General features: G+C 38.4%; 6 protein-coding genes and 4 long non-coding RNA genes across 19 annotated transcripts; 6 read left to right on the top strand and 4 right to left on the bottom strand.

Annotated features, from left to right (window-relative positions):
• The first annotated feature begins 380,343 nt into the window (after positions 1-380,343).
• Positions 380,344-385,000, top strand: LOC141922844 (uncharacterized). Its single transcript, XR_012623114.1, has 3 exons — positions 380,344-380,362; positions 383,059-383,119; positions 384,931-385,000. It is a non-coding gene; the product is annotated as an uncharacterized LOC141922844 (long non-coding RNA).
• Positions 385,001-399,677: 14,677 nt separating this feature from the next.
• On the top strand, positions 399,678-907,565 carry GALNTL6 (polypeptide N-acetylgalactosaminyltransferase like 6). 3 transcript variants are annotated; one of them, XM_074822810.1, is made up of 12 exons: positions 399,678-399,928; positions 581,309-581,417; positions 608,145-608,283; positions 630,305-630,471; positions 823,686-823,871; positions 829,454-829,637; positions 863,119-863,236; positions 874,131-874,238; positions 884,574-884,795; positions 893,032-893,148; positions 900,957-901,106; positions 907,079-907,565. In XM_074822810.1, the coding sequence occupies exons 1-12, from the start codon at positions 399,791-399,793 to the stop codon at positions 907,244-907,246; spliced, it is 1,806 nt and encodes a 601-aa protein (XP_074678911.1). In that variant the 5' UTR covers positions 399,678-399,790; the 3' UTR covers positions 907,247-907,565. The 3 variants fall into 3 exon arrangements, with proteins under 3 accessions (XP_074678911.1, XP_074678912.1, XP_074678913.1); XM_074822811.1 differs by lacking the exon at positions 907,079-907,565 and adding an exon at positions 901,820-902,165; XM_074822812.1 differs by lacking the exon at positions 823,686-823,871.
• A 29,547-nt stretch (positions 907,566-937,112) lies between these two features.
• On the top strand, positions 937,113-1,012,204 carry GALNT7 (polypeptide N-acetylgalactosaminyltransferase 7). 2 transcript variants are annotated; one of them, XM_074822808.1, is made up of 12 exons: positions 937,113-937,779; positions 970,515-970,972; positions 987,337-987,503; positions 993,165-993,295; positions 993,593-993,672; positions 995,873-996,055; positions 999,043-999,160; positions 1,001,059-1,001,181; positions 1,003,248-1,003,466; positions 1,005,630-1,005,728; positions 1,007,035-1,007,163; positions 1,009,856-1,012,204. In XM_074822808.1, the coding sequence occupies exons 1-12, from the start codon at positions 937,654-937,656 to the stop codon at positions 1,009,991-1,009,993; spliced, it is 1,971 nt and encodes a 656-aa protein (XP_074678909.1). In that variant the 5' UTR covers positions 937,113-937,653; the 3' UTR covers positions 1,009,994-1,012,204. The 2 variants fall into 2 exon arrangements, with proteins under 2 accessions (XP_074678909.1, XP_074678910.1); XM_074822809.1 differs by lacking the exon at positions 995,873-996,055 and adding an exon at positions 995,529-995,711.
• A 9,249-nt stretch (positions 1,012,205-1,021,453) lies between these two features.
• Positions 1,021,454-1,023,865, bottom strand: HMGB2 (high mobility group box 2). Its single transcript, XM_074821407.1, has 5 exons — positions 1,023,721-1,023,865; positions 1,023,032-1,023,202; positions 1,022,714-1,022,859; positions 1,022,460-1,022,634; positions 1,021,454-1,021,988 (listed from the first exon to the last, which is right to left on the bottom strand). Exons 2-5 carry the CDS (start codon positions 1,023,179-1,023,181, stop codon positions 1,021,836-1,021,838), a joined length of 624 nt encoding a protein of 207 aa, XP_074677508.1. The 5' UTR covers positions 1,023,182-1,023,202; positions 1,023,721-1,023,865; the 3' UTR covers positions 1,021,454-1,021,835.
• A 14,433-nt stretch (positions 1,023,866-1,038,298) lies between these two features.
• On the top strand, positions 1,038,299-1,045,542 carry SAP30 (Sin3A associated protein 30). The gene is made up of 4 exons (XM_074822805.1): positions 1,038,299-1,038,950; positions 1,040,442-1,040,564; positions 1,043,179-1,043,277; positions 1,045,211-1,045,542. Exons 1-4 carry the CDS (start codon positions 1,038,645-1,038,647, stop codon positions 1,045,331-1,045,333), a joined length of 651 nt encoding a protein of 216 aa, XP_074678906.1. The 5' UTR covers positions 1,038,299-1,038,644; the 3' UTR covers positions 1,045,334-1,045,542.
• Positions 1,045,543-1,048,459: 2,917 nt separating this feature from the next.
• On the bottom strand, positions 1,048,460-1,055,619 carry SCRG1 (stimulator of chondrogenesis 1). 2 transcript variants are annotated; one of them, XM_074822806.1, is made up of 3 exons: positions 1,055,433-1,055,619; positions 1,050,572-1,050,834; positions 1,048,460-1,049,037 (listed from the first exon to the last, which is right to left on the bottom strand). In XM_074822806.1, exons 2-3 carry the CDS (start codon positions 1,050,805-1,050,807, stop codon positions 1,048,983-1,048,985), a joined length of 291 nt encoding a protein of 96 aa, XP_074678907.1. In that variant the 5' UTR covers positions 1,050,808-1,050,834; positions 1,055,433-1,055,619; the 3' UTR covers positions 1,048,460-1,048,982. The 2 variants fall into 2 exon arrangements, with proteins under 2 accessions (XP_074678907.1, XP_074678908.1); XM_074822807.1 differs by lacking the exon at positions 1,055,433-1,055,619 and adding an exon at positions 1,051,092-1,051,344.
• A 37,505-nt stretch (positions 1,055,620-1,093,124) lies between these two features.
• On the top strand, positions 1,093,125-1,111,302 carry LOC141922837 (uncharacterized). The gene is made up of 4 exons (XR_012623108.1): positions 1,093,125-1,093,660; positions 1,094,113-1,094,303; positions 1,108,713-1,108,897; positions 1,109,488-1,111,302. It is a non-coding gene; the product is annotated as an uncharacterized LOC141922837 (long non-coding RNA).
• Positions 1,094,324-1,111,011, bottom strand: LOC141922838 (uncharacterized). Of its 4 annotated transcripts, none has more exons than XR_012623110.1 (4): positions 1,110,971-1,111,011; positions 1,105,400-1,105,570; positions 1,102,277-1,104,397; positions 1,094,324-1,095,028 (listed from the first exon to the last, which is right to left on the bottom strand). It is a non-coding gene; the product is annotated as an uncharacterized LOC141922838 (long non-coding RNA). The 4 variants fall into 4 exon arrangements; XR_012623111.1 differs by lacking the exon at positions 1,094,324-1,095,028 and having other exon boundaries at positions 1,100,186-1,103,686; positions 1,104,144-1,104,397; XR_012623109.1 differs by lacking the exon at positions 1,094,324-1,095,028 and having other exon boundaries at positions 1,100,186-1,104,397.
• A 12,066-nt stretch (positions 1,111,303-1,123,368) lies between the features above and the next one.
• Positions 1,123,369-1,141,111, bottom strand: HAND2 (heart and neural crest derivatives expressed 2). Of its 3 annotated transcripts, none has more exons than XM_074822804.1 (5): positions 1,140,525-1,141,111; positions 1,138,286-1,139,469; positions 1,137,593-1,137,675; positions 1,123,918-1,124,134; positions 1,123,369-1,123,503 (listed from the first exon to the last, which is right to left on the bottom strand). In XM_074822804.1, the coding sequence occupies exons 1-2, from the start codon at positions 1,141,077-1,141,079 to the stop codon at positions 1,139,371-1,139,373; spliced, it is 654 nt and encodes a 217-aa protein (XP_074678905.1). In that variant the 5' UTR covers positions 1,141,080-1,141,111; the 3' UTR covers positions 1,123,369-1,123,503; positions 1,123,918-1,124,134; positions 1,137,593-1,137,675; positions 1,138,286-1,139,370. The 3 variants fall into 3 exon arrangements, 2 of the variants coding, with proteins under 2 accessions (XP_074678905.1, XP_074678904.1); XM_074822803.1 differs by having other exon boundaries at positions 1,137,597-1,137,675; XR_012623107.1 differs by lacking the exons at positions 1,137,593-1,137,675; positions 1,138,286-1,139,469; positions 1,140,525-1,141,111 and adding an exon at positions 1,132,071-1,132,514.
• A 788-nt stretch (positions 1,141,112-1,141,899) lies between these two features.
• Positions 1,141,900-1,147,900, top strand: LOC141922265 (uncharacterized). The gene is made up of 3 exons (XR_012622927.1): positions 1,141,900-1,142,112; positions 1,142,540-1,142,632; positions 1,147,761-1,147,900. It is a non-coding gene; the product is annotated as an uncharacterized LOC141922265 (long non-coding RNA).
• The last annotated feature ends 5,533 nt before the right edge of the window (positions 1,147,901-1,153,433 follow it).

Genomic DNA, 1,153,433 nt, shown 5'->3' with positions numbered 1-1,153,433 from the left:
ATTTAGCCATTTAATTCCAAAAGTTGAAAATCATGAGTAAAAATCTTTCTTATATACTTTTTTAAAGTGTTTTGATGTCTGCATTCACTGTACTTATGGTTAATATAATTTAGCGGAACTATTAATACTCCATTTTTTCAGAGTTTAATGGAATTGAAACTTGCCATTTCAAAAGTGTTGGAGACAGAAGACCTTTGACCACAAAATATTCAAATACTGAAAATGGCAATGCAGACTTCAACATCAGTGGACTTCATCCCTGTTTGCTGCACATGAACTACTTCTCTTGGATTCTGTTATCACATTCTTGAGCTTTCCAGTGCCAAATACTGAGGACAGCTCAGGTGATGCAGAGAGTTGCTTTAGTTGGGCCACTGATAAACTGTGTCATTCATTTGCTCATTGTTTTCATAAATGACTGTTATCCACCTAGGTGGCAGAGATTTTCAGAAGACCTTTCTCTGCTTTAAAGGAAGGGGGGGGGGTGTATTTAAATATTTTGATAATCTAGGTGCATATCAGGTTGCCTATATACTTTAACGTTATTCTTGTCACTATTTTCATAGATCACCAGCAGGAGATCCTATAGCCACCAATTAGCACTGCAACAGTCAGGGCAAAATGTTTTATTTCTAGTCAGCATGAACCTTACCAGCATATATTCTTTGATGCTTTTATTTTCTTTAGCAAAGGAAAGCATATAAAATTAATGGAATTTGCAGAAGTTGATATAGCATCCTGTTTAAGTTTGTTGTGTGTATAAGATGCAATGTATATTCTTGACTAAGCCTTTGCCTTTCTTGCTTGTCCCACCCCAGGGTGTTTGTGTTCTTCATAAGCATTCAGAAACTATATTTTATTATATTATTTTTCTAGTAAAGTATACTGAAGTATGGCTTTAATTTTTCTTTCACATACTTTCTCTGTTGCTTTGTTCTGGTCAGAATTGTGATTAGAATTATGGGGTTGTTTCTTATATCTGTAACCTGCTATTGCAGAGAAATAAATTGTTTCCCAAATAATATTACAGTCAAAGAATCCAGTTGACTTTCAAGAATATTCAGTTCCAAATTTGCTAAGTGTCCCACAAAGGCACTTTTACTAAATGGGTAGTGAGGAAATTTAGTGTGAAAGGAAAGTTTAATCTATTTTCCTCAGTGTCTGTATTCTTTAGCTTCTGGAAAAAGAAGTGGATGATTCCTCCCAAGTGCAGGGCAGTATAAAGGCCATAACAGAACACTGTTAGCTTCTAAGTCAAGATGGGAGATGGAGTATTGACAGCCCTATGGAATAGGGAATTATGTCTGTAACAATTTAGCAATTACAACATCCATACTTTTGATTTAAATGTACTCATCAAGCCTCATGACTATGCCTTAAGCATAAGCTGCTAAGGAAATACTTGTGAACTCTTTCTGAGGATGGCTTCTCCCTTGAGATACAAGCTGAATGAAGTAAGGATGATATTTTTGTGATGTACATCTCACTAAGAAGTGCTGCTCAATTCAAATAAACCATTGATGATTTCTTCAGTCATCTTATTTACAGCATAATAAACTGAGACAGCTATAAATCTAGAGCTGTGATACTGCCTTCCCCATCTAGTACACTCCTTTATGTTATTAAAAATAAAAAACAGGTCTAAAAAGCCTTATGCACTCAAGCTAGCAAAATGTTTTTTTCCAGATCTCACTAACTGTGTAACAACTCTCCCTCAAGCCAACACCCTTCCCTGACAGGGATGGGGCTTCTAATTAAGCATTTAAATGTAAACACATGACCTTATTTCCTGGTATAAAACAACACTGTGTGATGCTTAAACATAATGGTAGAACTGAGCTGTGGATATGTCATGTATTTTTTCAAAATGTGATAGGAATAAGAGTGGATAGAAGTTGTTTCCCTATGTTGAGAAAACAAGCTGAGTTCTTGAAAATTATATTTTCAGGTATAATATTGTGTCATACAGTTAGTTTTATCATAGAGGCTCAAAGCTTCAAGATTTCTGTTTTGCAGGGATAGTATTTTAGCTGAAGATAGTTTATTGATTAACTGTAAAAGGAAGGGAGAGGCCCGAGAAAGTGGAAAATGGACTAGCTGAGCTAGCAGATGTTTCTTATGCCTGTATTCCTTATAACTCTTTTAATGACATATGCAAGCTTTCATCTTGTTTTGGTTTTGTTTTGTCTGTAAGAGCAAAAACAATTAAGAGGTTAACCAAAGTTATCATTCAGACCAACTGGATACTGTTCAAAGAGAAAATTTAGGCTCCAGGAGGAATTTAACCTGAAGGGATTTCATTAGACTGTTTGTATAATTAGAAAATAGAAAGTATCGAGTTTCTAATGAAAATACTGCTTCTGATCCCAGAGAAAATAATTTCATTAACTTTTCATCCTGGTAGGGGAAACTATCATTGAGATATGATATATAAATCAGAATTTGTATCTGAGCCTGATATGCTGAATAACTCACATTAATTTTGGATGGTTATCATTTTTTGTGTGGTTTTTTTTTTAGTGTGTGAGGCTTGTGTGTAATGAATTTGTGATTGTTTATAGTATCCTGTAAATTAATTACTCTCTTGGAACTGAAATGTTTGAGGTTTTGGTGTTTTATTCCTCCCCCCTTCTTAGCTGAGGGCATTATTTCAGAATAATTCTGTGTAGAAAAGCATCTGATGTGATACTATTTTTAGGGTGCATTATTTGAGTAACATAGTCCATACTAAGTGCTTCCTGTCATTTCTCAGTTTTTCCAGGGGAAAATGAATTATCCAACCTGTAGAAATAATTTGTTGATTCTGGGTCCTATATGTATCAGCAAGCAAAACTAAAAGTACATTGAGTAACAAGAAGTATTATATTGTTTTTAAATTAGAATTTCTAAACTACAAAACTCACTATCCAGGCTTTTTATCTGGACAGTAGCTTAATTAGAATAATAAATACAATGTCTGGCATGCTCTGTGTTCTGTATCAGCATCTGATTCAACAATGCTTAAAAATTAACTTTGCTTTGAGGCCTATTTCGGAGATGTTGATGTCAAAAGCACTTTCTTTGCTACAATTTAGGGCTGCAAACCGAATTCCTACAGTGTTATCTGTCAGATGCTAATTGGCTAAAAATATGAGCCTTCTCTTTTTTCCATGCTAATTCTCATTAACAACAACATAGAGGTATAAAATATGTGGCTAAAATCCCACCATTTCTTTTTAGCATGTAGACTACACTTTTTTTAAGTATTAAGCATTTTTATTCATACTTTTATGTGTATGAAGGGAAGGAAATTTCTACTGAACCTTGTGAGCTCTCTTGATAAGGCCAAACTTGCGTGATAAAAATACTTTGTGCAAGACAAACAGAATTGCTTCAAGGCAGGAGGGAGAAAACACTAAAATAATGTGCAAGGCCACGTAACACTTCCAGACTGCAGATCAAGGAAGTACAGTAACACACTGGGGAAAAGTGTTTCTCTTTTATCTGAAGAACTGTGAATGTATTGGATGCCAGCTTTTTCTTAATGTGGTGGGTGAGTTTTTGCAGCCTGTGGAAAGGTGAATAGCCAGGTCTACAGGCTGCCCAGTGTATAGGAGAGAAGTGTCAGTAAACAAACTTCAGTGGTCATGTGAAGTGATGGCACATGAGTGAAGTGAGGTTATTGTGGTTTCAAGGTGTTATACGGGACAGCAAAGGCCTATGCCTTGCTTTTGAAAAGGAAGCAGGGATACAAACTATTGAATGCTGAATATCAGAGCTATGAATATTAATGTACTATTTAAGGCCATTTTTTGGAAGACACTTGGAGGAACAGCCTGCTTCACAAGTCTGCTTATCAGCTTTCTAAAAAGGGAGAGGGGAGGAAATAAACCAGTATAAACTCATTTGAACAAATATTTCTTTTGGTTGCTGGAACTTGGTCATATTTCCCTCTTAGGCTTTCTTTTTTACTAGTATGCATTATAGTCCCTGAAGGCTATATGCTTTAGGCCACAAGGAAGAAATGTCCCCTGTCAAATATGAGTGGCAAAACTCAAACTCTGCAGTATAAATCAAATAGGACATACTGATTAGTCGTTGTAAACATACTTGAATGTATGTATTCTATGTTGCATTTCATGTTCTGTATTGCTTTAATAAAAATTGGGTATGAAACATTAGTTGTGCTTAAAATCATCTAATATGTATCCAAATATCATAACTGTATACACAGCAGGAAAAAAAAAAAGAATAGAATAATATTTTCAGTAAATTTCTCTTTGTATAACTTTTTAAACATCTTGCATAAACAGATGAGATTAAAATAATGCTTTTCATCAGACAGCCTATTTTCCCCTACAAATATTGTTACTGAAAATGGCACTTAAAAGTAATTTTCTTATGATTTTTATTGTAACCGTTATTTTAGTGCTAAATTGAACATTTACTTTCCTTGTGTGTTAAATTATGTTAGAGAGAAGATTTCCATTTAAGTCTTGAGTTTCATAAAGGAAACAAATGGTAATGTGATGTTATTATGCCAATACTAATCAAATAAAACATATTACTGTCATCTTTCTTGCTTGTATCATTCCTGGCATGTACACAAAGCCTCTATAACATTAATTTATGCACGCTAGATATGTATATTTCAGTGCCTGAGAGTATTTTCTACTACTGCCTTGCATACAAATACACACACGTGCACAAACACAGAAATGCCCTTTGTTGTAATTTCTTTTTCTAAGAGTTTAACTTTGGGGAAAAACTTCACCAGCACTTTTTAGTGCCGGATAGTAGCACCATTAGAGCAATCAGTTTTTTATTCTTCCTGAAAAACAGCTACCATTTAACAATCCTTTATGTGAATGCAGAGCTCATTAATGGGATCAGGCTAAAAGTGTTATTTATAATGGCTTTAGTGGAGATCTCAAATTTACACAGTACTTGAATAAGCAAGTGAAAATGTCTTACAAATAAAACCAAAGGACTGCTAAGTCATCTATTTGTTTTAGAGAGACAGCATATTCTTAAGCAAATTCAGCAGTCTGGATAAAGGATTGTCTTATTCCACAGTAACCTAGAGTCCTGGAAAACTCCTGTGTACTCCTGGTGTATGGACCTCACTGCAGCTCTAATCTGTTCTTTGCTGAAGCAATTGTGCTCAGTTACTATTTAGTGAAGTGACAGCTGTGTTCGAACATAGCTAAGGAAAAGGTTGTCATTTCTGCCCAGCATCATTGACATGCGCAGTCAGTAATTTCTGCCAGGGTCGGGGTGACAGGTGAGTTCTGTAACCATCTTATCCTATGACAGACAAGCATCAGGGAGCAATTTGTTGAGTGAAAACGTAGTCAGTTGTATGTGAGAGTGGCAGCTTTATGTAGCTCATACCCTTTGTGGTGCTTAAATGTTATATCCATCTGTAGTCCAGATATGTGTGCATGTATTGCTACTTGTGATTAAAGCACATTCACATCAGAGCTTCGTATAGCTACCTTATACACATCAAAACCATCACAGTATCACTTTGCCTGTGCCACGTGGCAGTGAGCATGACTCCTAGAAAGCATTGCTCACAGCCTGCACACAGAGGTGAAACCAAAGAAAAACCCCAAAACAATAAATTACTAATTAACCACATGTTTTCATGAAATATTAACACATTAATACTCCTGCATAGTGCTTAATGTTACTAAATGACTTGCTGTTACTGAATAAGTGAGTTAAAGCTTATATAATCTATGCAGTGCAGCAAAATGCTGTTAGATGTCATAAGTACAAATTAAAGCAAAGGTAATTTGTATTTTCTTGTGGCCTCTTCTTGGCATGTACCCTGACCAATCGATGTGTAATTTACCATACAGACTGTTTGCATTCATAGATGGAAAATGGAAACATTGATGTGCAAGCTTAGGTAACTCTTGGATTAGTCATATAATGTGGCAAATAACATCAAGGGAATAACAAATATGTTGCACGCATGATCTTTCTAACATGATCTAGAGTTCCTCACACACCTGAATGATCTTTTGCATCTGTTGATGTATATGAAACAAATTACTTGATTAAAAACACTTCATTTCACTTTTTAAACTGTAGAGGGGCAATACTCACCAACCAAAAGAAGGTATTTATAGCTAATGTTTGTTTTTCTTTTTGGAAGATGTGCAGACTGGTTTAATTTTTCTTGCTGAAATCGGTTGTCAAAAAATGTATGTTAAAATGCCAGTTACCTTCTCAGCCAGAATCCTTAACTATATAGTAATTTCTCCATTTCTCACAGATTTATGTCAATTTTGGCCAGACACTGGGAAGCATTCAGGAAACAATCTGTATTTTATCCTCCCCTTTCTGAGATTGTAAATCAATGCTCTTCTGTGATATTGATATTAGCAGCTCCTCCAAAATGTCAATCCTTGTTTTGTTCTAAAAATGTGATATTCATAGTCATAGGGGTGGTTCTTACATGAGAAGTTAAGTCATGCACTTCATGTTGCTCATGTAAGGATTAGGTCCATAAATAGCAGAACTGTTCTTCTTTCTCTTCATTTCAGTATCTATGCTACAGAGAAAGTGACATGTTCCTTATTAAAAAGAAAAATAAATCCAGGAAATGATGATGCAATGAAATCATCATTATGACCAGAGAACAGAAAGGATATTAGACTTCTAATATATATACTTTTGATTTTAAATACTTCATAATTTATGATGGGTTGTTACAACCTTTACTATATGCAGTATTATTGGAAATTCAGAGAGCACAAGGAAAGCTGTACCAAATTAGAATACAGCTTTAAGATTTCTCCAACCCTCTATCTATCTTTCTGTAGATTTAATGTTAGCTGATTACCTTTTTGATTTAAAATTAGTTGTGAATATTACTCTTAAGCGATTCTACTATTCTAGAGCACAGATTTGTCAACATTTTTTCTATCATGTTAAATACTGATTAATTTTATGAAAGCTGCTACATTTGGTCTGTCATATAGCAATGCTTGAAAACTCTTTACGCTCAGAGGGAACGTGCATACCTTTTCATGCTGCAGTGCATCATGTAGGAAGTTGTTAATGGATTTTCATTGCCTTACAATACATTTTTAGACTGATAAAATAGGTTGGAAGTTTTATAAAATTACTAGGGAGAACTCTAATTGTTGCTAGTCCTGAAGCTTGATGTAGGGCTTATTTGGGACTAAGTTCTGGGCTGAATGTAGGGTGGCAAAAATCTCCCTAAGTATGTGCAAATCTCTAATACTTTTGTAGAGGAAGATGGTCAGTCAGTACCTTGAGAGTAGAGAGAACAAGGAGAGGATAAAGGTCTCAGGGATTATTATGCTAGCTGATGTGGCGAACTGATGGTAAGGATGATGAAGTTCACAGGTGTCAAAGCTGTGAAACCTGGTATATAAATGTCTGTGTTCACACATTAAATCATCAAAGATGTGAAGTCTCTTCCTCTTCCTCTTCCTCTTCCTCTTCCTCTTCCTCTTCCTCTTCCTCTTCCTCTTCCCCTTCCCCTTCCCCTTCCCCTTCCCCTTCCCCTTCCCCTTCCCCTTCCCCTTCCCCTTCCCCTTCCCCTTCCCCTTCCTCTTCCTCTTCCTCTTCCTCTTCCTCTTCCTTCTTTTACTGGAATGTGAGACAGGATGGGAGTGGCTGGAAGCACTTCAAGTCAGGCTGGTGAGATACCTGGTGGCATTTACATGAGTCAATACCTTCACAAATGATTAAAACTCTTCTTTTGCAGGCATTCAGCTTCAACTTAAATAGACTAGTGGGAAGAGGTGCTACAATCAGGCCTGAAGTACTTATTGGGGGCAGACAGATGGTGGCCAGGTATAATTGCATGGTAACTCTTGAGGGGAAAACATGGGTTTGTCTTCTCTTCACAGTATCTCAAGATTTTGGGACTTGCAGTATTTGGAGTAACAGGAAACTAGCCCAAAACTGAAGTAATAAATTCAATGTAAAGGCTGGGAGTCAGCTGTGGAAAGGGAGATTAGAGATTATTCAGAAAAATGTGTAGTGAAAAAGCTCAGAGTCATATACTTAGCACTGTGAGACCATGCATTAACACAGCTTTATGAACTTAGCTGCCAGCTGAATAAAGCACCAAGCCTCTATTCCTGAAGGTTAGAAATAAATATGGAATAAGAGGTATCTGAAGTGCTCTCTCCTCATATGTTTCTTTCATTAGGTGAAAAGTACCTATGTATTAACTTATGCATATATATGAATCCTTTACAGTACAGTTTTCCTCCAGATATGGGATCAGCTGAGAAGATGAACTGAGCTCAGATCTGAGGCTCTTCTGGAGAAACAAGTACTTTCATTTCTTTCCTTTACTATTCTAATACCATCTACTAGTCATTGTTTCTTCATTTGAGTTTGTCTCTTGTATTAACAGCTATTATTTTAACGTGCATCTGGAATTTCCACCAGTTCCACATATTACAGAAAGAGCACAATACCTTGAAAAATTGTCAGCCGTGACTGAAAGAATGTCATGACCTGAAGACCTGAAATAATTTATTTTCAGAACAGTGTGGCTGACTGAGTATGGCTTTGAGTGTGACCCATGTCCTCAGGCTAGAAATTCCTTTTGTGTGTTACTTGCTCATCTGAATGATACTGATACTAGTTATTTCATAAAATGCTTTGAGTTGTGCTGGTAAGAAGTGCTATTTCAAAGCAAAGATTCATTATTATACTCTTTTATGCTGCATGATTTTCAAAGAGCTCCTGCAAACAAAGGAGTTATTAAGGCTTCTCGAGAAATTATGTAAGTAGCTATTACTATTTTAGTCCCCCATAGTGGGATAGACTTCCACTACATTAGGAAAGGGAATTCTAACCATGGTTACTTCCTTTTAAAATGAGACTGACTTGATTCTGGGAATCTTATTTCCTTAACCCAGCCTTTTTTTGAGTTAGTACTGTGATTTAAAAGATTCTGGACAGCAAACAAGCCCCATTTATTATTGCCTGATTTATTTTTGCAGAGGAAACATGGGAGGGATATTTTTTAAGCTTTTTGGAAGGCTAGAGGTTGTCAAAACAAGCAGTTTTGTTAACTCTTAACATTTTATTTTCTGAGATGGTCAGCATTTGGAGCGGAAAACCATCCATTTTATTGAAGCAATTTCCTGAAGTGTACAGTTCATTGAACTCATGGCATTTAAGATCATCAGCTGTCCTTCCTGTTAGTGTCTCGAGGAAACTGTTGGGGGTTATGAGAGCTGGTTATTCCCCTTTACACCTAGAAAGTCATCTTGTGCTGAACTGTGCTTACAGCCTGGGAAGCAGAAAAGCCAGACTGACTTGAAAGGGGAGGAGTACTTATCTCTTCGGCCTGCTGTGTGGGGCTGGTGAAAATCCATGGCATGTTTGCATAGACAACACCTTCAACAGAAGAGCTGAGAAGTGTGTGAGTCCAGGTTCCCCTTTAGTCCAAGCTCTTGTGTAATTTTTTGAAAAAAAATTTTTGGTTTAAATCTCGAAAAGTAGGAGAGTTTGAATCTTGGCATCCCATATACTTCACAAAAAATTCTGTACATGGGTATACAGAATTATTAGGAGGATAGGATATGTCCCAGTCCCTCCATCTTTTTACAAAAAAAATATTGTTTATTTGATATAGACACAGAACAGAGTTCCTGGGTGTGAGTCCCAAGAAGAGTTGAACCTGGAGAGGAAAGAATTATCCCTGCAAATGTGTGTGTAGTTTTTTGTTTGGGGTTTTTTTTGATGGCTATGAATTTAATCAGTACTGGTGGTCACTTAAGCAGTAAGCCATTCATCATGCTGTTTTGTGACTCTTATTAATAGTACCTAAACTTTTCTATTGAGAAGATCATGTTCTTTACTTAAGCTTGTGAATCTCAGTGTACAGTGGAGAATCTAAAAGTTAGGCCTCGAATTGGCCTGAGCCAGTAACTAAGTTGGCCTCTAAGTGCCTTTGGTTTTGGAACTGGTGATTGGATCATTCAGGGCAGCAGAACATAAAGACATAAGAAAGCATAAGAAGGATGTGGACCTGCTTGAGCGGGTCCAGAGGAGGACTACAAAGATGATCAGGGAGCTGGAGCACCTTCCCTATGAGAACAGGCTGAGAGAGTTGGGGTTGTTCAGCCTAGAGGAGAGAAGACTTCAGGGAGACCTTATAGCAGCCTTCCAGTACTTAATGAGGGCCTACAGGAAAGATGGGGAGGGACTCTTTATCAGGGATAGGATGATGGGTGATGTTTTTAAACTGAAAGAGGGTGGATTTAGATTAGATATAAGGAACAAATTATTTACAGTGAGGGTGGTGAGATGCTGAAACAGGTTGCCCAGAGAAGCTGTGGCTGCCTCCTCCCTGGAAGTGTTCAAGGCCAGATTGGACGGGGCTTTGAGCAACCTGGTCTAGTGGAAGGTGTCCCTGCCCATGTCAGGGGGGGTTGGAACTGGATGAACTTTAAGGTCCCTTTCAACCCAAACCATTCTATGATTCTATGATACTGAACTGGAAGGTAAAATGGTTAAGTGGAAGGTCCTGAACTGTTCCTTTATTTGCATCAGTAAAGTCAAAGACACTACAGTTAAGGTTGCAGTGAAGGCAAAGTAATCCATGGACAACTCCAAATGAAATGTGATAGAAGAGTGTCTAATCTTGAGGGAGAGGTCAGGCTCAGTATAATACTGAGAGCTGTAATAAAACAATTACTTGCTTGCTTTTTTTTTCCCCCCCTCTTCCCCACAAAGGAAATTTAAACTTACAGCTAGTAAGGATGCTGTTAAAGACATCAAGAATTATCTTTTTTGAGAGCAAAAGCTTTTATTTTACAGTGCTGTCCTCCCTTCTGGTCTTTTCTAAGACTTTAAATACTGTCTTTTGGGCTCTATCATGCTGTATTACAAGTGATCATGCACTGCTTGTTAAGTACATGGCTCTTGAACAATTTGATCTCACCAAACTTTGTTGTTTTTGCACTTTGCTTGAATACATATATCTCTTTGAATGTGTATTAATTTTGTTTAATTGCACTTGGGGGGCTAGTAAAGTCAAGCAATAATTAATAAACTTCATTCATTAGAGGAAGGTTCAGAATTACGAGAAAATGAAAGGAAGGAAAACATAAGTGGAAGACATCTCATTTCACAGTCAGTGGTCTATTAAACTTTGCAGTGCAAGCAGAAGTGTTCCCAAAATAATAACTCTGCTCATGTCATTGCACAGTATGTCTTCTACACATACCAGCTTTAGATTACTATGATATTTGCCCAACAAGTCTTCCAATTTCTCTTCAATGATATCTGAATTATTTAAGGCTTCATTTTTTTTTTTTTTCTTTTAGAGAGCAGGAACTTAGGAATGTGTTGGCAGTGTGACCCTGACCATTAACATATAAATAATGTAAGATGCTCTATACTTTGAGAGAGATGATTGGTTCTGTAAAGATATTTGGACAAATGTGTTTGCGATTTAATCCTCATCCACACGAAAACTAATCATACTAGAAACAGCCTATGAAAGATAAACTAATAAATCTTTGCAGGAACTATGGATGCCTACAATATTTGTTTTGAAAAAGTAGTGAATAAAGGATATGTATTAGTGAGCAAAATATTGATTGATAAACCTGTCATTTCTAAGGGCTGAAAAAGTATGGCTCTTAGACTTATTGATGCAGAGATGACGGTCATTTTTATTTTAGTAACAAATCATAGTATGGCAGACACAAAGGTATTAGGTGATAAATCAAGAGATAGGAGGATTCAGGTAGCAACTATGAGAAAATAGTCCATTTATAGAATAGTATTTACATTTAATTTATGTTTTAAATAGAAGTATATCTGAAGCTGCATACTTATGTCAGAAAGGTGTTCCCATTCTAAAGTAGTAAGGGAAAGAATGTCAGGGTCTTAAGCCAGAGCATATTTCAGTTACCTGATTGTGAGGAAAGAGTAGGGCACTACTTATGTGACATTTCTACTTAGGGAAAATGGATTTTATGTTCTGGTTCCTTAAATTAATTATTCAAAATGCTGAAACAACTAAAATTGGTTTCTGTTCATTGACTTAGAAGTGGGATGACCTAGAATGTGTAAATCCAGGCCATTTGGGCTCCATTTGCACATCTCCACTGATCTGGTTTGTGACCTTGTCTTGCCTTGGCTTCCTTCTTTCTTTGACCTCCTTTATGTCGTCTTTAGGGGTTACTGTCCAGTACAGATGTTGTCCTCTGTTCTCATCGATAGTTTCTGTCTACACTGTTCTTTAAAGGCAGCTAAATCCACCATCCAGGTGAAACACTTCCGCACATTAAAATCCTCCAAAAGCCATTTCAGGTTTGGTTAGAAGATACATTCTCACATATCCTTTGGGTTAGTACATTGCCAGATCTTCCAAGGTAGGCACATTGGCAATCTCTGGGTTTCATGTGAGAAACTGACTTGTGTGGGCTCACACAGAAGATAAGGAAATTTAAAACTAAATTAGCAAAAAATCAGGGGTATGGTCACTTTGGAAGTCACTATTAAAAAATGATGCACACCTAACTGTAGTGCTTACTACAGTAGGATCTTGTGGTACTAATGTATTACGAACAGTGCTTAACAGTCTTGCGGCAGTGTTATTTTGTAGCTGTTCTCTCAAGTGATGCTTACTTTTAAACCACATGTAGTTCTGTCTGTGAAAATCTAAAAAAAGAAGCTGCATAGAAATAGGAGTTGGGAGCAAGATCTCATTATTCATAGCTTGTAGTAAAGTTTGGTAGCTCTTTATTGCCCTTTTTTTTGGAAACTCTATATGAAATCTTCAGTCTTCAAAATACAAAATCTTGGGATTGTAAAAAAAAATCAGTCTGAGAAATTTCTGTGACATCTGATTATATCCAGCTTCTTGAGGTAACCAAAGTTTTGCTCTTAAGGTTCAATACAGTTATAAAAATATTTTCTGCACAGTCACAGCAGATTGTATTTGTCTCCATACTGGCCAGAAACAGAGTAGTGAATATGCTGTAATTTTAAACAAACTTCTAATTGCTTTGTTCTGGGTCTAATTCCTAGCATACCACAGAATTAATGCAATACCTCTCTATTGTATAGCAACCTGTGAGTTACCTTCAGCATCTGAAGAGATCAAAACATGTTAGGATAGTGGACATAAGAATAGCACCTGACAGTAATAGCTTGAGGTACTGTCTTTAGAGGATACTGAAATAAAGAAAATGGTCATCTGCTGTCAGAAATGCACATTAAGCTGAAACAAATAGTACAGATTAAAACTGGGACCTTGCTTTGACTGCAAATTTTGTGAACCATGTGATGCACAGCATTGATGAGTTCTGTATTTGTGTATTATTTTCTTCATGATGTTTGTCACTATATCCACTATGTAGTCTGAAGAAAGTTGAGCAGTCCTGATTGCCTAGACACGTGCATGTGATAAAGGGTGAAAAATGCATTTGGAGGGGAAGGGGCTTTGCTGTGTAACCTCAATGTACCCATTTACCTTGTATGTGGACCTGCTGGCTTTGGATAATGAATTAAAAATGAGTTTTCATCATTAAGGCTTACAGTTCACCTTTGAACATTCATACACAACCGATACTCTTGGGACACTCAACTGTAATTCCTGCTGAGATATCATGGTCCTTCTTCCCTGCAGCAAGGAGAGAGAACTCAAATTTAAAACACTGAATGTATTTGTATGTGTGTTAAACAGATATAATATGAAGTTCACTGTATGCTCTCATCTAGCTTGTATTCTCTCAGTTGAAACTGAAATTTAATGAGGAGATCAATGCTCTTTGCATCTTACTATGCAGTCTTACTATGCAGTCTTAAGATGCTTCACTCTGTTTCACACACTTCCACTGGAGACAATTGACCTCATGTCACAGAGGATGAGGAGTAACCCCATGTTTGTTTTTTCAGAAAACAAGCGTATGAATATCTTTTTGACATTTTTACATGAAGACTAGCTCAAGGTGATACCTGAAGTATCGTAGAAACTGGAATTAATGGACAGAACTGTGGTGTTCATCTGAATTGGTGACTGTTTAAGGCAAAGAGGAGCAAGACTTCCTCTGGGGCCCTGGGCACTCATTCTCATTTCTTCCTAAGATTGCTGATACAGCATCTGGTGGCTTGCTCAGATAGTTTGTGACTCATGTGCTTGCTGACAGAAGAGAAGGATGAGGAGACCACCCTCTCCTCCTCAGTCTCTGCTGTGAGATTCACCTGCCCTCAGTGTATGCTTCCATATCACTAGAGACCCTCTCTAGTTATTAAAAAGATTGTGACAACACCTAAGGTCAGTCTTGCATTTATTGTATGAATACGAAATAGAAATTGAAGGGGAAATGTCGTGCTCATTCTCTGAGACTAGATCTTAATCTGAGGAACTGAGTATCCCCTCAAATGTGCTGAGCAGTATGCAGGCAGCATTTATATCTGATACTTTAATGGAGCAGGAAGGTGCCATTCTTCTTACAAGAAATAACACATGCTTTTTTTCCTTTGCCAGCGCTGAGGTATCTAGATGGTGAGATGCTCTAGGACATCTAGATGTAGCTGGCAGATATAATGGAGGACCTGCAGGAGAGCTGTTGACTTTGGAAGTTGACAGGAGGAGGTTGGCTGTGGTATCCTGGTGCATCTCAGATGACACTTTATGCCTATGTATGGCAAATGACTTGAAGCTTAATTGCCTTGTGTATCACAGGGTTTCTGAGGTTTATGATGTTTAAGGCAAGACCTGTGGTGGCCAGATATAATATCAAATCAGTATCTAAAGCACTGTGATCCTGCAAAGAACGTATCTCATAGGAATGCTTTAATTAATTAAATTAGTATTCTCTATACAGAAGAGGATTTGAGCACATTTACTTAATTAGTGATGTACCTTTCCTTTGTCTATACCAATTGTGAAATAAAAATAGCAGGTATCAAGACTATGAATCTGTGATGCTGACCTCTAATCTGGGTTTCTCTTATTCAGATAAAATCAGCCTTATATTGAATTTTATATTTATCTTGTGTCCACATTCACAGATTTCTTGAATAGAAAACCTTGCTATTAATGATAGCAATATCTGTCCCAATCTCCATACTTTCTGTTTCCGACCAAATTGATATTTTTATTTTGATTTAGGTATTAGATACTTCTAAGTGTTCTATGTTAATTTATCAAGATAAACTGAACATGTATTCACTTTGTAGTTTTCTCTGTTCAGAATTTTCAAACAGCCAAAAATTTCCAATCATTGGAAATTAGCCTTTGATTCTGAAACTGGTCTCTTTGTTTTAAGTGTAGAAATTTTATTTTCTTTAATTCTCTAATTCTTATAATCCTACCAACTGACATTTATTAAAAGTACTGTGGCAAATCTCTAAAACACTGAAGATTTCCGATAGATAATAAAGCATGAGAATTTAAAAATGAGTGACCTGCTTTACTTGCAGGATAAAAACTTATTTCATGGTGACTCTGGCTTTTAATCAGACAGGTATGCTGAGAGTGATCTGGTTTGGGGCTTATATTAAAAATAATAGTAAAACCTTAAGCAGTCACTAAATAGTCTTTAATATTCCTCTCAGAATTTTTAGTTAACCTTCAAACTCACTTAGCATCTCTAAAAAGAACTGTGCTACATATTCATTTATACATACAGAAGTAACATTACTTTTTTTATTTTAGTAGTGTAGGCATAGTCACCACTGTAATGACTCGCAGACTGTTTTTCACTTCAACTGCTTGTTAATAGTGTAAAAAAAGGTTACAGTTATTTCAAACCTGTTTTCATGCTTTGTAAATATGAAGAAATAAGTTTAATGTATTTTTCAATTTTGTTTGAAGTGAAAAATAGAGGCCAGCATTAGTTTATATTTGAGAACTAATTTGGCAAAATTATTAAAGACTGCATTTTTTCTTATTGTTTTACTCATTATCATTACTTTTTTTGGGATGATTTATAGGAAAAAACCTTAAACTGCCATTGGCAGCTGTATTTGTGAGATTATAAACATTTCATATGGTTCACAAAATTGGAATTTATTTCAATTTCAAAAAAACTAAACATTCCCAAAACTGCAAAGTTGTTTGGGTTTTGTTGAGTTTTTTTTTTTTGTGTGTGTGTGTGTCACAGTTATTGGGAGTATAACTAGAGAAGTTATGTAGAAGAAACAAATTCTTATAATTTTAAATAAGGCTGACTGAATATAGTGTTTAATTTGTTTGAATGAAGTTCATTACCTCTTCTGAGATGTATATTTAACTAGCATTTCATATATGGAAGTTGGAGTTTTAACAAGAGAATGAATACATTTTCAGAAGATATTTTTGTTAGGATTGCAGCATATTAAGACTGAGCTGTAGCTGAATAGCACTGATTTAGTATTCAAAATATTAGAAAATGATTTGTATTAACGTAATAGCAAATGCTATATGTGTCACCTCCCAAATTTCAGCAAAGATCGACATTTAGAAGAATTTCAAATATATGCAACAAGGGCATGTGGAACTAAGATGCTAAAAACAACCACAACATGAAAACTAAGATGTATTTTAGCTTAGTTAATGCTGTGAAAAGGTTGTTATGAAAGGTATTATGAAGTCTTAAAAAGAGTAGTAGTAGATAATTCTTAAATGTAGGGTTAGCATTGCTATTTTATTATTATCTTTCAAAAGTTTCTCCTTAAGTGGAAATATTAAATCTTCAAAAAGCTTCAGGAAGAACTGCTGTTCCTCCCAATTCTCTCATAACCTATTGCTCTCACATGTCTGAGGACAGTAGGACAGCACTAGCAAAACCTGTCATTTCTTCCATTAGTTCCTGGTAGGTGAATAATAATTGTGCTCAGGAAAAATGTTGGTCTTCTCAGCTGTCAGTAATCAGAAGAGGACAGAGAAAAGAGGAGGTTGCACATTCTGTTGTACTAAGAGCACAATGAGTCTATACAATCTATGGGTGCACGTTCATGGCATCTGTATATGTAGGCTCATTGTGCTCTTGACGTTATTTTGAGGAAAGGGTGATTAAAGCCACTTAAGAACTATTCAGTTCTCTTGGAGTTTATGTAACCAAGAACATTGCTCTCTTGCCTCTACATAATGAGAAATTTCTGAAGTGTTAGGTATGACCTTTAAAAAGTTATTTGCCTGCCCCCACCCTGTATTGTAAATGATGTACAAACACAAATCCACTCAGTGATCAGTTCTCTGCTAATTTTTACGTAAGCATAAACAGTTTACTAAGTTTACTAAAAAGGTTGTTTTAAGATTCCTTACACATGTAAGTTAACAGATTTTTTTTGTCAGTTCATAAAAAGTCATGCTGTACTCCTAATTTCGAAGAATAATTGTGCATTTTTTAGACATGAAGAAAACTTAAGTTTACTCTAAGTGCAGGATAAAATGAGAAATCTAAAATACAGAGCCAGGATAAGGGTTTCTGCAAAGAAAACAGCTCAAGCATTTTTTCACAGTGGAAGGAATACTCTTGCTGTGGTAAGGCTTCACAATGGCTGTGTAATCCTAGAATAATCAGATGTACATCTGATAACTTAAATGTGGGATCAAATCTCCACTTTACTTTCAGAGTATAGGCAGGCAAGGTTCCACTGGAGATCAAGATACTCAAAGTATGTGTTTTGAAGCTGAGATAGATTTATAAAGAAGGCATAATGTCTTTGGCTTTGCTTATATATTTTTTTTGAGTTTAGTTCCACTTAATTAAAGTTAAAGCTTAAATAAAAGACAATGAGAAAGTGACACAGCCAATAATTTCTCCCTTTTGCACATAAAAAAGCCTTTGAGAAGTTAGAATAAAATTCAGAGTTCCCTGCAAACTTTCAAAATTTCCTTTATTAAATCAACCATCCTTTGAATTCAATGACTGGTTTTTGCAATGATCTGTGTAAAGTGCGAATGAAGACTGGAGGCTTTGAACTCTGAATATTTTAAGTCCATCCTGATGTATACTAAGGATTCTTTACCAGCCTCAAAAGCCGTGCTGATTTTTCTGTTGTTATAGAGGGTTTATAACATAGCTGATCAGCACTCTATTTAGTCAGATTTTATTTTTAAACATATGTGGATATTATTATGCATATTTATTTTCTTCATTGCGCTGGGAACAAGCTGATCCCCTTATGGTAATCTCAGTTATCTGGTCAGATGAAGTTTTAAATCCAGAGTGGGGAAAACACAAGAGTGGATTTCCACAGCCTGTAGCTGCTGATGCTGTTGTCCAGCACAGAAGTGGGCAGCTGGTGCTGGAGAAACAGACCCTGTAGCAGCAACAGAAAGCTGTGAGAGGTTCTGCGATCTACCTCAGAGTCATGCAACTGTCCTGCAGCATTTGCTTCTCAAGCAGTCATTCTCTTCTTCCCCACAGAAAAAGGCAACAGCCGGGATTCAAGTGTCCCATGGGCTGGACAGGTTTATAGACTGCGGCCAAATATCATCCTGTGCACATCAGTGTGAAGGAGCCATTGTGACAGGAGGGAGATGCTGGGCTGCAGTGGTACTTCAGTCACAGCCATTGATCTGTCACTATAGCTCTGTTCCTGTATAAAATGAATGCTTTATTAATTTGTTAAAACAGATTGAGGAGTACTCTGAGACATCAGCAGCCCTGTATTAAATGTCCTTGGAAGACAAAAAATTGGGTTTAAGCCTTTTTCCTTTTCTACAGGTATTTTCCTTTCAATAGACGGGTTGCCTCTGTATGAAGTTCTATGTTCTTTCATATCATGCTTGCAGTACATCAAGTTAACACATGATTTCATTTAGTAATTCTAAAGATTATGGTAGGAGCAGTGTGTTGAAGAAATTCATGGGCAAATGGTTGAGAAATACCACTGAAGTTATTCCAGTCACCGCTCTTTCCAGTACTATTTCTTGTCTAGGGAGTGGATTTTAGTATCACATCTGACATGTTAGCATGCAGAGTACTGTCTCTAACCATATGTTTTAGGTGTCTACATTAGCAATAGATGTGTGTGTGAATAGTAAATCATTCTATTCATTTATTATTCCTGATGACTAGTAAATTATTTTAATGACATTGACTATCCTATTCATGCATTACTTGAAAGTGATTGGAAACGAATTGCTGTCAAAAAGGCTTTGCAGCTGCAAAAAATTACACTTCTACTTATATTGTATTCCTTTTACCCCCAAATAGAATATACTATTTCTATCTTTCCACTTGATTCAGCCAGCTGTCACTCACACATCCGCAGACAATTACAGTGCTCTCACATCATATCCCAGCTGCCTGTGATAGACTATTGTTTTGTAATGCAGTGCGTACAGGATAATCTCTGAATATCCATCTCCCACTGGAAACTGTTTTTTCATTGGCCACACTCTTTTTCAGCTGAATGATCTATGATGTTCTGGTCAGGTTCCCAGCATGTCTTAATCTAAGAAGAGTTTTGAATGATCTCTGTAACACACAGGGCTGTTTAAAATGAACATTTCATATTTCCAACGATTTTGTTTCAAAAGTGAATTAGGAATAGTTTGATTTACTTTGTAGAGCTTCTAACATATCAGATCAATAATTTATTTTGTAATGAGCATATTATGTCAGTTGTATAATTACAGATGGAAAACAAAATTGTTGCTGTTCATACCGATTGGTCTGTGACAAATATCATAAAGAATGCTTTCTAAAGGCAGTTATTTTCTAAGAATATATTATTTTCATTTAGGGTTGCCTGAATTGTGATCAATTCCTGGTCTATTTTAATCATGAAGTGTCCATGTGTTTAGTATTTTTCTGAGTATGAAGAACAAGTCCTTAAAGGAATATGTGGAAACAGGAAAAAGAACTATGGTCTGGAGACAGCAAGAGTTGGCTACTTTCATCTGTGTAATCCAGACTGAGTTGAATTGTACAAAATTTTATGCTTATTTTGATGTCTCCCCTTTCTTCTCTTAGTGATCAGCTAGGAAATAGAGCAATTATAAATGTATTAATCATGTGTTCTCTTTATTCTATAAAGCAACAAACAAGATGACCCTTGGAGGGGAGTCAGTGGAAAGGAAAGCTTATATTTCTCTTACAGAAACTCAGGTAGACAAAGGATTATTGGCCATTTTACTGTTTATTTCAGACATAATAGATACAGTATTACAGATTAAATCTAGTTGAATGTGAAAGAAAACAACATTGAACTATTGCATTTTAATAACATTATCTAAAATCTTCAGCTGAGCATTAATGACGCTCAGGAGATGAACAACTTGAAGTACATGGCTTGCCATGTCTGTGCAAGAAAACTCTGAAGAACTGCTGGTTTTACTCCCTGCCAGGGGCACAGAAAGAGCAGTGCTAATCTGCAGAGAAGGTAGCATAGCTTTAAACCATGAGCCATTTTTGTGGTGTGATTTTTGACAGTTAGCTTTGTTCTGGAGAGAGATTCTGGATTTTAAGGCAATTTCAGGAAAATCTGAGTCTTACTGCCTCCTTAACAGCATGACAGACATCTCCCTCTGAAAGCATCTACTAATTATTAAATGAACTTTAAATTTTGTCCTGTGTGTATATATATATATATGCATCTTCTTTTTATCACTAAATATATGGTATATGATAGAGCAGTTTTTCAATCACTCCCTCGCTTTCAGTATGGTTTTCAAAATATCAGTCTTCTACTTCCCTTATGAGTGGTTGGGTTAAACTGTGATGCTTTAGGTAGGCATGAGTTGACACATACTTCACTGATGCAAAATGGTGTGTTCAGTTTGTCAAAATGAACATTAGCTTCCAGGGTGATTTTTCTTTGCAGTGAGAGTGAGATTTACCAGAATAATTTATGATCCTTATTTGTGTTGACACTGGATTATGGCTTTAAAAATGCTAAAGGTATTAATGTATGTTTTGCACTTTTGATTTTTTTTCTCCATTTCTTAATTTAGAATCATTCTGTTTCTTTCATTCTTTTCCTTTCTAAGGGATAGTCCTTAACACCCTTGTTTCAGCTTCAGACTATGAACTTCAGTGAAGTCAGTAAATAATGTCTTTAGAATTAGTTGCTCTTAAATTATATGGTCTTTATTGTCAGCAAACACGTAAAGTGAATTAGAAAGGGTGACATCCAATTAACACAGCCTTTTGCAGGTTTAATGAGCAATGATAAATTTAAATCCTTTCTTTTGCACTTTCAAAGTAAGTGAAGTTACAAGTAGAATGAGCTAGAGAGATTGTTGTTCCATTGATTCATAATAAATTATATGTAATTTATTTATACTGGGATAGGAGGTATCTTCTTTGAAATGAAACCCATAGGTTATTTAAATAAATATCTGTTATTGTAAAATCCAATAAAACATTAATTCCTACAGCATGTGGAGTTACATATTAAGATGAGCCATGCTATTTCATTACTTTTTTTTTGGTTTTAAACATTCAGATAGTATCCCTTATACCACTAAAATGTGTGGCTTTTCTTGATTTCCATTGACATTACCTTATTAATAGCTCTGAGAGGTGTTGGTAGTTTTGTAGCAGCAATTTTATAGACTTTGCAGAACAATTAATTACACTTTTAATTAGTAAGTAGGGTCTCTGCATAACAAATAATTTCTTCTCTTATTAAAGGTAAATAAGCTCTGTGGGTTTTTTGCTTTACATTGAGTCAGAAAAATGTTATAGTTATTCAGAAATAACTACAGTTATGGAATACAGTGCATTTGATTATTTTGGTTCCAGTTTGTGTAGACAAACCATTTGTGACTGGGGTTTGATAAGATGCTTTTTTGTTTCCCTGAATGTTTCCTATCAACAGCAGCAGAATTGCTTTGTATTGTTCTGTAAGTTGTCTTCCTGGTGAAAGCACCTCTGCTATGTGCTCCTTGTGTATTCCTTGAGGTACTTCTATAAAGCAAGTAATTCAGATTCTCTTGTCACATTAGGTCCACCAAATGTAGGAGCAAGTTGGCTTATATCATTATGGTAAATAAAAAAAAAAAAAAAGACTTACATGACAAAGTCAATTTTTATATATTTCAAGTGAATTTTATGGAGCTATTTATCCTTTTCCTTAATATCATTTTATTAGCTCTAGATGTTATGTTCATGACTTACATTGATATAGGTAATACCAGAGTTAACGTCCTCAGAGTTTCTAAGAATGCCTTTGGGATGCTGCGTTGAGGAATTTTTCACTCATTGAGCATCTTCCATCAAACAAAAGATAAACTGATTCAGATTTTTATAATAATCATTATCAACCTTCAGAGATGCTTATATCGCATTCTCTTGTAAAATATGGAGGATCAATTTAAATGGTAGTTGCTCCTTTCTATGGGTCTGTATTTCTTGATACATAAATTAAAACCTAAATTTGAAGTTAGTCTTAGAGTTTTGAAACAATAAAAGCTGGAAACCCCCCCAAAAATCATAACTTAATGAGTTTTTGTGAGTGTAGTTCATCTAATCGTATGTGCTAGTAAATAAACAACTTATAAACTAGTTTAAATGTATCCTGCTGTGGGTATTTGAGGGCACTTCAGCATATTTGAGATGCTAACATATAGAGGCATTGTCATAATGAAATACATGATAAGTAGTTATCAAAAGATTGAAGATAACATTGAAAGATTGTTTTCTTAGAAATGCATACATTTTCAGATAGTGAAATAAAAATAGACTAATTTTTTTTAAAAGGTGCTCATGCTTCTTACTAATTTCAGTTCAAATGGAAATACGCAGTAACCTGAAATAGGCCATTATTTTACTTTAGGAGTATAAACTTGTAAAATTTAACTAAAATTATGAAGGTTCTAGAGTAATTATTTAGATTTAATTGAACATATCTCTTTTTCTCCATATGAATAACTGTCCCAGTTGTTCCCTTCACTTCTTCCCCTTCCTGCTGAATAGCTCCTCTAACCTTAAACTCCCAACAAATCCCAGAATTCTCTCACTTCTTCAACTCAGTGTCCCTGCAATGTCTCTTTCTTGGCTTATCACTGACTCTGCTTTCTAGACACTGGGATATCTTTCCCCATGTCCTTGCCAACATAGATTGTTTGCCTGAAATAGTGCTTCAGTTCACTGTGTCTTCTTTTGAAACAAAAGTTCACATATAATGTGCTTATATTGATTATATTTCTGGTTTTGATCAACCTTATTTTATTATAAAGTGCTAATACACTTCATAGTTCCTCATGTATCTTAAGGTAATGATGTGAAGTGCAACTGATTAAAGCTTGACAAACACTGAGTTTTTGTTTGAAGGGTGGAGGTATGGAGAATATAATGAAGATTCAGGTAGTGGTCATGTCCATATTTGAATACTAATAACTTTAACCAAATACAGTTGAAAAATGATTGTGGCTTATCTTGGAGAATAAGAATAAAAAGGAGTGGTTGTTTTAATCATTATAAAAGCCCCTAGGAAGAACCCCCCCAGGGGTTCCATCTCTGGGAGAAGCTTGTGAGGACTTAATGGAATACTGAAGGTCTACATTTTGAACATACGCTCATAAACGATAGCCTTTTGTTTCAAGGGGAATGCTTAGAAAGCATTCATGAGAGTATGTGCTGGAAAAATAGTTCTTCCAACCTGTATTACTACATGGTCATTATACTCTCACTAGTTATTTCCCACTCTAGTCTATACAGCTGATGTTTCTAGAGAGGCACACATCAGTCATCTAGAAAATGCAAAGAGGGATCTTTCCCTTCTAGAAAAATTATGGGGTTTCTTTTAGATGACTGCTAGTAGGTGGAATTCTTGACAGTGGTAGGCCCTCAAAATCAAAACATTGAATTTACATATTCAATGTTTTTAAATTTGAAGTTTTTGTGTGAAACTAGTTAATGCCATTTGAGGGACCACCCTCATTTATCATGGCCTCAGTGATTCTTATACCTCAGGGATCAGGGTTTGACATCTACTGTTTTCCTCATTGTTTTAATGGGAATTAGATACTTAAACATTCATTGCACACACTAGCAATTATCTTATTATTCTCTTAGTTATCACATGTATACAGCTGAAGTGGAGTCAAAAGAAAATATGTGAGAATGAATTAATTCAGTTTTTTCACAATCGTATCTGAGAAAATTAATTTATTTCTTTTTTCCCCTGAACTAACTTTAGTCTTCCTATGAAATGTTTCAACAAAAAACTGATAGTCTTTGCTATTATGCATTGTGAAGCTAGACTTGAAGAAGGAAGCATTGTTCAATTTCCTCATATATTTTTGGTTCATTGACATCTTGCTTAACTATGGAAAGTGCCTGAACTTTTTTAAACATAGAATTTTTTTGTGGTTATAGTCTTTCAAAAGAACTATATCAAACCTTTTGTTTTCATCTACACTAAAGCAACAAAATATAATATTTCTTCTTTCGTTCTCTTCCTCTTTTAAATATATTCCTCAAAACTGTTATGGTTACTTCTGCCCCGCCCCCCCCCCCCCCCCCGGAAATCTTGACATTCTCTTATGGTCTTCCTGGGCTAACGTATACTTAACAGTTTACACAAATCCCTTCATTTTTATAGCTCTATGCTTTTGAAAAAATTGTTTCTCCTATGATATGACTTAATATTAAGCCATATGATATGGCTTAATTTCCTTGGGAAGAACATAATTCTTCACACCCCTTTAAGGGAGAAGACCACTTTATTGTTGTTGCTTTTTTTTATTTTGCCTAATCCTAAATTTCTAACTAAAAATCATATTGTATCATCAATCACAAAGCTAAATGCTTCACTGAAATGACTGTCACTGAGTATCTGAAAACCTGATCTATGGAACAACTGGAGAATTAAGACTTTGAATTGAGAATAGAAAAGCATTGAGAATCTATGGAAACGCTGGTACTTGGGAGAATAGACTCAGGGTCACTTGGCGAAACAGTAGGTGGCTGGATGAGATGCAGATGGAGGATTCTGCCTATTATTTTCACAGTCTGTCCATAAATAAAGTGAGCTATGGTAATGCTATCTAAATATAATGATTGTATGGCTCGTTGTGGTAATTTTAGTGGGACAGAACACATGAAAGACATTGGAGACCTGCAACAGATTTATTTTGTCAATATTTGAAAGGATCAGGCTGCTTTGGCTTAGCAATTAGTTTGAGCAGAACCTTGTGCCTTCACAGATGTGAAGAATCAAGAGAGGGAGAGTGTGAAATGAGTAAGAAAGATGCTTGGTTATTATCAGGTGTCTTTTTCCTTCCCATTGCATACTATCACCTCATTTTTTCACCTGCTTTGGTAAGAGCTGAGTGTATTTCATCTAACAATAGAGTGTTGTTCAACTTGATATACTTGCTTGGGAAAGTGGGACCTAGTAGCACATAACTCAGAAATCCAGCCACAGATAGCTGCAACTTGACTGTATTTGAGAATGTTCCTGTTTCTTAAGTCTTTGTTTCTTAACTTACAGTGAATAGACTGAGGAAAGGAAGTATTTCCAGGCATGTTTTATACTACATGCTATTTAAAAACTCAGCTGTAAACCAATGTAAAACTGAAAACTGAATTCCTTGAAATAGTAGGTCCTGAAAATTTTAAACTACAATGCTGCTTTTACGTCAGCATTGTGACAATTCTGACAGAAACATGACAGCCTTCAGTTTCATGACAGTGATATTTAATAGGACTGTGTCTTCAACTGATGTTGCCAGAGGAATTATAAATTAATCAAAACCTGCAAGCATCTTCCTTTTTTCTGCCAGTAGTAATTTCATGACCACATTGAATAGCCTGGTCTCTCCACTTGTCTATCTTTAAATGGCAGGGGGTGGGCAGTCCTTCTTTCCCTGCCCAAGCACAATTTTCATCACAGAAAGTAAGGCTTCAGCACTCCCGAGCTTCATAAAATGTAGTGTTTCAGACTATATTCCTTTTATCTGATGAGCTTTAGGAGGTTACTAGGTTCTCTGGTTTATGAGGGCCTATTAGATAATAAACCTTGGCCTGCAACAAACCAGCACAATTATAGACCAGTAATACCCTAAAAACTCCAGTCAGGAAAGTTTCAGACATTTATTAACTGAAGATTAAAGACTAACAGCAACCCAGGAGTCCAAATTAGAGAATGGGTTTGTAATAGTTGTGGATAGCTGAGACCAGCTATATATGCTACATCTGACAAACTTCTTACTTCTAATATAATTTTTTATCTTCTCTCTCATTTCTTTGCATTTTTAATGACAGGTCTAAGCTACCCAGATGGGTCATCTTCTTAAGACCCTCCTTTCAGAAGAGCATTCATAGCTAAACATTAAAAAAAAAAAAAAAAAAAAAAGCAGATGACTGGAAAAACGCAAATCCTTCCTTCCCTCTCATTTTCATTTAGTCCTTGTTAACTGAAGCATGTTTCTTAAGAATCCCTTTCCTATGGTATTTTTTAATGTTAGCATTATCAGAAGTAGTAAATCTATCAGTTTGGAACTTGTGTACACAGCTGTTACTCTCAAAAATCATGTGCACTCAAAAGCTGTTCCTATTCAAGTGGGGGAATATAGCTATTGATTTATCAAGGTATCAAGGGTCATTTAAAATATTTTAAAAACACTAATGACTGAATATGTGACAGCTGTTAAAATTTATTTTGTACCATACGTACATCATAATCTTGTTCTAACCACCCCCCCCAAAAAAAATTCAAGCCTAGCCCTCCAAAACTCACCAAGTCTCTCCTAAAACCTTGCACAACTTGAGGCCTTTTTCTACAAATATTCCAGGAGGGTTTTTTTTTCCATATGTAATTTTCCAAGGTTATTGTTACTTTAGAAGTATTATGACATGTACATAATGAGGGCCTATTTTTAGAGATGAAGTATGAACACTTAACTTCCCAGAGTGTTTCTTTTTTCTGTTACTGAAAAATTAAGCTAGAAAGTACAAACTTAGATATGTATTCAAGTCAGAATTATATATAAAACAGGCATGAATATTCTAGGAGTGGCTAGTATATATCAATTCTTGGTACTTCTATCAAATATGACAGTTTAAACTCCTGACAATATTACAAAATTACACGACTGGGCTCTGGTTTCGTATGATGTAAATTATAAACACTGGATTGTTTGAATTTAACCTTTCTTGTTGACTTTCATCTTATTTTGAACACTGGGAAATTTAACTAAGGCTAAATGCCTGGAGATCATAATATTTTTAGATCCCCGTCATCTTGCCAAGTAAAAGAGTTTTGAATGACCTTCTGAAGAACATATGAGAAAATTGCCTGCTGTAGATAACACAGTAACTGTGACCAAGGACAGAAAGGACATATAATTCTTTATAGGGAACTTTTTACTGGCTAGTGGCAATCTATTACTGACAGTTTGAGGCTGAAATGAATATCAGACAGTTTCGGCAAAAATTCCATCTTTGACATCTAAGGAAAGCCACGTACCTTTTGATTAGTACTGCATCAGGCTGTTCACCAGAGATTCAAACACTTGCAAACAAGTCTCTTTAGATAAGGACGAATGAACTGGCCTTTTTGATGGTTCAGTTCAGCATGTAGTTCAACTAATTAATTTTATTTTTGGGGAGAACCAGTTTCCTGGAGTTTTTTACTGAAAGGGAGAATCCCATCTATACCCTTTTCATTTACTTTTTGTATTATTTCATCTCAGCTAGCTCAACCTATTTGGACTAAAGAGCCTATCGTTTATCTGAGTGCGAAGGCACTGCTGTGTTTACTGGGCAACTTGTTCATATGTTTCTACTAACATTTATTAAGATATGTAGCACAAAAAAAGGAATATAGGTGACATGACCTACCTGAACCCAAGTAAACAGCTCTACATCAGTATGGCTGATCAATATAGCCAATTCAATTTTTTTCACAAAAGCTTCACACATTGTGAAGAGCAGTTTTTAACTTTTAACTGCTCTTCAGGCTGGCCATCTAAGAAGCAGTTTAGCTTTAGCATTTCAGCCCTGCTGTCATATTTCATCTAACATTTCTGCCAGTAACTTATCTAAGACTTGGTGGGAAACAAAGTTTCTTGGAAGGAATTCTCAGAAATCCTCTAAAAACCAGCTCAAGTCCCCTTGACAAACCTTATATCAGAGATAAGCTTTGAGAAGTCTGCCCAACCTGAAGTATTCTAAAGAATAGATTGTGAAATATTTCATTACTACATACAAACAGATAAGACTTTGTGCAGCATAATTCAGGATATAGAAATACAGTTATTAAGAAGCATTATAATCAAGTCACATATTAAAATGATCAATATTTATGTGATAGATATAATTCAAATGAGAAAAGTTAGACAATCTATCTCAGCAAGGTCCAGGGTATTATTATACCTATTCATCTCCATTCATATGTTAGAAAACAAAGTTATGATTCCTCAAAAATACCCTTTTTATATGAATAAGGTTGGCTTATGAGTTTTCTGTAATTGATAGAATTTAATAATCTTTTGTCCTCTATGCCTACTCCTGTGTGGCAGTCAGGAGAGAAATATAAATCTCTCTAATCTTAGTGTTTCTGGAATATATTATCTGAACATGATCAACTACAGAATGGCATTTTAGCAATGTTAAGTCTACTTTTATTTTCACTGCACATCACTTTCACTAATGGAAACAGGAAAGGGTGTATTTCAGTCTAAAGGCAACACTGACTAGGAAGAAGTTTAGAGTATCTTCCATATTTTGTCAGCAAACCTCTTAAAAGTGGTAAGTTTCTACATGTAATTACCATAGGAAAGGGCTTATGCTTGCTTACAAGCATAAACTCTTACATTTGTCAATGGTCTTCCTATGAAAATATGTTTTTCAAATAACACCTTATAGTTGTTATGGATTACAGAAACCTACAGATAGGGTGGTGTGCTTGTAGTCTTTGAGTCTTATTCTTGCCATAGTATTATACTCTGTTGGCAAAAGGGGTTTTCAAAAACTTTTGTTATGTAGATTCCATCTTAGTAGAAAGATTATCTCAGGTACCAACGGAGATCACTTCTTGTGCAATTATGACTAAGTACTAAAATAAACAAAACAACGTGTAACTTTTTAATAGCAGATGGACATAAGGGGAAAAGTCACCAGTACAAAATTATCAGTTTGCCACAAAAATTACTCTGTGGACAACGGAACTGTGTGGAATATTCTACTCTGTTTTGTTCTTGTTGTAATGTACGTGGTTTAATGTACATCACCTGTAGTACATTCATCCTTCCAGTAATGCATAAAGCACAGCAACATCAGTGTGTAATTTCTTTTTACAATATATGGTGTAAGTCATTGCAGTCTGTTCTTTAAGGTCCACTTACATTTGATAAAGTATTTTTAGAGTGTATTTGTGTCTTGGGTGATCAGTCAGGGAGATGCAGTAGTAGTTTTCAGACCATCAGCTTTGGAAAATGGTGCCATCCTATTTTCATTCTTCTGACAAATACTAAAATTAAGTTAACACATTGCTGTTAAGTAACTCTTATTTCTTCTGCCTGAATATTTTTCATTTTATTTTCTATCCAACATGGAACAAAAGGAGGGACTTCACATTTGGAAAGTCTAACTTTGCTGCTGAACTTCAAAGAGTACAAAATTAACACTAACAGTTTATCAGTCACAGTATTTTGTTTTTCAGATGGAAGCTTTTGTTTTTTGCAGTATTGAATTTGTAGCCGTTTAAGACATTAAATCAAGTTTTTATTCCTTTGCAGTACTTCAAATTAATGAAACTAACTAGTTTTCTGCTATCAGAACAGATATTAAGTTAAGCAACAGCAGGATGAACCTGTAAGGGATCTAATTTGATTCCTCAATTTACATACCGAGCCAAGTATGACACTCTATGAAGAGCTCATCCAAAAGTTACGATTCCTGACTTGTCCAATTCAAAGCTTCTGATGTTGTCTGTAGGAATGCAACTTGACTCATGGAAAATTATTTGCAATGTACAGATTCCCCAGTTTTGTTGGTTCTTTTTGTAATGTGATGTTCCTCCTTCCCATTTTTCTGTTTTCTTTGGCAGATTTAACCTTCTTCCTATCTCACACACTTTCTTCCCGTCTTTAACTGCATATTTCTCCACTCCATTTTTCCTCACTGCAGATGTGCAAGCTACTTTTCACACCTTCAATAGTCTCCTTTCCTGTTCCTTAGCCCTGATGCAAGAGCTGTCAAGTGTTGACCACCCCCCACACTTTTGTTGACCCTGTCGCACCTTGTCATGGCTCTTGTATCCAGCTGGGCTGCTGTAGCACCTTGATCTGTTGATATTCAGACAACTTTTCCCCATTTCTTTTGCTGAGGCACTGCCAGAGCATAGCTAGCTAGAGAAAGGAATTTACAATTTTAACTGTGCTTATATTTCAAATGCTCAAGAAAATGTAGAGAGAAACTCTAAGAAACATGTTATGAAAACAACCAGCCTAAAACCTTATGTGCTTGGAAATACAATGAAATACTTAAAAAAAAAAAAAAAAGAAAAAAAAGAAAAGAAAAGAAAAGAGAAAAGAAAAGAGAAAAGAAAAGAAAAGAAAAGAAAAGAAAAGAAAAGAAAAGAAAAGAAAAGAAAAGAAAAGAAAAGAAAAGAAAAGAAAAGAAAAGAAAAGAAAAGAAAAGAAAAGAAAATCAATTTTTCAGTGTGTACAAAGACTTGAGGGAAATCCTTTAAAATGTAATAGAAAATAATAACAGTTTGAGAAACCTGGGACCCTTGTGATGCTCTGTATCTCCCACTCCTTTACTGTAGTAAATTGTAGTTTTGCATCTAAAATTTGATGCAGGGTTTTCTTGTGAGTGAGAAACAGTCTGTGGACCTTTTGAGGCAGTACTTAATTGTGCGGACTTGATGGTCTGCTCCCTGTTTTTAGTTCTTGAATCACTCTGTGTACTTTGATAGTGGTTATGTTTTTGAATTCCCTAGTGAGTAGCTTATTGTTTCTTATAGGTTTCAAAGGAAGACTGTAAAATCTCTGGGAGCTCATCTGTGTAATTTCATAGGTCTTGTCCATAAGGCACTGTAAAAAAATACTGGATGCATCTCACATCTCTAACCTTGTTCACGTCCTATTCATGTGTTTATGTATGTATCTGTGTGTTCATGTGAGAGAAGGAGAGAGAATTTATGGTGGGCATGAAGTACAAACTCCTTTTCAAATAACAAGGTATAGATAATTGCTTGTAACTGTGTTGGATAAAAGAATGAAAGCTAGATGATGGAAAAATGGTAACGGGAAAGATGACTTCTAATAAAATTAGGAAGGTTAATAAACTGTTCTCCAAGAGAAATAAAATAGAAGAAGAACAGATATGTTTCATTTTTAGCAAAAAGTGACTATTAAATAGTAGGGTAAAATGCAAATATAAGATTAACAGAGCTTTAGCATGAATTAATCATAATTAAAGAGCATGTGGCTTATAGGTGTGACTGTCCACGCTGATGGTGTGGAGTTACTATGATTCTCTGCTTATTGCAACATCACATTAGCGGCCTGAGGTAGAGGCTTTGTCTGCATTTCTAGCCAGTGCGTCTTAGCTACTTTAAACCAATGCATCAATGTTGATTTACAGTCAAGGCTAGTTATGAGCAAGAAAGATGTAATAACTTCGGAATTGGAAAGTGGGGGAAATATAAGCATTCATTGCAAATTGGAATATGAAAAAGAACTAGGAAATGAATAAGGGATGGAAGACTGAAAAATATGCATCTTTATTCAGACTGATCTAAATAAAAAGAAAAAATATTTTGAAGAAAGCTCAAAATTTAAGAGCTCAGTGGAATTTTATAATCAGAAAAATAGGTGGAAACGTTTTCACTTTTGCTTTAAATCTTGCATTTTAGAATCTCAGACTCCTGAGAAACACATTTGTCTTATATAATATCTTCAGAATGCCTTGGACGTTGATAGAGTGGTGCAAGTATTAATCAAATTAAAATATCTAAATGTAGGCTTTATTCAGTGTCTCTAGTCTTTATTCATTGTCTCTCATCCTATTCATCCCATATAATCTATCCTTATAGATTCTTCAAAACAAGAAAAAATGTCCATGAAAGAAAGTATGCAGCACAAAAGCTGACAATCTAATAGATGTATCAAATATATGTTATTCATTGAAAGGACTGAAAGCTCGAATTCAAATTCTGAGTCAAGGGTGGATTATGCCTACTGAGAATTGCATTTCACCCCTCACATCTATCTGTTTCTTGGTGTCCTTACCAGCTTCACTAATCCTTTGATTCATAAAGACAGAAGTTTCCTCTAGGGTTAAAGTGACATGTGATTGACTACTATATTCTGTGTTCTGCCCAGCAGGGTATGATGCAGAACAAGACAGTCCAGTAGACTATAACTGCTGTTTTGCAAGAGAAGAAGCTTTCCTCTTCCTTTAAAAGAGCAATAGTATAATCAGGGAGAAAAATCGTGTTGGAGTTCTGACATTTAATATCATGTTGAGCTCTTGCATCATTCAAAATCATATTTGTAATGTTCTCAAGACAGTTCTTTTTGCAATTTTTATAGTGATATCACTGTATAAAAAGTTAATTTAATAAAAATCAGGAAAAGCATCTGCACAGACTACAGTCCCTTTTATCAAAATTCAAGCTCTGTGGCTGCTATTTCTGTGATGCCATATATTCAAAATTTATACTTTGCTTTTATTTTCCATTGTGTTCATGATTACACATCATTCTTTTCAGTCCATTCTATGTATTTTTCACCCCAACTACCGTCGGTATCTCTCTTGTCTGGAGTTAATTTCTTTTTTTTTTTTAAATTAATTTCCTTAAGAAGATTGAATTAAATAAAATATATTGCTTATCACCTCAGAATGTGAAGTTTTATCTGCATGACCCTGAAGCATATAAATGAATTTCCTACTGAAAATGTCACATAGATCATTTTTTGGTACCCTGACTTCCAGGAAAACTGGGTGTGCAAATATATATTTTATAACTTCTTTTTCTTTTGCCTTGTGCCTCCTTTGCACTTTTAAAAATAGTCATACAGACTGGAGGATCATGCTGATTGGGACCGTATGAGTGACTGAACTGGCTTTCATTTTTTATGGGACTGTCAAATTAAAGAGTGGATACAATATTCAGCACTATCCCATGTCTGTGACAACGTCTGGTCATCTTTTTGGCAAGGCAAGTCTAGTTTCTCTGTATTGACTTATCCTCCCTATTGGTAGTGCAAAAGGTATGAATTAGAAATATCTTCTCCCTAGAACCGCATCAAAGGAAATCTTGAACCTGAAGGTAATTTTTGCTTTAAGTTGATGCCATGTTAACTTCCTATATAATGGTTTTCGTAAAGTACTCATTCATTTTGATCCTTGGCACATTATGTGGGTAATGGGGAAAAAGGTAAGAAAATTTTAGTAAGTATATTAACAACTAGACCTTTAAAAATCACAAGAGAATTTAAAGATAGCTCCATGCTGGCATTTTATAGCGTATCAAATATATGCCTGGAAGTCAATGGAGTTGCACTGACAGTTGATTTTTGGCTTGCATTTCCACATTGAAAGAAGTGATGAGTGTGTTTGCTTCCTTATACTCACAGTGAATTCTGAGCTCCATAAGATTATTGGTAGTCAGTTAAACTTTGAAAGATAAGAGATTATCTGAGCCAAAATAGAGTGCTCTGCAAGTGTGGATGCTACAGATTATAACTGTGCTTTAAACTCTGCAAAGGTAGGAAACTGTCAGGAGACAGTTTTATATCTATTCAGTTCACTCCATCAAATACAGTACTTTAAGTTTTCAAGATTAGAAATCTTCACCTACAAACTGCTGAAGGACAGCAAAGTTTTACAGATTTCATTTCCAGTGTGTGTGACAGCGTCAATGGATTTGTCACTCTCAGCAGTAGTTTCTTCCTGAAACATTTTGACAGAGTTTGGAAGCATTAAACTAATTTCTACATCAACATTCAAGAAGTCTAGCAACAACTTGGTATTTTTCCACCATATCTGAAGTTTCAAGTAAATTTCAAGTTCACATGTGCATTACAAGTCTGAAAGGCAACGCTGGGGTTCTGACAAGATGCTGGAGGTTGCAGTATGCAGACTTGAGCATTGTAGGTCAAACTGCTCATTTGGATCATTGCCACTGAAGTTGTTAGAGATTCCTGGGATAATGGTGTTTTACTCTGAACTGTGGAATGAAAGGGGAATCCAATCTGTTCTATGTGATGTCTCTGGAATTATGCATGGGCATCATTTTTTAGTGAAACCTGATTGACAGTGGTATGTTGTCATTGTTACTGTAGGGCTATTCATTTAATTACAGTTATCTATAAATCCTAAAATCAGCCAGTAATACTTGAATTTGCATGCAACTTCCCCACCATGTGTCCATTTCCTTTCTGTTTTTTTTTAACCCTTATGGTTTACCTAAGAAAAAGATTGCAGGGATCAGTTAGCCCCCACTTGTTTGCCCAGTGGATTGCTGCTGTGTTTGGACTGCAGTAATAAGCTATACAGAAATAGCTTGTGTAGGTATGCACATTTTAATTTACATTCCTTTAAAAAGGAAACTTAGAGGAAAGGAACATCCCTCATTTAGGAACAGCAAGGAGTTTTTAAAGAGAGAGACAAGATTTTTATACCTTATTGAAAAAATGGGTTGAGAGAGGTGATTTTTAGTATAGCAGACTAACATTTACATGTGGATGGCAAAAAAACCTAACCCCCAAATGCACCTTTCATTCTGAGTAAGAGTGATCATGGTCTGTTCTATGTAGCAAGAGAATAAAACAAGTTTAAGATAAGAGATACTGTCTAAACTGTTGACTGATGCCCCGAATACAGACAAGGGTGGATTACTCTGACTTAGAGACAGTCTTGTAAATCTTGGCATATGAACATGGAAAAGAAGATGCATGTGGAGTTGGTTGCTCCTGGAATCAGCAGGGCACAGATAAATTACTTGGGAGGCTCTGATCAGTGCTGCTTTGAAGAACTGTGGCAATCTAACATCCATGGCCCCTTGCAACTGCTGAACCTTATGCAAAGATGATTTAAAATCTGTTTCATTTGCAAGAGAAAGATATTTAAATTACATTTCTTGAACAGTTCTACTGTAGGCTTAATTTTTTGACAGTAAATTGCACCAGTGATAACAAAGGGAACAATTTATAGTGAGTTAGTATGTTCCTAGTTTTGCATATATCTGTTTTCAGAAAGGTGTTACTGTATATACCCATGAGGTTCTATACAGAACCAATTTAGGATTATCACTTTATTTTCAATTCATTCATCAGATTTAAAAAGACAGAACATACTTTTCAAGTGAATAAATTGCATATTGTGTATGGGATTACTCTTAAGAAACAAAAAGATACAAGTTTGAAAAGATTGAAAACTAGGTAAGTAAGAATGGATAATATTAAAGGAATGTTTTCTTCTTAAAAGGAAAAAGAGTCAGAGGAAATGCAGATATCAGGGAATATTTCTACAGTTGCAGTTGAAAGAAATATTGTAAAACAAACTTCCACAACCAAATAAATAATGGTTTGATATAATAAAATTAAACTGAAAGGACAGTAATTTGTTTAGGCTTATTGCATGTAATTTTTGTAGTAGAGGATGAGAAGGGATAATGGAGAATAAGGAAGTGTGTGAACACAGATTTGTGTCAATGTGTGTAAAGTTTAAGATAAAGTGCTGTTTTTAATGTTCTGCAGGGCTAGAATCTCCAGAAACACAATTCTTTGGAAGGTGTGTTACTCCATTTTTTCTGTTTTCATTTTAAGTCTAAAATTTAAAATACCCTAGTCCCTTATGCTCAATCTGTCATTTGTTTGTTCATTCACATTCAAGTCAGGTTATAACTTTTAGTGCCATATTCTCTTATTTGTTTGTAAAATCTTGGCTTTCAGAAATATTAAGTGACACAAAGCTAATCTGGAAAGATGGTTGATGTTTGCAGTTTTCCATTAAGTCAATATGTATGGCAAATTAGTAGCTGTGCTTTTCATGATATGGCTCCATAAGTAGTCAAAATTTAATATACACTACCTTATGGAACAAAACCTTGTGAAATTGGCAAGCAACACACATAATTTCTTGTTTCTCCTGAGGGAATCACCAGCTTTTATTTAGTTTGCTCTGTGGCCCTTCTTCTGGGTAAAGCATTTAAGGGAAAGGAAGCCATGCCATGTAGCAGGCTGGGTATCAGAAGCAGCATAGCTGTCCTAGCACATTAGGTGAGCCGGCACTGCATCACAGTGCCTCCTGGCTCCCACAACCATCTTATTTTAGATGAACAACACACTCTAGGAAAAGGCACTTTGGTTTGTGGCTAATCCTGGCACTGACTGGCAGCATCAAAACCTGAGTAACTGCTATCATACAACCCATCCAGAAACTTGAGAAATGGACTGATACTACTTTCTCAAAGAGTAGTGCTTTCCCACTCTCACACAACAAAGCTGAGCAAGTAGATATGAAGAAAAAAAGATATTCTTACTGTGTGTATTTTATAAAATATCTGAGCGTTCAAGTATGTTATGGAACTCACTGAATAATTACTTATCAAAGTAGTTGCTGAAAGATGAAAGGACAGCTCATTTCCCACCTTCTTTCTTCCCATTAGCATGCAAAGTACTTTATCAAGTGGCCTGACCATCCTTCTCCTTAGGTTTACAGGACTTGCTGAAAAAGGCAACCACTGCTCCGCTTCATCTCCCCACTCTGTTCTCCACTTGCACAATCTGAGGAGTGTCCAGCTAACAGGCAGATAGCTGTGAAGAGGTTATTTAATTTCCAGGGCTTTTGCCTCAGTGTGGTATAGTTACTGTTCTGGTCCTGGAGGAAGAGACTTCACTAATACTGAACTTCAGTATTTTTTTCATTGCTGGTCCTCTGCTATCTATATTAATCGTGCTGGTTACACATAATTTCCAGTAGCTTGGGTCACCTACAGCTTTATTGCTAGGTGCCCTGCTAAGTTATCTTAATTCCTAATCTCTCACATTAGCTGTACTCCTTGTTTTTTCTCCTTTATTTATATTATTTTGTATTTTTGGATTATCAGCTCTTCTGCAACTGCTCTTAGCAATCCATTTCTCGCCATTGGTAACTGTAGTGCTTAGGATGGTCATGCAGCTGGCTTGCACTGGTTATCAGTGAAGCCACTTTGGGTTTCTGAGTGGGAGGGCTGGTTCCACTGTATATTGAGTGTATGGAAACCTATAGTATTTTTTCCTCCTCCTTTGGATTTGATGGCCTTAGTATAAAAGGTAGTCTTTGGGTATCATGCCTCAAACGTACCCAAATCATTACAGACCCAATAGTTTTCAAGAGAAAACTTCTTGTGATAGAAATTCTTTGCTCAGGGTTATTTTTGAAACCATGTCTTTGCCTTCAGGACTAACACAACTGGACGCTATTGTGCAGGGCCATTCCCTTTTATAGGCAGGACAAACAGACTGTGTGTTTTTAAAAAATGTTTATATGGTTTAGGACTGGTATTCTGAAGGAATAATTTTGCTTTATAGAATTATATACGTTTAGTGGATTGGTTTTACATATCATTACCCTATCCCCTAACTAGAATAGATTTTCTATTATTAAGAATTCATTATCATTAAGGGAAATGTAGCATATAAAATTACCTCCCACCAACTGAGGTGGATGGCAGATGCAGAGAGGTGAAGCTTGTTACCTGAAAACTTGAAATCTTCTTCAGGGATCTAGGAGAGTAACACACCAATATCAAACAGAACAATAACAAATGTACCTATTATGCATCTTCCACATAAATACACTTAGATATAAGGGAAGTAATTGAAATGCTGAAGTTTATTGGAACAAGATTCAAACATTTTCTATTTTATTTTTTATTAATCTGCATAACATTAGTGATTGGAATATAAAGCAGAATTTTTTGCCTATAGATTTCAGTGGCAGTTTTCCCCAGGGTGTAATTAGGAGTGTTGTGAGACATTTTTTATTTCATTTCAAATATGCGAAGCCCGGTTCTACTTCTACTTAAGTCAATGGCAAGATTTTCATTAACTCTCTCCTATGATAGCCCAGGCAAGCTCAGAGTGAAGGAAACACATACCAGGGTGCTTTGTTAATGCAATGGCTTTAAGTGAGGTTAAAAGAAATCTAAGATTAGCTATAAAACAATTTAAGATTAGTACACATAAACTAATTTGTTATCTCCCTCTATGCTTCAAATGTTCCACCACATTAGTACGTGGAGCATGAATTATCAGTGTAACAACTGGACAACTTAGATATCCAGTACTATGTTAATAAAGTGCTTGATGATGAGAAGAGAAAGACAATGATTGTACACCATTAAAAAAAAAAAAATCCTATAAACTAAAAAAAGTCTATAAAGACTTGTATAAATACTAGTGTATATAAAAAAGATACATTCTTTTTATATATACACTATGTGAATATCTTAGGATTTAGTTTGGAGGGGTTTGGACAGCCAGTAATTGATGCTTATGTGTAAATAGCAAGTTTAAATAGCTGGTTAAGAGTAGATGTATGCATTCATGTAAAAATGGATAAAGACATTTCAAACTAATTTTCTTTACCGTTACTCATATAATACGCTTTTGACTGGTTAAATAAGAGTGGCCTGATGTCTAGAGTTGTTGACTTATTGTTACTTTTGATAGGTAATCAGTAGCTTTATTACACAGGCTACCTGTAGGCATAATCTTGTTTGAAAAGTCTGGCCATGCTGTAAAATGTGTTTCTTTGGGTGTATATAGTATCAGATCATAAAATGCAGTAAATTAACCTGTCTCTTTAAAGTTCAGTGCTGTGATTTACTTCTGCTGTAGAACTGGTATGTAAAAGTGGATTTTATTTTCTTTATTTTTCTTCTGATATGGAAAATTTCATTGGAAAAGTCAGTCATATAGGTCTTGTATAACTTCAGAGATGTAAATTATATCATAATTATTAAATTATGCAGTGTTCTTTTTCCAGATAAACAATATCTTTATCCTTTGGCTCCCTTTAAAGCACTTTTTAAATATGTCTTGATGCTATATACTAAAGAAAATACAGTCCAAAAGCTAATGTGAAATTTTTTGACATATAAAATCAAATTATACTAAGTCAACAGTCCTTAAAGTCAATAGACATGACTTTGGATGTTGCTAACCAAATGCATGACAGGCAAGTAAGTGTTGGCAGGTTGTGAGAAGCCAAGTGAATTAACATAATTTTGCTAAATATTTTCAGTGTGTCAGATTAATGATTATTATTTTAGGGACCAAAATTAAATTTAGTTTTCTCAGCTGAGACTGCAGAATTGACTTTGTAAACTGGGATTGCACATTTATGTATGGGCTGCACTAGATATATAAAGATTTTGATTTCCTGTTATTATGGCATCACTAGATGTTCTTTCACTGAAGCTGCTTTTTGTCAAAAGTAATTAAAGGTTTGGGGTTTTTTGGTGAAAAGCAGTAAGATTTAATATGATTTTGTTAGCTGGAGTTAAAATGCTACAGTTTTTAAATTAGCAGTAATGAATATGTTAGAATGAATAGGTGACATATACTTTGTGAAAGCTGCAGCTTAGATGGCTTCATCTCAGTTGTAGTTGACCCACATAAGAGTCCTATTCCTGAATACACTAGATTGGGAGGAAGGGGCAGAAATTATTTTTAAAACAGGATCTGCTGTTCTGTGCCAAAGGAAAGTGCCCTACATCTGTCTCTGCCAGCAAAATTCAGGCTCAGCAGTTTGATATGACACTAATTTACTTGCAGAGAGATTTATAAAGCTTCATAAATAGCGGAACAATATGATTAGATAGTACTTCTGTTGATTCAATTACAACTGAGGTTTAAAGATACTAAGAAAAAAATCAAATGGCCCAAGATGGAATTAAGCTTTCTTAATGGAATGGGGAAAAAAGTCAGCAGTGATGAAAAAGAAACAAAGAATTTATGTTGTGATCAAGCAGGGAAACCATTTCTTAAGCTGTAATGGATGTACTGCATTAAAAGATGGCATTCTGAACCACACGTCACTCTTGTTTGGGACCTAGATTTCGGTTACAACTTTAGTGAAATCTTTTAAATTTTTTTATTTTGGTTTCCACTGAGTTTGTGTCTTTTCATATGGAATGGGTTATGCACTGGATCACTCCCTCATAAATGTACCCAGAATACTGTGAGGACTTTTTTGGTAGTAACATACTATGCTTTTATTCCCTTTAATGTGCAATGTCAGCAGTTCTGTCATGATATCTGTTTTTAAGCTGAGCAAGGCAGGAGTTTCAAACTAACATCCAGCATACAAATCTGTTTGCAGTATTGATAGTTGGGACATATGTTACAGATATGAAATGCCTCTTGCTACTTGTCTGCATTGAAGAGTTTCCTGTGAGAAGCAAGGATGCTCTGTTGAAATCAATGGGGCATATGGTTGTAAACTTCAGCATGGCTTAGCACCAGGAAATCTTCAGTCAAAAATCTCCAGCAGACAAGGATTTATTTAGAAATAAGTTTTAACTCCCACTATGTAAACCTTGGCTCAGCTTTTTGGCCCAGCTTCTTATTTGAAGAAATTTACATGTATGTACATGTGTGCACATAGAAAAAATATTCCTGTATTTTTCTGCATTTTTTTAGATGCTATTTCAGGTTGAATGCAACATTTCAAATCTATAAAAATGCTGAAATACCCATGGAGTGAGAGAGACCATGAAGAAAATGTATACTGAGTGCCTATCAGTGGGTAGAGAAGTTAGAAAGTTGAATACCTGTATTTCAGCCCTAGCAGTAACAAATATTCATATACTACATGATAGCTGGTCCTGTCATTCCAAGGAGTACAAGCTGTTTTGCTCAATCCACTAAATCAGATTGCTTTTTCCCGTAGCTTCCCACTGAATATGAAACTGAATGAAAAATGGTCTGATGAATCCCTAACATTTGTGTCCTTCTTAAGATTGCTTTCTGGGTTTTGATTCTTTTGTTTTGTGTTTGTTGGGGTTTTGTTGCTGGGGTTTTTTTGTTGATGGGTTTGGTTTTGTTTGGGGTGTTTTTGGTTTTTTGTTTTCTGGAGAGGGGGAACTGAAAGCAGAAAAAGACAAGCTGTTTACTTGGTTTTTAGTTCCATTCATGTATTCTTTATAATTTGAGCCATTAATGAGTTATGGAATGTCTTGAATACAAATGCTTGAACAAGATGATACAAAAGGCCTTTGTAGACTTTTCTACTGAGAAATTCTATAAAGGCAGAAGTGCATTGACATATTTGTTCTGAAGTATGTCTAACTGACAAATACATTGAGTAACTATCTCTGAAGAAACACTTCCTTTATGAATAAAGATCAAGCAATACAGATTTAAGAAAGGAAGAATAGAGGTTTAAAATTAAAATTATTTGGCAGTGTGTTTAACAGTAGGACTTAAGGATGAGGAAAACTTTTTTGCTAACTGAGATTATTTTATGCTTAGCAAAGTTTATGTCATTAATTTATTGAGACTCATACATAAGTATATCTCTCTGGTGTAATAATAAAGTGGTAAAATCAGTATATTTACAAAAGAGTAAGAAGTTCTTTGTAGGATACTCTTGATGGCATCTGTAGGCAAGCAGAGAGAAGCAACTGGATCTGAAGACATTATTTGCCAACATGTTCTTAAATGATTTAAACTGTTTTGAAGTTGAGTCAAATTTAGTATTTGCTGGAAATTGTATTGACAGAGACAACTGTTTACCAGTCCTATTAAGGATTATTCTTAGCAGTGCCTCCATATACTATGATAGTGTCAAAGAGCCTTGGACTGAGACGGTGGAGGGGGAGAAACTACTCATGTAGTTGCAGGTTTGGGATTTTATGTGTCACTGTTTCCTCGGAGGGCTTACTGCAAGTGGTAAGCAGCCAAATCATGATGGAGCAGCATGGGCCACTTTTCTGAGACTATTGAGGCTACAGCCTCCAGGGGATTACTTAGGCAGCAGCATTTGTGCTGGAAAAGCTCTCCAGAAACCTCCAACGCCTGGAGTCCTTCAGGCCTGCACAATGACCTATGATTGTTGTATAACCACCATTAGAAAGAAGTACCTGATTACCCTGACAGGTGCTCAAAGTGGTAGGAGAGTGACTGGGATTTTTCCATTATGGATGTACTCTGAAAGGCCATTTGTAACATCATTTACTGTTGATTGTGCTGATTTCCAAAGTTGCTGTTTTATTATCTTTTTTCTTTCTGAAGTACAGTGAATATTTAAACATGAATTGACTTAGTATTTGAAAACGTGGAGGTATTTCTCATGAGGGGGAATCTAGCTGCAGTAGTTTACTTCTCCAGTTTTCTGACTGCATCCTTGGGAGGTAGTATCAGTGGTTAGGAGCATCTAAACATTGAATGTTTATCTGAACTCTGGAGAAGATTAGTGCATAGGGATTAATGCAGTTGGAATTGTGTGTAGGAAAAAGGGGTTGTTTTAGGGAGGGCAGGCAGGCTGAACACTCTTCCTCCTGGTTGAGTCCTTACTCTGACCCTGTACATATTTTAATCAATGAAGTTTTTAATAACATTTAACTGTTGACTGCTGCTGCGTCAGCAAACTCAGCAATGAAATATCCCATCAAGGCTGGGCAAAACACCAGCACAAAGTTACCTGTGGTTACATTGCAGTAGGGTCACAGAAGCCACTGGATGAAGGCTCAGTAGAGCCAGGTGTTACTCCTTAATAAGAAAGTAAAAAACTTGGTCTTTCATTGTAACTGGTCTAATATAAACCAGTTCAGTTGCTTGCAGAAGAAATCCTATTTGTCTGATCTAGTTGTTTGCAAGAAATATGTTTATACACAACTTTTATATCAGCTAAGCTTACTGCTTCATAGGACAACTGTATTCTGTAAGACTCTTCATTAAAATGGTTGTCTCAATCCCATTATGGTTTTTTTTCCTCTCAGAAGGGCCATGACCTTTCTGTGAAAAATATATCCATAATATATCTGGAAATATTTGCCCAGAATGTTCTGATGTTCTCTGCAGTCAGAAGAGTTATGTTCATTTGTTTTCCAATTAGAAAATGAAAATACAGACATGTAACACAGAAATGTGAAGAGATTTTCTTAGATGCAATCTGTCCTTTGAAGGAAAAGGAAAAGAAGAAAAAAGAATGCCTGGTGGGATTTACCAGTGACTCTTTCTTTATATTATTCTGCATTGTAAGTCCAAGTGCTTGCAAATGAAGTACACTGAGAGGTAACAACATCCAGAGGGAATAATACTGAAACAGTGGTTATGGATTTCCAGAAGAAAGATTTCTGCTTCCAGCAAGGTTACGATCCTAGGATCCTGTTGAGTGATGAAAATATTAATAATTTGAATTTTATCTTTAACAATGCAAAAGATAAGAAACCGAAAAACCAAAACCCCTTCCAATTACATCTTTTGTTGTAATTAGCTCTGCTTCTTTAAACCTGCCGACCCACATGTCGGTGGTGCTCAGGTCGCAGGGACTAATACCGTGGGAGGTTAAAACCTTCTCGGAGACATCAGCACAAACACCAATGTGGTGGATACAAAATGTCTGTTTATTAAACTGCGTATCTTACATATATACGTTCGCCAAGCACCTCCTTCGTGGTTGTGCCCTTAGCGTTACAAGCCTATCCGTCACCTTACCTCATAACAAGGGGGGGCTACAGCTATTCCTTCCGTACATCGCGAGGTCTTCCGAATGCCACTCCCTACAATCTTTTATACAAATAATAGAGTGTAGAAGGGTAACTAATAATGTATAAAATTATGCATTTTTTAATTCAAAAGAATCATTTAACTATTCCAAGTGTTAGAAGTGTATAGAAAATTATCAGATAACTGTTACAGTCTTCCAAACAAAACATTCTTATGGCAGGCAAGAGAGACTAGCTTTACAACTTTGCTCTATTTCTGTCCTCCAATGTTTAACAGAAGAATATAAACAAATAACTATTCACTCAGTCATGTATATCATCAAACTGATCTTTTGCAGAAAGTGACTGAATTAAGTGTTGCTTGTTTGAATGCATTTTTGCCTGTCACAAAGCAGGGTAGGAAAAAAAAAATCCTGAAAAGTTGAAATGTCTCCTTATCTTGACAAACTCAAGATAAACCAAGAGCTCCACATTATCTTTCAGTAAATATTAACACATAAAACATTCAGAAAAGGTTTGTTTTAAGCTAGTCGCTTCTCCACAAAACTTCCTTTGAACCTTCAGGGTTCAAACATTTAATATTCAGAAAACTTGTGTGACAGTGACTGACCCCACTTGTTTCCTGTTCCCTTTGATACGAGGTATAATCCTGTAGACTTTCTATGAAAAAGACCATCTTAGTCTGATTCTTTGGTATGCTAGACCTTTATGTCAGAAAGCTGAGCTAAGGAAAGTTGCAATGAAAAGTGTCCATTTACATTTCCAAGCATAGACAACATAGTTACAAATGTCTGTAAAAACACCACCAAGGAAGGAAAAGAAACCGAGTTTAAACTAGTTGTTCAAGATGAAATGATAGTAGTCTCTCCCATTCTCATGGTTTGAACTCAGCCGGTAGCCAATCGCCACGTGGCCAGTCATTTACTTCCCCCCCACTCCCTGGTGAAATAGGGGAGGGATAAAAAAAAAGAAATTTGTAGGTTGAATAAAAAAAATTTAGTAATAGTAACAAAACAACAGAAACAATAGTTAAGTCCAAATGGGTAATATATAATGCAGTTGCTCACTGACCTGTGACTGGTACGCAGCTCCCCCCCCCCCCCCCAGGCAGTGATCCTGAACACACCAAAAATCCCACCGCATTGACCAGAAAACTGATACCAAAAATGGAAATGAGAGAACACATGTCCCCTTATAACTGAACATGATGTCACATGATATGGAATACTCCAGTGACTGATGAGGGCCTGGCCCTCTAGCTGTGGTCCCTCTCAGCCCAAGGAAAGTTAACTCTATCCTGGCCAAAACCAGGACACCTATTAGTTGGGGATCCTGGCCTGATTTTCTTATGTGATCCTGCTTATTCGCATCATATCTTGTATCTCGGGTCGTCCTCCTCAGAGAGACCACCTATTGGCAAAGTGTATATTAGCTTTTCTGTCCATTCCACTCAGATTCAATTTTCTTCTGATCCTCTTATCGTCCTCCAATTTCTTTTGCCTCTAATTCATTCAGGCCAAAGAACAGTGTCCAAACTAACTAAATCAAGGATGGATTCAAATTTTTGAATATGTAGATATGCTGCTGGCAGATGGGTCTCTTTGGCCTATTGGTGGTTTTCCAGTTTAGCAAAGGTAACTCCCCAGATCTCAGCCATCAAAGTGATCAAATGCTCTATTCACACAACCTTCTTATATCAACTTGGTTACTAAAAAATACTATTGCTAAAAACACTGCAGTGAATTTAGAGTATTGGGCACCATTACTAATACTTGCTCTGAGATGTGATCTGTTTATAGTCAATCTCTGTAGAGTCCTAATAGGTTTTAGACTGACATTCAAAGCACATTTTTTGAGGAATATCTTAATAGCAGTGAACACGTATTAGCCAACAGTATTTAAATGTTGAAGCTTAACTGCATAGAAGCAGCATTACTATATGTCTGATTACACCTGAAGACTTGCATACAATATATTAAATGGGGAGACTAATTGCTTAGCTTCCATTATTAGCATTTTTGCAGTGTACCTCATGCAAAATTATGCCTAGAAATTTTGTCTGTATTTACAAATTGTAGAATTTAGCTAATTAATTAAACAAAATGTCTATGCTAAGAAGTGATATGCCTCTAATTTACTGCAAAATTTGCAATGCATTTATTGGATTGCAGGGTGTTTCACTTATGCCATGTTAGTTTAGCAAGAGTATCTCTGAATTTCTGTATCGATTCTGAAAACCATACTGTAAACAAAGTGTTATTTGTCTCAAATGCATTTCACTTACCTGTCCCTTTTCTCTTTACTTTTGCATTGCAAACAAGCTACAGCTGCACACCTCATAAGCTGGTGTTACAGAGAGACAGTTAAGAAACTTTTATGAATTCATAAGGTGATTAAATATTTTAATACAGCTGCCTCAATGTATCTAAAAATCTGTAAAATGTATCTGTATGGCTGTGTAGTAAGGTGTTAGCACAGTTTCTAAAGAATTAGTTGTCCAGTTTTCTTATTACCTTTGACAGAAGACACATATATATGATTCACTAAAGTGAAAATCTGTGTGACACACTACATGCCATTCAGCACAGCACAGATGGTGCAGTTCACATGAGAACAAGCAGAGAGGAGTCTTAAGGTGCTGCCAGCAAAAATTTTCCTCCTATTCACATTTTATTATTGAAAAGGAGATTTTTAAATTTTTTGTTGGATTTTGAAGACATTCTAAAATTTTCTCTAAAGAGAACTCTGTCCTGGTATTCTTCTTTCTGCATTTCTACATGCTATACTATGACTCACATACAGGGTTTGGTGGCTTTTTTTATTTCATCAGGTCTGTGGAGCATTTGAATGGAAAAGGTTTCTTGGACTAGACTGCAGAAAAGGTTGCAGATATCAAAATTGCCATTTGAACAGTACTTAAGCGGTTAAATCCAGAATCGTGGTCCTGGAAACCCTACTGAGCTATTGCCTAATCCCAAAGGGATCTAAACTGTGAATGGACCCTAATTTCAACCTCAGGGAAAAACTCCTTACACCCTGACAGTGATATCTGTCTTCCTGTCCAGCTCATGTTTTGGACCAGCTGGTCTTAAGAAAATTTTGTCTACTAAAGTCTCCTGATGACTCAGTCAGCAAAAACACCCGAGTGTGCTTCTCAGACCTGTGCAGCACTGAGTTCCCTGTAAAAAGCAGTAGTGGTCAACAGTCAGTTTTGAAATCTCCTCTTTCCCTTTGCTGTTGCAAAATGCACCCGAGAGAAAGGAGGTTCTTCTGTTTCACATCTTCTAACAGTCTGACTTTTTTTTCAAAATACATAGGTGATTTTTGGAAAAGGGACAAAAATTGAGGTTTCACTGCCACTGATTTTTGGTTTTATTTTTTTTTGATTTTTACTTCATGAACATGTCTAAGTACAAGAAAGAGAAGTGAAGTCAACAGTGCTGCAAATTTCAGCTTTGTACTGTGATCTTTCCTACTATTTTTAGTTTATTTCAGTGTTACCTTAAAGTTTTTAAAAACCTTCAGTGTGTGCAGAAAGAATAAAAATTAGAAGCAAGACACCCCAAAACTAACAAGTCATAGATGCTTCTGTTTCATTGTGTTAAGTGCAATATACCTTTTATAGTTAATTATATTGTCACTTTTTTTCTTCTTCCAGAATCTTTGCTTTGTTATTCAGGATATCAGTTGAACAGGACTCTCTAAATGAAAAAAAGGGAAAGACAGTCACTATTTTAGTTTGGTTTAATCTTGAAATGTGTGGTTTGAGGTTTTGAATTATCATCCATATCTTGCTCTAAATACAAAACATTAATTTCCTCATAACCTTTTCTGGGTTCCTCAGCAGTATAACACCTGAGTGCTTCACAAGCAAAGTTTGATGAATTTGTATTGCTAAAGTTCTCTGAGTGAGGTATGTGATTTACACCCTGCAAAGGGAGAACTACAGCCCCCACTGATTTCAGCTGCAACTGTGAATTGCCTGTGTTTTAACAGCTCAGACCTTTGGATTTCAAGTAAGCTTCCCAGAAAACAGGAACACATAAATTCTGTCTGCCTGTCACAACCATGCTTTGAAACTACTGGACTGCTGGAGAGAAGCAGCCAGGTGAAAATCCAGTTTTTCAGTGCTACATCCAATCATCCTCATATTTAAAAGGTGATACCAAGCCTCTGTTAATATCCTTTATTGTTATAAGGGTATTACACACAAATGCATCTCCATGGACCCTGAAGATCGTATTCATTTTATGCTCTGATAGCAGGGGATTCTCATAGAGTGGAATGGGATCACATAGTTAATGTTTCTGCACAGCTTATGTGAAGTGCTAAGGTACAAAGGTAACTGTGAATCTGACTTGTCTTAACTGTTAAACTCAAAGTCTCGAAAAATTTATGTCTTGCTGCCACCTGAATATAATTTCCTCATCCTTTTGTGATTCACAACTTTTTGCTTGCAGAAAATAATTATTTCTGTTAATTCCAATCCAACGAGTTCTATTTCATCACCATTTTTTCTAGTGCTAGAATAATATTTTTAGTCAAGTAGTTTATCTACTAAAATACAATTCAGGACGCAATAAAAGTTCCCATAGAACTGGGTTGAATTCAGAATACATTTGGTTCCATAAATAGGAAAGGAAATATTTTGGAAAGTGTTTTTCATTTTTTCTGTAAAGTAAAATAGATTAGTGTTTTTTTCCACTTAAAAAGATGATTAATTAATATTAAAAACCTAGTATTTTTTAAAATAGAGGCTTTAATCCAGACTGATCTAAAATATCCTGTATTTAGTCAAACAAAATCCTTATTTTGGCAAAATGATGTTTCTACTTTTCTTAGTTGAGAAAAAAAACCCAAATGAACAAAAAGCTCCAAGTAATTTCCTCAGTTCTTGGTCCCACCTTTTTTCACTCTTTTTCTTTTTTTAACACAAGCTGTCCTCCACTGCTTGATTCTACACTTGCTTGTCCCAGTCTGATGATCTGTTGTTGTCTTTGCTCCTTTGTTTTTAGTTCTTCCTCTCTAGGCATGTTACTGTTACGGGTAGTCATGAAATTATGTCCTAGCAGCTGGAGCCCAGAAGTCACTTGGTGAATCTAGGGCAGAAATAGCATCTCCCTTCCCTTAGTAAAACCCAATCTCTAAGTTCCTCATGGAGTACAATTAATGCACAACTGTGTCCTGCACAGTACAGAAATATAGTTGGGGAAGGCAACTCTTTGCAGAATTTAACTGCTAAATTATGAGCCATGTTACTTCAGTTTGCAAACTTAATTTTTATAGCTTTATAATATAGGAAGATCTTAAGGAAATCTGGAAAAGGCAGATCTCTGACTCAAGTCAGTCCTCTTTTCAGGTTTCATGTTCTGCTGCAGACTTTGGGACTTCTGTGTGAAGTGGCTCTAAGAGTTTAACACGACATAAAAACATATTTCTTTCTGACTTTGTTCTTAGAAATGATTAAGCCTTTATTGCCTGAGAGTTGTCTAAAAAGTTTAATCTTGGACATATGGCTTGCAAAATTTGGATGCTATTGGTTTAAGTTTTGCCAAAATTAGTTGTAGGTAAATAAAAAAAAATTTAAATGAGAATATTATAAACTTAGAGGTAGCAATACTTGGCAGAGAAATTATTTTCTGATTACTTTAAAAGCCAAGCATATTTTCAACCAACACAATGACAGGACTATTCAAGTACTTCCCCGGGGGGAAAATTCCTGTAGTAGTTTACCTCTCTTGAGATGAAAAAGAAGCTGTATGAAGACTCCAATTACAGAAGGAACTTTTTTTTTTCTTTTTTCCTGTACTAATCTCGTTTCGGTCATCTTGCAGTGTAGTTGCTGGTATACTGACAATATAAACTACACTTCTGTGCTAGATGTGGCAGATTTGCCTCTGGATAGTCACTATACTGTTTTCTAAGCAGCTGATGAATTTAAGCACCCTACTGTATTCACTGAAGTAGATGAGGTTTCACTAGTGTGGCTGTAAGCAGAATTTGACTGATAAAATGGTCTTTTTCTTCTCTGCAGTATTGCTTGTGTCTGCTGGTGACAGGGTTGCTTGTTTTATCTCAGTGCTTTTATCTATTCTACTCTCCAGTAAGACCCTTCTTCCAAATGGCTTTGTGCTTCTAGGCGTACTTTAATAATTCATTACAAAAAGCTAGAGTAAGCAGAATAAATAACACAGTATGACCTATGGCTGCACCTCAAAGGCAGGAAGCACAAATCGTGTTTAACCACAAAAACATCAAGCTCTCATCTCACTTTACAGACAGGGAGTGGTACACTTGGTAAAAAACCACCTGATTTATAAACACCTAACTTGTAATATAAAAAAGAAGAAATGGGCGGGTAAGTTCACAAAACGCATGGTAATTATTTAAAAGGAACATTATTCAAAAGTATAAAGGTACATTCATGTGCAAAGTGGTTTTTCAAAGAGGTATTAATATAAAACCAGCTAAATACGTCAGTGGTAAATGTCATCTCTGTTTCTCTCATACTGTATTTTTTGGCTTTCTGTGAAGAAAAACCTCAGTTGTAATTCAAGGTCTTTGTTAAAACTGAGGTCTTTGCATGTTATTCAGGGTTATTTGGACTATTTTAGTAGAACTGACTGATAAAAATATACCTGACCATGCAACTATTTGATAGTTGACTTCTCTTTCTTCTTTGTCATCCCTTCTTCTCTACTTGCTTCAAAGTCCCTATTCTTCCACTTCCCTGACCTCATCAAATCCTTAGCAAATTTCTACTTTTATACCTGTTCCCACAACTCCTAGCTCTTCCTCTAAACTTTCCTTGCTGATATAGAGAGTCTATCCATTTATATTTTTAAATAGTTCTCAAAATAGTTGATAAACCATTCAAAGTGTTCACTGAATGCTCCAGGGACAGCAAAGAGCTAATCATCCCCAAATACTGGGCAGCTGGGCAGTGAAGCTATAAAATGCTAATGTGTAGAGTGAAAGAGGGAAGATTTTTTGGGATACGCAGTGGAAAAAAGAGTGGAAGCTTATAATGTTCATAATAGCAACAGCTTCTGCTCTGTGCCTTCTGTTCCAGCTTATGCATGAGAGAAGATGGTTAGGCAACCATGGGGAGAGCAGGGAGATAAGGTTCACCGTGCAGATGCCAGGGAACAAACTGGCTATGATACGGATGCTCCAGCAATGTCGAATAGCCCCACAGATCTTTAAGCTCACTGATTTTTCTAGCACTTTTCTCCTTTTTTTGAGATTTGCAGAAACTATTTAATTCTCACCAATTCATCACAAATCTAATGCTAAGTCTTAAAAAAAGAGTCCTTTAACTTAGGTATTTGTGTACAGCAAGTTTGCATTCTGATAAAATTTTGGTCTCCTCATTACACTTTTCCTTTGGCCCCAAGTACATTATTTTCACCTTTCTGTTCACATCCTATGTTTTTTTTCCCTAATCCTTTTAGTCTTATGAAGTGTCCCACTCATTTGTATTACAGATCACAATCTGAGTCATTGCCTCAATATACAGGGCTGATCAAATGGCTTGTTTATATATTTTTAAATAAGAATCATAGTGTAGATAGATAAAGCTCCATTCATTCACCAGGATTCTTTATCTCTTCACCAACTACTTCACCAGCTGTAAATTGTGCAGAAAAAAGCTGTGATACCCATGGACTCTCGCACACTGACAATTAAGATGGTTTGATGTAACTGAAATAGTCCTAGGCATATCTTTTAAACGGAATGAATTTGGACAGCACCCAGAGGGGTTAACACAGTGTGAATGTTCCCAACACTTTTTTACACTTTAGTGATCTTGAGAGAGCCAAGTATTCTTATTAATCAGTAATGATATAATGTACAGTATTAATAATGTAACTACCAAATACAATCTTCACTGAAGGAAGTACTTAAAAATACACTGTATTTGACAGCTGTTTCTGTAAGTGTGTCTCTTGTCTTTGTCATCTTTTCTGTGCTCTTTTTAGGACAAAAAGTTGGTTTTTGCCGTGTTAGAAATCCCACCCTCCTGTCTCTCTGTTGTGGTTTGAGCCCAGAGGTCAACTGAGCACCGTGCAGCTGCTCGCTCACTCCTTCGACCTCAGGGATGGGGTCAAGAAAATAAAACAAAAGGCTCAGAGATGGAGGCAAGGATGGAGAGGGATGACTCACCCATTATGGTCACAGGCAAAAGACAGACTTGTTTGGGGAAGAAAAAGAATATCAATTTAAATCAAACACCACCACCACTTAATTTAACAATCAGAGTAAGACAGTGAGAAATACAACTACATCTTAAGAATACCTTCCCCCTACCTGTCCGTTCTTCCCAGGCTCAGCTTTGCTCCCAATTTCTCTATCTTCTCTTCCCCAGCAGCGCAGGCAGCAGGGGACGGGAGTTGCGTTCAGTTCATCGCCCATTGTCTCTGCTGCTCCTTCCTCCTCAGGGGAAGGACACCTTGCACCCTTCCCCTGCTTCAGCGTGGGGTCCCTCTCACAGGAGACAGTCCTCCACAAACTTTCTCCAATGTGAGTCCTTCCCACGGGCTGCAGCTCTTCATGAACTGCTCCAGTGTGGTTCCCTTCCATGGGCTGCAGTTGTCCCAGTCATGAACTGCTCCAGCACAGGCTTCCCTGAGAACAGGCCTTCTTCGGGTGCAGCCACCTGCTTTGGTGTGGAGTTCTCCACAGGCTGCAGGTGGGCATCTCCTCCACCGTGGACTTCCATGGGCTGCAGAAGTACAGCCTGCCCTCTCACCATGGGCTGCAGAGGAGTCTCTGCTCCAGCACACCTCCGTCCCTTCTCCTCCTCCTCCTTTCTTCCACTGACCTTAGTGTTTGCATAGGTATTTGCCTCACAACTCCTCCTCCCAGATTCCACTTCTTACATATGTTATCACAGAGGCACAGCCACCGTTGCTAATTGGCTTGGCCTTGGTGCAGAGGCAGGTCCAACTTTGAGCTGGGGGAGCTTCAAGATGCTTCTCACAGGAGCCACCTCTGTTGGCTCCTCTGTAGCCCCCTTCCCCACTACCAAAACCCTGCCACACACAAATCCAACACACTCTCCTTCTCCATCTGCAAAATGAAATGCACAAACTTGCAAAAGGCCTTGTTACAGAAAAACAGAAGGGCATTGCATTTCTGGCAAACTGTGCTTGGTATGGGAAGAAGTCTTTACCTTATATTTTATGCAATAGCTAAATTATTTCCCTGATCTGTTTCAGGTACTTAAGTGCTGTGTATAATGTATGCTTCTGGGATTAGACAGCAGGTGTTTGCTTCAGGTAGTCATAAACTCTTTTAAAAGACTTAAAATGTCAGTATCAGTTAAAAAGTCTTGGTAGGAAGTTAGCTACTGTGGAGATTTTACGGAAATTTTCAATACAGTGCTTTTCTTCAAAGAATTATATCAAATTTTCATTCATCTACGACAGAAGATAGTCAAATGGATGCCTCCAAGAGTAAGACACTTCTGAAGCCCATGTGTACAGAAATTGTGCTGTTACTCCCTGTGCCGTTTTCAAGCCAATGTTAGTTTTGTCAGACTTATAAATTTCCTGCATGCATGACATACCTGCCAAGGATTCTGCTTGAAGCAAAACCATCCTGTATTTGGGTTTTTTTCTTCTCTTCCCCTGACAAACCTTTCCTAAATTTCTTCTTATGATTTCCATTGACCCTACTCCGATCTTGTTAATTTATTCTTTTCTCCCTTGCTTCTAAGGAAAGATTTTAGCTTTTCAACCAGCTGAATAATCACCAAGAGACTGAATGCATTATTGGGTGTAAATATCTAGATAACACTAGAGTTAGGAACAGACATTGTCTCAATGGAAGAGGTCTAATATTTGTGAATTGATTTAATTTAGAGATATTTTAATTAAAATTTTAAAGGTAATCAGATAGCTAACATAAACTAAATGCACCAAATATAATCTTTAACTTTTTTCCAGAATATGATAGTTGTGATAATTATTTTTAAAGCAATACTTAACAAATTGCTATTCATTAGCTGTATAAGGAATATTATGTGAATTTATTTCAACAGCTAGGAAATATTTACAAAATTTTACATACAATATCTTACATGAACAGTTCTTCCCTTTTTATCTGTGATGTTCTCAGAAAAGGTAAATTTTACTCTGGTCTACCTTCCTGCTGACTTGGCTGCAAGAAAATAACGGTAAAATATCTGATGAATACTAATGCACATTTTAGTAACAACATCATCAGCAGAAAGAAACTAGAGGTAGTCCCTGATGTTATAAAAATGTTGTATTGGATATATTTGGGTGATACTCCAAGTTTATGATAGAGCTTCTAAAGTTTTTTATGTTTTAGTAACATATTGCTTTTGAAAACACTCTCTTTTTACCTCAAAGGGACATGAGAAAGAAGATGCTTTAAACTGTTCTGTAAAATAGATAAAAGATACTTGTTGGAACTTTTGGAAATTTGCAAAGACTTTTTTTAGAGCATGAAAAAGGAGCAAGCGCTGTGGGAAATAGCCCTAGCACCTGTTGGAAATATGCACTTCTGTAAAGATACTTCATTTCTTCTTGTTCATCATCTCATGCCATGTGGCGATGGAAGAGCCGCATCTGTATGCATTAACAAATTTACACACTATTTTTAGAAGTCTAGTAAGGAAGATAATAATGGGGGAAAAAAAAAGCTGTCTGCCCCAAGATGTTTACAGGTTCTTTTTGTGAGAGTTAATCGCCACAGAGAGGTAGCAGAATGCTGATGTTTTACATGTAGATTGCAGTGCATAATCCTGCCAGAAAGAGTGGTAAAAATATTTCACTCATTGGCTTAGCATTCCAGTGCAACAGCATGTAGGGTTACAAGCAAAGAAAAATCAGTTTTGCTCCAATCCAGACCATCTATAATTCCACAAATTAAATTCAGAGAAACAATAATACATAAATATAACTGTCAGCTGATTGTATTGAGTTGATACTAGATGATACCAATTTTGTTTAACAATTTTGTTGACCTATTTTACTACATCAGAAACTTTATTTGGGTTTTGCATTGCAGTTTTTCATGCATTTTAAAGGACTACTATTTCTTTAAAACAAACACGAAATGCTGTCACATTAATTGCAGCAATCTACATATATTATGCTGTAATCACTCTTTCTGGTGATCTGGTTTTCATTTTGCCTTTAGGATTTCAGTTTCAAGGCAGCCTGTTCCTTGTTTATAGATTGTTTAAAGTATGGCCTGCATATCATACAGAACTGTTGCTGTCTTGAACTCTGTATTATTTAATTTAGTTATTACTTGGGGGCAGAGAGGATATAAATATCAGCAATAGGACTTCATGCTACTTTTGTGAATAAACAATAATTTTTGTTGTTTTACTTCCTAAAATCATCAACTGTCATTCACATACATTCCTGTTTATTGACAGTTAGGATAGGACTTGATGTAAAAGGCTGATTCAACAATAAGTGGTGAATCACTTTTTCTAGGAGCTTGTGTCTTTCATTTGCTGTAGAAGAGCCAAGATGACCAGCCTGCACTGGACATTTGACTTTCAGTCATCTAAATTTCAGTAAAATGTCTCCTAAGCACAACATATAACTTTCATTCTTGTTGCTTTTCAGACCTTTGGTTTCAAAATTGGTCCATTCTATGCAGTCCTCAAGAATTTGGCTACCAAGAGGAGATTTGTTTAAAAGTTTGAGTTCTCCTGCTTGAAAGTGTCCAGTCCAGTGGAAATGAGTATCAGTAAAGAGTGTGGGTGAAGCAGGTGGAGGTGCATAGACCACACAGCTGGTCTCCTGGTCAGGCTGTTTTAGAGTCTGTCTCACAGAAATGTTATTCATGGTAAGTAGGAATGCACACATGGCTTAAGTGACATGTAAATTATTTTCTTTCTTTTCTTTCTGATTTCACCTTTTCTAAGCATTTGTCTTTGACCATGGTATTGATGAGGTGATTTTTATGAGTTTCAGATATTGTGCTGGCATGATTTTTTCAAGGAGTCTGATTTATGTACAGTATTTTATGAATAGTCTTTTTCTCCAAGGTTCTTAAATCAGAAACAAAATCGATGTTTTCAACTTGGCAGAAATCATAATATTCACCCAAAAAAAGAAGGACAATTTTGAAGATCATTAAATCAATGCTACAGCTAAGCATTGACTTCTATGACAGTTGTGGTAAGCAAAAATATTCATGACCATGGTTTTTTCTTTTTATTTCTGATCAATTTCTTTCACATTATAACCTCACTTTCATTTTACGTAGATAGTGCCAAGCATGAAAGGCTATTACTAACATGGCAAAAAATGTTTCTCAATTTAGTGCTTCCCAAGAGATTGATTTGAATGTCTCTTTGCATTTAAATTTTGTTAAAGGGAATGGTAAGAGTGTTTCTGATGCTGAAATTAGTTTCAGAACAATTTTCAAGCACTTTTTAGGACATCTTATTATCATCTCTCTAATTACGTTTCTCCATTGCTTGGATGAAATATCAAATAAGGTTTTATTATATGCATTTGTTCATGATGTAAATCTTTGTTGATTATTTTACTTGTTTATTTGACGGTCAGATCATTGAACAAAGAAAAAAGACATGAATTCTGGTCTATTTTACTATGTTTTTATTACTTTATCACACCAATTGCAAAAGGATAAATCTGTTTTATCATTTTTCAAAAGGTTAATGTGACCATTAATCTCTCTTGAATTTATACTACACACAATATCCGCTTTATTGCATATCCATTCAAGAAGCAAAGCTTTGCAAGTTTGATCAAAACCAAACAAATTTTTTTTCCTCTCATCCTCCCAAATACCCTTGTCTGCCGAAAACTTTAGTGTAACTCTATTTTGTTATAATCCCTTTAGCATTTTCAGTGCATTACCTAGCAGGCACAGTAAGAGTGTCTAGATGACAGCATAAATAGATATGCATATTTCCTTCTTTATCAGCCATAGTTTAGTTTAAACTATGCTAGCAGTGAAGCTACTTCAGTGGAAGCAATTTTTAATCTGTAGAATGGAACGCTGATATTTCTTTAAAGGCAGAAGCAGGTCTTATAGTTTTCTTCATTAATAATGGTGTCTTGGAGGAAAAAAAAGACTTTGCTATGTGGAACTTAGCAGGTGCCAGGTCCCAGACCTCAGAAACTCTCAGAGAAGGCTCTTTCGGGTGTATGGTCTATTTTAACCTATGGACAGCCAGCTCTGTTTCCGAGATATGAAAAAGACTGTGAGTCATTTGGGATTATCTATTGCCCATATAAGAAAGCTAAAGCAGTAGGTCGTGAGAAGATCTGGAGCTGCCCTGCAGCGATATAATGGGTGCTACCTGTAGAATGGCTGTTTACTGTAGGAGTGTATTTAGTGTGGCTTCGATATTTTCACGGAAAATCCCTCAGTGAGTGATTAAGATGTGGTAAGAGACAAGGTCACAAGCAGCAAAATTAATCCTCATGGAGCATCAAAGGAACTATAGTGTGTATAGAAGGGAGGACACTCTCCAAAGACGTGGGTAATTGGCGCAGGTATCTGCAAGGTGTAATAATGCACAGTGTTGTGTGTTGCCTCATGGATGTGACAGCTTTGGAGCAGAGTGCTGTTTAATCATGGTTGCATGCAGTAGTCCCATGTTTATGAACTCTGCTGGGAGAATGTTACCAGCGTGTCTGCTTTTCTCTTTGTGTACAGCTGTAATCGCTTGGACCCCAGCTGGCTCATTGTCAAACCAGTGCAGATGCTTTCTTATCTTACTTTCCAGCAGTAGCATTGTGCTTAAATCATCTACTCTGTAGACATGGCTTGCAACATTGACAGGAAAAAACCTTATCTAGTCTTGCTTAGGTAACCACTGGGAATGGCAAGACAGATGTGTACATTGCTTGTTTTACAGCCCTTTTTTCCCCCCTAAGTATTCTGTTTTTATTGAAGCATAAATAATACTTTTTTTTAACTCTGACCAGAATTTTTTGGAAAGAAGACTCACAGATATTTAAATCTGGTCAAATATGTTTCCATCTAGTTCAAGCTTGTTAAAGGAGTGGAAGAATTGCAAAAAATGCAAGAATACTTAGCCCAGGAAGGAGAGAGTGGATCTATAACTGACAGATGGTACGAGCCAAAAAAATATTATTTAGGTTTTCCTGTTAGAAAGCTCAGGTGGCAAAGCACACTGAAGAACTAGAGACAAGGTTAAGTACAGTGTCTGCCACTCAGTTTTGGAAGGCACATCAGTACTTGCTCTGAGTTGGACTTGCTTGTCAGTTTGCAAAAAACAGACTAGAAAATGCAGTATGTTTTATTGTAATCTTAATTCAAAGAAAATTAAAAGATTCAGATATTCAAAGTTATCTTCTTAGCAAAAGACGTGTATGACACTGAGCAAAAGATTCAAAACTTCAGGCTCCTTTCCAAATTAAGCTTGTTTTATTATCTTCCTTTCTAAGTTAAAAATAGGAGGGATCATTTCTGTGGTTTTCTGCACTTTATTTCCTTTGAAAGCATAGTAAGCATAATGTCTGCTTATCCATAAGCAAAAATAGGAGGACACGCTGTCAGCATTTTCAGCCTTGTTTATTCCCAAGAATGTCACAGGGATTAGAGAACTAAGTAAATGTATGCTATTATGAGTAAACGTTTCACAGCCTGCAAGGCAATACTTGTTTTTCTTCAACTGCTTTCTCTTCGTGCTAGTCCTTCACAATGGACTCAGTTATAACTAATTCTTCATCTCAGCTACCTATTTATTGCCCTCTATTTCATTCAAAATTCCAGGGGTGACTTGGAAAGGCTAGATCAAGATTCACCCTGGAAAATTTAAAAAGAAACAGAGAAGATATCTACCATCCAACAGGTTTTATTCTCTGAAGGTGTCACTTTCTGATCTATGAGTTGTTTTCCTTTCTCTTTCAAACAGAGGAAGTCCTTAAACCCAAAATGTATCTTACTTTCATTGTGCAGTGCAACAGGTCCAGATAATTGAATGCCTCTGCAAGTCTTCAGCCTATGCCCCAAGCTGCAAGACAAATTATAACAAAAAAACATTAGGAAACAGTGATCAACTTCAGGCAGGATACTTAACCTTTCAATAACTTCTCATTTTTATACAGAAAACAGAAAAGATATTATTTATGGTAATATGAGATCCCAATATGAGAGAATTCTAAGATTTTCCATCGTCCTTACCAATCCTGTTGGAATTAAATTAAAAAAAAATAAAAAAGAAAGAAAAGACACTAAGGGTATTTCCCCTCTGGAAGGAATGTAAACCAGGATTTGATGATGCTTGATATTCTGGACTTTCAAGGGTCTCCTTCACAGAAGGAAAATATTTGGATGAATGGCCAAGTAAATTGCAGAGTCTTCCAGTTAACTCAAGCCACTTGAACATCAACAGCAAAAGGACAAAGTTTTTGCAGCTTGGATATGAAATATTAAACGTTAGGAAAACTGATCCAAAAAATCCTATTATTCTTAACTGTTTGTCTTTTTGGTGGTTTTCCTTACTTTTAGTTTCACCTCTAAATAAAAAAGTTTGATGAAGGGACAGACTTGAAGATACTTTGCTTGATGGTATTCCAATCAAGTTGTATCTTTATTAAAGGGTCAGCCAGCAGAATGCACTGCAGATTAAACACATGGCAAAAAATACTTCACAGACGTATTGTGCTGTACTACAGAGAAAATGATGAGGAACTGGCTATTGTAGAAGGTGAACACTTCTGATCAACTTGTCCAAAACACCCAATAGTTTTCTTTTTTCACCTGAAAACATTAGAGGAAATACATGCGCCTTTTTAAGACTAGGGAACTAATTCTGATACTGACTTTTTAATTTATTTTTTAATTTTTACTCTACTGTGGACATTCTGACCACTTCTAAAATTTGAAACTGATTTTACAATCCAGTAATGGAGAATGCTTAATTTTTTTAATTGAACAAAAGAAGCTCTCGGTTCAGGAAAAGTATTTCCAGCCCAGCTCTGCTCATAGTGCTTTTGGACTGCTCCTGGAGATGTTATTTGGATGAAAGCTCCTGTCAGACTCGATAAAATGACTGACAAGGCCAAATTGGCATGCATTAAGGGAAATGACAGGAGAAAAGCTTAATCATGCCTGTACCAATAGATTCAAGCTATTTCGGTGATCACACTGCCATCCTGTGTGTGTCAGTAAGGCTTCACTTTCATCTCTGCAGAAAAAGCTACAAGGCAAAAAGGCAATTGGCCTTGATTACATGCTGAAGAGAGGCCAAAGAGAAAAGTAAAGCTTTCTTGGCATTGATAGGATAACCAGTCACACTAATACACTCTGCTGTGTCCCACGGAACAAATGGGAAGATAGTAGTAAAATGGAGGAATGAATTCTTTTACGTGGAGATAGCTTGGAAGTACACTCCTTGGCTCTCTCAGTCCCTATCACTGACTCATTTCCGTGAGAAAAAAAGTCAGTGGAAGGTGTGGAATAGTGTTAGATGAACAAAAACCATCCAGGTAACAATCAGGTTACTCTAATATAATGACTATACTATTACTGTGACTGATATTAAATATAAGCTGCTAATTAAGGAAAGGTTAGTCCGTCCCTTTTTCATAATTCCAAGTGGTTCCACTGAAAGTCTACCATGAAGAACTTATGTTTCTCCATAGCCACAGCCTATGCTGAGAATTTTTGCGTGGCACAGCTGGCAAGCTTTTAGCTTCTTGGGACAATATTGGAAATACAAGAGTCTGGCTTGCAGATAAAACTCCTGAGTGTCTCCCTCTGTCATACTGACTTGTTAAAATCCTAACGTGCAGGATAACCATGACAACAACATTATTCTGTGAAGCTGAAGGCTGTCAACCACATTACGACACAGCTTTGGAAGCAGATTTTATTCCACTGACTACAACTAGCCACCTTTTGAGTATAGGTTGATGTGCTCTAGGGCTAAGTTATCTCCTTGAATATTTCTTCTCCATTTTCCTTATTTTTCTTAAATATTGCTTAAGACTATTAGAGAAAAATCATCTCCACAAGACCTCTGCTTCCTGCCAACCTTTTGCTAAACTCACAGGAGAGGTGAAAATACTAAAGAACTGTTAATTCTCTGTGCTTTAAAGTGAAAAGGATGCTGCTGTGTCACACAAAAGTTTATCTGAAGTTTTTAAGCTTAGTTTCAGTTCTCCAGATGGGATGTGCTCAGACGTGTTAGTGAGAGACAGAATGATAGACAGTTTTTCTTTGCTTTTCTCAGTTTTCGTTTTTATGTCTCATTACTTCAAAAAAAGGAGTGATTGGGTTAGGTGGGACCTTCTGACAGGAGGAGAGCAGCTGAGCATGCCTGTGAAGGGAAGTTTAGTAGCTGGAGTCTGGGGTGAGCCAGGAGCGAGTGCCATAGCTATGAGCCAGGAGGTAGCAAGACTGGGAGGCTGCTGGGAGTAGGGTACAGATGTCCCTTCAGGCTCCTCACTGACAAAGACACTTCCTAGAGACCAGGAGGGGTTTTTGTATTGAGTATGCTGACACCAAGGCAAGGCCCCATCTGCAAGAAGTGGGCAAAAGATTTGTTATATATATATTTTTTTATTATTATTATACCTACAGTATCCTTTCAAAAAACCCTTTGCTGTCTACCAGGAAAATATCTAGGCATATCTGAATCAAAGCTGTGGGGTCCTTTTGCAAGCAGAGACATAAAAAACTGGGAACGCAAACCAGATATTACACTTTCTCAGCTTTATCAACACTGGGCTTTTTTCTTTCATTTATACAGCTTTGTCTACACAGGTATAAATCTAGCAACAACAGCATTTCTGTCACCATGTTGTGCAGATGTTCTTGTAATGGTGTTTAGCTAGAGTGGCACTGAAAACTCCAGTAGCTACAGATATACCCGTCTCAGTGAGAAATAAAAGAGTTAAGATTATGGCCAGCAGATAAAAATATGGTATATCTCCCTCTGTAATTCTCACTTTGTAATATCCTAATGCACAGCAACATGGCCATGATAGTAGGCAATTACAGAAATTGCATTTATTTTAAGATGTGAGTCAGGATATTGCCACACAGTACCATAATCACACAGGACATAAAAGGATTTGTCTCTTTCTCTAAACCAAGGGGGGAATATTGGTGGGTTCCACTTCTTTCTCCTTTTAGTCCATTCTTGTATTTCCTACCAGTTTTGTCTGTTTGCACATTTCTTCCCTTCAGACCCTGATCTAAATGTGATTTCCATTCTTTTACTACTTCATTCCTTAGTTTCTGCCTACATTAAAAGACACTTCATGCATTCAGAGGCATGATCCCTCTTTTTTTATATCATCACTGCTTTTTATTTACCAAATCTCCAGCTTCTCTTCCCATTTTAGCAACAAATTTCCCTCTTACTAGCTACTGTGGGACTTTGTCACAGTTTTGTTCCCCAGCACATTGCTTTAATTTTATTTGGACGTTAACTTATATTTATTATTTTCTGTTATTTTTGACCTCATGTCATTCATTAAACTGACTCCCCCTTATGGCATGGCAATATCCTCACCTCTTATGGCATGCTTCTGCTTCATGGTGGCTATTGTAGCCTTTCTCTCTCCAATACATTTTTTTTTTCTTTCCTACCCTAACTAATGTTCCTCATTTTCCATTCTCAGACCAGTCACCATGTCTATTTGCTTCTCATTCTTAATAGTATTAAGATCCTCAGGGGATTTCTTAAGCCTGTTTAGTGCCATGGAAGTGTCTGATGTGTTTGTGGATCACACTGCTACCCTACAAAAAAGTCTAGAGCTGATATTAAAAATGTATTTGCTAGATATTATGAGAAAAGCTATATGGAATTATAAAAATTTACTTTATCTAAGATTTAGCAAAAAAACCCCAACCTACAAATTCTTTTCACATGACATAAAAATATGTGATGCTCTTTAATAGTGTGAGCTCAGGCTTTATTAAGACAGAACCAGCTATCAGAGATGGCAGTCCCTAAAATATCTGTGTATTAAACAGCAGCATGCATGACTTGGTTATTGCTGAGAGCCTGAACTGAAGCAGGCTTACATAAACACAAGGCTTTACAATTAATGCTCAGTAGCACTAGGCTATTAAAAGTTTTAGTTGATGTTTCCTTTATGATGAGAATTTTTCAACAGAACTTGTGAATTTCAGATCATATGTCCCACCAAAATTCAAGACCAAAGTGATTTGTCTGTGTTAGATTCTGCCACTTTGACACTTACCGAAATCCCAATCCCATAGAGTCAGTGTGAGTGTTAAGGATTTAAATGAAGTTCAGGTTTCACTCATGAGTCTTTTGCTTCCATTAACCTTAATGGGCTGTGAATCAGGGCTATTGAACAATGGCAATGAGAAATCAATTACTTATTATAATAAGATATTGTGTGTGAGAGGGACAGGCAGATCCAACCCTTTGATTTTATGCTTTCCTACATCTCTGAGGCTTATTTTCCATTTATAAAACCACAGATGGACTAACTTCTGTGGATTCACAAAAACACAAACCAGACTCAGATGAGTCCCTTTAAAGTGGTAGCCAAATCTACCTAACACATATCATGTTCAATGAATTAGCTAATAATATAACTTAGTAGGTGGTAAATGAGCTAATAAAATATGCAATATAGTTCTATGTTGGAGTCCAAAACAAGTGTTAAAATAACATTTACTGTTATGTTTGTAGCAATTTGTATAAGCTGCCTGGCAGGAGGTGAGTGTGCCGCACTATTACAAAAATTACAACAGGAACAATCTCATTATTTGTATATGGGATGAAAGGAGGTCTGTGAATTTATCCCGCAAAATGTACTTTATGAAGAACCGACTAAGCACAGAGGTCAGCACTGGGTATTAAAATTTAAAACCCAAGAACTAAAGACATCACCCAGTAAGTCAACAGGGGCTGGAGTAATTGATCATATTAGCCAAAAAATAAAATAAAATAAAAGTGCATCATTGTATGCTCTGGAAAAGTCATAAAATTACTTACATAATGTTGTTTTGAGTAACTATTGCTGATTCCACAGAAATATAAACCAAATGAGAATTGAAAGCAAATCCTAATTGAGAAGCCTAACACAGAGAGCTATATTCCCTGACTGCAAATTCTACAGGAACTGCTTTGAAATATATATAAAAAATTTTGTAGTGAAATGATCATGCTGGGCTTCATTCTGCACCACTGACTTTAATGGGATTTTCCTGAGCAGCAAATGCAGGATTCAGCTCTGGTTAGGGGTAGTGCCACCTGACTCCAGACACGTAGCTAGTCAGATAGACCTTGGAGTAGAAACCATGTATTGAATTGTATGACCTACCTAAATGGGAAAAAAATGTTCACAAAACTTTTTTCCAGTATAATAACTGGAAATATACTTAGTTATTTTGAACAAAGGGTCAGGTAAGTTATTATTTAATTGAACCTGGCTTGACTATTAATGCCTGGGGATACCTGCTCAGGAAGACATGTACACCAATGTTTAAATCCAGTCCCATTGAAAACAGCATTTAAACATGCACTACCCTGTGAGCTTAGTAACTCCACCTACTTAAGTGCTCTCTTCTGCTCCCTTTCTCCTACAGACTACTTCAGGCAGGGTTTTTGGGGGATGAGGATGTAAAATGTAGAATGTTGTCTCAAAATTGTGTCAGCAATGCTCCTTGGGATGGAGGAATGTTAGCCTCAGCTGCACTGTATTAGCAAGGCAGTAGCCGGCAGGTCAAGTTCCATGAATACTCACTTCTGCTTGGTTTTCTTGAGGTTGCACCCCACATATCCTGTTCAGATTTGGGCTACTTGATTCTAGACAACTGTTTAGCCTGCAAAAAAGGCTAAAAGGACAGCTAATTGCTGTCTTCCACTACTTAGGAGCTAAGGAAGAGTTGGAACCAGGCTTTTCAGAGGAGTACAGTGAAATAGAGATCACAGTCACAAGATGCAGCAAGAAAAAATTGTGTTTTGACATATGAAAAATATTTTTCACAATGAGAGTGATGAAGTACTGAACAAGGTGACCCAGAAAGGTACTGGAATCTCAATTTTTTAAAGATATTCAGAATTTCACAGCACAGAGCTATTTTGAAGTATGAAAATAGATTTTTTAATAACATGGCTAGTATTTATTTTGAAATATGGTCATTGCAAACTTCTCTGAGTCTTTTTAATGTTTAAGAGACATAGACTTCTATACTCTTACTATCTGTAAATTATACTCAGATACACTATTGTAGATTTTTGTGTTTCAACTGTTCACGTTAGTGCAATACTTTACTGGTTTAGAGAATGCCAGTAAGTTTCTAGAGTCCCAGTATATGGCTAAAGCAATGTTAGAGAAGGTATAATTCAAGATCATAAAATATCAGACTTTGTGCAGATCCTGAAATGCACATTTTCATAATTTACACGCCACTTTAATTCTCAATTTATTTTATGTTCTGTTGAAGAATAAATATTGATTACTGGGATTTTTCTGTAATTGCAAGTCATAAATACACAAAAACGCAGAAGCCATCTAATAAAAAGTGTCTCCTCAGAAACTGAACCATTTGTGCAAGTATTTGAATTGGAATATTGGAATTATTTTTAGCTGAAAAATTGAGATTGAGATTGATTTTGAAACACCCTTAGTGCAGAATGTAATGGTATTACACAAAAGGGTATTCTACTGAGGAACAAGCAAACATGATGGTATTGAGATCCTAATTAGAGTTGTAAGTGCTGTTACAAAAAGAACTTGCTTCTATCCCTTTCACAGGTAAAGACGTCTGATTCATAGAAAAGTATTTTCAATAAAGGAACATAGTAAACCCATTGGTTAGCTTTTATTTGACTCATATTTCCTCTTAGAATAATAAATCTTGGTTCTTCTTTATGGCTAAGATGACAAGAGCCTTTTAAAATGTGTTGTAAATGCTGTGTATCTTTATATAACCTTCATGTAATATTTTCTTAATACTCTTGTAGATGAATAATTGTATGATTTATGAAAAATATATTGAGGTCATTTGATAATACAACTGGCTATTACTATAAGAATATTGATACCAACTGGAGAAAGTAATTACCTGGCAGCGCTTAAGCAAATTCCTTCCAAGCACAGCAACCCAGAGCACTCTTTCCTGAGGATGCTAACACTGTTTCAGAAGTTGAGAGGATTTGTATAAGAATCAAATAGGTTGTTTCTTGAAATAAAAAACCTAAGCACCTATTAAACCCAAATAAAATGAGAATGAAATGAGTAAAAAAAAAAATAAAATACAGCTACTATTTAAAAGGTACCTGGAATTTTGAGAAAAAAAGTTTAAATCTTTTCAAAAGATTAATTTTAAAACATCTAGATAAATCTGATGTGGATTATTGAAGTTGTAGTATAATACAGAAATCAATTCTTGTGAAACACCAAGTTGTTCAGCGATCATGTGTGGTCAGAGGGGATGCATAAGCTAAGGCTAGGTGAAAAGAAAGGAATAGGGCAATTTAATTCAGATTCAGGACTCTTGCTGTTCAGTGATTTGCCTGTTTCAAGGCAACTTCTTATGTGCGTTTTCTAGGTAACTGACTTAACTATTATCTTTGGTTTTTAGGAATGATTTATAGGTTACAATCTCTAGCCCTGTAATAAGATATCCAGGGCATCTAGTCTGCGTAAGGTAGAGTTAACAAACATAATGTTTACCTATTTATTTCTTGCTTTAGCTATCTTTAGCGATTATTTATATGGGAGGCAAGATAGTCAGGTCCACACTCCTCCCCCCTCCCCAGGACAGGCACTCCTGTGTTCTTAAAGGTCATTTAATCCAAGGTATGAGAGCCCTGCAATTTTGTTTTCTGTTGTTTATTTTGTTTAAATGTTCTCTTTTTAATATAATAATAGTAATAGTGATAGTGTTGATTATTATGATTATTTTACTTGTTTCAACCATGATAGCCCTAGGGCTGGGCAAAGGTAATAAAAAGTTATCATTTGGTAATTGCTTCAACAGAGGCAGTAAATAAGAATTTAACCCCACCTTTTCTCAAAACTGTGAGTAGCTGTTTTTAAGATAAAATAATCTGATATTTAACAACAGATGTATAGTAAGCACAACTGCTATAATCAGTGACAGGGAAGCTCATGGAAGAAAAAAAAAAATCTTACTAGGGATTTACTCATTAAAAAACCCCTAGAATCCTTTGCCTGGATGGACAGAACAGCTATTAAGTGAGGAGAAAGTCTGTGACAATAGAATTGGAATAAAGGTAATTAATTTCTGACAATAAGGAAAAAGGAATTGTTCTTTGTTGTTTCAGTCTATTAAAATCACACTGGAAAAAGCACTTTGGGTTATTGTGTAGGAAATACTTCTGCACTAGCAAAGCATGAATGGCAGAAAATAGGCAAAAGGATTTATAAGGTTTTATGAGTTTCTAATTAAATGAAATTCAAGTTGAAGGGAGATTTTTTTTTTTTCCAGCTACAGTAAAGGTTTAGACTTGTCATGAATGAACTAAAGCATAACCTTTAATGACAAGGAAAGATAGTGGTACAAAAAAGTTGCTTTCTACTTACTGACATAGCTAGATCAATGTTTGATTAGTTCACAGATGGTAATTGAATTAAAGCTTGGAAGTGCAATGTATAGAGTATTGATTTTTCCTGTTGACTAATCAAGAAGCAACAATTTAGATGCTGAGAGAGAATAAAAGGGTTGCCAGAAAATATAATTGCTATTAAAACACATGTTGTAAGGCATTGACAAAATCAATAGAAGACTGATACCATACAAATCTGGGTACTTCTAATTACTCGAAATTATACAGTCTAAATTCTGTATTGGCTTTATAACACATATAACCTCATTGACTTCAGCATGAATTGTGGTCCAGTACCTACAGGACACGCTACTCCTTTTTGTTTTCCTTCCTCACCATGGGTCTTCTCCTGCTGGAATCAATAGCAGAACTCACATTAAATCTCAATAATGCATGATCATGGAATATTGCTACTCAAGGAGACATTTGTATGAAAAATGGGAGAAATTATTTTTCCATTGATAACAATGGCAGCTATATTGATGAGGCCGTTGCTTTGCTACATTAGTTGCCTCTTTTTAATCCAATTTTAAAAAATGACAGTTACATACAGAGGGTTATGATAAGGAAGAGTACTTGAATAAAGAATCCAGGAAAGCATATCTGTGCATTCTTAATTTCAGCTATATGAGTAAAGTCAATAAAAAGTCATTTGATGGTTCATTCAAGTGTAAAGCTAAGGTTGTGCATAAAGAATTTTGCTTGGTCAATTAAAACATACATAACATGTAACTACGCAAATATTTTCTGCAAATGTCCTTCTAAAGTTTTATCTTTTTCTCCAAGTGACTGTGGATTTGTAAAGATGTGTACATTTTGGAGGAGCAGCTTACCATCCATGCTTTTCTGAACTCATAGCTGTTTAAAGAAATACATCGTATTTTAATTTTGTTTTACTGTCCCACAGAGCTCTCAGGTTACTGTGTGGTGAGAATCAGACCATAGTGGCAATGTGGTTTTGTTGTCCCCAGATGCCTTTCAAACTCTGTGCAATATCAGGATTTTGTATTGCTCCCTACATTGCTTTTTGGGCTAGCCTGTGCAATTGTCAAGCTTTGTAGTTGAGTGACATTTAGAGATGAATATTTTTAATGTTTCCACATAGTGTACTTCACTTCCCTATTGGAACTATAAAGACAATCCTTTATTATACTTTAACATATAATCATTACAAAAAAGGGCTGCGTTTAAACAAAAGTACTTTCAAAATCCAAAGCTTCTGATGTAATTTGCTAAGGCCTCAGTGACTGAATGAAAATATGCCTGCCTGTCTATTATGCCAGATGTCCCATTAGAGATATGATAGCTATTTTCAATCTCAGTGATTAATATATTGTGACATCTATAGATGGATGGGAATTGAAGCTGATTCTATGTTAGAGGATACTATCTGGTAAATTAGGATATGCATCTCTCTGTCTATATATATACACACAAGTTTTACATTGACTATATACAGATGTAAATGGAGTTCTGTCAATCTGTAAAACTTTTATGATGACATAGAAATATTTAGAATCTATCTTGGTTTTTAACATAGTAATTTTCCTCTAGACAATATCCTGCATCCTCTGACTAGCCTTCTGAATAGCATCCATGTTACAGATCTCCTGCTTTACCATTAAATGGAACCATTGCGTGCTGGAAACCTCCAGTTCCTGAATGAATACTTACAAGTCAGAAGGCAAATATTTCTTTCCCGTGTAAGAAGAAATTAACATTTCTATCATGGCCATACAAAATGAGAGATGTGGACTCTGGCTACTTTAAGAAAATTAGTTCTTTTGGGGGATTAAGCAAAATTAAGCAATTATACTCACTGACACAGAAGTTCAGTAAGCTCAGAACTATTGTTTGGTTGAAAAGTATTGCTTGGTTGGTTCCTCTCACCAGACAGAAGGAGGGGATGTGGGGGGCAGGGGGGAATGGAGTCAGGTCCTTCCTCGGAAAGGCAAGCGAAAACCTTCTCGGCCCCCCTCACCTTCCCAGTTGTCATTGTACAACAGGTATGAGGCTTTGGAACTAGACGGCCAGCCGAATGAAGATGGAAATGAGGATCCATCCGGTGAGTCATCCACAGCTTGTCCCTCAGCCCCACGACTTGCGACTTCTTCAAGTAAAAAGGAAAGGAGGGTAATTGTAGTGGGTGACTCTGTTCTGAGGGGTACGGAGGGGCCCATATGTCGACCAGACCCATACCATAGGGAGGTCTGCTGCCTCCCTGGGGCTCGGGTTAGAGATATAAAAGGAAGGTCACTGCTCTGGTGCAGCCCTCTGATTACTACCCTTTGTTGGTTATCCAAGCAGGTAATGATGAGGTGGTAGAGAGAAGTCTAAAGTCACTCAAAAAGGGCTTCAAGGCACTGGGGTGGCTAGTTGAAGGCTCGGGAGCTCAGGTGGTGTTTTCATCAATCCCTCAAGTGGAAGGAAAAAACACTGAAAGAGGGTGGAAAACACACCTGATTAACACGTGGCTCAGAGACTGGTGCCACCATCGGAATCTTGGGCTCTTTGATCATGGTGAAGTTTATAAGGCACCTGGTCTGCTGGCAACAAATGAGACAGGTGGGATGCAGCTATCCAGAGGGGGAAAGGATTTTGGGGCAGGAGTTAGCAGGGCTTATTGACAGGGCTTTAAACTAGATATGAGGGTGGAGGGGGAGATAACTGGACCTGTTAGGAATAAGCCCAAGGGAAGCATGCCGAGGCTTGAAGGATGGTGGACTGGTGAGGGCTCTCCCTCTGCCATTTCATTTGAGAGAAGGGATAGATGTTTAGAAATCATGGAAGCACCTGAGAAAGGTCTGGTAGGAAATGAGGCCCACACTTACAAAAAGGTGTTGGATTCATTAGCTCATCTCAAGTGCATCTATACCAAAGCATGCAGTATGAGCAACAAACAGGGGGAGCTTGAAGCCACGATGCAGCACGAGAACTATGACATAGTAGCTATAACAGAAACGTGGTGGGATGTCTCACACGACTGGAGTGCTGCAATCGATGGCTACAAGCTCTTCAGGAGGGTCAGACAGAGAAGGAGAGGTGGTGGAGTGGCCCTGTATGTTAGAGAGCTCAGAAATCAAGTATAGTGATAACGGGGTTGAGAGTGTTTGGATTAGGTTAAGGGCCAATAGACTTCCAGAGGGCAAACTTTGACCTGTTCAAAAGACTGATGAACAAAATCCCTTGGGAGGCTGCCTTGAAGGATATGGGAGTCTAGGAAGGCTGGACATACTTCAAGAGAGAAGTCTTAAAGGCACAGGAACAGGCTGTTCCTGTGTGCCGAAAAACAAGCAGGCGGGGAAGGAGACTGGCCTGGCTAAACAGAGACCTTTGGCTGGATCTCAAGAACAAAAGGAGAATCTATGACCTTTGGAAGAGGGGGTAGGTCTCTCATGAAGACTATAAAGATGTAATGAAGCTATGCAGGGAGAACATTAGGAGAGCCAAAGCGCAGCTAGAGCTCAACCTGGCTACAGCTGTTAAAGATAATAAAAAATGTATAAATTCATTAACAACAAAAGGAGAATTAGGGAAAATCTCCCTCCTTTATTGGATGCAGAGGGAAACATAGTAACAAAGGATGAGGAAAAGGCTGAGGTGCTCAACGCCTACTTTGCCTCAGTCTTTAGCAGTGGAACTGGCTGTTCCCTGGACACCCAGCCTCATGAGCTGGGAGATGGGGAGGGGAAGCAGAATGAGGTCATCACAATTAAAGAGGAAGTGGTCAGAGACCTGCTACACCACTTGGATGCACACAAGTCCGTGGGAGCGGATGGGTTACACCCAAGGGTGCTGAAAGAGTTGGCAGATGTGCTCGCCAAGCCGCTTTCCACGATTTACCTGAAGTCATGGCTAACTGGGGAGGTCTCATTGGACTGCAGGGTAGAAAATGTAACACCCACCTACAAGAGAGGCAGAAAGGAGAATCCAGGAAACTATAGACCTGTCAGTCTGACCTCGGTGCCAGGGAAGGTCATGGAGCAGGTCATCTTGAGTGCCATTAAAAGTCATATAATGGACAACCAGGGGATCAGGCCTAGTCAGCATGGGTTTATGAAAGGCAGGTCCTGCCTGACAAACCTGATCTCCTTCTGTGACGAGATGACCCAACTATTGGACAAGGGAAAAGCTGTGGATATTATACCTGGATTTTCAAAAAGCATTTGACACAGTTCCCCATAGAATTCTCATAGAAAAACTGGCTGCTCATGGCCTGGATCAAGCACTGGCTGGATGGACGATCCCAGAGAGTGGTGGTCAATGGAACTAAATCCAGCTGGTGGCCAGTCACAAGTGGTGTTCCTCAGGGCTCGGTGTTGGGGACATTTCTGTTTAACATCTTTATTGATGATCTTGATAAGGACATAGAGTGTATCATCAGTAAGTTTGCAGATGACACCAAGTTAAGCGGGAGTGTTGATCTGCAGGAAGATAGGGAGGCACTACAGAGAGACTTGGATAGGTTGGATCGGTGGGCCAGTGTTAACGGGATTAGCTTCAACAAGGCCAAGTGCCAGGTCCTGCACTTAGGCCACAACCCCATGCATCGCTACAGGCTTGGGGAGGTGTGGCTGGAGAGCTGTCTGGAAGAAAAGGATCTGGGGGTTCTAATTGACAAACAGCTGAACATGAGCCAGCAGTGTGCCCAGGTGGCCAAGAAAGCCAATGGCATCCTGGCTTGTATTAGAAATAGTGTGACCAGCAGAAGTAGCGAGGTGATAGTCCCCCTGTACTCTGCACTGCTGAGGCCACACCTTGAGTATTGTGTCCAGTTTTGGGCACCTCAATACAAGAGAGATATCGAGGTGCTGGAACGAGTGCAGAGGAGGGCAGCGAAGCTGGTGAAGGGCCTGGAGAATAAATCCTATGAGGAGCGATTGAAGGAGCTGGGACTGTTTAGTTTGAAGAAGAGCAGGCTAAGGGGAGACCTCATCACTCTCTACAACTACCTGAAAGAACATTGTAGAGAGGTTGTTGCTGGTCTCTTCTCACAGGTGGTTAGTGACAGAACAAGAGGGAATGGCTTTAAACTTCAACCGGGGAGGTTTAGACTGGACATTAGGAAAAAATTTTTCACAGAAAGAGTGGTCAGAGAGTGGAATAGGCTGCCCAGGGAGGTGGTGGAGTCACCATCCCTGGATGTGTTTAAGGGTCATTTAGATGATATGTTGGGGGATATGGTGTAGGGGAGAACTTTGTAGAGTAGGGCTGATGGTTGGACTCGATGATCCCAAGGGTCTTTTCCAACCTGAATGATTGTCTGATTCTGTAAAAAGCTGCAGATCTTCTCCAAGCAGATGATTTCACATACCCAGCCTGGTGGCAGAAAGTAACGTTGTTAACTGAAGACCGTATCTTCTCAGATAAGAGATTCATGAAGGATAGATGAGGTGACTGATGGAAGTAGAATACAGTGTTCAAAAGTGAGAGGTAGAGACAGCTTTGAAGAGAATCCTGTGGAGGGGAGAAGGTAAGATTTGTGTTGGACTTGGGAGTTTAGGAGTGAGTGGCTTTGGAATAAATTATGCAGAGAGCAGAGATTGGTTCAGCTGGAGAAATTCCTCTTCGGACTGGTCTTTGGACTGGTGAAACTGTTACCTGTTAGGTGAGTTTCAGCAATTTTCTGGCTGAAAGTCCTCACTGTCTTACCTGTAAGTGCTCTGGTCTCCAGGCTAGGGAGAAAGGTTTGTTTTTGTGAGGTACTTAAGGAAGAAGGCACTCTTTACAGTACTTTGATTTCCCTTTCTTACTACTGGTATTTATGAAGTTCTGACAGATTAGTAATGTAAGAGCTTATAGACTGAAATAAGAAAGAAATAACATTCACCTTTTAGTTTTTCATGAGAAAATCCTGGTATTTTCCTCATTTGTTATTCATTTTGTTAAGAAAGGTTAAGATACTAAAACATTAGAGTAAAAAGCTAGTAAAAGCCAGTTACATGTCAAAAGTAGTGAGTTTACGCTCACAAAGAGTTCTGTTATGAAAATGGTTTGTTGAGAATATTTGATGAATATATAAAATGAAAAAAGGAACAGCTTTCAGCAAAATCATTATTCTAAACTCACAAATTTTTTATACAATATAGTATACGTTTTTAATATAGTATAGCATGTACTGTGTGTATGCATACATATATATATACAAATGCATATGTAAAACAACTAGCATAGAACACTGATGGGCAGTTATGTTGAAGACCAATTTGAGGTGATATGCAACAACTATAAATCAACATTGCATAGTTATGGTAATATCCGAACTTTTTTCCTTGCCCAGTCATCTCTAGAAATCTGCTGTGATTTCACAGAATCACAGAATCGTCTAGGTTGGAAAAGACCTTGAAGATCATCTAGTCCAACCATTAACCTAACACTGACAATTCCCAACTACACCATATCCCTAAGTGCTATGTTGACCCGACTCTTAAACACCTCCAGGGATGGGGACTCCACCACCTCCCTGGGCAGCCCATTCCAACACCTAACAACCCGTTCTGTAAAGAAATACTTCCTAATATCCAGTCTAAACCTTCCCTGGTGCAAAACTTCCAAATTTCATGCAACGTGTATCCATGTTGATTACTCCAAATCTGCACTGAACTACTTCACCGTGAAATCTACATGTCTGCCTGGAAAGATTGGGGAACGTAACATATTCGTGTGCATTGTCTGTATAGAGTATAGAATTAGGCATCTGTGCATATTTGAATGAAAGCTGTCAAGTGCTCATCAATCTTGATATTAAGTCTATTGCCCTTTGATCTAAATACACATTCAGAAACCTAATTTTTGTCCACCACCTTTAAAGGTTGTCCTGCCTAGGGGTTGATTGGGATTCTGTCGCTCAGTGATAATTAGTGTATTTGGTGTTGTGAATGAAACTTCATTAACTAAAATAAGTTTATACTTTGATTTATATTGTGCACTTTTAGCCTCATCCCAGTATCTCATTTATATTTCTCAGTTTAGCCACCTAATGGGCTATAAGGTTTAAGGATTCGTCTATAATAGTTCCCAAAGCCCTTTTTAGGTCAATGCCCTGATGTTTATTTTCCACTTAACAGCTATACACTGTCTCCTTTTTTGATCCAAACTCATTAGTCTACATTTATCTGCATTTGTCATCCACCAGCCAGTTGCATTTGTTATTTACATCATTATGTATGGATTGCTTTTCTTCATTTGCTGTTCTTTCCAAGCACATCTGATAGAATAGTAGGAAATAATCTACAAACTCACCAAATCACTATCTTTCTTTCTACTGCTTTCAAGAAAAGAAACACTGATTTTGGTTCAGTAAAATTGATAAGGTTATTTATGACAATTTGGACAGATATTGGAAAATCACAAAATATTGATTAATGTATGTTAATAAATCATTAACCATGAATCATTGCTCGCCAGAAATCTATAGAGAATAGATTGTCCTGTTTTTTCATTTCTAAATTAATTGGTTTTTTTCATTCCTAGAATGATTGTCATCCCATCACAGAGAAGAAATTGACATGATGTGACGGGTAAGTAAGCAGACACCTCAAATATCAATAACCCTATTTCACCTAACTCCTTCGGTGTACTTGCTTATTTTATTGTGAATGGGTTTTTCTCATTAGCACAACTGTATCCTTATGCATTTCCATGTGCTTTGCTTCTCAGATGCATGGACAGAAACGTGTGAATACTCTCTGAATGGCTGTACATGTGGATGTTTATTTCTTGTATCAGATGCCTTCTAATACATTACCTCATCATTCATTTTTTACTGTTTCCAACTATATAATTCAATTGAATCATATTTTACTGTTTGACAAGTTATAAAACTCTGATTATAAACCAGATACCCCCTTTCAAATATCTGCTGGAAGCACAGTCTGCCCTATATAAAGCTTTCTGTGTTTGGGTTTCTATTCTTGTTTATCTTTATCACTGCACTCAGTCTGATCAAAATACCACAATCACCAATGATTCTTGAATGTGCTTTCCTACTGTATTATAGTGTTTAAACTGTAGCTTTTTGGTTGTTGTTTTAATTTTTTTTTTTTTTTATTTATTTCTGCTTTCACCTTTTCTCACACTGAGGAAAGTCCTGACGTCCTTTGCCAGGGCCTGACCCTCAGTTGACTATACTCCCAACTCAACGGTTTTGGAAAAACATACAATTTAAAGTGTTTCTGATACTGCAGTTATTCCATCCTTAGTGAAGTCTGGCCTGTAAGATTTATGCAACATTATCTGGAAATTCACAGACAGGCATGGTAACTAAGTAAATCCTGGAGACAGCAAAATCCACCTTTCACTAGACAAAGATAGACAGATACACTCAACAGTAAAAAGAGTGTATGAAAGTTATCTAAAACTTAAATCTTTTTTATTTACATGTTAAAGTCAGATGTTTTTCAAACCAGTCTTACAAAAACCACCCATAAGTTTTGAGCATACTAAGCTGTTAATGAGAAAAACAGCTGCCTACATGAATGAATTGGGAAGAGGAAGACCGCCAGTTCTGAGCTATTTCAGGGATATTTTTCCTGCTGAATGAGAAAGGGAATAAACACATTAGTTCCAAAACTCATGTAAAGTAATAGAAAGACTCTTGGCAGATAAATCAGGTCTGCACAGACAGAAGATCCGAGAATAAATGAGACATGATTGTTACCAAAAATGCAAACTACCCAAGTAAAAACAACTCTCAGTAAGTTGTCCTGACCCTGGTCACTGCATTATCCTTGTGTAAGCCCTCCATTACAAGCTGAATGCTAGGTTCTCTTTCTCTGCTCATGTATTGAAAACACATTGATGGTTTCTTTAAAAAAAAGTCCTCCATCAGCCTTGAATATTATGAGCCATTTTCTGTTTCTTTGTTCACATCAAATTCCTTCTGGTTCTGTAATACAAATTTTTACTTGCACACTGTAATTGCATAAATAATTTCTTAGGGGAAAAGCTGAAGTATAATTTTAAGAGTTTATTTAAGCAAGCATTTTAATATTTATAATACATTTAATCTAGAAGGCAGTTAGATCCAAGCATCTTTGGTAAAGTGATATTGATTTGTTCAACTACCCTAAGCAAAATGGATAGTATAATTTCTCTTGTTGTTGATTAGTAAATGCTCTGGCTCTGCTGGCTTTATTTTTTAAATGGTTGACAGAATGTTTGGGGGAAACAGACAATGAATTATCTTTTGAGAATTGCAGCATTAATTTAAATTTGTTTTAATTTATTTTGATGTTATGGTTAGAACTATGATCATTGCAAAGATTTATACTTTCACAGAAGGCAGTGATGAAATTTCAAAAAATTGCATTTGATAGTTCCCTTTACAGAATATGAAAATTATTTTAGAAAGAAGTAACAACTGTGAATTACACACAGTGACATCTATAATATTCATGTGAAAAATGCAAAAGCAAATGTGAAATTTATGAAAAACCCCAATCATTCATTGTTCCTCAATACTGAATGAAATCATAAAATTGCTGCTGGAACATTCTCAGCAGGCTTTAAATGTACTTTTCAATTATATGAATGTCATTCACCATCTGTCAGCCCCCATATCTGGTCATTTATCTATATGATGACTCACTGCAGGGTGCTGTAAGTATCACCATTACTTTATTTAATGAGTACCCTGTCTATTTGCACCCCTCTTGACAGCTTGTGTCCACATCATTCATTCATTGTCAGCCTACCATCAATGTGGCAAGGAAGGCATCTGTGGCTGCTATCTCATGACAACCTGCTGCCTTTGGTAACATCCATTCTGCACCCATCCTGTCACCTCTGAGTCCAGTCTCATTGCAGCACCAGTAGCCACAAAGCTACTTCAGCCCATGCTGTTGCAGTACTTCTCCTGACTCACCCAGGGAATCTGACGTCACTTTTGACCTTGAGAAAAGATGTTTATCTGATATAAAGGGAGAATGAAAAGGAGATAACTGATTCACAGAGATCTTCTCCATGGAAAACATCAGGAAGAGTCTGATGCAAGGAAAAAAATGCATGGAACTTCCTTATTCCTCTCATAATTCAAGTTCCATGTGGGAAAGCATTCCTCTTCTCACTCCTCCCATGTAGAAGATCTGGGGTCCAGGTACATTCTGTAGAGTAGAAGTAATACCCAGATTATTAATTAAAGGCTGCATGTAATGCTGAAATATAAAGAGTAAATTATTATGACCAGCATGGGCAGGATCTGTAGAGAGGTTAGAAAGAAAACCCCACAGGAGGAAGTGCAGAAGTTGCAGATGCATTTTGAAAAGCAGCTTCTGCTATTATTCCTCGTAATTTCAAATTTTATCCATCCATGCAATTAAAATTCTCACAGTGAATCAGCATATATCAGTACAAAGTCATTAGACAGTGTTGTGGTTTAAATCCAGCTGGCAGCCAGACATCACACAGCCGCTTGCTCACACACCTTGGCCCCAGGAGATGGGGGAGAGAATTGGAGGGGTAAAGGTAAGGAGACTCGTAGGTTGAGATAAAAACAATTTAATAATTGAAGTAAAATAAAATTAAAATAATAGCGATAATAATAGCAATAATAGAAAATACAAATGAGTAATGCACAATGCAATTGCTCACGACCTGCCGATTGATGTCCAGCCCATTCCTGGGGGATCTTCTCGATCCCAGAGAAGTGAGAATCCCAAAACTGTAGTCCCAGAAGCGAGCGAGTGAGCTTCCCAATCCACCCTCATCTATACACTGAGCATGACATTATATGACATGGCATATTCCACTGGCCAATTTGGGTCCGTTGCTCTGCCTGTGCTCCCTCCCAGCTTCTTGTACACCTGCACACTAGCAGGACATGGGAAGTTGAAAAGTCCTTGATTTCTTAGCAACAACTAAAAACATCAGTGTATTATCAACAGTCTTCTCATATCAAATCCCATACTGAATCCAAAACACAACACTATTCTAGCTACTAAGAATGAAGAATAAAAATTAGCTCTATCCCAGCCAAAACCAGGACAGACAGGCATGTAGTATATCTTTCCTTGTAATCTAGTAGTGGTATGCTATACCTTTTCCCTAGTCACCCAAACCTCAGAAAGTTGAGAAAGGGTTTCCTTTGAAGTCAATTCTACTCTCTTTCTACACCATATGTAAATAACCAGTCTGGATGTGCTTAGACAAGGGCTCTTTATTCTGCATTGTAAGGATCTGTTGGGGAAAAAAAATTCCCACATGGAACTGTTAATCATAGAACAAGATCTGCTAGCTCAAATAGCCTCTATTGGAGGATATACTTCCAAATTAATTAATTTTCACTAGGAGGGGCAGAAGAAAAGCAAAGAAAGGAGCACTCATTTGAAATGAACTTCTGTTTGGTTGGTTAAATTTTACAGTGGCATAAAATAATGCTTCTAGATTTGTTATTCATTGACTGTATAGTTTTAAAATGTATCAAAAGTGTGGGTCAGCTACATAAATGTTAATTTCACTGGTAGAATGAAACAGAATTTAAAATTTAATGAGAAATGCCTGTCTGAAGTGGGAATGAGAGAAAAGTTATTACAACTTGCAGTGGTGTGGGTGTATAGGTGGTAAGATTTAACCCTGCTGATGGGAGAGGTTAATATAATTCTCATTAATAATGAAGAATAGTAAGGATAATAGCATGGCATTCATAGATCAGCTTCTGTTTGCACTCAGATTATCATAAATTATGACTCTGTGCCACTGGGTTAATCATTGACCACAGACTCCAGGAAAAGATTTTCCAGGTCTTTTCCTCTTCTGGCTTTCATGCAAGGAAGAGTCACCTTGGAGTGTGAATGATCTTACTCTTTTGCCTCAGCTCAACACAGAGCATCGTCCTATAAATGATGAAGCAGCAAGCAAACAAAACACCCTTCTCAATTATTTTAAGTTAGATACTCAACAGCATAAGTGCCTAAAATATAGGAAGCAATTTGTATTCTAGGAGGGGACATCACGAACACAATACTTCACCTTATATAAATAAAGCAGGTAATAAATATAAATGAGGAGATACAGCTAAACTATGCAGAAGAGATGTAAGAGATTAATGTATGCTAATAATTTCCCTTGAAGTAAGGAACCATAGCCAAGGAAGGAAGAGTTGTCCGAATTATATTAGATAGAAAAATATGGATCACAATTGCTGGCAAAGATTCTAAATGTGAATGCTCCCAACTGTTTTTAAGTGATTCTGTCTCCAGTATTTGGCGAGTAGTAATTTCTGACACATGTAAGTGGTCAAAATGGAAACTGCCCCACCAAACTTTGAATATAAGCTTCAATACAAGAGCACATTCAGTGAGAAAATCCTCAAGAAGACATGGAAAAAACCCAAAACCTTCTCACTCCAAGTTCCAGCCCAAGACTGGTTATCAGGAATCTTCATCCTAATGTAACAAAAGTAGCAATTTAAAGAAAAAAAATATCATCCTAGCAGCCCAGATGTAACCTAGGCAACTTAAGAAATGTATGAGGAAACCATCACAGAATACACCTGCTGTGTTTGTGCATTTTTGTAAATATATAAAATAAAAATATACTTATTTCCTCCAAATAAACAGAACAATCAGTTCTGAAGCATCTGTTACATGTTATTTTACAAAACTGGCAAGTAAAGCAGCATTTTTAATGCTCACATAATTTAAACAAATATAAATGTAATTGCCTTGAATGAGCTGAGATTTCCTAGGAGTACTCTAAGCAAATATATCCTTTTTCCTAACTAAGATGCAAATGAAAATGGCTTCTTGCTCAATAATAAATGAAGTAGACTGGTTAATCAATCTCATTCTCATTTCTTAGGCTTTGTACTTCTTTTCAATTCCTAACAGAGTAAACCAAATCAAAGCCCACAATGTACTAAAATGTTATCTAATATTTACTAGATTTGGTTTTTCATTATAATTGGGAGGAGCAATAATTTTAAAAAAATATAACTGCAGAATTGTTTCCTGATTTTGAAAAAATGAACTCTTGCCAACTCTTAAAAATGTTTATAACTATATGACATAACCACATGAATTGATGAACTCTAAATATTAATGTTTGTTGTGGTCGCACAGATAGGTGCAAGACAAATTATCCGTTTTGCAGACTTTTGCTCATATGATCCACTAGCTTAGAGCATCAGAAAGAGGCTTCAAAACTGTAAATACTGATAACCTTTCCTTGAGTAATCTGGCTGGTCTTTGGTACTTTAGTATTCTACTAGGCAAGACCAAAGCTTCCAGTTAATGAAAATGAAATTAAATGAAAATCAAATTCTACTCACTTAAATTGGGCATTCCCATAAAATTGTCTGTATTGACACTCAGTGGTTTGGTATTTGGGGTTTTTTTAGGGTTTTTTTGTTTTGTTTTTTTTTTTTTTTTTACAGGAAGATACCTGAGATCTCCTACTACATTTTTGTTCAAATAATAAGATTACTAATGGACAAAGTTTAGTTCTTTAGGCCCTATACTTCAACATAGTCAGTGTTTTCTGTAGAAGTTTGATTTAGATTTAAGTCACATATTACTGAGAAGTTAGCCCTAAAATTTTATAAGAAATCCATCTTAGGATAGTTTGTCTTTAAGTAGCCAGATGATTTAGTCAAGAATTTCTCAGTCAGTAGACCATTTTTCAGTAAAGTAGTAATCCATTGCTCAGTACTGAAATGGTCTAGACATGTCACTCATTTCTGATATTTTACAACTATTCTCTTAATTTATCAAAAATAGATAACATGTGGGTTAGACAAGGAGAGAGTTACCACAAAGTAAGGGTTATGTGTTAAAGAGCTACCACAAAGTCAGCCAACAGCACACTTAACATTGGTGAGATTTCTTGGCATTTATTAAATATCAAATCATGACATTTAGGAAGGCAAAAGCACTTAACCTGCCACTAATAAACTCTTAAGATACTATTGCCTATATGAGCAAAACTAAAATAGCAGCAATTATGTGTATGTATACACACACATAAACACACGTACTCCAGAAGCTACAAAATCACTAAGCCATATGCTGGCCTCTGTATTTTTTAGCATATTATTACTCATTTATCATATTCTGTCTTCAAAAGACTATAATATGTACAACCACTCACCAGTTTTGCTCATCCACAACATTTGGTTCTGGGCTGCCTGCTGATACTGATGTGCATACTGGACTTTGATTTTGTGCATGAGTTTAGTCCTACACCCTTTTAAAAATTGTTACTGGGCAATCTGAAAAGAATCTGAAACACTTCAGAATCTGAAAAAACCCCCACTTTTTCATGTCATTTTATGCCCAGGCTTGCTTTTTCAGGATTTACGTTGTCAGCCTTTTCTAAAACTCATTTATTGGTCTTATTGCTCTGTAGATGTGTAACATCCACATCAGAACATCTGCAATAGGTGTGCAAGATTTTGACCCCATATGTATTGATTGAAAGTTCACTAAAGAGTTCACTGAGGAGAGATTTGGAGAGAGTGTTTTGTTTCTAACCATCAAAACAGGAAGGATTTTGTGGTAATGGACCCTGAGCAAGACTGATTTGTTTGATTTTTTTTTTTATTTTTTATTTTTAGTTTAACATTATTTGGGTTGTAAAATTGTTTCCAGCTTGGGAGTGCTATATATCAACCAGCAGGTGTTATTATACATGAACAAAGCATGGTGTATTGCAAAGAAAATGGATCACAAATAACGTGTTCCGGATATGTAATGTATTATTCTTACCTTGGACTATTTTTCAACTGTAATGTTGCCTGGGAATATTTGCTTGTAATTCCCACTGATATATATTCTTTGCTGATATGTATCTACTGCTTAGAATTATTACAAAGATGCAATACAAAAATAAATGAGTAGGAAAAAGAGATGCAAAATAAGGAAATGTGCAGAGGCTGTTTTTATATTTTTATTCTCAGGTGAAGCAAGCTGTCTTGAGAGCTCTATCAAGATATGACCTGCCAATGCCAGCTTTTGCAAACCTGGAGAGCTTTTGCATATGTGTTAGAACAACAGACAAAACAAAACCAGACTTGCCTTCACTGTAGTTTTTTTCAGTAGCCTACAAGCAAATAAGAAACAGGGATTTTAACTTAAAAAAAAAAAAGTACAATGCAGTCTTGAAAAAGACAATGCCTAATTCTTATACTTGTCAAATTATTAGTGGGAGCTGTTAAACAGATAGATCATGGCTGATAAACTATTAATGGCTTTCTCTAGTCCATCAAAAAAAACCCAATCAAAGTGTAAACAGATAAGCAGACTTTCATGAAATTCTGGGACAGTTTCTGAAGTGTCAGTGACACCTTTGAAGTTAGATGCATAGATCATAGGCACATGCTGAGAGGAGAGCCAGTAGAGTCTAAAAACTAAGGAAATGCACATTTCAATATACAAGGTGCAAATTCAAAGATTTGTATTCAGGTCTTTGGGCAGGTAACTCTGCCATGATACCCTCTATTCAGCTGTAGACTGAAGTTACCATTTCTACTGACTGCAAAGCCTCAGTGTTTGTTTCGACTCCGGGAGGGGACATGACTGCATGAATCCAGTCCCTGGAAGAGACTAGAAACATATTCAGGAATAACACTGTGGCCAGCGTGAATGGTCAGCTCTCCCTGAATTAGTGGCTGTTGGTCAGTATTCCTTCAATGCTGATGATTCCTAGAGATCAGTTGTAAATCAGTGTCCTGAAGTTTCAGGAGTCTCTGCTATGCCTGCAGGCAGCTTTTGGGATTAATCAGCCATCAAGAGAGGCTGACTCCATAAGGAGCAGGCAACAGAAATCAAACATAGTGAATTTACACATTGCAAATTACATTAAAAGCAATAAGCAATTATACAAAATTTCTAGCTGTGCTGTGACTTTACCTATTTGCTGCCATCACCCCAAATTTAAAAGCTGATCATCAAAAACAAGTGAGACAGAACAGACATAAAATGAAGCTGCAAGATTAATTTAGCCCAATCTTAATTGGAATGATTTATCATTGTCCACTGGGCATTGCAAAAATATTAACAAATCTCACAGAAAGATTAATGGATACTCAGTAATAAACTTAAGTCTCCACATCATACATAAAATTAAACATGAAGTTTCCTCATGAGACTCAGATTATTATTTAAATACTTGAATTATTATCACTTTAGTGTTTCCATTTTGTGGAATTTCCATTTTTGCTTTAGCTTTAAATGAGATCATATTTGTCCAGAATTGTCTTGACAACCCCAAGAGTCATGAAACACACAGTGCTCAGTGCTCCTTTGCCATCCCACAATGGGTAGGTGAGTTTGGCCTCCACTATTCTCATATCTCACTGCTCATGGTGGGAGAATCCAGGAGCCATGTGAGGCCCTTTATGGGTCCTCCTGCTTTATTCCACCAAGCTGTTTTCTGAGGGGCTCAACATCCCGCCACTTCTGAGTGCAGTCCGGTTGCAATAGGAAACCACTAAATGCTCTTGGATTCAAATGAGGAAACTGGTGCTTGATAGCAACAATATTAGGATGGGAAGCACTCAGCGCTCTGTCTCCTAGAGGTCAACCCAGAACCCATCCAGGTACCCTATGCCATATGCAAGCAGAGAAAAGCACCTCACAATGAACCTAAAACAGATGAAGAGGAGCAGCCAGTACAACAATAGAATTATTTATATATTATCCAAAATTTACTCTTGAGTGTAAGCCAGTGACTCAGGACTTCAAGTGAGGAGCTCTCTGTGTTTAGCATATGCAGTCCTGAAGTCTTTTTGGAAGTAACCCTTGAGTAGTTCTTTCTTTCAAAATGTGATAGTAGCAAATCCACCTTTTAACATGTTTCCCTCTGAAGCACCCATGATAAGACAGGTCATAAATACCAAGTGGTTTAGTGCCTTCTTGGCCAGAGGACCAAGTCATCTTCCAGGCTCCTGGCATAGCATGGCAGTCATGTGCAGCAGGTGAGTACAGCACCTTGCCACCAAGAAGGGCTCTTCGTCACGTTTTCCTTGCTGCTGTAACAAGGAAGTCTAAAAGATTTCCTAGGAAGGCTGGAGCTGAGCAAAGAGGAGGCAAAGCTACAGGCTTTAGGGATACATAAAACTGGTCTCTCCTAATTTAGAGGGACTTCTGACCATGTGTCACTATAGGAGTAGCAGCTTCATAACTATGAGAAATGGGGAAATATTTCTCCTTCTTATAGGTTGAACTGGCAAATAATGAACGTTTGTACAGCATGATGGATTCAATGGATATGGCTAATCCCTTTGGTAAAACACATTTCACAGCTTCTGACAAGAAACACCAATTAACTTCTCTTCCTACCCTCAGGTCATTTCTTTCTGATGTCTTTAGACTTTTAAAAATGGACTGATCATATTGCATGGCATTTTCTCCAAAATTCCTATGTGAACAGAATTTTATCAAATGCTTAAAGGTAGTTCCTGTTTGAAGCTTTATCAATAAAACAAACAAGTAGTGATATTTGGGAAGTGCAAATAAAATCAGACAAAATTATATAAACATTTCATAATCAACATATTTCCTACAAGTAAAGTAGTAGGTAGACTGGTGTTTCCCAGAGGATCCTAAGATTATGTATAGAAAGGACTTTGCAAAAGTCATTAGATAGCCGTATCGGTCATTAATTTCAGTATGTGGGCTGTGATATGATGGGTGACTAAGATGCTCCTTGTTTATTTGCTTAGGTGTTCCTTTTTAGAAATGTTTTTCTCAAGTATTATCTGTAGTGGAAAATCACCCAAAGTTAGTAATGAAGTAGCTGAGAAATTCTATAAAGACCATAGAGTTGATGGATATGTGCCTGTCAGCATCCTGATTGTGTTTCATATTACTTTCTTCTCCTTTTTATATGAATGTGAGATTTTTGAAATGATGGAATATTAGGTTGAAGAGTTAAAATAAAAATAAAATAGTATATAAAATAGTCAACAAAAAATACAAGAATAAGCAAGAAAATACTAAACTACAAAATGACACACTACAATAAAATGATGAACTGCAGTACTGGATTTTCATACAATTTATGGATATGTTGAGACTTTATAGTGCCTATGGCTGTTAACAGCTCTTGGGCTAATTAGCAGATGCTTAAAATCTCTAAAGATTTGGCCCAGAATTACTAAGTACCTACTATATGTCCCAGGCTGAAGAGAAGCTGTAAATATATGGTATGTGCCATGCACCTGTCAGGCATTCACTCCTTACTCGTAAGAAAAAGCACATGAGGTTTTCTGAAATACCAGTTTTTGATTGTCTTAGGGTGTGGGCTTTTTAAAGACTTTAAGATCTGCTCATGTTCTCCTCTTTGATCCCTCACGTTTCAACATCTGGTAAACCTGATAATGTTTTGATACAAGCTTTTAACTGAATTAAATCTTCAGGAGAAATGCTGGAAAGAAATAGAAGCAGCACCCATGCTTATAAAGAGCAAAGCTAATCATTGTGTTAAACAGTGTTTAACATGTAATGTTTTTGTGCTGTTTGACACCAACACATTTACAAAAATAAAAAACAAACAAACAATGCCCCTCATTTATAATGGAAGCTTTAGAAAGTGACTTTCTTAGATGGTACAGTGATATTCTGTTTGGAAATCACTGGGTTTTTATATGACTACCTTTCTGCCTTTTAAAAAATACATCACAAATCACTAATAATTGGCTCATCTTTGAGAAAAAATCTTTCTCAACTACCTATATTTTAGAGATGCTTCAGTGTATCTGCAAACAGGTACTCCAGTGTGAACATAGGTACAGTACAGGAGAAACACTGTCATGGTCTGAAGTTCTGTTTTATTATTTTTTCACCTATTTCAGTTAACTTCTTTGTGTAATGAACAGAAACAGAAACAGCTAGTTTTTCTAATACTGTTACTAAATAATCGCGGCTTGTGTAACGCTCTGATATGTTTTATTTCTAGTGTTTTTTACAGAGTAGGTTATTCTTGTCAGCCCAGCTTTGCATAACGACTGTCAAAATTGGATCCATGTTGCTTAGAGCTCCATTGGTTGTGTTGATTAAAACACTTATATCTATCTATTCTTAGTTCAGTCCTACACTATCTAACATCTTAAGGCCTAAAAAACCTCTTAAGAGTATAGAGTGGTTCTACATGCCAGAGGTTACTGTTTCAAAGGTCCTTTGAAGGAGAGGATCATGTCAGATCAATTGGAAGCAAATTCATTAAATCCTGGTGAAAGCATTTTGAAATTAAACTACTCAAATTTTCCTGAAAAGGATGTTGGGCCTTTCACAGGATCACCTCTCTGTTAGAGTTGTGCATAGTAGTAATACCCAAAGAGTAGCTGTTGATGTCTTTTACTAACACAGAGGTTCCTGGCTGTGCTGGTTTTGGCTGGGATAGAGTTAATTTTCTTCATAGTAGCTAATATGGGACTATGATTTAGATTTGTGCTGGAAACGGTGTTGATAATACAGGGATGCTTTCCTTATTGCTGAGCAACACTTACACAGAGTCAAGGCCTTTTCTGCTTCTTACACCACCACACCAGCAAGTAGGCTGGGGGTGCACAAGAAGTTGGGAGGGGACACAGCTGGGACAGCTGACCCCAACTGACCAGACAGATATTCCACACCATATGACATCATGCTCAGTGTGGGGCTTAGTTGCTGGCTGGGGTTAAACCAGGGCACTGGCCTAAGAGTTTTATATTGTTTGGAATAATCTTAAGGCTTAATTTTAGGACTGGAGTACTGTTAAAAACAAGGAGTGTCAACTTTGCCAGTCAAGTATGTTTTAGCAAGCATGGGAGTAAATGGTGGAGAAAAACATTTTATTAGTCAATAGCTGACTTAAAATTTTCCTCAGACTGTAGAGATATGGATTAATGCTACACTTTTCGCTTTAATGGTTGTCTTTGTATTTTTAACATCTAATCATCCTAATGAATCTTGAGGATCTTACACATAGATATCCCAATTTATTTCTTAATGAATTTTTATGGATGTCTTATCAGTAAGCTGGAACCATTCCTGATTGAGCTAGTCTGATGTACTTAAAAACATACTAGGAATAATGACTAAGCAGTACATAAAATCACAAACCTTAACATAACAAAAATTAGGTGGCATTCTGTAATGTATTTTATGTGATTTTTATGGTGGCTCAACTTTTCTACTACACTTCATCCTGATGAAAAAGGGCATTGCTCATACCTAGTGACACTGCTGCCTGTTTAGCTTCACTGCTACACTGAAATAAAATAATTTTTGCCTGAGATTCAGAGGCTATATTTTTACAGACAAAGGAGCAGACAATTCAAATGCACAGGAATAGATCCAGAAACTACAACAGGGGGACCTTTCACTTAGAGGACAAACTCTGGGTTTTTGCCAGAAAAGAAGTATCACAGAACTACAGAATCATCTGGGTTGGAGAAGACCTTGAAGACCATCTAGTCCAACCATTAACCTAACACTGACCATTCTCAACTACACCATATCCCTAAGCACTATGTCAACGCAACTCTTAAACACCTCCAGGGATGGGGACTCCACCACCTCCCTGGGCAGCCCATTCCAACACCTAACCACCTGTTCTGTAAAGAAATACTTCCTAGCATCCAGTCTAAACCTTCCCTGGTGCAGCTTGAGGCCATTACCTCTTGTCCTATCGCATATTACTTGGTTAAAGAGACTCATCCCCATCTCTCTGCAACCTCCTTTCAGGTAGTTGTAGAGGGTGATGAGGTCTCCCCTGAGCCTCCTCTTCTCCAGACTAAACAACCCCAGTTCCCTCAGCCGCTCCCTGTATGACATGTGCTCCAGACCCTTCACCAGCTTCATTGCCCTTCTCTGGACACGCTCAAGTAATTCAATGTCCTTTTTGTAGTGAGGGGCCCAAAACTGAACACAATAATTGAGGTGTGGCCTCACCAGTGCCGAGTACAGGGGTAAGATCACTTCCCTGTCCCTGCTGGCCACGCTATTTCTGATACAAGCCAGGATGCCACTGGCCTTCTTGGCCACCTGGGCACACTGCTGGCTCATGTTCAGCCGGCTGTCAATCAACACCGCCAGGTCCCTCTCTGACTGGCAGCTCTCCAGCCACTCCTCCCCAGGCCTGTAGCGCTGCTGGGGGTTGTTGTGGCCAAAGTGCAGAACCCGGCATTTGGCCTTATTGAAACTCCTACAGTTGGCCTTAGCCCATCGCTCCAGCCTGTCCAGATCTCTCTGCAGAGCCTCCCTACCCTCAAGCAGATCAACACTCCCACCCAGCTTGATGTCATCTGCAAACTTACTGAGGGTGCACTCGATCCCCTCGTTTAGATCATCAATAAAGATGTTAAACAGGAGTGACCCCAAAACTGAGCCCTGGGGGACTCGTGACCATCTGCCAACTGGATTTAACTCCATTCACCACAACTCTTTGGGCCCGGCCATCCAGCTGGTTTTTTACCCAGCAAAGCGTGTGCCCATCCAAGCCACGAGCAGCCAGTTTCACCAGGAGAATGCTGTGGGAAACGGTGTCAAAGGCCTTACTAAAGTCAGGGTAAACAACATCCACAGCCTTTCCTTCATCCAATAAGTAGGTTGCCCTGTCATAGAAGGAGATCAGGTTTATCAAGCAGGACCTGCCTTTCATAAACCCATGCTGACTGGGCCTGATCATCTGGTTGTCCCGCATGTGTTGTATGATGGTACTCAGGATGAGCTGCTCCATCAGCTTCCTGGACACCGAAGTCAAGCTGACAGGCCTGTAATTTCCCGGATCATCCTTCTGACCCTTCTTATAGATGGGTGTCACACTGGCCAATTTCTAATCTGTTGGGATCGCCCTGGTCAGCCAGGACTGCTGGTAAATGATGGAAAGCAGCTTGGCGAGCACCCCAGCCAGGTTCTTCAGCACCCTTGGATGTATCCCATCCGGTCCCATAGACTTCTGTGTGTCTGTGTGATGCAGTAGGTCACTGACTATCTCCTCCTGGAATGCGGGGGGGTTGTTCTCCCAGTCTCTGTCTTCTGACTGAGGAGGCTGGATTCCCTCAGTACAGCTAGTCTTCTTATTAAAGACTGAGGCAAAGAAGGCATTAAGCACCTCAATTAAGTACCTCAGCCTTTTCCTCATCACTCATTGCCATGTTTCCTCCTGTGTCCAGCAGGGGATGGAGGCTCTCCCTGGTCTTTCTTCTGCTGTTGACATACTTATAGAAATATTTCTTGTTATCCTTGATTGCTGAAGCCAGATTAATTTCTAGCTGGGCTTTAGACCTCCTGATTTCTGCCCTGCATAGCCTCACAGCATCTTTGTAATCACTGTGAGTGGCTAGCCCCTTCTTCCAAAGACTGTAAACTCTTCTCCCTGAGTTGCAGCCAAATCTCCCTGTTTAGCCAGGGTGGTCTTCTCTCACGCCAGCTTCTCTTACAGCACCTGGGCACCGCCTGCTCCTGTGTCATTAAGACTTCCTTCTTAAAGAGTGTCCAGCCTTCCTGGACCCCTATACCCTTCAGGACCATCTCCCAAGGGATTCTGTCAAGCAGTTGCCTAAACAAGTCAAAATGGAAGCCCTTATGGCTTTAGACATCATATTAATTCACAATTTTGTGCTTATGACAAAGAAACAGTTTGAGAAGAGAAAGAATATTTGAAAGGATGTAACTTTTATTTTTTCATATATCTATTCATTTGTATCTTCTTTACTGACACAAGGTCTGCATATATAACCATTTTCTGAGAACTCAAAAATGAATATGTACTAGGCTGGTTCAGTGTTAGTTTCAGTAGTATCAGTAGTAATAGTAAATGTAAGCATAGGTTTTATAAAAGGAAAGTGCTATTTTAAATTCCAAGAGATGTTAAAACTCTTATCATTTAGAAAGAAAAAGCAAAAAATATTCTGTCTCAGGAGACGCTATTGCTTCTCTTTGGAGTCACTTCCTTGTTAGGCAGGTTTATTAATGTATTTGATATTTGTATTTGGTTTGTGCTTCTATTTTCAATATGTACAGTATTTAAAGGTTATTTTTTGACTTTTTGGAGTACATGTGTAAGAAATTAAATGGCCACAAAGATGAAAACAGTCATCAAAACAGGTGTTTCAAATGAACAATGTAAATTTGCTATCAGTGTTTAGGTTTCTGCCTGCTCAGAATTTGCTTATGTGGAAAACTTCAACATTGAGCAAGCTAAATTAGGGCAAAATAAACCTGTCATTCACTGTCATCCTGCTTTCTTGGTTTGTATTGTTGTTACTTGCATGGTGTCAGTCATCAATGTGAAGTCTGTGAAAATGCATGTGGAGCACAAATATTTTATGAATGCTAGTTATTCAGCTCCCAGGCATATTTCTTTCTGTGTTGTAATTTAAATGCAAAATTAAATTGTGTGTGACCTGTTGCCCAATTCAGTGCATTGATCAATGCATCATGAAGAATATTGAAAATATGGACTGGGTAACAAGCAGTAGCAGAGACTAAAATTGCAACTAGTAAGTAAGCAAATATTTAAATGTTTGTTCCTAGCTTATTGTGGTTTGAAGCAGGAATAAAATTTCTTTAATACTTACAAAATCCTTGAAAAATCATAAACTTGAAACAGATGGAAATGGTAGAAATTAAGGCAATAATGGAAATAGTGACTTCCTCTTATAAAAAGGCCACTGCCATTTTCAGACTCCCATGTTCTCCTGGAAACTATCTACATTAACCTTTTTTATATTTTTGCTCTACTTTGTCTATTCCTGCTTTATTTTTTAGTGAATTTCTTGTTCTAACAAGTAGATGGCATCAAAACTCACATCAATATTTCTCCAGAAATCCATACAAGACATTACAAAAATCCTTAAATGGATTTAAAATCTAAGGGAAGGGAGGGTGAGGTGCAAAAGTAGTAAGACTAATGTAAAAGCAAAATAAGAAAATAAATTCAGGGGAATGTAAAGAGAGTAAAGAGCCATCACTGTTCATGATCACTTCATAGTAAGATTTGGATCCTCTTTTGAAAGTCTGGCACTTAAAGAAGGGGTACTTCTCTAATTCTTATCTAGCTAAACTGGAATATTGAATCGAAATCGAACCACAGAAAACTTAAGTTTTTATTGCATTGACTTTCTTGTCAAGCTTGCATACAGTTTCTCTCTTTTTTCTTCTTTTAAGAGGAAGTGGCTATAAGCCTGACTTATGAGTTCCTCTCTCTCCCTGATACAATAAGAATAAAAATGAGTAAACAGCTGTTACAGCCATATTATGCCCAACAGGTCTGGGGATGTTTGTGAAAGCTGGAGCATATCAGGGTGTCAGTAGCAGACTATAAAGTGGTAGCAAAATCAGACAAAGAAGGCAGCATAATCAGCATGCCTATGCTGATTATAGCGGTAAGCAATGTCTGCTTCCTGCTATCTTGACTGACATCTTAGTTTTTCTCGTGTCATGGATTTTAGCCTAGATGGTTTAGAAAAATATCTGGCAACAACAGAAATCCAAAGCTCATTGTATTATTAGTGCATCAGATCAATTTGGTAATTGTGAAATATTATAATTTCTGTTAACTGGAGATTTTTAGGCCTGCCACATGATGCACAGACCACAGATGATACAACAGTGGCATCTGCAACTTGACAATGCCAGACAGCAAAAGAAAAAAAAGACCCCTTCATCCCACCCCTAAAATTGAAATTTCTGGTAAGTTAATTCATCACTAAATATTGTTTAATGCTATATAAAGGCAACACTGTTAGGGAAAAGGGAACTGATTTTATTCATTCTTGCTTTTATACCAGCAATCACTAACGTACTGGAGAGTGTAAGTCTGTGTGTATGTGTGGATGGATGGGCTCCAGCATGGATTGCTGCTTCAGAGGCAGGCTTGTGCCTTAGGGTAGGCTCAGTTTCTTCTGTTATCATAAGGAAACCAGAAACATATCAAAATGATTGTCATGGCAGCTAGCAGGTGGCAGGGAGGTGGCAGGGGGCAGCTAAAAGAAGTCTCCTACTGCTTAGAAGCCACATCTCATTGTAAATATTTGAGTTTACATTCAACTTATGTGCAGAGAGGTAAAGCAAAGACACTGCCATTATTACTGTCTTATTTCAGATTAGGCTGATAAAAAATGCTCAAAATAAAATGCCTCAACCAAATAAAGACTATAGTATCTATCTGTCAATATTACTGTTGCAAAAAGGATATTGAGGTAGCTTCACAGAAGCAAAGATTTCATAGTGGGATCTGTAGATAATGGCATACGTTAGAACAGAGGAAGGTACTTTTGGGATAGGATAAAAACAAAGGAGAAAGAGAAAAGGGAAAGGGAAAACTCTCCCCAGTGGCCAGCCTGTGGGAACACTCTCCAGTGTAGCAGGTGGAAACAATGAAGGTAACGAGTGATGAAGTTGATTATGATGACTTTTTTTGCCATGCTTTCTCCCTAGTACTATATGCTTTACACTGGGACTTGCTCAAGCTCCTCACAGCTCTGTCTTGCTTGTGATGCTGTTAGCGCTGATCAGTGTGTTAACCAGGTGCAAGCATGGCATCCTGTTTATCTCTTAAGTTCCTGTATGCATGTATTATTGGATATCTACAAAACATTTCAATGATTGTTATCTACCTTATTTTTCACCGTGTTTAGCTGTCTCTCATATAAACAAAACGCGGAAAACAGGAAGTAAAGGAAAGCAAAGGAAAGAAGGGTAATGTCCCACCAGTGGTATTTGCTTCCCAGAAGAATTGCCACAACATGAACACCAGGGTTGTGTAGGCGCAAGATCATGGGACCAACAGCACAAGAACATCAACATGGAAACACGAGAGAAAACCATTGCCACAGAGGTGCTGAGAAGAGACTGCAGCTGAGGAGAGAGGCTCCAGAGTGGCAAACAGCAAGGCTCTAGCACTACTAAGGCGATGACATTGAGGCTCAGCAGCTGGAGCATCAGCCTGCACATCCTGAGGTTTGGATCTGATGCATTTTAGAGATGACTTTTTGTTTTCTTTTCCTTTGTCCTGTAGAAGTGATACCCCAGTGAATGTCAAGACATGGGTAGCTTTGTAAGAGAGAATAAATCCATTTACAAAGGGAAAAGACATGATAGATATTGTCTTGGATTATGTAATGAAAAGAAAGGTTTAAAACATTTTTTAAAGCAATTTGAAATGTTTTGATAATTTACAATGCTTCTTTTTGGTTTTTAACATTTTTATTTTGTATTAGAATATTTTTTAAAATGTTCTCATGTTTGAGCTTAGTTCATAATGAATTTATTAAACACACTTCACTGTGAAAAAACACCTGCATTCTGAAATTTATCCTTATTATTTAAAAACTGTTTTTCCATTGTTTATCAAAGTGGTATTGTCAGAAAATAACGTGCCATCAACCCATCTGTTCTTAAAATGGAAAACCCTTAACTGTTTTCCAAACAGTTCTTGAAAGGACTTTTTAGAAGGGAGCAAGCACCCTCTGTAACAACAAAACCAGGTGACTGAATTCCCATATTAACTCTCAAACCCAGACTTGGCTATTACTGCTTCTGCTGCTTCTGCACATGTAAGAAGTAACAACTGAACAGTTAGTGTACCTGGATACCTCTTACTCACCCTTGTATACATATGCATGTATGTATATATACCCATATGTAAATACATACAGTACTTTTATTTACTTTTTGTTTTATCAGAAAAATTAGTGCCAATTATACTGATTTCTTCCTCTTGAGAAAGATCTAAATGATGAGTGAAAAAATTTCTCCTGACAGCACAGTGCTTTACAGTCAGTGCTGTTCAGTGCTGTTTGGTGGCTACTGCTGTCTACTTGTATAGAGCAAAGCAAAGACAAGCTCTAAATGTAGAAATTTCATTTTTTTCTGTTAACTAACCATTTTTTAAACGCATGTTTGTTTTACTGGCAAATACTCCTACTCATAAGAATGAAAAACTTTCAGATAATTTGTAATTTAAATATAATCAGTTTAATAATGAAACATGAATAGAGGCATTTACTCTGGGAAGCTTCTGGACTAAAAGACAAAATTGCTTAGAATGATGCAGGAGATGTCAGCAACTTTCTGTGTGTACAGGTCAAAGTCAGTAGCGAGTTACAGATAAAACGTATTACTGTCCAGGAGAATAGCTATTTGGAGCAATTTTTTTCAAGAAAGAAGGCTAGGAGTCTGTTTAATGGGGAGCAGGAGCTAGTGCCACCCTAAGAACTGGTGAGAGGAACAGAACAAAGGCAGGATGTGAAAGTGACAAAACCAGAGGGACGAAGCACGATGTGATGGAAGACAACAGGACAAGAAATGGAGAGAGACATTTGCTTTACTTCCAGGCTGGGGTGGGGAATTTAAAGGTGATGTGTTAGGTCCTGATTGAATGTCATTCCTTCTTCCCTCACACTGATTTTTTTTTTTTCCCAAGGAATTGCAGAGTACAAAGAATTTGAAGGTGACCTACAGTTAATGGCAAGAAATTTAAGGGAGATATATTGGGGGATGGAAGAAGAGCTTAAAAGGAGAATAAGTAGAATTTTTACTCCCCATATATAACTGCAAACATGTCAGTCAATGTCAAACCAGAAGCAGCCTTCATTCTTTTTGTGCGATTATGACAGGAAGAAAACAATGTTTAGATGGGGAAGGACACATTTTTCCCTCAGCTTGTTTTCCTGTGGTACTCTTAAGTGGCAGTTTGCCAGTTAAAGTAAGCTTGATTATCCTTTTTTTGAGAAATATAAGGATCTGCACATAAAACAAGTTTGGTCAAAACTGTGTTGTTCGGACTCTTATCAGTGGGATTTGTGTTGTCAGCTGTACACCCAAATTCTTAGATTGTGCCCTCTTTCTTACGTATGTAGGCACTCCTACATAGTGCCTTTTCAATAAGAGAGTCTCTTAAAGTCTTCTTCTCCAGAATAAAATTTAATAAATCCCTCTAGATCAGATCTGGAAGGTGGGGTGATTAATAATATTCAAATTTATGTTATATCTGTGGCAATAGGGGACATTTCCCAAGAGGCACGTTCTGAATTCTTTGTTAATGATGAGTAACACATTGCTATGCAAACAGTACCATTAAAGCTCCTCTGATGTGTCTTTTCTATCACCTGACTTTGGGTCTTAATCAAATTTGAACTTAGATTGCTTCCATCTAAGTCTGGATCATTAATTCTGTTTATGTGATAGCTTATGCTCTGGCTCATCTTTCATATATAATGTTGCTTCTTCTGCCAGGAAAACATGGGCTTAGGGCGGGCCTTGGTTTGTGTTTAAACTCGGTCCCAAAACTGTTATGACTGCATGTGAACACTCTTCCACAGTTGCCCCAGCACATTTGGTGCCTTACATTACTCTTTCTGACATATTCAAATACTGTCGTGGCATTTTTTAATTCTTCTTCTCCTTTTCTCAGAGTCTCACCATGAAAATAAATAAAAAAAAAAAAAACCAAACCAAAAAAAGAACAGTAACTGCAAGATAAATTGTAATCCACTGACAGCTGAATAACTTGACTGTTAAAAAGACTGTCAAGGAGCAATATGAAAACATCCGGGATCTTGTTCTTGCAGAACAGTCTAAAATATTGGGGTAAAGTTTTTAAAAAAAAAAAAAAGTGAAATAGCTTTGTGGCAAAATGAAACGAGCTCTATAGGGCAGTGCCCTACATTTCCTTATATTGAAAAGTTTTAATAATTTCTACAATACCAAAGATGTTAAGGATGAAATTTTAAGAAGAATAGAGATATTATTTATTATGAAATCAGAACATAATTTAATAGCAACATGAATTTGCTAGGCTTTGATTTCACATGTCTCTTTTGTCCCCCTGGCCTCCAAGCAAATTTGGAAAATTCTATTTTTAAAAAAGAATAGTTTCATTCTGCTTTCCAAATCAAAGTTATTTGCAAAAAGTTTTATGAGCATCTCAATGCTTAATAAAGCCTGTTAAGACTTAGCCATTACTAGATATTTATATACAGTGCTGTAGTTTATTTCATTTCAGTAAGTGATGTTTGTTAACATATCTTTAGCTAAAAATAATATTTTTTCTATGACTGTCCAAGACAGTAATCATTGGTTTAAGTACATAATATACTATTTTGCTACTGGTAAATATAAGAGAATTTAAATTTGGCATTGCTTTCCATCAAATGTCTTCTGAATGCAATATACATTTTTTTCCCTACTCTATTTGTTATAGGACAAAAGTTCAGCTGATTCAAATAAATAGCCATATATTTTATTTTCACCTTCTGCTATAGGTCTTCTGTATCTAGACGTCAGTGAACTGAAAGGACAAAATGACAAGGGTGAAGTAATATTTTTTTAGAGGAAATAAAAACTACAACCCTGACTCACAATACTTAATGGACTGTTTAATTTTCCTTTCAGTGTGTGGTTTCATTTTCTTTTTCATGTTAATAATTCTAAGGACAGACTACCAAAACACCTGGGAACTGTTGTGTTTCATCAATGTTTCTAATGGAACAAATAAGCCAAATGTTTACATGCATGATGGAAATAAGAAACATTTTACTATCCCTTTTTTGGGTTATTGAGTTCTGGTCCAACATTGTTAAGTAAAAAAGTAGGAAGAAAGACCTCCTAGATCTAACAATAATTGTTGACACTCTGAAGAACCAGTTTAAAAAATAATACAGAATTCACTTTCTGTTTTGTTTGATTGGATTCTTATGTTGATGTTACACTGCAATTTAAAATACAACAACAAAAAAACCCATATGTCTTGTGTTGGACTGTAAAGAGCTTTGTAAATTAGTGTACAGGGCTGCATCATTTAGAGGGAGATGAAAAGCACAGACTACATGGATATATCTTCCATTCTTCTCCAGGTTTTGTGTACCTTTTTCAAGATTATACATACCCTTCACTTAGGATTCACAAGTTGGATTTCTTTCTTGGGTGATTACTTTAAAAACTTTTTCTTGTCCCTTCCCAAAGGTGGTCTTAATCTCCCACAATAATTTAGTAATTTACCCAGAATTTGCACATTTTCCCAGAATATGAGGGAGACAAATTTATTACCTTTTTCAGAGATGGGTCCAAATCCACATCCTCTACCTTCTGGGAAACACCCTAATTAAAGGGCTCACATATAGTGTCTGGGATATGGCTTCTTTTGTGAAAAATCCCAATTTGGACAAAAAAGTTCAAGATCCACTAATTGGTGAAAGAAAGCTTGAGGGAATATCCTTTCTCTTGAAATACTGACCTGGAAAGGCAGTGTGAGACAATGAAGTTTACATTAATTTTGTTAACGAGTTACGTGGTTACACATGAAAAATGTTGCTAGTAAAATGTCACATGTTATCACAGGGATCTGATATACAATATGCTGGCCCATTTCAAGTTGGTCTTCACTGAGGATGGGAAGGACCATGCAAAGATGGGTGGTTTGTTTTTTTTCACTGTATAAATAGTCATTTATTTGAGCAATTGGAAAAGCTATATTCCATTATGATTTTTCAATTTTATTTTAAACAGGCTTAATTTTTCTCCCTAAGAAATTGTGTCAGTATACATGAAGATAGTTGTACAATGTTGGGAATATTACTCAGGTCTCATAACCTTAGTCCGTCTCTGAAATCCTGTAATCTGATAGTCCCTTCTCTTTTATCTAGACTAGTATTGTATACCTTGCTAGCTTCCTTTCTATTCTTATAATCAAAGCAGCGTTTCTTTTTAGCTTCTATCTACTTTCAGTTTCCATTAGAGCTCCGAGATTCATTCTCCTTCCTCTATCTCCTAAAGATTGTCCTCAAGCCACCTCATCTGATCCCATTTACAGATGGTATCGCTAAATACCACCCCTGAACTGACACCTTCTAGATCTACTCATCAGACCTGACCTTTCATTGTCAGCCTGCTTTCTGTCGCTGCTGTGCTACTGCCAACTCCAATTCAACCTGGCAAACTCACGTTTATGCTCCAGAGCCCTGCGCAGCTCTAGTGAAAAGTGATTTGAGTGGCAGGTTACCTCTCCTGCATCCCTTTTAATGTTAAACACACAGCCAGTACTGCCTGAGTAATGACAATTTTTCTCTTTGTTACAGAAGGACCTGCAAATTACATAGTCAAAGCTCACTTGTTCTACACAGGATGCCAGTTTGGCAACTGGGAGTTGAACAGAGTTGAGATGGAAAGACCCTTTGTCTGTATGGCTGTGGTAAACATTGCTGATTTCAGGGTCCCTTTGTGGCAGTCGAAGTTCTGTGTTAATGAGGAAGTTATTTCAGTGCAGGCACAGCTTTTTTGAAGTCCATTGACACTTCCAGACAGCTTATAGTTTTATTTCTTGATCATTATGTTCAGTTGGTCCTTGCAAGGGAATGATGGCAAGGCCTGCTATTATTACTAGGTACATAGCATCAGTTCTAATGCCACAAACTAAACTATATTGCAGGTAGTGGTGAAGAAGATTGCTGTGTGGTGCATTTTTATTACAGATACTGTATCATTATAATGTATGTAATGTATACATCAGGGCTTCCTATGCCCTTCAGTTGATCAAGCTATGACATATGGAACTGTTGAAATAATTATGAATTGAGGATACAAGTATAAAGATCCTCCAAAATTGACTACATTTCTGTAATGCATAATTAAAATGGTCATGTCAGCAAATTCCATTGGTTGCACTTAATAGTGTATTATGCTACTGTTCCACTGAACTGGCAGAGATACTTGCAAATAATTGATAAGTTTTTAATAGAAAGGGAATGGAAATATATTTCATTCTCACTTTGTCTCCTTACCTATAATGTGACTTTATACATTTATTCTTTAAGGGCAAGTATTGATACCTGGGACAGTTCTGAAGAATGTATAATAAGTATAAATAAAACAATTGTTTACAATTTCCTTCGCTTTCTAAATGTGATCAGTCAGAAGAAAAGTGAATCAGCTCACTGCACCTTCAGTGGTGAATAACATTCCTTGCAATAATGCTTCCAACTAGGTAGTCACTGGTCATCCCTGGCTACATGATAAATCAAAACACAGATTTTTTTTTTTTTTTTTTCCATAGCCCTAGAAGATATAATGCTTAGGACACAATTTTACCTTTAACAAATTCGAAACAGTATAGCATAACACTGACTTTATTAAAGCCATTCTTGATTCGTGTCATGCTGTGATTCAGATTTAAATTATTTAATGATACGATTAAAGAAAGTTTCTAATATACCCCTTCTATTTTCCTCATCTTTGTCTTCTCCAACATGGTTTATTCATTGATTCTCTGAATTTGAAATTTTAAGAATGATTTTCTGCCTTGCTCTATTTCTGCTCCTGCTGAAATCAGCAACCGCCCAGTATTCATACACTCCATATCTAGAAATCTATTAATTCCTTTCTTCTAGGTTGGTAATGACATTAACATGCTCTACATGTAGTAGGCAGATTTTCCTCCTGGGGCAGTGTAATTAAAGTCTAAGTTTAATTCCACATCTCTTTCCTTGAAATCAGTTTATGAGCTGTGGAAGATATGGAGACTTAAAATAACACTTAAAATAACTGAAGGTTATCCAAATTTGCACTTTGTTTAAATAGGAAGGGAAACCAATGCTGAGTTTGATTCTAAATAATTTTTCCCTAAACATAAAGAAATGTAGCAAGAGCCATTGCCTTTTCAGTGCTCCATGTTTTTCAATACAGATTGAGGTGAAAAGGTCCATCTTCAAGTTTTGTTGAAGCAAAGGAAGGCAATGGAAGAAAAAAGAGCAAGAAAGAGTGTTTCCAGTAGTTGCACCAAAATCATATTTTTATTCCCTATTCCCTTTGTTATTGAGATAAACACCTGCTAATTCCAATAGTTAGCCTTCTGCCTTTGCTATTTAGTTCTGGGAAACATTTTACACACAAAATGCAGTATTGCCCTCCCCATCTGATGTTGGTATAGCGGGCAATTAGCTGTTGATTCAGTCTCGAATGTCAAGCTGGGAATGACATTTGTCAATTTCAATACCATTTAACTCAATGTTCAATGCTATTTAGCTCAACCCATGACTTTTCAAAACACATGACTTGCTTTGAAAAGAATAAAGGAAATATTTTTTTTAATTAGCTCTTCTTGACTGCTGAGGTGAGTCATTTTCTGACCTCTGATCTTTTTTATTTGCTTTAGGGACTGTGTGTGACTTTCCATATAGCACATGAATACTGACTCTCAAAATAATAGAATTTGAAAGTACTCAGTTGGGCTTAACAAACCTATGCATGCAAAAAGTTGTACAATAATTTTCAAGAGAATATTTCTACACTATCCTTTATTTACACCCCAGTCTAGACACAGCCCAGCTTCTAAAGGTACTGAGGCAAAATTTCTAAGTCATTAAAAATATAGGCAGATGCTTAGTGTAATTTTCAGAAGCAGTTATGATTCCGATCAAGTTTCTGTTACCTTAATGATTCAGATGAAGTTTCTTTGTGCATGAGATTCATATTTGCCAGTTCCTTATGATTCTAAAAGAAAATTGAAATAGTTAGTGCAAGGACATGAAACTCCACTCAATGATGCATTCATGATATCTGTGACTAGGCAGTGCTCTCAAACATTCCCTGCAAGAAACAGTTACAGATACTGCAATCTTTAAATGCTTTCTACAGTATGGAACAAAAACACCTAGAGGAACATTACATACTAATTTAGATACAACGAAAAAGGAAAAGAAAATGGGTGTTCCAAAAGCAAACATTTAGTGAGCTAATTCAAAAGATAACATATAAATTCAGTATTTCCAAAAAAAAAAAAAAAAAAAAAGTAATGTAAAAACAAGAATAGAATAGAATAGAATAGAATAGAATAGAATAGAATAGAATAGAATAGAATAGAATAGAATAGAATAGAATAGAATAGGAGTTGATATGCTTTTGAACTCAATGTTTTGAAGATTTTTTTTAATCATAGGATAATATATCAGAGCACCTCTTCAGAGATAGTATAAGAAGTTGAGTATAATTTTACAATTATTTTTTTTCTTCTTTTCTATTTAACAACAAACTGGAGTCTAGATTAGCAATGGACAGAGACCATCTAGGTGAAGTGCAAGTTTGTAGGCCGAGTCTTATAACATTTGGGGAAAATGTGTTAAAATACTTCTTGTAGTTCTATGGAGACAGCAAAATTGGATAGAAAAGACCTTTTTCATTAAAATTTTATCTGCCATCAACAAATTTGATGTGATTAGGTAAAACATCCAGGAGAAGTTCTACTCTTGGGTGAAAAATTACTGATTACACAGTTGTTCCTCCATGTATTGTAAGCAGATTAAGCAAGCGTGAAAGATAGGAGTCTATTATTAGCACAAAATAAAAAGGTAACTGGTCCGGTTATGGGAAACATGACACAGATGGTTTATATTTATGTTGTAGTAGAAGTAGACCATCACTGTTATGGAAAGATCACACTGGATTTCCAGCACTACTATAGTTGCTATATGAGAAAATACCAATGTCCATCAGAAATCCTGACAGCAGCAGCCAACAGTGCCTGGCTGGTGGGAATGAAACATGGGAGAGATCTAGTTGTGTCAGGGGTATGAAGCTATCATGGGTCTGGGATTAGTTTGAGTCAGGAAAAACAATAAGTGTGGAGATAATCCCAAAGGATCCTCTGCAGTGAACAAACATGTATTTTAGTGGTAGAAACCACAGTCAGAAAGAAAGGACCCATCACATTGTGTCTAAAAGCTGTGGAAATACAGGAAAAACTTCCAGGGAATTTTCCAGAGCATTCTTGACTTAGCTGATAGAAATTCATAATCATAAGCATCCCAGAATTACATCTTATATGACTATATAAATGTATGCAAAAAAGTGCGAATCTGATAGCATACATCTAGACATTTCCATCCCTCTGGGTATGCTCACTGTGCTGCTATGAGAATAGAGTTAAATGTTTTGTTTTACCCTCCTCCCAACTGCAAATGAATGCAAGATCAATGGTACCATTACTGGTCTTTTTTCTGCATCAATGTATTTCTGACAATGTGCACTATGAGCATAAGAGGATGATTTGACCTCTTTATTGTAGTGGGATGTGGCAATTAATTTTTTATTGAAATTTCAATTAGCTTTTCTGTTCCCATAATGTTTTACCTAAATCCTCTTTTTAAGTTCTTACTGAGGTTACCAGAAAAGATCATCTAAGCATGACTGTGTTAAAAGGTAGAGGTAAAGAAAACAAATTATTTCTATTGTGTACAAAATTGAGGTCACTTTAGGTTAACTGAATCAGATTCCTTGAAGAGATGAAGACTTTCCACATCATGAAGAATCATTCAGAGAATTCTAATTGAAAAAAGAAAGACACCAGCCTCTTATAAAAAGAAAAAGATGCCAAGATTAGTACAACTGAGCAAGAAAACCTGAAACAGATTTTACAGACTGTTGCCTTTACGACCCTTATAAAAGAAGAATTGCCAAATGAAAAACAACGGAGAAAACCCTGCAGATTATAACTTCATATTAATTTGTCTAGCATCCTGCACCAACTACAGAACAAAGGAATTAGGTCTTACATTTAGAATTCTTATGTATCTGAAATACTTAATAATGAAAAACCTACTCTTGCACTTGACACTAAATTAAAAAATGTTGTTCACAGAGACAATTTTAAATTTCTTTTGGCAGTGACTACTATTGTTAAGGTTAAGATTATTTTTCCTTGGAAAGCTCTTATTTTTGTTGCATGTGACTTCCTGAAAAACATAGTAGTTAACTGAAATGTTATATTATTAATGAAAATTTAAAACATTGTTTTCCCAATCTTTAGCCTGCATCATGCAGAAGACTTTTTGTACTGAGCAATGAAGCTACTTTGAGGAGACGTATATATGTTAAATATAGGGAATCTGAAGTTCATTAGCCCTTGTATTGTATAAGTGATAAACCAGCATTTACACTTAAAATCAGCTTTACTCAATACCAAAAGATGACTATGTTCAAAAATATAACTATATTGCAGGATCCTCTGTTTTACGTGAAAATTTCCTTCATTTGCCAAACTTAGTCTCTGGAATGCATTTAAATGAGAGAAGTTCATAAATGACATACTAGTAACTTCCATAATAAAACAAGTCATTCTTACTGTTCTAGCTAAGAAGCCAATAAGCCCATTTTCACAATGATAATGCTAATATAGCTCATAGAGCATTTGACTCCATCCAAGAAAGGAAGGATAGATGGGTGCCTGTGCATGTGTTTATCAGCTATTTCAGTGGTATTGAGTCCCTTTCATGAAGTGCAGGGTGGGAAGTAAAAAAGAGGAGTTATGGCCTATTCTGTACTGAAAGGAAGCTTCTGAAAGACACAGCAGGAAGAAATTGATGTAAGTTTAGGGATTCAGTGTATATCCTCTGATTTGCAATAACACCAGAGACTGGATGAAATTCACAGTCAATGCAAACAAATGCAAGTCCTCCAAATCGAGTGGCATCCTGCCATCTGTGCAGGTGGACATTTTGTACTTCCTGCGTTTCCAGTCGAGGATAACAGTGCTCTGTGATGGATAAAATTCCTCCATGTGTTTTGAAACAAAAATCTGTACCTCCAGAACAGATGTATTTTGCTGAGTTCTTATGTAGCCTATAGGGAGATTACAGAGAGAGGAAAAATGTCAGCTACCTCCACCTGTAATCAAAGCTGGTTGCCATAGTAACAGCACCTCATTTCTGTGTTAACAGGGGTCAGACTCTGGTGTAGTCCCCAGCTATCTCTTTTTTTCTGTCTCACAGAGCTACTCTCTTAAACTTTGCAGATGTGCAGTTGGTAATTTGAGTCCATTTTTACTCTTTTTGGTTTTATTCTTCTAATAGAAAACAGCTCAAACCACATCAGTGTTACTGCTGCACACCCATACCTGAACAGCTCAGGAAGGTTAATAATTCCTTTAAAATAACATTGTGCACATACATTTTTTCACCTATCTTCACATATCTGAAAGTAATTAAAATCCGTGATTATCCAATGACAAAAGACTTATACAAACATAAGGACAGTTTTCTCTGTTCCTGTTGTTCTCTTTTAAGCATGTGTCTTAAAAACTTTGCTATTGAAAGCTTGTCTTTAAAGGTACGTAAAGGAACGTAAAGTACGTTTTCTTCTGGGACAGGGGATGAATGGTTTGTAGAAGGAGGGCCTACACTGCTAACTGCTTACAAAATTATGCTTGTGCTCAGTGTACCTAGGAGTTTTACTCTAAAATTTTAACCATTTAATTTCCTAACTTCTGACTGTTGCTATTCTTAGTATCTTAGGAAAGTAGATATTGAGTTCATTATTTTATGCTGGCAATTTTGTCTCTCTTTTTGAGAATGAGATGAACACAGTTTTTTCTTAAAACTTCAAAAATGCATTGCTCTCACAAATTGCTCTTGTAGTATCTTAACAAAACAGGCCATCACCCACCCAAGGACTGGATAACGTGCAAATGAATACATCAATCAAGTTGGTGCCAGAGCTATAGGTAAAGTGGTGATATAAAAAAGCACTAGATAACAAAAATATTTGTATCTTGAAATATTTTTTCAGGTGTCTTCAAAATAGCTGAATGTAATAAAGTCCAGTAAGTAAAACAGTGATAATAAAGTCTTAATGAAATGTGTTCTTCACATCTTTCATGTGCTTGGGTTCTCCCTCAGAGTTACAGGGAAGTGTGTCTGGAACATAAACAGTGAAAAAATAGGTTGCCTTTTACATAAATCTGTGTTTTACTGGGGAAACCATAGGTTCTGACTATGTATATCCAGTAGAGTGGTAAGAAAATATACCTGGTTGTTTTGAGATTGATTTAACAAAATGTGTTCCTGTTTATTTTTGCATGAAACACCAGATGCTTTAAGGTTAAATCTGAAGCTCATTGTTGTTTACAGAGATCAATAAACTCTAACTGAATGCAACGGATTTTTCAGCTTAATCTGTTTCTAGCTAAAAATACTCCTGTATCTTTTCTCATTTGTTGGTCTGATGAATGAAGAGTGTTTGGACCAGTGAACAGCCTCAATGGAATGAACAGGAACCTCCCTGTTGACTTCAGTGATCTCTGAACTGATCTAAGGTTACTTTCAAATCACACAGCTGAATTTGAATGAAGAAAATAGTCTAACATGGAATGAAATGTATGGACGACAAACAAGACTATAACACTTTCAACATGATAAAGAGACTGCATAATAATATAACAATACTAAAAGTTCAAAATCAGCATCCACAAAAAACCCACATAAAATCTAAGCCAAGGAAGTCTGTGAGCATTTAAGGAAAAATAAAAGAGTTGCTGTGGTTGACATCACTGAGTTGTTTTCAAATGCAGATGGAGTGTATGTATCTTGGACAAAATACATTACTGTGAAGAAATAAATCAAAAAATATGGGAGAAGTGTGCAATGTTGCAGTGGAAAAATAAATAAACAATTACCCTAAAAGTAAATATAACTTATATTAATTCTAAAAAAAGAAATGTACAAGCTTATGAGAAACTGAAGGCAGGAAAAAAAAACGTGCAGGCAATAAAGAGTAAGGCACTCAGGTCTTACAGTGATTAAACTGCTAGCATTTTTGTTATGAACTTGTTTTTTAGCTTAAATACATAATATTATCTGAGTATTTTCTGCTAAGATGTTACTCCTAGATGTTATCAGAGTGAACATGTGAACTTAATTTTGAATCCTTTTCTAAAACGATTCTATCCCCCTGATTATGGATTTTTTTCCTCAGGTTTTGCATTTCCCAACTATCAGTAGACCAACTATGCTTGATTTTAGCATTCTGTTCTTTAAAGGTCAGAGTGAAACGATGGTTTCCTTTGGTGTCCTTCAGCTTTTTTCTTCAGTAAACACGTACTTCAGATCTTTCTTTAAACAAAGATCTATGATTGTTTTCCTAGTATAGGTTTAGCCATATTCTTCAGCTAGTCCATTGGACTTTTGGTAATATCTGAGGTTTGCACTTGTGTGCATGTCAAGTAGGAGAAACTCCAGGCCTTTGCAAATTAATGATATTATTCAGATGTGTTGTTTTTTATTCTTTGAAATTAAGTCATTTTGCTATTCTCTCACATAGCCAGCATGTCTGACAAGTGATGCTGTGGAATATTTTACTGTAGTTTTAGTGAACAGATTGCCCACTGACGAATCTTAAGAATGGTATGAAAAGGAGATAGTGTTTTCTGAGGTTATTTTTTGCAGAGTATATGCTAGAATGCATGTGTGATTTTTTTTTTTTTTTTTTTTTTTTTTTAGAATTTCTGGGTAAATTTCCATTAAAAGAAGTCACTTCTTTTCACAAAAAGCTAATTCTTCCTAGTTAGCTGGTTGGATTTTTTACTTCATAAAGGTGTCCAGTAGTCAATGGAAATTACTGGTTTTGTGAATGTTAAAATTAATTGTTCTATGTTTCTTCATTATTTCTCTTATTTCTGGATGCCCCCAAATGCTCCTGCATTATGTAACCAGTTCTCCAAGTCTCCTCACCTCACCCCACAAAAGTGTGCAGAAAAATCTGGAATGAAACAGTTTTCTGGGTCTACTTTTCACTTCAGGTTGTGTTTTTATTACTTTAAGATCATAAAATGAGACTTCTGTGAAAGAACTCCCTCAAAGGCTGGAGTTTTAACAGAAATGTTCTCCTGGGTTTGAAATCTGATTAGATTTATGTGTATATATAGTGAGAAGAAGACCCAGAGAGAGAGAGAGAGAAAGATGAAGTTTCTGACATGTATTGAGAAAGGCAATTCCTTTTGACCTGATTAAAACTCACCCCAGAAGAACAGGAGGGATGATGGGTTGGTGACACTTTATATTAAAGACATTATTGGTTGCTAAAGTCGCTAAACTCTTCAAATGCTTATGGATTAGACTCTAAGAATAAATACAAGCAGGCATCTGTATACTGCCCACAATGCAAATAAAAAGCAGGACTTTCATAGGTCATGCTATGATTTTGAGCTAGTTGCCACCAGGAGAAAGAGCCATTATCAGGAAAGAACACCAAACTTCTTACTTTCATTATCAGATCCTTACAGATTTGATTGTTATGCATTTGACATTACTAAAGTTCAGAATAAATATTACAGTAACATTATTGGATACAAGTTTTTCTTTTATCAGCAGAAGTTTTTCCTGTCCTTGATTATCAGCTACATTTAAAATGTTTCAAAGAGCCTTGTGCTGTTACTGCTGGAGAAACTGCTCTTGTATTAATCTCCATTCCCCAAGAAAGCAGAAAACAGAGAAACAGGTCATTAACATCTGCCTGCTTTTAAGGAGAGGCATAGTGTCATTTCTAATTAATATATCTATATTAGAAAAAAGGATATGAGATTTTAAAGTAATCTAAATAGCTATATACCCCAAAAGCATTAAAAATACCCTCAGTTAGACCATTTTTTCTCTTTATGTCAAGCAGCGTGTTACAAAGATTTCAAATCCTAGCAGTTGTACGTCAGGTTGAAAAAAGATCCACTTCACTGCAGTTTTCATCCTCCTTTTTGAAAATCATATGCAAAAAAATATATCGTTATGTTCTTTATGTACTGCTCTATAAGCATGAGTTTTTGTGTCTGTATATTAATTTCTAAGTAGACCAACATAAACCTTCTGTTCTTAAAATATCCTGAGATTTGGCTTGCTTAAAAAAGAGATGGCAAATAGTATTATTTGTTTAGTTAGTTTTTATCTGTTGGTTTATAATAAGCTGTCTGATTGGTATATTTTCACTATTGCACTGGATTTACAGGTACTTGTATGAATAGGTCAGCATGTGCAAAAGAAAAACCATCTTTTATCACATGCATGTTTTCTTACTCTCAGGGTATGTAGATCTTGTTGTTTATCCATAGGCCATTTTATTTCGCTGTAGAAATTGCTTTTGCACACAAATGTGAGGACAGCCTTTATTTAAATAAGTACCAGAGTCAAAACACATCAGTTGAACGTCTCTATTTTATTAAGACAAATGTCCTGTTCACAGTAATTTTCCATTATATGGTCCTTCTGTTTCTTGTTCTGGAGAGATGAAGTTTACTGTTTATAAAGCTAACAGACACAATGCTTCTACGTTTCCAGACATATTGGAAAAGAACAACTATTACTGTATCCCGCAAGAATTGAATTCCCTCTGTTGTTCTATAGTTTGTATAAAAGCATCCTTTTCCGATGAGATGCTTTGAACCAAACCACTTCCCCAGTAAGTTCCATGTGAATTTGGTTTCTGCTTAGCAAAAAGTTTGGAAAAGTTTGACCATTCAAAAGAGGAATTATTCAGGGAACTCTTTCAGGGAAAAATAGTGTAATGCTGCTGTTGGATCCTGCTTTTTCTACATGCAGCAGTGAATGGTATCATAACTGTCAGGTAAGCTTCTCTTCAGGTGTGAAGTTTGTATCAGCTGTGCTTTTTATCCTCTTTAACCATTAGGTTTGACTATTTCATATGCTATCACTTGTCACCTGTCCATAAGTACAATAGTATGCTGCTCCACTATCATACTGCACTTTTAGGGGTAGACCTTGACTATATTCATGACCTGATTCTTGAACTAGTCCGTAAGTTATCAGCTTGCTGAGCCTGCATGGGCAACTTGTTTAAAATCTCCAACCTTTGTTAGAATGAACCTTTTACAAAGTGTATTTTGTTTTGGCTCACTCTCCTTTTCAAAACTTTTTTTTTTTTCAGATGCTTGGATAGATTGATTTCCATATTGTCTTTTCCTCCACTCTTAATTACTTTATTAGGCATTTAGGTGGGGACAGGAAAGAATGTGGGTTTTTTTTAAAGGAGCTGTAATTCATTAATACTATCATATGCATTTATGTTCTGTTGTGCTTGTGATTTGATGGACATGTTCATACAAGAAGGTGTGAATATCGTAGCTAATCATACCACAGAAAGTCTTTCTTCTGATAATAACTTTTTTAGCAACAGCCCATGGTTTACAGGATAAAACTGTGACATGGCCAGTAAGAAAAATAAGGCCTTAAAAATCCACTCACTGAGCTACACAGGAAACTCAGAACACTGTTATTTAGGGCATAATCAATGCAACTTTTAGTCTTTTAGTGTTCAAATACCATTATGCAAAGTGGATTCAAAAAACCCTAAATAGATAATGCATCTGATTTCCTTGCCGTTAATCTGAAACACTTGGAGAAGTCCACCTGAAGCAGTTTAGCAATCTAATTCATAGAGGTAAAGTACATTCATTGTCTATCCTGTTTTACTGAATTTTTCTTCAAGATCTGTGTTCCTTTTGGTGTTGTTAGAAAGATAGGAATGAAAGGGAATTGGTGTAACTAGGAACAAATACAATTTTTACTGAAGTATCCTAAAATACTTAAGAAAAGTCAGTATAGGGCTGTTTCTGGATCCTTGTTAAAATTAAACAAATAAACTTTCAGTACCATTATCTGCCAGACTGGTGGTATTATAAATCAGTTTCCTAGGTCTTTAAAGAGTGATCCATTGATCTCTGGATTATTAACATCAGCCTAGTATCCTCCTTGCTGACCAGCTGTCCTGATAACTTCTGATAGACTCACATGGAGGTCAGCTGTCAGTGGTCAGGTAATTTTTAGCAATGTTACAGCAACCATAAAGAATTTGAGAATTTACACAGGGTTTTTCTGCCCACTGCTTAAAGTGTATTTTTTCTTACTGAAAATGTTTTGCACTTTTTAAAGTGTATTTAAAGTGATTAGATTCATGTACCTATGTAAATAAGGAGGACTTCCTGTTTCCTTTTGTCTCTTTATTGGGGTAGGACCTAGGGAGGTGAAAGGACAGATTTGTTGTATCTGCTAGGATGCTAATAGGTGACTTAAACTTTTTGTGTCCTGTCTAAGGAACTATCTTGTGTATCCAACATTAAACATGAAGTGCTGGAGGGGGTGTTTGGGCATTTTTTTGTGTCTTTTTTTAATGTTTGAAGTTCAAAGTTGTGCTAACTTAAAGGGTGTTTTGAATCACTTATGAATCACTTAAAACACATAGCAATAAGATTTTTTTTTTTTTTTTTTTACTTTAAGGGAAGGAAAAAAAGTAAATTAGGAACTAGAGAGTGGTTTAAAACTAGTGGGAGTGCCTTTGTGGTTTGGAGAAGAAACCGCAGAAAAATGCTCAGAAGAACTTTGGACTACACCTGCAAAATGCTTAAGAAAGGTAGGAAACAGAAATGAGGCATCTACTGGTTTGTTTAGTGTATGTCTGTGTACTTGTTGCCTTGTACAAAGACTGCTTTTTCTTTTTTGACTCTGCTTTTACATCATCTTATGTTGACTTAGTGAATGCTTGCATATTTATTTTTATATTAATTACATAAAACCTGATTTTTTTTGGAATGCTTTTATAGGGCCTGCCAGCTGGTTGCTTTTGTTGCCATAGACATCTAAAGAAGTAGAGAAAGTATGTACTTGAGTTACAATTGGTTTTAGGGATTACTCTTGTAGTCTGCATAAAATAATCACAAATTTTGAATTTAGCCTTTCTCCCCAAGGATAGGAATATATTTTAGTGGGGAAGCTTCTGGTGAAATTTGGTTAAGTAATAATTGAAGCTTTTAAGAGTGCTCCTGTGAACTGCAGAATTTAGCTACCATTTTGAATCTATCTCTTTTACTTTGGATGCCAATAAATTGTTCTTCAGAAATAGATTTTGTTCCCTGTTGATCTGCCATCTGTATGTTGACCTTGGATCACTTCACTTTCTCATCAGAGGTGTAACTTTAGGTAACGTGTTCTTCAGATAGTTTTCTTAGTGGCCACGCTATCAGATGAGGCTCTCATGATAAATTCAAGTGATTAATTTCAGATTGGATTTAGAAATATTTTGTTCAGTTGTTGATTTTTAAATGAATTTCTGTATCTTTTCTGCATCTGAATCTGTGGAGGGAAGTAATATGCAATTGCATAGGATAAGCATGTTGTTAGAATTAAAATATTTTAAAATCAGAAAATGTTGCTGTTGACACTGTTACATTGTGCAACTAACAGGTATTTTGGAGAAGTATAGTCTCCAGATACATTCATGGTATTAATTAGGAGAGGTTTCCTTTTTGTGAGTGATGCTAACTAGCAAAACGAACCCAGACATATTTGTGCTTCATTTGAAAAAGAGGAAAACCATTTTCTGTTTTATTCTGAGAAATCGGAAAGCCGGATACCTATAACGTGAGTTGTTTTGGACAATGCATGTTTTAATTTCTTTGACATTTGTATTAGATTTTTTTTAAATATGTGTATATCCTCTAATTCTAAGATGACAGAAACACTGCTGCACAAGAAGTCGTCTGCCTCATAGCAGGTGATATTTCAGTGAAATCCAGGAACTATGATGAAAATATAATAGCAGATGTCGAATAAATTTATTTGCAATGGAAACTTTAAGAAACAGTTTCTTTTGCTTGGGCTTTGAGTATTACCTAATATTAAGAGTACAGAGACTTTTTTTTTGTTTGCTTGGGTTTTTTTTGTGCTAATGAGGGGACAGGATTTCTATAGGGAAGTAATAATTCAAAATATTTCATGTTCACTGACTGGTTTTGCTTTCTATTTTTTTAAACATGACTAAAAACTGGTTTCAATCCTGTACTCGTACAGATGAAAACTTATTGGTGAGTGCACTGCAGGTAGAGGAATTAAAAACATTGATAGTTTTGTATCAAGTTCCTTCCCTTATCTCTGATATTCCTTATTGCTCATTTAGAGTTAATGATTTTAAGGGAACCAGTAGAGATCTGTTGTGAAAGAGAAATGCTGGGAAAGTAAATAAAACCACTGAATCTCGTTTCCAGAATACGACTGAACTCTGGCCAGGAATGTGGAAATGCTATGCAAGATGCTTTTGTAATAGTATATGAGTATCTAAAACTTACATGAGAAGAGGTAAAATTACTCCACAACTTAGTAGTGTTAAATTGTCCACAACTTGAAATGCACATTCTGTAATTTTATAGCAAAAAGCATTTAATGCTATCTTTGTATAATGTAAAGCTTGCTGAGCAAGGGAATTTCCTCTATACGTCTGACAGGAATGGTATCACAGGAGGACATTTGAAACTCAGGTTTTCCCTTCTGTTGTATGATTGCACACTAAATTATGGAGGTGTGCTGGACACTACATGATTTCAATTCAAACCCTTATTCTCTGACAGTAGTTCTCCTAACTTGTGACACCAATCTCTCTTTCAATAACACAGATCTCTTTTAGTGAGAGCATGATATCTGAGTTGCGACCTGAAATTGATGGAGCTGCTTTTATTTTAGGAAATGTAGAACTTCATTAATGAATGTGGACACATGCCTTTAAATGATCAAGTGATCTGCAAAGGCTCTTGGATCAGAGCTTTACTAGGGATATGAAAAGGATAACAGATGTAGCTAGACATAAAGGCACTGAATGTATGATGGCTATAAAAATATAAAACCCATTGGCTTGAATCATCACTTGCCAGGTTTGTTGGTCTGTGCTTGAAAAATAGACTGACTCACTGAACCACCTACCCATCAGGAAATTGAGTGAGTCAGAACATGGCTTCAATTTTCATGGTTGAGTTTCTAGGCATGCATGAAAGAAGATAGTGGGAATTTACACAAGTGTACACTGAACCTGGACTACAGCTGCTTCTTTACTTATGCTCAGAATCCAGTAGTATGATTCTAAGACTGTAGATTTTTTTTTTTTTTTGCAGAAGAGTGTGGATAGAAAGAAAACTCCTTTCATTGATGAAGTGTGCCTTACACCCTATCCCATCCCACTGCCCCAAGTTAATATTTTCTGGGGTATCCATCTGACAGTCCTATACTAGAAGTTCATGCAACTTACATGGTCAGTTCTTCAGGTTACGTAATGAAGTCTGAATAATGAAACAGTGGAATAAGAGCTCTCAGGGTGGAGGGATAAGCAAACCCAAATGAACAACCAAAACACAAAAAACAACTTGCTTGTAGTAACTGGCCAACAATTCCAATATGAATAACCAGGATGTTGAAAGAACTCCAGTAGTTCAAAGTTTGTAACTAGTGATTAAACTACATGACAATCTTCTAATGAAGGGTAGGAAGGAAAGAAACAGTGACTCTTGGACGGGAGCGAGGGACTTCTTTGAACTAATACTAACTCTTATTTGAGATGGTAGGAAATTAATTTTATGTCAGTTATGTTTTTGCAAAGTAATTTTTCAGTCTATGAAAGCAAAGTTCTTATTTAGCCAAGAAACTGCAGTAGGTATCATTTGCATACTGAATTCCTTTTATTGGTATTTCTGGCAAGTGCAAGCCACTATGTAATGTTAGCATAATTTGTTTATAACATTCATGACTCACTCTGGGATCATTCACAAGGAAAGTGCTCTATAAACATTAAAGATGACCTATGACTAGAGCAATTTATCTTATGCTGCCTGCAAACTTCCCTGCAGTGTAGCAAATGGGACTCGAATCCCGTTTAGCTCTTGCTTGCCCACTCCTCACAACTTGCAGTAAAGTGAGAAACACTAAGGTGATGTTTTCACCACCCTTTCTTATAAAGCTGCTTAGTATGTTTTCCTCCAGTATATGGACATAGTCCTCCATAAAACAAGGATACAGTTTTCTTCAGCATTCTTGTAGAAGGAAGATGAAAGAAACACATCTAGATGATACCGGGACTGTTATCATTCATGAAAGAAGGCTGAATATAGCTTTGCTATATTGGAGGAGGGGCTCAGAGGTACCTGATGCTTTAAATTTTTGGTTTGATTGTCATTTTGTGTATTAAGATCAATTCACTAGAAAAGCAAACTCTTATATTTAAAATATGCCAGAAGAGGTTCACTTTCAAATCTTGATTGATATATTTTTTTTCTTAAGTTGCCTACTGACTTGTAAGAATGTGGAGAGAAAAAAAAAAGGGGGGGGGGGGGGGGGCAGGGGGCAAGCACAATCTTGAAACACTCCAAAAGGACTAATGCTTTTTTTTTCCAGAAGAAAGTATGTATTTTTCCATAAGGTTATCCTGCTAAGATTCTGTTTACTCTGAGTATTTCCAAGTGACTGTAGGAATAACCTTATTTGAATATTCCAGTGTGCTATGGATATGATTTTGTTCTGGAGTTATTACCATGCCAAGACACATCTTTGATTTAAACAAATCGGTAGACTCTGAAATAAGCTTAGTTCCAAATTTTTGCCATACTTACCAAATTGTTCTGTTTACTACCTTCACGATGCCTGTTAGCCTGGTATTGTGGTTTACTAAGTTTAAAAGAACATGACATCCTTTGGGTTTAGTTCATAAATGGAACTCTTTAGAACCTCACAATGCTATTTTTCTGTAACAAAAGTACAGATTATAATTCAAACCTCAGTGCTTCTACAATGCCTACTTAAACCCTGAAATTTTCTTTCTTCTGCTGACCTGGACAAAAACTCTTACATTATGGAGGTTTGTAAGGCATGGTTCTTTCAGCCTTCTTTGTTCTAAAAATATATCACTGCAATCTTATTGATGTAACAGTTTTCACCAGTTTCTCTCTCCTTTATCCACTAGTTCTTATCCTAGCCCTCTTAAACATAGCTACTGCAACTGTTCTCTACTGCTTTGGAGAGTCTAAAAAAAATTTTAAAAAATCATGAAACCATCTGACTTTAAGCAAATTCCTCCTGATTTTAATGATCCTTTCATAAGCATGGGCTTATGAAAAAGAAATAGTTTTAAAGCAATGGGATTTCAAAAGTCCAGAAATTTTATTTTGTTTTCCTTGTCCCTCTATGATTTTCTTTTTGCTATTTTTCATGTCTATTACTGTTTAGTCTCAGTCTTTGGCCTAATTTACATGGCAGTGATGGGTATGTTGCTCTTTGCTCACTGCTCAGTTGGCAATTCTCTTGATTAACCTTGAAGAAATGGTCAATAGCTGTTGCAGTCTGTGCTCCCTTTACAAAAAGGTGTTGAAGTCGTATACGGGAAGGGTACTTGCAGCAACATGGTTAAAAGGGAGCTGATATGCTTCACTGCCTGGTAAATGGGTAGGAATTACAGGAGCTATACAGTGGGTAACACTAGGTAAGTTGTATATGCATAGCAAAGGAAAGACTTCTAATGTTTCAGGGAGAACACAACGTGTTTTAAAAGGAGGAGATGGGATAGAGTCCTTAAATGCAACCAGAACAATGTCCAGTGAAGTAGTATCTTTCCTTGTGATTAATGTTACCTCCTAGGTGGTTGTGATTAATATTGTTTCCTAGATGGTTGTTAAGATAGAGTGAAACTGAAGGTGGTTTTTTTTGTCAACTGTATAAATGGAAAGTGGGATTTGTCCAGTAAATGTGAAGAGAAGGAAAATATGTTTAAATTGGAAGGGGAGGATTTGGACCTCTTTCCAAGCTGTTTCTTATTTTAAAGGTTGTTAGTACATGAGAAGCTCCATTCTGAGATAATCATTAGGACACATGCTGCCCCTCATTATTAGAACAACCCTGCAAGCATTGGGTTTTTAAACAGAATATCTTCTTTTGATTTGCCTCTGTGACATCACTGTAATTTTTCAGTGGAAATATTATGGCTCCAGGTAAAGAATAAGCTTCTAAAGAAAATAACTTGTTTCCATGCAAATATCCAACATAAGAACAATGAGACCTACAAAAATGCTTCTCATAGCAAAATTTTGTTGAAAACAAAATATCTACATAGAAAGCCTCAGTAAGGCCTTTGACAAAAGGATTCATATTCTTGATCAACACATAGGCATGTATTTACAGCAAGTGCTACAGAAATGCTTATGTTTGCACTTGTAACACTCAGTTATTTACTGTGCATTTTAACATTTTGAAGAATCCTTCAAACACTATGCTTCCAAAAATCTAATAGGCCTTGTCTTAAAGTTCAGTGTTTATCAATAAAAATGACACGCTTGTGTATACCAAGACCTGAAAACTTGTTCTGTTTAATTAGAGTATTTTAATTAGCCAGTGAATTACTGACACAGCCCAAGTGCTCAGTCTTGCTCTTCATTATTACCTTCTGTTACATGTTTTTCTCTTTCCCCCACTTCCTTCCTACTTTCATCCTTTAGGGGAAATAAAAATAGATGAAATGGTGCCTATCCTTTTATGAAATTGGACCTGGAAATAACCAGCATTAATTTATTGCAGGGGATAGAAGCATTTCTAATGCTAAAGCAAATATGCTTCTGGAAGCCTTTTACCCATTTATCAATTATACAAATTATTTTTTGGGTGATCAGCATGGTTTTATCTTTTCTGTAAACAACTTGTGCACACAGAAATAATGAAAACAAAGTTACAAATAACAGCAGCAAAGAAAAATACAATGTCCGACACCATTTTTTTAGGAAGCATGGATATCAAACACTGAATACTTTATCTTTAAATTTTATATTTGAGCAGGGGTGTCTAATCCAGAAAATAGTTCCAGATCACTTCTGTTTTTTTTTTTTTCTAAATCTATCTGCTTAGGGGAAAAATTACTTTAAAGCAATAAAATGTGAAGATTTTGGCAAAACAAACATGTCCCTCATAACATCAGAAACAACCTAGAATTATTTTCAGCCAGAAAAGGTGATAAGGCTTAAACACTTCAGATTTTTGCGATTGCAAGACTGTCTTAAAAAAATGTCTTGCGGTGCACTCTTTTGGGCCCTGTATTTTAAACAAAATTCAGATGGCTTCCTGATGCAGGTATGTGACTACATTGAAGTATATACATTTAGAGGAGTGGGATATATGAACATAAGAGCAATGAGGCACAGCAACACTGCATGTGTTGCTCAGATTGCATCGTTTTTTCTCAAGAAACTTTTGGTTTGAAAGAAACTGCCATCTCTTGAAGTAGTTATATATGTGCCCTTTTTAAAATTCATTTTCTCTAGATTTCTAACCCCAGTTTTTCCTGAAGAAAAGCAGAGGTCCTTTGCTCTGATTTCCACCTTAAGGCATAGGCTCCTAATAACTGGTCTTCAAATCTGCCACATCAGCAGGAGGTTACAAGTGTCTTCAGATATTATTAGCATGTATCTCTCCGCTACTGTGCTACAGAAACTGTTGTGACACCATATAATGAATATTTGCTCAAGCTGTCAGTATTCAGTTAATGTTCCCATTTAACACTCCATATACCTGAGGACTGTGTGATAATTTATTTTACCATAATTCAATTCACTTTTTTTCAGTAAATGGAAAAAACCTCAACTATTGGGTGGAATTGCTACATGCTGTATAGATTTTGCTCTTATCCTAGTTACATGAGTGGAAGTCAGTTTATTCTAGGAGAAAAAGTAGATTTAAATCCATGTGTTAACACATGTGAAACTAAAAGGACCCTGGTGTGCAGGGACAGAAAGATAACACGAAGCAAACCCATCTAACATCAGGGGTGGCTGCTTTTCAGTGCTGCATTTTAATCCACTTGTCCGTGTATTCAGCTCTGCATTGCACTTGGAGTCCTTTAGCTCAGGACTTACTGAAACATATTCTCAGCTGAGGTAAATGGACATGACTGCCATTTTAGGTGAGAAATTGATCATACTTTCTATCTTTTATTTATGAATGTGTGTGTGGAACTCATTGCTTGGAGGCTAAGTTTTACCAGCTCTGTTTGCAGCCTAGTTTTGAATCAGATTCTTCTTCCACCTCTTGCCAGTGCCACAGAACTGAAACTGAGGGTCTCTGATCAGATAAAACACTCTGCTGTGACTGGTGCTGTCAGGTGAAACTCTCTAGAAACTCCTTAGATATTCTGCAGCTTTAGGAGAGGCAGGGACTTTTGAGAGAGGTTATTTCTGGAAGCCAGCAGATGTCCACTCCTGTTAATGCTGCCTGAGGCACAGGTGAAAACAGCCACTGTCATGTGCCTACTGTGCATGTTCGCTCCTGGAAGTGCTGCATTACCACTGAGACTGGAGACTTTTTACAGCATCAACCACCTAAATGAATTATAGGAGTGGAGGAGACATGGATCCCATATAGGTTAGGTATAAATGGAGCAAAAACATAGGGCAAACTTTACTCTCCTGTTCTGTGCATTTGTGAGGGAAAAATATCATCCTGGCCATCATTTCAGTAATGATCTGTTTGTATACTGGGTCCATCACAAATGCTCCAATCCTGCTAACTGGAAGGGAGGATGGATAGAAATACCTGGTTGGACTATTGCTCTTCCTGTGGAGCAGTGCAGCTTGGTTCTTGCCAAAGTTCCCATCGCTATATGTAGGAATGTATACATATGCTGACTTTTAAATAATAAAGGTTAAAAAAATACTTAGAGGTCAATTGTCATTAAATGTGATTATAAAAGCAGATGTCTGGCAAATGGATGACCAGTTTGCTTCTTCAACAGGCGACTGTGTATGTACTATGTTTTTATTATTATTATTTAAAAGTAGTAACTGTATCTTTGGAAGGAATGCCACTGCTTTTGTGTTTTGTTTTGTGTTGGGTTTTTTGTTTTGTTTTTGGTTTTTTTGTAGTCTCACTCTGGGTTTCTTAGAGGAAGGCCTTTGGCTGAGAGTGTGCAGGTGGGAGAAATTCCCCAAGAGTAGATTTGAGCAGAGAGGGACGGAGCAAGCAGGGAGCTGCAGGAGCAGGGCAGGCAGAGGAACAGGCTTCTGGTCAGACCTAAAGCTAAGCTGCCACAGGGCAGAAAGAATGAAACTTTTATAAGGAATCAAGAGGACTCCAAATTCAACCAACGAAGTCAGTATAAGTTTGCACACTAGAAAATAAAACTGAATGAAAGGGTCCTATGCAATACTGGATAGCTATGACATCTTGATCTGTTTCATTGATGAGTTCTCACATTCTTTGTTTAGAGAGATCTTGTTCCAGATCACTATTTCTGTGGCATAATATGAGTCTTTAGAGAATGAGCAACCTAAACGAGCTTAATAAACTCATCTTAAGGCAAACATGGTACAATTCTACCTCAAATATCTGTCTGTAACAGCACTGACCAAGGGAAGATGAAGAACTACTGGAAATAGGAAAGTATGATCAGGAATTACAAAATTGACAAAGGCTATTACTATTTATTAGATAAAATCTGTAAAGAATTTTATATATCCAGGCTTACTGTTACCACTTAATACTTAACCTTCCTTAGCTTTAAAAAAATAATCAAATTTCAAAGAAAAGCCTGTTGGACTGGTCAGAGTTAAAATCTAAATTGTGATCTGCATAAATTCAGTGATGTTCCTTGGTTTTGTGCTCTCTCTTTCAATATTAGCACTTCTCCTATATCTGTCACTTATAAACATAAATCTAGTTCATCTTACTTCTCCATATGATGACATAGTTTTCAACCGCTTTATTTTTGTACCTCAGTCAGCCTATTAATATAAACAATTTAATTCAAATGCCAACTAAACAATAACTTTGTTTCGTCCTTGCATTGTATATTTTCAACACTTTAAATTTGTTTACTATGATGTTTCCAAACAAGACTTCTTATTCTTTTCTGATGACATCTGAATTATTGAAAGATTGCATCTTGACTGCAAAACTTACTGAATGTCTGAAAGAATCTAAATCTATTCCAGACAGTATAAATAATTCATGCTCAATTCTTCTCTCTCAGCTGTGGGAATGCTGCTGCTTATTTACAGCACACTTCAAGGAAAAAAAAATCTCATTTTATTAAGAGTTCTCTGCTATTAAATAAAGCTGCTCATACATTCCTATAGTAGCTACTAAAATCCATTTACTGTGATGTAATCATCTTTAATTTTCTATGTTTATAGTTACTTTGTTCCTCATTTATGAATTCAACAAATTTTCAGGGATTTAAAAAAAAAAACAAAACCAAAACACAACACCAAAAAACACTGATCAACTGAGTTAGTATTATCAGTGTTTTCCTGTGAGGTATCCACCCATTCCCCTTTCAGAACCAGAGATTGAGAAGGATGTGGGAGGCAAGAGTTCAAATTTGCTCAGGCTTTACTTTTTGTGTGCCTGGCTGAGGAGAGGAAGTATGTCTATGTTAATGTTCAGAGTCTTGGCATTTGTTTTCATTTCACTGTAGAATGAAAATAAAGCTTTTGAAAATTTCTGTGAATCAAAATTGCCCAAATACTGCTCAGCTGAAAACCTTAGAATTTTTATATGGATTCTTCAGAAGCCACCAGCAAGTCTAGCTTCTCCTAGCCAGTGCCCTGCAATAACTTCAGGCTAATTACCTTCCATGAAGTGTTTTGATATTGTTGATAGCAAGTGTAGCTTGCTGTATTCCCTTCAGTAAAATGTGTTCAAGTAGGCTCCAACTATTGTGGCTTATTCTATCTAAAGAAATAAAGGGAAAACTAAAAAATAAATTGTTAATATGCACTTACCTACACTCTGTTTTCAACATTATCTATATTGGAAGACTTGAGAGAAATCATTATATGTAAGCTTCTAACTTTTGGATCTTTGTTTAATATTTCAGATCAGACATCTTTAAGTGCAAATGTAAGCATGCTACTGTTGACAAAGACCTGACAGGCTTTGTTTCCTGCTAATTTATGATATGTCTGCATGATAATCTAGAGGATCGATATTGGTAGGGAAGCTGCTGCTGCTAAAACTGTTATAGTGATACTTTTAAGCCTTTTCAGTTACTTAAATTACTAATGTCATAGGTATAGTTCTGTTCTCTGCAGTAGACAACCTGTTTCCCTCTTGTAGCTGTAAATCCAGATGAATCCGATCAGTTCGGAGAATAAACCACCGTGAATGTAGGACTATCTATCTTTGCTCAATAACTGGTAACAATGTTTCAGAGAAAATGAATCCACTTGATAATGGAAGTTACATGATTACCTTCTCAAGGGTATACTTTGTCCCCTACAAGTAATGTTCCCTTTCAAGAAGGTTTCTATTATGATTAGTGCTTATATCTTAACTCACAGCTATAGATGTTTTTACTATACATACAAATCTCTAATCGTTTTTGAGTGTTACTGCTTTTTGGGAACTTATCTCAGTATGTATCCTGTAGTAGTGTCTTACAGGTTAACTGAGGTCTGCACAGAAGTTCTTTGAGCATTTTGTATCCACTTCTTGGTGGCATTGAGTGAGCGTTATGTCCAGTAGCTACCTTGGAATCATTCAGGTTTCTGTTCTTGCAGGTTCCAGTTTACTTAAGTTGAAGATGCATTTTATTAGAATCCTTCATCTTTGTATTCCTTTTTTTTTTGACCTCTACTTTACACCTTAAGGGCCTTGGATATTCTTTTCTACGGACAAAAAGGATTCTGTTACTGACTAGTAAATATTAATGTTAAAAATACAAAACTTTTAATGCTTAAATTAAGTGATTATACAAAAGGTATAAGAGAGGCCTTAAATGACACTTTTTCAAAATACCTAGAATGAAAAGAAATCAGTGCTAACTTTTTCAAGTGACTTCACACACAATGCTTTAGGATATTTTTCTCTGCTAAGGAAAGAAAATACATTCACAGAAACTAATCCTTTTAGTCAATAAATATTCCTGTAACACAAAGGATGATACAGTATAATATTTTTAATAAGATCTTTGTCCAGAATTACAGAATGGTTGAGGTGGGAAGGGGCCTCTGGGGCCATCTAGTCCAACCCTACCATGCTCAAACAGGGTCAGCTATAGCAGGTTGCCTAGGACCATGTCCAGTCAGGTTTTGAATATCTCCACACATGAAGACTACACAACTTCTTTGGGCAACCTGTTCCTGTGTTTGACGGCCTGCACAGTAAAACATGTTTTCTCATGTTCAGATTGTATTTCATGTGTTTCAGTTTGTGCCTAATGACTCTTGTCCTATCAGTGGGCACTGCTGGGAAGAGTCTGGGACCATTCTCTCTGTTCTCTCACGCCAGGTATTTCTATGCATGGTTCAGATCCTCCTGAGCCTTCTTTTCTTGAGGTTAAACAGTCCCAGCTCTCTTAGCCTCTCCTCATGTGAAAGATAATTCAATTCTTTAATCAGCTTTGTGGCCCTGTGCTGGACCCACTCCAGTAAATCCATGTCTGTCTTGTACTGGGGAGCCCCAGACTGGACCCAGGATTCCAGATATGGCCTCAGCGGTGATGAACAAAGAGGAAGATTCACCTCACTCACCTTGTTGGCAAAGATCATCTTAATGCATCCCAGGATACTGTTGCCCTTCCTTGCCATGAGGATGCATTCCTGGCTCCACCAGGACAACAAGGTCCTATGAAAAGCTACTCTTCAGCTGGTCAGCCCCCAGCATGCACTAGTACATGGAGTTATTACTCTCCAAGTGCAGGACTTTGCATTTCCCCTTGCTGAACTGTATAAGGTTACTCTCTCTCCAGTTCTCCATTCCGTTGAGGCAGACTTCTCTAGCAGCACAACCACCTGGTGTATCAGTTACTCCTCCCAGTTCTGTGTCATCAACGAACTTGTGGAGGGTGCACACTGTCCCATTGTCCAGGTCACTAATGAAGGCATTAAACAGAATTGACCCTACTATTGACCCCTTGGGTATGCCTCTAGTGACTTGCCTCCAAATGGCCTCTATGCCGCTGATTACAATCCCCTAGGTCTGGTGGTTGTGCTAACTTTCAATCTACTTCACTGTTCATTTGTCTAACCTGTACTTTGTTAGCTTGTCTATGATTATGTTACAGGACACAGTGTCAAAGTCTTTACTGAAGGTAAACAATATCTGCTGCTTTCCCCTCATTCATTGAGCTAGATACCTCATTGTAGAAGGCTATCAGGTTGGTCAAGCATCATTTCCCTTTTGTAAATCTATGCTGACTACTTCTAATCACCTTTGTGTCTTTTATATATTTGGAAATGCTTTCCAGGAGGATTTTCTCCATCACCTTCCCAGGGATCAAGGTGAAGTTGATTCGTCTCTGCTTCCTCAGATCTTCCTTCCTACCCTTGAAGATAGGAGTGGTATTTGCTCTCTTCCTGTCTTCAGGAACCTCTCACAATCACTATGACTGTTCAAAGACAATTGAGAGTGGCCTCCCAAAGACATGAACCAGCTCTCTCAGCCCTTGTGGGTGCAATCCATCAGGTCCTGTGCACACACTTACATACTGTTTGTTTTAGTGCTCTCTGACCTGGTCCTCCACTGTTGGCAAGTCTTCCTTGTTCCAGACTTTCCCTTTAGTCTCCTGGGCCTGGGATTCCTGAAGGCTGGTTTTGCAAGTAGAGACTGAGGCAAATAAGGCATTGATGACCTCAGCCTTTTCCATTTTCCAGCCTTTTCCCTTCTTTTGCTGTTTATGTATTTGCAGAATCCTTTCTTGTTGCCCTTTGCATCCCTTGCCAGATTTAACTCCATGTCAGCCTTGCTTTCCCAACCTTATCCTTGCGTGATCAGACAGCAACTCTATACTTCCCCTGGAGTATAATTACAGTTTATTAATGTACAATGAAAACTATGTGGGAGGAATTAAAAAAAGGTGTATTTAAGAATAATTCTTGAACACAGACATTGTTTGTATTTTGCTTACTTTTGCTACTAGAAGATATTTCCAATCTTATGAAAAATACAATCATGAATTAATTTTATTTGGTGGAAATCTACTATTATCTATATGAGTTCAAAGTTGCCCTGTGGTTTGTAGTGGAGTTCTTTTTGATTTATCATGGTATAACTGCACGCAGTTGTATATGTATATTCTATTTGTCAGAAAACAAATGTTAGAGAATTCTGATGGAGGTTCTTCCCTAACCCATGCTGTTAACACTCATTCTTCTCAAAGCTTTGACTACTTACTGACTACCTATCTACTCTCAACAAAGATGGAAAGAACACTGAGAAAAGGTCATAAAACAGCCCCAGTTACCTTGAAAGGACTAAAATGTGACTCAGGATAAACACAGTAAAAACCATTATACAGAGAGTTGTGTTTTTTAAGGTACTATGAAGAAAAAGTACATGTTCAGAGCAGCACAGTTACTATTTTCATACTTACTAATATGTACTATACTACGTACTTACACTATTTGTTAGGTGCAAAAACTGAGTGCTGAAAAGTGAGTCTCATTAAATTTCAAAGGCCATATTCAAGCAGAAGCTTCACCGACTTCTCAAAGTAACTTCGAAATTCATGCCAACCCACCGATACTGAGAAAGTAGCAGAGTTCTGATATACCTCAATGATGGAGTGTTTTTTCTTCAGCAGTGATATTCTTTTTGAAAATGATTTCAAAGAGAAACTGTAATAGTTCCATTCAGATGCAAATATTTCTGGATTTCTGCTGAACTTGATTTACCAGTGTTCTTTGCCTGCTTTATTAATCTATGTCTGTTCAGAAGGGAGAAGAGGAGAAAGCCTCTATTTTAGTGAAAATCCCCGATTACAAAAGATGCAAGTCAGTGGAGAACTGATCTCGGCTGTGGTTGTTTTGTTAAAGCTGTCTCTATTTTCTCCATGGGTCCCTCTTCATGTTTCCCTAATGCAAAACGGTGAACTCTTTGGTTTTGTTTTTCTGAATATTATATTTTAAGAGATAGTTATTACTTTGTTATGAAGTGATTTCTCTTCTGCCATTAATGTTCTATGAATTGCCAAAAAAAAATCAGGCTCAATAAGAATTAGGGAAAGAAAATGTTGGTGTGCCATCACCTCAATTTTATCTTCCAGCAGTTTTTGCTTCAGTGACTCCATTCCCCTGTGACTGTTTCCTTTTCTTCTGGAAGAGTGTTCTGCCCATCATGACACCTGTTGCATGGATGCATTTCTCACATTGTACTTGGAAGGAAACTCTCCTCTAACTTCCCCCTCCATTTACCTGGATGTAGATCAGATCTGTTCCTTATTTTGAAAGTATATGGAGGGGAATCTCATGGATTCCATTAATTCTGCTCAATATTCTTGCCTGGTCAGGGCATAGAGAACAAAAAACCACCTTTTGTTTCTGAAGGCTTTGTTCTCTTGCTTGTTTTTTTTCAGTCCACTTCAAACTTTATCTGAAATATCAACAAGGCTTTCTCTATATAGTTTTTACTAATCATTCTTGATATTTCCATATATATACACATATCTCCTTCTGTCACCTTTCTCCCCACCCAAGTTATATTTTGTTAGCTTTCTAAAGTATTAGGAAAAAGAATTATAGTATTTAATCTTCATTGGCTAAAATTACTACTTCAAGTTTGGAAACTGTAAATCGTATAGGAGACATTTTACCACAGAAAGAAAAAGTAGTTCTTATAAACTTAATGACTTTCTTATACCTCAGTAGGACTTAATGGTCTTATGCTTGTGTAGTGAGTGTCACATTAGATCGTATCCACTTCACATTAGTACAGTGCAGATAACAGTGTTTAAGTGTTTTATTAGCCACGTGGTACTCTGCTAGAGCATGTTCATGCTGGAACATGTTCAATTAGAAAGGGGATGCACAGTGTAACCTACTATAGGTGACATTGCTTTGAGCAGGGGTTGAACTATATGCTCTCCAGAGATCCCTTCCTACCTCAACTAATCTGTGAATAGGTCTGTGGGAAGAAGGGAAGACCAAGTGCCCTGGTTTCCTATCTTGCTCTTCCAGATAAGCCATATAGATCTTGTGTCCAAGCCTGTCAAAACACCCTTTTCTCACAGATGGAAACTAATCAAGAATGAATGAAATCTTAGCTCTGCCTCTAGTCCTGCTTCCCAGCCAGATTGGCTTGAGGTTGGATAGACTAAATGGTAAATTACCAAGGGTCCTTTCTAAATCAAACAAGTACACTCAGAAAAAGAAAACAGGAGAGAACAACTGCCATTGACATGTCTTTCTAGACTATAGTGACTCCTGGTATTAATATCTCTTGAGTAGTAATAGAAGTAACTGACATAGTATTTGTATCTCTCAACTGTGCCTAGAGTCATACTGTAGCCTACAGTGTGCCTGCTAGTGTCCTGATGTGAGTGTTTTGTGCCAGTAAGAAAGCTTCCACTGAATTTACTGATGTGGAAATAGGTCTGTAGCCCTGCAGAGACTAGAGGAACGTATACTGTCTAACCAATTTCATTTCAGAGGTTGATATGTGTTCCCACTCAGATAAGAGATGTGCTTAGCTATAAGATGTGTAGAAGATGCTGGATAGTTTACTTTGTGCTGTTACACAGAAGACTTCTGAGAAAATTACAAATCTGAATCAATTTATTTTGATTACCTTTCCAAAAATTGCTGTGGGAGAAACAAATGCCCATAAGTTCAAGTTGCTACTCTATGTATATAATTTATATATGCTATTTTGAAAGCTTTGTGGACTTTTAATTCTTATGCGACTTAGTAAGATTTTAAAAAAAAAAAAAAAAAGGAAAATCTAGCATGTGGTAAAGAACACATGCACAGACTGACTGAAGGAGAACTTGGAGGTCTTGCTTCTCACTTCACTGCCACCACTACAGAACTGTCTGTTGGTGGTAGAGGGGACTGTTCATTTTGTGCAGAAAAGAACAAGGAGTAGCAGAATTACACTTTCTGTTAGTCTTTGTCCTTAGCTTACCAAAATAGTCACGCTTTTCTGTGAAAGTATGTAACTCTTAAGAGGTGAGTTCTGTGTACCTGATATTTATCCACACACATTCAGTCAAACGCTTCTGTATGTTGTCTCATTATGTTTGAAAGAATTAGTCCTCCACTTTTTCTGTGTCCTCCCTGTTTATTTTCCTCTCTCCTCTTGTCTATATAAATCTAGAAATGGATGGGAATTATCAGCAAAGAATATTTTGAAATCAGTATTGCATTGCTAATCCTGAATACTATTAGGGTTTGAGATAGGAGTGATTACCTGTATGAATTACTCTTTAGTCAGATAACTTGCAATAATTTGACTATATCAGAACTGAAGATTCTCTTCTTTTGAGAATTGAAAATATCTGAAAATATTTATGCTTAATTTTGTAGAGTGAATCTGATCTTCCTTCACTTCTGGAAACATTCAGCTTTCTATTAAGATGTGCTATCAATTTATATAGAGTGATTTACAGCATAAGGAATACTTGCTTTTAAGGTCTCTTAACTATTTTCATCCCAAGGTCTTATATGAAGTGTGTGGGAGGAAAGGTATTTTTGTTTATACTGCTGTTTACTCCAAACTGTTCTTAAAAGATTTGATTAATGTGGGTTCTGTTGCTTTAGTGTGGGCTTGTACCTGTTTAATAAACAAAACTGATCTTGAAATCCTGCTTAATATATAAGAATATCAATGAAGCTTTATCTATTAAGTGTTAATAGTTTTGTTCACCTTTAGTAGCTAGATTTTTAGGGCAGGGTTTCCCTGATACTAACATGAGTTAAGGAAGGAAGCTGCCTGTTGTGCAGATTCCTGACTCTTTTCTCCAGTCAGACATGCTAATGCCTACTAAACATAAGGCATCTCCCATTTAGTTTCTGTAAGCTGACTTTTCCCAAAATCTAAGAGCATTCCCAGTTAATAAGTCTTGTAAAGAAAAATAAAGGCTTATTCCAGGAGAGATGGGCACTTGGTTAAATCTTTTTTGACATGGATTTCCTTTGATATGCTAGGCAAATACCTTAAATCAGTGTGCAAGGCAAAAAAATGTCTGTGTTCCTTCCCTCATTGTGTTGAGTCATATGATGGGGATATTGGAAAGCTTTGGCACATAATGGTGTGCTAAAAACATGCCTGCTTTTCCTCCTGATTTTCTGATCTCCAATCTCACTGTTTTTTGTCTCATAGAAAATACAGGTAATAGAGCCTCTATTCTAAATATTGTCATACTGATAGCGATAAGTACTAAACACTGCACAGTTAATAAGAAAACAAATAATTTTTGATTCTTAGAAGACATTGTTAGTGTTCTGAAAATAAAGTATGAGGTCAATATCAGATAACTTTTATTAAAAAATGAGCAAAGTAAATACTAGCCAAAACAGATTTCTTGCAGAGAAAAATGATTGGTGATCACACAAGAACGGTATAGAAACATGTCAAGTACACATTTTGAGATGTCAGTATGTCTTGATGTCCAAGAGTTTCACTTCTTAGAGTATCTAATTTCATGTCTATAATTTAGCCTCCATGACCATGTTTTCCACTTCTATTACAATGATAACAAAAGAAATTTATAATAAAGTATCACGTTGTTTTTGTCAACTGATACAGTGTATACAAAATCTAGAGAAGGAACGAAATGACTTTTATCCACACCAAGTTTGAGGGACAGTACAGTAAAAATGCGTGGGGAGAATAGGCAGTCCCTTTAATCTTAGAGATCTCACATACTCCTGCCTCAAACAGTTTCCAGTCACTGTCTTCGCGAAGTTGAATTTTTGTGACTGAGTTAAAATAGAAAGACTGAAAGTCATAGAAAGGAACACAGCAGATATCGGTACTAATCAGTATTCAGAGGAGGGAAATGGACTCTGAAAAGGAGAAAGAAAATCAACCTGAAGCCATATTGTTGATGGGAGGCCACCTTGACTCTCTGACAAGTATAAAGAAATCTTTGTCATGTGAAATCTCTTCAGAATAATTCTTCTGAAGTAGTGAATTTGAGAACCAAGGGATGCCAGTCCAGAGATTACATCAAAAATAAATTATTCATCTCCCTGCCTGTTAAAATCTTATTATCAATCATAGGTACATGATTTTCAGTACTTGATTAGTTTGATGAACTGTGAGACAGAAACCCCTCTAATCCATATTTTGAAGTGTTTTGGGGTTTTTTGGACTGAACGTGATCCTTGAGAGGAAGAGATGAGATGGAAACAAAAACATTACAGGATTTCTAAGTTTATTTGAAGATGGATAGAACACTGTAAAAAGACTACTGTGTTCCTCTCCAGCTGATGTGGCATAAACCAGCATCTTTCTCTGTTGCAAGGCGGGGGGGGGGGGGGGGGGGGGGGTTGGAGGAAGGAGGTGAAACTCAAAACACACAAACTGGTACCCCCTTAGATTGTGTTATGTTATAAAAAGATCAAGTTTAGGCTTTATTAGGTCTGAAATTGGTCTCAATGTCTTAAATGTCTCATTTCCTTAAGATTACAGATACTTGTTTTGAAACTTGCTGAACACTGAAGGAGTGGACTAGATGTGTTCTCTCAGGATAGAAAATTCTGTAGTTTGCGAAGCTAACTAGATGCACATCAGTGAATTCAGAATCTACCAATGTTTTTCTCACTAACCTTCTTTGACTTTGACAGTCAATTGTCAGTTTGGTTGCCTTCAAGTCCTCTGATGGAAAGTGATAGATATCTGTGCAGATAGACCATATACAGGCGTCTAATATAGATACATAGATCTAAATGTATATCATAAGTTAAAAACCTCCAAATAGTTTTGAAAGTATGCATTAGTACTTGAGACTACTACTGGATGAAAGTCAAGTCTTCCTATGCCTGGTAGTATCTTGTGGGATCCCTGCATTTTGCTTCATTGCAACATACCCTGATAAGGCAGAGTAGTGCTGCTGCAAAGAGTGAATGCACAGGCATATCTTGTTAGCACATTTTAACAAATGTTTTTGAGATGTCAGTTCTGTTGAAATTTGAACTCTGGTAATAAAACTGTAATTCCCTCAAATAAAATATTTATTGACTCTTTCTGTGGTTCCTTCATGTATCTTTTTTAGAGATCTGATCATTTCTTATTTAGAGACCTGCTTGGTACTGCATACTCTTAAGGAAGAGGAATGAATGAGTAGAATATAATGGTGAGATATTGAAAAAACTGTGTATCATCATGTTAATTTGAAAACTTCTGTACCTGCCCAAGACACAAACGTGGCTTCCTTTTCCATTAAGTGAATGAAAATATCTAATACATAGTTTAGCTCTTGTACACCATCATTACCTCCCCCCAAAAAAAAGGTGCCAAGTATCAGCTGTTTCATCTGTTTCTGTTTTGAGACTGTGATGTGATTGTTTACAGGTTTATTATGCCTCCTATAAAGCACTATTGGCTTTACTAAAGCATCCTTTTCAAGTGTGTGCCTAAAAAACCCCGCAGTCTTTCCTATATCCATTACTAGTTTTAAATATTTGGATTTGAACATGTCTGTTATTAAAAAGTAGCTGATGGAACTTAATATGAGAGACAAAAATATGGGTGATGATGTCTCGAGATTAACTGAGAAACTACAGTGTTCTTCACATAGGAATACATGAGGTGAGGCAAGGCAAGAAAGTGTAAGGTACAATGTGTAACTCATGTTTGTACCCTGGTACTTTCTTAATACTAGAAAAACTTGATAGACTGGATCAGCAAAAGAAGTATGACCTCCTAGTACTGCACATGTTAGGCATTAGGGCCAGTATTAACGTTCATTTTATCACTGTCTCTGTATGATCATGAGTTCAGAGGCTTAAATTTCACACAGATTTTTGTACACTTAACTGGAAATAAGGAGTTCATTCCAGTATGCTGGTGTGTTTAGTAAATTCAGAGGGGACACCAGAAATCTGTTCCACTGGGATAAGGAATTCTGAATTTCACAGGATGTTTTTAGTAAACTTCTGCATCCATTTTGTAATAATGCACTATTTTGATCTCCTTGATTTTATTTTCTTAGATAAGAGGTCAACTCCTGTTTTAAATTCTACAGATTAACGTTTCAGTAGAACTTGCTGAATAATGAGAAGTTTGTTTGAAAATAATTTTTTAACAAAAAAAAATTGTCAAAAGTGCTATTGGGAGTAATTAATCCAGACATACATTGCACAGATAACTCCATTAAAATAACTGCAGTTGTTACTTCCTCTCCTAAAAGGTGGCCTTCATTTCCCTTCATCTGTGGATCTAAAGTCTGTGGAAGCCAATGGAAACAGTGTCTTTAAATTCAGTGTATTTACTTTTTTGTTCAACATTGTTCACTCCTTGATGTAAGTGAGGGATGACTTATGCTCAGTTTTTGCTGACTGCTGTCCTTGGACATGTATGCTCTGTCTTATTTGGACAATGTAAATTTTAGTTTTAGGTACTATGACTCCCCTATCACATGCACACAGCTTTGCTTGATAGCAGAAGCCCGCTTCATCTTTGTGGGGTTTTTTTTTGCCTTGCATACCTATCATGTATTTGTATTCAAGTTGCCATTCTTAGATCTAAGCAGTGAGCTATGGGGTTTTGCCAGTTCTGTGTTGTTCTGTCCAACTCTGGAGGCAAGGACAGAGAGACCAGAGTACAGTTTTTTTGTGTCTGTGCTTAAGCTGTAGATGTCTGCCAGACACCAGTGCCCTTTCTTACTCATTTCCAGATGATTTCTACAACTTCTGGGTTGACTGATTTGGCAAAGAAACTAGAGTTCATAATAGATTTGGTAACTTTTACCATAAGAAAGTACATTTACAATGAAATGCTTCTATATGAAGATCATGTCTTTGTGTTAAACCTTAATTACGTTACAATACCATCATCTCCTCCTTCCTGTGTAATGATTTCTTCCTTCTCAATGTTTTTAGCACATCCATGAAACTGTGTGCTTCTTACCCTATGACTCCTGAAGTTAAATGTTAAGGTTGGTCCTACACTAGTGTTTCCATACAATACAAGAAGGTTATGCAGAACACCCAAGTCTCAGTTGAATGACAGCTGAGAACTGGCCAACAAGTTCACCTTCTCCACTTAAGGTCTAGCTCTGAGGTCTTCTACTCTAGTCCAGAGACTGGCCCACAAGAAACCAGAAACCTTTGCATATATTCAGTTTTGTTCACTTATGCATTGCTTACATGTGTTTTGTGTTGCAAATTAATAGCTGATTTTCCCTCATAATTTATTCCTTGGTACTTGATAATGTTGATCTGTTTAACGTTTCTATTTAGTTTAGGTTTTTAGGCCTTACATAGGCTTTCAAGAAAGGTTGTCTGTAAGTATCAAGGTTCTAATGTTTAAAAAAAAAAAAACCAACAAAAACACCCCACCAAAACCCCAGAACTTCATCTATCAATAAAATTGAGTGGTTAATCAACAGAAGCTCTTAATCAATAGAAGAGGAATTGGTAACCTTGACAATTCTCTAAGTCAACTCAACTAAAATACAAACAGAAAGGAATTACAGAACCATTCTCAAGTCAAGAAAGAGAAAAAAACAGGCCTACGTTTTGGAGTATGGAGTATATAGTAGAGAAATCTAAGACTTAATCAATACTGCAATCTTTTTGTCCAGTTGGTATCCAAACCTATGAAGTTTAATTAAGATGAAGTTTAACCTCATTGCTTGTGTATCTCTGAGATAACGAAATTGTTACAGAAAATTTTCATTTCAGCACATTGACTGTATTTTATTTGGCACTTGCAGTTTCATCATGAACGTACTATAATACATTTATTTCAATCATAAACTGTTTCGCATAACTCATCCTATTGGAATATTTTAATTGTGTAATGGGATTTGCCATTTGCAACATGAGATAGTAGATTGATAATGCATTTAGAACAAAATGTAAGGATATGTAGCTGAATTAGTGTCTAGAGGAATCAATCTCATGTTTGACTAGTGCCAGGGTTTTTTTAGTGTATTTATACAACTTGTGTCTAAGCCAGGCAACCTTCATCAATGTTTGAAAGATACAGTGTTAGAGCTAAAGTAGCTTGCTAAAAAAAAAAAAACAAAACCCCACACTATTTCACCTAAAAGAAAACCAAACCCCAAAACATTACGATTACCTAATGTGCAAGAAGAAATAGAGGCTGGAACAGGCAGGTATGGAAAGACAGTGTAATGTTTTAATCCCTTTTGACTTTGGAAGTATTTAGCAGAATCTTTCTCTGACTCTGGTTTTCATCAGTGCTCATCCATGAGTTACACTAGCTAAAGGCACACAGTTACAGTAGCAGAACAACTCTTCTACAATACAGAAGATATATTACAGGAGGCTCTGCATATGAATAATGCAGAAGGTTTGAGTGGTTCAATGAGGGGAAAAAAGGCAATCCAAATGGATTCTTCCACTGACAGGTTTTAGGGGTCATTTCTAAAGATTTCACCCTAACAAATTGGTTGCATTTAAAAGCCTAATAAAACTTAAAGCTGTGCTACTAGGCTGCATCTGCTCTTGGTACAATGGTTTATTTTAAAGCATTTAAACTGTGCCTGTCAAGTAAATTACATACCCAAGAAATACAACTGACAAGTACATTGGATGGAATATAGTCTGATCTGCTTTGAATTTTAACCACTGTGATATGCGGTACATCAGAAATTTTGTAATGAAAAACATCCATTTCCTTTTTGTGAAATGTCTGAACTCCTTGGAACTCTGATTCCAATGTGTCCTCTCACTCAGAAATAATTTCAGAGGAGACATTGACTCTTTCTCTCCTTTTTTCTTTGGATCCTTTTGCATTCTTTCTTGGCTTGTTAGTCTTCATATTGATTTATTTTTTCTTTTTTGGAACCTGGAGAGAAAAATGGAATCTCACAGACAAATTAATAGAAAATTTTTGTTGTTTTAAGAGATCATACTTAAAGACTGTATTTAGATAGCCCAGCAGCAGAGTGGATTTGAACCTCTTGTTCCTTGATTTTCAGACTATGCATAAAGAAACTGATCTGATTTAGTATAGTGCATATTATGATTCATAAAATATGGTACTTTGCCTTTTCAGGGGTTGTCAGCAAGCTCAGCTGCTGTTTTACAGTAGTTATCAAATTACTTCAGAATTTCTTAAGATTAACAAAGTATCATAAATATTTAATGTACAATATTAATTTTAGTATCAGTCTTATTGTCATCAACTGGTGGTAAAGGAACAAGACGACAGCAAATGGCAAAGGGGCTATTTTGGCCATACCTGGGATTTCTGGAAATCATTTCACACATTGGCTTGAATACGTAACTTCATTTTGATCTCTGTATGGTTGCCATTGTAACAGAAGACCAAAAATCACAATGATAAAGGTATAATGGCATTCCAAAATGTTGTTTCTGGGGTCTGACTCTAAACTACTACACTGAAAACATAAGCATGAATAAAATAGCCATCTTCCATAGCTGAAAGGGTACAAGAGAATATGAATTCTCTTAGCTATTAAAAAGCTACCGAGGTATTGGTACCAGACCAACTTGAATGAATGTGATGAAGACATGCAACTGAGGCAGCAGTAAGAGCATCCACTTGAGCTTAAGCCAAGATGAGCACAAACAAGTCCTATAGGTTGTATGTAATACCCTGAGCCTGTTTCTACTCATTTCCTACACTATTACAGAAAAGAATGCAGTGCTGAAGAACTTGCTTCCTTGTTCTTTTTCAGTAAGGATTAACAGTTAATGATACAATTTAATGTTGAGGTTCTTAAGCCTACTGTTTTAAAGTGACAAAAAGGCAGGTGAGGGGTTAGACTAATGCACAAGTTTAATGCTCTGTGGCTAGACTGAAGATCACAACGGTATTTGATAATGTGGTAAAATACAAAGGCCAGGCTCCAGCTTGTCCCAAAAGGCACCTATAAAGATATCTGAAGATACTACCTTCTATCCTAGGCTAGTGCTAAAATCATCACACTCCAGTAAGGCAAGCTGAGGTTCTCTCTGCACAACCCTCTATCAGAAAGAGCCAGAAGGCAGCAAGAACTTGAAGAAAACCTCCAATTTTTTGATTATCAACTCATCACTGGAAATTACTTGGATCTTAAGAAGACAGGGAAATCATGATCCCTGCAGCATTTTTAGTTTCAGAAAACTTAGCATTCCAAAGAAAGAGTCTTTGTTCTCTGGAGAGTTCTCAGAGATGGTTGCTCTTCAGCTTCAGCTTGGTCATCAGCCAGGAGGTGGCTGCAGGACTGGTCAAGCCTGAGGCCCCGGTCCCTTTCTCCCCTCCCCAGTTCCTATACATACATGTGTCTATCTCTGTGAAAGTTCCTACACTGCGAAGTAAGGATTGCTTTGGGCTAGATACCTTTCAAGGTCTCCCCTGAGTCAAGATCCTTTGTATTCATTGCTAAACGCAGATACTTCACTTGGTTTTAGAATGCTGGTATGTCTGCTTTACTACATCCATCTGCCTTAATCTCTCACTTTGGGGTTAGTTCCAAAACTTTTGCAATATCAACATGCCATTTTCATGTCATTTGATGGTTTGCTTGGGTTTTCTCTGGCATTTTTTTTCCTCTCAGTCTTAGCTGAGTCTAAGAACTGTATGTTAAGGATCATATGGCTAATCAAATATATAATTGTCTTCTATTACTTGCCTGCATCATTTAACAAAACAAATAATTATTTTTTTCAAGTTGGAAAACCTTGGTATTACTTTCAGGACCAGGAATTTGGTTCAGATGAACATTAATTAAGATAAATTGTCTGTCCTTCCTCATCATTTCAGTTGAATGAAAAGTTGGTGACTGACTTTTTGACCCCCCCTTTCTCTTGCTGTTTCATATAATGAAAAATGTAATATTGTTAATGAAGGGCAAAATGAATGGGAAAGTACTTACACCTGTGTTTGTGATAGTATTAAGAGCTTAATGAAGGTGGAAGCCTCATTATTGATAAAATTTTACTGATTTGTATTTAATAAAATGCTTTTGTTCTATGGCATAATTGCAGTTTTAATCATTTTTTGGAGACATCAGGCTTATTGAATGTTATCTATAGTTGCTGGTCTCAAGAAATGGCTAATTAAGAAGACAGTATGACCTTTTTATTCAAGGCCAAATTCTACTCAGTTAGCAGGAATTCTTCCTGATGAGAGTTACCTGTATTAATCTAAGATCCAAGACTCGTCAATTTATTCTTCTAGCAGCAGAAGGCAGGAATTGCACCTACTTGGATCATAAGCTGACACAGCTAAACTGGTACACAATATTTAACAGACAACTTCTACTTTAGCATTTTAATGAATTTTCTTTTTTCTTATTAATACCTTACTCCTGTTGCATTCTGTGCTCTGTTACTCACCTGACATGGTATGCTGAGAAAACTAGCTATATCAACTTTTTAATACAGATGAAACTATTATGTTTTAAAAGTTGTCAGAAATCTTGAATACATAAGAAGTAAAACAATCCAGAGAAAATAAAATGGGAGCTTTTTAAAATTTGGGGTTTTTTTAAAAAATATTTTTACTTTAAAAAGTGAACTTAGTGTAGGAGCCAACTCTGTCCTGTGTAAGAAACTTCAGCAAATCACTGCTTTGTATTGTAAGTGGGCTGTATAAGAAGCTGGACTCTAAATTCTTGCTGTATTTTTTTTCTAAAGGATGTTATCAGCTCAAGACTAGATGTTTTCCAAAGAGACAGTAAAGGCTATAGAAAGGACATGTACAAGGGTGTGTTAGGACACATAGAAAGGAATTTGTGCTTCCCTGGTGCATCTTGCTTACATACTGCATGGAACACCTTTACCCCTTGGATGAAATGAATTAGCAGACAGAAATATTAAAACACTAGTGAATGCATTTAATTCCCTTTATAGTTGTCTTCACTGTCCTTTGCTATCCTCAGGCACTTGCAAAACTGCAAATCTGATGAAAACCTTCTTTTATGGTTTGTCTGCATTAGCCTGAGCTCTTGAACTCCATTAAAATGCTTCCTTAACATTTCATGAAAAATCAAAGAAGAAATGAGAGATTAAGGGAAAAGAATAGCATGATTTTGAAGACATTAAACAAACATTGGGCTCAACAGATGTTAGATTACAGTAAAGTAAAGGAGAAAGAGAAGATGGAATACACTCATAGTGTATTTGATATGTGCACAGTATATGCACAGTATTTGATATGAGACTAGAAAAAGAGGTTCAGAAAAACTAGTATGTATACGAAAATATACAGTTTCAGAAACACAATCGCACAAGGGGAGCAAAGTAGAACCAAGAGAAGAGTAATGAACTAAGCTTTTAGAAATTTCTGTTTAAATTTCAGCCAAATACATAAATGCTGTTGCAAGCAGTTCTGCGTAGACAAATGTTATGTTTTTGTGTTTTGTTGGGTTTTTGTTTGTTTTTGTTTTTGTTTCTTCTGGGTGGGGGGTGGTGTGCTGTGGCTTGGTATTTTTAGAAAGTTATATTTGGCCATAGGCATGAAATGATTCAAGTTAATAAGATCTTAAACTTTAATATTATTTTTAGAAACCCTGTGTTTTTATATATATTTGCTTTTCAAGTGTATTACTGAAATCTTGAAAATTTTTTAATTTTTATCTATAGAAAAGTGAGATGTTCAAGGAAGCAAGTTGTGGAATCTAGTATGTGGATGCCTCAGTAAGAGAGAGACTATGCTTAGATTTGGAATTAATATTTACATTTGCTACATGAAGTAGCTTGATCTACCTGTGAATGCTGAGTTTGGACTTTCTCCATTTATATACCTGCTTTAACTAAGGAGCTACTTAAAAATGTATTTTAACCTCCAAAGGCTATAAGTGGCATAGTGCTAAGGTCAAGTTTTATTTAAGAATAATTTAAAGTGTAGATTGGTATTCTGATCTAATAATGGAAAGCCAGATTGCCTAGTTATGACTCCTCCTTACTGCCAGTAGTGAGCTGTCACCATTCACCCTGACTTCACAGGGTTCTAATACTGGTGGATATACTAGTTCATAATCAGTACATTTTATAAAATATGACAAGGATGTTCAAACCTTCTTATATCTGAACACAATTTAGTAGAATTACATCTGAAAGGTGGAAAAGATAAAATATTCAGACTGTAGATGTACTTAGTGTGTTGCGCTTGTGTGTGTGGCGGGGGTTAGTTACCAAGAAAATTTGTGTATGTTTCAATGAAATCTCTAAAAATTAACCTTTTAAATATGGTCTGCAAATTGACTTGACAAACTACTGATGAATACAATGAATTACAAAGAATATTGAATTACAAAGAATATGGAAAAAAGAGTATTAAGTGACATTAGTGTCACAGCATTTTTCCTCATCTTTAATAGTAATTGAGATATTACTGATGTATCCATTTGCATAATAAATAATAGGCCTTCTTTCTCATGTTACTAATAATCTGACTTCTAACACATATCAAACTGTGAGTACACCTGACCCTATGTCAAGGTGCTTATATCATTTGAGTGTTACAGTAAGAAAAATGCACACAGAAATGTTGCTTTTTCCAGTGTTATTCCCTCTCTGACTGTCCAGAGAAAATGCACATTGCCCTCCTAAGACATTGAGAATATAGATGAGAGAGCTAGAGAAATAAATGCTAATGCAGCAGAACACTGCATAAAAGACTAGAGGAAGGTGGGAAAGTGTGACATGATTTTAAAAATGGATTTAGAAAGCATGATTTCATGCCAACACCATGATTACTTAGAAGTTTTCTGCTAACAAATTAATTCACTTTTCCGGGCTGGATTGAAGGAGGGTTATAGATTTGATATTTAGTACTTTGAAATTCTCATATAAAAAGATAAGGTAGGGAAGAGGCCAAAAATACAACAAAAAGGTGAACATTCATATTTGCTGTCATCTTTGCACTTCTTTTCATTGCCATCATGACTATTGGCAGCAAGATTTATCTGAACGTTTAACAGCCCCAGTTCTGAAATACGGAATTTTTCCTATCATTATATTTTGTACAAGACCAGGGATCACAGCTATACCCTTTGTCCCAATCATCTTATTTTTATTTTGGTTCTCTCCAGTTATGTATCCAGTCTACTCTGAAATTGATTGATGTTATGGACCACAACGGTGTTTAGTTGCTTGCATACATAATTAGATGATGGATGCCTAGCTTCTGTGCTTCTAGGAACTTAGAAGTGGCTGAGGAAAGGTTGATTTTGAGGTCACAGCATGGCTTGTTTGCTTAATAATAGACAAACTTCTAACTGGTATCATAAAATGGCTTCTTGGTTGTATTTGGCTAGCAGTAGATATTATTTCTTACTTTGTCAAAATAATTTCTGTGCTAGGTACCAAAACCTGTATGTGCATGTACAGACTAAATATAGCTTTAATCCTATTATAATAAACAATCACAAGAGAATTATTGTCTTCAAAAATTGTGATTAAGTAGATAAAAGCTGAATTAGTGGCAGTGTGACCTCTCACTAGAGTTTAGGTATTAGCTGCTCTGAATAATCATCCCCTAATTCCAGGAGAAAGAGGAAAAGCATTCAACCTTGAACTCCAATGTCTATGGTGGTTCTGGTCTGACTTTGAGGTGCTGAGAGATTACCAGTAGATGAGCTGGTGGTTCTCCTGTCTGCACTTAGCTGTAGAGCTGTGACATGGAACAACAAAAGGCTTTGATTTAAATTTTTCAGATATCTGAGGAAAGCCTAGAAATCAGGTTTCACTCAAAAGCTTGAACTGTTGATTAGTGATCTTTAAAAATGAACTTAGCCTGCTACTTGTTTTATACTTGGCTGCCAATCAAGTCCTGGCAGAGAGGTTACATTAACTGGCCTGAAACTTCTAAATGCTCTAACAGTTTTGAAAAACTTACCTACATTCATAGTGTACCATGCTATGGGTACCTTAAATTCAACCTGAAGTACTTTCCCAGAATCACAGAAACACCAAGGTTGGAAAAGACCTTGAAGATCATCTTTGTTTCTGTTAATTCTTAAACTCTTTACAATGATGTTATTTCAGACTTTTATTTGACCAATGTGGGAGTGCCTAGCTACAAAAACCTATGAATTTTAATTAAAAAAATATGAAAATGATGGGACCACAAGCTTGGAATAAATTACTTAAAGATTACTCAGTTGTGATATTGTATTTACAGATTCACTGTTTGTAAACTGAAAACTCCACGCTTTTTCATGTTCAAAGATTCTTAGTTGTAGAAGATGCAGCATTATTCTATGGTCTAAAGAGCAATTTTTGTTCTCCTTTTCACTTTACAGTTTACTTTAGTGAATACAGTAAAGCAGAATAGAATGTAAATTTAGGTGATTCTTAGTCTGCTGTTTCCACTCTAAATCCAGTATGCAGGATCAAATTCACTAAATAATAAGAGGCAGTGAGGCTGATATAGTTGTCTCAAGGTTTTTCTTCTGAAGAATAGCTGTATTTGATTTAATTTTTTAAAAATTAAATAACACTGGGTAAGTGTATGTGTTCCTTAATGCAATTTATTTACGATTGCAGTGGTGTTACAGTAGACTTTCAGCTTTTCTGTCCAAATCATTCCCTGTAGATATAATGAAGTGTTAAACACCCTGAAGAGTAAAATCTGCTCAGGACCCGTGTCCTTCTTCTGGTTGTTTTAATGGAAACCTTTCCTGGTCCCTGCAGACAGAAGAAGAGCTGAGGAACTTAGATATAACTTCAATACAGCAAAGATGAAAAGATAGAAGAAAAGAGGATAACTTATGGGAAGAAGAGAGAAATTGAATAAAGTGGAGATATGATTAAAATTGAGTGAGCAAAGAGGGGAGAACAAAAGGAGATTAATTTTAAAAAAACCCCAATCTCTCTTGTATCTGCCTGTTTGTTTATGGTGGGTTTAGACTACTAAAGGTCTTGTCCAGGAGGTGTGCTGGGGCCTTCTAAGCAATCTGGATCTGTTTCAGTCTGATGGTTCTCAGAACCATAATGCGCTCCTGGAAACCCTAGGGCTAGGGATGGATATATCTTGTAAACATCTGTCAATGCCCCCAAAAGCATTTGTTATTCAGAATACAAAGCTCCTAGAAAGAACACAAATCTTTTCATTCTAAAAAGAATGATGCATTTAACTACAGCAGTCAAAGGATGGCTCTCCATGTCACAACAAAGGTCCAAACTAGTGCTGTATGTTGCCTTGGTCAGCAGGTGTAAGGAAATGTCTATAAAAGAGTGAGAAAAAAACCAATAATTTCCCAGCATCCATATATTTCAGCTTTGAGGGCCTTCCCAAGAAATATACATATTCATGCATTTGATAACCCTTAGCGCATTTGTCAAAAATATTTGTTGAGTGTCTCCTTGAACCTACATAGACATCTATTAGTCACAATATCCTCTGACAGCAAGTCCTACAAGTTTACTACCTGTTGTGTGAAGAGCAACTGGCTTTTGCTTGTTTGACACTTGTTATCTCCTTTAACTTGGTGGCCTTTAATTCTTGTATTGGAAAAAAAAAAACCCACAACACGCGAACAAGTGATTCCTGTCTGAGGAATCTCTAAGGAATAAGAATCTAACAAATTTCTCCTCAGCTGTTTCTAGTCTAAGGAGACCTAACTTATTTAGTTGTCTATTCCATGTTATTCCATATCTTGATCACCAGGTTTGAGGTGGGGTGAACTAGTTGAATACCATGACATTAAATTGTCTTCTGTTTTCCTAGAACTAGAAATATCATAGACCTGATTTCTGTCAGTATTATTCCTCCCTCTGAGGAAATGTCTATGTTATAATGGGATTTGTATGCTCTGACATTATATATAAACCTAAGAGAAATTAATGAACTCTTCTTTAAGAAAAATGAGTGCAGGAAGAGGCAGCCCTTAAAATTTTTTCTAGAATGCTTGCTGAAGGAATAAGGCAATGTAAATGAAACAGAAGAATATGGACTTTTTGGTATGAGGCTACAGGTTCTGCTATCTACAGAATTAATCAGTTGAGAGATGTGGGGAGCTAACACATACTGCTGTATCAGCCAAAGTCCTGAAGAGCACCTTTTTCTTCTACTGTTATCATTATCTAGCTAAGGATTGATCTTGCAACATTGAACCAGATGTTGATTTGACTTGCAAGGGAAGAAGGTAAAATCTCTATTAATGAATCTTCTCCTGTGACATTATTTGGCTTACCTTCTGTCTTTTTTTTTTCCCCTGTCTTTTTAAAGATTTTGGCTTTTTCATCCATTAAAAATTTATTCTTGTCAGCCTATGTCCAGGAGAGCATTTTAAAATAGCTCCACAGTTTCATTGTAGTGAAAGTTTCCGAAGACCCAAGGCAGTTAGTGTCATGAACTTAATGTGTGCTATGCATTTAATTTACTTTACAAATGGTAAACATGAATTTTATTCTTTTTTTATTTACACTGTAAACCAACTGATTTTCTGACTGATTTAATTTGAATGCACTTTTAATATATGTAAACTGTCAAGCATAAGATTCCCCTATTCAGAGGAATCCTTAAACCAGAAGAAAGAATATTACAGAAATTACTTTAATATGTATTTTTCTTGTGAATTTTTATTTTTAATGCATAGCTTAATATTTTTCTGTTTCAGTATACTGTAAATCCATTATCATAATTCTACATGATGATTTAGAATTAATAAAACCAAATTAGTTGCTTCTAATATCTAAAAAAATTCTGAAACCAGCAGATACTGTTAATATTGGGTAGCCTGATTAAAGCTGTCAGTCAAGCTAGAAGTCTTTATTGCTAGACTATTTGAAAGGAATGGTGGACTAACTGTGGGTTTTGGCTCCATGTTTAAGATATCTGTCTGCTTGTGAACAAGTGACAGAATAGGTGTTCACTTTTCAAAGATCCTGTTTATGTGTTCCTATGGCTTATGAAATATGAAGGAAATTCCAAATGAGTCTAGCAAGACAAAAGAGAGCTTTTAGAGGTATTGATGTAGGAAAGCATAGCAATACAGATCTTCACTTGTGCCAGATATAGAAATATGTGACTTTCACAACATCACTTTAAGACTGACTTTTGTGTGATTTCCTCTCTACTAATCAATTCTGTAAAAGACATCTGGACCTGATTTGTGTGTTGCTTTCTAAATTGTTTTTAATTATTAGTCTAATGGTAGAGCTTCTGGTCGATGGCTTTTCTTCCTCCAAAGGAAAAGTAAAATTGAAAGTCTTTCTATTTGGCTCATCCCTTTTATTCTCCTGAGAACTAATGTTGAAATGATGGCTGAAAGATCAGTGGAAAAACTTAGCTCTGTGGTAATTTTATTACTCTTATTAGCACTATTGTACCTGTTTGGGAAATACTTGCAGTGTATGCTACTTTAATTATTATTATTTTTTTCTCCCTTAATAAGGTGGTCGTTTCAAAACTCCTGAGGGAGGTTCCCCTGGGAACCCCCAGGGAAAGGGGAACACTGATTTGGACAGAATTTTTCTCTTTATAAATAAGTTGTTAGTCTGTATTACTAGTTTTCTTTCACTTCAGATAAAGTGTGTGTACCTAAAACATCTTTTTACAACTACATTTAGCTTGCTGTAGCAAGATGGCATCTATTTATGTGTTTTAGTGTGACTGTGATTCCTTTCACAATTTCTCTCTGAATGGAAAGAAATGAAGGTTCAGTAAAATTGCATTTCAGACTTTGAATGGAGGATGAAAGAGAGCTTAATCAATACCAAAATCACTCAAATGAAAAAGGGAACATTCCTAAATCTACCCATGACAGTAAAACTGCTAAACCAAACTTGACATGATCCATGGAACTTAAATACTGGAGCAGGCATTCCCTTTCTGAGCACGATAGTCTTGTCTTCTAGTGTTCTGGGACTTCTGATTTCAATCTTGGCTGAAAACACAGATGAGGAAGGAAGACACTAAGATGATGTAAGAAAAAAAGAAAAAAAAAAAGAAATGTACACTGTTACAGTTCAGGTTCAAGATAATATTTATCTTATTCATCTCAACTATTTTCTTGTTTTATTCATACTGTATTCTTTTTCTCTCTTCTTAAAGTTTAGAACAAACACTGACAGTGAAATATCTGAGGACTCTACCTATGATTTCTTAAAATGCTACTAGTATTTTATTGTAAAGCATATAGATTTCTACCAAAAAAAGCACTTTATACTGCTATGCTCTTGAATCGGTTGTCTTTTTTTCCTAAATATCTGGTACATAAATATGCTGTGCTCAAAAAGAATTGGACAATTTCCATTTGTATTTCTTGAAGTGAATGTGTGGGTGGTTGCCCTGAGGGGTCTAATTTTTGTGAAATATAAAGACTTATGAGACAGTATGCATGATTTTTTTTTTTTCCACTTGATCTTGAATGTTAAAGAAGTGAAATGATAGGTAGAGTCTGAACTATAAACAATTAAGATAAATGAAAATGTAGTTAGAAGAGAAAAATAAAGAAATAAGAACAAGTCAATGGTAGGACTTGGGGTCCTTTTAGATTCTTCACAAAGGTGAAAACTAAATCCTTGGAAATAAAAGCTAGTCATACGACTTGCCTACTGGTAGCATTGCATAGTAGTTCTTTGCTGTTGACCTGAACTAAAACTTCTTGGCATAAATTGGAGCAGGACGGAAGGAGGATGGTTGTAAAGAGGTAACTCTTGGAGCTCACTGAACTGAATCGATTGATGTTGATGTGATATGGTTTAATGCAACATGAAGTGCAAACACCTGGTTGATCACTCCCAGGAAGGAACTGTTTTAAGATACTAAAAAAAACCCAACCCCTAGTTTTTTCCATTTTGGTCTCTGATTAAAGACACCATTAAGTATCTTGCTTTCTGTTAGATGATGTGAAGCTGTTCTGTGCGGTGGAAGAAGTGAGAACAGCAGCGCATGGGTAACCTGGCAGAGGTTTTTCTTGTTTCACATAGACTTTCAGATGGTAACCACTTTAAAATACTTCTGATTTTGAATTTCTGTCACACTGTAGAAATATTAAACTTGTTCCTTCTCCAAAGGAATTACTTATTAGTTAATCTAGTTTATTGCCTCAACGACATTAGATCTGCAGTTTGTACATGTTCTGCAGCTGACTGATTCATAAAAGAATATTAAATTGAACGTGCATGACAGAAGTCACTAAAAAGTGTGCCATTAGCTAGTCATTTGCATGCTTGTTGTAAACTATCCTTAGATTGAATATATAAGTTAAGAGAAAGCAGTAATGCAAGCAGATTGAGATAAGACATGCTTGAGATGGGGGCGAGAACTTGCTCCTGATAAATGGCCATAAAAACAAAGTCTGCAATTTTTTGTTGGCTTTTGCTGTCACTCAAAAAAAAAAAGTTCCTAGTAAATAGACAATGTTCTCAAACAATTCTGTTCCAGCCTAGGTAAATAAAAAGAGCAGATGTTTGAAAAGTGATTAGAAATGGCATTCTGAGTGACAATATTATGCAAAGAAAACATCTTATTCTTGTGAAAGCAATACAGGAAGTAATTTATGCTAAGTTCTGCAATAATTCTATGTTTATACAGTAAAAAAATGAATCATGCCTATTGATTATTTAATTGCTGTTCTTTCCAGAACGAGAAATAAACAATAAAAATGGAATTCAGTTTGGTTTCTGCTGCAAGACTGTACCATATACTGCTGACAAAAGAGTAAATCTGACCTTGTTGTTTGACTGGCAAAGATATTTACCATGTGACAAAATGCTATATGAAAGTGACTAAATTATATTGTTACCAGATAGTACAAGTGTTGTGTTTTTATTTGTAATTAGTGTAAAAACTTAGAAAATGCACCTTTCTATTTGTGGGGGGGGTTTGTGTGTTTTTAACTGATCATCTTTACTACTGTGATTCTTTCTTGCTTCTTGACCGTGCTGCAAGCTGCCAGTAAAGCTACTGTTGTCCTCCAGGCAACAAATAACAGAAGAAAGGAACAAGTACAGCTGCAGATGTACAATACAAATTTACAACTTTTTTTGGTAATCCACAGTGCAGATTGTAATTGGACAGTCAGTACTTTATCTCAGTTGGCATTCTGTAGAGAGAGTATGTGCCCACCCAGGGTGTGGTGAAGATGAGGCACAGACCAAAGTGGTAAGGGCACTGGAATTTAAAGCCAAGGAATATAATATAAAATGCAGATTGGCCATGAAATACTCTGTGTATGTATGGTATACATTGAAGACTTTAAGGGTTGCTTGGTATATTTCTTAAGGGACACTAAGATATGTAGTGTTCTCTTAAGTTAGGCAAGCTTATCTAGGGCATGACTGTGCATTTTAAATCTGATGGGATGCTTTAATAGATTGTGCCCTTTCTCTAAGCACATTTTATGCAGGTGCTAGCCATAATAGGATATTGTGACATGACTTGTCCTATATAATGCATTTAACCCTTTTATATAAGGCCTATTAGGGACTGCAAAGTTCTTCTTTAGAGGAACATTTGAGCACTACAGTAATCAAAGGAAATCTCAGAGGCTGTTGTTGAGAAGGTTTCCTGTGCATCCACCAAATGGAAGATAAATTGAAGGGTAGCATTGTAAAGTCAGATGAGATGGCATGAAATAGATCTGTGTCTACTTGACTTAAAGTCTTAGGAAGTGAACAATGAAAGAATACAGCTACTATTCCCTTAAAACACCTGTAATATTACCTTGTCCCTATGTAATGCAACCTGTTTGTGTTTTGCTTTCCTTGTAAGGCATGATCTGGAGAACAGTATTTCCCAATCCATTGGAGCTGAAGAAAATTCTCTTTGTACATGAATGTCTTCTGTCAATTTTTTTAACTAACTTCATAAAATAATCTAAAAGTTATTCTAACTCTATGCTTTTTAAAAAGAGTGCTATTGAGATCAAATAAGAAGAAAAAAAACGCCAAACCATAATGAGAGCAAAATAGTGTGTTCCACATTAAATTTTTTTCAGATAGGTATAGGGCCTTTGGGTTTGTAGATACCTGACCTGAGTCTTTAAGCTACAGAAGGCATTTGTTTGCACAAAATTACATTTTTATAGAAAAAAATGCTTGCATTCAAACAAAACCAGAGATAATTGTCAAATTTTGCAAATCCCATGAAAATACTGTATTTAATTTGTAGCTTACAACCATCTGAATAAATGAAAGAAGAATTTAAGTTTTGTTCTAGGTGAAATTGTACAAGATGTTTTCCACTGTCAGGGTGCCTCAATTCTTTCTGTGAAGAAGACTTTATTTTACAATGTGGTAGATAAATAGATACCATCATTATTGCATAAATATGCAAGCCTAACTCTGCTGTCTTAGTCATACTGGCATAAGTTATTGTTACCAGCAGTGAACAGTGTTGTTCATGTGGACTTTGGAATCTAACATCAAAGATACTAGAACTTAAATAGATAAAATAAATGTACAGGAAAACATATATATGTGTAGAAATCAAAGAGTCTTCTCCCATAATAAAAAAAATTGTTCAACAGCTAGCCTTGAAGATTGCTTGGCTGTTTATCCATGGAAAGCACACTTTGCTGCATGATGAAGGTTTCTCTTGTTTCTAGCTTCTGAACTTCTTTGTAGCAAAACAGAAGTACTTACATTCTTAATGCTCTTACTTACATTTTAGAAATTGCTGTGGAACAATGGATTAATCAGTGAGTTTCATAGGAAAATGCGTGTGTGCAAGACAGAACTAAAGCAAAGTTGGTACTAAATGTAACTTGAGACAGGGAAAGAGGGAGTGCTGCACTCATTTAGAGCAGTGACTCCTTGGCATAAAGAACAAGAGAAAGAAAGAAGAGTATGGATGACTTTGAGTCTAGATGCTTTTATAAGGAGATTTCTCCCATTCTAGGTTATACCATTCATCAACATCAAGATGGTGACTAGTGGTGCTTATTGCTAATAATTATTGATCAGTGGAACTGACAACAGATTTATAACTTAACATGATTGGATGGTTCCAGGCAAGTGAAAATATCACACCTCTCCTTCCCCCTTGTCTTTCAGTAAAGAAATCATCTTTGTATTCTGTGGTAAACCTGATGGAATGGTAAACCCAACCCTGGTTTAGCACAAGATAGCCATTTTAAGCTAAACAAAATTATGTGAACGAAACTGCTGTGTGCCTAGAAAATTCACAGTTGTTTAGTTCCTAGTAACAAGACAATTTATCTTTCCCCATAAATCATAAAACAAAAAAGAGAAATCATTCCACTGGTTCTTTCAAAACCTTGTTTCTGGACAGAGTTACTCACACTGTCCAATAGAAAAATCACATTGCCATAAACTCCAATGTACATTAATGTTGTCTACTTTGGTACTATGCTTTCACACACACAAAAAAAAAAAAGTGAGAAGAAAACAAAGATAGTCAATAGAGACTGAATTATGATTTAGGTAGACTTAATCCCTTCCTTCCTGTCAGATGGACAGAAAACAAGTTGCACATGCAATAGCAAAAACTGTTTTCCAATATACAGATAGAGGACTGTGCAATTTCCACACTGAGTCTGGGAGTAGGTTTTTTTTTTTCGCGATGCGAACTAGCACGGACTTACTTGGGTAACAAAACAGTGAATTCGTAGCCTGGCTTCTGTTGGGATGCCTATTTTGGATGTTGTTAATAACTTTCTGTGTTGTTCTCAAGACTTTTTTCAGTCTATTGAGGCTAAGCAGCCACTTCATAACGTCCACATGGATACTTGAATCTCTCCTGTGGAAAAAGCTCTGCATTAGTTATCAACATATCTGTGTACATGTAGGTTAAATTGCTAATTCCAAAGTATATAGTATATTCCCTTGTATATGTATAAAGTAAATGCTTCACCTCTCACTCTTCTGGCAAATTATAAAACACTAACCTCTTATGGACTTCTGAATAACTGGTCTTAAGAACACCACACCTCCTTCTTTCTTGGAAACAAGAAAGTATATCTGTACTAATTTAACACACTCCATGCTTCTTCCCAATACTTTTCTGATGCTTCAACAGGATTTCACCTTTTCACATCTTCAAATCTTTCTGTTACTGAGTTGTTTGTTGTGTTTCAGAGTCATTTTCACATCTTTGTCATGAACAAAACAAGATCTTTCTGCTATTCAAAATCATTGTTTTCCTAGACTTAAATTTGTTTATGAATAAATGGGAAACTTATTTTTAAAAATGTATGTAAATCAAATGGGATGACTCTTAAGGAAATATGATGTTTTCTTTTCAGGGAGTTAGTTAGAAATCTAAGAGTTTAGAAAAAATAATTCTTTCCAGACCCACTTTCATGTCAGATACATAAAAGAAAACTTTGAAAGTAGAAGAGATTTTTGCGATTAACTGCCAAATGACTAGATTCTTTGGAAGGGTGACATAATTCTAAGGTATGTATATGAATTAAACTAGACAGCTTTAGTATTTGATGAATATTCTTCTTGATGCCAGCTAGATGTTGTGTGAAACACCCTCCATCTTCTCCTTTCATTTCTTATATTTTCCAGAATTTCTCCTTCCTGCTCCTTCATACACACTAATTCATCTACATTTCATTAATTTCGTAATTATGGAATAAAGAGAAAAGCCCTTTCAGCCACAGTAGTCCTTTGTTCCAGTTTCTTTTTCCTCTGTAATTAAGAAATAATTATTTTAGTTTTTTGTAAAAGACTTGAAAGTTTTATTCCCTTGTCATTTGCTTAACAGACAGCAGAAATGTACTCTGGTTGATGTACTGCCATCAAACATTGCTTTCCTTTCAATGTCCCAGTGTACATGTTGGAAAACAAGTCACATGCCATCATCAAAACCAAATGGAGAAAGTTATCTGTGGAGTCAGAAGGAAAGGGGAGGAGGAACTTGAACAAAGAATTGACAGTGTTGTGCATTAGTGAGAGTAACTAATAATCAAATACATGCTGCTCCCTGCAGTCTGATGTCTTTCCTGAAAAAAAGTTAGTTATAAAATGACATAAACTGAATCTAAACTAGGATATGACTTGCCACTTTGTTGAGGATAATTAATTAGGTAATGAGGACAAAGTCGTGAGTCCTTCAATGAGTTCTGTAAGAGGGTTTGAGCTTAGGTTTGGGTTCATGTTCCTTTCTAACATGAATGTTTTCAGACAGTAAATTAAGCTGCAACAAAATAATTATTGGAAAAGAATAATTTTGGACTTCCGGTGCCTATTTTCACACTTGTCTCACACCTGCTATCAGACCTTAGTCAAGCAGCATAAATCTTGGGCAATGAATCTCTTGTGGATATAATGGGAAATTACATTGCTTCCATCTCAGAGTCTTTCTCTTCTATTTCTCAGTACTTCCAGATTCTTGTGTGGGGCTTATACAAACATATGGATGTCAGTGTAGTTTTGTCTCTGAGTTGGGTAACACAGAACCAAAAGTTGAGGTTGCAATACTAGTAACCAAGGATCAAAGTAAAAGGGTTGCTTTTTTTATTTTATTTTTTGACATTCAGTTATCAGCTTTATATTCTGCTTAAGGCAACATGAATTGAATGTGTAAAACAGGCAACTACAATACAGCATAGTATGTTCTAGATAAGCTTGCAATAGCAATACCTCTGGCAGATGTGGAAGTGAATCTGTCAACTCAGGTAGAAGCAGAACTGAATGAAATGGGAAAGAACGTGTGTGACTTGGCAGTACTAAACATCTTAAATGTTACTTGGTCATGATGGCATCAACTCTTGTTTTATGTTTTCATCATTATTTTCTTTGTTAAGAAATTTTTGTTTGTTTGGTTTTTTTTAATCTTGTTTCCAAAAAGTTTTAGATTGTGAGAGCAGAACACCATAGCCCTTTTTCTGGGGAAGTGTCACAGTAACAGTCACAACTTTTAAACTTACAAAATAATAGTGAGAGCGACTTCTGAGTATATTTCATTCTATACCAGAGTATCACTGAACTAATGAAAAACTGAGTAATAAGGGAATAACGTGACTAACCAACAAAGCCCGTGCTTTGAGCATGTTTCTCCCATTGCCTTCAGTATGTCTAGGATCTCCATGAAAGTAAACACCTGGGCAGCTCTGACAGATCCTGAGCGAGTCACAGAGTAGAGATATGTTTGACTTTGAATAATCTCATCCTGTGCTAATAACAGAATAAAATTCAAACATTCACAGAAAACTTCTCCAGGGATTTTTTGTTTGTTTGTTTTATTCATCTTTTCAAAGAACTTCCAAAAGAAACCTTCAAAACCTACTGTTATTTTCATATGTGCTTACTGACTTTCACAGAAATATTTGGCACAGGAGAAGGCTTAAGTCTCCAGCAGTCACTTAGAGTCCTTCAGACTGAGGTGCAACTAAACAAGAACTATATTCTGGACTTTGTTACCTGAAGTCTCTATATTAGCTAAATTGCCTGCTAATGTTTCTGAGTGTGAAGAATGTGAATAGGAGTGATTTCAGACTTCTTTATGGAGAGTAACTAATTCTATTCCTCCGTGTTTTCGGGGTCCACAGAGGAGCTGTAATTCTGCTTACTCTTGCCTTCAGGGATGGATGCAGTCAATGTTCCTGAAGCGAGCCCACCTACAACATCACTTCTGGTTGCAAAAGGTGTAGGAGTCTTCTAACTCCAAAGTGTCCCTTGACAGAAAGCAACAGATGTCTGCTTTAATTTTGTCTCTTATTCTACACAATCATGTTGGTCCCTAGGTAGGCAGAGGGGAATATTTACTTAAACAAGACCAATTTATCTTTCTGTACTTAGTTTTATCACAGAGCATTCCAGACTCTGGATTACAGCTCTTTGTAGTTAAGACTTAGGTTTAGGCCCCTACTTTAAGGGTTAAAAGGAGTTAAAGCATTGCTGAATTTTCTTTGATGCTCACTTGCACAGACAGCTGCATGTTAAGATCCATGGTAAATAGTAGCATGTGCCCAAGTCTCATTGTGCCTTGACAAAACACAAGGAAAGAACAAAACAACAAAAAAAGTCTAGCCATGTGGTTGACCTTGGAGATCAATTATCTCTCCTTCACTTTGATCTTCAGCGATCCTATTAGTTCCCTAAACAAACCTGTGTTTTCTTCTGAAACCCAGAGTCATACTCTTGCTGCTTGCCTTCCTTGCTTTCACAGTCTCTTTAATTCTAACATAAGACTGCCTTCCACTACCAGTCCTCAGCCAGTTTCTCCTTTTTCACAAATAGCAGATGCAGCAAACCACCTCTTGTATTGGCCCATCTAGCTGGCATGTATCAAAAGTAGTGTCTAACGCAACTCAAAATTTCCTGGATTGCTAATACCACTCTATGTTGCCTTGTCTTCCCTGCTTGTTTTTCCTGAATTGTTTGTGAATTTCACAATTCCTGTGAAATGTTCGTCTAACACAGCACTCCTGTTGTACATACTATGGTATTGCATCTCTGTAATCCCAAAGACACCACAACTCTGCGACTGCTCACAGACTTCCAGTCCCTCTCATTTATTTCCCTATCTACATGTCTTTGCATACAGGCACTTCAGATGACCCGTTCCCTTTGGTATGTAGTTTGAGCCAAAATGGCTTTAAGATTTGCCAAAGTTTAGTTCAGATTTACAGTTTTTAATGGTTAGATGCTTATGTTTTCATACAAGTGCCTTTTCTGAGGACTGTCAAAACAAAAATTAGAAATGATAGTATTGACTTTGTTTATAAATCTGCTATCACTTCTCTTACTTTCATGATGTGTTCTGTGTAGTAAGCACTGTGTGTCTAAAGATTTATGTGAAGGAGAAGTTAGTAAAGTTAATCCCAAATACTCATGGAAAATATGTATAATTAGCATAGTTTCAGAATATTCAAATAGCCATCTGGTGTCACCTTAGGACACAAACTGATGAATGTTTTTAGTCAGCACTCCTGGTGACACGGTTTTCTTCCAATTCTGAATGCAGCCGGAAACTTGCAGGAAGGTGAAGTTCCACAGAATTAATACTATTAGAAATGCCTCAGTGTGTTTAATGGAAAAATTTCTGGATGTATGAAAATAGTCTGTGGGCTTTAAAGGCAAAACCACTCACAGATTATAACTGCTTCCAGGAGAGTGGAAGATTGCCGCTGTATCTTGATGCTATAAATGAAAGGGCAGCCACTGAGTCAGATCAAAAGTTGGATCCTCAGTGTTAAAAAGTGTCTGTACTCCCATTAATGATAGTACAAGGATAAGGACTGAAAGATAATCTAACTGTTGATGTTATGTAGAAGAGGCAATGCTTATGGTAACTGCTTGTACTTATTACTCATGTATTTGATTTACAATGCTTTGTTTTGTTCACTACAATAACATGTTTTATATTAGGTTAGTTTTAAATAGTTGGGTTAGTATGGACACCTTATGTAAGAGACTGACCTCTGAATTTTTTCTTTGTTTATTCCTGACTTTTGCTATGGTAAATTGCACTCTGAATACTATCTGCCAGTGTGCAATGTATAAGCAATTCACTTATCATTTAGCTACCTGGCATCTCATTCCAAAATCAACAATTCTCAGCTCAGACTGTCTCTCTATGCTCCTTTATGATAGAAAATCCCAGGTGATCAAATAGTTGAAGAACTAAATACAGAAAATAACATTGGAGTCTGGGAGGTAATAAAAACAATACTGATTGGCTTGCTGGTCTGATGACCTATTTGGCGGCATAAAAGGAGGAAAACAAAGCTTGCGGTCATTTCCTTAAAACTCACTTTCAGTTATTCGGCTTCATAGAAATCTATGCCCAAATGTCTAAATGGAGGGTTAGTGGAGAAATGTGGAGTTTGGAGAGGAACTTGGGTAACAGCCATAAGTGATGTAACAAAATTTGCTTTGTAGGAATTCTTCTCCTTGAAGCAAGTGAAAAACCACTATGAAGAAAACTGTCTTCTCAAATCAATTTATGAGGAAAAAGGCACTTATAGTTTTTTGAGTACTGAACTATATGGAAAACATATAGTGGATAAATCTGTCCTAATCATAGTTAAAAAGTCATCCTTGTGCTCTTCATTGGACTTAGCAAATAGCTTATTTTACCCAACAGAATGAAAAGCTAGAACTTCAGCCCAGTTCAGGTCTAAGGTTAATGAAGTAATAGGCTCTTCTGGGATTTTTCAGGACATTAGTGATAGAAAGGGGGAAGAAGAGAGGGGGAGAGATATTTTTAAAGACCTGTTTTTTCTGTTCTGTCCTTCCTAGTTACTCTTCAAACTTTTTTTTTTAAAGATGCAAGGAGTTTTATAGTGTGATAGAAGTTGAGTTTTTCCTTATTGAAGAACCTTGTCTTTTTGGGGTGCTCACTAAATGAAAATGTGTTGTTCGATCCATCTCAAACATCTGGCCAACTTGGGGTCTTGTCCCTAAATATGGGTCCCTAAATATAAGCAATTTAATTAACAATGCTTGACAGCTTTTCTGCACCACAAAGAGTGAAATGGATTTCAGTCAGTCAAAGATTATTCCAGAGTGCATTGCATATTCAAATGGAGTCCAACCCTTGTGATGTGAACTTTCTATGTGATGGATACTCCCTATGTAAGGACACTCATCTTTCAGTGTTTTTTGTTAATGTCTGGACAAAAGGAATTTGGACATTTATTTGTTGTCTAACAATCAAAGCTCTTCTGAAGTTTTTGAAATCCAACCCTGTCTGTTATTTTCAAATGAAAGAGCTCGCATGTATTCATAAGAGATTAAAGTTTGCAAGCATGTGCAAGTTAGAATTTTATATCTGCTCAAAAACTGATGATAAGAGCGTGCAAGATTGTTAAGAACACAGACGTTAAAATGAAGGGAGAATTATGCTGTTAGAAAATATAGGTACTGCACTAGCTACCTAGTAAAATACTACAAATGGATTTCATGTGCTTCTTGGTTTAACATTGAGCAGGAACTTTAGTCCTTAGATAGTGGTCAAAAACTACTCTTACTATATGCAACATACTGTATTATAACCATTTATACTTGTCATTATGTGGAATAGTGGTGATATAAAAACACAGTTCTCACCAATAAGATGCTTGTCAGTGACAATTACTTTTATATAGATACAAATTTTTCATATAAAAATTTTATTTTGCTCTTATTTTATTTATATATACATAAAACCATAAAAATATATATGCACCAAACCTACAGATACAAATATCTTCAAAAAGAATACATACAGTTTATCAGCTGAAGTCATACCAATAGCTAACACTTCTGATTTCAGCTCATTGACTTTAATGGCATACAAACCTTGAGAGGCTATGTGTAGTATCTTCAAGACTGTAATGCCAAATATGCCTTATGAAAGATTTCCCCTCCCCCCTTACTCTCTAAAACTCTTTATAAAATGTTTTTTCTGTAGTGTACATTATAGACCCTACATAAAAACATAACCCGCTTTATTGTCAGAAGATAAAAGACAACAGAAGTCTGTTCAATGAATGAATTTTACTGAGTAAGGCAAATAGTGGGGACTGAAATGTGAATATATGGGATATTTTCAGTTCAATATATGTAAGCATGGAAAAAAATAATTGATTTGCCTCGTTATTAACCTGAATAAGGATATTAAACAACCACTCTGAAAACATTGTAAAAAGAGAGCTGAGAATATTTAAACATAATAAGGTATTAAGTTCTCATAGATTAACTAGTTAAGGATTAAACAGTCCTGATCTACAGCTACTCACTTTGGTGTGGAACTGCATATAACTTTATATTTGTATACTGAGAAAAAAAATGGATTTTACTTCTTAAACTAAGTAAAAAAGGTGTATCTCTTCTTTCAACATAAAAATAACAACTGTGTGTGCTATACACATCCATATTTCTCTATTGCTAATTTTTCCAGCATGCTCGTGGATATTTGTCAATAGGCAAAGTTTTACATTTATAGTGGAAACTCATTCTGCTGTAAAAACAAAACATATTTTGGGAAAGTGTTTGGTGTACAACTTTTTCAGAGGACAATACATACTTAGCGTTTAATGCTAAAAAGAATTATTTAAATACTCCAGCAGAAAATATGTTCCTTAGGGAATAATTCTGAGAAGTGTATAAGGATGGATATTTAAGTCAGAACTGGAATGAAAATGTGAGTTTAAAGGACTGGGTTTTTGCAATGAAAGGTGGTGTGTATCTGTCCAGTATGGACTATTTTTACTGTATGCAAACTATAAAGTATGAAAAGTATTCTTAGAACATCCAGAAGGAAAAGTATAGAAAGCCTTTAGGCTAGACTTTTCTAAGAGATCATGACAGCAAGGGATGTACCAGTCATAATGCAAACATTCTAAGATTCATATATATATGAAGGGAGTATATGTGTGTCAGGTACTGAAAATAAAAAACAACTTTTAAAATGCCATGAGTTGATAGGAAAAGTAAGACAGCTATGCCATACTTGTCTTGTGTTCATGCTGAGGATCTTCAGTGTTAGGCAATTTGCCCAGTAAAAGGCCTTTCTTTAAAACGGTGTTTAGTTGACTGAGTTATTCTCTCAATATCAAACACTTGGATAAAGAAATGTTAATCTTTAAACAAGTGCAACAGGATGCAACACAAGATACTTATGCCAAGAGAAAAAAATAACCAAAACAGAAGTCATGGGGAATTGTTTGCTCTTCCATGTCTTTGAAAGTGGTGAACTTCCTACATGCAAGGAGAAGTCTAAGAATTAATCAAAAGATTTAATTTAGCATAGATAGACAGTTACCTGGAAAAGAACAGTTGTTGATATGAATGTTCATCTGTTCTTATGATTTTAAATCATCATTCTGCTGTATTTAATCTATTTTTATATTTCATCATCTTGTTAATAGGGGGGTGTAAAATGACAAATCACAAAGCAACATCCTTCATGCTTTTCAACTGTCTTTTCTTTTGACTTGAAGCAAATATTTCTTCACTGTGAAATTCCAAGATGAATACCTTAAATGGTAAGTTGACTTTGAAATCCAGTCTTCAATCAGGCTCACTTTGAAAATAGTTTCACTTGAATAATGATAAGTAACATGCATGAACTTGAGAATTACTAGTATGCCCAAAATAAAATTCGTTTGAATCTAAGGTTTAAAAATTTAGTTTAGCTTGTTTTCTCTTTGACAACTGCCCCCTCCCTTCTCAGATCTGTATTGCTAAAATTGTATTTCTAATTTTTGATTTTTAAATTGCAAGAAATCCCTATTTTTTTCTTGTGAGGAAATTTTAATGATTCATTTTGTTGAACTTCTGAAGTATTCTGGATAATAGTACTAGGTAGCTAAGGGCCCGTTGTTGTTCTAGCTACTGTATCAAAAAAACAGTGGCAGGAGCTATACAATTCTCTGTATTGGTTTACTGTACAAGAACCTCAAAAGTATTGGTTTATGATGTTGGAGAGGTATAGATCTACTTGTAAAGCTTCTTGCTAGTTACAACAGTGATAAATTTTCTCCAGAAACAGATGGTACATCTAAATGACACATGAACTATAACTTGCTCATTCTATTTAGTGATTTGTTTCTCGTGCTGTGATTTTTTGCTGTGAGTTTTTCCTTCTTAGCTTCCCTATTAGGTCAGTTAGCCGAGTAGTCTCATTCTGTCAGTAGTCAGTTGGGAGAACATGTATGAATCGGGATCCTGCTAAAAACAAGGTTTTTTTAACACCAATTGCTTGATTCAGTTCTTGATTTGTTATTACTCTGTCTGAAAAGTTCCTGGTTTATTTTTTGAAACAAATTACTAAACCATGTCTAAACCTGTTTTTATACAAAATTTACAGCCAAATTAGTGACTCAGTGCATCTCTTCTGGCATAAAATATTTGTCCCTGGAAGTTTACTGGAAAGCTGCTATTCTGAGGGGTTGCTGCATAAAGAAAATGAAACATTGTTAACCTGCTCAACTTCATGAATCTGACTTATTCAGCTAGTTTCCTCAGACTCCCTTTAGATTCATGAACAGTAAGGTTCTCAGAGGATGATTCACAGAAGGATCACATTGTACATTTTCAGAACTACCTTTTGCAGGAACCCACATCCCTTACTTATAAAGGCTACTGGCTTAAGTGATAACAAAAATTGGCCTTTAATTTGTGTGGTGAGAATATCTGAGTCACTCATGTAGTAGAAGAACTTGGACTTAAATGTAGATGTGGGGGGGTGTAGAGAAAGTAATGGAGAGGAAAGCAATGATAGTGTAATAGACAGGTCATTCTCTGTAGCTTTCAGATAGAAAACACAATTTTAAAAAAAAAAAAATTATGGTAGTATTTGTGAAGTTAATGTTTCAGAATTGATTTAATAATAGAAAATGAACTTCAATAAAATTAAAATTCTTTCTTTTTTCCCCAAAAAAATTATTTGACTTACCATAAGTGAAATAAAAATAAATTGTGCTGATTTCTACTGGTTTTTGCTCGAATAAAAATAGTTCATTAAAAAGACATATTTGTAGGGTCTTGGAAAATGTGGTTTCAAAAGTTATTTGAACTGTCAGTCTCTGTAAGAGTTGGTGGAGAGTAAGATTTGCTACGATATTTGCTGCTCTTCTTGAGTGCTGTAGCTCCCTTAAAAGAAGAAAATTGCTTTCCTCAGCAACTTCTCTCATCCATATAATACCTACAAAAGGACTGGTCCATGGGGTGATGCAGATGAAACAGGTAACTTTCTCCACAATACAGTGGGTTATTATGGAGAAAGTAACATTTGATATACAGTAAATTAAAAAAACATTTCCTAACTGTTCAAAGAATGAATGAAATATTTGAATACTGTCACTTTACATTTACAAAATTAAAATGAAATATCCTGGGATTTTCCCTCTTGTAAAAACACACTCAAAATTTGTGCTTACCTACCCCACTCCACATTAGAATTTTTAAAAAAAGGTGTGTTTTTAAGTGTCAGAAATTATCATTGTTCATAGAATCATTCTTTTTTCAATTCTAATTTAAAAAACAAGGCCTTCTGCATTGTATGCCTCTGGCCTGAATGTCTCTGTAATTTCTCAGCTCCTGTTGTTTAAAGAGCAATAGGAATATGCATAGGCAGGAAAAATAAAGGTCCTCCCAGTTTCTTGCATCAGTCCCTTGAAATAGCTTTGCTTATTCTATTTTCTGTACAGCTGTCTTACACTGCAGGATTGGTTTTTACTTAGTTTTAATATTCATAGCTTCTCATTTTATTCCTTCAAATCTTTCTCTGTATCTGGTGTTTTAAATATTATCAAAACCTGTGGATCAAGATGACCACACAAATCTTTTCATATCTAGTTTCAATGAGGCTCCACCTGAGTGCTTTTTCTTACTGTGTGGGGGTTTTTTTTCCTCCCATCTTCCCTCCTTTGGCCATATTGGCTTTTTAAACTCCTCGTTTCATTGCTGTATGTTATGCATTCCATATCCTTTGGGCACACTTTAATCTCATTATACACGTTTCAGTTTCTCTCTGCTATTTTATTACACTCAATTGCACTCAACCTACTGAATTTTTTCCCCCTAAACTCTGTTATTCTGAAATCCAGTATCTTCATTTCCCCCCTTTGGCTTTACTGTAGATGTAATTTTACACTTAACTAGATTAAAATTACAGTGCAAAGCAGATTTGGTTACTTTACTTGTTCTCTAAACTTTATCTTAAGTACTGTCCAGAACTAAAATAATTCAGTACAGTAAGAAAAACACAAAAAACAAAACCACAAAAAATGACTATATGACAAATACATTAATCATTCAAACAGATCTAGAAGTAAAGGAGGGTAAGTTAAGAATGTGGAACAGCCTAAAAGTATGTTCAAGAGACTGGAAAATAAAACACAAGATGAGGGTAGTGATGTAAAAATAACACAAAAGATACCAAACATAACACAGATAAATGATATTAAACAGGTAAACAAGAACAGAGAAATAAGCCAGCTGGGGCTGAATGATTACAATAAGAAAAGAAAAATGTCAGTTGGCCTTGCTCACTGTCAGTATCACTAGCTGCTTCCTTCTCCCTCATCACCCCAATTGTCATGTCTTATAGAATTATCTGACTGACATCGACAAAAGGGAATTTAAGTTTCCAGGGAACAGTTAAAGGTATTTGAAATTGAAATGAAATTTTTCTTCTATGCATTAGTCAGAGGTGCAGAAGTTAGCTTCTTCGTATGCCACATACACATGATATTAGTCAGGTGTGACATACTGTTATGGACCATTGCTCTTTTGTATAATCTGCACTTTAGAATGGACTTTATGTAATAACGTTTGTTTGTTTTAACACTCAGTTATTGCTAATTACATTTATATCAGCTGTGCTGTGTCCTTGCATGTGTTTTTCTTATTTTCTGAAAAAACATTCTTTGACTAGAGCAAAACTAAGATTTGTTACTGTAGAGTTGGACCATCACCAAACTCAATAGAAATGGAGCATTTGGGATCATCAGAATTTTCAGAGGAAGAAATCACTGCTATTTTCTTCAAACATCAGAAAAATTATGAAAGGAATTACAATTTATTTTAATTGGCTTGAGTATTCTATGATTCTGATTCTTTACTAGCACAAGAAATTAATAACAATAAAAATGTTACTGCTTTGCAAATATACTAACTTGATTTCGATTCTGTTTAGAATATCACTTCATATTGAAATTCTCATGGATGTAATTCTGTGTATTCTTTACAGCTTTCACCTTGCAACTTTGATTCCTACTTTTTCTTTCATTTAAAGATTCTTTCTAAGCAAACCTCAATTAGATGTTATATTAGATGTCTCTAATATACTTTAAACTCTTCATACTACATTAAGAAATGTGCTGACTTGCTTTTTCAATGGATGACCCTCAGCTTTTTTGAGAACTAGTGATGCAAGCATGAGCAAGTTTTTTATTCTCTTGTAACTTTCTAAGGAGTGGTGGAATTCCTGCTCTGATATTATTTGATTTTTTTCTTAGGAATCTCCCAATATATTTTACTTGAAATCTTGGCTTCTAGTCCCTGCATGGCTAAAACCCACTCTGTTTATGCCTGGGAGGGAATATTAAATAGGTTTATAGAAAATTGATGGCTATATCAAGGTTTGAAAAAGGAAAACTGTACTTACCCACTTTTCCTATACATTAAAAAAGTAAGCCTACCTTCCTTATTTACCACATTACCAACTTTTACTATAACATGCAGCTACATTTTGATTTATATAGAAACAATTTCCTTGAACAATTAGACTTTAAGTTCATTCTGCAAGAATTTTCCTGTTGAGTGGCTTCAAGCATCTTCCCAAACAAAGCAGTATCATTTTTTTGTTGGTTTTTCAGTAACAAAATAGAAAATTTGAAGTTATGCAAGAGAGACAATTAACACTATTCTGTATAAAAAGATTTGTATTCCATACGATTAAAGACTTCAATAAAAGTCTTAACTGTCTATACACTATTCCTATCTGTTCTTAGAGGAATTTGAGAAGTCTGGAATCGGAAAAGTATATAGCTTAGACTAAGTACCTTGTACTCTCCACATCTCCAGCTGGACTTGGTGGGGAATCAGGTTTTAGAAACAGCAGGGGTGTTTTCGTTATCATCTTCACAACCAGCATTTGCAGGGACATTAATTTTATATATTCTTATCTTGGCAAGATAGGAATTCTCATTCTAAGTCCTTTTTCAAATTGTTTTCCTGCAGAAAATAACCTTTCACCAAAGTGCCTGCAAAACTAGAAGAACCTCAGAAATGGGAGTTGTCTTTTACTATATTAGGTCAATTTTTGGTGTGATACAGATTATGTTTAGAGAGGAGTGGATAGGGATCATCTTGAAGGAAAACAACAAGGAGGACTAGAAAGGACTTCATTCCCAAAACAAAAAATATTATCTGGGGTTTTTTTTAGCACTCAGATATGTCTACCTTAGACAATAATTGAGGCAAGAACAAGATAGAGCGTGGTTTTAGTTACTTTGGGGACTTTTAGCACTGTGGTGCTCTTTCCTCTAAATATATGGAATAGGTTAGATTATTCCTAGTTTAATTTTATTGAGTGATTTAGGAGACACAGTGATTGCACACACACAGTACTCTAGCACGCTATGATTTGGCTAGGATGTCCTGCTGAGAAAGTCCATTTAAACTGGAAGGAAATGTTGGTGACAAATTATAATGAATTTAAAAGCACCAAATCAAGTGCAGTGTCCCTAATGAAAATGGATTTTGTTCAGCTGCAATGGGACCATCACAGGAAATGTAGAAAAATAACTTTGGAATTGTGACCTCTCTAAAAGCAGCCTAACACAGATCAATATTTAGACCTACTCTTAACTGTCAGACACAACCATCTGAAGAAATATCTAATTTTCAAAAACGTATTCGGTTCCATGAATCTTACTTTTTTACTCCTTCTGCTGAATGTATTTTTCCAGCTACTGATTTTAAAAGACTGATGAATTTAAGGACATTTGGCAACTTAGGCATGAAATTAATACCAGGAAAGTAAAGAAATAGAAGCATAGAAATGGAATTGGTATGCTGTTAAAATGAGGGATTGAACCAGAGTAGTACGCTCATATATCAAACGAAACCATAATATTGACTCATTTTTCTAACCCCTCCTTTCAGGAATCAAAATGTTCTTAAATGAATAACATTACAGAAATGTAGATACTCTAAAAGAACTTACTAATTATTCATGGATCATTCTTTCTGTCAAACTCTTGGTAATATAAAATTACCAAGAAAAAACTGTGAAATGGGCATTTTTTTAATTTCTTCTACAATTTCTTCAGTTAGAAAATTTCTGTAAACTTGCTAGTCAGTAAAGAAAGCAAAAGTATTTGAAATATGATTTTAAAACAATAATAATACTTAATTCCATGGTGGATTTGCCATACTTAGTACTATAAAAAAATTATATCAGATTATATTTTCATACATGTACAAACTTAATTTAAAAAGGGACTAAGGGACTTTCTTAGTAGAGAAAATATTAATGGTCATCAGCAATAAAGCACAAACTAATTTAGTATTCCCTTGATTTTATTTTTTTTACTTATGGCTATATTTGCTACAAATAATTATTCGATTTCTTTTTGTGCTCATACTATTACTGCATATTTCTAAGCTTCTCCATCTTTGAGTCTGTACCATTCCTTTTTTTTTTTTTTTCACTGACATTGCATTGAACTTTTTGGATTACCATCTGACATATAGAAAGGGGCTTTTACTCTTTGCCATTTGACACAAGCTGACCTAACAGCAGACGTGTAAAGATATGACAACTGAAAAGCTCAGTAATTAAGGTATTGTTCTGTGTACCAAATACTACCTAAAGAACAGTATAAATGGCTCTAATTAATTTTGTATAGCTGTAAGTGATATATAATTTACTTAATTATACAAAGTCACCATTTATCCCATGGTTGTCCCTGTTTTCAGGTATATTTTCATGTATTAGCACCATAAAATATTAGGAGATCAAAAACATCAGACCAGAAAATCAAATGATAAATTCCGTTTAGAGAATGGTTACATGTAGACCAGTACAGGTAATAACACATGAAATGCCTGTGACCCATTTTTAATACAGATTGGCTCAGTTTACAGTAGAAAATCCAGTCTGATTTATTTAGTTTATCTCATAACTTCAAAGATTGAACTTCCCCCTCTGATTGAAAGATGTGTCCCACTGATCTGATTTGTACGGTCTGCAAGAATATTCTTTCTAAACTCCCTTCTTTCTCATACACCCCCCCAAAGCAGGGAGGTGCAAGCCATTGCTAATCTAAAGGTTCTGTGTTTTGAAGATGGCAAACTACTCTGAGACACACACCCTGCCTGCCGCGATGGGAAACGGTGCTGGCTTGGAGTGCAGGCAATGCACAGGTATGCACTAAAAGTTGCTTCTGCAGGGATGAAAGAGAATTTGGGAGTCACTAGGAAGCACTGTGCTGTTTTGTGTTCGACTTCCCTGTGAAACTTAACCCTCTAAAGCAGAAAAGCTTCCAGCCAAATATTGGTAGATTCGAGGGTGCAGACCAGGAGTACAGGAGACAGAGGCTAACGGAAGTTTTTGCCTCTCGTGCAAGGAGCTGGCCGTCTGCCTGGTCAGAGCCTCAGCAGATGATGGAATGGGGAAAGGCAGGTCTCTAAACTGTCATTAGGATGTATAGAGAAGGAGATAGCAGCAGATGCATCAGAGATTACTGGAGCTACTTTTAAAAGTTATTTTACTGAAGTATTTCTACCACAATTATGCTTTCCAGTATGTGATATTCCTGGAGTGGCATATAAAAATGTGTCTGATGTTAGTAATTTCTTATGGAGTTCAAGCACCAATGGACTGTAGATATCAGCATTAAAATCTGAGGGGAGGGGAATGCATTGGAAGGAGGAGGAGTGAGAATAGAATTTCTTCTTTAGGGAAGGGGATGCAGTAAGTAGTTATCATGTTGGCTGGGGAAAAAGAAAGATCCCCATGGCCAGTGCAGAATTGCCTGAGCATAAAACAGCTCCCTTAGCTCTTACCTGGTTCTGGTAAACTGTAATGGGATAAGAATTGTGCTGCAACTAAATGGGTGTGTTTAAAATCTGTCTCCATGTGGTGGTGGTCTAAACTGTGTTCATTGTGCTGTGTTCAATTAATACAGTGGTTTCCTCAAAAATTTTCAGTCATCATATATACTGCTACCTAATTTAGCTCTAAATGAATGAGTTTTGAAAACGAGGGTCAAATGAATAAATAATTTCCATGTGATTTCTGTCAGAATTGGAGTTGAGCATGTTGAGTGGAATGGCTCCCAGCTCTGTAGAAAGGTATAGAAAATCCACAGGACTTTATGCAGCAATGGCTGTTACGTAGTTTTTAATAACTATTGTAAATTAAGATACCTAAAATTAGTTTAGTTTATAAATGTTTTAGATAGCACTGCATTCACAATAGGAAACACTGAAGGAAAACAGTTTTGATATTGAAAAGCTATGACCGTCACTCCCTTCTTTTTTTTTCTGTTCAGAGTCTTTTCAGTTTTCAATTTCAGTGCTGGCAAATTAGAGGAAAAACTCTTATGGTGACTGACTTTTTCTTAATGAAGATTTTTTTTCCAGTGGGATCTGAGTGCTTACATGCACATCTAGGGCTAGGAAAGGAAGGGAGAGCTTTTAATATTAGTATTCAGTTTTACAAAATCACAAGGTTTTTAAAGGTTTTAAAAGACAGTCGGCTTCTAATCTTCTAGGTGGATTGCATGAATGGAGGTGAACACTAATTCAAGTTAAAAAATGCTTGTGAGAAGAACAAGGAACAAAAATCTTAATATCAGTTTAACAAAGACATACATAATGTATCTGCTGTTGGTTGTTTAGTTCCTAATCTGTAACCATGTGCAGTCACCTTGGTTTTTTTGGTACATATCCAGTTAAAAGAAAAGCAATAGAGAAGTTATTCTCTCCAAGGAAGTTGTAGGTTACTAGATCAGACTGACCTTAAAAACAGATGCATGGAATAGTTCACTTACCAGTAATGAAAATGAAAGCTCTACTTAGTGATTCTGGCAGCTGTCAGCTTGCTGTGTGCTTTAACACACTTATGACATGTAAATAATCCATATGTATGTAGAGAGTTGATGGGGTTAAAACAGCAAAGAAAAAAAATTGAAACTTCATAGTGTATTTACTTCATTGTCAGGCGAAGGCAGGAAATAAAAAATTATACAGCTCGAAGTGTAAGAAACACATAGCCTACAAAACTTACGTAGGAGTATTTAAAGATATTATGTCCATAATCTTAGTCAGCCAGTGAGATGTAATCAGAGAACCAAAGCTGGAAGACAAACTGAAACTAAAATTCTGTTTCAGTCTCTAGACCATAATTTACTTCTGGCTCCCCTCTTTTATCAAGACCCATGAGCTGGGCAAACTGGAAACTATTGTGTCTGTATAATATAATTTGGCAATTTGCCAGTTTTCTTTTGCATATCTACCATCTATTATATTTAAAGAATGAGAAAGGGAAGGTAGAGCTCATTACTCGTTGCGATTTGGTCTCATTAGTAGTAAGTCGGTGATTGCAATCCTTTCTGGAAGGTATAGAATCATAATTTAGGTCAGAAGAAACCTCCAGAGATCATTAGTCCAACCACCTGCTCAAAACAAGTCTAATTAGATGAATTTGCTCAAGGGCATGTTGAGTCAAGTCTGGAACACCTCCAAGGACAGAGATTCCACAGTGTCTCTTGGCACCTGTTCCAGTAAGTGACTAATTCTCAAGGTAAAATGTTTCAGCTTCCATCTGCTGTCTCTCCTCTTACCACTATGTGCCTCTGAGAAGAACCTAACTTCTAACATCTTCTCTGTATTTTCCTGTCAGGTAGTTATAGACAGAAACGAGGTTCCCTCTGAGCCTTCTCTTTTCCAAGCTGAACAGACCCAGTTCTCTGTCTCTCCTTGCATGTCATTTTCCCGTGACTGAGGTCCTCTGCTGGACTCACTCCAGTATGTCAATACCCTTTTTGTACTGGGAAGCACCAAACTGGACACGTCACTCCAGAAGTTGTCTAAGTGACAGAGGGGAAGGATCAATTCCCTGGTCTCTGCTAGCTAACTCTTACTGATACAGCCCAACATTCAACTTGTTGTCCACTAGAAATACCACCACCCCTACCCCCCCATCTCCTTTTCTCCAGGAAGAGCTGCTTCCAACACAGTCAGTCCCTGCATGCCTTATATTGGGTTATTCCTACCCAGATGAAGAACTTCACAATTGCCCATGCCGAATTTCACGAGCTTCTGGTCAGCTCATTTCTCTGCCTTTCATAGGTCCCTCTGAACAGCAACCCTACCCTTCAACATACTGATTGCTCTCCTGATTTGGTGTTGTCTGTAAACCTGTCATCTCACTGTCCTGGTTGATGAAGATAGTAAACAGCACTGGTCCCAATACTGATCCCTGACAAACCCCACTAATTACTGGATGCAATCTGAGCTTTGAAACACTGATAACTGTTTTGAGCCTGGCAGTCCAGCCAATTTTCCACCTGCCTTATCAATTTATCCAGCCCATATCTCACAGATTTAGTGATAAAGGGACTATGGGAGGCTGTACGAAAGGCCTTGATAAAAATCAGGGTACATGGTATCCACTGCCCTCTTCTTGGTCACAGTGCCATTCACCTCATCTTAGAAAGCAAGGAAGTTAGGCAGACATGATTTGCCCTTAGTAAACTATTATCACTGCTCCAAATTGCCTTCTTGTCTCATGTTTTAAGAAATAGCTTCTAAGAGGATTTACTTCATAACCTTCCCAGGAAATAAGGTGAGACTGACCAATGTGTAGGTCTCTGAATCCCCCTTCTTGCTCTTTTTTGAAGATGGATAGGATATCTGCCTTTTTCTAGCCATCAGGATCCTCCAGTGATTGTCATGACAATAGACAGCAATCTCACAGTGATGCAACCAGCTCCATAAACATCAATCCCATAGACTTGTATATGTCCAAAATGGTGGAGTGATCCATAACTCTTTCTCCCTCTACTGTGGGTACTATTTCACTCATACAGACTCTGCTTGGAGGACCCAGGATGCCTGAGAACAAGCTTTACCAGTGAAAACTTAGGCAAAGAAGACAGTGAATATCTCAGCCTTATCACTTGTCATTAGACTTCCTGCCTCACTGAACAATGGCCCTACATTCATTTTAGCCTTCCTTTTGCTACTGAGGAACTTAGAGAAACAGTTCTTGTTACCCTTTACCTCTGTTGGTGGTTTCAAATCCATCCAAGATTTGACTTTTTCCTACATGTGGACGATGTCATCTTATTCCTCCCAAGTAGCCTGTCCCTGCTTTCACCTTCTGTATACTTCCTTTTTGTGTTTAAGGTCAAGTCAGGAGCTCCATGTTCATCAAGGCTAGTCGTCTTCAGTGCTCGCTCAGCTTTCTGCAAATCTAAATCTGCTCTTTTCAAGTCCAGGTTTGTAATTCTGTTGTTAATCTTGCTCATTGCTCTTAGGGTCTTAAACTTCACGGTCTTGCAGTCACTGAAGCCAAGGCTACCCTTGATCTTTACATCATCCAACAGTTCTTGTTTGTGAGTAGTAGATCAAACAGAATAGCTCTTTTAGTCTGTTTATCAATCACCTGCATCACTCACCCTTTTCCCTGTTGCACAGATATAAGGTTTGGGCTAAGCTGGTCCTGTCCTAACACATCTTGTTCTCACCACTGCCCAGGGCACTAAATATACTTGGAGCTGCAGCTCTGCAGGTGGAGCAGGAGCTTTTCCCCTGCTGCCAGAATCCAGGAGCTTCCAGCCTGCCCTGTGCCAACAGCCCCTACACTACCCCAGGATGGGCACCAGTGCACAGATGGGCTTCAGCATACACCGGCAGCACTGCCCACACTTTGTCCATGCTCTAATCAGAATCACTGAACTTCTTTGGAACTACTCTATTTCTGCTTTTATCATTTAGAGACCAGGTAATGAAGCTGAACAGAATTTTCAGAATTTCAATTTCATCAATTTATATAATGGCATTTTAATGTGTTTAGTAGTATTCTCATCTCTTACACAACCTGACACCTTCTTTGCTTTCTGACTGTTGTGCACTGAATTGATGTTTTCACGGGCTATCCACAGTTACACTTACATCTATGTTGTTTCAGCTCACTGAAAGCTGTGAATACCCACAAATCTGCTGTTTCTTAAAATCTTTCCTAGGTGACACTGACTTCAACAATTGTGCTGTAGAATGAAAAGAGTCATCTTAATCACTTGACTGACTTGCTGATCAAACCTATGTGCATGATACCAGTGTGTTCAGCAGGTATCATGCTGAGTTAGGTTTCTGGTATTTCAAAAATATTAGCTTCAGCCATTCCTAAATATGATGTTGTGGTTTGAACTCAGCCGATAGCAAATCGTCATGTGGCCAGTTGTTTACTTCCTGCCCCCCCCGCCCCCCCCCCCCCCCCCCCCCCCCCCCTCCGTGAAATAGGGGAGGGACAAAAGAACTCCGCCCCGCTGATCCAGAAACAGAAATATATGCTGAGTTTTGACATCACATGACATGGAATGCTCCAATGATCGATCAGGACCCAGCTCTTCAGCTGTGCTCCCTCTCAGCCCAAGGAAAGTTAACTCTATCCTGGCTGAAACCAGGACAATCTCCACCCCTTAATTCCATACCATTGACATCATGCTCAGGTTCCAAATACATTCTAAGAAATTACCACCCCTTTTTTCCCAGGTCTCACAGATATCATTCCCTCAGTCTATGGGCCATCTTTCCAAAATGTCTACTGAGTTCATTTAGTCTGTAACTTTGGGTTCAATCTGTCATGGCAGTCTTTAAGGCTGGAGGAATGAGGTGGAGTTGGCTCAGTCGGTGGAGCAGAAGGCTTTGGATGTGCAGGAGGATGTTGTGAGACACGAATTGCAATAACAGGGTTATCTGACAGTTTGATTCATTGGCTATTTTCACCCCAAATCAAATCTCCTTGAGGCATGCATCGGACTTCTCTGTCCTCCTGCATTACGCACAAAGTGCACCCAGGTCCTTGTGATCCCACGCATGGGTTTACCTTTATTCAATGCAGGAGTAACCCAGATGGTCTTCCCCAGCATATTCCTAATGCGCACTACAGGGGCTTTATCTCCATCCACAGTGTGTTGGAGGTTTGATTGAGCAGGGCCAGCTTGTTGGCAGATCCTCTGGTATTGACTAACCAGGTGGCTTTTGCTAAATGCACGTCCCAGTATTTGAAAGTTCCACCACCCATTGCTCTCAGTGTAGTTTTTAGCAACCCATTGGATCGCTCAATTTTCCCAGAGGCTGGTGCATGGTAGGGAATGTGATATATCCACTCAATGCCATGTTCTTTGGCCCAAGTGTCTATGAGGTTGTTTCGGAAATGTGTCCCATTATCTGACTCAATCCCTTCTGGCGTGCCATGCTGCCACAAGACTTTCTTCTCAAGGCCTAAAATGATGTTCCGAGCAGTGGCATGGGGCGCAGCATAAGTTTCCAGCGAACAGGTGGCTCCTTCCACCATTGTAAGCACATAGTGTTTGCCATGCTGAGTTCGTGGGAGCGTGATATAATCAATCTGCCAGGCCTCCCCATATTTATATTTTGACCATTGTCCTCCATACCAAATGGGCTTTAACCGTTTGGCTTTCTTGATTGTAGCACATGTCTCTCATTCATGGATTACCTGTGCAATAGCAGCCATACTTCAGTCCACCCCTCGGTCATGAGCCCATCTATATGTTGCATCTCTTCCCTGATGGCCTGAGGAGTCATGGGCCCAGTGAGCCTGAAATTGTTCACCCTTATGTTGCCAGTCCAGATCTACTTGAGCCACCTTAATCTTAGCAGCCTGATCTGCCTGTTGGTTGTTCTGATGTTCTTCAGTGGCCCAGCTCTTGGGTACATGAGTTCTACACGGCGTACTTTCACAACCAGATTCTCTACCTGAGCAGCAATATCTTGTGTAATTCAGCGGCCCAGATGGGTTTGCCTCTGCACTGCCAGTTGCTCCATTTCCACTGCTGTAACCACCCCCACAGCGCATTTGCCACCATCCATGAGTCAGTATAGAGGTAGAGCACTGGCCACCTTTCTCACTCAGCGATATCTAAGGCCAGCTGGGTGGCTTTTACCTCTGTGAACTGACTTGATTCACCTTCTTCAGCAGCTTCAGTGACCCGTCGTGTGGGGCTCCACACAGCTGCCTTCCACCTTTGATGTTTCCCCACAATGCGACAGGACCCGTCAGTAGACAGGGCATGTCGCTTCTCATTATCCAGTGGTTTATTATATGGTGGGGCCTCCTGAGCAGGCGTTACCTCTTTACCTATCTCTGGTGCCATTCCAAAATTTTTGCCTTCTGGCCAATTCGTAATCACTTCCAGTACTCCTAGACAGCTGGGACTCCCTATTCAAGCCCGTTGTGTGATTAATGTGATCTGTTTACTCTGTGTGGCATTGGCTGCATGGTGTGTGGAGATGACACTCCCTTTGAACATCCAGTCCAGCACTGGTAGTCAGGGAGCCAGGAGGAGCTGTGCTTCAGTCCCAATCACCTCTGAAGCAGCTTGGACCCCTTCGTATGCTGCCAGTATCAACTTTTTGGTCGGAGTATATCAGTCTTCTGATCCTCTGATTCCCTGACTCCAAAACCCCAGGGGTCGACCCTGAGTCTCCCCTGGTGCTCTCTGCCAGAGACTCCAGGTAGGGTCATTCTTCCTGGCTGCAGTGTAGAACACATTTTTAACATCTTGACATGTACAAACCCGCCCAAGAGTTACTGCAGGGACCATTTCCTGTTTAATTTGTTCAAAAGCTTGTTGTTGCTCTGGGCCCCATGTATTATCATTCTTTTTCTGGGTCACTTGATAGAGAGGGCTGACAATCTGACTGTAATTTGGAATGTTCAGTCTCCAGAAAACCACAACATCTAGAAAGCTTGCGTCTCCTTTCTGTTAGTTGGTGGGGACATAGCTGTTATTTTATTAATCACCTCCAATGGAATCTGACGATGTCCATTTTGCCATTTTACTCCTAAAAGCTGAATCTCTTGTGCAGGTCCCTTGACTTTACCACGCTTTATGACAAAACTGGCTCTCAGAAGGATTTGGATTATTTTCTCCCCTTTCTCAAAAATTTCTTCTGCTGTATTACCCCATATAATGATGTCATCAATGTACTGTAAATGTTCCGGGGCTTCACCCTGTTCCAGTGCAGTCTGGATCAGTCCATGGCAAATGGTGGGGCTGTGTTTCCGCCCCTGGGGCAGTCGATTCCAGGTCTATAGGATACCCCTCCAGGTAAAAGCAAACTGTGGCCTGCATTCTGCTGCCAGAGGGATGAAGAAAAAATGCGCTAGCAATATCAATCGTGGCATACCACTTGGCTGCCTTCGACTCTAGTTCATACTGAAGTTCTAGCATGTCTGGCACAGCAGCACTCAGCGGTGGTGTGACTTCATTTAGGCCACCATAGTCTACTGTTAATTTCCACTCTCCATCAGACTTTCGCACTGGCCATATAGGGCTGTTAAAGGGGGAACACGTCTTGCTGATGACTCCTTGGTTCTCTAGCTGACAAATCAGTTTATGGATAGGGATTACAGAGTCTCGACTGGTGCCATATTGCTGTTGTAGTGGCAATTGGCACCTGTTGTTCTTTGACCTTCAGCAATCCCACAACAGAAGTATCCTCTGAGAGACCAGGTAACACAGTCAGCTGATTAATTTCTTCTGTTTCCAAGGCAGCTATACCAAAAGCCCACTGATACCCTTTTGGGTCCTTGAAATAACCTCTCCTGAGATAATCTATGCCAAGAATACATAGAGCTTCTGGGCCAGTCACAATGGGGTGTTTTTCCCACTCTTTTCCACTTAGGCTCACCTTGGCCTCCAACACAGCCAACTGTTGAGACCCCCCTGTCACTCCTGAAATACAAATGGGTTCTGCTCCTTTGAAATTTGACAGCATTATGGTGCATTGAGCATCATTTTTGTTGTGGACTTTGTAGTGGCTGCAGTTTCTGTTACTTTGTTAACAGATCCAGAGCCCTTCTCTTCCTCTTGAGGGTGCTGAACAGTGTTTAATAGCACTCGGTAAGCGTGGGCTATGCCCCAGCATGTTGCAGTGAGCTGTGCCTCTCTGGAATTACCCGGGTGACAACATACTTTTTCCAAATATTTCCCTAGTTCTTCAGGATTCTGCACCTGTGCAGGAGTGAGGTTCCAATACACCAGAGGTGCCCACTGTTCTAGGTACTTGCCCATGCTACTCCACACCCCCAGCCACTCATAATTCTCCAATCTTAGGGTAGGTTTCCAGGCGGTACTCTTAAATAGTTGCTTAACCCTGAACAAAACCAGAACCACATTCAGGCACACTCTAGTTTCTAGCAGTAAGACGACCATGTTAATATCAACATTCCAAAGATATCTGAAATTCCTGAATTCCTCAAACACAATTGTAAATAGCACCAGGGCTGATGACAGCACCCTGTCATAGATGAGCATCACATAGTACAGCAAAAGCAAAATCTTAACCCACCTCTCACGGACTGTGAGCAACAGCATGGGAAATACATGTTGCAAATAAGGTGATAAAATCTTAAGGAGCCAAGCAGTCAACATTATTACCCATTCTGCCATTATCTCAAACCTTGTGCTCCACTTTGGGCGCCAAAAGCTGTTGTGGTTTGAACTCAGCCGGCCGCAAATCACCCCACGTGGCCAGTTGTTTGAAATACTGTGTTAGATTTCAAACAAAGGAGGTTAGGGTAAAAGTTACACTTGTGAAAGGGAAATGCACAATGTCTTACATTTTGGCTACATTTCACTGAAGTCTCTTTTCAACTATGTGAAAATTGAACAGCCATTAAAACCATTTTTGAGTGACTTCTGCCTTCCTTAGTTTTCAATTTATTTCCAGATCAGCAACTGTATCTTCTTCTCTCTCAACAGTCAGGTTAAAATCTCTGATATAATTTTGTTGACTTGAAGTACTTTCTTTGCTCACTGTACAAGTGGAAGTAAGGTTGGTCTGGTGTAGAGTGTATGTATTGGTGTATAGGCACACATACTTCATAAAACACAAACTGACATAGACATTTAATATTGGGGGGGAAAAAACCCACATGTATTGTGACTATATGAAAAATATGTACTATTATATAATCTCTCTATTATAGTTCTTCTCCTGCAGGTGCTCTCCCTATAGCCTATTAAAGAATGGCAACTTATTTGCAACCATTTTCTCTATCATCTTCAAGGTGATTTCCAGATTTGGCATAATACTTTTACAGTACTTAAGTTTAAAAACAAAAACTCAAAACCTTCAATGGGGAGTGCAGTATGAAATTTAACTAGTCTAAGTTAGAAACGGTACAAGAACATCAGCACCAAGGCAGCCATTTTTTAAAATATATATTCTGTTTTATCCAAAGTTTTAATACTCTTCATTGGTATTCTAAGAAACAGGAATTCTGAGAAAAGGATTGATATTTTATTAAGAAAATTAGTAGAAAAAATAAAAAGCTTTATAAGAACAGTAGTGCTGAAAAGTATAATGTGACAAAATAATAGGGACCTGACACTCTAAAGATTCCACCACAACATAAATTCTAATCAGTATAGATCGCTATTTGAAGGCGGGGAGGGAGGGGAAGAAAAGAAAAAAAATAATTTATACCTTCAGAAGCATATTTTTAGAACTCTCATTTTTTTAATGAGAGAAAAATAGGTCTTTCAATTTGAAAACAATGTCACATGTTGAACACCAGGCAAAATTCTGGTTGTATTATATACAAGACCAAATACTGATAACTGTAAAAAGTCAAAATTTGATCTAATCTTTCTAGAATAATTAATTTAAGAACAATAATAGTGTACATTAGTCTTTTTATTACAGTCTTATGCATACTAGTGTTGTGGGTAAAGGAAGGTGAGTCTACCCAGGGGAATAGACTGTAAGTACTGTATTGATGCCAAATTGAAAACCTTCTAGCAAATTGTTCCTTTACTTGCCATTATAATTAGGGCAGAAAAGAGTGGGGAGAACATATACAAAAGAGGAATTGATATCCTTCTATATCCCTTAACAGACAGTATTCCTCTTTTAGGCCTTTCCTCTTCCCCCAGATGGGAGCTGTCTTAGAGTCTCATATCATATTGAAGAATTGCATCATTGAAGTAGAATAGCATTCTCAGACATACTGCATAGTTTTCACCTAGTGTTTGTATTCGCTTACGTGAGTTCTGGTACTGTGCTAGGGATCTATTTTTTAGCTTAGGGATCCCAATTCAACATTTAGTTCTCTCTGTTAGCCTTGATGAGCCCAACAGTGTAAAACAATTACATTTTGAGATAATGCTGGATTTCTACTGAGTCAGTGAGGTAGGCTATCTCCTTACATACAGAACCATTATCAACAGTAGCATTGTACACCTTAGCTGGAATATGTGAATAACTTTTGAGAAAAATTTGAGAACAGTTGTCTGTCTCGAAAGATAAGAGTAAACTTCATGGCAGTTAGCACACTGTTTTGGAGAAGAGCACTCTTCAGGAATCAATTTCTCAACAAGGCTTAATAAGTAAATTGTCTCTTACACAGACACCTCAGACCTCCCATCCACCATGTCTGTCTGATGAACCAGCAGAGGAGATGGTCAGACTTTTGTAGTCTTCTGTACTTGCTCTGATTCAGATAATTCTCAGGTCTTCCACAGAGACTTGATTAATTTCAGTGGAAAGAACTGAATGTGTCACGGCAGATTAATGGGTAATGTAGTCAAGGAATTTTCCAGGAGGGGGAAGCTGTGGCAGTCAGTAAGGAGGAAGAGAGGGAATTAAATCACTCTTTTATGTATTCTAAGCCCTGAGCTACAGAGCAAGAATGAGGATTGGCAGATTCTCCCCCACATTTTGAAAGAAATGAATATTTTTGAGAAATGGATTAACTTAAATAAGATAGGTCAGTCTCTGGTTTCAGTGATTTTAGACACAAACTGTTCCCTTGAAGGCCTGAATGGTTACTCTTCTTGTATATGCTCAGAGCTGCTGGAAAATTGAACATGCTGTTGATCTTAAGTAATTAGATAGTAACACGAATTTCTGTTAAGTTACTTGATTTCAACTGATAGCAATCATATAAAATTGATACACACTAACTTTGTAACTGAGAATGTGGGTTGAAAGAATTAATTTCCTTTAAAACAGTATCATAAATACCTCTACCTTTCTTGCTATTTTGAACCATTTCAAACCCAAGACATTTCAGAACACAAGTGATGAATTTTCTGCTGATTGTGCTGAGATATAGAAAGTAATAAAACCAGAGAAGAGTCATGTCATCTATAAACCTGAGAAATCTTAAAAATTGTTCAATATGTGAGCCATGAGTATATAAAAATTACATTACTGTGAGTCAAGCATTTTTTAAAAATACAGACCTTTTAAAGCTGGCAGAATCACTGCATAACTCTGTCTTCATGCTGACATTTTTTTTGTTCACTAATTGTACGTGATTCAGAACTTCTCTATAGATGTGTCTGATCTAAATCAGAGGACACAGAGAGGACTGATTATACCGCTGCCAACAACATTTAATTCCAGAATCTAATCATCCTTATAAAAAATACCTGCCCAATGTCATAGAATCATGAATATCCTGAGTTGGAGAGCGCTCATAAGGATCATGGAGTCCAACTCTCTGCTCCTCGCAGGACTACCTAAAAAATCATATGACTAAGAGCATCGTTCAGTCACTCTTTGAACTCAGATGGGCTTGGTGCCATGACCGCTTCCCTGGGGAGCCTCTTCAAGTGACCAACTGCCCAACAATTTTCCTAACGTCCAATCTGAACTTCCCCTGACACAACTTCATACCATCTCCATTTAATTTTTTCCGATTTTAACATCCAGCCATTGGTTCCTGTTTCCTACACTTTATTTAAAGAGCTTTTGTTTCTCAGCTGATTTTTTTTTTACCCTGTGAAGCTGTATAAATACTATAACTAAAGTAATCTCTCAGTATTCTTTGAGAGGTAAAGCAAACTTATTTCAATTACTACACAAAACAGGTTTTTAGCTATCTTTTGCATAGATAACTTTTTTCATCTCCTCTTAAATGTTGACTGCAGTTTTGTATTGTCTGCTAGTATTCATCTCACCACTACAGCAGACATCTACAATATCATATCCATACTCCAGCTCACCAGTTAGACATTGTCCTAGATTGCTGTATTGGTTGAACCCTCTCCTAATGGTGCTCCATTAATGCTTTGTTCTGAAAAAAAAGTGTGAGATTTTATTTCTCTAGGCAGAATTTAGAAGCAAATTGCAATTCCTTTGTGAACTTCATGTTTAGCATTTTCATCCCTGTATATGTTATCCTTTCTGTGCATCAAATTATTTTATTCTCGAGAACCTCAGTTTGCAACAGATGACATAGTTATGACAGTGTGCTGAAGGCTAGATAGAAGCTATCAACACAGTCCCTTCTGCCCTTCCATTTGGATGTGTTTTAAGGTAATGTATAGTCTGGAGATACCACTCCTGAGCTGCTGTAGCCTCCATTTCCCACTGAACTCTTAGGAATGGAAAGAGACGCAACACTAAAACCAAACTGTTAAAATATTTACAGTCTCCATTTCTGTTAAAATCCATCTGTGCAGTCCATCTATGATAAGAAACCTCCATCTCCCTAGGCTGGTAGCTTTTAAATTCTAGAACATAATATTTCACAATAGAGTTAATGGTGTATCAGCTAAACAAATGTATACCAGCCTTGAGATTAAAATAAATTCTTTAAGTATAATATGACAGTAGTTTGGTTATAAAAAATTCCACTGTGTATTGCTACTCTGTTGTCTTTTGCAGAGTATGCTTTTTGAGAAACATTTATTTTTCAAAACTTGAATGGACAGCTCAGGTAAATTTGACTACGTACTCTGAAAATGGTTAGCTTTTCTTAAAAGAACATTAACAAAAACATAATCAGCTATTCACTACCGAACTGTGGATAACGCCTGTCTCATGTCAACCCTTACAATAAGAGTTTGGAGATTTGAGAGGCAAATACGTTATGTCACAGAATAGTTTTTGCATATTGCACCTGACTGCAAGCATGTTGCTATAGAGGTACTGCTAAAACTGGGTCTTTAGCATTCACCGTTGCTTAGAAAAATAACTTTGAAGTCTTTGTAGGTAATTTACAGGAAAACAATGCATTTCACAGGTTCCATATCTTGCTCCCATACAATAACGTTGAAACTATTCCCAGCTAGCAATAATATTACATTATCAGATCTGAGGACATCCTATTGCAAGTTGAGCTAGGGCCAGGCTGCCCAAGATGGTATTTCTGGAAGCCAGATAAAATCATAGAATTATTTAGTCTGGAAAAGACCTTTAAGATCCCTGAGTCCAAACATTAACTTAATGCTGTCCAGTCCACCACTAAACCATGTCCCTAAGTGCCACATCTACAGGTCTTTTAAATGCTTCTAGGGATGGTGACTCAACTGCTTCCCTGGGCAGCCCGTTGCAATGCTTGACAACACTTTGGGTGAAGAAATTTTACCTAGTATCCCATCTAAACCTTCCCCAGCACAACTTGAGGCCATTTTCTCTTGTCTTGTTGCTTGTTACTTGGGAGAAGAGTCCAACACCCACCTCACTACAACCTCCTTTCAGGTAGTTGTAGGGATCAGTAAGGTCTTCCCTCAGCCTCCTTTTCTCCAGGCTAAACAACCCAGTTCCCTCAAGACATTCCTCCCAGGACTTGCTCTCTAGACCCTTCACCAGTTTTGTTGCCCTTCCTTGGACACACTCCAGCACATCAATGTCTTTCTTGTAGTGAGGGGCCCAAAACTGAACATAAGATTTGAAGTGTGACCGCACCAGTGCTGAGTACAGGGGGACAATCACTTCACTAGTCCCGCTGGCCACACTGTTTCTGATACAAGCCATAATTCTATTGGCCTTCTTGACCACCTGAGCACACTGCTGGCTCATATTCAGCTGGCCATTGACCAATATCCCCAGGTCCTTTTCTGCCGAGCAACTTTCCAGCCACTCTTCCCCAAGTCTATAGTGTTGCATGGAGCTGTTGTAACCCAAGTGCAGGACCCGGCACTTGGCCTTGTTGAACCTCATACAATTGGCCTCGGTCCATTAATTCAGCCTGTCCAGATCCCTCTCTAGAGCCTTCCTATCCTCAAACAGATCAACACTGCCACCCAACTTGGTGTTGTATGTTGCCCAGATCCTCCTCCCAGTCCTTCTTGTAATGGGCACCACATTTGCTAACTTCCAATCAACTGGGACCTCCCTGGTTAGCCAGGACTGCTGATAAATAATGGAAAGTGGCTTGGTTAGAATTTCCACCAGCTTCCTCAGCACCCTTGGGTGGATCCCATCCGTTCCTATAGACTTGTGTTTGTCTAAGTGTTGTAACAGGTCACTAACCATTTTCCTTTGGATTATGGGGGCTTCATTCTGCTCCCCATCCCTGTCTTCTAGCTCAGGGGGCTGGGTACCCAGAGAACAACTAGTCTTCCTATTAAAGACTGAGGCAAAAAAAGCATGAAGTACCTCAGCCTTTTCCTCATCCTTTGTCATTGTGTTTCCCCCTACATCCAATAAAATATGGATATTCCCCTTAGCCCTCCTTTGTTGCTAATATATTTATAGAAACATTTTTATTGCCTTTTATGGCAGTAGCCAGATTAAGTTTAAATTGGGCTTTGGCCCTTTTAATTTTCTCCCTGCATAACCTCAAGACATCCATGTAGTCCTCCTGAGTTACCTGCCCCTTCTTCCGAAGGTCATAAACTCTCTTTTTTTTTCCCCTGAGTTCCAACCAAAGCTCTCTGTTGATCCAGGCTGGCTTTCTTCCCTGTCAACTGGTCTTTCAGCATATGGGGACAGCTTGCTTCTGCATCTTTAAAATTTTCTTCTTGAAGAAGGTCCAGCTTTCCTGGACTCCTTTGCCCTTCAGGACTGCCTCCCAAGGGACTCTGTCAACCAGCCTCCTAAACAGGCCAAAGTCAGTCCTCTGGAATTCCAAGGTGGCAGTCCTACTGATCCCACTCCTTACTTCTCCAAGAATTGAAAACACTATAATTTTGTGATCCCTGTACCCAGGATGGCCTCCAACCATCACATCACCCACAAGTGCTTTTTTGTTTGCAAAAAACAGCAGGGTGCCTTCCCTAGTTGGCTCACTCACCATCTGTGTCAGGAAGTTATCTTCCACACACTCCAGAACTCCTAAACTATTTGTCCTCTGCTGTATTGTATTTTCAGCAGACATCTGGTAAGTTGAAGTTGCCCTTGTTACCCTTGTGTCTTTGCTGCTGCATGGATCTCCATCCCCTACCTCCACTGGGACAGCAGACTGAAGGACCTCGCTAGCACACATCCCTCAAACATTAGCATGCCGCCCTCAGGCTTATCTCTAGTGAGCCTGATTTTATCCCTTTCCCCCTTTAAATCTAGTTTAAAGCTCTTTCAATGAGCCCTGCTAACTTCTGTGCAAAGATCCTTTTCCTGCTTTGAGACAGATGTACCCCATCTGTTGCCAGCAGGCCTGGCATCATTTAAACCAACCCATGATCAAAAACCCCAAAATTCTGCTGCTGACATCAGGCTTGGAGCCAGGTATTGATCTGCTGGCTCTTCCTGTTTCTTCCCTCATCATTCCCTGCAGCTGGAAGGATAGAGGACAACACTACTTGTGCTCCTGATTCCTCAACCAGTCATCCCAAAGCTCTGAAGTCTCTCGTGATTGCTCTTGGACTTCTTGGTGCAACTTCATTGCCTCTCTGAAAAATCAATATTGGCTAATAATCTGAGGGTTGTACCAGGGCAGGAAGCTTTCTATTCACATCTTTAACTGTGACCCACGGAAGGAGGCTTCCCTAAGAAGGGGGCCTGGTCTGCATGTTGGGCCTTCTGTTCACTTCAGAAGGGAGTTTCCTATGACAAAGATCTGTCTTTTTTACTTTATGGAAGCAGTTTTGATGCAGGATGTAGGCTGACTTAACCTCAGTGACACCTCCAAGCTAGATGAGCCACACCTACCACTGTGATCTTTTTTACTATAAGTATATAAACGCATCTTATGGCAGGACTAAAGGAATAGCGTATGTGTGGGATTCACCTTGACAGGCCATCTGAGGAGTTCACTTATTTGTTCTACTTTCTACTGTTTCTTTTAGTTTATTGATGTCATACAGCTGTCAGTTTCAAAAAATCTGGTTTGATTTGTACAGCGATTAACTGGAACAATTTGAAACAAATTCAGTATGTTGCTTGAGAACATGCTGTTAGGAGCCTGGCAGCACTTTTGTCTCCAGGGCAAGCAAAAGTTTTAAGCAGTGCAGACATATGTGGTTTGTTCATCAGTGTTTAGCATGCCAGGGCTTAACTCTCTGCCCAGGAGAGTTTGGTGCTCTTATTCGTCTGCTCTCATTACAACTGTTATATCCAGGGATTAAATATCAGTGGTACAATATTATGGAAAAGAGACAGATTTTGGCAATTATGGGACATAATAAAGACTAACAATGCGGCATATTTATAGAAGTCATAAGTAATTGTACAAATAAAGCTATATTAAATCTACTATTTGCCTTGAGTCTGTCATTGTGATTGCCTCCTTAACTTAGATTTGTTTTTTAAAAATGTAAACTCGTAGGGCTGGAAAAGAATTTTTGAAAAGGTGTTTCTGGAGAACATTTTTTATCGCCATATTTGCATTGAAATTTTGCTATGCTTTTTTTTAAAAAAACATGTAGAACGTATTCAGGTAGTACAATCCTGAAGTCTGTTCCTAAGCTTTATTCAGGTAAACTCAAGTGAGTTTCAAAACATCAGATAAAAAAGTGAATTTGTATTGTCTAAATAGTACAGGCTTTGGATCATAGAATTTTGCAGAGTAGTAAAGAATCAGTCCACAATCAGAAACACCAGTTCTAGCCAACTGTCAGTTAGTAGTAACCTTCAGTGTGAGAAATGAATTTTACTTATTACATTAGCCTTTGCCTAGAGGATTTCTGATGTGTGTTGATGTCAAACACCTTTTCAAAAGTGACTGTCAAGAGATATAAATATTTTCGAGAGATTGACTTGGGGGAGAAAATGTACAGATAATAAGCAAGTCAGAAACATATAATTTTTATTTTCATATGAATGGCCTGAAATTGGTGACTTGCCCTCCCTGGGAAATCAAAAGGGATCATAAGATTTAGTGAGTGGGAAATATAGAGTGCTTTTTTGCCTCAAGTGATGCTGGAACTTTTGGGGTCTTGGGGCAATGATGTAAGTGGGCATAGTGGTCTTTACATTTGTTCCTTAGCAGGGACACTTGATAACACATTTCCTGAGAGTTGAAACACTTTATTGGAAGATTCGTATCCAAAATCTTATCTCAGGGTTTCTGAAAGTTAAGATATTTGAAACATTGATAAAGGCTGATGAGGTTAATGTAAGATGAGGGCCTAGGAGAGATCAACAAGATTAAAGATTTCAGACAACTTGTGACAAATTTTACAGAGAAGATTTCTCTTTCATTTCACCTAGTAAAGCTCTAAGAGTGAAGCAATGCTCCAAAGGAATTTTTCCTTATGAGCTTCTACATGAGCAGCCCATGCTTACACACAATACCCTTTAAAATGTACTGCTTGACAACCACTTTAAAAGTCCTTTTCCATTTACATTATTGAATTTCATTTATAAGGCATATAAAGAACTAAAATGATGACCATATCTCCAGCATTTGTGAATTAACTGTGGAACACCAGGATCTGGTGGCTCCTGTCAGTGTAGTTAAAAGTAACTGTGTTTCTGTTGGTCCCATCTGTTAATGTGAAACAAATGTTATTTGTTCTTTTTTCCTGTTTCTGTCTTCTAATGTGTATCTCAAAGGAGAATCCTGCTTTTTCTTTTTTTCTGTTTATGAGAGCCTGGAATGTCTCCATTAAGTATTCTCATGATAACAGGGAAGATAAGCAACCAGGTATTTGCTATGTTTATAGGACTCCGGCAAACAATTTTTACAGTGGAGCAGCCCCAGCTTATAATGATGATAGCCCTTAAGTGGGATCATCACATGCATTTGACTGTTGAATACTTGATGATATGTGTAATATATTTGTTTGCAAATTGTTCTCATGTAAATTAGCTTGAGATAAAACTTGCACTTATCACTAAACCACAAGGGCCAGATTCTATCATTTTTACTAAATCATCTCGCATAGTTATTATAATGATGAATAATTGAGATCAGGAGCAGTACAGGCTTTGGGGAATTTGGTCTTTAACAAAGTCTGGAAACAAATGGGTTTCATAAATATTTTATGGAAAAACCTGAATGCCATCATGGTCCTCAAAATAACACCTAGGGAAAAAAGATAATCTGTAATTCAGATCTCTCTTTTATACATTTTCTGCTTTTCAAATTGTCTTCTATATTTTTCACATGAAATTGTAAAGTGCAATCAAATTTGGAAGTTCTCAGCTTCATTGAGGTGTATGAAATTGCTTTATATTTCCAAATGTTGCCTTCCAGTGTTTAGGTGCTTTACCATAAGCATTTGCATCTGAAAACTGATGGTAAATGAAGGTGAAACAAACTCTGGTATAAGCAAGTATGTTGATTGCTCTGGCTCTTCAAGTTGATTTTAATGTTTGTTACAAGCAAGGTAGACTAAAATTCCTCTTAGAGTGCTTGACATGCTTGAGTTTCATTCTTATTCCAGTTCTTCTTTCATATGGCTTTGGTAGAAACCAGGGAGACTTCCCTAAAAAGTGGGTCCGGTCTGCATATTGGGCCTTCTGTTCCTGTCAGCAGGGAGTCTCCTTTGACAGTGACCTGTCTTGTTTATGGAAGCAGTTTTGACATGGGGCGTAAGCTGACTTAGCCTCGGTGACATATCCAAGCTAGATGAACCACCATCTATTGTTCAGTTCCACTTGCAGAGCCTCATACCTATTATGCAAGGGCACCTGGGAAGGTGGGCTAGTGACAGAGGAGATGTGGCTGCTGCACTGGGCAGGAGCTTGTCAGCATTGCCTCCTATCCCTTAAGTCACTGTGTTCAGACAGACAGAGAGAGGATAGGGAATCACAGAATCCTCCATGTCATGTATCCTGTCTGCCTCTTGGGCCTGTCTCAGGGAAGGCAAGGGTGCTATTCCAGTAGTCTCTCTCTCTGATACTCCCTGATACTCCTCAAACTGCTCACCTCCTCTTGGATGTCTGTCACTAAGCAGAGTTCCTCTCCCTGGGTGCACCTCCCACAGGTGTGCTCTCTCCTGGTCTCTGGTACTGGCATAAGAGCAGGGCCCACCCTGCAGCCTGACATCGGGGTGGCAGCATGTTCCCACTGGAGAGCTCCGTCTGGGAAGCTGTATCAGTCATGGTGGGTGCAGAGCTTAGAGGTTATGGCTTTCTGCTCGGTGGATACCACTGCTCCCTGGTTGAGCTAGCAGAGCTTCAGCACCCTTCCTGTGTGCCCTTCTGTGTAACTGCTAAGCCATGCCCTCGCTAACACTCCATGCCAAGGGTTTCTTTTGTATATGGTGGTGGGTCTTGGCTGCCATTGCTTCCTTTGTACTGAGCACTGGTGAGGCCACACCTCAAATCCTGTGTTCAGTTTTGGGCCCCTCACTACAAGAAAGACATTGAGGTGCTGGAGTGTGTCCAAAGAAGGGCAACAAAGCTGGTGAAGGGTCTAGAGAACAAGTCCTGTGGGGAGTGTCTGAGGGAACTGGGGTTGTTTAGTCTGGAGAAAAGAAGGCTGAAAGGAGGTTGTAGTGAGGTCGTGTCAGTCTCTTCTCCCAAGTAACAAGTGAGAGGACAAGAGGAAATGGTCTCAGGTTGTGCCAGGGGAGGTTTAGATGGGATATTAGGTACAATTTTTTCACCCAAAGTGTTGTCAAGCATTGGAACAGGCTACCCAGGGAAGTGGTTGTGTCACCATCCCTGGAGGTATTTAAAAGACCTGTAGATGTGGCACTTAGGGACATGGTTTAGTGATGTACTGGGCAGTGCTATGTTAATGTTTAGACTTAATGATCTTAAAGGTCTTTTCCAACATAAACGATTCTATGATTCTATGATCACTTCCTTAGTCCAGCTGGCCACACTGTTTCTGATACAAGCCAGGACCTTGCCCCTCTTCTGACTGTGCCGGCTATGGTAAGTAAATGATGATTATATCAGATATCCAGCTTTAGGTTGACGCTTTGCTTGTTCTTCAATGGCTAGCAGTGTTATGGCTTTACTGTGTAGTAAGGACAACTAATTGTGCTAGAGTATGCCTGCAGTAGTATGTTACAGAACTTAGTTATAGCTGCCAATGTGCTCTGGTATTATGAAGCAGTATCTACTCAAAGTACCTTCGTTTGTATCCTCTTCTGTGACTTTATGTGTTGTATTCTTTCCTTGTACATCCATGCATCTTATGGCATTATTCAGCCTAATGTTCATTAATCTCCTGAAAAAAAATTAAGGCAAAAGAATTCAAGAAGAAAGGAAGTACATGGTTTCAGCAATGGTAAGTCACTAAGGTCTCCACTTCCTTGGTAAATTTGAGACTAACAAGCACATCTCCCTTTCCTTCTTTGTTGACAGTTCTTCACAAATGGAGAAATGTTCAGGGCTGCTATTTCCTCTCTGTTGCAAATTCTCAGGGGTGCATGCTTGGTACTTGCCCAGTCCTAGAATAAATGTCTTCTCTGTCCTTGTTGGCATAAGGATTTATATTGATAACCTTCATCATCTTGAATGATGTAGCAGTTGCTTGTAACTCAAAATGTTTAATTTACAGTTTTGTTTGATTTATTGGTTGTAATTTGTGAGCATTTTTTCATGTGTATCCATTAGGTAAAATCTGACAAATGGATCCTATTGTGTATCTTTTTTTCTGCTTGGATTAGAATATTTTAGAAACCAAAATGGCATTACATACACAAACATAAATTTGAAATTCTCTTTTTAATATCACTATTTGATAAAGATGGTGAATTTGCTTTGCAGAGTTTCTGCTAGAGCTTAGCCAGTCTTTTAACCTGAGAGAATATATGGCTTGTCCTACTAGAGCCTTGCATGTGCTTGGCCACTGCTCAAAGCTGAGGGAAAAGTTGGAGAAACCCCTGGTGAGAATATTCTTGGAAGGATATTTTATTTTCTACAATTTTCTGTAGCTTTCCCTGGGGTGAATAATCTTTGCAGGAATAGGTTTTCTCCTCCATTTTCTTTTAATAGCTTATGTATTAATACAGCTTTTAATGTATTAATACAGCTTTTGAAAAACCTGACAATGATATTCTATTTAAAATAATAATAAAAAGTCTTATAACTTGAAATAGGAATACTTTTCTTTGACAAATGAAAGGGTTTTGCTTAAACAGATGCCATACATATTGAGTTGGAAACAATCCAGACAGGAGATTGACTGCTCAAAATAATTGTAGTCCACTAGGATATGATTAATTAAGTTTTTCAACAAAATTTTAGGCTGGGTGGAGACATTTGAGCTTTATCTCCCTCCTGTTTTGCCATTTTCAAGACAAAAGTCAGATTTTTCCATGATGAAATTACTATAGTTGGAAGACTTTGTGCTGGTGCTATGCCCTGCCCACACAGCAGAGGATCCTGAAAGCATATTAAGCAATCTGTCTGCCCTCAATCTGACCACCCTCATCTATCATTTTTACACCAATGAGTATATTACTCTGAAAACAGCTTGATCCTTCTCATTCACTTGAAAACCACTGTAATATCACTGTTCTCACGGAATATTGTTATGGCTTAAGAATTCTTGTCAGCCATAAGTATATCATAGTGAGACCATGGAACACTCAGATTTCTTGATATGTTTAAGATACAATAAGCTCTGTTACCCAAATTGAAATAAAAACAAAGGGGTTTGGTGGTTGGTTTTTTCCCCATAATTAATACTTACTATCCCAGTAGATGTAAATTACTACTGTTTCACTGACTTGGATTGTGTTCTACTAATTCACAACAGCTGGGAAGCTTCTTCAAGATATCAGGAATAGTAGAGGATATCCATTGCATCTTAGAAATTGCAGTTGATTGTGACCTGTTACAACTCATGTAATTAATAAACGCAATAAATATGTTGCTCTGAATAAAAATGATAAAATGTTATTTAAGGTGTCTTCATAAAAACTTACAGTAATTAATACACCAGGGACTTGAAATGAGATGGAAATGGATAGCATACAAAATAAAGCAGCTGTCTGCTAAATCCCCATCACAAGATAGGATACTAATGTAATGGGCGGAGCAGCAAGGCAGATCCATACAATATTGGATAAAACAAGACCACTTTGTGAAAAGGACAATGAGTAAGGATACATTCTCGTTTGAGGAAGACTGTAAGTCACACACATTCATACAAAATAGAATGTCTAATAGTTCTTCTGTGTAGGATTTTTGTCTTCATTCCTGTCTATAACTGAAATTTTTGATCCTGTTGTACTTTAGTTTCTTGGCATTGGTGCAGACACATTTTTATCTAAAAAATGGTTGCTCTTCAGGAGGAAGTTTTAATGGACACATCAGTGAGACTGGATAAAGTGAAATCAGGGAAGCAGGCATGGCCATTATAAAGTGGTAAAACTTATTCTACTGATCAATCATTATTAAACACCTTCTTAATGTGGAAATGTTTGGGGTTTCCTTTTTCATCTGTGTCACTCAGTGTGTATACGCTTTGCAGAATTTTTGTTTTCCTGGTCTTTGCACTCAAACATCTTCATCAGTGCTCATAATGCTGATTCATCATTTTAGGGTTGAGGCAGAGCTATGCGTGGGGACGTGTGAACTGAGTTTTGCCTCTTTGTTTATTGTAAGGTTTGTTAGACCTTGATAAAGGTGAGTGGAAGTAAAGAGCCTCAGTACACAGCAGTACTGAGTTGTAAGACTAGATGCCTAAGCAAAATTGCAGGTGCCTTCAGTGTTTCAGAATCAATCAGTTCAGTAGGAATTTGGCAGCTAATTTAACAAGGACTCTCCTGAAGTCTCATTTGAAAAAGTCAGGCAAAATTGAAAGACAGTGAAATAATAGGAATATGATGGCCTTATTTTTTTTTGTGAAACTAGTGTTGTATTTCTATCCACAAGCAATAAAATGTGTTTCAAAATCTTCCTCTGTCTTTCCCCTCCCCATCCCAGCCTAAAAGGGCAAACTTTCCTAAGTTAGTTATCAGTAGGTGTACTGGTGGATTTGAACTCTAGAAAGATCAAGCATAGTCTTTAAAAGACATACAGGTATCTTTTCTGCTGGACTTGCTGGTCTGTCACACTATTGAACTGAAACCCCAATGACTGACTTTTCACCTGAGCATTGCATTCAGAATTTGAAGATCATTTCCCCCTGGTAGTGAAAATCCAGCAGACAGCTTTATGCCAGTTACTTCTCTGGAAGGCAGTGTCTTTAAGCCTGATTATTCCACATAGGCAAATAGAATCATTCCTGATTCATAGCAGAGTCACTTAGGTGAGGGTGGATGGGCTTGTTTATGAAGAACAAGTCTAAGACTCAATAGATCTGTGTTCATTTACTGGTGCTGTCCTGGGTAACTTAATTTTTCCACCTTTCATTTCCACATTTGTAAAATTATACTACATCCTTCTTGTCTGTTTAGTGTCAAGTTGGAGACGACTATTGTTTGGCCTCAAAATTTTTACTATCATCTTTCTGTGACCAGAATTTGGGCTTGTGGTCTTTTTGGTCTGTACCATCACCTGACTTTTTCATTAGTTTTTCCCCCTGTGATTACTTTTTCCTGTTACAATGGGTATATGATAAACTATGTTGTCTGGCTGAAAAATACTTTTCTTTCATATATTGCTTCAGATGACATACATGAGAGCTAGTTAGTATCAGTACTGCAATGAGCAGAGACTGGTTAAGAATGTTGACTCTTCTTAAACCTGTCATGCTGGTTACCAAAATTGCAAATGATTATCTGCTCCAGAATATTTCTTTGCAAATGGTCTAATGACTGCGTTATTCTGTTTGAAGGAAGCAGCCATCTTCTGTACTATTTCTTCATAAGGAAGTGAAAATCAATGTAGAATGTGTAATTAATTTATGAACTGTCCACTGCACAGGGCGTTTGTCTTGCATTAAATTTTACCTTAATACTGCCTGAGCATTTAAGATACAGGTCACTTGTGCTGTGATTACACTGAGTTTTCCAGAGTGGTGGACTCTATTTCATCAGGCACAATGTTCCTTGCCCTTTTTTTGGAGGATACACGTGTTTTGGATAAAGATAATGGAAGAATATTTGTTAGGACTGCAAAGAACAGAGGCTGTGAATTACAGTAAAGGAAGCCGATTTACTCACTAAAACTCCAGTAAGGAAGATGTAGTTTAAATAGGTCATTTAAAGCCAGTGTGTGTTCCTTGTAGACACGTGATAGTGCTTCACAGAGTGTTTATCTTGTATATTTGAATTCCTCCTGCAAGGTCAGAGATAGCCCTGGTAATACTGAGAACATTTGACCTGACAACTTCTTTTCCAGTTGCTGGGAGGCAATAATGTTGTCGCCCGTACACAGAAAAAAATACAGTAGAATTCTGAGACTTTCAGTAAAGGGCAAAAATTATATTATATGCAGATTTTGCTGTTGATAACGTGTTTTATTTTTCCTTATTCCCTTTGGTACGTAGTAGAAATTGCACACAGAAACTTCTATTTTGAAAATTATTGACTTCCCCTGCCCAATCTCCCACAACATGTACATTCAGCTTTACAACAGTGGCCCTTTCCTTTGTCAATCACAGTGTGGTTTTAACAAAGAAAATATTTGCATTGTTTTGATATTTGTTCAGGAGGGCATTTTATTCACCTTTGGAAAGCATGTAAATTATTAAAGCCACCCCTGAAACTCTGCAGTTGAATGGGACTTCTAATCCTTGTTTGAAAATATAAATTATTCATTGTAGGATTTAATTTAAAAGTTGGCTGTGTGGTTTCTATGGTTGTTTACATTGCATTCTGGTGAAATTGAAAGCACAAATGAATTCCACTAGGTTTTGTTAGAGACCTTCTGACTCAGTATGTCTGAAGGTTGTCTTTCTATTTCTTTAAATGTATAATCCCTTTGTTTTTGCTTCCTGTATCAAAATAAAACATAGATAAAAAGAGAAAGTTGCTAAGTGCCTTCAGCTATAGCATTTCACTGAATGTTGCCATCCATTCACTCTGGCCTCAGTTGGCTCTTGGATGAGAAACATCCAAGGAAAATTGATGTCTGAAGTGGTAGTACTATTATTTCCATATATTATGTTTCATTGTGAGCAAGAAATGAACTGATGTGCTTAGACCCTGATAATTTAGAGATACTGAATAGTCTATACCATTTTTTTGAAAGAGGAGTAATAGCAATTGTGGGCTACATGTTTGGATAATTTTATCCAGTGTAAATGCCCTGCTCCCCCATCTCTATTCCATTCTAATGTCTTAGAGACATTATTGTTATAGCTTAATGCTAAATTTACTGAAACAAGTGAGCAGCGTATCTTCTCTTTTATGCTAGTGTTGAATGCTCTTACCTTTAACAGATCAAACTGTTAATTAATTAACTAATGCCTTCTCCCCAACATGCAGAGATGAACAAGAGCTATGTCATATGTAAAACAATTTCCTAGTGACTGTTATAGCAAAGGAAAGAGGGGTTAAGGAATTGTCTGATCAAACTCTTTGTTTCTCTGTGTTTTCTAAAAAATCACCAGGGAATAATGAGCAGAAAAGTCAAGGAGAGAGTCTAAATAAGTAGTATGAAAGCATGGTGTCCAAAACCAAGGATATACCTCTATGTTAACCTCATAGCAAGTGAATGTAAAGAGCAAATAAATTAGAGAGAATATGCTATGTGAAATCTGGAGATTGTTTCTCTGATTCCATTAAAAATTTTCATAAATTGCTATTGTTATTGATATAGGAATATTTTAAGTACGCAGGGCTGTATTATGCCTCTTCAGGATATTTTTTTTTTTAAATAGTATTTATCCTCCTTATTCCTATGAAAATCCTACATCTCAGAAACAACTGCTCTTGAGAACAGAACAGGCTGTATGCCTTGAATATATAGGATTATGAAGCAGAAAGAGGCTTCATACATGTTGGACTATACATGAGCATGACACAAGAATCAATGCAGAGCAACTCCGACATGATAATTTTGTGGGAATCTAGAGAAAATTGGTCAAAGCAGCTGTTATTCTGTATTTAACTTGTTTTAGCTGGGAACAGAATATGGCACACTGTTGGCTGTGTCTCTTTCCTCCAAGTTCACTCCTGTTGTGTTCTGCTTTAAACTTGTTCCTGTTGTGTTTCTGTCACAAGTTTCAATGCATACCGCTTCTGTAGCATGATGTTATAGTATGGATTTTGTATAAATGCTTAGCTTCAAATTGCTGCTTCCTTTTGATCATCCATACTCAAATACATTTGTGTTTGTCTAAACAGTGCAATGTTGCAGCTGGCTGTCATGCCACCAAGCAGATTTATGTGCCATCCTGTAGTGCCTCCACTACAGGTTAAGAGCAACCATAGAGAGACAGTTTTTATAGATCTCTGTCATTTCACATCACATCAACAAGTTTGTCTTTTTTCCTTTTTATAAATAAGCACTTTAGAATAAAGTTTATTCAAAATATCAGCTGAAACAATCAAAGACCTGTGATTGAGGCATTAGTTCAGGGAACATGGAGACTATTTTATGTGTCAGCAAGTCTGAGAACTAACTGAGCTTGTGGGGTTTTTGTTTTAAAGCTTTAGAAAATCAGGGCATAAGTAAACACTTCTTGAAAACTTTATTGAAAACTCACTGCATTTCTTGTCTCCTTTAAGAGGCATCATTTTGTCAATAAATATGACATTCAGTTTTATTTTTCTGAAATATACTTCTACTGTGTGCAGCATTTCCCTCCACAGTCACACTAATGATATTTACCTTTTGCAGTGTTCAGGAACTGACAGAAAATACAATTTTCTTCCCCACAGGATTTTTGTCAATTTCAGTGAAATATGCTTAAGTAGCTTTGCATAGGGACAAAAGAAGGAAAAAAGATTTCTGTCCTCAAAAAATATGTACCAAAAGAATGTAATGGAAAATTGTGAAATATAATTTCAGTATTAGAACAAGAAGTGAACACGTTTGGGTTTTTTTTGTTTTTCTTGAGCCTTCTAGAGTTAAGTTCTTGGTTCTGTCAAATATCACGGATGACTTCTGTGTATGTGGTAAAATGGTTCTTTTTCCCTATTAGTTGTTTCATATTTCTTCATAGAATCATAGAGTCATTTAGGTTGGAAAAAACCTTGAATACTGAGTCCAATAGTTTTCCTGACAGCCTTTGCTACAGTACTAATATTTCATAATTTCTAGGAGTTTGTCTTCCTTGACTGTAGAATACTTACTACAGAATTTTATTATGTGTTTCTGCTGTCAAATGTGTAGCCTTTTATATTTGGTTTGGTGTTTGGTCTTCCCCCCCCCCCCCACCCCCAGCTCTGATTCCAGCATATAAAACACACCTTTGACAATGGTTTTCTGCCATGTCTGAAGAAACCCCAGTGATTCCTTCAGTATAGTCCTCTTGTTGCTCCTACAAGTAGATTATATCATTCTCTGTAGCTACAAGCATCTAAGTAGAGGGTGTCAAATATGCAGCTTTTCTATCCTAAGGTACTGTCATTTGAATTCTTAGGTTCCTCCTCTCTAGATCATTTATGTAGAAAAGAATAAGGAATGCCTTCCTTTCCTATAGTAATACCTAGTGTCAGGTTATCTAGGCAAAAGCTAGAGCAACATAAAAAAGCAACTCACACACACTTCTTTGAACAGAGAAGGACTGGTGGATGATGTGGCAGTTGGAGGCTGACTAGGGCACAGTGATCATGAAATAATAGAGTTCTCTATTCTTAGAGAGGCCAGGAGAGGAGGCAGCAGAACTGTCATCCTGGACTTCCAAAGGGCTGACTTTGTCTTGTTTAGGCCCCTGCTTGACAGAATCCCTTGGGAGATGGTCCTGAAGGGTATAGGGGTCCAGGAAGGATGGACACTCTTTAAGAAGGAAGTCTTAATGGCTCAGGAGCAGGCGGTCCCCAGGTGCTGTAAGAGAAGCTGGCATGAGAAAAGACCACCCTGGCTAAACAGGGAGCTTTGGTTGGAACTCAGGGAGAAAAGGAGAGTTTATGGACTTTGGAAGAAGGGGCTAGTCACTCACAGTGATTACAAAGATGCTGTGAGGCTATGCAGGGCAGAAATCAGGAGGTCTAAAGCCCAGCTAGAAATTAATCTGGCTTCAGCAATAAAGGATAAGAAGAAATGTTTCTATAAGTATGTCAACAGCAAAAGAAAGACCAGGGAGAGCCTCCATCCCCTGCTAGACACAGGAGGAAACATGGCAATGAGTGATGAGGAAAAGGCTGAGGTGCTTAATGCCTTCTTTGCCTCAGTCTTTAATAACAGGACTAGTTGTACTGAGGGAATCCAGCCTCCTCAGCCAGAAGACAGAGACTGGGAAAACAACCTCCCCACAATCCAGGAGGAGATAGTCAGTGACCTACTGCATCACATAGACACACACAAGTCTATGGGACCAGATGGGATACAGCTGAGGGTGCTGAAGGAGCTGGCTGGGGTGCTCGCCAATCTGCTTTCCATCATTTACCAGCAGTCCTGGCTGACCGGGGAGGTCTCGACAGATTGGAAATTGGCCAGTGTGACGCCCATATATAAGAAGGGTCGGAAGGATGATGCGGGAAATTACAGGCCTGTCAGCTTGACTTCGGTGTCCAGGAAGCTGATGGAGCAGCTCATCCTGAGTACCATCATACAACACGTGCAGGACAACCAGGTGATCAGGCCCAGTCAGCATGGGTTTATGAAAGGCAGGTCCTGCTTGACAAACCTGATCTCCTTCTACGACAGGGCCACCTGCTTATTGGATGAGGGAAAGGCTGTGGATGTTGTTTACCTTGACTTCAGTAAGGCCTTTGACACTGTTTCCCACAGCATTCTCCTGGTGAAACTGGCTGCTTGTGGCTTGGATGGGCACACGCTTTGCTGGGTAAAAAACTGGCTGGATAGCCGGGCCCAAAGAGTTGTGGTGAATGGAGTTAAATCCAGTTGGCGGCCGGTCATGAGTGGTGTCTCTCAGGGCTCAGTTTTGGGGCCACTCCTAATTAACATCTTTATTGATGATCTAGATGAGGGGATTGAGTGCACCCTCAGTAAGTTTGCAGACAACACCAAGTTGGGTGGGAGTGTTGATCTGCTGGAGGGTAGGGAGGCTCTGCAGAGAGACCTGGACAGGCTGGAGCGATGGGCTAAGGCCAACTGTATGAGCTTCAATAAGGCCAAATGCCAGGTTCGGCCCTTTGGCCACAACAACCCCCAGCAGCGCTACAGGCTTGGGGAGGAGTGGCTGGAGAGCTGCCAGTCAGGGAGGGACCTGGGGGTGTTGATTGACAGCCAGATGAACATGAGCCAGCAGTGTGCCCAGGTGGCCAAGAAGGCCAATGGCATCCTGGCTTGTATCAGAAATAGCGTGGCCAGCAGAAACAGGGAAGTGATCTTACCCCTGTACTCGGCACTGGTGAGGCCGCGCCTCGATTATTGTGTTGAGTTTTGGGCCCCTCACTACAAAAAGGACATTGAATTACTCGAGTGTGTCCAGAGAAGGGCAACGAAGCTGGTGCAGGGTCTGGAGCACATGTTGTACGAGGAGCGGCTGAGGGAACTGGGGTTGTTTAGACTGGAGGAGGCTGAGGGGAGACCTCATCACCTTCTACAACTACCTGAAAGGAGGTTGCAGAGAGCTGGGCATGAGCCTCTTTAACCAACTAATAAGTCATAGGACAAGAGGTAATGGCCTCAATTTGTGCCAGGGAAGGTTTAGACTGGATATTAGGAACTATTTCTTTGCAGAACAGGTTGTTAGGTGTTGGAATGGGCTGCCCAGGGAGGTGGTGGAGTCCCCATCCCTGGAGGTGGTTTAAAGAGTCAGGATGACATAGCGCTTAGGGATTTGGTGTAGCTGAGAACGGTCAGTGTTAGGTTAATGGTTAGACTAGGTGATCTTCAACGTCTTTTCCAACCTAGATGATTCTGTGATTCTGTAAATAATTTCCCATGTTCCTAACATAGCCATGTCTATGGCCTGGACTTTATATAGGATTTCCAATCTTAACATAAAACACTCTCTAGGGTTTGATATTAATACCTATGGAATCAAAAGAAGAGTTGAACAGTGAACATGTGCTGTGAATGCTTTAAATTCTGAAAACAAGGAAAGTTATATGGATTTTCTGGCTTTCAGTCTATACTTTCTGGAAGAGTTTCTATTCAAAGAATATCATACAAAGTCTTTAAGGACTTTGCTTATGGCTGAGTTTTCAGGAAGCAAACCTCAGAAAGTAAGAACATAAGATCAACAGTTCCAAGCCAGACAAATCATTATCTAGCCTGTATCCTTTGGCTAATAGCAGATGCCTAGGGAAATGTGCAAGATCAGAACAAGTACATAATAATACTGCCCTGCATTACTCTCCAAACATTCAGTGACTTTTAGCTCAACTATTATTGAACCAAAGGTAGTTTCCTTCTGTTTAAGTGACTGTACTTCATCTGTCTGTCCAGTTGTTTTTTGAACCACTGTAGGCTTCCAGCATCAATAATATCCTTTGGTTGAGGCTGCAAATATAAACAGTGAGTGTTAGGTTAGTCTAAGCTTAGGCTCAAGAGTATGTGGAATCATATGACAAACTGTAAATTTCTTGAAACTCCAGCCTTCTTGCATGGTAGCATACCCATCTGTCAGTGAAACTCATCAGTTATACACATGTTTTTTCTGATTTACTGTAAATGTACATAACGATTATACTCTTTCTTGGGTTAATATCTTAGGTCTTTCATGCTTAACTGGCTCTAACATTTTTGAGCACAACTACACACACATTTTTGGTAACACCATTTAGAGGTGGAAAAAAAGTATTTTATCTGAGATGATGTATTAGCATATTGGCTTTGACACAGGTTTTCATCAAGCAGGCTTCTGAGGCCCTCAGCGAACTCTGAAGAGAGAAAGAAGCGGGGGTGGGGGGTGGTGCTTACCAGAAAACAAGTTAGGAAATTTTTTAAAAATTATTTTTATTTAAAGCTGGACAAATCAATAGAGTCCCATTCTTCTGTGAAAGAAAAGCAAATTCTGAATATCTCATAGCTGCTGCAGGACTGATTGTTTTTATTTAACCACAGTGGTTATGTGTCCTTCACTAAATACTTCTAACAAGACTTATTTTGAAATGGTTATTTTATTGTCAGTCATGCTTCTTTCTGTGCTTTGCAGAACAAGTACAGATAAGAAAGACCTTACACGATTCTTTAGTCTTACCTTTTGATGATGATACTAATAAGAGTGAAAGACTTACAGTACATGAAGAATTTTCTTACTCTTTTGGTTAAAATACACCTCATACACACTACTGATTTTCCTGATATATACTGTTTTATATATCTTAGAGGTTTCTCAGTGTGTTCTGGGATTCTTTCAGTAAAGATACATTTATGGGGTCAGAGGAATCTTTTCTCTGAGTGTTCCTATCTGTGGGAAAGGAGACATCCAATAATAAGGAAACAGTTCTTGTCTTTGAGAAATAGGATTGCTGAACCATAAAAGGGAAGCAAAGATTAATCAGGCCCTGAAAGCTGGGGGAAAAGGTCAATTTCAGGCTATATTGGGTAGATAGAGTGATTATGATCAATTTATTACTGCAGAGAAAGACCATATTTTTATTAGGAACAGCCAAAAAACCACAACAAATGATGTTTTGATTCACAATGCCAACAAGAAGCTAGACTTATGAGTCAGGGAGTCTACATGCTGATCCCCAAAAGACATAAACAAACATTAAAGATAAGCTTCTGGAATGTTTTTGAAAGTGCTTAATATTTTTATACTGGATAGCTAGTAAACTAGAACAAGTAGAGAAAGTATTATTTCCTTGTGTTATATCTGATTCTGAGGCATTCTTGAAATCATGGTTCAAAAGGGTGGAGGGTGGAGGAAAAAATTCAGAAGTACCCATGTTTCACTTTGCATAGCAACATAAGCTTTTGGGAACATAAGCCTGATTGAAAGTACTCCTAGTCCTTAGAGAATTAGTACTATTCCACTTTGGGCATCGGGTAGAGACCTAGGTCTAGCATGCTTTTACACACAAAGCAACACGTAAATATCAGTTTGGGCTCTGAAAGTAATACAGTCATACTAGTACATTTTTAAACTTAAGTTTATAATGCATTTCAAGGACACAGTCATATAACAGTAATTTGGGATTCTCCTGACCATGCTCTTTTGGGAGCATGTGTATGTTCATGACTTCAGTTGATATAACTGTAACCATTGGCCTCAAATTCTTGTTAAGGCGTTTAAGACATTCCCAGATGATAAAAACCTCTCGGTATGGACTGTCTAACTATCTTTCAATTACTTTAATGGCATAACTCTTGCTGCAGAACTCTGGTTTCTGTAAATCTCATGTTAAACTAGAGAAGGTAGCATTGATATGACCACTTCAAAATCAGTGGCAATGTATCAGATTGTGTTTAGTAGATACAGTATACTCAGGGTTCCAGTATTTATACTTCTTGATGTGAGAAGGAGATCTGAGCTGGTGTAGAAGAGGCTTCACAGCTGAAACAATAATAATTCCTGGAGAATCTGCATTAACTTAGAGTTCTATAAACCCTATTCTATTTTGTTAGTATGTAAAAACTGCAGACTGAATTTGTAGCAGAAATCACACATACAATGTCTAACTTAGTAAATAGGAGTTCTAAATTAATTCTATTCGTTTTTTTCCTGTCAGTTTTGGAATTGTCTTTAGTTCTGTACTGACTTGCAGTAGAATCACTTTATGAATTCTGTATGTGAAGAGTTTCTGTTTCAGTAGTATGTGGGGAAAAGTGAATAATGTCACAATTTTTTTTTCTCACATTTCAGATCTGCAGGGTCTTTTTCACACTTAACAAATTCAGCAAGGATCTGAGACTAATGCTGCCTCACAGTTGTATCTATCATCATTGCTGGTGGTAAAAGATTCTGCAGGCAGAACCTGGTTGATGATTCTGTTTATGATATGATGAATAGAGTTTCTGCATTGCTAGCTGTAGTTATAGATAGTTTATTGTCAGTAAGGAAAGCAGATACATCTCCAAATCTCATGGAATACAGGTATTGCATATAAAATGTTCTTAGAATGGCATCTTATTTGAAAATTACTAGAAACCATTTAAAACATATTTGATTAAATGTTTAACCATAAAGGTGTAATTTTTGATAAAGGGGAAACGTACTGCGGGCATAAAATTTCAACAGTATTCCACAGGAATGTTTCTGAAATCCTTTGTGGACTCCCTGGTCACATCAATTGAAAGAAACAAAATAGAGTATGGCAAGCACGAATCCAAATTTTTTGATATAGACTGCATGCTTTGACACAGTTCCCTTTTTCAAAACAGGATTAGAATTTAGTTTTTCATCTTGGAGTCAAATGAAAGTAGAGTACAAAAACTGCCTGCATGCAAAATATTTACTTTAAAAGCTCAAAATTTGATGATCCCAATTGTGGGGTGGGGTTTTTTTGTTGGGTTTTTTTTTGTTTGTTTGTTTGTTTTTTAAGGCTGGAAGACTGGTTCTGTAATGTATTCTTCACAGTTTTGTTAAAATGATGTTTCAACAGATTTGAATGCATTTTAAAATAATTTAGTTTCTCTTGCTTTTATATCTATGCAAATGAAATTTTTTAATACTTCTCTTGCCTTCAGGTCTGATTTTTTTTCTTTTTTTTATTTTTCCCTTTATTAGATAACATAAAGTAGACGCTAGATGCAATGTGAGAAAAGGTCAACAAGTAGGAATTTATTATATGTTTATGTTAAGCTATGATCATGACTTTATCACCCAAGGCACTGCATTTGCAGATTTGAAGGCATAGGATCATCTGCAGATTTTTAAACCTAACTTTGATTTTGTGGTTGGTTTTGTGGAGGTTTTTTTGTAATGTAAATTGTTACATATTTTATCCTTATGTGGTGTATTTTTCTAAAGAAAGTGGAAGCACTCATATCTAGTAAGTATTCTTTATGCATAGCCTGGTGGTTAATATGATATATATCAAAGAACTGTATGACATTATGTGGCTTGCTCTAAAAAGAATCGAATGTTGTGTGGTTGAGATTTGTGTTCTGGGAAAACAAATTCACAAATATCAATTTAAACATATAAATAGTTTGTAGAAGCCAAGCAAACCTCTGATCTGGTGTATGTCTTGCACTGTACATAACAGAAAGGAAAATCTACATTATTATTTCTAAAGTTTAGGAAACATAAGAAAATGCAGATTTAAGATCACGGTGGAAAATCTTATCTTAAATTAGTGACAAGATTGGTTGAGCCAAAAATATTGATTTAGACTTTGCCAAAATCATGAGAAAAACACTTTGCATACTGATTGAATTTGATTTCAGTTAAGAATTGTTCCACACCTTGAGTAAGAATGAATAGAATTTGTGCTTAATGAAGTAAATATTGATTTCCTAGGAAAAAAAGGGTTTGTACAATGAATTTGTATAGAGGTAAACTGATACCACTGTTGCATTTAGGTAGTGTGATGAGACTAACTACTGTTAGAAGCTTCCTGGTGGAATATACAGTTTCCTAATTAGAATAATTTCCTACATCATTATCTAGAAAATTTGAGTGGTATTGTGTGTATGATATCACTTCATCATTAGAGTGTTAGTTTTTATGGGAGATATAAATTGTATATTTGTAAACACTGCGCGCTTTTACTGCATATTTGTTCTCATGCAGTTTAGCACTCATGGGTGCAATAAGATATTTTGTCTTTTTGTACTAATTATTAGATTATGTAAAAAGATAAAATATTTTTTCCAAAGATTTATGTATCCATAAAATACATATTTTACTGGTCTATTGATACATAGCATCTGATATGCTAACAATATTAATAACTTAGAAGCTACATTCTGACAATTTTTGATCTATTAGGGCTTTTTACTGAAAAATATTAAATTACTGAAATGAATTTTTCTCTAAGACCTCTTTGAAAATTAACCTTTTTTTTTTTTTTTTCAGGATGTCTTTGTGTTTATTGTATATTGAAATTATTTGAAATTTAAACTTTCCAAAACCCTGAAAACATTTTTATAAGGAGTAGTGATACATTAGTATTTTTAGTTTGTTTTATTTTTCTAATCATGGTGGCGAAAACACCTAAACTATCACCCTTCCATTTTTTCTATTGAATAGGAAATCGGTTTCTTACTTATCAAAAGGTCTACTTGAAGTCCTGCACAATTTTTAACCTTTGCTACCTCTTTGATAGTCCATCTTTCTAAAGCTAGTAACCTAACCAGGTATAGTAGAATTAGATTTATAAAGATACTATTAATTTCCTAAACTTTCTCTACTGAATTATAAATGTTAAATTGGCACTTGTGAGTACAGTATCTGGTCTTGAAACTATCTTGCCACTTCAGTACAACACTGTATTCAAGAGTGGCTATTTATCAATAAGCTTCTATAATGAAGGTAATGTCTTATAGACTCTTTTATGTTCAACTGTTTTAAAAATTCATATTTGCAAAGACCACTACTTCTGCTATGAATGCTGCTGTATATTTTCCTACATATTAAAAGCTCGTTGTCCTTGCATATTATTATTGTGTAAAATACTTATGTATTTTCCACCTTTGCCACTGGCAGTGTAAATGTACTACACAGTAGTTTTCCATTGTGAAACAGTGCAGTGAAGCATGAAAGACTGCTCTTGCCACCCATATCATGACAGCTATTTGTCCTGTGATGCTGTGTGAAGAGCATTAAATGGCATAATACCATCAGTGGGATGAGGCCTACAGTGGAGGGCCCCAGTTAAAGAAATTCACTCTCATTAAATTATAGAGCATTAGTCTAAGGCAACCCAAGGAAATGAAAAGACAACATGAAAGATTTCTTCTTTGTATATTGATTTTTACTTAAAATGGATTTGTGATATTTCTGCCATCATCAAGTTTATTTAAGGTATTTCTCAAGGTATTTGTTTAACTGTTGAACACAACATCTTGGGAATTAAACATGTCTTTGTAGGGAAATGTGGACCTGAGCCAGGCTGTTTAAAATTTAGACTACATAAACAAGAGGAAATTAAACACTGAAATGTTCCAGGCACTGGATCTTGACTGTCATGTTGATAAATTGTTGGAACAGTTTTGCCTTGGTTTTGACCCACAGGCTTGCAGATGTTTCTCAGGTGTCATTTGGGGGTATGCATGGTCAGAGGTTGCTTCCAAAAAGCAGTTTGGACATAGTCACCTCCTCTTAGAGCATAAGAGAGTTTACAGAAAAAGCCATTTAATTACAATATAGCTTCAGTGCCTGAGGAAGCTCCTGAGCACATTAAATATATTACTGTAAAAGTAGCTTTACAATCTGTGGCATGTGTACAAGGGAAAAGAAGGGAAAGTAATGTATATAAAGCTTCTTGTTTTCACAGAGTATGTTGCAGGGAATTTGCTTTAATATATATCATATTAGATGAGTGATAGTTATTGCTGGATGCCCTCAGATTAATTTCATTTTTATCAGAAAATTACTTTCTGTCCATCTTGGCTGCTGAAAATCATATCTATTGAACATCCATTCTTTAAGGGCAAGTCTTAATTGCTGCATTTTGTTCTGGATTACAACTTGATTCCATTGTGGCACAAATGGGGGGAAATAATATCATAAAATGGCAGATGTGCCACTTTAGGGGTAGACAGAAGATTCACAGCAAACTCCCTCTTTTGATAAACCTACTAAAAACTTACTCCTAATTCTGTGTGACTGGATGTGGATGAAGAATATCAAGCCTAAAGAAAATGAGAGTTGAAGAATGACCGTTTTATAGGGTATGACTTTCAGGATCAGCAGTATTTACGGTAGATTTTAGAGGAAACTACTATTTCTTCTATTTTCTCTTGAAGATATAAATCCTTCTACATTAAGGAGAGCTGGAAAAATTCCAAAGGGAAGGTTGTGTAGATACTATATTGTTGCCATCAGCCTGTACAGTATTCTGTTTAAACCAAGTTTTTGATACTTTGTCGTTTGTCTCTATGTTGCACCTGCTGCAGCAAACAACTCCGTCTCTCACAAACCTCTCCTTGTTTCATAGCATTAATTGCCTGGCTCCTTTAGGCTTCTTTAAATGCTGTTACCTTACCCTCACTTCCTTCTCTTGTTCCTTAAGTACTGTTATGGTAAGTGGCAGTGAGTGCTGTGGCTGGTTTCAAAATACACATAGCCTAATTAGCTATGCATTTTATGACTGGCTAATTAAAAGGTCAGAAGAATAGAAAATGTTGAATTTAGATCACACTCCTTCTGGGCAACACAAAATTAAGCCTCCTCTACTCCATTATGAAATACATTGCAAGCATCTTGTGACCTCTGCTGCCTCCTTTCAAAATTGATTGAAATGAACCAAATATCAAAATTTATGGGACGGGGTCGTAGGGAGCGGATAGGCAGACAGAAATAGTCCCATCAACAGACTGAGGTAGACTGAGTCTGAAAGCTAAAGATTGTGCTTGTTTTCAGTATGGAATAAATCTGTAAATACCCAGTTGTCATTTTTATCTTCCCAGCACAGTACACTGAGTAGAGTCAATATCGCTGAAGTGGGTCTTTTTACTGGCCTGGAGTTATGAACGTTTTTTAAACTTATGAGTCCTTTCTTCTCTTCTCTTCTTTCTCCTCTCCTTTTTTCTCTTTTTAAAATCAACTTTAACTTTCAGGTGGGTTAGCTTATCAAATTTGCAACAGCTATCTACATCTTAATCTAAAATATATACTTTTCTAAAAACAGAACAAAACAAAACAAGCTTTCAATAAGATTTCAAAATTGTGAATAGAGCATGATGGGCTATATTTTATTGTTCAACCGGTTTATGATAGACTCAGCAGGAACATGGGTTTGATAAGAGAGTGATTAGGGTTCTCTGAGTCTCTGTTTTCCCCTGCCTGTAGGCCTATTTTAAACCATATTTGTTCACTTGGCTGTATCTGTTACATGTGATCTGGATTGACATGGCACTTTTGCTCTTTTTCCACTTCCAAAAGTGGAAAGGTTACAGCAGGTCCATCTTCTGCCAGTCTGAGCCTTCTATTGGCAAAGCGGTAACATTAGAGTAGAGCTGATGTGTGTAGAATGGATCAATATCTACAACAAATAGAGTTTTTTACTACCTACCTGTTGGCTCTTTGATTAAATAGTCTAGTGATACCTTTGATTATGACAGAATTTCTTTCTGGTCTGCACAATTTTATCTTGAAAGAATTAGACATACTGTTCTATGCTTTGATATACTGGTTTGAGTGAGTGGCAGGAGTTTTTTGGTGGCAGGGGAGGGGGATACAGTGGTGGCCCCCTGTGAGAAGTTTCTCAAAGCTCCCCTGGCTCCAACTCTGACCTGCATTGCACCAAGGCCAGGCCAGCTAGCAATGGTGGCTGTGCCTCTGCAATAACATATTTAAGAAGGGGAACCTGGGAGGAGTTGTGGGAGTTGTGAGAAGTTGCGAGGAGGACATCTGTGTGAACACTGAGGTCAGTGTAAGAAAGGAGGTGTGTTGGAGCAGAGAATCCCCTGTACCCTGTGGTGAGACAGCAGGGCCACCCGCCCCCACTACCCATGGGGGGTCTATGGTGGAGCATTTTTGGCCTGTGGGGGGCTCCATGCTGGGACAGGTGATTGTGCCTGAAGAAGGCTGGGACCCCCACAGGAAGAAGCCTCACTGTTGTAGTTCAACACTGGGAGGACTGCAACACGTGGGGGTGACCCACACACCTGTGGCAGTGACTCATGTCAGAGTTGGTCTGTGGAGGCCTGTCTCCTGTGAGAGGGGGACAGCGCTGGAGCAGGGGAGGAATGCCAGGAATTCCCCCCACCCTGGTCAGTGGTAGGACTGACCGCACCCCTCCATTCCCTGACCCCTGTGCCTCTAGAGATATCGGGAGCAAAGCTGAGCCTGGGAAGAATGGAGGGATGGGGGAAGGTGTTTTCAAGATGTGGTAATGCTTCTCATGGTCCTACTCCATCTGTTAAGTGTTGTTGTTGTCAGTGTCTGTATTAAATTTATGTTCTTTTTTTTTTCCTCCCCTAATAAGTCTGTCTTTTGTCTGTGCCTTAAAGGATGAGATCACCCCTCCTTGTCCTTAACTCAAGTTCCTGGGCTTTTTGCTTCCCTTCTTCTCAGCACTGGGGGAGAAGTGGGGAGTGAGTGGCATCTTTGCTTATTTTTGCCTTCTCAGTGCTGGAGGGGAAGGGGGGAGTTGAGTGGCTGCATGGTGCTCAGTTGCCCTCAGCTCAAACCATGGCATTACTCAATAAGCCATTTACACTAAATGACTTAGAAAGACTCCTATTGTATTCACGTTGTAAAAAAACGATGCTCCAAACATTTTTAAAGGCATACTTATGAATCTAAGTCATGCAAGAAAACATCTGCAGATATTAGTAAACAATAATCAGACTGAATTAAATAAAACTTTTTTAATTTTCTTAATTTTTAAAAATGGTCACATGCTTGAAATTAAGATTTCATATTTTAACCTTTTCAAACTATTTTAAAACAGGCAGCTTTCCCTGCTCTCTACTTCCTAAAGATAATATTCTAAATAGTGATTCAGGTTTTGAACAAGTTTCACCACAATTGAAATGGAAGAAACTGTAAACCTAATCCACTGTCTTTCTTTAAACTGTGTATTTTGGCAGTCAGACTTTTAGCCCTGCATCTCCTCTTGGCTCTTTCAGTGCTATGTACCTACTGTTGCCTGGAAAAGCCTGATCCAAGTAACAGGGGGAAAACAAACCAAGCCCATCCTCACGTTCTTCACAGCATTCAGTGAAACTAATAGACAGAAACACAGAATATAGTAATTCAGGAAGTGTTAATTTTCAGTGATCAAAGGTTTGTTACTCCATGCACAAAACATAGACTTTCCAAATTTGTCTGATCTAACACATTATAATTTTCTTTTTTTTTTTTTTTTTTTTTTAATTCTTAGGTATGCTGTCTAGTATGTATACAAAAATAGGAAACTTTCAATGTGGAAGTTATTTTAGATACATTTTAATAACTAAGATTAAATAGTTCACTGTGCATGTTGGAAGAAAAGACATTAAAGATTCCTGAAATGAATTTAAAAAAAGCTTAAAAGTATTGTCACGCCCTTTCATAACATTGAATAATCTTTCTCAAAAACTTTGGCTGTAATTGCATTTTAATCATCTGTTTATGTTTTATTCCTTTTTTTTTTTTTAATGCATCATGATTCACAATAATGTCTATCTATCACTTCAATTAAATATTTCCAAGGTCTATTATAGTAATAGTCATGCTCATTTTCTGCTGTATTTTCAAGGTAGAGCATTTTCATATAGAATTTTGAAACGTGATTTCAGGTTTTGCACAGCTGTACATCAGATCTGTTTCCAGATGTGTTCTCTTTGGTTTTGATCCACCTAAGCTCCCAGTTTTCTTCAATTGGAGTCATTGCTGCTTTTCTCTATCTCAAACATTAATATAAATTATGGAAAACAGTCATACAAGTGGAAGGCACTGAGAAACTCTACCATGCTGCCCAGATGTCTGGTAAAATTTTGCCACAGTGTATTTAGAGAGTTCAGTTACCGCTGCCTGGATGCTATTTTATGTTTGCTGATAAATTTGAGTCTAGATCTATAACCTGTAACTGCCCAAGTCTGCAATTGCCATGTTACCCCCAGGGCATTGTGATACTGCAGTCATGACTCCAATGTGTTTTAAAACGCTTCCCACTTAAAGTTTTGCAAAGCGGCATAGATCCACTTTGGCTAGGTAGTGTGAATTTCAGCAATATTTGTGTTAAAAATTGTTGTGTTTCAGGTGCTGAAATGATGCTGTACAAAAAGCCGTGGTATTCAATTATATATTAAAAGAAAGCTAAGCCTTAACATGTTACATGTTAAAATTTAAAAATAGGAAGTAACACTGGACTAAAGACAGTGAGGACATTTTTTGGAGTTCACAAACAGGCTAAGCTGTAAACCCAAATAAAGCTTTCAAAAACCAGAAGGGAGACAATCTGAGTTTTAATTTGCTTTTTTCTGTGTACTTGTTTGATTTTGTAGAGACAGAGTCATGATTTTTAGTCCTTGGGACTGACAGTTTCAGGCCAGCTGCACACCACCAAGTATTTCATCTTTTTACAGAAAAGTACCTGTGAAGCACAAGCAGTGACTCTCTACATCACTTGTATACTGTTTGAACTGAAGCTTGGGCAAAGGCCTGAGCACAGTTATTTCAAATTTTGATCACTGGTTATCTTTTCTAGACAATAAAAAATTGATTCCAGCACTTAGAGAGGATGTCTAATTAAAGCCTTTCTGTGGTAACCATTGTGAGCAATTCCAATACTGCTTTTGATACAAGGAAAGTGGGGGCAAGGATTAATGGATTTGTTGAAGGCTGGTGAATGAAAGGCAGAGCTTAGAGACAAGGTTAGAATTTACTGCTCTGTATGGTTCGTTTCTGCAGCTGGAAAAATTGAGAAAAAATACTGAGATGGAGTTAGAGACACTTTATCCATTAAAAGACATTTGAAAAGAAAATGGAAGCATAAACCACAGTTTTATTCAGAAAAGAACTGCCATGCAAGCCTGATTGCTCTCTGTTTTAACAAGAGATAATAAAGTTAGTAGGCATCACGTATTTTGGTGATGAAATTTAAATTTTAAGAAACTTAAGAGATCTAGTTTTAAGAAAACTGGATTTTCTCTCCTGGTTTCTGAGCACTTTGGGATTTTTGTATGCTTGTGTGTTTGTGTATTTGCCTATGCATAAGTGCATAAACAGAAATGTACATGTATAGAAGTGCGTTAAAGATATCAGGCTGCTTTTGTTCTCCAGTCACCAAAGAGATTGATTGCAAAAACCAGTTACTAGGAATTGCTTACTCCAACATCCTTCCACTACTGTGTTGGGTTTGTGTGTGTGTGGTGGAGGTTTTTGGTAGCAGGGGAAGGGGAATACAATGGTGGCTCCCTGTGAGAAGCTTCTCGAAGCTCCCCCAGCTCCAATTGGACCTGCCTCTGGCCAAGGCCGAACCAGTTAGTGATAGTGGTTGTGCCTCTGTGAAAATGTATTTAAGAAGGGGAACCTGAGAGGAGTTTTGAGGGAGACTCCTACATGAACACCAATGTTAGTGGAAGAAAAGAGGAGGAAGGTGAGGTGGGGAGGTGCACTGGTGCAGAGATCCCCCTGCAGCCCATGGTGAGACAGCAGGCTGCCCCCCTGCCTCCCATGGAGGTCCACAGTAGAGCAGTTGCCCACTTGCAGCCCGTGGAGGTTCCCACACTGGAGCAGGCAGCTGAGCCCAAAGAAGGCTGGGACTCTGTGGGAAGAAGCCCCTGCTGTTGTAGTTCAGCACTGGGAGGACTGCAGTGCATGAGAGGGATCTATGCTGGAGAAGTTCATGAAGAGTTGCAGCCCCATGGAAAGAAATCACCTTGGAGAAAGTTCATGGAGGTCTGTTTCCAGTGAGAGGGACCCTGCACTGGAGTAGGGGAAGAGTGCGAGAAGACCTCCCCCTGAGGAGGAAGGAGCAACAGAGACAACATGTGATGAACTGACGGCAACCCCCATTCCCTGCTCACCCTGGGCCGCTGGAGAGGAGGAATTAGAGAAATCAGGAACAGAGCTGAGCCCAGCAAGAAGGGAGGGGGGTGGGGAAGGTGTTTTTAAGATGCAGCAATACTTCTCACTGTCCTACTCTGTTTGTTAAGTGTTGTTGGTGTTTGAATTACATTGATGTTCTTTTTCTTCCCTGAGTCTGTCTTTTCCCTGTGACCTTAATGGGTGAATCATCCCTCACTGTTCTTATCTTGATTCCTGAGCCTTTTGTTGCATTTTTCTCCTTCCCAGTCCTGAGGGAGAAAGGGTGAGTGAGCAGCTGCGTGGTGCTCAGTTTTGCTCTGGGTTCAAACCACGAGATCCAGCAAATCAGTTTTACTTCCAGCCAATGAGACTGATAGGGTGATATTTTGCCACTCACCAGGCTCTGCCTTGCAAAGTGAAGCTTAGGTGCCATTGCCCTTAGAGCTGCTTTACATTTGCAGAACACCACAGGGTACGCAGGATAGAAATCCTATTCACTAGTCCAGATTATCACCTCTCATCTAGGCTACTAAGGATGAAGGACCAGCCGATAGTTCAATGGGTGCAAATTTCACCCCTGGGTAAATTTAATCTAAAGGACTTGCTGAATATGCCTGATAAACTCTTATTTTAGACATAATAATTTGTATTGCTATTGGCTGTTACTGCACAGTGATCCCTTTGTTAAACACAGAACAAAATGCTTAGCTTGTAGCTCTTTAAATTCTTCATGAGCCCCTGCCCAGGCAACAGACTATATATAAAAGGTCAGTGATACTGATGAAATAGTAAGAGTCAGATTGAATAATAGAGAGGATGATCTCCTCTGGGGAAAGTTGCTGAAGTTATTGTAGTGCTCATTAGTCTGTAACATCTCCAACACTAAAAAAGCTGAAATCTGGCTCCATTTCCATATTTATGGGGACCTCAGAAGAATTACAAGTCACATAACTTGTAAAATCCTTTGTTTATATTTCCCCCTAGCAGCAACGCACTTACCTGCTGTAAAAATTAAACTCACATCACAGAGCTGAACAACAAGTGTGTCTTTCCCATGACAAATCCAGGTTCTGCCAACTTCCTGGAGCCTCACAATTATTGAGTTACATCCACAGGCTCACTTCCTCACTCTAGTGTGAAGAGATAAATTTAGCTTGGCTAGTTTCAAGTATTTTTTTTTTTTTAAGTTTAAAGAAGATAGTAAATTTTAAATAACTACTACTACTACATTTAGTTAAATTCTGAATGAATATTTTCATTGGACACAACAACCTTTAAGAGTTCGTGAGGGAAAACTGGTTATGTGTCTTTCAATATGTGAATCAACTAAACATGCCAAAAAAAAAAGTGATGTATTTAAATATATTATGAAGGACAGAAAAGTATCTATGTAGTCTCATCCTTGGCACAGCTAATTCAGAAGGCTTGCTGAGAATTTTCCCCCAATATAATATTATTAATTTGCTGACATGACTTTCATGTTGCAATTCATAATTCTGTGAATTTGGGGTTTGTTTCATATATCAGTAATAAAATACGACCTCTCTTCACCCCTTCCATTTGACTGAATTTGTTGTAATTAGCAGCAATGTAATTTCTGTCAGTTTTGAGGATTCTTGTATATATTAAAAAATACCTCTCTATTATTATGCAGACCCATAGGAAAAAGCTATGGTCACAGGTCAGTACAACATAGACATTTATCCTGATACATGCAGTCCTCTGAGTCTTTCTCTTTTCTCGAAATAAAAGCACAGGAAATAGTAATCCCTGTATTATTTTTCTAGTGTTATAAAATGAGCATTGATATCTCCCTTCTGGTCCTTAATTGGTGGTGGCTGCTCTCTTTTCTTTCTTTTTTTTCCGAAAGCTTTAAAACAGCAGCCGATTCTATGGGAGGCACTAGTTTCAATACTGTGTCTGTGAAGTCTAAATGAAAGAAAAAAAAAAAGTACTAGTACAGGAATGTGACTGGTTTAGACATAATCCTTAACTGCTCTCAAATTAATACTGAGCTGGTTTTATATTTGCAGCAGTGTGTTTGTGCTGGAAGTAGTGGGAAATAATAATGACCATGAATTCTTGTAATTGCTGAAGTGATCATTACTGTGTCTCTGCTAGTTGCTTTCTGGAAATCAAGGACCAAGCCTGAATAAATGCTAAGAACTGTAAATCCAAACATGTGCATCATTCAAAGTGAGACAGCTTTGTAAAGAAAACTTAGGGCTGATTTACATGATTATTTTTTGCTTGCTATTGTAGCCTCAGGCCAGGAATATACTACAAATCTGAGAGAAAATGGAGAGCCCTACACTCTAGTATTGACAGAAGGCCATGGGCCAATGTTCAGAACAAGCTTGCACTTCTTATTTCAACAGGTGTAGCTTCACAGGTAAATTTTAATCTGCCTTTGTATTTCTTTCAGCTTTAGGTTTCCTTTTGTTTTGGCATTTTGCATTTTCAGTAATGTTTGTGGTACCAGAGCACTGTTTTTATAAGCTTTACTTAGGCCCAGAGCTTCCTCTCTGGAAGAAAGTTCCTTTTCAAGTTAAATTGTCTTGTCCAGGGTAGTTGTGCACACACCAGTAATCTGTCTGCCTGCTTTCTTTTTTTTTTGTTTGTTTCCTTTTTTTAAAAAATTTTAGACTGTAACCACAATATGAGCTCCTATTAGCCTTTCATGTTAGTCTTCCCCAAATGCAAGACTGTTGCTTTCCTTTTATTTATTTATGAAAAGTAATGTCTAATCTTTTTACCAATTTTCTTTCATTTCTGCACCTTCACCTCTACAGAGTGTGTGATGCTGCTTATATTTTTGTAATAGTTTTATGATTGATTTCCAATTCATAATTAACAGAAAATTTAAAACCCACTGAGAGCACCCAAACCTTCTGTTGCAGTTGCAGGTACTTTTTGATTGTAATCTTTCTGTTGACATCCAGTCCTTACAGATACACAGTGTTGAACTGATTATCTTATTTTCTATTTCTTTGGAGTTTTAATCTTTGTGGAAGTTTACTTGCTCTAGTCTCTTCCTCAGCTTATTTTACTTTTAACTCTGGGAATCAGTCTGGCTCTTTGGTGAGCTCTTCTTTGGCAAATTACCAAAAAACTGTTGTCCCTAGGAAAAATGCTTCTCTGACATCCCTTCTTCATTTTTCCTGAGTTTGGAAAGATAAGCTACTTAAAGGAACAGCGTGCAAGAATGTGCATTATATATATGCTGTAGTCATTGCACCCCTTTAATGATTACTCATGCAGCCAAGAAGGTCACTTCTCTATGGTCTGTTACACAGTTCATTGAAAAGAGTGTATTTAGAGCTGTACCACAGTTTAAATTAGTTTCTGGAATGAAAGCAAAAATGTAATTTAAAAGTTAGAATAGAAAATAATAATTTTCCCTTGCCTGTTACTTCCTTAATATGCATCTGATGTTCTGAAACTTTTATTGAATAAATAAAGCTGGGTTTTAACCTTCTGAAAAAGGATCAACTGATCATCTAAAAACATTTTTCTCAGTACAGGATTCATAAGTCCTAAAGTTAGAGACATGTCATTTATAAATTCAAAATGGAGCAGATAGAGAGCTTTCTAAAAAGGGAAATGTGGTCTCTTTCTGTATGACCTTTCTTCCTACTTATTTGAATGTAGGGCAGATTTTTTTCTTTACATGAATATAGAAGTATTTTTAAAAAATAATTTAATAATTCCAATTTTACCAAAATCTTTAGGATGGATCAAATACTGATCTTTGTTTTGAAGAATTCAGAAATCATTCCATTTAAATTAGTAATACATATTTGGGAAAGGCACTTCCTTTTGAAGAAAATATGGAGTATGTATGTAACTCAGGACAAAACTGACTTTGCAATGTATTGTGGTTGGTCTTTGAATAATTTAAGCAACAGATAAGAAGCTGGCTATGTTTGCTTTCATTAATTGTTGCTTTGCTTTGTTTCTCTCTTTACCTTTTTAGCAGGGCTAAGTTGTACTTATACATTCATTCTTGATAGATGTTCCTTCTGGAAACCTTGCAGCTACGCTAAGAATCTTAGCTTTAAGTAGCATTATATCTCACAGACAGTACCTTGATTAAGATGAACTTTAATTAAGATAAATGGTGGCTGCTTAGTCATCTGTTTGGCATAGTGAGACTTGTATCTTCAGACTAATGCTAGAAGTAATGAAAAATTTTTCATTTCCTTAGTGAAAGCACAAATTAGATTTTTGCAGGATTGTTGCCCACCTGTGCTGATAAGTGTACACCTGTTAGAAAGCAATAGTAAGCAATTTCATTATACAGATTTTTCTCTATAATGAAGTTGTATTATCTTCCCAGTTATTTTATAAGGATGCACATCAGCAGTATCTGTTCCGGGAATAATATTATTTAATCAGGGTTAGGCCTAATGGCTGCTGATGCAAATAGTCTTCATTTCTTAATTCATAGAACAGTTGCGGGGCAGTGTTTTTTGATTTCTTTGTGAAGATGATCCATTCAGAAATCAAGATAATTTCTTCAGTGGAGAAAACCTCAGAATGTATACATTATTTAGGTTTGACATTTCATCTTTGTTAGCAGTATTAAGCACATCAATTTTAGTAACAATCCATAAAGATACCGTTTTGTCTGTACATCCATAGGTAGGTTTGGATCTTGTGCAATGAGAAACATTGGGAAAATAGCCAGTTCCTTAGTGTCAGGTTTAAACTGAATAGTCTGTTATCCTTCTGGGAATAATTTAAAATAGCATGGTGTTACTGGTTTTTAAAATAAAGCATTCTCAAGGTTCCACTTAAAGAAATAAAGAAAAAAGATAATCTATATGACCCAAATATGCCATAGCAGAGTTATGCATGCATTAAATTTTTATCCAAAATGTGAGTTCTTTGAGCTTCTGGGCTCACAGGAGAAAGTCCTGTCCTTTCTCTGGTCTCTGGGTTATTCACCTGGTTCCATCTTTCCACCTGCTCAATGCCTCAGACTTTTTCAGGGATGTGTACATGAAAGATTTGACTCCAAATGAGTAATGGAAAATAAAGTGCAAGTCCCATGTAGCCAAAATAATATGAAGATGCCAGTTACCTAACTTCTTTACACTTTTACGGGAATGGTGTTTGGGTTACCTGTGTATTTTGACTGATGCCATAGATCTGGTCTTATCCATATAGGTATGAGAATCTATATTGGAATACAGCCTGATCAATGAATACCTTTTCTCCTACTACTGACTTACAATAACATCCTTACAAAGGAGGTGCATTTCTCCTCCTGTGGGCAATTATATTACATTTCAAATATATGACTAGATTAAACACTTAATGTGTGTAATAAAAATTGTATACAGGCTCTTCAGGATCTCACACTATTCGAGGTTAATTTTTAATAAATCAGTGAAAGTGATAAGTAACCTGTAATACACAGATCAACCTAATCTTGGGCCTAATTTAGTATAACATCTTTGTTCAAAAGTAGATCATGACATCTCTTAACTTGTGTAAATATGCTTCCTTAGTCAGAAAACCAAAGGAGACTACCAAATGTGGAAAATAAAGCCCTACTTTAGAAAGGCATATTTGCTATTACTATTGAGTATCCCATTGCCTTTTTCAGTGCTAGCATAAGTTGAATCATTCAAGGAAACACACATGCGGTTTTTGCAAATCTAAAGGCTTGTTGCTATAGTCATAGTATAAAATTTTAATGTTAATGTTTTCTTGATATAAGTAGTCATACAAACATGTTATTAGGAGTAAACAAACAATATAGTTGTAATTCGGGCTTGAGATTTGATTTAGAAATAGAATTGTCAGTGATGATACCTAACTCTTGTAAAATACTCTCAATATAGTTTTTGAAGTGGTTTAGAGAAAAACTAGTAAACCAGTATTTTGTTATATAATAATGAAATATTTTCAATCCACTTGACTGTGAAAGCGTGTTATATACATTTATGGTTTAAGCAGAAAGCTGAACAGAGGACAGAATTTTATGAAAATGCATATTTTATCAAATTCTACAACTGTATTTTATGAATTGCTTTTAACTATATACCATTTACTACTCATTACTGCTAAAAGCAATTTTTGTATTCGAAGACAGTGATAAGGGAAAGAAACCATATAACTTGAAAAATAAGAAGCACTGTTATTTTGAAGGATTAGTAGAGAAGTAGAAACCATTTCTGGAAGTTGTACATAAAATAAGAAAAAAATCCAACCATTTAAATTTGACCTCTTTTTCTTAGGAAATACAAGCCATGTTTTCCCAGACTGTTTTATTCATTTGGAATATTTGTTAAATATTTACACTCCATGATTCAGTTGCAAAATGAGATTGTACTGCAGGAGGCTCAGAAAAACAAATAGTTTTCAAGTCTGTATAAATATTTATTGGCCTTACTTTATGGTAAATGACAAAGAGCATAGCTTTACAGTTTTGTAGATCTTGGCATATTTTTCTCTTTCAACTGAAAGACAGGAACACTAACTACAGTTTTATGCAGTGTACGACAGGTATGGGTAATAGTAGTGTCCAATTAATTTTTATATGATTACTAGGCTTCCTGTTTATATCAACTTCATAAGCAATACAATGTAATAAAGACAGAACATTTTGTGAAGGTGTAGGGCTGTGTCAGACAGAATCAAACAGATCTCAGAGGCAAGATATCCTGTACTTTAAAAACAATATATGAAAACCTTTTTCTGCTTCTTGACCTCTAGTAAATATCTGCAGCCTTCATCTTTCTTGCAGGGACTTTTTAATCTTCAGTGCAGAGTAGCATTTGGTATTTGATTGTAGCCTTAAGCACAAGAGTTGCTATTTCAGTGAGGTAAAGCTTAATCTCTTCATCTTAAATCATCTATTTCTAGAAGAGGAAGAAGGTTCAAAACAACTACATTTTCTAGTTCTGTCATGGACTCAAGAAACCACACCGAAATAAAATGGCTTCCCACCCCATTTCTCCCCCCCCTGGTATCTGGACTGTGTTATACAATTTTTGTGGACATTCTATCTTTTTTCTAACTAGAAATGTTGTCCTGATGTACTCAAAAGACTTACATTTATCTGGCATTTCAGTATATTTGTAGCCTTAATAGACTTTGTAGCACCAGCCAGGATATGGCATATCTGGAAACACTGTATATTATGGCCATGTCTAGCAAAGCCATGTTTAACAAGATAGATTATTTTAAAAAGCGTCAGGTGAACTACCCGTGCAGGTAGTTTGATTACGTAGGCAAAGCTTCAACCTATTGAATCTGCTATATCCCAATAGTGCTAGGTACACTGTATATGCAAAGCAACCACTCAGCACATGCAAAACAGACTGTGTCTCCTTGAAGTACTGCATACTCCCCACAGACCATGTGGCCATAATTTCCAGACAAAACTTGGTGGGAACTAGTCTTCATAGCTGCAGAAACATCTCCATGAGGCTGGAATATATGATGTTTCAGTTATGGATGACTCATGACTTTATGGAAAATATAGTGAGAAAGCGGGCAGGATACCTTTTAACACTTCAGTTGAGACTAGGTTCATGTATGGACATCTGAACTGAGCAGGGCACCAGGCCCAGGGTGAATCCAGAAATTCCGCTAGAACTTCGCATGTGTTAGTCATAGAAAAGTATACAGAACATCATATCTGTATCTAGATGTGTAATATATATTTTTTACATACAGTCACACTGATTTCCTGTAGTGTGTGTTGTGGGTTTGTTTTTTTTATATAGTCTACTATCTTACATTACTTGAAGCGTATGAATAGAAGAAAATATTAACTGAAAATGGTTTTGTACTTAAATCTTTCAACTTGAAAACATAATAATGAAAAATCACTTTATAAACTGCAAGTAATCTCATGAGATAATGAAAATATATTGTTCTTACTAAACAGAACAAAGGATTATGTGCGTAGTACTGAAAAAACAAACTGATTTATTGGCTCAGTTTTACAAAACCAAAAGAAATATAATGTAATGTTATGAAAAGTTTTAATGTTTGAAGCAACATGTACACAATTCTTGTTTCCCAGGACCAGATGTTGGTTTTAGTTATATTTATTTGTTTAATGATTTCACATTTTATTAGTGCTTCCCTCCCATTCTTGGTAGTGGGAGTACATGCTGTGCAGAGTGTTGGTTGTAACATCTTACTTCAGTTAGAAAAAAAAATTCTTCACAAGGTACAAGGCATGTTTTTGCATATAGAAGCACTGTTACAAAAACTGTCATATTAAAGATCATGACATTCTTTTACAAGAAGACTTAGCAAGGTGATTCTAGTTCTCCTTGCTTGCCTGTGTAGTAATGTACTAGGTTAAAAAGCCAAGAGACCACAGATACAAGCAAGAAGTACCAGGAGGATTCTCCTGAAAAAAAGTACTTTTGATAAAAGGGTAAGGTTTTAAAAATATTTTTCACTACTTTGCAACTGTTGATTAAGACAAAAAACTGAAAATCAAGTTTTTTTCTCATATTTCACTAATTCAGAGGATTTGAAGGCTTTTGAAAGGAAAGGAAGGGAGACTGGCAAAAAAAATGAAAAATGTCATCAAAAGCAAAGTATTTGAAGAAAAATTTCCAATACTTTTAGGCATCGTAGGGTTTTTATAATTGTCAACTTCTTTTTATCCTTTACTCCTCTGGCATACATTTGATTTTCCAATCTTTGACTGTTTCATTATGTTTAGCAATCCAGTTATTCTGAGCTCTAAGTGATGATTTCTTAATGCATCTGTTCACCCAGGTATTTCCAAGCTGCTTGAGCATAAGCTTTTTCCCACATCTCCAGGGTATACCAGTTTACAGATCATCAATTCAGTGACACACGGTATCTGAACTATATAACACTCGGAGTTTGCTGCAGATCTAAAAACAAGTACCCTGCATTTGGGTAACACAAGTACAGAGGTCTAGACAGAGCCATGCCCCCAGGAAGCCGTCTTTGGTATTTGGATCAATTGCTTTTCAAGGTTGAAGTCTTTTGCCAGGAATGTCTCCTCCTATTTCCCCTCTGAAAAGGGGAGCTCACTAGCAGCCAGTTCCTTGCAGCCTTTTCTGGTTCACAGTCAAGAAAAAATCTCCAGTATTCTGTGCCCTTGGCATTTTAATCTCTCCCGTGTATGTTTGGATTGTCCACTTTTCCTTTTATGTCGGATTGCCCCTGCCCTCCCCTTTTCACCTCCTGTATAAAATTATCTTTGTTTGTTTGGGCCACTCCTTTTATCCTGCCTGTATCAGGCTAGAGCAGATAAGGATTTACAGTATTTACCTTTGATTCCAAAGTGGTTGATACATGTGCGGGACCACATGATCCTGTATTTAGTTTACAATTTTATAAAATACTTTAGGATATCAGAATATCTCACAGATTTTAGAACAATTTAGTCATAATACAGTTCGTATATCTTATTTATTATTTATAATTTTTTTAATCTCTCTTTTCTCAGTAAAGTGCATGTGTGAACACTGGCATTTTATTCTGCTCTTACGGCACATCTTTTTTTTTGTTTGTTTTCCAGTGTTCATGGTGGCCAGAGTAGCATGTACTATTAATGCTACTGTGATAAATTTTTACAAGGTCTACATACTTTATGTGGTTATGATACTTGCAATACTGTAGCATCAGTTGGTAGAGGATTAGTTACACAATTAAAAAATGGTAATTAAAAAAAGCTATACCTTTACATTATATAACAAATTGATATGGACTTTAAAATTCTTTGTGGTTATGAAACAAAGAGCTTCACTCAACAGTCAGTATTGAGTATAACTGTTCAGCAGGTATTCTTTATTCGCAATGCTGGGCAGCACTGGGGATCACTCCACCACAAGTGTCACACTTACTAACAAAACACTCTGACTAATATACACCAAAACTATACATATGCATCAGATTTCTTAGAAAAGGCAGTCTTATGCTAATGGGTTCTTAGAATTCATTTACATAGTCTGAGCATGCATAGTAAAAATAGAGTGAGGGTCTTCTCCCCTCCTTAGGGGTCCACACAGCCGTTCTCACACTGTCTGTTAGTGAACTTTAGGTTTCTTGTGTCCATATATGGTCATAGAGTTACTTCATCTGTCCTTCAGCTCCTGTTTGTTCCAAGGAGGTTAGTTTAGACCAGCTTTCAGTCACTTATCTTGACACTGGCGTCTTCTTAGGCACTTGTTTTCTTTAGGTTCCTGCTATTAGGGATGTACTCAGGGAGTTTTTCAGACTGTCCAAGGTCTGTCTTATCTTTACTAGGCAAGGAGTTAAAGGTTTCAAAACATCTTATAAGTGGATAATGACTACAGAGGGTAGTTAGGAAAAAGTATAAATGAAATTATATACGTTACAATAAAATACATGAAAAATACAGGAAAAATAAAAGCTAGTAAAATACAAGTGATGTCTAACATTAAAACTACATGTCTTATTTTACAGGTCCCTGTACATTAGCAATTTCAAGTATACTTGTAGCAGCTTCCCTTCAGATAAGGTGTAGAGGAAAGAATCTTATTGCTGTTGTTTTTCACTTTTGTAATGCAAATGGAATTTGAGAGCAAATTCCATGAGAAATCACTTGTAACCTTGTCAGAGTCTCTGCACAATCAAGTGCTGGAAGGTATATCTGGCTAATACTTCTGTCAGCTCTCATGAGCTCTAAGTGGTGATCGTTAAACCAAGGGCTACTTTCATTGACTTTCACAGTGTAGCAATGTTAATGAGGTTCAGTTATTGGTATAAACAGTCATTCAATTTACAAATGCTGAGACCATGACAGATGAAATGAGAGCTGTCTGTCTGTCTGACTGGTGATGTGATTTCGTTGCTGTTGTGATGGAACTTCATGTGTTCACATCGAAAATAATAATTTTGTACTATTTCTAGCCTTGTTCCAAATGTATTCTTGGAGTCATTTTCACTGTCTCTTCCAAATTTATCTGATTGTCTCAATAAGTCTGATAGAACAGCAGCTGACATCTGTGGGTGTGTTGCCTCTCACAACCAATCAGCTAAAATCAACTCAAAAAAAGCATCTGTCACTGTCACAGCACAGATTTAGTAGAGGAGTTGTGGGTCACAGATTTGTTTAAGTGAGTGAGGAAAAGACGTGAAGAAATAAATAAAGGAAGAATACTAGGTTTTGGCAGGGTGGCAGAATAGATGTGTTATTTAAACCTGATAACACCATTACTTCACAGTTTTATGTGTAATTTTTTGTTTAAAAATGGCAATTGTTTGTTGTTCCAAGTAACCCACAATATTTTGGATATTTTGCTTGGGTGGGAAGCTCAGGGGAGAAGGAGGTGACTAAATCATTTACTTTTAGGATAGGAACAACGTTTTTGGGGTATTAACTGGACCTTTAGCCAGAAGAAAATACGAAGGGAATGCAAATGAATTCACTTAACAAACAACAGCAAAAAAACCTATCTCCCCCCCAAACAAAGCACAACAAAACAGACCATGGCAGGACCTACGATAGGGGAGGCCATATTGGTGTTAGTTGTCTCTCCTCCTGTTGTCCCAAAAACTGGGGTTCTTTACCTCATGTGCAAAGAGCCAATTAGCACACAGAGTTGAGATATTTGTATTTATTATGTGGATGCGCATGCACGGGTGCCTGTCCCAAGATAGCACACCATGGTCCCAAAACCTACAATTTATACACACCATTTATGCATATTCAATACACTGATACGTATCTAGTAAGTGATTGGTTATAATCTCTATGCTTAACATGTAAATTAGTACTTATGCCTAGTTTTCCCTCTCTGCCTACATCATTTGGGTTTGGCATGTAATTAGAGTTGGTGGTCCATGGGTCAGTGGTCATGACATCTCCCCTGAAGGAATTACCTTCTACCTAGTTTCCTTATAAGTTGCAAACATAGGTAGCTCATTGCTGTTTGCTGTCTCTGCTTTCCATTAATCCTATCTAGGCTTCTACTTTTGTCAGGTATACATAATAACGGATTGTTTCAAGGTTAATCATCTGTTTCAACCATTGTTCTAACACCTAATCATATGGTTACATAGCGTGATCCTGGTTACAGAAGAAAACAGATTCTGAGCTGCAGATCATATGAGAAACATTATGTTTTTTGTCATTTGGTAAATTTTTGCTCTTTTATCCTTTTACAACACTAGCACATAAATAAGGCATTTCTGCTGAATGTTTACCAAGTAGGATGTTGCTTTCTAAATCTATCAATCAGTGACATTTACAGTTTTGATCTTGAATAGTCACTGTTCTGCTAGGTAGTTCTGGCTCAAGTCAAAAGAACTGAAGATGGTAAATAAAGAAACATATCTGTAAGTGAGAGAACTCAGTGCCTATTTTATTAAATTATCAAGATGACAGTGACTCCATTATGTGTGCCTTGGGGTTTGTCTGTCTCTTTGGATTTTACATAAAGTTTTCATACAGTTTTAAATAAAATTAGGGCATTATAGCAGTCCTTTAAGCTCTTCTCCAGTAGTATACTGAATTGTGACAGTCACGACCTTTGCACTGGATAAGAAGGTAGCTGGTATCTCCTTTGTAAATACCCAGTATGTGGAATTCGGAGCAAGTGTAGGCTAGATCCCTGTAAAGAGCAAACAATATATCTTCTTATTGTTAGAAGTCAAATTCTCATTCTTCAAGTCATTTTTTGTAAAACTTCACAGAAGACAACAGGGGTATTTATTTATTTTGGTAACTGCTGGCTACATTATCATTTTTTGTCTTGGGGAAAGGTGTTGACTTTTCCAGCAAATAAGGTTTTGCTTTTCTTGCATATCCTAACAAAATTTAGTGAGGATTTCAGTTATGAGAGGTGGGACAGTAGGGAACTGCCTAATGTGGGGTTATTTTAGGGGAATGTTATTTCTACAACCACATTATTAGTTCTTATTGTCTTTATATAGACTTGTATGATAGAAGCAAGACAGAAATGCAACTGTTATTTGAAAACAGTAAAATTTTAGAAGTTGAACCTACTAGCTTTTGGGTGGGACCGCTATTAACTCTGTTCCATAGGCACTTGCCCCAGGAGCCTTTTCAGACTCACAGATAGAGATGACTGCCCATGCAAATCCAATTACACCAGTGAGGACACAGTAAGCTAAATCATCAGATGTTGTAAATTTAGAAGAAACACATTCTGTACTAGCAAAAACTCCTGAAAATACCCCTTTTCTGACTGATACACTTCCTTCTTTTTCTGTATTCTGTTATTTTTCTCTGATCTTTTAAGTGATGACTAAGTGATTAGTAAATAACCTATTCCTTATTCTTGTTGATCATATAGTTATTCTCTTAAGTTTGACTGTGTTACATACTGGCTGTTTGACTCAAAAGCAAAATCTTAGGCAGTTTAATGAAAAATTAGCCTTCAGACAAAATTTCAAGTCAATTTCAATATAGTGCTTCTGGTAGAGCAAGTTTTCCATTAACATGGTCTCCTCTCTTCCAATAAAAATTTATTTCAGCAGATAAAAAGAACCTTTTTTTTTTTCTTTGGCACTTGGTTGGAACATTGTCATTTGGGTAGTAACTTCTCCTGGAAAAGTATTTAGCAACATATTTAGAATGTCTTCTGAAAGATCTGTAGGAGACATGGACCACGTGGGGGTTTGTTTCCTTATCATTTTTGTGGAAACAAGCCCGGTCCTGACACTTTCCTGTGCATCCAAACACAGACCTTAAAAAAATCCTTCAGCTGAAGTGTTGTTAATTAATAGAATATTGCCAAGGAACATTTTGCCCACCCATCTACTTCCTCCAGTGACAAAGATTTTTCTCATGGCTCCCTTGCTTTGTGAAGGTTTGGGGTTAACCAAGATAACTAGGTCCTGATCGGGGAAATTGTGCTCATCTAAACAGCCCTGTTGAAGCAGTTGAACTATTCAGATGAGAAAGGACTGAATGAAGAGGTCTTGTTTCTTCTGTATTATGTGCCTAACTTGAAATTCCACACAGTAGGGGAAAAAACATACACAGAGATGAGTTACCTTTAAGACAAATGCTTAAATTGAAGTTAAGTAGATGGAAGGCATTATGGAAAATGTAGGGCTAACTCAGAGGTATTGCGCAGTCCAGGCATAAAAGCTATCCTAGAGCCTAAAACAGCAGCAGCAGTCAGAGTTATGTGACAGCACTGAGGCAGGTTTCAAAGTAGTAGAAAAGGGTGAAAAAATTCCTGACTTCTTCAACAATAAGCCCCTTGTTTTTTAATAACATCTATTTGCAGGGATTTTAGTGAATAGATTGCAGAAAACGTCAGCACAATTTGGAACTTCAATGATTAGAATGTACAACAGCTGATATATTACTCTACCTTTGAAATATATAGCTTTATGATATTGGTATTCCAGGCACCTCAGCACTTTTTTTTTTCCCCTTCCATAAGTGAAAATTCTCAGTTGGTATCACCATACCTTCCTCTTCTCAGCGATGAAAGGCCCTAGGAAGAGTCTACTGAAGTTGGAATTCTAAACTGTACAGGCAGCTAATCTGTAAAGAACACAATTTATGCTATTACATTCTGATTTATTAATTATGTCTTGAATTGATGACTTGCTTTCAAATTAATCAATATATACAATGCTTCATACTAAAATTATTTGACCTTTATGAGATGTCCTGTGAAACGACTCAGTTGAAGCATTGAAGGATCTGGTTATAAATTTTGGGGAACACAGTGGAATCCTTTCCTGGTTGCTGTGGGTGATAAAACAATATAAATATAATGTTCTTCACTAAGAACATAGATGATGCAATAGTGTGATAACTGCTAGTAAATATTGATTTTTAATTAACTCTTACAAATTAATGTATGGTAGTGTATGTAAGCAATATTTGAAAACCTGACACTATGAAAATTATGGTGTGACATTACCTTTCCCTTTCATCAAAGGAATATCTAAGCTGGGGAAAAAATAACAACAGACAGTTCATGCACACTGTTTTCAAGACAAAAAGCATATAGATAAAGAATGAGATTTGTAGTATAGAAAGCTTTTAACCCTTTTAATTCAACCGTACCTATCTCCTTGCAGCAGTGGCTATAAATGCATTTATTTTTTCACTAAATTTATACTGGCAGCAAACATTTATGTGAATTACTGAGTCTGACATCTAATTAACACAGTCTTTACAGGTTTAATGAGCAGTGATAAATTTCTATCCTTTCTTTGGCACATTTTAATTAGTTGTAATTATGAGTGGAGTGACCTGAAAAGCTTGTTGTCCCATGGATTCATCATAAATTTGTGTAATTTATATATGTAGAGACAGAATGAGTTTTTATGGAATTGAAAAACCAAAGGTTATTTAAACCATTACATCAGTCATATAATATCCTTCTGTAAAACTCAGGTAAGCAAAACATTGGACATAAATATTTGACTACACTGCAGGTGATGCTTCATAAATTACATTTATTGTTTTTTATTGTATGAAGAATAAGTAAGCATTGAAATCTACTTCATCTGTTGGTCAGGACTTGAAACATTGACTGCTAACATTCATCTTTACTGACAGTATAAGTTTCAAGAAGAAAGAGAGTGTATGTGCTTAAAATATTTATAAAGATTTTTAGCACTGAATAGTTGCTGAAATAAAATACGAACAAATAAAAATATAATCTTAATTAAGATGACAACATGAGTGCAAAGTGTTTTCCTTACTTTAGCCATCCTGCTAAAGTAAAGAGGAATAAAACTTTCCAGGAACCAAGACTATTCTTTCTGCACAGGGAGTTTTGTAGTTTCTAGAGAGAGCCATGAAAGAACTGTCAATGAGACTAATACGAATTTATGTTACCTAACGCAGCATATGAATGTAACTGAAAGGTTTGGCTATTAACATAAATGTCTCTTTCATAAAAACTGTAAAAATGAAACATGCTAAAATTTTTAAAGATCTCAGTCATGAACTGTACTTTGATTAAAAAGATATCATTTCATAAAATGGGACTGTATGTAACATTTCTCTCTTGTAAATCTGATATTTTACTTCTTGTATGAATAATAAAAGGGTTGTTAAAGGAGGGCATGCTAAGTCAGGGTTAAAATCATTTAAGGCCCAGACTTGTGAAGTGCTATACCCTTTGGGAGCTGATGGGAATCCAAGGCATATGGCATCCTGCAGGAGCCACTGTGAAACATGATGTCCTTTTCACAAGGAGGTGGGTCTCCTGGTAATGCCATTTTTTTGGCATCTTTCATCCTAACTCCTCAAGTCTGACAGCTACTGTACCACCATGCAGGATATCTGAACATATGAAAGACAGGAGAGAACAGGTGGGGGGTTTTGACAGAATTATGAAAAAGGAAGAAAAAGAAATCTCACTTGTTAATACAATAAGAAAAACATGAATAGTCTGTATTAAGGGGGACTAAAATATTCATCTTCAGAAGTCAGAACAACATCTGAGTGTGTCCGTTTCCATGATTTGGGCTCAAACACTTTCCTGTGATCGCCAAGCACTGAACAAATTCCTAGCTTCTGCATTAGTAGCAAATTGGTGATTGCTTTGGTGTCTTTTGTTATTTTCATTTGGGACAACACATCTTTGGGTGGTTTCTGCTGAAGAACATATTTTATGGTAAAATTACTGAATAAGATCTTCTGTTGAACCTGTGTCTCATACATGGCAGCCTGTGAATGGTAGGGGTGGAGAGGAAGCAGTAGAAAATACCTTGGCCTTTTCTTCCCAACCTGTATCCCTTTGACTATGGTTTTCGGTTGCTTGAAACTGTTCTGTGATCTAAACTGCAGTCTCAGTCAATCCACAGATTATAACTGGACTAACTTGAGGTGAAATATACAAGAACAGAACTCAAACAGGAAGAATAGCCACAGTAAAAAGAACAGGGGACTGGAAGTTGAAACAGTACATAGATTGGAAAGGTTAAAATTTTTGGAAAGGTATTTTTTCCTCAGATAATCTCTTGAAAATACTAAAATAAAGTTAAGCATCACTGTGAAACTCAGGTCTCAGTTTGTTGTAGTGCCTTATTTTAATGAACTTCCTTCTTTATTTAGTTCTATCATAATGTTTACTAGCCTTGTTGTCTGCCTTCATTTTCAGTGCATTTTTTCTATTCCTTTTATGAAAGATAAGTAAATTGCTCTCAATTACTTGGCATAATGATTGATGACAATGTCTTGTTTAATCATTTTTTGATGTTTTTGTCTGTCTGTTGGGCTACGCAAGGAAGTGTAGCAATTGTTAACACAGACAGGATTTACAAGTACAAAAAACTCACTTTTTTTATTGATGAGAAAGTTGCATCAGGTCACATGTGCAGCTATGGGCTTGTTTCCTAGAGGACATTTACTATTGCTTTGTTAGGCTAGTTTTAAATAGCAAAAAGGACAGAGTTTCTGTGAGTTTCCTTGGAAGCCTAGACTAGACCTGATCAGGAGAACATTTTCCTTCTCACAATCATCCTACATTTTCTTCTTTGGGCGTAGTTTGTACATTCTTAGAAAATAAACTTCAAGAGGCACAGGTAAAATTTCAGGATATCTTATTCTGAAAGCAATTTATTAATAGCAGAGTGTTTCTTTGCCAAGGACCATTAGATGGTCCTTACTAGTCAGGAAAATTGTGACCTCATATTTTACCAATCTGTTATTTTGCAATCTACAAGATGTTTTTTAGGATCTGGTTACTCAGTTGAAGCATTGGAGTTTGGGTTATAAATTTTAGGGAACACAGTGGAATCCCCTCCTTTTTGCTGTGGGTGATAAAACAATATGAATATAATTTATTTAACAATTTTTCCAGGTTTTTTTTAGCAATCAATATCATATCATTCCAAGGACTGTTGCTCCTCTGGTAAATTTGATCTGTAGAGTTTGGGAGTTTGATTTGTAGCCTTTGTTTTCATCCCATTTATTTTGATAGTGAATTGAAGTAACTTCAGCTTTTAATTAATTTAAATTCAGTTTTTCTTCTTCAACAGCACTATTCTACAAAATGAATAAATCAGGAGTAAGTATTTTTGGTGTGGTTTTGAAACTGAACTATAAAAACATAAATGAGAGCCTCAGCAGATGAACATCAGACATGTGAGTACTTTTTCTGAGATTGATCATTAACTCCTCCCAGTAACACCTTTGAATTTTAAGGGATCAGACTTAGTGTGTCAATTTGTTGAGCTGGACTTTTTAAATCTGCTGCTAAACTCATCAGGAAAAAAACAATGAGATAAAATCTTATAAGAATCAAAATGCAAATTATCCAGCCTGTGAGTCTGAGACAGATCCTGGAATAATTATCTTTCCTCAAGTACTGCTGCTCATATCTTTTCCATTGCTCTTGCTACTTATACTGTCATCAAGGAAATAAATTATTGAGTCCTAAATTTTCTCCACTCTATGTAAGAACAGAGATAATGAAAACTCCTTGGACTCCATTTGGGGACATAATTTGACCTTTCTTGTAAAATCTGTCAAAAATGCTTTGTAAATGGGGAAGGAACAATGACAGAGGATACACATCATTGTCCTTACTAAATCTGCAGAGACTAAGGACAGATAATGATGACACACATTAACTCTGACAGGTATCCCTTCCAAACAGTGAAATTTCCTTTTTGGGGAAGTTTCTAGTACATTTCTAGCTCAGTGCATCATGTGAAGGGCCTGGCCATGGTGTTTTGGACTGGGTATGCCCATCTATTTGCTGTGCAAATAAATACTTTCCCATTTGTGATCATGCAAAGGGAAGATACTCTCTAAATGGTTCATGGACTGAATTAAGTATGTGTAATAATGAGCTCAAATAAGTTAGTTTGCAGCATTGTAAATAAATTAATAGAAACACCATTTGTCGTATGCAAACTACCCATCCACATGCACTATTTTTCTGCTGTTGATTATTTTAAAATCAAACCTGTGTTGATAAAAGCCCGAATGAATGAAATAAAGCTTTCCACTTAAAAATGGCCAGACTCAACCAGACCAGTGAAGTCAGTGAAATGGTGAAGAGGATAGCAATATATTTAATATTAGAAAAGGAGCACCGTATATGTACTCTACTGCATATATATTGCTTATTAAGAAGTTACATAGGCCATTATTCTTAAAGGTATTTATTCAGCTCTTCAGAGTTTGACTGACTTAATCTAAATTTCACTGGCAATGGGTGAGACTGAAAGTTAGAGCTAGTAAAGGATTTAGGTGCTTTAAAATCTGTTTTAGGTGTTTAAGTCCAAAATTATTATTCAAAAATCCTAAATTTATTTATACCATGACTCAAGGCAATTTCAAAGTATTTAGATGCCTTCTTGATTAGTTTAAATATCTCTCTTTGGCTGTACAGAAAGGAGTTCCAACATTGCTTAAGCCCTAGGAAAATCCAGTAACCGGATGAAAGCCATCTTAAGTTTTCTGCAAGCCCAATTATTGTACCTCTTGAACACAAACAAGGTCTTGCTCCTCAGGAAATACAACTGTGGCCGTTCTGTTTCAGGGGAAGGTCTGTGATGACATGTTTTGTGAAACAAACTGTTGTGTAGACTATTTGCTCAGAAAATAGGAAAGCCAGTGATCATTTAGAAGAGAAATAGACCTGAATGCTTTAGCTACTAGGAGAGTCATTCCTTCAGCTTTTCGTGTGTGTTTCATTATTTTTAAATTGTCTTTCCTAAGTAATTGACAGGTTATTTCAAATAAGAGTTACAGTATACTGTACTTAAGGATGTTACCTGGCCCAAGAAGAATTTCTACCTTCTTAACGGCTTCTTTTTCATCTGTTATAACCATGAAAAAGAAGCGGATATTAGCTGTGTCATGCCAACTTACGTACAGGTTGTTTTTATTTGTATTAATGCTTAGGATTAAAAGAAAGGTTCTTACTCAGGAAATGGAAATTCTGGTTGTCATGACTCTCGGAGAAGTGTTTTGAGAAGTATTTTAGTTCTTAATTTTTTCACAAAGCTTTTTCCAAATGGAACAAGTAAAATATTACTTATGCACTATGTTAAATGAACACTGTCCCATGATGCAGAAAAACTGTCTTACAAGAATTCTAATTTCTGCTGAAATTTATTTATTAAAAAAACCCACAACAACAACAAAACCCTATACTGGTCTGTGTAGAACTCTAAAAAGTATCTATTGATTGTTTTCTATATGAAGGATTATTTTTATTCTGATAAATCTATTTTTGCCTTTATGATTTTCCTTTGACTCTAACAGAAGCTAGACGTGTGTAAATAACTGAGAGTATATATAGTCTTTTCTGTTACAGTAAATGAGAGGAAAGAAAAGTTTTAAGTACTATATGATAGAATATTTTATGTACTGTGGTTGGCCATTTTTAACACACATTTGAAGACCGTCCTGCTCTGTTTCCTCTGCATTCAAAAAAACAAAACTGAGAGAACTAGATATTGGTCTGGAAAATCTGCATAAAGTCTTTATCTGACTGTTTTAAAAGTAATTTCATGTTTTCTTTTCCAATCATATGTGTCAAAAAATCAGTTGAGTATACTTAAAAAAGATATGAAGAATCAAAGTACAATCACTAAATTTAAATATGTTTCTACACCTGAGCTTTGTAATTCTTTTTCTCATACACACAGCAGTCATAGTTACAATAGTCCCAGACTGGACTAGCTTCTACTTATGTTCGATATGATGTTACTCAGGTTGTAAGGAGCAGGATTAGTTCCAAGATTGACATATTTTATAGAAACTGTGGTCTCTGTATAAAGCTATGGGTTTTTTCTCAGCTTCCACTTCGAAGTGGCTTCAATGGATAGCTTTGGTTAGCATGCACTATAGCTGCTGTCAAAAGACAAAGATATGGTTGTTTTGTCTGTACTTACAGAAGTGGTGGGGCTCCTGTCTCTTTAAATCAAAAGGAAAGAAGTAGAGGGCTCTTGGTCATAACTACCTGAAGGTATTGGGCAGCTGAGTAGCTAACAATAGTATAATATGAATTTACTTAGTGTGTGGGGTAGACTAAATATTCCTGTAATGTGTGGAAGATAAGTTTCTGACACATCTGGTGGGTGGACCAACCAGAGAAGGTGCCCTGCTGGACCTCCTCTTTGTGAACAGAGGAGGACTGGTGGATGATGTGGCAGTTGGAGGCCGACTAGGGCACAGTGATCATGAAATAATAGAGTTCTCTATTCTTAGAGAGGCCAGGAGAGGGGGCAGCAGAACTGACATCCTGTTCTACTAAAGGGCTGACTTTGTCTTGTTTAGGCCCCTGCTTGACAGAATCCCTTGGGAGATGGTCCTGAAGGGTATAGGGGTCCAGGAAGGATGGACACTCTTTAAGAAGGAAGTCTTAATGACACAGGAGCAGGCGGTGCCCAGGCGCTGTAAGAGAAGCCGGCGACAGAGAAGACCACCCTGACTGAACAGGGAGCTTTGGTTGGAACTCAGGGAGAAAAGGAGAGTTTACGGACTTTGGAAGAAGGGGCTAGCCACTCACAATGATTACAAAGATGCTGTGAGGCTATGCAGGGCAGAAATCAGGAGGTCTAAAGCCCAGTTAGAAATTAATCTGGCTTCAGCAATCAAGGATAAGAAGAAATGTTTCTATAAGTATGTCAACAGCAAAACAAAGACCAGGGAGAGGCTCCATCCCCTGCTAGACGCAGGAGGAAACATGGCAATGAGTAACGAGGAAAAGGCTGAGGCACTTAATGCCTTCTTTGCCTCAGTCTTTAATAACAGGACTAGTTGTACTGAGGGAATCCAGCCTCCTCAGCCAGAAGACAGAGACTGGGAAAACAACCCCCCCACAATCCAGGAGGAGATAGTCAGTGACCTACTGCATCACATAGACACACACAAGTCTATGGGACCAGATGGGATACAGCTGAGGGTGCTGAAGGAGCTGGCTGGGGTGCTCGCCAAGCTGCTTTCCATCATTTACCAGCAGTCCTGGCTGACCGGGGAGGTCTCGACAGATTGGAAATTGGCCAGTGTGACGCCCATATATAAGAAGGGTCGGAAGGATGATGCGGGAAATTACAGGCCTGTCAGCTTGACTTCGGTGCCCAGGAAGCTGATGGAGCAGCTCATCCTGAGTACCATCATACAACACATGTGGGACAACCAGGTGATCAGGCCCAGTCAGCATGGGTTTATGAAAGGCAGGTCCTCCTTGACAAACCTGATCTCCTTCTACAACAGGGCCACCTGCTTATTGGATGAGGGAAAGGCTGTGGATGTTGTCTACCTTGACTTCAGTAAGGCCTTTGACACCATTTCCCACAGCATTCTCCTGGTGAAACTGGCTGCTTGTGGCTTGGATGGGCACACGCTTTGCTGGGTAAAAAACTGGCTGGATAGCCGGGCCCAAAGAGTTGTAGTGAATGGAGTTAAATCCAGTTGGCGGCCGGTCATGAGTGGTGTCTCCCAGGGCTCAGTTTTGGGGCCACTCCTGTTTAACATCTTTATTGATGATCTAGATGAGGGGATTGAGTGCACCCTCAGTAAGTTTGCAGACAACACCAAGTTGGGTGGGAGTGTTGATCTGCTGGAGGGTAGGGAGGCTCTGCAGAGAGACCTGGACAGGCTGGAGCGATGGGCTAAGGCCAACTGTATGAGCTTCAATAAGGCCAAATGCCAGGTTCGGCCCTTTGGCCACAACAACCCCCAGCAGCGCTACAGGCTTGGGGAGGAGTGGCTGGAGAGCTGCCAGTCAGAGAGGGACCTGGGGGTGTTGATTGACAGCCAGCTGAACATGAGCCAGCAGTGTGCCCAGGTGGCCAAGAAGGCCAATGGCATCCTGGCTTGTATCAGAAATAGCGTGGCCAGCAGAGACAGGGAAGTGATCTTACCCCTGTACTCGGCACTGGTGAGGCCGCGCCTCGATTATTGTGTTGAGTTTTGGGCCCCTCACTACAAAAAGGACATTGAATTACTCGGGCGTGTCCAGAGAAGGGCAACGAAGCTGGTGAAGGGTCTGGAGCACATGTCGTAAGAGGAGCGGCTGAGGGAACTGGGGTTGTTTAGTCTGGAGAAGAGGAGGCTGAGGGGAGACCTCATCGCCCTCTACAACTACCTGAAAGGAGGTTGCAGAGAGCTGGGGATGAGTCTCTTTAACCAAGTAACAAGCAATAGGACAAGAGGTAATGGCCTCAAGTTGCACCAGGGAAGGTTTAGAATAGATATTAGGAAGTATTTCTTTACAGAACGGGTAATTAGGCATTGGAATGGGCTGCCCAGGGCAGTGGTGGAGTCCCCATCCCTGGAGGTATTTAAGAGTTGGGTCGACATAGCACTTAAAGATGTGGTGTAGCTGAGAAGTGTCAGTGTTAGGGTAATGGTTGGACTACGTGATCTTCAACATCTTTTCCAACCTAGATGATTGTGTCATGTCCTGCTCAGACGAGGGAGACAAGTGACTCAGATTCGCAAATCCCCAATGGCGCAGACAACAAGTCTCCAAGTCCAAACGTTTATTAATTACCCACAATGTACTAATTGAACACATGATAGTTGGCTAAGTATATAGCAAGTTGCGGCAAGCAATATAATATGCCTTGCATTTCTTAATGGGAAAGGGAAAAGAGAGAGATAGAGGGAATGGGGAAATACAGATCACCGGTCTGGGTTTCTGCACTGATCCCACCTGTGAGGGTTCCAGGAGGCACAGGAGGCATCCGTCTTTTTCGCTGGCATCCATCTTCTTCGCTTCACTGCACTCTCCAGCGCCCCCCCTTTCTTCCACCCCCCTTGATTTATACACACTTTCCTTGGGTCCGTCCCCTAGGTTGACCCACATACCTACGTATCCCATGTACGGGGAGGGGTAAGGTGTTTCATGGGATGATGTAATTAGCATGATCATGTTAGCCCTCATTAGCATATTGAGGGGTGTTAACTTTAATATGCATTTTGTGGATAATGAAGCAAAGGTCATTCACCGGACAGATGGCCCTTGAAATTTGTCCAAGTGCACCAGAGCAGAGCCGTCCTGTCTCCACAGGGCTCCCTCCTCCAGCTGCATCTTGTGTTATTCAGGCAGTCTTATCAGCTTCGACCTCCACAGAATGCACCCTGTGACTCATAGTTTTGTCTTGCGAGTGTTTGAGGCATTGCTTAGATCAGCTTCAACTTTTGCTTTCTCAGGATGTTTTTCTTAGTTTCTTGCAGGCCTGGTTTCTTGTCTCTCAGAGATTCTATGGTTCTAAATAAAGTTCCACTCTAAATTAGATACTAATGTGCAATTCCTATAAATAAAGGGAGCTGCTGAGATGTAAAAACTATGAGGTAAAAATCTTAGTTCTGAGCAGTTCTACTCCTACAATAATTGGAGATCATTTTTCTTTATTCCACCTTCAAGCATGATTTTGTGGGAAATGTTTACTTCTGTTGGATCTTGATCTATATTTAAATTTTCTTTTCTCATTTTCTCTCTTTATTGGCTTTGTGGACCTTCCAATGTCAAGGTGTAGATTTATGATTAGCATAGTTGTAAAGGTTGCTGTGTTAGCCTTCCTACCTGGTTGTATTGTGTCATCTCCAGTGATTGTGTCCTCTCTCTCACTGGCTTTTCTACTACTGCTCTCTATTTGCAGTTTTGCAGAGGAAAGAAATATACCTGTATTTAGACATCTGAAAGTAATTTGGTGAGACATTTTAGGGTCATGTCAGGTGTAAGGCTGAATTCACTGTGCTAGCATTCTTTCTCTGCAGTAAATGAATAAGTAAAATGTCACTCAAAACCAATGAAAAGCAATTCATTGTGATCTGCATTAAGATGGTTAGAATACTATCTGGCTCCAAAATAGCAAAAGCTAAACCAAGTCAGAAAGAGCGGGACAGCTTAAAGAAGGATAGAGTAGGGAACAGAGTCACTACTGAAGAAGAAAACTGGGTAGACTGAGGGAAAGACAGCTTGAGCAATCTTTTTGCTGTGTTCAGAACTGGGCTTACATACTATACATTACTACATACAAATATTACTATAAGGAGATGCATAAATCACCTCTCAATGACCTGTCAGGAAAGAGGGTAGAGGGATGACTTATGTATTCCCATCAAACATCTTTGTCCTTCTCCCACATAAAGTAACTAAATACAAACCCAAAAAACGAATCTTGGGGATGTAAGGTTTGTTCATAGTGCTGAATGTTGCTTAGTGCTCTATAAATAGGCTCAGGTAAAGAATATATATTCAGTATACACAGTATGGTGGAAACCATAGGAGAGTTTACCATGATTTCCAGAATTACTAATGAAAAAGTAATTAAATTACTTATGTAGCACAATTTGAGTATAGTGAGCCGAATTATAGGTTCAGCTGGGTTTGGAACAGCCAGACTGAATATTTTTCTTGATGGAAGCTTTTTCCCAAAAATCCTCAAGTGGTGTTTCTTGCATGAAAATATTTCCAATCTTTAATGGTGCTTAAATTAGATTTTATTTATACTTAAATCAGTATGCTGGAGAATTGTCTGAAATCCACTCAGAAGTGCATTTCAATGGAATTAATGTTTCCAAGTTTTTTATACTACTATACTGGGGGCATCAGAATGAACTGTAGCAATTTAAGAGAATTATGGCATACACTTTTGGATTTTTTTAATCTCCCGCTTTAACCATTGGGTCTGGCTCTCATCCTGCCAAATTTTTGCACATGATCAAAGTAGAAGGAGTTAATTTAATGTGCTTAGTAACAGAATACATCATCATTCCAGAGACTTGCCATCGGGAAGGTGGAGATCAGAGATGCACACATTTTCCATGCACCTTTCAGAGCTGCATATGCTTTCCAAGGTACAGGAAGGTAAAAGGCAGCTTTTCCAGAGAGAAGAAATGAACAGATGTTCTCCAGGGATAGTAGCTGAAGAAGAACGTATATACATTATGTGTCAATAACTTTAAAAAGAGGTTTGCTTACACTTGAATGCTGCTGAAAGATGAGCAACAAACCTGAAATACGAGGCTTGAACTGATTTGTGTACAGCAGCAGAATGCAGATAATGGTCTGTTCTTTAGCCATCTGAGCATCTTTCTGCTTTTTACTGTGTCGAGCACAACCAAAAAGGAGTGTAACAAAAGGAAGAGAAATAATGTAGCTATCTTGATGTTTAAACACAATCTAAAGACTGGAAACTGCCATTGGCGGACACATGTGGAGACTTCTGTTTGTGATGGGAAATCATAGGAATGGCAAAGACAGGTAAAGGAGTTTGAAGAGGTTAAGATGTCATCTTAGGATCTGATGAACTGTAGTTCATTTACCCTTCAGGATCCTGTGGAGAAAATGGTATCATATAACATCACTAAGGTTTCTACTACAGATTGTATGCATACAGAGGGCTACCTGAATTCTACCTTCTCCTAGTTTTTGGTGTTTGACTCTGAAATCACTGTGGTAAAATAAGACATTTTTTTTTAAATGTAATTGCTACTATTGAATTTTAATAAACTGAAATTTGTGATCATGTAAAAACAAATCCATTTTTCTATCAATATACAATAGATATCTGAGGACATAATCTGAACAATACAATTTAATAAATTCTTTTAAAATCATGCCTACAGTAATACAGAGTCATAAAATCTTTCAAAGATCAGACTCATGCTGTATACTATACAGGAAGTAATAAAACACAAATGTAAAATGACACACTACAATAAATAAAGTTTGAACTCTTAAAATAGATGATTTATGGGACACTTCAGTAAGCTTTCCAAATGATGAAGAATAAGGATCTTTCAGTGATTATTTTTTCAGACATGACAACTTTTTAGGCATCTCAGAATTGTACCTGCCAAAGAAAAATAAAATCAAATTATTAATGACAGCATGTACCTTTCTTGTCCAAATAAAAAGAAAATATTCTGATTAGAAACACTCCCCTGTGTATATGGGGGAAAGAAATCTTCATTTACGTATGAGTGCAAAATGAAAAATGTCTTAAAATAAAAAAAAAGCATGCTGAGATATGACATGCTGTGGAATGATGTTCAATGACTAAATGCCATCCTCTGAAATCTTGTCAGGTTTGGGTTTTTTGCAAAAGTCAGCATTTCTCTCAAATAATAATGAGATGTATCTGGCAGATAAGACAAGCTAAACATATTATCAGAGAAAATGGCAATTAGAGATATGTATGTTACGTGGTATTTGCTTGGAAGTCTGCTCAGTTACCAGCAAGGACAGCGAAGCATTACAAGCACAGTAAAACTGAGTTTCTTAACAGCCTTGCAAAGATTTTCCACCATTTGTATTGTCATATAATTGGAGGCTTCTCTCTTTGCAGAAACTGGGTATACGGCATAGAGTATGACCTAGTAATGAATGAGCTGCCAGACAAGCTGACACAAGGGTGATCCTCCCACACTTGTTTTTCTGAGCTATTGAATTTGATTTGAATTCCTATTTAGGTTGCTTAAATGCCAACACTGTTAACCACTTCACACTGTTAACCACTCCAGTTGGATTTTGGGTATATGGACCTAAAATCTGTATATATGACTGAAAGTTATTTTCCCAGGTACTCTATAGATAAATGTATGCTTTAGTAAGTGAATCAGTCAAAACAGTTGGGTCATATTCAGTTTTCACTCACAGGAACAAAATCTTCTTTCTAGTCTCTCTTTTTATCGATGCAGAGCTTATCCCTGATGTATACTTTATTTTTGTGTCTATGTTCTTTTCATCTCCCCCAAGTAATTCAAAAACTGTAGAATAGTTTTTCAGTCTAACAAGTTTTACTAGCTGAAAGCTTTTGAGGTACTACAGGTCATCCTTTTCATTTCATTCTGGGTGACATCTCTCCAAGTTATACAGCGGAGCTAAGTTTGCTCCTATGTTTCATACAGTTTGGTATTTGTTTTTATAAAAACCCCTTCTGGTTCTCTTACAACAGTTGTTTTCTATGTGCTCCCATTTATTTTCTGGTAAGAATGACCTGAAAAAGAAAAGCATGTTCTTAGTGCAGTTTCATCAGTGTTATGTGATCCAGGCTTGTTTGATGACATGGTAGATCTGCTTTAATAGTCAGTCTTTGTTTCCATACCTACCAGTTCTCATCTCATTTTCTCTTCATTTCCAACATATGAAGACTGCCGTCCTACTTTTTGCTCTTCTGTAAAAAATGTGTCCAGGATTCTCCCATATCTTTATTAATTTTGATGTATTTTTAGCTTAATATTAGTTTGCTTCACCTGTATTTCTAATGCATCTGATGTCCCCTTTGTAGATTTCTGTATTCTGACCTGCTAATATCACCTATGAATTTTATTAGTACTTATGCAAGTAATCAATAGAAAATTTGGCTACAACTGAAATTTATACTGTAAGATTGCAATAAATCTGGGAAATTTTGACAGATTTTATTGTGGGAATCAACATTAAAAAAACCTTGGCTATCTCAGTTTTGCTTTGGAAACTCATAGGAACATCAGTATATCTGCATGTATTTTTCTCTCAGTTTTCTTGTTCTGAATTTTTATCTGTAGAAGGTTTACCTGGATTTGATAGCAGATAAATCAGTAATTATAGTTTCACTCCTGAAAAACTGTCAGTAGAAAAGAGTTATAAAGTTCCAGGTTGAATCTGCCCAAGTTCCACAGTAACTTTGTTTTAGAAAAGAAACAACCAAAAAAAGAAACAAAGAGTAGTTAACATTAACCCAAGAAATATTTTTTCTTAATATCACTTACTATATTATAGAACTATTTTACAAGGTCTTTCAAGAAATGTGAGCATCAGATACTGTCCATCTTGAACCTTTAGTTATTAAATTGTCTTGTAAAATCATAGGACAATTCCCTTTGGAAGGGATTTCTGAAGTTCTTTAGTCCAGCCTTCTACTGAAAGCAAGGTCTGCAAAGCTCACAGAATCACAGAATCATCTAGGTTGGAAAAGACCTTGAAGATCATCTAGTCCAACCGTTAACCTAACACTGACAATTCCCAACTACACCATATCCCTAAGTGCTATGTCAACCCACCTCTTGAACACCTCCAGGGATGGGGACTCCACCACTGCCCTGGGCAGCCCATTCCAACACCTAACTACCCGTTCTGTAAAGAAATACTTCCTAATATCTAGTCTAAACCTTCCCTGGCACAACTTGAGGCCATTACCTCTTGTCCTATGACTTATTAGTTGGTTAAAAAGGCTCATGCCCAGCTCTCTACAACCTCCTTTCAGGTAGTTGTAGAGGGTGATGAGGTCTCCCCTCAAGCTCCTCTTCTCCAGACTAAACAACCCCAGTTCCCTCAGCCGCTCCTCGTACGACATGTGCTCCAGACCCTGCACCAGCTTCATTGCCCTTCTCTGGACACGCTCGAGTAATTCAATGTCCTTTTTGTAGTGAGGGGCCCAAAACTGAACAGAGTAATCGAGGTGCGGCCTCACTATTGCCGAGTACAGGGGTAAGATCACTTCCCTGTCCCTGCTGGCCACGCTATTTCTGATGCAAACCAGGTTGCCATTGGCCTTCTTGGCCACCTGGGCACACTGCTGGCTCATGTTCAGCCAGCTGTCAATCAACACCCCCAGGTCCCTCTCTGACTGGCACATCTAACTGACAAGTTAGATGTGGTTGCTCAGAGCTTTATCCATGTGGATCTTGAAACCCCAAAGGATGGACACTGCATAACTTCTGTGATCAACCTGTTCCACTGCTTGGCTCTTCTTATGGTAAAAACCAGTCCATACCTCCCTTGTTTCAACTTATGCCCACTGATACATGTTTTTTCTGGTATTGGGGGTCCCAAAACTGTATGCATTATTCTATGTGTGATCTAGCTGGTCCTGAGCATTTTTTTAGGATTCTTTGTTATTTTCAGCCCTACTGTTAAAGTGCTGAAGATACTGGCTCCAGTCCTTTCTTAATCCTCAGCAACTTGTAGTTCTTTCCTGGGGAAAAAGTCTTGCTTCTAATTGCTCTCAGAAGACAGCAGTGTGAATCACTGGAGAAGGACAAGGAGCACCCTCTCTACTAAATTTGCTGCATTTAGCAACAGCATGCGGTCTATGGGATTCTCCTTCTTTGACACAGCTCTTTTCCTTGGGGATGTCACCCTGAATCATCTAAAATAATCAGTGCTTTTGTTATTAATCATGGTACAGCCATACTTCAGAGAATTCTACTACAAATTTATGTGGCAAAGTACCATTCTCACAGAGACAGCGAATAACAGAAGTCTTTATCTGGAAGGTGGCTGAACATTTTAGCAGAAATGTTAGTATAATTACTCAGGAAAAAGAGCTACATTTTTCAGGATGGTTTAACCTCAGCAACCATGGAAAGTGATTCTAGGTTTTGGGTCCTGCAGGCCATTTGCATTTTCTCTTCTCTAAACATCCCCTGCCCCCAGCAGCAACAACCTACTTCTCCCCAAGCAAACATCTTTTGTCCAAAATGTAGATGTTTATCTTTCTTCTCTAAGCAACAGTTTACCAATTCCACACAGGTATCTGTCTCCTCTTAATGTTCACTGCCTGCAAGATACCTCCTCTATCAAAAAGCTGCTGATGTACACAGATTAGCCCTTCTTGCCACAAAACTGTGACATTAGCGGGCCTCTCTCCCTGCTGGGATGTGGGTAAGTATAGCAAAAGCTGCTGGAACAGTAAGTTTCAACTGGGAGAAAAAAAAGTGGGATTTCTGGTAGATCATGTTGATTTCTATCAAAGAAGAATAGCTTAACATGTTCAGCTCTTTTGTGAGGAACAGCTATGAACTTGAAGGTCTGAATGAACTTCGTTCAGCCCAAAGGATGTTTCTCTGTACAGCTTTAATACCAAACAGATGCTGTGCCTGGCAGGGATCTTTCCTGCCTAAAATACAAATCACAGCAGCTTCAGGGCTGTACAGAGCTCTGCTAGCTGCTTATCTTGTCCAGTGGACATTACCATATGGGCTGGCTGAGTTCACTCTGCTTAGTGGAAATTTCTCTTTCTATATGAAGAGTATCCCAGCTTTTATAACTTCTTCAGTATTGAATGAATGGGTAAGGATGAGGAGGAAGAGACAGAGAGAAGAGAATGGACTTCTTGTGAAGGGAGATAGAGGCTAATAACATGTTTATAGCCACATAGAATGAAAAAATTTGCTTTTTATAAAGTATTTTCTTGTTACTTTATTTGCTTAGTCAGAAAGAATGTTATATCACTCCAAAAATAACACATATTTATTAAATGGTAAATTTGTAAAATATTTGGTTCTTCCAGATATTGTGTCTTTTTGTTTCTTTTTCAGATTTGTATATTTAATGTGAAGGATATATCTCTAAAACACATAACAAAAATGCAACATATCTTACAACAGCTTGTGATACTGAGTTCTTTTAATGAATATACTTTTAGGTAAATTTGTTTTTTCATAGTGTAATCCATCTGAATGGGTTTAACTCAGAATAGATCCAGAAACCTGGATTCTTATCTATATCTAAACATAGTCTGCAGCAGTACATCAGAAGTCTCCTAAGAGAGGGTGCTGAAAGATTATTCAATATTGTTTAAAAAGCATGTCTCTGCCACTCTGATGCCTTTCACTTTTTCATGTAATTCAAACATTCTGGATTTGGTTTGACCTGGAGTATGATAATGCCGTGAATTTCTTAAGATTCAGACTCATGGTCATTTCATCAGGGGGAAATAAAGATAATCCTTCAGTGTTTCCATTAGATTCAAACCTGAGCTTTGAGGTGACCATTCGATACCCCATGTTGCATTTCTGTTCAGGACTATGAAGGTGCCTACTTTACCTGCTTCATGGCAGAGTTTTGAAACTGGAGTTTCCTATTGCCCCACTTTTTCTCTACTTCACCTTCAGAAATGACCAGGGAATCCTGAGACTCAGTGGGAGGTAACTGCTGCATAAATTGGCAAGTTAGCTCCTAGCATCCAGTGCAGATGCTTTTAAACCACAGTAAGGACATCTGAAACTGCAGATTGATCTGACCTGGATGAGTCAATGTATGATATACCTGAATGAGACCCAGTGGCCTGCCAGTCAGCGGTATGTGTATAAAACAACTTAAACCACTTTCTTGAGTCTATGGGTTCATCTGTGTTAACATTTTACCTCAGATCAGAAATGCACTTTTGAAGCAAATACTCTGATCACCCTGAATTGTCAGCCTGGTATATTGCATAGTGATCCTACAGTGCACAAGGTGGATTTTCTTTACATGAAAGTAAAAGAGAAAACATGCTGTAGGAGTATGCATGATATGATCTAAATGCTAATGCTTATTCAGCCTGTTGAGATCAGACTAGAGCTATGCCACAATAAAACGTGCTGAAATATTTATAACATAGATGTCAGGTCCTTGGCCTGAGGTGTTTTTCCTCCGGATCCATTCCATGTTGCCTTCTAATGTCCGTACTAACTTCTTGCCACCACCCTATCTCCTAATGTAGTCGTGCACAGCCTGTTTGTTCATAGGTTGACTTATATGGAAGTAACATTTGCCTATTGATGCTGCAGAAATCTTCTAGAAATCTCAGTGACATCAAAATAACATTTTCCTGTACTTCACAGTTAGCAAAGAGGTAAATACCAACAATATGTTAAGTCCATCTACTCTTTTATTAAAGTGTTATTAGTCATTATTATTGAGCTTTCTTTTTCAAATTTATTTTTGCTAATGATTTTATTGTTACAATTTGAGCCGCGAAGCATTTTTTTTCTTTTTTTTTTTTTCCTTTCGTTTTTCACCTGATGTTTTACCCCGAACTTGTTTACCATCCTTGCTAGAAATAAGCTGGGGTATAATTGTTAAAGGATTTTACCAGACTGCAGGTATCTCTAGGCTTGCTTTATTAACAACTCAAAGTTGGGCCATCACCTCAGTGAGTGGCAACAGCTAACAAAAAGCGCCCTCTATATATACGATATAAGATACAATACAAAGAGTCTTTGGTGATTTTCCAGGAACTTTCAACTCTTAATTCATCATCCATTTCAAAAGTCCATTATATTCCACAGTTTCAGCTAGTTCTTCTCATTCCATTCTAATTCCTCTTCGAACACCACTGTTCACTGATGCAGTCTTTGGTCATCATGGTTACTTATCTTCAGTAGTATTCCTAGAGCACCTGTGCATACTGCATTGAACTGTTAGTATTGTTCCTAGAGCACCTGTGCTCTATAAAACAATATCTATTTATTAATTATTCCTGCTATTAATAATATCCTAAGAGAAAAGATTTTTCTAAAACTTGTTCCTTTTACAATAATCAGACTCTCAGAAACAGCTTAAGTCAAGTGCGTTGTGGGGTGGGAGTAGGACAGGTACTAATAATAAATTATCCAATGTTTCTGTTTTTTTCCAAGGTGTCTTCACACATGAAAATATATATTGATTTATTTGTTTAGATCATTCATTTTTCAAAGGATCTTGTTTTTATCTCTGTGAGAAGGGAAGTTAGATGCTTCAAATTAAGCTAGTATGAATAATCAGCTGCGATTTTACCAAGTGGGATTAACATGGCTTTTATAGCTCAGTTTTTGTCAATAGTTTTTCCAGTCAAGGTTTCCAGCATTTCAGTAATAACTGAGTTCTTTTAATAGTCATAAATCCTGTAAGTTTTTTATACATATATGTAACATAGTAGAAGGTCAAACAACTTTTTCCTAAATGAACTGGCTGTACAGCATATAGTGAAACCTCAAATTTTGCAAACAGGGAAAGAAACAAAAGAAAATGAACAGACCAAAACAAACAAACTAACAAAAAAAAAGCAAAAGCACCCTCAAATTAGAGTTACAATACTTAAAAGCTCACTGGAATGAAAAAAGACAAAAAGATTTTGAAGCAAAATAGGCAGAATGCTGTATACTAAACTTGACTCAGAATAAGGCTTCCATCTGCCACATGCCATTCAAATACATGAGATAATAAATACATTCAAAGAACAAATTACACTGTATTTACTTTTATGCAGAAATGAAGGGGAAAAGCTAATTGTAGCTCTATAACTCTGAAGAAAGTTGCCTATAAGTATTGCAGTTGTTTTGAAAGGTTTCAGCTTCTAGAGATTTTAAATTTGTATTCCAGGAAGTTCTCTGTGCAACCACAAACAGTGGGATCTCACAGGGGTTTTTTTCAAGGATGAGACTGTCCCATCAGTGGATTATCCCACTATTTTGGGTTTTTTGGTTGCCCAGCTGCCCTAAGGTCCTTCTGCTGTCATGTGATGCTTTGTGAATTGTGATATTGTGATATTGTGCCCAATGTCTAGGGCAACTATAAGTGTGTCCACTTTAGTGCTCTATATTAGATAATGAGTCTCTTTACAATCGTGCTTTGGTTCACCTCCAAGTGTTTTTAGAGCGCTGTAACTCAATTCTTTCCTGATGACTCTGAACTGATAAGAGGTGGTATCCTGTAAGAGCACAACCAATGAGCTCTAAGCCCAAATGGGCATTAGCTCACAGGATCAAACTGGAGTTAGTCATCTATAACCTTTTCAAATATATTATAACATGGATTACTGGTCCTCTGCAGTGAATGATTCACTCTATAAATTTCACTCCCGTTGTGCCACGCTACTTGCTAAATTGGATATAGTCTCTGTTCATCCTTCTATTGTATTTTCTACTTCTTCAGCAACAGTGGGAATGTATCTTCTTTACCTCATATGACTCAAAGAGGATCTGTAAAGGGACACACATATTTTGAAGAAAAACGCATATTTAGATCTGGTGGTCGCAACTGGAATGAGCTTCAGAAGTACCAAGGACTACACAAAACAGATAAAAATAGAGTGGATATTTAAGATCTGATGCAGCTATTTTAATTTCAATATCAGATAAGAATGCTATGTCTGAACTGATTTCTTTTCTTAGTAGTAAATGCCCGTTTCACTAATTTCAGCAGAGATTATATGACAAAGTCAGAGTTCAGCCTTCATCCAAAAGTGACTTCTGCTGAGAATGTGGGACACCCAGTTTAAGCTTTCAACCCATGTAAACAAGCATGTTTTAGAATTTTTTCAGCCTGCCAGTTTTGCAGATTTGAATTTTAAACTAATGCATATTTGTCAAGCATGCCAAGGTGTGAGAAATTCACTAGGGAAGAACAATAGTATAATTTATTGACTGCAGTATTTTTCAAATTATTTAAATGTTATTCCTTTCCTGCCTCCTTTCTCTGAACTTACTAAGCTACACCTTACTGAGGACGAAAAAAACAAGGTTATGATGAGCACCTCCATACAAATCAGTAAAATTGTTTATTATTCAGAAGATTGAAGGGCACTACAAGGTCTTGATATTCCCAGAAATAAACCTGAATGTGGTTTGATGTGGTTTCCCCTGTCTGTAATTATGAGAAAGACAGCATTAAACCCACTATGTTTGAAGCTGATTCCATTTTAAGTCCTGTAGAAGAACTGTCAATCCATTCACTCGTATAATGGCAACATGTTATTAATAGGGCTTCCTAAGCTGGGGACCTCTGCATGCCATCATCCTTCTGCCTTACAGAGATCCATCTTTCTCCCATTCTTTTCTCTGGAAGCTCTGTACTGTAGCAGTCCCAGCAGAAGTAATAGTTTACAGTTTTCAGTTCCTTAACTCTAAACTCAGTGGTCCTCCAGTGCTTTCCAGGTTTTGTTTCACCCTACTTGTAGTCCTCAGTAACCTAGACCCGGCATCGGTCATCTCAGTTTATGCCTTCATTTTCAATTCTACTTGGGACGCTTTTGTTTCATAGCTGAGAACATTTTTCTACATTCCTCATCTCCTTGCTCTGCTGCCCAAATGCTTTAAATTTCCTGGAGTCCTTTCAGGCTTGTTCACTAGTTTTGGGCTGACTATTTCAAAGACTTTCTACATAAACCTTAGGCTTGCTATCCTCTTAGTTAAAACTGTCAGAAGACCAAATACTTGCTCAATTAAAGACCTTGTTAGAACCACCACATATTCAGAGAAAGATGGAAGCAGAGGAAGATGGAGAATCCAGATGGAATGTTGCAAGAAATTTTTACCCATTCCATATCTTATGCTAAATTTTGTATTATTATTGTGAATTTGTATATTCTTCTGAAAATACTCCTTGAAAAATACTCCTCAAAACATTTATTTTAAACCATTTGTACTGGTTTTGCAGAATTTTTTTCAGAATTCTTGAAAGAGGTATGTGGTATTCAGGGGTGTCAGTGCTGTGATCAAGTAATAAGCTTGGTTTAGAAATTGGGAAATGGCTAATATTAAGGGAGAAAAAAACCCTCTGGTCTTTTGTTGGAAAATTCTGCAGATAGTGACATAAAGCAATCACCATTGATTCTTTTTGTATTTTTATTTTTCATTCTGTGAATGGAGTAAAATGTCATCATCTTATAAAGTACAGATTTATATAAGCTTTCAGAGATAAAGCAAACAGCATGCTCATCCTCTGTGAAGTAAACTTTGGAGGAAACTGGATGACCATTCTGTTTACTATATGCTCTGCCAACTGTGTTGCAAATTAATGTACTGAAGACTGCTGGGTAAAATGGTTTGCAGATTTTCAGTATGAGTGTGAACTCTTGCCATAAATATAGGTTTATAGATCAAACACTTGGCAGTGCTGAGAACATTGAGAATGATGGCAGCTCTCCACAGAAGGAAATGCTGTTTTGTGTGACCTTCCAGGCATCTTCCGTGTGGATTAGCACAGACACAGTCTCTGGATTGATGACACCAGGCACAAGCTCAGTAAGAAAAGTATGTGTGTTTATTACTGGAGGGTAAAGGGCAGCTTTGCAGCTTTGCAGCAAGTTGTTCACTCCCTCTAAAAGACTGTTGTTTCCCATCTTCCAGCTCCAATTCTCAAAAATGCTCTGGGAAAATCAGACTTGACTAGTACAGTAGCCATTATAGCCTACGTAAACAGGCTCAGAAGCTGTAATGTTGATAATGAAATGAGGTTTGAATTTGGGCCTAATTCTTCGGAGCATTAAGGACTCTCAGTTTCACTAGTAAGATCTGAGGACACTCAACATTTTTTGTAAGGAATTCAACACCTTGCAGAATTAGTCTACCCCAAACAGTGCAATTAAAAAAGAGGCTGTGGCATCTGTTTAAAAAAAAAAAGACAACGAGTAAATCTGGAAATTCTTGTATGTTAATCTTGCTTTAGGAGCTGAGGGCTAAAAATAAATTATAAAAAGTATTAAATTATTATGAATAATTTAATTATTTAATTTATATATTATTTGCTTTATATTTAAGTATACTTAATATTTATTTTAATAATTTAATTATAGTAAATATCTAATAATAAACATTAGATAGATTTAAGCAGCATATTTTGTACCAGAATATTCTATGCAGAATAACTTCCAACCCCTATCCCACCCTCTGCCTAGTCTTCAATACATAGGTACTAGTGAAATTACTGAAGTGCCAACATTGATTTGCTTTCAGTGCTGATTAATGTGTCAGATAACGTTTTCTCTTCTTAAGTCAATACTCAATTTTTAAAAACTATGATAATGGAAAACTAAGTAATTTTGCTTTAATTCTCGCAATTCTAATTACTGGTGCTAAACGCAGCATATTGCTTTACTGTATAATTTGCTATAAGATAGGAGATGGATGCCATTTAGAATATTTTCTTCTTGCTTTAGAAGATCACTTTTTCTGTGGTAGGCAGTTATAGCATTAACAGCAAATGTATAGATTCATTCTTACAGATACTTTCCTTCATACTGAATGCAGATAGAGAGCACTGAAGACAGTGGCCCTGGAATTTGCTCAAGAGAGGAATATTTTGATTCTATTTCATTTTTAATAATAAACCTGCAAACTGCAATAGCTTGTCATGAATTTCAGAAGTATGTGGAGGGAACACTGTAACACATACATGAGAGAGAGGACAAAATTTATGAACAATTGTTTCAATTAGAGTCAACTCAGTTCAATTCAGAGATGACTGAGGTGATAGTACTTGTAACCTAAAGTACAAATTTTCATATGGTTGCTTCTCATTATTCTGGTTAAAAATCCTTAGAATTACAGAGGTATCACTAAAGATTGTAAATGAGTAATTGATGTACATAATGTTAGGTGGAGACATTCATTGAAAGCTTTGCTTTTTGGAACAAATTGAGTTAAATGGCTAACTGCCATCTAACATTTGATGTTTGAAGGCATGCATGAAGAAATACAAGGCAGAGCTTTTTGCTAAGAAATACTGAAAGTATATCTGAAATTAGTCTGTTATTAAGATTGTTGTGAAAGTGGTTATGGAACTGTGTTAATCTAATAGTAGGTCTTGATGTATGGTATTTCTTTCAGCATCACTTATTGCTATTGGTCACCTCAAAGAGTACTCTGCATTTTTCTCAGCCTCTCTGGGCGTGCTCATGTAGCAATTTAAGCTCTAATCATAACCTTAGGTTTAAATCTTTATCTGCCTTTTTCACCATGATGTAATCTGCCATGTGTTGAGGCAGGAACTGTGCCAGTACCACTGCACAAAGCAAGGCCTAGTTCAATGGGCCTGTATGCAGTGTTGAACTGGGACAGCTCCAACTTGTCTTATTTAAATATTCTCACCGCTGGTCTTTTCAGGCTGCTTTTACTGTTGATTTTCTCACTTTCCTCATGGTGGAATGTGTTTACAAGTTCTTATCTTCACTAGTAGCAGCAGCCTGCTAGTTTAAAAAGTTGTCAGGTGCATACTTAAGAACAAATAACATGCACAGTAACATAGTTAAGTTGAATTCAGTCCAAGCAGACATGTTCATGATAACTGCTCATGGAATTGTAAGTGGAGGAATTTCCTAAAACTTAATTCCTAATTCCTAAGAACTAAGTAATGTTTATACAGGAAAGCTTCCAGAATCAATAATTTACTTATAGTTTTGTATTGAACTCTTAATGGATGAAATATGAGAGGAAGTTTGAAAGAAAATATTTTTTCTATTTTGGACTGGACATTCTGCTTCTGTACTTGCACGTGCATGGGTAGAAGGGAGGAGGAAACTACAGTAACTTGATTTTTTTTGTTTATTTTGGGCAGTGAAATAGCTCTGTGACATACTGTCTTAATAAACATTGATCCTTAAAATATGGTATTGTTGTGAACATTTTGAGACACAGTCTTGGTTGCTCAGTAATGACAAAATCTTTAAACTAGGATCAAAAGAGATTACAAATATTCATCTATAGGTAAAAATAATGACTAGGAAAAGGATCTAAAATTTATTTAGTTTAGGGATGATCTTAAGAAGGTCATAAGAAGGACAGGTAGAATAGTAGTATGTCAATCCACCAACTATTTTAATTGTTTCTGCACTAATTTAAGAAGTAAGGGAAATAAACAGGAAGAGTTGAAATCTTAATTAATGATCACAACAGTGTCTCAATTGGCATATGAGACACTCAGTGGGATAATTCACATGATTAGAATATTAGCAGGTATAATTTCTCCAGAAGCATCTGCAAGGTGGGAAAATGAGAGAATGCATTGCTTTGCATGGCAAGTAGATCCATAAAGAGATGATTCACATTTTCTGGAAAAGGACAGAATGGTCAAATCAGCTGTGAACCACCAGATAAGATTCGATTCTGGGAAGGGGGAGTGGGGAAAGAATTTTTCTGGAAGAAATGAAATACCAAAATTTTCTGTTGTACAGACAATTGTAGTAAATTTTTTTTTAGAAAATAGATACAACAAGGCACAGAATTTCCAGCATATTTTTATACAGAAAACAGGAAAAAAAAAAAAAAAGGGGGGGGGGGAACTTAAAAGAATATTAGATATTTAGACATTAGATATGTAATTCTAAACATTGTGGAGGAATGGCAGAAAATATGAAAGTAACAAAAAGCCTGGGTGAGAATGACTGTGAAAAAAGAAAGTTTACAGTCCTTAGAAAAGAAATAACCTAAAAACCAAAGAAAGAAATATTATGGAAGTAGGCTTAAATAGAGCCTACTTCTGTTCCCACCTCTCTTATTCAGAGAACTGGCAGGAAAATGTGATAGGAAGCAAGTCAAAGTAGAAAGGGAGTTCAGAGAGTTCCATTTCCTTAGACTAAGTTAAAGACATGCATGTATTCTCTATCCTGGGATAGAGAAAGACTAGAAAATATAAGCAGGGATGACTTAGATAATGTAACGAAATCTTCAATGATCTCAAACAAAAGGGCATGTACAGAATGTGGAAAATATAGCAAACTATTAAGGACATTAAAAATAACATAAAGACCTAGGCACAAACTTAGAAGTGCAAAGGTAGAAAGTGAGATATTTTTGGCAAAAGGTTATGAAATGAAAAAGGAAATATTGCATAATTGAAATTCCTCCACTTAGTACTAAGAGAAGGAGTAAGGAAAGAGTAGATTTACCAATCAATAGGAAGGAAAACCTATTGAAAAAATAACAGCTGCAGTTCATTTAAAAGCTTTTGTGATGACTACTTCATTAAAATTAGACTTTGGCTCTTAAAGGACTGCCTCAGGTAACCTCAGAATCTTGAACTGTTATTTCTAGGAATACAAAAAAAAATTTCGATGCTGTGAACAATGACACACTGGAATAAATTGTGTAGGACAGTTGGAAGTTTATAAGCTGTACATCTGCAAGGAATGTTTTAGGTATCACTGATCTTGATGGGGAAGGGAAACGGTGTAAATCATCTTCCAAGATCCCCTACAGCCACACTTTGTAGTTATTTCCATGATATCTATCTACTTAAATTAGCTTCCGTTATGTTAAACTTACAAGAACTTGTATGTAGTTTTTCCATTTCACTCCTCAGAGAAAGCAATTCCACTAGCCTTATACAAGTTGTACTGAAAAATATTATGGTTTCAGAGAGTGACTATTTTTTTTTTTTACTTCTACAAAGAGAAAACAGAAACTTTTATCTTTAAATTGTTTACAGCATTAGGTAAATTGCATATCTGTGACTAAGAAGCTAAGACTTGTTAAGCAATACCAATAATAACAGTATTAGCACTTTTTTTTTTTTTTTTTCCCTGGTGGGTGCAACACTTTGAGAACAAAATATTTAAGGAATGCTTGTATCTTCCTTAAAAAAAAAAAAAAAAAAAATCATAATTCAAAATATACTCTTCATTCTCTTTCCTGAGCATCAGTCTCTTTAGTTAACCAAGTTCAGTTTTCTTGTCTTAACACCCTTTTTCTTGGGGAAGGGATATGGATCTGGGAAGCATGTATTATCATAAGGCTGCCCCCAAATGAGGTGTTTCTTCATACAGTGGCCTGTAGAGATCCTTGGCTGAGTTTGCTGAGGTGCTAAAAGCTCACATAGTCTCAAGGGATGACTGGACAAGTTACATACTTTAAAAGATGCATCTGGCTCAGGAAGTCCCTGAACTGGTTGGAGCCTGGGAGGTAATTAAGAAGTACCAGATACACATGACCTGTTCTTCCCACTTCTATCATGGGTGCTTATGGTCATTGCTGAAAACATGATCTTGGCCTGGAGGGATCATTAGTGCAATCTACCATACCTGTGAGACTGAAGCCCAGAGCCCCAGCTGATACTCTTCCCGTTGCAGAGCAACATTATAGTGTCTCTGCTGCTTCCTGGCAGATGCAGTGCATCAGGATGATCACAGAGCTAGGAAGCTCTGTTTGGCTTCCATATCAAGGCAAAAGAGATGGAGTGGTGCTGAATTAAATAGAGGTCTGCCAGCAAAAGGCACTGTAAATTCAGTATAAATTTACTTGTTTAAAACTTGACAGGATGCTTTTTTGAAAGGTGTTATAAAAATGTGTCTCTTGCCTACACTACTTGAGGGAGGTAATACATTAGTCTTAATCCCATCACAGATGGACCTTTTATTCCCACCCAGTATTTTCAGTTCAGCACGGGTAGATTTTAAAAAATAAAAACTAAAAATAAAGGGGCAATTTTAGGTTAGGCAAACATATTTGGAGTTAAATGGGTATTGAATTATATTCTTTAAAGTTTAGATGTAGCTTTTTGTTTCTTCCTCAGTGTGCTGAGATTACTGTTTGTACAGCAGATTGTTAACAACTGGACTGGGAAAGTTCAGGAAAAAATAGATGTTTTGGAGCAGATATCAATTTAACAGCATTAACTCCATACATTTTGATTTAATGAGTTCTCACCCTTAAGATTTTACTTTATTTTATAATGTTACTATTCTCAGATTATCCTTTGCTATTTTATTTAATATTGTGCATAATTTCTACATATGTAACATTTTTTAAAAATTCACTTCAAATACATGTTACAAATTGAGGAGTGGAGCTTGTTTCTTCATCAGAATATTATCACCACTTTTCCTGTCATGTTCTAACCTGTTGCTACTCCAACATTACAGAGCTCCAGTTGCCTGAATAAACATTGTCTTTCATATCATTGATAATCACCTGATACAGAAGGAAAGGGAATATACACTGTTTTTACAAGTGTAAAAATGTGGCTCTAATACCACCTTTAAAATCTCATGTTTATTCTGTGTGTGTGTGTGTGTGTTTGGTCCAACACACGATGTAAGACTAATATGTCAAGCGTGGTGTTCCTATGACTCTAGTGTCAGAACAAACAGGAATGGTAAAGCACATCCTTTAAGCCTTTCGTCAGTAGTTATTTCCAGCTCTGGTAAACATCCCAGTTTCACAGAACACTTCAGTTTTCCCTCTTATTCCGTAGTCTCCTTTGCAGAGGAATTTGTTTTGATTAGTCACTGAGATAATTACACAGACTCTGTCTCTCTCTCACTCACTTTCATGGTCTCTCAGTGTCTCCCTCTGTCTCTCCTCACCAGGAGGTATTCCCTCCAGTGGTCTAGAAGGACATCCCAGATGTGTTCTGTGGTGCCGTGATGGAAGAGTATCACTGCCTATTTGTCAGGAAAGTAGCCAGGGGGAATCAGTCACTGGCAATTCCTTGTAGTACCTTCTGTTTGAAGTGAGCAGGCAGGCAAAGGTGATGCGAGGAAGAGGGCATCAGATAAAAAAGGATGCAGAGAAGCTTACACTTAGTTTACACATAAGGTGCTAGAGATAGCACTCAGAAATGTGCAATAACTGTTTACTTGATCTGTATGGAGTTTAAGTGTTGTGGTTAATTTCTTGGGTACATCTGCATTGCAGGGTCAGTGATAGCTCATCAAGGCTGTAGTGCCAGGGCAGATTCAGCATCAAGCTCTGGATCAGGAAGGTATGTGGCCAGACGCAGGCAAGGCACGGAAGCAAAGACCAAGGGGGCAGCTTGAAACAGCTTCCGAATGAAGCAGAGGCAGGTCTCCCTCCACAAGTCTTTTAATGCTCTATTTGAACAGCTTTTCCTTCAGAATGGTGTGAATTAAGATGGTGCCACATCAGAGAGCTGTCCTTGAGCACATGCAGCTGAACTCCTGGGAGGCAGGGAGTGTACGCTTCAGGCCCTGACAGTAAGCGAAAATAGTGTTGGTATGCCAGACATTACAGAAAAGAAGAATGAGACATAAATATTAACAGGCAAAATCAATTACTTAGAAAATCTGTAATTGCAGGAAACAAATAATTGCTTTGTGAACCTTTATGATTCAAAATAACCCAACTTCTTGTGAAGTAGTGTTAATCCATGCAAGTCAATATACTGTAATCTATTTATGTAATTCTGTGTGGAATTAACTGATGGAAACAAGAGAGTGATCAAGTTTTTAACTGTTCTTTTAAAAGTGTTTAAATAAGATCTTTTTCAACCAGAAACAAGGATATGTCCCCTTGACTGTGGAAATTTAAATTATGCCCTTTAGTGTATCATTATACTACTTTGCTTAAAGTGGTCATTATTATACTGCAAAGTTTGTAGGTCTCACCAAAGGTAGTTTGTTTTGGTTTTCTGGGCCACGTGTCACCACAGACCTTGTTTTGTATCAGTACTTTTGCAAAGAGTGCAGTGACATGCAACATAACAGTTTTCAATTTGAAATATCTGTCACAAAAAGGAGACTTGGAGTAGGTTAATGACCCTTTCTAAATTTTAGAACCTTTGTATTTCTTCTGCTTCTTGGTTTATTCTAGGTATTTCTCCTGTGATGGATGTTAAAGGAAAATTCCGATCTATTTAGCCTTCATAAAGATAATCTTCTTACTCCTCAGAATTCAGGTCACTAGTTTTATGTACAGTATAAAACATAGTATGGACAAGTCATTTCTGTGAAATGCCCTCACTTCTTACTGGCTATGTTTATGTTCAGTTAATGAGAATGCTAAGAATAAGAGTAGTTTGATGTTTCAGATATGTGCAGGGAGGATTACTGTCTTAATTATCTATTGAGATAATTTACAACCCTGTATTTACAGTACAGGTATTAATCCACTACATTTATAGGAACATACAAAAATGTTCTGAGCATATATTACACATACATTTTCAAGGTAATTTCCAGCATGTTTTGAAATACAATTTCCATTTAGTTATGACCATACAGTGCAAGGGGGATTATGTGTTTTCTTTTTGATATCTGTTTCAGGCCTCTGTGCCTCACCATCACTCAGCAGTTCTTCAGAGTATGTACTGCTTATGGGAATTTTCTTTCATCACCCCTTTCAGTCCCCTTGCCATTTCACTTTCTCTATCGTACCAGCTTTGTAACATTAACTCTCAACTTCAAAGTAATTAATTTATTAATCTCCTAATATATAATTTCTTTGACTTTCCATCTCCTGTTCCTCATTGTGTTCATTTATACTTCCAATCTCTTTGTTTTACAACTGTTTTCTTGTTGTTCCTTCATCATCTCTTCACCTTTCTCCATGTCCACAGGGATATGGTAGGAGGTGGGGAAGGGGAAGGGACTGCATTCTTGAAATGATCTTTCCCCTTTGTTAAATCACATCTTAAGACTTCTTGTATGATGGTTAAAAATAATTAGTGACATAGTTACATAACATATCTGATATGTCAGAAAATTACTTCTACTTATAGAGAAAATTAACGCTTTTAAGATGGTTTTGTTTATGTCATATATGAAATCAATTTACTATCAAGTTATGATAACATTTTGTGGGCAGACTGTATTTTTATTGTGTCTAATTCCTCATTATTCAGTACACTGCTTGCCATCTTATGTTTCAAATATTATCAGTCAGATAATATAATTTAATACAATTATAAAACAATAATTTCATAGTAATTGTCATGGCTTGAGCTCAGAGGGCAACTGAGCACCACGCAGTCACTCACTCCCCCCTTCCCCCCCAGTGCTGAGAAGAAGGGAAGCAAAAGGCCCAGGAACTTGAGTTAAGGACAAGGAAGAATCTCATCCTTTAAGGCACAAGCAAGACAGACTTGCTAAGGGAAGAAAAAAAAAGAACGTAAATTTAATACAGACATTAACAACAAGAACACTTAACAGACAGAGTAAGACAGTGAAAAGCATTACCACATCCTGAAAACACCTTCCCCATCCCTCCCTTCTTCCCAGGCTCAATTTTGCTCCCAATATCTCTACAGCCTCCCCACAGTGGCACAGGAGGCAGGAAATGGCAGGGTCCAGTCAGTACTGCTGCTGCTTCTACCTCATGGGGAGGAGGAACCTTCTGGCATTCCTCCCCTGCTCCATGACTGTCTCCCTCTCACAGGAGACAGTCCTCCATGGATCAGCTCTGACATCAGTCACTTCCACGGGTGTGTGGGTCACCCCCACGTGTTGCAGTCCTCCCAGTGTTTGAACTACAACAGTGGGGGCTTCTTCCTATGGGGTTCCGGCTTTCTTTGGGCACAGTCACCTGTCCCGGCGTGGGGGCCCCCCACAGGCTGCAAATCTGTCTCTGGTCCACCATAGACCCCCCATGGGTGGCAGGGGGGTGGCCCTGCTGTCTCACCACAGGGTACACTCTGCTCCAGCACACCTCCCCCCCTTCTCCTCCTTTCTTCCACTGACCTTGGTGTTCACACAGATGTCCTCCTCGCAACTTCTCTCACAACTCCCACAACTCCTCCCAGGTTCCCCTTCTTAAATATGTTTTCGCAGAGGCACAGCCACCATTGTTATTTAGCCTGGCCTTGGTGTAAAGGCAGGTTCAACTTGGAACCAGGGGAGCTTTGAGAAGCTTCTCACAGGGGGCCACTGCTGTAGCCCCCTTCCCTGCTACCAAAAAACCCCTGCCAATCACTCAAACCAGGACAGTAATTTATTCATTAATTATTATAATTAGTTTGAGGATAGTTTTGTATATACAGCTCCTGAGAATGAGGGCCCTCATATGGCTAGTAACTTCACATTATGACAGGTGAAATCATAGTTACAAATATAACCTCTGTGTGATCTTTTGACACTTACTGATGAGTAGCAGCCAACATGATAGAAATTCACGCATAAATATTTCCCAAACCTTTAAAGTAAATTAAGGATGATTACAAGGAATAAAAGCCACCTCAGTATTACTGGAAGGGTGGGCTCTGCAATTCACCATTAGCATTAATTTCCTGTAATAAGACTATGGAGTTTTTGTCTCTTGTAACTTTGCCAAATACTAAATATTTGGGTTGATGTCTTCAATGTCATGTACCTGCCCTAAAGTTTAACTATTTTATAAACATTTAAACCCACATGGTTTATCTAGGTATGAAAGCAAGGAAAGGTTTCAAATATCTTGTGTTGTAATAGTTAGGAAAAAAATTCTGAAGCTCTGCTTATCATTTCATATTTTATATGCAATATATATTTTATTATTACTACATTATTTCCTGTTCTTATATGCAGTATAATACTAGCATCTGTGGTTTTGTAATGAGACTTTCAAACTTGAGAGGGACGTGGTTTCTGTGAGAAAGTGCCTTTTGAATTGTGTGGAATTTACTCAAATGTGTCCAATCCAAAAACTTTTGATTTGAATCCTATGTGCTTTGCCTAGAAGCTAAAAGCTTTGAGGTACTCTATTATTGGCAGGGAGTGACTGTTCTTAGTTCCCTTGCAGCTCCCACTACAGACAAGACCATGCTCTGTTACTACAGAGAAGCCAGGCAGGAGTGCAGCTGGAAGGAGGACAGAATTCTGTTTCTCCTCTGCTAATAACTGAGGTAGCAGAAAATCATACACCTTGAATGACTTTCAGTTAGAGAGAAAGGGGTAGGCTGTGGCTTCAGAAGCCCCAGGAGAGAAAAGCTGGTTCAGAAGGGGATAAAAGTTGGAGGAGGAAAAAAGTAATGGAGAATGGGAAAACGGAGGAGTGGAAACTAGTGAGTTTGATGGAAGGAGAGGTAATCTTCATTTGTGAATTGGATGCTCTGTTTAACATCTTTAATGCAAGCTTGTACACGTAGGGATGTAATTTTTCAGTGTTCTGGTCTCTCCCAGACAGCCAGATGGGTATATAGGTGGATCTGAGATTGGGGTTTTTGCCAGAATTAGATTTTGCTTCTCTAAGAACTTAATAAACTTGCATAAGATCTCACTGACACTGTAATGTATTAATTCCAGGAGCTCAGTAAGAAATTGCTCCTAAGACATGCTCGCATGAGATCAACATTTAAATCCAAAAAGCATAAACAATACTTTGAGAATGCAAAAATTTAGACATTTACACTGAGGTGACCACTTTTGAAGTGTTTAAATAATAATATGGTACTATAATAGAATAAGTTAGAGCCTTGTGTTGCTATATGACTTAAACTGTTATTGAATATTTAGAGCCTTATTCTCTCACTGTACACTCATTTTCTGCTAGCACATTTAGAATTAAGCCTATGTAGAACAACACTGGGAAATGTCCTGTGTTGGAAATGTAAGCTGACAGAATCAGTTCTGCTTGCAAAGTGTAATGTTACATTTAGTTCACGTGCATCTTGCATGTAAACCTGTAGGCGGTAGTGAGTGGGTGGATAGTTAACAGTGAGATTACGGTTCAAATATACCTAATAGTCCAGCCAAGATGGGAACTTTAGGAAGGAAGTGAAAATTCAGAAGTCCCCTGCTGTTTGCCTGAGTGGCTTAGGGTGGATCATGCTGACCAAACTGGCATGTCTGAGCTGTCTGTATAGTAGTCAGCCTATTTTTATTCTGCAGGTACAAGTCCATTTTGTCAAGCAGCAAAATCTCTTATTGTGTTGTTTTCTTCTCTCTCCAGTCTGACCTTAGTAAAAAATAAGCCTTTATATGTTTTGTTTGAGGTATCTTTTCTTAGAGAAGATTGCCTACTAAAAAGTTCACATGAAGCAAGGAACTTCACCTTTTGCTTTTACTGCATTTATGACTGAGTATAATTAGGCTGGAGTTTGTGAGGCAGAAGAAAAATAAGTACATGTTCTTACTTGAAACAGAATGTTCTACCTTCCATTTGGCCTTCAATACAACTCTCAGGGGATCCTAATGTTTGTCCCAAATGTTTAATATGAACATCTGTTTCCTTAATCAGCCAGAGGTGTTTCCAGTGTTAAGCCAGAAAAGCAAGTAGCTGGAACCTGGGAACTAGAAGAGCAGAACACTGTGTGTGTTTTTAATTGAAAGGGAGCTGAGCAGAATCTTTCACTTGGATGAATATTACTCAACAACATCTGAAATCATTTGAAGGCAGTCTTCAAATTCACTACCTTGTGTCCTTGCCTGCATCCTTAATATGTGTGAGGGAGGGTAAAGAGGGCTACAAAATGTCTGCTGTTGAGACCTTAGCCTTAGTCATCATTGCAAATATTGTTTGATATGGTAGTTTCACCTACACAAGAATTGTCACTAATCTTTTTCAGTAAACCACCCTCTTCACAGAAAGCTTTTAAGAGCTGGTTCCCTTCTGAGTCCAAGGCCACATGATCAGTTGACAGAATACCTTATATTGATGGCAGCTACTACTCAGACTTGGAATAAAGACACTTTTTCTCACCTTAAATTCCATTTCAGAGTTACTGCCATCATACAAATTAAGGTATGCAAACACAAATTAAGACTCTTTGACCTCACTCTTGGAGTAGCCACACTCTTGCCGCTCCTTGATGCACAGCTCAGAATATCAACAGTCCAGGTGTTGCTGCATATTGAGGCACAGGTGGATATTTGGAAGATGGAACATGATAAGGTCATGAAGGGTACTAAACACTATCCCTGTAATTACCCAGAAGTTGATGATACTTGTCAGACAGGCCAGGTATCTTATGCTAGTGAATGTATTACAACTCTGTCTCCTTTCCAGCTCTACTGATGTTTCTGCTTAAAAAATATATAATGTGAAATAATAAACTGCATTTTATTGGTTCTCAGAGTATGTATAAAGTATACAGTCATCCTGTAAATAGTAAGCATGATTTAAAGCAAGAGATGGAGAATGTCAGAATCCTTAGAAAGCTGTTGGGAAGCTGAGCATCTTTGTTCAGCCTTTCTGTCTCTTTCATTTCATCCTCACCAAAACAAAATGACACTGATATAAACAACAAACCACCCCAGACTATTACTGCTATAGATTGCTGGAGTATATTGTGGTACCACAACCACTATATATGTTGTAGTGAATCTTACTGGCTTCTCTGTTGTATTCCAGAAAAATCTCTGAATCTCACGTCTTACCTGTATTCAAAATAAATCATAACAAAGTATCCACAAGAAAAGGTTGATGCCATATAGAAAAGAAATCCATATATATGTTCTAGCCCTTCCTTTCCCCCTAAAGGAAAACATTTGTCAAGTGAGGGAGATTTGGTGCTGCGGTTTGACAGAAAGAAAAAGGATTGTGCAATATATACAGTGAAAGGAATGCATTTCCTGCTGCTTAAAAGCCTGAAATTTCCTTTTCATGGGAAGGGAGGAACACAGAGGTAAAACTAAAAAACCTCAAACCAAAACCTAATCTGGCAAAAATGATTGTGCTCATCTTCCATTCCTGTTTCTTATTGGTTCAATATTCTTGATTTGTGTAAGGTATTCATTGTATAAAAGCTTTCTTTAAGAAATAGAAGTCAGTTGTTCAGTAGAGAATCTAAAGGAGATATCGACCCACACACTTAATATCAGTTGTATTTTGCATTAGATTTTTTTGCCTAGTTCATGGTTATTGACATTAATTGTTACTGTTATCATATTAATTATTGTTATATTATTAATAATAGACATAAAAATCATGAGGCAAAATGTTGTTACATTATTCAAATTGGAATTTATTAAAATAAATCTTCATTTAATCAAAAGACATGTTAACAAACACACAATGAAAACTAGCCAGGGAACTCTTTTAATCCAAAGCAAAGGAAACCAGATGATTAATACCATGATAAAGTCATAGGAATGAATAAATATATCTGATAGAATATCTGATAGAAATGATTGTTGCTACATATGAGAGAAGATACCCTACCCTCAGGAAAACAGGAAATGAGAGTGATAAAGCAAGTAAAGTATTTCATATCATATAAATGAAACTCATTTAATGTAACTTAAAACTTTAAAAATTAATTTTATAAAAGGAAAAAGAAACCACAATTTATTTTTGAGTCAATAAGTATATCAAACAAGTTTTCATACTTTCGAAGTGCCAAACTTCTTCAGGTTCTCCATCTCTATTGCTTCTTTGTGTTTGTAATGTGTTTGCATCACTTCTTTAACCTCTAGCAGAGCTAGACACCAGAGGGCATATGGAAAAGCTTTTGCCTTGTAGGGCATCTTGGATTTTGTCATACTTCATTCTTTTGTCTGTAATAGACGAGGAAACTCTTGAAATACAAGGACAATTCTTTCTTTCTTTCTTTTTTTTTTCCTTCTCCACATCAATTTTTGTCTCTGCAATTCTAGTAGGTTTTTCACTTGCCATGTGAAGGGTAGTGCCTTTGTGTGAAGAGCTCTACTGCTAGATGGGAAATCAAGGTACTGTTTCTTTTCAGGTGGAGATGACTGTATTTCAGATTAAAATTCAGAGGAAATAGATCTCCAAAGAAAAATGTGGGAGCAAGTTTTAAGCTTCCTTGGGGAGTCCTAAAATGTGCAAAATTATTCTTCAAGAATCTGAGTCTTTCAAATAATTTCAGGTTTCAAAATGTCTTATTAGACCTGTTCAAGACTCAGATGCATTCTGAGATGTGTTAGATGTAGTTTTCTTGCTCCTTAGTATTTATTATTCCTGCCGTATGCTTCAAAAGTTTATAAAGCTTTATTGCTACCAAGTTGACTATGCAATAACAGTAATTTCAGGGTTAAGGGGAGAAGAGATAACAGTTATTACTTCAGGGCAACACCCCTTAATTGCTATATCAGAAATTCATTTTACTCTCTCTGCTTACTGAAAATCAGCTGCAGTGTTTTCTCCCAAACTGGTGTTTTTAAGTTCAAATGGCAGCATTAGGTTTTCCTATTGTCAGCTAATATTTTAAAGCTTACTTATGTATTTCTGATTTTATATTACTAAGAATATTTTTTAAAAGAAAGTGGTTTTACATATTACATTTCAATAAAATATCTCTCTTTATTCAACAAGGTTGAATTGGACTTTTCTCAAGTGGAATGAAACCAAACATATCATGTTTCTACCAAAGGCATATGATTGGAGACTAATGCAGTATTGGTTACTGATAAGGTTCTTAGAGTTTCTAGGCAAAGCAAACCAGGTTATCCCAAGAGCATTGTCTCTTGAAAACAAAAATAAATAACTAATAAAAATTAAATAGTTCTGCTCCCTTGGTCTACTACTGCTAGACTCAGCTATTTATCTTTAATTAGAATTAATGTAGCTCAGTTCTACTACTTTTACTTGTGCTTAAATCAATAAAGCTTTTTTGTGTCTGGAGGAGTACATCTAGACTACAAACTATGCCTAAGTCTTCTTTTATAGTAACAATCAGCCTAGAAGAGAATAAAAATGGCAGAGTGGGGATTAAAAGAATTTTGAATGAAAACTCGGGGTAAAATAATGATCTTCTGGTATTCAGAATACTTTATAAAATTATTCAGTATGCCATGTCACTGTGAGAAGAACTGAATCCAGACAGGAATTCAGTTAGGAATGATCTTAAACTATTTAGGAATGATAACTTTGCATTTAAACGTGTGGCACAGCCAACCCTAGCTTCAAAATACTTGGCTTACATACAGTTTACATGCATGAGGCTCCCTGTGGCTGCAAAACTGTGTCAGGACATTGATAATAAATACTGAGCTCTAGGCTGCTATGGCAACAATGGTAGCAGTACAGGAGTTAGATAATTTTAGACTAGCTTGAGTATGTCTACAAAGATTCTAGTTACTCTATTGCCTATAGGAAAAACATAATATAGGTTCACTTCGTCTTAAAATATGAAGTAAATCTTGAACAGTCAGAGGTGATATTTAGATGTATGTGATGTGTTACTGAATGTCTAAGAAACTTATAACTTTTTTTTTCTGTATATTCTAAGATGTATTGCAGTAATCAAATGTGAGGCATAAAAAAACCCATTGACCTCCATGACCAGAATATATACCTGAGGCAAAACCAATCTGCTTGATATTTCTTTCAGTATTTAGTAGATTGAAAATCCAATAATCTCGTTGACAAGAATGTTAATGTCCATACTTTTCCCCTGGGAATCAATGAAATTTTTCAGATAGGTATAATATTCATAGGCAATAGTTATGACATGACGATGGCACCAGAGCATCTAATTTTTACACCAGTGGAAAATAACATATTACAATGATGGAGGTCACCTTGAGTTACAACAGATACATGTCACACACTTCTCTGGTCTGGGTAGAATGACAAAATACATGTGCAGATAGGCCCAAAGACAACTTAAGGCCTTCAGCAGTTCACTTTCAATTTCCCTGTGTTGTTGATGGCATGTTAAAATTAGAATTTGGTTACAGACTAATATTAGTAAACTATTATACCGAGAATTAATTTTATGAGGATCCTTGAGGAAAAAAAAAATAGATCATTGAGCTGAACATGATCAGCTGCTGTAGTTTTTAAAATACAATACCTGCTGAAAACAGATACTCGACACAGGTAAGAAAAATATTTTATTGATTTTTTTTTTTTTTTTTTGTTATGGACTGATTTAACAAAATGAGTTTGCAATTTTGAGTCATCTTAAAAGTTTTGATGAGCTGTATGTGCTTCCCATTTTGGAAGGTGCTTGACAAACTTTTAGATCAAGGGGCCTAAAGTAAGTACGTTTAGTTTATCTGCCTGACACTGCTTCCATTAACAAAGCATGGCTTATTTTAATCTAAACAGAAGTTTGCCTTGATCTCATAGATGACCATAAGAGTGATTCCCTTGCCAACAAATTAGCTAAATATTATTCTCTCTTTACACACCTTATTACCATTTCATCCTGGGTTAGCTAAGCAACATTGTTATTGCATAAGCTTCCCTGTTCACAAGGAGTTGCCTTCTTCTTTAAAGAAGAATTATTTTAATGTTTTCTACTAAAAGACAAAACCAAAATTGGCACTACTTGACTTTTACAAAGGCAAGAAAAAAGCATTGCCTATGTACCTGTATGTGTTTCCACACATGAGTTGCAGAGCCTGCAGAAGATGGTCCAGTGTGATAACTCAGAAATAGCGTGGCCAGCAGGGACAGGGAAGTGATCTTACCCCTGTGCTCAGCACTGGTGAGGCCGCACCTCAATTACTCTGTTCAGTTTTGGGCCCCTCACTACAAAAAGGACATTGAATTACTTGAGTGTGTCCAAAGAAGGGCGATGAAGCTGGTGAAGGGTCTGGAGCACATGTCGTACGAGGAGTGGCTGAGGGAACTGGGGTTGTTTAGTCTGGAGAAGAGGAGGCTGAGGGGAGACCTCATTGCCCTCTACAACTACCTGAAAGGAGGTTGCAGAGAGCTGGGCATGAGTCTCTTTAACCAAGTAATAAGCGATAGGACAAGAGATAATGGCCTCAAGTTGCACCAGGGAAGGTTTAGAATAGATATTAGGAAGTATTTCTTTACAGAACGGGTTGTTAGGTGTTGGAATGGGCTGCCCAGGGCAGTGGTGGAGTCCCCATCCCTGGAGGTGTTTAAGAGTCGGATTGACATAGCGCTGAGGGATATGGTGTAGTTGAGAAGTGTCAGTGTTAGGTTAATGGTTGGACTAGATGATCTTCAAGGTCTTTTCCAACCCAGATGATTCTGTGATGCATCCTAAATGGCTGAAGGGACAATTGTTCATAAACAGCATGTTGTTAGAGCAGAGAATATAATAATGTCCACACTTACAGCATGAATGCATGAAGATTTTGTTGAATATTGGAAATATGTGAATTACTCCTCCTTATAGTAACAGCAGTGGGATTGCCACATTATAATTTAGGGTGGTTTGTTGTTGGGGTATTTTTGGGGTTCTTTTTTGTCTTTTGTATAAGAGGGTTGTTCCAATGTGTTGGAATGTATTTTATAGCCTCTGAGGTAGATCTTGACGTTTTTAGAACTATAACATTGGTTCAGTTCTGGAGCACTGGCTCTGGTAGTACAGGTGCTCTCTTTCAGATTCATTCCCAGTTTATCTGCAGTGAGAAGGTGGTAGGAGAAATAGGGGAATGATTCTGCATGCAAGAAAGGAGGAGAGGAAAGTCCTGTTGCTCAGAAAGAGCAACAAGTATAATTTACTTTTTTTTTTTTTTTTTTTATAATGTGTTTCTTCTCTTCACCTTGCTTCACCAAGCAGTCTTCTTGTGGATTTGAGGATGGTCCTGATGTCTTTTTAATTATTATTTTCCTGATGCTATCTGAAAAATGTGGGTTAGTCATAAGTTTCTCAAAAAGATCACTTGTCTCTAGTACTCATATAAGAAGGGAGTTTCACAAATTGGGTAACAGAATGGTCACGAATCCAACCTTAGGACTAGTGTAACTGAAATATATCTCAGAAATTGATAGAATTTGTGTAGGAATAGTATTTTCCCTACTTGTGCTATTAGTGCATTTTTAAATCTCAGTTTTTCAGAAACAGGGGTATATGTGAAAACATGAAGGAGACAGAAGGCAAGGTGGGTGAGTGTCACTACACACAATGTAATTTTGAAGAGTGTACTGACTAATGAAACAGCAAGTGCCTGACAGACCATTACATTAGAAGGGGAAATGTATTCTTGTCTCAAAATTAGCTTAAAAGCTACTGACGTGCCTATGAAGCTCTCACTGCAGAATTAAAAAATCAAAACTGATCTTGTGTCAGCAAGATAACACATTAGGCATATTGGAACAATTCCTGAACTCAATTGTTCAGAAAGCAACATATGGGCAAGCCTCAGCACAGCAAAATGGCCTTAGCAGTTAGCAGAAAGTACAATCTGCTATTTTCCTTAATGCACATGCTCAGAGGACCTGTAGAAATGATTAGAAAAAAAAAATATTTACCTCTTTGGAAGGATGAGGTGGAAATACAGGCTGACCAACTTTTACTGAGTATGGAGTAGTAAGGTCTGTGTCTGCTCACCCATAAATTGATAGGAGTTTTGCAAATAGGTTAGCATGAGCAGCTACTGAGTTTGGAGAACATAAGCAAGAAATCAAAAGTTGAAGTATGGCTGGTAGATATTGAAAGAAACCCCAGAGATGTAAACCTGGCTTCTGTTCAGATTTTTTTCTGTACAAACTTGTACAAGGTCACTTCTCTGCATGCCATCTCTCTCATTTGTAAATTAAGAATAACACCTGCCTGCCTTGGATTATTTATGCTGAAGATTAATTAAAATTCATAAAAGCACTTTCAGAATTTAGTGTTGCAAAAATGCTAGAAGGAGATTTGTAATTTTGATGAAGAGGAGACCTGTGATGAATGGTAAGAAGAAACACCACATACTAGACAGCTAATGTAGTTAGAAGAACTGCTAAAGTTTTGGTTAATCTTTGAGATGGATGGTTGAACCTTGCACTGTCTTTCTGAAAGGATGGAAGTTTTAAGAATTATTATTCCTTTTTCTTTTCTTGAAACAAAGCTGTTAACTATACAACAAAACATGCACACTGTGGAAATTTTAATGAGAGACTGGATTATTTTCATACCGTAGAAGTCTATTTATGGCTTTAAATCACGGGTTGGTTCAAAGAATCTGAACAAATTATAACATGGGAAAATGACCATCAATTACAGTGGAAAAGGAGACCCCGTTTTCCTTAAGTACTCTAACTCAAAAAGAGTACTTTCATATGGAATTTCCTTTGCAGACATTGCAGCTGTTTTCTAATCAGGGAAGAGGAAGAGGAGACTGACGCCTTAAATGTTTTTCCATATACCATTTTCTGGCACAGGTGCCAATCACACTCTGGTCTTAAATTTTTGCTCCCAAATGGAAAATGTATGCGGTTCCTGTAATTCAAGTTGCTGCTGGGGATTATAGCTTTGTGTTTATTGCAAACATTACTGTACATTCTGGGCAAGAGTCTCTTGACCTTCTTTGATGCCTTGTGACATGAGCTGGTAGAATTACATAGGTGCTTGAAATGGGTTCTTGTGTAAACCACTTGTAGAACTGTCAAGGCATTTCAGTGAAAATGTGAATGAGAGTCACTGAATATATCTAGGAATATTTAAACAATAACACTGCCTGCCAAATTCTGGTGGTCACTTAAATACTAAGCATTGCAGACATAAAACTCGATTAAGGAGGTAATGACTCTTCATAAATGCAGTGCATTCATAAAGTCACCTGTGATGGTTCTCAATGCACATCTGTTACGACAATATTGAAAGACATTTTTAGAACATAATTTAAATTTCTTGAAAACATTAATTTGATTATTTTTATGTTATTGCATAGCATTTATACATATATAGTTTCCAGATAACACTGCTGAAACAAATCCATTTCTTAAAAGAAAGGCTGAAGAATTCACTCAGAGTTTATATCTGATCTGTTCTGTAGTGGTTTTATTTGTAATAAAACTAAGGAAAAAAAAAAAAAAGCATCCTTTCTTGGTTTTGAACAGAATCAGTGCTTTATAATAGCATTTCATCTTCCTTCCTTGCTATATTTTTCCTTATATTTCCATGTAATAGCAGTGTAATGTATATGTAATAATATACTGAAATAAAATGGAAATGGTAAAAAAATTATAATGAAAAGCCAGAAATATTTTTCAGCAGTAAAATGTTCTCTATTATTTCATTTCAAATACCAAGTGACAGCACTTTCATTTGGAAGGTGAGTTGAAAGAGTATTTGAGTTTATTATATCTGAAAGTCCTAACTGTACTATCATTTACATTCATTTCCCTAGCTATAGATTTTCAAATTAAATTTAATGCTAGTAATGTTTTAATTGCATTAAAAGTTTTGCTGCTTGCTCTTTTCTTCTTACAGGATTGCCATCATCATAATCATACTTAAAAATAAAAACATGTAAACATGGGTCACCGACAAATTAAAAAAACTGTTTTATTAAGGCTTTGAATGAATTGTCAACAGTTATCATGAGCCACACATTTAATTTCCATCTTGATCTTATATCTTTTTCTTCCAGTGAAGAATATCTATACATGTGGGTGCTTCTGTTTTATCATTAATTCAGCAGTACAAAAAACATTCATTTCCAAAGGCTTCTTTCCTTCTCTGTAAATTATTTCCTTGCTCCTTTGCTTTAAATTCCTCTTTGTCTAAAGTTCTTTGCAACTTTTTTCTTAGTGCTTAAAAGAGGTTCTCCATTTCTTTAATAAATTACTACTTCCTTGGTAAGCATTTAAAATAACCCAGACATGGAACTCATAATTTTTACACTCCCCACATCTAACATATGCACCCATCAATTATTTCTAGGCATGCTACCAATTCAAAAGTAGCTGAAGTGAACATTTACAAATGGTGGTCGAGTGAGTTGTGAACAGTCTTTGTACTCTCCATAGCATTCATGCTTTGTAGAGCACTTGCACGTGAGAACTGCTGACAGACAGAAGTGTCACAGAAAATTGAGATTCTGTCAGATCAAAGAGGAAACAAATTCCAAGAAACAATCTACCTTTCTATATATTGAGTAAAGATCTAGCTATTACCATGAAAATTGTCCTTGCTGATTTCATACATACATATCATACATTTCATACGTACATACATACACAGCATACATACCTGTGTATGAATTCCAAGATAGACTTCAAGTGTAATAGAATTCAAAGTCGGTCGTGTTTTAGACTGAAGTAATTACACTGAAGTTAACACTTGGCTTGGAAACTCCTGGAAACTAAGATGGAAAACAGAGCAGTCCTGTGAATCACAGAGTTTGTGCACACAGAATGCCACATATCTTGTTCCATAAATTATTTATAAATAATTGTGATTATTGAATGTATATTAGCCTGTATATTGGCTCAATTACCTTCATTATTATTGTTGAGCAGAACTGACCTTTACAGAGATGTAGAAGTTTCCATTTTCTCTTACACTCTAAGTAGCAACTCAATTTCCTTTTTTCATGTGAAAAAATACCTTCCCCTGTTTTTCCAGTAAACAGTCTTTCATTAAAGCTTGATTTTTCTGTGAAGTTTCATGCAACTCTGTAATTAGTTTCTGAGTTCCAGTCAATTAAATACTGGCCTAAAATAGTTCCTATTTGGAGTCTCGTGGTATTTTGGGCCTCTACAGTTGGGAGAGTTGACTGTGCAGAAAGTCAAAACTACAGAGCAAACATGAGTTAGTCTCTTTGAGTTGCGTAATTATTTAGTTACCTACCAAAAGGGGAAAAATGATCACTAATAAAAGAGAAAGCTTTGCAACAGCTTTATAGCATAGCACGTGTCCCACTCGTTCAAGTACTGTAATAATAATGGAGACATATGCAATTTTCTTAATGTTGAAATGTCTCTAGGTTGTTTGGGTTTTTAAAAATATAATTGTTAATACTGCATAGGTTTTATTTTTGCAAATACAGTCTAAAGTACTTTTGAAACTTACTGTGTCTGCACTTTTCCCTTAGTACAAGACATGGCGTTCATTTTACTCAGTTCACATCAGTCTAACATTGGTGTAATCAATTTTATTGATTACAGTGGATTAACTGATGTGTTTGTAGATGAAAGGAGGTATAGCTGAGACAGTCTCAATAAAAAAAGGTGCAGACCTTACTCTGTTGTGGTATATTCAAGGAAAGAGGAATATAGACTAAAGAGAGACAAAAAGCTCTTTATTATACTTCGTACTGGGAAACAATGATTTTACGACTTAAAATATTAATGGAATCTTTGGTAGTTCTTACATTGCCCCAACTCTGCTAATTGTAGTGGAAACCCACTATCTGACCTCCTTTTTGTTTGTTTGTTTTCCTTTTTACTGTATGTCGTTTGAAAGATATTAACATTATTATCCACTATCATTGTGTTCTTCTATAATTATTATTATTACTGCTACTATGGGGGTTTTTTATTAAAAAAGTAAACTAGATGCACAGTACTTTTTGCAAATACTGATCCTCATCTCTCTTCTGTTAACAGAAACCAGGGTTAACCAAGCTCCAGAGAGTATAGTCACTTTGAATGCTATGGGACAAGAAGTTCAGCTTGTGAAAACTTGCCCAATTTTTATTGAGTATGAAACTTCTGCATCCATGTTTGTAAATAAATTTTCTCTGGCATAGTGAGAGCTAGGATTTTTTTAATCATGACAAGGAAGATGTCTAGAATTAGTGGGTTTTGCCTTCTACCTACTGTTTTTTCAAGGCTTAGGCAAACTGAATTTATGCATCATGAATGCAAGCAAAGGGAATTGTTTTAGGATTTAACATTACTGGTGAATACCTTTTAAATGAAATGGATACTTTACTTCGCTATACATTTGCATAGTGTCTGGCTTTATTTTGCTTTTCTTTTTTAGAAAATCCTCCTCCTGCCTAGTTTATTGACAAGATCAGAATACCAAGTTTAGGAACTTCAATGGCTGAAAAACCCCTCCCTGAACACAAAAGTTAATGAGTTCTGGTTTCCTGCACTTCTGTGTCCTTTCTCTTTCCATCACTGCTGCAATACCTCTAGGTCCCCCACACCCTGCACAGTATCATTCTCTTTCTTCTATTTCTCCTAGCTCCTGATGGTCTTCAAGCAGCATGGGCTGTAACTCATTCCAAGCCAAGTGCTGAGGGCCATCTGGTAGGCTTAACAGAGAAGGTAAGTCTTGAACTCTTTAATCGAATGTGATTGGAATTTAATTCACTAAAAGAAATTAACTTGCAAAACTCAAACAATGCTTTGGAAAAAGAGAACCTGATTAAAAATTTTGAGTTTGTTACAAGATATAGAGATGTCCAGCTCAGAAATGCAATTTTGGATTCAGACCTTGAAAAATAAGTTTAGATATGTGAATGAAGTTGGGAGTCATCCAGCTTGAGGAGTTTGGTTCTACAAACTAAGTTAACATATTCCATGAATTCATTAGTTAGAAACTGCATATGTGATTACTGTAGTTAGTATTTAAATCTCAGCAATATTGCACCACTCTTTTATCCTTGTTAGTCAATCAATGTATGCAAGTACTTGTTTTTTCAGTTTTCATATTCTCAGCTCATGAAAAACACATAAATCTCTTCAGCTGCCATTCTCCTTCTTTTAACGTATTACAGAACATGACAATCCAACCAGACTTGTTTTAATGTTCTTGTATGTATTTTTTTACTTGCAAAACAGGTGCCCTTTAGTTTTGACAAGTCTTTTCATGAATGAATTAAAATTTCCTGATGAAATAACTCAATAAACTACTATGGAGAATTACAAATCAAATATTAAAAGTAGTTCAATTGTCTTTCACATGCTTCTCTAGTCATTGACTCCCAGTTTGTATCTTGCATTGCTTTCTTCTTGTTATTATTTAAAGTTGTTTGCCTTTTTTCATTTCATTTATTGTGATATAGTGATTAAATATTCACATCAGTGTACTAACAATTATTTAGGAAAACATAAAAATAAGTTACTCATTTTCATTCATGCACTTCTGATAATAATATGGTAATAAGAGCACTAGCCATATGGGCCAAATAACGTAAATTCTAGCTTTTAAGTTTAGAGTTGGGAGTAACAAAACTCTACTGAAAGTACCTCTTATAGTCTCACTTCATTATCTTTAAGTTGTCTTCTGAGAATAACTATTATATATCTTAGGAAAGCTTGGCTGGTAGGACTGCATTTTTATATTGAGCTTCACAGTCTTTGCAGTAGGTCGGTGGGACCAGACTGGAATAGGTTTCTTTAGACTGAAGTAGGCCATTACTCTGAAGAGCTGATAAGAACACATGCTTAATGTAAATGGGTTTACTTATCAGATGAACACTCAAATCAGCATGGGTTTTTGTATGCAAGCTTGACTTTGTCCTTTTTGTAGTATTCCTTGTGTTGTCCTTTGATGGTGTGTTGTTTAGGGAAATGAAGAAAACATGCATATGTTACAGTCCTGCTAACACTTTTAATAAAAACCTTGGTAGGTACTTTCAATCAATGAGGAGCCAGAGGACAACTGAATTCCACGGTTTTGGGGTAGGAGGTGCTTACAGTAGCTGAGTGAATGTATTGGGTTTACGTGGCAAGGTTTTTGTAGTGGGGGACTACAGGGGTGGTTTCTGTGAGAAGCTGTTAGAAGCTTCCCCTATGTCCGACAGAGCCAATGCCAGCCAGCTCCAAGATGGACCCACCACTGGCCAAGGCTGAGCCCATCAGTGACAGTGGTAGTGCCTCTGTGATAATGTATTTAAGGAGAGGGAAAAAACTGCACAACTGGGCAACTGCAGCTAGAGAGAGGAGTGAGAATATGTGAGAGCAACAAATCTGCAGACACTGAGGTCAGTGAATAAGGAGGGAAGGAGGTGCTCCAGGCACCAGAGCAGAGATTCCCCTGCGGCTGGTGGTGCGGCCCATGGTGAGGCAGGCTGTGCCCCTGCACCCATGGAGGTTAACGGTGGAGCAGATACCCACCTGCAGCCCAGGGAGGACCCCACACCAAAGTAGGTGGATGCTCAGAGGAGGTTGTGAAGCCCACACTGGAGCAGGTTTTCTGGCAGGACTTGTGACCCCGTGGGGGACCCACGCTGGAGCAGTTTGTGAAGAACTGTAACTTGTGGGAAGGACCCACATAGGAGAAGTGTATGGAGGACTGTCTCCCGTGGGGGGGACCCCATGCTGGAGCAGGGGAAGACTGTGAGGAGTCCTCCTCCTGAGGAGGAAGGAGTGGCAGAGACAGTGTGTGATGAACTGACCACAACCCCCATTCCCTATCCCCCTGCGCTGCTGGGTGGGAGTGGGTAGAGAAAATCATGAGTAAAGTTAATCCCAGGAAGAAGGGAGAGGTGGGGGGAAGCTGTTTCAAGATTTGGTTTTATTTCTTATTATCCTACTCTAATTTTGATTGGTAATAAATTAAACTAATTTCCCCAAGTTGAGTCCATTTTGTCCATGATGGTAAATGGTGAATGATCTCTCCCTGCCCTTATCTCAACCCATGAGCTTTTTGGTATATTTTCTCTCTGCTGTCCAGCTGTGGAGGGGAATGATAGAGCAGCTTTGGTGGGCAGCTGGTGTTCAGCCAGGGTCAACCCATCACAGTGAACCTGAGTGATTATCTCAGCAGTTTTTTAAGTCATTTATATTTATGTTTTGCCAACTTAAAGGCACAGGGCTACAGGTTGGTTGAGAGGCTGATTAACAACCTGCAGTATATATTTAACAAGAAATTAATATTAGTAGATTCTGAATATTCTAGTCACATACTTGAAAATGTTTCCCATCCTTTAAAATGGAATCTTACATTTAAACTTTTGGATTGTGCCCATTACTATTGCTTGTGCAATGCTTGGTATTTTATTGTTGCAGCAGGGTAATTCAGCATTCAAATACTGAGTTTATATGCCATCTAAGTGGTTGGCTTAAAAGATTCAAATATTCAGTTTAATGCTATGCTTCTACTCACTTGGAAGCATTTCTTGAAATTGTCACTCATGTTGTAACGCCGCTATCTTCTGTTACCTCTTTAGATACTAAAACTGGGAGCATTTTATTTCACCTATTCCTTTAAAGGTATTACTGTAATTGAAGAGGCATTTCTTACATATTTCTTAATAAGAGCACACTCTGGAAAGAAATTAAGAGGCTGAAGGTTTAAAAACAAGTAGACAAATGACAAAGACAGCAAAGAAACAGTATTAAAAATTAGTTTAAATGTCATTAAAGATGAGTTTAGATTACCTGCTTTCTGGGATGGGTAGAATTCAGAATCTTATTAAAAAAATTCAAATGCTACTTTCTGCTGAATATTTATTCCTACCATTTTTATTTAGATGATTAACATGAAATAATTATTTGGTATTTAGTTTAGTATTAGGCATTTTTCTCCAATGATTTAAATAAGATGTTGTTAATGACTAGGTACATGATTTAGTACCTATTCAGGCTGATCTCCCATGTCAGGACCCATGCCATTACTGAGTTATGTGATGATATTATTTCCTCCTAAGTTGAATGTCTTTTGGAGCTAATGGAGGACTTAATGATTTTGTTGGAGTCTAGATTGAGTTTTGTAGAGGGCAAACCAGGGCTTTGTGCAATTTTACTCTAATTATGAACCTTAGCAAAATATTACTGTAATTAGGCTAACATAGTCCACATTTAGTTAATTCCACATATTAATTGAAGTTAATAACTTCAATCACTTTAGTTAGTGAGACTAATTTAGATAACATACCCATAACATTTTGTTTATGCCTAAAGGTGTATTTGCAGGATTGCGAGCAGTCATATTGTCTACAAAAATCTAAAGTATTTACTGTCATTCAGGAAGTATACAGTCACTCTCTAATTGTAACCCATTGCAATAACAAATAAACGTAGATTAGCTTCTGCGACCTATACAATAAAACCTAGCTAATGAGCAGCTGACAGCTGAAGACCTCACCTACAGTAGAAGCCACTGGTCTGGGAAAGACAGACAGGTCTCAGAAATGTGAATGATGTTTCAGGAGCTAGTGTGAAGCAGACACAGCAGAAACTTACCACCTCCTTCTTTTACTGTTCAGATGGGTGCTATTAATTCAAAGAAATATGCTATACTTGAATTCCTTTCCTGTTAATGGTTTTGTCAAGGCTCAGATAATCCTCTGGGAAGTATCCATTATTCTGTAAGAAACTTGATAGTGTTCTTACTATGAATGGCAAATATGTTTTGTTGTATAAATTGAAACTTTTTTTAGTTTTGTCTGACAGCAAAAAATAGTTAATGTAACAACAGTAACATTTAGCAAATTGTGTTAATAGGTTTATTAATAGAATTCAATAAGATCTGCCATCTTAGGCAATTAAAAAAACCCTTTATTTTAAACATTTTGGTATGAAACAAGTGTTTGTATATAGCTAACTCATGTAACAAGATTCTTTTCGTCGATCCATCAAACTGGCAGCATCAGAGTTTCTGTGGATTGTGACAATCCTGTTGATCAGAGAAGCAAAAGAAGCTCAAAAAAAGTTTAAATACTAATTAAATACATCAAAAGAAAAATCATAATTGGACTAAAAAAGAAGTCAGATAAAAATCCTGGTTCTGCTGACATCTAAGGGAATCTAGGTCCTTGATTCATACAGTCAGGGTTTCTTCAAGTGTATAGAGTCCTGTTTTGAAGAGGATGGAAATTTAACATGCTCAGAAATTTTGGGTAAGAATTTCACCATTGTACAGTTACGTATTTTCAGATATGAAATATGAGCAGTCAGTCACCTAAGACTGATTAGTCATGACATAATTTATATAACTTCATTAGGTTAAAGTTTCATGAAGAAACACAGTTTATGCTGGGCATGATAATGTTATCTGATTGTCTTGATTTCTGTTAAGTAAAATGCTGAGAGAACAAAAATAGTAAAATTCTTTACTACTGTCCCAATTCTTCACAACATAGGGAATAATTAAAAAAAAAAAAAAAGATGCAGACAAAAAGTAAATGTAAGTACTTTTTCTATCATGTTATTTATTCTATGAGCTGATGTGGAACTGAAGAAAGTGCTGCATACAATACTATTTCTTGCTTTTAATAAGGATCATCTTGGACTGTTCGTACACCTCATTTTCTATAGTGTTTTCAGGCTATCCAATTTCCCTTTTAGCAGTAATCCATAAAATTCATGACAGGAACTTTCAACAGAAATGTAGAAAGTAACCCACTTTGTGTCTTTGTCACTTAAGCATTTTCAGTGAGCACCAAGGACTTTGAAATTCAATTCGAACTTTTAATTTTGAGTGTTTTGTAATACTCCTTTCGTTTACTGGTTTAAGTTTGTTTTTGTTTTGGGGGAGGTTGAGTAGGCAATGTTGAAGCTGTGAAAGATATGACATTTTTTATTGTTTGTTTTCAATAACTAAAGTCTTACTTTTTTTATCCATATCCTGTGCAAAAATTACTCTGATTATTTAAGTTTATACCTCAGTTACTGAACAAAACAAAGAAGCCTGCCAACACCATGTTTTACAGGATATGGATATCAATGTATTTAAAATGCTTTCTAAAATAAGTTGGAATGCACTGTACTATAATTTAAGTGTGCTTCTGTGTGGTTACTCAGGAAGCTGTTAATAAAAAAAAAAAAAAAAGTAATTTTACTGATACCTGCGGGAAAATCTAGCACAGTGGTCATTCATATTAAATTTATATCAACTTTATGAGTTTTTTGTCATCTTGACACATTTATGGAGCTGTTAAATTTTTGCTGCTTGGGGGATGTAATGTACTTGATGTGACCCCAGTTATTAAATTGGGGCCATGCAAGTAACATTGATGACTTGTCATTCAAGAATTCAAGTCTTCTCTAGTTCTAGAGGAAGGACATATTTGTTCAAGAAATGGGTAGGGAAATAGGTATTATGATCTATATCAAGAAGATACTTGAAAAGGGAAAGAAAGAAATATACAGGCATTTAAACAGGTATCTCACAAAACTTCTGCAGTTGTTCATGGGTGATAAAGTAGGGCTTGACTCATGCTACAGTAACCTAAAAGACCTTTAGTTGTCCTGATATTAAACCTCAATGAACAAGCAGATATACAGGATTTGTTATAGATTTAAAAATTCTGTATTAATGTACTTTATAAAAGCTATATTTTCTATATGGATACGTGAGCATACATTGTATTGAGGTGTTATCACTGTGTTGTTATCACTATGTTGTCATCAGTGCCTGAGAATTCCCATGATCATTAAGTTGAATCAAATCCTATTTTAATACAAAATTTTTTAAAGCCTTGTTTATGTTGGAACCAGATCTAATAACCAAAAAAATGTCAATATCCACTGTAGTTCAGAGAGATCAAATTTAAATTGGGATTCCATATAATTCATCAGTAAGATTTCAAGATTGTCAATAATCAGTTCATCATGGAGAAAGCCATCATGTTGCTACATCTCTGAGCTTTGTACTTTATTCTTCATAATCACTCCCTGAAAAACGTGAAGTAATTTTCAAAAAATGAGTACATTGATATTCATGCCTTTATGTTTTCTAGAACACATGGTATTCTTGACTAAAATTTTGGGTCAGAAGGGAACACTTCAACTTCTTTATTTGTTTAAGAACTTGTATAACAAAGACATTTTGGTTAGACTCAATAGAAATACAAATAATTTTGTTGACAATTTTTTTTGTATTATACCAAGCTCAATGGCTTTATATTGGAAATTTTACAGTTAATTTATGGGTTTATTTCACTAGTTCTTTTTTTTTTTTTTTTTTTTTTTCTGTGGTGGGGCATATTCTTCTGGTAGAAAAATGTATTCTCTGTTTCACAGCCAAAATATTTCTGTTTTTATTAGGCAGTAACTGCACAGTCATGCACATATTACTGAAACTCTCAGTAGGAAACATTGGTTATATAGCCTTTAGCTTCACTTAGGGAAATCTTCTGGTAAATATTCCCATTTCTAAACATAGTACTGTATGGTATTTACTGAACTGAATCATAGCCATGCAGATGTGTAACTTGTGCTTTGCAGTGTCCAAATTTCCTCCTTTTTACATTTTGTTTTATGTAAAGCTACCAACACCCTGGTGGTTCTCTGATATTAACATTGTGAACCTATTTACCTTGCCAAACTAGTAAAGAAGTTTTAAAAGAATGTGTGTTCTGGCGAGTAATCATTCCAAATTTTTTCTGCCCAAATGAAAAGTAGGGTGAGTATAGCCTTTTTATTACTTTAATTTTCTAAGTGAAGAAATTAAATGACAGATGAAAATGTATATGGGAGTTAATCAATGTTTTTGTGTGTTGGTGCTAGAGAATCCACCTTTTCTTATTCTTTCCGCTTTTCTCATGGGCATTACTGTTCTTAATGCATAGAAATACTCACAACTGATGAAGCCCAAATGATGACTTGTTCCACAAAGGTGACTGTATCATGTAGGCAATAGGTAACTCTCTTCTTCCTATAAATTCCGGAATGTCCCAATAGGTCATGGACTTTTAAGATTTAAAGAAGTAAGTACATTCCAGCTACTAAAAAAACCAAACCAAAACAAAAAAAAAAACCAAAACAAAACCCCAAACCAAAAAAACCCCCTAGTAAATATTTCAGAGCTAAGTATGTCTTCTCTATTCCAACTAGTGACATTTAATAAAATTCTGAATGTAGTACAAAGTACATATAGTGTCTTTCCTGTGTAGAAGATGACCAGCTATGACTAACTGCAAAGTAGCCATAAGGTTTTTTTCATGAGAGCAAACTTTTTATGTTAAACAGGCAAGAGACAGGCAACTTCCACAAATCTAGTTTAATCCACGAATCTCTTGACAGATTGTGAATTACAGCATCCAGAATTTTTCATCAGGGAGATGAATGAATGAAGCTGAAAACAAAGGTATTAATAGTATCATGTCAAAGATATATAGCCAGTCATGTGCGATATATTATATATAGCACTGAATTTTAAGTTTCTTTCTTTCATTTACGTAGCTATATTAAAAACTTATAAAATTACTTGAGAAGAGCAGTGGATATAATTTTTGTATTGAAGCCATTTTTACTATGTCTTCAGTGCTTGTTATTTATTAATATAATGTCATCAGTTCAATTTAGCTACTTTTATTTTTATCCTGTGTCGGGGTCACCATTGGCCGGGGTCCTTATTTCTCCGTGCGGGAACAGGAACGACACAACACCAATGTGATGATCAGATCATCCCCCTTTATTTTTCCAATCCTGGTTACATTTATATTCTACTAAGTTCCGTACATGCACTCATCTATCTTCTAATAGGCTACAGGTTATCTACACGCGCTGTTCATGCGCCTCGACAAGCATTTGCATTGGTTAATTGCAATTAGCACGTAAAGCCCAAAACTTGCCAAAAACTCCCTTGTCTCATACCCTGTTTTGCTCAGACTTGTGTGCTTTTGCTGACCACAGGTGTTTCTCACTTATCTGCTATCTTGTGTGTTTTTGCCAGCCTCATTTTGCTGGCCTTGTCTTCGTCCTTGCATTCTTCTGCCTGCACTAACTTTCCCCCAGCGCGGCCCAGACTCCTACAATCCTGTTAGTGGTTTTTTTCAGTTGTTCTTCCAAAAGGTGTGGTGAAAGTTTATTTACAACAGTTTCCCTATATAATGAAAATTGAACAATCTGTGTATTTTTACAACTAAAAATAAAATATGTATCAAAACTAAAGTTTGCTATGTATGCATCCCTGTGTTTAGGAAAAGGCCTTCAATACAAAGAATTCTCTATTATTTTTTCAGACTAATCATAGAATTTCTAGAATTATTCTGCTCTGGGCCCACATCTGTTTCATGTGGATCAGTAATGAAGGCAGAGGTAGCACAGACCGGTGCAAAATTATTTTGAAAACCCCACCAGAACCACATTCAGATTATAAGATGTTAACATACTACGTAGTACTGTAGACAGAGGAGTTACTTTGTACTTATGACTTACTCTAATTAAAAAAAAACCAAATTACTGTACTTAACATTCTATTTCTGATAAGGTGTACAGGTGTTAATATCAAACATCTTAGAAAATAAAGCAAATAATTTGACTTTTACTTGCTTAGTCATATATGTTTGGAAAATGAGCCCTCCATGTTTCCAGCTAGTTTGGGGATAGGCCAGTCAGGCTTGTAGAATGGCAGCATGAGTGCACCACTTTTGTCTGCAATAAGCATCCCCATTGCTGTCCTCTGTCATCTTAGCACACTATCAGCTGTCTCCACATGCAGATCCAGTACAGAGTGTACCTTGATATTGGAAAGTGGACCTCAGTTAAAAAAGAAGAAAGTGAGCAGTCATGAAGCCTGCTGGATATTTCCTTTTTTATCTTTATTCCATGCTTCCTTACATTCATCAATAGATATATTTTTTACCACCAAAAGGTCTTAGTCTTTTTGTTGTAGTTTTCATAATAGTTAAACAGCCCATAAAATATGCTTAGTAAGAATAATGTATTAATTATAAACATGCAAACTAGTGAAAACAGCTAAACCACAGGCATTTTAAGGCATACGTATCACACATATGAATGTGAGATATGTTACCTCTAAAACGTATTATTATCTTACTAAGGATTACTATGTCAGCAATACACAAAAGTACTTTATTGACTGCAATAGCTGTATCTGAAAGAGACTTTTATCCTACATGACAAGAGGTGTCTTTTATAGCCCAGTATTAGGAAGAAAATTACTTTTAAGTTTAGATCTATCTAGATGAGCAGTTTCTCTTCAGCTATTGACTCTGTACCTGACTTAGAAAATATCATTGAAAATTGGGTTTGGAATTTGGATGTATAGGATGACTGTGTTAACATACCAAAAAATTCCTATGAGATATTGAAAAATGACTGTTCTGAGCAAAAGAAAACTGGAGAAACTTTTTCTATGACCTGGTCTTTTGACAAACTATATCAATAAGAGTTTCTAATTTCAAGATTCATACAAGGTCCCAGCTATAAGTAAGTTTATCTATTAGTTATTTCAGTTTTTTCTAGTCTCTTCTCCTGCTGTTTGTCAAAAACCAGTCAAACAAGATGATCTCTCACTAAGGTAGATAAAGTATTTCATTACAATTTCCATTATCATAGAAATAGAGAAAAATATTTCTGAACTGAAAACTATGTCAAAATATTTAAAGCAAATATAAATAACAGTGGTTGAAATATTTAGCTCATTCATCCTGTTTGAGTCTTATTTTTAAAGCTAATGTTTTGAAATATGTTTGTGGTTTTTAAATAAGCTGTTCTCTCAGGGTATTCTTCATCTGCAGAATGTTTTATTTCAGCTACTTACCTGTCTTGTCATTCATTTTGTTACTATGGGGAAGTAAGTATTGAGCTATGTGATGGGGGGGAAATCACCTCTCCAGGAAAAAGAAGGAAAGCTGCAAATGCATTAGTTTTTACAACAGTGTCTTGGTATCAGTAACTTACTTTCTGCATTATGTTACACTATTCTTGGTGAGAAAACAATATTTTTAATAGTAATATGAAATGTTAATTTGTGTGGCATTGAGCCTGTTACTATCCTGTAGTACTAACTTCTAGTGGTGGGCAAGACACAACAGCTAATAGAATTGTGTGAAATTCAGGAGAAAGAGACCTATTTTTGTGCATTTGAAAGTACATATAGGAGAGCCATGCAAAATATGTATCTGTATTTCAAAACTTCTTTCAGCAACATAGCAAAACCACGTTTTTATTTGCAAAAGTAAAACACGCTTGTCCAGAAAACTACTAAAAATATGCTTACGGAGTAGTGACAAACTAGAGCCAGCATTTGACATCTTAGGCAGGAAAAGAGCTGTACTGAGTGTGAAATAGAAGAACTCAAGAATTACATGCAGTGATTTTCCTCCCTTTTTTCTTGTTTTTAAGAAAAAAACCACATATTTTAGAATAACATTTACCTCATGGTAAATGAACAAGATAACATAAGTACAATCACAGTATTATCTCAAAATTACTACAGTCCATTACAGGCCATTCATTCTGGTGAATGAACCACAAAACCAGTTATATAATTGGTATTTTTTGCTTCTGCAGAATTAATGCCAAGGAGTGTAATTTTACTGAGTGCCTGTTGGAACCAGTAACTGATGGCAAGCCTTTGAGCGTTCAGTGTTAGTTTTGGATGCTCAGCACCTTGCTGAGTGTCTGCAGATTCATTTTCTACCTAATTCTGAAGTTTTGCCATATTTAGGCACATAATCTTGTTTTTAAATTGGAGTGATATGATTCTAGAGGATTTGGGGAAATCAGCATACTCAGCATAGATCAGGTTTAGATCTTGATCTGATCCCAAGCAAATAAAAGGAGAACTTCTTTGGAACTTCATCATCCATGATCAGGCTTAGTGTCTCAGTGAGGAATGAAGTTCAGACCCAGAGGTGTTATTTTGTCTTCTAGTTAGAATATTTCCATACTTTTAGTTGGAGAAAAAAGGTTAGTCCATGTGTTTGTGAATGTGTAGGTAGAAAAAAATCTTTAAAACTTCATTTTTAAAAGAAAAGAAAAAAGAACATGAATATGCACTTGTACTTTTCCCAAGAAACAATACTGCTCAGCAAGAAATGATATTTCAAACTGGTCTGTCACATTTACAGTACTTCTAAATGTACAAAATATAACTATAAGGTGTTTCTTATATAGCATTGGAAATTCAAAGAAAGATAATTTCTCCCATGCTACTCCAAGATTTACATGTATGTAAAGGCATGTTTAAATTATAACAGGCATATTAAATTAGAAACACATAAAAGCAAAAAACCAAATATCACAAAGATACAGAAATAAGGGACTGGGAAAAAGAAATTTTTTATCCTGCCCATTAATTCATGTTCTCACTTTGTCATACAAAAATATTTATTTTGAAGGAACACTGGCCAAAAAAAACCCTTTTTTTTTTTTTCTCCTCACACAAATTTCTAAACGCAATCCAAAGCAATTAAGGTTAATACCATGTATAAGTGGAAATTCCCTTTTCCAGGATGTTTTCTAGGTTATTCTTTATTTCAGTGAGTTTCAAATGAGAAGTCCGTCCAATACACTTCAGATATTAAAGCAAAGGTTTCTAACTGTTTAAAAAACTTGTTTGTCACATTTTAATTAATGTTTAACCAATATGTTGTCTCTGACAATGAGCAATCACTGATTCTTTTTCCTGAAAGGAGGAGAGTGTTTTCTGTTCCCTTCATCCCTGATGGAAGAAGGACAAGTTACAGACTAGATAAATGTGAACTTGGGACTTGGTTCTGTCTTGCCTACTGAATTATTCCTCTGGCTCCAATTTCTAAGGCAGAACTTGAAATTTAGATTTTGCACACAAGACCTCACCTTCCAGTCAGCATGTTGCCTAAAGGTAATTCCTCTGCCACTGCAGTACAGGAAGCACGAACTGTAGTATTTCTGCAGTTTTGTATTTGCTTGGCACTGTACCTTAGGTGATACTGCAGACTGTTGGCCACTGGCCTGTATACTTCCTGAATACATGAGCTTGGCACAAGTAGCTCTAACACTGTAGAGGGGCAGATTTCTGCCCCCCCCCCCCCCCCCAAAATGTGTTCAGGACATACATGAAGCAACTGCGTTTAAAACTTTCATAGAAATCTATAGAGACATCCAGTGACATATGGGAATATATATTAGATCCCTTTGGCAATGCCAGCCACACTGACCCGGTGTGTTATAAAAGCCCTGACTCATTATATGAGATTTAACTGTGGGTTTGACCATTGAGTCTTGCAGTCTGTGAAACTACGCATCCAGTCCTCTTGCAGAGTGCTCTCTGCTCCTTTCCCTCTTTCATCTGAATTGCTCAGTGTAGCTGGTTCAACAATGGTATGATTATTTAAATCCCAGGAGCAACAATACTGAATTGAAAAAAAACCTAAGTGAGTAAATAAATTATGAGTAGCAGATGATGATCTAGTTCACAGTGTGCTAAGGCAAGAGGATAACCTACCCTGTGCATGCAGGTAATGTTTTATGACCAGGTCAGGGGCTTTCTGTTCTCTCGGAAATACAGAAAACATTTCCAGTCCTTCCACTGTGGCAGAAAAGGAGTAATGCTTGCTGAAGGGAAAAGACAGATTGTAACAACCAAAAAATGGCTGCATGAGGTCAGCCCAGGAGACACTTTCTAGCCAAACATTCCACCCCTGCCAGAGAGATGAGAAGAGGATGTCCTGGCAAAGGCAGGAGGTCATACTGAACTCCCAAGCCTACTTCTTCCAACCCACAAAAATTTGTGCCTCAGGTAGTCATTAGGCCATGCTATTTTCTCAGCTTTTTAAAAGTCCTTACATTGTTCGGATGAGGGTTTTTTTAACCCACGTAATATTTTAGTATCTGCAACATCTTACAGCATGAAGTTCCACAGATTAATTAAACATGTGACCATGCAGTTACAAAAAAAACACCTCTAAACCACATTTGTTTTCTATTTGAATTCTTGTTTAATTTGGTCTTCTATACTTCTTGGAAAAGATTGTTAATTACTGTTTTCCTCTTAACTCCCTTACCTTTTCTATAATATATAGATGCTTATCCTTTGTCCTATCAACTGTCTCTTTTCCAGACCGAAGAATCCCTATCTTAAGCCATACTAGTTGCTTTTCTCTGGACTTTTCCCAGTTCTTCCATGAACTTACTGAGTTGTAAACCAACGGCAAACAGTATTCAAGACACCGGTGCATCATACATTTCCATGACAGCATGACAATGTCTTCTGTTTTGCTCTTTTCCTTATTGTTTCTTGCATTTGATTCATTTTTTTTTACTGTTGAGCTTTGAGCTGATGTAGTGAAAACCCCAAGACACTACTCCTGAGAAAGCACAGAGTCCACTGTTTTATATGAAAAATTGAGATTTTTTTTTCCATGTGCATCACTGTATATCTATCTTTATACATCTAATTTTATCTGCCATTTCATGGTACAACTGCTCAGTCTTTTTTTTTTTTTTTTCTCCCCTGAAATTGTTCACAGTTGGCTCTTATCCTCACTATCCTTAATAAACTTATATTGCACAACTTCGTTCTTCACCTTCCCAGACAGGTTGTGAATATATTGAACAAAGCAGGTACTATTACAGATCCTGAAGTATTTTCTGCCAAAGGCTGCTCATTCTTTCTTCAGTTTTTTTGAATTCATCTTTGCAGAGCTTTCTCTTTTAATGTAGAGCTGGAAGAGGAACCTTAGCAGACAATTTGGCCTTCCTTTTCCACACACTGCTTCATAATCAAGACACCTGGATGTTCTGTTTCACCAATGAACCCCAAAGAAAGCCTGTGTTTAGACCAATAGAGGAGAAGTGTTTTTCTCTATAATCACGACTGCTGCCAATGAAAAGCATGCAGAGTAAAACTAATGTAGATTTAATTACTCCCGAAATAACATCTTTTATTTCTGAGATATTCAGCCATTTGCAAAGCATGTGGCAGTACAACCTGTATATGGTTGCTTGCATTATCTTTCTTTTACAATTTTACTCAGGATTCCAGCCAGGAAGTAACAAGTGGAGCCCATTTGCTCTTAGTCATTATATATCGTAAGATATGCCAAAATGCTGACCAAAATGATATGTGTTCTACTTAACGCATTACATTTTGTGCTCAAAAGTAAAAAGATTTATTGACAAAATTATTTTGCCAGTGTGAAGTTGAATTCCTTCTCATTCATTCATTCATTCTGTTCTTTGTGCATTCTTAATATTTGCAACTCAAAGATGGACCTAAATTTCGCCTTCATTTTACACTGCATTGAATCCAATGTGTAATGGACTGAGTCCAGCATGTGAAAAACACAAATGATGTTCCCTTTCTTAAAAATTGAAAACCTGTGCTTATATGCTATATTCTTTAAGGATGAATGGGGAAATATATTCTAAATATCACTAACAAAACAAGTTCTTTGTTCTTGGTCAGATTTGAAGAGGGACAGCTTTTTCGTGAGACTGATTTACAGTACTCTGAAAGCCATTATCAGTATCCCACTGGCAATTACTTTTGATTATTATGTATATGTATGCTTTAATAAGAGCTGCCTTTTGAAATCAGCTCCTCCTTAGACCTAATCTAGGAATAAAGCCATAATGCCAAGTTTATGATATCTTAGTGTGTTGCTATGGAAGTGATATTAGCAATATTAGAAAACCAGCAGTGTGGGCTGTGTAGCAGTAGAATGTGATAGAAACAGAAAGTGTGGATGTGGTAGAAGAAGCTTTTATTACAACACAAATATCTTTGATTCTTTGGAATACCGTCGGAAAAAAAGAGGACAGTATATCAGAGGAAAGTAAGTATATTTATATATTACAGTTTATCTTGAGGATATCTAGAATGTAAGAGCATAAAGGTCTTAATTGTCAAAAAATATGTTTTGAAAAATAAATTTAAAGGTTAAAATCACTGCACATCAATTAATATTCTTATAAAAAAGGGAAGAAAGATTTTTTTACTGTTTGCTGTTGTGGTCACAGGCTTCTTTTTCTTTCATATTTTCTTAATTTCTTCATTTCTTTTTGTTTTGATTTCTGCAATGGGAAACAGACCAAGCAGATGGTAGCAAACTTGTTCTGTTCCTTTTTAGATGTAATTATTTCCAGTGACAGTTAAGGATGCCTGGCTCTGTCTTGGGCCCTTATATAGTAAGCCTGTTGATACTGAGTGATTATTGAATAGCTCTACAATATATATTTATGTGCAATTTAAGGTACAAAATGATCAGTTGAAGTTTGTTACAATGTGTTTAGATGCATGGAAAGATGAAAGACTGAAGAATGGATCAATAAAGTCATTACTAGATGGAAATGCTATGAAAACATATTGGTGATGTACGATTAAACTAGAGAACAAAAATTATATACAATCACTGGTTCCAGCTTTTGACAGGAAACATGAGCCTTTAGGCATAAATGACTGTGAGTGGCAAAACGCAGCTGCTGCCTTCATTTGAATAGCCTAAGGAAGACAGGAGAGCAATCAAAACATGCCCCAGCAACAAGGAATCATTTCAGAGCTTAAGCTGACTTAAAAAGCGATAGCAAGTTAGACCCTGAAGAGTACTAGACAGGATCCTGTGATGTGGTGTTGCCAACCCCTTTGGAGGAGATACAGTGAATAAAGGAATATTCATGAAAAAAAGGATGTTCCATAGGGAATTAAGCAGCTGCAGAACCCTCAGTCTCTGCATGAAGCATCGCATATGTTCCAGTTTTTGCAGCTGCCCTTCAGCCTCTCTTCAGATGCTGAAACACCCATCTTTGCCTCCCTCTTTCTGGTCCTAATGAATGCTCCACAGCAGCAGCTCAGGGCTGTTTGCATGTTCTGCAGCAATCGGCTGCAGTGCTAATAAAATCCATTCTCAAGTGCATCGTTTTACATTTAATGCTCCTTTTTTTCCTTTTTTAATTTTATTTTGTTAAGAACTTAAAAAGTGAGAGCATACCGGTAGCCCTAAGAATATACTGGAGCTGTAGAACTGTGCACAGTAACTATCACAAATAAATTGCTGTTGTGAGTACAATTTAAGTACAACAGTGGTTTCAGGAGGAAAGAGATTCCAGAAGAGGTGCAAACCAGAGGTGACATATCCTCACAGCCTAGTGCAGTGCCATTTTTTTTTTTTTTTAAGAGCCCTGGAGATAATAATAGCACAGGTCTAGAAACAATAGGACCATATTAGCAACACACTGTCCCATCTAAAAGCCCATTTCTATTTTCCTTCTGGTTTTGAGGAAGACTTGATCAGCAAGAGGTTGAAGGTCTGTATCATGCTGCCTGGTGTATTTTGCAGATGTGTCCACAGCTATCTTCAATCTTACTGACATCAAATAAAGCATTTTGGGGAAAGGCAAGACCAGATAAAATAGTGTAAAAGATAAAAATAAAATTATTTACATTATCAGAGGACTGTATTTGGTTGACCTAGCTCCAGATTTTCCTGCTTTGCATGGCTCCATTCCTCTTCATTCACCATTTTCCCTTTTATTGCATTCCATAATTGCCAGAAACAAATAAAATCCAAAATTCTGTGGAGAAAACATGTTAAGCATCCCCAGCTGTTTGCAGCAGCATGAGCTGCTGCTCCATTAATTCCAAAGTGTATGTGCACAGGCCTCAAGCACAGCCTTGCCCCAGCAACTGCTAGGAATGCAGAATTATTGCTTATAATAAATCATTGTAAGCCAATCGGAGCTCTGGATACCCTGGTGTTTTGACACATGCTGTATTTGAGAGAATGGTTTTTCCTAATGTTAAAAAATTATGGGACAACTTAATTTTACTATTGTCTTTAAAGAATTTACTTTTCACTTCTGTTATCTTAACATTATTCTTAAAAGAAGAAAAAGAAAGAAGAAACAATTTCGTTGCTAATGTAAAGAAAAATAATTTAAGTTGTTCATAGAAGCATAATATCATTGTATAGCTTTGCTTATATGAGAAAAAATGTAACCCAAGAGCTGTATTATCCTGTGAAAGTTTAAACCATGCCTGTCACCATTCAGATGTTTGTTGTTGCCTGCAAATGAGTTCTCTATGAAATAAAAAATAACACTGTGTATTTCTGTTGCCCAATGAGATTAAATAAATAAATATATCCAAGTCTTCTTGAAAGGTAGAGTCATCAGCCATATGGCATCACTTTTTTTCCTTAACAGATCATTTTGCAATGGCTAATGGAGTGTCCTGCTTAAAATTTCTTGAAACAATATGGCCAATAGCTATATGAGATAATATGTCATACTCAGAGATCATAAGTAAGGAGTTTTTCAGCTGCATCCAGGAACTTATATAAATAAAGAAAATATACCAATTCTAATTGATTTGGATTCACTTAATCTGAACTGAAGCCTGGTTTATAAAATAAACCTCATTTTTAATTAAGTAAATGTGCTTGCACTCTTTTTCACTATTTATCTATGTCAATTTAAATAACACACAAATTAATTTTTTGATTGGAAGACATGAAGATATGAAAAAGTTTCTTTGTTTCATTTGTTTTTAAAAGAAATCTAAAAACCTACTTCTGTTCGTTTACCTTGCTCCAGTCTGCTATCTGTCAGGATCTAAGTTAAAACAACTTCTGTTCCTTTAGCTGCAGTGAGAAAAATTCAGCTAGTGTTTGCAAGTGGCTTTCAAGTTGATACTGGGTAACATGTTTTCACTGCACAATTAACTAGGGACTTTATTTGAGTTAGAACTCGCCTCAACCTCATCATCCACACAAAGGAGCTAGGTTTTAGTTTGTTCACCTATTTAAATGGGAATACAAGCATGTGTTTGAGCACTGTCTTCTGGCTGAAACTCACTGGTGAGGATTCAGAATGCAGAGGATAGTCATCCAGTGTTAGGACAGGTGTCAAACTTGGCTGTTAATCACTTGTATACACGGTGTGGTGAGAAGTCAAAGTGTATTGTGCAAGTCAGTGTAATGAAACATTGGAGCTTACTGGTCTGCACAGTCCAGTGACAAAGTGAGGTTCAGAGGCAGTTTATGACTAAATAAACCTGTTTGTGTGGGGTTATTACTAAAGAGCATTCCCAACTGTGTTTATATTATAAAACCTTAGAAAACTTTCCATACATATATGTAATTCTGAGTTTTGCTCATGGACAATTTCTACACATTAGAGGAATTCGCATTGTTTGCATTTACCTGAAGATACAAGCCTTAGTAAATGTGCCCTGCTCAATAAACAGATAACATATGTGGTTTGGTAAGCAATGCAAAATAATGCTGAAGAAATGTGATTGCTAGTATCTCTTAACAAAAACAAATTTTGAGTAAAATATCAAAACCGTTGAGTGAATTGAAGTCCATGATAGCAATGCCTTTGGAATTTGAATGTATGTGAAAAAAATTTATATGCTTTCAGGTGAAGATAAAGTACATTCCTGCTTACGTGACATCTTATTTTATGAATGGTGCACCTTAAGCTGTAAATGTAATGTGTTAAATGAAAACTATCAAAATTGGAACTATAGAGTAATAATACTAAGATCAGGAAGCAGTAATTATGAAGTTTATTTCACAGTTCATTATTTTGTAGAGAGATCCAGGACAGGTGTCTACTGATTAACCAAATGCTTTGGGGATAATTGGTCCGAAAAAGAAAGAAAGCTTGAAAGAACTTGGAATTTATCTGCACCACTTCCATTAAGTATATTCATGGTGCTAAACTTCCAGAAAAAATGTTGTGGGGGAGATAACCTATGGATGCTTAGCAAGAATATTTATCAGAACACATAAATTAGAAAGAAAATTTTCACTGTACGACTGTCTAAATGTTCATGCAGGGAAATGCAAGTGCATGTTTACAGTGCATGTTTTAAGTACAGTTTTTTAAAAAAAACAAACAACGCCCTTATTTCCACCATAACTTGATCTTTATTTCTTTATTGGCTGTAAACTAACTAGTAAAAGAGCAAAGGAGAGATTTGCAGAAATACCTTTGCACACCCACATGCTGTAATGCATGCATAATAGAAGTGTGAAAATTAGTGTGTTTCTTCATGCTTAAAACATTTGTTTCTGTAACACTAGTCCTTTGATCCCTGGATAGAAAAAGATCATCCAAGTCACACATTTCTGCCTCACTTGCTCTTAATCTAAACTAGTTTACACTGTGGAAAAATCACAGAATAAGTCTGGGTGTGATGTGGATAAAATGTAGTGAAATAAATCTCTGTGCAATGGATGCAGTTGTCAGAGCAACCACACTGTGGAATTGCTCTGATGAGAATCAGAGTAGTTTAGTTCAACCCCTGGGTTACTAATTTTTTCTCCTAATTCCTTTACAGTCACTGGTTTATTTCTCAAACTGAGCACTGTTGGCAACCAACAGTCCAAGGGAGAAAAAAAAAGACCAAGCCAATGTTAATTCAAAAACATTATAACTAGAAGATAGTGCCCAACACTGTGAATCTGGAGACAAGTAAAATTTGTCTCCTCTCATTTTAGTGTGAGGTTTATTGTAGGTCAAGATTGATCTTGAATTCAGTGGCAGTTCTGCATCTGGCTACATATGACCTCGATTTGACTTTGGTGAACTCATAAAATTCCCTATCTGTAAAGTGGATGTCATTTTTCTGTTTAAAATGGATGCTGTGAGACTTAATTAATTGGTATTTCTTGCATATAAGAAACATGAGGTTCTTGTAACAACAAAGTCTATAAACAGCCAGAGCAGATTAAATCTTTCTGAGTACTGCAAGGGAGAAATCACAGGGCAAATTATTTAGTTAAATTTTGGATATGCATAAAATTGCAAGTCATGCCATGCCAGAATTATTTTGATACTCTTAAAAAAATTTCTTCTTGAAGGATGATAGTGAAAATATAGGCAATTCTCTTCTGTGTTGGTGTTAGAAATCTTTCTTTACCTTGATAAGGTTTTATTTGGATGTTGTAAGAAGGCTGGAGATGAGAATATATTTCTCCTGAGAATTGTTAAATGCTAGTACTGTCCAAGTGTCCCATAATAGGATGATTATTTTTGTTATTATTGGTTTAGCTCTGATTATTTTCATTATACCCTTTTGATTGTGCTTTAATAAATGAAAGAATCTTTCATTTAAGTTATTGCTTATATAGCTGTGACCTCAATTTTTGCATATTTTTATACACATGCCAATGGGTATATAAATTCAATTTAAACTATCTAATAATTGCTTGCAATGTTAAGTTTGTTGCTTGCTTTCACAATGTTTATACCAAAACATTTTTTGTCATGAAATTGAAAAGGTCAAATTTATTCTATCACATCCTAGGTTAACAGATACTGAGTTTGAATTAACACATCATTGCATGAAAATGTAGATGTCTATTTTGCACACTAGTTTAACAGTTTTAAGAAAATTGTCTATTATTGAATTTTCTCATATGAATTAGATTACATGACTGCAGTGTTTTGAAAATGTTTCATCAATCCAAAATAACATCCCACTTTAAGTTTCCATGTGTTCTGTAATACACTCAGCCTATAAAACCAAAGTGGTTTATAATAGCTGTACTGAATCTTAGTTGGATTTTAGTCTTAGTATTGACCAGATAAGTATGGCCTCAAGATACTGATCTACACTGACTTTTGTCCCATGACTCCAGAGCACAGCTTCCTCATCCATTTGTCTTACCCTGACATTCTTTTTTGTTACTCTCCTTTCTTCTAGCAATACTTATAAACTCAGTCACAAAAGTCTACGCATTTTTCAGTTCCCCAGTGTACCAGTATTTGAGATGTACATCAAATAGCAAGCAAGGTATTGTAGGATGTGTGTTGTGTCATACACCTCCTAATTGGTTGTCGTTACTGCATGTCTACCATAAATCCTCCACTTATTATACTGTTTGTGCTTTCTGCATCACACAGTTGACCATGTCTTCATTTCCAGCTACTTCCTTTCTTCAACACTCACTCTTTCTCTGATATGCTGCCTTAAGTTAACCTTGGCTGATGTTTCATCATTCAGATGACAGTTGCTTGTTGTCATCCTACTGGGAAGGATGTTTCCTGGGCTGAAACACTGTGTGCAGATATGTGATGTACCTGTACAAAAAGATAGCCTGGCATCTTCCTTCTCCATCTCTCCTTGATTCCTACACTGCAGCAGATTTTATTAACTCCCCTTTGACAGTGGTTGTGGTCTTCAGCAACCCAAAGCCAAATATTACATATATTTTTTTTCCTCCTTTTAAAGTGTCATGTGCTTTTGGAAAAACAGTTAATGCACAGGCTTACACGCTCTTACAACAAAGCAACATCAAGGTCATCATTGTCATGTTAAGAGGAACATTTTTATATTAATTTAAATCACTTTGATTTAATACTGAAGTTATACTGGAGGATCTGTCTGAGGACATGCTTCTCCCTGTTTTCCTCCACTGATAGCATCTGTTAGTAGACATATGTTATGACCCATGAATTCTGTGCCCATCAATTCAAGCTAGATTTATATTAAAGCTATCTAATTCTCAGTGGATAGAATTACTTTCATTTTTATTTAATTTTTTGGTGGTTAGTTAGTGACAGGTTTTTTCTGGTTTAGTTGTGATTTCTTCTCTGCTACCTAACGTACTTCTGTGAAATGTGTAATTTCCTGCAATAAGTGAAGTTTTAACTGAGTTTTGAAGCTAATTGATATTTTCTAGTTATAGGAATATCTTCAGATGAGTTGTTAAATACTACACTGTTACCATGGGTTTAATTAGTTAAATGTTTTAGAGTATCACCGTTTGTACCAGTGCTTTCTATTCTCTATATATATCTTTCAAACTTGTAACTTTTTCAAATCAACTAGAAGTTGTTTATATCATAAAGAGATGTCTTTTTATCAGTCTAGAGAAAATATGAAGCTATTTAGGTTAATTTGTAGGGGTTTGACCTTGGCTTAAGTAGGAAACTCATATTCATTATATTTAGGAAAGGTAATAAATTGATTGGAAAGCTTAGACTGTATCATTTATCTTACATCATGACTTTAACAGTTAGGCTATGATTCTAATCAAAAAATGTCACTTTGGATTTTAAATCTATTTTTATCACCCAGAACATCTCCTCTGTCAATATTTGATTAGAGGTCCTCACTGCTTGAGACAGCTTTTCTCTGTCTGACAGATAATCTGAAGCTCTGAGACCATCGATTGAAGTTTCATCCCTAGGAGGAAAAAAAAAAAAAGAGCTAGGAGATAATTTTGGATTACACTTTAACCTGTGACTTCTGCCTTGAGCCCAATAGAAAGCCTGAATCTTCCTGTCTTATCACTGCAAAGCCAGACTACTCCTGTATTGATTTAGACAGAGAAGTTCAAATAAGTTCCAGATTGATTATTTCTTCATAACATCTCATCTGAGTTTAAGGGAAACAATCCTATTTTTTTTCTTTTCAGCCTCACTTTTTCTCTTTTTTATTTTCAGTGCAGTAGAATATAAATCACTGGACTAACACAAGCATTTGATATTCCTGTCCACAGTGCTACACATACCATAAGAAACTTTCTGTTCAAACGCTGTCTTTGAGGTGATTACTTCATTACAATACAGAAACTATCCTGAAGATAAAAAGAGTCTAAAATGTCATATATGCAAAATCAGAAACAGATAAATTGTTGTTGGAGACCCTGAAAGGTCTGTTATGCCTACCTGCTATAGTGACAAGTGCTTGTCTAATCTATTCATAAATATGTCTTTTGAGAAAAAATGAATGATGTTTCTTGGTACCTGTAGGAAAAAAATACTGCAATTAATGTTTCAAAAGTTTTAGTTTAGTTCACAAATCTGTATTTGACAGTAAGTAACACAAGTGTATTTTCCCCACATAGCAATTTTGAGTACTGAAAATAGGGCATTTATTTAGATATGTATCATAAATACAGGGGTACATTTCTACGTTTAGTTATCCAAGTAATTTTTTAATCTAAATGCATATCTCGCATGTATTGCTTACTCTTCCTATAGGAAAACTATGAAAACTTGTGAGATCTTCCTTCTACTGGACCTATTATATTTGAATCCTGGATAAGATAAATTCAAAGTCTAACAGGTAGAAATGTATTAGCTGACTATACAAAAGCTATTGTGCATATTTTGTATTTTTATATTCATACCTACTGTGTTGAAATTTGACAATATTCCAGCTTTAAAGTTAGATTTTGTCAGAGAAGTATTGGTGAAAAGCTAAAAGGAAGGTGAAACTTTGCTATGCCTGGGAATATTTAGCATAGACAGAAAGAGTCAAGCTTTTTGTCTGGTGTCAGAATTAAAAGGTGTTGATATTAGCCAAAATCATCACAGACAGGAGTAAGTACCAGAGATTGCAAGACGTCTAAAGATGTAGGGTCAAACGTGTTCAAACTAAACATACTTGAAAACAAGAAATACAACCACTAAAAATTTGCCAGAATTTTTTTATAAAGAACTCAGCTCTGTTGACATTCACGTTAACAGCTAAGAATCTGAATACAATATGTAGATAGCTGGAAGCCAACATAAGACTCAAAGGATTTATTCCTGAATTTAGCTGTAAGGTTAGAACAGTGATAAGGACCCTTATTAATAGGTGTCCAAACAAATGTACATCAAAGATGCTCAGAATTATTAGATAATTCATATCTAATTAAGCTCTCCTTTGGGTTTCTGAACTAATGACCTGATTAATTTTTACTTGCAGCTTTGTCAATTATGTATTTTTCTTTTATATGTCTGTTTTTGAAGCAAATTCACAGTATGAGCCCAGAGTAGTGGTTTGCACACATCACAGAAACGCTATCATCTGCCTTGACTGGAGTGTTTCTTAATCATTCTTGTGAAATGCAATATTGTATCTACTTCAAGTAAACTGAGATTTCCTTGCTGATTTAAATGTAGATTAATCTGCTCTGTCAAAAGCCTTGGAAAACAATTAATAGCTTAGATTTGTTGACAAGAACGGGCAACAATTGTTGATTTTAATGAAACTTCATGATGAGTCTGAAGATTTTTGAAGCTATGAAGTTCAAAGCAGTGTGCAAGAATGGTCCTGCTCACATTCTTGCAGTTCCAAAAGCTGCCAGCTGAAGAGTAGCAAGTAGCTTTACAGTTAACACAGTAAATTGAGCCATAAGATAACACTTAATGGCAGCCTGTGTTTCCCAGTTCCCTGAAGAAAAGGTTCTTAAGTATCATGATGGCAATTATGAGCATAGCAGCAAAAGAAGGTAAAAGCAACAGGAGAAACAAAATTAAGAGAACCTATCTTTTTTTTGAAGGGAAGAAAAGCTGTTTATAGTGACAGATATGCACAAAACTTTCTCTGAACCTAGCTTTAAAAGATGAGCAGAATTACTGCAGAGGAAAAAATATGTTTCACTAGTGCAGGAATGAAAACATCATTGTAAGCGACGTGCTGAATCTGCTGCGTATTTAATTTCTAACAACCATAAATATAAGCAATATTAGTTAACAAAGTAAGAAAGTTAACAAAATCCCTATATTTACATCAGTCATTTATACTATGCTAAAATACGTGTGAATAAACAACAGTTAAATAGAGATCAAAGACCTTCCAGCTATTATGCTCTGGAGAGCAGGTAGAAGAATGAAAGTCTCTTTCTATATACTAGAAAATCCCATCCTAGAAAAGAGAGTTGGATTGGGATATTTTTTTCTGTCTTTGCATTTCTTCATTGATGTGTCATACATTAGTTCTGAACTTCAGGAAAGAAATAACATCTAGATTGTTAATCATTCAATCCACCTTCACATTACAAAAATGCCCAGAATATTTTTGTTTTGTTTTGCCTTTTTTAAAAAAATTTGCTTTTCCTGAAGAGGTTCAAAGGCTTAAAATGGGATTGGATTCAACAGACGAAGTTGTGAATTTCTTTTTGCTTTTCGCTACTTCCATTTCTATCAAACTATTCCAACTCCAAGATGTCCAACAATGTCTTTCCTTGTTTTTCTATGGCAAATGTCCTAGCTTTATTTGTTTCAAAAATATTTATTTTCAGATCACCTTGCAAAATGAGAAGGTGACGTACTGTCATGTACTGTCATACATGGAGATTAAGGTCAAAATGCCATTCAGTTTGGTTGGCAAACTGAGCTACCCATGACCTGCTCTCCAGAATATTTAGCATTACAAATAACTCAGTGGCACAGTAGTTTAAAGCAAAGCTTCTGCAGACTTCTATTGCAGATGTTACTATTCAGTATGTCTGCATATCAGGATCATAGGTCAGAAACCAGGTGATCACTAATTATGTGTCCACGTTTAATGGCCATCCATGAAAAGTCTATTTTAAATGGCTTGTTCAGTAGCACATAGAAATTCAGTAGCTAAGGAAAGAATATGATTTAGTTCTATGGGTTTTCATTCAGCTGCTTTAATTGTGAGATAGTTTTTCTGTTGTTGCTATAATCCCAGGTTTATTCTAGGGAAGCTGAGGTTGGGGAAGGAAGGAAGAAGGAAGAACTGTGATGGAGGAGTGAAGCTCCTATTATCAGTGTTAATAAGCAGACGAATCTTACATGGTCCTCAGATGATGCCAGGAAAATACCTGGTGACCTCAGTCTGAAGCATTCTTAGTACAAATGAAATTTATCACAGTAAAGCTGTCTTTTGTAAGCCCATGAAGGCTGTATTTTTAAAAGCAGATTATATGGGCAGACTTCCACAGGCATGGCTAGCTCATGTTTCCTATAAAAACATTCCCTGCTATATTTTAGCTGCCTGCTTTGAAAACACAGAATTTCTATAGCTTTCCAGTTAATAGTTGATGAGAATCAATCATCAATAAGAATTTATTTTAATATTAGGGAACCACACACTTTTCTAAACTATTTTTGATAAAATCAAGACAAAACAAATTAATCTTGCATGGAAAATTTCAACTTAATGATTCTATTTTGTCAAAATTATAGATAATTAAAACCATTGCCTTAAAAAAAACCCCTCGGAAACACCAAAGGTGATACAGTTCCACAGTTCTACTATTTAATGACAGAAATTAAAAGAGGAGTGTTTTGTATCTCTCTTTTTGCAGCAAAATGCACTGTACTCTGAAACCCCTGAAGTGAGCTGAAAACCCATCACTGGTTGTATTTAAACAAAGCCCATAGTGAAGCCACAAAATAACTTTTATAAAATTTCTCATCAGAACAGACATTTTGCATTCTCTATAGGATACAGTTAGAAAAAGCTTTGCTGAAATTACATTTGTAATTATTTCTTTTTATTCCAAAGCACCTTGTCCATCAATTAAGTTCTTTAATGTAGTTTTTATACTATTGTTAAGGCAATTGACCAGTCAAGTTTCTTTACACCTGTCTCAGCAGATGGGTTGTTGGCAGCCTTATCTCACAAACACTAATCTTTTAAACTTTGACCATTCGATTAAGTTCTCCATTGTTCCTCTGAGTGAAAATATGTATATGTGCACATATATATATATGAATATGTGTTTTGGTGTATACACACACACCTATATATGTATATGGCACACACACACATATACAGATATACACCAAAATCAACCAAAATATTTCTGGTTTTGCTTTCTGTGTTCAATAAAAGAGCTGTCACTATGTAGTAGTTGCTCATAGCTAACCACATAGGAAAATTAACTTTATTATTCTGTGCAGAGATTTATCGACAGAAAGCTGGGAGGCTTTTACATCACTGAATAAAGCTGGTTTAAGTTAAAGGCGAACAAGTATGTCAGTTATATGATAGACTGATAGGAAGCAAACTGTTTAAGGAAATGTCTATCACGTATGCTTATAGATTTAGCTTCCAGGAAGAAGATGCAGCTAGGAATGTAGTACTTTGATGATTATATTAGTCCAGCTTTTAAGAAATCATATTCTGATGTTGTTATGGTTTTGGAAGACTCTTTCTTAATACAATGTTATTTTTTCATATCTTGATAAATAAATTCCTTAGAACTTTCCAGAGAAGTGTAAAGCTTCCTTATTTTTCCTTTTTTAATCATGATTTAAAATTTAACAAGGATTTATATCTTTTATTAAATGGTCAAAAAACTCCAAGAAAAGTTTATTATTCATTATTAAATTCTACCATGTATCATTATCTACTTAATACTGCTTTTCTTTTGCACAACAAATTACCATGGAGACTAGTAAGAATCCTGAAGCTTTAAGTCTCTGCATTACTCATAATGCTTCTTACTTTAATATTTGTAGGAAAATTCCAAGGTGTTTCCCCAAACCCAGAGCTGTCCTTTCCTACTTGCCTAAAATTAAATAGTAGGAATTTACAAGATAACTCATTTTCTGTGTATGAGAATAGACTTTTTTGAAAACTCAGAAACTTGGACCTTTCTAGAAATACCTTGCTATGCTTATTTAAAGTAAAGCTAGAAAGTACAATTGAGGGTCCTCAGGGCTTTACCTAGACAGCCAAAAACTAGAAAATATGAAATTAAATTGAACATCAAGGAGCTGAAATGTGGGTACAGAAAGAAAAATGAACATCTGTAGAGCTTCATTTTTACTACTTTATGTTCATTTAAAATGAGACATAATTATCTCCTCATCTTTTAAAAGTGATGAAACCATAAATGCCCTGTATTATATCAATGCACAAAAGATTCCAGTCTCTTGAGCAAGCATACTCTTTCTCTTTTTCTGTTTGCATGTTTGAATGTCTGACAGAATGTGAGTAAATGGTAAAAAAAGTAAATTGGGCTAGCTGGGCTTTGGTCATTCCCCATTCCTTGCTTTATATAGATCGTGTTTTCCAGGGGTTCAGGTTCAACTTCCACACCTTTAAATGAGAGAATCTTATTTTAGACACCTCATGAAGTAGTCTTAACATATTACTTCAAAAGGGTAAACTTGCATTGAAATAGTTTACTGTATAGATTTACTCTAGATGTATATATACCACTTCAGTCTTATTTGAATGTTCAGGTTCAGGAACAGCTTATTGTTGAATCTAGTACTGAATTTAATGTCACCATGAGTAGACATGCATTTCATGAGAGAATTGGATGCTTCAACAGAAATACAAATGGAAGCTATTTAGAAAATGCAGTGTTAATTTTTTCATTTTGTTTAAAGGAAAAACATTTTTCTGACATATCTATCCAATTGAATGCCACTAGTTGGATGTTAGGAGCTCTCTATTTTCATATCTTAATGGTTAGTAACAAAAAGGAGTATGTAAATTTTATATTTTAAAAAATTTGGAAAAGCATACAGTGAAAAGTACCCTGAAAAACCAATCATTTAGTGAGAAACACTCCTAAACCTCCAAAATATGTTAATGGTTTTACAAGTAAATGGGTTTACAGTTTCATGTACAAAAGTTTGTTCTTTTTCTGGTAATTTTAATCAATTCCTTTTTAATATCTGCTGAAGCTTACTAAATTTGTCTGAGTTTTCTTTGTAGTTGTCAGCTAAAAACAAATAATGTTTTTTATAAATATGTCTGGTTTTAATTCCTATCTCTAAAAATCTTCTTTTCAGTTTGGATATTTGACCTTTAGGATGGCATTTTCCTTTCATTCCGTATTAGGTTTAAGACCAGGCAATGCATTCCAAACAAAATCAATGAGTCACAGAAAGAGATACATGATAAGACTGCTCAAGAAATATTTGTATTTGGTTCTGAGTTTGTAGATAAATATTCTGTAAATTTGGAGAAATGAATATATCTTTATTAATTACTATTTTTGTGCCAGTAAGGTGGAGATCACTCCATAAAAATTTTATTGCATACATCAGTCGTCAGCTGCTATTATAGAAAACGTTAAGTTTCTATTCTCCAAACTTCTTTAAAGGCAGTGTGAGCAGCACATTTTTCAATACATGCTGGTGCAAATTTAAGAAATCAATGGTAACATTTTTGCATTTGAAAGTAACACAACTGCAGTTCTGATATTGTGGTTGAAAGATGACAAAAGGTGTACAGTAAGACTAGATCAATGACTAGTATTTTTTCTTCATAAGCTTCATTCTTTTCTTTGCTCTGGCTCATCCACTCAATGTCATTCTTGACTATTCTCTATTCTCTTTTGCAGCTCAGTAAACCTTCTTTCCATTTTACCATCAATATCCATCCTTTCCTCCTTTCTGTTCACATCCTTGTGGAAAATTTGTCCCTTCTTCCTTTGGATCTAAAATTTGAATGCTTGATATGTTGTCTTCTCCCACATTTTATCTCTTTCTGTTCAACTCTTTTTTTTTTATCTCTTGCAGGATCAAATTCAAGCCCTTTGACACATTTTTTTAATAAAGGGTCTTGCCTCACATGTCTAAACTAATAACTATCTCTTGTCCTTTATCTTCTCTTGCTTTACATTGTTGGTTTGTTTTTCATTGCTACCCTTCTTGCTCCCTGTGATGTGAATAGTCATTCTATTATATCCTCTTATTACAAAATCTTTCTATAAATACATGCTTCGAGAAAACACCTTAGTCCTTTTGTTTCCAAAAATTCCATTTACATTTTTGCAGCAAAGGTCTCTGAAAGCACGTAGAGAGTAATATTTCTTATTAGCAGTGATATTGATAAGTTAGCATGCTAAAATGAAGAGTAAGTGATGTGACGAAAGACTGACTGAACTGGTAACATGGGTTCAGATTCTCTGACCCTGTTTTGGTTGTTTTCCCTGACCTGCTACGTTAGTTTTACAGCTTCAGCTCTTTTAGATGTAATGATTTACAAAACATAGAACATCAGCTGCCAAAAAAATGACAGAGAGAAATGACTAATGTCCCTTTCTAGTAGGGAGGCTTGCTTTTTCTTTCCTCTTTCAGGCATGAATTATTCTATAGTATATTAAATGAATATGATGTTGGTCTCTAGATTTTCATCAGTAATGAAGATTAAGAGTAAAAAGCCCTGATCTGAAACAAAGTCTAAATGATCCTTCCTACCAAAAAAAGAAACAGGAGATATTTAGTGAATGAAATTGCTCCCATTTTCACCCTTGAAAAGACTAGTTTTAGATATGGTGTGCTCTGCAAAACATCAGTATTCAGGTCAGAGTAAACTGTATTTATAGCACTGAAAAATGAATTATTTCATAGTGGGTTTTTTTCTACTGCAGTCTTTTTAAAAGAAAAAATGAAAATTCATGAACTTTCTGCTATGAATTATTTTATTTTTTCTAGTATTTAACTTCACTAGGCCATCATTGCACATGTCATTTCTGATGGACAAAATATTCCTGCTGTACAATATAATTAAACATCTTTCCTACTTCTGATGGATAAATTACTGGAAACATTTATACAGTGGAACAACTGCATTAGCCATCATTTCTTTGCCTGGTATATTGCACTAGAGAGCCTCATTACTCTATACATACTATAACATAAATTTGTGGGGAGGGAAATTGCAATCAGGATGAAATAGCTGATAGGAGGCTTTTTAGTTTTGACAATGGAGGTTTCTTGGGGAGTGGTGGTAAAACATTGTTTAGGAAGTAAAAGGTCTGTTTTCAGTTTACTTGAAAGGAAGTTAATCCATTAAACATCAAATTTGCAAATGTGATTTTAGAGTATGTCAAAATTTGAGTTTTTTCCTTTCTTGGGGAATTGTAAATATTGCTGTTACTTTTAACCTTGAAAATTCAATTATACAAATCTATTGTTGAACAAACACCAAAATTTCCAATTAAAACATTTGTGTGGGTTTGCTTCACATTTAATCTGTATTCTTAAGAATTTTACTCCACCCCTCTCAATGGGATCACTCAGTCCCAGCTAGTCTGTATCTTCTTTCATGTTCCATGAAGATCTGACGTACAGGAAGCACAGCAATAGTTCAGTAAGAGGGGAGACTCTGCAACCGGGTCAGACATTTTACCAACTTAAACCTTAGAGACGAACAGGGAACGTGAAATATCTGGTATGTATTTTCTAAGAGACACCCCAACAGCTTAAAAGAATGCACGTATTAATATTCTGTGATCCATAGCCTATGAACTTGGTGGATTTACACTGGGGTAGTTTTATATATTTTTGTTTACACCCTTTTCCCCCCTTAGATGTTAAATTGCTGTTCCGAGAGAAGCAAAGCAAGTAGTGTTACCCTGCTCACTTTCCATTAGGAATACCTCTGGAAGACTGGTAAGAAGGAAGAGAAGACAGCTACACTGTTAGCACTGCACCATCAGAGTTATCAGGTAACACTGCAATTTGTACAGTGCACAGCTGTGGATAATTCCTACTTCTGTATTACAGCATATAGCTACTGGTTGTTATAACTGCTTTAGTGTGCTGCAGATCAAACCTAGAGACCCTGTGGCATTATGCAATTAACACAGAATGGATCGATTAGGGATTTAATATTTGCTTTCAAAAGGAAACTCAACTGCAGTAACAGTATCTTGGAAAGGGGTGATCTGAAGTATATTTGCAATAGCTTATGGTACCTGAGTGAGGAAAGGATTTATCTTCCAACTCTATAGATGTCCAGTATTGCCACTTGTCCTGGTTTAACCAGGATAGGGTTAAGTTTCCCCAGCAGTGGGGGGAAGCTCTAGCCGGGTTATTCATATGCCATGCTGACATCACGTCCGGACGCCAGAGCGCGGGAAGAATCGGTGATCGCGTGGGGTTCGCGCCGCTGGGTTTTCTCTCACTGCTATATTGGTAGATATTTTGCCCTGTTCATTGCTATTACTGTTACTGTTATTGTTATTATTGTTGTTTGTTGTGTTGCCGTTGCACTGTTGTATTAAACCTCTCCTTATCTCAGCCCCGGGGCTTTGTATTTCACTCCCTTTGTGGGAGAGGGACAGCAGCTGCGTGGTCTCAGACCCCGGCAGGGACTAAACCACCACACCACTTCAGCTGTTTGACTATTTAATTTAGCAAAAATTGTGTGTGTTCTTTTTCATTGTTGTTTGTCCTTATTTTCCTTCTCTTCTTGGATGGTAAACTAAACATAAGTCTGTCTGAGTCCTGTCCTGAAATCTATGGCTTTCCAGATACAGAAATATCAGCCACAAGGACAAGTGAGTTCTATGGAGTCTGGCATCAATGTGACTCTACATGAAGGAAAATTTGACTTTTTCTCTTCTGTATAGGATAAATTCTGCTGCCACATCCCTGTCAGTATTCCACAAAACAGTCAGATTTCAAGCTCCATTAAAAAATTACTTCAGCAAACACTAGAAACTCCTTTAGAAGGAAATTTTCTCTCCATGGAGACTACATGTCTAAGCTGTGTGTCCAAAGTGTATACAGACATTCCCACAGCCTCCCAAGTATTTAAAGTAGAAGAGGCCTTTTGAACTAAGTGGGAGATTTTTATTATTATTACTTTGAGTCTTTCACGATAATAAATAGTCCCTCCTTTGAGACGGTTAGCAGTGGAACAAATGAATCTTACTGGAGTCTTGGCTTGGCACTGCATATCTAGAGGTGATACAAACAGCATCCACTATAGGAGAAAAGGAACAAATGTGACAAATAAAAGGGAGTATGAGGAAAATGAATGAGAGGCTTTTCTGAGATCAATTCCTGCATTAAGAGCTGAAGCATCAGCTCTGGAACCCAATAAAGTCCACAGGACAGATATCATTATTTTAAGTGAATTGCAAATATTATTTCTTCTTTGGGTTTATACCAGTCTCCTCTTATTAGTTCACATAAGTGTATTCCCAAAACTAAAACAAAATATGAGATGTTCAAAACTCATCCATGATGTTTATTTATGATAAATATGCCTAAGACTATTCTACATTGGCAGAAATATCTACATTCTACTAGTAAAATATTGAAGCAGATGAAGAGATGTTATCTTCTCTGGGAATTTACAAGAATCAGCTGGAAACTTAGATCCTGAAGTGTTACGTAGGCTTTCTTCCTATAGATCAGTTAGTCTGTGCAATGGATGCACTCTGACATTTAGATATCTTCCACTGAACTTATGATAACCTGAAGTGCATTTATGATGCTTCATTCAGTGTAAAAAGATAGATGTGTTTTGTTGTTCCTTTTATCACCCTTATATTTATATGCAATTGAACGGTCAACAGATAGTTGGAAGATACACAATTTTGAAGACAGAGTGTGCCAGAACCATCAAGATGCATACAACAGGATATGCTTGTATGCTCTACTATTGTCTTCCAAAGCACTGATTTTATAAATGCCATAAATTAAGGAATTTTAATAATGGTATAACCCTGAGTAAAGCAGTCACTGTGTTCTGAAGTCAAAGTATGACCAGTATGAACAGTAGTGTACATGCAGAATAAGATTTGAATGTAACTTTGAGCTCAACAAATTTATTCAAGTGTCTGTTTTCTTAATTGACTGTGCCCAAAAGAGAAATACCACCTGCAGGTCCAAATAAGAAAACCAACCACTTTAATGCTGTGAAGGGTTATGCTGCATGTTATTCATGTATAATAGTGAAATTTAAATATTATTCAGAGAAGTGGTAATTAGGAATTTGTGCCATTAGTGAGAAAACCTGGCCTTATATTATTGAAAGTTGCTAGCATAGTTTCACTCTCCACTGTGTTTTCAAGCATACATTTTTACAGCTCTCAGTGTCTGTAGATACTCTTATTCTCTCTGCCTCGAAGGGAGTTTGATCATTTTTGGCACTTGGCCATGTATCTAAATGGAAAAGTGAAAAAAGTTTACCAAATCTTTGGCATATATAAAAAGAGTCAATTCTGTTGCTAAAGACAATTAATAATGCCAAGAGTGAAAAAGTTACACCTTAGCTACCTAAATTTCCTGAATATTTGTTTGAACCAGAAACCTGTCTAACAATTGAAGAATTTGATTCACTGACAAATATTTCTCTGCCAACTACTTATTTTTATAGTCAAATCACTTCACTGATTGAACGATTCAAAATTATGAAGATCTTTCTTTAAAATAATATGTTTTTACTTTTGCTTGTCTATTTTTTCAGAAACTGATTTCTGATTTTTTTCTTGTAAATTCATAAATCTATGAGAGAAAGATTTTGGAAGGTTATTTAGAAGGTGACGTCAAGGGTTGAATGGAAGAAATTACGCTACCTCTACTCTGGTTGTCACTATTTTGCCTGATATAGTTGTAAAGAAAAATGTATGGAAGATATTTGATCATTAGTTCATTAATCTATAAATGGTAAACTGTCTTCAAGTTTCTGATATCTTGATTTTATAGGATTAACACATTACATTTAATGTTAAGTAGGAATCTAGGACCTACACTTTTGTCAATCGAACAATTTATGGTTCACCTTAAAATTTAGTCTTTATTTAAATACTATGTAAATATACACAGTGTAGAATGACCACAGTAAAAGATTTCTTTTTCATTAAAAATGCAGCTCAGCAGCTTTGTAATAAATGGTGACATTATGTATATGCCAATCCCTTCTGGAAAATTGGAGCAATTCTAGACTTTGCCAAGAATTTGACATGCCACCCTCAATGTTTAATCACGGATGTTGTGACATTCAATGCTGCTTGTATAAATATGTCAGTCTAATTTTTATTAAACCTCTTCAAAATGAAAAGAATTTGCTTCCGGAAAAAAAGAAATCATGACTGAACCAAACTAATGCTATTAATGTGTTTCTCACTGGATATAATATAATTAATCTAAAATTAACTATGATCCTCATTTCACTGAGCACAAACTTCCCTGGTAAAAGTTTTGAATTGGAATAGAACTCAGAGGAGTGCTGTGTCAAATTAATGATCATGAAGCAAGGCTCAAAGAACATTAGTAGTCAGCTTCTGCCTTGGGTGAGACCAGGGAATAGATGCTACTCAGCCATCTGAACAGAATTTCTATGATAAAATCTGTCCTTCAAAAAAACAGAACTTAACAGGACTTTCCTGTGACTTCTCCATTGGTTGATTCTATTCTGGCCATGGAAAAGACATACTGGATTTCAGATAAGGGCCAGAGAAGCCAACTAAAAATCATCATTAATCTGTTTGTGCTGCAGATTAAAGGGCTATACAAATTAGTAGTTCTAATCCTGAAAAGCTTTTCTTATATGTATTATCTTTTCATTTTTATATATAGCCTGACTTTGTTTAGTGAGACTAGCTGCATAATTTAGGAGAATTTAGCATAATTTAGGTTTTTGTGTATGAGTTAAACTTCACAACATAGAAAGTATTTCTATATCAACATTTTTAGTTCATAATGGTGCTCTTACTGGTGTTCAGATTTTCTTATATACATTTTATCTGTTATTTATCCATCCTCTGGAGTTAAAATAACAAAGTAATTAGGTTCTATTCTGGCATCAACAAGTGACAAACATTTTACTAATGCCAGCTCATCTAGGTTTTACTTCCCAGTGCTTGTGAGGAAGTAGTGGGCCCCATCACAGTTTCCATATTGTTGTTTATTTGTTCTGGCATAGGACATTGGGACATGCAGGACAGGTATAATCACAGAACAGAAACATGCTCTGTAGGACAGACAATGTAGAGGCATATGCACAGAGGAAATGGAAGGTCGGGAGACAGTGCTGGTCAGTGTAATAAGCAGTAATAAGCTCTAAATCTTCTAAAGGTTTACAGAAAGCTTGGCACTGAAGAATAAAAAGATATTTTGATGCATACTTAAAATATTAAAAGAGAGCTTCCAGCCAAGTTGAAAGGAGGAAGGAGATTTTCTAACAGCTGTTTTGCTCCCAATGTTTTTAATAAGAAGTGGTACCCTATTCATTTTTGACAAAATAATAAAATAAGACTTTAATACCTTGACCAGCTCTGGATTGTAAAGCTAATGACGTGCTCTTAATTAATCAACCCAAAATTGCAGAATTGTTGTATTTGCCAACATTCTTTCCTACCAGGAAAGTGGGTATAGTCAGAACCTCCAGAATCCTTTCTAGTTGCTGAATGATTACATGTGTCTAGTGGCAGTAAGTATTGTTGTTCCATATTTTCTTTGGTGTAATGTTTTGTCGCAGGATATGCACTGCAGCAGTTCTACCCAGACCATATATCTACCTGTGCTGTTGGGCATGAACGAAAGATAGAACCTGGGATTACATTCAAAAGTACAGGTTATGCTTAAAAAGAGGCATCAAGTGATCTGGATCTTTCATGACTCCTGTGGATCCAAGTTTCTTTTGAGAAAGTTGGTGCTTAGTGGTTACTACAGATTCTATGGTTTAAGGTAAAGAAAATCCCCATTTGATTCCCCATACTCAGAAATGTATTGTTTGTAAATATAATATAGTTTTGTAGTGTGAACGTAAAATGAAATTTAATGGAGTAGCCAGACCTGTAGAAACTCAAATATTTCCATTGTTACAGAGAGAAAATTTCTATAGGAAGGAGCATTTGGGGTTCTAAAGAGAAAAAACTGTTCATAGTTTATCCTGTATAAGATTTAGTAAGATGCTAACTTTCTTTTCTGGTAGATGGATCTTTAATCTTATGTACTCAGCCATCATTCTTGTTATATACCGTCTTTATTCTGCTATCATCAGGAAGTAGTTGTATATCCAGCAACCTACTGAAATGCTGGATTAACTCAAAGGGAGAGCGATTAAAGATGGAAAAAGTAATCTCAGCCCTAAACTTAGTTATAAATTTTTCCTCTATGCTTGAGAGATTTCTGGAAATTATACAATTCTAGAAAATAGCAGCCTGCCTATTTGTTCTCCCCCCCCGCCCCCCCCCCCCCCCCCCCCCCCAAATTTCCTGCCTCCCAGTTACCCTGGCACATGGTTAAACCATGACCTTCAGTTTAATTTGTGATTAGATGAAGGATGAGGCAGATGTTTTAATGTGGATGCTGAGGGCATTATACTCTTAAGTGTTGTTGAGGTCATTGGAAGAAAGTATTGTTCATCAAGATACTTCTTTTTCCTCTTATAATACTTTTAATTTTCTGTTTCTCTGTGTTTATATGTAAATGTCATAATTTTGGACCTTACAAGTATTTCTGGGCAAAACTGAAGAGGCAGTCATGTGAGTCATATAGTCTCTTTGGGGAACAGTGGAGAAGTTTGACTATAAGCAAAATAGTATTGATTTGGTATCCAACTTTTTCTTGTTTACTCCATTTGAAATATTTAGGGTGCATTAACAACAATGCTCCATTTGGGCATTGGCTTGGCCTCTGATGATCAATTAGGAAGAGGAGGTAAAAAATGCTGGCTGACATGAAACCATGTGTTTGCTGTCTGAAGGCAACTACCTCCACAGTTTTTTAACGCAGAGAGGAAAGAATACTAGATTCAAAAACATTCTCACTAAAAAATGTGAGGAGTAACAGACCTACAAAGGGGTTTCTGAAAAAAAACACCAATAGGAAATCAGATAAAAATATACAGAGAAGTATGTCTGATATTAAAACTCCCTGTGATTTGATCAGTATGTTTAGCAACTCAGGAAAAGTAGCACTTATATTTTATATATTATAGAAGAGAAGGAACAGCAGGAGCATAAAATATAGAAATGACTGGGAAAAATTATCTTTACAATTTTATCTGCACAAAATAATGTTTGTATTCTAGGATGAAATAGCAAACAACTGGAGAGCCCTTTTAATCATGCTAAAAACTGTATGATGATATACTGAGGCCACAATGTTCCTAGTTACTGCAGCAGTGTGGTAAAGTCATACAGGCTATTCATATCCCAGCAGTAAAAGTGAGGAAAACTTGCCTTGGTCTTGTGGAGGCAAGTCGTCCATAACCTTAGTGTGTGGTAAAGGAAAAAGAGATGACAAAAGCTGTGGAGTCTTCAAAGTTGCTAAGTTACCCTTTATGGCAGAATGATTTCTAGCCTCAGAGTAAAATAAGTATTACTTGATCAATGTATCACAGAAAGTACTTTATTCTGCAATCTTATGAAGCATTGTTTAGTTCATAATTTGTTTTTGAAATGTTTTATTCTACAGCATACCCATAACAGTAACTGCCATAACTTTAATGATGTTTTAATATCATGAGATCTCATTATAACAGTCTGCTTATTCAGTTTTTGCTGATAAGTGAAGTAAGAAGCCAGCTGTTCTGGTTGAATTACTGCATCCATGGATTACTAAAAAGAAAATTAATATAGTTATTATTCCTTTTTTTTTCTACTATAGTTATTATTCCTTTTTTTTTTTTTTTCTACTGAGTAGCATTTAGAGGCTTCAGTCAGGATTAGAGCCTCATTTTAATAGATGCTGTATAAACATTAAAGATGGACTTATATGGTAAATACAACATGCTGTTATTGTTTAGTTTAATGTTGAAACAAGCTGAGTTTTGTTTACAGTTTCAGGAAGAGAGGTCATGTTTAAATAATGTTGTTCATATTTAACTAATACAATTAATTCAGTCACACAAAACCTGTGTAAAGACTCACAAAAACTATATCTTAGATCTGAGATTATACTGAAAACTGTCTAAAACCTAGTTCACTGATTTTGTACTGACAGGCTAAATATTGTATTGCATACTGATCTGGGGGTGGGGAAATGGGAGTAAAACAAGTTGTTTTCTATCACAAAACACCAGTGAATACAGTAACACTATTTTATTTACAGCATAGATGTTTATTTAATCAATTTATTGGTAGCAACCTAGAGCAAATTGAACCAAGTTGAAAAAATAAAGCCTTTCATCACATACTGGAAAAAAAAGAATGTGTACAGATATGTGGCAATTTATTGAAATTTACCGCCCTTTGAGATATATTGCATACTGCAGGAAAGATAATTTATCTTTATATCTTATGTTATTATCATATGTGTCAGATAGAATTTTAGTTTGTCGTATTTCTAAAAAATATAGGCTCATTTCAGGAAAGCAGTCATCACTGTATATGTATGTTTGTCATATTTATTTTAAAGTCTTAACCATCACCTCGCCTTGATTTTTCTTGGAGTTATAGAAAAAAATGACCATCTTTCTCACTGTTTAAAAGAGCCAATCTCACCAGCAAACAGGTAGGATCTCTAAATATGATTGTAGCATTAGCTCATCTGGAGCATGACGTAGAGAAAAAAGGGTGCAGAGCATTTCTGCCATGATGTTCTGGTAAACACTTGGAATGAGCCTGTTCTTGGAATCAGAAACCTTCTCATGTAAAGAAAGTGCTACAAAAGCATCGTCAGTAACTCAATACATGGTCTTTGGACTTCTCACAATGACTGTTAGGAAGTTTCATGCTGGGCAACAAGCCCGATTCGTCTGTATTTTCTGTCTGATGCTGCTGGCAGGCTCCTAAAAAGATGAAAGAAGAATAAAAACTCCACCAACTGTTACATATCCTGGAAGTAATAGTGTATGTATAGACTCTAAACAAGCTGACATCATAACGTACAGCTTCTAATAGGTGAGGTATGAACGCTATCTATTCCATAAGTGAAAAGGGAGTGGGTTTCTGGATTTTGTAATAACCAAACACTTAGAGATCAGCACATAACCAATTATCTTAATTGGCTTAAGCAATCAAGCATAAAATATTGCTGTCCATTGGAAGTTCATAGTAGTAGTGTGCAAGTGTCAGCAGAGGTGAGTGGGCAAGAGCACGTGGGAATGGTATGCATTCCCATTCCCAGGTACAGGGTCTGCTGACTTTGGTGTTCAATGTTCCTGGCAGCCCTTTGGTTCACAAATGTTCATCTTCCTGGGTCCGTGGATGAGGCAAAAGAGCAACCATGTTATTTGATCATATCTGGATCCAAATGTATACATAGCCAAGACAGAATCCTCCTGTTAATATATGCTGACAGCACACACGCTGAATTTTGCAAGTGTTAGAATAGGCCTATCTAGTCTTCTCATTTTATGACAGAGATGATTATTTTTTTCTAACTGGCAGATTAGTAAAGCTACTTGTCCAGTACTAGGTATCTGTAAGAACCCTCTAAATACCATGAAGATTCTTAAAAAAACCCCTGAGTTTAGAAGGAGCAAAAATAATTACCTGTGTTTACTTTTGATATATATTAAATTTAAGCTTTCTGACATATAGAAGTGTTTTTTCTGTTTTTTCCACTGACAAAATAGAGCATTTTGAAGGATTCTATTTTAAAAAGTGACTATAGTCAATCAAAAATTTACACAGGATTTTTTTTTTCCAATTAAAAATGTTATTTTTCAAAATACGGGGATTTTAATTAAAACAATAAGTATTTAGATTTTTCTGGTTTTAAGAGAATCGTCATGTCTATACATTTTTCTAATTCTTAGTGAAAATGTTACCTTAGATGTCATAATTTTTCATTGTCATTTTTGTATACTAAAATGAACTCAATCACCAAATGGAACTATTGATTCAAACATTTTTAGCTCTGCTTCCTAAAAATAATTTTGAAGTCATTAAATCATGCCAAAATGTATCTATTCAGAATTCTTTGGGAATGGGAAGCTTCAGAATTTTGCCCAAATTTCACTTCTTATAAAAAAATTCCATACAGTTTATGCTGTCATTCAAGTTTAACAATGACAAACCTTAAATAGCAAATAACTCACTTTGATTATACTAGTATAATAAATAACAAAGATAAGCAGCTCTGTTTCTTTTCAGTTATTGGCTACGAGGAAAGAAGCTTCAAGTTTATTAAGATGGGATTGGAAAGGTCTTTCAGGATCTAGGAACAAGTCCAGTAAGTGACTATCTTTCTGCTTTTTGCTTTTGTAAGAAATCTTGTATTTGAAAGAAAAAAAAAATAGTGTTCAAGATTATATTATAGCTACCTTATTTTGGGTTGTTTTGGGGGGGGGGGGTTTAACAAACAAAATGTATAAAAATGAAGATGAGAAAATAGATTATACTTTGCTTTTTTATTTTGCATTCAATTGCATATTTTCAAATAACTATTTAAAAAAAAAAAAACATTTAATTTTGAAATTACATCATTGCAAAAACATTATATCAGACAGGAACAACAGTTAGCAATGATCACTTGGAAAAAAAATGCAACTCGTTTATGTAAATTGATAGCCCAGAGGAACCCAAGAACCATAAAATAAATATGCATAACATTACAGCAGATAAACTTAGCTTCTGCAGAAATCACATCCAGAGCTTAATTAGAAATGGTTATTTTTGACAGAAATCTTGTGGTTTGAATTAAAAAATGTAATAAAATATTCAGACTAGGAGTTAAAATATGTTTACCTTTACCCTTTGAGTCAGGATTTAAAAGGGAATGGAACACATACAGGGATTTTTTTACTATTATTCAGCAGTACATTAATACAATGTTAAAGCCAAAGAAGAATCTTCAGTGTAGCAATCTTTTCATATTACTATACAGTCTATGGTTTAGTAGTATATTTACAGAACAATACCAAACATGTTTCATCACTGCAATGTTTCCCAGAACAACCTCATCACTTTTAGCAACCAGTCTGTGAGTACTTTTGCTGGGTATGGTCAGTATGGAGCACAGATTTTCCATATGCAGTTGGTTTTTTGACATTACCACATTCTTTAAAGAGTCTGTCAATAAAAACTCCAGCTATTTTTGTTATATAGCCTAAGAGAAATACCAATAATTCAGTTACAGATGATTCATTCATATCCAAATGAATTAATGTCATTTTGTAATGTCAAAAATTGAAGTTCAGCATAGCAGAGAAAAATGCAAGAATAATGTTTGCCTGTGTTGGTTAATCTTACTGGTATTTTGCAAGCTTTTTTACTCCTATTATTTTGTCTAATGTTATACATGCAATAAGGTTTATGTGAGCATGTCTCAACCTTCATTATTATGATACAAACTCTCAGAACATATAGTAAATATTTCAATTGTAGAAAAATTCTCTTTTGAGAGCATTGAAGTAACTCTTGCAAAAGCTCACTGTAAGAAGTTTTGGGGGTTTTGCAAAGGTTAATTTTATGCAACACAAAGATCAGTCAGAGCTCAAACAGTGAATAAATTAGACCCAAGTTGCACTTTCATAGAATCACAGAATCACAGAATCATCGAGGTTGGAAAAGACCTTCAAGATCATCCAGTCCAACCATTAACCTAACACTGACAGTTCCCAACTACACCATATCCCTAAGCGCTATGTCAATCCGACTCTTAAACACCTCCAGGTATGGGGACTCCACCACTGCCCTGGGCAGCCCATTCCAACACCTAACAACCCGTTCTGTAAAGAAATACTTCTTAATATCCAGTCTAAACCTTCCCTGGTGCAACTTGAGGCCATTACCTCTTGTCCTATCACTTGTTACTTGGTTAAAGAGACTCATCCCCAGCTCTCTGCAACCTCCTTTCAGGTAATTGTAGAGGGCGATGAGGTCTCCCCTCAGCCTCCTCTTCTCCAGACTAAACAACCCCAGTTCCCTCAGCCGCTCCTCATACGACATGTGCTCCAGACCCTTCACCAGCTTCGTTGCCCTTCTCTGGACACGCTCGAGTAATTCAATGTCCTTTTTGTAGTGAGGGGCCCAAAACTGAACACAGGAATCGAGGTGCGGCCTCACCAGTGCCGAGTACAGGGGTAAGATCACTTCCCTGTCCCTGCTGGCCACGCTATTTCTGATACAAGCCAGGATACCATTGGCCTTCTTGGCCACCTGACCACTTTAATGCAGTGTGATTGCTGATTGACAAGGGTTGCAGATTAACCTCAGTAACATATAAGCATCCAATTCTCAGCCACCATACTTCTGTAAATATTTGATATTTTCCCCTTTCTTGCTTATAGCTGATCCAGTTATTCCTCACCCTCTGTCATGATTCTTAATGACAGGAATTGTCTGGCACCTGCAACTGGGAATCTTGGAGACTTAAATTTGATCTTATCCAGCCAAACATTCCTGTCTCTTCTTTCCTAATTTCCTGTGATTTTGAGCTTTAGAGTTGGGGGTTTTTGTTTTGTTTGGGGTTTGGTTGGTTGGTTGGTTGGGGTTTTTTGAGGGAAAAAGAATAGATGTAGAAAGGGAATGGGAATCAGTTAGAATAGTAAATATTCTTGTCTTGAATCATATGATATTCCATCCAAGTGTCTAGTTTGTTTATTAATACATGTTGTTCTTCTAGGATACCTAGACTATCAGAAGTGTTAAGAAAATGTGATGAAATTTATTCTCCCTAAATCTGAGCCCCAAGGTACCCATTTTCCATGTTTCTCAGCTGACTCAAACGCCAACTGATGTATAACATATTTGTGTTACAAAAAGTTATGTCACATTAATTACGCTATATTTCAACAGGAAAACACAGGGCACTGCGTATTAGCTTCAGACGCTCACTGGTGTAGTGATGATATTCTCTGTCCTATTATGGCTGCTTGGATGCTCAGAAGAAAGTTGACTTTGAAGGTTTCTAAAGCTGTGTCTTTTACGACAGACAGGTAAAGGGATGTGCAAATCAAAGGGCTGCTGTCATTTCTGGCTGAAGGCCAAACAACTTGGAACAATTCAGCAGAGAATTTGAATTGCTCACTCCATCATCTGTAGTGGAATAAGACTAATAGTCAAAATTCTTTTTAAGTGATCAAAAATTTATGCCATGGTAGGCTCAAAGTGTTGGAGATACATCTTATATATTAGGACTTAAAATATCAAGTTCGGATACTTCTGGCAACATCTTTGTCTAGTGTTGCTATAATTTCAGCAGCACCTGACAGATGTAATAGAGAACAGTGAGTTATTGCAAATAAATTGCTTATCATGTAGCTTTGCACTGGAAGAATATTTAGTGAAATTAGTGTCAGTGTTAGTGACAGTGAAACCCTTTGGCAAATTTAACAGGGAATTTAAAAACTAATAAAGAAATAATATATGTATCTCACCCTCCTTGTCCTGGTAATGTATAAACCTGAGGCCTCTCATATAAGGTAAGATTAAAGCACCCATCTAATCCAAAATAAATTTTTCTAATTAATTAGTTACAGAAATATTGATATCTCTTCTGAAAGTTGGTCAGTTATCATTTTCAGATAAACCTTAGACATACATATCTTTGACCAATACATCTTTCCTATTGTCTGCAAGTGGCTTGACAGCCACGCAATACAAAGGCACAGTTTTCTTCCATGTTTATTAGATATTAGATAGGAGATATTATCTATCCTTATTTTCTTTAGATATCAAAGCAGAGTTTGGTCTAAGTAGAGGAAAACACTGTTTGTCTTTGTTGCAGCTGGGGAGATTGTGGCCAATTCAGAGTTTATGTACCAAGTATGAAAGGTGAGAATTGGAAGCAGGGGAAGTCAGGAGCAGGAGGGCTGAGGCATTGAAATCACATCACACAAGTGAAGGGATGCTCCATACAAGGTGGAACTCAACATGAGGCTGCTGCTGTCTTTGCCTTCATTTTCCATAGTAAATCTTCACCTAACATGTTGTCATCTTGGTGCATCAGTGTGCAAAGGAATGAACCATCTTAATAAGTTTCAAAGGTCTTCCTCCTCTCTGCTCATGACAAGAATTGGATGATTGCCTGTCCATTGGATTATAGCAGCCATCATGGATTACTCAGGCAAGGCAAAGAAAATTCCTTTGACCTGTGCTTTTGAATGTATCTGCCCACTCCTCTGTTCAAGTTTTAAATCATATCAGGACAGGAATTCAAGCTCTAAATTACAATAAGATTAAGCATACAGTTTTCTGGTTTTTGGTTGGTTTTGCGGGGTTTTTTTAAACGTATTACAGAATGACTTAATTAAATAAGGTTTGATTATATTAATGTCAGGCGTTCACTATCAGACTTCTTGCTTTTCAGAATACCTTCAATGCTGATAAAAATAATTCTAGCAAAAGTTTGCTAAAATGTAAATTCCATGTGTTTACTTCTGCATTTCAAACCTAAATGGTACAAGCAGTTTCCTTTTAGCATTCACATTCATTCTGGGTTTATTTATAATCTGCCGAGAACAAAAAAAAAAATCTCAGTGTGAGTTGCCTTATCTTAAATAATGGACAATGGAGCCAACATGTAAAACCATCTATTAGCATGTCAGTCAGAGTGTTATTGTACTCCCCCAAAATAGTAGGTCTACTTTAAACAAGACTGTGATTTATGATTCAGAATCACAAAAACTCTCTTTCTAAGCCAGTAAAGAAGACATCTGGGAAGAGCAGATCTAAGCCTATTGAAACCTCAGAGATTTTACCTTTTATAAATTCAAATTATCTGCTTTCAGCTTTGAAATAGTATTTCAGAATGACAAAAGAAACTGTTCACTGGTGTACAACAGACTGACTTAACCACAGGCTTCACTGGTGGTGTGCAAGAGAGGTTTTGTAAATGTGGCATTAAGAATAACTGGTGGTTATCTTGTATTTGCTGTGAGCAAGAAAATAAATTCAAGTAAATATAAATGATAGTTCTTAGATGGCAGCTCCCTATAAATTTGTCTAATAGTAATAATTATACTTCTGAGAAAATTAAGGAACTGTACAGGCTTTTGAATTCAGATTTTAGAAGCTTTAAAAGCCTTGAGGTTTGTCACATACAGAGTAAACAAAGGCAAATGAAGGATCTTCACACACTGGAAGTGTGGTTGAAACTGAAGCTGCAGAAGTCAGAGCAGAAACACAGATCACAAGTGTCTAGTGTTCATGAAGTCATCAGATTCTGGTATGAAGTTTAGTGATGTTATTTTAAATGCCTGTTTTGTGCTGAGCATGAGATCTGGAATAATAGCATGATGAATAAGGATTCTGATTCCAGCATATTTGAGGGCAAATCTTTCATTGACTTCAGTTGAGCCAGGAGAACACTGAGTAAGTATTTTTGCATGTTGTAAATACCGTGCAAAATGTAGAAACTACAAATTCTGAGATGTGGCTCAGTATATTTGAGCCTCTTGTGTCTCCTTTCTACCTAACCACGCCACAGAATTCTTGTTCATCCCTTTTAATGTGCTTGCCACACTGTCTTGGAAAAAAAAAAAAAAACCAAACCAAAAAACAGAAACTTTGGTAACATACTATCAGACCAACTTCTGAATTAGGGTGGAAGTATTTCGTGGAAGGTGAATTGGAAAAACTCACACTGAATTCTGAATTTGCCAGTGCAAAATGCTAAGTCTTGTTCTGTTAGGACTGTAGACGATTTACCTACTGAATTCAAGTGCGTACACAACTGTGCTAAGAAATTTCAAACATGACCTTCAGCATCACTTTTTTGTAGGAGGCAGAGAACTGCCTCCCCAAAATTGCTAATTCTGCACACACTGAAATCTACCACTGGCTTCAAGTAATGTCAGGATTTTTCCCTGGAAGAGATATTTCCAGTAGTGATGAATGATATAATGGATTTTTTATGTGAGCAAATGGACACTTAGTGTACATAATTGTATTTCCTCAGTATCATTTACCTAAGTTCAAAATGTGTAATTCATTTAGTGTTTTATAAATTGTTATTTTGGAGTTGTGCCAGAAATTAGAACAAAAATTGAAATGACCATAATATTATTTTTTAATATGGAGTGCGTATATAAATGGAAGAAACCAAATCAAGACATAATTCAGACTCATTATAAATAGCAACTTAACACTGAAATGTGCTGATATGAAAAAAAAAAAAGTTCAGGATTAATTATATGGAAAAATAAAGTGAACATATGCAATGAACTAATTAAATTGAACTTGTTCATACAAAATGAATGTTTACCCTGTCCAGAGATAGATTTAAGGTCTATTGATAATTAGAAAATCCTGCTAATAGTACTACAGGACACTAAAAATTCCTATACAATATTTCATCAAATGATAGGATTTGAAATACAGGAAACGGCACACACTTTTCATTCCTTTTAGTACCATGTGCTTCAGCAGTTTTTAGATACGCTGCCTTCTAGAAAGCTATATCTTCTGGATGGCGCTGGCCTTGCAATATTTCTGCTCTACTCTAGTTCTTCTGTAACAGATTGGATTTGGTATTGAAACCCTTCCAGGTTATTTGGAGTATTTACGCCTCTTGCACCAAACGGAAATTAACTTATTACATGATCAAAATTCATCAGGACAGCAAATTACTATGACAAATATTCACCTCTAAATGTCGATCCTTGGACAGTTTTGATGTGTAGTTTATGGGAAGTACTAACTCTGAAGAAGAAGAAATTTAGAGTTACACCAAAGGTTGTGTGTCAAGTAGTACACATCCAGTAAGAGAGCTTGTTGCCAGGTTAAAGGGGAAAATACAGTAAGGTCAATGAAATGTTTAGAAGTTCTTAAAAGGCATGTAGCTGTAGCCTTTCTTGTCAGACTCTGGTTTGCTCTACCACAATATTGTAATTTGCCTCAATCCAAGGATGCTCTTATCACTTCAGTACTGTGTGCAACGCATTCAGATGGCATAACGTATCCACTTTTCCGGTTTGTTACATTCAGTAATCAAGGACACCTTTGAGAAAAGATCAATCATTTTGTGCATGTCTGCCAACTTTTAGAAAGGTTCCCAGACTACTACAGGGCCACTTTTTCTGTTATTGTTCATATTTTCAATTTTCAATAACATCCATACAGCTTGGCCATTAGAATTATCAGAACAACACAGAGTTTTTTATCTAATTACAATTACAGCTGTATTCATCTTTATTATATATATTTACACAAATTGATGTCTAAAACAGAAATGGCCCTGAACTGAAATGTTGATTCCAAATATTCTGAAACTTTTTAAATGTGTAAAGTACAGATTAAAATCTTGTGCTTTTCATGAAATTCTACTTAAAAGTTAACTAGAAAAAGTTGATCTAGTTAAAAATTTCTGCTAATCCCAAACTTCTAAGTACGATTCAACCCTGAAGTCTCCTCAATAGTAAAGATGTGCTGTCTGTCATGGTGAAATGAATTTTGATGAAAATAGTGGTTCGAGAACAATAAAATTTCTTTATTAGTCAAAATTTCCACTCCAGAGACTTCTTTGCAAAGTTTCCAAAGCACTGATCTAACTCCAGCCCAACACTCACAAAAAAAGGACAGAGTAGTTCGTGACAGGTAGGCACTGCTCTAAGCTGGATCTCTAAGGGATTTCAAAGCATTAAACAGGGCATGGACAAGGGTCCGAGGGTCATGGCCTTACCTCTGAGCTCTTGTTTGACCAGGAGTGAGGTAAAGGCTGTTCCAATAAGTACATGGAGCCATTTGTCTCTATAGCTGAGAGACTAGAAATGAGAAATGGTCTCTAAGCACAGCAACCACAGTTGTTCCTGAGCTTTTTTTATTTCAAACAAGGAGGGATTATTTTATTATTTTCTTTTCAACCAACCACCTGTGTACTCTGTATACATATATATGTTTCAGGAACAGATGAGAACCTTGTGAAATGAAACAATATTTGCTTTTTCTTCCTTGCTATGTTTTATCCATAAGAGCTTTTTTCTTTTTTCTTGTTATGCTTTTCTTTCTTGTTAAGAGGTATTTCCATTTGCATTTAACTTCAGGCCAAAGCCAAGCCCCACTCATTAGAAGGAGTGTTTTTGTGGGTTTCAGAGACACCAGATTTTTTAAATCCCTGAGACAGTCCCACTTACAGAGAGTGTTCTGGACCTTTTATGATGTTACATTATGGTGAATTTTATAATTGTTTACTACTGCATAGTGTGCTAATAAATGCCTCTCTAATAAGCAAATACTTTTATTACTAAAATGTTGATTACTGTAAGTGATTCAGAAATCCTAATGAATAATGAAAATGTATACAAAAGTAATTTTGAAAATGAGTTTTTGGAGTGCATGAAAACACAAACAAATGTAGCTTGCTTAGTAGGTGCTGATGAGATCAAACAAGTCCAGCAGAAAATGGAGTTCTTGGACTTGACAGGAATAATTTTGTTAAGTGTGAGCAGATATAACTCCCAAAAAGAGTAAGCATCCAAATAAGAGGTATTTAATCTTACAATAAAACAGTGCTTGAAGCATTTGTAAACATTTATCAAATCCTTTCAGTATGGGCAAGGAATATTTTAGGCTAGATTTTCACTATCCTTTCTGGCAGAATTGAAGTTATGAATATAACCGGCCTTTTCCTAGATGGCTAAGAGTAACAGGTTACAGGATGCCTTAGAATCAATACTAACACTGTGTCTTTGCACCCACAGCTGGCTTGAAAAGAACATGAAGAATGAGGAAGTCACAGGCTGCTTCTGGGTATGATATTTGTTATGGCAATGGTTAAATTTGTAAGTTTGGCTGATATAATTTCCTAATTGATATACCACAGCTCAGATCTGCACTCTTATGCATTTCTTTCTTGGGTTCATTTTTTTTGGAGAATTTATTTTTTCTCTGGGCTCAGTCCTAGAATATCTTTTTCCTCACGAGTTTTCAGTAAGCCTCCTATTTCACTTGTCCTCTAAGTAAAACTTCCTTCAATATTTCAGGAATCCTGCAGTGTTTCTACTGACCTGTTAAACTTCAGGTGCTGGGGAGGTTGTATTTTACTTTTTGGTTTGTGTTTTTGGGGTGGGTTTTTTTCAGTAAAAACATAAGCCTTTTTATCTGCAGAATTTTTTTAAGTTTTCCCCAGAGTGTCTGAGAAAAATCTTCCAAACAACAACTGGCTTCTTACTCTTCTTTTTCAGCTCTGTACACAACACACACAAAAGTTTCTCTCTCAATTTTTTTTTCCCCTCTGTGGAAAGAAAAGCTTCAGAAAGACTGCCTTTCCCTTTGCTTGCTATCTAGTTGTCTCAAACACTATTTATTTGAAGTATTCAGGTAGTGCTTCTTTTATTTGAAGTATTCAGGTAGTGCTGAGTGAAATGTATTTATTTTTTCATTTGCTTTCAGCTAAGACTGGATTATCACATGATGCCTTGCATTAAAACTTGAGCTATAAAGGATGATGCTGTCTAGATACTGAGTCCTGTGTGCTAAAATGCCTGAGGATATGATGTGCCTGATGTACAAACCCTTCTGAGATCCTCTTGCACATGTCACATACACTCTTCAGTACTCAGTTCAGACAGGATCCTAGGAAACTGCATGTAGTATGAACATCAGAAATGCCACAGAATTGTGATCAGGCTGTGGGTCCTGTATGGGTAAAAGTGATCTTTTAATTGCTGATCTGAATCCAGAAAATAACACAGAAAAGAATTATACAAGGCAGTTTAGGCAGTGGAATGAAAACAGGAGTGTTTGAACTGCCAACTACTGAAATGCAAATGGTTCACTATTATGCTTATAGTTTTACGAAAAAAGATGCACTATCAATGTCACAATAACACTTCTATGCTGACTGCTGTGTACATAAACTCTTCTTCAAAATATCACCAATGAGAATCAACACAGACACAGATAGTTATCTCATATTACCTTCCTCAGGAGAGAGGATTTTGGCAGATGAGTATGCCTAAAAATGGTCTGTGGTTTTGTGAAAGGCAATTTGTACCATAAAGTTAAATTAGTCATTATTAGTCATTTTACTTTCTTAGAGGATGCTATTTAGCAGACTGGCATCTAGGCAGTCAGACAGATTTAACTACAGTTACTTGAAAACCAAACAACAGTTTGTTATCAGCTGCCAAAGGTTAAAGTGAGGTATATTCATCCACGGGAAGTCAGAGGAGTCAGTTTTGATGAACTAGAGCTTCTGCTTTTCTTCTGTTACTTTGGATCAGGAAAGCAATGACTGTAACACACAGTCTCGGAAATGCTTCTGGCAGACAACTGTTTTGCCCAGAAAATACAATGAATGACATGTGTGTTGTCATGGAAGCACCAGGAGGAGAATCCAAGATCATGCAGCTCTTGGGAAAAAGGAACTCCAGAGCTTGACCAGTTCAAGCTGCCTGGGGACATGAAAGATGTTTTCAGTCCTTTATGTAAGCTTTTAGTCCTAGATGACCTGGGTCTGTGATCCCTGAACTCATAATGAGTAGTGCAGAGTTTAAGTTTCCTTCTGTGATTCTTCCTAACCTGTGTCCCCGTTTGTTCCAGACTTTAGGGTCATATACCTTATCAGAGTGTTTTTAAGGTATTCAAATTGATGGCAGCTTGGCAGGCACAACTCCACCTCACTCAGAATTTTACTTTGAGCTCCATTATTGATAATGCCTCATATATATTTGATATTCTGAAAATGGTGAAAAAAGCTATGGTTTCAGTACTGAGGAAGGAGGATAAAGTTTACAGATGGGGAGGCAGCACTGGAAATCCCAGAGTTTTCATACAAGTATTTGGCACATTTTAGATCCCAAATTAATAGCTGATAATCAAGTTATTTCACGGTATCCAGTTTTAGTAAAAGGTATTAAATAGTGTAATATTTCTAAAACGTTAAACAAGTGAAGAATGTTATTCAGACATCAGATTTTTTCATAAAGGAAAAGAACTCTTTCAGCGAAGACACTTCTGGTAACACAGTAAAAAATAAATAAATCACATTATCAGTGGAAGAAAACAATCCTAAAAGAATATTTAATCTTTCCTTTTGTATACACAAGGAAAGAACCCATACTGCTTTAATCTGGGGTTGTATTGGTTTCAGCTTGCTCCAGTGATGGATAAGGATGTGATTATTTGTGACAAATAAGAATTTCTTGTAGGTATTTTATATAAAAACACGGAGAGGTGACAAGAAACCTAATCAGCATTCAGGCCACAGGGGAAGTTTAATCTGGCTTTGAAGCACATTTAGTTCAGTAGGAGTGTCCTGCACTCATCCCTGAATGAGATTTAGTTATTTTGTGCACAGATTATGATATCACCACAATAAGCGTGACAAATGCTCCAATTTGAGCAGGAATCCTATCTGAATGTTAAAGATCCCTTTACAGGCACTGCTTCTGGATTTCTAATTTCCTAACCCCACTCATTATGAAAAATATATGAGACATCAGCAAGTCCATATTTTAATAAAGAAAAGGAAAGAAGGTAAAGAAGGAAATGCATCCAATTAAAATTCCCTGGGAGAAAGCCTTCTTCCCTATAAACACACAGACGTATGCACACATTCACCCACATCCCCCTTTCTCCATTACAGAATTTTCAACTGTTTTGGGGTTTTCTCCACTACAAACTTTTCATGGGGGACCTGACCAGTATTGTGTTCTATCACCTAAAAAGTGTTTACTGTGCAATCTCTGTAGGATGGATCAAGCAGGTGTAGTCTGAAAACTGAAAACTGTGAGTCCAGTGTAACAAAGTGAAAAGTGAAGATATTTGCTGACAGCAAAAGTTCTTTCACAGGGAAATACTGGTGAAAAATTAAAAGTTTTTCATCAGGTCTCAAGTGTATGTAGCCCAGTCTTCCTCCAGCAAAAGAATGGTGATCACTCATAAAACTTTCCAGAGAAATGAGAAGAGGATGTAACATAAAGAGAGTAGAAATACATTTTGCACTTTGATAGTTTATTTGTGAGGTGTTATATGTGACATTAACTGAATTGTTAAAGCTCTCAAATTTGGCATCATAAGACATTCTTAAGACTTATGATTACTGATTGTGGCTTTAAAATATCCTTGATCTGAGCACACTTGCTATTTTTTTTAGTATGCATACCTATGTTGCTGAGATTCTTCATAAGCATTTTTCTTGTTTTCATTTTTGTATTTTGTGAAACTATCCACTGGCTTCAGTCTGAAGTAGAGCTCTTATTTTGAACCACCGTTGCTTGTTCACTGTAATTTTAAACTCTTTGTGCCTTTTACCTTGTGTGTAGTATCTTGTCCTCATACAATAGCTGTCTTTAACCAGGAGCTTCTACTAAAGTTGGAAAATTTTAATGAAAATTTGACCTGGGAAACAGTGGCTGATGATTTGGAGTGTCAGTTGGACTGTGTTCATTATGGTCACATGAGTTATAAAACCTAATTTTTGTTCACAAACTGCCATTAAACATTTTGCAAAATTTCTTTTAAGAATAGTTGCATAAACCTAGTTGTCCTGTGCAAAATTCAGCTCAGTCACCCAAACCTCTATTAAACTTTTGGCTAAGTTCATGTGATACACAAAATGATGCCTTTGTATATACACTATGTAACTTGTATTTCCATTTGTAAAGATACTTTGATTAACTATTTGGTGAAAGCTAGCTGCCCAAATGCAAGATGATTCTAACAAAAGTTTAACTGTAGCAACTATTTAGTAATAAAGGTAAACTTATTTATTAAGAAAAATAAGTCTTTTATAATTAGAAGTAATCAGTGTACCTCATGTAATCTGGCAATAAATTACTGTGCACCCACAGGGCTACTTAAGTTCAAAACCAATTTGGTAACCTTCCAACTGGAAATTACAATAAATTAAGGTCATTTCTCCAAGGAATGACGTAAACACTGAAGTAATGGAGCTCCTCTCTTTATGTTGAATCACATAAGTAAAATTAGAGCCTGCTTAATTACATCTATTGTTGAATGTTTCGATCAGGCATTTAAATACCTGCAGTGGGGCTCACAATCACATTTCTCCTTGCTAAGCTAGAAACATTAAACCCCCAAGAAATCAGGGTGAACATATCTGTGCTATACAAAAGGCTGTGGGAGAAAACAGGCTAACTAGTAAAGCTATAGGAAAAAAAAAAAAAAAGAAAAGAAAGCCCAGCCCTACAGATTGTGGATTTTTTACATTTCATATTAAAATGTATGTTGTTATTATATTTTTACACCATACCATTAAAAAACCCCCACAGTTATCAGTTGCTCATAGTAGCTTATGGTTTCTGTTGGATTTTTTTCAAAAGGTATAAAAGCATAGGATATAAGGGTAAATAGGCATTTTCCTACTTTTTTCTCTCCATCTCCATGTAATTTTGCAAGATATACTGTACCTTCAAAGGAGAGGCTGATCAGTGTACAATGCGATGTGGAACCACACAGCTGGTTTGTTTTCAGCCTTCTCTGAACTCTAAAAATGATCATATGTAAATACTGTCATTTTCTAGCGTGACTACATGGAAATACTCCTTTTGGTACTCAGAATTTGCTTCTTGTCATTTGTTTATTGATGCCATCTTTAATCAAACAGCAAAGATATTCAGTGACACAGAACCAGATTTTTGGAAATAAATGTTTAAGCAGCTGAAGTCCTTGATGTGCTTTCCATGTTTCAGTCCTGGTAGCCTGACTCTGCTTTTGAGATTTGCACAGGCTTTCCGATAGTAGTACTGCACTAAGAAAGATGATTCAGCTTGGGGCGACCATATGCCTTCTAAGAGAACAGACGTGAGACTTTGGGGGGGATTCTTTGCTGTTCAGTTTACTCATTAACCTACTTAGTTCTGCACTCCATGATCCCTTGTTTTCCTTCCTTATTTAGGACAGTACGACCAGAAAATGTTTTCTCATGGGGCTTGGAGAGGTAGAAAGGAAAGACAGTACTGCACTGAGCAGACGGGAATGTACAGATGCAGCAGGATTTAATTCAGGCCATTAGGTCTTATGAGCAATAGACACTAAATTTACAACACCTGTTAATTTCATATTTTTCATGTTTCAACTTTTTGACCTATTCAGGTAAACTGATATGCAATAAGTTGACTGAAGAAATGCAAAGAAGGACTTCATTCAGATGGATTAGCTGAAAAAGCCTGTGCTATAGTTCATGTTGACAAGTGAACTATAGAGTCTGTGTTTTATTGAATTTTGTTCAGTTCAATAATGTATGAAAATGACAGGAGGAAATGTATTAAATTTATGCATATGGATGTGACAGTCATGCATGAACATTCTGGACATAAAAAGCTACTTAATCATCTTTCTCAGATAACACTGTTTGATGTTGTTCTCAGAAGTACTTTAGATATAAGCAGATAGTATTAATAAAGCAATAGGATTGAATTTTAACAGGAATTTTATTTAAGTTCATGAATACGCATCCAGGTATCTTCTACCTCTGGACTAGATATCCATGATTTTCAATGCCTGCACAGCATCACCACAGTCCTGGGCACTCAACTAAAAACTTACTATTCATAACAACATACAAATAAGCCAAGAAAGACCTCCTGAATGGCTACAAGTCTATATATTGCTATAAGTAACTTTCAATTTCATGTAGACAAAACTGGATGTTTCTGAACAGTAATTATGCTTTTGCAATAGATTATAATTGGAAGAATAGAGTTGAAAATGTTTTCCTTTTTATATTCTGTAGAACCAGAACAGTAGTGGGTGACAGATATTAAAAATACATGAAATCAATTTCTCTTGCTTATTTCACATGGCATTTTATGTTTCATTGTATATTTATAATTAGACTTTGTGAGTATGTAAATGATACAATGAGTGACAAAATGTTCACTTTTTAAAAATGTATTTTTATTATAGTAATGTTTAACAACAGAGTTTAAAAGATTTTTAAAAGCCTTCTTTCCCTGTACAATACAAACCAAAAAAGAAATGAGAGAAAAGATGCATTTCAACCTTGCTCAGAAATTAAAAATTTTAAAAATATTTATATTCCTACTATGCATCATTATTAGTGCATGAAACATGGGGTTTTCAGAAAACTGAGGCAAAAAAGACTAAATCCATTCATTGTGCAAAGATGATAAAGGACTCTAAATTTACTTAATCCTTGCTTAAGGGTTTGCAAAGTCACTCTTCTTTTTATCTCAATGGTGAGGTACTTGCTTCATTGAAAGAAAAAAGGTTTGCCACTGGCTTCAGCAGAAACCAGAATTTTTCCCTGTGAAGTGCAGAGTAATGTAGAGATTTAATTTATTTTCTCAATAGGGTGCTTATTATAAGGTATTAGAGAAGTTTCTCCAGACCTGTACTCAAATAAATTTAATCCAGTCAGTATTAAGCATCATGATGACATTCTGGGTTCCAAGAACTAAATTCTGCTTTTAGAAGGATTCAGTGAAAATATTCAACTAACAGGAATGGAAAAATGCTGTGACTGGGTTTTGGAATCCTTTTCAAACACAGATGGACTCACTTCTCTTTTCAACTTCAGACCAACTTCTCTTACCTGGCTAAGTGTTCCCACCTGGCTGGATATTTCCACAGGGATCCCCATGAATCCCTGTCTTGTCTCTCATGTGGTTTTTATGTCAGAGGTGCTGGTTAGTATGAATCTCAGCATTACTCACTGGCTGGTACCTGAGTAGAAATGCAAAGAAATATCAATGTATGTGTAAAAAATGGTTTGATTTAAGGTGCATGGAAATTAGTAATACTTTTAAACTGAAAACCATATGCTCTTGAGGCAAGTTGTTTTAAAGTTGAAAAGGTTATGTTTTATATTTCTGCATACAAAGCATATAGTGGTCTCCTCTAGCAGGCTAATTTGAAAGCTCAGATTAAATATAATTAGATTGTAGCTTTCTTAATAGTGAACTGTACTTTGCTGTGAGACTAGTCCTTTTCCTAGCCAGAGATAGAGACTAAGACATTCTTGAACTTATGGAAATGCTTTGTAATGTGGCCAGTAGTCATGGCTCAGTTTATCTCACTTCAATTTCAGTGAGGATTGAAAGGGACTCTACTGATCATATAGATTTTTGCGGGAATGATAAAATATAATTAGATTATTAAAAGGAGTATTTGCTTATTACTGGTACCCAGTATCACCTGCCTAAATAGTTGTGTTAGCTTCAGAGTCGCAGATCACAAAGATAATTTTAAAATTCTGCCAATAAACGAAAGGAAAGATTAGAATATTTGTTCTACATTTTCCCTTTCAGCATTTCACTATTCAACTGCTCCTGCCAGAAGCAGATTTTTCCACTAGGCTTATGTGAATACTTTCCCTTTAGGACAGATCTTTTTGAAAAGTGGGGAAGAAGGAAAAACCTAGAAGATCTCAGACAGATTTTAATACCCCTGCTCACTCTGCATATCATAAAGTGTAAAATGGATACTTCACTTTAACCATCTGTTAGTATTTCTATTACAACAGCATCTACAGAGTACATTTGATCAATGGTTCCTCTGTGATAAACACTGCACCCTATAGTACAATACAATCCAACCTCCAAGAGCTTACCATCTTAAGATCCTAGTCTTATAATGGATCTCAGTGACCAAATGGAGCACAGAAAAGCTTAAAGCCCATAATATCCAGACTTATGGCCCTTTGATTGTGGAATTGTAAAAGGCACAAGCAGTGCTAGCAGCAACAGGGAAGAAAAATTTCAAGCTCCTTTTGTTAGTTTATAACAAGGTTCCATTCAGCAGTGTCTAGTGTGCCAGCTAGAAGACTAGAGTCAGAGTACTTTAAGCAATTTCATTATAAACCCTGCTATTGAGAAATTTATAAGACTGCTATAAAACTTCACTCAAGGCTGATCAGTGCCAAAGAATGTTCCTTTTCCACTTAAAAATAACATGTGGCTGCTGTTTATAAATGATAGGGTTGCAAAAGTGGAGAGAGAGAGAGAGATTTTCTAAGGCATAAATTGGGATTGGACACCCATTCTCTGTTTATTAGAATATCAGTCAATAAATTCAAAACAAAAAAGGTGAGGCAAAAAAAACCCTTTTACACAATTCCTGTGAAGCAAAGCATAAATTTTGATGAATAGGAGGAAGTAATGACAGAAATTTACTTGCATAATTTTTTTTCCTGCTCAACAGGCTATTTTTTTCCAACTCTGTCTTTTAAAATTATAATTAGGTTTTGGATTATGTTCTTTTGGTGATTGAAACTTTAAAAGGACAAGTTGCTAGAGTTTCAAAATTATCTTCTATAACTTCTCCTCGATATAATTTTATACCTGCCCATATTGTCATTTTAACAGCTTCCTGCTGTGATAAATTGTAATGACTATCTGCCCATGATCACCTGTCAGCTATAAAATATTGCAATATACATTTTAAAATTGGACAAATTAATCTTCGCATGATAGACTTTTCCACTGTCTTATTTCTTCTATACCTCTGTAATATTTCTTCTTCTAAATTTGGCTGCCTTCTAATTAATAAAATTAAATAAGAAAAGTTAGACAAAGGAAATTAGATTCCAAGTTGCCAAAGGACAAAGAGTTTGAGTAATATACACAAAAAGTATCACAAATCAGGGTTCCTGTTACACCTCTGTTCTTCAAGGATTTACAGACAATACAGGTTGTAACACCCCTTATTTTCTTTTTTTTTTAGTATGCATAGCAAGTATGTATGATATTATTAACACTGTATATTTGCTGGGTGTAGTTTCTCCTTTCCATCAACAACACTCTAATTTCTAGTAAGGTGCTGTTGGTCCTCACTGACTTGGATATAAAAGTCTCCCTTATAAGCACTCTGCCTCCTCTCCAAGAACAAATTTGTCATATGCTTCTGACCCAGACACAAAAAAAGAAAGGGTAGCTCCAGATGTGAACAAAAAGGAAAGGTGATTTTCAGGAAAAGGGGTTTTCCAACTGTTGCTTTAACATGAACAACTGAAAAATAACTCTTCTAACGTCTCTGCAGTTTTTAACTTCCTGGTGCTTCCTTGTATGGTGGAAGCTCAGGAGAATGCTGCTGGTCGAAGATAATCTAGTAAAAAGGAATTAACGTAGACCTATCACTAGTAATATAAATCCTAGGAATACAACTAGAGGACAGGATGTTTTTGCAACTTACCTCCAGCCTTGTGAGTACTTAGGTTTTGTGGAACAGACTGACTTCTGCTTACAGGCTACAGAGAATCCATCTTCTCCCTCTAAAATCCTCAGACACTGAAAGGAAAAATCCCATAGAGTTGCCTCTTTGGAGAAGATACAAATTATGTCTAGATCAGTAAAATTTCTTAAGACATCTTTTAGTTGCAGTTAAACTGTTAGCCAGATCAAACTCACTGTTAAAGACAGCCTTGTGCCTCCTATTACATCTGATGGCCTTTAGCTCAGAATTCCTAATTAATTTTAGAAAGAAAAAAAGGACCTGTTACAAATATGAGGTAAGTCATATCTAATCTAGCCCTGTGTTATTATTTCCCTGTTTCCAGATATATACTGTTATACCCACCTAAGTAATAATGGAGAAATGATGTTGTGGATTTTCCTATACCGGTGGTTCATCATTTCATATGTATATACACACATACATTAAAAATACTATGTACACTGTGTATAGGGATGCTTTGTTGTGACATGAAAAATCTGCTTTTCATAGTAGCACATGATGGCAGGAATTTTTTTCTCTGTATATGACATGGCACTGAAATACAAGGTGTATGATTTGCAGGAGAATAACAGTTTTAACTATATTACATGTTTAAAATCCCAACTGAACATAATATAACTTTACTGGCTCATTTCTCCTGAGGCATCAACATCATTTATCACTAGTACTTCCATCTGGCATGTCTGAACTATCATGATCAGCATTTTATGTAGAAATGAAAGCATTCAATATGGTCTCTCTTCTCTAATGCTCTGAGGTCAGATACAATACTGCTGGAGGCAGTGAAGATGCATTTTTATCACACACTTGAGAGACATGCATTTGACATATTTTATAGTTTTCTAGGTTAAGGCCAGCCAAGCTTCTTCTTATTTGCAATGACCTGGCACGGGGTCATTTGCTGTAATAACAATCTAAGATTAATTCAAATAGGTTTTGTTATACTGCAGTGTTAAAAGTTTAGCACATGCAGCCAAATATTTGGGGACTGAAAACTGAATTTCTAGTACATTTTTTGCAGAGCTTAGAAAAGCACTGGAATCACTTGCCCAAATGTTTTCTCCCCAGGGAAAGGTTGCATGTGGTATGCTTAGCTGAGGTCTTTGTGAAGAGGTGTTAGTTACTCTCCTTTTCTCACAGAGGATTCATGGAACGTGGGCTGATGACTTAGTTAAGAGTATCTTGTAGTTTAGGTTTAAAACTCCAGTTCCAGTGTGTAAAAATATATGGCTGTTCCTTTTTACACCACAAACTCATGAGTCTCTGTCAATTTCTAAGCCTCAGTAATCCATCATGTGAGAAGCAGTGTTACCACAAATACGTTTTATCATCAGCTCCTTCACAGTTATTTGTGATCATTTTAAGATAGAGGAGGAATTCTGGAATAAAATATTGAGTCTGCAACTCTCCATAGATCACACCACAATCCTTAATTTCTTTAGAATTCATCTTAATAATATATATCTACTTACATAATTTCAAAGTCCATTTTTCAGTGTGATACTAAAATAAACATGTTGTATTTATTGACATTATGAAGGTCATGAAAAATACAGGTGAATTTATTATAATCAGGATGTGGTAAGTACGTGGGATGTTTTGGATATGTATGAAAATTTATTCTGAGCATTGCCTTTTATTACCTCATGCTTTTTGTCGGTTGGGTAATATTATGCTAAGGCAAAGAATCTTCTAAAAACTGTCATTTACTAAGATTAAAAAGCCAACACTTGACGGCAAGCACTGTGAGTTAGTCAGGAGAGAACAAGTTCTCTGTAGAGTATCGTTTATTTTGCTCATAAAAACCTGTTCATTGTCACTCACAGTGGTTGTAAAAAAAACAAAAAAAAAGGTTCTCCATGCTTATTGATTTTCAGTAATTCTACATTAAATCTACTGAGCAGTAGATAAAGGGTCAAATTCTAATACCATACCTAGCAATTTACTCTGCTATTCATCTTGTATTACTGCAAAAAAACCTGGTGGTGTATGATACTGTGCTACATGAAGAAGACTAGAATCTTCTTCCATGTGATCTGGTTTAAAAGTGTAATCTCATAAATACATTCAGAAGGCTAAAAATTACTTGATGGAAAATGTAACTTGAAAACCACACACTCTATCAGTGAAATTTGTTCACTTTTATTACCCTTGCAAATTCTACACTAGATAGATGCTGTCTTTTTGAAAAACAAAGCGATAACTTAATTTCTGTGGTTTTCGGTGTTTTCTAAATAAGAACCATCAGCAGCTATCTGCAATTTACAACATACTTACAGTGTCTACCATGTTTAGAATACAGTTAGAATTAATAGAAGTTCCTCCTTAAAATGTAGTGATGTGACACTACCCAGGAATTCTTATAGTACCAGTGCTTTTCTACAGTCATGTTTCAGGGTGGACCTTCAGTTTAGAAACTCATAAATATTTTAGCAGATATTTCCGTTATTTCTTTATAATCAAAACTTGGAATAATTCCTCACTGACTTTCCTAAATCAAATAAAAAAAAAAAAAAAAGAAATTCTAATTCTGAAATACATTTAAAGTCTTGGAGGCAGACTGCATGGAAAACTGACATTTTCCTTTGTTTTCAGATAACTGCTAAGAGAAAAGCACAAAATGTAAAGAATCAAATGTAAGCAATCTAGCACAATTAAAAAAAAATACAAACAGTGTCTTAGTTTTAAGATGTTTGAGCTTGATACCTTTCTGATAGTGCCTGGCTGAGTTGAATGTTGTCTCTAAGATGCATAAACTATCACAGCACAGCAGTGGCAATATATTAGATTTTTTCTTATTGTTAATTTCTTCCCAACTTTCTACCATCCTAATCTTGAAAATGCAAATGGTTTCTCTTTTCCTTTCTTTATTTTTCCACTGTTGTAAAAATTTTACATACTTTTAACCTTTAAGAAGCCAAAATTCCTTACCTGTATCTGTAGTCATCTGTCTTCTTCCACTTGTCAGCTCAAAAATTAGAAATTCACTGTCCACTAAAATATTCAGAATTAAAGAGCACAGGATATGAATGTAAGATTCATACATACATACATACAGCATGTATATAATTTCAGATGTTGGAAGACATTATTTCTAGGAGAGAAAATGTAAATAACTCATGGTCACCCTCATCTCTCAAATTTATCCTTCTGCCTCTTGTGTAGTGTCAGTAACCTCAACTATAAGACAATATACTGAGGAAGAACTACTGAAAGTAATTAGCACCAGTGCCAAAATCAAGTTCTGCTTTTCTGGAATAATAGCTCAGGTAAACTATAAACTTAATATTCAGGTATAAGCTGAGTTACATAAACATATTCATAGTTAAGTTATATCAATAAAAAACCTCCAAGGATCTTCAGCAGGCTTGGATCATTCCAAAACTCTTATGAGTAATTAAAATAATAAACATGTATAAAGTGAGGGTCTTTGCACATCATTCATGAAAGATTTCAAAAACCTGAGAAATAGTGAACACATTATCTGTGGTTTCTCACTAAATTGATTCTGGTGATTACATGATTATTGTCGGTCTTTTTTGCAGTCTTTCCAATTATGGCCCTTGTTATGAGTGTTACAGGTTAACAACACTTTGAAGTCATTAATTTTACTTTGAAAATGAGTTCTCTGTCTATATTTTAAGATTAATTTTAAACAAATATAATTTTTAAAAGATAATGAAAGATTTTTCAAAAAAAGTAGATGAGGTATTTGTATAAAATTACATCTGTGCAGTTAACATTCTTTGATTTTCATAGCTGAAGACTAAATTTAGGTAATCATTTACTGTGTCATGAAAGCAAAATGCTGAAATTGCTCATTTTACTCTGATAACTATTGAAAATGGGACTTCTGTTAATTATTGTCTCTATTTTGGAATTTTATTCAGAAACATGTACATCTCTGTAGTTCTGTTACATAATATATTTGATGAAAGCTTTTTAAGGGAGGGAAGCATCTCTGCTTATATTACATAGGTTGAAAAAATCAGACAACTAGTTCTCTCTAGAATTGAGAGCATTTTTTCTCAAATAATTGCATTTTGCTCTTAAATGATGGTGGGTTTTTGTTTGTTGCATTTTTCACAAATCCTCCCTCATTAACAGAGTAAGCTAAGCACATAATTAACCTCATGAAATAAAAATCAGACTTCTTTTGTATTCTTCATTCATTTTTGTGTGATTTTCAGAGATAATAGGGATATCTTGCCAAGCAATTCTTTGTTTTCATATATCAAATAATGAGATAAAAAACAATCAAGAGGCACATCCTACAATAACTGTATTGCCAGTCCATGTGTCCAGTACGTAACAAATAGTGTTCACGTCCAGGTTATTTTAGTGCAACACTGCAAGAAATAGAGTAAAGCGTTTATATATAAAATGGTGTTCATAGTGGTTACTTGTGTCTTTGTATCAAAATGTGAAGTCTCTTGTTTTTATGTTATGCTTGAATTATTACAGAAAACTAATTTTCACCACTCTTCTAGCAGATCTGAAAATAATGGAAGAGCTTCAAATCTTGTCTTTAAATTCCTTCTAAGGATGTTAGGAAAACTGATTTAGACAAGTCAGCTCATTGTCAGTCAGTCTCTATGCCTTATGCAGGAGTTCACAACTTTGCTTTACGTCATTCTGCTTGCTGTGAGAAAGCAGTCTCGAAGTGTGACCCCACTGTCAGTGGGGGCATGCAGGGGACCAGGAGCCCGAGATAAGCCCCCAGACATACCACCTACCCAGCGCCAAGCGTCTTGATGGTGCCCAAACTCAATCTTTTCTTCTACATTTCACTCCCACGTCCTTCAGGTATTGTATCACTAAGGTTGAAATTCTTCATGTGTCTTCTTGGGCAGGCTGGTCATTTACGTTAGGATCAGAAATCCTGTTAGGAAAACTTCATTTTGGAAGGTAAAGTTTAGAAATGTCTTTGAAAAACCTCATGTGTTAATCCAGTGATTAGTGTTGTGCTCAATAGCACACAGATGCAATGCATACCCTGAGAAGAACTTAACAATCACAAAGCACTAAAATCTGTTATAAACTCTAAATTCAGCTAGGTTAGTTCTCTAATGCAGACATTTAGTTTACTTTTAGAAAGAAGATAATTCCAGTACAGAGGCAAGGCTAAAAGACATTCACTGTTATTATTATTTCTGTTAATAGAGTGAAAATTACTTCTGATTTATTAGCATAATAATAACACATACAAATATATTTATATTATCACAACTATTTTGCACAAATTTTTAAAACATCCATCTCTGTTAACATTGAAAAGTTGAATATTTTAATTTCTTTTTCTTAACTCACTGCTTAGCCATTAATACTTCCAAATAGTTTTTCTCATTCTCTGAAAATGTATGCTTTAGTATTCACTGAAGGAGTTAAAATTAGAAAAATTTTAGAGAATTAAACATGACTGACTAGGATAGCAAAGAGTCCTGTGGGAATGGTTCTTCCCAGTTTTGCAAAACACTGTTGGAAACCTATGGGAAATAACTAATCACTGAGGTTTTTTCTAGCTTCTTATATCCTTTCATACTCTTCCCAAGTGATGATAAACATATTTTATACACTTTCTAAAGGGAAAAAGGAATGTTTGATTTATTTATATTTGTTTTTTGAAATCCCAGACTTGGAATTCTTCGAGCAGTCAAAACAAAAATGGGAAATCTAAAAATCAGAGTTCCTAAATTACTACCATCCCAAACTAAACTGGGTATCTGTCTGATAGCCAATGATATCACTGACAGAGGTCCTGAAAGGCTTTAAGTATCCAGATCAAAACCAGACATTTATTATCCTAAACCCCAGAGTTCATCACATATAATTGCTTTTGTATTAGATAAAATGAGATTAGGATAATATTTTATACCAAACAGTATCTCTTCAAGAGAATTATTTATACATTGATTTATAATTTTTTTCAAGATGTTTTTATGTGATTTATATACATAATTCATGCTGCTGTGAATGATGAGTTTGAGCTACCATCTCCCTGGTGTCTTTGAAAGTTTTGTTTGAGATATCTTTATCATCCTTCAAACATACTTATTGAATATTCCCTTTATTTTTTTCTTTTAGTTACAAATAAGTAATACAATGGGCAAAACTATGAAAACTATCTCAGAAGAACATACATATTTGAATGAAAAGTCAGTGCTTGTATGTTAGAATATTTGTGTTTAATCTGAGTTTATGTACTACTTTCCTAATATATGGGATATTAGACATGGATTTATGACCATTTCTCTAATTCCCCTGCAGTTTCATCATGGCAAAATTATATCCTTCCATAGAACTGAAATGTCAGTTGATGATTAGTGCACTGTTACACCTTTTCACTGGATGGTAATGGAAAGTGTTTATAAATCTACCTGTTAAGAAGTCAATACATATTACACCAGCAGTTAACTTGGGGCTTTGGTATTCTTAGGTTGGCAAATTCATGTCACATTAAAGACTTTTATTAAGACAAATTTCAAATACCTATCAAACAGTATGCTTTTCCGCAGAAGCATCAACAGCTTATTTTTCAGCATTTTACGGTGATCCAACCAATGTCAGTTTATTGCAGAAAATGTACATCACAAACAAGCTGAGACGAGCTAAACAAACCTTTCAAAATCTAGGACATGGCATCAGTGCAGTCTGTGCAGATCATTTGTACAAGCCTGAACGAAATCCATTATGTCATCTCTGTTCAATGAGGCTAGAGAAAGCAGAAACATTAGCATCACTGAACTGTTAAAAAGCAGACCTATTTGCAAGTGTTAAGCTTGAAGTACAGAAGGGAACGTTCTACACAGAATCACCAGCTTTGCCTGATGGAGACATGCCTGAGATGTGGGCCAAAAGTCTCAGGCATCAGAGTTTAAAGGACGTATTTCACAGCACATTAATGACTCAGCTTTTTCTAGGTTTTTATCACGGTGGAGAGATGGTACAGGAGAGGAACCACCTCTGAATTCAGTGAAAGCAGAATTGTGCCCATCGCATCACTTCAAAAAGTATTTCTTTTAACTACAGGCAATAACAGAAACTACAATTTATAATTCTAGATTTTAAAAGATCCTGCAGCAATAAATACATGGTGCCACCAAAGTTTCAATGACCAGTCGTTGCATATCTGCACCGCAAGATCTTCTCCTTGGGCTTCTGATTGCTGTCTGTGAAGCTAATAGCATATGAAAGGAGTGAGGTGGCCAATTCACTTTAAAAAGAAATTTTGAAATGGCTGTGCAGCTGAAGCACAACAGAGTTTGAACAATTCCTTTATCGTTGCCCATTTTTTTTGGTCAGTCTATGCTATATACTTCACAATGCTAGGTCCCTACTTACTTATAAAAACAAATCAAAACACAAAAAGAAAGTGTGAAGAGCAAGGTCATTTTTAATTAATGCACGGGGACTGTTCCCATAGCAAGGTGCCAGAACTCTCTCACTTAAGATGAACATACATTGGTGTTCATTTATTGGGAAAATCTTTGACTAATAAAGGATAAATATTTGGAGGGCTTGAACCTAGATTGTGCTTCAGTGTTTTTCCCTGCAAAATGAGAATAGTATTATTTTCTTTCTTCTATTCTTTGTTTACCTTATGTAAAAATACAAATAAAAACATATATACATTTACAGTGAGATTATATGGTTCAAACTTTTGTGCTTGAACATCTATATTGGAATTTAGTCACAAATATGACCCTATTTTAAGACATGTGAAATACTTTGTTTTCAGAGGTGAATCAGTGTCTGCAGAAAATGTTGCAAAAAATGGCACAAAAAAATCTTCCAAAAGAATCTGAGTCTTTGTGAATATAGAAAATATCAGCTAACCATAGTGAAGTTTAGAATTTATTCATGTCGGATCTCATGATGTCAATACTGCTTTAGTAAAAAGTGAGTAAGAAAGTGGTTCAACACTATTTTAAATGTAGTCTGTCTACCAGTTATAAACAAAATTTTAAAGACTGTTCTAAAAGAAACTGAAAATCCGATTTGAAAGCCAATTCTTAAAAGCACTGAACAGCACTGATACCAGCTTTCCCTAGCTTCTTTCACCTGCTTTATGTTCTTGCAAACTGTTCTCCATTTCAGATATTATTTCTCATATTTTCTGTAGTTAATATGTGTCTCCTGAGGTTGGATGTGGATTCAGCCATTCCCATCTACTTCATAAAGCCTACAATTAAGGCTGTATCTCATTTTTAAAACTCATCTATTCTTTGGAAGAATGTTGAGCCTCTACTAATCAGTAAATGTAGCAAAAAAAAAAAAAAAAAAGGTACAGTACTTATTACAGAGAAAAGAGTATGAGCTGGATATGACAACTTGGACCAATTTTGTTTCACCTGGGATCTTTTACAAAATGCCATTCCTTGATTGCTTCCACTTATTTCTGCTCTCATATGACCTCTTTTCTGTCCTTCTCAGTCTTTCTTTTCTGCTGCTGTTTCTCACCTCCTTTCAGCTTTCTTCTGTTGCCTTGTGCTGGATTTCTATTGAAATACTTGGTGTTCATAATCATTTGGATTAACTACTGATACACTGTCTCCTGCTGTATAAATACTTACCATGCATGTATCTTAATTAGTATTTGCAATATTAATGGATAATGATACAATCACAATGTTGGGATCTTTTTTTTGGCATAATTTACATAAAGCAATTGTTCTTTATCTAGTGTAATTAACTGAGCATTACTCAATTGATAGATCTTGGAGGCTTTACCTGTATCATCAATAATGAAGACACTGAAAACTTAAAATTAAACTAACAAATAATATAATATAGTAGATAGTCAAATCTAAAAGCTGTAAAGCAAAACAGTAGGTAGTAGCTTTCTCTTTCTTTGCACTAAGTAGGTGTTCAGATGGTAATGGGGTTGTGAATAATCTGTGGATTTAATTTTTGCTGGAGCCGCTAACCAGTCTTGAAGATGAGCCATAGTTTTTATCCTGGAAAAAGTATGATCATTAAAACTAGAAACATAAATGAAAATTTTAAGTAGCTGAATGAAAGTAATATTCATCATGGCCAATATGGAAAGGTAATTAATCCTGTTGCTGAGTTTACCATTTAATATGTTTGTATAGGGAAGTTAAGATGCAAATACATATACTTTTTTAAAATCATGACCACAAATATACATTCCATCAATCTAGTACAGAAATAACTTTCTTTTAGTTGTCTATAGGCCTAGAACAATGACCTTTCTTAGAGCTCAAACTGAAAAAATAGGGAAGAAAAGACATAAACTCCAGCACATCTTCCAAAAATGTGCCCAGGTGAAGAGTATGCTACTTAACTCAAAGAAACCCACAGTGGTTTTTGATACACTAGATGGACTTAACATTTTTACTTAAGTCACAGAAAAGAGACCAAGTATAAACATATGCTACAAAAGTTTGAGAAATATGGCACTGTACATATAAATGAAACACTTTTTAGATTTCAGAAATTTATTTTACAGGTAAGACATCATTCTGACAGGGTCAAGCTTGTGCTGAGACCTCCCAAATTCTGTCCTGATACTGGTTTCATAAGTAAAGCTCAGAATGGAGCACTAAACTGAGAATGTAGTTTAGTGGGTGTGAGATTACATGGTTTGTAGTAAGAGTGATCTTAATCATTTAGTTCTACCATCACAATCTAATGGTGAAAAAAAGGTTGAAGGTAACAAAGCAATGATTAGACAAAGCTGTAGAATTGGTCTGAGTTGAATTTGACATTGCTAATTTATAGGGTAACAGCAGCAAAACATGTTTCAATGTTTGCAGAAATATTTATGGGAAACTGGGAATTTCAATGCCTCTAATAGAAGCTGATGTTAGAGGAACTGAGAAATTACAGACATATAAAGACTCAGAGTAAGACTGAAGAAGGAAAAAAAATCCTGAAATCACTACTGCTTTATCAAAATGACACAATGCCTATCTATGATGGAAATTTTTTTTGTAGGGGTATGACACAAAATTTTGAAATTGATTATTCAGGTCACTTCTAAAATAGGGAAAAACCAGCATGTTGAATCTCAAGTCGCTTACATAAAAGACTGGCAAGAAAAGGGTGGATAAATTACCAAAAAGCTACACAGTATCATTTTAGAGAGGGGATTTTAATATGCAGCTTTTGTTTCCCCTCCCTATTTCAGAAAAGGTCAGTGTTTCTGAACAGAAGAATAACATGCCTAGTTAAGATAGCTGAGACCCTCATAACACTGTCTGAAAGTGATTGTGCATCTCTTGACAGCCGTAAGTATGACTGACAGACAGCACTATGAATTTCAGAGGTGAAATGGCATTAATAAATTCAGTCAGTGGATAGATTACAAATATTTGGAATTACACATCAAAGTTCTGTAAATTGGTCTTGTCTTCTTTGCCTGGAAAAGACAGACGTGAAATTAAAACTTAAGTGCCAGTTTCAACAAGCACCCTAAAAGCCTTAATTCCATGTAAACCTCATATTTTATGCTGGTTAGATCTGTCCTGGTATCTTGGTTGGTTTAAGGAGTGTGAGCTTGAAACTGCAGAAGTTCATGGATTGTTTGGTAGGTATGGGTCAAACTGATGGTCGAGTAAAAGGTGCATTTCTTATAAGTACATTGGGTCCAAAGTGATTTTGTACTCAAAGACAAAACTCATGATATATGAGATACATGTCCTTACTAAACCATAATAAAAGCAAAAAAGCCATAAGCTAGAATTCTTTGATACCAGTAATAGCATCCATCTCTCTGGGTGTGATTAACTGAATTTCTGTAAAGGTAATATCTTTCCTACATTCCTGCCCGTTGTAAGAGTGAGGATTTAGAGCAGAATTTTTTTCTGTGTAGACCCCAGTGAGCTCTTCTGCTATACAGTTCAGGAAGGGACCAGACTCATCCAGGTTTGTAGAAACAGAGGCAAACTCCTAAGTTGTTATGGTTTGTACTCCTTGCGTTCACAAGAAGAAAATGAATGTCTGAGCCAATTCATGCAGTTTACTAGAGATTTAGGTTTTGACAGAGTGCGTTATACACAGATGTGGTGTCTCATTAAAGCTAGTCCCTGCTCTGTGCTGTATAAACCAATCTCTACTATACCTTCACTCAATTCCTCCTTTCTACCCGCTACAGAGAAGTGTGATGTGTTAATTACCTAACATCTTCTTTGTAATTAACCTGGCCTTCTCTTTATCCTGACTATCCACACCAGAAAGAAGGATGTCAGGTGGATCAATTTACAGCAATTTAAGCTGTTTACAAGCATATAGGCAGTTTAAAACAAATAGTATGTTAAAAAGGTCTCAATAGGGAAACAAGTTTTTTACCAGCTACTGAGTAGTAAAAAAATGACATTTTCATTAGAATAATATCTATGCTGTACTCTCTAATGCCCAGCTTGGGAGAAGCTGAGGAGTGTTTGCTACAAAAAAATTGGAAAACATGCCTCACTGGGCAGAAAAAGGGAAGAGGAAAAGATTAGTCTGAAACAATCACCTGATGGAAGGATGCAGGATCAGAGAAAATGTTTCCTGACAGCAACCTTTGGGTGAGGCATTAGTCATTCTCTCTTCCTTGGAGTGTGTTACTTTGTGTAGGTGGGTCTCCTGGGGAAAATCCTGCTAAAGGGTGATTAGTAGCAAGAGGTTTTTCAGGGATAGACTACTGTTTTAGTCTATTTGATTTAGGTGGATATTGTTTATGGAGGGGTTTAATTTTTAATTTGTGTGGTTGTGAGCGTAACAAAAAATTTTAAAACAGCTAAGGATATTCAAAAAAGAGAGTTACATATTGCTACAAAATACTGCTAGTGCCTTGTTTTCAAGTGATTGAGCTCTTGAAAGGAATCCAAAACCTCATAGGAACTGTTCAGTGTAGAGATATATTTTAAATCCATTCCTTCTCCAGAGCACAGGTGACCTACCTACCAGAGGCTCAAAGTTTTAATTTTACTTACTTTGGAACTCAGGTGTGGAGACACCTTTTGAGTTCTCCTTTAAAAGGAAACATTAAAGAAAGGGAAAAGGGGGGGGGGAAACCAAACAACCCAGCAGTTGCATTTCTGTGATGTCAATGGTAGCTGATTACCATGAGAGGTATAGTCAGTAGTATTTTACTTATCTTACCCAGTTAATGTTTCATGAAAATACATAAATAGCCTTGGCAGCTGGTGCTTCCCTTTGTAGGTAAGTTGTTTTTTGTTTTTTTTTCTTTTTTCTTTCATAGTTGTATATGTTCTATTTTTACATGGTCTTTCTAACAACTGAGTTACTACATAAAAGAAGTTGATAATATTTTCCCATGCAATGTTTAAAGGTCACTAGTATGACTTTATGCATGGCTTTACTCTGAAGGCATTTTCAAGCAGCAAGAATCACAGAAAAAATAAAAAAAATAAATTCTATTTTCTTATATGATATTACGTTCAGGTGGGAGATTCTATGGTCTGTCTGCTGAGCTTTGTCAGTACTGAGGTGTTTGTGGAAATATAGTGAAAAAAAACTTTCAGCACTTGCAAAACTATCAGAATAAAGAAGGGGAGGCAACAATGACAATTTGAAGAGTTTTAAATGTGCTGAGGTAGATGAGTAGGGATTTCCAGAACTATAAATTCTGACTTAGGTGGCTATCTTCTAAGTCATGCTTCAGATGTCGAAATCTTACTTTAAATCAGACTACTAAAGCCTAGGTAGGAGTGGTATAAATCCAAAAGACTTATTGTTCTATATTCCTCAGGTGCAGTGAAGAACAGTGAAACCCGACTCTTTTTCTTTTCTCTCCCCCCGCCCCCGCCCCCCCCCCCCCCCCCCCCACACACACACAGTCTCACAGCCTCTTTCTTAAAGAAAAGTGAGAGTTGATCTTAAACAGATCAACTTAAACAGTCTTCCAGAAAGCCTTTTCAGTTGATTTCTAGAATTTGGCCAGTGTTCAAATGCAATGTAGCAATTAACTCATCCTCAAATTAGGTGATTTTTCAAATCTTTCCAAAGATAAAATTCTTTTCATTGCAACTGAAATTTCAGGAGCATCCTCTTGAGTGCAGTGGATGCTGTTTGGTGATGCATGGCATGAAGGATGCAGTCCATATGCTGCTGTGTGACTCACAGGGGAGAATGTCCTCAGTGCAAGGGGAAGCTGTAAGCTTATCCTGCTTTTTAAATTTGAGTTCATTTGCTGTAGTTGTTCTGATGGAAACATGATCAACTTAAAAACTTAGTGCCCAAGACACCATTAATAGATTTGGGTACTTGGCTAAAAGAAAGCTAAAAACCTATGACATTTTTCACTTTGCTCTGTTGCAGTCATTTCTCTTGGCCATAGTTTAAGACTGGGCCTGCAGGTGTAAAGTGTTGCCTTACCTGTATGTCTGCAGAGATAGGATGGGAACACAGTCTGTCAGAAATTAGTTTGCATTATTCCACACTTTACTAGTTCCAGAACAAAGTGCCTTTTTGAGACATGTTATCAGGAACTAACATTAATGAGTCCAGACAGTATGCTGCATGACCTGCCTACCATCTCGTGCAACTGCAGGGAATGGACTTGTCCAAGCAAGCACAGATACCATTCTCTGTGTGTTTTCTGGAAGTGTATGTATCTGTATGACTCTGAATGTCCTTACCAGCTCTGGGAACCGTGGCAGTGAGAACTGCTGTCTTTGGAGATGCTAGGGGTGTGCAGCAGCTTTTGATATTGACTCCTTTGTTTGTTAGGAAGAATCTGTACCTTTGAATCCTAGCTAAGGGTTGTCTGCCTCCAGACAGGAAGAAATTGGTTTCCTGGTGTTCCTCTAGGGATGCTACCTGCCTTACAGCTCTTCTTGTGTGTCCTTCAATCCACTTTAAAGCAGTATTAGGAATTTTCATTCATACTGGCACAAACAAATGTACATTGAAGACAGTAGGGGCCCTGCACCTGTGCTACGTCCCACTGCCTTTGAAAGTCAGCATCACAAAGTAACTGCACAGCACTTGAGAATGAGGTTCTGTGCAAGTCTCACAGTTATTTCTTTATTGAGCACATTACTGCGCCAAAATGATGGGAGAGATGACGAGCATGGATGGTCGTATCTATCTAAGTTAAAAAATCCTGACCAATAAAGAGTGAAATAAACTACACATTATATCCCGAGCAACAGCCAACTAAATCACCCCTGATTATTCCTGACATCAGCCTCTGGGATTCCCTCTTTCCTCCTGAACTGTGTGCTGTAAGAAGAATTTACAAAATAAAAAAATTGCCAACTGCTATTCAAATGATAAGTGGTGCATGCTAATTACATTTTATATGGTGATTAATTAAAAATAACCATGCAAATGTCTAATTTAAGAGTCACTCAATTCACTAAGTCTTCAGACACTGCCTAGCTGCCCCAGGCATTTGGTGGTTAGGCAATTTATTCAAGCTTTCAAAATATTCTCAAAATGTCTAAGATAATGAAGGTTCTTGAAAAAGTTCCAGTTAACTTGGAATATATAAACAGAGGTTTCAGAACAGTAAAATAGCACTGCATATATTTGCATTTTTGAGCTGAAGTACTCTGTGTATACATAAAAATAGATCAGGAAGGGAATAATAAAAATTCTAAATAATCTGAATATTTAGCTGCAACACATAGTGGACTAGTTCATAGATTATTTAATTGACTGAAGAAATTTAAGTATAATCTCATTTAGATCCAACTTCTTTTTTTCTTTAAATAGGAAGCTTTTGATACACACATAGACAGGGACTTTGCCTTATTCACAAATAAATATAATTGTATCAGGAGACCTACATCATAGCTGTGACTTGGTTCAAATATAGTGAATTTTAATCAGTAGAATATGAAATTTACAGAACAGATTACAATTGCCTAGTGGATGGGAGATTAAAATATACAATGTGAAGAACATTTTCAGAAAGTAATGAATACAAATTTACAGAAGTATAATTTATCATTTTTGCTAATAGAAAAATAATGTTAATACTTGAATTGCTACTTTAGGATCTCATTCCATATGTCTTTTCTTGTAGAATTTTTATTGAATTTGGTCAATATATAACAAAAAAGAAAAAAAAAATGAATATGTGTCCAAGAAAACCCCTGCATTTAATTTCATGTTTCTGTTTATTCTGGAAACAGTACTGTAAATGATTATTGCCACGATTCTTCCTAAACAAAATACTTGCAGTTTCTGTATCATACAAAAGAATATATGCTCACATATATTCCACAGCATCGTACTCTCATAACTTACCTTTTTTATTTTAAGTCTCTTTACCAGGTACCCCAATGTTTTCCACAGAGGTGAATGAGTCTTGTATTATGACAAATGGTCTCAAAAGCGTAATCTGCACTGGGGTAGCTTCACCCCAGTAAAGGAATAATTGACATGGCCATCTTGAAAAAGAGAATGATGGTTTAAGGGCATTAACCATGCCATTCTGGGCCAGCTGAGAATTGTTTCATCTCTAAAACTCTTCCAGTAAATTCTGCATATACAGTAAGTTTATCTGAAGGAATGTTCTGGAATTAAAACAGAGAAAATTTAGATCAATAAATGTGAAATGCACTTATTTTTCTATGCACTAGTAATGTTCCTATTGCTCTCCAAATATTCCACCCAATTTTTCAAAAATTAGTTCAGTAATAACAGATACTTGTTTTCTGGGACTATTCTAATTTACCAAACGCTATAAATAGAGTGATAAGTTTCTGTATCTGCAGACATTCCTACCTGCAAAAGCTTCACAAGTATAAAAGTAAAATTAATTAGTTATAGTATTAATTATGAAGTATTTCTCCAGGTTTTATAAATAGCAGTATTTCTTGCCATGTACTGTGAAACCCACAGTAGATGAGACACTTTTCTCTGCTCTCTAAAATGAGTTTTACACACAGAATAATTATTTTACTTTTTAATGTTTAAATAAAGTTTACTGTTTAAACACTTCACATAGCAGCTGCATAAAATCATGAATAGTAGAGATGGAAAAGACATACCGTGGTAGGTTTTTTTGTTATCCTCTGTTCATACAAAACTTGTTACTTGTTTTGTAAAAAATTTTTGGTACACTATCTATTCTAATTTTTTAATTCTAAATGACTCCAGCATTTCAAGTGATGGGATTCAGGTTATTTCACACTGGCAGCACCCATTGTAGATGCATCAACACTGGAATCTCTGCATGTCTACCCAAACCCCTCTTTGTGTGTCCAGAAATTATGTTTGGTGTTTGTTATTCTGATATTTTCACAAAATTAAAAGAGCTTCTTGTTTACTCATGACCTGTCAGTGGAGGTGTTTAATGTAGTTTGAAACTTTACTAGGTAATACCTAGAATACTGTACTGATTACAGAGAAGTATTTAATAAACTCTGTCATCTCACAGTATTCTCTAGTTCCAAATGGAGATGCTTCTTCATTGAGTTAAGGTCCTGGGTTTTCTTAAGGAGTGCATTCAATCCATAATTGTTTAACTTTGGATGAGGTGCCAGAATACATGTTTATAGCGTTTTCCAGATTTGCACATATAGCTCAGACCTGGTTTTTGGACACTTAATGATCAAAAACTCTGTTTTCAGAAGTAGTTCTTTTTCCCAGTATAATTTACCTATATGAAAATATCCTGGATTTAAACCCATAGCCCAACAATTAAAACTGATTCCTTGTTTCTCTAGGATGTCTGAATTAGTAATTGAATTAGAAAATAAATTAGAAAACTAATTTTTTTTAAATCTCCATAGAACAAAAATAACAGATGGAAAACACAACACATATCTTTAGCAAAGTATTCTATTACTCTTCCATCTTTTGATTAAATTCCCCATGCTGAAAGTTCTCTGGATTGGTTTCATCATAATATTAGTCAGAATCAGATACGATCTTAGGTCAAAATCGGTGACCATCAGTTGAATATTGCCAGTATGTAAAACAGAGGTATACTATTCTAGGTATTTCTATTTCTCTTTTCTTTTCTCATGTGTTTTTGGATACTTACAGGAGGTTTTATTGCTGAAGTTTCATAAGTATGTTTTATTTTCACCCGGTATTTGGCTGATTGTCTCTCAGCATGGAAATTATTTCCTGGGAAGCTTGAAAACTCAATCAAACCATTGCCGGAAACAACGGAGTAAGGATTAGAGTTGTTGTTTTCGGCAGAACATTACATATCCAGCATTAATAAGGGCTGTTTCACATTGGTCAGCAACATAAGAGATCTGACTAGGACCAGGAAGCGGTCAGTGACCCAAAAGCATCAATATGTTGTCTTCCAACCAAGCTCTCTTTGTTGAGACAATGACAAAGGACAAGACTTCTTGGGAAGAGTATTATGGCTCTGAGCCTCCTGCCTGTATGGTCAAGAAGCTCATAATTTCCCTTTCTCATCCTGCTAGAGACTGCTAGTGCACATTTCCACCCTTTACTGGTGGCTCCCACAGGTACGGTTCCACTGCTGGACACTGCACAGACAAACATAGGCAGCCAGTCTGTGAAATGGTGACTGAGTTAGGCAGATGTTAACTCCCTTTGTCCTGGACATTTACACTTGTCTCATGTGTGTACACAACAGTTACATTTAGCCTGCAGAACAGTATGATTCAACTGAGTTGCTAATTCTGAGTCCTAAATAACACTGTTAATCAAATCACTATTCCAGTTGCTTCAATGTGACTGATCTTTTTCTTTCCTTTTTTTTTTTTTTTCCAAATTTAAAAATTTGAATGAAATAGGAAACTGCCTAATAGGCTGTCTTACTGAGCTTGTTCTCCCTTTTCTTTCAGAGTAAACAAATGTTACATATCCATTAACGTGTAAAGAGTGTAAACATAATATGTTTATGTTTCAGAACAATAATGACTCTTTCTAATTCTTAGTAGTTCTTTTGTTCCACACTTTATTATCTGAATTATTTCTAAAGAATTTTAATATAAAAACTTTAGGTATTTTTCTCTGCAGAATTTTTATATAAACATTTTCTAAGCTCTTTTACCCTTTTTACAGACCCAGTTACCATAACAACTCGAATTGTTGCTATAGTAATATTTTTTTATTATGAAACACAGGGGGTTTTTTGTGCACAAGATATTTTCATAAGCATCTTGACCTTCAAAATTAAAGTTATTTAAAAATATTTTCTGGAAAGTATTTCATAGTTTCATAGGACAATATATGCAAGGGATAATTTTTTTAAAAGTGGGGTTTGGTTTTTATTTAGAAAAAATTAAAAAGCTTTTCCTCAGAAGTAACTGAAATCTTACATACTTATATCATAATGCTCTTTACTATTCCCCTACAAATTTATTTTTTTTAAATTCCTTTATTCTTCAGTTTATGAAAGGTAGAAAAGATAAAGATTTTTTAAAAGCTTTTTTTTTATTTTCATATGTTTCTCTTCTCACATTTACAAGGACGTTAGTTGCTTGAAAGCTGGTCATTTCTATTTATATATGTAAGAACCTGAGGCTCATAAAAAAAACAGTTAATGCAGGATTTTAGGAAATGCCTTTCATTTCAAACAAAAAACCTCCCATAATAAGTATAGTAATAATATAAAAAATATTAATAAAATAATAGTACATAATATATAAATAATAGAATGTATATTATTGCATATAATATATCATTTAAAAAATAATGTTTGCCTTTTCTTAGGCAGACTAATATAGGTTATGAGAGAAACATCCAAACTTTCTGTAAAATAATTTTTTTTTCTAGACCTAAACAATGTATTGTAAGGATATTATATTTTTCTACCAGCTTCTGTATATTTCTCCCTTTGCAGTTTCCTATTTTTTTCCCTTCGTGAAATTTCCTCTTAGTTCTTTTGTATAATGAGAAGCTGCTTCATGGCTCCTACTCTGGGTCTCCAAGGATAGAAGACAGTCAAGCCCCAGTATTGTATTCTGAAGAGAGACTTAGTAAAGGAAGCAAAGCAGTTAAAAGTTAGGTTTTCTAGAGCAAGCTCTTTCTTTCAAAACAAACCAGCCACCTGAAAAATAGCACTGAAGTTTTCAGAGATATACTATTCTTAAGAAAGGTATTTTAAAAAACTTACACATAAACATTGGTCTCTAATGTCTGTTAAAAAGAAAATTAGATTAGGAGGTTGATAATGCAAGTTAGGTATTTTAATGTCATCAGGTCTGATTCTATTTCTGGTATCTATTATTAGAATAATCTTTTCCATACTGGTGTGTCCTGCCTGAGGGCCACATGTTTTGTCAGTGAGACTTTAGCAGGTAGGCTCTATGCAAGAGGGTTTAGCAATGGCATCATGACTGTTACAAAAACCAAGTGATTGCTACTAATTCTTTTTGTTGCAAGTCCCATCTTTTAAAACATAGAAGGCAAAATTTAAGGCCATCAAACAGAGGTCTTTGAGACAAGGTCTTAAACAGACTGAACATAAGTACCGAGCAGTCAAATATTATTTTTTTCAGAACTAGGACATAAATAAGAAACTTTAAGATCAAAAACTTCTTTAGAAGACAGTGTAATTAAACTACATTATAACATAGAACTTGAGTAGATTTTAATGCTTGCAATTTTGGACATGGACTGGAGTAAAAGTCCAGCCAAGTCCTGATTCGGATATCTTCCTTCCTAGCGTTAGTGATACCCTTTCTGCAGTTGTAACAAACATCAGTAAATTTTCTCTGGGACATCATATAAAGACTGTAGAATATCTTTGTCCTGATGTAAAAACTGTTTAACAAGCACAATATCTCAATATTGAAGTCTTCTGGTACTGAGCATCTTTTTAGATGACACTTTCTGCTGCAGCATAGTCAAAGCTATATCCTCCATAATGAAGCGCCTAAGCTAGTTCACTTATCTCCTGTTCATACACAACTTTTTATGTTGAATTTTGTGTAGAAGACTACAATCACTAATCATTCTTCATCTGAGCAATTTTACACTTCTCTAATTATGAATGTATTGACCTATGCATGTGTATCAATGCTAAGAATGTTGGAGGTCATCTTTGAATGCATTTTAATGCCATAATTGCAAAATCTACAGGAGTGTTCATTTTCTAGAAAGAAGGCCTACAAGGCATATCTGTTATGAAGAATTTACAAATTATATTCAGTTATTTTCTGTTCAGACATTTGGCATTTTTGTGGATTTTTTTTCATGTTGTACAGCCTTTAAAAAATACTCACACTTTCAGCAATTGCACCAATAAAACACCAAAATTACTTTTAGTACTGTCTTTCACTATTTTTCATTTTTGTCTTACCATCATTATTTCATTTCTCATTACTGTCTAGTTGGACACTATATAACAGGTCTTTAGGAAAAAGAGTGTTAGCTTTCAAGTAGGTATGAGACCATTTTTATTCCTAATATTTATTTCTATAAGAGTGTATCTACTGTATAGACACTCATAGTATGTGTAACACATTTGTTATATATAGATATATAGCAATTCATAGTGCACATACACTATCAGTGTCTATACAATGTTTTATTTCTATATAATACCATAGATAAACTGCTGGAACAGTACAGCAGTTGCAAATTTATGGTTGCAACATGGAGTCTCTGAAGCAGACCCACTGATAGGTCTTTGTTTTAACAACATGAAAATTTATCTTCTACATGTTGAGAGCAAAAGTTCAACAGTAGTTATTCTAACAACTTTTCTGATAAGTTGTTATTCTATAAGAAAGGTAATAAGTCTTTGGTTTAATGTTTGCTTTAGAGGGTATACTGCATTCAACAAAGTAGTGTGAAACAAAGAGGTTCACTCAACAGTCAGAATCCAATATAACTGTTAAGCAGGTATTCTTTATTAGCAGCACTGGGCAGCACTGGGGATCGCTCCACCACAAGTTCCGCACCTACTAACAAAACGTTCTGACTAATATACACAAAAAGCATACATATCGGATTTCCTGGAAAAGGCAGTCTTATGCTAATGAGTTCTCAGAATTAATTTACATAGTCTGAGCATGCACAGTAAAAATAGAGTGAAGGTCTTCTCCCCCCCTTGGTGGTCCGCAGTCTTCCTCACGCTGTCCACTAGTTGAACTTTAGGTTTCCCATGTCCATATATTGTCATGGAGTTAGCTCATCTGTCCTTCGGCTCCTATTCGTTTCAAGGGGGTTAGTTTAACCTGGCTTCCAGTCGCTTATCTTGATGCTGGAGTCTTCTCAGGCACTTGTCTTGCATTTTTAGGTCCCTGTTATCAGGGATGTATTTGGGGAGTTTACCAGACTGTCCAAGGCCTGTTTTATCGCCACTAGGCAAAGAGTTACAGGTTTCAAAACATTTTACAAGAGGGTAAGACTACAGAGGGTAGTGAGGAAAAGAACATAAAGGAAATTATATACATTACAGTAAAATACAGGAAAAATACAAGCTAGTAAAACACAAGTGATGGTTAACGTTAAAACTAAATGTCCTACTTTAGTGGTTTCTATACACTAACAAGGTCAGGAGGTCTTGTAATTTCAAGTATACTTGCAGCCACTTCCCTTCAAGTGTATATCAGTGAAATATTATTACGCCTTGAAAGGGCCAGGATCATATTCAGTGACAGTTACTCATCTCTGGAAATATTTCATTTTTGTTATTAGAAACAATGAGGGAGTTCTTAAAACAACAAAAAATAATTTTGATTTAACTCTAGTTTCCCTTTATCCTAGTACATAATAAATTATGGGAAAAAATCACCTCTATGAGATCAAAGTCTGATACCAACAGTAGGTCTGCACAGAACGGTGTTTTACTCCAAATTATGTCTTGCACACTAGCTGTTGGAATACAAGATTGTACGTATGATGCTGTAGGGGAAAATCTGGGTGCAGGAGCCAAAAACCACTCCTACTTGCAGAAACCAAGCAGAGGTATACCCAGCCCAAGTTTGCCACTGTATATTTCTTCTGTCCCTGCAGCAACATTAAATGATCAATGTCATGCAGAAGATCTGGGACCCTGGAAGGGTTCCAGTACTGTATTTGTAAAGGCCAGTAAGATCTGTAAGTCAGCCTGTGCTCAGGTTAGAACAATATGTCTGCACTGTAGAAAACTAGCCGTCATTCAGCTACTAATATAGGTGCCTGGAGCAGGGGTTAGAGAAAATGCTGTACTGCAACATCCTACTTAGCATACATAACTCTTAAATTGTAATGTTAGCAAGGCCTGGGGAACATGGGGACTGAAGGTTTAATAGGTGAAGTGGACATGCATGAGAGAAAGTAGATTGACTTGATTTTCAGGTACTGTCATCTATTTATTTCCTTAACAATGTTTTTTACAGAAGGACTCTTCTACATTCATTCCCCTTTTCTCATCCCACATCTCATTTTGCACTAGAGATACCATAGTAATGCTGTTTGCAAGTTCATACTGTCCTTTACATCTGAGATACTAAAAATGTTAATTACCCAGCTTTCTTTTCAGACCCCACCCCCCTCTTCATTTGTAAGCATTCTGTAAGCCTGATGGAACTGTCATGAAGTACTTATCAAATAGGAATATTAAGAATTAGCTTGTATTTTCAGGGTCAGTTTGGAGAACTTTTTTTTTTTTTCTGCTTTATGTTATGCACTTTCTAAATACTGTCAAGGAATTTTTTGGGTCTTGTTTTGCTCTCTTATCATGCCCATTCACAGGCTTAAATGAAAAACCTACTTATCAGTGAGGCTGTACGATTAGCCCTTCACTATGTTCTTTTAAGTGCGAAGGGAAAGATATGCAACCATGTTGAGCTTTATAGATAATTATAGAATTTTTCTAAAAATACAGCCAAGTGGTTACACCTAAAATGAATTCTAAATTATCAAGTTACACAAATGATGTTTTACCTTTCAGTGGTGTTGGAAGTAGAGACCTAGAGCACTAAATTTAGTCCCATAAAGTTCCACTTAGAATTCTGAATTTAAAAACATGGTCCATTACTGTTTGAATTTTGGTATCAGGATCAGTAGTGTGAAGGCAATAGCTGATTCTGAACTCCCTGCAAAGACCTACCGCTCAACCAGGTGGCCTGTGGAAGAGAAGAAAATGTCCCATCACACTAGAAAATGTTACATTTGTGAGGGTCTTGTGGATCTGGTGACAAAACTATATGTGTGTCCTGGTTTCAGCTAGATAGAGTTAATTTTCTTCCTAGTAGCTGATATAGTGCTGTGTTTTGGATTTAGGATGAGAATAATGTTGATAACACACTGATGTTTTAGTTATTGCTGAGCAGTGCTTACACTAAGTCAAGGACTTTTCAGTTTCTCGTGCTGCCCAGCCAGGAAGAAGGCAGGGGAGGAAAAGCATTTGGGAGGAGACAGCTAGGACAGCTGACTCCAACTGGCCAAAGGGATATTCCATACCCTATAACATCATGATCAGCATATAATCTGTGGGTAAAGCTGCATGGGGGGCTGTTGCTCGGGAACAGGCTGGGCATCAGTCAGTTGGTAGTGAGCAATTGTTTTTCATTTGCGTCACTTGTTTTTCTTGGGTTTTATTTCTCTCTTTTTGTTATTTTCCTTTTCACAGAATCACAGAATTGTCTGGGTTGGAAAACACCTTCAAGATCATCCAGTCCAACCATTAACCTAACACTGACAGTTCCCATCTACACCATATCCCTAAGCACTAAGTCGACTCTACTCTTAAACACCTCCAGGGATGGGGACTCCACCACTGCCCTGGGCAGCCCATTCCAACACTTAACAACCCATTCTGTAAAGAAATACTTCCTAATATCTAGTCTAAACCTTCCCTGGCACAACTTGAGGCCATTACCTCTTGTCCTATCGCTTATTACTTGGTTAAAGAGACTCATCCCCAGCTCTCTGCAACCTCCTTTCAGGTAGTTGTAGAGGGCCATGAGGTCTCCCCTCAGCCTCCTCTTCTCCAGACTAAACAACCCCAGTTCCCTCAGCCGCTCCTCATACGACATGTGCTCCAGACCCTTCACCAGCTTCGTTGCCCTTCTCTGGACACACTCGAGTAATTCAATGTCCTTTTTGTAGTGAGGGGCCCAAAACTGAACACAGTAATCGAGGTGCGGCCTCACCAGTGCCGAGTACAGGGGTAAGATCACTTCCCTGTCATTGCTGGCCACGCTATTTCTCATGCAAGCCAGGATGCCATTGGCCTTCTTGGCCACCTGGGCACACTGCTGGCTCATGTTCAGCCGGCTGTCAACCATCACCCCCAGGTCCCTCTCTGACTGGCAGCTCTCCAGCCACTCCTCCCCAAGCCTGTAGCGCTGCTGGGGGTTGTTGTGTGCAGCACCCGGCATTTGGCCTTATTGAAACTCCTACAGTTGGCCTTAGCCCATCGCTCCAGCCTGTCCAGGTCTATCTGCAGAGCCTCCCTACCCTCGAGCAGATCAACACTCCCACCCAACTTGGTGTCATCTGCAAACTTACTGAGGGTGCACTCGATCCCCTCGTCTAGATCATCAATAAAGATGTTGAACAGGAGTGGCCCCAAAACTGAGCCCTGGGGAACAACACTCATGACCGGCTGCCAACTGGATTTAACTCCATTCACCACAACTCTTTGGGCCCGGCCATCCAGCTGGTTTTTTACCCAGCAAAGCGTGTGCCCATCCAAGCCACAAGCAGCCAGCTTCGCCAGGAGAATGCTGTGGGAAACAGTGTCAAAGGCCTTACTGAAGTCAAGGTAAACAACATCCACAGCCTTTCCTTCATCCAATAAGCAGGTGGCCCTGTCGTAGAAGGAGATCAGGTTTGTCAAGCAGGACCTGCCTTTCATAAACCCATGCTGACTGGGCCTGATTATCTGGTTGTCCTGCATGTGTTGTATGATGGTACTGTGGTGGTGCAATCCTTACCCCCCCCCCCCCCGCCCCTCTTTGTTGGGCTGCTTGGTGCTAGGTGCGATTCCACCCACATCCCCCGAGCTATACACCAGTCTGTGGAGATAAGGACTGACAATGTTAACGAGCCTGGCTCCTGCCCCTCCCGATTGCTCGGAAATGGTTAAAATGGCCCATCAACTCCTAAGGGCCTGGCACACCTGTGCCTGGGATGTGGTCAAATGGGAACAATAACAGAGTCGCACATTAATCAAATTATTTTGTAACTGCTGGAAGGCACCAGAAGGCATTTGACAAAAGTCAATTATCTTGGACCCTATAAATGGCGACCACCAGGGAGACCCTTTGAGCTCTCCTGGATCGCAGTGGGCCTGTGACCAGCATCTCCCCTGAGCTGGGACGCCTCTCAGGTACCAAACCCTCAAGGTGTCGTCTGCTCCAGACGGAAGGCCAGGGCGAAGTCCCCCGCTCGAGTCTCAATTATCGCCTGTTGAGGAATGCCAAGGCATTGTGAGTATTTGCTCTAAACTCGAGAGGGAAATTTTCTTTGAGCTAGCTTCTCTTTACTCTGTGTGTGTGTGTGTGTGTGGGTACGTACCCTTGTTTCTGTGTGTGTATGTCTGTTCTGTGTTCATTCTACTGAATCCAAACACCTTTGTTTCTGTATGTTTGTCCATTTTGTTATGTGCATGCATGTGTATATATGTATATATAGGTACCGTTAAGTAAGTTAGTGTGAATCTTGTCATTTTAGAATCTGAATAAGTCGCTTTTCTTTCTTTTAGTATTTTTGAATTATTTTATAATAACAAGTTGCTGTTAGTTATTAATAAACCTAGATTTCTTACTAAATATTACCGTGTCAATACTTTCATCCGCGACAGGTACTCAGGATGAGCTGCTCCATCAGCTTCCTGGACACCGAAGTCAAGCTGACAGGCCTGTAATTTGCCGCATCATCCTTCCGATCCTTCTTATATATGGGCATCACACTGGCTGATTTCCAATCTGTCAGGACCTTCCTGGTCAGCCAGGACTGCTGGTAAATGATGGAAAGCAGCTTGGCGAGCACCCCAGCCAGCTCCTTCAGCACCCTCGGGTGTATCCCATCTGGTCCCATAGACTTGTGTATGTCTGTGTGATGCAGTAGGTCACTATCTCCTCCTGGATTGTTGGGGGGTCATTCTCCCAGTCTCTGTCTTCTGGCTGGATTTCCTCAGTACAACTAGTCCTGTTATTAAAGACTGAGGCAAAGAAGGCATTAAGCACCTCAGCCTTTTCCTCGTTACCATGTTTCCTCCTGCGTCCAGCAGGGGATGGAGGCTCTCTCTGGTCTTTCTTTTGCTGCTCACATACTTATAGAAACATTTCTTGTTGTACTTGATTGGTGAAGCCAGAGTAATTTCCAGCTGGGCTTTAGACCTCCTGATTTCTGCCCTGCATAGCCTCACAGCATCTTTGTAATCATTGTGAGTGGCTAGCCCCTTCTTCCAAAAGCTGTAAACTCTCCTTTTCTCCCTGAGTTGAAGCCAAAGCTCCCTGTTTAGCCAGGGGTTTTCATTACATCATTACTATTACATTATTATTTATTATTATTTCGTTTCTATTATTAAACTGTTCTTATCACAACCCACACGTTTTCTTATTTTTACCCTTCTGATTGCCTCCCCCATCCCGCTGGCAGGGGAATGAGCGAATGGCTGTGTGGTGCTTATAAGGTTGCTGGCTGGGGTTAAACCACAACAATATGATTAAGTCAAATGAACATTGATTTGTCCTCCTCCTTCTCTGGAGGGTATTGAAGTCTTAGGTTTTAGCAGCATGGAAATAGTTTTGTGTACTAAACTGTAAGAGTGCAATTCTATTAATATGAAACCTAGCTAAACTGAGTATATGCCACTTTTCATTCAAATTTTAGCAGTCTCTAGGACCGTCCTTTTCTTTAATGTTAGCACAGGTAAGGCTGACTAGAAATTCAGAACATCATATACATTCTTTCCCTGCAGATTCTTTGCTGCCATGAGACAGAACCATAGTTTTACAGCCCCCCCCCTTTTTTTTTTTTTTCACTTATTAGCAATAATCCATATGGAGCTATAACAACAGCATACAGCTTTTGTCACCCAGGAGATCAGGAGGTAAAATATCTACCAATACCTTCCCTAGTAAGAGAAGCTTCATGCAACTTAGATAAACTATCTATTTTTATGAATTTAACTACAATAGATTTCTTTTTCACATGGTCTGAAATGACATATTTACATAAGTCTGCACATATTCTGCTTCAGTTCTGCAAAACCTGTTTGTAATATCGAACTAATAGTTTGAGCACTTGCACATTATAACATTCTCATCACCAAGGACAAATTAGGGGTAGTAGGTAGCTCATAGTTAACATTAATGATATTTTAGAAACAAAAACATAGGACTGTAGTAAATAATAAAATGCATCATCCATCAGTTCTCTGAGTTTTATGGCAGTCTAACTGGAACAGTTGTTCCTGTTACCGTCACACTTGTTTTGATAATATGAAAACAAATAAGCCAAGCCAGAAGGAGTCCTTCTGAAGCATAGATCCAACTTGGAGTCATTTCATGCCCCCTTCAACAAAGATTTTGAAGGACAAATAGAAGTATTATTGTTCAAATGGCTTGTAAAAAATTCAAACTACTTGTAAAAGTTTTGGAGAATAGTTAATCTCCAAAAAACATGAAAACAACCTAAAAGTTACATGTCTCTTTAAACCATATACCTCCATTTATTTTTATCTTGTTGAATTCAAATGACATTGATGATGCTATATAATTAATTAGCCAAGATACTGTGAGATTGGTCTTTTCTTCTGTTCTTAAAAATATCATCCTTGAATTCTAGATGAAATTAAACTCTAATTCTACTTTTGTATATTTCCCAATAGATCCAAATAACTTAAGTTACTCTTTCTTACGCCAATATTAATTAGTGCACAATATGGTCAAATTTATCCTTTTTGACAATGAAGTAGTGTATCTACAAGTCCACATTATGTAATAGTTTATTAACTTACTAAAATAATTACTATCATAAAAGATGTCTATTCAGGCTTAGGCACCTTAAAACTCAAAATAAATACTTCAAGAATCACCTCACTGAATTTAAGGAACTCTGTTTCCCATGTAACAGTGCCTGTAGGGAGCTAAAGATTACCTGAAGCTAAAATGATGGAGAACTGCTAAATTCTTAATGGTTATATAGAAGACCTTCAGTCATTCAAAACAACCCTTTAAGGGGTTAATCTCAAACATGAGTTTGCCATTGATTTCTGAAGGCACAGGATATCTGGAAAAGGTGAAAAGTCTTAAAATGCTTGTTAAGAATCGGAGATAAATTAGTTTGTAGTTTTTAGGGGATGCCTTAAAGGTGGGGTCATTGTAAGAAGGAAATAGCATGAGAGTTACATTTGTAGTGTTGACACAAGAGAAAGAATTCATAATAATAAAATATTCTTGAACAATTTTGAAGACATTTGAATAATACTAAATTGGAAAGAGAAGCATAACAGTAAGAATTTGTTACAAATAAACTCCCCTTTTCTCATGACTCTCACATCCTTGATTACTAATGATTCCTAGCACAATAAAGTATAACGAGTAAGTAACGACAGCTCAATTTCATGTTCTTCAGCAGTAGTAGTTGAGTCTTGCTCACAAATGAGAAAGTTTGAAGACCAAATTGTTCCAAAGTTCCCCCACAACAGTGACTGTGCATTTGCATTGCTGCTCATGTTTTCTGTTTAGATAACAGCAGAGCCAACAACCCATTCAATGCCTTCAGAAGCCCAAGTGTGTTATTTTTAAAAGATTAATGGTTCTGCAGAGCAGTAACATATATAATTAAGAAGCCTATCTTCCTACATTTAACCTGATTCAGTGCTCTACATTTAAAAGAAATGTAAATTTGGCATTCCAGTGAGCTCTGTCACAATATGAACCAAAACCAATCTAGTTATAGTGCCTACAACAAAGTAGAATGAGAGCAAGACCGAAATTAGCTTGATCTAGTTAGAATCAAAAGCATCCTTTCATCAGGTAAAACAGAGGTCAAATTATGGAGAACAGTGATATACTTGTTGGATCTAGAATTAGGAACAGTATCACAAAAGAAAGGCTATGGCTAATGGTAGCATTTACGATGGGTACTTGCAAGGTAATGGAGCCTGCAGCAGTTAGTATGGCAATAAGCTAAAGCTAAGCCATTATATTCAAAATAGTATGTACCTGTAACCAGCAGGTATCCATAAATTCTATTACTGAACAGGATATTCAGAGCTGTCTGAATAGCTGTTTCTTGTTTAACCATAACCAATACACAACACAAATGCACCAGAGAGCAGCGAGGGCAACCATAACTTTTCTTTATCTTCGTATTTGTTTGATTAGTGTGGGAGATGGGTTTTATTTCCCCATTAATGCTTTATTTTTCCCCACTATGAATATGTCTAAATTGGCTCTGATTATGTCTGAAACCATGAATTGTAAAGGAATACAAATATAATGTGTTATGGTATGTTTAAGTTTAGCATTTTCCATCGACAAGATGTTGAAATGTTGGTTATTACATCTTGTTATAAAACTTGTATTCATTTTTTTCTTTTAGTAGTTATCAATCTCTGGGACTATTTTAGTGATTAAAAAGTAATTAATTCTAACAATGTGAAAAATATTTAATTTGTGCCATAGATTTCAGAGTAGCACATGTATGTGGGGAAACAGAAGGGGGGGAAGTGTCATGTGCAAAACCAGGAGGCAGCAAGTAAAACACACAGATGTCATGGGAGATAAAGTACCCTATGCAAATTGTAGTGAGTAGAAATTTGGGGTTGATAAACATGCAGAGAGAGTTTTTAGCTAGTTCCAGAAATTCCAAGGGAAACTAGCATCTTTCTAATTAATAGTTCTTTAATAACGTATCTTGAGTAAACTGCTAAGAATGACAAGATATGTTATGTACTAATATAAAGATATTGGAAAGATATAAAAAGAAATCTTCCTTTTAAAAGAGGTTTTCTCACTTATTATGGGTAAAATGATAATCTTGAAAACAGAGAATTCTTCTCCCCTCAGCACTGGTAAGACACATCTGGAGTGCTGTGTCTAGGTCTGGGCTCCTCACTACAAGGGAGACATGGACATACTGAAGCCAGTACAGCAAAGGTCCACAAAGGTGATTAAGGGTTTAGAGCACCTTTCATATGAGGAAAGGCTGAGGGAGCTGGGACTGTTCAGCCTGAAAAAAAGAAGGCTTGTCCGTGTGTACAAATACCTGATGGCTGGGAGGGGAGAGAAGTAAAGACAGCAGCTGGTATTTACTATTGCTGGTTTTTATGAGTGCCCCTAATGGATGTCACATGAAAACATTAGGGATCTTGGTAGCTGTAAGCAGCTCCAGTTATATAATTACAAATAGCATAAAGGTTATCATATCTGATTAGCCTATGAATAAGAGAAAATACTGCTATGGTTAAGTTAATGAAAATGAAAAGGCAGAGTTCTGGAGATTTGTTCTCTGTAAAGAAATGTGCCACAATAAAGGAATAAATTTTGTATGGCTTCTTCTACTCCTGAAAGGACAGATTAGAATAGACGTAGTCTTCATGAATTGAATTCTTGTTGGTGTCTAGCATCTCTGTAGTAAACACTTTGGTAAGGCATAGGAAGAGGAAAGGAGGAAAGCTGATAAATAGTAATAATATTTAGGAAATCTTCATAAAGGCTTTTATAATTATAATTGTGATATAAATGTCTACAGAAGCTGAAAATCTCTGTGGACCTCTGATAATAACCATAAATAGTAAGAAGTCCAGAAAATTGCACTGTATGGTTGCTACTCTCTAGGGAAGGTATATTCTCTCTGTGATTCACTGCTAGATTATGGTTTCAGTGTGGAACTTTAAGACCAGTTTAATGAACATTGACTATCATCTGTGTCTTACAAGGGTTTTCTTTCTTTCGTTCTTTCTTTTTTTTAAAAAAAAACAGCCATGTTTACGTTAGTAGTTTACACACTAATTACTCACAGATGTTGCATGCTTCCTGAATTCATAATGTAGCTTCTTGACCCAGCAACTACAATGATTCAATTGGACCATATTACACAGCATGAGGCTATATTGTACTACTGCTTGTTATAGGACATTATTTTGAGTTCTCAGCAAGATGCAATATTCAAATAGTAAAACATACACTATTTTTCAGCGTAAAACAGCTCCTACATTTATGTTGTTTTCTTGAGACTGTAGGTTTGGATAGCAATTCCTGATTCATGGAACAGGTTTTCAGCTGAAATAAGTCTTCCTAAGGAGGAATGGCATATGAATGCTTTTGTATTTCCAGCTATTTGACTAGTGTAGCACTTTCAGATCATTAGCCTTTGCTGACAGAAAGGTACAGTTTACATCAGTTTAAAAGTCTACAAGAAAGAATTGTGGCAAGACAGGCTGATTCACATAGTGTTTCTTCAGTTTGCTTACTAAGTGAAGATATTTCTGAAAGGTATGATAATCCCTCAATGCCTTCAATGAAACATTAAATGTAATGAAACTCTGGAAGTCCACAGAAATACCTGTACAATGATCTATCTTTCCATTTATTAGTTGAGGAGAATGTGTTGTAAGGTTAATCTGGTGATGTGCTCAGAAACTGAAAGACCAGACTGGAATGGTGCTGCAGTCTCTAAGAATCTAATACACAGCAGCATTAAAATTAGATAAAATAATTTGTAATATGATATTTACTGATTGCTATACCTTTCAGTATTTACTTATCACATAACACAAAATGGGGTTTTTTTACAATAGCCCAAGGGAAAAACACTTGAATATGAATTGCTAAAATTGACCTTTACTTACATATTGTGACTTTTACATGGCACTATTATGATAAACTGACTCTAGCTTCAGATTTATTACTCAACCCTGACCTTTGGTTATATTAGAATATTGCTTTCAACCAGACTAAATAATAATGTCTCTGTGAATGTAAGGAACTGGCGGATCCGAGATGTCAATTGCCAGCTCAATTTTCCTTTCACCTGGGAGTACAGCATGTCACAGTGCTTTATTGATCTAAGAGCCATTAGAGTTCAGTGTTATAACTCTTTAGTTTTCCACACAGTGCAGTACAGTGCATTGTAAAAGAGATGAAGCATGGACTGGAGCGTGACTCCAGTCAAGACTGGTCAAAATTTGGAATGTCTGTTTCATCAGAAATAAGTATAATTATTTTGAAATTATTCTTTTTCCTAAGTTGGAACATGCAGCCAAAATCTCTCAGGAAAGATCTTTAAAAAGATCCTTCCAAAAGTATTATTGCATAGCATTTTTAGTATATTTTGGAAACAAACTGGTTTTGAGATTTAAGTGCTTGATTTTGATGTTACTGGAACACTTCAAACACCTACATTGTTGCAACTACAGTTGCAAAATATAGTAAAATATTTTTATTTCATAATTGAATGTAAAATTCAAAATGAAGGACATCATTTTACCACAAAGAAACTTCTTGAGAACATTTTCCCTAAATGTCAGTGATGTTGATAGATTTTGCTGATATGTTTTCATTTAATGAAATCAGTATTTGCTGATAGAAACTGTTTAGGCAGTCAGAAAGTTTTCAGTCTGCTGTAAACTAGAGGATAATAATGAATAAAAGCACCTCCTTGTCACTTCTGCTCATCACACTTCAGAAGAATTATTGTATTTCTGTGTAAGAATGTCTTTCAAGCGGTGCAGCAACTTCATGTGCGTTTGCTTTTCAGATAGAGACTGAAGTCAGTAGGATTATTACTTTAGAAAAGACTAAGATCATAATCCTATAGAAACTTGCATTATTAAAATAATAATTCATTTACTTAACATCTACATAAATATTAAAGAGTTTGGCCTGCTATTATTATGATGCTATTGGTGTCAGGGTTCTTCTGAATACTGAAGCATGTCGGCTAGCATTCAGGCCTTAGTCAATTTTGAAGCATGTTGATAAACTTGTTAGCTGTTATTGAGTCTTAAAACAACTTGTCACATGCTTCTGTCTACTGTGCTACTATATGAATGAAGAGCAGAACAACTTATTTTTCATTTTTATGAGGCTCTGTAACTTTTATAATTTAATGTTTTAATATTTAATATGCTGTGCTGTTTGTGTGGGGGGTTTTTGGTAGCAGGGGATGGAGCTACAGTGGTGGCCTTCTGTGAGAAGCTTCTCAAAAGCTCCCCTGGCTCCAAGTTGGACCTGCCTCTGGCCAAGGCTGAGCCAATTAGTGATGGTGGTTGTGCCTCTGCGATAACATATTTAAGAAGGGGAACCTGAGAGGGGATTGGGGGGACTCTGAGTACGAGTTACGAGAAGGACACCTATGCAAACACAGAGGTCAGTGGAAGGTAGGAGAAGGACAGGGAGGAAGGTGTGCCAGAGCAGAGACCCCCCCTGTATCCCATGGTAAAACAGTAGGGCCACTCTCCCTGCCACCCATGGAGGTCACCAGAGGAGCAGAGATTTGCCTGTGGCCTGTGGAGGACCCCTGGGACTCTATGGGAAGAAGCATCCCTCACTGTTGTAGTTCAGCACTGGGAGGACTGCGAGACGTGGAGGTGACCCACGCCAGAGCATCTCGAGAAGAGCTGTAGCCCATGGGGAGAACTCACAGCAAAGAGAGTTTGTGGAGGACTGTCTCCCGTGAGAGGGACACCATGTGGAGCAGGGGGAAGAATGCAGAAGTGTGCTTCCCCCCCACCTTGGAGGAAGAAGTGATGGACTGACTGCACCCCCCCCATCCCCTGCCCCTGTGCCACTGGGGGAGGAGGTAGAAATAGCTGAAACCAAACTGAGCCCATGAAGAAGGGAGGGGTTGGGGGAGGTATTTTTAAAATATGGTAATACTTCTCACTGTCCCATTCTGGCCATTAAGTGTTGTTATCGTTAGTGTTTTAAATTAAAGTGACATCCTTTTTTCTTCCCCTAACGAGCCTGTCTTTTGTTCATGACTGTTTAATGGGTGAGAGACCCCTCCCTGTCCTTATCTCAATTCCTGAGCCTTTTGATTCGTGTTTTTCACTCCCAGCACTGAGGGGAAAGGGATGAGTGAAAGGCTGTGTGGTGCTCAGCTGCCCTCTGGGCTCAAACCAGGACATACACAGATTAAGCTATGTTGTCTCTATCCAAATTATTTTTAAGGTATTCATGTTGACAGAAAGTGAAAGTGACTAAGTAGGTAGGTATCCATAATATAGAGATATTTTAACGAGATATTTTCTAGAAGACACATTTTTTAATTCCTTTATTCTTCCAATGATGTTTAATTAGTAGTGGAAAAAGCAGAATTTCTCCATAGATTAGCAGTGTATAGTTTTGTGGTTTAATTTCCTTCAAACTAAATACATATTGGTGGGTATTTTAAATATTTTAGGCAGTTTTGTGTAATTATTTTAAGCGTACATTTTTCCTGCCTTACTCATGGTGGATAGAAACATACTCTAGAATCTACCAGAGAGTTTAATAACGGAGGTGATAAGTGAGATAAAAAATATTGTCTTACAAATAGCAATGTCTTTCAAATTCCCATTTGTTAAAACCCAATTTTGAAAACATATTTAGGTACTGTTCATAGTGTTTTACACTTTTAAACATCATCTTTAACATTCACTTGTAGTCATTCCACCATCACAAAGAGGTCTCCAGTCATCTTTCTTTAAAATCAGAACTGGTTACAACTGATACAGGAGTTCACTAGTTTGTTGGCAGCAACAAGGTTACCTTTAAAATGTTCACATTAAAGCAGAGGTACTTTCTGGAAACAAATTCAATATGTGATGCTTGAAAGCAGCCATCAGTCAGCAAAATGGTTGTAGAAAAAGATTCTACCAACTATTCTTTATGTCATTTGACTGATTGATCTGATAAGGCCAGTACAGCACAAGCAGTTTGTTATTCCGAGCACTCTAAACTTAATCTCACTTAAGAAAAAAAAAAAAAAAAAAAAAAAATCAATTGTCATTTTCAGCTTTTTAGAAGACTCTGCATCTTATTTTACAAAACAAATACTTGTTACTATTATGATGGAGGAAATAAAAATGCAACTTCTGTCTAGAAATTACTGCTTAGCTTATTGCAATTTTATGAGCATTTCTTCCCCCTGACTGAGAACACAGTTTAATTGCTCAATAAAAGTGTAAGGTTTTAAGACAAAAAATCTACTATAAAATTAAATGAGATTTAAAAAATGAATGCTAAACAATGTGTCAGTTCATTACACCAGTGCTGGTGGTTTTGAGAGTTGAGAATTAGAGGGTCAGATTCATTAAAGCTGTATTGATGTCAGATGAAGTTGAGGCAGCATTTTGTCTGAAGTTTACAGCATACTCAAATTCATCAAAACACTGAAACAAAAATTTTGTGGAACTGATCACTGCTGGGGATGTGAGGTCTTTATTCACAGATAACCTCATCTTCCCAAATGAAAAAAAAAAAAGTCAGTTTGCAACACTTTATTGTTTGAGAGGTTTGGGCTCTGTGACATTTTATCTGTGAATTTCATTTACTGGGCAGTGACAAAGTAGACAAACAGAATTCTCCATGCCTGCTCTCCTAATCAAAAATTAATGAGAAAAGACAGTAAAGCCTAGGTTTTAAAGCCCCTGAGAAGAAGATGTTGGAGATGCATCACAGGGGAAGGATTTTTGCCTGTAGCATTCTTACAGATTCACCAGATTTGCAAATAAAGCCAGTGCCTGACAGTTGGATGTGATGGCACTCCACAAAAACTCCTGTCAGCTATTGCATTCACCTCCATGAGGTGTTTGGTATTTCTGTGCTGGAAGAAATGCTCCAATCTCTTTAACCTTCCAACTATAACCAGGACACTTTTGCGTACCAGCTTTGGCACCTGTCAAACAGAAGTAGTTTTTCAAGGACTGTGGCCAAACAGCAGCCAGAGGGACAGGCTCGGGACTGGTATCAAGCTGAGGTTTTCCTCTTGTTTGGCTTGCACAGGAGATGGGCCCTCCCAGTTTGGGGTGGGATCTGGGTGGCAGGAGGCCATTACCCTATACCGGGTGTCAGGGAGCAGCAGGCAGCAGTGGTGCAGAGAGCAAACTACAAGAAACCACTGATGAGACAGTTTGAGGTCAAATGGAGGCTTCCAGTTCCATTTTGATACAAAATCAGAAAACTTGGGAGTGACTGGGATTTTTAGAATTACCTCTACCATAGGAAAATTCAGGGGTTTTTTTAAGCCAATGTGATATTAAATTTAAATCATTAATCCTTTTCAGAATCCTGGCCAGGATTAAAGCATATTGAGAGAGGAATTTTATGGCAATTTTTACACCTATTTGCTTTCAGTTTTTTATCTATATTTCATTGCCTGTTAAATTCTTGCATCACTGGAGAGCCTAAAATAACTTTCTTCTACAGCTGAAACCAAATGGACTTCATTATAGTGAAAATAGCATACTTTATTCTTCATTATTTTTTTGTTTCACTGTTAACCTTTGTATCTCATAGGTTTCCATCTGCTACTTATCTTTGTTCTACAGGTTGAAGAAAGAATTCCATACTAATAAGCCCAAATTGAGTAACGAGATAAACTCACTGGCCCTACCCTGATCTTCAACCATGGAGGCAGGACTTTTTCTTGCAGGTTGTACCCGAGTCTCAGAAGTATAAATCTTTATAGGAATATTCTAGCAGAAGAAATCTCAGAAGTATAAATCTTTATAGGAATATGCTAGCAGAATTGCTGAATTTCTCACAGTTCTTATAATCTCTTATTGAATTTAGATTCCATTTTGTGGATATTTCATGAATTTGTAGATTCCCTCCTTGATGAATGCTTACATCATAACAACACAACATCTTTTACCACACTGCTGAGCAAAAGGTGGTACAAATTTTGAGTCACTACCCACTTCAGGATGAATCACCTACTGACAGGGAACACTTCTCTGGACTTTGGTTATTCCATTTGACACCTCTGTTTTTCTGAGATTAAGTCTGTTTCCAGATGGCCTCTGAATACTTGCAGTGATGAAAATATATGCATGAAATATGTGGAAAAATGCCTCTTATAGAAATGGAAGGGAAAGATCCAACTCAGAAAAGCTCTGGACAATGATACCTATTGATGTTTCTCCACAAAAAGAGAAATATTGGATAGTATTTTATCTATTGCAACCTTGTAAAATTCAGATAGAGATAAGCTGACTTCTCAATTCATGAAGTTCCTCTAACGTTCCTTTCATACCTCAGGAAAAAGAAAGAATATTTATTTTAATTACACTTTTCAGAAACAGTGGCTTTGAAATCAGCCGTTAACACAGTAAAATTAATGGCCTAGTGTTGCAGCTCCTAACCAGAGAAATCCTGTTGACTTTCATGGGAGTTGTCAGATTGCAGCTGAAAAATTTCATTTTCGATTGATCCTGATGCATTTTCTTTTTGGAAATATTTCATTTTATGTACGAAAAAGGTGATGATATTAATTCTTCTAGTTACTTCCAGCACTTCTGAAAAAAACCCACAAAGCATCTTCCTTGCTTTGTTCTAGAATGTGAACTTTTCATTAAAAAAAAAAAAAAAAGGCCTAACACCTGGACTCTAAATATTATAAACATTATGTGAAAATTAAAATATTATGGCCATTTTTACAACTATATGCTTTCAATTTTTTATATATATTTCATTGTCTGTTAAACCCTTGTATCACTAAAGAGCCTAAAATAACACCTTCAGATCTATGTGGGCCAAATCTTTTCCTTCTCTGTTTAACAGTTGTTAGCTGTTAGGGGCTTTTGATAGCTCTTGACAATTGGTTATATAAGAAGACACAGTTTACAACTGCCGCTGAGATTGCAGCCAGATGTTTAATTTCACTTAATTTTCCATGTTATTTTTACCTATTTTTGTCAGTTGAGTGAGTCAAATATTTATTAGTGCAATAACATGTGTGATTGTACTATAGGTATCTAAGTAAGAGATGTATGCCTTCCTGCATAGAACTTTTATTAAGAAATGCTCCATGATTCTCTGAATAAATTTATCATTCAGAATTTTAAATGTTTTCTGTATAACGTTTGTATAACTCCATGTTCTACCAAAGAACTCTTTCACCCACTTTTGTATTCCCAAGGCTTTTAATTGTTTAACACACCTGGAAAACTTCACTGCAAGTTGTCGAGGTTGTGAGAGACTTAAAGCATTGTGGGAATTAACATCTTCTATTCTGATAAAATTATGTGGTGAGTAATGCACTCATTCATTTTGAATGAACATTGCAAAACTTGGAATTAATTGGCATGGATTTTCCCACCATGTCATTTTCTGAAGCAGCATCAGTACTGAGTCTGAAGCACTTTTCCATGGTTTTTGGCATATAAATTATAAAGATGTACTTTGATATTTTATTTCATTTTAGAAAACCATGACCACCAATGGGAAGGAACCCTACTGCTCTTCAGGACTTGTAGGATTCAGCAGACAGAAGTAGAAGAAACTTTTTAATTTTCCTCTGCCAAGAAAACTGGGTCAGTGAACGAAGCAGCCAAAGTATTGAAGAGGTACCCGTCTTTACCCTAGAGCATGGAGAGAGATAATTCTTTGTTCTTCATTGTTGTGTTTTCTGTAATTAGAATATATTTTTCAATCATGCTGGATGCATTCAAGTTGTAAGTGGCTCAGGCTGCATGTAGTGAATTATTATACTGCTGGTCTATACTGGAAGCTTTATGAGCCGTTCTGTATCCCGATTTGTTAAAGGAAGATAAAACAACATAAAAATCAAGCTGAAAGGTACAAAAAGCATTGCTGCTTTGGTTTTCCTATTTATGGAGCACTGAACTGTAGAGTACTCTAATGATAGCTTGTATTAATTTTAACAAACTTGAAAATCTTGCTGACTAGTCTAACATTTAGGTGCTTTTTCATTCTGTTTCTCACCAACCTTTAGCTTTCTGCTGGAGGCACTACATTTGTTATGTTAGTGTAAACAGGTAGTTACAGACAGTGGTAAAATGAAACACCACCACTGGTAAAGCTAATAGGCTTTTAAAAGCTCTATCCCACCCAGTTAAAAAAAAAAAAAAAATTAAAATACAGGGATTGTGAACATACCAGTTTTACTAACACATACCCCCTTTTCTTTGTGCTGCTTGCTAAATATCTTTAATTCTGTTAGAATATTTTCTATATTTCCTGGTTCTTGCTTACTACTTACACATGAACAGTAGAATTTGTCTTCAGAAACTACCCTGGGGACTTGAAAAAAAAAATGTAATTCTTCTTCTAACAGATTGGTCTTTAATGAAAGGTTAAACTGCATAGCAGTTGAAACTCTGGTGATCCCGAGTCATCTGTTGGAGGTGATCTTTAGCCTTTTGTAAGCAGAGCTTTATTTTGCAAAGACACAGGGGACATGTTGTAGGGGAGACAGGGTATAATGCCTGATGTATTGTACTGGAGAGATGAAGAAGAGAATACTAAAGAGGGAATAATAAGGGTTAAGAGAATAGCACAGGGCACAGCAAGTCCCTCCTCTTCAGTTAAGTTTAGAAAATAAAAAAAACACTGGTGGTTCATTTGGATCCTTAATCCATAGCTGCAACTACTGATGCTGCTTCAAAATTTGCTTATGTCTAGGCAGAATATACTTTATGTATGTCCTGTAAACACTACAGCTCTTAATGCTTCCTTTGGCCTTTGTTCTGTATTCCATTATCCTGTGTGAAATTCATCCTGGGAGCAGACATTGGGCACAGGATAACACGAGAGTCAATGAAGTTGTCAAATTAAAACCTAAATGGGAAATGGACTATGTGCTGGCCCTTTTCCAATGATGAATTTCACCTTTTTTGGCATGAATTTCTGACTCTTCTTCTTCCTTTGTGAGAGGTCTTCTATTTCTGTTTAAGGAGACCTTGAACAATTTAGAAATTAATATGTATTTTAGTCCTTTATTAAAGAATGTGACAAGAATACTGACAACGAAGTAATGTCTTTCCATTCTTATACCTTAGTGAGGTTGGTAAGGGAAAAAGAAAAAGAAGGAAATACAAATAGACTGGCACTTCATAATACTTATTTGTAAATAATATCCTCAAAATCATGTTCCCTTTTTTTTTTTTTTCTGTCCTGTTTCAATATCAGCATATGCCCTAGGGCGACATTACAAAAAATTGTAAATATGTTATTACCATTTTTTCATTTCCATGCTATGCTATGCAAAAGAATAATCAATATTGCAGAACTGTAGCTTTTGATCCCCCTGACTTTATTACGCATGAGGAATGTGTACTGCATCCACAGGTATTTGCTACTAACCTTGTCTTCATATGATCCTTGATAAAAATAAGGAAAATATCCTGCCTTAAATCTACAGTTGTGGATGTATTCTGCAGTAACATATTTCTAAACATCAAGTTATAGAATTTACTTTTAAAACCTGTTTAGCACTGACCTATCAATACTTGTGTTTTATAATTTAATTAATTTGCTGTTTTTTCAACTGTCATGGTAATTTTTAAAGAATTTTTTTACACACAAAGTTTATAAGCAAACATTTATGCATACAACAATTCACTTTTCTGCATACTTTGTGAAGGTCACATTTTCAAGGAAAGCATAGACAGTTCAGGGAAAAAAACCCTATACATACACAAGCACACACACTTCAGCACACATGCTATCTTTATGGCATAGTTTGTTATGATAGAAACAGAAATCAAGTATGTTGGGTGTAAAGGAAATTTTTAGGCTAAAGAAAAACTACTTCAGTTGTTATCCTTGTGTGAAGAGGAGAAAGAGTAACCATACTCAGTTTTCCAGGGGTATTAAAATAGTCAAGTGTTAGAACTGTTTAAACAAATGTGTACTGCAAGACGGGAATGAAGCATATGGCAAAGTTGTTGAATATCTTATTGCAAGAGTTGTAAACTGATTTCAATTTAGGTCAGTCACTGACATTCCCCAGAACTCAAACCATAGCTTCAACAATCCTTCTTTAGCAATATTCTGCATTTGTGTCAAAGGTGGTGGTTTGTTTGTTGTTGTTTTTTTTTTTTTTTTTTTTTTTTAAATGGAATAATGGTCTTGAATGTTTAAAGTACTTTTAAGAGGCAAAACCATAAAGGAAGTGCTTTATATCAAGGTAAATAACTGAAAATAGAAGAGTGTTGTTTTCCAACTTCTTTTTATGCTACACCTTCAAAGTGTGATTAACTGGTTGATACATTCTGTTATAAATATACTTCAACTGAAGAGGTGTTCAATTGGCTGTTAACACTTTAAATTAATCAGTGCGTACCTCACAGTCAACTAAAACTCATTTTTGTGACTGTAAAGTGCCATCTTTGTCTTCTTCTAGTACAACATATATATATGCTTTTCTCCACAATATCTTTTAAATAGTGCTGAAGTGATCTCCAGGGAGCATACTTGTCATAAGATAATTACTGTCCTGTACTATATGAAACTCTTGGCTGCTCTTCATGCTTTAGGATATCCCAGGAGAATAATCACTGTATTATAATGTCTTTTCTATTGTGATTTAATATCTTCTTGCACTGATTGACGAAGCAGTCAAGATGAAAATAATTCCTCTTGTACCAATAGTTTCCCAGCACAGTCTGAAGTGAAAAGACATTGGGTAATGCTGCACAGAAGTGTACAACAACCCTCCTTTCTGAAACTAGACTTCAGCTACCTACATTTGAAAAGCTATGAAACATGACATCTGGAAAGCTCATTCTTCTCAACCTCTTTTTATAACCAGGCTTAAGATCTCAGGGGATACTCCCTTGCTGAAGGTGTACAAAACATAGCTGCTGATACAGTCTTTAGATCTTAACATACATAGATGGAACATAAACACACAGCTGAAGAAAATGTTGACATTCAGCACTTGAACAATTCACAGTATGGGTCTCGTTGGGGTTAGGTCACCACTGCCAGGTGGGGCTGGCTTGTGCAAAGCTAATCCAGACCCCCAAATACAGAAGTAAGTAAATCAGGAGGAACTGTGTAGGCTGACTTCACTGACCGGTGAAGGGAGTGGGTACTTCCTGAGGAAACCCCTGTGGTTATGCCTGCCTCTTCCCTGGGAGATTCACACAACTGCTTCTCTTAGGCTCTACAAGGGATGTGTTATAGATTAAAACTTGGGTATGCAGCTTCTGGGACTAAAATTGTTACTGTTCCTGACCACATGTCACCCTCACTGAGCTTCAGTGTCATATACCACCATTACACGGCACAGATTTTCCCCTTTACTCCCTTCCCAATCCCTGTCACACCTACCTGCCAGAACAGCCCCTTCTTACTCAGGGGGCACAGCCTATGTTATTTTGTAAGATTCTCTGACTTGCATCAGTAAAAAGACTTGTTCATGGTATTTTGAAAGGAAAAGGGAATCAGGTCACAGGCAACCTGAGAAATGGGGAAAAAAAAAAAAAAGAAGAATTTGCAAATCCAAATGAATATTTTAATTTTTGAAGGAAGACTGACTGCTTCTTAAAGACCGGAGTTTGTTTTTTTGAATGCTTTTGTGATTGGATGTGCTTTTGAAATACATGCACCTGCTTTCACAAAAACCCCCAGACATCTTAATCTTTAGTACCTATGTAATGCACAAGGAAGCATATGGAAAGAAGCTGGAAGCCATTTAAATCATTGTATGCTTTATTACGAGAGGAAAAATAAAGTTATATGAGAATTTCTGATTCCTCTTTCTCCAGCTGAAAGACAGAAAAAGTATAATATAGCAGTGATTCGTGATACAATTTATGATTTGCCCTTAAGATATTTATGAAACTATTATCTTTATTTCCCCTTTTTCTTCTCATATAATTTGATTTGTGGGAAAATTAATAAAAGAAATTACATACACAAAAGCATAGCCCATAACTGCTGCATACTCAAATTGATAAATGTGAACCATACTCAGTGTGATATTTAACAGAAATTAAAATATGATGGTACTAAAGTTATATCTCTTTTTTTTTTCTCTTCATTGGCTCTACTAAATGAAAGGAAATCTGAATATTATGTGTCTTGACAATGGACTCTTACATAGTGAAACAGCATTTAGCATTATTAAAATGGGAGTTATCCTTGTAATTGCAATGTTTTTCAACACTAAACCAGTGATTGATATACATAATATTTGCTTGATAAGTCACAGAAGATACAGTAATAGTAAATTTCTTAAAGCAATTAAGCTGTCTTTTGTTAACATTGAAATTACAGCCAAAGAACACTTGGGTTAATAATTGTATTTGTTGTGTATATAATTGAGATTAAGGTAGAAACTAATCTAAACTGAGAATCAAAATGTATTTTTACACATAACATGCTTCTAATAATATGCCTGCTTGCTTAGACAGACAACCACAAGCTCAAGCTATGCACCTTGATGCAGAAGTGGAAACATACCAGCAGAAAACTCGTCACAGAAAGGAAGCTTTGAAAACAGAAAAGCCAGTCCAGTGCTTCTTTCTTTCATGCTGAAGTGGTGTGGTTTCTCTATTTTCCATGTAGAAAACAAGAATAAGAACTTTTCCCTACCTTATTGGTATGTTGATCTTCATCTGTTGTAAGATCATAAAGAAAGGTCTCATATTATGGTAACAGTGGCTTATGAGCCTGAGGAATCACTAAAAACACTTTATCATTTGAGTAAAATGAAAAATGTATTTGCTTGTAGAGCCTAAGAAAGTCAAAAGAAGGTAGAAAAGCCTGGGAGAATGATTTGCATAAAACAAAGAACACAAGTACAACATGCAGGTAAAGCAGTGCTGTGGTGATGTGCAATAAAGATTTTCATAGGTCAGACAAGAGCGGCTTTCAGAATCACCTTAAAATCAGGAAATATAGAAAGCCTTCCAACTGTGGTCAAGAAACCATATGCCATACTTTGGCAATGCATGTTCTGTGGTTGTTACATGTTTTACAGAAAAAAAAATGTTTAGAAAAATATTTTCTTCTTATTTATTTTTGCTACCACTTTCTGTGAATATTAACACCAATTCTTGTGCATAAAGACTGAGTATTCAGTATGTGGGGCAAAATATATAATGAGAAAATTTTAGAAATCTATGAAATTATCTAAAAAAGCTCCAGTCTTACTGTCATAATCTAAAGTCTCACTACCTCTTTATTATAAAATAGAGGCTTCTTGTGCTTTTTGGAAGTTAGACTTCTTGGATTCCTGTTATTGGAGGCTGAGTGAAGCATCATGTGCCAAATATTTCTCTAATGCAAAATTAAATGTTGCTAGTTTAGGACTGAATCTTGGAATGAAAATTCCATGTGCAAAAGCAAACCACCTTGTTTTCTTTTAAACACTGTAGTTGTTTGAAGCTATTCAGAGGTTATACCATAGCTTTGTCAAATTTTTAAAGTTTTCTTAGAAAACTTTCTAAAGTATGTTTCTAAGCAAATAATGAACCTGTTGTGTGCATATGCATGAATGTTTGTTCTATGTGGCACTGAAGTCCTGCCACGTTTACTTCTGGATTTCCAAATAATCTGCCTAAAGTAGTGGTTTTCACCCATGTGCAGACTTTTGGCATAAAGAGAACTGAAGGGCAGGAAAGCCTTTCCTTCTCTGGGACTCTAGGTCTCAATGATTTATTCCAAGAAGCTCCACATGAATTTCCCCAGATGAAGTGATAACAACAGGAGTTTCGCCGTTGTTCAGTGGGATCAAGGCTTCACACCAAACCACTGCCTGTAATTCAATTACACGGTGTCAGCAGCAGAAAAAAAAAACCAGCCTTTTTTTCACATATGACTTGCCTGCATCTTTACTTTCTACTGGTTTGTAAAATAAGTGAAATATGCATGCCTGAGCATCCCGCTGCTGCTGTTTGGCAAGCCTCCAGCAGCACAGGTTATAGTGTTCCAGGTTACAAATTAACACCGTCATACTGGGAAAGTGGTTGGTTTGTTTCTTTTTTTTCATTCCAAGTATGCACAGCATAAAGCTGCAAGCGTGGCACAACATAAAGCTATGTGTTTGTTCTCTCCTGGATGGCAGGACTGACCTTCAACCAAGTATTTAAGAAACTTTGCAGAGCCTGACGTGCTCCATGCTACATGATTCAATGGGAGGGAAGCCTGCCTCTACAGGAGGTCATCGAGAAAGTAAGATAAAACAGCACTCTGAAGGGAACAGCAGCAGGACATGGCTCAAAATATTATCAAAGGAAGAACACTGTTTTCTTAAAGGGCAACAGTCTCCATTGCAGAGGTAATACATTTGCATTGCGACACTTTGAGAAGGTATGTGATTTTCAGTGGGGTGTCATGACATTCAGACACAATGCCACACACAAAAAGAGATTTTATGGTCTATTGTGTAGTTTTTAAAACTGCCTGTATGTGTGTCTGCTGCTATGAAGAACTTAAGCAGTTTAAAGAGAAAGCGTTCTGCAACTTCCTCACCTAAACAAAAAATCTTTCTTTTCCCTTTAAAGGAAGGTGTTTAAAGGAAGATAAGTATTGTAAGTATTGGTTGCAACTTTAACCACAGACGTCCTATAGAGCAGATGTGGTAATAGCACACTACAGAAAATATTTCTTTCCAGTCTCTTTTTTTTAATTCAGAATGTATTTCTGAAGGGAGAATTTAGACTCTTATGTGCAAAGATCGGGAGCAATATTTTTAAAGAAAGATACAAGACCAATACTTTTCTGTATAACTTTGTGATTTATGGTAGCATAGTAAGGCCTTTGATAAGTTTCATCTGACCTCACTATGCTCCTCAAGTCCTGCTTGAGCAGGCGTATAGCAGTTAAAGAATGTATCTCACAACATCTAGTATTTGTTTGTCTTCCTTTGTGTTTTTTAATGCAATTACACAGAATTTGAAATACCTGGAGTTTCCCCATACTCCTTCAAACTCTTCTGCTTTAACATTTCAGCAGGTACTTCAGATAAAAATTGAAATTTTGAATGAAGGCATGCCTGACAGAGGAGAGTGAAGCTGAGGGGAGCAGCGTAACCCTCCATATGGTTGGTGACCAGCCAGGGTTCCGCTGTCTCTGCACTGGTGCGAGGTCCTCTTCAGGCCCATGTCTCTAGGACACTAGTTGCTAGGTAGGATGATTGCACCTATTCAATTAGATGTTTATGCAACAGTGTTACACCAGCTGCCAATTCTAAAAGTCCACTCACTGAAGGGAAGGCAAGATGTTTCTTTTCCCTATTGTTAATTACCCCATGTGAGTTGGCACAGGGAAGATGAAGGAATAACCACAAAACCACGGATGAACTACAAAGAGTACATTTATTTTCACTACCTCACCAACTGGGGGATCCCAGCAACTAGGCAGAGGCATACAAGCAAAGATGCAGGCACTGCAGAGCTCGGGCCATGCTAGAGGGTCACCGAACCTGCTGTTTTCACCTGTACTTCAGGGATTTGTGCAGGTGTAAGTTACCACTGTGCTTTGATCTTTCCCATAGCAGGGCAGGAATCTCAAGCTTGTTCAATAGGGTGACTCTAAGTCTATCACAGGCCTATGTTATCTAAACACAGATTCTCTACTTGTCCAATACACAAGGCCAAACAACAGTTAGTATGATATATGTGTTTTTTGACACCCCAGCTGCAAGTGACTTGAGCATGTTTACAATCCTCCTTGCCAATCTTCTGTTATTTTCCCACATATCTTATATAGTTCTATGTTAGATTCATCTCTGTTAAATGTTCAGAAAACTTGAGGAAGCATAGCATTATCTTTTGTATTACTTCTTTTTTGGTAAGGCTACATACAGATCTCTCATATATGCATGTACACACACAAATGTTTATACACATATGCACATGTATACACATATAAATGAACCCAAATTTGTAATAGATTTTAAAAGGTAGATAATGCCATTAATATTAAAGAACTCATAAAATTTTCTTTAAAATTAAATTTTGATAATTATATATACACAGTCATATATTACTGCAGTGTGTTTGAATGCTCTGTGATTATAATACTCAAATATATAATATCAAGACTGTCTGAAGGCAAAGGAATGTCAGAAGAAATACATTATGAGAATAAAAATTACATAAAACTAGCCAAGTAAGTCAGTCAGGCATAGCACTGAATGATATTATAGAGTAACTGTGCCATGAACCTTGTACCTTGTCTGAATGTTATATAATCTCTCCCTCAGATTTTGCCCAATTTGTTTGCATTACTCTAGGTTTTAATATGTAATAAATGCAAGCATCTAAATTTAAATGATGTGCATAGTAGTTGTTTTCTTTAAAAAAAAAACCAAACACCCTTCCTCCCAAAAAACCCCACCTGCTACCTGTTAAAAATCATAGCCATGACTGGATATATTAAAAATGCTAACTGAATTATTGCAGCTATTGACAAACACTTTACAACTTCAAAATTTAGCTACAAGTATATGATATGACCATTTAAATGTCCTGGTTTATCTGAACATGATTTAATTGCCTTAGCATCCTCTTCTGCCAAAGTGCTATAGCATTAGAAGTGTAGCAATAGCAGTTGCATTGGGATGATCCTACTGATCAGAGGAACAATCCATCACTGCTCTCTCTCATCTCTGTTGGTGGCCAGTCACAGGTGCATAGGGAAAACATATTGAAAATAAAGGTAAAGTTAGATGTATGATCCTTTAATATTTCCTCCAAATTTTTAAAAAAATCATTAATATATATCTTATTATATTATTTTTCCCCACATCATATACACAAGCTTTTGATGCTTTTTATCACTTCTTTAATTATTTCTTAACCATTTTGGCTACTGCTAAGTGGGATGGCAAAGTTATGTAACTTACAATTATTTTCTTTTGCTTGTTTTAAATCTGTTGCTTGATAGTTTAAGCACATGTCACCTAGTTCAGGTGTTTTGGTAGGAAAAAGTGAATAGAATTTTTAGCCTTCATAAGCCTACAGCTCTCTATCAGATTCTCTCCAAGCCATCCCTTCTTGAAGGTGGATAATATATAACTACCTAGAAGTTCTCATATAGAAACCTCTCAATGGTTAGCCTCATCACCCTTTTTTTCTATCTCTAGTTATTTTTGAAAGTACTATTTCAAGCCTGTATTACAGAATTTCTCAATTTTCTTCGTGCATCTTCGCAGAATAACCTAGATTCCTCTAGGAAGCTGAAATTCCACCAGCGATCTTCCTTTGTTCTGGCAGTAAAGCTGATTTAAAGGATAACTAATATACTTAAAATACTGGCAATTTGACATTGAAATATCAAGCAAATATCACACGATCTGTGTGATTTATTAACATTCAATTTATTGATCTGTTTCTGAAAATTATCTATTATCACATCTAACTGAAACGATTCCTCAGACTACTGTCCTTCAAAGAAAGGATGTGGTCTCAGCTTTCCTTAGGCTTCTCTGCTATGAACATCAAGGCATTGGGATGCTCAAATTTTCTGTGATTTTTTTTCTTCCCATAGCATCCTTTTTGTACCTACAGGTTCTATTAACCTTGAAATCGCAGAGCTTTGGCACAGGATTGCAAGGCCATACAGCTATTTGGCAGATTCCATGCTTATGACAAGTCTGTAAAATTACTCATAGCTTTGACATATTTACTAAAACATTCCTCAAATCTTTTCTTTGTCTTGCATTGTTAATGGTTTCATATTTATGTTATGAACAGTAATGCTTCTCCTGGTCTGACTTACTCCTAACTTCCCTGTCTTTGATGTATTTTTTCTGTAAGATCCTCCTATTTCATTTAATTGTGGTACATCCTATAAATAAGATGGTCCTTTTTTCAGAGAGGGGGCCTTTTAGACGTGCTTTCAGTGTGATGTTATTTTTATTCTGATTGGCTAGTGTGGTGTCTTTAGCTATTTTCCATGCTGTATTTTATGCTTTCAGCTGCTCTTTTTCATTTCCTTTTTTTTTTCAAGCTTCACATTTTTATATGCTGCTAATTGAAGGTAAGCAATAGTATTATGAATAGTTAATACTGTATCTCTTTTCTTCTATAAGGATATAGGTCACTGTTACAAAGTCACTATTTGACTAAGGTATTTTGAACCAAATCCTGCCCGTGTTCAGAACTGAATCAGTAATTTTTTTCTCTTTTTGTGAGTTCTGCAATGAGTTGCTTTGAGTAGCAGTCTTATATGATATCAAAAACCTGTACTTTGCATTATATACCATCTGACATTTATCCACTGTGGATTGTGTTCCCATTTATGGTTTTATTGACCATTCTTGGAACAAGATATCCATTAGTCAGTCTAACTGAACTTTTCTTCTGACCTAAAAATAGATTAATCAAACTTCCAATCTTATTTATTCATATGCAGTGTAATTAGTAATATTATTATTAAAATGGATCCCAGAATTACTTTGGGAACCTTAATTTCAAAAGGGCCATGGGAAATCTAGTCCATAGATAAAGAATGGAAAGAAAGTAGTTTTTAAACAGGGAAGAAAGAGAGGTCTTCCATAAGCTGAAGAAGCTGGTATCAAAGCAAATTTCTCAAAGAGCAAATATAGACATAGCGCATGAAGGAACTGTGGAGTTCTAGAAGAGTGCAGTAAAGGGAGCTTAAGGAGAATAACAGAGAATACTGTAAAACTTAATGATTACTAGGTTACACAAGACCCAAACAATAACTCTCAAAAGCTTCCCTTTCCCCCAAAACTGCAGGATAGCAAATTTTTTCATATGGAGAAATAAGAGCTAGAAATTGTGCTTTAATTTAGACTTTCATTGCTTGGCTCAGGTGGATTTTTTAATTTGAAGTGACAAGGTTTCAAGATAAATGGAAGAAATAAGTATTTTTCTAAATTACTAAAGAATGTCCCTGTTGTGCTGCGTTTGTGCACTCATTACGCACTAGATTTGTACTAGTATTCCTTCTCTGAAACAGCAAACTTATCCATGGCACTGTGTATAAATGTCATTGTAAATTAAATGCTAAACTGAAGTACTAACTATGGATTGCCTATCCTCTTAGTCTGAAAATTACTTTTAATAATACATAAAAGGAAACAGGCTCTGTCATGTTAAAGGTTTTTGCTGTATCTCAATGAGCGTAGCTCTGCAGAAGACACTTGAGCTCTAAAGTTGCATTCATCCACTCTGGGAATATCTCCTAATGCTTCAGGTGGAGAAAGGTCTTCAGCATCTAATCCTTGTAGCTCAGATCTTCAAGACTGCAAGAAAAATATGTTCCTGTAGGTGTTCAGATACTATAGTCTCCCTCTCTGGCACACAATCATAGAATGAATAGTTGAAGTCTGGGGAATAGCATGTCATAATTGAACAGGGAAGAAATGGAAATTGTATCACATCATTCTGATTTACTACACAACATAAATGCATGTTTTATATGAAAAAAAATAATGACTTCCCTGTGAGAACTGTTCTGAAAAGGAGTCCTTACTTTGAGGATTTTCTTTCACATTGATGTACTTCTACCTCAGAAATCTTGATGCCACACTACAGGTAATGTTACTATATAGCATATGCATACCATAATCCTATCCTTTCAAAGAACATAACCAGGCTGGGTCCACTTAGAGAAGTGGTCTCTTGTAAACCTGGTGTCAGATCTGACAGCTCCTGTATATACTAGTTAGCCTTAGTCATTGAGGACTACTCAAGTGTTTACAGTGAATTACAAAGAATTTACAGGATCATTGTGAAAGAAAAACAAGATCTGTCTTCAGAAATGCTGACAATCTTTCAATATTGAAAGACCAGTATGACTGCTTTATGATCCATATCAAACAAAGATTTTGGTGTTGCTGATATTTTAGTACAGCTGCATAAAAAGAAGCAGTCAAAAGAATAAAACTACATGGCTGAGATTCAAATATGCTCATAAAGCACAGTGTTTGGTTGCTCACTGAGCTTTGTAGCCCCAATAATTCTCACTTGTGTCACAACAGAAGCCTTAGGCACTCTTGTCCTATGATGGCATCTTGTTAGCAAGCAGCAGACCCCAGCAGAAACAAAAGCTTAGGGCATCTCTGCCTAACTGCCCATGAACTCCAGTTTTGTTAGAATTCTGCCTAACAAGAGACTTGGTTACTAATTTGATTTGTAGAAGAGGAAGACCCTGGCAAATTAAAAGCAGAAAACACTCCCAAGTGATTTGCTGCAAAGCAGAATAAGTAACTGCTTTAAATGAATCATATTCCATTAGTTTCACATAACAGCAAAAGTAGGATTTTTTTCTTAGTTTATGAGTGAAGTTGTCTTGTCTTCCATTATTGGAAGTTGTTGATGGTAAAGATGGCTTATAGACAAGACTTGGTTATGTCAATCCTTGATTCAAAGGTTGCCATTTAAACAGTATTATGGATACCAAGTCATCATTGCCTTACACAAAAATTGCTTCATAGTTCACGAGAGAAATGTATTTGGAAAACAGCAGGAAGATTTTCATGCTTAAAATCATTACCACACAATTACAAGGAATGAGAAATATTTCTCACATGTATGTCTCATAGTCTAGTGCTCAGACACCTAGATTCAAGGTCAAACAAGCTGGACATACTCAAAGTATATTTTGCCATTGTTTTCCCATTACAGGTTTTACAAGACATTGTAACAAGAGTTAACTCCAGCAGAAGAAATTAAACAGGTGAAAACTGGAACAGATGGGTCTATTCCAGTTTTGACATACAGAAGAATTTGAGAATCCAAAATGTCTTGACCTATTTTGCAGGATCAGAGCTAAGGCAAAGATAGAAATAGCAACAATCTCTACAAATATAAAAATATAAAAAAATATAGAAGAAAAATATAGAAGAAATAAGGACTTCAGATTATAATGCTAGATAGAATTAAACATTTCCCTTAGCAATGGCATGTTGTGCTCTTATTCATTCTCCACACATTCATTCTCTACCATCTTACTTTTTTTCACCATGATTTCTGTCACTCTTCCATAAGCAAAATAAAACAGATGTGTCAGTTTTCACATAGAAACCTCTGCTTTTGGTGGTCAGCATCATTCACTGTTTTATTTCCCTTTATTTTAAAAAACTGTTAAAGCTAAGCTAAAGCTTAAATTGTAGAAACTATCCCTCCCCTGGTTTTACAAACATTTTGTGTATTAATCTTTATTCACCTCAGCAGTACCACTATAGTGTAATGCTTAATTTACATTAATAATACAGTGACTTCATTTGGTTCCTGTTGTGGACAGGGAAAGCCAAATATGCATCTTTAATCACATGCCTGATGAGCCCATTTGGCATTCAGTACCGTAGCAGGAACCAGATGAAGTCATTGGGATTATTAACGCAAGTTAAACATGTAAGCATTATCTGGACTAATAGTCAATTGTACTTAAGTGTTCCTCACAGTCAGTAGAGATAACTAAAGTGAATTGTGATTATTATATATTTTCTAACAATCATGGAAGTGAAACACAAGTTGCCTCCTTGGAGGCTGTTTAGGACTGGTTTTTATTCTGAAATATAACAGATACAAACTACAGAGTAGGTATAGCCTACAGAGATGCATGCTACGAGTAACATTTAAAAGTATAACTTGCTGATACTTGTCTGAAAATCTTGAGAAATATGGTGATATTCTCTTGCCATTGAGGGTGCTTAACTGCTATAAACCTGATACTTCTGTAAAAATCTTGAGAAATATGGTGATATTCTCTTGCCATTGAGGGTGCTTAACTGCTATAAACCCTAGTGTTATTTCTATGTTCTTAATTATTAAAATATCTATTTACTAGCTAGAATGAAATAGTGGGTTTTCTGTGGAAGGAGGTCAACACTGGAGTCCCACCAGAATCTCTGTTTTGAACCCATGTTGATTACTGTGTTCTTAAATACCCTGGAAAGGGACTTGAATAAGTGAGAGTAAATGGTTTTCTGTCAAACCAAAATTGTGGGAGTGTAGTAAAGAAAAGGACCAACTGTGAGTAATTATAAAGGGACAAAATAACCACTGAGTGACTGGGTGATAAAACGGCTGGTGAAAATAATAGTGTGTAATGTAAAGTAACAGAGGAAAATATTTGAACTTTAAGTATGCAGTGTTGAGTTCTGAGCTGACTTATTATTCAGGGATGAGATTATGGGACTGCAGCAAATAATGCTATCCCCATTAAAATAAATGTTTTCTAAGAAAGCTTCATTTCAATGTACAGTGTTCCAAAAAAAGCAATATCAAGAAGAGGAGCAAACAGAAAAAGTAAATCTGCCACTCTCTAAAACTATGGCATCTGCTTCTTTTGAAAACTGTGCACAGTGCTCTGATTCGTCTTCTCAAAAGCGATAAAGTGGACATGCATGGCAAGGTGTGACAAGGATACAACAGGATTTAAGGCTTGATTGGGCATTTGGTCTTGCACATTGTAGCTTCTTTCACAGATTAGTAAACTTCTGTCAACAAGGTGAATGCCTGGGGGAGAGGATACTCCATCTGGCCAAAATGTCCAGTCCACTTGCAGATCTGTGGGGGATGGAGAAGCCCCCGTGTAAGGCAGAACACCCCTGTGGGACTGGTGTCAGACAATCAGCATGACTGGGCGTCCTAGTACTGATTTGTTATTTTCTGTCTCGGTGCTCCTCCATTTCTTCAAGTTTCATTCAGCTTGTTGGTGATGATTTTTTTCCATTCCTACAACAGACGATCACAATTTGATAATGGAAAACACTCATTATGAATGATATAGGTATCACACTGCTTAGTCAGTGATACATCTCAACCTCTCAGCCATCTTTTCCCAGTTAGATTTTCTGTTCTTTTAAGTGCTGCCCTAGATGACAGTGGGACTAGTCTGACACTTGCTCAGCAGCAGCTAACAACAGACAAAAAAAGCTTTTATAACACTGCTTGTATGTAGTTGCAGTAACATATTTTTCATGTAAATTGGAGTGCTCTTTTTTTCTTTCTTCTGAAACGTGTAGTCACATAGTTAAGCAGAATAATGTTTCATTCTTGATGTAGAAATAATTTTGAGGCCTGGAAAGGTCAAACAGGTTATGGTCTGTACTATTTTTACAGATTAATTGGCCAAAAAAAATAATTATGAAGCTTGGAAATTCACAACAGGAAAATCCTTAGTCTGTAAAGAACCTGCCTGTGGGAAGGAGCTAGGTAAGGGACAAAGGAGAAATGCGTTTCCTGTTCCCAGCCATTTGTGATTTTCCTATTCAAGAAAGAGGGATAGAAGGTAGTTCTCACCATTTAGAAGCTTTATGCAATATCGACTCCTATAGCAGTAAAAACCACAGTAAGGATCCTTATGGTAAGAGTAGATAAGCAAAGGAACTAAATTACTAAGGCCTAGCGAGGTATCACTTAAGAATTGACAGTGGAGGCTCCCTTTACCTCCTTCAGTTGTGAAATGCCCTGGTTTAATATAGCATGCTTTAGTGTTTAAAAATCTGCATTCTGATAATTTCCTCTGTTAGGCTGAATCTGATGGGGAAACTACATTTTTATTTGCATGCAAAAATGCATTAGTTAATCATAAAGGATGGTGTACTTTGTAGATGTGGGAGATGGTCATGGCCGTGGACCAGCTAATGCCTTTGACTGAGTCCCAGTACCTATAAGATGGTAAGTATTGCTCTAGGGCCGAATAGCTGTGAATCAGCGGGATTTTTTCACACATGCATAATCTTATTTACTATGGTCATTACAAGAGCAGAACAGTAAGAGTTGACGATCTGTAATCTTTCATATACTCTTCTTGATAATCATTATCCACCAGAGGGAGCTGCTCTAGAAGTATTAAAAAAATAGTTTTTGTTGTGACTTTTGGCTTCGAGGTATAATTCTTCCTCACCTTCAGCCTAAAGGAATAGGGATGCTTTAGAAGTATGTGTACTGAGGTAAAAGCTCAATCTTAATATACGCAGTATGCCTTTTTATAACCATGTGTCATGCTTTTATCCTTTTTATAAACAACTTTCAATCCTAGGGTTCATGAGAAAAGTTAATGCGCAAGGATCTGTGCCAGTCAGAGGGCATAGTTATTAAGATATGATATTGACAGAAATGACCTCTGTCAGTAAGATGGGCTAAGCTTGCTTCTGAAGCCTGTTACCAGTTTTATATTTCAGATGCTCCCTTCAGCACATCACTGCACTGCCACATTAAGTTATGGAATTAAAGGAATGTAAATTCCACCACTGAAAGTATTCCTATAAGCAAAGTAAGTAAAAAAAGTTCAAACTTGTTCAAAATTTGCTGAGCTGGTGACTTCTGAATACTAATTTTCTTTTCTAAATGCTATATTGGACTATATAAAAGTGGTTGAATCTTTCAGTGATGGACTAATTTGATTGCTTTTTTTACTGGTGTGACATCTTCCTTTTGCTCTTCTTTGTTTCCCAGTGCTCTCAAAGAATCCATCCAGGTTATGGATAAATTTAATTATACCTAGTTACAATTCAAGCTTACTCATAGGAATAATCCTGTCAACCCTGAAAATTAGATACATGTATCATCATACATTAAGCTGTTCACATCTACACTAAATATTTCCCAAATCAACATTTTTAACAGCAAATTACATAGCAATTTAGGTCAAATCTGCAATTTTTAAATTCCAACTATTTATCTTGTTCATCCTTTGGATTATTTTTCCAAATATGTGTAAATGAATAGGTGGTCTTAAGAATTAGTTTCTGGGAGTGTTTGGTTTTGCTTGTTTTTCCAATGAGAGCAAATACAACCGTGTCTAAGGTAGTTTAAGAGAAACTCTTACTTCATACTTGTAGTGGACCACGTACAGAGCAAACAGGAATGGCCCTTAGAAAATATTACTCTCTATATAATTTTTAAATTTTCATGTATATAAAACAAAAAGAGAGTAACTGGATGCATTTTACAGTATCTAGTTTATCTGTCTCCCTCACAAAGAAATATTACATATCTCTAGAGCTCTCTGAGAAAGGACAAAACCCAAAATACTCTGAGAGAAATAACAGCCAGGGACTACATTTCTTTGCTGGAATGCTGAAGCTGTAGTACCTTATTTTCCAAGGTTATATAAAATGGTAATATACCCTAAATGTTTAGATGCTTTGTTATCTACAGAAAATCAATATTTTTTGCAAGCAGCTGCTGAGTCTGATCAATCATTCATTCATATTCTGCTCCAAAGTCTGTGGATGTGTTTTTAACAAAGAAGATCTTTTGTATCAAACGGTAGACATATTAAATGCAATTTACTGAGATTAAGTTTGAGGCAGATTTCTGAGTTGACTTGCCAGTTGCATCTTTTTGAAAAGCTACAGGTAGCTGCAGTGAGATGCATTTACAACTTCCAATAAACTTAAATCTAAATGATCAGCAGCATGCCTGAGGCTGTGGTGAAAAACTAGGGCAGATTCACTGCCTTAGAAGCCAATAAAGGCAAGTTTGCTACATGCTACAGCTACTGGCAAGGGAGAGCATCCATTCAGCACCTGCTGTATTTCAAGCTCCATTGAGCTTCTTCTGGGCAGCTCATCTGATAGCCCTGAAGGAGAGTTTAAATTTGAGCAAAGTCCAAAGAAAAATCAAACAAATGTTTTGTGCCTTGGAGCACTAGATAGAAAGAAATTTTATATGTTGCATAAAGTAGTAACTAACATAGATTTTTATATGCTTTGCCTAATTTTATAGGCTAGTCTTTCATTTAACTGACCAAGGGAATGCCAGTAAGCCTGACACTGAAGTTTTTATTACTGTTCTGGCAGTAGAAAGAGGCACTTTGGATACACTGTGATGTGACGTGATCTTTCCTGTGAGTAGCCTTAGTGGTCACAGTTCTTAAGAGTCCCAATCAGGTCTGGATACTGGTTTTAACACATAAATTTATAATACGAAATTTATAGTAAGGAAGAGTTATTATTACTGGTATTATTGTTGTAATTTCCACCTTTCTTTTGGTGCTTTGATTCATTGTGTGTAAATTCTTGGTACAGTTTCCACATTGGGAAGGAGCATCAAAGCATGTGTTTTGAAGTTCAGAATATATTAATGCTGGTGAGTCATTAGATCCCCCATCATCATGACTTTCTTAAATTGGGACTGTTTGTCCCAGCTTCACACCAGATTATCAGCAAATTATTTCATCACCATCTTAGGCTTTACTACCAACAATCAGCCTTTAATTTAATGAGCACTATCAGCTCATGACATGGTATTTTTCCAGACAGAAATGTCATGTTTTAGACACAAACTGTGATTTTTTAAATATTATTTAGTTTCATGCCTTTTTCTATATTCAACAGCCTAGACAAAACTGCATGAAAACAAACATTTTTTTTCATTCCATTCAAACTAGAAGGGCTGCTGATGCACTTAGTGCAAAGATACGTAAGGAAAAGGAAACTTAATTTTTCCATTAATTTATTTTTCATAGGGATAATTTTTTCTGAAATGTGATTAGAGCTGAAGAAAGAAAAAAAATTGCAAGTAACTAAAAATTTCTGGAAAACAGTCACTATGGAGGAAGGATTTTAAAAGCCTTCTACAAATTGGAAGTTTCTCTCCAAAGGATCTGTCTGCTACTTGAGATTTGAGAAAAGTGAGAGACACTGGAAACACTGAAATATTAAAAGAAGTTATTTTCTTTTCCCAGCACAGAAAAAAGCTGTAGATGCTTCATAGAGATATAAAGGCAAAAAAGAATATTCTGAGACTGAGGCTATTTAGTCAATATATTCTCTAAGGGAAATTACAAAGTGATTCACAACATGAAGCAGACCAAGGGCATACAGCCAGGGATTTATCTCCTCTAGTAAGCAAGACATGAGAAGAGGCTATTGCAATGGTATTATTCAAAGTTTTATTGAATGCAAGTATTACTGGAGCATTTAGCCTGACCTCTATAGTAACTAGTCCTTATCTTTTGCCAAGATACCCTGTACTGAATCCAAAAATATTCCTGGGTAAAGCATATCTTCCAGAAAAGCAGCAGGTGAGTCCACCTAACCTATTAATAAGGCATTGCAATAGTTAATCCCACTCATTGTTGAAATTGAATGCATTTTCTCATATGAGTTTGTGTGATATTAGACTTACAGTGCCTGTTTCTTCATCTTGTCTTTTTTAAATGTCATGCAGTGTTTTCGCCCTGTGAAGGTGCTTGGGTACTACTTGAATTACCACTACTGGGTGGGAGGGGGAAGGGGGAGGAGGAAAAAAAAAGTGGTTTACAAGCTGTCTCACCCTAAAGAGTTACTTTGTGACGTCCATCAGAAGATTCATCTAATTACCCACCAACACCTTTGATCTGGTAATGCTTAAATCTTCTAAGTTTCTGTAGACCCATTCTGCCCTGTGTTTTCCACAATGCCTTTAACTTCCTTTATCAGATTTTTACATCCTGGAAGTTTTAAGTTTATATTATTTTCCATTTCATTCTTGCTGTTTTCTTATACTATTAAGTCCCCACATTGCCCTAAACCAGGATGCATTTTTGGATCTAATTCTCATCTTGATAACAGAATTATTACTGCATGATTCTTGCTCTCTAGCAGCCATCTTATTTTTAAAGAATTTCCAAATTTGTTTTGACATCTTTCTCTTTAAACATTGTTTTCTAACCTGTTTTGCTTATGATGGCCTTCATTTTGGGGAAAATCACTCCTCTGGAAATGTATGTACTAACGCAGTTCTTAGCGGCTGGGACTATGTTCTTTTTCCTTATGGAGAAACCAGTGGGCAGCTGCATTATTGTTATTGATCTCTAGGTTCTGAAACAATGTCCAGTTCTGTTACTGATTAATCTTTATTCAACATAATGATATCCAAATTGAAATAGAATTGCAATTAAAAGCAGTGTCTTTTGAGCCTGGAAGTTATCTTCTTCATTTAGCATTGCTGTTATTCTACTGTTTGGTATCTTATACACTTTAATCAAACTGCATTGCCTGAAATTCAGGTTTTCTTTATGCATGTTAGAAAAATACTTAAGAATGATGTTGTCCTGGTGATATTTTTTTAAATAACAGTTTTAAAATATTTTTATGGTCTTTCTTAATTACCAGTTTCCTAGATATGTTTTTTTAAATTTATTTATTACAGTGATTCACATCCATTAAGGTTATGCATTATCAATACTTGATTTAGTTACAGATTTTTCTAGTATAGAGTGACTCCCTCTATCTTTTTGTTTGTTTGTTTGTTTTGATCTTTATATTGACAAGCAGTTTATTGGTGACTTTTTAACATTGCAGTAATCTGACTCGTTCCGCCAGTTTTCAGGCAATTCCTTTGCTCTTCTCATGAGTCATAACAATTCTTTTCCTTAGCAAAACAACTGGCATTGGTTATATAAGCAGTTTTATATCCCTTGTCAGCTCAGCTGAACTTGTTTGCAATACGCTGAGTAGGAGTTTGCATGACAGTTGTCATCTCAGCACCCTTTTCTCCCTGTTGCTAATGCAACAGCTTCCTTGATGTCCAGCTAGTCTCTGAGATCATTAGCTCATTATCATCATCAGTGGAGATTCAGGCTGTTCTCATTGTCCAGCCTCCTCCCTTATGGGGATGTTGTATGCTATTTTGCAAAAACAAATCTTCCACTTTGCACTAGCTATGCAAATAGTAGTATGTCTGCAGCACTCGCAATAACAAATTGTGCTGTAAAAATAGCTCTAGAACTTTGGTAATATCCTGATATCTTCTGCTATTGAAGTAGGTCTCTGATGGCAAAGAGGCATTAGAGGTAGCATAAAATTTTATGATTTCATGCAATTTACAGTTGCATTTTTACTTTTGCTCCAGGCAATTGGCTCATTGTCTTGTACCTAGTACTGAAGGCCTTCACTCTCACCTCAGCTGTAGTAATGCTTCCAGCTCTTTTTCTCCCGTCTCTGAAATACTGTGTAAGTAGATACATCTCTAACTGAAGAGCTTACAAATTAGGAAGGTATATTTTAGTTCAAACAGTACTTCTCGGGATTGATTCTTACTTCAGAGCTTACTTAACCTCTAACACTAACACAAATGGAAATTCACTACTAACTCGCAATGTATATTTCAATAGCTGGTTTTCCCTCATGTTTAAATGAATGGTTTAAATGAATGGAGGTGGATTGAATATGATAGGCCAACAGCTATGTATGAAAATGTATTCTGTTAGCATTTGTATCTATCTCTGCATAGGAAGTACCCCTTCCAGAATGAGTACAGGATGTGCATGCCAGTTGCACACACAACCTAAAATTTGATAATCCCCCTAATTACTAATATACTGAATGACTCTCATACATACAAATGAACACTTAACACATTTTTGTAGCTCATTAGCCTTTATAAGTATTTTTAAAGAGCACAGCCCTGAAAATTATGTCTCCAGAAATTTGCAGAAGTGACATCCTGTCACTGCTCTTAAATGAGGAAGAAATTTAATTCCTAGTGTGTTAGTTACCAGTGAAGACACTGTGGGAACCTGGGAGGATGCTGTTAATTCCTTACATCAGCCAGGCAAAACTCAGTTGACGTCCAAGGAATCTTCTCCAGCCATAACTAGGAACTGAAACCTGAGCTCCTCATCTCAAAGAGAGCTCTTTGTTTGCTTTAGGACAATGAACAACCCACTGTAATCAGACATAAGGGAGTTTTTCTGATAACATGATTTTTAGAAGGTCTCAAAGTGAAGGTTCACAAACCCATAAAATTGTACTGCCACATGCAACTAGAAGAAGCTCTCTCTCAGTCATATAGCTCTTAATCAGTTTAGGAGACTGCATCAAATAGACTGGACTCTCTGTGGCACTCAGTAGTTCATCCAGAGTAGTAATCTGGCATTTGAACTCTGTTTCCACAAGCAAAGTAGTAAACTGGGAGGGTTTTTTCTATTGAGTGTCCCCAGAGTGACAAGAAGAGATGTATTAGGAAGCATTCGTTTTCTCTCCTTCTAAGAGTAATCTAGCCTGACAGAAGATGGGAAGCAGCACCGAGCTTCACTCACAACTTCAGTTTTGGTGATTCTTTTTTTATTTTTTTATGAAAGAGCAGTACATAGCTAGTACAAAATATCCTAGAATTGCTCTTATTTTACATCATTATTTTTTACTCATTATTTTAATGTGTAGTTGAGCATTAACATTTATAATGCTTAAAAAATAAAAATTTAAAAGAGCAGAACAGCTTTCAGTTTTGGAATTGAGATTAAGGCTTCACTAAAACCTGATGTATACGGTGCTTTTAAAATATGTTTGTGAACAGGGAAGAATAGTCTTTGCTTTATGAATCTAATTTTTGAGCAATACTTTAACAAAGGAGTGATTTATGCACTTCATTTCAGTTAAGATGCTTTATACTGAATGATACTTTCATTGGCATATAAAAGTATTTATCTAAAATCAAAGATGCTGACTGTCCCCAGGACACTTGATTATAGTTTGAAATATTTGTGGAATGCTTTGTATGTATGATTGTCTTTCTGAAATGGGAATTTCCCCCTTGCTGCAGTATACCTATGATATACATTCAGCAGCAATGAAACTTAATGACTGGCACGCTACATAAACAACTAGCTATTTCAGTTAATGAAATAGACTTCTTGAAACACTTCTTCAATTGCAGCTAGGTCTAAGAAATCACTGTTATGTACTGTTATGACGGAACAAAGCATTCCTGTAGGAATCTGAGTGCTCTCAAACTAACACCAGGTTTCTGATTCTCTCAGCAGTAAGTGCAAAGCTCATGCTTTTGGCTCCACCATGGAGCTACCAATTGTAACTGCAACTGCAGTGTTGACACTCATCACACGACTTGAATCTGAAATGTCTTTATATTACTATCTCTAGCCTAGCTATTTGTAGTATAACTTCAGTCATAAGACATTTTAAAAGCACATGATGTTTTGTCGAGAAATAGTTAAGAGTAGAAAGATTGCTAAGCTATCAAAAGAAATAATTATAGTTTGCAAGTTAATATGTTTTCCAGACTTTATTTAGAATACAAACATGATGAAAAAAATATTTTAAATCCTCAGTGAGGAAGCTGTTTTAGTACATTTCTATTCATCAAACAACTCTAACTTTCTGAAGTTCTTTAACTTCATCATCATTTTCCTGTGCTTATGAACTTTTGGTAGTCATAAAATTGTGCCTTCTTACTGAACCATCTCAGTACATATCTCAAAACTGCAGAATTTTGGTCTGCTTTGACGAAGATTTTCAATGTTGTTTCAATCTTGACAACTGTTATACAGCATTTATTTCATGTTTCATACTGTGTAGTTTCCACGTTAGCCTCAGCTTTTAAATTCTATTGCTGTCTTCCACAAAGGGGATAACTCCTTCCTCACACTCCTGTAAGAAAAAAATCTTTAAAAAATAAGCTCGATGCACTTTCAAATATAACAAAATGATCACACATACTGACATGTCACATAATACTCATCTCCTAATATTCCATCAAATAAGGACATTCATAGTTCACATTGTTAGATTCACTGTGTTTTAGACACAGGTAGTTGAAATGGCAGTTATTAGTTTTAGGACAATCCTTCTGTCTGATACAGATTGCTGTGTCTGGATTGGTTAAGGAGGATGACTGACCTAACCTGCCCAGGTTCACCATATTTTGAAATAGATTTTTCTGTTCCAAAATATTGGCAACTTATTAATGAGTCAGGTTATGAATTTTCATTTTTAAGATCTTTAAACATTTTGTGACTGTGCCATATAAATAAATAAAATAAATGAGTGCAAAGCCTAATTTTGCCTTACTTCAGGCACCCTCTTTATAAAGTAGGCGCTCTGATGCATAAGTTTCTGAGACCTACTGGCATGCAAAATTCTGCTGAACTTCTGTGGAACTTTGGCCAGGCAAAATACCTGGAATTCCAGCCAGGAAAAGACAGCATCTCAGACCCTGATAAGCCAAGAACTTTATGGGGTGGATTCCTTCCAAAAGTAGAATTTTCATATGTTTGAGCTTATCATGATGTATACTGAGGAACTCTGACAACTTTTCAACTCATCGCCAATGTCCCTATACAGTCACACTGACCAAACTACTCAGGCTGTGTACACAACTTGCTCCCTTCAAAAATAAGCAAACAAAAAAACCCTCAGAAAACTTAAGGTCTATTTTGTCTTCCACTTTTGGACCTTTGCTCTGAATCAGCTGGAGAAGAAATAGTAATGTGACTCAGTACATAGTGGGTGACCCAATACATAGAAGCAGCTTTATTACTTCCTTCAAAAGACACTCTGACCCAATTCCAGCCTGGTTTCAATAAGGTTTCAGTCGGGCAGAAACAATATTTCTCTTCCTGTACTTTGCCAGCTTCATCTTTTGTTCTTTTCCTTCAGAAGTTGACTTGTCAAAGAGACTAAGCCATCAGCAGTTTGAATTGTAAGCCTTTTCAAAAGGATCTGGTTTTGAAATACTAATTCCTGAAAGAAGTACACAATTGGAAAACTAGGTAAGATAATGCTCCTGGCCCTTGAATATGAGAGGAATACACAAATTTGAGAGTTTCAGACTTCTTCATAACATTCATTAAGAAAGAAGGGAGGAGTAGCATTAGTCAAATGGATTAAACAAGTCCGTTGAGCCCCTCAGACTTGAAGGACACCTGAATCTGTCAAGCAAGGGATCTGCTACTATATGTAGCCACAATGCATTTTCCTAATCATAAAGTTAATGAGATACTCTTAAAAGAAATTAAGTTGCTTTCTCCTAATACTTGATGGAATTTTAGTTTACTAGTTAAAATGTCATTCCTAATTTCCACTATCTTTTTTTTTTTTTTTTTTCCCCTGGACATTTTGTATGTGATCTTACCCCAAACTATACTAAACTCAGTTTCACTTTTATTATTCTATCCCTCAAGGTCATCTAGCTCTTCCTATATAACTTTCTGATCTTCTCCTTTATTGCTGATGACTCTTAAACATCATTAACATGTACATAGTTTTGTGCTAAGATCACCAACATAATATTCAATAGTATTTTTCCCCAAGACTGATGCTTGATCAGCCTCTAAAAGAGCTGTATTTTACACAGTGAAGACAGATTAATTTTTTTTTAAAAAAGAAACGTATATTTAATTATAATCTGAAATAATGCATACTTCCTAAAGACATAAGTATATTTCTCAGTCAACTTGATTAAGCACAGTCAGAAGTTCAAGAATGGAGCTGAAGGAGAAACAAAATACCAAATAACTCATGCCAGTAATGAAAAGTGCTTCTAAATACAGGTCTATATGCAGATGGCATCCCTTTTCTTTCATAATACTCTTTGATATGGAATATGGCTTAACTTTTTTCTCTCTACAGAACCTCAAGAGACCAGAGAAAATTTTTCAGACTGAGATTTCAATTAGCTTTTGCTAGCAATAATGCTTTGACTGACACGAGGCTGACCAAAGATTGACACAGTGCTGCACTATTAATCATAAAAACTAGGTAAGTTTGGCTGAGACCCTTTCCCTTCTTGAGAATATTTCCCCACTGTCTTCTGCACTGACAAAAGAAACCTATTATCAAATAGATAGGTGCAGTCTTTCTGAAAATTAGGTAGCATAGATGTACCTCTATGACTATATTTATGCCATTATGTTTGCTAAACCTACAATGAAGACCACTCTTAGCAGTAAAAGTATGTTTTCTACGTGCAGCCTGTGAGCATCTCCTCCAAAATATGCTTCCCTGCTATGATTTTAGGATACTTTTCAAGACGGTGTTCAAACAAGTGTGCTTAAGCAGCTTTTTTAAGTGCAGATGCATAAACACAGTCACCAGTTGTGCATTAAAAGCTGTTGGAACCCCAGCTAAGCAAGAGCTACTGCAAAATACAGAAGAATCTTTCTTGTAAAATCATGGGGTGTTGGTTGCAAAACAAATTTGTGTTCACAGTGAAGAAAGGTCCTTAGCTGCAGCGACCTAAGTCAGCAATTACATGATAACAGATATAAGCAGGGTGTTTGATTTATGCAAAATGGCAGTTCCATCTTCACTCAAAACCAAGCATAAGCAGTGCTTGGAAAACTCTTTAAACATTGGGGGTTTTTTTTGCCCTTTTTCATCAATAAAACTTGTGCCTCTTCACAAGATATAAGAGTATGTGTCATTGTTATTCATGGAAACTGTCAGGCTTTTTAACTCCGCCGAGAAACATGAAGAGTGAATGACAGATGGGGACCGCTATCTTGGCAAGGAAGTTCTCTGCTAGCAGAATGCCATGGTATAAGACCTGAAAGAAAGAAGAGATGACAATTTAACTTGTTCTTATACATAAACGTCATCTGAAAAGTGGTGTTTCATTGTAAAGTAGCCTGAGATGTCATGATATTAACTCCTATGTATATAGGCTGATACTGTCTTCAGTCTTAGCCTTAGATGTCAAATGGTCTTGAAAAGCTTGAAACGTATAAATTAGGCTTAATATTACTAATGCAAACTGCTCTGGTGGCTTCCCAAAGGCTGGAAAGCATTTAAGTCAGGTGTGATACCTTGAGAGCATGAACTTGAAGATTTTATAAGTAACTTCAAAATCCTCACCTATTGCTGAGGTGTTCAAACTGTAGTGATACTTTATCTTGAGAAGTCCTTTGTATGATATGTTTTCACAAGCCTGTTATATGCTCTTCAGGTCAGGAACATGTTATCAGTGTAATTAACTCCAATATTATATATCTACATTCATGATGTGCCAATGTCCTCAATGCAAGGTCATTTAAAGCATGGGGAGGACATAAGTGAAAGCACTGCTCAACTGAGCATGTGTGTGTAGGAACACAGGTGGGCAGGAGAAGGAGGCTGATGGACTTCCTGATGACTGAAAGGACAAACTGAAAAAGAAAACTCATTTTGGGCTAAACAAAAACCCTCACATACATTGAAATGGAGCACTCTCTTTGAACTTTGTTTAAAAAGGTCTTACGGGTTTTTCAATTTCAAATTTTAAAAGTTTCCTTATAGTGTTCATGCTTTACTTTTTCTGGGTTTTGTTGTTGTTGTTGTTGTTTAGTTTTTAACCAATCCATTTGCTTCCAACATCAATTAAAATTCTGATTTTTTTCATTGAATACAATCTATAATTACAGCAAAAAGTTTCTTCCTGATTTTTTTTCTCTCTCCTCTAATATATATAAAATTGCAGATGCATGTACCTGGAAAAAGTTCTAGAGAATTCGGGATTTACTACTTGACAGACTTCATTAATCACTTCGTAAAGAGCTCTTAACATTAACTATTCTTAAATTTATCATTAACTTCAGGATGAAAGTTTTCTGAACATCCATTTGGCTCTATTCTTAGCTATTTTTTATCCTTGAACATGGAATGATCCTCTTGATATTAGGTGACTAAAATTAGCTCCTCAAGGTGTGGATGCCCCTCTATATCCTAGTTATAAAAAATGTTTCCTCTAAATAATAAGAGGGAAAAAACCCTAAGATACATTTACTAAGATTGGGCGTTACTCTGGAACAATATTTCTGTTTCTGAATGTTAGCTTTTTTTAAAAAATAAGTTTGTCAAGCCACACGAATGAGTACTGTTTTATTTCCTGTAGCCTGATTCACCTCCCATTTACTCTGCATTGCTGTAGCTAAAATGAAGCTGTTCTTGTTCTCACTTTAAGGAAAACCTCAAGCCAGATACATGTGTTCAAGAGCTCTAACTCTGAAATGAAAGGACAGCACAGAATGCTTATTGATTCACATTACAACAGCGGAGGATGTTATTGGCTTTCCCCATGTACATTTCAGTGTTGTCTAAGGACTATCAGCTCTCAAGTTAAGTTACTGCAATTCTAGCACCTAGTGTTGCTTCTGACTATTTGGAGGCAAAACAAGATTTAGAAATACACAGTAAGCTGGGTATTTTGAAACAATGGATTCATGGATATTTTAACACCAGAAATTGCCAGCTGTGACGAATATTCATAAAAGGGATAAACAAATGCTCATGGAGACATCCACATATTTGGTAAAATTATCCCTTCTCTCGGTTTCCTGAAAGCTATTATCTTCTCTTTTATACAGGGTATGAGGAGAAAAACAATAATCCCAAAATAAACCAAATGAAAAAAACCATCAGCTTCTTTACATTTGGGGTCACTTAGATTGATGTAACATTTTTTTACAGGTTTCTCACCTTTGTGCTAATATCAAAATCATTGAAATTATAGGTTTTAGCTCAAAATTTTCAATATGCTTTTGATGAAACTCTTGGGTTAGTTTTATCTTTATTTCCTTCATAATATTCGGTGATGTCTGCATTTCTTATGTTTGATCCTATAATGTATTCTGAGTCCTACTACTGTTGAATATCCTATGAGCCTGAACGAAGTCTGAGACTTGAAAAGACAACTTGTGATGTCGGAATTTTAATAGCTGAAAAAATCTTCCAGTTCTCATGATGGCTATTTTGAAATGTGGATAACAACTTCCATGAAAAATACTAAATACCTGGTTAGTAAGACTGTAGATCAACCTGACGGTAACTACTGGTTATTTAATAAGCATTTTTTCTGGTCATTCTAGTCCTTTACGTTTTAGCTTTGGTTGGCTTATCTCTAGTGTTCAACGTTTTCATGTAAAATGTCAAATATATTAGTCATTAAAAAGCAGAAAAAACTCTTACTAATACCCCTTAGAAAAAACACTTTCTAATATATTTATCTTGAGCCTTGTTTCTTTCAGCATTTATTTTCTTACTTGAATATGGTGGAATCAATATTGCAAATCACATTCATACAGCTCATCAGAAATCACTGGGTTTGGTGATTATAATTTTAAATAAAATGACATTTTCTCCTTAATGATGGAGCAATATGTAGTCATTAGAATCCAGGTTATGTAATTGCTGGGTTGCACCCCAGAATATATAAAACCATCATCTTTCCTTCTGTGGCATCTATGATGCTCTTCTACAGTACACAGTGGAATTCAGTGCAGTAATGTAGTATAAAGGGTGCTGCTTTTTATTTGCTTCATGTTTTTATATATATTTATACTAGAAATTTGCACTGATGGAACTGGAGCTGTCAGCATTATGATCTTCATTTAAATCCTCCTTGACATTTTCTTCATCTTCAAATTTGAAGAAAGTATTTATATAGCACTTGTATACTAGGTATACTTCACAGAAATTAATAGTCAGCTGTTGGTGAGGTAGGGAAATACTACATGTTATTAGCATTGAACTGTTAGTAGCAAGCCAACATTTTAGTTTGCTCACTTTTCAGGCTGATATCTTGATCTCTGACACAACAAGAAGAGAAAAAGGTACTGGCCATTACAGTGTTTGAAGTGACATGAGGTCTCTGTGCAAGCCACTAGAGTGGCTTCTTCAAACCGCAAGGATGCATAATGTGCTCTAGGGAATGGCAGGAAGGCACGGTGAGGGTTTGGGGCATGTGGTGGTCAGATGGGGGAGAGTGCATGGAGGATGACAGAGATGCAACTTGGTGTCATCTCATCCATTCATCCTTTTAATATGATTAACTGAAATAAATGATTCCTAGTGCTGGACCTGGACTTAGTCTTGGAAAGAACTGGAGCAGCACAAAACAAAACTGGAGGCAAATGAGCAACTAAGTAATGTGGAGCTCTCTCTAGCCCATTCTCCTCTCCTATTTATCAGTGTAGACATCTCTGAAGTTTGTTGGCGATGCTTCTAGTGAGAAATCAGAACTGAAGGTGACATCTGCTACCTTTTGATATATTCTGCACATTTTACAAATTTGGTGAGATGAGACTTTCAATCTTATTAAGGAAGCTTTGCAGAATGTACTGCTTTATTTCCAGTAATATTATGTTATTTTAGATCCAACCTGGATCAGGTTGTGTAACGAGAGTTGAAGGCCCTATGTACTATCAGACAAAGGAAACTCTTGGATGTGAAAAGAGTAATGCTGATGTGAGGCCTTACTAGATACTTGGAAAATGTATAGTGAGCTTTCTGAAATGGGCTAGAGAAGACCTAAAAGGAGAGTTGATCTTCAAAAAAGCTGAATGATTTTCCTAGCTAATGCAGACTTGAGTTTGCTCTGTTCTTGTAAAGCTAATATATTGCTTCTGTTTGTTGAAAAAGATGTTCTAAAAGAAGATAACTTTTTTCATCCAACTTCCTGCAAATGCCACATTCTTGCACCATATTTAGGTCCAAATTACTGTGGATTTTTGTGAAAGGAAGAATGAGCAACTATTTTTCCTGACATCAGTGTTTTATGATTACTGAGCTATTTAGAAATATTTGACATTGTACTGATTTTCTCTCTCAAAATAAACTTTTCTGATTAGCCTTACATTTCAGTGATTTCTTTTGTGCAGTAGTGAATCTGCAGCTTGTGAGGTAACTGGCAAAAAGTCTGATCCATCAGCATTTTTGTTTGCTTTCTTGAGTTTGTAGTGGCACAGCAACAATGAAGAAGCAATCATCCATCATCCAGCTAGTCAAACAGAATAAAGACTTGAAAGTGGAAATAATGCATGGCGTTAGCTTTACTCATTTAAGTTCTACGTGACTTTTACTGGAGCAATAATTTTTCCTTGGAATTTAAACCAAACTTTGTAATTCTGTAATAGAAATGACATTGTTTTCTAAATGCCAGAAATCTGGGGGGGGGGACTCCCCCAAAAAGCTTTTCATATCGTTTAGTTCTTTTCATTGCTTATTAAACTTTTCATTTAAGGTAATGGACCTTTAAGTGTACTAAGACTGGAAAATCTCCGCTGGCTAAAAAGAAGAGGTCTTCAGTTTTAGAACTACTTCAATTTCAATAAATGTTTGTAGTATACTTTTCAAGTAAATTTCTGGCTCTATGCAATATTGCCAAACCTAATAACTTAAAAAAGTCAGGATCCAAAAATCTCGATAAAAGGAACTTCTCTTGAGTTTCTCTCTGGGGACTGAATTTCTGTATTTCCTATATGAGTAGGAGGGCTCCTATCTTTCCCTTTCAGATGAAATTCTCAGTTAACTTTGAGAACAAGAGTTTGATTCTAAGAAAAACCCAACAAATTAGATTTACAAAAAATATTTCAACAGTAAGCAGCAGTACAAATATGTGATGATGATTTTGAAACTTGATGACGAAACTGAAGACAGAGAAGGCCAAAATGACTTAGAAAAGGAAGGTCAATAAGAAACTGTTACATGTATTGTTATTTATAGCCAGAGTCTATATATAAATGAGCATTTCAGTTTTTGAGGTGAATATGTTGAAACTTTTCTTTGCAGAATATATTGAAAATATATGTTCTCTGTGGGAGTTTGGAAGATCTTGGATTTTGAACTTTTGTAAAAGAGTACTTTCTTATCACATTGAATTTCCATTTCTATTTCTAGTATGCTACGAGCATCATGCCTTTCCCTTGAGATTTTGATCTTAAGACAAGTGATACAGAGAGAGGGTGTGAGGTGCTGTGAGGGACTCTTGGAGATCTGAGGATGAAAACCAGCCATGGTAAAAACATGTCAGTCCCCTAAATACCAGAATTGCCAATTGTTTGCAACTCCGTTTCACATCTGGGTTATACTAGTAGAAGGACAGACCCCTTGGCCCTTCTTCCTGCCTTTGGGAGTGGTTGGCAACACTACATGTTGTCTCTAGCTAAGCTGACTGAAACAAAACATGGGAACAGACCTGGTCATTTTACATCCCAAGTTACCTGGAGGTAAATACTGTAATCAAAGCAAACTCCTGTTCCATTAGCTTTATTCATTTTTTAATATGGCAATATTACAGATGGTTAATCATAATTTTACTAGATTCATTCTTTGTTTCGAGCACATCAACCTCTGCTGTTTGTAAGAGTGAACATGAATGTGGGTACTTTATTTTTCATATGAGTGCAGAGTTTAGCTCCTGAAATATATGCACTGAATAGTGGCTTTCCTGCATGAAGAGTAGTGATTAGCCATGAGCTGGAGTCTCTTTTGAGTAATTCTATATGTAAAGCTGTGATCTCAAAAAATTTACCTCGCAGGCTGTCTGAGTTCAGCTTCTAGGTTTGAAATGCATGGCTGAACAGCTTCTCATAGTCATCTCACTTGGCAGCTCTCATCCCTGCTAGGGTGTTTCACACTCTTCTCTGATTTTACATCCTAGGTCGTATCAGAAGTCTTGGTGGAACTTTCAGCTTAGGAGGTCATGTAGGACCAGAAATGAAAATGTGTCCCAAATAAACTAAATTGCAGTGCCAAGGTGTGCACAGTTTCAGAATGCACCTCTCTCATTCTTTTTCATATATGTCTTGAGATGTCAAACAGCAAATACTTGAAGGTTTGAATGTATTCCCAATGAAGAAACTGTATGTTCTGCAGCTCTGCTACAAGTTCTTCTAGGGCAAGCGTACGTTATTGCCACATGCCTTGATGTGTGTTTCCAGCTTTTAACTCAGAGAACAGTGATGCTTTTTTTTTTTTTTTTCTTTTTCCTTCCTTTAATATTCAGCATTTCTTATTAGGGCTAGGTGGCTTATGATTGTGTGAAAAAAATATTTGCTGAAAAATGTGCCTTTATTCTTTATTCTTTATTCTGAATTTGCCAGTTGTGGACTATGACCCTTAGTACAGAATCATTCTCAGGATTCAGGAAATTAAACTGAATTTCATCTCCTGAGAGTGACTGTCTGCATTCACTTCAACCTCCAGAGAGGGGTTTAACCAGCATGCTGTGAAATTCCAGAATGCAACATCTCCTAAATCTTTCCTGCCAGTAGTCCCACTTTTTTCTATACAATTATTACATGATCTCATAGCAATCATTTCTATACTTAGGATGGTTCTACCTATTATACTTCTTGCACTGAGTGGAACAACATCAGGGCTGAATCCCTTCAGACAAAAAGGCAGCTGAATCAAAATCTTCTGTGTGCTGGGTAAGTTTCCTAACTTTGGATGATGAGCTAAAAAAGTAAGTGGAAGTTCTGACAAGAAGAGCAATGCCCTTTGGTTTTGTGAATGCTTCTAATCCTTTGGTGGATTCAGCTCTTGAATAAAACCCCAAATTTTTAAGATTTGGTTGAACAGAATACCTTCTTGGTTAGATGCAACAATCAAAAAGTGTAGCTGCTTGTATAGCCTTTTTGGTGATCTTCCATGACATCCTTATAGCCTAGCAGGGTTGAAAAGAAAACTATGAAGTATATCCTTTGTCACTAAGACAAAGCAAAGCCTCGCTCATGACACTTCTAAGCAAGATTAGTTTACATAGGTCTTGCAACTATCAGGATGAGTGCAAAATTGTCTGGAAACTACAGAGTAAAGTATCAACGGCTCACTCTCAAGTGTGGGAGGATACATTTTGGCAGAGCTCTGCAAGGGTCTGTCCTGCGTTTGAGCATGCTGAAGTTCTTGCTAACAGTCTGGATTACAGAATAGAAATTGTTTATTAAATTTGTATATGACAGTGGAAGACAGGCTTAAATTCAAAGTGATTTTGACAAACTGGATAAATATCCGGGGAAAAAATTATGATGTTCAATAGAGACAGTACAAAAGGGAGAAGTATTCAGCCCCAGAGATAGAAACAGGAACAATAAATTAGCTGGTGGTTACTTTGAGGGAAACAAAACCAACCAGAGCTTAAATTGTATCACAAAACGGTCATTAGTTAACAGCATCTGGAAGTGGGCTTCAACCACATAAAAACTGAGGGGAATACTCTGCTTGCTCTTCGGTGGCTAATGTTATACTCTGAAATCACAGCAAGGAAGATTCAAGTTAAGCATTAAGGAAAAGTTTGTAACTGCAAGTCAGAACAGATTGCCTGAGGAGGCTGTAGTGGTGCTATCGCTGGAGGACTTCGGAATGGGGTAGACAAACGCTTGTCAAGAATGACATAGATGTAGGTGATCGTGCCTTGGGGCAGAACCACGGAGGAGCTGACCTCGCAGGGTCCCTTCCAGTCCTGCTTTCATGTGAAGAGCATTATGCTGCTTCCTCCCACCCCACCTTCAGTGTTCAGAGTTCTTCTGTTCCTCCCACAAGCTTTCCTTTATCTCCAGCTACTCTCCTAAAAATAACCTTTAACTGCCTCTTTTACTGTTTTATGCATGTGTAGGAAATGCTTTCTGCATAAGACAGTTCTGTGGATGAACAAGATCCATCTCACCTATGAAAAAGGACAGGACTACTCTTCACCATTTGTAGAGATGCACTTTGGTTACAGAAAGAGGATTCTCACTGCAGGATTTAGACCTAGACATTCAGAAATATTTTAGCCACTGATGGAAATATGGACTATAGTTGAAGTGACAGCTTTTTATATGCAGGGCAGAAAAAAGGGAAGTTAGAAATACCTTTATTTTTCAATATTCATTCTAGACACATTAATGTTACAAGTCTGTACCCATTTTCCCACTGTTTGATGTGACAAAGCTGAAAGGGCAGTAGGTCCTATTAACCTAAGTGTCCTCCTGTTTTGCCGAGAGGAGTTAGTTTGAGAAGAAAGGGTAATTGCACTACCTAGTCAGAACGAGCAGCCGAACTCAGACCAGAAGCCCAAAGGGGCCAGATGCAACAAGCAGGGTAGAGCCAACAACCGGAGCGACGCCGCTTTGAACATCTCCTTCCCTCGGCGGGGGGCGACCCCATGCCCCGCGGTGCGGGGAAGGCCGGGGCTGCCGGCCGGCCGGCCTGGGGCAAGCGGGGCGGGCCGGGGAGCCCCCGGCAGCTGAGCGCCCCGGCACCGCCTGGTGCAGCGGGCCGGGCCGCGGGGCAGGGACTCGCCCGCGGGCTCTCAGCGCGGTTCCCCCCGCGTTCCGTGTCGCGCCGTGGAGGGCGGACCGGAACGGGAATTGCGAACCCCGTCCCCGGTGCGCGGCGGCAGCGGCGGCGGCGGCGGCGCCGCCCGGCTCCGGCCCGCGGTCCCCGCGCCGGGGGCCGCCCCCGCGGGGCTCCGCTCACCGCCGCGCCCGCCGGTGCGGAAGGGTGCGGAGCCGGCAGATGGCACACGTGGGGCGACCGGGATGAGGGGCCCCGGCGCTGCCTGCCCCCGCATGTGGGGCGCGCGGACCGCTCCCTCCTCCCTGAGCGCGGAGGGGCGCGCTGCGCCGTGGCGCCGGCCTCTGCGCTCCTCTCGTATTTTTTTAATTTAAACTCTTGCTTAGCAAATTGCGCGTGATGAGCTCACGATGCCGCGCCCCCCCGCCCCGGGCCCGGGCAGGCAGGGGGACGTGAGGCGGGCGGGCGCGGCGAGCCGCGGAGGCTCCGCGCAGCGGTAGCGCTCCCGCGGTGCCGGGAGGAGGGGGCGCTTTCTTGGGCCAACGCTGCTTACCGGACTGGGGTTGTGGGATTTTTTTACCGCCTTTTAATTCCCCCCCCCCCCTTCCCCCTCCCGCTGTGTGTCGAGCTGTTTGCCGCTCCGTGCGCAGGTGGATCCATGCGCTCCCCCGGGAGCGGCCCCGCCGCCGCGCAGCGCCGTGCCGGGGCGGGGGGAGCGGCCGCCAGCTTCAGCCCCGCCGCCGCCGCCGCCGCCGCCGCCGCCGCCGTGGGGGGGGGCCCCGCCCGGGCACGGGGCGGGCGGCCGTGAGGCGGGCGGGCGAAGTTTCTCCGCGGCGCCGGGCCCCTCCGAGGGACAGTGGGGAGGGAAGGACCGGGCCCCGTGGTGCTGGGGTAGCTGCTGCTGCCGCTGCTGCCGTCACCAGAGCAGCCCGGCTTTGGCCATGAAGAGGAAACAGAAGAGGTTTCTGCAAATGACGCTGCTCTTCACCGCGGCTCTGATTTTCCTGCCTGACATCGGCCTCTGGTCTCTCTACAAGGAGAAGCACCTGGTGAAGCCCGCCGAGCCCGCTGAGCCGCAGGTAGGTGCGAAGCCGCCCGGGAGCGCTGCCCCGCGGTGCTCCGCGCCGCTCCGCGGTGCCCCGCTGCGCCGGGCGGGCGGGCGGGCTGCCGCCTGCCGGGGCGCGGTCCCGGCCCTCGCCCCCGCCCCGGGACTGAGCGGGGCCCGGCGCCGGCGGCGGGGTGCGGGGCGGGGAGCGGCAGCACATGTGCTCGTCCGGGCGCCGCGCTGGGGGAGGAAAGTTGTGGGCGGACAAAGGGAGCCGGCCGGGTTGGGCTCTCCCGGGAAGGGCAGGGGTGAGCAGTCCCAGGGGCTGGCTGTGAACGCGGGGAGACGGGGGTGCTGCATGCTTCGTGGGTTAGCCAAGGTGACGCTGGGTGCCGGTTTTCATGACGAGAAGTGGAGTTTTCACCGCAACTTTTATTTGTCCGCCTGTCTGCAGTACTTCTTAAACTGATATGTGGTTGTACGTTCGCTAAAATTGTTCGGGATCCATCTAGGTAACTAACCGCCTAGGTTTTTTGTTTCCTCTTCCTTTCTGTTGAAAACCCGGCAGAAGTGATCCACAGCCTTTTTCTCTTCTGAACGTTACTAATGTGACCCGATACAACTACGCGGTGTGTAACTGCTTGTCTGACTGATGTCACAACGAACTTTCAAATATTTCCAGTTTACAATCTCCTCAATCACCGTTATTAATAACAGCGTTTGACATAAGCTGTTTTTTTCTCAAGTTATTCTTCAACTCGCTGGGTTTATGTATGGCTTATAAATCACAGTATGACCTGCGTTAAATGAAATTTAGTTTGGGGGGGTTGTTGTAATGCAGTGCTTTAAAACCCTGCCTGTAATTTACCAAAGCTTATATTTGTTCTGTTCAACAGTGCTATGCTCCTACACTGTAATTGTCAGTGTAATTTAAATATAACATAAATATTTCAGAGATCATTAGTAAGAAATTGTGGGATTGTTTGATCTTTTAGCTTGTTTACCACTTGCATAGCCTTCATGTTAGAGTATATTGGATGGCATCATGTATCATTTTAGTGTATTAGTAGTCTTAATTTCAAGGGTCATCAGCCATGTATATAATGCACTTTCCACATACTAAACGTATTTAAGTCAACGGCTTCAACTGAGCAATAACATACTTGATTCTTTGTTAATACAGCTATGCATTACAGAAGTTAGTCCTCCAAAGTGTCGTAACTTTCGTTAATGAAATAGGCTGAATGAAAGATACTTTATTACTACAGGAGGAGGTTAGGGATAGCTTCTTAATTTGAAGCATACTTTATTGTTCCAAGGGTTTTGAGGTGCAGTGAGTGTCAGGTGTTAGATTTTAGTTGGAAGTAATTTCTGCTGAAAGAAAGAAAATGATAATCATGTCTGTCATTAGTTTACAAGGTATACTGTAGTCTTCGTGGTTCCTAATTTACTTTGTGCTTTCAGAAAGCTAAGGTATTCAATGCAAATAATGACTTCCATGTTTGTTGCATGGCTCTTTACAAGACACATGCCTTGGCATAAGATGAAATTTCTAATGTTCAAGGCTGCACTCTAAGTAGAGCATGACTGGATAGCACTCAAAGGGAAATAACTACTTTTTTTTTTTTTTTTTTTTTTTTAAAAAACGAGGTTCTGGATAAAAGGGTGGAAGAAATCCTCGGAGGTTGGCAGCTGAGCATACATGAAGGGCTAGTGAGACTTGCTAATGAGACCCCAGAAAATTTTAATTCCTAAGTTTTCTGAAACAGGCTTTTTACCAGCTTCTTTTTTCTCTTTTTTTTTTCCCCCCCCCCTTTTCTCCCCACCTGAATACTTCTTGCGCAGTAATGGGACTGTTTAATGGGGAAACAATAAAAATGAACAATGAAACTTTGAACCTTACAGCTGACACTAATGTAATTCTGTTATCACTATCTGAATTGAAGTCATGTTGGTAATGTCATTACCCAGTGAGGATAGCGGGTTGAAGTAGAGGTGAGTAATGCAATTACAGTACATGTGTCTTTTGACGTGCATGTTATAACCCAAAATGCATACAAGGATCAAGGATTGAAATTCAAGTTTTGAGTTCAGCTCTTTTAAATATAAAGGAAATTGTAAGAAGGTGGTCAATGTATTTCTTTGAGACTACACTAGAAATGAGGTCATACTAGGAAAGACTGCATTAGAAGTAGTGAAATAGTATCATAGTAGAAATATAACCTTCTTCCCCTATTAAGTTTGTAGGAAATGCAAGAATTTCAATGTTCAACGCAGTCATTCTTTGACCTTGAAATGTTCAATTACTCGATACTTAGTGTGACTTAACTAAAGTTTAAAGGTCAGTCCTACTGAAACCGCAGCAGACTTTCCTTAAGTATTCTGAAGTTGTGTTAGGTTACATAAGTATGTATGTAGGGTCAGCACGTGACAGTGATGTACAGTCAGACTGCTGTGATACATCCTGACCATGGAAGAGGGGCAGAGCTGTCAGTGACTTCAATAAGTTAATCATAGGCTGAACTGGTTTTGCCCTCATGGGTAAAATGTCTGTCCAGTGGTATTCTGATGTTGGCAGTAATAGTTATAAACGTGTTACTGATCATCAGTTGTTTTTGAGGAGATGGCATGGTGAAATTCTGATTTTCTGACTAGTTATAAATGAAACTTTCCAATTCATTGCTAAAGCAGACATCCCCAAACTTCCCTGTGAATGAGGACTCTGTCAGCCTCTCCCACCACCTCAGCTGCTTGCCACAGCACTAGAGCGAAGGAGGGATAGCAGGCTGATGGAGGAGGCATTGATATCCTGACAGCAGTAAGCAGAGAAGCTGTTCAAAAGCAGTCCACAATGCAAAAATAGTCTCATTCTATCAATGGTAGAACAGTGTCCCCTGGGGACTGTGTCATTCTCAGTGCCTGGAAGAGGGCACTTGTGCTCTTTAGTGCTATCTACAAATTCTAATATGACAAAATAAGTTGACTTTTTTATTCTTTAAAATAGTGCTGCAATAAATTACAAAAGAGTATTTTTTTTATCATTGTGCAAATTCTGATTCTGAGCAGAGAAGCTCTTCTTTAGGAAAGATTAAAAGATGAGAAAATGGTATTGAAAACACTTATTCCAGACAGTATGAATGGTTTTGATCACTGTACATTAATTCTATAAGCATTATTAACCTGTGTTTCATACAAACTTACTTTTTTTTAAAAAAAGAACTATCATGTTTTCCTAAAGTTTTCACTTGTGAACTTGATAGGCTTGGATCTTTTTATTTTGATAATTGTTACTTACTTTTGGTTTATCAGAGTATTTAAAGTGGAGCTCCAAGGGTAATGGTACATCTGTTAAGGTTCTGAGTTACATGGAGCAACAAGCTCTCCGTAAAATATAGTTTTGACAATAAAGCAGTACATGTGAGGGGGGAAAAAAATAGAATAAATTTCTGGTTTAATTCTTTCTAAGTCAGTCCTCCTTGCTGTACTATGGGAATACAGGAAATTGAACAGGGTATTTTTATTGCCTTTTAAAAAAAGTCTGATAAATTCCATAACACATTATGGTATCTTTGAGTTTTGAATACGGTTTTTGCAGTTAAACTTTTTTTTTTTTGGTCACAGAAATATTATGTATGTGATACAAATATCCTGTCTGATCTCTTCTTTTGATAAAATCCCAAGGCCAGGGTGTTTGGGTACTAAATTATGCTCATAAAACTTTTGATTTCAGTGTTGTTTTTAGTGGAGGAAAAGCAACAGTGCAGTACAACCACTAGGATGTAATCCCAGTCCAGACCTCGTTATCTGATGCTACGTAAAGTTTGTGCTACTTTATTTGGCTACAGTAAGGCTTTATCCTTGTCTGTTTTTATACTTTCGATATATGCAAAATAACTTCATGTAAAAGAACCAAATTTCTTGCAGCAGCTTTCCAGTGTCAGTAATGCAAGTTTTTGGTGAAAAGTAATGTGAGATATGTTTCTTTCTGTTTTTATGGGATGCCAGTGTGGTTGGCTGAAAGGATGGCAGTCTAGTGAGATAACTCCTGTTGCATTTCAACTTCGCTTTGTACTTTTCTCATTTGGTTGTCATCTTCCTGCTTCCCAGTGTCAAATCTCCTCACTTAAAATTGGATTGAACAGCAGCATCTCTTAGTCACAGATGCTCTGTAATACTTATTCACAGATGTGTTACTGAAATGCTTTATCATGTGTAAAGTAAGGAAAGAAGGTAGATTTCTGGTTTAATTTCACTTATGCTTTGGTGGGGCATGCTTCTTTGACCTTCTGATTTAGGCACTTCTGCAGGAGGAGCTCTCAATGGTGTTGTCCCTTTTTATTTTGGTGCGTGCATGGTGCCCAGAGCAAAGACCAAAATACAGCTATGCTGTAAGGGGAAAGTGTTGTTCCATGTCATAGTCACACTCTCTTTCTCTTGTCCTGTGAATTCTGTATTTCTGTCTGGTTAGCCCCATGATTAGGTCTTTCTCTTGGGATATGTGAGGTATGCATTTAAATGAACTCCTCAGGATAAGGAGAATGTAGTTCTTACAAACCCTGGGCCTGTACTGTAGTTGGCAAACAGGCACAAAATCCACTTTCCAAGCCTGCTGACTGTGAAAGTACTAACTTTGACTCCTGAATCCAGGAAGCTGTTTCATCCTGAAATCTGTCTTGCAAACAGTCATTAGTTTCTGAAGTCTGTGAAAGAGGTGAAAATTTAAATTTACCCCAAAGTGCAATGTTTCCTACTGCTTAGTACACAGGTTCTGATAATTATAATTGTTCCAGGACAGGTGACTCTGTTTCCTCACTATTGATGCCAGTGAAGTACAAAGCTTGCGTTGGAGAATTCTGTTTCTGGAGCTGCATAAAAGCTGCATCTTGAAAGTGAAACTTCCCCCCCCCCCCCCCCCCCCCTTAGCTGTATTTCCCTTGCTTTTCCAGTTCATTCAACAGCTACAAAATCTTATACTAATTATGGTTTAGTAGGACACAAATAGATGCCTGTTTCCCATGTTGCACTGTCAGGACGCTGTCAGTTGCTTACAGATTTAGTTCCACTGTCTCAGTTACCTTTGCTTTCAGCACAAACTTGTGAGGCGAGAGAGTTTTGTTTCCCTTTAACAGAGGAGTAAATAGAGTGACAGACAGACCCAAGTCTACAAAAGTAGCTGCTTGACTATTGCTGACATAAATTTGTACTATTTTGGGAGAGTGCATGGCTGACCATAAAAAATGCTGATGAAATGAAGCCTCACTTTCTATGCTCAGTTTCTATGCGTGTGTGCTGTTCCGAGCAAGTCGTCATTCCTCTCCCCAGAGCAGCAGCTGGGACCTGGTGTGTTCAATCCTCTTTTATTCTACAGCCTTGTCCACTGCTGTGCTGGTATGTCAGCTCCAAGAGCTATACATGGCATGGCAAAACAGAGTTTAGTGTATTAAAATGCAGTGCACTGGCAATCTGAGTTTGCCATTTAAGTATTTAACAGTCGTCCAGTTAACACTTCTGTAATTCACTTCTTTATATGAATTGTTCCTGTATAATTTTATTCCCCTGTATATATTGGAGCCTACTGAGGAAAATATCATTTGAGGACTAAAACCTTTGTTACTTTTAAGATACAATATTATTTTTGGCAATTAACAGTATGTTTCTGTTGTATTCAGTATACCAGAGGGAGCCCTCCTGTGGTTAACTTAATACCTATCAATTTTCAGGAATGTTACTAAACAGGGTATATCTTACAGAATAAAATGGACTGTTTTCTATATTTAGTTTTCATATAACTCAGAGTCTGTAATGCATTTTGGCTAGTATTACCGTATGTAGTCACCTTTTTTTTAAGCATAGTCATTTCAATTTTATCCAAATCTGAACATAAGGTCCAGAAACCTCCATGCATGCCAACACTTGGATTTGTAGAAAGAGCACTGTGATAAGGGAGACTTGGTGGCCTTGTCGAAGCAATGGGATGCAGGATTCCTCACTGACTAGGGGGGCATACCCAACCTGTATTTTATCCCCTCACTGCGACATGATGCCTACTTCTTTTCTTAAACTTCCTTATCTCCCTGTGCAGGGAATGTAGCTCTTGTGTTTGGGTCTGGGGACCTGCAGCAGTACTGTAAGTGCATCCCGAGTGGGAGCCAGGCTGCACTGTGCCACTGTGCCTGCCGTTCAGTGGAGACGCAACTGTGTGTGTAGGCAGGTGTCTGTTCACATACAGAAGAAAGAACAATTCAGCTTTTCTTTTCTATTTTTTTTTTTTTTTTGGAATGCTCAGGCAGGTAACTTGTGGTCTTTGTCTAGCAACACGCTGATGCGCACATTTATAGCAATTGACTTCAGCAAAATTGAGTGTATGCTAACTATTTTGATGGATCGGGGCCAGGAGCAGACGTGTTGGGTTACTTTAAATAAGGCTGAAAAAAAAATTAACTCAGAGGTTGACAAGTTAAGTACAGTGCAGCTCAGGAATCCTAGGCTAAAAATCCTACGTTTGTCTTAAGTGTTCCTCACTGTCAAGAGACCAAACTATGCTGACTGAAAGAAACAGCAGTCCCAGTTTTTTCATGTTTCTTTAAAAATGTGAAAAGGCTTTATTAGGGGATGTCAACCTGCTGTACTAATTCATTTCTGAGATTCCAGCGTAAACTGGTTTTTAAGGTCAAGCTCTATTGTGATTCATTGGTTTCAAGCTGGTTTTGACAACTGTCACATTTGGAGGAATTTCATTGGGTGATAGGCTTGGCTGGGTAATCTTTCTCAAAATGTGTCTTTGACAGAGAAATCCTTTCCCTCTTCTTTATGAAAAAAATGCTGTAGAAGAGACCGACTTGAGGAGGTTTGCTCCAGAGGTAAAGGAGAGGAAGAAAATCTATTGCAGGAATTTAACAGGATTTCATGCTTCTCTTTCAAATTCTTCACCTTCATTTTCATAATTTCCACACATCATTCTTCATAGAGAAGATGACATGACTCCAAGTCTATGCAAACACCTGGTGATTCAAGTCAGCTCTTTAATCACCAAACTAATAGCAATATATTCAGAGAATTGTAGGAATACAGATGATGAGGTGTATGTGCAGCTAATGCAGGAAATATATGAGCTAAAATATCCCATTCTTTTCTGGATGTTTGTACCCTGTACAGGGTCAGAGCTGCCATTTTCCTGTTCAAGGTGGTATTTCATGGGGACAATGCTATCTTATGCTGCCATTTTACGATCTCTTGGCAGATCTTACTGAAGGAATTTCCTATCCTCTCTTTCTCCTGGTCAGATCCTGTTTATTGAAGACCTCTGGCCTCACTTTCGGAAGCAGTCACTAGCTGAAACGTGAGGCTTTCGTCTAGCCACATGTGGATTTAACAGATAACTGCAGCATCCCTTTCTCCCTGTCACCTCCAGCTATTGGTTACCATCCAATGCTTGAATTTTTCAGCTAAATCTCTGGTGACAGGACATAACGGCATTTGACAGATGCTTCATTGGATCATCTGAAACCACCTCCACAACAGTTTAAGCCAATCTGCCAGACTTTTCCCTGAAGTAGTTGAAGAACATTTGCATGTCGTCTTCAGAGCCATGTGAGCAGTAACGCTTGTAAGAGCTGCAGCAACAAGGAGGTTGGAGATTGGTGACATCTGGCAGTGCTGTGAACATTCAGTGCCCTGAAACTTGTGTCAGGTTTGTGCCATCTAAGAGTTACCATGCCCAGTTCAGTTTCCTACACTTTGCCAATTGTTTGTTTTGGGTTTTTTTAAATGCCAAATTTACCGTGCAAATTGGACATAGTAGACTAGAAAGTCTGGCCCATACAACTTAAATGTTTCATCGATCAGCGATAAACCATTGATTCTGTGCTTAAGATGCAATGGTGAGTTTACAGTGGTTTATGAGAGGATGTGATACTGCTAAGAGATTTAGCTAGGCAATTACCTGAACTAGAGTTTGGTCAGGACACTAGTGTTAATACAGGGTGCTTCAGAAATTGGATTGCTCACTGAAGTGTGTAAGTGTACATTTATCACACTAACTTAAGGTGCTCATTTGCTTAAAGAAGCAAAATTTTTCATACTTGTACTTAAAATAGATTAACAGATGAGTTTATTTAGAAGATTTTAGCCTGCTTACTTGTTACTGCACTCTGAAAATAGTATTCTATAAATTAAGTACTAGGAGAATGCAAACAAGTGTTTAGGACAAGCAAGAATGTTTTCTAGCCAGACTATGACAAGTTCTGTTTATAGCTGAAGATGGAGAAGAGCAAGGGCTCCCTGTGTCTCTGTTCAGAGCCAATGTCTGGGAAATACAGTTCTTGCACATGTATTCCCGCAATGTTAACAGCTTCTGTAGCATGCAATAAGTGTTTTATCCCATATGTTTTTGCCTCTGTGATTAAAATCTCCCAGTTTTGCATTAGATAACATAGTTGTCGATCACAGGCAGTTTGTCTTTCTGTTTTGTCATCCAACCCCTGGGCTAAAAGTTGTGCTTGTAATGTAACATTTGGTTAATGCTCTGAAGCTTTCCGTGGTTGTGTCAGAGAAGGCAAGGTCAAAGAAGTGCACGTGTACTTGGGAGGTTTGAGATATTCCCACTCACAAGAGTTAGCTCCAACAGATACTGGCAACTGAAATCTCTCTTCTGCACAGATTAACTGTATCCTTGGCAAAATTTTGCCAGTCCCTGGCAAAGCCTGAGCAGATACAACAGTAGTTAGCCAGAGCTAGATAACTTGAGAAGAGACTGTAAATTGTACCAAATCTTGTGCTGAACCAGTATCCTTCAGTAGTTCACCAGCTCTGAATCATCTGTCTTGCACAGAATGTAATACATGGTTTAATGCAGTAGTTCACTTTTTTTTTTTTTTGTATGGGAGGCAAAATACCTACTGTGACCCTTCAATGGGAAAGCTCTCTTATTTTCAACATAGCAATACACCTCTGTCTCTTGCCTCTTTCTGTCTTTGGTTGTTTTTGGTTTGGTTTTTTTTTTGGAAAAGCATGTTTCAGTTTCTTTAATGTTTTTGATATCTCATTTGATTGCTGGGTAAATTATTGTATTGGATTGCTTGAATCTTGGAAAATTTCAGATTGTTTTTTCTACAGAGTGGTAGTTTCACATTAGCATGGGGAATGCATGAAAAATACAAATTAATGCCATCCTACCAGAAATGTATTGCTATTTTCAGGCTCTGATAAATGACTACATTTTAAGTTGCATTTGATATGGATACAAAAATGAATGACAGGCTTGAATGGATGTTGTTTTTCCAGAATTGCTCAACATAAACTAAAATGACAGTCAAACTGCTGATCAAATTTTGCAATTATAACACCAGTATAAAAATGTAAATCCAGAACTTTTATGACATTAAGTAACGAATTCTCCACTAAAGTTACAAAATAGAGACACAGCATACATGGACATAAAAAGTACCTGGGATGGCTGCAAAAATTAGCAGAAAACTAAAAAATGACATGCAAAAGCCTCACAGCAAAATTTTCCTGCAGTGTATTTAACCTGTGTTTCACATCATATTAAATCTTTTTCAGCATAAGGGCATCCTTGACATAATTCCCAATGATGGTGAAGCGGTGGGAATTTCTCCAAGTATATGGTGACATTCCTCCTAATGATAGACAGATTTTATTTCGCTCTATATTACTTCTTGATCTATGTAGCAGTCTGAGAGAAGAGTGGTTTTATCTCTCCATTTTTCCTAAAGTAATCCATTTAAGAGATACAAGCCCAATGAAAGCGCAGCCAGAACATGTATATTAGGCTATGCTTTGCTAATATGAAAGTGAAATTGCGTTCACCTCTGCTAACTGCCTATATATACTAATAGAATTTAAAAACAAAATTGAAAGCTGGCATCTTGAGCACTGCAAACAGACATGCCGTGTGTGCACGAAGGGCTGCAGAGGAGGGCAGGGAACTTCTGGAGCTCCTTCAGGGAAAGCGGCAAAGCTGCAGAGGGGTGGGAAATAAATCTGATTGCAAACACAGTCCACTACGTTATGTGATCTTTCCCCATCTTCCCTGTCTCCTTGCTTCATGAGGAGAGGAGAGCAGTAAAGATGCTGGGTTGTTGTTCAACTCATCCATACACAAAGCATAGAGAAAAACTGCTTGACAAAGAGGTGTTATTAACAGGAGATTTACTTTTCATAAAACTGAGGTGGTGTCTGTGCAAATTACTACTCAGAAATTCTGAATGCTGCAGTTCATGTGCTGACCCCACACAGAGTAATAGTGCAGTCACTGAAGATAAAGGTGTTTTCATTGAAGCGACTTCAATATGAACATGTAAGAGAGAAATTTTGCTTCAAATGCTCAAGACACACAACAGATGTCTCCTTCAGAAGCAATGAAGAAAAATTGTATTTTATATTGGAAGAAGGGAAATGGAGATGGCATCATGCTAAGCAGCAACCTGCTTCTGCATCTGGAATGGATGCGCATGACGAATGAGCACAGAAGATCAAGCCCAGGATGTGTATTTACTGCCTGTGCACCTTGTGACCCCTTCAGACAGAGATCTTGAAAAAACTTGCCTTTTTCTTGTGTTGTAGTAACGTTTGTTCTGTGACTTATGAGAGTAAAATCTTACTGAATTAAGTTTAAAATTAAAATTGAGTGAATTGAGACTCTTCAATGCATTTTGAAGAATTTGTTAGTAGAATAGATTCTTCAGAAATGGGTTATTAGTGTGTGCTTTGAGTTTTTCCTTTATATATATATATACACACACACCCCCATATCAACACAGATGTGTATGTTTGTTAATGGGCAGGAGGAGGTGAGGAGACCATCTTTGCTTCCTACAGGGAGAGGGAGTTTATTTTTCTTTACGTAACATGCCCCAACAATCTTACGAGGAATGGAACGATTTTGAGAAGGACACCATGCAAATACATGGGAAAGCGTATGTTTATGAGTATAAATTCAGTGCAATCTACAGTATCTTTGGCATTTTCAAGGTTTGGGGTTTTTTTAATAAATGAGGATTTTTGGTTTGTTTTTGTCTCTCCTCCTTTATGCACAGATTGTATGTGGGCTGGCTTTATGTTTGGTTTTTGAACAGTGGTAACTTTAGACGATCTACTGAACTTTTTTTCCTTCTCCACTTCTAAGTCTTGAAATATGTAGGAAATAAAGATGTTGGCTTATTTCATTTATGCTCTTGATTCTTTCCAATCTTTCCTGTTAGTCATTTCTACTCTTTAGACAATGGACTCCCATATAGATTTCTTTAGGAGATCATACACAATTTTGTTCAAAAAATACTGGCCCAAGGCTGCCGTCTTTACAATATACTTTGCTAACCTGCTTTTCTCCTGATATGTGTGATCTAAATAATCAAACGACTGACCTCTTACATTTAGTAACCTTCTTCATATTACAGATTAATCTCCAATTTACTGATCGGGTTGTTAGAGACACCAGCTACTCTCTTTTAATGATAACAGAGAGTAAGAAGCTGCCAGAGTTTTAGGATGGAAGTGACAGGAAGGAAACATGAAAGAAAGGAAAATGTACAGACAGGAAAATAATAAGGAAAATATATCTCATCAATTATATTTCTGGAACTTCTAAGTCATGTTGCTATCATGTTTTCTATGCCTTTCATGTTGCTTTAATCTGCATCTCTGGCATATATTGTTATCATATTATTATTTTTTTAAATGCATGCTAACTGCAACCTTGCTTCTCTAATTTATTATAGCTTATTAGTAAAGCTGCTTTGGAATACCCTGGATTAATGATGCATTTAAACTGGTTTAAAATGACCCAGGGCTAGGTCAGTTATTGAAGTAGTGCCAGTGAGGAATATTTTATTTTGATTGCAGTAAGCTCTTAGTTTTATGTTAACCGCATCGTACAAACATGATCTGTGGGCTTTTAATGTTGCAGTGAATCGAAAATGTGAGAATAAAGCATGCTTCATATTTTTGTGTAGCAAACTGAGGCTCCTTCTTGAGAGGAGACTTTATAATCTTGCTTTCTTCACCAGTAACTTTAGGCTGTAGTTGGTTTCAGTTGGTTGGTTGGTGGTTTTTTTTTTTGGGGGGGGGGGGGGGGCGGGTTTGGTTGTGGGTTTTTGTTTTTGTTTTTTTTAAATTAATCTTCTGGAAAAGGAGCTGAAAACTCACTTCAGTCATGGCCCGAAAGTGCACATACACAGAACTTGTAGAAATTTGCTGGAAATAAACAGAATATGCACGTCCCCAGAACAATGTTTTCAACTGATTTAGAGGTCTATTAAGTATCTAAGAGGGATAAAACCAGTGTTTAAAATTGACTCCTACCTTGTGTAGGAGAACAGTAATTTGGCAGTGACTGAGATGCTCAGGAGATCAGCAGAAATCTTGAACATCAAGTCACTTAAGAGGGAAAACAAAATGTAAAACAAGACCAGAAAGATTCATTCCAATTGCTTCAGAAGAATCATGGGAAGGGAAATAAAAATCGTTTTATGTTTTGGGGTTGTTATTAGTCTGAGGTACTTCCAAGGTGCTTGTAAACTAAGATGATCCATGCCTACGAAACAGACGCATAAAAAATGATCTGTGGGATCAATAGCCAGTGTTTGGAAGATTCATTATAACGGGCAGAGTTTACATAATTGGAGAGAGAAAATAAAAAATGGGAAATTTGGGGTAGCATACTGCCAGAATTTTACTGTTATAGCTAAAGATCTCTCCACATAATCCGTCTTTCTTTGTCTAGCCCTCTGAAGTAAAATGTAGATAAATATAAAATAACATATATGGGAAAGTAAATAATCTTAGTTTTACATATACAGCAATAACTTTTGACATAGTAATTGCTACTCAGGAAGGAGCTCTTGATGCTTGTATTAGTTTTATGAAAATGTTAGCTTTCATTTCAAAGAGGATAACATTGTTATGACTACTGTGTGAATTCATTGTGTACTCTCAAATACCGTATGCTATTCTTGTGCAATCGTAATCATCACAGATGAGGTGGAAGAGATACCCATCAAGGGTGACTGAATTAAGTAAAGGCTTCATTGTTGAGTGACTGATGAGAGGACTGATAGAGGTATCTGAGAAGAGAGTAACATGGAAAAGATATGCAGGGATCCCTTTATTCACTTTCTCTTTCAATAGAAATAATAGCATCAAATTAAATGTACCAGGCTCAAAACAAATGACAAGTACAGGTCTTCATACAATAGGTTATTAAGCTGTGGAGCTTTCTGAACCAGGCATTGTGGATATTAAAAGCTGACGTGGCTTCAATTGAATACATTCATGGAAGAAAAATCTATTAGAGCTAAAGACAGCACCTCTGGCTTGCAAAGTCCTTGAACCACCAGTTGTTGCTGGAGGCTGAAAGCGTGTTGTAGGAAAGTTGTTTGTTTGCCGTGTGTTTATATCTTTCTTTAGGATTTGCTGTTGATCGTTGTCAGAAACAGATAGTTGGCTAGATGGACTTTTTTGTATGACTTCTTTTAAAAAGTCATTCTTAAACTAATAATGTGTAGGTTAAAGTTGTCCATAGTAGCTGCTGACAGGGAATCAAGTTGTGGAACGGGAGGAGATTTTAAATGAGTTACTGGATGATAGAGAGTGTTCTGGTAAGCCAGAAAGAATAATAAATGCCAGACAGGTTCAGTGTTGCAGTTCCACAATGAATTTGAGGTGTGGCACACTATGTGGAACAACTTGGGGGGGGGGGCGGGTGGGCGGGTGTAGTGTTTGTTTCTTTTTTTTTAATACTGAAGGGAAATACTTGCCTACATTGAGAGGAGATTATGGAGGTTTATTTATTTAAAATATTTAAACTACCCTGTGGAATATCTGCAGAGCTGTACATTCATTCCTCTGTAAATTGGACTCGACTATATATAGATATGAATGTGATGTTTTGCTATTTCCAAATGGTTCCCATTTTCCTGGTATTGAACTTTGTTTGATATCAAGGCTATATTTTGATTTCAATATGAATAGAATATACCACAGGAATGTGTATCTTAACCAGCTAAGAAAAAAGTCTTTTCCCTCTGCCTTGGTAGAGGTTACTTACAGGAAATCTTATTCATTAGGTTTCTATAGGCTGAGCTGGTCAGGGATTTGCCAAGTGCTTACCAGAATACCACTTAAGAGTTTGCTGGCAGTAACTGGTAAAGATGAAAGCTCATCTCTCTTCCCCGCCCCCCCCGCCTTTTTTTTTTTTTTTTTTTTTTAAGTGAATAGCATAATGTAAAGTTGCTAATACAAAGAAGTATATCTAAGATGGAAAAGGTGTTTCTAAAGAACTCTCCCGGAATTTAGTTTTAGAAACATAGAATGGTTTGGGTTGGAAGGGACCTTAAAGATCATCTAGTCCAACCCCCTTGCCATGGGCAGGGACACCTTCCACTAGGTTAGATTGCTCAATGCCCCATCCAGCCTGACCTTGAACACTTCCAATGATGGGGCACCCACAACTTTTCCGGGCAACTTGTTCCAGTGTCTCAATACCCTCATCATAAAAAATTTTCTTCCTTATGTCCTATCTAAATCTACCCTCTTTCAGTTTAAAACTGTTGCCTCTTGTCCTGACACTGTAGGCCTTGGTAAAAAGTCTCTCTCCATAAGCCCCCTTTATATATTGAAAGGCTGCAGTAAGGTTTCATCAGAGCAAGGCATGCTTATTTGCTGAAACCTGCTCCTGCACTGCGCTTCCAAGTATGATGTAGAAATTTGTTTTATTTCTCTCTTTCCTAAATGCATGCCTGCTATATAGTCCTAGCTTGTATGTTGCAGTGTGAAACTATCAACTATACTGTTGACCAGGTGTCAGGGCCTGAATTTTAGAATTACACAAGTGCTTCCAGAGTATTTCATAGCAAAACAACAGGATTTTTTTTTTAAAAAAAATAGCCTTCATTGCCATCATCCTCATTACCGCGGTAAAGCTCCCATTGCCTTCAGTGGGAACTGAGTTTTGTAATCAGTGCTGTCAGTCACCATCTGGACTGACTTTCTCTTTTATATCTGAATCTTACCATAGAGTCCTTCCTTTCTGGGATGCCATCTGTCAGGCAGTTTCTTTTGACTTGTTTCCAGCATCAACCTTTGTACCTTCTTTCATGTCGTCTTTTGTGCTCCAAGTAACCTCTCAAATCTTCATTCCCCCCACTGTTTTCAAAATACATTTTGAAAACTGGTATATACAATGGAGTACCCTAGCAATAATAGCTATTACCAAACTCTAGGCAACATCAGAGTCATCTGAAGAAGATCTGTCAGGAGGCCAAGGCTTGGAAGGCATTGACCCCAAACCCTTTTCTCATCCCTACAAGTGATATTTCAAAGCAGTGGCTGAGGAAGAAGTTTGAACCACTGATGACTTTGAGTCTTTTCTGTGGATAAATCAGTTAGCATGGCAGTTAACCTAATAACAGCTTACAAAAGTATCAGCTCTTATAGGTTTAAAAATAAGATCAAGTAGCATTAATCTAAGAGTGTAACTGTTTTTGAAAGGCTTTTACTCAGTAAAGCTGTATTTCTGAAGACTTAAAAAACCTGTAGCTTTGAGCTGATGGTTGCTGACAGTCCTGCATACAGTGTTTTCACCCTGACATAGTTACTGTTAAATGCCAACAGTTTATCTGTCACTTTATAAGCAAATAGAATGAAAAGTGTGAACCCAAACCTTCCAGTTTGAAAGAAAAAAAACCAAACCATAAGAATGTATTAGAAATAATAAATACATAACTTTGGAGAACAATTTTTTTTTTAGTAAATCCAAGATAAGCTTAAAAAGGCATGCATCTTAATGAAATAAAGATCAGTAGTTAGCATGTGGTTTAATTAATGATTTAGTTTTAAATATTATTCAGACATGATATCCACTGTGACTCATGCATGGAGGAGATTTGTATGTATCTGAACAGCAGCCTTTTTTTCAAGTGGTTTCAGGGATGTGATTTTTTTCCAATCAAAATTTGAGTGAACTCTTGTTGGTTTATGAATTTGATTGAACTATAAACAAGGATGATTTAGACTTTGAAAGAGATAGAATAGAAAGATAGAAAGAGTAATTTTTATAGCAGTAGGCTTTTTTTAGTGTATATATTAAAAAAACCACCCCACCGAACTCTCTCACCTTGTGACTAGATAGCCTACAGGTAGAAACAGACCAGTTACTGTGTTCATATTGTATTCATTCTCAAAGGAAAATATTATCTAGTATGAGAAGCCCTGCTTATTTCAAAGGTTAGAAAATGTGGCAACAGACAATTGTGTAACAGAATATTGAAACAGAGATTTTACAGTATTAAGGCTTGCCACTACCTTACCATACTATATTTGCTCATGGTCATTTTCCATGAAAATTAATAGTAGAAGACTGTAGGAAAAGTATAACTACACTGCAGAATCATTAAAAGCTGACATGCAGTATCTATAGATAATGTCATTTGATTAAATGTATTGAAATGAGAATCAGCAATATTCTTCCTGAGAAGCTAAGTTAGCATAGATGTGTCTTTTTCCAAATATCAAATCCATTTCTTGCTGGAAAGTGGTGTGAATGACCAACTAGTGGCTTGTCCCTAGGTGACTAAGGCTCTGTTCATGACTCTTCATTTCCTCTGTGATGCCTAGTTTATCACTTTGTCTATCTGTGATTAGCTTCCCTTATTTTTAAGATGCAGCTAGGAGAACTTCCTCTGGAAAGCAGTTGTCAATTGCATATGAAGAGAGTCATACATAAGAACCAAATGACTAATTATTGTGTGACTGATGTTACTGCTCAGCTTTACCTTACAATGGTTTATTGAAGGCTCTTTGCTCTCTGGTAGGTGCTGCAGGCTACTTCCATGGTTTTTTTTTCCTAGGATAAGATAGCTGTGATTATCTTTACACCTCCAACTGCATGGTGTCATTCTTGTACTATTCCTCCTTGAGAGGAAAATGAAAAAAATTGTCTGACAGAAAAGTTAGAGAGGCTTTTCACCCAGGTTATTGACACAAGTGTTTTTCAGGCTTACATTAAATCTTCAAGGTTCCCCAAGTGATGAATCTGAACTATTTTTGTTATGGAAAACTGTCCATTTCCCTCAGTTCCCTCTTCCTTCTCAGCAGCTAAATAGTATCATTTGAACTTTGCCACCAGATTTACTTGTGGTGTCTTTCTGTGAAGTAATAATAGGTGGGAGCAGCGATGAGGAATCTGCACCTCTGATAGTTTACCAGCATCATAATTTTCAAGGCAAAGCTTTGGTAGCTCCTAATTTGGCTTTTCTTTCCATCTTGGAATTTTTCTGATTCAGTTCAAGCACTTTTAACTGAAACGGGGCGGGGGGGGGGGGGGGGGGGCGGGATTTAAAGTCTGAGGAACAACCACTGTTCTGTTGTCACCTAACGGCTTCCCTCTCCCAGTCAAATTCTGTAGGATGGTGCCAACCCTCACTCCTAGGGGCCAGTGAGCTTCTGATGTCATAACCTATATAGAAAGATCACATATATGATTAGGTTTTCTTTCCAGGCAGTGAATTGCGTACAGTTAAGATGCTGCTTGAAACTGTAATAGAGCAAAATGCATGGGAGTCTTTCATATGCACCAGAAGAACTTATTGTTGCTACAGACTTTGTTGGATGCCTTTGCCTTGAGTGATCTCTTCAAGTGTATTTTGTCAGTATGGTGGCTTTCACTTTACCTATTCATGGGCACAATTCCACCATTTTATCACTTCTTTTTAGACCAGGCCCTGAACTGTTATAAGCTGTGAATCAGCTTGTTCCAGCAAAAGCAGCTAATTTCAAACATCTTCTATGATATCAATTATACGTGCAGTCATCAGGGATTTGTAAAAAGACAAGGCGTTTAATAGTTGGGGATCATATCTAGAGAAAAAGAATTTTGCAATTAGGAAAGATGTTCTAGTGGGTGTGGTGTGCTTCTGTTTCTTACTTGAGTCCTCTGATGGTACCTGATCTGACTGAGCTTCTTCAGGTAGCTTAGCAATGTGCCTGTGTCTTAGAATTCCTCTGGAGCAATGGTTTCCCAACAAAAGTTCCCTACTTCTAATAAAGAGTCACTTTAAGAATCTGAGCCTAATTAGGAACTAGGTAAAAATTAATACTACTTAATTTTACTATGTAAACTTTTTTAAAATAAACATTGGTTAGCTTTTGTTTGTATTTGCCTTTTTCACTTTATTTGTGATGAATAATCACAGTATATTTACAAAATATGAACTTCTGTGTTGGATAAATCTGTTGTTACATCAGTTTCATCAGCCCCTTTCCAGCCCTGGCTAGTAAGAGGTGTTATAGAGGAGTTTTTTTTTTTTTTTGTAGTTCCTGTGATGGATGATTATGGAATAACATGCCCACAGGGAAAATTATTTCTTCCTAAGCCTTGTCACTTAGTGGTTGGCTTATGTCCTGTAGTCTGAAGACTTATATCCCATATACTTTACAACTAAGTTCATACAGTACTTCATTTTAGCTGACTTCAAATTTTGTTCATTACTGACTTCCAGCTTGGGAATATTATTATTTCTTATTGTTCTGCATTTCGACATAATCAGTCAAGAGGCCATCATTCTAACAGAAAGCTGTGACCGATTGCTTTAAAAATAAATGATACTTGCACTGACACAAGAGAGAAAAAAGGTTCATTAAAACTCATGTTGGAGAACTCTCATCACTCTTTTTCCATTGCATTTGACATTGCCTGAGAGACTGTTATATATTATGTTTATTTTTAGAGACTATTGTTCTCTTTAAACCTGCTCTGCAACTTGCAGAAAGCAATAATGCTTTCAAACAGAACTTAAATTTACAGAAGCGAGACATTCATGTTTCTGTTATAGTAAGGGGCTATCTCATGAAAAATCTCTTAAAAATAAGTTTGACTTTGTCAGGGAAGGAAAAAGAAACCCAAGAGGAGAACCACAGACTGCTTTAGGGCACATAGATTGAAAACCTGTGCACCTTTTATCAAGAATGTAATGACATAAGTTCGACCTTCAGCACCTCATGCTTATTTTAATAATTTCTTTTGAAGTGCTGAAAAAGCAAACTAGTTTAATTTAGTTTACTTTTTCCCCCAAGACTGACCTACTTTGCTACTCAGTGTCCAGCTTGTGTACAGAGCTCATAAAAAACTAACGTGTTCTATAATTATACGATTGGAAAGGCAAAATATCCTTTCAGAGCTAAGTGGTTAGAGTAAATGAATTGGAGTATGTTTCAGTTCCTTTTTTAATGACTGTAATATAAACCAATAAGAAAATGACAAATTATTTTGGTTTTAGCATAGACCAAAGCTAAAATACAACTAGTTTCAGTTAAAACATACTTAAGTACACAGGAGAAGTATGTGGTATAACCAGATAAATTGTAAACCAACAAATTTCCTCTATTTTGCAAATTAGTAAGCAGATTCAGGGAAAGCCATATGGTTTTTTGTTTGCCTTGTTTTCATTGTCCTCCTCTATGTTTCAATTTCCTAGTTACTTTGCAGGCATAAAATATTAGTTATTGCAGGGGCCTTCTTTCTCCTTCTAGGTACCTTGTGGGTCTATCTCGTACAGTTAACATCAAACAGACTACAGGATCGTGGTTTCGAGGGTTTGTGACTTCAAACCACCTTTGCAAACCCCTAGTTTTCAGCCCTCAAGACTGACTTTTGATCAGGTGACCCAGACTGCATCATCCTATTTACTTGTAAAACATGCCATGCTTCTCCTCTTTCCCATTAATACCAGAGCATCATGACTTGCTTTCACCTGAACTGAATGTTTGTGGGGAGAAAGAGATTCGTGACTAAATAAAAATTCAGAAAGTAAAGCTGTCATTATATATTCTACATTGCTGAAGCAGCTAACACATTATAACAGCTGCCAAATTACCTGTAATCAGCATCCACACAATAGAAGGCACTCTGCATACTGATGAAGTTGTGATTAACACTTATTAACAACATGGAATTTGTCAATGAAAAAGTGATTCAGTGCAGTATTCCGAAAGAATTACTGTCTGTGAAGTTTCCTGACTTTGGACATAGTAATTTTAGATTGTTGGCAGAAATTTGCTAACGGTTTAAAAACACGCCTTGAAAAACTGTGTTCATAACTGCTAAGAAAAGGAAATGTGTTGCAAAATTATGTTTTAATGGAAAAAGTAGCAGGTCTGTCCTCATGGCTCTTCCCCTCCCTCTTCTGACTATATTAAACCATAATTTTTTTTAGGTGTGTCAGGTCTCTAATTTCCTTGGGATTGTCTGTATAGATATTTTTCTCTCTCTTTTTCCTTACTTTATTCTGCATCCAAGCTCTGTAAAACTTGCTGTAGTAACCTGTGATAGAGTAACACACTAATTACTGTAATACCACCCTTGCTAATCCCCTGGAATAATGTAGAGAACACATGGGCTTCTTTGTAGAAGTTACTAGAAGAAGCCTGTCAAGAAAATGTCATTTTGCTTCTGCTCTTTTTTTTTTTTTAACGCCTCAAAATCTCAGCATGTAAGTAGGGACACCGAATAGACTATTCTAATTATTGTTCATGTTGAATTTCCAGTCTAGGACTTGTCTTGGGACTTCATGATACAAAAGTCAGCTTAGAAACCTGTTTATGGGTTTTAACCAGCTTGGAGCCCAAGGGTAGTGTCTTGACTGTGGTAAAGTTATAGAAATCCACCTTTGGAATTTGTGAGTTTGTGCTTGACTTGATCGACTTAAAGTTGGGTCTGGAAAGAGGCTGGGATGTTAGAGTGCTGAGCTTTTCAACGCTTAACACTTAGGACAACTACAAAGTGTTCCAGAAACCTGTTTTTCCCTGAGGATTCAGTGTCTTGAGCATATGCTTACTTGCTTAACTTAAGGACAGGGGGAATGGGCCTGCATGGAAGTAGCTGGAAAAAAATGCTGCCTGAAATCTGATTCCTGCACTGAATCCTTGTCAAGAATCCAAGCTGAGAGGAGGGGTAGACCACTTCCATTGATAGTGACCCTGGAACCATATTTTAACATCCTTTCTGTAAAGGAAATACAATGGTGGTTTTTTCCTCGGCATTTTTCTTTCTGACATTACCATAGTGATGAGAGCACGTGTAGGCTCAGGTTCAATTCCCTTTGCCTAAAGGGAGCTAAAGGTCAGTTTTTATCTCCCTGGAGAAAGAAACCACCTGTTTTCAGGGAATTTTAAGATAAGAATGCTCTCCTTGCTTCCTGCTGAAGATGCACTGGAAGAGAATTCAGCACTTGGTGGTTATTGTCTAGGGAAATGATGTTATTTTGGCGTCTGTCTCTCAGGTGGCTTAACTTTCAGGTATGCTTAGTATCCACAGGGCCTAACTGGTTGAAGAAATAGGGGATACTGGGCAACTTCCATGCTGTGCTTGGAGTAAGAGGTGTAATGCCAACTGCGTTAGCTGCTGAGTAGTTGAGAAGTAGATGGATTTCTGAAATAAGGAAGCCTTGCAGATGTGGTCAGCCTAGCATGAGTTCTGGAAATACATTATCAAATCTCTTAGCTTGGTTTGGCAACAAAAAAAAAAAATAGCTTCCTTACAGGGTTTTGTGAAGAGAGGTATCAACAAAGCCTGTCTTAAAACACTAACTGCATTCTACTGAGACATCTCGTTGTGTCAGAGTTCCTGGTTTGTTCTCTTTCTGCAGTGTATTTTGTCAGGTTGTTTTAGACTAATCCATTAACAAAATGGGCTTGTCAAATCTCCTCATCATGGTTTAAAAAAAGTATCAATTTGGTAATTGTTAAATTATTTGAAGATTAGTCAGCCTCTGTGGTAGTCTGCTATGTTCTGCCAGCAGAGTAGCATCATTAGCCAAATTTAGGGTGTTTGTTTCATCCATGCAACCCTCACTGGTGCTAACAGAGGCACACAGCTCTAGCTAGGAAGAATAACTTGAGGGAGAATATGTAAAACGGAAGTCATATGCAGAAAACTCTAATGGCAGTGCTTTTTTTATCATTAAAGAGTACGTAAATTTTAAACAGTTGTGGGGTTTTCAGTTGATTTAAGGATGCAGCAGTTGAGATGGAAAATTTGCAGTGCTGTGCATTTTTTTTCTGGTGACATGACAACTGGCAGTACTCGTGGTGCTCTGATAAGACTTATCAGGGATAATTAACTTGGGGTTTGGGGCTTTTTTTAGTGTATACATCTGCCACTATCATTGAAGCTTGGAAACTGGGAAAATGTGGTTTATTAGGTTAGAAATATCTGAAATGTTTACAAGGGATGGGGAAGACCTGGGTTCTGATGTCAAGTTATTAGACAAATTTGTATCAGTATAGTACTTCAATTTTTTTGTAGACAGACATTTTAAAGGTACAAAGAAAAATTATTCCCTAAAGTCAATAGTCACCCATGTTAAAGGAAGACAAGTTGAACTATTTGTAGGTCCAGAGTTGTTTTATGAAAATGAAAGCTGATGTTTTAAGGACTAGAAGAAATCTTTAAACCTTGGAGGTCTGTGTTTTATATATGTAAAACCCCTTAAAAAGTGAAAGAGCATGATGGTGTAGGGCACTTAAGAGTGCTGTAACTCAGCTCTTCTCAGTGCTACCAGGAAATACCACTGCTTCTCCAAGATGAGGTATCTGAACTATGTAGAATTTACTGCCTTTTGTTTCTGTGAGTTTGCTTCCCTTGGAGCTGGTGCAAGGTCCTGTCATTGGACCTTGATGACCCCTAAGGCCTGGGTAACTTGGACCCCATGGAGATCATGGTGAGGTTATGCAGGGAGAAAATTGGAAGGGCACTGGTGAGATCTCCTCAGGTGTCAAGGCTGTAGAAAGCAGTTCTAGCCTTCTGTGGTGGGCTGCACTTTGCAAAGTTGCTTCTCATGTTTCTTCTGGCTACACAGGTACAATGTCAGGGTTTTCTGACTAATTCCACAGAAGCTGGAAAGTGTCTACTTTGAAGTAGACATATCTACATGAAGAGTCATGGCTGTGGACTTCAATATCATTGCTCTCGTCAGAATTCTCTGGGCTGTCTCCCATTCCACTTTTGTGTGGTACTGCAAATACGTGAATTCTCTAGACTTTCCATCAGCCTGGTCATCTGTCGGGGTTATTCCCGTGATTCATCAAGCAACCAAGAGCAATTAAATTCTCTTTACTCATTCCTCACTTGCTTTCCTCTACTCCCTAAAACATACTGGATCGCCAGTTCTTCTTCACATGCATAGGATTGGTCTTGGATGATGAATTTTCCACTGAGAATAGATATAAAAATTTACCATGATTTCCTGCAAGCAATAAGAAATGAGAGTGAGGATAAAATCTTGAATTAATAGCAGATAGCCAGCACTATTTGCCTGTATGATTAAAATTTTGTGAAGAAGACAATTGAAAAAATGTATCTGGGTGATCAGATTTTCACAGTAGAGTCAAAAATCTGACTCAGATATAGTCACAGGCCTTGAAATATCTGTCCAAAATATTTTAAAGGCTTCTATTTGTTCTGCTGCCTTTCAAAGATTTAATTTTTTTTTTGTGACAACAGAAAAGCAAACTAAATTTGTGATTAATTTACAGTGTGCAGTATGATTCAAGAAGTTCAACTGGTTCTAAAACACGGGGTCCTTTCCTTCCTAAGAAGCTTGGAAGCACAGTGTCTGGAAAAAAAACCATAACTTGCCATCAAAATTTCATGTTTCTTGTTCATTTTTAGATGAAGAGTGGGAGAGGCTGTTTGGGGATGGTGACCACCTGCAGAGTTTCAAGGCTCTTGACTGCAGCTGAGGCTGCCTGCTCCCCTCAGAGGCACATTAATCACTGGGCAGCACCCCGTGCTTCAGTTGCTATGCTTAAATCATTAACCTACAAGGTGAACATTTTGGGGAATGGAATAGCATGACTTGTATCTTTTACATAACTGTTTTGGTAGTACTTGAAGGAATAACCTTAAAGTGTCATAATTTCTACAAATATATATGATGAAATGTAATAAAGTTTCAGACCTAGCACAGAAAGCTAGTGTCTCATCAAGGTTACTGTTTAAGTTTACTATTTTCTGTTCAGCGTTGGAGTAACGTGCAATAAAGCAATGCCGTTGTTTGGAAAATAATGTAAAACAATGAAATATGAGATTCATTCAGCAAATGGAGCTAAATGTATTGCAGAGAAGGTGATTGATTTGTTGGTTGGGTTTTTTTTTTACTGCTTCCAAGTTCTGTTTTCAAGGTGATTTTACATTATTGAAAGTTCTCTACCTATTTTTCAAGGACTAAAAGACTCAATATTGTTGTGCTGTGGGGTTTTTGAGATTTTTTTGTTGTGTTTCATTTTTGTTTTAATCCACAATTGAAACATAAGGGACCAGCTTTTCCTCTGTGTTGTTTGGGTTTTGTTTTAGTTTGGTTTTTAAACCTTTTGTTGTCACCTGTGTGCTTTTAAAGTGGGAATAGAATGGTATCAAACCAGAATGTCAGTGTTTTGCATCTGCTTTGCACCTGGTTCAGAAGGAATAAATCTTAACACACAGTACATATCATGCTCTTATTCTTCATTCTTGACCAGAATATATTTTTTTTTAATGGAAAATAAAGCAATTTAAAATATTTTTGTTTGTTTATTGCTCTAGGGAGTTGCCAGATAAATCTTTGTTTATAGCTATAGTGGCAGACCTTTTTAAGACAGGCCTTTGCTTTTGCTCACATGAAAGTTCATATACTTTTAAAGTAAATAAAATCCAATCTGATCTAAGTATAGTTTCTCATGGGTTTTTTTTGTAATTAAATAAATATGATATGGAAGTACACACAATCTTAACTGATGTTTCATCTCTATGCCATGATCTGATATATGGACAGATTTCTGGTTGCATTGTGTGTTAGCAAAACCAGAGCTATTAAAGGTTTCTTTCGTATCGATCATAATTAATGTATAGACTGAACACACAGGGATTTTACAAAATTTGAGCAATATCTGAATTTATCAAATTCCTATCTGAACCCAAATAGTTTTAGATTTCAGTAGTTACTCTTTTTTTTAATCCTCTTGTAAAGATAATATGGGAGGATTTTAATCATACTTTCTTCTTTTAGCATCTGACTGTCTAGATACACTAACCCTGAAATGCTACTCACAGTGTTACCTTTTGGAAGACAGCAGCTGGTATTTTCTTCTCTCCTGCAGGTTATGACAGTCTCTTTGCCATATTGGGGTATTGTGCCTCTTGCTTTCAGGCAGATTTGGCTAGTTCATGAGTTTTCAGCTCTGGTGTCTGTCACCTTTTTATGGCAGTAATCCGTCTACACCCATCTGTGCAGCAGTAAGAGGTTATTCAGGTATTGAAGTGGAAAGGAAACAAACAGCAAGTTGAATTAAGTGGAATTCACAAATGAATGTTAAATGAAAAAAACCTACCTGATAGAGAAACCTCTCTGGTGGAGAAGAGCAGGAGAGAAATGAAGTTGTTGAAAGAGCACAGAAGGGGAGGGGATGTGACCGCTAAGAGCAGACATAGGTAGATGAGCCTTTGGTTAGATTTTAATTTTTGTCCCTATTATGATGATAGTTTGCAAAAAAAAAAAAGGGGGGGGGGGTGGGATTGGGGAGGAGGAATGTCATCTCTGTGTCTACGGCTAAATATACCCCTTGTTTAAAAAAAAAAAAAAATATCACACAGACCTCTTTCACATAGAGCTAGAACAAAATATAAAAATCCATTTCTGCTTTGGAGGGCAGCTTCTGAGCAGTAGGCAAGTCCAATTTTTGAACAAAATTCACATATCTCAGGAAACCTAAGTGAATTCATTCTGTTGCTGGTTGACTAGAAATAGCGTGGATACATTATTTTAGTCTTTTTGTATCACCATGCAATACAAGACAATGAATTAGTCAAAATAATCCTGAGGAAAGTCCGAGACCTACATTTGCATTTTTGGAATGTATTTTCTCATATAATTCTGCATTTCCAAAGCAGCTTATTATTAATGTTGTTATATTAATAAGTTGATGCTTGTTGAGCTGGATATGGTATTAAATAAAACACCCCACACATTAGTTTCACTTATTTTATAACTTCATGTTTGAATATAAAGTCAGAATTTATGCAACTGGAGTTAGTAACTAAAGTTTTGCATTTCCTTGGTGATTTTCTGTACTTTTTGTAAAATTTGTCTTCTGATTTTGTAATGAACTTGACACCTTTAAAGAAAGGTACACGTTTATTTAGCACACAAGATTCAAATGCATTTTGTGTCTTTTAAATTCCCTCTAACCTCCGTTTTTATATTATTAGTGATATTATTACTGTGTAGTACTTGAATAATTTAGTGTCCTTTATCTTAGCAACTCTAGATTAATTAAGACAAAAAGTATTTTGTCTTGCAGATCTTCTGTTGATTTAAAACATTAACTTATTTGTGAGAATATTTCAGTGTAGTCCATGTCCTTCTCTCATGGAATATTTAATTATAGTACTATTTCAAAAATAAACTTTTATTTTTAATGCAGTGGTGTACTACAGTGGGAGAAGGAGTGGTCAGCATCACACTACTAGTGTTCTACTCTTTTGACTTTGCTCTCCAAAATATATGCATCAATTCCTATTGAAAATGGGAATTCAGTGGCTCTGTACAAACACTTAATCATTTGCATGGGTTTCCTTATGATGAGTGTAAAGGACTTACGCTGAGTCTGTGACTTGAATGAAAGATTGGTCAAAAGGATTATAAAGACCCATAAACCTTGCTGAAATTCAGTTCCAACACAACTGTTCAGAGTCATTTTGTTTTGCATTTCCTCAGAGTTTAAAATAATAATAACAATAAAAAAGCAATTAAGAGGTCTGTCTCCCCTTCAGTCTAGCCCAGATTTCTGAACTCGAGGTCTGTTTGCTCAACTTGGCTCACTGGTCATTAAAGCTCCATGAAACATGAAAAGCATTTGGGAAAGGTCTCAGTAGGGCAATTCAAAATTAACACAGACAAACTACAGTTTGTTTATCCTATATTATAGATTTTTGGATTACTGATTGTGAGGTTGCAGACTCGTTACATTTATAGTCCTGAGTTAACATATACTTTGGAAAATAACTGGAGTTAAAATAATGCTGATATATAATGATTAACTGATTAAAATCAATTATCAATTTATATAATTTATATAATTTTTTCTTTGCTTTAGTGTTGAATGTTTAATTTTGCCTCTCTTGCCTGTGTTTTAATATGTTCTGCCTGCCTTAAAACAAAAAATTGTTTCCTGTTGCATACATATTGGAAGAGGGTAAAAAAGGCATTTAAAAAAAATTGTTCAGAGTACTTCACAGTTGTCTCTAGAAAAAAATCTGAAACACTTTAGATTAATTTTCAGTGGTGATATTCTGCTGAGTTTGTGAGAAAAGAAATGGGTTTCACAGGATCTGCACAGATGGATCCCTGCACCATTTCAACAATCCCTCCTGTTCTTTATGTATCTATCAGTGTTTTGACAAAATGACTCATCAGCGTTGAATCCTAGATTTTAATAGTCTGGGCATCTAGTGTTTAGATGGGAATGAATTAATCTGGTCGGTGTCTGACAACTTGTATCATCACTGAGATTTTTTAAGTATTAGTCTTTTTTTTTTTTTCTTCTGTGTTTCAATTTTGTACTCTGAAAGAGAAACAATTCGAGGTATTACATGGTTAACAGAACATTGACATAATTTTGGCTTAGTTTAGGAGTGAAAACAGTGATGTTTGCAAACTGTGGGAGAGGAAGAGTTGTGTGCAGGACAGAGCTGTTACTAAGGTAGCTGGCTGGGTGGTGTCTGGTGGCGTGCTGAGAGAAATTTTTGTTTGGCAGATTCAAGTTCGCCTTTTGAATAACAGGAGCCAAATCAACTGAAGCACTGTTTTGTCAGTCTATACCAAAGAGTTTGACAGCACTGTGATGAGAGTTTTGAGGCTGTGGGAAAGGAGGGAGGATGGTATATTTCTGTAGATAATTTTCTATACTGTCCTAGTGAAAATAGTTTTACTGACAGTGTTTCAGTGCAAGCCTAAGTCAATCCTATAGCTATGGGCTGTACTGAAGATAGAAAGTGTGTTTTACAAGTAGGAAGTTAGCTGTCAGGAACATGACTTTGGTGAGAAAGTGCTGACTGAGTAACTTAAGAATGGCGATTGGCCAGCTTCTGAGGAAACACAGAGGGAGTGTGTGTCTTGTGCCCTCCCCCGTCACACCGTGCTGGCTGGTAGGGGTGATATGAAGGGGAGATAGGTGTTAAGGGGTATTAATCTGCAGTGTGCCACCAACCATGCAAACTGGTAGAAAGAGGATCTATGCCTGATGCTGTCTATGGAGCTGTTGTTCCCTCACACACTCATGTGTGATGGTGTGCCAGGCAAGGAAAACATCTGAAGTTATGCTCACACAGACCAGCCAAGGTCATTTAAAGCAGGTATGAAATATCAAAACCAACTTGAATAATCAGCAGGTTGTGGATTGCCTTTCTGCAGGCAATTGGTGATACACTGAAATGGTGACCTATTTCAAATAAACTCTTTTTCTAAAATGCAAGAGCTTGAGTTAGTCCGTAAGTGCTCTTTTGAAAAGCAATAATTATTTGTATCAAAGTATTTCATTAAATGAACAGTGTATTGGGTGGGTTAAATGTGCAGTGGTTCTTGACACTTCTACAGGTTTCTCCTATTTTAAGTATGACATCAATGCATTTTGCATAGCTATCAAGGTGCTGTCACTACATGTTTACTTTTTAAATAGAACCTTTTTCCCTGAAATTACTCAACATTGTGGACTGAATCTTTAACTCAGCTCTATTGCTGGCTCTACAAAGTAATTTTTAAATTGTCTTAACTGGACCATTGGGATTTTCTTTGCTGCGATTCTACATCACTGTTTAGGAGCTCATCACTGGTGTGGCCCTCACCTGCTGGAGAGTGGTAATTTGATCACTGACAATAGAATAACATGCTTTAATTTGAAGATGAAAATGCAGTTAGAGTAGAATAATGAGTCAGTTCCTCAAGTCATGTAGATGGTAGCAACACCATTGACTTCAACAGACCTGTGCTGTTATACATCAAGTGAGAATTTGACTCAAAGCCTAATGAACTCATTTAACTCCTGTGACTCAGAAATATGACTTTTTTTTTTTCTTACTGTAAAGGGTGAGGTGTATTTAAAAAGATTTAATTAACCTGTCTAAATTTGATCATCTGACTAATAGATATTCCTGTTCATTTAGGGATGAGGCAGAATCACTGTGTTTTCTAATTAAGAACTAAACTTAAGGCTGTGTGCCCATTTGAAATATGTATTGTTTGAATTGGAAGAGGAGATTTGGAAAGAAAAAGAAAGCCATCTGAACACTTAATAGCAAGGAACTTGGCCAGGAAGGAAACATAAACATTGCTGATCATTACTCCAAGATAACAAAAAAAGAGACTATGCTTTTAGTTCATGTATTTTGCAGTGGTCCTGTGTGAGGGTTTGCACACCTGGTGTTTTACTTCTCTTTCAGATTTGCTTCTCATTCAATTTCCTTCTTTCTCCTGGTTCTCCCTGTGAGAACTGAAGCTGTGGGAAGGCTGGGTTTAAGGTTATTTCTTTCAAGAGAGCTCTGATTTATTCCACCTCTACCTCCAGCTTAAATAAAGTATTTACAATAAAATTGTGATTTCCCCTCCTCCCCCCCCTTCCCCTCCACCCTTTGTTTTCCTTCCCTGTTCTCCCCAGTCCCCTGTGCCTCACAGCTCAGGGCCCCCTTTGTCTCCTTTACTGAACGTACCACTTGCTTCCAGGTCCTTGTTACGTGTTTTACCAGTTTCAGTGCTTCCATGGCATTTCTCTGAATCATGGAGAAATTCTCTCTTATTCCTCCCCTAGGGCAATTTTGTTTTCTGTTCAACTCAATCTGAACTACTGCTGTCTCTCTTCTCTCGCTGCCCCCGAAACCATCATCATCTTCTCTGTTAGCTGAAGTGACATTGCAAATGCCGTCTCTGTTTCACTCCCGGTTGTTCTTGGGTCATTTCTTTGCTTCGGGTTCCCTTGTGCACTCTGACCTTGTTACAGCTACTTTTCTTCCTACTGTTCATCCTCTTCTCTCCGGGATGCTCTGGAACTACTGGGAGGGATATTTAGGGCAGCACAAATTAGGCACATGAGCAAATCTTGATGATACTGTTCCTTTACAAGCTGATCATTATGCTGTGTCTGGCCTCTACTGTCATTATTTCTTGTGCCTGCCTTTCTGTTATATAAAACTGATATTAATTTCTGCTTTTTAGAGCCACTTTTGCTCTGGATCTTTGTTTGCCATGCAACAGTGGGATGACTTTTCTGTTCTCTTTATTTCTCTCAGTTGGTGAGATTGATCTTATTTTACTGAAATTGGCTGTATGGAGGGCTTTGTAGAGAATGGATTTTTTCAGTTTGCTACTAACTGAAAAAGTAGGAATTGAAATGAGTTTTAAAATATATAGCGAATAATAAGTTACCCTTGTTCTCTGTATCTTTAATGATTTTTAGAGATTCTGAGACATCCATTCTGTTTTCTCCTCAGTCATCATATTCCCAACCTGGAGAATCCCAGTCTATTTAATCTTTCCTCGTAAGAAGGCAGGTTGTGTGCTTGTGATCATCCATTCCCAGTGCTACTAAAGCTTAGGAAATTAGGAAAGTCCAAAATTTCATGCATCCTTCAAAATGTAGATACACCTTGACTTACACAGCAGCACAGTAATGTTCTTTTATTACCTTTCTAATAATTCTTGGCATTCTATGTTCCTGCGCATCTGCTGGGCACTGTCTCTAGTATATACTTTACTTCTCCCTAGCACACGTGATTTGTAATTCTGGCCAGTAACTGAAAAGAACGTGTCAGAGCACTGACAATTTCAGGTAGACAAATATACAAATGATGGAATTTGGGTAAAATAGGGCAATTAATAGACTGGTGTAACTGAGTTGAAGTATGTGTATCAGCTAAGGAATTGAGATTGCTGTGATGGGAGTGTTTAGAAGTCTGATGTATCAGGCCAGTTCTAAACTTTAAACCTTATTAACCTAGGCATTCACTAACACCACACCTCCTGCTAATAGGTTTTTTGTACATTATTAATCTTTGCCACTGTGTATTCAAAGCAGTCGGTCCTTAAAACTTGTGTTCTAAGGTGTGAATACACAGTACCACAGAGCTAGTGCAGGAGGAGATGGCACATGCTGGTAACACAAACTGTTACCATAAGCCAAGACAACTTGAGGTTTTCCCACCTTCCCATTCTACTCTAATTTTTAACAGCAGGTCTGGAGGAATTTTTCTTTTCTCACTCTGAATCATAGTGCTTGTCAGAGAAAAATTCTGGGAGGAGCTGGATGGCTCAGAAGAGTGTTCAGGAGTTCATATATAGCTGATCTTTGGATCCTTGTGACCCGACCCTACTCTTGGCAGCATGGGTAGAAAGATTCCCCCTTGCTTCAGTGTCAGGTGGGTCCTTACAGACCTCTGCTGTTTTAATGGTAGATCGTATGAATCAGTGCACCCAAAACCACAGAGAGATGTCCGTGTCAGGAACTGCAAATCTCAACTTGGACAACACTCATTCAAGGCCAGCAGGCACTGGCTGTACAGTTCAAGGAGGCCAGTATTAACTTTCTCTGCAATAATAGCTGTCAACTCTGGAAAAGGAAATTTTTATAAAATTTCAAATTTCTGAGATTTAACAACATTAAAAAAACTACCATTGAACTACTGGTACATCTCTAACGTCAGAAGAATTGTGGTCGAGGTTAAGGACTAAAAGGTAAAGAACACATGCTGTGACTGATCTTCAGATACTGTAACTTGTTGTAGTTTGTAATTTCAGGCTAATGGAGCTATAAAAGTTTACAATGGCTGAGAAACGCCTTAATTTTTAAAAGTACATTAACACAATTAGGTCTGTAAATATGGCATTTCAGCAGCCAGAAATAAGAACACAGTGTAAGTTGATTCTCTATACTAAACAAGTGAAACATTTTCGTTGGGAATTCTGGATTTGATGAGCATTTTAGGTTGAAAACTGTATTTAGGCACTTTAGACATCAAATTCAAATACTTAGGCTGTGTTTCTTAACATAAACACGCACACACACATATATATTTGTATGTTAAGGATATATATTTCTCTGTGTCTCTCATTAAATTCAGTTGCATCAGTCTAACTGCGTGTTGTGGTTTAACACTGCAGTATTTTACCCAAACTACACGGTTTGCCTTTTTCAAACTTAAAACTGTCAGAATATATTTGTAAATAATATATCCAGATATATGCAGAAATAGATGTTTTCAAGTAAAGATGGAAAGCTGTGTTATAAATTCTTACTAAATTCTTAACAGAACATCGGAATTACTGTGTACAGAATTTTACATATGCCCTTGAGAAATGAAGCTTTCAAAGTTAAAAAAAAAAAATAAATGAAGAGGGGAGCAAAAAGAAAGTGGCAGCAGCCTGTCAACAATACTTAACAAAGTACTTAACAAAATGTTCATGAATCTTATCTTGGGAAAAATGATACTTTTTTGTACTCAAAATAAAGAGAATTCAAATAAGTGAGTTTAAAGCATCAGCTAATGGAATATGGCATCTGGCAATACTGCCAGACTCACAAGAAAGAGACTAAAGTTGCTGTGACTTCAAACCAAATGTTTCAGGTCGTTTGGTGATCTAAAATACTTGAGTTTAGTTCAAAACGACTCAAGAAAAAAATATTTTAAATTTTCTACTTTCTACAACATCAACCTGAAATTTTCCCTGAAGGGGAAAAAAAAAAAATCAACTTCTTGGAAAGCGTTTTGAAAATTCCCAATGAGATTAAATTATTATACTTTTTAATTTAATTTTTTTCTATCTTGTTTCAATATAAAGGATTATGAAGCCATTATCGATATGGATACACAGCCTTTTAGAAACTCCTTTAATACTGTCAAACTGGTATTGAGAGATTTGACTTGTATATAGAACTAATCTATAGCTCACTCTGATTATACTGTAAATTTTATTGTTGGCCTCAGAATTGTTGTGGGGCGGGAGAGTTACCTGATTTCTACAAATACTTTTTTTCTTTTAATCACATGACACAAGCTCCATAGCATCTGTACATTGCAATCACAAATGTTTACAAAATTGATAATGTGGAAGTACATCTGAAAATTACATGCACAAATTTTCTACTCATGATATTGATAAGCCACTAGAACTATATCATACTAATAATTTCATTGCAAAGTTGGGATGGTTCATCACTACAAAGAACTGAATTTTCTTGAGGTAAGGGGCTAGAAGTTAAAATTAAATCATATTATACAAAAATGCATAAGGCATTTTACCTAGAGCTTAAGAATCTCTTCTATAAAAAGGGAGCTCATCACCTGGAAGTGACAGCTGAGAAAAAATACCTAGTCTCATCAGATCATTAAATAATTGCAATCTAGTGATGTGATTCAGCAAGAAGGAGACGTGTGACTAATTTTATGAGGAAGGAGGAAGGGAAGTGCTAGCACAACCCTATACATCGCTGGCAGTACTGTGCCCTGTTCCCCCTCTTCCTGAATGATGAATGTAAACATGTGCAGAGACACCTCTTGGGTAACCAGAGCAGGGGAGATGGAGGACGCAGGAGGAGATTAACAGATCCTCTTGTGTTTTGCCAGTCAGAGAAAAAAACAAAACCAACCCACTTTCAAATATCCAGCACAACTGCAGAAAAGAGCCCAAAAAATTACAAATATGTCAGGAACACATCAAGTTGGAAATGTGGAGGAGGTCCTTAAATGTAAAAATGATGCAGAAATAGCCTGTCAGAGCAGTAATAAAGGGGCAAAGAATCCTTGAAGATTTATGTTTGACTAGTTTATGAAGTAGATTAAGCAGTTTTTGACGTAGTAGGCAGCTGGAGTCAGCATCTTGGGGGTTCCCTTGCTGTTTCTACCCTACAAAATACTAAATTGTATTGAAGGCACACTTAAAATGTATTCCAAAAAGTAGAGATATCACAGAAATGCTCAAGGGCTAATCTGTTTAATATGAAAGATTTTAGCCGAATGACATAATTAAAAATGCAAACAAGAGTTGTGTTTTTAAATACTTTCTAAATCAGTATTTTGCAGCTTGGTATTGTAATGTGCTGGATGCTTCTAATGCCACAGTTTTGTGAAAGTTCAGGGTGTCAGCCCCTCATGCAGTTGTACTTTCTTTCATTTCTGGTTTGGTTTGGTTTAATTATGTTAGATTTCTTTGAAACTGCCAAGTTACTCTGTGTGATAATACAGGTCTTTTATGCAGGGGGGTTAGCAGACTTTGCATAAATACTCAGGGAATTTTAATAAGCAGATTTACTATGCATACCAGGAACAATAATTTGCAACCTAATATCAACCAACTGTGTTTCAGGACACAATTAGTGAATTAGGTGTCAGCACATACATATTTCAGTGATGGTTATGTACTTTTTAAGAAGTCTTCTAAGCTCCTACATGCTATTTAGATACCTAATTATTATAGGAAATCTGCCCCCTGATTTTTAAATCTGTTCAGTATCATGAAAAGAAGTCAGAAAAGAGGAGGGCAGCTTGCTAGCAGTACAAATCAGAGAAATTAATTTATAAGAAATAGTCTAAGTTGTTCATTGTTGTTTCGTTAAGGTGTGGGCATTGCTCTGCAGGTGAGGATTGAGCTCCTGAGGAGCCATAAGGAACTGCCAGGGTACTTCCTGCAATAACAGCAGGCACTGCTCCACCTCTGGTAGTTCAGTGAGGGCTGCCTGTCATCTTGCAACTCAAACAGAGGCTTACTTGATCCTAAACAAACATATACTTAAATACTATAACAGTTGAAGCATTTTTGTACCCAGAAAAACAATATTGTCATTGCTAATAACCTTAAGCTCACTGTGCCTCATGAACAGGCATTGTGCTAACAGCGTGGGGCCTAGTCCTGGCCTTTTATTAGGCTCATTATCAACTAATGATGAAGTCTTGCTTTCTTGGTACTGGGTGCTGTGATGAAGTTGTACAGCTTAAGGGTAACAGTAAAGACCTTGAAAGCATGGGCACAGGGTGCAAGCAGAGGCCCAACAGCCACTGTGCCCTGCTGATGAACAGTGAAAAAGGCAGCCTGGAGATCTGGGAAAAGACTGGTTTTGTTTTAAGAAAATTAGCCTAGCAATAGGGTGAGGCAGCTGCTGTGACCTGGGGAAGAAACACCCGGCAAGCACCTTGCAGCAGGTGGTACAGTCCAAGGGGTGGCAGTTGTCTGCAAAATCAAATGTCTGAGAATAGGACAAGATCTCAAATACAGGAGGGGCCAGATCCCCCCTTTGATTCTGGCTCCCTGCCTGGATGAGCTCTCTTGAGTTTGTTTGCTTTGCTCTTGAGGGTTGAGACCATCAAAGTTGAGGTGACCATCAGCTCAATGGGATTGGAAGATCTGAACCAAAAAAAACCCCCACCCCCAAAAATTTCTTCTGTGATGTTAAAATGAATGTGCGATTTCATATCTCACCATTGATAGTGTCACGTTTGCATAATCTCTGCAATACGTGTGTGTGGCACCTTCCTGACAGAGTATCCTTAGCTCTTATGTTGTGAGCTGCCGTTGACAGATTTCTGTTTACATCAAGCCATGGATTGCAGAGTAGCAGGTTGTGGGGGGCAGAGCTCCATCTATTAGAGCAACCTACACTATAGTAGACTGTAGTAGGTATACTAGTATACTACACTAGTATGGTGAACTATGAGAAATGTGTAACTGAGGAATAGCATATACAAAATGCAATATACAGGTGAGCCATAGGATTGACTTTTAAATTCTGCAAAGTGCTTTGTTCTGGTCTAATACTAGTAATTGCAATGTGGAGCCTTCTACCTGTAGGACATGAGCTGAAATTGAATATTGCTCGTTGCTTGCTGGCTACTAGCTGTAGGAGGTGCCGGAACCAGTCCAGCTTCCAACAGACAGAACCTTGTTTGTGTAGAGAGAATTGCAGTCCTAGGGGTGGAGATGCTCAAAATCACTAAAAATTGTTCAACAACTTCCTTTTTTCTTTCTTTTTTTTTTTTTTTTAAAAACCTAGTTTGTTCTATCTTCAATCATTTCCCTGTCCTAGATTATAGAAGAGAGATAGGCTTATTTTTCAGCATGACTGAGAACCAGTTCATATTACTTTAGGGAGTCTGACTAATAATTTGCAAGTGAGAAGCTGGAGAGATTTGAAAGGTTCAAGAAAAGAGAGTACTTTTTCTTTATGAGTTATTGAATATAAAAGGCTGATTATGTCTTTTGTTTTTGTGGGGGACAGAACTCATCATTGCAACACTACCAACACCATCAATCTGAACAACCCAACAATTTAAAAATATTCTGTCATAGCTTGTGGTTGCATAGTTGTTCAGCTCCTTTCTCTAGAGTGAAATAATCTGATGTAGTATTGAAACTGCCACTAAGAATTGTTAATGTATAATTTATCCTTGCAATTAAAAAGCATTTTTAACCAAGTGTCACAACACAGTGACAAGTAAATTAGGCTGTGATTTACATTACAGTGCTTTGCAACTTGATTTAGTGTCACTCTGGAGGAACTGACAAACAGCCCCAGTGGAGTAAGACAGCGCTTTCAGTAAAGAATGAATTCATTTCCCATGTGTTAGCAAGGATTGAAAGATAGTTGCTGCCTGGTACTGAAACAATGATTCATATTTTTTGTTTGTGTTCTAAAATGTTAAGCAATATGACAGCAAAACTTGCTAGACAGAATACTCAGGTCAGACACAGTGATTGATAACTTGGTGTTTTTATAAAGTAAAACTTAGTTTAATACCTTAAGGCTTTTTTTCTTGTAGTAAGAAAGTAAGATGAACCTGGTTATTTTATGTTTTCCTTAGTCATTGTCTAAAATTGGGAGCTTTGGAATGTCAGAAAATTAAAACCATGAAGAAGTTAAATGCTACTTAATGCTGCTGGTTAGATGCTACTAAATGAGACTCACCAAAGGTAGGTTAGGTGAAACACTATTACCATTGGAGTTAGAAAAAATGCAGTCCCGTAAATATCATCAGTAATATCAAATATTCACTGCATTAGTATTTCGGGATATCATTCACTGTTGGTTTTGGATGCTTTCATTTTTTCTTGTCTTCTTTCCAAGGAGTACTATAACATTGTAGAAAATAAGTGTGAAACTATAATGCTGGTGAGATTTTTGTTGAGGGGAAAATGAGGAAAAAATTCTCATACAATGAGCAAAATGAGTCATTCATTCTCCTCATTAGCTATAGTTAGCTGTTTCTAGGGAAACTATACCAACAGCGATGGAGTGAGTTTAACCAAATTGTTCCATCTGTACTTGTTCTGCTCTGGTAACTGGAAGTAGCTGAATGAACTTCTCAGTGTCCTGGCAATGTGAGAAGTGTTTTTCCAGTCTTTGAGATGACTTGGTAGTTGCAGTCACTAGAGTTGGTTAAAGACCAATTGTTGCAGTGGGAAGGAACTTTCAATGTTGTGAGATACTTGTAACATTAAATCCTTTAAGTTCTTCCCTCTCTTCACGTTTAAAAAAAACAAGTGAGGAGGCAAATTCAATTGTTGATTAATTATGTGCGTTTTATGGACATGTTGTTCATCAGTCAAATAGTTGCTGGAGGTGCAAGATATTCATGAAAGCATCTGTGCAAGTGGATGGCATTTGGTAGTTCACTGACTAATGGCTCAGTTCTTCATTGCTGTTTAGTTGCCTGTAGCTAAAGGACAAAGCAAGGAGGAAAAATACCATAAAAGGGTAAGAGTCCCACCATGACTGTTTTGTTCAAACACAAGTTTTCACACCCCTTAAAATGAGCAAAACATTTTGTTTTACAAATACTTCTTGTTGGAAATGTAGAAGAAAAATATGATTTAACTGAGTCTTTATTTATTTTGTCCTGCAGGAAAATTATTGTATGGAAAGAGCTGATACTGTAGGGAGGAAGAGTTGTGTTTGTCTGTTGGTAGCATGTTAAGCATTTGTGGGGGCCTTGGAGTGGATTTAGCAGTAGTCTTTTATACAAGGGAGTATGTCTTGCTGTAGAAAATACTAGCACTGATGATTATATATAAACAGTTCTCAGGTAAGATGATATGACTCTGGCATATTTTAATGGTTTGCCAGATAACAGAAAAAATACAGACCTTATGAAGTGTATATATTGTCAGTGAATTGGTGATGTACTTTTCTGTGTAACCAAAATGTTGCATAACAAAATTTGGAAAGGCGTGTCCAGGTTGGCATTACTGGAGGAGGTACTGAAAAGCCTGCTGGTAGAAACTCTTTTAAGATGGGATAAAATGAAATTTGTGCCTTTGTATCATCTTGGCTTATGTCTGCTATGTGAATTAGATTCTGCCATATTCAGGTGAGTTTCCTGAAGACAAGACAGGTATGTACTTTGGTTCCTTGTTTTTCTGCAGGTAATCATGGTTTCACTTCATGAAGGATGGGAAAAAATACCCTGGGGTACAGGGATTTTTCTCCCCATCTCCCTTTAGATCCTCTTCAATAAAGATGATGAAAAACTGACAACGAATCAATCTCATCCAAATGGTTGCAGACAAGTTAAAAAAGGTGACACTAATTCCACATTCTAAGCACATTAACTGCCTTTCACAGTAAATTATCGCGGTGGATATTCATACACAACATCAGCTATAAACCAGTAAGTATGAGCTTTGCAGGGCATGTTGTGACCTGCTTACTCTAAGGTCACAAACTCTCAAGAGCCTGCAAGGAAGTAAGTGTTTTTCACAGTTTACAAAAGCTAGTTTCCCCTCCATTTTTCAAATTGGAATCTGACAAATTATGTCAGTTTTGGCAAAAAGTGTAATCCTTTATATCACAAAGTGGTTTGACTTTGGCTATGACTTGGGCTCAAGTGCCAGCTATTGTTATACAAAATATAGATAATAAAAAGACAGGTCTAGTGCCCAGTGGTATTTCCAAGAACTTTTTCTTCATGAGGGATTACTCATATTGTTATCATTAATCTGCTGTAGCCTTGGTACCTTAATAAAGTGTCCTCAAAGATCCTGAAACAAACTGACTAAATTTGGAACAAATTAACATGGCTTTTCTTCCACAGGGAATATTAATTCAGCCCTAAATACGAATTCTTAGCTGGGACTCCTTATACAAGATCTTGTTAGGCAACCGTCTTGCATGCCAGAAAAAGTACGGAAGCAAGAAAGCAAGATTATCTTTTGGTAAAGCTCAGGTGTAGCAGCTGGTTTCCAGGTTTCTCAGGCTGATGGCTTGAGTACTTCACACACATAAGGCGAGGTGTGCCTTGGTGTCATCTGCTCCAGAACACTGTAAGCCAGAAATGAAACCATCGTAATGTGAACTTTCCTTCTTAAGGAAATTTCCTTCTGTTCCTGCTCCTGCTGTCAGTGAACTCAATAACAAGACTGACTTCAGAGCAGGAAGTTCAGTCATCTTTGGTCTTTCCTGTGCAAAAGTCAGAGAGCAGAAGAGTGGTAAGACTGGAGCAAGAAGTATTACTGATATGTCTTTATTAGGAGAGCTATGCACTCAGTCACAATGAAGAAAGAAAACACTTCTGTGACCTGTCCAACAAGAAGAACATTAATCTCTTGGAAGTTACTAATTTTCAAAAAGTTTTTGGTTTTGTTTGTTTGTTTGTTTTCCCCCCTCCTTTGAATTCTCATAGGACATGCCTTTGTGTGTTGACTATCTAATACATTGAAAAGATACTTAACATAAATGAAATGGTGCCCCTTCAGTACCTTTTTTTCTGGGTGATCCAATTAAAGTAATAGAGGTAAAATTCTAGGTATGTGATGAGCTTTGTAAAGAGAGCGCTTCATGCTGAAAGTCTGGGTGAAGCAATGCCTATTCTTTCCCAGTTTTGGATTTGGAAAAATATATTTTGTATTAAGAAAAAAGTAGATAAGTCCTCCTTTCAAAAGCTGTGAAATACTGTTGAGAGCACAGGAGCCAAGTTTGATATTGCGGATTTTTATAGATGTGACTTCAAAGGTATCCAGACTTTTGGATTTTCTAGGCTTAAATTAATGAGATAGGGTTATTTGTACTGTGTTCTCCTTGGTAACTTGCACTCATCTTGACTTGTGCCCTCCTTTATTTCTCTCCGTGGCACAGGTCAGCATTACAGGAAACCTCTCTTATGTCTGTCTAAAGCCATTGTATTGTGCTATTGATTTATGCATGAAATATGTCTGTCATTGTCCAGTGTAAGATGATTATGTAAGGGACATCACCTGAATGTATATTGTTTTCTTAAGGTACCTGATGGTATCTTTACAGTGCTAATACCAGAACGTGTGAAAAAGCAGAGTATGGGTAGCAATAAATAGAGAGAAAAAGAAAATCTCATAGTGTGTCCTAAGTATTGGAAGAAGAAAAACAAGCAGGCGGGGAAGGAGACTGGCCTGGCTAAACAGGGACCTTTGGCTGGATCTCAAGAACAAAAGGAGAATCTATGACCTTTGGAAGAGGGGGCAGGTCTCTCATGAAGACTATAAAGATGTAGTGAAGTTATGCAGGGAGAACATTAGGAGAGCTAAAGCGCAGCTAGAGCTCAACCTGGCTACAGCTGTTAAAGATAATAAAAAATGTTTCCATAAATTCATTAACAACAAAAGGATCCTTTATTGCATGCAGAGGGAAACATAGTAACAAAGGATGAGAAAAAGGCTGAGGTGCTCAACGCCTACTTTGCCTCAGTCTTTAGCAGTGGAACTGGCTGTTCCCTGGACACCCAGCCTCATGAGCTAGGAGATGGGGAGGGGAAGCAGAATGAGGTCAGCACAATTAAAGAGGAAGTGGTCAGAGACCTGCTACACCTCTTGGATGCACACGAGTCTGTGGGAGCGGATGGGTTACACCCAAGGGTGCTGAAAGAGTTGGCAGATGTGCTCGCCAAGCCGCTTTCCACGATTTACCTGAAGTCATGGCTAACTGGGGAGGTCCCATTGGACTGGAGGGTGGCAAATGTAACACCCATCTACAAGAGAGGCAGAAAGGAAACTATAGACCTGTCAGTCTGACCTCGGTGCCAGGGAAGGTCATGGAGCAGGTCATCTCGGGTGCCATTAAAAGTCATATAATGGGCAACCAGGGGATCAGGCCTAGTCAGCATGGGTTTATGAAAGGCAGGTCCTGCCCGACAAACCTGATCTCCTTCTATTACAAGATGACCCGACTGTTGGACGAGGGAAAAGCTGTGGATATTGTCTACCTGGATTTTCAAAAAGCATTTGCACAGTTCCCCATAGAATTCTTGTAGAAAAACTGGCTGCCCATGGCCTGGATGAGCGTACGGTCTGCTGGGTCAAGCGCTGGCTGGCTGGATGGTCCCAGAGAGTGTTGGTCAATGGAACTAAATCCAGCTGGTGGCCGGTCACAAGTGGTGTTCCTCAGGGCTCGGTGTTGGGGCCATTTCTGTTTAACATCTTTATTGATGATCTTGATAAGGACATAGAGTGTATCATCAGTAAGTTCGCAGATGACACCAAGTTCAGCGGGAGTGTTGATCTGCAGGAAGATAGGGAGGCACTACAGAGAGACTTGGATAGATTGGATCGGTGGGCCAACGTCAACGGGATGAGCTTCAACAAGGCCAAGTACCAGGTCTATCACTGGGGCCACAACAACCCCATGCATTGCTACAGGCTTGGGGAGGTGTGGCTGGAGAGCTGTGTGGAGGAGAAGAATCTGGGGATTCTAACTGACAAGCAGCTGAACATGAGCCAGCAGTGTGCCCAGGTGGCCAAGAAAGCCAACGACATCCTGGCTTGTATTAGAAATAGTGTGACCAGCAGAAGTGGGGAGGTGATAGTCCCCCTGTACTCTGCACTGGTGAGGCCACACCTTGAGTATTGTGTCCGGTTTTGGGCACCTCAGTACAAGAGAGGTGCTGGAGCGAGTGCAGAGGAGGGCAACGAAGCTGGTGAAGGACCTGGAGAATAAATCCTGTGAGGAGCGATTGAAGGAGCTGGGACTGTTTAGTTTGAGGAGGAGAAGGCTAAGGGGAGACCTCATTACTCTCTACAACTACCTGAAAGGACATTGTAGAGAGGTTGGTGCTGGTCTCTTCTCACAGGTAATTGGTGATAGAACAAGAGGAAATGCTTTAAACTGCAACAGGGGAGGTTCAGACTGAACATTAGGAAAAAATTTTTCACAGAAAGAGTGGTCAGACAGTGGAATAGGCTGCCCAGGGAGGTGGTGGAGTCACCTTCCCTGGATGTGTTTAAGGGTCGTTTAGATGAGATGTTGGAGGATATAGTGTAGGGGAGAACTTTGTAGAGTAGGGCTGATGGTTGGACTCGATGATCCAAAGGGTCTTTTCCAACCTGAATGATTCTGTGAAGAGCTGCTGGCAAACCATACTGAGGGGAGGGACTAATTTATTTATCTTTTTTGTGTATGACAGATATTGGTGGACTTACATTTAATACTGTACTTAGAAAGACAAGATATATGAAATATTAAAGGAGAATCTAGTTTAAGCTAACTACCTGGAGGCACAAACTGGTGTCTCCATCCCTTTATTCCTGCATTTCTCCAAAGATCTGAGAACTGTGTGGCATTTGGTAAGAATTAGCTGCTTGGAGCTGGGCTTCATACTTTCCCTAAGACTGTGTGTGGTTTACATGTCTGTATACTAAATAACTTGGTTATCTACTGTGATTTATTTTGAGTTTAAGCTCATTTTCTGGTGTAGTTAGGGTTGATTAGAAACAGGAAAGAGGCAGTGGGAAGGTAAAAAAGAAAAAGTGGTGAGGCAGGAGACTTCAGGAGAAAGGTGATGTGGCAATAGCAGGAACAAATCCTTCCTTAAAAAAGAAAACCTGTTTATTATCAATGGAAAGTCAAAGGTGCCTGGGGCTGATAAAGAATGTAACAGAAAGAAAATCACAGTGCCTTTGAATTTTCTGCTACAAAGGAGGTTACAGTACCTTCATCACAGGACATGGACAAAGAAGAAGGAAGCAAAAGGAAGGTGAAGCAATTTTCTGTCAGGATTGCTTGGCTTGGTTCTATTTAGTGTCTTAAAATACACACTAAATACACTAATTGCACTGTTATGAGTTTTGTTATAAACAACAAAAATCAAAAGGCAAGTTTCTGTGATATGTTTCTTCCACATCAGCAGTTTGGGAAGGTGATAGAGGAAACAGACTTTTTTTTTTTCTTTTTACTCTCAAATTTGCCAGTTAGTTTCTCCATCCTGATCTTTCAATCTTATCCAAGTAAGAATATTTTGTCCTAAAATTTCTCTGCATACTCTTATGGCATGCAATAGAAGTCCTCAGCACTGTGTTATAAATGTACTGACAAGTTGCACCACAGCCTTCACAGTGCTTCAAGTATACTGATTTGAAAAACACAAAATTATGGCTTGGGCCATAGAAGGCTCCCAGCTGGGGACAGATACCATGCTGTGAAGGTCCTTCTGTGAGCAGCATGTACGTGAGCCACTCTGGCCTCAGAAGCTCCTTAGTTCTAGCAACAGAGATCATTGCTGAGTGTGAAAGCATGCGACAAGGTAGATACACCTCAGAAAAATCTGTGGTGTAAGCTATTTGATTTTATACTGAAGCAGAGCAAAGAGTTGTTTTCAAAGCCAACAGCTGGTATTCAGCACACGGTTGGAAACTACCAACATAGCACAGCAGAGCCTGAGTGAAATGTCTGCTGTCTCTCAGCTCATAGCAGTGCCTGTCTGCCAGAGCTTTTTTTCATCTGCTTCCATCCAGCTCAGAAAAGTGCTGCAGATAGCGTAAGTTAAAACAATTTGATATTTTCTAGAGCAGATGAGAACTGAGATGGGCAGACACTGGTCTCTAGGCCACATGCTGAGGGTGCTGCTCACCTCAGCTGTTTGTCACCAGTGGTTCTATGAGGCTTATGTCCCTGCTTCTTGCAGAACGTGACTAGCTCCATCTGAAGTGTCAGAGGAAGCTTGCCCATGAAGGGATCAGGCTTTGTATGACTGCGGGCCTAAATCACGATTGAATATGCAACCTCTGCCTTTGATATTTTACCACAAGGAGGTAACTCCCAGGCTGATGTAGGGAAGAATAAGAGTCACTTTTTGTAGCAAAATACAAAAGTATGCAAATGTGCATTCAGGGAGACATCCTACCGAGAAACTAACTACAAGTAAATAACATACAGGAAAATGTTTGTGTGTATGAAGGAGCAGCATTGTGTATTTTCAAGACTGAAGCTTACAATTACATTTGTTATGCAATCAAAATCATGCTTTTTTACTGGCATTCTTTCTAATTGTAGAAAATCTACTGTTTTGTTAGATTCTAATAGTGTATCTGAAAGCTCAAAGTGGTACTTTGAGCATTTGCCAGTTTATATTAAGATAAGTAACTTCAGTCTTTCATTCTGTTTTTCATCCCCCTTTCTCAATTTCATTTTTCTCCATTTATCTTTCTGGGGAAAACCATGGTAGATTTTTGTATTTATGTACTAAGTATTGTTCAGCATTGAACATAACATCCCAGCCACAAGAGTCCATAGTATTTAATGCCAGACAAGAGGAATGAGTCAGGGATGGTTCTAGCTGTTGTGACACTGAAACCCAAAAGATAGAAACATTTAATGTATAGGATGTCTGTAATAGATATTAATATTTGGTATTTCTAAGTCTGGTAATTTTGTTTATAAATGCACTTTAAGTTAGCTGAGAGAGAGAGATAAGTGGTAATAGGAAGCATGTCATAAAACTGTCTGATCTTGTATTCTTAGTTTTTTAATTTATTCCAACAATCTACTAGCTGTAGTTTGGTTGCAGAGTTGCAAGTTTCAGCCATTTAAGAAATTATGACAGCCTTAACAATTTTACACTGTTCACTTCCAATTTGAAAAAAAAAAATATTCCAAAGACATAGAAAATTGCAGGTAAACACTTAAAACACCTGTACCCGATTTTAAGTGGTATAAAGTGCTGTAATTTTACTGACTTCAGAATTAATTCTAATGTGTCTCTTCACTTTGAATCTTCAATAATTTATCACAGATAGCAGGGAAAATTGCTGTTAGGTTCCACAAACCTGAAAGAAAATGCAAAAACTGTAGGGGGGTGGGGGGTGGGGAATTGAATGTTTACAATAATTGATGTTTGACATACTGTTCATGAGTAAAAAATGCTTATTGGTGCAGTTTATATAATGGAAAAAACATTTTATTTTAAAACTCAGAAGGACTTCGGAAACTTTTTAAGGAGACTGAACAGTTTATGGTGAATCTTTTTAGGAGAAGAAATTCTTTGATGTTTGGTCTTTCAGTAGCAGTTTCTTTAGTGATTTATCTGCTGTTGCAGTGTAATTTCTGATACACCTTATTGAAAAAGTTATGGTTCTAAATCCTATCACTGAAGCAAATAATTGGCATGAACACCATTCTAAAACTTTGCTTTCTGTTCCCTCAGATTCAAATAAGTGACACATGTGATGCTGATTACTACCTTCCAAAGACATAAATGCTGGAGAGTTATTGGACTTAGAGCACGTGTATTTGTAGCGTTGGAATCTTTTGTGTGAATCCTTCTACACTGAAGGCAGGGTCGATGAGAAGGAGTTTTCTCACATTAACCAGCGATGCTGTGTGGTAGAAGATGCTACGTGTAGAAGACTCAGTAAACAAAGCAGGGACACAAAAAGGTCAGTGAAATATGCAGAACTTTCAGACTGGAAGGAGGATTACATCAGTAAGAATAAAGATTTTTGCTTCCATAGAAAAAAAAAAAATTACAGGTGAAAACACTGAAATTAGAAGGTCTGTCATAAACACAAGATTTTATATCTCCATATGAAGAGCTCTTCATGCAGTTTAGTCATTTTTATAGTCAGTGGCCAAACAATATAGTCCCTGGAGCCTTTAGAGCAATTTGATTTATACTAGGAAGGATTAGGTCTCACGGTCAACATAGGAAAGAAAGAAGCAAGCAGATTAATGCATTTGTAATTTGTAATCTGGATTATGTAGAAACTCCAGTGAGGAAATAAGTATGTTCTTAAAGACACTTGGAAATGATTCTATTGTACTCATAGTAAATTCTTGTAAACTGTAGAAATATATAAAAAAATTGTCAGAAGAAGAAGAAGAAGAAGAAAAAAAAAAAAGGACTTTGCAGATAAGGCAGTTATTTTGGATGCTGTGATAGTAAAAGATGATCTGCAGGAGATGAGTAACGGCAGTGCAGTAATGAGTTCTGAAAGGGAGAGAATGGCAAAAAGACATGTTAACTTACAATTGCCACAGATGTAGGACTTTTAATTGGAACTGCATTCGCTGCTCTTAAGGACAATGAGTAAAGGTTTAGTTCTGGGTTTTATGAAGACATCAGATGGGATGCCTCAACAGTTTTATTTTGAATATCATCCCTGCAGTTTTGTGCAATTCATAGCATTCTGTCTTTTCTCTCTTGATCTTTTCAAGTTAATGTCACTTCTTTCAGAGAATAGGACAACCGAAGCAGGCAGGCACCTGGTGTAATGAAACTATCATTAACAAAGATATAAACATTGAAAGGATATAAGCTAACACATAATATTTAGGTACTTTTGCCATGTGATTTCTTTCTTCTCCACACACACACACACACACACACCCCCCTCCAAGTGGAAATACTTAACTGAAACCTATTCAGTAAGTAAAGGTTACTTCATTTATTTTTTTTTTTTAAGTGAAAATATATTTTTCATTTTGAAATGGGCTGTGCTTTCTGTACCTCTTTTAGAAGGCTCATTCATAGGCAGGCACACAAGCATGTGCTTTTTTCTGCATACAGGTACTGTAGTAGTTCTGTGAGAATATGAACTCTGCATTGCTTGAATTAGAGATACCTGTAATGCTGCTTTTTTATTGCACAGATTTCAAAACCAAACAAATAAAAAACCCAAGCCTGACAATAGTCTACATGTTTATAGTAAAAGAATAGAGTTCTGAAACTGTAATCCATAAATTTGATCTGCTCATTGTCAAAAATGTCTTGAAACTTCTAAGTTGACTTGAGGGTCAGTGAGAGATCTGGATGGGAATCCCAGTAAGAATTGCTTTCCTTATTTCTAGTGGCTGACATTTTATAGGTTTTTAGAGAAAACCAGCAGAGAGACAATTCCACAGTCCTTTCAATAAAAAAAATAAAGATATAACCTTTTTGTTTGGAGAGAGGGAGAAAAATAAAATTTCTGCAAACTGAAATATGTATCCCAGAGGAGTGTAAGAGTTTTGCATGCTGTGAATACATTAAGTATGTATGCTAATGCAACACTATCAGTACAGTGATCTCCAGCAGTATTGAAGTACATCCCACATTTTGGGCTTATCTAAACTTGTTAATTAAATACTGCATTTTATATTTGAAAAAGTATGTTTTCTGTGTGTTAAGGGCTAACAGGTGTGACACACTGCTTATCTTCTATTCATCAGCAATTTGTCTTCAACCAAATTGTAATGGAAGCCTCTGCTCTTTCCTTAATTCTTTGAAAGGGGACTTTAAAAATAGAATCTGTAGCTAAAGCAATTGTTAAAAGTAGTGAGGAACACCTGAAGAAATTTTGTTAAATGTAGCATTTTAAAGTAGTTCGTATTTGTCATCATAATTATGAATGCTAGATCTTTAACTTTTCTTAATAGCTGCAGAGACTTGGGCTAGTAACAGTACATTTTTCTTTCATAATTAGCTTCTATAGATGGGCATACTTCTTCCACTTGAACAGAATCCCAGTGACATCCAGTAGTACACAACCGGTCCCTGTGTGTGCCATTTGGAAGCAGGAGCTCTTAGAGATTCATGTCTGGTGAAGCATGTCGAAACCTAGTTGCCTCTAAGCGCAGGATTTGAACCAGTTGATTTAAAAGTGAAACAATGCATCACTATTGATAAAATGAGGGCGGAGAAATTTTAAGTTAAAAAAAAAAAAAAAAATTTATCTACTAGTAAGATTCTGAAAGCGGCTCCTTTCAGAGCATTGGTCCAGAGATGAGCACTGTGCCCTTGCTGCAGCTGAAGAGGATCCAAAATTGTATTTGCTCTGTATTACAATGAAAACAAAAACCTTTGCATGTTGTTTGTAAAATGCCACAACCCTTCTCCAACATTTTCATTTTAGTCTGCTGATAAGGGCAAATCTGTAGCACAGGAGTATTACAACTTGAGCAAGTTCAAGGCAATGTCCTACTTGATTAAGATAAGAATTATTTACTTCAGCAACCCACCTAAAATGTCAGAGATACTTGAGTTGATACTGCCCAGGTAACTAAACGTAACTGACATCGGTAATGATGATTAGAGATTAGTAATGATGTTTAAGAGCAACTGCTTCCTGCTTCTGGGTTTGAAACTGCATCTACCCTGCTTCTTTATGGTGTCATTTGGAGTCATCAGGTTATTTAGCTCTAACTCTGGTATTTCAGGACCATACTGTGTAAACTTCACCTGAGCAGGAAGAGCAAAGACAAAAGTCTTCCCCAGACACATGACCATCATCATCTGACCTTAAGAAAAGAAAGCACTGTTTCAGGCACAGCACTGAATAACTGCAGGAGGCATCACCACTATAACCTGTCATTTTGTAGCAGGATGCATATACTATGTATGTTTTCCAAGCTAGTTGGAGGGAACGCTGTTGCACGAAATCTGTGATAGTGGAAATGCTTTCTGGGTGCTGCTGAGGATGGTGGATATTTTCCATGAATGGAGTTCATGTCTCTGCATCTTAATGAAGTTACCCTGCCAACACTGAAATATGTACCCAACTGCTCTTAAGTGACCATTAATATGCCTTGTTCGTTCAAGTCAGTGGAGATACAGAAAAGAATAAAGTTACTCATGTATGGAAGGGTTTGCATATCAAATATTTAACAGAAGGGTTGTTATCCAAACTTGACATCTACTGAAGAAGGTTTCTGAAGTCTGACAAAGAATGAGCCACAAAGATAAGAAATAATCATTGACATGTTTTCAGGAGAGAGAGGAAAGCATAATGTAAACATATTTTTCATAGTGAAGCACTGTCCACACTCAGATTCTAACTATATCAAAATATAGATGAATAGCAAAATTTCCCTGGCATAGGTGTACTTTAAAAGAAAGGAAAAAGTGATTATGCAAAGTCCGGTGAAGTTTTTTTGGTACTAAAGTACCATAGTAAAAATCTGATCTAGTCACAGTAATTGGTGACATAAGCATTTTGTTTAGGCAAAAGCAAATGACTCCAGAGGTGTTATTAGCTTAAGTGTAATTTAAAAAGAAACCCCATACACACCACAGTTACCTAGTAAAAATTTTAGAACTATAAAGCCAACTTCTCATAAAAGTTTTAAGTATCAGTCCAGTTTCTCTGATGTTATAATGTGTCTGCATGCCAAACAGCCAGTGGCTACCCAGATGGATGCGCGCAGCTGTTCTCTCTGTAGGTAGCAACCTTCAGCAGAGACGTATTTCAGGTCCTCAAAGATGCTTGTTTCATGACCACGCTGTGTAAATATAAAGTGCAAAAGGCAGATCTCTAAGAAGAAAGTACCATCACAACCTTATAGAGTTCAAGAGTAAACTTTGGAAGTCATGGCTCCACCATTTTAAACCATTGTTTAATTATTTCATTAATTCAGTTAATTGAAATTCTATTGAATTAATTTCTTAATAAATTTCTTTAATTCAATTTAGTGGAAAAAATATGGTGTGGAAAAAGCATAACTAATTATTAGTGAATGCCTAGTACTGCAGTTAAAATTCTCCGAGTAGAATACACTGTATGTCTTAATACAAGTTTTAATCTCAAGGAAATTACCACCCCTCCTGACATAGGATAGAGTTGTTCTTGTTATTTCTTAGATCTGTCATTTTTATAACTAGGTAACTTTAATGGAATTCAACATTTTTGTTGTAAACTGATACATATGTATGTCAGCCATCTTCCTAAAATGTCTGAAGCATCAAGAACATCAGTCTTGAAATACCAGGGACAGATTAATGTATAAAGTATGAATCTTTGCAGTCCTTTCTAATGTAGGCTTTAAAATTATTCATAATGATTGTTTTATATTGTAAACTATTGAGTGGAAAAGCACAACTTGGGGAAAGTTTTGTAAAAGTTTTCATGAATCATGTATTCTATATACTCACATAATTCTGTATGTACCTTCAGCGGTAAAAATATTTGATGTTTTCTGACCTCTTCTGGAACTGGAATTAAGAGTAGGTGTTGCACTAAGCCATTGCTTTTGTGCACAAGAAAGTTACATTTTAAAAAGGCTACCTGTGCTTGAATGGAAGTAACGTATTTCCCTTATTCACAGTTGATTTAAACACTTAAGATCCACATCCTTAGAGAACTAAATCTTGATTTTTAAATTCAATTTGGGAGCCAAACCCCTATAAGGATCTGAACAATGGAAAACAATATCAGTAGGACTTACCATTTTAAGTGCTTTTTTTTGTTTATTTATAAATAAATATAAATTTTCTATATTTTATATAAATAATATAAATTTATACTTATGTTAAAATTTACTGGAAGATTGAGTTGGTTTGATAGCTTATAAGTAATGAAAGCTTTGCAAATCTGAAATCATGTTAATAACTCATTAAATCTGAAGTAATTTTTTTTGCAGATCGTGTTAATAAGTGGTTAATAAAGTATGTTAAAAGATCTCATTGTTCTCTACTACCTGCCATGCAGTTTGCAGCATGAAAATTTAAATTGTGAATTCCATCAGTTGATTCCCAATTACTGCTAAAATTATTTATAGCCATTTATTTCTTACATTTCTAATTTTCTAAAATCACTGGGTTCTTGCAACAAATTTTATAGGAGCCTTAAATGCCACTTGGAACAGCTGTTCTTCCAGAGTACTGACACTCCTTGTAAGTTTATTTTATTTTAGCCTCTGCTTAAACTTGTGTGTGGTCCAGTCCCATTATTTTAAAGGAATGTTGCAAACAGGACAACTATAAAATTGGAGAGTTTCCAAATGTGCCTCTTTTTGAGAAAATAATGGAAAAATGAAATTATAATATCTCTAATTGTGTTTATATTGGATAAGTAGATAAATAACTGTGATAAAGTTTTCATACTGCTGCCAACTTTTTTCACTAGGACGAGATTAGTGTGGTTGATATCTTATATGCAGGTGTACAAGATTTGGTATTTAGAAGCATCATTGCCAAATGAGGGCTAAGATATAATGAAGGCATCACCAATTTTGTTGTTCATTTTCAGTTATAGGATGTTGCGTTCAATCTTAACTAACAGTACTTTAAGTTAAAACTGAGATTTAGTTGCTTAAGTGGCAAAATCTTCACTAGACAGAAATCAAGTAGAGAAGGGTATTCTGTTTTGTGTTTGGATGCTTGTTTCTCATATGCAGTTCTCTTAATTTTCAGTGGTGAGAAACAGGGACCATTTTAGTTATTTACATTGTGGATATGTATAAATAATTTTGTGTATGAGACATATGTATGTATCACACTGTATAGTGTTGGTATAATGTATAATGCTCACATACTTTCATATACATAGATGCAAATTCTTTCCTTATTGATCTTTCACATCTCTGTACTACCCACACACACAGAGTATGGTTGATAGTATAATATTTTCAGTAAAAGGTAATCCACTATAACAAATACCCAGCATAAGAAGATACGGTAATCAAAATTACAGAGTTTATGAATTACGGTAACTACACAATTTATTACGATACACTTGATATTTTACCTTTTATTATAATATACATTTTATGATTATTACAAAGATTTTAGCTCCTGAAATAATTTAATGTTGTTTAAATTGTTGATTTGATACTGGTACTAAATTGCTCCTTACTTTTAGCAGATACAGCTAGAGTTGTTACCTGTTCAATTGCCTGGTGGAAAAAGAATAAATAAAAATCAATGGAAACAAAAGATTCTCAGACTAAGTTTTGCATGTTTAGATTGCAGTTCTAGTGAAGTTAAAGAGAATAACATTGTTGTCTCGCTGCGTAATAGCAACATGGATATAGTTTAGTGGAGACCCCTGAAACAAAGAAATCCAAAGATCTGAAGTGCCAGATTATCTAGTATGTAGCATAGCAAATGGTCACAAACCTATTGCTTTAAAGCTGTCTGTGACTGATGAAGTTGAGTGTCAATATAGGAGAAAGTGTGGTTCATTATTTGGTTTGAGTACACCTATGTATGATGACTGTTTTCTATTAACAGAAGGATGGGTTATTATATACTGTCAGTTTTTGAGAAAGGATGCCATTAGAGGCATTTGTAAGCAAGGGGATAAGCTCAGAATTTCTGAGTGAAGTATTAATGTTTTCTACTGTTTTGAAGTATGTTTGTATAGCTTTTTGTTTTCAGTGGAGTGTTTCTAGTCATACGCTATCTGCTTAATGCCCTCTGATAACTTCTCTCTTCTATGAGGATGAGTTTGTATTTTTAAGAATATATTTAAATTTGGGGAGTCCTGATAAACAGTCTTCACTTTATATCACTGACTTCCATAGGAGTATTGCCAGTGGATCCAACAAGTACTTACTTGGTACTTGATGCAAGACTGTTCAAGAACGTTAAATTTAGATGAAATAATGTGAGATGAAAACTGAGGAGCAAGCCAGGATGGAGCTTCTACTTCTTGAACTATTCAACAAACAGGGTGGAAATTTGCTCTGGTGAAGTGTGAGCCTGCTTTAATCCCAGCTGTGCCCATTGGCTTTCACATCTTTATTAATATGGCATAGGATTCTCACATTTCCAATCATTGCATCATTTGTACAGTGAGCCTGATGCTTTTGGCTTACTGCGAGTGTGTTGGCATATAGTTGCTAATTCGGTGTGGTCTGAGTTTGCAGGTTGAGCCTGGCAAGTCTGACAAGTTGTGATGGTGCTGGGATTCAATATTCAGGTCTCAATTTTACTTCACAGTAAAGCCATCGTGGATATGTTGGACTCACTGTTATCACACAGCTAGCCCTGTGCTTATACTTCTATAAGTTGTGGTTTTTATCTTCTTTGGTTTGAACAAATTTCTGAGGGGAAAATAGAGGACTGCATATGGTGGTTCTGACTTCAGACGCTTTGAGTAGTTGCATATGCTTTTTGTATTGTGAGCAAAATGCTCCATTGTTGCAAAAATAAGCTGGTATTTGTAGAATATCAAAGGAAAGTTGAGGTGGCTTGTTGTGAACTTTTCCTTTCAAAACAAAATTCCGAACTTTTTCAGCCTTCGCTCATGTCAAAATATGATTGAATGGGTTGCTTTATGACTCCAACGATTAATTGGCAATCCGGGACACTGAATACTTCTGATAAGTAAAGACTTCCCATAAGAGGAAAATGTTTCTCACGCTGTCTCTAAATTTATGCATAACTTTATTGCCAGGTAGATTGCATATAAAAAAAAGCATAACAAAACAGTCTTTTGAAAGGTTTATGCACAGGGTTTTTTTTTTTTTAATGTATGCCAAACATTAATACATAAAGAGTTAATGCGTACAGATATTTGAATTTTCTAGAACTGGGGATATATTTGAAAGGAAGTGATCATGAAAGTGATACAACTTAGTGTCATCGCCATAACAGTGAAAGAGGAGAATGTAATAAACCATAATTTGCCTGTGGTGTGGTATGTAAAAAAAGCCGGAGGGGAGACATACTCTTGTTCTTTGGGCCTATTCAGATGTCAGAGAGAAGAAACAGTTGGGCAATAGATTGATTTTTTTTTTTTTTTTTTTTTTTTCCCCTCCCCTGCCCCATTAGTAAATTCAGTGGGCACTGATTGTGGAACTGATAAATCTGGATAGGAATTTCTGATATTCATTCATAAATAGTTAATCTTTTTATAAAGTCAGACTCTCTAGTTAATTTTACTTAAATTGTGCATCTGACATGATTCTATTAGTCATCTGATAACTCTAATCAGCATCACTGTACTACACAAAAAACGTGTATCCTTAAAAAAAAAAAGAGTTTCTCGTCAGAGTTGACAGTCACTGGAAGGTTTTTTTGGATTATGCAGTCTTTTAAATTTACATGTAATCTCTGAGGGGTATTGAGCAGAGGAATAGCTTGTGCTTGACTTAGTGTATCTGTGATTGTGCTGTGTCCCCTCAGATGGTATTCCCTGGAGTTGAACTATATCACTCTGTTTCTGAAAAGGGTAGAAATTGTGGCCATTTCTGACGTCAGGAGTAGTTCTTTCTCTTCATTTTAAAACATGACTTTAATTCACAAATGGAAAAGATAAGGGAACATAAGATTAAAATGTCAGGATCTCTTCCTGACTTGGATAATGACTTGCTGAACAGAACTCCTGAGCCTGATGAAGTTACACTGTTATATCTCTAAAAGAATGTCACAAAAAAATTAGAATGTTAGATATTTCAGGATTACTTCAGGTGGTTTCTTTCATCTGGTTGGAAGGGGCTAAAGAGGAATTAAAGACCTTCTTTCTAGCTTTCCAAGTGCTTGGCGGGATTCAGAGGAACATCATGCTGACCCAGTTCTGTTAAGGTGGTTTGTAGCTTCAGAGGAGATGTCTGTGATTGCTCTACCTTTTGAAGCACAGCTGAGCTGAGGTCAACTCTCTTTTGAAGCCCCACAGTTACCAAGAAGAACCCAAGCTCCTGTCTGCCTGATGCAGACTTTTCTGACCACTACTGAGCGCTCTTGCCCATCTATGTGAATAGGCATCTGTGAGTTGACTTTGTGTAGTGTCTGTGTTTGTTGATTAAATGTGTGTTAATATATTACACTGTCATGCAATAAATTTAGTTGTTTTCCTTTGGTCTCCTTCTTGCCCCAGTATTTGGAGAATTATTTCCATCAAGACCATGCTCGTGTCCTGACTGATCAAGTCGTGCTGGACAGTAACCCTGCTTAAACATAAATGTAGAAATAAATCTATCAAGAGTGTTTCCTTTCTTAAATATGAAATTTATTTCCCTAAAATTAAATTTTTCTTTGGTGTTAGAAGTCTTTGTTCCTAGGTTAGTAATTGCTTTAGGCAGTAGACTGACAGTGAGAGCTCTGCCACTGATGTAAGAGGCATACCAAATTCAGTGGGGAAAAGGAGCTGGACATACTTCCACAGATTTGTGTTTTTTCATGAGTCATTTGAATGGAATGAGTTAGGTTCATATAATTTCCTAGCTATGAAAAATTCTGAGAATGAATCCTTTTGTTTTAAGTGTATTTTACCATAGAAAAAATACTATGGTGTAAGTCTTAGTTGTTTTAATTTATCATTTTTTAACAGTTTGAAATAACTGCAGTTGTACAATTAAAAAAACCCAAGTTCTGTGAAACATTGTAGTATAATCCTTGACCTTAAAAGCATATTATATAAATTATATTAAAATCTGAGACTTACAAAAATTAATATAATTCCCTTCAAAACTATGCAAATTGTGTGCGGACGTTGGGCATTTTTTTAGATATTGTATGGCTGTGTCATTGAGTAATCTTTAAGAGGTATTGGTGGTGAAGAGGTATTGATGGTGAAGTGTGTTGAAAGTAGCTTTACCGCATAGTCAAGTGTTCCTCTCCATAGATTAATGCAAAATATTTGTTTAGGGAAAAATTAATTTCTGTGCTGGATCACTTGTCTACACGTTGCTGAAACAGCCTTGTCCTTGGGCTTGTTCCATTCAGTCAGAGCTCTCAAAGTCATCAAGGTGGCTCACAGCAGTTTGCAAAACCGGGATTTTATGTGTAAACCCAGATGACCTAAATTCCACCCAGGTCCCCACTTCATCTTTGTTTCTGTATTGATTACCTGTAAGCCTCCAGAACTGAAGGCCTCAGGAACATAAATAGAATTCAGACTATCTGGACCTGAGCTTTTGTCCTCAAGATAAAATGAGATTCATGGCATGTACAAATTGGTGTTTGTGTCCTTTGACTGGTGTTCCATATACAAGTGAATTTCATCTTTTAAAAATGTATTAGTGTCTGTAGTTCTTAAAAGAGAGGTTTTCATCCTGAAGTTCTGGGTTTTCTTCAAGTAGCTCAATGCTAAACTTCTAGTAAGTAGGGCAAGTTCTGCTTTCATCCAGTCTCATGTGACACTTTTTTTGATAAATAAATAGACAACACTCAGCGAATACAGAAGCCATGCCCAAAATAGATGGAGCACATTAATAGGGAAACTTGGGCTATCTAGTCTATCTACACATCACTTTCTTAATTCCTTTATGTTTTTTTATTTGTGGAGAAGTTTGTGATAACCTGCTTAAGAAGTGTATTAATTTTGAGTTGTCATGCCTGTGAATTCCCGTTTGAAAATAACAGAGGAGAGGAGTTATTCTGTTTATAGTTTAACTTCTCGTTATCTTTTGAAAGGAGTTTACAGTCTTTCACTTTTGTGCCAGCACAAAACTATTTGGAGGAAAAAGCCCACACTTTCAAAGATGTTTTGTTGAATAGAGTTCTGTCATCTCTCACTGGACAAATGAAAAAAAGACTTTTCAGCCTTGATGGATAAAGTAATGTAGAATAAAGCAGTGTAGAATAAAAGAACACCATACTAGTTGCAAACTCTTTTAAAATTCAATGTTTAATTGCAGTAGGATCCTTTATTATTTTACCTATGATAAATTTTATGATAAAGCACAGAATAGACACTTTTCTGCATCTCACCTAATTGTAAATTAAAATTCAATTTAATTGAAATTGGTAACAGTTTTTGCGAACTTCTTTTACTGTGTTACTTACCATGAAAATGGTGTAGTATTTAACTTCGTTCTAGACGGCTCGCATAACTACTTTTTTTCTGTCTCCCTGGAGATACTACGCTAGTTGCTGGTTTTGTTACATTTCACAGGATGCTCTGGAAAAGCCAGAGAGGTTTTTTCCCTCTGCATACTCTTGTAGAACAAAGCTCCAAGCAGTAGCATTTTTTTTTCCCTGTAGAGTCTCTGTGTCTATCCCTTCTTTCCAGTAGTTTATCTGAGTCCTTTTCCACAGGCTCAATCAGTGGAAATGAGAATATTGAATAACCTTTGAAAGAGAAATGATGGTGATGTCGTACATCACCTGACAGATGAAAAAGGAACAATGAAAAAATAGAATAGTCCCCTGCTTCTCCTCTTGCATCCTTACAGAAGAGCCAAACAGAAATCAGTCCTGTGATAGTATTTCATTTCTGTTTATGTTGTAGTGGATAGCAACAGATGTTTCTTGACTGAATACAGGTAGAAGGAAAATATACTTTTTTTTTTTTTTTATATGCTTGCAGTAAATACTGCCTTAATCTGCATTCAGACTGCTTAAATTAATGTCTATTGCTATCATGTATCAGCTGTGACAAAATATGCCAGAATCTGTCCCAGAGATTCCCATGAACAAAAGGCTTTCATACCCAGTTATTTTTAAGAATATAGAGCTCTAAAAAGAGTGGTAATAAAATTAGAAAACCATTTTATTTCCCACTACATCTTACAGAATGTTTCTCTGCTAAAGTGAGAAAATAAAGTGCTTATAAAAATGAGTTACTGTATTTTGTACAAGCAATAACGTGTAATTCTAGGTATTATGTGTAGTGGATACTCTGAGGAGATTACCTGTAGGTTCATAGAGGACTAGCAGGGAAACATTCCTTACCTTCCAAAGGTGCATGGGGGCTTTTTCCTTTAAATCCACAGTAAAGATCTTTCTTCCTCAAATAGAAATAAAGGGGACTTTCATGCCCAGTATCTGTGCAATCTTTGCTATAAGATCAGAGAATGATCAGAGTACAGATATAATAGCATGGTTATTAACCAAAGAGAAACCTAATGACATTGAGGAAGCAAAGATGGATAATATGAATACATTTGAATTGTTTTAAAACAGAGGCCTAAAATGCTGTATTACTTAGAAGTTGCTTAATCTCTCTTTGGACTGAACTTTTTCAAACTTAAATCTTGTTTTTCTTATATTTCAATACTAATGATACAGCAAGGTGTAAAATTTAAGCTTTGTTAATACGGTTGGATGATTAATTATAAATGGGAAGTGAATTATGATAAGTGTACTTTATTAATCTTCAGTTATCTTTTCTACTATTACAGTGCATTGTCTTTGCCTCGTAGTGTGCCTAGGAATAAAGGAGTATTAATACATCCTCACGGAATAGAGTTGAAAAATCAGTCATATGCTTTTATTTCACTATTGAATACTTATTTCCAAACCAATCTGCTGTAGAAAGACAATTGCTATGAATCAGTAGCTGCTATTATCACTAAATAGAGACTGTTGGTTATTCTGAAGATGGAGTTTTTCTAGTCTTTGTAAGATTTACATAAGTGTTTTTCTGAACAGAATGAGCAGTTATTATCTAGACATTTGGTGTTTTCGTTTGGATCTTCCAGTCACTTTCTCTCCTACTAGAACTATCATAATGCAGATTAAATCCATACAAGTAATCAAATAAGAACAAGTCTTTTTCTTCAGCAGTTTGTGTGTGAGATCTGATCTCTCTCATTAAAGTCACTGGCTAAGCTTAGAGTTAAAAAAAAAACCAGAAACAAATACAGAATTTGAAATTCATGTCTTTCGTTGTTATTTTAGTGAGTGTATTTCACAAAAAGATGCATGCTCTGTGTTCACAGCTGGTGACAGCATTCATAAAGAAGCTCTAGCTAAGACTCTCATAATTGGAGCTTTTACAAGAGGATTTGCATTTCTCTCGGTGTGGCAACCCCACAATAACTAGTAGCAGGTAGAGAGAACCCTGGGAAGGTTCATGATCAATGGAGAGCAGCTGAACAAGGCAGCCCAAAGCCAGTAGGCTGCTAAAACCTTTCAAAGCATGAAAGATGGAAAACAGCTGGTAGATGGGATGTCTTGTTTGTGTGAAGGTCTCCTGTTGTACAGCTCTTCAGAGAAAGAGAAATGCTTTGGAGGCAGAATGATTGTGGAGAATATTTTGGCACTGTTTATGAGTTAATACTAATGAAAGGCTGGGGAAAATGACATTGCTATTAAAAAGAAATAGGATTTAAGGAATATTTTTCATAATATGAGATAGATAAAGGCAGTATGTGAAATATGATTTAATGTGTCTTAAGTCTAATGTGTAACAAAACATAGATATCTCAAAATAATTAAATTAATATGTTTATTACAGTAATACTTAAGTATCAGTGAGGTATGGTTCCATAGCTCTATAGTCCCCATCCCACTATAACTATAAACACAATAGTATGTACAGAGAAAGATGAGGGGTATAGGCTACATAATGTCCAATAGTGTGATTATTGCACATTTGAGGACTGTTGGCTCCCCAAGGAGAGCAGAAAAGCTCATTATAAAATGTCACACAGAGATTTTTAAGATAAGTGGCTATGATCCATACTGGTGATAAGGGAGCAAAATATTTCTCCATTTATCTTCAAAGTACTTCCATGACAGATGTCAACAATATGGGTGATTACTATGTCATTTCAAAGGGAAAATAGAACGCTAAATAAAATATGCCACAACTGAATATATTCAGTGATTGTATTTTGAATAAAATTATTTGATATTTTCAATATTAGCCTCAATTTTAGCTTGTCCCTTGTTAGTTGGTTAAGTCATGATATTATTTCTGCTCCTTGAAAGAACTTCTGTATTCACAAACAGTTCAGGAAGGAATCATGAGACTTTTCTGTAATTTGCTCTCTGCAGAATTTTAACTGCTACATTTTCATAGCTTGTTCACTGAGAATGTAAGTTATTTTACAGAACATATGCACATTATATATTTTGTGTGTACGTGCACACATTAATTCTCCCTTAGTTCTTGCACTTCTAACTGCAGTGCTTTGTCTGTTCATTTCACTGACATCTTTGCAGAGCCAAGCCTGTAATTCTGGTAAATGCTAATGTTATAATGTAAGGTTTAGTATTTTGTTGTTGATTGGTTTTGTTATTCTCGTTTTTGCCCTCCCAAATTTAGAAGCACTTCAAAAAAAAAAAAAGACATAGAGCTCTAGATTTATCGTCTTTCTTGCTTGCTTTTTTCCTTCTTTTCCCTTTTCCATTTCCATACCACTTCAGTCTCTATTACTTGTAGAATCAAAGCTTCAGTTAATAGTTGCTTGAAATTTGTTTAACTTTCCTAAGAAAATAAGAATTAACTTTTTTTTTTTTTTTTTGGTACTGCTCCAACTTTCAGTGACATTTGGGTATGTCAACATTTCACTGTCCTGTTGTTCCCAAGCTCAAATAAGGTTTTTTTGTAAATTTTTTTCCACAAAAGGAGTGAAGTAAAAGAAAAAAAAAACAAACAAAACCCTACAATATACAGTAGATGATATATTTACCCTGCAGCTTGTATCTTCTTTTGAATACGATACTTTGTGTGGTTTTGTGTGTATATAATGGCAAATGTGATACAAATAAATGCAATGTATATACTGTAAAAAGTACAATAATATTGGTATAGTAATTGCAAACGTTATTCTGAGAAGAGCAGAGAAGAATTAGGTATCTCCTTTCACCTTAATGCTCCCAAACTTTTTTTTATTACTTTGAATAACCAAAAATGTAATGAAATCATTTTGACAAGCTGAAATAAATTATGCTCTCTTCCTCTGTCTGTTCTTTTGGCATATCTCAAAACTTATACCTAACTGGTCAGAAATTTTCATAATTTTCACTGTGATTTCTCCATGCAGTAAACTTTCTTTGTGGCTGGTGAAAATTTGAACAAAGAACAGCAGTAAGATCAACTTCTCTCTGTAGAAAGATTTTGCATCATGGAAGCAAAATAGCTGAGTATGTGGCTCACAGTGATTTAAAGGTTTTGTTGGGTTTTTTTGGTCTCAGGCAGCTCTACCAGTCTGTTTAATATAAATGAACGTGCCATGTTTAGTAGTAATAAAACAGATGGATGCAGAACTGTTATCAAAATGGACTGTATAGGAGTAGAATTTGTGTAGAACACCTTAGGCTTAAGTACCTTTTTGTTCTTTTGTAACTGCATATGCAAATAGATATCCTTTCAATATGTTTCTCTTCCTGCAGCTGGCTTTTTTTCCTTTATCTACAAATCATTAACCAAGCAAATGTCAAAATCCTAAGAAGAAAGTCTTATGTGGAAAAAATACTATATTATAAACATGTATACTGACATGATTTATGTATATTCACTGCAGGAAATTTTCTTTGTATTTTTGAAGGAATGGCTTTTAAGCAATTTATTTACTTACAGTAATAAATCAATAAATGTGTTACATCTAGGAATAGATGTAGAAGTTTCTGCCCAAACAGAAAAAAATCTCGTAGGTATTAAAAACCATTATGTTCTGAAAATGTAACATACCTTGAGCGTCTTAGACAAAAATTTCTTAATGTAATCAGAGGTGTTCACTATAGTTACTAAAAATATTCTTGACACTGAGGTGGGATTTAATTTAATAATGTAATAATTTTAATTTTGAAATGTATTAATTTTTCCATGGAATGTCTGTAAATGATTGAGATGGCATTTATAATTGTATAAATTTTTTGGAAGCAATTTTGTTTTTTATAACGTTGACTGTGGTTTTTTGCATGTGTAAATTGTATTCTTTAAAACATGAAGCTGTACTTTGTGTTTTATGAATGGTTAGTGCTCACTCTTTTCTTCCCCCCACCCCCATGTGTCTCTATGCTGTTAATCTATGATTACAAATCAAATATAAAGCATAGTGAACTATAATTAATTTAAAGAAGGAAACCAATATCAAGAGCTGTTGTAATTGAGAACCACACCCCCACACGTGAAAAATGTCTAAGAATGCAAAATTAAATGTTTCAGTGTATCAAAACCAAAGCAGCTCTCTCTAAATGCTCTATGAATTAAGAAGCTCCCTGTTACTGATTAGTTGTGATTGATCCGTCTGACTTCCCAGTAGTCACAAGTGGCAGAAGCAGCCCCTGTCCTGGGCAGGTTTTGTGCGCACACGCACCAGTGCAGGAGTGCACCTGATTCTGTGGATGGCTTCCACTTTTTCTCTGGTGAAAAAAGTTGTCTAGATTGCTATCCTAAATGTATTGCTTGACTATTGTACTTTATACCTTCCCAGACTGCTTCCAAGAATGCTATAGAAATGCTTATGGGATTACTTACCAGCCAGCTATGTGACACTGGATTGTGGTTCTCTTAGCACTAGTCTGACTTTAAGCATCAGGTTTACATATTGGTTTAGTTTTGTTGATTGTCTGTGACTGTCAGTATTTTAATGTGGGATGCTGAAATATTTTAATGTACAGTTCATTAATAGAAAGTGGTTATAAGAGAAGTAGTATCTGATGTGGAAATATGTAAAAATTACTTAATTTCCTCTATCATTTTTTTTAATCCTTATATGTAAAAACTATGTTGTTCCACACATATACCTCCTAGGCTATAACATGTCTTTCTCTACTCAGGAGATTCCTTGAATTATTATTGTGGAACTAGTTTATTGGAAAAAGAAAATCAAGCCTCAAATTTATTGTTATTCCTGGTGAAATGCTGTGCATTTGACAAAGACCATAATCTTTGAAGATCCGAATTATTATTCTTTTTTCTTTTCCCTAAGACCTTGTAGTATTCTGGTTTCCAAATCACAAATGACAGTGTCTTTTTATCACCAGCATTAGTTCTTTATTGCAAAACAGGTTGCACACAGTGAAGCAGAGTCATTATAGCAACTGTAAGTCCCCACATAGTAACAAAATCTACTTTCACCTTGGGTATGATCTCATCTGGCAGACAAGATAGAGAAAGGAACAAGACTCCTATGTGATGCTGAGGTGTGTTAACAAATCCCATCTTGGAGTTAAAAAAAGTGTAAGTGTGTGTGTTCATAAATGTCTTATGTATACTTTAGAAAGTGATTTAGGAGCAAGTAACCTCCAAAATACAGTGCCATCTGCACACTCTACAAACATTAAGGTGAAGAATCTTATAAACATTGTATAAAGCACAATACATGCAGATTTCAAACCTGTATTTAAGCTATGCCAATTTTTTGGCATAAATTTCCCAAATTCAAAGAAAAATCTTGCACAACTTTTGAAAAACTAGTGAGTTGGTTGCTAATCCCTCTGTTCCCTATTGTGAACACTAAAGACGCAACATTTTTTTTTAAATGTTTTTCTGCCATGCAGCCTGGCAATTCTCGACAAGAACAATTTTCCAGAGTTGCATAAATATGAGCAGGTAGGTGTATTTTCCTTTAATCACTCTGTAAAGAGTCTTTCTGCTAAAGCATTGTGCAGAGCACTGGGTAGAATGCCAGGAAAGTGATTGCAAAGGTATCCATAAAAGAGAAATACCAGTCTCATAATTCTGTATTGATTACTTAAGCATTAGTGACTGCTACACACCATGTCTCATGAAATCACTGAATATGAAGTGTGAATACTCTTTAAAAATTTTATTGACTTCAATCTGACAGTTTTATTCTCACGTTAGTAAATCGTCTCAAGAGTGCTGCCTTTTTCATGTGACGTGTGTAGAAATTCAGTTATCATTAACAGAACAAAGGCTACATTGCAGTCATATTCTTACCCATAACTGAGAAAAATAGCATCTCCAAGTGCCTAAAACTGCAGAGGAGCTTGTGTACCTAGCTACTGAATAACTGAAAATGCTTTTTTAAAATATTTCAGTATTGTTTATGAGAGCAAATGAAATCAGTTTCCCTTACCCTGCATATCCACCCCCCAGGATCCTGTGGTATGTGGTTTCCAAATGACAAATAAGGCTGTTTTTCATTGTTAGCATCAATTTGTGGCTGCAAACTGGGTTTCCTCATCTGATTCCTGTTGATTTTCATTCTTGACCTTTGTTTGCTTCTGTGGCTGCCGGTTGGGTATCTAAGCTCTGGTTCTTTCTGATGAACCAAATGCCATAAGGTACATCCCTCTTTTCGTGATGAAGGCTTATCTCTTTTAAAAAAAAAAGTGGTGTCATTTGGGTTGTAGTAGCTTTCTTACCACTTAGGCCATGGAAATGTCTCCAGAAATGACAAAAATACTGTTCCTGTTTTCCTTTCTCCCCTCTTTTTGTGGGTACCAGTCTCTCCCAATTGATAGCAGAGTACCACCCACACTGGTGCTACTGGAGGAGGTAAAGCTTTCACCACCCAGCTTCCTGCTATTTCCCAGAAGGTTTGTATTTCAATGTCAGAATAAAACTCAGTTCTTTTGTATGCCAGAGAAAGGTCCAGGTGAAACTTACGATTTATTTTTATTGGTGGTGGCAGTTCCTACAACACAGCTCAACAGGATTATAGTACAGTTCCTTTTACACTAAATCAAAACCAGTGCTCCAACCATTCTTGGTGTTTGTAGAGGTTTTGATCTAGACATGGACAGTAAAAATGTAGAAACCTAGTGAACAATTGAAAACGAGCATCTCTGAAATCTCTGTGAAAACATGAGCCTTGTCATTTGTATCCATTTTTAAGTGCCACTGTTTTATCTTTTTGTGTGTGTGTCGTTGGGGGGGGCAGTTGTTGGGTTTTCTTTGTTTAGTTTTGTGTTTATTTGGTGGGTTTTTTTGTGAAGCTGGAGAGAGAAGTTTCTCCATGGGGAAGAAGTAATAAAAGAGTATTTCCTTTTTCTCATCTTGTTTGTGAAAGCATTACAAGGAAAATAGGGTTAAAAATAAAATATAATTTCCTGTGAAAGTGACAGTGAATGGGAAAGATATTTTGTTTATTTCTTTTGAACCAGTAGGAGACATAAACAAGAAAGTAAATGTTGCTTTGAGTCACCCTATAGTACTTGTCTTATGAAATAAAAATTTTGCATAAAGTCTTTTTAATTTTTATGACATTACAGAATTCTTCAATTTGAAATAAGTAGCATATATAGTAATTTGTATATGCCAGTGGCTTCAGTATTGAAGTATTGAAAAATTATAACTGAGGTCAGAAAATATATGGTATATTTAGCAATGGTTAGACTCTTTAATAAGTTTAGAAACATACACAGGTTTTTTTCTTTGAAGAAAATAGTTTTGAAAAATTATCAATTATTTAAATTTGCTGAGAATATTAATTCAGAATGCACAAGTTCTTAATTTGCATGAAAGAATGCATGAGAATATTCATTTCAGAATGCACGTTTTCTAAAACACGCTCAATTTCTGAATGTGTATTTATCTAGATGTAGTAATGTCAGTAATCTGAAGCATGCATGTGCGTGTGTGTGTGCACATTCCTTTGCATCTAGGGAGCAGTCATCCAATTTGTGAGCATAACTAATTTCAAAGTGTGTCTCTGGAGCAGCAATGTTCTCTTCCACACTTACGGAAGAAACAGCTTTGACTTCTCTGTAAACTGCTTTTCACTTTAAAGGCTTTGCTTGTTTTTTTGTGAGTTGCTGCTGGTGTCAGAACTGCTGTGCAAAGAGGTGATCTTTCCCTAAGTGCCTGAGTCGGTGTGAATGCTTGCTTTTCAGGTGATGTCTGCCACTTTGATGGCACTTGATACTATCCCAGGTTCAGTGGGCTATTCAAGCATGTCCTTATTTTCAAATGCAGTTTCAGTAATAATTTTTTTGCTTAAATAAAATTGAGGGTTTGCTTACACCCTTTGCTAAATTGGTCTCTGTACCAGGTGATAAAAGGAGATAGGAACCCAGGCCTGTAAAGTAAGGTTAGTCCTTAAATCTTAGGAGTTGGGGGTGCTCAGAGCCCCTGCAAGTCTTTGGGTTATAGGCATGATGGATCCTTGGAGTTCTCTGTTCATTCTAGCTGTGAGAGGGCAGAGAGTTTCATGAAGTTAAGATTTGCTCAGAAGCTTTATTTTGTAAATGATTTTTTACTTCTGTGGACTTGGATATTTGAAAGTCATATCTGTTTCTTACAGAAATGTGTTTTCTTCAAAGATAAGCATGCTCTGATTTTGTATCATTCGCATGTCATAGACAGTAGTCATATATGTATTTTATATTACCATTCATATTATAAGGAAAGCTTTTTGAGATCTGAAGTGTCATAATGTCTTAAAAATATATAATGAAGAGAACACAGATAAAGCAAATTGTTATCACTGTCCTTTCAAAAATAAATTAGATTGTGATCTCTGAATCAAGATTTCAAGGTTTGTTCATGCTATCTTGTAGTATGTTCTTTGTTACAGACTATTGTAAATCCTATAACTGTATGTCATATATCCTAAATTGTTTAGCTACTGTATACCTGTGTGCTAGTATTGCAAAATGAAGAATACTCTGCTAATTCTAAGGATATTTTCATTCTATTTTTTAGCTGTCAGAATAGATATAATTAAGAATATACTGTTTTCCTGGACGTATTTGAAAGCCTTTGCAGAAAACTAGTAATTTTCCTTTTTCTTTTACAAATAACAAAACTAAATGCTTTGTTGCTATTGTGGTTTGTTGGCAGAGGTGCAGTGGAGCAGATGTCTCCACATCAGTGTGAAGTCCTGCTGTAGAGTCTGCAGTTTGCAGATTTCTTTGACTAAAGGAAGCACGCAAGGCTTGAGGTCAAAATTTTCTTCTTCAGAGTCAGCTTATTTAACGCCATCATTCTTATGGCTAAAATCTACCACTATTTCAAAATATTGTCAAACAGTACTGGTTACTTGGTAGCTTGAATTAATCCCTTGTCAAAACAATGTTCTGTTTGAAGACAGAAATTTTTAGGGGTTTCATAATTTCTTTATCATAGCCCAAGTTGGGATTTTTTTTTTTTTTTTTCCGGTTTTAGCAAACTCTGAATGGCAGCAAAGCAGCAGTTACTCAGTTTTGATCCTAACTAAAATGTGCCATTCAAGATGACATTGATGATTTGCAGTTGACTTCTTCTTTACAAAATTTAGTGATAAATGTGGTGGGGTTTTTTTCCCCCTAAAAGTGAAGAATTACTAACATGAAGGGATAAATTCACTTAATTTATGGGATTTTTTAAAATATTTCTTTTTTTTGTAAAGAATTAACTTTTCTCTTTCCCATTTAATGTTGAGGTTTATCTGCATTCACTTCTACTCACTTCACTGCTTTATGTGGATCATCTTTTATCCTCTAAACATTACATGCCCATATTAAAAGCAGGAGAAATATTTATGATAAATTGTTCATTTTTCATTAAAAAAACCCAAAACTGGTAGAAACAATTGAAAGTAGAAGGTATAGTCAAATTTCTTGTGTGGGAACGTTGCATCTTGGAGGGAATTTTTAGCCCTAGAGTTACCTTCTGTAACCTGAAAGTTTTTTTCTTCTCTTTAGAATATCTGAAAAAATAGAAGTTTCTACAAAACATAAGATTTCTGCCTTCTACTGAATTTTTACCACTATCCAATCTTTAATAACCCTTTAATATATCTGGCTTCCACAGCATCTGATATTGGCTGGTTGGAATATAAATTGCATTTGATCTATGGCACCTCTTGGAAGAGGGCCTTCCTAAGAATTATTCCTCCAAAATAAACTTTTTAAGAACAGGCACCATCCTTGTCTTTAGCTCAGGGGCAAGAAGGAAATAATATTTACCTTCTTTACTGAGACGTTGTTTAACTGCCGTGCTCATTGATAAATGTCTGTTCAGTGGTCCTGCTGAGATTTTCAGAAACACTTTGAGTCTACAAATTGTAATGGATTTCACAGTTCATGTGATGTCTGAGAAAGTATTTTGTGATTTTTTTTGTTTTTTCTATTACTTTTAAGGGTGTTCCCTTACAGTTTGCGTTATGAGAAACAATAATTAATGTTTTTTTATTCAACTTCTTTATACCATTCATTATTTTTATAGCCCACTAAGCTGAAGAGTCTTGGAGCTGTTCTTGGAAGCTTTTTATGCCTTTGATCACCTTTGTTGCCTGCCTTTGTACAAGGTTTTTAGTTTTCTTTTAGTTCAGTCATATGTTTTTGAGATAAGGTGAACGTTGTGCAATACTTAAGGTGGTCAACCACCATAGATATATATTTAGTGGCCACTCAATATAATTTGTTCTCTATTCCTTTATAATAATTCCAGAAGTTTTATTATCCTTTTGGCTTCTACTGAAAAGAGATTCCAATTTCTGATTTTTCCTAAGCGATATTACAAATTTACAACTTGTCATAAAAATTATCACAATAACTGACTTCATTATCAACACTCAATTTAGATTCTCTTTCTATCAACCTCCACATCTTTTGAATTTAGCTTTACTTTTCCTTATTCTGAATAATTTCAAATCATATTAAATTTTGGTATAACATTATTCATTCCCTCTTATGTATCATCTGTTGAACACACCAAAAAATACACGGCTCAGATGTTGTAAAACTTGTAAGTACTGCTTATTGTGGAAATGACCATAGGTTCTTTTTTTTTGGTTTCCCATCTTTAATAAGTAATCTTTCACAAGAATGCTTTTGATTTTATTCCATGACAAGTTAGTTTCTTTAAGAAATTTTGAAAAACAGTGAATGCATTTTGGGAATTCAGGTAGGCAATAAGACCAGCCTATTCTTTCTATACTAACTGACTTTTAAGAATCCATATATATTTGTGAAATACAGCTTTCTTCAAGCCGATACTATACACCATTGCATGGAATGCCACCTGAAGTGCTCTTCTGATGGATGAAATTTACCCTTATGAGTCCTTTAAGTTAGTGATTTTGTTTAGAAAGTATATAATCAATTGGTTTGTATAGTGCTACATAAAATATACATGGAATAATGGTTAATAAAGGTCCTCTTTATAGAGGTTTCTGTCTGCTGGCCATCTGTTTGCCTAACAAGGCGAAGAACCAACATTATGACTTGACAATTCTAGATAAATGCTGTGGTGAGGTCTCTTATTCCATTGGTGTCTCCCATGAATCACACCAATACCAATATAATCATTCCGATCTGCAATAGTTTAATGAGGACAAATAAGCTCTCAGAGCTAATCTGCAAAAATGTATGTCATGTACATTCTCTGCGTGACTATTCAAGTGTCTTCCATGGTCCTGATGGCATGTTGTTAAAATAATATGTGAACTCAGTTGGGGCTATATGGTTGTGTGTAAAAAGCCAGTGATTGTAGCCAGTCATTACAACAAGACCCTACAGCCACAACACAGGAGGTAAAAGAGTGTGAATAGTAAAGAAATGCTCTTTAAAAAATACAAACACTTTAACAGACTATAAATAAGGAATTGTCAGGCTTGTAGTTAGATTTGTCAGGAGGGATAAACTCCTTTAACCTAATCAAACTTTAATATCTCCTTCTCATTGACATTAAAGTAGTGCTGTGAATAATTGAAAACTGTAGATTGTCATCATCCTGTAACAAGAAAATGTTTTCTGTGTATCTTCTTTGTTAGTAAATAGCGATACGATAATTTTTCTAAAATCTTTCCATCTCTCTTCATCTGAGCTGCTCAGCCTAGTTCTCTCCTGTCTCTGTGCTGTATTTTTGCTTTGATGGGTAAATAGAAGCTGTAAACTGGTGTGACTAAGGCCATAACTCCAAGCTTACAATTTCTGTAGCTCATTCCTATTCTTTAGCAGCAAGCATGCATATAATGTAAAGCAGGTATATTTCCTGTTTCACTTCATCTCTGCTTTATCTGGTGTTCCACTGCTAAGGACAACTTCATAGAAAAGACCATTCAGTGGATGTATTTGGAAATGTAACTTTTAAATTATTAATCTGAACACCATGAGTATGTAAATCAGAAAAAATAATTTTCCTATGTGTTTGTGAGAGATTGTTTTACTTACAGATGATCTGATGTTAATCTCTTAGGGCTGCATACAGCCAAAAATACAGACAGACTCTGTGCCATAAGCTGGATAGCAGATTAAGGCAGGCTTCCTAACTCATTCAGGTGGCTATAGCAAGAGAGAGGGTGAAGCACTGCGCCTTACATGCAAAAGAGCAAAGTAGAGAAATTCTCTGTTGCCAGAATTTGAGAGAATAATCTTTAATGTTTTAATTAATAACAATATTGCTCATTCTGGAATATCTAGAGCCATCGTATACAGAGTTGTTAAAGCAGTCCATGGAAATGTCACGTAGACACTGAGTTTCTGATATTTTTTTTATAAACGAAGTCATGTCACGTAATTAAAATTGCAAACTCTTTTTAGTGCTGTTGTTCTAGTTCATCATTCTTCACTGCTAAGAGTATTTGCTGTCTTCATAACTTTCACTTTTTGGCTTACTTCAACAAATATTATATAAGTCTCAGCAAGCTCTATCAAATGTATAAATCATTACCAGTTGGAAATCCTTTAACTTAATTAACTTCTGTGCGGTGTACGCAGATCTTCATACAGAGCTTTCCACTTTCTGTTGTTCATTGTATCAGATAGGATATATTGGGTCAAATGCTACCAGGGGATGTACAGAGGGATACAGTAATGCTGTAACCTGGAAAGGAGCTCTTTTCAGCCCACACTGTAGGGATGTTGCTTTGGGATCCTAGGTACTACCTGATAAATCAGAAAATCCCATTTATGGTAATCCTGGAAATCTCCAGGTTCACATCACTGATGTGTACAGAAATTCAGGCACTGCAACAGAAATCTTGAGGTCATGGAGGATCACAGTGTATTTGGGAATGGTGAGAAGATCCAAGATAATTTGGGGGAGTCAAGGAAAGTTTCTTTATATTTCTGAGAGATGTAACAATAGTAACATTTTATGTGTGACTAATTCGCTGAGGTTAGCAGCATTCCTCAAAAACACAGGACTGAGTGAATTTTCCAAAGTGTTACACTAAACCTGTGGCAAGAGGGAAAACAAAGCAAGAATAATTCTCTTTTTTCACTTTTATTTTTAAAGTATATTTAGAAGGTTTTTTTATTTTTAAATTATTCTATTCATGTTTCAAATCTGGAGGGGGTAGTAATTCCGATGATTATGGTGAGGGTTTTTTTGGTTTGTTTGGGTGGGGGTTTTTTGGTGCATATCTTGGATAACCCAGAAAGTAGGTTTGTGTGTCTGGCTAATGTATTACCATATGAGAAATGAAGTTCTGCACTAGGGATAACTTGACATTACAGGGTGTCTCAACATTTTAATACATGTGCTTTAAATGCTGATGCAGAAGTAGTAGGGCTTTTGCTTCAGGGTTTTTTTTTCCCTCTTCAGAAGAAGCTACAATACTATTCATAATTGATACTTGAGGAGGCTTGGAAGGAGAGCAGAAGGGAGATCAGTACTCTTGCTACTAATAATTAACGGTAAATAAAATAATGTGACAGAGTAAAACACATGGAGGAAGCAAGACAAGAGGATTAGCATGGGCTACGGTGGGCTACGGTGTGCTTGCAGTTTTTGCCAGCCCACATGGTGCAAGATGGAAATCCTGCTGCCTGAATTGAACTGTGAGAGTGAAAGAGAATGAAAAGATATAAGTGCATTTAAATATCACCTTTGCCACATGAGATAGGTTCTCTGTATATAATGAAGGCCAGAGAAACAGGAATTATTTAAAACAGTTCTTTACCTTGCTGAAAATGGAGTGATTGGTAGAATAACAACATAGCAAAAGGACAGTGAAATGAATGCTGAGCAAACACATGTCATAGCAATAATCTGTTGGGAGTCCAGAAACTCTTAAAAGTCTGAGCAATAATCCATTGGAAATGGTTGAGAAAAAAGCCTGTAAATATAATACAGCGCTCACTACAGAACTACATACAGATTTCCCAGTTACTCTCTCAAGTGTTGTCAAAATTTAGCAGTACAGTATCTTTTGTACAAAGTGTATTTCAATTTGATAATGAGCTGCTAGTTTATCTAAATGACCCCAATAGAGAATGCTGTGCTGAGTGTCAACAGGTGAACTAGTTTCATGGTTTGACATAGCAATGTGTGATACTCTAGATCACAGCTGTAAGTAAGGAAAAAAAACCAACATACAGATTGTGTGTGAGAGGGTATTTTTATCTTGAAGTTTTCAGGGGTCTTTTTCCTGTTGACTATTTGAGCTTTTGGTCCTCTGTAACTAGAACAACTAACTTAATTTTTTGAAATTTTTTAGAACAACTTAAAATTTTGCTTTGAAATTATTTAATTGTTCTATCAGCACTAGAGACCTTGGCTTGCAGACCCTAAAACTGAACTCATAGGTGCAGTGATACTGGATTTTCATCTATTTTAGCCGAACTACTGTTGAGCAGTAATAATAACTTAAAAGAATATTTTTTCTTCTTGATGTGACAGAATAATCCAAAATAATTATTGCTTGGTTATTTCTGATCTGTTGCTTAGCTTTTTACCATGCTCATTAATTACTTGAAGCCAAAAGCAGAAGTCCAGTATCTGAAGCAGATGAACCAGTTTGTCTTACGTGCAATAAGCTTCCACGTTTTTGGCAGAAACAGTCCTCTGTGTCTTCTTTTCCCAGTTAAATAGATTCATAATAATGACCAATGTTTGTATATCAAAGACTTTTCAAACACTTAGTGTGAAACACAGGTGCCTACAACACTGGATAAACTTTCAGGACTCCCCTAAACGTTAGTTCCTGTTGACGACTGCCAGTTAGTCTAGTAGTTTTCCTTGATGACTTATACCTGTTGCAAATCTGAAGGAGATAGATGAGTTGAAAAACAGATTTCTTTCTCTGCCTCTTTAAGGAACTAGAGAATTGTTTCCTACTTCTTCATGGTACATGTCCATGGGAGTGAGAACCTCTGCCATTTACAGTCATGGTACTGGATTGGGACAGTGCTATATTTTTAACATGTGGCAGCAATTACTGTCGCCTTAGTTTATATATATATATGGAAAATAGAAAAAAAGCTTCTCATTCTGCCTGTGTTGGGTTCAGCACCTTGATGACAGAAATTATGATGATGAAAGCTTGAGCCCAGTAATGACTTTTCCTTTCTCTTACAAATCTTGCCTTTTTCCATTTTTTAATTGTATCTTTTGTTTTAAGTGAATGCTACATTAGTAAGATTAAAGTCACTGTTACCCATTCTTAACACTTTAACTTGCCCATGGCAATTCACTCACTTCCAAATATTGCTCCTTCTGGCACACATGGGACACTGTGCCACTGTCAATCCTGAAATAAATAAACTCATATCCATTCACGCTGATAAGCTGATAATTTTCTGTTGCAATATTTGTCCAGTCCTCCTATGAAGAACTTCATTGAACTAATGTTACTTTTCATGCCCTTTTTGGCAATGCTGCACTTGCTTTGCTGTGTTTTCATATTCAGTTTTTGACCCTGGCAAAAACTTGGAAAGTGGATAACACATTGCTGTTTTTTTCAACAACTTCTAAGTTTAGGCACTTCCTAGACATGTGTCACTTGCTGCACTTTGTGTGGCTTGCAATACATGAGCTGGTTTTTGGGTCTTTATTTTGTTTTTTTGGTGGAGTTAGATTTTTAAGTCCTATTTGCTTTTCTTTCTCAGGAATATTTCTCATAGTACTTTGCATTATATGTCCATAGCATTGCACACAGTGCAGCAGGGTTTCTGTTGACATCTTCATACGCATAATGCAAGAAGTAGTGGTTGTAAACTGTTGGAAAGGAATGTAGTGTGGATTGTATTTTTATGTCATTTTCCAGACACAGTTTTAGACTTTGCCTATTTTGTATACTATTACTGCAGAACAGTGTTTTTTCAACTCTCTCATAAAGTTTTTGCCCATAGTCTCCTCTGTTCTCATAGGGTCTTAGGTTGCTTATAAGATTAGAAAATGTTAGCACGCTCAGCTGGCACCTTCTAATAGTTTTTGCAAGAGTTATTTTGAGGCATAATGCCAGGATGTATCTTTCTGAGTGTTTTGATTTAGGTACTCAGTAGTCTGGAAGATTTTTAGGCAGATTGCAGTGTTTCTGAAATTTGTCACATTCTCAACATGCTTACTTTAAGTTAACTGGTACCTTATTGCCCATTTAAAAAAAAAAAAAAAAGGAAAAAAAAGCACATAGGAACAAGTTCTCATCTTCATTCAGAAGAAGCAGTATTTTTTAACTAGTGCTCAATAATTGAGGTGCTGTGTGAAATTCCTTTTTTTTCCTACAAATTTCTGTTCTTTTGAAGATTCTTTTTTAGTATTATTAGTGAATATTATTTCATATTTCTTTCTATTTCCAGAAATTGCATAGTCATTAAACTCTATTTAATAGTGGCTATAATCTAATCTGTATACCATAATTTCTGCGTAAAACGGGAAGAAGTTCCAACAACTAGTTTAAATGACCCAAGCCTTTTAATAGTACACTTCTTGACATATATTCTGAGTATAAATAACCATGGGGTCAAAAGTATAAATTGTTTTAGTTTGCAGAGAAGTTGTTGCTTAGACACATGCCAGTTTTTGCATGGTAATGAGGCAATTTGTTATTGTATGTTAATCTGTTATTTTTCTATTTTAAAAGTATAATGAGTGCTTGATAGGTTGAAATATATTTGCATAAACTCTTATGGGTCAAATTCATGGATCTTCTTTCTGAGTTTGTAATGAGACATGAAAATACTCTAATTGAAAGAGTTTCTTAATATGGTACTAGAGGAATGTGACTGTGAAATGTATCATGAGAAATGGAACAAAATGAGAACAAGATAGTGTTTTCTGTGAAAGAGATTTTTAAAAAACAACCAACCAGCCTTCCTTATCAGGAGAGCTTCTTACACTGTTTCTTCTCTGACTCAATCCAAACTCCATTGAAGTGACCTTGGGAAAAAGATCAGCAATGGAGAAGCCAATTAAGAATTTAGTAAAAATTTTATCCATTTATGATGATATTATGATTCATTTCTTCATTTGGGAGTGTTGATCTGCTCGAGGGTAGGGAGGCTCTACGGAGAGACCTGAACAGGCTGGAGCAATGAGCTAAGGCCAACTGTATGAGTTTCAATAAGGCCAAATGCCGGGTGCTGCACTTGGGCCACAACAACCCCCAGCAGCGCTACAGGCTTGGGGAGGAGTGGCTGGAGAGCTGCCAGTCAGAGAGGGACCTGGGGGTGTTGATTGACAGCCAGATGAACATGAGCCAGCAGTGTGCCCAGGTGGCCAAGAAGGCCAATGGCATCCTGGCTTGTATCAGAAATAGCGTGGCCAGCAGGGACAGGGAAGTGATCTTACCCCTGTACTCGGCCCTGGTGAGGCCGCACCTCGATGACTGTGTTGAGTTTTGGGCCCCTCACTACAAAAAGGACATTGAATTACTTGAGCGTGTCCAGAGAAGGGCAACAAAGCTGGTGAAGGGTCTGGAGCACATGTCGTATGAGGAGCAGCTGAGGGAACTGGGGTTGTTTAGTCTGGAGAAGAGGAGGCTGAGGGGAAACCTCATCGCCCTCTACAACTACCTGAAAGGAGGTTGCAGAGAGCTGGGGATGAGTCTCTTTAACCAAGTAATAAGCGATAGGACAAGAGGGAATGGCCTCAAGTTGCACCAGGGGAGGTTTAGACTGGATATTAGGAAGCATTTCTTTACAGAAAGGGTTGTTAGGTGTTGGAATGGGCTGCTCAGGGATGTGGCGGTGTCCCCATCCCTGGAAGTGTTTAAGAGTTGGGTTGAATAGCGCTGAGGGATATGGTGTAGTTGGAAACTGTCAGTGTTAGGTTAATGGTTGGACTAGGTGATCTTCAAGGTCTTTTCCAACCTAGACGATTCTGTGATGTGAGATGGGGAAGACATGTACATTGTTTCAGTCAATAGACAAAAGGATTTGCTGATTTATAAGTAACGAAACAGGGCCAAGGCGTGGCTCGGAGTGCTATCATCCAGTTCACCACACCGCTATACAGTGAGCAGTGTAAAGAACATGGTGTTGCTTATGCCAGCTACCACTCTTAAACAAAATTCATCAACAGAATTCAGGGGTTGGGATGGCTGGTCACCCCTCTCAAATTTGCTTGGAAGTGGCTGCACCTGTTTTGAAGTCTTGGAGAGTTTCGCACATGGTGTATCAGTTAGTTTTGGGGGTAGAGAATGGTGTCTGGCCAGTGTGGATACAGGTTAAATGAGTGACTGCAAATGAAGTAATCGACTCATTTTTGTTCATCTTTGTTATCTAATGGTGAATTTATGTACTGCTTATTCCAGTTTAGTACATAAAATGTAAGTACTGGGTTTTTTGAGCTGAACTTAAAACTCTTGGCCGGGACTCGGACCCATCTGTGAATTTAGCTCATAATTTCTGAAGTTTGTTGCTCAGAGCGTTAAGTACTTATGCAACCTATAGTAACAGAGAGAATAAGAAAATCTAGGTATAGGACATTTTTTAAAGTGATGATCAATAGCACAAAAGATATAATTTTTGTTATAAAAGTTATGCAATTATAAGATATTGATCAAATTCTATAATATCATAAATATTGATAGAACAGTAATTTATTTTAAGAATAAGACAGTCTGGAAGATCATGCTAAATGACTGAATGATATCAGAAAATTTGAGTGTACTGGACAATTTCCAGAAGCTCACCTGAAAAAAAAACTGCTGAAGCCATGCTGTCTTTTCTCAATGATGCCTGGTGTGCCAGCGCAGCTAAAAGAGTACTTTATCTCCCTACACCTCATTTGAGTCCCTTATTAATGCTGACATCTGTTCAAATCTTAATTACCACATTACCACAAATAGTCCCTTGTCAAATCTAACCTAATTTAAAAATAGCTCAAAAACAGAAGTGCAAAATGTGTCTCTATGTAATACAATGATGTTTTATTAATAAATAAATGGATAAATAATTTGCATAATATTAAAAGCATCAAGATTGCAAAGCTTTTTATTCAGTTTTTGGAGATTTTTGTCATGAAAAGCTATCTTGTTAATAACTTTTGTATATATGAATACTGAATCAAATGCATTATGCTTGGAAGGATGAGCCAAAATCTTCCTAGAGAAATATTTTTTGTATGATATACAGTCATTTCCTAGTTATGTGTCCCTAGGTGATACCTTTTACAGCACAACTGCAAACATTATTATTAAAAAAGAAAAAAAAAAAGTTAAACCACCAAGACTGAAGTAGTTTTGTGCCGGTTTTGATACCTAAATATTGAGCACATTATCAAGCGTTCAAAATGAGTATTTGAGCAGCAGAACCAGAATGGTAGGATATTTCCTGTCATCCAACAAAGTTAGAATAAATTGTAGCCTTTCTTCCTTGATGCACATGTTTTCAGAAGCATTGAAAGACCTTTAAAGGTCATTACCAGGTGTATGCAGCTCCAGATGTGCCTGCCAAACCTTATCACACTGTTTAACTTTCTTAATGATATTGTTCAAGCCTTTGTACAATCTCATGGCCTTTAACCATCAGGTGAAGTGGCAAAATCTTGATGGTTGAAATCAGAGTAAAAATCAAAAATTTTCCCTTACGTTTATATAGATGGATTGTAGGGCTTTCAAGTGCATGTAACCCCCAATCAGCTGTAAAAGAGATGTAAAGAATCTCAAAGGTGATGCTAAGAATAAAGGCTAAGAATAAAGGGTTCCTTCTGGTATACCGCTCATCTACTTGTATCTAAACAAAAGCAAAAAAATGTGAAATTGACAGGGGAAAAATATATAGGAGTATCTGTATCTGGACCTTCCTGCCTGGGCATTTAGAGCTTGATTACCAAGGCTAGTATCCAAAATGTGATTAAGTATCACCCCAGCTAATGGCAAAATAAGAGCTATATCTGAAACTTACAAATTTCCCTTACTACATGGGTCATTGCTTTTGGGAAAGGTTTTGAGGCAAAATCTACCAGATTGGATTTGAGACATTGATAATCCTTTGGGTTTTCCTTTGGTATAGCCCATCTATGTAGAGGGACTTTATTAATAGTTCTGTCAAACCTAAGAATACAAAAAAATCACGTGGTAGACTACAACTTCATAAAATGTCAGTCATTCTTGTATCAAGTTGAATGAATTTGCTTCAGAGTAGGCAGGCCATGAAGTTGGTTGGTTGTTTCTTGAAGGGGTGTTCTGGGGTGTTGAAGGAACACAGGAGATTAAGCCTGAGAAGCTGTATCAGCAAGCACTTCCAGCCAGTGGGCTGAGGGAGTACTTTGTAAGAGGCATGTGTTGAAACAGGCCAAAAATTGTCTTACCCAGCGCAGAAGCTGATTTGTGGTTCATAAACCTCCAGGTATAGAGGAAGGAAGATGTAAAGTATTTGCTCCTTCTCTGTCTGAAAGATCTCTGTAATACAGAAAACCGATGGTCATCTATAAAACCAGCAGTTTTGTTACTTCTATGCATCACGTCATTTTGTGTTTCTCCAGTTAAAACTCACCTGTCTCATCTAGACAGAAGATTTCTGTGGTGATCTAAATGAGGTTCAGAGCATTTCTAATGTGGGGATCTAGATGTTTGCAAGATAGGGGATTTCATCTCTGTTCTTTGAGTGGCTTTCAATCTGAAAAAAGTAATTACCATTTAGATACTTCTGCTGGTTTTGGTGAATTATATGATTGTGATAGTCAAGAGGACAATGTTGTAAATCAATGTTAGTGACATAATCTATGAGAATTGTTCACTTAGTGTCTGTGCCTTAAGACCTCAGGCCTCTACACTGTGTAAACTTGTTTGATTTTAAGCACATAAGCACTCTTACTGACTTTTCTGATTATTTAATCTTTCTTCGTAAATACACTCAATCTCTGTATCTTGCCATTGGATAGGCTTCTAAATACATACTTACATGATAAACTTATCTTGGGGGAGTTCTAAACATCTCGGGCAGTTCTAAACACACAACGTTGCCAACATTAAAGAGTGTGCCCTCTGATTTATTCCCGCAAAGCTCAAGTTTTAATTGTTGTGCTTTAATTTAAATGTAAAGCACAAATAGAGTTATGTTGCCTTCCATGTTTATGCATACACTTGCGTTTAGTTTGCAAGCTGAGAATACTCCTATATTCCTATAAAGATTTAAGTGAAAAATATCTTCAGGTAAGCTTGTAAAGAAAAGGAAAATCTAAACTTAGGTCTTACATTTTCAATTCTCTACAATATGTTTTAACTTCATCTACCACCTGACTGTTAGAAGACTCAGATGATGATGTTTTCTTTGAAGGTTTTTAAAACTGGGATCATGTCTTTCAAGAGGTCTGATGAATGTTGGTATTTGGATAATCTATTGTGTATTGAGAATGAGTTTATCTGCTGGCTTGTCATACATCAGGAACACTGAGATTTTTTTGGTAATGCCCTTTGTGAACAAAAACTTGTAAGAACCTTTGGAAGTTTTGAGTAAGACAAATCAATGAGCTGAAAAATAATGCCTTCCTCCTAAAAATTATGTTCTCTTGAAGTAATAGGAATATGAAATTATGACTAAAGCAGGCAGCTGAATTTGCTATTTTCTCATCTCTATACTATCAGTAATAAAAGAACATTTTCTGTTAATTTTCCCAGATTCTTGATTGTATTGGGTATCAATAATTTTTTAAGAGCTTAAGGAGCAGGAATCTGCTGGATATAAGGTGATGTGTCTCAAATTGCTTTTTTGTAATGCTAAGAGAACAGCAAAAAAAGTATTTGCTCTTTTTTTTTTCATGTCTTTTTGTTATACAGAAATTAATTTATGTCTATGATCCAGTGCATGCTAGGTTCCTTCCTCCAAAAACAACACAAATCTTCCCTCTCTCTACCCACCAAACAAAAGGATGGAAGGGTGGGGCATGCAGGAGACACATCCTTACCCTTGGGTACCCTGATCCATGCTCAATTAAATACTATGTTCTTTGGCTCAACATTACTCTGCTCTAGACTAGATGTATAAAAATGATACCAGGGTGTTGAGTACTTTCTGGTTTTGCTTATTTCATTATATCTAGTGATTAATTTTATCTTATTGTTTGTTTATTCTAGCACAGTCGAACACTGTAATACATCATTGGCTGAGTTAGCTGAATTATCTTCTATTGCAGAATGGCTTACCCACAACTAATGAGTTACATCTGTGAGGTTCTAACAAAAGCAGCTGATGCCTAGAGTCCATTTTGGATTACCAAACCTTTATTATGTATAATCGCATCATGGCAAAATGTCCACTGACCTCTCTAGCCCACAGCTGGCTGCTGAGGGGAAATTATCTGTTTTCACATTTAAACACAACAGATTTTTGGTAGCCAATGAAAACAGTGTTTGGTGATGCATAGGTTAAGAGTTCAGATTTTCTAATGGGTACCTAGGTAATTGCATGCTTTTGCCTATTAGAAGCAAGTGAATGAGGCAAGAATCAGGGAATGCTGTTCAAAATTGTTTTCTAATTATTGAGCCAACTACCTCAAAATACACCCGCAGCTCTCAATCCCTTCTAATTTCTGTCACCTTGCATCTGCTTTCTTAGTCCCCTCAAGAGCATTTAAGAACAACGCTTTTTAGCAGTCACAGCTTGCTGTCTGTATCAGGAGTGCTAAGATCAATACCATGTACTCTACCTCCAGAGGAGATCAGTGCATTTTATGCTTAAAACTTAGTGTGTCATCAGCACTTCTGTTTTAGAAATGGTAATATAAGCCTGCAGCACTAAGGACCTTGCTGAAGGCTTACACACTTGAAACCAGCAGCAAGTCTGTTGCTGTAATTGTAGTATGTTGTTGCAGATTGTTATGCCTGTTGGGTGGGTTGCTTTAAATGTGTGCTTCCTTTTCCATCTTTTCATGTGTCAGTCTCTCAGAAGGTTGAAGGGGCTTGAAAAACAAAGTGGGATTCAGTACCTGCGTATATGACATGCAGTGACTTTTGATGCATTAAAAAGGAGGTAAAGTTCTGAAATGGAAAATGGAGCTTTAGTTTTTCTTCCCCAGCAGTGAAATATTTTAGTCTCCTGGTCTCATTTACTCACTTTTACAAATACCGTATAAAGTGTCATATCATTACATTGTGAAATACAGTCTATATGTCTCAGTAACTAATTGGTTAATTATCTTTTCATCTGCAATGATCCAATTGCCAAAATTGAAAATGTATAAAGTCAAGTACTGGGTCTATCTGTTTTTCAGTATTGGCTATCCAAACGTTTACTTAAATGGGCAGAGCTGATCATTGCAGTCCCTTGAATATGAACAGGTTGTAGAGACTCTGCTTTCAAGCACTTTCTCAGGAGCTTGTCTTGGATCTATCACATTTTCCCATAGGTCTTAAAAATTAGAATGCCTGGGTGGTAAATAGTAAAGTTTGCTATTCCACTGACGAAATAGCACAGTAGTTGTATGGTCTGCATGCACTATAGGGAGATAAATTTTACTACATTTGCAAGTATGATGCATCTCCTTGGTTGTGACTGTCCTGTAGGGGTGTCCTCAGTTGATAGAAGTGCTTATGTGACTCAGTTTATTGATTTCTGAGACAGTATCTGTACAGAGGTGTCAAATATATCTTGCTCCCCCTTTGCTGATGATGTTCACTTCTATGTACCATACTGAAAAGACTTGTCTGATTTTAGTCCTGGCAACAATCTGTTTGCTATAAATTTATGTTCCACACTGATATCTCAGGTAACGTAACAGCACATGCATTCACGTCTTGGTCTTCAACAATGGAGCTTGTGTTACTGCAATTACATTTCTGAAATGGCTGCTCACTCAACACTGCATACTGCAAAGATAAGAATAATTCAGACTAATTATTCTTTGTTATTTGACCGTTACCTTGATTTGATACCACCTGCACGTATTTATCATCACTCCATGTTGGGCTTCTTTTCTAGACATATTCCTCACCTTTCTTTCCAATTCACTGCTTACCCAGCACTGGTGAACTCAGATATTCAGTCTCTTCATTCTTTTCTAATTCTCATTCTTTGCTGAAGGGGAATGTCTATTCATTCATCACAGAAGCACAGTCCTCTTTGGCTAGAATAAACAAACAATAAAATAAAATGAATCACTAGATGTAATGAAATAAGCAAAACCAGAAACTACTCAACACCCTGGTATCATTTTGCTTTCCTTTGAACACAGAGAATTGCATTTGAAGTTCTTGTTCACTGATGGGATCCTATTTTTTGCTTGAATATGTTCTTTGGACCCCATCTGCTGTGCTTGACATTTTCTGAGCATCTACCTACTTGGGCACATGCATAATTGTAATTTATAGGTGTATATAAATAAATATCTACACATGTGTGGTTTTTTCCAGCGCAAAACCGTGTCCTATGAATTTCATCTTTGTTCTGCCACTGTGTTTTCTTTGACTATCTCTGATCTTGTCACCCTTGGCACTTCTTTCTAGCCTGTAAACAGCTTCCTGGTTGCCCAGGCATAGATAGGGATAGAGATCTTCCATGAATTCAGGTTGTATTTATCTAATGGAGCATCTGTTTATTGTTACTGTTCCTGATTTTTTTGTCTTTCCTTAGAAGCAGGACTGCCTTTTATTGTGTCTCTGAAAGATGTGCATCTTTGACATTACAGTAAACAAATAACCTTGGGTTGGAAACCAGCATGAGATTCATATCCCAAGAAGAAATTTTCCACTCTGATAGGCATCAGATTCCTTTTTGCTGGTTATCAAAGATGAAGTAAAGTGCTGGTCTTCCTTGCAGTTGTACATATAAGTGTATTTCTTGTAACAAAAGACAAGATTATGGTTTTTTAGAATATTCTTAGTAATGCAGTAGTGGCATAGTTATTTGACCAGCTTTGGTAAAAGAATCAATTTTCAGTGTCTCTTGGAGCTGGGAATGCCTTGGTTTTCAGTTTAGATTAAATGCAACTTTGGTTGTTTTCACCTCTGAGAAAAAAATCCTGCATTACATAACCAAAACAAATTAGCTCTGTATGCTCTTTTGATATGTACAACACCAGTTTTAAGTCATTAACACTAATCACTAAATGTTTAAGTATTACTATTCTTAAGTAAGTGTAAAAACATTTTTAAAAAATGTGGGAGAAGTAGCTTAGGTAAAAGAACTTTTACTTAGGTAAAAATAGGTACACCAAAGCATTTTTACATTCAGTATTTTTCTCCCACCTATAAAATATAGATACAAATGTTGATTACTACAGTATGTATATTTTATTCCATGTAGCATATAATAGAATTACTGGTAATGGAAGCATTTGTTGCAGTTAGCTCATTGTGATTACTGTTTATATTTCTGTAGCTTTCAATGTGCAAACAGCACCATCCAACTAATGTTCTTTTCACTTCATTAGTAAAATGAGGAAACATTATTTATGTTAAAATGTAAATAGTTTGCTAGAACAGCATCACTATATAGGAAGAATAAACATAATTATATGAAAACATTTTTTGTTGTCATGCCTTTCTGAATGATAAGAAATCTTTTATGAATTCTGTTTTATTTTAGAGATTTTTTTTTTTTTTTTTTTGGTATAAAGATCCAAGTGATGGAGCTTTTGCTATGTTTCTCTGTTAAGTTTGGCCATGATTAAGCACTTTTGCATCCTATACAGCTGCTGTTGTCTGTGTGCTAAAAACTACTCCTTGTACTACTCTTTACTGACTATATTGATCTGCGATGCCTGACAGTCTGTGTACTGAAAGTGGCAAGAAAATTTCTGTAGTCTCCAGTATTGCATAAACAAATTCAAATAGTGTATCTTTCTCCTCCTGTGTCCAAAGTGTTCTGTCTCCTGGGAAGTTATAAAATAATTTTCAACGGTTTAGAATGGATGAAGAGAGGGTTTTTTTCCAGCCTGAAGGTAATATACACTCTTGTCAAGATAATTGTGATGCTTGTCTGTGTCCCTAAGCACATGGTCATTCTTAGCTCCACTTCACTTGAAAAACTGTATTGGTCCATCATAGCAAGCATTTTTCTTCTGCTGAGAGTGACTTTGCTAAGTGTACTCCACTGAGCATAAATGCAGTAAATCCCAAGCGATTCTTAGGAACCTTTCCTTCTGATCTGTAACTTCCACTAATCTGTTTTCCTGCTGCTTAGAGTGTTGTTGTTTGCACTAGGTTATCCTTCATGGGAAGAAGTACTTAATTCTGGATGTAAACTTATGTTTATGAGTTCAGGAAATAGCAACTCTTGACTTCTTTTGGACTTTATGGAAAATTCACTTGTCCATGACACAGACAAATAGAGTGCCCATGGCACAGCACATGGTAGCCATGGCTGTGTGGGTACACAGCTTCACATTTAGATTTCCATCTGTTCTTTACAGTAAGCACATTTAATTCAGGTAGACTACATCATTTTATAGTTACAAGAGCTGAAACAATCCTTGATATTAATTTCCTTAAGGAGGAAAGAATTGCAGTATTCTAGTATCTTTCAGGCAAATTCACTTATTTGTATTTACCTGCTTTGGTTTTCATTGTACTTATCTTAAAAAAGTAAAACTTATTTTATAGTATTTAAATGTAGTAGATGCTGCTTTTGGAGTGTTGAGGCTGTATTCTTAACCACATCTTACCCAGTTAACCAGTGCATTTCACAAAAATAGTCTCTCAAGGCTTGTACAAGAAAAGCTATGATAACACTAAATAATCAGTTCTTTGTGTGTTCAGCAGCCTTAAGGTGTTGCGGGGTTTTATTGCTTTTTATTATTTTTATTTCTTTTTTCTTAGAGCCTTAAATGAAAGGTATCTTGTCAAGAATTTTTAGTCTCTAAAAGTTCATTCTCCTTCATGGAGGAACACTATGTTTTTGAGCTCTCAGAGAGTCTGATTACCTGCCAATTAAATTAGTTCCTAAACAAAATGCCTAGTTTTCTTTCCTATAAAGGGTTTTGGCAGCTGGTTTTGGGGTTTTCTTTTTGATTCCATGAGATTTATGAATGGACAGACACAGCAGTTGTGCTGTAAGTGTATACAGGAGGAGATGGCAGAAGGAAGAAAAACTAGGGTTCCTTTCTTTCTTTGAAAGATAACAACTTCATTGGTGTTGAAAGGAAAAAAAGTCAATTAAAAAATCCATTATCATGTTTGAGTATAAGTGTATCAAGTAACTGAAAATCATGTCTAAGAGTTATGACAAAGTATGTTCCTCTTCTTAAAGGCAACATTTTTTGTGTAAGTTTTTGTCTTTTAGCTCTTTACATAAGAATCCCTAATCTGAAAGCAAATTTTCACTGCAATTAATTTTTCAGATAGCTATCCAGTAGAAGGCCATGAGTTGGCTTCCAATTAATGGTATGAGTTTTTTTGTTTATAAGTTCTATCTTAGAATAATTCTATTAAGTCTCAGTTTTAGGTAAGCTGATACCTTGCTGAAGAAAACTGCTGATTATTTCTCCTTATTTTGATACAATAGTTTTACCATGCCATTATTTGTCAGCTCTTTTCTGAGACTGAGTTACCCCAAGAAATCTGTAGTATATTCAGACCCAAACAAGCTCCAGTCCTGCAAGTGTCCATTCAACTCTGAGATCCTGAGAACCCTGTTTCCTGCAGAATTGGGCTATTTGTTTTAAGTGTGTGAATCTGCTCTAACTCAGTATTTCCTTAGAGAGATGTTTGTATTTAAAAAGTTATATACTGATGTGTCATTACTTTGTATTTCTTAAATATGTATTTAAGATGCTGGATTAGCATGGAGTTTGGGTTTCAAAGCTTACAGCTTTCCTGTAAAATCTTTAACAATCGTGAGACCAGAAAGTGGGAGCTTTGTTTAGGTAAGCAAAGATCAAATAAGTCTGAATTGCTAAAAGGTATTGAAGCTGATCTGAGATTCTGGCAGTTTTTAAATCTGGAGTTGTTGATTAGGGCCAGATTTCAGCATTAACAAAGTTATCTGTCCCAATATTGGTCATGTTAGATTGTCAATCTTAATAGACATAAATGGATTTACATCTATGACAAGCATGGAAGATGATTGTGAAACTGAAAATCTTTGCCTGTACTTTAAAAAAATGTATATAAAAGAGGATGTATGCTTTAGTATACTTACCTTTTTATGACAGCCATTGCATTTGACGTTATTACTGCACTGCCCAAAGACAAAGAACCATCTCTGTTATGCTTTGCTTTCATTACTTGAGTTATTTTAAAGTATAAATGTAAATTGTGGTTCTTTTGTTGGAGTGTGCCGCATTTAATTCTGCTCTTCTGTTTTTTCATAGCGTAAGCAGAAGCTGAATTATTTTGTTGAAGTTCTCTTTATATTACAGTTATTTAAAAATCAATAAAGAAGCTATATTAAATAAATACATTTTTTAAGCTGTGTGCTTTGTTTTTTCCATAATTCTGTCTATGGTGACATTTTTCCTAGGAAAACAAACAACAGAAACAAAAACGCTGTATGTCCCTTGTTACTTGGCAGTAATGTTGGTTAAGGAGTTTATTCATGAATTTAAGAAGGCTTTCATGCAGGTTATAGAACTGCTTATACAATAGAAATCAGTTAAGTCTGAAGCCTTTGAGTTGTCAAAACTTTCTGAACTTTTACGTAAGCTGTGCTCACAACTGTTTGGTAATAACTGTCTGGAACTATATTGGGAATGTATGAGAGAGACTTGTTTTTAAACTCTAAAACCTGATCAATCTTTGTAGCTATCCCACAGTATACTGTCAAAAGAAGGTTTTTTTCTCTTAACAGTGACCTTATAATGTATGTTTTAGTTAAGCTTTTTCTTCAGTTAATTTTCTTGTATAGAATAGCATTAAAATGTAATGATAAATTCTGTTTTCAGTTATACCACTTTGATTCCATTAGCTGGCAGCAGAATGTGGTCACTGGTGTTTCAAACACATATATCACAATTAAATACTTTGTCTTAGGGCAATGTGCTTTCAGGAAATTGATTTTTGAGTTAAACACTGGACATGGTAAATCTGGGAAGCCTTTACATGCTACTAAAGCTATTTATTATCTGTCAGATAGGGAATGGACTTCCATGTTTTGGAATGAAGTCATCCTTTGCTTCCTGATTGAAGAAAACTTGGACACGGTGATTTGAAAGCATCGTAGTAGTCACACTGGGGTAAATCTTTCAAACTAGTGCTTATGCTGGTATATCATGGAGCTGCTGGAGGGACAGGCTGCAGTGCAGCCTTCAGACTGCAGGAAGTGCCTAGACCTTTCGTCTGGGGCAGGGACAGGCAGCAGACCTACCTGCAAAAGCTGTGCTCAGGTGGAGGACCTCCTGCTGTAGGCGGCTGAGCTGCAAGAGGCAGTGAGAAGGCTGTGTAGCATCTGAGAGCCTGAGAAGAAATGATAGCTGGTTCCAAGTGGAGTCTGCAGTGGACCCACAGCCAAACAGCCAAAACCTCCTCCACCGGTACACATGGAAGGGAGGGGACAATAATGCAGAAGAATGGAAGCTTGCAACAGCAAAGACCTGCAGGAGGAAGAGACTTCCCCTGAAGCCTGAGGTGCCCTTGCAGAACTGCTTCACTGCTCTGCAAACTGAAGAAAAAAGACCCATCACATCAGGAGAGATGCTGGAGCTGAGTAAGGCAGCCTGGTCTGCTCCCCATATAACAACCAGCACAACTAAGAAAAGGCAGTGGGTGAAAGTAGTAGGTGACTCCCTTCTAAGAGGTACAGAGGCACCCATCTGCCAACCTGCTGCACTCTCCAGAGAGGCGTGCTGCTTACTGGGGGCTCGCATCAGTGATGTCACCAAGAGACTACCAAGCCTTGTACAGTCCTCTGACTATTATCCGCTGCTGTTGTTTCATGTGGGCACCAGCGATACAGCTAGGAGGAGTCTGAGGAGTATCAAGAAGCGTTGCAGAGCCCTGGGAGTGGCAGCAAAGGACTCTGGAGCACAGGTAGCTTTTTCACTAGTCCTCCAGGGTAAAGGGAAGGAGTTTGAAAGGGCCAGTAGAATCTGGTCAATCAACAAATGGTTACAGGACTGGTGCCACAACCAGGGGTTTGGATACTTAGATTATGGGACTCACTTTGAGAAACCCGGTCTAGTGGGGGCTGATGGGGCCCATCTGTCAGAGAAGGGGAAGAGCATCTTCAGTCATAGACTTGCCAAGCTGGTGAAGAGGGCTTTAAACTAAAGTTGCAGGGGGACGGGAACCTCAATCTGACCCACTCCTACCAGTTTGATGCCATTGCCAGCGATAGATGCCCAGAGCCTGGAGAGGGATCACAGCTCGGCGGAAGAGCACCTGAAGAGCAGCACAAAGGAACTGCAGCCACTCCAGCCAGTAAGTCAGCTTCATCAGAGGCCAATTTAAATGCCTCTCTGCAAATGCAAGTAACATGGGGAACAAACAAGAGGAGTTAGAGATGTGCGCAGGCCTGCAGGGCTATGATCTTATTGTCATCACAGAGACGTGGTGGGATGGCTCCTGTGGCTGGAGTATTGCAGTGGAAGGATACAGGCTCTTTAGGAAGGATAGGCAGGGGAGGTGAGGAAGGAGTGTTGCCCTCTATGTCACTGACCAGCTGGAGGGCATGGAGCTCTGCCTGAGGATGGATGAGAAGCTGACTGAGAGCTTATAGGTCAGGATTAAAGGAAGGGCAGGGACAGGGGATGTTATAGTGGGGGTCTGCTACAGGCCACCCGACCAGGAAGACCTAATGGATGAGGCCCTCTATAGTCACATAGGAGCAGTCTCATGTTCACAAGCCCTGGTCCTCATGGGGAACTTCAACCACCCTGATATCTGTTGGAGGGACGACACATCAGGGCATAAGTAATCCAGGAGGTTCCTGGAATGCACTGACAATAACTTCCTCTCCAAGTGATGGAGGAGCCAATGAGGAGAGGTGCTATGCTGGACCTTGTTCTCACCAACAAGGAGGGGCTGGTGGGGAATGTGAAGCTCAAGGGCAGCCTTGACTGCAGTGACCATGAAATGGTGGAGTTCAGGATCCCTAGGGCAGTGAGGAGGGTGCACAGGAGGCTCACTACCCTGGACTTCAGGAGAGCAGACTTTGGCCTCTTCAGGAATCTGCTTGGCAGAGTAGCATGGGACAAAGCCCTGGAGGGGAGAGGGGCCCAAGAAAGCTGGTTGATATTCAAGGATCACCTTCTTCAAGCTCAAGAGCGATGCATCCTGATAAAGAGGAAGTCAGGCAAAATTGCCAGGAGGCCTGCATGGATGAACAAGATGCTCCTGGACAAACTCAAAAACAAAAAGGAAGCCTACAGAGGGTGGAAGCAAGGACAGATAGCCTGGGAGGAATACAGAGAAATTGTCCGAGCGGCCAGGGATCAGGTTAGGAAGGCCAAAATCCTGATAGAATTAAATCTGTCCAGGGACATCAGGGCCAACAAGAAAAGCTTCTGTAGGTCTATCAGTGATAAAAGGAAGACTAGGGGAAATGTGGGCCCTCTCTGGAAGGCAACAGGAGACCTGGTTACCCAGGACATGGGGAAGGCTGAGGTACTCAACAACTTCTTTGCCTCGGTCTTCACCAGTAAGGGCTCCAGCCACACTGCCCAAATTGCAGAAGGGAAAGTCAGGGACTGGGAGAATGAAGAACCACCCACTGTAGGAGAATATCAGGTTTGAGACCATCTAAGGAACCTGAAGGTGCACAAGTCCATAGGACCTGATGAGATGCATCCACAGGTCCTGAGGGAACAGGCAGATGAAGTGTCTAAGCCACTATCTGTCGTATTTGAGAAGTCATGGCAGTCTGGTAAAGTTCCCATTGACTGGAAAGGAGAAACATAACCCTCCTTTTTAAAAGGGTAAAAAAGAAAGACCTGGGGAACTACAGGGCTGTCAGTCTGACCTCTGTCCCTGGCAAGATGATGGAGCAGATCCTCCTGGAAACTATGCTAGGACACATGGAAAATAAGGAGATGATTGGTGACAGCCAGCATGGTTCCACTAAGGGCAAATGGTGCCTGACAAATTTGGTGGCCTTCTACTACAGTGTTACGGTGCTGGTGAATAAGGGAACAGCAACTGCCTAGACTTGTGCAAAGCATTTGACACTGTCCCACACGACATCTTTGTCTCTAAATTGGAGAGACATGGATGTGATGACAGGACCACTCAGTGGGTAAGGAATTGGCTCAATGGTCACACTTAAAGAGTTGTGGTCAACGGCTCTATGTCCAAGTGGAAAGCAGTGTTGAGTAATGTTCCTCAGGGGTGGTCCCTGGGACCAGCACTCTAACATCTTTGTTGGTGACACGGACAGTGGGATTGAGCACACCCTCAGCAAGTTTGCCAATGACACCAAGCTGTGTGGTGCAGTTGACACGCTGGAGGGAAGGGACGCCATCTAGAGGATCCCTGACAGGCTCAAGAGGTGGGCCTGTGAGAACCTCATGAAGTTCAACAAGGCCAAGTACAAGGTCCTGCACATGGGTCAAGGTAATCCCATGCACAAATACAGGCTGGGTGATGAGTAGATTGAGAGCAGCCCTGTGGAGAATGACTTGGGAGTTGTAGTGGATGGAAAACTGACTATGATCCAGCAATGTGCAACCCAGAAAGTCAACCGTATCCTGGGCTGCATCAAGAGAAGTGTGGCAGACAGTTCGAGGGAGGTGATTTTCCACCTCTGCTCCACTCTCATGAGACCCCACCTGGAGTGCTGTGTCCAGCTCTGGGGCCCCCAATATAAGAAGGACATGGACCTGCTCAAGCGGGTCCGGAGGAGGGCTACAAAGATGATCAGAGGACTGGAGCACCCCCCCTGTGAGGACTGAGAGAGTTGGGGTGGTTCAGCCTCAAGAAAAGAAGACTCCAGGGAGACCTTATAGCAGCCTTTTAGTACCTAAAAGGAGCCTATAGGAACGCTGGGGAGGGACTTTTTACAAGGAGATGTAGTGATAGGATGAGGGGTAACAGTTTTAAACTGAAAGAGGGTAGATTTAGATTAGATGTAAGGAAGAAGTTCTTCACAGTGAGGGTGTTGAGGCACTGGATGCTCAGAGAGGTTGTGGCTGCCCCCTCCCTGGCAGTGTTCAAGGCCAGGTTGGACGGGGCTTTGAGCAACCTAATCTAGTGGAAGGTGTCTCTGCCCGTGGCAGGGGGGTTGGAACTAGATGATCTTTAAGGTTCCTTCCAATTCAAACCATTCTATGAATCTGTGATACTGGGAAATGCCAGATGAAAGTGGCTTTCTCCATCTTTCTTCTTGATCTGTAGGAATGGACTAAAAGAGCATTAGCCTGCCTTTCCATTATATTTAGGAAACAGCACAGAACATTATTGTTAGTTTTGACAGAAGTTCTGTGTCTTTATCTCTGCATGGGGTATGAACACCTACCTAGCCCTTCTCTCAACAACTGCCAGTGTTCCATATCATATTGGAACTGGGATTTTTTGAGCTCAATTTATTCTGTTTATTATACCAGTTATATTACGACAATTAATTAAGATTAGAAAGAAGATAAAGTATTTCATTTGAGTCAGCTGGAGAATTCAACACCATGTTATATGGTCACATCTTCAACTACCAAGAAAGGAGTTGAAATATTCTGGTTTGAAACATTTCTGATAATAGTTGCTCATGAATAGGAAACAGAAGTACTTCAGATAACCACTATTTCAGTTGTTTAACTTGAAAAAAAAAAAAAAACAAAAAACCAAAAAATATAGACGTATGGGATTGTTTGTCTTTGCTTTTGGATTAAAACTTGCTTAACTCAAAACTCTTCACAGAGTGTCTAGTTAGACTTGATTTTCTGCATGTCATACATTTTTGTTGTCATTACTTTCCCGCCCCCCGCCCCCAATTGTCAACTGCATTTGCTAACCACCCTGTCAGGCTTCAGGCTTTCATCAGTTTCTGGGGGATTGTTTTGTTTTGTTTTGTTATTAGGAAGAAACTTTCTTCTACTGGTATTTTATTGTTCCTAAAAAGTTGTATCTAGTTTGGTTTTTAGTGAATTTCATGATGTCTTAGGCTTGTTGGTTTCTGTGATGGAGTCACCTTTTAACAAATGTCTCTACTTACGGGGTGTGAGTAAATATACTGATTGGTTTTGCTTTTTTCCTGTGTGCAGTTCTTCATATGCTGCTTTGTATACTAAGGTAAGTTTTCAGGGTGTTTAGACAATGGTCCACTTGGTTTGGGAAGTGGTAGCAAATAAGATACTTTATGCCCAGGAACTAGTTTAAATGTAGTGGAAGTCCTCACTGTAAACATGGGTGTGGGAAGAAGGGGTAAGAGAGGAACCTGGAATGGTTAGCAGGATTCACAAACAGGAATTTCAGATGTTAGTCTGGGTGTTAGTAGGTGGTGGATGGACCTTGAAGGTGCAGAGATGGCTTAGTGAATGAGCAGGATCAAGATGCACTGGAGCCTATGAAATTTTGAGCTGATTTTTCAGTAGTTGATAATCCAAAATATTAAAGCTCTCTATTTTAATCATTCTACCATTATTTCAATTTACCTGATGCTACAGAGAGGAATACTAGCAAAGTGACTGAGCTAGATTAAACCCAAGTGCAGTTTTGAGTTTAAATCTTAGCACATTTCTGGTTTAAGGTTATTTATTGCTTTTTTGTCTGTTCATACATCTTGTTCCTAATTATAGCCAGCTATTGAGATTAATGCTTACCTTGAGTAAACAGTGTTTGCCAGGTTTACCTTTGTTTTGTCTGTCTGATGAATGTGCCAAAAGGAGAAGGCTTACAGGATTCCCTCTCAGAAACAGGGAAGATTAATCAACTGTAATGACAAGAACAGCAGCATCATTTTGGTTTTACCATGGGATAAGAGCCTATCAAAATGATATAGTTAAACAATAGTGAAAATCAATTAGTCAGTGACTGTAGTTTTTCTGTAGGGAATTTTGTTAACCTGTTTCATACAGCTGTAGAAAAATATGCACTCTTTTTTTGTTTGTTTGTTTGGCTTGACTGAAACAGAAGCTATTTTCTTTTAGCATTAACTTTTTAGTTTATTTCATTAACAGACTGTCAGTTCCATTCCTAAAGTAGAGAACATTTGCAGTCATCTCAGTGCAATAAACACACATTGAAGCTCAATGACCTAGACTGCAAGTTTAGTCAGGAGTTTTAAAATCTACCTCAGGGTAGAAGCAAAATGACAAAAAAGGAGAAAGCTGTCAGGGTGCTTTTTGAATCTTAGACCTGTGAAATTTGATGTTTTCTTGCTTCTGTAGGCTCTGCATGTGTACAGAGGCCTGCCTTTCCTCCTTTCTGTGAAGAGATATAGATTGTGTACAGGACAATAATGCTGGTTTGTTAAGTTAGGCCATATTTGACTTTAATTATGGTGTCAGGAATTGAGCTAAAATGATTAAAAATCTGTTGTGTATTCTTCAAGCTGAGAGACACTTTGATATGTAATAAAAAGAATAATTACAGTGAAATAATCTCATTAAGGAATTATATGCAGTCATAAATCTTAGCACCTCCCCTTTTTAGTGTTGTTATTGGGAGGACTGAAAGACTGAGTAATCAAAAGTCAAGTAATGGCTTCACCTTCTTGAAAAGCTGCATCATTAACCCCATTGCCTATAAGTTTTAATTAGGGTAGGTGTGGTTGTCATGCTGATGCACACAAGTAGCGCTCCAGTGACCATGAGAGGTTTTGGTTAGGGTTTGACTGGCTGTCCATGGTGCTCATTGGGAGCATAGGGAGGGAGGGAGGGTGGGTGGGTGTGAGGTTCCTGTGTCAGAGAGGCAAGCAACCCCCTTGGGGACAGGCACTCTGATACCACGGCATAGAGATGGCCATGCTAGAAAATAAAAAAAGTTGCCTGTGCTAGGGGGTTTGAAGTGGTGTGTGCTGCACGTCAGCCTGGCGCAAGCGCCAAGAAATTTGGGATGCTCCAGGCAAAGACACGCTGCATGCTGGCACTTGCAGGAAGCAGCAAGGCTCAGTTGCTTTTAATACTTCATATTATATCTTATATGGCATATTGGTTCAGGAAACCTTAGCTCTTAAGAAGAAGGTCCGTGCTGTATACACAGTAGCATAGGTTATCCACTACTCTTAAGGTAGTCATTCTCCCATCTTGTTTTTTGCAGAGTGGATGCTCCCAAAATCTTGCACTTGTCCTTACTGATCTAATATGCCATCTAATTAATTTTCTTGGTTTAAAAATAGTTTGTATTCTTCTGTTGGATCACAAAACGATTAATGCCCTAAAGTTTGACGTTGCCAGCAAATTTAATGAGTCATAAATGAAAGCACTAAATAACTTATTTGATAAGGAGCAATTTGCAATGAGATTTCAGGTATGTTTCCCACATGAAAGCGTTTGTTAATTAATTGCCCACCTCATTTTTTTAAAGATGGTACCCAACACATCCCAAGAACTTGTTGGGCCACTGTTTTCAGCTGTGTCCATTATCAAACACATACCTGGGTAACTGAAGATTCACATTCACGTTAAGTCTGGGATTTTAGTTGCTATTGTTTAATCATTTCAAAAGAAAATCTCACCCATACTACCTTTTTTGATGACCTGTAATAGAACTTTATTATTAATTGTATGTATGTACTTATATATGGTCAGCTAAATAGCTTTGATAGAGAGAATGTATATGTAGCATATCTGTAGGACAGGCAAAGCTTATTTTTCTGATTGTTGCCACTTCAAATTGATACAGTCTTTGGAGACTATGTTTTTTTAAAAACAATGCTAGCTTGTTGAAAATATAGTAATTAAAATTCTGAATATTAAAAAAATACAATCATGGGATCATAAAATGGTTTGGGTTGGAAGGGGCCTTAAAGATCATCTAGTTACAAACCCCCTGCCATGGGCAGGGACACCTTCCACTAGACCAGGTTGCTCAAAGCCCCGTCCAACCTGGCCTTGAACACTGCCAGGGAGGGGGCATCCACAGCTTCTCTGGTGGGTGTTCCACCACCCTCACAGTAAAGAATTTCTTCCTTATATCTAATCTAAATCTACCCTCTTTCAGTTTAAAGCTGTTACCCCTCATCCTATCACTACACTTCCTGATAAAGAGTCCCACCCCATCTTTCCTGTAGGCCCCCTTGAAGTACTGGAAGGCCGCTATAAGGTCTCCCCGGAGTCTTCTCTTCTCCAGGCTGAACAACCCCAACACTCTCAGTCTGTCCTCACAGGGGAGGTTCTCCAGCCCCCTGATCATTTTCATGGTCCTCCTCTGGACCTGCTCAAGCAGGTCCATGTCTTTACGTTGGGCGTCCCAGAGCTGGACACAGTACTGCAGGTGGGATCTCACAAGAATGGAGTAGAGGTGGAAAATCACCTCCCTCAACCTGCTGGCCACTGTTCCATCTAGAGAGTAAATACAGAAAAGTTCACAAAATTTCAGTCTTACACTATAAATTATTCCCAAATAAAGCTTTTATTTAACTTGAACACTCTTTTATTTCCTTGTAATACTTCATATGAAAAATGTATCTTTGTATTGTAGTAGGGATGCTCAAGTAACACAGTTATTTCTTGAAATCCAGGCAAATCACAAGTCCAATATTAGTATAATCTGTTAAATGGAAAGCTGTATGACTGTTGTTTTGATGATGAGCCCATATTTCATCTGATCCACTTTTCTAAAAATATTATATATGTATATCTTAAAACTGCAACAACAAATTCTGTAATAAACTACTAAAAAAATGAGACTTCAGAAAAGACTGATATATGCTTTAGAGAATTTCTTCCAGCTATTATCCTTTCAAGAAATGTTCTTAATAAAAGCCTAACTTGCATTGTTCCTTTTTATTGTCCTTTGCTTTTTCTCCCAAAGCTAAATGTGCCAGACATTGTAATGAATTCATTATATGTAGATGTCAGAATTGGCTTTGGCTCTTCACATTTGCTAACAGGTAATGAACTAGAACAATTGACATTCTATGCAGATTTCTTACTGTGAAGGCAGTTTCTTTAATTTGAACAGATGACCTGAGTACAGGGTCCATTAGCATAGCCATAGATGGTGTGCAAGGGGTATTTAGCAGGAGGAGTTTCTTAGTATTTTTCCTTTTCCTTCTTTTGACAGAAATAGTTGACATTTGATTTTGCAGTTACTTCGAGCCAAGAATACTTTTGTCAAGGACAGTGTTTCACTAACAGAAAACCCTAAATAATCTTGACACTAAAATCTAGAAATAGGAACTTTTCATGTAGAATGTCTTTACTCATATGTTGTATAATGATCATCCCACAGTATACCACAAATAAATTGCTTATTGAATTAAAATAGGAAAGAGAAACTACAGAGCATAGGGATCAGATCCTGGAGTGTGATACTGTCTTTTAAATTTAATCCTGTAGGCAAAGTAGACTAATTCATTTGCATCCTTCCCCGGCATTACTTCCCTCAACTTTCACCTGCAGTGATCTTCATCGTTTTCTATTTCTTCTTGGTTGTTATGAAAGTTTAAGGATTTTCATCTCATGATTCCATCTATCCAATTTTATCCTGTTGAAATAAAATACAAATTTATAAATAGCAGTGAAAATATCTGGAGTCATATTTTGCACTTGAAGGGTCAAAACTTGGTGTGTGTCTGAATTGCACACTGCAGTGATAATATACATGGCTATTAGGATAATTTGTTGAGTTCTGGCAACACGATATAAAACAGGAAGACAGGGCCCATGTTTTAAAACAGCTTGTAAGGGTTAATTGCTGCCTCTGGCTTAGCAGTAATGCAAACTGAGAAAAAACCCTAGTATTCACAGTTTATAGTTAAAAGTCTCCTCGGGTGGTAGATGTCAGGTTTTGTGTGTTTTGGCAACACAAAGAGAGGTAGAGAAAAAAGAAAGAATTGGGAAGGAAAAAACCTCAACAAAACCACAGCCACATGAAGAATTGTGGAATTTCTGTGCCATACCCTTTGTGGTATTTGCCTTGTTTCTAGGTGCCTTATGTGATTTCCTAACTTCTGCCGGTAACCTGTGATACTGCTTCCATTGCCTTGTCCTTTTTGTAAGTTTAACTAGGAAAGCAAAACAATGAAAGCAAGTAAAAAATTTTACTTCTATGCTGTATAAATGCTAGGACCATGGGTGCCATTCTGTCCATGCTTACCTCCAAGCTTAGCTGTCCCAACAGAGCTAAAAAACCCCAGGGGAGTCTGTCTTTGCTATCTCCTGTAAGAACTTACAACATTTTGCTAAATGAGGATAAGTGAGTGCATTGTAAAGTAAAGCTGAAAATCATTAAGGGAAGACAAACTGGGTGTTTTCAATTAGTTCCTCTATTAGTGGAGTACTAATGCAGAAAATCATGGAAGAGGATCTAATTCACTAATACAAGAGTGAAACTTATGTCTTAAGACATCTTGATAAAGACTGGCTTTTTTCAGTTCTTAAAAAGTGCTACCTGGGGGAAAAATGGCCATCCTCTTCATAAGCAGACACATTTGGAGGCTGATGAAATATGTTTTAAACTGGAAGCAAAAAAATTCCATAAAGTCACAATTTTAAATCCAGTAAACTAAATCTCCTTCCGTTATTCAACTTTTTCTCACATTCCTTTGACCTATAATAAGTTATGTTTTTCTTCTCAGATAAAATTTCGATTGGTCTCTGTGCTCTCTCTGCTGGCTCCTGAAGGCTTGTTTGCACCCAGCAACTAATTCCAAGGTTTCCAGTTCTTCCCCTTTTCTGTCCGCTTGAAGCAATAAAGCTGTGCAGATAACCAGGTCAAAGTTCAAAAGGAACAAAACCTTTTGCTTGCATCACTTACTGTCATGAACCTTCTCATTTTTCTTCCTTTCCAGAACTGTTCTTTTTTATCAGCTTATTCCTGATTTCAAAATAGCCTGGATATGCTGGAAAAACAAAACATTTCTATTTATTAAACAAAACCTAGAATTACATGTGCTACAGATGGAATGCCTGATTTAAAACTCCACATCATTCAAGCAATTTGGTTTAGTAAACCTTAATACACAAATTAAGTCCAAAGTAGAGACAGGTGCTAACTAACCATTCATCTACTCAAACATAGAAGAAAAGGTGAAAAAAAATCATTTGACGTATTCCTAACTCTTCCTTCCAGTTCTGAACAAATGGGGACTCAAGTGAAACACTGGACTTCATCAGAGTGTTAATAATCACTTGTTAAGAGAATTGAAACTTTCTACATTTCAGAAAAAAACATCAAAGAAATCAATAAGAAAGTAATTGTGGTCAAAATGAACTCTGTATAAAATAAGCTTCCTACACCTTTATCTGTGGTTTTGGTTGGTGTCGTAGTTTGACCCTAGAGGGCAACTGAGCACCACGCAGCTGCTCGCTCACTCCTTCTGCCTCAGAAATGTGAAGGAGAAAATAAAGTAGAAGGCTGAGGAATCAAGATAAGGGCAGGGAGGGATGCCTGTTATGGTCACAGGCAAAAGACATACTCAATTGGGGAAGAAAAAGATCAATTTAATTCAAACAAGAACACCAACAACACTTAACAAAGAGAGTAGGACAGTGAGAAGTATAACCATATCTTAAAAACATCTTCCCCCCACCCCTCCCTTCTTCCTGGGCTCATCTTTGCTCCTGATTTCTCTACCTTCTTCCCCACAGCGGTGCAGGGTGGGCAGGGAATGGGTTATGGTTAGTCTGCTGCTCCTTCCTCCTCATCATCCTGCATGATGATAAGGCGCAAAGATTTATTCCTGGTATATTAATCACAAGTAAAATAATAAAAGGGATCCTGTAATTTTTATTAGGCTCTTGAGTATACAGTGGTAAAACATTACCAGTAAGTTGGTAGTCTAGATGTGCTGTCGTCCATGCAACCTTTGCAAATTTTCTATTAATATTTTTCAAAAATATGAATTGTGATTCTCTACCATCCCTGACAGTGATGAGATGGTGAAACGATGTTCTTTTTAACTGAGATGCTGAGATATGTGGAGATGGCTGTGTCAGTAAACCTTAAACTAGTAATTTGTTTGATTTTTTTAAATTTACTTTATAAATATGAGAAAGACTACTGCTGGTAAATTGTTTAGATACACATTTAGAAATGCTTCATGGAAGCTCAGGTCTTGCTAGCGCTATTCTCATGAATGTAGAATTTGTTTATGAAAAAAGCAGAGATGAGTTCTTTATTTTTTATTTTGTTTAAGTGTTATGAGCTGCAATAATTGCTTATCTCAGCCCAAATTAAAAAGTTTAAATCCAGACCTTACATTCAGAGAAGGTGGAATAGTTAACACTGCTTTTGCCCTGCTGGTGGTAATAGGAATTATGCTGTCAACAAACGAAAGACAGATAGCAGTACTTAGGTGTGAAACCAAGCTGTCATTTCTCCAGGTCTTTATTCAGTGCATAATCACAGAAGGTCTGTTGTCAGGAGATTACAGAACTCTGTAAATGAAGCTAGAGAACATGCCAAAAAAATTGCCATCTCTACGCCAACTGTTAAAGGAAGTTTAAAGTAGCTTATCTTGCATAATTTTCAAAAAAGTGAAATGAACATTCTTTCTGACAATCATAAGAAAGGTTATGAAGCAGATTGGAGCAAGATTTGCTGAAAAGCATGACTGGGCTACTAATTCACTAGCAGATTAATTTTGTAAACTAAATCCAATGGAAAAGATTGATCTACCTTAACAATTATTTAAAAGTGAACTGCATCAGGAAGCATGCATGAATAATGCTAAATGGTGTAGCGAAACTATGAATTTTTTTCTTTTCTTAATGGGGAGATAACTAGAGCAGCCATACCAAAGTGCACTACATGGAATTGACTCATGGTAATTAACAAACTCAGCAACTAAGTGTGTGGCCATCAATCATCCTAAAGAATTAAAGAAAAATCAATTAACAATTTAATTAAAAGTCATTTGATGACCTCAGTTATTCTGTTTAAATAAGATCATCATTTCACTTCCCAGTTTAGAATTTAGTGCAATTATTTAATTAAAATGCCAATGAAATATTGACCTACTGAAACCTTTATTCTAGGTGTTTTAAATACAGATTATCAAATTATCTTAACGACTACGTATCCCATGAGATAAGAACAATGGTGTTCCTTTTATTTTATTAAAGATTTTTACTGCTGGTATTATCCTTATGCTCTAATATAGAGGTGTTTTCTGGCAGAAGGATACTCAGGCTATTTTTATCTGCTCCTCAGATTTTTAGCTGTTATCTGAGGGCTATTTTACTTTTACTCACTACAGTCCTTGTCCATTTCCTTTCACTTTCCTCTGATGGGAAAGCACACTGGGAGTGAATTCCTAGTTATTGTTAATTTTTTTCCAAATGTCTTTGCTGCTGTGGTTTGTCCTTTCCGTATATACAAGAGGCATCTCAGTCCTTGACTGAGTTCAGTCACTTGTCTATGGAAACTTCTGTTTCCCAGATTAAGATTTTGGTGCTGCAAGATGCTGTTAAAACTCAGTTCAGCATCTAGATTTTTTTTTTTAGTGCAATTAGATTAATTTTAAATAGAAGATTGTACTGTTTAAGCAATATATATTAGTCAACTACTGTGGTTTTGTTTGATTGGTCTTTAATTTAAAATGAAATACTTTTTAAAAAACTTCTGCAGAGTTGTAAATCTTTCTCTTGTTCTTCCATCTCCCCATATTTCTGCTAGTAAAGGTTAAAAAAAAAATATTGAATGTAAAAGGGAATATTGAAACTTAATATTCCTTGAATACTATCATGTCTTGAACAAAGAAAGTAGAGGAAAAAAATACGGAATATAAAATAAGACAGTATATTGGTAGTCCTGTCTTGCTGCTGACATCATTAAGGTAGAGGAGGACCTAATGTAAAAGACTTAATTACCACCCTTCTTACCTCTGCATTCTGCCCTGGTGCACACAAGCATCTGTGACTATGAACATGTATTTCCCCATTGCTGAAGTACAAGTTTCTGATAACAGAAGATTATGAGCATTATCACCAGTTGTCATGGATGGGAAGAGAGTAACTTGATCTTAATAATTTCCTAGGTGTCACTTGGCACTAGGACAAGCATAAACATACCAAGCAGAAATGGGGCATCCAATCTAATAGCAGCTACTGAATGTGGGTATTGCCACTATGAAAGGTATTATAAAACTCTGAGCAATCTTTATGCATTTCCCTTGAGTACATTTCAGGAGATCTTCCGTTGTATGCATATGTTGAGATATTTCTAATAGCCTCCACTGATCAACATTCATGTAGGGGGGAAAAAAGAACATTTGGCAAACTTAGGCTCAGGATCAACTTTAAGTGACCTTTTATGCCAGTGAAACCAGTATGAAGATTCTACTTTTGACAGTGGTCACCAGTAGGATATTGGGATACATAGACCCAGTGTGACAGTTACTAAATTACTTGGAAAAAATCACTGAATCAGTAATACAAATAGACCGTCAAGTTCAGTGCACCGTCTTCCACTGTATCTCTTGAAGTTGACAGAAGTATGCAGTCTTTCTGCACAGCTCTTGTACACAGAGGAACTCTGTCCCTCCCCATCACTCCACATGTAGAGTGTTTTATTAAGTAGAAAGAAGGCAGTTTACACAGTGTCAGTTTTACAACTCCCTTTGCTGACTAAAGGAAGCACTGGGTTTTGTTCAGATTTATATTGCAGAACAAGCTTGAACTATTTTTACAAAGCTCTAAAAGCACCAACTGGTATCTGTGAGGACTTACACTAGAAAATGGATAATCTGAGCAGTGTTAGGGTTTTTTTTTTTTATATGAAAGCTATTGATTAAACTGACTTTTTAGTTTAGACTGTTAAAAATGGGGAAGATGCATAATGTGGTATCTTAGTCACTGATGTACTGAAGGTCACATGAAATATTTACTGTGAACAAATTGAAATATTACTGAATGAGTCTTTGGGGACTAGGGGCCTCCATCCTTCAATCCATGAAAGCAAGCTTAACATTCAGAGCTCTCCTTTCTTATGTTGCATTTGTATATGAAATACAACAGATACCAGAATATACAGCCAGAGAGCTAGTGATTATTTTTTTTTTAAACAAAATCAATAGGAGTGTAAAATTTATGTGAAGAGCTGAATTAGAAACAGTCACTGTATGTATATACACAGTGCACTCAGTAGTTGTACTACAGAGTGTATGACATCTATGCCATGGTAGATTTGGTACTTCAAGTCAGGTGCTATTATAATTTGCTGTCCTAACTAAATCTTGCCCACAGTATATGTAGTTGTAATGTACTAAAATATACCTGAAATGTGATTAAATTGGTTGTCATGTGCTCTGGAACACATTACGTCCTCATGTCTATCCATATGTCTTCTGGATATGCTCACCCTTGAACACCTTTAAACATCTTGTTTCTCTTAAGCAATCATAGTCAGCTGTTACATGTCCATTTTTATTTCACTTGTAGACCTTTATATTGAACCCTGTCGTTATGTGCTGCTTCACAATTTATTTTATAACACTCAACTATGAGACAAGGACTGTATCTTGAAGTTTTCTGCACTAATCCAAAATGATGTACTACATGATTTAATAGACCAGGTCATGAGCCAGGCTTGGTTCTGATAGTTGGAAGTTTATTTATACTGCTTTAAAATGTGCATTTATCCTCTTCATTTTTTTCTGTCTCTAAATGTGATGATTTTGTGATTCCACATTTTCATCTTGACTGAAATTCTAAGTTTAAAGGTAATCTTACTGTAAGAGTACAAAAGCAGGTTTTCTTTTATGATTTTTTAACTTTAATCCTCTCCAAGTCTTGAATGCTTGAAATGTGATTTATTTTTATTTTTCCTTTTCTCTCTAGACCGTGTGTCTCTAAGTTGCTTAAACAAGCATCTGACCTTGTGAAGCTTGACTAAAAATATCTTTTTACAGTGTTGTATGTGATTTTTATAATGGTGGTTTGCTGGTTTTTTCTTTCTTTTTGTTTGGTTGTAAATATCTTTTTACAGGCACTATTTGTTATGAGTCTTACTTTTTGTTTCTGTTTTATGTTAATTCTTTGTCCTGGGTTCAGCTGGGATAGGGTTAATTTTCACAAGAAGCTGGGAAGGGGCACAGCCAAGACAACCGGGTTTATTGGACTTAATGGATTCAATGACCTGGCACATCAGATCCACAGGAGTGTAAGGCTCTGGTGGACACAGGTGCATAGTGCACCCTAATGGCATCAAGCCATATGCATTTCTGGAGTGATAGAGGGATCCCAACAGCTAAACTGTATTGGAAGCTGAAGTGACTAACTGGGAATGAGTGGCATAAACACCCCATTGTGACTGGCCCAGGGGCCCTGTGCATCATTGGCAGAGACTACCTTGGGAGAGGGGGTTTCAAGGACCCAAAAGGGTACCAGTAAGCTTTTGGTTTAGCTGTCTTGGAGACTGAGGAAATTGAACAGCTGTCAATCTTGCCCCGTGTCTCAGAGGACCCTCGTGGGGCTGCTGAGGGTTGAAGAATAGTGGGTGCTGATCACTACCACAGTGGTGCACCAGCAGCAGTATCACACCAACTGAGTCTCTCTGATTCCCATCCATAAACTGATCCGTCAACTGGAGAGCCAAGGAGTGATCAGCAAAACTTGCTCACCCTTTAACTGTCCCATATGGCCAGTGCGAAAGTCTAATATAGAGTGTAGACTGACTGAAGACTGTCGTGTCCTGAATGACCTCACACTGCTGATGACTGCTACTGTGCCAGACATTGTAGAACTTCAACCTGGAGTCAGAGGCAGCCAAGTTGTGTGCCACAATTGATATCGCTAATGCATTTTTCTCAATCCCTTTGTCAGCAGGGTGCAGGCACAGTTTGCTTTCACTTGGAGGGCTGTCCAGTACACCTGGAATCATCTACCCCAGGGGTGGAAATGAAGTCCCATCATTTGCCATGGACTGATCCAGACTGCACTGGATCAGGGTGAATCTCTGGAACACCTGCAGTACATTGATAACATCATCGTATGGGGTAATACAGCAGAAGAAGTTTTTGAGAAAGGGAAGAAAATAGTTCAAATCCTTCTGAATGCCGGTTTTGCCACATAACCAAGTAAAGTCAAGGGACTTGCACAGGAGATTTAGTTTTTAGGAATAAAACGGCAAGGTGGGTGTCATCATATATCAAGGGATGTGATCAACAAAATAGCAGCTATGTCTCCACTGACTAGCAAAAAGCAAACACAAGCTTTCCTAGGTGTTGCGGGTTTTTGGAGAATGCATATTCCAAATTACAATCTGATCGTAAGCTCTCTCTGTTGAGTGGCCCAGAAGAAGAATTAGTTCAAATGGGGCCCTGAGCAATGACAAGCCTTTGAACAAATTAGACAAATTAGTTCATGCAATAGCCTTCGGGCCACTCTGAGCAGGACAAGATGCTAGAAATGTGCTCTACACTGCAGCTGGGGAGAATAACCCTACCTGGAGTCTCTGGCAGAGAGTACCAGGGGAGACTCAAAATTGACCCCTAGGGTTTTGGAGTCGAGGATACTGATCTGAGGCCCACTATACTCCAACTGAAAAAGATTTTGGCAGCCTATGAAAGAGTTCGAGCTGCTTCAGAAGGGGTTGGTACTAAAACACAACTCCTCTTGGCACCCCAACTGCTGGTGCTGGGCTGGATGTTCAAAGGGAGTATCTCCTCTACAAATCATTCAACTGATGCTACATGGAGTAAGTGGATCGCACTGATCACACAACAGGCTTGAATAGGAAACCCCAGACGCCCAGGAATATTGGAAGTGATCATGGACTGCCCAGAAGGCAAAAATTTCAGAATACTGCCAGAGGAGGAGGTGACGTGCTGAAGAGACCCACCATATAATAAACTACCAGAAAATGAGAATCCATATGCCCTGTTCGCTGGATCCTCTCACATTCTGGGAAAGCATCAGACGTGAAAGGCTGCTGTATGGAGTCCTGTATGACAAGTTGCAGAAACTGATGAAGGAGAAGATGAATAGAGCCAGTTTGTGGAAGTGAAAGCCATCCAGCTGACTTTAGACATTGCTGACTGAGAAAAGTGTCCAGTGCTCTATCTCTGTACTGTCTCTTGATGGTGGAAGATGCCCTGTGGGGGTGGTTACAGCAATGGAAGCAGAGCAACTGGCAGCGCAGAGGCAAACCTATCTGGGCTGCTGCATTGTGGCAAGATATTGCTGCTCAGGTAGAGAACCTGGTTGTAAAAGTACATGTATATATATAGATCAAAGACAGGAAAAGTGGTGGTAAAAAATTGGAAAGTGTAGTATTTGGGCATGACGTAGATGGTATAGAATAAGAGGTGGATAATGTCCTGGGTTCAGCTGGGATATGATTAGTTTTCGTAAGAAGCTGGTAGGGGGCATAGCCAGAACAACTGACACAAACTAACCAAGGGAATATTTGATACCATGTGACATCATGCTCAGTATATAACTGGGGTGCTGGCTGGGCGTGGGGGAATTGTGTCTCGGGAACAGGCTGAGCATTGAGTTCTGGGTGATGAGCAATTGAATTGTGCATCACTCGCTTTATATATTCTTTTATTAGTACTATTGTTGTTATTGTTTCTTCTCTCCTTGTGTTGTCCTATTAAACTGTCCTTAACTGACGTTGTTTTACCTTTTTCTTCTGATTCTCCTCACCGTCCCACCAGGGTGGGGGGAGTGAGTGAGCAGCTGTGTGGTGCTTTGTTGCCAGCTGAGCTTAAGCCATGATGGTCTTGCACACTGAATTCCCACAAACATTGGAAACTGGGGTAGGTTTTCCTGGCAGGGCCATCAACAGCACTGAAGACTGCAACTTATTGGTTCTGCTGACAATGAATGATCTTGACTAGTTTCCCTGTCATCTAGACCCGTAACAGTACTGCACGCAAAATTTAGCAATAATTTTTTGTCATTGGAAGAAAACAAATTTCATGTTGATATATGTCATACATCTATTGACAAAAATATTGCTGATTTACTTTTTCCAAGCAGAGCTTTATGTAAGTTTCTTTAGTTACCCTAAATTAAATACACAAAGATTTTTGGGCAAACTAGCGTAAAGCTGTCCCTCCATAAGGACGAGCCAGTGTTGTATTTGCACTACTGGGACATGCAGTCCTGCCTGTGCCCCATTTCCTGCTTCACCCTCTCCTATTCTGAGGTATTTTGTGTATTGTACTGCTCAAAATGTCATGATTTTTTTTTCCCAAACAAGTTTAGTAATCCCAAATGCAGCTGTAAATCCTCTTTTGTCTGCAACTTAAATTTCCGTTATTTTTTGCTGTTTGTGACTTTGTTCTATGTGACTAAGCATCCTTTTCTCAGTTTCTTCAGGTTGTGAAAGTAATGTGTTCTCTTTTAAACCATGTCCAAACACACAGTTGATTTTAAATATTTTAGGTTTCCATGGGTCACAATTTTGTTGCTTTTTTTTCTTTTTCTTCAAGAAACTATAGATATATTTAGCTAAGTGAAAGGTACGGTTTTCATAAAATCAGGTGATTCTGTGAGCCAGAGATTAACAGAACTTTTAATATCTTCTTTGGAAATAAGGATCATTAAAATTTTAGTAATTTTCTATGCCATTTCCTTACTCATTAACATTTTCTATCACTTCTAATGGAGTCTGCATTAAGCTTCTTTTGAACAGTTTTTGTTCTGTTTTAAGCTTACACTTAGCTATTTATGTGTATTCATATTTTTCTTCATCATCTTGCAGTATAAAAGAAGGGGTTTTATTTGGTATGTGATCTACTTTACTTTATATTCCTTTTACCACTGCTATAAACTTTGATTTTGTGAAGTATTTTAGCATATGCTCTCTGTGAAAGATATAATATTATATGAAATTTTATTGTCTTCTTTAAGATTGTGAAGGCATCCTGTTAAGTGTGGTAAATTGTTTTAATGTATGGCAATGACTATTAAGAATAATATAGGAACATAAAGCACTAGGAACATATATTTATAGTGGAAAGTTTGGTGATAATTATCTTTCATGCTGCGTGATGAATGTTTCAGTATGTAAGTGGTGGCAATTCCACAGTGATAAATCTCTCAGGTATTATAAAGGCTAAGAGCAAAACTTTCGCATCAAAAGCTGTCATTCTCTTCTGGTACAGCTATTTGTAAAGGCAGCCTGGAAAATAAGGCTTTCTTTATAATGACATCTGAAGTTTCACAGCATGATTTTTGTATCAGTATTTCATTTTCTTAACAGACCATGCTAAAGGTAGTTTATCTAGCTTCAGCCTCATGTGGAGATCATTAGTGTAGTGAAACAAACATGGCAAAATTATGAGTTGTGGTTTGTACTTCCACGGCGACAGAGAAGACCACCCTGGCTAAACAGGGAGCTTTGGCTGCAACTCAGGGAGAAAAGGAGAGTTTACGGACTTTGGAAGAAGGGGCTAGTCACTCACAGTGATTACAAAGATGCTGTGAGGCTATGCAGGGCGGAAATCAGGAGGTCTAAAGCCCAGCTAGAAATTAATCTGGCTTCAGCAGTCAAGGATAACAAGAAATGTTTCTATAAGTATGTGAGCAGCAAAAGAAAGACCAGAGAGAGCCTCCATCCCCTGCTAGACACAGGAGGAAACATGGTAACAAGTGACGAGGAAAAGGCTGAGGTGCTTAATGCCTTCTTTGCCTCAGTCTTTAATAACAAGACTAGTTGTATTGAGGGAATCCAGCCTCCTCAGCCAGAAGATAGAGACTGGGAGAACAAGCCCCCCGCATTCCAGGAGGAGATAGTCAGTGACCTGCTGCATCACATAGACATACACAAGTCTATGGGACCAGACGGGATACACCCGAGGGTGCTGAAGGAGCTGGCTGGGGTGCTCGCCAAGCCGCTTTCCATCATTTACCAGCAGTCCTGGCTGACCGGGGAGGTCTCGACAGATTGAAAATTGGCCAATGTGACGCCCATCTATAAGAAGGGTCGGAAGGATGATGCGGGAAATTACAGGCCTGTCAGCTTGACTTCGGTGTCCAGGAAGCTGAAGGAGCAGCTCATCCTGAGTACCATCATACAACACGTGCAGGACAACCAGATAATCAGGCCCAGTCAGCATGGGTTTATGAAAGGCAGGTCCTGCTTGACAGACCTGATCTCCTTCTACGACAGGGCAACCTGCTTATTGGATGAGGGAAAGGCTATGGATGTTGTTTACCTTGACTTTAGTAAGGCCTTCGACACTGTTTCCCACAGCATTCTCCTGGTGAGACTGCCTGCTCGAAGCTTGGATGGGCACACGCTTTGCTGGGTAAAAAACCGGCTGGATGGCCGGGCCCAAAGAGTTGTGGTGAATGGAGTTAAATCCAGTTGGCAGCCGGTCACGAGTGGTGTCCTCAAGGGCTTGGTTTTGGGGCCACTCCTGTTTAACATCTTTATTGATGATCTAGACGAGGGGATCGAGTGCACCCTCAGTAAGTTTGCAGATGACACCAAGTTGGGTGGGAGTGTTGATCTGCTCGAGGGTAGGGAGGCTCTGCAGAGAGATCTGGACAGGCTGGAGCGATGGGCTAAGGCCAACTGTATGAGTTTCAATAAGGCCAAATGCCGGGTGCTGCACTTGGGCCACAACAACCCCCAGCAGCGCTACAGGCTTGGGGACGAGTGGCTGGAGAGCTGCCAGTCAGAGAGGGACCTGGGGGTGTTGATTGACAGCCGGATGAACATGAGCCAGCAGTGTGCCCAGGTGGCCAAGAAGGCCAGTGGTATCCTGGCTTGTGTCAGAAATAGCGTAGCCAGCAGGGACAGGGAAGTGATCTTACCCCTGTACTCGGCCCTGGTGAGGCCGCACCTCGATGACTGTGTTGAGTTTTGGGCCCCTCACTACAAAAAGGACATTGAATTACTCGAGCGTGTCCAGAGAAGGGCAACGAAGCTGGTGAAGGGTCTGGAGCACACGTCATACGAGGAGCGGCTGAGGGAACTGGGGTTGTTTAGTCTGGAGAAGAGGAGGCTGAGGGGAGACCTCATCGCCCTCTACAACTACCTGAAAGGAGGTTGCAGAGAGCTGGGGATGAGTCTCATTTAACCAAGTGATAAGCGATAGGACAAGAGGTAATGGCCTCAATTTGTGCCAGGGAAGGTTTAGACTGGATATTAGGAAGCATTTCTTTACAGAACGGGTTGTTAGGTGTTGGAATGGACTGTCCAGGGAGGTGGTGGATTCCCCATCCCTGGAGGTGTTTAAGAGTAGCGTCAACATAACACTGAGGGATATGGTGTAGTTGGGAACTGTTAATGTTAGGTCAGTGGTTGGACTGGATGATCTTCAAGGTCTTTTCCAACCTAGACGATTCTGTGATTCTGTGATTCTGTGATTCTGTGATATATGAGAGGGGTGAAAAAACTTTACATTGCTACTGCAGTTTTCCTTGAAGTGCGTGTGCATTTTATGAGTCTGAAGCTTCATGATATGCTTTTTGTATCATCCTTCCTGTAAGATAACACACATTTTACTTTGCATGAAAATTTGGTCATATTTAAAGAATATTTAACATAAGTAGAACTTTTCTGGATGAAACTGTGACCTTGAAAACTTCTAGAACCAATAAAGTTTTTTTACACAAAGGCCACTGCTTCTACCATTAATCATAATGGACTGTGCCTATAGCTATTGTTGGCTTTTCAAAGTGAATTATTAAAGATATAGGAACATGAGAAGTATTTATTGCAGATCATTTTATCAAGCCAAAAGGGCAGGATTCATTTTGTACGGACTACGGAAAAAGGGATGTTTTTCCTGTCTGCATTTACAGTAGGCCTGTAACTTCATGCTTTTAGAACATGTCAGCTTAAAATCAATGTACTATTTAAGGAGTAAGGATTGAATAAACCAAATGCTAGATATTAGTCTTTATTCACAAAGGTATCTTCAGGGTCCTTTATTCCAATGAAGGCAAGCTATGTCATCTGGAATCTCCCTGCATATTTAAGCAGCTCTCTCTTCTATTTCTGTCTGGTTTTGGAAGCATACAGAATGTCATCACAAACTCCTAGGGGATATCTGTTAGATAAAGAAACAAATACTTGACTGCCTTTTTATCTTAGTTAAATCCTCATTGATGAAATGATGTATTGATTTATATCTCACAGACATGCCAGGAACTTGGTGTTTTAGGCTCAAATGACAATACTAAAAATACTTTTTAAAACAAAATGAAAATTGAATAGTAGTGTTACTTTCCCCAAAAGCTCGTCATTCTCTTTCTGTTGGGTTAAATTAGTTAAACCAAGGCCAGAAGAAAAAAAGTCTAATCAGCAGTCGTAAGAAATACATAATTTAAGTGACAGATAATTTTAGATAGTGAAGAACTTCTGAGACAGGTCAAGTGTGGCCACTTAATGATGCATGCCCAAGTTACTGAGCAGGTGGATAGGATTTTCCTGGGGAAGGTATGCATGAGAATGTCAGATGCTGTACTAGGATGCACCAATTAGGAATTTCCAGTAAACTCCCAGAATTCCATTTACTGGAAATTCCTAATTGATGCATCCAAAGGCCATGGCCATTTGGGATGGAGCATTGCTATGTGCTAGCTTGTTTTATGTTTGTCTGAAGATGCATATTTGCTTATTCAGTCTCAGGTACTTCAGAGTTAGGCTCAGTACAATACATTGTGTGGCAAAGGGAAGGCAGGTTCCTTCAGAAAGCTCCAGAATGGGGTGGTACCACAGAGATGAGTTGATTCCTACAGATAAGTCTACAGAACTGGCAAAAGCCATCACCACTGATGATACTGTGTTTCTGTTTCTTTGAGTTTGGAGAGTCAAAAGCTAAATGAATGCAAGTGCTAACTACATCATTCCTTTCTGCAGCCATTGAATACACTCAGATGGCCTATGGCTGACACTTTTATATTTCTATGTATATAAAAATATATTAATATGTATGTATTTATATTTTATATTATTGCTATCTAATCTTTATCTTGGTTGGTTGGATGCCATCAGTTCCATGACTAAATGGTATTTATGTTTGTCATTGCTTGTTATCATGTTATAGATGCAAATGTTCCCCAAAGCATATTTATAATGCACTTTTTATAAGTGTCAAATCAGAACGGCTTTAAACTTACGATTTGTGGTAAACAATTAATTGCATAACTACTCACAGGTGATGTGCATACAAGTATGCACCAACAATATGACCTTGCAGAGAAAGCTATGACCAAGGTCTGCTCTTATAACATGATAAATGAAGTTTAGAGAATTTGTATGCCACATTTACTAACCTTATTCAGCAATCTGAAATTCACTGTTCAGGTCTATACATGGATTGCAAGTGAGAATGTGTGTCTCATCTTTGGAACTAAATTTGAAAAAAAGAGTACCACAGTATTAATAGTACTTAGCAGTACAGCGTCTGGTGTCAGAGTAGAACTTGAGTTCAAAAACTTTGTTGTGTGCAGTGATTCACACAAGTTCAGTTCCCTTTTTGAAAGTATCTTCACTCTCAGTATCTGGCTATCTTAGGAAGTTTGTTTTCACTTTGTCAGTGTGAAATTGAAGCTCATTTCTCTGGGATACTGCTACTAAGGTATTTCAAGGAAAGCAATTTTTTTTTTTGCCCCTGGAACAAGTGGAAATCTTATTTTTCTGTGTTTTCAAGGTGATAATTTATACATGGGGTTCTGTAAACAGATACTTCCATTGGATATAATAACATGTAGATTTTTTTTTAACTGAAAACCCAATTAAACATTGGCCAGATAAGCTGCTAAACCCTTTTATGGATAAACATGATTTAAATTATTCCATACCTTCCTCTGAGAAGAAAAATCAGGAAAATAAATTTATTTGGTCCTAGAAAGAGGACTAAAATGAGACATTGTAATACAGACATTGAAAGGAGATAATAATGCTTTTATACATCTACAGTATTTTAGAGCTGGATTTTAGCAATTGTTCAATATTTTAGCTTTTACAGTTGTTACAGGCCACCTGTGAATCCTGTTATTTAATGAGGACAGTACACAGAGCTGGATGAAAAATGAGAACGCTGTTTTTCTGAGGTAGAAAACAAAGGAACATTAATGAACCTTAGTTTCTCTGTATGAGAACTGTATTAACTTAGGAGCCCGTCTTCCTTAGGAGTCTAAGTATACTGAAGTTCATTGCTTAATTACCAAGCTTGCAACAGTGTGTAGTCTATTCCAGAGCTTCATTAGAATATTCTTCTCACTATCTAACCATGCATCTTGCAGCACTTTAAGGCCATTTCTTTTTGACCTGTTCAACAAAGGTATGTATCTGCTTTACGTATTTTAAAATTGCTGTCGAGTCGCAGCTCAGCTCTTACTTGTATATGAAAGCATTAGTTTGGAGGTGAGAATAAATTAATGATGATGTTATCCGGGATAATGAACAGTAGCACAAGGCATTGACAATGATTAGAGATGGTATTTTGAAGCCTCCTCTCAGGCCCTCAGTGGCAAGGTTTGACATGTCTTGAAAGGATCTATGTTTTCCAGGGTGCTTCTTCCAGGTGTGTGTGACGTCTGGAGAATAATGTCAGTATTTGTTAATATTTCGGGTTTAAGCAGGTAAATTTAGATACGTAAGCTGCTGGGCCAGCCTGGGCATGGTCAGCTGGGCCTCACCAAGTGGGGCACTCTCGCTTTCTGGGCCAGGGACATGTGTTAAATGTGTTTCGTGCATTTAAATGTGAATTTGATAGTGAATTTTAAAGCATATTAAATGCATGAGTGATAAAGCAGACATCCAGGTTGTTAGTGAATTGCTTGCTAGTATATAGATCAGATAACTGTATTAAATGTTATAAATTGGGTGACAGGTTTACGTACATAACCTAGGTAGGCTTGATTCTTACGATTTTAATATCCTTAAAATTTGAGGAATAGTCTTTTATTTCTGAAACACTTTTCAGTTGGAGGACAGCAATTATGTTGTGTGATGAGAATTTACATTTTCTGAGAATTTTGCTCATCACAAATGGGAGAACCAAAACACAGATAAAGTTGAGTGTGAACTTTAAAAAAGTCCCTTCCTATTGTTGTATTCTGTGGTGGATTTTAATTGTAACAAATTGTAGAATTTTTTTTGGATGAATCTAATGACTTTGTGTCACTGTTTGTAGATATGAAAATAAGCTGCATTAGAATGCTCTCTCAGTAGAGAATTTTGTTATAAATGAAGATATGAACTTGTTTTAGGTAAGTATATGTATCAGTACCAACAGGCATTTAAAATCTTGACTGTAAGACGTTTCATAAATTCTTTCAGCCAAAGAAGGAAGAATGTCAGCCAGTAGTAAGGCTTTTGAAGCAAAGTAATACAGAAAATATTGTATAGTACTCCCAGAAGATGAAGGTGTGAATTTCCCCATACATCATCTTAATGGCAACATTTTCTACAAAATGACATGGGGCACTCCTTTCATATTTCATGACTTCTATTTGTCCAGCTTCAAAATGCCAGATATGCCAGCGAACAGCACTTTAATATTCATGGGTTTCTAGGATGTCTTTGACAGTTGTCAGCTAGAAAAATGGCTTAATTAGAAGGAATCTGACTTGTGATTTCTTCTTCATACTCAGTCACATGCACAAACATACAACATATATCTCCACATTTCTCTTCATCAGAAAATATAATTCATGAGTGAGAGTATTCTTTTTCCATTACACTAGACTGGGTTGATTTAAAACGCATTTTCATTTATTCAAATTACTAGAAAAGTACCTTAATGGAAAATCTACTAAAATCCAGGGGAAAAAATTAGTCCTGATCGGTACTGAAACTAATTACTTAAAATTGTAAATATGATTAAAATAGCATTAATATTAATCTGTGTTATCAAAGAACCAAATATAAAACTAAACTACAGGCAATCGTTTTCCAGACAGCTGAGCTATTTGTGTAAGAAACGGATTTTTGAAGAGATTGAGGAGGAAGTCAATCAGTTTTGAAACGGCAAAGGTTCAGGTGGGGATCATGTTCATACTGAATTATTAACAGCAGGCAGGGATAAGCTAACAAAAGCTTCAGAACGTAATTGGTCTAGTCTGTAAGGAAAATCAAAGGTGGTGGTGGAACGTGTTGTTCTCAGAGGAGGAAACAAAGTGAAATGTAAGGATTATCCTAGTGGATGAAGCCCTGTGCAATTTGGGGGTTTTATAACTTCTCTTACACTTTAAAGAGTAAGAAAAAGACTGTCAGTATGAAAACTCAAAAAGCATGTATAATATCAGTTCCTACCAGTTCATCCAGTACTCATTAAAGATGAGGTAATGATCAGAATGTGAGCATGTGTTTTAAAGAAAGTGCATTGTTTGGACCATACCAATGATCCTTGTTATAAATTAGATATGAAAATGTAGGAAGCTGAGAATCTTTAAGGTAAACATTAAATTATCACATGCTTTTAAGTCAGATATGACGTATTTTGTAAATGATGGTATAAAAAACAAGCAGGAAGTTTCCTCTATAGTTCTGGCACACAGTATTTTAATAAGGATCCTGGGTTTCATGGGTGTATAGGTAGAATGACAAGATTAGGGTCTCACATACAGCTTTACTTAAAAGCAATACAGAGAAAAGAGTACAGTCTCCCATTAGTTTAACTTAACTAAATCCATATTTGAATTCTATATGGATTTTGTTGCAATTGGAGCTCTGCTTCTATCAAAACTTAAAGCAAACTGAAAAGGCATTTCTTCTTTTACAATTAGATTTTACTTTAATTTTAATTAACATGTTAAATTCAAATATAAACAGGATTTTGATCTTTATCACTAGAATTTCATGAGTTCCATTGTGCTTCCAAGTCAGAGCAATAGCTAGCTACTTCAAACTTGCAATTAATGGAATTTCTTCTCTGAATCTGAATCACAAATTAGTGGGATTTTTTCAATTTTAGGTATCAAAAAGAAATAAAGTCTCAAGACCAAGTGCAAATTTTGTGACCCAAATTGAATTTAAAATAATTAAATATATAAATTTTAAAGTTATTTTCAACCCAGGTTATGATTCCATTTCACCAGTAGCTCTGACAATGTACTGTGGCTGTGCAGAGGGGTTTTTTTCTCTGCATTTGTGCTTGGTTTGGTCCTCATACCACTTGTGGTAGAGTTCTTAAGGAGTTCTGTGAAATCATGTTGTGTGTAAACTGTAGATGCTGTACGCTGCAGGCTTATTGCAGTATGGGACATTCTTACCAGTTCTTGACCAAAAACATTTTTGCCACTAAATTCACAATGAAATTTCTGTAGTCAGAAATCAGTTGTTATACCATCCTAATGGTTCAGTAGTAGTAGCAGTAGTAGATCTGAAGGTAATCTGAAGGTAAATTAATTATATAGAGAGTTCTTCATCATTTCTTGTCCTTTTCTGCTGTGTAAATATTGCTATGTGATGGTAGATCCTGAGCAGTGGAGATATTCTTGTTGATGAGTAAATGCTTTGCTGCACTGAGTAGTCACATAACTGAGAGAGTAGCTCTGTAGAGCTAACTTCATGCAGGACCCATTTCAGAAAAACGAATAAACATTTTCTTCAATCCATCTGTAGTCAGGGAAGCACTTAAACACTTGTTTGAAATACGCACCTAACTTCCTTAGTATTTAATGAAAGGTATGGCATCTGAATTGTCATGAATTCTGAACACAGGGTTTAGTCTTGATATGACAGAGAATCAATCCTGAAATTTGTCTTCAACTGAAAAATCTGCAAAAGCATCTGATCTTTTTATTATATCAGCTGTGAAATCTGTGGCAGTAGTCATTCATCTGCCCTTACACTAATTTATTTGGATTTTAGTTACTCTAGGATTCTAATACATGTTTTTATAGCTTCTAGAAATGTTTTGGTTTTTAAATTATACTTATTCCTTTGAAAAATAACTTCTTGAAGAAAGGCATGTGGCTTGTTGCAGACATATATTTTACCACAAGAGAACCTTTACCTAAATGTATTCATTGTGGTCAGTGCCACAGATAATTAAACCTTGAGAGAGAGGTACAGCAGGGAATTAATTGTTTTTATTAAAAGGTGAATATGAAGATTCATAAATAATGATGATGTTACTATGTTACTATAAATGTTACTATAAATGTTACTATACTGGCTTACTGTTTCCATTCATCAATAATTATTGTTATTTCTGGACTTAAGTACTGATCCTCTAAACATTTTTGTGCATGTGTATATAAATTCAAATGAACTTCCATTAACTTCAAGGAGAGTTCTCATAAAATTATATATGCATAAGCTTTGCAGAAGTGGCATTTCAGATTATTAATATTCTAGACAGAAACCAGAGAATTAACTTCCACCTGGCATTAACTGAAATAAAACCATAGCTTTCACTGAAATGGAAGTGATTTATATCAGCTGATTTTGTAAAAATGTTTTTAGGTTTGATGATTAACAAAATTTGCATTTAGTCAGTCCATATTAGCAATATTCAAGATCAGCTTTGCCACACAGAGGTGGGAAGTCAAGGAGATTGTAAAGATACTGAGATAACTGTATTAATCTTGGGCTCCCAAGTATGCAAGTATTTCCCTGCCTTTTTCGCATAACAGCGTTGTGTTACGTAAGTAATGTATTATATTTCAGAGTAATATATTAAAGTTCAAAAAAAAAATGCAATTCTGTAGTTACTGTTGTCTGATGTGACATAATCAAGACATTTTTCAGTGCTATGGCACTTTTAAATAAAGAATACTAATCAGACTTTCATCATCTGGATGAGGAATAGGTCACTAGAGAATATAACATTCTTGGGTGACATGCCATTATACAACAGGGACATCTCTGAGAAATTCTTTGACATGGCAATATTTCTTAACATGATTTGCCCAGAGCTGAAGTCAAATTTATTGTAATTCTGCACAGCTAGTAAATCTGCCATCAACCTGTCAGTTGCATCGGTAAAGATACCTTTTCCCAGGTGTCAGTCCGTAAATCCTTTATTGTATTTATTGATTAAGTCACAGATTATTTCACCTCTGGCATTCAGTTTCTCATAAAAGAACAGAAGGAATTTGTTTCCTCCTCAGAGAAGGATGTTAAATTTAAGTTATGGATAACATACGATGAAAAAATTTGCATACTGTTCACACATGTTGCCCTTGATATAACTCATCTTCTCTTGTGAATACAGTTTAGCAAAACTTTTATACACTAAAAAGACATGAAAGTAGTGTGAAATACACTGGACGTTTCCTCATTTTCAGTTAGCTATAAACCAATTTCAGTGTATCTAGAATCAATTACAATAATCATAAATTGAGGGGAAACAATGCTGCACCAATTAGCTGTAAAACAAAAATATAAAAAAGCTGTACTTTCAGAGAAGTTGCTCAGAACAGTAACATTTTCAGTAATGTGTTTCCCACATGACTCTGTTATTTTCTGTCAAGTTTCTGTCTTCATATTACTGCATTATAGACATGCTCAATTTTGATATTATAGGTTTTTTTTATCAGATCCTAAATTTTAGTTTATTTTCCAGTGAAGTACAACTCCTAAGAGGAGGGGATTAAATTTTTTCAATGTCAGGCAGTTAAATTCATGTGTAGATATTCTTGGGTCATTCTCATGTTGTTTTATAGAAGAAAGAATATGTTACAGTGCTAAAGCAATACTACAATAAAACATGCAGATAACATGAAAAAATAGGAATATACACCATAGGCAGGTCCTTTTAATTTTTCATATTATTAAGAAAAAGACTTTTTTTTTTTAAATCTATTAATTTGAATATTAGCAAGCAATGATTGACACTTAGTCATGCTAATAAATGGAGCACTAACATTACAGAGAGACAAGTCATCAGGTACAGTCTTCGCCAGTGGCAGTTTTTGACCTTATGTATAATGATGACATTGTTAAAACTGGATGGACTTGAGAATGCAAATTCAGAAGAAACCATTGCAGTTTGCATGTTTTCTCTCTATATTCCTTGGCAGCATCAGGAAGGGTTCTCAGAAAGTATCTAAAATGTTAGTATCTCAGAAGTCAATGAAGATGAAAAGATGGACTTTGGGAAATGGGGTGAAGATGTAAATCCAAGCCAACTCTTTTGGCCTGCAATCTGCTAAATATAACGTTGACAAACTCAGCAGAATAGCATGAAAATAGAGTTTTCAGTTTATGATGTTTGAGAAGGTTGTGCTGAACACTCAACAGAGAACACTGAATTCTAAATTTGGAGTTTAAATAATAATAATGGTAATCCTGTATACAATATACTTAATTTATGTGGTAATTTCCCCACATCTGAAATATATACCTATCCTTTTTTAGAAAGATATTATACAGGTTAATGTGTGCTGTGACTTAGTAAAATACTATACCATTTCAATCATTTATTGAGGTCCTCAGTCTTGATGGGCTCCTCAAAGCCACATCTCTTGGCACTTATTTCACCCGCTCTGCAGTCCTTTCTACACCTCAGCCATCTCTGGTCCCCACTGCACCACCCTCCCCTGTCTTCCCTCTGTTCAGAGCCTCCTCAGGCCCTGTTCATCCTTTATTATTCATTGCTTTTCAATGTCCACTGATTGCTGTGGATCTCTGACAGAGTCATCCAAAACAGTCTGCCAGTTTTTCTCTCCTTTCTAACCTGAGTTCCCAAAAACTTGCATTGGTCTTTCCCAGCTATTTCAGATCTTCCTGAAACTGTTGAGATACCCCCATTATCACAGAAGATACACCATCCCTGTGGCAAGGGCATTCCCTGTCACATATATGCAGAAAAGTTTTGATGTGTCTGTGACCAAATTAAATTCATAGCAATCAGCAAGTAGAAAATAGGAAAAAAAAAAAAAATCCAATAAGCCGTTATCTTGCAGCATCTCTTCTTTCTTGCCAGACTTGCGTGACTATTTTTTTAATTCCTTCAGTATGAAAACGTTTCTAGTATATTCTGACTTCATTTCTTTCTTTCAAGTTGTATCCTAATGTTTTAAATGAGTTTAATAATAAGGATACTAGTAAATCCTCAAAAGCAATTCTGCTGTCTACCTACTTAACTGTTTAAATCTCTGTATTTCCAGTTAATTCAGCTAAACTATTCATGATTATTAAGTGGCTGTACTTGTTAGCAGGGCAAAAGTTAAACAATTAAGTAATAAACAAAGAGGTAAGCAAGGAAGAAATCAGGAGTAGAAGTGTAATTTAGAAATTTATTATAAAGGCCAGATCTTCTCTTTATGCTGAAGATTTAAATGGAAAGGTCAATACTTTAATATTCTCTTTGGCTCATCAGATATGCTATTAAATGTCAGGACTTTAGTAATGTGCATACTAAATTTGTCTCCAATATTTTGGTGTCTGTCTTTGTGCCTGCTGTTTTTCCAAAGTGGCGGAAAACAGGATATCATTTTAAGGTTTCCAATAGTAAGTGTGCTCTGGGAGTTCTGGAAGGGGAGATGAGTCACAGTTTTTGTATGATTGTAAAAATCTTACCAAGGATAGTGTTTCTCAACATCGTTACACCGAGCTTAAGCATGGAAAGGGTACCTTCCTTCTTCCTCTTCTACTCACAGTCACTATTTAATTGACTGACCCATCAGCTGCTGTTCTTCAATTGCTGTGTCCCCTGCAGCTCTCTATTGATTTTCTGGTAAAAAAGTTCACTGAGACATCTGCACTTGAATCTAGGGCGTTTTTTTGTTGTTGGACTTTGCTTTCGATCAGTTTAAACTTGTCTGTTTAGATTTTAGCCCGATGGCTTTATAACCAAAAAGGAAATGATATTTTTCATTAGTTTGTAAATACCTTGGTAATGAAAGTTCTATACAGTATTGCCCTTCTTTTTGTTAAAAGGAATATTTTCAGAAAATAAAAGCAGTTAGATATTCGTTTTATTAGTGAAGTGATTCACCTTCCTTCAGCTGTACATGGAATGAAAAAGTGTGTGTCTAACTTCTGCTCTGAAATTATCTCTATTTGCACATGCCTAGCACCTATGATCATCTAAATCAAGAAGGCATTCAGGATTAGACGCATCCAGTTTGCACATTTGAAAGACTTTGGTCCTTATCAATCCACATGTCCAGTTTTTTCAAACTGCTAAGAATTTAGAAAACTCCAAATCCAACTCTTTATGGGGCTGTAGAAAACTTCCCTCTGCCATCTCATGAACAATTTATTCTAGTCAGGACTGGAATACGTGATCTCTCAAACCAGTATTACAACTTATCTCCTGGTATAAAATCAGTTATGTATCTAGGCCTTTAGATCAATACAGAGTCTGAGCGGGGCAGTAAAGTTACTGATAGAGGGCAACCCAGATTAAATTAAATCAGGACACATTCAGTTAGGTTTAGCAGAGACATTAGGAGGGAGCACAGCGTGAAAAAGAGCATGAGAATTGTGACAGCATCTCATTACTGCTGACAGCTGGTGTGCACCATGAGTCTTTTAGATCTACCTACAGAAATATTATTTATTGACACCTGGGCTGAGTTTTTGGTGTGTATATGGGATGCAGTAGTAGTATAATTGCATATAAAAACAAACAGTAATCTAGCATTAGTACAGTAGCTGTAAAACACTTGGATATTTCAAAACCACAAGTTTATGAAGCCTGTCAAACAAGTGTGCCTTTCTCACGCATAAAGCCCTGAAGAATATAATAGAGTTACTTTATCTGAAACTAAAACTACATGCCGCATATAATATTTTAAAATAAATGAACAGAACAGAACACAGCAATTTAAGTGTTTGTCTGTTTGAGTAGAGGGATGGAGGGAATCTAGCCAGGAGTTTTTCCTTTGTATGAGAGCATATGACAAAATTGTCCCATTGCCAGTGAGAGAATGATTCTAGCCAGAAGAATTCCTGGCCCCTCATATCCATTTACAGTTGTGCACTGTCTGCTATGAATTCTTATTTGATTAAAAAAAGTCATGCCATACTAATTTAAGATGTATAGATTTGAAGGAGAGAGAGAAATAGAATACTAACATAATGATTCTCCTTTTTTTTTTTTTTTTAATTGAATGGTATATCTTGGATTGGTTTAGAAGACGTGCTGAGGTCACAGATAATTCTGTTCCTTTATGTGAAACTTTACTCACTACCCTAAAATGAGAATGAAGTAAATCTCTTCAGGAGTTTCAGAAGGCTTTTGAAGTATCCTTAGTACTTTAAAATGAAACTATCATAATACACAATTATTTGTTCTCATTCACACCACCTGTGGCCTGTCCAGATAATTTTAACTAGTGGATGTCTGTATTTTGTGTGAATATTATAAACTGTGGCATCTAAACTACACATTTCAAGTTGAATTTAAAAGCTTCTGCTTCCTTACCTGTTGAATGACTAAAGTTGCACGAGGTCTTGCAAATGGCATTGTGGATTGAGAGCAGCCCTGCGGAGAAGGACTTGGGGGTATTTGTGAATGGAAAACTGATTATGAGCCAGCAATGTGTGCTTGCAGCCCAGAAAGTCAACTGTATCCTGGGCTGCATCAAGAGAATTGTGGCCAGCAGGTCGAGAAAGGTGATTCTCCCCCTCTATTCCACTCTTGTGAGACCCCACCTGCAGTACTGTGTCCAGCTCTGGGGTCCCCAACATAAGAAGGACATGGACCTGCTTGAGTGGGCCCAGAGGAGGCCACAAAGATGATCAGGGGCTGGAGCACCTCCCCTATGAGGGCAGGCTGAGAGAGTTGGGGTTGTTCAGCCTGGAGAAGAGAGGGCTCTGGGGAGACATAGCGACCTTTCAGTACTTAAAGGTGGGGAGGGACTCTTGATCAGGGAGTGTATTGGTAGGACGAGGGGTAATGGTTTTAAACTAAAAGAGGGTAGATTTAGATTAGATATAAGGAAGAAATTCTTTACTGTGAGGGTGGTGAGACACTGGAACAGGTTTCCCAGAGAGGTTGTGGATGCCCCCTCCCTGGAAGTGTTCAAGGCCAGGTTGGACGGGGCTTTGAGCAACCTGGTCTAGTGGAAGGTGTCCCTGCCCATGGCAGGGGGGTTGCAACTACATGGTCTTTAAAGTCCCTTCCAAACCAAATGATTCTATGATAACCCTTGCTAGAGATTGTGATGTTTTAAAAAGGTTTCCATATCTTTTATCTTCATTGTGTTTTTTAAAGGTTGAGTTACATTATCATTAACTTATCCTACATTATGGAGAATTAGCACTAGCATTAACTTATCCTACAATATGGAAAATAATTATAACATTGTTATACATATAACATATGTTATAACGTATCAGTATCAAAATGCACAAAGGGTACAGACGGTTTTAAGGCTCATAGCACGCAGTGCTGTACCAGCCTCCTCTGAGGCGCAGTTGGCTCTGTGAAAAAGTTCTCTCTTGAGGTTTTCAAGGCTTGTTATCCAAACCAATATATTATGTTATTATGTGTTTAGACCCTTTGTGTGTGCAGGCACCATGGGGTATTCAGTAGAATTAAATACTAGCTCACTGGCAGACTGAAATTTGGGGTTTCAGACTCGCTGCCTGGTCTGCGTTCCATGCGCGGGAGTACTTCCCAGTTCAATCTCCCCCAGCATACCCATGATGGTTTCGCTCTTTGCTCTTTGACACCCTCACTGCTCCCTGGGCTGTATGGTAAAGAAATCTTACCCTCAGTGGCACACAGGTGAGCTAGCCATGGCCTAGAATAATGATGGTACAATAAATACTGTCATGGAGTTCCGTATCAATGAATTTCAGCCCCATCTGTTTTTCTCAAGAGTATATTTCTGAATATGTTGAAGGTAAAAGACAAAATTCAAAAGAATTAGGATGACAGAAAGTAATCTTCTTTCATCCTCTTTGCTGCTGGAAGGGAGAGCTCTGATCCTGCCCTCCAGCTGCTGCATAACCCACTGCTGTCAGCTGGAAACAGATATGATCTATATTTTAAGTATTAACATCCTATATGTAACAGTCAACTCTTGGACTGTTGCTAAGACTCTCTTGAGCCTCTTGTTTCCCTGCCAGGATTACAAGCTCCTGTTTTTCAGGCAATGTCTTGGAAAACAATTAATGCAGAGCAGCAATAAGCTACATCTGTGAACACTGCGGACAGTAAAAGCAGGAAGCTTGGACTTCAGATTTTCATTTCTGAAGTTTTATTCTGTGAATAGTAATGCACGAAGTTGCTTCTTTTGTGCAGGGTGATTTTTAAGCAAATCCTCTAGAGATTAAATGTTCAGGTTAAACATTCATAAGATTCTTCATTATCTACTGAATTTTTGATTGGAGCCGTGCTGGCCTGCACAACATGTAAAAATATTTAAAAATTGGCTGGACATTTTTACATTATTAGTTCAACAGAGAAAAAAACCCCGAGTTTTCTAATGTCTGAAGTATACACCGCTCACAGCTAGAAAGCAATTCAGTGTGATAAGTGTAAGTGTGAAATGAATATGAAAAGATTAATGAAAATAATGGAAAAGTTTTGGAGCAGCGTTGGGTTTAGATTTGTTCTGGGTACAAAATATGTAATTATATGTACTGTAATCTTTTTTTGCTAAAATTATATTCTAAAAATTAGAGGATGATTAGTGCTAAGGAGCATTCCCTTGTATTCATTTCTTACTACATGCTTTTTACAACATTCCCAAGTCATTACACTCTGGGAAGTACTACATTTATAAACATGTAATCCTTCATATTCTGACCTCGATGTGTTTTTCATTAACTGAAAACAAGGAAGGACTCTCTTCCTCTCTTAAAGCCCCAAGTAGGCTTACGTTATGTGTTTTCTCTTGAGCATTGCCTTTTTTGAGGGGTCTGTATGTATGGTTCTGAAGTAGCTCCAAGGTAAGGAATTGTCGAAGCTATGAAATGCAGCCAGGTTCCCTGTTGAGTCCTGCTCACCCAGCAAATGTACCTATAAGGTACCGTCTCTGTTGTCAGCAGGAGAAAAGGTCATTCAAAGTTCATTCTTGATTGAACTTCAAAACCGAATTCTCCTTGTGTTCTGTCCTTTGTCTGAATGGGAACACTTGCCCTTGTTGGCCAATTCTAAAAGAGAAAATTATGAATCATAACTTAGTTTTCTTCTGAAGATTTATAATCAGACTTAGAAAATTTAGACCCAGATCCCCTAGAGTGCTAGATGCTTCATGTCTAATGACATCAACGGCAACTCCTTTTGCAAATGTTCCAGACTGGATGTTATTACATTAAATATTTTAAATACTAGAAGATCTAAACCAGTTTAGAAATACTTTAAATTGCACAGTCACATTAGTTAATGTATTACTTCAAATTAAATTGTATTGTATTAATATAGTGTAATTAGTACAAAGGAGTTAGTAAAGGTGATGTCTCTTAATAGAAGAAAAAAGGTAGGCAGACTGGTTAAGGCATCAAGAGGAAGAAATATGTGTGCTTGTTGCTGATCAGAACTAACACACATATTAGAAGAATATCTTTTGAATTCAGAAACTAATATGCTTTATTTGCTTACTACATTGCATGATAGTTTAGAAATTTATGTATATATAACATTTGTCAGTACTATTGTAAATAGTTCCCATTGATGGCCTTTGTTGGTTTTTTTTTTTACTTTTTTATTAATTTTTACTTTAAATTAGAGCAGATCTGGAATTTATGCTCTGCTCTATTACTATTTCCTGGGCATGTCTGACAGAGGAGCTATTTGCTTGACCATAAGATTTAGAAGTCTGAGGAAGAAAGAGGGCAATTAATCTCTCAACCCCAAATTAAAGTCTTTCTGACATTTTGATGTAATACTTCACACCTCACTAAGTGAGTGTCGAGTGGAGGCACTGACATCTGACACTACAAAGACTAAAATATTCATGCATATTATAAATACAGAATGTAAGAAATAGTGCTCTCTACCCACATTTATTGATAGGTGTTAAGGCCAATATATTAATCATGTCTTTGGTATCCCCCTCTGTATCTTCATTCACTTGCCCAGAACCAAAATAAGACATGCAGCTTTTGAGCAAGATTTCATCTTTCATTGTTTTGAATGCTGATCATGTTAGAAAAAGAAAGCAGAAAATCTCGAGTATTTGTCCTTTGTACAATCCTCTTCAAAAAAATAATCTTTTAAAAGAGGGAGAAAGAAAAGGAATGCAAAATCAAGTTTGTATTCTTTATTGTATTATTACAATTGCTTTTCTCTTACTTTCTGTGCTTCAGCAAATCAGAAGCTATTAGCTCTCTTTAAAATCTCTCTAAATAATTTAAAATCTCACACTCTGTTAATGATTAAATGAAGTCATTCAACATGTCATTGGCATATCCACTAACAAAAGTCGTATACAGAGGAATTTTATCAATCTGAAGAAGGCCTAACTTCTTTCAAAAATTATCTGTTGCACACAGGAAAAGTTACTCATTCTATTCTATTCTATTCTATTCTATTCTATTCTATTCTATTCTATTCTATTCTATTCTATTCATTTTCATATTTCTGTACATTATTTAGTTTAACTTTGAAAATAAAGTGCCAGCATTTGTTCTGTATCTTTCTTTACTCTTGAACCAGCATTGAGGCAAGCAAGTCAACATACAGTACAAACTGCACTAGAGCTATAATTTCTGCTAACTACTGTCACACTGCTCCAGTATAAATCTGTTGTGAATATTTCTCCAAAGTGATAGTACTTCTGGATCTGGCAGCTCTTGTACTACTATTGAAAAGCTTTACTACTTTGTATGCTTGTAGGAAGGAGCTGGAGTGAAGTGCAAGAGAGAGAAAGATATTTGTCTGTCCTCACTTGAGAATGTGTGTTTTTAGCTTAATGAGAGCAACAGACAAAGTCTGTGATCCACAAAGACAAAAGCATTCATTTGAAATAGTATTTCAAATATAAAGAAAATACACTGGATTCTCTGTTTTTTGTTTCAGAAAGTTATATTTCTTTGCCATATCTGTGATGGAAAAGAGAGGCAGATAATTACCTTTTGATTTGTAGGGTCAGCAATATTGCTTTTCATAAAATTGATATTTTTTTCATTTCTAGTTTGTGAATTCAGTTATCTGTTGGGTTTGTGCAAATGTCAGGTTTCCTAATTAATGATATGCGAATGACTTAGATACACCAAAGAAAAGCATGAATTTGGCTGTATTGAGTATTTCTCATGTACTTCTTCAACTCAGTCACTGCCCAGTCAGTTGTTTTATCAAATTTTTTAATTTTTAAGCACAGATTATAAGATATCATTCTTTGTTATAGTATAAGCATTTAAATAGTTATAAAAGGGAAACAGGAAGATAAATTCAGTTAGTTTGGAAAAGTATATTTTCCAGTTACACACATAACTGACTACCAGCAAATTTAAGGAGACATTAATTTTTATTTGGTTTGTGCAGATCTCAAAGATGCTGAGCTTGTCAATATGATAAATTCCTTGGTACCCTTACTTTGAAGATTTCTTGAAAACTGGTACAAAATTTAGTGTTGTTGGCATCAAGTTAGACTAATAAAATAACAAAACAAAACTGTACAAGTAATTGATTATAATTCTGAAAACTGAGAGAATATTTACAGTCGATTGAAATCTGGATAACTAAATATAAAACTTCTTCCAGATAAATATGTGAACATTAATCCTTACATGATAGAAGAGTCTGGTTTTGCTAGAAAACTAAGATAAACATTAACTAATTACTCAGTAGGGTGAAAAATAAATATCAATAAGGATAAATAAATATCAAAATGAATGATACTCAGTAAAGTACAAGAGGCATGGCTGTTCTGCCACAAATAATTTTTTTTAAAAAAGTAATAAATTCCCATTTTTTTCAATAGAATCTTAATAAAAGCATAGAAATCTAGAAATGTATTTGTGAGAACCAAGAGCATCTGTTTTGTCCCCATGTATTCTCTAGGACTTTATTCCAAATGCACAAGGAAACAATACTGTTTTCACCTGGAACATAATTTTTGTACTTTCACCATAATTTTTTTTCCATACCAGATATTCTTTTTTCTTGTTCTTGTTTTATTATTAAATCAATGTGCTGGTTTTGTGTGGCGGGGTTTTTTGATAGCCAGGGAGGGGGCTACAGCAGTGGCCCCTGTGAGAAGCTTCTCAAAGCTCCCCCGGCTCCAAGTCAGATCCACCTCTGGCCAAGGCTGAGCCAGTTAGCAATGGTGGCCACACCTCTGCAGTAATCACAGAATCATCTAGGTTGGAAAGGACCTTAAATATCATCTAATCCAACCGTTAACCTAACACTGACAGTTCCCAACTACACCATATCTCTAAGTGCTATGTCAACCCGACTCTCAAACACCTCCAGGGATGGGGAATCCACCACATCCCTGGGCAGCCCATTCCAACGCCTAACAACCCGTTCTGTAATGAAATGCTTCCTAATATCTAGTCTAAACCTTCCCTGGTGCAACTTGAGGACATTCCCTCTTGTTCTATCACTTATTACTTGGTTAAAGAGACTCATGCCCAGCTCTCTGCAACCTCCTTTCAGGTAGTTGTAGAGGGCAATGAGGTCTCCCCTCAGCCTCCTCTTCTCCAGACTAAACAACCCCAGTTCCCTCAGCCGCTCCTCGTACGACATGTGCTCCAGACCCTGCACCAGCTTCGTTGCCCTTCTTTGGACACGCTCGAGTAATTCAATGTCATTTTGTAGTGAGGGGCCCAAAACTGAACACAGTAATCAAAGTGCGGCATCATCAGTGCCGAGTACAGGGGTAAGATCACTTCCCTGTCCCTGCTGGCCACGGTATTTCTGATACAAGCCAGGATGCCATTGGCCTTCTTGGCCACCTGGGCACACTGCTGGCTCATGTTCATCTGGCTGTCAATCAACACCCCCAGGTCCCTCTCTGACTGGCAGCTCTCCAGCCACTCCTCCCCATGATGTATTTAAGGAGGGAAACCTAAGAGAACGAGTTGTTGGGAGGAGGAGTTGTGAGGAGGACACCTATGTGAACACTGAGGTCAGTGGAAGAAAGGAGGAGGAGAGGGGGGGAGGTGCACCGAATCAGAGGGCCCCTCTGTATCCTGTGGTGAGACAGCAGGCCACCCCTCTGCCACCATGGAGGTCCACAGTGGAGCAGATGCCCACCTGCAGCCCGTGGAGGACCCCACACCAGAGCAGGTGGCTGTGCCCAAAGAAGGCCGGGACCCCGTGGGAAGAAGCCCCCACTGTTGTAGTTCAGCACTGGGAGGAGTGCAACACGTGGGGGTGACCCATTCCGGAGCAGCACAGGAACGGTTGTATCCCATAGGAAGGGCTCATGTTGGAGAAAGGTCGTGGAGGACTGTCTCCTGTGAGAGGGACACCATGCCAGAGAAGGGGAGAATGCAAGGAGTCCTCCCCCTGAGGAGGAGGGAGCAGTGGAGTGACCATAAACCCTATTCCCTTCCCCCTGTGCCGCTGGGGGTAGGAGGCAGAGAGATAGGAAACAAAACTGAGCCCAGGAAGAATGGAGGGGTGGGGGGAGGGTGTTTTTAAGATGTGGTAATGCTTCTCACTGTCCTACTCTGTCTATAAAGTGTTGTTGTTACTAGTTTTTGAATTAAAATGATGTTCTTTTTCTTCCCTAAGGAGTCTGTCTTTTACCCATAACTGTAGTGGGTGTATCACCCCTCTCTGTCCTTATCTCAATTCATAGCTTTTTACTTTATTTTCTCCTTTGCATTCCTGAGGGGGAAGGGGTGAGTGAGTGGCTGTGTGGTGCTCAGTTCCCCTCTGGGCTCAAACCACAACAGTCAGTCATGGAAGTATGATTATCGCTGTTAGGGTTAGTTTTTTTAATTGTTTGCTGTTGTTTTGCATTGAATTTCACCAAGTAGGATTTTCAGAATATTAAGGAGTTTCTACTATTTTGTGACTAGCAGAGGAGCTCTGGGAGAGGAATAGGAGTGGTAGCAAAGCTTATGATGAGATTGGTAAAACTATATAAATGGGACTTTTTAAAAAACAGATTCTAAAGTTACCATAAGGACCATAAAAATACTTATTTTTAGTATACATGATTTTTCCCAGATAATTCTGTAGTGCTCTTTCCCATATGTCAAATCGACTTTCCCGAAGAAGTTTAAATTCTAGCTTGAATAGCTCTATGTTGAAAATTTAGATCAATACTTGAGAAATAAAAGACAGTACTGAATCTATTACCAGTGCAATTAATTATTTAAATTTCTAGCTGTGCTTCTAAGATATTTTGAGGAGTAATTACAGACTCTCTTGTATTGTGAGCAATACTGTCTATTATGGAAATAGGCTGAAGTTCTAGAGGCTGGATGAGATTGAAACTTATCCATAGTTAACTATAAAGTTATCTTTCTGTGATCTGACTTAGTGTTACAGAAAAAGTAAGTGAAAGTAATTTTTTTTAAAAAAATTTTTTAAAAAAAAAAACAGGTTATATTATTTCCACTGGTGAAATAGTTAGTATACTGTCAGTTTGCTAAGTTACACTCAAATAACAATGAGAGAATATTATGTAATAACATTCCTAAGAATGAGAGATGCAGTTTCTTTGAGATTCCTGCTCTGTCAATATAGTCATTTCATGCACTTCTCCCTTAAAAGTTCACTCCAAAAACACTTGTCCTGATTGGCGAACTGTCTTGTTATAATGAATTTAAGATGTAAGTTAAGTTTGTGACTGTTGGTAAATGTACCACTAAGAAAAATGCTAAATATTGTTTAGCTAGAACATTCCTTTGAATGCCACGGTAGTTTTTAGAGGTTTTTTTTCATTAGTTGTTTTTAAGTTATTTAAACTATGGGGAATGTTAATTTTTGTTGTTGATGTTTTGATGTCTGTATTGGCCACTACAAGAAAATGTGGTTGTTTGTTTTTTTTCATTTTATGGGTGGACTTTAAATTGATTTTTATCATTCTTACACAGCTTAAAGTTCATGGTAAGGTTCATGATTTCTTGTTTCATCAGTTTAGAGTTCTTCAACTTCTTTTTTCTATGAAATCAAGCATTATGTCACAGGATGCATTGAACATCCCATATGATGTTTGATCTCTGTATTGTTTAACAAATTATAAGCCAAGATCTATGAATATGAAATTGTTGTTTCACCAAGAACGTGTATACACTCAGCATGAAGTGACTATGGCTCCATGACACCATTTTACTCATTCTTAAATTTTAAGTTGAAGCAAAAAGAGATAGAGGAGGGACTAGATCCTCAAAGATTTTAGAAACCTGTTTTCCTTTTTAGTCACCTGCCTCCTGGATTGAACTTTGACTCTGAAATTCCTAGTCAAAAGATGACCAGTGTCAGAAAATTAATTAAGGCAAGATCCAGACTCTGCCTAACCTGCTAACCAATGCCTCATTTGCTTTAAATAGGCACAGACGTTTGGCTGTGAATATGACTATAATTCAGTTAAAAGAATTGACATGAGTATTTACATTTATTTCTAGATAGAGCTTGTAACTTTATTTCTTGTTAATGAGAACAGTTTCGTGATTAATGTTACACTGCTCTTTCCTTCATATACAACCTGTCATATTGTCATACTACTGTACTCAGTAGAGCCAGGACTGACCCTACATAATACACTGTCTTTTGTTCCAGCTATTGTTTTCCCCTAAATTTCTGACAACTTCACGTATCTTTGGAGAGCCCTTTTTTCCTTAATAGTTGCATCCTTCATAATTCAGTACTTGCATTTGTGGATGATGGAGTTGGAAGGAGAGCCTGGTTCAATGATTCTGTTCCAACAGCTTCAAAGTTATTTATGACTTTCTACACAATACTCGTCAGACTCCCCCTCTGCCTCTCTCCAGTTCTTTTGTGAACACTTTCCAAGATGGTGACCCTGTTGCCTTTCATTCAACAAAACAACCCAGTTAGCCTCACTAAATATGCTTGCATTTGTTTAGGCTTATTTTTCTTTTCATACCTCGAGAGCCATTTCGTCATGTTCTGACAGTAACTATATACACCTTTTTGTTGTTTTCATTAGCTCTCCTTATGTATTTATAAAGTTACTATACTCTTCCAATACTATTTTTTTCCTCTAGTGTATATTAACTCACTTCTCCTACCTGTTTCTGTATGCAGTACACCTTCTAATTTTTATCACACTTACTACTTTTGCATTACAGAATATCTTTTTAGTGTTCTGCATTCTTTGCTACCACTATTCTGACTATACAGATTAGCAGTATATTTACAGTATTCTGTGTTTAGCTGTATCAATACATCAGAAGGAGAAATAATTGCCCCACTAGAGCTGTCTGTACAGCCTCTCTATGTACAATCTCTAGCATATAGTGCTAATTTTGTAATTCTTTTCATGTTCAGTATATTTTATTCCTCATATCTTTTCATGCAGTGCTGTTCCCTAGTCAGCATTTTCTGTGGCTTATATTTGTCCCTTAAAGCTTTTCCTATGCAAGTGTATCTTGACAAAGTCTCAGTCAAATGATTGTCATATTTATCCAGTAATATTATATTATATTATATCTTTAGTCAACATGTTAACCATTTTGTATCTTTGACTATAAATGAAATTTGGAGTATGTTTTCTCCTCCTAATTCTTGAAAAAATTGTGATTTCACCTTATCCTTGCTTACCCCACCTCCTTCTTATTTAACAGAGCACTGGTTAAGACATAATCTTGTATAATGCTGTGCATTTTTCAGACGTTCTTTTGTAATATTTTTGAAATTCAGGGTTTGCCACTGAAATTCGGGGATTACCACTTTCTATGGCTGTGTGACACTTGTGTTCAGGGCTATCGTATATTACCGTAAATGTAGCAATAGTTGTTAATTTCTGTGGCTATGTTTTTGGTTATGCAAGCAGTTCTTAGGGTCTTAGTAAAACATAGGGTACAGAGTATGGATTTGCAAAAGTTTTTATCTCTTATAATGCCTTTCAAAACCTTCTTATTAATAGAAGGGCTTATGTAGAGGGGAGATGAAGCCATGCAGATGTTGACATCATGAAGTAGCCAGTCTAACTAGGGTGAGGGTGTCAGCAGCACAACACATACAGAGATGTTCCAAGCAGCAGTAATTTTGTGGGCTGAATGTTTAAATAAGAGCTCCTGCTTCCACTCTCCTTTGACACTTGACATTGAATCAGTGTTACCTTCTGTGCACTCTTCTCTTCAGCTGCCCTGTAAATTTGAGCTGGATAAGATGCATGGCAGTGTTGCTACCTCTTTCATGTTACTCAGTTTGTTCTTCAGAAGCTCTTCAGTTCAGCGTTAGAGAGCTCTTGAGTCTGTTCAAGAGTATCATTTGGGCTCTCTTGCTAGTAATCAGTGACATATTTCAATTGTAAATACAGTAGAAACAGATAGTGTTGTTTAACTTCTCATGGAGGAAATGGAAGTCTATTAATGTAATCATAAGGCTATTTAACTTCTGCCACTATAGTATCCTCACTAGGTGTGAATCGTGGGAGGAAGTGCTATACAAGTACACACATTCAATTCTTGATCTTTTCTCAGCCTTACCAAGACTAATGTAGAGTTTCTACAGCAGTTGTTTAAGCAACTGGGAAGAATGCAGTATATCCCAGTTGAAGTCAGCTAGATAGCAAGCTAGTACTTGAGGCACAGAAAACTGAATATGTCATAGGACCACTCCAATAACAGATCCATTGTGTTGTGTAACACCATGAGGCAGTATGCAGAGGATCCAATTGCTGTGTTTTTGTTGTATTAGATTTTTTTTTTTCTTGGACCATTAATTGACGGTTATGATATTGCAACATGAAGTATGAACTTGGAGAAGAAATGGTAGGCTACTGTAAAACTTAAGAATGTTCCATTTATTTTCTGAATAAAAATAAAGCATGTTATTATATTGTATTATCAATGCGTAATTGGTTTCTAACTGACCGTTTTATTGATTTTTTTTCTCTTTTAGAATTTGAGAAGGGAACAGCTCTCCTTTGATGGTTATATCATGTCTCACACACTATACAACACAGAAAGTAAATATCATAAAAGTAGATCTCTTCAGTGTAAGGAATATAAATGCAGAATCCCCATATTCGTGTTTCTCATGGAGTTTATGTCAAGGATTCAATTATTCCTGTTGTTTCCAATAGAATAATATATGAAGGAGTATTTAGTCTTGAGAACGTAATGAATTATATTACTACTTAATGTGACTTACATTACAGTAGGGCAATAAATCATATGCATCCTTAGATTGGCTTTGAAACATTTTTATGGCCAAGATCAGGATGTAAATTGAAAAACTGACATACCATTTTAGAAATAATGATACAGCTGCAGCAGGGATAGAGATGGCCAAGGATAAAGAGGCAGCCTCATTTTCTGAGGTAATTGCACCTGTGTTCCTTTCATGATTTTTGACATTGCAGGAGTGAGGCCTCAGAAAGTGACTTCAGTTTATTACCAGTGGTTCTGTTCTTGTCTAGGACAGGGAAAGTGTAACCCTGGGATCACATCTCTTATGAAGTACGTTTTATGATTTAAAAAAAAAAAAAAATCAATTATGGATTTGTAGTTTCCCAGGAAGCTGTGGGCAGTAGATAAGTAATATTTTGGGTCTAATTTATACATATCTTTTTTGCTAATTGTTTTTGTGCTTTTGACTATTCAAGGGGTTTCTTTCTTGCTCAATAATTCACTCTCTTTAACTCCTTTGAGGTTAGGTAAATGAGGTTCGGTTTGTTACATGACATTACAGTTCATCTGTAGATTCTGATATTTTGATCAAGAGCTACCAAAGTTTTTGCTTTAAGAAACTTGTATGTTTTCTTTTTGGAGAATAGCCTTACCTGTCTTTAAATCTGTAGGTAAGCTCACTAGCTGTGAATCGGTTGAATGAGTAGTAAATAAGAACATTTATTCAGTTCTTTGTCTTCTGATACAAGGAAATGATCACCTGCTTTGCAACTTATTTACTTATAGAAACTTATAGCAACTTATAATTATTTCTGAATATTGCTTAATAATCCTGCTTGCCCTGACTGTTCTGTGGAAACTTACCAAGAACTACAATGTTCAGGAAAAATAAGAAACGTCCTTGGAAAGCAGATGTGTTTTAACAATTTTAGTCTTTGTAGTGGATAGGTAGCCATACATGGACGGTGGAAACTAATATACTGGTGCTTTTAGATAAGATAGAATGGGTAAACCGTCTGAAACCACTCTTGTTGTTCAAGAAATTGGCTAAGAGAATCTGCACATGCTTTGAGGAAAAGTACAAGGTGAGAGGCTGCAAGCCTTCCTCCAAAAGACCCCTGAAGATGACCACCAGGAGACAATGCGCAGGTGCAAAGAGAACATAAACTGCTGACATCAGCCTTTTGAACTAACACAGCCTCACTTATGCATATGGATATTTGTGTTATGTAATCCAATGAATATGTATATCCACACTCTATAAGTTTCTGGTAAAATGTGCTGTTGGTGTGCAAGCTTTGTGGAGAAATCCCCTTGCACCCCGGCACCGGAGTAAACGTACCTGCTTTATAACTCTCTCTGAGTTGTAGAGTCTGTTTCCGCGAATCACTTCTCAGTTCTAAGAAAACTTAAATTATTGAGCATGTCAGCAAACATGATCTATGAGATTATTATGGATCTATGAACCATTTTAAAAGTACCAATACTGTAAGAGATATTAATGATAATGATTATGTTTAGCAAGATGTCCATGTAAAGGTAATGAGTGTACAACTTTATTTGCCTTGGAGAACAGTTTAAATGCAGATGAACAACACAACAAACTCACATTTGAAATACATGAGTTGCACTATATTCAAACTTAGGAGAAGATAGCAATACAGCATGACTGTTACTATCTAATTTAGCAGGCTAAATTACCTGACTAATCTCCCTAGGATCTCTTCAAAGTATATGAGAGAACATGGCTTCTCCAGAGAGTAATTCTTGTGTAGAAGCCTAATTTAAGGCTCTGAATTGTCCTCTGGAGAAGTTTATTGCTCTCCTTTGAATAAGCCAGGAGCTTGGTTAATAATTACTAATTATTTATCAGCATGCTAAGGTAGGTATCCAAAAAGAAAAGCAGAATGTGTATTAAATATTGACCTAGTTAAGGCAATTTGGGAGATTCTATAATTTTAAGCGAAATGGCGCACTTTGGTCTCTTATTTCTATAGTTCCAGACTTCCTGTTGAGGAGCAGCAAAAAAAGGATTAAAATGACATTTACCATAATATATTAAACCAGACCTCACATCAAGAAATCACAAGAGAGCTTCACACAGGTGCTAGGCTAAACACATGGCAGAAGACCAGAAGTAGATTGAAAGAGGCTGTTTAAAAGAACTCATCAACCTACAAATTCCTGGGTGTTACTAAGATGCAGCATCTTGCAAAGCCTGATAGGTATTCCATCCCCCCTGAATTGTCTTTCAAAGACAGTCACTAGAAGAGATGCAGAGGTAACAACACAGTCGTAAATATTACCTTCCTGAAGGTGTCTTTCTTGAGACCCCATAAGTAGCAACTACTGAGTTACAGCCGAAGAACTTGACCGGGGAGTTTCACAGCTATTGCCTTGTAACTAGCAGAAACTGTAGTGTTGGTGTGGGAATTTTGTTGATTTGCTTTAAAATTGCATGATTGCATTAAATATTTTTGGAAAGTCTTTACATTGATGTCATAATTATAGGTCATTTTGTGCTTAGTAGGTGTTTGCTTGCTGAACACATATATATACACAAGTGCATGAGCTCATCAAACAAAGCTCTGAAGTGAGTTCAGTTTCCAGGCTAGGAAAAGCTGCTGAGCAGTACTGAGCTTTCAAAAGCCAGAATAAGTGTCTTGAGATTGAGCCGGTTTATGGCCTTGTAGGAGCTCCTAAAATAGATTGAATTTGAGATAGCTCAACTTTCTGCTTAGACTGTTTCCTAAATGGGAGTAATTGCATTAGAACTGTGAAGAGATTTATTATCCCTTCAGTTATTCCATCTAATTTATTCTGGCTTAATTGTATCCACTGAACTCAAAAATAATTAAAAAAAAAAAGGAAAAAATAAATGGAATAATAATACTACACTAGAAAAGTCTACCTAATTTTTGAGGTTGGGTTTGTTTGGGGGTTTTTTGAGTGGGGGAGGAAGGTGGGTAGTTTTATGAAAACATTTAAAATATTGCCTAGGTTTTCCTGACTGCTGTGGGTAAGTCTGTACTGCAGTCAGAATGTATGATGAGCAGATTAGTTAGGCATACCTGATTTACCTTTAACTGAGCTGGCTTGAATCATCAGTGATGTCATGGTTGCACAGATTTTTACGGAGACTGTACTGTCTTTACTAGAACTTGCGTATTTGTGTGTGTTCCCTGATATTGCTGTTCATATTCATATGATATCACAGTCATGTGTCAGTAAGTAATTGGATAAAACCTCCACTGATGAATTACTGGTATGTTGATTTGATGTAGAGATTTCTAACAGATGTTTAATGTGTTAATAGCATGTCCTGTTCATTCTCTGAAAAATGAGAAGCTTGTTGAATAATGTTTGTTTAGGTTTGTGTAACACGGCAGAGCAGAGATACTCAAGCTAGCTCAGCCTGGTAGAGCAGTATTTTCAGATGGCACAAGATAATTGCATACAGCTGCATGTTAGCAGCTAACACAGTACTCCACCTGGGTTTATATTACTCTGCTTCTCAGTGTAGGTAATTAAACAAAGCAGAAAAGATTAAATAAGATTTTCCCCTTTTATATCTACAGGCTAATATATGTTCTTAATGTCCTGTTAAGTAAATGAGCTTAAAGTTGAGGTATTGGGGGCAATGAAACAAAAACTTGTCTAATAATGATGTATTCAGTGCTATCCTTCATTGTTTTCTGAGGAGATGCTCTTCTTGATGCAGATGGATCGTTTTGACATGATTATTTTGCATGTCTTGTCACAAATACCTAATTTTTGTAATACAGAAAGTTTTATTTTCCTAATTAATCAAATATCACAACTTTCCTATTCTGTAACAGTTATCATTTGAGTTAGTAAGCTCCAGTTCCCTATCAAGGTGCTTTAATTTACAGTCCTAACATGACCGATGCCAGTAAAATGTTCTAGTGTATTATCTGGCAGTAAATAAAACCTGTCAGAAAAATCGATAAAAAGAACAGTGCTTAACAAAAGACATATGCCTCATAAATAATATGTCATGACAACTAGCAGCCATAGTAACATATCTGAAGGATAATGATGAAAAAAGTAACCAACCAGAAGGAGCTAATGGTCTATTTTTGCTAGAGAACTGCCATAGACTTTTCCTGTCACAACATTATTGCATTTGTGATAAAGCAAAAGGATTTGTGTTGTGATTTTTCTAGCATGCTATAGAAATTTCAGACAGCAAAGATCAGCTTACATTTTTATAAAGAGCAAGTATGTCACCCTATCACTAATCCCTTTATATATTAGTATTAAATTAGTATTACTCCTCTGTCTTAACCCCCGATCTGATTCATTGTTTTTCAAAAATGTATGATGCACATATGCAAAAGGCACATTTAACTATTTATGAATCATTAGTTCAAATCATAAAACATAACATTTTGGAAGAGACATATCCTAGTAGTTTGGAAATGACAGATAGGTTAATGGATTTGAGAGAAATCTGTATGTTTCACTTGAATTGGCAAACTAAATAACTTTCAAATCTCTTAATAGTAAGGTTTTTGGTTTGTTGGGGGTTTTTTTGTTAATGAGCATGCTGGAAATATTTGTGGTGAAGGGGCATATTTGCTTTAACACTGTACGATGGTGAAATGTAAAATAGCAATAATAGCATGGAAGAGCCACACCACCCCCTCCCCAGAAAAACCCCAGACCCCATAATCCTGTTTCCCCAAAACAAGATATAATGGTATAGTGAAACACTAGCACTAGAAGTAAGCTTTTAGGGAGATTTCACAGCAAAAGTTAATTGGAGACTTTGATGAAGCCAGATTTGATGTCATGGAAAACTTGGAATATGAAGGCCAAAAAGTTTTTATACAGAAGGTGATGGACACATAATGTAGGGGATAGCGTATGATGCAGTAGAAAATAGCAGTAAATTAGTAATGACATAGAATAATAAAGGAAAGCAACTTTAGAATTGTCATCTTGAATTGATTCAAAATTATAAATTTATTTAGAAAGGCCGGGGAGGAGGAGATAAAGCAAGAAGAGACGTGGTTTACAGCTGTAGCAGCTGAAGGAAAATGAATGGATTATGGAACTAGTGATTTTAAAGAATTTTTGTGCTTTAATTTTCATTTTTATTTTTGTGTCAGTTTTGCATTTAGCAGGTAAATAAAAATGTAAGTCTTCCACGTGTTCTTTGATGCAAAGGAAGAAGAAAGCAAGACATAACATAAAGAGTTCTTTGAGTACTTAATGGGTTGGTTTATAAAAAGTTCAGTACTTGTCCGATTTATCTGCATTTACTCTGTGGGTGACAGAACAGCTATTGTGAAGTATTGTCTTCCACTATTAACTTTTTTTTTTTTTTTTAAATTACGTGACATTTAAGTTAAAAGTGAGGCTTCACTAATCTTAATACAGTCACAGTTTTCCTTTGTTTCATTTGTGATTTTACTGTACAAAGAATTCAGTACTCCTATTACTGTTCATGAACTGAAAGTGTATTATTATCTCATCAACCTCACAGAAGCTGGTATGCAAAATGGTGGCAGAAGCATAACATCATGGCCCTCCTGATGTGCAAGGTGCAGAAGTTGTGCTATTTGATAATTATGTTCCTTTTCTTCTGTGAACAGAGATACTGAACGAGACCAGAAATGATAAAGTGGCGTTGACTACCTGTGTCATAATTTCAGGAGAGCAGTGTCAGAATTCAAACAGCAGAAGAGATCTATTCTTGAAATTTTTAAATAAGAAATTATCCTTTTGGATGAGGAACATTATTTCTGTTAAATTTAGAGGAGGGGCAAAATGACCCAGTAACTTCCTAGGTTGTTCTGGATGTGTTTCAGATATGTCTGCTTCAAAAGTGCTCTGTGATAGGGTGGTATTCAATATGATTTCAGTGTTTCTGTATACTTAACCTAGGAAACATATTGAGGAGAAGTACATATTGAGAGAAAAGACCGGTTTGGGTCATGTGAATACTATAAAGAGGATCGTCTCAGCACTCAAGGAGTCTGGTCTTCTGTGTCACTTGGGAAAAAACTCCAAGTAGACAGGAATTTGAAAGGTTTTTAGTATATTTCTGTTTTAATTCTCCATTGATGAGGAAATAGATAATAAATGGAAAAAATATTTCTGGTAAAATATTACCAAGTATTACTTTGTGGTGTTAGTAGATCTGTGGATGGATCTCTCACTGCTTAGGATTTTTGACTGTTATGGTCAGTATACAGAGATTTGTCCTACTCAAAATGCTACTGCCTACAGATGAGATGGAAATATTCATTACTCTCTATAAAAAGTGTCTCTTTTGGGGCAGGACTGAGATTAATTGTCTTCATTTTGACTTCTGCTAGGCCTGGATTTGTCTAATGTCACATCTCCTGTGTGTTGGCACCTTCCACTAATGTGAATGTAAGCAGCCTTGCACACTTCTCCATGCCAGTATTGGAAATCTAAATTAAAATATAGTCTCAGCAAGCAGCGCTGCAAAGGTCAATATGAGGAAGAATATTCTGTCTGCAATTTGGGCAGCACGAATAGTAGCCAAAGAAACCAGCTGTGGAAAACAAAAGAAAATATAAGCAGATATTAAAAAATACAAAATCATATTTAGAAATCTCAAAGCACAGAATGGAACCCTAAAAAGGGATTTATGATGTATCACTTTTAATTCTGATTTGCAGTCTGTTATTATGATATAATCTGTGGTTCTCTTTGGGGAACAGCAAACAGCATCTGGTAGCTCTTTGGATTCCCTCCAAACTGCTTTGAAATAGATGTGAACATAGTAAAGTAGTGTGGAGGATAGGCAGCTGGTAAGAGTATTTGAACAATGAGAAATTCTTGTTTTTCAGGGTATTCTGTTCTTTATATTCTGGTAAAGTTTGGTGTTATGAATGCTGAGTTTAAAATAAAACTTAAGTAAGCTTCTTATTTCAAGTGCTGTAATACTGCTTTGCAGTGTGAACGTGTTCACAGCCATCACTGAAGGTTTCCGTAGATTGCATAACATAGAAATGTGGAGGCTAGCTGAGCTTACCAGTCAGTCCTGAGCACTACACCAGGGTGACCGAACCACTTTGAGGCTGTGTCTGCTTCAGGTTCGCTGCCTCTTTGAAGTACCATGTCGTGCCACAGCATCACAGCCAGGGAAGTCTGTCTGGGGCTGAGGCAACATAACTGGGAAAGACCACTGCAGCTGGCTGGCTTCTGCAGCTCAAGCAGCCTTTAAAGCCGATAGCTCACACTCTGCTAACATAAAATCCACGTAACCTTTTGCAGATTGATGTGAGCTGACTCTGACAATAGTTTAGACTGATGCAAATGAGTTTGCTCCTGAGAATAACTGGAAACTATATGGTTGTGTTTGCACAGCGCAGAATGCAAGCTGATGTATGCCATTTTTTAGTTTTGGCTTTGATGGGTGTCCATCAGTGGCTGAGTTTACATCAACAGAGAGTGGTGGTAGCACAGTAGCTGCTGCTGAAGACCCAAGGTCTAGTTTATGTGCACTCCAGAGGGGTTCACCCTGGACTAGCTTGAGACTGGTCCCGTGGACTGAGTGCTCACTAGCTGTTAGCTAGTAGATCTGGAAAAGCTCAGTTCTGTGATTGCTCAGTTCTGTGATCACTCAGGTCTGTGAGCCTGGCAGTTAGTTTCCTGCATCTCCACAAAAGCCTGTATAGTTGTAGCCTAGAAGCCTGAGCAGAGGAAGACTACTATGTAGGTATATACATATACCGCATTTTCCTTCCTTTCCTCCCTTGGTATTTTAATGAAATATAATCACTTCCTTTAGAAAACTGTATTACGATTTAAGTAACCTCACTGTTATGAAATGCCTTTCAATGTCCTGTCCAATTTCTTAAAGTTGTGTCATCCTTTTTATTATTTCTTATAATAATTTCATACAAGTTCTCTGCTTTCCTTAAGATAATTGTGCTTGAATTTATATAAAATATTTATCTTCTGCTCCATATGTGATTATTTTCCATTTATAGTTATTTAATTTAAAAATACGAATAATGAATAAGTGATAAACAAGTATATAAAAGTAATTATATAGGATATCTAGATATATCAGGTAAAGGTTGATTTCCACCCCACACACTTCACACGTAGTTTCTTATATTTTCCCTTCCAGGAAATCTCAACTCGTGCTTACAGGATTTTTTTGTTATAATATTTATTAATAGTTGCCTCACATAGCAATCCTAATTGCCTAACTTGTCTAACTCAGTGTGCTATCTCCAAAGATACTGATGCCTGTTCAGTGACTTGATGTCAGTGAGTGCCTGTGAGAGACGATGAGAGACAGTGTTGGGAGTAAGGTTCTTATAATGAAATCCCTATACCTTGTGATTTGTTTTTATGTTTATAACTTCTAACCTGCGTGATTAAGTCATATGTACCATATAACGCAAAAAAAAGATTCATATAAAATCCACAGTGAGAAGGATGTATAGGAATTTTCAAACCTTTTAGCGATGTGTGTTCTTCAAAAATCGCAATAATCGCAAGCATGAATAGAACAGTTAAGCTGTTTATTGCCACGTACGTCTGTGAAAATGCTTATAGCATAGAAAATCTTATATATGTTCTCATAATGAAGAAATGCAATCTTAAATAGGTGGTTATTTAATTAAATGAAATATCACAGAATTTAAATAGTGAAGGACATCAAAAGAGAGCTTTATTCTTAATGCTTTCATCAGTCGACTGTCTCACAAATTTATAAAGAACTTCCCCATCAGCAGAATTGTTTGATTATTTTTTGGTAAGAATTTGGAGTTCCAAACATGGCATCCAAACTGAAGATTTCATGAAGTTGGGCTTTACTTGTAATATGAGTAATAGTAAAATAATTTACACGATAAAACACACTTTCTTTTAATTCCTCATCAGCCTCTTAAGATGTTCTTAAACTAGGAAAGGTTTTCTATGTTTACTATACAATTTGCTTGCTCAGAAACAAATTTTTTTTACTCTCTACCTTTCATTCCAGGACAATTAATCTATTAACGGTAGGGTGAAATCATGGAGAACAGCAGCCTTTGTGATTTGGAGTGTGCTGAACAAGAGAGTCTCCTAATTATTTTTAAAAGCAAAGATGCACATAGTAATTGGGAATGTTTGTCTGTGTTTCTTTATAATATAAAGTCTGCTTTAAAGCAATTTGACAACAGAACAAAGATCCCTATTTGAAGCAAAGGGATTTTTATCAGGGCCTGGATGCATGAGAAAGTGCATATAGCACTCCACTCACAAAGCAAAAGAGAATAAGCCTTTGAAAAGCACAGTCATTAACATGGTCAAAAGTTTAACCTTCCAAAAATAGATGAGTGCTATGTGTTGTCTCGTATTAGGGAAGCTGTAGATAAAAATCATTCTGAATCCCAGCTTGTGGATGCCAGGTGCTCTTGTGGGAAGAAGTTTTTAGTTACATTATTACTCTTAAAACCAACCCACCCATATCAGATTGAAAAGTAGATTATTTCACTTCAATGCAGTGGGAGCCTATTTGTTCCTAAAAATCTATGAAGAATATAATAGAGGCCATTAGTAAAGCAATTCTATTACAACTCTGCATGCAGAGCATTAGCAGTAAGCATTAGAAGCTGCTGGATCAGTACCTTTGCAGAAATTGTTCTGAACTCTTGTCAGAACATCTTGGGTGGTAACTTTTGGTGTGTTCTTTCTCTTTTTTGAAGTTTGTTGTGTTGGGGTTGGTTTTTTTGTTGTTGTTTATTGTACACAAGCAGCATAAGACATGATAGACTTAGCTAATTATTTCCTTTCTTTCAAGTACTGTGATTTTCTGAATGATGTATCAGGAACATATATGGCTCTTAGCAATCTTTACCAGATTTTTAAGTTAAGTGTTCATTTTGTTTTAGCAATGGAAAATAGGCCTTATCCTGCTTATTTGAAAGTTAATAGCAACATTTTAATTCAGGTTAGCTGAAGGAACTCAGATAATTTACACAGATTAGTTGATGACATTATTATTAAACTCTCCAAATTCATTATTACAAGTATTGTTTTTCTGTAAATCTCAAAGTGTTAAAAAGACAACTTTACAAGAGGGATGCTGGTGCCTAAATGTCCCTACAGGCATCTAAATCAAGCATTTAAATGTCAATGTATTCATACCTTACCTGTCAAGTACTGAGAAGAAAACTCCTTTGGATTTTTAGATTCGAATCCCATAGCTGTATAAGCTGATAATTTGCTACTTCTCAGCATTTGCATATCTTACAAAATGTGACCAGTGAGCTGAGCTGCAAGGAACCTGTTTGAATCATTGGCCTTATTTGTGAAAACAATATATATGCAGCATGGATGCTCATGTCCCCTATTCTGTGGTGATATGCAGAGGATGTCCTTAAATGAGCTCATGAGAAAAGAGCTGCCAAAAAAGATGGTGTAAAATGGTTTTAATTAAATATTTTGCTGAAATATTGGAAAGACCAGAGTCACACCTCCTCCCTTTTCTAAGGGATTTACATTTAGGTTTTCATGCTAACAAGTTGGTTAGTTCTTTCGGAGACTTTTGTGATGGAGCTGTTCTATTTAGAATTAAGTACTTAAATATCTTTTAAGCCAGAGGGAAGAACTCTGTAACCTAGTGATTAGGGTGGCCCTTTGGGATGGGGAATCAGGATTTCAGATTCCATGACAATGAACGTTCCAGTATTCTAAATTCAGCATTCATTAGAGCAGGGACTTGAACTTGGTCCTCCCTTCTCCTAAGTGAATACCCTCATCGTGGAGCTGTGGCAATTCCTACGTGTTCACTGTGATCCAGGGAGTATCTCAGGATTCCTTATGGTGTCAGGGAGGCATGCTATGAGAGTACAAGGATGAATGCAGAATCTGTTATCATGAGCTGGCTGTGGCACTCTTCTGAAAGTGGAAAGCAAGTATTCAGATGCAGGGACACCTTCCACTAGACCAGGTTGCTCAAAGCCCCCTCCAACCTGACCTTGAACACTTCCAGGGAGGCAGCATCCACAGCTTCTATGGGCAACCTGTTCCAGTGTCTCACGACCCTCACAGTAAAGAATTTCTTCCTTATATCTAATCTAAATCTACCCTCTTTCAGTTTAAAACTGTTACCCCTCATCCTATCGCTAGACTCCCTGATAAAGAGTCCCTCCCCATCTTTCCTGTAGGCCCCCTTTAAGTACTGGAAGGCCACTATAAGGTCTCCCCAGAGCCTTCTCTTCTCCAGGCTGAACAACCCCAACTCTCTCAGCCTGTCCTCATAAGGGAGGTGCTCCAGCCCCTGATCATCTTCATGGTCCTCCTCTGGACCCACTCAAGCAGGTCCATGTCCTTATGTTGGAGGCCCCAGAGCGGGACACAGCACTGCAGGTGGGGTCTCATGAGAGCAGATTAGGTTTGATTTTAAAAAAGCTATATATTATTTTATATAAACGTCGAGTTTTGAAATACTACATAAAAAAAGAACTCTATATAATCTTCCCTATCATTGAAACCAGCAAATTAGTTAAGTGAAGAAATGATAATTGCAAGTGATTTGTATGGCATAAGTGTGTGCTGCTTTGTAAAAATAATTGCAGTTCTTGTGCCAAATACTTTTAAATCTCTAATTGATTTTTAATATTTTTGACAGGAGTTTCCTTTTGTGAGCGTTAACAATTAATATTGTAATAGAGCAATCTAGGGACTTCCATGATTTAGCTCAAACGGTTTAATATACATTGTAGAATTTTGCACTCAGTTACTGTAAGTAGAACTAATGAAATGTCTATTAAGTTCGTTCAATATTTCTCAATAAAATTTTCAATTTTACGTGGTTTATGACACTACTGAGCATAAGGCATAATGGTTGGAATTCCTAATGTGGGATATCTGCAACAGGTTGAATATCTGGAGGGAGATTTTCAGGCAAAATGTGTATTTCAGAAACCTCAAGTGGTGTTTTGGTTATTTATACTTACTATTTTACTTTAAATAGTCTTACTGTCTTCCTGCTTTGAAGCGAGGTGAAATTACATGAAAGGGATTTTATTAAATCCATGCTTTTTGTCTGCTCCATAGGCCCAAATTTCCACAAGTTTTAAGGCTTTTAATAATACCTTTTTTTGCATTCCCAATGAAAACGTTTCACTTTTTCCTAGGTACCTAGATTTTCAAAGATCTTTTTGTCACCTACCATCATTAACTTTGACCATTGCATAGAGCATTAGAGCAGAATTGTATGGACTAGTAGGTGGGAAAGATGGAGAGAAAGATGTCATGGTGTCTGCTGAGGGAAGCTTAGAACTGAAAATGTGGCACATGAGGTCTGTGTCATAAGTGACATGGGAAAAGGAAGGAAGAAATTGGGCATAGAATCTGATAAGGTTACGAGATGGGTATCAGGGAAAGAAGCTAGGACTGGATTTACAAAGGAAAGGCACCAGAACAAAGAGAAGTTAGGAGTGGGAAGAGAATCTGTACAATTTGATCTGATGGTGGTAGCACTGGGATAGGGGAGGTATTTTGGAAACAGGGCAGTGAAAGCAGGGTGACGTACAGGTAAGAAAAGAAGCAGATGACTTTGTGGAGTCTTGATTTCACCTACTTTGCTGGAGATTAGATTTGGGAGGTATTTTGAATTAAGCCCCTTTTCTCCATTCTACAAGATCTGATTCAAAAATAGTCATTAAGAGCTGAAGATGATTTGCATTCCGGACAGTACCAAAGAACGTGTTTTAAGTTCGAGAATAAAGTTGCCTGCTGAGCAGGACCGTAGTAGACATGGAAGGTAAAAGATAGGAGAGAAATTACTTTCACCTCATGAAATTTATCTTCAGTCCCACTGGTCCTGCCCTTGTCTCTGGAATGGTTAGGAACCATTAATATTAGGTATATATTCAAATGTGTGCATGGTACCTTATTGGCTGATGGCTTATTTGATTGCAGATGAGGCTGTAAATTTGTATGACAGAGATACGGCTACATGGTGTAGCTCTTTCACCATGAATTTTAATTTAGAAGAGATATTTTTTCATTTGATTTAGGAGTAGAGATACACACTTGAAATTGATTATTTGGAATGCTAATGCTGTGGGAATTTCAGAATAGTTTAAAATGGGAAATAACATCTGCCTGTATTGATGATTTCCCAGAGGAGGCAACTGTCTCTATTCCTTGCCTAGTTTCAGTGTAAGTTCTAGCACAATTCAGTGTCCATCAATAATAATTATTCATTATCTTTAAATGTACTGAGGGCTTTGACAATGATACATCTAATCTACAGATTTCAAACTTAACAAATGTGGTTCCTTCAGATTTCCTTGAAATATAGGGTCCAGAGAGTGGGTGATTTCATCTTTCTTCTTCATTTGGGAATGCTCATTCCCGTCAGCTTTACCTGGTAGAATGTAAGCAATGCCTTCATAAATCCATGCTGCCATCACCTGGAAGCAAAACTGCACATTTTCTTGCTGTGAAGATATGTGTGGGAGTTGGGGTACTTCCTCTCTCCTTACCCCCTCCCCCCAAGCTTAAGTGATGAAGTCGTTAGTTTTTATTTGTTGTGTATCTGACCATACTTGATAAGGTTTGTACATTTCAGAAGTTACATTTTCTGAACTCATAGAACTTTATTTTATAAAAAGAAAGATACTTAATATATTTTCATAAAAGTCTAGTTGCTAATGAGGAGACTCTAACCATGATTGATAATTTGCATTATTGACTTGCTTCAATACCCTAAATAATGTGTTTCTTGTCTAGACATCACAATCACTTAGGTTACCTTTTTCAAATGTTCAGTGTATGGTCTTGTTTCTTAGTTGAGAAATGTTGAGAATGTTGCTTTTTCCATAGAAGTGGTAGGAATTGCATCTTTTCATTGTTTCTGTCAGTTCACTATAAGTCTTTGGAAGATGTTAATTTTGCACAGGGTGAAAATTAGGCCAAAATTGGTGCCTTTTGCATTGTTTAATTTAATGTAAGGTGTATTGTAAACATAAATTATGCTAAACTGCTAATTTTCAATTACTTCGTCAATCATTAGGCAATGTAATTACATTGTTTTAGTTTGCAGTTGACAGTTTTAGACAGATTCTCTTTTTCTGCATTATTTTTGAGCCCTGAAAACTAGAAACTTTTTAGAAATGGGCTTTTGAAAATGAGCTGGAATATTTTTTTAAAAATGTGAAGGAAGCATTTAATATTTGACATAATTAATGCAATTAATTTGTTAACAAGTTACAGGTTTTTTTAAAAAGATAAAATGAAAGGAATTTGTGCATTCACAATCAATAAAGATGGGACAGTATATCGGTGGGCATTAACACATGTCCTGGAAGACAATTTAAGGAAAAATTGCACTAAGGATGAAAAAAATTGAGTCTTTAAAAGAAAACTGCACCACTGTTCCAAAGCGCTGAGCACTGGCACAAGAAATCTCCAGCCTTGGAGGTACTGGAAAGCCATGTGGACATGGTCCTGAGTGTTCTAGGTTGCCCTGCTTGAGGTGGGGGATTGGATCAGATAACCTCCAGAGGTCTCTTCCAACTTCAGCCATTCTGTGAATTTGTGATAACCAGGTGTTAAGTCTGAATTGCTTAGAGGCTAGATTTTGGACTTGGTAAGATCCCTGGAAGTCAAAAAGATAGGTGCAAAAACATATATTTAAAAAAAAAAAAAAAAAAACCACAAAAAATCCACCCCAAAAAACAGATTTCAATTTATTTTTAATGATCCAGCTTAACCAGTATTCATGGGTTTTATTTTCTTTTGCAAGAGTTCAGAGCACAGGTGAATCTAATTCAATGTAAAGAATTAATCTCTCTACTCTGATCAGTCTTGGTTTTCTCAGTGGCTTGAAAGTGAAGCAAATACAACTGAAACCAGCTCTTGGCATAATTTGGAAGAAGATTTAGTTTACTTTATAATTTATTTATTTGGGGAAATTGTATAGCTCAAGAGAATAGTAATGGGACATATATACCTAACACCTTGAAATAATCAGTGTAAATAAGGTCACCATGATTAGTAATCTGAGCTTTTTTGGCATTCTAATGGGTCATTCAATACCTCTGTGAAATGAGATTGGTCTCAGTCCAGTTCACAGACTTTCAGTGGGTTTTTTATTATCTCAGGAAACATCAACTTTTGCTGACAGTTTCCACAGACAGATCAAGAACTTTTGTGGTCAATCTGTTTGAGAGGAGCTGCAGCTGTAATGTATTTAGGTATATTTTGATGCTGCCTGATGCTATATCTGTATAAAGTAGATTGTTTCAAGGTCACCAGGTTAGATAATGTCTCTGTTTGTTTCTAGAAATAAGTATGTTACTAATTTTAAGCAAAGATCTATAGTTTTTAATGATGCCTTATATTAATTCTTTTCTATTATAACAAATCAATTCACTTTGAATCAATTTAGTTAAAACTTCGTTGATAACAATGTTTAATTACACACACAAAACTGAGTTGGATTCTAAGCTTCTCTGCTTTTTCTTCTGCTTTTTTAAAGACTTTTACAGATTTTTTAATTTATTTTTAATAATTAGATCTGTAAAAAATCTTGAGTTACTAAACTCTTGAATTAGCAAAAATCAAGACTATGAATGGCAAAATAGCTTAAGTACAGGGTGTGAATATGCATGATTTTCCTGTGAATTTTGCTTGGAGATTTGTTAAGAAAAAAATCCTCTTCCATATGTACTATGAGACTGATGAAGTAATATATGCTATGAAGGCTGATCCAAGGCATAACTGTAGCAACTTGCTGTATCAAACCTCTCTGACTTCTCCCACCCCATCTATTGATTCTTCAACAGAGAAGCTACAAAGTTAGTTTTTGCATGCCAGGGTCTGAAGTACCAGCTTGTACTGCTTTCCTGCTGCCAACCTTTCTAGACAATAAAACTGTGACATTTTTTTAAACACTTACAGCAATGAAACAATACAATTGACAAACTGTGCATAGATAATGGTTATTTTGAATAGGAACATAAGCATATGAAGAAAGGAGTTTTTAAACTAAATGCTTGTGAAAAAATTAAACTCATTTTGCATTCAGTTCATTCATTCCAGGTAAGAGATTAAAAACCTTGGGGTTTGTGAGTTTGAAAAACAAGGTTTAAAAGCTCATTAAATACTGGATAATTTCTTCTGCTCCCCACATAGTATGTATAACCTTCTCCTTCCGTAACCAGACATCCTCACTATCGCCTGTCACTTCATTCCTTAGCAGGTGATGGAGCCATTAAGATCTTTGTTTTGTTCTTCAGCTAATACTTTCATTCTAGTTTGAGCAACTGCTGTGTTCGTTGCAGTACTCATCTTACCTTCATATCTTAAGAAACAGTTATACAAAGACATCATTAGGAGTCAAAAACTTTTCCCATGCAGACATAACAAATACTTGATTTGATGGAGGGGACTTCATTACAATATATTATCCATCAAATTAATTGGTAACTACAGCTTATCCTGAGACTTTTCAGAATATAGTTGAATAACAGAAATACAACCAAGGTCATTCTCCTCCTGTGTTTGAAAAGTATGATATATTTTTAAAGTCTGTGCTGCTGATTCCACAAACATGTACTGTCCAAACAAGATAACTGTTTGCATTGTTTTGGACTGTGCAGGAAGAGAATTTCAAGGGTCAGTGAAAGCTCCTCCATTAAGTCTTTCTCCTCATCCTGTGTAAACATTCATGCCTCATTCCCTGGTCTGTTCCCTCTCTTTTTTTCCATTCTTGATCCTCAAAGATCTTAGACAGACCTTAATTATTCCCACTGAAAAGTTCTAAAATGATCACAATAAAATGCTTGATAACCATATTAAAGAGAGTACCTTCAGTGTTACTTGTTTTTTTGCTTTGTATCCAAAAGATATACAGGAGGTGAAGATTGCTGTATTTCCATCATTTACGTGTGCTCAAAGAGAAAGAGCAAATAATAGAGATTTTACAAGTTTTCTGCGGAGATTTTTGTGATGTAAACATGAAGTTGAAGGTTAAGCTCCCTATACTTTTCCTGCCTGTGTGATATATACATAGTCTTGTACTCATTGGTTGTACTTCTTCACTTCTATCCTGTTCTGTACTCACCTTCTGCTGTGAACTGACGTGCTGATGTGTGTCAGCTAATAAAGCTTCTCTCTCAAGTTGATTCAGGCCTATGTAGAAGCGGTTAAAAAAATATTGCTTCAGCTACTTTCTTTTAAAATAAAATTGTCTTTAAACTGTGTGCGTCCAATGTGTGTCCCAAAGTCCCACCACATCCAGGACAGTGATTTGATTTTTACAAACGTCCATGCCATTCCATTTCGTGCCAATAGAAACTTGCCCTCATACCTATAATAAATATACTAACTATGATGCGTACAACATTTTTGGGATAGAAGGAGGAAATCATACATACTGCCAAAATATATAAGCCTTTATTCACAGAGCTCAAATAAATTATTGCAGTCCAAGTCTATAACAACATAGCAAGAAACATTAATCTGTCTATAACAACATAGCAAGAAATATGGAAATTCTCCGTGTGGTAGTCTGTCTCCTGACTACTATTATCCACTTACATGGTTATCCAGATTTTCAATATAGTGTGTAGGAGTGAAATAAGGATTATTTAAACCATCAAGACAAACTACCCAGAAAGATTATTTTTTTTTATGAGTTAAGTTGCAGATCATATTTTATGATATTTGTGATTCAGTCATGGATCTGAAAACAGGTACAGCGCTCTTCAGATTCTTCAAGAGATTGTTCATTTTTTTTGAAAGATAAGGCTTTTCTTTCAAGTCCTCAATGTGTGACAGTCTTGCAACTGTTGAGCTTTGGAAAGAGATTGAAAGTCAGCACCATGCAGAATGAAGAGCTAAAAGGTCCTTGAGAAAAACTGTTGCAATGTGGCTTCTTTGGCTAACTAGGATACAGGAATCTCTGGAATGTGCTAGTTGCAAGTATCTTCCCCAGGTAAGCTTCCTTAACGTTGCAGTACAGTGCAAAAAATGCTTATAAAAGGGACATTGAAGCTAAATCCATTCCAGATAATTTTAATTATTTTATTATTGCTCTAATGTTGAATTTGAAGAAAAGGCTAACTGCAGTGTAGAGTAATACTTCATCCACCTTCAAGTAATTCTGGATGTATGCCTACTCACAGTTTTCTAAGTAAAAAAAAGGAAAAACCTGTGAAAGTAATTTTGGTGGTATTTCTTTATTCTTTCTTATATAATTTTAAACAAATTCTCTGTATCAGTGATAACTAAGAGTACATAATTAAGATAAAGTATTTACCATACTTTTAGACATCAAACCCACGCTTAAGTAAGCCCACACATTCAGACAGTCCTCTCCTAATCAATGTCAAAAGCAGGGGGGAATGAAAAGCAAGACAGTGGAAATAGGGTGAGGATGAATAATAGCAAGATTACTATTGAGAGATGCAGGTTAGGCTATGGGGGATCACAGTGTGGGAGGCAAAGAAGCAGCTCTGAGATAAATTCTTTATATTACTTTTACGTATATACAACCACAGTGCTGCCGCATCACAGATTTTTTTATGTATAACCTCCAAGCCGTAAATATGAAAATAGTGTAAAGTGAAAAGTAGATCTGCAGGATAAAATCACCTTTAGAGTAAGCTTTTGTCTAGCACTATAGAGCTTTTCATTGATGTGATAATGTAATTATCTAATTTAAAATGAACACTAGAATAAAACAGTAAAATGCGTATCAAAATTATGAGGACCACTTCTTCTCTTAACAGTTACCAGAGCTGATGTGAACAGTTCACCTACTAAGTGCCTTATGTCTTTTTTGTGCTTTCATCATAACTATTTCTGATCTGCCTTTCAAGCAGACCCCTTTGTGGAGTCACATGTTTGACAGACAGCGTAGGCAGTGACATTTCGCAAGTGAATTACTTTGTCACTGGAATCAGTGCTACTGTTCTCCTAATATCTGTATTTTTATCTTGTATCTTCATGGCTCTGAACTACTTGCATTGTTGAAAGTCTCCATGTTAATAAAGCAAAATAGAGCACATAGATTCTACTAGGAAGCACTTTGTGGTGTTGGGAACTGTATTTTTTTTAAATTGAAATAGGAATGCTGAACAGAAGCTGTAGCTCTGCTTCTTAGAGGTGCTTGGGACTGTCATTGTCTACAGATGTTGTCTTTCAAACGCCTTGAAATCCAGCTTTTGAATGTCAGACTTTATCGTTATAGTAGGCTCGTCTCTCTACACCTCAGTCTTTGTTTGCACTTAGTTATTTGTTGAGGGGTCTTCTGGCCTTCTTGGTCTTGTTTTGCTTCTGGTGGTCCATTCGGACTCCATTCTGCAAAGAAACACACTATTTAAAAAACAAAATGGGATGTGTCCCTGTTGCTCTGCTGCTGAAATGTATCCAGTTCCCTATCATCAGCTTCTGAGTAAATGTACATTCAGAGTTAATGGCCATGCTGGTAGAAAACATATTATTCCAGTACAGAGAGCTGTTGAGTGCTGAAAGCTCTTGATTCTTCTTCTGCAGTTTTCCAGACGGAGAATGTCTGCTACCTGTCAAGGTTGTGATACGAGATGGGTACTGTAATTTGCAACGAGGGCTTTGATCATAAATAGCCTTCATGTATCAAAATCAAATTCATAACCTGAGACAAGGTATCTTGGAAACTCCCATGAAAATAATGCTTCTTTATTTGAATGCAGGAAATTAAGATTCTGGAACTCAGTTAAATTATTGCCATTGGCAAAGTAATTCCACTCATATTTTGTACTTTTAATTTCTTATTTTAGGATCGCCATAGTTCCCAGCAGTCCCAGTCTTGAAGCATATTTCTCCATCATAGGTAGAATAAGGCTCCTAGGGCAGCCCTTCCTCCCTGTTGTATCATCTTCACTAAGAATACTAAAGCCTTTGTAACATTGATGTTATCCTGTTTTCTTCATGTTGTCTACCATGGTGAAATGTTTATATGAATTCTCAGTTGTTGATCAAGGCATTAATAACTGATTTTAAGTCATTTTGTTATTGCTGCAGAAAAAGTAATATAATGTAACATACTTTATTGCTCATAAGACCCTGCAAGTAGTAATCTTAATAAAACTTGGTAATTATAATTATCACTATTGAAGTAAGCAAGCAGGGCTCTAATTATAATCCAAAAGCTATAATTTGTTGTAAAAAGCTGACATTGTAACACAGAATTGTGCCTTACTTTGAAAGATTAAATAATTGCACCAGTAGTCCCTATGACAGGTTTACAACTAAGGAAATGGTTGAAACCTGTGCCCCACAGAAAACCCAGTTCAGTATCCATTTTCAGTAGGTTTATGGTATCACCTGTCTTAAATTTTGTTTGGTAGATAATACCTTAAAATTATTCAGTCTTTTTTTTTTTTTTTCTCAGTTTGATATACTGAAGCTTCTTACATGCTAATGTTAATAGGAATTAAGTATAAGAGTTTAAACCAGTGTTTTATCCACTATCTTGATCAGGGCTGGAAAGACCAGGGAAGATACCTATTGAAAGAGTCTATAATGAACTTCTACTACTAATACAAAACAATTCTTTCTTGATACAGAGTTTTTGAACCATTGGAGTTGACAGTTCTCATTGTTTTCATTCCAGCAAATGTAACTTTTGAGACTAGCCTGAATTTTTAATATAAAGTTTTCAGATAGAAATGTGAAAAACATCCCAGTTATCATAAAAACCACCTTGAGACTAAACAACTGAAATTTTTAAATCAAAAGGCTCTGAGATTCAAAATGTTCCACAATACTTTCAGAAAGGCATAATTTATTTTCATTACATAAAATCTGCATTAGATAGAAAGCTGGGGATCATTCAGGAATGTGATGACTGAGAGTAGAAGTATTTTCTCATGAGAGTATAGTGATGCTATCAGAGAAGGAAATAAGGCATCTGCAGAATTCTGATAAAGAAAATGGTGTATCTTGATGATTTTAAGCCTGTGGAAAAAGCTTGTCTAATGTATCTCAACAATCACTAAAGCAGCTGAACTCATTATTGAAAGTTTGACCTATCTGCTGTACAGCCTATTCAGTTCCATATCTTTCAGGAATGGTTTTAAAAGGATTATGGATGTACTCCATATCATATGCTTCAGTCTCAACATCACTGAGTTTTTGGTACAGTGATTATGACTGAAAGACCTAAACCAAAAAAACTTAAGTGCAATTTATCTCCTCCTGTGAAATTCTGCAGTTATCTGTCAATGACATTTAAAAAAAAAAATACTGCCCTGACACTAATGACTCACTATTTGTATTTCCTCTATCTGCAGTTCTTACTACAACTGCATGTTTTAATACTAATGTAAGTGCAAATAATAATACAAATATTATTTTGTATGAAGCTCCTAAGTTTTTGGTTTAAAATATACTAGAGGTTGTTTCAGTAAGGTCAAATCCTATCAGTCAGACACGATTATCTTCTATTGTTATTTACTTATATTGTTAGGAATAAGCCCATGGAAATTCAGTCAACCTCAGATAGGATCATGACATCCAAGTCTTATCTGGGGATCATATGAATTAAGTTAAGAAATTTTGAATGACTGTTTCAACTCAAGGATTTCCTTGACTAAATATACTTTAGTTTTATTTTTCAGATTCCAACATAAGTAATATGGTTGCACAACATCAGAACAGGGCTGAACAAAATTGGTTTTGAAACATTAAAATGGTTCATCTTGACACCTCTGACCTCAAATGTTTTTGTTTTCTAACTTTTTTTTTCCCGATTTCAAGCACTCTGGAATTTCTTCTGTGTTGTTTCAGGCAATGAACAGGGGGAAAAAAGATAAATATTCACCATGTCTGCATGCGTAATTTTCACACCATATGACTTGGAGTATTCCTAGCAATGATGGCAGGAGTAGGGATAACAGCTTCTAGGTCAATAACAGAAAAACTCGATTGGAAATAACATTTCCGTATGTTCTCTCTTCTTCTGTACTGTCAGCATGTGTAGGGTGTATTCTTTTCTCTTCTTTTTTTCCCCTTTGCTTTCTGGGGCATCCACAGCACTTGGACTCCGCTCTGGAACCTGATCTGCTCACTACTCATGTCACTGCATTACAGGTGTGAAGAGTGCTTGTGAGCAGGTAGGGATTTGCTGAAGTTGTCCCCTCACTTTCTGTCCCACAAATCCCGGTGTGGCTGAGAGGTAGACAGACCATCAGTTCTGAGCCCTGAGCATGTTCAATGAATTGCATTTACTGCATGATTTTCTTTTGTCTTTTCTGCAACATACAGGAGGTATTCTTAATTTTACTGTACTTGTAATAAACATTCATTGTGCCCTGCTTACACCATATCAAACTTAAAAGTCTATGACATGATGAAGGAATATGTTATTTAGCCTGTATGTTTAAGCAAAGGCACATACACAGAAATTAAATACGGACATGTAATGCAAACTGGTAGTGCAATTAATATGGATTATAGTCAAATGAGTATATTTATGATTGTTTGCTATCACAGAAATACACATTCTTTTAATCATCAATATTCATAATTTATTATCTTAAAAAGGTCATGTACTTGTCACAATGCATAAAATTTTTAATAACACAGGAAAGCTCTTTTGCTTCGGTTTAAAAATGCAATGGTGCGTCATCTATTGTAGCAGAACTACAATGTGTATTTTGTAGTTGCATAAATATTGATCATATGTATGTTTTTGTTAGTTTACAATTTAATATGCACCCCTGTAACAAAATCTACCAAGATTCAATGCGTTACTCTATAACAAGTAACTCTATCATAAAGTTCAGACATAACTTGAAAATATTTATTATACACTATATATATTACATATACATATTATATATGTAATATATATACACAACAATCTGAAATAATTTGTTACATTAGGGTAATGTAGGTCTGTTACATAATTAATACAATTTTTAAAAATACTAGGTGTTTTAAGAAAAAAATAGTGTTCATGTCAAATACAGCCTTTGACCATAACCATCATGCTTCAGTGATCATCCTCTGAAATCTGTTCTTTGTCTTTACAGACTACCAAATCCTGTGCAAGTGAGAGCACAAATTTAGTTGTCTTGATAGCTACACAGTGAACTTGTGCTGCTGTAAGTTTTAGGCACTCAGAGGTGTTCAAGACAATTTGGAGGAAGAGCAGGTGGAGAGGATGAGATCTGCTAATTAGGGTTTTCACAGCCCAAAGTGGTATTTTAGCAGCTAAGCTATTTACACGGCTCCCGTTTAAAGGCTCCAAACCCACTCTCCATATTCCTTACTCACTTGCTTGGCACATCTAAAAAGTTAATGTAAGTTAACTCTTCTGACTCTAATTCAAACAAAAAGAGTGGATTTAACAATATGATTTGAGGCAGTGTTGCGCAATTCTAACTAAAAGAAATTTACTCTCATAGCTGAAATTTAACCTGACTTGAGGAGAGACAAGAGTGATAAAAATCAACCTTTGACCAGAGCACCAGAGGCTATGTGGGGGAAGCAGCAATAATATCTGGCAATTTGAAATTCATCATTCAAAACATGTCCATACATGTTACTGCCTGGGCTACAACCATGTGGTCCCAGGGCTGTGAGTCTGAAGTGTTCTGAAATCCTCAGCCTAAGGAGAGAGGCATTGGTTGTTTCTGTTCTGGGTTTCTGACCACTCCTGTAGTCTTGGGGCTCTGGTCCAACATCCCTCCTTTAAACAAGCTGTCTGCAGCATTTCAACTCTGAAATCAGTGTCTTAGGTCTCCCACATGTATACCCCATGCTCACTCATGCATACATTCCCTCAGCATCTCATGATACTTGAGCATCAAGTTTAACCCATTTGTGGATACACTAGATAGCAAACAGTGTAGGCACAGCAGAGGAACTTTATAGCAGTAGCCAATTTTAAAAGCACTTGGTGAAAGATATTTTTAAAATACCCTTATAGTTCAAGCTGAGTGTTTGGATTGTACAGAGAGGGCACCTTGCCCTTTATTCTCCAATATATGACATCAATACATGACATACTGTGTCAGTAAAAACATCTTCTTCCTTTAAAGGGAATCTCTTTATGTCCACAAGTTCAGCTGGGAAATTCAGCGCTGTTTCCTTAGTCCCACTCAGCCCATCTGTGCAAAGAAAATGTATTGCTCCAGAGAACAGATGGAGTCAGTGACTGTACTTTATTGTGCTGTGGGCTCCCCTTTCTGGATTAGTCACGTTCCCTGAGTAGGGAACTTTTCTGCAGTATAATATAGCAAGCACTATTATGTGAGTTTACTAAATACTCAGCAAGTAACAAGAAATGGAGTTCAGAGTACTATTCAACTAGGCTCCATTCTGGCCCACCAGAATTTCTGTTTCTGGATAGATTTGCATTTTAATAATATTTACCTAAATGCTATATATGCCTACGTATGTGCTCATAATTTTCTTTAGTTTTGCTTTTTAATTATATATCTACTATGGAATAAAAAGGCAACACACTGTTCTAAAAATAAAAAATCCACCCCTTGTAATTTGACTCTAAAAATGTTTGCAGTCCCAGAAAGCACAGTATTCATCATGCAGAAATCAGTTTCAAGAGAAGTTTATGATCAAAAGAATCCTTTTCAGCTTGTTAAACAAGGATAGAGTTAAAAAGTTGTAGAAACAAATGCATAAGGATAGTGTATGGATGGTATCACAGATATAACGTTCATCCCTTGGGTGAAGTTGGAGTTTCTGTGAGCTTCCTATGAGACTTGATTGCAATTTGCTATTTAGAGCAGCCACAAAGGAAACGTGAAAAAAAAAAACCTTTCAAGAGTATGTGAATCATCAGTACATATGTTCCAATACTACAGCAGTCTAGAGAAGGCTTAGGCTTTCTTATTACAACTACGAAGTTATTTTAAGATAAACTTCTACATCTCCTGAGTTTAGGTTAAATATTATATTAAATTTAAAGCACTAACAAAAATATCTTCTTTTTTCTTTTGTAGAAAAAATGCATTTATTTTATCAGTGTAATAAAACTTCCACTTTTTTTAGTACAAATGGGTTTATTTTTCTACCAAGAATGGTGAAAATAATGTATTGCATATATTGAGATTGAAATCTGTGTTAATGAGTTTGCAAATAGCAAATTTTCAAAAATAAACTCAGAATATGTAAAAATAATATAAATACAATAGGCATTGAATTCCTATGTCAAAGTATAACCCATTTAATTTTTCTGTGGTGGGAATGGGCTAATTAATGGACAAAATAAATGGGCAGAACATTGATGTAGTTTATGCTTTGCTGTAATAAACACATAGGATAACCTTGTGTGGAAATTATATGCCTTTACATCCACCTGTTTGCTAGAAAATAGGACATTATGTTATCCTCAGGAAAGGGAGACTTGGGGACCACTGTAAGCTGACAAAGCCTTTGCGAACTGATGTCTCATTGCTTAGGTCATCCAGATTGCTGAAATGCTAGAAGTTTGTGGATGAGGCATATTTTTGCATAATTATGACCTTTTATCCCCTTCTCTTTTAAAAGTAAATACTCATTATTCTCTGGAATTGCTGTCTTTTGACGCTTGGAGAATGTTGAGGTTCCTTGATGGTGCTTATCTTCAGTAATAATCGTGGCTGGACACACAAACAGATTTCTGCAGCATGACAGCATTTTTTAAAATATTGTGGTTACCCAAGAACTGTATCTATGTGAAACATTTTAAAAGCTGATGAAAATTCTAGGCGGCAGCTTTGCAGGAAAGCAGACAGACGCAAAGACAAGAATAATTTTAAAGATAACACTGCTTTCATGCCACCCAATTAAAATACTTTCTAAGGTGCTTTACAATTTAATATAAAAACACTTCTTCAACACTGCTTGAATTAATCCCCAGTGCACCCTCCATATTTTTTTCTGAAAACCATATTTAAGGATGGTGTACTCTGAGACTGTAGTCTAGACTATAGTTGCATTTTCCTACATTTTCACCCTGTAGGAAAGGGTGTTATGCTGATATGGGCATCTCCTAGGTCTTCTTAATACAGAGGTACTGCACCATACTGGAATTATTTAATTCACATGGGCTAATATATTTCCTCCTGGCACAATATTTTAGGATGTTGGACTGCACAGGATCTAAAACTTTTGTCCCCACTGTCAGTTCTATATGCTCCAAAAAAGAGCACCATGCCCATAAGCAATTATTATGTAGTATAATCCCCTGAGGACAACATATGAAGTAAAATAAGGAACATGGGCTTTGCACAACATGCAAAAGGCCAGGGGACCAGGGCATATGAATGTTTTAGGTCTTCAGGAAAAGTGACAAAACAGAGCAAGGTCTCCCGTCTGTGTCTTTCCTCACTCCTTAGACCAGCTGTTCTTTTAGTCAGGTCCTGTCTTGCATTTACAGATCCTCTTCGGTAATGGTGGTTAACCAAGAGAAAGACTTCATTAAATAAAGTTTCTTTCCATTGTTATGTCACCCACAACTCAGCATCACTTCAGCCATGCTCTTTAGCAAAACCTTCTTTTAAGAGTGAAGTCCTTATGTTGAGATGACAGTCACTGCCAGTGACACGTGTGTAAGCCATCCAAGAAGGTGACAGGTATTCCAATAACCTGTCAGCATCTTACCTGTGGCAGCTATTCATGATTGAAATATGTTATTGAAATATAGGTCACACTTCTCCAAAGGCAGCTATAATGTCAAATGAAGGTCACAGTTTTGATACAGATGTGTACACGCATGTGTCTATTATAAACCGTGAGGATTAAGCAGAAAACAATGAGGTGGTATTTAGAATAATTTAAGAGACCATGAAGATTTTCTTCTGTCTGCATACATTTTTTGACTGTATAGTAGCTGTAATACTTTGGTGTTTGTGATTAAATTATTGCCATACAAAATAAATATTGTTGGTTGTATGATATGGTAAGTAACAGGAAGGTATGGGAAACACCTTTGGCACTTTAATAATTCTCTCTACTTCCAATTAATAAGCATCCAAGCTATAGTAGATATGAATACATGACGAACAATGTAACTACAGGTTTTATTGCTATGTCTGCAAAGTCTGTTTTATAGATTGAATTTTTTTTTTCAATCTTAGATAATATTGCTGTGTCTCTTATGTGTATTTACTGTACCTGAATTGAAATGTACCAACTGATGATTCAAACCTGGTGAATTAACTGCAGTAATGAAAATTTGTTTGTGTGCTGCTCAGTGGTCTACTACAAACTACAAGTAATGCCTGTAGTCTTTTCAGCAGGCATTTTGAGGATTTGACATTACTGAGATTAAAAATGAAAGTTAGGAGTGTTACAGCTAACAAATTTATAAATTTTTTTCATGAAGTCAGTTAACTGTATTTTGCAGGTATGAAAGAGTTTGCTAATATTTTTTTATGTTTGTTAAATGTAAATGTTAGAACAGAGAAATTGGATGACGCAATGTGACAGCTGGTATTTGACTGTGTTGAATTAACGCTCTGTCCAAGCAGTGCTTTTCTTGTATGTAATACTCCAAATTTTTAACTCTGCTGTGTATGGTGGCCAGCTATCACAGGGTGGCCAGCATCCACACTCTGCAGCTCTTGGTCTCCAAAACAGGATGTCTAAGTGAAAAACACCTGATGGGAATTGGTGCTCAGAGTATGATCACTGCAGAAATGTATGTGGGCTAGTTGGCAAGGGACAAAAGCATGACAGAGATCGTTCTAACAGTTCTCAGTTATGAAGAGCCACGTTGCCTTGCCCAGAATTACTCCCGAGTACTTTTAAATGTATTTGTGCAGATATAGTCTGTCGCCTTTAATAGGCTTCAATCTGCCCTATTAGACTATTACCATTTTTAAAGCAACAAATTACATCAGTTGTCAGTGCTTTCATGTAGTGCCTTATTTAGTAATATCTCCATTACCTAGACCTTTTTGATAGATGACAAGTTTTTTCAATACTGATTTGACTTACATGAAGTGCAAACAATTTTTCTTCATGATTCTCCCTTCCCTTGTTGGTTTTATTTTACTTTATGTTCCCCTTTTTATGACTAAAATGTCTTATGGCAAGTACATTTTTCTTTTTAGTAGATAGTACTGTGTGGCTGTAGCCTTATATTTTCTACAAAGAGAGGCTGCTCTTTATGGCATTTGTTTTCAGGTGTGTTAATTGAGTTCATTATGGCCTTAGCAGTATGGTGGTTTTCTTCTAAATGATTTGTGTCAGGTCCAGAAGTCAGCTGGCTGTGTTGTTTCATCAGAGGTGCTTTGAGGAAGGCTCTAGGCCATCGTAAACTCAGGTTCATCACCAGCCACAGAAAACTGACCTCCATCTGTTGTTCCCCAGATTTAGTTTACCCCAGGCTTAGCGTATTTCTTAGGTAACATTTAATAAGCAACTTGAGCAGATGGGCTTCTATGGATGATGCTGGGTTTTGGGTTTTTTGTATTGCAGATCACCATGTGGATGGATGGCTCTCAGGCCTCAAGAACAACTTTCTGGAGAAAACTCTAAGTTGTGACCTTTTCTTAGTTTCCAGTTCACAAGGGTGATCCTGTAGCAGTGGTTGTGCGGCCACAGTTGTTGACTTTTTAGCTGACTTTATGCTGTTCTTACTTCACATTATGTAACAATTAATTAATTCAATCATTATTGTGCTAAATATTAATTTGCATTATATAACGACCCATTTACATTATCCACAGAAATATAAATTATTATCTCCAGCTTTCTGGTGAGTCTCCTGGTGAGGAGAACCAGGGTGAGACACAGCCTGGGATGGCAAGGCAGGGCCATGGGGACCAGGGGGCAGCCTGTGGGTCAGGGCCCAGCTCCCAGGCCCATGGACAGGCCCAGTTTGGCAGCAGCTGTTGCTCAGGTAAGGCCTGGGCCCCTCCAGCCAGACCCCAGGGGAAGGCACAGCACTCAGGGCCCTGACAAGATTATTCAGTATTAAAAGTACCTTACATAATACAGTTTCTTAATAAGTAAATTTGTTCTAAAAACTGTGAAGCATTAAAAGAATGACTGTAATGTGATTATTTGACATCAAGTTACACTTCAGTAATTAAGATGCAGTGTTTGTGAAAAATATTTTAATATACCATTCATAATGGTTACATTATGGTTATCTAAACTCTGTTTTGAGAATCAATTTTTTTCAGATAATATTAATTCATTGACAGAAAGAAAAAAGCTATATATAAATACAAACTCAGGTAAAACTCTTCCAAAAGATTTTTCTGCAGTGAGTTTTCCCTTTCCACATGTGCATTAACTACAGGCACCTGGTGATTAATCAAGCACTGATTCAAACGACAATCCCATCCTTTAAAGAGATGTAGAAAACATTAATGGATGAAAAAGAAGTTACAGCCAGTTGCTGCAGAAATTGAATGAGTCTTGAGTTGAAAGAATAGCTTCAGTTGAATTGCTTATTGAATGAATTGCTTAACTTTCACTTGCTGCAGATATTGATATTAGATATAGATTAGAGCTGAAATGATGGTATTTTTAATCTCAGAAGAGACTGTTAACAATAACTGAAGGGGTTTTTTTCCCACTCTGGTATGAGAAGGACTAGGTTATAACTTCTGTTGGAGCTCTTGTTTCCTCTTCAGGTCAGCTTAAGGAGAACTATTCTCACTCATGGGTGGCAAAAACATTAAAAGAAACAGTCCTAAAACAATTTATGTATGGTGCTAAATACAGACAATCTGACCTAGCTGAATACCTGAACATAGATGAATCACAAGTACTGACTTACACTGGTACTTGAATCAGTACTGAATGGTAGTGAATACAGAGCAGCTGATGAAAATGAAACTGTGGGCACATGACTGGTGCATGTTTGCCTGCCAGGAGGTATGATGGAGGACTTCTCCAAATCAGGACATATCATGGGGGAGATGTTGCAAGTATTGCAATACCCCACACTTTCTGTAAGGTTTGTATGGGCTTGGTACAGGTAATCAGTGAAATAGAGACCTGACAAAGGACTGTATCATGCACATATTCTCCAGGAAGAGCAGAGTGACATGAGGCCCTTACCAATAGTGCAATTTGGCATCACTACCTGTGTCATCAGTGCCATGCCTGTGTGTGTGCGATAAAGAGGTCCTGGGCAGAGCCAGTGGGTCTAATTGACTGTAAAACTGAACAGGCAAGCTTAATATACAAGAGTTTATTAATTTTTGAAGACAATTGTATCTTACAAATTTTCCAGACCAATTATAAGAAAAATCAGGGAGCTAAAGAGTTAATTCTGATTTAAGGATAGTGTGTGATACCTTGTTTGAAGACAAATTGAAAACTTAAGGTTTTTTCTCCATATCTTCAGGGAGATGCAACCTTTCCTGTTCATCCATAGAGCTGAATATTTGTTCAGGCATCAGCATCTCAATTACTGTTGTATCTTTCTCCCTGGACTTGACAAAGAACAAGGAGAAGGCTGCTGCCTTGATTGTGTCACGCTGTTGTCCCTAATATAAAACATGAAGCATTCTCTGCTTGATTTTAATCCCCAAGTGGTTTGGAGATTAGCCCAGCTCTTTCATTAGTTCTTGAAATATCGACTCTCATCAGCCAATGGAACTTAGCCTAAACCCTGATCTCCCTTTTGTGTAGGTGCCTGGGAGGAGCACAAGGTAAACGTCTATGAAATAATGTAACCATTCCTTAATTAAAAAGAAAAATCCTTTGTTATGATGACTGTATCTTGAATTTAGTAATAGTTAGGTTCATAGTGCACTGAAAATACAATTTTCCATGCTGAATGATACTATCTCTTTGCTTATATTTCTCTGCTCATTTAGCAAAACTAGGTTTTGCTACTGAGCACAGTAGGCTTATAATTCTTAACTAGGGATGTTAGACACTGTCATAGCAAAGGATCTATAATAAAACTTCAATTACAACTGTTCTTGATACCGTTGCTGAAAATGTGTCCATGGGAAAAGCTTAATAAGATTTGCTTGCACTCTAAAATTCCATTTAAAAAAAAGAAATCCTCTACTCAGTAGATTTTCAGTTAGCATGAATGCAGAGCTGTGGATGTTCAATTTAGTAACTAAACCATATCCTTTTGTTTTACTTCTGTTAACATTGTTCATGCTGATCACAGCTAAGAGCATACTTTCTCCTTCACCCTGATTGGATTTGATAATTCACTTGCTATTAGAGGATTAACAGGCTTCACCTGTGTAAGCTCAAGGGTGCACATAGATATGCACAGGTGTTTCTGGGGGCTTGACTTTTGCTGCTCAAAAGATGGCTTGGAGTAAAAGACTATGAGAGGTTAGCTTCATTTAGGCTTTATGGTGACCTGATCAGCTTTACATAAGTGACGCACTTCTTCAGATGGCTTTATCCAAGATCTAAGGGTACATACATTCATAGAATCATAGAATGGTTTGGGTTGGAAAAGACCTTAAAGATCATCTAGTTCCCACGCCCCTGTCATGGGCAGGGAGACCTTCCACTAGATCAGGTTGCTCAAAGTCGCATCCAACCTGGCCTGGAACACTTCTAGGGAGGGGGCAGTCACAACCTCTCTGGGCAACGTGTTCCAGTGTCTCACCACCCTCGCAGTGAAGAATTTTGATGTCTCTCTCTTCTGAAGTCACATGATTGGTGACTTAATATTAATGTAGTGATAGATGCTGTAATATAATAAAAAGACTTTACTGTATATCTATCTTTAAATGTATTTCTGAGATATTTTACAAATTACTATTAAGCTGTTAATATTTCATTGTATGGTATATGTGCCAAGCCATTGGATATGAGTGATAACATAACATTTAGAAGTGAAAATTTTCAAGTTAAATGGATACTATACATTCAGAATATGCTGTGCTAGCCATCATATGCTAGTAACTCTGATTTTACAGAATTACATCTTTAAATACAGCCTGCATACACAGTTGTAATTTCTATATAAAGTTAGGGAGATCTGTGACTTCCAGCTTTGGTTTTTATCTATGGAACACATCTAGTATTGAGTTTTGCCTCAATATGTTTCTGTCACATGTGCTAGAGTGTGCTTCCAAATACTGAGTATCTCCCAGGTTGGTTTTCATTTTGTAACTAGAAATTTTGATCTTCAGGGGTGGAGGAAAGGAATATCTGCTTTTATGCCCATAGGGAGGGGTTGTGTGTATGAATAAAATGGTAGAGGAAGAAAAGTAAATTACAAATGTACAAAAAATAAGCTGCCACTTGGTGGCCTATGATCTTTGGCTTTCCTATTTATCCTCAGATATTTCTTTCTTCGTGTTTTGGGTATGCTGACGTGCAGACAGTGTATTTTATTGTACTATCTTTTTGTGTAATCACTGTGTGTTTGGGTTTCTTGAATTATTATGTTTATAGTGCAGGCATTGGAGTCTCCAGAACTGGAGACATGGGAGGAACAAGGGACATCAGGATGCAGCTATTACTATGATTTTGTTTGTGCTTAAACCTTCGTTTTAAGGTTTGTCCGCTTCCTCTACAAGTTGTTCTAAAGTCATCAAAGAGATGTTTGTGGGCTCTCAGTCTGAACATTACTTTGTTAGGAATACATAGGTGAATACAACTGTATTTAATTGCATTCCATTTCTTTGTGTTTTACATGAAAATTCTGCTTGTGGAAATGTGTATACATTTCTTAATAGCCCTTTTAAAATCAGATTTACTTGAATCTCCCTCTTTCATCTATTGTATGTTCTGGTTTTATGGTACTTCTGTGGTTTTGACCTTTATTAGCTTCCCTTGTGAACTTTCGTTCTCTGTATACGAGCTAAATCATAGCTCTCTGATGTTTCACTTTAATGTCTTTGTACCTGAGATCTCATTAATGTTTAATATTCATAGATGAAAAGTGAAATTTAATGTCTCCATGGATTCTAACATATATTAAACTGACAATTTAATGTGTTTCCTTTTTGACTCCTCCCCAGACCCGAGACATTTTAAAGTTCAGGATTTTTGAGTATTGAAATATCCAGCTAAGAGAAAAAGGGGACTAATAATATTAATCCCTGTAATTGTAACTGTCATCAGTAAAAAGTCAGTTTTTAAAGAACAGCTACTTCATGGTGCTAGCTGAGATAATATCATTTTTTTCTCTGTGTCTACATGGTAGTAATGGTCCTGGGTGTAGAGAGAATTGGCCTTTAAGGGAGCCCTGGAATTTGCCTTAGAGCCACTGAAGCGTTGCTGAATATCAGATCTGCTGGGAAACATAAGGATACTGAGTTCAGCCAAGGTAGCGTGGAGGGAATAAGAGTGTTTTATGTTTATGCATAGACTTAGCAAAGTCAGAACAGAGACTCTCCTAAGCTCTCAGCCAGAAGGCCTGGTGAGAGCCAGCCAGCAGGAAGACGTGAGCCTGCTGGGATGAAAGCATCTGTAAGGGCCAGGGTTAACCAGCACTGCAGCTGTGACCCAGCAGGAGGCTGGCAGGAAGGTCTGTTGGCTTGAGTTTGCTGGAGAACCTGCCCTCAGAGGAGGGGGTTACGGAAATTGTCTGTAGGACCATGCTGCTGCACCTTTTCTCAGGGTTGATGTCTGTGGAAAGCGCAGAACCATTTCTCTGTCTGCCATGGTTTTTGCAGAACTTAACACATCTCTTGAGCACAGTCTTTTCATGAAGTCCTCAGTACAATGCCACAGGAGGGTCTCAAGTACAAGGTACTTAGATATAGTAACTAACACATTTTCAAACAAGTGCTGCATTAGCTGGAGCTGTGGGTGCCTATGAAAATTAGACTGCTTATATCAATGTAAGTAAACACAAATTTAAATACCTAGCTTTGGACATGGGGTGGGTTCTGGTTCTTAGAAAATTGAAGGTTGTGTTTAACTTAAGTAATGAACCCACATTGGAAAAGAATTATTATCTTGCATTTTAAAGATGACTTTTTCAAAAATCTGTAAAAGTAGTGTGTAGCAAAGGTCAATATAGTTTCTTCTGCCAAAAGAACTATGGTAATTAATTTTAATGTCAGTCTTGTGGTTTTTTAAAATAAGGCTTTTATGTTTAAAAACTTTCCACATAGCACATAGCTCCAGACCTATCAATTTGGTGTCTATATACTACAGGGGAAAAAAAGTCCAAGAAAAAATGAAGGTCAAATCTTTGAAGCTACGTTTGAGTACAGTAGCTTACCCTGTTCAATGATGTGTAACCTTCAATTCCTGTCAAAAGAGTGGGAGACAAGGAATTAGAAATTAAAACTCAGTATATCAGTCAAAGCTGTTCACCTTACTTTAATATGCTATTCACATTCTGGTTGTTGATAAAATTAGATTTAATTAATCACAGTACTCCGTTTAGTGAAATATACTGTGATTGCTTTTGTAATTGAAAACTATTGGCATAAAATGGAAAGGTCAGCTTAAATGGCATTAGACAGAGAAGATCATCTGTTTGTCCAATTTCAAAGTTTTTGGTACAGAGGAAAAAAATGAGGTCATTGTTTGAATTTGAAATAGTTCATTAAAACCTCTAATAAGTCTTCCCTCTTTCCACTCCTGTTCCTATTTTCCCACCTGGGGAAGAGTTTTTGTGCATATCTGAATTCTTTAAATAAGCTCGCACTGCCAGGGGAAAAATCAGCATTCATTCAGACACAAGCAGAAGTACAAGACCTGTTAGTTCATCATTCCTAGTAGTTCGGTAATTTTGAGTATATGAATCCCATTGAATTTTAGTATCTCTTCAAGTCTGTGACATAATTTAATCTTGACACCCTTAATTATGGATAAACATTTTGGTCATTTGACCACTTCATTTAAGAGGATTCACTGCTGCTTCTTAGAATAGTGTGAGGTTGGGTTGGAAGTATGAACTATATGAATGCACAGCGTGGGTATGTTAGGCTATTTAATTGTCAGCCAGAGAGGGCAAAAGCATGTTATAATAAATAATTTAATCTTTCTTATTTTCAGGAAAGGGTCACCTCCAGGTACTTGTCTTAGTTCTTCATCCAGTTAGTATTAATGTTTCTTGTTAGTTTGTTTGGGTTTTTTAACAAGCAGTTGATACTTGCTATTCTTAGTCTTACCCAATTACTAACAAAGTAATGATTTTCTCTTCAAAGTTTCATATAGTTCCAGGGTCAGCAACAAGAGCTGAGGAGAAGTTGAAAAAATAAGAGCATTTAGTCTAGAGGAGAGAATAATTTTCATGTCCATGAAATGTAGCTGCTAGAAAGGAAATATGTTATTCCTGTCCCTGGTGAAAAGAACAAAGAAATAAAAGGCTTAAATTATGGCAAGTAATGCAGGTTAGATGAAAGGGGAAGTTTTCTAATTGCAAGAATAATGAAGTATTGAAGTAGATTGCCTTGAGAGATTGTGCAATCTCTGCTATTGGAGGTCTGCAAGGACAGATTAGATATTTCAAGGAAGTGATTTGGCAAACCCAGTCCTGATTTGAGGTGGGGCAAGATTATGTCTCAAAGGACCTTCCAGATACATGTTTATGATTCTGTGACTGGTCATTGAATTTCACACAATTAAACATGGCTTAAAACTTTCTGTAGTAGTGAATTTATTTTTGGTATTCCAACAAAAATGGGCATGACAGGGCAGCAACAGTAGCTGCCATAATATCTTAGTATTAAGATTCTTCAGAACTTCTTCAATATTAATTAACCTGTTCTTGGCATTAACTGGATTCACTTAAAGGAGAGCAAAATCTATTCTCTTTTAGTATCATAGAATGGTTTGGGTTGGAAAGGACCTTAAAGATCATCTATTTCCAACCCCTCTGCCATGCGCAGGGACACCTTCCACTAGACCAGGTTGCTCAAAGCCCCGTCCAACCTGGCCTTGAACACTTCCAGGGAGGCAGCATCCACAGCTTCTCTTGGCAACCTGTTCCACCACCCTCACATTAAAGAATTTCTTCTTTATATCCAATCTAAATCCACCCTCTTTCAGTTTAAAACCGTTACCCCTCATCCTATCGCTAGACTCCCTGATAAAGAGTCCCTCCCCATCTTTCCTGTAGGCCCCCTTTAAGTACTGGAAGGCCACTATAAGGTCTCCCAGGAGTCTTCTCTTCTTTAAGCTGAACAACCCCAACTCTCTCAGCCTGTCCTCATAGGGGAGGTGCTCCAGCCCCCTGATCGACTACTACTCCCAAGTCCTTCTCCACATGCCTGCTCTCAATCCACTCATCACCCAGCCTGTATTTGTGCTTGGAATTGCCCCAGCCTGTGTGCAGGACCTTGCACTTGGCTTTGTTGAAATTCATGAGGTTTGCAGGGTCCCACCTCTCAAGCCTCTCCAGGTCCCTCTGGATGACATCCCTTCCCTCCAGTGTGTTGACTGCACCACACAGCTTGGCGGTGTTGGAAAACTTGCAGAGGGTGCATTCAATCTCACTGTCCATGTTGCCAATAAAGATGTTAAACAGCGCTGGTCCCAAAGCCAACCCCTGAGGAATGCCACTCATCACTGCTCTCTGCTTGGATGTGGAGCCATTGACTGCAACTCTTTGAGTGAGATCATCCAGCCAATTCCTTATCCTCTGAGTGGTCCAGTCATCAAATCCATGTCTGTCCAATTTAGAGACAATGATGTCATGCGGGGCAGTGTCAAAAGGTTTGCACAGTTTGAGGTAGAATACGTCAGTTGCTCTTCCCTTATCCATCCACACTGTAGCCCCGTTGTAGAAGGCCACTAAATTTGTCAGGCACCATTTGCCCTTAGTGAAGCCATGTTGGCTGTCACCAGTCACTTTCTTATTTTCTATGTGCCCTAGCATAGTTTCCAGGAGGATCTGCTCCATGATCTTGCTGGGCACAGACGTGGGAATGACTGGCCTGTAGTTCTCCAGGTCTTCTTTTTTTTTCTCTTTTTAAAAAGGAGGGCTATGTTTCCCCTTTTCCAGTCAGTGGGAACGTCACTGAACTGCCACGATTTCTCAGACAGGATGCATAGTGGCTTAGACACTTCATCTGCCCACTCCCTCAGGACCCATGGATGCATCTCATCAGGTCCCATGGACTTGTGCATCTTCAGGTTCCTTAGATGGTCTCAAACCTGACCTTCTCCTACAGTGGGTGGTTCTTCATTCTCCCAGTCCCTGCCTTTGCCTTCTGCGATTTGGGTGGTGTGGCTGGAACCCTTACCGGTGAAGACTGAGGCAAAGAAGTTGTTGAGTACCTCAGCCTTCTCCATGTCCTGGGTAACCAGGTCTCCCATTTCCTTCCAGAGAGGGCCCACATTTTTCCAATTCTTCCTTTTTACCACTGATATAGAAGGTTTTCTTGTTGCCCTTGACATCCCTGGCCAGATTTAACTCTAACAGGGCTTTGGCCTTCCTAACCTGATCCTTGGCTGCTTGGACAATTTCTCTGTGTTCCTCCCAGGTTACCTGTCCTTGCTTCCACCGTCTGTAGGCTTCCTTTTTGTGTTTGAGCTTGTCTGGGAGCTCTCTGTATGTTAAGGTATTCATTGTATGTTAAGTATGTTAAGGTATGCATTATATTCTTGTGGTGTTGTTCATTTGGTAGAAAGTAAGAGTGAAAAACCTTTTTCTCACATGAAAGGAGTATACTAAACAATGTTGTTTTGTCGAATCTCCCACAATTTACTTTATTTTTAGAGTTACACATAAAAAGCTATTTGTGTGGGAATAGCTTGACTGAAAAGCACTTAGAAGAAAGAAAAAGAAATGATTGTGGGAATGAGTATGAGATTGAGAAGGGCATGAGCATGGAGTTAAATCAGATTCAGAAAGCATCATGAGACAAAAAAAGCCCAAACCAAAACACAGAAAAAACCCCAAAACAAAACACAGAAATCAAACAAAAAAAACCTAATGCCAATTTAATAATAGCAGGAAGCAGGGTTATAGTGCAGACTGGAAGAAAAGGCAATCTAAATGTATTTTAACTTTACTTAGGGAAGTGAAACAGAGTCTGTAGTTTAGGAACTGTTTTTTTAAAAAGTAGATGACTCTAGTCTTCTCTCATGATCTTGTGTGAACATGTACAACCACCAAAAACTTTATTTCCAGACTTCATCACGCTGGAATCACTAACAAGACTGCTGTTAGCCTCGGTAAACACACATTGAGTTCACACAAAGCACAGAAATTGTCATGCTTCCAAAGACCTTGGAAGAGGTCTCCTTATCAGCTTCATATTGTCTTATGAAGGCTGAACAAGAATGTAAACCTGTCAATTATGTTTAATTGGCTTTCTTTCTGCAGCAGTCTGTGGAGTTTGTTTGAAAATCTCTTAGACAATGGAAATTACAATCCAATGCCCAAATGAGGAAAGAATTCTTTGAGAGATCAAGTAATGATACATACGCTGCAGCATCAGAAGCCTGTTGATAAAAGTTGGCACTTGCATTTGGGCAGATTAGTTTGATTCAAGGTCTTTTTTAAAGTGCAAGATAATAATTATTTTCCAACGTGGGTTCATAACTTTAGTTAATTAAACAATGTTTTGTTTTCTTTAATCCAGTGTTACTTAAACTGCAAATTCCAAAATGGGGTATTAATGACACATTTAATTGGTATGTTTTAATACTGGTTCTTGGACTGATGGATGTTTTTCAGGAAGAAGGAGACTTCTGATAGGAACAACATTAATTTCTGTGGGTTTTTTTTCCATAGAAGTTTACTTTTTAATACAGATAGTCTGGAGTATTCATAAACGTATTAGCACTGTGTGACAGCAAGACAGTAAAGTGTTTTCCTCCTCCATATGGGCATTGCCAAAAGATTGAGTATACTGCAAATCAGTGCCCTTGGAACATGAATTCTGTTGTGGCATGGATCAGGAAACAGCTTCAAAAATACTATTTAAACAAATAATTATTTTCCTTCTGCTGTTTGTAAAAATGTTCTGACAATTGCATAAAATAAAAAGTTATTGCATTTCACCTGCACACAGAGGCTGTTTCGTAGTATGATAATTTATCTATAGGGTTTAGAATTTAATGCTCATTAAAACCGTCATTAAAAAATCTATTACTTTTCTGTTGTAACAATTTAAAAATGTACTCATAGAAGGCTATTAGCTTTTGCAAATACTCTGAGAGGCCAAATTAACTTTTACATTATACTGCAGTCAAAAATATGGAATATGCTATCTCATGGCTGCAGAAACTGATTTTTTTGTAGCAAACTTTTTATTTAGCACTAAAACATGCCAGGTACCAAGTTTCACTAAAGTTAATTTCTGCATCTGACCTTTCTCTTACAATGTTTCTATTACAATAGAATATGCGGAAAAAAATCTATTTCTATTGAAAATATTGGTCAGATTGGGTTATTTTTAAAAAAAAACAGTAATAAATGGTAGCTATTTTTTTCTAATATTGCTGGGTCTGCTGGTTCAGTGGTATCAGATTTGCTGCAAAGCTGTTATCAGTTGTACCACAGAGATTTGAAGAATGCTACACTCAGGAAGAAAAAAAGTTTTATAAGAGGTGCACTAAAGGAGAAAAAAAATTAGAAAATGCTTCTGAAATTGTTGTTTCATGCAACAACAAATACATTGAAATTTTCTCATTAGTGATAACCTAACTGTAGTGATTATTCTGTACTGTTTATAAAATGTGTTCAGTACTCTGTGAATATTACCTAAGAGAGGATGTGCTTTTATTAAAAGAAATTCAAAGGCAAATTACTTTAGAAGTAAGTTAGCATAAGAAATTTTGATTGTTAACCATTAAATAGATATCTCAAATTGAGAAATTATTTCCTGCTTAAAACACCTAACGCTTGAATCCTACAAAAGCACTTTTTCTCTTGAGTTGTTGCAGTGGTCAATGCGAAACAGCATGATTCTTAGCATAGTGAAAATCTAAAGCCATTCTTCTAAAGTCTGTTAACAGTAAACACTATTGTATCTTTATTATTTATCCTTGCAGTATTGCAAACTGCAGCTAATCAAAAAATTAATCAGTCCCCAAACCATAAATAGATTTCTCTCTGGTTTTTGTTTTGGTTTGGTTTGGGTTTTTTTGTTTTGTTTTTTAAATTAAATTTTAAAAATTAGCAAAATTGCTAACAATCTGATTCTTTACAATGGACATAGGGTTTGGGTTTGGGTGTTCAGGGGGTTTTTTTATTTTAAGAAGAAGAGATAGAAGAAGATAAAAACGAATAGTCAAGTATGGATGCAGGCTCTTCTGCAAGCTTACCGTGTTGTGCTGGCAAAGCACTCTTGAGTTGAAGGAGAAGCAGCACATTGTCAGCAGCTGGTTTAGTTCATTTAGATCTATCGTAGACACTTATCTTACTTGAGTCTGGTTTCTTTTCGCCAAGTTGGAATTGAGACAAGTGAAAATATATTAAGAAAAGATTGGTTTAGGTGTTTTAGTTATTGAGCAAGTCTGTCAGCAGTTTAGACCAGCAGGCAGAAAGAGGTGGGAGTTGCTTGCTCTGAGGAATCTTTTATTGTTATCACTTCAGTCTAGACCCTACCTCCTGTCCTACAGTCAGTTGAAATTCTGTCATTTAGGAAGCCAAGGTTCACTGCCAGACTTTGTAGGTCACCTTTGGCAATTCATGGTGTTTCAGGTTCAACAGATATGGAGTCCAAGCTCCTCTGGAATTCAGCACATTTTATCTCCTGTCCGTGGAACTAGTAACACCCTCGTCCCCCTCCAAAAGGACTGGAGCATCTGTCTTACAGGGAGAAGCTGAGGGAGCTGGATCTGTTTAGACTTAACAAGACAAGGTATTTATACCTGTCATACCAGTGGGTATAAATCCCTGGCTGTGGGGAACAAAGGAAGACTGAGCCAGACCTTTCTCAGTGGTGCCAAAGGAAAGGGCAAAAGGTGACGGGCACTGACCTAAATACAGAAAAATCCGTTTAGACATGATGTTATGTACTCAGGATAGCTACTTGGTGCTATGCTGTCCCATTCTACTGTATTCTTTGGGGAATTTAGAATACTTTTGCCTGTTACCTGAGTCATTCTTACCAGTGAGGAAATACAAATGTCAACTTTCTGGTTGTTTCCCCTTTATAGGAATAAGAGATGCCAGCATGTAACTCATTGTTCATATAAAAAATTAACTGAAATTGCCCTGGTCCTTTCATTGAGGTAGTAATGGATGCTTTGGAAATGTTAGATGTTAAAAGAAATGAGAAGTAATTTTTTGAGAATAGTTTCAACATACATCAGAGTTGTGAAGCTCAGAACTTTCCTTGGAGTATCACCTGATATAGCTGACATAGTAGGAGTCCATGAACCCTTTTGCTGATAACTTGTAAAATACATGTGTTTAAAATTCTACATCCTTTATGGCAATGCATACTGCAACTCTTAATCCTTGATGGATGCAAGACAATATCTATGCTAAAGAAGATGTTAGTCTTCTCATACCAATGTATATTATTAAACATCTGTAATATTCCACAAGCTGACATGATAAATCACAACCTTACAGCATACAAATGCATCCTTACAAAGTTCTCATTCACCCAGTGCTCAAGCACTCGTACATTGGGTGAATAGGAAATTGTGATGTTTTTAAAACTCATGTTTTAACTTATTTTTTCTGCAGTCTTGTGACTTTAACAATATAACCATAGTGCAGCAATAACATCTGTTATACCTGTCTATAAAAATCTTGGTAATGAAATGCTTGGGGAGCTTGGCATTTTCTAAATAACATTATTAACAGTTTTAATTTGGAATTGATGACATGATGCTACTGGGTTGTCCATGATATTCTAGAAACTAAAAGCACAGAAATTCTGATACAAGTGTTTCAAAAATGAAATAACCTTGAGTCATTCAGATGTCACAGACTAAATCAAGTGCTGCCCTTTTTTTGATGTGCTGGGCTAATTATTTCTACTAATGTAAATGTCAGTGCAATGAACACTTATTTGCTGTGTCATAACAAATAACTGGCACAGAAAATCTGAGCAGAGGAAGAAATTCATCATGTCCTCAACTCTCTATTATATTGCTAAAAGCCAAGGGTTTAGAAAACACTTCAGGTTCATATTTTTAAAAATGTTTTAAAAGTACTTAAAGTAAAAATAAAATTAAAAGGCAGTAATTATATCTGAATGTATTCTGTTTTTTTCTTCTTTTTGAAAGATTCTGAGCTCCTCTAGAGCCTTTACCATCTTCTCTTGATAGCAAATAGTAGTTCTCTACATTTTACTGAACAGCTTTGATTCATCCTCAGCATCTTCCACCCTAATGAGGATGTCCAGATCTACAGCAGTCATTTCTCTGCAGTATGTGGGAGAGTGGCGCTGTAGGATGAGGTCCCCCAAATGTCCTCTAGCTCTCTCATCCCTCCAGTTCTCCCGGGGCTTCTCTTGTCTGTCCCTGAAGTGCTGCACTGATGGGCAAAAGTTTTGGCAGGCAGTGGCTGGCCAGCAGCGGTGCACGACCGACAGGAACTGTCCATGAATGGCATTGAGAGGTGGGTGTCCTGGTGGGCAGGGTGGCCGCTGCCCACCCCCCACAACCTGCCACTGCACCCTCTGCAGCTGCTGCTCCCCTCCTAGAGGGACAGTGTCCCAGAGGTGGACCCTGTGAAACATGTAGCCTGAGGGTTCAAAACTATCAGATGATATTTTAAGGCTGTGCAATGCCTGCTCCTGGTACCTAGGAAAGATCATGGTGGATCCAAATTACTAGGTGTGATACTTTTATTTTATGGTGATGGAAACTTCACAGGTGCTTAAGAACTGTATTTTACCTATTTGCTCTGCATAATACTTATATGCAGATCTCAGTTTTATTTGGCAGTTCAGATACAAGACCTTTTTTGGTTTTTAGCCATAACACTGAAGAGATACAGGAAGGGAGATCTACACAGGCAATGTTCAGAGCTTAAGCATAAAAGTATAGAGATGAGATAGTGTGATGTTTGCATTTATACCTTTTCTGTAGATCAGGCTGCCTTATATCAAACACATCCTTAACGGAAATAATATTTTGGTTTTCGTCTCTAATATCCTTAGTCAGTCACTGCCTCAGAATGGATTTTGTTTGTGTGTGGAAGAGCACTTAGCTTCAGATTTGGGTACTGTAGTGCTAATATTTCACTTTGGTGGTCTTGTGCTAAAATGTAGCACAAACAGAAAAAGGGGAAATATTTCAAAATGCATAATTTTCATGACCATTCCAACTCTTGGGGAAGAAGCTTCATGAGAATGTCTGTCTTCCTATGCTTATGATAACACCAGAACAGAAATTTGGGAAATGGACACGTTGTGATTTTGCAGCTGATTTATAATAAACATCTGGTGGTATATCCAGTGACACCACTCTTTAAAAAGTGATCCTTAACTTCATTCTGATAAAGGAATTAATTTAATTGCTCAGTGGGTTCAGGGTTTTTTTCCTTATTGCCTTGTTTGATCAGAGTAGGTGGTCAGAGTTTAGAGTCCTGAGTGTTATCTGTGTTAGGGGGATGGAAAAAAATAGTGAATTATCTGTTTTATACACTACTGTTTACAAACACTATACAGAATCTTTTATTTCAAGAACAAAGGGGAATCAAGCAGTGGTTGTTTTTATGTTTCTCTTAAAACATCCCTGAAGGTGTCTAATCTTAGTACTTCTTTACTGCCTTTCCTTCCCATGTGCATCCTTTCCTGAGCAGGAACAAGTAATTATGTTCAAAGTAAGATTATTTCCTAAAATTCATTAAACAATTGGAAATAGTTATGCTTATTAGCATATGATGTTTTGTTAATGCAGTATTTGACTGTATATTGGTGTTTAGTAAAATAACCCTAGAGCTAGTGAGCAAATCCTCAGGCTCAAAGTGAATCTGTAATTATCTCTTCTTTTTTTTTAGAAAGGTGCATTTCCATTGATATATCATCTTCCTTTGCCTGAGTCCCCTCTAATTGTCTGCCTCCGCAGAGTGAAATTAAAAATAAATGAGTTATTCAATGAAGGCACTTGTTTCTGAGTTCGAGCTTTCAAATGTCACAGCAGAGAAGCTTTTTTCCCCTCTGAGGAATCTAATAGTCTGTGAGTGAGTTTTTGATAATTGTGCTATTTTTTGGGCTTATCATATTCTCTGTAATTGAACCAGATGTTGAGTCTTCTCTAGAGGAGAAGGATCTTCTGAGTCTGTGTAGTACTGTATCAGTCTTGCATCCCAAAAGCTTTGAGGTTAATGTGAAAATGAAATAGTAAGGCAGATGCTGTATGTAATGTTGCTGTAGGTGGGTAATTCCTTTCGGACTAAAACACTTCAAAATGTGCAACCCACAGCTGCATACTACGTGTAACAAATGGTTGGATGATAAATCGTTGCAGGATTTTTTTGACAGCCAGTCAAAATCCAGTTCTTCGTATGCAGAGTGATATTTGCTATTACAACAGTGCTGCAATGATAAAAATAGTTCTTGAGTTCAAGAGGCTAAGGGCTATAGAGGCAGACTGCACTATTTGTGGGTGACTTACAGAAATGTTTTGGATGGGAAAACCCTGAGTATATTTAATCAATTGTGCTGGTTTCTCATTCCTATATGTTGATATATCACTATAAAGAATACATATAAGCATTGCTTCTATGTTAGGGTGAGGTACTGGGGTGTGCCTGGGCCTTCTCCTTTCTCATACCTTGGTTTCCACTGGAAAGAAGCCATCCGGTATATTTTGCAAGGAACCATAATGTTCTCCAGTCATGCTCAGATTTCTTAGGACCTCAAGTATATCAAGAGTATTGTTGCCCTTGCAGTTACAGGCACATGTAGAACTAACACTTCACACCAATCTTGCAGTGTTGCTGCTATTTACATATATGAGAACCCAGCACGTGCAAATAACAGACATGTATTCTTCAGAATACTTTGTCTCCCATGATCTGTGGCTCAGTAGATTGCTTAGCCACAGATTAATAATCCTTGATAAATTTTTCTTTTATGGGCTGGAACTGAAGTTTATTTGATTATTTGTTTAAACGTCTAAACCCAATTGTGTGCTGAAGTCATAAGGTATTTTGTAGCATGAATTTAATCATTTTTGGTCTGCCTGCTCATACGTTACCCCTAAAATGCAGAATTCCTTTTGTTGCCTTCTTTAGCATTTCTACTTATGCGGTGTGATTAATTTTATTTCAGTTTAGCCCATCACCTTATGGTTAAATATGTGCTCAGCAAAAATTCAGGATCTGTTAGGACATTCCATGTTGTGAAGTGATTTCATATTCACCTACTCAGAACTTGTCTTTCTGAGGTTGACAGTGGAGGTTGGGGTGTGGTTTCTGGGCTTTCTTTATGCATACTTAGCAGTAGCAACACTATTTTTGTTATTATTATCTAGCCACTACACCAGATAGTCATAGCCTGTGTAAATAAAACCAGAGTTTGTTCTAGTTTGATTGCAAAATAGTGTAAATTGTCAATGTATCAAAAAAGATGGAGAACTGAGAAAAAAAAAGGAGAGAGTATATAGGGAGAAGACAAGGCTAGAATAAGTCTATTAAACTATTTTTCCTTTTTTTAGCTTTTTCTTTCTTTGCTGACTTGCCAGCTAGAAATGCTTTGGAAACGAGGCTCTTCCAGTCATTGTCATCTGGATGAAGGAGGCATGTGAGCATACTTAGACGGTTTTACAATGGAGCCTTTTAGCAGTTTTGCAACATTCCAGAAACTGTGTTTTAAGGTCTTTCAAAATGCAATTTGTTTACCCTTAATCAGAAGTGGAATGGAAGAACCAGTTTTCTCAAGTGCTTTTGTATCTTGTTAAGCAATGTAGAAACAACAGAAAAAAACCCACATTTCCTTCAGTTGCTGACAAGAGAGATACATAGTTGAGGGATTGAAAGCAGTTCTGATTTCTTCAGAGCTATAGAATTTTCACTGCAAAACTCTTGCTCTTTCCAGAGAGTTTGGCTGTGAAACTCTACATCCCTTCCTAAGCCCTGTTTCATGCTCACTGCAGAAGTAAAACTAGCATATACACAGGGCGAATTTCATGAAGTCCAGTCCCTCAAAGGGCCACAATGTAGCCTCCCCATTGAGATTATGCTGTCTTCATACCACTCTAAGGAAGCCACTTGTGAGGGCACTGTATTTAATTCCCCCCTACACTGAAAGGATGTTAGAGCTGAAAAATCACCATGGTATTGATTTCTCTTAACAGTATGTATTTTGATGGGAGAGAGTTAAGGGATTTATTTTAAAAAAAGCCCAACAATCCAAACAAACCCCTCAGTCATTAAACAGGGACTTATGATGGCACCAACACTAAGGTTTTGGATTTGTTTGTTTCCTGTTTCCTCTTAGGGCAATGTAACGCTTCCAAAATATGAGCCACAGCAAGACTTCAGTTAGCTTTTTGTGTACCACATGATATTTGGATTTATATTTATACTTTTGCTAGATTAATGTTGGTGAATGTATTTATTTAACTATATTATGCTTTCAAGAGGGCCCCCTGGTACATTAGACTTGTAAATGTTATCAGGTGAAGTGACTACAAGTAATTAATAGTTTTTAAGAGTAATGGCATCAAAATGCAAATAGGCAACAGGAAACCAGCTGTAAACTCTACTAAGCTTTCTTTCAGTGTGCTGCAAACTTGCCATTTAAATCACTATTTTTAGGGAAAGATGGCAACACAGGAATAAAGGGTTACGAAAGTAAAGTTTATCATGCTTTTGATAGTTTTGATAGTCTTGAATTTTGGGGACCAAGTGGTTCACATCAGCTGTACCCATATTGACAAGGGATAAAGGTTTAACTGAAGCCAATTTGTCTGGGCCTGGCTTTTAAAGAACCAGTGCTTCAGAGGGGATGGTTTTAGAAATTTTGGCTCAAGAATCATGGTTAACACTGTTGCAGTCTGTGTTCTACCTTATGCTTCTGACATTAAGAAACAAGCTATTTCATATTACTTTTAGAACGTTAACATTATCTGAACTCAAGAATTATTGAAATTAATGAGTTCATTTCAAGGACGTGAAAGGTTAGATGTTTTGATAACATGAAATAGTTTTATCAGGATATCTTCAGTTCTTCTTGAGTTCTTCCAGGTGTGAACCTCTGACTTATATTAAAACATGATAACCGAGTGTTTTCTTGCAATATGTCTGCAAAAGTTGTAATTGAGGAATAAACACAGGCACGATTGCATTTTGGTGATATGTAACATAAGTTACCTTTAATATTAAAACTAAAAAAAGTAGGTCATGCTATCAGAATGTGATGGATTTTTCTCAGTAACTCAGGGATTTATTGGAGAGCACTGAGCTCACAACACTTTGCCCTGAATATCCAACATTCTCAGAAATATCAGCTGACCCAAAGCAGAGATTTTCTGCATGGATCTTTGTCAGCCAGGATTTCTAGCATCCTTTGCTCAAAGGTAACCAGCCATGCCTGACATTCCTCACTTCTTGCTTACAACTCTGAAAGCCTTCAAACCACAGTTTTAGGGATGGCTTAGCTACCGCATCATGTAGCTTGGCAAAGATTTGTCTGTTCTAAAAAGAGAAACCCTAACTGAAAAATCTGGGACAACTTCACTGGGAGCCACTGAGTATCATCCAGTTTTGTGCTGCCATTAGTGTAAAATCAGTAAGAGAAGACGGATGAGTCCAATCTTCTTTGGGTTTACATACTTAATACATGAAGCTCAGAGTATCACTCTTACATATGCATAAGATTTTTGGAGAGCTTTCAATATTTCCTAGTAGAAGGCTGATCAAATGTTGCTTCCCTGGAACTGCTTTTCATGTCTTCACATACCCTTTGATAACAGCATTTGTAACATGTGTTATGCATACACTCCTTGTTCTGGAGAACTTACCGGTTCAAACCTAGAATTAATGGAACAAGATTTTTCATGTTACTCCTAAGCAGCAATTAATCACTTCTTCACTTTCTTCAGCACAGATACAGTAGTCTAATTTGCTTATCAAAATTTCCCTCTCCACTTATTTTACCACATTTTTTGTATATTAAGCATTTAGAAAAAGGCTAACTTTAGTTGAAACTTTCTGCAGCTTTGTACTAGTTCCTATAGATTTAAATTTTGTGTATTTCTAATGTACTTCTAATGATACTTTTGTATTTTATTTTTTATAAAAAGAAAGAATGAGAAAAAATAAAAGCTCTAGAAGCATAAATTTGCTTAGAAGTGAAAAGTGGTTCTTAGCTTTACCCAAGAATTTGGAGTCTGGAAAGTGGAAGTCAACTTACCAGCTGCGTTTTTTTGATGGGTATTTTTTGGGTGGGTTGGTTTGTTTGGTTTTTTCCCCTTATCTCTTACCATGAAGAAAGATCTACAGGTTTTGAAAGTGCTTTGAGGGTCTCTTTGATATGTGCCTCTGATGTGGTGAGCCTGGCTGTATGTGAATAGCAATAACTCATCATTAGCTATTAAAAAATAAACCAAAACAAAAAAATATTAAAGGGGAACACATTGAAATGTGCTGAATAACTGCAACTCCAATTTTGCACAAGTGATAGTTTTGGGAAAAAATCAAGGTACTTCGTGAGTTGAAGGATGAGGCATTTTTGAAACCTGTTCAGTTTTAGTGATCCATTTAATTTCCATGAGCTTCTTGCCAAGCAGTCATAACAGGACACTGCTGGAAGGAGAAATGTTAAGCACAAGTTGTTTCGCGTACTGCAATTAATTTTGTGTCGAGAACTAAATTTATGGTTTTCTCACACTATTTAGAAAAATAGTTTGATCTACCACAATAAAGTTTCAATATTTGCATTGGATAAACTGTTTTATTTGCTTGTGCCATATTATAAATGTTCTTCTGTAATAATGCAAACCATGTATATATTTATTTGTTTGTTTACTGTTTTCACAGACACTTCCATTGGGACTGGGAGATGGACAGCTTTTTACCTGGACTGATGGCTTGAAAAGGAAGGACTGGCATGATTATGAAAGCATTCAAAAAGATGCTATGCGTTCAGGTATACATAAGTTCAGAGCAAATTTAAGAGGTTTATTCATTCTTTCTCCATATGTTTTTTTTCTTTTAAGTCAGCTAAAAAACGTTACTAACAGCCTTTTTTTTGATTGCAGCGTGTCACAAGGACATAATGTTCTGAACTGAGGGGTCAGACCATGCACAAATACCTTATCTCTGAAAATAGCCAAGTGAAAATAAAAATAATGCGTTTCATATGACTAGCTATGTAATGATTGTACAAGGAATGGGCAAAAATATTATTAACAAAATATTTTTCATATTGATGTCAGTTGTTATACTGTGACCAAATATAAGCAAAAGTGTTAATTTCCAAAGGGACATACATTACAACTGAAGCTGAATTGTCCTTAAAACGGTGGATAAAACCTGAGTCCAGTACCTATAATTGCCAAGAACATCCAAGTTTATGTTAGAAACAAACTATGACCCTTCTACCATTGTTGAACTCCAATCCTCTAGTCTTGGCTAAAGCTACTTCACTTCATTCTGACAGTCTAAAAGTATTTGAAAATGAAAGCAAATTGTATTTGCAGATAGACTGAAGGACACTTTGTTACAATGAGTAATGTAATTTTAATGTACTTTCACATGCTGTATGCCATATGTGCAAGAAAGGTTGTGTTCCTCTTTCTGTCATCAGAGCGTATTCTGATTTGAATCTTTTACATTACAATTTACAACTATTTAACATAAGATTAATTAAATTAAAAAGAAGGAGGGGAAACAGCAGTTGAATTGCATCTTAATCAGTGTCTGGAAGTCATTACTTTACAAAGGCATATCTTCTATTATAAAATAAATCATGCTTTCTTGATCCCACTATCAGAAGACAGCCAACACCTCCCCTAAAATACCTTTATAACTGAATCCAGTTGACAGATTCATAAGACTTCATAAGTACTTAATTTTGCAGGGGCCTGAACCAGTAAAATGTTTCAAGTGTAGGTTAATTTTATAAACTGTTTTTCCCTTTCTCTTTTGAATCTTTTTGATCACTAACTGAAAAAATTATCCTTTCCTCCCATATATGTGCTTAGGAGGAAAAAAAGGTTGGGATGGGGATGAGTTATTCTAGGCATTTTAGGAGTTGTCAGATTAATGTTAATTGTGTTCCAAATTGCAAAGTGTAAAATGACAGATATCTAAGAGAGAATGTAAAAGATAGAAGTGGCATGTACGTAGAAACAGGCACATATGTATGGAATCATACAATTGTAGAATGGTTTGCGTTGGAAGGGACCTTAATGATCATCTAGTTCCAACCCCCCCTGCCATGGGCAGGGACACCTTCCACTAGACCAGGTTGCTCAAAGCCCCCTCCAACCTGACCTTGAACACTGCCAGGGAGGGGGCATCCACAGCTTCTCTGGGCAACATGTTCCACCACCCTCACAGTAAAGAATTTCTTACTCATTTCTAATCTAAATCCACCCTCTTCCAGTTTAAAACCGTTACCCCTCATCCTATCGCTAGACTCCCTGATAAAGAGTCCCTCCCCATCTTTCCTGTAGGCCCCCTTTAAGTACTGGAAGGCCACTATAAGGTCTCCCAGGAGTCTTCTCTTCTTTAAGCTGAACAACCCCAACTCTCTCAGCCTGTCCTCATCAGGGGCTCCAGTCCCCTGACCTTCTTCGTAGCCCTTCTCTGGATCCGCTCAAGCAGTCCCATGTCCTTCTTATGTTGGGGGCCCCAGAGCTGGACACAGCACTCCAGGTGGGGTCTCATGAGAGCAGAATGGTGGGGGAGAATCACCTCCCTCGACCTGCTGGCCACACCTCTCTTGATGCAGCCCAGGATATGGTTGGTTTTCTGGGCTGTGAGCGCACATTGCTGGCTCATAATCAGTTTTCCATCCACCAATACCCACAAATCCTTCTCTGCAGGGCTGCTCTCAATCCACTCATTGCCCAGCCTGTATTTCTGCTTGTGATTGCCCCAACCCATGTGCAGGACCTTGCACTTGGCTTTGTTGAACTTCATGAGTTTTGCAGGGTCCCACCTCTCAAGCCTGTCCAGGTCCCTCTGGATGGCACATCCCTTCCCTCCAGCATGTCGACCGCCAAGCACCACACAGCTTGGTGTCATTGGCAGACTTGCAGAGGGTGCCTCAATGCCGCTGTCCATGTCGCCGACAAAGATGTTAAACAGTGCAGGTCCCAATGCTGACCCCTGAGGAACACCACTTATCACTGGTCTCCACTTGGACATGGAGCCGTTGACCACAACTCTTTGAGTGGGATCAGGCAATTCCTTATCAACCAAGTGGTCTCTCCATCAAATCCATGTTATCCATAATATGGATCTTTTTGAGGGATGTGCACTGACACTTTGGCAATGTACTTTTGATTCCTAAATATGTAATGAGGACCCCATATGTTTTGGAAAATAAACAGTAATATTTATGATTATCTGATTGATAGCTAAAGCATAGCCAATGTAATGCAAGCCATTGCATGGAGTCGACTAAGAAATTAGTGAAACATGTTATGTAGCTTTGTAATTTCCAGTCCTACTCCTAACATTATAACTGTAGTAGAACATCCTAGTATATGAATATTTTTTCCAGTATACTTCCATTCTTGGTAATAATAATACTTAAAATATTTCAACTTATTTATATTTTTATTGGCTTCTTTGTGATAGTGTTTTCTGAGTGTTTTCTGAGTTTGACCATTTAAGAAATCTTTATTAATGATTTCTGTCATTATTATTCATTAGATTACATTAACTTTTAATTGTTTTTTTCTTTGAAAATCACAATATAGTAATACAAAGGGAAAACTAGACTATCTCAGTGCACTCTTTTGGGACATACTGTATGATTTCTGTCCCTAATAACAAAACAAAATATAGCTGAGCTCAACTTCTAGTTAAAAATCAATCTGAAGACATGAAATAACACCAGTGAAAGGTCTTCTCAGGACATTGCAGGAAAGACAGACAATGCTCATTACACAGAAGAGAAGAAAGGAGTGAAGTCCTTTTGAATTCAGTTTAGCTGTTTATCTGTAAAGCTTACAATTTCCTGGGCACTGGCAGTGTGAATTTCATAAATCCAATTATGGAGAGGTGCTAGTTTCTCCATGGCTAGTTCTGTTTCAAGGCCAAATATTTTGATCTCCTTTTATTCCACCAAATTAAAACCAATGTTCCTGAATTTGAGTGGTCTCTCCTCAGTGGCAATCATTCAGTTATTTTAAAGCTAAGGAAAAAAGCAATTTTCAAGACATTCAGAAAAATGGTACTATTTCTATTTATTTCAAGTGTTCTAGTTAATCTTTTTTGGCTCTAAAATTATAAATGATCTTTCATATAAATGCTGAAGTGATCTCATATTACTTTTGGTTTTGTGGGGCTTTGTTGGGCCACCTGATGTTCAAATGCATGTTTATGGTGTTTCTACCATTAGTTCACATTCTGTTAGCATGATGATGGTTGTTGAGAAGGACTGAAGTGAATAATGGAGTGGTAAGTCTTTACATGTAGCCAAAATGTAATTAATATTCAAAGACTCTTGCAGAGACAGAGGCTTCAATAATTGGTACTAATTTTTCAACTTCTCACTTACATGGAATTTGCTCATGGTATAGATCCTTCCAAGGTCAGTTTCCTTCAGATGAAATTATTTGCTGAAGTCCTTTGAGGTGGAGAACACCTCTGTGGGCTTCCCACCGAGAAAACAAAGGTGTTAGTACAGATGCAATCACACCATAGCTGCTGCTTAGTGTCACTGTTCCATCAGTGAGGGTCTCAATCTGTCTGGTGTCCATTTGTGCCACACATAGTTTTTATTTAGTGTTCTTTGATAGCTTAGAGTCCTGCTCTGTAGGATATCAGTTTTACAGCAGAATATACATTAACTAGTAGCTACACATGTAATCCAAAGACCTGTGATATGTATTCATGGTGGGTATTTCCTGGGATGAGGTGCTTACTTTTGGAAAATGCATATCTTGTGTGTTAAGAGTAGGAGAAACACATCTGAATATGTTTCACATAGTCAATGTCCAGGCAAGCCTCTTCAAAAGTGCATAGATTACTTCTAGACTTGGACATCAGATTTTTTTTTTTTTAGTGCCTTTGTGGATTATTACTCTGTCCTCAATGCAGAAGCGATGTACTTTTACTGGATATATGTATGTGTGTGTGTGTGTATATATATATTCCACTCCACTGCTAATGACATTACAGAAAGAAAGAAGCTCCTCAAGGAGTTACACCAATGTAAGATATCACAGGTGGTATGGCCTGTAATTAAGGCAGCAGTCTGAGTCTATAAATCTAAGTATAATTTCCAGTTTTCTCACAGCTATTTCATTTCCTCTGTGACTCGAATTTCTTGGAAAGAGATAACACTTTCTGGCTGTGTTAAGAATGTTGTAGGATATTGTTTCTAACTGGTGGAGAAAATGCAAAGCAGTCTTTGGAGTCATAATTCCTTAACACCTGATTTGTCCAACAGCCATATTTTTTCTATACCCTAGTAAAAATCTGTAAATTAGCATGTGATGTGGGACTACACTGCTATCAGTTTTGCTTGTCACAACAAGATCCAGTGGGCTACTCACAGGTTTCTCAGAGATATTTTCATGATCTCACTGATACTGTTGCTCAGATGCACAACACAACAATTAGCTCCTACACTTATGCCCAGCTGTAGCTCATGTAACAAAGTATCTATTGTACAGCTATCACGGAAAGAAAATGATCATCCATTCTGCTTGGATTTTCCTCTCTGACTTCAAACCATATGTCATTTTGATTTAGAAGAGCAAAAAAATTAAACCAAACAACCCAACTCTGGAATCAACAACTTACATTTTCTGAAGTTAACTGGACACACAGATGGGTTAAAAATTGCCCACTGACAGATCTGCAGATATAATTGCTATGTGAGTGATCCCTTCATCTTGAGAAATGATAATGCAATACTGACACAAATGGTTACAATTTAATAAATTATTTCTTACTAGTCAAATACAAGGTCTGTGAAACAGATCATTCATGCCATTCCAGTTAGGTCATTTTCTTGCAAAGAAAAAATGACTTGGGGATCCACAGGCTACTTGAGAAGTATTTCCTGCCATGAATAAAAAGACTGAAGTGGTCCTAGACAGATATAAAAATAAATTAATTTACATGATACTGGTAAGAGTATTATTTAGGTAGTCAATGTAGATGGAAAGCTCAGCCTTTCTTAAAGAAATTATGTATGGCTCTTTGTTGAAACAAGATCATTATGTTGAAAGCATCATGATTTTTAGTGTTGATGTTTTCCAAATAAGACATTCCAAATTTTATTTCAAAATGATGCTTTTTCTTGGAACTTGATGGTTTTAAAATCCCCAAAATGGCATGGATTTTTTTTAAATGAGTTTTGTTTAAAATGCCCAAAATTCATTATTTTTTTTTCTTTGTCTAGAAATAGGAAATCAGTTATTCATGTGTTCCTGTTGCTTGCCTTACCTGTATAGAACTTTTGAAACTCACAGGGCAACCAGATGAGACACAGGAATTATATTGATCCAGGTGATTGAGAGATGAGTCTGTTATATTTGAGAAATTTTCCCCATATGTATTTGTATTTCTGAAGGTTGTTCTTTAAAAAATAAAAACCAAACAAAACCAACAAAAACCAAAACAAACAAAAACAATCATTCTGAGACACAGTATAAAAGATATTTGTGCTGGATATTATGCTTTGGTTTATCTTCCTTAACAGACAAACCAAAGAGCACCCTTATTTTAAATGTACATATAAACAGACTAACCATTGTCTGTTCCATGTGTTATTGGAAGGAGAGACTGCACCTGATTACACCCGTCATTTAGGAAATACATTTCTTGCTCTTTTCAGACAATTTGATAAATAACTTTTCATATAGCCAAATTTTTCATCCTCTACCCATTGTCACTGTAGGTATTCCATTCCAAAATTTCTAATTATTTCTGGAATCTTGGTAGTTCTTTGACTGCTATAATAGAATGATTTTGACAGGTTATTTGTATCTTTTTTGTATGCTATCATGTTTACTCTTGCTTTTTTAATATGAGTTAGGAAAAGCACTGAAACTACTTCTCTAATACCAATTAATTTGCTGTTTTGCTTGCAGTTTATTTCTCTTTCCCAAGTTTTTAATGCAGTTTCAATATTTTCAATCTATCTGAGTGTAAGTAAGACTTTGAAAACAGTTCTAAGAATTTTAGTTGGTTAATTTTGATACAAGAATGCAAGAAGCCAATAGAGGGAATGTGCTGTTGGTTTGCAGAAGTACTAATTGCTATACTGTTGATAGAACAGGGAAGACAGCCAATTAGTTGCCAGATATTGAAGCCCTGATTTACTCAAAGGCAGAAAGGAGCATTTAATGGCTTATTTTAAATATACTGCTCATCAGTACAGAATAGACATAGTGAAATGAAAATTATTTCATTCAGTCAACCCAATCACTTTGATTTTTCTCTGAATATTATTCTGTCATTACCCCAAAACCAATGATTGAAATATAGGAAAAGGAATGCAAAAACTTACCTTAAAAAAGAAAAAAGTAATTTCTGACTAAACAGTTTTGATAGATACTTTAGGCAGAAAAAAAAAAATAGACTTTAATTATTTACCTTTTCTGAAGTAAGCCATTAAGTCAATCAGATATTACAATGGAGGGGGAGGGAACAGAATAAGCTAATCAGAGAAACTGACTTTATTGGATCTGATATGCCATCTCTCTGAAGAATGCTGAAAGAAACATTTAAAATAAGAGCTGTTTCTATTAATTTATTTTCCTCTGGGAATACACTGATGACATGCCGTCATGAAGTATATGCCTAATTTGCATTAAAAAATATGACAACTATAAACAAATGCAAATCTTACATTTGTCATAATTTTTGTTTCGGTAAGTAGTAAGCAATGTCTTATGTATATCAGAAGAGTGTTCTTACACTGCAGTTCATAGTTGCAAGCACACCCTATGTAGACGCAGCTTGTAGGTAGCTACCAGTATGCATATTAGTCCAGCTACAGCAACACTGATTGATTGTATCAGGGCAGTGTAAATCTTCCTGCATCTCTGGGTAGAGTAGAGATCCTGGATGCTGAAGCCTGTTATATTGCCATTTATCAGCTACTGACTTGGCAGGTTTCTTTGTTTCACCAGAGGCTTCCAGAGCATGGCAACTGCTGTGGCACCAATGGCCACTGATTTTCCAGGCTTTTTGTGCAGAACTAGGAGTCTGAGATCCCTGAGGGATGAGATTCACAGGAGAGCATCATGAAGGCCTAAGGTAGTAATTCAGAAGCATCCATGAGAAGAAATTATGTTGTTTCCACCTCTATCTTTATGGCCTGGGTAGTGAGACTAAGAGTCCTAGAGAATCAATCAATGTCATTGTTACTCCATTTCTGAAAGTTATTTTATCTATTTCCCTCAAGAAATTCTCAGCTGTATGTGCTCATCAATTATGAGTAATAGCAGTAATGATGAATTACAACCCTTCTCAGATAAGAGGAAGGATTCGAATGTGTAATTCTTGGGCTTTTAAAGAGGTAGAGATTGAATGTTTATATTTAAATATGGTGCAATTTCTGATCATGAAAAGCTATTTCTAACTACCGGTGATAGCTTTCCCATTGTAAAATACTGCAAAAGAGAAACTGAAGGAATAGAAAAATGGAAACTTTTCAGCTGAGCAGAACTGATGGAAAACAAAAAATAAGGTTTCATTTCTAAAAAAATTTTATCAATTCTATTACTGAAATTAATAACCTATAGAGTGATGTAGAAAGATTGCATACTGCAAGTTCTGTAGTGGTTTTCTGCTTTCAATTTCTGTTCTTTAAATACTAACCTTTTTTTCTTTATAATGTTTTGGAGATGTTTTTGCTTGCATGTGTATGCTGAAATTATTATATTCGGTGAGGGGTATTAAAAATTCAGTGTAATTCACAGGTAAGGAGCTGTTTTTATAGCACTAAATATAAATTTATAAAAACCTTTGTCTTCCAAAGTAATTGGTTAAGGAATTGATAAAGTGACTTCTGAGATGCAGCTGTCAATACTTTTGTATTTGATTGTTGAGCCATTTTGCTCCTCTCTGCTAATAAGATCTCAGAGGAGAATGTACTATAATTTTAGAATGTACTGTATCACCCAATGGTTATCCCAGCAGTTATCGAGCCATTTGCACAGTCTTTGTTCCTCGTATTTGTATATTTAAATAGCATGTGAAAGCCTTATGTGGAGGGAAGGAATGAAGGTTTTAGTTCTTTCCTATATTCAGTATAGTCTATAACTTTCTGCTTCTTCAAAATGTTATCTTGACAGGGAGAAGAGGATTTTAAAGATCTTGACCTTTATATGCCTCAGTGCAGGCATTTCATAAAGATTAGTTCTATAAACAAACAGACAGTATGCTCTATAGTTCTACAAACAAACATTCATACAGATTAGTTCTATAAACAAACTAAACAGAGACATTGAAAAAGAAGTGAACTGTATATGTTTGTGATGAAAGTGGAAACAGAATGCAACTGTGTTCTTGGGGTGGAATGTTAAAAGGAGGCAAAAGAGTCAAGAGTGCATTTGTATAGGTATAAAAAGTAGTGAACACCTGAGATTTGACTTCTGTGTGACCTTAAGAAACTATGCACTGGTGATTTTTTTTTCCATCACTTCCATTCAAGAATTTTTGAGAATAAAGTGCAGTAGAATAATTCTCCAAAGCTTCTGTGGTCAATCCTTCTCATTTTGAATAGCTCCTGTTCTTACATTCAGAAGAACTTGTCAAAGCAAAGTCTGGTAACAGAGTACCTCTAGAAGATATGAGACAGCATCATACAGATTGCAACATTAAATGTAATTCCCTATTGGTTATGAAAAAAATTCGTTCTGTGATACTTAAATGGATAAGTACAAAACGGCCTTCCAGTACTTAAAGGGGGCCTGCAGTAAAGAAGGGGAGGGACTCTCTATCAGGGAGTATAGTAATAGGACAAGGGGTAACAGCTTTAAAATGAAGGAGTGTATATTTAGGTTAGACATAAGGAAGAAATTCTTTACTGTGAGGGTAGTGCGACACTGGCACAGGTTGCCCAGAGAAGCTGTGGATGCCCCCTCCCTGGAAGTGTTCAAGGCCAGGTTGGACGGGGCTTTGAGCAACCTGGTCTAGTGGAAGGTGTCCCTGCTCATGGCAGGGGGGTTGGAACTAGATGGTCTTTAAGGTCCCTTCCAGCACAAACTATGCTATGAAATATAACCAAAGTTGTGCAGGGAAAGAAGCATATACTAAAATATTGATTTACTCATCCCATATTTCAGATGGGATTATATACTGGGAATTCTGTCAGCATTATATATTAAACAAATTTATTAAATTTAATTTAGGCCTCTGAACTTGCAATTCCTTTAGAAATAATTTGAGAACTTGCAATATAATTGGAACTGTAGTGGTAGCCAAAGTCTCAATAAACAATCATAACCTAATTGTTCATAGCATTAATCATGAATGTGCTTCACACAGTCTACAATTATTGTTTTGTAAAAAGGAAATATGTTCATCAGTTTATCTTAATGCAAGTCTGATGGGATTAAAAAATTCTAAAATATAATGTTAATCATTGCTTGTTCAAGGAGATACATGTAAAGGATATATAATATGAAAGAGATGGTTATAATTACTGCAGTTACATAAAGTGTTTCACATATTAAAACACATTTGCTCTGTAAATATAAAGTGCTGTAGACTCTGCCATGATTCTGCCACTCTTACTCAAGCTTATTGGTCTGGATGTCCTATTGAAAAAAGTGAGATCAGTTTGGAGCCAGATGCTGGGCACAAATAAGGGTATTATAATCTCAAATATTGATTTAGAATGAGATATTTTTCAGTAATGCCTTCTCCAGAAGTTTAAACCCTGATATCTATAAAATATGGTTTTGTTTTCTTTCACAAGTGCTTAAGTTTTTCCCTGCTGACTACAAACTTGCTTCCTCAGATTGTGAAATGGCATCTCACAGTATTATTAAAGTGGTGATTTGGGGTTAGTACACACCCCCACTGGATCTTAAGTTACAACCTAATATTATACTGCTGCAGAAGCCAGGCGGAGTAAGGCTGTGGCTGTACAGCATTTGTCTCTGTTGGAAAATTGTGCACATGATAGAACTAACTCTTGCCACTTAAATCTATATGTGAAAAGGAGTTTATGTGTGGCTGTAAGTCAGACTCAAGCTTGCTTTTTAAAGCAAAATGACTGTGGTCTCAGTACTCACAGCAGAGATTTGAGGCACTTGTGGTTGAAATTAGCTATATTCTTCCCCGTTCTTCCCTGCCCACCCCCTGCCTTTGAAAACTCATCAGTGATACTATTTAAGGACTACCAGAGAGGCCAAGGAAGGGGTAACAGAGTTCATAATACTTCCCTTTGACTCATATTAATTAGAGCACCAAAAATGATCTTCAGTGTACCCTTCTGTACTGGGCATTGGCATGTTGATTTTAACCATGACAGGCAGAAAGAAAATTGTATTTCTAGTAACTTGACAAGAAATATCTGTGACTAAATCATAAACCAATGATACATATTCTAGCTTGAAACTAATGTTCAAATTTTAAGTGCTATGTTACAAAAATTATTAAAGTTGTTAGTCTTTCATCTTTCTCTATATTTTCATCAGGGATGGGGGGTAAACGTGGTGTCAAATCTTTAACAGACCAAATTCTCCTCTCTCTAGTCCCTTCTCCCCTTGTATTTGAATGTTTATCTCACTGCTTACACAATTATAAAAAGAGAGAAATAAACAAGCCAAAGCAAAAATAAAATTTAAGGAAAACATCAAGAAGCAGATGCCATCTGCCAATGAACTTGTGACAGTCCTAATTATATTATTACCCCTTCTATATGGTGGTGAAGATCTGTCAGTGGATTCGCATCAGTATTAGTGATGAAGTGCTGATTTTGGTGAATGTTTTTAATGTGTAATACTTGGGCATTTATTAGAGTTACTGCCTGAAAGTGAAAAAGAAGGGAAACTACTTCAGAAGTCTGGGGGATTGGGGGGGGCGGGGGGGGGAGGTCTGAGCTCAAATCCATCTTTTAATTTGTCACTTGCAGTCTAGGAAGATGTTTTGGTTTGGGGCACTGTTAGCACCCTGTGGTCTTTCTCCTTTTGCTTAAACTCTTTCAGGACTAAGTGAAATTTAATAGGAGTTCATCTGTAGATACTAGTTTGTGGGTTTTTTTAAGATAAATATATTTTGTAGGGATTCTGGAAAAGGAATTTTACCTAGATAGTCTTCTAAAACATGTGGCTCATTTGCAGGGAGAGTTTGAAATGAACAAACAGCTGAGAAACCTTCAGACTAGACCTGTGTTTGTGCATAAGGAGGAGGAGAGCTCTTTATCTAAATTGAGTTGCTTGTCTCTTGCGATAGGTGTAAAAATTATCAAGTCTGTCAGCTCAGGGCAATTACTGCTTGACTCAGTTGCAGAAAGAAATGTTTTCTTTTGTATTTCAGTTTCCAGTTGTTGCCTGTTTTGCAATAAAAATCCCAGTTCAAAGAAGAAGAGGAAACTAATCCTGACTAAACCATGGCAAAAGAGCTGGAAGAAGTACTTGACAGCAATTATAGCATATCAAGACTATACTTTTCAATTCAGATGCAATGACAAAAGACAACTTTTCCTTATTACTTTTAAGTTGTCTTTTAAGTTTAAAACATGGAATAGGCTGCTGTCAACCATCTTTAAAGACTATTTCTTTTAAAGATTTAAGGAAGACTGCTTTAACCTGAATCCAGGTCAAAAGACCCATAAGAGGAACTTCAGTTTTAAAGGTTTGCCAATTGATTAACCAAGACATTTTTTGTCTGATCTACATAATATTTGAGGGAATTTTCTATCAGTGTAATATGCTGATGCCACATATTACCTGAACACTAGTCAGTAACCTTGTGTCTTACAGACTTCATCATCTAGAATAACCATGATGATAATCACAAGCACACCATTCCAAAGAAAGTAGAAAGCTCTTTATGCTAGAATTCACCAGTTGCTTTGCTTAACATTGCAATTGTTAAGGTTTTTCAAAGATGATATAATGTATTGCTATATGATACTATCTATGTGCTTCTATTTGACTTGATATTGTAATCTTAGTTTTTTCATGTATGGAAAACACAGTTTAGCAGAGAACATAGTTAAATTCACCAACAAAATTTTGGAGTATTTCTTAGCCTTTTGGCCTTCAAAAGGCCAATGAGATGTTTGGATTGAACAGTCATTCCTGAAAAAAGCCAATAAATTGTGCCTACTTTCCTGTCATAGCTTTTTTCTTTTGAGGGTATGAATTAAGTTCACAAGTACAAAAGTCTAGTATAGTTATCTCAGGGCAGTTTATGACTTAAATATGTCTAAGGTGACTTTCTTTTCCTTCCTGTTTTCATTAAACAAGCTGACAGGAAAATTATTTGTCTGAAATTATTTGTCTGACGTCCAATCGATATATATAAAAAGGCAGAGATGTATGATGGTTTTGCTATAATTTGCCTTATAAACACTAGCTTATCAAGTGATGCTCTGTAATCGCTGCTTCTCCAGGAGCACAGCTACCTTTTGGCTGTGGTTATATGACACAAAGTTGTCTACCTTCCATGCTTGCAGTGGAGTGGTATCTGGGAGAATCTGTCCTCCTTCTAACGAAAAGTAAAAAAAGAAACCTCATTTCTAGGAGTGACATTTTGTTCTGCCAACCTGCATGAAAGTTCTGCTGTCTACAAGTTAGAAACAAACTCTTTTTTTAGGCAATCTTAACTAAAAGGCCTGCAGGTGATGTTGAAATGTGAATAGTAAGACTTGCCATGAAATTCTATGGAAAAACAAACTAATGCTTAGATTAAAAAAAGAATAATCAAGATGTATTTTTAAATTGCATTATCAGTAGTCTTAAAACATGGAGACAGTGTTGCTTTTGGTATTTGTCAGTTAATTTACTCTTAAAACAGGTTTATATTTTTGTATTTTTAAATGCTAGCTAAGTAATTGCGGGTTACCCTGACTATTACTTCTATGTTACATGCTGACTAATTGGATAGCCTGTATGTATTTTGGAAACTTTGATCAATGTCTATGAGGTTGCTGATGCTTCTAGTTGCTCTTCTGAGGAAAGGCTATCCTGGTTATTGTATACTTTGAGTCACTCTTCAAGGATTTTTTAGTTGTGAGACTAATCTAATTTTAATATTGTCACACAAAAATTAAAAGAAACGTCTAAATAAATAACATGTTAGTTCATTTGACTTTTTTGTATATTTTGTTCCCAGCTTTTACTAAAGCAGTTATACTGGGAAGAAATCCAAACTTCACATGCTTCAGAAAGAAGAGTGAAAGCTGTGAGCTGTTAAAGTTCTAGAAGACAGACATTTTAATTAGATGCTATTAATCAGTAAGTTAAGCAATACTGCACTTCAGTATGGTATTTAAATGACTTTTTCCCCAGGTTTATACAACTATCAACCTTTTTTAAAAATTGTAATAAACTGTGATACAGACCAGGTTTCCATCTGTTTTTTCCTGAGGAACCTGAATTTTTACATGGAAGTTATGAGACCCTGAGCATTTCTTGGCAATATCATATACTCAAGTAACATTTTTTCATTTTGTATCTATTTTATTTAGTGGAAATAATTACACATCTCAGAAATGCTAATGAGGATATCAATAAAAGGATAGATTCTTAGCTACAATTTTAGCCTGCTGGTGTAGTTCAGGTCAGACCTATCATTTGAGGGAAGCTTAATATCATACTTGTAAGAACTAAGTTCAGGAGCTGAATCCCCATTTTGAGAAGGTCCCTTAATGAAAATCCTTGAGGGCAGCTGTCTCTCTGAATGCCCGGATGAAGAACAGTTTATGTTTTCAAATATTTCTTGGTCAATTGATACAGACAAAAGGGAAAAGAAAAGAGGAAAGAAATTGATAGGAAGGTTTTTCGTTGCTTACTATAAAACGTCAATGTACCATGTAGGGATTTTTTTTTTTCATTTATTTATTTTTAGTGAAGACTTTCAAAGGTATATTGAAGGAAAATTCTTTCAATGAGTTTAAGTGTATTTCATGCATTTTCACAGACCATCTGGATGATGACTTCATTGTAAAGGAAGTGAGCTCATTACTAGTGATTTCTGTAAGCAGCAAGTCTGATTTTAGCAAAAGCATCATGGATTTTGGAAAATGTATTCTGAAAATATAACTAAAGCAAAAAAATCAAGACTCAGTAATTAGAACGAATATAAAAAAAATGAAAACATTTTGAAATGCCAAAGGTAACCTTACAGAAAGTCTTCCTCTATATGGAAAGTCAATTCTTAATCCAGTCCCAAGTCCTCTGTCATAATTTCTCTCAATTGTAACAATATACAGTGAGGCTTTCAACTATTTTAAAGATGTAAGTTTACTATTTAAGAAAGTACAGAAAAAATTAAATTAAACATGCAGAAACACTTTCTGTAAGTTAAAGTACAGCAAATGAATGCAGAGATGAATTAATGGCAACAAAATAAACAAGTCTAGTGGGGTTTTTTCCTCTGGAAAAGATGAGGAACAATGATTTATTTCTGCTTTTTTAGTTTCGAATTAGTTGACAAATTAAAAGGTGGAATTTCTGGTAATTCTTCTAAAACAAAACATACAATTTAAATTACTCTCTGCTTCATGTTCTGTTCTTCTGTTACCTATGGTAATGGAGGGCTAGGGAATTGTGTACGCTTGCTCTCTTACCATGACTGCTAAAGATCCCATCCTTTCTCCTCAAAGACTGGATTTATTGAGGGGCTTTTGATCATACAGACAAAAATAGAATTGAGAATGACTGTGTGCTGCGTAAATACATCATGAATCTGCATAATGGAATTTAGCATTTTTTAATTTTTCTCACTGAGAAAGAAATTTTTAGCAAGTTGCTTCACATACATCTGTCAGTTAAAGCTGTGTGGATGTAAGACTTTTGGGGTGATACCTAACTTTTTTCTGTCTGTGGTAAAAAAAGAAAGTATTGTTTTGGTTCACAAACAGGATTTTCAACTTGGATGTCTATTCTTTAATAATGTTAGTTAAGTTTTGTCATTTACTGTAATTTTAAAAGTTTGGTTTTCAAAATATATTTTTGATTTTGCTTCTTTTAACCCAGGCATCAACAAAAAGAAAGAAGTTCAACAAATACTTTTGGCTGAATTCAAACATCAGCTCTCAGCTAGTGAACTTTCTCAAAAAGTTCCTAGTGGGTATATGTGGGTTCCTGCTGAATTATGCATAAGTGTGGACCTTGGGATAAATATTTAGTTGTGATCTATAGGTGATGAGTTGTCCTGAATAGAAAAGATTTTAAACTAATTAGTTGAAAATCTGTTCAGTTCATGGCTGAAGGTGATTTTTTTGCATCTCCACATCTGCCTCTGCTTGATTTCACAGCATATATTGACTGGAAATTTCAGTCGGCTTTAATACAGGAAATTTACTTAAATTTGTGTCAGGGATTTGAAAAATAGTTGGCATTAATTAGACTCCTGATATTCAGAAAGAGGTGAATCAATGGCAAGGAAGGAAAAGGCCTGTGTAAAGCTGTACTCATAGCAGGTCAAGCATTGTTTAATTCTCCTTACCACAAGAATGTCAGTCAGTCATAAGGCTCTTTCAAATGAAGAATGTGTTTTAAACCACAAAATGAATGATAAAGGGCATTATTAATAATTGCGACTGTATTGAGTCTGGCTGAGATGGAATTAGTTTTCCCCATAGCAGCCCCCATAGTGCTGTGCATTGTATTGATAGCTAGGAAGGTGTTGATAACACACCAGTGTTCTGGCTACTGCTGAGTGGTGCTCGCACAGCATCGAGGCTGTCTCTCCGACTTTCCCCCTCACCTGTAGGCTGGGGGTGGGCAAGACCTTGGGAGGGGACATAGCCAGGACAGCTGACCCAAACTGACCAAAAGGATATTCCGTACCATATAATGTCTGCTCAGCAATAAAAGATAAGAGAAAGGAGGGGGGGGAATTCGTTATTACGACGTTTGTTGTTTGGAGCAATCACTACGTGTACTGAAGCCTTATTTCCTGGGAAGTGGCTGGACATTGCCTGCTGATGGGAGTAGAGAATAAATCTTTTGTTTTCCTTTACTTCCATGCACAGCCTTTGCTTTTGCTTTATTAAATTGTCTTTATCTTGACCCATGAGTTTTTCTCCATCTTATTTTCTACCCACTCTATCCTGCTGAGGAGGAGAGTGATAGAGCGGCTTTGGTGGGCACCTGGCATCCAGCCAAGGTCAACCCATTACCGCAACATTAGTGGTGTCTTATAAGAAGAAGGAAAGGCAGTCACTGAGAAGTGCAGTAGCGGTGAGTATATGCAGCAGTATATGTAGTATTGAAATGGTTTTCGGAAGAGTAAGGTGTCTGATTTCCCAGAACAAAACATGAAAAGGGGATCATTGAGATTCAGAGTGTTACTTTGGGTGTGGTAGAAAATGTTTTAAGTAAAGCATAAGGACTTAGGTAGACCATTCTCAAGAATGTGACATAACTTGAATTTCAGTTGTATCTGCCATAGCTTCACCTTGCTATATCTTAACATGTTAGTACAGTTCCCTGGGCTTATATTGCTTGTCTTGAGGATAATTCTAGTATCTCAAAATTGGTGAGGGTGGGGGTGCCTGGTTTTTTATTGAACAGTAATTATTTGCATACTCATCTTCAGTTTCATATTAAACTAATTGTCATCTGAAAATATGGCACTGTATTTTATAATGTATAGATCCAAGTGGGCCCAAAAAAGCAATAAAATGCATATATACTACCTGAGGAAGTTACTTTCTTGGCCCTTAGTGTGCACACTCTGCTTGCTTATGAACAGTTCTCAGCTTTACAGAAGGAAGAATATAGCCTTGTCACTGAATCAGGTGGCATAGTTCTTGTTCCTGGGTCTGCCTCAAACTGTGAATATAGCAGCCTTCTAGGCTTCTAATTCAAGGGGGCCTTACAGAAAAGATGGCGAGAGACTCTCTATCAGGGAGTGCAATGATAGGATGAGGGGTAACGGCTTTAAACTGAAAGAGGAAGAAATTCTTTACTGTGAGGGTGGTGAGACACTGGAACAGGTTGCCCAGAGAAGCTGTGGCTGTCCCCTCCCTGGGAGGGTTCAAGGCCAGGTTGGACGGGGCTTTGAGCAACCTGATCTAGTGGAAGGTGTCCCTGCCCATGGCAGGGGGGTTGGAACTAGGTGATCTTTAAGGTCCCTTCCAACCCAAACCGTTCTGTTTCCATGATAATATTTACTATCTCCATATGCAAGAATTGATCTTCTTTTTTTATCTCTGGTAGGGGTCTTACAGGCTAAATCTAAATTTGCTGGGAGTTGTGACAGCTCATGTATTCTTTCTCTGCAGGATACGCATCATGGAATAGTGCTTCTAGTATGAGTGACTATGGTATTGCACACTGTTGATTCTTTTTACAGGTTATTCAATCTTCTTTGTGCAATAGCCACAAAGCCAGCTTCTAGAGCTAGGTTAGGTTGAGTTCATGAAAAGAGAATAAAAAGTTAAATAACTGCTATTAATAGATTTGTTCCATAGCACATCGTATTTGTTTTATTGTGATGGTATGTGATAAATGACACATGGTTATAATATGTCCTAGAATGAAGAAAAAAAGAGGGGGAGGGAAAAATCTTATGTTAATTACAGCTGTTGGAACCGTATCATTTTGTATTTCTGGGCTTTCTAAAACTGTACCTATGCAACTGTAATTTTGCATTAACTTCGTGGAGCTGTTTAGTTCCTGTATATACCATGTTAGTAACACTTGTTATAGTAACACTTTAGTTTGAGCTTTTCCAAGAGATCAGCTTGGACACGTGCATTAATTGTAGAAGACCCATTGGTACTAGAGGCTATCAGAATGCCATTCTTGATACAAGTTTGTATGAATTAACGTATTTAAGCACTGAAACAAACACCTTACCACTGTTAGTAGACATTTTTTCAGATAATCTTGTTCCATAGCAGTTCCTTTTTATACTAGCAGGTAGTTCAGTTACTGTGAAGCCTTTTTTCTGGTTGAGTTATGTTTCTGACATGCTTGCTCATTCAGTGTTTGGCTCTGATTAATGGTCAGTTAAATGAATAACATTAGAACCAATGGCATTTGGTGATAAGTAGTTAGACTAAATAGAAGATGTACTGTGCATCCCTTGGCTACAGAGTTATGATTAGATTCAGCTCAGCCTGCGAAATGCTACTGAGAGTGTTGCTGCTCTGCTGTAGTTGTAGAGCAATTCATATCAAAACAGCATGTGTTGCTGCTTATCTTGCATTGTACACTGTGGCATTCTAAATACACTGGACATACCAAATAGTATGGTCTTTTCTTCCTTTTTTTTTTGTGGACTTATTAGAGTGGGAAAGGGGATACTCTGAGTCTTTCTGCCCACCAAGCCACTGGAGTCCTTGCAGCAAGTGTTAAAAGCTATAGATTTAAAAAAAATAAAATATTCTTACTTATTTTTGTGAAGTTTTTGTTCAAGTCTTCAGACAATTTACTTTTCAGAGTTCATATGCAGTTATCCTTCTGCTGAAATAACAATGCCACTGGGTAACCTCATGATGTAATTTAAAACAATCTCTTTCCCCACACACTATATTTTTACTCCGCAATGCATATGTTGGAAATTCAGAGGCTGCATTTTTAATATTTCAAATGGATGAAAAAGATGGGGGATGTACTACTCTAATGTTCCATAAAGCACAGGATTTAGGAATTAATTATTGATTGAGAAAATGCACATATTTAAGATAAAGCACAGTATCTTGATTTCAAATAACCAAAAAGAAATGAGTGATATTAAAGTTGTCATAAGCAGAGGTGGATTGTTCTAACTGTTAGCTGTATAATAAACCTTTTCTGCTAGGATATAACTGCCAACAGCAAGGGCCAGGTTGAAATTTAAAGTGATATCTAGTAAAATGCCTAGATACCAGCAAGAGTTAATCTGAAGAGCACTGAGCATTTTTTCTTCTTGCAAATTATTTGACTCAGTAAACATTATTTTATTAACAATAAACAAATAACATAAGGGCTAATTCCTTAAGTATAACAATAATGATTTTGCAGTCCTGTTTGGCAAGGCAACAGCTAGGCCTGCTGATTATTTCCCACTCCTGAACTAAAACCTTCCTTACTTTGGGGAACTGTGGAATCTTGCGATTCAACAAGGCCCAATTCATGTTGCCAGAGCTTTGGTGCTGTGACGTGGGGTTTCTGCCACTCTGCCAGACATTGCTGTTTCTTGGTCCACTTGCTATTCTGCTTCATTCTTCTGCTCACCACCACTACTGGTCTTCTCATCTTTTAGCTGCCCTGCCTCACCACTGTGTCTTTTGGTAGCAGTTTCTGTTGTTTCAGCTTTTAAGAGCACTACCATGCCCTTAATGTATGCAGAATACTGGTAATCATCTTCTACCACTTCATGGGCACTTAAAAAAATCTTGTGCCAGTTTTTTCCTTGCAGTCTGACACAGAAGCCATGATCTTAGAGTAATGTGAAGAGTCAGCCCAGGCCTAGTTAGTCTATGAAAATCTGGAAATTATGTGTAATGCAGTTAAAAAGCTGTATTTTACAGTTTTGGGGTTTTTTTACTTTGATATGCAATTCCTTTTACAGAAATTTTTCTCAAACATATGTAAAATAAGTGCATTTCAGAGGTTCCCATCTGTCCCTCTGATTTCCTCTTCTCTCCAGGAAATGCTCTTCCTTTGTCTACCTCCTACCCAGTATGGGATTTCTTTTTGTTGAGGTATGGGGGAATGCATCACTGCTATAGGTATAGATCTCATTTCTATGTTAGCAACAGGTTCCTTTCACTTTTATCTCATGTGAATGATAAGCAAACAATACTCTAAAGATCCAACTACAGTACAATATGAATGTACCCTTTTAAATTTTTTAAGGAGCATATTCTTCTCCTCTGTTTTTCTGTTGTTCTGGTTTGGATGTGAGCAGGCAGTCAAATAACAAAATTCTTTTTCTCCCAACCAATGTTATTTGTATAAAGCCATTCCTGAAGAGAGAAGCAATTTAGTTCATATTTCTTCTGCAGACCATCATGTGGCTGTAGCAGCAATCTGGTAAGGACAAGGTCTCATATTTGCTCCAAATAACATTTCCATACCACTTACTGAGGACTACATGGTCCTTGAAAAGAAAACCTGTATATGCTACTGGCATGTGAAGGTTAATAAAATAGGAATTTGAATGCTTTCTACCAGAAAACCGGAGTGAATTTTGGATTGGTTTTTTTCTGTAGTAGTTTGATACTGAAACAATAATAAATAATTTCTTTATATATTTATAAAGAAATTATTTATTATTGCTTGAAAATGTATTGTTCAGGATTTTCTTGACAGGGTTTTTATTTTTCCCAATTGCATAAGTAAGATTTGATTACAGTTGTGTCTGTAATGCTAAGGAAAAGCCTTTTATACTCCCTCAGACCTTGACAGTTATGTAATAAATAATTAAAAGTACTGTAAATCTTACTGCTTTCCAAGCTGTTACTAGGTCGAATAGCAAAAAAAATAAAACCAGTAGGTATTTTTGATCCCATTTCCATTGATATAAAATCAATTAAATTGCTTTCCTATAAATTAGGCTTGCGAAGTTGTAGAATTAGTGGGCTACTCTGAGAAGCTTGGGAAAAGTAGAACAGACTTGTGATAAATACATTTCAGATTCTGATACAAGTTTTATTGACTCTTGAGGAAAAATGTATTTCCAGCAACTTATCCTCAGACCTCCTCCTATTTCTCATAGAGCTCATAGAAATTGAAGATAAGAATCAACCTCAATAGATGACCAAAGTTGTATTCATCATCTCTTTGAGGCACGGTATCATTTCTTTCTTGACTGTTTATGGATTCCACAGTTCCCTGGATTGTCTATCCCATTGTTTCACTAATACTGTTAGAAAAATATTCTTATTTTCTATCTGAAAAGCCATAACATATATATATACTCACACACATTTTTTACTACTTGGATAGTCCTATTTGATATGAAGGCAATTACTTTCATGTGAGGCATGTGCAGTTTTCGTTTTCTCCCTCCATAACAAATCAGCAAAGAAAATTAAGTCATGCTTTTATTGAATTAAAGTTTTCATACTTTTTACTGGAAATTAATATAAACATGCAAAATGACAAAAAGCATTTGTAGAAAGCAAGCAGTTCCTTTCCTAGTATGAAAGGAGAAAGTGATTTGATAAAACAGCTTTTTTCTCAAGGACTAGTCTGTACTAGTCCCTGATTTGACTCTTGAACTAATTTTAGATTTAAAAATATTCTCCTACATGTCTTCTAAAGTTTCAAAATACAAAATTTTCAAACAGGATGAGAACTCCACCAAGCGTAGATACTCCAGGAGAAGCTGAGATGCTTACTGTCAAAAGTAAAAAAGAAATCCTATTTTGTGCATTTATTAAATCACCTCTGTGTTCAAGATCATTTAACCAGTATTTTAGCAGACATGCTGCACCTTGCATTCCTGTCTGTGAGAATAAGGAAAAATAAGGAAGAAAATATTTTGTCTGTACTCAAATGGAAATTCACCTCCCAAAACAACAGAATGTGGTGGCAGTTTGAACTGATAATCTGTTACACTTATTAATCAAAATAATATGAAGTCCAGCTCCGCAGCACAAGATGGCAAACTTGTATACAGCTGTGCATTAGGGAAAATCAGAAATGATGTGAAAGAGACTACAGATTGCTTCAGACAGATTTTTTGCCCTCTGTCTTGGGCAGTTGCATTCTGACTCCCATATCAGGAAGCATAAAAGGTTATTGTGTAGAAGATTGTGTGGCAAGAAGGTGGAAGATGTCTGACTCAATCTTTTTATTGAGCTGATGATCTTTATTTCCCCTTCTTACACTTTGGGTTTTTTTTTTCTGAAGCTGATATGTGACTGCATTCATTTTGAATTTGTATTCCTCTATCTATCCTTGCTAAGAAATACAATCATTCCCTGCCATGGGACTTCAACTCTGTATTGAAATATTGCTCTAGGGTAAGATTAGGTATCTGTTCTCCCCATGAGAACTTTCATGAGAGGGAATGGGCTCTGAGTTTACATGTGATGTGCACAGACAATGTTGTACTAGATTCTGGATGGAGTATTTATGGGTAGTAGACAAAATTCCTAATCTACTTTAAAAAAATGGCAGAATTATCCAAAATAATAAGATACTTATTTGTAGGTTCATGTATTAAAATAAACTTATTTAGTAAAGCATTTAGCACATGGAGAATTCTTATTTCCTATTACAAAAGTTACTGGATTAAAGGATGCTTGAATGCTTGAATTAAAGTGTGTGCATAAATATTTTTGCGAATTAGTCTTGAGTTGGTGTGACTGTGAAGTCTTGCCTGAGTAAACTAATAGCAGTGAGTATAAACAGTAAATAATCCAGGTTTGTATACAGTTCTTCCCCACAGACACTGAGTGGCTTATGTTCTTTATCCACTTAGTTTCCTGTGTTAAGATGTCAAGCAATTGCTGAAATTCCTTTAACTTATATGACAAAGCCAATCTTTTTTACCATGCCTATTGAATTATAAATACAAATAAATGAATTATAATAACAACAAACACCCAGAACAAAACCCAAAAGACCCTAAAACCAGAACCTGTTGCAATGTGTTTTCTTGTTGATAATTTTAAGCAAGGTCCCCTATCCATTGCATGTGAAAGCAGTGCAGAACTCCTTTTGCATGTTCAAATTGATTTACAGCTGATATGTTTTGCCAACAAGACCTCTGTTCTCTTTATAATTATCATACCTGACAACTGTACCAATATGGCTGATCCAGAGCCATTATTCTATTACACATTTGTACTGAGTATACAGAATGTTTTTTTTTATTTTCTTGTCTCACCTAATCTTCTTCCTTTTGTGCTGTTGGCAGAACAAGAGGGTCTATTCTTCTTCTGTATCTGTATTTAACATAAGCATAAGATGCTTTAACAGAGGTGGTTTTGAACTGTCAGTTATCACAAGTTGTCAAGCATAAAACTTAAAACCTTTAGGGCTAGTTATAGAGTGTATTGTTTCCTAGGAGACAGTAACATCCTTGAGTGGGGCTAAAAAAGCCTTACAGAGCATCTGATATTTGGCCAAGCCAGTACTTTATCTGAATGGCTATAATATCTTACTTTACCATTTTTTAATCTGAATATCTATGGAGAAGCATGTTGAGACGGTGTATTAAAACCCTTACAGTAACATAATGCTAAGCAATGTAGAGATGTCAACTCCAAAACCGTCATAGTATTTTAAGAATAAAGAAATCTAGCATATTTTCAAAATGTTGCTTACATTGAGTACTGAGTTAAAAATCAGTGTAATAGCTCTTTAATCGCAAAGGTTAGACAGCACTGTATGAATTAAACAGTGCTTTTAAGGGTTCCCACACAATGGCATATTCTGATGGGATTTTTGGGCCCAGGTTGAATATGTCATTCTCGTGCTTTTGGGTTCTTCCCCTCTTTTCCCCACTCCTTGAAAAATCAAAATCCAAGTAAATAAGCTAAAACATCTGATTTTCTGTAGTTTCTGGGCTTCTTTATGCTGTAATTGTAAACCAGCCTCAGAGAGGGTTACATTCAAGTCTTAGTGGAGGGTTGGTTTTATCCATGACATTTGGGTGAGTCCCCTTTTAAACCCTAAGAGGCCAGAAATTCACCATTGGGCTTTTTTACTCTCTCTGTTCTCTACAATACTTTATAGCCCTGATGCACCTTCTGAATTGCTATTTTGCCTTGAGGCAGAACAAACAGTATAGGAGGGCTTATATCTATCTATCAGTGGGTTTAAAGTAGCCTTCTGTAGCCAGTAATGGGACATTGAACTCCTTCATGCTCTTTTTCACCAGAATTTTACTCATTGCATTGTGAATTTTCCCTTTCTCACCCTGGCATTTGAGGTGAACTTTTGTATAGTCCAGCTCCAAACCAGTGTGCAGTGATGGCAATTTCCACCAGTCATCTAGGAAAGCAAATCAGTGACAGAAGAGAGTTTTAATGTGCTTATGATATTTGTGATGCTGAGGAGACTCATACATGGCAATTTTCTGTACAAAGGGAACCCTTCAGACCTACTGATTATCCAAAAGTTTTATTTCATTTTTTTTCAATACTTATCTTCTAAGCTCTCTATTTCTCTCCTCCCAAGGTCACTCATAAGAAATAATCTTTCTTTACCTGAGGTCTTTCAGAGAAATTAGCCAACTGCTTTCAGCTGGATCTGGTAGATGACCACCTGATCCCTAGCTAATCAGAAGGAGCTGCAGGGTGAGAGAGCAAGCAAACAAGCAAGCTGGGAGAAGTATTCGCGGGATTCATAAAATCCCACAAGCTTCAGTTAATACTATACATGTATGTTTTAATACAATGTTAGGAAGGAGTCATGCTTCACAACTTCTGGTGCACCTCATGGCCCAATTTATTGTATAAGTGCAAAAGCAATTTATAGACTGCAGTTGGTCAAATACTTCTGCAGCATGGTATGAGAAAGTTCAGCCCATTCCTGAGTTGCTCTAGATAACAACCATGATATCTATTCATTTGGCTTCTGCATAGTGATAAGTGCTCCATATTCAGGAAGAATGGAAGGCTACTTTAGAAGTACTTGTCTTCAGTTTCACTAACAGGGGACAATATGAAGAAACTGTAGTACTATGAAAAACATTAATGTCCTGAAGAGCCAGATGGACTCCTTTAAGAAAAGAAAAGCAAAGAATCCATCTTTCTTTGTAAAGGGTTAATAGCTGGAATATACAGAAAATTATATTGTCAAAACATCAATTAGCAATAGTATGTCTTATCAGATAGGTCATTTATTCTGAAATTTCCATTATATTAGTAACTACTTGGGTAAATCTCTTATTAAAAGCAAATTAAAATAGTTATCTTGGGTCTATTTAGAATATGTGCTGAAAGAAAGGGGCTAAAATTTATATGTCTTGTGGGTTGAATGACATTAGCTTATTGTTACTGTATTATGAAACAGATTTGATATACTTGTACTACTGAATTTTGAGTAGTACTCTGACTCATGAGCTGCCTATTTAATATTATAATTCCTTCCCATATTTAGTATGAAGTCATAAAGACTCACATAGAAGCTTAGTCTCAGTTTTTGTATTCTATTAGTATGTTATGTGCATTTAGGGATGCTTGAAAATAAAAATGACAAGATACATGTTAGTAATGAAGTAGCATAACAAAGACTGTTTTGCAATGCAAACCAACCTTTTTCCCTTGTAACATGAATTATTTTCATTAAGATTTTAAATGAAATTCCAACTATATGCACAAATTTGGGAATAAAAACCAAATCTGTAAAAAAATTCTAAAATTGAGTAACTACAACATCTTTAATTGCATATTCTATGTTTTTAATGTTTTGTGCACATGCGCTATGAAATAGAACATTGACAGAGGCTTATAGGCTTTCAGGATATCACTGGATGTTTCTTGCAGCTTGCAGTTGCTTTCCTCTTCATTTGCTCCTGCAGCTGCTCATGATTAGCTGAGGATCAGGTGGCCTTGGTCACTTAACAAATCCAGCTGGGAAGTTGATTAATTTCTCTAAAAGGTCTCAGGTAAAAGGAGATCTTTTCTTACGAGTAGGCCCAGAGGGAGAAGGACAGAGAGGTTATAAACTGATCAATTAGGTGTGAAAGAAAATGTATCTTATTGAGAACCTGAGTATGCACGAAAGGTTCAGAAACTCTGAAGAGTTCATCTTCTATGAGAAGAATAAAAATAGTTGAGAAGTGAAGACTTTTATGTTCTGGTTTTCTTTGAACTGTTTTTTGTTTGTTCTCTGCTCTCTGACTGGAAGAGATAGAGGTATAGTTGCCTGAGGTAGATAATAAACAAGCCAAGTGACTGATGATGAGAACTAACTTGAGAATAAGAAGCTGGAATAGAAGGTTTGTGCTTTGCCAGGGAACTAACAGATGACATCTTTTGGGAACCAAGGTGACCAGTTTCTGAAACCAAAATCAGCAGTGCTGAGATATTAGAAGCATCTGGCTGGTCCCTTAGAGTCTTAAAGGAGCCTAGAGTAAAACATTTGGTTTCATTACTATTTGTTCTGGAAAGTTGGGCACCCTAAACTTCAATGCTAAAGTTGCTTTTGGAAAAGGTGAGTCGGGGGGAGGGGTGCTCTGACTACTAAAATGTAGAATAAATAAGTAATCAGGTTCAATCAAAATTAGTATTCCTCGAACTGATCCATTTGATCATAATTTTACTATGAAAGCTTGATTTTGATGCAAAAAAAAGGTCTTGGCTTAATTTACAATTCAAATTTTTACATATAAAGTGGCTTTAAGGTGATTGTGTCTCTGGAAAGAAGGAAACCTAGATGAATTGGATTAATTCAGAGGGTCTTCTGAGTTCCTTTATTTGCACCTACTTTGTATTTTTATATTGGAAGTAAGAGGAGTGTTGCTAAAAGCATTATGAGAAATTCCCTAGAGATCTTCCAGACACAGTGTACTAATTGAAGTTCAGTCTAACATTTTTGTCTTTGTAGTCCATTTTGTGCTGTCAGGTTTGAGGTGAATAATTGGATTTGTTTCATTGCAGGGAAAGGCGAACATGGAAAGCCGTACCCTCTTACAGAGGAAGACCATGATGATTCTGCTTATAGGGAAAATGGCTTCAACATATTTGTTAGCAACAATATAGCACTGGAACGATCCCTGCCAGACATCCGACATCCTAAGTATGTAAATTGTTTCCTGGACTATTTGAAGTTTTTATCTTTAAATAACCTATTTTCCCAGAAGGTCAAACATTGGCTCAGTCAACAAAAAGTGACCATTTCATTAAATAGGAAATGGAAAATTTATCACTGTTGTTAAGTCATTTAAACTGACCTCTCATCTTATTAATAACACATTAAGACTATAGAAGGCCTCTTAGTTACATACTGATTTTCATGACGTTTCTGAGTAGTGATTTGTTAGGCAGTGATAAATAACATTTCACGTATTTTTTTCAGGTTCTCATCTGGTAATAGCTGGGGGTGAGGGTGACAAGTTGCATAAACTTTTTGGTTAAACGTTTGGACCAGTGTTTTCAAAATGTTTCTTTTCGTTTTGTTAGATAAGAATTGAAAGCAGTCCATTAGCTACAGCTTATCAGATGCTAGTACTACAGCTAACTTACACAGTATAGAATTATGTAAAAACAGCATAAGCAATGATGAAATGCACATGCAGAATTTGGGGGAAGTGGATGATGGTATTGTTCCCTAATAGCAGTAATATCATACAGAGAAATAAGGTAGAATTTATTCTGGAAAATAACAACTGAGCTAAAAATGGTCATGCAGTTCTTGGCAAATGTAACTTTCTTTTCATGTTCTGTAGTTTCTGAGTCCCTTATATGAAGAGTAAAGTTTTCATTCTATAACAGGGAAAGGGCATGTATGCCTTTCTAGGCTTCAGGCCCTAGTCCTTTAGAGTCATTCTGAGCTCTGAAGAGAGGGATGACTTGCTTTGTCTATTTATGTGGTGGTTTTCCCTCTTTTAATTGGGTGTTATGCAACTAGTGTATGGGGGCAGGGTATAGGAGTGTGACAAAACTAATTGTCTCCATGACTAGGCTTGTATTTTCCTTTGGATGCAATTCCTTTTATTATACATTTCAGGTTAAGATATCTGCTCCTTAACCTATACTTTTTTGCTGTGTGGATTAGTTTGAAATTCTTCAGGGAACTGAACAGAACTTGAGAGCCTGACAGAAGTTCTCTGGGGGCAGGGGGGAGAAATATCATGGCAAATAACACTTCTTGTTCCATCAAATGTGGAACTGTCCTTTTGAAAGAACAGTATATAAATGTTTACACAGTAAGACTTAAAATAATTCACAGTGGAGGAATTAACAAAAAAAAAATTTGTTTTTTAAATCTTTTGTTGGAGATGTTCCTTATTTAATTGCCATGTTGCATTGCTTTGAGAAAACACTGTTTATCTGTTAACTTGTATATATTAGTACTGTTTGCATAGAGTTGAGTAAAAAAACCCCACCTTTTTCTAACAAGCTGTATGTTTTATACATTTTGTTTGCCAAGTCACCTGAAATTATTCATAGAAATAGTTCTTCCAATAAGTTTGGGTTCTAATGTACAGCTGTACAGCATCAAAGCAGTGTTAAATTATATAGTTGGCATAATAAATATGCTCATCAAGCATCCTTCTCTGTTAGCAAAACTGCAGAGGACAATTACTAAATGCAAAAGGAAGCTGAAGTGTTTATCCTCTCTTTGTGTTTTTGTAATTTGGTCTTCTGGTAACTTTTCTCACCCGCTACTGTCCACAGAGTCAACAACATTTCCATGTATGTCCCCAGAAGCAATGTGAGCGATGTGTTGTCAGAAGTGACATATTGGGAACAAGTCAGTGCTACACCAGCCTTTCTCTGCCCCTCTTCCCCCTGCACAAATCCTCTAGTGACTTCCACCTAAGCATCTTATTTGGGAAGCTTGAATCCTTAGGTATCTGCATCATTCTCATCTTCAAGTTCAGCTAGGTTCCTATGGCATTCAGGCAAGTCTTGTATGGTGGATGTTTTGGTAGTGTCCTGAGTAAACTGACTTGTGTCGTGTCCTTCTGACCTTCCTTATGTTAAACACTCATAATGTGAGTAGTCCATTAGTTAATTGACTGTATTTTTTTATCATCTAAATGTAAAGATAAAAAATTTTCTTGTGCTAAATTTGCATACCAAGTAATACACTGATTAAGGGTGACAAAGCTGGGCTCTGTACTTCTGATGGTTACACCCTGAACCAAGGCTATGTCATGAACTTCCAAGACACACAGAAATCTGACAATGCTTTCTGACCTAGTCAGAAACAAACCCACCTCTCGGCTGCTGTGTGAGAAATATGATGCAGGCCAGTCTCAGGCTGCACTTCACTTTTGGAAATGTGTACACTCTTCAGAAGCATGTGTGAAATGTGAAGTAGTTCATACATCATAAGGTTGTTTCAGAGAAACTCATTGGAAAACTTTATAATTTCTGTGCCAGAAAAGAATGTTCTTATTGAAATAGAATTAGAGTAGGTAATTTGGGTGAGGTATAGCAGGGAAGATGTAGTTTGGTCAGCTTCTGAGTATTATAAAAGACTTTTGCTTGTGGAGCTTCTAACTGCCCTTTATCTTTTAACTATCTTCTTTTGGATGTTTGTGGGGGATACTATTATTATAGACTGTGAGGTTTTGATCTTCTGTCTCTATTTAGTGTATACCATTTGCACAGGGGATTGTCTGGGCTGAAGACTAATTTCCTGAAAACATTGTCTAGAATTTGTTTTAAAGAACCACATAGAGTGGTGTGATGGTTTAGCCCCTGCTGGGGTCTGAGACCACGCAGCCGCTGCCCCTCCCCCTCAAAGGGAGTGAAATACAAAGCCCCGAGACTGAGATAAGGAGAGGTTTAATACAACAGAGCAACAGCAACACAACAATAACAATAAGAATAACAGTGATAACAATGAACAGAGCAAAGTATATACCGATACAGCAGTGAGCGAACCGGCTGCGCCAACCCACGCGATCACTGATTCTTCCCGTGCTTGCGCCAGGATGTGACATCAGCATGGTATATGAATAACCCGGCTAGAGCTTCCCCCCACTGCTGGGGAAACTTAACCCTATCCTGGCTAAACCAGGACAAGTGGTTTTATTACCATCAGTAAAGAAAATTCAGAAAACAAACCTTCAAATACAACAAAAACTGAATGATGAATCCTATAATTTGGATCGAAAGTTATTTAAATTGAAAGAGCAGCTACAGTAGTTTCTACATTTTTCTGAAACAACTTCACTGAAAATATTTTATTCCAAAGTCTTAGACCAAAGAAATTTCAAGTCCCAATTCTAAGTGTTTGGTTTTCTGGGAAGTATGAAAAGATGACAGATAACCAAAATGAAACTCTCTCCTTCTTGGTCTCTGGAAATTGCACTCAGGATTTGCAAAATGCATCTTCTGGGAGGGAGATGGGTGGAACTAAGCAAATGCTTAGATGACTGAGCTCTGAGAAATTCAGGTTTTTGATTTTTTTTTTTTTTTATAATCTTAGTTTTTTTCCTTTTAAGTCTGGTATATTTAAAGCACTTCAAGATGTACTCAGATGGATGCTTCTTTCCTTTTTGAGACACTACAATGTATGTGCTGTAAAAATCCCTAAAGAAATGAAATAGTTAAATTCTATTTTAAGGTTGATTTAACAGGCTTCCCTGTATCCTTAATATGTTTCTATTACATCCCTTTAATATCTCCCATGATTTTTTCTGTCTCTCGTGGCTACATTAAAGAATATTTTTTTTCCATTTCTGAGTGGTCTTTGACTTGTTTCTGTCCCACTTTCACACAAAAGTCTTCTCACAGTGGGTGCTCTTGCCAAGTTAGATCAGCTAATTCTCTGTTCTTTGCCCACAATTACCCCCTGACTTTAAGTTAAAAAACACACTAACAAAAAAAAGAAAAAAAACCCACCACCACACCAACAAAACAACTTTTTTTCTTTAGTTCCAAATAAAAACCTGAAATAGGATTGCCATCTCAGTTAATTGAGTTTCAGGACTGATTTTAGTGGAAATAAGAGTTATGGTCACCTAAAGTGGAAGGCAATGTCATGAGTTTTGGGTAGTATTGAGACTTGGCAATGGGATTACTATTTAAGAGTTAGAAGTTCTGTACCAACGTGAAAAATATGTCAAAATCCACAATAATAGTGGTTCTATTTTTTCTTTTCACCTGCCCCATGCCACTTTCTGTAGTCTGGAATACAACAAACCTGCTAAAACTAGGAAAAATGCTGGTGGTATCGTTTTCTATTGTAGAGACACCAATGCTACTTACTCTATTTAATATAGCAGTTACCATTAATTCTTATCTTCTCAACATTATTGAATATTCTGCTATCCATACCAATTTTGTTCATACAAACTGAATCTGATTCACATTTTGAATAGTGTCTAAAATATGATTTTAATAAGGCTTGGGGGAAGGATTGCAATCATCTAGTCTGGACAGTGAATATAAATTTTGTGGTATATCCTGTTTCAAGCTCCTAAATCCTTGTAAACTAGAGCATCCAATTTTTTAGCTTTTCATTCTTGAATCAAGGAATTCAAAATTCCTGACACCAATAGAGTTATGAGCATTATAATTTAAAATCTTTGGGTTTGGTATGTTTGTGTAGCTTGATTTCAACAACAGGTCTCCTTTTATCTATAATTTGTAGATTAATTGTTGATAACTTGTGTAGTCACAGATCAGATGCACAAATCCTTGTTGGCTTGCCTGAATAATCCATCACAAGAAATCGCATCCTTTTTAGGTTTCCCTGGGCATAGATAGATTCATTTTGTACTGAAATTCTTAATGTTCATAGTGTACATTGAGGATGCCCAACCTGATCTTTGTGATGTCTGGTGTTTAGCATGTATGGACTGGAGTCAGTGTTTCCAAAGGTTGACTGCTGGTCTTGCTGTTGCGGTGTGATGTGGGGCCCTTCATAGTCATTCCTAGCAGTGTTCCTTTTCAGAAGTCTGAGCTATGCTCATTTTTCTTACATGTTAAATTTTTCATGGGCCTCAGAAGAAATGCATTTTCATATTCAAAGAAATATGGGTGTTTAGCTAAAGGCTGTGAGATCTTCTGTGTCCTGAACAATAATGAGATTTTCTTTCTTTATAATAATAAAAAAAGCAAATTCTACTCTACCTGTTCTCCATAACTGAAACTCTCCAGCTCTCCCTTCTTGTCAGTAGCAGAAGCTGCGAGAATGCCTGAATGGGCTCTCAAAATATTTGAATTCGGTGTGGTTGCTGTCCCTTTTACTTTTAAAAGAGATTAAAATGAATGAGATGGGATTTCTTAGGGGAAGTTGTTTAGTTTTGGTTTTGCTGTATATTTTTGTCTTTGGAATAGTTGCAGAATTACTGTTAATCCTCAATTATGTTTTAGTAAACTTTGCCGAAAGACTAGAATTACTAGACTTATGTGGGAAAGGGATACATTAAATATAGTTATGCAGTCATATAGTAGTTCATATCTGAATCCTTGGAAAGTTTTCAATTATTGCACTGAATGTATTTAATTACTTTCTTTTTGTACATACAGTGCATTTGTCACAGTTTAAGCTATGTATATTGTCCTTAAAAATAAAATTATAAAATCCATCTTTAATCCAGATAGATTCCAATGAATTCCCTCATCGTTCTATGATCTTAAAAACAGGCTTAGGTCGTCCTGCTTAAAGACACTAAAAGAAAAATTATTTAATCTAATTTAAGCATGCTGAACTTCATGATATTTAATAAGGCTTATGGAAGTAATTAGTTGTTTGGATCAATCTTCTGTTGAATTTTTGATTATATGTTGGAAGAAGCTCAGAGAGTAGAAGGTTTCTTTCTAGTTCTTGTTCACTTCAGGAAATCAGAAATGCCTTCATACACACATACATGCGGCATTGCTTCGTACTGCTGTTTACCAGTATTACCTTTAACTTCATCTAGCCACAGAGCAACTGGTTAAACTCAAATTGTAACTTTAGTGGGGTAGTGACAAAGCTGGAGGTTATTACTATGACCGCTTTTCAAAGCGTTTTGTGTAGTTATGAATAGTGTAGTGAAGGTGGAAAGTCACACGGTCCAAACGTTATAGGCAATGTCCCCATTTCCAAGCCTCACCAGGCTGTTCTCTGCCATTGCTTCAGGACATCCCATTCAAAGTGCAGCTCCTCAAAACAGGATCAGGAATATTTTATACTCAAGAAAGCTTGTGGCCCTCTGTCTATCATGCCTGCTGTCAGCTCCTCTGCATAATATGTACTGATAGTAACAAATAACATGGAATAATTCTCAAGTGCTTTCTGGGCATCGTGTGTGTGTCTATGGCAACAGTTAAAATGTGGCTGAAGACTGATGATTCCCTTGTCCATCTTTTTGGTAAGAAACAAGCTGCAGTGTTTAATAGGCCAGTGAGGAGAGTCCAAGTCTGATGGGTCTGTTTCAGTTTAGTGAGAAGAATTTGACAAAAGAAATAAGCTGTTTATACAAGTGGAGGAAAATAGTTCTTGTGTGTTTAGATGCTATGCTTCTTACTTAAAATCCAGTAAAGCCTCCCATACTGCTGAGAAAATAGCAAGCTGCAGTAAACGTAACTGTGAAATCTAAAGTTAATAGGGACAGGAATACTGAAGGATATTTACCCTTCAGCCAGTTCTGTACATCTGGGATAGCCAAGTCTATTAGCATTTGGCAATGGTTAAAGCCAGGACTTTTAACTCTCTAATAATACAATATTAAAACTGGAAAGTACATGTAACTTTATTAAGATCTGGGAGAAATGTGGAATGTTCTGGGGATCTGTTCCTTTGCGGTTCGCAGATGACAGTGATGATGTTATATGCTGTTACTTTAATAGTTTTATGAAAAGCCTCAGTATACCTTCCTTTTTCTTATACATCCATTCTTGCTTCCTTTCCAAGTACTTTTTTCATACAATTAGGCATGTATCTAATGTGAATTTGCATAAGACTGGATACTTCTTAAGCAATGAAACTTCAGCTCTAATGTTAACAAAACGCAGTAAGTGTCAGCAGTACATTCTCACTGGCAACAGAATTAGCTGTTATACTTCATGTAATAAAGACAGCAGCAAGGCTGGAATGGAAAAGCAACTCCTTTCTGTTTTGCCTGGTTTGATTATGAATAACCTTATCAAGCTCTAATTTTCAGAAAGTTCTGTTGGCCACAAGGTGTGGTAGCAGACATGAGAACTTACTGATCATGCTGGCACATGTGGTCCGTGAGGCCTGATGGCAGCACTCTCATAGCATTTGCTTCCATGTCTACCAGCTGTGATTTTGGTGTTATAGACACTGGTCAGACCTAGTAATATCTCGCCCATTATTTTATGTCCTGTATTGTGTATGGGAGATGATGTTGAGAGATGTGTGAGCCTGGTCACCTTGCTGTGAAAGGGAGTGGAGAAGAGATGTAGGCAGATCACAAGAAAGACTGTCTTAAAATACTTAAGCAAACTGGACATAGTAGTCCATGGACCCTGATAGAATGTACCCATGAATGCTGAAGGAACTGATATCATTTTGAGGCCACTCTCAACTGTCTTTTAATGATCACGGCAATTGGGGAAGTACATGAGGACTGGCACAAAACTGGGAGAAGTGGCTGGTAAGCCAGAGGGTTTCTAGAAGCCTACAGGATAGCTCTGGAATGTAAGGGCAAGTGGTGAAAGGGTAATTAGGATTTCTTAAAGAGAAGTTAAAGGGTAACCGAATGTCATGGGTTGGTTTCTTCCTGAAGTAGCATGCTTAAAATGCACTTTGAGATGACAAAAACCTGAGATACTAATCCTGTTTCTTCTTCAGTCAGGAAAATGAACCTAGACTCAAAATAGAGGCTTTTTATTGATCATGCTAAGGTCTGTCTGACTTCTGAAAGACAATCACGTAAGTGTGCTTGGTGTGAATGAATGACTTATGAGTACATTGATATTTCTGTAATCTCTCTCAGAAAAAAGTGGTTTGGGGGTGTGTATATAATAAATTGGGCTGCTTGCTGATATTTTGGAATTCAGGTAATAAAGTGCAAGGCTTAAGGTGAAATATAATTATAGTACTAAGATGCCTGCCGATATAAGCTTGCTTGTGAGGGATTTTGAGATGGTATAAAATGACTGTAAGTGTTCATTTTTCCCAAGCCTAGATTAAATACATATGGGTGAGTAGGTAGGTTTCTTAAAGAATGTAAAAGAGTGATTTCTTTTTAAATTTTTTTTTGTAAGATCTTTCCATGAGTGGTGGTGGTACCTCACTATCTTGTAAAACAAAGATTTGCAAACATAAACGTGCTTTATGTCATAAGGCTTTGCTTCTTTTGTTCTTCCAATGGTTAGAGAAACCTTTTGGTTTGAAGGACGAAGTGAGGCAAACTCACTGACTTCTATTTCTTCGAAGACATGCAGTGCTGCTGGAGAAATTGTCCATGACAGACCAAAATGATGCAATTTGCCATAAAGTAACAAGCACCTAATTCAGCTCTGTCAGCTCTGAGAAGTCTGTACTGAGGGAAACCTACATAAAGAACACAGGCTTTGCCTATTTAGTTTTCAAGACATGTTGTTTGTTAGAGCATTTAATAGCAATAATGCAAACTGTTTCTACTGTACAATTTCATCTCTTTTTTTCTCATGAAAACAGCAATAATAATTTGGAGAAGGTTTATTTGTTCTAGTAGGGAAAAGTGTTGTGACATTTATTGAGGCCCATACCCAGTAATACCTGCTGCTTCCCAGCTGTGAACCACTGTGAAAATAAAGATTACTTTCCCCTCCATCAGCTCACACCCAAGCTAATTTTACAGCCTTGTCAAATGGCAGCAGAAATTACTGGTTATCACTACTTTATCAGGCTCAGTTGACAAGGCTAGATTGGAACAGAAACATGGTGTGACTGAAGCTTGTTGCTGTAAATTGAATACTTTGACATGCTAAGACAATTACTATGTAAATCTTCACTGGGAAATGTTTTGTCCTGATAGCTTATAGAGGGCTTGTCAGTAGCTAGGAGCCCAGTGGGTGCTGTAGTTCCTTTAATAAAGGGAAAGAAAAGGTCAGATCTGAAAAAGCAGCTCAGCTAAGAGAGTGTGTGCTGACAAAGCCAGTGGGGGGGGGGAGCGGGGAAGTTGAAAATCTTTCTGTTGTGCTCTTTCTCTGGCACTTCTGGTAAGAGGAGAAATTTGAAGGTGGGCTACTTCTATGATCCAGCAACTACTGTAGTAGTCTGCTACGTTTCTTCCTAAATGCAGCAAAGGGATGTCTGCAAGACATTTAACTTCTCCTATGCTATTATCTATCAGAAAGGGCAGTTCACAAGGTTGTTGATGTGTCTAGAAGGCGCAGAGCCTGGTAACTGGCCAAGGCATTGCTATTGGCATCCCTTAATGTGCATAAAATATTGTTGTTGCTTTTATATCCACAGGGTCAAACAAATTGCTGCTTTTATGAATCAGCTTTTGCTGTGAAGTGGCTGAAATGGTGCCAGCTCTGCTCTCCTTTCTCATCATTTTGGAAGCCTATTTTCTTTCATTTCCTCTTCTACAGAGGTAGTAGATTTCTGCATGTTTCTGTTAACAGAGAAGCTGTAAAGATGGAGAATTTTGCAGTTCTGCATCTTTTCTTAAGCTAGTATGATGTTTTAGGAGGCTTTTTCCTACTTATAAACTCATCTGGGAATTAAACAGAACTATCCCTATACCTTGAAGTAAAAGGATGCTGTTTCTTTATTTCTGCCTGGTAGAGTAGGTTAAACTACAAAATGAAACCATAGTAGTCCTAAGACTCTTGGTAGTGAATAACAAAGAGGTGTAATTGTAACTCCTTTTCACTAACTCTCTTTTTATGAGTGGTCCCCTTTTCAAGTTGTATTTTATTAGTGCCTGCTGCAAATAGCTTCCAGGTGCTTCTGTGACAATTTTTTTTCTCTTCCTGAGGCAGGTTAGTATTTCAGGGATAGACAAACCTCTTACCATTCTTTTAACTTCTAGAAGTCTCCCTGCAACTTGGAAACTGACCCTAAAATTGTTTTATTCAGAAACTCGGTTTTGATTCTTGTTTCAACCCAGCAGAAGAATTCTATATCTCAAAGGAATAACTAAATCAGTATTAAGTATTTTAAAGCAAGTTAAAGGGTGTGACAGTGTGTCATTTTTATGAATAAGCTTTGAACTCCCAGAGCCAAATGCCCAGCTATGAAAACACACAGTAGGAACAACATGCCAAATACAAAGCTGATAGAAAGTTCCACTTAGTTATTTCTACTTATACATGTATATATGCATTTACTTTGATTTTATAGCAGCCATTTTCTGGTGGCTCTATGGTAGGTGTGTATAATAAACAGTATCGTGGAGCTTTCTGAGTTCACTTTTTCAAAACAGTAATAAATGACATATATCAATCATAGATATGATTAGTGCTTAGTAATGTATCTAATCATGGAAGGGAGACAGGGAGATTCTTTGACCAGAGATAGTGAAGAGGTACTTACTGCTTTCAAAATTAATATAGAAACAGTTTATACCCTGGTAGAGAGGTTTTGGATGACCTGCTCAGCCCAGTGGCTGAGCTCAAAGAAGAGGTTGAAAGACTAAGAACTATTAGGGAGTGTGAAAGGGAAATTGATTAGTGGAGTAGCACCTTAGCACCCCTGAAGCAAAAGGAACAAATGGAGGCTCCAAAAGAGGCAGGCAATCCCTCACCCTCTTGCTACCAGGCAGAAGGAGGGGACCTAAGAGATGGGGGATATTGGAAACAGGTCCCTGCTCAGGGAGGCAGGAAAATCCCCTCCCAACCTACCTCACCTTCCATGGTGTCCCTTCACAACAGATATGGGGCTCTGGAACTTGTGAATGAAGCAGAGAATGATGAAGAAAATGGGCCAAATAAGGAGGAAGATGAAGGTCCACCAAGGCTGGGTTGCCCTAGAGCAGGTATTAAAGCCAATTCTAAAAAGAACCCCCAGAATAGTCATTGTAGTGAGTGACTCCATTCTGAGGGGTGTCGAAGGCCCAATATGCAGACCAGACCCACTTCGTAGGAAAGTCTGCTGCCTCCCTGGGGCCTGGGTAAAGGACCTCATGGCTAAACTCCCCACTGTAGTGAGACGCAGTACTACTGCCCTCTCTTGGTTTTTCAGATCGGTAGTGATGATATTTACAGGAGAAATCCAAAATCAATGAAGAGAGATTTCAGGTCCTTGGGGAAACTGATTAAGGGGTCGGGGGCACAAATTGTGTTCTCCTCCATCCCTTCAGTTGTGGGGATGGATGAAGAAGAATACAGGAGAACTCAACAGATGAACTTGGGGCTCCAAAACTGGTGTTACCATCAGGGCTTTGGATTTTTCAATCATGGGTTAGTATACAGGACACCAGACCTTTTGACATCAGATGGGATGCACCTGTCCCAGAGGGGGAAAAGGGTCTTGGGGCAGGAGTTAGCTGGACTCATTGAGAGAGCTTTGAACTAGATTTGAAGGGGGAAGGGGACAAAACTGGAACTCCCAGACATAAGCCCCAGGGAAGATTGCCAGAGTTTGTGGGATGGTGTGCCAGTGACGAACCTCACTGCCATCTCAGTAGAGGCAGGGAATAGAGACAAGCAGCACAACAGAGATGCAAGGGATATTGATGGATCAGTAACCGTGGTAACACCTGTGAAAGGTCAGGCTGGAATTAGGACGTCTAAATGCAAAAAGGTGTTGGGGACATCAGCCCATCTGAAGTGCACATATACCAATGCACACAGCATGGGTAACAAACAGGGGGAGCTTGAAGCCATGATGAAACAGGAAAATCATAATGTAGTGGCTATCACAGAAACATGGTGGTATGTCTCCCATGACTGGAGTGCGCCAGGTGATGGCTACAAGCTCTTTAGAAGGGATAGACAAGGAAGGAGAGGCGGTGGGGTGGCGCTGTATGTTAGGGACTGTTATGATTGCTTTGAGCACAAGTGAGTGAAGACAGGGTGGAGTGTCTGCGTTAGAATCAGGGGGAAGGCCAACAGGGCAGATGTTGTAGTAGGGGAGTCTATTATAGGCCACCCAACCAGGACAGAGAGGTAAATGAAATATTCTATAGGCACTTAGGAGAAATCTCACAATCACTTGCCTTTGTTCTCATGGGAGACTTTAACTTCCCAGACATCTGCTGGAAATACAACACAGCAGAGCAGGACCAGTCCTGCAGACTCCTGGAATGTGTGCGAGATAACTTCCTGACACATCTGGTGAGTGAACCAACCAGAGAAGGTTCCCTGCTGGACCTCCTCTTTGTGAACAGAGGACTGGTGGATGATGTGGAGAGGCCAGGAGAGGGGGCAGCAGAACTGACATCCTGGGCTTCCAAAGGGCTGACTTTGTCTTGTTTAGGCCCCTGCTTGACAGAATCCCCTGGTGCTGTAAGAGAAGTCAGTGCCAGAGAAGACCACCTTGCTTGAGCAGGGAGCTTTGGCTGTAATTCAGGGAGAAAAGGAGAGTTTACAGCCTTTGGAAGAAGGGGCTAGCCCCTCACAGTGATTACAAAGAGGCTGTGAGGCTATGCAGGGCGGAAATCAGGAGGTCTAAAGCCCAGCAATCAAGGATAACAAGAAATGTTTCTATAAGTATGTCAACAGCAAAAGAAAGACCAGGGAGAAGCTCCATCCCCTGCTAGACACGGGAGGAAACATGGCAATGAGTAACGAGGAAAAGGCTGAGGTGCTTAATGCCTTCTTTGCCTCAGACTTTAATAACAAGACTAATTGTACTGAGGGAATCCAGCCTCCTCAGCCAGAAGACAGAGACTGGGAGAACGACCCCCCAACAATCCAGGAGGAGATAGTCAGTGACCTACTGCATCACATAGACACACACAAGTCTATGGGACCAGACGGGATACAGCTGAGGGTGCTGAATGAGCTGGCTGGGGTGCTCACCAAGCCGCTTTCCATCATTTACCAGCAGTCCTGGCTGACCGGTGAGGTCCCCACAGATTGGAAATTGGCCAATGTGACGCCCATCTATAAGAAGGGTCGGAAGGATGATGCGGGAAATTACAGGCCTGTCAGCTTGACTTCGGTGTCCAGGAAGCTGATGGAGCAGCTCATCCTGAGTACCATCACACAACACATGCGGGACAACCAGATGATCAGGCCCAGTCAGCATGGGTTTATGAAAGGCAGGTCTCCTTGACAAACCTGATCTCCTTCTACAACAGGGCAACCTGCTTATTGGATGAGGGAAAGACTGTGGATGTAGTTTACCTTGACTTTAGTAAGGCCTTTGGCACTGTTTCCCACAGCATTCTCCTGGCGAAGCTGGCTGCTTGTGACTTGGATGGGAACATGCTTTGCTGGGTACAAAACTGGCTGTATGGCTGGGCCCAAAGAGTTGTGGTGAATGGAGTTAAATCCGGTTGGTGGCTGGTCATGAGTGGTGTCCCCTAGGGCTCGGTTTTGGGGTGTCCCCATCCAATGTCAGGGGATGTTTCAATATGATCCCAAGAGCGAGATTAAGACACAATCAAGGTCAAATGCCATATACCCAAAACAGTTTTTTATTATTAAAAAAGTGAAGAGGGATAGTGATAGGACAGAATGGGAGGAAAAGACAGAAATAAAGCAAGGATGCGGGATAGGGCTGCAGGAATAGTCACCAGCATGGATCCTGCAGTGTCCTGTCAGTCCTCAGTCTTCAGTTCTTTGGTGGTGGATGCACACCGAGCTGCCTTTTTAAGTTCATCGTATCTGCTGATTAGCATATCTGCCCACCTTTAGTTTTTTTTTTTCTGTGGTCCCACAGGTTTTGTTGCATCCAGCTTCTGGGCAGAAAGGTTTGCTTCTTATCAGTTCATTAGCAATGCATGCATGGTGTCTGGCCTACACAATAGAGCCACAAATGGCTACAGGATGGGGCCAACTCAGTACACATCTGGCCACAGCAGCTTGTCCTGGAGGTTTGCACAGACACAAGCAAGATTTGAGACAGTCATATGACGTTTCAGTCTCTCACATGGGGCCACTCCTGTTTAACACCTTTACTGATGATCAAGACGAGGGGATTGAGTGCACCCTCAGTAAGTTTGCAGATGACAACAAGTTGGTTGGGAGTGTTGATCTGCTCGAGGGTAGGGAGGCTCTGCAGAGAGACCTGGACAGGCTGGAGCGATGGGCTAAGGCCAACTGCATGAGTTTCAATAAGGCCAAATGCCGGGTGCTGCACTTGGGCCACAACAACCCCCAGCAGCGCTACAGGCTTGGGGAGGAGTGGCTGGAGAGCTGCCAGTCAGAGAGGGACCTGGGGGTGTTGATTGACAGCCAGATGAACATGAGCCAGCAGTGTGCCCAGGTGGCCAAGAAGGCCAGTGGTATCCTGGCTTGTGTCAGAAATAGCGTGGCCAGCAGGGACAGGGAAGTGATCTTACCCCTGTACTCGGCAATGGTGAGGCCGCACCTCGATTACTGTGTTCAGTTTTGGGCCCCTCACTACAAAAAGGACATTGAATTACTCGAGCGTGTCCAGAGAAGGGCAACGAAGCTGGTGAAGGGTCTGGAGCACATGTCGTGCGAGGAGCAGCTGAGGGAACTGGCGTTGTTTAGTCTGAAGAAGAGGAGGTTGAGGGGAGACCTCATCTTCCTCTACAACTACCTGAAAGGAGGGGAGCTGGGGCAGAGAGCTGGGGATGAGTCTCTTTAACCAAGTAATAAGCAATAAGACAAGAGGGAATGGCCTCAAGCTGCACCAGGGAAGGTTTAGACTGGATATTAGGAGGTATTTCTTTACAGAACGGGTTGTTAGGTGGTGGAATGGGCTGCCCAGGGAGGTGGTGGATTCCCCATCCCTGGAGGTGTTCAAGAGTTGGGTTGACATAGCGCTGAGGGATACGGTGTAGTTGAGAACTGTCAGTGTTAGGTTAATGGTTGGACTAGATGGTCTTCAAGGTCTTTTCCAACCTTGATTCTGTTTTTAAGGGTATCATCTGAAAGTCTCTAGGGGACAAATTTAATGATGTAAAGTTATTCTTTGATAATATATATCAGATATTAAGTTCTGAAATATGGAAAGACAAGATTGATCAAGGATAGTAATATTTGAAAGCATAATTCAAGGTTCATAACTTCTGATTCACAATAATAATCTTGAAAACGTCATCATGTCTAAGTCATAAGCAAATTCATTATTTGGTGCCAATTTTTTCATACATACACAAGTGTTTTTGTCTATAAAATATTTTTCTCACAAAGTCCAAATTGCAAATGTTTTTTCATAATTCTGAGGATTTGTGTGAGAGAAATGCATAATGCCCCTTGCATGGTCTCTTCTTCTAAACTCCCTCCCTTTGTTCTGAATGCCAACGTAATAACTTCAGTAAGAAAATACACGTGTGAGCTACTTGCCAAGCAAGATGACAGCTGCTTAGCATGGTTATTTTCTTCCTAGGTATTTCTACCAAGACATTTGTATATCATTTTCAGACTTAACACAGAATTTATTCTGAGATTTAAGAGTTTATTATTTAATAAATTTGCAGAAATCTAGTAACATTTATGCTAAGAAATTGTCATTCTCATAACATTAGCTACTGAACCTATTATTCAGCGTTGTTCCATAAATAAGTCCTGGTGTGCTGCGCTTAAATAGGTGATATTTAAATGCAAGTAAAGACACATCTTTGGAAAAGTGTCTGTAGTACATTATTAAGGTCAATCTGTAGTATTCTATTAAGTTTAAGCAGAAAATGCTTATGCTGTATAGGAGCGCTTTTCTAGTTTCAATTGGGTGGTTCTCCCCCCTGAATAGTATTCCTGTCATGAGTCCTAGATACGTATAGTTGTTTCTTTATCCCCTTATCCCATCCCAACTTGTTGATTTGGGCATTTGGATACCACACTTTTGAAATAAATTACCTTGCTTTCCAAGGTCTTGGAATGATGGCAGCCATTTATTCATTTTGGAATGTACAACCAAAAGACTAGCTATTGACTGAACTCTGTCTGAGAAGTTCTGCATTTTTAAGTGTCTAGGCCAGGTTCATGGTTTAAAAATACAAAAATTTGAACTACATACTTTATATTTAGAAGAAGTCCACCTAGAGAATACAACAGACTTCCACTTTCCAGTTTGCCTTTATAACAGTACCAGAATGCAGTAGTATTACACTGCAGAAGCAAATTATTTTGGTTTAATAGCTGACTTTCCATATGGAGTAGTGGTAAGCTAGGCTTTTCCGCTGTTCTGTGTGATATTTTCTGATTGAGTGCAAGCAGTTACTGTGTGTGTGTTTAAGGGTGGAGGAGAGAGCCTTAGGTGTAACTTGTGTATTAGTCGTATCTTCAGACTTAGGAGGAAAGAGTATAGGCATATCAGTTCAGTGTGTATGTCTGATACAAATACTCCTACAATTACATAGTATCTAGAAACCATAACCAAGAACCAAATGTGGTAGTAGTATTATATAGTTAGTAGTATAGGCAGAAGAGTCCTAATCACTGAAGGTCACTGTCTTTTAAAGCTCTGAAGAGTTATATTACACACATATGATGAGACTGCATAGTGTAAGAACAAGAGAGATAACATTCCCATATATTGGTGAATTCCAGTCCTGGCTGTGAAATGGACAAGCTGCTTGATTTCAATACCCTGGTCTGGCAGTCTGTAAAGCTAGGAATAATCCCGATCTTCCCGCTGGAGAAGATTGGAGCCCTGGATCTATTTGGCCAGAATGTGCAGTTGCCTGCTGTTCCACTGCCCTGGGTGCTGATGATATATCATGGCATCTACCTAGAGATACAAGCATGTATGTGAGCTAAAACGACTGATCAGGACCTCTCAGAATACTTTTGGGAAGATGGCATCAAACATTGAACAACTAAGCCTCCAGTTCTGTAAATGGTCGCTTACCAAACATTGATGAGGAGTCTGCGTTAGTCATGTAACTGATCAGGGACAGCTGAGAAAGAGCTGAGTGTGAGGTTTCTTAACTCTAGCGATTTAACTTATAGGGAGCTGTACCTCAAGTACAACTTCATGCGTTGCTGAGCAAAGTGAATGAATGCTACCTCAAACATTAAACATTAAAAATTCTACTCTGGTTATCTGAGGAAACACAAAGTATGGAGATAAGGATGAAAGTGAGGAAAAATATAATTAAAACAGTGGAAGACTAGTCAAATAATGTGCTCTTAGCATCCTTAAATATTTACCCTCTTATCAGTGTGGGCATGATGTTGACTATACATACATAGCCAGGACTAATTACTGAGAAGGCTTTCCTGGAAATTATTGTGATCAAAGCTGAAGTGGAAAATCAGTTTGGTGTACTAATTTCAGGTGGATTGATTTAGTGTTCTGCCTTTCCCATAGGCCAGATTATCAAATTTCATGGGAGGTTTTCCTTCTGAGACTTTGCATATGTTTATGCTAACATACATTTCATTCAAACGAGCCATTTTACAACATACACAGAACAGAGTTATCTGAGTCAAATGACCTGTCTTAATTTACCATTCAAATCAATCTTGTTACTGCAAACTTCCTCATGAGTTATTTTAAAAGTTAATCCAGATGAAAATACCACGAGGGCAAAAACTGGTCCTGATGGAAACAAACTAAAAATAGCAACTAATACCTTAGTAATAAAAATTATTTTCAAAGACCTAGTAGTTCTACTTTTATTCTTCAATTCCCCACTGATTTTTTGTTTGTTTTTTTAATTCCTTAATCAGAATATGATGTGATACTAAAGCTCTACAGTAATACATTTGCCTTTATCAGATGCACTATGATTTGATAATGAAAAGGATAACATAAAGTAATGTTGATTGACATCAACTATGTTACAATCTTTTCTATGCTGAATTAGATCTTGGAGCAAACCCTTACTTGACTGAAACTGGCTGAACTTAAATATACTTAAAACTACTGACCTTTTTTGAATATTGATTTTAGGATTTATTTCCAGGTCTTTGTGGATTTTCCCGTATTCCAAGCTTTAATGAAAGTCATTGTGTTCTTTGGATGCTTAATTCTGCCATTCAAACTACCTGAATAACACTGTCCACATAATACCTACAGTCATTTAAAGCATGCAAGTAAGTTGCAGGGTCTTCAGGCAGAGGCTGACAACTGGAGTACTATCATTTTCTAATCTGATAAATTTGACAAATTTTCCACTGAAATTGTGAGGGTTTGGCAAGTAAAATTATTTTGCTCAGCAATATTTTAAATACATCTATAGGAAGTCAGTTCAGTTTCATTTAACATATATACTGTAATTCAAAAAATTTTAACTAATGAATATTAGTTCTCATTTAAACATTGTTAAAATTGGATTGTAACAGTAATCTTTTATACATAGCATTTTTCCTTTCAACAGTAAACCTTGCTTTATTTTTTATTAAATTTTGTTTAAATTGCATTCTTCAGGAAATATGAGACTCTTGAATTATAATTTCTTATTTCTTTGGAGAATCAAGAATCTCACTTTTAAAAAATTCATTCCACAGGGTAGTTAAGCTGATAGCCAAATTAATTTTAGAGAACAGACATACTGAAATCAGGGTCTGTATTTTGCTTAGGAATCCTTAAAACACTGTTATCATGTTAGGATTATTTGGGTGAGAGCAAAAAACATGTAGTCTTGAAAATATGACTTTATAGTGGCTGAAAAATAAAATAGTTACTTATGGGGTATGTTAGAACCTTGGAACCAGCATAAATAATAAAACAGGGTTAGTTTGAAGCTATGATCAAACTTTATGTCATCACCTCTCCAAATGCACTCTACAGAATTTTTGATAATGAACTAGTGTTGAAAAGAACACTTCTAAAAATCTTTGATGCTGACACGTAATTGTTGAAGTTAATGGTAAAAGTATCTTTCTAGTGTTTATATGATAACTTGCTGATGCTTTTTGGTTTTAAACATCATTCTCATCAGTAAAACAGAGATGAGTTGAAATATTGGCTAAGATAAATCTGTGTATGTCAAGATTTATGGATTCCTGCCAGTTACTGTTGCATATAAACACTGTTATCTTTTCTGCTTAATACATGAATCATGCATCTACCTAGACTGCTTCATTCTATGTTGCAGGCACCATTAATAAATATAAATAATAGTACTTCGTGATGGTGGACTTCACTCTGACCTAGTGATATGATAACTAGTTCTTTGTCCTAGGCACAAGGACCTGCAATAGCTTACAAGAAGCAGTATCTGTGCTTTCAAGTAGTGTTCTTACAGCCAGGGTATTTTGGCATTACTTCTAAAATGCAGGATATAAAGAACCACACTGATAAACTTTGAACAAATGCTGCACATATACATGATTATTCTCTTGGCAAATCCAACATCTCAGCAGTGGATGTCTAACTGCATCTTTATTACAATTCATGGGCCTTTCCTGAGCATTACAACTATCCTTCAGATCTGTCCTGCCGTCCATCACAGCACAGAGCCAGCTATACTCTGCTATAGTTAATGTTGAATAGAACTTCAAATAAAATGGATTTTTCTGTTATGCCTTCTAAATCATAGTGATCTTCTGTTACAGTTAGTCTCATGTCAGAGAGCAAGTGGGCTAAAAATGAGCAGAATTTAACTTGCTGAAGAGTTAAGGCCACTGTTATGAAACCTAACAGACTGTCTTAATAGAAGATGATGAAATTTAAGGTTTAATTTCTATGAATTTGAGAATCCAAACAGCTTTTTTGAGAAAAGTAGGAAAAAGGGCATTTTGGTGGTTTGTGGCTCTTACTAGAAATCAATTCACATATAGCCAGGTACCTTTGCAATGACTATCAAAGTAAAAGGAAATATAAATGAGCATTAAAGGTCCAAGTGGAATGATAGAGACATGTTAAGAAAATGTAAGATGTTGTCCTCTTCTGTCTTCTAAGCATGGCTCTCTCTAATAGAGCCATCTATTCTGTAGGAAGAATTAAATGGTTCTAAACTAAGTCCATCGGTGTTGCTTCTCCTTTTCATCACTTAGAATATGCAATAACTCTGAAACTATTGATGAGAATATCCAAATCCAATGACCTTCCCCATCTGTATACACTTATACAATATTGACTATGCAAATACACAAATCTCAGTACAACCTTTTTGACAAGGTATATTGTTATACAGGAGGAGCAACATTTTTAAAAAGAAACAACATTCTGATGTATTTGGGTGGTTTGGGTATTATTTTTTTTCCCTTACCCTTTAGAAGTTATAATCTGGCATTCTTTTGCTTAGTTTTGTGTGGTGGTTTTGTATTTGTTTGTTGGCTTGGGGTTTTATGGAGATGGAAAATTTACTAATTTTAAAATCATACTTACTGGGAGTTATGCTACAGGAAAAAATCTTGCTTTCAAGAATAGCATAAGAATTACACATTTGTTCTAGTCCAGGAAGCATCACTGTCAGCAAACAGCTGGTGACAGTAGGTAGTGATTTTGGTAGGTGGTTTCCTTAATTTACCAGCTGAAACAGCTACATATTAACAAGGGGCTTCCTTTGTTGTACTACTTCCTATAGATAAGAAACAGAATTTTCCTGAATTCTATTGCTGCAGTGGATTTTTTTTTTCCTCGCAAAACTTTAGAATATATATATAGGCTTTTCTGTCACTAGGTAATGAGCACTGTTTTCTCCAAACCTTAACATTCTTGCGAAGCAACTGTCCTTTTTGCAGTGTGCATATATGTTCTACCAGCGAACTGCTTATTAAAAAGTTTCAAAAAGTATTACTTTTTCAAATGGCTTCTCAGTAAATTCATTGTCACAATGTTTTAGGAAGAAATGTCTGAATTACAAATTTAAATCTTATTTTTTAAGAGAGCATCCAAAAACTTGATTGTTTATTCACAACTATGTAACAGTTAATATTTTGCAAATAGAACTGTAGTAGCTATGAATTTTTATGGTTTCTTTGGAACACTTCTTCAGTGTGGTAGCTGTACAATAAATTGGTAAATATTGATTTCTAAGTGACATTTATAAAGCGGAAATGCAAACTAAACCGCAAATATATGTAAATCAACATTATAACCTACAGCAATATTTGATATGCATAATGATCCTTTCTGAAAAGCAGCAAAGATAACTGTACTTTTTTAAACCTAGAATTTCCAGGTCTAAACTTTTTTCCTTTTTTTTTGTTGCTTTTGTTTATTGCAAAGCTGACATGTTTCTGCTTCTAGGGATACCTTTCTCAGGGTGTGACTTTCTCTTGGGAAATGAGAAATCGTTCAGTTACTTTGTCCCCAGAGCTGAAAATGCCATGCCATGTTAACAACAGAGGAATGTGTCCCTTTTCCCACTTTTTCAACAAAACATGAAAGATGAGATCCTACCACTTTCAGTAACCTAAACATTATTCATGAAATATTCTCAGCTATTAGGAGAAACTGAATTGCAAGGCCATTATTTATTTTTAAAGAGTGTTTTTTTCTCAGATATGTAAAAACTCAATATTGAAAATGGTAAGGTTAAGCACTGATACTACATGCTGTTCAATTAGGATGCTGAAGGTGCAGTGCTTTCAAAAACAGAAAGTTGTTTATATTTTCTTGCTTGTATCAGTCTGCATTTTCAGAATCATGTGGTGTTTTATCTCTATATTTAACAGCAGCAATCATTTTGGATGGGTAGATAGGTATGAAGTTGGAGTTGTATTTGTGGATGTTGATGTTTTGCATATTGTAAGCATGTGTCACCCAGGATAATACTGAGTTGCTTTCTGGAGTTTGTCTCTTGGTATAGTAGACTGGTTTTACAAACTTTGTCTGCTAATGGATGAAGAAAAGGATCATTTCAGATTTTCTTTTGCTTCATGTTATGTTTCAGAATTCTTTCTTATAAGAGGTTTTGTTTTCTGGAAATAATGTCATAGAAGATATGTCCTCTGTCATTTTGCAGGAAAAAGTTTCCAGTGAAGGGAAATAATCTAATTCCAGATAGTTAAATTTTGTCATTGTTCAGATTTATTGTATGTTGTAAGCAATATAAATATTTTAAAATAACTAGTTATTGTCACATGAAAGTACTGCTTCATTATGCTGTTGGATTTTATGCTAGAACCCGTGATGGTTGAATGGCCCAAATGGGTGGAAGTATACGCTAACTCAGACTTTTCAGTATGCTTATACAATTATTTTCTTGTCTCTCCAGCTGTAAGCACAAGGTGTACTTGGAAAAGCTACCAAATACAAGCATAATTATCCCATTTCATAACGAAGGCTGGACTTCACTTTTGCGAACAATACACAGTATTATCAACCGCACTCCAGACAGCCTGATAGCAGAAATTATTCTTGTGGATGACTTCAGTGACAGAGGTAAGTCCCGATCAGATTTGATTTAACTTGAACTTTATAATGGAGTGTGGCCCATATAAAAAATAAAGGGGGGCAAAACGTGAGGAGACTGTACCTGCTGGACTGCTTGCATTGCAGTACTGTTTGGTTGTTAGCTGGAATAAACATATATAAGTGGCTTTTGTTTTACTTTGCATGAATACTGAAGTTCATTGGCCCTTAATATAGCATTTTGAATATATTATTTCTGAAATACTGCAAATTTTAGTGTTTCAACATCTTTTGCTTAGGCTTCAGTATTACTCAGAAAACCTATTAACTTTGACCATTTTGGATGCAACTCATTAGACTTTAATCCTGGAATTTTATTGCATTAGACAGCTTCATATACTAGTACAAAATAGCCATACAGAGAAATTAGGCTCTTGAATGGAATGTGAAAAACTGCTTCAGAATAGTTAATCAAAGTTTACATCATCTATATATAGCAAAATTAAGAAAGCTGCAATCACTTAATGTCTTCTGCCATCATTACTTCTTGAATGTAACACAAGAAATGAATGCTCTAAGTTCTTTAAATGAACTTTAACAATTCCTTCAGTAAAATTAATCTGTAATAATGATATGGAACTGGGAAATAGTTTTTCTTTTCAAATTTCAGTACATATTTTAGTACTTCAAGCATGAAGAGCTTTGATATTTCTTTGGTGTTTGGGGCTTTTTTTGGTTGTTGAAACATCAGTTGCTAGTGTGTATGTGAGCCTTGTTCTGAGTAGGTTGATAGACAGTGAAAGAGAGGATTGTGGTCTTTGCTAATGTTTTAGGTAAAACCTTTGTCTCGGCTATGAACTTACAGGAGCAGATTTCTGACCTACTATTGTGAGAAGCCCCTGGGTGAACGTGAAGAATATTAGTAGAGCACTGCAGTGGAATCATTTTTGTAAGATTTTTAACTTGATATTTCAAGGGTTAGAAAGATTAATGCTGCACACATCTATCTTATTCTCTCATATCTGTTGGTTTAGTTGCAATATGTCCTTTGATGAACTGCCTCTCTATCTGTAATGCAATTTAAATGAAATTGTAAAGTGAGCACAGTTCTGGCTATTCTATGTTTAAAAAATCTAGACCACGAGTGAAAGTTTTCAAAACAACAAGTGTAAAGTAGCAGAACAATTTTTCTGCAGGCTAACAATTTCCTAGTAGAAAACAACTTACATGGAAGTCTTGGTTTTATGAAGTGTCTGACAAGTAAAAATGCTTCTTATACTGAGAGAGCAGCAACTGAGGCTATGCTTGCTCAATATGGTGATACTATAGCATTTTTTTGTGAAGATCATACCCACTGTTGTTGATATACTTCTAAATGTGTTAATGTTTTAGAAAGCTTATTTATTTCCCAGTTATTAGAAAAACAATTAATGCCAGTAAACAGGAAATACTGTAACTTCTGTTGCTCTTTCTTGCCTGCCCTAGCTTAGGTTCTGCTGCTGACTGAAAGTATTTTGGGAGTAAATATTACCTGTAACATGTACTCCTATAACACTATAAAAATCTCCTGAATCTTCTTCATTTCTAGTTATATAAACTTATCTAATGTTTCTGTGGAACAAGTAGTTTTCAGATGGAAGAAATGGTTCACGTAGTGTGGAAGTACTTAACATAAGTGTCTGGTTTAAAAATCTAAAAGAAACCTATTAAGATGACCTGTATGGAGCTTGGCCTAGAACTGTTGTACTACTAGGAAGATCTGCTTATCTGGTGTTTGGTATTATCAAATTAAAGATTAGAAATGTGTTTTCAAATGGTTGCTGGTTTTGAACTTGAGCATGTTTGGCACTATATGTTTTGAAAAGAGCAAATGTATAAGAAAAATCTTCTGGCATCTCTACTGCAGTAGCACTGAGTTTCAAGTCGGGTGAATCACTTTGGTGCATCTGAAGCAGGTTTAATTTTTATATTTGTGATCCTCTAGACTGTACTTAACTGAGTCTATATCATGTTTTCTTGTGCCCTTTTTGCTTTTTTGTGAAGTGTCCACATGTAATACTGTTGGGTTTTTTTATGTTGAAAAAATGCCGACTGGTATCAATCCTCCTCCCCTCACAGTTCATGAAGTAATCTTTTTTACAAGTGATTGAATAGATGCCTACTTTACTGTTGTTAGTCCTTCATCCTTTAGTTGCTTTTTCCTAGGCTGATGAGAGCAGTAAAGCTGTGTGAGAGACACTGAAGACAGATGAGGTCAAAAATTAAATGTGTGTTCAGTTGTTGTCAAAACTGATAGAATCATTGCAAGCAAAGTTTACTGCTGTGTTAAAGTATAGTGATTAGTGATAAATCTGTATCCCCTTTTCTCATTGTATAATTTCTCCATGAAGCTTCATATGTCAAATAGCTGACAAAAGGCTATTATGTTCTTTTGTGAAATCAGTTATATACTGTTTAAGTTGATATTGTGTATGCTATACCAGTTCCACAACTTCATATTGTAAAGAGAGAGTTTTCTGCTAGGCACCTAAACATCATTTGTAGGCAGTTGAAAGTGAGAATGGGATATTTCAATAGCACTGTTATTTTAAACGTAGTGATTAAATGACAAATGTTTTTCTCTAGGATGTTCTACTAATCAAACTTCTCAGTTTTACAAAAGTCTAAGAAGTTGTTATGAAAAGCCAGTCCCTGTTAGAAATAGAGTACATGAGAAAAAGTAGAAACTTGAAAGCTGTGTAAAATATGGATAAAAACGATGGAGCTTTTTTGTTTTCTTAACTAATGCAAATATAAATACTGAAATGTACATAAAAAACTTTTGATAACGGATGATGAAAATGTTTTAGTGCACAGCCAGGTACCCAGCAGTTTGCTGGTTTGGCTGCAAAATTACTTGTGTGCCTTTGTTTTATTCATATTCACTTCTTTGGCCTTTGTAATCAAAACCAAAAACTTTAGATAGTTCATGCATAATATTCACCATAAATTATGACATTTAGATGTTATAAAAGAAAAAGGACAGCTGCATCTTTTTAAATATCAATATAATGCAGACTAGAGACTTGGTACTAAGAGGGAGGTAAGCAAATGTTATGAAATTTGGAAGTGTGATATTTGGTTGTGGATAAATTTAATATAAAAAAAATACATTAATATAAAAGTCATCTGTGACAGAAGGAAATGTAGATTTAAACATAGGTATCCAAAGTTGCAAAATATCTTTATTCATATAATAATGAAGGAATGGGATGAAGGAAATTGATCAAATTAGTGGAACTCTTCATTTCAACAGAACACTTTTGATTTACATTGTAAACACGAATGCCCAAATAGTGGTGCACTGGTGAGATGAAAGGAAACTGAATCCAGAGTTTATAGGAGTTTTAACACACACAAGAAATACATTGTCTCTTAACAAGCTCTATGTAAGAGAGTCAAGTATTAGACTTCTACTTAGCTTGCCTAAGAAAGCTATTAATAAGTGAATGGTCTGTGCTGTGTGCTGGCAGACACATAAATTTAAGAATGTTTTTACTCTTCCCAACTGATTTAGGATTCAGGCATTCACTAGAAACTTCCACTAAATAACTTAGCTCTAGGTCCAAGTACCATAGCTTTTTCACAAAAGTTTAGTGATATACATAGCTCTGCATACTAAGCTTTGCAAGACTATTTCTGACATTGTGATGGATTTTGGGTTGCAGTTTCAATAACTGATTCATGCAAGCCCTATATTCCAAAGTCACTGTAAGTTAAAGACCTACCAGTTTCAGTAAGTGTCACCTGCGATGGAAGATGAACAGCTTTATATTGGAGGTACCAACATACCTCTGTGTCGGGTATCTCTGCAGTGGCTTTGTGTGCAGCTCTGGTATTGTAAGCCTGATTTCTGGGAAAATGAGCCTTGTGGAAAGTGGCTTTTTTTCTGGGAGGCATTTTGAAATGTGGGGGCGGTGGTTTGCAGATTTATATGGGGATGGGGTGTTTACTGTTGGCGTAGTTTGCTCTGAAGTTACAGTCTGTTGAGAGACAGATCTCTGAAAATGTGGCAAGAAGCAGAATGTGGGCAACAGTTTTAGAGGAAAGGGCAAAATGAAAAAGGAAGCAGGTTTCCGTTGGTTCTGTTATAGAACAGCTTTCATTTACAAAGGAATACTAAAAATTCTAATTAATGTTTTAACTTTGGGGAAACATAGATTTGCATAATTAATTAGTTAGTTAAACAGTTCATGTAGGTTGCCGGCACATCATGTAGGTTTGCACATCAGCCTTTATTCCTTTTGTGGTTTAAGGAGTTTATTAGCATAGTCAGGCCTGTGAACTGTTACTAATGCTAAATGTGCCAATGCGTGTAAAATTGACTTACCAATCATTTTTACTTTACCGCATAGTTCTCTAACTGGTACAGCACCTATTATAAAAAAAAAAAATAAACAATGTCACAGCCAGCAATGAATTTATTTGCAGTAACAATTATTGGGCAGTTTTTTAATTTGCAAAAAATCGATCAGATTTGCCAAGGAAAAAAAAAAATTGAAAAACTTAGCAGCCAACATCATCTTGCAGGACAGAATTAGTTTCTGCCTAACTACCCTAAGGCCTGCTAAACCCTTTTTGGCCTTATAGAGGTTGTCTGATTTTAATTTTTTTAAACTGTAATTCTGTAAATTATATTAGTCATATTATACAGTAACAGTAGGGTAAGGGAGTTTGTGCTAAAAGCAAAGAAGTTCTATCAGAGTATCAGATTGTACAACTTCCCACCCAAGAAATATGTGCTATTTGTTGCATGAAGATGAAATTCCCTGTATTTTGCTTGCAGACAGCTAGTTTATGTAACATGTCACTTGCGATTCCAATTTATGGATGCTTGACTTCAGATTGTGGCTGGATATAACTTTTCTGATGAAATGAAAGTGAAAGTTATATTGTGTGAATGACTAAGTTGTCATAGAAAACCTCTGCTATAGACAGCAATTCTCTGATATAGTGAAAGCTCACTTCTCCAGAAATTACCATTGTTGTCAAAATATGCAACATTTAAAAAAGAAAATTGGAAGAGGATGTTGTAATATTGTGAAAGTCAAACCCTACCAAAAGAAATGCTTTTAAGTCTGTCCCTTTCCTTAAGTTTAGGAGACTGTTTTTCAAGATGGTATATAATTGCTCAGTGATTTTTCTTTAAAGTTACATAAGTGATTTGTTTTTCTTAAATATTAATAATTCACCTTTATATATACTGTGGTGTAAACCTGTCAAACCAGCCAAACACCACGCAGCTGCTCACTCACCCTCCCCCACCCCTGAGGGATAGGGGGGAGAATTGGTAAAGGTAAGGAGTTTCATAGGTTGAGATAAAAACAATTTAATAATTGAATTAATAATTATAGTAATAGTAATAATAGAAAATACAAACAAGTAACACATAATGTGATCGCTTACCACCTGCCAACTGATGCTCAGCCCATTCCTGGTTAATGATCACAGAAAAAGGAAAGTCCTGAAACCGCCATCCCGGAAGAGAACAAGTGCGCAGCTTCTCGGCCAACCCTTATCTACATGCTGAGCATGACATTATATGGTATGGAATATTTAATTGGCCAGTTTGGGTCTGTTGCTCTGATTAAGCTCCCTTCCAGCTTTTTGTGCACCTGCATACTAGCATCTGAAACCAGGGCAATATACCAGAGACTATACTTTTGAACTAAGGTGTCTGCCCATCCCTGAAAAATAACCACCCTCCTCCTCAAGGCAGCATGTGCCTGTGGGGATTGGGGCACCAAACAGAACACTTCCAACAACGTACATGCTGAATGCATCCAAAGGAGTACATGGACACAGCTCATGAACACTCTTCCCAGACACACAGTAGGACAAGGAATGGGAAGTTAATGGGAAGGTGTCTGGGATTACCTCCTGCTGCTGTGTACGGTCAAAGTGGTTGCAGCCAGGAAAATGTTTTATGACATGCCTTTACTTTGAATAGAAGGAGTATAACTAATAAGTGTTTGGTAGGAACAGAAGTCAGAACTTGGACAAGACATGCTGGAAGTCTGAAAAGCCCTAGCTGCCATCAGTGGTATGTGTGGATGCAACAGTGGTGGCAAAAGAATGGACTGAGGACAGTGATTGCTCTTGATGGCAAGTTAACAGCTGCCTGACTCTGTATGTCTTCTCAGAAAGCTGAGGAACAAGCTTTTATAAAAATAGAAAAATAATTCTATGCAAGTAATTTTATGGCAATATTTTGTGACAAATCACTGGAGTTGTATTTGATGGTGAACAGTTTTGTTTTGTTTTGTTGTTCTCCATGCTGTGATGATATGGGACATTGAGCATATTAAGCATTGTTTATGTGATTAGAATACCATTCTGTGGCAGAAAGGGGGGAAAAAAAAAAAAAACAGTGGGAGGAGAAAAGCAGAAGCAGGAGCATCCCTGCTTCTACAGGTATTATTATACTAAAAATGGGGTTCCAAGTGAAGTTTCAGGTACCCAACTGTTGCTGAGTGAGGTTAATGAGCTGGGAAGAAATGCTGTGCTTATGAGACTAGACTGCTTTTGGAACTGATGCTAGCTTGAATGTGTCTCTGGCATTATGCTATACTGCATAAATATCTATCATAGGAGAGCTGTGCTGATGCTACTTTCTTCTACCTACATAAGATGTCCCATGGTTGGAAGTTTATAAGATAGGATAAGCTTCAGAAATTACCTGCTATACAGTAAGATAGACTGTAACAAGTGTTGAGAGTTAAAAAGGAATGGGATAAAGGTGCACAGAAATCTGTCGCCTTGACTGAGTACTAAACTGAAATAATTTAGCTGAAAAATTAAGGCTAATTCTGTTTTAGCTTTACAGATGAAAACAATTTGTTAGGACTGTAGTATGTGTACATCAATATTTACATCAGTGCACTTAACTCAAGCTGACTTTAATTTACAACAGTCCTCTGGAGAACACTAGTCATTTGGTACAGACTAGAGAGATCTGCTTCATTTTGGAAGAGCTGAGAAAGAAAATAAAACTAAGTGGTGAACATTGAATTTGAAGCACACTGACTCTAGTATAAGGCATGAGGAGTTTCATTATCTTTTTCATTACTATATTTTGTGTATCACATTGGCAAGAACTCTGAGTTGGCCAGTGTTACTCCTATCCCAACACCAAAATCTGAGTGTGGTGTTATAATTTTCTGAAGCAAACTGGGTATTCATAACAAAAAGAAACATTGAGTAATAAGAAAATAAATACTAATAAAAGTCCTTGGATAAGGCTTGGTACTTGATTTAGTTCTGAAATATTTGAAAAGGTCATACCTTTTTTTTACTAAGAACAAACTGTGTAGAACTGTAATGAAAACAGCAATTAAACAAGCATATACTTTTGCAAATGGAATGTTATTATTCCTCCCCCTCTCCTCCTTCCTAAGTTTACCCAAAATACAGCTCTGTCAGAGAAGTCTGTGTTGAAAAGCATTGCTGTATCGGTGGGGCGTGGCTCACTGAAGTAAGTTTCCGATCAGCCGAAAGTTCTAGGCCAGGTCGTGCCATCTCTTAAAGTAACTGGAGACTGGGGAACCTGGAAGTGACTGGTGAGGAGCAGTCTGTGCCTGTGATGTAAAATGAGCCTTCTGTAAAGGATTAAGTGTACAGACTTGTCTTGCCACAGACGAGCACTCTGTGTTTACTATTCTTGTCTCCTTGAAGCATCTGTCCTTGTGGTATTTCATGGACAGAAGGGAGACTGCTGAGAGTAAGAGGCAATACTGTATCTGTTAGACCAGCCCAGTTTTTGCTTCCTAACCTGGAAGGATTAATGAACTGTTAGTAATAAGGCTGCTCGGTGACCCTATCAATTACAGCATGATCTTGCAGTAGACATAATACCTAGAAAGAAGACTTGCAAGTGAATCTGTGTCATCTGAAAGTCATCCCAAATGTGGATGCTTACATCCTAGGTATTTGAAAGCTGTCAACTTGAGAGAGCTAACATTGCTATCTTGAAAAATCTTGCCAGGTGTGCTCTCAACCACGGCGCTGGCAGGTATTTGCAACGCTAGACCTAACTCACATAGACGTTATGTGTAAGAAAGTAGGTGTGAATCCACGTACCGATTAGGTTTATAGCTGAATAGTTATATCTGAAACACCATAGCCTTATGAGCTGGGAAAGCTATTGCTGCAGTCAGGTAATTATACAAAGGTGAAGATAGATGGTTTTTACTCCCTAAAGAACTTGCAGTGGCCTCACCCCTGCTTAATGTAACTCCTGGAGCCCAGAGTAATCCCAGCAACTTCACCTGCACTCTTCATGTCACTGATAGGGTAAGAAAACCTTTACAGAAGCAGGGTTTAATGCAGCAGAATTTTGAAGTAATGTTGACCTTAACATTAGCATATTACTGCTTCACGTGCAGTACATCAGAAGAATTATGAGACTGACCCTCACGTAGGGTTAAAAGTTAAGTCTCTCTATCCAAAGTTGATAAAACAATATATCACTATATTTAAAAGATTTTTTTTAAAAAAAAGTAGAAGGCCAAATATAAAATGAAACATTCAATTTCATGATGTCTATATTGACTAGAGATCTAACTAAACATAGGATTTATAGTTTTATACTTGGGATATTGAGCTATAAAAAGCCTCTTTCATTTCCTCTATAATGCACTCACAGATGTTATTTGAGTTTTATTAAACTTGCTTCTGGTCAGAATAAAGTAATGTCAGTGTAACAAACACAATTTAAAAGATATCAGAGTATGAGTTGGAATAAACTGATTTGAATCAGTAATACCAAGTTTCCTGTTCTTCAGTCTCCGATATCAATTTTGATTATTTAATATTACCATTTCTGTTATGGGGGTTTTATTCTGAAATTACAGAGTACAGGCTTTTGCCTTCAGATCCTTGATGTACTTTGCATAGCATTTTCATTACTGAAGGTGTTCTGACTTTACAGAATGGCTTTACCAGTGGGAAAAGAAAGAGTCGCCCTGAGGTTGTGGAGAGTTCAGCTCAGAAGAATAATGGTCATCTTGAAAGCATCTGCAGTCCATCTCAAAATGCTTTTCATTTACTGGAGCAAAAGAATATTCTGATGTGAGAAAGGGAGAGGTGGGAAGAACTTCAAATAATTGAAATTGTACACTTCACATAGATGGCATTAATTGGGAATGTGGCTGCTGTGAGAGACAGTTAAAGTACCCCCCACATCCCAAAGCTGCCTGCACTCAGGCAACTCAAATGCAACTCAGCTGTAAAAATGAAAACTCCAGTCATGCAATATTAATATGAAAACAAATTTTTACTTTTCACATAGTTCCTTGAATTGGTAATAATAGATAAGCAATTTCACTTTTGAGTACTTGTGGAGTCAGAATACAAAGGTTGTGTTTCCACAAGCTCTGTATTGGTCAATCTTTCTTGGCTTGCCCACTCTATGAAATGCTTGCTGGGTGTGCATCATGCTGATGGCTGTAGGCTGCATCCCTTTCTTGTGTGAATGTGCAAAGAATTTTTGAGACAGGAACCAATGGGCAGCCTGTACTTATCAAGATTTTGTCCCCTGTGTGTCAACTTCTGAAAATGTTTATGCCATACTTGTATGGAGTGTTGGTCATGAGCTACCCAAAGTAGATTTGGAAAAAAAGCAGTATATCCACTCTAAGTAATCTTGAAATACTAGAAGCATATTTATTCATGTAGTAATTTAAATGCATTTTAGTCTTGTGTTCTTTTTTTTTTTTTGTATTTTCTACTATGAATCTCAGCTTTGATTTACATTTCTTTAGATTTAAATTGAATTACAGCTGAAATTAAATTATTTTAAAATTCTTCACATGGAATACTCACATTTGATCTCATAAAAAGGAAAGAATACTTCCAAACCTGAGTAAACGTGGATTTCTACATTGGCTTTTCTCTCAAACATCAGCTGTTTACTTTCCATGTGAACAAGCGTTATTATATTGCAATGATACATTAAACAACTTGACAAGACACTTGAGCAATTAGCTCATAGTTACCTTCTTCAGCTATCATAATTAAAGAACTAGGAAAAGATGCACAAGTAGCTGAAAAATTGGAAAAGATAAAGTTCTTGCAAATTTTTCTACATTCCTTCCTCTCTTTTAGTGTTATGTGTCAAGAATATTATTCTTTTTCTTTTAATTTTATTTTAAATGTCAAAGTTGGTGGTATGAATTAAGTGATCTCGGGAATCTCATTGGCATTTAGCAATTCTTAGATAGTACTCTAAATGTATTACTTCCACAACTTCAGTGAGTAGTGTAAGAGAGATGTTAATTAACTTTTACATCTTTGGGTGATATATCTCCTGAATAAAGAATTCAGCATGAAAACCTGTAGTCAGATGGTGTGGGATAGAGGTTGAAGTTCATTGCTTTGGACCTCTTGCAAACAGTCCATCTAAACCAATCAAATTTTCGTTTCTGGGTGGTTCTTTGTTATTAGGTGTCAGGAATACAGGCCTGAGATCTTATATAGTAGTATTTTTCATGAGCTAATCAACTAGGTTTTGCCCTAGTATCAACATAAAGAGTTCTTGCTAAACATTAGTTGTCTGTTATTTAGAAACTTTTAATTTAAAATTGAAATTTATTCATGGTCTTTTTCATACCTGACTGTTTCAATGTTATCCTTACTTTAAGTAACTCATAATCTTCTCATTGTACACAGAAAGGGCTCACAGCTCTGTTTCAAAGTTAAATACAGTTTAATAAGGTGTGACAACTACAACTACCTGAAACGAGGTTGCAGAGAGCTGGGGATGAGCCTCTTTAACCAAGTAATAAGCAATAGGACAAGAGGTAATGGCCTCAAGTTGCACCAGGGAAGGTTTAGACTAGATATTAGGAAGTATTTCTTTACAGAACGGGTTGTTAGGCATTGGAATGGGCTGGTGGGCAAGGGAGGTGGTGGAGTCCCCGTCCCTGGAGGTGTTTAAGAGTAGGGTCGACATAGCACTGAGGGATATGGTGTAGTTGGGAACTGTCAGTGCTAGGTTAATGGTTGGACTGGATGATCTTCAAGGTCCTTTCCAACCTAGATGATTCTGTGATTCTGTGACAAGCTTTTGAATTAACATTCTAGTAGTCTTTCTAAAGACAGTAGTTTGTTACAGTCAGGGTTGTCTTAATTGCAACATTTGAGTTCACCTAAGTAGACTTTAAAAATATCTCTCCCCTTTCCTTAAAGCAGACTTACAAGTAGGCTTATAATCACCAAGCAAAACAGTAACGCCGTTAAAGAACAGGCAATAGTATTGCGCATGCCATGAATTACATTTTACGCATCTTAAAGAAAAGAACTTTAGAAAACCTTCTACAGTATTTGACCGTATCATAAATGTTTAGTGGTTTGTTTTGTCCTTTTTTTTTTTCTTTCCTCTCCTGTTTGCAAATCATGGGCAAGCCTGAGATCTGCTAACGTTGTTCCAAATATATTACCAATAATATAAGTAAGCAGTTATTCTCCTGTTCATTCACTGGTACCAAACTTGACATACAGATAAGAAATAAAGGTGAGTGGTATAAGACGGTGAGATGACCAAAGCAAGAAATTATGATCATCACTTCTAAGAGAATTTTAAACCCAGAGTTCTGGTAATAAAACCACTGTGTATTGACCTGTAAAAGCCCTTACAGATACTGGGTGTAGGTAGTAACTTCTAATAATTTCTTTGGGAGATAGCTGGGAGAACATTGATTTGGTTGCTAACTATATGCATTTTATTCCCAACTAAATGCTGGTGTCTTTTCTAGACTGCTGCTTATATGTAGGATTCCTAGTGAGTGTTTAATTTTCAAATCCTAACACGACCTAGAGAAAGAAAAATCCTGTAATGAGTTCAGCAAATGAATTGCTTCAAAGCTTTATATGTGAGGAACAAAGGTTTGTCCTGTCCTATTAATGTGGTAACCCTGACAAAATCAGAAATGTTTAAAGAGCTCTAATAGCTATTCTGACCTTGCTTCAGACATAGAGTGAAAGAGAAAATAATTTCAGTTTCCATTAAAGCTCTGGTATATTCTACTTCTGTCAAAGCAAACAAATAAAAAAAGCCTACAGAATATTTTCTATTACTATTAAGAGAGCTGCAATTCATCTGTATTCATTTAATCTTGATGCTTTTCTGTTGAGATAACACAATACATAATTTGACAGCATTTGTTTCTGATGATTCTTTCCTAGCTGATGGCAAGCAGTTCCACCATCATCTGTATTTATTTAATTTATTTATCTTGCATAAATGAAGGCCCTGTTGCCAAAAGCATCTATTTTGTTTAGTGTTGTGTGTGTTTATGCAGATTTTTATTCTGTGCAGTCAAAAATCAAAAGTGTACTTATGCGTGTTTGTTCATTGCTCTGTGCATCTTGGATGTCTCACAGGAGGCATTAATGATGTATGGAATTGTCTAGTTACAGATCTTCTTGTACAAAAATACAATTATAATTTTGATTACCTTGAAAAGGAATAGTTTGTTGCTCTTAAAAATCACTATCCAGAAATTTCAGTCAATTTTGCAGGATTTTCTTTTTGTGCTGTTCTCCCAAATTGAACTGATGCATCTTTGAGGCAGATGGGCAATTTTATGGAGTTTATAAATGTCTGAATGCTTTAATGAATCTGTCATGCACAGTTTGTTTTTTAAATGTTACTGATTTGTGAACAAAACATTAATAACTTGTATCTAGCAATTATAAAGGATTTATTTTAATAGGACTGAGTCAAATTGGGCTTTCTAAATTAGAATAAGTTCCACATACAGTGGAAGATTTTGGTGAAGAAGAGAGTGCCAGAAGCAAGATTACTTGATACATGCCGCTTTTGAGCATTCTCCTCTGCCTTCCCAGGTTACAAATATAAAATACTTTTACCTGGGATAGCGATTGGGTTTTGTTTTTTCTTTCCTTTTTATCCTACTGTATCCTTATACATTGTCAGAGTACTTGTTTCAGGTTTTTAAACTTTGCAGGGCTGCTACATAATTCCACCGAGACACAGACAGTACAGAGGAAAACAAATCTGTTGATTTCATTTATGGTTAGTGACTTAGCAACCTTTATTCACCTGCTGTAGGAACCCCCATATCTGCCCTTCCCATGTACAAATTCAAGAAATAAGCATTAGGACAAATTCTTCAAACCTGAAATGAAGCTAATAATGAAAATGCATGCATCTGTCTTAAAAAAAATAAATAAAAAAAATGAAAAATGTTTATGAAAAGCTAATATATAATGTAAAGCTTTGAAAACTTTGAAGATAGTATCTCCAGTCTGTTGGTATTATTTTGTTCCATAATGTACAACTGCCTAGAGAGGTAACCAGACCACCCAAGCTTGAGAAACACCAGACTTCTGCAGTGTTTCAGCAGAGTGCACCACACAGTAATTGTTAGGGATTTTGCTTTATGTGATGGAGAGAACACTTCTAATTACACTTGTAAAACATACTGCAAATATGTGCATGGCATTCCAGGATGCAGATTTTCAGTCCACTGATTTCTAGTTTTGGTAACTTGAGTGTTGCTATTGTCAGAGAGGTGTGTGGGTTGGAGGGTTTGTTTTCTAGTATTTTCTATCTCTGAAAAAAAATAATCAGAGGGAATGCATAATATTAATTTTCAGGCAAAATGTTGATTCTTTACTAGGGACCTAATAATCTTTAATAGGTAGAAATCTCTCAACAAATCTGGAAGAGGATGTCTGGCTAGGGTTTCTTTTTTTTCCCCTTCATTTGAAGGGCAACACACCTAATTTAGGAAACAGAGTTGACCTTCTTTGTAAAGCTGCTGTTTGTGCATAGCTATCAAAAAGCAAGCTTGTTGCTTTAGATTTAGCATGATAAACATGAGTGTGCTGTCTTACTCCATTTCTGTCTCATTTAATTGCAGAAGAGACCCAAATTAATTGGTTTTAGATGTTTGCAAGTGTGGAAGTCTTTTCAAGAGAGCCCTCCCATACCTCATGGATTTTTCTGATGTCCTCTAGCTATACTGAGTAAAGGGATTGTCTGTTCACTCCAGTGTTTTATTGTAAGAAGTGTAGGATTTGATTGCTGATGCTTTTTATTTAAGGATTTCTAAATTTTCTGATCAATTAAATAACTATCATTGCCTGTAGGGAACTTGACCAATGTCTGGATGAGAAGCAGGTGTTTTATAAGAGTGGGGAATCCTTCTGTGTATCATATGTATCCAGTAATCTTAAGGGCCAAAATCCCATTAAAGTTTTCTTTCTGACAAAAATGAAATTATATATCTTCCATTTTAAAAGCCACATAATACATCATCCTTCAGATTGAAAATCAGTATTGATGGAGAAAGCAAGTTAAAGGAGAATTAATAAGGCATAAGATCTCTAACTTCCACTGACGTGTATGAGTAGCAGTTGTTTTTGCTGCAGCTCCATGGAGTATCTGTGAGCAACTTTCTTTTGCCTTTTGCAGCATGTTCTGTATTTGTGGTACTGTATTTTTAGTCAAAAATGAAAGCTGCTCACATTTAAGACAAATTTGTAAATATTCTAACTTCATGACATTTCTTTTTAAAAATGCTCTGCATTTCTAATGGAAAGTGAGGGTGCGTTAAAACATGCTTTAAGTACAACTGATTCACTTAGATGAGAATTGAAAAAAAAATTACTTGAGGATTTTAGTCCCACAGTCTGTTCTGTAAAGTAGTTAGAGGTGTGTAGAAAGAAAGAGATACTATGTACAAACTAATGATATTGAAGCCAGTATCCTTTAGCACTGCAAAATAATTGAGAACAGATGTTAGTCCTGTTATTCTTTGAGTGGTTTGCCTATTGCAATTTTTAACTGAAGAAATGGTAGATTGTGCTAATGAATGGAAAAAAAATAATGTGAACTTATGATTGAGTTTAAAACTATTGCTGCCCATGAATGTATATGAAAATACTAACTGAAGTGCTTGCTTCTTATCTGCAAACCTCCTGTTCTGTTGGGAGTTTGATATTAATTATAGGAAGTAGATTTTGTGCTACAAACTGTAATAATACATGAACACAGCATTGAAGTGTACTACAGGACAAATTAAAATATGTACATCTAGTCAGAGTGTTATTAACAGGACTATAAATATCCTCTTTTGACACTCTCTGTTTTCTTTTCTTTGGAGGAAAGTTAAACTTTCTTAACCAGTAAGTGACAATCTGGATGCCAGCTGTGAACGTGAGGGCATGAAATGTAAAATAGATTGACAGTGCCAATTATGCTGAAGCCCTTTTTTTATTTTCATGTGTACTCCTGTGGTACAGGTGATTAAATTTTGAAGGTAATTGATTGTTACTTTAGAATAGATTGTTTCTGTAGTCTTGTAAGTGTTGCTAGTTGAGGTAATTTTAACTGAATTTAGAGCTTCAGGAAGAACTGTGACCTAATTTCTTCTTCGCCTTTCTCATGTCCCCACCTTTTTTTTTGTTTTAGTTTTTTGAAGTGTTATCTATTTCAACTTTGTTTCCTTCTTGGAGTGGGCAACTTATTCTGTACCTGACAAATGTTATATATTCTAAAATGCTATGAATTGATTACAAATGACAGTAAAATAACAGTAGTTACAAAAACACAATTAAAAGCACATTTCCCTTATTTCAGTGGGATAGAGTTTGGGAGCCCTTCAAAAAGGTGTGAAATTCTGTAAACGATATGCAAATATCAAATAGTATCCCATTTCTTGGTCACAGTGTCATCTTCATCTTTGATATGGACAATCACTTGTATTCCACTGTGCTGTAGTGGGTTTTATTTATCCTGTTTGGGTACTTTCAGAATTCATGTAAAGCCCAGCAGAAGGGATGTGCTTGTCCTAGTATAAAACAATTATGTTGACTGAAAAAGATCTGTGATGAAATGGCTTGGATCTCTTGGAGGATATCTAATTAAGATGGCATATATTGGGTTGAATTTCGGCTACCTGCTTTACATCAAAAAAAAATCAACCCCATCACGCCCAAGGACTCTTGCCAAGAAACAAACAAACAAAGCAACAACAAAAAATACCCAAACCCCCAAAAAACCAAATCACCCCCAGAACTATATGCTATATTATGAAAATCTTTGGAAAAATGTAGCATAGTTGTTTTGGTTTCAGTCTGTCTGCAATGAGTGTTCCTTTAGGCAGATGATGCTTTATTTCAGGATAGTCACCTTCTATTCCAATGTATTGGCTGCCTCAGTCTCTCTGTGATGTGAAAATTGTAACTTGTGTGGCACTCCTGCATTACCCAAGCAGCAGCATGAGCTGTGAGACAAGTCAGGGGCACAGTGATCTGACTGCATATTAGTCTGTGTGAAATAATTTTTAATGCTGAGCTGCCAATCTAACCTCTCTTTTTATTGTAAGTTGTATTGCAGCGGCTTACGTGGTTTTTTGGTAATGCATGCCTACAGAGGGTTTCTGTAAAGCCACTTAAATGTGTATGCCTTCTTGTCATAAGAAGGTAAAAATGAATGAGGTAGCAAAACCCTGCAAACAAAGTTACATTCCTGCATGCGTGCAGGAGATAAGTAGTGGAGGAGAAACAGAATTTGTGTCTCTGTTTCCTATCTTCATTCTTCTCCTTCAGGCTGTGTTCTTTAGTATCACAGGAAACAGATTTGTTCATTCTTTCAGATTTTTGTCCAAAAAGAGTGTCCCTGAAGTTGAAACTCCTTCAAAGCTATAGAATGGGCTACAAAATCCCAGGGAACCTGAATGATTTCAGGTTTCAGTAGTTTCAGAGAAGGAATAGGGCTTGTGGTGCAGTTATTCTTGGAAAACCTGTGTGTCAAAGGGGATCTTGATCAGTACAATCTGGAGGGAGCTGAGGGATATAAATGACAATCTGTCTTGCAGGAAATGCAGAAGGGAATCATAGCAAAAAGGGGTGACTGGTAGAAAAACTCAAGTCAGGTCAGAAAGCTGGTCCTGATATGATTATTTTAAACTTTGAGATGCATTTGCGTTTTTAGTCTTCTCTTTCTGTATAAGGTTGCATTTTAAGATGAATCAGCAGTATTTCTCTTAATTTCTCAGTGTATTAATCGGATATCAATCAGACATCTAAAAGCCAATTCCCATTTGCTTTAAAGGTAAAAGCAGATTTTCTGATTATATTTATATACAAGTACAATATATAACTGCAGTTGTCCCTGTCTGCTTTAGATAGCTGGACAGACCTTTGGAATGATAAAGTTTCTGATTAGTATGTGATATATAAATCATGCTGGTACAAAATGTCTTTCTAACATATTTGTGAATGTAAATAGGACTATTTAAGTCTTAGATGTAAATATAAACAATCCAGTAAACTTAGTATTCCTCATCAGAGGTATATTTCAAAAAAACAAGTCCAGAATGATGAGCAGTTTTGGTTGTTTGACAGTAGCACACTCGTTTATTTAATTGACTGTTTTATTCAAAGCCATGTTGTGAAAAGTATTATATAATGCTTTCTAAATCATTCAAATAGTATCTTTCTGTAAAAAGATTCTTAATAAATGTTCAAATACAACTTTGTGGATTGCTGCCAAATATATATATATTACTTTGTTGCTTTTAGAAGTATTACACAGGCAAAACTTAGATTAGATTTATGGAAATTGTTCTTGAATTCAATTACTCTTGTATTGGTTTGTCAATGTATAAAATAAGGATGATGTTTAGTATGTATGTTTTTTGAAAGAATAAGTTGCTCTAAAATTACCAAAATGAACATGCTTCTTCTGTGGCATGCCAATTCTCTCCTTTAAATTAGTTACAGAAATGCACTGTGTGAAGAAACACATTAAGGTTTTTATGAGCAACACACTTGCTTTTACCTGGCTTCCTAAGAAATATAACTGAAAAGTGATGAAATGTGAATTTTGTGTTTTCTTTCGTATCTAAATAGAACTAAGTTGCTTCAGGACTGAGGTCAATGTCTCTGACCAAGAGTTAACAGATGCCTTGCTGTGTCTCATGATAGCGATGGTTGGCTGGCACCCAGAACTGGCCAAACACAGTGAATGGAGAGGGAAATGGATTCATGTGACTGATAATAATGACCTGCAAATCTGATTTTCCTTCTTTGCATAAGACTCAGAAAGTGCAGGGGCTAATTAAAATACTTAGTTTAAACCATGAAAAATCAGAGAGATAAAAAATGGCTCATTTCTGGGTCTCTGATGAGGCAGCTCTGGGATGATATAAAATGCCATTCTTCACTGTTTTTCTGCATGGCTTTAGGGGACTAGTAGTTGTCAAGGAGAATTCAAGTAGAGTGATTGATGTGTTAAGGTAAAAAGTCAGTGATGTAATCTTCATCCCAGAAGGCATGTTGTTCCTTGGTATATCGCCTGTTTTACAAGGAAAGGCTTAGAGTAGATTGATTATGTATGAGGAAGAGTAAGCTAGATGAATTAGCCAAGAGAGTATAGTATTAATCTAGACAGTTTCCTTTTAAAATTGAACCGAAAAAATCTATGCCAGGGATGATAATGAAAAGCAAATAACCTTAGGGTGAAACATAAGTGAGAAATGTATTGGTGGAAACAAGAAGAAATAAACTGTCTTTGTATTCATTGCAACAGGGACATGTGTTTCCAACTACACATAGTTCTACCTAATGCTTGTCCCTTCTGGGACAGGCTATTGGATATGATGGCATCTAGAGAGCAGAGTTTGAAAAAGCATTAAGATGGTATTGTTGCTTTCATGTTGGGTATCTTTCTAATGAAAATTACCTTTTTAATTCTGACTTCATAATTCACAAGAATTGTCTAATGTAGCATCATGATTTTTGTTATGTGGTCTTTGAGTTTGTAGTGCTAGGTGGCTGTAATCCAAGATTTATCTGGGAGAAGAAAATAAATTTCAAAAACCCAAAAAACCCTGCTTTGTATTTAAAGAAAAAATTAGGGAATAATACATCTTTTTGATTCTCATGTTAATTACATTATTTCTTCCTGTTTATGTCAGTGGGACTTCTGTTATATAAAGCTGTCTAATTTTATGCTGAAAGCTAGTGAGTGATGGGTGCTTTTAATAAATTGTATTTCCTCTCTGAGCAGTACAGCTAAGCACTGTGACTTTTGCTGGTTTAGGAAAGGTAGAGTTGAAGGAAGGTTAAAGTACAAGACAAAATTAAATATAATTTCTAGGAAACATATTTAGAATTTCTCTTGGACACTTCAAGTTATCCCTTTTCCTTTGAGCAATCTGGTATAAGAAACTTATTTTTAATTGGAGCGAGTCTTAAAGAGAAGATTTTTTTACTTTAATCCTGTTTTCAGCTTTTTAAATTGTCTTTAAGATCTGTCTTGAATTTCTTTTCTTGATATTTGGCATCTGTGACCATATTTATGACTCTGAAGTCATTCTTGTCTGCCTGGTATTTTGATATCGTACCGTAAATTTGCTTTGCCAATGGCATGATCTAATTTTATTTTTGTCTTTCTCCAATCAGTTTTCAACAGTAAAACCAACATCATCTTATCTAATTGAGCAGAATGAACTTAGCCTCCTTTGCATTCCTTGTTGCTTTGTATGATGGTCTCATACCAAGGAAAGCATCTCATTCACTACTTTACCCAGAAGTACCTCTAGCCAGCTGGAATGTTAACCCAGCAGATAAGATTATGCATTTGAGAAGCTTCATGCTGAATGGGTATCACTGCTGTTGGTATCCAGCAATATTCCACAGGCACAGAAGGTCTTATGTTAACATCTTATTGTTAACATAATACGAACAGGGAAAAAAAAGATTTGCTGTGGGAACATTCTCAGGTGGGCCTCAAGATTTGGATACATTTATGCTTGTTTTGTGTTTTAAACATCTACACGGTTCCCTGGCGCTCTGATCGCACCTCTTGCCTTGCCAGCAGTTTATCGCACAGCAATTGGAAACATTTGGTTTGTGGTGCCTCAAAGCACATGTTAATGACTCCAACATTTGAACAGTAAGACAAATGTTTGTTGGCTGTGGGATGCAATGAAAACAAGATGTATGTAAAGTGCAGCGTACTCTAGTGGCACAACACAAACAATGAATAATAAGGAAAGTTTAAATTGGTTTCGCACAGTTCATTGGAGAAGATTAGTGTCTTCCCCTTGTGCCTATATTTTGTTACTGTCAAATATCCACCATCATGGGAATGTGGCTGTTATTTGAGTGACCACGTATTTCTCTGTTCCTTTTGTTTTAATGGACACACTGCAGTTTTAGTTTCTGTTTTAATCTCGGTTCTTTAGAGGTTGTAAAACTTAGGAAAATTGTTTTGGGTGAGTGAGCATGCCTCAGGTAGGTCTCTACAGGAATTAAGGCAGGGCATACATTTTTCTTAAGCCTGCATTCAGCAGAATGAGACATCTAAGGTTGCTGTTTTCCCTGCAGTTTATAATACCTTCAATGTCGCTATACTGCTGTTACAGCAATTTATGTAAGTATCATGAATTGGAAAAAAGTTAAGAGTATAAATGCTTTTATACTAATAAACCTGCCCACACGGAAGTGGTTTTCTTAATAGTTTAATGCAGGATAAACACTGAGGTAAATCATGTTAGGCTTGTTGACCTTACATTGAAGTGGAATGTCAGCAGCTATGTAGAGAAAGTTGCTTCCATAATTTAGCTGACCTTATTGGCATTATATTAATGATTTGCAATTTCGGATTATGTCTAGCCTCAGCATAAAAGTCAGGTTTGAAAATAATTTGATAAATCATTAAAATAGTAGATTGTGACCAAAGGGTTAAAATGGTAAAGTTATTTTGGTCATAGAAATGTAGTTGAACACTGAAATTGGTTTTCATAGAATAAATTATTCAGCTATCTGTTCATTTTTTCCATAAAGTAAATGCTACAAAGAGTGGCATTTCAGGATATTAGTGAATACACCAATATAGCAGCATAGCATAAATTATGTTATAAAGTAAATAAATGAGAGGACTTTCACTTGGTGCACTTGATCTTTAAAACCAGTTATCATTGTCTCAACGTTTCCTCACTCATTATGAAAATCTATTTAACTCCGCTTGTTTTTTTTCATGAAAAGTTGTGCATTGCAGGCAGAATGTAAAATGGGGATGGCAGAGATGGACAAGAAGGGGTTATCTGTGACAGGAAGAAGGGGACCAATTACTCTGAATACACTCCTTTTTCCTAATATCTCAACGGGGGCTTTGCCACAGGCTCAGCTCACTTCTCCCCTCCTTGCCAGCACTTTCCCTGATTTTCTTACTTGGTGTTGAGAGACGGCTTGATCTGGGACTGTCTAGTGATGTGATGGACTCTTTTTTTTAGTGACGGACACAGATTGCTCCCAGGGTGACCATAAATTATTTGGGTGTTTTCAGTGATCCTAATTGCTGCTTTTACAGCTTGTCTGTGTGGTTGTCAGGTGTGACTTAAGTTGACCGTAGGTCATGACTGAAGCAAGAAAAGACATTGAAAATTAAAGGACAAAAAGGCATAACAAATTCTTGACATTATCAGTGCTTAACTTTCCTCTCAGACCATTATGACTACTTAAAACATCTTCTTATCTTTTAAAGCACATACTTTTATAGCAATTAATTATATTTACTGTATGGCGTTGTAGAAAGAATACTCTAATTTGTAATGTATTGCTATTTTAAACACTGAATAAGAAACTATACATGCATTTCTTATCCATCCAGCATCTATCAGACTTGTAGTCTGCAGATCAAGTATAATTTCTGTATTAAATGTGGTCACACGTCTGGAGTATGCTGCTAGACAGGTGATCATGAACAATCCATTTGCTTTGTGAGATGAATGTTGATTTTAGCTGTTCAGACACTGGAGTATTACCATTAACTTTCAAGAAAGGAAGTGAAAATAGGTTATGTACTCTGTATATTTTCTAAAGCTTTGTACTTTTATCCAAGGATCTCCTCATTTGGTTTTTTTTTTTAATAATTCTGTAATGATGTTACAATGTTACATGTGAAAATGAAATGCTAGGGGCTTTTGACCTGACGAAGTTACATAGGAGAAAGAAGCAGGCTTTTGAATAAAATACAGGTTTTCTTTTTTTCCACTTCTATCTGTTCCTTACCACTGTTACAATAATGCTACAGTTTAAGAGACAGTCTTCAACTTGTATGTGTTTGCATAGATGTTGTGACAGCTAAGCAGGGAATGTAGGAGAAATTAAAATAGATAATCTTCTCAGGAGTCTGAATTCAGAATTGTATATGGGTGCAGTTGTCTTGGCTGCCTTCTGACTTAGCTAAGCCTAATTGCTCTTATCTCTTAGATGTGGTCGTTATTCTAGGCGTTAACTCAAATCTGGCTTTTAATGTTTCTTAAGAAACCATCTACTGAAACTTACACACAGCATCTGTATTCACTTTATATTTTTTGAAGACATTTTATGCTCTAGGTAGTTCCTAACTGCCCATTAATAACAGCAGCAAAATTCTTTCAATAATGGCAGAAATTATGACACAAGGGAAACTTCATTTTTTTAGAAACACACTGTTAAGCTATCCTTGAGACTACATTTTTATTATTTCTCCAAAAAGTGTTTAAATGCACACAAATGTCTTTCAAGTGAACAGATGCAAGTACTGCAACAGTAAGGTAAAATAAAAAAAGAAATAAATGCTAATGGCCCCTTTAGGGCTGAGTTTCTTGTTATAGTTTTATCCTGTTGAATGATCCTGCAGTCAGCTGCAGACTCTGAAGCAAGTAGTGGTTTTGAGGGGTGTGTGTGTGTTGTGTGTGTGTCTAGCATGGTCCTGACCTCAACTGATGCATGTAGGAATTACTACAAAGCACATAAAAAAAAATAATAAATTGGTTGCTTCACAAACAATTAATATTAAATGTGTCTTTTAAAGGTAACTAGTAGTGATGGCTTGAATATTAAAGAATGCCTTAGTCTGAATGAAGCTTGCCATTACGAGATGCAGTTATGTTTTTCTGTTCATGAATTATTTAATTCCTTTCTCATTTTGTGTGACAGGGAGTACCTTCTCGGAAATGCATATGGTTTTCCATTGAAATAGCTGTATAATCTGTGGAAACACTATTTATTCTGAAAGCAATGGTACTGCAAGTAGTAAATGGTCATTTAAAGTTGTTGACTGTTCCTGTTCCATGTTAATGTGCAGTTAACCCCATGCTCCTACCTCTTCTTAAAGTTTCCTTCTAGAGTGTGAATGTTGCTGTGTATAGCATCAGTCTCAGTACTTTTTAAAGCATTTTTGTTAGAATTGGATCATGGTTTGAAAACTTCATTTAATTTCAATTAATTCCCCATTTAGCTATGTACAGACTTGAATTCATGGACTGCTTAGATCAGTTAATGTTGCTCATTTTGTCATGTCATTTCCTAGGATTAATTGTCACAACCCAGGCAACCAAATTTATTTCAGTTACAAAATGTGAGTCAAACTTAATTTGGGGAGGTGAAAGCCAGTAGTGTATATGAAAGCATCCTGTCACCTCCCTCCCTAGTTAGTGGTTCTGTTTGCACTGTGAAGGTGACAGCCAAAAGGGTTAATGTGAATTACTTTCTTTATGATAAGAAACTGGGAGAGAATTGCTTTATTTCTGACATGAAATTGGGAGAGATAAGGAATGGAAACATAGTAGCAAATTGGTGATATTTTGCAAAAGAATTCAGAGAAGCTTCTGTATGTTTGAAAAACAATACCAACTTATACCTTCTAGGTGAACCTACCCAGAAAGTAAAAATTGGAAAAAAGCAGGCAGCTTTCTTCAAAATGGAACTATAGCAGCTTTTTTTATGCAACTATGAAATTCATTTATAACTTAGTATCCCTGTTGTTTGCTAAAGAATACAGTAGAAAGTAAAAACAATTTGTTTTAAGATTTTGTGTGTGTTTATATTTTTTCTTACTATTTCTGCACTTATACTTGCATAGATAGCATTTTTGTGATAAATACACAATATACACACATTATTTTTTATATATATATATATATATATCTATCTTTTACGCCTGTAACATTTTCCTCTATTCTTTTCAGTTTCCCAGGTCCACTTTTGCAGCATTTGTGTTTCTACTTTCCCTCATATTTATTGAGGCATAAAGCAAATCTGTGGGCAGCAAACTGGTCTCTTTAAATAGGTGTTTGGATTGCATCACCACAAATGCTTTTTACTATTTTTAAAAGTATTTTTGGTTGTGGAAATAGTAATATCTTTATTGGTCTTCATAATTATTTTATTTATGTAGCTGTTTATATATGTCTATGTATATGTTAAACAAGCTATTATCTCATCTTAGCTGATTTTAAAGTACTTTATCATCTCCACTAATCTGCGTGCTTTGAATTCTAGTTGAAAGCAAAATAAACAACCGCTCTGCCTCCCCTATTGCAATTTTTTATATCTTTTGTAAATCTCAAATATGCAGGTTTAAGATCTACCAGATCTGGTTGGATTACCTTGTCACAGCCGAATGTTTTCCACTGCAGATATTCTTCTGGTGTATTACCGATCTAAATGACGTCTTAAAGTTTGTTTGCAAAAGACTCTAGACTGTACTTCTACGAAACACTTTTGGTAGCCCATTGCTTATATGAAATGCTTAAGATCTTCTTAAGGCAAGTTTCATCAGAAACTCAATGTTATTACAGATGAGCTTTAAAGAAGGCATACTCTTACAGAGATATTAAGTTGATTCTCTTTCATATTGGGATTTTAAGATGTTCTAAAATGTTTGCTCTTTGTCTGGGGAATGTAGTAGCAACTTCATTGCAGTGAAGTAAATTTATCAAGAGCTGTTATATTTGAAATAATCGTACAAAAATAACAAGTACAAATACTGATTTTTAAATAGTGTAAATCACCCAGTAAAGTAATATGTGTGTTTTTAAAACTATCTGGAATAAAATATCTAAACGCTAATGAGATTAAAAGAATCAAGTTTCTCAACAACCACTGTGTAATAATCACCAACCAGTGTAATGTAACAGTGTAAGCTTATGTCATCATCATCGTTATAGTATTCTTCTCAACTTTTGTAAAGTTTTTTTCTAAAAAAAAATGGTCTCTTTATCACACTGTCAAGGTCAGCAGTTCCATATGTTTTGTACCAATCTGGACAGTTTACGCAAACCTTGAATTTTGTGCAAAATAGATTGTTGGACACCTCAGACCTTAAATACATACATTAAAACAATCAGTGAATTCACTTTTCCATTTGCTTGTATCCTTTACAGTAAAGCACTATTATAAATGAAGCTCTCTCCAGTGCTAGCTGCAGTGTTCAATTTGGTTTTAATGTCATCATCTAATCTAAAATTTATAAAATTTATAAAGACAGGAGTACCAACCAGATTTGTAGGTAGCAAAAAGTATTATTACTTTTGCAGATGATCTTTCAGTTATTCTGAAGTATGTGGAAAACCAACAAAATCTACTTTCTCCTCTTTTGAATATCCACAGAAAGTCGGCAATCTTCATACAACTCCTAGTTCTGTTTTACCTGTGGAGATGACTGAATGCCATTGATCAAAAATTATAGTTATCTATCATTAAAGCAGTACTGGATGTCTGGGACATGGGTAAATTCTTAATTCCTATGCAATATGAGAGTTACCATACAGGGTCAGAGCAATGCTCCATATCCTATCCCCACAAGGCTGATAACATACACTTAGGAAAAAGTAGAACAGGTCAAAAAAGTAGTGATGCTTACATGAAATACCTTTTCAGCAATCTGTGGCTTAGTTACTCTTCGAGGCAGAAGTACTTACTTTTTTCTTTTTAGAACTTGGTGTCTTTTCCTTCCAGGAATTTGGGTAATTCTTTCGAACAATGCTTTGTGGCACTGAGTTCTGTTTTTAAATGCATGTAGTGTAGAACAAGTACCTGTTTAGTTCACTTGCATTTCCTTTGATACTTGTCAGTTCTATATTGGAAGAATCAGTAAACAAAAGAAGGGTTATCTCTCTACCTTTTGTCCATCATTCATGATTTCACACATGGGAGTTGTCTTCAGTCACCTCTTTTGTACGCAGAAGACTCTTCGTCTGTCTACCATTCCTATCATTCCTTGTTTGGAAATATTTTTTCTACCATCTCTTTTGCTCTTTCTTTTGCAGTTTCTACCTGTCTTATCTTGGGTAATGGCAGAGAGAGCACTGTAGATAATACTGAAGATCCAGGCACACAACAGATTTGAGTGGCATAAAGAGGTTTTATATTTTCTTTGCATCTGTTTCTTATTTTGATTACTAGTCAACATTGAGCTGTCATTTTCACCGAGATGTCAGTTTATATCTAGTATCAATATTTTTTTCTGCATAGTAGTAGTTGTCAGCTCAGTTCATCACATATTTGAAGTTAGCCTTTTCTTTCCCATGTGAGTTATTTTATCTACATTGAAATTCATCTGCCATCCAGTTATTGATGAAAGAATTTAGAGACTTTTTTACTAGTCCTTTTGTCAGCAAAAAATTGTCATTTCACTAGTAACTCTTTTCTGAATCATATATGAATAAGTTGAAAAGCAGTCCTTAAATAGGTCTTTGTGGAATTCCAGCATTGGCTTCCCTTTGATATGAAAACTAGCAATTTGCCTACCATTAATCATGTGATTAGGCATTAATCCTTTTATGACAGGAATTTTCCCTCCCTAGCAGTTTAGTTGCTTTCTCTTTTTATGTTTGGTAAAAACAAAACATAGATTCTGTAGGATGATATATTATCCATATGTGCATAAATTATGTCGGTTTTTGCACTTTCTATCAGTTTTCTTGATACTGCTGTCAGACTTTAGGAGCTGCAGTTTCCCAGATCCTGCAAACGCACTTCTTAAATATTGAGGCAGCAATTGACACCTACTGTTTCTCTAGCATCAAAATGCTAAGTGATAGTTATGTGCTGCAGTCGCAATTCAGCCATTTCATGCTAGGGTTCCCTTAAACTCCAAGTGGAATAGCCTCTGCTTCTGGCATTCTTAAACTGATCGTATTATAAACTTGTTTGACAGCTTCTACTAATGATTAGTTTTGAGACAGATCTTCCACCATATCTGTGATAAGTAGAAGTTGTAATGTGAAAATCATGACAAACTCTTCTACAGTGGATGCAGATGCCACATAACTTGCATAGATATCTTTCATTGTCCTATCTGATTGCTTTTATACCGTAGTCTTACTTTTTGGTGAGCTTCTGTCTTTAGAAAATAATATATTTATAGGCACATATACCTTTGCAAAGCTGTTCCTCAACATTTTTGTCCTACTTAAGGTAGGACACTCAGTTTTCTAGCCATGAGGTTTTTTAATCATTTAGATTTGACTTAGAGTATAACCTTATTTTAAACAGGCTTTGATGCCCTGCTGTTTGACCAGGCGAACTTCTTCCTCTCACTCTCTCTTTTTTAATTTGTTATACATTTATTGCTGTGAGGCTGAAGTGTAGTTTGTTTCAAACAGAACAAAGACTACCAAAACCAAAAATCCCTCAATGCTTCATGGGTGCTTTTTACCCTTTCAGATACTCCTCTTAACATTCTCTTACTGAGCTTTCTTATTTTGATGTAGTTCTTCTTTGACTATCTTATTTCAATCTTCTGCAAAAATGTAGAATATAGGGAATTTAAAAATCTGTGTGAAATTTACAATAAATTATTCAAACTATGTCTTGAGTATTTCTCAGGATCAAGTAAAAAGTTGTTTCTCTTCATGTAGTTTTCTTCACTGTGTACTAACATATAGCACTTATTCATTATATCAAAAATTAAGTCTTTGAAATTGTGTCCTGACCTGAACTTTAGATATATTACATTTGTAATGAAGTCATTGCTGATTTTTGTAATGTTTCCTACCCATAAATCTTTGTAATGTCCATTAGCATATCACAATCATTGATACACTCCTGGTCATCATTTAATTTGTAGCACGGTTCTATTTTTCCCTTATCAGACCTGAAATGTCAGTCCCTATTTCCTGTCTGGGGGAAAAAAAGTTAACCAACAAAAAAAAAAGCATAACAAAGGAAATATCACTGCACTGTTGGATGCTAGATTGCCAAACACTGAGAGAATTGGAACTGTCCAGTTATACTGATAGGTGACATGCCATGGTCTTTTCTTTAATCTCAATGAAAACTGAAGAGTTTATTGCTGCTCAACAACTCAAATGACTGTCAGTCTTTATAATTTGTTTGGGGATTTTTTTCAAGTAGGATCTATATGCATATGGTCACTAAATATTTAGCCTCTTGACATCTCATCTGGCAAGCCTATAGAATCCCAAACTCACAGAATTTAGTGCTGTGTAAAGCAGATAACTGGTAAAGTCTTACCAAAACAGAGTGGAAGAGCTGATTATCCCTTATTGCTATTGTTAATATATCAGGCTGGCTCATAATAGCAAATACTGGACTTTTTACGGTGCTTGTCTCTTCAATGTCAGCCAATAAAGTATCTTCAAGACTTTTGGATTTCTATCTGATCCGTTAGAGTAGCATAACATAATTATACCTGAGTGTTCCTCCTAATCAGACTGTGTACAAGCGGGTTTTTTTGCTCAATCTCATCTGTCTCATCTTTCTAATGTTGTATGTTTTTACTTTTTGATGTTAATGTCTTTATTATAAATGTTTGAATGTACACCCAGCACTATGTTTTCCTGTGTCCTGTTACAGCCTGGCACCAACTGATCATGAAGGGAAGAACTCTCGTTGGTTAACCACTTCCATTTAAGCTTCTTCACAACATTCAAACAGTTGAATTAGTCCTCTGTTGCTCTTACTCATCTGAGAGATTGACATGAAACCATGTACCTAGAAAAGAGAAACATTTTGGGAATGTTTTATAAAATGTAAAAAGCAAAGATTGTTACATTTACTTTTATTAAGGACGTGCAAAACCAAAGACATAGCTAATAGCTCCCTACTCCTCCTGATCTGAATAGACTTAAGTCTTCAGTGCTGACTGCAAAATTAATCACAACGAAGAAAACATTTGCCCCTTTGACTATTTCCTCACTGCAATTTTTACCTGATTTCTGCCTGTATGGTTAGGTGTTACCAACATTGTGACTTAAGCCTATGGAGAGTTTGTGGTGGATAAATCTTGGCTCCTTTTTTTTATTGCAGAGAGTTGACTATTATGTAGCTGATCTTGCAAATTCAAAAATATTCAGTAGTTTAATTATGCTTACTTTATTTAAGTGCTAAAGGCCGCAACAGGCCTGCAATTGCTGGAATGCTAACAGCACATAATACAGCCAATTGCAAACAGCAGTCTAATTTGTTGATTTCAAGTGAGGTGTAATTATATTGCTTCATTTGCTGAGCAAATCATATGAGAGCTTCTCTAAATCAGCCTGATTGTGTAATGAAGAGCTAATTACAAACAGCAGTGTTCTTGCAGTGAATTTATGGTGACTGCTAATGCCAGGTTGGCACTGGTATGACAATGGCTCATTAGTACATTTACAAAAGCAACAGTGGAACTCTGCCCAAAGCACAGCAACTGTTCTCTATTTTGGGAGCCCAGAGTGATTACCTCTCTCCCTTTCATTTCTATTACTTAAATAAAATAAAAAAAACCCCACACTTGTCACTTCTCCCTGGAAGGAATTAAATAGCACTACTAGAAAAGCCCACCATAAGATGGAATGACCTGGAAAGCATTGTTCCTAACCTTTAAGGCAGGTAGGCTTTGAGAGTGTTGTTTGACCAGGAGCCTTTGCCATTAGTGAAAGCTGAAGGTCCGGAATATCCTTTTACAATTCCTTTTCTCCCATTGCACTTTCATTTCATGGAGTCAAGGATTGTCTTGGCAGTCATAAGGCTAAAAGAGAATTTCTGATAGAATTATGTTTATGTCAGCCCTGTGCTGATTAAAAGGTTTGGTGGGTTTTTTTAGATTTCTACATTTTAAAATTTTTTTCTGTTTAAGTTGAAATTGGAGGTGACCTGTTACAGCTTCTGTTATTTAATTCTAAATTACATTTACTGTCAGATCAACCAACTCAAGCAGAAAAATGAACTGATCACTGTACAGATTCACAGCACAGGATAAGTTCTCTAGTTTTTCTGAAGTTTCCATCAATCTTTTGGTTTTTATTAATTTCTTTGAGTTCCATGAAGCATACTTTCCTATAGGTACTTTAAAGCAATCAGAATAATTTATTTCTGAATAGATGTGTGTAATTGCCTGTTCGATTTTAAGCCTGACACCCACAGTAGATTGAATGCTATTTTACACAAAGGCTTCTAATCTATTAAATGGTGCACTGGGACTGATTTCCTATGAAATTGCCTGATACACTTTCTCTCTTGGCACAAAAGCATGGAATAATTTTCTTCCTGTATATCTCCATCCTGCTTGCTTTCTCCTGTAACACAGAATAATGAAGCTGCGACCTCTTATTATTTCCTCTCTAATCCTGTTTAGTGACAGGTGACCCTTGATGAATGGTCTGATTTGGACAACCATCCCAAATATGGAAATACATATTCATTAGATCAGCAGCAATGGACTTGAACTTATATGAAACAGACTACTTTGAAAAATATTTGATATTTAACTCTGGGCGGTTTTCTCCCACAAGCTTCAAAGTGGTTGTTTCTCTGATACCTTTGAGTTTTGACTAGTTTTGGAGCTTGTATATAGCATGAAGATAGTTCAGGGCAGATTTCTCAATAAACACCTTGTGGTCAGTAGTGAATTCTTGCAGAAAGAATATAAACAAGTTAGTAGGAAGAATATAGTGGTCACTAGTAGTTATTGACTCTATCTGGGCTGTCATTTTATATAGCCTCCAACAGAAGGCATGTGTATGCAGTGTTATTTTGAAATTCCAGAGAGGAAATGAATACATGCAAATTTCATCTAATTATACATTTGTTAGGCATGGGGAACACCATTTTGAAAAAAATCACTATTTACCAAGTGTTTTGCCTCAATCTTGTGAAGTATACATTCTCAATGAGAGATTATAGATGCTCTCGATTTTAACACCATATTCTAACATAAAATCTGTTCCACTAAACAAATCTTTTGCTCTAAAACATATATTAATAACTGCTGGTAAGTCTATTAGAGGAACTGTATTTTTACGTTTCATGAGACATAGCCAAAATATTGCAGTAGAGAATTTCATAGTTATTTTTATATTTCCTTAATTATTTCTTTGTTCTCTGGAGAATGTGCGAAGGGGAGGTTGCAAAGGCACAGGAGAAATTATTTCCCAAAGTTATTCTCCCAGTTTTCAGACTAGAAATCAGACAGAAGGGAAAAGTACTATGGTTGTGTATTAACCCCATATGCATGTTAGCCATACTACTCTAAAGAAAATCTGTAGACAACTATATTTCTTTCTCCTCTCCCTTTCTACCTGACAGAAAACTACTATCAGTGGAGTACTAAATGGTTATTGTACTGTATTGAAGTATTTCTTTCTCATTTATGGGTGGTCGTCTTGTTAATCTGCAGTAATTTCAGTTGACACCAGAAATCAGTAATTTTAATTGACACCAAAATAATTTTAACAGAACTCTGGCATATTCAGAAAAGTTTGCACTTTGGTTGAAAACTGGTCTCTAACTTAGAGGTGGCTCCCAACTTTCTCTTTTGATCTTGGATTTGCAGGCTAGTCTCCTTATCCACACTTTCAAAGAGCACACATTCATCTACTTCTTCCCTTGATCTCCCTAACCAAGATTTGTGGTTTTCACAAATCATTCTCCTACTTTGATTTTCCATTAATCTGAATTTTAAAGCTGAGTTAAAAACAAATTATAACTTTGGGTGGGGTGGAAGAATGGATCAGAGGAGCAAAGCACCTCAAAATGGGCTGATGCCTGAGGTATCTGCATGAAGTTTTGTCTAGTTTCTTGTGAGCACCAGCCTCGATACTTTGTTCCCTTTGGTATTTGCATTTATCACTTTTTGTTATTGTCCTATATAAAATCTAGATTGTGATTGCTCTGAGGAAAAGACCTGGGTTTTTTGTGTTTCTGGGGGAAAAAAATGTACAGATATGTCTCTCTATCACACTTTTTTTAGTTAAAAAAAAGTTAACATATGAGAGTTTATGATGCCCTATAAAGTTAGTAAAAACTGGGTTTAGTTAGAGCAAATGTAAAACAAACTCAAACACGAGACTGTAGCCCTAAGAACTATCTGAAAATCATGGGGTGGGATGAGATGGCATTACGTAGGGAAAAAAAAATAAATAAAAGGCTTTCTTTGTGAAATCATCATATGAACCAACCCAGAAGCTTGATCTCGCAGGAGTTAGCGTGAAAATACTGTTGAAAGTCAGAATGCTTATTGTGGTACTCTGGTTTCCATATGGTGTAGCTGTACCATATCTTATTTTGCTATTTTGTATTGCTTATATTTGATGTCTTCTAATTTTCATGCTTATGATGCCATCTTGGGTGTACTTGACAAAACTGATGTCTAGGATTTGTTTTGCTACTGAAGAAAAAAAGAAATGGCATGGCAAGATTGATTAATGATTTGGCCCATAGAGTAGGCTCTATGTATTCCAAAGTCATAGTGACTCAGTTGACTGGAGATGATGAACGGATGTAAACTGTAGGATTATTCATGCATGTTTCTGTGGCAACAATGAAAAAGTATGAATGTAGATTATAAAAGGTATTAAAGTAGATTATGGATAAATATGGCATTTCTTTTAGGAATGCTAATATTGGTTTTTGTGTTGTAGCACTTCACTAATTCAGTTATATCTGATGATCACTGTCAGGGAATGTTTTTGCTTATTTTTTTTTGGTAACATAAGAAAATTTTAGTGTTTGAAGTGTATGTGAGCCATAAGAAATGGAAAATACATGACTTTCTACTTCTGTAGAAGTTTGCCATTTGGATAAGGTTTGCATGTGAACATACATGATGCATGCATTTGTACTCCACATATACTAGATTGTACAGTACCATTAAATCACAACTGTCTTTGTAAGTATTAAGTAGGTCTCTTGCTTAGTGCTTTCATTTAGACAGCAATTTTTACTGGTAGAAGCATGTCTCGTTTTGGTTAACAGATTGCTAATCATTCTGGCTGGAAGCATCTTGCATTCATGATTCTTTTGTGGAACTGTTTGGTTTGAGGTCTCCCGAAGCCAGCTGTACTTGTGTTACCTACATGTGTTCAGTCTATGTGTATTCTTTAATTGTCCATTTGACAACTTGTGTATTAAATAATAAGGGTTAACAATTGATTTCTATTTATCACTTCATTAAACACCACTTAATGCTAGCCAAAAACATCCCCATTACACTGATTTCATGCTAATAGTGTCCTGTTTCAGTAACACTTACTGCTAATTCTGTATTGTCAGATGAATCAGTTTCCTGGGACAAATTAATAAAATGGCAGTCCCAGTTCAGCATATCCCAATTAAGCCAAGTACTTTGTCGCAATGTATTACACTTACGCAGCAATTCTCGTGAAGCATTTTACAATCATGTATGTAGACCCATTGGACTACAGCTCCCTAAGTGGTGGAGGGCAGCTGTTAACTGAGATTTTTAGATAGTGCGGGTTAATGACGAGGAGAAAGTTCAAATGGTTACGTTAAGGCAAACATATGTTATTTTAACACTTAGTTCAGTCAGTGATGAAGTTTGAGAACTTACCTGAAAACCCTTAGAATAAATAATCTAAGACTTTGTCATTAAAAGACCCACTCATTTTCCTGTTCCATTCTCTAAACTCTATACTGGTCTTCCTTAAAGGAGAGGAAATTTCATTTTATGCGAGAGGTTGCTCTGAGGCTTTTTTTGCAATGTTGCAAATATGCTATTAGCACATATTTTGGTGCTACTAAAGTACTAAAAGCGCCACTGATGTACTAATAGCTTGTCACTCAATTCAAGTTGCCATCTTCAAAAGGAACATTGACTGGACTTTGCTCCACACACCCCCATTTTTTCCACAAATACTGGCAGTAGCCTGACAACTGACTGTTTCTCATCTTCATTTCTTTAAAAGAGTGCTCATATATTTCCTCTGTCTAGAACAAATTATAGATTAATATTAATAATAATTTTAAATGGAAATATGTTCATACAACCTCTTGGAAAATAAAATTAATTTATATTCATGCCAATTTCTAGTTGAGCATGGTAGAAATTTCAATCGTCAAGGCTTTTCTGCTGCCTTGAATCTAAGAAATGTTTTCTTCCTCAGGTGGAAAAAAGGGATTTTGAGATTACTTCCACTTGAAGTATAAAGGTCATATATAGACTCCAGAGAACAAGCCTGTTGCATGAGCTTTGATATCCTGATAATCATTTGGAGTTATTTTTTCTGAATAATAAATATCATTAGCTATATTAAAGTTTTGTTGCCATTCCATAAATGGTAATGGATTGCTCACACCAAGATATCTCATCTGAAAACCATCACTGAAATAAGCAGTTGAGATTAGTAGTAGCAATCTGAAAGTGTCTAATTTGCACAGTTTAGGAACCTAGGATTAGTTTTTCTCTATTGTTTTTGTGAAAACTAAAATTGTGAAAACTAGTATTGGCAAAATAAATAAATTTTGCCAAAGAGAAAAAAGGAGAGACAAGAGGAGGAAATTAGGTTCAGTATCGGTTTGCATTGCAGCTTCAATGAGACAAAGTTCTCCAAGAAAATCTGATAACTGAAAGTGGGATTCATGTAGGGCATCGAAACTCCTTCCACTCTTCTGTAGTGTCACTCCCAAGTTTTTATAGTATTCCCCAGATAGCAGGAATGTATTGTGTTTTCAATATCATGACGATAGACTTTGGAAGAAAAGGGCCCAGAACGTTTTGGGTGAGCTGTCAGTTCATCCTTTAGGAAATAACGTTGAAAATCACATAGTAGCGAAAGGAAACAGATAAGCATACAAAAGATTTTGAACTCACCAAGTGAGACATTCTGTGCATGAATTTCAGATAAGCTTTAAAAAAAAATCCAGTTAGAGCAGTGACAAATATGTTGCTTTTCTAAAACACTACTAAAATTATGTAGTCATGTCCACATCTCTCATATATATCAGATTTTTCTCTTAATATCTGAGCAGAAGAAGAGACAGAGTTGTTGTCAGACTATCATTTTCTCTTGGGATATATAAATTGCAACATAAATTATGGTATACTTGTAGGAAAGTATCATCTAGAAAGTGCTGCTGTTTTGCTTTCCTAAATTGAATGGCAATTTATGAAAGGATTTGGATCGAGGACTTCTAGTTGATATGACAAACAGTACAATGGGTTTCAAATGTTAAAAAGATGATACTTATTTAAGCACATGGAATTGTAACTGAACACAGATGTGCTTTTTGCTATTACAGTATTTTCAATGCTGTCTCCAGAGTATTATTAAAACATAGTTAAACTTCAGTAAGAATCTGAATTATATCAAATATATTTTGAGCATACTTTTCATTATTTTTCTAGTAAATTAGTTTACTGATGAAAATAATTATAAAAAATTGAGTGTCTTTAAAAATATTGCTTGATTTCGGTTCCTAAAAGCATCTTGAACTATAATTCTGGGGAAACTGAAAGCTGTGCTCACACCATTACAGATCTGAAGCTTGTTATTTCTGCTCAAGTTTTGACTTGGAGTATTTCAGTGAACCTGTTGCCAAGCAGAAATTACTTATGTAAGTTAATTGGCCCATTATTATTACAAATTCATACATGGGAATCTTGATAAGTTCACAAATACTACATGAACAGACTGGGGAAGATGACAAAAGATCAGTTACAACCTTTCAGAAGACTTTAAGATGAAAGTTTGGTGGCATATGTAAAATTGGTAAATGATATCTCTAACTGTGCAAAAGTGCCCCATTCCTTAATTATAGGAAAACTGCTGTCAAATGCTGTAAAATCAAATGGGCAATATTTATGAATATATTGGCCATCCTCCAGTATCTTCGAGTCATTTAGTGTAGCCTTGAAGTCTGACTTCATACCATCCTAAGGAAGTATTTGTTTCTTCATCAAGCATCACCAGAATCAACGTCAATAAACCATCATTACTTCAAGTGTATGAATCAGACCATGGGCAAAGTTCTTTTTCCTAAGCCAGACATATTCTAAATTGACAAAACATTAATTCTTTTCAGGAAGTCAGTGCAGCACTATCTAAATGTTTATTTTAAAAAAGCTGTCATGGTACAAGCTGCTGAAATGGAAATTGGTTTTCTGTTCTTGTTTGGCAGTGGTGTTGGTCAAAGAGATCCCCAGTACTGTTTCACACGGGCACACACACTTTTCATTATATGCTTGTAATACCTGACTCCAACACAGTCCATTTCATACCACTAGTGAGAAGTACTTTACTGGAGAGGCCAGTATTACTGTCTGAATTTTGCAGGTAGGGATAGGGAGGCACAAACACAGTCACAGTTTCTCTGAGATCACTAAACAGTAACTGGAAAATGAATAGAAGCCTGGTTCTCCTTTTTTTTTTTTCTTATAAAAAAAAAAAAAAAAGCAGTTCTTGAAATTAAAAAGAAAAAAAAAATCAGTCCTGTTTACGAAATGGTGTTGTTTGGAATCTTCTAATGATAAATAACTGGCTTAAAAACCTTGTTATCTGATTTTACAGTATAGGCAAACTCTTTCTACAAACAGCACACCTTCCTACCTCCCTTTTCTTTCTTCTACTACAGTATTATGTAAAATAAACTTTAAAAAGTCTCATTTCATGTTTTACCACTAGTGAAAGTAATTTTTTAAAATACTTTTTCAGTCTTAGACATTAAATTGACCTTTGTATCTAGGTAAACTCAAATGGTACATTATTTTAATATAACTAAACTAGGCAGGGTGTTTTCCCATGTTGCCAATCCTACTCAGTGCCTATCAGCATGCAGCTCTGTTCATGGAAGCCTAGGAAAATCACCTTTAAAAGTCTTAGGAAGTATTAATGTGGACTGTTTTCTGCAAGCAGACTTGGTTTGACAAGCAGCTGTTGGAAACATGAAAAGTCTCAATTCTTTGTAGCATTCAACTTGTATGCCAGTCAGCTGGAGAAAGATAAATCTCTGCCTCTAGAATGGCAGCTAAACACTTAGTATAGTGTTAATATCACCTGATTTCTGGTTCCAAGATTCACAGTAGATTGCATTACCTGTTTGGAAATATCATTCAACTCGTTTTTCTCATATGTAAAGTAGAATAGTATTTTCTTTTAAAACCTTTGGAGGGCAAGTGAGCAGTATGCAAAAAATGCAAAGGCATTTGAATGCATGTTCTTTCCTCGTAGGTCACTCTAACAAGTTAAGTATTCCTTTACCTGTCTGCAAAATTTAGTTTCACACTTTGAAGGTTAATTTAGCTCACAGCAGAATTACAGTGGCAGATAACTTAAACGTGACAACATGTGAATGTTCCCATATAAAAAAACCCTGCCCTTGACTCTCACATTTCTTAAGCTACATGATAGTTTAGTGGTGAACACTTACAGCCATCTGTGAAGATGGCATGTAGCCCATTTTTAATAGGTGCCAAATAAACATGTTTTTAGATGGGAATCTTGTGCAATACTGCAAATGCAATCTCAGCTACAGAAAGGTCATGCATTGTGACAGTTTTGCCAAGCATCTCTTTACACTTCATGATACTTGTTGACACTAACATGACAGAAAAAGAGGATTTTTCTTAACAGTGAAAGTAGGCACCTGTGCCTGCCCACAAGGAAAATATAATTGTAGAAGTGACCTTGAATAACAGAATTTGTCAGAAAACTAACAAACAAAAGTCCTGGAGCAATTCTCTATTATTAACCTAATTCCAGAGCACAGTAGTAAATTAAAGAACAGGGCACAGATTTCAAACTTTTCAAAGAAATTGGTAACTGGTAATGAAAACAGAAAGCGCTCCCTCCCACAAATTTTCATCTCTGGGTTTTGGCATTGTGGTTAGTTGAAAAGGGATATTACAAATTTACTATTTGTCATGAAGCTTAGTCATCTTTATTACAGCCAGCTTAATTAGACTCTTAATTCAGCTCAGAAAAGTTGCAACCTTTGGAAAATATCTAATTGATAAAGTTAACTGATAAAGTTAAACTTGTGTTTTGTTATCTTTTTCTTTAAAAGTATGCCTGCCTTTTAGCATTTCTCAAGGAATTACTTCGTCACGGTTCAGAGCAACAACTTGCTAATGGTGTATTTAAAATGTTGATTTGTCATCACATAAAAGCCCTTAAGAAATTTTGTATTATAAATACATATATACTTTCAAAAAAATCAGCCAGAAAACATACTATGGATGGTTAGTATATAGAAATTTTGCTTAGATGAAGAAATAGTGTATGTTTGAGCAGCCTTACATATAATTTCAACCATATTTTGTCATTTCAGAACTCATCAGAAATTATTTCACACTAATTCCCTCTTCCGGTGTGTTTTTCCCAGAAATGATCTTAGGTGGAGTTACTCTAACGAATACCATTTGAACCAATTATTTCTCTGTACTACATCATCAGTCTTATGTTTGAGCTCCACTTTCTTTTTTCTTTTTTTTTCTCTATTGTACAAGAATACAAGATTTGTGAGAAGAATTGGTGGCATAACACAAAGTTAATCAAATCATAAATAATTCTCTTAACGGCTATATTACTCTCCACTGCAAATGCACAGTTTTCACGTGGCTGAATTACCAGAAGAAAGGATTAATTTATCTAACTTGATTATCCCGAAGAGAATAACCTAACTCACTGAGTTAGGTTGCTGAGGAGAGGGATTCTGAAGAGGAGGACAGCAGCGGGGGACCCTCCTGAAAGCATCAAAAACCCATGGCAAAACCGTAAGATGTGAAGGCAGAAGCCCAGGGAAGAGGGAGAGCCTCAAGTCGCCTCCCCCCTGAGCGGGAAGAGTGACCTGCTGCTAACGAGGACGGCAGTGAGTCAGAGTGGGTGGAGACTGGAGTGACAACACCCCACACCCCTCATGTACAAGAGCAGCCCCCAGGGAGCGCAAGCAACCAGGAGCGCGGTGAACAGGGCGTGGCGCATCAGAAGGGTGAGGCACATCTGTTTGCATAGCAGTTCACGCAGGCAGGGCGAGCGGACAGGGCACAGTCCATCTCTGGGGTCTAGATCTTATGTGAGCTAGTTTCATCTTATTGTCCTCCATGAGTAGACTGAACCATGGTCTCCACTCGGGTCAAAACCACCACCAGAAAGAACATGATGACCCAGAAGGAGCTGCCACGCAAACATGCAGTGGTCTGGGTCCCAGGCTGCAGGGAGTGCCTGAGCCTGTCAGTCCTGTCGGAGGACAGCAGTGACAACAACTGTGTGCGCTGCGATCAGCTGGATGACCTGCTTAGCCTGGTGGCAGAACTCAAAGAAGAGGTCGAGAGATTAAGAAGTATTAGGGAGTGCGAAAGGGAAATTGATTGGTGGAGTGACACCCTAGCACCCCTGAAGCAACAGGAGCCAATGGGGGGTCCAAACGAAGTAGGTTATCCCTCACCCTCTTGCTACCAGGCAGAAGGAGGGGACATAAGAGATGGGGGAGGCTGGAAACAGGTCCCTGCTCAGGGAGGCAGAAAAATCCTCACCTGACCTCCCTCACCCTCCATGGTGTCCCTTCACAATAGATTCGAGGCCCTGGAACTTTTGAGTGAAGAAGAGAAGGATGAAGAAAATGAGACAAACAAGGAGGAAGACCGAGGTGCACCAAGGCCGGGTCATTCTAGACCAGGTATTAAAACCAATTCTAAAAAGAACCCCAGAAGAGTCATTGTACTGGGTGAATCCATTCTGAGGGGTATCGCAGGCCCCATGTGCAGACCAGACCCGCTTCATAGGGAAGTCTGCTGCCTCCCCGGGGCCTGTGTCAAGGACCTCACTGCAAAACTCCCTGTTCTAGTGAGACCCAAGGACTACTACCCTCTCCTGTTTTTTCAGATAGGTAGCAACGACATTACCAGGAGAAGTCCTAAAGCAATGAAGAGAGATTTCAGGTCCTTGGGGAAACTGATTAAGGGGTCAGAGGCACAAATTGTGTTCTCCTCCATCCCTTCAGTTGGGGGGATGGATGAACAAGAACACCGGAGAACTCAACAGATGAACTTGTGGATCCAAGACTGGTGTTACCATCAGGGCTCTTGATTTATCAATCACGGATTGGTATACAAGGCATCAGACCTTTCGGCATTAGATGGAATGCACCTGTCCCAGAGGGGGAAGAGGATCTTGGGGCAGGAGTTAGCTGGGCTCATTGACAGAACTTTAAACTAGATTTGAAGGGGGAAGGGGGCAAAACATCAGCCCATCTGAAGTGCATGTATACCAATGCACGCAGCATGGGTAACAAACAGAAGGAGCTTGAAGCCATGATGAAACAGGAAAATTATGATGTAGTGGCTATCACAGAAACATTGTGGGATGTCTCCCATGACTGGAGTGTGACAGTTGATGGCTACAAGTTCTTTAGGAGGGACAGACAAGGAGGGAGAGGTGGTGGGGTGGCACTGTATGTTAGGGACTGTTATGATTGCTTTGAGTACAAGTGAGTGAAGACAGGGTGGAGTGTCTTTGCGTTAGAATCAGGGGAAAGGCCAACAGGGCAGATGTTGTAGTCGGAGTCTATTATAGGCCACCCACCCAGGACAGAGAGGTGGATGAAATATTCTATAGGCATTTAAGAGAAATCTCACGATCGCTTGCCTTTGTTCTCATGGGAGACTTTAACTTCCCAGACATCTGCTGGAAATACGACACAGCAGAACGGGCCCAGTCTCGGAGATTCCTGGAATGTGTGGGAGATAACTTCCTGACGCAGCTGGTGAGTGAACCGACCAGAGAAGGTGCCCTGCTGGATCTCCTCTTTGTGAACAGAGAAGGACTGGTGGATGATGTGGTGGTTGGAGGATGACTGGGGCACAGCGATCATGAAATAATAGAGTTCTCTATTCATAGAGAGGCCAGGAGAGAGGGTAGCAGAACTGACATCCTGGACTTCCAAAGGGCTGACTTTGTCTTGTTTGGGCACCTGCTTGACAGGATCCCTTGGGAGACTATCCTGAAGGGTATAGGGGTCTAGGAAGGCTGGGCACTCTTTAAGAAGGAAGTCTTAATGGCTCAGGAGCAGGCAGTCCCCAGGTGCTGTAAGAGAAGCCGGTGACAGAGAAGACCACCTTGGCTGTACAGGGAGCTTTGTCTGCAACTCAGGGAGAAAAGGAGACTTCACGGCCTTTGGAAGAAGGGGCTAGCCACTCACAGCGATTACAAAGAGGCTATTAGGTTATGCAGGGTGGCAATCAGGAGGTCCAAAGCCCAGCTGGAAATTACTCTGGCATCAGCAATCAAGGAAAACAAGAAATGTTTCTATAAGAATGTCAGTAGCAAAAGAAAGACCAGGGAGAGTATCCATCCCCTGCTAGACGCAGGAGGAAACATGGTAACAAGTAATGAGGAGAAGGCTGAGGTCCTTAATGCCTTCTTTGCCTCAGTCTTTAATAATAAGACTAGTTGTATTGAGGGAATCCAACCTCCTCAGCCAGAGGACAGAGACTGGGAGAACGACCCCCCAACAATCCAGGAGGAGATAGTCAGTGACCTACTGCATCACATAGACACACACAAGTCTATGGGACCAGACGGGATACACCCGAGGGTGCTGAAGGAGCTGGCTGGGGTGCTCGCCAAGCCGCTTTCCATCATTTACTAGCAGTCCTGGCTGACCGGTGAGGTCCCAACAGATTGGAAATTGGCCAATGTGACGCCCATCTATAAGAAGGGTGGGAAGGATGATGCGGGAAATTACAGGCCTGTCAGCTTGACGTCCATGCCTGAGAAGCTGATGGAGCAGCTCATCCTGAGCACCATCAAACAACACATGCGGGACAACCAGATGATCAGGCCCAGTCAGCATGGGTTTATGAAAGGCAGGTCCTGCTTGACAAACCGAATCTCCTTCTACGACAGGGCGACCTGCTTATTGCATGAGGGAAAGGCTGTGGATGTAGTTTACCTTGACTTTAGTAAGGCCTTTGACACCGTTTCCCACAGCATTCTCCTGGCAAAGCTGGCTGCTTGCGGCTTGGATGGGCACATGCTTTGCTGAGTAAAAACTGGCTGGAAGGCTGGGCCCAAAGAGTTGTGGTGAATGGAGTTAAATCTGGTTGGCAGCCGGTCACGAGTGGTGTCCCCCAGGGCTCGGTTTTGGGGCCACTCCTGTTTAACACCTTTATTGATGATCTCAGTAAGTTTGCAGACGACACCAAGTTGGGTGGGAGTGTTGATCTGCTCGAGGGTAGGGAGGCTCTGCAGAGAGATCTGGACAGGCTGGAGCGATGGGCTAAGGCCAACTGTATGAGTTTCAATAAGGCCAAATGCCGGGTGCTGCACTTGGGCCACAACAACCCCAAGCAGCGCTACAGGCTTGGGGAGGAGTGGCTGGAGAGCTGCCAGTCAGAGAGGGACCTGGGGGTGTTGATTGACAGCCGGCTGAACATGAGCCAGCAGTGTGCCCAGGTGGCCAAGAAGGCCAATGGTATCCTGGCTTGCATCAGAAATAGCGTGGCCAGCAGAGACAGGGAAGTGATCTTACCCCTGTACTCGGCCCTGGTGATGCCACACCTCGATTCCTGTGTTCAGTTTTGGGCCCCTCACTACAAAAAAGACATTGAATTACTCGAGCGTGTCCAAAGAAGGGCAACGAAGCTGGTGAAGGGTCTGGAGCACATGTCGTACGAGGAGCGGCTGAGGGAACTGGGGTTGTTTAGTCTGGAGAAGAGGAGGCTGAGGGGAGACCTCATCGCCCTCTACAACTACCTGAAAGGAGGTTGCAGAGAGATGGGGATGAGTCTCTTTAACCAAGTAACAAGCAATAGGACAAGAGGTAATGGCCTCAAGTTGCACCAGGGAAGGTTTAGACTGGATATTAGGAAGCATTTCTTTACAGAACGGGTTGTTAGGTGTTGGAATGGGCTGCCCAGGGAGGTGGTGGAGTCCCCATCCCTGGAGGTGTTCAAGAGACAGGTTGGCATAGCACTTAGGGATATGGTGTAGTTGGGAACTGTCAGTGCTAGGTTAATGGTTGGACTAGATGATCTTCGAGGTCCTTTCCAACCTAGATGGTTCTTTGATTCTGTGATTCACAAAATGATTGAACTGGTAGGATAATTCATATCCAACTTGTGCAACTTACTCGTAAATCTGAATGAAAGTGAAGATAAAAATCAATTTATCTTGGACAGAAAAACATGTATGTTTCTGTTGTGACTATGCTGATGAACTGTGATCTCAAGTTGTCTCTTCATAGCTGGAAGGTGTTTGTACAGGTGCTGCAAGATAGGCCCTAATTCTTCAGCCAAGGACATGATTATTGGGCAGTATAATCAGTACTACTAATGTCATAAACTGCAAGGGCATAATCTGTACCATCTGTGGAATATTACAAATTATAACAGAGTATCTCTGTATTGGTATGCTGTTGGAGTTAAAGTACTGTGCTCAGTAATGAATACAAAATTATTGTTTTATTTGCCCTCATTTATGGCAATGATTTCTGTTACTCAAGTAGAGCAAGTAGAATTGGTGCAACTTTGCTTCAGAGAAGGCCTGTGACCAGCACAGAGGTCATAGTTGCTGAGGAAACACAGAAGCACAAAAGTAGCCTAAAACGCAGATTTGTTGTGGACTGTCTTGCAGCAGTATTCTATGTGCGATAAGGGTGGTCCTTGCAAACAGTGCTGAGCTTGCATTCAGGCGTCTTTGGGCTCTTGTGGCCTTTGCCACTGACTTGCTGTGTGAATTTTAGTAACAATATTTTATATCTTCAATAGCTATCCTTCTCTGATTAAATAATTTATTAATGAGCAGTAACTGATATTCTGTACAGTGTCTGGTATAACACCTTCTCAAACTTGATTAGCTCTATCTTATATGTTACTATAATAGGCCCTCCTCATTCCCCCACCCCCCAAAAAAGTTAGACAAAAAAGTCTGATTTAAATCAAGGATTTAAATTCAGAGAATCCATTTTTGTGGGACAATATTTCTGTTCTCTTTGTTCATACTGATTTAATGTGTAAGTTAGAGCCTTTTATTTCTATATGTATAACTCAATTTTTAGTCATATGTAGTGTCAGTATAATACGTTTTTGAGCTAGATATACAATGAACGAAACATGATGGAAACTGATATTTAAACTTTTTTTTTTTTCTTTAGAGTGTTAATGGCATGTTGTCCTGCAGCTTTGTCTACATTCTCTTTAGTGGAGTTTTCAGTCTAGGACTTTTAAGAAAACAAGTTTGTCCTTCCTTGTAAGAACTAGTCATTCATAGGATTGAGGTATAGACTTTGAGAGTCTAAGTACATGATCAGAATTAAAGCCAAATTTCACTTAATGCTGCTACTGTTTGTCTTCGGTTTGATTAATTTTACCACCATTCCATCATGGTTGGGAGCTCTGAATCATAATTTTTTCGATCTCTAACACTTTTTTCCCCAAGGAGACGCTACATTTTAAAGTTAATTAGTCTCCTCACAAATGTACAAGTCAATAAAATTGAGTTATGATTATTAAAATCATAAAAATTACATCAGTCTTACAGATCTGGAATATTTCTGAACATGTATTCATCACATGCAAATTTCATTAGGATACAGATCATCTGCACTTCATACTGTGACAAGACAATATGCTCAGACAGGGATGAGCTCAAAAAAAAAGAAAAAAGTGACAAGGTCATGTTTTTTAAAAAAAAGAAAAGTGAAATGAACTGGTGCCAACCTGCAGAGGTCTTCTGCTGGCTGATCTCTCTTTTTCTTCTCTTTCACTCCTCTGTCATGGTTGTAGTTTTCATCTGGATAATTTTGGAAGAGCAATTAAGTTACTTGCCTGTGTAAATGTGCTGCTAACAACAGGAAGGTAAATGTCTGAACCAGTAGTGAAAAACTTAACTGCAAGTAGAATATCTGAAGGAAATAAAACAACAGGAAGCAAACAAGTTACCATAAATTTGCATGTGACAAATACATTAAAGTTCCAAATTGCTATTTTTGGCAAACAATTTTTCAGGAAATTCAGGGTTGTGTGTGGAAAAACATGTCACTCGTTGTATGTGTTCTACTACATAAATAGCATAAGTCAATAGCATGTCCAGTGGCAGGGCTATTGTTCCTTACTCTCAATTAGTGCAGTAGTATTACAATATTTAGACCTAACAAATGGGTTTAGGAATGGAATGAACATGCATGTTGTCGGTAAGGGATATGAATATTGACCCCTTTTCTCTGTGTGCTACTTTTCTTTGCATGAGATTAGGCTATTTTATTTTTCTCCCTTATTCCTGGTCTAAATATTTCTGAAGCTACTGCTGCTGCTATCTGTTTATGATTTGTGTTGCCACACTTTTGTAGAGTTCTAGTTATGGATCATTTCCACTGTGGTTGAGAATGTCAAGATATGATTTTTGGTTTAAAAACTCATGAATGACATTCATGTAAACTAGTAACTCATAGCATAGGTGAAACTACCCTTGCATGTGCAACCGTGCTCGCAGTGATGCTCAGTAGCTCCTAATCAAAATAGCAAGGTGCGTGTAGATATCCATGGGGTTGTGCTCTGGTTCTGATAGTGTTGTGTATTTTTGCTGTTGGAAGATGGAATAGAACATGTTCCTGTTAAATCTAATGACAGTCAAAAGCTGGGAGAAAACCTAATCACGTTCAGTTGCACAATCGCAGTTGTAAAAGATCTTGACTATTTGGAGAAACTACCTGGAAAAAATAATTCATTTTTTGCAACAAGGCAGTTCACAAGGACAGATGTGTTGCTGTTCCTTTTAAGAAAAATATTCAGCTTATTAAGTATAGGATGAGGAAATCTTGGATATAAGTAGGCTTGGAAAATGTATGTAGAAGTCTATCATCTCCATATATTTATGTGAGATATAGTGAAACTAAAGCAGCCAATGAGTCAAAAAAAAAAAAAAAGAAAAGCACAGTTGTATAAAAAATGCAAAAGGTGTAGTGGACTGAATAAACAACAGTACAAAAGGTGATGCAAAATACTTTCTCTTCCACTCAGTTGTAGTCTTCACAAACCTTCACAAAAAGAGGAAGCTTGTAGATTTCTCCCTAGCTTTATGCTAAAGGGATTTTTTTTCCCCTCTCAACTGCATGTAAACTGCCACCATTTCACAATGGTTGCCCTTTCTTCTGCCATGAAAGTACAAGGAAGATTGAAAGCATCCATAGTAGTCTTCAAGTACAAGATATGTCCACATGTCTACAGTGTATGTTTGCATTTTGCCTAGTATGGACTTTAAAGTTAACATTAAGAGTGTGCCAACTCTTGTTCTATAATTTTTATATGAAATATTTTAACACAAATACTAAAAATAAGACTGCTGAAGCATATCACATCTATGCAAAGCTTACTTCCCTCCATTTATTTTTGCTTCCTGAAAGCATAATCTTCTATTTCTGTGCAGTTGCTATTAAATAACACTGTGGAAATAAATTTGTAATAAAACAAGTAAGAAACTGTTCATAAGAGTTCATATGTTCAGAAGAAACAGACTGTTTTCACGAGAAAAGCTTTATGCTTCTCCAGTAAATAAGTTTTTTTTAATATATTATAGTAGTACTTGAAAAACTTAACGGAGATACTAGCATCTGTATTAAAAGTAATAAAGGTCAAAGAACAGACATAGACAAAATGTGACAAATCTGCATAGCTTCCACGTTTTTCAGGCTTTCCCAGGGAGGATTAGCAACCTTGTAACTAGTGACAATGAGTCCTGATATGGTTTTTGTGAGTTATTGCTTAAATAATGTTCTTTTTCCTTAAACTACAGTGTGTAATTTTGACTTCAGTTTGAAAGAGATTTTTCATAACAGAAATCTTTCTCATTCAAAGAAGTAGCATTTTATGAGCTTTCCATCAGAATGGATCTTCAGAGATCATGTACTTGATGGTAAAACTCATCAGTAACAAGAATTTTCATTCTGGTTTAAAAAAATAAGGGGGGGGGGGGGGGGGGGGGGAGTCCATTTCTTCCAAAGAACAAAACACAGCATGTCTTCCTAAAGTTGATGGCATCACCAGTCTGTCAGTTCTAACTTGTAACAGTCAAGATACAGTAAAAACATATTCCTCTGCACACAGCCAAAAGAATTAGAAAATCTGCCAAACCTTTTCGGTATCCTTATGTGTTGCAGCACTAGTGTTTGTTTGTTTGTTTTCTTTTCAAAGGGCAAAACACATGGGGATTCTTTTATCTCACTGATTTTCTAGCATAAATGAAACTTGTAAATTATGTAACTTTAGCTTTGGTTTTTTTTAATTGACTTTCATTGTTTAAGCTGTAACCGCCCAATACCTATAGCATATAATTTATTAGGTGTATTTAAGCAGTTACGTATTTGTTCTAAATTTTTCAGAAGAGAGGCAACTGAATGTTGTGGGCTTTTTCCCAGTATGTTGACTGAATGCTCTGAAGTACTTTATTTCTGTCTCACTTTCAATGACAGGTTTCCCTGGCAATTCAGAAGCAGCTCTCACGGAGCTGGCCGGACATCCCTCATAATTATGTAGTAGTCAGGTGTGTTAAAAATGTAGTCAAATTGTAACTATTTACTTTGGAGGTGGACAATTTAATGGTATCAAGTCACAGCTATGTAAGTTAAATTAATGCAAAAGGAAAATCAAATACTTATAGTGTAAGTATTTTTATTATGTGTATATAAACATATACATGATTTTTTAGTATAAAGTGAGTTACTGAGATTTATCCTTTATTTTTTACTTTATTCTTTAAAGTTTTACACTCCATTTGCAATTTTATTGACCAAACAAGCAAGATATGCAACAGCAGTACAAGGGATATAGCTGTTGTCATAAATCTGTAATCACAGATTTATGATTATGGTATGAACTTGTACTTCAGCCTCATAGGGTTATCTTCCTCCAGCATTACTTTAAGCAAATGATGAGGCATTTTTCAACAGCAGCAAGAATTTTCAATTTTATGCTAAGAATATGTTCATAATCACATCAGTTGGTCTTAATATTTATTTTAGCTGTTCAAATCACTTTAGCTTTTAAAGCTGACATGTTTATATAGAATCCTCCTTTAGATCAACTACTATACTATCCGTTATTTTAGCTGACTTCCTCTAATTTCTTATGCATTATTTTTTTAATGTACTGAAATATAATTTGGCATTTTTGTTTTTCAAGTATATTGTTACAACCATATCTTGATGCTAAATAGATGTCACAAAATCCAGGTTTGCCTGCTAGTAATTAAGCATACTTTTGCACATCCTCACATGAAGATGATGGGAATATATTTAGCACTCATTATTTAATAAACATTATTTATATTGTACAATAGCTAGAGAATATCAGTTGAATCTCGAAGAAGCTGGTTTCTAAGTAAGCCAAAGGAAGGACAATTTTTTTATGAGACAATGATAACGTCTTTTATGATAAAACACACAGGTGTAGAATTTAGGCAATTCTGTGTATGCTAACAGTGTTGACATGTTCAAGGAAAGACTGAAAAATTCATTCAGAAATACATAGAAGCCAGGTGACTCCAAAACTACCTTTAATTAAAATGGTTAGAGTCTCAAAGAGCACTGAAGAAAGTATTGTGTACTTTTGCCCTATTTTTTCTTTACTTTTCCCTGGACATCTCTTTATAGCTTTTGGAGACAGGATAGTTGAATCAAGTGGTTGCTTAGTCTATTCCTGTACATGCGTTCTTACAATGTGCCATGAGCCATAGCTGAGTTTGCTTTTGTTGTTGCCTTCTTTCTTGCTCTCTAGATTTGTTCATAGCCTTAAAGTATTTACAAAAGGCTCTGCACACCAAAAACACTTATAAAAGTTCAGTATTTTATTTTGATCTGAATGGAAAAGTTATATTAAAAGGAAGTTGATTAGAAAATCAAGGTTTTTGTTATACCTGTTGAAGAAACAGTAATAAATTTAAAAACTAGATTTGTCACATATATCCACACACAATATGCTGCAGTCCTAGTGTGTAGTATATATCTGAATTTTATTTATCTAAACTTTCAATGGAGTCTAAAAGGTTACTCCTGACTCCCTACTAAAGCATAAAGGTCGTTACAAAGTTAAAACCTGTAAATAGACCAATTAAAAGTAATTAAAATTAAATTTGTTTAGGTATAGTATGACAGACAGAGAATGGCAGACACTCCTTTATGTCCCATCAAGAGTAATATGTGAAATGCTGTAAGTTGTCATTGTAAAATGATGAGTTTGTGCACCTGTTTTGCTTTTCCTTGTCCATGAGTTTCCAGCAACCTACATCTTCACATTTCCTGTGATTTACATTGTAGTTGTAAAGTGTGTTCAAACTTCATCAGTACAATGAACCTTATGGAAAAACTGATGTAGCTGTTAGGAAAACAAAGTACCCTTCTGAGTAATACAAATCTGAGTTAATTTGAAGAAAAATTTTAATTTTTTTTCGGATACATGCTGGGAGAATGAAACATTCTTCTGGGAGAATGAAACATTCTTCTAAAAGCTATGGTGAAGGGAAGTGTTTGATCACTTTATACCTTTTAAAAGTTATGGTAAAATTTTCTTAGGGTATAAAACAGATAAGGAATATATATAATTTTAAGTGCTGTTTTGATCATTTTAAGAGATTCAACATCAGAATCAAATGTATTAGATTTCTGTGAGGAAGGCTTTTATCTTGCAACACCCACTTGGTGCCCTAACAAGACTTATCAGGGTCTTGCTGAAAAATTTTAAGAGAACTGCTTCAGGCAAATGTTTCATGGTGCATTACCTAAACATATATCATTTGGGATCTGATGGCCTCAGTCACTGGAGAAACACTGGATTTAGAGTCAGTAATGTAGCCAATTTATCAAAAGACAGAAGGCAAATGTCTTTCCTACCATTCATTTCTTCACATTATGGTAAAAAAATTATCAGAATTGATTTTACATTGCAAGGATTTAAAGAGAATGTGGAATTATTTTTGATTGCTAAATAAGTGAGGTGCAATAGAAAATTCTGTAGCAGATGTTACTGTTTTTCATTCATGTGTATGCATATATATATGTATGTATGCATTCAGTGGTCTGTTTTAATGTAGGCATGAAGTCAGAGATGGTTTACTTTTAGCTAAACCTATTTGTAGTGGAGAACAGTTTCGATGTGACTGTTAGTAGCCAGTTACTTTCTCTATATTTAATTTGCTTTTATTCATATCTTACAACTTGAATTTTATTGACAGTGTTCTTATGATGAGTGAAACTGAATGGAAAGTTCTATTTTGTAACTCATTTTTTACTAAATCAGGGAGCTGGAAAAACAAGCTTGAAAATATCTCTTTTTTTTTCTTGAAAACATGAGTAAAACATTACATAAAACTTGCTTCTTTACATAAAACATTTAATTTCACTGGAAGGAAAATACTCCTTTTTAATCTTAAAATAACAAAAACCATTTAAACAATTTTAAATTAAAATTCTGACTTCAATTTTTATTTTTTAATCAGAACAATTTACTAAATTTAACATGAACTTTTGTGCAGCCATTTAACTCCAAAATGCATTGCTCAGCAAATAAATTATTTTTAAAATTTTGGCAAGATGTGATATTGCATCCAATGTAGTTATGAGTGCTGACATGTTAACAGCTATCATCTGCTATATGTAAATGAAAAAAGGGAAATACAAAACAGAAATAGTTAATGATGTACCCTTGTCATATCACAGGCTATGCATTTATTTATCTATTCCACAGTTTGGTGAGATGAAGTTTTTACCAAAAATAAAGTTACAGATCAGAAGTAAAAAAATTGTTCGTATTTCTCACATCCCAAGTTTGACATACCGTAAATCATTACTGTCTCCTGACTATGCCAGTTACTCTATTAATAATATTTCCTTCTTAAAGGTTGTTTCTAATTTTGTGTGTAATTACAGTAGCAAATTCTTGGATATACCTGCTTAACTAATTACTTCTGTTTAAATTCTGTTATCTATGCATTCAACTGGTTGTGAGTGAAAATAAATTTAAGGACCAAGACTGTCTCTGCAAAATTAGAAATTGAAGTTTAAAACCTTTTAAAACATATTCTTTCCCATGTGAATGAAGAGTTGTTATTAATGTTATGACACTTAATTATGGACTACACTTGGAAATAAAACTATAGATAAAACCTTTAATGTTTAGAGATATGCAGGCTGTGGGACTGACAAGTTGCTGTGTTTAGTAGGTGTGAGTCTGCTTTTGTCAGACCTACAAATGCTCTCGAACCAGAGTTGTGTATGGATCTACTGAGAACAAAAGAACGTAAATCCAATGGACAGATACTAATGTGCTTGGGATTTAGTGTCCTATTTTACTGTGTATATACTTAATTCAGTGCGTTGGACTTGTACATCTAAGATTTTATAATCTTATATAATACATTTGGACTTTGGTCTTCTGGCTGCTTGACACAGGCCTGCTATTAAACTGCATCACTGATGTAATGAGTGATTTCACTGACATTGCTAGCTTTTGCTAATTTGCTTGTTTCTCTGTTTGCACATAAGCGGCATCAAATTAGCTCTTTGCTGTCTCCAACTCATGGCCACAAGGCTCTGCAAAAGAAAGGAATCAACAGTAACCCTGGAAGGAAGTTGCACAGTCTGGACTGAAATTTGAGGCCATACGAAAACCCCTTTCAAGATCAGTGCCTATGTTTATCACATTCCAAAGATCAAAAAATATTTCATATTTATGGAGTGAATTCTAATACAAAATGCATTTCAGAGCAAGACAGAATATGGAGAGATTATATATTCCCATACTTTTGTGTTAGTAGGCTATTTAATAATTTTTCAGCAACAGCATCAGTAAATGTCAGAGATGCTCTGTGTTCTGTTGACCCAGTCTGAACTTTGGTGTGGACAACTAACCAGGATTTCTAGGTTTATTATTTAAAGTACTTCAGTGCAATATAGCAAAACAAGATCTGTGCAGAATCTGTTCTCACTGGCAGTGGTATGAAACGATTGTCTCCAAACCTGGGTGCCTACTTTTTTACCACTTCTAAGCTAATCATGTTTCCTCATGTAAGCTCAAAGTAGTTATTATGTTATGTTATAGCTATTTTACTGGGGTTTTTTTCTTTCTTTCTTTTGTTTGCCTACAACTTTAATGATTTCTGTAAAATTTTATTTGTTAAACATGGTGAGCTATTCTTATTTTGAAGGGTTTCAGATTTTTTCAGTGTTTTTGGTTGATACTAACAAATTCACCTACAGTTTACAGACATTTTTTTCTCCACTTTTAAACATGAATTGAAAACATGACATGGAAGACAGAGAGATCATACCACATAAGGTCTTTCTTTGCAGCTGTATTGAATGCTTGTGGACTAAGACCACAGGTTTAAGCTTTCTTAAAATAACACTGTTCAAATCTCACTTGAACAATTATGTGAGTTCTAATTATACCAGTGACTAATGAACAGCCATCATTTTTAAAGCATCCTAATCAGAAATGTTGCTGATGCTAAATGAAAAGTAATGAAACGGTTTCCAGATTTTCAAATTGAAGTCAAATAGAGTACTTGAATTAGTCAGAGTAATTGTCTAATTTGAACAATGGATTCTTGGGTTTGATAACTCTGCCTTGAATAAGTATCTTCATTGGTAGACAAAGGATAGTGAATTCTAACTATTTATTATAAACATTATTTTGACATGTTTATTGAACATCAGTGGATTAAATCTAATTGAATTTTGATTGCCTAGCAGATTTGCAATGGATTACATAGCAGGAGTCATTGGCTTATATTTACAGCTATAATATACTACTTAAAATTCAGCCTTCTCATAAACAATTCCATTTAATGATTCTATTTGGCATATTAGAGTCAGCAATGAATTGCAAGAGCTTGACTTGCCTATTGTAAGCATGCTTTTACAGAACAAGAAAATAAAAATGTGGGGTTTTTTCTCTAGTTGGGTGAAGGGAAAAATCTAATTTAATTATAACTGTCTTATTTCCTACTGTTAAATAAGGAATGTATCATACTGGGAAAATGGCAGGGTCAAATGAGCAAGAATTTCATTTGGGTTTTTTACCTCATTACACTGTGTGACTAAATTTCATACAGAAATGCTCTCCCCTTGATTTAGAATAACTTCTGATCTATGTTTATAATAGACTGTTTCCAACGATAACTGATCAGCCACCTTTCAGTTAGCACAAAATTTCGTAGCTTTGTTGACCTTTGACCAAATATATTACACAAGTGTTGCTAGTAAATCCTTCAGTTATAATTTTCTAGTGGGTAAAAACACATTAGGGAAATGTATGTTCTGGGGACTTTTCAGAGAGTTGCTGTTTGTGCAGAAAAGGTGGAACTGAATCATCAAATGGAAAAAGAAACAAAGTTGACAACTGCAGTAGCAGAGTGACACCACTGTATTTAGCACTGATTTGGGGAGGAGGAGGAAATCACCTAATGTCCTGCCTTAGTAGCCATATCTGCCCACACTTGCTATTTTTTTCAGGCACCACCAATCTTCCCCAGCAGTTTTCTTTAGAGTCAATGCTGAAAAGTGAAAGTATCATGTCATGATGCTAGGGTGTCTCTTATTAAGCTTTGAAATAAAACAAAAGAGCTCGTTTTCAAGAGCCGATAGTTTTACCAGGGAACAGTTTGTCGGCATGGTATTCGTTCTGAATTCTAGTTCATATGCCTCCCTTCTAGTTTATGAAGGAATTTTACTGCACATTTCTGGTCTAGCAAATTCTCCTATTGATGTATATATCCTGATTTTTCAGCTGTAGAATAAGCAGTAGCAGCAGGCTGTTCATTGACCTTGAAAAACAGTCTCTTAATGTTTTGCTGTATCTGTAAATGATCTTTTAAAAATTCCTCATGTTTATGGACACTGAAAATAGAAACAACTTTATTTTTGTGGTTACCACTTCTTTCCTTTGTAGTGCATAACTGTTTATATGCAACATTGTGAAATAGTTGCTGTACTTCAGCAGCTGACAGTACTCTAGATCCCCCAAGGTACTCTAAGATAACAAAATAGATGCTATTCATGCAGAGCTCCATGGACTTTGATGATGTTCTGTAGGAGGAGCTTGAATAACTAATTTTCATGAGTGTTCAAAGGTGTTGGGGTATACAATCAAATATAGAAGGTCCACATTAGAAGGCTAACATTAGACCTGCCTGGTTATTTCTCAATCTAGGCTTTATGATATCAGGAAAAAATTTTACTTATTTTAACTTTGAGAAGTGATTTCATCATTAGCCTTGAGTAGTGAGTCTTTTATAATACAACCTGCTTTAAAAGTCGCTTGTGGCTTATGTTTCTGTCGTAGCTTGTAATGTCCGTAGTGCTTTTGCTGAGCTTGAGTCATTCTTCGAGGAGCTTTTTCTGTCACAGGTATAGAAAGAAATAGAAATAAGGTTTAGAAAGAAATAATAACTACACATCATCCGAATGTTTCCTAGGAGGAAGGAGGCAATAGCTTCACCTCTTTGTCATTTGCTGTGGCACTGGCGCTTGTCTTTCTACTGTGCTGCAGCAGCATCTTTGAGAGTCCACACACATCAAGTGAAGGGCCAGAAAACAGAGGAAGGTGTTATTCCTCTTCTCAGGGTGGTAAGGCACTCAAGGCTGTCTACTAACTGTCTGCTAATTACTGCTGCTCAGTGTCAGGGTAGGGTTTGGTTGCCTCCTACTGCTATGGTAAGAAAAGGCTTTGGCTCTGTTAGTGTTGCCCTCTCAAGCTCTGGGCTAGAGAATAGTACAAATAGCAGGGCACAGATATAGTTAAAAGCTCAGGTTTCTTCTGAATTCAAGTCTTGTGGATGGCACGTGACTCAGAAGAGAAAGTGACAGAAGTTGCTGGGTTGTGACAAGTTGGGGGGAGAGAGGGCAAAAGAACATTCCATAGAGAAAAGGGTATAATAGTTCATTGCTTGTAGCAAACCTGTAAAGGTGAGCATTTGCTGACCCTTTTGCCATGGCAGTCGACCATATAGTGGCTTTCAGAAGTCTTGTGGCTGGGAAGCTTCAGCTATTACTGCTGTTCCACTGTTAATAACAAATTGTTACCAGCAGCTGCTAAGTTGCCTCTCTAAATGCCTTAAGCAGATCTACATGACAGTCTTTTGCCACTTCATCCAAAGGAAGCTGCCAGCCTTGGATAACTTAGAAGTTTGGCAGGGAGTAGTTCCTACAGTAAGCAAGTTTGAAGTTAAAATTTAAAAAAACTGATCTTGTGGTGTTCATTTTTTTCCTTTGCCAAACTTTGCAATGTGAACAAGTGGTCTTTAGATATGTCTGCTTAGGTTAATTTATTATTTATGTGAATTGATACTATTAGGTATCATCCTACATGCTGGTAGTTTTGCACTCCACGGGCAAATGGAGAGAGATTACAGGAGGTCTTGCTTTGGCACCCTGACTTTGTATCTGCTGGACAAATAGCCCAGCAGTTAAAATATTAAGATTTTCTCTCAAGAATCTCTGGTTTTCTACCATATAGATGAATCCTTTTGATGTAAGGGTTTTATGGATGTCTGAAAATACAGAATACACATTCTCATGTACATGGTGTGCATGACAATTAACTATTATGTAAAGGCAAATTTCGGAGGTATTATTTGAAAACTCAGTTTTAGCTGACTTACTTTTCTAAACACAAGTCTGAAAGCTAGCAGAACTTCCAGACTACTTGAGTAGAGTATAGTCGTGGTCTTCTCAAACAATGGGGACTTCTTTTTAATTTTTTAATAGAAATTTGTGTAGCCAGTATTTAATATAGTATGTATTGTGCTGCTTTATTTTTTCCATGCTGGGAGGTTCTTTACCAGAGCAATTCAATGAAAACTTCCTCAGATACGCTATACCTTGTTTCACTGCTTGTTAGTCAACTGGTCAGACAGTGTAGAGGTTTACAGCATTCCTTTTGTGTGCTAGCCGAGTACTGTATTTACTAAATGATCTTTAATCGTTTTGGTAGCAGGGGGCCAGATTCTGAACTAAAAATTTGATGCACCTTTGTTTCAACATGCTGAACTCTGTGTCCTTGTTTTTGGATCTGTGCTTACGTGTTAACAGCTAAGTGGTCCATTTGAATCAAATTTCCCAAGTGCTAAATTTTGGCAATTCTTTCCCAGTCCTTGGGGAATAAAGAAGAAAATGTATTTTCTGCTGGGTCTGTCTTTCCGATTTCTTATGAATAAAATTCTAGTAAATAAAGCTCAGTTAAATACACTTATTCACCCTAAGACTTCTGAGAGAGCATTTCATGTCAAATAGAATTAGAGATGCACCACTCTTAATTTGAGGTCTAGGTTTGGCACAAGAATTATCCTTTCATCCTTTCACGTGTGAAATTGAAGGTTCCCTGCTGGCTTAACACAGCCCTTAACTCAACAGCTGAGCACTTGGCCACAGTGCTCGAGCTGTGAGTATCTTTCTACAAATAATTCCTCCCCATGCCTGTTAATGTCAGGAGACTATGAGAGAGGCAGCTCAGCATGTGCCTATTGCAGATTTCTACACAGTTCTGCTGGCATTTAAATAAAGAGCGAGCTGTGCTATACAATTCAGTGGATCTTTTCCCATTGTAATGAATATTTGTATCAGAGTTCTGTATTCAGAGGTCTCAGAGCACTTTCAAACATGACTGTTTGATAAAGATTTTAAAATAAGAAATAAAGTAAAACTAATTGGTGTATTTATTTGTGAGTACCATAAAATTCTCCAGTTGTTAACAATAGCTGCAGCTGACAGCCTGTGTGTGGACACCTGGCTTGTACCAAGTGTGTTATTAGCATCAGTGTGAGAGATAAATAGGTATGATAGCTTAATATTGGGATTATATATTTAGTTAATCAAGAAAGATTTTATTTATTCACAGTAACAAAATTGTATAAGAATGAAAGATTTTTCCAGTGTGCCTGTTCCTTCTGTGAAATTTTTAGGTGATAGTTGCCAACCCTTTTCAGTCCAATCAGTTTTCTTTTCATAGATGATTTAAATCAAAAACCTGCCTACAGCTGGGAAGGCTAACTTCTCACAAAAAGAAAACACTGTTTCCTAGCTCTGATAGTGCTACAGCAAAGAAATTCTTTCAAAGCATTGGTACAGCTCAACGATTTTTTCCTCATTTTCTGAGGACTGACATGTTCATAGATACTTAGAGACCGTGATGTTCTATTTGAAAAAGTTTTGTACACACCTACTTTGTTTTTAGGTGAAAATGATCTGTTCTCTCTCCATCTTGTTCCTTACTGCCCCAGACTTGCAAGGCATGCAACTAGACAGTAAAATCCTGTCTTGTAGCATGGCAAGCTGGCAGAATAAGCTTCCCCTACATACACTGAAATTCTACCTTATCACAAGTACCAAACACAAAACATACAGATATAAGTAAAACCACTACACCTGCCTTTCCCAGTTTCTTAAATGTGGGGCATGATCTAAATGTCTTTAAAAAAAAAAATCAAACTATTTTTAAATTGGAGTGAGAAAAAAAATCCAGCAAGCTCAAAGCCTGTACTCAATGATCCAAGAATGGTATTATGAAAGATCTCATGACCTTTCAAGTCTTCATAGATAAATTTAATGTATCTTGCTCTGCCTAAAAATGCCCAGGAATCTGATGCAAGCGGTGAAGCATTAATTGTACAGCAACATTTCTGACTGGTTTTTGTCAGCATACTTTTGAAAGCAGCTTCTTCTCCAAAATGAATTCTGCACTTGTGAACCAAGGCCCGTAAGATTAAAAATTTATTTCAGTGCCTGTCTGGATATTTGAAGCACATCAAATAAAGTGGATGAAAAATATATATGGATATTCACAACTCGGTGTTTTCAAAAGATCATTACCAGATATTTTACCATTTTTTGTATTTTGAAAATATCTATTGATATTTACTAAAATAAAGCAGCTGACTGTAGCAAATCATGTTTCCTAATGAAAGTAACACAAACATGTTCTCAAAGAACATTTTCCCAGTTTTTAGGAAGAGTGACACTGAGCTGGAAGTTACAGTTTTCCTTTTACCATATCACTGTTAGAGAAAAGCCATCCTGCAGTAGATAGCTTATCAGATGTAAATGTTGAAGGGCATAGAAACCAAGTCCATATGGGGTATTGCTTTATGCTAAGATGCATCATTTCAATTCTAAATTTTAACTTGCAACAACAAGGATCAAAAAAATTACACTGCAAGGAAACACAATGAAGGATGTTTTATACAGTATTTTATGATATATATGTAAAAAAAATTAAACATTATTATATGAACAGTCCCTTGGTTAGTTTTTACCCCTGATAAATTACCTCCTTTTTATAGTTTAAGAGGAGATTGTTTTCTGTCCTTCCATCTGTCTCTTACTGCATATCTGAAATGGAAGTGAAATAATTTTCTTCTGTACTTAGGTTAATATTATTCCTCTTCTCCCATGTATAATTTACACAATATAGTCACTAAATATATTGTGTGGGTTATTTAAAATTCTGATTGTACCTACCAACATTTCTTTTAATGTTTTTGAACATTGACTTTTGTGCCCTTCTTTTTAAATGTGGTGTTGTTTGCTGTGAAGCCAACGACTACTGTATTTGTCTCAGATTTTCTACATTCAAATAATAGTTTAAGAAGGTTTAGGAAAATATAAGCTACAATCTTATGCAGTAATACACAGCGCTCATAGCTGAAGGAGCATCTCTTTATCTAAAACTTCTGTCATTAAAAAAATACATTCACATCTTTCATGCAAATACCTAAAGTAGCAAAATACAGTTAGGTCAAAGGAGAGGTTTTGAAAACTTGTAGTCAGGAGGCGCCGCTGGCTAATTGATTGTTTTATTAAATAAATAAAATGTAATAGTACACGGTTTTGGGATAAAAGTATTTTGTGTAGCACAGTTCTGCAAAATGCGAAGAATTCACTAATTACAGAATTGTCTCAATAGTAAAGAAACAGAGTTTGATACAAGTTTTAATAATTGTGTGAAGAAACAAGGGACTATGAGTAATTGTTAAAACACCTTAAATTTGGGGGGAAGGGTTTTTTTCAGGAGAAAAATATTAACAGAGCATCAAAACCTAAGAATTAACTGCTGTCATCCTTTGTCTTTCAGATTAGCAATGTAATGAGCCTAAGGATGAAGTCTGAACTATTGTTCTAGTTTAAATATATTAAGATATACCATTAATTATAAATAATATGTTCTACTAAAGCTAATAAATGTAAATTATAGTCAGTAGTAGTATATGAAATGCCTTTTAGACTAATTAATAAATTTCAAGAATAAAGGTTCCATGCAGGGCAACTTCTTGAGCTTTGAAGGTCATATTGTAACTGTATAACTTTTTAATGATTTAAAAAGTACACATTACTTGATGTGGGTCAGTGCATGCTCACCATTTGAAGTGTATTTCAATTATCACTGAATGTCCAGAATTCTAAGAATTACCTCAGTCCACTAACAAATGAAGGCTTTTATTCACTACCCTGTTGTCATTTTCTTAGGACCAGTTTGAAGAGTGAATTTTATTCTAAAATGCTGAGATGAATTCTCAAGATGAGAATACAATTTAATTTTTATTCAATTTGAAAAAATGTTTGTTTCATTTTATTTGATCGCAGGCAGGGCAAGCAGACACGGCACAGTCCCTCTCCTGGGTCTAGAGCTCATCTAAACTAGTTGTCATCTTATCGTCCTCCCCGAGTAGACGGAACTATGGTCTCCACTCACGTCAGATCCACCACCAGGAAGAACGTGGCAACCAAGACGGAGCTGCCACGCAAACATGCAGTAGTCCAGGTCCCAGGCTGCAGGGAGTGCCGGAGCCTGTCAGTCCTGTCAGAGGACAGCAGTGACAACACCTGTGTGTGCTGTGATCAGCTGGATCACCTGCTCAGCCTGGTGGCTGAGGTCAAAGAAGAGGTTGAAAGACTAAGAATAAACACTTTAGGGAGTGCGAAAGAGAAATTGATTGGTGGAGTAGCATCTTAGCACCCCAGAAGCAAAAGGAGCAAATGGAGGCTCCAAAAGAGGCAAGCGATCCCTCACCCTCCTGCCACCAGGCAGAAGGAGGGGACATAAGAGATGGGGGAGACTGGAAACAGCTCCCTGCTCAGGGAGGTAGGAAAATCCTCTCCTGACCTCTCTCACCCTCCATGGTGTCCCTTCACAATAGATACGGAGCCCTGGAACTTCTGAATGAAGTAGAAAAGAATGAAGAAAATGAGTCAAACAAGGAGGAAGATCAAGGTCTACCAAGGCCAGGTCGCCCTAGAGCAGGTATTAAAACCAATTCTAAAAAGAACCCCAGAAGAGTCATTGTAGTGGGTGACTCCATTCTGAGGGGTGTCAAAGGCCCAATATGCAGACCAGACCCGCTTCATAGGAAAGTCAGCTGCCTCCCTGGGACTTGGGTAAAGGACCTGACTGCAAAACTCCCTGTTCTAGTGAGACCCAAGGACTACTACCCTCTCTTGGTTTTTCAGGTAGGTAGTGACGATATTACCAGGAGAAGTCCTAAATCATTGAAGAGAGATTTCAGGTCCTTGGGGAAACTGATTAAGGGGTCGGGGGCACAAATTGTGTTCTCCTCCATCCCTTCAGTTGCAGAGATGGAAGAGGAAGATTACAGGAGAACTCAACAGATGAACTTGTGGATCCAAGACTGGTGTTACTGTCAGGGCTCTTGATTTTTCAATCATGGGTTAGTATACAGGACACCAGACCTTTTGGCATTAGATGGGATGCACCTGTCCCATAGGGGGAAAAGGGTCTTGGGGCAGGAGTTAGCTGGACTCATTGACAGAGCTTTGAACTGGATTTGAAGGGGGAAGGGGACAAAACTGGAACTCCCAGACGTAAGCCCCAGGGAAGATTGCCAGAGTTTGTGGGATGGTGTGCCAGTGACGAACCTCACTGCCATCTCAGTAGAGGCAGGGAATAGAGACAAGCAGCACAACAGAGATGCAAGGGATATTGATGGATCAGTAACCGTGGTAACACCTGTGAAAGGTCAGGCTGGAATTAGGACGTCTAAATGCAAAAAGGTGTTGGGGACATCAGCCCATCTGAAGTGCACATATACCAATGCACACAGCATGGGTAACAAACAGGAGGAGCTTGAAGCCATGATGAAACAGGCTGTCACAGAAACATGGTGGGATGTCTCCCATGACTGGAGTGCGCCAGGTGATGGCTACAAGCTCTTTAGGAGGGACAGACAAGGAGGGAGAGGTGGTGGGGTGGCGCTGTATGTTAGGGACTGTTATGATTGATTTGAGTACAAGTGAGTGAAGACAGGGTGGAGTGTCTTTGCATTAGAATCAGGGGGAAGGCCAACAGGGCAGATGTTGTAGTAGGGGAGTCTACTATAGGCCACCCAACCAGGACAGAGAGGTGAATGAAATATTCTGTAAGCACTTAGGAGAAATCTCACAATCGCTTGCCTTTGTTCTCATGGGAGACTTTAACTTCCCAGACATCTGCTGGAAATACGACACAGCAGAGCGGGACCAGTCCTGCAGACTCCTGGAATGTATGGGAGATAACTTCCTGACGCAGCTGGTGAGTGAACCAACCAGAGAAGGTGCCCTACTGGACCTCCTCTTTGTGAACAGAGAAGGACTGGTGGATGATGTGGCGGTTGGAGGATGACTTGGTCACAGCGATCATGAAATAATAAAGTTCTCTATTCATAGAGAGGCCAGGAGAGAGGGCAGCAGAACTGACATCCTGGACTTCCAAAGGGCTGACTTTGTCTTGTTTAGGCACCTGCTTGACAGGATCCCTTGGGAGACGATCCTGAAGGGTATAGGGGTCTAGGAAGGCTGGGCGCTCTTTAAGAAGGAAGTCTTAATGGCTCAGGAGCAGGCAGTCCCCAGGTGCTGTAAGAGAAGCCGGCGACAGAGAAGACCACCTTGGCTGTACAGGGAGCTTTGTCTGCAACTCAGGGAGAAAAGGAGACTTCACGGCCTTTGGAAGAGGGGCTAGCCACTCACAGTGATTACAAAGATGCTGTGAGGCTATGCAGGGTGGAAATCAGGAGGTCTAAAGCCCATCTAGAAATTAATCTGGCTTCACCAATCAAGGATAACAAGAAATATTTCTATAAGTATGTCAACAGCAAAAGAAAGATCAGGGAAAGCCTCCATCCCCTGCTCGACATGGGAGGAAACATGGCAACGATTGATGAGGAAAAGGCTGAGGTGCTTAATGCCTTCTTTGCCTCAGACTTTAATAATAAGACTAGTTTTGCTGTGGGAATCCAGCCAGAAGACAGAGACTGAGAGAACAACCCCCCCCACAATCCAGGAGGAGATAGTCAGTGACCTACGGCATCACATAGACGTACACAAGTCTATGGGACCGGATGGGATACACCTGAGGGTGCTGAAGGAGCTGGCTGGGGTGCTCGCCAAGCTGCTTTCCATCATTTACCAGCAGTCCTGGCTGACCGGGGAGATCCCAACAGATTAGAAATTGGCCAGTGTGACACCCATATACAAGAAAGGTGGGAAGGATGATCCGGGAAATTATAGGCCTGTCAGCTTGACGTCCATGCCTGAGAAGCTGATGGAACAACTCATCCTGAGTACCATCATACAACACATGCGGGACAACCAGATGATCTGGCCCAGTCAGCATGGGTTTATGAAAGGCAGGTCTTGCTTGACAAACCTGATCTCCTCCTACAACAGGGCAACCTGCTTATTGCATGAGGGAAAGGCTGTGGATGTTGTCTACCTGGACTTTAGTAAGGCCTTTGACACTGTTTCCCACAGCATTTTCCTGGTGAAACTGGATGCTCATGGCTTGGATGGGCACACACTTTGCTGGGTGAAAAACTGGCTGGATAGCCAGGCCCAAAGAGTTGTGGTGAATGCAGTTAAATCCAGTTGGAGGCCGGTCACAAGTGGTGTCCCCCAGGGCTCGGTTTTAGGGCATCTCCTGTTTAACATCTTTACTGATGATCAAGACGAGGGGATTGAGTGCACCGTCAGTAAGTTTGCAGATGACACCAAGTTGGTTGGGAGTGTTGATCTGCTCGAGGGTAGGGAGGCTCTGCAGAGAGACCTGGACAGGCTGGAGCAATGGGCTAAGGCCAGTTGTAGGAGTTTCAATAAGGCCAAATGCCGGGTGCTGCACTTGGGCCACAACAACCCCAAGCAGCGCTACAGGCTTGGGGAGGAGTGGCTGGAGAGCTGCCAGTCAGAGAGGGACCTGGGGGTGTTGATTGACAGCCGGATGAACATGAGCCAGCAGTGTGCCCAGGTGGCCAAGAAGGCCAATGGTATCCTGGCTTGTAACAGGAATAGTGTGGCCAGCAGGGACAGAGAAGTGATCTTACCCCTGTACTCGGCCCTGGTGATGCCACACCTCGATTACTGTGTTCAGTTTTGGGCCCCTCACTACAAAAAGGACATTGAATTACTCGAGCGTGTCCAAAGAAGGGCAACGAAGCTGGTGAAGGGTCTGGAGCACATGTCGTACGAGGAGCAGCTGAGGGAACTGGGGTTGTTTAGTCTGGAGGAGGCTGAGGGGAGACCTCGTTGCCCTCTACAACTGCCTGAAGGGAGGTTGCAGAGATGTGGTGATGAGTCTCTTTAACCAAGTAGTAAGTGATAGGACAAGAGGGAATGGCCTCAAGTTGCACCAGGGAAGGTTTAGACTGGATATTAGGAAGCATTTCTTTACAGAACGGGTTGTTAGGCGTTGGAATGGGCTGCCCAGGGAGGTGGTGGAGTCCCCATCCCTGGAGGTGTTCAAGAGACGGGTTGACATAGCACTTAGGGATATGGTGTAGTTGGGAACTGTCAGTGTTAGGATAATGATTGGACTAGATGATCTTCAAGGTCTTTTCCAACCTTGATGATTCTTTGATTCTGTGATTCTGTGATCTAAGCAGTTGTCTATCTTAAACTTTGTTATAAACTTAAAAAACATATAAAGTCCTGAAGATTAAAAATTCTTGGCCCACCATGTATTTGCTATTTTATTGATTCCTCAGATTATTATGAAGGTGTTAGTGTGGCAACTTCATTTGACCTCCACCCCAATAGACAGAAGAGGGGATTAAATAAGAGGTAGGCCCATTTGTCAGGTTTTTCATTTTTAGACTAACTATAGCAACCCAATGTGAGCATGAGTTCACCTCCAGACCAAAGTAATGTTTTAGGGTTTGAAGTTTCGTTTTGGGGTTTTTTCCAATCTTGAAGGGAATTTAATGTTAGGGCAGACACAAATTAATGTCTTGTTTACTTACACTCATTTGTATGCTTAAATCCCCACTTGGTATAAATCTCTGTAGCAGTAGGCATTTTAATCTATCCTTAATGCAGTGTTTTTAAATGAAAGTTAAGAAGTCCAGAATCCTTGTCATAGACTTGCAATAGCTAAAAAAAGTAGTTATAAAGTGTATAAAAAGTATATGAGAAAAAAATGAAGACTTCTTTTTACTTAAAATGTGTGAAATCCTTTCTGTCTGCTTAGTGCTTGAAATTTTTAGTCCTTATTCTACAGAAAGCCTTACACTTCTAGAGAAAGCTCTTACAATTCTAGGAGCAGTTTCCATTGGAGTCATAGTACTATTCATGTGCCTGAAATTACACTTGTGCTTTAAAGGATTTCTGTGTCAAGGAAATGATCAAAGATGTAAGCAATTCGTTCATTGTTATTTCATTTTCTCCTTTTCCCTCTCTGTTCACTAGAACTTTGTGTAAATCATTTTACTGAAACTAATAATGGAGCTATAGATGACAAAAAGTTATGTATTCCTGCTCTGAGGAGAAGCTTGTAGTGCAACTAAACATACTTTTCTGTGTCCATCATGTTCTGCTTCTAAAGAAATTAACAACTTTGAAAACCTAATTTCTGAAAATACCAGACTACTGAATGCACAATAGTTAGCAAAAAAAAAAAAGTCTAGCTTACACATCTAATTCTAAAATATGAACATTACATTGTTTAAAATGCAGATGACCTGAATATTTATGGTATCATTCCAGTATTTCTGTAAATTGTTGCACTGTACAAACATATTTTTTGAGGGAGGTAGGAGAGGAGATCTTCTGTTACCTATGTTATGTTGGAAAAGATAATCTGTTACTGAGGATCATTGCTTTACTGTAAGGCCATATACACTCATGAGCATTATTGTGTATTGATATAATTGTGCTTTTATTGGTTTCTTTCACTGTGATGACAAAGGGGTACATACATGTGTCTGACTGCAGAGAGTGTCACAAAAACTTGTCACAGTACCACATCTGAATGGAAATCTGATCTGGTTTTAGAATGAGCAGTCTCCGATATGAGCATGACTCCCATCCCGGTATGTAGAGCATGTACTTATTCATTGTTTGACTATAGTGAGTGAAAAGCTATTTAAAACTCTAGTGTCAACAGCTTTATACATTTATGTAAATATCCCAGGCTACACATAAAAATGTGTGTGTGTTTGGAGCAGGTTCTTTTTTGTATTTGCCTATGTTCTAATGTTTTGATGTGTAGGAGATAAACACTTCTCTTACGGCATAGGGCTGTAATGGAAAAGAATGAAGCTTAAGGTAATACTGAAAAAAGTTTTCTTTTAGAAAGTCCATCTTTTTTTATAAATACAGATGTAGGTCCATGCACCATAATAATCAATACTTTTATCATCTTCTTTAGTTTCTCTGTAAGAGACTAGTAAGGCAGAATGATGTTTCAAGTAAGGAGAAATTTTCACTTATTACTTTTATATGCATTTTATGTCTTTTTTTCATTGCTCAGTTTGAATAGTCTGAACAATGTAATTTATAACAATAGGCTAGAATGACTAAATGATTAGCTGGCCAGCCTGCAGACTCTGAATTGCTGCTCTTCAGAGATGGCAGAATTTTTCAAATCTGTTTCTTTTCTTCATGTGCTTTCATAAAGACACACTTTCCATTACAACAGTGATGGTTTTGTAGAAGTAATTTGGAAACTAATTTTTTTTAAAAAAAACATACTTAAAATGCAATGACATTTCCATCTTCACTGTCTTTTGAATTTGCTTTTCATTTTACTAGTTTATTTCTATATATTAAATGCCAGTATGTTGCATTTAGTTTGGGGGAGCTTCACAGAGATTTCTTTATAATTTTTTTAGTTCTTCAAGATTCAGTGAGTGTCACTGAGGAAAATTTGGCAGATGTCCACAGACCCTTCCAGTTCAGTTCAGCTCTCTAGGCCCTCTTTATTCTCCTTGGAAAGAATGTTTTCTTCCTTAAAGCACTAAAATCATTAAGCCATGCTGCACAGGGGAATATGGGATACTGAAAACCATGCAGTGAGCATTTAGAATTTGAAAGATTTTTCTTCCTCTTAAAAGTTCTAAATTTTAACTTCTCTGTGTATTAAACAATAGGAAACTATTCTCACCTGATAGTAAGGATGGAAATTGTTCACTGACTAGTGCACAGGCATCCTAATTTTGCACTGAACATTAATCTGTTGTTAGTCGCATGTGTTATAGGTGAACATCCCAGTAACCAAAGCAAAGATTCTGTTCTTTGCAGTTTAACAACTCTGACAGAAACAGGACCACACTGTTCCTGTTTGTGGCAATGCTTCCAAAGCCATTAGAAATACTATGTAATTGGACTAATATCCAAGACTTGTAAAAACTTCATTTAGTAGAGTCTCTTGCCTGGCATGCTGAGGTGGTGAGAGGCAGCTCAGTACTGAAACTCCTGTTCGGTGAGAAACGGCTAAAAGAATAATTGATGGACTGTCCAGAGCAAAAACTGCTTTGCAGTTCTTAAAACAGTTAGTAGAGCAGATGATACCACGGATAAATGTTTTTGGCTTAGACTTGGCGGGGGGGGGGGGGGGGCAGAATTTTGAAAGATGTGCTGTAATCATTTCTGTAAAAGCAACCAGAAGAAATTACATTATCAGAATCTCTAGACTAATGAAACTGTCTGAATAGGTAGGCTGTTCTTCTTCCTTTATCTGTTGAGTTGATATTTGGGGTACTGAACATTACTGTGCATTTTGTCAATTTTACTGCTTGTGGTTCCCTGTGGAAAAAAAACCTCAGTCAATATTTTCTATTCAAATTGACACAAAAATGTGAAGCAAAGAATGATTTGAAGTAGTAAATTCCTCTTCTTAATAAATTTTCTTGTTTTATTTTTTCCCTTCTACTTCTCTTTCCAAATTAATTTGTTTCCTATCGTTTGCTGTTCTTTTTTTGTTAATATCTGGTAATCCATTTCATTTTTGTTTCTATGGGGGTAATGATTCAGCCTGTGTGCCACAGAAAAACAGAACAGTAGAAGTGCTCTTTTAGCTTCTAATATAATTAATAATTAATGCTGTTCATATAATGTAATTAATCAAAATCATTCAAGTTCTTTGGTGTAGTTCCATAGCTCTTAAACAATCAGGTTATAATAATCCTAGTACTTTTGATTATGTGAAGAATGGTCTCCATTAAATCTCTTATTTCTTGATGCTTTGAGTTAGTTACCTCTCAGGTTTGTCACTCCATGGTAGGTATTGGGATGCATGCAGGTTTCAGCCTAGCTTCAGCCTAGCAATTTGAATCACTAGGGGTACAGTTGTTGCTTGACAACGCTCAGCCACTTTTTCAGATGCCTTTGTCATGATCAAGTCTGTTCAGTACATCTTTGCATCATCAAACTTCTGGGTGACAAGTCTGGGACATGGATCAAGAAGAATGGGGAGGACTTTCCAGTGTGGTCACAACCAGGTTCTTGATTTCTCAGCTTTAATTTCCTTCACACCAGCTAAGCTTGATTTAGATGCCACTGAAAAACATTGGGTCAGCATCATCTATCAAATTACATGGGTTAACAGTATTGTCAAGCAGAAGATAACCTCAGTGAACTATCTTAGTTCCTAGTGAACACCTATACAAGTGCTAATTAAATTCTGCATGGTGCGTACACTTATAAAGGGAAAGTAACTTGTGATTCAGGAGTCATGGTGGTTCTTCTGTCTGATCAGACCAATTGGCCAGATGTTACCTGACACATCTGTCACACTAGACAAAGCCTACAGTTTTGCTTCTGTATCAGGTCCTTTAGCACATTCACAGTCTGGAGGTGAGTTCCTTTGCCCAGGCTGCAGTGCACTGTAGATCCCTGAGGTTATGCTGAATGAACTAGACTTGGTGGACTAAAGGACTAAAATGATGACAGTTCAACATGGAAATGGGATGTTTTTAAATGCCTTTTGACAGTTTCAGCTATTTTGTTCATTTAATCTGTTATCTATTAAGAGAGAGAAGACAAGAAATTCCTTTCACAAATGTACTGTCATTTCACTCAATTTAAACTGTGGTATTTGAGCATTCTCTGTGCATGTTTGCAGTAAACGTGAGGCGTAGTCAGTGCAGTGTGAGCCTGACAATACAGAGAAAGGGATGAACACAGAAATTATTCTTAAGAGGTGAGAGGCAATTGTGACTCTAATTTCTTCTCATGCATTAACTTGTGCAATTACACAGCTTGGATACTCTGGAAGTATATAGAAGCTGCATGGAGGACTAGGGGAAGATATAAAAATAATACAGAGGAAATTTTTTCTGCTTTGCAGTCTGCTTGTGTTGCAGAAGACCAGGTCCTTGTGAATTGAAATCCGCATGCTTGTATGTCTGCGCGGTCTAAGACAGGAACAAAGGAGAGAAAAGTAGTGGAAAAGAGCACAGCAACATGTCTGCAATTTCCCTACTTCTTACTTTCTCCTCCTCTGTTGGTACTACTGCTGATGTGCAGTTCAGATAAGGGAAAACAGAATGGTGGAAGGTGGAATTTATTTCTAACTGTAGATAGTGCACTCCTCTGCAAATTCACATCTCTATATGAAAATAATGTTTACACACAATGCCTAAACTGATACGTTGCCAAAGGCAGTATGCATCTCCATATGCAAAGCAATAAGAAACACGCAATGAACGCATCCTGTGAGAGGAGTGTCAGCATTTTATTTTGACAAGTCTGTGTGTTTGTGTGTGTTTGCATATGTGTGTCCATACTCATTTAAAGTATTTTTTGAATACGAACTAAATTCTTACCACTGAATCCTGCTACTTTTGCTTTCCTAGGAAGATAGTGGATAGAGTTTTACCATTTCATTTCTGGGTGAGCTTTGACCTGACACGTCCACATACTCAGCACATCTAGGAACATATTTTCACCTGATATACTTGTTAATTCTAGTGAGTCAGTGGAGGTACAGCAATACTTATATATTAGCTATAAAATGGCTTTTCTTTTCCTGAGAAATTTTTGTGCCATTTTTCCGTGCATCTTTCTTCTGGCTAGCCAATACAGAATCAGTCTTAAAATGTTTACAGCTGTTAATTATTTTTTTCTTTTTTAGAATTTTATGTAAATGGTTGTGCTCTAGCTGTTGCTTTCTGAATATCCAGTAAGTCTACAGAAGTTTTAAAGCAAAGTTGTGAATAAGGATCCATTTCAATATAATTTGCTGATCAAGCCTCCCTTGAATTTTTCCGTTCCTCTATTCCAAGTGAAGCCTCTTGTGATGTGTCATGACCTTTTTTTATTAGTATTATTTCATCAGTGGTGTTTATCTGGATTTAGTTTATTACAACTGAGAGCAGAATTCAGCCTTGTTATCAAGGGTGTCTAAGCAAAAGTTACTGCATTTTTTCATGTTTTTTTAATTATTGGGGCCAATCCTCTGTAAACTCTGAGTGAACTACCGTGACTTTTACCAGCTGAGATTCAACAGAAAAATACAATATTTCAAGATATTTTACTATCAAGGTTTAAAATTTCTCTTCTGCCCTCTTTTATGGGGAGTAATTCTAACACGCTTTAAGAAAGCAACCTAATGCATGGTTGTGCAATTAGAGAAGTCTTCAAAAATAAATAAAAGGGACATCAATGAAAAAGACTCCTAAATATAAATATTACATTTATTTTGATTATTTAAAAGGTAAACCACCTTAGGAAGATGTATTATTAATTGTGTTTGCCTCATCACCTTTGCCTTGGTGCTTGTAAGGAGATGGTAGGGATGGGTCCCAAGAAAGCCACCTGCAGGGAGAGTAGATGGAAGCAAATCAGGCTTATACTCAGAAATGGCAAACTGTTAACACATGAGAAAAACATGTTTTTCAATGTATGTGAATGAGAGAGACTGCCATGTTTTGTTGCTATGTGGTGTTTGTTTGCTGCCTCCCTCAGTGGTCTTCCCAGTGGCAGGAGTTTCATAAACAGCCAAACAGAAAGCAGCAGCAGCAGCAGAAAACCTCTGTTTGGAAAGTCACCACTGCTAATAGTACAACTTATTGCACAAAAATCCTTAGTGACATATTTTAATGTTCTTATCCGTGTGCTTTCTTTCTATAAGTGACTAGAAAAATAAGTAAAACTGTACTATGCCTATTCTGTGCAAGAGAATCCCATGACAGTGGAGGCCACCTGCTTTTTCTTGAGATAAGGAGGTTGGAAACAATCTAGAAACCCATGCCAGCTGTGAAATGAGGCTTTTCTAAGAAACTAAAATAAATTGGTAGCTAAAAAATAAGGCAACAAATCTTGTTTAATGTATTCCAAATGAACATATGTGATTGAAAGAAGTAACAAAAAAAAATCTGAAGTTCTGATTTGCACGTTACTGTGCTTGTACTACGCAAAATCATAAAACAGTAATGAAAAACACAAGTAGCTACTTACAGATGAGAGTAAGAACTGTCTTCTGTCTAAAATCAGAATATTCATTTGTTCCTAATCTTTCACTTAACTGATTTGGGTGCTGTTAATGCATGCTGTTATGTTGAACTGTCCCAGGCCAGGGACTTTTTGCTATTTCTCTTTCCCTAAAAGCAAGCCTTGAGTATGTCAAAATTCAGCAATAGAGAAGGGAAAAGTAGAAAACCACAAATAAACATACACGTCAGATTGCATATAGTTTGCATTTTCCCATAGGCCATCAAGGGTAGGCTGTTTTCAGTTTCTGTTACAAAAAACGTGAAAGCACCATACGTTCTCTTGAGCAGAAGATCTTACTGTGATCCACCAGAGTCAGAGCTGACAGCCTGTCCTCTCCAGAGTGAACGTGTGTGTCCTCCTAAAGCAGAACAGACACATGGCTCTCCCACTGGGAGTCTATTACCATATTGCCCTATATTGTCTCTGTTTCTGATGATGTTCTGTTCAGATAAACTGCCTACTGCAAAAGCAGGTGCTCTGTTCTCAACAGCACCTTTCCCGTGGGATTCCCATCTTTACAAGTATAATGCTCCAGAAGATGACGTTCCCCTATTTCAGTTAATGGGTTGTGGTTTTCACTTTTAAGTGCCTGCAGCTCGTCACTGATTTATCTTCTGATGTGTGCTAAGGCTGAAAGAGGAACAGCTTTAGCCCGTTTCTCTTTTCCACCAAACTCTAAACTATTCTTCATTAATACTCTGTATAAATCTTTCAAGGTTTAGTCACCAAAGGAGAGCCCCAAGCTTTAATACCTCATTGCCGTATCTTCACCATTTTCCTCATAAAAGCCCTTACATATGTGTTCTAGTAGATTTGCTGTAGTATTTTTGTGTGTTTGGGGGGAAGTTCTGATTCCTTTTACAAGTTTTCTTCTCCCCTCCTTGCTTCTAAACTGTTGTATGCTTTTCTGGATTTTTTATCTTTGTGGGTTCTTAATCTCTCTGCTGTGATAATCCAAGCCTTTTCCTTCCTGTATTTTTAGTATCCCAGCCTTCACCATAACTATACTCTTATGAAACTGAAGGAGAGATTAAATGTATTTCAGTGCCTAGCAGAATTTGCAAGCATTTACATCTGCTTTTGTGAGTCCTGACATTTATGAAAACAAAAGTTAGTAAAGTGATTGCTATAAGAGTATCAAATCCATAAGGATTAATGTGAGTCAGCTTTAAGGCATGTGTTTGCTTATTTGATGTTTTCTTACATGTACTAGCAAACATGTAACTACCCTTTGTGCCAGGTATCATGTTGTATTTACCAAAACTGAGTTCACAAACATGGCCTCTTATCCAGATTGTGTACATCTATTTAAAAGGGCCTGCACAGTCCTTTTAAAATATTAACATAGGAAATGCAGTAGTTTTTCAAAATGTGTTTTTCTTGTGGTTATGTCTTTATTTCGTATTTTTGTTTCTTCTTGGTTTTCACCCTCAACACAAGTCTTGCTCATGGCTGTTTTCTTAATTTTCATATTCAGACTTTATCCTAGCCAATTCTTTGCTGCAGAATCTCAGTATCTGTCACTCTGATCTGGGATATCCCACAGTGTGCTTCATGATTGTCTTGAAATCTTTCTTTGATAACTGTGACTCTTATGGTGCTTTTTCTCACAAGCAGCTGTAGACTAAGTGCCATGTCTTCCTTGACTGTGAATGAATCCCAATCCCTGTATTCTTAATTTTGTGTTGCTAAATCTGTGTGCTTGCTTTTGACTTCAAAAAAATATATCTGTGTTTCTTTATATAGAAGGAAAACAAGAACTGAAGTTACTTGTATATTGTAAGGCTTTAATGTTGAAATGTTTGTGAATATTAGGCAACGCTCATTACAAGAAAGTCCTAGGACATCATGTCAGATAACATCACTAAAAGCCAAGATGCATCGTATTTCTACAGTGTCTTATCCAACTGGCAGTTTGATGTTTGAGAAGAAAACTAAATTGTTTGTTATACTTTTCTGTTGGCAAACTTGTGATGGTGGTTTCTCATCTTGTTCTTTTATAGGTGCTCATGTTTGCTTCTATTGTTTTTGGTTTGGCTTTTGTTTTTTTCTTTTGCTCTAGTATTTGTCTGGGGATTGAACCTATTTGGACTAGTCTATAAATTCTCAGGTCCTCAATTTTTCTTCCATTTTATAAAACTAGGTACCATGTTTGCCCTTTTCCAGTCCCCTGGGATGCTCATCCTCCATAAGCTCACAATGATGGTGTAGAGATTGTTCCAGATGCTTGCATAGTTACTCTAGAGTGAGTTCCATCAAGTGCTGTGGGCTGGGCCTTCTGTCCTTAAGATTAATCTTGTTAAGTAGCTATACATAATTTATTGTTGTTATGAATATTCTTTTTAGATTCAAGTCTCGAGTCACAAAGATCTCCTTAAAGCAGTTACATTATGTCCCTTCTGTCACAGTGTCTTTCCACAACATCAGGTTAGTTTTTCAGGAAAGCATCTAATGTTTCTTTCTAGCAACTTTCTCCCTTTCTTAAGTCTGTGGTTTTCTCAGCAACTCTATTTTGTAAAACTCTGTGCCATGATGTTCCTCTTGATGCTGTCTCTAGTGCTGTGCATTTACACCTGGTGATATTCAAATGAATCCCCACATAGCAGAGGGAAGTGAGCCTACAGCAAGTAATGCAATGCAGCAGAACATGCTTTGCACAGGGAAACAGTAGGTGCTGAGGAGCCAAAATCTGCAGTTAGTATTAGAGGAAGTTACTTTGGACTAGTTTTTACTCTCATCCCATTGCTTGAACATCCATTAGCAATAAAAGGATATTGGATGTGCTTCTGGAGAGCAGCATCTTATTTAATATTGTCCAAAAGCAATTCAGTTTACTTTCTCTGAGCCTGTTCCACAAAGTACCAAGGCACAGTAAGTGGAGACTATTGGGAGAGTCATTTCAGAAGTAATTTCTGATTTTGTCTACTTCTACATTTAGTTCTAGTTAATGTCTTGCAGTTTGGCTCCTGCCAAGTAATTAGTTTATACAGATAACGAGCTGAACAACAGACAGTGCTTTTGTTTCAGTCCTCCTCCAAGTGATGTTTTTGTAATTTGTTATTTTGGGGAGTTGAATGTTCACCCAAAGTTTCAGGTATTTCCTCCTCTGTGTGACAGTGATGCGATCTGCATCTTTTATTTAATTAGAAGTGTTTCCTAACCATCAAACCATGGGTTATTCTAAGTTCGGTGCCCTGCCGTTACTTTCCTGCCTGAGGCTGCACCATTCCCTGTGGCAATAAGGCAGAGTTGAGAGCAAGAACGACTTTGTTCTACTCCTAGTGGGTTTCATTCTAGTGCTGATTTCTGAAAAAAATGTGTTTCTTCTTCATTACACTCCTTGTATGCTTAAAGAGAGCCTTTCTTACATTGCGGACTTTATTAGGGATAGAAATGGAAAAATGTCAAGTCCCAACCAAAATATTTTGTTTCATTCCTTGACTGTTGACCTCCAAAAGACCAATATTTCCGAACTAAAAGTCATTCATTGTCATTGCCCTGAAATCTGATCTGCTGAATTCCATTTGATTATGGGGCATCGTTTTGAACTTTGGCAAGAAGATGGGAAAAAAAAATGATTTGCACCTCTTCTTAAAGGCAACAACAAAAAAAATCTTACAGGCAAAGATTGGTAATAAGATGAATGCTTTTCTGATTTTTTTTTAATATGATTTTAAGTGATCTTCAATGTTTGAAACAGTCTGTGTTTGTTGATTTGTAAAATAAAATTATCCTGATTTGTTTTTTTAACCACAAGTTAAGAAGTTGAAGTGATAGCTTATATGTTTTTAGCTATGAATTTCCTTCATTGTAGTGTGTGCATACTTTTTACTTTTTTTATTATTTAAAGTAAAACAATAAGCTCTAGGTAGGATAATTTTCTATTGTCAAAAAGAAAATGGGGAAAGTAGTTTCCTATTTCAGTATTTTGCATGAGCTTAGACTAAATGGTAAAGAAAAATTACAGAAAATGCTAAGCATGGTTGCATAGATTAAGTATCTCTAGGGTGCTGAGCATCTTAGTGAAAGATTTAGTCCTGTACAGGTATGTGCAGATGGTAAGAAGATGGTAAGGAAATGTATGTGCAGATGGTAAGAAGATGGTAAGGAAAATATTGATGTTATTTCTCATTTTCTTGATGTAACAATGGAAAGATATTTAAGAAATTATCAGGCTGAGAACATAAAAGGAAAAGAAATTGCTCTTTATCCCATGAAGTATAAACTACAACATGGAACTCATTGTTTCAAGATACTGTGGATGCTGTATGTGTAACTGGGTGTGCAAAAATTGCATCAGGTGAAGTCATACAGACCAGATTTATTGATTACTGAGAAAACATGTTCCCGATGCAACTTCTTAGTCTGTATTTCCCCAAATTACTAGCTAGGGAGGCATTACTGCGGAGGGATCACTCTGTACCCAGCTGTTTCCGTCTGATTCTCTGCTACTGAGCAATGTAAGAAGTGGGACAGTGCACCACTATGCTTTCCTCTGGTCCTGGGTTGAAGCAATTTTGTCTTCAGTGAAACACGGATGCATGCAGGGATCTGGTTCCTGGCAGATGGCCACATCCATCTGAGGCATCAAGCCTGGCCTTTTAGCACCACAGTCAGGCACCTCTTGGGCCTTCTAGCCAGAAAGACTTGGAACCACCCAACTATAAAGTCAGTTTCATAATAGCCGTTTCTACCCAAATTCATGCATTTGCTATGGGACAGAAGCAACTCGTATTTCCTTAACAGGAACCATTTTTATGGTACAGGTGATCTGTCTGCTTGGATAGCACCAGCAATCTTCTGAATTCAGAGGAGTTGAGATAAAAGGATTACACTCTAGCAACACATTATTGACTAATATGTTTGGTGTTTAGGAAGGCTGAGCATGTAGGCATACATTTTTTTTGTCATTAAATGGTTCTATACTGCTAAGTGCTAGGGTATGGATATTAAGGTAATAATTTCCTAGTTTACACACCGTCTATATCTCCACTGAATCTTTGCAAGGGCAACTTTGATGTAGATGGTGTTGTACACATAATAGACACAAAATAAATTATTTTCTCAACTCTAGTAATAAAAATCAAATACTCTTACAAACTCCAAATATGTCTTAATAGGTCTTCAGAATGTTTTTCTGCTATTTTGTCCCTGCACTAAGTTAATGTACAATTGTTACTGGTGAAATTGTATATGTTCTAGCATATATTATAGTGCAGAAGACTCTTGTGTGTGTGCAGTAGGTAGAAAAACATAGTCTGCTTTTGATCTAAATGGAACACAAACACCTCAGAGAGTGACAAAAGCAGCATGTTGATGCTAAAGTCATGCTGCCTTCAAGACATTAATATCATCTTAATACATTGAAGGAATGAACTCCTTAGTTCTAAAAGTAATTCATACACAAGATAGAGAAGGCATTTCATCAGTGCAGTCTTGCTACTATTTTTCTTTGACTCTTTGTTTAGGAAGACCATTAACTTGCATTGTAATTCCAGTGGCATCCTTCATAAATATTTTCCCCAATGGAAAGAAAGACATCAATATTGTACAACTATAGTTACCTTCCATAATCAATAATATCATTAGACTATATAAATTTACTATAACCTATAATGCTACTACAGTGATTTAATACAGGGTCTTTTACATCAGGCAAATCAACCATAAACTATAGAATACATTCCTGAATCTGAATTCAAAATAATGTAACAACTGATGGTTAATTTCTATCCTTAAAAGTAACTTGAGAAGGATGTGAAGATTTACAGATGTTAACACATGTTATTTAGCAGATTAATGCAATTGTTGTTATTTTACCGGGGTGTTGATTTCCAGATATATTTTTAATTCTGGAAATAAATGCTCTGTTCTTGCCTTCCAAATGCATGCTAAGTCCATGTGAAAATCTATCCCAGTTTATGATGTTATTTAACCAGCTACATATACAAATGCAATATGCTCTGTATTTATTCCATGTACTTTGATGATGTTTGTTTTGTTTCAGCTTTCCCTCAGCAAATATGTTCAGATATAGACCTCATTCACAAGGATTTGGGACACAACTACTGCAAAAACAGAAATCCATAAAGTTGCCTTTTGCTGTAATTGCTTCACGTTCCCAGTCCTCCCAGGATTATTCTGCTTATGCATTTCTCTTAGTCATAAATTTGATTATTCTACTACAGCGATTTACTCTAAGAAAATTAATATAATCTCTTCAAAACTCTCAGCTGTGAGCCATAACTCTCTGAACTGCTGTTTAACTTTCCAAGCATTATAAATGCATTTCCCTGCTGCTCCATGTGGAAGTCATCTCATCGTAGTGTCACTTTCCCAGTGGACCGATGGCATAGAGTAATAATAAGTGCAAATAGTAAATATTTTTCAGACTTGCAAGTACAACAATCACAGAATGCCACCCCGTTTATGTGAAACATTCAAATAGTAACTTTGTATTTTAAACTTAAAATTCTATCCTGAGTGTGAGGTGGATTGTGTCAAACAGGTTCAGAGCTATATAACCTGCTGATATAACCTCATGAATATAAACTTAGTAACTTTGTGGATAGACCATAAAATCCGGTTATGAAGATGTAGGAAAAGTATGTATAAGAGGTCCAATACATCAAAGAATACTCTGAATATTAAAATTTTAATGAATAGTACTGCTGTGTTGCATACCTTTAAGTACAAAAGGCAATCAGTTAGCAGGTCAAAAATATATACTTTTTTTGCTCTATATACCTCATCAGATACTTAATGGAATGTCATTAAAATGCTTCAAATAGCAGGTGTTTCAAATATTAATTTGTAATTGTTTCAAATATTGTGTTTCTGAGCATTTTGTTGCTTGTCTCAATTATTTGATTACAGTATTTACAATTTATACGTAGTCAGTTTTTTCATCATACTAGTGGGGAGGATTCTTTACCTAACTCTCTGTAGAAACTTTGAATCATGATTTCCAGAGTGATAAAAATTGTATAAAGGAGGGCACTTCTTACAAATGGTAAATACACCCACAGACACACACATACATGCTTTGAGTGTATAAGGGCCACATGTCTTTCTGCACACCTATGCAGAAAAACTGTATAATTTTCATGTTTCTTGGATGGAGTTTAAGCATCTTTAAATAAATTCAATTTCTGTTACTAAGGAAAGAGAGTTAGTATGTGGATGTGAGAACCAAGATGTCAAAAGGTAAATACTGTTTATGGTAGAGGGCACTGAATTCTCATCACCTTGTTCTCATGTCTTGTGAGTATATGCATTTTGGAGATGGTCAAGATAATAAATCTATATAGCACTGTATTTTGCTGATGTTGCCTCCAAATGTGAACTGACAAAAAAAATATGCAACTTAGCTAGAAAAGCAATGCATTTGTTCTCTCCAGATCTGAAGTGGAGACTTCTCAAGAGGAGTTTCAGAAGAGTGTATGTTCTCTTGGAAGAGGAATTAAAAAGATAAAATCGTTACCTTTTTTCTTCTACTTTGTAAAAACAAGTATCAGTTATCATATGGTTGAAGATTTTAGTTGCTGTATAGAGGCTGTGCTACCAGACCTCACATTAAGACTGCCTGTGACAGCAAGGACTGTGACTCAAAAGGTTCCTTCCAGATCAGAGGTGTTAAGGGTGAGAAGTGGAATACCTCTATGTTGATCCGACATAACCTGTGAAAAGAAATTAGATTTTTCTGGTGCTCAGGGAAGGGGGATTCTGTTTTTTAAACCTTCTCAAGGTGGGTTTCTCTGTAGTATGTAAGCTATTCTGCTAGGACAGGAATGGAGGCTAGGGGGAGGAATAGGAAAAAGCAAGACAGTTCCATGTTCCTACTTGCATTTCATGGAAAGTACACCTTTCTATAGTGCAAATACCTTTAGGAGAAACTGTGAGCTTTGTAAGTCAGTGAAATTAGTGTAATGTAATAGCTGTAAAGCTGATTCATATTAGGTATTTGAGGAAAAAATAAGGAAACAAATTGTTATCCTGATTTCTAATTATCTTGCATTTTTCAAGGCTCTGCTGGTCATAAACCCTGTCATAGGCAGGCATGTACTAATGACTGCAAGCCTTGTATTTCTACAGTTTCTTGTTAGGTATCTATGGTATTTAAAACTGTATACAAGTAGGTTTATGCTCAAAAAAAAGTTATTTCCCAATTATTATTTATAATTATTTGGTTTATACAGACATTTCAAGTACCTTCCGGTGGGATTACTTGAAAGCCTTTTAAAAGTTCATATCGCATGCTTATGACTGCAAGAATTGCTTATATTAGCTTTCCTCTATTACCACAACATTATTTCCGTGTGTACATTTGGGAGGGGGGGAGGTGTAAATGGATACACAATACATTGCTTTGGAATATGTTGCCTGTCAGATGTAACATCTCTTCTAAGAGAAACCTCTGCCTTTTTTGGTGAGCACTTTGAGGTCGAGGTTCTCTCCAGTGAAAAGCAGACTGATGACTGCAGTGAGAGGGTCTGATTGAAAGTGGTTCTTAGTAGCTAGTTCTGCAGTAAATCAAACAGCCAGACTTCATTAAAAAGTGAAATTCAATAAAAGCAAATAGAATTCAATAATCTATGAAGCCAACCTTACCTTACACTTTCCAAAGGATGTTATAAAAAATTATCATTGTGAATTAAGGCGATGTTATGCTACTGACAAGGGTCATAAATACCTTTTCCCATTAGTGGTCACTATGATGTTTCTATTTTCATAGAAATTTGCCATCAATTGTAATTTTTCTGTGGCACAGTTCTTGAGAATATTTCATCAATAGATGCACCACATTTTCATGCTCTTCTGAACGCTGCAGGAATTTATTAGTGTTCCCATTGTCCCATCTCTACATAGAATACTTCCTGCTGTGATAACTTGAAAAAGCATATCAGCTTTTTGTTTCAGCACAGTTCCATTCAATTAACTGAATTGGTACCAGTTTACAACAGCTGAGTTGTTATCATCTACATACCATTGATGAGGAAAAGCCTTATACAAGGGTGGAGCTCTGCTGGGCTTTGCAACTCCCCATGCATTATTTAACAGTTACCAGGTAAACGATACATGCTGTAATAATTCTAAAATGAGTAGCAGTACCTCTATGACCAAGGGTAAAGGCTGTGTAAATGAATTTTTGTTTTGGAGCAGACCATCCTAATATCCAAATTAGGTTAGGCTGGTTCTCCAGTCTAAAACACTCTACTGATTTATTCCTCTACATTTCCCTTGGCTACTGTGATTCAGAGAACATCTTCATTACAGATATAAGAATTTGCATAAATAAGCACCACAAGACCATTGCCGCATGAGTTTGTTTCAAGATTGCTTTGCTGTAGATGGTGACAGTGACATTATAATACATGTTCTCTGAGATACTGTCCTGACAGCTTTTCTTACAGCTGGCCAAAACTTTACATCCAAAATTTCTTTGCCTCTTACTGGCTCAGTGATAGTGGTGAGAAATCTGTTGGCACTTGCAATCAGTAAGCAGCAGTTGGTCCTTTTGTCTGTCCCTGGGCAGAGAACCTCCTGTCTCATCTTGAAGGCCTGTGCCTGACTTTTGATGTTATGTTGGCCAGAACCTCTTTCATCATTTTGTGACAAAATTTGGTTTCAACTCAAGCAGGTTGTGTTTTATCTGTCTTACTCCTTTCTATTACCCAGCATACTCATCTTGTTAATGTGTAGCATTAGATGCCAACTTTAGCTTTTATTTTCACTCTTCTTGAGGAGGCATGTCTCTATCAGTGATGATTACTAGTCCTTGCTGCTTCTAGTGTGTGTAGCACCTGACTTCATGTCATGTAGTTCTTCTTTCACCACCTAGAAGTGTGCCTTCTTTATGGCACTAGGGTACAAATTGCATCAGTTGCTTCTCACTGACCTTGATGGCAAACAGCAGCTCTAGGCTAAATGAACTTAATTGGTTTGTCAGCCTTGAACTGCTGCTTTTCAAGTCTCTCTACAATACAGCAGCTGAGGGAAACAGAAGGTACTGGGGGAGACTTAGAAAAAAGAACGGTGATACTGCACAGGCTGTAGTAGGGACCCCTGGAGATAGGTCAAAATGAGACAGAAAGGAGAAAGTGCTGTTAGATGAATGACTGATAGATTTGTCAGCATCCCTTGCAGATCTAAATTAATTTATCATTAATAACTTCCATGATTAACGTTTAAACAATGCTCACAAGCAAGATGTCCTGAAAACTCATATATTTTGGGTTTATGGTGTTCTTGGAAAAAGAAGTGTTAAAATGCTTATTATTCACAGTTTGGGGGGGGGGAGGGGGGGGCTTTCAAGGAAATACAGAGATTGACCAGTCAGGTGTAGACAAAATAATTTTAGTCCTGCTTCAAGGCCCTGTTTCAGTCAATAGCATAAATGCCCATGTTGGAGTCACACTAAAATAATATTTAAACATTATTGTTTTACTGTTTCAGGCTATAAATGCAAATGCCAAATGAACTTTCACTGTGCATACCTGCATCTTGTCGGGATGTGTTAATACAGAAATGATTCCTGCTCAACTTTTCACTCTCAGCAACCTGCTTATGTGTTTCTTAAAACATTAATCCAATCAATAATTTTGCTGCCACTGTACACTGCTTTTGTGTATAGATTGCTCAGCTAAGTCACATATTTATTAAATAATAAAGTGACTATTTCATTTGCAAGTTTTTATGCTATTGTGTTACCTGCATAAATTGTAGTTCAATGCATATGACTTCCTGAATAATTAGGTACTGTAGGAGCTGGGTGAAAATGTGGGTGAGTAGTCAGTGTTGTTCCTTTAAACATACACAGCTTGAAAAGCAGATGGAATTGTGTTCTCATGATGTTTAAGGACTTTTAGAGCACTGCATATCACCAGCATCTGGAGACCAATTACTGAAGAGGCTCCATAGGGGTCCTGCCTCAGGGTTTTTAGTTGGATGAATAATATATAAACTCTATAGTTTCCCACAGAGAGCAACTGCAGCAGTATCAGAAGGAAATAAGCCTTTTAGGAGTTGAACGGAAAATGAAGTAACAGCACAGGTTTTAAAATGAAGTAGTTTTGCTTTTACATATAGAGTTGAATGTAGTATAGTAGTTACATGAATTCTTATTTTTATTTTGCCTTTATCATTTCAGAATCTTGCTTTTCCTAATTTTGGCACACATCTATTTGAAAGCCTTAGCAAAATGCTGTAAGGCTTATTCAATTACTCCAAGATCTAGCATAATAAATTTCCTTTTAAAGGAATGGTGAAAATTATGTGCATCATTCATTTTATAACACAGGTTCAGCATTATAATAATCAAACCTTAATCAGATTTTATCATTGTGTCTGGCTCTGGGTTTACTCACTGCGCTTCTTACAACTAGAAACAGATTGCAAAATGGCATATCCAGTACTATTCAAAACCATTTTTCAACTCATGATACCCCTTCAAATTTCTAATCATTGTCCTCTGTTTCAGTTTACTTCAAAACACGTTTGAAAAGGGCATACAAATATCTGAATGGAGATACGTGGATCTGAGAAGACATTTTTGTCTTTTGATTAATTGTAACAGAAATCCTTCTCTACTGGTTCATTGCAACACAGACACAAGTGGAAATTCACTGAGTGGGCACTTTAGAGCTGAAGAATACATTAGCTGGAGAACATTACAGAGACCTGTGCAGAAGGAAACAAACAAGAATGTAGCTTCTATTTAAAAAAAAAAATAATAATAACACAAAAAAACAAACCCAGCATTGTCATTGGTGCTATGCTTGTTTTAGTCTACAACTTCCTGTCAGATATTTTGAGTAAATCTGGAAGCTCAGTCCCTTGAATTTTTAATTGTTGTAGTAATCTTCATGAGGCAAGTATTCCTACCAACTTCAGCATAACCATTCAGCTGAATATGCAGCTGAAACATTTGCAGGTTTAATCATGACACCAAAATCTCCCAAATGAAATTGAAATTGAAGGGAAAAAGGTAGCAGTAGAGTGAAATTCCTGGGAGAAAACAAGCAGAATGTATGTGGAAGCTGTATGTTGCAATAACGTCAATCGATTTGATATTCAGAGCTTCAGAAAAACAAATGCAGCTTACGCTCTAAGAGAATAGAATGTGCTATATTATTAACTAAATAATTATTGGCATGCAGTGGAATGCTAGAGCCACAACAAAAATCAGGGTGTAGTTCTGCCAGATTACGTTTCAAACTATATTGAAAGTATGTAAATTATCCTTCTCTTTTGCATGAGAAACTGGTTATGCAATAAAGGGAAAGAAATTTGCTACCCAGACTAAGTATCAGGCTAAATTGAACCTGGCTAATATAGCAGAGCTCAAGTTGCACTTTTATCAGTTTAAAAGAGGCCCTTTGCTTTGACTGTTCCAAAACCTGTATCCTTATCTGAATTGTCTCGAGTTGTTCATGTGCATCATTGCTGTCCAAGGATGGTAGTCTATTTCTGATGATGTTTGAAAAAGTCATTCATCATCTCTCCTCCATTCCCTCTTTTTTCTTTCCAGCCTCCATTTTCATTCTTGAATGTTGTATCTAGTGTGAGTTAGTGGTACCTAATCATCCTTCATTTGGTCATAGTTGGTGCATTGTGCCACTGCTTCTTTGTGAAAACAGTATCAAGAAGGTTAGTGACCTTGAAGCTTAAAAGTCATTGCAAAGTCAACTATGATAGTCCTCGCTATGAGGAGAAAACTGTGAATAGGGAATTTGGGGTGTGTACATGTTGGGTTGTTGTTGGGTTGTGGTTTGGTTTGTCTTAACTAAGAAAATGGAAGACTTCAAAATCAAACAATTAAAACTTGATTTATGTGGAAATAGAATCTCTTTGTAACTATTAATACCCTCCCAGAACACGCAAGTGAGCTGAATCTAAATCCCTGAGAGTACAGAAGTAGGTGGTTCAGGTATACACTGTCTCCCTAACATGACTTTTGAGACTGCAATCTCAAGTGATGCTGCTACAAAGCAATAAAGCAGTTTAGAAGCATTTCTGCTTCTACTGATGCTATAAAAGAACATAGAAACAATGCAAATGGCCTCTGTAAGTCAATTACTATCAATTTGTGTGCAGAGTGCTGGCTTAAGTCAGGCCAGGAGGGGAGCTGCTCATTTCTGCCACCTGCATGCAGGGACTTGCTGTTCCCTCTCAGGGAGGATAGTACCTCAGACGTTTCCTTTCCTTATCTGTTGGTCAGCCTCAGAGGTTGCAGCCAAATATGCCACCTTTCTTCTGATCATCTTCATGTCAAGATGAAAGTTCTGTGGGCTCAGCGTAGTAAGCCCATAAAATGAGAAGTCTGTAAAAATAGTAATAAGGCATGCTTGATCCCTACAAGCACAGAGGCACAGCTCTCCTAAGCTGCTGAAATGAATCCTTTCCACTCTTTGGTATGATATAGTTACATCTCTTGCAACAGGACTGTTGGACTGTATTCAGCTCCATGTCAGAACGGAAATGCACACACCAAAATAAAAGTACACAGAAAAAAAGATCATAGAATTACAGAATTCATAGATATAACACATTCACACAGATATAGCACATTCATTTTTAATACCTTTGGTTTTACTTATGATGGCACTTTTGCTATGCCATTACAATTCCTGGGGATGGGAGACAAAATAATACCTGGTTTAGCACATCATTTTAGCTATTTCTGCTCCATGCCCTCCCATCTGTGAGAACTAGCTTACACTAACTTTACACAGCAGCTGAATATAAAAGGTGTAAGCTTTGCCTATGCCCAGTTTTAAATCAGCTTTTATCCATCTAGCAACTTCACACACTCATTTTAGTATCAGATATACATGAGAATCTAATTATCAATTCAACATAATTCTTATCCTAATTTGTCTAATATGATTCTTTTGTTGTCTCTCAGTTTCTGCATAATTGAAATGCATTTTGCAGAAAATTGTAGCTTATAAACTTTCTTTTGTATAAAGCTGTGTTTGACTTAACTATTAAAACTATTAATTTATAAAAGCAAAACCTTTTCTAGCAGTGTTAGAGAAAGAACAAATGTAATTTGATTTTAGTTCTGGACTTCATAGCATTGAAAATGAGAAAAACTACTTCTTGATTTGCAAATTGAACAACTTCTGTTTGGACCTGTTTGGGGAAAGTAGGTATCAATACCAGAAGAATTAATCTTTACAAGTTATTTTTTGGAGGAAAACACACTTCAGTGTGTTCCAGTAAGTTGAGAGATGCTTGCTTCTTGTTCTGTGTCTCAGCCTCTTAAGAGCTTCCTTTCTCAGTAGCCTGTAGTGATAAGCAGGGCTGTCAAGACTGATTTTCATCTCCTTACAACTTTAGCACTGGAAACTTCTTTTGAAAGTTTCATGAAATATTAAAAACTTGTTTCCTCTGGTATTTCTCATCTCATTCAACACATCTGTACACATTTCAAACAGATCACTTTTAAAATCTCTCTCTAAACGGGTTGGGTCTTTTAGGAGTACTTTTGAGCAAACTCTAATGATTAAAGTTTAAAACCCAAAGGAATCTGTAACTACTAATCACAATAGAAGGCTTTCTTCTTTTCCTGTTTCCAAAAGAACTGCATACGTTACTTCTTTTTTCTGTCATGCATGCTGGAAGAATTTTTGAGTAAAAATAATTAGTTTTGCATGTATTTATCTATATGTATGTGTATATATAAAAATCACAATGTTACATAAATATATTTCCATCTTTTTGTAATGGTTGTAAGGTGGAATTAAGCATCTTCTTTGCTTTTCATAGCATCATCTGCTGCAGTTTAAATTAAGGGTTGCTTGAAAAATATGTTCAGCAACTTGTTAATGAAAAATTAATTCTATTCCAAAATATGCTACAGTTTTACTTCTTTAAGGTTTGTTTAACCTTTTAAAGCTGGTTTAGCATCTTAAAGAAGAAACAAGTGTTTCAGCTGCCATATGTAGTGTATATATGATAGTACTCCATACTCTTGCAGTGTTTACAAAATGTAGTATTTTATTTAAATATCTATTAAATAACCTCATTCCTATTTTTTTTTCTGCTGATTGTTCTGCCAAGAGATGTTTAGTCAAAACCTGTCATCTTTCCAGCAAACTAGATCCTTTGTCTGATTCATCCCTTGCTACATGAACATGGCATTGTGACTGTCCAGCCATTTCCCAGGAGGTAAATTGTGGGGTTCCAATCAATTGCATAGTTCTCTCCATATTTCTGGCATTGTGTTAAAGCAGACTGATCACAAAGAAAAAAAACTTCTCTTTGACCAGACATATCCTTCAGGTTACTTTGATAAAGAAATTGCCTTTTTTACAGTTTACCACAGTGTGGCAGTAGTTCTTTTTGACTCCCATGAGCTGATCCTGGCTTCTGTTGCAAAACTTGGGCTTTTACTACTTGGCATCTATCTGATCCCTTTCAACAAATTCCAGCTCTTGTCCTACTGATAGTGGCCAGGTTCCAGAAGCATTAACTACAGTAGAGTAGAGATATAGTATGATCTTTTAGCATCCAGAGTATTTTCCTCTTTCCCCTTCTCATGGATATTCAATGTGAAATTTCCTTATTTTATTAAATGAGTAATCAAGACTGGGATATCTCTGGCAGGATTTTCCTGGGACACATGCCCCTCCATTTCTACTGGAAGTCACTACTTGCAGCTTTGAGCTGCTCCCCTCTATAATCTTCCTTACGGCTCTTTGGTGTTTCTTCCGTTTCATCTTTCTTAGTGATGGTAGCAATGGTCATGCTGTATCACTGTACCAGTTGATTCAAAAGGGCATCACAGACTTGCAGCTTTCATTTTTTATTTCCTTGTTATTCTAGCCTCACACGGGTATGAACTCTAGATGCGTTGAGGGATGCCTTTGTGACTGAATTCTGTTTAGTTCAGTATCACAGTCTGGTCTAGGTCTATAGACTAGAAAGAAAGTATACAAGGTAGCTGCATGTATATGCACTGTGATTACAACTATAATCAATAGGTTAAATCACTGAATGATTAAGAAGGTTGTGCCATCTTCCTTTCAGTAACCTGATTCAGTGGAAATGTACTCATTCATAAAACTTTTAAAAGTGTCGTCCCTCTAAGCATGTGAGAGGCAATAGCACCTGATAATGTGTTCTCTTAGAAAGGTCAATCTGGAGATAGCAGCCTGCTGCTTTGCTTCCTGCAGGTACCTGAACGTGAGTGACCACACTCTGGTTTTATTGCATGGAGCATATGCAAGAGATGCTTCTGATGTGTGTTAATAGAAGTTTTCTTTTACACTCAGAGCAACCAGAGAAAGGCCAACCAGTCTGTTACACACTTCTAAATAAATAGAGTGTGTTATGAACTGTATATTTAGAACAAAGCCTGAGCATTAAACAAAAATAATGTATTTCCTTTTGAGTGAAATTTCAGACTTCTGTGTCAATCTTGCCTATCTACAAGGTCATCCTTATGGAAATTCCTGGTCTGTTGATAGAAAGTGAAAGTATCTGAAGTAGAGTTGTTCACTGATCTTAAAATATGGAAGCTGAAATTATGGGGGTTTGATTCCAGCTCTGGTGACTAGGTGCAATGCAGAACATGCTGATGGAAGTAACTAGACTGTTTTTTCATCAGCCTTGGAGAGAATAATAATGGTTTGTCTTCAGAATAGTCAGGGAGCATGATACCTGCAAGATGAAAAAGTGTTGTGTTTTGTTTTGATTTTAATTTGGAGAGCTGGTATATGCACTGGGCCCGATGAATGAATATGTGCCTCTATTACTCGTTAAGAGAGGAAAGTTTATCAAGAGGAGGCAGAGTTTTTTATAGAAAATGCCTTAAGCATCTGGATCCTGGGAGTTCATAGAAGTTGATGTGCAATATTCATTAACTGAGAAACTAGCTGGAGATCAGCTGGAGGTTTATGATACTTTCTCAAGCTCAGCCACTGGAGGATGAAAGGATGAAAAAATTGCTCATGTCTGGGTGGTTTGAATGATGTCACACCTCGAGCTGTATCAGCAGTGATCAAGGGAAATAAATTCAACTACATCGGTTGTATAAGATTTGCTGACAATTCCAGAAATCCAAGGTTTCTTAAAGAGAAAGTAATGGTAAATTATCTCAGCAAATTTCTACAAAGCTTTGAAGTTTCATAACTCTTTCTCAAAGGGGAGGGAGAGAAGAAGGAGAGAATGAGAATTGTTATCTGAGAAACTGGCATTGTACAATAGTCAAAGATCTGATGAATCCTCTTTGTCGTCTCTGATGTTGGTGACTTCTTCAAAGAGAGACAGTGTGGTTATTTCTTAGCTATTAAAAATGAACCGGCTGCAGAAAATAGATAGCAATTTAAAAATGCCCTCTGATGTTTTGCTGACTAAAAGATGGAGCTGTGCTGACTAAAATTAATTCTGTGCACAGTGCCTGAAGTTTTAGGGCATGTGTAAAATTCTGATGTAGTCCTTCATCTCACATAGCATTTACCATAAAGACCATGTTTCCTCAATTCCTTGAGGAAACATTATTGTTTAGGGATTTTAAGATTTTTAATTTTTAATTTTTTTTCCTTCTCAGTGTAGTTTAACTTGCTAAGTCTATCAACTTAGAGGTATAGCTAAAGGCAGATAATGTTGACTGAAAGGTTGACTCTGAAATAATGGCCAAAAATGCAGGAGTTGGGTAAATGCAGGAAAGGAGTTGGGTAAAGAAAACAGAAACATCGTTATGCCATTACTGTACCCTTGATCCATCCACAAGGTGAATCCTGTGTGCAATGCTCTTACCCCAAAAATGGCACAGCAGAATGGGGATAGATTTGTAGAACAGTATCATGAATGCTCTAAGATATGAAATTCCTTTGCTGCAAGTGTTATGGATGTTAAATTATTATATTGATTTGCAAGACTGGAAAAATCTAAGGGAAATTCATTGAGGATTCATTGATACGTAGGCAAGCCCTTCACCTCAGGACACTCTGAGGTTCACTCTTGTAGAAACAGAGAGAGGTGTGGGAGGATATAATGGTAAATTCATCCATTCTCATATGCTTTCAAAATTACCTACTATCGATCACTCAGAAGGTGCTGGAGTAACTGAACCCACAAAGGACTTCTACTCCAAACTGATACAAGAGAAAAGTGAAGCTGAGAAATTACATACATTAAAAATTCCTTTTACAATTTAAAAAAAAAAAAAAGTAAAATTAGAATAATATACAATAAAATCCAGGTTTAGAAACAACTTTCACACAGGTGTGTTAAGCTGGGCATGTAACCCTGCCTTATATCATTTATATACCCTCTCTGAAGTGAATGAAATTTTCCCTGGTTTACAACTGCGGAGTTAGTCTACTCTTTATTTTTCCAAGGCAAACAATTTCAAATAATTTCAAAATATTTAATGGGAGAGGAATATTTATGAGAAAAGAGATGCTGCTGTTTTAAGTGAAAGGTATTGGATTTAATGGAAACCCGTTTTTTGTTTTCCCTATTGTTATTGAGATATCATGATGAAGATTTACTGTTAAATGACCAACATATTAATCCTTTGAGAACTCTTAAATTTAATGATTCAGGGCTGAATTCTGCTGCTCATAAACAGAAATCTGGAGACCTGTCTAAAATTATTGCAGGTTTACTCTAAATTAATCAAGGTCCACTTTTAAACCTCCTTTTCATGGAAAAGAGGAATAATTAAATAATCCAAAATAGAATTTTAGACTATCCAAGTAATCAAAAACCAACCTGTTCTTTAAAAGTTAAAAAGGAGTTGATATGTAGTGTGTTTTCTTAGTCTTTCATTGACGCCTTCTCTCTTTATCACAACAGTAATTGTAGACAAGGTAGTCTTCAAAAATCTGGTCCCTTTCCAGTTTCATGAAATGTGGGACATTTAACTTCTGCGAAGTAAAAGTATTAGCTTTTCTTGGTCATTTTTCCTTTTGGTCTGGGATCTACTGCAAAGGAATAACACTTCAGGAAAACAATACAGCTGGAGGTGTAGGCTCAATAAGTTCAAAGAATACAAACCAAAATTATCTTCCAGGGAGTGGAGTTAGACTGGACATAAAGGAAGCTGAGCTCATGGTGTATCGAAAGCCCATAAAGGAGTAGTGGAAAAATTAGGAAAAAAAAATAGATAAAACTTCATAATCACTTTCTAATTATTGAAATATAAATCATTGTATCAGTACTTTTTCTAGTTTTATTCTCCATATATGATCTTAATGTGTACATCTGATACTAGTTGTGAAACTAGAATTTGAAACTTTAAATTAAAAAAACCCACATCATTTCCACAATGACAAGGTTAAATGTTGAGACCAATTGTCATTTATTTATTGCTACTTTTTAGTTCATACTGCAGTTGTATACAGAACATGTTAATCATTATAAAAACAGAAAGACTGTTCTCGCCTCAGGAGTTTTCTGTTTGTCTTTCAGGTCATATTTTTGACTGGCATTTACAGATTCCACAGCAAAGCTGTTAATTTACTTTTGACATTTGTTAGCCAAGGGAAGGAAAATAATTTCTGCTGTGAAAATAATATAGGAAGTCTTCATAATTTTTTATTGAAATGTTTCCCCTTTGGAAAATAAGGTTTTTTTGAAAGTTAGTCATTTCTTCTGTGAAGAATTATTGCTTTCATTGAAACACTTCAACAGTGTAATAATAGAAAATAAAATAAATTAAAAAAAAAGATGAGAATTGATTTCAAAACTATTTTCACTTTACCTTGCATCATATTTTACCCCTGGAAATGAAAACAATTCTGACCCATTCTCAGATTTTAGGATTGCATATATTTTAACTTTCTAGCTTTGCTAAACAGTTTTGAAGCTGTTTGAAGATGTCAGTCTGTAATTATCCCTATATCTCCTTCCTTTTTTTGTTGTTGTTGTTGTTTTGCTTAGCTTTGCAAAACAGGTAAATATCAATAAGAAACAGTAATAAATTATGAAGCATCTGAACGCAAACTTGTACAAAGCATAATGCCTTGAAAGCTTTTTAACAAAGACATATCAAAGAGTAGCCTCATTGTTCTATTTTAAGACTTGAGAAATCTGGTTTTTGAACAATATATTAATGGAAACAGGATTTCCAACTATTTATTAAAGTCTAATAGAAGTTTAAACAAGGTCTAATTAAAGTTTAATGAATGTAGAAAATTTTAATAATGTAACAGTGTTGTGCTGTGTATGTGTGCTGTGACAGTGCATACTATTGTGAATTAGTTGGTGGAACATGGGCTTTTATACTTCACATATAAAGCTTTCATAAAACTTTCTTTTGATTTTTGCCATTTCTACATATCTTTAGAAAGCATGAGCAATTTGAAAGGAGAGCACTGTAATGTAGTGCCCAGGCTGAAAAAACTGTTCTCCCTTTAGTTGCAGTTCCTTGTTTCCTTTGTACTTTCAATATGATATTTGTAGCACATTGGGTCTGCAACTGCTTTTTTGCTGCAGCTGTCACTCCTTATTGATAGTTAATTTTAAACCTATAGCAGATGTAAAAAATGTAAAAAATTAACAACACCAACAAACCCAATACTTTATGAATACTCCTTAATACTGTAGATCGTCCTAAGAGTACCTCCTAAAAGGCTGTAAAAGCATCAAGATGCAGAAGGTAAGTATGGGCTCAGTTAAAGCTAGCCTACATAGCATCAAACCTCAACAGTTCTGTAGCTCCCATGGTACCAAATCTCTCTACGGCAGCATAACAAGTATATGGAACATACATGACCAGGGCACTGAAAACTAGAGTCTCTTTCTTTTCCTGCTTTCCAAAATGCAAATTTTGCAGCTTCCCCATCACTTGTACAAACAGAATGAAGTCTGGATTTCATCCAGAAAATTGAGTTTGTAAGTGCCTCAGGCAGTCAGGTACAAACTGACTTGTCTTTTTCAATTTAAACTGCCTGCTAAGATTTGAACAGCCTTTGTAATATAGAAATGTTATATTTGAAGAGTTTTGAGAAGTTGGTCATTCTTATAACTGTGGGTTAACCTTGCAGAAGTAGTTACTAAATTCCAGGATGCACTTTACAAGATTTGTATGTATATGTCTGTATAGATAATATTTTATGTACTTCCAGAGCATTTCCTGTTCTGGAACCTTTTGTCTCCTGTTTTTGAGAAATGGGCCAAATAAATGTGGAAAACTGTAGCAATCATAAGCAATTCTATTCTATATATAGATTATTATTCTTATTGGGGTGTTTTTTCCATTGTTCAAATCGATATAATTTTTTTAAAAGGATAAAATTCCTTGTAACATAATTATTACCTTATAAAACCATAGTAAGTAGATACAAAAAAAATTCTAGAGAAAAAATGGAATAGGAGTTTTATTATATTTAGACATTTTGTGGGTATTAAGTACCATCCAAGAAGTATAACGTTTAACAAAATGCATTGACGAGTAAAATATATTTTTTCAAATGTACTAAATATGGAGTTAAAAAGGAAGTTTCAGAAATTTTTGAACCTCTCTTTATCTTCAGTGACATTTGTCCTCCCATTAATTACTCTTTTTGCATTTGTGTCACCCCCATTGCAAACACTCTTTTTAGGCCTTTGAAGGGCTGAAGAACTCTAAATTTAGAATTTAGGGGGAAAAAAAATCTTTTAACACAAACAGACCTTTGGCAGGTTTAACACGTCCGTAACAGCTGTTATAATTTGCCATAATTTTTTATGCAACATCATAAAGAAAAGGCCATAACTCCCATCTCTAAATGCAACTGGCATATTTCTTCCTGCTTCTCCTGCTGTGGATTGCCAATTATCAAGAGTGAATAATGAAAGAGTTGAAGCCTTTGGAGCAGCCAATTCTCAGAACCATTAGTTTTCTTTTATACTCCAGCCTAATTCCAGGAATGTGCTAGATGAGAAATAAGACATATCATGTCATTTCAGGATAATACCATGTAATTTTGGGGTAATAAAGAATTCATTTCTGGAGAGAGAAGTGATCTGATATGAAAAAGTTCAATTTCTTTCTCTCCAGAGAGCTTTATCTCTTCAGATGTGACCTTGTATAATTAAATATATTTCAAATATCAAGAGAAATGGCAGCAGAGCAGACAATAGAATTCTCTATTTTATGTAGAAATGAAATGAAATTATATGAAGCAGTCAGTGTAATATAAGATAAAGCAGATTGCTACTATTCATTGTTTCCAGTGGAATTTCTGCTGTTTGATTTTATTCATTACAGTTTCATGAGAAAGCAATTGTATTGTGTCTGTGTGACTAGAGTTTTAGTCTCTCACTTAATTGCATTAATTCAGAAAGTACTGGCAAGAATCAGTACTTAATTGCTGCTATTACGTGAATATAAAAGAGAAAGGAGCTTGTGTCCACTATAGGAGAAGTTACAAATTTCACATATAAACACCAGGTGCTTGGAAGCTACAGTTCTGATTCTTAAAGGAATATGTGTTTAATAAAAGAGGATCTAAATCCCCTTTTATTCCAACAATAGATTAAAAATATTTCAAAACAAATAAAATAATTTCTTTCCCAAACCACCCATTTTTCCTTAAAACAACCAGCCTCACTAATCTAAGTCAGATAGTTTTGACTGTGTTAAGATTTTCTGTAGTTTGAATCCTATTGCATTAACATACGTGATAATATAATGACAAACTGGGATTTTGTGATTCTGTGATTGTCTCCACATGGTTTTAAATCTGGTTTTGTAAGTGTCAGTCCTTATACTAAAGGAAAGTGACAAAAGATAATGGTTGGTGACATGTTAACTGCTAGAAAGGAGAGATAATGTCTGAAAATATTTTTCCTGAAACCAGCATGCATCCTCTGTTGCATTTTCAAATTTCACATTCAGTCTTTTTGAGCTGTTACTTAACTATAGTGGTTAATGGTGCTCAACTAATAATCTTTATTGTGGTGTTCATTGGGTTACTTTCTGAGTAGGGGCGTAGGGTTCCTTCTCAGGCTCGAACTCCACAGCTCATGCAAATTAGATGTGAGCATACTAAGGGAAGAGAAAGAGCATGCTGTGTCCTCACCCTGTGTCTCCCCTGCTTGCAGGGTGGCTGGACTGGTGATGGCAGGCTTATCCTCAGGCCACCTAGGTGTGCTCATCCTGAATTAGAAGGTATTTTGCTGGTGGCAATGTGGATGCACAGAGTGTGAGTTAAAGAAAGCAATGCACTTTAGCCTGCACTCTGACATGCTTTCTGGAAGGCACAGCAAACATAATTTTTGTAAATGTTTTCTTTACCTCTGATTTTACAGCCTTGGCACCAAGTGATATGGTAATGTTAGATGCTATCTAGGAAATACATAATAGCTGAGACTCCTAGCAATAGATTAGCCCTAGACCTTTTCTTTATGAGTGGTGTCATTTTTAAAGCAATAACGTAACCTAATGTAACATGGTAAATTTTACTCTATAAATGAAGTCTGCTAGAAAATCAGATTTAGATTTCCATTCACTTAGGGTACTTGTGGTTAATGGTACTTGAATGCTCGCTGAAAAGACAGTTTTAGGAACTTGTGGTCTGAGGTAGATTAATAGTACAGCAAGGTGACTCTTAATATTGAGACAGACATTTTGTTTCCTTCACATCATATCAAATGTTAAGGAATGTAAGGCTTGAATATAAAAATTCATTAATGTTTCTCTATATGTTTTGCTATGAAAAGTATGCCAATTTCACCATAAAGTATGGGGTGGGTTTTTGACTTGGGTTTTCTTTTCCATAGTGTTAATTAGATATTGCCCTCTGCTCTGTTTAGGGTGGGGGAATAGTGTGTCAAAGCAAGCCTGTCTCAGAACAGTGCCTTACATTTTAGTGAATATGAACTCATGTTTTATGCCAAGATAAAGACATGAGTTAGACTTTATTCCTGTGAAAAGCAGCTTCTTGGAGTTCCATGGGGAGGTTAGCCATTAAAATCTCTGTCAACAGAATAACTTCTGCAGGTCCTCAACACTGTCATGGTAGCCTTTTACTCTACAAAAAATGTTAATTTTTCCATGTTGTTATTTCTTTTGAGAAAGATAGTGTGTTTTAGAATGGGATGCAAGAGAGGCATTTTGAACTGATTTACTTTGCTAGTGTCTCAGCTGTCTGCTGATGTGTCTGTGTTCAAAAGAAAGTTTCTTTTATCTTCTCTTGCAAGTGCCCTTTTGTGGGCATGATCTAAACAAGGGTTATAATAGGAAAGCATTTCATTATACAGGTCCAAATACATGCCAGCTAGCTTAACTCTTCCTTGTAATTTGAGAATTTAGTATCTTGCGAAGTCAGTATGAGGAACAGTTTTGAAATAGATGGTTTTAATGTAACCTCAAAAATAATGTGTCACTCATTACCTTCTGAACTATACTACATCCTTTGCAGAAATCACGCTTCACCAAGAGTTTAAATAATTTCAAATGTACAGTGTTGCTGGGCTTTTGTAACTGATGTACAGCTCAACTGAGTTCATAAAAGTTTGTTGTCTTTCTAACTATAGAAAAAATTAATTTTATTGAAGCTGCCAATTCATGTAATTTTTGTACTGGTAAAATAATTTTATTCTGTAAATTGCAGTTTTACATTTCAGTTGGTTCTAAAATTACATTATTCATTTACTTTTTTTTTTTCAAAGTGCAAATTGCAACTGAGTATCTGAACATGAATTATGCAAATTCACATTCAGTGTAATAGAAAAAGTCCTAGTTTAAGCTTATTAATTTCACTAATATGACTCAGTATCTGCTACACATATGAATTAATTTGAAATGCTTAAGTGTTACTCATATTATAAAGGTCCTAGGAATTTAAGTAGCATTTTCTGCACCCCCAGGGGTTCAGAATACATAGAATAAAAATATATGAGACGAATACATGAAGCCACCATCATTTTGGTGGTTTGTAGTCAAATAGTTGGGAATTGGTGCGAAAGAGTTAGTTTCATACAGATGTGTACTTAGTTCCCATTTGTATATTCTTTCTTCCAGAGAAAAGGTAGTTGATGATGCTACCCCAGACTTCATAAAGGATAACTGCAAAATAAAAAGATTTTTCAATGATGGCTTAAATGGATGGCTGCTACCAGCAGGATTGGGATCTGATAATGCATTTCATATGTTTCCCCATCTGTTCTTGTGTGTTGCCACAAAATGACATGATGATGATAACAAAGGATTTGATAAGAGGATGACTGGTGTATTGTTTAATTTTTACATCATAGCACTGCAAATATTTACATGAAATTGTAGTAGTCTTTGACAGAACAGTCTCAGTAACTGATCTTTTCTAGGTTTTCACCCTTACCTCTGTCTGAGCCTAATATGCTCTGTTATGTTGGTATCTGAAAAAGTGTCAATGATTATGAAGAATTTGTGTTGATAGTGCTCAGATGTAGTCCTGCACTGTTATGTGCATGCTCAAAAGTAGAAAGGAAAGTATCTCTTTAGAAAGAGTTTTAAATTTAATTTAAGTGATATTATTTTATAAAGGAATGTTTAAAATAAGAAAAAACTTTAAATATAACATTGGTTTTTGTGTTGCTGGTATCTGAAGTAAAAGTAGATACAGGTTTTCAATAGAAGTGTTATCTTTACTGTAAGTTCACTTATGTTAATCAAGACCATTTTTCAACTGCTTACAATTATGAAAGGTTGTTTGTCTGTTCCCCCTTTCTCTTCTCCTCTTCATGTTTTCTTTCTTGAATAAGTGTGTGTGTGTATAGAGACCATTTTTATGTGTGGTGGGGCAATAAATCTGTAGGCATATATACATAGCTGTCACAAACTTCCTTTTGAAGTGATGGCTTGTGAATGAAAGGCATGGAGATCACATAGATATGTGTCAGACAACTGTAGCATCTCCTGTCTGGCACCCTGAAAACTCACTGATCTAGCTGATTCCCACCAGTAGTTTGAATTTTCAATTTAGAAGTTCTCAAGGATGAGCACAACTAACACTATAATAACCTAATTGTGACCTTCTATTCAGGTTAATCCAAATATTATTCTTTGTTTTATTAACTTATATAATGGCACAATGTAGCTACACTACAGACTGGATTGGTAAAATACTTGTGTTGAGAAGGAGTTTTGTCAATATTCACTAAAGCTGCAATCAGAAGAAATATAAAGTTAAAAGTGTGAAGGGAAGCTCCAAAGAATTTAGCTGCTAAAATCTCCATCTCTAAGGAACATATGCAAACTACATTGAATTGACAAAAAAAACCGCCTCTGACACAAGCCTCACCCACATCTGCCACATTTCAGTTCTCCAGTGTGAATCAAAGGTTCTTGAGAGGATTTTTTCCTTTTTCTTTTTTTCCAAAGCAAAGATGCTGAGAATTGTTTTTCTCAAAGAAATAATGTATTTTTTCTAGTTACTCATAAGCTGTTGAACAATTTTCTGAAGTTATTCTGATGATAAGAAAATGAAAATAAATCTTCATTGAGTCCATGGCATGGAAAATTTCAGTACTGATCATTAAATCTTTTTAAGGTGGGCATACTGAAAACAGTGTTGTAAAAAGGAATTGTTGAGAAACATTATTAGTAAATAATGTTCGTTTTTCTCTGTGTAAAATTAGCAAGCACCTTCACTACATACTGACCACTTTTTAATAGTAATGTATTAAGCCCACTATGGATTAGTACGATAACATTTTCTTCTAAACGGTAAAATACAGAATTTGGTGAATTACTAACAGAGGAATTTTGTAAAATTGCCAGTACAAGGGTCAAAATTTTTCAATTCCTTGTACTTTGACATACCTGTACAGTCATGAAGATGCATAGAGCAAAGAATCAAGTTTCTTGAACATTAGTTTTCCATGACAGTTCATATATACTTATTCATTTACAAATGTAAAATAAGACAAGTTTTTATTCCTACTTTTTTTCATTCTAATTTGAAAGCTAGTAGTCAGCAGCATGCATTCTCTAATATCAGGGGGGGGGATTAAATTAATTCAGAATATCTGTATGGAATTCTTGGATTCATGAGGTACCTTAACCTTAAATGAAAATACCTAACTAACTGAAGCCCTGGATCATACTACTTATAAAAGAACAGAAAAAAACCTTCATTTTGATTAATGTTTTCCTTTGATCTTCCTTTTGAAAGGCAAATTAATTTGTAGTGCAGGGTTATTGTTCCCATTACCCACAGTTCTCCTCTGGTGACTCTTTTCTCATGGGTTCCTAAGAAATGCATTGATATATATCTCATAAATTTGCAAATTAGAAGAGTAGAAATTAGTAATGTTCTGATCATTTTGTGAAATACTGTTTTGAAGTGCCTTTTTCTTTGGTCTTTACCTTACAAAGTTAAATTTTTATGAAGTTAAAAATTAGAATATGTTTTAGATACTAAAATAACTCTTCCAACTATATAGTGGTGAATCACATCATATTAAAGTTTTTCTTTTAATAATAGTTTTCTAGTATTTACTTATTGAATAGAAGAGATAATAGAAAAGAACATTGTAATCATAAATAATGTACAGAATGAACCAAGTATGTATTTTTGACTAACCACTTAAATAGCATCTCCAGCAGTCTGGGTATGACTTAGTCCTGAAAATATGACAAACAGGATCAACAAGATTAATGAACTTCAAGGTCTTCCAAATCCTCTGGCCCTATAAAGTCAAGGATTCTTTCATCTCTGCACTGCACATGGATGGCCCCCATGAAATAATACAAATAGACATAAGATGGTAGAGTTGAGCATATTATCTTTTTTAATGTAGAGAAGCAAACCAGTCGTAGAAAGACTGGACAGCAGCAAAGCTGATGCTTTCATAGATCCAATTATTTGCTTTTTAAAGTGTCTTTCTGCAGTCCTTTAGAAGGGAAAAGGAGATGAATCTCTGAGTGTTTGCTCTGATAAGAAGAAAGATAGTGTATAACAAAAATGTATATTGCTAGCCCTGAAGATTATGCATGAGAGCACCTTTTCCAGTTTGTAGTGCAAGCTAAACTGGACAGTATTCATGTGTCAGTAGTGGTGCTCAAAGTTATCAATCCTGTGTAGATTTGAAGAGCTGCAGGATCTTGATAAGTTTTTAGAAAGTCTATCATATTTCAGTCAGGGTTCTAAATTTTTCATTAAAAAACTACTTATTGTGATCATCCTTGGCTAATGCAGTCTTTATACCAGCAAAGAGCTACAGGACTTTGTAAAAATGGTTGTGCCAGGTTTAAAGCAATCCCCATGGGCTGTCTTAAAAAACCTGAAACCCACTTGAAATTCTAAACTTGTGTTCCATTCTGACTTTCATTACTTGTCTTCAGACCAAAACATCACATTACCTCTTTATTTAGATAACTGTGCAATGAGGAAATATTACCAAGTATTACCGCTATCCTAACCTACATTAAACCATATATTAAATTCTCACTTTACATAAATTAGTATCATTCTGTTTAATTCAGTATAGCCATATGGATTAGCTCTAGCTGTGGTTCTGTTTCAGTAAATTCCTCTTCAGCTTACAAGCACGTAAGATTGCACCATTGTAATATATACAGTGGCTATGTATTATTCCAGATGCCCAGACTCCTTGAAGCGATGAAAAAGAAAAGCTGTTCTCTGAAGGATGTTATTAAACCTTTTCTGTAACTTCAATATATGAGACAGAAGAATAGCTACATCATTATTAGTGAATTCTGGCCATTGCTAACAGCACCAAATACAATGATTCTGATACTTTATTTGTGCCTTGCTGCTTTCCCACCAATAATGATCCCTTTGATAGACTTGATAAAGTTGATCAAGGAGAGTAATTTTCATTTCTCTAAATTCAGTTAAAGCAGTTTTTAGCGGCTATTTTGGTACCACTTTAATCTGCCACGTAGTAAGTTTACCTGACTAACACTGGCTCTTGAAAGATGTGTCTTCACAGACTCTGTAATTGCCAGATGAAGCATATTAAAGAGATTTAACAGTTTGATATTTTCTGTGCATTCCACAAAAATAGGTACTACTGTTTTGCTTAATGCAAAGCACTGTACTATCCAGGATTTATAAATTGTCACTGTGATGGAATGTCTTGATGTTATTCAATATCCATAAAATCTTTCTTAATACAAATAAAATTGAGATAAAAGATGTCTATTAATGTACAAAATCCAAAATGAACTATACACAATTTAGTGCAGAAAAGAAAAACATGGTTAATTCACTCATCCTTAAACCAAAAGGAAAAACCTTCTGTCCCCATGCTCCTTCTTTCATGCAGCTGACAATTAATGTGATCAGGAATTCTTACCTGGTACAATTCTGTTAGCTTTTAATTTTTTTGAGGAATATTCAAATTCAAATTTTCCTCCTGAAAATCAGTGTTGATCCTTCAGCGCTCTCCCCTTGTGAAAATAATCCCTAAAATTAAGTGACAAATTAAGTTGTATTTCCCAATTTTCCACGTTAACATTTTACGCCCAAGAATTTATTTAGTTGAGTTAGAAGAAATAACATACCAGAAGAACATTGCTTACAATTTTTCTCTCTCGTATCCCTCTGTTTTTTTTACTGTGATGAACATATATGGTCACGTGAAGAAAAGGCAGTCCTACATCACTCTTTCCTTTACCTGCATCTCTTAGGTTGTGCTTGGCAATGTGTGCCCTGCTTGAATTCCTTATATACTGTGAGGATAAGACAAATATCTCCTCTCCCTTCCACACTGCTCCTGATGTCTAGCACCTCCAATTAAATCAAAGGCTGTAAATCCACAAGTTGAAAATTATTCTGGCTTCTCCTCTTCATCAGGAGATACTTTTAGAAATCACTAATTGACAAATGTTTCAAAGGCTCTCATGATACTTTAAATGGAAGTTGGGTCTGTGAAGGCTTCTGCTGTTACAGATGTATTTGCTCCCTCTTGATGAATTTCAGTTCTCTTGTCTGCAGTCACTCAGTTATCACCATATATGGGGAATGTTCCATCCATGTCTGTTACTCACCATCTATAGATTTTGGTTATTACTACCAAATTCTCCAAAATGCATGTAGTTGAGAATTCTAAAGGTTAGGAACGTGATGTTTGGTATTTAATCTAAGAAAACAATGTAATTTGTGCACTGTAAGTGAAAAGATTTTGTAAACAGGCTAATACCCAGACCTTCTCTCATGAAGTGCAATCAGACTAGTATTATTTACTATCTTGGTTATAAATGCATCTCACTAATGAAAAGATGGCACTAATCTTTTCAGAGGCATCTATTGTTATTAAGAGAGGATATCATATATAAAAATTAAAAATCTTTTTAATGAACAAAACTTGAAAGCAGACTTGAAAGAAGCTAATTTTTTTTTCTTATTCTAAAATAAATACTAGATGACTTCTGTAACACATATACAAGAAAAATAAGATTAAGCACTTTTTTTGCCCTAATTATTTCTATGTTTTCATTTTTTTCTTTTCATTTTTCATCTTCATTATTGGAAGAAACAAAGAACCATGGGTTTTCAGGATTTTAATTGCTGTTTATTAACTAGTAGATATACCGGGAAGATCCCAGGATTGTTTAAAGTCGTACCTGTAAATCTGTGATTCTGAATCAGATGCAGTATCCACTCTTGCAAATAATCCAAAAGGACCTTTCAGTGACCAGTTTTAATATTTAGTGGCAAGGTGGTGGTTGCATTGCAAGACAGATTCTAAAAACTGATTTTCCTATACCTGATACTATGAAACTTTAACAGTTACAAAAGATTTAATTTAGATTTTCTTTGGTTTCAGTTCAATTATTTTCTTTACTACTCATTTTTACTTTGTTTTATTAGTCAGAATGTCTCATGATATATTGCTCTCTGTTTCATATAAAAAGTCCCTTGATAGAGTATTTTAACATATTAGTAAATTCATTGGTGAAAGAAAATAAAGCTACAGAGATGGCTTTAAAGTCTCCTGCAGTTCATAGCAATTCATTAGTGTAACTTAAAGTCCTGCACATATAAGTGCATGTGCACTTCTACTGACTATTCCATGCTAATTAATTAGGGATAAGATCTTTGACCTTATCCCTTTTTATCTTCTAGGAGCTTTGTGAGTTTGACACATTATTATTAGTTATTGTTTAAAACACTGAAATACTCTTTGGCTCACATAACTCAAATACATTACACAGGTGCTTTAGAAGTGTTTATAAGACTACTTACCACATAAACTAGTCTGACTCATTAAGAAGTATTACAGTCTCAATATACAATTAGCATTGAAGTCAGATGTATGCAACTGCTTTTTTCACTGGTTTGTATTTCAGTCTTCTGTTATTTTTCTTATTTTTTTCAATGCCACTAGGTAAGCAAAAATGCTGCAGTAGTCAGAGTTGTATTTGGGCAGATATTGTTTAATGGTAGCCTTGATGTCAAGTCTTAATGTTATTAATTAGTTAGCCTTGGTTTTGAAATTAATAGTTCTGTCTTTTAAATCTTACCCCGATATTCATGAAATACAGAATCTGAATTTCCCAGAGCCATAGACTGAATCTTCTAAAATTAAAACTTCCAATGAAGAGGATGCTAAGTACTTCCCAGATGGTGGATCAGGCCTTTACAGCATGGATGATTTTCAAGGGATGCAAAATAAGTAAGATGAAGTACTTTTAATTATTATGTATGTTAATTTGACATGTTCTCTCAATATTCAAGCATTTATTCATATTATACAAGCTGTTAGGTTTTTGAGATGGGCATACTCTTTTACCTGGAGAAGCAGAGACCTTGCAGGATTTTTTAATACAGAAATGTTGCAGGACTATATTTAGTTATGAAGATTTCCAAAATGATGTATTAAAGTACAGGAAGGCAGGCAAATAAACTGTTTTCCAGTTTTGATTTGCATGGCTTAAGAATGCTAAGAATTAAGTGGAATCAGACAAAGATGGTAATACTGATAAATTCTATTTTGTTACATATATATTGTGTTCTTTTTTCCAATAATTTTCCTATGATGGGGAATAGCGTAGCATACTTCTCTGTGCAAGAATGCATGGAACTGAATTATGTAGTAGAAATGCTCACAGTGTTTTCCTGAAATGCAGAAAACAAAAATCTCTGTTCCTTTCTCTCTCTGTCTCTCTCTCTCTTCCTGTGTTTACAGTGCAGATGTTGATAAACCAAAGTCATCTGGAAATCAGGTTGGTCCTCAGTGTTCTGAGCCTGGAAAATCATTTAAGCATTTGCATGACTGATTATTTAGTCTGAATTTCCTGTGAAATAGCCCTTGTTTGTTTTTCCACCTAAACCTTTCAAAGACAACACTGCTTAATCAAGGGAATTGCTGTTACTGAAACTTGGCTAATAGGAAGGATCTAATACCAGAAATTACTCTCTATGCTGCCAGTAATCTTCAAACCATATTCAAAGCTGGAGTTTGTAATTTTAGATACACTTAAGTAGCTAGAAATTAGCTGAAGGGGGAAAAAATGCTGAAGGTAATTTGCCAGACCCAGTCTAATCTGTGTGATGTAACAGAGTGTGATACATGCTTCCTTCAAGGTCAGTTACTGCTAATAATCAGTGTAAATGTTGAATTAGAAGGAACAACAGAATATTTCGAGGAACTTTTATTTGAAATTTCAGTGTTTCAGGGGAGTAGAGGAAATGTGCTTTGTAATGCTAATAATGTAGACATAATCATGATGCAACACCACTGCAGATGCAGTATTTAAGATGCCATCAATAACCACTAAACTGGATTACAAGATAAATGCCAGAATTGCAAATCTAATGACATGCATAAAAATTAAGATAAAAAACGTTCAAAAGTAATAAATCCAGAAGTGACACAGTAGGAATTTCTCAGTGGAACAAATGTCCCAGAGTACAGTAATTATTTTCTCAATTTTTCACATCAGACCTATATGAGTGTGCTTTATTACAGGTCCCCAGGAACAGATGTTTCTAAGTTATACAAAAGCAGCAAGAATCACAGATCATAAGATTCTTTAAAGTCTAGATGTGCAAGAACCTCTGAAACATCATGCATGCTCAAAAGTTGTCCTCTGTTTATTTTCATAATGGGCAGCAGAAGATGTTTTTATGGAATTAGAATAATATACAAAAGAAAAAAAAATTTCTTCTAATTCTCCCTATGCAAAAGTTTTACATTTGACAAACTTCAAAGTTTGAAAAGTATTGTGAAAGTCTTTTTTCTATTATTTAAAATTAGAAGTTGAATCTTTAAAAGATTTAAAAATTGAATAGCTGAGATGCATCAAAAAGGCACATTTTGGTCATGTGGCTCAGAGGCCATTGCTTTGTAATTATTGTATATGCAGGGATGCTTATGAAATTCATATTGTAAAAATCACCTGGAGTTTGGCATACTTGCTTATGTCTAAACTCACAGCATATCATCATACATTTGATACCATAATTTTCATGTGACAGAATAAAGATGTTAATGTAGAGAACAGGGAAAAAGAGAGAGATACTTACTGGACAAGCTAATTATTATAGGAGCCTCTAGTGCTCTGCAAGGTTCCATCAGTAGCCTGGAGGGGTCGGGGGGGACGACGACACGAAAGGAGACTGCATATTAAGTAGTTAATATATTTGATGAGATTAGAAGGTGAAAAGTGATTTAACAATACTAGGTTTTAAGGATACCTTTTAAGATAGCTAGTAAAATTACTTGGTGTCTATTATGTAAAATAAGCAAAAGTGTTGTATTTTGTTGTAGTAATTCAATATTATATGTTCATTAGTAATACTAAACCATTGATCCTAGGTATTTCCACTTGCTTCAGTAATATGGGGTCTCCATGGTCTTTGAGTTTATCCTATTGATCTAAACAGGCTACTTCAAGAATGTGGACAAGTAACCCCTCTGATAAATTCAGTGAAGAGATTCCTGTAAGTGGTTTTGCACTCCTTAAATACAGTGTTATTCCCTGTGGTATCTTGGTGATGTAGGGAGTCCATTTATTGAGTTGATAGTATACATAGTTTATAAACAGCCATTTTGTGTGTTATGTCTGAGTAAAACACTAGCCATTTCTGCAACTCAAATCCCTATTTGATTCGTTCTGTCCTGCATCTATAGATTTTATTATTATTATTATTTCTCAGAGAGCCTGCTAGTAGTTATATTTACTTCAGAAAATTTGATACAATGTGGTGTTACAGTCACAACCTACTCAAAGTAGAGGAAAAGTTAAAAAATGGCTTTAGAACAGACTGTCAGAAATGCTAGTTGATGGGAAAAGAGGTGGGAAAATATCTTGATGTCAGGCTGACTCCAGCAGGGTAGTTTCAAGGATAAAGAGTATCTGCTATGGAAGTTTGAGCAGAGGCTGAGTGTCCAAGCTGTCTCTCCAGTCCTCTTCTAGTTTCCTGAAACCTTTTTATTTGTGAAAAATGTCCTAGGACTCATCCCCATGACAGAAAATTCATTTTTGCACATTGAACTGAGGAGCCTTGAAGTAATTCTGGCAGCTGCTGTGAGACTTGTATAAGGATCCAGCTTTCAGATTAGTTCCTGGCATTCAAACTGAAAACCAGCATGAGAAAAGCATCTTCAACAAGAAATTGGCTAGCACTGTGTCATATTTTTTTCTTTTAAATATTTGAGGCCCACAAGTATAGTACTTTTTAAAGTTTGTCTTAAAATGTGGATCAGTTGTTTCAGTAGTAAATGCATTTGAAAAAAAGCAAGCAAGGAAAGTGTATTGTGGTTGGAGGAGGGGCGAGGAAACACTCATTTACCTGAAACATTGCAATTTTTTTTCAAACTGAAAGAATATAACTGTTATGATAGGTCATTTCAGATTATGTGCCTTGATCAGTCAAAGTTTCTTGTGGACTATAGAAATCAAAGCTATGAAAAAGATTGCTGTTTGTGCTAATCCCAATGCTTAGAAGACCCTCATTACAACAATTCTTTTCTGCCTTTTCTTTCAAAAGCTTTCTAATCTTCATGGTAAACCTTTGATATTTAGTAGCGAGAATCTACTCAGAGGTTCCATTGTCCTCTAAAATGCTGTGTAGATTTGGGTCAGATGGAGCATATTAAAATACTTTCATTGCTTCTGCTTTTCTGTGTGGATATTGGCATCTGGCAAAACACCAAATGTTCTGCCTCTTATTGCCATAATAAAGAAGCAATTTCAGAAAATGCACTGAGAAAAATTTTCAGTTACTTCAACTGTCATCATGTAGGAGGATAATAGGAGACCCGCTGTAGTCTTGTACAGTCATCTTACCAGTTGGAGTAGGTCTAGATGACCGCTGAGGGGCAAATGTAACTCACCATATAGATTCACTGCTCACTGTCCAAGATTTTGTGATAGCATAGTGCCAAGGGCCAAACTCAGTACTCAGTCTGTCCTTAGCAGACCATGTTAATTCTGTTGGCTTTATGCTAGCTGCATCCATCTTGTACATGGCCTCTGGTTAGTCCGGTGTCTTGAAGAAGAGCTAGGGGTGTCCCCTGAGTTGTTCAGGTACCATTCAGAAGCTAGGAATTGGGCGACAGACAAATTTAATTCAGGGTCTTAGTTCTAGTTGATGGACTTTGCACAATATGTATGAAATAACAGTTTCAGAAGGATTTCAAAAGAATTTTCATACTGAGGCTTCTCCATATCAATAGCATATTCTAATATCCATAACATTAATACAGTGGAACATTTCAAATACCTATAACTGATATATGAACTAACTTCCAGTGACTCTCCCAAAGAGCCTTGCTTTAGTGTCTTGAAAGCATGCTGTATTCAAGAGGCAAGAAATTCCTCAGATCTGACTGCTGTCTCCTAAGATGAAGCTTTCTCAGGCTGATGGACTTGCATGTTGTCTGAAACTTTCTCAGGCAAAACACCGATTTAGTGGCGTGGATCACACTTCTTAATTTTGAAATAAAATATTCCTCCCCCTGGAGTATGTCTTTGTGTGGACAACCTTGTAGATATATAAGGTTATCTTTCATGTCAGAAAGTGAGTGTAATTTCCAGTTACAGACATTATGAGTTTCAAGAAGCAGTAGGAACTCTTGAGCTTTGATTGCTATTGATCAGCTAATGACAGAAATTATTATATGTCTAAGCAGTCTCTACTCTTCATGTGATATCAGACAGATTTGCTTAGGTCCTCTTGCTTTTTCCTTTTGGAACAAGCAGTCTAGCTGAACCTTGTTTAGAAGCATCTTTTCTTCAGGAATCTAACTGTGAAGTTGTATTTGTAAAAGAAAAGGAAAACATTGTATTTTCTAGGGGATGTTTATTAGGACCTGTTTTGTTATACTACCAGTTTGCAGTCAATATTATTTAACATGGACTTTTCCTGCATAAGGCACATTTTTGTGTGAAAAGACATTTTTTGTGCTGATGGACTACTGTCATAGCCAACTATTCTACATGAGTACAATCAATATGGTACAAGTATATAATCATATAATGTGTATTACTCTGTGAGATGCAAAACCCCTGGGTTCTACTGTACAATTTTAGAAGACTTTTACCAGATTTCTGTGATAACTTCAGTTTTGGTGGACACTGCCACAGAGACTTAATTCTTAATTCTTAATTCTTTAATTTTTATTTTTTTTTTCTGTACCTTTCCTTTGTTTTCTAGAGAGCTCTCAGGTTGCTTCTATGGGGAAAAAAAAAGATAGAAATTTCTCTATCAAACTTCAAGGAATCTTAATCTTGTTATTTTGAAGCACAGGCAGTGTTGTATCAATTTTATTGATACTTACTGACATCATTAATGTAATAAATTCTCCTGAACAGAAATCATATATTTAGGGGAGACACTGCAATTTTTCTCTGTTTGGGATTAGTCAGATATTTCTGACACTTTCTAGAATCATTTCATACCTGTAGTCATGTTCTTCTACAGATCATAATCTCCTGAGTACCTTATAGCACACTGAAAGTGATTATGTGAAGTTCTTTAGCTACAGAATACCATCCAAATGGCAAAAATGGCTTTTAAGGACACAACTGAATGCTGTGACCTGGTTATAGCACCTGACAAAATCTTGCTTATATCTCAAATATTTAGCATCCATCATCTTTCCTACAATTTTTCCTCGTATATTTGTTGATAATACAAAATGTTCCATCCATAATCTTTAAACAAAGGCAATCAACTCTTATTGTTATTAATTAATCCTTTAACTCAGCCATCTAGCATATACGTATCACATTATTGTTCTCACCAAACATCTCTACTAGTTTTAGCTAAGTTTTTTACTTAGTTTAGCTAACTTGTTTACTTTACTGGTTTTTACTGCTCAGGAAGGCAGGAAAATTCTCTCCCAACCTCCCTCACATTCCATGGTGTCCCTTCACAATAGATACAGGGCCCTGGAACTTTTGAATGAAGTAGAGACGGACGAAGAAAATTAGTCAAACAAGGAGGAAGACCAAGGTCCACCAAGGCCAGGTCGCTCTAGACCAGGTATTAAAAACAGTTCTAAAAAAAACCCCAGAAGAGTCACTGTAATGGGTGACTCCATTCTGAGGGGTGTCGAAGGCCCAATATGCAGACCAGACCTGCTTCATAGGAAAGTCAGCTGCCTCCCTGGGACTTGGGTAAAGGACCTGACTGCAAAACTCCCTGTTCTAGTGAGACCCAAGGACTACTACCCTCTCTTGGTTTTTCAGGTAGGTAGCGACGATATTACCAGGAGAAGTCCTAAATCATTGAAGAGAGATTTCAGGTCCTTTGGGAAACTGATTAAGGGGTAGGGGGCACAAATTGTGTTCTCCTCCATCCCTTCAGTTGCAGAGATGGAAGAGGAAGATTACAGGAGAACTCAACAGATGAACTTGTGGATCCAAGACTGGTGTTACTGTCAGGGCTCTTGATTTTTCAATCATGGGTTAGTATACAGGACACCAGACCTTTTGGCATTAGATGGGATGCACCTGTCCCATAGGGGGAAAAGGGTCTTGGGGCAGGAGTTAGCTGGACTCATTGACAGAGCTTTGAACTGGATTTGAAGGGGGAAGGGGACAAAACTGGAACTCCCAGACGTAAGCCCCAGGGAAGATTGCCAGAGTTTGTGGGATGGTGTGCCAGTGACGAACCTCACTGCCATCTCAGTAGAGGCAGGGAATAGAGACAAGCAGCACAACAAAGATGCAAGGGATATTGATGGATCAGTAACCGTGGTAACACCTGTGAAAGGTCAGGCTGGAATTAGGACCTCTAAATGCAAAAAGGTGTTGGGGACATCAGCCCATCTGAAGTGCACATATACCAATGCACACAGCATGGGTAACAAACAGGGGGAGCTTGAAGCCATGATGAAACAGGAAGATCATGATGTAGTGGCTATCACAGAAACATGGTGGGATGTCTCCCATGACTGGAGTGCGCCAGGTGATGGCTACAAGCTCTTTAGAAGGGATAGACAAGGAGGGAGAGGCGGTGGGGTGGCGCTGTATGTTAGGGACTGTTATGATTGCTTCAAGCACAAGTATAGTGAAGACAGGGTGGAGTGTCTTTGCGTTAGAATCAGGGGGAAGGCCAACAGGGCAGATGTTGTAGTAGGGGAGTCTACTATAGGCCACCCAACCAGGACAGAGAGGTAAATGAAATATTCTATAAGCACTTAGGAGAAATCTCACAATCGCTTGCCTTTGTTCTCATGGGAGACTTTAACTTCCCAGACATCTGCTGGAAATACAACACAGCAGAGCGGGACCAGTCCTGCAGATTCCTAGAATGTGTGCGAGATAACTTCCTGACACATCTGGTGAGTGAACCAACCAGAGAAGGTGCCCTGCTGGATCTCCTCTTTGTGAACAGAGAAGGACTGGTGGATGATGTGGCGGTTGGAGGACGACTTGGGCACAGAGATCATGAAATAATAAAGTTCTCTATTCATAGAGAGGCCAGGAGAGAGGGTAACAGAACTGACATCCTGGACTTCCAAAGGGCTGACTTTGTCTTGTTTAGGCACCTGCTTGACAGGATCCCTTGGGAGACGATCCTGAAGGGTATAGGGTTCCAGGAAGGCTGGACACTCTTTAAGAAGGAAGTCTTAATGGCTCAGGAGCAGGCAGTCCCCAGGTGTTGTAAGAGAAGCTGGCGACAGAGAAGATCACCCTGGCTGTACAGGGAGCTTTGTCTGCAACTCAGGGAGAAAAGGAGACTTCACGGCCTTTGGAAGAAGGGGCTAGCCACTCACAGTGATTACAAAGAGGCTACGAGGCTATGCAGGGTGGAAATCAGGAGGTCTAAAGCCCAGCTAGAAATTAATCTGGCTTCACCAATCAAGGAAAACAAGAAATATTTCTATAAGTACGTCAACAGCAAAAGAAAGATCAGGGAAAGCCTCCATCCCCTGCTCGACATGGGAGGAAACATGGCAACGATTGATGAGGAAAAGGCTGAGGTGCTTAATGCCTTCTTTGCCTCAGACTTTAATAATAAGACTAGTTTTGCTGTGGAAATCCAGCCAGAAGACAGAGGCTGAGAGAACAACCCCCCCCACAATCCAGGAGGAGATAGTCAGTGACCTACTGCATCACATAGACTCACACAAGTCTATGGGACCAGATAGGATACACCCGAGGGTGCTGAAGGAGCTGGCTGGGGTGCTCGCCAAGCCGCTTTCCATCATTTACCAGCAGTCCTGGCTGACCAGGGAGATCCCGACAGATTAGAAATTGGCCAGTGTGACACCCATATACAAGAAGGGTGGGAAGGATGATCCGGGAAATTATAGGCCTGTCAGCTTGACATCGGTGCCCGGGAAGCTGATGGAGCAACTCATCCTGAGTACCATCATACAACACATGCGGGACAACCAGATGATCTGGCCCAGTCAGCATGGGTTTATGAAAGGCAGGTCCTGCTTGACAAACCCGATCTCCTCCTACAACAGGGCAACCTGCTTATTGGATGAGGGAAAGGCTGTGGATGTTGTCTACCTGGACTTTAGTAAGGCCTTTGACACTGTTTCCCACAGCATTCTCCTGGCAAAACTGGCTGCTCACAGGTTGGATGGGCACACGCTTTGCTGGGTAAAAAACTGGCTGGATGGCCGGGCCCAAAGAGTTGTGGTGAATGGAGTTAAATCTGGTTGGCGACCGGTCACAAGTGGTGTCCTTCAGGGCTCGGTTTTGGCGCCACTCTTATTTAACACCTTTATTGATGATCTAGATGAGGGGATTGAGTGCACCCTCAGTAAATTTGCAGATGACACCAAGTTGGGTGGGAGTGTTGACTGCCTTGAGGGTAGGAAGGCTCTGCAGAGAGACCTGGACAGGCTGGAGCGATGGGCTAAGGCCAGTTGTAGGAGTTTCAATAAGGCCAAATGCCGGGTGCTGCACTTGGGCCACAACAACCCCAAGCAGCGCTACAGGCTTGGGGAGGAGTGGCTGGAGAGCTGCCAGTCAGAGAGGGACGTGGGGGTGTTGATTGACAGCCAGCTGAACATGAGCCAGCAGTGTGCCCAGGTGGCCAAGAAGGCCAATGGTATCCTGGCTTGTATCAGAAATAGCGTGGCCAGCAGGGACAGGGAAGTGATCTTACCCCTGTACTCGGCAATGGTGAGGCCGCACCTCGATTCCTGTGTTCAGTTTTGGGCCCCTCACTACAAAAAGGACATTGAATTACTCGAGTGTGTCCAAAGAAGGGCAACGAAGCTGGTGAAGGGTCTGGAGCACATGTCGTATGAGGAGCGGCTGAGGGAACTGGGGTTGTTTAGTCTGGAGAAGAGGAGGCTGAGGGGAGACCTCATCACCCTCTACAACTACCCAAAAGGAGGTTGCAGTGAACTGGCAATGAGTCTCTTTAACCAAGTAATATGCGATAAGACAAGAGGTAATGGCCTCAAGTTACGCCAGGGAAGGTTTAGACTGGATATTAGGAAGTATTTCTTTACAGAACGGGTTGTTAGGCTTTGGAATGGGCTGCCCAGTGGTGGAGTCCCCATCCCTGGAGGTGTTTAAGAGTCGGGTTGACATAGCGCTGAGGGATATTGTGTAGTTGAGAACTGTCAGTGTTAGGTTAATGTTTGGACTAGGTGATCTTCAAGGTCTTTTCCAACCTAGATGATTCTGTAATTTTAAAAATATTACTTGATGCATTGTTACCTCAGTACTTTGCTGTTGAGATTCTCTAGGTATAAACAAGGTGTAGATACCTCAGAAGGCTAGGGAATTCTTAAGTACTCTCAGAATTTTGCTTCTGTTTGTCTTTTGGGGTTTGTAGTGCTTGGTTTGTGTTAAAATTTTTCACATTTAAGAACGAATATATTAGCAGTTTACAACGAAGGTATCTGATTACCAGAGGAATTGTGAAAGAAATCTATTTTTTAAATGACGTATCAGGAATACTATCTTGATTTGAAAACTGGTGTATCATCAACAAGGTATTCCCCAGCAAACAGTAAAACAAAACATGTTCCAGAGAGAATTGGAGGCAAAGACAATTGTATTAGAATCATAGAATCACAGAATGATTTGGGTTGGAAAGGATCTTAAAGATCATCTAGTTCCAACCCCCCTGCCATGGGCAGGGACACCTTCCACTAGACCAGGTTGTTTAAAAAGCCCCGTCCAACCTGGCCTTGAACACTTCCAGGGAGGGGCCATCCACAGCTTCTCTGGACAACCTGTTCCAGAGTCTCACCACCCTCACAATAAAGAATTTCTTCCTTATATCTAATCTAAATCTACCCTCTCTCAGTTTGGAACCATTACCCCTCATTCTATCACTTCACTCCCTGGTAAAGAGTCCCTCCCCACCTTTCCTGTAGGCCCCCTTTAAGTACTGGAAGGCCACTATAAGGTCTTCCCAGAGCATTCTCTTCTCCTGTCTGAACAATCCCAACTCTCTCAGCCTGTCCTCATAAGGGAGGTGCTCCAGCCCCCTGATCATCTTCATAGTCCTCCTCTGGACTCAATCAAGCAGGTCCATGTCCTTTTGTTGGGGGCCCCAGAGCTGGACACAGTACTGAAGGTGGGATCTTGTGAGAGCAGAGTAGAGGGGGAGAATCACCTCTGTGTTCATCATGTTTTTAAATGAACTGATTCACAGTATGTTGTAGGATTTGGAGGGGAGGGAGAAGGCATCCTAGTAAACAGATCAAATGTAATGAAATGATAAGAAGTAAAATGTAGGCAAGAATAAGGAGCATAGTTCTTCATCCCTCAAAATAAAAGCTACATAATTAAACCCAGTTATTTAGGTTACAAAGGGAGGGCTAGGATTAAATTTCTGATCAGTATTAAAAATGCAAAATCATAGTAATTAGACTCATGTTCTTAACATTGCAATCTGTTTGTTATTCTCTGATAATATTAGCATTCTCATATGCTTAAGTGTGCTTCATTAAGTTTTATTTTCTACCATTAGACTACCCTATACATCAGCTCTCCAAGGTTTTAAGAGGTTAATTATATTTTAGTCATGCAGTAGTCCATACTTGTATGGCCTAATTAAACACATCTTCACTGCTAATCCGGACAGGTAATTAATAATAATATTGACATATAAAAGTAAACTGTTCCCTGAGCTGTATATGCAGAAGGGGTGTGGCTGAGTGCTGACGGTAGAGGTAGCAACTGTTTTACAGGCAGCTCCTGCTGACAGATTGACTGGGGCAGTGTACAGGATACCTCTCAGAGAAAGTTCTTGGTCCACAAAGTGAGAGCAAGGCTGCCGAGCTCTGGATTTTAGAAATGAAAGAAATGAGTCCCCAGCATAAACAAAGGCAACTGAGTTGTCGTCTGTCTGGCACTAAATATTAGGAGTCTTTTAGTTCTTGGTGAGTCAGTTCTGTTTGCAAAGGAGTATATTTGATGGTGTGTCCTGCCAGGAGCTAAATAATTAGTTTCTGTGAGGATCTGCTGTGCAGGCAGATCACTTCTGACTCTTTAGCTGGTCATTCTGTAAATCTCTTCTAAAATCCCAGCTTGTGCTGGGATGCCTGCAAAATACCTTTCTTTCCTCTACTGCTGATGCTGATTGTTTGATTAGTCAGACTAGGTGCACTATTATCCTGATTATCCTCTTGTTGCCTTTTTGTCTTATCCATAAACTGCAGAGCTTTGTATTAGGTGTGATTTGTGTGGCTGTGACTCTGATGCTTGCCGTACTTCTAGAGCTGAGTCTTAGTCAAACCCTGCCTGTATATTCCATGTTCTTTTGCATACAATTTTCTTCCTTTCTGTGCCTTGAGAATACATCAAAGGGCAAAACTGTGACAGGGTTGAAACTCCCAAAAGTAAGTGTAACCTCAGCTTCTCTTAGTACAGCTTTTAAACAAAGTCTTCCAATCTGGCTCTTATCTACCAAGGGACAGAGGCCACATACCTTGATACACATTCTTTCTTTGCAATACCATGGAACTTTCCTTATTTTGTACTAGACTATGAGCAGTAAAAACATATATAAGCAAAACTGCATTCCTGAGTTTCAGAGAAACAAAAATCTGGAGAACCAAGAAACTTGTAAATTTGTGCCTTCGTTTCAGCTGGTATAGGGTTAATTTCTTTCCTAGTAGCTGGTACAGTGCTGTGTTTCAGACTTAGGATGAGAATAATGCTGATAATACACTGATGTTTTAATTGTTGCTAAGCAGTGTTACACTAAGCCAAGGACTTTTCAGCTGCTTGTGCTGCCCTGCCAGCAAGCAGGCTGCGGGGACACAAGAAGCTGGGAGGGGACACAGCTGGGACAGCTGACCCCAACTGGCCAAAGGGATATTCCATACCACAGGACATCATGCTCAGTATATAAACTAGGGGGAAAGCTGGCCAGGGGCCGCCACCTTGGAACTGGCTGGGCATCGGTCAGCAGGTGGTGAGCAGTTGCATTGTGCATCACTTCTTTTGTATATTCTAATTCTTTTAGCATCATCATCAGTATTATTATGGTGGTTGTTGTTGTTATTATTCTTTTACCTTCCTTTTATGTCCTATTAAACTGTCTTTATCTCAACCCATGACTTTTACTCTTCTTTTTCCAATTGTCTCCCCCATCCCACTGGATGGAGGGCAGAGTGAGTGAACAAGTGGTTGCATGGTGTTTAGCTGCTGCCATGTTAAACCACCACTGTCCTTTTTGGTGCCCAATGTGGGGCTCAAACCCACAGCCTTGAGATTAAGATTCTCATCAATAACATATTCTCCAGGGTATTCAGATTTTCTTTTGTGGTCATAAAGATACTTTTTTCTGTTGCTGTTCATCTGTTAAAGCTATTATTTTTTTGTTTCCGAATTCATAGGCTTCTTTTCTCCTTGCTAGATTCATTTTATTGTTTTATTGTCTACATTTTTCTCTGTGGGTCTTCTGCATTGTATTTTAAGCTTCTAAAGTAAATGGTTGACGTTTTGTCTTCTTTCTAACTGGTTTCAAAGCTCTCTCTTCTGAGGAGGAATTCACTGACATGCTTGGGACTCTATGCTTTCCATAGTCAGTGTATGACAATACTCCCAGTGGCCCTTCTCGTAGTTAGTGTAAAATGAGAAACTGACAAGTAGTGCTCTGTTGGGATGGATTACACTTTGGATACTGGGTGATTAATGAGGTTTAGGTCTAGAAAGGAATATTATCATAATCTGATCTCTCTTGTATACTTGTATGCAGTATACCTGGTTTTTAGAGATCATACTCTCAGCAGCATCAGTGCAACTAGAATGTATTTCCTCTCCCCCTGAACTGCAAATGTCAATAAGTTCAGATTAAAAGACCTGCTGTGTAACCAGGCCTCTACAGAAGACAGCAAAACATATCTGAAGAGTTAATCTCTGGCTGACGGTGTGTCCTCATTATCATCCCAAGCAATGATTGATTTTTCTAACAGAGCCTGAAAAGAGAATAATGCCAGTATGATTTCTAGTAGTTGTATAAATAATAGGATGGTGTACAATATTTTGTGACTGCACAACTTAGTATGGTCTTGTTTAAAGTTTTTGTGTGGGTGGCATTTTTCCTACATGTTTGTTTAATTTAAGTATATTGATTTCTCTGAGTAAGAAAGGTTTTCCTCTTTGAAACTCAGGATAGGGACAATGTTTATCTTATTGTGCTAAACCTCCGTTGCATAGATTTTTGATATCTGGCTTCTCTGATTTTCATGATGCTGTGATCTCCACAGGATTTCTAAAGCTGGTCTCTTGTCACTTTCTTTTTCCCCTTTTTAAAGCTACCAAGAGATAGAACAGAGAATAATTGCTGCCATAATTACTGAAATTGTTTACACAGCTGTACTATTTGTCAAATTTCATTCTGCTTAAAAATGGTTCTTTATAGATCCAATTCACCAAGCATCAATAAAGAATAAGGACAATTAAAAATTAAATTTCAATGCAAATGTGGCCTTTTCCCTATTCTGCATGAATGCACATTTATCAGGCTCATAAACCCTGCTGTTGACAGCATACCATTGAAATAACCAAAAAACAGCCATACTGTTATTGTTTCATGAGCCTTTGATATCAAGATTCATTTCCCTCCAGAAAAAGATTGCAAAAGGTCAGTAACATGTCATAGATGTCTGTACAGAAACAACTTGAGGACATATTTGCCTAAATCTGCAACACTGATGGACCTGATCCCTGCAGAATGACTTGTTTGAACAAGCATTTAACACAAAACTGATCTTATCCTTCATTCATATGTTCTATTGTTACTGACAAGTTGTGATTATAGAATCACAAAACGTTTAAGGTTGGAAAGGACCTCTTGAGATGATCTCATCCAATGCTTCTGCTCAATCAGGCTCAGCTAGAGTAGGTTGCCCAGGACCATGTCCAGTCCAGTTCTGAGTATCTCCACAGACAGAGACACCACAACCTCTGGGCAATCTGTTCCAGTGTTTGGCCAAATTCACAGCAAAAAAATAGGGGTTTTGTGTTCAGACTGAATTTCATGTGTTTTCATTTGTGAACTGAATCTGGTTCTTAACCTTACAATAATCCTACGTATAGGAGATGTGACACAGTTCTTCAGGATGGATCCTTCTGTGTATAGCAATCTGACAACATTTCAGCAGATATTTGTGCTTGTTATTTTCTTCTTTAACACCTGTATTTCTTTTTAATTTATTAAATCTGCACCAACCATTTAGTAAGGTTAGGCAATGGAAATTTAGTTTTATGTTTATTCTTTAGGACTATATTTTTCTAAAGATTCTTTGAAATCTAACGAATTGTTGGATGAACTTCACTGACTAAGAATATTAAAATTTACTTTTCAATTTCACACTCAAAAATTCTGTAATGGGGAAATGTAGACATTTAATTTTTAAGCCACACTAAATGGACCTCGTATATTTAAAATCTGAATGTTTATTTATGTGTAGTAGATGACCTAAAATGAGTCCTCTGAAAGGCAAATGATGAGTTACAAGACTCATTTTGTCCCAGAAAAATTCAGTTGTGTTCTTACAATGAGATGTATTAGTAACTTCTGTGGAATCTAAAATCGTAAAGAATGTTTAATGTGTTGATGCGTGATATACATAGCAAAAAGAGGATGGTATCAGTCTTGTTGAGACTATTACCAAGCAATTCATTAATGTACAGGGAGATTAGAGGTTAGAATGAGCGTGGTAGTTTGTGACTAAGCAGCTATTGAGTTCCCAGAGTGAGCTTACAGCTCTAGGTCAGAAATAGGTGCTGTTAAGGGCAGAACTGATAAGAAAATGAATGGTGCTTTCACCTTTCCAAAATATTACTTTATTTTTTAAAAAACTTTGCTCCTCGATGACGGGCATGAAAATTATCTCACTCTTTATCTTTATCTTTTCTCGATTATCAGGTAGTGACTGCTCACATTTATTTTTTTATTATTATTACTGGGTTTTTTCACTAGCATCAGAACTCCCTTGATCAAAGCCCTCTTGCAATTCAATAATAAAAAACAATACGCTAGCAGTGATTTAAGAGATTTCATGGTCAGGAGCTTAGACTCCAGCCAGCAGCCAAATTCAGAATGCAATTAAATGGTCTTCCATACTTGGCGCTAAACCTGCCCACTACATACAATGTTGGATTTGGATTTTAAAATTTGTTGTTAAACTTCATGATTTAAAGCAAGAAAAACATGACATCAAAAGCAGTTTATTACATTAAAAGATCATTTTATATTGTGTTACTTTTATAAAGTGTAGGCATGTTTCAATTAGAAGAACAAACATCTAAGGTTGCTATATATAGATATGATGTGTGATCCTTCTGGTAATAATAACATTAAAAAGTATTAGCCTCATTCCAGTAATCATAGAATCACAGAATCATTCAGGTTGGAAAAGACCCTTTGGATCATCGAGTCCAACCATCAGCCCTACTCTACAAAGTTCTCCCCTACACCATATCCCCCAACATCTCATCTAAACGACCCTTAAACACATCCAGGGATGGTGACTCCACCACCTCCCTGGGCAGCCTATTCCACTCTCTGACCACTCTTTCTGTGAAAATTTTTTTCCTAATGTCCAGTCTGAACCTCCCCTGTTGCAGTTTAAAGCCATTCCCTCTTGTTCTGTCACTAACCACCTGTGAGAAGAGACCAGCAGCAACCTCTCTACAATGTCCTTTCAGATAGTTGTAGAGAGTGATGAGGTCTCCCCTTAGCCTTCTCTTCCTCAAACTAAACAGTCCCAGCCCCTTCAATCGCTCCTCATAGGATTTATTCTCCAGGCCCTTCATCAGCTTCATTACCCTCCTCTGCACTCGTTCCAGCACCTCGATATCTCTCTCGTATTGAGGTGCCCAAAACTGGACACAATACTCAAGGTGTGGCCTCACCAGTGCAGAGTACAGGGGGACTATCACCTCCCTACTTCTGCTGGTCACACCATTTCTAATACAAGCCAGGATTCCATTGGCTTTCTTGGCCACCTGGGCACACTGCTGGCTCATGTTCAGCTGCTTGTCAGTTAGAACCCCAGATCCTTCTCTTCCAGACAGCTCTCCAGCCACACCTCCCCAAGCCTGTAGCGATGCATGGGGTTGTTGTGGCCCAAGTGCAGGACCTGGCTCTTGGCCTTGTTGAAGCTCATCCCGTTAACGTTGGCCCACCGATCCAATCTATCCAAGTCTCTCTGTAGTGCCTCCCTATCTTCCTGCAGATTGACACTCCCGCTTAACTTGGTGTCATCTGCGAACTTACTGATAATGCACTCTATGTCCTTATCAGCCTTTTCCTCATCCTTAGTTACCATGTTTCCCTCTGCATCCAATAAAGGAGGGAGATTTTCCCTAATCCTCCTTTTGCTGTTAATGAATTTATAGAAGCATTTTTTATTATCCTTAACAGCTGTAGCCAGGTTGAGCTCTAGCTGCGCTTTGGCTCTCCTAATGTTCTCCCTGCATAACTTCACTACATCTTTATAGTCTTCATGAGAGACCTACCCCCTCTTCCAAAGGCAATAGATTCTTCTTTTGTTCTTGAGATCCAGCCAAAAGTCGCTGTTTAGCCAGGCCGGTCTCCTTCCCTGCCTGCTTGTTTTTCAGCACACAGGAACAGCCTGTTCCTGTGCCTTTAAGACTTCGCTCTTGAAGTACGTCCAGCCTTCCTGGACTCCCATATCCTTCAAGGCATCCTCCCAAGGGATTATGTCAATCAGTCTTTTGAACAGGTCAAAGTTAGCCCTCGAGAAGTCCAAGTTGGCAGTTTTAATAACCCCTCACTTTGTTTCTCCAAGGATCGAAAACTCAATCGTCTCATGATCACTGCACCTTAGGCGGCCTCCAACCTTTACTTCCCCCACACGCTCTTCCCTGTTCACAAGAAGCAGGTCCAGGAGGACACCTGGTCAGCTGTGTGAGGTCATCTGTGTGAGGAAGTTATCCTCCATACATTCCAGGAACCTCCTGGATTGTTCCCTCTCTGCTGTGCTGTGATCCCAGCAGATACGCGGGACGTTAAAGTCCCCCACCAGAATAACTGCAAGTGATCACGAGATTTCTCCCAACTGTTTATAGAAAGCTTCATCCACCTCACTGCTTTGGTTGGGAGGTCTATAGGAGACTCCCACAGCAAGATCTGCTTTATTGGCCCTTAACCTAATCCAAACACTCTCAACCCTGTTATCACTATACTTGATTTCTGAGCTCTCATAGCATTCTCTAACATACAGGGCCACTCCACCACCTCTCCTTCCCTGTCTGTCCCTCCTGAAGAGCTTGTAGCCATCGATTGCAGCACTCCAGTCGTGTGAGGCATCCCACCACGTTTCTGTTACAGCTACTATGTCATAGTTCTCATGCTGCATCATGGGTTCAAGCTCCCCCTGTTTGTTGCTCATACTGCTCATAATGATACTGCATAATAGATTTCCATGGCAGACATCGTCATCATCATATTGTTAACAGAAAATTGTGAACTTCTGTCATCTGAAATGGTGTGCCCACAGTGACCTGTTTGCCCACAAGATCTGGGTGTTGAGCAGTAAGGCCAGTGCTGCACAACTTATACTTATTCCATGTGAGCTGCATAGCTGATTTTTGGAAGGGCAGTGTTCAATACTCTGAATGTGTTGGCCATGCACAGTTGTTAGTGTTTCTCTATGATGATACTCTTTTCAAAATCACAAGTACTAAAAAGAGATTCTCCTTAGAGCTTGGAATAGCATATTTATGCACACAACAAAGCTGGAGAAAGAAGGAGAAAACACTGTCCCATAAATTTTTCCTACTGAAGTAAAAATACCTTTTTCAGTTGTGTCATAAAATGGTTTTTGCTGGAGGACAAAGTGAATGAGAATGCATTTGCATTTAGGAATTAAATACAGTCACGGGTTCATTTAATTTTTTCTATATTTAAAGAACAAAATTTAAAAAATCATCTCCCTACTTTTAGAGGAAACTTGTACAGTTTCCATCCATGTTTGACAGTTGTTTCATTTATAATGGTAGTTCCTTAGATCAGCTTCCTATTTGGTTCTTCTTTTGCTTTATAAACCCTTTGTTTGGAGCTATAGAAACAACATAAAATTCTACTGCTGAGTAAATGTGATGGAGGATAAAGGATCATTTGATCTCACAAGATGAAATGCATTTGTGAGTCCAGAATTCTTTTATGTGTTTGGAACACCAAAATGTCACCCTATTACAATAGGAAACATAATTTAGCCCATTGAGGAGAAAAATCTATATTATTGGAGCAGCAGATTTTTTCAGTGGGTAGCTTTCCAAGTGAAGATTGGTTGAAATTCAAAGATAGAGTTATTAAACTCTTAGTAGTCTTGATTACAACTTATGCAACTGATTCCAGTGGATTTGAGTGGGGTTATTGTTGTGAATAGTTGCTCCACCTGTATGAGTGAAGGTTACAGAATACACCCCCTGAGTATTCAGGTCAAACACATTTTACTCTTTACATCCCCAACCCCTCCAAAAAGAAATCCCACAATGTAAGGATACACAAGTAAAGCAATGTAGGAAGAAAGGGTTTTTTCATCAGTAGAGATACAGAAGATACAAATATGTGAAAGCTAAAAAACAGTGTCAGGAGAAAATTCACACAGGTAACTTCAATTATCTTTCATGGACATCATGGCAATTGATAGCTAGTGCGGGCAATGCAGCGAGGGCTGGGTTTGCTGCTTGGCAGTCGTCATTATCAGTAGGTTAGAATATTTTATGAAGACAGCCTGTGATGCTGAGGACATGTAAACGCTTTCTGTTAGTTTCATACTATTTTGAGAACTTCTATTGATGACACGTGTCATAATTTGCTTAAGGTTTTTGTTACAGGTTTTGGTAAAATTTCCAAATTGAATTGCTAATGGAACTTTGTTGTTCAGTAATATAAATTAAAACATTAGTTCTTTAAACATTGCCACATGTACTAAATATCTCCAGTGCCCCATTTATTTGCATTTCCTGGATCCCAGTTGCAAAACTAATAGATTTTCTACCAGGGGACATTAATTGGAGGTGGCACTACTTTAGTTCTATGCACATTCCTATTCAATTGTCTTTATTGTAACCTGATTACTTTTCATTCAATTCTAAAAATTGCATTGTATCAAATTACCGTAGCATAACTTCTGATGTGATTTTTCTCACAAATTAAAATACTTGTTATTGCTATACTTGGGTTAATTTAAATCATTAATCATGCTGTATTTTAGTATTCCCTGGAGGAATGTTTCAGGAATCACCAATAGCCCAGTACAGTACATGAGTTATTTGTGCTTTGAATAATACAGAGAGAACTGTGTTATCATGTTGGAGGAACTGGATGTCAATACTTAAAATTACGGAAAATATTTTTTAATGGATAATTTTATTTAGTTTGCAAGTTTCCACTTACCAGGTTACATGGCACTGAGATAGGAATAATCATTGTAATGTTTAATGATTTTATTATTTGTATACCTTAATTTGATCAGCTCTGAGTTTGCTGCAGGATTGATTTTTATTTTTTTTACTGATAACAAAGATAGATGCATATAGCACTTTCTAGTGAAAGTGCTCAATATCTCTTAAGGTCTTTAAACCTAATAAAACCTTTAGTAGGTAGGATTTTTCTTCAGACTCAGTGACTGTTACTTAAATGCTAACACAGACTTTACAGACCAGCCCAGAGTACTCACTGCTTCAGCAACACTACTGATTTAGATGTCCCGGTGCCATTACACAACACAAACAAATGACAACTTAGTGGGCTCCCACTGCTTTTTGCAAAGTCCATTTCTCTGTCAGTTCAGCAGTTAAGGTGCCCAAGGACATCAGTAACTGCAGTGTTGCCTATGACCATCCAAACCAGTTGATTTCAGGTGAGACAAATACAGCTCACCAGGCCAAGGATGATGCATGTGACAGACAGAGATAAAAGTGATCTTGGCTGAGGAGTATTGGTTGTAGAAAAAGCCTTTTATGGAGACTGATGTATGTCTTCTACATTCTGTTCATGTGGAGGGTATTTTACAGGGCCTTTTCTTGATAAAGCTTTCCCATCATAACAGGAATAACTTGCTTTTGTAAAGGTGGAGGGAGAAGAGAATGATTTTCAAACAGGTCCACTTGGAACATTTTAGGGCAGATTAACATTGCTTGCGTGGTGATTGGTTCTATAGGTGGATTATCCTATATGTAATTTGATAGCTAAGTACTTTTCCCTAAGAAGGTAAAATATATTTCTGTCTATTTTGAGATGTTTGTTTGGCTGATTACCACACTTCGTGGTGTTCTTCACAGTGTCCTGAGCTAGGTGAGCACCCTAGCCGTGTTATAAGTATGGTGAACATAGTTACGAAAAGCAGTGAACTCCAGCTTTGAATCAGTATTAGATTTTCAGACCGCAGTGTTTAATCTGCCCTGGCTCTCTAAATTTTCTCCTATATTTAGGCTACAAAGCTCTCTTTTCAATGCAGGTGGAGAATTTGGCAGTTCGCAGGGTAATGCCATCAGGAATTCACTCCAGAAAGGTATGAATCTTGACTCACCAAATCTCAGCCCTCTTTCTATGTCTTATGCACAGTAGGTGCCACTTCAGTATTGTTGGAAGCAGGCATGTCTTTTAAAGAAAATCTCCCTGTCATCCAACTTGACTGTGCTTTGGCTCACATCATGAAGTGTTCCTGGGCTGCATCAGCTTACCTTCCTTTGCATCCTGGTTGGTCTGCAAAGCCATCACAGACTCACAGAAGGGTGGAGGTTGGAAGGGACCTCTGGAGGTCATCTTGTCCAAGCTCAAGCAGGGGCAACTACAGTCAGTTGCCCAAGACTATGTCAGGTGGCTTCTGAGTATCTCCAAGGATGGTGACTCCAATTAGGTGATCATTGTGGTGAAAAACTGAAGAACAAAAGGCAACAAAATAGAAATATATAAAGCAAAAAGTTTCAATAAATAGCCAGTTCTATGGCAAAAATAGTATCCTATGTATAAAACAAAAATATATCCTGAAAATGTGTTCTCTAGGATCATGGAAAAAAGTGAAATTATATCACTGCAGCATGGAGATTATGGTGTTCCCATAAAAAGGGTAAGTTTATGATATGGGAACTGCTGTTGGGTGCTGTGGAAATTCCACCTATTGTTTGTAATTAGCATTTGTTATATAATTTTTAATTTAAGTTGTCTTTAAATAGTACTTGATTTCTAGGGAATTCAAAGTCCTTATGTGAACACCAGACTTGACCTGTTCTTTCAGGTCTGTGTTTTGATTGTCAAAGTAAACAGTCTGTAGTTTCTTGGAGGTGTGGGAGCAGGTGACAAAGAAATCTTCCCCTCCAAAAATCCTGTAATGGTATTCATTCTTCCATCATATAGACAGGAGAGAATAAAACTGATAATCTTCAAGATGAGCACAACAGTCTTTCAAATCATAATCATTTATATCAGATTATTTGATAAAATTTTATGTATTATTTTAACAAATTTTTTTGCTGTCATAATGGTTTTCAGATGTCTTTATAGAACTGATGTAATTAGAGGAATTGTCATTTTATTTTTTTTCTTCCAGTAAAGTCGTGAGTAATTCAGGTCTACCACCTCTTACTACTCAGAATTCTGGTGACTTCTGTGTGCTTGATCGATAGTTTTCAGAATTTCTTGTCATGTAGTCCTTCTGGATTTAAAAAACAAACCAGTGGTTTTAAAGTGAGCATTTCTATTTGAAAAATGCATCCAGGAGGTGGTCATGAATAAAACTATTTCATAGACAACAGTTTAATACATTTCATGTACCTTTTGAGAGATGGGTAAGAACATTTTCTGATGCCCCTGTTCAAGTTCTGAGTTAAGCAGAGGGAGGCCAGTGAGTAGAACTGCAACTATCCTGTTAAGCGTTTAGCAAAGCAGTCATCTTCAACTCAGATATGGGAGTATATGCTATAGTTAGGGCATTAAGTCCCTTTAATGGAACAGTGGGAAATGGTAAGATGATTCCAACCATGTCATCAAAAACTTTTGGTTAATGGGGCTCTGAACAAAGTTCCTCTCACTTTTCTTTAAGCTTTGGTGCAGTCATAGTGTTCTTGAGGTTTTCTTTCATTTCATTCATATTACTTTTCATGTCTTCAGTTTAAGTAAAGACATAATTTCAAACTAATTATAATAATATTATTCTCCTTTTTTATGTTCTCCTTTTTGTACATTTCTGTGCTTTGTTAATCATTTCTTTCCACACAACCAGTAAAACATACAGTAAATCTCTAATTGTTCTGACATCTGTTTCTCTTCCTTTTCTGAAAAATGACAGGATTTTAGGGGTTACTGTTTTATTGCCTTTCCATTCTTCTGTTTAATATCTAAAAAATTAATAACTATGGATCTTTCACTACCTTGGGTTTTCAGCACCTATTTGAGTCCTTCATTTTCCTGTGTTCATGGCATTCTCTTTCTAGCAGACATAACACAGTTTTTAACAGCAGATATGCACATAGATTCCTGAATCAGAAAATGGTGTTATATGTATGACCAACATGTTGTTCAGTAAAGAAAAAAAAAAAAAAAGAAAAATACTCTGTATATATTCTAATAGCAGATCACCTCTGCCTCAAATACTGTTTAACTTTTCCTCAAATATATACTTTATTAGGGAAAAATGCAGTATGCATGGTGACTAACAACACAGTTAATCTCTCATTAATTATTCTCTGTGATATCATAGGCTTTCATCCCTTGACACAGAAAGGCAATTTTTCCTCTTACTTCTTCGAGTTTCTGTTGTGGGATAGCAGTATGTCCTTTAAGCAGCAATGCCCCAAGCTGGAACTGCCATCTCCCATGACAGTTTGTGTTGGTAGGTTCAGTTTGGCCCATCTATGCCAGCAAAAGGTGTTCCAATCCTCTTAATCAGAGATATGCAAAACATAGGGTAAACCCTGTCCTTCCCATAGAAGTTACAATGTTGTTACGATGTTGTTAACAAAGTTGTAGCAGTGTATGTCCAACATTGCTGTGTGAAGACAGCATGGGAAGTATTTCCAATTTTTGTCTTTTGGGAAAAAAATCTATCTGTGTTATTTTGTGAGGCCCATGAAGGACAGAAATGCTGTTCGCTGCTGTTTCCTGTTTTGTGGGTTTTTTCAGCTGCACTTTTTATCATGTCTTTTCAATGTGTTGATGATATGAGCACAAAATTCTGATTATACATTTGAAGAAAATGTGATGTCATCTAATAAATGAAAGCAAACCTGAGAACAAAACTATGTAAAAAAGTTGACACACACTTCTAAAAAAACATGTTCAGATAATATTCAGTCAGCAATGGTCATTCAATGGGAGGGTGCTTACATGTTTCATGGTTGTTTATAAAAGTAACTTTAGCTGCCCCTTGACTTTGTGTCTGAAGGAAAGAACCTACAACGTAGATTTTAAGGGATATATTGCACCAAGACAAAAATCTGTCATCCGGTCCTTTGGGAATTAGTATGTCAAATTGTTTTAATTCTTAAGCAGTAGTCTTAAAATAACCAGATGGGCTGCAATTCTGAGTAAAACTGGGGAAGCATTGTCAGCATTGTAAACTTAATAAGGTAGGTGATGTGGATCAATTCATGCTGTCCTTGACTTTCTGCTTCTGTTAGAATTCTGTAAGATCATTAGCCACCTCTGGGATGTATTTGATTAATAGGCTTGGTTAAACAAAAGAGGTGAGGTCAAGCGTGATCTGAAATTATGAAAAATGTGTATTCCAAAGGGAATTTCCACTTTCCAAATTACAAATGAGGGAAAGTACCTTCTCTCTTTTGATTCTGATTAATTTAACTGTGTTTTATCATAGTGATAACCTGTAAGAGCTTTGTTTCCCTATAAATAAAGTTTTATGCTGTACTGCACTTTTTAAAAGCAGTATGTTAAAGCATGTACTACTAGTATGCATGTTGAGGAATAATGAAAGACAGTTCTAAGGAACTAATGTATTTTAAAAAAACATCCAGATTCTTTAACTTAGAATAAGACAGGGAAATGCACATCTTTATGATGTCCTTTTTTTCCTCTGAAGGTGATGATGTAGACTTTATTTTGCATCTGCAGAATTTCAAATAGAAGACAATGTAGCCAATTCACATTCTGTTATCTATGTGCACATATCTATCCATCCAGAGATGGAGCTATTGGCTGGTTGTTACAGATGATAATATTATGGTCGTGTAGAAAGAGTGAAAATGAAGATGTATTTTAACCATTAGTAATCTCCATATTTTTCTACTCCCCTTTCCTCCTCAGTCCTTGCTGTTTCAAAATTTATCAAGCAGATCATTTATTTCAAGCAATGATGAAAAGCAGAAATTACTTAGACATTTGAGTAACACTATAGTTTGCTTATCAGTGGCTTTGGGTTTTTTCTCTCTTGCTCCTATTTTTTAGTTCAGATCCATTGGTTTGTGTTGATTAAGCATGCTTTATAGCCTAAAGATGCTATTTCTGTCTACTTAGTTCCCCATGAGATTAAAGCAATGAGTTTAATTGTCTTTATTTCTGTGCTATTCACAATTAGTTTTATGATCTATATCAAGAATGTCTGTGTCTTGTAAATCCAATCCATAACTCTCACTTCTCTGATGATGGCAGTGAGTCCCTTGAGGTACAATATGACTTAATTTCCTTATTATAACATCCTTTTCAGCTCCTAAATTACTGCTGTCCTAAAAAATGTTGCCAACACAGGTAGCAGGCCTGCACTGGCTGGATCTTAATCTGGAACACTGGTATCATTCTCCTAATTAATAACAAGTCATTTTTTGATTATTGGACTCCACAGACGTCTTGTTTGAATATGTAGTTTTGCCTTTTTTATGCAATTTTTATTTTCAAAACTTGGACAGTTACATCAAACAGTTTACCAGTCAAGTAAAGTTTACTGAGTTTTCATCTCTTCAGAGCCAGTATTACTCAGTCAACATGTGCTTTCTCATAACTTAAAGATCTGGACTGGTTTCTTTAATAGGAACTTGATACTGAGACATCGTATTTATGCAACTGTCTTGGTTGCCTTCTAACCAAATTAGTTTAATTTTCACTAGGTACAAATGAAATTCAGTGTAGTTATATAAGTTTACCACAACTGTTTCTTTTATTGACAGACTTCAAAAAATCTTCTATTTCCAACTCCATCTGCTGTTTCTGACACAAAAACAACAACATACTCTTTTAAACACAGTCACGTCAGTAAAGGAAGATGTGCCAGAAACTATTTAAAGCCTAGTGTAGGGATTTTATTCAGTTGATACCAGTTTTCCCAGAGTTGTTCAGATATTATGGTCATATGTTATATTTTAAAATGCTGGTCTCCTCAGACACTGGGTCACTGTACAGTCAGATTTACAAAAGCAGAATGTAGATTCTGAGTGCCACCAAAGGAAGAAGACCACTAAATATAATAATAAGTGGCCATAAGTCTTAATGTAATGCATATGGGAAGATCTTTGTGTTTCAGCCCAGATTTCTATTACTGGATTACATTTTACATAGTATCTAAGTTGTTATAAACTTAAGTGACCATCACTTTTAGGTTTTTTCTTGTTTTTATACATGGAGAGTCACATGGAACAAAATTCTGATGAAGGAAAATCTCCCATTCATTTACCAAAAGGGCTGTTTTCCAACTGCCACCTCAGTGAAAAGAGTATTTAAATTTACTTATGGGAAAATAATGTTACGGGACAAAAAAATGACAGCTTTCTCATATGAGCTTTTTAAGAAGAAAACAATCTTTTTCAAACATGTAACATAACAATGGTTTTCAGACTTCCGCTACAGCAGACGGGTGCTGGTTCATCAGGACCAAGTATTGCCAAGGTTCTTCTCAGAGGTGGTTCTGTGATTCTTCACAATTGATCGTTGACTTTATCATGTAAAAAAACCCATCATCAGCAAACAAACGTTACCCTGTGGTTTATCCCTTGTTTTCCAGGTAATTTTTTTAATATATTGAATGGTATAGGTCCTAGTACACGTTATGTCAGAACTTCACTGGCAATCTCCTGTAAGAGCTAACCATTTAATTTTACCCTCTGCACTGTGTATTTCAGTCACTGTATATTTATACAGGTCAGGTTTTTCATCTTATGGTATGGCTTATTAAATTACTTAAAAACCTCATGGAAATCCAAGTGGAGTATATCATCTAGACCACCCTTACCTCTGTGCAAAGAAGTCTGAAATTTTGCAGAAGCCATGCTGACTTTTTCTGTATTTATCCAGGTGAGGTGTCCTTTGGTTATACCTTCTCATATTTTGTTACTGAACCCTGTAGTTCCCAACGTGGTCTTTAAAACCTTCTCTGAAGATTGGTACTTAGATAAGAGAGTTTGAAGATGGGCAGAGTTTAAAAGCCTTTCAGTTCCACTTACATAAAAATTATGCAGCTTTCGTAGCTTTTATTACAAGCAGAGCTAATAGTGTCGTAGCTGTGCTGTTCTGAGGGCATGAGCGGGGCAAAGAATGGGTATTTTCAGGAAAAAAACTGGATAAATCCTTGAACCCCTCCTTTCATGGTTACATATGCATAAGCATTGATTAGCTTTACAGCAGATTCTATGTGTAATTATATATACATACATATATATGTATATTGCATGTGGAATATGCAATATAATTACATGTGGAATATAAATGTATATTATATTGTATAATACGTAACTATACCTATATAAAAGGATATATCTGTGGCTGTGCATTTACATTTGAATGTGCATATTTATTTAAACTTGCATCTAAGTTGTTTTAACATGGAAGATTTTTCTTTCTGTGTTTTCATACATAGACAAAAAAGGCCATCTTTTATTATGCTGGGTTCTGGAACACTGACCCATGCAAGTATACAACCTAAATCTGAGAGTGTTTAAGAGCCTGGAAATCAGGGACGACAGAAAAAACATCTGCTACACCAGAGAGAGCTAAGAGATGCTAAACTCTCTTTAGCATCTTGCTTGTGCTGTTTCTACTACCGCATCTTTTCCCCTTACTGCTGAAATGGAATGTGCTGCCTGCGAATGTTAAAATCTTCATATCACTTTATTGCCAAGTGAAGGTCAAGTCATAGATAGAGTGTTACCATAATACGTCTTCGTTTTACCTAATTATGAAGCACACTGCTTCTGTTAACCACATGTTTATCATCTACTCCATGCAAGCTGCAGTAGTCCTCTTTATCACGTTTTTGATTGCTAAGTAATAATAATAATGTTAACCTAATGTTGTAAAAAGAAGGAAACTGACTATAATATATATTACTTTTAAAGTCTTTAAACAAACTTTAAACACAAGTGTGGTTTCTATTTTGCTTTCCTGAATCCCTATCTTGTAATTACAGGAAGATTTTTATGAATTATAAAACACAATTATTTATTTATTTATGTATTTTTAAGGAAACAATATGAAGTAACTGCTTTTGTGAGTGTCATCCAAGTCAGACGAATAAAATATGAATTAAGATCTCTTTAAAAATAAATTGGAAGCATACTCATTTGCCCTTGTTATCTAATGATTCTTTTACATTTTACCTTTCACTTAGTAAATTATGTTTATTGAATATTAAAATGCATATTCTATGTTACTAGAGTGACAGAGCTTGTTTCAGACAAGTTACATTTTTTTAAGAACTAAGATCTTTCAAAAATAGGGAAGATTTCTGTCTACACTGTCTCTCTTTCCCAGAAAGCACTGATATATACCTGTCTGAAATTGCAGTATGATATTAGGTGCTAGACAGTTTCATCTGCATGGTGCATATAAAATATTTGAAGTGATATTTCTGTTGGTCCATACTGTTATGAAGTTTGGGTTGGTTTTATAGTTTTTTAATGCATGATATATCTTTAAAATATGTTTTCCTCCTTGTTCATAGAAAGAAGGACTTCATGCCTTCACATTCAGGAAACCTGCTTCTTGTGCTTTTGCAGACAGCAGCAAGTTTGGAGGGCTTGCACAGTCATGAAGGGACAAGATTAACATTGAAAATTACTTTGACAAGCTAATCTAATAAGGAGATGCTCTTCAGTAGGTGCAAGTGCAATGTTTCTACACTGTGAAACAATATATTAATACACATATAAATAGATATAAGAGAAATAGAAATAAAGATAAATAGAAGTAATTAGCAAGTAGAGAATAGGGAAGCTTGCTCAGTAGCAATTATTTAGAACAGGAACTTGGGTCTATGGTGTTTCACAAGCAAGTGTGACTTAATAGTCTTTTTGTGTTGCCAAAGGTTAAAATGCTTGCAGGTTATATTCCTTATACATACATCTTGTATTTCACAGAAATGGCAATGCCTCCATTGACATACACTGTTCAGGTTTTGGTTCCACGTTGTGAAAGTTTCTGAAGTTAATGTTTTAAAAAAGATGTGGAAAACTCAGATCTGTAAGTCCACACTGTGGTCATTTGTTCCATTTATTGACAACATTATCTCTTACTGTTTGGTGACACTGGAAAAACACAAGACAAATATATTAATATGGTTTCAATACACAAGATTTGAAGTAGAAGTTTTAATCCCTGTAAGGATGGATAGTTGCTCTTTATGGAAGATTTTTGTTACTTTTGTATTGTAAAAAAAAAAAAAAAAATCTATGGTAGAGTGGCAGCGCAAATCAGTTGCTGCAAACCACACAGAAGAGCACAATATACTTTTGCCTAATCTTTTTCCTGTTCTTGCTGTTTCTTAGCCTTCCCTCATTTTGGTGCTTCAGATGAAATGCTAGCTGGCAAGCTGCTTTCCACCATGCAGCTCACTCACATTCCTAGAAGCTTTCTTGGGCAGCCATCCTTTCATTTGATTTTATTTGACATCCGTATTGAGAACCACAAAATTCAAAGAAGTTTGTGGTGAAGAATCCATACCTATTTAGCTGTGTGCACTTTCACACCTACCCCCATAGTGAAATAAGCCCCTATAAGCTATTTCACAATTTTTGCTTCAGACTTCTCTGCATCAAACCTTTCTGGGGAAGCAGTATGAAATGAAACAGTAAGAAATTCGTAGCATTGTTAAGTTCCATGTCTATGTGTTTTCCCATACGCTTTTTTTAGAAGGAAATTATTTCTTGGATTACTGTTTTCTCTGCTGTCTGGAGGCTTCAAATGTCTTAAATCATTATTTTGCTGGCATTATAAACTTATGATCTGTAGCAGAAAATACAGACTTCTTTCCAGATTTTTTAATGTATCAGTATTTATTTTATCCTTGTGTTTGCTGACCTGCTTCTCCACTAACAGCAAGAGCAAGTGAATCTGAAACCCACTGTCCTTCAGATATCTGCTGGTTTTTTTCCTGTGAATAAAGGATAATAAGCAAAATTAATGAATTAATGTTAACTAATGAAACAGAGGAAAAGGGGTCTGTAATCAGGGAGATAAGAAGCTTGTTAGAGCTTATAATGACTGGCAAAAAGATTAAAAAATGGTTATAGTGCCAAGTTGATGGGAAAGAGGAGAAGCATCCAGCTGTTCATGGTGGATGTCTGAGAAGTTGCAACCTGTCACGTCCCGCTCAGACGAGGGAGACAAGTGACTCAGATTCGCAAATCCCCAATGGAGCAGACAACAAGTCTCCAAGTCCAAACGTTTATTAATTACCCACAATGTACTAATTGAACACATGATAGTTGGCTAAGTATATAGCAAGTTGCCGCAAGCACTATAATATGCCTTGCATTTCTTAATGGGAAAGGGAAAAGAGAGAGATAGAGGGAATGGGGAAATACAGATCACCGGTCTGGGTTTCTGCACTGATCCCACCTGTGAGGGTTCCAGGAGGCACAGGAGGCATCCGTCTTTTTCGCTGGCATCCGTCTTCTTCGCTTCACTGCACTCTCCAGCGCCCCCCCTTTCTTCCACCCCCCTTGATTTATACACACTTTCCTTGGGTCCGTCCCCTAGGTCGACCCACACCCAGGGGTAAGGTGTTTCATGGGATGATGTAATTAGCATGATCATGTTAGCCCTCATTAGCATATTGAGGGGTGTTAACTTTAATATGCATTTCGTGGATAATGAAGCAAAGGTCATTCACCGGACAGATGGCCCTTGAAATTTGTCCAGGTGCAGCAGAGCAGAGCTGTCCTGTCTCCACAGGGCTCCCTCCTCCAGCTGCATCTTGTGTTATTCAGGCAGCCTTATCAGCTTAGACCTCCACAGAATGCACCCTGTGACTCACAGTTTTGTCTTGCGAGTGTTTGAGGCATTTCTTCGATCAGCCTCAACTTTTGCTTTCTCAGACTGTTTTTCTTAGTTTCTCACAGGCCTGGTTTCTCGTCTCTCACACAACCTCTTAGATATATTTTCCAAATAGACTTTGTTGTGTTGCTTCATGTGATTCAAATTATAGCATATAAACAGCTGTATTCATATTAAAATCAAGAAACATCCCATGCATTCTTCCTCTCATAACAATCCAGTGTCTCTGCACAGACACGTTTATTTCACTTTTCATTAACCATGGATTGACTTTGGAGAAAATCTCAAATGAGAGAGAAAAAAGGAAAGAAGAAAGAGGAAAGAAAAAAAAAGGCAACACTGATTTCCTGTACGCTTCAAAAAGATCTGGTGCCTCGAGTTTTAAGGTATTAATCAAACAACTTTCTGTAATACCACACCAGTAATTAGTTGAACTAAACTGAGGAATTTTGTAGTGTATGACTCTTGTATATAAGTTCAAAAATTTGGGCACACGAAGCCACGGGATTTCATTTTTAGGTATGCTGAAAATGTAGAGAATCATACACTTTATTGGTCTGAGTAAATCTATGTTTTCTGCCATGACAAAAATAAATAAAAAATAGATTTAACTATGTAGAAAGTAGATTCTCTGAAATGGTAGAGAAGAAATACTATAAGCCCTACAACACTTTCCTTCAGTGCACAACTATGATTAGTATGATTGAGAGAGGAATTATTTCTGACCATTAGGTAATCATTTTACATGCTGAAATGTGATATTTGATCACCATTGTTAAAATAGCTTTCACAGCTAAAAATGTAGTTGGAAGTTATAAAACTGCCAGGCAGCTCTTCCACTCTGGGAACCTGAAGTTTCCTCTGCTGTCCTCCCTGAAGTCAACTGCTGGCTACCTTAAAACCTCTTGTTTAGTCTGGCTGTCCATCATAAGGCACTTTGTTCCTAAATGGGGTCTTGACTAGATTTACACGGAAAAGTGTTTCCAGGTGGTTGCAGGGATAGGTGCTTTCTTTAATAGCATATAATAGAAATTCAGCTAATGAGTTGCACATTTCTCTTATGAGCCTAAATATAAAGGAATGGTTTCCAAGCTGTTACCTTAAAAATTTATTCTAAAACTTTTTATGCATGTACATGGATGCAAGTACTTTTTTATGTAGAAAGTCATGGTACTTCAGGTAAAGCCTGTGGAGCATTATAGCCATTCAACTTTTAATTTAAAACTGATAATTGAGGTGCTGTAAGTTAGGATGCGTGCAATAATTGATACAAAAAATAAATATTACACTCATAAGAATATAATTTTTAAAATAAAATTATTTTACATTTCTGCTCTGTCCAGTGATGTGATCATCTATTGATAAAAAGATTTGACTTGACACTTCTGCTTAAAGAAGATTTTATTGACTTTGTGCTAGACTCTAAGAGTCTTTAAGAGAAAGGTGGTGCAGTTTGCAAAGTAGTTAACACTGAATGTTGTTTCTGGCCTTTTCACTTATATTAGAAATATCATTAGGAGGTTCCTCTCTGCTAGTGTACAGTATTAAATACATAAAATCTTTATTTTATATGTTATATGAAAATCTTAAGAGTTTTAGAGAATCTTACAGACACAGGAAAGAGATGATTTTATCCATTTATCTATTTATAAAAAGAAAGAAGACACAAGGAAAAATGGAAGGTGAAAGATGATCAGCATAAATATACAGTCTTCCTCTGTATGCTGTTGTTAAATGTAGGCATAAAAACTGTAGGTATTTCTGGTTTTCTGTGTAGTTAGCACAGTTTTGTACTAGAGCATACCACAGAGAATTACAGCTCTTCTTAATCTGTGAAAACTTCTGTAGTTTGACATAATCAGACAAATCTCCCTTCATAGTAATGGTTGTTTTCTAAATTATCTGGCCATATTAGGTTATAAATGTTATTAGAGCAGTAACTCAAGTAATGATAATTGAAATATTAATAATTTTAACATTATTAATTTAATAATTTCTAGTGAATTTGTCTCTTTGACATGTGTCTAAGCTTATAATGAAAAGAATATTGGGTCCATATATTTTGAACCCTAAATTGCTTTCTTTCCCAAATACACCAGAGTAGTGTGAAAAATTTTAGCACTAATATATAAGAAAGTACGCCATATTTTTCATACTGTTATATCTTGGACATTCATTCTATGGCATGCCAAACACATGAAGCCATACACTGCCAGGATTTTATCCACAGCCGATGGTAGGAGGTTTTTAATAGAAATTACCAATAAATAACATAATGTGTATAAAAGAATCAGTCTTGGCCATGATGATATCAGGTTTGGATATCTTGATTACTAGCAGCAGAATACAGTATATTACTCTAGAAGGTATTTCATTGCTTACAGTTCACACACAAATCTGTTTCATAAATTTTGGAAGCCATGTACCTTTCTGCAGAAATTATCAGTGATGAATAGTATTCACTTATTAAATGGTGATAAGTGGTGTAACATTTCCTTGTCTCACATTTATGAAGGATTTTCCGATATGAATGAAGACTATGGGTAGGATATCTTTATGAGAACATGTTTATAGGATCTCTCTCTTAATCAGCAGGTTTCTGGACTGCTTGAATCTGTGTTAAAGCATACATACAACCCACTCCCTTCTTTAAGGTGCTTTTTTATTTCCCTGGAATTTGTCCTCCAATGCCTGATGGCAGTGAAACTGAATTTCAACTCATGGTCTTGGAATAGAAAAGATACATATGATTGAGTCCTCCTCAAATCAAAGATCTCCATGGTAAAACACATGTCAAATTACTTACACAAGAGAAATTTTAACAAAGGAATTTCAAATAAGAAAAGAAAAGCTTATTTAATTATTGCAGTTTACCATTTCTTGTGGGGTGAACCACGACTGATATTTAGAGACCTCATTCCACAGGTTTCTTATTTCACAGAAATACTGGTGTGTTTCTGTCAGAGTGTAGCCATCTGGCTTAAAACTTGCACAACCTGTTACTGTTCTAAAATGTGCATTGCCATATATGAAAGGCACAATGCTTCCTGTCAGAAAGATGTTCCATAGAAACACTGCAGTGGAATAAGGGAGTATGTATTTCCTTACCTGGTGGAATGTAGTCCCTACATAATGGAATATCTATTGCCTAATACTGTCTAATATTTAATAAACCTGTGATATTTGAGATAATCAGATATATTTATCATTTTCATGTATAGGATAAGCATCTATGCATTAAATTTTTCTACAGTTTGGGATGTTTTCTGTGGTCTGGTTGTTGTCTTGTCATGTTACAGCGTTTTTATAAGTCCTAATCCTTTGCTGTTGATCCCTAATAATAATGAGTTCCACAATTTAATATCATCATCGTTACTGTTAGTACAGTATTTACATTTTTTTTTTTGGCTGAGGACTTTCCTATTGAGTAGCTATTAATAAACAAATGGTGAGGTTTCTGAGTAAAATTTTTCAGTGTAATCTTATTAGAAATTAATCAAATGTATGCTTTTTGCAATGAAATATTCAGAACAGTTCTGAGCAATTGAAAGCTGCCACTGGTTTTGTGCCTTACCATGCTGATTCACCACCCATATCAGACAGCGCTGTCATTTATTTTATAAAAATGGAAAACTCTTCAATAAAAAATCCTTAGTTTTAAAATTAGCAACACTAATAGAAAACCCCTTTTTGTTTATTTTTTACCCAGTTAATTAGATTACAGCTAAATTCCTTAGACGAGATAGTACAAATTTCTGAATGCTTGATTGTAATTTTGCATGATGTAATTTTGTATCTGAAGTTATTAGTGAAAAAGTACAAGAATATATTATAGCTACTGATAATATTGCTTATGATGTTCTAAGTAGGGCGCACTTAACAGTTGTTATTCCTGATTGACCCAGTTGTGAGAGCAGTTGGGTTGTTGGATGGCAGGTCCACTTTGTAACCAAGTGCAAGTTGATCTTAATGCTACAAGAAAACTACCTGAAGGCATCCCTTTTTTTTTTTTTTTCCTTAAAACCTGTCTCTTTTTAGCCTGCCACTCTCATGCAGTTAAGTTTCAACATATGACCTAATGGCATACAGTCAATCTATGCTTGTCATGGCCTGTCATCATATATCCCAAAAGGGCATGCATACACAGCTTTCCCTGCAGCAGGATTTTTCTTCTCTATCCTCACCATTCTCATTTCACCTTAATTACGAGCTCTTAATTCTCCACTCAATAGTTATATTTCTGTTTTAAAAATTCGTGGTAGGAGGACAGGAGAATAAAAGATTGTTCTTTGAAGGACCAATTCATTATGGGAAAAAATATACCTATCCTTGTTTTCTGGTGATAGCTGACCAGTAGAGGTGAGTGCCCATGCCTCCCTCTTCCATACAGCATATGTGTCTGTTTTTAACAGAATTCAATCTGCAAGGGACATGAACAGCAGTAACATTCTCTGAACAACCAAGTTATTTACTTCTTGAGATGCCTGTTGCCTCTGCCTACTTTCCTTTGACACAGGAAGCAATGTAAAGGAAAGAGGTAGCCTCAGAAGGCAACAGACTTCTCAGATTCTTCAAGAAGGCTACTGTAGACAAGTAGAGAGTGCAAACACAAGTCTGAAAGCAGCCTTTAGAAGTCAGACTTATGAGAATCCCACCTTGTGTGACTGAATTTTCTGTAGACTACTGAAGGGTGACATAGTAGGTAGTGTCTAGCCCCTTCAATAGGTGTCCTTCTGTTGACCTGCTGACTTCAGTTTTAAACTCTAAGAATAAAACTTCAGCCTAAATATAAAGTAATGCTCAGAAGTTTTACAGTTGACTGTAATTGAAAATCCAATTTTTCCTTGTCATCTTAAGAAGGCCACAGTCACTGTAAAAGTTTCAAAGTTTTCAAGTCTTTTTATGATTACAACATGGTTCATTCCATCAAGAATCAGAAAAAGTGATGTGATTTTTAGAAACAATTAAGCAACACACTCAAATTCTAAATGTTGGATACTATAGAGTCTATAGACTCAGAATCTAAAGATGCTGCATTTCCTAAATGATTTGTTGTGAATTATTCACTGTGCTGTCAGCTATCTGTTGGTGCCTGTAGCTAAGGGAACTATGCTAACTGTTTTGATAGGTCTTCCTTTTTCTAATTGCATTTCTTTGCCCTGTCTTACAAAGTATTTTCATTCACATCTCAATCCTACTGGTTGGTTGCTCCAGTAACAAGGACTGTCAATGACTGTGGTTAGTAATTATGCTGATGCAGGCAGACAATCCATCATGGTGGATTTTGCATGTGGCGGCTGATAATTAATCATGGGGCTATGGTGTAGAAACTACACAGCAGAGCAGAAATTTGTCTTCTAACGGCAAGTTCAGGGTTGAAGCATAAAGAATAATGAGCCCATAGCTGGTAGCTCTTGTCTACCAATCAATCTTCCTATTTTGCCTTTTAAACTCTTCTGTAGGGTTTGATGAAATTGTCCATGGAAGCGATAATAATAGTAGCTCAGTGGAAAAAAATGCATTTTTGAAGATTTCACTTTGATACTCTTGGGTGGATTTTTTTTTTTATGTTTCCATCTAGTACATAGTAAAAGGAGTTAGATACTTGATAAATTAGAAATTGAATGTATTAGTTTTGGCAGCAGGTAAGGGGGGAGAAGTCTGTGCGAGGGTGGAAGGTCTTGTTGCTATACTCATGACAGACATAAAGTATCCCCATTAGATCAATAGAAGATGCCTGAAAGTAACATGAATATTTGCTATCATGCTTTGGCAGTATATCCAGATATGACTGATGTTCTGTCAAGGCATCTCCACTCAGATTCATTGAAAATGTTCTTCCTTCTTAGGATTCAGTATCTCGGCTGTAGGTTATTGAATGAAAAACATTAGAAAGCATTGAAGTTCTTTGTGACTTATTCCCTGAACTTGCCTAGTACTGGTTAAGGCAGCGTTGTTCCCACAGACGTTGTAGTCCAATGTCTCCGTAATGATAGGATCCCTCAGCCACACTGGGTGTAGCTGGGGAGAACAGATTGTACTTAGCCACAGTAACAAAAGTTTATGGAGATTCAGAATTAAAAAGAAGGGAGCAAGCCAGCATTCATTTTTGTCACTAGACAATAGCATCTCACAGCTTCTCTTTAAAAATTTTGTCAGCTTCTTCTCGTTGATTTTTGTTTTACTGCTAAGTTTCATCTTCCTTGCAGGTTTTCTTGACCCTTGCTGATAATTATTCCTTACTGTCTCCCACCCCCAGCACTGGTTAGTGGTGTCAGCTGACAGTGTGTACCCTTCCTCATGGTGTTTGAAGATAATTTTACAAGAAGATATGACTCAGATATAACTGCCAGTCTTAGAGCTACTCAGTTTTATCTATCTAGTCCAGGATCCCACATGAGTGCCTTGCTGCATCTGAGTGTTATAGCACAGCTTGCAGACACTGCAAGCACCTGCAGAGCAATTGCTGATTTAGTGAACACATCAAAAAGAAATTTGTCCTAGTAACCAATAAAGAAGAACAGGCAACAATGACTTCACTATTGCAGTCTATGCTTGTTTCTACCTGAAAGAGTTTTATCACAAAAGGCAGATGAGATAGAATTCCACTCCTTTTTCCTTCCTGATGAACACTACAGCTGAAGCTAGCCTGGCAGAAAGCCAGTGCAAAAGATCAATCTTTGATTTATTTTTCTTTAAAGAAAAATAAAAAAAAAACCCCAGTCTATAAAAAGCAGCACTTTAGAAAATCATTAAACTGAGTGTTGTTTTTGTGGTGTTTTCAAAGTCAGTGTCTGTCTGACAGCAATAGGATATTGAGTGAGATGGACCTTTGATCTGATTTAGTATGGCTATCTTATCAATAAGAATATGATCCACAGTTCTTTGAAAACTTCATGGCCACTCATGTTCTTTAGACCCAAAGTTGTAGTGCATCCATTACACTCAGTGAACCTTGAACTAATCCCCAAATATATCATCCTAAACAAGCCTTGCCTTCCAGCCCAGTGGGTTGAGACAGTGACTTCTGACTACATTGTGTATGGCTATACAATGGGTACTTAATTACACCATCCTTTCCTCCTAAAATGAGAGGTGATTGTTTTGTCTACTGATATCAACCTGGACTTCTAATGTTCTGTCACTGGTGACATTTCCACCATTGAGTACTTTTAAGTATACAGGAGATAAGTATCTGCCATAAAAATGAAGTTACAGTTCCTCTGTAACTGGGATGGACTACCTACCTCTTAAGGATCCCTTCAGCTCTCTTTATTATATTTTGATCTATATTTTGCATAAAAACATAACAGCTTCTCAGTAGTGCTTCTGGACAAAATTTGACATATGCATATTATGCTATTTATTGACACCATATCATTTACAAGGAGCATCTACGCTGCTTCACATGCTTCTTAGACGATTATTAAACATACACATTTTGTGTCATGTAGTTCACTGAATGCAAAGCACTGAGTTAATTTTTTCATTATTGTTTAATCCCCCTTCTAGTTGTCAGAGTTCATACAATGTGTATGGACCTTTCTGTCTCTATTTTGAATGATAACTGTATAATTCTGCCGAAGTTTTCTTTCATCCTCTGTCTTTTCTGTTCCCATTAAATCTTTCATAACCTCAACATGCTACACCAGAACTTCATTTGCTTTCTGGGATGTAACCTTGCTTTTACAGCCATTCTCAAGTTTTTTTTCTCACATTCTGGATACTTGAAATCCTTGTTGCTTATTTGCTAGAATTCTGTAATAGTGGCCTATTCTATATTAAATAATAATTATTTTCATGAACTAGGGCCTTTTCAGAGATATTATTGTCTAATGATGAAAAAGTAATGAAAATCTAGAATCCAGAGGACTCTAGATAAAATTTTTCTTCTTGACTTTTGGACAGCTGCTGCCTGATGTTGATTGAGCAAGTCCCTTTCCTCTCTGTGGTTTTTTTGCAGTCTGTAAAGTGGGGCAAGATTATACTCATCTTTGACAATTCTAAAAATAAAAACTGTTCTTGATTTTGCTGTTATTTAGGCATCCTAGTCAAAAATGGTAGAACTTTCCCCTTTTCTATATAAATGATTTAGCATAGGAAAGACCTTTAAATAAAGATCTGTCATCAAGAGGATGAAAGATTAGAGAAGGATGCCTGTTTTATTTTACCAGAGAAGTAAGGATCTAAGATTTAGCCCGAGAGCTTAATCAGATCAAAAGCACTACTCAGTCAGCAGGAAGCTCTGTCTGTGAGATTATACAGGAGCAAACAGGGGAAAGTGAAATCAGGGTTTGTTCCAATGAGGAGAGATGCATCTGGACTTGATTGTAAAAATTGAACTTTTTAGTTTTCAATATAAAGCGATGCACATAGTTTTCTCATTGTACCTGAGAGTCTGTACATGGACAAATAGTTGTTTTCAGTAATACGAGCTGAGGTAGGTTCTCTGCTGTTTTTTCTTCTCTGTCCTGAACTTCACAGAAAGAATTCAATGAAGAAAATAAGTCATCTTCTCTCCCAATAATTTGTTCTTCCTTTAACTTCTCAGTTACACTTCACAACTTCTCAACAAACCACCTTTTTTTATAGTTTGTTTAGAGCCACTACTGCCTAATCTCTTTCATGTCTGCTTACCTCCCTTCACCATTGCATTATGATGTTAAATGTATTGAATTAGGGTAAGAGTACAACTTGCTGCACAAGATCAGCTCATCTTGGAATTACCACATTTTTTGGCCTTTTTTCTGTTAATTAATAATTTGCCCATATCTTAAGTATGATCATCTCCTAAAATTATTTTTTTTTATTTTACAACAGAAGGGTTTTCAGATTTGGGTTTCATAACATTGCAGTTTTCTCCTCCAATTAAAAAAGCCCTGATACTTATTAAAACATTGTCAAAATAGTCATCATTTAAGTGATGTCAAACAAGGCTAGCCCAGTGGTCTGGATTCACTTAGTGACAGCCTTTAAAAAACAAAACAAAAAAGTAGAGTGAGAGGAAAAATAGGCGGGGAGAACACCTTACTTGTTTTACTGTTCTCTTCAGTGATAATTGGATAATATGTTTAGATTATTTTCCTGTCCCTACACATAAAAATGAGATCGATAATTAATAAAGTAGTACTGCATATGTACTGACTTTAATCTTTATTTAAACCATAAAAAATAGTATTAAATCAAATATTATAAATTAAAATGCAGAAGTAAAAAGATCACTGAACAGCATTCAGTGATATCACAAAGCAGTTACGCTCTAAGGACAGATTTAAAAGTTGCAAGAGCAAGATGCATTTTAATTAGGGCAAAACTATCTGTAAAAAGGAGGGACTGCAAAGCTGAAATAGTCTGTAAAAATATTGTGTAAAACATTGAGATCTTATATGACTTGCAACTACTACACTCTGTGTTTATTCCTTCCTTTTGCATTTTCCTTTCCTTTATCTGTAGCATCCCTCCATCTCCAGTCTCTCCATTGTATCTTTCCATAAACCTACAGCTATCTAAAAAGGACCTCTCTCCTTTTTTGTTTGTCTCTACTCCACCTTGGCATGTTTCCTCATTTAAGTCATTAGGACCACTGTAAAACAAATAATAATAGTAACTCACATATTTAAAAAAATCCTATTTGTCTTACTGTTTTAAAAGTGAGCAAGAAGATGGCTATATATCACAAGATGAAGTACAGGAAATATATTTAGATGCAGAACAACTTAGTACAAGCGTCAGGTTGTCTGGTTTATATCAGCAAGAGTTTTACAGATTACTAAAACTGCTTTTGAATTTCTGTGTGTGCCATTTACATGCTGTAAGTCTACAGGCAATGCTGTCAACTAGTAAAGGGTAAGGTTTTTCTTCTGTTTGTAATTAATACTCCATAGAAGCTACCTTGTAGTTTCTACCATTGTAGCGTGGAAGCCCTTCTTGCCCTTCATCACTGTATGTCCTTGCTTGTTAGACAAAAATGTTGAAACAGTTGCTGTGGTTTGAGGGGTAGAAATGCCACTGTGAAGATTGTTTCCTGACCCTTCATCTGGTCACACTGGAAAGTTACCGTCATGTAATTCTGTACTTTAGCAGATCCAAGAGGTGACTCTATCACAGGCAGCAGTGTAACAACAGGATTTAAAATGCATCAGACTGACCTGTGTAAATTGAAGTTGGTATACTGTAAACTGGCAGAGTGGCGCTAATGAAGTGTTGAGGTTAAAAATGTACGAGTCTGCATAGCAGTTATCATTAAACTATAATAAAGGCAACAGCCTCAAAATGTTTTGAGACTACCAAACAACTGTTTTGGCTGCACTGTTAGAATAAGATTTGTGAAGACCTGACAAGATTCTGTAGCCTTGTGTATTGTAGGAGTTAAAAATTCGTATGGTGGCACTAAGCACAGAGTCACACATTGGGTTCGTAATGCCTCAATATCAGACAAAATATTTATTTTTTTACCATTATATATCCTATTTGAGACATGACCCCAAAAATTTTTTAGTGTTTCTCTTAAGTCACTGAAGTGCTGCCTACCACTGCACTGAAAGTACTAGAGTATGTGTTACGCACAAATGAGAGATCAGCATAAAATAATGCATAAGAAAAAACTGTCAGCTGCTCTTATAAGAGCATTTGCCACAGCAAAATAGTTGGGTTTGGGTGTAGCAGAAAGCTCTAATAATGATTGCATCCTCCTGTTCAGTATTTCTCACTGATTATGTACATAGTGTCAGTTTGTAAAGCTATGCTGTACAAAACCTGTTGGGTTTTGTCCCCCTGTATATGCTGTAAATCAGTGCTATCCTACCTGTGATCCACTTAATTATGGCAATTCTGTTTGCTCCTCGTTTTTTATTAAGAGCTGTTTCCATATTTTTTCCAGTGGCTGAAAGACATGATGCTGTGTTTATAGATGTACAAAACAAGAATAAGGTAATAAGTGAGAAGGGCCTTGGAGCTAGACAGTTGTCAGAGGGGCAGAAGGGGACTAGCAAACTGATGCAGCAATAAGACATGAAGAAATTGAGTTACATGTGTCCAGTAAGAGAGGCAGTTGTGTTGACATCTAGTTTCCAAGGTGAAGTCCCTGCAATGTGTAGGCTTTTAAGGGTGCTTTCCAAGTTTCACTAACAGTTTTAGTTGGTGGGCAGGTCCAAAGGGGAGCAAACAGAATACTTTTGTGTCAGATCAAAAGAAAACTGGTTTGAACAGAACAGCTCCTGGGACCACTGCAGGATTGCAAGCTAGAAATACCATGTGCTTCTGGGAACTGCATTGCAGGAAGGAAAAAATAGGAATTTTCTTCATGTTTAGGGTTAGGAAAAGTGGCAACATATTAGTTCTAGGAAGAACGTGGTGATGAATAACTTTTGTGGACAGGGACTGCCTGCAGACAGACAGACTTGAAAACTGAACCCATTACTGCTTCTTTTCCTTACCCTTAGGGAGTTTCAAGGACTTGAGCCTGAAACTTGGTGTGAGACACAGGCTGGGAGTTGGTTAAGAGCTAGCTTCTGATCTTTAAGTCAATTCCTAAGAATTTAGTTAAAGATCAAAGGTTAGAAAGGACCATTGATCTGCTTCCTGCCTTCTGTATTTCTTCCAAGTAGAGTACACATAATTTCTGAAGATTTTTAAGTAGCACAGTCCAACTCAAGAGAAATTGAGGGAATGTTAGTTCTCATGTTTTTCATAAAGGAGGATTGGGCAACAACTACTTTAGCAACACTCTTGGAAAGGGCATGGTATTTCCAGGATAAAAATGAAGTGCTTCAGGGGAGAAAGAACTGCTGGTGTTTTCCACACCTTGCATCACTACATCCCAACTTAAAGACATTTCTGACAGTGATATTCACGTTTATGCCGTATTTGTTTCAGACTTACCAAAGTTTTACAGAAATTTGACATATTTTTGGATGTTGCTCTGTGAAGCATCTACTGTGTCCCCTGTTTTACCTTTGGCTGGGGTTTGGAAAGGAAGTAGAGGAAGTGCAAGGAGACAGTTGCTCTCCATTCTGACATGGACCTGTTGAACCCAGTGAAAGAACAGCAAAAATGAAGACAACAGGCTGAAGTCTGTATGTTCCTGGGCCTTGTTTAATCCTTTACACCTTTGAAAAATCAATGTGAAGCGTAAGCATACTGATTTTTGTAAAATGACAGCTTTTTACTTGGTGTTCACAGAATGAATTACAATGAACGGTTGTCCTTTGGGCAACCAGAGCACAGCATGCTTTGACTCTCTTCTGATAAACAGTAGTACTGTCCGTATAATTTTTTTCTGCAGCCTTAAAGAGCATGTTAGACTGTTTGCCATTTTAAATAACGTTTTTAGTTTCAATATGTATGTTGTGACCCAGAAGTTAGTTTAATTAGCCTTAGTCAAGCAGGTTCATTCAAAACTAAAATTATGGCATGATCCAATACACTTAAATTAAACAAAGTAAGTGCGTAAAAATGGCTTTATAATCAAATAATTAATTGAAGACTCTCAGGGACATTTATTAAGTGAGATGGGTGCACAGAGAGCACAGACAAATGCCAGAGAGGGGTCTGTAATCAGCACTCCAAATGCTTTTTTCATGAGCTTTCCATTAACTCAAAGTAAACTTGATTACTTGGGGAAGCATTTAGTTTGATACCATACCATGCTGGAGGGAAGTTCACTAAATAAACTGGGCTTGAGTGAGTCTGTGGAAGGCATTGACAATAAGCTTTCAAGACTTCAGAACTGTGGCACAAAGATCTGTGACTGCTGTCCTCTGTGAAAAGAAACATGTTTTGTGTGCACACATATAGTCACACATTTGGGTACAAAGCCACTACACCGAGGGCACTAGACAGAGGAAAATTCCATAGATTATGAAATCCCAGCCGTTAAATACTGGGATTCAGTTGTCATGTTACAGATGCTTATTTGAGCTGGGGATGAGCCTCTTTAACCAAGTAATGAGTGATAAAACAAGAGGTAATGGCCTCAAGTTGCGCCAGGGAAGGTTTAGACTGGATATTAGGAAGTATTTCTTTACAGAACGGGTTGTTAGGTGTTGGAATGGGCTGCCCAGGGAGGTGGTGGAGTCCCCATCCCTGGAGGTGTTTAAGAGTCGGGTTGACATGGCGCTGAGGGATATGGTGTAGTTGGGAACTGCCAATGCTATGCTAACGGTTGGACTAGATGATCTTCAAGGTCCTTTCCAACCTAGATGATTCTGTGATTCTGTGATTCTTGGGACACTTTCAGTTACAGGTTGCAAAGAAATTAATTGATTTTGTATGGAAGTCAAAAATACTTGAACTTTGACAAAGTTTCTTCAATTGCTTTAGAACCATAAGAATATTTATTTTCTGAAACAGAATGAAGTACAAGTATTTTCTGAACTCACTAACAGTATGTATCACATATCTGCTTACTGTATCTTGCCGGTTTCTTACCACTGTCAGGTGGGCTTACTGCTTTGTGTTTAAAATATCAACCCAGATCAATCTAATTATGCATTATCCCTCAGGCTTAACTAAATATTTGTAAAGAGGAAATCTGACCTGTCCATAGGAAAAAAAAAAAAGCCATTCATTTTTAATTATTAAGACAGAGTAAAGCAATACTTTGTTTGTTTGCGAGTATTAATATTAATATGTCCTTCTGGAAATTGGTCATCACAATTTAATTAATAAAATATAGTAATTCCTAAGAAGAAAACCTTTTAAGTTCTATCAATAAAATAATTGCATTAATGGATAACTGAATTAATTACACATTCCTGTGAAGAAAATACTGCTAAAAGAGAGGAAGTTCAGGCATCTCAGTTAAATTCTTGATTCTAACAGCTTTCATGCCTAATTTTGGCACATTTCTGGTATCTTAGTTAAATTCTTGATTCTAACAGCTTTCATGCCTAATTTTGGCACATTTCTGGTTGTCTGTACATCATTCCCTTTCCTCACCTAAAAAGTCATCAGCTTTCGTAACCTCCAGTCATGTTGTCAGGAGTAATATAAAAGCAAAATGGTCTAAAAATAAATAAATAAACAAAATAGTTTTGACCTGGATTTCCCTAATCTGATTTACAACACAGCTGCATAAATGCTTGTGCCAGCATTAAAGGAACAAGATCAAGTGGTGGGGTGAAAGTGTAGGAAAATTGCTTCTTTTGGAACTACCAGCTTAAAATGTTCATGAATCACCTTTAATGGATCTTAGGGCCCCTGAACACACAAAGGGGCGTCAGAGCCTGTTTTAATCATACATGACCTATTCTTGCTAAAGTTAAAAGGAAAGCTCACCATGACTTCAAAACAAGCAAGTTTTTAACTCACCTGAAAGAATATAATTGCCTAAGCTGTTCCCCATCACAATTATATAACTGAAGCTTAAAAATGCTTAATAGTATAAAACTCTGTACAAGTACTAATCATTTAACAGATTTGGAAGCTTTTTCATTTTTTTTTTTTCTTTTTAAGAATCAAAAAGTAATTGAGGTTGGAAGGGAAGGAACCAACTTCAGAGGTAAAGCAGGTTGCTCGGGACCTTGTCCAGTTCAGTTTTGAATATTTCTAATGGTGGAGATTCCGCAGTCTGTGTGGTCAAGCGTTTGATCTATGAAAAACTACTTTGACAGAAACACTTGTGGTCAAGCATAAGATTTATGTATCTTGATAAATCTTTCCTGGTTTATCATATCAGTGATTTAAGAAAAGTGCTTCAGATCATTTGCACACAGACTTGTTCCCATTCCTCATCCTTGTTTGAAAATAACACCTTTTCCAGGGTTGCTGGCTTTGCCTGCAGGTTTTCACCTGTGGGGATATAGCAATGTTCAGTAGTTATCATGCAGGAAAGCTAGGGCTGGTTTCATGCAGTTAATTCTGTAACTGTGTCACTTAAATTGAGAGCCTGCAATATCTTTAAAAACAGTAGTGTAATACTGATCCATTTGCTAGAAAAAAACACCTGAACACTACACTAAATTTCTTGTTGTAAAACATGCAGGATTTAGAAGAGACAAACAGCATAAAAGGCATTAATTAGATGGAAGTTTAAAGTTAATTTAACGTTTCTTCATCAATTCATTGAATTTTGCACATTTAGTTGCTTCTGTTAATGTGCCCTTTCTTCTGTTTCTGTCAACTGAATCAAAATGGAATGGAGGTCTGTCTTTGCTTCTAAAATATTGCAAGTGAAATCCCTCTGGTTCTGAATCTTTTTTGACAGGTATGCCAATATGAAGAGTTGTCTTTTAACTGTCCCCCTCCAGTGTGTTAAGATGTGGCAAGCCAGGTGCTGAAGAGTTTGTTGCAATTAAGACAGCTGCAATGTGTTATTCATGCTGTAGTAACAGCTATACTGAGAGGGGCTAAGAAAATCTGCCAGACAGGAATCTAGTTCACCAAGCTTAAGAGCTGCACAGGAAGGCTGGATATAAGCTTGGGCAATTACACATTAACTCCCTCTAAATTCTGTAGAGGACCTGAATGTGGTCCGACAAGGCATTAGTACTTAGCATTGTAATATTTACACACTGACATGGTTACAAGAGCTCTCTTAAATGTTCTGTATTTCTGTAGGCTAAAATGTGAGTTATAAACATGCATAATAGCTGTACGCTTTGCTTTCATACTGTATTAACATACATTGCTTTTTCTGTACCATTTTGTACAGAATATGTGCAGTACTGTCTTTTTATGGAGCATGAAAACTAGTCTCGCTTTTCTTACCATTTTGGAGGGGGAAATTGTGTCTACTTTTGTAGGTAGCTATTGAAAGAATAATTACGGTCTCCCTTAATAGAAAAAATATTATGTACCCATATGTCATAGCTGAAGATTCTGTATCTGGTCTCATCCTAAAATATTAGGATTTTGAAAGAGAAAGGGAATAAATATAATGGATTGTGCTCCTTTTATGAATGTGAGATACATTCAGATCAAGAAAGATTTTACAGGAACGTGTGCAGCTAACAGTATTTTCCATTTACTAATTCTAAAAGTGATTAAATGTAATCTGAGCTTGATTACATGTCGGAAAAATGGATTTTTCTCTTATAAATTGTGGAATTGACACCATTTTGTAGTAAGCAGGGCAGAAAACGCAACATCATTGGGAAGAATGGCAAAAGATCTATTGGTGTACATGGCTGTTTTCATTTATCTTAGAAAGTGATACCTGAAGTGTTTGTGGCAAGGTCTGTAGCTGTAAGCTGAACAGTACCAGGCACATGTATGAATACTTAAACTCAGTGATCTAGATGGCTACACAGTTTAAATTTATAGAAGAGTTCCTGGTACAGCTTTAGCCTGAGACAACCCACCGTACAAAACAGTTCCCAGGCATGGTGTGGGAGATAGCAGGGACCAGGACTATTCCTGTTACGCAGTTTGGGGGTTGGTGTGGTTGTTTTGGAGATTCAGAGAGGTTAATAACATGGTTGTCAACAATCCTCAGCTGGCCTGAGGGCAAAATTTGGCAGTATTTCATTAGTATAGATTCAGTCTGTGAGCTCTGTGTCACATTGACCTTCATTTCACAGGCTTATGCCTACCTGCTGGCCAAGCTCCTGTACACTACGCCAGCACCATACTAAACCAAGAGACATCCTCATGTGCCTGAAGCTCCATCTAAGGCCCTGCTTTCAACGTTGAAGCGAAGGCAGATACGGATCTGGTCTTGACTTTCAGCCACACCCAGTCCACTGGGGCTAACTTCCCATTCCAGATTTCTACAGCATGAGAGTCATAACAGCTCTGGTAGTATCCGAAAAACAGACAGGGAAGATCAGGAAAAAACCTTAACAGGAGCTATGCTGACCATAGTCTGTGCATTAGTGGCAGGAATGCATATAAACTTCCTTGGCTCCATGTTGTTTTGTCAACTCTGTCAGTCCATTGCCATGAATTCAAATGTAGATTCACCACTGAATAGCATAAGAATCACAGCACAATTCTGATCATATGCATAGCAGCTTATAATGAAAGCCAAAGAAAATAGTAGAATGCTTATGTGAGGCATCCTGATATCCAAGTTCAGTTTTCCCTGGAAGTGGGACAGTCCTACCATTTTAGATGTCAAAGAGGAAAATTCTGAGTAAAATTCTGTAATCTGTGTTATGGAAAGAGTCTTGTTGAATGGTAATAACCATCTCTTCGGGTCCTAAAACTACTGCTTTTATTTAGCTGAATGTGAGCTTTTCTGCAGTCCCTTTGCTGTGATGTTGGAACATCTGACAGTTATTAATCAATGCATTCACACAGCCTCTTAATCAAATGGAATTAAATATAAACAATTCAGGTTTCAAGGGCAGGAATTAAGCAGCAGAGATCACATGATTTATTGAAAGTAAAAGGTATGTGTTTCAAGTTCAACTCATTTAACCTCCTTTAACTTAAACAAAATGTTCTGTATGAATTTGAAAGGTGTGATGGGAATGAATGACAAGTATCTAGCTCTAAGATTCAAGTTTTGTTAGTTAAATGTTCATATATAGCTCAAGTTTGTCATATTTCCCTGATAGGAGCACAATTTTATTTTTTAACTTTTCATCCCATTTCCTTTCTGAGGCCTGATTTTAGGCTATAGAAAAACTATATTGAAAACTGGGGGAAAACAGGAAGGTAGTGTGACATCTTTCTGATCTGTGGTATCAGGAACCATGTACAGACCATCAAGTCATCTGAAAACTTTAAAGCTACACAGAGGAGCTTGAATAGGATAAAGGTACAGTTCTATTAATCAGTCTAATTGAAAATCTCATCTCCTCTGTTAATCAGATTTTTTCTATTACTTTTAGTATATTCCAGTATTATCCTGGAATCATTTATGGTCAAAGAAACACCTCGTGAATTTCTCATATTAAAAACAAGCAAATGATACCAGGTAGAACAAGAGAAAATAGCCCTGGTGCAGCCCAGGTGACAAAAAGCAAATAAACTCCTAAAGTATTTGTCCAATACCTTTAGTCCAAGACTCCATTAACACTGAAGGCTGATTATGTGCTGTGTTACCTTTGCAATCCGAGATAGGCACAGAGTGGTTCAGTAATTCCTCTGATAGACTTGTTGAGGTCCTATTTCTGTGGTTCCTCCTTCAGACTGGACAAATTGCTTGAGAGAGCGGGGATGTGAAAAGAATGCTTTTTTTTTTTTTTTTTTTTGGCTAGCAGCTGCCAGATACCACAGAATATCAAATTTCATTCCTTTCCTTAGGCTGTGTGGAAGCATCTGAGGACAACAAATTCTGTCACATATTCACAACCTCATAAATATTGAAATCCCTGATTTTCTCTGTAAAGACAGTGACTGTGTATTTTCATACCCATAAATAGAGCTGTGAGTACACTCACCAGGAGCTTTATCTGATTGCTGTCTTTAGAACATATCTGGGGGGGGGGAAAAAAGGCCATACAGATCCAGCGTTAAAAGATAGTAGTTAAAATGCCTTTTGATATTTACATGTAGAGAGAATTATGAAATGGCACACTCAGGCACAGGATATCTTGCTGCTGATATTTTCACACGCAGTCAGTCAGATGTAGAGAAATCCCGTTTAAATTCAGTGGAAGGATGTGAAAGCAGGCGTGCCAAAGGAAGCCTGCATGGCTTGCCCAGCTGCAGAGCAGCTGCTGAGGGCTTGTGTATAGCAGGTAGAATACAGAAGACCACTCTTCTGGTCTGCAAATCAGAGTTTTCTAACACAGAAAGTTGCTAAAACTGGGAAGAATCAGGAGATTACAAAAGGGGTTTGTTCTGTCCCACTGAGCTCATAAAAAGAGCATGTAGCAGCTCCTGAATCAGAACTTGCTGCCTATGGTATTTTTCCATTGTAAACTGGAAGAACCCAGAGCTGTTTTTTCTCTCATGACTTAGAAAGGTTTGCTTTTTGCTTTCAGTCAGATCATATTACAGCAATTGTGAAATCTCTTGTGCAGCTTTCTGGGAAGATAAGCAGTTTTAAATCATAAATCTGTAAATCTTTACAAATTTTTTAGGCTGACCAAGCACAAAGCAAATCACCAATATGTGAGAAGCTGCCCACTGGTCACCAATAACAGGCAGCTGAGAGTTGAGCTAAAAGTCCTTCCAGAATCTGGTGAACTGTGTGGAGATTGTTTGAAGAGGTTGTGAGATGTCTTAGACATCTGCACTGAAGGAAGTGACAAGTCTTTATGTACATAAAAACTGCTTTGTAGAGGAAAAGACATCTCAAATTCATGGTGAACAGGACAGGACAAAATGGGCCTAACTGCCTGCGACAAGGTAGATTAACATTAGACTGTTGTAAAAGCTTTCTCACTATAGGAGGCATAAAGCATTGGAGTAGATGGCTAGGGAAAGTGAAGACATCTTTATTCGTAAAACCAGATTAGACAAAAGTACATCACGAATTATGTCCATATAGGTATCTCACCTCAGAGAGTAGGGAGAGATTTGTAATCTTGAAAGCAGAAGTACCTTACTTAGATATTCAGTCCTAGTGCACATCTGCTGAAATAGGGTCTTTGGTTCTGGAGTTTGTAATTCGGGAAAGACAGTGATAAAAATTGAAAGAGTTTAGAGGAAAGCCATAAAAACATGCATTTTACAGGAGCATAGTCTGTGTAAATTAACAATGCAAATTTTAGTTATCTGTGGATGTCCACACAAAAATAGAAACACAAAGATATAATCCAACAGCTGGAAACTGAACATAACAAGAACTCTGCAGGAATCACCTCCCTGGCAATACTTAAATTAAGTTTGGATAGTCTTCTTTAAAAACAGCAATGTGTTGGGTTTGTGTGTGGCAGGGGTTTTTGGTAGCAGGGTAGGGGGCTACAGCAGTGGCTCCTGTGAGAAGCTTCTCAAAGTTCCCCAACACCAAGTCAGACCCACCTCTGCACCAAAGCTGAGCCAATTAGCGATGGTGGCTGCACCTCTGTGATAACATATTCAAGAAGGGGAATCTGGGAGGGGGAGTGGGAGTTGTGAGGAGGAGTTGCGAGGAGGACACTTATGCAAAAACTGAGGTCAGTGGAAGAAAGGAGGAAGATGGGGGGGATGCACCAGAGCAGAGACTCCCCTGCAGCCCATGGTGAGAGGGCAGGCTGTCCCCCTGCAGCACATGGAAGTCACCGGTGAAGCAGTTGCCCACCTGCAGCCTGTGGAGGACTCCACACGGGAGCAGGTGGCTGCGCCTGGAGAAAGCCAGGACTCTGTGGGAAGCCCCCACTGTTGTAGTTTGGTGCTGGAAGGATCACAACACACTGGAGGAACACACGCTGGAGCAGTTCGGGAAGAGCTGCAGCCCATGGGAAGGACTCATGTCAGAGAAAGTTTGTGGAGGACTGTCTCCTGTGAGAGGGACCACACACTGGAGCAGGGAAGGAGTACGAGGAGTGCTCCCCCTGAAGAGGAAGGAGCGGAGGGACTGACTGCACCCCCCATTCCCTGCCCCCTGCCACTGAGGAGAAGGAGGTAGAGATATCAGGAGCAAAGCTGAGCCCTGGAAGAAGGGGGAGGGGGGAAGGTGTTTTTAGGATGTGTTAATGCTTCTCATGGTCCTACTCTGTCTGTTAAATGGTGTTGTTGTTAGTATTTGAATTAAATTGATGCTCTTTTTCTTCCCCTAAAGAGTCTGTCTTTTGCTTATGACCATAATGGGTGAGTCATCCCTTTCTGTCCTTATCTTGATTCCTGAGCCTTTTGATTCATTTTCTCCTTCCTACTTCTGAGGGGGAAAGGGTGAGCGAGTGGCTGCATGGTGCTCAGTTGCCCTCTGGGCTCAAGGCACGACAAGAACAAAAATACCCTAGTAGGAATTAACTGAGTACAGACTATTAGCAGATTAGACCAGACAATAGATCTGGATTTACGCTGGAAGAGCTGTCATGTAAGTGTTGACAGAATCCCACCCATCATGGGTTCAAGGAAAAACAAACAAAAAAAGATGGATTTTTTTCACAACCATCATAAGCATAGCAATAGGAAGCAGGTTCTGTTGCTTTGGGAAGGAGGGAGTGGAAAGGAAATAAGAAAGCACACTCATGTATTTGTATGAATCTAGAAGAGTTTCACTGTAAGCATGCTTCAAGCCAGTTGCAGGGGTGGGGAAATAAATTGTTCGGATTTTGTTTTTAAATCTAGTGTCTGTTCTAACACACAGTAATCTAATTAGTTCTAATCAAATGAATTACTAAAAAACAGGGAAAAACAATAAGTAATAGAGATAAAAGGAAGGGGTTTTTTTTTTCCAATAAATATAAGAGGGTTCAGGGACAACTGAGTCATAGATTACTGAATCCTTATATTAATAGTTCAACAGCCCCTTATCTGTCAAACAGGACTTCTGTATTTATCAGCTTGAGAAAGGAATGTGTTAAAAGTAATACATATGCTAGTTATAATTATCTAATGTATATAAATGATATCATAAATATTAATTAACAGTTTATGTGGTAGGCCATTTCATGATATAATACAATCATCACTTAGTTTTTAATATTATCTGTTGATTCCACGTGCCCTCCTTCTCTATTATCTTCTTAAAGTCACCTAAAGTGTAAGTACAAAGGACAAGGTGAAGTCAAAAGCAGTATCTAAGTCTTTTTAGACTTCAAACTTGCAACTTTTCTATGTTCTTTCTAAGACTGATCTTTTCAATAAGCTGCTTTTATAGCTTCCCCTGTATGTATTTCACATTTTTATTGTTTATGTAGGGTTTGGGGGAGGCAGGGGGCTAGCTTGTGCTTCTGCTGAAAGCTTTCTAACATGAAGTTACAACTCCTTGAACCTCAGCCTATGGCTTGCTCTTTGGAATGTAACATCTTTAGTTATTTTGTGTATTGAGAGACAAATTCTGCTAATAGAGGATTTGCTCTGGATGACAACAGCTGATTCAGCAACCTGAGGTGTTTTGATTTTTTTAATTTTCTTTTTTATGAAAGAGCTTAGTTTAAATCTTGCAAAATGCAGACTTTCAGACAATGCTTTAAAAGTAAAAGAAAATAAATACATTATTTATTAATGTGACTTCATAAAGTTTGGGTGTGTTCTCTGTGAAGTAGCCAGTAGATATATAGGATGTTATTGGAAACTACTTTGTAAGTGATATGCTAACATAATGAATTCCTAGAGTTGAGGATATCTATGCTCAAGTTAGCTATTTAGAAATCTTTAGTGACCAAAGTATTTTAGGTCCACTTAGATTAATATTTCACCATCATTTTAGTAGCTTTGAATGTAATATAAACTTAAAATCTAAGCTTTCTCTCAGTGATTGCAATGAGGAGCTCTAAGAACTAATTCATAAATATCTTTATATTGGAAGCATACTGTATGTGTTGTTGTAGAAAGATACCCACCATAAAATGAATTGTTTATTACAAATATTAAAGTAGTTGGGGTATGATATTGTACGTGCCATATATTGTACGTGCCATATATCAAGCTTGGAGTGCTTTGCCTTATCAATGTCATTTGAAAAAATGTTCTACCAAGTAAGAATACAGATCTTGAACAGATATCATTTATTATCTTTGTAAGCTATGCAACATCAATTTTCAAGCTGTCACAAACAGTTTTATATGTATTTATCATATTCTTGTTTTGCTAAGATTCCGACACAAACCGTGCAGACTGTATGAACAAGCACATGATGGCACAGGAATGTCGAAGTTTGGAACTAAGATTTGCTACATATAGGGGTCAACTGAATAACACCGTATGAGCCAGGTTCAGTGTCCTGGCTGGCTGAGCCCCCGTCGTTCAGAGTTGTCAGAAGCAGACATGCAGTCTGTTTGAAAATCGTCTGTGTCTGATGGCATAGGTCCGCTGCTATTCAGCCATACCTGGAAATTGCAGTTCCCCCATCATTTACTTGCAGTGGTTCATGGCAACTTCCCTTACCCAAGATCTGGCTTATCTTGTACATTTGAAACTGAGATACTGATTATATCCTGAGTTGAAATGTATGTTTTGAGAGCATGGAAATTAATATCTGACCGTGTTTGGGTATTGGTCTGGTCTACGGGAATGGAGTCCAGCAGACAGTTCCTCTGAAGCATGCTGTTCTGCTTCAGAATTACTTTCTTCGAGCTAAATGACATTACTTGAGAGAGTTTTTCCGCAGCCTGTAGTGCACTAGAAGAGAGGACCAGTAGGCTTAGTACAATATTTAAACCAATCATAAACTGTAGAATATTCCAGAGCTTTTTGATACTTCCTTATCATGTTGTTTTGAGGCAAATGGGTGGTATAGTAACAAACATACTGACTGACACATTTTTCTGTTTGGTGTCGGCTCTTCCCAGTACTTCACTGTCCCCTCACACTACCAAGATGGACCTATGAGTGATAAATCCTTCCATCTGAATAGCCCTTGCATCACTTCTTTTATGATCTATTGAACTATAAAAGGACTTGCACATATTAGATGCTGAATCTCAATATTTTCTAGGTGTGAGTACATTCTTCTATCCCAGGCCAATATCTGTTGGGAAGATGATGTTCAACTTTAGTATCTGTGGAATTAACCCTTTTCTAGACAGAATTCATTTGGGAAAATATGGGTGTAAAACATTAAATTTTAAGGATAATAAAATATTTTAAAATATTGCCAAATAAAAATTTCCTACTTCACTATAATCTCTTCCCAGCCAGAAGTATAGCTCATTTATTTTCTGATGTATGAGGTTTTACAAGATCTCTCTTGATTTTCATCCAATGGTGTGGAAGTTCTGAATGATAAATCCAGCTTATTGGAGTCAGTGTTAAATTACTCTGAAGGTTCCTTGCCTGCATTTTCAACCTCTCCTCAAGACCTAAATGAGCAGAAAGAAGTAATGGTAATTTCTTTATTTCATTTGAGCACAAATCAGAACAAATAATCCTTTCTTTTATATTCTGTGAAAATAGAAATGGTTTCACCCTTAATATTGCACTGTCGTCATTAAGGCATTCTCTGTGTATTTTTGCAAAGCTGCAAAAGTAGAGGCACAAACCTTCAATTCACTGCAACAGTGAAAAGTCTTTACTCTTTAAGTAACAAGGAATTGTTATGAAAAGCTCAAGCAAGTACAGAAATAGCTTTACAGTTGATAGAACTAGCTGGGACAGAGCTGACAGCAGTCTGTGAGCCTCCAATTTTATTCTCACACAACCATAACTTGCAAACTAAAGATAATACCAAAAAAAAAAAAAAAAAAAAAAAAAAAAAAAAAAAAGAAGAGACATGGAGAGAGAAAAAAACCTGATTGAAAAATTCTTCTGTATCGCACAGCACTGCATGCACTCAAAATGCTTCTCTTTCCCCATTCCTTTAACAAGCAAGTCTTTGGGAGCTTTTTTGGACTTCTGTAAACTTTACAAGATTGCTTTGCACTGATTTTTTTTTTTTTATTTGAGAAATGCTTGTGCTGTAATATACATTAAAGTGAGCTGTATTAAAAATTGACGTTAAACTTGTAATTTTTACCAACACAATTCAAAATGCTGGCAGTCAATGTTTGCTGCAGTTAATTTACCTAAAAGTCATGGTACATATGGGAAAAAATGCTTTCAAAGACAGTGGCACTTTCAAGGGATGGTGGCATTTGAAAAGCAGTTTGCAGGTTCACCTTAATATTAAACATTTTTTAAGCTTTTTTGGGGGAAAAAACTGCGATTTTGGACTGAATTTTAGCACACAGTTTCTACTTCAGTGCCACCATTTGAAACAAAGTCTTCTTGGAAAACAAAAAATTATTGGAAGCAAGTCCTATAAAAAGACACATAGTGACAGCAGAAGTAAAGCCAACAGTGTTCCAGAACTTTTTGATATGATGTAGTATGCTACATTACTAGTTTTGACATTTTTCAATAACACTGCAAACCTAAATTCTCACTATGAATCACCTGGCATGCCACTTTTGTCCCCAGTCCTACCTACCACCCACTGATAGTTTGTGAGTTAACTAAATTTTCTTGGTTTGATTCTGTTGTAAGAATTACTTACATAAGTATGACAATTAGCTTCAACTGATTGCGGCTCTGGGAGCTTTTTGGTGCTTTCTATCTTCAGTTATGATATTGTTTCTATTAGTCTTGACTTTAGTAACAGATTTTTGTTTATGAAGAGTATATCTTTTGAAATGAGATTAAAAATTGGCCAACTTAAAAAGCTGTCCATTTACTCAGTGGCAAGACTGCATGGAGCAGGAACATAAGATGCCTTTTTACACATGAACAGAATGATTTTAAGGAGAAGGGTATCAGTTTTGCTGTAGATGAAATGTATACTGTAAAAAAAGCTGAAATAAAAAATATAAGGATAAATGCAAATTCAAGGACTAAAAAGAGAATGAAAACAAAGTGAAACCTGAACAGACATAAAAAGATAAAAATTAAAAATGCATATCCTATTACACAATGGATTTATCTGTCATAAATAAGTCTGCCAGCAATGTACTCTGCAAATATGAAACAATATGTCATTCTTGAGTTTATAAAAACATTCATATCCAAATAATTATGTATAGGGCATATTTAATTAAAAGATAGCCTACTGTCACTGAAGCTAAAGGTGGTACACCTATTGCAGGGTGACATTTCTAATACAGCTATATATAGCTAAATATCTCGTAACATGTCAGGTTCAACCTTCAACAGTGTCACATGGAAGGTCCTCTGTGTCTAAATCTTAATGTCAGCATATCTTTTTGTAGGTCATGTTAACAACACTATGGTAAGGATCATCACTTTTTGAAAGGGAAGAAAATTGGTTTTGTAATGTACAATTCACGGCATATGAAATTTCTGCGGAAATCTGTAGAATTTGAAGTATTTTCTGTTTCTTGGACAATCAAGTATTGCAACCTGAGCCTGATGTATACTAATATATCGGAAGAAAGTTTAAGAGTAAATGATCAGTTTTTCTAGCTTATATATGTATTCAGGTTATTAAAATCCTTAGATGGATGTAAAGTAATTTGAGGAAAGTTAAGTCTGTAGTAATGTCCCCTAAGTCACTCAGGTGTCCACAGTGGGTAAGACCCTGTCCCAGACAATGGTGACCTTGGGAATAGGTCTCAAAACTCTTTGGAGGACAGCAGACAGTTTCAAACACTTTCCTACCTTTGATCTCTCCTGTGATTGCCATATGGATGAACTGTGGTGTCATGGTTTAACCCCAGTCAGCAACTAAGCACCACACAGACGCTCACTCACTTCTCCCTGCCCCCGGTGGGATGGGGAGGAGAATCAGGAAAAAAAAAGCAGAACTCGTGGGTTGAGATAAGAGCAATTTAATAATTGACATTAAAAAAATTATTACAATAATAATTGTAATGATAAGGAAGATAACAAAAAGAGAGATAAATAAAACCCAAGAAAGACAAGTGTTGTGCAGTACAATTGCTCACCACCTGCTGATCAATGCCCAGCAAGTCCCCAGGCAGCGATCCCCATTCCCCAGGCCAACTCCCCCAGTTTATATACTGAGCATCCTATGGTATGGAATGTCAGCTGTCCTGGCCAGGCTCTCTCCCAGCTTCTTGTGCACCTGCTCACTGGCAGAGCATGGGAAACTGAAAAATCCTTGACTTGGGATAAGCACTACTTAGCAGCATCTAAAACATCAGTGTGCTATCAACATTATTATCATACTAAATAGAAAACACAGCACTGTACCAGTGCTAGGAAGAAAATTAACTATCCCAGCCAAAACTAGGACATGTGAGTAAAACCAGCGTAAACTTGGCCAAACATGTGTGTAAGGAACAACATTTTAAGGTACCCCCGTACCTGTGAACCAGCTGTAACTTGTGCTTCTCTCATGCCTCTTGACTGCGAATTCAGTAGGTGTCTTCACCCACACGGTGTGAATTAATCTGTCTGCCTTGATGACACAGTGGAGGAGAAGCACTCTCACACCTGGGCAGCAGTTTCACCCTTGAGATATGGGTAACAGTTAAGATGTAATTTATGATGTTCCTTGCCATTGACTGCTGTTGCTATCTCACTTCTGAGTTGAAATAATTAGCATTTCTGCATTGTATTGTGCCATCGCCTAATTCATCAGTGTCCTTTACCCTAAAATTCTCAGGTTATTATGGGCAGAACAAGCAAATGTTTACATTCTATCAAAGTGACTTTTGAGTTAGAGACTTCAAATCTCTTTAGCTGAACTTGAATATCTGCTTATTACTCAGTTTTAGTAGCACTGTCTTGTATGAAAAGAGGGATTTATTCTTCTTGGTGTAGTGAGAAACTTTATCATAGATTATTTTTTCATTGTAGTCTTTGAGACTTTAAGGGTCTGAGTTTTTGAGTTTATGGGGAGAGTATAAAATTGAAAACTTAGACTTCAAAGTTATCAGGTTTCATGTGTTTATCATCTTTGTATGAGTCATATCAGTCCATTAATGAACTTCAGTAAAATTTGTTTGAAGATTCCAGATAAGAGTTGTAAGCAAAAGCAGGTGACTTTCTTCTAGATTTATTTATTTGCATATACTTCATAGGGTTCATGTCACGGTGTCTGTCTTGTTTGCAGGGCAGTCTATTACAGATGAAAAGGATGAACCAAAGTGAATGGCAAGAAAAATAAAATGTTGTGTTAACCCTAAGCTGACTTAGTACTTGCTGGCGTCTTTATGCTGAGATCCTGAGCTGCTGTTGGTCAGTAGCCTCCATAGAGTTCCTCTTGCATAGCAAAGTTTTGATAAAAGCACAGTGTATTGTTACAGAAAAATCAGGATTTTAGCTAAATAGCAAGCAGTAAAATGGGGGGGAGGGGGGTGGGGAGGCTACCAGAAACATTGTCCAGGCTAATTATTAATTTGTTTACAACTCAAACTGTTGAAATACGATGACAAACTTCTCACTACTGGTGTGGAACATGGACTTAATGTAGCAATGAGAGCAAATGGTTGCTAGAATAATGACAGTTTTCTGTATTGCATTGTTATTTCTTGTGACAATGTAGTCTAATCAGTGCCATGTAAGATAATTTAGAAAAAATGTAATCTAAAACAGAACTGTAAAGGTGCCTTCTTGTGTGTGGTGACATAGCTGATGATTTCATCCATTCACTCTTGCTAGTCTTGAAAAGCCAAGGCAGCTATGAATGATTGAACAGTATTGTGTTCCAAGTCAGCAGAATTGTTTCTCTAAACAAAGCCAGCCCAATAAATAAGTCAGTAGAGATACTTTGGCTCGTATCTGCAGAATACATTAATAAATACTATGTTTGGGGAATATAAACAAAAATGAAAGTGTAAGGTACTCCTAACTGTAGGATACGACCTCTTTGGGGACAAATGTGATACTTTTTAAAGGTGCTATATCACTGAATTATCCCTCCTTAAGGTAAAGCCCTAGAAGAGAGATGGAGACACAAAGACTGTCAGCATTCCTTTTAGACACTTGGACAGTGCTTCCTCTGTCCCGACTGAGGCATTTAATGACTGTAATGTTTATGCATATGCATGTCTGCACAGTTAAGGATTGCTGCTCCTAAGTGGCATTCAAAAGAACCAGCACACTGCTGCTCGCTTCTGGTAGGAAACTTTGATTTGAGGCACTTGCATAACATCCCTTCATTATCTTGAGCAGGCTGCAAATGCCTGTTTACATGCCTTTGGTAAGAACTGCTTACATCTGTCTCCTAGATTTATGTACTTTCTTTGAAATAATAGGAAAGGCTGAAATAATTTTTTTAAAGTATGGTAAACGTGAGAGTGAAAATGAGGCCATATATACTTGCCAGAGGAAAGGAAAGTTAGTGAATTATCACTATGTAGCATAGTTTCCTTATGCAAGTGGAAGTTTTTATTCCACAGACTGTTTACATATTTTATCCAATGGATATTTTATGCAATATCAGCAGCAGGGTGTGAAATAGCTACCCTATATAAAACAAAGTAGATATTTCTATATAGCTGGATATATGCATGTACAGGCTCATGCATGTGCACACACATATGCACAACGCTAGGGGCCTTGAAAAATATATTACTGGCTACTTAGGTGCTGCAAAGATTAGGTGGATTCCAAGGACTGTGGTCCTAGACAGAGACACATACTTTTCGGAGGGGGTTTTGTGGGTCTCTTCTTAATATTTATTGTTATAGGTCTAGACTGAAGATTTTCTATATGTCAATTGTCTAAAAGTGATAGTAGTTCATTTGATTAGCTATGTGTATGTTGTTCACAAGAATGTTTGAGAAGCATCCATATATTCAGTATTCTTTAATCTGACAGCAATGGATAAAACTTTCTAGTCCTACCGCCCAGTCTATCATTTTCAAACAATATTTTGGCCCATACTATCAAAATCAATTTTTCTTCAATAGGTGCTTTTTAAGAATGATTTCTATGCTGTTAAATCATTCTAAAATTCAGTTCACTATCATAAAAGCAATGCATTAAAACACAATTTTTTTAAAAAACACTACTCTCACAGCATCAAAATGGATATAAGCCAATATTTATCCGTTTGAAAGGCCTCTTGGCATAAGTCTGGTGAGGTTCTTGATCACTATATAAATATAACTTACATCTCCGCATGGTTTACAGCTTTGAAAACTAACTGAATTAAATTTATTGGAGTAAAGCATTAGATACTACATTAGTTTATAGCAAAACTGTTGTTGTCTATGGTTTCCAACAGTTTTTATTTGTATTTTTATTTATGGAAAGGAGACTTCATGCTATGCAAGGTGTTAGTCTGAAGCTTGTAGTTAGTGCTGACGAGGATCAAACAGTTGTTTGGGTACTCAAAATTATGTTCAGTCCCTGGCTAGTATTTTTGCTATGTCAACACAGGAAAGTTTAGAAGGTGCCTGTCTTAATTCTCGATGGTGGTTTCAGGCCAAAGTATGACGAGCTGTTGCAGTGAAGTTATTAAAAAATACCAAATAATTTTACAAAAAATGAATAAAATCTGCTTGTTATATCCCTAGCCAGCAAAAATATTACAGGATATAATATGCTGTCAGAGTGCTCCTCCCACTACACCAACTCCTTATTCTCACAGCAGTGATGGTATCGGAGTGTCACCAGAGGAACCTCCAGCAGATGACACTGCTGTATCTGAAGTGCCTGCCACAACTTGTCTTGCCTGCCCACTCATCACTGGAAATGAACATCAGCCAGGATAATGCTGGATCTGGCTCTCCACTGCAGGTCTCGCATGCACAAGGTGTGTTTTAGTGACTGAGTTCAATCTTGCCTGGCACTGCCCTAGTTCTGAAAAGCCCAATCCAAACTAACATACAAAGAACCCCACCATTTTAAGCACCTTCTTCAAATAAATGCAGACAACTGATCTGTGGCATACATCCCATCACTGTATAAAATGATCTTGTCCTCAGCTTTCTGCCCTTCAAGTCCTTCATTTCCTAACCTATCAATTCCTTGCTTCACATCTTTTTTGTACTTACTTTCCTGATTTTGTTGTCAGAATCAAAATCAGTTGATCACTCCAGCCATGTCTAGCCCCTGTGCTCCCAAACCCTAGAGGTGCTTTCAGTTTGCTACTTCTAAGGATGCTGGTGACAGAAGGAGCACGTATTATCTCCTTGACATCATTGATAAATCTGTTGTAGAACATATAGTAAGTCTGAAGTATATTCATAGTGATGGGAAATCAGAAAGTTTCCCCTAGGGCCTCTGCTGCCTTAAGTTTACTATGTCATGGGCCAAAATCCCTCTTGTGACACGCACTGAGCAACTTCTTGTGTTGAAACGTATAGTGCCTGATGAGAGACTACAGTGTGCCAGTAATGCAGTATGCTGATATCTCCTCTTTTAGCAGTTAGGCAGTTGAGGCCCATCCTCATATAGAATTGCATAAGCTCATCAAAATGTTTAAAGTACTGAGTATTTCTGACATTCCTGAACTCTGCAGTGGTCTGAGGTGTATGCTCAAGACACTTGCGTTTCAGGCGGGCCAGATACGATCCAGTGTGAACCAAAAACCGCATAGCAATTGTAGTCATAGTGTTAAGTCCGAACAAGCATGATTCAGTTGTGCAGAAATTGTGTCTGTTTTGGAGCTGGATAGTGTCAGGTCAGTTTGCAGAGTGGCCTGAAGAAATGCACACAAATCTCCCATGTAGACACATAAACCTTATGAGTGATCCTCAGCTTAAAAAGCCATTGTATTTTTAGGCTTTCAGGTTAACTTCCAGTAGCAGGTCTTGAAGTCTATCCACTAGAATGAGGATGCACCAGGCGCACTGCTATTGATTCTCAGTACATTATTTTTCTTGTCTTTGCCCTTGAGTCTTTTGGATGAACAATGAGGTCTTGACTACTTGAGAGAATGGGATATGATCTCATTTATACTTCTCTATCTTCTGGCTTGAGTCCAAAGAAGTTATTTGACCACAGGACTTGTGGGCAGTGTGGTTGACCTAGATTTATGTTAGAGTACAGTGTATGAAAATCTGATCTGTTTTATTTAAGAGTCATAAAATTATGGGCATTAGCCTTAATATCTTGGGGATATTTGGGGTCATGCGGTTTTTTGGTAAAAATAATGTCTGTACTCTCAATCATACATAGTAGTCTTCCCTTTCTCCTCTGTACCTCCCCATTGAGTAATGTACTGTGAAACATTTCTTAAACTGCTTGAGAGCACCAGTTTTGAATCCTGAGAAGCAATTCCTCTGCAGTTTAAGAACAAAATGCAGCACTGAGTTACATGAACGTAAGTCCAGGTTAACTCCACTACTTTCTGTTGCCTGTATTTGTAATGATATAACCAAAGGCAATATTTCATCTTATATAAAAACATTTTTGAAAGTCAATTTTAACCTTCCTCAAAACACCATTTTATATACAGTTATTGGTGCATAAATCATTAATCATGTTATGCAATGCTCTGATAGGGACGTCTCAGATTTTTCCTAGCTTGCACCCTGTTTTGTTCCCCAATATTGTAATGTATACATGATTAATGCTACAAAATGTCTTGAGAAATGCTGCATCCCACAGATGGGTGTACATGTTGGAAAGGCACCTTACCTCATTTTCTCTCTTCCACCCTACCTCAGAAACCAGGACAAATTTAAAGCTGCTCTGGTGAGCTTTCCTTCAACCTTCACACTTTTTCCGCATTGCTTAATTGTGTGTAATAATATGAATAGTATGCAGTGTCATAAAGGCTGAACATCGTTTGCTCAGCCAGAACCCGGAATACATTTAACAACATATTGAGAGTGAAGTCATATCAATTCAAATGTTTAGTAGCTATGCATATTAAATGGCTGTTAGTAGAATCATCAAAATCAGTACTTCATTTGTGTCTCAGGATGTGACTGCACTGGAGTTTTATTCATTCCTTGTCTAATTATCCCTAATCTGCTGCTCCACATGCTCAGCAAGTGAAGCAATTGAGATAATAAAGTTGTATTAAGGCGACCCTGGCAATTTTTGGATAATAGAAGAATTTTGTTAATTTTTTTGTTTATTAACAAAAATATTGCAAATAGGTTGTGTGAAAAAAAGATAATTTTTAGTCAGGTATTCATATTCTGCATATTTATAGATCATGGTTAATGTTGCTGCTCAATTTTGTCAAGACACTGTTTAGGTTTTGAATCTACAGTAAATCAGCAAATGGAAAAGCCACTTGGCTTGAAATGGCATTTATATATTCCTTCATTAAGATCCCAAAGTAAGTGGCAAATATTAATTTGTTTGAGGGCAAAATTATTTTAAATTTTATGTATATGGAATGAGGTTTTCTTCCCTGTAGAGAACCCCAAGTACGGTTTTAAAAGCTTTTACTGGTGTTTTTTTAGGCTAGGCAAGAGACTAATTGGTGTGAGTGCTGGCAAGAGAGGAGTACAGAGCATGATGTAGCAAGTGCATATGCACATGCTTAGCTTTCTGTCCAGTGAGAACATCTCATGTACAGTGAGAGCACCTTGATATGTCCTTGGGTCCCTCATGCTGCATACGGAGTAGGCACATGAGTTTGTAGCTTTAGGCCAGTGGATTCATCTACTTCTTTGTATGATGGGGCAGGTTTGTTAACCTGGGCCCAGTGAGAAACTCAGAAATGTACTACTGGATCATCACAGCAGCTTCAGTGAGAAGAGCCCAGCTCAGTGCTTCAGTAACAGAGTAGAGATGCCAGTACTAATTTCCATAGAATAAAAACAATTACATACATAATAAGCATAATCTTTATTGGAATACTACTATCCTATTTTGCATATGACCTTATGTGTGTATTTTTCTACAGCCTTGGCCTTAAGAGGCAAAATCAATCTCTGAACTGTAATCCTGACTTCTGTACCTAGTGGGATGGCCATGGGCATATACCCCCTTGATCCATAAGAATTAGTGCAGGGTGTGTTCATGTGAGACATCTGAACTGTAAATAAGGAGATAGAAATCTTTGTCTTGATGTGTAGGAGATTTGCTGGTAACTTCGGTGAGATGACTCCGCTTGAGATTTGAGAGTTTCAGACAATTTCCCACACTTAAATAGTGTTGTGAAAGGCTTGAAGTGACTATTATGAATTGTGTACAAAAAATAATGTTGAATTAATGTGTTATTTGAAATATCATTTCAAAAGTGCTATTTGTGAGTTTTACCATTATAGATGACCAGCCTGGAGGTCATTTTCTGTATTTGTAGTTCTTCTGAATTTGTTTACTAAATGTATAAATCGTTTCCTATTGTTACACATCCCAAAGTAGCTTAATGTAAGATATTTTCAAGTTGTTTTATTCTCAGTAATAATAACTTGTTCCACTTATTAGTGTGGCTGAAAAAGAGTGGAATTACTACTCTCAATAGCAGAATTATGACCGTCAGAAAACATGATAATCTAACCCACAAGTATTCTAATAACATATTCTTTTCATGAACAGTATTTTTGGAGAGGCATTCACTTTTTCTGAATGCTGTTGACTAATAAAGCTTGTTTTGAAGTACACTAGAAATCCGAATGTAAGTTGGGGAGGGGGGGTAAAAAATTCACTTTTGAATTGTAATTATTTGTGATATTATTTTAAACAATATGATTTATTTTCCATGTTATTTCTAATAATCTTTAAATAATTATTCATAGTACAAAAATTCAATAGGAAACCAAACAAACTTTAGATTATTGTCTTCCAAGACACCCTGCGTTAATTATGACAGCAAAGTATACGTAGTATTGATCTTGAATTTTAACTGTCTTTCAGGAAAAGGCAAAGCATTTACAAAGTTGCTGAGTTCCTTCAGCATTTCTGGGGAGCCTAAATTGTTAGTGCCTGGAGTAAAAGATTTGAACTCTTTGCTAAAGGTCAGTCAGAATAATTATTATAGAGAAACTATTGCCACTGAAGCAAAGGAAAAACATTTATTTTTGTAGAAAAGGCATTACCAGCATTATTCCAGGGCTTCCTGCCTTCCCAAGAATTCATTTGTGGTTGAATTTTCATGATATTGCAGTTTTATAGAAAAATCATTAATTGTGAAACAATATGATCCTTGGACTAAATTGCTGAAACTTCATGTTTTCATTGAGGGGTCCATTTCTGGAGAATTAAAACTCACAGTTTCACAGACAGGTAAATTTTAAGCATTCAAAGTGAATCTGAAAAGCTACCTTATTTTGGTTTTCAAATGTATTTGCATTTCAAGTACATCTGATAAGATTCAATTACTATAAGCATTGAGACAAACTTGTCACTCTTTTTTTTAATAATTATATTATTTCCTATTATTTTGTCTTGTACTTTGAAATATGCTGTGAGGACTGGATTTAAGTAGTGATTTCAGTAGCTTATAACAAGTGTAAACATTCATGTCAGATATTGTTTGTGTCGCAAGATGCTTTAGTTGGGAGGTGAGGTAACAGGGAAAATGCTGTTATAAGTACAGAGAAAGTGAAGATGTGCTGTGCCAAAGGTAAAGAAGAGTCATCAATGTTTGTGTAAGTACCAGAGGATAGTTCCTTTTTGGGAGCTGGCAGCATCCAGCAGTGATTGTATTGTTTATGCTCATATGAAGGAATAGTGTAAGCCTCATCTTAGGGTGATAGGAATATGCCAGTCAGTCTTTTCATCTATTTCTTACTTAATCAAAGGACACAGACACAAACAATACAGGAAAAATACTTTTCAACCTGATAGAAATCTTTAAATGTCTGAAAAACTCCTTGACCATCCTTGAAACAAATTTGCATTGTATTTATTTTGTCTGTAAAATAATACTACCCCCATATCTATATCAGATTATTCATAAACCTGGACCACCAGTCCATCTGTTCAAAGACTGTTTTTCTTCTTACTGTATATTTATGTTTCTATTTACTTTAACTTACTCAAGGGTAGAACATTCATTGCTAACATTGGTACCAAAAGATCATTTCATTTAATACGTCTATATTCAATCTTTGATTTTTTTCTGCACCGTTCAAATTATTTCACAGCTATATTCATGCAAAGTCTTTCACGTCTATAAATGTTTGAGCTACTGTGATTCAGGAAGCATTGAATCTATCTTCATTATTTTTCTGTTTTTTCAAAGTGTAGGAAAAGTATTACGTTGGTTTAATACAAGAATAGTTAATTATCTACTACAGGTCCCTTCAGAACTATGTTACCTGAGAAATTTAAAATATAATATTTTGAACACTTTGAAACTTCTATATATTTTTTGCAAGTATGTGTTGCTAAATGCCTGGACATGTATCACTTCAAATTACAGACTGCTAACCTCAATTCATCTCTCTCCCTTCAAGTGAGATTACTTTTTATTAACTTTTATTTTATTTATGTAACATCTTCTGTTAGACCTGATGATCTAATTGAAAAAAAGCTGTATTCATTATATCACCTACTTTAATGAAAGATTCGATCTGCACTGCAAACCCTTGTTTCCCCTGTACTCAGGCTGTCACAGCTACGTAACACTAATATTAGTAATTTTCATGCAGACATAATTTTCCTAAAGCGTAAGGAGTCTCTTGCCATGAGTGACATTAGGTAGCTAAATTATCTGTGTACTGTTTAAAAGAATTTACATTAAGAGAATGAAAAGATAGGAGACTACCATCAACAACAGCTTTAACCATTTTTTTCCTCTTTCTCCCTTCTGGGTTTTATCTTGTGTCTTTTGCGTCTTGTATCTTCAGACTTCTGCCTTAGCATAAAACAATGGGTAGTAGGAACTTGGTGAAGCTTGCTCTCAGCTCCTCATGAGTCCTCTCCTCATATATTAGAAATTAAACCGGATCTCTGCTCTTTTGGAGTAGCATTAATAGTTCCTGACATCGTGTGTATGCTACATATTTTAAATTACTAATTCTTGTATAGACATACTGAAAGAGCTTCTCAGAATTGATTTCTCATGATGTTCAATCAATATCTGACTCGTGTGCCTATCAGCCTGTTCTCTAATCACTCGCCTGAGCAGTAGACTATGAAAATTCTTCAGCTAACTTAAGTAAGAATATTTTAAGAACATTTTTGAAAGCTTAACATTGGAAGTTTTATTTTGCCTGTTTTCTTATTTGGCACTGACTCTGCAAGCTTATGAAAAGCATTTTAACTTTAAACAGTAAAGTCCTATTTACCCGAATGAGACTGTCCAGATTCTTAAAGCAAAGACTGAGCATAAATATCTGCAACATTAAGTCTTTTTTTAGTTGTCTCAAAATAGATGAGCCTAGTGTAGTCTCCTGCAAGATCAGACCACATTTTCCAAATATTGGGTTAACAGAATATATTTAATATAATCTTTCTCAGAAATTAACCTTTTATTCATCCCTGGTAAGTCATTGTTAGGTGTAGTTGTACACAATTTGTAATGTTCTAGCACGCAAATGAGCGTGTACATGCTAATGTGAGGAGATCTACAGTACAGATTGCAAATATGGTGATGTAGTTAGGTGTAAAGGTTTAAATTAGCAAGAGGATACCACCAGACTTTCTGTGAAACCCAGGCTAATGTGTTACTAAAGCTTCTAGTTCATACCATCACATATTTTGTATATGCCACATCTGATATATACAAGATACTAAAGAAACTTTTCAAGCTTTGAAGGATATATGGTTTTGGCATCTTGACTCATAATGCAAGGGATTGCTGCTAGGATAAATATAAAATTCCCTGAAGTGGTTAATATCTTTTACTATTATTATTGAGTGTATAAGGATTTATGTTCATGATAAATGCCATTACCATTATCATCATTATCATCCTGTATGTTGATCATTATTATCGTTTTCTTTTCCAATATTCAGTTCAAGCATCATAGATGTCTATCCTCTAGGGTCTAAATATTCTGTTTCCAGACCCATATCATGACTGAAGTTATCAGCTCCACTTGTTCAGTGCACAGACTAGTCTAATTTTGCAGATGTGAAAAGGGAAATATTTCTCTATGGAACTGAATGTATTTGGGGGGAAAAAAAAAAAAAAAAAAAAAAAAACGAAAAAAAGAGTGAGTCTCTGTAGGCTTTCCGCTACTATGCTGGAATAAGATCCAATTACATCCCAAAAGAAGAGCCTTAATGGCAAAGAAAGTTTTGCACAATCAAATTTGTAGATACATCCATCTTTGAGCTTATAGCATGGACAGAAGTACCTACCATATCAGTGCTTAAAGAACTGCATCATGATTGAATTTTTAATGGGTAATGCCTCTATTGATATTTAGAAATCCCTTTATTATATGCATTATATTAGTGCCAAATTTTTTTCTTCAATGCACATCAGTAATTTCAGGAACCAATCTAAACTGCTGAACAGGGGTCCAGATTCTAAATTCATTAAGCTTAGACCAGTTCAGATCTGGAATGATGCTTTATTTGTTTGCTTGTTTTTCCCAGTAGAATGCAAAATGCAAATGCATATTGATATTTAGAATCCTTCATGGGCAAAAGTTCAGAGATAATAACCACTGGAATTTTTATTAGTTAAAACTGTTTTATTTTCTGGAGTCACTATGATCTTAGGTTCAGCCTTCAGAGACAACCAGGGTCAGTTCACCTCTAAGCAGACTTCAGAGTCCCAGGCATCCGTAGACTCATAGAGATACGAGTGCATGACTGGCTTCATCCCCATTTCAGTATCTAGACATGTACCTACCACTTCCTGGGCTCTGGTTTCCACTGGAAAGGGAAACCTACCTAGATAGGGGCTGCAGAAGGCTGGCTTAAAATGGGGAAGCGAGTAGGATGGACCAGAACTGACTTTCAACAACATGACTATCAGTGAGCCACAAATGCTCATATAGCATGGCAATTACTTAACAAAGGCTAAATTGGCCAAAAGAGCTTACTTTTTTTGCAAGTCTGATAATGTCTAATGACAAAAGTGGTTTTGCTACTTAAATTGCCTTGTACCTACATTAGGTACATCAGTAGGAATTTTGTCAGAGTTAAAGCTGTTAGACCAAATTGTTAATTTGTGCAGATATTGAGACAACTTTGCTTACAGTACACTAACTTTTGACTAAAGAGTTTCTTCAATGTGTACATTTAATTTTAGTTTAACAGGAGGATGTGTTAAAGCAGAAGTAAAATGTATAGTCCTGCATTGTAATTATCAAAGACTATAAAAACATCCTTTCAGTGGCATATGAAATGTAGCTATGTACCATTTTGTTCATGTTTGTCTCAAAACATGCTGAATAGTTTTTTGGTCACCACAATTTGGTTATGTCACATTAGAGAAAAGGGAAATATTTCTGTTACTCTTCCACCTCTATTTCTCCCTGTTTTTACCACTGAATAAATGCCAACAAAATACGTTTTAATGATTGGTATCATAACAATTTGTAAAGAGTTCCAGAGAAACATTTTCATAGTATAAATCAAACTGATAATAATCACAATAACACGAAGTTAGCTTGGAAGCTGATGATAAATTTGGAATGTCGTGAGTCATGGAGTGGTAATTATCACTTCTAATGAAGAGCATCTTCTAAGACTTTGTTTAGGATGTACAGATTAACATTCTTCTTTTTGTGGAAATTTGTCAAGATCATGGATCAAGTCTCTTTTTGTATTTTTTTTTTCGAGTGATGGACTGCTTCCATATTATTAGTCTTACTGGATTACATTGTCTGATAACATTTGCAAACCTACTTGAAAAATTACAAAACCTTTTCTGAACATCCTAGAGAGTGTAACAATGATACTTCCTCACTGTCTTCATCTGCCTGAAGTCGTTAGTGTGGAAGCTTTATTTCTACTTGTTATCTACTATACTGTCAGTCTGCATTTGTCTGGTCTCCATGTCCTTGTCCATGTGCAGGTGTTGTCACCTGCACTAGTAAAGGTGCTTTGGGGTTTTTTTTCATTTTTTCTGACGTTTAGGCCATTTGAAATAAGCTAAGCCTTACTGTCTGCCAGTCCCATCAACGTTGTGAAATATGGTCTAGCACATATGTTTGTGCAGCTGTTCGTCAGTGTGTACTTTGCACTTCAGTCTCTACATCCCACTACAATGCTCTGCTTCACTCTCAGCACCAGTACCCATGGCAAAGCAGATGGCGTGTGGAAGAAACAAGAGATTTTTAGTAGCTACCGATGACCAAAAGGTTTTGTTCACAAAGGAAGGTAATTGTAAATCATAGGTAATTCTTAATGTAATAATCCAGTCAATTAAATTAATAGCAATACTCAAAATTCTGGTTTCACTCACAACTTTCCTCCTTGTCTGAGTTACGGTGCTTGGATTAGTTAAGTACTTGTGCTGCTTTTAAGTCACTGTACAGTGATAAACATTGCTCACTAATTATATCCAATTCCATTTTTCAGGTAGCTTTTACAAATGAACTTGCTGAAGAAAAATAGCAGAAAGTGAGGTCAGAATATTTTTATCTATTGAACTTTTTCCTTATTAATGGGAGTTATAAAAGTATTTAAATACTTAACTCTCAGTGTTATCAAGGACTGATCAATGCTTGAAGACCTTTAGCATTCTGGCCATTACTTACTGATTAGCTTATCTGACACGGTGATTGCTTGTTAAAGACTTTTCTCTACTTAGTTTAGCCATATCATTTAATGAGAACTCACAAATGTAAGCAAGGAAACTTCTCTAAAAACACTTGACTGACTACAATTAATTCCTCTCACTTCAGATAAAGAAGCAAAGTGATCTTCAGAGATTAAATAAATGGCATCTCTTTTCCTAATGCTCTGCAACATGTGGCTGAACTGTGAAAATTTTAGATTATGTACCAAAATCTTCCTGCCTGGTGTGTGCAATTCATAGCTGTCTGAAGTTGTTAACGTGAGGAATTGTTGCTAAAGCATATATTCGTAAGTTATCCTTGCAGGGATGAATTGTGCAAAGTAAAAAGAACATGAATCTTGCAGTGAGATATTTTTGAAAACAATCTTTGCAGTTTGGCTTCAGCAAGAACATTTATAGGATCTAGATTACACTTGGGGAGAAATTTTCAGTTCCAGAGACAGTAGTTTAATTGCCACTGCAGGATGTATCATTCCGTGCTTCCCATAAGCGTTGATCTGTGGTAACAGCAGTCGGAGTTTTCCAACTCTACATTGTTCTGCACACAGTTTGGTTTCAAGAGCAGGTGTTAACGTGACAATTAAAGGGGAAAATGCAGTGACCAGGTAGAAAGCAAGTCATTTAGATGACATGAAAAAATAAGAAATACAGACCACAGTGATTTAGAAAAGAAATAAAATTCAGCAAAGCCTGGATCCATGTATTTCTGATGGGTCAAATGCTGCGTTGTTTGAAACTGAGGTGTATAACAGCAAGTAAACAAAGAAACAAGTTGGTTTTTACATGCAGTTTTCATGACTGATGACAAGAAAATCTGAGAGAAATGATGCTGTGGATCAGATGACTAATGTACAGCTATTTCTGCTTTGCTATATTAGCTGAAGTTCTCCAGGAGAAATTTAGTGCAAGGCAACCATTTTTTAAACATGCATATATTCACCTTGTGTTCGTTTTCAGAAAAATTCAGAACTTTCATAAAAACTTATTGGGTGTTTGAAAGTGCATGTGGGAGTATTATAAAATATTAAAAAAAAAAAAAAAAAAGTGGTTCTGCAGAGCCTTTTTAGTTTAGGCATTTTTACAAGTCTTACGCAACATGAAATAAGTGATGTCATTCCAGTGCAGAATAAGTAGCAGTGTTTCACAAAGCTACCAATAATAACCGTTTTTCATTTTTACTAAGGTAATCACCTTTTTCACTCAGAAATATGAAAAGAGGATTAACTTTAGCTTTCAGTAATGAAAAATAACAAGCGATGTCTTTTTCCCTAAAACAGTGCCCACAATCTAGTTTTATTCCTTAGTCTCATGTAATTGTAGCTCTAATGGAAATAATGTAGAGTGTGTGAAAATGTATGAACTCATAATTGACTGACTTTAAAAATCCCTCTCCATTTTCTTACAATACATACATTTTTGTCCAGGAAGAGATTGTGAGGAAATGCAGAACCTATGGAAAAATAAATTAATCAGAAGCATACAATAGATTCAGAGTTACAGTTATTCTACACAGATATGTTTAAAACATAGGTGAAGTTTTGGACAAAAAAACAAACTGGGCTTCACTAATAAAAAGAAATCAAAAGTTTCTCTAGCCTGACAATTAATTTGGTGAAAACACCAATGTGTAGCAGAAGTATTTAGAAAAGCACAGTCATGGTATTAAATTGACGCCAAATCTTACTTGTATTAACATCCAACTTATTAATTAATAGTGAATTACTTCCTCAGTGAACATAATTTATTTTTCAAAGTGTTTAGTGCCCTGAAGTATTTGACTGGTTTTATGTAGCTGTTTCTTTTTGCAAGGTTACTTTTGTGAAGTCATTTTGGTGCATGTGTGGGTTTTTTTCCCCATGTCTGTGGATAAATTCATGCCAAATAGTTTTGGGTAAGCTACCTAGTTCACTTCAGTAGATAAATCCCTAGGTGTAGTTACATTCGGGGACTCCAGGGATGTGACTTAGAATAAAGCTTCTCATGCATACGTTTGCCATTATCAGTTCCTACAGGTAACTTTGGTTCAGAAAACTTTTCGTACAAGAAATAGCCCTAAGTTTGTGTAGAATTATTTGTTCTCAGCTTTAGCTACCTGAGATGGTCATTCGTTCACTTTTGCTGTCTAACCAGTCACCAGAGTGAGACGGGAGCTTCACAGGGAGTGAATTTCCCATCTGCTCTCACCTCCCATCCTCACATGTATGCACACACAAGTGTGTACACACACAGAGGTAGAGTTTTTGTATTATTATTTTGGGGCAAGGTCTTAAAGACTTGATGCTACCTTCTGCAGTCCTTAGGCTACACCAGCTCATTGGAGTCAGAAATTTCCCTGCCTCCCCAGCAGTTCTTAAAGCTCATCTTGGTAGTGACTCTTGAGCCCTTCATGCTCCCCAGAAATGATGCCCAGGAAAAATGAAATGAGACAGGAATGGAACTGGTGTCCTGCAGTACCACAGCAGCTCTCTGAGAGATTGTACCTGCTGAGGTTTAGTGAAGCTCATGCCTGTCTGAACCATCAAATACGGAGATGGCATTATAAATTCAACCTCCTGTTCTTCCGTATATGCTGAAGTTTTCCCTGTATAGTTCACAAATTATCTGTGTTATATGAAAGTCCTTTTAAGAAGATCTTGGTTTAAAAAAAGTGCATTTTCATAAGCTCGCTAGATGTATAAAGCTATTGCTTGTGTGTGTAAAGCTGCCTCAGTCTTATGGCAGATACTGAATCATTAGACTAACAAGCCCTAAGTCCCATGGTAAACCGTTGTCTCATGAAACAGATAGCTTTGGTGTTCAGAGGCTGCAAAGGGTCTTAAAAGTAAAAACAATATTGACATTGACGAATAGATGAAATACTGCCTTGCTGACTTCGTTGCTTTCAAAGTATTCTGCAGAGTTTTGCTAGAGTAGTTGCTAAAGAAAAACACACAGTAGGGTTATTGAAACAAGAGATTATGAAAAGTCACTAAGACATGTTCAAAGGAAACAGAAGTATTTTTTATTTTCTCACATTCTGTGAGATCCTTTGAAAAACACAATGTAAGTGTACAACATATACAATTTAGTCATGGAAAACAAAAGAGCACACCTTTGTATCCAAGAACTAGAATGTATTGTTAACCCAATGTTTTTATTGCCTAATCAAAATACCACCATCAGTTAATTTAGTGTGATTTAAATTGTATTTACACTTATACAAGTTATCTAATTATTCCTTGTTCTTATTAATGTAAGCCAACATCCTATTATCTACCCTTTCCTCTGGTGTTATGCTCACCCTCCCTACATGTTGCTTCATTGAGTTGAGTTCTTTGTCAGCAGGAGTATGAAGTTGAGGGTTTCTTCCTCCCAGTGTTAGTTACTTAGATTCTTTAGTCCTTTTCTGTAGACGCTATGATTTCCTTTTAGGGGGAGAACCATGCAACTACACAAAGCTAAACAAAATGCAATGCAATAAAAATCAAATAATGTAATTGAGCTCAGAAACACAAGATAAGCAGCAGCCAATTTACCACCAATAATTTTGGTGTTACAGCTAGGGCAAACTAGACAACATAATTCGATCTTTAAGCAAGTTGCAGGTATGGTCTGTGTTTCTTTTGAATTTTTACAGATACAGCAAATCAAGATACACTAAGTTCAAGACACAGCATAACAAGTCCTATGTCCTGATGTGTTTAATTTTTTTTTTATAAAGACTGAGATCTATTGCTACCACTTGGCAATGCCAAATTGAGTGGTCCACAGAGCTCTTCAATCCTTAATTCCCTTGAAAATGAAATTTACACTTGTGGAGAGCTCTTACTTTAAAGAGCTGGCTGGTAATCTTAATAAATGGGGCATATTACCTTTGTACTGAGGGAAATTTCCTGTTAAGGGAGTCTCTTATCCTTGAGAGAATTTCCTCTGGGCAAAGTTAAGCATGTATCAGTGAAAGGAACCAGGTAGCATGTTATTTCCTTCTTCTGAACATCTCCAGCTGTTCATTTCGAGATCGGGTTCATTTGTATTTCATATGTCCGTGAGTTTTAAGTGTTGTCCCTTTCACTCCAAGCTGCAAAGTGAACCAGATTACAAGACGTATTGCTAAGATGCAGACTGCCCTTTATAGCAGAACTAAAAGCTCAACATTTTCTTCAGCAGAATCATAGCCTGGTATGAATAGAAGTCATATTCATTTCAGAATATTGTCGTTACTTGTATTTTACCTTTTACTTATGTACTCTCTACTGTTTTGCTTTTTATAGTTTTCTCGTATTCAGCTTTGCCCACTGTAACTTTTATTTACTCCCATGTTATTTTTCTGTTGCTCTTATTTCCTTTCAGCTGCTTCCAAGAAAATATGAACACAGAAACATAACTCTAGAAAAGAATTTGGAGCTCTTTCTCTCAGGTAGCTGTGAAATTAAGCTAAACATTTTCTGTGCTGACAAAGTTTACTTTCCAGAGCCTGACAAGCATCTGCCACTCCAGCTGCTGATAAGTGAATCTAGTAATGTCATAGTTAATCAGAAAATTGCATCAATTTTTTTTTTTTTTGGCAATTTTTTATAATTTCTAAAAGTAAATCCATTAAGTGAGAACATTTACAAAACTGGTATGTGGGTCATTGGTGGCACTGTTTCTCTGTTTGCTTGTACCTGCTTTTACCTATACCTATTCTCTTTGGGTTCTACCCATTTTACTTGAGCCTAAGCAATGCCCTTACAAGAAGAGGGAAAAAACAAACCTCAGGGAATAAGTTATTAAAAATTAAACAAAACTCAACAAAAACGGTGAGAACTGATTGCAACATTACCACAGAAAAACTAACAGCTCTACAAGTCAAACTATAGGTAAAATGCAAAAATGGCTGTGTTTTTCCCAGGCAAGCCATTGCTGGAGTTGCCATAGAGATTAGTGAGTTGACTGTTGGAAAGGGATGGCTGCCTGTGTGATTCTGAGTAGTTGGAGGAGGTTATCTGTAACACAGAACAGCTCTTGATATGTGACTCGCACGGTGAAGAGTTTTCCCAGGGAGAATATTTTCTGCCTTGGTTTTTTTTTGCACTGCTCTTACATGCTTACCACAGTAGATCTTCACATGGCTGATGTTCCACTTAGAGTGCAGAGGACACATTGATTAAAAATATTAGATATTTGCAGCAAATGGCAACAACTTTCCCACTCCTTTTGTTACATCTTTTTTTTAAAATACTTTCTCTGCTAAAGGTGGGAAACCTTACACTAGCACAAAATTGGGGAGAAATGTGACACACTATGTGTGAACCACAACACTTCCAGTTCAGCAAAAAGACAGTGAGGGGAAGATGCATATAGTTCCGGTCAGGACCAGTGGGGCTTCTTGGATCAGCCAAGATATTAACAGTCTGCTGAATACTTTAAGTAAATTAAATTAGTAAAAGTAAATTTTCATTAAAATGAAAATGAGACAATCTTTTGTTTTTCTGGTCATATATTTCTTAATTTCGGACATTTCTATTATAGATTTAAATGCTGTTTTGGACAAAGTTATTTTTTATATGTTAAGGAAATCTGAAATACAAAGGTTATTTCCTCTATTGAATCTATAATCTGTAGTTTTAACAGTAATAAATATGTGAAAATTGTGTTCAGAAGTACAACATTTTGTCCATCTTTAAGGATCAGTGAAATGCTGTAAAACAGATATGACCAGTTTTGAAATAGCTTTACACTTTCCAAGAACAATAAGACATGTTCATGGCAATGATTTATTTTTTCACTTGATATTTGATAATCCATTAATCCTTTATTTATAAAGATTTGAAAGATCACTAGGAGGAGACTGTGTTTATACAAGTAAAGGCCAGATGTAACAAATTCTTGTGGTTGGATCCGGACTCATGTGGTTGTCCATATGGAGATGGAACAAGCCTAAGGCTCAGCTTTCCAAAGGGATTTAGAACAATCCATGCCATCCTGTTTCCTTGTATCCATAGATAACCATGTTACCATAAACTTTCTTACCATAATAAAGTGAAAAATACTAGATTATATCATATGTCACATCTTCTGTCTTTTGACATTGCAAGACAGACAGCAGTTTGGGGAGGAGTGTTCAAAATAAGCTGTATAGAAATGTATGGGCGTAGTCTGAGCCTAGTCCCATTGTCATTGTATGAAAGCTGCTATGAGCTTGGATCTGCAAGTTAAAATTCAATATAATATTTATTTATTTATTTAAACTTTGGATCTTAGATGTTCATTTAATATTCAGTATGTCTTTCTGCTTCTTAAATCCACATCTTTAATGAGGGAACCTGCCAGACTAAAGAGGATTTGAAGAGCATCTGTGATACTGCAGAACAGTTATGACAGCTGAGAGATAGGAAAAGACAGGTTGATTCAATGTGTAAAACAAAGAGAGAAAAAAGATAACAAAGAAAAGAAAGAACTTGATGTCTTCTCTTGCAAAGCTTGAGTTATGCAGCAGCTCATTTATTTGTTCTTTTTCTTGTTTTAAATAAAAAGTGAAAAGACAATCATCTATCCATGAAAAAACCATGGTGTTATTGTTTGATTAATAGCTCATACTGATGTTAGGAGATGCCTAATTATGCATCAGTGTTTGCCTCATTATGTAGAGGAACATCATCATAGCAGATGAGTCTATGAACAGAGAATGGTTTCCTTTTTGATAATTAATTCTCATGCTTCAAAGTATGTAACACAAAAAGCAGTCTAGTTCTTTCACTGTAAGATTTCTATACACCTAATTTTGGAAGCAAACTGTTTCTTGCAAATAGTGAAAGAAAAAAAAAAAAAGATGCCTGACCTAATCTCAAAAACATGACTCAAATTGCTTTTCTTTGCCAGTAGGTTGTCGGAAAATTCCCATGGACTGCAGCTTTCTGGAAACCTCTTCAGCAATATCAACTCCCATCTTCTTTCACTGCACTCCTTGGCATAGCAATGACTGCAAAGGTTATACCAAGAACATGGCTAACTTTTGCAAATAAATGAGTGAAACCATTTTGAGAACTACAGTTCTAGCTTAGTAAAGATGGCAGCTTTTTAGTATTGAAGTTTCAGAAGGGATGTATTTCCACTGTAGACCAAGTTGAAATAGAGAAAACTCTTGAAATAACAACTAAGAAAATAAAATGTTTGGATGATGGAATGCAGCAATCAAGAGAAGGAATTGGATACTTGCTTCAACAATAAGTGTTCTTGAAGCTTATAAAGGCCTGCATTCCAGCTTTGAAAAGTCTAGTAATGCCAGGTGCTGTGTTGTAGGAAGTAAAATTCAGGAGATACAAAGCATATTTGAAAGCTTATGGCTGCATACTTAGTTCTAGTATTTGCACTGCTAGGGATTTAAGGCCTGTTTCAGTAGGTTAGAGAAACCTCATTGAGTATCTTAGTATTTTATCCTGCTGCAGTATTCAGAGCTTCAGTAAATTCATCAGTCCATAGTAAAGACTTGGTGCCTCAGAACTCAAACTCCTATGTCAGATAGGGCATTTTTAAAAAGACAAATGTTGATACAAAAGTTGGAAGATAAGAGCAACTTCTTGATATAATATCAAACTTCAGGGAGAATAAAGTATTGCCCCAACTCTCTTTTGTATTTTGAAATCTCAGTTTCAAAGCATAGTTCAAGGACTTGTCCTATTTACAAGAACAAACCCATGGACTAGGAAAAAACACCCACTGAATTCTTGAGGAAAAGGACTAATTGCAAGCTCTGTTTAGGACCTGACCATTTACCCAGGATGGTTAACACATAGAATGGAAAAGAACTACAGAAGTGCAGCATCTTCAGTTAGACAGAAAGTTATTCAAATATTCTATGAGGAGGTAACCATATTCCAGTATCTTTAAGGTTAGTAGAGCCTAAGGTTTGCAATGAGTTGTAATGTCAGTAGAATTACTATGGGAAATAAAAGTTTTCAGTGTAGGGAGCTGTACTAGAATTCAAAGCTACTTAAAAAGTAATTACACGAGTTGTATGATTTCTATTTCTCCCCTTCCCAAGGATCAGTGTTGTTGTCCTCTGCAAATATAAGGTCAGTGCCATCCTCGCAGCAGTGTTTCACCAGTTCTTCGGTACAATCTGTCCTTGGCATTTGAGAGGTTAAAAAGAGTAGTATGAGAGAAAACTATTCTCTGAAGACAGCACCTACTGTAAAAGTGATATATTTTGGAGAAATAACTAAAAATACGTCAAAGATAGTTTCAGGCAAAACAGAGAAAATGTCAGTGTAAAGACAGGTCTCAAAATCTGCAAGACTGTTTGCAATGTTAGAAACATATTCCCAAAAAAAGTCTTGCTTGACAGATCATCGTTTACAATTTTTAACAATTAATATTGTCAGGATGCAAAAGAGTGACTCTGAAAACAAGAGGATAGCATTTGTGAGTAATGTATTGATCTCAAGGAAAGTTACACTGGATTCACTTTAAAATAACATTCTTCTAATTGGCCTTGCAACCTGGAAGAAACCTCACAACATGCTTCTCTTGGGGACAAGTTACTGTATAAATACCTGTGTCATAAACATATCTGTTAGAAAGAATCAAAGTTTAATGCAGCAAGGTCACCCTTTTGACAGGTCTGTACTATGTAATTGTGTCTAGACAATGATCTATAAAGGAAGCTGTACATTTCTTTGTTGTCTTACTGTATACTTATCAGAGTTTCCCTGATAATTAATCCAGTTGCCCAGATTCTTGTCTGAGCTGTAGCCACAGTTACATTCATTGAATTAGTGGTGTAAGAAAGTGCCAAAGCGAGTGCGTCCATCCATGGTAAAGTCTTTGTAAAAAAATTGTCCATAAAAAGTGCTTTTGCAACCTCTTCTGCCTTCCTTCTTATCACCCAAGTGGGCAGCATGTCCCTGAGCACAATTGTGCAGGTCATATGGGGTTCAGGACTACCAAGATGGTACTGGGGACAAATTCTTCTCAGTTTGGTTGAACTTTATTCCATTAGCCATGCTGCTGCAGCAGTGAAGCTATGCCAGGGAGCAAAATGTTCTGCAAAGTGCAATGGATGCAACATGAGTTGTATGGTTTCCTTTCACCTTTAAGGTCAGGCGCTGTACTTTTAGTGCTCTCAACACATACAGTTAGCAGGAGGACAAGCAGAGAGGAATGTAGCTTTTGTTTTCTGTTTGTGTGCTAAGAGCTCTCTCCCATTTAATCTGCTGTGTCATTAATGGGTTCAGTTTCTTGATCACATTCCAATTCAGGTGGTTATTATATTTACCTTGCAGCAAAAGTAATTTCCTGCTAATTAATTTTTACTTCCTATTTAAGACTGCTTTGCTGTATATTCTTAACCAACTTCCTCATCCAGCATACGGTGCTTGCATTTTATAATGTGTCATTCATCTGGTGAACAAATTTATTCCTCCACATTTTATAGCTGGCAAACCATTTGGATACAACAGAGGAACAGAGCTATAAAAATAACATATTTCCTTACTCTTTTTTTCAAAGCTACTATTGGGAAGCATTCAGAAATAGGTATGGAAACATATATGAAGAAGCAGGTCATAGGCTTTCTTCAGGCAGTTCCAAAACCCTTTTCTGAACATGGACATTAAAGGCATGTGAACAGCCTGTATATATGAAAGATAATTGCTTTAAAATTAGCTACTAAGAAAATACAAAGAAATAGTAACTGTATTTAAAATATTTTAGTTTAAAAGATCTTTTGGGGAGATATATTTAATTGTCATGGCTGCAAAAGATAGGCCAAAAAGCACAAGGGGGGGGGTTAAATTTGTTTAATTTTGTGTATTAAGTATATAAGATCAATTAATAAGGAGTAAGTGCTTAAGTTCTTTTTGCCTCCATTTTAAGGTATAAAATACGTTGAGCATTGATTAATTCCTGGAAGGGTTTAACTGTTAGATGTAAAATGTAATTTTGGTAATTTTGTTGCTTTGGAGGCTTTCAGATTATAAATAATGTATAGATCATTTAGTCTTTGCGTAAAAAAGGTAGCCTCACCTTTCTCCCAGCTGGAGACCCCCTTCTCAGAGTTAGACTGATGCAAACATAGCAAACGAAGGAGTCTGCTCTCTGCTGTGGAAAAGACATGAGTTATCATAATACAGCACCAGTGAGGGTATCAGCAACTACCTCGTACAACTGGCAGTTGAAATAAATCCATAAAAACAAATAACCATCTTTCATTCTTTCCTTATGAAAAGGGAAAATTCATAGCCATGTCAACCCTACCAACAAACTAGCAAGCCAGCCCTAGCTGCTCATGGGGTAGTCTAACTATGTTGAATTACTGCAACCTAAAAAGGAAGTGTTTCACTCCTTTCCCTGTTTGCAAAATCTGGAATGGAAAAGTATCTCAAAGGTTTAATGATGCTTCCATAGCATCTGTATAAGTCACCATACCTTATGTCTGAGTAACCTCCTGTGTGTATTCAATTACCTGAATGCATGCCTTGTTGACAAAGAGGTCCCAGGTGCTTCTGTGCTGGTGACAGAGCAACTGTGATAACAGTCACAATTACATGGGCCCAGGGAAGTGGAACAAAGAGACACCAGGATCTCTGCATGTCTCTATTGACTGGAGCTATAGTCTGAGAAAGTCTCAGCAAATCTAACTAGCCTCACAGATTCTGCAGTCCCAGTCACTCCTTTCATGACAAGATATGAAAGCCCATACACTACAAACCAGGTTTGTTCGGAAAAGTTTATCTTAAGTCTATCATGAATGAAATCAAACTAAGCTATGTATTCATCTGCTCTGTTCAGCCTCCTGCTCTCAGTAATGCTGACCTTTTCAGGCTGTGGCAAAGGAATGTGCGTTTACTGTCAAGTTTGGAGGTTCTTTCAACTTTAACAGGCTGTAGTTGAAACTCAACATCAAAATGAAGGTGCTGTCTGGAAGTTTATACTCATTTATACTCATGTGCAAGTGATGAACAGAACTATTGCACATTCAGGATACTCTCCATAGCCTTGTAATATATCATCCAAGGACTTTGGCTCATTATTAATATCAGAAAAAGAGACTGCATTTTAGCTTGCCCCAAGCCAGCTAACCCAAACATCACAGCTAGGAGAAGAAGTTTCCAAGTGATTGGCACAAATTTCTGTCTAAACAGTGCTACTTCCAGATCACCGGTAACTACATAGCTTTTCTCAAGTGATCTTATTCTTATGCGTGCAAAACTGGTTAGAAAGTATGAGTAATCAATGCTCAAATGGTATTGCTGTTAGCCAATTGCTATTATACCAAGCAGTTATAAATTTTGCTCTTATCTATCCGTCTATGACAGACTTAATATATCCAACACTTTTCACAGTACCTGTCTGCTTCTGGAACTTGTTTTAGTCTGGCATGGCTATGGATCAGATGCTAAAGTCTGTCTGGCAGAACGCCTCCCCATCCTTCCTCCAGGATTACTCAATCAGGACTAATTAGGAGTAAAAGACTTTGGATCTGAGTATCTGAAGAGAGAATACTGGTTGAAAAGTAAAGGCACGATGGAAGATAACCAAAAGACTGGGCAACCGTTGGAAGTGACAGCCAACTAGACTGGGTGACCAACTAGAAAAAGGTGCTACTTACGTTTGAGAAAGAGAAAGAAGTGGATCCAGTGGATCCTGCAGACCAACAAGCCTCAGCTTATTGCTTGAAAGGATCATAAAGTACATGGTGTTGGGTGGTGCCTATCCATCTGCAAATACATGAAGGACAAAAAAATAATATAGGATGGTCATCACATATTTACAACTGCAAAGCATGTTTGAACAGTCTGATTGTCTTTTATGATGATGATGATGTTCAAGGGAAGGGTGATGGATGTAACTTCTCATGACTTTAAGAAGTTTTAGTCCCTGTAACACTCACCGGTAGACAGAGGAAGCATGTACAAGACTGTTAGATGGGTTGGGTTGGTGGAGTCAAAGGGTAGTTAATCAATGGCTTGATGTCTGTTTGGCAGAATATCTTAGGTAAGTACTGGGGCCAATGTTAGTCAGTATCTTCACCAATAACCTGGATGATGATATAGCATACCCTCAGCAAATCTGTGGATGATACTAAAATAGAGAAAGTGGTTGACACATCAAACAATATAGTCCAGAGAAGCTCTAGGATTGGGCAAAATAAATCTCATGAAGTTCAACAAGGAGTGCTAAATTCTGCACCTAGGTGAATAACCCTGTGTACCAGTAAAAATGCAAACTGGCCAGCTGGTGTACTGTGAAGGACCTGCAGAGGCCACAGTGGATACCAGGTGAATAGGAGAAAGTGGTGGCCTTTAATCACCAGGAAGGCAAACTGAATTGGGATATGCTAGGATGAGAGTGAAAGTGAGTGCTTTTTATTGTATTGGTGGTACATACACCTGTAACTCTTCATCCAGTTTTGGGCTCTGCAGTTCAAGAAGGATGACGAAAGCTGGACTCAGTTTAGCAGAGGACTGGCAAGATTGTCGTGGGCCAGACATATGTGACCTTTGAGAAGAGGCTGAGGAATCTGGGCTTGTTTAGTCTGGCAAAGCAGTAGCTAAGTGGTCATGTAATGGCTGCTCACAGCAACTTGAGTGGGAATTGCACAGATGGCAGAACCAAATTCCTCCTGGTACTGGCAGATGGTACAATAAGAGGCAACAGCCCCAAGACACAGCTTGGAAGATTCAGTTTGGAATTTAGGAAAAAGTTATTCACTGGAAGGATAGTGTGGCAGTGAAGTAGCTTACCCAGAGGTGTAACCAGGGGAATTGCCCTTCTCGGAGTCTTCAACTTGTCTAGAAAAAGTGGCAACTGACCTGGTACAGCCTTTGCAACATTTCGGTGGCCAACCAGCATTTCCAAACAACCTTCTAAAAATAAGAAACTTGAAGGGAGACTGGAAGAAAGAAAGATGATGTACCCAAATTCACGGGCTCACCTTGTATTCTCTCTTCAGACTGATTTGCTTTTATGGTAGCATATATATAGGCAGTGGAAGTAAAAATAATGGCAATGCCCTAGAGAGGTGTCATGATTTAAGCCCAGAGGGCAACTGAGCACCATGCAGCCACTCACTCACTCCTCCCCCTGCCGGTGGGATGGGGAAGAGAAAATAAAACAAAAGGCTCATGGATCGAGACAGAGACGGGGACAGGGATGACTCACCCATTATGGTCACGGGCAAAAGATAGACTCTATTGGGGGAGAAAAAGAACATCAGTTCAGTTTGAACTCCACCACGACCACCACTAATTTACCAATCAAATCAGAGTAGAACAGTGGGAAGTATAGCTACATCTCAGAAACAGCTTCCCCCACCCCTCCCTTCTTCCTGGGCTCAGCTTTGCTCCCAATTTCTTGACCTCCTCTCCCCCAGCGGTGCAGGGGGGCAGGGAATGGGGGTTGCGGTCAGTCTGTCACCCATTGTTTCTGCCACTCCTTCCTCCTCAGGGGGAGGACTCCTCACACTCTTCCCCATCTCCAGCGTGGGGTCCCTCCCACGGGAGACAGTCCTCCACAAACTTATCTAACATGAGTCCTTCCCACAGGGCTGCAGATCTTCATTAACTGCTCCAGCGTGTGTCTCTCCCATATGTTGCAGTCCTCCCAGCAACAGACTGCTCCAGTGTGGACTTCCCTCAGTCATGACCTTCCTCAGACGCAGCCACCTGCTCCAACATGGGGTCCTCCACGGGCTGCAGGAGGCCAACTGCTCCACTGTTGCCCTCCATGCAAGGGCACATCCTGCCCTCTCACCACAGGCTGCAGGGAAAGCTCTGCTCCGGCACACCTCTTCCTCCTTTCTTCAACTAACCTTGGTGTTTGCATAGATATTTCCCTCACTCCCCCTCTTCCTCCCAGGTTCCCCTTCTTAAGTACAATATCGCAGAGGCACAGCCACCATCGCTAATTGGCTTGGCCTTGGCCAGAGTCAGGTCTGACTTGGAGCCAGGGAAGCTTCAAGAAGCTTTTCACAGGAACCACCTCTGTAGCCCCTCCCTTGCTACCAAGACCTGGCCACACACAAACCCAATACAAGAGAGCTATTTTGTCAATTGCAGCAGAAGACAAATAATAACTGAATAATCATAGACCACTGTTTCCTTTATGTATTTTCTGTCAAGTTTAAGACTTAAACTAGACAGAAGCATTTCTGTCATCAAAAGATTAAGCTGAGGTGTTCCAGGAAAAATGTATGCTCAAGGCCTCAGGAAAGGAATGAAGGGTATCCTTGCTAATTTTACCTGGTAAAATAATCCTGTCCTGCAGAAAAGGGCATAAAGTGATGGAGATCCTTTTCACAATGAGAGCCATGGATGTTGCATAAATGTACTTGCAGGTTTTTCTGCATATTGGGCACAAAACACTCTGCTACTGGCTGGAGAGAAAAAAACTGAGAAAAGTCTTCTTGAGCTGGCCTCCTTATTGTTGCATGTCAAAGCACCCATTTGACTAATTTTCACTAACAGAAATGGTTACCTGCAGATTATTTTACTGACCTAAGATCACAGACTACTGTGGGTTTGGCCATGTTGCTTCCTCCCCTATGCCTGTGCTGAGGCAAAAGGAGAGGCCAGCATATGTTTTCTACTACTGTAACTTTTTTTGAGCTATTTTTATATGGCTCATTTTGCAAATGTCAGAACAGCTCAAATTACATACTTCTCAGTCAATTAAAGTTAAAGAGAAACAGATTTAGTTCAGATTGCTTATCAGGGCATTTAGCAAGCTCTGTTGCTGTTCCTAATTATCTGATAATTTGCAGGTCAATGATACTATAACAGAGGTTGTAGGTACTTTGGGGCAGAAATTGGAGGTTCTACAAGGGTGCAGAGAGTAAACTGTGTTACAGGCCCAGATTTGGGCTGGATCTGCCTGGCTGTCCAGAAGAGGGGCTTAACAAAAGCCCTTCTTTGTATTTTCTTTCTATTTTCTTTGTATTTTCCTTCCTCTTTCATGGTCCCTGCTGCAGTCAAGCAAGTACTGAAGACCAGCTCCAGCTTTCTCATCATCTTTTGAGTCTGTCTTAACACCTTCTGAAAAACCTTGGAGGAACATTTCTTGTCAAATAGCACATATTGCCACGGGGTACCAGTGTGATAATGAAATATTCCCTGTATGCATCCCAACAGGAGAGAAGAATTGCAGTGCTGCTTTTTACTACTATGATTTTTTTTTTCCCTGACAAAGGCAGAACCTTGATTTCCAATTTATTTCTGGGCACCAAATTAAGTAACTGGGTACTCTGCCTGAGTAGATCTTTAATTACTATGACCAGGTAATTTTGTCTCTGCTATTTTAGAAAAACTTCTCCAGACTTTAAATGAAGACAGAGATGGCCCACACAAAACAATTACAATGGAGAATTTGTTTACAGGCTATCGCTAGAAGAGACATAATGCTTCCCTTTATCATCACTTGTCATAGCAGTGACAGTCTGTAAACCTCCTGCCCGTGCATTATTCTTCATTTGTCACTGCCTGTGCCAACTCTTGCCCTGGCAGGTGCCTGGCATGTGTCAAACATATGATTCATGGGTTCATTTGATCAACTCTGTGAAGAAAAGAATGATGTATTTTTCTTTTAAATTACAAATTAGACATTTACTCCCCATATCTAGTGACAGGGGCTTTGACTTCTTTATATCCAAAGTGCACCATTTATAGCTCACTGTAGAATTTAAATACTGGCTTCTCTCTCATGCCTTACTCTGAAAATGAAATTTATGTAATATTACAGCATATAAATGAAACCATCCTATGTCCCTGTTTTATTGTCATGGCAAGCTTGCTTGAACTGTTTTCTTTGGTAATAAATGGGCAGAATGCGTTGTCCCCTGGACATTTAAAGACGTTTTTATTACAGGTTGCTTTTTATTTTACACACCACATTATAATTTCTTTCAAAGAATTTCTTTAGAATTACAGTTTTGCATGTTTGCTTGGGCACTTGAGTTTACTTGTTTTGATATGTATGTGTGTCGTATATAGGTTTTGTGTGTGAGATGCTTCTTCTGGAGATAATATTAGCAACACAATAATTGGGAACTGTGAGAAAATGCATTTATACTATAGCAAATAAAATATTCTGTAAAGGAAATTTATGGAGTTCTGTGAAAAAGGGCAGTTTATTTTGATATTCTTGGGAAAGGGCAAGGTTAAAAAAAATCAAAATTTGATGGTAATCACAAACACCTAGATTATTCATTAATCAAAATTATTCCCATACAGAGAATTCTAGAGCCTTGTCTAGTCTGTTTTAAGCAAGACTTGAGCTGTGGATTTCCCAAGTATTGCCTTTTTAGAGCATTTATATCTTCACGACCCATGGCTCAAACATGGCTCTGTTATTAAGTAACTAGCTTTTAAAGCCAGCTGCTGACTGCAGGTCCTGCAGAATTGCCATTTTGCTTTAAAGTCTCACCTATGATAATACCAGTACATTGAGTAATGCGGGAGTGGCTTTAGTGAGTAGGTCAACATGAAGTATATGTTTTTACTATTCATATAAGTAGTAGAAAATACTACAGTTTTCTTTAAAACTACTACTGTTCTACTGTCTCTGGCTGTTACTCTGTGTTTGCTTATGCTTTTAGAGATTGGTAAGATTTGAAACAGATAGTGCCACAAGACATTGCAGGGAAAAATACAATATGAGAGCACTTTCATATTGAGTTGTTTAAAAAATCATTACTTATGGATCCAAAAGGGATTTTTTTTTTCCCTCCACTTTAAGATATTTTCAGTTTCACAACCATATTGGATTTGGTTGTCAAACTTAAGTATTTCGTGACGGTTTTGTAGTTACTGAGAATTTTTCCCAAATAAATTCCCAAACTGTCTTCTTGGCCAAACCTCAAAACTAAAGATATGTTAGGTATTGTTACTAGCATCTGTTGACTATGTCATGACTTACTGTTAGGGTGATACTAACATGTAGCTGTTTTAACAAATCTAGATACCTTATGTATCTCTAGTAATCCATATACTTTGATTTTGACCTGATCTTTTCATGTCACTTGTCTAACTAAGCTCTATAAAAATTAACACTTCTTGCTTTTGTTTTCTTCCTGATTACTTCCAGGTGTGTCTAAATGACGTTTCATTTAGAATTCTGTGTGAACAAGATGTGCAAATTTTGTTGTATGCTTATGCTTTTTTGCAAGTTATTCTTTGAGTGACAAGGAGAAAATAATAAAATTATTCAATCATGGGACTAATTGAGTAGATGAAAACAATTTTGGGCTATGTGATTCTGGCATCAAAAATTGTGCTAGATGTTTTAATGCAGTTCTTCACAAATCAGATGACATGCTGTCTGAAATGTGTGAAGAGCTATCTGAGAGAGAGGCAGGAAAGTGGTATAGAAAACTCTTGTTTGTTTCACAGAATTTCAGATATTATTCTGGAAAAAAAAAAAAAAAAAAAAGAGAGAGAGACCTCTTTTCCTGAGTTTGCAAGGAACCTAAAGCAATGAAAGAATATTATGAACTACCACTGATTTCATGGAGTTCAAGCTCCAATACAACTGATGACAATCAAATTATATTATTCAACTCTTTTGTTATATAGCAATTGATATAAGAGCAGAAAAGAATGTACCGTAATATGATAGTTTACATCATCTCTCCCTGAAGTGTTTTCCTGAAGAGATAGGCACTCAGCTTTCAGACTTTGCTCATTGCAAGATGTGAAAGGAATGAAATTAAATCCTTTGTATGAGACTGAATTTCACTGAATTTATTTGTCCCAAGAGAAGTGATAACAATCAGAATGCATGAAAAGAGGGCATTTGTATTAGTTCATTTAAACATCAGTGGTGGCCATATTCAAACTGTCTATTGCAAGGGCCTTACCTTAGCCATTGTGACACCTAACTAGTGAAGGTCCAATTCAAGTGTGCCTTGAATTTCTATACAGGCAACAGAGAGCCTACCAACACCACAAACAACTTAGGTTGTCCAAGTAAGGCTCCTGCTTCTCTCCTTCAGAGAATGTAGGTGCTTCTTTGGTAGCTGTCTTTACGTACAAAGAGGGAAACTGCCTAGAACCAGCTCACAGGGAATAGTAAAGCAATTGTATCTGATACATAGCCAAATTCATACCTAGGTAGTAGGATCCTCTGATCAGCCAGAGTCCCATCAGTAAACCCATTTCTGAAGGTAGGCAGGTGAAGATGGAGGATTTGCAGTATAGCCAAGGTGATAAGTGCTTGCTCCCATAGTTGGGAGAGCTGTCTTCATGCTGAGTAACCTGAATCTTTTTATTAGTTGTCTGGACAGTGTGCAGCGATGTGGTCAGGTTCTTGGTGCAGGATTCCTATGAACTATTGAGTGCAAACAAACTGTGTGTGGAAGAGGTCAGAGGAGAAGGGCTAGATGACCTTAGAGAACTACAGGAAATTTCCAGTGTCTGTGGACTAACAGAAGCTATGGTACATAAGAGATTAGGTTTGATTTACTTTGGAAATGTGTAATATCCTGTCACTTTGAAACTGTTTCATTTTTCATGGCTACAGGATGATACAATTTACAACACAGAAAAAAATCCAGATTGACAGCCCTAACAGACTTTCTTATATTACCTGCAAGGTCTTTATATCTTTGTTTTTCAGGTCTATTTCCCTTCTTCTGTATTCCTTCACTATGGGAATAGCCTCAATGGAGCTCATAAAAACAGGAAAGCAGTTTGATAAATATACGCTTTAGGCAGTCTTGCACATGGGCACAAAATTATCTAAGACTTGATGTAACTTCAGTTTAGTAATGATACTGAATTACAGCTGTACCTAAAATGAGTCAGAGTGGCACCCAGCCCTTGTCCCATTAATATGGTTGGTCATACAAAGACCACCATTCAAAGACACAGTACATCTCTTGTCATTGTGACTGTTAGGGGATTGTGTGGGTTTTTTATTGAGTATGTAAGTAGCAAAATGGGACAAAAAGGGGATACCTCTTTTCCTCTTTATTTCAGAATTTAAACATGTATTCCACAATCAACCACAGAGTAGAAGACAAAAACATCTTATGTTTATGTGAATGTCATTCTTTTTTTTTTTTGTCTCAGGCTTGTCCTTCCTCACTTGATCTCCACTCACTTGACTCAGCAGGTCTCCAAAGTGTTGAGATTCTCCTCCCAAAACCCCTAACCTGTTCCGTAATCCTTGCAAGCTGGTGTTCCTAGGTCTCAGGCTGCTCCCCCTTCTGTGTTAGCATACATCAGGATTCTCAGGACAGAGAAGCATCGCATGCAGTACTTTCCCACTAAATACATATAACTAACACACCAGTGTTTCTACTCCTTCCTAATCCACAGGTAGTTTTAGAAAGTCTTGTGTGTTGGTCAGCTAGGAAGGAAAGGAGTAGAGACAAGAAGGAGCATAGGCAGGGAGCTCTATTTCAGTGGAGCTTGATTTTATTTTCCTGTAGTCTCTGCACTGTGACTTGTTTGCTTGTTGCCTTTAATCTATGTGTCAGCATTATACACTCCAGGTTACTGCTAAATAGTAGTCCTTTCAGCTAGTCTGTAACAAACTTCTTGCAGTCTGTAATGATGTACGGTGTGGATCAAGGCCTGTACTGACCATACAAGTCCAAAGAATTAGTAGCTGATATAAGAAGCAATCATAATTGGGCAAACCCATTTTAGTGAGACTCGGTGTACAACCCCTAGCATAACTAAATGTGGCTTATCACCAATTTTAATTATTGGAGACTAAGCTTTTCTCTCCCTCTTTCCCTGTCAAATGAAATTATCAGATTTTTCCAAAGTAATGAGTCTGACAAGCTGAGGTGTTATATCAATGACAAAAGATCAGGATTTCTGTTTTAGATGTACTTAGGAAGAGGCAAAACTGTAGGGTGATTTTTGTTGTTAGGGTTTTTTTTATGACTCTTAGTGTGTGTTTCTAGTCAGAAGAAAAAATGTTCCCAAAGATGCTGTTTTGTGATACAAACAGAGCCAGATTTTGCAAATAAGAGACCCTACCAACTACTCAACATTTGCAGCTTAATTTTATTAGGAAGTCAGCTGCCCATTTGCTTCACACAGGTATCCAACTATTAAGATCTTCCTTCATGTCTGTTTCCCTTCCCATTACAAAAACAATCTAATCATGCTAGTTTAAGTCTTACTTTTTAAAAATTTCTTTCTATGCATAGTTCTTCATAATTAGTTGATATAGGAAACCCACTTGGAAAGGACACTGTTTAAAAAACAGCATGCCAGAATGTTTATCTGGCCTTGGGCTGCAGGAATCAGAGGATGGATGAATATCCTGCAGTTGTTTTGGCCATGATTATATCGTGGATGGCAGGTTGCCAGTAGCAACTGCAGTAAAAGGTCCAGAGTGTCAGTGTCTTCCTCTGTGTGATAAAACAGAGAACATTTGCACTTTCTGAACTGTTTCAGGGAGGATTTGTGGCAGATTTTGGAGGACTTGAAGTGGTGAGAGATGGAAGTAGATAAGCTGCTTGCAGGTTGTATGCCAACCTGTCCTTCTGTTGGCTCCTTCAGGCCTGACACCACTGACACTTTTTTTGCCCTTCTTTCTAGAACATTTAAAAGAGAAGCTGGAGGAATACATGGTCCGTTTTGCCAAAGTGAGGATTGTACGTACCAAGAAACGAGAAGGGCTCATTCGGACCAGACTGCTAGGAGCCTCGCTGGCTAGAGGAGAAGTCTTGACATTTCTGGATTCCCATTGTGAAGTCAACGTGAATTGGCTGCCTCCCTTGCTTAGTAAGTGTATGAGCATTTAACAGCCATTAAAATTAGAGCATAGAGCATAGCTTAAGCAATCAGAAGCCATGTCCCACAATAAGCAGGACATACACTCTGTAGAAGTGTTTGGAGCTCTGCTGCAGTGTCTGAAGAGTCAGCATGAGAGAGAACTCAGAGAAATGTAAGCAGCTCCATTTTATAGTTCTTGTGACTAAAGAACTGATAAAATTTTGAAGTGTCACTTTGGTCTATTAGTTACAATTTGTTTTATTATTACGAATACTAAATACACTACTAAATTTAGTATTATGCTGTGCCCTTACTATACACCTGAAAACTTCTGTTATGCAGGTATTCTTACTCCTTCTTAGTCCTTCACATTCCATTAAAACAGCCTTTGCTGTAAATATATCCAAGACCTCAGAGTTAAATCCAATAACAACTGCATTCACAATAGGAAGCTCAGAAAGAATGATTTGCCATTGAATGCTTTGCTGGATTCCAGCTGCAGCCAGCAGAGCTCCATTAGTCAAACGAATGGAAAGAATCAATTATTGTAGTCTAGGATTTCACTTCAGGAAACAATGTTCTCTTTTCTACACACCTGACTACATGCAAAGTGCATGTGCTTTGCAAATAAGTGGTTTTTTGCTAGCAAAAACAACATTTCTGAGTTTACTATTAAATAAATTTTTATTAATTAAAAGAGTATGTCGTAAGTACATGACAGGATAGGGTTTCACCAATTAATGTTTATTGTTTCTTGAATTTTGTTGCTGGGGCTCTTTGGCCACACAATATGCTGATAAAGCATTTGCAGACAAGAAGAGATGCTATTCTGCTAATGAACTATCACTTGAGACCATAAAAAAAAATACTAGTAACTGTTTTTTCTTCAGACCAGTAACAAGATAATATACAAAATTCCAAATTTATATCCTTTCTAGCTTCCATATCAAATTACTCATACAGTCTTTCCCCTCATTACCACTTTGTCTGTAACCACAATATCAGCATTTTTAAAAATAACCTCCATGTCTTCATACAAAACCCAAATGGCATAAAGGAGCAGAGGGAAATACGGGTTTCAACAAGCCTTCCACAAGCAGCCCTGACAAGTAGCCATTAAACACTCTGAACTACTCTACATATACAGCCACCTTTTCTCTGCTTTCTGATTTTGCCCCACTGCACATAATACATTGCCACTAATGAAAAAAATCTCAAGAAGATTCACTCTTGTCCTCTGAAATCTTTTGCTAGGTTACTGCAGATGAGATGTAACCCTTCTATTTTGCTAACTTAGGACATGGGAAAATTGTAAATTGCAAAAACAGTTCCTTTTCTTGCTTTCTTGTCTGAAATGAAGGTACATCTGACTGGGTTTCACCCTATAAAAACTCAAAAATAAATAGTCACAAAGGATTCATAATTGTAGTTAGGTTGCAGTTGGGTATTGAACTGATGATTGCAACCCTCAGCCTCAAGACAGAAAACTGGAAAGATGAGAGAAGCTTCATCAGAGACCAAGTCACAGTTCTCCTTAGTTCTCAAATGGAATGAGGTCTTTCTCATTCCACATACAGCAGAAAGACTCATAACTAACCAGGCAAAGGATCTAGAAATTAATCTTGAGGAATATTGGAGCCCAGAATCAAGAGATTTTATTTTGAAAGGAAAAGTAGAGCACTACATGAAGGACAAATAGAGAATGAACACTAGTATATTTACAGATGCCCTGTGCCCTGTTTTCCTAAGGGGATGAGAGAACTTTCTCATAACCATTAGGTGGCAAATATTTACTGAAATCAGATGACACCTGGCTACTAAGAAGAGTAAAGTTAACGTATTTTTGCAAGTGTTTATCTAAAGATCTGTCTTGTGATTCACTTAGCACTGCCTGTGACTGAATGTCATTCAAGGAAACCACAACAGAGGGTATATTAGGTATTTACTGCTTTGAAGCTGCCCTATTTTAGCTTTGATTGCATCAACCATGTGTAGTGAAAATTCCTCAATAAGAGTACGATTCAGCCGTGGTCTGAAGACTGGTAGACTTCGCTGAGAGGAGCAGCAGTTTCCACTGTTCCAAACAAGGTTTTGTTCAAAATGAGACCTTGAAAGTTAGAGGATGGGGAGGTGGTGAGGAAACCAAGAGCAATCACATAAAGATAATTCTCAAAGTTATTTAGTATCTAACTTATATTTTCAGAATTGACTATCACTTTTCAGACCAGAGGAAGACTGAGTTATTTCAGTACTTGTTAGGTATCTAAATAGCTTTGTGGAGCTGAGCCACAGTTGTTTTCAATGACAGTCCTTAGTTTTGTTTTCTTAAAAACAGGTGCAAAATGGCTTTTCTTTCTTTTCTTTAAGCTTTATTTATTCCATTTCTTTTAGTTAAATGGGCTTCTAAACCAAGATAAGCCACTCTGAGATCTCAGAGAGTTTTGCCTGATGTTCACTAAGCAGGCAGCTGTAGTCATGTAAAAATGTTGGCAAACACAGCTATTTGTTATCACTCCGCAGTAGTAGTATAAAGTCAGCAGAAGGAAAGATGTGACTTGGGCTCCAGCTGCTGTAGTTGAGGGACTAGTGTGAAGTCACAGTTATCACAGATAAGAAACTGAGCAGCAAACCAGCTGAAAGATACAGGCACATCTTTTCTTCTGCTGATGTTGCTGCGGGAGCAGTAAGAGGGTAGATGAACAATAAATCAGTAGTGCCATAGGCTACCAGAACTAGGTTTGTAAAAACATATTTTTTTACTGACCAAGACTTAAAACTATATCTTGATTAGATCATGCTTAGCAAGTTATCAAGACACCTGCTAGCTATAGCTGTCCATCTCTGCAACATTTAAATGATGCATTACTTGCCAGTGGGGAAACTGAGAGTACAAGTACTCGTACTTATGACAACTCAGATAACAAGACATAATTTGCTGATCAACTCAAATATTGTCACTATATGTAATCATATATTTAAGCAGGAAAATAAGAGTATTTGCAATGTGGCATTGCTACTTTAACCAGGCCAATTTGAAACAAGCACTTAAGGGAGTGTGTCTTTCTCACAAAGAAAAAACCTATATTTTTGAGATAGAGACTTATCCAATATTGAAAACTTCTGTTTATTGCCATATATGCACACTCTTCTTGATACTAAAAGTGCTGAATTCAAATATATATGTATATATTGCCTAAAATTGCTAGGGAGAAAGCTCTGAGCAATGTTTCCTCTTGTTCCCAGGATTTCCCTCATACCTGCAAGATTTTTGCATGTACAATGATGCTTATCTGTCTGTTCTTCCCTTTATCTGCAGCATATGTGCATTGAACTAATGCATGGAAATTTTCAGACCAATAGGAATTTGTGAGAGGATGATGAGTAAAGACAACCAAAAAGAAACTGTAAAGCATTTCAGCTGTGGCTTTCAGTGTCTTGCATTAGGAGCAGGTGGCATAAAGAGCAGCAGCTGGCAAAGGCAGCTGCGTGTTTGCATCTGTAAAGCTATGATACTAGCACTCTTGTGAAATGTAAGCTAGCCCTACAGTCCTTTTTTCTGTTTCCTAAACTTGTATTGGGGCTACATTTAAGCCTAAGAAGTATGTATACAAAATTCATTATTTTAGGCATAATGAAAAAAACATCGAGGCTGCATATTTGATTGCCTTTTGGTGTGCACAACTACAAACACTCTGGTTTCTTCAAAAGTCAAGATTTTCCTGTCATTCCTCATCACCTCTAAAACATTTTTGGGGCTGAGAAGTAAGTTCTGCAGAAGTACACAAGAACGAGCAGGTAAGCATCATCTTACTTGCAAAATTCTTGCAGATTGTAGAAATGCAGACTGGGATTGATTGTTTGGCATTGCTCAAATAATTTTCTCCCTGGCACTCTCTGCATGTGACTTGAAGATTTCCAATCCTTCAGTCTATTTAAAGGCAGTGGCTTTTAAAGATCAAGAGAAGGATGCTAATGTATTATGAGTCTACCCTTGACCTGCTCCAGCCAAATCAATCCCATTTGGTTTCTCTCCTCCAATCAATTTAGAAGGAGAGGATGAGAGACAGATTATTATTAGCCCTGTAGCTATTAGCAGGACCATCACAGGAAAAAGATTATGTAAAAATGACTTTACATAATGATTACAGATAACACTACACAGTATACCAGTGAATGTAATTATTTTTGGCCATAGCAACACTAATGCAGCTATTATGTCTGAGATGAGTTTCCTAGAATTTTGTGAGAGCCCGTGCTTTAAATCTTTTTCACTTTTAAAGGATAAGGATGTAAAAACCTGCTGAACTTCCAGGCACAGTAATTTCTCACCAGGAGTCAGCATTGTTCCCCCATTTGGACAGTCTCTAAACAACAACTGACAATAAATATGAAAAATATAGATGTTTTCCTGAAAAAAAATCTTTTTTCTTAATTTCAATCCTTCAGAAACAAGGAAGCAGAATCTGTATTATTAGTCATTACACCAGTAATGACTAAGCCTATCTAAGTGATCATTTCACACTCAGCCCTCTGATTTTTTTATTTTTTTTTTTTTAGGGTATTATCAAGCACCAGTGAAATCTGGTCCTTAAAAACAAAAAACAAGTTTTCCACATAGGCCCTACGATGTATTGTATTTTGTAAAGAATCTAGGCTACCATTCAGAGAAAAAGCTTTATTACACTTGCAATTCTGAGATTTTGTTTTTTCAAGGATTCACAGAGAGTTTTTCTACTGTCCTTCCATGCTAGTGAAGCTACAAATTTTCCCCGTACTTCCTCATTTCAAACCGTTATTCTTCTGCCTAGTTCTTGCAGTTGGAATATCTTCTTTACTTTTCTTTCTTTTCTGAGAAGCTCTAAGGGATTAAGCAATAGGATTCTCCAAAAGAGATTCAGGCTCACCCTGCCCTTATACTAAAGATGGGAATTTGATTTAACCTCATAGTTCTAATTTAAAAAAAAAAAAAAAAAAAGAAAGAAACTCCCTTCTTTAGAAAACAGGTGGGTAAGAATAATACTGCGGGGCCTTCTTTATATCTCAAAGATTGGTACAAAAAAGGACACAAGCCCTGTTTTGTTCATCATGTTGGAGTTTGCCTTTAATTTGTAGCACTTGATCTCAAAGCTGATGCACACTAGAGCCACAGGAACAGCAGCTGAATGGTTGCAAGGGCTGAGATTCACATTTAGGAACACAAATCTCTCTCACAGGAGCTTGCCATACACACTCCCCACAGCTGAAGGTGTATTTTTACATTTTGCTTGCTGGCTTGTTCCATAGCTGACAGATTGGGGACAGCTCAGAGTAGTAAAGTGACAGAGATATAGATGACTGGACTCCTGTGGCTCTCATAGGGATATGCTTCTCTTTAAAGAACTGTAAATGCTTCTAATCATTGCCCAAACTGCATTAAGTCCACTTCAGATAAAGGTTTGATACAGATTTGAAAAATGAAATTATTTGGGGGCCATAGGGAACAAAGCAAGCAATCTTCAAACATCAGAAAACCTGTGGGATTCACTTTGCAGTAATATGATAGATGGCTTGACTAGACATGCCGTTTCCTATTTTCTACTTTCATTTTTCAGACCAGATTGCACTAAACCACAAAACCATCGTGTGTCCTATGATCGATGTCATTGACCACAATCACTTTGGCTACGAGGCACAGGCGGGGGATGCCATGCGAGGAGCTTTTGACTGGGAAATGTACTACAAAAGAATACCGATTCCTCCAGAGCTCCAGAGAGCTGATCCCAGCGACCCCTTTGAGTAAGTAGCGATAAAAGGGAGAGTGGGAACATGAAGCAGAACAAGCAAAGAAGGTAACTATAGCAGAAGAATCCAAGCCCAGAAATTTCCTTGTAGGCCACTTTGTACTAATGAAAGGTAGTAGAAGCAAACAGCTTCTATACAGGTTTATAAAACCTCAAAACTAGGAAAAAGATCAGGGCAACAAGCTGTAGAATTCACAAGCTGTGCCTGGAAACACAAACCTTCCCCATCTTTTCTAGCCCAGTGGTTGTACATAAAAGAAACAGGCACATACTTGTAGTTAAGAGAAGGTATTAGCATTGGACAAGGAGTGAATGCAACTACAGTTATTCTGTTTATTCCACAAAACACTTCCTGAACAGACTTTAGTTTAATGTTTTCTTTGCTGGAGATTGATGTAATATATGCATCAATAGCTGAGTCCACATTCTGCCAGCAGATGCTTTGTTTATGACTGATGATATTTCTACTCTATGTATATTGCTGTAACTTAAACACAGGGCTGTCAAACCTGAATAGTGTCAAACTGATTTGTAAATAATTTTTGATAAGCCAGCATCCAATCCCAGTATCGTATAGATCAGCTCATTCACAGGAATGATCTTCTACTTTTCACAAAGGTAGATCCTTTTTTCTTTTCTTTTAATTATTCTAATGTAAGGATCAGCTAGGTTTAATCCTCATCAGCAGAGAGAGGACAGACAGACAGACATGGTTCAATGTGGCTTCAAGTCTCCAGATCTCTCACACAGCACTCAAACCAGCAGGGCTGGCAACAGGGCTGGCTCTGATGCTGTCAGTAGCCCTGGCTGAAACTCCACACTGCAGGTTTTGGCAGTTTAAAAACTCAGCATTTTCCCCTCCCCAAAACAAAACCTGGAAACAATAGCAACAGAAAACCTGTGTCTCTGGCCCAGACTCTGCACTATTTTGAAGTAATGGATCTGATTCATGCAGAAATTGACCCTTATATCCAGGGAATGACCACCTTTGTATAGGGGCAAGTAGGTAATTGCAGCATTCGGTGGGCTTATTTTCATTATTCTGCTTATTCCTTTTTACTTATCTCCATCTAGGCCCACCAGTCTTCATCTTGCATTGGTGTAAGTGCTGATGAAGTATTTTCCATCAGCTGCCAATCTGACCACTCCACAACATAGATGCAGCTAGTTCAATCACATAGTACTCCAGAGTTGCTAGAGCTTCCATTGTTCTTCCACAAGTCTTCCTGGTCCTCTGAGCAGTTATAATTTCTTGCCACCTACTGAAAGTCACCTAACACATTGTATAATTTGGTTCAGCATTCAAAGTTTGTATGTAAGTAAAACTTCTATATTGTCAGCTTAGCTACGGGGTTGCTTATCAGCTGTTTCACACATTTGCAGTTTGTAGTATGCACCTCTCAAAGACAAGAGAGTCCTGAAGGAGGTACTTGTAGGAAACTTTCTAGAACAGACAAGGCTTTATGCAGTACAGAACAGATGTGGTGGCTTTACATGAACTGTTGTTACGATCAGCATGGCAGCAGTTGATACCCAGCTTGCGCTGCCTGCATTTGTAAGACACACAGATAAATGACTTCACAAGGAACAACATATAGGACAATGCAACCTATAAATCTCTCGTAATCTGAGTAGTCATCTCCCAAGAAAGGTGGAGAGTCTTCCCAGTTCTTGCACAAATCAGCAAGAGTCTTTTTTTGTTTTCCCCATCACAGGATCCACATCAGAGCAGTGCAGGTGGAAAAGCAGCATTACACATGGAACCACCATGTCCATTCCCACACATGGCAACAGGATTGAAGGCTGGCTGAGCTAGGATGATATCTTTGCTCAAAAGTACCCGCTGCCTAGAATGGTGAGGGTAAAGAGGTGTTTTAAATAATCAGTATGAATTTTGCTTAGGGGAGGAATTATTTTCTAATTCAATCAGTACTGCTTTTCTCCTAGGGCCTTCTCTGTTGATACCTCGAGCTTTTAATACCTTGCTTACAACAAGTATGGTAAACGTTACAAACTATTTTAGATATCGGCAATTTAATTGACCAAGAAGCTTCTATAGAATTAAAGAGACAGAACAGTTTTCCTTTAGGTGTATACGCACTAAAACTAGAAATGGCTTCAGCTAGCACTATAATTATTATGTTACTATTTTGTAAGCAGCAGGGACTTTTTTTTTTTATTTAGGTTAAATATTTTACTATTGGTATCTTAATAGCTTTATTTCTTGCCAGCAGCATCAGATCTGAGCTGATCCTTAATGAACTGGAAAATTGCCAGCATTTTTAGTAAAACACCAGCAAATAACGGGTACATGATCCAAAAATTGCGCTGATGAGGTTTTTTCCCTCACTTAAAATGCCAGCTCAGTATGTATGTTAAGCAGAAAAGGTTGCATCAGCCTAAGAAATAATGTACATGAAACCAGATCAAACTACAGGAGACTGAAGAGCAGTCATTGTATTATCTGAATGATACGTTTGTTTTCCATCTGATGATCAAAATACTGCTGCAGCAGACATCAGCAGTCTGACTCAACAAACTGAAGTGTTGTCAGGTAGGCTTTTGGTGTGACAGTAGCATGGAGCTTACTGAGCTCCAATGCCAGCTGAGCTAGTGTTTCTGGAATTAATTTTTCCCCACTTCTTCTTTAACTGTACCCCATTATGGTCAGTGTTTGACAGGTACTCTCCTGTTGGACACTATCTATCTGGACACAGTCTTTCAGTTCAGAATTCCTCTTGTGAAGAATCTAGACATTCTCATCCATTTGTGGTGTGAGCATGGGCATGGTTTATTGTTCACGCACCTGTAGTGCTGCCCAGGCAGCATCTTCACCCTTCGCTCTGACAGAACTTGAAGCTTCATTCCAGATGTTAGCTTTTCCTGATGTACACCCACACACATTCTCAAGCCCTCTGCAGTTGTTCACGACAAGTAGCTTTACACCAAGATTTCACTTGATGACTTTAAGACTGTATAAGAAGTATACTCAGAAGCTTCCAGCCTGCCCAGTGTCAAATTCAGGTACAGATGACATACTATCACCAACCTGGGAGTCACATGACAAATTTATAACTGCATTTGGATCAGGCTGCATTCATCTACAAAATTTAACGTTTTGGTTCACATGTAGTTTGTCACTGGCCACACCAAGTTTCCCATAGGTTTCACTGAACCAAACTATAGTCATATAAAATGTATTTTCAGTTAAAGCTCGTATGTGAATTATTGAATATTGCTGTATGCTCATTGCAGTGTTTAGGAAAGTTTAACGACTCTTCCACAAATGGATCTCATGTAGCCTTTAAGATTAGCTCTTTTTCTGAAAGATCTGTGTTGCTGTGTTTCAGGGTACATTGACTCCTTAGAGGCATGGAAATTGGACCTCACCCCTAATAATGTTGCCTTCCCATCCAGAGACTAAATATGTGAACTTGTTGATTTTCCTTTTTCATGTGCCATGGAAACAACAGAAGTTTTATATTGCATTCAACTGATACGTCACACTTGCAGCTCATCACAGTTGGTTGTAGGGATTTTTCTCTTGAGATTCATGTACAACTGCCCCAATATATTCTGAGGGGGGCTTCATGCCATTTTGCTCAGATGCATTCAGGGTTGTGTAAATGACACAGAGCAAATTGTCATTCTGATGTACTGTGGGAAATTGTCAGACAATAGTGAAATTATCATCATGTCATGATGATGCTCACTGTCTTGATCCCAGGGTCAGTGATCATTCAGCAGAATTTGAGATGACTTGGGAAATTTTTCTCTAGTCTATAAGCAGGGAGGACCAGAGATATTTACCTCCTTTGTGGCAAGGATCACCTTGGCTTATTATCTCTCACTGGTTTGTTTCTCTGTCATGGCAGAGGTTTGGTAGCATGCCCTTATGGGACATATGGGTTTGGGATATAAGAGCATGCTCTTGTGTGGCTATTTCTTTCTGTGGTGCAAGCACTCTAGTCTCTGGAGGAATTTGCCTAACTCAAGCGATTGCCACTTAAACTAATAGGGTAACCTTGTTACTATAATGGACTGTGATATACAGCGTGTCAGTTTATATGATTTAATAGCCTGTCTGGACTAAAAGCTTCGTGGAAGTTTAAAGGAGAGGTTTGATATGCTCAAGCCTGCTGGGGATGACTGCTCTTTATTTCCTGGCACTTACATTACATCAATTCATGTTATCGCATGCCGGACATGAAAATGCTCATCGGTGTCCGTTCATGCCAGCAGCAACATATTTTTAACCAGATAAGAAAACATCAACAATTCAACTCAAAAAACTATTTTGGAGAACCACAAACTAATTGAGAGAATTAATATAGCACATATCAATTAAGGTAGGAAAGGGCTGCACAGCTCATCAGAGCAGTTTTATGGTGGTATAATGTTATGATATAGGAGAGAGGGAAAGGCACAGGTCAGACCAAACAACATTGCTATTGAATTGCAACTCAAGATGGAAATCCTAACCAATGAGAGAAGTGTTGTGCTACTTACTGGATTGTAAGACTTCTAGCACCTATGTAGGAAAGTTAGTAATTTTTGTTATGTGACCAGTCCTTACTCTCCAAGAGTTCCTTGTTTGCCTTCTGATATAGACCTGTCATCTCCAGACCTCCCTGAAGGGAGACAAAGCTGAAGAATCTTGTAATTCTAGCAAAGGACCAGAACAATGGTTTAGCAAATACTGGGCTAGCCAAGGAAATAGAAGCAACTTCATAACCTCTGACATGGCATTCCTGCACTCAGTTTCCTATTTATAAATTAGGAATAGAATCACTCCACCATCGCAAAGCTACTTTGGGTATGAGTCTGGCAAAGGTTATAGAATTGAGGTCTTCCAGTAATAAGGGCCACTTATGGTTTATGGATGTACTTTTTGGTAAAATATTGAACGTGCTTAAGGGGTGAAATTAGGTGATCAGTACATTTTTCTCTTCCTTTGCATCACAGACTCTCAACCTTGAATGTAATGCATGACCTTAATGTAGCCAGTTGTGTGTTAAATTGGAAGATTACTTGGGACTTTCTGTTGAATTGTGTATCTATAATCATTTTATTATTATGCAAGCTGTTGTCAGCCTGCTCTTTTATTTGAATTTGACATACTCCCAGAAATACTCTTTTTCTGCAGCTTCTTACTTTCAGTATTTATATATACTTTTTACAACATGTCGGTGCAAAGAAAGTCTTTGCTAAGACTGCATTTCAAATCTGACAAGTACTTTTACAATTTTTTGATCATTTTCTGAAGTTTAGAAAGTGCTTTGGACAATGATTTCTGTTCTATAGCTCCCAGTGCTTTATAGTCTGTGTCTTTTATGGCTGATTTCTGCCTATAAACATATTCATAAAATCTCTCACAACCAGAAACAAATGTCTATTTTTTTAAAGCCTGAGTATAATCTACTGTCTTGAACTATGCTACAGGGATGTTTGCTGCAAAGGCATAATTCTACAGAGAAGGAGTACCCAACCAGTGTGAGTTTGTGTAATTTAAGCTCTTGATTTATTGTTTTGACAAGCTATGGTCTGTAGAAGACTGTTAGTGGAGATAACAATAGTGGAGATAACAATAGCTTTTACAAACTGCCATCCACCCATGGCCCCATGAAAATCTCGGAATTTTTTTCAGTGAATGCTGCCCCTAACACACCATTTATGACTGAAGATATGCATATTCAATCATTTTCTCCTGTCTTCAGTGGAATTTGAGTGTAGAGGTTCTATACAACCAGTACATTTTCTCTGAAGGGTAGTTCAGAAGGTAACTGCACAGAAAGTGTAATCTGTCAGAATAAACAAGAAAAAAAATCAAGGACAAAAAGCTTCTGCTGGTATAATTTGTATAACCTCACAAGAGTCACTCAAGGAATTAGTTGAGTTCTACATGCTAGTTGAATTGGGTAGATTCAGGTTTGATACACAACTTTTCACTCAAGTTGCTAGTGGCTAATGCCTCCCAAGAGAAAAGAGAACTACTTTTGTTCATAATGCCTTGATGCTGCAGTGCCAAAGTAGCTGTGGTTTTTTGCTTCTGTGGAAACTCATATTTCCAATTTTCTTTCACACTTGGAGTTTCATGGTTAGCATAAAAATGTAAACATCTTGAATGTAATGTTTCTAGAGCTGTTAACCTGCTATTTCACACAAGTATTAACTATAGAGCTTGATAGTCTATGTGTCCATATGCTGGGGCAGATTCATAGAGTGGGTCACCAAAACTACCAATAATTAGAAAACTAAGTAGTTTCTGGACATGAATTTAATATTTCTTTACATAAAAAAGACTGGGATGATGGCCAAGAAGACAGAGATATGTTGCTCAATGCATACAGGTGAGCTGCTTAACGCTATCAGCATGCTGTTAATACAGATGACTTGGCTTTCAAAATTATAAAAACATGTCTGAACAATTTTCCATGAAGAAAAATCACCCTTTTAAAATATTTTTTTATGGTTTTAATTGTATATTTTCAAGCCATTTTCTCTAGAACTTTCATGCAGAATTTGGTGACACCTATTGGTACTAAGAAACAGAAAAACAACACCCTTCTATTATATTTTATTGTGTTTACCAGCATAAAGTTGGGAGTAACCTCTGCACCCACTTCCATTTCTGTTTGTTTGTTGTTGTGGTTTTTTTAAAGCATGACCTATTGCTATCTAAAGGCTCAATCTAGTGCTACAGTTGCTTCCAACAGAAGAGAGAACAAAGACTAAACTGACTAATTTTGTCAGACCCCTCTGTGCCAAACCGTTTCCAAATCTGTACATAGATGCAAGTTCCATATATGCTCATTGGCTCAAGTTTACTAATACACTTCAGCGTTTGTCCAGTACAAGCAGTTGAGGTTGGGGGGTATGTATGCGTGTCATTTCCCCCTTACTCTACAAGGTCTGCCAGATACTCCACAGTATCACAGTGCTTTTCTTCCTTTCCCCTCCAATGCCCATGGTTCTTTTTTCAGAGGCAGCATCAACCAAGCATGACGTAGAAGCATCTTCACCTGCCAATACACCTGCCAGTACACCTTCTGATTTTTTGTCTACATAGAATAATTCTGATTGTCCAGCTGTCTTGGTGTAGGACCCCATTACCCCTGAGATGAAGAGATTTTTCTGGTTTCCACTCTGAAGAAATTAAGCTGCCAATGCAGTGTGGGCTGGAAGAACGAAAAGAAGGGGCTGGGAAGAAATTTACATATAGTCAGTGTTTCAGTACTATTCTTATGATATCTAATGAAAAACTTTGTTGCTACAGCTTTAACCCCTTTATATTTTGTTATGTACAGTGTACACTGGGAGAAGACCTTTAAAGTACTTGAGGACTCATGTCAGATCAGTTTATTGTTAATTTTCAAGTAAATTATCTTTTTTTCTTTCAGTTTTTCTTAATGAGTCATGTTTTTTAGATCTCTGATTACTATCTTTGCTCTCCTCTGAACTTATTCTATACTGAGAGAAGATGCTGCACCAGCCAAAGCCTTATCATTGCCTAGTAGAATAGGCAGGTGACTCTGCCTGTTTCAGAGGCTATGTTCCTGTTTATATTTCCTTGACATTGTTGATTCATGCCAGGCTTCTGCTGTGGTGTCACCTCAACATCATTTTCTGCAGAACTGGTATCTAGCCCGGTGTTTATCATCCTCCTCTTGTAATTCAGATTTTACATGTTTGAAGGCCAGGCATTTGTCTTCATATCTATTTGAAGTGCCATGTCCAAAAAGGTGATCTGTCTTCATTATCCCTAGATCAGTCTGATACTTTGTAGCTGAACATTTTGAATTTTATCTTTTTTGCCTTTGTTTACTGCACTTCTCCAGTTTTCTAAGATTTTTAAATTCTGATTAACCCTCTAGTCTTTACAGCCTATTGCAATGTTATTTGAGCTCTGTTTGAGGTTCGTGCAAATGACAAACTCTGTTCTAAATTGTGATTGTAAGAATGTCTGTTTGGTCCATGCCAGAAATCAAGATTTGCGAAGTTTCTGGCTTTCCAACAATACATCCAGTGGTTCCTCCATTTTCTCAGCCAAAAATGCAGCATGTAGCACTTCTGTGGCCCTGGAAAGTTTGTCAGATTCAGAAGCCTTGCTTCCTGCTGAGCAAACCTTTATCAAATGGTACACAAGACTTCCTTCACATACTCTAGATGGCATCAGATTTACAGCACAATGGCAGCTGACTCTTCAGGTCCCTTTCCAGACCTGAGACCAAGATCTAGGACCTCACGGGCCTGTGTTCCAAACTGATAGAGTTATGCACAAAGCCCTGTTTAAAGCTTCACAGAGTAGGGTTGCTGAATTGCACCATGCAGGTTTTTAATGCAACACTGAACTGAATCAGATGAAGGCCAGTGCAGATACTGTCTTGAGACAATTTCGATTTTGATTTTGGATTATAGGTGATTGCTTTTTAATAATGGCTATCAGTAGTTTTTGCATCTCTCTGCTAGTCATTGTCTTTTCCAGATTTCTGTACTTGTTAACGCTGGCAGTTATCTGTGAATCAGATCTTTTATCTGAGACTTGAGTGAGAAAAAGAGTATTAATACAAATTTTGTTTGAAATATTAGGAGAGTTCAGTATAGGTATTGACATGATGAGGACCTTAGAAATAAGACATGCAAGATCACATTCTGAATTATCCCCAGACACACTAGCATCTGTTTTCTTTTCATGTAAGTAACCAAAATATCGTTATTCTAGCTGGAAGACAAGTTTCGTCAAGAGGCAAAGGCAAATGCCTCCAGCAACCTGTGAGGTTGAAATTATGATAAACACTCCAAATTTTGCTGTGTTAGTTTATTTATAAAATGCTATGCATATCTTTTGAGAGACCAGGAACAAATGAGGCTCAAAACAGATGACATTTGTTGTCCCATAAACTGCCAAGACAGTGTCCTTTATTAGGAAACAAGATTCATATATCAGCTTTGCTCATTTCTAAAAACTCCTATTTTCTTTGTGGGAAAACACTGTATAACTCTCTCTTCAAGTGAATTATTTGGCAAATCAACCTCTGATGTTTTCTGTTGTTAAGTTGGTGTGTAAGCACTGGAAAGGTGCTGTAGGCATTAAACCACATGTCTGTTTACCCCTACAGAGAATGAGGTGCCTGCAAAGAGAGAGGAGACCACACTGCCTCTGCTCTCCTGGTTCTCCAGCAGAAAGTTTAGCTGATTCTGCAGAACTTGCTTGGCTTTTTTGTGCTAGGGCAAATAACCGCTCTGTTTTCACATGAGTACAAATGACCTGTGGACATGCAGTGAATTAGGAGTGGAAGAGATGGTGATAAGCCAGGAGCACAGTGGGAGAACAGTAACAACATTTTTCCCTTTCAAAGCATTGTGAGCATGCAAAGGACCTCTCAGAGTACCCGAGGAAAAGGTAAACAATGGGGAAGAAAGTAGTTTGGAGCAGTATTTTCAGACCAATGTCTGGGGACCTCGGGATAGTGGTTTCGAAGAGACTCCCAGAAGGTGCTGAGGGAGAGCAAACTTCCTAAATTCTCAGCCCACAGGAAATGTTTCAAGCCCCCAGCTCACTGCTTTGCAGTAGGTTTTAATGCCTAGCCCATTTTGTAAGTGATTCTTTTTGACAGAATGACAGTTTAAACAGCAAAACTGTTCAAAGCACAGTCTTTCTTTGTTCCTGACTTCTTCAAAGGGCATTCAGGGAAGAAGAATAGTCCTTTGTTAGTTGTAGTTGCAATATGTATAAGTAGTTGATATAGCTAAATCATATGGACCCTGTTATTTCAGGGTTGTTCTCATTTGACCTTAAATCAAGCAGCATACCAAAACAAGGAAAATATTATAAATACCCAACTAAATTGTGTTAATATTTACACTTTATATTATCGTAATTGTTTGCATTTCCATTTCTACTGAATAGGGATATTATTATTATTCTATAGAAGAGTGATGTTAAGAGACTTGATTGCATTTTTTGTAAATTACAAGATTTTATTGCTGTTGCAACCAACTTCCAGTATGAGTTCCTATAATGACAGTTTAAGAGATTCATAAATCTCTTAACAGTATTGTGACTGTCTCAATGGAAGTTGTAATACTTTAAGAACATTCATCTATCTACTGGAAGGTAATAACATGCTCATAATTTCTATAGACAGGAAAGGACTCAAAACTTGTCAAAATGTGGTTATTGGGATGACTGAGACTCTACATTTTTTTTTATACTGGTTTTTTTTTAATGTGGTATAACAGAATACCAATCAAGCATTTTTAAAATAGTTGATGACATGTGGTCAGGTATTAGAAAATACGAATTTGATCATCTATTTAACTTTTTGCCTTTTTACTTTCATTAAGAGCTTTTTGAACATGAAAGTTTCCTAAGCTTTGTGGGCACAGCTGACCATAGGCTGTAAGAATGTCTGTGGCAAGGAAAGCTGATAGATGGGCCTTAATGGCAGACAGATTTCATCTGTCTCATCTAATGCTTATTAAGAAATCTAACCTCAGTTAAATCGTATTATACAAACCTTCAATTGTATCAAGGACTGCCAAATAGCTTTTTCTGCAGTAATTACTGGACTTACATCTCCACCTACTGGCTGATGGGGCAGAGTCCCATTCAAATAGTTTAAATTAAATCCAAGTAGTTTTGTCTATAAAAGCGGCCACAATTTTCAGGGGAAGGTTATTCAAAGTTGTTTGGCCACGTATATAATGAAACCACTGACTTAAAACTCGTGGACCTATGCATATTAGCCTAGGTCTTAATAAAGAAAATAAGATAATATTTTTAAATCAGAAAAAAAAATGTATTTAAACCCACCTACAGATCCTTGCAGTGGAAATGCACGAGGATGTACAGGAGCCAAGCACACAGTAAACCTGTAGAAAATTATTCCCATGTAACTCTGTAAAGCTTAATGGCATAACATGAATGACGTCACTAGAGATTTTTTTTTAAAAGAAACAAAAATCTGTTGTAGCAAAGAATTCAGACAGCTGACCCACAGGGTGATTATCAGTGTTGGCATCCAGCAGAAAAAAAAAAAAAAAATAAAAAAAAATAAATCTCAATAACAGTTTAGAGGTTAGCAAAGAGAAGAGGCTGAAATTTAGTAACAACAAGTTCAAAGTCAAAGTGGACTGATAATGATACTTTCTTTCAGAATAGATTTAATCCATCGGTGAAGTAGAGGAAGAGAAATGCTGTTTATAAAAGCTTATGATCATAGACAGCGACAACTCTCCAGTGTCGTACGAGGAGCGGCTGAGGAAACTGGGGTTGTTTAGTCTGGAGAAGAGGAGGCTGAGGGGAGACCTCATCTCCCTCTACAACTACCTGGAAGGAGGTTGCAGAGAGCTGGGCATGAGTCTCTTTAACCAAGTAATAAGTGATAGGACAAGTTGCACCAGGGAAGGTTTAGACTGGATATTTGGAAGTATTTCTTTACAGAACGGGTTGTTAGGCATTGAAATGGGCTGCCCAGGGAGGTGGTGGAGTCCCCATCCCTGGAGGTGTTCAAGAGGCGGGTTGACATAGCGCTTAGGGATATGGTGTAGTTGGGATCTGTCAGTGCTAGGTTAACGGTTGGACTAGATGCTCTTCAAGGTCCTTTCCAACCTAGATGATTCTGTGTGATACAGCTGGAAAAAGGGCAAATACAATCCTGAAGCTTACTTTGCTGTAGCCTTTGGCCCTTCATGATTACAGAATATTTCAGAATCTCAGCTGCCCCCTACTCTGTTTCCTCACAAATCAGGATATCAACTCCTCTCAGCCTCAGATGGAATCTGTCATGCTTCTGTTGTCTTTTAGACACTACAACCTCTTTTTCATTTCCCCAGGGAGAAGGGGAGAACATAGAATAAGCAGACACAAAATTACAGCATACAGGGTTTTTTTACACTTCAGTTTTCTCTGAAGATTTTGCTTTCTCATTCTTTATGATGGGGCATTCACCTGTGAGAGCTGATGTTATGTTCTCTCTACCTGCACCTTAAAATCTTTTGAGTGACATTTCTACTTAATTTCTGCTTAATTAGCAAGTTTCTGGCTTCAGAAAGCTTCCTACTAAAGATACATTGGTGAAATCTTAACTATTGTGAGGAATATTAAGTACACAATCTTCCTAGTAGTCATATAAAGAATAAATACAGTGCAGTGCATGGTGAAACTTTGAAATCTGATGCTTGGGCTGAGTAACAGTAACTCTCCCATACACACACTGTTAGTTTTACGAAGAGTCAGTTTAGATCAGATGCCCCATCAGGTGCATCTACAAAAAAAAGTCGTAAGAGCCACTTAGACTTAAGTATCTTTTTCTACAGAAGTTCATGTCAAACAGTGCTAGAATTCGGATGCTAAATGAAGTAGATTTCTTCTAAATATTTTTTTGCTCTGAGCAATTTCTTCAAATAGTTACAGAAATAACACAAAATAGGAGCGTGCTCTGTTGGAAAAACAGCTGTTACCCAGCTGGAAAAGAAATTTTCCAGAAATGTGGAAGATAACTGAAAGACGCTTGAAAGGCACTTTACTCTGTATCTATAAACAGTAAGCACCAACAGAAATATTAATTACCTAGGGAGATGATAGCTGTAGTTCTCAAGATAGCTGATTATTGAATGGATTCATTTGACTCAGATAAAGCTAATTATGAAACTTTATTAAATGAATTAAATGTAAATTTCTGCATATTGTGACATTTTGAATGTAATAGAGAATCCAAAATACCCCGAGAGCAGAATTGAAGCAGAAAGATGTGGAGTTCAACCCATCAGCAGGACTAGAGGGCTTTCTGCGGCTTGACAGCAGCAGAGATGACGCCTCAGATCTCTGAAAATGCTGTTCTTTCTGGAAATGAATTGAACACACCTAAGCAGTCAGGTGGTTTAAAAATATTTGATCTGTCATATAACTCCTGGTCTGTTGCTAAAGAGAAATCACATCCTGGTTCAGTCTTCATTTCAATGGCCTTCTTCAGCCTTTTCTCATAAAATACCAGATCTGTAATTCCTCTGATTGTTTGGCACAGCTCTAAGTTTAGTTTCATTTCTCTTTTTTTGAAAATAGCAGACCATATTTGTATGCAGCGTCGTGGTGCATGCAATCCTCAGCAGTGCTATTGATCTATATCTGCTGGAAAGATCTCTGCTAATAGATCTTAAAGTTACGTTTGCCCTTTCCAAAACTTATCTGATACTTGTTTCATCCATTCCTGAACTATCTGACCTTGCATATCTCAGATACTTAGAACAGCTATTCTTGCAAAAGTTCAAATGATCCACTCTTGGTTCTGATGAGGTCATGGGCACACGTATGGGAAAGCAGCAAGACGAGATGTATTTGAAAGATTCTCTGAGAACTTTGATGTTGCTTTTCCAATACTTGAGTCCATTTTCATTCAAAATGCGTTGATGTTTTTTCACTTCCGTTTCTAATGAAGCCTGAAATTAACATAGCTTTTTTGTTTATTTTCTTATTTGCAACAACATTGTTGATAGTAATAGCTCAGCACTGGTAATAGTTCTCCTAGATAGAGGCAGAAGTGAAAAGTATTTTGCATAGGTCCTGTATGTTTGGAAAAGGAGTGTTCTGCATTATTTGATCTTTCCTGATATAACTATTATTTAACGTCTCTACATTTAAACTACTATTTGTCTGGGGGAGAGACAATCCATGTGAATCTGAACTCCTTTGTAGCATCACTTTACCTTAACACAGATGCTGTTTTGTTAAAAAGCTTAAGTAAACACATTAATTTTGTTTTTGTGATTTAATTTTCTTATTGTGATTTGCATGTATAATAGCATGGAAAGCACAATACATTTTTAAGGGAAGAATTATAGCAGTTACTTATTCTGAAATTTCTGAAAACCACAGATGAGCATATATTACTGGTGAGCAAGATTTTAGTAAGTAAATTTTACCAGCTGCAAGTGTGACAGGGATGACTAGCATTTTGATATTCAAGATACACCTTGAGAGTCCTGGTGTCGTGTATATTTGCTATCTGTTTAAATAAACTCTGTGTTAGCCATACGGTCATAGTCTGTTAATATTTACTTTGGAGAATTCTGCCTTTCTGAGCCTTTTTTGTCTCTCTCTGGTTTCTGTCCCTGTAAGAGTAATGTTAACAGTATACACATCCTTCGAGAAATATGATAGTAATGGAAAAAGTAAACTTCGGTGTCCTTAATCCATTTTTCAAAGTTAGGTATTTCAAACTGAAGAATGTACTGCTTTTGGAGATTCTCTTATTGGGACTCAAAAAAATCTGTAGATTATAACAATAGCTGGAGTAATAGCTCATCACAGTGCCAGAGGCAGGGCTGGTAACTGATGTGCTGTCAGATTTGTTAGCTAAAACAGACTCCTGGGGATTTTCATGACGGCTTTCCTTTCTGTACATTTGATATTCCTTATTTCTGAATTATTCAGCATTGCTGCTGCTAAGTCAGATAGTGTCTCTGGAGCATAATTAGCTAAGCAACAGTTAAAAACAAGAAAAAAGAAATGTCCTAATTATATATTCATTGCTTTGTGAGTACTTGAATAGCACTTTAAAATACTGACTATAGTTCATAGGAACCTGCAAGGCAGGGCTGAAAAACTCTGGAAAAGATATCCTGGTCTCAGTCAAGTTAATAACAAAACTATTGTATAAAATAGGGCAAAAGTTAAACCTCTCAAGATATGTAAAAACAGATAGACCTAAGCTGATGCTGAAATATGATCTATCCTGTATCTGTCTCACTGTTAAGAGAAACAGAAGGACAGTCCCTTTCTCTATGTGTTAAATGCTTTGGTTATTCTTTTTCTATACCTTGCCTTTTTTGGAAATTGAAATTAATTTAGTTCTCACCAAGAGAATTATGAGAATATTTAGCCTGCATTTGATCTACTGCTTTTATTTCTGGAGCCATGTCTTGGTAAAAAAATGAATTATGTTTCAGGTTTGGGAACTTGGTAAGCTTTTGATTAGGCATCTAGGTGCTTTAATGTTTGTCCCATGGTAAATCAGAGTATTCCCACTTGGTTTCCTTTCAATATGAATAGCCTGGTTTAGCTTAAAAAACCTTGTTCTTCTTGGCAATCATTATGCATCTCAAATCTATGACAAAATGTACTATCAGGTATGCAGAACACATAACCTCTGTCTTTGTTGTGACTGATGTGTATGGGAGAAGTGGGTTTTGCTGCTGGTCCCTTGGTCAGTGCCAAGTGAATCCACTTTGTTTTTTCCTTTGGAAGACAGATATTTGTGTCACATGGCCACTGGCTAAAATGAACCCTTGAAAGTCTCTGAAAGACAGCGGACACACTTTTTCTTGGGACTGAAACAAAGTTTTAAGAAAGGAAATGAGAAAATTATTTTGTTAATTCCATGGGCACCTAATGAATACTTTTTGTTTCTCTGACCATTCACTAGGAGCTTTTAAAGAAGATCTTTCTTAAAAGCTTTGGTTTGCATCACAAGCTTTAGTGGATATGTTATCAAAGCATCCTACTGAAGCAGAAAGATATTAATATTGAATTTAATAGATGAAGCACAGAACAAGTGAATTACCAGAGAGCCACGTGGCAAAGCTAGGAATGGAGCAAAATTCAGTGTAATTATTGCAAATATATCCTCCCTGTCTTGACAAAAATAATTAGACATTCTGAATTTGGGTCATTTTGCTATTTTGAACCATTATTACACCTAGGGTCTTGAGGAAAGAAATAGCACTTTCCCACTGGAATACAGGACTTAAAGGGCTATGCTCCTTATTACTGGATGTCACTGGTAGCGCATATATTTTTTGCAGCTATCTGCATTTGAATTTGTGAACCATCCAAATGTCTATAAACTATCTCATACTAAACTCAATACACTATGGTGCTGAAGTGTTAAAGTCAAATGGAAGCATCCACAGAAGACCGTTGAGGCCAAATTTTGCTACCACATCTTAGGCATTCTTCCCCCATTTTCTCCAGCTGTTAACTTTCTTTATAATTTAAATAAATTAACTAGTTAATTAGCTCTTTGGCAGAAATAAAAAATAATCAAGCATTTTCTAAAATATTTTTGGACATTTAGCCATCATGTATAAATTTAAGGAGATAACACAAAAATAAATTCCACCAGTATTTAATGTCAGCTACAACCCCTTTCAGTTTGTCTTCAGTTGATGCATACAATCTTATTATCTCAAAAATGCATGGAAATTATATTTCAGCTTTCTGTGTACAGGCCTTATTGGAAAGCAAATGAACAGCTGTATATTTAGACTGAAGCAAGGAGAGACAGCGGTATTGTACCAGGTGATTCGATTGACTGGTCACAACAAATACAGCTCAGAATATTGAACTTTCAATCCATGAAGATAAATCTCAAAATATTATTAATGGAATAATTTTGAGTCACAAAGGTACTCAGAAAAAAGTGCACACAAGTGTTTTATAAGCATGAAAAGAAGCTGATTTCAACAAGGAAAATGTTTTGAATTTGAGATTTCTGAATGCAGATGTCAATGTTAGGGAAAATAAATTAGAAGAATCAGAAATGCTGGTATAAAACCAAATGTTTTGTTAGAATTGTTATGTTTTATCATTATCAGAAGTAAGCTCAATTACTGAGTAGAACATCCTGGAGGACAGGCTTAAAGCCAAATTAGCCATCTGTCCTTATTAGTTACCTGCAGGAGTGATGTCAGAGTTGGCTCCAGGGACCCTCCAGCTGGTGTGCTCCAAGCAAAACACTGGTTGTCATCAGTCTGAGTGCACCTTGCAGACACACTTTCCTGCCCTGAAGGTAGGGTCAACACACTGATAATAACAACAAGAAGCAGAAGAAGTGAGCCAGGGAAAAGTTGTTTGAGATGGAGGTTGTGCTGGCTATGGCTTCCCCACGTTCTTCCAAAACTGGAATGATTCTGGGATTCTGATTTCAAGCACCAAGAAACCTGCAGATTTGGGGCATCATTGCAGGTACAAATGATAGTGCTGGGTGCAGCGTAACTGGAAAGGGTGGGTATACTCTTCTGGGTCTCAGAAGCAGCCTAAAATTCAGAATGTTCCCAGGAGTGCTCTATCACGTACAGCAGACAGAGGGATTTCCCCTGTGATTTGCAAATCTGATCTAGAGAGTGAGAATGAGGAAGATTTGTGTGGTATACAAGATTATGTATACTTGCTATGAAATCTTAGGACAGGCAAGAGGCAGGTTTATTGAATGACTCTGGATGATGGTAGATGTTATAGAATATTTAATCTGTGTTTGGAGGCCATTATAAATTACCTAATCAGAAAGAAGTGAATAAAACTCTCTCTGAGCATTGATCAAAAATTAGAAAAAAATACCAAATAATCTACTTGCAGTTATCTAAAAGATAATAAAATTATTAATACGGGCTTGTCAGGAACTGACCCTGTCATAGAACTTTAATTTCCTTCTTTGACAGAGGATGTGGTACCATGAGGCACAAGGAGAACACAACCAGCTCCCTGCCACCAGGTTGGGGAGAGGATGCTCATGCTGTGGGACAGTCTTGTCATGCTGCTTACTTAGTGTTGCCTCCTATGCTTTACAGTACCCACGTCCAGGAGCCATGTAAACTCACTGAAATGGCAAAAGAACCCCCAGACTTAGGAAAAAATGTCTAGTTTTCTATCGTTTGAGTGAATTAAGCAGTTTGAGGAGGACAAAGGTGTTCCATGGGGAGGAGACCACACACCTGCAAGCTACAGCGGGAAGGATTAGAAGAGTGAGGAGTGAGTTGTCTCCCTTTGGTAGCAGGAAGACATTAGATGTGTTAAGCAATATTAGGAACTCAGCTACTTAGAAGAATAGGGAGGCAGTAAATGCAATCTTCCTTCCAAGGCTTTTGGTGTTGCCAGTATTGCTTTCTCATGAAATTATTAGAGTGTAGATACATCTTTAATTTTCATCAAATGACTACACAAGGTTGAGAAAAAATTGCTGTCAAGGAGTAGCTGTGAATGGTTTGATGTTAAACTGTGAGATTGTCTCAAATACTGAAGCAGGTCCCTGAGGCAAATGTCTCTGCAGAATCCAACATCCTAGTTCTGTTCAGTGTCTTCATTAATTATCTGAACAATAAATAGGTAGTAAATTTTTAAAAACCAAGGAAGCTGGCATTGGCAGGGACTTGCAAGTCATTGGGAAGACAGGGTCAAAATACAAGTTGGTCCTGACAAATTGAAGAAATAATTAGAAGAAAATAACATCAGATTCAGTACTGAAAGGCATCGAGTGCCAGAGATGAGGAGAAATTTAAAGCATAAATGCAAATAGCTATTTAGTCAGCACTGTGGCAGGAAAGGATGAGTGTTATATTGTTAAATAAACAGCAGAATTCAATTTTCATTGTGCAATGTGTTAACATCCATAAGAAACTACAGCTAACTATTCCAGTTTGCATACTTGTGAAGTTGCGGGTACATTGCTGTGTCCAGATTTGATCACCATACCTGGGAACCATGCAATAGTCGTTTGGAGACTCCAGCTGAACTTCCGTTGTTTCATCTAGAACAGAGAAGACTGAGAGGGAGGACATTGTATCTGTTTTCTGCTGTGAAGAAGGTCATTAAAAAGGGGATAGTGATGACTTGTTCCCATGGAGACTAGGGCAGGTTTTCAAACAGTTGTAGCATTATCCCCCCTTTGTTTATTTACTGAAGTTTGCATCAGGCAAAAGCAGTGTGTGAAGTGGTCATGGAGAAGATAATCTGGTTCATCAGCCCTTGATATTTTAAGGAGTGCTATATAAAACTTCAGTGGCAGTGGTTTACTTGTGCACAACTATGTTTTTCTATGAAAACTGCATTTCCATGGACAAAGAACAGTGTTTAGTGATTTGTTGAACTCTTCAGCTCAATCAAGGGGATAATTTAGTAACTGAGACATAGGGAGGAGTATTCTTAATTCACTGAAGTACTTCATTTATGTGTTTGTTTCCTAAGAGGGAAATAGGACATAGTAATTAAACCTTTTCTGGTAAAGTCAGTTTTCAAGGCTTACAATAACAGGAAATATTTAACTTTAAAAAGTTTTATTATAAAGATTAAGATTTATAGTACAAAAAAGTAATTCAAGCAAAAACTCAAATTATATATTCGAAGTTAACATTAGGGGCATGTGTGAAATAATATTGCAAAGGATTTTTTTAAATCTGGCTTCCTGCATAGTAGCCCTGAAAACATTTTATTTGATATTATAGGTCAAAAAATAACACTTCTTTAAAATGAGGTGTTTTCAGCAGCTAACTAGGCTGGCATGAACGCAGGATGTCTAATTGCACTGATTCTGTAGGAGACAGGCCCAGCTAGAGCAGTTTGGTGACTGAGGAAAGCCCTCCTCATGTATCAATTTCTAAACAAACACCTTTTTGCAAGACTTGATATTTCAAAGGATTATTTACATCAGCAGACAAGCCATGCCTTCCTGAAAATGGATGATTTTTATGTTTTGCTATTTACTGCAATAGATTGCATGCTGACTTCTTATTAGAAAAAATATTTAAAAGATCTTACATTAATCTCCACCTAGAGTACAAATTAGCTGTGCTTCATAGATAAAACTCTGTAGCTGGAAAACTAAACTCCAAATCTTTCATGCAAGAAGAAAAATGTTCTTGACTCTATTCCTTTCTCTGAAACAGGAGCTTTTTATTTCTTACACTATTTTTCAAGAATACGATACATATTTCTTGCTGAATACTTGGCTGTTGGCTTTTGTCTTGATAATGAAATACATACACACATGCTCTGAACATATCTTGACAGTGGAGTGAACTTCATTATTCCACAGATATGTGAAGATCTATTTTAGGAATATTGACTCCATTGCGTAGTGTTCATCATGTGGACACCATTGCTCATGGTAATAGGAGTTTGTGGATGCTAGTATTATTCATTTGCAGTTTTGCCTGGCACCCATCTTTATTATTAGCACACAGCACATAATGTGTTGATCTTGAAGAACTACCACTAATGCATACATGAATCTTTTACTGACATCTGCTGCATACTTTCAGAGTTCCTCAAGTTACCAAAGCAAAAATAGGAAGACTTTTTTCACTGTTCCTTAATTTTCTTCTTAGTCGTTACTTCAGATGGCACCTGTACAGTCGGTAATGAGAGTCTGTGTCCTACAACAGTCATGTTTAAAAAAACTGAACCCCAAACAGACAGTGCATCTCTTTCTTCATTGCTCTCTGATCTAATAAATGCTGCAGGAAGTGAAATCAAGTCTCAAGGTGAATCCCTCCCCTGTGATGCAGGGAGAGGAAGGTTGTTTTGTATGTTGCTTCTACATAGGGAGTTGGAGTATGCTTGCGATTTCTCCTTGGGAAATGCAGATCTATGAACCACTCCCAGATTAATGGGAAAGTATCTAAAGGGTATTGGTACAGACAGGGTGATATATGGAGTAAGAAAACCGCTAGTGCAGAGCATGCTATGTCAGATTTGCTTGAATGTGATGTCCCTACTCTGGAAAAAGAAGCAACAAAGACAAAATGCTGATCTCTTTGAAGCTCATTCGTCTTCTAAGAAAATGTACTCAGTCCTTCTTTCTCACTATTACTCTTTGTCAAGAAATTGTATCTTCTAGCTTGAGCAGGTTTTAGCCTCCAGGAATAGTTGCATCTGCAAGTGATTGAAAGATGCTGTCAGGAATCCACTTCACCTGACCCCAAAACACAGCTTATTTGTGACTGTATTGCTTTTGTGCCTCCATTGAGAGATTAAGCCTCATCACTAAACAGCAAACTCAGTTATGAATGGGGTTCTTTTAGCAATACTTGGAAGCAGATTTTTTCCCTTTGGCTTGTTTGCTTTCCCATTCACACCTAATATTAATTGTTAATTGAATAGCATCTTCTGTAATTACAGTGGAGGCATGGTTCTGCTTTATAGTTATGAGAGGAAAATATTTGTAGGGTTCTGTTCTATTTTATCTTTATTTATAAGCATAGCATTTAGAAGAATACCATCCTGTGTGTATAGCTTCAGAAGGAAAACTATGAAAGTGATTCTGTCAATGCTAATAATTTCAATCTTTGACCTGTAATTCTGTGTTTTATAATGTACTTATTTGTGTTTCGCAATTTGTATTTAATTGCATGTCTGAGAAGGCTCGTGCATAACAGTCTTCCTTTAAATCTTTCATTAGTTTTATTTTCTTGCCAGCAGAATATGGCTGAATGCTACAGCAGCTGCTTTGCAACTATAACTCTTCTCTCTTATTACTGGTAATGACAGTCAATGATTTACTGTGTGTATTAAGTTTGGTTATGTGTTGTTGTATAACTGAAGTTTTCAGGAAAATATTTTCACAAACGTAGGACAACAAATGTCAGGCTGACCTAATTACTGTTTTTCTCTACAGTTTCTATGGGCTCTCTTCTGCTAGCTGGAGATGAGTGATTTGAAAATGTATTCGTTAGCAAAGTATTCAAATTTATTATCCTGCTGTTTATGGCATTGTAATTCCCATTTCTGTTTAGCTGGTAGTCAGGGAATATTTTTACTTATGAAAGTAAAGGGAGGACTGCCCTAAGTGGAGGGAGTGAAACCTGCTGATGAGATCCATACTTGCTGGCTTGCGCTAGTCACAGAGAGAAGCATCCCCTGAGAGCTCCCCGCTTTCAGGGGAGCTGGCAGAGTTTCCCAGGGGGGATTTGGAGAACAAGCTAGGATGGGGTCAGATCAGGAAGTCTGGGGACTCGGGTCAAGAGATCAAAAAGAAAGGAGGTTACAGTGACAGTGTAGACACAAGCAGTCTCTCATCAGAGGTCTTCTGTCCTTCAGAATCCTACAGCTTTTATTCAGTTAGCATAATCCCTGCTGACCCTGGCCATTGCCACTAATTAACAGATGATAATCTCAAAAATTAAGGGTAGATTACTGAGCAATACAAACAGGTGATGTAAGTACCTGCAGGGCTAAAGTGATGTCCCATTATGAGACGTGTCTGGGCAGGTGGAGCAGTTTGGCTCCTTGGGAAAAACAGATGATTTGAGGTGTGAAGTCCATCTATATGCTGACACTGAGTGTGGGTTACAGCAGCACCTTGATCTCTTACAGACATTTGGTTCACTTCAAGGACAGCCTCCACATTCGAGGCTGGGAAGCTGGGGAAAAGTGGAAACACCTCAAAGTGTGGACTCAGGGCCTTAAAGCAGCTACTGACAATCCTCTTTGAATCTGCATTTGAAGTATTTCCATGAGGAGCTAAGAAACCTGTTGGATCAGAAGCACTGAGCACTCTTTGTGTAGTCTGTAAAATGATAACAGTATTACCAATTCTATCCTATGAATATCATCTGCTTAACAAAACTATCTGTCAGTAATCGTCTAGACAATATAGAGCCCATTTGTTCGTGGTGGTGAATGTGACTGTGATGAAGGAGATCAGATGAAACAACAGTTTCATTGGGGCTGGTAGCTGCTATTTCTGACAGATTATTCTGATTATTTGTTATTAAGGATTTGCTTTTTCTGTTGTGGTTTTTTTGTGTTGGTTTTTGGTGGGTTTGCTTGGGGTTTTTTTTGTAAACTCTTAACAATAAAGCTTTTACTGGCCAGTTGCAAGAGTTCTTGTAACTGTCCAGCTTACCTTCCTGCCAGTTCAGGATTTGATACACCTTTTGTGTGCTTTCTAATTTAATTCTGAAGTGATAGGAAATTCACTAGCAATTTTTCTGAAATGATTCAGGGATGACTGATTGCCCCAAATTTCTCCAGCTCTTCAGACGTTTCTTCAAATAGCCATATCATTTATTTTATCTGTATACTATTAGTCTAGATAAATGCAAAAGAATAGTGTTTCCTGGAAATGAGTATAGACAGGAGTCTTGGGATTTGAGTTAATGCAGTTGCAGTGCTTATATGTTATTGTTTTCAGCTCTCATTTTTATCTTGCAGTATTTTCATTATAGATAGTTATAGCTTATGGTGACCCCTCCTGATCCTAGCACTGTCACGTGGCAGGCAGTGGGATGATGCTGGCACAAGAGTAGCTGGGCTGTGTGAGCCTCTGGATCCAGGAGGGAGAAAGCTTGCAAGGCAGCTGTGGTGTCTATCAGTGAGTCACCAAAAGCCAGCTGTGTACCTGGACATGAGGCAGGATTACTTCTGGGGAACTGCCATATCATGCTTCTGAATTACTCCCAGAGGTCCCTTTCTGCTTCCTGTTCTCAGAAATTTATCTTGTACCTTCCAGCTATATGAAAATTTTAGTGTGCATCTCCTACAGGCAGGGAGTTGGCCATCCACTGGAAGGAGGTACTCTTCTGTGTGCAAGCAGTTACACTATGTAGGGATTCTTGTTTCCAGCTCTGAAACCAGTATGGTTTCCTCAGAATAGTTACCTCTATGGCCTGTACAAATTAGCAGAACTCTATGGCAAATTCATTATCCTTATTTGCCTTCAAGGTCAAATCCAGAGTTCACATATAACAGCATAATTTCACTGGCAATGTATTCTTCATACACTCTAAACCATCTAAAGACCCAGCTGAGGGTTTGCAAGACGCATTGGTTGAAAGCAGAATCGTGTATTCAGGCATATAGATTTCTAGTACTTCACCTCTAGATGTGACCATTTATCATTAAATACCATAGTAAGTGTATTTGTGACACGTAAATATACACTTATATTTAGAATAAAAGAAAAATGTGCTATTTCAACTGGGATAGACCATTTTCCTCTCAGCTGAATATCAAAATATTCACATAGCTGAAAGACTTTCTAACAGAAGTGAGCATTCATAACAGCAGTCAGCAACCCTTGCCATCAGAACATTTTACTAACAGTTAATGAAAACTGTCTATACTCTGTTTTTGAAAACAACCAGCTCACATCCAAATTCTGAAAGAAAAGCACTAGATACAACTTTTTTGAAGAAATAAAATAAGCTATTGGGTATCTTCTGCAATTTCTGACAGCCTTGCTGTTGAAAACCTCAAAAATATTAATCTCCCATAGATCACAATGTAGATATTCTCTCTCTAGCTCATTATTGCTAAGGCACATTTCCATGCACTTTAGTACAGAGTGAATGAGCTTATGCAAATGCAGAAAGCTATCCCTAGACCAGACTTTCATTTTATTTTTATTATCAAATGGAGATATTTTTTTTAATGTGATTTACTATGATGATAAAACAGGAAGGTTCATTTCCCTGGGTTTCCACAGCCCTGCCTGCCCATCTTTACAACATCATCAAATTAAAAGCAGATGCTGTAGTGGGACAATGAAGCGCTCAACCTCATCAGTTTTCAGCTCCTTCATCCTTCATTGTGAAGTGCTTTCCAGTATTTTTCTGTCGGTTCCATTTTTGAAAAACTGCTTTCACTGTTTCACAGTTTTTACAAGAAAATATTGTTGTGGCTCTGGTGCAGATAAGGAGATATCTAATTTTGTTCTAGTTAAGGACACGCTTTGAGAAACCTGGTCTAGTGGAGGCTGATGGGGCCCATCTGTCAGAGAAGGGGAAGAGCATCTTCAGTCATAGACTTGCCAAGCTGGTGAAGAGGGCTTTAAACTAAAGTTGCAGGGGGACGGGAACCTCAATCTGACCCACTCCTACCAGTTTGATGCTATTGCCAGCGATAGATGCCCAGAGCCTGGAGAGGGATCACAGCTCAGCGGGAGAGCACCTGAAGAGCAGCACAAAGGAACTGCAGTCACTCCAGCCAGTAAGTCAGCTTCATCAGAGGCCAAATTAAATGCCTCTATGCAAATGCAAGTAACATGGGGAACAAACAAGAGGAGTTAGAGATGTGCGCAGGCCTGCAGGGCTATGATCTTATTGTCATCACAGAGACGTGGTGGGATGGCTCCTGGAGTATTGCAGTGGAAGGATACAGGCTCTTTAGGAAGGATAGGCAGGGGAGGTGAGGAAGGAGTGTTGCCCTCTATGTCACTGGCCAGCTGGAAGGCATGGAGCTCTGCCTGAGGATGGATAAGAAGCTGAGTGAGAGCTTATAGGTCAGGATTAAAGGGAGGGCAGGGACAGGGGATGTTATAGCGGGGGTCTGCTACAGGCCACCCAACCAGGAAGACCGAACAGCTGAGGCCCTCTATAGTCACATAGGAGCAGTCTCATGTTCACAAGCCCTGGTCCTCATGGGGAACTTCAACCACCCTGATATCTGTTGGAGGGACAACACATCAGGGCATAAGTAATCCAGGAGGTTTCTGGAATGCGTTGATGATAAATTCCTTCTCCAAGTGATAGAAGAGCCAATGAGGAGAGGTGCTATGCTGGACCTTGTTCTCACCAACAAGGAGGGGCTGGTGAGGAGTGTGAAGCTCAAGGGCAGCCTTGACTGCAGGGACTATGAAAAGGTGGAGTTCAAGATCCTGAAGGCAGCGAGGAGGGTGCACAGCAAGCTCACTACCCTAGACTTCAGGAGAGCAGACTTTGGCCTCTTCAGGAATCTGCTTGGCAGAGTAGCATGGGATAAAGCCCTGGAGTAGAGAGGGGCCCAGGAAAGCTGGTTAATATTCAAAGATCACCTTCTTCAAGCTCAAGAGCGATGCATCCCAATAAAGAGGAAGTCAGGCAAAAATGCCAGGAGGCCTGCATGGATGAACAAGATGCTCCTGGACAAACTCAAAAACAAAAAGGAAGCCTACAGAGGGTGGAAGCAAGGACAGATAGCCTGGGAGGAATACAGAGAAATTGTCGGAGCAGCCAGGGATCAGGTTAGGAAGGCCAAAATCCTGATAGAATTAAATCTGGCCAGGGATGTCAAGAGCAACAAGAAAAGCTTCTATAGGTACATCGGTGATAAAAGGAAGACTAGGGGAAATGTGGGCCCTCTCTGGAAGGCAACAGGAGACCTGGTTACCCAGGACATGGGGAAGGCTGAGGTACTCAACAACTTTTTTGCCTCGGTCTTCACCGGTAAGGGCTCCAGCCACACAACCCAAGTCGCAGAAAGCAAAGACAGGGACTGGGAGAATGAAGAGCCACCCACTGTAGGAGAAGATCAGGAAGACCATCTAAGGAACCTGAAGGTGCACAAGTCCATGGGACCTGATGAGATGCATCCACAGGTCCCGAGGGAACAGGCAGATGAAGTGTCTAAGCCACTATCTATCCTATTTGAGAAGTCATGGCAGTCCAGTGAAGTTCCCACTGACTGGAAAAGGGGAAACATAGCCCCCCCTTTTAAAAAGGGAAAAATGGAAGACCCAGGGAACTACAGGCCAATCTGTCTGATCTCTGTGGCCAGCAAGATCATGGAGCGGATCCTCCTGGAAACTGTGCTAGGACACATGGAAAATAAGGAGGTGATTGGTGACAGCCAGCATGGGCAAATGGTGCCTGACAAATTTGGTGGCTGCCTACTACAGGGTTACAGCATTGATGGATAAGGGAAGAGCAAGTGACGTCATCTACCTGGACTTGTGCAAAGCTTTTGACACTGTTCCACACAACATCCTTGTCTCTGAGTTGAAGAGACGTAGTTTTGATGAATGGACTGCTCAGTTGCTAAGGAATTGGCTCAATGCTCACACTCAAAGAGTTGTGGTGAACAGCTCAATGTCCAAGTGGAGAGCATTGATGAGTGGCATTCCTCAGGGGTTGGTATTGGGACTGGTGCTGTTTAACATCTTTGTCAGTGACATGGACGGTGGGATTGAGTGCACCCTCAGCAAGTTTGCCAATGACACCAAGCTGTGTGGTGTGGTCGACACGCTGGAGGGAAGGGATGTCATCCAGAGGAACCTGGACAGGCTTGAGAGGTGGGCCTGTGAGAACCTTATGAAGTTCAACAAGGCCAAGTACAAGGTCCTCCACATGGGATGGATCAATCCCAAGCACAAATACAGGCTGGGTGATGACTGGATTGAGAGCAGCCCTGCGGAGAAGGACTTGTGGGTATTGGTGGATGGAAAACTAACTATGAGCCAGCAATGTGCTCTTGCAGCCCAGAAAGCCAACCGTATCCTGGGCTGCATCAAGAGAAGTGTGGCCAGCAAGTTGAGGGAGGTGATTCTCCCCCTCTACTCCAGTCTTGTGAGACTCTGCTTGGAGTACTGTGTTCAGCTCTGGGGCCCCCAACATAAGAAGGACATGGACCTGCTCATGTAGGTCCAGAGGAGGGCCTCAAAGATTATCAGGGGGCTGGACCACCTTCTTTACAAGGAGAGGCTGAGAGAGATGTGGGTTTTCAGCCTGGAGAAGAGAAGGCTCTGGGGAAACCTTATAGTGGCCTTCCAGTACCTAACAGGCGCCTGCAGTAAAGATGGGGAGGGACTTTTTACAAGGGCTTGTAGCAATAGGACAAGGGGTAACAGTTTTAAACTGAGAGAAGATAGACCTAGATTAGATGTAAGGAAGAAATTCTTCACGTTGAGGGTGGTGAGACACTGGAACAGGTTGTCCAGAGAGGTTGTGGATGCCTCCTCCCATGAAGTGTTCAAGGCTGGGGGGCTGGAACTAGATGATCTTTAAGGTCCCTTCCAACCCTAACCATTATAAAGTGCCTGCCTCCCCATCACTTTCCATAATAGGGTAACAGCGATAAATAGCAATGATGCATCTAGGAGCACATTTCCAGAATCCCAGAATACCTTTGGCTGCATATTTGCCTCTTTAGGCACCTTTTTTTTTTGCTTCCTTAAAACTTAATGATAATTTTATTAAAATCTGACCACTGGCAAGTGGATGACCTGCTTTTTGTAACAATGGCATGGCTACACAGGCTCCAGTCTCCCTCCCTGTCAGCATGTAATCATTTCAGGCTTCTGCATTAGCCCCCAAAGACACAGACATAAATGAAATATTAAAATTACCTTTTGTCCCCATTTCCTGCTTGCATTTAAAGCAGCATGTGTACATAAGGGTAGAGTGGGGCAGTTGCTGACAGTACTACTGAAGAACTTATCAAAGGAATAAAATTCATTCACATCCTCAGCTCCATGACAGATCACAAACCATATCATTAACTGTGTGTCTCATCTACTTAGCCTAGTGTGAGGGCTCTGTCTGCTTGAATCAGAGTCACTAGGGGTAATTTGTGGGACCCTGAAGAAAAGCCAATTCCATCAGCACGCTAGGCAGCAGTATTTTAAAACACTTTGGTAAGAAATCGAGAGCAGGTTATTGTCACTATACTTCCACTTATTTAAAATTTTTGCAACTCAGAAATGTTCTGGAAGTGGCCTTTGCTAACTATTCAGTCCGATCTGGCTTGTGAACAGTGGAGTGAACAAAAAAGAAAACCCACTGAAACTCCTGTTGCCATTTCCTTGCAGTGCGTTAATACTAACTCTTCACATTTGCCCACGTAAATCATTCACTGTTGCACAAATAAAGCTTCAGCCTGAAATACTGCAGGAGAGACAGAAAAAAAAAAAAAAAAAGTCTTCTTTTGTGTGAAGTTCATGGTGGTGATTGTAATTCAGCTGCCTTTTTTGTCTTTTTTCAAAATTTCCGAACTATTGCAAATGTTCTTATGGTGTTACACAGTAGCACATAGTACAGTTATCAGAATGACCTCTTTTTCTCTCCTGGCATCCATAAAAAGACCCAAGCAGCTGTTTTACCAGTCCCCATGGAGCACACATGGCACAGGAAACAAGGCAGGCCTGATGGACACAGCCCCGCTGGTCCTGCCTGCAGAGCAGACGCCATGGTGAGCAACGCTGCTGGAGCACTCTGTGGTCCAGCCAGCTTGGTCCGCCTGTGAGGTTGTGCTGGAAGGTGTGGGCAGTGCAAAAAAGGCTGCTTCTGGAGCAGTTTATAATCCCCAGTTGTGAAGTCACCTTTACACAATATGTACAAAGCTATTTTACTGGGCTGTAGTGCCTTTAATCATTTATCGTCTTTAATGAAACTTTAAAATTTCTCCTTGAGTTGAAACTTTGCTTATGATGCTATACTGGGGCTTAAGTACATCAATAAAGCAAAAGTAAGTACTGGAAAAGGAAGGTAGTTCTCTGGTTCTCAGATAGTTCTCTACATCTAAAGAGGGGAAGATAACATTGTAATTGGATAGTAATTATGTTCAGCTGCTGCCCCTGTATATTCTGAGAGAACATCCTGGATGGTAGCCATGGGATTTAATGAATTTGTTATTCCCTAATTAACACCATCCCACCAGGAGGTGGTGATAGAGTTACTGCGCAACCAGGATAGATAATCTAAAGATATGGCTTTGTTCCTTATTTGAAAATGGAAGTTTGATCTCAAATGAGATGTCAGTTTACCTAAGTGTTACTTTCCATAGACGTGGATTTCCTTGTTAGCTTGAACAGATTTTTCCTATTTAAAAGTAAGATGTACACTCAGGTCAGAATATTGGCATTGCCTTAAAATTCCAGCCTCATGTTTCATAATAACACAGAGGTAAAAGATAACAGTAGGAGGTCCATTGTGCTTTCATAATCAAAATAATTGGATTTTTCAAAACAACCGGAAACAGGGTGACTTTCTACACTTCCAAAATTCTTAAACTGTGCAAAACACTACTTATCTGTTTGAATTTTGACCTTAGGTTAGCTTTAAATGCAGAAGCTAGTATAGTTGAGAATGTAGGCAAGTTGAGAAATAGTATATCCTTATTCTTAAAAAAAATATATCTTTTTTGTGGTTAGTTTTAGATATGCTTCAAAGTGAAGCTTACTAAAATCCAGGAAGGATGAAGTAAGTTCCTATTTTAGGGACAGTTGGTAATATTTTGCCTCAGATTGATCTTTATTTTAACCTTTAATTTTTAAACATTATCTTTTCAAAGGACAACCCTGAATACATATTGCATCCATCAATATGAAAAGGTACTGTCAAATGACGGTGTTGTATTAAATTTTGCTTAGAGGTTTTTTTCCCCAACAGTTCTTACCCACTTCCTACTAGTAGGCTGAAGGGGTTTTTGCTGCAATTGAGCTCTGTATGTCCAAGACCCATGTCTGCTCATGACATGAATGTGGTTCAGCAGAAGTGCTGCTCTCAGCTTCCCTTTCTTGTCTTCACAGCACTCAGGTCTCAATCTTGTAAGACTGCTTATGCATTGGACTCGTTTCTTTACTATGACTTGCAGCATGATATTCCAGCTATTCATTTGCTCCTCAGTTTTATCCTTCTGAACACCTTTACCTGTAGGACATTTTCAGAAGCTTTCATTTTCCTTTTGCTTCAGAATGTTCATTTCTGCTGACTCACCTCCTTAGTCTGAGTCCTGTAGATCTTCTCTACCAATAATTCAGATAAATTTCCCTTGGATTATGAGAGGTAATTATGAGAAGGGAAAGCCTTCTAGTGTCAGCTTCTGGTATTTGCTTTAAGAAGATTTGGTTCAGTATCAGGAATCACTGCAGAGAGCATCAGGAGCAGTAACCAGAGAAACAAGGTATTTCAATTTATTCACTCTTCTGAGGTGCCTTCATGTGGTATCACTAGGGTGGAGGGGCACTCTTCTTGATTAACAAGACATTGAATTCACTATAAAAAGTGCACAAGCCCAGCTCAAAGCCGTGCGCAGTAGTCACCAGTCATGTCTGGGACTGTCACTGTGGCAGCAGCAACCTGGCCCTCTTCCTCCTCCTCATCTATCACACCCCTGATTCCACAAGGTCAGCAGGACCCAGCGCTGACTCCTGATGTGGGCTGACATTTGCCCCAGTTTTTGTATTGCATGCCAGTTGGTTTGGCACTGACGGTCAGTTTGTCTAATGTATCCTGCATGAGATGGACGCCTCTTTCCAGCATTCATCCATTTCTGTTCAGCAGTTCAGTACAGAGCCTTTAATCAGTCTGTATTATACAAAGAGATGCATAATGAAGTATGCCATTCACTGGATACAATTATAATGACCAAATTTCAGCTGTTTCAGGCAGGTCATTCCTATCAGTCCTTTCCAAAGCACCCCAGTATGCAGCAGTATTTCAATTCAACAATGATCAATGTGCAGTGTAATATTTTCTTTATGTTGAATAATAGGTGACACAAATCTACATTCACCTACTGACATTATATGACACTAAATAGATATGACCCTAAATAGCCATGACACTAAAATAGATACACTGGACATCTGTGACCTCTTGATTGTTTTTGGATCAGCTGACTTTTACTTGCAATATTGTCTTTTATGTATAGTCAGTGACTGTGCAGTACTTCTCATGTGGGAAGGTTTTTATAACTATTTTTAAGTTTAGCAACCTTAGCATTCCAGCTTTTCTGATGTTTTGGGAGTCTTTGGCCTTTCAAGTTTTTGACTATAAGTATTTTACAGCTTCCCACTGTAATTACTCACATAATATTATGCTACAGTAGCTCAAGTCTGGTTGTTTAAGTGCCTGAGTAGGACATTTCATGAAAAATTACTTTTCCAATCATAACTTTGTACTTGACATTTCTATACAGAAGCCATTAAACAAGAGAAGAAATCTTCTCCTTTGGGCTCAGCACAGTTCTCATATGTGTGAGTGATCTTATTGACTACAGAAGGACTTTTTATATCAGTCATGATTGTAGGACTAGACTCTTGTCTTCATATTTTGGAGACAATTTAAAGCCTGTTCAGCAGCAGCTGCTTGTGGCATGGAGGGGAATATGTATCCTGTGCCAAGTGGTCAGGTTCACACAGCTTATTGCTCATCCCACTCCAATGAAAACCAAAAAGCTATCCTGTTTGTCCTCTCCATCGCTCTTCCTGTAAGACAACTGTCAGAACATGTTGTGGAATAAGAATGAACGGAGCAACATCCCATGCAATTTCATTTTTGTCGTCTTTTTTTTTTATGCGCAAGAGCTATGAGTTTGCTGCTGTTCCGGTTGTTGTTTGGTAGTTTTGCTAATTGTAATAAATGCTCTGACCTTTCGCATCTAAATAATAAAGAGTTTCTTTACTCAGTGTTATCATTGTAAAATCTACAGATTAGTTATGAAGTATCATTTGTAAGTATGGGCCAATTATTTTGCAATTTGAAGTCTCTGATTTTTTCATCTTACATCTGGTTCACGTGCAGGGATTGCCTTTTTCATAGGCCATTCACTGTGTCAAAAGAAATGTTCATTAAAGATAATGTACCTAAGAGAATTAGAGAAATCCTGCATTTCCCCAGTGATTTCTGGGACTTCCTTTCTTCTGCCAGTAATGATTTACTTATAAGCATCCTCCATGCAAGTCCATCTTTGTAAAAGGGCATTGTGTTTTGATTATTTAGAACCTGAAGTCACAAAGGGCATATTGCAATTAGATTTACTTTGGTAGGAATTGAAAATGTATTGTAGTAGTCAGCATTCCCAAGGGAAGGTTTCTAATAAGATCTCCATTGAATTTATTCATATGTGGAAAGAACAGTCAATATTTGAGGTATGAAATGTCAATAAAAGTAAAAAAGTATTAGCATTCACTGTATGTTACAGTGCACGGTCTTGCCAGTTAGAATATTGCAGCTTTGTTTCACAAAGCTTCTATGTCCTTTTAAAAATATAATCACTAAAGAAAAATAGAATCAGCCTGTTAAAAACAGAGCTCCCTAGTCATGAAAATGGGTAGTTTAATATAAGATATAGCCTAATCTATATATGTTTTTTAAAAACTATCTTATAGAAGTTAAAGGTAAAATATCTATAATGTTTTTCATTACCATGAATGCAGATGAGAGGATCATTTTCTAACATTCATGCATGTGGGGATTTGCTGGCATCCTAATGGTGGCAACATATTTGCTGCATTAGAAACACGGTCTTCTTGGTAGTGAAAAAAAAAAATTTTTAGTTTCCAGTCAAAATTCCTGCTTATAAATCTAAAATGCACTTTTCATTAATATTCTCTAACACTAACTTTAAATATCGCATTTGTTTTCTATACTATCTGTGGAAAAGGCTGTTAATTCAAGTAAATTCTACATGTTTATTCATGGAATAAATGGAAACACAGGAAACAGCAAATGATTTGCCTATGAGTTAAATTACCACTGTAAGACAAAGTTTAGGAGTTTTAAATGCTGCTGTAGAAAAGCAGATGTTTAACTCCCAGCAGCTGCTCTGTAGCCATCCACTGTCACCTTTCTGCCTTTCTCTAGGCAGCACCTATGGGACTGAAATGAATTGAAGAGTTTTTCTAACTTTCAAATGTGAGTTACTTCACATGGAGTACTGAGACTACATTAAATACCTTGGCAGGTTTCCAGAGCCACTTTCTTTTTCTGTTATATGGGTTTATTTAGTAATGAACAGAAATTGTGGGGTTTTTTAAAAATGGAGTTTGTGCATAACTGTCTACCATGCTCTATATCTATCTACATGTCTATCACATTGCCTGTTTCTCATCTAGAGTCCATTTTGGGGTGAATAAACATAAATGTTGTTTGCTTACAGTGCTGTTTGTCAATGCCTTCCATAACTTTGCAACTGTGGAAGCCAGACAACTACATTTGCACAAACACACACACACACATTGTCCGAACACCTTCATTATTGTTTTATTCTTTTATTTATCCTTCAGGTCTCCTGTAATGGCTGGAGGTCTATTTGCCGTTAACCGGAAATGGTTTTGGGAGCTGGGTGGCTATGATCCAGGATTAGAAATATGGGGAGGAGAGCAATATGAAATCTCCTTTAAGGTAAGTCATCAAGTCACCTTATACAATACTTTCTTACTTGTTTAGTGCAAGGCTTACGATCATGATGCTTTCATTCATACTGGCTTTTGTCTTTTAACAAAAATTAATTTAGCACAATACTACTTTTCTTCTTTAGGAATTCCCAGTAATTTCACAGAGAATTATGCCATAAACATATGCTCCAGAAGCCATACAAAAATCACACTGAGTGCAGTTCCCTCTGAAAATGTGGTAGCTTACCACCATCAAAGAATGAAGTTCTACGTTGTTCCTTTCATCAAGTCTTACCTTTCATCAAGTCTCACCTTCTCTCAGGTGCTGCATTTACTTCATGCTCAAGTGTTGAGCTCAGCTCAATAAGCCAACAGAGAACTAATCCAGAAAAAAAAGAAAACTGCATAATTTTCTGCCCAGACCAATGTTTAATCATCTCTGGGGGTAAGCTCCCCTGGAGTCAGTTCAGGGAAATGGGTGAAAATGGAAAGTCATAGGAAGAAGGACTCGCTTTCAGTAGCATTGAATCATTAGATCAGCTCATCTGCTATGAGCTGTTATCTACAGGCCAGCTTTTCAAAATCAGATATTTTAATTGCATTTGAATTATTGTAATGACAAAATACATGGGGAGTTTTCAAGTGCTCGAGTTATGTACAACCAGTCATGGTGTATCCTCGTATCCTCATCTCCTCTATGTGGACATGTGTATTCAAATCAGTTACTTGGTTTTACATGTCGAGTTGAAAGTCTTGCTACTGTCCACATGTAAAATATGTATTTGCATTAGTTTGATGAGGACTAGTATGACTAATTTTGAAAACTGAGTTTATTGTCTTCTGGTATACCCAAAGACATAAGAACTTTACCTCATGGCCTCTACATGCAAAGATTTTCAATGACTTGATAGAATTTCATGACATAGATGAATTGAGTCAAGCATATTTGGATAAAGCTTGGAACTGAAATTAGAATTCACATTTAGCTTCAGGATCTTTCCAACCTACTTCCAAACTCTGACAGTGTAAAGCTCAGTAAATAAATCTAGTATGTCAGCCATGACTAATATCATACATCTTGCTGAATCTGAGTTTCAACAGTGATTAAAACAACAGAGTTGAGGCCATTCTGTTGAATGAAACATACAGCGTGACCCGACACTGGACTGACAGGCTGTCTTTACAGGAGTTATCAAGAACAGCAAAATGGTTTGTATTAACTGTGCTACTCTCATGTTTCTTCAAATCATTTTTATACTCCAGCAGAATAAGGAAGGCAAGGGAAACCCAATAGCTAGACAGTGTATTTAGAATATATTGATTTAGCTTCTGTCCATTTAGGTTGTTTCAGAGGCAAATGTAAGTAGTGACTAGCTGCCACAATGGTCTCTGACACGTCACCCCTGATTTTATTATCCTATTTCAAATATTCCTTTTATTCATCATCACAAAAGAATATACTTGTAATGCTCTCTAGTCTTTGTACAGAAACCATGGTAACAGCACTGGAAATTGAGATACTAGATTGTCCCGGTGTGTTTTGCTCAACTGATAGATTTTTTTGGAGGTAGCTGTGTCACACTGGGTCTCATTTCAGTCATACATCCTGATTCATCTTATTAGTGTATACTGACCTTAGGGTCCCTGTCCTTTCTTAGTAGTGTTAAAAGAATTAAAAAATACTCTTTAGAAATGATTGCTAAATAGGAACAACTTTCTATTGGAAGAATTTAACAGATGTAAGTTTTAAAAAGAAGACTGCGGTTTGGTTTGGAATGACAAAAAAAATGGAAAAAAACCCACGGAGGTGGAAGGGAGAAACAGAAAGGACTGGGTTTTATTATATGAGAATCACCAATATCAGATTGGGAAAAGTTTCTGCTTCAACAGTTTCTATGTAGCTATAGATTCAGTCATCTTAAAACTTACTTAAATGAGGACAAGTTAGACAGACAGTTTAATTTACTGGCTTTATTCTCAAAATTTAGGAAGATGGAGGACTTGCCGTATCTCTGTTATTCACAAAGACAGTGAAAAAGCCAGACAACCACCCTGGTCCAGTTTCCTCAGCTGCTTCAGTGGGTCTGAAACTAGATCCTTCCTTTGCTTAGACTGTCCACATCTATGGCCTGTGGAAGTGTAGTATGGGTGCCCTGTGTTGATCCCATGTCTCACATTAATGTTATTTTGCTTGGCAAATAATTATTTGGATTATCCTGCCTCAAGAACATCTCTGACCACTAGTTAGTTAGCTATTCTCACACAGTTCTTTGAGTCAAATAATTCTTAAGTATTTTGTAAAAATATGATTGGTTTTCATTAATAAGTTGTAAAAGGAAGCCAGTTTGAAATGTCCCATAATTGTGGGAAGCTTGTATTTAGAGGACAGTTTCAGGCTGGTCTTTAACCTCAGAGACAGACACGTGTTCTGTTTACGTTCTTCATATATCTTGTTTTTAACTTTGAGATTCATTTGTATGAAAGCTGCAGTGTAAGGGTAAATAAGTAAACAATCTGTCTGCTATAAACAGAGACCATGCTGATGACATGACCTTCCCAGGGTCAGACTGGGGATTCTTGTGGTTAATTAAAATACAATGATGTAGTTATGGCGGGATGCATGCCAGAGTGAGAGCTGTCATGTGCTCCCTGAAATGAAGTAGTGTCTGTTTCATCTTGAACTGGTTGCCCTGCTCTGTGAGCTGGACTGAGGACGGTTTGGAGATCATTTTTGGTCTTCAGTGATGCATTTTAAACTCTATGGATCAATGGACTACTGTAACCCTTCTGCTAACATTTTAACAGTAGGTCCGGGTACTATAGAATCCAGGTAAGCTGGGACTTGTCTTTACTTAGCACTGCTAATGTTTTAGTGCAAAGAAAAGCTTACAGGTGTGTTGAGGAAGAATTTTCACAAATGTGTGTGTCAAATATCTTGTTTATATGTACAAATTCACTGGTGGAAAATGTGGAATGACGTTTAAGAAACAGTATATGTTTGATATTCTCTAGCCTAATTTTATTTGGAGAAGAATTTCCTAGATGTTAGAATGAAACTTCACAGAAACATTCACACATTATACAGGGAAAAGATTACTTAACAATTAAGATCCTTTTAAGGAAAAGCATCTTCTCAACCAAAAGCCTCTGCATTACTGCACCAGAGACATCCAGTCATCCCCACAACTCAAGTTACAGGAGTGTTTGCTACAAAGCAAGTGGGAAGCCATGAGTGCAAAATGTGGACTTAGAGAAATTGTATCTTTCAGAAAAGTGATGGCTAGATCTGTGCTAGTCAAGACTCAGTAAAATAGTTTGTCTAAAGTCCTCTGACTTAAGGAATTATTAGCTGCTTCATCATGAACTTAATATCAACTACTCTGTTCTGCTCACTGTAAAGTTCTACTGCACTTTGCAAACCCCAGACATGCAATGAATTAAAGTCTGGTGCTGGATCAAGGGCCATCATGCAAGCTCAAAGGAATCACTAAGAATAGCAAAGCCATATTGCTTTATGAGTTCAAGATGCTAAGACAGAGTTCAAGGACTGATTAAAAATTAGATTAGCAGGACAAGTGGTTGCCTGGGGAGTCAGGCAGCAGTTCCTGACAAGTAGAGGTTGAACCAGATTTAGAAAAGGTACTCAGGCTGGGAAGCTTGGAGGAAAAGTGTTGATTTTGTTGTTTCTCTCTGCCTGTTTCACTAAATGTGGCCTGGGATGACAGACAAGGGGCTTCAGTGCCGAGCACAGTCCTAACCAAAAGTCTTTTTCTGGAAGAGTGGTTGCATTATCTCATTGTGTAGGGACAGAAGGTGGGTGGTGTGAGCAAAACTATAAATGTGTGTTTGGGGGGGAAGGGTGTTTGATGGAAAAAGAAAGATACTACAGAGACTGAGTCTACAGTGAGTCTAAATTTACTGCAGCGTAATTCAGTAAGTTTCTCCAAAATACAGTAGGCTTTATAATGCTTCCGTGACATTTGGAATTGTGCCACAGCAGGAAAGGAAACTTCCTCAAATTTCAGGCATGACTACTCCAGGTGCTGAGCTGTCAGGAACACAGAGAGACAGGTTAAAAAAACAGCTGCTGCTTGAAAATTTGCTTGACCTTTATTTCCTTGACTACAAAAACCAATGTATTTCTCTTTTGTTCTTTTCATGCTTGCTAACATTGCTGCAGAGTACAGCAGCAAGCATATAGCACTGGGTGCCATGCTGATTAACTGCTGTTTCCAAATCAGAGCACACGCATGCACATTCAATGGATGGTGAGGCAGCCACAACCTGTGTCTCAAAATATGACCTCTTCATTAAATAGTTTCTTAGATTAATTTTTACATAAGAAATAATATGCAGCATTTTAATTTTTTGGCAATATAATCTTGGGATCATTTTTTTAATTAAAAAAGATGTATGATATCTTGCTGGTGATATTGTTCAGCATGTGTTAGACTCGTGAAAGCTGGCAAAGCACTGGAACTGACCTGATTCTGAATAATCAGGGAAGCCACTATTTAGGAAATCCTAAATTTAAATGTCAGAAAGGCACAGTTTATGTAGTTATCTCCAAAATATAGAGTAGTGAAAGATACTAACTTCCTGTGTTTGCTGAATATCCTTGTGGTGGGTTGACCCTGGCTGGACACCAGGTGCCCACCAAAGCCGCTCTATCACTCCCCTTCCTCACCTGGACAGGGGAGAGAAAATACAACAAAAGGCTTGTGGGTCGAGATAAGGACAGGGAGAGATCATTCACCAATTACCATCACAGGCAAAACAGACTTGACTTGGGGAAAAATTCATTTAATTTATTATCAATCAAAGCAGAGTAGGATAATGAGAAATTAAACCAAATCTTAAAACACCTTCCCTGCACCCTCCCCTTCTTTCCAGGCACAATTTCACACCTAATTTGCTCTACCTCCTCCCTCCGAGTGGTGCAGGGGGACGTGGAATGGGGGTCACCATCAGTTCATCTCACATTGTCTCTGCCGCTCCTTCCTCCTCAGGGGAAGGACTCCTCACACTCTTCCTCTGCTCCAGCATGGGGTCCCTCTCACAGGAGGCAGTCCTCCACAAACTTCTCTGACATGAGTCCTTCCCACAGGCTGCAGTTCTTTGCAAACTGCTCCATTGTGGGTCCCTTCCACAGGGCACAGTCTTTCATTCCAGAACTGGACTGCTCTATCGTGGGTCCCCCATGGGATCACAAGTCCTGCCAGCAAACCTGCTCCAGCATGGGCTCCTCTCTCCACAGGGTCACAGGTCCTGCCAGGAGCCTGCTCCAGCAGAGGCTCTCCATGGGGTCACAGCCTCCTTCAGGCATCCACCTGCTCTGGTGTGGGGTCCTCCCTGGGCTGCAGTTGGGTATCTGCTCCACCGTTAACCTCCATGGGTGCAGGGGCACAGCCTGCCTCACCATGGGCTGCACCACGGGCTGCAGGGGAGTCTCTGCTCTGGTGCCTGGAGCACCTCCTTCCCTCCTTCTTCACTGGCCTCAGTTTCTGCAGATTTGTTGCTCTCACATATTCCCACTCCTCTCTCTAGCTGCAGTTGCCCAGTTGTGCAGTTTTTTTCCCCCCTCCTTAAATATGTTATCACAGAGGCACTACCACCATCACTGATGGGCTTGGCCTTGGCCAGTGGTGGGTCCATCTTGGAGCTGGCTGGCATTGGCTCTGTCGGACATAGGGGAAGCTTCTAGCGACTTCTCACAGAAACCAGTCCTGTAGCCCACCGCTACCAAAACCTTGCCATGCAAACCCAATGCAATCCTTTATACTGGACGTTCCTTAGGCATCATAAATCATACCTTAACAAAAATATTAATGGTGATACCCTAGTCTCCTTGAAACTAGTCACCTATAACTAGAGCTGTTTTATCCTCATCCATGCCAACACATCTTCCAGATTCTCTTCCTTCCTGTTTTCCAACACGCATCTCCAATTTCATTAATTCCTTTCTTTATCATCGTTATCATCATCATTATTAAGTCCCTCCACTGCTGGCAATCTTTGCAGAAGAAAGGGAGTGGGGGAGCATTACCACTTGTCAATGCAGTTGTAATCTATATGAAGAACTGACAAACATGTAATACTGCCACTTTTCTCAGCATTTTAGAGGTGCCAGTGAGTATTGTTGAAATACCCACAGTCATCAGTTCCCAGTTTACATGGTACAGTTTTAATATCCCTGACAAAATCCCACTGCACCACAAATAAATGGTTTTGCTGTTTGTGAAACCCATTGACTGCAGATTTGCAGTCAGTGATTGTCTTTTTCAATTTTTTCTTGCATTCTCACTACATGGAAAAGTTCACAGGAAAGTATTCTTCTTTCTCCTTTTCTGCAACTGCTAAATCTGTTCTCTTGGCTTATATTTCAGGAAGAGTGACTGAAAAATTCCATAAAGTTTTTATGTTCTTATTTTCTACAACTTTTTCAGCCCCATTGTGGTAATACATTTCTCCTATTTGTAATCTATTCCAAACAAACAGTTTACTGTTTGTTTTTTCCATCCATTTCAATGTCTCTCACTGTTGTCTGTCTCATTACTGACTCTCAGCAGCAGTATATTTCTCAATTAGTTTTGAAGCCTGATCCAAAATCCATTCAGTCCCCCCTCAATCTTTTACATAATTTGCTGTATGTTTATGTTCCTGTTCCACAGCAACACATCCTCCACTGCTCAAAAATCATGAGTCTCTTACTGCAGTAATTATGATTACAGTGTAGCATATGGATTGGAGTCTCATTCTGGTGTGCACAGTATTTACATTTTCCAGATAGTCCTCAGGCTGGATCACTCATAAACTAGAGAGATAAGGCAGGGGGGAAGAAAACACAAGAGCAAGCACAATTCAATTTTAAAGACAAAGAAGTGATGTGAAAACAGGGTGATTCACCCAAAATCCCACAAAAGCTGTAGAAAAGAGCCAAAAACTGCATCTGTGACATCTAGCTCCAGTCAGGAACAAAGCCACATAACCACAGCTTAATCTCTTTTAAAGCTTGCGCTAATGCCTGCCTTTTGCTTTCAACCATCCCTATAAAGTGTTTTGCAACATTCTGTTGGAAGGAGCTATATAAAAATAAATTGTGATATAGTATACAGTTGACACCTAAACTACTCTTTTGATCTTTCCAAGCTGAAATTGTGTTGTTTTGGTTTTGTCTTTGGTTTTTATACCTCAGCTGCAGACCAGATTTATTGCTTTTGTAAGAAGGAAATATTAACAATTTTGAGAGTTTCATTGCTTGCTTCTTAGATGAACAGAGAGGCATCAGTGTTGTGATATAATTTTGCCAAATGTCCCACACCACCTGAATTCCTTTCATGGTACACTGGACATCTGTAATATTTAACACAGAAGTCATCCTCCAATTTTTTTGCATTTAGCACACGTGACATAAAAATGAACGTTTTGAAGATGAACTTGCCAGAATTGATCTTCCAAGGAAATATAAAAAATGCTTTTAAAATCATTCTGAAGCTGAAAGATAAACAGGAACAGCTGCTAAACATCCTTCAAGGCAGACCAAGATTCATTTCAATTACCCTGCACAGCGCACCTCAGGTGCAGCACAGCATTTTCAAGTTTTCTATCTATCAAATATAAGCCTAACGCAAAGGGTTATTTTCTCCCACTTGTTATTGCCTCAGCATATGTGACAGGGTTTTTTTTCTAATTCTTTTCTCCTTTTATTATTTTTTTTACTGATATCCTACTGCTTTAGAGGAAATGCAATATATGTCTACTTCAGCTCTCATTGTCTAAGTTAAAGTAATACCGGCCTCTCTATATATATATATTTCTGCTTTCTTGTCTTTTAAATTTGTTCTGTGTATGACCTTTGTGTCAAACTGCTATGCTGTCCACTCTGCAAACGCTAAGAAAACTTGATTACTCACTGCAATATCTTGTCTAGCCTTTGAAACATCTTAATTTAGAAAACAAGAACAAAGGGTAAATATAGGTCTGCACTTTCATCGGTGCACTGGGTTGTGTGAAGACAGCCACAGAGAGGAGATTCCCGCTAAAAAAGGTACAAATGATGTAATGTACAAACGAAGTATTGGTAGAAAGGTGATAACATTTTTTTTAACAATGGCATTACCCAACTTATTTTAACACTATCATTTTTATTATTTTTTAATATGTTTATGAACATGTTTTCCAGTGAACTAGGTGACATGGGATTAAATGGGTGAGGATTTTAAAGTCTTCTTTAAGAATCAAATTTTACAAAATGTTTTTGAAAAGAAAGTAATGATCATGTTTGCATGGCATTGCAAGACTGCTCTGGACTGTGATGAGCTATTTTGGCATGGAGGCAGAGCATTCATTTGGGTCTCCATTTCCAACCCACCAGTAAATTTCCTCCCTGAGAAGGACTGTGATTACTAGGAGACCAGATGGGATATCCTCACTGCAGAAATAGGTACTGAAATACTCCTGATTCCATCAACATACGTGCTTCCATTTGGCAGAGTGTTGCCTGAGACAGCTGCCTTTGCCACCTTGTGCCACTAACCCACAAAATTTGTCTCCTCTTCTGAAACGCTAACATGCACCAGAAGCACCTACCCATACCTCAGATGCCTTAGTTAACTCTGTGATGGGAGGTGGTAAGTAGCAGCTTCATGAGTAGCTCTCAGCAGTACCTGACTGCACAAGGGTGTCTGTGGAATTTTAGGACAAGGCCGAGCACATGATCTTGCCCCACTTTCAGTGGTTTCAAACCTTCCTTAAACATCTACACTAGTGTATTTAGGTTTGTCCTGCAACGAGGTGTAGATCCTCAAACTTTTTGTCACCAGATGAAAATTAGCTGGATGCCATGGCTAACAGCTAAGGGACTGTAAGGACTAATACACAAATGACCCATAAGAGGCAGCTTCCTAAATCACTTTGCAACTCAAGCCTTCACTCTAACCCCCGTTTTCTCCATTCACAGTGTGAATAGCACAGTCCGTCTCAGAGGCTGAATTCCAGCGTGCTAGCTTCAGCAAGTGCTTTAAGTCACACTCAAGCACTAAGTTATCTCATATTGTAATGTTTAGCACCTGCACGTTCAGATTGCTAAAATTTAGTCCCAAGCTCACAGCCACACTGCCAGGACCAAGCAGATATACCCACTGTAACATGAACAGGCAAGCACAGTGAAAGAGGCCAAACTCTTGCCCATTTTCAATATTGTTTTAAATGAATGGAATTAATCATTATGTTTTCCTGTGATTTCAAAAATCCAGTAGCTAGTCAGCTGGTGGACAAGACAAAAGAGACTAAATAAGAAATGTATGATGAAAAAGTGTAGAGATGCACATTGTTCTCTGCAAGCTTCATGCAGAATGTCAAGTATTTGCGATCACATCACATTTTCTGATACCTTTTTTTTAAGGGTCTGGTAACTGTTGTTTTAATTCAGAGCATATCAACTTTTGGATTAATTCCTTTTTGTATGGAAATTGTCAGTGAATCTTTCAGTTGTCCATGTTCTGTTCTGCTTTAGCCTCAGTCACAAACTTATTTCATGCCATTTCACTCCAGAGTGCATCAGATACAGTTAAAATTTGTTCATATATGTAATACATGGACCCAAATTCTCCTCCAGATTTATGGAGATGTTTCATGAAGCATCTTTATGTATGTCCACAGAAAGAGACATGGAAGGGACAAGCCCTCTATCTTTCTCAGCTTTGGTGTGGTTTTCTTTTAAATAGGGTGGAAGGGGAATGGGTTTTTATTGTTTTCAGTCTAAAGGCTGAAAGCTGAGACCACAAGTGTCCCTTACATGTAATAAGAGCCATTCTGTTCTAAATTTGTGAGGAACAAAAAATTGTTTAGCCAGGATTAGGAAATAATTTTATAATACTAATGTTTTCACTCTAATTTTAAACTCTTGCTGCACGGTTGGTTTTAGGATACTTGAAGAGTTCTGCTTGGGGGTTTTGGGGGAGTGATTTTGTTGTTGTTTTCTGCTTCCCTGATTTGCAAAGTCAGGTCATTTTTTTTGAAATCAGAGTTATGAATGTTGCCAGTATGCTACCTAAGTCACCTAATAGCCGTGTTGGAGTTTGGTGGCTCTGCATTGCAAGAGCATAGAAAATCATGCTCATAGGTTGGCATGATTGCCAAACTTCCTCTGACATGGCACAAAACCTTGTTCTCATGTACACTTGGTAAAACATAGTCATGCTAGGTGAAGAATTGGGAAGAATTCCTTACTTGCTGCCCATCAGGATACAGCTTGATTTTTAGAGCCATGAAGTACTTGCAGCTCCCACCAGTGTTGACTGTGTTTTGATTGCTCAGACCTGAGGCATCAAACCTGTGTACTCCAGATGGTTCCATCTGTTTAGTATTAAAGTATTAATGATGAAACGTAGCAGCATGTTCTTCTTCCTCTGCCTACATAATTTTGATCAGAAGGAAATCGATTTTTGTTCCTTACAAAATGAAGAGCATCTTAATTTTTGAGCTCTGTATTCACTATTCAAAACATAAGTCAGGTGTTTTGCAAAAAAAATTTACTTCCGATTGATGGCTTGTTTTACTCACATAGGCTTCTTTTGAAATTTTGATCCTGTATGTTTTAAACAACAGATGCAATAATATCTTGGCTGTGTTGAGGGAGGACCATTGTTAGATATTCTAAATATGTTTTAAGATTTTATTTTGAACATACTCTGCTTTTGAGCAGTGAGATTCCAGGTAGAAGAGTCTGCCATGTTACCTAATCCCAGCTATCAGCATGCTGAGAAGGCCACCACTATGACTGTGGGAGGGGTCAGTAGGGAACGATGTGTCATTTTCACATACCCATTACTTAAAATGCCTTTCTTGCCTCATTTGTTGCCAGGAATTATTCTTTCACTTGCTTTCTGTCTTCTTTCCAGGTGTGGATGTGCGGAGGTGGCATGTTTGATGTTCCGTGCTCTCGAGTTGGGCATATCTACAGGAAGTACGTCCCATATAAAGTCCCTTCTGGAACCAGCCTAGCACGAGTGAGTAATTGGGTCTTGCTGTTTATCACTTTCATTCATCATCATCAGTTTCTTCATTCCCTGTGAACTAGTTTCCAGTAAACCATTAAAATGGAAAAGGAGTGTTTCTTTATTTTTCTGAAATGAGATGTGCAATTGCTGCAGTTATGCTGCCTTCCAGAGATAAGATTGCCAAGAATAAAATGGAAGCTTAAAAATATGGGGTTGGATGTCTCAGCACAGAAGCTTGTTTCATGCTGATTCAAAAGAACCTAGGAATAACCTAAGGCCTACAGTTCTCGAATTGCAGAGTGTTGTCAGTCATAGTTTTCACAAGCAGGACAAATTTGAATGCACACTTTCTTATCAGTCAGCAGAACAAGTACAATCTCACAGAAGGGATGTTTTCTGAGGCAATAGGACTGCATAATAATGATTTGAGTGACTGTCTAATTATTTTGTAAAACCTGGTTCTGGAATACAGTCAGGTTGGAGCCGCGTGAGTGAGAAATTACAAAACCTCTAGACATTTCTCAAAGACTACTGAACACATCCATATCCATGAGGGGCTTTTTGCTTAAGAGAAAATGTTCTATAACTTTCTGGAGGTGTTCACGGGATGTCAAAAGATGGGAGACAAAGGGCACAGATGTAGCTCCCAGGCACATAGTAGTATTTATTCATGGTTGAGTTTTAATCTTTTCTGGTTTAGAGGAATTTTTTTTTTTAATAAAATGGCATTAATATTAAAGTCTGCTTATTGCCATAGGGTAGTATTTTATGAATCATATTTTTTCTTAATAATGAAAATGTGGTATGAATAAAAGAATACATTTCTTGCTTTAAGGGGGAGATATTTTTGGTTTCAGCACCCCAGGACAAGGCTTACTGTAGTAACTGCAGCAGAGGAAAGAGTCTGCCTGTGCTGTCTGTCCGACAGCTGGCTAGACAAAGAGAAGGATTTGCCTTAAAAAAGCATCAGTGCAGACAGTGTGACACATGACACAGTAATGAGATCAGTGGTGGTGTTAGTGGTGGTGAGAAAAACTGTATTGACTAAATTGTGAGATTAAAATCTTCCCCCAGTATAGTTCTGTGTAGTATCAGAGTTTCCCCATCCAGATTTTTACACTGGCTGAAATAAACTGTTTTGTTATGGTATCCCCTGCAAAAATCACACACAACTTGAAATAAGAAATCCAAACCTTGGGCTCTGTTTTTCTCTATTACAACACAAAGCATGTCATTACAGAATATGCTGTCTTGTGCATTACCTGTAGGAGCAAAATAAAATCACTACTATTTGGAATACTAGCTTCTCATACAGTTCAACACTTAACTAGCGTTCACAGAGGCACTGTGAGTACTTAAAGCCATCAGGTAGCCACAGCTTTCAGCCTCCCTGTACTATTTATTTTAGCTTGATTTCAATAAATCACTCATGAAATATTACCAAAAAACATTCCCAGTTATGAAAACGAAATCTCTGCCTGTGCACAGACTGACTGACCTGTATCTTATGGGAAAAGATCTAGTGTGCTGATAGGGTGAGTCTTATCCTTCCCATTCAAATAATGGATAGTTTCTTCTGTGTGTGGTGGTCTAAAACATGATGCTTAGGTAAATTTCTGGCATATATTTATTACTGAAAGAAAATTTGAATTCTCGGGTTCCCAGCTTCTTTCCAGTGCAATATTCTAAACCAAAACACTGAAGTTAAGATATGTTGCATCAAGGCTGCCAAGAGCACAAGGTCTTCTGTATGTTTTGGTGTTTGGGACTATCTCAATAACTGGCCAAGGAAGAGAGCTTGGTCTCTGACCCATCAAATTGTGTGTAATTTTAAGCCTAAAAATATTACCTCTCCCTCATCCAAGCTGGAAAAGGAAAAATAAGGACATATTCATCTTCAGCCCAACTGTGATTCTATAAATGACCGCAAGAGCCCCTTCAGTAATCAAGGGAGAATTTCCCCTTTTGCAGATACTGCATTAAAGAATGACAGATTTTCCCATCCTATCCCACAGCAGCAGCACAAGGGAGACTGGAGTTAGGAAGAGGACAGAGCTTCTAGACAAATTCAGGCATAGCCCAAATCATGCCATGGGTTTCCTTTCAAGCTGTTTCAGCTTATGGTTGCCCTTAACAAATAATGCTTAAAGTGAGCGTTTTACCTGCCCTTGGGATTTCACCTCTCTGTATCTTTTAGTGGCAAGTTTCAACACAGAGTTTCAGCCAGCTACGTAACACCTGACCAATCTAAATATTTTTTTAAAGAGCTGTGACCTGGCATGAGCATCACATACACTTTATTAAATGAGAGACTTGTCAAAAACTCTGTTCCACCTCCCCATCACTAACTAACCATTAGTGTACCACAAACAGTAAGTATGTATTGTGACATCAATTTTCTGTGTCCTTCTTATCATATTTCTTACTTTCTCATCTGTCACTCAAGATCTGCAAGGCCTACACATATTTTTTGCTGGCACGTATCCCATAAATTGAAAAGCATCCACATATAAAACACTGTCAGTAAAACTGGTGGTACAGAGCAAAAGTAAAGCAAACTGTAAACATGCACAGTAGGTTTATAAAACAGACTGTGACAACCAAATGCAAATAAAAAAGCTGAATATTTTTATCTGAAGACATTTTAAGATGTTGCTTCTTGCCAAATGCAGTCAGTGTCCAATTTACAGGTAATTGCACATAAAGCAAAATTAATGGGCATGCAGATGTCAACACTAATTCCACATTATAAGGTGGAAGCACCACATAATTATTTGTTCATTCCAAATCTGTCAACCTCTGCACAAAACTGCCGTGCCTAGTAACTAATTTTGCCTGTTTGTTTTAGGTAAGACATATATAGAAACTGAACCCCCAAATCTTAAAGTCCTGTGCAAGATGTTGCCCTATTAAAAACTTCTGAATTGTTTTACAGGATTGTTTTAGTTGCTCTGTGGTATTCTTGATTGTTGCTTCATTTTTAACAATACTAGCTAAGCCATTTTCTTTTACCTAGTTACCTATGAAATTAGACTTTAAAATATTATTAGAATTTTCTTGTAGGTGTACCTCAGTTTATTATTTATTTTATTTAGTTTCCTATTTGGGGGGATTTTTTTTCTATTTGTGATTCTATAAAAGCCATAAGAAATTTAGCAATAAAAGCTCACTGTTCCATAGGATATGCAGAGATGAACTCTGAGTTCAAAATATATCTATATATAGATATATATCTATATATAGAGAGAGTTTCAAATTATATCTACAGAAATTTTTTTCGTTTGCAGGTATTTTACACAGCATTTTAGCATTTACTACAGAGCATTAGAGCATTAGGTCTTTCTGAAGGGAAGGGCCATTCCACTGAAGTTCAAGTTTGGATGCTAACCCAGCAGCGTGGTGAATCCTAACCTTAAGCTGAATTCCTCCCTGCACGCCAGAACGTGGGATCCCAGAGCACAGTGATCCTCTGACCCAGCAGGCACAAGCACGATGACATTTGCCTCATTACACAGTGTCGCTGAATTGGAACTTGCACGAGTTTGGGTTCAGGAATTCAGCTGATAAAGGTGGGTTCAGATTCCCACCTGAACCATTTTCTCAGCCTTTTCGTGTGGCTTCGAAAGGGATCTTCAAAGAAAATTACTGTAGCTCTACCATCTGGTGTTATGACCACATTTGCATTTTTGACAGAGCTTCCTTTAATATTATGACCATTTTGTTGGGTTTTTTTCCAGCTGCAAATAATGTTTGGGGTTTTCTTAAAGCAGCCCATGAACATTTTATTTTCAGTTTCCAGTCAAGTTAAAGAACCCAGAAGAATTGGTTAGATAACGGCTATGTTTTCTCATGACTGGAGTGCAAACTGGTAGATGTGACATGCTGTTAAGGGAGCACTGCTGGGATTTTTGCAGTCACCTCTGTAGCACAAAAGACTGTAGCATAAAGTCAGTTATGATTCAGCAGTCACAGTAAGCAGCTGAAACATCAGCTTAGAATAAGCAGATTATTTAGGAATCAAGCAAGAATCACCTTCTTGCAAGAGCACAGCTATAATATATGATAATGATGATGATTATACAATACAGCTTTTAAGTCTCCATTATGTTTTCATTTAACAGATTAATAAATTCATCATTAAATTTAATTAAACCAAGATCTCAAACAGAGCACTTACCAAAGAAAATCTTCAAATTAATATTTCCTAATCCTTGAATACAAGAAAGTCAAAGTAATTTTTTTAAATGCTGGGTTTTTTTATACTTTCTCCAATCTGAACAGAAGTTTTGCTTTTAAGATAATAAATGCAACAGGACAGGCAGCTTAGCTATCTGAAAGGAATATAAAGAAGATGGAGAACTGGATGTTTCTAAACAATAACAACATCAAAGTGGTGGTAGCTACTTTCCAGAATTCCTTCAATAGGCTAGCACTGGATCTGAAGTTACATGGCTAAAGAAATCTGTTTGGAATCAAACTCCTGAACTCTCTTCCAGGTTTAGCTGCAGAGGTGGACTATGGTCTATATGTGCCCACACTGTATGGGTCTGTAAAGCGAGCATGGCAGTAGCCAACAAATCTGTGGAGATGCTGCCACACTGTCACTCTGCTTTCCGCAGCTCCCCTACAACCAGCCTGCAGAGACCTGCAGCCACAGAGCTGGGTGCAGGCAGCATCCTCATGGGGACCGTGCCCATCCCTTCCCTCCAAGCCCAGCAGGCCAGCCTCAAGTGAGCCAGTGAGCAGAGATGTAGCCTTTAGTCAATGCCCTGGTTTTTTGCCTTTTTTTCACTTTTTTCCGATGTGTAGATCTTAAAATTTTTTGCAGTGGAGATGCAAACCTTTTTAGAGAGAATGAAATCCTGACTGTTTTCAGATGACATCTGTAGAATTTCAGTTCTAGGTATTTGCAAACTACAGGCTGAGAATAAATAGTCTCTTGCTTCTCTGCCAGCTGTGCTAACTCTCACAGGAGTTATTTATGTACACCACCAGCTTTGTCACCTAGTTAGCGTACCGTCTTCCATAGAGATGCATTTCTTTTATGCCTGCAGACATCTCTTTATTTGGTTGGGGTTTTTTTACACAAGTGCAAACCATTGCTGGAATGAAACCCAGTTAAGTTTTAAACACAATTAAGTGTTAGGCAGTGGAAAAAACAGGTTATGCAGGTGAAATGAAACAAATAATCAAATTATTGTGCTGCTTTAGTGCCACCAGATAACAAAAATCTACTTTACAACATCTGGAGAAACTGAAAACAGGAATTACATTTTTATATGTTTAAATGCTTCATCTAGAATGTCAGCTGGAAAAGATGCAACTAGAGGATGGAGTTGCACAGTCTCACAGTGCGGAACAGAGTACAGCTAGGTAGCTCTCTTATCGGTGCTGTCATTGCAATCCAGCACACCAGCCACAGTTAGGAAATGTGGAACTACCCCTCCCATATTAGGGACCAATCTAGTTAAACCTTGCTTAGAGGGAATATTTATGAATCTGTCCTTTGACATGTCCCTGCCTCACTCCACTTTTCCATTCTCATGGCCAGCATCTACTTTCTTCTCACTGCGTTTATTTGAGTAATATCACATCTCTTGAAAAGGACAGATGACCTTACATGCTTAAAAAGAAGGGACAGTTATTTGATCAGAGAGATGTATCTTCCCTACTCACTAAAGAAAGTGAAAGGGACAAAATGGTCCACAAAAAATTTATTTTTTTCAAGTAGAGAAGTCCTCATTTGTCTCTTTCTTTCTCCAGTCGAGTTGATTTAAACTCTTTTATTGAGTCCAGGTGTCAGTGACATTGTGACTTACTGTCTTGTAGACTATTGCTGAGTGAAAATACAAAGTCACAGTCTTAAATGTGTGAGTTCACACAAACTTAAAGAAAATTTCTGTAAATGTAAGCCTGATGGTAAAGGATTTACCAGAGAGTAAAATTGTAATAGTGGCACAGAACTTAATTATATCAAGAACGTGTGCATGGGCAACTGATGACAGCTGATTAGTCAGTCTTAGTGTGGTTGCCATCACTTTTGTATGCATCTCACAGCTTCTTGGTGACAGCTGTCACAACCTTATATATAGAAATATGCATCTACTAAAATATCATTGGGCCTTATTTATTCTTGTACAGAATTTTTTTGCTGAAAATGATGAGAGAACAAATTATCATTGGTCTGTCATGGATAGGTCCTGAGAGACTCCTCAGATGTCCATCTAGAGTCCCTGTGACTTCCTTACATTGTGTGTCAATTCATGGAACTCATTAATATTGAATTGATCTTCATTTAATTGCTCCTATTTAATTTTTATTTTTCCTTCTTGTCTGTTAAAAGACCAGGGTAACCAGTCTGGACATCTGTAACCTTGCAATGAATTTGACAGCCAAGCTAAACTACAGCAGTTTTCAGATGTAGAAACATTCTTCATTTTTCCTTTCTGTATGCACCTGGATGAGGTGTTCAGACTGAACCAAGCAAGTGTGATCTACCACAAAGATATCCCAAAACTGGTTCTTCTTATTGATAAAGATATTTGATGCCATTTCAGAAACTGGCATTTAAAGGAGCTTTCTTTAGAAGGTTACGCAAAGAGTAACAGAGACAGAAATCAAGAAGATTCAAATCTAACTCTCTTTTTGTTTGTTCTAAATTCTTTGTAGATTTACTTCACTGTGAGACTGGAGTGCTTAAATGATGCTGTAAAACGTTCACAAAATGCTACCTAATCTGGTGGGCTCTTAAACTCCTTTGAGCTGTAACTTCTGCCGCAGTATGAACACACACATGGTCCTAACAAAGTCAAACTGCTTAGCACCTGTTTTACAGCTAGTGTCTGTCAAGATTTGGTAGCTATTTGTAAGCATTCCCACTTGTGGGGCTTAATATATTGATATGCTCAGATTGCGTCTAGACTTGCCTAAGGCTCAGTCAAGGAGGAAGCAACCATCCTCCTCTCTCCACCATGTCATATATTCACCCAGATTGTATAGGAAGGGCAACTCTGGGAGACTCGTAAAGGACATGAAATCACAATCTTACTTTACAGTAAGTCACTTGATTGGTAGGCCTTAAAGTGTTCAGAGATGAGCGTTCTCATTTTGGTTGTGCTCCTCTACCTTTGTGCTGTGATAAGGTGAGTAAAAAACCAGCAGCTCACTGACATAATTTGCAGAGGGGAGTTACGTTTCTGGGAGGTTGGTTGTGTAGGGCAACTTTTCATGCTGTTAGACAGCCACAGAATGAGGATCTTCAGTTTATGAGAGCTCACTCATCTCATCATACAGCCTGTATTTTTGCTCCAGAAACATGCTAAGTTAGCATGTTCTAAATAGGAATGTAAATGCTGTTTGACTTTATTGTTTTATTGTGCAAGGTTGCACCAGACTTTCAGGACAGCAGCTCTTTCTGACTGCATTCAATTCAAGTGTGGGGATTAACTGCAATTTGAAGTTTTGCTACTAGTCTGTACACGTCTATGTTAAAAGGAAGTATGGTGATTACTGAACTTGCATAGTGGTAATAAGGAGAAGAAACCCATGCTAATTGAAGTCAACAAACCTCTTCAAAACTAAAGTGTTTGGATGCTGAGTGCTTGCTTCCTAGTAACTGGCAACTTTAGAAAGAGCTTCCCACTACTCCAGGACAGAGAGTTCCTTGCAGTCATGTTTATAAACAGTCTGGAGATCTAGAGCTAGCAAGAGTCTATATTTTTAAAGGGAACTATTAAAATTCAAAGGGCTGCCGCATAAGGGTTCAGCTTATGACAGTATAAACATGCTAAGGATAATATATAGGTTCATTACAGGATCTGGCAATGTTTGCAAAGTTTTTTAGCATACAGTGGAGAGAATGGTCTTGGAAGAACTGGGGAACAAAGTTTTAAATAGATTTGTGTAAAGAGTCTTACCTGGTATTTGGGGAATGGTGAGAAGAACTGAATGAAATTTTTTTTAATGCAACGTTTTGGTGGATACACACACACACACCCCCCAAACACACACACACACACACCCCCAAACAGTGATGAAGGACTTACTGAAAAACAAAGAGCTTTTGACTGCTGAATGAGAATTTTGAGCTAGTGACCAGGTATAATATCAAGATTTCTGTTGGACTCCTGTTTTATTCATTTATAATAATCTAAAGCAGAATGCAGTTCGTTTAGTGCAGCCAAATACCTAAAGAGAAAACTCCAGCAGAGCCTACTCTTAATACTGATGGGGTAAGTCACTGCTGGAGTTACTTTGAATTTTTCTTTCCTAAGAATTTTTTTACTATACTTTTATTGTATGGTTCTTTTTGCAGTATGATTTTTAAATATGGAAATAGCACTATCAGATAAAGTGATTGCAAATAATAGTTTGATATTTTCTAGAACAGTCTTAAACTGCACTTGCATTGTAATAAATGAAGTGTACAGCATTACAGTGAAAGATATGCTAGAAAGGTCACACCTATTTTCATGATTTTGGCTTCTTAGTTTAATTTACTTAATCATATTTTGGCCCCATCTACAAAGTCTCATCACATAGTATTTTTACTAGGAGACTTCTGTGTTACAGGGTTTCTATGAGACAGGTGGGATTGTCATTTAGATGTTGTTCTTGAAACTGTTCTGGTTTTCTTTGTCCTACCCAGTTCCTTTATTCTTGAATCCTAAATTATTGGAATTTAGGTTTTCATGAAATTATAACAAAAGTGCCCTTATGTGGGGCACGAGCCATTTTTGGGTAGGAATATAAGTGTTGTGGATTCTTATACTGCTTTAATTTAACTTGCTTTATCCCTGCAGGTTTTAACATATTTGCTTCACAGAGAGAAAGCACATAGAAACTTATCTTGCAGTGTCAGCTAAAAGTACTTCATTTGTTCTGTGTCTTTCTGTCTTTGTATTCAGATAAGCCTTATTAGTTCAGAGACATTTAGTTTGCATGGGTTAATAAAATTCAGGACAGGAATTTTCAAATGAATCTTGAAAGCAAATCAAGAGTACGAATCAGGCTTACTTAGATGCAGAGAATGTTCTGAGAAGAAACATTACCTTATGTTGATGATAATCAGATGTATATTGTCCTCCAGCTTATTACGGAGCGAATCTCAGCATTTTGCAGTTAGTGTTCTATAAAAAGAATATTACAAAACTTGATGATCTTGTTTTTACAAACAAAGCAATAAGAACACCCTAGTATCTCAGTGTCATCCAGTGAGATGTTGCTTTGTTGGCGGGATAAGAGGTTATTGGGCAGCTGTGGAAATGCAGAATAGGCTAAGCCTGTAATCCACTACAACATCTGCATATAAATTTGTGTGGATTGAGTTTCAGAAGGAATTTTAAAAACAAGCAAAAACACAGGAAAATTTGCCCGCAGCCTATTTAGACTCCATGACGTTAAATAACAATAAAATATATCTCTTCAGTCTCATCTATTCAGGATTTTTCCTTACAAGTCTTTTTTTTCATTTTATAATTTGAATAAATTCTTATGCAACAAAATAGGCAATTCTGTTTCCTGTAAAACACCAACAAAAATAAACTTTGTGGGACATAAGCCAGAACTGGTTTTCATGGAACAGAAATAGGTTAGATATGTCTATGGGATTGAATGCAGAAAGCCACAAGTTGCCATACCTATCCCATGAGATGCTTTGCTTCAGGTCAGCTCCACTTCAGGGTTATAGGGTTATGTGCTATGCTTTTGCATAGTACATTTACTAGTACACCAACACTGTAAAGCCTCCAGTCCAAAGGCAGTGCAAAACCAGCTGTGAAATAGGGCAGATCAAGTTCATGACTATTTGTCCTCATACATGCAGAACTGACTCTAAAATTTAGGTAGGAATTGCTGGGTGACTAAGCAGTATGATGGCAGCTGAAAATTCAGATGCCTTTCAAATGCAAAGTGAAATACATCAGAAGGAATAATTTGAGCCCTTCATGCACATTAGTAGGTTATGAACTAACAGGGAAAAAATGTAGGTGCCAATGTGAGCAGCTGAAATAAAATTTCTGTTCAACATCCATCATTAATCAAAAACGCATGTGAGGATGCATAAAGAATAGGAGGGAAAATAAGATGTCCAACAGACAGAAGATTGTATCTTACAGAGTGAACAGGAAAGCAGGGTATTTAATACTCCATAGTGTTTGCTTAACACTGTAATGAAGATAGCATACATTTACCAGTATTTTTCCATGTTTTAAGACTGAGAAATTCAACCAGCTAAGCTTAAAAGTTGTGTGGACTACTGAATTTTTTTTGTTTAATTCTTCCCATTAGAAATACTATTCACTCCAAGCATGAAGAAATTAATGATTGCTTTTTTCTGCTGCACAGAACCTGAAGCGCGTGGCAGAAACATGGATGGATGAGTTTGCAGAGTACATTTACCAGCGACGGCCTGAGTACAGACATCTTTCAACTGGTGATATCTCTGCCCAGAAGGAACTTCGCAAGCACCTTAAATGTAAAGATTTCAAGTGGTTCATGGCTGCAGTAGCTTGGGATGTCCCCAAATATTACCCTCCTGTGGAGCCTCCACCTGCTGCCTGGGGGGAGGTGAGGAATTAGATCAAATTTAAATGAATCTAACATTTTACATTGCAGGAAATTAAAATTATAAAATTAGATTTAGCTCCTATGATAAGTAGTGTTATTAAGGGAGTTCACAGTGATTGGAACAATCCCTGAACTAGCCATTAAAATGAGAAACTGTAGTGTCTTAGAACTATCGCTGTCCCTTTTATAATTTATTACAATTTTGTGTGTATAGGCTATAAGCTGCATGCACAGTGAGGACAAGAATGTGGAAAAGAATATGTAGCGCTCATTATTACATGTCACAAGATGATTTTAGATGCTGAAAATCATTTTAGTAAAAAGGACATCTGAAGTCAACGCTTCTTTTTTTGCATATTCATTTATATACCTCCTCCTGTTTTTACAAGGACAATTGTATGTAGGTGGAGTTAGGTTTGCTCTGTTTTGCTCACACATGCAGGTGTGATAAGCAAAGCCTGGATCCTTTTCTTTTAAAAAGACTGGTTTTACTCAGCTTGTGGTCTGCATTGTGTAGATGCTGTCATGACCAAGTACTGGTAGCAGACAAATGCAATTTCTTGTTTGGGGAATGAGGGGAGGGAGAGACCACCAAAGAGAAGCCTATATCCAAGCATCACTCCAGAGCAGGAGGTGAGCAAACAGCCTGCTGGAACTCTCCACCCGTGATCACAGATGTTCTGCATTCAGACCTCTCTGAAGAGCAGAGCGCTAGCACACCTTGCTTTGACAGTTTGTTTTGTGCAGAAGAAATGAAAACACAAAGAGTGCCGGGACAGGAAATTACTTCCATAGCTGCACTGAAAAATTACAGAGGCCTTTTACCCCTAGGAACTACAGCGGATTCACTCCATGGAAAGGTGGCATGCGGAGGGCTTTTTCCTCTCAATTCACAAAGATTTCTAAAGAAGGCTTTGCTCTCTCAGTGTATTGTGCTACTTTTTTAAAAACCATAGGAATATTTGTACTGTGAGTTATGGCCTTCTCTGATTTTGCTGGAGATGTTCTTGGGGCTCTCAGGCAATTACCTTTTATATATGAAACCAAAGGATGAAGTTGAAACTTTGACCAAAACATTTGGTAAGATTAGTCATACCTCTGCATATCCCCACTCGTCAAGGCTGGACCATGCAGGGGATTTCTAAACACAGGTGTCTCTACTATTCTTAGAATTTCTTTTTTAAAAAGCAAATTGCCTCATTGTGAGATTTTAAAATTAACTTTCTGTAGTAGTAGAAGTCCTTAATTCTTCTTTGTAACCTACCAGTTACAGATGTTGAAAGGAACTTCAATTTATATGTGTCTTACTGTTCGCTACTTCTTGGCAATAATTAATACCTCTGTTGTTAAAGTTTCTTCTATCTTTGATGCCACTGCCCACACTTTATGGAATTAATGTATACCAAGACGTAAGGGGTTTATCAGTAGAAGTCAGGCTGGATCTGGGTGCTGTGACTGCTACTATGATCTTCCTTCACCATCTTCTACATGTGCATCCTTGGAGGATGGTGATCATGAGATGTGTAATTTATCTGGTCAGCTGAACAATCCTTAACTCAAACAGAGGGTCCAAGTGGAAGAGATTGTGATTCGGGTATTCATTCTTTTCACAGCAATGTTAATATACTCTTTGCATAAAAGCAAGACTTTTTAAAAGTGAATCAAAGGCCATAGCAGTGGTATCAAATCTGTACCTTAAAAGCACTTACTGAGTTCTTAGGAAGGAAGTAAAGACCAAGGGCTTTCTTTTTCCTCTAAAACGTACTTTCTCTAAAATAACAAGAAGAGAAGTTTCAGCCCTACTACTCTATTTTTTCCTGAGACTGTCACATTCCTGTGAAGTTTTAATTAATTTGTTGGCACTTGCAAGGAACTTGAACAAACTTGAAGGTCAATGGCTGTCATAATTAGAAGCTGAAAGAGGAAAACAGACTGTGTGTTATTGCTTTGTATGAATCAAGCAGTTCTAGAAACCTTGCTGATTATACACACCAAAAGCCTGTGCCAAGACTGACTGTCATTTAGTACCCTCTCTGCTTCCACTTGGAAAGACTTTACATCTGCTTGCCTATGACAGTCTGAGAAAGAATAAACAATGAGGTACTCAGACAATTTTTGGCTCCAGTATTTTGATATCTAGCTAGTAAAAGCATGTGGTGTGAAAGCAGACATCTCATAAACAGCCTCTGCACAACTCCTCTTTTTTTGCAAACACATTTATTTAAAATCCAACTCTTACATTTCTTGACAAAATCTGTTCACAATGGAGAAGAAGGAAATTTGAAAAACAAAAAACGATCTTCTTCGCTACACTTGTCATGGCCTTATCTCTTCTGCATGTTTGTGCCTTTTGTCCTTTTTAGCTGGCAGGATGTACGTTCCCTTAATACTCTGTTCAGCCTTGTAACATCTGAAATATGTGCAGTAAAGCAATGTAACAGCAAATACAGACAGATTAAGGTTAGTGAGACTGTCAGTTCTGTGTCTGGGTGAGATAATTGTACTCTTTCCTCCTCCGCTGTGGAAAAAAGGAAAGTTTTCAATTAGGTTTTGTTCTTATCCTTTTGAATATACCGGAAAGTATGCTACCAGTTGAAAAACAGTAATGCCCATCCCATTCTCTTTCTAAGACAGAATAATTTATTTCTAATGTGTATTTGAAATCCTGTGGAAGGAAATTAAAACAATAGCTGCATTAGGTAAGATTTGGACACCAAATGTTTTCTTAGGAAGTACTCATGAATCTACAAGCTGTGATCCAGCATGAATATATTGTGTGGATATCACAGCTTCCACAATACCTTTGAAAACACATTTTAGAGTAAATCAGTCATATAATGTCAGCCATTGTAATTTATTTTAGACTTCATGACTCCTATAGTCAAGGTGATATGAAAAAAAAAAATTGTTTTCCTCAGTCAAAAGGTAAATATTTAAGCTTGGTTTCATCTGCTGTTACACGAGCTTGTTATTCAATGATTTAATACACAGCAAGTCTCTCAGTCACTGCAGCAGTGCTAAGCTGTAGGACCTGAAAATACTCCTTTCTCAGTCCCAAATTTCTGGATTTTACAGAACTGTTTTACTGCACTGACATGAAAATGTCGCCCATGAAGCTGAGTGACACATTTGAAAAAGGATTAAAGCCTAAGAACTCACTAACTTCTCTTTTGATTACTTTCTTTTTTTAATAAAGTGTCATTCTCATACCCTTAATGAGCCAATCTCAGCCCACCAAGTGTCACACGTCTGTTGTACAAAAGCAATATAACCAGCTATTCCCCACCTTGCGCAGACTGAGTGCTGCACAGCTGGGCTGTTCAAATTCTTTCATCGGGATCAGTGTCACACTGAATAACAGAGTCCCGTGTTTCTTCAGTTAGGTCTTTGGCAGTGCTTGACTTTTTTTAACTTCAACTTTTCCTTTTTATGGCTCACACAAAGGATAAATACTTTTAAAATTACTATGTATCAGTTGACAGGAAAGGTGACTCATTTTTTTCATATCTGATCTGTAGATATTAATGGCCCTGGGGTTATCTGAGAACGTAAGCAGTGCACTAAAACTCGCTGTAAGTGCTGCTCAAATGAAAAAAACAACATAAATGAACATTGCTAATGTCTTCTAAGAGCTACAGCCACTTTCTTATTTGAGGCATTAAATCAGATGTAAGGAAAGTATTATACAAACTGATAGCACCAAGGTGCCTCTCTTGCTGTATTGGGACACCCTAAAGATAGTCCCAGCACCATCTCCACATTCATCATTCTAACAGATGACCATACTGAACACAAAGTTGTCTTTAGATTGCTACACTTTCCCCCTTTTTGCTTTTGGTGCAGATGGTTTCATGCCATGATGAGCATGCAGGGTAGCTCCCAGGACCCCTGAGAGTGCCTCTCCCTCTCTGGCTCACTGCTCTCTGCCACCAGGAAGGCTGAAGTGTCCCTGGCTGACAGCCTGGCTCCAGTGCAGGCAGGGCAAGTCTGCAGGAGCCAGGACATCACCCACTACCTCAACAGCAAATTTCTCAGGAACTCATTTGCCTGTGAACAAAGTTGTAGAGTTTTAGAATTATCAAATACTGGTCAATATAACCACTGGACCCTGGAAAGCTTTGATTTCCCCCAGTAATTTATTTTTCAGCCTAAAATACATTCCCTTAAGAGGAAGGGGGAAATTCACTTTGCTTTAAAGTAAAAGGGGTGAAGGGAGGTTGTCTTGGTTTTTTCTCAATTTAACATGGAGCATGCAAGTGTGTCCATTACACAGCTCCTGACAAAATGTTCAAAAATCTCAAAATTAATCCTAGCAGGTTGTATCAATGGCCTGAAACCCTTCCTTTTCCTCAGAAGACTGTTGCTTTTCTGACAAGAAGATTATCATGGTAATCAACACATCCATTGCTTTCCAGTTTCCATTCCATGCTTGCGCACTAATGACAAATACTATGTTTTTGAGAGTGTAGAGCTAGACCGTCTTAATCTGCTTCTCCCATGGGGAGCTTATTAAATCATATAACTGCTGGCTTTCTGCAAAACTCCAACATTAATTTAACCAGAGGTCAAGTTATCTGGGAGACCATATATTCTGCAATATGTAAACTCTGTTTGGCAACCCCTGATTTTATTTTTTATTTTATTTTTCTTTCCTTTCTTGATAGGTATCCAAAAAGATGTTTTCTTTTTCTTTTTTTTTTTCCCTTGAATACTTGTCCATCAAATCAGAAGCATCAGATGGCAAGAGGTAACAGTGTCTTCTTCAAACCTAAGGTCTAGGCTTTCAGGTCTTCTGTCCTCCTGTGTTCCAGCTCCTATTTTACATCACGTTCCTCTTTCCCCATCACAGTGCCAGCAACATAAGCTATTTCTTTCTCAAGGCCTGGCCTACTCCGGAGAAGTCTTTTTAACACAGGCTGGTTAACTTAGAGAAAGCAAGATGTAGTTTTAACATAAGTTCACTGCTTTTTGTAAAACCCAAGGATTACTGTATTTAGGCTTACCCAATGATTTCCCCTTATGGCTTGCTACCTCATTTAAAGCACAGAAGTCAAACACTACACCAGCAGAAATCCCACTCAGGTGACATGTCTTTGTTTCCTGAGCATCAGTGCAGCACTGAGAAGCCTGTACATCCTGGCTCGGACACCTCCAGTGTAGAGGAGGGAGAAAATAGACCCCTTAGAGTTTGTATTCTCTGTACTTTTATGCCTCATCTGCTCTCTATAAGCTCTACAGGGCCCGTAGCCTTAGTATCTATGTCCCAACGTGTGTTACAATGGCATTTCAAGGACTAAATATGCGTAATGACTTACATATAGTGTCCTATGCTTTTTTCAGCGTGTGTTTAGTTCTGAAACGGCCTTTAAGATCACCACTAACCATCCTTGTTAGTCCATACAGACTCCTTGAAAGCATACTTTTGCCATATGCTTATCTGCATGAATAAAACAATAGCAGTTAAGGTTGACGAAATAAGCTTTCCACATAGCAACTCAATGCCCTACCTGCATGGGTGATAAAATCTTTCTCCTGTTCATGCCCAGTCTCTACAATTGTACAAATACGAACGTTGGAAATGTGAGTGTGTTAGGATCACTAGCTATTTCTTTGATAGTTGTAACTCATAACCTCAAAAATTTGAAATCCATTGTGCTGTGTGACTGGAGACAAGGCAGTTCAAATGCATATTGATGTATAAATGAGAAGAAAGCCTCTCCTTGCTGTGCTTCTGCTTTCCTTCCTTCGTCCATGAAAGGCATCTTAGGGGATTTGCAGGCCATGTGGTGCTGGTGCTTGGCAGAACATTCCCCGTGGCTCTGGCAGCAGCATGATGGCTCCGTTCAATTTCTAGTAACTGCCAAGGCCACACAGAAACGCCAGAGAGCAAAAGCACAGACTTGCCTGAAATGCCTGTATTAGACAAAGAAAATGAAAAACAAACCATGACCCCTCTGCAGTTGAAAGGAAGGATAAAACAACAAAAAAAAAATGCGTAAACATGTAAGCTGCAACAAACCACAGGAAAAACTAACTCGAGGAAACCTTTCAGGAGTAGAGGGAAGAGGAGAGGAAATAAAGAACAGGGGAGACAGATTCCAACAGTGAAGGAACTAAATGTAGCTTCAGCTCAAATGTTATTCAGAAATGCATTGAACACATTTACCACATAGTCCAAATGGCTGAGAATGGGATGGAGCGATGCCATCGAGACAAAATTCTGAAAGCCCTTTAATCCAATAAGCATTCATTGGACATGTCATTTCACAATTCTGATTCACATAAATATACCTTAATTATTAATGGCAATTGTTATCAGCTCCATTTTAATTAGTTTGCATGCTCTAAGAACAGAACTGATGTATCCTTTAATTTTGTATAAGGCCAGTAATCTTTATTTATACAATGTGAATTTAAGTGCATTGAGAAATGATTGAACACTCTCAAAAAAATTATACTTGAAGTAGATATTTCACATGAAGCTTTAAAAATATAAAATTAAAATCTATTCTCCTCATTAGTCTTTCCTGTCTCTTTTTCTGGGTGATATGAAAATGAAGGCAGGGTTGTTGAGAACTAATTACCTTTCATCCTCTTTTTTCAGTTAATGTGACTCTTTGTACTGTGGGACTGCTCAGTGCTGGGTTTCTGCATCTGGTTATGTGTATGAAATGCTAGTGTTTTACCTCATCTATAGCAATTTTTATTGTCTTGAAAAAAGAAAAAAATACCCTAGAATTGGGCATGTCCAAGTTTTAAAAGAATACTTTTCTGAGCTCTGGTGAAGGCTCAAAGGTTCTTGGAGCCAGTCAGTCAAACTGATGCTCCCCCATCATTTGCCCAATCTGCTCTTTCCTAGGCTAAATAAATGCAGCTCCTAAAACCTTTCCTGAAGGTGACATTTTTTACATTTTCTCCACTTCCTGTTACTTTCCCATCTATCTAAATATTTCTTAGATCATGGTGAATAGACTAGATTCCAGTCCACCAGAATCAGAAAAATAGCAGAGTACTCTTCCATGTGTCTTGCAAGCATGAGGATTGTCCCTCCTTGCAATGTTTTGTGCTATAGTGAGAAGTTTTCCATCCTTTGGATGTGCATGAAATATGCAATGGTGATGTTTACATTTGTCTAACATAATATGGCAACAACAGTGACTTCTAAAATATTTTCCATGGAAAAATACAGATGTCAACTCAACTGTATCTCCATTCAGTATCTAGTTTTTCTTTTTTTTAAATAAGGATCCCAGTAGTAGCCAGAATGTCAAAATATGCATCTGCTTTCTATATATCATACCTATATAATTGGTGCATGTTTCCATGCACGTACATGCACTTTGATTACTCAGTTTCTGTGTATCTCATCGACAGCATTTTTTTAAGAAATCCTCTTCATTCTGGAGGTGTCTAAAGGATTTTTAAATAGCCCAACTAAGGTACTCAAGAAGAAATGTGCATGTATTTGCAAAATAACTTTGGTATTTTTCTGGTGGCTATAGGCAACCTACTCCTTTTCAACCCAGCCTTTCAAAAAGATACACATGGCAGCACTGGTACATAACTGGTATGACTGATAGTCACAGATTAATAGTTGCTTCAGTCTCAAAAAATTAGATTTTCCTTTTAAGAATAAGTTACATTGCAGAGTGTCTGCAGAGGGCATGCAGACAGCACAAGGAACCTCCATGGGTAGGCATAGTTTCAGTACAGATTTGTTAAGTACTTTTTAATTTTATGCACCTTGGGCACTAGTGTGTGACCTTATCTACTATGGTGTTATTGTGTCAAAGTAAGAACAAGGATTGGAACAGGGCGTGCCTGACTTTTTAAGAAATATTTCTCCAAACACTGAGAGAGACTCATACAGAAATCATTCCCTCTTAATACAGTTGATCAGTCTTGCTCTGGTAAGAGGGAAGAAGCAGTCAGACCAAGCTTTGAACTTCTCCGACATTTTTTCTTTTAGTTTCTTTGCATGAAAATATTTCATACAGACCTACCTTTCATTTGTTAAGCAGAATATTTCAAACTTTGCTGCTTCTAAAGATGCTCCCTAAAAGAGTAGTTCCGTCCAGGACATGGCTCTCTACTCTGTAAAAAGTAATTCCCACCAGTTTTATGTAACTAATGGTTAGTCTCAAGCCCTCCAGAGCAAAACACCTAAGTCCCTAGATGTTGGAAGCTCTATTCCATAGCCTGGTTTAATGTGAAATGTTGCTGCTTGGTTTTGCAGATTCGAAACGTGGCAGCCAACCTCTGTGTGGACAGTAAACACGGAGCCACGGGGACTGAGCTGAGGCTAGACATCTGTGTGAAGGATGGCTCGGAACGAACGTGGTCACACGAACAGGTATTTTAATGGTGGAAAGAGAAAAGCAGGTTAAAATTGTTGCTTCTCTTTTCCAGTTTCTAAACATTTCTCTGAGGGCTTCTCATTTTCCTAAGGCAAAGCAGGGTGTAGAAATAATTTGTGAATGATTGCTGACCTTAATGGCTTTTTACAAAGTACTCTTTAACATAACCTTGGACATTCCAACCACCAGCAGGGCTGTATATTCGTCTTCATTTCCAAAAGGAATTGCAATGCCCAAAGAGCTTTTTGGTGCCCCATTCTCCCTCACTGTGTCATGAAAACATGTTGATTTCGGTTCAGTTACCTGAAAATATTTTAAATATAGTAGCCAGGCTTGTAAAGCTCTAGTGGTTTTCTGCTTCTATGCTTTCATCTCAACAAGTGGTCGTATTCTAAATTAATATGAGGCATAAGCAAGAAAAAGGGGTAAAAGCTAGAAAGAAAAGGTTTCACAAAGACAAGGGATGATAAAGAATCAGAAAAAAAAAGCATTTATCTAGGTTGGTTAGGTAGAAAAACATTAGCTTTCAGGACTACAGAGGAAAAGAGCTCTAATTTGTACTTACTGTTGCTGTGAGTGCCATAGGAAAGGGATCATGACCCATAAGCTGTGGATCTGGCCAGTGTATGCAAAGAGAATCTGGATGAAAAGTACAACCTAACCATTTATTAGCAATTTTAGTGAATGTGCCTTTCACAGGGGCAGGTCCCAGATTAGAAAAAATTCCCAATACTGAGGAGAAAAATTGACCTGACAGTCACACATAGCACTTTATAAAAGCTTAGAAGCTCAGGACAGAGAACTTCTGAGGGGTATTTGAAGTGCTAAGGTCAAGAAATCATTCTTCGAGGATAGTGAGAAATGCAGGGGGAGAGGTGCAAGTGAATGAAACGGAGAAGCTGAAGGATGATCACAAATTAGGTAAGTGCCAACATGGGAAAAAGAAAGTTGCTGACAGAAGGCTTCTTCACATCGCTACCAAAGATGTAGCCCAGTGACTAGATAAATATAATCCTTTTTTGTTTATGAAAGACATCTAGTATTTCAAGCAATTAATTGAAGGAAGTTGTATGGTCCAGACTAGATCACCACAGTGCTCTCTGGCTTTAAAATCTGCAAACCTGAAGAGCTCCAAACCCTCCTCAAGAGGGGAGGGAGTCCTGAGACTGCCAGAGATGAGAGAAAGGAGGGAAGAAAACTGGATGAAAAGGTGAGAGAAGAAAAAAAAAAAAAAAAAAAAAAAAAAAAGCAGGGAAAGCAGAAAAATGGGAGACTTGAAATATCCTTTGAAGGCGTAAGTTCTTGTGAGGAAAGGGAAGGGACGCAGAGGGAGAAGGATGGGGGGAATGCGTGTTTCAGTGTAATCCCGTGCATTGCGATGTTTGGGATCAGACTCGATGTAAAGGTCTCATGCTACACTAATGATGAAAAACGACTTCATTAAAATGAATAGCGTTAAACTAGCACGGAAGTAGTTCAACCAGCCAGCTCCTCAGATCGCAGAACCACAACTCGGAAGCCTCAGGCACGTCCGTGCTTGACGTGCGCTGCAGGGACAGCACGAATTCCCTCTGCCGGGCTGGCGCGGAGCTGCGCGCAGCCGCTCGCCGCAGGGGAGCGCGGAAAACACCGCGAGGCAACGCCGCCCCCACCCGCGCCGTGCGGTTGCGCTGGGAGAGGCCTGCCAAGAGCCAGGCCCAGCCTCCTCACCCGGCTTGCCGGGCAGCCCGGTGCCTGGCCAGGGCTGTGGGCGGCCTGCAAGGCGGCGGCCGGGCGGCAGAGGGCAGCGCCGGACAAGCCGCAGTGCGCAGGGAGCCCGCCGCCGGCTCCGGGCGCTTTAACCCGCGGCGCAACCAACCCCTTTGCTTCGGTTTCGATTCGATGGGCAGGGGGTGGGGTGGGGTTTTTTTCCCAGGAGGGAGGACTGCTTTCAGAGGGTGTTCTTCCCGCTTGTCGTGGTTTAACACGGCGGAAGTTAAACACCAGACAGCTGCTCGCTCGCTGCCCCCACCCCGCAGCGGGATGGGGGACAGAATTGGGGGAACAAAGTCAAATTCGTAGGTTGAGATAAAGGCGCTTTAATTGGACAGAAAAGGAAGGGGGGGGGGGGAGGGGGGAAAGAATAATAGTAATAAAATCATTAGAATAATGTACAAAACAAGTGATGCACAATGCAACTGCTCACCACCCGCCAACTGATACCCAGCCAGTTCCCAAGCAGCAGCCCCCATCCAGCTTTCCCCCTAGTTTATATACTGAGCATGATGTCCTGTGGTATGGAATATCCCTTTGGCCAGTTGGGGTCAGCTGTCCCAGCTGTGTCCCCTCCCAGCTTCTTGTGTCCCCGCAGCCTGCTTGCTGGCAGGGCAGCACAAGCAGCTGAAAAGTCCTTGGCTTAGTGTAACACTGCTTAGCAACAATCAAAACATCAGTGTGTTATCAACATTATTCTCATCCTAAATCCAAAACACAGCACTGTACCAGCCACTAGGAAAAAAAATTATCCCAGCCAAAAACATGACACCACTGATATGAACACAGTTACCAATAGTTTATCCACCTGTCAATCAAAATCCTAGAAAACATGCAAGAAGTGTTCAGGAATCTTTAGAAGATAATTAAGGTAATAAATAAAAAATTATAATTTATTCATATATGTAAATAATATAAGTATAATTGAATTTATTATAATAAATACATGTACTTTCACTTCCTCCTAGAAAGGAACTTTATTTTCTAAAAGTACAAAATAGAAATTTTAGAAGAAAGGTGATTTTGTGTCTTACCTTAACTTACCAGATAGGGACCTGGTATAATACCCATTACTGTATTGCTGGGCAACTTTTTATTTGCATAATTTTAGTAGTGGTAATATCCTATTAGTTTCTGGATTCATTTAGAAACAAACTAATTTTATTCAAGTATACAGACTCCTGGTATCAGACATGTTCATCTGGCTGATAGATTTCAAGGGTAAGTTTGTGCAAGGTACAGATTTTAAAGATACCAGCTCAGAAAGAAAGGAAAGAATCACAGAATCTGATAAACTAAAAGATGAAGCGAACGAGGTAGTAGACTCGGCTGAAACTCAGAATATCTATCCCATAGGAAATTACAGTATGTGCAAAATATTTCTCGCAGAGGAGAACTTTCAATTTTCCTCTAGAAAAGAAATTCTGAAAATTTTTAATTTTAGAAGGCCAAAACATTTTGGTGATGCAGGGCTTGGGAGATTTTTTTCAGAGACAAGATAGCATCCTTTTCCCCCTTTTTCCTGAATTTTCCCTCAGCTCACAGTGGAGGGACCATGAGCACTGTGTTAGCACCGGGGCTTCCACTACTCCAGCCATAGCCAACATCTCCATGTCCTGTAGCCCCCCAGAAACCTGCAAGGCAAAATATCAAGTTCCAGTTCGGCAAGCAAAATCTGTGACAACAAAATCTGGCTCGTTATCCAGTTTGGCAAGCAAAATGTGGTGACAGTTGATAGAAGTAAAAAGATTCCCACAAAAGTGTGGTTTAGATTGGTATATTTTCATGGAAATTTCTTAACTAGCTTTCCATACTCAATCCCAAAGGCTGCCCAGTCAGGAGGGTTACCTGCAGTGCATGTAAGACCACAGTCTAATGAAACATCACCCAAGGAGAAGGGATGTCATTTTCCACTTGCACCACAGCAAGCCAGGAAGATTAACTTTGTTAAAGAGTGTTTGGGAACAACTGCTGAACACCTGACCAACCCTCAGAGAGCTCCTCTTTGTTGCTTATATCTTCCTGAGTTTGTTGCCTACATGATTTCTGCATATGCCAATAGAAACCAGCACTATTACTGAAAATATCAAGCATTTTATTATCATATTTCAAATAGCATGGATTGACACTGATCTGGTCTTGTAACTTCTGGTATAAATTTACGGATTGTTCAGTGGCAAACTATAGTAGCTTGATGCGACTGGTGCAGCAGGTGTCAGCGCTGCTGCTGCCTCTAGAGATATAATCCTTTGTGTCGCTTGATTCATGTCACATTACCAGGGCAGGAATTAAAAGCTGACAGTCTCAGCTGCTGTGGTGAGGGGAACAGCCCTTTAGCAGCCCCCAGGAGAAGAAGGAGACATTCCACCCCAGGGCTGTACAAGCCCTGGCGAGCAAACAGCAGACGAAAGGTTTGTGGGGCACTTGCAGGCTTTCTGGTGAACAGGAGAAGGGTGGGAAGTGGGGATGAGTGTTGCTGCAGTTTCTGGAAACTTCCCCAAGATTAAAAACCAGAGGGGAAGGAAAGGGACAGGAGAATGGCACTGCATGGCGTTCTCCCACCTCTGTCTTCCCAGAGCTAACTTCTGGCTTCAGGGGAAACTGGAACTCTGCTGAACTAATAACCAGCAGTGAAGGAAAACGACAGGCATCACACTCTCTTCTCAAGTCCCCTAGCCTGGCCAGGGAGTAGGTCAACAGGAATCACCTCTAACATGGCCCAGCAAGTAGCCATGCAGCCTGCCCAGCTCTTTCTTCTCTACTTGAAGGTATAGTTCAAGTCACAGCGCAGTTCTGAACTGTGGCGTTTCATCTTTGGTGCGGGGCACATGTTCGCTAAAGCCTAAGGCCACAGTCAAAGCACCACGCCAGCTGACAGACCCCAGCCAGGCAGAGAGTAATTGAGCAATGTTGTCAGGCTGGAAAACATCAATGGCATCAAAAGGGCCTTTGTCCTATAGATGGTCCCAAGCCAATGGCTGTATCAGGCAATCATTCTTCAGGCCCTGTGCCAATTACAAATGAATCTGGAAAGCTGTATTTTCCCCAATTACTGCGTGACAGGGCTAGGCTGCATGAAAAGCTAAAGCATGAGGGTTGAGGGTTGCTTGGTTGCAAATGTGGAGGATGGAGCTGTGTTTTGCAGGCTCTGTGGTATGAGAGAAGGCAGAGGAGCAGAATGAGCATCCACTGAGCCAGGACAGAGGGTTTCTTGGGTCCAGCAGGGAGCAATGAACGGCAGCCCTGCAGGCTGCAGGTGAAGAACCAGCCTGCTGTTTCTTAATAATGTGTCTGGAAATTTAGGTGCAGGCTTGTTTCAAATCAACAAGCAAACAGGAATGAATGAAGGGGTGCCAAAGGGTTCATCCATTTCTCATAAAATCCAACACAGGTGGTTCCTCACAGCTTAGGTCAAAGGAACAACAAAATCCAAAGTGACAGATGGTGGCAAAGCAGAGCATTATGTACTCAGGACTTCAACTAGTAACATATAGCATTGTTGCACATTATGCATTGGAGAGTTAATTTTTACATTGGCCAGATTTAGTGTTCACTAGAGAAAATTTGCTGAATAATAGAGGATAGTTTAGAATGATGAGATTGGAAGGACTGTAGGTCTTCAAATTTTGTCTGTAATTACAAGATCTTAATATTCATTGGGTGTATAGACAAGTATAACCTTTTTTCTGATCTTTTTTTTTTTTTCTCTCAGTCCTAAAACTGAGTTCCTGCCCCTAACAAGGTTGATTTTATAATAGTATTACTAGGGACAAGATGTACTTCTTGATTTTAAAATGACATGGTTTTACTAAACAGGAGGCTAAGAAGGAGGAAGAAGAATCTGTGCTAGTCTAAATGCTGAGATCTAATATTACACAGATCCTGGCTTTCAGTGGAAGGGAATAAAAAAACCCCTATCTGTTACCATGTCTTGACTTTCAAACAAGACAGCCTTGGCAGTCTTTAAAAACCACATAGGACTGGAAAGGGCAAAGGGATACCCTGGATCAGTATGATCTGATTTAAAGGTTAGCTTGAGCTCTTTCAGGTGTACTGATGCATTCAGTGGGGTAGTAGTCCACCGGACAAGGTCCAGAGAGCGGCAGGAATTGGCCCCTCAGCTCACTAGTCATGCACAGAATGAGAAATTTGGAGAGTCATCCACTGGGAAAAGTGAGGAAGGTCCTGCACAAGTCTCCTCTCTTGTAGTAGTGATGAGAGTGAGAATATCACAGAACGACTGTTCCACACCATTCCTCTAGGTATTTCTTATTCATCACTTTGAACTCTAGCTTTATTACTTGACTGTAGAAAGGTAAAGGGTAAGAGAAAAAAAATGGCTTTTTTTGTTTTTTCCTTAAAGGAAAATTATCTCAGGCTTCTCTTTTTCTAAAGAAACAGCAGCGTAGCTTTTTTCTGTACCAAATCTTACTTCTGTCTTTGCTTGTGAAATGATAAGTTATCTTTGTGGGGAGTCCATGATGCTGCTTCCAAGAAACATGAAGAAAAATGGAAAAAAGACTTAACCTTTTGAAAAGCAGAAATTGCTTTGAAAATGAAGTTAAAGCTGTCCACTGCATTTTACTGCAGATAAATGTAAAATGCACTCTGGGAGAAAGAAGAAATAAGCAGGACACAGGAGCAGATTAGGAAAATGCTGTCTAGGAAGCTTGTAATATGGGAGTAAATAGGGAGTGACAGCAGCTAACAGAGAGAACAAGGGCTTACAATAAGACACACCAAAAAAAGGCAAATATTCAGATATATGCTTGTATTTTGTGCCTGCAAGCCAATAGAAACAGTAACGCCTCTCAAATGTGGCATTTGGAGGATGGTACAGCATGGAAGATGCAGCATTTTTAAGAGATGTATCTTTTAGGAAGACCAAGGAAAGAAGATAGCTATCACAATGAAGGGGTTAAAACCTGGGAACCACAATAGAAGTGTTCAGGATCAGACTTATATGACATGGAACGAAAGGACCCTGAGATGAGGTAGCTGCAGTGCTGGAGCCAGGCTGGGCACAAGTATGGGGAACTGCTTCCCTGCATAATGAGCCTGCATGCAGTTCCTCATGAACTATCACAGCTAAACAGTTTCCACTAGGAAGGTTTGCTCATTTAAAGAGAGCTTCACTTTCTCAATGTTATGTTTCAGTTTATACTACAGAAAATCAAAAGTCATGCAGGAAGTCGAAGAATAGCACTGACACCAAAAACAAAAGGGAACAAAAAAATCCTCACAGCTCTCAGCAGAGCTTTTAGGTAGTCATTTACAACCTGCAACCTGTTTTTTGCAAGGATTGGTCCATGGGAAAGGAAAATGCACTCCGCATCTTTAAATTTGGTGCTGTCAGACCCATCACCTTCATCTGATGATTGAAGGACTGCAGTGTCACAGCATCATTTCAGACAGCTGGTGTCTAATTGAGAAGGATTCCTCTATTAACTGTGAGCCACCACAATTCCTCTCAGGCAGCGAGGAAAAGGGCTTTAACAAGCTGCCTGTAGCTCACAGGTTTTGCAGTAGAAAGATGATTATTTATCATGTGTTGTTTGGGGAAAAAAGACAGTTGAGAGAGGATATGCTAGCATTGTCCCATATAAACAGAAGGAAACTGTTCATTAAACATGGGAAGGAAGCTGTGATAGGAAGATCTCTCTAGGTAGCTTCTTCAGACCCAAATGAGAGCTAGAGAAACAGCACTAGCAGAGGCTTTCTGAGTCCTAGGTAGCTGTAGTCCTAGTGCATATGAATGCTGCTTTAACTGAGGTAACTAATACAGCTTATCCCCTCTCCTCGCCACAGTACTGTGTCGCCAAAGATTTTTTCTTCCCTGCCATAGGGATTGTGCCTTCCTGGGGTATATTCCACATCGCTGCTGACACACTTTAATTAAGGCAGTTGGCATCACTGAATTGTATGCAGGCAGGATCTCATTTAACTGGCAGCTGGGATGGACAGAGTAGGGACACATGTATCAAGCTTTGTGTGTGATTTTCAATGTTTTTCACTGGTAATATATCGTTATATTGCCTGATTGTTTTTCTAGCTCTTCACCTTTGGTTGGAGAGAAGACATCCGCCCCGGGGAGCCACTTCACACCAGGAAGTTCTGCTTCGACGCCATTTCGCACAGTAGCCCAGTCACACTGTATGACTGTCACGGGATGAAGGGAAACCAGCACTGGAGCTATAGGAAGGTTGGAGTCACTGTGGGGCATCTCAGAGGTTCAGACTGTCTTGAGCCTATATTCAGTTTAGTGCAGGCTTGTGTTTTCCCATCAGAGAAGTTTTGTTCTAAAATCCACCCCATCTTATTCCAATTTAATTTTGTGGTAATCTCTCTAGAGTATGTTCCTTTTGAGCGTTCAGCTATTTAGGTCAAATTTAAATGAAAATGGATCTGATCCAGCTCAGAGGGTGTCTGTGTTGGATCTGTTCCCTGAAAGGTGTTTTACCATTCTGGCACTTCAAGATGCTTGTGTCATTTTAACAGAGGCTCTGTTGGAAATATTTTCATCCAATGTGACAGCAGCAAGAAATGCTGCTCATGAGCTAAACATTATTATTTTACTACATTTTAAAGATTATAAGTGGCAGAAAAATCTCCCTCAAAAAAAAAAAAAAAAAAAAAAACCAAAAACCAACATTAAAAGCAGTTCTGTAAGCCCAAAGAAGGCTGGAGTTTATAAATTAAAGATAAGCAGCTTAGACACTACTTTGATCTGCTAAGTTTCAGCCCATTTTTATAAATCACTGGAAACAGGAGGTCAAACTAGAAACTGTCAGAGCCTCATTGAGGGCAAAAAGTCCTGGTAATACTACCAAGTTGTTGTTGTTAGGTTTTTTAAATGGTTAATCAGAAAATTGCCTTGATTAAATATTTCACTAATGAACTCTGTATTCCATGCAGGATAAGGACATACATTTCTCTGAAGCGCTGGGGATTCCTCTCACACATCCTTCACTTTTCTTTGTCCACTGTGCCTTGTCCACAACCTTGCTTAAGCTGAGGCCAAAGTGCCAGGAATTGGTCTTTGCCAGATAAACCTCAATACTGCTTTCTAGTTTGAAATGATATATAGTAGAAAACTAATTCAGAATCAATAAAAATAGGTTTGCCCCGACCCTTTTTCTGAGTGACTACTTATTAGCCTGTGGCTTTCTACCCTATTTATGTTGCAGTCGGAGATCCACCGCAAGATTTTCCAGAAGTGCATTCCCTTTGAAACTGAAGTATTACCTGTAATAAAGTTAGAATGCATGGGCCAGATATTTAGAGGATATAAATTGTCATGGCTGTATTGCTGCATATCTGGCTTTATAATGCCATAATAATACCTTCTTGCTTCAAAACCCTTATGATTTATCTTTTTGCCTACCCAAGCTACAAGAAAGAAACTTTCATACCTTTAGCACTTCATTGGTGCTTAATGTAGCCAGTTCATAAGATGAAATGCAGGTCTGGAGCTGCCCTCTGTAAGGCTCATCGCCTTTGATGAGGACAGAATACAGCAGATAACTAAAAAAAATGACATTTGAAAAAAATACACCATTTGAGTTCTATGAAATTCTCTGCACAGCTTCATTTTTAACTTCCAGAAGGCTGACAGGGCTCATATAAAAATTCTGAGTGCAAGGCAGGCATTTCCATATCAGCAAGAAACACCGCAAAATTTTGTTATGATGGAAGTACTGTGACAGTCTTAACTGTAATACCAACCTGACAGCAAGCTGATTAATTGCATAAACCTTCAAATTAAGAAACTGCATTGAAATAATAGAATTATGTATACATTGTTTTCTTTAGGCTTAGTTTTGGTTTGGCTACACAGTAAGCAGTTTTTTATTGTTTCACATAGTCTATTTCCTCAGATGCAGGGCAGATTTACATTAGAGATTTTTGGTGGTACAGCTATACCTCCAAAATGCTCATGATGTAATCCTTATCTAGTTTTGAAAGCATCTTGACAATAGCATTTATAGTGTTCCCCCCCCCCCCCCAAAAAAAAACAACCTGTACAGAGAAAGGATGTTATTTGGTTTAACTGCATCTGTACTAGAGCCCTTTACCTAGAGAATGGTATGCTACTAAAATTGCATCCTAAATAAATAACAGTAGTAGTCTGTTAAGCAAGTACCTCCTTTAAAAAAACAGAGAGCAAGTCAGTAACTCTGTTCTGTTCTCTGCACCATTTACAGACACAAAGGTTCCCTAATGGTCACGTATCGATCCTGCCAATAATTCTTCCCATGCTTTAGGAAAAATTACCTTGCTATTAAGTATCTTATAATATAATTAATATGAAGCATTTCTTACCATGCTGTCATACTGTTCCTATAAAACTAGAAGATAAGAGGTTTTTACTCTTTTAAGGATGAGTCTCCTCATGATCATTTGCATCCTTGAGCACTGGTAAGAAGAAGTTAGGGCTGTGATGTGACTACAAAGTGCTGCAAATACAGTTTGAAGCCAGACACTGTTTTAAAATTCCATATGCTTATAGCATAGACACCCTACCAACCTGTATTTGGATACTGGCAAATAAAACCAGCTTAAATATTTTAGTGGCAAGTAGAATACATTAATATTTTAGTTTGGCTAAGGAGTGCTCTTCTGAAAAAAAATTCAGCTTATCCCCACTACCCACACTTTGTTTCTTATTGCAGTGCAGTCTCAGAGTGTGCAAACTGGATTCTTTTCAGATGAATGAAACCAAAACTAGCACTAATAAGCATGTGTCAAAAAACTATTCCTATTCCCATACTGCTTAAGCTACATCTGAACAATTATTTGAAAGTCTAGTAAGTCTGTGATATTAAGTAATCTATTTTTTAGGATCAACCCAAAATATTGGCCTACAGCCAAGCATACCTTTAACAAAACCCTGTAAGAAGCAGTGGAGTAGAATGAATCCAAGTAATACCGTAAACACTGCCATGGGTTGGAAATAGAAGAAAGTGAGTTTAATACCAGGAAAAAAAATATGTTGACACCATAATGGGGCTCCCATCAATGATGGGAGCAATGTGAGAAATTCAATAGAGAAATGTAAATAACCTGAAATTGCTAGCGATTTGGGAGAATAGTGGCTTCCCAAGCTTAAGTCATTTCCTTGACTCTATTTGAGATTCCTAAGCATGCCAGTGCCAAAGATCAACAGTGCCTACAAATTTCCATTCCTCCCAGTGAAGGAATACACCTCTGGTTTTCAATGTAGCATCATTCTGGGTTGACAGGTAATACATTGGTTCTGATAAAATATGATTCAATTTGTGTGCCCTCATCCCATTAGTGCTGTTTGTAGAGCACAAGTATCCAAGAGAGGGCTGATTTGGTAGGTCTTTAAAAAGAAACAATTGTGCAAAATCAGTTTCGTTATACAATAATTCTACCCCGAGTTTAGTGATTATGATAGACTCTAGACTGACAACGTCAAAAACTGTGCCCAGAAAGTGTGGTTTGTTCATACTGTCCTGACAGCTTCAGGGACAAACTGTAAGAGTAAGTTCACTCTTCACACAGTAGGTACGTAGATTATTTCCTCAGACAACTGAAGACATGTCATTGTGATAGTGGCTTTTATCGTATGGACATCTGTCCTGCTGAAACTGCGCTGGGGCTACCAACTAATTTCAGATAAACTACTGCAGCCAGATAATGATTTCCAGTTGTTATTGACCTTGACCATAGTTATAGCAGTGACCTAGAAGAAATGAAAGGCTCTGTGTCTCATTACCAACCCCCTGAACTGTCGAGGCCCATTATCTTATGGAGAAGTTTCTCCTTCTGAAAATAAGCTTCAGACTTGCCTTCATGCAGAAGAAAAAAAAAAATCACTCTGCTGTTTTCAGATGTTAGAAGTGTCTCCACAAGAGCTCTTGTGGGTTTGTAATATTGGTGTAAAGAGGAATTCATATCTTTCTCTTGGAAAGTTCTTCTCTACAATGCACACAACTGTTACCCCTTAAAGTCCTGAGCCTGTTTCCATTGAAACCCATAAGAGCAGCAGGCTTTGACTGTAGGTCAGCATAAGCTTGCAATGATAAATTAATAGGTCTTTATATATAGCTAAGTCAGCCAGAAGTTTTTCCAGAGTGATAACTGTGTCCCTGTTCTTAAAAGATGCTCTCCTCTCCTCCTAATGAGACTTCCTGAAAGAAAGCACCAACAATGCTTCACTCAAAAATTGCATCCCCTGGATATTTCTGTGAGAAGAATGACCACCAGCTCTCTTTGGAAAGGCTGGAGTGTTTTTCATAACATGCTTTTTGTACTGAAGCTGTTTGGTTTCTTCTTGTACCAGCTACCCTATTACAGCTTCTAGTATTCCAACTTTAGCTTCCTAATAGCTTGGCTGACCCTTATGCCCAGCTATAATGCAAGGAAAACCAGATGCCACCTTCCTCCCAGGCCCCACATCAGGCAGGGTAGCTGTGACACAGTCACTATGTCCTGATTTTGGGCAGTGCCACTCCATCAGTCTCTCACAGAGGACAGGAGGAGCTGGCAAGGTGCAAATGGGTGCCTGCACCACCCCACAGGGTGCTTGGGAGTTCTTGCAGGCCCACCTCTTAATAGGGACACTACAGCCTACATGGTACAGTTAGTCCCTTCTTGCAAGCTGAAGTATCCTACCTGCTCACCTTGTAGAGCAAAATGGAGTATTTGATTTAATCCTGTCAGCTTCAACGGCATCCCTCTGAGTCTTTTGTGTGTGTGTGTTTACCCACTGTTTGGGGGGAAGGGCAGATGCTGGAGGTGAAAACCAATGCTTGTGAAAGGCAGATGTAACACCATCACACTCAGCCAGAGCACAAGATGCTTCGATTTTGCTCTTTGTTGCATATGTTAGTATAAAAAAAGGACATTGTACTTTAATAGTGTTTCAAAAGAGAATCAATCAATTTCATCTTTCTTAAATTTAAAAGACAAAAAACCTTTCTTTTTCAAAAGTGTTTTTAAATAGCTACTATTTCTTACTGGTTTATTGTGTGATATTTATTTTTGTCTCCATACTTCTTTTTGAATTGTCGGGTATTTTTAGGTAAAGAGAAGTTTCTGTATGATTGTTGCTCAGCACCCAGAGCAGTTTTGTGAGCTTTTAATCAATTGCAATTTGACAAGTACCTTTTTTTTTCCCCTCTCACAAACTTGGCCAAGCAAGCACATCTTGGATTACTGTTAAAACACTGGCAGGGCATGTTTGGCATGGAGGGACAAAGCCTGGATGTGGTTTACCAAGAGTAATGTGAAATTTGTTTCAACAGATACAGTAAATGTAGAGTCCCTAGAAACTTTCAAACCATCTAATCACACCCACATCTGTCTCTCTCAAACACTTACCTACATGAACTAAGTATGTTAAAAATACCCAACCCACATATACCAGTTGCGCATCTGGGTAGTTTCTGCTTTACAAAAGATTCACAGCCAGTTTACTTACAATTCACTCTTGTGAATTAAAATTAATAAAACTAATCATCATAAATATCCTTTTTAAAGCAAATTAAACCATGCTTATCCTCCCAAAATCTCCACAGGGAGCTAAAAGAGTGTTGGATTTCCTTCTTATTAGGAGGGAGAGCATATTTCAGTGGCTGGTCTTATCAAGGCCATAGGCAAAGTCTGCATTTCATGGGGTGAGAACTGAAATCATCAGTCCTGTGTCTGTTCATCACACCACTTCAGTTAATAATTCATTTTTAACATCTTCATCAAGTTGAAGAGCATCCATTTTCCAGACAGCTTTCTACAGATCCTCCTGCACAGAAGCATGATAGAAACCGTCAAAAACAAATCCAAACAAAAGAAAACCACTTTTCAGGTTCAGACATTTAAATGGGCTCCAGGCAAGCACATGATATGCAAAGATTGTTAAAAGACATTCTGTTTTTCATTGTATTGTGTGTTTGTTAGTTAAAGACTAGAGGATGTCTCCTCATTCTTTCCTGAATCCCCAATTTCATGAAGGATGATAACCCAAGGGAAAAAATCGCTCCATTCTCTACAGCTTCCTAATAATAGCTGTGGTTATTACACAAGGTTAGCACACAGAGACCACAAAATCATTTCAGATAGGGCTGTGTTAATCCATGTTCTGTAAAATGAGAACACTTCCAATGACTTAGCATTTGCTACTTAATTCTATTTTTTCTTTCATTCCTGTAGGACAAAACTTTGTTCCATCCGGTAAGCAGCAGCTGCATAGATTGCAACCCAGCCGAGAAGAAGATTTTCATGAACAGATGTGATCCTTTATCTGAAACTCAACAGTGGATTTTTGAACATATTAATATGACTGTTTTAGAAAAATTTAACAGCAAGGCCAGTTCCTAGAAACAAAAAAAAAAGGAAAAAATGGACACACCTAATTACGTACAGACTGCAGACTACACTTTTGCCAGCATCTGGGTCGAAGGAGTCAGGAATTAAATTTCCTAGATCCAGGAAATCTGTTCTGAGGATTAAGAAAATGCCACAGCAAGAGCCAGCAGGCTGTCCTTGTGGATGTACAGTATCTGGAGAACTTGGCCAAGAGCCTCACCGGATGCTGCTGAGAACTTCAGGCTGAAAATTCCCTTGCTGGTCGAGGGAAAAACTTTGTTTAAAAACTGTTTAAAAGTACTCCAAGTTAATAAAGTAAAACAAAACTCTAGAGTTTCTCAGGTCAAATCCTGCTGTAGTGAGTAGCTCAGAACAGACACTGTAATTTGGGATGGGTATATGGTGTGCATGACGGCTACAGGAACCTGAAGAAATCCCAGGTTTTAGAACTAAACATGCTGGTAGAAGAATAATGATGTCTCAGCACTCCCTAGACAAGATATATGCTCTGTTGACATTCTCTTAATAAAAGGTTGGGTTAAGCAGGTTTAACCCTCAGAACTGCTGCAATTAATTTTAAATACCTCCCTTTTACATTCCATTCATTACCAAAATAGGAATGGTAGAAATCTTAGGGTCTAGAATTACACTGTAGTGAAGCATGAAATAAACTGTAAGGTTTTGCCTTCACATTTCCTCCCTTCAGGAAAAAAAGCAATCGAATTTCTATACATAATATATTTAGCAATTGTGATTCCCATTGTCACAAAAGGTGAGAATTTTTTAGTGGCAAATATAACAGCAGCAGCTGCAGCATAATGGAAGGCTTGTGGACTAGCTGTCGTTTTGAAAGGTAGAGTCCTTACCAAAATATAAATTAAATTGAAAATAGGCTGGGGAAAAAAAAAAATCAGCTGAGTAGGAAATAATTGCATACTGCATGCTGAACTAGGTTAGTCAAATTAACATTGGTACACTGCCATCACCTAAAAGCATGTTGACTCCCTGCAGTGCAGCCTAAAAGATCTTGCAGAGATCTTGCAGTGCTCTTGACAGGTAGGAGTGGAGTGAAAAACTGACATGAAACTGGTTGGATGGTTTCAGACTTTTTTAAATCTGTGATGGAAATCGCATGAACTTTCCAGAGTTAGCAAGTGAATGGTATTGTAGATCTCATGATGGAGGAAACAAGAAGTGCAAACAAGTTAAATGTTACAATATTTTGGTACTTTAGGCACAGGCACAATTCAGGGTAAGACAGACTTCTGCCACATTAATGATCATTATGGCCCGTGGTATCCCTCTGACGTATCAAGCTGTTGGCATTAGAGGTCTCTAAAACTTGTTGAGGGGGGCCTATGGTTCTTCTCAACAGAAATCAGTTAATACAGATTGTGTGGAACATAACTGATAGGTTTAGGATTTTTCAAGAGAAGAGCAAGTATAAATTTATACGTAAGTAAGTACGTGGCCTGCTTTTACTCAAAAGATGAATTTACAGATGAAAGCACCATAAATGCAGATAGATCACATCCTCTAAGAGGTGGCTGTAACAGTGCTTTCAGGTTCCAAAAATATCAAATGTAATTAAGTTGCTTATTCTGATTGCTGGAGAGGTGGCTGACTAACCAAAATACTGATGTGCAATCTACCCTGTTTTGAGGGAGTAGGATGACTGTGTTTTGTTTATTGCTCCTTAAGCTGTGTTTATGCACAAAGAGCATTGATTGCATCCAGAGGATGGTTCTAGTACCAATGACTATGTGCTATTTTATGGCAGCACCTTGTAGTTGTAAGACACAAAATTGTAGGTCATAGGAACTTTTTAGGAGGGGAATGAGATCTTACAGCATTCAGGATGCATGCACTTGGAAAATTGTGAAATGCATCCATACATTGAGCAACTGCTGCTAGTTAGTGAAGAGATCTTTCGAATAAGCTGAATGAAATGTGTCTATAGAGTTAGACTTGTCATTTTATGGTTTTAAAATAAGTGAGCTTGTTTAGGTATTGTTTAGATTAAATTTGAAGATATGGTGCACTCAGGAACAGAAGCAGTAAGGCTACTGTATGAGGATACTTCAGATTTGTTTAGCTATCAGTACACAGAACCAGACTAGCCACTGCAGACTGTCAGCCTTCCCAGGTGCAGGTCTCGCAGCATCATTTATTTGCAGCCTGAACAGGAAAAAAAGAGGATTTGGAAAAAGAAGAAAATGGCTGCCTAAAATGTAAATGCAGCCCTCGAACTGCTGATTGTAACTGGCCTCAAACTGTCAAAGTCCTGGAAGCAACACGGTATGCCCAAAATAGAGAGGCAAAGGAGAATTGCTAAACCAGCTAAGCAGCTTATGTTATGCACACATTGGTAGGGTTATATCATTCAGTGTCTGCATCTCAGTGGTCTGATTTTGAAGTGTCTAATGGGAACTAGGCTCCTGTTGGGGCAGAGAACTTCTATGCCTTTTATAACCCTTGTTGAGTAATATTGCACAGCATCTTGCACTGCCAAAGGAAACCTTCCGCTTACTTGTAGCTGGACACTAATTGTAAGCTCTAGCAGTCCTTGTCAGAAAACAATCCACATAACTAATATTCAGGTGTTCTGGGGGAAAAAAAATATGATCTACATGTTTTCAGGTTTTATAGGCAAAATAAAAGAAAAATATATCAGAGTTTGTTGTGGTTCAACAGTGAGCAACTGTTGATTGGTCTAGAAATATAAAGGTTAAATAAAAGTCCATATCCTGAGAAAAGTTTAATAAGAGCTTGCCACAGTGCAGCATAGAAACATGCGCAAGCACACACATCTATGTGTGTGTATATATATACACATATTTATATGTGACCAGTGAAAAGAGGTAGATGGAGGATAGAGGTTTGTTTTCACTTCACTTCTTTCAAACTGTGCAGAATGACGCAGAAAAAAATGATAGGACACATTAGAGTCATAGTGAAGACAGTTATCTCACTGTTTTCAACTTAAACAAATTACTCTTTTTTAAAAACAGAGGCCAAAAAGCTAGCATGCAGCTTCACCACAGACAACTGCAATCATCCTACTATGGGTAGAAGGTGGCCCTAGGGACAGAGTGCTTCAGAGCTGGGCTACTGTAATGTCTGGGATGATGGATTTGCCAAACAGTTATGACTTACTAAGCACAGGACTCCTTCAACAGAAAGTTTTATTAATAATAAATGATCATGCCTACCTCTCAATTCAGTTCTGTCTTGGGTGTTCTCCAAGCTTTCCACTGATAACAGTATTTCATGACTAATTTAACACTGAGAATTGCTTTAAGTCTTCCTACAACCATTTATTTTCCACCCAACAAACATCTGAACAACTTGATAGAATAGACAGGTATATCTTCCTCTCATATTTCACCAAGAGTATTTAGCTTTAATATGCATTTCTTCAAAAGACTATGAAGTTTCTTCACAGTTTTTTTTTTTTTTAAATGCCAGATAGTTCTGAACATGTCTTGAATATAGTGCACAGGTAGCGTTAACTGATGTTGGCTCATCCTTTCAGTGGAGCTATACTACCCCAACTGATGACTTGCTTCATTTTTTTCAATTAATTTTATTATGGCAGAGAGGGCTTTAATCAACATGCCTGAAAAGAAGATCTTTGTATCTTAAGAGTTCATCAGGACCTACCCTAAACTTTTTCTGTGTAAGCTTATCTGACTTTTTTTGTGGACAGCAAACTACTACCACAGGAGAGAGCAACTGGAAAAACTGGGATTAGCACCAAGTGCAACTAAAACTCTAAAATCATGTGTGTCTCCCTGCATATATTCCAGAATCTAAACTAAACATAAGACTTGGGGGAGAGGGCTTAGAGAAGAGAGGAGCTGGGAAACAAAGCATTTCATGTATTGGAGAGCAGCCTTGTTGCAGAGGCATGACAAGACTTCACTTTTCATTGGGCACAGTCTCATTTCAGAAAAATGAGGTTGCTTTAGAACAAATGTTTCTGCAACAGTGTGGATATTTTAATGATATAATACATACTTCCTGGGTGCTATCAGTTTACAAATAAATGGTCTGTAGATGCTGAACTAGGTCTTCCTCATGATAAACATAGACTAAGCTTGAAAGGAAGCTGACAAGCACTTAACAACCTTTGATTACTGGCAATTTACCAGGCATCAATGTTTCCATGACCTCACTGAAATCGGATGCCACAGAAGATCATAGAAGTAAAGTATATAAATAGCTTAACCAAATTGATTTGATGGGTTGCACCTCTGTAAGAGTGGATGTCACCTTTGTGTAAAAAAAAAAAAAAAGCCATCATAATCAGGATTCATTTTTACTGATAACTTCTACAAGGAACTGAGTGGGACACTTTTAACCTACCCAGACAGATTGGGGATGGAGCATTTTAGGAAGACAATATTGGGAGGCTTTCAATGTGGCTGCCACCAGGGGTGTATCCATTTTCTGTTTAAAGAGCATCAATCTTTAATGCTGTTAGCCCAGCATTTTTCAAGAGAACACAAGATGTACAATTAAAAAAGAATATGATAATGGATTTATTTTTAATCCATCAAGGTTGTTAGCAAAACCATTTCAAAACCCTTGAAAACAAAAAAACCTTCTCAGAAGTAACTTTTTATAGTTGGTATTAGTATTATAAAGTTCATTAATTCATTTGTTTAACCCCCTTCCAAATCTGTTTTGTATATCCTAGTGCAGTAGGTGCTTCAATGGCCCTTATGAAAACAACGCAGACAACAGGGGAACAAAGAGGATATGGGTTAAAACAATAAGAATTTGTGGTTACCTAAAAGGCTTCATATCCACAGCACTGTCAAGCAGTTTAATAATACACAAAGAGAAGTTTGGTTTTTTTGTGTGGCCACTGAGGTAGATGCCCAGCTTCACAGAATATATAAATGAGAAGGAGCCTTGCAAAGCGGGCCAGCAGGAAAGCTCATACTCAACAGAAGATGTAGAAAAAGTCACAATGATCCATTTTAGAGAAGCAGACGAATAGGGCGTTGAGGTGGATATCACGGACAGTGTAAGGGATGTGAGGGAAGCTGCAATGAGGCAAGTCTGGTAAGTGGTACTATCTAAAAGACATTAAGACATAGGAAAGGAAAACTTGGTCCTCATTAACCTTAGCTCTCATTAACCTTGGCAGTATCCCTAACGCTTTGTCAAAGTATTAGATGATTTAATTAGGTTAATCCTTCACCTCTCCCAGTAAATGACTCAAGCTGGAAGGAATCACAGCCCAAGCAAATTTCTGTTGATCAGTTTGGAGTGTCTAATTGGCACAAAACACCACTAGGCACCGTTTAGTCAAAAACTGCAACCGGCACCAGAACTAAAAAGGTATTATGAGCCTGAAAGATCTGCAGGCCCCTAGCATCCCTCTGTGTAAAAAAGGTTTCATTTGCCTAAAGGAGTGATTGATGGTAATGATCCTAGATTAAGAAGATCAGGAGTCATGAGCTTGCTCAGAGGTGAAAGGCCAAATGGTGAGATTAGGAGTTGGCAGTTTAATTGAGAAAGGAAGTAGGAAATAGGTGGTAAAAGGTAAGAAGCAGGAATCGGGTTTAATTCTGGATATGAAGGAAGTATGACCTACAAAGGTCAGCCACTGATAATTTTAGATACCTCTTCATACCAGGGCTTGTCTGTTTATTTCCATCGTAAATATTCAGGAATTGAGAGGCAATCAGTTCCACCCACTCCTGCAAAGGACTTACATTTAGAATAAAGAGAACTGCATCATCTGAAATGTATTGATCATGAAATACATGAGCGCAACTAGAGCAAAGCTTTGCTGGGCACCAAGACAGTGCTGAGTTTTCCACCAAAGGTATGTATGTGCGTTCCTGAGGATGCTTTGTGGATAGTGTGTAGAAGCAAAACATTATTGTCACTGTTTTACCTCAGATTAATATTTCTCTGCATCTCAGGCTTTTTTGAAAGAGGAAAAGTGTTTAGCTAAATTTTCCAGGAAATGTCAACCCAGATCAGTACAAAGTAGCTCTGCCTACTCCCTTTGTGGATCAAGACAACATGTGTTTCTCTTCAGAAATCACATACAGCTCTTAAAAAAAGAACAGTGTGGCTCTGCCTTCGTGACTCCTTGCAGTGTTCACCTCTTTTTATCTATTTCAGTTATTTTCTTTATTCTTTTTCCTATTTGGTGTTTCTTCCCTTCTGCTGGCTCCCCACCTGCAGGATTCTGCCAGAATGCTGGTCCTCTCTCTTCCCTGCTTTCTGGCTTGTGCGAAGGTGTTTCTGCTGTTGCAGATCCCTTCCTCAAGCTAAGAATGACTAAAGCTGCTTTGATCTTGGCTTGGCAGAGCCACAAGCCTTTCTGCCTTGGGTACTTCACTTGCTGCAGCTTGTGCTAGCAGAGCAGAGGGGAGGGAAAGAGAAAGGCACCTGAGGAGGAGGAAGAAGTTCTGTCCTTAGGGGCCAGTCTCACTACAGATTTTTTCCATGGAAGAGTTACAGCTCATAGCACAGACAGACAAACATCTCTGAGGGAGAAAATTGCATTGGTGATCTACCTTCCCATCCGACTTCAAAATTCAGTGCTACCCAGAGAGGGGAATATGTAAGAACAGAAGCATCTTATTCAGTGGATGTACTTCTTACGAATGTTTAGAAGTAGCTGAACTTAACCTTGGCAAGCAGGTTTTATTTGTGATTATCCTTATTGAGCTAACATAGATACAAGAAACTGAGTTAGAATTATATTAAAATGTGGTTTGTATAAGCCACCAAGGGGTTATAACAGCTTTAACTGAAGACATTGGTTCAAATGTGAAATGGATGTGTAATCTCTGATGAATGCATGATACAGGTAAATTGCTAGTCAAGCTGCAGAGGGTCAGAGGGGCTTTTTTTACAAAACCCAAAAAAGAGAGAGATTGTCCAATGTGCAGCAGATTTTGCTTTCAGCTGTGCAGGGCTCCAGTTTATTCTCCAATATGCCAGCAAAGTTACTATCTATAAAAAGATGTCCCCATGATTCTCATTATCAAAGCTGCATTTGCAGAGATGGCAGTAAAACATCACCTTTTCTTTCCTATTAGCAGAAAACCCTTTCATTTGTTTCCTATTGTTTTTATACACCTTCAGAGTCATTTATTTGTAAGCAGAACACATGGATAGAAGTTGTATCCTCTCCCTTCACTAAATGAGTTCCTAGGAAATCAGAGTACCAGCGTGAAGGCTGTACAAATGCACTTTTAAAAGGATTGCCAGCCAAGGAAGAGGGATTTCATATAGACAAAAACTAAGCCCCCCTAAAGTTCATTTTCCTTTATTCTTGTCATATCAGCCTCCAAATTGCAGCTACTGTTTTACATCTAAATGTATCATGGTAATCTACACCTGAAAGGGTAATGATGCTTCATCAGGGCTCTGCTGCCAGTTTTCCGTACAGGTCTGCACTGCGGCTATATAGACCTGATCTTTGGGGTTGGGAGTCTTTCTCCACAGTTGCTGTCCCTGCAAGGGGCACATTCCTTCTGACTTTGGCCTGACCTGCAGTTTTCCACCTCAAACTCTGTTGGCCAAAGTAGATTGGCATTTACCAACTCTTCAGACAATCTGGTCCATTGCACATCTCTTTTAACATTTCACAGCAGTCCAGCCCACATAAACACACACACGGTTTACCAAGCATTAGGTGGCAAAATAGAAATTTGTGGTCCCTTCTGAGCCTCTGGGATGCTTCTGTTTATCGACTAGCCTTTCCAATGGTCAGAGTGTTTTCCAGGCATCTCTGTGAATAAACACCCTTTCCTGCAGGTATCCTGCAAAATATCCACTTCTCTCACTTTTCTGAGAGTCCGGAATTACAGCCTTCACTCGCTCTTAAACAACATTCAGGACAAAACATTCCCTAGCAATTCAACTATTATAAACTATTTTTAAAGATCCAAGAAGAGCTGGAGACAACTTTGTGTAATCCCTATCCAATGTGCTGCTAGGCAAGGCAGCCAGTGATGAGCTGGGCTGATAAGTGGCTGGTAGAGCTCAATCAACAAGTAAGATGGAGTTGTCTAATTTTCTGGGAATCAAGGTCAAATTCTTGGTTATTGTAATTTAGGAAATATAGCTCTCTAAAAAAATAGGGAAAATATTTTCAGGTGTGTGAATTTGAAGTATTATACCATAGACTACAATTAGTAATATATACATTATAATAAGTAAAAGAAAAACATACACTTCTGTGCTGACTAGTCTGAGATAGTTGGCTTAGTTGTTATTAAACAACAGCTATAGAAGCTTTGACCAACTTACTGATGCATTAAAGTAATGTTTTCAATACATGCTTAAAGGATTTACAGAGAGCACATGCCTGTAAATTACTAGACTGTAATTAAGAAGTTGAACTATGGAATAAAAATTGTACACCTGTCCTATTTTATATTTGGATGTATTACATTATGGACTACAAAGTAAAAGATTGATGAAGTACAGTTTAAAAAAAAAAAAAATTACCATGATCTGAATGAATAAATACCTCTCAGAAGTTACAGTATTAATGTTTCAATTTGTTGTACATCTACTGCTGCTAAAATAACCTGCTGTGTCGAGTGGGTGAAGGACCAGACAAGCCCAGCCAGCTGCAGGGTGGCCCAGGGCTGTATGGCTGCTCGCCATTCCCACAGCCCCCAGCCACACCAGCTGTCTGCTATCAACAGAAAGAGAAACCAAAGTCATCTTCTCCAACAAAGAGCATTGTTAGCTCCAGCAATACCATAACTCATATCTTGAATGGCCACTTAAATAAGAGGCAAATACAGAAGTGAGGACAAAACAGTCATACAGACGTAATAGTCCTCAAGTACGGAAGCATTGAAAAAGTCAGTGAGGACTTGATTCTAGTAAAAAGTCGTGTAAGTAGAGATTTATTTGTCCCCCTTACACACACACACAAAAACCTAGAAATTCCCAGCACCACTGGTTCTTCTTCTATCTGCAACTCATAAGATATAAAATACTTCATCTTCCTAAGTGGGATTAGTCTGTTGAAAGTGGGTACCCACACTGCAAAAGTTTAGGAGTCACATATAGGAACAGCAAAAGTCAATCAACCATCTTCAAAGACTAGGGAAGGAAGAGCTGCTTATTACCTATTATTTTATTTATTTTTAAAGGAAATATTTTTCTTTTTTTATTTGCATCTCTTTAAGACCTATAACTTAACTTTATGCATACCCATACACTTCAGTTCTTCAGTGCTGCACCTCTATCCTAAATCTTTCTAATTAAATTAATGGGTTAAATTCATCCCTGAGATCCACTGCATATGGCAGAGTTGTGGTAATATTTAACTGGACACAATCTAATTTTTATTTATTCAGGCAGCTTTCTGAATGAACAGTTAAAGTGAACATTGCCTCTGAAGACCTCTGAATGTCAAAAGTAGCAAAAATAAGAAAATTATAAGCATGCACTGAAAATACGTGACTGTTCCTTGCTTAGAGATGTTAAAAGGGTTCTGTAGTCAAATGCCAGCTGAAGACATTCCCAACTGCAGAAAAAAAATAGAAAACCTGTTATTTTCTACCTAAACTTTCCATCTAAACTGTTAGGGACTAATTCCTTAGGCAGTTCTACTGAATAAACCTTGGTAAATACCTTTCCAAAATTATGATAAACTGAAATGGTGATTTTAACAACAAAACAAAATACAAGTAAAGGTGGTTTTATGAATAACAAAAACTCCTATCAAGTCCCTAACAAGGCTGGAGTCATTAACAAAGCACTACCCTTGGCAAGGGAACAGCTAGGAACAAAGAAAAATTACTATTGAAAGAACAATAAAGTGCTTTAGATACATCAAAAATGATTAGGCATTAGTTTTAACATAGCCTAAAGTTAAACACAGTAAAACAACAGAGGATTCTCCCATTTGTATCATTTGAAGTTTGCAGCCTGGGGAAAGCACTGTGTATAAAGAAACCAGAGCACCTTGTGTGAATTGTATATCAATTATCTAATTACCCTTGATAACATCAGGTGCAAACCTTTAAGGAAAAAGCTTTAAAGAGCTTTTGCAGGTAAGGATATGTCAGGAGGGTAATAAGGCTTGAGCAGAGAGAAAGAAAAAAAAAAAAAAAAAAAAAGCAGAGTGGACTCTGCATCTTGTTCTGAAGTGAGTGGCTTGTCCCTGGTTGCAGGGATGAGTGATAGACAGGAGTTACACAGCAGTTACTGGTGCACATCTATCAACTCAGAACACTGCATTTCAGCATGGGAAGAGGGACAAGGAGGCTGGGCAGATTTCTGCTTTGACTCTTCTCTTAGTTCAAGGCTGAGATGTTGCCACATGTATTCCTGGTGGTCTGGAAGCAGAGGGATGTCCAAGCCTGGCTCCTACTGCTCACCTCCCTGACTCCTCTGCAATGCCTGTGGATGGGAAAGGGTGAGGGCAGTTTGTGATACTCCTGGCTGGGCAGCTCCTTGCACTGGAGGGAGACTGCTCTGACAGAGGAGGTCAGCAGCAGCTACAATATCTCAGCCTTCAGATACAGTGCCATGATAGCAGCAGCCATTTGAAGCACTTACAGAGCACAGCTGCCCACAGCCTGAATTTCCATCATGAAAAGCCTGTAACACCACCAGCTCATGCAGTAGTTCTATGCATTAGCTGCCTGTTAGCTCAATGGTGGCACTTACATCCCTGATTCTCTGTTGGGTAATTCCCTGCACCAAAGATGTGCTGCCTGTCTGCACAACCGGCAATGTTATGAGCTCTGGTCAACAAACTGCCCCAGATGGGTGGGAAGGAGACACATCTGTGCACTCCTGGTCAGCAGCAAGGTCTCCTCCTTGGTTTTGAAGGGGTATTGTAGTGACTTTTTCAACTGGAGGCCTTGGGAAGTAGACGCAGAAGAGAAGAGTGTCTGGTGGGGTGTATGTGTTTGCATTACTCTAATTAGATTCTTTTTTTTAGCTTTTGAGATGGGGGAGAAAATCAGGACTTTTTAAAATTTTTTTTTCCTCTGCCTAAGTGATTAAGTGACATTCACCACTCTCTTAGTTAAATGTGTATCCTGATTTAGAACTAGTAAGCTTCTATTTTAAAGAAATGCCAGGGTAAACTTTCATTCTGGCATGGGGAAGCAAAACTGGCAAGTAGACGGAAAGTAGCTCCCAACAGGCAGGCAGGCAGACAGACAAGTGCGAAGAGCTGAGAAAGCACAGCCAGGGGAGTAATCCCAGCAGTAGTACCTGCAAGCTAATAACTCTCAGCCCTTTGCCAAAGAGGTCAGCTCAGTAGCTACCACCTAAACTAGACAAGAAGATGAGGACTGTATCTTTGTTATCCTCAGCAACCTCCCAGAACCCAAATTGAGAGCAGGAACCCAGTCATCAGTGGGCCTGAAGCGCCTTCTTGGGTCACTCGCCCAACACACTCCAGGTGACCCAGGAGGATCCGTGTTGGCACCAGCGGCACCACCAGCATAGGAGGTTGCAGTCAGGAGGAACTGCTGCCACCTGAGCCACCTCATATTTCCCAGCTCCTCACTAATCCCACACAGCAACAGACCACACCAAAGGTTATATTAAGCCTTTACAGCTTCACTCTCAGGGGTTTATTTTGAGCTGTTTTCCTGCAGGGGCTCCTGTTTGTACCTCCTGATTAATGACCAGCTGTGGCTCCACCATTTTCATGCTAAGAAACCTGCATTTGCACCCTCTTAGAAGGTATGACCCTGACTCTCCAAGCACTGGGACACACCACTGAAAGGAGACCACAGCAACCCAAAATCAGGTCAGTGACTAAACTATTTGATGTTTGCAAGTCAATTGTCAGTATCATAAGGGGGAGCTTATAAAGTCATTTGCAGTTGTTGCTTAGACCTGAGAGCAAGAACTATTTATCTGTTTCTGAAATAGCAGCTGGGATTGGGAGGGAGAGGTGGGGAGACAAAATTGCAATGTAGTCCACTGAGAATGCAGGTGCTTTTACTATTAAGAGCTTATGAATGGGGTACCAACAAGGGATGCTAACTGACTGGCACACAGGTCTTGAATAACCACAGACCTAGGACTATAAAAATTCATGGCAAGCTGCATTTGCTGGTTTCAGTTTATTTCCTCTAAACAGCATGCTACAACATTTGTCCCCATGATCTTTTAGGAGCTCTAACCTGCTTTTCAAGGCTCTAGCTCAAGAAACTACAGCCTGCCATATCTGCTTGCTAGCCAGTTGGCAACGATGATGGTGCAATGTGCGCCTTACGAAGCAAAGGCAAAACGGCATTGTTTCCTATCCCACCTGGCTGTCAGCACGCCCAGAGCTATTAGTGTCACTGCTATGCTTGTTGCCATTTCTGCTAAGGTAAGGAGAAGACACTTTTTTGGTAGTATAGGCAATACCAGCAGTCTCTTAGGCTAATAGCATGGCCTAGGTAAGCTACCTTTTTTCCATCCTGTAGCTCTACATGTATTACCTGGCAGAATATCTAGTGAAAGGTGATGCTGTGTGGCAGGCTAGCTAACATATATCATAATATTTTTTTTGGTGTAATTAGAAGAGAGTTTAATACTTTGTTAAAAGCTTTGAGTACAACATCCTGCCTCTTTCCTCTTTCTGACATAGCTTTTGCATTAATAAATGCAAAGTACTAGAAGAGCATGGACCCAGAAATTTTGTGTCCTTTGTGCTAGCTACTTTTGGCATAGGGGATGTTGCTGAACTGATGTTCCATGAAAAAAATCCGTCTCTTGCATCAATCTTTCATCTGACCCATTACTGACAATCTTCAACTAGCTTACTCTTAAAAGGCTGAAGCTGTGGTGATTCTCAGGACAGACTTGTCAATGCATATGTGATGAAATTAAGGAAAGTCTAGTCATGAATAAGGTCTATAACATTTTCAGTTCCCCTGAGAGGAAAATTTACTTCCATCAAAGTAAATCTAGAGCAAAATATTTCCCTTTTAAAGTGCATGTTTGAAGCAAGGTGAACTAAACTTTTTTCTGCTGTTTGCCTGCCACAATATTCCTTACTTGGTGTCTGAGCACAGTGGTTGGCATATGCAAATATTGCAGCTCATTTTTTTAAAAAAGCATGTTATATCAGTAATAAACAGTTTGCATTTCAGATTAAGAGACAACAGTATATCAGAAAATATTTACCCAGAAGAGCAGCAATTTACAGACAATTTAACAGCAGTTTAAGACTTTTTTTGTCAGCATGTGTATACATTCAAAGCTCACAGCTTTGTTTTTAACTAAGGTTTTCATTTGTGTGCTAAGTATTTTTTTTAAGGAAAAGGATTAGATTTTGACCAGCTGATATCTTTGAATTTATATTCTGCCAAAAGCAGTAGTGATTTAGAACTGAGGTTTTATAGTATGTGACATGTAAGGCATGTTTAGCTTCTTGTGGAGTTTTTTAGATTTTTTTTTTTGTTTTCTTTTAATAGATCATAGTCTTTATTCACTTTTCTAGAGAGGATTAACACAAGACCGTAAGTGTTCTGCTTTAAGCAAGGTAGAAAACCTAACCTCTTTGCCTTTGTTAGTTTAGCAGTCTTAGACCATTCACCAAACAGGAACATTTTTCCTGAGAACACATCTTAGTCCTTCTCTTTCTCTCTGGCTCTTAAAAAAAAACAAAAAAAGAAAGAAAAAAGAATTATTTTTTTTTTTAATTAAAAATCATTATCTCATTGATCATCTGGAGGAAAAAGCATCCCGCAGCATTTATTTTTCCAAAGATCATGTAGAGATAATGACAAGCTAGAGGAGGAAACGGCAGAGAGCAAGAAAGGGTAGGAAGAGCCCAGTTAATGCACAGCCCTCGGGCAGACTCGCAGTCTCTTGGTCAGGCTGTGTTGTGTGAGAAGAGTGAACCAGCAGAAGGGAGTTTTGTATTGCCGTTGTTATTGTGCATTTGGTCCCAAAGCTGTATTGCAGGCCTCTCTTTAAGCTTTATTGATTGTAACAGCAACAGCTGTGTGTAAGGACCAAATATGAGCTTACTTGCATGGAGATATTCCTATAAGCAAAGCCAAACCCCAGCAAAGGTGCTTGGGCTCCGTAGTGCTGGACGGTTTGTGAATCTGACTGTGAACCGCAGCCCCTCACATGGTGGGGACAAGGAGTCCGCTCGTTCTTAATGAAATAGAGTTTACAAGGAGAATACCTATTGGTGCTTGACTTACCTCCAACTGGATGGAGCTTGTGGAGCTGCTGTAACTTCCCTTGCAGGCTGCACCACCACCCTCCGTGCTGAAGCACATGCTTTCAGGCCACGGTGAAGTTAATTAAGTATAGAAGAGCTCCCAAAATGGACCTTTTGAGTTACCAAATTCACAGAAAAGTAATTCACTCCATAAACCACATAGCTACCTATCTGCAGCAAGGATAACCTATGTCAGATAGCCCAGGCAGTGCATATATATATGTTTTTGTCATACCTGAAGGCTTCACCTAATTGCTGTCTTCCTTGTAGCAGTGATGCCTCAGAAGAAAGTCCCCAAACCTTTTGACTGGAGCAGGGGCCCTGGCTCCCACTGCCATAGCAACAGAAGTGCTCCCTGCTGAAAAAGCCAGCCAAGTCCAGAAAAGGTCACCAGAGACTTTTAGAAACCCCAGGAAGCTTTATCCTCAAAGAAAGAGGAAGAGGCACAAGCCTGAGGCTGGAAAGACAAAATGATTTGCCAGTGGCAAGCATCCAATATTCACCAGTTTACCTCATAAAGTATATTTTTAATGTGTTTGTATTGACTTCAGGGCTATTTGAGCTCTCAGTAGGTTTCTGAGGGGAGTGGAGGGTGATAGGGCTTGGGGAGCAAGGATGAGAAGACTGCATTTTTCTTTAGTTGTCATGCCTAGAAGTTATTCATCATAAAGCTGCAAGGACTGAGGCCTTATGGAAAAAGCCCCAGAGCTGCAAGAGCTGACATCAAAAAAGAGAAAAATATCTTTCCCTTGGCTTCTTTTCTGCACTCCCCTGCTCCAGAGCTTGGCAGAGCAGATGTCAAACACAGAATGCTGCTGTTGGGGATGCTGGTTACAGTACCAGATCTGGGGTCATCAGAGACAGCTTAGTCCTACCACTTATGACAGGCTGCATTTGTGGGAACTGTTTGGTCCATTTATCAGATCCAGGGAGGATCGTCCTCTGTTTGAAAAGCTTTTTAAAAAATTACAATTTTTTATGCACCCTGTCATGCTTAAGGCTATATATGATTGCAGTTCACTCTTGCATATGCTTAAAGCATTTGTATGGCACTTCCTTAAACCTGTATAAACTATGTCTGAAGATAACTATTTTGAAAAGAAAAGCGTTTCCCCCTCCCAAAGGTATATTAAGGCTGCTGGGGTTAATACAGGGAGGAGGCTGAATGAAAAAGCAGCAAATGCAGCCTGGCTCACTGACCTGAAACGCTGCACTAGCCAAGGAACAAAAGCCTGACTCTGGTCTCCTTTCCTTTGCCTCTCCTAAAGCAGCTATGCCAAGTAATATCACTGGGTAGCAAAATGAAGCAAAAAAAGACATACACCCCCCTCATCCCTCTGTATTTAAAGAGGATAAACTAAAAGGTGCTGGATGGGAATGTGTATTGAGGATTCAGCTGCATCCTTGATACTGCAGCCTCCTCTACTCCCAGTGCATGCTAAGTAGGTGATTCTGAATGCAGGAAACTTTTTCTTCAAAACAAAAAGACTTTAAAATACCTACAGAAAACGCTTGGTGTTAAAGTTGTATTACTGAGAAGTTAAGGATTTAAAAAATAATTATAAAAGCATAGTTGTTACAAGGAAGAAATAGAGCATTGATAAGAATTAAGCCTTCTAAACACCTTAACATATGGAAATACTCAAGTATTAACATTTTTTTATGCTTTATCTTTCTACCTGTTGTTTAGCTTTTCAAATTACCTGTTGTCTATCTGTAATGCATGTTATTTGTATATAAAGATCCTAACATTTTCCAGGGTCTTTAAGAAGTCTGCAGCTAACAGGTTTTTTTTTTCTTTAGGGAACAGTTAAATCCAGTCAGTGGGTATTGCAGTCTTGATTATGGAAAAGCCAATACATTTACACAGCTTCAGGCAGAGTGAAGAACAGACCCAGCACAAGCCTTAGTACCTTGGTTATCAAATGATGACTTAGGCATATGTGTAACTTCATGATAACAGGGTCATCGTAAAGTCACTATCACATAATCCCTGAGGAAAGGGCAGGGCAACTGCAGCCATGTGTGAAAACCTATACACGTACCAGATAACTTATTTTCCTTCCCTCCCTCCCTTCCAGGAGACTTGCACAGCATTCTTATTCTCCAATTATTTGTAATTATGTTTCACATAGCTCATTATTAACAGAATCAGCTAATTAACCAAAAAGCTGCCAATGAGGCAAAAACTTGGAACTCAAAATGTGGTATATGCAGGAAACGTTAGAATAATATGCTTTTTTGGGATGCAAAGTGCTTCAGCACATGCTGTGATTAGCTCTGAAGAAAAGAGCAGGATGAGAGGTGGTGTAGTTATGCCAGGGGAGGCAGGTGAAGGAGGAAAAAAAACCAACAATACATGACTGTGCCCTGGTTCACATCAGGGAGTGCTAACCTTGGGTTTGAGATTGATGGCTGTCCCGCAGCACCCAGGGAGAGCACACACAGCAGCAGGCGCAGACGGAGTCGTGCCAGGCTTACCTCAGACAGTGCAAATACTCCAGGACCAACCAGTGCAACCAACAAAGCCAACTCACCTTGTTTGGCACAGCCAGCCAGCCATGTGGCACATTGGCGTACCTGTGCTACAGCATCAGTGCAAAAGTGAATAACGGCATCCAAGCTTAGGCTCAGTAAACCCAACCCAAATCACTAGGTCAAGCATACTGCAGGCAATAATTAGATGCTAGATAGGCTTGCTTGTCATGAAACTTGATGTGAAATAATAATACAAAGTATAACAGACTGTGAAATGTCAGGAACAATTGTGGCAACCAAGCCAGCCTGCAAAACCCAGGCATTTTAGATTAACATTTTAGGCATTGCTGAAGTAAAAAATGTAGCACATGAGTCTACCATTTTGGATTGGACTGAAACTTTACATAAGATATCTCAAGTTACTGCCACTTACACTTTACATAAGATATCTACAAGCTGCTGCCACTTACGGGTGGAAATGTTGGTCAGGCAAAGAAAGAGAATGAGTCACCTGTTAAAGGAATGCAAATATTTTATGCATACAAATGCTAAGTGCATACTGGAGGCAAATTGGACAAAAACTACAGAGGTATCAGCTGCTGCTAAGGATGACACGCCCTTGGGGTTATAAAGTTACATGTTAAGGGTAGATGTTCCCAAGCAATTCAAGCACAGCAAGTAACTCAGAAAAGAAAAGAGTAACTGCGCTGTAAAGGATGCATGCTCTGAGCACAGTGTTTACAAGCCAGCAGCACAAAGAAACTGATTTTTTGAAAATCTTTTAATTCTAAAGAGTAAATCTTTAAAGCAGTGCGAGGGAGTCATGCACACAAATCTCATTATTCTGAAAGCTGCTTAGAAACTTTAGCCCTTAGAGTCAACATACCACAATGCATTCAGAAGTACAATTTCAAAGAGTTAGAAATGCTTCTAACAATTAGCTAATTTTTTAAAAAAAAAAAAGAAGAAGGAAAAAACAGGATTTAAAAGGATCTAAAAGGAAAGAATTACGGAGGGGTTATATGTTAAGAAGGAGGTAATTGAAAGGGATTGAGAGGGGTACAGTAGGAACTGGATGTGGTTAAGGCATTTGCAAGATTAGTTGAAGAAAAGTCTGTAAAACTGGAAGTAGGAAGCCAAATCCTGGGACACGTGAATGTAGTGTCTTTGATGTATTTGAATCTGCATGATTTATAGATACTCAGCATCTGGCCTGTGGACCTTAAGAACGATTGGGTAAAAATAGTTATGAAAGCTTATAAAAATACAACTAGAAAAAGTAATATATAGTATTTGATGCACAAAAGATACTTATATTTTCAAAGATTAAATACCCAGTCAATGGTACCAAACAACTGCAGGTATTTCAGCCTCAGGGGTCTTAGGGAATTAAGAAACTTAATAGTAATGGAAGCTGTGACTTGCTACACAAGCCAGTTTATTGAAAACAAAAATTGTGACAGGATTTATTACTGCTTTAAAGGTGGACTGTGAGTTTGAAACTCATTTTCAAATGTGTCCTCAAAGACGCAGGATGATATGGATGTTAAAACTTGGGAGACACACACACGACAGACAGGGGCAGTTGGAGGTGATGAGGAAAGCTCTGGCATGTAAACAATACTGACTCTAATTAGTGCAGATACACCTTTTGAAATTCCTGCAGGTTTTTTGTATCTATAGAAAACATTTTGCAACTCCTGGGTAAGTAGGTTGTGTGTGCATGCGAGTGCTTGATGTCTCAACTTCTTCCAGTATTAATAGACTGTAAGTACGTGCACCATCCTGTAGGCACTCTAGTAGCAGACTGGACTAGTCTGTGCCAGGCACTGAGCAAACACGGGACAAGGATACACAACAGACAGTGTACAAAGCAAAAAGACAGCAGAGGAAGATAAATAAAGAGCCAAACCAGGTCAGCACAACAGTACCCAAACTTTGTACTCCCTTGCCAAGCCTGCAGATCTCCTAGGATCCTTTATCATTTTGCATACTGAAATTTCAAAACCAGAAGGCAAGGGAATCTCTGTCCTGATGTTAAGCAGACTCATTTATAAGATTACTCTTATTTCATTTTCGTTGCTTCAGTGAGCGAGTGCCATGTTCAGAGTACTGTCAGCATTGAGGAAGAATAGACAAGCACTGAGAGTTTCATGGTCACAAAAATAAACACTGTCAGCAGGATACATAAAATAAGGTATTAAATTTGAAACATGATATCACAAGAGAATGAAGAAAACCAGATGCATCTGCTAAGAATTTCTGGACAGATTGATTTACATAATGTTGTTCTTTAACTATGCAACTTTAAAAAGGCGGACAGGACAGTGCTTCAGAGCTGGATAATCAGCAATGGACACCAGATCTTTATGATGTCCAAATAAACAAAAAAAAGCACCATCTTTTTTACCTCAGTACAAAACTCCTCAGGATGATCATCCCCAGAACCCCTGAGGTTATTCTTAGTAGAAAGTTGGGTGTGTTCAGACAACTACGTGAAAATTTGTCAGCTTGATTTCTGCCACTTCTTTAGAGCACAGGTGTCGGCACATTTAATACAAGGATTGTTGTAATGAAGGCATGTGCTGTTGTGCGGAGGTGAGGAACCTCAAAGTCATAAACTTGGGCAGGATCAAGGTATTTGTTAAGGATTTTACTCATCAGAAGTTCTTGAACCATGCCAGCCATTTACTGAATGCATTTTCCTATTCTTTACCTTTTATACCAGGTCTCAGGATTCATCAGCGACAGACTGGTATTACCGTAAGGTGCTGGAGGCTTGTTTGATCATTGTGAGAAGCCTCTCCCACGCCTGCAAGTAGCAGGGAGAAGGCTGCAACAGCAGAAGCTTTAAAAAGATCTGGCTTTTTCTTAGTGTATGTAGTGAGTGTAGATGCTGATGCTATCACTGGTCCTCTCCCTGCACTGTGGGGCAAGGTGAAACACTTGCCCTCATAATGGAAATTATTGTGGATAATTGAACAGAGAATCATTTAACTGTACCCAGATAATTGACCAGGAAACTGGAAATCCTGGTATCAGGGTTGGAGCCTCATGAGGAACTTACACTCCATAAAACAATCTTTTTTTTTCTTTTTTTTTTGAGGGAGAGGAAAGAATGACAGACTAACAAAAGGACGGTAGCAGGAAAGGAAGGATTTGGTGAAAACTGTAATCACAGAGTCCTGATGAAGCAATTTCTGGGAGGTGTACAATGAACTATTTTAATTTTTAAACAACAATTCTAGTTGTGCAGCCACTCATAAAAACTTAAAAGCTCTTTTTAAGAGAATTGCATGCATTTTACATGTACGATATGTGCTTCCTCTTTCAGAGAGTGCAAGTTATTGATCACTCCTGCCTAAGTTAATAGTGTGTCTCTGTCTGGACTGCAAAGCAGTAACTACTTGTTTAATTAACTTCTGTAGGTATTACAAGGAAAATTATGCCTAACGGAGTCCGAAATCCAGATTCCTGCATGTAGGAAATTTTTAAGTTAATGTGACTATTACACTTTTTCGATAACAACTTTGTATTTTTCTGCTGTTTACAGGGCAATGACACTCCAAGTTTAGGACCTCTATAATCCACACAAATAACTCCCCTCTCCAGTGCCCATCTATCTCCATCTCATCAAGCTGATATCATGAAGACTACAGATAACTCCAACAACTGTAACTTTCACTAATAGCCTACAAGCTGCTCAGCTCCTTGTGGCTGATGAATTTGAGAGGCTGGCCAGAAAAAAGTGGTGAATATTCAGTAGCCTAGTGAGCATTGTACATGACAGGGAATTACGAAGTTAGAGAGCATTTTGGTGTCTTCATATTGCTACCACCACCAAACCACAGTTTGTACAGTGTTTGAACTGAGTGATGAAGCACAGGAACGGGTAACATCCCTAAAGCAAAAGGACAAATGTGCTATAATCTCACAGTAACTGTACTCTGTCCCACACCATCAAGTTTATTTTGGTATCTTACTTAATGCATCAGGAAGCCCATCACTGTCAGAAACACTAGTACAAATCTAGTTCATCCATCATCTCTGAATTGAGCTGCATGACCAAAATCCAGCCTACCTACCTTAGCACACACTGTTGCCACATGTGCTCATAAGACTCTGAGATACAGCCAGAAACGTGGACCACAATAAAAAAGATGAGAGTCCCTCTCCTGTGGTGAAGTCCAGTATCATAGTAGGGGACCTTGGTGGAAGAGCAATGTGAATTGTCATGGCTTACGCTAACTTGGAATATTATTAATATCATCACCAGCCTGTGTGCATTTTTTTACCTGTCTAAATGACATTATTTTATTACCTATCTGTGAGTTCATCCTAAAACATTAAGCCCAAGACAGTGGGATTGGGCACTTTCACAGCATTGGCTATGGAATGCAGTACATCTGTATGTACTTTTGCTGCAGGTGCACTCATCCTACATCTAAGAAAATCTGCTTTCCTGCTTCTAATGTGAGCTAAAGCATAAGACGACTTCTCAAACACAGTATGTAGATGTGAGGCATGTTAATGCAGGTATCAGCTGAGCCACGACTGCACATTTGAAGGGCAGGTAAGTCTTAACTCAGGCAAAAGTCACGGTTGATACTGATTTGACTATTTCTCAGATGAAATTTTTTAAAAAGCAGTTTTTCAGTATGGATTTTTTAATCTGCTGGTACCAAGCATTTATGAATAGCATTTCCTGCTTTAGTAATCAACTCACTCACATAGGAAAGGAAAACAAGTATGTGAAAAATCTGCATCTTATTTACATTTGTAATATTACATAATTCTGAAGGTATCAGTAGAAGCATTTAAATGAGGGTTTTGACAACAGTGCTCTACCAAATGCAGTGAAAATCCTTTTGTTTGTTAATTAAAGGAGATTGTAAGGACATAATTTGAAAAGCTGAGGGCAGGGTTAAAAAACATACCTCACCCGCTACAAAAATGTCTGTGCTGTTCTTGGCCCATGTTTTAAGTGCATATTAATAGATCTCCAATAGCAGGTATTTCTTGTTCTGCAAGTAGCAAGTTGTCTTGTCATCTAGTACTTTATCATCAGGTGTAAAAAAAATCATCTGGTTTTGTGCAGAATAGATGAACGCATATTTGTACAGCAACAATTTAAAAAGTCACAATACTTTGCCCTCAGGATGCAAACGCGGTACTGCTTGAGTCATCCAGCACCTTGCATAATCACATATCAATTTAGCATTGCTAATTAATGCTCTATTTTTAGTACCGTGATTCTGTGCATCACCACTGTGATACACAGAACATGGATGCAGCGTTACCCTTAGTTTAATAAGTGTGCTGGCTTATTCTCCAGTGGTCACCAGTTGTGTATCCACTGCTCCACCATGGCAGCTCATCCTGATTGAAGCACCTCCCCAAGCTGACGAGTGTCTTTGCAAACTGTTTATGTAATTCTAGCAATGAGCATGGAAGACTATAGACTGCAGTTTAAAGTGCACAAATACAGTCTAGCCCCTTAACTTCTCCTGATCTGCAAGAGGCTTTCAGGTGGAATTCTTATCTTATTTTGCAGGTCTCCTATATTTTCTGATCTTTGATTAAACACCTGGTATTCACATTTAGCTTAGAAAGATAAAAGATACGATTCTTTTGAATAGGAGCGTCAAATTTAGAATTGAGAAGGCCATAGCTGGTAAATTTTTATCCTAAAAACAATCAGAGGTTAAATCTTGGCTCTGTTTAATCAGCGGCAACATTCCACTAATTTCAAGTGAAGGTATTCACCCCTACTAAATACTTTATATCCTAAGGGCTTTGTAAGTTGTTGCATAGATATTACATAGTTGAAAAAACCACTCCCATTTGCCTTTAGAAAAGAGAAATTCCTCACCTAAGGTAAAAATCTTTTCTGCCAGGTTTCTGTGGGCAAAGCTGACAGAGGTAATCCAGCAGTGATGGAATATTCTGGGATTAATTAGACGTGGCCTAGATACATGCCAGAGAGTATCAAAACTGACATAAATGTTGCAAGGAACAGTGCCTCTATCTCCTCCTTTCTGGTAATCAACCCTTACACCAAAGGCTTAGCAGGGCAAGTTTGAAGAGAGTGTTTGGATAGAAGCCTGACAGAGAGGCAAATTGTTACATTAATTTCTGTTCATAATGTAAGTCTGCTTATTTAAATCTAAAATGTATTGAAGACATGTTTTAGCTCCTGTGTCTTGTAGGTTAGTAAGAAGTCAACCAGGCTTTTCAAGCAGTTAGCCAAGAATCTACAAAAGCTCTGCTGTGGATCACCATGCTTTAACAGAATATGAAGCTTTCCTCTCGCTTCTACTTTGTCCTAAAGCACCATTTCAGGAAAAAAAAAAAAAAAATCTATCAATTACACAGATGCTGTGTTCATTTTTAGACATATACATCAAAGTTGTTGATAGTAAATGAGGAATGGAATAAACTTCACTTTGGCCTAGGGTTTACAGGAGCAGCTTTCATTACTCAAAGGGTCAGTGAATGGGAATAAGAATAAATCAGTTATTCTTCAGTTTAATTTGAGATAATGTTAATTGGAATAGTCTTCTGCTCTATAAGCATACTCTTCAAGCTGCAACCAATGAAATAAATTGATTTACTATTTTTTTAAGGACAAAATTAAATTAATCTTTTCCCACTTACTCTGTAAACTCCAACCAACTTCTAAAGCTAAAGGATGTCCCCAAGTTGATGAAGTTACTCAGAACAAAGATTCAGTTAAGCCAGTATTAAAACAAAAGTACAATCTAGAGATTTGCTTCCTGCTAATTGCATGCACCTGGAAATTTTAGAGGATTTTTTGTTTAATTGGAATACTTAGCCAACAGTCATTGCACTTATACACTAGAAAAAGGGGGCTGAATGGCAGTGAATTGAGAGATCTGGAAACCCACAGTATTTTAAGATGGATGAGATCCTGCCATTGTCACTACTTGTCACAGGTGACTAAAAAGCAGTGGAGTTCAGCTTGCTAAGATGATGACTTTATTACAGTTCTTCACCTTTATTTCAAAGTCTTTTTGACAGGTCTAGGATTTTTTTTCTCTGAAGTTGGTTGGGTTTTGGGTTGGTTTTTTTTTTTTTGTTTAGTAGGAAAAGGATTGAAAACATACTAAAAAAATAAAATTAAATTGGAAGTATCTATATTGGTACCTGATCTAAAACTGTACAAGTTGGAAATCATTTAATTCATATCAAGTAAGGATATCTATATGTAACTCTGGACCTGAGAAAAGGGAAAAAATTCCACAAAATGATGCATCTGCATGTTGTACTAAAGCCCTTATGAAATCTATTTCATTATGATTATATTTAGTAAAAAACTTGAATGCATGCAGTGTTATGATCCAACAGCTGCTACTGCCTGCAATTCCATAAGCAATTCCCAGAAAACATGCCTTTTATAACAGAATCATTTCATTGAATTACTAATCAATACAACTTTGTGTCAGATGATACATAATAGAAATAATCTACTGTTTAAGAATTTCTCTCCAAACAGGAGCTTGGTAAGAAAAGTGGCTGCTCAGCACCCTGGCGTTGTTTCTCAACCACTGGTAATATCAAACTTACAGCTTAAGAAATCTACAAAGTAGTAAGAAAGCTCGGAGATGCCTAGCAATGCTTTTACAATTCATTGCTATTAAGACTCTCAACTTCCAGTTATCAGTTTGTGATGCAGGCTCTGTACCACAAACTTTAAATGACTAATGGCAATCATCTTGCTGTTGTTTTCTGTTGCAGACACCTTCCCCATTCCCCAGGCACTCAAGGACCCCAGTTTGAAAATCAGAGACCAGCTGATCTCCGTGATGTTACTCAGTTTCTATTATTTCAATGTTAATGTATAAACCTATCTACTGGACTAGACTTTTCCAGGAATTATTAATTGACTTTTTACATATTTATGTAAAATGAGGTAGACAACACTTTCTGAAATAGTACTTTGCTCACTTACCCTGTGACTAAGTTAAGGAACAGCAAAAGATACTTGTTTCAGGGACTAGTAACTGTTGCATGTCCACACTTTTCTATGTGACAACTTTTGAGTGTCTTTTATTATTTGTCTGTGAAGCTTCATAGGGCTTTATCTTGTTCAAACTTGACACGTTGGATTTATTGAACATATCCAGTGCTTTACAATTGTTTATTATCTCCAGTAGTTAGGTTTTGCCTAATTTTGAACAACACAACAGAATATATCCTGAAGAAAAAGCTGTCAAACTTATTGAAGATTTATAGCCGATATAACAGACATGATACTGAATCGATAATACCCAAGTTGCCAGTTATTTGTTAGACTATCAACAGTTTACCACTAAACAGTAAAAGTCCGCAGAAATATGAAAATCTAATTAATTTATAGTTGTAAAATGTTCCATTTTGTACCTCAAATGCACTGTGGATCTTGTTCAGACTGACAATTTCATCAAATTAACTCCACTAATTTACTATACTTTAAAAGATTTTTTGGAAAGTAAATCAGCATCTGAAATGTGGGTGTTTACACCATTCATTTTTTCAGCAGAACAGAAATTGCAGCAACCTATTTCAATTTTCTCTGCCCTAGATTCAGGAAATGATGCAAGTTAATTTCTGTTCGAAGTGCTCAGAAATATGACACCTTGGAAAAGGATATTTTCCGGACCTGAGATATATGACTACATCTGGCTCAAAATACAGGTGAGAGTTCCTAAAAATACCCATTTTAAATGTATTTTTTACTTTTATAATGGCAAAACCATACTTAGAATTATTCCAATTCTCCTCAAACTTAAATGAAACACCCACGTAACAGGCCATCCCATCCACTATTTTAATGAGATCTAAATCTGTCAAGCATTGTCAACACTCATCACAGTGTGGATATTTTGAGGGCTTGCAAATCCGGAAGAAGTTAAATTTCTTTAGACAAAGGCAGTATTAATAATGCAACGTCATTCATAAACATTGATTGGTACTCAATACCAGAAAGGGCAGCTGAAAAAAATAAATTGATTTTTTACATTCCAGTCTTCAGGACATAGGTAGAATCCAGATCAGTACAAAATAACGAGCTTGCTTACTGTTGTGTAGGAAAAGAGAAGAGGAGCTAGAGGTGATATTGCAGGAGGAAAACTGACTAAAGTAGGCATGACAGGAGTATGGGGGCTAAATGTAATGACAGGAACTTCATAACATGTTCTTCGTAAAAGTGACAGGAAAAGCAAAGGAGGCAAACTGCATTCTGCTGAAAGCATCCATTCAAATCCTGAAACACTGAAGGATAATTTTTGGTAGGACATGTGTTGCTAAACCTCTGGCTTAAAAAAAGAAGGATAGATGAGAATTACAGGAAGAATGGTACTAAAGACTAGAGATCATGAACACAAAACAGTGAAGATGAAGCCCATCTCAGTCTAATTTGCAAAAGCATGTATTAAGTATTACTGAGAGCCACTTACTTGATTAAAGTACTTTTAAAACAATCACAGAAATTAAGAAGAATTTAAAACCCTGTACTTCAGTTCCTTTTTATCAACTCTGAGGTTACATATACACACATTGTAAATATTTAGGGCATAGCTTTATCTCCATTGCAGTGTATGCGAAACTCTGCCCTTCTGGATTATTCAAGCAGCAGCTACCTCATTAATCCAGAATCTCACCGCAAATCCCTCAACACTGGGGACAATGTCAGAAGGGAGTATGAGACAGTTTAACATAAATTAAGATAGATCTGGCCAGGCTCCTTCAACCTCACGTTGAGTCTCTACCTTCTCAGGTGCAAACCAGTGAAGGAGTGTCTTGGATTCCACCTGGACACCCCAGGACTTCAATATGCAGCACTAATAGATCTGCTGTCATGCTAATACACCACACGAGTCTTCCATAAGTGTCAATGGCCAGCTTGCCTTAGAGCCAAAGTAGTAATTTGAAAAACTGCATAAGCTTTGTTCAGAGATGACTGCTTCAATGCAAATGACCTTAGAAGTGCTGGCAGTGGAGTAGGGAAGGTCAGAAGGGATGGGAAAAGGGATTGCATGGAGCTGGAAGTTTTCACTGGCGCAGAGGTGTTGCTTGTGTGGAGGGTATTCAGTTTAGGAAAGCAAGTTGCTGTCTGCCAGCTGGCACTTCCCAGCACTTTCTTCTTTAATCAAAGCATGACCAAGTTTGGCGTTACATGAAGCCTAGAGTATATCGTGTAGTGAAATACTGCACTAAACGAAGTGTTGGTAGTTAAATCTGGAAACTTCTAAGGAAAGTGAAATTGCTTGAGGTCTACAATCCATTGCTAATTTCAAAGAACCTATTTACATGAAAAAAAACACTTGTGTTTTGTGCTCACTGCACTCAGTAGAAATCCAGTAGTTGGTCTCTGACTTGCAGATTTTACAAAGGAGACCCACGTGTTGTCGGAAAACAACCTGCAGATGACCAAACTGGGGGGGTTTATGTGCAGCAAAGCCTTTACAGCAAAGCCTTTACAGCAGCGTGTTGTACTATGGAACTTTGTACTACATGACTTTCATCTTGATAGGTACAAAAGTTTATAGGAATTTCCTTTCAAACATTGCGTTAATGAACAAGCAGAGTACTTTATTCTGGCCAGATATTCAGGCCAAGAGTTAAGAGGCATATCCAGGTCCTGACGCTTCTCCAATGTGAGCAACTGGATGAGATTTTGACAACTGCTAGTAACCCTGCTCCAGATACCATCCCCCAAATCCCCAGCAATAAGGTAACTGCATGGCTTAGGGGATTGGTAATCGGATACTTCACCTCCAGGTCATTGTAGGTCTCTGATTCAAGAGCAGCAAGGCTTTGTAATGACTTAAACACCATCAGATATTTATTTGGAGGCATATGGAGAAGTGAACATATGATTTCCATGCAGCGAGCAGTAGACACGTCCACATATAGATACAAACATTGTGACAGTTGCCAGTCTGTTAGAAACGTTTGAATGACAGAATATCAGTTTAACAGAGGTTGATTAACTCCCTAATAACCGTCAGGACTTTGTCTTGTTTTAGTGCTAGCTGGGTAGCAAAAGCATCATGGTTTATACAGTGTTTTGCAACTGAGGGAGGCAAAAATTCATGTTTAACTCTCCCTCTCTCCCTCTCCAGGTCAAAAAATACTTTTAAAAGTGGTTTTGGATGTTACTGGAGGCAATCCAAAGCCAACTTTAATTTGAATTTTCTGTCTTAGCTGGTACAAATTCAGCAAGAGCAAAAATATGTTCTGCCGGTCTTTTTAGGCACTTTACTACATAGGAAAAACTGTAAGTGCAGAATTTGAAACTTCAGCACATCCTTAATGAGGATAAAACTCAAAAAAACCTACTTCCAAGGTCAGTATTAACCTGATACTTCTGGAGCCAGACTGTGTGCCCTGTGAGTGAGAAAAAAAGGTGGGTGATGCTCCCTGTTGTGGAGGAACCAGGGCAGGCAGGTGTAATGGTAAAACAGAAACATGATGCCTTCTCCAATCTCCTGTCATCGTAGAGAGGGGCTGGCATGAACACCCCGTCCATTGGCCCGTACTGCCTCCCAGTGGGCATCAACTACTTCTCTTTCGGGGGGAAAAGGCAGGGTTTTTTAAAATGCCTGGGACAGAAACCACTGTCCTCAGACAACTAATGGGGGAATTCACAGACGGTGAGACTTTTGATATCTAAAACCCAAACACAACAAAACTCTTGGTCACCTTCCAGTGTGCAGGTCTCCGTGATAATCACAGATGCATGGTTCACCCATGGGTTTCTGCAGAACATAAGCCTCCGTTTAAAAAAAAAAAAAAAAAGTTTCAGCAGGCAGCCTCACAAATGTGAATTCATGCAGTATGAACTTGCACACAGAAGGCTCTGTTCCTGTCACTCTCAGCCTCGACGAGCAGTAGCAGAGCAGTATCACATCACATGGCTGCAGCCAGTTCTACAGTACCCTCTCTGCAGTGCTAAGACTAACTTATTTTGGCTTTTCGCTCTTCTTGACTGCGCTCAGAGCACCAGCACAGGAGAGTAAAAAGGGATCCCAAAAATGGAGAATAAAACAATGGGAGGGAAGAGCACCTTTTGCTGCAGTAAGGTCTTCCAAAAGCAGTGAAAGAGGAATTGGGGGGGAACATTTCCATACCTCTTTGACAGCCTAAAGAGCTTCACAGTTTGTAGCATCAACCTGCCTTGTCCTACTGGGGTCAGTGAGCCAGGGGATCTGTTCAGAGCCAGGCACCTCAACTCTATGCCCTTCCCAGCAAAAAAAACAATCCCTCCCAGCCCTGCGCAGGTGCTGTTACCTACCTGAAAACAGTCACGTAAACCTTTGTATTGAGATGTTTGTGTGGTTACTGCAACCTCAAACAGGGAGGGGGCTTTGGGGAAAATATCTCTGGGGACCCGTGGAAGTCGCAGGGCTGTGTAAATGCTGGTATGGATTAGGGCTGTTGCCCATCCTTTAAGCATCACGTTTGTCTGTCTTGTACCATGATCCTACAGAATGGGGGGGGGGGGGGGGGAATCACCAGGTAGTATAGCACAAGTTAGATGAATAAACAAAGACTTCTGTGTCAAGGTGTGTCCAACTACAAAGGTCACTTAGGTGTGGCTTTTTTTTTTCCTCCAAAGTGATCCCGTTCAGGATGTAATATCCTGTTTTATTTCTACAGTGCTTATCATTGAAAGTTAGCATTCAGGATCCCTGGATCTGATATCCTGCCAGCACACACAAGAAATAGAACTGAAAAACACCAAAACAAGTGGATAGTACTGAATGCACAGAAAATGCAAAAGTACTGCATTGGAAATATTGTTCTTGCATCACTTTGCTTTGTGGAGAGTTCATGTTATTGAGCTTGTGTGTGTGCACGTGCACGGGAGACTCCTTCAAAGGAGGAAATAGGATGCCTAACTTTTAGTGCAGAAAATTAGTAACAAAATACACGCAAGCTAAGGTCTGATAACATCTCTGTAATCTCGTACTTAATCTCCTATCCTCAAGAAAAATGTGTTGACTTTCCAGTGTTACTCTGCCCAGGCTGCATACGGTAATTACTGGGCCTCCGTTACCCTGCCCCTATGACAATCACTGAAGTTAAGCGTTTGCACCTTGACTTTTACAAGTCGGTGCCCCGAGAGGAGTTGCCCGCCCCGCTCAGAAAAGCTAATCCCCCCCTCAACCCCAGCTCTTCCCCTCCTTCCCGCTTCCCAGGTGGGGTGCTGGCGGGGTTCCCGCCAGGCGCGGCTCGGGCGGGCGCAGGTGGCGGTGCCGGTGCGGCGGCAGCCCACGCCCGGGGAGCGGGGGGTGAACCCCGCCGCTAGGCGCCCCCGCCCCGGTGCCAGGCGGCCACGTGGAACCGCGGCTCCCGCCGCCACTTCCTGCTCCGCATCGCCCCAGCCGCTGCGCCCAGCGGGGAGGCATCCGCGGCAGCCCCCGCCGGGAAAGCCTACCGGGGAGGAGCGGGGGGGAAGAAAGGAGGAGGAGCTGGGGGGCGGAAAAAAAAAAGAAAAAAGAGGAAAAAAAAAGAAAAAAAGTTTGTACGTTCAGCGGCGGCGGGAGGACAGCCTCCGTAGGCGGGTGGCTGCCGGAGAGCAGCGGCGGCCGGGGGAGGAGGAGGAGGAGGGGGAGAGAGAGAGGAGGCAGCGGGGCCGTGCCGTTGCGCGCCGCGCCGGGCGGGGGGCGGAAGCCCGCCGGTGCGCGGGGCCGGGCGCTGCGTGCGCGGTGGCGGGAGGGAGAGGGCGGGCGGCGGGAGGATGCGGCTGAAGCTGGGCTTCCTGCTGCGCGCCGTGCTGCTGGCGGGCAGCTTCTTGGGGCTGCTGCTGCTCTGGTCCTCGCTGTCGCCCCGCACCGAGGAGCCGGCTCCCCCGGGACGGACGCGGGTGAGTGTGCAGTGCGGGGCGGGCGGGACGGAGCGGGTGGTGAGGCCGCCGCCCGGGATGTGACCGGCGGCGGCGGGCGGGGGGCGGCTGCCCGGGCTGCGGCCTGCGGCGCCTGCAGGCCCGAGAGGGGAGCGCGGAGCGGCGGGGCCGGCCCCAGCCTCCTCCGGATCCGGCGTCCCTGCCCGGGCGGCGCCGCCCGCGCCGGGCCGCGGCGGGGCCGGGGGCGCGCCGCGCTCCGGTGGGCCCCGGCGGGTGTCCGGTCCGCGCCGCCCCACCCGGCGCGGGGCCGCCGCAGCCCGCCCGGGGCCGGGCCGGGAGCGCGCCGCCGGTGTCCGCCGCCGGCGTGGTGGTGCGGACAGTGCCCCGACGGGGCCCTTGCCCGGGACCTCCCCGCCGGCGGTGCCCTGGGCACCCCCCTGGGCGTGGGTCCGTGTCTCCTTCGGGAGCTTTTCCATCCCCAAAATCACGGCGCCGGTGTAAGCTGCGTGCCAGTGTCCTGCAAAGGTCTGCCCCAGAGCTTCAACAAAGGGTGCAGGTGTACCCCTCTCACACTCACCCCGCCGCCGCGGATCGGCCTCCTGAGGTTTTACTAACGCCACGGCAATCAGGTAATTTAAGAACAGGGCGCAGAAAGCGGCAAGGTGTTGAGTTGATGGTGCTGGCGATGCAGATCTCCCACCCCGAAATGGTGGGGCAACCTGTGAGGCGTGGGGTGGGCAGCGCTTTGGCTGAAAGGGACGGTGAGCTCTAGAAATGAGTCAGGAGGTCAGGCAAACAAATCTGCAGAGCCAGCCTCGCCATGGACTTGCATTAGTCAGTCAGGTGTGAATAATCTGGCCCTTCGACGCCAGGGTCTCAGGAGTCAAAGTACTGCTTCCATTTTTACCAGGTGTTTTAGAGCTGTTGAGCATAACTGGATTTGAGGAGATCTGCTTGAAGTAAGATTAGTCAAGATTAAAATAATCTTTGTCAAGTCATAAAATTTTACAGTTATTATCTTAAATGTGATGTGTTCACTAACGATCTTGGTCCTCTCTAGTGGGCTGCTTTGAATAATTGTGGAAGGCAAGCGAGCTGACAGAATTCTTGCGTTCGAAAACTGGAAATGACTTTGGACTCCTTCAGCAGATGCTCTGTCTTCTGAAGCCGTTACAGTTTGCTGTATCTTGGCAGTCGCTGCTGAGATAATAGGCCATAGCGGTTCTTTCAGAGATGCGCAGTTTATTAAGTGGTGAAGTTTCTGTAATCTCTCTTCTACACACAACGTGGGCTTTTCTGTGTACAGAAAAACCTTCAGGAATTTTGTTTGCATACCTCCCAAAAAAATGTCAGGCTGTAAACATTTTGCATCAAAACCAGTCAGATTACTTTTCCTGCTTAGGAAAGGGTAACAGACCTGTAAAGTGACATCCTCTGAAAAAAAAAAAAAAAATAATAGTTATGGTTGCATTGCTGTGTAGGGCAGTGACCATCTTTAGATGATTTTTCTGGGGTGACAGCTGAAATATTGCAGTCCTGCAGTGTGTGTGCTGTATCAGTTTATTGAGGTACTGTAAAGAATCACTGTCCTTTCTCATGGGCTTGAAGTCTTTCGCTTGGAGACTTTTGAGCTGAACCCTTGTATCCACCCCCATTTGCACGTGAGGTCTAGTTCAGAAAGCTGGTCTGTTTGGCAATAAAGGAGTCGAAGAGTTTTAACAGTCCAGCCCCCAATAAAGCAGCACTCAGTCTCGATTACCCCTGCCTTGACTGGAGGAGGAAATATCCATGACAGCCGCCTCAGGAAATAATTCAGTCTTTGTTGGGAACAAATATGATTATATTAAGTAAACACTGTCAAAGATGAAATCTAAACAGAGTATCTGGTTCGTTAGCTAGATCAGCTGTTTACTTGTCGTTGTGATATATATGAGAGTGGGTAACACATGCTGCTTCATCATTTTCTGGGAAACAGTATTGTTACTGAATTTGTGTTTTGGCTTGGACAGCCTTGCTCCTCAGAAGCTGCTCAGGTGAGGAATACTAGTTACACAGTAGTAAGCAGGCTCGCAACTAGCAGTACTTCAGCATATTTCTGGGGAGCTGGCAGAGCCCAACAATATGCCCAGAGGTTAGGGCCTGCGTATCCTGCTAGGCCAGGCAACGCTGACCCTAGGAGATGGGCTTGCATCTTGGGGTACGCTCCCTACAACACCTGGAAATGGACTGTGCATTGGTGTGTATCTCAGAGTACACTTCCTGCAACACCTGGAAACAGACTCTGCATTGGTGCAGTTTCAGCATGGGGGAACTAGGAGTTTAATCATAACTGCTTCTCTGAAATGCACTGCAGTGCACTTTGTTCAGTCATACAAATGTGTGTTTGCTCTGTTGGTAGTTACCGGAAAGTTTGTTAAGCTAAAGATAACAGAATAATTCTTCCCATACAATACCCTCCTCCCTTTGCTTGCACTGAGATCTCTGGCCAACAAATGTAAAATTCCTCCTCAGTACCATCTTAAAATAGAATTTAACTTTTTATAGCTAACCTCAGGCAGTACCCTTTCCCTCTCTGCACTGAGGCATTAAAGAAGCAAAGGTGAAAAGTTCTGCTGTGTTGTTCTTTTTATGTTTATAACCTTGAATCTTTTCCTGGTTACAACAGCAGACAGAAATAGGTAATACGGAACATCTTGTAGTAGTGTTATAACCATGTACCTTTTTGGAAGAAAAAAAAGTATATTCTCCCTTCAAATATTGTGTTATCTTTTTTTCTACTGATTTTAAAAGATTTCAGAGATCTTTTGGAGAGGCAAGATTAATGTACAGAGAATTTTAAAAGAAAAAGTGGAAGTGGAGAGCGGCTGTTTAGGGAGGAAATGAGAGAACACAGAGATAATAACAGTGCAGACAGTTGGGAGATAAGACCTTTCTTTCTGATGGAAGACTACCACAGATGTGTATGCTCACTGAAAGTATATTCAGAAGTTGGTGGGACAAAGCTCTCTTCTCCAGGTAACCCAACTGTGGAACTTTGTTTCTGCAAGACACCATTTGAGAAAAAAATGCTTGTAGGATTTGGAGGGAGAGGTTAAGTATTTGTCTGCATTATCAGAAATACCCAAACAATAAAATAATCCTTATCCTAAAAGCTTTTAGTTTCCCATCTAAACCAAATAGAAACAATGAAAAGATATTAAGGTCTGTCCTCAGAATCTTTAAAAACATATCTGCTTTTGTGTAAGTAAGGACACTTGCTATCTGATAGTAAGGATTGCAAAGGTACTGAAGATTTAGGCAGGGATGCTCTTGTTTATGGCTGTGAGAAACGATTAGGTAGAATCATCAATTTGATTATTATGTGCATGTTGTGGGGTCTTTTGTACATTTTCTGATACCTTCTGCTCTTCAGGATCAAGGGAGCATGGGTTTGGAGCTATCAGGAAATGACTGAAGCTATTCATCGTAAGAAGATAACTGTAGGGATCCCAGCTATAGTACTTGTTGGTCTCCAGCGATATGTGTCGCTAATGAGCAGCCTCAGAGGTACAGCCTTAAAAGCTGCTGTCATCAAGGCATGGGTAGTACAGCAAGCAGAACCAATGGACTGAAACAGTAAAGAAAGATTCATTACTAAAAAGTTGAAAACGGTGTATTTGGAGGAGCAAATGCAGAATAGGTCAATTTTAACTCTCCTAATCTGACCAATTACAAAGTGTTGAAGTGACCAAATTAGTATGTGGAAGCTTTAAAAGTTATGTATAATCAAGGTTGGTGGCTTGAGCATTTTTTTTATTTGAAAGATCTGTTCAGTTTACCTGGGGTAAAGCTTAAAGTACAACTTTGCACACTCATAGTCTTATGTGTTAGTAGTATGATCAGTGGTCTCATACTTCTAATCTTCACTGGAGCACTCCCAAGAAGCTGATAGAAATGACCTTATTCATTTGTCCATATGAAGGACAGTAAGTAAGAAGGAGTGTCCAGTGTGTTACTAATCCCCTTCCGGAGCATAGGAAGGTAGTAAAAGATTTGCTGGAAGTGTGTGGCTGACCTTGCACAAGTCAGAAATGTGATGGTGAGATTGCAAAACCCACAAAATTCCCTGTTCTGCCCTCTTCCCGTGTGCAGTGAGGAGAACTTCCTGAAATCTCAGCGTGGCTGCCTGGCCTCATATCTGGGAACCTGGTGCTTCAGATTTGAAGCATTACAATATTTGCAGTGTTTCCCGGCTTTAGCTAGCCCATACCCACTGCACCTCAGCCACCGAAGGGCTGCTGTTAACTTGCCTTGCCACGTATTGAAGGCATTTAATTTTCTGTGTCTGCAACTGACGTGTTCTTAATGGGCTCTTGTTTAGGGAGTTTGTTTATCAACAGTTCTCAGACTTTCTGGATTGGGTTCCCAGGGCTTTTTTTTATGTGCCTGAGTAATTGGACAACTGTCCCTTTCCTCTTACCACCCCTGAAGGTGTGCACATCTCCTACACCAGGTGTGCTCTCAGGGCTCTCTAACTTAACAGGAGCTTTTGAGGTAACAGTCTCCCACCCTTAGACACTTATACCCTCATATCCCCAGCAGGACAGTTAGCTGTTCTTACTGCCAGATGTCAAGGCAGCTGTGCCATAGCAAGGGAAGAGTGCTTGCCCTTGGATCAGGAAGGGAGGCTCTGCTGGGGGCCCTTGTGCAGGCAGTGGTCCTGGCATGTCCCTCCATGGACATTAGGAAACCAAATGATGGGCTTACAGCTGGGGCTGAGGGCCCTCACCAACCGCCAAGTTTAAACATTACAATTCCCGCATGGCCACTAGAAGGTGGAGAATTTATGATGTGGAGGTGGAGGAGTTGGAAAAAAAAAGAAACAAAAGCTGAGTGGACATTTTCAGAGCTTTCTGATGACACCCCTTCTCCACCACTTAAGGACCGCTAATATCCTGTATGCCTTGACTGGGTTGTCACTGAGAATTTAATGACAAATTGCAGACTGAACTTGAAGTGTTATTGTGGTTTAAATTAGATTCTTTGTGGTGGAAGTCCCAGCGGAAATTCTCTACTTTCCCTTAAGGAGTAACAGCAAATGTGCTTAGAAGAGAAACCGAGTTGCAGGAGTTTGAAGTTGATATCATTACTGGGGGAAAGGCAGGAATCAGAATAAGATGATAAATCTGAAGTAACAGGGAGAGTGGTGTTCAATAGTGAAGGCATTCAAGTTTTTTGAGTTTGGTAAAAACGTGATTGTGGTCCACAGGTGATCAAAGAGCAAAATAATCACTCTCCCAATTGCTTTGTATAGTTATCTATACATCAGTCACTTTTTTTTACTGATTTGCCTTTCTATAATTGGGTGAGACCTAACACAAGGAGTGCCACATCAGTTTTGCCACTCTGGCATTATCTGAAAGCTCAGTGCAGTCATTCATTATCTGGGTGTGAAAAGCTCCCTACAGGTGCAGGGCCGGACTTAGGCACGCCGCCTTCCTCAATCAAAGCTGTAATAAGTCACTACTTCTTGTGTGACACTCAGCAGAAATGAACGCCTTGGCAAATTTTTCATGTTCAGCAAGTTTCATTTGAAATCTCTGCTCAGGGAGGCAGTGAGCTTGCTATAGCCAAAGTATTGCTGTTGTAGGAAGTATGCATTGGTTTTGTTTCCCCATCTTTTATTACAGTAATCTTTAGTGTTGCTCGTGACAGTAATAGGCAAAATGTTTTGAGATATTAAATGCTAATTTTTTTTAAAAATATGTGCTTTCATCTAAATTAGCTTTGAGAGAGCTGTAAGAATCTGTCACCCTTGGGAGAGTGTAAAAACCCCAATCCCTATCATATTAAATAAGTGAAATCTTTTAACAAATGCTTCCAGCATGTTGCAGAATAAATGACCACAAAGCGAATAATGTGAAGAAAGGGGAAAAAAAAAAAGCGCCTACATAATTCCTACAATTTATGTATACATACATAGATTGTATTAAAACTTTCTTAAACTCTTTTATCATTAAGATCGCTTGTAATAAGTTAGGTAAATAACTCATTATTATCTCAAGACTATTAATTATGTAAATGTTTACTCCTCAAGAGTGAGCAGTTTTGCACCATTTATATGTATGTGACAAGATTCCTTTTGTCCTATTCTAGCCCCAAGTGTTACTGTAAAGTAAAAGAACTGAACAGCTGAAAAATCAAAGATCTTAAGGTTGGCGTTTGCTTTTCAAGAATCTCATTGCAGGAGAAGTGGATCTAGAGCATCCAGGGAACCTTTGGCAGAATCCTCAGCATAGGATGAAAGGTGGCTTTGCACGCTTAAGTAACATTATGCAACAAAACCCAGTAATTTTGTCTGTTCTGGGGATTGCACAGGTAAAACTATTTCACTCTTGCAGTACCTAATGGAGAAACTGTGAGTAAGACCACAGAAATCAGGAAGGATCAACATGACAAGTTCAGTAGGTTGTCATATGTTTTTAAAAAAAAATAAAATAAGTGGTAATTTGTGGTTAGTGGCCAAATAATGGGGCATTAAAAATAGCACGTAATGAAGTCCTTTTTTGAACAAAAAAAATCTAGGTAGTAGTTAACTCTATTTTAAAGGTGTTGAATTAAGATATAGTAGCTAAGCTGAAGTAGTAGAAATTCTGGTGTTAGTAAATTTTGTTGTTGGAAAAGGCTTGACGGGTCATCAGGATGCCAACCTTGAGAGAAGGCATGTCATATCCAGAAGTATATACATGAGTTTTTCGCCCCATGGCCAAGCAGCATGCACTTCCCTAACCCAAGCTCAGCAGAGTTAAAATTGCTTGTATTGAGCTGACGTTCCTTAATGAAAAATGACAGTATCTTTGTCCTATTTTTGTCAGATATTAAATCAGCATTATGGGAGACTGCCAAGTGGAAATAGGGCGGGATAAGCTGTTACATTAATAGGTTTGACTTCAACCTTGGGGGGGCAGGAGGGATGCCTTTTACAGAAACTAGGCCATATAATCTGAGAGAAGGATTCCAAGTCTGGTAACAGTTACATTTAATTACTAGATTTCCTCCATAAGCATGGAAGGCAAACGTCTACTGTGAATGATTAATTTAAAAATAGTAACATGCTGCTTAAAAGGCTGCCTCCTCCATCAGTTTTCTTTAATCTTCTTGTGAATTAAAGGGAATTTATCTTGCTTGAATCTGCCTTTAGCAGTCCACCTCCACCCCACAGTGCTCTAGATTTAGACACTATTTTGGTGAGTGAGGTTTCCCCCCCATGACTAACAGTAATGCTGAGGTAATGTGTTCAGTAAGGAAGATGTTGCCAGAATAGGCCAGCAGCATGCATGTCTTTGCAACCTGTGATACTGGCTTGGATTTGGGGATATTCTGGCCTTTCACCTAATACAGGTTTGGGGGGGGGACGACGACACTCAGTAGATTTCTGTAAACTTAAACTAAAGGTTAAGGTTGTGCTTTATAGCAGATATCTAGATTGAGATTTACCAGTTTAATTGTAGCCTCCTCCTTGAAGGAGCTTGCTGGGAGAGGTGTATTTTGTTGTTGTTAATTGTAAAAAGATACAGAGAAGAAGCCTAATACTTGCAGTCTACCTTTGGTTTTCAAATAAACATCCTTATTGTGTTCCCCCTGCTTGGGACCGAACAGTTTTGAGATGTTTGCTTACTCATTAGAATATCATTTGAATTGATAGGTCTGAAATTTGGAAAAACAAATTCTTTGCTTGGTGCGAGCAGTTTTTGAAATAAGTTGGTGCTATCCTAGGGATGCATTTTATAGCACAGAATTCCTATTTTCTGAAAACCTGTTTACTTCCCATGTGGGAATAAAAATATTATATTTACTCTGCTACATACCTACATTATTACTAAAACAAAAATGGCTACTTTTTGTAATAAAGAGATAATGCTTAAAAAAGGATTGTATTAAGCAGAAATTAAGCATGCTTCTCCATGCATAAGCATGCTTTCTTGCAACTTGCAAAACAAATTGCCTTTTTTTTTTCCTCCTTTCTGTTACAATAAACTAATTGCTGCTCTATGGTGGTCTGTATTTAAGTTTCTTACCATGTCTTCTTGAATCATTCATTCTAATCACTGACTCCAGTAATGTTTTTTAGTATTGCTCTGGCTTTCCGAAGCTACACTTAACTTTCCTTTTATTTCCTTGTGGAACGTTCAGTTGCAAATAGCACTGATGTGTGGTAAACCCCTGAGCAGCAGGAGAGAATAGTAGGAAGGTACACAGTAAAAACAGTATACTGATTTACATGCTGTTTACATTTGGAAAACTTTCTTTACAGTTGAAGGTCTCAAAATATAACTGTTAATGAAATTAAAGCATAAACAGATGGTGCTCAGCCCACAAAGTTTCTTACTTATTTTGTTGTCTTTTAAAAAATTGGCAATGAAAATGGCTCAGCAAGAACTGTTCTGACTTGAGTGAATATGGTTGATGTTTTTAATAAGGCAGAAAGTATTATGTTAAATAGCGTGCTTTAGAAAAAATACAAGATTTTTCATTAAATTGAACATAGTTTTTTCCATATTTGAACATTTTTGTCACAACTTGGGGATTCAAATTTGCTTTGATTTTTAACCTGTAGTAAAAGATTTCCTTTTTAAGGATGAGTAAAAAAAACCAATAGCATTTCAATAGGGCTGAAGCATAGCAGCACTGCATTTTATTTCTCAATTCCTGTCTTTATGGATTAGAGATATTTAAGCAATGTCTTTGTTTTGAGCTAGTTAATAGGAATTCTACATATGTCAAAGAGGTATTTATGATTTTAAGTTGGCTGTAGAAAATGCCTCATCTGTAATAACATTTTGAAGCAAAACAAAAAAAAGTAACCAAGCTATCGCTTAAAAGCATCTGGGATGACAATGTCATGAGTTTTCTACTCTTCCTATTGAGGAAGACCAAGAAAGGCAATATTGAGATAACGTGTTCTTCAGAGAAAATAAAGTGTTCTCTGCATGCTTTAGTCTTGAAACAAGATTTGCTATGCTCTCACTTAAATGAGACCTTGAAGTCAGCTCTTCAAAGCTCATAATATATGTCTTTTATAAGCTGCGCATGTGTCAATGGTGCATTTATCATGCACATTAGACTGCTTCACCTGCTCTGGCTCTGCCAATCCATCTCCCACAGTGCTATTATAACATGCCAAAGCCTCTGGGAAGCTTTAAACAGCGGCTATGAAATATGTTCGTTTTTTCTCACCTCTTCCACGTTTTCTACCCTTATTTCCATCCCCTCTATGAAGTATGTTCTTCCTGCACAGAACCAAGACCATCACTAGTGATTAGCTTAGAAAGAGTATCTCAGTAATCTACAGAGGTGTTTGCCGTTTGATTCTTTTGATGGAATGTGAGCTTTTAGTGGTTGTCTAGAACTGTATCACCTGATTCAATCAGAGAGTTCATAGCCAGCAGCTCTCAAGTCCAGAAGGATGGTGTGTGGGTTTCCTGTGCCTCAGCTCCTGCTGGTGAGGGAGAAGAATCTTCTGCTGCCTCTTGTATCACTTTTCGGAGATCCTCAGCACCAAACACTGATATTTCACTCAGTGTAAGATACTCCTATGGCATGAGATTTACTGAGTGTGTAAAGTGGTCTTGAGTACTCTCTGTAGAGGTATTTCAGCCCTGTGTGTCCCAAGTAAGACTGCAGATTAATTTCTGGGATGCATCTGTGTGGTCTTGGTGTCTTAAGAGTTGAAGACTCTTTGTGTCTTCTCTCCCCCTCTGCATTTTTCAATACCAATCTAAAATACTTGTCTTGAGCACTTATTCTTTAGTTATGTAAACAGTACAAGAAAGGTTGGGCTAAGGAAGGCCAAGAAGTATTGTCTTGACAGTGAGGCTGTGAAGCTCCTTGAGCAAATCAAGGTGTGAGCTCCTCCTTCAGAGTCACCAGCAGAAAAAACGTTCTCAAGGAGAGCAGCTATCCATGGCACTGGAATCAAGACTGGGAGAAAACACTGATGTCCAAACTGGGGCAGATGGTTACTCTGGCCAACTTTGGCAATGTATGGTGAGACCCTTGAGTGCTCATATACAGAGCAGTGAGTAGGTGTCCAAAGTGTCAATACCATCACCATTATTTCAGGTAGAGAAACAGAGGGGGGAATCTCTGTAAAATACAGAGTCTCCGTATTAGAGCAGGCTTACCTTTTTCCATGAATAGTCACGTCAGTCACCTCTCGGGGAGTTAACAAGTTTTGCTTCCGTTATTATCTTCTACCAAGGCTTGTGATGACAGGGGAGTTGTCAAGCTGTTGTGATAAAAGGGAGCAGACTGCCAGGATAGTTCATGTAGCCTTTAATCTTTGTGTATGCCTGAGGGGCCTTGGGAAAAGAAAATGGCAGGGAGCAGGCTCGATTAATTTTTCTGGATGAAATGGATATGTCCTGGGGGTTGGCCTACTTTAAAAATAATTAGAATTCTTTGAAATCTGCTGTCCTTGAACACACTTCATCTGTCCTACGTCTCCTTTCTCTGATTCCTATGTGCCTAGATCTTGTGGTTGAGAGATGCCTCGTGCCTCTTCAGGAGGTGTTTGTTTTGGCGATATTTCCCAGGGGTGCATAATTTCTAAACCCAAGCTGACTTGCATATATGTGTATGGTGAAAGGTGTGCAGGGACTGGAGGTAATCAGAGGTATCTAGTTATGGTTTTGCTCTTAAGCTGAGAACAGAGAGGCTGCTGGTATTACAGTAAGGCATGCGAGATGCTAGTTTTTTAGATCCTAACATAATTTTTATATTTACTGGAAACAGTAAAATACCTTTTTTTAATTAACTTTTTTAAACAGTCCTGTATGTTTGCATCAGGTGACGAGGGTATGACTGGATCCTTACAAGGAGGCTTGGTGGTGATCACTGATTGACTGCAGCCAGCACAAGTCCATGTTAGTGTAATAAGGTGCATTGATCTTTGTTATTCCAGGTTCTTATTCCAATCTCATCCTCAGCTGAAGGTTGAATGCCTCAATTTATTTAATTTTTTTCCTGGTCAATTTTTTTTCCTCGTTCATTCTTTGTGGGAGTTTGGAGAGTTAATTAGGTTTATTCTAATGACCCACTGTTCAACAGCTTAAGAGTTTTATTGCATTGCAATAACATATTAAGTGATACAGCTATCTGGAAGTAAGGAAGAAAGATAAATGGTCAGACTACTTCTCTTGACTTCGTTGCTTAGGCAATCTATCTTCTAACAGGTTTGTCATAGGATATAGAATGCTAAGGTTTTTATGGGGAAAAAAACTGTTTCATTTTAAACTCTACAATTCATGTCTGTGATTAAAGAAGTCTTCACAGCCTTAAATGCTAAGCACCAAAGTTTTCACTGGTAGACTTGGCCAGTTAGCGCTGCTGCAAAGGAAAGGCAGCCTGAACAGGTTTTTGAACAGGTTTTATCTTGCATGATATTTGCAAGAATTTAGTCTGTGCTGATAACTTGTCAAAATACAGTTTGCAGTCTAATCCCAGCAATCCTAATTTTCAGGAATGGTTCACAGGTGTTAAATTCTAAGAAGCAGGCAGAACTTCTTGATTTGGTTTATCTAGCAACCATAATGTACTACTTAATGTTACCAGAGGTATAATGTTGCAAGCAGAATTCATTATACTTTTTAGGTCAATGCTTTAAAAATGTATTTTAATAGTTTAACTGAATAATCTTGACTCTGATGCCTTAAAATGTTCATTGGTGAGAATGCTTTCACATATCAGAAATAATTGTATTTTATACATCATCCTTTTTTCATTCGCAAACTTGAGATTTCCTAAGTCCAGAGCAATATACTTTTTACATATATACTAAAATGCATGGGCATTTCTTTTTAAGCCCAGTTTTACTGATGAGGAAGTTAAGGTTTCAGATACAGAATCAGTGTCTTACAGCTGAACCTATTAAATATTCCTGTAAGTCACTTTGACTTTACAAATGGAAACTTTCCAGTGGTGTATATTTAGGAGATCTATTCATAGTCTAATACCAAATCCCAACAACTTCCCTGTAGGAAGTCCATTTTCTTCCCTGCATGGATTTGTTAATTTTGTCAGACCTTAATGTTGCTTAACTGTTTTTATACTGTATCGGCAACAGGACTTGAAACTTTTAAACTGTATGAAAAAGACAATTTATGGCACCTCTAATGTTTTATAACCAGTGCTGGTTTTATCCCAATGCATGTTAACCTCTGCAATGTTCCTTTCCCTTCACACATTTTTACTCTTAAAGTTCCAGTTCTTTACTTATTTTTATTTATTTTGTCTGTAGACTGAAGAAATGTGGCCAGCACTAGACTGGCACATTCCCTAACACCCTTTCTATTTAGCTGTAGTGGCATAAAAGATTGGATACAAAACTGAGGCAATACTTATGTGGAAGGGAGTTCTGCTTGACGTTTGGGTGCATTTTCTAAGGAAAGGGTAGTACTGGAGATCTAGAAATGCATGTTCAAGTCATCATGCTGTGAAAAGTCACCATTTTTATGAATTTTTAATGAGAACTCCCTTGAGGCTTGGAGCTTTCCTGAAAAGGGAGAGGTGCCTTCACCAGTGCAGGGCAAACATTGGTTATGCACATCTTCCCTCTCCTCCCAGAACTGACAAGCATGCAGCTGTCTCCTTAATTCTGTAGTAAGATGGAAAATACTTCTTTTTGTAGCTTTGGTTTAGAAGAAGAAAGGGAGATTCATACTGCTAAGAATATTTAACAGAAATGTCCTTTTGTTTAGAGTGTTCCTGCATTACCATTAACCACAGGAAACACTGGAAGAACAGTTCTGGGCACCTTGGGAAGTGGAACAGCAGCCGTTGCCCCGACCACCTGAAACAGTCTGTTTTACTGTTACAGGCCTTCCCTGCATAGGAACACTTGGATTATTTCTGAGATGGGGTCTGGGTGTGGTGACTCAGAAAACCACACAACTGGGCAAGCTTGCTTTTTTTTTTTTATGATGCTCTTGGTGCACCATGCGTGCCTGGCCCTAAATTTAGTAGGGACATAAGTGTCCTGCCTTTGTGCCTCTGCTTCCTCAGCACAGCAAGTGGGTCTCTTCCAAGGGAGAAGAAGGGTTTAGAGAGGCACTCTGGGGTGGGTTTTTGTTCTGTTTGGAGTTTTTTTTGTTGTTGTGTTATGTTGTTTTGTTTCAAAGGTATTAAAGAAGCAAACCCTCTCTTGAGCCAGGCAGCTGCTCTCCTGCCAGCCTGCAGGCACTTCTTCTCCCCCGTGCCCTGCAGAGTGTCCCAAGGACGACTCTGAGGATGGCTAGAAATCACTCGGGGGGGAGGAGGGCTACATGGCCCTTGTCTCTCTGCTGTATGCCTATGCAAAAGTAATGGTTTTAAACAGCCTGGGGAGGCAGCTGTGTTCCGTGTGTTTTGCTACTAGGGCACTTTCCGTGTGTTACAGCTATCCCTTGCTTCCAGCAGCTTTTTTTTTTTTCTTCTTGTCCCCATGCTCCTGTTTTGAACTAGCTAGGCACTGGTGTTCACCTTGCTTATGGCCAAATTCATTTGGCTTGCCCTCACAGCTGGCTACGAGGGGTCCTTGACCCAGCTCAGTGTGAGGGTGTAAAGGTGCTTGTGTTGGCACACAGACAGGACAAAAATGTGTAGAGGAGAAGTAAACTGATTGTGGAAATGTATCCATCCTGCTCTGGAACATCAGCGTGAAAAATGCAGCACCTATTGGACAGAGGTTTAAATCCACAACAAATTAGCGAAAACAAAAATGTAAAGGCAGCTTGTCTGCAGCAGCTAAAAAATATGGTTTTCATTAATTTTCTGTAAGAGCTAGGTGCATCTTGTAATTAGTATTCCTGGTATTCCACAGTTCACCTTGCAGCAGAGATGAAAAATAATCACCATCAGGTTTTACTGTATATCTGCAGTCTTGGGAAGATAAACGTCAATGTAATGCATCATAGTATTGACATTCAGAAGTCTTCCAAACTTTGCTTTTTAAATAGAACAGGGACATCAGCCTTAAGTCCCTTTACTCAGTAGGAAGAGTAGGCAAATAATTATTTTTTGTTACATCTTATATAAATCTGACTTCCTTTACAAACCTACAGTTGTCAAGAATTATAGAACTGGAAAATACGCTGTTTCCAGGTAAAATATCTCTGAAGTGACTTTTATTGCTTGTGGCTTTCAGCTGCTCTCTGCTAAAGAGATGCACAGATTTTCTGCTGTTCATGTTCTGTTGACATTATTAAAAATGGGCAGCTGAATAGCAGCTTATTTTTAAGCTTTTATATTTTTTAATTGAAGTGAGTTGAAAAGTCAAAAATTCCAGTTTTAATGATGTCAAAAATTTCTTGCATAAGATTATAGGATTATTCAAACTGGAAGGGACCTGAGGAGGTCCCTAGTCCAACCTCCTGCTCAAAGCAGGATCAACTGTGTGGGTCAGACAGGCTGCTTGGGGCTTTATGCAGTTGGGCCTTGAAAACCTCCAAGGAGAGAGATGGCACAACCCCTCTGCCTTACTTATCCCACTCTTTGGCCATTCTCATGGTGCAAGTTCTTTTTATATCCAGTTGGATATTTCACCAAAGAACACACTGACACCTCTTCATCGCTGTCCCTGATATTTTTAGTTTCCCATGAAACTTAAAACTGTAGAACTGTTTAATTGTAATTTACGAAAAAATAGTTGGTTTTCTCATTGGTTTTGGCATTGTGGTTTTTTTTGTTTGTTTTGCTTTTTTGTTTTAGTTTACTGGAACTGTTTAGTGGGATAGTGACTCAATCTGGTTTTCTCTATCTTAACTTAGAAGATTTGTCCAAGTCTACATTGTATGATAATGTATTGAGAAGATGTCGATTTGATTAACTCACATAAGACAGAGCTTTAAACAGAGCATATACCTTTTATGTACTTAAAGGGGGCCTACAGGAAAGATGGGGAGGGACTCTTTATCAGGGACTCTAGTGATGGGACGAGGGGTAACGGTTTTAAACTGAAAGAGGGTAGATTTAGGTTAGACATAAGGAAGAAGTTCTTTACTGTGAGGGCAGTGAGACACTGGAACAGATTGCCCAGAGAAGCTGTGGATACCCCCTCCCTGGAAGTTTCCAGGCCAGGTTGGACAGGGCTTTGAGCAGCCTGGTCTAGTGGAAGGTGTCCCTACCCCTGGCAGGGGGGTTGGAACTAGATGATCTTTAAGGTCCCTTCCAACTCAGACCATTCTATGATTCTGTATTGTGCAGTTGTCACTTGTGTGCAAGAACTTTTAAAAAGAAAGCATCTCATCCCAAAAGGCAACTGATTAATGACAGCAATAATATTGTCTTGGTGTGAATGTGAGTGTATTGTCTCTTATAGAAGAGGCTCTTCTATATTGCTTTTCCTTACCACTTTCAATATATTAAGTTCTGTGGGTTATTGAGAAGTAGCAAAACACAGTGGATTTTTTTCTCTTGTATTTTGATTACAGTATCTTTCCTGTGGATTTTTGGGTTTCTTTTGTTGATTCTGTTTTGATGTACAGTAAACAAGTCTGTATTGTTTACTGTCCTGGTACATCTGTCAGTACATCCTTCTCTGATATTTGATGGCTCATGCATGTAGCTTCTCTTTCATACTGAAGATCGAAATACTGACATCTTTCTTCTTTTTCAGTTCCTCCTCTAGGGAGGCACTGTCCCTCCCCAGCCAGACATAAGTATGAACTGCCTTATTGACTCTCCCTTCTCCAGCTGTTGGCCAGATTTTGCCCCGTTAGAGACAACAGACTCTCTTTCTCGGGGACCGCAGAGGGCTTTTGAAATGAGTTTTCTGAGAGGCTTTAACAAAATTGTCTTTGTTAGAAGTTAAAGTGCAATGCTAGCACGTAAAGGCCTTGATTCAGCGAACCACGTTCCGATTTAAACACCCATTTAATGAACTGGATAGATCATAAGTATGCTTTGATAATATCTTTTCTGTGTTAGATGTAGTAAGTGAAGGGCACAGTTTTCATAAATGCGGTTATTAGCAGCTCTGTTTGAAGCCTACCAGGAGCATGCACGCTTAGGGCTTGTGGAAATTGCTCCAGCTCTGAACCACATTGCTGGGGTGAGTATAACCTGAGGAAAGGCTCGCCATCATTTTGAGATCAATTTTTAACCAAAATTCCATTCTTCTTATTTACATGGGGAGTCTAAATTGCCAAGACTTCTGATTTCATAACAGAAATGTTTACAAGAAGTGAACATTTGTTGAAAAGATTACAGTGCTTCAGAGAAATGCCTCTTGCTATTCTTTTTGGATGGTGGGGCTATCCTGTGGGTAAACCCCGTGCTGAGAGCACCGACTTCCATTTGTTGCAAGCCAGGTTCTTCATGCATCTTCTTTGTGTTTGCTGTACACCAAATAATATATGCTGCAGTCCAGTTGCAAAGGAATCTGCATATGAGAGGATGATGTTCATTTGCATCTTCTCCAGACATATGGTCAGAAATGCCAGCCAGAGCGTACCTGAGCTGGAAACACAAAGGTCATGTGAAAACTCTCTTCAGGATCTGACAGATGTAGATGGGTCACTTGGACAATGCTCAGGGCTAGAGGCTGATCTTTGGAGCTATGTTAAGAGAAGGCAGTAGGATGTCGGTTCCCAAAGTCGGCTTTGAGAGTAATGTTTTGAGTGTTAGTCTTGGGCAGCTTCAAGTTTAGATTGCTGGCACCACCATGGATCATCTGCATTAACAAAGTAAATGCCAGGGCAGTCCGTTTCTTGAAGTCCAGGTGAAGCGTGTCTGCCTCTCCACTAGGTCTTGCGGTTTCAACATGAGTGTGGTGACTTCCATAGTTGACATAAAAGATACTGTGTGGAGAGTGCAGAGCTAAGTGCATGGCTGGAAGCATGGTGGAGAGCAGACAGGTTCAGTGGAGTCCATTTGATGGAGTTTGCGGGTTATATTTTAGTATTCTTGCTGGCTGTCTAAAAGATGCAAAGAACCTGACTGTGCTCATGCATGATGTGGCTTCTAAAGCAAAGCTATGAAATAGGTTTAGATATTCTGTTTACTTCACAGTGAAACAAGTAATGTCACTAGCTGTATTTGTCACAGAAAGAGTAGTCAGTTTACCAAGACTGATTTAACTGTTCAGTAAATTGGTTCTTACCAGTCCAGTATTGTTGCAGATCTTGTTTCTTTCTTATGTTTCAAATGCACGTGTTCTGTTGAGGGGGTTTTTTGGTTGTTTTTTTTTTTTTTTTAAGTATTTAGGACAGATAAGAACTTACCTTACCTCAACAATTCTGTAGAATATAACTAATTTATTGATAAATACCACATAGGTTCTCTTTAATATCCTGTGTAGGAAAGACACAGGAATGAAGGGTCAGGGAAGGATGATACAGAGAATACAATTGATCATAACAAGTGATTTCCCCTCACTTATCTAGTCAAGCAGTACACAAGGTAATTATGTAAATACTCTGAATTCCTGAAATCTTTTGGGAGTTCAGATGAAACTTTCAGAAATGGGTTTTAGACTGTATGCGTAACTTTCATACAATGCAGCTTTTGGCTTCAGCTGTCTGTTTCTTTGAAAAAGCTTTCAAAATGATAGGGTTGATCAAATTGTGAAATTCAATTTAAAAAAGACAGAAATATGCTGTTTTAAAGCTTAAGAATGGTAACAATATTTCAAGATAAATTAAAATCTAATCATGCAGTTTGCTTCTTCATAGCAAGAAATATGAAATGAGATTGACGTATGTGTCTTTAAAAATTGAGGCAGACAAGATATAGCACAGAAACCTGCATCCCTTGATCAAGCATGTCCATCAGTGATGGATTTATTGTATTGTAAATGTCATTTACTCACTGAGGTATATAAAACAAATGCATGATTTTTAAATACCCATCTGTCTCAGATGATTGAGAAACAAAGATGAAGTTCCTCTGCAGGCTTTAACCAGTGCAGTGTTTGTAGCTGATGTCTGGAGGGCCAGAAAATCTGTCCTCAGCTGCTTAGAACATGAAGATTGATGGTAGTTTTTGTTTCTTTCTGAGGCTTTTTTCCTCTGGAGGGAAAAATGATAGAAGTTGGATATTTTCAATAGCAAAGCTATGGATTATAAATTGTAACTCTTTGGTCTCTTACTGTTTAAATTCAAAGCATATGCTTGTTTTAACCTGCTTATCTCTATGGTTTAAAATTTGATTACTTAAGTTTTGATTGTTTAAGTCCAAAAGAAACATCTTCATCTATTTCTTTCTTCAGTCTACAGAGAACATTCCTAAAAGGGGCTTGGTCTTAGAAAAATGAAAAGCCTTGTCCCATCATAGTCCACTGTGTAACACTACTACAGAGGAAAAGGAGAATAAGCCTTCCTTAATGGAAGGAAATGAAGCTGGACAGAGGACATCTTAGAAGTCCTTAAGAATCTCTAATGTCCATATGAATAAACATGAGCTGTATTTTTAAAGATCTCATTCAAACATATGCATAAAGTGAAGGATATTCTGTTACGGAGGCTCTCATATAAACAAGCAACCATCAAAAATTAAAAATATATTGTCAACACAATTAACTAGCCCTCCATAAATTACAGGTTCGAATGTCTGTGAGAGGAAAACAAAACAACTTCCTAGGGTTTAATGACAACCCAAAATGCAGAACAAAGCCCCACTCCCTACGGTTTAACGCAGCCCAAAACACTCTATCACTCACCTAACAAGTGAGGGCTCTCAGCCTCGAGGACCTGCTCAGGGCAGTGTCCTGATCCAAGTCACCTCAACGAGTTTCCTTGGGCAGCGTCCTGACCCAAGGGGAGAGTCCTCAACCACAGCCAGCATGCCGCTCAGGGGGACGAGCTCAAAATGTCTCCCCCAGGGGACTCCATTTATACCCAGGCCGAATCTGACCTGTAGTCAACAGCGGCTCCCATTGGCCAAAGGCCCCAACTACCATGAAGCCCTGAGAACAAAGGCAATCAGGAGCTGCTACACCTCAGCAGCCAAGAAACCCTATTTTCATTGGGCAGGTGCACCTGCCACATATTCCTGGAGTGAGACAGAAGATGGAAGGAGCAATGACTCACCTAGAAAGGTCACAGGCTTCATTTAACATTGAAATGTAGTGACGAGAACAAATCTTGTACTGAACCTCTTCGGTGGTGCTGTGTTTTAAGCCTTTTACCTTGGAGGGCACAACTTCCCGGGGGGAAAAAAGCTGAAAGAGTTTTTTGGGATGGGAAAGAGATGGCTTGTTATTGCTGAACTATTAAGGGCTGCAGAAGAAAGATCTTAGCAACTGTAGCAATGGCTTGAGTGTAGGTGTAGGACTGGACAAGCCCATCTGCTGGGCACAAAAGACAAGGCGATGAAGCTGAAGAACATGGAGTGTGGGAGTGAAATGAGAAGGTACCAGAGAGAAGGTCTTAGCAATAGAAATGGTAGTGTTCTGGATGATGACAGTATTGCAGTGAAGTAATTCATTCTCATGGCTGTTTTCTCTTTGTCTTCCATTTGATTGCAAATTGTTTGCTAAGCACTTGGAAGGGTGTGCAAGTGGCAACAGTAGAATACTGCTGTAGAAATAGTTAAACCACATGGATCAGCATGTACTAAATTGATAAGACATCTATACAACACTATATTTTCAGGTATTCAGGATCATTTGCTCTTAATTTTTATTAATTGTTAAAGTTGAATAGTCTTAGTCATCTACAAGGGAAGGAGGTAACTTAAAGAAACAGGACCTGCTTTCTTGTTTCTACTTTACTAGCAGAGTGTCTGTTACTTTGCTAGCCTGTAATTGGCAACACAGAGAAAGAAGGTAAAGCTCTGATGAAAAATCAATGCATTTTTTTTTCTGAAGAAGGGAAGCAGTTGTCCAAGAGTCATAGATAAAGATCTGATATTTGGAGGCCCTTTTGCATCTTGCAGGCAGCTGTGATGGAGATGATGTCTTAAGCAATTGTCCATTTAATATTCATAATTTTTCCAGTCAAACATTTATAAAATCCCTCTAGAGAGAAAAATTGTGGACAGTTATTATGGTATGCTCCCCTTTTTCCTTGTATCCTGGGGAAAAACTGGCCAGCAAGGTGTTGGTTATTCAAATTATTATGAAGCCCAAGTATGCTTCTGGTTAATTTTATTGTAAGTGTGTGATAATAAATGCCTTTATCTTCACTCTGGTTTGCTGGTCTTGACTTGAATGTCTATTTTTCTATTAACAAAAAATGGATTTCGGTTTATCAGGCTGCATTAGAAAACTATCTTATGGTTGTGAGTTGTTCAATACTACATGGTTCAAATGCATGGCTCTTGGGAAAAGCTTAGGGAAGATGAAGAAAAGCATCTAATACTTGACTCTGAAGCCCTTGTATGCAAGTTGAAGGGCAGAGTTATGTTTTCTTTTTTGTTAAGTTTACTGTTTTCTAAATGTGTTATATGAGCCATTCAGTATTGTTTTCAAAATCTGATCGAATATGTAGCATTGCTCCAAACCACATAGCTGTGTGCAAATGTGGTATTCCTAATCACTTGGAGGAGGGAGATGGAAAAAAAGCTTGCTTTTTCTGCCACCCATTTATGCAATCCACTTTTCAAAAGAGACTTCCTGGTATTCAGCTTTTGTCTAGAAGAAAGAGTTGGAAAAAATTTTTGCCCCCACCTTCTGCCCCTCTAAAATAGGGTAAGCAATGGCACCATCTTAATCAAAGCACTATAAACAAAACTGAAAATTTGAGAGAAATTAAAAGGAGAACAGAAGGTTGCATTTGCACAAAATACATAACAACAAATGTTTACAGAAATGAGAGATGATAATATTGATTAGAGCCAGCCAGAATTCTGAGCATTTGGCAACTTCCCACAGCCTTCATCTGCTTAAACATTTTTCTGGGGTTGACTGCATCCCTAGAAGCCAATTTGTTGCACTTTTTGTTTAGAAATGTGTCAGTTCATCTTCTGCTTTGTTCTCCTCCTGTGATAACTACAGCAGCTGGCACATTTGCTTAAGGAACAAGTCACTTTGCTGAACCTCTCACACAGCAAGGTACCTCATGGATTGCCTCCAGGTTGAGAAGTTGAAAAAGAATTATTTTCATTAAGTTTCTTAAGAGAAAACAAGGTTTAACTTTCTAGGCAGTAAGTGATGTCCTTCCTGTGAGTAGATGTAACTTGACATCTCCTAAGACTTCAGGTGGAGAGTTGCTTCAGGAAGAGAAGGAAAACTGAAAGCGATTGGGTCCTTAGAGTCTCTGCTCTCAAGGCTAGACAAGAAACTAGACTTTGTTTTGGAAAGAGATGGGTCACTGTCTGGTGGGCTTTGCTTACCTGGGACAGTTTTTCTCCCTGGTGCCACAGCAGAATGATAACTATGCCCCAGGGCTTGGTGCTCTCCTTGCTCTTTAGCCTCCTCGTGGGGCTTGGCTGTTATTGTAACAGCGTTCTGAACAACTAAACTCCAGTAAAATATTTTAAATGGATGAATTCAGCATGAAATGAGTCAACCAGCATACAAATTTTATTTATTTATTTATAAATTTGTGTGGCGTCTCATCTATGGCATAGCAACCCATATGGTGAATTTAAGCATAAACATACCAAACAGGTGCTTCTTTGTTGGCTTGGAGGTCTGAGTCACTGCAGTCTCTGTTTGAGACTGAATTATTGTTGCTGATGCTCTACAGAAGTTTGCAGTTGAAGTACCATGCTAAATACATGCTATTGTCAGTATAGGCTGCAGTACCTAGAAAATCGTCTGTTGTGCAAAAAAAGAAGGAAGGTTATTGGCATTTGAAAAGCAGTGGGTGGCAGACAGTTGAAGCATAGTCTCTGGCTCAGCTGGTGGCTGATTAGACTAGTCTTAAGTACTTAACCTAAATTGACTTACCTTAATATGATGTCAGTATTCATCTTTTCTCCATTTGTGTCATCTTCCATTAAGAAGAGTGGGCCAGGATCAGTGCAGGCCAGGAAAACGTGTGGTCTCTTGGGGTCTCTGATTTCTTGGGGACCAAAGAAATTGCACTTTGATGCAACAAGGAAAGCTACTTACTTAACAAAAAGCAATAACACACCTGAAAAGATACAGTGTGTAGGGAGATACTTGCTTTTATGCTCTTTTATTTATGTTCTGTCCCACTTGATCACTTTGGCTTTCTTCTACTGAAAATGTTCATTATTCTAGTTGTAATAAACTTGTAATCAATTCTTGCTGTTCTGAGTTTAAAAGCCTTTCTGTCCTCTTTGGTGTGCTGCCTGTAAGGAGAGGATCTGGGAGGCTCTGGATCATACTTCTGCCTTATCCAGGGTCCTCTAAGAACTTTTCTGTTCAGCAGCTGTTACTGTAAATTCGGTCTCAAAAGAACCCCCTAAGACTTAGTTTGAAGTTTTAGAAGGCAGGCATTCTTTATTGCAGCGCTGGATGCACAGGGGATTATTCCACCTAATGTGCATGTCAAAAGACAAAAGCACACTTATTATATACAATGAAAGAAATGAATAATCATGTAATTCCCAAAAAGTACACACCTATTTCCAGAGGATCTAATGAATAAGTTAATACATTGCTCAAGTGTACTAAAATTTGGGGAAGGGTCTCTGAGGAACTTCCATGGGGGTTCTCAGTGGTCTGTGGTGGTCCCTAGTGGTTGTTGAAGAGGTGTCTTTGTGTCCTTTCCATGAACTCTGAGGTTTTTTTCATATATGGGCTTGTCTTGGCTCATTGCTCTGTCTGTAAAGTTTCTCAGCTTTATTGACTACCACAGCTGTCTGGTTTCTCTGCCCTCCCCAGGATGTACCCATCAGTTGCAAAAATTATGTCCTTGGGTGCATTCTTATCTGAGGTGCCTTACAGCAATTAGCACCAACTGCTTGCAGGCATCAGCTAGCAGGCATCACAGCAAAAAACCAAACACATTTGTACCTGCTTTTTATTGCCCAGGCTACTAGTGCCAACATCTTCCCATTTCTAGAACATGTGATGTTGTATTTTAGTCTCTTCCCTTAGGTAATACGGCAGCTTCATTTATGATTCAGTTTAAGAATATCTGTGTTACTTGAAAATTATTATCATCTTAACAATAAGAGGCTATTTTGCCTACTTTAAAACTAGCTTTAAGTTACGAAGTTAGAGATTTCTTTAATATCTGTTTATTCAGGTATTGATCTGAGTCTTTCTATTTTAGATGTCCTTATTTACTATCCCAGATTACATGGTGTTCTCCAGAGTTGCAAGAAGTGCGTTGCTTGTGCTTACCTCCACAAAGTTCTCGGTCACCTCTTAAGTGGAGACTTTGTGTGAAGTGAATCTCTGGCAAGACTTCTTTAATGCAGCATGACTTTTGAACTACAGGTGAGACCAGGGGCAGTATGGGACAATAAACTATGACAGTACCAGGAATGGAAGGATGGGATGTGTAGAAGCCAAGAGTTGAATATCAGGCGACAATGAAGGCAAGTCGGAAGGTTTAACAGCTGGTTCAATATTCCCCAAACACTGACTGCCAGTAGAAATGAAGACAAAAAGAGACTGCTATATTTGACAGTAGTTTGTTCTGAAGCACTCAGTGTTTTCATTTTTACTTGCTTTCTGTCAGGCAGAGTCTAATTGTGAAACTGCCTGTTGCACAGGAATTTGAGAAGTACTGCACCTCTTCTAATGAGGCACCATGTAAGGTAGGTCAGGTACAGGCCGTGTTCTCACTGTCCTTTTTGTACTCTTAAATCTCACTAAGGTGAGAGAGGGAAGTTTGCAAGTTTTGGGTGGCCAGTGGCATCCTCAGTAAGAGACTGGGTCTGGCACGAAGCACTGGCCAGGTCTCCAGGTAGTCTCTGCTTTTGATGATGGTAACTGAACCTTGCTAAGTAAATGAAGTCACTCAGTCTGAACCAGACGCATATGAGTGTGCCCTTACATTTATAGAAAATCCAGACTCCTCCAGGAGGAGGGACATGTACTGCAGGAGGTTGTGGGGAACCAGGGACATCAGAGAAGGGAGTGTAAGAGCAAGAGCGGGGGGTAAAGCAGTACAAGCTGAAACAGCACTTGTGGCAGAATTGCATTGCTCTGCGGGAGTTGAAGTGATATGTGCACAGCAAAGCCAAAGAGGATGACAGAAGCATTATTAGCTCAGATGAATTCTTCTTGCAAGTGCAAGATAATATCGCAACAGAACCATTTCATTTGAATGGGATGCTTAGATGGGTATCATACTGACTTTTCTAAATGTGGATGTATATCTTTAAACTAGGTACTCTGCAGGTAAATGGGTAAAACTCAGGATTTATGGTGTTCCCCTCTGTTAGGCAAATAGCTGGGCAATCACATTATTTCAACTGAAAATAAGTGTTCTTTCACTGTTAGAAATTTGAATATCAAAGTTGTTATATTTACAGATATGCCACAAAAATAAGGGAAGGACATGGGGTGGAGGCGGTCTCCATATGATTTGTTACCTGAGGGCTTTCATAGCTTAATATAACTTTGCATGCAATGACCTTGTGAGATGTTGGCTGCAGACCATGGCAGTATGCAGCAATAGCCTGAAGTCACTGTCCTAGATGAAGGCTTCAGCTGTGACAAAGTACACAGTATCTTCACAAAAATCTAAGATGATGGGAAGAGCTAGTTGGTGTCTTTCTTTGCCCAGGGAAATCTTACAGCAATCATTTAAAAAATGAAGTTGAGAAGCTGAGTCTTATTTTCCTCAGTGTCTTTCTTCCACTCACAGGTTCAAACACCAGCAGAGATGACTTTAGATGTTAGTGACTATTGTTAGTTTTTAGACTCATTACTATGTAACAAGAAGTTGTTTTTACCATTTTTTGGAATCAGCAATACAGAGACTCACATAGATCAGTGCAAGTCACTCGGAACTTGAATGCTAAATTCTGTCAAACTCTTTCATAATAGCAGAACATCAAGCTGTTGCCAAATTCACATTTTTACAAACAGTTCCTGTCCTTTATTATGTGCCCTTTTTATTTTTGAACAAGCCACTTGCTTTTCCATAAGCAATGCTCTCAAACCTCAGCAATGTCAACCCTAAGATAGAAGAAAATTGTTGATCTTTCTCCCCTAAGTTGTTTTGCCTCAGGTAATTTTGGGGCTCAGTGATACTGCTACTTAATTATTTTTTTTCAATGGGCTGAGTCAATATTAATGACTGTGGTCTGCTGGTATCTATTGAAAACTAAGTTACTTCTGTAACTGTAGAAGTGTAAATAGTAGTGATAGTCTTGTTCTGCCTTATGAGATAGGACATAAGGAATGAGTGGAGAAAGGCATTTTCGTCACTGCTGTTGACTAGCTGTTTTATTACAGGTATCTATCCTTCGGAAAACGGTTCCCTCTCGAGGAGCTACTTGGGAACTGAGAGAAAGCAGGCAAGAAAAAGGATAAAGGATGGTGCAGGGCAGTGAGTAGTGCATCACATATCAGTCAGATTACCTGCTTCCTAGATTTCACAGCATCTGTCAAAGGGGGAAGTTGCCTTGCTTTTCTTAAATTCGAAAAAACCCCAACCCACAACATTTTATTTTTCATTCTTCACATGTAGGTGCAAGTACAATACACAGCAGTATAGAACTACTGCTGAACATGCATTTCTCTAAAGCCGCTTGTGGCCCTTGCATCTCAGTTACACTTCAGAGTTATATACTTTTTTAATGAATAGAACACACACATATATGTATACACACACACATATACATGAGAAAATTATGCATGTAATGTCATCCTTGCTTGTTTAGATCATCAAAGTTGTTTTTAATTGTTTGGAGTTTTCGTTGTAGCTCCGAAGTGGCTTCTGACCAAGTCTTGTGAACGCTTCAGAAAGTAGACTGATGTGGTCGTTGTCTGATAAGATTACTTGCTCTTTGGAGGTGCCATCACAGTAATGTGTTTGTCATACAAAACTGTAGTCAAGTTAGTTCTGTCTATCAAAACTTATTCCAGGTTGGTATAACACAACTTACACAGCTTTAGCACTAATAGGTGAGATTTAGGTCTTGTTCAAGTACATGAATCACTGCAATGGTTGTTTCAGAAACAGTGAGATGATACAAATACAGTCAATCCCTGACTTGTATAAAAGAAGGAGGTTTTGTTTCTCCTAGAGTATTTTAATGGAGCAAAAATCTACTGTGGGGAGATGGCATTGGTTGCATACCTTATAACTTATAGACTTATATTTTCCTGGAAATGCTGGTGACAAATACCATCAACAGTACAGTTTTTTACTTGGGTTGCATAAAGCATGCAATTACAGTGATTTAGCAATCTGTTATTTTTACAAACATGTATTCTTAAACAGAATTTTTCTATAATTTAGTGTGAAATTGTGTTTCTGTGTACTACAGTTCCCATAAATGCTCTGTTCTAAGTTTGCACAAGTTTTTAAAGTCATGGTAGGAGCTACTGAGTGCCTCTGAAATACACTGAGAAGAACCCAGAGCAAGAGAGTTTTGCCCATGCACTGTGACAGCAAATGCCCGTTTCTAGTCAGGTGTCTTAAATGCTCATATTCGACAAAAGAATTCTCCTGGTCCAACTTCTGCCCACATGCATGTGGAGCTTAAAACAGACTTTTTTGTGAAAAAAAAGGATAATGATTACAAAGGGCTTTTTAATTATTTATTTCTTTTTTTTGAAGTGATGGCAGTTGTGCCATAGATCTTTATCCTTGTTTGAGAAGCTGTGTTTTTCCATTTGTGTGTGCTTTTGGTTTTGCTTTCCTCTCTGCAGCAGCTATAACTTCTGATTGCTTATATGGAGGTTATCACGGGTGGTAGAAATGGAAGGTGTTCAATCTGACGGGCTCCCTTTGACAGTCAGCCAACTGTGTTGAGGGAATCATTGCTTGTTTTATTTATTCCAAAGTTAGTAGGTAGGTACCTAGAGTAAATCTATTCAGCCATACGTTTTTGGATGTGTTGATTTTCCCTTTTGTCCGTGTTTGATCCTGTATATTGAAAAGTCTTCCAGTTTTTTTGGTAATGAGTGTTGTGGAGTCTTTTTCCATCATGTGGCACAAAAATAGTTGCAGGACTAAGTAATTAAGTGTTTCACTTCATTTTTTCTATCTATGTAACATGGTAAGTAAGACCCACACACAATGATTCAAAGCAAACCAAAACAGGCTACATGTTGGGGTTTTTTCTCCCTTATTAGCTAGTAGAGCAGAATCATGCTAGAAGCTTGGCTGAGAACAGGCATTATTTCAGTATCTTGCCAGCATAAGTCTAGTCAATAAGGAAATCTATCAATCCAGCTTGTAGTCCTTTCCCTTTTATTTTTTTTTTTTTGAACAAGGTAAGTGGATAAATTAAAACAACCCCCTCCTATTTACTCAAATAATTGAAAATGCTAGGCTCTATGTCATTTCTCAAGTGGCCTTTTTGCTCTGATAAACTTAGAAGTGTGACTGTATTAAGTTGAGGCAAAGTGAAATAATATCTTTAAATATGTTGAAATCCTTGCTAAACTGATAGCTGTATGGTGTCTGTCAGAGTATCTGTTTCAGAGACTCTATACAAAATGCTGCTTTTTTGCGTAGAAGAGGAACTTGCATCAGGGGAGCTCTGAGAACTCAGTTAAAAGTCCTTGAACCTTTCCTTATCGTAGAAGAACATACATTGTATTTGCCTTTCATGGTAAGTGCAGTGGTGGAGATGCAGCCAAGATTCAAGAAAGGTAAAAGATGGACTGCAGAAAATAGAACTACGTAGGGATTGGCCTCCTAGGTTACTAAAATATTAAACTGTATCACTTTTTATAGTTTTTTCATGAGGAACACCAGAATATTGCAATGCTTGGTATCTGGCTTTAATCAGCTTGGTATGGACGTGTATATTCTGAGAGTGTAAGCGGTTATTTTAATTTCCTTTTGCATCCTTGGCTAATGAGAATACTACTGGATTCTACTTAATTATTCCCCTTTTGATTTTTGTCCATCGCTGATTTTTGTCTAGATGAGCTTTTATAGGTGTTGCTTGGAATTAGCAAACTTTTTTCAGTATGATAATCTTCTGTTTTTAGAAACGAAGCAAATCCACTTTTTTAACAGCAATTTGTACTTCAGACATTATTTCATAGGGAGTTTTAGGGAGTTGCCAGTCCTGAACTGGTTGACGGAAGAAATGCAGGTTATGCAACTCTTACATTTGTAGTTTTATTGCCAGCTACAGCTCCAGCCCTCCTACCAGTTAACCAATCTTCTGGCCCTGTGGAGACCTCTCTCAGTTTTTCCTTTTTGTATAATTTAGAAACATGTTTCCAAAGGGATACAGTTATGTTCCCTATACCTTTAATTGCATTCTTCTCTTTTGCAAAAAGGAAGAACCTAACTTGCAAAAAAACCTTACACCAAATACCTCCTTTTTTTATACAAGTCAGGGATTGACTGTATTTATATCATCTCACCATTTCCGAAACACCCATTGCAGTGACTCATTTATAATCCCCTAAGGAGTGAAAAGAACATTTAAAAAATAAAGAAGCATGCTCTGAATTGGAACTAGAAAACCTGTCAGGAAATCCTAGATCTAGCCCTACAGAAAAAAATGATCTGTGGAAAAAACATTTTTCTATATTACTGTATGTAAACAGCTTACTCTGTACCTTTATAAAGATGTAATGAGATTTTGTTGTTGTTTGTCTTCAGATGTGAGAGAATTCATAGATTTTTTGCTTCTGTCCCCTCATTTTTGGACAACCTAGAAGTGCAGGGTTCAGATGTATGTCATGCTCACTTCTTCCAAACCCTCCCTTCACTTCATTGTCATTGATTTGTCTCTTCCAAAGTTTTTCAAATTATTTTAAGACTGTTGTTTTTCCACTTTAGAAAGGTTGTTGTGATTTGTTTGGGGTTGGTTTTTTTTTTTTGCATGCCTTCCAGTTTTACTTGTCACTGTATGAATCTTTTAGAAGTTTGATACTACATTTTTAGCTGAGCCAAACTTTTAATCACTGAGTCACACTGATTAAAAATTATTTCAGTTTTTTTGATATGTCATTAAATCATTTGTATAAAAAAGGGGGGGGAGGAGGTCATAATTCATAAAAGAGAAGACAATCTAGAATTTCCTAAGGCATTGAGGCTTATATGATGACCAAAATAGTTCTTTGATTGTGGCTTGACTTCGCTTTTTTTCCAGACAGTATTTGGAAAACCTTTGTCTCAATTATCTCTGGAGAAACAAATAACCTCCAGGAGCTGTAGTCTGCCCCACCAACTTAAACACCGCTAGTTCCCTTTTTTTGGAAGAAATGCTCATAAAATGCTGAGACAGAGTTAATTTTCTTCATAGCATCCCATATGATGTTCTGTTTTAGATTTGTGACTGGGGTGGGGAGGGAGGAGTGAGCAGCTGTGTGGTTCTAAGCTGTCTGCAGGACTTAACCCACAACAAATACCTTCCATTGTATTTGTCCTAGGTACATAAAAATTGAAGGAAAGAGGTGAATGAGTGTGTTTGTGTATAATTTTCTTGTTTTATGCAATATTTTCCCAGGCCTGCAAAAATTAAATATATTTCATGTCTAGAAGGGAACAGCAAATAAATGCGTTACAATGCAAATTGTGCATAACAGTTATAACGAGGCTAAATGTAATACAAGTCATAGTTCTGACAACAGCAAAATATACAAATTACTTTGAGAAGTGTTATGTTTCAGTTGGAGAACTGGCTAAGTGGAAGCTTGTAACTGTTCTATAGATAATAGAAGTGGAACGAAAGGATATTTAATTTCATACAGACCAGGAGCATAAGAAATTCTGCCTGATTGAGACTAGTGATCCAGGATGGTGTCTGAGAGTGGCAGCATGTAAACCTGGCTGCTTTCTATGCTCTCTTCTGTTTGAACTCTTCCAGCATTCACAGCTGTTGAATTAGAACTTTTAGGAGGTACCTCCCTGCCCAGCCTTTATATAGTCCACTATGGACCTGTCGTCCATCATGTTGTCTCATCCCTTATTTGACTGTTTGTACCGTCTCTCTCCACAACATCCTGTGCAGTATATTCCAGATCACTGTGCAATTTTTTGGTTGATCTCCTACCAATTTTGTTAAGTGCCTCTACTTCTTGTATTTTGGGTAAACAGTGGGTTTCCATTCAATTTATTCAGCACCTTCATGATTGTCAAAAGTTCAGTTGTATGCCCCTCAGGCATCACATCTCCAGACTGCAGAGTTTTAAGATGAAAGGACAGCCTTTCTGGTCTTTCATCTCGAGGCACCTATCTACCTTCTCTTTCTTTCTGGTTGCCCTACTCTGTCCCTTCTTTAAGTCCTTTTGAGATGTGGAGACCAGAACTAAATATTACTGAAGACATGAATGCCTCAAAATTTTATGCAGTCAAAATGATGCTCTCTCTAAGGATCCTTTCCTGATGATGCCACAATTTTGTTGGCTTTTGAAACTGCCTCCTCAATCAGAGCAGGAATTAGATGCAAGTAGGTAAGAGCTGAGTGCTCAGCAGTGTTCTGACAGTTGAGTGGCAAAGCCTTCCTTTTGATTTCTAGGGTAAGTGTGAGATGATGCTCTCTTCAAAAGTCTTTTCAGGGCTTTATTTAGATACGTGCCAGCCTTCTACCTCCTTGCAAAATGTGCCTTTTCATATGACCTTATCCTTCTCTTTTTCCACACTGGCTTTTGAGTTCCTCAAAAAATGATGATGGAAGAACAGAATAATGTAACACTTCTGCTTTTTGTACGTCTTTCCTGTTTAAAGTAGAACAAGCAGAGAGGTCAGAAAGTTTCTTGAATAAACTCTTAGTATTTTGAATCAGAGCCAGTCTGACTCCTATTGGTATCATGTTAATCTAGGCATATTTTATACTGGATTTTTCTTAATTTCTGAAGTTCTGTTATGCAGAATAGTATGTGAGGAAAGTACTGTAATGTAGTAGTAAGTATTGTGTGGTTTAGTTAAACATGGGCATGAGTCAGCATTGTGCCCTTGCCGCAATAAAGGCAAACTGCATAACATATTACACGAGGAAGAGGTTAGCCAACAAGCAGAGGAATGTGGTTTGCTTCCCGACGCATAGCATTAACAGGACTGCATCTGGAGCACTGTGTCTGGTTTCTCCTTCTGCACTACCCAGCACAGGAGAGATGTTAACAAATGGAGAGGACCTAGGAAAGACCTGCTAAGGAGGCTAGAGGGCTGCAGCATGTGACACAGTCACAGAAAGGGTAGAGGAGCTCGACTTGTTTTGGCTGGAGAAAAATCTAATGGGAAATCTTGATTGCATCTTTTCACCCTCCAAAGTGAGGTTACAGAGGAAATGGAAATAAAATCTTCTGAAAGGACAAGAGACAATCATGACAAGATGCAACATGAGAAACTTCTGCTGTGGTATGAGGAAAAATACCTTCACTGTGAGACTGGTCAAGCAACTGGAACAGGTTGTCCAGAGAAACTGGAGGCTTTTGGGGTGTGACTGGATGAACCTCTGAAAAGCCTGATCTAACTGTGAAGCTATCCCTGCTTCCAGCAGGTCTGAATAGGTGACATCCTTCTGATCTCAATTTTTTTCTTTGATTCGATATTTGGGAATAGATAGTGAGACATTGCTAAAATGTGTGTGTTGTTCTCTGCAGATTTCAGTGGGATCAAACATCTGTCATGTTTACAAATCTGTCCTGTTTACAAATAGGTATTTCTAGCAGGAAATCTGAACTTTCAGCAGTGTTTGCCTGTTGTCCTCTTGGATGGTAGTATTGGAAAAAGCAGTGACTGTATGTTTTGGGGAGTGTTCGTAGGTGGGGCTGTTGTACTGTGGAGACATCATACTCAGACACTTTAGAGCCTTTCTGTCCAGTTTCTTCCAAAATCACCCACCCTTGTTTGAACCCCACCAGCCTTGCTGATGACTGAAAATCCTGAACAGTTTTCAAAATCCTTCTCAGTGAGAACTTAAAATCTCTTGGTGGGAAGGCAGGGAGGAGGGCTGTAAAATGGTAAAGTTGTTTTCAGCAAGAATGCAGGAGATAATCAGTGCCAGTGCCTGTGGCATCTCTCTTCTGCCCCAGCACTGCTCCCCAGGCAGGTTTGTCTGTGTGGCCATTCAGCAGATCAGATCAGGGCTGCATCTCATTTTTGCCTGCTGTCCCCAGTGCCTTCAGCTTACCTCACAGCTCTAAAAAGAGCGCTGCTGTTGCAGCAGAGGGAGTAATGCTTGGTGGGAGCAAGTCAGGAGAGTGAAGGGTAAAGATTAGATGTGGCTCCAGGCTGCCGCAGATGTGTGTGCCAGATTACACGTAGTCATGGCACTCTTCCCCAGCACTGAAGCACATTGAGGCTGTATCTAGCAACCACTGAGACACTGTAGAGGTCTCAGCAGCTGGTACATGTGGCCTCAGAAACACCCTGTGTCCAAGAGTGGCCCCAGGGACCCCGTGTTCTGCATTGCAGCATTGTCTGCTTCGATACCACCCTCTCCTTCATAAAGTGCTCTGTTGGAGCTCCCTGCCCATTGGTTTGGTGTGCAGCCTGAAGTATGTTCAAGTTAACATGTCCTGCATGGGCATTTGGTCTTTGGGAATGCTTTGGGCATTAGGCTGTTTCCAGGACCCACTCACCTAGGTAAGTGTGGACAATGGCTGGTGATGTTCTCCAGCAGCCAGCTACTTTAGTAAAAAGTGTTCACTGAGCCACTTAACAGAAACTTCTCCTTTCTTGCATAACATGTATTTAGTGCTGACTCTCAATGCATTAAGGTACTGGATTTAAATAAAGGGTCATCAATTTATATGATCTCCTGCTGTTTCTCTGTGTGTGTATATATAGGATGACAAAGAAGCCAACAGACCCATGCCAAACAAAGGAGACCATGGACTAGGAAATGAGAAGTTCAAACCTGTGGTACCTTGGCCTCATGTTGAAGGTGTGGAAGTGGACTTGGAATCCATTCGAAGGAAAAATAAGGCCAAAAATGAACTAAATCATCATGGTGGTGGTGATAACAAACAGCAAAACATCATCCAGAGGCAGTATCTCACATTTAAGCCTCAGACATTTGTGTACCGAGATCCTGTTCTACGACCTGGAGTCCTTGGTAATTTTGAACCCAAAGAGCCTGAGCCTCATGGAGTTGTTGGTGGCCCTGGAGAGGAAGCGAAGCCATATGTTTTAGGACCAGATTACAAAGAATCCATTCAAGCCAGCATTAAAGAGTTTGGGTTTAATATGGTGGCAAGTGATATGATCTCACTAGATCGGAGCGTTAATGACTTGCGTCAAGAAGAGTAAGCAAACTTTTGTTTTCTTTTAGTTCTGTTTTTATGGGATTTAAGTATGTTCTTCCCATATATCTTAATTGATGCTTTAAAAAATATTATTAATTAGGCCAAATAATTCAGGCTTCTTGTTCTGACAGTCAAGAGTGCTGTTTCCATATATTATTCTTAATGGTGTTGCAATGATTCCTTTCATGAATAATTAATCTATATTGATTTATCTCTGAAGTCATCTGGTTTAGTGTCTATTTGCATGTTCCAAGTCCAGCCACAGTCTTCATTGTCATATCTTTTTTTAATCCATAACTTCTTAAGATTTGTTTTTAAGAAGGAATAATTTTCTTTATTATTTCCTAGAAATTCCTATACTAGTTAGTTTATTCAGTTTTGGTTTCACCCTGATGCTTTAAAAATTAACACTAGATAAATAAATAAATAGAGAGAACAGAAGCAAAGAAATATTGTTCCCTTTAAATAATTCTGCTTAATTACCTGCATTAACAGAAGTATGGATCTGCCATATTGGGGTTTGGAGCTGAAGGAGGAATGCTCTTCTAACAGTTTCTCACTTCATTTGTCATAAAGAAGGAAGCAGTCTTAGATAAAACATTTTTTACTTGCCGAGATGGTGTCCACTTTGGTGTGAGGAAATTCTGGGAAGTTATTAACATTTGCTCAGTGTTTACTAACAGGTTTACACAGTCTCTTCTGATCTTTAGTATAAACTGGAGTCAAATTTGCTCTCCAACTAATCTGTGTTTGATATAATTTTCCTTGTTAAATATCAGGTAAGGACAGGTCTCTGACCAAACTGATTGATTGATAGGGGGTTTTTTGTTTGGGGGGGGGGGGTGGGGTGGGGTGTTCATTTTGGGGTTTTGGTTTTTTTTTTTGCATTTGTAGGGGAGGGTATACGAGTTTAGATATGAAATGAGGTACTTGGCTGTTTTCACTTCCCCCTCATCCCTAGCAGTGGAGCTATGATGATCCCTGGATTGGGTGCCAACCTCTGGGTTGTATGTTCTGTTTGGTTGGTCACTGACTGGTTACTGAGGCTCTGCTGTGGCCTTTTATAGTGGGTGTTTTTCCATTTTGTGAGGTAGAAGTGGCCAGCTGTGAGTCTGACTCATGCCTGTGCATGTATGGCTGCTTGAATTTACTATCTGGTGTGTACTCATTGAAAGTGATTGAAGTGCACAGAATACAGCTGTGCTGTGTTTCTCGGGTGACTTACTAAAGGTTTCCACTTGCTGGCAGTCAGAGGAGAGGATCGTGCCCGTCCTGCCAGTGGTGAGGAAGCATTGGCTGTCCTGGGGTTCACTTAAGTTTTCTTTCTGCACTGCAGTGAGCAATTGGACCTCTGTGCTAAAGAGATTTTTCTGAAGGGGAAGAAATGATCTGGGTGACCTGTGTAGGTCAGCGTTTCCTTTTAGGAGGTTATTCCCTATCACTGCTGCTTCTGTTGAGGCATTTGCAGCCACTGGGGCCCCTTTTGTAGGAGGCAGTAGTAAGGAAACTCACAGAGGAAAACCATTTACCCGTCAGGTGTTGTGATTAACTGAGCAGAGGGGAGCTGATGCCAGGAGTTCATGTGAGCAGAGCTCGCTTTGGCCCTGCCTTCCCAAGAGAGAGGGGGAAGGAGGTGGAAGCACACTCCCCTTCCTTGCTCTCTGCTCCGCAAGGACAGCAGAGCAGAAATGGCAGCATGTCACGTGCAGGTGGGACTGGGCTGCCTCTGCCCAGGCTAGCAGCCATATCTTTGGTAGCAGAGCTCAAGTATTTCCTCCCCTCCATTTTTCCCCAAAGTGGACGGCATCACAGAGCATATGCATCTGCCAAATAGTTCCACATCTATAGCTTCCTGAAGTATTTTTGTCATATTCTCGGAGTTTGTCTTTAATTCTGTTCTGAAGGGGAGTAATAAATAGAAGTTCCCAAAGAAGAATTAAGTACTTCACATACTTTGAGGAATAGGAGGGACAGCCATGTGACCAATCAGAGCAGAAAAGATTAATTTTAAAAACCTTCAAGTTTAGTTTCCTCCAACCACACTTGCAGATAAGTATTCCAAATCAAAGTTAGGTTTTATTGTTTAATGTTCTAAGCAAGCAAACAAAACAGCATGAAAAACATGGACAAAAGGCATCTTTCAGACCCCTTTATATCAAATATTTTATGTATTGAGTACTTCAAATGCTTGCAATTGCCCTAACTAGGTTAAAGGCTTATAGCTTCCGTGTTTCTCCTGGAAACGGCAGAAGAGAGCAGAAGCAATGTAAGATTGGCTGATACTGCTACATGCTTTCAGGTATTAAGCATACTTTCCTGCTCATCCACCAATATTGGTGAGAAATGTGGCAAAAGGTAGCAGATTGTCTGTTGGTTGCATCATTTATTTTCCTTCCTCTGATCTGTTCAAAAAGTGCAGAAGCCATTTTGATTGATAGGGCTGGTCAACATTCTGTTTAATCGTACCAAAGAGTGGTATAATCATCTTTTTTTTGGTTAATGGTATCTTGGCATTGATAATTGAGGAAGACTTTTTAGGCAAAGACCAGATTATTCGTTCATGTACATTCAAATCCAGGTAGATCTCACCTCAGCCTTCTCTTTGAAACATCAAAATTTTTCAGCATCACCCTAAGCAGTCAGGTTTGGTGAGTGAAGTATGCCAAATGCTTTCCCAGGCAGTGCTAGTTGGAGTGAAATAGTGCTGCAAGAACTGTCTCTCAGTTTAAAAGCCACATAGCCTTAGGGTTTGTCTGTGCTGGAGGGGCAAGAGGGAAGAAATGCCAACAAAGGGAGATTCAATCCCGCTATGTTTAGATTTGACTTTGGAGTCGGACACGTTGCCAAGATGATTTGCCAGCTGCCTTTATTGATTCAGTCGAAACTTTGCTGGTGATTGTAGGCAGTCTCAGCTGCAGTAAAAAGCCTTAACTCTTGCTGCACCCTGTAGAGAGGAATAAGGTTGGATGGCATGTTGAAGTTGTTTGTCGGGTACAACAGAATATTTCCATTTTGCCAGTACTGCTTACTCTTGCCTTATAGATTTTTAACCAATCTATTTCAAGGTTGAAGCCAAGCACTTCTGTTGGCATACAGCAAGTCATAGGTTTGCACTCTGCAGGAGGGCCAGGGGAGCCATAAACTGGGTTTAAGTGGGGCAGTACCCATTTTCTACCATATTTCTAGTTGCAGAAAAGTAGAGCAGGCTTATCAGGCCCTGTCCAAAACCTCTGTACAGTTGCTGGAAGAAAACTTTTTCTTAAAACTTGGTGATTTTACCATTTTTGGATCTTTTTTAATTATTCTGATAGGTGGCAGGCAGCCTTTTACTTTTAAGAGCAGTCATTTATACTGAATTTTACATGTTGTCCCTGCCTCCTAGCAGACCTGCAATAAAACTAATGTTACCTTTAGGGAAGAAGGATATTAATTTGATTGCTCCCTGGATATTTTTGGGGTTTCTTTTGTGATCAGGAGTCTGCACAGAGGTAGAGCTGCAGTAAAAACAGAGTGATAAAGTTTCTGGATGATCTTTGATTCAAGATAAGCACACCATGCTGGGGAAATAAAAAATGGACACAGGTTTGCAGATGAATGCTGCTAGGTAACAAGGTGTGTTCTCTCAAAAAAAGAGCATTGCTGCTAGGGAGAACAAGAACTGATTTGTTTTTCCAGCATAATGAGCCACTTGTCCCGAGTATTTAAAAATTAATTTTTAAAAATACAGCTGTACTGGATCTGACCAGAGATGATTTTCCTTGACAGTCTTGTGTCTAGCTCTGGCCAATAACATATGCTTGGGAAAAAACATTTAAGAATGGACTAAGTTTCATTCCTGGCAACCAGTGAGCTGGGACATTTGAGCCAAAAATTGCAACAGGATTGTCATGCTTCATAGACCTTTTTCTGTGCATAGACTTGTCTTTTAAATGCATTTATACTCTTGGAATTAATGACATCCTGAGTCAGTGACTTTTTCCAGGCTGAAGAACATGGTGTTTGTTTAACCTCTCCTCCCAGATACTGTCCTGTACCTCTGTTACTCTGCTGCCCTGTGATATATGGGAATATCGGGCATATCTACATCAAGCTACTATATAAATGTTTCATGTTCCTTCCTTATTATTCCTACCATGCTGTTTGCGCTTTCATTAACTCTGAGATAAAATTCTGAAAGAGCTATCCATGTTTGACTCCAACATTTTTTTTTTGTGTGTGTGTTTAGGGTCTGTCACTGAGTATACACACCTAGGCTAACTGAAGAGACCTACTGCAAGTTCAGTCCTCCAATTCAATAGGTTTAAAATAGAGATCTAAGTAAAGTGATTATCACTCTTAGAAGTCCAATTGCATGTTCTGTGGTTAATTGTTATGTCAAATCAGTGAAAAATGTTCTTTCTTACGTTCTCATGGAAGACATTAGTTCTGCTGCATGACTATCTAAGCAGAAAGTGTTGTATAATAATCTCAGTATGTTTAAAAAAAATATTAATACAAATACCAGTGTTAAATGTTGTCATTGTGTGTTGGCTGCCTCCTGACAAGGCAGAGACAATCTGCATTTTGCTTTTTAGGTTGTTATGCTAAATGGATCCTTGCAGGACATAGCCTTATGCATTTTATTCCCAGTGGCTGTTGTTAGTAGCTGGTTTGTTGGAGAAGAAGGTATTAATTTGGAGTTGGAAGCTTTTTCATTGTCAGGATAATGGATGTACTCTTGGTAAAACCACATATTCCCAATCACCTTCTTCTTGTGCACTTGGAAATGGCTTCTGGCAGCATATGCTCTGTCATCTTTCCAATGGCTGAGATTAGACTGGCTGGCTGTAGTTTTCTGGATCCTCCTCCTTGAGGATGGGCATTTGTCTTTGCCAGTGCTCAAGAACCAGGACCTTGTAAAAATGGTGGAGCATGACCTCACGATGACATCACAAGCTCCCTCAGCACCCTCTGGTGCGGCCCATCCAGTCCCATGGACTTGTGTTGTGTTTATCCCATTTGCTGTGATACGTCCAGTGATGTGGTTCCTGACCCACCACCCTTCCTCTATGGTGGATATTCCTTCACTTCCGCAGATTTTGCCCCTAGACGCAGGGACTTGGGAGCAAACCTGGCACGTAAAGACTGAGGGAAATCAGGTGTTGAGTGTCTCAGTCTTTTCTGTGTCCTCTGACACTAAGTTGCATCTCATTCAGCAGGAAACCCATGGTTTTTTTTAGTCTTTCTTTTGCCTACAGGCCCTTCTTGTTGCCCTTCCCAACTCATGGATTTCAACTCCACTGGAACTTTGCCTTTAGTTCTCTCTGCATGTGCTCAGGCAGTATTTTTCTGTACTCCTAGGTAGCCAGTCCATGTATCTACTTTCCCTACTCTTCCTTTTTGCATTGGAGCTCCCTCAGGAGCCGGTGCAGCCAGCTGGGCTTTCTGCCATGCCGTTTGACTTACTGCATGTGGGAATGGGCTGTTCCTGTGTTTTGGGGAGGTTGTTTTCAAAGAAGCCTTTCTGGGCACTTCTTGGCAAAGTTGTAGCACCTGAAATCATGAATTTCTCATGGCAGATGTTAGAAAACATTTAAATAATGGTTTCTATATGAAAGAGTCAAAAAGGGAGAGAAAACTGCATGATGGACAACACCATGGATGACTACGAGTGTGGAGCTCCGAGAAGAGGCTGTCTGGTGTATGGCTCATTTCAAGAGCTGCACCTGGTTATACAAGACCAAAGCAGTATGAGTTGTTCCAAAGAATCTGTATTCAGTGATTCTAAAAAATACATATCTACAATGTATTAGTTGCAGTAGTCTCTTCTTTGTAGTTTCTTTTATCTCAAAAACACTAAGCAGCAATGCAAGTTTTCCCTTATGAAGTTCACTTTCACAGTAGAACACTCCAATCCATGTCTGCCATTTCCATTCGCATACTTTGCTGTGTTTGGGTCATGTTTATTGCACTTCGGGTTGAAATTTAAGTCAAGAAACATTCTCTTAAAGTGTATTCTAAGTGATGCTCTGTGAAACTCCCAATCTGTCCTATTAACCAACTTACATCATGGTAGAGCCCTTAAGCTAGGGATGTTCATACCGTTGATCAGATTTTATGACAGGGTAATTAACTGTGTTGGCTGTAAGAAAGGATCAGTGCTCAACATTCTTTGCTCAGGCTTGATATGTTGCTGTTATCCAACTCACGGAAGACTTGCTCACAAATTATTCTTACTGACCCAGAGGGTTTTATTCTTATGACTCTATTTAAGCTAGATTTTTTTGGACAGCTTCTTTTGACAAATGTTGCAAGAATTTTATCCTGAATAGTGTGACTGGGAGAGGAAGCTTCATGACTGTGAATGTTTAAGGCATGAGACAAATTACTCTTACTGGATTTTTTTTTTCAATATGACAATAGATAACTGCTGTCTGCTCACCAGTGTGAGCCAGAATTTCAGCTGCATCACCCACACACATCTGTCAGTCTGATCATGGAAAAATAATATTTTTAAGTGTTTTTTTCTTCCATGGATTATCCAGTTTGACTTTTCCTTTTTAATGACGTTATTGTTGTTTCAGGGCATGCCCCCTAGGCCATACAAATTCGTACTTGAATAATTGGATCTGTTGCCATGGGTCACCTTTTTACTTCAAACAGCACAATTGACAATAAGCTTTTGTTGAAAAACCTGAAAAAGTAACCCATACTGGAGTACAATGCTCCTTGTGTACAGAAATATATTTTTGAACAACTGTTTTTGCAGCTCACAACATTTTATAAGACAAATCAAAAGGGAATAAGAATTGGCTTGTTTTTAAAAATTGTACATGTACTTTTGAAAGGTGTTTGGTTTATTTTTTTATTATTTTTAGTGCAATCAGAGGAGAGAATTCTTCCCAAAAATAAAGACTTCTGACTTTATTTAAGAATACACATGTGCAGAGCTGTTAATAAAGATATTTTTACCTATCATAGTTTGATGGTGACAGCTTGGACCCTTTGGTTCGTACAGGTGCTATTAAAAATATCAAACTGTGTAGAAAATTTTTGGTGCTGGACTTGAGTTGAAAAAATACCAGAATCTTTAGTTGTAAACAATTACTCTGGGTATGAAATAAGGCAGATGAATCTTGGCTGCTCATTAGAAATGGATGGTGTTTTTACTCTGGGCAAGTAACATGAATTTCATATGTTCTCTTACAGTAAGTAAGCTGTCCAGTCAATCTTGTCATATCTAAGGAGATAGAATAGAAAAGCTCTGAAGTGGAGCCTGCTTTCTTCAGGAATGTGATTAGTTCCTTAATTATAGCACTGTGCAAATTACGTATTTGACACTGTTACACAAAAAAAGATTTTAGTAATTACTGTTGGTATCTTGTGTCATTGGAAATGGAGCATTAGGGACTTTGGTTTCATTTGACATGGTACCTTGGGAAAATCTTTTATTCAAGTGCCACATAGTACACTGCAACTGTTCTGAAACCAAGAAAACTAATTTTATAGTATGTGTATAAATCTTTGTGCACCTCAGTGAGAGCTGGGGTTGAGAATCAGGTGAATTATAGTGGTCACACTAAATCAGGAGTACTGGCTTTCCACTGCAAGTTATCAGCTGCCTTACTGCTGGCAAGACTCCTGGAGGAAAAGATGTGTTTAAAATGTAATTATCCATGTATTGTCAGAGCATCACCTTGTGATCAGGAAAGATTTGAATTCCAGGCATTGGCCTTAAAGCAAAACCAAACATTTTCTGTTAATGTTTCAGGTGCCAGTAGTGAAAACTACAGTGAAGATGGATCCTGTGTATTTTTAGTGTTGGCTGCTAGCATTTCAAATTTTAAGTTTCAACAGAGAAATAGTTCATCCAAAGAGTACAGAGAAGCTGACAGAGGCACTGTGTGTGTTATCTGTAGTTGGATTTCCTTAGCTGACTGTGTGCATCTGAAATGAGAGGACCAAGCCCTGAGCAGGACCTCTTACTCAACAAAAATATGTAGTGCGGTGCCTGGAGTATATCTAAATTCTGCCTTAAACCTTGGCTTTGGGGGAGGGGGCAGAGAAATCTGAGAGGTTTCCTGCAGCTGATAGTGTAACCCTCCAGGTGCCATCTCACATCATAGAAGTTTTGGGGCAAATGGAGGAAGCATTCAGGCAAATGAGTTGTAAACTGAATGTGAAACTAAACACTTAAATTCTTATGCTCTGTCTTGTTCCTGTTAACCAGAACTTACTGTGGTAGAGCATTCAAATAAACTTGCATGATATAAGTGGGATTGGCCGCACCCTCAGCAAGTTTGCTGATGACACTAAGCTGTGTGGTGAGGTTGACACACTGGAGGGAAGGGATGCCATCCAGAGGGACCTGGACAGGCTTGAGAGGTGGGCCTGTGAGAACCTCATGAAGTTCAACAAGGCCAAGTGCAAGGTCCTGCACATGGGTCAGGGCAATCCCAAGCACAAATACAGGCTGAGTGAGGAGTGGATTGAGAGCAGCCCTGCGGAGAAGGATTTGGGGGTATTAGTGGATGGAAAACTGGCTATGAGCCAGCAATGTGCGCTTGCAATCCAGAAAGTCAACCACATCCTGGGCTGCATCGAGAGCAGTGTGGCCAGCAGGTTGATAAAAGTGATTCTCCCCCTCTACTCCGCTCTCATAAGACCCCACCTGCAGTACTGTGTCCAGCTCTGGGGCCCAAGAAGGACATGGACCTGCTCGAGTGGGTCCAGAGGAGGCCATGAAGATGATCAGGGGGCTGGAGCACCTTCTTTAGAAGGACAGGCTGAGAGAGTTGGGGTGCTTCAGCCTGGAGAAGGGAAGGCTCCTGGGAAACCTCATAGTGGCCTTTCAATACCTAAAAGGGGCCTATAGGAAAGATGGGGAGGGACTTTTTATCAGGGAGTGTAGTGATAGGACAAGGGGTAACGGTTTTAAACTGAAAGAGGGTGGGTTCAGATTTGACATAAGGAAGAAATCCTTTTCTGTGAGGGTGGTGAGACACTGGAACAGGTTGCCCAGAGAAGTTGTGGATGCCCTGTCCCTGGAAGTGTTCAAGGCCAGGTTGGACAGGGCTTTGAGCAACCTGGTCTAGTGGGTGTCTCTGCCCATGGCAGGGGGGTTGGAACTAGATGATGGTTAAGGTCCCTTCCAACCCAAACCATTCTGTGATTCTGTAAGTTATAATTCAGTCCAGCTGAGCATAGGCAGGAACTTCTAGGTTGAGTGATGAGCAGGCATGGTGGAAATAAAAGTGTTTCTGTGGGACTGATACCATTGCCCCAAGCTTCTTTCTAGCCTTGTTTATTAAATTAGGTAAAACCTGTCAGTGTTTGATCAATCCATAGTTATGTACAGCCAGGGCTCTTGAGCGGTACATAAGTAAATGCATCAAGCTGTAACTTCCTGAAGTAGTGCCCGCATCAGTGGAGAAATCATGAGAATTGCCATATACAGTGAGTTGTAGTTTCTTACCAGTGTTTTCTGAGGACACAGCACTAGCTGCTTCAAAGGGGAGAGGGGCGAGCATCGCAATACACTGCTCCCGTGCAACTGACCTGCGGCAGTGTCACCCGCAGCTGGGGCCAAGTGATCTGCTTGCCCCATCTCCTCCCCACAGTGGTGCACAGTGTGTCACCGTGCTGCAGAAGGGTTGGAGACATGTGAGGAGATACTGCATCACTTTAAACCAAAACAGGGAAGAAGAGAGCTTTGGCTCCATCTTTCTGTGAGGTGACTTCCCTTTCCCCATGGAAGAGAATTTATTTTAGCCTTTTAGCTGCCCCAGCTCTCCTGCTTTATGGCACGTATTGTTTCAACTTTTTCAGTGTTGGGCAAGTGATACTATGGGCAGGAATTTTGTGATTAAAAAAAATGCAAAGGTTATTCCTTTAATTTTCTTATTAGCCCTAATGTTGGATCTCTGTACAACCTTGCCCTGAAGTTGGATGGTGGCACTTTCAGAGATACAGGAGATGTAGCTTGTGCTTCCAGGGGCATTAATCACAAAACTTAGTCACATAGCCTTGCAGGCTGCTTCAGGAATGAAAATAGACAAAGCTTGTAGCTAATGTAAAAATAGGAAATACTGTTTCAGCATAGCTTTAATCTGTTAGGTAGTGTGTAGTAGAGGTTTTGCTGCTGTCTGCTGAAGGGGGAGGGGGGAATGACTCAGCTGATCAAACTGTCCTTCTTGGCTTGTCTGTTTGCTTCTCTTCCAGAACCCCTGTTTTGTCGGTTGACTACTATCAACTTATACTGATGTTGATGATACATAAAAATACCCTATAAGGCTTCATAGGTAACAAACCCAGTATTAACATTAGATTTACTTGGTTGTATCTTAACAGAGAAGTGCCTGGTTCTGTACTCTGTTTCTGTCTACTCTAGACTTAGGCAACGATCTCTCTGATTTGCAGACATCAAGCAGTCAGTCTCAACTAGAACATTTGTGGTGACAACTCTACAGTTGAGCAAACTGTTGAAGGTGTTTTGTGAAAGAAACTCTCACCTGTCTTCCTAGGGGGTAGATGCAGTTTACTGCAGTAGTCATAATAAATTGATGACTTAAAATAACAAGCAGCCCTGAATTCAGTATTAAAGTATGTAAACAGCATGCTGTCTGCTGAATGACTGTCTCCTTATAAGATCACAACAGGGCTTACCAGAAGAGGAAGCTGCAAATGAAAAGAGAGTTTCTAACTTATTTTTGGGCTCTGCTGGTGCTAGACCCTCTCAAAGAGTGAGAAAAATGCATGAACTATAAAGCAATTATCACTATGAATCTCATACCACTTTAAACGAAATAAAACTTAAAATACAATTTAAAATTGTGAACAGTTTTGTATTAATGGAGAAGAGAGATTCCATTTTTTAATGTCAATTACAATTTCAGGATAAATGCTAAATTGAGACCTTCAGCTTTGTACTGATTCAGGGCTCTCAACTTGGAACAGCTGACTCCAGGGAGCTGGCTGCTGGAGCGGTTACAGGAATGTGATGGCAGCTGCTTGCTATCTCAGAGAAATCTGTGCTGCCACATTTTGGTCTGAGCACACAAGTACAGTGCTTTAAAATCAAGAGAGAGGACTGATGTGCCTTTGGTAAGTGCAGGTGCTAGTTAGATAGTTGACCTGAGGAAGATAGTATCAGCATAGAGAGTAGCTGGCAGCCATGATACCTCTTTCTTCTCTCTCAAGCTTAGGTGCTGGTGTGCTAGGAAAGTTAGGAACTCAGGATGGCAGGAGAAGCACTTCTCTCGACTCAAGATCTCAAACTGCCCTCTGAGTATCTATCTGATTGGAGCTCACCCTTAAATTACTGTTGAGGTGCTCTCCTTGTTCAGTTCTTGCATTTTTGCTTGATGGCTGGATTACTGTTCCAGGAGAAGCAGCCTCTACCCTGGGCTTTTATTAGCCTGAGGAAATTTGAGCCTACATCTGCAACTGAGGTGGTTGCTAACAGGGAGGCTGTAGGGTCATCCAGTCCTTGGAGCGTGTACCCATGATCACGTTTGTGGGGCCAGGGGACATCAGTAAGAGCAAGCCAATGAATAGAGTACAAAGCTGCAAAAGCAGAAATGTCCTCAAACCAAGGAGCATCCACCCAGGTGTGGAGGGGGTCCCTTGTAAAAGGGCTCCTCTCCTGCTGTGGCTGGTGCACAACTTTGTGATCAAGGGTCAGGGACATTTGTGTGGCGTGGTTTCCAACAGTGCTGTTCCCTCCCAGGGGCGGAGAGGGAGTAGGACTAATTCACATCTTAAGTATGCAGGCTAATAGTCAGAAGAAACCTTACTCACCCTGTTTCTCCATAGAGAAAATAGAGCACTACTCTATCTTTCAAAAGGCTTTTTCTTGCTCCAGTGATGAGTCAGTCCATGTTTTTGCTCCACAATACCAGTGTTGATTTGGGGAAGTTTTTATTCATGGACTGATCTGAAGATGTTTGCTTCCTTTGACCCATGAGTTCCCTGAGGAAAGGAAGCAAGCAGAGCTGCTCTTCCGTGCAGCACTGCCCATGGAAGGTGTTGCCAGCCCTTCACAGATCTGTGCACGCCTGCTCCTTCTTGCCCCATACAATAGCTCTTTACAGGGCTCAGGAAGAGTGATGTGAAGTGTCTAGAGGCAAGACTAGCATAAGGATGCTACACTCTCATTTCTGCATATCTGTTGCAATGTGCCATCATCTCAGCTATACCAATAAGAATTCAAAATAAATTTTAAGTGAGTTTGTTTACTAATTTTGTTCACAGCATATCACCACAGCTGGCCTGCAGGCTAGACCTGAAAGGTCACTGTGCTATCATATGTGGGCAAGACAGCATCCAGGGGATGAAGCTAGAAGTTGAAATGTATTTAAATCCCCTTTGTCACAGACTTTGAATCTGCCCATGCCAGTTTTCAATAGCTTGCAGCTTTTGCCTGGATGCCTGTATCTACTTGACCCTATCTTTTAAAACTGAAGCATGAGTCTGGAAATTCAGGCTTTTTATTTTCCTTTTCTGGTGTCTGAAATTTACAGGGGAATTAGTACTGTAAAATTCAGCTTCAAACACAAGGAAAATACGTTTACGTTTTTTTGGTATTCGGTTTGCCAACCACTGGATGTCAGTGCTGCTCCACTGAAGAAAAGCTCTTCCCCACTTCCTTCCCTGTGGATGTGAAGGAAACGAGAGGGAAGGGCTCTGATTTTTGTTGCTCAAATACTTGAGCAACATTCGCATTTCTTGAAAAAAATTGCCACAGAGATTAAAATATTTAGTAATTACACGTATTGAAAACAACTACCATGTTTCAAACTCTTAATTCTCAGTGCAAGATGAGAGACAAGATTGTGCATAAGAGTTACTTCAGTCTGTTGGAGCTTATGAGCTTGAGTCAGTCTGTGGACTGTGCAATAAATGAAATAAAGCCTTTGGAAAAAAATAAAAGTGTGATCGTACTAGAGGTATAAATGTAGTGCTTTTATGACTTGCAAATGCCACATTTAGCAACATGTTATTTTTCAAGTTTAAAAAGTAAGATGTGCTGACAGAGTGGAGAAGATTAAGTTGCATATGTAGCAAAAAGCCTGTCTAGACCTCTGGTTTTATGTTTTAAAAATGCATTAAATACAGATCAAAAAAATGGTTATAAATAGCTCACAGATGTGTTGTTCAATTCAGGTTTATGTAATAGGTTTGGCTTTTTTAAATTACGTGAAGTTACTTGCTGTCTTTCATTCTTATGCTCTTCACCATTTTGTTCCTAAACAGGACTTTACACTGCAGGAAGTGGCATAAATAAGCAACCAAAAGACTTGGGTTTTTTTGCAGTTTGCTTTGTTTCTGTTGTTGAAGGCAGTCTGAAATGTCATAGCTGTCTTTAATTGGGAAGCAAAAAAGTTTTTTGTAGCTAAACTGCTGAAGGTGCAGGTCAGCAGCACAGTGCAACATGCGTCAGATACTGCCTTCTCCTTTGAGGCAAAAGGTGCTATTAATTTACACTACCTTTTACATCGAGCTCTTGAATGGCATACAACTGGCATTCTGATTTTTAATGTATAAACACCCTGTTTTCCTCCGTTTTAACATAACTGCATCACCAAAATTAATCCAGGTGATGAATATACGTGTAAAGCAACATAGTTCTGTTATTAATCTGTTACTAAACACACAATGGAAAAATCTTTGTTTTACACAGCCGACTTAATGCACCTAGGTAGCATATCTATTTTTATCTTAAAGTCAGTCTAGAACTTGTGTATTAGTATCTTATAAATATGATTAGCTGTGGCTACTTCAGGCATGAAAACAATTGAGCTGGAGGATTTTAGTCAGTAAACCACACTTACAGAGATCGTGCTGTTTCAGAGGTTGCTTACAGCATGCCTGACTAAGAGAAGAAATGCCTTATTAGATCAGACTTAGTTATAGACTGTTTTGATTCTGTAATTTTCTTTTCCCATAGGACCAAAATTAATAGTATGTTTCTACCAATTTCTTTTTTTTCTGGTGGGGAGAAATATATATTGATACTGTTCCCTGCTAATAAGTGAAATACATCCTTCTTCACCAAACAAATGCTTTTTAAATACCTATAGATCTGTTATGTGAGTTCTTTGCACGTGAAGTTAAATTTAGTTTCAGAAACTCTGGTAATTTCTGATGAAAAGATATTTTCAACCACAGGTATATTTCTGTGCATTTAAGCTTTTTATTGTATTTAAAGATAACTGTGGAAGTTTGTGCATCCATAAGTTTAAAAGTTTCTATTTGTCAAGAATAATTTCTTAATACATGATAGTTATCTTTGAAAACCCAGATTCTCTCTAGTAGAGACTTCACTTGCTAAAAGATGAAGAAAGGAAGTCTTTTGCCCACTGAAATCAAAAGTGCTATGTCTCTGGGTTTGGTGATACAAATTGTATTATTATAGTTGGAAAAGGGGCTAGTGATCAGGTAGGGAAACTTTCAGGTAAGGAAATACCTGGACTGGCTGTAATTAGGGAGACTGTGAACAGTCTGATTTAGGGATGCAGTTGGGGAAATGCACGTTACAATTTCACAGAATCATCAAGGTTGGAAAAGACCTTGAAGATCATCTAGTCCAACCATTAACCTAACACTGACAGTTCTCAATACATCATATCCCTAAGCGCTGTCAACCCGAAATGAAATCATTTGATTTCAAATGAAATCATTGTTGATAAATGTGATTAATAAATATTGAAAAATGCTGACTGAATTACTCATATTGCTTGTTTCTAAATCATCTGTAATCCCTCAGGAAAAAAAACCTGTGTCCAGGTCCACAGTGAAATTGAAATGCAACATGTTTTAAATGGATACAGAAGTGCTTTTCATGGTACACCAAGCTGGAACCCACTGATACAGATGTTTAACTTGAAAAATTCAGTGGGAATGAACATAGGCAATAGTTACATTTCCTGTGTCACTCTTTCTGACACTGGTTAGTCTTGCACATTTGGTTGATGAAATTGTGATCTGTTGTGTTGGCTACTAGGAAGATGTATATTGTAGCCAGATACATTCTTGATTGAACTTGTTACTTGAATGTGCATTCAATGCATTTGTAGAGTTAGAAACTGTTTATTTTGATGAAAATTTGTGTTCTTCATTACTGTGATAGCATTTATTGTCAAATTCTGTATAGGCATTACATTTTCAAATGATCTATAAATTCTTGGCCTTTTTCTAAAATTTGTCAGCCCTTGAGTGTTCAATTTCTCGCTTTATTCCTTTGAGTTTTCTGCACTATTTTTGTTTGGATTCTCACCTCTCTTTTGTTTTGGCTTTTTTTTCCCCCTCTTCTCCTATCTTTCAAGGAGGGAGCCTATTGAGATTGGGCCAGGTTTGAAACTTGTCCTTGACAGTCTATTTTTTAAAATTTTTATTTGTATTTTTTCAAAAAAATCTGCACAGTTTCACAAATTTGGCCAAAGCTGTTACCTTCTTACATCTGATGAAACATGTGACTGCATTTTGACTAGGGGAATGGAGGACTGTATGGGTTTGGTAAGATTGGGGTTTTTTTAGCTACGTTTGTTATACCTGAAATTTTAACCGTAAATAATAAATAGTAAAGGTCACGTTTTGTCTGCCATGGGATTACATTTTTCCCACAAGCAACTATGCTTTTCTGACAGTTTTTGCAAGTAGAGATAGTTTTATGCAGAGCAGCTGACATAAGCATTTCATCTGCTGCTGCTGTAGTTCTAGCAAGTTTACGTACTAAGTTTAAATTTATTTTATTGTGAAAGGGCAGAAATTAATGAGCTTTGCCTTGCCACAACAATGTGTGTAACTTTGCTAATTGTGCAGATTCTGCGTGTGGCCTGTATAAAGCCAACGGAAGCACTTTATAGACAGTCCTTCTACTGGGTAAATCTGATTTAAAGAAGCTTAGAAAAAAAACAGCGCTGTTTCATTGTGTGTTATGCAGCAGGTGAGCCAAATGCACAGACCACCCTAAATTGTGATATCTGATGTTTTGAAGAGGCTCGCCATCTTGGTAGCCACAGTTTGGGGCTTTTCGTCCACTGTTCTCTACTGGGCTCACAAGCAGCAAGGTGGTGGTGGTGGTGGTAGGGATGTCTCTCAGCCCAGTCCGTGCAGTGCCATCCATCTACACAGAAGGAAGCGTGTAGCTGTTGAGGCAGGAGTCATCATTCACAACCTGCATCCTACTTCTTTCGGGAAGAAAAAAGGCTCGCTGGCTGGAAGCAAGCTGCTCTTTGGGCCTTGTACCTCTGTGATGCACTTAAGCTATATTACCTTTTATATCCTGTTTCTCTTTAATCTGAAGATTTTATTTGCACAAAAATGGTGTTAAGCAGTTCAGTAAATCACAATGTGAAAATTAATAAAATCAAATCTTTTCACAGATGCAAATACTGGCATTATGATGATAACCTGCTCACCTCCAGCGTTGTCATTGTCTTCCATAATGAAGGATGGTCCACACTCATGAGGACAGTCCACAGTGTCATTAAGAGAACACCAAGGAAATACTTGGCAGAAATTGTGCTGATTGATGATTTTAGCAACAAAGGTATATTTGGAATATTAATACTCTTCTTGTAGAAAAGGAAACTTTTTTTTTTCCCTTTAAATAGTCATCTTTTGATTTATTACCTGCCATGGACTGAGTTGACTCTGCAAGAAAAGTAAGTTGCTTCTTCACCAGTCCTTTCAGTTTTCAGTGAAGGGAAAGCTCTTTTCCAATTAACTGCTTTCATAAAGGTGACAATCCTTTATGTGTATTCAGCTGTTTGAAATACAGCTGGGATAGCTAGTACCTCTCTTAGCTCTTGTGAAAACAAGTCATTTTAAGAGTGTTGAAGGAGATTGCATTAAGCCTGTTAGGAATAATTTCTTTCTTTATTCCATATAGGAATCCAGATTCCTTTCTTTTTTTTTCTTTTTTTCCCCACTGTAATAAAAATATATCTAAGGCTAGTGAGTGATTCATTTTCAATGTCTTTTTAATTTCTAACAACCTTTTTTAACATCACATTAAGGCATTTATTGTTTCTTATTGGGGGGGGGGGGGGGCTTTTAAGAATTTTTGTATTTTAATTTCTGTCTTTCTTTGAGTCCTGCATATCAGCATTTTCAGAAGTCCAGAGATTTTCTTCATCCTTTGTAACATAGATTCTAGTCTTCGTTTATAGTCAGGATGTATGTACTTAGATAGGATACTTACAAACATATACTGACTTTTTTCCTTTAATGGTGGTTATCTTCAGTGTTAGAGCAAATCAAGGCTGAATACAGAGAAGAACTGAAAGTGGTATGCTAGAGATAGAAGATGATTGATACAGAGGAAATCTGTCTGGTTTTAAACTTTAAACAAATTTCAAAGTAATGCACCAAAGCTGCACATTCTGCAAGGTTCTATTGCAGCATAGTTCTTGAATAGAAGTTGATGGGAAAAAAAAGAGTAGAGGCATAAATAAAAACATAACTTTGAGTGTGCAGGGTGACAGTGTCTTCTACGCAGTGATGATGATGGCTTTTAGGAGCACAGGCAAGTTTGAACTGGACAGCAGCATAGGATATCTTCCCTTTACCCTCGTCTTTGTTTTTATACTAGCTGAATTGGGTAGTGGCATGGAAAGCAGATGACTCTGTTCTGAAACTCCCTGTTTATCAAGTGATCTGGGCTTCTCCCATTTCCAGCCTCACAGGAGGAGTTGTTTTCTGTGGGTATACCCACTATAAATTTTAAAACTGAACTCATCACATAGTTGGGGATGCCTTTCTTGAGTATAAAGCACTATTAAAAATAGTTACTGTATGTTAATTCTTACATGATACCTGTAAGTAGGTAGGTATCATTTTCTGTTTGTTTTTACAGGAGAGGAAAAGGTACCTGTATTGTAAACTCGACTACATCTGGCTTAGTCTAATAAAGATACTGAATGCTACATTGTAGTCTCCTGTATCCTTTTACATCTTTTGAGAATTTGGCTTAGATATACACACACGCTATAAAACAAAAATATATTCTCTTCTAAGGGGTATAACTTTAATAATTCACTCAGCAGACATGTGCCGTGTTTTTCCTTTTCAGCTGGGATCACAGCTTTCCTTCAGAGCTATTCAAGGACTGAGTTAGATGTATAAAATAACTATGACACTGATAGTCTCTAGAAAAATTTACCAGATTTTTTACTAATGATTGGACTCAGTACTTGGGTTTCAGGTGAGTTGTAGCTCAAGATGCAATTTTCTCATGTGTGAGCGACTGGAAAACAAGCACGGACTGGAATAGCTCTGAACACCTTGCTGCAGCTGTACTGTTTCACTATAATAATTCCTTAACCGCTTTAGGCTATCACTTGGTAAACATAATTAACTTAATTTCAATAATTCAAATTGCATTCTAGATGAAAAGTGGCCAAGAGTAGGATCTTGCTCCGCTTCTTTCTCCCCAGAGAGAAGCATGAACTAGTATGGGCTGCAAAGCATGCCAAGCTGCCTGAAGAGATCTCCATTTGTTAGGAGAGCTGCAAAACACAAACAGTCTTAATCGCAGCAGAGCTGTTGGTGGCTTTTTGCTTTTTCAGCCACAAGAAAAGAGTGCTGACAGCACAGATACAGGATTTTCTCCTTCCGCACCTGCTTTCAGACTGCACACTTCACATCTGCCTTTCCACCAATTAGACCAGTGTTGAGGGACACAGATGCTGCACTGGGTAGATGTTTGCTTACACTCGGTGTGGCGTCCTTATTTCTTAGCTGCCGCCTTCTCCAGCGGTACAAAATTAAAATGGAGCATAGCGGTTGCAAACACTTCTAAAGGCTGGCTCGTAAAGAGCCCTGCCTGTCCTTCTTTATAAGAAATCCTCTTTGATCAGGAGGGAGTTACAGCTGCATAGAAGATTATATATGTTGTGCCTTACAGGGAAGAACAGTTGCAATGCTTGGAAGATGTTCTTTTCTTTCTAATTCTTTGTATAAAGTCAGTTGGGAACAGTCTTTCTGCTGAATGACACTCTCCCTTGCTTCCTTAATCTCTTCTGCAAACAGCAGGGTTTGACTGTGGAGAACTGTGCGGAGAGATGTGCTGAATTCTGCTCAGGCATTTTTTCCTTTGTCAAAGCACAAAGGGAACAGTAACAAGAAGATGACACCAAGCTAATTGAATGGTAGTAGTTCTCATATTTTCAACTGAGACCTCTGTATTAGTGCATGCTGGAGTCCAAGAAGTGTTGCAGCAGCTTCTACCACAGTGTCAGTGTGGCCATGCTGCTGTACGTGGGGCTTTTTCCCCCCAGTTTTTCTTCCGTTTCTTGACAGAAGTTTATTTTGCCATGAGTGCTAGCTGTGTGGAAGATACAGCTGTTCTGGAAGGGCAGTGAGAATTAATAACACCAGATTTTCTGAAGCTCCCTACAAGTACAGTTGTGTACATAGGTCTTCAACGACTACTTGTTACATACTTGGGTATGAGCTTTATTTCGTTCTGAAGCATAGAGGTCAATATCTCAGCTGGTGCAGCTCACTTCTGTAGCCATACACCTGTAAAGAGTGACTGCGAAGTAAATACCAGTGTTCCTAGTAGCGTTTAAAGGATTTGTCTACCTTTTCCCTTTACTTAATTTTTCTTTATTGTTATCTATATTTCCCACTGGCGCAGCATCCCATAAGGTAACCAAAGGGAAAGTAATAAGCGTAGACAGGTAACAGTATTTATATTAACTTGTTTAACGTTGCTTGCAGTGGGGACACTGAAGCATTAATCAGTGCTTGTGTTAGAGCTGAGAGCTCAACCTTAGTAGGATTACAGTGTAGGGGACTCAGAGGCAGCTGCTTTAGGAAGGACTTCTGATGCCATTTTTCTGGTTCTCAAACTGACATTCATGAGTTGAGGGGAAAAAAACCTGTTTTCCTCTTTCCCCCCTTGTAATCTGCAATGCCTAAGATCTTTTGGAGGAAGAATGTGTTTTTAAAAAGCATTGATTCATGCTTTAATCATGCACTGAGACATGAGAGAAGAACCCAAACAAGGGAAGATCAGATTGGCGGTTGTAATATTTTGAAAAGTAAAATAAACATTTTTAAACAAAACCAGAATGCTGTAAGGCTGTTAATATTTATCATAAATACACATTCTAGGTGAACAAAATTTAACACTGGTCAGACAGTATTTCTAACTGTAAAAGTATCAGGATTTTATTCACTACTGTCATGCAGGCTTTGTAGTATGGGAAGGAGGGAAAATTCAGTTTTCCTATGGGAAATAGCACTTGCTGCTAACCCTGGCGTGGTTTGAGGTAATGGACTGCAAAGTCCTGAGACTTGTACTGTAGAAAAGCTTTACACAATCAATATGACAGGTTTTTACAGCTCCCTGTGAGCCTTACATAGTTGAACATTTCATAACTAAAACATTTGGCTTCATAGGCAGGAGAGCTGGAAATAACTTCAGGTTTTAAGTCTTTGAAACAATCCTGACAGTCCTTCTGTAACATGTACTTGGAATTTGAAGAATAAATAATGATGTGGTATAAAGATTTTTCTTAGTACCACTTCAGTATGACCTCATAACTCTGTTGATTTTATCCTATAAAAATGTATATCACAGTTATCATATCATATATTCTATATAGATTACATGGCATGTTATTCTGTACAGCATATGTGATAAAATTGTTCTTTCTCTAGTTTGATATTTATGTATCCTTGAAGTTTTCCTAACACACGAGGATTTACAAAAGAAATTGTAAATGTGTGTGGGAAAGGAGAAGAGGATACGTAAAACTTGTAGTTGAGAAAACTTACTCCTTTATAAAGGTGAAGAGGATTAATAATAAGGGTATTAAAATATAGTAGTTTCAGAAGATTTTCTTTGGTAGAATTGCTGAATTTTCAAGTTTGGAAACTTCACTTCCAAAACCCACCATTTCCATTTCAATTATTAATATGTAGCTTTTGTTTAAACTACAGTGGTTTTAATACTGGTGGCAAGAATATAAAACATACTGAAACATAAGTTGCAGCAAGCTCCGACTTCAATCCTTTTCATTCAGGGTGCGGAAGATGTTCCTGCTGAAGCAACCTGATGGCTTGTTGCTCCCGAAAGGGACGTCCTTCACCTCTGCATGTCCCCTCTCCTGTTAGATCAGCACAGGCATGGCATCTAGCAGCCCTTTGGAGCTGGTGCAAACCAGTGCATAGATGCCTCAGCTATAGCTTAGGTGGCTTATTTTGGTTCCCAACTGAGAGAAGCTGAAGCTGTAGGCAATTCTTTTGAGCCTTTCAGTACCAAAATAGATTTTAAATGAACACCAGTAGTTAAATCTGCATACCCTCAAAGGGCAAACGCCTGACTGCCAGCCCTTCTGCCTTTGTGAGTTTACTCAGCAGAATCATCTGTGTAAAAGTATTATGCAACACTAGGATCCTTTTCTCAAATTGTGTGGTAGGAATGTGGTTTCCAGATTAGTTTGGCAAAGACCAATGTGCAAATACAAATCTGTAACCATTTAAGCATAGCCCATCGTGATTCTTATGCGGTTACTCATCCCTTTACTGACAAAGTCCCTTTGGCTAAAGGTTTACTGTCTCATCAGTATGAGCCACTGCTTATTTGCTGCAATTCTGGCCCTCCAATATTATTAATTTCATTAGAAGATTAGCATAAGACCACCCCAGCCCCAAGGGGGAACAGGCCTAGATGAAGGGGGGCAATAATTTGAGTATGGTGAGTTTCTCTTTCAGGTTTCCAGATTTAATAGACTGACAGAAAATCTTGTGAGGCAGAAAGTGAGTGAAGAGAAACGTTTCACTGAAAAGTGGTACCTTCAACTGTACATGTGACATTATCTGATGAGGAAAGACCATGTGTTGAAGTGTAGAAGCTCCTCTGCCTGGTTGGAATACAGGCAAAAACCTGAAAGCCACTATGTGATACGTTGAAGTGCCTGGGAATTGTCCAGCCTTCTGGTGTGGCCAACCACTTCAGCTGCTTTTTCTTCAGGTGTGCCAGAGACAGACCTTTGCCATGAAGTCAGAGAGCTGCAAGTCTTGATCTCTTCAGGTTTAGTGTTTGTGAGTGGTAGTACAAGCAGTTGAATTTAAGATTCTCTTAAATGTTTGTAGATATTTTTAAGTAGAGTTGGATTTGGGTTGTATTAATAAGAGCATAAAATTTTTTATTGCTAAACATCACCAAAATAATTTTTTTTTCTTTGTTATTCGATAGCACACTTAAAAGAGAGGCTGGATGAGTATATTAAGCAGTGGAACGGCCTTGTGAAGGTATTCCGAAATGAGAGGAGAGAAGGTTTAATCCAGGCTAGGAGCATTGGTGCTCAGAAGGCTAAACTCGGACAGGTAGGAGCCAGTTCACACACAGGTCTTTTTTTTTTTTTTTTTCTTTTACTTTTTTTGGGGTCAGAGGTGGTGGTGGTTCTATGTTCAAATAAATGTATAGAAATGTAGTATTACTGTAAATCAGAAATTACCGTAAATCAGTATTACTGATACTGCTTTTAAAAGAGATTAACTTCACTCATTTAAGCTTCATTTTTTTGTTTATAATATGAAAGTATTTCAGTGTAAATAAGATTAATTAAATCTTCGTGATCTCATATGCAGAAATATAAATTACCTTTTTTTTTTTTTTTGAAGGTTTTGGTTTACCTTGATGCCCATTGTGAGGTGGGAATTAATTGGTATGCGCCACTTATAGCTCCTATATCTAAGGACAGGTAATGTTCTCCCCTTATTTCCAGTGTCTGGCCTCTTAAGAAGAAAAGTCACAGTAACAATCTTCACTTTTCAAACTATAGTCAATATGTGTTATATCAGTATATATCAAACTACGTAAATATTTGCTGTATGATGATTTTATTATCTCCCAGCATAAAAGCTATGTAAGGAGGGAGGAAAATAGTCAGACGAATAAATCTCCAGATAATTTATTTTAATAGGCATACTGAATATTTTGCTTAGTATAGATTAAATATAAGACAACTCTTGTCTTCTGCAACAACTGTTAGAACTGAGGGACTGTTACAAAAATGTGTTCAGGCTGAATAAGGAGCCTGATTAAACAAAATAACTAAATAAGAACCTGATTTTTGGTAGAGGAAAAGTAGCAGTAAATGCTTTGATTTAATGGGGACTTAAAGCCCCTGTGATCTGAAGAGTTTTATAACTTCCTCATCTTTGGTCTTGCAATATGGTCTTACTTGTTTCCTCTGAAGCACTTTGGAGTGTTGTCTCTAGCGAACCGAGGCAGGGCTTGAGCCTGTCTCTGCTGCAAGCCCAGGCGCTTGACAGGAGTTGGTGGTGGAAACGCCTGTCCTGTGTGCGTGGGATCTGCAAGAGATGACAGAGGAGGGAGATCCCCAGTGGCTTCATTTCTTCTAGCTGTTGAAATGTTGTTGTTGCTATGTGCTACCACACTCTTCGCTTGTATGGTCAGGGGGTATGTGTGTTTAGAAAACCGTGTGCTTGTTTAAACTCTTTAATCCCATAAAATAACTGCTTAATCCTAAAAAGTATTTGTTAACCTGTCATACTACCAGAACTTCCTTGAAGAGGTGTTTTTTGTGTGTTTTAAAGGCTGTAACTCAGCTTCAAGACTATATTTGGCCCAAGATACTAAAGAGAAGATGGAAACACTTGTGTGCTTCCATCGAGTGTGCGTTACTCTTTTACACAAGAAAGGCTGGTGAGAACAGGCAGCTTTAGAGGCATCCTCCAGCACCGCCCACAGAAGCAGGAGGACCAACGATGCCAAGGTGCGCGGTGCCGGAGGGGCAGCGCTCGGCTGCCTCCTTCCAAGCCCTGGTGCCCTGGATGCAGCATTCTGCCACTTCTGCCTCAAAAAGAGCACAGCGTTAGTGTTTCTTCCCTGCCCCCCCCTTATTTTTCTGTCATAGGATTTGACTTAAAAAGATGGAAATGCTCCAAGTTTGGTCACCGGGAAACTCATTTGGAAAATTTGGGGAGAATAACAACATAATGTCTTTTCCTTGGTGAACATTGTATGTGATAGAGCACAGTGGGGAGCATATTGCAAATCAAGCAGGAAAAATTCTATTGAAGGCTGCTTCTAGGAGAGTGCCAGTAACATTTTTTTTATCCTAAGAGGTTGGATTTACAGAGCAGTTGAATTAGGACAGAATAGTGAAAATCCATGTTTACACTAGAAAAAGCTAAGAGCTTATCATACTTGTTGACAGCTAAGATCTGATATGAATAGAAATCACGGGAAATAATACTGTGAGAACTCTAGCCCTCTAAAGGCTCTTCTGTTGCCTCTAGCAGTGCTTTATTGGAAGACCAATGTCAAGAAGTACACATAAAGAAAAGAGTACCAGTAAACAAATTGATATATTAGCATTTCAGACCTAACGTTTCTGCTTTCAGAACCTCTTAAAACATAAAGGACTCTTTCTTCTTCTAATGAGGCTTCATTTTTTAATAATATGTTGACAAGTGACTTCGTATAAACTGTTCTATAAGCTTAATAATTAATGGTGTAAATTTCAGATTAGACAGATTACTCTTCTGAAATTGTATTTTGCTCTTTCTTTCCCTTCTATAAATGTTTCAGAACTACATGTACTGTACCTCTAATAGATTACATAGATGGGAATGATTATTCCATTGAGCCACAACAAGGTGGGGATGAAGATGGTTTTGCCAGAGGGGCCTGGGACTGGAGTTTGCTATGGAAACGAATTCCGTTAAGCCACAAGGAAAAGTCCAAACGAAAACATAAAACTGAGCCTTATCGGTAAAGAGAGCTGTTTACTGTGAATCATAATGAATAATTGTCTAAACCCTTTCGTTTTTCCCTCCCCCCCTCTTTTCCCATGACCTACGGTTGGTGCACGTGTGCCATGCGGGTCCTTGCACATAACTGCATCTTCCCTGCCACCATCCGCCACCCTGCAGAACCACATGCACTGTGCCGCTTATAGATGTCATAGATGGCAACACTTATAAGATTGTGCCGCAAGGGGGTGGTGACGAAGATGGGTTTGCTAGAGGAGCGTGGGATTGGAGTATGCTATGGAAGAGGGTTCCCTTGACCAAGCGAGAGAAGGAAAGCAGAAAGACAAAAACTGAACCGTATCGGTAATCACTAAATCACTTACCCGTTTCTTTTTTTTCTGAAGTCAGTATTGATCCACTAAAACTTGCATGTACCTCTAGCCTGAAAATCTTCATATTTCTAACCACACCAGCTGCTTTGTTTAATCAGACCTGTTTGCTACAACTGACTATTTGTTCAAAATACCTTTGCTACCTTGTGTTGCCTCTCCATTCCTGCTCTTCTGTGGTTAATAGGGTGCACATTAGAATGACAGGGTTTTGTTTGGCAAAATAAAATACTGTATGATTTTGTTTCCAGGGAAAACTTTATTTAGCTATGATAGTTTTTTAAAAGTAGTGTTGGAAACCACAGTGCTTATCTAACCATTTGATTTGAAATAACAAGCATGCTGTATTTATAATAGCCAGTAATGCATAAAATCTGTAGCCTGCTGTCATAGTTTGATGCATGCATACAGCTCGTGTATTATGCATGTGCATCAAAAAAAATCCCTTTTGTCATATTTCTCCCACTTGCTTCATAACAGATCACATCTGACCAAGAAGCATAGTGTTTAAGAATCCTGGCTAGATATTTTCTAATGTCTTAGTATGTTTGGGGATTTTAATTTAATATGCATTATTAAATGCAGTATTAAAAAAACACCACTTTATTTTCTGGGAAAACTCCCAATAACTTTCACAGAAGTCCCGCGTTTTTCTTATGCTTTTTAAGGGGGTATATTTTCTTCACAGAAACTGGCTAGAAACCCTAGCTTAGAAACTACGGTTTCTGGATGGATTTTCAAGACTGGGAGACTGTGGTTCTGTTGTTTTTTATTACTTTCCCCTTCACACTTAACTAACCGTGTTACTGCATTTGAAAGCAGTCCTCACATCTTCAGAAATCTAATGTCTTCTATTGCTTGTATATATGATTTAAACATTGTAAGAACTGATGTTGGTAATTCCCTATCCTCACCCATGATTGTTCTCTGCTAAAATGGCAACACATGCAAGGTTTTAAAGCTTTGATCTGGTTTGTATATAGTATAAATAATACCACTTTCTGACAAGGCTGTCCACATTGGAACTTTAATATTCGCTTAGGGGGGATAAACTATTTCAAACATCACTGTTGTGTTCTACGTTTACCATCCAAACAGGTCTTTAAACTGTTACCAGAAACACAGAACACATGTTCTCAGAATGGTTTTAAAGATGACTTTATTTTTAATAATACCTTCAGAGTTACGATGCTTCTTTTAAAGAGAGACATTCCCTGCATCTGTTTTTGTCCAGGCTGTATGCATTTTGTTGCAGCAATACCAAGGCAAGTAAGACCAAGTAAAAGTCTTGCTGAAACCATAGCCAGGATTGCTTAGTTTAAAAAGAAAACAAACAAACAAACAAAAAACCTCAGCAGCTTAAAGCGCAGAAACAAACTTTTTGTAATGTGAGAATTGCCCCAGGACTGAATCCTCCTTTCAGTAATATTATGCTTACCTCTTCATATCCTATAAAATAAACTACTGAGCTTATGCGGATTTTACTGTGTTCTTTAACACACTTGACAGCATGTTGGAGGCCAAGACTGAAACTTCAGCATCTGAGGCCTCTACACTTGTCAAGTCTTCATGGTGCTGAGGAAGACCAGAAATGCAGGAAAGCCATGGGGCTGTGCTACACAATCTGCTTCTCCCTGCTGTACTCGCTGGATTCCCACCCTTTGGACCCTGGTGAATGAAAATCAGTGTTGGAGGAAAATACAGTAGGCAGACAAGTAGAAGGGGATGTTTAGGAGTAACTAAGCACCTGATCCGGTGATTTGGAGAGCAACTAAACTGATAACCATTATACTTAACTCAGCTGGTAGACCCAGCAGCTCTGTTTTTGTTGTTGCCCTGTCCCTGCTATGCAGAGGGGGTACGTTAACCCTACAGGATACTTTTTCTTAAGCAGTTTCCTTCCAGACGTTTATGTGCAGAAGGGAAATACGTAATCGTTGCTGTTGAAAGGAGCACCGCTAAGTTAAAAATCTAATGGAATAAAGAGACAATAGTGCTAGAAATGACCCATCAATAATTTGGTCATGAAGGAATATTTCACTTGTTTTTTACTTGGCTCACCAGAGTTACCTGGACTCTTGGATCCTCCTCCTTTCAGTGCTGCAGATCATCAAAGTCAGAAAGAATTCACTTTTTCCTTACCAGTTTTTTTTTTAAAAAACTGCCAACTTAGTAGGGACTTCAGCTTGTATCCATTAGGGTTTTTATATATTTATTGATCTGCAGGTGAAAAATGCTTGGTATGTGCACTGGAAATGGCTTAACATACCTTACTTTCTATTTCAGTGCGAGCAAGCTACCAAATACAATTTTGGTTAGAGCCATTCTGCAAAAATGCTCTGATCCAAACCACAGTGTCTTTTTGACACATTAAAACTTGCTAATTGAACTTTGGCATACATGAAGGGATTTACAAAGCCATTTAAAAAAAAAAAAAAAAAAAAAAGACAAAATGGAAACCTCATACAACTTGATCCAGGCCCTCTTAAAAAAATGAAAAGTGTCTCATATGGCAGTGGTAGAAAAAGAGCCAGAGGGAGAAGATTGAAAGGTGTCATTTAGCTGGAAAAACTGTTTCTTAATAGACAACGTTTCAATGTGGCAGCTCCTCGGAATGTAAACAAGTCTGCTATGCAGTCTCATCTGTTATCTCAAAAACTGATTCTTACTGGCTGAACAGATAATTATGTACAAAATTTTGTATAATTAAATTCAAAACCAAAACAAAAAAATACAAAACCCGACATAATAGAAGCTGTGACTTCACTAGAAATTATACAGATGTCACTTCAGAAAATTGCTGGAAGAGGATGACAAAGCTTCATGATTTTTCAGTGTATTGCCATTTATCTAATCTTTATTATATGTTAACAGTGATTTAAATGCTTCTTTAATTAATGCTTCTTCCAAGTGTTATCATATCCTTTTGACAGAAGGAGTTACACTGTCTTCCTCTTTCAGGTCCCCTGCAATGGCTGGTGGGTTGTTTGCCATTGAACGTGATTTCTTCTTTGAGCTTGGTCTCTACGATCCAGGGCTTCAGATCTGGGGTGGTGAAAATTTTGAAATTTCTTACAAGGTAACACCGAAAATTGAAAACTAATTCAGTTTAGTAGATCTTTTTTTTCTATAAATACTTTTGTTTGGAGTTCAGACAGACCTGTCTCCAATTTGCACCACCTCTGCCTCATGAAGCCCAGAAGGTTTTGTTGTGAGGAGATGTTGTGGCAGAGATGCGTGTCCTCAGTGTTTCCTTGTGGGCTTTGGGGCAGAAGTGTTGAGAGTGGTGGCCTAGTGCTGAGACCCAAATGCTGAGTAATCTAGATTTTGTTAAAGGTTTGGGATTGCACCCTCCCCTGAATATCTAACCTGAAACTAGAGTAGCAAATTTGATGGGGGGGAACTGAGTGCTGTCATGGTGAGTATGAAAAAATGTTGTTTCTAATGGAAGTGATTATGGAGAACAAGTAGCACTCAGTTTATGCATAGATGTCTGTAAAGTATATAACGATGCAAAGTAATCTGCCCTGGTTTCCTTCTTCCTACTATTTTTATGGGTGAAAAATGTTCTCAATATACTTTTCAAAATTTCAAGAACTTCTTTACAAGAGAAGTCTTCATAATTGAAAAGCTAACTGCATAATTCATAATCACTGCAGAAGATTTTATTTTCACTCTTAGGCATATGCATGCTCTTCAGTTAGCAGGAAACGTAAGATGATAATCATTAGCTTCTTGTAACTTCAGTATTCATAATGACACAAGTGGCAGACAGCAGGAATCTGTCCCAATTAACAAACAAAAGTGGAGATATCTAATATCCTCAGGAGTGATCTGCAAAATCGTAGCTGAATTTTACTCCTGTAGCTACTCTTGTTCTTCATGATTTTGAGGAAAGCTCTGAGTGCACTTGCTCAGCTGTAAATCCATATGCAAAAGGTAGTTACTGAGGATGTTACACATACCGGGTCTTTATCTTTCTAATTCTCCATCTTGCTTAGAGCTAAATCATGATTGAAATTACATACAGTAGTTTTGTAATTGAAGTGCTGATTATGTTGAGACCTCCAAATTGGCTTCATGTAGATCACAACCAATCTTCAGAAGAACTACATAACATTTTTCAGTCTTGCATGCTGACTCCTAGATAGCAAATATAATGGCCTTGGATATCTGAGGGGTTTTTTGATGAAACTTAAGAAAATCAATATAATGCAATGAAGAAAGTAAACTGTTCTGCCCATCTTTCCTAATACTGTGAAGTCATAATCTGGAATTTGGACTGATTTGGAACATCCCCAAAGTTAGCTGGAATTTGGATTTGATGCTGCATTTCAAACTTGTCAAAGCTATAGCAACTAAATTCAGATTTAGGTATGGAGTTTTTTTCCCCATAAATGGATTATCCAAGGATGTGTGGGAGGGAGGGAATTTCAGAATGGTAATATTTTTTTACCCATTTTTTGTTTTCAGCTACTATAATTAAATAAAAATCTGTTTGTACTTGGAACAATGGGTTACCAAAGACATCCTTATCTCCTACTAGTCTTTATTAAGGAAAAATTAAATGTGATGGGCGTCTAACCAAAACCCATCTTAGCGATGGTACGTGCATTGCTTTAATAAAATCAAAATACTATTAATTCTGTCATAACAAAAATTAACCAGTTCCAGATTTTGTGCACTCATTCATGACTGTTGTTTTAAAATAGCAATGAAATAGATGGCAAACTTTTTTAAAAAGCTTTTCTAAAAAGTAATTTAGTTGAGTAATTTCATGGCTGAGTTGAAGATGTACTCAATACAGCCTATCATTCAGAGACCTATTATGTTCATGCGTACATCTGAAGCGAAAATATTTAATTATATCACACAGTTGGTATAGTAAGAAAAGTAGTTGACACTTCTTCCATAATTTATTATCTGTCTTAAATTCCTGTGCATATATATTAATAATAACTTTGCTTTAACTTGTAGATCTGGCAGTGTGGGGGAAAACTGTTGTTTGTTCCCTGTTCTCGTGTTGGACACATCTATCGTCTGCAGGGTTGGCAAGGAAATCCACCCCCTGTGTATGTTGGGTCTTCTCCCACATTAAAGGTACTGTTGTGCTGCAACCTTGAAGGTGTTTTTTGATTTTAGGTAACAACTGTTTTAGATAAATGTATTTAAATTATCAGTAGCAATTTAGAGAGCACTTCATCGAAAGTTATTTAGTGTCTAGAGCTAAGATGGTCATCCCCACAGGAGGGAAATCCTTGTGCCAATGCCACTGTTATTAAGAGTAGAGATTCCTAGAACCCATCTTCTTGCTCCACCCTTTCCTGTCTTTGAGTTATAAATCACATTTTCTATTGCTTACTCTCAGCACCCCAAGCCTTTGCTGCACTGTGCCCAGCTGAAGTACAAACAACTCTAGTAACTACAGGACACTCCTGGAGAATGATGGTCATGGGTTTGAAATCACTCTTTGGCTTGATAGGGTGTGATCCTAGGCTGAGTTAGCGAATGCTGTAATCTAGCATCTCTCAGACCTTTGTGGCTGCATTTGTTAATCAAGAAGCAGTGAATGACACCTGGGAAAATGGTGTACTCTGCACTTGATCGTAAAGGTTGCTAACTCTTCAAGCACCCTGCAGGTTCAGAAGTGTTGCTCAAGCCATGGTATTAGAAGTAGACATCACTGCAAGAAAAGAGTGAGCCAGCTGTCTGTATCTGAAGAGAGAATTTGATTCAAGAAAAATGGTTTCATATAAGTTTGCCCCTACCAGAAGAGAGACAACCCTCCTGTTAAGGTTTCTTATTGCTTAGTTTAAGCTTTCTCTTGTGCAGTGTTTTGGCATTGGTAAATCCCATTCCCAAAGACCCAGTTCTTTGTAAATTCCAATCCCGGAGCCATCTTCCTAGATGTTACCTTTGACAATGCCTATTGGTAGATTTACAGAGTATGGCTTGAGCCAAACTAGTAGTTGGTTCTGTTGAAAAGAACTAGAAAGCCTAGTTTAATAGTAGAAAACTAAACAGCCTCTATTTGTAATGTGAATTGATTAACATTTTGATCAAACAAGCACTAGGACTGACCAGTACAAGGGAGGGTAGGGGGAAATGGGCATAGCTGGGAGTAGAGACAGAGCAATGGGAGACAGGATAGCAAATGATAGCTCCATTGCTCAGTGCAGGCAAGATGTTTGTTTGCCTTGTCTGAAATTATAAAAACCATTTCACTCTTCTGAAAAGCTGATAAAAAAAATATTTACTGCATATCTAAACACCTTACCTGGGTCTGCTTGTCTGCTTACTGAATACAACAAAACACTGCTGAGTGTTCTTAAATACTATGTTGCTTCTCTGTACAAGGCAGGATGCAGGAATAGCTTTCTCCTTCTTCAGGCACCCCCTTATCCCCATAGTAAATGTGCTTTTTTACAGCTTTTTTCAATTTATGTTGGATGTGGATTAAAGTAAAACTCACAACAATTTGTGCCTTTAGTCAGATCTATTAAGACTGTTTTAACACCAGGTCATTACTGCTAGAAGAACTGTACAAAGCAAGGTGTGCATCTCTAGAACATGTACAGGTAATACAGAGATAAGAGCCATCAAATAGACTGAGAAGAAAGGTGTGAGGGAAAGGCTTGTTCACCAGGCAAGCTATCCATTTTTTCCTTTTCTCCAATCAGCAATAAACTGCTTTACTTAAGAAGATAAAATCCCCTTGGTGTGTCATAGCTGACCTGTTGAAGACTTAATTTTTTCACCCTTAGTGGACTAACGCCTATCATTCTCTGTATTAAAACTGTAGAAGGTGAATAGAAACTCTTAAATTGCAGTTCTGGTACACAGCAAGTAATTGCAACATTTTATTGCACCCGTAACTGAAGAGTCTTTATTTTCAAATAAACATTCTTTAAACAGAAAAAGAGTTTGTACTCTCATTAAGCAATCCATTTTATTTTGCTGGCTTCAGTCCTGAACTGTCATTTGAAAATAATATGCACGTGTTTTGTATAATCTGCTGAAGGTGACAAACTATTAGTTTATAATATATAATAATTTCATGCTGTCACTTTTTAAGAGGAGAAATCCTTAAATTTCTGGAATTAACATGCAGTTGCATCTGACCTGTGTGTGCTTTGAGGTCACAGCAATGTTGTTGTTCTTCACAGAACTATGTCAGAGTTGTAGAAGTGTGGTGGGATGAATACAAAGATTACTTTTATGCCAGTCGGCCGGAGACAAAAGCACTACCCTATGGAGATATATCTGAGCTGAAAAAATTTCGTGAAGATCACAACTGCAAAAGTTTTAAATGGTTTATGGAAGAAATAGCATATGATATAACTTCGTATTATCCCTTACCGCCTAAAAATGTGGACTGGGGAGAGGTAAGTACAGCGCATAACCTGTGTTTATTTTAGGAGCCTTTTTTTCAATTGGGAATTCAAAAGGAAGCAGTTGTTACTTGACATCAGTCTGAGAACAGGCTCTTTGGTTACTGCTGTAGGAAAGTATGTAATACTAGCCAGACAGCTATAGACATATATAACCCTAGGGGAAAAAAAAAGTATATATTGTAAGAGGTGCAATTTTTTTTAATTAGCTCCATAGGTCCTTGAAGGATGATTTTATCTCTAGCCCTGTCTTCAGTTATGTCTAAAGCTCTTTTTTCCATAATTGGAATTGAAGGTTTTTTGAAAGAAAAAATGTGAATCCTGTGTGTGTAGGAGTGTTGGCAAAGATTAATAGGTGAAAGTCTTTTTCTGTGAAGGCCTAGAGAATAGATCATATTAGGTCAAATAGATCAAATCCAGGTGGAATACATTCTGCCTACATTTGCTAGCCTGGGATGTATTCATACAGTTACAGCCTCAGTAAATCCCTCATCTGCATGTAATAATTTGATATGATTCCTTAACAGTCATTTCCAGCATTAGCATATATGAGTATGACTTTGCTAAATTAAGAATGTGGTTACAAATTTGGCATTTTCACATGGCTGACAGAGAAAGACAGCATGCTGCCAGGTGAGTGCAGGACACCTCACTTGAAGCCTACCCGTTTTGTTCTGGCATTTAGCCCACACCTTGAGGAGCTCTTACTGCAAGTCTCTTCCCTGCTTTCATGGTTTTTGGGGTTTTCTGCCCTTTTCAGTTCGTTCCAACCTTGCCCTGTCTCTCCTATTAATTTTACTTTCACAGATTGTGGAGGTAAAATCAGAAGATCATCTCGCTAGCAGAGGACTCTTGTGTCCCAGCAAATTTAACAACCTTCTTTTCCAACGTATGATGGACCTGGTTTTGTAGCTTCAAAAGTGCATTAGAAAGTACAGATCTGTGGTGTTTCCTGTGGCCAAGAAAATGTCATCTGTAGTTTCTCTGAGGAATTAGTGATATAGCGCATGTGCACAGAGTAAGAGAGTACAAATAGTTGTGTATCTGAGGGACCAGGTGAACAATGCCACCTTCTTACCTGAAGGTTAGCTCTAAGTATCAGTTACTTACATTAGCGTTAGACCTCTCTTGAATCCATGTAAAGGATTAGGAAGGCATGTTATATATTACTGTTCACTGAGGTGAAAGTATCTGAAGAGAATAAAACAATAATGGCCACCTTGTGGGAAATCATCCCTGATAAAAGCAAGCGGCTCTGATGAAGCAACAGGAAAGTTGGCAGTTCAGAGACTTCTCTGAAGTTTTCTTCAACGCTTCTTCACTGGCTGCTAGTTACCCCACATCTGAGAAATTTCTGTCCCCCCATTTGTAACACCACACTAATTGCATTTACAAACTGTCGGGAATGAAAGTGTGGGGTTCATCTTCCCTAACACTCTCTCTGGAAGTCAGGTCTAAGCTTAGTCCTTCAGACTGTCTTCTACCATCACGAAGAAGAAAGAGGCTCTGGCAAAGAAAATAGGTCTGGAAAGAATGTCGTAAGGGCTTTGTAAAGCTGTTTTTTGGCCCTTCTGAGAAGGGAATGGGATAACCTGCAGTTGAGGCATGCTTTCTGACATCCCTATACCTGTGCCTGCCCCTCATCAATTTTATCTCCTTTTTTCTGGGTAATTGCTGCTGTAGAAGGTAGATCTGAGCAGCCAGGTCAGTGGGCTGTGCCTGGCTGCAGTTAATAACTGCCATGCATAACTTCTCTGCATCCCGTTTCTCTCATCCACAAGATGAGAGCAACTTAGCTGAGCTCCTGCTTTATTTATGAAGACCTGAGAGACTGAACATACTTTGATAGGAGGTTGAGTAAGTTAAAATACTTGGAAGTCCTGCATTTCGGAGTCATTAATTTGGAACTGAGCTTTGCAACTCCAGCTTTATCAGTGTACTCTAACTCACATAAGAGCCTAGAAATTAGCATGGACAGCTTGAAACTCCATCTCCCAGAAAAGTTAACGTCAGTATTTAAATTCCATAAACAGGTTTGTCTCCTATCTCTCTGTCGGATATCTGTTTCTGGTTTGAAAGATAAGTGGGTGTTTTCTGAACTCCTTCACGCTCATTTTTACCTTGAGACTAACTTAGAGTGCAAAACCTCTTTTCCAGATTAGAGGCTTTGAAACCGCTTACTGCATTGATAGCATGGGGCACACCAACGGTGGCTTCGTTGAGCTTGGGCCGTGCCACAGAATGGGAGGAAATCAGGTAAGGAGCTTGGAGGCAAGTCTGAAGGAGAATCACTTGTGGATGATAACAGGCCAGTTTTCTGTTAAGCCTGTATGTAAAGCCACTTAGGTGCCAGCTACAAAGATGGGAGTTAGGGATTTTCCATAAGCATACTGACATCACTAAAGTATGGGAATCTGAAAATATAATTTCAAACAAATGGTACAAAATTGAAGGCAAATTTGTAATCTCTTCTTTAGTGAAGCAGGTACATGAGGAAGCAAGAACTGTGTTTTAAAGCAACCATATCACTGCATTAGAATGGCTGCAGCTCTTAGCATTGCTGCTCATTGATCATCTATCTTCACTTAATAATTAATGCTTCAGGAAACAAACCTGGTACTCACTTTGGCTCAATTATGTCACAAAGTAGGTTTGCTCTAATGAAAGTATAAAACACTTGTGAAGTAACTCGTTTTCCACCACAGGAGACAAGAAATAGAATACGAATTTGTCTCTGCTTCATTTACAAATTAACTAGCAGAACATAATTACTAATAGTTGCAATCCAAGCTGCTATTGTGTTTGACCTGTATCGTCACAAACCTGCCCACACTACCCCACGAACACACTGTTCTGTCTTTACATCTCCTTTTTCAGTTGGAAAACATTTCAGAATTTAAAGTCCTTACTTACGCTGACATAGACTTGAAATATGCAAGTTTTGTCACGGCAGTCTTGAAATCACATGCAGAATGATGCTTTTAAAAAAACATAGTTGGGTTAGCTCTTAGTAGCCCCTGGAAATGTCTCTTTTATTTTGATATTTGATGAAAAAGTTCCTTATTACTTCTGGATATGTTACCCCCAAAACCCCTATAACAATATTTCATAAGTAGCAGCTAGGGTAATCTTTTTGTATTAATTTGATTTTCTCCGTGGATAAAATGCCCAAGTTTTTACTGTCTTCACATGAAGTTACTGTCCAGGACCAAGGACTTGCTACCAGACCTTTAGAAAGATAGTGGATTGTGTGGCCATCAAATCATACAAAGGCTTTTAATCAAACACTTTCAGAAGTCTCCCAAATGGGAATCCCATCATTTTTGTCTTGCTAGGTAAGTTTCTTAGCCTTTTAAATTCTACAGGAAAGTTATCCATGAAATTGAGTGTTGTGATAGTAAAAGCGTGTTACGTCATGTAAAATAAAGAACCTTCCTGAAATACAGGTGTAATAACACCAGAGAATGTTTTGAATGATACAATTTCATTGGTATTTTCAGTGTTTCTAAAATACTCATTATTTTGAGTCAACTGTTAAAAAGGTGGCTTTTTTTTCTGTTAGCTTTTCCGAATCAATGAAGCTAATCAACTCATGCAGTACGATCAGTGCTTAACTAAAGGACCAGATGGATCCAAAATTATGATTACGCACTGTAATCAGAATGAATACAAGGATTGGCAATACTTCAAGGTATGCAACATATATATATATAGCAGAAAAGAAACTATAATTTGCATCCTGGTTTTTTGCACCTGTTTTTTTTATGATTTTATGCATATCTGAAAATAAAGGTCTACGACAAGGTTAACTGAACCAAGTAGAGTAAATTGTTAATTGCACATTCTCGGAAATCCGTTTGCCAGGAAAACTTCCTCTAGGGGAAGATGCTTTTGCTAGCGGTTCTAGTTGCTGTCTTCTGTAGCAGAATCTTTAAGGAAAATCTCATGAGGCTACATGTGCTGCCACAGGTATGTTAGGAGTTAGGACTTGGCTCGGAGGAAGCAAAGAGGTTGTCCACTACCAGTGACAGAGTTTCTAAAAGCTTTAAGTGCCATCACCCTCTCTGCTTTGTATGCTTTCTGTCAAGAGAGTTACTTTATGTAATGCATGCTGTGAGAAAATTACTTAAATGCTGGATTGCATTTAGCAGCTAGGGTCAATATTAGATCTGATTTTGGGAGGTCCAAATTGAAGTGTTGCTCTGTTTAAAGACAGAAGATCTTTTTAAGCCTACGTAGGAATACATAAACGTAGTGTTACCGTTTGCCATTTTGTGTTGTCTTTGCCGCCTTCTGTATTTCTTTTTCCTGTTCATTAGCCATTCTCTAATAACATGCTCTGTTGTGAATTCTGGGTGTGGCACCATCATAATGCTATTGCAAAATCTATGAATTTTTAATAAAGACTTGGAACGTTGGCTGATATGTATGCGAGGACTGCTACAGTCTCTTTAGCCACTACATCTGTAAGTCCTCTATTAATACTAGTTTTGAAAGTGTTACTTTAAAAAATGTCTAAGATTATGTTTCTGTTTGTCTCCTAAAAAATGAGACTGAATAGTCTAAGGGTGACCTTATCCTTGGATATAGCCACACATAACTTGGTTCAGTGTCTAAGAAACTATTCTGTGTCAATTTTTCTTCAGTCTGTCTAGCATATTGCATATTTATTAATTCATTAGCTGGTTATCTGGATTGTGGTTGTCTGAAAGACGTAGGCATTGTTGAGTGCAGCAAAATCTGTTAGTTATCCTTTAAGCCACTCCACTTTTTCTGATACTTGCACAGAGCTAGGAAATACCAAGCACCGTAATGCCATTTCCACCCAGCTTTCTTGTGCCATATAGACAAAATTCTTTAAATCTGAAATTTAAAAATCAATAAGCAGTGTTTTGGTGCGATGACTTTTGCTTTAATACTGGAACTAGCACTTGTTGACTCTCCAGCCATTCTGGTGTGTCCCAGCATGTTACTTGGCTCTTCTCTAAGCATTTCTTTTATGCAAGAAGATCCATTTCCTCCACAGTGGTACCAAGTTGTGTAATTGTTTGCTTATTACCGCAAGTTATAAGGAAGCCCAGTAGGCACGGTCTGGGCTGTAGAACAAAACACTGACTAGCTTCCAGAAAAAAAAAAAAAAAGGAGGGGGGGAGCGGTGAGAGCAAAAGGACCACCGAGGGTGTGTAACCAAACAAATACTAGAAATTTGGCACTGCTGTGCATTACAGAGGGTATGACCGTTTCTTCTAATGAGGAGGGTGTAAGGAATGAAAAGCTTATGAACTGCTGAAAAATGTTGTGGCCTCATGTACATGAAAGCTGCCAGGAGATTTTTATCTGGTTGGTTGGTTGGTTGTTTCTGGAATTAACATTTTTGTGCCAGTTTGGTGAGCATAACATCTGTGCTGCTTGAGCATTGAGCAGTAGCAGGGCTTTGGTGCCCATAAGCAAACATCCAGAGCAGGGCTGGCCGTGTCCTGCCTACTGCTTTTGTTCAGACATCTGTTTACCTCCCCAAGTAGAGGACCCCCATGTCCGGCCACACGGCAGGAGCAGGTGTCAAGTTGAACCAACGTTTGGACACACAGATGCATGTGGGAGTGATGGGGTGATGGAAAGGCTCCCCACGCCAGGGGGATCTGGGCGCACAGGGCAGGGCTGCAGAGCCCCAGCCCAGCCGCTGTGTTGCAGGTTTGCTTCTGCTCCATTGCTCTCCATGCTAGATGCAACCTGTCAGTGAGTCAGGGCTGCATCTGGCTCAGGGGGTCAGCAAGTGGGAGAGAAGCCTGAGGCCATTTCGTGAATGCATGAGATTCAGGCATTGCAGCACAGGGGCTGTGGAAGGAGCCAAACATGCAAGTCTCAGCCTGTATGTGCTCAGCACAATAGGTCTGCAGTTACTTAGGCAGCCTCCTGTTGCTCCAGAGGCCACACTTGCTCTCATACCCTCTTCTTTTCCTTCTACTAGTCAAATAGGCAGCAAAGCTGGGTTTTTTGCTAGTGTGGTTAACATTGGTGTTGGGCTGCCCAGTGAGTTAGCTGTCCTCAAGAGTTAAACTTTTGGTTACAGGGTGGATGAAAAGGCTGGAAGCATTTTAGACACAGTTTTGCTCATTTTCTTAGCAGTTTGTTGCCTGAGGGAAACGGGAGGGGTCTCAAGTGGACCTACACATATCAAACATTTCACAATACAAAGGCTGTGAAAGTCTATGTTTAACAAAGAGTAAAAACAGTATAAACAGATCTGTTCTGGGATCCTGAAACCTGGTTTTGTAGATAGCTATATCACAGTTGTGAAGAAAATGTTAAAAAAAAAAAAAAAAAAAAAGGCAAAACAAAAAAACCCCCACACAATACATGTTCCTGATGGTTTTGTTTTCCAGAATCTGCACCGATTTACTCACATTCCATCAGGGAAGTGCTTGGATCGCTCAGAAGTCCTCCATCAAGTTTTCATTTCAGAGTGTGACTCCAGTAAAGCAACGCAAAAATGGGAAATGAACAACATCCTTAGTGTGTAGACAGAAAAACCTACCTACTGACACATTAATTTGTACAGGACTGAAAATAGCCTGAAAACTGCTGCAATTATTAACTTTGTACAGCTGCGAGCCTCCTGGCTTGGATGAAGGACATAGAGGAACTGTGATTATTACAATAACATTATCATCCGCAGTTAATGTTTACAAAACTGCTTTACCTTAAACTCTGTAGATGTTTACATCTTTTTGTTTTAAGATGTTGGTAAATTAATGTGCTGTTAGCTATGTTTCATAGGAACATAGCTAAAAGCATTGTCGTCTTCTTTGGGATTACACTCAGGGGTCTGAAGGCAGTTTTTTTACACACACTTGAAAAGGTTGGAGTAACCAGATTTTCATAGAACTTGGTGATTATCAACCTGTTGTATATTTTTATTTAATTTTACATCTTACTAAGCACTGCCACAGGTTATTAGCCAGGGTGGCCTTCTCTCACAGTCATGCTGCTTTTTTGGAAGGTGAATTTCAACATATTTAGTGCCTCTTTCATTTCTCTCTTTCACAAGAAGAGCATTTGTTGGAAATTATACAATGGATTTTTCTGATCTGTCACCAGGGGTAGGGACCAACCGTACCACCCCGTGTAATTATTGTCTTACTGAAGACAAATTTCTATTGCCAGTTTGGCTGCTCTACTTTGAGTGGACGCTTTGTACAGTGCAAGGAAGAGCTTAGTGTCGAGTTTAGTGCTGATGTGGTACATTTTGATGGAAGTAAGCACCCTCACAATTCCAGTTAAGAATTTATAAGCGCTAACTTGCTTGCTTAAACCATGCCTTACATAAAAATAATTTTAAAAACAAAAGAAATAAAGCTGCACAATTATGTAAAACTTAATAAGAATCCAATGCTTCATTTATATTGTTCTTTTAAATGGAAATCACTTAGAAGTGGATTAAGGCTTTTAATTAGGAAAAAACATCCAGCTTCTTAACACATCTGTGTAATTCTTTACAAGGACATCTCTCAACTAGTTGGGTGCCAGATTGAGATTTGAAAAGAGAAATGGAAATCCTGAAACTGCGTTTATTCATTCTAATTTTCTTCTTATTTTTGTCATTGGAAACTTTTCCTGAGGGATTACAAACACAAAATACAACCACTTGGTGCTATAGTGTACAGAATAGAATGTGAAGAAGTAGTTTTTAAAAATGTTCTGGAAAGAAGTTGATGCAAACTCCCTTAGGAGTATAAATATTGACTCTGAATGAACAGAGAGGTGGAAGAGAAATGACTTATCCTCACTTCCTTATTCCAGATTTTGTGACTGTTAAATGCTGACATCAGTGTACTGATTTCGTAAGAGTTATGCCTATAACATGTCACACTATTAAATATGACTAAATACTTCCCTGAAATCTAGAATAGCATTGCATGCACCTTCCATTGATGGTAACAAGGGTTATGTATCATATTTGGTGACAGAGTTTGATCTTTATAGGGCTGTCTGCACTGATCTATTAGTTTGGGATCTTTTCTAGTTTCTTTAGACTTCTCATCTATCCTTTCAGAGCTATGAAAAATAGAAAATAAAGGAGGGAGAAACTGGAAAAAAAAGGAGAATAAGGGTGTGTGCCGGTACTTGTTGTGTGTATGAAAACTGACTCCATTTTTGTGTGTTGGGTAGATTAATTTAATCATATGACTATGCATAAGAGAAAGAATGGTGGCACATAAATTGTGCGGGTGTGCATTTTAAATGGGTATTTTGTGCAATTCATTGAAAGCTGATGCTGTGTGTGAATATGAATCTGTATGTGAGACTGAAACCTTACAAAACATGAGATCATAAGAAGCTGTTGCTGTAATGACTTTTTCCTACTATAGCTGGCTTGGAAAAAAATAATTCCCATATTCTTGCTTTGTAAGTTGATGATAATATCACTATGCATTTCTACATATTTTATAAATTTGATTTATGCAGATTTTGATACACTGTATGTTTCTGTAGAAATTGTATAAATCTTTAAAAAATTTATTAGGGATAAATCTGGGAAACTTATGTATTATCTTACTTATGGGTTGCTTGTTTTTTAGGTGAAGTAAATAAAATATTTGAATTTTTGGGTTTACTATACTTTTACAGAGTGAAAATGGATGATTACCTTTATAGAAACCCCACATCTCAAAATCTAGACCACTTCAATGTTACAAACTTACAAATATTAAAAGTGTTTTATTTTAACTTTTTATCTAGGTACCTTTTGTCACATTTGTTGGGGACTCGTGTTTTTTTCCAGTGAAATGAAAAATGAAATTCCCACTGAGAGGTGCCACATGGATACATTTGGATTTTTGTATCACCTGCCCTGATCTAATTAGGTAGATCTAATATGCTCGTAGAATATGATCTTGAGAATGATTTCTAAAGTAAAACCAAAGGTCAGGAGTAGTTGGTAGTGTTTTGACTGTGTATTTTATCTTAGTCTATTTATGTTTCCACCAACAAACATATTTCAGTCAAACATCTTCCTGAGAAGGTTTCTTAGCAAAAGAGTGTGCAATTAAATCGTGACACAGAAGACACAGGTTCTGGCCTAAGAGCAAACCTAAATGCTGAAATGTACAGTACTTTTTTACAGATGGGATTCTTGTTTCCCAGCCATGTCTGTCTGTGCCCTTCTGTGTATTCAGATTTCAAAAGGCTCCTTTGGCAAAACCCTGGAGGTACAGCAGCGGCCAGTTCATGTAGGGAATACCCTTTTATGTACAGAAACAGGGACTGATGGGAAGGAGGGGACATCTTTCTTCACTACCGGGTATCCTAGCACTAGGAGAACCAACAGCACCCTTTAGGCAGTACCAAAGACACTGTCCCCACTGATAGCATCCTAGAATCAATTAATTCTGTTTCCCTAATGCCAGTCAATCTCCTTTACTACTGTCTGCTTCTTCCATACCACCTGCCTCCCAAGTTGCAGTCCATAAAGCCAAAATTTAACAACTTAGTGCTCTGAAACTAGACCAAGAAGCCTGAATTCTATTACACTATGCCAGGGATTAAAAATGTTATGCTTATCTCCGATCTGTGGGACCATTCACAAGAAAAGGAAAAACATAGTCGCTGCCTATAAAAACATAAAAGATGGTTTGGTAGATTTTGCTGCATATCAAGCACAATTTTCCATTTAGGTTAAAAATGATCAAATTGTGCAAGATCCATGGAGTCATAGGAATAAGGAGGGTAATTTCAGAACATGCAGAAGAAATTATCTACACCATTGAACACAAGCTGTTTTTTTGTAAAAGCATGTATTGTTTGTTCCCTGCTGGTGAGCTTAGATCCACCAATTGTAGTAGGTGAAAAGAAACAACTCAGGGAAAAACAAATTAGCAGTGTTTCTGGTTGTTCTACTTGCTATAAAAGGCTTGGGAATACTAGGTCTTGCTGTGTTCTGAAATCTTACCTTGCTTACATTTATGAGAGTATTCCTTGAGAAGTGTCAGTGGTTATCTTCCAGGGTAATTACTTTCTGGGAACAGCAGAAGTGGTTGCCAGTATTTAGTCCTCTAGTTGACTTTACTTTCCCTGCAAGCCTCCTCTGAGCTCCTGTAGTGTTGGAATAGTAAGTTGTGTAGCTTGGCTGGCACTGTATAGGAGGACTGTCTTACGTAGAATGAGTCTAGGTAGAAAAAGTGATAGGCTATCAAAAAACATAGGTGAGTTTGCCTCCCTTTGGGTTTTAAAAAAAAAAACCTACATACACTGTGAGTGGCCCCTGAAGACTGAAGCAACTTTGGCCCTCCTTTCACTGTGGGAAGCCTCTGGTCATCTTCCCTCACACACTGCTGCTGCTTCAGAGAGCTGCTTCACTCATTACACCCTTGGCTGCGTTAACTAGTACGGAGCACAGGAAAAGTGGGAAGAGGTGTTTGTGTGGGTTATATGTCTCGCTAACACAGTTAATGGTTAGTAACCTTTGTTTTTTAAATCTTAAAACCATAGTCTGTTCTTTACACTGAGAAAAAATTAAGTATTCTCCATTCCCATATAGCATGGGTCCTGGTAAAACAAAAAATAAGCTGTCTGCACAACTGTTAGGGGTTTTTCCACGTTGCACTGCTCTGTGGCTGTTCTGAACAAGTGTGGATAGAGACTCTTCAGCAAAGGAGTGGCATAGCTTATGGTCAGTGGATCTTAACCGACTGATGGAAAATGCATGTTCCTTCAGTTAACAGGTCAATGAAGGTGACGGGGATCAAAGCCTGTAAGGAGGAGTTAGAGCTGTTCAAACACTGACATGAAAAGCTATGTTTGCATGTTAGATCCCTTCTTTTTCTCACCAATATACTTACTGAAAAGAAACACAATTGCTTTAGGGACAAGAACTGTGCCCTATCCCAAGTGGAGTGCAGCTCAAGCAGGGCTGAGGGCTAGGTGGGACCCGCAGGTCTCGTGAATGCGATCATTCAATGTGAAAGCAGAACTGTCTCCAGTGGGCTGCCAGTTCAGACAACTCAGCGATGTTTCTTGTGCAAGAGTAATGCCTCCTGCACAAGAAAGGAGTAGAAAGGTGGGAGAAGCAGCATAGCATTAACTCGTATTCAAAACAAAACAAACTCTAATGCCTGAGATGTGCATGATGGCAACAGCAGGACAACGGCTGAGTATCCCAGGAGTCCTGAAAGGGGAATGGAAAATGAAATAAATGGAGAGATGATATTTTACTTTCCTGGAAAGGGCTGCTGGTGGCAGTACATGTCAGTCAAGAAGACAGCATGCCTAGACAGTTGTTAAAGCACAGTCTTCAAATGGAAATGAAGAAGTCCTGCTGGAATAGGCTTTCTGAATCACTTGAAGGGTCTAGAGTGGAAAAAGGAATCAAAATACAGCCTTTTCCCTTGAAATTTGTGGAAGGATTTCGCTGGGAAAATAGTGTAGGCCAGTATCTTTGAACAAGCCCTGGCATTAAACAGTGGTGGATCTTTGAGTATGAAGTCCTCTGCATCTTCTGTGTGTGGGTGCATGCTCTCTGGTTTAAGCCTGTCACAAGGGACGGCATTAGCGCTTACAGGTAACAGCTGGGCCAGAGCCATGGAGACTGGTACCTTCATTTCTGAGGGCAGTTGGGTGAAAATGTGCCCTCTGCAAGCTGTGCTTCCACACAGCCAGAGATCTTGTCCCACTGGGGGGGAAGCACCATGTCATTCTGTGGTATGCTCAGGAGACCCCGAGCCCTACCCGGCAATGGATGCCTTGCTAGCCTGAGCCTGCAGGATGGCTACACCCTCTTGCCAGAGTCCTCAAGGCCATCAGGGTTGCCCAACAGGCAGTTACAATTGCAATTTTCATATTTTTATTCCTGAGGCAGTAGGAGAAATGAATGAAAGTAGAACTGGATGAAAGTAGAAGCCTTCTGGAGGATTCTTGTGGATTCATAAGAAGGGAGATTTGGGAAGAGCTGACCGGGAGAAAAAGTACACCAAGCTGTGGAAGTGCTTGTAGTCATACTGCTCTTTCAGTTGCATTGCGGAATGCCCTGAAATCCTACCTGTCCTGAAGATGCCAAGGAACCTCTAAAGACAGAGCTATTCAACCTAGCAATGGAAGGGAGCCTGTCCCGCCATCTGGGAGTGAAGGTAAGGTGGTGTGGGGTGTTGCTGACAAAAACAATTCTGTAACCCTATAGCAGAGTGGGGTGTGGTTACTAGTGATATTAAAGGTATTGGGGATAAAGTAATGTTGAACTGGGCCATTCCCAGTTGGAGATAGGAACCGTGCCTGCCTTTTTTTTTTTTTTTTTTGTCTGTTACGGTATCCCATTATCTTCCATGTGATAATTATGCTCCAGAAATATCAGAACCCTTTGTCTCTGATGGACAAAGTTGAAGAATATTTTGACTTAGGATAAGAACTGAGCTTAACATAAGAACTTAAAAAGTACATGCAAGATCAGACCAAGAATCCAGCTAGCTGAATAGCTTGTCTCACTCAGTGGTCAGTAGGATCAGAGTGGTCAAGGAATGCAGGGCAGAGTGAAAGGACAGAGCAAGGATACTTGTCTAACACTGTCCCTACTTCAGGCAATATACGACTGAAGCACTTTCTAAGCTAGAGATAGTATTTTCTATTTAATAGTCCAGCATTTGTCCATCCACTGTTTGAATCTAGGCAGCCTTTGGTCATCCATCACATCTGATTATGTAAAATGTTTCAAGCTTTCTGAAAAGGCACGCTGGCTCTGCGGTTCACTCCTCTGCTGAGACAAATCAGTGAGATAGAGGAGAACTGTGAAGGCTTGTTAAAGGTCTTAATTCCCAAAGGAGTAGTTAGTGCTAAGTCCAGCCAGCCAGGAGCTGGCTTCAAGGTGGCAGCACTGACGATAGCATCATCACAGCACATATTTCAAAGGGCCTTTTAGAAGGATGTGGTCTTGTCTACATAAACATCATCCCTTCAGCTCTGCTGGAGAACTGATTTATGTGTACAAACTTTACCATTAGATGTTTGGGCCAGGAAACATTGAGACTATCCATACAACGTATAGGTGGAGCAGCAGATTTGCTGGCTATAAAGATTTTTCTGGTGGAGGACTCCATATTCAGTCCTGGAACATCAAGAGTCTCTCCAACACTGAGTCTAGGGGGGATAGTTGATCTCAAGATATCAGGAGAGTCGGAACAACGTACGGGTTCACTCACTAGTTGGTGCTGGCCTGTTACAATTACTTAATTGCATTGATGAACAGAAATTTTTATAGGGAGTCAACTTTCTTACCAGGTGGGTCTGAATCACACAGTTAGCAGAGTTAATGCATCCCTCAAGGGCTGTATGCATTGGAAAATGCGCAGCGAGCTTGACATCTGGGCTCCGTTACAGGATTCGTGACACTGGATTCAAATGGCATCATGGAAGAGCAGACAGGGCTGTGATGCAGCTCATATGAGAGGCCCAGCAATTTTGGAAATGCAGAGGTTGCTGGCAAAACACATATATTTCAAGATGCGGAAAGAAATACTAGCCAAAATGAGAAGACAAACAGAAAAATAAATACATGCTAAGGATGATAAGGCAAGTGAAGCAGGTTCACCACAGCAAATAACGCATCACTGAGCAATACAAGATTATGTACCAGTGTTGTATGTAAGATGCTGGTGATTACAAAACAGTTTAATAGATCTTATTAGTTAATCAGAGATAAAACTATTCCATTTTTTCTGATTTTCCCTACACACCTGTTCACAATTTCTTTTGTGTATTCGAGTTCTAAAGCCTGTATATACTGCATTAAATTCCCAAGTGTGTAGCTGTTCTAATCAAGGTTTTCCTTTTGAAAACACACCCAAAAAAACCCCAAAACCAAGAGAGGCATATTTACAGTTCTTCAGACCATAGGTTTTGCTTGTGAAAAAAGAACACCAACTTTGTAAATAGGCTTTGTTCTAAGTTGATCTAAGAAAAGGAAACTTTATATTCCTTTAGAAAGATGGTAAGGAAATACTAAATACTTGGTTTGTTCTTAACTCTTTACCTAATAATGCCTAACATGCTATTTTCTTTTCTAGCAAATACCTATTGTATCTTCACAGAATTATCTATTAAAGCTCCAGCATCTCTTCCAGACGAATGTAAAGTAGTTTATTGTCCACCCATATTACCCATGGCATAAACGTTAGGCCTGCTTTTTCCCCTTCACATGTGTTGGAGGAGCACGTACTAACATGTAATACACTTTGTATTAACGCCATATTTCACCTGCTGGTTTTATTACCCTTTCACTTCAGGCTGCAGGCTGGCTTTGCAGTTCTTCGCTGTTAGCTCTCACCTTTCTTGCAGCACCATTCACCACTTTTTTCCAAGTCACTCATGTATATATTAAACAATCACTAGTCATTAACCCCACCTCCAAAAATAACCTATGGGTTTTCATAGGTGGTTCTCCTCCACTGGTGAAACTGATTACTAATTCCTATTTTGCTTCTGTATTGTTAACCAGCTATTTATTCATGCAAGGCCTTTAATGACAACTTACTTCTTTTATGAGTAGACCAGACCAAACTCAAGTAGATCAGAACTACCTGATCTCCTTTACCTTCGTGTTCACTGATTTCTTCAAAGAATATTTACAGAATCTGTGGGACAGGATTTCCCCTTGTGAAATTACAAGTGCTATTTAGCCATTTGTCCAGCAACTCGCGGCTGTACTGTGGCTCCTACCAACTTCCCATTCGGGCATTACTGCTCTGAAGTTCCCTGTATCTCCACAGAATGATTTCTAAAAATTACTGTCATATTTGTGACCTTCCATTCCTCTAGCACTAAGGCAGTTTTAAGTGAAAAAATATAAAGTACAGTTCATAGTTCAGCCATTTCATCCTTGAGTTTCCTTAGAACTCTTGGATGAATACCATCTGTCCTGTCATTTTGTTTCAAAACCTTTTACACTTGGATTTGAGACAGATGCTCCACCATGCCTCTCCCATTAAAAAGTTCTGTCATGAAAACTTCCTGAAGCTCCTCTACAAGGTTAAAAAACCCGAAGTTTTCCGGAAATCTTCTCTAGTCATTGCTACTATATCCTGAGCGTCTATTGTCCCTAGGACAGCTTGGCAGAGCTCTTTCTGATGTGTTTGAAAGCTGTTATTTAATCCATCTGTTTTCTCAAGTTGCTGTGATGCTCTTTTTGCCTGCCACATTGCTGTGTCTGACCTGTTGGGGTGCAGGTTTCTTCTGGTTTACTGGTTCAGCAATAACTTCAACTTTTTAGATTGCTTTCCTACCTTTGTTATTCTCTCATACCTGATGTTTATCCACCTCAGTCTTACTTTTGGTGGTCTTTTGGTCTGTTTTACTGGGTGGTATGCCTTTATGCTGGACCTCTAGTACAATGGGAGCAGCCTCCCTGATGCCTGCAACCATTTTGGGCATCCCTTTTAGTTTTAATTTGAGACAGACCTCCCAGTTCACCTCTAGTGAAAAGTTTCCAGTGAGTCATTTCATAAGATTGTCCATATTGAACATGGATGTGAAAAACTCATTTAGCTTTTCTTCTATGGCCTTATCTTTTCTGAACATTCCTATTACACTTTGATCACTTACTAGTCCTTTCCAGCGCTAGTTCTTTCAGTGCTCACAGATGGGCATTATCTGAACCCCCTGACCTAACATACCATACGTTTTAAAGCTTAATTTGCAAGTAGTAATTTCCACATGCTCTTTTCCATTTGCCTTTTAAACTATATTCAACATTCTTCTTATCGAAAAGACAAAATATTATTTTAAAAAATTACTACTTATCTTTAGTCGTGACATCATTCTCAGTTGATCAGCCCGATGCAGAGCTTTGCTTTGGCTTGCTGCGGCTCATGCTGACACAGCACGCACACAGAATGATCTGTGTAATGATGTGGGTCAGGCTAGTAGAGCCGTGCAATAGACTATTTTTGCAATAAAGAAAGATCTCTCCAGCGGTCAGGATATATTTGTAAATGAGATCATAAACAAAAGTAACCCACAGCTGGCTTTTCATAGAGCATCGTTAGGACATGGGACAACAGAGTGACACATTAGGCAGTTCTGCACTAAGTTGTGCTGCAGCTAAATTAGCCAATTAATGCTAAATGAAATAGAACCCAAAAGCCATTTTACCTCACTGAGGAAAATATTAGAAAAGCTCCTTTATTCTGAATTACCTCAAGATCTGCTCTTATTCTGAAACAATATTTAAAATTCTGTAACCCATGCAGCTTTCTAGGACACCTGAAGGGTTATATTTTGTTTCAATTTAAAAGCACTTGAGCAGAAGTAAAAAACATTTCAAATAATCAAATTAGTCAATTTACTCTGACGCTACTGCTCCACTGCAAAAGATTATTTAAATCTAATCAGAAAGACTTCTTGAAACATCACTGTTCTGTTCAGGGAGGGAGTCTGAGAACTGAGGGGAGGTGATGATGCATTTCTACGAGGAAATCTGAACAGAACATGCTGAAAATGAGACCAGCAGTTTCGGCTACACGCTATGACAGGGAATTACCTCTAGCTGGAAGAGTTGTGGAGTTAAGGATAAAAGTGCTCCAGGATTGCAAACTCTACAGGAGAAAATGTTCTTGAACACTGGATGTACTGCACACAGAACAACTGCCTCTCACTTCCAGTTTATGCCTGCAGCTTCCCAAAATCTGAGCTTGCAAAATGGACCCACTGATCCCGGCTGTGCTAAGTATCTCTGGCAGGTCCAACATGCAGGTAATCCTTCTGATGCTACTTTTATCTCCAGGGGCAGGGTGGGGAGGGAAGAACAACTCTGGGTTTCTAAGGCTTTCAAAGATGAGTACCTCCTTTAGTATAAAAATGTATGAATTGCCTTTACAGTTACCTTATTTCCATAATTTTAGGAACACACAAAGTGTTTTTGTCAAGACTCTTGTTTCAGAAAGTGCTACATTATTGTTAACCTACCACAGTGACATTTACCATGGTTATAGTGCTGAAATCACTTTTCATCCTATGCATGTACAGACTGTATGCTAATTTATTTCATAAGTTGATGAACAATAAGGAGACAGTTTAAAAACAAACAAAAGTAGGAAGCCTGCCTTTTATAGTACTTGGTATGTTAGACTTTTAATTTTCAGTGCCAGGCTTTCAAAGGCTAGTAAAAGCTACTGCCTAGTATTTATCACAACAAATTGAACTTAAGCTATTAGTTATCTGTGGGATCTCCAATTTCCCAGTTGCAAATATTGTTAAGATACCTAGATTTAGACTTTTAAATATACTAAAGCTTGAGTAAAAAAACCCAAGAAACAGTGTAACTGTTACCACCATGAACAGGAACATATCAGGAGCGCATGTTCTTTACAAATGACTCCTCTCTTTCCTGCAGGGATCTACTGGCATGTGCAGAGATAACATTCCAACGTTTTTCATGCTGTTCTGCAAGCTCTGTATTTTATGAGAAGCCGGTAATACTGGGGCTAGGAGAGAGGAGGAGTAGGGAACATCTGGAAGACATACCTCTAACCACATCTGTCTTATAGCCAACTTTCCTGTCCTGATATGGACAGCAGAAAAGTCCAGTGACCCTGAGCTCTGGGAGAGAAAGTTCCCAAGATTAGCTAATTATCAGCTAGTACACCAAGACAAAACTTTTAAGACCTCGGCTTCAGTAGTTTGGGGAAAGAGAACAATCCAGGAATAATTATCAGCAACCTCAGTACTTGGAGACTTGTTTTTTTTCTACTCGCAAGGTGATACAAGCAAATGCTAGCATAAGGAAAACATCAATTGCAACTAATGGTAGTATATGCTGTGTAGTAGTAGTATATGAACTGTGCTTAAAAAAAGTATAAACTCCAGGAGTCAACACTTGAAGAGACTTGCTAGTTTCGTGGTAACAGCAGTAGCCCAGGAACAATGCAAAGCGTTATCCTGCACAGGGCTTCAGCATTCTGGGAGTACCCAGCCTCTCAGAAACATCAAGAATACAACAATAATCATGTACAACATTTTATTACAAAATTGTTAAAAAAGTAATACAATGCAATATACTACAAAATATAAGATCAGCTATTAGGCTACCTCCTTTGTTTTACTTAGCTATAAAGAAACACCTGGCTATCAGTCACTGAATTTCAACAAAACCATTAAATATGCAGGAACATTCCACAACTTTTTCTTCTTTTTTTTAACCCGAACTGTAGCAGCCCTCGGCTACTACTTACATTAAAAATAGAGGTCTCCCTACAAAGAACCACATTACCTATACACAATTCTGTACAGATTTTTATACTGAAGCTAACAATGAGCTGCACTTGAGTTCACATTCTTAGCAAAATATTGGATTTTGAGCATAAATCTTTACAGCAGGACATTCATTTATTCCTCATCCTCATCTTCTTCCTCCTCTTCATCATCTTCCTCCTCCTCCTCCTCCTCTTCTGGTTCTGCTTTCTTCTTAGATCCTGCAGGCCTACCTGGGCCCTTTTTTCCTGCATCACTCTTGCTCTTAGCACGATATGCTGCAATATCCTGCAAGAAAAATGCTGTTTAGTTGCTGATAATGTAACTCTGAAGACGAATTTGTACCGCTTCAACAATTTACTACTACTATACTATGCAGATCAAATACAGTGTGCAGAAAAGCAGGGTTTGAACCTTGGGACATTCATGCTTACACCTTTTGGCAAGAGAATGCATGATCCAGACAGTTTTAAGAATTTTACAACCTCAGTGCTTTGGAATATTTTACCAAGTAGATGACCTGCTTTCTGGAAGCATCTTATTGGTAAAATCTCTAGACATGTAAAAACCCCATCCAGGTTCACTGGATAGCTTCCAGCTACCTCCCACGCCACACCTTTCCATGCATTCTGAAGCCTAACAAAGGTTGACATAGACATTTAGAATTATGAACCATATATGCTTTAGGTGCAAACCAAAAGTCACACGTTTACAGCGACCTCTACAACTTTAACCATAATTTTATCACTTTCACTGTACCTTTTCATATTTCTCCTTTAGTTTTGCAGCCTTCTGTTCATATGGCTGTTTATCTTTGGCCGACTGTTCAGACCACATTTCACCTAATTTCTTTGCTGTGTCTCCAATAGACAAGCCAGGATGATCATTTTTGATTTTTGGACGGTGTTCAGAACAGAAAAGGAAGAACGCAGATCTAAAATGAGAGACAATGATTGAAGTTAAATGACAGACTACTAGAAATAATACTTTTTTTTGGCCATAGAAACACTCACGGTGGTCTTTTAGGAGCATTGGGGTCCTTTTTCTTTCCCTTCTTCTCACCCTTGGGAGGAACATAGTTTTTCATCTCCCTGTCATAACGAGCTTTGTCTCCTTTAGCCATTTCTTCAAACTTTCCTTTTTCCTTGCTAGACATTGTCTGCCGACACACGGAGGGGAAAAGAGTCTGGATCAGATAAAGTGCCTGCTGACCCACTAAGGTCTAAGCAGCAGCAGCTGCTGCCAGGGATCTTTTCCCAGCAGCCCGCCGCAGGGGCGGGGGCCGGCCCGGCAGGGCTCAGCACGGCCCGGCCCGGCCCGGCCCCGCTCACCTTCCACCGCTCCGAGCACTTCCGCGAGAACTCGGCGAAGTTGACGGACGAGTCCGGGTGCTTCTTCTTGTGCTCCTCGCGGCAGGTCTGCACGAAGTACGCGTACGAGGACATCTTGCCCCGCGGCTTGTTGGGGTCGCCTTTGCCCATGATGAGGTCGGCGGCGGGTCCCTGCGGGGGAGAGGGGAGGGAGGGGGGCGGGAAGGGGCGGCGTGAGGGCGGGGCCGTGGAGCGGGGCCACGGGCCGGGCGGGGCCGCGCCTCAGGCCGCTCCCGCCCCTCGCCCGCCACCGCCTTCCCGCCCGAACACGCCCTCCGCGGCCGCCGGCCCCTCTCCTCTCTCTCCCCCTCCCGCCCGCCCCGCAGCACCGCCCGCCGCCAGGCGCCTCCACCCACCCCCCGCAGCAGCCGAGGCGGGCGGCCCGCACGGCGCCGGAGCCCGCGGCCCAGCGCGCCCTCCCTCCCTTTCTCCCGGGCCGCCAGCGGTCCTCCCCGCCCGGCCGGCCCTACCCGCCCGAGGGGAATTCCCCTGCTCAGCCCTGGGCGCGCCACCCGCCCGTCCGTCCCGGGAACCCCGCGCTCCCTCCGCGCCCAGGGCCGGCGGCGGCGGCGCCCCCTCCGTCCCGCTCCCCCTCGGCGCCCTCCCGCTGCCCGGCGGGCTCCGCCGGCGGGGGCTGCGCGGGGCCTTGCCTGGCTGGGTGGAGCGGGCGGCGGCGGCGCAGGGCTCTGCTCCCTCTGCTGCTGCTGCTAAATGGTTTCCCGGCGGCGCACTTACAGCCTCTTGTTTTCCACAGCCCTACCCGCCACAGCAACTTGACCCGCGGCTCCTAGGGGCCCGCCCTCCGCCGCAGCGGATTGGCTGCCGCGCCGGTTCAAACTGCCTGTGGCCACGCCCCCTGGGGCCTGAGCCGTCGGCGATTCGCTGGCTGCTGTTGCGACGTCAGTGGCCGAGCAGCTCCTCGGCTAGGTCGAGCGCGAGGGGGTCGTTAGCACTCATACTCGTTGGAACCGGTTGGAGTGAGGATAGTGGAGGGGGCGGAACTAAAAGCGTTGGGCGGCGATTGGGGGAAAGGGAAAGTTTAAAAAACCGCGGGGACCCCCGCCATTGGCCGCCGGGACCTGCGCGCGTTTTGATTGGGCGGGGCGGAATGCTGTAGCGTGGTTTAAAAATACAAAGGGAGCGAGAAGGACAGCGGGCGGGCAAAACAGGGGGAGCGCTGGAAAGGGACGGGCGGCTGCGGCTGCCGGCTGTTGCTGTGGCGGGCGGGGCGCGGGACAAGCTGCGGGCAGCTGCCCCGGTCGCGGCCTGGTCGCCCGAGGGTGTGCGGCCCCCTCGGCGCTACCTTCTTCCTGCCCGGGGGTGGGCAGCCAGGGGCGGGCCGCGTTGGTGAGCGCCGCTGTCCCTCCTTCCCTTCCCTCCCTCTCGGGGCGGGGGCGGCGGCTCCGGCTCCCCGAGCCCGGCGGGCAGCAGCCTCCAGCTGTGAAACTGGGCTGTGACTGGGGCTGCGCGGAGCGGCTGTGCGGGCGGTGGGCTTTCCCCTCGCGCCCGGCTGAAAGCGCCGCCGTTGGGAAGGGGAAGCGTCGCCGCTCTTCGTGTTTTGTTCGCCCGGTAAAGTGAACGCCGCGGCGGTGGGAGGTCTGGCAGCAAAACTCCGCTGAAGATGTAACGCCCGCGGGCTGCGTTAACGCTTTCAAGTGACCCGCCAGCGGTCAATCCGGCCCTTTCGGTTTGGGGATAAAACCTAAGTTTCTGTACAGTCATTTAATCTTTTTTATTGTGAGTGGACCCTAGTCCTCACGGTATGGGTTTTGCTGACGTTCGTTTTTTTCTGTCTGGTTATTTTCATCCAATTCTCTAGTTAACATCAGTTTAGGTAAATACTCTTTACTAATCTAAGTGGTTTCTAACACTCTTGCTTTTTCAGGTGTAGTTTAGATCACTGGTGAAAAGCAGGTTGTAACTTTGCTTGCTGAAGATGCCATACCTTCAGCAGAGTTTTATAGTCATGTTAATCTAGCTCAATGGTTTAAAAAAAAAAGCCTTTAAAAGACAGCAGCATCAATCCCTAAGCTATATCTGAGGATGTTTGGCTGGTTGCAGGTGTGAGATGGGTCAACGTCTTGGTCTCCACAGTCTCTCCCATTCCAGATCTGTTCAGTGAAAGGAGCATTGAATAAGAAGCACTTATCAGGTCCAGTCCTTCAAGCTTGTTTGGCTTTTTCTTTCCAACAAAGCGTTCACACCGGACAGTTCACTAATATGGTAGTAAATGCCTCCTTCATCCCTATTTCATATTAACCTTTATGTGTTTGCTCAATCTGCAGCACTAAAAGACATAATGTAAACTGGAAAAAGACAAAATCTTTGGAGAGAGGGTAATTGGAAGGTAAATTGACAGAGCAATGTGGGGATATGTATTCCCTTTGCAGACATCAAAGCCTGTCCAAAGCCAGTTATCCAAATTCTTATATCGGCTAACTTCTGTGGATATTCCTTTTGATAGTGTTTAACCTACAAACAAATCTTACACTTATCTCCTAAAATAAACATTTACAGAGAGGATATTCCATGTTCCGTTTTTGGCTCTTTATTATTGCAAACCATTCCACTGCTTCCCGGTAGCAAATTAATGTTCTCAGTTCTGTGGGACTGAATTCTGTGAAGGCCTAGTCACTTTGCAAGGAGTTGTTTTAATTTGTTAGGTAGATTTAAAAATCCTTTTAGTTCACATGTTACTTGGAAAGCACTATTTTGTTTGGTAAATTAAGCTGACAGATGAGTTACTCATTCACTTTGTGGTAAACCACCTGTATATGACAGTTTCTTGCAGAGTGTTTTCTAGTTAATAAAGTAGTTTTGTACCAGATCGTACAATCTTACAAACTAGTGTGTAATGAATGAACTGTAGTACAGCCATTAGTATCTGCCTTGTGGTTTGCGCTCAGAGGGCAACCGAGCACCACGCAGCCACTCGCTTCCCCCTTCCTCCCCAGTGCTGAGAAGCGGAAAATAAAGCAAAGGTGCTGCTTACTCCCCTGTTCCCCCCAGTGCTGGGAAGGAGGAAATAAAGCAAAAGGCCCAGGAAATTGAGATAAGGACAAGGAGGGATGATCTCATCCATTAAGGCACAGGCAAAAGACAGACTTGTTAGGGGAGGAAAAAAAGAACATAATACAGACACTAATAACAACATGTAACAGACAGAGTAGGACAGTGAGAAGCATTACCACATCTTGAAAACACCTTCCCCCACCCCTCCCTTCTTCCCAGGCTCAGCTTTGCTCCTAATATCTCTACCTCCTCTCCCCCAGCAGCACAGGGGACAGGGAATGGGGGGTGCAGTCATTCTTGCTGCCTCTTCCACCTCGGGGCGGGGGGAACTCCTGGCATTCCTCCCCTGCTCCAGCGCTGTCCCCCTCTCACAGGAGACAGTCTTCCATGGACCAACTCTGACATCAGTCACTCCCACGGGTGTGTGGGTCACCCCCACGTGTTGCACTCCTCCCAGTGCTGAACTACAACAGTGAGGGCTTCTTCCCATGGGGTCCCGACCTTCTTCGGGTGCAGTCACCTGTCCCGGCGTGGGGCCCCCCACAAGCTGCAAATTGGCATCTGCTCCACCATAGACCCCCCATGGGTGGCAGGGGGGTGGCCCTGCTGTCTCACCACAGGGTACAGGGGAGTCTGCTCCAGCACACCTCCCCCCCTTCTCCTCCTCTTCCACTGACCTTGGTGTTCACACAGATGTCCTCCTCGCAACTTCTCTCACAACTCCCACAACTCCTCCCAGGTTCCCCTGCTTAAATATGTTATCGCAGAGGTGCAGCTAATTGACCTGGCCTTGGTGCAAAGGCAGGTAAAACTTGGAGCCAAGGGAGCTTTGAGAAGCTTCTCACAGGGGACCACCACCGTAACCCCCTTCCTCACTACCAAAAAACCCCCCACCACTCACTCAAACCAGGACAATCCAGTGTAAAATCATTCTTTGTTCACCAGACCTACTTAGAGGTCGCCATATCACACCATTCAAACAAATTCATTGGTACCTTCTCTGTTGTTTACAGCTATATAAAAATGTAGGTTAACTCCATCAAAAACAGTTTTACTTCTGAATCCTCACTGATGCAGTTGAAAGAATAATTAAGTGGTCCACTAATTTTGAGGAAACAGTTTTCTCAATGTCAGTGCTTCTAAAATAGCAAGTCATGACCTGTGGGGGTTTGTCATTGAAAAGTTCTGGGATGGCTATGGTCACCAGAAATTATTTTTAACAGTTGAAAGGAGAGAATAATTTTTCTCATTTTACCCTTCCAAATCCATTCTCTGTCAGTTCTTGAACAACAACAAAAAAAAAGTCTTATGTAAGTTTTTCATTAACATATTTTTACTCTTCCTTTTAACATATAATATAGCAAGTTCATGGAAAAAATTACTTTGGAACAGTCTTTGGAAATTATAAGATATAATTGCAGTGAGGCTTTCTCTGTTGCATCTGTTTTCATATCTGCTCTAAGAATATGAAGAAAATGGTGGTGGAAAAGCAGGTAGGGTGAGAAAGTATAATTACTGCTATGGGAAAAAGTGAGATCTGCCTTTCAAATGATTTAATCAAATGTTTTAAGAAAGAAATTACTTTCTCTGTTCTTTTAAAGATATTATTTTTCTAGATTCTCTTCTCTGAAAGAGGAAGATTTTGTAAAATTATATACATAGAGGGTTATGTCATGTAATGTCATGCAACATAGGGTAGCATAAGAAACCAAACAGTTGTACTCTTTAACATCTGTCTGTCCTCCAACAAGGAAAGCAGTATTGAAAATTTTCCACGCTTGAACATGATACTGGAAGCTTTCCACAGCAGCGCCACTGCTGAAAGCGCCACGCAAGAATGCTGATGTTACAAACTTGTCAGTCCCAAAGCCGTGCCTTCCTCCCAACACCCCTGCGCCTGGAAAAGTGCTTCCCTGTGCGCCTGGTTCCACAATAAACTGTCACTGTTTTTTCATTACACCACACTGTTCCTTTTCAGACAAAACCACAAATTCTGTCTCAAGAGATTCAGTCACTGTTACTCTTCTAAAGCAGTGATCTATGCAGTATTGACTTCAGTCGGTCCACATGGTTAATTTATTAACCACATGTGGATGACAGTTGTGGGGAAGAAGCATAAACTCCAGGACTTGAAGCTTACTTCTGCTTGAATAATTCAGCTCATGAAATGACTGTTAAGTTTTATAGCTCCCTGGCTCCAAGCCCTTTTGAGTTGCTAATCTGCTCCACAGTCACAATTTTGGGCGCTATTGTTAACTTCACTTAATCTTCAGTAAACTGCATGCGAGGAGAGATAGGCAATGTAGTGCTGGATAGAAGGAATGCTGGATAGAAGGAAGAGAAAAGGCCAGGTGGGTGAGACCAGGTTACAGAGCTGAGAAATGGATTTAAAGCAAAGTGTGTCATTGACAACAAAAATGTGTGATTGGAGTGATAATACTTCACATCATGTTTATCTCCTGGCTGCTGTGGGCAGCTTCTACAGCTTTTCTGGATGCTGCTGTCAGTGTGGACAAAGCAAGGAAAGAAAGTAGCAACGTTTCCATCAGCAGATCCATTGCAACAGATACTGTTCAGCTGAGGAAATTGCAAGCTATAGTTGCATGACCTTAACTCTGACCAAACTTTCATTCTGGTGTAAGTGTATTGTATGGTGACACTGACAGTTTTAATTCAGTCAGTTGGATGAAGAAGCTCTACTGTCTCTCCCTGGAGACTCTGCTATTACCCAAATTCCTGTATGGAATATGCCTTCATGGCAATAAAATTCTCCTTTGGAAAGTGATCATTCTTGACTGATTACTGCTGAAAAGGTCTCTCTTATGGACCTGAGAAGTCAGTGTTTACCAGATGAATAATGAAAGCGAGTTACAGCTGCTTTCAATTTTAATTTCACCTAACTTCACTAATAGTAATGCAAGATGTTGAAAGAAAAAGCAAATTTAGCTTTAATCAGCCATTTTTTGTTCTAGAAAAGGTTAAAATCCAAGACACAAAAAGCATTTAAATAGGTCACAGCTTTAAAAACCCCTTTTTAATGTGAGTTACAAAGTTTACAGACAGCAACTGTGGTTTTTGGCCTACTTCATGTGAGTGTGTCATACTAGATATATGGTAGGAGCTTTAGGATGAAAAGCAAAAACCAGAACTACCTAGGCTACAACTTACCTAAATTCAAGACAAAACTTATTTTACTGTAGTGTTCCAGTTATAAGCAGTTACTTTCTTTGTACTCTGATAAAAACCTATATAACTGCAGCTGCCCAAAAGTTCGCAAAACTGGTATTTCTGTCAGTATCTTAAAGAATTGTATTCAAGATAATATATTAGAACTTTTCCCATTTTTTCTGTTGTTTTGTAACATGCAAATAATATGTAATTTATAAAAATGAAATATATTTACTCTTTAAATATTACAGTTTTATTATATGTGCTATTGTAAAGCCTGCATAACCAGTTAAGCAGCTCGTAGGCAAACAGCAGCCATGTTACACCAAGCTGGTTTAGTCTGAAAGCTCAGGAACTTGTTTTGACTTTGTGCTGTGTACCAAATGACTAAAACAAAGACAGCCTACATTAGACACTACCCAGGACAGCTGCAGAGCAGAGGCTGAACTGCAGTGGTCATATGATAGGAAATAAATACAACAAATCTCTCATGGTACTAATGCAGATAATATTAGGAACACCAGCTGTTCCTGGTCACAATAATTGTTAACTGTACTTTTTCAGTCTTAATTTGACAAGAACTTTTTTCCACTTGTGTTGGGTTAACATGCCTATTTTTTTTCTTTTCTATTCCTAGACTTCACTTTAATTTACTTACTTATTTACATTCAAAGCAATACTCATGTAACACTTTTTCCCTGGAGATCTTAATAGACCTCCTTTATATTTTGCTATGTTGTTAATCCCTTTTTACAGGTATGAGAAGAAAGCAGTAATTTGCCTTTGTTCATCCATTAGATAGCTTCACAGACAGTTTAGAGGGGCTTTAAAATGTGGATAGCTGTAATTTACACTATGAAATCGGTTTAAATGAGTAAAAAAAAGTTTCTATCCTTCTGTCCCCATCCCCCAAAACTCTTCCAGCCTTGGTAAACATTGGTACTTTACTTGAAATGTATACACGACTTACTCTTAAGAAGTAAAATGTAATTACTAATAAAAATGTTGTGTCATTTGGGAATTGGAGGACATAGTTCCAGGTTAATTGTTTTTCTCCTTCTAAGCAGTAAGACAAAGAGTTGAACTGTGTCTGGCCCTGGAGGTGTGACATCCAGCAACCAGATCCAAAGAGGCTGTAATCATTGTCCATCTCCGAAATAGTCCATGCACCCATGTGAGGCTAGCCGCTAGTGCTCACTGCTAACAGAATGAAGTACGTGTCAACCCATGGTGACTTACAAATGTTGAAACTTCTACAGGACAAACCAGAGCATTTTGCTTGTACCATGTCAGTTCTGAGGAACTGTTTTCTTTGGCAGTTGTGAGGGCTAGAAATTTAAAAACAAGCTGAACCTGGCAGTAGAAGCTCTTTCCTACATAATTGCAGCTCTAAAATCTTTTAGGAAAGAAAAAGAAGAGGGTGAGTTGACAAGGCTGTGTGCCATGGTCCACAAGAGGAAGGAGGAATCATGCTCTCCTGTCTCCCACAGCCAGGATAGAGAAGCAGGTTTGGCTGGTAATAGCCTGGTTCCTTGTAAGCACTGCGATACTCATCAACACATTGGCCTTGGGTCCAGGTAGTGGAATAACTCAAATTAATTTCAATGGGTCTCATTAAACTTAAATGGGTCTTAACTTTTGGTTGCGTGAAGAACATCCTGTGCTGTTGCTAATGTAGATGTTGTCATAGTAGAATAAAGATTTCTCCTATTATTTCTGGCAAATAGTGCTGTCATATGTGTCACAAATGATCATACGATACACAGGTAATCTGCTGAGACTAGAAGGAAAATGCTCAGGAAATTTTGAAATTGTTGATTCAATCATCAGTCTCACTTTTAGTCATGGATCCTGTGTGATTTTCCAGCAACTGATGATAAAAAAGTATAGTTTCTCTAGAGGATCCCATTGTATACCCTGCTCTGTACAGTTAAGTGGTTTACAGTGACAAGGAAGGTTGTTTCAGAGATCTTATGCTACTAGAAAATGTGTCTGTCTGTAGTACCAGTCAAAAGCTAATGCTTCTACTCCACAGCCCGAGCTGTTGTGGGAAAAAAAAAAAAAAGAAAAAATCTTAAGGAAGTTCAATAATAAACCCTTGGGTCCATGATTAATCCTCATCATTTAGTGTGACCATGTGTGAAGTTAAGTAGAAGCTCTCCCTAAGCTCTGGCAGGGATAAACGCCTACTACAAATGAAAAAGAAATAGGGAGCGGCACAGTCGTGCATTTGAAGAAATAAACAAGGAAATCTCAGGTGAAGTTGTTCCATGTTAAAGAAAGGCCGGCTTATCAAAGGTATGGAGAAACTAAAGTGCGGTCCAAAGCATGTCTCTTCCAGTTTTTAAACATTGAAAAAAAGAGAATCCTTAAAACCTGTAAACTCTCAACTTCTACATAAACCTTTAAGAGAGAAACTATCTTGATGAATACACTCCAGTTCATAGGCTTGATCATGTTGTGCAATTTTTATGTCACTACATTTTATACTAATAATTAGCATTTATATATGGTTAAATTATTGTCATATGTAAAATATTAAAAGCATAAAACCTTCATTCTCCTTTTCCAGTAGTTAAAAATTTACTTTGTAAAGATATAATTCATTTTGGAACAGACTTTCACGATATAACTAGAAACAAAGATAATCAAAGAAGCTGAAGTTGTTTAAGAGGTAAAAGATCTCTATTATTATTTTCCTAATTCTGAAATAATTTACAAGATCATGTAAAATCTTACTCCAGCAGTCACTTTAGGAGAGCGGTAAGAATCTTTTAGGGTAGCTGCAATAACACAATCAAGTCTCATCTGTGGTGTTTATAATGTTAATAAATATTAACAACCAAACACTTGGATTAAAAAAAAAATAAAACAACACCTTCTAAAACAGTATCTGTTTAAAAACCACAATGCTGAAACTGGAGGGTGGGGGTGTCTTTGTGTTCAATGCTTTAGGATATATCCTTGATCGGATTTCAAACTTACCTTTGTGACTGTAAAAGCTAGAAGCTTTATCAGTATGAAAGCTGGGACTCTAATGTTATGTTTCAAGTAAGGGAATTGAGGTTTGAGGAGCATTAAAGATGAATGGCAATATCTATTGAAGAAGCAATGCTTTTGATCAGCTGCTGTATATTGAATGAATGTCGCAGTAGGTACTATCCAAACATAGGAAACCTGGTACATTGTCTGGTGGCCATTTTTTGTGAAAAAAATTTGCAAAACATTTTATCTGATCCTTTTCCCCTACTATTTCTCAGTTAAGGGTTTATTGTCAAGTGACGTCAGCAAAAAACAACTGCAGTTCCAAACTATCTTTATACTTGAGTCTGTTGGAGTATAAGCCTGTATCATTTACTCAGAATGAGCTCTGTGGGAGGTCAGGAAAACATTTAAACCCCAAACCCATATGTAATTTTACTCATTTTATTTTTAGAAAAGTATCTGTATTAGTATCGGACTTATTTTGTTTTTACTGACAGAAACCAGATATCTCCTAAAGTCCTTCTAAATGATGCATTCTGGACTCAGGTGGAGGAAGTGTTCACCTGCTCCCAAGGGACACTTAAAACCTGCTGTTAACTTCTACAAGAGCTAAGTCAGACCTAGAGATGCCTGTAACTGTACTGCAAAGACAAGGGCACTGGAAGAGGTTTCAGGGCTACAGAAGTTTCCCATTTTCCTTTCTGTAAAACTAATCCATATCAGAGGAGGACATGATGGTGTAAAGGAGCACTGTAGTTTCTAGGACCCCCTGACAAAACTGTGAAGATCGTGTAATATGTGTTATTCAAAGCAAAATGCAAGTGATTAAAGAGAGTGTGAAATCTGAAATCTATAAGCAGAAACCAGTGGCTCACAAAATGTAAGACTGTAGCAAAGAGTATACAGTGCTTTTTGTGGTGCAAAGAGTGCATTAGAGACCAGCAAAATTTGCTGAAAAGATATGACAGTTTCTCTTACAGGTGAGGGGGAAAAAAAAAAAAAAAAAAAAAAAGAGCTGAGCAAGTGTTTTATTTCTTTTCAGGGGATTAAAAAAAAACTCTTAGGCAATATACTACATTGGTCTATTACTCATAGCTAAATCTTTATTGCATTATTACACAAAACCTCTGGGGGTTTACCACTTTACTTTCCACTATACTTTTCCACTATACATTCCAGATAGTTGCATTATATTTCAGAAAAGCACTAACGATGATTTCACTGGGTCTCTTTCTAATTGCGAGGTCTCATACAGCATGAAACACAATGTTAATCAAAGCAACCTGGATGGACAAGTGATCGGTGACTCTGGGAGAAGCAGATGGAGGTGTACCTTTAACTTGACTGCATGGGGGCTTGTGAGGAGGAGGAGGGCTGAAGCCTAGGGGGTACCACAGGGCAAAGCTGGAGGTTGTCTCCTCTGCTTCTGTGCAGTTGTTGTGTTTGAGGTATCTCCCTTATCTCATACTTCATTGTTTAAGTACCCAAACAAACAATTTGTCACGTACATTCAACAAAGAACATCTAAAGTTTCTGTACCAACGTTTCCGTATTTTTGCAGGTAAGAACGAAGCCTTCTAACAGAAGGTCCTTTGATGCCTCCTGTAACTAATGGCTTATTGCGGAAGTGAATTGGCACAAACCATTAAGGGGCATGTATTACAAATCTTTACAGCTTTTACAGTACACAGACTTATCAATTTTAATCCCATAACAGCTAGATTATTCTTAAAATACAACGTTTAGTTTTGGACCCTGTTTACTGCTTTAAATCTTTTAATAAAAGCCTGTGTTACATAAACTCTTAGTTTCCGTTGTACAAGGCATAATGCTTATAAAAAAAACCACTGGCTTCAGCTGGATTACACAAAGACCTGGAAATACCAGTTTTGCACCAATATCACTATTTTGGTTAACGGTATGATTTTTTTCTCTTACTGTATTACTTGTATCATATACAATAATCTCTATGTGTGCTAATAGATTTTGTTATACAATTAACCATCCAAAGTTACATTGTAACTATCCTAGTGTCAAACATATAAAGAAGTAAAAAAAAAATACAGTCTGTAGGTAAATCCCAATATTCCTGTGCTTTGAGCTCTGTGCTTCCACAGATTTGGACAATAAATTGGAGGCAGAGCAACAAGCATGGTTAGTTGGTATTGAAGTGGGAAGGGAAAATTGGAGATTCAAAAATCAGAAAAAAGAGAAAACAATAAAGAGAATAGGACTTGTTTGTGATAAGGAGGGAGAGATTTGGTCAGTGTTCTTTATCACAGCCCACGAATGCCTATCAAGTAGGTTGCTCTTTTATCAAAATCACCAGGGCATGTGGTGGAATTTGCAGAATTTTTAAAGTGTTTTAAAGGAATCTATTTTGCATTGAAATAGTTACAATCCCAAACAAAGAAAATGTATATTTGCTGTGAAAAAATGTATACCAATAATTTACCTTATTATTCCATTTGCTAACAGAATAATTTCAGGTGCTGCACACAAGCGGACTGACGTACACTTAGACTTCAGATTAATGCTACCTGTCGGGGAGGGAATAGTCATCCTCAGTTGAACTTTATCATGTGAAGATGTATGCACAGTTACAAGCCACATTTCCTTTCCAAGATTAATTACAAATAATACGTTTGCAGCATGCTTGCAATATATCCAAGGTGATGCGTCCAATTATCATTCTTCTCTCCCGAATTACAAAACACATCAGTCAAAAGCTAACGGGAGCTGGGACATGTGGCATCTCAGAGAGGCACAAGCTGCTTGGCTCCCACCTGCGCCTGGCCTGCCTCGGTGCCAGGAGGGGCCACCGAGTCCCGCTGACTGCGAAGCCTGGGAGCTGCGAATTCAGGCACGCTTTTTGAGATGCTGTAGCTCCTGCTCCTTCCGCATGTCACTCACAAGTCATTCATGCTGTGTTTTTGGCACCCATGAAGGATGTGGATTACTGCTGCCTTCTCTACAATTCAGGTCTGCTTGTGTGCATGGCCCGTAAGTGCTAGTGAAGTCTCTGCTGGTTTGGAGCTGCTGTTGCCTTTGAACTGATTGCATTTTTGAAGTTTTACTATAATCACTATATTGTTGCAATACTGCATGTTTTGATGTTTGCTTAAAATCTCTCCCTATATATGCTTCAGTTATATCTGAATACTTCTACTAACCACTACCAGATCTTATGTTATAAAATCATTTTTGATGACGTACAATCTAGCAGAATCCCTCTATGATGAGCGTTTTTTTTTTTTTATTTCACAGGCCCCAAGCTTTGTAAAAGTTTGCAAATCCATCCTGTACTAAGCTTCATACTGCCTGATAAGCCCATCTAGCTGCAGCTCTTTGTATTTTTTGATCCCACATACGATGCAAGATTAAAAATGACATGCTTTTTTTGTTACTGTAAAGCAGGCATTCATACCAAACGAGGTGGCCATCCCCCTGCACCAGTCACACAGTCCTGCCCTTCCATGGGGCCTTCTTGTGTGAAGGGACATCACACAGCTGAGTGGTAAAGCAGATCAGGATTAAACTTAACTGATTTTCTTGTTGCTAGTCGAGTTGTAACCCAATCCAGTTTGCTGTGAAGTCATAGAAATGCTTTTACAGGCACAAAGAAGGACAGGGCACAGGTGTGAAAATGAGCAGCTTACGGCAGAAGCACAACCATCTTTCTCAGCACCACTGCTGTCTTATTGTGATCTAATCATGGAACTATGATACTACTTTGCTTGAAATTCCGCCTATAAATTAAGATACTGGCAAGCATGGCTGAGTAGCATAGTCAGGTTTTTAACTGCTCACAAACTATACAAAGAGGATCAGAAACGTTTTTAAAGTGCACAAGTGATCTTTCCGTTGTACCAAATCACAGCAGCCAAACCCAGGCTGACATATCTTATGCTCACAGTAAGGTCAAATCCATCTGAAGAAATAAAAGGGACCTCAAAAGACATAGCCTAAGAGTATAGAAATTGCTGTTCACGACCCAGATTTCCACTGAAGAATTCCTGGAACTCACCCTTGTCCCACTTTTCCCAGCTTGTGCTTCCTGTGTTCTTCTTTAAGGCCCCTTATCATTGTTACTGTTTGGTTGGAGTTTTTTTAACATTATTACATTTTTTGAAAGTGTGAAATCACACGAAACTCAGTGAGTTAAACATCTGTTGCCTGAGATAGCACAGCAGCAGAGCGTGGAATTGAACCCAGGCACTCCACGCAGTCTTCAGCTCGGCTGATAACAAAACAGGGTTCGGTATTTTTTCCAACCCTTATCCAATTCCCCTCTCTAATCCGTGAAACGTGCCTTCTAGGTAACTGCTGCCTGTGACTTTATGCTCAGTTTAGTTTCAGTTACTGTATCTTTCATTCAGCTGTGGCTGTGGGGAGCATGAAGTGGGACCTACCCTTATTCTCTAATACCAGGTTATGCAACCAGATTAAGGAGCCATCTGCAGCGCGAACCGAAACTGCGCTATAATCGCGTCCCCGGCTCACGCAGAACTTTGGCTTACGCAGGATCTGTGTCTCCTCGAATCATTCACCAGCCTCTCCACTACTCCTCTCCTCCTCCTGCATGCTGGAAATGCACAACAAGTCATGCGGTCAAATATTTCAGTGATTAAATCATTACGCTCTGAGTACGGTCAGCTTGGATGCCGTTTCTGAGATTTAAAGGAGCATTTGCGGCAGTTCAAAAGGAAAGCAAAACCTCACCCTTCATTGCGTGCGCATTGAATGAGCTTGAAGGAAAATAGTAGGTCAGAACAGCTTCTGCTGCTCTGCTGTCGACAGCTGAATTGTTAAACGGTTTAATGCCAATGCATCTCTTACGTAGTTTTGTAAAGTCTCAAAACTCACTTTTATCAAGTATTTTCACAATATCTATTTTAGCTAGTCGTGTGCACGGCAAGGTCTTGGTTCACCACTTGCGAAAATAATTCTGCATTCTCAGTCTTTTTTGTTGTTCAGGTCACCTTTATTAACAAAAAGCCCCTTTAAATGACAAAACTGGAAACTCGCACTGCAAGTCGTCTTTGTCTTCAAAGATCTGCACTAGAGGAATGCAAGCCGGACCCCTGATCACATGCGTTTTAAAAGCAGCGTTAACAAAGGACGGAGCTTCGGTTGTTCTCGGCGCAGAGACGCAGCCGGGGGCCGCGCTCCGGCTCCCGGGGAGCTGCCTCCCGCCGCGGGGCAGCGGCGACCGGCGGGACCCGCTCTCCAGATATGGCCGGCAAGAAGAGTAGAAAAGAAAGAGGGTAGCGAGGCGGAGAGGGACAAGACCGAGACGGAAAGAAGTGAGGCGGAAGACAGAAGGGAAAAAAAAGAAAAAAAAGAACAAAACATAAAAACTCGTAGAAAATCCTAAACAAGCAGCCCGAGGAGTGCGGCTTAGACTGGAACATTAGAGTTAGAATAAGTAAAAAGGGGGGAGTCAATGTCGAAGCGAGAAGCGCGGCCGGGGAACGGGGAAGAGGAAGCGCGGGCACCTGAACCTGTTTCGGCGGGGGCACGTTTATGCGCCGGCTGTCCGGGACGGGACGGGACGGGACGGGACGGGACGGGACGGGACGGGACGGGACGGCCCCCCGCCGTTCTCATCTTCCCGCCGCCGCCCGACCGCCTTTCGCATCCCAGCGGCCGCACCGCCGGGGAGCAGAGACGGGGGATGGGATGGGGTGGGGGGGGAACGGGGCCTTTTAAAAGTGGGCTGAGCCGCTGCCGGCCTGCTGGCGGCGGGGGGAGGGCAGCGCAGCGCAGCGCAGCGCACCCCACCCCACCGCCGCCACGGCGGAAAAGAATATCGGCTCCCGCCCGCCGTCACCGCGGGACGACATCGCCGGCCTGAGCGCCGCAAGGCGGCCCGCGGGGCCCCCGCCCGCCCGCGCTCCCGCCGCCGCCGCCGCGCTGCACCTCGGGAGCGGTAGTTCTCCCGCGGCGGCGGCCGCCGAGGGGGCGGTGGGGAGAAGAACTGCATTTCCCGTGGCGCCCCGCGGCGGGGGAGCCGGCATGCGCGGCCGGGCCGGGCCGGGCCGGGCCGGGCGGGGCGGGGCGGCGCGGCGGGCAGGTTGCTGTTGTTACATAGGAAACAGCTGAAGAGTCTCCACATGACAGGGGGGGAAGGAGGAAGTGGGGCGACCCGCGGGGCGCTGCCGCCGCTGCTCTGGTAGCCGCGGGGCTCGGGTCAGCGGCGGCCGGCGGGGAGAGTCCTTCCCGCGGCGTGCGGGCCAGCTGCCCTTGAGGGCGGGCTTGCGCCCCGGTGCCGCCGCTGAGAGGAGGCAGCGGGGAGCGGGGGGAGCGCCCCGCCGGGCCGCGGCGTCTCGCCGGGGAAGTTTGGTGCGGGGCGGGATCCCGCCGGCCTCCCCTGGGCTTCCCGCCGGCTGCGGAGGTGGCGCCGGGCATGAACGGCTTCGCCCCCGAGGAGGTGACCCAGCGCGGGGCGGACCCCGCCGCCGCCGCCGCGGTGGTGGGCAACGCGGGCTCCGCCGTGGAGGTGCCGCCGCCGCCAGCGCCGCCCGGGCTGGGTCCGGCCGCCGCCGCGGGCTCGGCGGGCGCCGGGGGTGCGGGCGGCCCCGGGGCCGGGCAGCTGTGCTGCCTGCGGGAGGAGGGGGAGCGGTGCGGCCGCGCCGCCGGCAACGCCAGCTTCAGCAAGCGGATCCAGAAGAGCATCTCGCAGAAGAAGGTGAAGATCGAGCTGGATAAGAGCGTAAGTCTGGGGAGGGGACACGCGGGACTGCAGCCCCCCCCCGCTGCCGGCGGGGCAGGCAGACAAAAGCGGCCGGCGGGTCCCGGCGGTGCGTGCCCGGGCAGCGGCGGCGGGTCCGGCCCCAGCCCCGCTCCGCACAGTTGGTTGCTCCCGTGGCTTAGTTGGTTTTGGGGCGTTTGATAAAGTTTGCGGGCGTTTTTTTTGGCGGCGGGGAAGTGTTGCTTCCCCCTTCCTCCTCTTTTTGCGCAGCACGGTGGAGTTTGGCTGGCGCTGCAGGAACACGGCCTGAAAGTGCTTTCCCCCTGCGGGAGAGGGTGGGGGGAAGCGCTCGCCCCCCCCTCCCCCCCGCCTGCTTCTGGGGTCCCCTCTCATACACACACCCCCCCCCCCCCCCCCCAAGACCCGGGGGCATCGGCTGCGTTCCCCCTGTGTAGCTGGAGCGGGAAAAAGCGTGGCCGGGAAGAGCTGCTGCTCCTCCTCCTCCCCGGAGCGGAGCCTGCATGGCTCCCGGCGCGCTAGTTTGTGTCTGTTCCTGGCGAGGGCAGCGCTGGGCTGCTCCGCCTCGTGTTGCAATGTTGCACGTCTCCCCTTGCCACTGTATCTTCCGCTCGGCAGCCATCAGCCGCGGCTCGGCTCGGCACGGCCGGCCAGGGGGAGCGGACCCCCACACCCCGCCTCGGCGGAGGGGGCGGCCGCCTTCGGGCGTTTTTCCGCAGAAAGAAACGCCCGGGCATTTAGGGGGGTGCTTGTCCTGGCCCGGTGCTGCGGGAGGGTTGCCCGGCGCCGGGGTAAAGCAGCTTAGAATGCGCAGCAGCCGGCGTGACTGCTCCGCGCCTCGGCCAGAGCTTCGTGCGCCCCGAGGCCCCCCCCGCACCCTCCAACCCCAGCCCGGGGGTCCCTCGCCCCGCAAGCGTGGTCCCTAGACGCGGCTCCCTGCTCCCATCGCCATGAAAGCGCCCAACTCTGAAATTCAGGGGTGGTACGCGCCCAGGAGTTCTCCCAAAGCGTGCAGATCCGTACAAAGGGAAACTTCTAAAAAAGAAAGAAAAAATTGTGTTGCTTGACCTCGCCTAGGTAGTGGAATTAAAACAAGGAGGGGAGAATATAGATGGGAAATGAGAGCCGGTGTGAAATGGGAGACGGCTTTTTGCCCCCCAGAGAACAACTGAAAGCTTGTTTTTTTGTTTGTTTGCTTCCCGATCCCCGAGTCGCGATGAGTGGCTGGAGGGAGGGTTTTACTCGTGTGTCTCTGCAGCCTGTTACTGCTGAATCGGTCGATTGCAGCACTTCAGCGTCCTCTGGGCCAAGCCGGTGGCAGTGACCTGTAGCACAGCACACCCTTTATTAAGAAGAATCCAGTAGAAAAGCTTCCACAACTCAGTTAATGTGACTGTGGTTGCTGAAGGGCTGTCTCTGCACATGCATTTATATCGTAAGTCTGGGACCTACTTACATGGATTTCATTGAAAGATGCCATATTAACTCTTCTAGGCAAGACATCTGTATATTTGTGACTTCCACAAAAACTTAATTCAGAGTGTGAGAAATAGAAGAAAGAGGAAGGGCAGCGATGATGATGGTGACTCACCAGTGCAAGACATCGACACTCCAGAGGTAGCTAAATAGTTGGGTTTTTTCTAATTGTTGTGTTAAGCTTATTCTTAATGACTACTGAGTCTGCACGGGTACCGCTTTCCCACTCCTACAGCTCTTCTTACTTTGAGGCGTGTGGGAAAGGGAAGACTCTTGATTCACTGAGTTCTTAATGTAACAAAATCTAACTGAATTTTATGGTGTATTTTCTGTATTAATTGTGCAGAGTAGAATGAACAAGAATGTCTAGATTATTTTTAAGTGTCTTCTAGTTCTCTCAGAAGACTGCTGTTTTCAGCTTTCTCCTTCTTAGGGCTTCCCCTCCAGAGTGGTGCTTTGCCACATACCAGCAAACTCTGTCTTCTGCAGGAGTTGACAACCTGAAGGGAATTGCACATAGGGCTTGGGATATAAATGCTTCTCTGCCCTGCCCCTCTGATCCTTTCCTTCTGTGCTAAATGTGTTGCAGATGGCTCTTGCAGTTACTCTGTTGCCTTAGTCACATTAAACACATAAAGTTTAATGATGGTAGCTCTTTGGTTTTACCCCATTGTTGGGGCAAGAGAGATTTGGGGAGCTGTGCTAAAAGGAGTGGAGAAAGATGGTGTTTTTCCAACCTGTTTTCTCCACTGCAGACCAGTGAAACCTCACCCGTTAGTGAACTACAGCTTTCAACCTTTTTCATAGTATAGAACCTACAGCTCTCTTTCCTGCATGTGCTCTGGATTATTTCTGCTGCAGCCTGGTTTAGCAGGTACTCTTCCGCCTGTTAGTTTGGAGCAGAGGCTGTCATGCCTACCTAGTCCCTTCTAAGAGGGATTTTTAAACCAATCTTCAGAAATTGCTCCATAAGTGTTAATTTAATGCCATCCTTGTAGTCAGCATCTGCAGATGTCAGCAGCATAAAGTGATGAAACTTTGTACAAGAATCCATGCCTAAAGGCACGTGGCTTCAGTCTGAAGTCTCTGGCTAAGAGGATTTTAGGGGATTGGGAGTGGTTTGATGCTGGGCTGTGTTGTTTGTCTGTTAAGTATCTGGGATTGCTTCTCTGAAAGCTGTCTAAAGCTAATGCTCTGTGTGACTTCAGGTAGCTCTCTGGCACAGTGGTAGTCGCAGACATCCTGCAAGCCTGTTTTGTTTTCTCTTGCAAGAATTATAAAACATGTCACAACTGATGGATTTCTCTAGAACAAGCAAGCAAGCTCTGTTTTTTAGTGGTACTACTGCAGGAAAGAAAACTGCCTGGGAAGTATTTCTGAGGAGTTTCAGCTGGCTGTTTGGACAACAGCAGTATGGTCATCCCATGTGATTACTGTATGCCTTAGATGCCCATTGGCCCTTGACCTTTTTTATTTTCAATTGCTATCCAGTTTACTAAGGGGGGGGAAAAAAAAAGAATCATTCTTCTGAAGACTTTTAAGACCCTCCCATTTCCATCTCAGTGATGACCATCCTTATCTGTTAGAAGTGATTCTTACAAGAGAAGAGGCTTCTGCAGTACTGGTAGCTTCTGGGACTTGGTGGAAAGCTGCTGCTATGCCTCAGCATGATGCTCTGGGGTGCGGGTTCCCCACTATGACTCAGGAATTGGAATTTGTGCCGTGTAAACTTTGGAATACCAAAGGATACCCATCCTCTATCATGCAAGGAGGCATCACATCAAGTCTGGCCAGGTTACCAAGTATGCAGTAGCACTGCTGTTTAAGTATTCTGTAGTGAGGCTGCTAAATGAATTTAAAGCAAAAGTGAATGCTTAAACAATCTCTAATGCAGTGAGTTTGGAGAATACTACTGTAATTGCAACTGATCTAGCAGAATTTCTCATTCAGCCTGCTTTCTCAGCTTGCTTTCCCACTCAGTCATCTGATTAAGCTCTTACATTGTCAAGGAGGCTGGGAGGGTAAGCTGTTGCTGGGAGAAGTGACTGCTGATCAGAGTTCATGGGATTCAAAAATGACAGAGTACTGGGTTAAGGTTGTGTGTTTGTATCCCTAAGCGGACCTTGTGCAATTCTCTCAACTGTCAACTCGTGCTGAAAAATAGTTTTGGACAACTATGCCTGTGCACGCAACTCCTGCATTGTGCTTATGTAGCAGGGATATGTTTGAAGAGCAAGAGCAGCTGTTTTCTTCTCTTGCCTCAAGCCAAGAAAACTTTGCACTCTAGACTTTTTCCTGATTCTAATACGTGCTATCTTGTGGTGCGGATGTGCTATATCTTGCACATAACTTGTGTAAAATTTGATAGCTGAAATCATGATATAGGGGCCTCCTTTGAATCAGCATCTTCATATATGTTTTATGAAAGTTGTTACTGGGCTTTGTGTTACCATGCTTGAACTGGGGAACAACCAAAAAGTACAATAATGAGTTCCAAATATTGTCCACAGCTGAAGGGAGGCAGAGCTGTGCTCAGTAACAATAAAATGCTCTTAAACTGAGCTGGGCTGTTTTCCTTTCTGCTGGAAGGTGTAGGGTGGAGTTTGTTTTTTGTCAAAATGAGATCTGCTGAGTTGACTGTTTACACTTATGTATCTGAAATTCCAAAATGTTTTTGAGAGGCAAGCTGTTAATGACTGAATCCTTTTCAGTTACACTAGACTGTTTTCCTCCCCCTTCCCCCCTTTTCTTCTAGGTTGATTTATATCAGTTACAAGTAAACACACTTCGAAGGTACAAAAGACACTTCAAGCTACAGACCAGACCAGGACTTAACAAAGCACAGCTTGTTGAAGTACGTATGAGTGTTTGTTCCGTAATAGAAAATGCGACTTGCTATGGCATGTGGTTTTCTATACAATATGATCCTTGCATAAAGAGCATATGTAATCTGGATTTTAGGAGAACAAAAGGGAACTGCTTATCTAGCTTCCTTCTCCTGAGCCAAGTAAATCAAAAGTAAAAGTTCTTTCCCGAGGAGGGACTCTTAACTGCTGAAAGGAATGTGTGCTGCTTAAAAACATGAGGTGTTGAGTTGGAACAGTAAGATGATCTGCGTGTCCCTGAATATCATAGAATCACAGATTTATAGTCTGTGCATCAGTCACACCTTTACCCGATGTGTCCCACTGAAAAGAACTAGAAGCTGAGAGGTGGCAGCGAAGGTTCAGGCTTTGCTTTGAAAAGCTAGTTACTGCAAATGTGTGTTTCTGTATATGTAAAGGATGGAAACCTGAAAAACAGACTTCTATTGATAATTATTCTGTTAATTAAAACCACTGGGATCTGCCATTAGAAAAAAGGAAGTTTATGAAATTAGGTTTTTTCCTGCCAATGTTTCTAAAAGTGCTGAAGCTGTGTGTGAGTACAGCTGTATGTAAGCATCTTTGCTGCATGTGAGTGTAATTTTAAAGGAATTCTTCTGCACCGCAAAGATGCGGTTACAGCATGCTGATGTAAATACGTGGGAGAACTGGTGATCTTCTAACAGGGAGGTATAGCTACCATTTCTTCACTTTTGTGTGGTGATACACTCAGTGCAGACATTTTGTTGGTCTCTCCCTTAATCTGTGTGGATTAAAGGCAAGGTTCTTAGATGTGTGGGAGGTCTCAAAGCTGAGCTGTAAAAGAATAGTGCTGCTGCTACTACGAGTAAGAATGTAAAATCAATCTTCTTATAAGTGAGTTGAGGTACAGCTAGCTTGAATTAGCAGGATTGTGATTTGAAAGCACAAGCAGTTTTTCTTCTGCAAAACTGGTGTTTATAAGGGTCTGGTTTAGGTACATCTCACGAGTTATTTGCACTAGCTTATTCTTGTGGTGCATGGTGTGCATGGGCAAAACTACTTCTGTCACATGCTTGGTTTGACTGACCTGCAGGTATTTGTTAGCCATAGCCACAGAACTTCCTTAGTTTACAGTACATGTGACTCCTTGTAAACTGTCCTAATGTACAATAGACACTCCTCTACCTGTTACTTAAAGTCCACTACTTCTCTGAATTTTTTTGGGGTGGGGTTTAGAAAGCTTCTTAACTTGCTAATTAGGCTAAACATTTGTACTTATATCCTGTGGTAGTTACATGAGTAGTCCCATGTTTCCCACAGCCAGAGAATAGATTTAAGCATGCAAAATATTATACCTGCCTTCTTTTAGGATCACAAAAGTGATCCAAGAACTGTTTAGAGATTGTCATATTTTAGTGGTTACAGCATGATAAATTTTCATGGATAGCTCTGTTTTGAAGAGCTGAATGTTCAATTATAATTCTTGTGTTGTCTTAGATGGCTTTCTATGTGACTTGATACAAACACACACCACAACCACCCTCAACCTGAGTGATGAGCAGTAGCCTCTCATTTCTGTGCTGTCACTCTGTTGATATTCTGTAGTCATTACTTGCTTTATAGTCAAGCTTTAACTACACAGATGTAAAGATAATCCCATGCTTGTTTTGAGAGCTCATTTGGTTTTTCTGAAAAATTTCTGGGCTTTTTACTTTGGAAATCAGGGTACGGTCTGCTATATTTAGTTCATAGTTCTCAATAAAGTGGTTCCTGATTACCTTTTTTATGACTATTAAAGTATTTTGTAGAGAAGTAGCTCTTCCTTTTGTTTTTAAGCTTCTTGGTCAATCTTTTAATCTTTAACGTAGTCAATTAAATCTGAATCTTCAGTTTCTGCATATAAGAGTGGTTACTTAATTTCCTTGCGTTCTTCCTTTATAGATAATTGGCTGCCATTTTAGGACAATTCCAGTGAATGAAAAGGACACCTTAACATATTTCATCTACTCGGTGAAGAATGACAAGAACAAACCAGATCTAAAGATGGATAGTGGGGTTCACTAGGTGGACAAGGTTGGGACTGAGACTCAGGCCGCAAATCAAAAGACTGAGGGTTTTTGTTGATATGCAAAAGCTTTCTTTGTAACTTTTTTTCCCCAGAGAGTTTGTCTCTGTTTTATTTTTCATAACCTTGCTGATTTGTTTGAAAACCATCTCTTACGAAACAAATTTCCTCAGCAAAAGTATTTTAAATAAATATCACTGATACTGTTGCTCGAGTGGGTGTGTCTAACTTTAGTGAGTTACTTGTACCTAATAGTTAAGCTTTGACTAATTATGTAATGGTATTAAAAATATTTTTCAATTAAAGTGTGCCAAGGATATATTTATGAATGTACTTCAACTTCTCATGATGCAATGCCTTAAAAAAAAAAAAAGGCTGTAGCAGACTTGACAGTAAATTCTTTTTGCTAAGGTAAAAGACTTTAAATGACAGTTCCAGTTGTTAGCTGGATAGAAATGGCTGAATAACATTCTTTTTCCTCTTTGGAAACAGGAATTGATGGGGGCTTTTCTGATTTGTTTATCCATCTTGTCATTGCTGGGATATGTGCTTCTAAGCACTGAGGCCTTCCTGCTCCTATATTCAAATGTAAAAAAAAAAAAAAAAATGCAGCTCTCAAATTTCAAAGCTATAAGTACAGATGAAAGACTAGTGCAGCTTACTGTGCGGAGAAATCCTTCCACTTGTTAAGAAATCCTTTAGCTGCTGACTATTCCATTCATCGACATAGTCTGCTGCTAAGAACTTACTTGGAAAATGGAAGATGGAGTCTATGCTGGGTCAGTATGGTATGTTCTAATGGCATACTATTTCTTTTTCGTGGTGTGTGTTAGCCTGTTAAAAAAAACCAAAACACCGAAACCGACCCAAAACTTACGGTAACTTGTAAGAAAAATATCCAGTAATACTTTTGCTTTTAATTGAATATCTTAGTAAAGTCTGATTTTGAAGGCTATATTATGAATAACTTCTTGTAATGTTGTTTAACCAAGTCTAAATATGTGGTGTATGGAATAGGATTTCTTTCTGCTTTAAGCTGTGCACATAGGTTGAAGAAAAGGCAGAAGGAAAAGAGTTTTCATCTTAAAGTAGAGGAGGACACAGATTCAGCTTGTTCAGTTAGCACTTGTTGCAACTTTTAGATCAGATGTTTAAAAGCTTTTTCTTAATTTGGGAAAACCAGGAAAGCAGTTTTTCTGTGGTCTAATCAGCTCCATGTTAATCCCGTGAGTTTTTTTGAAAACTACTACTTTGCTGGTATCACTGCAGCTAAGATGCTGCACTTTGCTTTTTTTGACCTATTATGCTTGCATAGAACTGAATGATGATAAACCCTAACCTCAAACTGGCTCTCTTCCCAGTAGCTCTTAGTGGCCTGACTTCTTTCACTTGCAGTATCTTACGTATTTCCACAATAAAGTTCTGCAGTGTTGGCTTAAGTTCAAGATGGTTAGTGATACCTAGCTAGTGGAAGCTAAAATTGGTATTCCTTTGAAGAGATGTTTTGGTGCCCATTTCACTGCAGTGCCTGTAAAGTTGTTTGCTAAATATCCTTTGCACAAATTCAGCTTGTCATCTTCAGAGTTCTAGTTGAAGAAACAGCCAGGGCTCTGGGTAGGACATTCAGAGGATAAAAGCTTTTTCTCTGGGTGTGTGATGAGGATGAAGAATGTTCTCACCCAGGCCTGGCATGACTTATAGAAGAAGCTTTGGGAGGGAAGGGGAGTGAGGAGAGAAACAAAAGCAAGTTTTTATGGGAAATCAGTCTTAAAGTAGTAGCCTAAGTGACATTACCCCGCTGCATGTAGAAAATGGTAACATTTTTCTCCAGCAGATGATGGATTTTCCTTAGCCAGGGGTGATAGAGGGAAAGTAACTGAAAACCACCTACTAACTTTACTAGCCAGATTTGCATCTGCCTTAAATTTTTTGCTGCTGCTGCTTTGGAAAGCTGTGAATGCCAGGCATATGCAACATGATTCATGTAGAAACTAGATGGCACAACCAACAGAAGTTACGTGCCCTTATTACTGCTAGAAGCTTATAGAGGACTTTTGCACAAGAGCAGATACCATATGTTTTCTTAGCAGAGCACTGACTTTGGATATTTTGACTGTGGGTTGCCAGATTTATGTTGGTTTTTTTTTTACCCTTAATTGATGATTTGGTAGGAAGCCCAAATGACTCAGGAATAATTACACAAACCAGACTTAAAAAGCCTGGTGACACAAACTGTTTGTTTAACAGTCGGTAGCCTAAAAATTACTTGGCAAAAATAGTACACACAGATTTACTTGAAACATTTATTATTAGCTATGTATAATCACCCCCCTCCCCCACTATCCAACCCTCGTTTACGAACAGAGGAAGGAAAACAGTCATCGTGATGTTTTGTACTGCATGTGAAGTAAGTCTGGTAAACTGGTGGCAGCAGTTTTTGTGGTGTAATGGTGTAAGATTATTAGATGAACAGTACACTTTTTGAGTGGAAAAGACTAAATGGTTGCTTCAGTACTACTCACCTTCCATGTAATTGACTAAAGAGTTTTTATATGTAAGGCATGTAAGCTTAGCTTGTTCAGGTGGCTTTCCTTAAACTTATAAAGGGACATACATTTTTGGTTGTTTTTCTCTTGTACTGTAATGGGTATTGGCAGGTGTTGAGAGGTGACTGTCTATCTACAGCCTAGATCATGATATCTCTTAAACGTTAAGATGATTACTTCTAATATTTTGAGATATTTTGTGTTTACTTCCCTAGCTATTTCCCTACAGGGCTACCCTAAAATTAAAAACCCAGCACTTTAACTTAATTCTGAGGTACTGCATTTCAAACAGGATTTAAAAAGTTGCTTAAGTGTGGATTTTTATCTTGCCTTAACAGACCTTGCATCAGTCCCATTCTTTTTTAGATGTCTTTCTTAAGATATATATACACCTGTAACTGTTCTAGTAGTTTGAAAGTTCAATGTTAAGATTAACCCATTTAAGGTTTTACAGATTGCATAGTTAATGCAGGTGACCACTTAGATATAATTAAGACCCAAATGTGCTTTAGTACTATTAATGTGAGTTTTGACTTCTTTTTTTTTTCCAGTGGAATTTTCAGATATGAAAGGTGAAAGTTTACCTTTTATATGTGCATAGCTTTTTGTTTAAGATGCCTAAATAGAATGTGGGAGCCTGTCTGCAGAAGTGCCAGGTACTGAGTAGCTTCAGCTTAGAACAACATTAACTCTGTGATAGCAATAAAGCAATAGAAAGCTGCCCTTGCAGTAGGTTGCTACAAGAGTCACGTTCTTAACCACGTGAAGGCTTAAGCTTGGAGTTCCATCAAAACTAGTTGAGAATGTTATGCCGAGTAACATGAGTTAGGCTTTTTGCTAGGGGATGCGTATTAGGATGTATTACAGTCTACCCCGTTATGGAAATTAAGGCAGCTACCGAATTTGAAAGGAGAACTTCTTACATATTTGAAATTCCAAATAGCTATAGAAAGGAAATTTTTCTACAGTGTAAAAAGAGGCACTGTCTTGTGGTTAGAAAAGAAGTTTTTTTGTTGGTAGTGGTTTTGTTTTTCCCCTTGAAAACATTATTATGTGCTTGTAGAATGATGTCTCTTGTCTTCACCAGCAGACCCGATGTCCATCACTGACTGTTGCAGGGGATCACAAAAGATATCTTTGGTCCAAAGAAAATATCCCTGAAAGATATTATCAGATATTTAAATAATTAGTTTATTAGTTTATCAGAACTTTAACTTGACATGCATTTCCAGTTGTGGATTTTTTTAGTTTGTGGTGGGATATATGTGGATTACTGTGTGGGATGCCCTTCCAGCAATGCAAATACAACTGCAGGTCTGGATGAAGAATACTCCATTTCTACCTCTGCTGGCCTGGTTTGGAAGTGATGGTAAAACTTTCATTGACTGACCAGAGTGCCAGGACTCCACCCTGGTATTTTATCTTTGAGAAAGTAAACTTACCAAATATATAATATAAAAATAAAGACCTTTGGCATGTGCACGCATACTGTTTAGTGCAATTCGTCCCGAGAGCAGACCTGCAAAGTAGTTCTTCTGTGCCTCAAAACAGTTGAAAGAAGACCTGCTTATGTATTTGTATCAAAGTAAGGGGCTTTATTTGGCTGCTCAAAGGTCAGGGTTTGAAGCTGGAAACCCAAAGTGTGCTTCAGGGTGAGGACACCATATCTGGTTTCAGGGAGAGTGAAATATAAAAAACTCATTTAAACCCTGCCCTCAGTTTGAATGTGAGGTTTCTAGCTTTAGAAGTCATTCTCACTTAGCTCAAATCTAGTCCTCTATGGGAGTGCTGAAAAGTTGCCTTTTATTGGATTTTAGGGGACTTGAGAAACTTGGGTGGTAAGAGGAACACACATAAAAAGTAATTTTTGTTTGTCTATGTAATGCCATCACATTTTAGTGTCCCTGAAGGATTAGTAAGTTTTGAAGTGTTGATATTTTTAATCTGTATTTCCCAAAGTAAAGAGGTTGCTAGAAAGCTGAACAAAATAATAACTCTTAATACATTTCATTACTTTAAATCAGTATGGGCTGGTGGTGTTTATTAACTCAATATTTATTTTGTTGGGATGTACATTCTTTCTGTGAAACAACAACAAAAAAACCCTTGTTCAGTGAGAACTTCAGCATTCAGCTTTGTCAGCAGTGCCAGTGAGCCAGAGAAGTGTTGACGTTCTTGGGCTAAATCTTTTCTCTCCCTTGCAGGCATTTGTGCACCTCTGTTTCTCCTGTTTGCTTTCCTACTTTAAACAGCTGAATTTACAGAATCATTTAATCAGCTGACGTATCTGCATTCACCTTGGAATAGCAATATGGTTCTTTACCGTGGAACAGAAATCAAATGGTTTTGTTTATGGTCCTGAAAACATCTTCATTGCAAAGTGCTGTGAATAAGAATTTGATGTAGTTCTCACAGTTAGTTTAGATCAAAGAAGAGTCAAAAGTTGAGTGATTTACATGCTAAAGTCCCCTGTAATAGGACAATGCAGATTTACAAAATATGCGAAGCATGTCCTAGGTGAGTCTGTGAAAAACAAAAACTGAAAACTGGCAGCATATCATGTAATTGGCTATATCTTGATATAATTTCAAGCCATCTGTTATTCCTCCAGTGGAAACTGTGAAATGATGGAAATATAATGGGTGGTCATGTAGAACTGTGCAAGCATGTATGAAATGAGCATGGTCTTACTTCGGGCAGCAGAGCAATTCATTCAAGTTGCAGTAACAGATCACCTCGCAGCCCTTCCCTTCCCAAAAGTGATCTTGCAGACCATCCACGATTTGTCGAAGGTTTGCCGTGCCCTCAGGGATGTTGTGACAGTTGTGGTCTTTGAGGACCCTCTTGTAACAAGAGGGACGCCGGGAAGGCACCGCAGGGGTACCCAGGAGGGTGCTCAGCAGAAGCAGCGCCGAGACCATCTTCATTCTTTCGAAGCTTCCTGCAGCAGAGTGCTAAAGAGAAATGAGGTATGTGACACAAGTATAGATGCTGAACAGGTGTCTTTCCTCAATTTGCTTTCTGGCTTGCATTTTTCTTTCCTGTGAACTTTTGGAGGTTTGAGCCTGAGAGTTGGAGTGTTTTCTCCTAGGAGGTAAATAATATTGCAGCAGAACTGATATTCATTACTTTGTGTACAACCTTGGGAATCCTTTCATTGGGAATTGAGGCTTCCGTTGCTGGCAATTTTGTTGTTTCTTTGGCCTCTCACCTTGAGAAAATTGCTTTGAGCTGGCTGTATTCTCTCAGTGGTGTAAGTGAATGTATCGATTGCTACCAAACCAGGGGAAAATGTCCGGGTGTGTTTCCTTACCTTCCTGGCCATTTTGCCTGTCAAAGCAAGTCACTCACATAAAATTAATAGTATCTTTCCCCTCAAAGTTGTGGAAAAACTGTCTGCTGATTGAATCCTCTGTCATAGACTCCTCGAGAAACTGAAGTGTTAAACAGCATAGGAGGCTGAAACTCTCTGCAGTGCTGCCAAGTGCCACTGTCCTGGACTGCAGGCTCTGGTATGATACAGCATTACTGAGAATTTTCTCTTTTTTTAAAATCTTTTTTTGGTACGGCAAACTGCTTAGTTGGGTCTTGCTACAGGACATCATTATGGTTTAATTGGCTTTTTAAACAACAGGATAAACTATCCCTTGCAAAACTCCTGTTGGTGACTAGGCTTTCCGTTGTCTGCATGAGCTTGTTTAACACTAGCTGTGCTATTCTGTGCTGCTTTTTACAGAGACTGACCATGCCACAAAGCTTTGGATAAGACCCTTGAACTTGCATTCACTTTTAAATTAGCATTTTGACCAATGCTTCAACCTAGACTTTATTAGGCGAGAGAGTGAGTTTTTTACCTTTCCTCATGCTTGAATGAAAGGAGTCTGATATCTTACTGAATTTAAATAGGATTTCTCCTCTGAAAATGAACCTAAAGCAATGGCCAGCTCTGCCCAGTGAGCTCTCCCTGAGTGTTCCTCCCTGTACCTGTGTTAGCCTCAGGGAAGACTTTGCTGCCCTTCATCCTGTTGGCACTTCAGAGTCGATCCCAGACATTATGATGTTACGGGCTAGCCCTAGTCTTTTTTGTGGGGCTGCAGAATACAGTGCTCTAGAATAAACCAAAAATAACTAGGCATAAGGCACTGTCTGATCAAAGACTATCAAAGGCCACATTAAGATGCAAGAGCTATTAGCTAGATAAGAAAAAAAAAAAAAGGCATGCTAGCTATAGAAGTCAATTAATAGCATCCCACTTGGGTTACTTTGTAAAACTCTTGAGATCACCATTGAAAAACAAATAATAAGCTATTAAATGTATAAATTTACTGTATTTTCTAGTAATTTTTCCTGGGTAGGTATATCACCACCATAGCTATCTTGCTGATCTTCCATTTCTTCAGCCAGTGAATGACATGCTAGAGACTATAAGAAAATTGTGGAGTTGGGATTTGTATTAGGGATAAAATACTACACCTCGATGCTCTTAGATTATATTTTTCCATAAGATTTTGTGCAAACTTGTTTTTTGAACACCAGTAGCCAAATAAAATATTGAAAAGTGGCCAATATATTAAAGAACATGACTGAAGTGAAAATAAGCTCCTGTGTATTTTTTAACTTTTGTTGTAGAAGCAAAATTCATTGAATGATTCTTTTTAATTTCCGTGAACTTGTATGTGAACTTTTGAGTAGGAGACTCCTATAAACTGCTAATAATGGAGCCTTGGGGATCTATTTTTTAATTACCTTAGAGTGCAGTATTGAATAACATACTGTCTTTATTAGTTTTAGACCTCAAAACTACTTCTCAAATAAAGTAAACATTGTTCTAACTTTGCCTGATGTTGTTTTTTTAGACTTGAGTAAAGACTCTGTATTATTATAATAATGGTTTTATTTTGTAGGAGTATAAACACTGCAGTTATGAGGTTTCTGCTCAGAGAAGTCTAATACTTAAAGAGAACAAGTTTATTTATACTATACCTTGATAAATGCCGATGTCAAGAAATACAATTTAACATTCTTCTGTTCAAATAATTGAGCTTAATTATTTAAGTATTTAATGGAAGAAAATTTCCATGAAAGAGAAATTTAGGAAGCAGGGGTTTATGCCCGTTTTTCCTGTAATTGGATTATTCTGTGAATTCTTCCCCTGAGGATGAGGCATTCATGATATCTTGCTCTTGTGTATGGTTTTTTTTATTCCTAATAATTTGGGTGATTTTTCCTTACCTGAAGTTCAGCTGGAATGCTCATTTGAATCTGCTGCCAGCTGCCTGTCTGCTCAAAATTTGTAGGAACTCATTCTGTCCTGAAAATGGGCAGATTTTCTGTAGACTGTCAAATTGCTGGGTTCAAAAATCGTGACCTACAATTTAAGGTAACTTGCTACTTGTTTTGGAACATAGCAGGATATTGCTGTAGTGCATCATCGAGAGGGTTTATATGGGTGACTGCCAAAATTGGTATTAGTGAAGTCAATATGCTGGTGAGCTACGGATAGACAGCTTCACTAACAGTCAGTTATGCATCTTACCAATGCTTGGCATTGTTACTATTCAGAAGAAAAATATTTATTTTATTTCGCTTACATATTTTCAATGTTTTTTTTCAGATCATAACCAAAAGGAAACTTTTAGCCAAAAGACCTTTCTTCAAAAGGTTCTTTCCTGTGAGAGAAAGGTCCATATTTGCAGATGAAAGATTGCTAAGGACCTGAAGTGTTTCATCAGCTCCCTGTGTGGGATTGATGCTGATAAACTCGACAGGCCTTTCAGATGCAGCATCTTTTTCTGACAAACTGCTATAACTTCTTTTCCTGGTTACAGTTGCACAGATAATGGAATGTCACTGATTGCCTAGGTAAAGAACCAAGCTAGTATGTGCATATTTATTTCAAAATGTATGTCAGAGATCTCATCTGCTTTTGCATACCACAGAAACTGTCTTTTCTCATAAAACAAATCAGGGAAATGTGATGAACAAATCCAATTACTAAGGTGACTCAAAGACTCATTGCTATCAAGCACCCTCTTACATTTCTTTATTTTATAAAACCTTCTGAAAAGGTAGCAATGCATATCATTCTAAGCCTGACCAGGTTGTTCTATCAAGATCATATAACTTCAAATTCTAGCATGAGTAAAGCTATCTAAAAATATTTAAAACAAGCTCCTAGCATTTGCATAAGTTCTTTTCAAGGGATTACTTTGGTTACTTTGACATGGTATAAGTAAAGTTTGAGACCAAGTGCAGCTGGAAATACAAGTGCTTTGAAATAATTTGGAGTTCTGTGTAAAGGAAAACAGCTGGTTTGGGAATATGGACAGTGAGTCAGGAATCAGTGCTAACCCTGCTTGTTCAGCTGAGAATGTTTGAATTACCCTGCCAGGCAATTCAGCACCACATACCCTTTGGATCTGCTAGATGCGGAGGTAGGCAGAAAAGACCAAAGAGAAAAAACAAACTTTCAGCCTCCTTGCCCAAGAACAACAGGGTAACATTTCATGAGAAGTGATGCCCTTTAAAGCTCACATGGTATTAGTAGGAGCTCAGGTGTTAGAAACAGGTGATAGAAATAGGGAAAACTGAGAAATGGCACAAAATTTCAGCACCTCTGGAGATCCTGCATGTTTGGGAAACGATAAATATTTACAGTTTGGTCTATCAACCATTAAATATACCTTTCAGAGTTAAGCAGGCTGCATCTCCAGTTGCCTAATATTGAAAACAAGGAATACAGTAATAGGTCACTTTTGGTGTGTGATCTTTTCCAATCTGTCCAGTGGCATGTGCTAGGTTAACAAGTTGCACTTAAAGTGAAACAAATTTAATATATGTTTGCTTCTTAATGTGCATGGAGTTCAAGAGCTAAAAATATCTATTTAAAATAAAATATCTTTTATTGTTTTTCAAGTTTTCATTTCAGAAACACCTGTAAAATACTGAGCTAAGCATTTAATATTTAGCGCATAATACTTAGGATTATTAGTGCATTCCTAAAACCATTACACAAGAACTGCATAACTGATAATATGATGAAGAAGTTTTTTCCATTAAAAAAAAAATTAATCTTTCAAACCTATTTGCTTGAACAGTTGGTGCATTGTAAGGACAGCAGCTATTCCACTGAGGATGAATTCAGTGAATTACTGCTTTGTAATTACCATCAATACCATGATTCTTTCCAGAAATTGAGTTCTCATTAAAACCCATTTATTTTTCTTAAAGACAGCAATTCATTGTGAACACACCTCTCTCCATATTCACCAATTTTGCAATCGTATTGACCACTGGAAGGCAATACAGTATGTTTAATGACTTCGGATGTTAATATGTAGCATCCAGCTTTGAAAAAGAACAAGATAGTAAAAGAATTATCTTTAGCTGGATCGTATCCGTGCATATGTCTTGAATAGCATCCTTTACCTACAATATATCTGCTTCTCCCAAATCTTCTTCTGCATGTTCCCATATATATTTCTAATTCTGTACTCCATAACTAGCATCAGCAGAACAAGTGCACAAGGATAATTTCAGGAGTAAGACATACCTTTCTTTTCTGCTTCACTCCCTTCTGCTTTCTTGGCAGCTGTATCTTTTTAGATGTACCCAGAGAGATCGAGAGCTAGCAGGGATGAGAAGAGGGAGGGCTGACGGGAGTTGCTGTACAAACAGTCCTTTGTTTGTCTTGACTTCTGCCTGTGACTGACGTGCTCTCCTCTCCAGCAAGGGGCAAGAGGATGGGCTTCAAGAACTACCTCTTTCAGTCACTGCCAACCTAGACTGGGGTGGGGGGGGTGGGGGAAATGAACTTATCCTTTCCAGCAGGAAACGATTAGTTCATCTAGGATCCAATGAGAAAGCCTCTCCTCGGCAAAGCATAACATCCAGAACAGGGGAAGGGGAAACACCCAATGGGATGGGATACCTGTGTCTTGCTGTGGAACATGAGCTGGCTGGGGGCAGTGGGAAGGAGCCGGGACCCAGGATCGCACAGACAGAAGAACGTGGTTGCTGGGCAGACACCTCATTTTGCATTCGGCAAAGAAGAGCAGACCTAGGCAACAATCTCATGCAATACTTTAATTCCTGACTTTGTAGTTCTTTCAGTTTTTTGAAACTGAAATAATACAAAAATCCTGGAATTACTTTAACCAGACTGCTAGCACAGCATATTCAATGATGCCATGCATTGAGTTCCTTGCTGACCAAACATTTAATCAAAAAGTAAAACATTACATTGAACAGTATTTCAGAGGAAGTTATTTTAGACTAAAATAGCTAATCAAATGATCTGGTACCATAAAAAACACATAACAAGATTCTTACATGGAACTGAAGTATTATGTATTAATGAGAAAATAGTCTTGAGGGTGAAGCGTCTGCCCTCATATTTCTGTTGCAGTTTGGCCCTCATTCTATTATGGCCATCCTGTATCTATTTTGTGATGTGAATAGAGAAGTATGATTGCACCTTAGCTGTTGAGCTGTTATTCTTACATTTACTAGTCTGTGTTGTTTCGATTCTTGTGTTGCTTTGTAGGAGTTTGGTTTTCTCTATCTGTTGGGCTGCTTCTAGTACAGATGTTTGTTAGGAGTACAAAAAGGTGTGTCTGCTCAGCTGACTCAGTTTACAATTTGATGTCTTGGCGCTCATTTGATTTGATTTATCATGTGCCAGAAGTGAACGAGGGCCTCTGTAAGAAGTGCATGTCCCAACTTTTGCTGCCTCAGCAGGGAGAGTAGGCAAAGGGCATAGATGCTTAGAAGCAAACTTCTTGAAACTGAGCCTACCTACTCGTAGTGTTCCCTCTGTCTACTGGAGATGAGCAGCTGGGACAGTAGAGAGCAGGATACATGGTTGTACCTCTGCCTCTAATTAAATGTCAGGCAGGATGTTTTTTTGCCGCTACTGTTATGGACATGGCAACTGAAAAGGGGAGGGAGGAGGTAGCTGTGGGCAGCTGCTGTCAGAACAGGACATCCTTGCCTTTTCAGGGTGACAAAATGCCTAGCGCTGCCTCTGCTTTTCTACAGAAATTCTTTTCTGGTGCAGATCCTGGCCACAGTGGTCCATGCCTTAAACGAGATTGCCTAATGCCTCTGGGAGTACGCAGTGTTCCAGGGCAGCGCTTTACTGGGGGAGGAGGCTGTGAACCTGCTGTGGATGGACATCAGCAGGGGACTGGCTATAAGCAGGGATAAAACTTGGAGGAGGAAATGAGAGCGTATTGTGCTGATGCTCTGAATTTGGATGCCTTTTTAGTTAATTGCACGTACATGTTGGTATTAATAATTTGAAGTTTTAATCAGAAGATGTAATAGAAGTGTATTAGGATTATTCCCTTGCTGCCTATTTAAGTTCTCTTGTGTTTTCCAGGGAGTAGCTGTGTTTCCAGACCACATTTTGAGAGTCCTGTTTGGACAGCAGTCCAGTGAATTGATAGTTTTGTTTATAAAGTGAAGTGTGTGAGGGATAGTTTTCTTCAGGGAACGTCCTGCTGCATTTTGAGAAAAGACAGTTCTAACAAAGCTGGTGTTTTGCTGGTAATTTTTTTTCCTCTCCCTCCATAGCTCCATGTATGATGTTTTAGTCACTGAAAAAACATTTGGGAACAGAAGGATATTTTCTCCCTCATGATGCTGCTTCAGAGTAGAGACTGTGAAGCAAATTGGGATTTGGAGGAAGCAAAAGTTTTCAGGAATTTCGGCAGGGAAATGCAACCCAAGAGGAGGTAGGAGAAGGCTGATGTAGGAGCAACCCTTAGAGGTGTGAAAAACAAGGTGGTTTATAGGAAAATGCATTGAAGGGCAGGGGAGCCTGCAATGGGAGAAAGCAAAGTGCAAAGCAGTACTTCAGATCTTGCCTCCTTTCTCCTTTTCCACTTTGCCCCTAACCCATTGCCCTGAATATCTGTTTACTGACTTGGTCTCCAGCCCTGGTGGGCCTTTATTTTCAGTTTCTTTCTGCCTTTTTGCTCTAGTACCATGTCCCCAGCGGCCTCGGCAGCCGGTGTCTAGCGCAGGCTGGCGGGGTGCCAGCCGTGGCAGAGGGGTATTGAATATCACACAGGCTTTTTGTTCCTCACCATGGCATCTGGGAGCTGAAGGAGAACCATTAAGAATTCTTGCTTTTTCACTCTCCTTCATCTATGTAGAGATAGTAATCAAGAATCGCATTCAGCAACTTATATTTAGAGACACTGTTTTAGATGTATACGTATCCCTGTTCCTGCCTGAAGAGGTATGGCAATATTAGAGGTAAGACGCAAAGTAGAGCTGCTTTCTTTTTTTTTTTTTTTTTTTTTTTTTTCTCTCCGCCCTAGGCTAGAGCTATTGGAGCCAGCAGGAAGTGATGGCCTATAAGGAGGCAGTGGCAGATGGAGGCAGAAGGGGATGGTGACAAGGTAGCAGCAGCAATCCATAGGAGAGAAGTAGTTTTCAAAGGAGAATGGCCCTTGGTAGAGTGAGAAAGAAGAAAGAAAAGGCAGCACTGAACTTCAGCTGCAAAAGCATGGCTGCCTCTGACTCTGGACTAAATTTGTGTAATGTGCCCTGGGAAAATAATCTTCCTTTTTCATTTTATTTTTTTTTAAGTTCTCAGCATTCTAAATCTGCTTTGCGTTTTTAACATGAGCCACACAGGTTTAGCTTTTCTCTGTAAACAAAAAATCACTTTGCATCTTATTGTATCCTTGATATCAACACAGCTCTTTGCAGGCTGACAGTGAGAAATACCAATTCTTCTTCACTCACATGAAATCTTTTTAAAAAATACCACTTAACCTATGAGTCAGCCAGCTCATTAATATGTAGAGTTTATGTGAGGAGCTCTATAAGGAACCTCAGAACCTGATTTTGGCAGATGAAGTCTAAAACCTGTACTTGAAGATCATAAAGAAATGTAAGTATTGTAGGGATGCATAAAGACCTCAGACTTAATGCCAGCAATAATGACAGTGCCAGCACAGCTAAGATATTTACTGCTGTCATCATTTGTTACGGGATCACAGTGGGTAGGGTGCCTTGGAGTCAATCTTAAGCGCAATGGATTTTGAAGCAAAGATGAAAAATCTTATATGCTCATTTTGCAAATATTCACATGTGTAAAACAAATGTAGCTCACACTGCATCCCTCACATCATGCTTTCCATCACTCAGCATCTATAATGTCAGTCAGAAAAAGCATTTGCGAACAGTTTTTTGTGCTTTGTATAAGTTTAATTTTGTGTCCTTTGTTCTGTTGATGATTATTTTTAGAAAATGTCTGTGCTGTTAAATGCTCTACAATTGCCTTTGCAATTCCTGCATCTCATAATTTGCTTTATACCTTGTACCTGCATTAGCTTGGGAGATTCATCTGGGCTTTCTGGAACACTGTTTGTCGTTTGTTCTGAAGCAATCAGGGGTATGGTAGTTCTTGTTTGTGCAACATTTCTTCTATCTCTTGCCTTTATTGTTGGGTGCTGCTTTACTTCCAGCAGCTGTTCTCTGTGGAGTCCCAGAGCCCCTGTGTTTCCTCTCTCTCAGATTTTTGGCTTCCTAGTTTTGCTGTTAGTTTACTCAACTTTTTCTGCAGGCTGCAATCTGTGCTTGGTTAAAATATGCAATGCAAAGCACTGGGCTAATCAAAGGCATCTTTTAGTGTATTTCCTCAGATCAGTGGTCTGTTGGCATAGTCAGGCTGCTGATGCTTTTTAGGAAGGCAGAGAGGATGCAGTATATTCAGAACCTGCTGATCCTATGAACTGTCAATTCCAGACAGGCCAAATGAGTTGGTGTTGTAAGTGTGTATGTATAAAGTCTGGTGTCTCAGGCTGGCAAATGAATCTAAATATATTATGGAAAAATTACTCTAAATTGAGAAACTTCCCAGTTACCAGCCATCATTGTTTATCTGATACCTAGAATCCATGCCTGGTCTGATTGTGCATTCAGAATGTTATGGGGTTTTGTTTGGGGGTTTTTTATTGCTTTGCTAGGAATTGGCTTTTGATACTTAAATCAGCTGGCCTTGAGGGTGTGGAGCATTCTACAGCTGCTGAAGTTGGTTGGTGCCAGGAGTCTGAAAGAAAACTGAGATACCCTTGCCTCTATCACCTGAACTAATTTCTCTGTAGTTAAAGAAAAAAAAAAAAATCACAGAATCATTGAATGGTTTGGGTTGGAAGGGACCTTAAAGATCATCTAATTCCAGACCCACTGCCATGGGCAGGGACACCTTCCACTAGACCAGGTTGCTCAAAGCCCCATCCAACCTGGCCTTGAACACTTCCAGAGAGGGGGCAGCCACAGCTTCTCTGGGCAACCTGTTCCAGTGTCTCACCACCCTCACTGTAAAGAATTTCTTCCTTATATCTAATCTAAATTTACCCTCTTTCAGTTTAAAATTGTTACCCCTTGTCCTACCACTACACTCCTGATAAAGAGTCCCTCCCCATCTTTTCTGTAGGCCCCGTTTAAGTACTAGAAAGCTGCTATAAGGTCTCTCTGGAGCCTTCTCTTCTCCAGGCTCAACAACCCCAACTCTCTCAGCCTGTCCTTGTAAGAAAGGTGCTCCAACTCCCTGACCATCTTTGTGGCTCTCCTCTGGACCTGTTCCAACAGGTCTATGTCCTTCTGTCCTGGTTTTGCTTGGGATAGAGTTAATTTTTCTTCTTAGTAGCCAGAATAGTGCTGTGCTTTGGATTCAGTATGGGATTTGGTATGAGAAGAATGTCGATAATACACTGATGTTTTCAGTTGCTGCTAAGAAATCAAGGATTTTCCAACTTCCCATGTCCCGCCCATGTGCAGGTGTACAAGAAGCTAGAAAGGAGCAGAGCCAAAGCAACAGACCCAAACTGGGCAATGAAATATTCCATATCATGTAATGTCATGCTCAGTATATAAAGGAGGGTCAGCCAGGAAGGAAGAGTTTCTCGCTTACTGGATCACTGTTTTGGGATCTTGGTTTTTTTCAGGATTGCTAGCTGGGAACAGGCTGGGTATCTGTTGACAGGTGGTGAGCAATCTCATTGTGCATTACCTGTTTGTACTTTCTATTATTGTTTTATTTTGTTTCAATTATTAAACTGTTTTTATCTCAAGCTATGAGTGTCCCTTTACCCTCCAATTTTTTCCTCCATCCCTCAGACAGGGGAGAGTGAGCAAGCAGCTGTGTGGTGTTTGGCTGTTGGCCAAGTTTAAACCATAACACCTTCTTATTTTGGGGGCCCCAGAGCTGGACAAAGTACTCCAGGCAGGGTCACACAAGAGTGGAGTAGAGGGGAGAATCACCTCCCTCGGATCTGCTGGCCACACTTCTCTTGATGCAGCCCAGGGTACAGTTGGCTTTCTGGGCTGTGAGCGCACATTGCTGGCTCATAGTCAGTTTTCCATCCACTACCACTCCCAAGTCCTTCTCTGCAGGGCTACTCTCAATCCACTCCTCGCCCAGCCTGTATTTGTCCTTGGGATTGCCCTGACCCATGTGCAGGACCTTGTACTTGGCCTTGTTGAACTTCATGAAGTTCTCACAGGCCCACCTCTCAAGCCTGTCCAGGTACCTCTGGATGGCACATCCCTTCCCTCCAGCATGTCGACCATACCACACAGCCTGGTGTCATCAGCAAACTTGCTGAGGGTACACTCAATGCTGCTGTCCATGTCGTCAACAAAGATGTTAAGCAGCACTGGTATCAATACTGACCCCTGAGGAATGCCACTCGTCACTGCTCTCCACTTGGACATCGAACTGTTGACTGCAACTCAGTGTGACCATCCAACCAATTCCTTATCCAGCAAGTGGTCCATCCATCAAATCCATGTCTCTCCAATTTAGAGACAAGGATGTTGTGCAGGACAGTGTCAAAAGCTTTGCACAAGTCCAGGTAGATGACATCAGCTGCTCTTCACTTACCCATCAATGCTGTAATTGTCAGGCACAATTTGCTCTTAGTGAAGCCATGCTGGCTGTCACCAATTACCTCCTTATTGCCCACGTGTCCTAGCATAGTTTCCGGGAGGATCTGCTCCATGATCTTACTGGGCACAGAAGTGAGACTTACTGGCCTATAGTTCTGCAGGTCATTTTTATTTCCCTTTTTAAAAATGGGGGTTATTTCTTCCCTTTTCCAGTCAGCAGGAACTTTGCCAGACTGCCACAACTTCTCAAATATGGTGGATGATGGCTTAGCCACTTCATGCGCCAGTTCCCTCAGGACATGTGGATGCATCTCATCAGGTCCCATGGGGTTGTGCACCTTCAGGTTTCTGAGATGGTCTCAAAACTGATCTTCTACAGTGGGCGGTTCATTCTTCCAGTCCCCACCTTTAGCTTCTGGATCTTGGGCAGTGTGGCTGGAGCCCTTGTTGGTGAAGGCTGAGGCAAAAAATCATTGCGTACCTCAGCCTTCTCCATATCCTAGGTGACCAAGTCTCCCTTTTCCTTCCAGAGATGGACCCCATTTTCCCTAGTCTTATTTTTATCACTGATGTACCTGTAAAAGCTTTTTTTGTTGCCCTTGATGTCCCTGGCCAGATTTAATTCTATCAGGGCTTTGGCCTTCCTGACCTGCTCCCTGGCTACCCGGACAGTTTCTCTGTATCCCTCCCAGGTTGTCTGTCCTTGTTTCCACCCTCTGCAGGCTTCCTTTTTGTGTTTGAGTTTGTCCAGGAGCAATTTGTTCATCCATGCAGGCCTTCTGGTGGTCCTTCCAGACTTCCTCTTTGTTGGGATATATCACTCCTGAGCTTGAAGGAGGTGATCCTTGAATATCTTGATCCTTGAAAATGAAAAAGCAAAACAAAAAAAATGAAGTTATGTTAATTATAAGGTCTGACTTAGTTTTCCTTAATCATCACCATTAAAAAAATTACAGATATTGCTGTGACTTTTGAAGTCCTTGACTACACTACTGCCTTTTGCCTGTTACAGGGTAGCTCTGACCCTACACAAGGCTGCTTGCTAGGTGCTCAGCTCTGGGGTGTTGCAGAGAGACTGTAAAGGCTTGTCTAGCCCTCAGACATTTACCTCTGCTGCTCATCCATGTGGTCACCAACAATAAAGGCAGCTGAGACCTGGAAAGTATCCAGTGTGACTGTGTGGGGCAAAAGCATCTTTGCCAACAGGCTGGACAACCTGGTAAGGAGAGCTTTAAGCAAGGAACTGTGCACCTAATTGTTAGACTGCCACTCAAAGGGCCTGGAGAAATAGGCTGTCAGTAACACCATGATGTTCACTAAAACCAAATACAAAATCCTGCACGTGGGGAAGAATGCCCCCATGCACTAGGATAGGCTGGGGACCAACTGAGTATAATGCAGCTTTGGAGAGCATGACCTGAGGGTTCTGGTGGGCACCAACTTGAACATGAACCAGCAATGGACCCTTGCAGCAAAGAAGGCCAACAGTATGCTGGCCTGCATCAGGAGGAGTGTTGCCAGCAAGTTGAGGGAGGTGATCCTTCCCCTCTGCTCTTCACTGGTGAGGTACACCTGGAGTGCTGGATCCAAGTCTGGGTGACCTAGTATGAGAGAGATGTGGACAAACTGGAGTGGGTCCAGTGAAGGGCCACAAAGGTGATTAAGGGACTGGAGTATCTATTGTACGAAGAGAGCCTGAGAGAGCTGGGACTCTTCAGCCTGGAGCAGAGAAGACCCAGAGGGGATCTTTCTCTCTCTGTCTAAAAATACCTGGTGGGGATTGGGTAAAGAAGATGGAGCCAAACTCTTCTCAGTGGTGCCCAGTGACAGGACAAGAGGCAACGGGCACCAGGTGGAACACAGGGGATTCCATTTCAGAATCTGAGGAACTTTTTTACCTGCGAGGAAGGTCACAGTGCCCACAGAGGCTGTGGAGATATCCTTAGAGATATTAAAAACCCAACTGAATACAGTCCTGGGTAACCTGCTATAGCTTGAGCAGGAGAGTTGGCCTAGATGGTCTTCAGAGGTGCCTTCCAACCTCAGCTACTCTGTGATTTTAGCCCCATGCTCAAATCGAAGTCAGGAGTTCAGCATAGGCTTCAGAACTGTAATCATCTGTACTGAGTGCACCATCTTGAATGAGCTCAAGCAAATCTTTTTTTTGCAGACTCCTTATTGGTCCCTATCATTCTTTGTCAGGTCACAGCCCAGATGCTCTGCAAGAACAGCAACCTCCCTGCATCATGGCAAGTGACTGTGAATGCTACCTTTTGTTTCTGAACTTTAAGTATGAATAGATGATTTAGTTTCCTTAAGAGCCTCTGATGAGGGATTTTTGCTAAAAACCTTCTGGAAACTAAAGTACTGCGATAGAAGCTGAATTACCCTTATCCACTTAGTCACAGTTCATCTCACAGTGCTGTTCTTCCTCCTGCTTCACCTGCTAGAAATAGTTTTGGGCATATAAAAGCTGAAAGGACTTTTGCCTTTGAGTCTCACCAGAACCTCTTCATTTGTTGATAGATAATAATGAGGTAATTTTAGATGCTTGTTGAGAGGGAAAGGATTTGTTTTTCTAATAACTAACATAGAGTAATGGTTATGGTTCTTAAGTACTCATCCTATTTTTGCAAAGTTGTCCATCCAGACTCTCTCGTCAAAGAAACTGTTACCTTCAACATCTATTAAGACAGTCTTTGGTAACTTCAAATTAATTTACAAAGGTTTTGTAACTGTAAAGGGTTGTAGCTCCTGAGCAGAACTGCTGCTATCCATACCAGGTCTTTATCAGTTGCTGGTAACAAATGTTACCAGCTTTAGGGATAATACAGAATGACTAGCAAATCTGCTAGTGTTAATGCAGCTAACAGTGTTCATAGCTGTGTGCTTAGATTATTTCGTATCTTGTGAGCTGATGACTTTGGAGACTTGGTAGCTACACCTATGCGTGTACTCCAAATGAAGCCCCCCACACAAGGCGTTTAGGTGTTTCACCCAAACATAACTGCTGTTGGCAGATACAGCATTCTACAGCCCTCTGAAATATATCTAAAAAAGATAAATTCTTGGCTCTTAGCAGACGTGGCTCTATTAGAGGATGCAGATGAAGAGAGGAACAGTTCCACAGTCCCATATGGGGACTTGTCCATGTGAAGCGAGACAGTGTGCTTTACTGCTGGAAGGGCTGTCTTAAGTATGCTGGAGGCCGTGGGCTAAACAATGTCTGGGCTTCTCTACCATAATGAATAAAGAGGAATTTTACTAAAATCACTTTTAAATCCAGATTTTTATTCTGGACTCAAAACAACAAGTCAAAACATCAGTGTCTTATGTGTACAAGCTACAGATTGCAGTCATAACTGACATTGAGAAAGACTGCTCCCTAGACTTTTGGGTAGCAAAACTACAAATCACAGCTGAAACCTTTTTTTGAAGGATATTAGACTTGACACTCACCAGAGACAAATAATATGGTCTTATTTGTAATGTATGTCAGCGCAACTCATTTTTAATCAGCTTTAACTACAAAAGAAGACCATTTACTGTTGTAGTTTACTATCATTGTAACCCAGAAAAATCCACAAAGGAATGTTATTTGTGGAAATGTGAAATTCAGCTTATCAATCTTTATTGTTGAACAGAAGCTGAGCTGGGATGATGATTATTCTCTTGCTGAGGTACACAACTTGCAATGAATACCTTTCGCATAGTGACCCAGGTCACTATGGTCAAGAGCATTACTTTTCTGATACTATGTTATTTTCTCAATATTCATAGACCCTAATTAAATTGAAAAAACAGGTCAGGTACTGATGTCTTCATACACCTTTTCTGGTGACCCTTAAGTCAATAGAGAGTATATTTGTACTTTCGGTTTCCATGAAGAACAGTTTCAGTAACTCCTTCAAGGGTACTTAGGTGACTACTTCATTGTTGCATGTTTATTGTCATCACTGTAAACAGTTTCCAGTGCTTTTAACTTTGCGTTTAAATTGAGTATGTCAATGTACTGGTTTAAACCCAGATGGCAGCCAAACACCACCCAGCAGTTTGCTCAGCCTCCCCCACGTGGGGGATGGGGAAGAGAATTGGAGAGGTAAAGGTAAGGAGATTCATAGGTTGAGATAAAACCAATTTAATAATTAAAATAAAATAATTTTTTTTAAAAATATAGTAATAATAGAAAACACAAATGTGTAATGCACAATGCGATTGCTCACCACCTACTGACTGATGCCCAGCCTGTTCCCAGCTAGTGATCCCAGGGAAGAGGAGATCCCAAAACCACAATCCTGGAAGTGAGAGAGAACCAGCTACCCAGCCAACCCTCATCTATATACTGAGCTTGACATTGTATGATATGGAATATTTCATTGGCCAGTTTGGGTCTGTTGCTCTGGCTGTGCCCCCTCCCAGCTTCTTGTACACCTGCACATGGGCAGAACATGGGAGGTTGAAAAGTCCTTGATTTCTTAGCAGCAACTAAAAACTTTAGTGTATTATCACCTTTCTTCTCATACCAAATCCCATACTGAATCCAATGCACAGCACTAAGCTAGCTACTAAGAAGAAAGGTTATCTCTTTCCCAGCCAAAATCAGAACGATCAAGTCTTACAGTAAATGTCTGATTTCCAAGGTTTGCTAAGAATATACATCTTTACAAGGTATCTTTTGTGAGATATCTAATATATGTGTATATATGGGTCCTCAACTACCTGTGCTGGCTTTTTTGGGTCACTGGAAGGATTGAGAACTTAATCCAAAGAATAGTCAAAAATACTTTCCAGACTGTTCCTGCTTCAATGGAGACTTAAAAGCTTCATGTTCAGAGTACCTAGAACTGAATTATTACTTTATAATCTTTGCACAGACCTTTGATTGTATTAGCAAGAGCTGACAGTCAAGTGTTAGGTAAACATTATGCAACTCTTCAATTTGGACCTAGTAGAGTTCAACATGTTTTGACAGTAAGTAGCCCAAGAAAAATGACAGTTTTGCATAAAGCAAAAGCTATGGAGGAATTTACTGCTGTCTTCAGCAACCTTGGCACTCATTAAGATATACCCAACACATGCAAAATACAAAAGTATTTTGACCTGAGAATGCTGTGTATATTTATGTAAATGTTTATATAAAATTCATATTTTTTTATGTATTGCCCTATGCCTGTCACCACCAAATTAATCAGGACATATCATTCTCCTTAAAAAATTTCATCACCATATTTGCAAGCTAGCTCTATGGCAATAAACTATAGAAACCATTCCAGCTGGGCTTTTGTTTATATATCACAGTATAAAAGTTTAATTGCCTGTATGACATACATTTACAGCAGAGTTCCCACTAAATGATTAATATTTTGTGGGGTTTTTTGGTTTATAGTTTCTTTTTTAATAGTTCAGAAACAATTGCAGCCGAACCTTTGTGTCTGGTAGGGTGACAACCCAAGTGAGTGTGAGCATTATTCAAATGTCTTGAGGCATGCTCTTTAAGGAGAGAGCTGGTTTACCAGTTCAAAAGGTTAACCAGTTCCCTGTTTCCAACATATTTTTGTCTGGTTTGTTATCCTGTAATGGGACTGTCTCCCTGAGTTTCACAACTGAAGTAATAGTGATTACTTGAGTTGTAATTACATTTAACCCCTCTTGCTGATGCTGTTCCTCACTGTTGAACTTCATTAATTCTGAGTCAATTTTACCAGATTGCTTTTGTCAGTACCAGCACGTTAGCATACACAGTTCAGGGACCATTTTTATACCCTGAAACATAAGCTCACTAAAAGAGTTTGTACAGTTTGACAAATACGTGCTTGAAAATAACTGGCATGCAAAGAAGCAAATTCACTTCTAGGTGGTGAATATTCACCATTTATAAATTCATCATGAGGAGTTCATGCTTGAAAGCTGTTTGCATTAAATATCTTAGGTTTGCTTTCTCACCAACTGAATAAACACAGAAAGGCTTACTTAAATCCTAGTCCTCATTCTGCCAGTTCTTGAGGGCTTTTAGTTATCCAATAGGAATGTAATTCATTGTTAAATGTATACTATAAAGCTGGATTTGCTGAAAAGCATGAAGACTCTCGTGGTTTGAATACTCCTGCAGTGTTTACTGTAATGCCCTTTTCTTTGCTTCCCTTCTCCATGGTACATCTTATGTAATTAATGACTCGGTAAGTTCTTCCTTTTGGATAAGGATTCATTTCTGCTCTCGTATTACTTGATCATGAGCCCAATTTAATGTAAAAAATAAACCTAAACAAGCATAGCTGTTTTGCTCCTTTTTCTTTTTTTTTTTTTTTGCTATTCCATTTCTATCACTGTCCTATCTCATGTAAAGCTCAGACAACACCACCCCCGCCCCCAAAGCATTTAAACTATAAAAGTATGAAGAGTATTATAAAAGTATAAAAATATAAAAGTATTGAGAGCACTCCATGGCAGCATACCAAAGGTGGATTCTGAAGTGGAATAAATCAGTCTTCCAGTGACCACAACTTACCCCTGACCGGTCACACTTAATCACTAGGTAGTTACAATTTTTCTAAAAAAAGTCACTTTGGTAGGCATCACACATTGTTTTTATTTTCCCAGTTTATGCTTTGAAGAGGGTACATGTCATTTATGGGTTATTTTGGCAGTGCCTGGGATTTGTCTTCAATTTAAACCCCAAGACTTGGTTGTGCTCAGGGTGGCTAACAGAGGAGGGGGATGATATTTCCCCGTACCAGCTCCCTGGAACATCTGCCCTTGGTCTATTATCATCATTAAAGTATGAAAGACATGTATGCGAGGGGGAGGTAGGAACTGTAAGGAACTTCCTTCCTTGACGACTTTCCCTAGGAAATGAGATTTTTAACAAAAAAAGGTTTTGTGCAGAAAGATTAGTCCATAAAGGGTAATGTTGTTGCCAGATGGATGGAGAAGGTGTTCCTGCACAAGATTAAAAGGTAGAGAAAGATGAGCAGAGAAAGACCATACCATTCAGGAAGATCTAAACTCTGTGGCTGTATCCATCATATGAGATCTTACGGATTAAATATACCAGAGGTTTTAAGAGCCCTCATAACCCAGTATTTCTTGGAGGCAAAAGCCTGAACTCTCTCACTTGAAAAGAAAACAAGAGTCTGCTCTTCTCCTTCCTTGAGCTAGGAAGGGAACCATACAGTAGTTCAGTGGTTAGCCAACTTTACAAAGATAAGAGAGGCAATTCCTTTCTCTGCAACTTAAGAGAGTGCTCTAAGCAGTAGGTTATAGTTTGTGTAGGATAATTGGCAGCTGTTGTGTTTTGTGTAATTACTTTTCTGTTTATGGAGGGGAAAGATGAGAGAATAACTCATCTCCATTACAGATAAGACGAGCTGGAACTGCAGATCAGACATCTCAGTTCTAGATGGCCAAACTGAAGCAGGACTAATTCCACCCAGGCTGATCTCTGTGGTCACTGTGGATGAGCTATTGCATGAAATGTGGTGTTCCCCTTGCCACTGCCTGCATTTTGTTTGGTGGTTTGGAGGACACCAACTGGACTGAGCCCTGAGAGTCACCATTGGGAGGAGCGCTAGGCTTCAGATAAAGAGAGTTTTGGATCAGAGTTTCAGTTTAAAGTAATTAAGCAATTTTGTAACTCTGGCCCGTTACTGCTTAAATTTGCAGCTTACATTCTAATGATATAATGGTGGCGCAAAAGCACTGATTTTTTTTTTTTTTAGGTGTACAGTCTGCTAGTTTAATGCATACATTGTTAAGCTCTTTTGAAAAATAAGGGGTTTGGTTAAAAGGAAAAAATGAGAAGTTATAACAAAATTCTGCAGAATGTAAAGTAGTGTTTTAAAATATCATTTTTAATTCTAGCAAACACTGTATCATTGTCATAGGAGTTACAGTTCTGAAAGTATGTAAGTTCACATAATACACAAGAACCTGGTTTTGCCATGTTGTTCATGTGAGTAGCTCTTTGAAAAAGCTTATTTATATGACTTGCTTGACTGAGAAATGCTTTGGAGGAATAGGCCATTGATCTTTTATCAGAGGGGTCTGCTGTCCTATGCAACTGATGTACAGTCTTGCAACCTTTTACTCATGTAAGTAGTATTTGCTTATTTTAATTTGTCTTTATGGAACTATGTGTAGATGTAGGAAGAACAGAATTTCTTTGTTGGTAAGACAGACAGTTTCAGAGCAGATAAATGGGAGATTTTGCTAATAAGGAATTCTTAAAAATAGATCCTTTAAACTTTTTTTGCCCTGTCAAAAGTAAAAATATAACCTAAGTCATTACTTGCTTTAGATATTAATGGCCAGTGGAGAACAACATAACTGCCGCAGAAGAAAACGTAAACGTTATTGTTTACTGAAGCTCATATTCAGTTTCTTATACCCATCATCATCATCACCCAAACAGTAATCCTGACATGCAGATATTAAGTCTGAAGTTTGCAAAATTGCATCACTCCTTCCATCCTTCCTGAACCTTTACTTAGAGGAAGGAATTCTCAGCAATGCACTTTATCTCTTCAGCAGTGGAGAGAGAGAGAGCACCCCTCATGCTATTGAATTTAGGAAGGGCTCCAATTCTGCCATTTAAGAACATGAAATTTAAGACTACTGCCTGATTGCTCGTTATGATAGAAAACATTTTAAAATGTTCATGACCTAGTTAAAGGTCTGAAGATGTCTATCTTACAGAGAATCTGACAGGCACAGTCTTCACCTCGGATTTGAAGTGTAAATCCAGAAGGAAAGAGAAGGCATCACAGGAAACACATTGCATAGAAAATGTACCTTGTTACTGTATCAGAAAGCAGTGAGGTTTATATAATTATCTTTGGACAACTTCAGCTGCAAAATGCAGTGGTAAGTATTAAAGTGCAGAACTGGCTTTCCCTATTGACATTTCTTAAACAGGCCGTTTGACTTTTTTCAAAATGAATTCTTTAAAATTATTTTTGTTAGTTAAAGCCCGACTTGTACACAACTTTTTTAGCTGATCAGACAGGTGGGACATATCTGTGACTTCGTACTGTTTTTTTGCTTGTTCTGACTGTGCTAATCACATCCCCAAACCTGCTGTTGCCTGGAGAAATTACATTGTGATAGTTGCAAACCTGTCCATAGGGTTAGTTTGCTAGCATAATGGTCATACAGCACATCTGTATAGTACAAACATACATATCTGTGTAGATAATATGGCGTATTTCATCCTGTCTCCCGCTGTGCAGAGAACATCAGTGCCTGCCTGTTGCTGTGCCTTGAGGCTCTGGGGATGCGCAGCTTTCAAGAGCTGGTACCCACGGGTGGCATCTCCCCCCACCCCGCCAAGGGGGAGCGACCCTCTGGCTGGGATATCCGCTCTCCATCTGGTGGACACTCTCAATTACGGTCAAAACCTGAGGAAGCTTCAGGGTTAAGTTTCTGCTTATGAGTTTAAGAGCAACCTCTGTCTGTTGGCAAGATGTGGGTATATAAATTCTGATTGCTCCCCTTTGCATCCCACAAAGGAAACGAAATTAAATAATTGGCATCAGATAGAACACCTGTGGCATGTAAAAGACGGTTATTCAAATAACTGTATTAATTTTGTGTAATCAGGATTCCCTTTCCCTCACTTTGGAAATTCACTTACAGCAGTAGTGCAGCTTCTCAACCACTTACATGGTGGTCTTCAGGTGTGCTTTTCTTGCACAGACACACATACACAAAAAGTCCAACCAGGATAACTTTACTGGTTAGATCAATAAAAGTTTGAACTTCACTGTGATCAATATAGAGATTTATGGTGGTCTAATAGGTAATGGTGTTCTGCATTTGTTCTGGTTGTTTAATGTTTTTCCTAATCCAATTTTTTCTGATTTTGTTAAACAAGAGATGTTTGCTGAGAGCCTCACAGTGGGTGTGAGCCAGCACTATGCTGGTGAAGGCCTGACACTTCGTGGGCTACGGGAGCAAGAGATGATTCCCCTCCTAGTGTTTATGAGGCTGTATCTGGGGTACTATACCTGGATTGGGGCTAGAGAGTCCAAGGGGGAGGCAGCAAACTGGCTGGTGGAGAGCAGCCTGGGTGGTGTGGAGGCTAGAGCAGGCAATGTGTGAGGAGAGGCTGGTTTTGCTCAGCCTCAGGAGAAGGCTTTGAGGGGACCCCCCCCAGAGGTACCAAGGAGCACTGAGGAGATGGGGCAAGCCAGGCTCTTCCCAGGAGTGTGTATTAATAAATGCATAGCAAGTTGCAACAAGGGAAACTCTGACTGCATGTAGGAGTGGCTGAGAACTGGAACACATTGGCCAGAGATACTCTGGGACTTCCACCTAAGAGGTTTCTAAAACTTCATAGGAAAACACGCTGAACTACCTGATCTAATTTAAGTTAGCTCCGCTTTGAGCAGGAGGACTGAAGTCTGTGACTTCCAAAAGTCCCTTTCAATAATATGATTCTGTGAAACACTACGGTGCAATGTTTTCATACCAGGTACAGTTATAATGCTTCTAAAATTATAATTGAGTATGGAAATGTTGATAAAAACAAACCAGTCGGTTCATCCTCTTGTGCTATCGGACTTCTGCACAATATTTGGCAGGGGAAAAATCACCACCCTTTCTACCCCATCCCAGCACAGTAACACATGACCCAGTTTTTCACTGAATGTACAAAATTTGGCGGTTAGGCTATTGCAAAGAGGGCGACCTGTCAGGCTGACCAAAGTGCGAGCCTAGAAATCATGTCTGTTGGTTGTCCAGCATGTCCTGTCTCTGCTTACACACTCTAAAAGCATGATTTCCCTCCTTCCAAAGTACTGCCCTCACTCTTGTTGGTGTGTTACTATCAGATCGAGCAGCATTAGCCAATGTTGGTGGCAAGGAAAGCCCCACTCAAACCTGGTGACTTGGTAGCAGTTAATTAGAAGGGCTAATACTGATCTGTTGCAGTTACCCAAAGTGCTTGTCCTCTCAGCTAGGCTTTTTTTGGAAGTTACTGGAATAGGATGATCATCTGACCAGGCAGGTGGGGCCTGAGCTGCTGGACTGCCCCTCCATCTCTCCCCATCTCTGGCTAGATGGAGGCATTGCTCTGGGTGAGCTCACCCATATTCATGATGAGGCTTTTTGGCTGGGTGTTGATTTGGGGGTTTTTTACACTCTCATTACACATTCCTGTGAGATCTTTCCACCAACTTTTTCCCAATAAAAAAAAAAGGGCCACAACTCTATTGAAACTTGTTATTTGGTGCCACCTGGTGTTTAAATGACCAGCCTGAGGAAGGAATCGTGCCTGCAGAGGAACGGGCTCGTATTTCTGGGTTACAAGCAGAAATCATCGTGTGATGCGGTAAACTGGAGCTACAGCTTTGCTGCATCTTGCAGGTGAGGAAATGATCACAAAACGATAAATCTCAGTTATTCTAAACGGCTTTCTGAGCTGGTGCTTCTCTTAGGGGGAGGTGGTCAATGTTCACTGAAATTCGCCAAGACAGACAGCAGAGGGCATTAATGAATGCATTAAGCATCGGGGTTTGCTTCCCAACAAAAAGCTAAATTTCACTGGTAGTGTGAAATTATACTGTTATACCCTTTGCCTTGAATTTTTTTTTAAACTCTTGTCATTAATTTATGCATTTCATATCAGCATATTTTCCTATATACCTCCTATATATAAAGTCAGATATTGCTGACAAACCCAGGTGTACTCTGCCTGAGGTGATGGGAATGTACAGAGCAGAAAAATATTAAAATGTTAGGCATATGGTTGGGCAAGCCTGAGCTTTATGAAGTATAATGAAATAGCTCAAAGCCGTTTTTCCGTCCTTCTCATTCAGTTATGGCAAAAAGAGTCAGCTGAGACATCCTTTTGATGGGAGTATTGCTTGTTTTACCAGACCCAGTGGAGTGCCCTTTTAAAGCTGTAAGACTGATCAAAAGAAAATGCTCAGCTACTCTAATACTTTATAGGCATGTTTCACTCTTGTACTATTTAATTTCTGATAGGCAAGTTCAGGACTGGACTAATTTACTCCTGGCATGAAGCCTGGGATGTAACATGCCAAAGTGCAGTATATAATAACTACAATTGGACAGAGGAGCATAGGTCAGCACACGTTTCACACCCCTTCTTTTACTACTGGAGTCATGGGGTAAAATCTACTCTTTTTGCCAACTTTGGTGAAGGTGTAAATGCACATGCACAGTGTAATGGCTTTAAATCTTGGATTCCTACTTGTATGCGCCAGATGGATCTTGTATAAATGTTCCACTTTACAGCATGTTAGCATTTGCTAGTAGTTAGCTGGAGGTTATAGCTGCCAGACTTTTCTGTGGCAGTTTCCAGGCTTAAAAAAAAAAAGGCAAAAAGCGAAAACACAAACACAAACAGACAAAACAATCGCCCACACAAGAAGGAACATCAGGATAATAGATAAAACTAGTTTAAGGAATTGCATGTACCTGTATTTGTTCTTGAACAATATTTGATTTGTCTTGTCCTGATATGAACTACATGGAGTATATGAATTTTAGGATTTGTAAGGAAAACTATCTCAATTTATCAATGATCGAAAAAGTCTTAGAAATGTTAGTGTATCATACACAGGATTATGGTTATTTTAGGAAATGTATATATAGATGTACATGTGTGCGTATTTTTCTTAAAAACAAGTCTGACATCTAGATACGTTCCAAATTAATTTAATCATAATTTAATTTGATTATATAGGCCAGAAGTATTTTTCAGCATATGCACTACCATATATGAAGTGCACTTGTACTCTCTGCATTTGCTAAATGCTTTTGTCTTTGTTGACTGGAAGTATAATTGTTATAGACTATATCTTTAAGACATGACAATCTGCATTTTAGTAGGCTATGAATTCTTGCTTCCTCTATATACCTGAGTAAATATGCTTTAGAGTGCCTACTTTTCATATTTCTCCCTTTTCCTTTGGAATTAAACTTGTAATTGCTGGGGGGGGGGGGGGGGGGGGGGCGGGAAAAAAAAAAGGAATTTTAAAAAATCCAGAAGAAAAGTTTACTGGCTGGGAAAATTGTTAAAAACATGGCAAAATCAGGTCTTTCTTAGCTAGCTTCTTTCTCTCGCTTTCTTTCTACCACCTCTTTCCCGCTCCCTCCCACAACTCTCTCGTACTCCAACCAACAAGCACATTTTTGTCCTGATAAAAAGTACGTCAGCACTCCCCTTCCAACATTACCATTACAGGTATATAATAAGAGGTACATGATGCTGCTCCAGTGAGCTACAGGATTTCATGGTGATCACACAGAGGGACAGGGGGTGCTTGTGGCACTGCTGTGAACCCCATCGAACACAATGGACATCTCCTCCATCCCTCACCCTCTCCCCTCCGTGTGTTGAAAGTGGAAAGGTTTGGTATAATCCGGCTACAACCCTGAATCGTCAGCACCTCTGGAGGCATGGAGAGGAGCATCCAGTCTTGTTTGATGCACCCTTGAAAGTCAGTGGCTTCAAAATTCCCCCTGCCTCAGGGAAGAACAATTTCGATAGTGCTGAAGGCATTGGAAGTGGTGCTCCTGGGTTTCCATGCCTGGAGAACAGCATGCCTGACCAGTTTATGTGCTGTGAATAGTCCCACTGAAACTGCTTGTTTCAAGTTAAGCAGGTACTTACATACTTCGGGGGATTAGGCTGGCAAGGCTTGTGTGTGTCCTCTGATAAACCCAGGCAGTACCATTGAAGGCTATGGGCTCTCAAGAGGTGGTGCTAGTTTGTAGCATTGTGGTCTTGTTCCTCTACAAGGGCAAATTGAAGTCTTTTGCTGTGAGGGAAAATTTACAGTGCTTTTTCCTTAAATTTCTCCTGTACAAGAAGAACAAAATGCTCATGGCTGTGACTGTAGCCAAATACCACAACTGCATCTCTTGCTTTTCTCTGCAAGATCTTGCCACTGTTCCTGGATTTAATATCAGATATGCTCTCGTGTAGTATTTATGGTTGATAATGTCACATTTTTTAAAATATAGTGAAAAATACCTGGAAATTTAATAGTTGCACTTCCCACTGTGGAAAGCACATTTGCAGAAAAACGAATTGTTACCAATAGCTCTAACTGCCCGTTTGATCATTAAACTTTGCCTTGGGTCAGCCTTTCACTCTGCCAGAAGATTATCAAGTAAAGATTAAGAGGCCATTGCTCGCATTAACTTTGGACTGATAAGGCATTGCTGTTCGCAAATACTGTGCATTCTATTTGAGCAAGCTTCAGCAGTGGAGCATTTTTCCCAAAACTTTCAATAGCCACCAACTTTCAGAGACAGTGAAGGCTGTAATCGGATTATTTGCTTCCGCTGGATACTGAGGATACAGGCTTCTGCTTGTCTCGCACTGCCCCTGGGTCCCTCCCTGCTGCCTTTAATAGCTGAGGTATTGCTGAACAGCCGCGGTCCAGGGGCCGTGTCCTTTTGTGCCGCGAGGGCTTGCATTCCCTCGCGCTCTCTGCCGGCGTCTCCTTACTGGAATGCTCGGTGGAACATTTTAATCATTGGAAGCGTTCGCTTCTGAGCTCACCGTGCATTTTAGTTCTGCGCTGTTGGCCAGGATTGATATATGCGGAGAAGAGAGCTTTAAAAGGCCTTTGGATGTGGTTTGTTAAAAGCTTGTTTGCTGTATGAATGGTAAAAAAAATGAAACGTGCACATCGTGCTGGGCCGTACACAGTTTCCAGGCGTATTTTACCGATAAAAAAAAAATCCTTCCTGCCTGTTGAATTTATGGCCAAGATAGCCAGATTACTAGAAACACTTATGTGTTTAATCTTTTCATGTTTCGAGCAGGAGAATGTAGGGCAAGAAAGCTGCCCAAGGAAAATGCAGTGGAATTGCTTTTTATTTTGTGGAGATTGTAAATTCTGTTATGGAAAATGTAATAAAGAAGCAGCTTAAACGAAAAGAGTGTCTGTGTGAAATTGCAAAATTTCCATTGGGTGAAAACAAATCCTAACTTTATGTACATATCCCTGGAGAGATGTAATGTGGATGCTTACAGCTGTTTTTAGTTTCTTATTCCCTGATTAGGTTTAAATTAAAGGAAGGATGTCATACTGAATTATGAAAATTTACTTATTTTTACGTATTTTGGTTTATACATACCTTCTATCACAGTCTCACTGTGGCACTTGCAAGGACAAGGTCCTTTCCAACCTAGATGATTCTGTGTTTCTGTGACATATTGAACATGTGCATGCAAATAGTATTAACCAGCTGCAATGTAGAGGTTCTGACAGGAAAACACATACAACTCCCACATCTCCCTCCCTGGTACCTTCACCTGGAAAGGAAAACTACCCCGCCATACCTAACCTTCCCCTGCAAGACAGGTTGTTCGCTGCATGGGGAAGAGGGACTGTGTCTTTGGGATCCTCTGCTCCAGGGTCTCTTGCACCAGGACTGGCAGCCCGGGCCATCTCTGCCAACCTGGATCAGAGGGGTCGAGCTCCCCAAGATGGTGTGTCCATGTCTGAGCGATACCTGGAGCGAGCTAAGCAGGAGGGGAGGGGAGGAGGAAGTGCCGCAGCCAGCTGTGCCATTTCTAAATGCAGGCCCTTTACTTAATGTCTGCTTTCAGCAAGCATCTGGGTGATCCAGTAGCCCAGAGGTTTGAAATTCACTCTCGGGAGAGATTTATGTCTCTCTTCCAAAGGGAAGTGCTTTCTTGCTGGGGAAGATGGTATTGTATGACTTACCTAAGCAGTCACAGCTACGCGGCATAGCTCAGTCTGGGCATATGGTTCTGCCACAAATGAAAAGATTAGAAAAGCTCAGTCTCAACAATTAGCATGCTCACAGATTTGCAGATCAGTTTTAAAATATTCCATGGGATGCTTTGACTGTTGAGTATTTTCCTTGCAAATTATCATCTTTGCGGAAGTTGCAAGACTTAAAGGTTTCATTAATGAAAAATACTCTGGTAAATGCATATTATTTTTAAATAACATAGGAAAAAGAATAAAATTAGTGAGTTGGGCAGGATAAGTGCTGATATGAGCAAAAGGGTTTACAAAGCTCTGCCATGCAGTACAGCATACTGTTTGGGGCTGGGAGCAAAGGGGAAGAGATCTTCCAGGAGCTCTGTGCCTGGTGGTTGTATACATTTTGCACAAATGCCTTCTAGCACAGCCTCTGCAGCATGAATTGCAGTAACATAACCTAGAGATGCAAAGAAGATGTTGTCTCACTGCATCTGGAAATCATGCTCCTCTTAGACATGCGAAGAGCTGAATGTACCATCTACATCTTTGTGCTTCTGTAATCGTCTCTCCTCTTTTTCGTTCTCCATAAGAGGTTGTTTATACCATGCTGTATTTTCAAGTGGTGGACAAGGAGCCTGCTGTTGACCTGCAGGGTAATTGCATCGAAAAGAAAGGAAGATACTCTGCAATTCTTGCAGCTGGCAAGCAAGGGAAAAGGAAAGTGGAGATGTGGGTGTGTGAGAAGCAGCTCTGAAGTGAGCCTCCAGGCATCCTGGGGAGCAACATCTTTCAGGTGCACTTGCCTTGGCCCCCACTGGGTTCCCCCAAATGCTCTGTCCGTCTCCCAGTCCCAGACAGCAGTAACCCTTCTTCCTGTGAAGACAAGGCATTTGAGCCAGGTGTACTGGAGGGGAAGGGGAGATGGGCTCTGGAAATGCAAACAGTGGCAGAATCTGGTGGTGGGGTGCTCCTGGCAGTCCCTCCATGCCTTGGGCCTGGGTGGGGAGGAGAAGGCCATGGAGCAGGACATGGGGTGAGAGAGCTGCTGGTTGCCACTCAGCTTTTTGAGAGACGCCCCTTTAAGGAAAAGAAAAATAATAATCATGGCATTGTTATACATTAGAGCTGGCCATTCACTTATAATTTACTAGTGTCTTTTTAAGAGTAATGCTCCTGTCCTACTATTCCATCTAGAATAGAAAGAAGTAAAAACTTCTTTACCTGCTTAGAAATGTCTGATCTGATGACCCCTCCAGTGGCCATCAGCACAGCTCACAGTTTCCATCAAACAGTCTGAAGATGATGCCATGTTGCCAGTTTGACAGTTGAACTACTTCTAATGTTCACCAGTCAACTCCCAGTTCGGTTTTGACCCATGCCACAAGGCATGCAGAAACTGAAACCTACACAGTGTCTGCAAGGAGTAGCAACGGCTTCCCTGTCCTCATCCTCTTAGAATTCAATATATCTTGTTATACAAGTTACTTTGTCTTACCGATGTTCTATATATCAGCTCTTTCCTCTCTGCTAGTCTGTAAATTCTTTGGGATGTTTGTAGTCCCCAGCAACAGCTTTATATAGTAGTAGTAGTAGTAGTTGTGATAATGATAATAATGATGATGATGATGATGATGATAATAATAATAATAATAATATAATAATAATAATAATAATAATAATAATAATAATAATAATAATAATGTTCTTTTTATCCTAAGGACTCAAAGGGGCAGTGGCCATCATTCTTAGAGAAAGGGTGACCCGCAACTCATGCTTTTGTCCAGAAATTTTCAGAGATCTAAGTTCATCTTGCTCTATCACTGCATGTATTCCAACTGACATTAGGGATATCTCTAAATAATATGTACCTGTTTCCCCTCTGTAACATGGAGGCAAAAGAGTCATCTGCTTCTCCAAAGTACACTGTAAAATTAAATACCTTACTGTTTGGAAGCACTTTAATGCAATATGACCAGGAGCTATAAAAGTACCTCAGAGTGAGAGGGAATCTTTTTTTTACACGTTTTGGAAAAAAGCCCCTGCAGAAATGGCAATGGATGCTTCATCAGTTTCTTTACTTTTTAAATCAGCTATGAGACATATAAACTTTTAACTTGAATTCACTGATGCTTGTTTTTTCCTTTTCTTTCATTTTATATGTATATTTATGGCTTATTGCAGCTTCTGTGTTTCCTTTCAGCCAGAATACTTTTTTCTTATAGATCTGTGGTGTTTTGATAAGCAAATAAAATATTCTTGAACAATACTGCTTTCTAGTCAGTCATTCCACTGATTTATTTCAGCTTTGGAAAACTGACCCTTTTCAAGCTCCCAGTGTGCATGTTGTGACTGGTGTCATGTTTTGTCTGCACACAGCAAATGCAACTGGATTAAAGTCACTGGTACCAAAGCAACTCCTAATTTTTAGATCAATGAGTAGGTCTCTGGACTTTCTCATTCTCAGGCTTTACGGAAAATAGGGCATAGGCAAGAATGGTTAAAAGGTATAGGTAGTTGCCCTACACACAGAAAAAGTTCCCTATTCTTTGGAGAGCTGAAATTTTCTCCTGCATGTTCTTGGCTGAGATAGTGACCAAGAAGGGCATTTCTCCTGCCTGTAGGTCCCTGTAGTATCCAGTCTCAAAAAAGAGAAAACAAAAACAAATTTTCCAGTACTAACTACTCAATTACACCCTCACCATCAGGCAAGGTGTTCCATGAAGTGGGTTGGTGTGTTCTGGACATGTTACTGAGTGATGCATTTAATCAAGAACACCTCGCAGTCATGAAACTTGCTTTTTCTTTTCCTTTTTTCTTTTTTCTTTTCCTTTTTTCTTTTCTTCTTTTCCTTTTTCCTTTTCCTTTTCCTTTTTCTTTTTCTTTTTCTTTTTCTTTTTCTTTTTCTTTTTCTTTTTCTTTTTCTTTTTCTTTTTCTTTTTCTTTTTCTTTTTCTTTTTCTTTTTCTTTTTCTTTTTCTTTTTCTTTTTCTTTTTCTTTTTCTTTTTCTTTTTCTTTTTCTTTCTTCTTTTTCTTTCTTCTTTTTCTTTTTCTTCAGTTTCTTCTTTTTCTTCTTTTTCTTCTTTTTCTTCTTTCCTTTTCTTTTTTTCTTTTCCCATCCCTTGCTCCTCTATTCTGTCATCTCTTTTCCTTTTTCCTTTCTGTCTCTCTCTCTTTCCTTAATAGCTGAGTCTATTGACAGGGAAATCCCCCCCTTCAGTTACTTTAATATGCTTTCATACCATGTTTGCTCCACTTAATTTCTCAGCTTTGTTATTTCCACTCCCCAGTAAAATCTATCACCTTTGAGTGAGTTATTTGCTTTTCTGGACTGCAGCAAATACCACCCACTCTGTTAAGGTCAGGCTCCAGCTCCTTGACTTCGCTATTGTTCCATCCCTTCCTTACCCACTCTGTCATTGCAGCACGACAGCTCCAGCTGGGAGGGCAGGGAAATCACTCCCTCAAGAGCAGTTTATCATGGCAATAAATGTTATATGTTTTACTAGGATGCCATCAAAGTTCACCATCGTGCTGAAGCTGAAACAATTGTTCCTTTTATTCGTCTATTATACATAGTGTATTGGGTTAGTTGTCTATATCCTACAGAGATCAGCATCCTGAAGGTGTAATACATTACTTCTAGGTTGTGAAAATTACAGAATTTTCAGAGAGAAACATCATAATATTTTTAATTAATTACTGCTTCTCAGTTCTCTTCCTCTTCTCCCTACTGCCTGGGCTTTAATTACTTAGCTCACATAGGCATCTCCAAAGTCACGTCAATTAAATGGTAAATGTGGCCTTTACATTGCTTTCTGATTGTTTTCTTCTTTTTATGGTACTGCCTGTGCACAGTTCTGTTGACTTCAAAGCATCAGAGGCCCAAGATTTTTGTGACTGAAACTGGTACTTAGCAGAATCTGGTCAGCCAGCTGAATTTGTCTGTCATTCATGAAATTAGATATTTTAATTTTTTTTCAGATACTAGACAGAAAAGAGAAACTTGTCTGCTGGCATTCCCTCCCCCATCTTCATATTAAATATTGATATTTCTTCAGCCAAGAGAGCTTAATAAAAACTGAGAATACACTTTAATACATTAATTTCATCCAGCAGAATTGCTTGTAGCAATATGAAAAAGAGTTGCTGAATGTGTGACAGGTAATTCACTGAGCACTAAAGGAAATTGCTTAAAACAAAAAGAAATTTGTTATACTCTAAGCTCTCAGTGACATATGAGAGCTCCCAGTATTCTGGTGGGAAAAATGGTCAGCAGTCTTGTACTGACATATGTTAGGTATCTCACTTGCCTGAAATGCAGGTTTGGATTGATTGAAACTGTTTGGGACTTTAGGTTAAATTCCCAGAGATATTTTCAGTCAAGAACATGAAGGAAAAATCTGAAAAGTCAGAAAATTTCTTTTCAATATTTTTCTGCAGAAACCCCTTTCATTTATTTTTTTTTTTTCAGAACACCATGTTTCTAAATCTCACTCAGCTTAGTGAAGGGAAGAGAAAACAACACCCAAACCCAGTGTTTGGAACATCCCCTCCTCTTCCTCCATCTCTTCTCAGGCAGAAGGTGTTGGCAGCTTGCCTTGCTCCTGCTGTTTGTTCCACCACTCCAGTGGCCCTGCAGTTATCTACAGTGATCAGTGCAGAGACAACGCTATGGCTCGCAGTGCTCATGATGACCTATTTCACCATGAAATAGAGCCTCAGACTCAACCAAGTTAAACCAGAGTCAGCATTCTTGAAATCACCTTTGGGATGGACAGGAGACATTTGTTGTAAAGACAGATCAGAGGTTCAGTGATAGGGCTCCATCCCCCTGTCCCCAGTGTCAGACTAGATACCCTTGAGAAAACTATGTCTTCACTGCCAGAATCTTCATTTTGGGACTGCTGTATGATTTATTTAATTTTGGGTTATGCAAGAATGCCAGCTGCAGAAAAACGGAAGAAAGTTTTGCTTTGACTAATGAGCGTTATGATGTATATTGAGTCTGCAAGAGGAAGAAAGGAAGATGTACCCCTGGTGGATGAGACTTAGCTTCAAGGAGGTAAATATCAAGTGAAAAAATAGAGGATCATTAAATGAGATGATACAGCAGGACTGTTACTATTGGTGTCAACAGCTGTTTTCTTTCTCCTGACAGGATCAGTGTTCACTTATTGGCACTCGACTGAGCTGGATTAAAAGCTTTTGATCAAAAGGTAAAGAAGGACATGATTTCCTGCTGCATATTTTCCTGGGTTTTGGATTTTTTTTTTTCTGATGAGGATGGATATTTGGCCACAAACATTATAAAACATTTGTGTCCTTGCCTCTATGGGCTTTCAAGAAAGAATGCTGACTGGGGGTTAGGAAAATCACTCAAAGCAAGTGCAAATGCTTGGGTCTGGAAGCAGTGTTTTCTAACTGCATTCCTATTGGGATGTAACGTGCCTTTCCACCAACTCAACTGTTGAGCTCTGACATGTAGTCCAGTAACCAGGTCAGGGCTTGGGGTTGTTTTCTGACAGGCAGTTTGGTGGTCTGTAGTTAGAGCAATAACAAGAGCTGAATGAAGCTTTTCAGGTGAGATAATTCAACATTTGTGTGTCACTGACTTGGGTGGTTCCATGGTTTCCATGGGTTTGGTCAGCTTCAATCAGTATAGGTTTGTCCTCCACTGAACTCCTGAACTAGGGTTTCAGAGCTAGAAGCAGGAGATCCAGAAATCATGACACTTCCAACCTGGCTACCACCTTTTCATTTTCAAGTTCAAATGCTGCCTCCATATCAGGATATACATTTATTTCAGGGCCCCTGAGAGCTAATGGAGCCGGTTTACTGCCAGTCACCGGAGGAGAAGGAGTTTGTTTCATGTGCTCTGATTACCCAAAGTTTTATCTAAGGCTGAAATGTTTTGGGGCATTGTTAAGGTGTTATCCCTAATTTTTATCTCTTGGCTCACCTTCAGTTCTGACTAACAAGCTGAGCAAAAGGTAGTAACATAGACTGATGCTGATGGCAGAAGAATGATTGCTTATAAATATTGTTAAAGGTTCCTTAGGGCTTTGAGTGACTACACAGTTAGTGCAGTTTTGTATGAATGAAAAAATATAAACAAAGCATGTATTTATTTATTGTAGCCAGGCTGAGACTGAAGTTGAAGAAATGGCCTGTTCCTCATCTCAGTCAGCTAAAAAATCAGAGATTATTTAAATTCAGCATATCAGCAAAGCTTTGCAGTAAAGGCATAAAGGGTTGAGGGACAGTGCTAATGCTTTCTAAAGTCATAAAGAATTATTTGACTTACATTTTGGTTCAGATGGTCAGGTCCCAAAGACTAATAGCTGAACAGTCTTGGGAATATGCAGGTGCTCTTCTAGTCACCTGACTTCTGTTTAATTTGGTTTAAAGTGTTGCCTCTGGTAAAGGGAGTGACTATGACTTCCTGTGTTGAAAACGCTTTTCACATCCCTTCCCTGTGTAACCAGAGCTGTTCAATAAAATTGTGATCTTCCTGCCATTACCTTTTAGATCTGTGTTACCTCACATCCAAGATAGCCCATTATTTTGCCCCCCCAAAATGAAAAACCAAAAACATAATTGTATAAACCCTTACCAAGCCTGTAGTCCTTTTGCATGGCTATGCTATCTGAAGCTCAAACTTCTGACGACTCCAATATGAGCATGTTTGGTTAAAATAGTGGGGTCCAAATGATAGATGGAATGGCTGCATTATATCTTGGGAAAACATTTAAAAGGGTGTTTTGTTTCTGTGAGCACACTTGGGATTTGATGTAATAGTGCTTGCAAGAGTTGATATAGAGGAAATTATTGCTTCTCAATAAAATTCTCCATTTTTATTGGCTCACATACAGAGAATGGCAGCCAGCTGATAAAATACTTGGTGGAATTTTCTTTCCATCTAGCCACATACTCTACAGCTATGAAGTGCGTCTTTTTTTAAAATGGGCAAATTATGTTTGTTTGAAAGTATTTTGTATTTATCATACTACTCTTTAGGTGGTAGTCTACATATTTTGTGCTTTAACTGAAACTTTGGCTTTTAAACCTGCTGGATGTGACAGTACAGAATAATCATAAGAATAATCATATAAATATCTTATCTCTGTCAGATATTTACAGGCAAAGTAAGATATATATTCTGAAAAGGCATTTTTAACTTTTCACATGTGGTTTGGATGCCTTATAGAATGTCTAGTTAAGGAATACATATGTAATGTACACATACATATAGACATAATACAGATTTGTAAGACAGAAACTGTAAACAACATTTGCAAAATATTACTTCATCAGGGGCATGAAAATCTAGAAAACAGAGCAGCTCTACTATCTTCCCTAAAATAAACAGACTTCCTCAGAAACTTAAACTCTACAACATTATTTGCATTTACTAATAACAAATCCTTAACTTTCCAGAGTGGAAAATCTTCAATTTCCTACTAATTTAGTTACTGGAAAGTATAAAACATCTCATCACATTAAACTGGGTTTTCTTTGTTCACAAGGGGGAATTTGATTCCTAAGCATTAGGGCCAGAAGAAGACCCAGTTAGTGGGTTTTTAGGTGCCTGCTCTCTGGAACAGATACCAGGCATTCCGTCTTCCCAAGCTGTGCATAGAGAAAGCCAGGTTGCCCCAGGGGGGAAGGCCCTGCGCCTGAAATTGCACAGAGCTACCCTGCTCTGTGTCAAGTACAGGGCACCAGGTATCTCCAATCTGGTCCCCTAAGCAGGGCTATAGAGGAGGCCCCTCTCTGCATGGCATCCATGGGTGATTTGAGGGACATCTCCAACAAGAAGGGCAAAGAGTCTTTTTTCCACTCAGGACACCAAAGACCACTCTCCTAGTGCCTAACTGTGAAAGCACTGAAAAGCACCGTCGTGGCACTTTTCACTGCTGCTTGTGAGGAATCAGAGCCTGGCAATGGGCTGAGGTGTGTCTGGCCTCCTGCAGACTCTCCTCTGGGCACTCAAGGTAGAGCCACTAGTTTCTCTGTCTGGTTAAGAGGTGAGCTGCCAGGGAATTGTTAAAATAAAAAAAAGCAAGAAGTCGGTTGAGTTTGATGCTGCAGAGCTCAGCTGAGTAATGGTTGCAGAATCACAGTTGTGGTCTTAAGCAGCAATGTGTCACCTGAAATCTGTATTTCCTGCTGTTTTCTGACCTGGCCTCCTTTTTCAGTGATATTCTGGCTAGAACTCAGCAGGGGTTGGAATCAGCTTTGTAAAAAGCTGCTCATCATGGTGAAGCAAAGCAGTTCAGTGCTGTCCAGACCTGGCCTAGTAAGTTGTAGAGGTGCAAGTGGAGGTACTAATCTATTATACCTGCTTTCTGGGCAAGCAGCAGCTGAGAAGGGTATTTAAGAGTGGGGACTGGGTGTCTAAGACCATTTCCTGGCCTAGCCCTCTCCAACATTTGTGTACTAGTGATACACTCAGTCTACCTACATTTTTGTCACTGGGAATTTACAAACCACCTTAGATTTCTCACCACTATCCAGTTTGGTGTGTTGGTCACCAGACAGCTCACTTCTGTTGACTAACTCCAGGCTTGGGGGGAAACCAAGAAAAGCTTATGGCAATCATTTTTATATCAGTTATCAGGTCAGGCAATGACTGGTCTTTCTCCATAGCCACGATAGATGTAGATCCTCTGGCTGCTCCTGCAGAGATTAGCAAAGAGTACAGCGATGGGGGAGAGCCTTAGTCATGGGAAACCATTTCCCATTAAATGTGTAGCATACTCCACACAGAAGCCCTGCGGGACACATCTCAGCCCCTAGGTGTGTTAGCCCTGTTTCCAGCTGGCTGGTGTGATTCACCTGACTTGTCCCCTCAAGTGTGACCATATAACTCCTGTTTGCCCACACATTGTACATATAAATCAGCTTTCACCTGAAGAACAGGAACTCCTCGTCTTTGTTGTCAAATGAATGTGAGCTGTGAAGAACCTGCAAAGTGCATTATAGCACTCCCGAATCCTTGTCAGCTTTCCAGAAGGGTTACGCCATTAGTTGGAAATGTCTCCTTGTTCAGTTCCTGGAGTTCTCCAGGACTAAAGTGTCCTCACTTGAATTGTCAAACAGATCATCGTCACCAGAGACAGCTGGCACAGGAAATAACGCTGTGGAAGAATCAAGTGATACGGCATTTTTGTGAAACATTTTACAAATCTGTATGAAAGACAGCCTTTTATTTCTAATTAAATTAACATCATACCATACTGAAACTTTTATGCACTAGTTTAAGAGCTACAGCTAAATGATGTTATAAACTCATTATGTCAATATACAGCAGCATTGACCCAGACATGTCTCCTAGTCCTCCAAATCTTATCCATTCCACACTTGGTTTACCACAAAAATGGCCTGGATTACTCTAAGCTTAAAACAAGAGGACACGCTTTAACATAGCTTCTGTGTTTCAAATGTGCAATGACGGTCTAGTTAACAAGAAGCAGATTCAAGCATGCTCCAGACACGCTGGCAATTAGGCATACATTAGTCCTCCATTCTTCCAGAGCACAGACTGAAAGGAGATACCCTCCTCTGGAGTGTGGAGAGGACCAGTTATGGATCTTAGGCAATATCCAAATTGAAATAGTAGGTTTTGAGTAAATAAATTATAATGATGAAATTCATTTCTGTGCTGCCCACTGCTGGGAATCGCTTCCTAATGGCAAGGTGTAGAATAGATGAAGTCATCTTCTCAGGTGTGTACAGCAGAAGGACAAGGGGCAACAGACACAGCCTGGAAAACAGGAAATGCCAGCTTGGTATAAGAAGTCATCAGATCCTGGAGCAGATTGTCCAGATCAGTGATGCAGTCCTCATCTTTGGAGATATTGAAAACTTGACTGGGCAAGCTGTTGGTTACCTGCTCTAACAACATTCGTTGAGCAGGAGGATGCTCTAGGTCATTGCCTGAGGTCCCTTCCAACCTACATGTTTCTCACATTGCTTTTGTGCAAGAACTGTGTGTTCTGCAGCGCTAGCACAGTGGGAAGCTGGATGCAGACACCATTCAGTGAAGAAATGGAGGAAGCAAGGTTGCACTGGATGGAGCTTTCTGTAGTATACTTGAGAAGTCTACTGGAGAGGCAAGGAAGATGAATTATCAGATGGGTGTTGGTTCCTGCACAAAACTGTTGTTTTGTTGAGATTTTTTCTTTTTAATTTTTAAAATATTTTTATTAATACACTTGTTCTTTCTGCTTCCCTTAGTAAGAGCTAAACTAGAAGAAAATATACATTTTTATGCATGTAGTCACACAGACAAACTATGTCAAATATGGTTGGGATGAAGATCCACCTACAGCAAGAGTGTAACTAACTCTACTGTGAAAAGATCCAGGAGACTGGAACATGGTGAGAAGGCACGAAGTTGCAAGGGAGAAGATGCGCAAACAGAAGAGAATGCCATAGGTGGTAAAGACTCAGTGATGCCTGTTATGGGCTTTGTATTTCTAGTGTTTGCTATAGCAGAGCACAAGAGCCAAGGGTACACAGACATTGAGCAATAGTGTGGTGGTTGCTGTTGATGCCAGCAAATTGGCAGGAAAGTTTAGATAGTGGAACAACGCAATGTGGTTCCTTAGAGCAATGAGTATTTTAGTGAGTGCTTTCAGAGTGAGTTCTAAAAGATGGTTTGTGACTGCCCATATGGGGTGTACATCTTGTGTTACTCTTAGTGGAGGGAGTCATGGTTTGAGGCATTGATGAGGTACTATTGTGGTTTGGTTGATGACTCATTTCTTCAGTAGATTTGGGTTAACATCACTAGCTGGCTTCAAGCAAGCCTCCTTATAACAATACTTTTGACAACAACTGAAACACAAAAATGGGCATTTAAAAATTATTATAATCCTAATAATGTAAAGAACATTGCTTTCTTTTATTTCAGATTCGCATTCACAAGTGTATAGAGATGTCATTTATGTCCTAGACACATTAATTTCTGATTTTTTTTCCTTTAACTCTCTTAATTGGAAGAAAGTATGTTGCTGCTGATTTATGAACTCTTCAGAAGTGCCAGGGATCATTTTAAATGTACACAGCTGCTCTGCAGTAGTTTAACTTGGCAGATAGTATTAAACCATTGAATTGTGTCATTTATTTGTGTATGCACACAATAAGTTCCTTGTGCAGGTTCTTCAGAAATAGTCTTAATGTTGATTCGGAAATGTGGCCTAAAAATAACCTAGCCCCATGATTTATTGTTTTGGTGCTTGTCTCCAAACAGCACATCTAAAATGAAGAATGGGATACCATGTATACCCCAGATAAGGCAACGGAATGGAAACCATCCGTAAGAGGAGCTGTAGACTGAGGTCTAAAATGGAAAAGTTCCCAGGGTGAGCAAGCAAGACACATGATGGGAATCGACCTGTGTTGCTGGTATTTGGGAACGCTGCAACTTATTTCATTGCTAGGCAAGGGAGTATATGAAGTTGTGTAATGAGAAAGAGCAGCAGTCGTGACAGCAGTATCACTGGTTGTAATGGAGTATAAATCAGGGCAATTTACTCTGTCATTCCATTCGGGGCATCATAAAAGTAACGCCTGTCATCTGGAAAAAATCTAAACTCAGAGAATAATATAATGCATTTCGCATACACCCTATTGAATGTATAAAATCCTACAGCACCAGAAAATAAAACACTTAGAAATCAAGTCTCTTTATACTGAGGGCTGACATCTGCAAATATATTCTACAATCAATACTATCCGACTTGATTTATGTCTTAAACAATTCTATGGGAAAAAAAAAAAAAAAAAAGCAGTATAGATTCTATTATAGCTCTAAAAAATAACTTTTTAGGCCTTGATACTAATCCCTTTGATCCACACCACTTAATGTATTGGAAAGCAAAAGAACTTCCCTTACTTCTCCTTTGGCTGCAAAATGGAATAAAAATAGCCTTCAGGGACTTGTAGATTCAGTTACATCCTCAACAAGAGAACCTAACGTGCAGTGTTTAAAGACTGATTGATAGACATCATCTCTTGATGATCATAGCAGAACTTTTTAGGCTGCTGATTGCAAGCACAGACATGCTGGAAAGCAAAATTTATGTCTGTCAGGCTTTCTGGTGTGCTATGTCTCCTCTTTTCTTCCCTTCCCCTCAAACCAGATTTCAGCAGTCTGACATTGAAATCAAGGACAATGGCCAAACAAACCTGAGCTAAAGACTAATATCAGACTCATAAGTTTCAAATAATTTTCTTTGGTAAATGGTATAAAAGAGAGAAATTAAAAATCAATTGAGGGTAAATTTGCCTTAATCCTCTAGAAGATGATGAAACTTTAGCACATTGGAAGCTTTAGGAGACATAGGGACTTTAGAAGGAGGTGTAGCGTGATGATTCAGTTCTTTCATCTATCATTGTCACAAAATTTCCATGTGCTCTGGGCAGGCACAACACAGAGAATGAGCTGCTTTCAGGAGGTCATGAAATTTCTGTTACCTTGTTATGAAGGGCTGTGAAGCATGAATTTACTTCTTATCCAGGATCAGTGCTGTCAATAGCTGATGAAATTGAAATATCAGTGGAATTTCCCTTTTTTTCTCCTTGCCTTCTGAGGTGGCAACTTGGTGCTACCTGTGAAGTAGCTGTGGAACCATTCAGCTGCCTCACCCAAGCTGGCAGTGTAAGGGAGCCCAGAAAACCCAGATGCAAAAACTGGAGCACCTTGAGCCTTCTTCTTTAAAAAAACTGGGCTAGTATGCTACCAGTCAGAGAGTTAAAGCAGGAAGTATCATCAGCAATCTGAGTGAAGAACCTGTTGGATAGTGTTACCTTCTTGTCTTACACAACCCCAGACCTCAGGCCTAGATACTAACATTGGATACCCATTGCATGCACTATGGCAACTGGGTTGCATATATTTGAGGTGGTGGGCGGATGCTGGAGAGATCACTCGGTCCATCTAATTTAACCACCATTTTTATATGGGACTTCTTGATCCCATTCATCATTCCCACTACTGTGATACAAGTCAATAGGAAGGAAAATTAATATTGACAGAAGTAACAGAAGATATAACAGTTGCCTAGGTAGATCGGTCTTCTGTTTTTAAATCTCGTACTTTTTAGTTGGACAATCATAGTATAAGACATTTTATTAAATACTTTTTTGGTAAATCACCTTTAAACCTGAACAGGACTATGGTTTCTGTTTCTAGGATGCCAGGTTAACAGCATCACCAGTAATGACACACAGATAAATCGTTAACAAAATAATGCCTTTATTTAGAACTAAATTTTCTATGTTCCAGCAATAAAAAAGCAAGTAGAGTGAATTTGTTATTTCAGTCTTTTAACTACATTTTATAACATTTGTGATAAGAAGAGGAAGAAGAAATAAAAGTGTTTTAGGTAGGTCCTACAGAACACAGGAGACATCTATCTGACACTATTGCAAACTGTGTGTAATTGCATCATATAGACAAGAGTCAGTCACAGCAGTTTTGTGCCCAAACACCAAGTCACAATTTCAGGTGTCTGGAAGCCACTTGGCCCCACCGGGAGAGAAATAAGTATGAGGAGAGCAACCTAAACCAGTGAATCTGGTTTGAGGGTGGAACACTTACCTGGGATGCTTTAGGACTGTTTCAGACACCAAAGGGTAAACATGCAAGGGCAAGAGGCCTGATTGCACACCTGAGCAGCATGGCGTGGACCTTAGTACATGGAGTAAAATGGGGACCATGTACAGTCCTGCTCCCCCACCTCTGTGTCCTGGTATCTTTGCCTCCTGCTCCGGCCCAGAAGCCATAGCACAGGCCACACTATGGACTGGCTTGTGCTATGGACAAGATATAGCTATACCACAGCCCAGAAAGTGCTGCAAAAGTCAATCCTGCAAGAGAACTCGGTCTTGGGTAACCATTCTTAAGGAAAATTATTCGGAGAAGAACTAGTGATCTCTCTCCTTCATTCTCACAAGGCAAATGTCAGTGTTATACCTGTTGTCAAATATATATTTCACTTTTGTAGCAGAGCTGATGCACATTAGCAGGGATAAGAAGGCTTAAGATGTTTCTTTTTTTTCATCTCCCTTATCGAGGACCTTATAAAGGCATATATAAGGCACAGGATGCAGCCTTACTCTTCATAGACAGCTCTGTTTCTTCAATGGTATGGTCTGAATATCTTTTGGTGTGTTTGAAATGTGAAGCCAGATTTTGCTGCTCTAACTTGCTTCTGTGAATGAGAAAGACTGTCTCGTTGGTACTGAAGAGTGACACACTTTTGACTGCAATTTCAAAGCTCATCAAATACTTGGCTTTGATTTCAATGCTTTTCACCGGTCTGAATGAATTGGATTAATTAAGGGAAATTTATGTCTTAACATCCTAAAATATTTTGAAAAATCTCCCTCTTTGGCCTTTCAAAGAAAAAAAAATCTTTTTAATACAAACAAGCACAATAAAAACATTCATTCTTGTGCAGAAGTGAGAAAAATAAAATATTCATGGTTCAGGAGGGTGTTAATGTTCTAATTCATGCCAGAGCAGATTTCTGGCAATTTTCATTAGGAAGAATCTGAGGGCGCCAGAGGCAAACAGCAAGATCCTGACCTTGAGAGAATTTGGAAAATGCAGCTATTGCTGCAGAGACACTGCCATGCCCACCCAGAGATGCCAGACACAGGTCAGTGGAGGCAGGCACTCAAATCCTGCCTATCAGCTGCATGTGTGATCTAGAAAGTGATGGAGAAAACCTGTAGGCCAAGTATCAGCTTAGTAAAGGCCACATCCTCAGATGTTAGGACTAGAAAAAAGCTATATTTTTGACAATAAATACTAGTAGTCTTAAATTTTTTAAGATCAAATATTTTTATAAAGGAAAGAAAACAGTGCAGCTGTAATCCCTGCTGAGCAGAACCTTACTTCCTTGACCACTAGAAAAACCCTTACCCTCTAATGGCCGGTTCACCAAGTACTTCTGAGTAAAGGTGTGCAATGTTTTTATGATGAAACATAAAACCAGGGAAAAAACCCACCTGGGTTCAGCTTTTTTAATGAGCCTGAAATTCAGATTCAGATTTACTGAAGATTGCCAATTACTGGGGGGAAATTTGCGGTTCAGGTTTGAAACATAATTCTCTGCTTGCCAAAACTCAAATGCATGGCAGATATAAACTAAGTGTCATAAAAAAAAAAAAAAAAAAAAAAAAAAACCCAACTGCCACTGCTATTCAAGCAGAAAACTTGAAATGGTATGGGATTTATTTTTCTGGGACAAATACCTCCACAACCTCATTTTCACAATTCTTCATTTTCTGTACAACTGTGTGTGAGAGGACACAAAATTTCTATGGAATTATGGTAACTAGAGATAAACTAAATGACTCCCCTCCAGAAGTCCTCCCCCAGGTGTGTTCAAAAGGTCAGGTTAGAAGCTTCTCAGCTTTGCATGGTCTAAATTAGTCCTGAACAAGAACCCTATATTAATGAAGATGAATGAAAATTTTCCTTTAGCTCAAGTGGTAAGAGGCCTGTGGTTTGGGAGCAGAAGGTTGTGATTACTGCTCGTCAGCCTATATCCAGACCAAATTCTGCTCTGTTACACTGGTGTAAATCAGCAAAACTCAGCTAGGTACTGGGATTTATATCACAATGCATCGGAAGTCAGAAACTGATGCACCTCAAAAAACACTCTTGGAAATGAACTTTCACTGATCGTTTTAACATCAGTATTACTATTATAATTCTTCTGTTAACTAATTCAGATGCCCATTTGGTAAGCACTCTGGACAAACAAATGCTGATCCATCCAGGGCACTGGAGGGCAGAGGGGTTACTCTAACTCTTAAGTACCAGGTTTGGACCCTTTCATGCACTTTCCCAGCTCCTGAAGAGCAACCTCTGAAAGTCCCGCTGTCCCTGCTCCGACTGCAGTCCTTTCCACCGTGCCTGTAAAACAATCCTTTTAGACCTGCTTCCCAGAATGGTAGGATGACTCACACAGTACAGCTTCAGCAGGAAAACATCAGCTGATATGGCTTCAGCAGGAAAACATCAGCTGATATGTATGATGCCAGCTCTGGGCTCCAGCACTGCAGCCCCAAAGCCATAGAAAATTTGATGGATTGGAGCTTGATCACACAGCTGCCACCCTACGGTCCTGAGACACAGGTGATGAGTTATGAACTAATGAATTGGATAGCGGTCAAATGTTGCATTAGCATAACAATTTTGTTTAGCAACACTGTGTTAAAGTTAATCAATAACTAATTTAAAAATTAAGACTTTTTAACCCCTGATGCTCAGTGGTTTTAGACATATGTGCTTGATCACTCTCAGGGCACAGCTGAAAATGGTCTTCCTGAACAACATTTTGGGGAAGGAAAGTCTTTGGAGAGTCTCTTTGTTGGGATCAGTGGTGCAGTACATACCATGGGAGGTGATGTATCTGCACTGGAACGCTCTGTTTCCCCAAAAGCACAAGCCTTCAACCAGGGAGGACTTTGTCATAGCTGACCAAAACTTAAGACTTGTTATCATCAGAAAAGTTTACATGTACTCAATTCAGTGTAAAGGTCAGAGCTTCCCATCCCTTCTTGAACCCCCCTTTTTTCTTCCTCCAGGTACTCCCTGCAGGATCTGTGGGTGGAGGGATTCCTTCAGCAAGCAGGCAGCAAGAGCCAGCTAACACCTCTGCAGGGACTGGAGATGTACTTCCCCAGCAGAGACTGAGAGCACGTGCTCGCTTACAGATCTTCAGCTGTAAAGTCATTCTGCTAGAGCTGCTGTTGGACATTAGCAGTATCTAAAACAGGTACAGTAAAATCAGATTTGGACAAATTTTTTTAGCTCATTTGTTATTGTATCTTAAGTACCATAGGTGTGAGCCAGAAAAGTAGAATGTGTTTCACAGGGAGACATTCATGCAGGACTGACATAATTATTGAACATGGCCTTTAATAACAATCAATAAATTGTATGTAAGAAAGAATGAATATAACACAACTCCTTTCTTAAATGTTGCTGTAAAATATGTTGACTTAACTACAGACAAATCATACATATATATAATTTAGTAAATTTATATATATAAAAAATTAAGATAAACAAGATATAGTCATTCAACAAAATTTGAACTTTCCCTTTTCTATGTTTTTGCCCTCATTAGTCTCCAAGAACCCAGACATTCCTATCCCTTTATTTCTGTGAAAGCTTATAAAAATGGAGGTCGATAATCCAGCAATCCTGGATTTAAATTCCTGTTTAAGCAGATTAATTCTTTATTCTTAAAATTAAAAAAATATCTGAGATTTAAGAATTGCAAATAGTAGCAGCATTATTCAAGTATTGGCAGTTACTCTTTTCCCAAGAGCCTTGTGATACTGAATGCTTCTCAATAAGACTCCTGTAACCTGCTCATGTGTTTCATTTTGAGCCTTAGATTTGCAGCAGTTTTCCTCCTGAGTTAGATTGGCAGGGACTCTGATGTTAGTGCAAGGTTTGGGTCACTTCCTAGGCTGCTCTGTATGTGATGATTACCTGTTGGTGAACAGAATAAAAAAATTAAGAATATTCTCTTCCTCTAGTATCTTACAATTGCAAGTGTTTTTTTTACTGTGGGTGTTACAGTTGTTACAGAGAAGGAAAGAACTTTGCAGGTGTGAGATATTGCACAAATATCTTGTGTCTCCTGCCCAAGCGCATGGTTGCACACTGGTTAACCCAGATGGGTTAACCCAGGATGACGTTGCTGCGACTGTGGGGCTTCCTCTGTCTTCTGGGTAGCTGGTTACCTTCTCCCACAACCCAGCAATCTTTTCTCTTTTTTCATAGATAGAGCTAAACTTTGTGCTACATTTCACAAAATAATCTCCATCTTCCGGACACGTCAACAACTTTCCATTCTCCATCCCTCTTACTTCATTGTGGCCAAATGCCTTGCAATAGATGAATAATGGGTTTATTCTTCCTTTGAGTATGTACCTTTATGTTATCTCTTGGAATATTTTTGCTTCACAGGCTGGCACCAAAACAAAATGAAAAACATTAATGGAACTTCAAAACAGGCCACCTACTCTTGGAAGCCCTACTAGTAACTTTGTCTGCTTTATTTTGATCACAATGTATTTTAAGATGTTTGTCTTGGAAATGTGAATGGTGGCCGATTCCAGCTTTCATGCCTCTCATTACTTTATTGCATCTAAAAATGACTGCGGAAACTCAAATCTATTTCTAAATACAATATTATGGTTCTACATATCTGTTTGGAATGAGGTCAGAGGCACGGCTTCCAAGCGAGCTGAGTATTTGGTTTGGTCCTTCCACTGACATTTACACGGGTGGAAATGCTGTGTACTCCAACACTCTGTCTAGGGTTACACTCCCACTCACCTCAGGTTTGAGTGGAGTGGAGTAGGTAGAGGAGCCAGCACACAGCGTTCAGCTGAAGCAGCATCAAGCTCGGACCTTCAAGCCAGACTTCCCCATGACACAGGGACAAGCTGCCTACTGAATGGCACAGGGGGTTGTCCTTCCATAACTTCAGGAGGGCTCTGGCCCTTAGCCATTTATCTGAGCAGGGTGAAACTGCTGTGCTGTGTATAAGGAAAGATGAAAGCTCTCCAGAGTCATCCCCTGCCCCCTGATGGGTACGCTTGAGTAAGCTGAGGTCGGTGCTGGCTTTGGACTAAGCACTGGCCAGCCTGCCTCAGGAATATGAATAGTAGAAGTGTATGTCTCTGAGCACAGACTTTTTCCTAGCAGCAAATCCTTTCATTAAACCAGCATTTGAGGGAGCCAGCACACATTACTTGGTCCTTTCCAGAAAGGGAGACCAATTCACAGGACTGTGTTCAGATGTGGGGACAGAGCTGGGCACGAACAACCAGATATGCTAGCTGCTCCAGCAAGAAAAGCTTCTCCCGCCTTGTGCTATCAAAAGGTCCTCCTGGGACACTCTGTTTCATTGGCATCCATGTCCTGAGAGACAATGAAAAGGAAGTTGGATCCCCTCCGTGAGGTTTTATGTTGTTCCCACTGTTACTATGATAATTTTCATATTTTGAATACATTCCAAGAACATTTTGCATCTTCCTTTTTACTACAGATATGAACAGCTGTTTTAAAAGAAACTGATAAATAGATGAAATCTTGTGTGTTTTCCAAGTATTCGCTTAGCTACAATGACTGCATTGGGAAAAAGCAGTTTCTGGACTGAGGCTTGATTTGTAAATAGCCAAATTATGTAAAGACTTGATTTATGATCCAGTGGGTAGTATTTTTTTTCAGTATTATGGGACCAGACTCCTAGTCTCATATTCATTGTTGATATGCATAGTTAAATGAAAATTAAGAGTATTCTCTTCAGGAAATTCTCTGTTCAAAGAGAAATCTCAGGCTTGCTTTACACCACTGATAATGCAGAATTCCCCCCTCAAAGTGTAATTTTCACCTTGGATTAATTCTCAGTCCTTTGACCTTGGCAACTGGAATTCCCACTGATCTCCGTGGAGATAAAATTTCATCCATGTATGTAACTAAATTTGAGACCACAGGTATAGAAGAAATCTATTTCATTCCTTAATGCGAACTAAGAGTTCTTTTTCTATCTCTTGCCAAAGAGGTTGTTTCTCCTTTGCTTTGCACAACAACTAGTCCAGAATGATGTAGTCTTTAAACAAAGATTCCAACAGAGGTATTCAAGTCTGGAGTTATTTGTCAAATTAGTCATGATACTTATTTGTAAGTAATAACAACTGGAAAACTTCACATTACATGCTAGAAAGAAAATTAGGCTAAATAATTCTTGAGCAATATTCAGATGTCAGGCAGGAAATCCTGCTCACATGGGACCACAACATGTTGCACACCTTTTTAGGCCTCTTTACTGAGAAAAGTTTTCTGTTTCCTTTTAAAACAGTGAAAGGATTGTAGTAGAGAGGTGAGGAGATGCCTTTACCTGCCAAGGAAGATCTGGTGTCTACTGAGGGCAAACTCAGGCAAGGCTCAGATTCCTGAGCACGGCACAATCTGGAACTGACTGAACTGAGTGAATTTGGGGTGTATCACCACGGGAAGTGGACCACCTGAGCCTGACACACCCCAAGAGACCTCTGGCATGCCCTGCAGCGATGTAGGCAAGAAAATGCACATGGCATGAGTGTACCAGCCTGCCCACAAGCACTGCCAGAAGATTTTGCTCAGGACCAAGAGCAGGTTTTTGATACCTATACAACACAGGACATCAGATAAGAAAGGGTGTGATACTCAAGAGCACCCATATGTGTGTGTCAGGTGAGAGCAGAAAAGGTGCTGTACTTGCCACTGCTGGAAGATGGTGCTGGCTCTGGAAGCAAAGGTTACCGGGGTACTAAGCCAACCAAACATCCTTGGGGATGGATGAGGCACTTGCACCAGGACTGGCAAGTGTGGCCCTTTTGGGCTGCTGCCAACCCAGGCCAGCCAAAGGGCAGGTTCTGGCTGCTGGAGCTGTGCTGCCTCTCCAGAGTTTAAAGCCTGCAGGGGTGTCTGGCACCTCAGCAGTACATGAAAATACACACCACAGGGATTACTTCTGTTTGTTTGCTTTTTGCTTAGATACCGGCCCAGGCTAGGACTCCTGCTTTAGACACTAGTGCTCACCCTCCCATGGGGCTCAGCTTGTGCTGGGGGCTGGGGCTTGGGTGGGCAGGGAGGAGGGAGCCGTCCCAGCCAGTGCTGCTGATGTGTGCCCAAACGTCCATCCTGCCTGTGGGCAAGGAACTGAAGCCAGAGCAAGGTGGGGCAGCCAGGCATGTCAAATGCATCAGGAGAAGAGGGGGAGCAAATTTGAGCTTAATTTTGCAGTCCACCTGTGGGTTGAGGAAGACTGGGAAATTATCCCTTCCCCCTGTGACAGTGTATATGGATTCATTTTACATTAGATAGGCACCTGACTGAGAAAGGGGGACTCCTCTGTTTCCCCTTGGTTACCACCAGACTGCTGATGCCAGCACTCCTGTCAATTTGGGGAAGGAGTTTTGTGTCCCTAACTGCAGAACAACCAAGTTTCAGATGAGGGTTGGGTAGGAATGTCCCATTAGGTTTGGGTATCCTTGTAAGAGGGTCTCAGGCTGCAGGTGGATCAGGCACGGCATTGCCCAGTTCCACACCAAGTACTCTGACAGGGACATAGGGAAACAGCAAGCCACTGCGACCACTCCTGGCAGTTTCTGAGTGGAACTCGCCGCTGTCAGTGGATGTCAGGAGCTTAAGGAGCCAGGACCTTCCAGACACTAACATCTCCGCATCTTAGTCAAGAAAAAGTATTATCAACACAACCTTTGGTACCTATGTTAAGACTGTGATTCAGCTATAGACATCTATGACATAAATTTCTAAATCTGACTTACCCTGTTAGAGTCCCTTTAGAGCAATTGGAAAGAAATAAGCACTTTAAGGAGTGATTGATTTCACCCAAAAACAGCCATACAAAATGGATCACACAGATTTGCACCCAAAGACGTTTAGAAGGACCCTTAATTTATTAACTTATATCTGCATATGATTCTTTTCCTGGCTTGCTGCGCTGAACATAAATGCATATAACTCTAAGGGGTGTGGAGTCCTGGGGGAATTTAAGCCTGAAGCGGTTGCTCAGACTGAACAGCACTGCCTTAGCTGAAGACTTTTTCCAATGTGTGCTAACAAAGCTCCATGTGAATATCTGTGATTGTCTATAAAGGATTGGGATTATTCAGTGCAAGGCTGGATATAGACAGAAAATGCAAGACTGAATGCCCATCAGTAACAAGACCTTAGATACCCCAAAGGTACTTTTCACTAGTGTTTTAATTTCAAACATAGACTTTTTAGGGCCTGTTTCCATAGACATGTTCAGGGAGTTGCACACCTGCTCTGCTTGTGCTTGGAGCTGCTGGACAAGGGTCAGTTCTGGAAGCCATTTAATACCACACCAAATTCACATTCCTCAGGCCTCTTTAGATCTCTGCTGCAGTGCCTAGAAAGCCAGTCCTTTGATCAGACTTAGGGGTTACCCTTTAACTATTCCCTCTTTCCCTTCTTTCCTCCCTTTTCCTTCCTTCCTCCTTCCCTCTTTCCTCCTGTCCCGCCTTCCTCCCTTCTGTTCTCCCACCTCCCTTTCTCCTCTTCCCACCTGCCTGCCTGTATGTAACCCAAATTATTTAAAACAATATCTTGATTTTTCATTACAAATAAAGAAAGAATGGTTCTGGTTCTTTCCGCTGTGCTTCTGTGCAGTATCTATGTCGTTTATCCATTCTGTGTGACTTCTGATTTTCTTTAAGCCAAGCAGGACACAAAATGTCTATGTTATGTGTTTATGCAGCAACCATTGAAACCATCTTTATAGATAATTTTTAGTAAAATGAAACAAGTTTTAGTTTAGTAGTTAATGAAACTATCTTAGAATAATAATTTAGGCAGAGCAGCATGTGAATATTCTCACTTTTAAATGAAAGGAAAAAGAGAAGGTACATACCTGTTCCCAGAAGGATATTTAGATGATCAATGTACTAGTAGGGATGCAAACACATAATGTGCAGAACGGAATGGGGACAAAGCAAAAAACAGAATTGTTTAATTGAATTGCATACAGTATTACTGTAGTGCTATTTTTCTTGTTTGAAGAAATCCATATTGATCTGACATTTCTTCCACATTTCATAAGATGCACGGACTAAAGAAATTACTCTATAAGGAATCTCAATTCCTTTCTCATTGTCATCAAACCTATAAAAATGTTGGGCATAACAGCTTTGTTCAGTTTATGTTGAAGATCTGTACTGAGCCTCTGAAGCTGTAGGTGCTCTCCCTGCCTCGCCATCAGTCCAGTGCGTAACCACTATCTGTGCTGTAGTTTCCCCATCTGTAGAATGGGGATAACAAAATTGCCTGCTTTCTATAAAAATCATAAAAATAAATACATTTTTTAAAGCTGGCAAAAATCCGCTATGAAAATATTATGGATTATTGGTTGGAATTTAAAAAAAAAAATAGCAACCTTTCAGATTATAACAGCTAATAGAAGCAAATTATTTCTAGGAGCAACATACATCTAAGTGAGACTGAAGAGTCAACATTTATAGCTTTTTTGAAAGCCACAAGTTTGCATGTGGATGGTGCTTGAACTTTGCCTTTTCACTTACAAAACACTTTAGCGTCATTCAGTAATTCAGGAAGTGAATCAAGTACAAAGGTGTCAGAGTACAAATTTCATAGAGGAAGTGACACTAAGGTCATTACCCATACTGAAAATAATCAAGTCAAAATTCTTGAAAACAAGTTTTTTTTCCTGTGGAGAAGATAATGTACAAGAACTAATTTCTTAGTCATAGGGGTTTTTTGGGGGGTGTGCTTTTTGTCTAGCTTCCTTCCCAAAATTTGCACAGACTTGGTGAAAATGAAAATTGAGCCTTAATTTCCAGCTATGAATTTCCAACTACTGTCAAGTAGACGTATATAGAAATAAATCGGTTTGTTCTTGTAGCTCCATCTTGCAGCCTAATCTGCAGTCCAGTCCATAGCCACAAGAGAGGTTTCATCCTTTCTGAAAATATTCCCAAGGATAATTAACATGACAATAGTTATCAATTACTTCACTCCTTCAAAACACTTATCAAGTCTTCAAAGCACTTACCAAATCTCCTCTGCTAGTCCATTTAGATTTGTGACACCTTTTTCTCTAGGCAAAATTGTTCCTCTCAGTTTATTTGTGTTACAAACTGACCTCTATGAACTGGGTTTGTGCTGTTAGAAAATACAAAGCATCCAGAGTGTATCAGCAAACCTGGACCTCGCTAGGTAGTTTAGGAAGCTTTTACTTATTCAGATGACTCCTGTGCAAGGCTCGGGTGAATTTAAATCTCTGAGTAAATGTAAAGAGTAAAAGTGTTGCTTTGTAAATCACCACAAATTACTTGTTCATTGAGGTGCAGAGCTTTCTAACCTTTTTTGTCTGGAGACTCTGGTCAGAGCTGAAAGTACTTAAGCTGTTGAAGTCTCGGTTAATATTTGTGCTGAACGCATCTGCCTGGCTCCCACCTGCCCCAGTACTGAGGACCGCCTGTGTTCTGGCCATCGGACCTGGCCAAGCAAAGTGAGCCAACTCCAACTGGAATTGGTGGGGTGGAGTACCTTGGAAACTGCTTAAAGAGAAAATGATTCTTTAATGGGAAAAGTGTGATTTTTCCAAGTAATTTGACCCGAGTGGAAACAAAGCTTGTCAGAGACTGTATTACGTGAAAATGTTTGCAGAATGATGTCAGTGTGTTAGCACTGTTAGTAGACAGTTGGGGCTTTATTCACAAAAAGGACACATTTTCACTACATGTAGTAGATTCATAAATGAGACTTTCTGTGCGCAAGTGAGCTCTGTGAAAAACACATTTTTTGTGTAGATGGGCCAAACTGGTTTGTGGCTCTCTGAACGCAGGTTATCAAAGGGCCTTGAGAGGTGTGTATGTGGACATAAGTAACTCTAAGCAAAGGGTAGAGGAAAGAAACTGGGGCACAAGCTCAAAGAAGCTTCCCAAGCATCAGGTGTAGCTCCCTGCTCTTGCCGTGGTGGCTCAGGTCAAAGATCCACCTACCTCTGCCTCCTCTCTCCCTGGCACTTGTTTAGGGAAATGTGTAAGAAGCAAGGAATGTATTAAGTGATCCATTCTCAGTTATACTGCCGCAGCTCTGACAGTCTCCACAGCAACCACACCACACAATCCGCTCCGTAAGACAATTGGAAAAATATGGTTTGTTTGGGTGTTAACAGACCTTCCAGCTCAGTGACATTTTCTGCTGGAGATGATAAACTCAAAGGCAGTGCAGGCAAGAAGTGAACGTGGAGCAAGGGAACTGGAGGGATGTTTTGCAGAACCTGGGAAGTCTGAAGTCAGTCTCAAGCTCGGAGGCAAGTAGCCAGTTCTCAATAATATTTTGAGGATCCTCAGCCACCCGTTTCCATGTGGGTGGGAGTCTATGAGTGCTAATTAAAGGACAGGATTCACAGTGCTTGGCAAGGGGAGGCAGAGGCTACTTGGTCAGCTACTGTATGGATCACCTTTTTCAGTGCTCCTGCTGTCCTTTGCCTCGAAACCAGCAGTAAGGAGCCTGTGGAGAAATTAATCCAGGAAAGTCTTCAGGAAAGCCTTCTAATTTTCTGTAGCTGGCCCTTGCTCCTCTCTTTGGGACCGAGGAATGAATATTGCCTGTAACATTTACAGCTTGCTGCCATCCGTTTCTGTGGAATAAAATAATCCCCTTTGCCCTCTGCTCCAGCTTTTCTGTAAAGAAGTGATATATAATCTGCAGGTGGTCTGTGGGATGGTCCCTTGCCGGTGATTTCATTTCACTGTGGTGCAATATATCGCTATTGTTATTTGCACATCTTCAGTAGTAACATACTAGGGAAATACAGATACTTTTATTAGAACAGCCTGAAGCATCTTAGCATTTGGAAATGATTTGGCTTTATGGTACTTGCTGTGCCACAGGTTCAGTGTACAGTTGTGCAAACACATCCATAACAGAAGGTAAAACATACTTCTCCAGCACCATTTCCTATGCCCTCCCATACGGGTTCCTACTCTGTACTGTTCACTAGTGTCTGAAGCCTAGCGCAGTAGTGCATTAAGTGATGTGACTAACATCTGTCATGCATTGTGCTCTGAAGGAAAGTGTGTGCAGCAGATTTAAATCCCTCCTTAGGCCTAATGCACATGTATTTCATTTAAAAGTCTGACACAAAAAAAAAAGGGGGGGAAATAAATCAACATGGTCTTACCCTCACTGTTTAATTAGTTCTTATTGTATTCATAGCCCATTTTCACTTCATTATTCATAACTGTCAGTTCACTTTTTTTTCTCCTTGTTTAATTAAAATTATTTAAGAGAAATCAGAGCTAGGCAAGGGTGCCTGACTTCCAGGCTTGGGGACCAAATTCTTTCTTTCTGCATAGGTCAAGTACAGTATAAGCAGCTGCAATGAAAGCTGATCTCTGCTAATTTGCCATAAACCATGATTAAGGGAAAAGACAAGGTAAAACTGTCTTCTCATTAATTTCTCCAGCCTGGTTTCTTCTTCCTTCCTTGGTCTGACTTGTGCCTGTTGATACCTAACTTCAGTGCACCAAGAGTGCGGAGGTGAGCCTCAACCCTCCAGCTATCCGCTCTCCTCAGATCTTCCTGAAAGACAATATAAAGCAAGTCCAAAGTCAGATGGAGACCTTCACAACAAACTCTTGGCAGAAATCATGATCCAACAGGCTTCTGACAAGGGCCAAATCTCTCTATTTGTGCCTCTGCACTTTTTGACCTGTGGCACAGCAGTCATAAAGGCTGGAAGTCTTCCCTGGAAGGAGGACTCTGGAGATGGCAGTGATGATTGCTCGTTAGCTAGCTCTGCTTCACTTGCTTGCTTTGCTTGTCAGGCATTTTGGGACACCACGTCAGCAATACTCAGATGAGACTTATGCCTGTGTCATTCAAAGCAACTGGTGCAGATGTTAAGTTCACACTGTGCCACGGGGAACCTGGGCCTCGGAGCTCAGGTGGCAACAAATATGAGGACCAAAGGGAACAGTCAGCGACAGGGCTGTGCTAACAACGATGACAGCTCCTTGGGTTGGGGCAGTTTACCCACCTTTCATTCACACTGGGGCACTGGAAAGTGTTTCCAGACAGGACCGCCTGCAAAGTGCTTATAGTCATTGATGATGAGACAAGAAGCCGTGACCACAGACAGCAGGGGACAGAAAGGCCAGCCTAGATCCTGGGGCTGCCCTCTGGAGAAGTGGGGCCCAAAGGGGTCCCACCCTTTTCCATGTTCTCCATCTCGACAGAGGACCAATGACAACAGGGTTTGTTGGGGGTTGAGGGCAAGGCTGTCTGCAGGTGCTAGGAGGGAGAGAAAAAAAGTGCAAAAACCCATGTGTAAGAGGTACAACCATTGCATCGCACGTAGCTCTCTTGGTCCTCCCAGGGAGCAACTCATACTGGTTTGCTGCTCATTTCCAGGGACAGTTGACTGACCAGCAAAATTGCCTATGCTGTACCACAGAGATTACAGCAGCCAAGGACAATATTTAATTTCAACATCTGGTGGAAAGCATCCTTAGTGAGGAATCCTTAGCTGTTTTTATTTTCTCCTTTCTCAAATCCAAATATGACTGCTCAGGTAATGCTGTCAACGTTTTTATTGAGGGATAAGGGCTGCAGGGCTTTATTCACAGAGGAAGAGCCTGGAGGATTCGGGGACAACCAGGATTTAAATATTTGCTTTTGATTTTGAGTGCTCCAATACTAACAAGACTCTAGAGTCAGCACTTTAAAAATCAATGAAACTGTGATCATTGTAAAGAGCTAAACTGGCGCATTACTCTGCTTGTGTATTTTACAGTGAACACTCGTGTTTTTGTGCCTTCTGCACTGGCATAATTGGGCCACTGTTCAGGTGCATATTGCTCTTCAGGAAGGACACATAAGCATGTGTTTAAGACCTATGAAATCACCAGCCTTTTTTGCCTTTCCTAAATCAACAGGACTTAAGCATGTGCTTAAAGAGCTTTTTCCGAACTGGGGCCTTAAAGAGCTGAGTTAGCTTATCCACCTTCCTCTTTAAAAGATGGATGTGGAAAATTTCCCAGATTATACATCTGCTCTTCCAATTTACATCGTGGAGGGTAAGGCTGAGTACAGAGGGAGCAGAAAAGGGGAAAGAAAAGTAAAAACAATCCTGAGCTGGCAGCCTGGCAAAAAGAAACCGAAACAGCTGCCTGCCAGATTGGGAGGGCTGTGCGCTGTACACACCACGGCAGGGCCATCTGCACGCCAGGCTTGCACCAGGTGCTGTATTTAGAATAGAAGGAAAGCCACTCAAGAGAAAGCAAACCTGCTTACGGTCAAGAGGTGTCTTATTCTGCAGTCTCTTCTTGCTGTTTCGTCTCCATCTGATACGTTCCTTGTTTCTTTCATGCGAACTGTTGCAATGGTACCAGTCGAGGAGAGGAATGATGGGTTTAGGGAGGCTTCTGCCTTGGGTTTGCTTTTTCTCCCCAGCACTGTATGTTACTAGAGCATGGAAACACAAAGGGAACTCCTGCCATTTGAAGTGACATTTGGGGTGCCCCACAGACAAAAAAGGATTACTCTGCAACAAACCCATCCTTCTTAAAGGAGTGACACTTCCTGGGGGTGGTAGTGCAGTTCAGGTGCAAGGACAACAGGCAGCACAGCACCTGTGATTGTGTGTGTGCTGCCCACAGCCTGCACTTTGGTCCCCCTGCATGGGAGGTTTGCGTTAGTTGCATCTGTGCTGCCTCCATAGGCAAGGTCAGCCAGTCTCCCTGTGTTGGTAGGGAAAATATGTTTGCTTCAGCGGTCACACCACCATGTGGGTCACCAGCAAGACTGGCTCAAGCGTCTAGTGAACAAGACACATATAGACACAATCTTTTCTCCTCCAGAAGCTCCTGACATGCTTCTCATCCCAGACAGTTTCAACGAAAGCTTTTTTTGTTTACTTTCACTGTATTTCCACCCCCATTCCTGAAAGTTTTCTTTCATTATGGAAAGGATTTGGTTAGTCTTTCAGTGAGGCTATGACAAAATAAAGAAAGTGCAAATACCAATTATGCTGTAGTCAGTCTGAGTTCATTCCAGGTGTGACTTGGTGAAATTTAGTGGCCCACGATATGCGCAGGGTTGACACTCTGACTACTCCTCTGCCCTTAAACCTGGGGAATTTATGAGCCTTATCTTGGCTGCTAGATCATCCTTCTCTTCCTTTACTTGTTCTTTACTTCCTCTCTTATAGTTTTAAAACTTTATCTGGACCTAGGCTGTTCTTTACATCACATACTCTCTCTTTGATTTCAAAGATGGAAGGGAAGTTATTTAAAAATAGGCTCCATCATAGACTGCGTTCTGGTAATTAGGCACGGAGCTAGACCTCGTAAGTACATCTGTGGCTCTGAGGGAGGTCAGCATGGTTTAACTTTTGAGGAAGAGAAGAAAATCAAACTGTTTCACCATTTGACTGGTGAGAGCCAGAGATCCCTTTTTATGAATTTTTTCATGTTGTTGTTTTGTAGCTTTGGCTTTTTTTATTCAGTTTTCCATTTACTTTGACAATGTAGTTAAAAAATGATCTCCACGTAAGAGCACTCAGTGTTGATGGGGCTTGGTGGCTGGCTGGCATGCTGTGACTGCAATATACAGTTTCCAAAGAGTGACCAGAGCATTGGTCTGAAGACACTTGTCTTTTGAAGCTGGGATGAAACTGCCAAACTGATTTCTTATTAAACACCAGTTAGATCATGATCTCTTATTGCTCTTTTTAAATCATGCTGACAATGCTCTGGGGCTGACTTTCTTCTCAATGAGGTATAAATCACTGAAATCAGCGGATGTGTTTCTCCATTCTTTACCACCTGAAGTAGCAGTGGGCTGCAGAGGAGTCAACAGTTACGGATGGTAGCATTTTACACCTAGCACGAATCACTTGGGAGGGTACTGCTCGGGGACAAGCTTTACCACTAATCTGCAGTGTAACCCCATGGGGCAAATCAACTCATCTGTGTCTCCATTTCCCATCTGCAACATAAACATTAGGAGCTTTGCAATCAAAGATTGAAGAGCTCCATAAAAGAGACATAGATTATTATTACTTTGCACATAGCACAAGCAGTGAAGAACCAGTCCCAGGGAAAACGGCAGAGGTGAGAGGAACATATGGCTATCTGTATGTCATTAGCGATCCCCAGAGCCTCTTGTTCTCCCAAAGCTCATAAACGGCGATATGAACATTTTAAAAGTAACTTTTGTAAAAAACGTAAAAGGCTACTTTAATTAAATGAACATATCTTTTCTCTTAGATCATAACCTTGGATCCCTATGTTGGGAATTCAGAAGCATTTCAAATAATTAAAAAAAGAAAAGAAAGACCGATGTTCTTTTATAGCTGGCAATTTTTCAGGCTTCATATATTAAAACAGTCTTTCCTTTTGTTAAAAGCTGGCTGAAAAGCTTTTGTAATAAGATATTAAAAATTGTTTATCATCCTGGATCATTAATAGGAAAGCTTGAATGTAGACTTTAAGACTTTAAAAGGGCGGTGCAAATCTATATATAAAATTGATTCCTTTATCTGCCTCTTTTTTGTTTGACAGAACAGGATCTTACAAAAATAAAAGTATTGTGTGCCAAAGTGGGACTTTCATTCTGAGTAATAAATAGAACAAATAACCTTACTTTTTCATTGTTTAATCTACTGCCATCTCCAGTGTAAAGGAGATGAGAGCTTGGGCTTGTGGTTTGGGCTCAGTCTGAGATGACACTGGCTTGCAGCAAGCAAGGGAGAGCAGATCAGTTAATAGAGTCCTGGCAGAGCGGCCACAGGTCTGCAGACCTGGGTCCCAGCAGTGGTGCTCTCTTAGGGCTGGGACCACACCATGTGGCCAGGCTGCCAGAGTGACCGCCTGGCACAGGGCATGCCCTGCGTGTGGCCTTGCTTGGGTATGGCATCAGCACGGAAAAGCATCTTGGGAACCAGAAAAAATCCACTTTCTCACCACTCCATAGGACCTTTTCTCCCAGATCTAGAAGGTCTGCCACTGCCAGTCCCTTAACAATAATGATAGACGGAAGATACTTGTTTCTCTCTCTCCCACTGGGACGATATGGTAGCCCTTTCTGTCTTTCAGGATCACTGAATAACATGAGACACAGACCCCCTTGTTGCAGGCATTAAGACAGAGGACTGCCATCTGCATTGACGTTCCTGGTTTTAACTAGTTTTAAGTTGTCAAACTGCAACGTTTGCTGTGGAGACCTTTTAAGTCTGTCTAGACACAAAATACAACATTTCTGTGTGCTTCCTTAACCCATCAGGCTTCTGGTCTTCACCATATGCAGACAGGAATGTTAAATTAATAATGTTGAAAGTACTGTTGGTATTTCTCAGGTCACCAGTAAAAGTAAGAGACGTGTCAAGGTGGGTCTTATTTCCAGTTTAATTTTGTCTGAGCACTATTCTCGTGTGTTCAACATGCTCTCAACTATGTGTGGAAGTTGAGGTGACTTATTTATCATTGTTTTAATGCCTGTCTTGACCTGACAAAATTTTCTAATTATGCATCCCAATTTTAATGGTTTGACGGCCAGAGAGCTCTGACTGCAAGAAATTAAAATCAGTGTTGGACTATCCTGACAGGTCTTGTTTCCCAGACCATTGCTCCAACAAGGCATCTTCCCCATCTGGTACCTCCCCTCCTTCACCAAGAGAGGCTTACATGAAGGATGATGTCTGGGACCTCTTTGAAGCTTGAAGATCAGCTTCATGGGAATATGTGCCACGCTGCTTCTGGAAATCTGCTGATGAGGGCTCAGAACTTTTTGGTAAGCTTCAGCCACTAGTGTTTTTTTGGCCATTGCCCATCTCACAGCCACTGCAGTGGCTTGGTTTAATAAAGCAGTGACACTGCCTATATGGAAACATATCTGCATTACGTGTTTGTTGAATGGCTCTGAAGGAACTAATTTATAAAAGTCAGCACGTTGGTAAATGGTAGCTAGTTCATGAACAACAACAAAAAGAAGTTGGATCTACAAGTCACTACAAATTATTTACTGTGTCCAGATTCATTTGCAGCAATGGGTTTGGGTGGAAGAAAATCTTGAACTTTGCCAGAAATCCCTTCTTTTGTTGTTAGCAGTTACATCTGCTGCTTCTTTCTTCTAGTGGTACACAGATCTCTCTAATCCCTAGAATGTGTTCCCAATTTGATTGTATTTACATATATGTCTATAATCTCACTGAAAACACCAGCCCATCACATTTCCATGCTGTGTTAAGGTTTGGTTTGGATAATGTCACTTTTCTTGTGACTGGAGAATTTGGCTTCCTGTGAGCTTTTGGAATTTGACTTCTTTTATATAGCCAGAGGTTTTTTCTGTCTCTTTTTTTTTCTTTTTTTTTTCCTTTGCAGTTTTCCTCTTTTCAGTCTACTATGGGAACCAAGGATGTGTACTGCATACCCTCTGGCCTGCCATGTTTAACTTAGATGAAGCCTCAGTATGAAAAGTATACATGAGAATTTGCATTATGTTTGAAGTGGGTGCAAGCCATGCTCCGTGACTGAGGGTCATGCAGGAACCATCATGGAGATGCAGGAAGTGGCAATGAGTCATGTCTGAAGCAAATCCAATTGAACCAAACAAAATAAAAACAAAAGAAACTGAAAACTCTTATATCTGAGCTAATAGATTTTAGTGCTTGACTCCTATAATCAGAGCTAATGTCGCCTCATGCAGACTCCTGGCCAACACAATCCCTAAATAAGCGTTGCTGGTTGTGAGTTTGCACTTGGGAAATGTGATGATTCACTGTCCCCCAAGGATAGCCTGTGCCTCATTAAGAGATAAAATCCAGAAGCCTAGCACTCATGTTAAATACTAAACCATGTGCTGATATCTGACATGGTCAGAGCAACAAAATCTCTCCCACAGGCCTCAGAGCCAGCAGCCCCCTTGTGTGCTAGCAACACCCAAAAGGCAGAGATGCCCACACAATGCCACCGCCCACCTCCTCCTGAGTCTTGTGTGGAAAAAAAGTCAACATCAGCCAAACACCCATGTGAGCCAAGGGTGCACAGCAGTGGCACAGTGGGCTTCTCTGAATTCGACCCCAACATGAGAAGTTTGATCTGAAAAGAGGCTGGTTCCTACTGTCCCCTTGATTGCTCTTAGTTTCTCAGGTAAGGAAGGGAAACGAAGGTGCTGTTGTGTCCCACACCAAACCTTTATGTCATGTCAGGGCTTTTTCCACATCATGAGCTGCACACTCCTACCCCTGGGAGTGGGTTTTCTAAGTCTCCACAGAGGACAGTGTTGACAACTTTTTAGAAGTCAAACGTATATCATGACAATTACGAGAGCAGAATGTTTCTTAAAATGTATTTTTTCCTGTTGGTACAGAAAATGCAAAATATTTTTGTCTTTACATTCTTAAAATTGAACACTTAGAAGAACTCTGTTTCCAGAAAAGATACCTCACTCATCGCTCTAGGAAAATATTGACTACTCACAGCTGGTAGTGAAAAAAAAAGCCAAGCCAGCCCTATGAAAAAACTACTAACCCAAGGTTCATGGATCAGATACATGTAACTTCATCCAATCGATGGGATTTTTGTTGTACCTCTGAGCCTATGAGGGAAAGCTAAATTATGTTTTAAAATATATTATCAACATTTTTCACATTAAAAATCAACATATCCTATATCTCATTCCCTTGAAGTTTAAATAGAAACTCAGAACTTTCCCAACTCAGAAGGAGCCATCCTGCTTCTCTGGTTGAACAGATCTGTTGTATTAATTTACCAAAACCATCCACCTGATTTAGTTGAAATAACACTTATAAAGTAATAAATGTTTAGTTTAAGAGGAGGTTAATGAGCAAAGTTTATTACTTACTGGAAAATCATTGAAATTGCAAGCCATGTATATTTACAAAAAGTATGCTGCATCTGAAATAAATCGGAAGAATTTTGTTATTAATTTCCTGCATTGTTTACATGTGTTAGAGCTATGTTTATTCCAGAAGATTCACTCACCAGGAGTGACAGAAATCAAAGTGCAAACTGGTTTATTTTTCTCAGTAACTTATTAATAACTGCATCAGTTTTTAGGTTAGATAGATGATATGCAACAGATATTTTTCTTCAGATATATACACAATAAGTGAGAAAATAAAGCAAAGAACTGTGTGAGTTGTTTATTAAGTGAAATAAAATAAAAATTAATCCTATTTTTGCAATTTTGTCATTTTTTTCTATTCATTCTAAAAGATAATGAATAAGTCACAACAGTGAAATAATAGTGTAATATTTAGTGTATGTTTCAATAACCAAAATACTTATACAATGAAGTGCTAATCAAGATCATAAAAACATCAAGGGTTTCATTATGTTTTCTCACAAACTTATGAAATAAAAAAATAATATAAAGTTGCCTTAACAAATCAAAGAGTTTGTAAAGTCTCCTTTTAAAGCTGTAAGGGAACACATCACATTTTTATGGCAAGTTACTATATGTTAAAGCAGTTTCTCATTTTTCACATTTGGTATGAAAATTATCTCGCATGTTTCTTAACCTCAGATTGTCTCCTCTTAGTTTTGGCACAACTGTAGAAAGCAGCTGGCTTTTTCTAAACCATCTATGAAGTAAATTATCCACGTCTTTTCCTTAGCTCCCATTCCTGACTCCTCAGTCCTTGGGTCTGCAGAATCCTCCTCGAAGGGAGTTTTGCTATAGAGTAGATACAACAGTGCAGGACTCATTTGATCAACTTGTGGAGTTGGAAAAAAAAGAGGATAAGGAGTGTGTGGCTTTTCCAGGAGTATGTATTGTAGCCCTGGAGCCATTTCTCATTTGTTTTAATAAAGACAGACATGGCCAGGATTGAGTCCTTCAAGAGAGCCTTCTCCTAACACCAGACAAGTAGGTTATTTTTGTGTTTACTGTGCAATATGTGGAATCACTCCTTTCTTCATCATCCGCCAAATGTTTCTGGGTTTGAAGTTTGTATTGCAACAGCCAAGATACTCTAACAATTTAAGAATCAAGACCCCACACCACCAATGTACATGCAAGCAACCCCTCTGCTACCAAGGAGCTGGCCAAGCGCTCCAGACTCTGCACGTGCAAGGGAGGGATGGGGGGTGTGACTAACCCACCCCCTCCAGAGGGCTTGTGAGCATGGCGCTTTGCTCCCAGAGAGAAATAAGGATTCTAATCCTGCCTGGGATGAGCAACCTTCACACCAGAGACGCAGGGTCTCCAGATCCCCGCCGAGGGCTGTGTGTGCCTCCTTGGAGCAGCCTTTGTGGTTCCTCTGCAAAGGGAACAGACTTCCAGTTTTCAGCCCTATTGCCCTCCAAACCCAACTCTGCTGTGGGAGGTTTAACACTTACTTAATGAGGACTATGTGTGTGCATACATATGGATGTGTGTATATCTGTCTACACATACACACAATATAAATTAACTAAACATGTTACTAGGATACATCAGGAAAACCACATCCAAACAAAGAGTCCAATATGGAAAAAGCTATTAAAAGATCTCAGCGTTTGAGCTTGTTGTGTACAGGAATAAATATGATTACAGGATACCAATTTTTACATTTTGTTCGTTTCCTGCTGGCATTTATAAGAGGTGCTGTCCTTCTGGGGGTAAAGGGAAGATTGCAAACGATAAAGCAAATCTGATCTTCATAAATAACGTGATGCTTATAATTAAATTGCCCACCTTGGGAAAACTTGGGGATGAGCTCCATAACTAAAATTAAGTGTACCAGCCTTTGTTTAATGTTACAAAAGGTCCAAGAGGCCTCAACAGGCCCCTGAGCTCTGACCTTAGAGCTTTTAAGAGAAATGCAGGCAAGAAGGACCTTTGTGCTCCAGGTGCCCAGAAGATCAGAGTACCCTCACACGAGATCAAGACTGAAAGACAAAGATAGGCATGAACTCTACAATCTCCTTTTCATCACAATCTTCTTTTAGGCTGCCTAACTAGCCTAAATAATTTTCCTTCTTCATCTTAAATGCAAAGATGCATAGTCAGAGGACACACATGTTGCAGGGCTGAACTCTGGCGAGCACCAGCCAGAGGCAGGGCTCAGGCTCATGGGATGGAGGAGTGCCTGGAGATGCTCTTGCAGCCCTAAGGTGATGATGGCCCCATTTTGTCAGGACTCTGCCACAGCCCTTAAGCAGCTCACAATGGACCAGGATGTGGCAAATTAGCCAGCTGGCAAATACTCCTTACTGAGTCAAGGAACTGAACCAGATATGTTTTCTCTGTCACAGTTACCTGTTTAGGTCTTGTAATGCTCTATGTAGAGATGTCCTGGTTTTTGAACACCCTGCTGCCTCCTGTACTACTTCCTCCAAGCTCTGCACCCTACACATAACACTGTAAAGACAGAGAATCAGCTGAGGTACCAGAGCTCAGCCCTGCAAGTCAGGTTTGCATAGCAATAACAGAGATCTAGGCAGTTAAAATTAAAAAAAAAAAAATGTGTCTCAAAAGTAGTCTCTTTTAGAGGGATGTGATACAGACCTGTGGCTCCCCTGGGAGTGGCACCTGGTCTATCTTACATGTTTCAGATGATGTGACGGTGTAGGAGTTGGCATCTCCACTGTTCTCAGACTGGTAATGTACAACTTCTCTGTGCTATGCCAAATATTGCAGCCCCAGATGATTTCTGAAGTGTCAGGACATGTAATGTAATGTTAATTTAAATGGCACTAGTCATGTGACTAAAATGCTGAGATTTTTTTTCAAGTCATGGTTTTCTGAACTGGAATTCCTTTTGGAATTAACTTTGAAGTCAGTAACAAACCTCCCATTGGGTTTAATGCAAATAGAATCAGCCCTCACTGGAGATTTTAGTGGAGCAGAGAAAAACATTTTTCCCGTTAAAAGATTTTCCTATTAGTGCAGGCACATAAAAGCCTTCTCAAAGCTATAATGTTAAATATTTTAATGTCCTGCCAAACCTCATCAATTCTCATTGTTTAGCAAAAATGGCACAGACATTCTGAGTTGCTAGCTTTGGCATTTTCTGCATATTAAGATCAATAATATGCTTTACAAGGAATAAAGGGTTGTCTAATGAGAAAAGTCTTTTAAAAGTCAAGACAATTCCAACTGTTATGAATGATTACAAATTATGTGGTTAATTTTATGGGGGTGGGGTAGGGGGAGATTAAGGCCTTTGGCACATGAACCATACTTCCACACTTCCTTTCTTTACCAGAAATTTTACCTCCCCAAAACCTCCCCTATTGATCATGAATTCTAGGAAACGCCGGTGTGACTGCCAGCGTAAGGGGTTAAGTTTTCCATTTCAGCACTGTCCCTGGGCTCTTAAAATATTTATTGAAATAAATTTCTTTGACAGGCTGTACTGACATGCACAGGAGGAAGACCTGGTTTGACTCTCTCAAAAGTTGTGCTTTTTGGACCCTATGCTCTACTCCTTATTCAAGCAGCCTCAGCAACTAATACGTGCATGGGTTTGGGCCTATGAGTTCTTTTACATTAAGCAACAGATATGCACATTCAAAGGCCCCCTCACCTGTAACGAATTTGTCTTGACTCCACAAAGGCTGTACGTGAGGTCAGGCTGAACTTCAAGGACTTAATTTTTCAGATGTTATGGGTAAAGTGGGCTCCAGACAAGGAACCTAGGGGAGGGTGAGGAGCCCCTGCAAGTGACAGCATCAGTGGGTAGTGGAGGAGGTGGATGCACACAGCCTGCAGGATTTGTCCTCAAGAAAGACAGGCGTCTGGTGTGCATGCATTCCCCAGGGACTCCAGCTGCAGTTAGCTCATGCCAGCGATGCCCCACATAAACAGCATCCTGGGCTGATGCCTTTGAGGACATGTGTTTCCTGCCTTCCAGCCACATGGGCACAGCTATTCACTGTCCTTACCCAGTTTCTAAAAGTCCACCGCCACTTCACGCAATCCAAACAGGGCAGTCCAGTTTGGACCTTTTCCAAGCCTCTTCACTGACTGCTTCAGGACAAACTGACATATCAGAGGCTTAAAAACCCTCCCACCCTTTTCCCCAGGGGAACAAAATCTCCCGTCACTTCCCTGCAAGCAGCTCAGCAGTCTAGGTTTGTCAGGGACCTGGCTGCCCAGCAAAATGGCATCTAGTCCTTTCCTCCATGTGGTGGTAGAAAATTAATCTTTTCAATCAGAAACTGAAAACTATGTGCTTTTATATAGAAATGAGACTCTGGGGTCCTCATTCAACTCCTTAGGGACGATAAACTTCTACTTCCCACCCTCTGTAACAGTATACTGATGTCTGGTTAGAAGCTGTTCTAGTGGTGGCACAGGAGAAGGCAGAAGGGAAGAGGGACATAATCATTAATTGTGCCATGCAGATTAATGCAGCTTCAAAGGAAAGAAGACTACTTCTTCTCCCTGTCCTTCAGACACTTGATATTATGTAAGCTATACACCATAGTGATGGGAGATGTGGTTGTGAATTTCCTAAAGCAGAGAAATTAAGAAGACGGAGGTCGCTAGCTCCCTAAAGTCCTTCATGACTACAACCTTACTCTGCAAAACGGGGCTGACTGCACTGTCTCGCTGCAGACATTTCCTCACCGTGCTCCAGTGCCACCGTGTTTTGTGCAGACCCCGTTTGTGTGAGCATGCTTTACATGTGCACTGCCAGAGCTGGCTCCCTGGGAGAGGAGGAATGCTTTGTCTGCAAATCCGGATGGGATTAGGTGCAAGATACACACTTAGCCCTGTCAAGACCAAAAGGCTTCGCTGCATGTGCAGAGCAGAACTTCAGGCATCTCAGAGACTTCCCTGGTGCCGGGGGAATTACTTGGTAAAGGCACGACGATATGAAAAAGATAGTCTGCGTTTAAACACCAGATTTCCACCTAATCCCCAGTGTTGGTATGTTTATGAGCTGGACTTGTGTCCCCATTAAGTAATAGGAGCTTCCTAGGTGCAGACGGTGTGAAGCATTGCAGTGACTCTTTCTAACTGTTTTGTCTTGGAATCTCTGCAAAAACATTAAATTTTTCTCTAGATTTGTTACAGAAATGAGAAATGAGTTCGCATATAAATATGTAGCATTTATTATAGTATACTGCAGTATGTTAATTGATACACACAAACCTATTGCTCTTTTTTATAACCTCTCAAAATAACACAGAGTGAATGAATGCAAAAATTTTTAAAAAGCTGTAGAAACAAATCATCATTAAAATGTGCTACAAATTCCCAGTTCTCTCCTAAATCAGATCTTTATTTAAGCTACTACTTAAAACGTTTATAACACTGTTTCCCTGAATACTCATGCAGAGCTGAATGGTCTTCATTTAATTTCCCATCTCCTCTCCACTCTGCACCAGTCCAGAGCCTTAAAATCCTCCTCCATATCCCATTACAACCCATCTCAAATCCCACTGTGCCTCCAGATCCTGGCAGATCACGGCAGGAGCCACACGCAATTGCTGAGCAGGGGTAGAGGGATATCCATCAAGTCCTTGGACTTGAGGTGGAGACATTTGCCGTGTTTGGCTGAAATAGGAGTTGGCCAGTGGGGTAGATGTGAAGCAGGTGAGATACTGATTGTGAAGTTTGAAAGTGAATGTTGGATTGATGCCCAGTTTGTACAGCAAAATGGCAGAAGACGAGTTAAATCTGCAGAGGCCCAAAAAGATAATTAAAAACACCCCTAGATGACAATGGCTATTAACTTGCCTCAAGTCACTGCATCCCATGGAGGAAGAAAGCAAGCTAGCAGCTCCCAGGGCTCACTTTGAGAAGCTGTATGTATTCTGCATGTATGCACAGCCCACCGCTACAAGTCTATAGGTCCCTGTTGCTTCTCCACAGTCCTGCGAGGGTGCCGGTGGGCTAGGTCTGGTAGGGCAGAAAAATGCCAGGAAACACGTTTTGACAGAAAAGGCTTTGTGAGCCTCCCATGTGCGCTCCACATTGCCTATCACATGCCCTTTGATGTCGGGTTTGGTTCGTGGGAAGGCGTGAGGCCGGATCCTCACCCCAGGACGGACGGTGCCAGCCCCACACACCAAGCCACGCCAATGGCTGACACCGTCCGTCCCGGGGTGAGGATCCAGCCCCATCACCAATCCTGCTCCTGCAGCCCCAAATGCACAAGGCATTTTTTTTCTTTTTAACCCCCTTTTTGTATTTTTCCTTTTTCTTTTTTTTTCTTAAGCTTTTACTCACTTTCTTGTTTCTTTTATATTTCTTTTTTCTTTTTCTCTTTATTCTTTTTTTTTTTTTTTCCCGCTAGTAACTGAGGAAGAGCTTCTGTGTTCCTCTCTGCAAACGCGGTCGTTTTCTCCCCGACTGAAGCACGGTCTGAAATCCCTGCCGCACCGGTAGGCGCAGCCCAGGGTCTGTCCCGGCGGGGGCCCGGCCGCCGTGCCTCGCGGGGAGCCGACCGGCCGCCTGCCTGGCCGCGTACCTGCCCTGAAACGCCACCCCCACCCCCGGTGGGAAGGAAGAGCTGCTTAACACCCCCGACATAGCTGGGAGCTTGCAACTCCTTGGCTTCAGGGACTCGGCAGCTCCCCTGCTTTGCTCTGTGCCCGCTCTCGGCTCTTCGTGCAAAAAAACGATAGGAAAATATTAATAATCAAAACGGGGTGGTGGGGGATGTCTTTTCTTTTCTTTTCTTTTCTTTTCTTTTCTTTTCTTTTCTTTTCTTTTCTTTTCTTTTCTTTTCTTTTCTTTTCTTTTCTTTTCTTTTCTTTTCTTTTCTTTTCTTTTCTTCTTTTCTTTTCTTTTCTCTCTTCTTTTCCTTTCCTTTCCTTTCCTTTCCTTTCCTTTCCTTTCCTTTCCTTTCCTTTCCTTTCCTTTCCTTTCCTTTCCTTTCCTTTCCTTTCCTTTCCTTTCCTTTCCTTTCCTTTCCTTTCCTTTCCTTTCCTTTCCTTTCCTTTCCTTTCCTTTCCTTTCCTTTCCTTTCCTTTCCTTTCCTTTCCTTTCCGTTGTTATTGGAGGGGTGTGGGGTGTGTGTCTTTCCTTTTTTTCTTTCAGCTAAGGAACGGATTCAGGTTTGAAATCACTGTTCTGAAATGTTACACAGCGACTTTAGAGGAGATTATTAAGGGAGAGATGGAAGGATGCATTTATCCATTTTTTTTGTACCCCGCAGCCTGCAGTTATAGGAGGAAAAAAAAAAAAAAAAAGACAAGTCGGGGAAATGCCCGTTCTTTCCTAAGGCGGCGTTTGAAAGCTCTGCTTTGTGCCACCCGGATTTGTTTGCAACGGCAGTTTTGAGCTGACATCGCACGACTTGAGGCACTTGGAAAGCTTTGCAAAAGAAGCGCGAATGAAAACCAGCCTCGCCTCCACGCAGCGCGCCGAGAAGGGACTTCATCCCGTTTTCTTACTGTCAACCGTCATCTCCCTCCTTCTATCTCCTTTTTTGCTTTTTTTTGCTTTCTTTCCTGGGGTGGTGGGGGGAGACCTGCCAGTAACTCTGGGCGCCCCTTGCCTCCCCGATAATCAAGCGGGACTGGCGGAGGTGGGGCGCCGGCGATGGCACCGCGCTCTCTCAACCGCCCCCCCGCCTCTCGCTGCCCCTCCCCGCCCCGGCGCCCGGGCAGCAGAGGCCGGGAACCCGCGCGCCTTTCCCACGGGCCGCATCCGGACCGGGCCGCGGCCCACGGGGATCGGGGGGGGGGGGGGGGGGGGGCGCGGAGGGAGGTGCCAGAGCTCCCAGCCCTGGGAGGGGGATCCTGGCAGACCCCGTCGCGAGCTTCGCATCCCAAGGGACGCTGTGTCACATTGCAACGCGTTGGTGTCACATGTCCCACCCACCCTACCATCAACCGGAGCATTTCAGTAAAATCCACATGTGCATTTATGCTTACATGTTGATGTGTGTTTACTTATATATAGTATATTTGTATATGCTTGTATATTTTAATGTGTAAAATATATATTTAAATATTCACCAGTTCATATTTTTTGCAGATCTCCAAGCGCGTGAAACAAACGAAGCTGCGAGAATGAAATGAAACTGTGGGACTAACGCACTATTATTTAATAAGGTAACTAAAATAATGTAATGTATACTCGATTGTATTCATTCAAACACACATTAATTGTACACGTGCATGTGTCTATACGCGCGTACGTCCAGGTATTTAGGCAGACGCACTCACACGCACCTCCGCGCTTCGCCGTGTCCAGCCCGGCTCCGCGCTCGCTCCCGCCGCGCTGAGCCCGCGCGGACCCGCCGCGCACCCGCGGGAGCAGCCGCGCCGCTGCGCCGCCCACGGAAGCACCTGGGGCAGGGCTTGGGAAGGGGACGGAGGGGCGGGGGGTGCTCCCACGGCTGCTGCTCGCAGACCTGTGGGAGGGCGCGATATTCCATTTTAAACCCGAGCATCCCCTCGGGCAGCGCGGTTCCCACCCGGCCTGCGCCGGCGGCACGGGCGGCAACACCACAACCCCGGCCCCCACCCAAAAACACCCCAAACAAACCCTCACAACAAAAACACCCCAAACAAACCCTCACAACAACAAAAACCTCAGACCACCTAAAAACAGCTTTGCGCACGCCACGGTTTTGGAATTCTTCTCTCTCTGCTAGTTTTGGGAAAGGGAAGGGAAGGGAAGGGAAGGGAAGGGAAGGGAAGGGAAGGGAAGGGAAGGGAAGGGAAGGGAAGGGAAGGGAAGGGAAGGGAAGGGAAGGGAAGGGAAGGGAAGGGAAGGGAAGGGAAGGGAAGGGAAGGGAAGGGAAGGGAAGGGAAGGGAAGGGAAGGGAAGGGAAGGGAAGGGAAGGGAAGGGAAGGGAAGGGAAGGGAAGGGAAGGGAAGGGATGCTCTGATCGGCGCGGCGGCGGCCCGGCGGTGCGGAGGGGAAGCGGGGAACAGGGGCATGCGAGCGCCTGCATCTCCCCGGTACCGCCCGCTACCTGCCCTGCGAAAAGCGGAGGACCTGCGCCTGCGGATGTTACGCGGTGACAGCTCCCCGCGGGTCACAGCTGTTAGCCAGGGCCCGCCTTGGCCACCTAGCTGCGGTGTCCACTGTTGCGGTGCCTCCTGATGAGCGGGTGCCAATCTCCTCACCCTCGTCTGGCACTTGCTGAGAGCATCCTTGCCCTGAAGATCCTCCTAGCTCTCGACTTGAGAGTCTATATGCTATTTGAATAAATGGTGCCATCAAGTTGAAACGAGCCCCGTGTCGGTCAGGGTACGGTGTACACCTACCCTCAGGGCTCCGGCCTGAGGGTGGGTGGAAGAGGAGACCCTCCGTAGTTACACCTGAGCAGTGAGGACATCTGCCCGGTTTGTGTAGCACCCCCACGGCAGGTCCCTCACTTTGGACATAGTTTAGGGTCCTGCGGAGGCCTGGGCAGGGTGGGGGAAGAGGCGGGTGCCCTCTCCACAAGGGAATCCGCCCTCCGGGCTGGGCGGGAGCCCCGAGCGTGGGGTACCCGGATCCCTGCCGGCCGCAGGGGGCTGGGTGGGCGCGGGAAGGAGCCGGGGGCCGGAGAAAGGCGGGCGGTGGGGAGGGCCCCTGCGGTGCTTCTGCCCCCGGGGGGGTGCCCGCCGCCCGGTCCCGTCAGGGAAATCGAGGAGGGCTGAGCCGCTGTGGGATGGGAGCCCTCGGGCTGCAGAAAGGGTTTGAACCAGGTCGTTGGCTCTGCTGCGGTGGTTTCTTCCGGAAGGTGGATGTAGAGGGGAGAGGACCTTCTTTTCTATCTGGTCGATGCTCCAGCTGGGGAAAAGTAACGTGAGGGCTTGCAAATTCAATGGAAAGCTATAAATGTCGGTAAGTCCCTTCGTTCGTGCCCAGACACAACCGAAGTGTCATAGAATCATTGACTCATAGAACGGTTTCAGTTAGAAGGGACCTTAAAGATCATCTAGTTCCAACCCCCTGCCATGGGCAGGGACGCCTTCCACTAGACCAGGCTACTCAAAGCCTCAGTGTCCGCCTGCCCGGTCATACACGGCGATCCCCGTGTCGCTTTGCGAGCACAGCCCGCGGGATGTGACCCGGGTGAGGCCGGGCCGGGCCGGCCCCACGGACGGCGGGACGGTGCAGCCAACCGGGGCCTGCCCGGGACGGCGGTGTGTGCCTCGGGCAGGGGCAGTCGGGGAGATCTCTGCGTGCCCCGCCTGGGAACCAGCCTCTCTCCACAGCCTACTCCTCGGGAGCCCTGTGGCACCGCACCCGCCGTTTCTCCCCGTGCGGCACAGATCGCAGCCGGCCCTCGGTGCCTTTCCTGACGGCGATGGGAAAAGCCAAATCAGGGCAAGAGAGTGTCCCGCCAAGTGCGTATTACTGACGGATTTCCTTTTCCCGCCGCAAGGTTTTAAAGGGTTTTGAACGGAGAGCTAAACGCGGGGCTGAGAGATGCTGCAACGCTGACAACGCTAAGAGCGCTCAGCAGGGGCTGGTGGCCTCGTACCTAAAGTACGTCCCCCACACTTAGTGCCCACCGACCTGGTGTTTCGGCCTCCCCCGGAGTTCCTGCAAAGAAGAGCTGCTGGTGAGCTGAGGGGTGCAAAAGGAGACGCTCCCCTGTGTCTGGAAGGGAGCGCCGCAGAGCCGAGCTCCAGAGATGCACTCGCTTTGCGCCGCGGACAAGTCCCTTGGTTTTGGGGGCCAAACACGCCGAACCCTTCAGGCTCTGAATGCCAGCCTACAAGCCCCACTGCCTCAAAGTCTGGGCGCAGCTGGCCTGGCCGTCACACATTGCAGGATCAAGCCTTCTAGATGAATTTTGTGCTTCTAGGAGACGAGTGCTCTTGCTGCGAGGTGGGGACACCCCAGTCGGTCGGTTTTCCTGTGGAATGGTGTTTGCAGGTTTGGAAAGGAGTGGCAAGAAATGTGACCCGGAGTTTCCCAGCGATTACTTCAGTGGGAAAAAAAGGACGCTCCACCGATCGGCTCTTTCCTGCGGCGTTGGTTCGGTTATCGCACCGTCCCAGCGAGCTGAGGGAAAGAGCGGTCCTCTCCCTGCCCTTGGCCTTGCGGGGTGAGTGGTGAGGCTGGGGACACAGCAAAGGCGAGGTCAGCTCCCGGCCTCGTGGAGCGGCTGCTCGCCCCGGCCCGCCGCGGGGACCCCGGCTGGGGCGGAGCTGTGCCGGCTGCGGCCACCAAAAGGTGCGATGCTCAATCACGGACGCGGAAAACATCCCCCACTCCCGGGGGGGGGGGGGGGGGGGGGGGGGGGGGAATATCCGCCGGCTACAGGCAAAATCTAGCCTGCTTTTGATCCCCCTCTTCCCCGGGAGCTTTTCCTGCCTCCCTTCCGGAGGTGCTGGCTGCAGAGCCCGGACCGCATAGCTGACCCCGAGCCGGCTCTCCACGCCGAGGAACTGGCATCTGAAACATTACCCAGGGAGCTGGAGCGGCTCTGGCAGTATCCCCCAGCTCTTCCCGAAAAGGTATCCCGGGAATCCTTCCCCTCCCCTGCCCTCCGAAGCCCTCGCAAAGAAAGCAGGCCCGATGTGCTAGCCTAAGCGCGAAGCATCCGAGGAATTTCCAGCCGGGAAAGGAGCCCTTTCCGCGGGGCTGGCGGCGCTCCCCGCGCCGCGGCCCGGCCTCCCCCCGGGCGCTGGGGGCCGGCAGGCGCAGCCCCGGCGGGGCGTACCTTGAGCATGGAAGCGTTTAGCGGTTTCGGCGGTATTAACTCCTAACAGGGTGTGAAAAGTATTGGGGATTGAAAAAGCTGTGGGAAAGTGGATTCTTTCCAAGTCAGGCGGGCTGGAGCTTTCCTCCTCTCTGCAGGCGGACACCTTGCGCTGCTCCCGCCGCCGGGCCCCCGAAGGAGCAGCCCCTTCCCGGCAGCCGTGGGTCAGGCAGCCCGGCAGGTGCGGTGCCTCTCGTTGTTTGACCGTGAGCTTTTTTTATAGCTGGAAAACACGGCGTCGCATTTTGCCACCAGCCCGCCTGCCCCTTGTCACCCCGCCAGCACCATGTCGCCGGGCGCGGGAGATGCCGCTCGGTGACAGCTCTGCCGAAGGGGCCCCGGCCTCGCCGGGACGGGGCTTCCCGACTTCTTTTGCTCCGGGAGCGGAGGCTGGGCCTTGCTCTGCCTCCAGCCGCCGCGGCCCCCACACCCCTGCGCCCTTCCGGGGACCCCCCTCCCGGCCTCGCCGCGGCAGCCGACCTCCCAGACGGGCCCGACCAAAAAGCCTGCGGTCTCTTCTCCTCTTCTCCCCTCTTGCCGGTTGGTTGTTTATTTTTTTTTTTTTTTAGTCTCCAGTACATCAATTTGGGGGTTGGATTTTCTTCAAGTGTAAACGGCCCGGAAAATAGAGACGGGACAAATATTTCAGATCTGATCAAATTTAATCAGCCGTTAACACTTGTTCTAATTCTAACAGAGATTCACACCGCTGGCTCGGCCTCCTCGAGTGACTATTACGACTCCGTAACTTGTGGCTACGTTCAGACTCTCCCTTCCCCTGGGGGGACAAACAACGAGGTTTCGGAAAAAAAAAAAAAAATCGTCCGCGGCGTAATCTTAAACACCAGTGCCTCCCCCCCCCAAAAAAAAAAAATTTAAAAATAGGTTTGATTAGGTTGATTTCTCCCCACCAGAGGAGACGGTGGATGGCGCAAGAGCTCTCTCCTGTCAACCTGCGCTCCCAAGAGCCCGGCTGCCCCGGGGAGAGCGGGCAAAGCCACAGGCTCCGGTGCCGCCGGCCCGCCCCGGCCCGGGCTCCCCGCCCGCCCAGCGCCGCCCCCGGGCCCGGTGGCGGTACCGGAGAACAGGGCGGTGGAGCCGCCGCCAGGAAGAAGGATCCAAGGCTTCCCGGGGGCGCGGGAGCCGTGCGGGGCGAGCCCCTGGAAAGGGAACCGAGCATCGCATCGCTTACCTGGCTTGGGCAAAAGGCGCAAAGAGAAAAACCCTCCTCCGGGAAAAATAAGTACAAATCCTTCTCGAGTACCCCTGGAGCGCGCACCGAGCGGTGACCGTGGCCAGCGGCGGGACCAGGCGCTGCGCTCTCAACAGCCGGGCAGGGTGGGACCGGCCACGGTGTCTGGCTCGCTCAGCGGTTCCGAGGAACCCCGAGATAAAAAGACGGGCTCCTCCTGTGAATAAATCCATTTCTGAGCATCAGAGAGAGGTTTTAAACAAATAAGACGAAAAAGCCCCCCCTCCGACCTGTGATTGAGGGACAGTTAAAAATAATTGCCCGTGTTAAGAGGCAGAAGACCAGGTTACAGGGAAAACTACCTTCTTTCAAAGCCCGCTAATGGCCATACGATTCATTAGGTTACTTAATCCTAATAACCTCTCTAGCATCAGTCCCGGTGACCCAGCCCATTAAGCACCACCAGCGAAACCCTATAAAACAGGCAAGTGGAATGTCCAACATATGAGCACATTTATTAGCATTATGTTCCTGAGATAACATGCCCCCGGCTCCCCTGCATACCGCTGCCCGCAGGTTGGGGAAAGAGGAGCTCTGTTTTTGGGAAGGGCTGAGCGGAGGACCAGGGCTCCGGGAGAGGGATGGCTGGTCCCACCGTCACTGTCACCCACGGACTCCCGTCCTCTCTGCTTTCCTCCTCCGGTCCCCGTCTCTCCAGTGAAACAATAGCTACATTTGTGGCGAGCATTTTTTCCCTCTGATTAAACCCAGGCCAACCAATGGCAGCCAGAACGAAACAAAACGCACAGAGTAACATTTCGATCATTAACGGGAGTTAACAACTTAAAAACAAAACGAAAAAAAAAGCGGTGGGCGGGGGGGGGGAGGAAGAAAAAAAGTCTCCCTTCCACCGAAACGTGTCAGTGAGTCATTGCGATATCGCCGTCAGTGGAGGAGGCGGCTGAGGGGGAGACAGGGGAAAGCGAAATCAGGAAAGCAGCAAGCCCGGTTCCTCCCGTGCCTTCCAGAGCTGCAGACAAACCGGACGCCTCCCCGGCATCTCCCTGACAGGGTGGGGTCTCCATAATTTACGACACACGAGTTGTTACGGTATTTGCCACGGCTCGGAGCGGGGCTGCTCGGGGCGCAGGCACATGCAAGCGATTAGGGGAGCGGGGGGCTCCCGCCGGCCGGGTGGGGGACCGCTGCCAGCGCGGCTCCCCGGCGGGGCGGCAGGGCCCCCCACGGCCCTCCCCGCGGGGGGCAGCGCCCTCCGCTCCCGGCTAGGGATCGCCTCCCGCCCCCCCCCGCCCCGCTCCTCCGCGGCCGGAGTTAAATCCCTCCCAGGATCTGCAGACTTTGACTGTCGACAATTCCCCTACCAACACCTTCCCCCCCCCGCCCTCCCCCCCCCCCCCGATTTCTGGAGAAAAGTCCGCCCGGAGACAGCGGGATGGCGTTGTTTGCACGCCGGCCACACGATGCTGGCGCCGGGTATCGAGGGCTCCCGGGAAACACCGGCCCCAGGCCCCCGCCGCTGCCCGCCCTGGCAGCAGCGACGGGGCAGGCGGGCAAGAGCCCCGGGCGCATCCCCCGGAGCCGGGATCACTCCCGGTTGAAGGTGGCCAGGAAGTGTCCAGCCTTCACAGAAAGCTGACGCGATCCCTCGCTGTTTTCGCAATAGTTTTAACACGCTGGCAGCGATGAAAGAAAAAATAAGCGGCGGGAAGGGAACCGCAGCGTCCTGCCGAGCTGCCCGTTCCCGGTGCTGCCGGCTCTGCAGAGGGTTTGCCGGTGATAAACCCTGCGGGCTGATCCCGCAAACCCTCTTTCCCGGGTGCCGCGCCCGCCCCGTCCCCCGGGGTGCCCGGGGCACCGGCAGCTCCGCCGTGGTGGGGCTGGGGGAGAGGCGCGCCCTGCGCGGCCGCTGACCCACACCTCCGCGACTGACAGCGTTTCTGTTATTAAACCTTTTTTTTTCTTCTTCTTTTTTTTCCTTTTTCCTCAAAGGCTTTTTAAACTCGTAAAATGTTGCTCTGCCTTGGAACTTGTCATAACAGGAGCCTGCTTTATTTATTGGGTTATTTATTTATATTACGCGCAACAATGCCCCGAACACAGTCCATTTGAAAGAAAGAGATTCCAAAAACAAGAAAGGGACAGAGAGAAAGAGAAAAAGAGGGGGTGGAAGAGAGAACGAGAGAAAGAGAGAAATAGAAACGTAGCGAGAAAGAGAGGAAGAGGGGGAGAGGGAGACAGAAAGAGAGAAAGAAAGAGAGAGAAAGGGGGAAAGGGAGAAAGGGAAAAAGGAAGGAAGAAAGGAAGAAAGGAAGAAAGGAAGAAAGGAAGAAAGGAAGGAAGGAAGGAAGGAAGGAAGGAAGAAAGAAAGAAAGAAAGAAAGAAAGAAAGAAAGAAAGAAAGAAAGAAAGAAAGAAAGAAAGAAAGAAGAGAGGGGGAATAGAGAAGGGGAGAAAGAGAGAAAGAAAGAAAAAGAGGGAGAGAGAAAAAAAGAACCACTCATGCCAGCCCTTCAAAATTAAAACAAGAAGCCCCGCAGAATTCTTTTTGGTATTAATATTACTTAACATTTAAAACTCCGGGAACTTCAAACAAACTTTTTGCAGGGAAAAGAAAGAGAAAAGAACTATTCTCTGGAAACCATTTGTTCACAACTCAAACTGTGCCATTTTGGCGTAGAAACAGAACTCGAGACGCCCAACCCTGTCCCGCCTCCCCCCGGCATATATCTTTTCAGCACACATTTTAAAATAAATATCCTTACGAGTCTTTCCAGAATGCCTTCTTGTTATGAATTGATAGGATACAACGTACCCCAGCTGGAAGTTGGGATTTAGTCCTTTAAGTACCAGGACAACATCTCAACATCTGCAGGGAAAACAATTACGGCGACTTCGGCCCCCCTCCATTATGCGCTGCCGGCCGGTGGCGGGGGGGGGGGCGCCCTCCCTGCGCTCTGGAGATGTGCGGAGGCTCCGCGGGCACCGGGCACCAGCTGCACGGGCGCGGAGTGCGGGCAGATACTCCGCGGGCTGCATGCAGATAACCCCGGGAAAGAGCCCTCAGTCTTTGCTTCGGAGAAGGAGAAAATCATATTTTTTCCTGACTCTCCCTGCAAGCCCTTTTAATTTCAGCACGCTCTGCGTCCCGCTACTCGGCAAGTAATAATAAGCCCGAGCAAATTCAGCACACTAGTCTCAACAGAATTAAATAAAATTGCGGAAAGTTTGCCAGAGGTCTCCTTGGAGGTGTCCGCCTTGGGAAACACGGGGCGAATCCGACACGGTTTTCGTCCCAACCGAACATTAATTCAGCCTCGAGGATATTTTCCTAGGACGTTTACTTAGTAAAGTTTTCCTGTACCTATCTTGTCTGAGAAGAGTGTTTATAATTATTTTTTTTCTTTAAATGCAGAAATTATTTGCAGTGTGATCTCCTGTTTTGGAGCTTACAACAGGTGTCAGAGCTCTCTTCGGGGGGAGTTATAAAGGTATATATCTCTATATATGCACAATTAAATAAAATGACCGCTTTGTCTATTTTAAACCATATGTGTGCAAAAGAAATAACAGAGAAATGTTAAAGTTTTAAACACCTTCTATGCTTGTACAGCTTAGACTCAGTCAGAACGTATTATATGACCTTATCATGTTTCAATCTCTGTTTTCTTGTCGCTTTTAATGAGACGCTGCAGTGGGAACTATAGCTGCCCGTCTTTAATAAGCTGTACTCTTTTAATCTTAGGTTAGTGTATGTCTTCTTAGGGCTGGACGGGTCAAAAATACCTTTGTTTTTAAAAAAAAAAAAAAAAAAAAAAAAGACGCGCGAGTAATGGCATTGCAAATGACATAATAAATATAATAGTATTGGCATCTATTACCATGATCGGCCATCAAAAATAAAAAAGTATGACTAAGCACATGCTTGAGGTGATTTACCTCTAGAAAATGAGTTACAGTTAGTTTATGTGCTTCCTCGCCTCCCTGTACACAGCGTGACATTCCCTTCCCTCAGCCAAGGGGTAAAAAAAAAAAAATAATAAAAAACCTCCGAGCTCGCTGTCCGGCAGCGAACATCATTTCTAACAGATGTTTTACAGACTGGGAGCCAGCGACCAAAAAACCCTGAGGACTGAGCCCTTAACCCAAGGCGATGCAAAGCTCTTTTATCCATTGCCCCCCCCCACATACATGCATATGTCCAAATATTCCTATAGCTAGCGCCTAACGCACCAGCGGCGTGTTACTCTGGGTCATGGAGAGGGGGGGCATGTAAAACCCTCACGTATTTAGTGATTTTAGGTTATTTGCTGTTTTAGGGAAGCTCCAGAAAGTTTTAAAAATGTGTCTGAGGATATTTTTCCCTTTCCTTTGGCACCCCCCGCCCGGCCGGTGCAGACGCCCGCTGCGCCAGGCACCGCCTGGGCAGGGGGAAGGGGCTCCAGGGCGAGCGGATCCGGACTCCCCGGTCACCGCCTCCCCCCGCCGGGGAATGCGCGGAGCGCCCGCGGAGCTCCCGCCAGGGCGCAGGCCGGCACCCACAGCCCGGCTGCGGTGCTCAGGGAGGGGGCAGCCCCCCACCTGCGGGAGGCTGCGCTCCAAACCAAACCATGGCTTGTCTCTCCTCTCTTCCAGCCCCCCCCCCCCCTTCACGGAGACACCCCCCCACCCCCGAAATCAAGCCCGAGCCAGTTTCCTAAAGGCGAACTGCCTGTTTCAGAGCCCTTTACATCCCAGCCCAGCCCCGGGACACAGCGCACACGAGGATGCTGCGCGGCTGCGGGAAGGATGTCAAGGTAGCCCCGACGAGCGGCTGGGCGTGGATTTAAGGAGAGGGAACAATGAAATACTGAAAGTGCTCGCAGCCTGAGGCTCGCTGCAGTGCCCGCGGCAACGGGGGCTCCGGCGGGCACGGGGGAGTCCCAGCCTCCGCGGGGCTGCCCCGCGACCTCCGCACACGCCCAGGCCAGCGCGGCCGCGGAGCTCCGGCAGCGGCCAACCGCTCTTTTGCTTTTTCTTTTTTTTTTTTTTTTTTTAACTTCACCTCTACAGAAAGTGCCGAATTCACACGCAGAAAATGGCAAAAGAGGAACGAGAGGTTGCCTTGCCCCTGTCCTGCCTTCCCTCCCTCCAGCCGCAGGAGCTCCCCGAGTCTGCCTGCCCCTCCCGGAGGATGGATGTGCTTCATGCCCCTACCGAGCATGGAAACCCAGGCCATCCTGCGAGCGACGTGTTACCTAAATAAAGATAAAACGTGCTATATACATCACAGGCTTTCCCGGTTATTCTCAATGACTTGTCGATTCCTCCCCGCCTCCCGTCCCCCCCCACCCCGTCCCCCCCCCGTCCCCCCCGGCACACGTGCAATGATAGAAAATGGTTTTAAATGACGAGGGGTCACGTAGAGCCATCCTGATCGTTTAGTAAAAATAACAGAGCTATTACAGAGCCAAAGGAAGGAGCCAGGGAGTCCATCCACATAGGCTTCAATGTTGTGCCTCGACTGAACACACACACAGGCGTCTATGTAGATATATATATAGAGAGAGATATATATGTACATATATATGCAGCGGACCGTCCCATGTGAGATCCCTCAGCACCCTCTCATTAGGCCGTAAATGCGCGCCCAGATGACGGTGCGCGCCCATGTGTGTCGGGGCGGGGTGGGGGGACGCGGAGGGGCTGCTTGCATCTTCGCGATGGAAATGCACGTAAAGTCTTTTATGAGGGCTCAGGAGACAGCATTTGCTCACTAACCTACACTTCTTTTTTTTTTTTTTTTTTTTTTGATCTTGATCTCTATTGCCGAAAACTGGAAATAATTAAATTCTTTAAAGGTTTACTTTTGAAACCGTGACTGGAGTAAACTATGATTCAGGTGTAAATAATTACCAAAGTCATGAAAGCGGCAACTGCTACATGTGGTTTATTCATTGCTTTTTTTAAAAAAAAACAAAAATCGTTTGATCATTTTAATCCTTAACTGTTTGCCAAATTCACGTATTTGTAATTTACTAAACTTTACCGTCCCTACCAAGATAGGGATGTTGTACATTAGATTCCAGAGCCAGCCGTCCTGCCCTACCCCGGTGGAGGAGCCTGGCTGGAACAAACTGGATGCTCCTCAAGAAGGGATAACGCTATTACTGAATAAAAGATGCTTCCCCTTTCATAAACGCTACCAGACCTACTCGATTTTAGACTCCGGAGAAGAAATGAGTTATTGAAGAAAAGAAATTGTTTAAACACAATAGATCCATGCCCAAATGAAAGCATTCCCTGGGGCAAGACAGGCAGGATTTGGCCCGAGAGCACGAAAATAGAAGTATCCATTAAGCGAAAGCCCTAGAGAAATAGGAGAAACGTGGACGTATAATATACACCATATAAACAAAAGCCCAGGATTGATTTCATCCCCGTTTTCTTCAGCCTGAGCCTACTTTTTTTTTTTTTTTTTTTTTTTCCTTTTGTCTACACTACAGTTTCAATCCATTTGTCTCTTCAGAAAGCCATGGTGGAAAAAAGCAGAGAACCAAACTTTTTTTTTCTTGCGTGTGTCCTCTTTTAAAATCTTTTCGCATAGTAAGACACCACTTGAACATGTTCTGGTGTTGTAAAAGTGTTTTTTATCAGGCTGTAAATTACTGCCCCTCTGACAGAGCAGCCGGAAATGTAAATCACACCGTAGAGCTGAAGTTATGAAAAACTTTGTTCCCTTTTCTGCGTCCCAGGAAGATCGCGGGGCTGCTGGATTGGGAAGGGAGGGGGGAGGCTTGTTTACTATTTTCCTGCCCCAGCAAACTGTTGGCTCCACGGTGCCTGGGACTTTGATGAGAAAGAATGGACAATGTGCAGAGTCCCTTCCTATGACACCCAGGCCACCGCCACTTGGGAGGTCCTTTGGCCTAATGCAACCACAGCTAACTGCTCCCAACAGGAGGCTCTGTGGATCAGGCAGGGTCACAATTATACTTCTGCTAAAGGCAAGAGCTTTTTTTTTAAAAAAAAAAAAAAAAAAAGAGAGAGGGGAAAAGAGAGCGAGGGAGGGAGGGGGCTGGGCGAGCGGTTGAATTAAAGCCTTTCAATTCATCTGGGGAAGGAAAGACCGTGAGCGGGGTTAGTAGGAACCTTTTCCAAAAGGCATGAGCAAAATCAGGTTGTTTCCATCCAGAGGAAAGTGACAGGGGATGAGGTCCGGACGCTGCGCACGGGGGTCACCCCGACCCAGGGCTGTCACGCCAACTCTCCCGTCGGGAGTGCAGGCCTCCCCCGCGGCCGTGGGGGGGTTGGGGGGCTTAGCCGCTGGCGGGAGACCTCGCTGGTGCCAGACACATTACATGTGCATTCGTCCTCTGAGGAGGGGAGGAGAGGGTACCACAACACGCAACAAGCCCTTAAGCATCACCCACTTGCGCGGAGGGGGGAGAAGGGGAGGGGGGACACTTCTGATTTCGGCAGTCGGGGGACGAGAATATTTTCCAGGGGTACTGGGGGAAGGGCGGGAAGGTTGATACATGTGGTATGTCTCAAAGAGGGGCTGCGTTAAACACCCTGCTTCTTGCAGTTTACTTGCACGGATGAGGAAAAGCCGGGCTGGGGCGGGGGGGGGGGGGGGGGGCGGCGGCGGAAGGCGGGGGGGTTCCCGACCTCCGCCGCTTCCCGGGGCGGCGGCTGCCGGTGCCGGTGATGGAAACGGCGTCCCCGGGTCCGCAGCCGGCCCACCCTCCCCGCTCCCGGCGGGGTCTGTGCCCAGCGCCGGCCGGCTGCCCCTTCCCCTCCTCCATCCGCTCTCCCTCCCGTTCCCGATCTTCCTTCAAAGCCCCGAATTCACTCCCGCTCCGTTACCTGCCCCCGGGAGCCCGAGCCCCGCCGGGCCGGGGACTTTGGGCAGACCTGGCTCTCGGCTGCTGCCCCCTGCCCCGCCGGCAGGGCAGGGTGGGGGGGTCCCACCTCGGCCCCAGGGCCCCCCCCGCGTCTGGTGTGGGGCAGGGGACTCCCCTCGCCGCCCAACTCCGGGCAGTCCCGTCACCCCCCCGCCCCCCCCCGCGGGCAGTGAGACCCGACCGAGGGAGGGGGGACGGGCTCCGGGGACCACCCCAGCCTCGGCCCCGCTCGCCGCAGCCCCCCGCTTACCTGGACGAGGCTCCCCGTGCTCGGCGGCGTGCTTGCAGCTGCCGGGGGCGAGAGGGGAGGCCTGGACCCTCCCGGGTGGGGAAGGGCCCCGTCATGGCCCCCCCCGCACCCCCGAGAGATCCGGCGGGAGGAAAAGAGAGGGAGGGGGAGAGGGAAAGCCTTTTTTCCCCCCCCTTTCTCTCCCCGTTTGAGCCGAAGTGACCCGCAGTATCTGGAGAAGGTTTTTGAAGACGTTTGGGAGGGAGGGAGAGAGTTTTCTGCTGAGAAACTCAATCTGCCATACAGTAGCGGCTGCATCTGGGATCTGTCACCGCTGACAGCACCACAGGGCACAGACATGATCTTCCGCACAACACTGCAACTCCCCAAAATACCCTCCTCGCTCCCAAGGTGTCTGCCGGATTGCATCGCGCTCCTTCGCCAAAAGGGGGATAGCAACCTGAATCCCCGGCAAACAAACACACCGAGGGGAAGGCAAGAGAGCGCAATCCACCCCCCCCCCCCTCCCCTCCGCAATGTTAAACACACGGCCGCCGAGGAAGCGGGGCGAGAGGCGATGTCATGCTCGGATGGCGCAAAGGCCATAAATGTAAGCGCTAGCGCCGCGAGATTCCCGAGAATGACTTTAATGAATAATTTCGGAGACAGTTACGGCTTTAGGTAATTACTGCGCGGCTCTATGAAAACCAGATTTGGGAGAGAGGCAGTCAAGGACGGGCTGTGCGCCCGGGCTCGGCCCTGCCGCCCGCCCCGGCCCCCCCCGCGCCGCTGCCCGGCCCCCCGCACCCCCCCAGCCGCCGGGGTCCTCCTTCGGGCAAGGCGCCCAGCGGACCTGCGGAGGCTTGAAGCTTGCGGGGGGAGGAAGCTAATAGTATTAGTAGTATTATTATTATTTTTAATCTCTTCCCCCTCCTGTATTTTCTGGCAGGACATTTCATTGTCTTTTAGGCCAGTTTTAGAAAACTGCTACGGGTTTGCACGCGTATTTAGCTTTTTAAAAAGTTCATTATACACAGCTGTTTCAGCCTATAGCCACATATGGCATGCAAATAGGGACCCCTATAGGAGACTCGTCCTCTCTATTATCCCCACATGTTTGTTCACTATACGTGGCCGGGAAAAACACCGTACATGCTATACATTAAAATATAATTTTACATTTTTCTCCCGAGTACTTTGGGCAACGCAGGGTCCTGCTTTGAGCAGCCTTCACGGTTAGCAAACAACCGGCTCCGAGGGGCGGGCGCGCCGATCTCCATTGTTTCGCTGATACACTGACGCCGTTCCCCAAACCTCGCTCCCGGCTGCGGCCGTACCCCCAGAGCTGCGGGGCTGCCGCCGCCTTCCCCGGGCGGGCCGCGGGGGTCGGGCCGCTCCTCCCGGGGCCCGGCGGCCTCCTCCGGCGGGGAGGCGGCTGCAGCCGCGGGGCCGGGGGCTCCCGGAGAGAAGTGCCGGGGCGGCAGTCTCAGCCCTGCAGAACAGCCGTCGCCAGTCAGAGCTCTCCCGTAGAGCCCAGCGGTGGGATTTGCTGGGGGATTTTCGGTTCGGGTTTGTTTCACGGGTATTTTTTTTCCTTTACTTTTCCTTTATTTTTTCCTTCACTTTTTTTGTTTGTTTTTGGTTGGGTTTTTTTTGTTTGTTTTTTTGGTTTTTTCCTCCCTGTGCCCGAGCCCTGGGGTTGGTGGCTGTGGTGGGAAGCCGAGCTCACAGCAGACCGTTTGCACTGATTCAGAAAGGAAACGTTCCTTTTCCTTTCGAGATTACAGATAAACACAGCGGAGCACTGCGGTATCTTAGGGGGTTTATTTTATTTTATTCTGCTGGAACAAAGAAATGGAAGCGTATCTTTTTTATTTATTTTTAGGGTCACGCGGGGCTTCCTTTTTTTTTTTTTTTTTCCTTTTGGCTAGCGTATTTTACCCCGCGAATTTAATCCTTCAGACAAATAATCTAACATTATCTCTTTCCTCTGGAGAAAAGACCAACTGCTTTCTCATCCCCCCCCCCCCCCCCCCCTTCCTGGCAGTAGCACTGATTATAACGTACAGCTGGACAAGTGTCAGACGTCCAAGACTTTGCGAACAGCCGGCGGAGGCTCAAGTTGTATTTATTCAATTATTATTTTTTACCCCTTGGGGAGATTAAAAAAAAAAAAAAAAAGAGTGGTACGAAACGGACGAAATCATAAAGTAGAAAGCTTGTGAAAATAAGCGTGGCAAACGTGATCTCGGGTCCCACTGGGTTAGGGCTACCATGCTGGCTGTACAGCGTTACCGTCAGCCAGCCCCAGCTCTCAATTAGAGGCGATTCATTAGGATTTAATAGCAGGTGCAAAGCCATCTCCTCGGCAGCAGCACTGCCGTTTGGGTAGGGAATCGCCTTGTTTTACAGCAGGCTCCAGCTCTCCGGTTGGTTGTAAACCTGACTACCACTTTGGATAGCGGGGTCTCTCCGGTTGGTTGTAAACCTGACTACCACTTTGGATAGCGGGGTGTCAGCGCGTCTGCGATTGCCCGCACGTAAGCGTTGCACTTTGCTTGGCTAATTTCTCCCTGCCAAGACATAAGGTGGAAATCTGCCTGGCTCGATATTTATTTTGGAAGCCAGTACTGTGAGCGAATGCGCCGGGAGAAATGGGGCTGAGATAAAGCAAGCGCTGGGCGGGAGAGGGGCGGGGGGGGGGGGTGGGGAGGATAGCACCGCCCGCGGAATGCACCGCTCTTGCTTTCACAAAGTCCCGAACAGACAAATAAACAAACAACCTCGGCGGCAAACGCCAGAAGAGCCGGAGCCTCAAAACCGAGCTGTGCCGAGGAGCCCCGGGGCGGGAGCGTTGGTCCCGCTGCACCCACATCCCAGCTGGCGGCCGCGGCCGGGGCTGGGGCTTGGAAAGCGCCGCCGTGATTACACCCAAGTGGAGAGCAGGATGGCTCCTAGCCGTCTGATCTGACGTCAACATGTCTCTAGCTCCTCGCTGCAAGATAGAGGGAGCAGAGCCGGGGGAGGCAGGGCTCTAATCATTCCCAGATGTCTCTAATAGCAGATATAAAGACTTATATAGTGTCTGAGAATAAATTTGTAATCAATGCTCTACAATCGGATCATCAAAGCAACGACATTTCTAGAGGAAAATGGGGGGGGGGGAGAGCTGGGGAAGAGGGAGACACACACCACGCTTATTTGAAAGGGGGAGAGGGGGGCACAGGGATTCCCAGAGAGGCTCTGGCCCCGCGCATCGCCAGGCTTTGCTAGAATTTATGTGAATATATAATTCAGATAACAGCTCTGCTTTAATCTCCATTGTACGGGACGAGCTGAAACAGCTGAACAGTAATTGGCCAATTAGAAATAGAAAAGATCGGAGCTCGTTTGCAAAGGCGCATATTTCATGGCCCGCAAAAAAAAATAAATCCCAAATTAAAAATATATAAAACACTGATAAGCCCCTCGTTACAGCAGAGGGGATTATGTCTGCAGGCGTGCGGAATTCGTTTCCTTCCCATCGCTACTTGAAGGTTTCTTCTGGGTGTATTTGTGAGTCGCTGGGCGAGTACGTGTGAAAAAGGAGGATTAAGGTTAGGTTTCCAAGAGCAAAAGGAGGGTATTTTGCTTAGAGGTTTTATTATTAACTTTCTCCCCCCCTCCCCGCCCACCTTTCAAGCTCACGTTGTCTCCATGGCATCCCCTGGCCGTGTTTATATCCTTACAGTTGCCCACGGATGTCTCGGCGCTTGTTCTAGGGGTGTCTGCGGCTTGGCCGGAGAGGCCCCATTGCACCTCTTTGACAACGATAGCAAATTAGCACTAATTATTGCAATAATCTTTTGACGCAGAGGAGAGCTCCTGGGAACAAGGAGGTGAAAAAAACCCCACAACACAAATCCAAACGAAGAAAAAAAGCCTTCCCCACAGTTTATCTTCCTTGCCTGTAGGAATGCAGGCATGCCACGCACGTCCGATAGCAACGAGGGCATGTAAAACAACCCCGAAACCAGGCACAGGGCTGGTGGTCCCGAACGTTGCAGGGAGCCCCCCCCCAAACCCAGTACCGCCAGCGGCTGCCTGGGCTCGCTGCTGGCGGCAGGGCACCGGGCTGGCCGCTCGCTGTCACCCCGCTCCCCCAAAACCCCGACGACCCCTAGAATCCGCGCTGCTATCTGCCTCAGCCGGGCGCCCTCCGGGCTCCCGGGGGACACGCCGCTACCGGGGAGGTCCTTGCCTCCCTGCGGGGGAGCGGCCGCCGTCTTTGGGGCGTGCAGTCGGGCCCCCAGCCCGGGGAGCCGAGGGGACGCTTCCCGGGAGGGCAGGGGAGGCGGGACGCCGCCCGGGGGAGTTTTGTTGCTGTTTCTCTTCTTCAAGGGGAAGAAAAAAAAATTAAAATGTTATTTTCTCTTGAGTCAGAGCAGAGAGTCTCACTCCCCCAGCCGCGAAACGAGGCGACTGGCTAAAATACGAGTAAATTGGGGACATGGCTTCAAGGACCCGGCTGCATTCCACCGGCCCTACTGCCCTCCTCTCTTTCTTCCTCCCCCATCCCCACAGCCAAGAGAAATGTTGCAAAGGGGGACAGGCGGCCATCCCTCCTCCTACGTGCCTTTCACCGCTGAGAAAGCTCCCAAAAACGCTTTGGCCCCGAGGAATTACCGGACAGGCCGCCGGGGCGGCGATGCCCCCGGGTGCGGGCAGGGTGCGGGCAGGGTGCTCCGCTGTTATCAGGCCTCGGCTAGCGGAGAGCTGGGGCCAGGGCACTGACATCCCCATCTACCATCAATTTACCTTCTGCTTCCCCATTTAGCTTTTAACGTCAAAACCTACATTTTTGTCGGCTCCGGCCTGTCTAGGGCTCTTGCGATTTAGCTGCGGGAATGACTGCTCCTGAGAAAATGACAACATCCTCATTAGCGAGCAATTAGAAGAGATCCTCCTTAGCGGATCCAGAGCAGCTCCCGATTCTGAGAAATTAACGTTTCAAACCCGGAAAATTATTGATGGGGAAGTATCGGAGAGGCGATTCTCCAGGCGGCGGGGCCGGGGTGCGGAGCCGTCCGCCGCCTCCCGGCCCCACCGCGCATCCCCTGGGGGAGCGCAGCCCGGCGACTCGGTCAGGGGAAGGCACAGCGTCTGCAGGGAGATTGCCCGGGACGTGCCGCCCTGCAGTCCTCGCAGCCACCCCTCGACCCCACTTTTTTTTTTTTTTTTTTCTGCACAAAAAAAAAAAAAAGAAGAAGCGGCTTGGACAAGGGAGGGAGTGCGAGATGCTCCAGTTTATCAGCTGGGCAACTAACAGGCAAGGAAAAACAAACAAGGGGGGGGATTCTTCTCTCCAAGTGTTATAAACAAAGGCAAGTGTCTGTAAACACAGACCCACGCCGGAGCGCCGAGCCGGGCTGCCTGACCCGACGGGAGGGAGGGCACATCACTTTTGTCTGGTTGTTGTAACCCCGCAACCTCCCCACTGTCAGCAGGGGCGGCGAAACGGCGCAAGGGCTCCCTTATCTTTTTATGGGCAATTGCACATCTACCTACGCTTAGTGTCGGGTCTCCTCGGGAGCCACTTCCTTAGGCGCGGCGACAGGGAAAGGCAGACAGGTATGCAGCCCTGGACCTGGAGAGAGAGCCAGCTTGGTTTAAGTCGAGATGATTTCAGTAAGGGTTCAAAATACGAACCCGAATTTCATTACGGGAAAAGGTGGAGAACCTTGCACTTAACCAAAGGCATTGCCAAAAATACCTAGAGCAGCTTCTGTAAGTTAAAAGCTTTAATTTTTTTCTTGGCCTGCCTAAGGTACAGAGGGATGCCACGCGTTTCCCAGTGCTGGATGCCTGTCGCTCGCCCGGGCACCGGGGAGCAGAAAAGCCACCGGCCTGGCACCGGGACCCTTGTAAAGGCGTCGGCGGACGGGGCGAGAAGTAACTGCGCAGATGTAAGGGAAGAGAGATCATACTGGAGAAGCAGATGAACGTACGAAAAACAGCCAGAGCACGGGCTGCTGCGGTTTGCAGTCAGAAAAAAAGGTTAAAAAAAAACTAACGCTCGCTGTGGCGGACTGGAAACGTGCAACCCTGGAGAGTTTTGGGAACCACAAAGTTAATATTAAGTTCACCGTAGCTCATTGTAAATCTTACATATTTCCCCCCTGCCCCCCCCCCCCCCCCCCCCCCCCCCGGGCAAATCCCTTGCCTTGTTCGCAATTTCTTCCTTGACGTAAAATTACCTGCTACATAATCACTGCGAGCAAAGCCCTCCGGCCTCCCTCGCCTGCCCCCGGCACTCCTCCGGGGAAGCCGCCGCCGCCCGGCCCCGCTCCGGGGTCGGCTCCCGCCAGCGCCTGGCACCGCCGCCGCCCGGGCTCCGGCGGCAAGAAAACCGCGCACCTCCGCGATCCCTGCTCCGCCCGGGGTTTGCAGCCTTGTCCTTTTCCCGTTAGCAGTAGGTCTCCTGCATGGAGAACACCACCACAAGGAATTGCTATTCTGCTGAGCTGCCGGTTTCTGTTCAACACTCACGGGGCTGGAGAGATCCCTCCCTCTACCCCTCCTTTCACTCAGTCACTTGTTTAAAAATAAACTTAGGAGCCATCTTTATAATTTAGTTTACTTCCGAATATTTTAAATATTATGAAAAAAAGCCATAAACAACGCTGTTATTCAAAACATTTTGAGGTATAAAACATAAAAAGATCTGGGTTTTCTTTTTTTCCTTTTTCTTTTTTTTTTTTTTTTGGTTTTGTAAAAAACACACACAGTGGTTTATTGAGTACTTACAACGTTTACACCTTCAATATTAATTAGATTCCACTTTTTCCCTTACGGACGGAAGTGCACATAACCAATAACTGTTGAAAACATCTTCAAATACTGAACGACCACAACAAAATTACAACACTAAATACCGAGTCAACCGAAATATTGGTGCAACTGCTTCTGTTGAAATATAACTTTATAATCCCATGAATATTTATATCCAAAAGGCCAAGTATTAAAGATACACTTCACATACACACTAATGCCAGGGAGGGATTTTTTTTTTCTTTTTCCTTTTCTATGGTTCTGTTTTCCCCGTGTGTTTTATACAGAGCAAATAACATTCACGAAACTATTAGAGACATCACCCCTTACCACGCTGGAGTTTCCTCTTCATATATGGAATGCTTTTTCCCTCTCCTTCAAATATCCACATTTTGGGGGGGTTGGGGGAGAAATTGCACATAAATAAACTGGACGATTCCGAATACAAAGAGTCCGCAGAGGAGAGCTCACTACCGAGACTAAGAGGACGGCTCCTCCAGTCCTGCCGTGCTCACTGCTTGAGCTCCAAAGCCCAGACATGCTGCGGCCAGCCAGTCCTCCCTTTGGTTTTCTTATCGTTGCTGCTAACTGTGCTTTTCAAGATTTCGTTCTGGGGAGACAGGATGCGAGGGGGGAGAGAGAGAAACAGAAGGGGGAGAGGAGAAAAAAAGGTTAGAGATATTCCTCCCCTTTCTAGGTCGCCTCTGCCCTGCCCCGAGAGGGAAGACTACAAGGAGACATGGGGTCCCGCCGAGGCCTGCCGGGCCGCGGGGGACGAGGTGGGGGACGACGCGGGGTGGCCTCCGCGGGGTTCCGCCGCCCATGGGAGCGGCCCCGCGCTGTGCGCGGCCGCCTGCGGTCTCCGGCGGAGGCCGAGCCCCGCTCCGCGCCGCCACCGCGGCGGGACCCCGGGGCCGGGGGCACGGGGAGCGGGCTGGAGGCCGAGCGGCGCTAGCCGTCCACGGGGCGACGGGGACGGCGGCAGGGCCCGCGCTCGACCGTCCCCTCCCCGGCTCCGGGCGGGAGCTAGGCACGGGCACGTGCCGTGGCAAAAGATGGGGCCTGCGGCCACCGAAATCTGCGAGAATGTCGCCCGAGCGTGCCGTAGGGCCTACACGAAATTGGGTTTGCGCTGCCTCGTTACAGCCGGACTCTTCCCGTTAAGAGCCAAAAAATGTTCAAGCGCGGAGCGCAGGGCCAGGAAAGCCCCGCGCTGCGAGCCTGTTACTTGCCGAGGGTTTAAAGCCGGGCTGGGCTTAGCAGGTAATCGCGCCTCCGATCTTTTATTTAAGAGAGCGGAGGCTTGTCTCCGGAGGGTTTACGGTGTGGGATCTGGGACAAGCCCCAGCCCGGGAACGGGCCCCCCGGGGGACCCTCCTGTGGCGTCTTTCCTCCCCCCGCCGCCCGTTCGCAGCCGCCGGGCCGGATCCGGGCGCTCTGCGAGGGCCGCGGGCCGCACGGGACCGGGGCCGTGCCCGGCCCCGCTCTCGGCCCGCAGGTATGGCCAGGGGCGGGCGGGACCGAGGTGTCCCCCATGGACATCGCCCGGCGGCAACCCGGCCCAGCCGAGCGCCGGGTGCGCGGGGATGGGGCGCCGGCGGGCGGCCGGGCAGCCTCGTCTCCGCCGCCCCCCCTCCCCGTCCCGCCCCGTCCCGGAGCACTGACCAGCTCTTTCTTCCTCTTTTCCTCCTTCACGTCTGTCTTCTTGATCTCTGCCTTGAAGGCCTCCGCCTCCCCGTTCTGGTCGTCCTTCGCCAGCAGGTCCATGAGGTAGGCGATGTAGCTGGTGGCCAGGCGGAGGGTTTTGATCTTGGAGAGCTTGGTGTCGGCGGGCACGTTGGGGATGCACTCCCGCAGCTCCGCGAAGGCGCTGTTGATGCTCTGAGTCCTGCGCCGCTCCTTGCGGTTCGCCGTGCCCCTGCGCTTCACCGGCCGGGGCCCCCCGAGCCCGGGCGGGCCGTTCCCGGGCGGCACCCCCGCGTAATGGGAGTGGTCCATGCCCGGCGCCCCGTTGGCGTACTCGGGGCTGTAGGACAGAGCCATGCTGTAGTCGGGGGGGGACATCTCCGGGTGGCTGCTGATGAGCCAGCCGTGGAAGTAGGGGTTCTCCTCGTGGCCGCAGCGGGTGGCGGCGGCGGCGGCGGCAGCGGCGGCGGCGGCGAAAGGGTAGCCCTCATGGTGCACCACCGGGTGGTGGGGGAAGCCGCCCACTAGACTCATCCCCGCTCTCTAGCGCACCCCACCCCGCCCCCCCGGGCCCCAAAACAAAGGCTTCCCCTCCCCGCCCGCCCCCCACCCCCCGCCGCACCGGCGGGAGATGCTCCCCGCCGCCCACCCCTCAGCACTGCCCCGCTTCCCGCTGCTTCTCCATAGGGCACTGCTGCCGAGTCCCCGTGGGTGCCCGAGCAATCCCCCCTCCCCAGGCGCCGCCGCCGCCGCTCATGCGTTGTGCCTCCACCTCCTCCTCCTCCTCCTCCTCCTCGCCCGGGGCCGGGTCTTCGAGGAAGCGCGCACAGGAAAAAAAAAAAAAAAAGCTATGGAGAGAAGTCGACCAAAACAAAATGGCTTGGCTTCCCAGCCCGGGGATCTTCCTCGCCTCTTGCTTCCCTCCGCTCTCGCCAAGTCCGCCGCGGCCCGGCCGGGTGGTACTTACACGCGGCCCCCCTCCATGCGCCCCCGGCTCGGGGCGGGCGGGCGGGCGGCGCTCCCCTCTGCCCTGCGCGGCGGCGGCGGCGGGGCCGTCAGTGCCGGGAGGGCTCAGGCATCCCTGCCCGCCGCGCCGTGGGGGTCAGCGCCCCGGCGCTCCTCTGGGGCATCCGCGCCGCTCGGCCGAGCGCGGCGGCGGCAGGGCTCGGCGCGGCGCGGGACACTGGCAGGGCTCCCCGGCACGATCTCCATGTACAGCTACATGTTTAGGGCCGCTCGGGTTAATATATGTCGTCAGAAGAGACGGCCGCCAATGGCTGGCGGCGGGGGCGGGGCCCGCCTCCCTCCGCAATAAAACTTTTTGATGTTCGCTCTGCTAATTGCCCAGCTCCTCTTTTAGGATTGGCTGCCCCTCCGCATCCATAATGTAATTAAAACAAGGGGGGAAAAATTATCATGGAGGCAGAGGTTAATGCAAGTGTTTAGCAGATGCCTTACTGTAAAATCTGCATTAAAAAAAACCCAAAACAAATCAAAACAACAAGAATACAACAACAGAAACCCAACAAACTCATTAAAACTTAAATATCGGATAATCTCAAGCCAGGTACAGTATGGATCCAAGGGATTTCTTGGCAAAAATCTGTGTGAGAGCTTGATACGCTCCGAGGTTGCTTTTACGAAGTGCTTTGTGCCGGTCCAGTAGACGAACAAATAAAAGCAGCTTCGGAGGGCACTTAATCGATCGCCCGGTTGTGGTAGGCATGCCCCTGCAACGCGCCGGCTTATACTTCTATTGCTGGTTAATATACACAAAGAGATCGCTAGTTCCCGTGAGGAGGGAGACGAAGTTACTCTGCCTTGTCTGTCACCCGGCTGGCCATCCAAGCTAGCAAAGGCGGGCTCCGGCTTCGCGGCCGCTGCCTTACCGAGCGGGCGGAGAGCTCAGGGTTTGGCCAGGGACGGTATTTTCTTCAGAAAGAACTGCTTTGAGCCACTAACAATAAACCCGACTCTCACTGATTCTTTTCCAGCTTGCTGCCTGAGCCTACGCACCTCGACCAGTGTTCACCCGAATGACTTACGCTCCTGAAATCAGTTTCATGCTTGTTTAACTGGTCTGATCGGTAAGTAACCGAATATTTTTTACAGCATGTTCAGAGCTTATTTTCTAGCTTTTACTAACAAATATATAAATATTTCGCCGCATTCCTGCTTCTGCAATAAAAAAAGACCAGCATCTGCGGAAAGCGGGTTTAGTTATCGAAAGGGAATAGTTAAATGTTTGTTTAACGGCCAGGCCAGGAGGAAATCTCCCGTAGCTATTTAGGTGTTTTGCTTTTGTAAGCTTGAAGACATTGCAAAAGGAAAAAGGGTCTCAGGCTGTAATTCATGGCTAACTTGGAGACGAGGCGAATTGTTGTCATCTTCAAATGGAGCCGAGCATTACAAAATAGCTGCGAAATATCAAATACCCACGCTTATGTGTGCTGGCTGGCGGCTGGGCTGATTCGGCGTATATTACAATGCAATCCTACAATATAGGCAGTGTGGAAAACTGTGTCAACAGGAGCTGAGAGGTCATAAATTAAAGAAAGAGAAAGATAGAGATGGAGGAGCCTGCAAAAGGAGGCAGCAAGAACCGCAAGTCCAATTTCTGCAGCAGCTCAGTGCGCTCTCCGGCCCCGCTGCAGAGGCGCTAGGGGTGCCTTGGGGGGAAACACCGGGGGGGAAAGAGAGCGAAAAAGCTTCTCTGCGGGAAACCAACTCAACGCCCGGGGAGAGGAGACGATCTGAGCCCGAGCGGTGCCGGCGCGGAGGAGGGCTGCCGCCCTGCTCGCTCTCGGAGGTGCCGCCGGGACACGGGGGCTCGCCGGGGCCCGGGGGCTTCACGGGCGGCTCTGCGGGCTCTCGGCGGGCAAAGCTCCGCGGGGAGGTGGCAACCTCCGCCGCCGAGGCCGCCCGCCAAGGAGTAGCCCTCTGCGGTACCGGGGAGCTGCCCTCGGCGGGGAAACACCGAAGGCGAAGCTGAGCGCCGGCCCCGCGAGTCGGCGGGCCGAGGAGTGAGGAACTGGACCCGGCGAGGGGACGTGCACGGAGAGCAGGAACGCAGACGTGCGTTGATAGAAGTATATACACATCTGCGTGTGCGTCTGGGTGTAAACTGAGTACGAAAGTGAAAAACCAGTCCAGATGTAGAACTGATGTATATACACGTACATCTTACGCGTACACGCACATGCTTGTAACTTAAATGACTGATGGATGCCTGTATCTATATTCGCACACGCACACACGTATATATATTGTATTATCCTAAGGAAATAATGTCTCTCCGGTGGGGATATGTCAATGTAGGCAAGGCCGTGGGCACAGGGTGCCGACGTAGCCCCGTGTCCCCGCCGCTCGGGATACAGAGTCTGCGGGGCGCAGCCTGGAAATCACCCAGCTTCTGCGGCGGCTTGCCGGTTCTGTTTTGCTGCGACATTTTCCTTGATGCGAAGAAGAAGCGGGCGTTGTCAAGGCCGGAGAGGTATATTGGCTTGCAAACAGGGCTGTGTTTCTTTGCGCTCTCCTTGTTTGTGTAGGAGCTTTTCAATATACTGCTGGCTGGACTGCAACTGTGACAGTCTCTGTGGCAAGTCACTACGGTCACTTTGATAACATCTCCAATGATGAAGGAAACGGAAAACATGAGGCAGAGAAAAAGTAATAAAAGATACAGGAGATATCGATCAGAACACCAGTCTCCAAAGCTAGCATCATTATTGCTTAATTAGCTTTGGAGAAAGAGGGTCTCTAGATAAAACACCCAGCAGGATCTTATATATATTTTTTCCTCCTATCCCCCAGCCGTTGTTTCTGCGTTTTATAAAGCGAGTTTTAGAGCAAATGCAGCTCTTGTGTCCTCCCTCGGCTTTTAACTACTCAGGCTGCCCGATCAGGGGTTATAGCCTTTTCTGTTTGATCAACGCGTTGGAAACCGCTGCAGCCCAAAGTACCTTTCCCAAGACTAGCCTTAGACTCCGCTAAAAAGCACCACCGTTGTGTCAGCCTTCCATTTATTGATTCGATTAGATTTTTTTTCGTGCACAAATCATTTGCTTAAAAAAAAAAAAAAAAAAAAAAGCTCTCGTCTTATGTCACTTATTTCCCTGCCAAAATGGTTGTATGTTAGGCGGCGAGATTTATCTGGGCTCTGCTGCCAGACAGGACTTTCCTACCTCGCCGTAATTAAGAAATTTTGGTGGCGACTGTGCCGAGGCTGGTTTTCCCTTTCCTCCCTCGATCCCCGCTTTTTTTTTTCTTCTTTTTAAATTTTATTTTGTCGGAGGGGTGTGCGTGGGGCTGCACCGTTGCTTTTGCCCCGAGGTTGCTGCCTCTCCAGTCCGACAGCCCTCCGCGGCTCTGAGCTGGAGGAAGGGGCTGTCCTGGCCCGCAGTGGGTGCCCCGCGGCGCCGGGGGAGCGGGAGGCCGGAGCCCGAGGAGCGGGGCGGCGGCGGGGTGCGGCGGGCAGGGCGCCCGTTGAGCGGGGTCAGCCCCGGCCGCGCCGCCGGGGCCACCCGCCGCCCTGCCCCGGCGCTCCGCCGCCGCCGGGCCGCTTATCGCCAGGTCACTTCTCTCCTCCGGGCCAAGGGTAGGGTGGGATTGGGGATAACAAAACAATAGAGCCGGGCTCCCACCCCCGCTCCGCTCCCCAGCCCGGGCTTGTGTGAATTAGTCTAAACTGCGAATTAAGCTAGTTTCTCCGAATCGGTCGGAGCCGTATGGGAAGGGAGGAGAGGTGCCGGAGGCTGGGTGGTCGGACACCCGCCCCCGCCGGGGACTCTCGGGCCGGCCGGGAGCGCTGCAGGCACGCCGGACCGGGCGGCTCCGTGCAGGCCGGGGGCACCAGAGCGCCTGACCGGTGCCCGAGCGCTGAGCCTCTCTGTCGGTTGCTCCTTTTCCGCACCTTCGTTTCGAGGAGCGTCCGACACTGGTGGGGAGATTTTGGGGGTCACGCAGCCGCCCGGGGCAGGGCAGCGGGGGGAGCCGAGTCCAGCCCCACGCGTCCCTGCTTCGTGCAGTAGCGCCCGCGTCCTCCCTTCTATTTTATAATTTCCATTAACGCAAACAAACCAACCGACCACAAAAGCACCCCAAGGGCACCCCTTGTATCCTAGGCTCAGCCCTGGCCGGGCAGTCCCCTCAACGGCTGCTCCTAACCCCCCTGGGGTGCGCGGCCGCGGTGAGGGGCTGCAGGGTGCCTCTCCTTTCCCCTCCTGCACGGCTGCCTACCACATCGCTCAACCGCCCGGTGCACGACTTGAAAAGTCGAGACGCGTTTGAATTTATAGAGTGCATGATGTCATTGACCCGGGACCAAACGTATCAGAAAGGGGTATCGTTCTCGGATGGATCTGGGGACGCCGAAGCAGCCCGTGTCCCAGGGATGCGACGCATCCTATCCCTGGGCCATCGCTCAGGACTTCGCGGAAGAACACAGACCCGCAAGAACAAGGATTTTTGTAGAGGCACCAGAGAAATATCATTTGAAGGTCAAACCTGTCAGTGCGGGTTAATGAAAAGGACTCGTGCCTAATGGGCCTGCTTACACCCTCCCTTACACTCACACAACCTGGATTGCAACGTCCAGGGCAGAGGGCAGAATCGGGCCCAGCAGGCCTGAATTAATTGCTGCCATTGGAGGTGGAGGAACCCTGGTTTACTTACTATTACCGGTAATGAACGCCCACATATTTCAGGCATGATAATCTGGCAGCCGTTGTCTATACAAAAAAAAAAAAAAAAAAAAGAGTAGGGACGAGAAAAAAACAAGACACTGACCATTTTGTAAATGGCAGTGATTGGCGGTAAGCGCGGACCCTACGCGTTTTACCACTGCATGTGTAAGCAATTATTCGAGGATTGCTTATATTTGTGACCGAGGGTCCAGAGTTTCATTTAGACCCTAGACAGGAATCCCAGAAAGAAAAGAAAAACACAACGAACTCCAACCAAGACCCCTTCTCTGTCAGAAGAACAATAATAAAGACCTTATAAAATTCTGCAGTGAACGCACAGTGTGTCTCTATTTATTGGATTTGTCATATATGTATCCTATACATACACATGTATAAACACGCACGTGTATGTATACAGACACGCAGGAGTATTTTTCCCATAATATTGTTTGCATTCCTGGGAAAGAGCATCTTGTGCCGCTCTTGAGCTCGGCGCTGATGAAATAGCTCGCGAATGTAATTGCCTTCATTAGTAAGTATTTTGTCCTCCAGCGTCTTGATGTTCAGGCGTTGGAGGAAGCAGGAGTTAGGCTGGCATCGTTTTGGGTTTAGGCTAACAAAAATCAACATTTCTATTGTCATTCTTCATGGAAAGTCTCCATTTAACAAGGCTGGGGTTTAAGCAGCGTTCGTAGATCAAAGGTAACCTCGCTTGGCTTGGGAAAAAAAAAAAAAATCCCTCTGGAGCAGTGACAATTAACTGCAATTTCGCCCTGACTGCACGCCCCAAAATGTCGGTGTCGTCCTGCTGGTGCCCCCCGCGCCGTGTACCTGCTGCACCGCACCCCGCTCCAGCTTGCCCGGGACCGGCTGAAGCACACGGGCTCGTCTTAAAACTCAGCAACTGACTCCTGCAAATATCGGCTGCACACTTGTTAGAAGCATCAGCCCGTACCGCAACTCCTATATGCGTATCTCGGTGTAATTGATCTGGCTGAGTGAGGTCTTTTTGGTAATTTGGATACACCAAGTCTCCAGTTAATGACATATAATCAGCCTTTAGGTCACTTGGTCATTCTCTTATTACAAACCCCTCCTGCTCCCTCTGATCTCCTTTCAAACTAAATTTCACACAAACAAATAAAGCAAGACAGGGACAAGTCCTTAAAATGCAAGAGAGGAATATTGGAGAATTGCTCGTGGGGAACTATAAACATTTTTTAAAGAAAAAACGAAAAGATAGGAAAGAACATCTTATCGAGAAAGAGAGCACTGTGTACAAAACACGGAGGGGAAAACGGTCTGGCTTCTGTTAAAACTGACATAAAATTAAAATAAAAATAATTACAAACAGAAATGGCATAACATAAACAGAAGGCAGGAGGCTTTACTAGAAATGCGCGGCCGTACTGTAATTTGTTCTTACAGATGATACAACCGATCCGTGAATACGCAAAATGTTTATTTGCTTCGCTTTAGCCGGTAAAAAAAAAAAAAAAAAAAAAAAAAAAGTCTTTACTCTTCTTTTCAGGAAAGTAACTGAAGAAGCCAGAAAATGGAGAACTGAGTGTCATGCACCTTCTCAAACCTGCAGGGAAACGGAGCCGTGGCCAAAACGTTGGGTGTAAATGCGACAACAAAAATAAATATTTTACATCACTGTGCAGAACATTCTTTACTAAGTCAAAGCTTTGTTTTCCTGCTTTTCATTTTTTCTTCCCTCTAGGAAGAGACAATGCTTCCTTTTATTAGGTATCCCCTAAACCATTATTTTGATCTCCGTCCAGGTATATATGTATATATATATACACACATACACACACACGCACGTTCAACAGAAGGGCTGGCAGTGATGTGCGTGCAGAAGGTGGTGCGGTGGCCGGGGAGAGGAGAGAGCAGACATGCCCTAGGTAAGACCCGAGGGCCCGGCAGACTGCAGGCAGTTCTTTGCGAAAGCGAGCCCCGTTTTTCGGAACTAAAGTTGATTTATAAAATCGAGAGCGGGGAGGTTTCAATATCCTTCAAGTGTTAGCGCTTCGAGGAAGAAACCTGAAAGAGGACTGCAATCCACACTCCCTTACGGGCATTAGCACCTTTCAAAATATTACCAGCATGCGTTTTACCAAAGATCTCATTTGTATTTAATACGGCATTCAGACAGGCGCTAATTGAGCACCTAAGCGCATGTGAGGTTGTGAGAATGAGTGCCGGGGCAGCCTCGCACAGCAAGAGAGAACGGAGCAAGGAATACATAAGGCCCCAGCGCAGGGCATATTGATGTGACACATCTTGCTACTTGTTCACTACATTCCCGGTCTTCTCAGCATTTCTAAGGGCCGGGTTATTTTTTTTTTTTTTGGGGGGGGGGGTGTGTGTGTTGTTTTGTTTTGTTTTTCCTCGCCCGCCGTTGAGCTGCTGGGTCGCAGCATTAGCCTGTAGCCACCCGACGGTCCGACTCAGTAAATCAGAGGGCGGCGGGGAGGCAGAGCCCCGACGCCGCGGTGCTGCCGGGACGCACGCCCGGGGGCACCGGCCGCCCCCGCCGGGAGAGGCTGGGGATGCTCAGCCCTGCCCCGGCACTGCCCTCGGCGGGGCCCGCCGGCACGCCTCCCCCTGGCCGGGGGCCGGAATGCTAAAGGCCGAGGGGGAGGAGGCGGGCCGGCCCCCGCTGCCCCCCGCACCTCCCGGGGCGAGCGGCCCCGGCCCCCCCGGGGGTCCCGGCGGCTCCCCGCGGGCCGTGCCGCGCCGCTCCCGGGAGGAGCCCCGCCGCGCTGGGGGCGGCTGGAAGGGGTTAAGCGCTGCCCCTCCTCCCCCTGGAGCCCCCTGAATGCCACTGCTTTCCTCTAGAGGTCTCATTAGGGAAACCCTAACTGCTATTTTCAACGTTTCCTCAATCAAGCGCCTTTAAATAGAGCTCCACAAACAAATTGGCGGCAAAAAGCGCAGATCTTGTCACGGACGAGGCCGATCCAATATTTCACCCTTGTTTGCTTTGTAATTACGGCCTGGCCGGTGGCTACCTGCCCGCTGCGGCGAGCTCCCCTTGCCGTTCCCCCCCCGCACAGCCCCGCACAGCCCCGCGGACACCTTTTCCGGGGCCGGGGCGGGGGGGGGGGGGGCGGGGAGCGGGACCGCCCGCAGGAGCCACTTAGCAAGTCATCTTCAGGCAAAAATCAAAACAGCAAAATCAAAAGCAAAATCGGCCCTTCCAAATCCCGCCTGAGGTTTTTGCAACGCTGCCCTGAAGCCACAAGCTTTCCAGCACAAGAAGTTTCCCCCAAGCCCCCCGCTTTTGCTTCCTAAGCCGGGGTGAGGGCTCAGGCAGGCGTCCCGCCTGTCCCCACGCAGGGCTCTCGAAGCGGTTGGGTTTGCTTTGCCTTTGCGGACTTCCCCCCCCCCCCGCCCCAAAAAAAAAAAAAAAAACCCAACACCCAACCTCTCATGATTTGTTATATTTTCCACAGCTGCTTATTCTTGTTTGACTGTTGTACAAAGCCGCTTTAAATCTTCGGCAGGAAGAATAAAAGTTAAAACCGCTTGGACGGGTTCCTACAGACTTGCGGGCTGGTGCGGGTCCATCTCAGTCCCCGCACAACGACCCCTCTGCACACAACAGGTCTCGAGAAGCCCCGTTACTGCGGCTCGGGGCAGCAATCTGCTCGCTAGTATCAACAAAAATATGGGCTAATTCAATTATGTCTGAAAGCCGGGGCGTAACAGAGGGAAACTTTGGCGTTTATGAACTAAGCTGCTATATTTGCTTTGCTATAAACCGACGAGAATATTTTATGATGAAGGGGAACAGTACAGCACAGAAGGGAAATATGACAATAAATCTCTTTTTATGGATTCTCTCTAGCAGCAAAACACAAGGATTCAACGGTTTTACAACTCAACTGTTTTGCAGGTACATCTAAAGATACCTACATAGAAAAGAATACTCCATATTCACCCTCCCAGCCCCCTCGGATCGGGGAGACCCAACTCTGTCCTCCTCAGTTCAATGACAAAATCCCTTGTGACTTCCATGGGAGCAGCTCTGGCACGAGGGTTCACATCTGACTGCTGCAGGGATATGCTTCAATTATTTATGGTGCCACTGGCACTACCCTTTCATAGTTTACTGATACACAAAACTTTGTCAGAAATAATGCTCCACCATCCATCTCGTAATGAGCACATTACGCTACTTTCTTTCTAGTTACTCCAAAACAATCAATGTTTGAGATCTTTTATCCACCTGTGGAGCTAAATTACAGCTTTAATTTCACAGGGACAGTTTTTTAGAGAGATTCGCATGCTAAAGTAAAGATAGGTATTTCAGGGGGAGGATTTCAAAGTCGCAGAGGGTCTAACACTCCTTGAAATAAGTACAGATACAGCATATAAATCCCTTTGAGGATTTAATTCCTTGATACTTTTGGAAACCAAAATACACAGCTCTCTGCACCTTTAAAAATCTGCCTCATGGAACATATATTTTTTTAGAGTCATGTTCCACTGTAAAACAGCATTCATACATCCTCAAACTGTTTTATTCACTGCAAGCATGTTTGCATCTAAGTTACTAAGCATGTTTTGTTATCTGTCTCCATGCCTTGTTTTGGTTCTTTCTTATTATCAAGTCCTGATATTGCTTACCCAGAGCACCCAAATCCGGGTTCAGGTCACCCAGAAGCAGAGAATAGCTGGTAGGTCCGGTGTTTGCTGCTGGGCTGCAGTGATTTGGAAGTGCAGAGCTTGAAACAATTGCTTCACATATAATCTCACAGTGCAGTGCTTTTCCTATCTCAGCACAGACACATGCACGCAGCATGGCTCTTTAAGTGACTGGTCACTGGGAAGTCTAGCAGCTATGAAAGCAGAAAGCAGATGTAGCATATGCAGTTAAAATTATTCTTTCAAAAATAAGTCCTTTCAGTTAAAAGCTTTCTCATATATTGCTAAATGAAAGTCACACTACATTTTTCTTGTGCTTTTTCTGAACAGAACAGGCAAGTGAACCCAGGGCCCTGGTTTTGTTAAGAAAGGTTGTAGAAGGATCAGTTCAGATATGTCGAGCCTAATCTCTGTGTGGAACAACACCTACAAGATATATCCATGGGAAAAAAGAAAGATCACAAAAACTCACAGACACAGACCTCATCAGTGTAAGTTGTGCTGCTTGAGCCAGCTGCTCATCAGAGTGGCACCTATTTGTATGAATTCAAGTTTTGCCTGTGCCTACTGTTACTGGAAACAATCTGTACATACTCAAGCTAGCTCATATGCCATTACCAGTCTTGCATAGTGCAAGGCAGAGCACAGTGTAGGCTAATTTTACTCTGTTTCTCACTGAACAAAGTAGCCTGGACTGAGCTCTATGCTATTGCACTACAGCAATGCAAGCACTGATTTACAACCACCTCAGGACCTCTACACTGGGCTGCAGTCTGCAGTACAGAGAGAGTAGTGAGAAAAGTGAGTACTGCGTATATACACCTTTGCTTACCTGAAGGCCAGGGGCTCTGCCCTGCATACCCTGGAACCCATGACGGGCTTTCCCTGACTCCATTCGTGTACTATTCATAAAGATATGTCCTAGCTTGTAAAAACAGTACATGCCCGTTTCGTATGATATGTGCATGCACACATCTGGGCTGCATGTGTGGAAAAGTAAAGGCACACACCGCAAACAAACTTACATGTGCAATTTTCTGAGTATGGGTCTATGGGTCTATAATGCAGCATATCTACAGTGCAGAAAATGACATTCTTCTTCAAAGGGGGAATATTTAAGTGGCTTTCAAGGAAAAAGAATGCAGCGTTATTCTTGGAAGCACAGTTAGTAGCAGCTTATTTCTCCTGGTGGCCCCCGAATTTTTCTGCAAACCCACCAAGATGGAGTGTTACTCCTAAACAGCAACATGCACACAGCAATCAGAATATTTCAGATATTCATTTCTATAGGCTGATGTTAGTAAAATTAAAAACATCTGCTTTAAGGAATGCAGATTTTCTGGATGTAAATGCTTCTCTACTCCCACAGTAAATTCAGCTACTTGGGAAACAAAATGTGATTCTAAACAGTCATCTCATTGTTTGACACAGTAGCAAATGGAACAATGCTGCCTTTAATGTTGTTGTTCAATGAACAATTGGAATTGGATAAAGGCTTTCAGCTGGAAACACTTTTTTAATACCTATGTAGGTAATGGGATTCCTGTTGTGTGCTGCTCTCTGACCATCAGGCCCTGCATAATGGGCAAGGTTTCACCCTCATCTCACTGAGACAGCTCCCAAAGAGATGAGTTTGTGTCTGCGATAGGCTTTTAACTCTTCATCTGTTATCAGCTCACCGACACAGTTTTGCAACTGGGGAGAGTGGTGAATGGAGTCCCAGCTGCCTGCATTTCAAATGCTATCATCTAATCCCGATTAGAGGCACCGTGGGCTAGAAACTCCTCCGCAAAGTCAGGGGAGGGAAATCTCCTCCCTTTTGTGCCCCCCCTTAGAAATCATTGGGAAGAACTTTAATACTTGTGCTAGCTTCTCTTATACTGATGCTAAGCTATCTGTGCCTGTTTAAGAATGAGTAATTATGTGTATTGACTACCACATAACACACCGATTGCTGTGCTAATGACATAAGTGCAATCGATATCAAAAACGGAGTTGCACTGAATACTGTGGTATGTCCATGGCAAATTTTGTTGCTTTTGCCTGTCAAAAATATTGCAAATGGGAAGTATTGATCCTGCTGACATTGGAATAAAGAAAAATGGAAGATAATCCATGGGAGGACATTTCCCTAAACTACGTGGATGTGGTGCATGACTAAGAAAGCATTACGTGACATAGGAGTGTGTACGGTTCTACCCAGAAGTAAATAATGGAAGTTAAAGTCCTTTTCTTACTCTGACTCATTCTAAACCTGCCACTGGATAAATTTGGGGGTTTCAGAAACGATGTATAAATGGAAACTTAGATGAAACATGGCATGAATATAAACTAAGTAAAAAAAATACCTTGATGCCTATCTATCTTTTAGAAAAGAGTATAATATGTTCAAATACTTTTCTGTATTGGGAAGAATGGGTCCTTACTCCAGACTGTAGGTAAAAGAGTTTGAAAACAGGTTCTCTTGCAGCAGTCTGGCCATTTTAAATACTGATTGCCACTACATCTTCCCACAGTTGCTGTCAACAGGAAATCTGGTAGTTGT

Source organism: Strix aluco, chromosome 4 (genome assembly GCF_031877795.1).
Source record: "Strix aluco isolate bStrAlu1 chromosome 4, bStrAlu1.hap1, whole genome shotgun sequence".
Taxonomy (NCBI): Eukaryota; Metazoa; Chordata; class Aves; order Strigiformes; family Strigidae; genus Strix; species Strix aluco.
The sequence above is the reverse complement of the archived record's forward strand: the minus strand, read 5'-3'. Positions and strand labels throughout refer to the sequence as shown.

What these genes read in the sequence shown, in the direction of transcription:
- HAND2 (XM_074822804.1), bottom strand. Translation starts at nt 1,141,079, where the DNA reads ATGAGTCTAGTGGGCGGCTTCCCCCACCACCCGGTGGTGCACCATGAG. An exon ending in AAAAGAGGAAGAAAGAGCTG is followed by an intron (nt 1,139,470 to 1,140,524) that starts GTCAGTGCTCCG and finishes CTGTCTCCCCAG; the next exon opens with AACGAAATCTTGAAAAGCAC.
- SAP30 (XM_074822805.1), top strand. Translation starts at nt 1,038,645, where the DNA reads ATGAACGGCTTCGCCCCCGAGGAGGTGACCCAGCGCGGGGCGGACCCC. An exon ending in AGATCGAGCTGGATAAGAGC is followed by an intron (nt 1,038,951 to 1,040,441) that starts GTAAGTCTGGGG and finishes TAACTCTTCTAG; the next exon opens with GCAAGACATCTGTATATTTG. An exon ending in AAGACATCGACACTCCAGAG is followed by an intron (nt 1,040,565 to 1,043,178) that starts GTAGCTAAATAG and finishes CTTTTCTTCTAG; the next exon opens with GTTGATTTATATCAGTTACA.
- HMGB2 (XM_074821407.1), bottom strand. Translation starts at nt 1,023,181, where the DNA reads ATGGGCAAAGGCGACCCCAACAAGCCGCGGGGCAAGATGTCCTCGTAC. An exon ending in AGTGCTCGGAGCGGTGGAAG is followed by an intron (nt 1,022,860 to 1,023,031) that starts GTGAGCGGGGCC and finishes GTGTGTCGGCAG; the next exon opens with ACAATGTCTAGCAAGGAAAA. An exon ending in TAAAGGAGAAATATGAAAAG is followed by an intron (nt 1,021,989 to 1,022,459) that starts GTACAGTGAAAG and finishes TTTTTCTTGCAG; the next exon opens with GATATTGCAGCATATCGTGC.
- SCRG1 (XM_074822807.1), bottom strand. Translation starts at nt 1,051,205, where the DNA reads ATGGCCAGGAAGGTAAGGAAACACACCCGGACATTTTCCCCTGGTTTG. An exon ending in CTCAAAGCAATTTTCTCAAG is followed by an intron (nt 1,050,835 to 1,051,091) that starts GTGAGAGGCCAA and finishes ATTTCTCTTTAG; the next exon opens with CACTCTGCTGCAGGAAGCTT. An exon ending in GAATTGCTCTGCTGCCCGAA is followed by an intron (nt 1,049,038 to 1,050,571) that starts GTAAGACCATGC and finishes AATATCTTTCAG; the next exon opens with GGATATTTTCTTTGGACCAA.
- GALNT7 (XM_074822808.1), top strand. Translation starts at nt 937,654, where the DNA reads ATGCGGCTGAAGCTGGGCTTCCTGCTGCGCGCCGTGCTGCTGGCGGGC. An exon ending in ATTTTGAAATTTCTTACAAG is followed by an intron (nt 999,161 to 1,001,058) that starts GTAACACCGAAA and finishes TTTAACTTGTAG; the next exon opens with ATCTGGCAGTGTGGGGGAAA. An exon ending in GGTCTTCTCCCACATTAAAG is followed by an intron (nt 1,001,182 to 1,003,247) that starts GTACTGTTGTGC and finishes TGTTCTTCACAG; the next exon opens with AACTATGTCAGAGTTGTAGA.
- GALNTL6 (XM_074822810.1), top strand. Translation starts at nt 399,791, where the DNA reads ATGAAGAGGAAACAGAAGAGGTTTCTGCAAATGACGCTGCTCTTCACC. An exon ending in AAAAGATGCTATGCGTTCAG is followed by an intron (nt 581,418 to 608,144) that starts GTATACATAAGT and finishes GTTTCATTGCAG; the next exon opens with GGAAAGGCGAACATGGAAAG. An exon ending in GGATGACTTCAGTGACAGAG is followed by an intron (nt 630,472 to 823,685) that starts GTAAGTCCCGAT and finishes CCTTCTTTCTAG; the next exon opens with AACATTTAAAAGAGAAGCTG.